The following is a 1153433-nucleotide window of genomic DNA, read 5'->3' on the forward strand; positions in this document are numbered from 1 at the left end:
GTGAACTAGCAGTTGGAAGATTTCTCTATGTAACTGCCTTTCAAATAAATGATTAGCTCTTTAATAAAAAATCCCCACATTACCTGAAATTAAAATTTACATATTTATAGCATACACTTATAGCACATTTAAAATATGTTGTTGATATATACATATCATATTTGAGTAGACAGAAGAAAGAATTATCTTACTTGAAAATAAGTCAATTGATATTTAGGCTGAGGAACAGAAAGATAAAAGAAAGCAAACAAAGGAACATAACTTCAGAGACTTGTGGAACACCATCAAACACATCAACATGTACATAATGGTGGTACCAGGAGAAGAGGAAAGAGAGAAAGAGGCAAAACAAATGAAGAAATAGGGGATGGAGCTGTGGTATAGCAGGTTAAGCCACCATCTGCAGTGCCAGCATCCCATATAGGCACCAGTTTGAGTCCTGGTTGCTCCACTTGCAATCCAGCTCCCTGCTAATAGCCTGAGCAGAGGATGGCTCAGGTCCTTGTGCCGCTGAACCCACATGAGAGACCCAGAAGCAGCTTCTGGCTCCTGGCTTTGGCTTGGTCCAGTTCTGGTCATTGCACCCATTTGTGGAATAAACCAGTGGATGGAAGATATTCTCTCTCTCTCTCTCTCTCTCCCTCTCCCTCTCCCTCCCCTCTTCTTCTCTCTCTTTGTAAATCTGACTTTCAAACAAATAAATAAGTCTTCAAAAAAAAAAAAGAATGAAAAAATAATGGCAGAAAACTTCTAAAATCTGACACTAATCCCTGTATCTCAGAAGCTCAATGAACTTCAAGTAAAGTAAGCTCAAAGAGAGCTGCACCAAGACACATCACAATCAAACTGTTAAAAGACAAAAGTGTTGAAAGCAGCAAAAGAAGCAATTCATCTTATACAGGGATTCTCCATAAGATGAACAGCTACTTCTCATAAGAAATAATGAAGAACAAAAGGCAGAGGAATGATGTCTTCAAAGAGAACAACCAAGAATCCAATATCTAGCAAAAATATCCTTCAAATTTGAAGAACATGGGTCAGCATTGTGGCGAAACAGGTTAATTGCTGACTGCAATGCTGACATCCCATTTGGGTGCCAGTTTGAGTCTCAGCTGCTCCACTTCTGATTCAGTTCTCTGCTAATGCACCTGGAAAAGTGAAAGCAGTAGAAGCTGGCCCAAGTTCTTGGGCCCCTGCATCTATGTGAGAGACCTGGATGAGGCTCCTGAAGCTCCTGGCTCCTGGCCCAGCCCTGGCTGTTGTGGCCATCTGGGGAGTGAACCAGTGGATGGGGATCTCTCTCTCTCTCTCTCTCTCTCTCTCTCTCTGCCTTTCAAATAAATGAAAAAATTTGAAGAAGAAATTTAGACATTCCATGATAAAGAAATCTGAGAGAATTCTTTCCCTTCACAAACTCTTCCATAAAATAAAAGAGGAAACCCTGATTTATTTGATGATTTAGTATTACCCTGATACCTAAACCAAAGACATTACCAGAAAACTATAAGTTTAGAATAATATCTCTTGTGAATGCAACTCCCAAAGTCATTGAAAACTGCTAGCACACCTAATCTAGCCACATATAAAAGGATTATACATCCAGGACAAGTGGGATTTATCTAAAAAATGCAAGGGTTGTTCAGTATACAAAAAATTCAAATATAGCATACCATATTAATAAAGTAAAGGAAAAAAAAAACATCCGATCAGTTCAATAGATGCAGAAAAGTCATTTGACAAAATCCAGTACCCTTTCATGGTAAAAATACTCAACTATTAAGGAACTTCTTTAGGCTGCTAAATGCTATCTAAGAATAACCAATAGTGAACATTAAACTTAATAGTGAATGTCTGAAAGATTTCCCACTAAGATAAGAAATTAAACAAGAATGTCTGATCTTGCCTCTTTTATTCAACATTGTACTGGAAGTTCTAGTCTGGCTAATGAAGTAAGAAAGAAAGAAAATGCATCTGTACTGGAAAGGGAAAAGTAAAAGTGTCTCCATTTGTAGATGAATGACCTTAGATGTAGAAAGAGCTAAGGAATTCACACACACATACACACACAAAATGAAGATGTATCAGGGCTAAGAAAAGAGTTCATGAAAGATACAATATCAATATACAAAATTCAGCTGCATTTCTATATACCAGCAGTGAGAAATCTGAAAATGAAATTATGAAAACAATTTCATTTATAATGGCATTTGCATGTACCAATGCCATCTCACTAGTCCCAGTGATCGATTTCTTTTCACAATTGATCGTAATGATAGGACTAAGAACCAAAGGGATTACATAAACAAGAATAGTGTCTGCAAATACTAGCTGATAGAATAAAAAAGGGAGAGAATGATCCAACATGGGAAGTGAGATACACAGCAGACCCATAGAATGGCAGATGTCCTAAACAGCACTCTGGCCTCAGAATCAGCCCTTAAGGCATGCGGATCCACCTGAAATGCCCATGAGAGTATTTCAGGCATGGAAAGCCAAGACACTCTGGGAAAAAAGAAAAAAAAAACCTAAATGAAAGATCTCTGCGAGTGAGATCCCAGTGGAAAGAATGGGTCATCAAAGAAGGAGGTACCTTTCTCTGAAGGGAGGAGAGAACTTCCACTTTGACCATGGCCTTGTCTAAATATGATCAGAGTCGGTGAACTCAAGGGGCTTCCAAAGCCTTGGCAGCTCATGACAAGAGCCTAGGGTGCCATAAACAAGAGTGTCAATTTGTTAAGTCAACAACAGGAGTCACTGTGCACTTACTCCTCATGTAGGATCTTTGTCCTTAGTGTGCTGTACATTGAGATTTAATGCTATAACTAGTACTCAAACAGTATTTTTCACTTTATGTTTCTGTGTGGGAGCAAACTGTTGAAATCTTTACTTAATGTATGCTAAACTGATCTTCTGTATATAAAGAGAATCGAAAATGAATCATGATGTGAATGGAAGGGGAGAGGGAGTGGGAAAGGGGAGGGTTGCGGGTGGGAGGGACATTATGGGGGGAAGCCATTGTAATCCATAAGCTGTACTTTGGAAATTTATATTCATTAAATAAAAGTTTAAAAAAATCCAAAATACTTAGGAATAAAAATTCAAAACAGAAATGTAAGACTCTTAAACACTCTTGAAAGAAATGAAATATGACCCAAATAAATGGCTATACAACCTATTCATTGTGTGGAAGTCAATACTGTTGAGATGACAGTATTCCAGAATTGGTCTATTCATTTACTATTAAAATCCCAGCTTCCTTTTTTTTCAGAAATTTATTTGCTGATATTAAAATTCATATGAAAATGCAAGGGCCCCTGAACAACAAATATAGTCTTGAATAAAGTTGCAGTATTCATGCTTCCTGATTTCAAATCTTACTAAAAATCTACTGTTGTAAAAATTATGTACTAGGGCCGGCACTGTGGTGCAGCAGGTTAAAGCCCCAGCCTATAGTGCTGGCATCCCAGATGGGCTCTGGTTTGAATCCTGGCTTCTTCACATCCATTCCAGCTGCCTGTTAATGTGCCTGGAAAAGCAGTGGAGGATGGTCTATGTGCTTTGGCCCCTGCATCCATGTGGAAGATCTGGAAGGGGCTCCTGGCTTCAAATTGGCTCAGCTATGGCTGTTGTGGCCATTTGGAGAGTGAACCAGGGGTTAGAATATCTCTCTCTGTCTCTACCTTTCTCTGTAACTCTGTCTTTCAAATACATAAAATAAATCTTTAAAAAAATATGTACTACTGGAATAAGGATAAGCATGTAGATCAATGTAATATAATTGAGAATGCAAAAATAAGCCATACATCTAAGGTCAACTGATTTTCCACAAGGGTGTCGACATTGTTCAGTGGGATAGAATAGACTCTTCTACAATTGGTGCTGGGACAACTGGATATCCATTTGCAAATGAGTGAAGTTGGTCATCTTCCTCACACCATACAGAAAAATAACCAAAATGAATGAAACATCTAAATATTAGTTCTACAACTATAAAGCTCTTAGTTGAAAACATAGGTACAGTGCCTGGGGTGTGACTATCACAAGTACTATTATTTCCTCTTTTTAGGTGAAAAAAAAATGGTTAGAGACAGGAAGGTTAAAGAGGGCTGGAGTTGGATATAGCCCCTCTTCTAAAGTGGATAAATCTAAGGAAAATTTAGTCTTGCTTTGCTGGTTAGGCCTTTGTTATGGAGAATGTTCTGGCTTTTTAAAAACTGTTTTCTTTTCCCCACTCCCTGGCAAGTAAGAGAGTATTTTTGTCCTATGACTGCCATGAGAACCTAGTAAGACTCAGAGGTAAAACCTAGGAAACTGTGAAGGTATGGAAGCATCCATTAGACTGGGTACTCCACAAATTTTAGTTCTTAAGCTAGAATAGTTTCACAGCAACTCACCAAGGTTGCATTAAAAATGTTCCTATGAGGCTCCAAAGACTTCTGCTTCAAATAAGCTGGTCTGTTGTCTCTGTATTCCCTGCTTCTCCAGTTTTCAGGATGGAGGTTTGGCCTGTGATGTCAGTTCTTTACACGTGAGGGAAAGTTTTTGATTTTCAGTTCAGCTTTTTTTCCTTCTTGTGAAGGTAAGATGGCTTTCAAGTTCTTTATGTATGGAAACTGGAAGTCTGTGGGGTGTCTTCACTCTTCTGATATTTTTGAAGCACAAAAGTTTTTAGTTTTGATGAAGCCTAGTTTATTTTTTTGCTTTGGTCGCAGTAGTTTGAAGTGTGATGTTAAGAAACCATTACTAATCAAAGGCCAAGGTTTTGGCTAAGAATTAGGCCATATCTAATGCTTGCTGTGGCATTAGCTGTTGATACTTCAATATCCTCTAGTGTGCTTGATTTTGACCACCCATTTTTATAGATGGATTTCCTTAGAAACTTCTTAAACAGATTCTGTGTCTTAACACTCAATTGTAATCCACAGGAGTCCTGTTGAGCTGATGGTAAAATATTAGTATGGTATATTCTTATGATTAAATCTCAGTTTCTTTTAACTTTTATTTAATAAATATAAATTTTCAAAGTACAGCTTTTGGATTACACTGGCTTTTTCCCCCCATAACCTCCCTCCCACCTGCAACCATCCCATCTCCCGCTCCTGAGTTGCTGGGTTAAGACCTGGAGATTTGTTTCTTAGTGTTTTTACTATGTGGCAAGAAGGCTAGAGGTGGCTTAGGTCATCACATTGCCTTTCTTCTAGGTTGTCTAAGGATGCAGTTTCTCTTTAGGACAGACCTTTCTTGTAGCAAATAGAATATGAAATATGCTGTGGCCATTATTTCAGAATTATTACAGCACCCATCCACTCTCCCCACCCCTTAACTAGGGCATATTTTGAAATGGTTTTTTTTTTACCTTCTCTTTCCTCAAAAGGCTGGGGGAATTTTTTTCAGCCTTCACCATGAGAATCTGGTGGGGTCCCTAGAGGTAAAACTCATAAAAGTACGGGAGGTTCTAGAAGACTGGAGCCACTCAAGTTTTGAACTCTCAAGGTAATCCACACTCAGCCATCAGCAGTGTATCAATTACCGTTTCGGTGTTCCTGTCAATTAATGGCTCCAGTTCCTTATGCTACTGGATACACTGTGATTCTCAGTAGTTACCCATCTCTCTAGTTTTGGGGGTGGTGGTGTATCCTTCTTGATTTCTCTTCTCTGGTGACTGGAAGAGTTGTTTATATTTTGGTTTGATCATCTTTTTCTTGTTGCAAGGATTGGAAGTGATGACTCCAAGTTCTTAACATGTTGGAGTGGGGAACAGATTTATTTAACTTTTTAAGAAATTTTTTTCATTTGTTTGGAAAGAGATAAAGATAGAAATGGAGGGCCAGCACTGCGGCTCACTTGGTTAATCCTCCACCTGTGGTGCAGGCACCCTGAGTTCTAGTCCTGGTTGGGTCGCCGGATTCTGTACCAGTTGCTCCTCTTCCAGTCCAGCTCTCTGCTGTGGCCCGGGAGGGCAGTGGAAGATGGCCCAAGTGCTTGGGCTCTGCACCCACATGGGAAACCAGGAGGAAGCGCCTGGCTCCTGGCTTCATATAGGTACAGCGCGCCAGCCATAGTGGCCATTTTGGGGGTGACCCAACAGAAAAGACCTTTCTCTCTGTCTCTCTCTCTGTCTAACTCTGTCAAAAAAGAAAGAGCAATGGAGATAAAGATAGCAATATATATATGGACAGATAGATCAGTCGATCTCCCGTCCACTGGTCCCTGTCCCAAATGCCTGCAACAATCAAGGCTAAACCAGGCTGAAGCCAGGAGCTGGGAACTTAATCCAGGTCCCCCATGAAGGTGGCAGGAACCCAACTACTTGAGGTACCACCTGTTGCCTTCCAAGGTATACATTAGCAGGAAGTTGGAGTTGAAGGTGTTACCAGGATTAGAAATAGGTACTCCAAGGCATATGATCATCCAAGTGTCCTAACTGCTATGTTAAATCCTGCTTGTTATTTAACTTTTTAAAAAACAGATTTATTTATTTATTTATTTGAAGAGTTACAGAGAAGCAGAGGCAGAGGCAGAGAGACAGAGTGACAGAGAGGCCTTACATCCACTGGTTTACCACCAAATGGCCACAATGGTGGTAGCTGGGCTGATCTGAAGCCAGGAGACTGGAGCTTCTTCTGAGACTTTCACGTGGGTACAGGGGCCTAAGGATTGGGCCATCTTCTACTGCTTTCCCAGGCCATGGCAAAGAGTTGAATAGGAAGTGGAGCATCCAGGACTTGAACTGGTGACCATATGAGATGCTGCCATTGCAGGCAGTGACTTTATTCACTATGCAACAGTGCTGACCCCTTATTATTTAACTTTTTAGCCTTCACTCAGTTGTGAATGTTTATTGGTATAGCATCTGTTTAAATATTTTGTCCATTTAAAAATTGAGCTACTGGCTGGTGCCATGGCTCACTAGGCTAATCCTCCACCTGCAGCACTGGTACCCCAGGTTCTAGTCCCGGTTGGGGTGCTGGATTCTGTCCCAGTTGCTCCTCTTCCAGTCCAGCTCTCTGCTGTGGCCCGGGAATGCAGTGGAGGATGGCCCAAGTGCTTGGGTCCTGCACCCACACAGGAGACCAGGAGGAAGCACCTGGCTGCTGGCTTCGGATCAGCACAGAGCGCTGGCCATAGCAGCCATTTGGGGGTGAACCAACGGAAGACCTTTCTCTCTGTCTCTATCTCTCTCACTGTCTAGCTCTTGCCAGCATTTGTTGTTTGTTGATTTCTGTATGAAAACCATTCTAACTGGGGTGAGGTGAAACTTTACTGTGGTTTAGATTTGCATTTCCCTGATGGCTAGTGATCCTGAGCATTTTTTCATGTGTCTGTTGGCCATTTGGAATTCCTTTATTGAAAAATGCCCCTTCAAGTGCTTTGCCCTTTTATTAACTGGGTTGTTTCTTTTTGTGGAGTTTCTAGAGCTCTTTATAGATTCTGGATATTAATCCCTTATCAGTTGAATAGTTTGCAAATAATTTCTCCCATTCTGTTGGTTGCTTCACTTCGCTGAGTGTTTCTTTTGTAGTGCAAAAGTTTCTCAATTTGATGTAATCCATTTGTCAATATTGGCATTGATTGCCTGTGCTTCTGGGGTCTTTTCCAAGAAGTCTTTGCCTATGCCAATATCTTTCAGGGTTTCCCCAATAATTTGATGGTATAGAGTTGTAGATTTAGGACTTTCATCCATTTTGAGTGGATTTTTGTGTAAGGTGTGAGGTAGGTTTGGTTTGTTATGTTCTTTCTAGATCTGTGGGATGCACTGACAGCTCATTTATTTGGTGACTTTCCAATTTCTTGATGTAGGCATTAATTGTTATAAATTTCCCTCCTAACACTGCTCTTGCTGTATCCCACAAGTTTTGATATGAGGTATTGTTATCTTCATTCATTTCCAGAAATTTTTAAATTTCTCTCTTTTTTTTATATTTTAAAGTAAATAAAGACTTTATTTATGCAGAATGTATCTGAATATTAAATAATCTGTTACTAGTGAAATACTAATATAGTAACAGTGCAGATACAGTATGGTTTCTTTTGTGATTTTCTACTTTAAACAGTTTTATTTCTTAAGGTGTTTATAGAATATTTTTGTATCTATTAATCAAATGAAATTATAACAAGTTATAATTGAATCAAAATAATAGCCTCATTCCCCATTTGGGGATTAAGGTGTAAGTTAAAACATTACATTTCTTCCTTACTTGTATCCTTTACAACATTTAAAATGTTTTTATTATAAATAATTATATGATTTATTCAAATGATTTTGAAAAAAATTCTATCAGTAATAAGTACTAATAAAAATACTGAGCCATTATGGTTTGCCATCACCCTGAAGTATTCAGGAAAAATGCTGTACACATAGTTAAATATAATTCATAATATGCTAAGATAGACAGCATTAAAATGCAGATAAAACCTTTGTTTTTAATAAAAAATGATATAACAAAAGTAAAAGGTTAATTGAAAAGCAAAATAAACTACCAAGTTTAGTAAGGCACATTACCTAGATTAACAGAAATCAATGAAATCATTAAAACAATTAATAACTTAGAGCTCCATTCAGACTAAGATAAACTCTGTGGCTATTAGAATGAGGATACAAGACTACAGAGACATATCTATTCTGACTGGGTAATTTCCTCTCCTCTGTAACAGTTCAGTAATATATGCAACTGGCATTATACAGCCACCCATTTCTTCCTGTGAGCAAAGTGATCTTCCATGCTTTTTGCTCTCTTTGCTAAGTGAATCATAAGAACCAGTCTTTACAGAAGAGAACATATTTTCCCCAGTGTTCAGGATATAAAATGGGCCATTAAAGCATTAGTAGTATTAATCAAAGTCTTGTAATTGTTCAGCCTATTCCCTGGGTGACTAATGTCCAGAGTTAGACCCATCCTCCACTCATATGCAAGGACACATGTACAGCAACAGTAGGCGCTGGGATATTCTAAATGTCGATGAGTGTACCCTTAAACACACAATTACCTATTTGAAGATGATATTCTGAGAAAAGTTTTCATACGTTACATGAAAGTAATGACATTTATTATTATAGATGCTTTCTTTTTGCCTGAAAGAAATAAAATAAAGTGGCTCTTGAAATAGTACAGAAACATAATGTAATATTATAAAACAGAAAAAGATGCTTGGCTTTTAACCTCATTCCAAAAGTTTAGACAACTCCAGCTTCCTGTAAATGCAGATCATGGGAGATAGTGGTAATATCAGAGGTAGTTGGGTCTCTGCTGCCTACATGGGAGACTTGGATTGAATTTCTGCCTCCTGATTTTGAACTGGCCTACCCCAGGCATGGCAGGCTTTTTAGGAGCCAACCAGTGATTGCAAACTCTCTTTCTCTGCCTCTCAAATTAGAAAAAAAAGAACTTGTCTTTTTTAGTTTGTTAATATTTTATAAATTGTTCATGTGGGTTTTTAGATATCTATATAAATCATTCGTTATAGTATCATTCATTAGAATTCCTTTTGAAGACTTAAGATTTCAGTTTTTGGTAGCTTGCATTATATGTCTTACACACTTAATAACAACTTGCATTTCTTTAGAGATTGAAATAATGACTGAAATTTTCTTCTCTTCAATGAAACCAATTTTTTCTCTATTTGATACAAAAAATTGATTCAAAGTAGCAAATTCTTCTAAGGTTGCTATTAGGGAATAACCATGTATTTTTGGTTTTAGTTTAAATGACAAAAGACAAAAAAATAATACCTGATCATTGAGGCCTGGCATTTGAGGGTGGTGGCAATAAAGTCTTGGAATAGGTTGAAATGTCATCTGTGTTCTCTTGTTTAGTGGGACTAAATTTCTCTTTTGATTTCTTTATAATCCACTGTTCATTTAGGAGCATATTGTTTAGTTTCCATTTGTTTGCATATGTTCTTGAGATTCTTGAGTTGTTGGTTTTGAGCTTCATATCATTGTAATTGTATGTGTTTAATTTTTTTGAATTTACTGAGACTTGCTTTATGGCCTAGTATATGGTCTATCCTGGAGCAAGTTCTGTGCACTGCTAAGAAGAAGGTGTATTCTGCAATTGTGGGGTGAAAAGTTGTGTACTTCTTAGTTAGGTCATATCAGTTGTGTAGTTATCATTTTGTTCCATAGTGTTGAATAGCTCTGCTGTTTCTTTGTTGATTTTCTGTCTTGTTGATCTATCCATTGATGAAAGCAAAGTGTTGAAGTTCCCTGTTACTATTTTGTCTGATATTAAGAGGGCTACACCTGACCTTTTTTTCCCATTAGGATGGAATATCTTTTTCCATCCTTTCACTTTCAGTCTGCATGTATCTTTGTTGGTGAGGTGTATTTTTTATAAGCAGTACATAGATGGGTCTTATTTGTTAATCCATTCCATCAGTTTGTATCTTTTAACTGAAGTTTTGAGGCCATTTATATTCAAGGTAACTACTTGGTCCTGGCATTTTTCCATGAATATTCCTATTGTTTACTTTGGGTTTCTTTTGTCCTTCTACTGGGAGATTTTCTTTATTTCTTTTTTTTTTCTGAATCTATTTATTTGAAAGAGTTACACACAGAGAGAAGGAGAAGCAGAGAGAGAGAGAAAGGTCTTCCATCCACTGGTTCACTCCTCAATTGGCTGTGACAGCTGGAGCTGTGCCGATACAAAGCAAAGAACCAGGAGCTTCCACATGGGTGCGGGGGCCCAAGGACTTGGGCTATCTTCCACTGCTTTCCCAGGCAATAACAGAGAGCTGGATCAGAAGTGGAGCAGCTGGGGCTCTAACCAGCACCCATGTGGGATGGGCTCAAATGACAAACCAGAGGAAGAAATTAGAAAACTTAAAAACAGCATTGGAGATCTATGGGATGCCATCAAGTGACCCAACATACGGGTCTTAGGGATGTTGAAGGAGTGGAAACAGAAAAAGGAATAGAAGGTCTATTTAGTGAAATGATTACAGAAAACTTCCGTAATGGATTCAATGCCAGTGGGGTACATGGGTTTTTCTCTCTGCTAAGATCTCTGGGTCACAGGTGTGCATGATACCCATCAGCCACAGCCCTGCTCACTTCCTGGTTGTGCTGGGTGCTTAGGAGAGTCTTGCAGGCCATGGTACTCTTCTGTATGAATGGCTCCCCCTCCCCTCTCATTGCCCAGTGGGTGCAGCTGGTGTGCTGGAGACCACCTCCATTGGTTGTTCCTGCACTGCTGTATGTGCCCCCACCATCTGGGAAGACGGCAACCCCAAGAATTGATGGGTGCATACATACAATGTGGGGTGGCCTCTGTGTGCCTAAGTCCAAAAAAGGCAACAGCCCTCACAACATTGGCTGCAGGCCACTGTTGCAGGAGGGAGAAGGGGGGGCATTCTGCCTTTTCTCCTTTCTTCCTCTGCTCTGGGTGAGTGTTTGCCCTGCTGTTCTGAGAGATCCCAGCTGAACTCTAAAAGGCACAGTTCATCAAGCTTTCCCTCTTGCTGTCTCAACAGTGGTGTGGGCCCTGCAGTCTGATCTCATGTGGTTTTCCAGGGTGGGTGGGCAGGTGCCCCCCTTCCTGGATCCAAGCTGCTGGATCTTCCATCATTGTGTGCCACCCAGCTGTGAGTCTGCAGCTTCTGCACAGATTTGGCCCCTTTTTACTGCTTTCCCTGGATGTCCCACTGCAGTTTCCCCTGCAGCTTTACTCTGAGAGTGTACTTTCTCCACTTTTTTTAATATTAATTTTGCCCATATAAATCAGACCACCTTGTTGCTATTCTGCCACCTTGGCACCTCTTGATATTTTAAAAATAAAAGAAATATATGTAAGAGGCAGAGAAAGCGATAACAGGTAGTCTAGTGCTACCTTTATTCTACCCAAAGTACATGTGAGGAATTGTTGCTGGCTTCTATTGAGAAAGGCAGTGAGTGTTCCCAGCCAACTCAGGAGAAGAGCCAAAACAGAACTGGAGTGCATTCCTCTGACTTACTCCTTACTGCCCCTTCCAGCCCTTCTCTTCAGTGTTCCTTGGTATTAAAGGACAGTTTTCACTGCTCTGGTTTCTCCAAATCTTCTTTAAGGGTGTTATTTATTTATCTGAGAGGTAGAGTTACAGATTGTGAGAGGGAGAGACAGAGAGAAAGGTCTTCCATCCACTCTCCAAATGGCCACAATGGCCAGAGCTGTGCTGATCCAAAGCCAGGAGCCAGGAGCTTCCTCTGGGTCTCCCATGTGGGTGCAGGGGCCCAAGGACTTGGGCCATCCTTCATTGCCTTCCCAGGCCATAGCAGAGAGCTGGATGGAAGAGCAGCAGCCAGGACTAGAACCAGCACCCATATAGGATGCCAGTGCTGCAGGCAGAGGATTAACCTACTGTGCCACAGTGCCAGCCCCCGAAGTCTTCTTCTTATTGGAATCCATACATCCACATCCCTTCTTAGTTTTGGGAGGATGATACAGCATACTGCACTGTTTGTCATCTTGATAGGGATCCATGATTTCCCAGGGCATCATGGAAATGGAGCATATTACTTTGATGAAGATATTTGTGTATTTAAAAATGAAAACATATATCCATTTATATCATTGTCATCTATTGCTTTTTACTGTATAATATTTGGTGAAGTGGGAAGATTGTCTAAAAGCAAGATTTGGGAACTTATGCATATTCAAGATGATTTTATGAAGTTGACAAATGCAAAGTGTGTTTTACTAAATGATGAGGAAATTAAGTTGTAGAGAGATTAAATCACCCTGACCAGTGACTTGGATGGTGAGAAGGCTTGATTTTCATTAATATATCAAAATGCTGCTACACAGTGAACTCAGAGAAGTATAAAATGTTATCTATTACTATAATTTAATTAATAGTCACTTTAAATATGAATGATCAATTAAAGGACACCAATTAAAGGACTGGGTCAGACAGAATTGGTAAGAAAACAATGTCCAACCAATTACTGTCTACAAGAAACCTACTTTAAGTAAAAATACATGAGTGGAATAAAAATAAATGAATGGAGGAAGATATTTCATGTTACACTAACTTTGAAAAAGCAAGAATGGCAGTATTAATTTCAGAAAATGTAGAGTTCGAAGGAATTAAATTGTCAATTTTAACAGGGCCATTAAGTAATGATTAAAGGAATGATTTTTTTGCAAGAGGAAGTGGGAGGAAAGAATGGACAGGGAGTAGACAAATCTTCATCAGAAAGGGGAGGAGTTAATGGAGCCTGGATGTGTCCCTCATCCTCTCCCACCTGGTAAGGCTGGTACTCCAAAGCTAAAAATAACATGATAGTGGCAGGAACCCTGACACAGGCCTCCAACTACTAGACTAGATGCTCTCTGAAGGGAAGCAGAATCACCCTGATGATAATGAGGAAATTAAGTTGTAGAGAGATTAAATCACCCTGGCCAGTGACTTAGGAAGCAGGGCTTTAGGTGAAATAAGTGTACTAAAGTTGAATTTCAAATAAATTCCATCACAAAGATTTTTACACATTGCTTCAGGTTCAGTAGTAAGAAATTATACTTAGGGGTTGGCACTGTGGTGCAGTGGTTTAATGCCCTGGCATGAAGTGCTGGCATCCCATATGGGCACTGGTTTGAGACCCAGCTGCTCCAATTCCAATCCAGCTCTCTGCTATGGCCTGAGAAAGCAATAGAAAATGGCCCAAGTCCTTCGGCCCCTGCACCTGCGTGGGAGACCAGAAGTTCCTGGTTCCTGTCTTCAGATTGGCACAGCTCTGGCTGTTGCAGCCAACTGGGGAGTGAATCAGAAGATGGAAGACCTCTCTCTGTGTAACTCTTTCAAATAAACAAATAAATCTTTTAAAAAAAGAAATTATACTTAAATACTGAACCATTATATTTTTGACAGGACTAAAGTTTACTACAATGATATAAAACATCATTTTTAAGGACTATGGCATATTCTGTACCAAATAACTGATTTACATAAGAATTTTTAAATGGTCAACCAGTGTATAAATTGAGTAATTGTAACCATTTTGAAATAAAATAGCAAATTTAGCAAGTCACATGGCATCTTACTATGTACCTTTTTAATCCTCTAGTACTGTCCAGTCTACCACCAATACAAGGTAATAAGATACAAATGAATTTGTGTGTGTGTGTGTGTGTGTGTGTGTGGCAGGGGGGTAATACAGAGAGAAAGAGAGACTGAGATTTTGGATGTTCACTGTCAAGAGCATCTATGGGAATACAGAATTTCTACCACGCCATTTGTAATGTTCCTTTCATGGGAAGCTTCGGTATGTAATATTCTTTGTCCTTTGAATCATCATAGAAAGAAGAAGAATAGTTTGAAAATGGAGTTGTCTTACTCCTACTCCTTGCACTTCTCTTGTTACTCCTTACTTCACCCTTAGTTTGTAGCAGCTAAAACCTTTAGGAAAGTATCAGAATGTCTGTATGACACTCTACTAGAGTAGGCCAAAGCTGCAGAGAAAGCCATCGGGATGGAATAGTGGCAGTGACAGTAGCTGAGGTGCCCTCCACATAAAAGCATAAAGCCAGTGTATCCTGGATGTACCCTTTACTCTCCAGAGCTGTGCCACCATGTGAGGCTGGTGCCAACCACAAACATATCATCACGTTAAAGGAGTTGCTACCTCTGGTCTGTTTGACCTTACCTGAGGGGCTGTAGAGACATTATGATTCATGAAGACTGACATGGTGAATATTCTTGAGAATCATGAAATTGGATGGGGCAAGAGAATAGGTATCTGCAAACTCAGGGCGAATTCTGAAATAAATACTGTTACTCATTGTGGTTAGGTTCAGTAGTAAAGAACTAAAATCTGGAGTTGTTAACTTGTTAACCTGTCTCAATTTTAACTTTTTCAAAAGTTTTTTTAAAGGTCGATCGGTTTTTAAGTTAAAGAACATTTGTAACTAATTTGAACTAAAATAAAATCTAGAAAATTATGTTGTATCTTATTGTATAATTTATTAATCCTCCAGCATCTCTTTAAGTGACTTAACAATAACTAGTGATGAAGGCACTGATGAAAGGTGAGCTCTATATAAATATATTTGTATATGTAAACAGATATATATGTAAATGGACACAGACACACAATCACATATATACACAGAGAGATGGAGATTTGAGATGTTCTACTGGAACCTGGATGTGTGTCTCACCCTCCAAGCTCTGCCACCATGTGAGGGTGGTGCCCCAAACATAAAATCATTTGAGGGAAAGCTGCAGCAGCTCTACCATATCCCATGGGCAGAAAAAGACAGTGATAGGTAAAAGCAGCGAGAAGAGGGAGCATTTGAAACCCAGGAATTTAAGTGGAGTGAGAGTGATGTATGCCTGTAAACTAAGGTAGAATTTTAAAATAAATTTTAAGTAAAATCTGTCACTAAAAAAAAGTCACTCACTGGGACTAAGGTAATAATAGTTTTACATAATTCTGGAAGTAGATTTTCTCAGGATGAAGATATTCATTATTGGTGTAGAAGGCCTCATTTCAGTAGCACATCACAAACAGTGATATACCAAGAACTTCCAAAGATTTGAGGAAAATGGTATTTAAATATTTGAAATTCATACATAAAAGAGGTCTTCAAAAGTTAGATAGCAATTGCAATTAAGGAAATTTATGGATTTCAAAATTATTCTGCACTAGTAAAATATCTTTCCATTTCATTTCCACAAACTATTTGAAGGACCCTCAAACATATGAATAAAGATCTGTTTGTATCTAGAATAACAGTGATTTGATGCAAAAAACTTGTTAAAATCATGCATCCTTCCTGTCTGTGTACTTTTATTTTATAATCTCTTAGCCATACCAAGGTGAATTGGAGTCATTAACGATTTGGACAACTTCAATGAAAGGTGAATTCAAATAAATTTTAAAAGATATACATATACACAAGTATATATATGTATTTATATGTATCTGTCATATATATAACATTATATATAACATATATATATATATATATATAAAATCACAGATAAATATTTCTGTCAACATCTGCCAAAATAATGCAATGAAAGAAGGAAAGAGGTTGGGATTAGTAAAATTCACCTTTGGGAGTATCCTTAGAAACACAGGGTGTCTTGATACTTTCTAAGTCTTCTTACTGTAGGATCTGTGGAGAGCTTTCTGTTTTCCTGAGATCAAATTATGCATGAGGTACACTGGTTGTGAAAGGCACATCTGTTCCAGTCAGTAGACTTGTCACTCTTAGTAGCAGACAATTCCTTAGGAAATTGTCAGCTGTCTCATTCGTTAGTATCCACTAGAATAGCCCATTGAGGAAGCGAATCCTATTTGGAGCAAAGTTTGATGAGCTAGTAGACAGGAAACAGTGGGTTCATCCCAGAAATGATAAGATCTACTGGAACCTTGATGTGTGCCTCAGCTTCTAATTTCTGACACCATGTGAGGGCAGTGCCCCAAAACCCAACATCATTTTGGAGGAAGCCCCTGCTCAGGCCCACAGCTGTTCTACCATATCTCATGGACAGAAAAGGCAATGATGAATGAAAGTAGTGAGTAAATGGAGGGACATGAGAATCAGGAATTTATGTGGAATGAGAGTGACATGCACCTATTAACTAAAGTTGAATTTGAAAATAAATTCTTCCAGGACTATCAGTGTGCTCCCTTCAGAGACAGTTTAATAAAAGTGGAGATACTGCAGGTTCAAGGAAGAGTAGGGGAAGAAACAGCAGAGGAAACCCTTCTGGAACTAGTGATTCACAGTGGACCTGCGTGGAGAGCGTGGGAGTCCACAGTTTGGGACACCAGCAGCAGAATCAACGCACAAGCACTGGAATGTGAGGTGAGCTGAACCTCAATAGCCCGAGACACCGGTGGGCAAGCAGAAAGAGGAGACTAGAGGGAATGACCCCATGGGGAAAAGTTCACCAGGTTATCTAGTAGAGAGAGGGAAAAAAAAAGTGACTGATACGGACACGAGTTTCTCTCTCTCTGCTCACCTCTCAAAGGTGAGCAAAACAAAGAGCAGGTGCCATCTTGGACATACGTCATAAGAGGGGTGACCTCAGGTCTGCACCCACCCTCAGCCAAGCAGAAAAACCTGACTCTGGGGGCGGTGAAATAGCAGGAGATTAGGACCTAGTGAATGTGTGGTGCTACTGAACTGAGACTGTGAAAAAAGAGATGGTGGGGGAGAGAACTCACGGAATTCACATGAGTACTCTCCAGAGATGCTACAATTTGGTAACCTTGGCAACCCAGTGGGAGACTGCAGGAGAATTTGAGCCCACACTGAGGGCAGTACAGATTCCCTGTGTGGTCCTTGGGAAAGAGCTTCCAATCTCTGGCTCCTGTGGGTATATCATTTGCCTGCCAACTACCTCTAGTTCTGCTCAGCTGTGTGGAATTACTTCCCTTTTGAATCAAAAAAAGAAAGAGAGATTTATCATACCTAACCTGTGAGTGTCACCTTTGGCACACCCTTAACCCTGAGGAACCAAACAGAACTCTCAGGCCACACCCATCTCAAGCCTCTAAGGCTCCATTAAAAGCAGACAGTCCACTTAATACAGTCATAGTTTAACAAGAAAAAACACCACAGCGAGGGAAGAAGAATCCAAAGAATATCTCCACAATGCCAAGCAACAAATGCAAAAACTGAGGAAACAAGAACAAGGAAGACATTATGACACCGCCAAATGAACAAGACACCCCAGGCCAAGATTATGAAGATGATGAGAGGGATACAGATTTCAAAAAATTTATGATAAGAACAATTAGAAGTTTTCAAAAACAAATGCTTGAGCTATGGAATTCCTTACTGGACAGGATAGAAAATCTCCTTTGAGAAAATGAAATCTTAAGGAGGAATCAAAATGAAACGCAGAAACTAGTAGAACAGGAAAGTGTGATAGTGAAGAGAAATCAAAATGAAATGAAGAAGTCAATAGATCAAATGACAAACACATTAGAGAGCCTTAAAAACAGAGTCAGTGAAACAGAAGAGAGAATATTGGACTTAGAAGACAGAGCACAGGAAAGTTTACAGTCAAACCAAAGAAAAGAAGAGGAAATTATAAATCTAAAAAAATATTGTTGGGAATCTACAGGATACTATTAAAAAAACCAACATTCGGGTTCTAGGAGTTCTTGAAGGCATGGAGAGAGAGAAAGGATTAGAAGGCCTTTTTAGTGAGATGCTTGCAGAGAACTTCCAGGGTTTGGAGAAGGACAGAGACATCCTAGTACAGGAAGCTCATAGAACCCCTAGTAAACATGACCAAAAGAGATCCTCACCACGACATGTTGTAATCATTTCTAGTAATAAATAACACATCACATTCAAGCAGTGATATACCAAAGAACTTTCAAAAGTTATGGACATGTATTTAAAGTTATTAAAATCCATGTATAAAAGGCATCTTCAAAGTTTAAGGTAAATGCTTGAAGAAAATTATGATGCATTGATTTAAAAATTATTTTGCACTAAAAAACTTACCTTTGCATTTCACTTCTATAAATTTTCTAAAGGACTCTCATACACACAGATAAACACCAAATAGTTTTTATCTGGAGCAACTGTAGCTATTTGATAGAAAAAAGTTAAAATTATACCTTTCTGACTATGTACTTTTATATCTGAGCCCACACCCAAATAAATTGGAGTCAGTTATGTATGGTCAAGGTGTTACCAAGTATGAGCACAAATAACTTGAGAAGATAAGTATGTGACCATGTAAATGTATATTTATATATATACTTATACATGCACCTAGATATTTCTGTCAACACCCACCAACACATCACAGAATGAAAGCTGTTGACATTTGTAAAATTTGTTCTTGGCAATATCCTTGCAATGCAATATGCCTTTGCCACTTTCTAAATATTCTGATGGTGTGGTCTGTAGCAAACTTTCTTTTTTCTGGGTTCAAGTTGTACATAAGAGAGACTGGTCATGGAAGGCATGCCTCTTCCAGTCAGTTCGCTTATTCCCCTTTGTTGCAGTCAATCCCTTAGAAAATTGTCAGGTGTCCCATATACTAGTCTCCACTTGACTCCTCTAGTAAAGAAAAGATTTTTATTTGTAGCCAAGAACAGGAAGTAGTATAAAGGGAGCAGCAGAGCCCTCCCAGAAATGATAAGATCAACTGGAACCTGGATGTGTGCCTCTCCTTCCAAGCTCTGCCACCATATGAGGCTGGTGCCACAGACCCAATATTATTTTGGCAGATGCCTCTGCACAGGCCTGCAGCTGTTCTACCCTATCTCATAGACAGAAAAGACAGTGATGGGTGAAATAAGTCCCTGGGCTCCTGCACCCACATGGGAGACCCGGAGGAGGCTCTGGACTCCTGACTTTGGATCAGCTCTGGCTGTTGCAGCCATTTGGGGAGTGAACCAGCAGGTGGAAGACCTGTTTCTCTGTCTCTACTTCTCTCTCTGAAACTCTTTCAAATAAGTAAAATTATATTTTAAAAAAGATATATGGATGAATACACTTTGTCAGATAGATATAGATATATATGCTAATTACATGTACACATACAAATGTGAATACTCACACAAATATACACAGAAAATCATGATGATTGAGATTTGGCAAAATTCCTGAGAGGAGCATGGCAGAAGGGAGTGTTGGAGACTCTTTTCATATATTTTCACAGAAGCATATGTAGGTCATTTTCCTGTTTTTGCATGAATTTGGGTAAAAGAAGAACATGTCATAAGAGGAATACTTCTTCCTCCTGCTAGTATTCAAATCTAGTAACCCCTAGAAAAGCTCTAAGGAAATTTTCAGAATGCCTGTGTGTTAGACTTTACTGTACTGATGGATGAAAGGAAAGAGCCTTATTGGAAGCCAGGAGGTGCCAGTGGATAGGAAGAAGTGGAGCCTGCAGCAGAGAATGGAGCTAATGGAACCAGGGTGTGTTCCTCATCCTTCAGGTCTCTGCCAGCATATGAGCTTTATCCCTGACACCAAACTCTCCAACACACAAGATGGAGCCACTCACACATAAATTTACTTGAATGTTTCTGAGGGGCAGGAAAAACAGTCATTTGGAATGAAAGTAAGGAGGTGATAGGTGTACCTAAGAAGTAATGGCATTTGATTTAGTAAGAGCAATGTGTAATCAGAAAGTGAAGTTGAATTTGAAATAAATTCTACCACAAAAGCCTTTCACATATCGGTGTTAAGATGATAACAACATAAAACTGGACATAGTACTATTTTCACCAGCCTAAGGTAATCATTACCACCATATAAACTCATTCCTAATTTTAAAACACCAGACTCAAAGTAGTAACATGCAGATGCATATTAAAACATCAAGTTTAGGCCAGCGCCACAGCTCACTAGGCTAATCCTCCTCCTGCGGCACCGGCACCCCAGGTTCTAGTCCCGGTTGGGGCGCCGGATTCTGTCCCAGTTGCCCCTCTTCCAGTCCAGCTCTCTGCTGTGGCCCGGGAGTGCAGTGGAGGATGGCCCAGGCCCTTGGGCCCTGCACCCGCATGGGAGACCAGGAGGAGGCACCTGGCTCCTGGCTTCAGATCGGTGCAGCATGCTGGCCATAGCGGCCATTTGGGGGGGAGGTGAACCAAGGGAAAAGGAAGACCTTTCTCTCTGTTTCTCTCTCTCACTGTCTAATTCTGCCTGTAAAAAGAAAAAATCAAGCTTTAGGATACATGTGATCACTTGACTGAAAAAGTAAGTCATATTCACATATGATTTATGCCTATGTACTATTCTTTAATCCTTTTGATCTTACTTGACTGAATTGACATCAGGAATCTATGAAGACCCATCAGTGAAATGTAAGGTCCAAATCAATGAATAAAGACATTTCAAAAAGTTTGAGGAAGGGAACCAGTGTTGTGGAGCAGAGGTTTACTTGCCACTTGTAATGTCATCCTGTCTCAGAGTGACCATTCAATTCCCTGATGCTGTGCTTCCAATCCAGCTCAGTATTAAAGCTAGCAGTGGGAAGATGTCTCAAGGACTTGGGCCCCTCCCACCCATGTGGGAGACCAGAATGGACTTCCTGGCTCCTAGTTTCGGCCTGTACTCACCCTGGCTATCGTGTCCATTTGAGGAATAAACCAGCATCTTCTGCCACTTTCAGCAAGCAAGTCAATGTCAGAAATTCAATAATTTCATGTATTTCCATCATGATAGTTATCTTTCTTTGGTTCTATTTATAGGACTTCTTTAAGCATTGTTTATAAAGCTGATCTGATAGAGGCAAATTTCTTCAATTTTTGTGTGTCTTAGAATTATATTTCTCTTCACTTATGAAATATAGCTAAGCTGGTTAAAGCATTCTGCTAGACTTTTTGTTTCCAGAACTTGGAATATATCATTCTATTCTCTCCTGGCTTGTATTGTTTCTGTTGAAAAATCTGTTACAATTCTAATAGGATTGCTCTTAAAGTTAACTTGATACTTTTCTCTTGCAGTTTTTAATATTCTTTGTTTTGTAATTTTGAGAGCTTAAAGTATAAAATAATAAGATAAAATCTTGTGTGATTTCTGACTATATATCTTTATATTCCCTTAGCTCACACCCAAATGAATCAACATCATTAGTTATATGGAATCCAGCAATGATAAATGAATGAAAAACAAATGCAATATGTGTATATGTATACATGAACCCCCTGAAAGACACAGGTAACTATATACAATCCTTAAAATTAAGCTACTACTTGTGAACTGATTGATATATAAATACACGTGTGCATATCATTAATTTGAATGTGGTAGGTATTTTTAAAAATTTAAAAATGATGCTCCATGTGACAATAATGACTATCTCAGGACTCTTAAAACAGAAGTATATCCAGAGTGAACGAATACTTTAATCCCTAGTCTTTTAGGGTTGCATTTTTGTCAGATTACATATATTTATTTGTGTGTGTTTATGTGTTATGTGTGCATATGTATGGGTGTGTGCATGAATAATCATCAAAAAGCACATGGAATATCATTTTCCCTCCTTTCACTTTCAGTCTGTGTGCCTCTTTGACAGTGTAGGCAGCAAATAGATGAGTTTTCTTTTTTAATCCATTGATGGGTTCTCTTTTTTAATCCATTGAGTCTGTCTCTGTCTTTTAACTCATCCCAGCTAAAAGAGTTCTGGATGCTCCCCTTCCAATCCAACTTCATGTTAATACATCTATGAAGGACACGGCTGATGGCCCAAAGTTGAGCCTGGTCACTCACATGCAAAAATGAGATGGAGTTTCTGTCTCCTGACATTGGCCTGATCCAGCCCTAGTCTTTGAGGCCATTTAGGTGTCGCTCCCCCTCTTCGTGGAGGAGCAACACAGGACCCTGCGCTGTTCTTTCATCTGCTCGGCCCTCCCCGGGTTTGCTGCTGGTTCTTCCCGGGTTGGCTACTATCCCTTCCACCTCCGTGGAAGGGCAGTTCCCCCTGGCCGCATTCCCCACTTCCGCAGGGGAGCGGCACACCGCCGGCCGGCTTTCTCGGGGGGCTGCACAGGTGTTCCTTCAGCTAGATGTTCCCCTTAGATGTTCCCTGTGCATGCCGTCTCTCTCCTCCTTTATAGTCCTCTTCCACCAATCCCAACTCTGCTACCCACACACCGAGTATGCTGCTCTCCTCCAATCAGGAGCAGGTCCCACAGTTTATTGGTTGAACTGGAGGCAGCTGTGTAGAAGCTGTTTCCCTTCTCAGCGCCATATTGTGGGAAAGCAGATGCATAGAATAAGTCTTAATTCCAGTAACTTAGTCTAGTCCGAGTTGCTCCCAGTTGCTCCCCACATTTAGGGAGTGACCCAGTAAAGGGTAGCTATCTCTTTCTCTCATTCTCATTCTCACTCACTCTCTTCCACGCTCTGTCACTCTACCTTCCAATTAAATCTTTTTTAAAAGGAAGAGTGAATGGAAATATGAGTTATGTATGCCGGTATTTCAGAATGTTTGCATCAATATAAACTTATTGTTCAAATCCATTTTCATGAACCTTTTTAATTGCTCTCATACACACCTAGATATTTCTATCAACACCACACACGCAGAAACATAATACAATGAAAGAAAACAGTTGATTTTTGTGAAATTTACTGTCCTTGAGAACACTATAGTATCTGTCGAGAACTTTTTGTCTTTCTTAGGTTAAATTGGGTAACAGAAGCAGAAGTCATGAAAGGCATGGCTCTTCCAGTAAGTATTTTTGTCATTTTTAGTTGGGGGCAAACAATCCCTTAGGAAACTCAGGTTTCCCATTTGTGGGTCTCTGCTAGAGTGGGCTGAAGAAGGAGAGATTTCCATTTGAAGAAAGAGGAGTAGGAAAAGACCCGTATGTTGGGTCCTTTGAGTATCCCATGAATCTTCAACATTGTTTTTAAGTTTTCTAATTTCTTTATTTTTGATCTGACTGTAAAATTTCCAGAGACTTATCTTCTAACTCAGATATTCTTTCTTCTGCCTCACTGAGTCTGTTGTTAAAGCTTCCTACCCCATTTTTTATTTGATCTATTGAATTCTTCATTTGTAATTTGTAATATTTTATTTTGATTTCTCTTTAATATTTCAATTTCATGGGAAACATTTTAATTCATGTCACATATAGATTGCTTGAATTCATGAATTTGCCCCTCATTACTTCTAAATAATCCTACAATCAGTTTTATGAAACTGGTTACTGGCATTTCATCAGACTTTCCATCTTCACATTCTAGTATTGAAGTATTGTGTTCCTTTGGGGGTGTCATGTAGTCTTCCCTATTTGATTCTAGATTTTCTTTGTTTATTTTAAGCATTTGTGGAGATATTTGTTGCTGGTGCTTGTTTCTCTTGGTGGCTTTTATCTTTGGACTATGCCTCTGTGGCACAGTGTAGTGTCTGCTCTTTCAGAGGTCTGTGCTGGGTGTTGCCAGAAAGCTCCATTCAGTGCTCCAGAGTGAGGGGAATGTCCAGAGTGACACCCAAGATGAATGTGGCAAATGTCAATCTTTTTTTTTTATTAGTGTTGAGAGTTTGATGAGCTCTGTTGGCATAGTTTCATGCTCACCTCCTCTCCTCCAAGGTAAAAATGCAGGTGCTATCCCCAATGGGTGCAATATTCATCCATGCTGCCACATGAAACAGAAAAAGGATCCATGCAGTCTTTAATGTAAGCACAGATCCCTCAGTAATGGCCTTCCCAAAGCAATCAATGAGCCTGGAGTGTGTGGACCTGCCCACTGCAACTCCCCAGAGACCCAGCCACACCCTGCACCCTCCCACACTGACACAGTTTTTTTCACAGTCCTTGCACACAAGGCTCCCACAGTCATGGGTGTCCAGTCACCTGTCAATTCTCCCAGCTAGACACAGGCATCTCCTCTTGGGTGGTTGCTGGGTGTACAGACACAAGCTGATGCAGCTGTTACCTATGATCAAATGACACCCACCCTCTCAGCTAATTACAGGACACCATGGTTTGGTGGTCAGGAGGAGAGAGAAACAGCCTCCTTTGTTTTCCTTTAAGTTGGCAGGTACACTGTCCCCCACAGGGCTCCAAGCCAGACTCATGTCTACACACAGCTTTATGGCTGGTGGCTTAGGCTGCCGTAGTTTATTCTCACCTCATTCCCCTCCAAAGGTGTTGCTGAGGCTCTTGGCTGCTGGGGGCCTGTGTTGTGTCTGTGTTCATGCTGCATGTCCACACCCTCCACTTAGATCTACAGTGTCCTTCTAACTCCTGTGGAGTTTCCACTGCAGTTTTCTTCCTAACTGCTCCCTGAGATTGCACTCTCTCCATGTTTTTTAACTGTCTTCCCTTTGACTATAGCAGTTATCTTTCCATTCTGCCACCTTGGTATCTCTTGGATGTCTCTTTAAAATATATGCTTTGGAATGATTTTCTCCCAGACTGTGTAATCCCTTCTCATTCTCTTAACTGTCTTTTGGAGAGAAGTTTTAAATTTTGATGAAGACCAATTGGTCAGTTTTTATTTTGTGGATCATGTTTTTGGTGTTGTATCTAGAAAACTTTAATACAGGACATAGAGTATTCTCCTGAAATTTTATTGATTTTGAGTTTTGCATTTATTTCTCTGGTTTTTGATATGATGAGACTTACATACTGAGGTTAATTTTTCAATCAATCAACCACCATTTTTTGAAAATACTATCCTGCGTGGCTGATTTCCCTTTCTATCTTTGTTGTCTATTTGTGTGGGTATATACTTTGATTCTTGATTCTTTGTTATTCTTTTGATTGTTTTATTGATTTATTTTTACTTATGTCTGTCCTAAAAAGTCTTGACATCAACTCATGTTTGCCCTTCAACTTTGTTCTTGTATCAAAGTTGTTTGGATTTTGGAATTCCTTTATATTTCCACATGAATTTTAGAAACAACTCCCAATTTCTACCAAAATTTTCTTAAAGCTGACTGAAATTTTTGGTTGAGATTGCATTGAATTTGTACTCCATTTTGTCGGAGAACTGACATCCTAACAGTATTGAGTCTTCCAACCCACAAAGAAAATAAAGCTAGTTTTTGAAATATCTGTGTGTGTAAGAAGCCCCTCCATTATACACAAAAGAAAAAATAACAGATAAAACAATCTCTGCTTTGAGATTATTCTTCTGGAGTATTTGATGTTGGTGTACTCTGTCACCCATCTTTCAAACAAACAGCATGTGTCTTTAAAAAAAATCTTTGCAGTCTGGGACCAAATTCATTCCATTCTTTCCTCACAATGATCTCAAGACCACCAGAATCTGTGGTTGCCATGGACATGGAACTCTTATTCTTTCATTGGCATGTTCGCAGCCAAAGGCGTAGGACATGGTGGTAAGGGTCTCAGAGCAAGGTCCCCCTATCCTATCCCCTGCCCTCTCATTCTCATGAAAAGAATGGAGGTGTATAGCTGGAGAAAAAGGAGGGAAGGGAGTGGGGATGGGCTGAGAGTCTTTAGGGCTCATAGATGGGAAGATAGCCTTGAGCCCAATGGTGAGAAGAGCACTGATAAACATTCCTCTCCCCTCTGGGGGACCTCCCAAATCTCCCTTACCCTCTGGGACCAGTGAACAACTAAGTCAATATTGGTTAAGTAGCAGTGACCTTGTTGCTGGCAAGGAATTGAGTGAAGATTTGACTTAACAAATTCTGATTTGGGGCAATTAAAAATAAGAAAAGGAATATATATATATATGTATATATGTATAAATGCACACACACACACACACACAAGAAACTATGAAAAAAGGGAAAACCATTATTCTGAAGGATAGTAGGAGAGGAAACTTGAATCAAGATCTTAAAAAAGTTACCTCCCTTTTAGAGAAAACTACAGGAGTGCACAATACTGAGAGCTACTGTATCCTGTTGTTTCTAGCCTCTTCTGAGGAATAGTAAGAGAAAAAATATTCCTAGAAATCCCACTTTGCCTTGGGTCACCCTGGTTCACATCTAAAGATGTGCCTCTAGCACATCTCTGGAGCACTAGATGGTAGACTGGGAGCTTGGGAATTTCTACCCCTTCTGCCAATGAGTTGGTATCCTTTCAAATGTATGAAATTTACAGATGGCTGTGGCATGGGTCCAAAACTCAAAATCAACATTTATGCCCAAAATTGGACGATTGATTTTTAAAAATAATTATTTTTATATTAAATTATTTTTCTCTCTTTGCCAAGAGTTTAGGGACTTATGGTACAGTTCTGACTGCCTAAATGTAGTCATCATGTTGTTTTTCCCTGGCAATGTGATTGGCAATGTCTTATTTTCCTGTGACTTCCAATTTTCTTACATGACACAAAGCTACTGGGTGTAATGTTGAGGGACACATCTCTTTTTCTCACGTTTCTTTGATTTATTCTACAGAATGTTTCAGGATGGAAATATCATAAGTCACTATGATGATACAGCTATTGAGTTGAAACAGATTCTGTTTCATTTTCTGGTTCTGGGTAGCAATTGGATGATCTTAAATGTCTATTCTGGGGCCAGTGCTGTGGTGTAGTGGGTAAGGCTGCTGCTCTGGCATAGTAGGTAAAGCTAATGCCTGCAGTGCCAACATCCCATTTGGGTGCAGTTCGAGTCCCAGCTGCTCCACTTCCAATCCAGCTCCCCTAATGGCTCAACAAAGCTGCCAAGGATGGCCCAAGTGCTTGGGCTCCTGAATCCATGTGGGTTATCCAGAAGACGTTCTTGGCTCCTGGCTTCAGATTAGCAGAGCTCCAGCCATTGTGGACATTTGGGGAGTGAAGCATCAGATAGATGATTTTGCTCTCTCTCACTCTGTATCTCTGTCTCTATAATTCTGTAATCCAAATAATAAATAATATTTTAACAGCAAAGAAGCTTTTAAAAAATGTACTGCAGGTAAATGTAAATATCGTTGAATCTTCAAAAAATGTTTTCTTCTACTTTTGGAATGTTTTCTTCTACTTTTTACCAAGGGCAAATAAAGAATGTATGTTCCACATAAGTTATCAAATTACATGATACTGTAGATTTCCTTCATTTACAGATTCAGGACCTTAGAAATGCTGATCCATACCTAATAAGTTCTATGTGAGTCTTTGTCTTTCTCCTTTGAAGGATATGATAGGTGTCTAAACACATGGAATATAAAATTCACAAGTGCTTTTACTTTTCTTAGATTATGGATCGAATTTAACCGCATGGCGATATGAAGAGATTCAAAAAGAATCGTCAGTATCACTGGTTCTCTAAAAAGAAAAATACTGATATGTAAGTGATATTATTCTAATGTACTGAATTTTAAACATAACTTTCAACTTTAGTTAATCTGATAGGCAATCTGTGCATTCATTCTGGCTAAATATAAACTGTATAGAGATGAAATTTGTCAAGCTCACAGAATAAAGATCTTGTTAATCTATGCCTGAAATGTCCTTAAAAACACTAGTTTGGATGGTGTGATAATATGCATGTGCCCATCACTTTATGCTTTTCCTATGGGAAATCTGGTTGCCCTACCAGAGGATGATGTGTTCTGGAATGATAAGCTAGGTCCAACTCAGGAAACCATTCCACATAGAGGCCACCACAAGGGCTTCAGTTGTTTTGTCTTGATAAACACCTGAATTGTTGTTAATTACCAAAATAAAGGCTACAAATGTGTTTTTATTAGTGACACTGGGGCTTACAACTTAGCATGAAAATGCTAAAACTGTATGAAAATTAAAATCTGTGAATCAGATGAATGATTATACAGATAGTTCCCCCTTGGATAAGCACAATTTAAGAATCTGAATGATATCTGTAAGTGTATACCAGAGACTTGTCCGCTAGGTGGTCCTATCTGCAGCCATTGGTTTAAGAGTTTTTGCCTCCTGAATATTGGAACTATATCCCATTTATTGTATGGATGTCTCATTCCCAGATAGATTGGTGCCCCAAGAAATATGATTAGCTGTCCTAGTCTGTCAGCTGGATCTGAGGAGTAATTTGAATATTGACCAGCTCTCTTCCTCAGTAGAACCCATCAGGAAAACCTGATAATCATTCAATGAGGCTACCTGCATCAAAAAACTCATATTCCCCCTTTTGGCAGTCTGAACATTTTCCCTTAAGGTGATTTATTGCTATATCCCCAACACATTCCTGTTGATCTTCCTGTTGAGAGATAGCAGATACCTATCAGATATGCTTCAAGGATATCAGAAGACCAGCATAATACTTGAACGACTACATTCAAGGACCCTCAGCCCAGGCAAAAATTATTGGAACATCTAGACTATAGTCTTCTTTCTAAATATTTGAGGAATAATATAATAATTATATCTGTCTGTTCTTAGAGTTTTGATCTATTGCTGAGTACAAAATTGGTTTGCTAAAGGGACAATTAAATAGCATTTAACATACTCTTTCTGTAATGTGTTTCTTATACTTTTGGCAGTATGAGGTTTGTGTTCAAATAAGTCAGGAACTGCAGCATATTCTGGTCAGCTTTTAGAGATCCATGGTATTTATAAAAGAAATATGCTGGGGTGGCGCTGCTGCACAGTGGTGTAAGCCCACCAACTGCAGCACTAGCATTCCATATGGGATGTCCCAGCTGCCCCTCTTCTGATCCAACATTTTTGCTAATGTGCCTGGAAAAGGAGCAGAAGATGGTCCAAGTACTTGGGCCCAGGAATGAAGCTCCTGACTCCTGGCTTCAGCCTGGCCCAAGTCTGGCTGTTGGAGCCATTTGAGGAGTGAACCAGCACAGGTAAGATTTTCTCTCTCTCTCTCTCTTTCTCTCTCTGCCTCTCTCTCCATAACTCTGCCTTTGAAATAAATAAATCCTTAAAAACAAGCAAAATGTGTGCAATCAATTTCCCAAACTTGAATAAACATTTGAAAAGTCAGGTAAGTATTAAGGATAAGAGACTTTCAATCTCATGTCTGCTACTTTCTACTTGGTGATACTAGGCAAGTTAGTCACCCTCTCTGAGGCTAATTGCTTTCATCTATCAAATTGGGATAATCCTGTAAACTTCATAAGATTATTATGAGAATTAAGGAATTATTATATGTAAAGTATTTCAATAGCACCTGAAATATAAGTGCTTTTATTTTGTATTAATAATTTCAGACTACTGTTCCATTAGAAACCTTTCAGAGATGCTGGCTTAATCAAACTGAATATGTCTGAAGGATAATCAGAAGAGTAGATGCTGATGTGTTCATTTGAGACAGGTTTTGCCAAAGGAATTTCTTGTGAAATTTTTTTTTCTTGTGAAATTTAAGAACCATTAATTTCATTTTTGAAATTTGTGAGGCACATGTGATGTCTGAAAGTTAATCTGAAGAAAAATTTTCTTTTTTTATTTCTTTTTTTATTATTTAGTAAATATAAATTTCCAAAGTACAGTTTATGGATTACAATGGCTTCCCCCCCCATAATTTCCCTCCCACTCACACCCCTCCCATCTCCTGCTCCCTCTCCCATTCCATTCACATCAAGATTCATTTTAAATTATCACTATATACAGAAGATCGATTTAGTATATATTAAGTAAAGATTTCATCAGTTTGCACCCACACAGAAACATAAAGTGTAAAATACTGTGTCAGTACTAGTTATAGCATTACTTCACATTGGACAACACACTAAGGACAGATCCCACATGAGAAGTAAATACTCAGTGACTCCTGTTGTTGACACTCGTTTATGGCATCAATAATCTCCCTAGGCTCTAGTCATGAGTTGCCAAGGCTATGGAAGCCTTTTGAGTTTGCTGACTTTGATCTTATTCCCACAGGGTCATAGTCAAAGTGGAAGTTCTCTCCTCCCTTCAGAGAAAGGCACCTCCTTCTTTGATGGCCCTGTTCTTTCCACTGGCATCTCACTAGCAGAGATCTTTCATTTAGCTCTTCTTTTTTCTTTTTGTTGAGAGTGTCTTGGCTTTCCATGCCTAATATAATCTCATGGGCTCTTCAGCCATATCTGCATACCCTAAATTTTCAATGCAGAAAAGGGTGAAAACCCAGAAATATGAAAATGATGCTAATATGGATCTCCAAACAATTACATTATCACCAGGCAGACCAAAAACTATATCTAAAGTCTATTTATAGATACCTTTGAAGTGTCAGATAATTGAATTAATACAAATTAAGTTATGGTATTAAAATGCTCACTCGAGAAGTATTATTTTCTCAATTATTGTCATGATTTCATAATGCTCAAAAAACAAAAGAGAATATTATAAAGTATTACAAAATCTGTATTTGCTTTAAAGATTTCTTTATTTTTTGACAGGCAGAGTTAGACAGAGAGACAGAGACAGAGAGAGAGAGGCCTTGCAAATGCTGGTCCACTTCCCAAATGGCTGCAATGGCTGGAACTGGGCCAGTATGAACTAAAGAGCCAGGAGCTCCCTCTAGGTTTCCCATGTGGGTGCAGGAGTCCTCTGCTGCCCTCTTAGGTGCACCAGCAGAAAGCTGGATCAGAAGTGCAGCAGCTAAGCCACGACCAGCACCCATGTGAGAGGCCTGGCACTGCAGACTGGGGTTTACCCGCTACACCACAGCGATGTCCCCCAAAGTTCCTGGTCTCCCATGTGGGTGCAGGGCCCAAGGACTTGGGCCATCCTACACTGCCTTCCTGAGAGCTGGACTGGAAGAGGAGCAAACGGTACAGAACCGGCATGCCAACCGGGACTAGAACCTGGGTGCCGGCGCCACAGGCGGAGGATTAGCCTAGTGAGCCACGGTGCCGGCTGATTTCTTTGTTTATTTTACAGAGAAGAGAAATAGAGAGTGCTTCCATCCCCTGGCCATCTCCCCAAATGGGCCCAAGGACCAGGGTTGGGCAAGGCTGAAGCTAGGAGCCAGGAGCTTCTTCTAGGTCTCCCATGTGGGTAAAGGGGTTAAAGGACTTTTATACAGTGAACTCAGAGAAGTATGAAAAAGTCACCGATTAATATCACTGTATTAAAGTCACTTTAAATGTAACTAACCTAATACAACATTACTAAAGGATAGGGTCAGATAGAAACGATCACAAATAATATCCAACCAAATAGTGTTTGCAAGAAACCTACTTTACGTATAAAGACACAAGTGGAATAAAAATGAGAGAATAGAGGAAGCCATTTCGTGCTAACACTAATTTTGAAAAAGCAAGAATGGCTGTATTAATTTCAGAAAAGGCAGAGTTCAAAGTAAGGAAATTGTCATTTGTAACAAGGGCCATTAAGTAATGATAAAGGAATGATTTTTGCAGGAAAGCATAACAATCCTTTGACCAGACACCTCACCCTGAAGATATACAGACAGTCCTTAAGCATATCAAAACATGCTCACAGTCATACAGTGGTAGAGAATTGCAAATTAACACGATAAGATACTAAAAAAATGTCTATTAGAAGGGCTAAAATCCCTGAAATATGCCAAAATACTGAAATATACCAATATACTGAAAATACCAAATACTGGCAAGGATGTGGAGCAGTGGGAACCCTCATTCATTGCTGGTGGGAATGCAAGAATATGCAGCCACCTTCCAAAACAGTTTGACAGTTTCTTGCAAAGCCAAACATAGTCTCACTATACAACCCAGAAAATGCACCCTTAAGTATTTACTCAATTGGCTTGAAAGTTATGTCCACATGGAAACTGACATACAGATATTTCTAGCAGCTTTATTCATAATTATTAAGAATTGGAAGCAACCAACATATCCTTCGATAGAGGAGTGTATAAACAAACCAGCATGTACATAAAATGGCATATTTGTCAGCACTAAAAATATTTGAACCATGTAGCCATGACAAAGCTTGCTGAAACCTTGAATGCATATGGTTAAGTTAAAGAAGCCAATATGACAAGGCTACTTACTATATGATTCTAGCTATATGACATTCTAGAAAGGTATAGAGACAGGAAAAATGAGCAGTAGTTGTCAGGCACTGGTGGATGAGTAGAGGAATGAATAGGTAGGAGACAGGGAAGTTTTAGGGCAGGGAAATTTATGCTGTAATGATGGACCATGACACCATGCATTTAGCAAAACACATAGAACTGTGCAATACAATGAATGGACCTCAACTATGGGTTTTATTTGGTATATTAGCAAGTGTACCACAAGAATATAAGGTGTTAGGAATAGAAGAAACTGTCTGAGACAGAATGAGTATAATCAGTATATGGAAACTTTCAGTACTTTAATTTTTCCACAAATAAATTTTCTCTAAAAAATAAGGTATACTAGAAACAAAGTACAAAGAAAAATAATCATTCTGATCTCATGCTCTCTCTTCAGTTTATACAATCTTATAGTTTAGGTAGATGCTGACCTACATTACTGGCTTCAGGCTAACCAAATGGCCACCAGGGACTAATTTTTGCCATTCAACTGTCATTGTTCCAGCATTTTCCCCACCCCTTTATTTGTAACCTTACGTCCACTTTTATCCAGATGGATTTCCCCATCCCTACACTGTCATTTCCCTCTCACTTCCCAAAGTTCTCTGACATTGACCAGAACGAGACAGAGAACAGAATGTGGGGAAGGAATCTTAACCATCACATTGGTGCTTCCCCTTGCTTCCTTCTATTTCTAGTAAATAATTACATTCACAAGGACACACGCCCCCTCACATACACACACAAGCGTATTTTGAGGCAGGCTTACAGGTCTCGCTGCCATGATCCTAAACTGTGGCTTTAGTTCCCATCATGTGTCTCTAGGCTTTCGCATGTATGACTTATTCTTTGTTCCCTGAAACTCCTGTCTGGAAAGAGCATCATTTCATCCAAATTGTCTGATGGTTTTTTTTTTTTTTCCGTTTGTTTTCACAGGGATGATAATCCGTTGACAGACATTTTGGTTGTCCCTAACCAGAATGTCAATAATAGGTGAGTTTGTTTTCTGTTATCTGCATGGGAAACCATTTTGGAGTCGTTATGACAACACACAGTTAATTTACAGCCTGTCAGTGTCTGCGTGTAACCTGTTTGTGTTTTCTACCTAGATGTAAAAAAGTGAGCCAGGTCAGAAAATATGTACTCATGATATGTTTGTGTACCTCAGAAACCAGAAACCTGAGCCTATCACAATTCAGAACCCAGGCAACTATCAGAATACCTGTGTGTGAGATGCACAGTGACACAAGGGAGAAGAGAACCCATTTTGGAAGCAAGCACTTGGTAGATGTAGGCAGGGAGCACAGGAGGCCTCAGTGCAAAGAAAGGAGCTAATCTTCCCAGGATTAATCCCTCATGCTCCAGGGCACTGCCACCACGTGAGGCTAATCCACTCAGCCCAAACCCACCATCACACTGGGTGGAACTCTTGCTTCTAGCCTGCAGTGAGTCAACCCTATCTATGGAGCAGGAAAGGCAACCATGATGGGTTTAATCAAGGAGATGGTGAGAGGGAGGCTGTTAAAGCAGGAAATCAGATGGGACAAGAGGTATAGGTACTTAGAACTTGAAGAGGTCTAGGAGGTAGTTACAGAGAGTGGCTGCACAATGGGTATCGAAAGAAAGTTAGAAGGAGAAAGTCCTAGAGTTCCACAGCACAGTGGGGTGACGATAGCCTATTACATAGTTCACAAAGAACTGGAAGAGAGAACCTCAGCATCTCCAAACATAATGAAAGAATAATGAGATGAAAATGCTAATTACCCTGATTTGGTCAGTGTATGCTGTGTACATGTGTTTTAATATCATTAAACCCATAGATAATGAAATTGTTACAGTTAATAAAATTTTCAAAAAGTCTTGAGGCATGAATATTTACTTTATAGGCCTAAGAACTTAATTTCCACCATATAAAACTTTTTTACTTTGGACAAAAAGGAGTGAGCCTATTAGCACATCAGCTCACATTGTGAGTTACCAGGCTAAGGATAGAAACAATCAAATTCGGGGGACAATATTCATTCTATAACAAAAAGGAATTGAGGAGGAATCCTGTTTGCACTAAGGAGAAGGTAAAATTGAGCACAGAGAAGAGGAGCTCTAAGCACAGAAAAATAAAACTAACAGACCCTAGGAATGTCCCAAAGCCTCAAGATACCCATAATCCATGCCAGACACACTTCCACAAACTTTTGGATGGACCCTCAAACATACGAGTAAAAATCCATTTGTATCTAGAATAACTGTACTGATTTCATCTGAAATTTTTGAATAACTGCGACTTTTTAGTTTAACCAATTTAAAATTGTAGATCAATTACAGCTAATTTGAATAAAAAGTGAAGTTCATGGATTCACGTGGTGTTTGATTATGTACAATTTAATCCTCAGCCCTGCTCTAAATGAAGCAGTATCCACTCATGGCGGAGTCGAAAATGAAAGGTCAGATACCTACTTGTATACAGATATATACACATATGTCTAAATACATATTAAATGTAGATTTCCTTCAAAACTGTTTCTAAAGTATTGGCAGTGCCAGCTTTTGTTTGTAACTTTTTTTCCTTTTTTGCATCCAGTTCTATAAAAGAGGAACAGGTCAGAAGAAACAGACTTCTTCCCATCTTGATAACTAGTTCCAAAATTCTTGGAAAACTATCAGATCATTTGTGCATGCAACTGTAGTAGAGTGGGCAGTGTTCATTTGCTAGAGCTAATGTAACAACACATGACAAGCTGAGTGTCTTAAACAAGTTTATTATATAACAGACCTAGGGGTTAGAACTGGAAAATGAACTACTGCACATAGGCTTTTTGGAGGTCAGTAACAACGTATCTGTTCTATGCCTCTCTCCTAGCTATTGCCAATTGCTGTCCATCTATGGTATTCCTTGGCACTTAGATTCCTTACCCAGGTCTCTGCTCACATATGCACATGGCATGCTTTCTGTTTGTGCCTGCGTTCACATTTTTCTTTTTATAAGGGCACCAGTCATATTGGATCAGGAGCTCACTCTATGCCAATAGAACCTCGTCTTAACTGCTTAGTTTCCAGTGAGCCTATTAGCACATCAGCTCACATTGTGAGTTACCAGGCTAAGGATAGAAACAATCAAATTCGGGGGACAATATTCATTCTATAACAAAAAGGAATTGAGGAGGAATCCTGTTTGCACTAAGGAGAAGGTAAAATTGAGCACAGAGAAGAGGAGCCCTAAGCACAGAAAAATAAAACTAACAGACCCTAGAAATGTCCCAAAGCCTCAAGACACCCATAACCCATGCCAGACACACTATTGGATGAATGAACCCTGACTCAGGTCTGCAGCTACCTGACCATATCTCATGGACAAGAACCACAAACATGGGTGAAAGTAAGGAGGTGAAGGTGAGACTTGAGAATCAAGAATTTAGGTGAGGTGAGAGTGATGTGTCCCTACAAATTGAAGTTGAGTTGAAGGAAGTGACACCACAAAGGGCTATCTCTCTCTGGGACTAAGTTAATAATAGTTTTAATTATATCTAGAGCATTACTAAGTTCATATCACTAAGAAGTTTATACCTGAAATATGAAGTCGTGTTCCTAATAACATCAACACTGGGTTTAAGTAGTGACTAAAGACCACCTAGTTTATGAGTACCTATAGCTCTCGGATCCAACAAAGTAAGTTTATAATAGGTCACACATGGATGAATCAACATCATTAATAAATAAAAATAAAATTATTTTGCACTAAAGTACTTACGTTCTTATTTAATTTCCACAAACTTTTGGAAGGACCCCCAAACATATGAGTAAAAATCCATTTGTATCTAGAATAACTGTACTGATTTCATCTGAAAAACTTAGCTTAAAATCAGCATCCTTTCTGATTGTGTACTTTTGCTTTATAATCTCTTAGCCCAAACCAGGGTAAACTGAACTCTGTCACTATGGAAGACCCTAATGAATGGTGAGTTCAAACAAATTCTTTAAAAGAATTATTTTTATTCATGTGAAAGTGTTAGAGAGGTAGGTAGGTAGAGAGAGACAGAGACAGAGACAGAGACAGAGATAGAGACAGAGAGAGAGAGGCCTTGCAAATGCTGGTCCACTTCCCAAATGGCTGCAATGGCTGGAACTGGGCCAGTATGAACTAAAGAGCCAGGAGCTCCCTCTAGGTTTCCCATGTGGGTGCAGGAGTCCTCTGCTGCCCTCTTAGGTGCACCAGCAGAAAGCTGGATCAGAAGTGCAGCAGCTAAGCCACGACCAGCACCCATGTGAGAGGCCTGGCACTGCAGACTGGGGTTTACCCGCTACACCACAGCGATGTCCCCCAAAGTTCCTGGTCTCCCATGTGGGTGCAGGGCCCAAGGACTTGGGCCATCCTACACTGCCTTCCTGGGCCACAGCAGAGAGCTGGACTGGAAGAGGAGCAACCGGGACAGAACCGGCATGCCAACCGGGACTAGAACCTGGGTGCCGGCGCCACAGGCGGAGGATTAGCCTAGTGAGCCACGGTGCCGGCTGATTTCTTTGTTTATTTTACAGAGAAGAGAAATAGAGAGTGCTTCCATCCCCTGGCCATCTCCCCAAATGGGCCCAAGGACCAGGGTTGGGCAAGGCTGAAGCTAGGAGCCAGGAGCTTCTTCTAGGTCTCCCATGTGGGTAAAGGGGTTAAAGGACTTTTATACAGTGAACTCAGAGAAGTATGAAAAAGTCACCGATTAATATCACTGTATTAAAGTCACTTTAAATGTAACTAACCTAATACAACATTACTAAAGGATAGGGTCAGATAGAAACGATCACAAATAATATCCAACCAAATAGTGTTTGCAAGAAACCTACTTTACGTATAAAGACACAAGTGGAATAAAAATGAGAGAATAGAGGAAGCCATTTCGTGCTAACACTAATTTTGAAAAAGCAAGAATGGCTGTATTAATTTCAGAAAAGGCAGAGTTCAAAGTAAGGAAATTGTCATTTGTAACAAGGGCCATTAAGTAATGATAAAGGAATGATTTATTTAACAATTACCAAAACATTTTTATTGTAGAGTTTGTTTCTGACTTTAACTCTATAATTAATCTAAACTCTCCATTGTTAAGTACAAATCCACAGCATGTTGTCACATATTTCTCTTTCAGTTTGGAATTCTTGATATCCAAGTCCTTTTTCTTTTTTTTTTTTTAACTTTTATTTAATGAATATAAATTTCCAAAGTACGGCTTATGGATTACAATGGCTTCCCCCCCATAACATCTCTCCCACCCGCATCCCTCCCCTTTCCCACTCCCTCTCCCCTTCCATTCACATGAGGATTCATTTTTGATTCTCTTTATATACAGAAGATCAGTTTAGTGTACATTAAGTAAAGATTTCAACAGTTAGCTCCCACACAAACATAAAGTGAAAACTAATAGATGATTTTTTAAATGATGATGAAATCAGATCAGACCTATTGTCATGTTTAATCCCAGCGAGAGTCAAGTTGGGAATTAATAATTTCTTCTTCTTCTTTTTTTTTTTTTTACAGAAGATAAGTTTAGTGTACATTAAGTAAAGATTTCAACAGTTTGCACCCCCATAGAAACACAAAGCGAAATATACTGTTTGAGTACTCATTATAGCATTAAGTCTCAATGTACAGCACATTAAGGACAGAGATCCTACATGAGGAGTAAGTGCACAGTGACTCCTGTTGTTGACTTTACAAATTGACACTCCTGTTTATGGCATCAGTAATCTCCCTATGCAACAGTCATGAGTTTCCAAGGCTATGGAAGCCTTTTGAGTTCACCGACTCTTATCTTGTTTAGACAAGGTCATATTCAAAGTGGAGGTTCTCTCCTCCCTTCAGAGAAAGGTACCTCCTTCTTTGAAGACCTGTTCTTAAGGAATGATTTTTGTGGGAAAACATAACAATCCTTTGACCAGACACCTCACCCTGAAGATATACAGACAGTCCTTAAGCATATCAAAACATGCTCACAGTCATACAGTGGTAGAGAATTGCAAATTAACACGATAAGATACTAAAAAAATGTCTATTAGAAGGGCTAAAATCCCTGAAATATGCCAAAATACTGAAATATACCAATATACTGAAAATACCAAATACTGGCAAGGATGTGGAGCAGTGGGAACCCTCATTCATTGCTGGTGGGAATGCAAGAATATGCAGCCACCTTCCAAAACAGTTTGACAGTTTCTTGCAAAGCCAAACATAGTCTCACTATACAACCCAGAAAATGCACCCTTAAGTATTTACTCAATTGGCTTGAAAGTTATGTCCACATGGAAACTGACATACAGATATTTCTAGCAGCTTTATTCATAATTATTAAGAATTGGAAGCAACCAACATATCCTTCGATAGAGGAGTGTATAAACAAACCAGCATGTACATAAAATGGCATATTTGTCAGCACTAAAAATATTTGAACCATGTAGCCATGACAAAGCTTGCTGAAACCTTGAATGCATATGGTTAAGTTAAAGAAGCCAATATGACAAGGCTACTTACTATATGATTCTAGCTATATGACATTCTAGAAAGGTATAGAGACAGGAAAAATGAGCAGTAGTTGTCAGGCACTGGTGGATGAGTAGAGGAATGAATAGGTAGGAGACAGGGAAGTTTTAGGGCAGGGAAATTTATGCTGTAATGATGGACCATGACACCATGCATTTAGCAAAACACATAGAACTGTGCAATACAATGAATGGACCTCAACTATGGGTTTTATTTGGTATATTAGCAAGTGTACCACAAGAATATAAGGTGTTAGGAATAGAAGAAACTGTCTGAGACAGAATGAGTATAATCAGTATATGGAAACTTTCAGTACTTTAATTTTTCCACAAATAAATTTTCTCTAAAAAATAAGGTATACTAGAAACAAAGTACAAAGAAAAATAATCATTCTGATCTCATGCTCTCTCTTCAGTTTATACAATCTTATAGTTTAGGTAGATGCTGACCTACATTACTGGCTTCAGGCTAACCAAATGGCCACCAGGGACTAATTTTTGCCATTCAACTGTCATTGTTCCAGCATTTTCCCCACCCCTTTATTTGTAACCTTACGTCCACTTTTATCCAGATGGATTTCCCCATCCCTACACTGTCATTTCCCTCTCACTTCCCAAAGTTCTCTGACATTGACCAGAACGAGACAGAGAACAGAATGTGGGGAAGGAATCTTAACCATCACATTGGTGCTTCCCCTTGCTTCCTTCTATTTCTAGTAAATAATTACATTCACAAGGACACACGCCCCCTCACATACACACACAAGCGTATTTTGAGGCAGGCTTACAGGTCTCGCTGCCATGATCCTAAACTGTGGCTTTAGTTCCCATCATGTGTCTCTAGGCTTTCGCATGTATGACTTATTCTTTGTTCCCTGAAACTCCTGTCTGGAAAGAGCATCATTTCATCCAAATTGTCTGATGGTTTTTTTTTTTTTTCCGTTTGTTTTCACAGGGATGATAATCCGTTGACAGACATTTTGGTTGTCCCTAACCAGAATGTCAATAATAGGTGAGTTTGTTTTCTGTTATCTGCATGGGAAACCATTTTGGAGTCGTTATGACAACACACAGTTAATTTACAGCCTGTCAGTGTCTGCGTGTAACCTGTTTGTGTTTTCTACCTAGATGTAAAAAAGTGAGCCAGGTCAGAAAATATGTACTCATGATATGTTTGTGTACCTCAGAAACCAGAAACCTGAGCCTATCACAATTCAGAACCCAGGCAACTATCAGAATACCTGTGTGTGAGATGCACAGTGACACAAGGGAGAAGAGAACCCATTTTGGAAGCAAGCACTTGGTAGATGTAGGCAGGGAGCACAGGAGGCCTCAGTGCAAAGAAAGGAGCTAATCTTCCCAGGATTAATCCCTCATGCTCCAGGGCACTGCCACCACGTGAGGCTAATCCACTCAGCCCAAACCCACCATCACACTGGGTGGAACTCTTGCTTCTAGCCTGCAGTGAGTCAACCCTATCTATGGAGCAGGAAAGGCAACCATGATGGGTTTAATCAAGGAGATGGTGAGAGGGAGGCTGTTAAAGCAGGAAATCAGATGGGACAAGAGGTATAGGTACTTAGAACTTGAAGAGGTCTAGGAGGTAGTTACAGAGAGTGGCTGCACAATGGGTATCGAAAGAAAGTTAGAAGGAGAAAGTCCTAGAGTTCCACAGCACAGTGGGGTGACGATAGCCTATTACATAGTTCACAAAGAACTGGAAGAGAGAACCTCAGCATCTCCAAACATAATGAAAGAATAATGAGATGAAAATGCTAATTACCCTGATTTGGTCAGTGTATGCTGTGTACATGTGTTTTAATATCATTAAACCCATAGATAATGAAATTGTTACAGTTAATAAAATTTTCAAAAAGTCTTGAGGCATGAATATTTACTTTATAGGCCTAAGAACTTAATTTCCACCATATAAAACTTTTTTACTTTGGACAAAAAGGAGTGAGCCTATTAGCACATCAGCTCACATTGTGAGTTACCAGGCTAAGGATAGAAACAATCAAATTCGGGGGACAATATTCATTCTATAACAAAAAGGAATTGAGGAGGAATCCTGTTTGCACTAAGGAGAAGGTAAAATTGAGCACAGAGAAGAGGAGCCCTAAGCACAGAAAAATAAAACTAACAGACCCTAGGAATGTCCCAAAGCCTCAAGATACCCATAATCCATGCCAGACACACTTCCACAAACTTTTGGATGGACCCTCAAACATACGAGTAAAAATCCATTTGTATCTAGAATAACTGTACTGATTTCATCTGAAATTTTTGAATAACTGCGACTTTTTAGTTTAACCAATTTAAAATTGTAGATCAATTACAGCTAATTTGAATAAAAAGTGAAGTTCATGGATTCACGTGGTGTTTGATTATGTACAATTTAATCCTCAGCCCTGCTCTAAATGAAGCAGTATCCACTCATGGCGGAGTCGAAAATGAAAGGTCAGATACCTACTTGTATACAGATATATACACATATGTCTAAATACATATTAAATGTAGATTTCCTTCAAAACTGTTTCTAAAGTATTGGCAGTGCCAGCTTTTGTTTGTAACTTTTTTTCCTTTTTTGCATCCAGTTCTATAAAAGAGGAACAGGTCAGAAGAAACAGACTTCTTCCCATCTTGATAACTAGTTCCAAAATTCTTGGAAAACTATCAGATCATTTGTGCATGCAACTGTAGTAGAGTGGGCAGTGTTCATTTGCTAGAGCTAATGTAACAACACATGACAAGCTGAGTGTCTTAAACAAGTTTATTATATAACAGACCTAGGGGTTAGAACTGGAAAATGAACTACTGCACATAGGCTTTTTGGAGGTCAGTAACAACGTATCTGTTCTATGCCTCTCTCCTAGCTATTGCCAATTGCTGTCCATCTATGGTATTCCTTGGCACTTAGATTCCTTACCCAGGTCTCTGCTCACATATGCACATGGCATGCTTTCTGTTTGTGCCTGCGTTCACATTTTTCTTTTTATAAGGGCACCAGTCATATTGGATCAGGAGCTCACTCTATGCCAATAGAACCTCGTCTTAACTGCTTAGTTTCCAGTGAGCCTATTAGCACATCAGCTCACATTGTGAGTTACAAGGCTAAGGATAGAAACAATCAAATTCGGGGGACAATATTCATTCTATAACAAAAAGGAATTGAGGAGGAATCCTGTTTGCACTAAGGAGAAGGTAAAATTGAGCACAGAGAAGAGGAGCCCTAAGCACAGAAAAATAAAACTAACAGACCCTAGAAATGTCCCAAAGCCTCAAGACACCCATAACCCATGCCAGACACACTATTGGATGAATGAACCCTGACTCAGGTCTGCAGCTACCTGACCATATCTCATGGACAAGAACCACAAACATGGGTGAAAGTAAGGAGGTGAAGGTGAGACTTGAGAATCAAGAATTTAGGTGAGGTGAGAGTGATGTGTCCCTACAAATTGAAGTTGAGTTGAAGGAAGTGACACCACAAAGGGCTATCTCTCTCTGGGACTAAGTTAATAATAGTTTTAATTATATCTAGAGCATTACTAAGTTCATATCACTAAGAAGTTTATACCTGAAATATGAAGTCGTGTTCCTAATAACATCAACACTGGGTTTAAGTAGTGACTAAAGACCACCTAGTTTATGAGTACCTATAGCTCTCGGATCCAACAAAGTAAGTTTATAATAGGTCACACATGGATGAATCAACATCATTAATAAATAAAAATAAAATTATTTTGCACTAAAGTACTTACGTTCTTATTTAATTTCCACAAACTTTTGGAAGGACCCCCAAACATATGAGTAAAAATCCATTTGTATCTAGAATAACTGTACTGATTTCATCTGAAAAACTTAGCTTAAAATCAGCATCCTTTCTGATTGTGTACTTTTGCTTTATAATCTCTTAGCCCAAACCAGGGTAAACTGAACTCTGTCACTATGGAAGACCCTAATGAATGGTGAGTTCAAACAAATTCTTTAAAAGAATTATTTTTATTCATGTGAAAGTGTTAGAGAGGTAGGTAGGTAGAGAGAGACAGAGACAGAGACAGAGACAGAGATAGAGACAGAGAGAGAGAGGCCTTGCAAATGCTGGTCCACTTCCCAAATGGCTGCAATGGCTGGAACTGGGCCAGTATGAACTAAAGAGCCAGGAGCTCCCTCTAGGTTTCCCATGTGGGTGCAGGAGTCCTCTGCTGCCCTCTTAGGTGCACCAGCAGAAAGCTGGATCAGAAGTGCAGCAGCTAAGCCACGACCAGCACCCATGTGAGAGGCCTGGCACTGCAGACTGGGGTTTACCCGCTACACCACAGCGATGTCCCCCAAAGTTCCTGGTCTCCCATGTGGGTGCAGGGCCCAAGGACTTGGGCCATCCTACACTGCCTTCCTGGGCCACAGCAGAGAGCTGGACTGGAAGAGGAGCAACCGGGACAGAACCGGCATGCCAACCGGGACTAGAACCTGGGTGCCGGCGCCACAGGCGGAGGATTAGCCTAGTGAGCCACGGTGCCGGCTGATTTCTTTGTTTATTTTACAGAGAAGAGAAATAGAGAGTGCTTCCATCCCCTGGCCATCTCCCCAAATGGGCCCAAGGACCAGGGTTGGGCAAGGCTGAAGCTAGGAGCCAGGAGCTTCTTCTAGGTCTCCCATGTGGGTAAAGGGGTTAAAGGACTTTTATACAGTGAACTCAGAGAAGTATGAAAAAGTCACCGATTAATATCACTGTATTAAAGTCACTTTAAATGTAACTAACCTAATACAACATTACTAAAGGATAGGGTCAGATAGAAACGATCACAAATAATATCCAACCAAATAGTGTTTGCAAGAAACCTACTTTACGTATAAAGACACAAGTGGAATAAAAATGAGAGAATAGAGGAAGCCATTTCGTGCTAACACTAATTTTGAAAAAGCAAGAATGGCTGTATTAATTTCAGAAAAGGCAGAGTTCAAAGTAAGGAAATTGTCATTTGTAACAAGGGCCATTAAGTAATGATAAAGGAATGATTTATTTAACAATTACCAAAACATTTTTATTGTAGAGTTTGTTTCTGACTTTAACTCTATAATTAATCTAAACTCTCCATTGTTAAGTACAAATCCACAGCATGTTGTCACATATTTCTCTTTCAGTTTGGAATTCTTGATATCCAAGTCCTTTTTCTTTTTTTTTTTTTAACTTTTATTTAATGAATATAAATTTCCAAAGTACGGCTTATGGATTACAATGGCTTCCCCCCCATAACATCTCTCCCACCCGCATCCCTCCCCTTTCCCACTCCCTCTCCCCTTCCATTCACATGAGGATTCATTTTCGATTCTCTTTATATACAGAAGATCAGTTTAGTGTACATTAAGTAAAGATTTCAACAGTTAGCTCCCACACAAACATAAAGTGAAAACTAATAGATGATTTTTTAAATGATGATGAAATCAGATCAGACCTATTGTCATGTTTAATCCCATCGAGAGTCAAGTTGGGAATTAATAATTTCTTCTTCTTCTTCTTTTTTTTTTTTTTTACAGAAGATAAGTTTAGTATACATTAAGTAAAGATTTCAACAGTTTGCACCCCCATAGAAACACAAAGCGAAATATACTGTTTGAGTACTCATTATAGCATTAAGTCTCAATGTACAGCACATTAAGGACAGAGATCCTACATGAGGAGTAAGTGCACAGTGACTCCTGTTGTTGACTTTACAAATTGACACTCCTGTTTATGGCATCAGTAATCTCCCTATGCAACAGTCATGAGTTTCCAAGGCTATGGAAGCCTTTTGAGTTCACCGACTCTTATCTTGTTTAGACAAGGTCATATTCAAAGTGGAAGTTCTCTCCTCCCTTCAGAGAAAGGTACCTCCTTCTTTGAAGACCTGTTCTTAAGGAATGATTTTTGTGGGAAAACATAACAATCCTTTGACCAGACACCTCACCCTGAAGATATACAGACAGTCCTTAAGCATATCAAAACATGCTCACAGTCATACAGTGGTAGAGAATTGCAAATTAACACGATAAGATACTAAAAAAATGTCTATTAGAAGGGCTAAAATCCCTGAAATATGCCAAAATACTGAAATATACCAATATACTGAAAATACCAAATACTGGCAAGGATGTGGAACAGTGGGAACCCTCATTCATTGCTGGTGGGAATGCAAGAATATGCAGCCACCTTCCAAAACAGTTTGACAGTTTCTTGCAAAGCCAAACATAGTCTCACTATACAACCCAGAAAATGCACCCTTAAGTATTTACTCAATTGGCTTGAAAGTTATGTCCACATGGAAACTGACATACAGATATTTCTAGCAGCTTTATTCATAATTATTAAGAATTGGAAGCAACCAACATATCCTTCGATAGAGGAGTGTATAAACAAACCAGCATGTACATAAAATGGCATATTTGTCAGCACTAAAAATATTTGAACCATGTAGCCATGACAAAGCTTGCTGAAACCTTGAATGCATATGGTTAAGTTAAAGAAGCCAATATGACAAGGCTACTTACTATATGATTCTAGCTATATGACATTCTAGAAAGGTATAGAGACAGGAAAAATGAGCAGTAGTTGTCAGGCACTGGTGGATGAGTAGAGGAATGAATAGGTAGGAGACAGGGAAGTTTTAGGGCAGGGAAATTTATGCTGTAATGATGGACCATGACACCATGCATTTAGCAAAACACATAGAACTGTGCAATACAATGAATGGACCTCAACTATGGGTTTTATTTGGTATATTAGCAAGTGTACCACAAGAATATAAGGTGTTAGGAATAGAAGAAACTGTCTGAGACAGAATGAGTATAATCAGTATATGGAAACTTTCAGTACTTTAATTTTTCCACAAATAAATTTTCTCTAAAAAATAAGGTATACTAGAAACAAAGTACAAAGAAAAATAATCATTCTGATCTCATGCTCTCTCTTCAGTTTATACAATCTTATAGTTTAGGTAGATGCTGACCTACATTACTGGCTTCAGGCTAACCAAATGGCCACCAGGGACTAATTTTTGCCATTCAACTGTCATTGTTCCAGCATTTTCCCCACCCCTTTATTTGTAACCTTACGTCCACTTTTATCCAGATGGATTTCCCCATCCCTACACTGTCATTTCCCTCTCACTTCCCAAAGTTCTCTGACATTGACCAGAACGAGACAGAGAACAGAATGTGGGGAAGGAATCTTAACCATCACATTGGTGCTTCCCCTTGCTTCCTTCTATTTCTAGTAAATAATTACATTCACAAGGACACACGCCCCCTCACATACACACACAAGCGTATTTTGAGGCAGGCTTACAGGTCTCGCTGCCATGATCCTAAACTGTGGCTTTAGTTCCCATCATGTGTCTCTAGGCTTTCGCATGTATGACTTATTCTTTGTTCCCTGAAACTCCTGTCTGGAAAGAGCATCATTTCATCCAAATTGTCTGATGGTTTTTTTTTTTTTTCCGTTTGTTTTCACAGGGATGATAATCCGTTGACAGACATTTTGGTTGTCCCTAACCAGAATGTCAATAATAGGTGAGTTTGTTTTCTGTTATCTGCATGGGAAACCATTTTGGAGTCGTTATGACAACACACAGTTAATTTACAGCCTGTCAGTGTCTGCGTGTAACCTGTTTGTGTTTTCTACCTAGATGTAAAAAAGTGAGCCAGGTCAGAAAATATGTACTCATGATATGTTTGTGTACCTCAGAAACCAGAAACCTGAGCCTATCACAATTCAGAACCCAGGCAACTATCAGAATACCTGTGTGTGAGATGCACAGTGACACAAGGGAGAAGAGAACCCATTTTGGAAGCAAGCACTTGGTAGATGTAGGCAGGGAGCACAGGAGGCCTCAGTGCAAAGAAAGGAGCTAATCTTCCCAGGATTAATCCCTCATGCTCCAGGGCACTGCCACCACGTGAGGCTAATCCACTCAGCCCAAACCCACCATCACACTGGGTGGAACTCTTGCTTCTAGCCTGCAGTGAGTCAACCCTATCTATGGAGCAGGAAAGGCAACCATGATGGGTTTAATCAAGGAGATGGTGAGAGGGAGGCTGTTAAAGCAGGAAATCAGATGGGACAAGAGGTATAGGTACTTAGAACTTGAAGAGGTCTAGGAGGTAGTTACAGAGAGTGGCTGCACAATGGGTATCGAAAGAAAGTTAGAAGGAGAAAGTCCTAGAGTTCCACAGCACAGTGGGGTGACGATAGCCTATTACATAGTTCACAAAGAACTGGAAGAGAGAACCTCAGCATCTCCAAACATAATGAAAGAATAATGAGATGAAAATGCTAATTACCCTGATTTGGTCAGTGTATGCTGTGTACATGTGTTTTAATATCATTAAACCCATAGATAATGAAATTGTTACAGTTAATAAAATTTTCAAAAAGTCTTGAGGCATGAATATTTACTTTATAGGCCTAAGAACTTAATTTCCACCATATAAAACTTTTTTACTTTGGACAAAAAGGAGTGAGCCTATTAGCACATCAGCTCACATTGTGAGTTACCAGGCTAAGGATAGAAACAATCAAATTCGGGGGACAATATTCATTCTATAACAAAAAGGAATTGAGGAGGAATCCTGTTTGCACTAAGGAGAAGGTAAAATTGAGCACAGAGAAGAGGAGCCCTAAGCACAGAAAAATAAAACTAACAGACCCTAGGAATGTCCCAAAGCCTCAAGATACCCATAATCCATGCCAGACACACTTCCACAAACTTTTGGATGGACCCTCAAACATACGAGTAAAAATCCATTTGTATCTAGAATAACTGTACTGATTTCATCTGAAATTTTTGAATAACTGCGACTTTTTAGTTTAACCAATTTAAAATTGTAGATCAATTACAGCTAATTTGAATAAAAAGTGAAGTTCATGGATTCACGTGGTGTTTGATTATGTACAATTTAATCCTCAGCCCTGCTCTAAATGAAGCAGTATCCACTCATGGCGGAGTCGAAAATGAAAGGTCAGATACCTACTTGTATACAGATATATACACATATGTCTAAATACATATTAAATGTAGATTTCCTTCAAAACTGTTTCTAAAGTATTGGCAGTGCCAGCTTTTGTTTGTAACTTTTTTTCCTTTTTTGCATCCAGTTCTATAAAAGAGGAACAGGTCAGAAGAAACAGACTTCTTCCCATCTTGATAACTAGTTCCAAAATTCTTGGAAAACTATCAGATCATTTGTGCATGCAACTGTAGTAGAGTGGGCAGTGTTCATTTGCTAGAGCTAATGTAACAACACATGACAAGCTGAGTGTCTTAAACAAGTTTATTATATAACAGACCTAGGGGTTAGAACTGGAAAATGAACTACTGCACATAGGCTTTTTGGAGGTCAGTAACAACGTATCTGTTCTATGCCTCTCTCCTAGCTATTGCCAATTGCTGTCCATCTATGGTATTCCTTGGCACTTAGATTCCTTACCCAGGTCTCTGCTCACATATGCACATGGCATGCTTTCTGTTTGTGCCTGCGTTCACATTTTTCTTTTTATAAGGGCACCAGTCATATTGGATCAGGAGCTCACTCTATGCCAATAGAACCTCATCTTAACTGCTTAGTTTCCAGTGAGCCTATTAGCACATCAGCTCACATTGTGAGTTACAAGGCTAAGGATAGAAACAATCAAATTCGGGGGACAATATTCATTCTATAACAAAAAGGAATTGAGGAGGAATCCTGTTTGCACTAAGGAGAAGGTAAAATTGAGCACAGAGAAGAGGAGCCCTAAGCACAGAAAAATAAAACTAACAGACCCTAGAAATGTCCCAAAGCCTCAAGACACCCATAACCCATGCCAGACACACTATTGGATGAATGAACCCTGACTCAGGTCTGCAGCTACCTGACCATATCTCATGGACAAGAACCACAAACATGGGTGAAAGTAAGGAGGTGAAGGTGAGACTTGAGAATCAAGAATTTAGGTGAGGTGAGAGTGATGTGTCCCTACAAATTGAAGTTGAGTTGAAGGAAGTGACACCACAAAGGGCTATCTCTCTCTGGGACTAAGTTAATAATAGTTTTAATTATATCTAGAGCATTACTAAGTTCATATCACTAAGAAGTTTATACCTGAAATATGAAGTCGTGTTCCTAATAACATCAACACTGGGTTTAAGTAGTGACTAAAGACCACCTAGTTTATGAGTACCTATAGCTCTCGGATCCAACAAAGTAAGTTTATAATAGGTCACACATGGATGAATCAACATCATTAATAAATAAAAATAAAATTATTTTGCACTAAAGTACTTACGTTCTTATTTAATTTCCACAAACTTTTGGAAGGACCCCCAAACATATGAGTAAAAATCCATTTGTATCTAGAATAACTGTACTGATTTCATCTGAAAAACTTAGCTTAAAATCAGCATCCTTTCTGATTGTGTACTTTTGCTTTATAATCTCTTAGCCCAAACCAGGGTAAACTGAACTCTGTCACTATGGAAGACCCTAATGAATGGTGAGTTCAAACAAATTCTTTAAAAGAATTATTTTTATTCATGTGAAAGTGTTAGAGAGGTAGGTAGGTAGAGAGAGACAGAGACAGAGACAGAGACAGAGATAGAGACAGAGAGAGAGAGGCCTTGCAAATGCTGGTCCACTTCCCAAATGGCTGCAATGGCTGGAACTGGGCCAGTATGAACTAAAGAGCCAGGAGCTCCCTCTAGGTTTCCCATGTGGGTGCAGGAGTCCTCTGCTGCCCTCTTAGGTGCACCAGCAGAAAGCTGGATCAGAAGTGCAGCAGCTAAGCCACGACCAGCACCCATGTGAGAGGCCTGGCACTGCAGACTGGGGTTTACCCGCTACACCACAGCGATGTCCCCCAAAGTTCCTGGTCTCCCATGTGGGTGCAGGGCCCAAGGACTTGGGCCATCCTACACTGCCTTCCTGGGCCACAGCAGAGAGCTGGACTGGAAGAGGAGCAACCGGGACAGAACCGGCATGCCAACCGGGACTAGAACCTGGGTGCCGGCGCCACAGGCGGAGGATTAGCCTAGTGAGCCACGGTGCCGGCTGATTTCTTTGTTTATTTTACAGAGAAGAGAAATAGAGAGTGCTTCCATCCCCTGGCCATCTCCCCAAATGGGCCCAAGGACCAGGGTTGGGCAAGGCTGAAGCTAGGAGCCAGGAGCTTCTTCTAGGTCTCCCATGTGGGTAAAGGGGTTAAAGGACTTTTATACAGTGAACTCAGAGAAGTATGAAAAAGTCACCGATTAATATCACTGTATTAAAGTCACTTTAAATGTAACTAACCTAATACAACATTACTAAAGGATAGGGTCAGATAGAAACGATCACAAATAATATCCAACCAAATAGTGTTTGCAAGAAACCTACTTTACGTATAAAGACACAAGTGGAATAAAAATGAGAGAATAGAGGAAGCCATTTCGTGCTAACACTAATTTTGAAAAAGCAAGAATGGCTGTATTAATTTCAGAAAAGGCAGAGTTCAAAGTAAGGAAATTGTCATTTGTAACAAGGGCCATTAAGTAATGATAAAGGAATGATTTATTTAACAATTACCAAAACATTTTTATTGTAGAGTTTGTTTCTGACTTTAACTCTATAATTAATCTAAACTCTCCATTGTTAAGTACAAATCCACAGCATGTTGTCACATATTTCTCTTTCAGTTTGGAATTCTTGATATCCAAGTCCTTTTTCTTTTTTTTTTTTAACTTTTATTTAATGAATATAAATTTCCAAAGTACGGCTTATGGATTACAATGGCTTCCCCCCCATAACATCTCTCCCACCCGCATCCCTCCCCTTTCCCACTCCCTCTCCCCTTCCATTCACATGAGGATTCATTTTTGATTCTCTTTATATACAGAAGATCAGTTTAGTGTACATTAAGTAAAGATTTCAACAGTTAGCTCCCACACAAACATAAAGTGAAAACTAATAGATGATTTTTTAAATGATGATGAAATCAGATCAGACCTATTGTCATGTTTAATCCCATCGAGAGTCAAGTTGGGAATTAATAATTTCTTCTTCTTCTTCTTTTTTTTTTTTACAGAAGATAAGTTTAGTATACATTAAGTAAAGATTTCAACAGTTTGCACCCCCATAGAAACACAAAGCGAAATATACTGTTTGAGTACTCATTATAGCATTAAGTCTCAATGTACAGCACATTAAGGACAGAGATCCTACATGAGGAGTAAGTGCACAGTGACTCCTGTTGTTGACTTTACAAATTGACACTCCTGTTTATGGCATCAGTAATCTCCCTATGCAACAGTCATGAGTTTCCAAGGCTATGGAAGCCTTTTGAGTTCACCGACTCTTATCTTGTTTAGACAAGGTCATATTCAAAGTGGAGGTTCTCTCCTCCCTTCAGAGAAAGGTACCTCCTTCTTTGAAGACCTGTTCTTAAGGAATGATTTTTGTGGGAAAACATAACAATCCTTTGACCAGACACCTCACCCTGAAGATATACAGACAGTCCTTAAGCATATCAAAACATGCTCACAGTCATACAGTGGTAGAGAATTGCAAATTAACACGATAAGATACTAAAAAAATGTCTATTAGAAGGGCTAAAATCCCTGAAATATGCCAAAATACTGAAATATACCAATATACTGAAAATACCAAATACTGGCAAGGATGTGGAGCAGTGGGAACCCTCATTCATTGCTGGTGGGAATGCAAGAATATGCAGCCACCTTCCAAAACAGTTTGACAGTTTCTTGCAAAGCCAAACATAGTCTCACTATACAACCCAGAAAATGCACCCTTAAGTATTTACTCAATTGGCTTGAAAGTTATGTCCACATGGAAACTGACATACAGATATTTCTAGCAGCTTTATTCATAATTATTAAGAATTGGAAGCAACCAACATATCCTTCGATAGAGGAGTGTATAAACAAACCAGCATGTACATAAAATGGCATATTTGTCAGCACTAAAAATATTTGAACCATGTAGCCATGACAAAGCTTGCTGAAACCTTGAATGCATATGGTTAAGTTAAAGAAGCCAATATGACAAGGCTACTTACTATATGATTCTAGCTATATGACATTCTAGAAAGGTATAGAGACAGGAAAAATGAGCAGTAGTTGTCAGGCACTGGTGGATGAGTAGAGGAATGAATAGGTAGGAGACAGGGAAGTTTTAGGGCAGGGAAATTTATGCTGTAATGATGGACCATGACACCATGCATTTAGCAAAACACATAGAACTGTGCAATACAATGAATGGACCTCAACTATGGGTTTTATTTGGTATATTAGCAAGTGTACCACAAGAATATAAGGTGTTAGGAATAGAAGAAACTGTCTGAGACAGAATGAGTATAATCAGTATATGGAAACTTTCAGTACTTTAATTTTTCCACAAATAAATTTTCTCTAAAAAATAAGGTATACTAGAAACAAAGTACAAAGAAAAATAATCATTCTGATCTCATGCTCTCTCTTCAGTTTATACAATCTTATAGTTTAGGTAGATGCTGACCTACATTACTGGCTTCAGGCTAACCAAATGGCCACCAGGGACTAATTTTTGCCATTCAACTGTCATTGTTCCAGCATTTTCCCCACCCCTTTATTTGTAACCTTACGTCCACTTTTATCCAGATGGATTTCCCCATCCCTACACTGTCATTTCCCTCTCACTTCCCAAAGTTCTCTGACATTGACCAGAACGAGACAGAGAACAGAATGTGGGGAAGGAATCTTAACCATCACATTGGTGCTTCCCCTTGCTTCCTTCTATTTCTAGTAAATAATTACATTCACAAGGACACACGCCCCCTCACATACACACACAAGCGTATTTTGAGGCAGGCTTACAGGTCTCGCTGCCATGATCCTAAACTGTGGCTTTAGTTCCCATCATGTGTCTCTAGGCTTTCGCATGTATGACTTATTCTTTGTTCCCTGAAACTCCTGTCTGGAAAGAGCATCATTTCATCCAAATTGTCTGATGGTTTTTTTTTTTTTCCGTTTGTTTTCACAGGGATGATAACCCGTTGACAGACATTTTGGTTGTCCCTAACCAGAATGTCAATAATAGGTGAGTTTGTTTTCTGTTATCTGCATGGGAAACCATTTTGGAGTCGTTATGACAACACACAGTTAATTTACAGCCTGTCAGTGTCTGCGTGTAACCTGTTTGTGTTTTCTACCTAGATGTAAAAAAGTGAGCCAGGTCAGAAAATATGTACTCATGATATGTTTGTGTACCTCAGAAACCAGAAACCTGAGCCTATCACAATTCAGAACCCAGGCAACTATCAGAATACCTGTGTGTGAGATGCACAGTGACACAAGGGAGAAGAGAACCCATTTTGGAAGCAAGCACTTGGTAGATGTAGGCAGGGAGCACAGGAGGCCTCAGTGCAAAGAAAGGAGCTAATCTTCCCAGGATTAATCCCTCATGCTCCAGGGCACTGCCACCACGTGAGGCTAATCCACTCAGCCCAAACCCACCATCACACTGGGTGGAACTCTTGCTTCTAGCCTGCAGTGAGTCAACCCTATCTATGGAGCAGGAAAGGCAACCATGATGGGTTTAATCAAGGAGATGGTGAGAGGGAGGCTGTTAAAGCAGGAAATCAGATGGGACAAGAGGTATAGGTACTTAGAACTTGAAGAGGTCTAGGAGGTAGTTACAGAGAGTGGCTGCACAATGGGTATCGAAAGAAAGTTAGAAGGAGAAAGTCCTAGAGTTCCACAGCACAGTGGGGTGACGATAGCCTATTACATAGTTCACAAAGAACTGGAAGAGAGAACCTCAGCATCTCCAAACATAATGAAAGAATAATGAGATGAAAATGCTAATTACCCTGATTTGGTCAGTGTATGCTGTGTACATGTGTTTTAATATCATTAAACCCATAGATAATGAAATTGTTACAGTTAATAAAATTTTCAAAAAGTCTTGAGGCATGAATATTTACTTTATAGGCCTAAGAACTTAATTTCCACCATATAAAACTTTTTTACTTTGGACAAAAAGGAGTGAGCCTATTAGCACATCAGCTCACATTGTGAGTTACCAGGCTAAGGATAGAAACAATCAAATTCGGGGGACAATATTCATTCTATAACAAAAAGGAATTGAGGAGGAATCCTGTTTGCACTAAGGAGAAGGTAAAATTGAGCACAGAGAAGAGGAGCCCTAAGCACAGAAAAATAAAACTAACAGACCCTAGGAATGTCCCAAAGCCTCAAGATACCCATAATCCATGCCAGACACACTTCCACAAACTTTTGGATGGACCCTCAAACATACGAGTAAAAATCCATTTGTATCTAGAATAACTGTACTGATTTCATCTGAAATTTTTAAATAACTGCGACTTTTTAGTTTAACCAATTTAAAATTGTAGATCAATTACAACTAATTTGAATAAAAAGTGAAGTTCATGGATTCACGTGGTGTTTGATTATGTACAATTTAATCCTCAGCCCTGCTCTAAATGAAGCAGTATCCACTCATGGCGGAGTCGAAAATGAAAGGTCAGATACCTACTTGTATACAGATATATACACATATGTCTAAATACATATTAAATGTAGATTTCCTTCAAAACTGTTTCTAAAGTATTGGCAGTGCCAGCTTTTGTTTGTAACTTTTTTTCCTTTTTTGCATCCAGTTCTATAAAAGAGGAACAGGTCAGAAGAAACAGACTTCTTCCCATCTTGATAACTAGTTCCAAAATTCTTGGAAAACTATCAGATCATTTGTGCATGCAACTGTAGTAGAGTGGGCAGTGTTCATTTGCTAGAGCTAATGTAACAACACATGACAAGCTGAGTGTCTTAAACAAGTTTATTATATAACAGACCTAGGGGTTAGAACTGGAAAATGAACTACTGCACATAGGCTTTTTGGAGGTCAGTAACAACGTATCTGTTCTATGCCTCTCTCCTAGCTATTGCCAATTGCTGTCCATCTATGGTATTCCTTGGCACTTAGATTCCTTACCCAGGTCTCTGCTCACATATGCACATGGCATGCTTTCTGTTTGTGCCTGCGTTCACATTTTTCTTTTTATAAGGGCACCAGTCATATTGGATCAGGAGCTCACTCTATGCCAATAGAACCTCGTCTTAACTGCTTAGTTTCCAGTGAGCCTATTAGCACATCAGCTCACATTGTGAGTTACCAGGCTAAGGATAGAAACAATCAAATTCGGGGGACAATATTCATTCTATAACAAAAAGGAATTGAGGAGGAATCCTGTTTGCACTAAGGAGAAGGTAAAATTGAGCACAGAGAAGAGGAGCCCTAAGCACAGAAAAATAAAACTAACAGACCCTAGAAATGTCCCAAAGCCTCAAGACACCCATAACCCATGCCAGACACACTATTGGATGAATGAACCCTGACTCAGGTCTGCAGCTACCTGACCATATCTCATGGACAAGAACCACAAACATGGGTGAAAGTAAGGAGGTGAAGGTGAGACTTGAGAATCAAGAATTTAGGTGAGGTGAGAGTGATGTGTCCCTACAAATTGAAGTTGAGTTGAAGGAAGTGACACCACAAAGGGCTATCTCTCTCTGGGACTAAGTTAATAATAGTTTTAATTATATCTAGAGCATTACTAAGTTCATATCACTAAGAAGTTTATACCTGAAATATGAAGTCGTGTTCCTAATAACATCAACACTGGGTTTAAGTAGTGACTAAAGACCACCTAGTTTATGAGTACCTATAGCTCTCGGATCCAACAAAGTAAGTTTATAATAGGTCACACATGGATGAATCAACATCATTAATAAATAAAAATAAAATTATTTTGCACTAAAGTACTTACGTTCTTATTTAATTTCCACAAACTTTTGGAAGGACCCCCAAACATATGAGTAAAAATCCATTTGTATCTAGAATAACTGTACTGATTTCATCTGAAAAACTTAGCTTAAAATCAGCATCCTTTCTGATTGTGTACTTTTGCTTTATAATCTCTTAGCCCAAACCAGGGTAAACTGAACTCTGTCACTATGGAAGACCCTAATGAATGGTGAGTTCAAACAAATTCTTTAAAAGAATTATTTTTATTCATGTGAAAGTGTTAGAGAGGTAGGTAGGTAGGTAGAGAGAGACAGAGACAGAGACAGAGACAGAGATAGAGACAGAGAGAGAGAGGCCTTGCAAATGCTGGTCCACTTCCCAAATGGCTGCAATGGCTGGAACTGGGCCAGTATGAACTAAAGAGCCAGGAGCTCCCTCTAGGTTTCCCATGTGGGTGCAGGAGTCCTCTGCTGCCCTCTTAGGTGCACCAGCAGAAAGCTGGATCAGAAGTGCAGCAGCTAAGCCACGACCAGCACCCATGTGAGAGGCCTGGCACTGCAGACTGGGGTTTACCCGCTACACCACAGCGATGTCCCCCAAAGTTCCTGGTCTCCCATGTGGGTGCAGGGCCCAAGGACTTGGGCCATCCTACACTGCCTTCCTGGGCCACAGCAGAGAGCTGGACTGGAAGAGGAGCAACCGGGACAGAACCGGCATGCCAACCGGGACTAGAACCTGGGTGCCGGCGCCACAGGCGGAGGATTAGCCTAGTGAGCCACGGTGCCGGCTGATTTCTTTGTTTATTTTACAGAGAAGAGAAATAGAGAGTGCTTCCATCCCCTGGCCATCTCCCCAAATGGGCCCAAGGACCAGGGTTGGGCAAGGCTGAAGCTAGGAGCCAGGAGCTTCTTCTAGGTCTCCCATGTGGGTAAAGGGGTTAAAGGACTTTTATACAGTGAACTCAGAGAAGTATGAAAAAGTCACCGATTAATATCACTGTATTAAAGTCACTTTAAATGTAACTAACCTAATACAACATTACTAAAGGATAGGGTCAGATAGAAACGAGTAAAAATCCATTTGTATCTAGAATAACTGTACTGATTTCATCTGAAATTTTTAAATAATAAATATTTTAATTAATATTTAATTTAATATTTTAAATAATAAATAATTTTTAAATATACTTTTGCAATTTCCATGCAAAAGTATATTTCTCTTCTTTGTTTCTATCTATAGGACTCCTTTAAGCATTGTTTATAAAGCTGTTCAGATATAGACAGCTTTCTTCAATGTTTGTTTGTCTCAGAATATATCTCTTCATTCATGAAATATAGCTAAGCTGGTCAAAGTATTCTGATAGACTTTTTTTTTCAGAACTTGACTATATCTTTCTGTTTTCTCCTGGCCTGTATTGTTTCTGTTGAAACCACGGTTACTCTTCTAATGATGTTTCTAGTGAAGGTCACTTGATAATTTTCTCTGGCAGATTTTAATATTCTTTGTGTTGTACTTTAGAGAGTTTGACAGAATATGTCATGGTGAAGTTCTTTTCTAGTCATGTCTATTTGAGGTTCTGTGGGCCTTCTATCCTAGCATGTCCATATCTTTCTCTAGGTATGGAAGGAACCTGGGATGTTTTCAGCCATTATTTCAATGAGTCGGTTTTCTAGTCCATTAATCCTCTGTTCTCTCTCAGGGATTCCCATAACTTGGATATTTATTTGTTTGGTAGTTTCCCAACAGTCTCATAGACTGTCTTCATTCTGTCTTTTTACTTTTTTGTTTGTTTTGTTTGATGACTGAGATGATATTCCAAATGATCTGTATTCAAATTCAGATATTCTTTTTTCTGTTTGATCAAGTCTGTTGTTGAGGCTTTCAACTGTATTTTTCAATTTTTATTAGATAAATATAAATTTCCAAAGTACAACTTTTGGATTATAGTGGTTTTTCCCCCCCGTAATCACCCTCCTACCCACAATCATCCCATATCCCACTCCCTCTCCCATCCCATTCTTCGTCAAGATTCATTTTCAATTATCTTTATATACAGAAGATCAATTTAGTATGTACTAAGTAAAGATTTCAACATCAACTGTATTTTTTATTTGATCTGGTGAGTTCATCCCCAAGATTTGTTTGGTTCTTCTTTAGGATGTCTATCTCCTTCCTGAATATCTCATTGATTTTGTGCATTGTTTTCTGATTTTGTTTAGCTATTTATCTGTGTTCAGTTGTATCTCTTTGACCACCATATAATCATTCTTTTGAATACTTTTCCAGGAATTTCATCAATCTCTCTTCTTTGGAACCTAATACAAGAATGGTATTTTGTTCCAGACATACATGTGCACACAGACATAAATGTGTCTTTGAGCATTTCAAATAATTAATGTGAAAATATAATTAAAATGTAATGTACACTTTATATGAAATTTTTGAAATAAATTTGTGTACATAGCTATATTTATACACATGTTAATATATATACATGTTGATATTCAAACATCTGTCCAAAGCATACATGTACACACACAGACACAATATACACAGAAGCCATGAAAAGAAATAGAGGTCAAGATATATAATATTTACTGGGAGAAGTATCCTTAGCAACTTAGACTCTATTAGACATAATCTAAATCTTCTCACAATAAGATCTGTAAATAACTTACAGATCTGTAAATATATATATATATATATATATATATATATATAAAACTAAAGCTTTCCATTTATTGTCTCTACTGCATTGAGCCACAGAATGAAAGAAATCTATGGGAAGCAAAAAAGAAAATAATGGACAGGAAACAGTGACTTCCTTAGCAGAAATGATCAGAACTAATGGAACCTGGATGTGTCTCTCATACTCCAGTGCTCCGTCACTATATGAGTTTGGTGGCCCCAACCCAGTGTTATTTTGGAGAGTGCTGCAGGCTCAGGCCTGCAGTTACTTGGCTGTATGTTCAGAGAAGGAAAGTGAAATCTGTATGAAAGTAGGAAGGCGATTGAGAGACTTGAGAATTGTTATATAGGTGGTTTGGAGTGATGTGTACCTAACGTAAATTGAATTCAAAGGAAATGCTGAGGAAACAAAATGCTGTTGGGGGTGATGTTTTTGTGCAGTGGGTTAAGCCACCACTTGACTCTGGCATCCTATATTAGACTTACAGTTTGAGTACTGGCTGCACCGCTAATGATCCTGCTCCCTCCCAGTGCTTCCAAGAAGCAAGCAGAAGATGGCCCAAGAAATTGAGTCCCTGACACCTACATGGGAGACCCAGATGAAGTAGCTGGCTTCTGGCTTTGGCTTAGTCTAGGCCCAGTCATTGCAGGCATTTGAGGAGTAAACTAGTAGATGGAAGATCTCTCTATGTCTCCCTCTCTAGGATTCTGTCTTTCAAATGAACAAACTAATCTTTAAGAAAAGTTTTAAGACTACAGTCACTCCTAGGAATTTAGAAGCCTTGCTATTTTCACAGGACATAGCTATCCCTTAGTGGGATGTAATGTTTCATTTCTGATTTTTAAAAAAATTTTATTTATTTGAAAGGTAGAAGTACTGATGAAGGGGACAAGACAGAGATATCTGTCATCTGCAGATTCATTCCCTAGATGGTCCCTAAAGCCAGGAAGCCAGAACCTCCTTTCAGGTCTCTCATGTGGGTACATGGACCCAAGACTTAGACCAACTTCCTCTGATATCCCAGGCACATTGTGCAAGGAGCTTGATTGGAAGTGGACCAGCCAAGGAGAGATTGAGTGCCCAGATCTGATGCCAGGATCCTAGATGGCAGCTTAATCAATGCCACTGCATTGGCCCTCATAAAGCTTCATTTCTAATAAAAATACAAACCATGTGCAGTGATATAATATGGCCATCTGGAGATCGACCAGTTCATGTCCATAATAAATGTAGTCATGTGAGCAAAAATAATAACATAAAATATTGTGTGATTTCTGACTTTGTATCTTTATATTCCCTTAGCTCACAGCCAAAAGAATCGACATCCATTACTTATGTGGAATCCATCAATGACAAGTGAGTGAAAAACAAATTCAATATGTGTATATGTATACATGAATCCCCCAAAAGACACAGGTAATAATACACAATACTTAAAATTAAGGTACTACCTGTGAACTGATTGATATAAAAATACACATGTGAATATCATTAATTTGGACATGGTAGATATTTTTGAAAACTAAAAATGAGGCCTCATGTGACAATGACTGTCTCAGAACTCTTAAATAAGTATATAATTGTTATTAAGGAAATAACTATTTCCCCTTGTCTTTCAGGTTTGCATTTATGTCAGATTATATACATTTATCTGTGTGTGTATATGTGGTGTGTTTGCATATGTATGGGTGTCTACATGAATAATCATCAAAAAGCACATGGAATATCTTTTCCCTCCTTTCATTTTCAGCCTGCGTGTATCTTGTTGGTGAGATGTGTTTCTTGTAGGCAGCAAATAGATGGGTTTTCTTTTTTTTTTATTTGACAGGTAGAGTTATAGACAGTGAGAGAGAGAGAGAGAGAGAGAGAGAGAGAGAGAGAGAGAGATGTCTTCCTTCCATTGGTTCACTCCACAAATGGCCGCTATGACACTGTGCCAATCTGAAGCCAGGAGCCAGGGGCTTCTTCCCAGTCTCCCATGTGGGTGCAGGGGCCTAAACACTTGGGCCATCCTCCAATGCCCTCCCAGGCCATAGCAGAGAGCTGGACTGGAAGAGCAGCAACCAGGACTAGAACTGGCACCCAAATGGGATGCCAGCACCACAGGTGGAGGATTAACCAAGTGAGCCATGGCACTGGCCCCAGATGGGTTTTCTTTTTTAATCCATTGAACCAGTCTCTGTCATTTACCTGGATAGATAGGCCATTTATATTCAAGGAGACTACTGATAAATAACAACTTTGCCCTACCATCTTTCCATAAACATTCCTATTTTTTATTTTGTATTTCCTTTGTACTTTTACTGAGAGGTTTTCTGCCTTTACCTTCTTTCATAGTGATAACTATGTTTCTGTGTTTCTGTGTGCAGCACATCCTTAAGCATCTCTTGTAAGGCTGGGTTGGTGGTGACAAATTCTTTCAATTTGTTTTTTATGGAAGGTCTTTATTACACCTTCATTCATAAATGAGAGCTTTGCAGGGTTCACTATTCTGAAGACAATTTTTTCTTTTATTCTTGGACTATATCTCACTATTCTCTCTTAGCTTTTAGGGTCTCTGATGAGAAATCTGTTGGTTGTAGATCTTTGGATTGTTTCTGGTGTTTCTAATTGTTCCATTGGTCTATCCATCTGTTTCTGTACCGGTGCCAGGCTGTTTTGATTATAACTGCCCTGTATTATGTCTTAAAACCAGATATTGTGATGCCTCCAGCTCTGTTTTTGTTGTATAAGATTGCTTTAGCTATTTAGATGTCCTGTGCCTCCATATGAATTTCAGATTCATTTTTTTTTCTGCATCTGGGAAGAATGTCTGTGGTATTTTGATTAGTATTGCATTGAATCAGTAAATTGCTTTTGGAAGAATGGACATTTTGATGACATTAATTCTACCAATCTATGAACATGGAAGATTTTTCCATTTTTTGTACCTTTTTCTATTTCTTTAAAGTTTTGTAATTCTAATTATAGATACCTCGGACATCCTTGGTTAAGTTTATTCCAAGGTATTTGATTTTGTAGCTGTGGTGATGTGATTGATCTTAGAAGTTCTTTCTCAGCTGTGGCATTGCCTGTGTGTACAAAGGCTCCTGATTTTTGTGTACTGATTTTATATCCTGGTGCTTTACCAAACTCTTCAGTGAGTTCCAATAGTCTCTTGGTGGAGTTCTTTGGATCCCTTAAATAAAGAATCATATCATCTGCAAAGAGGGATAGTTTGACTTCTTCCTTCCCAATTTATACCCCTTTGATTTTTTTTCTTGCCTAATGGCTCTGGCTAAAACTTCCAGTACTATATCAAATAGCAATGCTGAGAGTGGGCATCCCCATCTGGTACCAGATCTCAGTGGGAATGCTTCCAACATTTCCGCATTCAGTATGATGCTGGCTGTGGGTTTGTCATAAATTGCCATGATTTTGTTGAGGAATGTTCCTTCTATGTCCAGTTTGCTGAGGGTTTTAACTATCAAAGACTTGTATTTTATCAAATGCTTTCTCTGCATCTATTGAGATAACCATATGGTTTTTCTTCAGCAGTTTGTTAATGTAGTGCATCACATATAGATTTGCAAATGTTGAACCATCCCTGCATACCAGGGAAAAATCCCACTTGGTCTGGGTGGGTGATCTTTCTGGTGTGTTGTTGGATTCTATTGGCTAGAATTTTGTTGAGGCTTTTTGCGACTATGATCATCAGGAAAATTGGTCTGTATTCTCTTTCTCTATTAATCTTTTTCAGGTTTAGAAATTAAGGTGATGCTGGCTTCATAGAATTTGGGAGGATTCCCTCTCTTTCAATTGTTTTGAATAACTTGAGAAGAGTTTTAGTTAGTTCTTCTTTAAATGACTGGTAGAATTCAGCAGTGAATCCATCTAGTCCTGGGCTTTTCTTTGTTGGGAGGGCATTTATTACTGATTCAATTTCTGTCTTGGTTATGGGTCTGTTTAGGTTTTCTGTGTCTTCATGGCTCAATTTAGGGAGGTTGTATGTGTCCAGGAATCAATCCATTTCTGATAGATTTCCCTGTTTGCTGGTATACAACTCTTTGTGGTAATGTCTGATGATGTTTCAATTCTGTTTGTTTTTTCAAAAAACCAGTCTTCATTTTGCTGATCTTTTGTATTGTTTTTTGAATTCAATTTTGTTGATTTCTCTCTAATTTGAATTATTTCTTTTCTCCTACTAGCTTTGGGTTTGCTTTGCTGTCATTTTTCTAGATCCTTGAGTTGCAATGATAGGTCATTTATTTGGTGCCTTTCCAATTCCTTGATGTAGGCACCTATTGCTATAAACTTTGCTCTTAACACTGCTTTTGCTGTATCCCATAAGTTTTGCTAAGTGTTGTCATCTTCATTTCCAGAATAGTTTTGATTTCTCTTTTGATTTCTTCTATGAACCACTGTTCATTCAGGAACGTGTTATTCAAACTCCATGTGTTTGCATATGCTCTAGAGATTCTCAAGTTGCTGATTTCCAGCTTCATTCCATTGTGGTCTTAGAAGATGCATGGTATGATTTTGATTTTTTTTTAATTTGCTGAGAGTTGCTTTATGGCCTTGTATGTAGTTAATCCTGGAGAAAGTTCCATGCGCTGCTGAGAAGAATGTGTATTCTGCTACTTTAGGATGAAAACTTCTGTAGATATTGTTAGGTCCCATTTGGTCTATTGTGTTCACGTCAAGAGTAACTGTAGTCATTTGAGCTAAAATAATAAGATAAAATCTCGTGTGACTTCTGATTATATACCGTTATATTCCCTTAGGTCACACTCAGGAGAATCAACATCTAGTATATATGTGGAATCCATCAGTGACAAGTGAGTGAAATACAAACTCAGTGTGTATTTGTATACATGAATCCCCCAAAAGACACAGGTATGTTACTACCTGTCAACTGAATAATATTTAAATACATGTGTGCACATCATGGTAGGTATATTTGATTTAAAATGAGGATTAATGTTACAATAATAATTAGCTCAGGACTCTTAAAACAGCAGTATATCCAGAGTGAAATAACTATTACTTTAAACACTAGTCTTTTAGGGTTGCATTTATGTCAGATTACATATATTTATTTGTGTGTGTATATGTGGTGTGTGTGTATATGAATGGGTGTGTGCATGAATCATCAAAAATTGCATGGAATATCTTTTTCTCTCCTTTCACTTTCAGTCTGCGTGCATCTTAGTTGGTGAGATATGTTTATGATAGGCAGCAAATAGATGGGTTTTGATTTTAATCCATTCAGCTAGTCTGTCTTTTAACAGGAGAGTTGAAGCCATTTACATTCAAGGGGACTATTGATAAGTAATGAAAATATGTACTCATGGTATGTTTGTGAACTTTAGAGACTAGAAACCAGAGCCTATCACCATTTAGAACCTAGGCAAATATCAAAATACCTGTGAGTGTGATGCACAGTGATCCTAGGGAGAAGAGAACCCATTTTGCAAGCAAAGACTTGGTAGTTGTAGGCAGGAAGCATGGCAAGAGACAGTCTTTTACACTCCTTTAATGTGTTCTCACAGTAGCATATGTAGCTACTTTTTCTAGGTTTTTGTATATATTTGGATTAAAGAGGAGTATGTCATAAGAGGAATATTTCTTCCTTCTGGTATTCACATTGAGTAACCCCTAGACAAAGCTCAAAGGAAATGTTCAGTATGCTAATGGATAGGAGTCTGTCTCTTTGTAGAAAAACTGAACATGAATTTTGAGTCATTTTTCCCATAGGCCAAAGATATTCATTACAAATACACAAAGTGCAATTTCCATGCAAAAGTATATTTCTCTTCTTTGTTTCTATCTATAGAACTCCTTTAAGCATTGTTTATAAAGCTGTTCAGATATAGACAGCTTTCTTCAATGTTTGTTTGTCTCAGAATATCTATCTCTTCATTCATGAAATATAGCTAAGCTGGTCAAAGTATTCTGATAGACTTTTTTTTTCAGAACTTGACTATATCTTTCTGTTTTCTCCTGGCCTGTATTGTTTCTGTTGAAACCACGGTTACTCTTCTAATGATGTTTCTAGTGAAGGTCACTTGATAATTTTCTCTGGCAGATTTTAATATTCTTTGTGTTGTACTTTAGAGAGTTTGACAGAATATGTCATGGTGAAGTTCTTTTCTAGTCATGTCTATTTGAGGTTCTGTGGGCCTTCTATCCTAGCATGTCCATATCTTTCTCTAGGTATGGAAGGAACCTGGGATGTTTTCAGCCATTATTTCAATGAGTAGGTTTTCTAGTCCATTAATCCTCTGTTCTCTCTCAGGGATTCCCATAACTTGGATATTTATTTGTTTGGTAGTTTCCCAACGGTCTCATAGACTGTCTTCATTCTGTCTTTTTACTTTTTTGTTTGTTTTGTTTGATGACTGAGATGATATTCCAAATGATCTGTATTCAAATTCAGATATTCTTTTTTCTGTTTGATCAAGTCTGTTGTTGAGGCTTTCAACTGTATTTTTTATTTGATCTGGTGAGTTCATCCCCAAGATTTGTTTGGTTCTTCTTCAGGATGTCTACGTCCTTCCTGACTATCTCATTGATTTTGTGCATTGTTTTCTAATTTTTTTTTAACTATTTGTCTGTGTTCAGTTGTATCTCTTTGACCATCCGTAATTCTTTTGAATTCTTTCTCAGGCACTTCAACAATCTCTTTTCTTTGGGATCTGATACAAGAATGGTATTTTGTTCCAGATATACATGTGTACACAGATATACATGTGTATACTAAAACTATGTTCAGAACATGGAAGCACACACACACAAACACACACACACACATTATATACACAGAAGCCGTGAAAAGAAACAAAAGTCAAGATATATAATACTTACCATGAGGAGTATCCTTAGCAACATAGACTATATTTGACATAATTTAAATCATTTCAGTATAGGATCTGTAAATAACTGAATTTATATATATATATAACTTATATATAAAAATATAATTATGTTATTATATAATATAATTATATTATTATATATAATATATAATCTATTTTAATATATAAATATATATATTGGAGGGTGCCACAGGCTTAGGCCTGCATTACTTGACTGTATGTTTGGAGAAGAAAAGTGAATCCTGTATGAAAGTAGGAAGGCGATGGAGAGACTTGAGAATTGGGAACATAGGTGGTATGGAATGATGTATACCAAAAGTAAATTGAATTCAAAGTAAATGCTGAGAAACAAAAAGCTGTTGGGGCTGGTGCTGTGATGTATTGGGTCAAGTCACCAGTTGCGACACTGGCATCCCATATCAGACTTATGGTTTGAGTCCTGGCTGTACCAGTTCTGATCCTGCTCCCTCTCAATGCTTCTGGCAAGTAATTCAGTCCCTGCCACCCACATAGGAGACCCAGATGAAGTTCCTGGCTTCAGGCTTTGTTCTAGCCTAAGGCCTGCCATTGCAAGCATCTGGTGAGTAACCGAGTAGCTGGAAGATGTCTCAATGTCTCCATCTCTGGGATTCTGTCTTTCAAATAAAAAACTAATGCATAAGAAAAGTTTTAAGTTGGAGTCATTCCTTGGAATTTAGGTAATAATCAAGAGCTTCACATAATCCAGAAGCCTTGCGATTTTCACAGCATGTAGCTACCTCTTAGTGGAATTGATGTTTTATTTCTGTTTTTTTTATTATCTTATTTCTATATTTGAGGCCAAATATAGAGATCTGTCTATATATATATATATATAGAGGGGGCCAAAACAGAGATCTGTCCTCTGCAGGTTCCCTCACTAGATGGCCCCAATAGCTGGTGTGAGACTGGGCAAAAACCAGGAAGCCAGAGACTCCTTCCAGGTCTCCGATGTGGGTGAATGGCTGCAAGAACTTGTGCCATCTTCTGCTGATTTCCCAGGCACATTGGCAGGGGGCTTGATCAGAAGTGTAGCAGCTAGGTGGAGATCAAGTGCTCAGATTGGATGGCAGCATCCTAGGTGGCAGTTTAACCTATAGCTCTACACTGACGCCCATAATTTTTCATTTCTAATAAAAATACACACCAAGTTCAAACAGTGATACAACATGACCATCTGGAGATCAACCAGTTCATGTCCAGAATAACTGTAGTTATTTGAGCAAAAATGTTAAGATAAAATCTTGTGTGATTTCTGACTTTGTATCTTTATATTCCCTTAGCTCACAGCCAAAGGAATCAACATCCATTACTTTTGTGGAATCCATCAATGACAAGTGAGTGAAAAACAAATTCAATATGTGTATATGCATACATGTGATGTTTCATTTGTGTTTTCTTTTTTAAGTTTTATTTCTTACTTGAAAGATGGAAATACAAGGAGGGATGGGGCAGAGAGATCTATCCTCTGCAGGTTCCCTCGCTAGATGGCCCCATTAGCTGGGATGAGACTGGGCAAAAGCTAGGAAGCCTAACCTCCTTTCAGGTCACCTATGTGAGTGCAATGGCCCAAGCATTTAGACTTTCTTCTGCTGCTTTCCAGGGACATTTGGCAAGGAGCTTGGTTGGAATTGGAGCAGCCAAGTAGTGATCAAGCACCAACTGAGATGCCAGTGTCCTAGGTGGCAGCTTCACCTATGCTACTACACTGGCCCCCATAAAGTTTCATTTCTAATAGAAATACACACCAGTGTAACATGACCATCTGGAGATCAACCAGTTCATGTCCAGAATAACTGTAGTTATTTGAGCAAAAATGTTAAGATAAAATCTTGTGTGATTTCTGACTTTGTATCTTTATATTCCCTTAGCTCACAGCCAAAGGAATCAACATCCATTACTTTTGTGGAATCCATCAATGACAAGTGAGTGAAAAACAAATTCAATATGTGTATATGTATACATGAATCCCCCAAAATACACAGGTAAGTGTACACTATCCTTAAAATTAAGGTACTACCTGTGAACTGATTGATATACAAATACACATGTGCATATCACTGATTTGAATGTGGTAGGTACTATTGAAAATTAAAAATGAGGCTTCATGTGACAATAATGACTATATCAGGACTATTAAAAGAGTAGTATATCCAGAGAGAACTAAATATTACTTTAATCCTTTGTCTTTTAGGGTTGCATTTATATCAGATTACATACATCTGTGTGTATATATGTTGTGTGTGTATGTGTACAGGTTTATCCATGAGTAATCATCAAAAGGTGTATAGAGTGGCACACATGGAAGGTTGATACTACTTGCAGCTGTGGCATCACAGATTGCAGTGCTGGTCCCAGTCTTGGTTGTTGCCTGTCCAATCTAACTTCCTGTTAATGCATCTTGAAAGGATGTGGATGATGACTCAACATTAGACCCTGTCACCCACATGGGGAATTGAGATGGAGTTTCTGCCTCCTGACATTGCCCTGGTGCAGCCCTTGTTGAAGCCAGTAAAGGATAGCTATATTTCTCTCTGTCCTTCTCTTGCTCTTGCTCTTGCTCTCTCTCTCCCACTCTTTGTCCCTCTGTTTTTCAAGTAAATCTTTTCTTTTCAGTTTCATTAAATGAATTTATTTATTAAAATAGTTTAACTCCAAATACAACTGTTGAATTTGTATTGAGTTATAACTACAATTCATGTTTCAATTGAAATGTCAAGATTTAACAGCTGACACTGTTTAAAAAAATAAGCCATTGTTAAATTTTAAATGGTCAGTTGTATTAGAGTTCAACAATTAACTGTGAACTATATCTCTGGGAAACCCCAAATCAATAATGTTAAGTTTGTTTCCAAAACCCACTGCAGTCATTCTTGAAACCCTGATCAAGATTTAACAGATGCACAATGACATGTTAAAAAAAAAAAGACTCCCCCCATAGTCTTTAACATTTCATTGGCTATGGAGACAATTAAGCTTAATCAGTGCTAACACAAAACTACTGAGAAAAAAAAAAAAACACTGGAAAAAAAAGACAAACAAAAACTCAACATCAGCACACAAAACAATTATCTTCATAGGAACACTGAGAACACTCAAACTGGAAAACCCTGAAAGAAAATGCCAGACATCCTTAGGTAACATTTCCTCATATAGTAAAGCAAATATCAGTAGTTTTAAATACAGAAAAGTGATGGCAACTATAGTGATCAGAGGTGAAACTTCAGTCCTAACTCTACAAACCAAAGGAGAAAAATGATCGAAGCACCCTCTGATAGTTTAAGAAAAGATTTTACATAATACTTTCGATCAGATGCCAGCTGGTTTTCTTGTAAGTTCAACAAAATGAAAGGCAGAGTTACCATTGGCATCACAGCTGAAAAAAACAAAAGTTGTAATATTAAAATAAAACAACTTAAAATAAATGCTGCTCTTGTATAAAAATAAAAACCAAAACAAAACCTTATCACGATAGTTAAAGAAAAAGAGGGTCTTTGGATCAAACCATAATATTTTTAGGCATGTTAGAAATTCAGGCCGGCGCTGCGACTCACTAGGCTAATCCTCTGCCTGCAGCGCCGGTACCCCGGGTTCTCGTCCCGGTTGGGGTGCCGGATTCTGTCCCGGTTGCTCCTCTTCCAGTCCAGCTTTCTGCTGTGACCCGGGAAGGCAGTGGAGGATGGCCCAAGTGCTTGGGCCCTGCACTCTCATGGGAGACCAGGAGGAAGCACCCAGCTCCTGCTTCAGATTGGTGCAGCACGCCTGCCGTAGTGGCCATTTGGGGGGTGAACCAATGGAAGGAAGACCTTTATCTCTCACTAACTCTGCCTGTCAAAAAAAAAAAAAAAAAAGAAAGAAAGAAAGAAAAAAGAAAAGAAAAAGAAAGAAATTCAAACTCACCTATCTAGCTGCTAGTCTGATCAGGGCATAGAATAATGACCCAAGGTCACCAATTTTCCTCTGTTGACACCAGTATTTCTTATGCCAACAAATACAGTCTTCCCATTGTTAAGCTTTGTATTAACATCTCAACAGACAAATTCTCTCAAACTGAGTTTTGTTCATACCAAATGAATACCAATAATAAGAGCACAGGTGGACCCATCTCCAGGTTTTGGAAATTTTGTTATCTTGTCACAAAATGTGTAGGGCTATATGGGAACATTGATCAGGTAGCCAAATCAGTTATTATTAACATCTGTCCAGTAAAAGCCCACCTTAGTGTCTGATAGAAACATTTTTAACTAAAACCATAAATGTAAGATAATCTTTTCCAGCTTACATTTTGCCAAGTCTTTCACATTTTTAACCTATTTATAACATCTGCATAGCAATCCAAAATTAAAACTGCAAAATTTTCATAGTTGCTTCCAAAATGCAATCTTAGTTGTCATAAATTTCTATTAATTATAGAATTCTCAGAAACCAGAACATTCTGGGAAGTTAGAAGCTTCAAAACCCCACCAATTCACTAATGAATGTTTCCTATTTCCGTAAACTATACTTCTTGAATCTGATTTCCCTGCATTTGAGTCAAATCAATTTTTATATAGTCAAATATATTTTCAATAAAGTTGGTCAAAACTTTCTGTCTTTTACACAAGGAGCTTCATAAATGAGGATTATAAAAATTATACCAAAGCTTGGAAATATTCACAATGGAAACATTCTTGATAGCCATGGCCTGGCTTTAATTTCTTCAGTTTCCTTATCTATGAAAATCCTACCCAGCTTTTTTCCCATCCTATAACCTTAATGCCAGTTATTAAGCACTTCAGGGGGTGGGCTACCAATAATTTCAATAATGTATAAAAGACACTCAACTAATTTAAAAGAAAAAGTCTTTGATACAGCATATTCTGCAGTATAGATTCTCAGTGTAGGCAATTATTTCCAACTTGTGCCAAATTCTTAGGAACCATAAATACATGGACACACAGCATACACTCTTCTCTCAGCTACACACATAAGACAAAAGGTTACTTGCACAAGACTGTGAAACTAAGCAAATTTGGGGTGGTACATAGATCTCAGGATCAGTGATATAGCAGTTCTGAAGGCTAAATTTATCTCCAGCGGCCCAGCTCAAGATAATCTTTTGTCAGCTTTAAAAACTCCAGTAAGGGCCAGTGCCATGGCTCAATAGGCTAATCCTCCACCTGCAGCACCAGCACACCGGGTTCTAGTCCCGGTTGGGGTGCTGGATTCTGTCCTGGTTGCCCCTCTTCCAGGCCAGCCCTCTGCTATGGCCTGGGAGGGCAGTGGAGGATGGCCCAAGTACTTGGGCTCTGCACCCACATGGGAGACCAGGAGAAGCACCTGCCTCCTGTGCCATTGAAGAGTAAACCAACGGCAAAAAAAGGAAGACCTTTCTCTCTGTCTCTCTCTCTCTCACTATCCACTCTGCCTGTTTAAAAAAAAAAAAACACTCCAGTTAGTTGAAAGCTCTTCTACACTTGATTGTAAAGCTTATGAATAGGTTTTTCCTGTGCTATTAGTCATGCAAATGATAAATACTTCACAGCTATGAAAACCAAAAATATCAGAGCTTGAGCACCTTTTCAAAACAAAATATTCATTCTAGTTTTACGTGCCACTTCAGTAATCAGGGCAAAACTATTATACAAAAATCTTTATGCAATTCTCCAGGAAAATTAAAGGTAAAAGGCTTTTTTGTCCTTCACCTTCCACTCTGTAATTTATGTTCTATTTTTAAGCCAGAATTATTTCACATGGTTATTCGATTTTTTTAAAATGTCTGTTAGAAAGCTCTGCTACAGCAAACTGGATTTTCACAGCCTGTTAGCCAAGGTTCATGCCACAACCATAGCCCTTAAAGGCAAGGAGGAATTTGCTGCTTCAATGAGTGTAAAAGTGCCAGGAATTTGTACTGTCCTGTGAGGTTTCTGCAGATGGAAACACATGGATGCAACATGGCTTCATTTTCCTTAGATGATGGTACTAGCTAATTGTTAGTAAGGCGAGGCAATCTCTCCTCATTACAGTTGCTTCCTTCTTGTTGAGTAAAGTAATGCAGACCATCCCTGCTTGGTTAACAGAGGGTGGGTTTGGGGTTTTAATTCTGATCCAACCCTTGTAAGAGCCTCCATTTCCTGTGGCAAAGCACGTGATTTAACAAATTCAAAAGCCAGATTGTGTTTTTATAGAATCTGTACTTTTGTTTGATCAAAGACTGATGTGTGAGTTAGTTCCATGTCACAAATTAGGATAACATCTACAATTAAGCATCAGTTTTGGAAAACACAACCTTGTCAGCTGAGCAGACTCCCTCTCTGCAATGCTGCTGACAGGTCAGCTGTTGCTATCTTCCTTGATGGAATACATTGGTTGGAAGCTCTATACCAAGTACTAAAACTCAGTACTCTCTTAGCAAAATATTCCCCTTTACTTAACTTTTTTTTGACAGGCAGAGTTAGACAGTGAGAGAGTGAGAGAGAGAGAGAGACAGAGAGACAGAGAAAGGTCTTCCTTCCATTGGTTCACCCCACAAATGGCTGTTATGGCCAGCACGCTGCACCGATCCGAATCCAGGAGCCAGGTGCTTCCTCCAAATATTTTAATTATAAGCGGTCATGGGAATTCTTCTGGTTTCTCCTTCATGGTTATTTTTTTAAGTTATGTATTTGCTGCTTCTGTCAACTCAGCAACAATGTCATCATTGCTTTCAAGTGAAGTGTTTCATAGGCAAGGAAGACGACCATGAGAGGTGAAAATAAAGAGGGACATAAGAATGAGGACTCTGGACATAGTAAATGGTATGTGGATCTATAAAATGTAGTTTGAGTTTGTAATAAATGTCCTTTCCAAAGACTCTTACAAGCTGGTGTTAAGATAATAGGTACTTAAATCTGCATATATTACAACTTTCACAAGCCTAATATATTCATTTCCACCACAAAGAGCTTCATTTCTAATTTTTTAAAAAGCCAGATTGAAAAATAGTGATATCTATATCTATATATCACATCAGTTTTTAGAATGAATGTAATTAGTTGACACAAAAAGGTAAGATATCTTACCCCATGGTATCTCACTATTTACTTTTTAATTCTTTAGACCAAATACAGAAGAATTGACATATGAAAATTATGAGGAAGCACCCAGTACCATGTGAGTTATAAATTTTAAAAGTTATAGATGTATTTGTGTGTATACATATACACCAAACCCATATATATGCATAACTAAATATAGGGCAGAACTTCTAAGAACTCATGAAAATGGAATTCAAATAAAAGCTTATGTTGAAATTCATGCACAGAGATATCTTTAAAAAGTTTTTGGAATATGAATATTATTAACAAACTGTGAATGCATTCCCAAAATTTGCAGCTAATTTTAATTCCATTTTCTCAAAAACTATCACGAGTACCCTATGTATGTTCATACACAAAGGTATTTCTTTTAATACACACACACACACACACACACACACAAGTAAGACTATGAAAAAGAAAACAAGGTTGAAATTTATAAGTCTACTCTTGGGAGTATCCTTGACAACTGATGAAACCTTTTGTATCATTTAAATGTTCTCATTTTCAAAAATGTAGTGAATTTTCTGTTTTCTTTTTAGTTTAAACTGGATGAGAGGAGAGTTGTGAGTGGGATGATTCTTCCAGTCTGTATATTTGTCATTCTTAGTAACAGCCAATCCTGTAGGAAAGTCTGCCACCATATGGGACTGATGCTCCAAACCCATTCTGAAACTCATTATGATTTTGACTCAGGCCCACAGCATGGATTCATGGAGTACAATGTGATATTGCAATACATGTATTCCATATAATGAGCACATCAGAGTAAATAACATTCATTACCATAAGCGTTATTTCTTTGTGTTGAAACATTTAAAGTTCTCTCTTCTAACTATCTTGAAATATATGGTATATTACCAATAACAGTAATAACCCTACTTGCAATAGAATATTAAAACTTATTCTTGATAATTGTAACTTTAAAAATGATTTATTCATTTTAAAGAGCTTGAGAGAGAAAGAAAATCTTCCATCCATGTTCACTCCCCAAATGTCCACAAAAGCCTGGTCTGGGCTAGGTTGAAGTGAAAAACCAGGAAACCCTTCTCTCCTACATAGGTGGCAGGAGCCCAAAAATTTTGGCCATCTTCCATTGCTTTCCTAGGCATATTAGCAGGAAGCTGGATTAGAAGTCAAGCAGCTTGGACTCAACCGTGCTCCAATATGGCATGTGGGTGTCACAAGCAGCAGCTTAACTTCACTGTGCCATAATACCACACCCTCTGATTTTAACTTTATTTTTTAACTTTTATTTAATGAATATAAATTTCCAAAGTACAGCTTATGGATAACAATGGCTTCCCCCACATAACATCCCTCCCACCCACAACCCTCCCCTCTCCCACTCCCTCTCCCATTCCATTCACATCAAGATTCATTTTCGATTCTCTTTATCTACAGAAGATCAGTTTAGCATACATTAAGTAAAGATTTCAACAGTTTGCTCCCACACAGAAACATAAAGTGAAAAATAATAGATGATTTTTTAAATGATGATGAAATCAGATCAGACCTATTGTCATGTTTAATCCCAGTGAGAGTCAAGTTGGGAATTGATAATTTCTTCTTCTTCTTCTTCTTCTTCTTCTTCTTCTTCTTCTTCTTCTTCTTCTTCTTTTTTTTTACAGAAGATCAGTTTAGCATACATTAAGTAAAGCTTTCAACAGTTTGCACCCCCATAGAAACACAAAGTGAAATATACTGTTTGAGTACTAGTTATAGCATTAAGTCTCAATGTACAGCACGCTAAGGACAGAGATCCTACATGAGGAGCGAGTGCACAGTGACTCCTGTTGTTGACTTTACAAATTGACACTCTTGTTTATGGCCTCAGTAATCTCCCCATGCTCCAGTCATGAGTTTCCAAGGCTATGGAAGCCCCTTGAGTTCTCCGACTCTTATCTTGTTTAGACAAGGTCATAGTCAAAGTAGAGGTTCTCTCCTCCCTTCAGAGAAAGATACCTCCTTCTTTGAAGACCTGTTCTTTCCACTGGGATCTCACTCACAGAGATCTTTTGTTTAGTATTTTTTTTTTTTTTGCCAGAGTGTCTTGGCTTTCCATGCCTGAAATACTCTCATGGGCTTTTCAGCCAGATCCGAATGCCTTTAGGGCTGATTCTGAGGCCAGAGTGCTGTTTAGGACATCTGCCATTCTATGAGTCTGCTGAGTATCTCACTTCCCACGTTGGATCACTCTCCCCTTTATTTATTCTATCGGTTAGTATTAGCAGGTACTAGACTTGTTTATGTGCTCCTTTTGACTCTTAGTCCTTTCATTATGATCAATTGTGAACTGAAAATTGATCACTTGGACTAGTGAGATGGCATTGGCACATGCCACCTTGATGGGATTGAATTGGAATCCCCTGGTATGCTTCTAACTCTACCATTTGGGGCAAGTCAGCCTGAGCATGTCTCAAATTGTACATCTCTTCCCTCTCTTATCCCCACTCTTATGTTTAACAGGGATCACATTTCAGTTAAATTTCAACACTTAAGAATAACTGTGTATTAATTACAGAATTAAACCAGTCATATTAAGTAGAGTAGACAAAAAAACTACTAAGAGGGATAATGTATTAAGTTGTTCATTAACAGTCAGGGCTATGCTGATCAAGTCACCGTTTCTCATAGTGTCCATTTCACTTCAACAGGTTTCCTTTTTGGTGTCCAGTAAGTTGTCACCGATCAGGGAGAACATATGGTATTTGTCCCTTTGGGACTGGCTTATTTCACTCAGCATGATGTGTTCTAGATTCCTCCATTTTGTTGCAAATGACTGGATTTCGTTGTTTCTTACTGCGGTATAGTATTCTAAAGAGTACATATCCCATAATTTCTTTATCCAGTCTACCTTTGATGGGCATTTAGGTTGGTTCCAGGTCTTGGCTATTGTGAATTGTGCTGCTATAAACATTAGGGTGCAGACCGTTTTTTGTTTGCAAATTTAAATTGCTTTGGGTAAATTCCAAGGAGTGGGATGGCTGGGTCGAACGGTAGGGTTATCTTCAGGTTTCTGAGGAATCTCCAGACTGACTTCCATAGTGGCTTGACCAGTTTGCATTCCCACCAACAGTGGGTTAGTGTCCCTTTTTCCCCACATCCTCGCCAGCATCTGTTGTTGGTAGATTTCTATATGTGAGTCATTCTAACCGGGGTGAGATGGAATCTCATTGTGGTTTTGATTTGCATTTCCCTGATTGCTAGTGACCTTGAACATTTTTTCATGTGCCTGTTGGCCATTTGGATTTCCTCTTTTGAAAAATGTCTATTGAGGTCTTTGGCCCATTTCTTAATTGGGTTGTTGGTTTTGTTTTTGTGGAGTTTCTTGATGTCTTTGTAGATTCTGGTTATTAACCCTTTATCTGTTGCATAGTTTGCAAATATTTTTTCCCATTCTGTCGGTTGTCTCTTCACTCTCCTGACTGTTTCTTTTGCAGTACAGAAACTTCTCAATTTGATGCAATCCCAATAGTTGATTTTGGCTTTGCCTGTGCCTCCCGGGTCTTTTCCAGAAATTCTTTGCCTGTGCCAATATCTTGAAGAGTTTCTCCAATGTTCTCTAATAACTTGATGGTGTCAGGTCGTAGATTTAGGTCTTTAATCCACATTGAGTGGATTTTTGTGTAAGGTGTAAGGTAGGGTTCTTGCTTCATGATTCTGCACGTGGAAATCCAGTTTTCCCAGCACCATTTATTGAATAGACTGTCCTTGCTCCAGGAATTGGTTTTAGGTCCTTGATTAAATATAAATTGGCTGTAGATGTTTGGGTTGATTTCTGGTGTTTCAATTCTGTTCCATTGGTCTATCCATCTGTTTCTGTACCAGTACCATGCTGTTTTGATTACAACTGCCCTGTAGTATGTCCTGAAATCTGGTATTGTGATGCCTCCAGCTTTGTTTTTGTTGTACAAGATTGCTTTAGCTATTCGAGGTCTATTGTGCCTCCATATGAATTTCAGCATCATTTTTTCTAGATCTGAGAAGAATGTCTTTGGTATCTTGATTGGGATTGCATTGAATCTATAAATTGCTTTTGGGAGAATGGACATTTTGATGATGTTGATTCTTCCAATCCATGAGCATGGAAGATTTTTCCATTTTTTGGTATCCTCTTCTATTTCTTTCTTTAAGATTTTGTAATTTTCATCGTAGAGATCTTTAACATCCTTGGTTAAGTTTATTCCAAGGTATTTGATTGTTTTTGTAGCTATTGTGAATGGGATTGATCTTAGCAGTTCTTTCTCAGCCATGGCATTGCTTGTGTATACAAAGGCTGTTGATTTTTGTGCATTGATTTTATATCCTGTCACTTTGCCAAACTCCTCTATGAGTTCCAATAGTCTCTTAGTAGAGTTCTTTGGATCCCCTAAGTAAAGAATCATATCGTCTGTAAAGAGGGATAGTTTGACTTCTTCCTTCTCAATTTGTATTCCTTTAATTTCTTTTTCTTGTCTGATGGCTCTGGCTAAAACTTCCAGAACTATGTTAAATAGAAGTGGTGAGAGTGGGCATCCCTGTCTGGTGCCAGATCTCAGTGGAAATGCTTCCAACTTTTCCCCATTCAATAGGATGCTGGCTGTGGGCTTTTCATAAATTGCTTTGATTATAGTGAGGAATGTGCCTTCTATACCCAATTTGCTTAGAGTTTTCATCATGAAAGGGTGTTGAATTTTATTGAATGCTTTCTCTGCATCTATTGAGATAATCATATGGTTTTTCTTCTGCAGTCTGTTAATGTGGTGAATCACATTGATTGATTTGCGAATGTTGAACCATCCCTGCATACCAGGAATAAATTCCACTTGGTCTGGGTGGATGAATTTCCTGATGTGTTGTTGTATTCTATTGGCGAGAATTTTATTGAGGATTTTTGCGTCTATGTTCATCAGGGATATTGGTCTATAATTTTCTTTCAGTGCTGCATCTTTCTCTGGCTTAGGGATTAAGGTGATGCTGGCTTCATAGAAAGAATTTGGGAGGATTCCCTCTTTTTCGATTGTTCTGAATAGTTTGAGAAGAAATGGAATCAGTTCTTCTTTAAATGTCTGGTAGAATTCCGCAGTGAATCCATCTGGTCCTGGGCTTTTCTTTGTTGGGAGGGCCTTTATTACTGTTTCAATTTCTGTTTCAGTTATGGGTCTATTTAGGTTTTCTATGTCTTTCTGGTTCAATTTAGGTAGATTGCATGTGTCCAGGAATCTATCCATTTCTGATAGATTTTCTTGCTTGCTGGCATACAAGTCCTTGTAGTAATTTCTGATGATTCTTTTTATTTCTGTGGTGTCTGTTGTCATGTTTCCTTTTTCATCTCTGATTTTATTGATTTGAGTCTTTTCTCTTCTTTTTTTTTAGTAAGTTGGGCCAATGGGGTGTCAATTTTGTTTATTTTTTCAAAAAACCAGCTGTTCGCTTGGCTGATTTTTTGTAATGTTTTTTTTTTTTTTTTGGATTCAATCCTGTTAATTTCTTCTCTGATTTTAATTATTTCTCTTCTACTACTAGATTTGGGTCTGGTTTGCTGAAGTTTTTCTAGATCTTGAGATGCACTGAAAGCTCATTTATTTGGTGCCTTTCCAATTTCTTGATATAGGCCCCTATTACTATAAACTTGCCTCTCAATACTGCTTTTGCCGTATCCCATAAGTTTTGATATGTTGTGTTGTTATCCATTTACTTCCGGAAAATTTCTGACTTCTCTTTTGATTTCTTGAATGATCCAGTGTTCATTCAGGAGCATGTTGTTCAGTCTCCATGTGTTTGCATACTTTCTGAGGTTTCCTGAGTTGCTAATTTCCAGCTTCATTCCACTGTGGTCTGAGAAGCTGCATGGTATGATTCTAATTCTTTTGAATTTGCTGAGACTTGCTTTATGGCCTAGTATGTGATCAATCCTAGAGAAGGTTCCATGCACTGCTGAGAAGAATGTAAAGCCTTTAGATGTAGGATTGAAAGTTCTGTTGATATCTGTTAGATTCATTTGGGCAATAGTGTTGATTAAATCTGCTGTTTCCTTGTTGATCTTCTGTCCAGATGATCTATCTATTTCTGAGAGTGGAGTATTGAAGTACCCCAGTACTATTGTATTGGAATCTAAGTCTCCCTTTAAGTCCCTTAACATATCTTTTAAATAGACTGGTGCCCTGTAATTAGGTGCATATACATTTATAATAGTTACATCTTCCTGTTGAATTGAACCCTTAATCATTATATAGTGCCCCTCTTTGTCTCTCTTAACAGTTTTTGTATTAAAGTTTATTTTGTCTGATATTAATATGGCTACACCTGCTTCTTTTTGGTTTTTGTTGGCATGGCATATCTTTTTCCAACCTTTCACTTTCAGTCTGCATGCATCTTTGTTAGAGAGATGTGTTTCTTGTAGGCAACAGATAGTTGGGTGTTGTTCCTTAAGCCAGTCAGCCAGTCTGTGTCTTTTAACTGGACAGTTCAGGCCATTCACGTTTAATGTGACTATTGATACACAGTGACTTTGCCCTGCCATTTTCCCAGAGATATTTTCTAGTGTATGCTTTGAGCTTCCCATGCTCTTTTACTGGTGGTTTTTCTTCCTTTCCCTTCTTTCATATTGATGGCCGTGTTTCTGTGTTTCTGAGTGTAGCACATCTTTAAGTATCTTTTGCAGGGCCAGACAAGTGGCCTCAAAGTCTTTCAATTTCTGTTTGCTATCACCTTCATCCACAAATGAGAGATTAGCAGGATATAATATTCTGGGCTGGCAATTTTTCTCTCTTAGTACCTGGGCTATGTCTCGCCATTCCCTCCTAGCCTGTAGTGTTTCTGATGAGAAGTCTGCTGTGAGTCTGATTGGAGATCCTCTGAGAGTAATCTGACGTTTCTCTCTTGCACATTTTAGGATCTTTTCTTTATGTTTCACTGTGGTGAGTTTAATTACAACGTGTCATGGTGAGGATCTCTTTTGGTCATGTTTACTGGGGGTTCTATGAGCTTCCTGTATTAGGATGTCTCTGTCCTTCTCCAGACCCGGAAAGTTCTCTGCTAGTATCTCACTAAAAAGGCCTTCTAATCCTTTCTCTCTCTCCATGCCTTCAGGAACTCCTAGGACCCGAATGTTGTTTTTTTTTAATAGTATCCTGTAGATTCCCAACAATATTTTTTAGATTTCTAATTTCCTCTTCTTTTCTTTGGTTTGACTGTATCCTTTTCTGTTCTCTGTCTTCTAAGTCCGATATTCTCTCTTCTGCTTCACCCATTCTGTTTGTAAGGCTCTCTAATGTGTTTGTCATTTGATCTATTGAGCTCTTCATTTCATTTTGGTTTCTCTTCACTATCACACTTTCCTGCTCTACTAGTTTCTGCATTTCACTTTGATTCTTCCTTAAAATTTCATTTTCACGAGAGAGATTTTCAATCCTGTCCAATAAGGATTTCTGTAGTTCAAGGATTTGCTTTTGAAAACTTCTAAATGTTCTTATCAAAAATTTTTTTGAAATCTGTATCTTGCATTTCTTCTATCTCATCATCTTCATAATCTTGGCTTGGGGTGTTTTGTTTATTTGGAGGCATCATAATGTCATCGTTGATCTTGTTCCCTCGATTTCTATGTTTATTGCTTGGCATGGTTAATTCTGTTTCCCTTAAGAACAGGTCTTCAAAGAGGGAGGTGCCTTTCTCTGAAGGGAGGAGAGAACCTCCACTTTGACTATGACCTTGTCTAAACAAGATAAGAGTCGGAGAACTCAAGGGGCTTCCATAGCCTTGGAAACTCATGACTGGTGCATAGGGAGATTACTGATGCCATAGACAGGAGTGTCAATTTGTAAAGTCAACAACAGGAGTCACTGTGCACTTACTCCTCATGTAGGATCTCTGTCCTTAATGTGCTGTACACTGAGGCTTAATGCTATAACGAGTACTCAAACAGTATATTTCACTTTGTGTTTCTATGGGGGTGCAAACGATTGAAATCTTTACTTAATGTACACTAAACTGATCTTCTGTTAAAAAAAAAAAAAAAGAAACTATCAATTCCCAACTTGACTCTCACTGGGATTAAACATGACAATAGGTCTGATCTGATTTCATCATCATTTAAAAAAAAATCATCTATTATTTTTCACTTTATGTTTCTGTGTGGGAACAAACTGTTGAAATCCTTACTTAAGGTATACTAAGCTGATCTTCTGTATACTAAGATAATCGAAAATGAATCATGGCCGGCGCCGCGGCTCAATAGGCTAATCCTCCGCCTAGCGGCGCCGGCACACCGGGTTCTAGTCCCGGTCGGGGCGCCGGATTCTGTCCCGGTTGCCCCTCTTCCAGGCCAGCTCTCTGCTGTGGCCAGGGAGTGCAGTGGAGGATGGCCCAGGTGCTTGGGCCCTGCACCCCATGGGAGACCAGGAAAAGCACCTGGCTCCTGGCTCCTGCCATCGGATCAGCGCGGTGCGCCGGCCGCAGCGCGCCGGCCGCGGCGGCCATTGGAGGGTGAACCAACGGCAAAAGGAAGACCTTTCTCTCTGTCTCTCTCTCTCACTGTCCACTCTGCCTGTCAAAAAAAAAAAAAAAAAAAAAAAAAAAAAAAAAAAAAAGAAAATGAATCTTGATGTGAATGGAAGGGGAGAGGGAGTGGGAAAGGGGAGGGTGGTGGGTGGGAGGGACGGTATGGGGGGGAAAGCCATTGTAACCCATGAGACGTACTTTGGAAATTTATATTCATTAAATAAAAGATAAAAAAAAATTCTGTTTCCCTTACTGTGAGGTTTTTTTTTTTTTTATACTATGTCCGTGTTAAGTGGACTGCCTGCTGTTGGAGGAGCCTTGGAGGCTTGAGATGGGTGTGGCCTGAGAGCTCTGCTTGGTCATTCAGGGTTACAGGTGTGCAAAGGTGACACCCTCAGGTTATGCGTGGTAAATCTCTCTTTATTTATTCATTTATTTTATTTTATTTTATTTTATTTTATTTTTTGTTCAGGAGGTAAGTAATACTGCAAGGCTGAGTAGAATGGATGGTATTTAGGTTCCACTGGCTTCTACCCAAAGAGTCTGTGCAGGCTCCGTTTCTACTGCAGACTCCCACTGGGTTGCCTAGGCTACTGAATTGTAGGCTTAACTCTCCCCTTTTATTATGTATATCCCAGCTCTTTGTCTCTTGCTCACCTTTGCAAGGTTGGCGGAGAGTGGAACTTGTCTGTACCAGTATGCCCCCACCTATTTATTTATTTATTTATTTATTTTTCCTTCTCTCCTGTAGTCTGTTGGACTTTCCCGCTTCAAAACCCGCGTCCCTCTAAAATTCTGTCTGCCGTTTCCCCGCCAATGTCTCCGGTTACTGAGCTCACCTCTGCTTCCAGTGCCGATGTGTGGACTCGGAGCCCTTAGCGTCACTCCTCTCCCCGCTGGTGTCTTTGTCACATAGACTCCCCTTCCCACACTGGTGCTCAGACTCTGGGGCTCCTGTGGTTCGGCTTCCGCGTGGTGGGTGACCCTGCTCTCCCAGTAGGTCCTTTGGGTCACAGCGAATAGCTCCGGAAGAGTTTCCTCTGCAATTTTTTCCTGATCCTTTTTCTGAGGCTACCGTAACTCTGCTTTTATTAAACTAAATTTTCCCGGACTACCGGTGCGTGCCCTCACTATTCTGCCATCTTGGCTCCGCCCCCCATGATTTTAACTTTTAACTTGCTGAAATCCTCTTCCCCATTCCCAACTGCTAGCCATTACTCTATACTTTACCTCTATGAACTAGGCTTCTTTAGGTTCTATGTATTAATGAGGTTATTCTGTATTTGTCTTTCTGGCCTGGCTTTTTCATTTAATATATTTTCCAGTTCCATGAATGTTGTCACAATGACAAGATTTATCTTTTTAATTGTTGAATAGCAGCCCTTTGTGTACATATACACCAAATTTCCTTTATTCACTATTGATAGATATTTAGTTTGATTCTGTATCTTGGCTCTTGTCTTACAATAAACATAAGAATGTGAAAACCTCAACATAATGATTTCAATTTCCTTCAGTATAAAAGTAGTCATGGGATTGCTGATCCTATGGTAGTTCTATTTTTAATGTTTTCAGAAACCTACAAAATGCTTTTCATAATGGCTATATTGATTTACATTCCCACATAGAGTGTTTATGGGATCACTTTTCTCCACATCCTTGCCAGCACCTGTTAACTTTCGCCTTTTGAATAATAAACATTCCAGCCAGGGTGATATGGTATCTCAATGTTTTCTTGATTTGAATTTCCCCAATGATTAGTAATGCTGAATGCTTTTCAAAATACCAGTTTGTCATTCATGTCATGTTTTGTGAAATGTTCATTCAGGTCTTCTGTATATTTTTAAATGAGATTATTTGCTTTATTTTTTTTTTAAAGGAAAGTCAGGCAGTGAAACACAACCAGTCAGAGAGAACCTGCATTTGCTGATCTACTCCCCAAATGCCTGTTATGACCATGGTTGAGCCAGCATGAAGCTGGGAGCCAGGAACTTCATCTGGTCTTCCCACATGAGCACCAGGGACTCAATTACTTAAGCCATCACCTTCTGCCTCCTAGGGTATGCATCAGCAAGCTGGATTTAGAACAGAGCTGTAACTTGAAATCAGGCATTGTGATATGGCATGACAGTATCCTAACCAGTGGCTTAAATGCTAGGTATTTTTGCTCTTGAGGTGTTTGAGTTCTTATATACTCTGGACATTATTAACATTATCAGATGTAGAGTTTGTAAATATTTCCACCATTCTGTAGATTATCTGTTCACTCTGTTAATTGTTTTCTTTGCTATGCAGAAACTTTTTAAGTTCAACATAATCCCATTTGTCTATTTTTGCTTTCCTTGCTTGTGCTTTCCATCATGTCCAAAATATCAAGAAAGGTTTCTCCTGTTTTCTTTTGATAGTTTCATAGTTTTAGGTCTTACACTTAAATTTTCAATCAATTTTGAATTAATTTTTGTAAATTGAGAAAGATTGAGTCTTCTGCATGTGCATATTCAGTTTTCTCAGCATCATCTTTTGAGAGACTGTCCTTTCATTAATGTCTGGTCTGCTCATGTTGTCAAAAATCTTCTGGCTGTAGATGTATGGCCTTATTTCTAGACCTTAAAACACAGTACCTCACTATAGCATCTGTAGGTATATTACCATGTTTTTGAGATTATTTTTGATAAAAGGAAATAGCACATAGGATGCTTCTTTCTCTTGGTGTTTGCCATCCTTAATTAGGAGACAGCAAGTGCTTTGACAACTTAGGTTTCCTGTGCATGAGACTCTATTAGAGTCTCTACCGGGCCATGGGAGGAAAGAATCCCACTGAAGCAAGGAGGAGATAGCAAAAGGCAGAGATAATGGGAGCACTCAACACAGAAGAATGGAGCTAAGAGACCCAGTCTGTGTTCCTCACCCTCGGGAATTCTGCCATTATGTGAAGCTGTTGCCTCAAACCCAAACCTTCCATCACATTGGATACAGCCTCTGCCTCAGGCCTACAGTTCCTGAAATAGGAATAGAGAAGATACAAAAAAGGGTGGACAGAGATGGGTGAAAATAGAGAGTTGATGGAGAGACATGAGAATAAGAAAATTAGATGGGGTAAAAGGTATTTGTACCTAGAAACTGCAATTTAGTTAGCAATAAATTAAACCAGAAAGTGCTTTCACATTGTGTGTAGGTTCAACAGTAAATGACTAAGTTTAAATCTTTTTTTTTTCAGATTTTTCATATATTTGAAAGGCAGTGTTACAGAGAGAGCACGAGGGACAGAGGGAGGGAAAGATCTTCCATCTGCTAGTTCACTCCTCAAATGGCTAGAAAGCCAGAGCTGCACCAGGCTGAAGCTAGGGGCCTGGATCTTCTCTCAGGTCTCCCTTGTGGAGGCAGTGCCCAAGTACTTGGGCCATCGCCACTGCTTTCCTAGGTACATTATCAGGAAGCTGGATCAAAAGTGGAGCAGCAGGGTCTTGAACCAATACCCATTTGGAATACTGATGTCAGAGGTGGAGATTTAACCAGCAATGCCACAACACCAATCCTTTAGCTTAGATCCTGAGTCATTAAAGTTTTTCACAGAAGGAACATATTCATTAAAACATAGAAAGCTTGATTTGTATGAATAACAGATAACAACCTTTCAAGTAAGTTATTTAGATGTGAACTAAATGTCAATCAGTCATGTATTTTTAAATTCTATAGCTCTCCTTCACATGCAGCAGCATCCTTTGGTGGAGTTATCAATGAAATGTGAGAAATAAATGAATACATAGTTATATTAATAGATAATTACATGAGGAACAGTTTTTTCAACTATTTGTTGTACTCTTTACTTAATAGTTAATCATATGTGTATAAAGTTAATTGAAAATAGATCTTAGTAAAAAATAAGAGTTGAATAAGAGAGAGAGGAGGAAGAGCAGTGGAAGAGTAGGTGTGCAGGTGGATACAGTGGGAAGAATTGTGATGTTCAAGCCAGCATTGTGGCTCAATAGGCTAATCCTCCACCTAGTGGCGCTGGCATACCGGGTTCTAGTCCTGGTCGGGGCGCCGAATTCTGTCCTGGTTGCCCCTCTTCCAGGCCAGCTCCCTGCTGTGGCCCAGGAGTGCAGTGGAGGATGGCCCAAGTGCTTGGGCCCTGCACCCCATGGAAGACCAGGATAAGCACCTGGCTCCTGCCTTCGGATCAGCGTGGTGCACTGACTGCAGCGCACCAGCCGCAGCAGCCATTGGAGGGTGAACCAATGGCAAAGGAAGACCTTTCTCTCTGTCTCTCTCACTGTCCACTCTGCCTGTTAAAAAAAAAAGAATTACGATGTTCATGAAGGTTTCATTATGATATGTATGAAGCTTGTATTCCTTAAATAAAAGGATGGATAAGATATATAACTTATACATATATACATACACACATCCATTGATTGTGGACTCACACACATACACAGAAAGGTGGAGACTGATATTCATGAAATTCACAGTCAGGAGAAACCATGGCAATAGAGAGTAAGACCTTCACACTGGAACATCTGTAGGTAAATTTCTCTTTCAAATATTGTACTGGATAAAAGAAAAATAGATTATGGAGGGTTGCTTCTTCCTGTTGGTGTATTATCACCATTAGTAACAGGAAAACACTTAGGAAACTCAATGTTTTGTGTATCAGATTTTAATAAAGTGAGCCAAGCGTAGGGTGTCTACCTTCTCATTGTCTGGCACCACTGCTTAAGTGCTTACATTACAAAAGACAGATATCAAATAAATAATCTAATGATGAATCTTAAGCACTTAAGAATAAACAAAATCTCAAATAAAAAAGGTGAGAAATATTAAGATTCAGAGCAGAAATAAACAAAGTGGAAAAAAAGAAATCAATGATATGGAAACTAAAAAAAATACAAAAGATCAACAAAAATAAAAGCTGGTGTTTTGAAAAGATAAACAAGATATATAAACTTTTAAGACCAAAATTTAAACCTAGAAAGTTATAAGGTATCTGACTAATGTGTTTTTAAATCCAACAGGACTTCAATATATGAATATGGATCACTACATGTTGATGGAGCTACAAGTGAAGTGTGAGATATATATATTTATATATATATAAATAAAAATATATCAAGATATATACATAAAATATATACATTTATACATATATTCAAGCATTCATATATACATATTAAACAGAGAGATGAAGATTTGGGAAGTTCGTAGTCAGAAACATACATGGCATACAGCATCTTTGACACTGTTTCTAACTAGTCTCTCTGTAGCCTATGTAGGTACCTTTCTTTTGGTTTGTATTGGATAAGAGAGAAAAATGTTACAAGATCAATGTTTCCTCTTCCTTGTGTTATTTATACCCTGGGCAATCACTAGCCAAACTCTCAGAATATCTTCAGAATCCTCTGTATGAGACCTTATTGGATTGGGTGGAAAGAGGAGAGACATATTTAGAGCAAGAGGGAGGAAGCAGTGGACAAGGAACAGATAAATCAGATAAATTCAGCAGAAAGGGGAGGAGGTAATGGAACCTGGATGTTTCCTGTATCCTCCAGTTCTCTGCTACCTAGTAAGGCAGGTACCCTGAAGCTAAAAATAACAGCATATTGGAGGGAACCCTGACTCATGCTACCAGCTATTAGACCCTGTCTAAAGGGAAGCAAGATCACCTTGATGAATTAAAGGAGTGAAGGAGGGTCTTAGGAAGCAGGGCTTTAGGTGCAATAAGCATCCTAGAGTTGAATTTCAAATAAATCCCATCAGAAAAGGTTTTTACACATCGCGTCACATTCAGTGATAAGAAACTGCACTTTAATACTGAACCATTACATTTTTTGACAGGACTAAAGTACTTACCACAATGATAGAAATAATCATTTTTAAGGAACATGGCATATTCTATTCAAAACAACTGATTTGTATATGAAGTATTTAAGGGTCAACCAGTTTGTAAGCTGAAGAGTTATTGAAACCGTTTTGAAGTAAAGCAGCAAGTTTAGCAAGTTGCATGGGGTCTTACTATGTACCTTTTTAATCCTCTAGTACTGCCCAGTCAGACTTGAAAACATCCCCAAGTGAACGCATCAGTGTAAGGTAATAAGACATAAATGATTTGTGGTGTGTGGGGTGGGGGGTGGAATTTGGGATAGTCACTGTCAGGAGCGCACCCATGAGAATACTTAGTTCCTTCCATGCCATTCCTAATGGTCCTTTCATGGGAAGCTTCGGTATGTAATACTCTTTGTTTTGAATCATCATAGAAAGAAGAAGCATAGTTTGAAAAAGGATTCTTCTTACTCTTACTGTTTACTTCACTTACTTCTCTTGTTACTTACTGCTTACTTCACCCTGAGTTTGTAGCAGCCAAACCTTTAGGAAAGTATCAGAATGTCTGTATGACACTATTAGAGCAGGCCAACGCTGCAGAGAAAGCCATCGGGATGGACCAAGGAAGTGGCAATGACAGCAGCTGAGGTGCCCTCAGCAGAAAAGAATAAAGCTAATGCATCCTGGATGTATCCTTCACTCTCCAGAGCTGTGCCACCATGTGAGGCTGGTGCCTACCCACAAAAAATGGAGCTGCCACCTCAGGTCTGCTTGACCTTACCTGAGAGGCTATAGAGACAATGTGATTCATGGAGATTGAGATGGTGAATGTACTTGAGAGTCATGAAATTGGATGGGGCAAGAGAAATAGGTATCTGCAAACTCAGGGTGAATTTTACTTTTTGACATATCTATGGTTTACTTTTTAAATTGATTTTTTTAAAAGTCAACCAGTTTCTAAGTTAATGAGTAATTGTAACTAATTGAACCAAGATAAAATCTAGGAAATTATGTTGTATCTGATATACATATTTTTAATCCTTCAGCACTCCATTAAGTCAGTCAACAGTAATATCTGTTGATGAAGACGTCGATGAAACGTGAGCTCTATATAAACAAATATATATTTGATTATGTAAACCAATACACATATAAATAGACACACACTCATACACATGTATACCCAGAGAGATGGAGATTTGATAATTTCATTGTCAGCAGCATCAGTGACAATACAGCATGTCTTTGACATATTTTTCTAAAGTCTCCTTTTATCTGTAGGTAGCTTTTATGTTTATTATTTTTCAGCTTGAAAATTTAATAATTTTTAGTATTTTGCCACATTTACTTCATATGTGGAGATTATATACATATATATTATTTGTTCTTCTAAATTGTTTTATTTAAAGAGTTACAGAGAGAGAGAGAGAGAGAGAGAGAGAGAGAGAGAGACACAGAGAGAGAAGACTTCCATTCACTGGTTTACTCCCCAAATGGTCACATCTGCCAGTGCCGAGCTGATCTTAAGCTAGGAGCCTGGAGCACAAGTACTTGGGCCATATTCAGATGCTTTCCCAGGCACATTGGCAGTGAACTTGATTGGAAGTCAAGTAGCCAGGACTTGAACTGGTCCCCATATGGGATGCTGGAGCTGCAGGCCGGGGCTTTAACCTGCTGTGCCACAGCCCAGCCTCTACTATTTTTTCTTGAAAACAGATTAATATGAGAAAGTGAGGACTCATGATCATAATCATAATGTGAAAAAAGGACATATTGTCATGTATATGGTATGAATCAGTGAAACAATTATTTATAATTGTAATTGTAATGTAATTGTAATTGTAATGGCCAAATGATATGCCAGCCATGCAATTTTTATACTCTCCCATAATATTAACTTCTGCAAGTAAAACATGTGATATTTGTTTTTCATTGTCTGCTTTACTTTTTTTTAAAGATTCATTTTATTTATTTGAAAGACAGAGTTACAGAGAGAGGTAGAGACAGAGAGGTTGGTCTTCCATCCACTGGTTCACTCCCCAGATGGCCACAAAGGCCAGAGCTGTGCTGATCTGAAGCCAGAAGCCAGGAGCTTCTTCCGGGTCTCCCACATAGGTGCATGGGCCCAAGGTCTTGGGCCATCTTGTACTGCTTTCCCAGGCCATAACAGAGCTGGATTGGAAGAGGAGCAGCCGGGACTAGAACCAGCGCCCACATGGGATGCCACAGCTTCAGGCTAGGGCTTTAACCCTCTGTGCCACAATGCCGGCCCCATGGTCTGCTTTATTTTACATAGTCTAATGATCTCCAGTTCGATGCATTTTGTTGAAAAGGTCAGGATAGCATTCTTTGTTGTGGCTGTGAAATATTCCATTGGGCGTACATGCCACATTTTGTTTTTCTAAACATTTTATTAAAATAGTTATACCACATTTTCACTACCTGTCACCATTTGATGGTCATCTAGGTTGCTTCCATGTTTTTATTATTGTCAATTATTGAGCCGCTATATATATGATGTGCAGCTACATCTTTCATATACTGATTTAATTTGCCTTGCATATATTCCCAGGAGTGTGATGTCAGGATCACATAGATCTATTTTTAGTTTCCTGAGGAATATTCTTCATGTTTTCCATATGATTGATCCAATTTGCATTGCCTCCAACACTGTTTGAAGCTGCATTTAAATTTTGATAAGAACAAAATAGTCTTAATTGTATATTTACTCTGGATAGTTTTGAAAAGATGCAGAAAAAGAATAGAGAGGCTAGTGTCATTCCTAGCTACTCCTTTGTGCCTCCATGTTTCTGTCAAGCATGGTTCTCTATGGCCCCACTCTTAAGCAATTTCAGGGTTGTAACAATTCTTTGCTTCCTGGAGATCCAGTGTACTGCAGGAGTCAGAAAGGGCTTGTAGTAAGAGGATGCCTACCTCAAGGTAAATTTTACTTTTTTAATCAATCAGTTGCCCATCTACCTAAGTCTTAGCTCCTTAGTCTGGGTGGAAAGTGGGTGGGTGCAGGTGGATGAGGGAGATAATAAAAGTATTGAAGATTTCTTATATCTCAGGTTAACCTAACAACATTCATCTGTGTCCCAAGTTCTCTGCTCAGTATCTGTTCTCTCCATTCTCCAGTTTTGGGCATAGGCTATCAGAGCTGTGTTGGGATTCATTCCACGTGGGATGGAATTTGGGTCTTGCATTGGAGGTTTCAGCAGGGTAGGAAATTGGTCCCCATTAGTTACCTTGTCTGCAGCCATCTGGTAAAATGGAGCATCACTGGAGCCTACAGAAACCAGGTTTTCCCTCCTGTGATGAATGGAAGGCACTCAGTCTTTAGGATGTTTTTTCCTTGGAAATATGTGCCTAACTTCCTTACCTCCAAAGTACATTTGCAACACCAACTGTAGCTCTCATTAATAATTTTTTGTTCATGGGAATCTAGATGCAACAAATGAACATTATAGGATAAGAATACCATTTATTCCTGTTGCCCAACCCTGAAATCTCTTACTACTGTGGAACCTGAGGCTTAGTGCAAATCTGGTGACCTGCCCACAACACCCTAGCTCATTAATGGAAGAGTTGGTGTGAGAATACAGTTCTACCTTACCACTCTCTTGTCCATACCATGTGCATTAGTTTATGTCCTTAAGTTCAATATTACCATTTAGAGTCATGGCTTTACACCTAAGGGAAATGTTACTAAATATCCAAAGCTTAGTGTTTTATTCACACACGAAACCTCATGTTGCAGAAAGCTAAACAAATTTCATTTATTAGCCAAAAAAGCACTTTGTTTCACAACTTCTGAAATTTTTTCTTGTAAAATTATGATTTAAGGGCCATTCTGAATTAAAACCTTAATGTATTTTAAAGGAAACCTGTGATTGATTGTATATTTCCTCCTTTTTGCAGCAGCAAGATGAAGAACACTACTCGTTTAATTGTATCAGCCTTTGCATTCAGGTGATACTTTTAAAAAGAATGTATTTAAATATGATTATTTAATATCATTATTAAAATGGGAAATTATATGAAAACAAAATAGAAATATTTCAAACATACACACACACATATATATATGTGTGTATATACATATATACATACATATATATATATATATACACACATAGTATATATATATACTCTGTGCTTCCCTTTCATGTAATCTCATTTGTTTTGGAATTCTGGCTTAAGCTGGACATCAGGACTTGCAAAGAAATAGCATCTGCTAAGTCTAACAGTAATATATTAATGTTTTTTCTACCTGTATAAGTGAAAATAACGAAGCACACATTATAAATATTGTAAGGCATTTTAGTAAATACAATACAGAATGAGAATTAATTCTTAATTTTGGAAACATTTTACTTAGTTTCTTTTCTGTACATAAGAGGAACTTAGTACATATACTTAGTTCCTCTAATATACAAAAATGTACATAAACTCTGAACAAAAAGTATATAAAAGAAGATTTCATATAAATTTATGGAATATAAATAATTCTTTCCTTTTAAATTAATATTTTCATTTGAGTTGGAATTATTAAGTACTCTGATGATTAGTTAATCTTCACAGGCTATATAATATAATCAGTTTATAGGGAATGTGTTTAGAAGTTTAAGAGAAAGGTTTAGGAGGCACTTTAGAGTACAGCATTCAAAATACTGATAGAATTGAATTCTGTCTTATGTGAGAATTACTGGGCCAGAAGCACCCATGAATTTGTAATCATGTACTTGTTGAAAAACTCACTGATAAAAAAAATCTTACTAGTCAAAGTGGTCTTTTAAGGCCTTGATGTTGAGTATGCCCTCACTTGGTTTTTATTAAGTATTCTTCAGATTAATGAGGTTTCAACTTTATGAGAAATTTATAGAAATTCCTTAGAAATTCTTAAATTAGAAGAATAATTTACTAAAAGAGACATGCAATTCTAATTTTGTTTTCCTGCTGTGTCTTGAGGAGTCAGTATGATATGCATACTATAAGAAGACAAGATAACATGCTGTAAAATGGGCTGCTGAGAATTTTATTCACCAGCTAATGCTTTGATTGTGTGAAAACTGAGTAATTTTTTGAGATTCTGAGGCCACATAGTTCTTCCCTTTACTTGATGGTTTAAGCCTAAATACTCACATACTGATATCTGATTATTGAACTAAACATAGCCCAACTATAGGACAAAAATCTCTTTATCTGTATTATCATTATTTACATTTTGTTCTTTATAGAGTATTTGGAATCCTGCTCATCTTTGTGGACATATTTCTCATCATGTCAGATGTAATTTTCAATGATAACAAAATAGTTTTCGAATGCCATTCAATTTCTTTGGCTATTGCATTATTTTTTTTCTTTGATGTTCTACTCAGAGTGTATGTTGAGGGGTAAGTTTGATTCCTTTTTTTCTTAGCACACAAAGTAATTTTTTTACACATGATCTTAGCCAAAACTGCCTAGAAACAACAACAAAGTAAATTTTAAAAAGTATTTTTATTTATTTATTTGGAAGTCAGAGTTACACAGAGAGAGAAGATGCAGAGTGGGGGGGTCTTCCATCCAATGTTTAACTCCCCAGTTGGCCACAATGGCCGGAGATGTGCTGATCCAAACCCAGGTGCTGGGACCTTCCTCCAGGTCTCCCATGCAGATGCAGGGGCCCAAGGACTTGGGCCATCTTCTACTGCTTTCCTAGGCCATAGCCGAGAGCTGGATAGGAAGTGGAGCATCTGGGTCTCGAACCAATGCCCATATGGGTTGCCAGTGCTTCAGGCCAGGGCATTAACCCACTGCGCCACAGTGCCAGCCCCAACACATAAAGTAATTTATGTTATCATGAAACATATCCCAAAATAATTGGTTGGTCAGTCCAACCAAATGTGTACCTCTTTATCAAAATCTTTCTTCTGACACGCAAAGTCCATAGAGAAACAGCAATTCAAATCCCAGTTTTTCACCAATTGGATGTTAATAGTATATAGTCTCCAACGGAATATTGTAGAAGCTTCTTTGAATAGATAAAGAGGATGCAAAATAGAACCAGCAGCTGATGTGTCCACATGCACATTAACAAGGAGAACATGTGTTGAATATAGATAACAAAAATTCTCAACAAAATATGAACAAGTTGATTTCAGCAGCACATCAAAAGGATCATTCACCATGATCAAGTAGGATTTATCCCAGGGATGCAAGGATGATGGCAGCAACGTCAATCAATTAACATGATATACCACATCAAGGTAATGGATAAAATCCTGATCATCTTGATAGATACAGAAAGAGCATTCAGTAAAATTCAACATCAGTTCATAATAAAAACTCTGAACAAATGAGGTATATGAGGAATGTACCTCAATAATAAAGGCTATAGGTGAAAAACTGATAGCCAACATTGCACCGATTGGAGAAAAGCTGAAAGCAGTTCTTCTAAGATCTGGAATTACACAAGGCTGTCCTCTCTCAGTACTTTTATTCAGAACAATACTGAAAGTTTTGGCAAGATTCATTAGGCAAGAGAAAAAACTAAAAGGCATATAGGAAGGGGAAGTCAAATTATACATATTGGTAGATGATATAATTCATCTAAAGACCCCACCAAAAGAATGTCAAAAATAATAAACAAATTCAGTAAAGTTGGAGGACACTAAATCAACCTGGAAAAATCGGTAACATTTAAAAGGATTTCTTTATTTAAAAAGCATACTACCAGAAAGAGAGCAAAAGGCAGAGACAGAGAAAGATCTTCTACCTGCTGGTTCACTCCCCCAATGGCCATGTCTAGGCCAGGACTAGGCCAGGCTGAAGACAGAATCCAGGAACTTCATCTTTGTCTTCCACATGGGTGATAGGGGCCTAAGTATTTGAGCTATCATCTGCTGCCTTCCCAGGCACATTAGGAAGCTGCAACAGAAGCAGACTAGCTGGGATTCAAACCAGGCAGTCCAATATGGGATGTGGGTGTCCCAAGCGGTTCCTTAACTGCTGCACCACAATGCCTGATCCACTGGCAGTCTTGTTATATACCAATAATGAACTTGCTGAGAAGGAAATCATAAAAACAATCATGCATGATATCAATTTTTTAAAGAAAGCATCATGGAGTAAAATTAACCAAGGATGAGAAACACCTCTACAATGACAATTATAAAACACTGATAAAAGAAATTGAAGCACACACACACGTACAAAGAATGAGGTCCCATATTTGTGGGTTGCAAGAGTTAAGATCGTATAAGATGGTATAATCGCCATCAAAATACCCAATGCCATTGTTTACATAACTAGAAAAAATCCTAAAATTCACATAAAAGCACAAAAGACTCCAAATAACCAAAGTAATCTTGAACAAAAAGAACAAAACTTAAAGCATCACAAGCATAATATTAAATGATAGTAACCAAAATATCATGGTATTGGCATAAGGATACATAGAGCAATGAAACAGAACAGGGATCCCAAAATTAAATCCACACATCTATAACCAACTGATTCTCAACTAAGTCACCAAAAATATACCATGGAAAAATGACAATCTCCTCTATACATGATGCTGGGAAAGCTGAATATCCATAGACAAAAGATTAAAGTATCACCCTTCCCTACTTCTCACCCTATACAAATATCAACTCAATACAGATCAATCTAAATATAAGGCCAGATACTGTGAAACACCTAGAAGAAATCATAGGAAAAACACTTGAAGGCATCAATATAGGCAATGGGTTTTTGGATAAGACCACAAAAGTACAATCAACAAAAGCAAAAATAAATAAATGGAATTTTATTAATCAAAAAAGCTTCTGCATGGTCAAAGAAACAATCATCATAGTGAAGAGATGGGAGAAAGATTTGTAAACTATATATCTGACAGAGAATTAATATCTAGAATATGTAAGGAAGTAAATGAAGTCCACAGAAAAATTCAGATTCCCAAAAAAGATTTATTTGAAAGGCAAAGTTACACAGAAATAAGAACATGTATATGAAGTACAAATATTGGTACCTTTATTAAGAGTTGACTCATGGTGCTGGCACTGACTCAGTGAGCTAGGCTGCCACTTTGCAATGCCAGCCTCCCATGTCAGAGAAACAGTTTGAGTCCCAGCTGTTCCACTTCTGATCCAGCTCTCTGATAATACTTCTCTGAAAGCAGTGGAAGATGGCCCAAGTATTTGGTCCTGCCACCACATGAAAGACTTAGATGGAGTTCTCGGCTACTGCCTTTGGCCTGGCCCACTCTTAGCCATTGCTATCACTTGGGGAGTGAACCAGAAGATGAAACATTCTGTCTCTCTCTTTCTGTCTCTGTCTCTTTCTATGTGTCTTTGTCACTCTGCCATTCGAAAAAATATTTAAAAAATAACTGAATCATAAATGACATTTAACAGTATACTAAGTACTAGACAATAAATCATAAATCACCCTGTGTCTTATCTCAGGATGAAAATTTTGGAGCTGGCACTGTGGTACAGTGGGTTTAGCTGCCACCTGCAGTGCCGACATCCCATATGGCAACTGGTTAGAATCCTGGCTGCTCTACTTCCAGTCCAGTCCTCTGCTAATGCACCTGGGACAGCAGTGGAAGATGACCCAAGTCCCTAGGCCACTGCACCCATGTGGGAGACCTGGAGGAAGCTCCTGGCTCTGGCCTGGCAGAGCCCTAGCTGTTTGGGCAATTTAGGAGAGTGAATCAGCAGACAGGAGATCTCTCTCACTCGCTCTTTCCCCTTCTCTTTCTCTCTGTAACTCTCTGCCCTTCAAATAAATAATCTATAAAAAAAAAAGAATGCAAATTTTAGTGAGGTGAAGAGGAGACATGAAGCATGCTCATCCCATTAGAGGGCCTTGGTAGTGAAGCAGTGGTCACTTTTTCTCTGCCAGCTTTCTGAGAAGGTGTGTGGTATGAGCCAAGCCTTGGACATGACCAATAGGGGAGTCAAGAACTAAGTTCTCCAGCCTCCTTTCATCTAGAGGTCTCAGAAGGCAGTTTGTCTCCTCTGTTGACTCCCCATCCTCATGGCATTGAACTAAGCAGAGTTGCCCAAAATCAGGTTTCTCAGACCCTGAAAGGGGCCTCCTTGACTCAGAAAGAGCATTTCCTGGAGAACAAATGCCCATGTCTGAAGGAGCCACTTTGAGGAGGAAGCTGTGGTGAATGGAGTTCATCTTTGCCTAAAGGAGGCTACAGAAGCCTGCTGGTATTCCAGTGTGGGTTCAGAGCCAGAATGTGAGTTTGCAGGTCTAAATAGTGGATGCTTCTTCATCTCATAAGCTTCTCTGTTATAACTCCTCACGGCTCCAGGTGCTCTAATAGTGTGACATATTCAACTTCCATTTCCCAATAGTACTGCCCAATATCCCACATTTCTTCTGTCACCCACATGAAATCAATGCTTACCTCTTATTCTGTGGTTCTCCTCTATCTCTTACTACACTGAAACTGCCATAGTAAAGCTTTAGTTATACATATGAATCTATTAATGAATATAAATTTCCTATATGTAAAATTTCCATTCACATTTCATTTTTATCAAAGTTGAATCTAGAAATTTCATCTTAAATAATTATTGAAAGGAGAATGTTTAATGGCAATGAGTCAAATAATATGTACTTTTAAAATATTCCTATCTTGTGAGGGACAAACTTTTTTTATATTGCAGGAGGAAGACATATTTTACTGATCTATTTAACATCTTAGATGCTGTCATTATTGCAATAACTCTCTTGATCGATACCATTTACTTCTTTTTTGACCTAAGATTTCTGAAAGACGTACCAAGGTATGAAACATATGATATATCTCTCAGTTTTTTCTTTTCCTTTTTCTATTTTCTGTGGTAATTATTCCACATAGTCTTTTCAACTTGGAATATTCTGATTCTGTACCAAATAAGCTACTTAAAAAAGAAATCTTAGATAAATTTCCATGCACTTCAACCTTTCATTTTAGCATAGGCAAAATTCAAATAACTTTAATCATGAGTCTCAAAGAACAGCAAACAAAACAGAAAAATAGTAAGTGTTGTGGATAGCAATGCAGAGGTAGTTTTGCAGTATAGTTATTGTAGAAATTAGGAAAGCTGAGGCAAAGTTAAAACTGTTCAGGATTAGGCAATTAATTTTTTCTACTGGAGCAATGAGGAACAGAAGCAAATATGATTTGGGATGTACATATAGTGGGTGGGAGCTCACCAGGCTTATCCATTAGTCAAATAGCTGACTTTCTTCTGTATTCCAGCTTCCCTTGGCTTCAATTCAGACCCAATTAACTGTGTTATGTGTTAGGCTTTGGAGTTGTTTGAAAATAACATGAGCCACAGGTGGGGGTGGGCAGGACCACTATGTTCTTAAATCTGTATATATGAAATACATGAAAATTGTACAGCTCAAATAAAATTTAAAAAAAAGAAAATAGCATAAGCCAATGTGGTCTTCAATAAGAAACCTGAGCAGCTAGGAGAAAAATACCTTGGTCCCAATTCCATACCTACTAAATCTGTATCTCTGGGACCCAAACAAGCTATCTTTAAACAAGCTCTTTCAGGTGATGCATTTATGTGTGCCCAAGTTAGAAAAGTATTAGTCCGGAATATTAGTTCCCGGATAGCCCACTTGGGAAGGGTGTCAATTTGTTGTATGTTTGATGTTCATTCGCAGTGGTAGTGAACCTATGTTACTGATGGGAATAACTGTTGAATAATAAGCTTGTTTTGCTGGGGAAAACTTGAAAATTTCTTCAACTGTAAATGTTGAATAAACAAATTCTAAGAACTTATTATCACTTTTCTAGGATGAATTTCTCAACTTTATTATTATGGGCAGTTTAAGTTGGATAATTCTTTGTTAGGGGGAAGGGGGAAATTTTATTTATTGTATGGTATTTGGCAGCAATCTTGGCATTTATCTACTAGATGTGAGTAGCACCCCATACCAGCAGCTGTGACAATCCCAAATGTCTCCAGATCATGCCAGGATGGCCAGGGGCAGGTGGCATAAGTGCCCCTGGTTAAGAACCACTGCTCCAAACTTTGTCTATCCGGATAAAATCTTGTTTCTAAAACAAAAAATGTATCTTTTAAATGTTTGTTAGGGTGGCCGTTCTGCTTCGACCTCTACGCCTTATAATTTTGGTAAGAGTTTTCCATCTGGCTTACCAAAACAGACAACTCCAAAAGCTGACCAGAAGACTGGTGAGTGGGCAAAACTTGTGTTTTGGGACATAATGGCAAGGGATGTAGATACCTATATAATGTTCTTCACTTCTAAGTTGATTTGTGTTTGACAAGTTAATTATTGTTTTGAACTCTCAGGTTTCAGAAAACAAAAGGCGATACAGGAGAGATGGATTTGACCTAGATCTCACTTACATAACTGGTTTGTTAAGCTTAGCTATTGATTTACTTACATTGTCCTACTTTTCTTGTGTGCAAATTTTTATTTTGCTTTTGCTTTTTCTAAGCCATATTCTTCCATTTTTCCCCCCACAAAGACATATGCCAGTGAGATGGTATGACATATCTGTAGTTTAACTCTCACAATGGAAGCTCTCCACATCATACCAAATCAGGGATACTTGACTGCTCTAGAGAAAGTTGAATGATTTTCAGTTTCTTGAGAATTTATTGAGTTCGGATAGTTCTCTTGGGTCTTACAGATCCAGAGAGTCCTCTTCTCTTCTTAGAATACCAGAGATGGAGGCCACTGCATTGCAGGTCTTAAAAGTCTTCTGAGTCAGGAGTGTTGAAACCCTGGAAGTTCCCACAATCACCAGAACCCAGACCTCTCAGTTTTCCTTTGGTGCTTAACGAGGTGCTCCAGAATGAGCTCAACACAACTCTGGCATATTACTAGAATCAACTGAGTCTTAGGACACCATGACATTTAACTGGTCATTACACTGGGTAATTTAGTATATTCTCTTGGTTATCCTGTGTCTGGGATAGCTTTTTTCTGTCAACCTCAACCTTTAAAGTTTTTTTCAAAGTTTCCTTTATTGTATTTGAAAGGCAGAGTTACAGTGACAGGGAGAGGGGAACAGAGAGAAAGAAAAAAAGAGAGAGAGAGAAAGAGACAGAGAAATATTTGCCATTCACTGGTTCACTCCCCAAATGGCTGTACTGGTGAGGGCTGAGCCAGGCCCAAGACAGGAGCCAGGAGCCAGGAGCCAGGAGCTTCATCTGGGTCTCCCACATAGGTGGCAAAAACTCAAGTACTTGAGCTATCTTCTGCTGCTTTCCCAGGCATGTTAGTAGGGAGCTGGATGAACAGTTGGGATTCAAACTGACACCCATCTGGGATGTCTGCCTCACAGGAAGCGGCTTAACCCAATATACCACTATGCCAACCCCTTGAAAGTTCTTTTCTGTAACAAAAGTCTAAACATACTTAAATTATTTTCACATATTGTTCCACATCTATAATCACATTCATAATAGTGATTATCGTGATTTTTTAGATCGCATTATCGCCATGTCATTTCCATCTTCTGGAAAGCAGTCTTTCTACAGGAATCCAATTAAGGTAAGAGTTTTTATCTAATAAATACTCAATTTTCAGTGAACACAGATGTGGAGTCATAGTTTACTGTTGACCCAGGTTTGTCAGTCTTCCTCTGAAATCTTACTCTCTAACGTAAAACATCATAATGGATTATATCAGATAGTTTTTGCTGTATTTTAAGTAATAGCCAGTATTTTTAAAATTATATATACACACAGACCTATATTAGTTTTTAAAAGAAATGAACCAAAATGTCTTCATATAGCTATGACTTTTCTAAAATTTGATAAAATCTATCATTTTATGCATATACAGAGTAATACTATATACTTTGCCTTTTATTTATTTATATAATGCTTAGACCATAATAATCAGTTCATTATCGAAATGATATCTATTCAGAATTAATTTAAATAAGAACTATATGTTAACTGGGAATTAAGAATTTGGACAATAAATAAAATAAAGCTAGCTAACCAGCCAGTTTCCTCCTCTAGTGGCAGTAAACAATGCTTACTTGGAGTAGAGAATAATTTGAGTAGCCAAGCACACTGGTTAACTGTATGAAAGCCATCCATGGGTTAGACATGACTTGGACTACATGTACCTTCATATTCTATGAATCTCTTCTAGAAGCATGAGTGAGAGCCAAAAAGTAACAGCCATCATGTTTATATAACTAACTCCTGGGTCATTCCTAGGTTATGCTGGATAGTAAGATATGTGTCTGTCTCTTTTAGGAAGTTGTGAGGTTCCTGGATACCAAACATCGAAACCATTACCGAGTCTACAATCTATGCAGTATGTACATGACTTGATATTTTGCTACTATAGATAGAAAACAATTATGAATGTAAGAAGACAATTTCATTTCTACTTGTCATTTAATCATAAGCATTTGGTGGCAGTGAGGAGAGTGAGTTCAAAAATACTGATCTTGCTCAGGTACATTTAATAGGAAGATTGAGCTCAGTGGGTGCCCTTCAACAGAGACAAGCCTGTTAGAACCCAAGAGGCAGAAGTGGAGGTTTGGTCTACTCCAGTGGTTTTAGGGTTAAGAAAACTTTCTATTTTCCCTGGAACACTGCATTGAGGACACAGACCAAAAAAAGGAATTCTCTATCCACTAGGAGTGAGTTGTGATGACAGCAGTGTACTAAGTGGGAGTGGGGAGGATTGTCATTTTTAGTCCTTGTTTATACTCCTGTGGAACTGTTGTCTTCTTTTTACTTGTTGCATACTATGGTTAGTGGTGAATTACCCCTGTGATTACAGAGTAGACTAAAATTTTAAAAAAAGAAACTAAACCTTTAAAGAATATTAACAAATGATATCCTTAAGTTACCACTCTTGTCTCTCCTGAGTTTTTCCTCTATTTGTTTATTAAATGGACATTTTGCAAGGGAAAGAATTTTGGCCAGTTACACTGCCTTTGCCCCATTGTTTTCAACTATCTTACAATAGTATAATGAATTATCTGCTAAAAAGTTAAAGTAAAGGCTATTCAAAAGTCAGTTGGATCAGTAACTTATCCATAGAATAAGTCACTAATTTTTTTATGTTTTTGAGGCCCTCAAGTTTTTTTAGAGCAGCTAGAGCCACTCAGAAAACTCCTTTTGTTTTTTTTTGTTTGTTTGTTTGTTTTATTTTTTTTTATTTTTTTGACAGGCAGAGTGGACAGTGAGAGAGAGAGACAGAGAGAAAGGTCTTCCTTTGCCGTTGGTTCACCCTCCAATGGCCACCGCGGCCGGCGCGCTGCGGCCGGCGCACCGCGCTGATCCGATGGCAGGAGCCAGGAGCCAGGTGCTTTTCCTGGTCTCCCATGGGGTGCAGGGCCCAAGCACCTGGGCCATCCTCCACTGCACTCCCTGACCACAGCAGAGAGCTGGCCTGGAAGAGGGGCAACCGGGACAGAATCCGGCGCCCCAACCGGGACTAGAACCCGGTGTGCCGGCGCCGCTAGGCGGAGGATTAGCCTAGTGAGCCGCGGCGCCGGCCAGAAAACTCCTTTTGATAAGGAATTTCAATAGAAAACTTTAACATGTTCATAACTCATCATTTATTATGTTATTAGTTATGAAAATATGACATCTGTATGATTTATTTTAGGTGAAAGAGCTTATAATCCTGAACATTTTCATAACAGAGTCCAAAGAATCATGATTGATGATCATAATGTCCCTACTCTCAGGTAACTTTTATGCAACACTGGCTATGAGAAGAGGGCCAGATACACTGGGCTTTATTGTTTTGGAAATATTTTAATTCAACTAAAAGTCTAACTTTTAAAATCAGCGAGATGGTGGTATTCTCCAAAGAAGTAAATATGTGGCTGGCTCAAGACAAGAAGAACGTAGTAGTGATTCACTGCAAAGGCGGCAAAGGTAATAGCATTTTTTCTTTTTTTCTAAAGAAATTCAAAATGTATATTAAAGTATAAAACAGATTCATCTTACTATCAAACAATATGAGTAAGGTTTAAAATTTAGAATTTTTTTAAAGATTTATTTATTTGAGAGGCAGAGTTACAGACAGGAGAGATGGGGAGGGCCTTCTACCCATTGGTTTACTCCCCATTTAGCTGCAATGGCCATAGCTGGGCAGATCCAAAGGCAGGAGGCAGGGCTGCTTCTGGGTTTCCCACATGGATGCAGGGGCCCAGGCTCATTAGTAGGGAGTTGGATTAAAGTACAGTAGCTGGGACTCTAACCCGTATGGTATGCCAACAGCAGCAGGCAGTGACTTTACCTGCTGTACCACAGCACCAGCCCCTTAATATTGGAATTTTAAAAATTGAAATGGATGTATTTCTTTTTCTATACATATAGTCCATTGTTCTAACACCATCTACTGCATGTTATTTTATTCTCTATTAATTTCTAATCCCTCTCAGCCTTATCTCACCTTTCAGGAACTGACATATCCTCACTCACTTCATCTGCAGCTTCTATTAGTGAAGAGTTGTAATGTTCCTTTGGGGGACTCATATTGTCTTCCTTATTCTTATTTCAGGTTTTAGCTTTGTTTTCAGCATATGTGTGTATAAATATATATTACACACAAATATTTATAAACTTACAGAATTTCTCTTGTGAGATTTCTGTTATGTGCTGCTCTGTGTGCGTTTCAAGTGGAAGCACAGAGCACTATCTACTGGAGCCCTGTTCACCTGTAAATCATGGTGGAGTTGGGTGTGAGCTGTGGTGCACTTAGCCCCACCTTCTGAGACCCAGATGAGTTCTCAATGATGGATTTCATGGGCTCGAGTTTCCTTGTTGCCTGACTTGCATGGTGGGGAAGAGTCTCCTCTGAGATAGTGTGGACATCGCTCCTGTGTGGGAGGTGTCGTGGGATGGCTCCCACAGTTGATGTTTGTGTGTCTGGTAGGCCAAGGTCTATGTTCGAGAATGTAAACATTAAAGATGGCTTCTGTGGGCCAGCTGCAGGTCTGGATGGGCAGGGGGAAAAGGGGTCGGACAGCATAGTACCAATCTGTTTGCTTTTTTTATACCTTCTCTTTTTTTCCCCTCTTGGAACTTCAAAAGCAGTTCACCTATCTCCTCCTCCTGCTGCTACTCCCAGCTCCAAGGACACCTAATTCCACCTAACCTGATCCACTGGGGACTGGCACCCTCCACCCCGACAACCTGTGCATGCTGCGTCTCCTCTGTTTCTCCTTCTTATTTTCCCTTTCAGCATGTACCTGCCCAGTCTGTGTTGGCCAACTGGGTTTCCCGGTGTAAATTTCCCGCAGTTCTATCTCCTGCATGTAACCTCTCTCCCTTTTAACTACCTATTTTGCCCCCATGTGACTTGGATATTCCTGTTTATTTTTTTTTTCTTTTTTTTGACAGGCAGAGTGGACAATGAGAGAGAGAGACAGAGAGAAAGGTCATCCTTTTGCCATTGGTTCACCCTCCAATGGCCGCCGCGGCCAGCGCACCATGCTGATCCAAAGGCAGGAGCCAGGTGCTTTTCCTGGTCTCCCATGGGGTGCAGGACACAAGCACTTGGGCCATCCTCCACTGCACTCCCAGTCCACAGCAGAGAGCTGGCCTGGAGGAGGGGCAACCGGAACAGAATCCGGCGCCCCGACTGGGACTAGAACCCAGTGTGCCGGCGCTGCTAGGTGGAGGATTAGCCTGTTGAGCCACGGTGCCGGCCCAGATTTTCCTGTTTCTAAGCTGCCATCTTTTCCCTGACCCTTTGGTTCTTCTTACAACTTGATTCTTACATTCAATTTTAGAATAATTTTGTCCGTTTTCACAATATGTTTAGGATTTTCATTGGAAAGGAACTGAATTTATTAATTTGGGAGAACTGACAACTAGGTTATCTATTTATTTGAATCATTTGGCCCTTCAATAATATTTTATACTTTATATTCACAGTGGTTTTTGTAGTCCATTTTCTGTTGTGGTAGCAAAAATACCGAAGGCTGGGTACTTTATAATAAAAGTGGTTTATTTAGACCACAAATTTGAAGGCTGAAAGTCCAGGATCAGGCAACTCCATGTGTTTGGGCCCTGGTAAAGCTGCTTGGTTGCATCACAGCATGTTAGATGGCATCATGGTGGGAGTGATGCATTCGGTTAGCACGTGGTACTTATATTACCTTCTTAATAGAAAGCTGCTAGATTCTGTTGATAGTTTGGTTTACAGTTCTTGTATCCGGGCCATGGGTATGATTGGATATTCTTTTTTTAGTTTCCCTCATAATGTTAATTTCAACTGTTGGCTTCACAAAATGAGCTAGGCTGCATTTCCTTTCTTTTTTATTCTCCAAGTCTGTTTAACTTGGTTATTATTTTTTTTTCTTTACCTTAAATGTAAGCTAGGACTCCCTAGTGAACCCACATCAACCTACAGTTTTCTCTGTGGATGTTTTCAAGTTGTAAATCAGATTTTGTTAGATATAGGATTGTTTAAAACTATTTCTTGTATCTATTTTAGTTAGTTGTATATTCCCAAGCATTTGTCCATTTTATATACAATTTCAAATGTCTTGGCATCAAATTGTTCAACATATAATCTTACTATTCTAATATCTAGAGTGTGCTCCCCTTTTTATTCCCTATGTAGCTTTCTTGATGCCTTGTCTCTATTTTCTTTGATTAGTTTCACCAGGGATTTTTTCAATTTTATCAATCTTTTCAAAGTACCAAATTATTAGATTATTGTTGGTAGCTCTTTTTTTAGTATTATTATATTAGAGGGGAGAGACAAAGAGAGCACTGGCACTCCCATCTGCTGGTTCATTCCCCAAATACTCAGAACATCAGCCCCAGTAGTAGCCAGGAGCCAGGAGCCAGGAGCCAGGAATACAGTGCTGGTCTCTCAATGTGGATGGCAGGAAATCAAATTACTTGAGCCATCACCACTGCCTCCAAAAGTCTGTATTAGGAGGAAGCTGGAGTCAGGAGCCAACCAAGCTGTTGATCAGTAGCCTCCTTTTCAGGAAACTTCATGCAAAAGGTGGAAAAACTCCTCTTTGGAAGTACCTGGCTTAGAATAGTGTTTGCAATGACAGACTGAGAAAGCAATTTAGCGGTTCATTAAACATTTTTAAAATGATAGAAAATTCTGTGCATCTCAGGTAAAAATAAGTTTGGAATTACATTAAGTAATTAGGTTCAGTGTGTACTAAGTAAAAAGCTACAGTAATTAAGCAAACATTTTTATTTTTTTTTTTGAGACACAGGATGGTACTCACGTTTTATTGTAAAATAAGAAACCGATATAAAAAGGGGATATAAAAAGGGAAGAGGACTGGCGGTGACAAATGCAGATGTGCCTTGCAAGGTGCAAAAGAAATTGACCCTGAGCATTGTGGGGAAAGTGAAAAAGGTCTTAGTAGATGCAGATGGTACATGAGATGGAATCCTCCAGGCGTAGGTTAGGGCAGGACTTCTTTCAGGTGCCATTGTCACTAAGAGGCTGGGCAGGATTTGGCTGCACCAGCGTAGACCAGGTGCCCAACCAGTGAAGCTGTCAACCCAGCCAGCAGGAGGGCAGGGAACCAGCTCCCATGAGGGTGCCACATCCCAGCCACCCTATAATAAAGGGTGCTTTCCAGGACAGCCACACAGCATTTCATTAATCCTCACAGTAGACCCTGTGAGGTAGGCATGATCAGCATTTCATGAAGTTGTGGCCACATCCCTGCTCAGCACAGCAGGAGGGCTGGGCTTCCCACCCAGCCTAGGGCTGCTTCTCAGAGCATTTTTCCCCCCAAACATTCCTCACAGTCAAAATTCTAAAAGCTAAGGCTGGCCCATCCTAGCTCCCACTACCCCTCCCTTCCTCCCCCCAATACCACCAGTGCAGGCCAAGGCAAGTGGAAGAATTCCTGGGAGTTCTGAGGCATACCTCTACCAAGTAGGGTTCAAGCACCTGAGTCCCAAAATGTCAAGGTAGGAGGGCATGGGGGTCGTCAACGTGGTCAGAAGGTGAGACCTCAGTCTGAGTTGGGCCCCTCTCTCTTGAACATTAGTTTTTTACTGCAGGAGGTAGACCGCCCCTTCTTGGCCTTTGGGCAGCTGGAGTGAGCCCTGCTCCCCCAGGGCTCCTTCTTGGCCTTGGCATCCTTGAGCTCCAGGACCTCATTCAGCTCTTGGAACACCTTGAAGCATTCACGCCCACGGATCTTAATGATGCAATATTCTCTATCAAGTGGCTTCTTTTTCTTGGGAGAGGAGTCGGTGGTGGTGGTTGGCAGTGCTTGCTTAGAGCTCCCGGGGGGCAGCTCAGGGCAGGACTCCCCTTTCTTGAGGAAATTTTCTTCCTCTGTGCCGTGGTCCCTCCCAGGACAGGCACACACTCGCACCTCAAAGCTGTTCCATCCTAGCAGGTTCCCCCTGGAATCTTCCAGTGTGATGAGGGTGAGGATGGGCCACCGGTTCATGCCCCCCATGCAGGAGCTGTTACACATGTAATTATAGTGGATGGTGGTACAGTCAGGGCCAACGTCGGGTGGCTCATAGGGCACCACCACACTGTGTCGGAAGGTGTTTCTGTCATCCAAATACTCAGCACACAGATTTCCCTCCACCCGGATGAGATGCTGAGAGAGGGGCCAGATCATCACTATCGGAACAGCACTCGTGGTGGGGGCAGTGTCTGACAACTTCCTTCATGTGTTGAGACTTCTTGAAGATGGCCATGGCCCGCACACGGGTGCCAGGCAGGGGTGTTGAGTCGACCCACAGCTGCACAGGGCAGGTGTTTGCTAGCTGCTAGAAGAGCTTGTTGAGGCAGGGGGAGTACATGCAGGTGACAGACTTGGCCGTCCCAGAGTGCAGGAAGCCCAGCCGGAAACTGGAGTTGCCGTGGTAGGTCTTTTGGGAAGGGACAGAGGATGACAGGGGCCAGCAGGTGGCTGGTGCAGGGGTCGCCAGCCCAGGGGCAGCTGGGGTGGGGGCCTCTGGTGCAGGAGCTGCTGGTACTCAGAGCCCTTCATCTGGGTCTTCGTTGAGCCAGTTGGCAACATCTTTAGTGGACAGCAGATCATCCAAGGGAGGGTTCAGCAAGGTGGTCAGCAGGTTGTACTCAGAAAGCAGTTTCCATAGGTCTGAAAGTGTCTCCTGACTCAGGGGAGGCTCCAGGCTGAGAACTGACTACAACTCCTCCATGGCAGCACCCAGGAAGCTGGCCCGGTCGCCAGTCCTCAGGAGAGCGCATCACAGCCCCAGACGCCAGGTGCCCCCGCAGCGCAGTGGCTACCTGCGCCCTGGACGGTGGCCCCCAGGAAACAACATCTTTTTAAAGTTAAATTTTGTATGGCAGATGAAAAATAGAAATTCAAATAAAACTCGAGAAATTTTGAGGATAAATGACATGAAGCATAAGGTCAAGGATTTGCTTTAAAATGTAACAGTGGAAAAGAAAGGAGATGGCACAGAAGAAGAAAGGATAGAGGATAGAGGAGAGGGGAGGGGTAGGAGAGAAGCGAGGAAAGAGGAGAGGGAAAGTAACCAAGTTCAGCAAATATCAGTAACTACAAAATCAGGAAAAGTACACGAGGGTTCACTATCCTGTTCTGTATGCTTTCATATGTTTAAAAACTTTTGTACTACAATTAAATACTCTATGGAAGAAACAATGAGTATTGCAAATGCTAAAAGCCATTTTGAGTTGTGATCCTGGTTTTATTCTTTTTCTAAAAGAATGTTTAATTTATTTGAAAGGCAGTGGCACAGAAATAGAGAGGGAGAGGCAGAGAGATCTTCTATCAAGTGGTTCACTCTCCAAATGGCCACAATGACCAGGACTGGGGATGGCTGAAACTGGGAGCCTGGAACCCTTTCTGGGTCTCCCCCATGGGTAGCAGGGGCCCAAGTACTTTGGTCATCTGCTAAATCCCCAGACTCATTAGCAAGGAGCTGGATCTGAAATGGACTAGCTTAACCTGCTGTGCCACAACTCTGACCGCTATTTTTAACTTTTATAGATACTTTTATTTATGTTATATGGATCATAGAGTGTAGAATTAGTTCCTAATTAGCAAGTGAGGCTTTAGGCTTGGAGTCCTAGGCAGAACTGACTGCCTCCAGTGTGTTTCCCAGCATCTGTGATTCAAGACAAGTACACATGTGCACAAGTGTATCATGTCCATTTACAGAACCAAATTCCAGATACAACCATAAAACAGCGAAATATCTTGGCTATTACTAAACTATTTGTGACAAGCACATTCAGGGTGTAAAAAAGTCAATCAAAAACACACTCTGGATACTTCTGAGTGTATTTTCATACTAAGTTCTACCATGAACTAGCTTCTTAAACTAACTTTTCTTTTCTAGGAAGAACTGGGACAATGGTCTGTGCTTGCCTCATTGGTAATCAGATCTTTGGTACTGCAAAGGTATGAAACATGTTACTACAATCTGTCTTGTGCTTACTGAAATCGCCAATTCTGAACTATCACTGCTAGGATGTTATGGTGACTCTCTGAGTCCCAATGGTTAAGTGAAACTGTAACTGGAGAGTGGGTCATTAAAAAGTATTGGTTGGCTCCTCCTTTGTTTCATATCCACTATGAAATTAGTAAATGACTACTTCTTACCCTGGACAAGGACTAGGGTAAAATGTGTGAGGCATAAAATTTAAGGGAATATAAAAAATCTCAGTAGTTAGCATAAATAATGTTAAATCAATATTTTAAAAATAAAAACGAATGCAAAAAAATCATGATGTATACACTATTAATCTTTTAAATACAAGTGGGACCCAATAGGAGCAGGATTAAGTGAGGTCAGTAAAGCCAAGTTATACAAATGCAAAGCGTTGCAGGACTTCCTCATGAGAATAATATTCAGATTAATTAGATGCATTTTGCAGAGGACCTTGGCTATCCTTAAAATTGCTGTATATACATAAAAGGCCTTGCTTTCCCACTCAGAGTCTCTCATGGTTAATTACTATTTTTGCAAAGTCAATATACATAATAACTGTAATCTGGAAATTGCTGAGAAGAGAAGGTGAGTTGTTCCCATGTCTTAAAGCAGGGTTCATTTTGCTGCCATATTTTTGGGAAGCTGCCACTTAAGTCCCTACTTCCAGCAGCTCTGGTCTGCTGGCCTGCAGTAGAGAGAAGAGGAGCTGAGGGTTATGCACAACAGTCAGCTCTCCAGGAGATGGGAGGAGTGCGAGTGGGAGGGAAATTATGGGGGAGAAAGCCAATGTAATCCATAAACCGTACTTTGGAAATTTATATTTACTAAATTTAAAAAAAAGGAAAAAAAAACAGCTCTCTAGCCACTTCTGTCTTATAATCTAAGATACACAAGTTTGGAAAATAGGTGTTTCTTTAAGTCATACATCATTATGTTTCAGTGAGTTGTAAAAGCAACTTACTGAGTAGTGTTTCACTTCTAAAATGGAGATTAGAAAATATCAATGTTTGATGGGTGTGTGTGTATGCCCAAGTCTGTGTGTATATCATGGGTTTATTAATGTGGGTTACAATTTCATTTTCTTTTCATCTCAGTCTTCTCATTTGTATATTGGAAGGTAGAAAGAAGAGTTGGACCAAATAGTTTCTAAGGGCATTCTAGTTCTGAAAGTCCATGTATGCAGGAATCTTTGAATGAGACATATCTTTGATGTAGCCTTTTTAATACTGTTATTTTGAGTAGCCTCTCTTCACAGAATGCTCCCCCTTAAGGAAATAATGTGTCCTTAGAAACTTAAAACACATCTACTATGGGAAAGGGAAGATTGCAGATGAACCATTGTTGTGTTGCTCCTTTTCTATAGGAAAGTCTTGCTTATTTTGCAAGTCGACGTACTGATCACACCATCAGTAGTAAATTCCAAGGAATTGAAACTCCCTCCCAAGTAAGTTTTCTTTTTAAAGGGGCACTTCTTTGGGGGGAGTGGGTTAAGATTAGCCCGACACATGGTTTCACTTTAGACTCTTCTCTGTTGGATATCAGGCAGTGGCCCTTGGGTGCCCTGCAGCAGGCTTTAACTCCTCCTCAGGACCAAAACCTATACCTCAGTCGCTGCCCATGCTTGAGGAGCAGTGGGTCCTCCCTAGAGCATTTGATATTTGTTGTTGTGTACAGAGTTCAGCAGTTGATTACTTTCCTGTAATAGGCAAGTCTAATACCTAAGATTCCAGGCCCCTAATGCTTATCAGTTGCCTTTGATTTCCCCATAGAAGAGGAACTGAGTCTTTCACAAACCCCTCCTGCAGCAATGTTGCCCTCTCAGAGAATCATGAGAACTATTTCTAGATGATTTCCTTGTGAGAGTGGTTGGGGAGGGAGAAGGAATGTCTATATTTTGATGGTTAAAGAAAAAAGAAAATAGAGGCCGGCACCATGGCTCGCTTGGTTAATCCTCCGCCTATAGTGCCGGCATCCCATATGGGCACTGGGTTCTAGTCCCAGTTGCTCCTCTTCCAATCCAGCTCTCTGCTATGGCCAAGGAGGGCAGTGGAGGATGGGCCAAGTGTTTGGGCTCCTGCACACCCATGGGAAACCAGGAAGAAGCACCTGGCTCCTGGCTTCAGATCAGCGCAGCGTCGGCCATAGCAGCCATTTGGGGAGTGAACCAATGGAAGGAAGACCTTTTTCTCTCACACTGTCTGTAACTCTGTCAATTTAAAAAAAAAAAAGAAAAAGGAAAATAAACACTTTTCAAAACCTCTAATATACCCCAAATGCTTCTAAACTTAAAACTATTTCATTTAGGATTTATAATATTTATGTGGAGATTGCTGAATTTTTTCCTTTTAAAAAGATTATGGAAATTTTCAAACATATGCAAAAAAGACAATTATACAACAAATCCATTTTTACTCAACATGCCACTTTATCTCATAACTAACCAATCATGGTTTATTCATTCTCTCCCCTCTCTATCCAAATTCCTCAACCCTATTCCACTCTGTTTTACCAAACCTGGGTTATTCTGAAGGAAATTACACCCATGAGATCATTTTATCCCACAAGTATTTTGGTATGACATCTAACATAAGGTCTCAAGAGAACCCAAAAATCTTAATACCATTTATCACATCAAATGCTGTATGCCTTATAAAATCTTAATAATTTCAAATTTTGAGTTTATTTTTAAATTTTCATAATTGTCTAAGATACTTAGAAAACTTTGTTTCAGTTACAATACAAACAAGGCCCATACATATCATTTGGATGCTACCTCTCTTAGGTCTCTTTCTGTTTCTGTTTCCCATCTCATTTTTATTCCTTGTGATTTGTTTATTGCAGAAATCAAAACATTTATCTGATAGAGTTTACAACAGTCTAGACTTTATTGATACATGCTAAGGGTTTTATATTCATTACCTAATTCAATAGGCACTGTTATGAATCCCATTTTACAGATTATGAAATTGAAGTTCAGAGAAATTAACCACTAGAACCAAGAACTCAAATCTAGATCTGTCAAATCTGAAGCCCAGTATAGTCCATGCTGTGAACAGCTTCTATTTATTGTCCCCCTAAAACCAAAGTGAGAGCTGATTGAGACTCTTAGGGAGATGTGAATGTAGCTATAAATGAGAGACTTTCTTTGAGTGAAGTGATGGCAACTGAATAACTACACTGGGCTTTGAAAGCAGCACACAGTAACTTCTCACCCTAGATCTTTGGTTAGGACAAAAGAATTCAGCCTTTACTCACCAATACTTTTCTCCCATACCTAAGCCAAAGAAAACAAAAAACAAGATATACATACACCCTTGGATAAAAGTAATACATCAACCTACTGAAGTCCATCTTTTATCACGCCATTTCCATGCTCAAAATCCATGATGGCTCCCTGCTGCCAATGGCAACTATATGTTCTAACCTAGCTCTCAAGATCTTCTGCGGCCGGTGCTGCGGCTCACTAGGCTAATCCTCTGCCTTGCGGCGCCGGCACATCGGGTTCTAGTCCCAGTCAGGGTGCCGGATTCTGTCCCGGTTGCCCCTCTTCCAAGCCAGCCCTCTGCTATGGCCTGGGAGTGCAGTGGAGGATGGCCCAAGTCCTTGGGCCCTGCACCCCATGGGAGACCAGGAGAAGCACCTGGCTCCTGCCATTGGATCAGCGTGGTGTGCCGGCCGCAGCGCACCAGCCGCGGCGGCCATTGGAGGGTGAACCAACGGCAAAAGGAAGACCTTTCTCTCTGTCTCTCTCTCTCACTGTCCACTCTGCCTGTTAAAAAAAATCCTCTTCAATTTGATTTTTCAAATTTTTTCTTCATTAAGTGCTGTCACATATCCTGTGCTCTAAGACAATAAGACCCTTTGCTATTTCCCAGCTTGTCAGCACTGTGTATCTTCATGCTATGAATCTGGTGGCAGGAGCCAAGGGTATGTGAAATGCAGCTCCTTCACTGACTCTCCCCATACATCTCCCTTTCTCCATTTCTCCTTTAGTCCTGCACAGTTATCCTGACTTTAGTCCAGAACTAGCACACCATATGCTACACCTGAATGTCTTCTGATTCACTGGGATAGCAATAGAAGAACTCAGCTGCAGACTTCAGATTTGGCAAGGCCCTGGGGCAGAGGTTCCTTTATGTCAAGTGATGATTCTCCAGACACCATCACATTCTGACCCTCCCAGTGAGCCAGTCTCCTGGTCACATTACATCTATCCCTGAGTTAAGAACTTGCATGAGACTATCTCATGGCTGCCCTTTCTCATAGAAAGTACAACACTTAATTTTATTAAACTTCCCAATGGGGAAAGAAGAATCTGTGAACTTCTGAGTCCTGTTGGTTCAGTGCCAGAACTGTTCAACTTCCTTAAGAAAGACTCAAGGACAGACCTTGTGAATAAGTTTATCACAGAAAGAATGAAACCAAGAAAATTCCAGAACTTCTTTGCAACAACAGAACTGAGAAAATGATAATTAAAGAAACTCTAGCTGGCAGAGGCAAGGTAAAAATGACCAAGAATCTACCTGAGAGATGTTGGTCTCCTCCTGAGTTTGCAAATACCATTCTTCCATTATCATAGGCTATTCTTCACCCAATCACAAAGCTTCCCGTAACTCAGTCACATCCTTGCTTCTATCCACACATGGATAATGGTGTAGTCTAAAACACAATCATAATTATAAGCACCCTATAAGCCAGACCTGATTCCTTTCTGGTTTCCTCCCAAAGCACTTAGTTCAGTATTGTTTCCTAAGGTAGTTTTGAGGCCACATACATAAAAACACTCTGTCTTATAACAAAATCCAGCAAGTGATTTCTTAATTTCTTACTGCCCTTACCAAGCTCTATGCCCTGCCCTCACAATAGGAATTTCTGATTTTCAGCTTTTCTTCCTCATGTAACCTGAAGCTTTTGTTTCTTTGCAGAGTAGATATGTTGGATATTTTGAGAATGTGAAAAATCTCTGCAACTGGACTCTCCCGCCAAAAAAAATCCTCACGCCATACAAAATTATCATTTATTCAATTCATAGTAAGTGTTTTTGTATAACTGAAAAACTGGGCAGAAGCAACAATGTTCCCATTCTTTGGGAAGATTTGCTTGTGGATATATACAGATGAGCTTTACTAGTACTAGGGCATCTAAAGAAATCTTTGTGAGTTTTAAACCATTTCAGGGAAGTCACGGGCATTTCAGCCTAATGAAGTTTTAACACCTTTCTCTCATAGGAACAATGAGAATAAAATAGTTTCTCAAAATTCAAAGCCTAAAAATCATTTAAAAATTTGGGAATTTTTGTGTCAGTCGGATATTATATCCTAAGATTATGTCTTCTTTCTTAATATCACTTTGGGTTTTATTTAAACCTTGTAGAAGGGGCCAGTGCTACGACACAGTGGGTTAAAAGCCCTGGCCTGAAGTGCCAGCATCCCATATGGACACTGTTTCTAGTCCTAGATGCTCCTCCTGATCCAGCTTTCTGCTATGGCCTAGGAAAGCAGTAGAAGATGGCCCAAGTTCTTGGACCCTTGCACCCACGTGAGAGACCTGCAAGAAGCTCCTGGCTTCCTATTGGCACAGCTCTGGCCGTTGCGGCCATCCTGGGAGTGAACCAGCGGGTGTCTCTCTGTCTCTACCTCTCTAACTGTCTTTCAAATAAATAAAATAAATCTTAAAAAAAAAAAAAAAACACCCTGTAGAGACAATGCTTACAACTGTAAGGTGCAGATCTGGAAAAAATAGGGAGTTGCTCAAATTCACAACTTCAAGTTATTGTAGGTGAAGTTGTGTGGAATTTTATGGCATGATTTGCTTATCTCAGACTAACATGAAATAGAGGATTGGAAAACCTCAATCTCAGGGGCCAGCATTGCGGCATAGAAGGCTAAACCACTGCCTACAGTTTTATCATTCCACTTAAGTGCTGTTCCAAATCCAGATCCCTGTGGGTGCACCTGAGAGCAGCAGAGGATGGCCTGACTGCTTGGGCCCCTGGTACCTACAAGGGAGACTCAGATGGAGTTCCAGGCTCCTGGCTTCAGTGTGGCCCACCCATGGATGTTGTGACCATTTGTGGGAGTGAAGCAGTAGATGGAAGATCTTTGTCTCTCTCTAACTCTGCCTTTCAAACAAACAAATAAAAGACAATCTGAGATCCAAGATCCTGGGTGTTCAGCTTTCCACATGTCTTAGCTTGTAAACCAACTCAGGAAGGACTGTTGGACAAGTTAAAATTCGTCCTGCACCCGTGTAAATAAGCGGGCCAAACTTACTGGGATCAGTATGATTTTTGAATAAAAATAATCTTTCAAATGGTTGTGACAACAAGAGAAAGGAGCTAGGGAGACTGAGAAGAAAAAGTGTGAGAGGCTCTTAGATGGGTAATGTCTGTGACTGCACACTTTCCAGCTTTCATTGTCTTTGAGCTCTTTACTCTGCAAGTTGTAGAAAAGTGATAATGCAAACAACTTTTCTACATAGAAATGCAAACTGGATATGTTCAGTGGAATGCAATTGGCTACTAGCCCATTTGCATCTAGTCGTAGGTTCATTGCATCATTTACTATATGCTTGTGTGTGGTACTTTGAACCAGCTAGAATATTTTATTGTTTCCTCATTAGTGTGCCTATCTTTTTAATTTTATACAGATGTTGGAAAAGGCGATGGAAGTGACCTAAAAATTCAAATAACTACAAAACAACAGACAGTCTTTTCATGTTCATCTTCTAAAAACTGCAAGGTAAGAGAAAGCATATGAATTGAAAATTCTGAAGTTTTTTTAAAGCTCAAAGTTATATCAGCATGTTGGCCTCCTGAACCATCACTCACCACAAAGAAGATGTTATGTTGCTTTGTAGTTACCATCCAACATGGAAACCGTAAGTATGGATGCAAACCAGAGCTAACTTAACCAAATTGTTTGAAAAAAAAAAAGGGGGGAGGGTTTCCCAGGGTATTTTCTAAAATATATATCATTGTAAATTGTGGCTTTGCCTTTTAGGTTCCCACAAATGCTGAGCATGTTACCAGGAATCTATCAAGATTTTAATTTCAGATTGTAGTTATTTTTAGCCATATTTTTTTCCTCTTGGTCATTTTACCTTTTACTGTCCAACACTAAAATTTCAAATTGTAGCATACAAGAAAATCTCCTAGGGGCATGTAAAGATGCAAATTCATTATCTGTGCCTCCAAGGTATGATTCAGGAAATCTGGAATGGGTCTCAGCTATCTGTAGATATAGCAATGCTCCAGATGACTGTAACCAACAGTCCTGTGAGTTAGCGTTATGAGAAACTATGTAAGCATATGGATGAAAGAGGAGTCTCTTTACCCAAAGCAATGGGACCCTAGTAGACAATGATCTGCTAAAATGTTGAAGTGATGCCTAACTATATAAAGACTTTTGTGGAACAATAATAAAGCTTCTTTCATGAGTCTAGGAACTGTAAACATTCAGAAGACCCTCCCATGCTTCTATTCCTGACACTAATCCTCCTTGTCCTGTCCCCCTGTGTTGGTTTTGTTTTGTTTTGTTTTGTTTTGTTTTGTTTTGTTTTGTTTTGCCTCTCCTAGCTGAGGGCATTCACCTGGGCCTGATCCTTGACATTTGTGTTTTCATTTCTGTAACTACCCCATTCTTGGTTACTCTCAGCCATTCCCCTTCTTTACATTATTATTTGTTCTTTAAGCCGTGGAACATATATTAATGAGCACTCACTGTTGCTACATGTAGAAATTACAATATGGACAGTCTTTACCCCAACAATCCAAAGTTAGTCAAATCCAAACTTGCCAAATGGAGCTTTTCCTCTGCTACTGCAGATGGCACCATCATTCTTTCACTCAGGTCTTCACACGTGGTATTATCTTTGATTCTCACTTTGCCTTCTCCACATAAATCCAATGAGTCACCAATTCCTCTGATTATTCCTTTGAAATTTTTCTTCATTCTCCTTTCCTTTATGTTTCCACTGCCACTGTTTAGTCCATTTGCTCGTTGCTCTGACAAAGTTTCTAAACAATGGTCTCCTTACCTTGTCTTTCTTCTTACACATTGTAGTGGGTAGAATCCTACAACATGCATCTTGAAGTATTGCTCTCATTGTGAAGAGCTGTATGTACGTCAGAAGACACACAGTTTATGCACAGTTAAAGCCAGTTAGCATCTTTGGGTCAGCATTCTTATCTGAAAAATAAAGATGACATCTCAAGTGTTGTGAGAATTAAGTTAGGTAATAAAATAAAAATTTGTCAACTATAAATTACCAAGTAGATGTTAATTCATGACAGTAGTCAGGATACTTTGACACATAAAATACCCCTCTCCCCAATACTCTCTAGCAACTTCACTCTTATTTCCATGGATCTTGAACTCTCAAGATACAATAACCATATCCAACCTGAGCTTATTTCCATCAGCAACTTAAGCTGCAGAGATTTTTCCTTGTAAACCGGGTCATCCTCGCAGGTTCTTGGAATATAATTCTAATTTCTACTTCATGTTTCTGCTTGTCTTTTCCCTCTCCTCTGTCCCAATGTATGCACTAGATTCTATTTTCAGTGCTCTCTTTTATTTATTCAAACCCTTCCATACTCAACTCAGTAGCTATCTCCTTGAAGAGTCTCTACTCTATGTTGCCTAATAATACCACCCCCTGCAGTTCATAACAGCACACTCAGTCTTCACCATGTAGCCTGACATTAGTTATACTATTATTCTTTACATGCCCAGCTCCCTGAAGGGACCGACTGAGTCTATATCTTATTATGCTTTTCACAGGGCCCAGCGTAAGTCTTTCTCATTTTCTATACCATTATTGTATAAAAATAAATCTGTAACAAAGAAATATTTAGTATAATTCCAAATCTGTTCCTCCTGGAAAGTTTATCGTTAATCACTTCATTTAAAGGCCTGCAATGGAGCTTACCAATGATCCCATCAAAAACACATGATTTTGGATTAAGCATTCTGTATTGCTTCTTGAATGGCAGTGTCAACTTTAAAACTAAAGATTTGAGTGTATTATCAAAAGTGGTCCAACTTATGAAAACCATAACACATTAAACAGTAATGTTTACGTGACTAAACTTAATTGAAAATAAATCAAAGACTTTGCTTTTCAAATGTGTCCCAATATCATGCTCAATCGGACTTGCCCCAAATGGTGGAGTTAGAACTGTGCCAGGGGATCCCAATACAATCCCATCAAGGTGGCATGTACCAATGCCATCTCACTAGTCCAGGTGATCAATTTCAGTTCACAATTGATCACACTGATAGGTCTAAGAGTCAAAGGGATCACATAAACAAGACTAGCGTCTGCTAATACTAACTGATAGAATCAAAAAGGGAGAGAACAATCCATCATGGGAAGCGGGATACACAGCAGACTCATAGAATGGCAGATGTCCTAAATAGCACTCTGGCCTCAGAATCAGCCCTTAAGGCGTTCGGATATGGCTGAAGAGCCCATGAGAGTATTTTAGGCATGGAAAGCCAAGACACCCTGGGGAAAAAAAAAAAAAGAAGAAGACTTAAATGACAGATCTCTGCAAGTGAGATCCCAGTAGAAAGAACTGGGCTCCATCAAAGAAGGAGGTACCTTTCTCTGAAGGGAGGAGAGAACTTCCACTTTGACTATGACCCTGTGGGAATAAGATCGAAGTCAGCGAACTCAAAAGGCTTCCATAGCCTAGGCAACTCATGACAAGAGCCTAGGGAGATTACTGACACCATAAACAAGAGTGTCAAATTGTTAAGTCAACAACAGGAGTCACTGTGTACTTACTTCTCATGTGGGATCTGTCCTTAGTGTGTTGTCCAATGTGAAGTAATGCTATAACTAGTACTCAAACAGTATTTTGCACTTTGTGTTTCTGTGTGGGTGCAAACTGATGAAATCTTTTTAATATATACTAAATTGATCTTCTGTATATAAAGATAATTGAAAATGAATCTTGATGTGAATGGAATGGGAGAGGGAGTGGGAGATGGGAGGGGTGTGAGTGGGAGGGAAATTATGGGGAGGGGAAGCCATTGTAATCCATTAACTGTACTTTGGAAATTTTATATTTACTAAATAAAAAATAAATAAATAAATAAATAAATAAATAAGTGTCCCAATATAATTTTGAAACAATGTTACAGAAATTTATAGACTCGCAACTTTACAGAAAAGAGAGTTTATATTTACTTTTTTTAAAGATTTATTTATTTATTTGAAAGTCAGAGTTACACACAGAGAGGAGAGGCAGGGAGAGAAAGAGTCTTCCATCCGCTGATTCACTCTCCAGATGGCTGCAACAGCCAGAGCTGCGCCAATCTGAAGCCAGGAGCCAAGAGCTTCCTCTGGGTCTCCTACGAAGGTGCAGGAGTCCAAGAACTGGGCCCATCCTCCACTGCTTTCCCAGGCCTTCACAGAGAATTGGGTCAGAAGTGGAAAACCGGGACTCAAACCAGCATCCATACGGGATGCCGGCACTGTGGCCTGCAGCTTTACCCACTACACCACAGCGCCAGCCCTGACAGGTTCTATTTATTAATATATATAGTGAGTTTGCTATGAGGCTAAGAGTACTTGATAAATACAGAAAGGCTGAATGAGTGAAAACCACTTCAGTTTTACAGATCCCATCAGCAGCTAGATTTTTAGCTCTGAATTTCATGTGTTCATTCACAGATATTTCACGATGTCGAAACTGACAAAGTCATTATTGAATTGTTGAACTGTCCAATCCTATATGACGACGTTAAAGTCAGATTTCTCTCTCGGGTAAGTAATCAAGAAATTACTTCTGCTGTTGTACTTGTTTGCTCTTTTGATTGATTTTGATTTAGGACTTCTATTGCTACAAATCCCAAGAGCAGAGATGAGAGACTTCAATCCGTAACCAGGAATAAGAAAGCATCATATCACTAACATATTTTCAAAAAAGAAAAACACATGTAATCTAAGATATTTTGCTCTTTTTTAAAAAAAGTTCTATATAATTCACATGTATGAAGCTCCTTTGTGTTTTTCTAAATTCTACTTGATATATATATATATAAAACTAATCAAAAAACTCACAAAAACCAAGGAGCTAAAAAAACGTGTTTTTACTACATAGCAGTGACAACTTCTTTGTTTTATACCTTTAAAATACATTGCTATAAACTGAATGGGACTTTGCTTTTCTCGAAGTTGATGCTTATTACAAATAGTATTCATTAACCCTATATTTAACTTAAAATTAACCTTATTTTAACACTATATTTAACCCTATATTTAACTTCAAATAAATAAGAATGCCTTTCATTTTCTTTACTTGAACATATCTGCATAACTTCTACTGACCAGCCATAAATTGTTGTGTTTGCATATTATTCTGCATATAACAAATTTATAATCCTCAATAGTTTCTTTTTTATGTTTTTAAAAAACTTCTATTTAATAAATATAAATTTCCAAAGTACAGCTTTTGGATTACAGTGGCTTTTCCCCCTATAACCTCCCTCCACCCACAACCATCCCATCTCCCACTCCCTCTCCCATCCCATTCACGCAAGATTCATTTTCAATTATCTTTATAGACAGAAGATCAATTTAGTATATATTAAGTAAAGATTTCAACAGTTTGCACCCACACAGAAACACAAAGTGTAAAATACTGTTTGAGTACTAGTTATAGCATTCACATTGAACAACACATTAAGAACAGAGATCCTACATGGGGAGGTAAGTGCACAGTGATTTCTGTTGTTGATTTAACAACTGACATTCTTGTTTATGGCGTCAGTAATCACCCGAGTCTCTTGTCATGAGCTGCCAAGGCTATGGAAGCCTCTTGAGTTCGTCGACTCCAATCTTATTTAGACAAGGTCATAGTCAAACTAGAAGTTTTCTCCTCCCTTCAGAGATATAGGTACCTCCTTCTCTGATGGCCTGTTCTTTCCGCTGGGATCTCACTCACAGAGATCTTTCATTTAGGTTGGTTTGTTTGTTTCTTTTTGCCACAGTGTCTTGGCTTTCCATGCCTGAAATACTCTCATGGGCTTTTTTAGCCAGATGCAAATGTCTTCAGGGCTGATTCTGAGGCCAAAGTGCTGTTTAGGACGTCTGCCATTCTGTGAATCTGCTGTGTATCCTGCTTCCCATGTTGGATCATTCTCTCCTTTTTAATTCTATCAGTTAGTATTTGCAGACACTAGTCTTGTTTATGTGATCCCTTTGACTCTTAATCCTATCATTATGATCAATTATGAACTGAAATTGATCATTTGACTAGTGAGATGACATTGGTACATGCCACCTTGATGGGACTGAATTGGAATCCCAACATGTTTCTAACTCTACCATTTGGAGCAAGTCCGATTGAGCATGTGCCAAACTGTACATCTCCTCCCTCTATTATTCCCACTCTTATATTTAACAGGGATCACTTTTCAGTTACATTTAAACACCTAAGAATAATTGAGTGTTAATTACAGAGTTCAACCAAAGGTATTAAGTAGAAGAAAAAAATAGTAAAAGGGATAAAGTATTAAGTTGTTCATAACAGTCAGGTCAAGGGCTGATCAAGTCATTGTTTCTCATAGTGTCCATTTCACTTCAACGGGTTTCCTTTTTGGTGCTCAGTTAGTTGTCACCGATCAGGGAGAACAGATGATATTTGTCCCTTTGGGACGGGCTGATTTCACTCAGCATGATGTTTTCAGGATTCCTCCATTTTGTTGCAAATGACCGGATTTCTTTCTTTTTTTTTTTTACTGCTGTATAGGATTCCATAGAGTACATATCCCATAATTTCTTTATCCAGTCTACTGTTGATGGGCATTTAGGTTGATTCCAAGTCTTAGCTATTGTGAATTGAGCTGCAATAAACATTAAGGTGCAGACAGCTCTTTTAATTGCCAATTTAACTTCCTTGGGGTAAATTCCAAGGAGTAATCCTCAATAATTTCAATTCATATTCCTATGAAGTCATCAACCAGAACTGCCAACAAGTATGCTGGGCAACTTAAAAGTTATTTCTTGTACCTTCCTTCTTCCCCTGCTTGCTGCCTGTTGGAAAAGAATCTTGTAAGTATTCAGATGGTCACTGAGTTGAAACAAGTCTGGGTAGTTACCACACTGGCTGGTGGCCTCCTACCTAATGGAGCTGCTCTAAATTCTCAAACAGTGGTTTCTAAGTAGAAGCAATGGTGTAAAGGTCATTGGCCTAGGGTACTTGGGTAACATCCAGCCTCTGATTATGAAAGCACTCAAAATGTCAGATATTTCTATCATCATCAACACTGTATCATCTTCAATAAGTAGGGCTAACTATTCAGTGCAGCTGTTCCTTATAGAAATGGTTGATATTTGTTGAATATGCCAGTAGTTTGGTCTTGAGGGCTCTCTGGAGGGTGGCTGTAAACTGTAGCCTGCCCTGACAGGACTGCAGGTGAGGTGGTCATGGAGGTTTACACTGTGCTTTTCACAGGATGCTTCATTATCCTGGCAGATGCCTGATGCCTAAGTGCCTGACTGTGAGCAGCAGCTGTGGCTCTCCCAGGAAACCTGTTTTCTTCCCAGAATCTTTTATTTAAAGGATACAAACTTCATGCATTTCATAAATCCAACTTCAGGAACACAGTGATTTATGCCACCATACCCGCTCTGCCACCCACACTCCTACCACTCTTCCTCCTCCCTCTCAGTCCCATTCCTAATTTTTTACTAAGATCTATTTTCAATTAACTTTATACCTATCTGATTAACTTTATACTAGGTAAAACATTCAACAAATAGTATGGAAAATAAAAGTGTTCCTCAACAGTCAAGACAAAGGCTGTTCAAAGTCACTGCATCTCAAAGTGTCAATTTCACTATAATAGATCACCTTTTAGGTGCTCTGTTAGTTATCACAGATGAGAGAGAACATAAGGCATTTGTATTTTGGGGACTGGCTTATTTCATTAAGTATAATGTTGTCCAGTTTCATCCATTTTTTTTTTTTGCAAATAACAGGAATTCATTTTTTATTCACTTTATTTTTTTGACAGGCAGAGTTAGAGAGAGAGAGAGACAGAGAGAAAGGTCTTCCTTTTCCCTTGGTTCACCCTCCAAGTGGCTGCTACGGCAGGTGCATTGCGACCAGAGCACTGCACCAATCCAAAGTCAGGAGCCAGGTGCCTCCTCCTGGTCTCCCATGCAGGTGCAGGCCCAAGGACCTGGGCCATCCCCCACTGCACTCCTGGGCCACAGCAGAGAGCTGAACTGGAAGAGGAGCAACCGGGACAGAATCCGGTGCCCCAACCAGGACTAGAGCCAGGATGCTGGGGATGAACCAACAGTAAACCAAACCCTAAACTAGTAGAAAAAAAGAAAAAACTAAAATTAGAGAAAAAAAAATTCAACAAAATTGAATTCAAAAAACAATACAAAATATCAGCAAACTGAAGAGCTATTTTTGAAAAAATAAACAAACTATTGGCCCAGCTAACCAAAAAAAAAGACAGAGTAGACCCAAATCAACAAAATTAGAGATGAAAAAGGAAATGTAACAAAAGAAACCAAGAAATAAAAAGAATCGTCATAAGATACCCTAATCCCATGTTGGTGGGAATGTAAACTGGTAAAGCTGCTCTGGAAGACAGTTTGGAGATACCTCAAAAATCTGAATATAGACCCACCATTTGACCCAGTCATCCCACTCCCAGGAATTTACCCAAGGGAAATGAAATCAGTAAACAAAAGAGTTATCTGTACCTCCATGTTTATTGCAGCTTGATTCACAATGCTAAGGCATGCAATCAAAATAAATACCCATCAACCAAAGACTGGATAAAGAAATCATAGGATACATACACTATGGAATACTACACAGCAGTAAAGAAAAAATGAAATTAGTTCATTTGCAACTAAATGGATGAATCTTGAAAACATCATACTTAGTGAAATAAGCCAGTCCCCAAAGGACAAATACCATATGTTCTCTCTCAACTGTGAGAATTAATAGAGCACCTAAAACAAAATCTGTAGAAGTTAAATCAACATTCACTTCAAGAAGGGATGACTTGAGCTCCCCTTATCTTGACTGTCGAAGAACAGTTTTTGTTATTTTTCCTTCATACTATTTTTTGAATTTTTTACTTAACAGTTAACCATATATATGTATATGTATATATATGTATATAAAGTCAATTGAAAATAGATCTCAGTAAAAAATAAGAGTGGGAATAAGAGAGGGAAGAGGAAGTTTGCAACTGTAAAGCTCTATAATTCTGCATATATTCCTGTGGACTTAATTCTAAGGGTACAGTTTAAAAACTTGTCATGGGACTCCAAATCCCATTAAGCCTGATGGTAAAAATCCCATCTTGGTTGTTAAAGTGGTCATATTAAGTGTTAAAGTGATCATATATATATATATATATATATATATATGATCAAGTGCCTGGTAATAATAATAGAATTAAAAAAGAGAATGTTCCAACATGGGAAGTAGTTCACACAGCAGACTAACAGAATGACCATCACTTCAATAATACTCTGACATCAGATTCAGCTCTTCAGTCTTCCTGGTCTGGCTGAAAAGCACATGAGAGCATTTCAGGCAATGAAAGTCAAGACACTGGCAAAAAATGTGCTACGTGAAGGAACTCTGTAGTGAGACCCCAGCAGAAAGAATTGGCCATCAAAGAAGGATGTACTTTTCTCTAAAGGAAGGAGAAAGCTTCCACTTTGCTTATGCCCTTGTCCAAATACTGACAGTTAGTGGACTTCCAAGGTTTCCATAGCCTAGGCAGATCATGTCAAGAGCTTCAGGTGGTCACTGATAATCATACATAAGATAAATTGTTAGTTAAATTAGTTGTTAAATTAACAAAAGGAGTCACTGTGCACTAACACCCCATGTAGGACCTCTGCCCTCAATGAGTTTCATTATGAGTTAACTATAATACTACTCCTCAGTTTGTGTATGTGTGCAAACTGTTGGAATATTTACTAAGTATAGGTCATATGGTAGGTCTGTGTACAAAGTTAAGTGAAAATGAATCTTAATGGAGAATGAGACTGGCAAAGGGAGAGGGAGGAGGTGGTGGGGTGGGAGTATGGGTGGAAGGGTGGGTATGGTGTGAAGAATAACTATATTTCTAACACTGTACTTAGGAAATTTGTATTCCTTAAAAAATAAATTAAAAACAAAAAAGGCAGAGAGAAGAGACTGCCCATCGGCTAGTTTATGCCTCAACTCCCCACAAGAGCCATGGCTGGGGAAAGCTGAGGCTGGGAGCCAGGAATTCAAATCTGGTCTCCCATGTGGGTTGCAGGGACCCATCACCTGTTGCCTCCAGGGTGTGCACTAACAGGAGGCTGGAATCAGGAGCTGAGCTGGGACTTGAATCCAGGAACTCTTATATAGGATGTGGGTGTCCCAAGTGGCATCTTAACTGCTATGCCCAAAGCCCAGGCTATCCTTGAAATTCCTGATAGAAACAAAAGGACAAAGCAACAGCATTCTATTAGTCTCCTCCTTGTCTCTAGGTGTATTATCAAGGAGTGCTGCCTATTTAATGGGTACAGTTGTTAGAGCAGTATATAGAGGCATAAATGAAGGGAAGACGCCAAAGAGATTATTCTGTGGAACTAGTTCTTGGTATCAATTTTACTATGAAAATAACCATTTTTTCTTTAACCATGTCTTTTTAGAATCTCCCCAAATACTACGACAACTGTGCATTCTTCTTTTGGTTCAATACAGCTTTCATACAAAATAACAGGTATGGATATAGTATAAATCCAATAGAAACAGCCTAATCTTCAATGCCTGTGTGTAAGATATAATGGCCATTCTTTTGCCAATTGTTATAATCTCTTCATTACACTTATTCAATGTGATTATTTAAAACCTAGATGAGACTCAACTGTTGCATGATCCTCATGGGCCATGCCAGAGAACTGTGTTCTAAGTTACAAAGGATTAAAATCAGATCCTGAGTATGGTGATAACGTACTCCCAGTAAATTCAATATGATTATGCACAGTACCTTGAATTCAAAATATAGCAGGTCCCCAGTAAGTGCTGATCCACTTAGAAGCAATCATCAACCTATGCTAATCTAAAGCACAATTTCTGGAGGCTCTCCCAAAGGGAGAGCAAGTTCAATGGGGGAGCCTGGATCCAAGTCATGGTACTGATGTAAGGCTGCCACAAAACACACCAGACACCAGAGTTAGAGGAAAGGTTTATCATTGGGTGGGGGGAGCCAGATGGGCTGGGGAAAGAGGGCAAGAGGGTAAGAGAGCAGGAGAGCATAACAGAAAGAGGGATCAAGAGAGAAAAGAAATAATTTATTAGTCTCCCAATTGCACATTTTTCTAACAACTCAATCAGGAAACTTTTTATTAAAAAGCATTTATTAAGTGGATTTCAAGGTTATCATTCCAAAGACCTTTTTACCCATACCTGGAACTCATTCCTGAATCTAGAAATGCTCTACTTTGGGGTTATGTTCTGTGGGGGTGAAAAGATGGTATCAACATACCCTACAACCCAAAGGAAAAGATACTTTGAAAATTATTCAAGTTAGAGTGAAGTTGGTTGCAATTGCATGTGGCTCTATTTGATATTCATCACATCCAACCCTACTCTGCTGCAAATCTGAACTGGCTCGAGTGCCATCCCAAGTCCTATAAGACAGCAGAGGGAACATCTCACACACACTCCTGTGATACACGCACATTTAATAGATTTTGAAGGCGAATGCTGCATTTCATGGAAAATTTTTATGCATTTATATCTGGAAGTAAACAAACAATAAACTTTGATTCATTACATGGGCAAAGTCCCTCAAATAGAGAAACCTGGTGCTACTCCTGAAAAATGGCTGTTACTACAGTGTACAGTTTTGTCCTTTGAAACAATGTGTTCATACTGGAGAAGCAATATTAGATCATTTTTATGTAAGTTTCTAAAGATTTCTGTAAGCTTTACATGTACACACTACTTGGCAAAGCAGATTTTATAGCTATCAGGATGTTGTTTGGCAAAAAACACCAATGTCATTCTTAAAAAAAAAAAAACAGTATTATTGGGTTTTATTATTCTTTAAAGATTCATTTATTTGAAAGTTGAGAGTGTTGTGGCACACTGGGTTAAAGCCTCTGCCAGGGAGAGGGAGAGGGAGGGGGAGAGGATGAAGAGGAGGAAAAGGGAGAGGGAGAGAAGGAGAGGAGGCAGAGGGAGAGAGGGGAGAGGGGCAGAGGGAGAGGGAAGAGGGAGAGGAGGGGAGATGGAGGCAGAGGAGGGAGAGAGGGGAGAGGGGAGTGGGAGAGGGGAGATGGAGAGGGAGATGGAGACATAGAGGGAGAGGGAGAGCATGAAGAAGGGAGAGAAGGGGGATAGAGGGAGAGGGAAGTGGGGGGAAGAGGGAGGAGAGGGAGAGAAGGAGAGAGAGAGGGAAAGGGAGAGGCATGATGTAGGCAACAAATGTCCAAGCCATTGGGCCATCTTCTGCTGCCTTCCCAGGCCATCAGCAGGGAGTTGGAGCAAAAGTGGAGCAACTGGAACTCAAACAAGCACTCCAATATGGGACGCCAGCATTGCAAGTGGCAACTTAACCCACTATACCACAATGGTGGCACTGTTATTGGGTCTTATTACACATCAAGCCTCTGGTGGCATTGTCATCTATGCAAACATGCTTTATCAATCTTGGATGTCATTAATTCTATAACAGGAGATGCTAAAAGATTTGGTAGTATGTTGTCACTGAGGTACTTGTTAGCGAAGATGAAGGTATTCTGTGAGGGATGTGGAGGAAGCCAAGTAAGACACAAAAAAAGGCTGAGGTTCTAAATGTGGTGAGCAAGGCTTTTCACGAAGGCCAAGGGGGCCTACTGCAGGGCTTGACTGTTAGTCCTAAAATAAAATGTAATGTGTGCTTGCTTTTCCTCCTTAGGCTGTATTTAAGACGAAATGAATTGGACAACCCACACAAACGAAAAGCCTGGAAAATTTACAGTTCATGTTTCTCAGTTGAGATGTACTTCAATCAGACCTAAGGTAATTATCCTGTACCTGGTACTCTTTTTAGTGTAGCTCCTCTTATAACACACATCATATGCTTCCCAATCGGTACCACACATGTTTTCCAAAGCTATCTATTTGTAGGCACATATACTGACTTTTGTGCATGTATATAATTGTATATAGTTGAGAAATTAAACATTAAAGTGTCAATGGTGATTTTTTAAAAAATGTATTTATTTGAAATGCAGAGCAACCGAGAAAGAGTGAGTATGTAAAAGAGAAAAAGAGAGAGAGCATATCTTCCATCCACTGGTTCACTGCTCAAATGGCCACAGGACCAAGGCCAGGAGCCCAGTACTCTTTCCAGATCTCCTACATGGATGGCAGGGGTCCAGGCACTTCAGCCATCTTCACTCCCTTCTCAGGCACATTAAGAGGAAGGTGGATCAGAAGCGGAGCAGCTGGGAGCTAATCTGCACTCCAACAGGGGACACCAGTTACAAGCAATGGCTTAACCGGCCACACCACAATGCTGACCTATATTTCTTTCCTTTTTAAGTAATATACTTCATGGGAAGTTTCCATCTTATGATGAGATAAATGAGAACAAAGGGCAAAGGAACATTAGGTTATAATTCTGGATAACTGTGATACCAAACTCTTATATCAAATGATTGATTTTATTGTCTCATCAATATGTATTTACTTACACATTTTTGGGAAAGTATTTAACACTGCTTTGTTTCACATTTGTAACTTCAGATTTTCAAAAAGCTAATTTCTATTTTCTTCCTCTACTTGATTTGCAAACTCTCTGTTACCAAACATCAACGCAGCAGCAAAGACTAAAATTTAAACCCAGGAAAGAAAAATGTTTCACACACCAGTCCCCAGCACTGACACACTGTTCTCTTGTTCCAAGTACTATACAGGTAGCTTATGTGACAAACTTCAGTTACACACACACATAGCAGGAGGGTAATGCAATCTTGGTAAACACAGAAAATAAAGAATTATCAGTAACTTCTTTTTGTGTGCAAAAGACAAAAGAAATAGTAAATAATTGGAATTATTTTAAAATCCATCAGTCCTGCTCAAACCAGCTTCATCCATGCCTGGGGAACTCTGAGGAAGACAGCCCTGTGGCCACAGGGAATCACTTTTTCTTGACTACTGTTGCTTTAAGTACTTTTATTAAAATTCATTTTTATTAAAAGTTTTTGTGAGGCCAGTGCTGTGGCTCACTAGGCTAATCCTCCGCCTACGGCGCCGGTACCCCGGGTTCTAGTCCTGGTCAGGGTGCCGGATTCTGTCCCGGTTGCTCCTCTTCCAGTCCAGCTCTCTGCTGTGGCCCGGGAGTGCAGCGGAGGATGGCGCAAGTGCTTGGGCCCTGCACCCCCATGGGAGACCAGGAGGAAGCACCTGGCTCCTGGCTTCAGATCGGCGCAACGCACCGGCCATAGGGCCACCTGGGGGGGTGAACCAACTGAAAAAGGAAGACCTTCCTCTCTGTCTCTCTCTCTTTCATTGTCTAACTCTGCCTGTCAAAAAAAGTTTGAGATGACATTTTAAATTTATATTACAGTCAAAGGTTTAATGTTCTACTGAATAAAAAGTTCAAAAAATAAAAAAAAATAGAAAGACCATAGTCCAGCAGAAAAATAGGTGAGGACTATAATCAATAACCAAGTGAAAAGATGTCCAACTTCACTCATATAAAGCAAATTTTAAAAGTCACAGAAGCATTCTTACCATTGGAGCATATAATTCTTATCAATCTGTTGGTCAATCATTTAATACAAACTTTAACCCTTTCCATTTCCCTTTCCTTTCCTTCCTCCTCTATCATTTTCTTTTAACTTTAGCTCCCATGCATAAGGGCAAACATGTAGTATTTACCTTTCTTCTATGGCCAGCTGATTTTGATCAACATGATGTCTTTCAGTTCAAACCATTTTGCTGCAAATGATAGGATTTCATTCTTTTTTTATAGCTGAAGAGTATTCCATTGTGGTATATGCATGTATGTGTATGTATCACATTTCCTATATCCAGTCACCTAATAATGGACACCTTGGTTGACTGCATTTTGGCTACTGTGAACAGGGCTGCCATAAGTATGGTGGAACATGTATCTCTGATAAAATGATTTATCCAGGAATGGGACTGCTGGTTCCTAGGGCAAATCTATTTCTAGTTTCTAAGGAAATTTCCATACATTTTCCACAGTGGCTGCACTAATCACATTCTCACCAACAGCATAAAATAGTTCCCCTCTGTCAACATCACCAACATTGTTGTTTTCTTTCTTTTGGATAACAGCCATTATGAAAGAGGTGAGGTGATGTCTCATTGTGGTGCGGATTTGCATTTCTCTAATGGCTAGTAATGCTGAGCACTTTTTCATTTATTTTTTGGCCATTTGTACTTTTTTGAAAACTGTTTATTCAAATCCTCTGCCCATTTCTTCAATGAATTGGTTGTTTGCTTATTGTTCAGTTTTTAGAGTTGCTGATCTATTTTAGATACTAGCCCTTGCTGGATAAGCAGCTTGGAATATTCCCTCCCAGTCTGTTGGATGTCTCTTCACTCTGTTGTTTCCTTTGCTGGGCAAAAGCTTCTGAGATTCATATAAGGCCATTTTGTTTACTTTTACTTTTGTTGCCTGCATTTTAGGTCTTAAGAAGTCATCTACTCCATTGCCTTGAAGTGTTTTCCTTGTTTTCTTGTAACTATTTCATAGTCTCAGGTCTTAAATTTAGGTCTTCAATCCAAGTGAGTTTTGTATCTGGCAACAGACAGGAACCTAACTTCATTCTATATCCAATTTTGCCATTACCATTTATTGAAAAGACTATCCTTCCTTTAATGTTGTGTTCCGTCTGGGCACTTTTGTCAAAAATCAGCTGTCTGTATTCATGGGGATTAAATTCTGGTCTCTCTACTATGTTTCAGTGGTCTATGTGCCTGTTTTTATGCCAGTAGCATGCTGCTTTTATTACTATAGCTTTGTAGTATGCTTTGAAGTCAGACACTGTGATGCCTGCAACTTAAATTTTTTTCCCACGATTGCTTTGTCTATTCTGGGACTTTTGTAAAATTCCAAGTGAATTTTTAAGATTTTTTTCTTTAAAGAGTTTCATTGGTATTTTGATAGGAATTGCGTTGAATCTGTAGATTGCTTTGAGTAGTACAGATATCTTAATATTCTTTCTATCCACGAGCAAGGAACTTGTCTGTGTGTGTGCGTGTGTGTGTGTTCATGATTTCTTACATTTTATAGTGTTCATGGTAGAGATTTTTCACTTCTTTGGTAAATTTATGCCTAAATATTCGATTTTTTGATGGCTATTGTGAATGGGACTTTTTTCTTGATTTCTCTTGCCCAGTTCATTACTGATGTACAAAAAGTTACTTTTTTTGTATGTTGGCTTTCTAACCTTAGACTGTATTCATTTATCAATTCAAATGCTTTTTGCTAGAGTGTTTAGGCTTTTCCATGTACACTATGTCATACATGTCAACAGGGATGTTTTGACTTCCTCCTTTGCAATTTCAAAGTTCAATTTCTCTTCCCAAATTGTGCCTCAAACTTCCAATACTACATTAAATAAGAGTGATGAAAGTGGGCATCAAAGCAACTTAAGTCTGTCACACTAGCTTTCTTGGTGGAAATACACTACTACTTTCAGGAAGGGACACGGGTGCTGAAATTGCACCAATGTTAAGAACTTAAAAAAAAAAAGAGGGAAGGAAACTCCAACTTTTAAGAATTTTTTTAAAGACTTATTTATTTAAGAGGCAGTTACAGAGGGAGAGACAGAGAGAGAGAGAGAGCTCCAATCCTCTGGTTCACTCCCCAAATGGCCACAATGGCTATAGCTGAACGGATCTAAAGCCAAGAGGCAGGAGTTTCTTCTGGACCTCCCATGTGGCTGCAGGGGTCCAAGCACTTGGGCCATCTTCCACTGGTTTCCCAGGCCATAAACAGGGAGCTGGATTGAAAGTGGGGCAGCCAGGAATTGAACTGGCACCCATTTGGGATACCAGCACTGTAGGCTGAGGCTTAACCTTCTACACCACAGTCCCAGGCCAAAGATTTATGATTTTGAAATAGATTACTGCTGAGGTTTCTCTTCCCCAACCCTCTGAGATTCATCAAAATTCTGGCAGTCATGTGTCGCCACACTAGTCTGGGTTTGCTCATGTAGAGCACACTTGTTGAGATCTCTCGGGATACTGTGCTCACATGGCCCAAAGTGAACAATTCTTTGAGCAACATGAAAAACTTCTGTGATACTAGTTTTCTTAAACAGTATCTACTAACTTAGAATAGGATTATCCAAAAGTTAATAGCAAGCAATTTAACCACTTTAGAAACACGGAGAGAGATGTGGAGAGTAATCCTACTAGGGCAAGATTCTTAACTGCAGTGTACACACACATACACTTTTGTCACCTATGGTGAGATTACTTTACATGAGGAATTCTTGCAGTAAGTGAAATGCTTCTTGCAATAAAACTACCACCTGAAAACATTACTGTACATCACTCTTGACTATTCCTGACTGTTGGTTCTCAGTATAGATACAAAGCACATAAACAAATATCGTGGTGCCAAGTGGCTGAACAGAAGCTAAAAAAGAACCATGCAGTTCAGTACTCGGCAACACAACCAAGATGTATGACCCAGTATTTGAAGCTTATTACAAGATTACTTTTAGGGGATCTCCCCACGGGGAAAGGAACCTTTACTATTTCTTCTCCCCCTAAAATGGATCCAGAGCAATTAACCAATGTTACCGCAGTGAAGAAGTTTGGACCCTGCTGTCTCAGCCGTGTCCTGAGGAGGGTGCTAGTGAGCACCTGCCACAGGGCTGCTTTCCACCATCGAGAAACTTCCCAGGGCCGCATGGACCCCCCTCATGAGAGGGCACAGAGAGCAGAGACTCTACCAAAAGTAGACACCAACCTATCCCACTGCTGTTGATGTGATCGCATTTATCTAGCTTATCCTTTGACCTCCCTGATACAAAGAATGATCGGCTCAGTTCACAACCAACAAAGAAGAGATAGCCTGGCACTTCTCGAAGTAAAGTGCTTGAGAGTCCGTGGAATACTTGAAGATATACCTTCAAGTTAAGGCTCTTCAGAATAAGGGTATCAGCTTTATACATACATAACTCACTCTGTCTTCCTGGAAATTTAAAACTGGGAAGGAGGAAGGGTGTTCTTTTCCTGGGTGACTCACAGGCAGTACTCAATGTTGAGGTAAGAGAACGCCCTTCTGGGCCCAGCACTGTGGCTTTGCTGGTAAAGCCACTGCCTGCAGTGCTGGCATCCTAATAGACATCAGTTCCAGTCCCAGCCGCTCCACTTCTGCTCCGGCTCTTTGCTATGGCCTGGGAAAGCAAAAGAGGATGGGCCAGGTCCTTGGGTGACTGCACCTGCATGGGAGGCCGGTAAGAGGCTCCTGGCTTCAGAGCTCTTGGCCCAGCTCAGGCCATTGCAGCCATTGGGGAATGGGCCTGAGGATAGAGAACCTCTCTCTCTCTCTCTGTGTGTGTGTGTGTGTGTGTCTGCCTGCCTCTGCCTATCAAATAAATAAACTTAACAACAACAAAAAAAAGAGTATGCCCTAAATCCTGCATCTTAACAACTGGAAGAGCAGGTTGTTTTGGGGGATGCTTCAGTGTTCTCCCTTACCACTGATGGGAAAATAACTCTCCTGCTAGAAGCAGAATGCTCAGGCATAAAGTAATATTTGATTGGTGTCTTAAAGAATAGGAGACACCACGATTCTCCAACCAGTAACTACACAGAGACTTTTCTGGAACTGAATGAGGGACAACACCCTCATTCCATTTTGTACTCCACTCAGAGCCTACATTCTTTTGAAATTCTTTTATTAATTTAATTTTATTTAGGAGACAGAGAGAATAGGACAAAGCTCTCATAAACTGATTCACTCCCCACATGTCCACAATGATCAGAGTGGAAGCTGGGCACCAGGAACTCAATCCAGGGCTCCCACATGGGTGGCGGGAACTCATTACTTGAGCCATCATCTGCTGTCTCCCAGAGTGCCCATTAGCAAGAACCTGGAATCAGGAGCCAGAGCAGGGAACTGAACCCAGGCACATTGGTGTGGAATGCAAGCACCCTAACCCATGGCTTAATGGTTGGACCAAATACCTGCCCCCTTCGGATATTTTGAACAGAAAAATGTATTGCATCTATTGATAGCTTTGCCAAAAGGGGGGAACTAAAAGAAAAAGGAAATAAAAACTTCAGTGATTTAAAACCTAGAACAGATGACGAAAACCGTATCGTACATGATTTTTCTGATCTCTCCAAATCAGTTGGTGTGTACTAAGAAGGAGGGTCCCAGCATCAAACTTTAACTAAATAAGATCATAACAAAATATTAATAATATATCATCTCTAGATTTACCTTCCCACAAATCACACAATACTAAATCATATAAACATTTTATAAGTAGGTTTATTACAAAAAGCCACAGTACACACATCATTAATGTAAGTTAAACATGCTACTGTAATTGGTTTGGAGAAAATCAGAAACAACCCTGAAGTGTAACAGCCAGGTAGTTAAATACAATGAGATCCAGGAAGAGGTTAAAAGAATGAGATGAGCAGAGCCAGAAGCTTCCACCACCACTGTCGGCGTCAAGAGTTGTGCCTGTAATGATGAGCTCCAGCTCCTGGAAACCATCAGTAAAAACTGCTAGAGGATCAAGAAGGGCTTTGTGCGCAACACGCAAGCTGACGGAATTTTCTATGGGAATTTTCCGATGCTTTGGAGAAGTTGTCACTCAGGGTGCTGGTGGCAGCTTTCTGCCAGCTATAAAACAGAATGGCAGTGTGGCAACCCTGCCTGGGATTGTTCATCCATCTGCTGCGTGTCCTGATGTCTATTCAGGCTATGGGTTTGCTGCTGGGAATATTGCAGTCTTTGAGACAAGTGACCCTGAAGCAATGGTATCCCTGGTGGTGTTAGATTTGACTTTAGCTGTAGTGTCTGCTGATTTAAATGAAAAAGATGGCCAGCCTGTGAAGGAGCAACTTGCCCAAGCTGCATTTGACCACATCCCTGTTGGCATGGCATCAAAAGCTGTCATTCCAGTGACTGCCAAAGACATGGAGAAGGCCTTGGAGATATGTATGGACTGGTCCCTACAAGAACACTATGGTTGAAGATGAGATTTTCAGTGAGCATGCTGCTAAGAAAATGAGCTTCAACCATAAGGGACAAGTGTGCATGATGACCCACAGTGGCCACACAGGCATAGGCCACCAAGTAGCCTCAAATGCACTGGCAGTTGTGCAAAAGGCCAGAAAGACAGACAAGATTACAGTAAATGACCATCAGCTGGCTAGTGCTCAAATCACTTCTGCAGGTCAGGCCTGCCTAAAGGGAATGGTAGTGGCTGGGAACCACACCTGCTCCACTGCTCTTCCATGACTTTCTCAACTCACTGGGTATTGCTGTGGATTCGTTCTGAGAGGAAGAGTCATCACACAGACACCAGGAGTCAGGTGATAACGGGCCAGAGGTCAGCAGCCTGTAAACTCATTAATTTCAGCTGGTACAGCAGCTTATATAACAGGCAGCCAATCCAGTCAAGGGGCAGTTTATGCCCTAACCAATCACAGCCTGTTGCCAGGCAGGCTCCATTGCCAGGAGGGTTCCAAAGCCATTCCTGAGTAACTGACGCTCACTTGCCAGCGGCCACCTTGGCATGGCCTTCTCATTCCACCACATTTCCCCCTTTTCATTTATTTTTGAGCAACGGGAGGCATGATTCTTGGCCATACCATTGTTGACCCCATTTCCTTATGGTCTCCGTACGTGGCTGTGCCTGTCTTAGGTTGTCCCTCAGGGGATCTCACCCATCATTGACTAACCAGCCCTCAAAACAGGAGACTACAGGAGTGCTTGCTCAGAGGGGGGTAGGAATGAGGAACAATGGAAATCAGGAATGGTGTGACCGCACACAGGCTGTGAGCCATTTGAGTGGCTGACCAGAGCTAGTGGAGTATAAAGCAGTAGCGGATGTGGCTATGGGCAGTTCCTCAGGAAAGGATGATAGGGCAAGGGCTTGACACTCAGTAGCAGGTGCATCCGCTAACAAGGCGGACTCTCAGTCTTGTTCAGCTGGTTCTGGTTGACTGTCAGTTGCAGGCTTGATGTTTCTGGCTGGTACCCAAATGGGCTGCCCCGCATTCTCTGGAAAGACACAAGCATATCTTCGGCCCTTGTAGCAGAAGCCTTTCTATGGGTGTTGGTATCCAGGGCCTGAATTCTGCGTCTGCTCAGACATTAACGGCAAACATGTGGGTGGGATGGGGTCTAGCAGCTGCCCTTAGAGCCTGGGGTGCCCAGGGATGGCCACAAACATGGGGATCCTTATTGGGTGCGGGTGGGATGACCTCGCATGGGTTATCACCTCGAGGTCGTCTGAGTTCATCCCACATCTATTTGGGGGGTGGCTGACTAGGCACTGCTGCCTTCTCTGCTGTCCTGTCATTTTCACTGTCGGAGCTCTCTCCCCCTAAGTCATCAACTGTAGCCTGTGAGGCAGCGGCCTGGAGTGATAGGCTCTTATCACTCACAGATTCATTATGTTTGGTAATCTGGGTGAGCTTCTGAGAGGGGGGTATCTTTCCCATGTTTGAACACTTAAGAATGGCACACCACAACTCTAGCCAAAGGAAAGACACACACAGCACTGCTGCCATAACAAAACCAATTCCTAGCAACTCAGTGGCTGATGGCATTATGCAGGGGGTTCACTACGTTAGATGAACAGACAGTGGTGTATCAGATCCTAAGTAGGTCCTGTGCTTAGTGGGAGACTTCCTTATTTGTTAGGTCAAGGCTGTATGCACACACGTGTCTCTGGAGCATCACCTCAATACAGTGAAGGAAGATGACTTGGTTCTGAATTCTGGGATGATCAGTCCCTTATGTGAATTCACCTGGCGAACCAAAAGTAAAAGGAGGAGCCAAGAAGCGGCATTACGCTTCTGGGCGGTGTGTGCCTAACCTGGGATCACTTCAACCACGGACAAGGACAAGGAAAGGGATGTAGGAGGGGGTTCTGTGCTCACCCTCACTGAACTGAAGAGCACACAAAACAATGAGGGGCCTACTTGCTGATATCAAGGGGAGGGGACCTCGCCGAGTCTGACACGCTGTCTCTCAGTCACATTGGGCGCTAGAAGTTGCTGTGGATTTGTTCTGAGAGGAGGAGCGTGGTGGGGACAAGAGATGCGGAGTCACCACACAGACTCTGGGAGTCGGGAGAAAGTAGGCCAGATGTGGGGAACAACTGCCAGCAGGCTGGAAACAGCAAGCAGGCCATCACACTTGGGTTGATTGCCGTTATCAAAGTGTGGGACCTTGACCAAGGGCACCACTGGACACCACCAATGCTCACAGAGGAGAACTGGACTGAAAGGCGCTTCAGACACCAGATGCAAGACCCAGCAGGTTACAAAGTGTGCAGCTCTAACTGCTTCAGGAGCCAGTGCTGTAAAATAATCTTCCACAAGAATCCACGCTGCCCCCATTTAGGAAGGGAAGAATATGTTCCATTGTGCCACAGATTAGTAATAAAATCTATTAGAGGACTGGTGAAAGGAGTCAAGAAATGGCCTTGCTCTATCATATGATCTTTTTAAATATTTACTTTACTTATTTGAGAGACAGAGTTAGAGAGAGAGGGAGAGGGGCAGAGATGGACGGAGGGAGGGAGGGAGGGAGGGAGGGAGGGAGGGAAGGAGGGAGAGAGTATCTTCCAACCACTGGTTCACTCCCCAAATGGCTGCAACGGCTGGGGCTAGGCCAGGCCCAAGCCAGGAGTTTTATCCGGGTCTCCCACATGCATTCCAGGGCCCAAGCACTTGGGCAGTCTTTTGCTGCTTTCCCAGGTGCATTAGCAGGCAGCTGGATAGGAAGTGGAACAGCTGAGATTTGAGGGGCATCCCTAAGGACTAATGTCCTTACTATATGGAGCACTCGTACAAATCAATGAGAAAACAGCCTGTAATGCACTAGAGAACTATACAAAGACTATTAATAGAAATTTCCCAGAAAAGGAACACAAAAACTCTTATAAACACATTAATAGATGCCCAAGCTTCACTGACAATAAGATAAAAAGAACATCAAAATACCCCTCTTTTTAAAAATTATTTATTTTATTTGAGAGGCAGAGAGACAAGGAGAGACAGCAATCAATCTCCTGTGTGTGTATAATACTTTAAAAAGAAAACTCATGAACACACACAAATACACACAAGAACAGTTATGGATGGAGATTCAATCAATGACACTGAGACAACAGTGTTGCCACGTGGGGGGGGGTTCAACTTATACCTAAACATACTGCAGCAAAGTAAACTCTGGATGGATCAAATATTAGGGCCAAAAACAGAAAGAAAATTATAAAAACAATAGAAATGTCTGCAATGACTGGGCTGGGCCAGGCCAAAGCAGGGAGAATTTGACTGGTCTCACGTGTGGGTGGCAGAGACCCAACCACTTGAGTCATTACATGCTCCTGCCCAGAGTGTGCATTAGCAGGAAGCTGGAACTGGGAGCAGAGACAGGTCTCAAACCTAGGCACTCCAAAGTGGGATGTAGGCTTATTCAGCTGCGCCTTATCTACCAGGCCAAGCAACCACCCTGGTACCCCTTTCACCCCTAAGACTGGCAAAGATCCAAAAGTTTCATAGCACTGGCTGGTGACTAAAGGAAAACCTCAGTGGAGAAAAAAGTACTAATATCTATAAAAATTACAAATACACACATCGTTTGACCCAAGGATACTTGGAACTTGCTACACATGAATTCATACTTGGGCAAGATGATATAATATCAGGCTATCCATTGCTGTTTCTAAGAGCAAAGACTGAAAATAATTCAAATGGCATTCATTTGATTTATAAGCATTCATTAAAAAGAATTCATAGGCATTCATTAAAAAGAATATGGAGAATTTTTATGTACTTACAGTAGTCAATAAAACCTAAAATGCTACCGATTGTAACATGCATCTTGCTTTCATAATTGTTAAAATGTGAAAAAGTGTGCTTAGAAACAATGACATACAGTATATTCTCCAGATAATCAACTGAAAAAAGCAGCTTCAAAAGAGCAAGCACAGGATGCTACACATTCATATTTTAAAAAGTAAAAAACATTATGTTTCACACAAATACATGTGTGTGACACATATGCACAGCTCTGTAGAATGAGACACGTGGGGAGAACAAGGTGACCAAAAGACAGGGTGGGAAGGCGACTTCTAACTCTCTGGACTGAATCTAAATGTCCACTTCAGATCCCAATGTTGATGCCCTAAGGCCACTGTGATGGTATTTGGAGATGGAAGATGGTGTCTGTGTAAGGTCACCAGTGGGGTCCATAACAGCACTGCCTCCTGGATTAGTGCCCTTCCAAGCAGAGGAAGAGACATGAGAGCTCTCTCTACATGCATGAATGTAGGAAAGGCCTAGTGAACACACAGTGAACCAGTGGTTGTCCACAAGCGCCAGGAACAGGACCACACAGAAACACAGAAATACAGCCATCAATACCAAAGAAGTTAAAGGAAGAAAAACTCCCAGTAAAAGCTCTCAGGAAGTTCAAAGCATATATTAGAAATATCTTTGGGAAAATGGCAGGGCAAAGTTACTACTTATCAATAGTCACATTGAACATTAATGGCCTCAACTCTCCAGGCAAAAGACACAGATTGGCTAAATGGATTAAGGAACAAAACCCATCTATTTGCTGCTTACAAGAAACACATCTTACCAACAAAGATGCATGCAGACTGAAAGTGAAAGGTTGGAAAAAGATATTCCTTGCCAACAGAAACCAAATAAAAGCTGGCACAGCTATATTAATATCAGACAAAATAAACTTTAACACAAAAACTGTTAAGAGAGACAAAGAGGGGCACTATATAATGATCAAGGGTTCAATTCAACAGGAAGATGTAACTATTATAAATGTGTATGCACCTAATTACAGGGCACCAGTCTATTTAAAAGATATGTTAAGGGACTTAAAGGGAGACTTAGATTCCAATACAATACTACTGGGGGACTTCAATACTCCACTCTCGGAAATAGATCATCCGGACAGAAGATCAACAAGGAAACAGCAGATTTAATCGACACTATTGCCCAAATGGATCTAACAGGCATCTACGGAACTTTCAATCAGACATTTAAAGAATTTACATTTTTCTCAGCAGTGCATGGATCCTTCTCTAGGATTGATCACATACTAGGCCATAAAGCAAGTCTCAGCAATTTCAAAAGAATTAGAATCATACCATGCAGCTTCTCAGACCACAGTGGAATGAAGCTGCAAATTAGCAACTCAGGAATCCCTAGAGCATATGCAAACACAGGCATATGCTGAACAACATGCTCCTGAATGGACACTGGGTCACAGAAGAAATCAAAAGAGAAATCAAAAACTTTCTGGAAGTAAATGAGGATAACAACACAACACATCAAAACTTATAGGATACAGCAAAAGCAGTGTTAAGAGGAAAGTTTATAGCAACAGAGGCCTACATCAAGAAATTGGAAAGGCACCAAATAAATGAGCTTTCAATGCAGCTCAAGAATCTAGAAAAACTGCAGCAAACCAAACCAGACACAAATCTAGTAGAAGAGACATAATTAAAATCAGAGAAGAAATCAACAGATTTGAATCCTGAAAAAATTATAAAAAATCAGCCAAGCGAAGAGCTGGTGTTTTGAAAAAATTAACAAAATTGACACCCCATTGGCCCAACTAACTAAAAAAAGAAAAGACTCAAATCAATAAAATCAGAGATGAAAAAGGAAATGTAACAACAGACACCACAGAAATAAAAAGAATCATCAGAAATTACTACAAGGACCTGTATGCCAGCAAACAGGGAAATCTATCAGAAACGGGTAGATTCCTGGACACATGCAATCTACCTAAATTGAACCATGAAGACACAGAAAACCTAAATAGACCCATAACTGAAACAGAAATTGAAACAGTAAAGACCTTCCCCACCAAAAAAAGCCCAGGACCAGATGGATTCAGTGCGGAACTCTACCAGGCATTTAAAGAAGAACTAACTCCAATTCTTCTCAAACTATTCAGAACAATCAAAAGAGAGGGAATCCTCCCAAATTCTTTCTATGAAGCCAGCTTCACCTTAATCCCTAAGCTGGAAAAAGATGCAGCATTGAAAGAAAATTACAGACCAATATCCCTGATGAACATAGACACAAAAATCTTCAAAATTCTGGCCAGTAGAATGCAACAACACACCAGAAAGATCATCCACCCAGACCAAGTGGGATTTATCCCTGATATGCAGGGATGGTTCAATGTTCGCAAATCAATCAATGTGATACACCACATTAAAAAACTACAGAAGAAAAACCATATGATTACCTTAACAGATGCATTGAAAGCATTTTATAAAATACAACACCCTTTCATGATGAAAACTCTAAGCAAACTGGGTATGGAAGGAACATTTGTCAATACAATCAAAGCAATTTATGAAAAACCCACGGCCAGTATCCTATTGAATGGGGAAAAGTTGGAAGCATTTCCACTGAGATCTGGTACCAGACAGGGATGCCCACTCTCACCACTGCTATTCAATATAGTTCTGGAAGTTTTAGCCAGAGCTATTAGGCAAGAAAAAGAAATTAAAGGGATACAAAATGGGAAGGGAGAACTCAAACTATCCCTCTTTACAGATGATATGCTTCTTTATTTAGGGGATACAAAGACCTCTACTAAGAGACTATTAGAAGAGTTTGGCAAAGTAGCAGGATATAAAATCAATGCACAAAAATCAACAGCCTTTGTATATACAGGCAATGCCACGGCTGACAGAGAACTTCTAAGATCAATTCCATTCACAATAGCCACAAAAACAATCAAATACCTTGGAATAAACTTAGCCAAGGACATTAAAGGATTCTATAATGAGAATTACAAAATCTTAAAGAAACAGAAGAGGATATCAAAAAATGGAAAAATCTTCCATGCTCACATGTATTGGAAGAATCAATATCATCAAAATGTCCATTCTCCCAAAAGCAATTTAAAGATTCAATGCGATATGAATCAAAATACCAAAGACATTCTTCTCAGATCTGGAAAAAATGATACTGAAATTCATATGGAGACACAGGAGACCTCGAATAGCTAAAGCAATCTTGTACAACAAAAACAAAGCCGGAGCATCACAATACCAGGTTTCAGGACATACTACAGGGCAGTTGTAATCAAAACAGCATGGTACTGGTACAGAAACAGATGGATAGACCAATGGAACAGAACAGAAACACCAGAAATCAATCCAAACTTCTACAGCCAACTTATATTTGATCAAGGATCTAAAACCAATTCCTGGAGCAAGGACAGTCTATTCAATAAATGGTGCTGGAAAAACTGGATTTCCACATGCAGAATCATGAAGCAAGACCCCTACCTTTCACCTTACACAAAAATTCACTCAACATGGATTAAAGATCTAAATCTATGACCCAACACCATCAAATTATTAGAGAACATTGGAGGGCTGGCGCTGTGGCTCAATAGGCTAATCCTCCACCTGCAGTGCCGGCACCCGGGTTCTAGTCCCAGCAGGGGCACCAGTTTCTGTCCCGGTTGCCCCTCTTCCAGGCCAGCTCTCTGCTGTGGCCCAGGAGTACAGTGGAGGATGGCCCAAATGCTTGGGCCCTGCACCTGCATGGGAGACCAGAAGAAGCACCTGGCTCCTGCCTTCGGATCAGCGTGGTGCGCTGGCCGCAGCGGCCATTGGAGGGTGAACCAACAGAAAAGGAAGACCTTTCTCTCTGTCTCTATCTCTCTCTCACTGTCCACTCTGCCTGTCAAAAAAATAATAATAAATAAAAAAAATTTAAAAATAGAGAACATTGGAAAAACCCTGCAAGATTTAGGTACCGGCAAAGACTTCTTGGAAAAGACCCTGGAGGCACAGGCAGTCAAAGCCAAAATTAACATTTGGGATTGCATCAAATTGAGAAGTTTCTGTACTGCAAAAGAAACAGGAAAGTGAAGAGGCAACCGACAGAATGGGAAAAAATATTTGCAAACTATGCAACAGATAAAGGATTAATAACCAGAATCTACAAAGAGATCAAGAAACTCCACAACAACAAAACAACCCACTTAAGAGACGGGCCAAAGACCTCAATAGACATTTTTCAAAAGAAGAAATCCAAATGGCCAACAGGCACATGGATCACTAGCAATCAGGGAAATGCAAATCAAAACCACAAAGAGGTTTCACCTCACCCCAGTTAGAATGGCTCACATTCAGAAATCTACCAACAACAGATGCTGGAGAGGATGTGGGGAAAAAGGGACACTAACCCACTGTTGGCTGGAATGCAAACTGGTTAAGCCACTATGGAAGTCAGTTTGGAGATTCCTAAGAAACCCGAATATAACCCTACCGTACAACCCAGCCATCCCACTCCCTGGAATTTACCCAAAGGAAATTAAATTGGCAAACAAAAAAGTGGTCTGCACCTTAATGTTTAGTGCAGCTCAATTCACAGTAGCTAAGACCTGGAATCAACCTAAATGCCCATCAACAGCAGACTGGATAAAGAAATTATGGGATATGTACTCTTTAGAATACTATACAGCAGTAAAAAAAAAATCCAGTCATCTGCAACAAAATGGAGGAATCCTGAAAACATCATGCTGAGTGAAATCAGCCAGTCCCAAAGGGACAAATATCATCTGTTCTCCCTGATCGGTGACAATTAACCGAGCACCAAAAAGGAAACCTGTTGAAGTGAAATGGACACTATGAGAAACAATGACTTGATCAGCCTTTGACCTGATTGTCGATGAACAACTTAATATTTTATGACTTTTACTATTTTTTTCTTCTACTTAATACTATTGGTTGAACTCTAATTAACACTCAATTATTCTTAGGTGTTTAAATTTAACTGAAAAGTGATCTCTGTTAAATATAAAAATGGGAATAAGAGAGGGAGGAAAGGCACAATTTGGGACATTAATGGTAGAGTTAGAAACGTGCCAGAGGATTCCAATTCAATCCCTTCTTGGTGGCATATACCAAAGCCATCTCACTAGTCCAAGTGATCAATTTTAGTTCATAATTGATCATAATGATAGGTCTAACAGTCAAAGAGATCACATAAACAAGACTAGTGTCTGCTAATACTAACTGATAGAATAAGGAGAGAACAATGCAACATGGGAAGCTGGATACACAGCAGACTCATAGAATAACAGATGTCCTAAACAGCACTCTGGATCAGAATTAGCCCTTACAGCATTCGTATCTGGATGAGGAGATCAAAACACTCAGGAAAAAAAAATGACCTAAATAAAAGATCTCTGCGAGTGAGATCCCAGTAGAAAGAACTGGGCTCCATCAAAGAAGGAGGTACCTTTCTCTGAAGGGAGGAGAGAACTTCTAGTTTGACTATGATCTTGTCTAAATAAGATAGGAGTCGGTGAACTCAAAAGGCTTCCATAGCCTTGACAACTCATGACAAGAGCCTAGGGAGATTACTGACGCCATAAACAAGAGTGTTAATTTGTTAAGTCAACAACAGGAGTCACTGTGCACTTACTCCCCATGTAGGATCTCTGCTCTTAATGTGTTGTACAATGTGAATTAATGCTATAACTAGTACTCAAACAGTATTTTACACTTTGTGTTTCGGTGTGGGTGCAAACTGTTGAAATCTTTACTTAATATATACTTTAGTATATATTTGATCTTCTGTATATAAAGAGAATTGAAAATCAATCTTGATGCGAACTGAATGGGAGAGGGAGCAAGAGATGGGAGGGTTGCGGGTGGAGGGAAGTTATAGGGGGAAAAGCCATTGTACTCCATACACTGTACTTTGGAAATTCATATTTATTAAATAAAAGTTAAAAAACGTTTTTAGGATCAAACTTTTAACTCTCATAATTTGTCACTATCTTTGAAAATTATATAAGTAATAAAGTTTTTAAGTTGGAACCCAAGAGAATAAATCAAACTCCTTAATTTCTGTGAAAAGCAAGAGTGCATTGCTATCTTCTATGAATTCTAATGATCAGAAATTAGCATTTGCCATAAGAAGATGTGCTTGTATACTTTCTAGGGGTATTTAGTTATGTCAAAAATTGTAAGGCTGGTCCCATTTACAAGACTACCTTATGACAAACTCTAAGCAAAGTATTTTAGTGAGTGTCCAATTCTTACAAGTAATAACAGGATTCCACTGTGTTTAAAATCATATAGAGCAGGCATTTGGTCTAGCAGTTAGGCTACCAGTTAAGATGCTCACTTCCCACATCAGACTGTTTGAGTCTGATGCCCAGCTCCAGCTCCTGACTCCAGCTTCCTGCTAACAGAGTCCCTGGGAGCCAGTGGTGATGGCTCAAGTAACTGGGTTCCCACCACCCACACAAGTTGAGACACCAGCTTCTTTCTTCAGTTCCCACGCTGGCCCAGCCATTGCTAGACACTGGGAAGTGAACCAGCAGTTGGGAGCTTGCTGATTCACTCTGCCTCTCAAATAAATAAATACGTAATTTTTTTTAATTCCCCTTTCCAAAAGCAAGTATTTTATTAATTTGAGAGTACATGATGTTGCATTAGAACATGAGTTCTGATTAAGAAGTGCTGTGTTTTATCTTACTGAAATCCAAGCAGAAGGATGTAAATTTCAAGCTCAAACCAGAGTCTGTTCCATTGCTATGTCAATTAACAATATGCAGACATAAAATCTTGCTGCTATAAGTGAAGAGATTGTGCAATAGTTCCCTTCAGGGTTCCAGGGGATTCTGATCTAAGCCTGACAGACAAGTTACTGCTGGTTTGCTTTACCACTCAGAGTTAGAATAATTTCAACTACTTAGAAGTTCATCAAACTTGGGAACTCACTGAATAACTTACCTTATTTTTCATGTTATTTCTTATGACATTAATACATACTCATTACTGACAAATCTGGAAAACATTTAAAGGAAAGCCTAAAATAGAAAATGAAATCATTCCTATCCATAGAAGCCAGAGTTTATATATATATATATATATATATACACACACACACACACACACACACAGAGTGTATATTTATATGCATGTACACTCTAGAAATGAGACCAGGATATTTATAGTTTTATAGCTTTTTTTTTCATTACTTAGAAACCTATACTAGCAATCCCTATGCTAACTAGGGCATGCTGTAATATAATAAACCAATCTCTGCAGTAGGCATTCAGATTGCCTTTGGTTTTCCCATCTATGTGACTGTAACAATCATGCACTATAGCCAATGCTGAGATGAGTATCTTCAAATGTAGTTTTCTTATGCATCCCTGACTCTCTCCCAAGGGTAAATTCCTAAAAGTGAAATAGTCAGCTGAAAGAGAACATTTGGTAAATCTGGTATAAGCTGCCAACTTGCCACATTATGCATTACTAATCTTCTTCACATTGTTTTCTAATTAGCTGAGGCCACAGAAGCATCTGTGAATGAAACAAATGACCTGTCTATACTGCTTAAGGAAACTACACATTACCCAGGCATAATGGGCCCACAAAAGCTGTGCCTGTACAGACAAGTGCACACACACTGATTCGCCAGGGGCACCGGGGTGTGGACAGAGCACAGGCCACTGGATCTGGCTTGGAACTGCAGCTCCACCAATGACTGCTTGTGTGGCCCTGGACGGCTTGCAGTTTTCTCAGCTATCCACCGCAGGTCTCTGTGTCCACATCTTTCGGCAGATTCGCCACATAAAGGCATCTGGCACTGCAGACTGCTCTCGCTGAAGTGCCGTGGCCCAGTGAACAACACAGCTTTAAGTCCCACCCCGCCTGCTACTCTGTGGATCCTAGGAAAGTCCCTTGGATCTCTCAGAGATATTTTCTTAATGAAATGCTCAGCTCGTACACCTGTAGTGAGGAATAAATGAGGTCATAAATATAAAGCTCCAAGCACATGCGAGGCACTTTAGTCATTCTGGTTTTTTTTAAGTGGGTTTCACACCCACAATGAGCCAGAAGGCACAGGATGACCAGTCTGTCCAGGGAGCGTGTTGGGACGCAAAGCCCTGAAGGCTGAGCATTCTCCACGGCAGTACCTAAGCCTTCTCCTTCCAGACGGGAGGCTGACTTGACCAGATCTGCACACCAATGTGCACACTGCTATGTCTTCGGTACCACGTGAGGTACCGACATGTGAGCACACTGACAACGTTCCCGAACCAGACGGCCAGGAAGGAGAAGTGGCAGCTCAACACTTCCGGAAACTACCAGTGTTCGTGGGTAAATGGGTTTAAGAAAAAAACTTCCTTTTCCCCCTTCATCCTAGTTTACACATTCCACCCAAGCCAGGATGTCGTGTGGTTTCACCGAAATCGTTCCGTAACACTTTCTATTTCTTTTTGCAAAGGCAGCTCTGGAGACGCCTGGGGGCACCACCTGGCTACGTCACCACCCAACACACTGGCTCCCAACTCCGTCCACCCTACAGGACTCACACATCAGAACCAGCAAACAAGAACCCGAGCCGCGGGCCCTGCGGCCTCTTCCGGAATCCCGTCCCAGGCCACCCGCCGCTCTGCGGGGACAGATGCGGGAGTCGGCGTGCCCGCACCCACCGTCAGCACCGGCGGCACGGGGCCGACCCGAGAGCGCGGCCCCGGGAACCGCTCCGCAGGCGGGCACCGCGCGGTCGGCTCGGCCCGGCCCGGCCCAGCAGAGGCAGGCAGAGGCAGGCGCCGAGCGCCCCAGGCCGCCGGCGGAGAGACCGACCCGAGCGCCGCGCCCCGCACGCGCAGGCCCGCCCCGGCCTCGCCAACGACCCAGAGCCAGGCCGACCCGCTCACGCCGGGCCCGCCGCCGCCGCCGCCGCCGCCGCCATACCTTCTCCTCGCCATCGTAGATGCGCACCCCGCGCTGCTGGATCACCAGGGTCTCATTAAGCTCCAGGAGGCCGCTGGTCCACACGAAGCGGTCCATGGCCGACGCTAAGCCGGCCGCCGCCACTCGCCAGCCCGCCCGCCTACGCCGGCGCCGGCGCTCCCGGCCCGCGAGTCCTGCGCCAGGCGGACGGCGGCGCCCCCTGGCGGCGAGCGTGGCGGAGGTCGCCTTCCAGGGAGGGTGGGCACGGGAAGGGGGGGCGTGTGCGGCGCTCGAGGGCGTGGAGGCGTGCGTGTCGCGCCCCCTGGCGGTCAGTCCGCCAATGGCCTTTTAGACCCTTGCTGGGCAGCGCGGTCCACCCCATCCTAAGCCCTCAGCGTAGAGGGAGCCCACACTGTAGCTTGGACTTCTTATTGTCCTTTACGCCTGCGTATCCGTAGCAGTTTTCTTGTCGGTGCCTGTCATTTCATTAAAGGCTATAATTTTTTCTTCAAATGAGAATTGATGGCACGATTTTTTTTTTATACAGCTGCGTTAAGTCCTTGTGCTCCTTTTCCTTTTCCCTCCTAAGATCGCTTTCATTTAAACATTTCCAGTATTAATACAGACATCCTGAATTTACTCTAGGCTGTATTTCAACATAGAGCTCCCATAATGTATCTGTTGATTGCTGCACACAAAACCCATCCGTGGCTTGCACCTCCCCCACCTCAGGCTTTCGACCCTGCTTATGTATTTTACAATCGTAAATGAGCTACGAATATTTGACTGTCTGCAAGTACCATCTGTTTTCCTCCTTAGGATTCTATTCTTAGAGCCGATTATGTATTGGAGACATATTTAGCCAGAGTGAAGTGTCACCAGCAAACTGGTCTTTTGCAGGCCAGGTAGCCCCAGCTATGTTACACATTATCATTTCTGTTCATTTCTGCTACTTGACCGTTATTTTTTAGTTTTTCATTTGCTGGTGAGGCTATTTCTTTTTTGGAGATTTATTTATTTATTTGAAAGGCAGAATGACACACAGAGAGAAGGAGAGGCAGAGAGAGAGAGGTCTTCCATCAGTTGTTTCACTCCCCAAACGGCCCCTTTTGGGGCTGGAATTGGGCCAATCCAAAGCCAGGAGCCAGGAGCTTCTTCAGGGTCTCCCACATGGGTCCAAGAGCCCAAGGACTTGGGCCATCTTCCACTGCTTTCCCGGGCAATAACAGAGAGCTGGATCGGAAATGGAGCAGCCAGGACTCAAAACTGGCACCCATATGGGATGCCAGCATGCAGGCAGTGGCTTTACCCACTAAGCCACAGCTGGTGCTTATAGCCCCAAGGCTATTTCTTACTTTAAAATTTCTTTGTTTATTTGACAGGCAGACACACACACGGAGAAAAGAGAAATGGACAGAAATACAGGGAGAGCTCCCAAGAGACCAGCACCGGGCACAGCATGTGAAACCACCACCTACGGGGCCAGCGCTGTGGTGCAGTGGGTTAAAGCCCTGGCCTGAAGCGCCGGCATCCCATATGGGAGCTGGTTCACGTCTCGGCTGCTCCACTTCCTATCCAGCTCTCTGCTGTATCCTGAGATAGCAGTGGAAGACGGCCCAAGTCCTTGGGCCCCTGCACCCGCGCGGGAGACCCAGAAGAAGCTCCTGGGCTCCTGGCTTCCAATCGGCACAGCTCTGGCCGTTGCAACCATTTGGGGAGTGAACCATCAGATGGAAGCCTCTCTCTCTCTCTCTCTCTCTCTCTCTCTGTCTCTACCTCTCTGTAACTCTTTCTGTCTTTCAAGTAAACAAAAATTAAATCCTTTAAAAAAAAAAAAAAAAAAAACCTACAGCACAGGATGAGCACGTGTTGGAGTCCCAGCTGCTGGGCCTCCAATCCAGCTCCCTGCTGGTGTGCCTGAAAAGGCAGCAGAGGATGGTCCAAGCTTTGGCCTGGCACCAGCCTTGCCATTGAGGCCATTTGGGGAGTGAATCGGTGGATGGAAAATCTCTTTCTCTCTGTCTTAAAAATAAATCTTTAAACACACACACACACACACCCTCACACCCTGTGGTGGGCTCAAAAGAGGAAGAGGACAGGGCTGGGCATTGTGGCATTACCAGTTAAGCCACTGCCTGCACAAATTCAAGTCCTGGCTGTTCCACTTCAGATCGAGCTCCCTACTAATGCGCCTGAGAAAGCAGCAAAGATGGTCCAAGTCCTTGGGCCCCTGCACCTGTGTGGGAGACCCAGAAGAGGGTCCTGGCTCCTGGTTTCGGCCTGGCCCAGCCCTAGTTGTTACGGACATTTGCGGAGTAAACCAGAGTAGAAGACATTCATTCACTCATTCTTTCTCTCTCTCTCTGTCTCTCTCACCCGAGCCGCGGGCCCTGCGGCCTCTTCCGGAATCCCGTCCCAGGCCACCCGCCGCTCTGCGGGGACAGATGCGGGAGTCGGCGTGCCCGCACCCACCGTCAGCACCGGCGGCACGGGGCCGACCCGAGAGCGCGGCCCCGGGAACCGCTCCGCAGGCGGGCACCGCGCGGTCGGCTCGGCCCGGCCCGGCCCAGCAGAGGCAGGCAGAGGCAGGCGCCGAGCGCCCCAGGCCGCCGGCGGAGAGACCGACCCGAGCGCCGCGCCCCGCACGCGCAGGCCCGCCCCGGCCTCGCCAACGACCCAGAGCCAGGCCGACCCGCTCACGCCGGGCCCGCCGCCGCCGCCGCCGCCGCCGCCATACCTTCTCCTCGCCATCGTAGATGCGCACCCCGCGCTGCTGGATCACCAGGGTCTCATTAAGCTCCAGGAGGCCGCTGGTCCACACGAAGCGGTCCATGGCCGACGCTAAGCCGGCCGCCGCCACTCGCCAGCCCGCCCGCCTACGCCGGCGCCGGCGCTCCCGGCCCGCGAGTCCTGCGCCAGGCGGACGGCGGCGCCCCCTGGCGGCGAGCGTGGCGGAGGTCGCCTTCCAGGGAGGGTGGGCACGGGAAGGGGGGGCGTGTGCGGCGCTCGAGGGCGTGGAGGCGTGCGTGTCGCGCCCCCTGGCGGTCAGTCCGCCAATGGCCTTTTAGACCCTTGCTGGGCAGCGCGGTCCACCCCATCCTAAGCCCTCAGCGTAGAGGGAGCCCACACTGTAGCTTGGACTTCTTATTGTCCTTTACGCCTGCGTATCCGTAGCAGTTTTCTTGTCGGTGCCTGTCATTTCATTAAAGGCTATAATTTTTTCTTCAAATGAGAATTGATGGCACGATTTTTTTTTTATACAGCTGCGTTAAGTCCTTGTGCTCCTTTTCCTTTTCCCTCCTAAGATCGCTTTCATTTAAACATTTCCAGTATTAATACAGACATCCTGAATTTACTCTAGGCTGTATTTCAACATAGAGCTCCCATAATGTATCTGTTGATTGCTGCACACAAAACCCATCCGTGGCTTGCACCTCCCCCACCTCAGGCTTTCGACCCTGCTTATGTATTTTACAATCGTAAATGAGCTACGAATATTTGACTGTCTGCAAGTACCATCTGTTTTCCTCCTTAGGATTCTATTCTTAGAGCCGATTATGTATTGGAGACATATTTAGCCAGAGTGAAGTGTCACCAGCAAACTGGTCTTTTGCAGGCCAGGTAGCCCCAGCTATGTTACACATTATCATTTCTGTTCATTTCTGCTACTTGACCGTTATTTTTTAGTTTTTCATTTGCTGGTGAGGCTATTTCTTTTTTGGAGATTTATTTATTTATTTGAAAGGCAGAATGACACACAGAGAGAAGGAGAGGCAGAGAGAGAGAGGTCTTCCATCAGTTGTTTCACTCCCCAAACGGCCCCTTTTGGGGCTGGAATTGGGCCAATCCAAAGCCAGGAGCCAGGAGCTTCTTCAGGGTCTCCCACATGGGTCCAAGAGCCCAAGGACTTGGGCCATCTTCCACTGCTTTCCCGGGCAATAACAGAGAGCTGGATCGGAAATGGAGCAGCCAGGACTCAAAACTGGCACCCATATGGGATGCCAGCATGCAGGCAGTGGCTTTACCCACTAAGCCACAGCTGGTGCTTATAGCCCCAAGGCTATTTCTTACTTTAAAATTTCTTTGTTTATTTGACAGGCAGACACACACACGGAGAAAAGAGAAATGGACAGAAATACAGGGAGAGCTCCCAAGAGACCAGCACCGGGCACAGCATGTGAAACCACCACCTACGGGGCCAGCGCTGTGGTGCAGTGGGTTAAAGCCCTGGCCTGAAGCGCCGGCATCCCATATGGGAGCTGGTTCACGTCTCGGCTGCTCCACTTCCTATCCAGCTCTCTGCTGTATCCTGAGATAGCAGTGGAAGACGGCCCAAGTCCTTGGGCCCCTGCACCCGCGCGGGAGACCCAGAAGAAGCTCCTGGGCTCCTGGCTTCCAATCGGCACAGCTCTGGCCGTTGCAACCATTTGGGGAGTGAACCATCAGATGGAAGCCTCTCTCTCTCTCTCTCTCTCTCTCTGTCTCTACCTCTCTGTAACTCTTTCTGTCTTTCAAGTAAACAAAAATTAAATCCTTTAAAAAAAAAAAAAAAAAAAACCTACAGCACAGGATGAGCACGTGTTGGAGTCCCAGCTGCTGGGCCTCCAATCCAGCTCCCTGCTGGTGTGCCTGAAAAGGCAGCAGAGGATGGTCCAAGCTTTGGCCTGGCACCAGCCTTGCCATTGAGGCCATTTGGGGAGTGAATCGGTGGATGGAAAATCTCTTTCTCTCTGTCTTAAAAATAAATCTTTAAACACACACACACACACACCCTCACACCCTGTGGTGGGCTCAAAAGAGGAAGAGGACAGGGCTGGGCATTGTGGCATTACCAGTTAAGCCACTGCCTGCACAAATTCAAGTCCTGGCTGTTCCACTTCAGATCGAGCTCCCTACTAATGCGCCTGAGAAAGCAGCAAAGATGGTCCAAGTCCTTGGGCCCCTGCACCTGTGTGGGAGACCCAGAAGAGGGTCCTGGCTCCTGGTTTCGGCCTGGCCCAGCCCTAGTTGTTACGGACATTTGCGGAGTAAACCAGAGTAGAAGACATTCATTCACTCATTCTTTCTCTCTCTCTCTGTCTCTCTCACCCGAGCCGCGGGCCCTGCGGCCTCTTCCGGAATCCCGTCCCAGGCCACCCGCCGCTCTGCGGGGACAGATGCGGGAGTCGGCGTGCCCGCACCCACCGTCAGCACCGGCGGCACGGGGCCGACCCGAGAGCGCGGCCCCGGGAACCGCTCCGCAGGCGGGCACCGCGCGGTCGGCTCGGCCCGGCCCGGCCCAGCAGAGGCAGGCAGAGGCAGGCGCCGAGCGCCCCAGGCCGCCGGCGGAGAGACCGACCCGAGCGCCGCGCCCCGCACGCGCAGGCCCGCCCCGGCCTCGCCAACGACCCAGAGCCAGGCCGACCCGCTCACGCCGGGCCCGCCGCCGCCGCCGCCATACCTTCTCCTCGCCATCGTAGATGCGCACCCCGCGCTGCTGGATCACCAGGGTCTCATTAAGCTCCAGGAGGCCGCTGGTCCACACGAAGCGGTCCATGGCCGACGCTAAGCCGGCCGCCGCCACTCGCCAGCCCGCCCGCCTACGCCGGCGCCGGCGCTCCCGGCCCGCGAGTCCTGCGCCAGGCGGACGGCGGCGCCCCCTGGCGGCGAGCGTGGCGGAGGTCGCCTTCCAGGGAGGGTGGGCACGGGAGGGGGGGCGTGTGCGGCGCTCGAGGGCGTGGAGGCGTGCGTGTCGCGCCCCCTGGCGGTCAGTCCGCCAATGGCCTTTTAGACCCTTGCTGGGCAGCGCGGTCCACCCCATCCTAAGCCCTCAGCGTAGAGGGAGCCCACACTGTAGCTTGGACTTCTTATTGTCCTTTACGCCTGCGTATCCGTAGCAGTTTTCTTGTCGGTGCCTGTCATTTCATTAAAGGCTATAATTTTTTCTTCAAATGAGAATTGATGGCACGATTTTTTTTTTTATACAGCTGCGTTAAGTCCTTGTGCTCCTTTTCCTTTTCCCTCCTAAGATCGCTTTCATTTAAACATTTCCAGTATTAATACAGACATCCTGAATTTACTCTAGGCTGTATTTCAACATAGAGCTCCCATAATGTATCTGTTGATTGCTGCACACAAAACCCATCCGTGGCTTGCACCTCCCCCACCTCAGGCTTTCGACCCTGCTTATGTATTTTACAATCGTAAATGAGCTACGAATATTTGACTGTCTGCAAGTACCATCTGTTTTCCTCCTTAGGATTCTATTCTTAGAGCCGATTATGTATTGGAGACATATTTAGCCAGAGTGAAGTGTCACCAGCAAACTGGTCTTTTGCAGGCCAGGTAGCCCCAGCTATGTTACACATTATCATTTCTGTTCATTTCTGCTACTTGACCGTTATTTTTTAGTTTTTCATTTGCTGGTGAGGCTATTTCTTTTTTGGAGATTTATTTATTTATTTGAAAGGCAGAATGACACACAGAGAGAAGGAGAGGCAGAGAGAGAGAGGTCTTCCATCAGTTGTTTCACTCCCCAAACGGCCCCTTTTGGGGCTGGAATTGGGCCAATCCAAAGCCAGGAGCCAGGAGCTTCTTCAGGGTCTCCCACATGGGTCCAAGAGCCCAAGGACTTGGGCCATCTTCCACTGCTTTCCCGGGCAATAACAGAGAGCTGGATCGGAAATGGAGCAGCCAGGACTCAAAACTGGCACCCATATGGGATGCCAGCATGCAGGCAGTGGCTTTACCCACTAAGCCACAGCTGGTGCTTATAGCCCCAAGGCTATTTCTTACTTTAAAATTTCTTTGTTTATTTGACAGGCAGACACACACACGGAGAAAAGAGAAATGGACAGAAATACAGGGAGAGCTCCCAAGAGACCAGCACCGGGCACAGCATGTGAAACCACCACCTACGGGGCCAGCGCTGTGGTGCAGTGGGTTAAAGCCCTGGCCTGAAGCGCCGGCATCCCATATGGGAGCTGGTTCACGTCTCGGCTGCTCCACTTCCTATCCAGCTCTCTGCTGTATCCTGAGATAGCAGTGGAAGACGGCCCAAGTCCTTGGGCCCCTGCACCCGCGCGGGAGACCCAGAAGAAGCTCCTGGGCTCCTGGCTTCCAATCGGCACAGCTCTGGCCGTTGCAACCATTTGGGGAGTGAACCATCAGATGGAAGCCTCTCTCTCTCTCTCTCTCTCTCTCTCTCTGTCTCTACCTCTCTGTAACTCTTTCTGTCTTTCAAGTAAACAAAAATTAAATCCTTTAAAAAAAAAAAAAAAAAACCTACAGCACAGGATGAGCACGTGTTGGAGTCCCAGCTGCTGGGCCTCCAATCCAGCTCCCTGCTGGTGTGCCTGAAAAGGCAGCAGAGGATGGTCCAAGCTTTGGCCTGGCACCAGCCTTGCCATTGAGGCCATTTGGGGAGTGAATCGGTGGATGGAAAATCTCTTTCTCTCTGTCTTAAAAATAAATCTTTAAACACACACACACACACACCCTCACACCCTGTGGTGGGCTCAAAAGAGGAAGAGGACAGGGCTGGGCATTGTGGCATTACCAGTTAAGCCACTGCCTGCACAAATTCAAGTCCTGGCTGTTCCACTTCAGATCGAGCTCCCTACTAATGCGCCTGAGAAAGCAGCAAAGATGGTCCAAGTCCTTGGGCCCCTGCACCTGTGTGGGAGACCCAGAAGAGGGTCCTGGCTCCTGGTTTCGGCCTGGCCCAGCCCTAGTTGTTACGGACATTTGCGGAGTAAACCAGAGTAGAAGACATTCATTCACTCATTCTTTCTCTCTCTCTCTGTCTCTCTCACCCGAGCCGCGGGCCCTGCGGCCTCTTCCGGAATCCCGTCCCAGGCCACCCGCCGCTCTGCGGGGACAGATGCGGGAGTCGGCGTGCCCGCACCCACCGTCAGCACCGGCGGCACGGGGCCGACCCGAGAGCGCGGCCCCGGGAACCGCTCCGCAGGCGGGCACCGCGCGGTCGGCTCGGCCCGGCCCGGCCCAGCAGAGGCAGGCAGAGGCAGGCGCCGAGCGCCCCAGGCCGCCGGCGGAGAGACCGACCCGAGCGCCGCGCCCCGCACGCGCAGGCCCGCCCCGGCCTCGCCAACGACCCAGAGCCAGGCCGACCCGCTCACGCCGGGCCCGCCGCCGCCGCCGCCATACCTTCTCCTCGCCATCGTAGATGCGCACCCCGCGCTGCTGGATCACCAGGGTCTCCTTGAGCTCCAGGAGGCCGCTGGTCCACACGAAGCGGTCCATGGCCGACGGCCTGTAGTTTCATGGTCAGCTGTGTTGGTGGAGACATTTCCGAGAAGGAATTCTTCTCTTTGGATCTTTTCGTAAAGGGTCTACCTTCTCTGACAATTCTGGGATAATGATATAAAAAAGAGTTTAAAAATATATCATTCTTGGAGAGGATAAGTCTGGATATTAGGAGAAAATTGCCGTGCTGGAAAACCTATCTGTTTTTCAAATTTTCCTGCTCACTCTCAGCCAATTGAGACCTCCACTGCTTTCTCTGAATCACTTCCTTTTAATATGCCCACTGAAAATCCCTGGGGGGAAATTCACATGATATCAAGTTAACGTTTAGAGTGAACCACACATCTATCTAGTTCCAAAGCATTCCCATCACTCCGAAGGAAAATCCCTTACCCATTAAGCAAGCAGCCTCTCCCCAACCCCATCATCCACCAATCCATGGACTTCTGCGGATTTATCTATGCTGGGTATGTCATACAAATTGAATGACATCACACACAACCTTCTGTGTCTGGCTTCTTTCACTTAGCAAGCTTTAGAGGTTCTTGAGTTTTTGTTAGCTGTCCTAATTGTTAAACTGGTCTCTGTCACTTAATGGGAACCCATGTTTACTCAAGCTGTCTGATGAAACTTTAGTATAGAACAACAACATTGACAGCAGTACATAAAGAGCAGTGATGTCTTAAGAATGGTGAGAGTACGACTTGACTGTTGTTTCTGCCAGAGTTGACCTTAAATGTAAGCAGCCGTACTGAAAATGGGACATTAAGAAAAAAAAAAAACCTACAGAAAATCCCACACCCGTTTTGCTACTAGCTGCCATAAGAGGTCTGAAGAAAAGAGTGGACAACAGTGGGGAAAACTTACCTTAGTGGAGGGCCGGCTTTGGAGGTTCTCACAGCTGGGCAGGGGCGCTGTGGGGAAGTCACACCCTCGCACCCCTGATCCCACGCTGAGACCCGGCTGAAACAGAACACAGCCCCAGTCCAGTCTTAGTGCAGAGACCAGGCAAGAGGAAGCAAAGTCGTGAACTCAGAGCGTAGAACCGGAAAGGCAGTCTGGACTCTCCCTAACTCTCCCACACTAAAACCTTCCGGCTGGGAATCGTTACGTTTTCTCTGGTGGAGAGGTGTTTGGGTGGCTTTTGTGAAGGTGCTATTTCTAGGTGAGGACTGAGCGTTATGGCAGCACACTTCAACACCAAGTGTCTACAGTAAATGCTTTTAATCTTCACAGGCGGAGTATACACAACCTGCAGAAGGGAGCGCCTCTTTCCTCGTTCTCTCTCTCTCTCTCGCAGCTGATAATTGTGTAGTATGCAGGCATAGAAAACAGACTCCAGTTCCCGTCTGCGAGCTCAGCAAACGTGGAAACATAATTTCCGAGCTTGTCATCTGCGAAGCAGAGATGAGGCTCGAAATGGGGTCACGTTGGCGAGAGGGAAATACTCGTGCTCTCGGTACGTAGCCTGCTGGTTCCGTTGTCCTACAACAGGCGCAGCCAGAGCACACTTTTTTGTCTCGTCTGCCTTCCTCAAAGGACCGTGACCGTCCGGGGACTCGTCCTATCTGCAACCTCGAGGCGCTGCTAGGTGAGGATTCAGCGGACCGACTCCTCCTACGCTGCACAGTCGGGACGAAGAGCGTTGTTTGACTTTGAAACGCACAGGCTCAGCGGGCACGGACCCGGGTGGACGCCCGGGCACGCTCCCGGCACCCGCAGCGCAGGCCCCGCCTCTCTGCGCCTATTGGCCCATTCAATTCACGCCGGCACCAATGGGCGGAGGCGGCGCCCGCGCTGTCAAAGGCTAGCGCAGGGGCCGCGGCGCGCAGTGTCCGGCGGCCGCGGCCTGAGGGAGTCTGAGCCGCTCCGAGCAGACGCGCATCCTCCGAGCACGGGCTGCTATGAGCACGCCGGCAGTTCCCCGGGACCTGCAGCTGCCCCCGAGTCAGAGGGCCCAGTCCGCGTTCAGAGGTGAGGCTGGCCGAGATGGCGGGAGCGGCGCCAGCCGGCCGGAGGGGCGCGGGCGGGCGTGGGGGCCGGCGGTCAGGGCCACCGGGCCTCCCGCCGACGGTGTGAGCACTCGAACCGGTGGCTGTTGGCTCTGTGGCGATAGTGTGCGGGTTGAGAGCCTTTTGTGCGGTGGCTGCCGGCTGCGGACCGGTAGACACGAGGAATCCGTTTAGTGACGGAGCGAGTGCGCATGCGTGGGTGGCGTTGGGGGTCCCGGGCCGCGGGTGGTGGGGCCGCTGCCGGAGCGGGGCGGGGCAGGGCAGCGCGGGTGCACAGTCCGCCTGCGCCTGCGCCTGCGCCTGCGCCGAGCCCTCCCCGAGCCCTCCCCGAGCCCTCCCCGAGCCGGGTCGTGAGTGCCTCTGGCGTGGTGGGCTTGCCTGCTCTGATGTTTGGATTCACTTCCTCGCTTCCTTATTCTGGGAACCCTGGGGTTAAGTGGGTCTCAACAAATACGACTACTGTTATTTCTTTGTTCTACAGATGAGGAAACAGTAATTCTCAGCTGAACCAGTTCTGGCGAGTTAGAACTTGGGAGTCCAGTGTCTCGCCTAGTCTACCACTCGGTTCCCTGAGGCATGGCTTTCAGCAGCGTAGACAGTGGAGAACATGATTCTCCTGCACAGTGCTTGTGGGGCCTTTCATGATCACATTCGCTTATTAATGGAATTATTTCCCAAAGGCAGTGCTGAATTGGGCGCTTTTCTGGAAATGGAAAATGTGATCTCAAGTACAGCAGTTTTCGAAATAAAATCTCCACTTAGCAATATTTGCTGTTTTAATTAATGTTGACTTATAGATCCTATATTTTATTATTTAGAACAAAGAAGACAGAAATTCAAGGAACATCTGTTAAGAAGAAAAACATTTTTTCATACAAACAGGAAAATCAGACATTATCCAGGTGAGGTCAAATTTATTCCAATTTATTTTTACATTCTTTTTTTGGTACAAAGTTTTCAAATCTGGTGCTATTTTGCACTTTCAGCACATCTCAGTGTAGACTAGCCACATTTCAAGTACCTCAGGACCTACATGTGGCTCGTGGTACATTATTGGATGGTGTACCATTAGATTGTTGAGTTATTCTATCTAAATTGATTCACATTCTTAAGCAGAAACAAAGGTGTGTGTAGGTGGCGGGGCAGGGGTTTCCAAAATGCAGAGATTTGAAGATTGTTTTAATCTCAATTCAACTAGAAAACTCCTGATATTATCTTATTTACATTTTTAGAATTTTACATGGTTACAGCAAAAACAAAGCTTATGAAAGTATATGGAAGTAGAAAGACAAAAGGTTCCCTCATTTTCTACAGTTAGCTCATAATAGCATCATTCCAGGTTTTTTGCCTGATAAGAAGCTGGGCTGTAATCTATTATTACTAAATAATAATTTAGTAATATTATTACTAAAGCCATTATTACCAAAGCCACCATTCAAAATGTGTGCTCCTGGCTTTGTCAATGCTTTGCCACTTCTCTAAGCCGATTGAACAAAGATGTGAAAGGTGGCATAACCATAGTTATTAATTATTGCAGATATCAAATCGTGTGGATTCTAAATGTACAATTTTTTCATGTTTTAACGTAATCTGTAGACTTTAGATCTGTTTTAGAGTCAATTACAGGTCTGATGTTTTTCTCCTCTTGTTTCATGTTGGATAAAATCATTAGAATCACCTAAAAGATTGTCACAGCCTGTGCTGGTCAGTCTATAATTGTAAAAGGCAGATTAGGTTAGTTAGAGAAAACATTGCTTTGGATAAATGGCCTAAACACAATGCCAACTAAAAACTACAATTTTTAATGTATCCTGGTTTGTGTGTGGTAAATTCTGGATTTCCTTTGGGAAGAATATTTAAAAAAAGATTTTCCTCAATTTAATAAATCTGTTAGTAAGTGCTAAAACTAACCTAAGGAGGTGTTGCTTGATAAAGGTTTTTTTTCTGAAGACTTGTTTGGACACTAGATAAAAATGATTTGGAATAAGATTGTTATGTGTTTACATACTCTATGGTAGGGAAGATGTTAAGACTTTTAGGAAAATTCCTCAATTGTCTTGTTTGCTACTGCACTGTAATAAAACTTTTTCTTAGGAGAAATAAATCTCATCTCAGTTCTTGCCTCAACTTAAAATATAAAATTGTAAAATTGGTTAATTACTAATATCCCCCCAATCCTTCTTCCCAAAAGGAAACCTCCCTGATACAGAACTGATTTCTCTCTTTTTTTTTTTAAGTTGTGGAGACAAGACAGTGATGATGTATGAGGACCAGGTCCAAAAAGGAACAAAAGCTCTGAATCTTAAAACAAAAATGGTAAGAGATGAACATAGAACTCATAAATATCTTTGTTTTTTCCCCTTCAGAAACTCTTTCTGAAAGAAATGAGTCCTAAACTACCGTTTTGTCTTAAATAACTCTTTTAGGCTGATAAAGAAAATCTCAATAGACCTACAGGGGACAAAAATACAATGGTGGACAAAAATTGTGTTCCTTTAAAACTGTCTAATGAATTAAACAACTCAACCACAGCAATTGATGCAAAGAATTTTGGTGATGATAATCAAGCTATGCAGTTGTTATCAATTAAAGATGATCCCCAAAGTCAACATATGACATTAAGCCAAGCATTTCACCTTAAAAACAACAATAAAAAGAAACCAGTGACTGCAGAAAAGCCAAAGCAAGATGCTAACATGCCCAAAAAACCTGTGCTTGGAGCTTACCGTGGTCAAATTGTACAATCTAAGATTAATTCTTTCAGAAAACCTCTACAAGTCAAAGATGCAAGTTTGACAACAACAACAACAACAACTTGCAACTACTGTCTCTAAAGCCACAAAGCCTCAGCCTATAAACACTAGCAGTGAAACAGTGAAAAGTGAGCAATCCTCAAATATGACAGCTGCCACTAAATCTGTGAGCGCTACATCTCAGAATACACAACTTGTGAGACCTCCTATTAGAAGTCACCATGATAATACCCAAAACACGGGGAAGCAAAGCATCAGTAGAACCTTGGCCAACGTTACCATCCGGAAAGGGCCTCGGGAAAAGAGTTATTACAATCAAAACCAGCTTTATCTAGTGTCAAAACTGCTTCTTCTCAGGACATAAAAAGAAACAAGGCACTGTCCAGAGGCATAGCATCTGAAATGGTAGCCAAGCCTACTTCATTTCTAATGCCAAATTGGTAGAAAAGTCAAAACCCGTTGACCAGCAAAGACCTACTATAGCAACGGCAGCTGTTAGTAGTCGGTCAGGTCAACCCAAAGAAACTGCAGAACAGAAAGTAAGTAGTTGTAATTTTCTTTATTTTATTACTTTAATTTTCAGTAGTATATCACTTTTGGATTTGGCTTATAATTTCATTGACTATACCAGAATTTTTCATGTGTCCTGTCATGTGCATGATGTCATATGTCATGGGACAATATGATCCGATAGAGATTGTGTTTAAGTATGTTTTATTAGTTTGCATTCTGTAACCTAAGTGCAAAATAATTGGGAACCACTTTATAACCTCTCCATTTAAAAATGAACTTGGGATCTTTGAGCATACACTTGATCTTGATGTGTTCAGTTTTTTGTTTTTTTGTTTTTTGGTTTTTTGGCAGGCAGAGTTAGACAGTGAGAGAGAGACAGAGAGAAAGGTCTTCCAATGGTTCACCCCCTAAATGGTCGCTATGGCTGGCGCGCTGCACTGATCCGAAGCCAGGAGCCAGGTGCTTCCTCCTGGTCTCCCATGGGGTGCAGGGCCCAAGCACCTGGGCCATCCTCCACTGCCTTCCCAGGCCACAGCAGAGAGCTGGACTGGAAGAGGAGCAACTGGGACAAAATCCGGCGCCCCAACTGGGACTAGAACTGGGGGTGCCAGCCCCGCAGGCGGAAGATTATCCTAGTGAGCCACGAAGGCGGCCAATGTGTTCGATATTTTTAAACTGTGAACTAGGTGTGTGTCACTAGTGTAGAACCACTTAAAGACCTGAAATACTTTGAAACTTGCTCCATTTGGCAGAATTCTATCATAAATATCAAAGTAATACTTACCTGCTGCTTCTAACTGTAGAGCTCGTCTGAGTGAGTGGAAAGCTGGCAAAGGAAGAGTATTGAAAAGACCTTCTAACCCAGTAGTTCAACAACCTGAGCCTGAGGGACAAGCTGGAAAACCGGTTGGGTCCTTCTGGACTACCATGGCAGAAGAAGATGAGCAAAGACTATTTACTGAAAAAGTAAACAAGGCAATTTCTGAATGCCTGAACCTGATTACTGAGGTAATGTTTATTTTATACAACATTTGTAAAGCATTTTAAAGTTTGAAGATTACTTATTAATTAGATTGTCAGTCTTTTTAACCAAGTAATGTCAGTGAGTTGCTGTTGATTTAATGTCAGATTGTTTGCACAGTTAATTAACTAATTGTAAGATATACTGCCTTGTTCATTAATTGTGAGATTGTTAGTCTTTCATTGACTGAGTTTTCCACTGAGTTTACATAAATAGGACAAAGGGATAATTGGGTTTTTATTTGAGTTCCAGTTTTGTAAGATGTTAGTATCCAGTGGACGGGGTAGATATTTACTTTCACTTCTGATATTTCTGTTTCTTATCTTTATTCAACATACTTAAAATTTTTTTACACTCATAATGTATTTTACCGAAAGCTAGCAACACGAGTACTATTAACAGTAATCATTGGGGCCTGCGCTGTGGCATAGTGGGTAAAGCCGCCGCTTGCAGTGCCGGCATCCCATATGGGTGCTGGTTCTAATCCCGGCTGCCCTACTTGCAATCCAGCTCTCTACTATGGCCTGGGGAAGCAGTACAAAATGGCCCAAGTCCTTGGGCCCCTGTACTCGCATGGGAGACCTGGAGGAGGCTCCTGGCTCCTGACTTCGGATCGGTGCAGCTCCGGCCTTTGCTGCCATCTGGAACCAGTGGATGAAATACCTCTCTCTCTGCCTCTGCTTCTCTGTAACTCTGACTTTCAAGTAAAGAAATAAAATCTTTAAAAATAATGATAATAATAATTATGTGAACCATTATCACAGATTAAATTCAGATAATGAAAATAATTCTCTAACAAAATCCCATTCATCTCTAAACCAATATCATCCTGGTCTTGAATTTATTGTAAAAATTTACTATTTGAACCAAAATCTTCTGGAGTGATAATAATCAGCCCCAGAATATTTTCTTTATTTATTGGCTACTGTTTAATCTTGTTTTTGTGAACCGTTAGTGTCTAAGATCTGAAACAAGACTGAATGTAGGGTATGATTTTAAAACTTACTCTAGATGAACTTTTTTTTTTTTCAAAGATTTATTTATTTGAAAGTTGTATTTACACAGAGGAGGAGAGACAGAGAGAGAGAAAGGTCTTCTGTCCGCTTGGTTCACTCCCCAGATGGCCACAACACTCAGAGCTACACTGATTTTGAAGCCAAGAGCCAGGAGCTTCTTCTAGGTCTCCCACATGGTTGCAGGGCCCAGGGACTCGGGCCATCTTCTGCTGCTTTCCCAGACCATAGCAGAGAGCTGGATCGGAAGTGGAGCAGCCGGGACTCAAACTGGTGCTCCATATGGGATGCCGGCACTACAGGCAGCGGCTTTACTCACTACGCCACAGCGCTGGCCCCATAGATGGACATCTTTAAACCTTTTGAGGACCCATGAAAATTATATTCAGAAAAACGCTGGTCCTATTATTACTTTGCTGCAGTAAGGTTTTTTGTTTTGATACTATGGAATTTTTCTGCCCTGCTGTTTAACTAAATATAACTCTTACATAAACCACTACAAATTCATTTTGGCCATAATATCAAAACCCAACAAAGACAAATATGGAGGGACCAGTGCTGTGGCATGTCAGGTAAACCTGCCGCCTATAGCACCAGCATCCCATGTGGGTGCTGGTTCGAGTCCCGGCTGCTTTACTTCTGTTCCAGCTCCTTTCTAATGCACGTGGGAGAGCAGTGAAGGATGGCCCAAGTGTTTGGGCCCCTGCACCCATGTGGGAGACCTGGATGAAGTTCCTGGCTCCTGGCTTCAGCCTGGCCCAACCCCAGCTATTGTGGCCTTTTGGAAAGTGAACCAATGGATGGAAGATCTCTTTTCTCTGCCTCTGCCTCTCCTTCTTTGTAACTCTGCCTTTCAAATAAATAAATAAATCTTAAAAAAAAAAAAAAAAAAAAGACAACAAATATGGAAAAAAATCCTCAGGCTGTTCTCAAACATTTGATAGATGCAAAAATTCTAAGTAAGGGGGCTAGCATTGTGGCACAGCAGGTTAAGCTGCCACCTGTGACACTGGTGTTAACCCTGATGGAACTATAGGCTCCTGGCTTCAGCCTGGTCCAACCGCAGTGCTTGCATCCAAGTGGGGAGTGAACCAGCAGATGGAAGGTCTCTTGCTGTCTCTTCTTCTCTCTCTATTACTCTACCTTTTAAATAAATAAAATCTTTCAAAAGAAAATTCTAAGTAAGGTATTAACATGGAACCACACTATAGACAAGAGGATAAACATCAAGACCAAAATTCATACATAACTTTTTCATAATATGCATTTTATTTTTTTTAATATTTATTTATTTATTTGAAAGTCAGAGTTACACAGAGATAGAGGAGAGGCAGAGAGAAAGAGAGAGAGAGAGAGAGAGAGAGAGAGAGAGAGAGAGAGAGGTCTTCCATCCAATGATTCACTCCCCAATTGGCCGCAATGACTGGAACTACGCCAAGCCGAAGCCAGAAGCCAGGAGCTTCTTCATGGTTTCCAAGGTGGGTACAGGAGCCCAAGGACTTGGGCTATCTTCTACTCCTTTCCCAGACCATAGCAGAGAGCTGGATCGGAAGTGGAGCAGCCGGCACTTGAACTGGCGCCCATATGGGATGCCGGCGCTTCAGGCCAGGGTGTTAACGCACTGTACCACAGCGCCAGCCCCACATAATATATATTTTCTATTAACGTTTTGAAGACTGCTTATTTATGTCTCAACTAATATTTCATTTCTTTTGCCTTATACTCATTGCTGATGCTATGCTTCTTGAAGTTAGGATGATTTTTATTTTAATAAGCTGAATTATTATTTATTCATAGTTTGTAGGGTAAAAAAAAATCACACATGTTATTTCTTGCTGTTTTAGGGATGCCCAAAAGAAGAAATACTAATCACACTAAATGACCTGATTAAAAATATTCCAGATGCCACAAAACTTGTTAAATATTGGATTTGCCTTGCATGTATTGAACCAATCACAAGTCCTATTGAAAATATTATTGCAATCTATGAGAAGGCCATTCTGGCAGGGGCTCAGGTGAGTTAAAATTTATTTATATATATTATTACAGTGAAAAAGATACAGAATTATTTTGGGGACACAAGATAATGTAACTTAATAAAACTGGTTTATGTATAAATAGTATAATAGTAAAGAATGTTCAGACACTAAAGGATTGCATTATAGAAGCTATTTCGAGCCGGCGCCGTGGTTCACTAGGGTAATCCTCCGCCTTGCGCCGCCGGCACACCGGGTTCTAGTCCCGGTCGGGGCGCCGGATTCTGTCCCGGTTGCCCCTCTTCCAGGCCAGCTCTCTGCTGTGGCCAGGGAGTGCAGTAGAGGATGGCCCAAGTCCTTGGGCCCTGCACCCCATGGGAGACCAGGATAAGTACCTGGCTCCTGCCATCGGATCAGCGTGGTGCGCCGGCCACGGCGGCCATTGGAGGGTGAACCAACGGCAAAAGGAAGACCTTTCTCTCTGTCTCTCCCTCTCACTGTTCACTCTGCTTGTCAAAAAAAAAAAAAGAAAAGAAAAGAAGAAGCTATTTCGAAGCCTTCTAAAATTTTTTGTCATGTACTAGGGATAATCAGACCTTAGTTCAAGGGTGGGGAATTTTTTTTTTCCTGTGAGCAGCCGTTTGAATAATTAAAACATCATTCACAGGCCATACAAAATTATGATTAGCATGCTATAGATGTATTGAATTTCAAGTCCTGCCTGTGTTTGCCTTGGCAGGACCAGGCCAAATGACTGCACGATAGGCATTCCCCACCGCTGCCTTAGTGTATGCATACTTTCAGACAGGCTCAAATGTGAATTTAATGAAACTTTTTGTGAGAAATGTTTTAGCATAACATGTCATTGTGTACATTTGCTATTTGGGATATTTACTGTGAAACTGATTTTTAACATTAAAATTTTCTTAATTAAATATAAAGCAAATATAACTAAATCAACTTTTAAAATATAATCAAGCTCGGCCGGCGCCATGGCTCAACAGGCTAATCCTCAGCCTTGTGGCGCCGGCACACCGGGTTCTACTCCCGGTCGAGGTGCCAGATTCTGTCCCGGTTGCCCCTCTTCCAGGCCAGCTCTCTGCTGTGGCCCGGGAGTGCAGTGGAGGATGGCCCAGGTGCTTGGGCCCTGCACCCCATGGGAGACCAGGAGAAGCACCTGGCTCCTGCCTTCGGATCAGCGTGGTGCACCGGCCGCAGTGAGCCGGCTGTGGCGGCCATTGGAGGGTGAACCAACGGCAAAGGAAGGCCTTTCTCTCTGTCTCTCTCTCACTGTCCACTCTGCCTGTCAAAAAAAAAAAATATATATATATATATATATATAAAATCAAGCTCTGATGGCTTTGTGAAAGAACTCTGCCTCTAGGAGTATATCTGAATGTACTTATGTTTATGCTCCACATGAAATCGTCCTGCTCACGTATAGAAAATGACCAACTAGTTTCTCTAACAGTATTACCACCATATTTCTCACCTTTTCTAAACTATTGATACAAGAAACCCTGTGTAAAGAGTGAATCATTTCTCAAGAGTTTTTCTTTGGTTGAAGATTTTTTGTTTTTATAGCTGAATGTACAGACATAATTGCTTTTCACCAAGTTTCTAAAAATATATTTTTGAGACTGTTTACATAACTAATTTTAAAAAATTCATCTTTTTGGCCTTTCTTTAAGAAAGGTTGATTCTCAGCAAAATATAAAAATAGCAACAAACCCCAAATTAGACTGTAGGATATGTATTAATAAATAGTTATGGACACTCCTGTATATAAAAAGGCCAGTACACATAGAAAATTTTGGCTTAGATTATGCATTTTTCATCTAGGGCATAATGATGTTTTTGAATGTAAAAATGCTAGGCAATATGAAGAGATAAAATGGCCTGAATACTTCTTTTGGTCACTAAAATGTAAAGCAGTATATGAATGTCTGTGAAAGCCCATATTAGAGAGTAAGAATGTGAAAGAATACATAAAATGTAATAGAATTTTTCCTTAATTAGATAATTGTTTCACAGATATTTTGTGGTATAAAAAATAAAATATATATATATATGAATTGAATATCATGATGTCAATGATGTGATATTGATGTTTGATTATTGATTGTTGATTACTAATTATGGATTGTTAGTTATTGCTATTAGTATGATTATGATTGTGTGTTAAGCTTGTGTTGTCATAGTAGGTATAGTGGTCAAATTAGAACGTAGATCATTAAGCTATAGACTGCTAAGTATAAAGTTATAGACTGTCATGACTAACAGAATTCTGCAATCCAAAAAAAAAGAAGTTTGGACCTTTTACAATATATCAGCAATGGGCAGTGAGGGCATAATAAAAAAAAAAAAAGATGAACTCATGGAGATGTCTAAAGAATAGAAGATAGGTTTATCTTCCATTTTGCTGAAATTGTGGAAACGTGGTATAGATTCCCAACAAAGGAATCACTATAACTCAAGAACTGTCCTTCCTAGTAAATAAAGGTGCAGCGGCGTGGACCTTAGAGGCCACTGGAATGACTCAGGATTGCTCCCTCTTGAGCCTCACAATGCCTCTCACTCAGGAGAGACATCGAGAGCCAAGGGGGTGGACTGTGGAGAATCCCACAGGAGTCTCAAAAAGAGTCACGGATCACCGCTTACCTGGAAAGGAGATGAACTGTGGAAACTCCACAGTAAAACATTGAGTTAAAAAGTTACCACTAGCCACAAAATAAAAGTAAAGTGGAGTTATAAGTCATAAGCTGAGGCAATACCTAACGGCTGTTAGGGAGACACTCCCAATCATACCAAGCAGATGTCTCTGGTCAGTTAGATAACAGTGCACAATCAGTTCCAACATAAGTAAGGCGGGGACAGAATTGACTGGACTGTTCAACTGTAAGCAAGGAGGAAACAGCATTGCGCTACAGACAATAACTAACAATCCATAATCAGTTCCAACATAAGTAAGGCGGGGACAGTATTGACTGGACTGTTCAACTGTAAGCAAGGAGGAAACAGCATTGATTGGACAACAAGTCAGAGGATGGCAAGCTGGAGGACTGCCAGAAAATGAGGATAAAAAGGGGAGCCCTTGCACTTCTCTCCATCCTCTTGGGGATCATGGCCCAATGTGTGTGAACCTCTGGATCTCCACACATCTGGAGCTGAAGAGGCAGCCCACTACTCTGCACGGAGCAGGTAGTGGCGCAAGCCGACCTGCGACCTGCAGAGCTGTCCCTGAGCTATAACCCCACTGTCTCTGTGTTAGTGTGTGTGTGTGCGCATGCGCACGCACGTGGCCCCAGTGCATGTGAACCTCTGGATCTCCTTGCACTTGGAGCTGAAGAGCCAGCTCGCTAACCCCCTTCCTAAGCGACACAAGGTGACTAGGAGATCAAAACTCCAGCTGAGATGCCGCCTCACCGCCTTGCTGGATTCCTTATCAGCCTGATGCCGGAGTTGACCACAGAGCCAGACCAGGCCTCTCAACAGGGGACCTCTCCAACTTCTCGCCTGGTCATCCGCCTGGGAACTTTGAGCCTACTGCCCAGAGTGACAGTCTTCCCACGACTTCCTGCCTGTAAGTGATTGATCCGAGATCCGTCTCTGCCGAGACATGGAGCTCTGGACCTTGAACACTGACACTCTTCTTCGTGACAGTGATATAAGCCTTGAAAACACAGCTTTTACAAATAATGTTAGTCATGTGTAATATAATATAACTATGCTTTGACCCTATGTTTTGACCCCATGCAAGGTATCTGCAAATAATGCTGGAGACCTTGATGTACATATACTATTATAATTGGATAGCCCTCAAAATTACTTTAACACTGTATACTGTATCTGTGTATACTGTGATCTGTGGATTAATGAATAAGTTCAAGTAGTATTATTGATATTAATGGTATAGATTCCAGTAGACCTCTAGTCATTAAGGAAATAGTGTTACCCTGATAGTTAAGTATTATAGTAAGTAAGTTAAGTAGAAGATAAGTAGTTATGTTAAGCTAAGTAGTTAAGCTAAGTAGTTACGTTAAGCTAAGTAGCTGAGTTAAGTAGTTAAGTCATGATTAAGTAGTGGTGTTAAGTTTATTGATAAGTGTATTAAATAGTATAGATTGATAAGTATATTGATACTGATAAGTGTATTGACTTCACTGAGCATGCTGATGAGCAGTGTGATAAAAAACCCCTGGTGTGTAAGCAATAAAATCTCATTGGAAAGACAGTCTTGTGTCCTGGTGTTCCTTTCTTCCCCATGACTGACAAGTCGTATGTCGCACTTGCTACTGTCAAGCTGCATGACAGCAGGCGCTTGCAACACACCGGAATCAAAAATCAAATATTGGATAGATATTCTCTTATTGATTATTACATTATTGAAGGATAATTGTATTTGACAGAATCCTAATTGAAAGGGAGTATTAGATCCCTGCCACAGTAAACCAGGATGGAAGTTTCTTTTAAGGCCGCTTAAAGCAGTGTAGTTAGGGTGTAAAACTAGAGCCACTGCTGTGTGTACAATGCAGTAATGTAAACAGAAAGATGTGATACCAGAGCAGAGTTGGAAAACAGGAATTAGAATTGGTCAAAAATTTGAAAGCAGATGGGAATTCAGGAGCACTTGGTAATCCAGGACTGCTCACTTATCTTGAATGTATTATGTTAGCAGGCATGATATCTCAAAGGAACATGGTAAGTACTATGATACATGCAAATAGTGCACATTTAATAAAGTTTTGAATAAATGAAATATATTGGGCTGATCAACCTTAAGCTATTCAGAGATGCATTTAATAACATGTGAAGCAAAATATAATACTGAACTTAAATATAGGAGAAAAGGAGCTATTAAATTTAATTCTCAGCCCTTTCATATATACTGATACTGTTAATTTACCATCTTCATTAATTTTGTTTATATCAGGAAAACAGCAATAGTTATCAAAGGCTTCAGAAAAATAGGGAAAATTTTAAATTGATGAAATTCTATCCTCTAAGTTCATTGTTACCTATAATTTGGAAAAAATGGTCATTTTTAAATCTTAGTAACTACTAAGTGTTTTGAGAAGCTTGACTAAAGAACCATTATCTCGGGGCTGGCATTGTTGCACAGCAGGTTAAACTGCCCTCTGCAATGCTGCCATCCCATTCAGAGTGCTGGTTCAGTCCTGGCTGCCCTGCTTCCAATCCAGCTCTCTGCTGATGTGTCTGGAAAGGTAGGATGGTCTGAGTACTTGGGCTCCTGCCATCCATGTGGGAGATCTGAAGGGAGTTCTGGGCTCCTGGCTTTGACCATTGTGGCCATTTAGGGAGTGAAACGGCAGATGGAAGCTCTCTTCATCTCTCACTCTGCCTTTGAAATAAAGAAATAAATCTTATAAATAAACTAATCTTATAAATAAAGCAAATACTGTCATATTTTAAAAGTGAAATTTTGATCACTGGCCTTACCATTTTCAACTTGAATCATCTAGTTAATGTCTGAGAATATAAAACTAATATGGATTTCCTTTCTTTATTTAAAAAAATTAAGCCTATTGAAGAGATGTGACATACAATTGTAGAATAAAAGATATTCTAACAATGAAGAGTCTAGAAAAGGTTATTTTTGGTAAGTTTTGTTTCATTTCCTTCAAGCAAATTGTGATTTTGTTAAATTTCTTTGCAGAATTCATTTTTCCTTTTATCTTTTAACTTTTTAAAATATGTAAGCTGTTTCTGTTGACCTACCTCTCAGATAAAGTGGATTTAAGTATTGTAAGGAATTTTTAATTAGGAGTTCTGGTTCAAAATCCAAATTGTCATTGATTATCTATGGAAGTTACTTTACCTCTTTAGGCCTTAATTTTCTACAAATACCAGATAGTTTGAGGTAGGCATTTGGAGCCACAGTTAAGATGCCACTTGGGATGTGTATATCCCACATCAGAGTGTTGTGATTTGAGTCACAGCCCCTCTTCTGATTCCAACTTCCTGTAATGCAGCACCCTAGGAGGCAGCAGGTGGTGGCCCAAGTACTTAAGTCCCTGACACCCACATGGGAGGCCTGGATTGGGTTCCAGGCTCCTGGCTTTGGACTGACCCAGCCTAGGCTGTTGTGGGCATTTGGAAAGTGAACTGGCAAATGGAAAATATCTCTCTGTCTCAGCCTTTCAAATAAAAATTTCAAAAATATTTTTTAAATGAGGCATTTTAATTGGGTGATCTCTAAAGACTTCACCTATTAAATTCTGTCATCTATTTTGTGCTCTAGAAAACCTCATTCAAGAATTCCTTGTTTGGATATAATAGGTAGAGGTATGAAAGAGATTCATTAGCTGTCAGACATAGAATATAAACATTTTTTAGATTCAAGTATAGGTTTTGCCAACCTTAGGCACTATAAGATGGTGATTGTTGAGGATACTGAATGAAATAATGTATATAAAGCAAGTATCATAGTGTATGACAAATAGTAAGTTTACTAAACTTCAGCCATTAACATTCATTAACTTAAATGTAAGCTAATTTGTTTTCTTGTTTAGAAACATTGTTTCCAGTTTTATTTTTGGTTTTCGGGTTTTATTTTTGCTATATGTCACCTAATCAGCAAATATTTCAGTTCATACTATTTATTGCCTCCCTGTCTCTGTTTGTTTTCTTTTGATTTATGTTAAAATTGTTTAAACCTTTTTTTTAAAGATTGACTTCTTTATTTGAAAGGCAGAGTTACAGAGAGGCAAAGTCAGAGCAAGATAGGCCTTCCATCTGCTGGTCCCCTCCCCAGATGGCTAGAGCTGGGCTGATCAGAAGCCAGGAGCCTGAGGCTTTCTCCAGGTCTCCCACATGGGTGCAGGGACCCAAGGACCCAGGCCATCCTCTGCTGCTTTCCCAGGCACATTAGCCGGGAGCTGAATCGAAAGTGGAACAGCCAAGCCTTGAACTGGCACTCATATGGGATGCCAGCACTGCAGGCGGCAGCTTTACCACAGTGCTGGCCCTGATTTTAAACTTTTTAAGGTTTCTGATGTATGCTGCCAGATTGCTTTCCAGAGCAGATACAGTACCATTATTTTTAGTACACAAAATGAATTTAAAATGTAGAACTCTAGATTCAGGATTAAAATTTAAATAATAACAAAGGTCATGCTTAATTAGAAATTGTAAGTATTTGGTTATGTGAAATACCAAAAAAAAAAAAAAAAACCCACAACTGCTTGGTGGAGTTAATATGTTAATGCCATATAAACCTAATAATATGTTCTAGGAGACCATTCTGTTGGCAGTATGCTTAATTCAGTGGGGAATATTACATATTAAGGCAACTGTTAATAGACCCCATAGGATGTATGACCTGATCTTACTAGGAATATTTAATAGCTTAAGAAGAATAGGAAAAGAGGAAACTCTGGAAAGACTAATTAGTATATACAAAAGGAAGAGAAAGATTTAACCCAATTGTGTCTTACTTGCTAAAACAGCAAAGTGGAAGTAAAAGCCGTATAAAGAGTTTTCCTCATAGTTCTCACTAGCTCCAAAGGTAATGTGAAAAGCTAAAACCAGTACTTAAATCTGATTCAGTTACTCTTATTTTTCCTTAATAGAATAAAACTGGTGTTCTCTAGCAGGAGAATGTTTGTCTTTGGATGGGAAAAAAAGAGCTATCTATAAACTCTTGGCTTTCTGAAATATATCACTGTAAGATCTGAATATAAGATCCATTTTGCAAATAAAAATTATTTATAAACAGCAGAGAACATAAGTGGGGGATATAAAACAAGTAATAATTGAGACAAAGGTTGGGCATTTGGCACAGTGTAAATTAAAAAAAATAAAATGACAGACCAGCGTTACCACTTGGGGATGTCTGCTCACATTGCTCAAACTCTCAAATCCAAACTTTGAACACAATACTTTTTTAAACTTTTAAAAATAAGTATGTATATTTATTTATTTATTTATTTGAAAGAGCAATTAGAGGGCTAAGAGTGCCAGAGAGAGATCTTCCATCTGCTGTTTCATTCCTCAAATGGCCACAGTGGCGGGCATTGATCCACACTGAAACCAGGAGCCTGGAACACCATCCTAATCTAGATTGCAGGATCCTAAACACTGGAGCAGTCTTCCACTACTTTCCCAGAAACACTAGCAGGAATCTGGATCTGCGGCAGAGCAGCCTGGACTTGACCCAGAGGTCCAATACAGGATGCCAACATCACAGGTGGTGGCTTAACCCAGCAATGCCACTATGTGGCTGCCCCAACACATAATTTTCCCTAAATCTGAACCTTCTTTTGGTTCCTGATCTAAATGAATGGTGCTATCCAGCTGTCCAAAGCAGAATCTTGGGGTGCTTGTGACTCCCTTACCCTTCCTATCTCCCTACTCCTGCTTCCCAAGCACAGGGATTAAATATCTTTTTAAAACCCATCTACTTCTCTCCATGCTTCCTCTCATTAGTGTGGTAAGATCTCCTGTAGCTCAGCTGGGCCACAATAGCTGTCTCCTTTGTTTCCTCTCTCTACTCTTGCTCCATCCTAAGCCATTCCCAACGCTGCCAAAGTCCTGTCCTGTCACTCAGTTGCTCGAATTTCTGACTCCAGCATCTTCTCTTGTCACTCTTCCTCTGCCCCAAACCTTCTGTTTCCTTCTTGTGTCTTTTATTGTCTTCATTTCCCAGGAGGGATCATACTATCTTTGCTTCCTGGTCTTTTCATGCAAATCTTCCTTGGGGCCAGCACTGTCGCATCATAGGTTAAGCCACCACTTGCTGCGCTGGCATCCCATATGGGCTCTGGTTTGAGTTCTGACTGCTCCACTTCCAATCCAGCTCCCTGCTAATGGCTTGGAAAAGCAGTGGAACTGCTTGGATCCCTGCACCCATGTGGGAGATCAAGAAGAAGCTCCTGGCTCCTGGCTTCTGATCAGCTCAGCTCTGGCTGTTACAGCCATTTGGAGAGTGAACCAGTGTATGGAGGCCTTTGTCCCTCCCTCTTTGTCTCTAGCTTTTCTTCTCAAATAAATCATAAAAAGAACTTGGGGCATAACAGGTAAAGCCTCTGCCTGCAGTGCTGGCATCGCATATGGGTGCCAGTTCAAGTCTCAGCCACTCCATTTCCCACCTGGGCTCTCTGCTGCGGCCTGGGAAAGCAGTGGAAGATGGCTCAAGTCCTTGAGCCCCTGCACCCAAGTGGAAGACCCAAGAAGCTCCTGGCTCCTGTCTTTGGATGGACCCAGCTCTGGCTGTTGTGGCCATTTGGGGAGCGAACGATGGGAGACCTCTCTCTCTGCCTCTGCCTCTGCCTCTCTATAACTCTGCCTTTCAAATAAATAAATAAATAAATCTATTTTAAAAATCTGCTTTTTCTTTACCTAATTCTCACTTACCCTTTAGACCTTAACTAAACATCACTTTCATGATTAACCTACATTAATACACCTTTTCTTCCTCCTACAATCTAGGTTAAATATACCTGCTTTGTACTCCCTTTTTTTCCCCTATGCAATATTTAGTGTACTTGGTTACTTATTTGTTTGTCTCATATTTTAAACAGTAAGCTTGATGGACAAGAACGGTATAGAATCTTCCTGACCACTGTATCCCTAATACTAATGCAATGCCTGACAAATATTAGATGCTTAAATTATTTGTTGAATTACTGATTCCATGTTCCCTTTTTCTCACCTTGGTCTTTCACTCACTAAAAAAAGTCATAGTCACTTATCAAGAAACATCTCTTAGTAAAACTCTCTAATAATTTTCCTTAAAAAGAAATGCAGAGACCTTTTTAGCTTAATGGATTTATCAGGATGTCTCAAAAGTATTTAAATCTAATGTGTTTTATTTTGAACTCTTTATCTTCTCATACTGCTTCCTTTCTCCAGAAGGGGAAAAAAAAAATCTCTTCTGGCATCAGTGACTCCTAAGAAATTTTTGAAGGAACATGCACACTCATCTATACATAGACATCATTTTATTTGTTCATGAAATCCTGACTCAAAAATATTTCTCAAATGGACCCTTCCTTCCTTTCCTGACCTTTCTATTTACAACAGCTTTGCCTTCTTACCATTATAGATCATTCCTTTTCATTCCATGCCTTTATAGACAATCCTTCACATCAACCAAATATATCTTTCTCTCCAATGAAATTGTTATCAAATTTCTTGCATATAAATTCATTACAGTTGTGCGCCTGCCTACTTGTCAGCTCCTCACCTCCTCCCACACTGCCACTTTTCTCATTACCTTCTAAACACATTAGCTCTTTAATGTTTTTATTTATTTATTTTAAAGATTAATTTTATTTATTTGAAAGGCAGAATTACAGAGAGGCAGAGAGAGAGAGAGAGAGAGAGAGGTCTTCCATCTGCTGGTTCACTCCCCAGGTGGCTGCAACAGCCAAAGCTGTGCTGATCAGAAGCCAGGAGCTTCGTCCAGGTCTCCCTTGAGGGTGCAGGGGCCCAAGGACTTGGGCCACCCTCCACTCTTTTACCAGGCTGGATTGGAAGTGGAGCAGCTGGGACCTGAACCGGTGCTCATATGGGATGCTACCACTGCAGGTGGCAGCTTTGCCTGCTATACCACAGCGCCAGCCCCTAATGTTATATTAATAGGTGATTTCATTTTATGTGTCATACTAAGATTTCTTTCTTGGTCTTGTCCAGTACTCATTTTTCAAGACTCGGGATAAATGCTATTTGTGAAGCTTACGCTTGCCATCTCTGTGTACCACAAGCAAAATGAGTTGTTCCTTTTTGCAGGTTATAACAATCCTTGGTTCTTTTTTCATTTATAGTGCTTATCTCATTTTACAATTATTTTCATTTTTCAAATGTTTATTTCATTTTACTTACTTGAAAGGTAGAGGCACAGCTGGAATCAGGGGCACAGCCAGGACTCGAACCCAGGCACTCCAGTATGAGATGTGGACATCTTAGCTGCTCGGCTAAATGCTCATTCTGATGACAGTGTTTACTTAGGAGAATTGATGGTTAAGAAATGGCAGTTTGGTTTCATTCTTTTATTTTGAAAATAAGGGCCAACTAAGAATAACTTTAATGTCTTCTGATTTTGTTCCTAAAATTTGGCCAAAAACTTACACTAAAAAGTAAATGTACCAAGGAACAAATCCAAGAAGGCAACACTGAAGATAAAGATCTTAATCTAGAACCAGTAAAACAGGAAATAGAAAATAAACATCATAGAAATGTGGTGTTTCAAGATTGGGAAAGAACAAGATGATAAAAGATTCAACCAATGATGTTAAAATCCCCAATACTGAAACCAGAGCAAGTTGCATAATTAAATATAATGTATCCACTATGGCATACTTGCAAAGGTAAACTTTTAAAATATAATGGCTGAGATTTCTTTTCATGCTTAGGGATAATAAACATGGTATTTCTAAGGTAGCTCCAGATTGGAACTATCATTTATTAATATTGAAAACTTTTGATCAAATTAAATGTAATTGGACCATTTCACCTTTTAAATGTTCTCTTTGCTTTGCTTTTTTCTAAATATTGCCATTTTGGAAAAGAAAACTTCTATGTCATTTTATGGAATCTCTGTATATTGCTAATAATAGTAGGTGTTACATTTTAGGAATTAACCAGTCAAGTATCTACTGTATACAAGTTCTAACAAATGATGGAAGGAGTAAGTTCCTCTCTTCAAGGTTTACAGTATCTGTACCTTTCTACAAGATAAGCAATCACAGGGCTGTAACATATAAGTTATAGAATGATAAATAGCATAGACGTACAAAATAAAAATGTTAACTTTGGGGCCCAGCATAGTGGTATGATGGTTAAAGCTGCTGCCTGTGATGCTGGCATCCCACATGAGTGCCAGTTCATGTTCCTCCTGCTCCACTTCTGATCCTGCCCCCTGCTAATGGCCTGGGAAAAGCAGCAGAAGATGGCCCAAGTGCTTAGATCCCAGGGAGACCCAGAGGAAGCTCCTGGCTGCTGGCTTTGGACTGGTCCAGCCCTGGCTGTTATAGCCAAATGGGGAGTGAACCAGTAGATGGAAGATCTCTTTCCCTCTCTGTCTCTCAATAACTCTGCCTTTCAAATGAATAAATAAATCTCAAAAAATAGTTTTTATAACTCTGGGAATAATTTTGTGTTTTATCAGTGTAAAAAAGAAGATGCAATTTGATGAAACAAATTCTACATATAAAGAGCTGAAGTTTTTTACACCAGTGAGACGTTCCAAATTGCCAATCTGTTCAGTTGCTTACTATTCAGCCTAGAGTCATCTTCAAGGGTCTCTATCACAAATCTTCTGATCATTTCTATCCAACTGGAAGGTTTCTGCATAGTTGAGGCATTTGCCAAGGAGACCATGATATCAGACAGTGTTAATCCAAATTGCCAGATATGTTAAAAGACCATTATCCTTGTGTGTCTTCACTGGAGCAGTTAACAGAGCTGGGAAGTGAAGCTGACGCTTTTGTCTGCCGTCCTAATGTAGCACTCTGCACGATGTTCTCCGAGACCAACACAACAGAAGAGGAATAAAGCTCTGAAGAAGAATGGGGTTTTATTATTCCTGAGTGTTGTGTTTTGTGTGGCTTTGTGTTTCCTTTTGGTCTGGATATGGCTAAGTCCCTAAGTATTCTAAGTATTCCTGACAGTGATCTCCTTTACTAACATTTATCTTGTAACAGGCATTGCCTTTCTATGCAATGAAAACATAATCCTGCCTTGTCAATCTCAACACTTTTCTTTAAAATAAATAGTTTAAAACAGCTAGTTTACTGTGTTCCTTGACTATATACAGGTTTGGTCATGTTAGCTTCTTTACTAAATCTAAGTACAGTAAGATGTATCATCAGAAAATAAAATGTTCTTGATAGAGTTTCTAGTTTTGCATTTTAAAAAGTTGTGATAATTTTCTTTGATGACTGAGTAGAACCAACTCCCTTCAAGTATAAAACGAGGTTTGGCTTGCTTTTCCACCAGATTCCTGTTACCCACACTGTTGTGCCCTGCTGTGTCTCTTGGACAGCTTGTGGTTCTTCACTGTCACTTCATCAGTGATAGCCTGTGTCTCTGGTCTCTTGGCCTCTTTCTTTAAATTATAACTGAGGTCACCAAAAAGGATAAATAGCCTAATCCTAAAAGAGGGTTCCTTGTGTAAGAAAGAAAAGAAGCCACATTTTGTAGATATTTGAAACTTTAAAATGAGTTCTTTTTATAACTTGACTACCTAAAACATTAACTTCCATAGCTTCATTTGATAGTTTATGAACTATTAGAATTGAATTAGGAAAAGGAATATATAATATTTAATAAATGTCAATCTTGTTGAGGTATCACTTCTAAAATAGTTAATATTTATACTTGCTTTCTCCTCTATAACAACTTTACTTTTCAGTCATGACTGCAGCAAAATAAAATTTACATACAGTAAAGCATTTTCTCCCCATATATAAATCCACCAATAAAGCTGTTTTGTAAGTCCCAGAACTAATATTTTCATTTCATACATGGTTTTGTAACTCTAAAGTTTCAGATAAGTGAATCGTAAAAGATTAGTTTAAAAACTATGTATGTAATATGAGTGTGGTAAAAATCATATACTTATGTATATTCATTACATTTGTATAATATCTCTGTTCTATTGTGTTCTTATGTTCTAGAGAGTAGGATTTTTATTATTTTTAAATGCATAGCTGATATGTATACAATAAAAATATCTGTATAGTGGTGTTTCAATGACATTTATTTTAACCAATATTTTATGAGATGCATAAATGAATCTGCATTAAATGAACTACAGTAAATGACTTTAATTTATCTTTTTGGGGCCAGTGCTGTGGCATAGTAGCTAAAGCCACTGTCTAATGCTAGGATCCCATATGGGTGCCGGTTCAAGACCAGGCTGCTCCACTTCCAGTCCAGCTCTCTGCTATGGCCTTGGAAAGCAGTGGAAGATGGCCCAAATCCTTGGTCCCCTGCACCCACTTGGGAAACCCAGAAGAAGCTCTTGGCTCCTGGTTTTGGATTGGCCCAGCTCTGGCTATTGCAGCCATTTGGGGAGTGAACCAGCAGATGGAAGACCTCTCTCTCTCCCTCTCTCGCTCTACCTCTCTTTGTCTTTCAAATAAATAAATCTTAAAAAGATCTTTAGGCAAGATGGCGGAATAGTGAGGGCGGGCACCGATAGTCCAGGAAAATTTAGTTTAATAAAAGTGGAGTTACAGTAGCTTCAGAAAAAGGATCAGGAAAAAATTGCAGAGGAAACTCTTCTGGATCTAGTGGCTGTGACTCGGAGGACCTACTGGGAGAACCAGGTTGCCCACTGCGCAGAAGCCGAGCTGCGGGAGCTGCAGGGGCTGCGCGCCAGTGCAGGAAGGGGAGTAGATGTCACACAGACACCAGCGGAGAGAGTTGGGATGCCCAGGGCTCTGAGTCCACACAAAGGTGTGGGAAGGGGAGGTGAGCTCAGTAACCCAAGACACTGGCAGGGAAACGGTGGTCAGAATCTAGAGGGGAGCGGGAAAGTTCACCAGACTGACTACAGGAGAGAAGGAAAAAAGGTGGGGGGTTTCTCTCTCCACCAACCTTGCAAAGGTTGCAAGGTTTGCAAGAGTTTGCAAGGTTTGTAAGACACAAAGAGCAGGCCCCCACTCTGGATTTACATAACAACAGGGGAGAGCTAAGGCACTGAATCACTACAATTCAGTAGCCTAGGCAACCCAGTGGGAGTCCAGAGGAGAAACAGAGCCTGCACAGACTCTTTGGGTAGAAGCCAGAGATTGGAAACTAAATACCATCAATTCTGCACAGCTGTGTGGTGCGGTATTACTTACCTCCTGAATGAATTAAATAAATAAATAAATAAATAAATAAATAAATAAATAAAAGAGATTTACCACACATAACCTAAGGGTGTCACCTTTGCACACACGTAACCCAGAGGAACCAAGCAGAACTCTCAGGCCACACCCATCTCAAGCCTCCAAGGCTCCTCCAACAGCAAGCAGTCCACTTAACACAGCCATAGTATAAAATAAAAAAAAAAAATAAACAAATGCACAGTGATGAAAGAAGAAGTAACTATGCCAAGCAAGAAACACAGAAATCGAGGGAACAAGATCAATGATGATACTATGATGCCTCCAAATAAACAAAACACCCCAAGCCAAGATTATGAAGATGATGAGATAGAAGAAATGCAAGATACGGATTTCAAAAAATTTATGATAAGAACATTTAGAAGTTTTCAAAAGCAAATCCTTGAACTACAGAAATCCTTATTGGACAGGATTGAAAATCTCTCTCGTGAAAATGAAATTTTAAGGAAGAATCAAAATGAAACGCAGAAACTAGTAGAACAGGAAAGTGTGATAGTGAAGAGAAATCAAAATGAAATGAAGAGCTCAATAGATCAAATGACAAACACATTAGAGAGCCTTACAAACAGAATGGGTGAAGCAGAAGAGAGAATATCGGACTTAGAAGTCAGAACACAGGAAAACATACAGTCAAACCAAAGAAAAGAGGAAATTAGAAACCTAAAAAATATTGTTGGAAATCTACAAGATACTATTAAAAAATCCAACATTTGAGTTCTAGGAGTTCCTGAAGGTATGGAGAGAGAGAAAGGATTAGAAGGCCTCTTTAGTGAGATACTAGCAGAGAACATTCCAGGTTTGGAGAAGGACAGAGACATCCTAGTACAGGAAGCTCATAGAACCCCCAATAAACATGACCAAAAGAGATCCTCACCATGACACATTGTAATTAAACTTACCACAGTGAAACATAAAGAAAAGATCCTAAAATGTGCAAGAGAGAAACGTCAGATTACTCTCAGAGGATCTCCAATTAGACTCACAGCAGACTTCTCATCAGAAACACTACAGGCTAGGAGGGAATGGCGAGACATAGCCCAGGTGCTAAGAGAGAAAAATTGCCAGCCCAGAATATTATATCCTGCTAAGCTGTCATTTGTGAATGAAGGTGAAATAAAGACCTTTCATAGCAAACAGAAATTGAAAGACTTTGTGGCCACTCGTCCGGCCCTGCAAAAGATACTTAAAGATGTGCTACACTCAGAAACACAGAAACACGGCCATCAATATGAAAGAAGGTAAAGGAAGAAAAACCCCCAGTAAAAGAGCATGGGAAGGCCGGCGCCGCGGCTCACTAGGCTAATCCTCCGCCTAGCGGCACCGGCACACCGGGTTCTAGTCCCGGTTGGGGCGCCGGATTCTGTCCTGGTTGCCCCTTTTCCAGGCCAGCTCTCTGCTGTGGCCAGGGAGTGCAGTGGAGGATGGCCCAGGTGCTTGGGCCCTGCACCCCATGGGAGACCAGGAAAAGCACCTGGCTACTGGCTCCTGCCATCAGATCAGCGCGGTGTGCCGGCCGCTGCACGCCAACCGCGGCAGCCATTGGAGGGTGAACCAACGGCAAAGGAAGACCTTTCTCTTTGTCTCTCTCTCTCACTGTCCACTCTGCCTGTCAAAAAAATAAAAAAAAAGAGCATGGGAAGCTCAAAGCATATACTAGAAAATATCTCCAGGAAAATGGCAGGGCAAAGTCACTATGTATCAATAGTCACATTAAACATTAATGGTCTTAACTCTTCAGTTGAAAGACACTGATTGGCTGATTGGCTCAAGGAACAAAACCCAACTATTTGTTGCCTACAAGAAACACATCTCTCTAACAAAGATGCAAGCAGACTGAAAGTGAAAGGTTGGAAAAAGATATTCCATGCCAACAAAAACCAAAAAAAAGCAGGTGTAGCCATATTAATATCAGACAAAATAAACTTTAATACAAAAACTGTTAAGAGAGACAAAGAGGGACACTATATAATGATTAAGGGTTCAATTCAACAGGAAGATGTAACTATTATAAATGTATATGCACCTAATTACAGGGCACTGGTCTATTTAAAAGATATGTTAAGGGACTTAAAGGGAGACTTAGATTCCAATACAATAGTACTGGGGGACTTCAATACTCCACTCTCAGAAATAGACAGATCATCCAGACAGAAGATCAACAAGGAAACAGCAGATTTAATCGACACTATTGCCCAAATGGATCTAACAGATATCTACATAACTTTCAATCCTACATCTAAAGACTTCACATTCTTCTCAGCAGTGCATGGAACCTTCTCTAGGATTGATCACATACTAGGCCATAAAGCAAGTCTCAGCAAATTTAAAAGAATTAGAATCATACCATGCAGCTTCTCAGACCATAAAGGAATGAAGCTGGAAATTAGCAACTCAGGAAACCCTAGAAAGTATGCAAACACATGGAGACTGAACAACATGCTCCTGAATGAACACTGGGTCATTCAAGAAATCAAAAGAGAAATCAAAAACTTGCTGGAAGTAAGTGAGGATAACAACACAACATATCAAAACTTACGCGATACAGCAAAAGCAGTACTGAGAGGCAAGTTTATAGCAATAGGTGCCTATATCAAGAAATTGGAAAGGTACCAAATAAATGAGCTTTAAATGCAGCTCAAGGACCTAGAAAAACTGCAGCAAACCAAACCCAAATCTAGTAGGAGAAGAGAAATAATTAAAACCAGAGAAGAAATCAACAGGATTGAATCCAAAAAAACATTACAAAAAATCAGCCACGAGAGAAGCTGGTGTTTTGAAAAAATAAACAAAATTGACACCCCATTGGCCCAACTAACTAAAACAAGAAAAGACCCAAATCAATAAAATCAGAGTTGAAAAAGGAAATGTAACAACAGACACCACAGAAATAAAAAGGATCATCAGAAATTACTACAAGGACTTGTATGCCAGCAAACAGGAAAATCTATCAGAAATGGATAGATTCCTGGACACATGCAATCTACCAAAATTGAACCAGGAAGACATAGAAAACCTAAATAGACCCATAACTGAAACAGAAATTGAAACGGTAATAAAGGCCCTCCCAACAAAGAAAAGCCCAGGACCAGATGGATTCACTGCGGAATTCTACCAGACATTTAAAGAAGAACTAATCCCATTTCTTTTCAAACTATTCAGAACAATCGAAAAAGAGGGAATCCTCCCAAATTCTTTCTATGAAGCCAGCATCACCTTAATCCCTAAGCCAGAGAAAGATGCAGCACTGAAAGAAAATTATAGACCAATATCCCTGGTGAACATAGACGCAAAAATCCTCAATAAAATTCTCGCCAATAGAATACAACAACACATCAGAAAAATCATCCACCCAGACCAAGTGGGATTTATCCCTGGTATGCAGGGATGGTTCAACATTCGCAAATCAATCAATGTGATTCACCACATTAACAGACTGCAGAAGAAAACCATATGATTATCTCAATTGATGCAGAGAAAGCATTCGATAAGATTCAACACCCTTTCATGATGAAAACTCTAAGCAAATTGGGTATAGAAGGCACATTCCTCACTATAATCAAAGCAATTTATGAAAAGCCCACAGCCAGCATCCTATTGAATGGGGAAAAGTTGGAAGCATTTCCACTGAGATCTGGCACCAGACAGGGATGCCCACTCTCACCACTGCTATTTAACATAGTTCTGGAAGTTTTAGCCAGAGCCATCAGACAAGAAAAAGAAATTAAAGGAATACAAATTGAGAAGGAAGAAGTCAAACTATCCCTCTTTGCAGACGATATGATTATTTACTTAGAGGATCCAAAGAACTCTACTAAGAGACTATTGGAACTCATAGAGGAGTTTGGCAAAGTGACAGGATATAAAATCAATGCACAAAAATCAACAGCCTTTGTATACACAAGCAATGCCATGGCTGAGAAAGAACTGCTAAGATCAATCCCATTCACAATAGCTACAAAAACAATCAAATACCTTGGAATAAACTTAACCAAGGACGTTAAAGATCTCTACGATGAAAATTACAAAACCTTAAAGAAAGAAATAGAAGAGGATACTAAAAAATGGAAAAATCTCCCATGCTCATGGATTGGAAGAATCAACATCATCAAAATGTCCATTCTCCCAAAAGCAATTTATAGATTCAATGCAATTCCAATCAGGATACCAAAGACATTCTTCTCAGATCTAGAAAAAATGATGCTGAAATTCATATGGAGGCAAAAGAGACCTCGAATAGCTAAAGCAATCTTCTACAACAAAAACAATGCTGGAGGCATCACAATACCAGATTTCAGGACATACTACAGGGCAGTTGTAATCAAAACAGCATGGTACTGGTACAGAAACAGATGGATAGACCAATGGAACAGAATTGAAACACCAGAAATCAACCTAAACCTCTACAGCCAACTTATATTTGATCAAGGATCTAAAACCAATTCCTGGAGCAAGGACAGTCTATTCAATAAATGGTGCTGGGAAAACTGGATTTCCATGTGCAGAAGCATGAAGCAAGACCCCTACCTTACACCTTACACAAAAATCCACTCAACATGGATTAAAGACCTAAATCTATGACCTGACACCATCAAGTTATTAGAGAACATTAGAGAAACCCTTCAAGATATTGGCATAGGCAAAGAGTTTCTGGAAAAGACCCGGGAGGCACAGGCAGTCAAAGCCAAAATCAACTATTTGGATTGCATCAAATTGAGAAGTTTCTGTACTGCAAAAGAAACAGGAGAGTGAAGAGACAACCGACAGAATGGGAAAAAATATTTGCAAACTATGCAACAGATAAAGGGTTAATAACCAGAATCTACAAAGAGATCAAGAAACTCCACAAACACAAAACCAACAACCCACTTAAGAGATGGGCCAAGGACCTCAATAGACATTTTTCAAAAGAGGAAATCCAAATGGCCAACAGGCACATGAAAAAATGTTCAAGATCATTAGCAATCAGGGAAATGCAAATCAAAACCACAATGAGGTTTCACCTCACCCTGGTTAGAATGGCTCACATTCAGAAATCTACCAACAACAGATGCTGGAGAGGATGTGGGGAAAAAGGGACACTAACCCACTGTTGGTGGGAATGCAAACTGGTCAAGCCACTATGGAAGTCAGTCTGGAGATTCCTCAGAAACCTGAAGATAACCCTACCGTTCGACCCAGCCATCCCACTCCTTGGAATTTACCCAAAGCAATTTAAATTTGCAAACAAAAAGCGGTCTGCACCCTAATGTTTATAGCAGCACAATTCACAATAGCCAAGACCTGGAACCAACCTAAATGCCCATCAAAGGTAGACTGGATAAAGAAATTATGGGATATGTACTCTTTAGAATACTATACCGCAGTAAGAAACAACGAAATCCAGTCATTTGCAATAAAATGGAGGAATCTAGAACACATCATGCTGAGTGAAATAAGCCAGTCCCAAAGGGACAAATACCATATGTTCTCCCTGATCGGTGACAACTTACTGGACACCAAAAAGGAAACCTGTTGAAGTGAAATGGACACTATGAGAAACGGTGACTTGATCAGCATAGCCCTGACTGTTAATGAACAACTTAATACATTATCCCTCTTAGTAGTTTTTTTGTCTACTCTACTTAATATGACTGGTTTAATTCTGTAATTAATACACAGTTATTCTTAAGTGTTGAAATTTAACTGAAATGTGATCCCTGTTAAACATAAGAGTGGGAATAAGAGAGGGAAGAGATGTACAATTTGGGACATGCTCAGGCTGACTTGCCCCAAATGGTAGAGTTAGAAGCATACCAGGGGACTCCAATTCAATCCCATCAAGGTGGCATGTACCAATGCCATCTCACTAGTCCAAGTGATCAATTTCAGTTCACAATTGATCATAATGAAAGGACTAAGAGTCAAAGGGATCATATAAACAAGTGTAGTACCTGCTAATACTAACCAATAGAATAAATAAAGGGGAGAGTGATCCAACATGGAAAGCGAGATACTCAGCAGACTCATAGAATCGCAGATGTCCTAAACAGCACTCTGGCCTCAGAATCAGCCCTAAAGGCATTCGGATCTGGCTGAAAAGCCCATGAGAGTATTTCAGGCATGGAAAGCCAAGACACTCTGGCAAAAAAAAAAAAAGACCTAAATGAAAGATCTCTGTGAGGAGATCCCAGTGGAAAGAACAGGTCTTCAAAGAAGGAAGTACCTTTCTCTGAAGGGAGGAGAGAACCTCCACTTTGACTATGACCTTGTCTAAACAAGATAAGAGTCGGTGAACTCAAAAGGCTGCCATAGCCTTGGAAACTCATGACTGGAGCATAGGGAGATTACTGAGGCCATAAACAGGAGTGTCAATTTGTAAAGTCAACAACAGGAGTCACTGTGCACTTACTCCTCATGTAGGATCTCTGTCCTTAATGTGCTGTACATTGAGATTTAATGCTATAACGAGTACTCAAACAGTATATTTCACTTTGTGTTTCTATGGGGGTGCAAACTGTTGAAATCTTTACTTAATGTATACTAAACTGATCTTCTGTAAAAAAAAAAGAAATTATCAATTCCCAACTTGACTCTAGGTCTGATCTGATTTCATCATCATTTAAAAAATCATCTATTATTTTTCACTTTATGCTTCTGTGTGGGAGCAAACTGTTGAAATCTTTACTTAATGTATGCTAAACTGATCTTCTGTATATAAAGAGCATCAAAAATGAATCGATGTGAATGGAAGGGGAGAGGGAGTGGGAAAGGGGAGGATTGCGGGTGGGAGGGACATTATGGGGGGGAAGCCATTGTAATCCATAAGCTGTACTTTGGAAATTTATATTCATTAAATAAAAGTTAAAAAAGATATTTAGGGTTGTTTTGAGGATTAAATGAGTTAATATGTATCTAGCCCTATGCTAAACATTTTGCATACATTAACTCACTTAAAAATAATACAGCAGCAATTCAACTTCAATCCCTGTCCCCTAAAATAGGAGCTGAACAAATTTCTTCATTTTTTCCTTTCACCTTGGCAGATGGATCCAGGAGGTTGAAAGAAAATGAAGGACTTCAGGAACAAAAAGAAAATCCCTATGCCACTAGAAACCCCATTTTTATCAATTGGAAGGAACACGCCAATGACCAGTAACACATCCAGGTTTATGAAAACAGGGGTTCACAGCCAAATGTCAGTTCACAGTTCAGGCTATTGTATCCTGTTTGAGGATTAGGTGTTATGGATGAAGGCCTATCATCTACTGAAGATGACTAATTGAATGCTGGGTTGAAGCTGTGCCTCTACAGCCAGATGCTTCTGTTTGAAATGGTATAGAATGAGTGTCTCTACAAGTTATGCAGCAAGTCCTTAATATTATTTCCCTTTTGTGGAAACTGTCTAAAGAAAATGATGAAATCCATAAATTGGAATCATGGATTTAAAGAATTGCCTTATTTATTTCAAACACCATTTTATGAGTCATTTTCTGTATGCATTAAAATAACCAAGAACAGAAGGAAAGAAAAACATCAAGCATTGCATAATTTTCTCCAATAACATAGATCAACTCTTACTGAATTTTTTTGTTTTTTGACAGAGTTAGACAGTGAGAGAGAGAGAGAGAGAGAGAGAGAGAGAGAGAGAGAAAGGTCTTCCATTGGTTCAACGCCCAAATGGCTGCTACGGCCTGCATGCTGCGCCAATCCGAAGCCAGGAGCCAGGTGCTTCCTCCTGGTCTCCCATGTGGGTGCAGGGCTCAAGCACCTGGGCCATCCTACAATGCCTTCCCAGGCCACAGCAGAGTTGGACTGGAAGAGGAGCAACCAGGACAGAATCCGGCACCCTGACCAGGACTAGAACCCAGGGTGCTGGCACTGCAGGCAGAGGATTAGCCTAGTGAGCCACAGCACCGGCCTCTCTTACTGAATTTAGCACTGTCTGATATCATGGTCTCCTTGGCAAATGCCTCAACTTTGCAGAAAGCTTCCAGTTGGATAGAAATGATCAGAAGATTTGTGACAGACCCTTGAAGATGACTCTAGGCAGAATAGTAAGCAACTGAACAGATTGCTTGGAGTGTCATGGAGGTTAGTGTAGATACAACACAGCAGAGAGGCTACTGAGACTCTGATTAAGGCAGTGTATACCTTTTATCAGCAGAGGGGCCTTATCCTTCCAGTTCAAACTTCATTGCTGAAGTTTTTCAGTAAAATCTATCAAAAGGAAGAGATACGGTCTTACAAGATTCAGATACCGTAGTAAAGTGTTTTCATGTTGGCTGGCTGGTTTACCATTGCAGCTTGCTCATCTTGGCTCCTGAAACCCTGAGCTTTCTGCATAGCTTAGAGATATCATTCATACTACTGCAGCAGGAGCAAATAAAGAATTACTAAAAAGTTTACAAGCTACTGCTCTCCGAATCTATGATCCACAGGAAGGCACTGTGGTGGTTCTCCCTGCAGAGCCTCAGCAACATTTGGTTCAGCTTGTACATTTTCCACCCAGTCTGCCTGCTGATCTGCTTTCTCAGTTAAGTCGTTGCTGTATTATGGGAAGACTCAGTTCAAGCTTGGTTGCTATGCTTATCGGGATACTGCACATGAGATCATCATTTTCTGGATGGAAGTTAATGACTGGTTGATCAATGGTGTGAACAATGTCAGCTTCTTCTTTTCCACACTTGCAGGATTTTTGAAAGAGGAGTTGAGTTGGCTTCAGGGCCTGGAGGAGTTCCTCATGTCACCCAGACCCAGCTTTCCCCTGTGCTGCTCTACCTTATGGATTTGGGTCAACTTTTATACCACTGGCATGTGACAGAGGCAGTTTGTCACAGCTTATTGGTTATCCCTGTCCCAGGTCAGAGCTTTGACATCCTGCAAAGTGCCAGTAAGCTAGGCACTAGGTTGGTTTGACTGTAATTCCTGACAGCGTGGCCGACTGTGTTTCTGGTGTTATCTGTAGGCTCCTGGAGCATACTTGTGTAGTTGGTGAGACTCTACTGCCATTTCTGGCTTCTTGTTGCTACAGTCTTCTCTAGAGAAAGGGGAAGCAGAGCATCTAAGGAAGAGGGACAAGCTCTGGGGGCCCGCGTCTCTGCCTTGGCTCTTCTCCTCGAGTCCACAGGTTGATGCAGAGCCTGTGGGTGAACAGGGTTGGGCCTGAGGAGCTGCCTGTGGTGGGCCAGCTGCTTCGCCTGCCGCTTCAGCATGCTCCCCTCAGACCCACGTGTTGACCAATGCTATCTTGGTGCAGCAGATCATCAAGAATATCCCAGCCTTGAAGAGTAGCAGTGTGCAGGAGCCATGTACGTCAGCGACTTACGTTATTGCTTCCATGTGTACATCACAGGGCAATACCCACAGGCCCAGCGCCTTGAGTGCAGGGTATTGAAGAGGAGCTGTGGTACCTCCTGTGGGAAATTGGGTACTCACATCTAACTTATTTTGTGGAGAGGCTGATGTAATAGATGTTTGTCATTAAAGCTGAACTTTTAAAGAAAAAAAAATAAAAAAGAGGAATTTAGACCCAGAGAGGGCACCCACAGAAGGAAGATGTGAAGAGACCCAGTGAGAAGACAGCCATCTAAAGGGAAGCAGAGAGGCCTGGAAGAGACCTTTCCTTCCAAGTCCTTAGAGGGATCCAAGACTACCAACACCTTGATCCTGAACTTCAAGCCTCTGGACCCACCACACAATGCATTTCTGTTCCTCCCACCCAGTCTGTGGGAAGCTGCTTCAGCAGCTGGAGCAGACTAGTACACAGTGGAACAAGGGAAGGAGTCTCTCTCGTGACCATCAGCACTAAGTGGGAAAGAGAACAGTCAGGCCCTCTTATCACCTTCTCCGCTGATGCTGTCACTAATAGAGAATGGCTAGGTCTGTGCAGGCAGCTCACTCCTGAGGAGCGTTAGTCCATAGCAGTGTCCGCTGTAGCAGTGTTCTGCATACAGGCAAGTGCAGTACTTTTTGCTGTTTGTTTTGCATTGAAAACAGTCTCAAAGTTGAATACAAAGAGCACTCTGCAGGTGTTGCAAATGTTAGCCATTTGCAACAGTATACTCCAGGGTCCTTAGGGCTATCACTCAACTACAGAGTAATTGATATATCAGAGTATACCAGACAGGTTCTGGATCAGCCTTTGAAGTAAATACTACATTTTCACACAGCTTGGTTACTTGCTGTGCCAGCTTCCTATAGCAGCTGTAATACCTTATCACAAGTCAAGTGCTTACAGTTGTGGAGGGCGAATCTGTAAGAGCTCTCATGGGGTTAAAATGACAGCATCAAAAGAGCTACTTTCTCCTGGGAGCTCTAGGGGGCAATGTGGGTCCCTTTTCCAGCTTCTTGAGGCCACCTGCATTCCCTGGTTCCTGGCCCCTTCCTCCATCTTCAAATCCCTCTGTGACTCTGGCCTCCTCTCTTGCCTCCCTCTTCCACTTGAAAGGACACTCGGGATTACATTGGGCCCTCTTGGCTCTTGGCTAACCCAAGATCAACCCCCTATGTTTTTTTTATTTTATTTACTTATAGGAGGTAGGTCTTGCATCTGCTGGTTCTCTCCTCAAATGCCCAGAACTGTTGGAATCCAGGTTTCCCATGGTGGCAAAGACCCAAGTACTTGGGCCATCATCTGCTGCCTCCCGGCGTCTACACTAGCAGTGAGCTGGAATTGGAAATGTGGGAGGCAGGAGTCCTACATGGCCACTTAGCAGATGCACAAAGTGCTGGCCCCAGCTCCCTATTTAAAAGTCAGACAATTACCAACCTTACTTCCATCTGCAATCTAATTCCCTTTTGCCATACAGAAGAACCAATGCACAGGTTGCAGGCAGTTGAAGGGAGAAGTTTGGGAAGGTGGTGGGATAGAGGGGAGAGTATTATTTGGCTTTCCACACTTGCCCAGGGTCACAGAACTGGTTAAGTGCTAGCACTGAGTACTGTATCCATTAAACTTAGCTATATGGGCTGCTCACTCGAACTCGATACAGGGTGCATTGTACAGGTAGACGTTTTCCTTCGATATGATTAGCATTGTTTCAGAGCAATGACAATGCATCTGATTCGATGTAGAAATGATTTCTAGATTTTCCTGATAATGTTGTGACTTAACAAATATAAACTTGAAGTTTTATACCTCACAATATTGTAGGTTTTGGGTTGTGATTTTTGCTTTATTGGTCATTCTCTTTATGAGATTAAAAAAAAAACCAGCATGAGCTTTTGGAAAAATAAAGCGTGTTTTTTTTTAAATAATAAAAAAAATGCATGCTCTTTCTAAGGTCTTAATAATGAACATAGCTGCCATTTATTAAAGACCTGTGTACCAGGCAAGGCTCTGGGAATCTTACATCTCATTTTACATTTTGCACACACTCTCATATGTATTGGGCAGTCTGAAGTCAGTGTGTTTCACAACTCATTCCAGTTGCAGGCTCCTCTAGCTCAGCCTGTCGAAAATGGAATGGATTTTTCCTTTCTCCCATATTCTGCCCCACCTCTGCCATGCTCCTACCACCAGAAAAATCAAAGAAAAAGCTAGACACACCACCATTGATTATGCTTTTTTCTCTCTAGGAATATCATCACCATTCATCCAGTTTATGCCAGAAATCTGGGAGTCCATGGTGCCTCCTCCTCCCTTCCTGTCCTCCAGAAATCTGTAGCAAAAATGTGTCAATTGTTGCCACTTCTTCCTTCCCAGTTTCTTCTTCCCCACTGGCACCACCTACTTCATTGCACCATCATTTTCCTGCTTTGTCTACTCATGGAGCCTCTGATCTGGCCCCTCCGTGCCTCCACCCTCTGCTCTGCTCACTCTGCCGTCTGTGTGGGTGATTTTTCTAATACATTTGTGTGAGGACTGTATTGCCCTCCTGGTTAAAACCCTGCAGGGCCGGCGCCGCAACTCACGAGGCTAATCCTCAGCATGGCGGTGCTGGCACACAGGGTTCTAGTCCCGGTTGGGGTGCCGGATTCTGTCCCAGTTGCCCCTCTTCCAGGCCAGCTCTCTGCCGTGGCCAGGGAGTGCAGTGGAGGATGGTCGCGGCGGCCATTGGAGGGTGAACCAACGGCAAAGGAAGACCTTTCTCTCTGTCTCTCTCTCTCTCACTGTCCACTCTGCCTGTAAAAAAAAAAAAAAAAAACACTGCAGGGACAGCCTATTAATTACCCTGAGGACAAAATCCAGCCATCTAACTGTGCCTTGTAATGGACTTCAGATAAGGCCCTGTCACTGTAGCCCCTTACAGTCTTCTTGAATTCTTTGAACGTAATCCCTTTTGCTCTGCAATGTGCCATTCCCTCCGCCTTGATCGCGCTTTCCCTCCTCTTTGGCCAACTTCCACTTATCCTTCAGGCTCTAGTTTAAGTATACGTTTGCCCACTGCTTTGGATATTTCTGCTATAAACCGGCATGCTCTTCTTGGAAGACTTGCCCTCCACATTTGTTGAGGTTTATGGCCACCTCTGCATGGGACATCCCTGATGCCAGAGACCAAGAGAGATTTGTTCAGGATTCCAACTTCTGACTCAGAGTTGGGGCTCGGTGTCTGCCTGTTGAGTGAATAATGTAGGGAGGGAAACTTTTTTCTGTGTCTTCTTAGATTCAGTGCTTGAGGCCCTGAAAATTAAACTGACAAAAAGAGATAGATGGGAGAAAAAGTCTACTACATCTCCAAATTGTGAAATGTTAAACCAAGATACTTACATTTTAACTAACTCTGTGATAAATTAGGGAACAGTAGCTAGATCAAGGACAGAGGCTTCTAAAGTGAAGAGCAAGAGGGTAAATATGTGGAAGAAACAACAGAGGATAAAGAAACAACAGAGGATAAAGATTATTTAGATAACAGAAGATAAAGGTTTATAATGTAAACTTAAATTGATGCCTTCCCTGTTGGTAACAAATGTATTCCTGGTACTGGAGGGAAAAACACATTTACAAAGGTTATTGCCATTACCTAGGGGGATGTTTGTATTTAAATGAAAGTGAAAAGGATAAAGAACAAATTGCTTTCAGCTCCAAGCAATTCTTGTGCCAAAGTGGAATGCTTGTGGCAAACTGATCCCTTTCAAAGGAATAAGCTGTGCCATATTGTGATGATTAGAGCTACTTTAGCTTGTAGGGGTGAAGAGAAATTTCCCCTGTCTTCTAGAGCTTTGCCCAAATGAAGTGACAATAGATTAAAGAGGAAAGAAGTTATACACATTTATTAATGTGCCTGGGGCAGGGTTGGGATCACAGGTGTGTGATTACCCACAAACCCAACATGGTCCTGACACATCTTTACCCCTTTTTCTGTAGGTGAGGGAGAAAAGGGGAGTATAAGGGAAATTGTGAATGATTTTTAGAGGAACTCTGTGGGCTTGGAGGGCATAATTAGCATGGGACAAAATCTGTTTTGCCTGCAGCAGAGACAATGCGTTAGCGATGCATCTGGGACTGAAACACAGACAATGGCTTGCCAAAAAAAAAAAATTATCCAGGTGTATTGGCAGAATTCAGTCTTTTCTTGGGATGTGAGCCTACTTAAGGGAAGTATAGGGGAAGAGACAGAGGTCATTTGTATATTCTTTAGCTTGTCCAAACTTTAGGCAGATAAAGGCACTTTGCAGGTGGCATCTCCTTGCTCTTGAAGGGGGAAGACAAGGTTAGAGGGACATTGACTCTGAGCCTGCTTTTAAGACTTTTTAATTTTCTTTTGATCAAACTTCTCAGCATGCCAAAAAACACCACATTTGGGGGATATCATTTTTAGCCTCAACAGGATGAATTATGCCTTTTGAAAGTGAATGTACTTCTCAGATGTTTCTGTTTTTGAAGGTAGATTTGAAGAGCCCTTGGGGACTGCATGGGTGGAGCCCAGCTGTGCAGGAACCCAGCATGGGTGACTACACAGTCCAGAGGGTGATTGGTGAGGGCTCCTTTGGCTCGTGCAGCAGGAAAGCAGTAATCAGCTGTTTGCAATGAAGGAAATAAGGCTCCCCAAGGTCACTGCTAAAGAAAATAAGTCATAGTGAGCATGCACTTGCAGTCTGTATAAGACAATAAGTTCTTGATGCTTAATGAGGAATTTCTCCTCCATGCAAACGATGTAATCTGTTTATTCATTGGCTTTATAAGAGCTTGATATAGTTTATGTGGCTCTTAGGACACTGCAATTAGGAAAGGGAAAAAAATTAGCCCATGTTCAGATAGTGATTATTGTTTATTTTATCCCAGTGTGTAATCAGCAGTTAATTTCCAATCGTGTATACCTAACAGTGTAGCAGATCTTTGCCAAATGCAGTTCAGGTGCAGTATTAATGAGAACGGGACATAAAAATATGAAGAGCAAAGATGTAGGCTACTCACTCTTAGAATCAGGGAACTGACCATCTCGATCCAGATCCATGTACAGGTTTCATTTCCCTCTAGACTTCATTACCATGTACTATACAATACATGCTATGGAGCCTGTTTAACAATATTTTGGTTTTTTGAAGGATTTCTTTATTTGTCGAAAAGGCAGACTAACAGAGAGAAAGAGAGAAGCAGACATAATGAGAGATCTTCCATTTGCTGGTTCATTCCCCAAATGCTTGCAACAGCCAGAGTTGAGCTAAGCCGAAGCCAGGAGCCAGTAACACCATCTGGGTCTACAGCATGGGTGGGAAGGACCTAAGCACTTGGGCCATCTTCCACTGGCTTCCCAGGTGCATTAGAAGGAAGCTAGATCAGAAATAGAGCAGGAACTTGAACCCAGGCACTTTGATATGGGATGCAGGCATCCCAGATGGCATCTTAACTGGTGTGCCAAATGCCCACCCCGCACCACTGAATTCTTGACTGTGTTCAGTGACACTTAATCGTCTGGAGGACTTGTTAAAATACAGATTGCTGTGCCTCCCCGTGAAGTTCTGATTGAGTAGGTCTGGGGGCGCCTATGAACCTGCATTTTTGACAAGTCCCCAGTTGATGCTGTTGCTGCTGCTGCAGGAACCCTGTGCTAGTACATAATCAGTGGCAATTTCTGGATTGGAAGGCCATGTATTCTAGATTTAATCCTCAGTAAGTTATAGACAAACGGCTTTGGATACTTATTTTGCGTATCATCTTTGTCCATCTTTGATGCAGTAATGTATTATTACTTTTTTTATCTTGGCCACGGACCAGTAAAATGTTACAAGTGGTCAAAACATGAAATCATTGATTTCTCTTTTAGGATGCCCTGTTCTTGATGGAATACTGGCCCTCCAAGTCGGTGACACTTAGGTGGATATTAAAACTAGTTTACAGGAGAAGAAAAAACTATTTCCACTCTGTACATGTAAGAAAAGGAAAAAGAACATAATAGTATAATAAAATGGTCAGCTCCAGTATGCAAAATATAGCCATAGTTGTTTTTTGAGCAAGTTTGAAAAACTTAAATTGGGTTTGAGTGCAATGTTACAGTACTGCATCTAACATTGAAATATATTCAACCTATATAAATATTATTATAATGCTTTCTAAAATATAAGATTAAAACACTAATATTCATATGATTACATATTAGTATACTTAAACTAATGTTAAATAATATAATTAAATGTTTTAAATTATTGTGCTTTTAAAGATTTATTGTTTTATTTATTTGAAAGATAGAGAAGAGAGAGAGAGAGAGAGAGAGAGAAGAATCTTCCATCTGCTGGTTCACTCCACAAATGGCTGCAACAGCTGGGACTGGGCTAGAGCCAGGCCAAAGCCAGGAGCCCAGAGCTTCTTCCAAGTCTCCTGCATGGGTGCAGGGGCCCAAATACTCGGGCCATCTTCTGATGCTTTCCCAGGTGCATTATCTGGGAGCTGGATGTGATGCTATTTTAAGTACAGTATTAGGGGTGGGTATTATGGCACAGCAGGTTAAGCTGCCACTTGGGATGCTGACATCCCATAACGGATTGCCAGATCAAGTCCCAGCTGCTCTGCTTTCAGTCCAGCTCTCTACTAGTGTGCCTGAGAAGCTGTGGATGAAGGCTCAAGTAGTTGAGTTCCTACTGCCCATGGCTTCAGCCTAGCCCAGCCAGAGTTGTGTCCATTCTGGAAGTGAACCAATGGATGGAAGATACTTCTCTGCTATGCCACTTTTCAATAAATAAGTCTTTAAAAATAAAATGCAATATAAATTTATGGTTTAAAATCTTTTTCTAGTCTTTCTGAAACACAGAAGTTTAGGAAGGAGGCTGTTCTGTTAGCCAAAATGAAACACCCCAATATTGTTGCCTTCAAAGAATCATTTGAAGGTGAGTATGAACTCCCATACATCTGTGCATTTCTGAATTTCTTTATGGCACTGCAACTTTCCTAAAGACACTTATATCTATTTTAGCTGGAGGACATCTATATATTGTGATGGAATATTGTGATGGAGGGTATCTAATGCAAAAGATTAAACAGCAAAAGGGAAAGTTATTTCCTGAAGATACGGTAAGAGACTGACTTACTGATTTTTCTAAGAGCTATTTATTTGAAAGGCAGAGTTACAGAGAGAATCTTTCATCTGCTGGTTCACATCCCAGATGGCTGCAAAATCCAGGGCTGACCCAGGCTGCAGCCAGGACCCAGGGCCCAGGACCCAGGAGTCAGGAGCATCACCCCAGTCTCCCACATGGGTGCAGAGGCCCCAGCATATAGTCCATCTTCCATTGCTTTCCCAGGAGCATTAACAGGGAACTGAATCAGAAGTGGAGCAGCTGGGATTTGAACAGGTATGCATTTGGGATGCTGGAACTGCAGGCAGTGGCTCAACCATCTTTCCTAGAGACACCCCAACAACTGATTTCTATGCTAATGTTACTGAATGGTATCCTAAGGATGCGGCTGCCCAAAATATTTTAGAAAGTAAAATCAATATGATGGTTATAAAATATAAAAGAATAAAATTTTCAAGTTTACAAGATTTTGAAAATTGTGTTACTCATTGTACTTTATTGTAGATATTTCAGTCTTAATTTTATTGTACTGAAATTTTAATTTTCATTTATTATTTGAGAGGCAGAGAAATTTTTATTATTTCAGAGGCAGAGACTGACACAACGTTTCATCTTCTGGTTCACATCTCAAATGCTCACAATGGCCAGGACTGAGCTGGACCAAAACTGGGGGCCAGGTGCACAGTCCAGGTCTTCCACATGGGTAGCAGAAACCCAATTACTTGAGCCATCACCACGATCTCCCAAGGTGTGCATTGACAGGAAGCTCCAGTCAGCAGCTGATGGCTCAAGTACTTGGGTCTCTGCTTCACACATGGGAGACCTGGATGAAGTTCCAGGCTCCTCGCTTCAGCCTGGCTCAGCCCCAGTTGCGGGTATTTGGGAGTGAACCAGGAGATGAAAGATCTCTCTCCTCTTTCCGACTATCTCTATCTCTCTGCCTTTCAAATGAAAGTAAATCAGTGAATAATACAACCACTAATGCTTTAAAAAAATAAACCAAATTGCCATTTGAATCATACATGAAATAGGCATGGGGATCACAGCTTTTCTGAATTTCTTCAGACAACACTGAATTTTAATTGAACTAAGATGAGTGCAGGAGTTTTGTGCTCACGTTGTGTAAAACCCTGGGCAGCTGCATCCTAGAAATGGTTCTTTGGAATTTGGGGTTAGCGTTTACCCGTTACTACGTGTTTGTGGATTTTGCATCTTTTTCCTTACAGATACCTAATTCGTTCACACAAATGGGCTTTGGAGTAAATCCATTCACAAGAAACGGGTGCTACACAGAGATATCAAATCCAAGGTGAGTGGACTATATTTTTGGAGCTTAAAGAAAACCCAAAGCTGTATCATTCAGTCTTTTGTTTTCTGTTACCTTATTTCCTTTTGGGACATTTCTGTTTAGTTGAAAAATATTTTTCAGCCTAATATTTATTTATTTACTTTTATTTAGTTAAAAAAATCTTCCCAGCTTTATTAAGATAAAAATGTATAAAGATACCATGCATTAAGATATAAAATTGTATATAGTTATGAGGTATTTCTTTTTTTAATGTATGTATACCTTGTGAAATGATGAAATCAAACTAATTAACATACCCATCACCTTGCATACTTATCCTTTTTTGTGGTGAGAACCTTTTGGATGTATTCGCTTAGCAGTGTTCAAGCATATTGTATGTTATTATGAACTGTCATTAGCAAGCCATACACCTGATCTGAACTATTCGTTCCTTCAAACTGAAGCTTTGTACCCTTTGACTTAATATTAACCAAATTAGTGAAATGAGAAGAAGCCACTAGAGTCACTTTGGAAGTGTATGCTAATATGTTCTCAGCCTTTTCGGGCCCCATTCCTAGAACATATGTTCTCAGATGGAAAGTAGTTGAGGGGCCAGCACTGTGGCATAGTGGGTAAAGCTGCCTCCTGCAGTACCAGCATCCCATATGGGCGCCAGTTCAAGTCTTGGCTGCTCCACTTCCAATCCAGCTCTCTGCTATGGCCTGGGAAAGCAGTATTAGATGGCTGAAGTTGTTGGGCCCCTGTTCCCACGTGAGAAACCTGGAAGAAGCTCCTGGCTCCTGGCTCCTGGCTTCAGATCAGCGCAGCTCCAGCCATTGTGGCCAATTGGGGGGTGAACCAGCAGATGGAAGACCTTTCTCTCTCTTTCTCTCTCTCTCTCTGTCTCTCTCTCTCAGTCTACCTCTCTGTGTAATTCTGACTTTCAAATAAATGAATAAATCTTTTAGAAAAGAAAAGGAAGTAGCTGACACCCAGTCCTGCCATGTGGGGTCACCCTGACACAGGTTCCTGTTCAGTCAGGTCTGCTGACTCACCCAAAGCTTGTTCAGTTTCAAAGCCGTCACCTGGAGCTCCCAGGTAGGGGGCTGTGTAGCTGGCAGGAGGGCATATTGCATTCCACGCCAGCGTTTCTACCCTTGGTCTCTGATGTCAGCCTCTGGAGACCTTGGCCTTGTGTCTGCATGAAGGAAGATGTAACCTGAGTTCTTCTTGTTTCATACAGAATGTCTTTCTCACCCAAAATGGAAAAGTAAAATTGGGAGATTTTGGATCTGCCCATCTTCTCTCTGAGTACGTACTGCTGTTGTCATGCTGTGACAGTAATCAAAACATGCTGCATTTTCAGGAATTCTCTGTGGTCACTCTTTGCCGTTTTTGGTTTTAGTCCCATGGCGTTTGCTTGTACATATGTGGGAACAAGTTATTACGTGCCTCCAGAAATTTGGGAGAACTTGCCTTACAACAATAAAAGGTAAGCAGTGGACTTATTTTGTGCAAGGGTGACCATTTGGTGACCTGTGCAGGACACTAGAGTTAGCGCCACTGTAAAGCAGATACACAGAGCATCTTGGTTTTTAAAAGATGTGTCTGAAAGCACTGTGGAATCCATATTCTCTGGCTTCTAGACGAATGTTATAGTTTTCTGTTTTAATCAGAGCTGAGAAGAGCTCATTATAAATGCCAGAAGAAAGGTTAGTTATTTCTAAAAATAGTATGAATTATATTACTGGTTCCCATACTTTGCTTCTCCAACTTTATTTATTTATTATTCTTTTAAAAAGATTTATTTATTAATTTGAAAGGCAGAGTCAGAGAGAGAGAGATCTTCTATCTACTGGTTCACTCCCCAAGTGTCTACAATGGCTAGGGCTGGGCCAGGCTGAAGCCAGGAGCCTGGAGCTTCTGAGTCTTCCATGTGGGTGCAGGGCTCCATGTGCCTAGGCCATCTTCCACTGCTTTCCCAGATGCACTCCCAGAAAGCTGGATTGGAAGTGGAGCAGCCAGGACTCAGACTGGTGACCATATGGGATGCTGGCACCGCAGGCAGAGGCTTAACTTTCTATGCCATAGTGCCAGTCTGCTGCCCCCACTTTAAAAATTTTTTTAATGTATTTATTTTTATTGTTTGAGAGGCAGAGAGATAGTGAAATATAGATCTTCCCTCTGCTGGTTCACTCTCTGAATGGCTGAAACAGCCTGGTCTGAGCCAGGCTAAAATCAGGAGCCAGGGGACCGGAACATTGGTGTAGCCGGTAAAAGCCACTGCCTGCTGTGCCAGAATCCCATATGGGGCTGCTCCTCTTCCGATCCAGCTCTCTGCTATGATCTAGGAAAGCTGTAGAAGATGGCCCAGGTCCTTGGCCCCTGCACCCAGGTGAGAGACCCAGAGGAAGCTCCCGGCTCCTGGCTTCAGACTGGCCCAGCTCTGGCTGTTGTGGCTGTTGGGGGAGTGAACCAGTGATGAAAGCCCTCTCTCTCTCTGCCTCTGCCTCTCTGTAACTCAGCCTTTCAAATAAATAAGTAAATAAATCTTAAAACCAACCAACCAACCAACCAGACACAAAAACAGGAGCCAGGAGCTCCATCCTGGTCTCTCATATGTATGGCAGGGGTGCAAATACTGGGGCTGTGTACCTGCATCATCTGGAAGTGGGATCAGATGTGGAACAACCAGTACTCAAACTGGCCCTCCAGTGTGGGATGCTGGTTTTGCAAGCAGCAGCTTAACGCTGCACCACAATGCCAGTCCTACTCCCACTTTAAAAAATCCCAAAGTCCTGGTTGCATCCATGTCAATTAAATTAGAATATCAGAGGATGGAAATCAAGCATCAGCAATTTTTCAAGATGACCAATTTGTCAAGAGATTCCAATATGCAGCAACATTTGGGGACCCCTACATCATGTCATTGAGTTAACATTTACAGGACTAGGTAATAATCACCTGGTTGGTAAGTTAGTTGATTGCTGAAAGTTCATCTGAGGGCCTTATGATTTAAGACTGTGGTGGGTGTTGTGGCACAGTGGGTGAGGCTACTGCTTGCATACAATATCAGAGTGCCTGGTTCAAGTCTTGGCTACTCTGCTTCCAATTCAGCTAATGCAATGTGGGAAAGCAGTAGATGATGGCCCCAGTACTTGAGTCCCTGCTGCCCATCTGTGAGACCCATGTGGAGTTCCTGGCTCCAGGCTCCGAGCTTCAGCCTAGCCCACAGTTGTGGGCATTTGGGGCGTGAACCAGTGCATGGAAGATCTCTCTCTCTCTCTCTTATTCTGCCTTTCAAATAAATAAATATTTAAAAAGTAGAACCGTATTTTTTCTGATTACAAGTTCTATGTGCCTGTTGTGGGTATGAGTAGGCAGAAAGGATTGGACATAGAAGGAAATGGAAACCACCCGCTTTCCACAACTACTACTAAGAATCTTTTGGTGGGGTTTTCCCCTTTCTCTCCATAGTACTAATTGGTATATTCTCTACACAACTTGATATCCTGATTTTTTTTCACTTTACCTTACATTAATTTCCCCACACATTCAAAATTCCTAAATATTTATCAAGGCTTCAAATATTTTACTTTATGGCTCTTCCTAAAGTTGACTTAACTTCTCCTCTGTCCTTGCGCTTGTGTTTCCAGTTTTTTGAATTGTAAACATGCTGCGATTAACTTATTGTTTGTGCATAAAAATGTCATTGTCTTATATTGTATTTTTGGCATGGACTCCTAGAGACAGAAGCACCTGAAAGCTCTTATTACTTTCTAACAAGTGGCTTTCTGAAAAGGGTACACAATCTATACTAAATAGGTTCGTTTCAAAGTAGAATTGACTACTTTGGGAGCAAAACACCCCTCAAGGGATTTATTGGGAGACTGGAGTTTGGACTAAATACTAGACTATATAATTGAGTTCTCTGCTTGCGGGTGATAATGGTGCTGTGTTTATGAGGGAGAGTGTGTCCTTGCTCTTGGGAGGTACATGCTGGAGTGTTTGGGGTGAGTGTTTGATATCTGCAGCCTTTTCTCCAGGGGTTCAGAGATACATAGAGGGAGATAGCATGCAAGTGTGGCAGATGTTAACCATTGGGGAGCCTGACTGAGAGCATGTGGGCATTTGTAACTCCTGTAGGCTTGAAATTTTAAAAAAGTAAAATCGAGGGAAACAATTAGTTAAAATAAAACATAAAATAAAAGGAATGTCCCAGTGGCGTTGTGGTGCAGTAGGTTGAGCTGCAGCTGATGACGTCAGCATCCCATTTCTGAATCCTGAGTGCTTTACTTCCGATCCAGCTTCCTGTGCTGGGGAAGACAGCTGCTGACAGCCTAATTTCTTGAGCCCCTGCTATCCACATGGGAAACCAGGAGGAAGTTCCTGGCTCCTGGCTTCAGCCTGTCCCAGCCCTGGCTGCTACAGGCATTTGGGGAGTGAACCAGCGGGTGGAAGATCTCTGTCTGTCTCTGTCTCTCTCTCTCTCTCTCTGTAACTCTGCCTTTCAAATGAATAAATACATCTTAAAAATAATAATAACAAGAGTGTCATTGAGAAAAAGCCTGGAGGATGACAACTGGGCAGTGAGGCTGCTGGAGGAGAACTGAGATGCTTGGCATGAGGCAGTCGGGCACAGGACCACCCATAGGACTCTGGTGAGTTTGAAGAGCTGTTTTGTGGAAGAACGAGTGGTCTTGTTCTCCTTCTCTTGGAGCATGAGCTGACTCTAGGCCTGGAGAATGTTGCCAGAGGACACATTTGGCTGCTGTGAGGCAGGAGGTGCTACCTTAGGCCCTCCAGCAGGGCAACGGACTATGCCGTGTATGGCAGAGAGCCGTCTACCAGGAGCTGCCCTCTTAGGCCGGCTGCCATGCACGTGGCGGTCTGGTGGAAGCTGTACTGGACATCCTCTAAGTCCTTCCTCCAGCTCTGACAGTCTCAGTTCACAGATACTCCTTCCTTTTGCCGCTGAATTCCCTAAGGCTGTTGAAATGGTATCTGAACCACCCTGATTGGGAGTGGTGCAAGTTGGGGAGCAAAGAGTTTTATTGTGACCATTATTCTTAGTACCTAAGTATTAAACCAAAATTACTATGTGTCTTCTTTAAATACCTAGGAATTACTTATGCCTATTCTTACTAAAAGTAGGATAATTTTTCATTTTTTAATTCAAAAATGCATCTGTTTTTGTGTAATAACTCATAACCTACTTACTGATATGTTGCTTCCTCTACGTTTCCAGTGACATCTGGTCCTTAGGATGCATTCTGTATGAACTCTGTACCCTTAAGCATCCAGTAAGTATGGTGCACAAAACATAACTGGAAGGTTGTGGTTATCTCTGGTGAGGTCCTAAGCAATGTAGAAAATTCCAGCTGGCAGTTCACTTACTTAGGATGAATTCATTATGAAAAAGTTTTCCTATGTTGTCATTATTGTTGTCTTTGCCTAGAGCCACTTTTGTGATGTATACCAGTAGGAAATGTCTGTTGTTTCATTTCTGTTGTTCTTTTTTTTAACTTTTATTAATGAATATAAATTTCCAAAGTACAGCTTATGGATTACAATGGCTTCCCCCCCATAACGTCCCTCCCACCCACAATCCCCCCCCTTTCCCACTCCCTCTCCCCTTCCATTCACATAAAGATTCATTTTTGATTCTCTTTATCTACAGAAGATCAGTTTAGCATACATTAAGTAAAGATTTCAACAGTTTGCTCCCACACAGAAACATAAAGTGAAAAATAATAGATGATTTTTTAAATGATGATGAAATCAGATCAGACCTATTGTCATGTTTAATCCCAGTGAGAGTCAAGTTGGGAATTGATAATTTCTTTTTTTTATAGAAGATCAGTTTAGTATGCATTAAGTAAAGATTTCAACAGTTTCCACCCCCATAGAAACACAAAGGGAAATATACTGTTTGAGTACTCGTTATAGCATTAAATCTCAATGTACAGCACACTAAGGACAGAGATCCTACATGAGGAGTAAGTGCACAGTGACTCCTGTTGTTGACTTTACAAATTGACACTCCTGTTTATGGCATCAGTAATCTCCCCATGCTCCAGTCATGAGTTTCCAAGGCTATGGAAGTCTTTTGAGTTCTCCAACTCTTATCTTGTTTAGACAAGGTCATAGTCAAAGTGGAGGTTCTCTCCTCCCTTCAGAGAAAGGTACCTCCTTCTTTGAAGACATGTTCTTTCCACTGGGATCTCACAGAGATCTTTATTCAGGTGTTTGGGTTTTTTTTTTTTCCAGAGTGTCTTGGCTTTCCATGCCTGAAATACTCTCATGGGCTTTTCAGCCAGATCCGAATGCCTTTAGGGCTGATTCTGAGGCCAGAGTGAGTGCTGTTTAGGACATCTGCCATTCTATGAGTCTGCTGTGTATCTCACTTCCCATGTTGGATCACTCTCCCCTTTATTTATTCTATCGGTTAGTATTAGCAGGTACTAGACTTGTTTATGTGCTCCTTTTGACTCTTAGTCCTTTCATTATGATCAATTGTGAACTGAAATTGATCACTTGGACTAGTGAGATGGCATTGGTACATGCCACCTTGATGGGATTGAATTGGAATCCCCAGGTATGTTTCTAAGTCTACCATTTGAGGCAAGTCAGCTTGAGCATGCCCCAAATTGTACATCTCTTCCCTCTCTTATTCCCACTCTGATGTTTAACAGGGATCACGTTTCAGTTAAATTTCAACACTTAAGAATAACTGTGTATTAATTACAGAGTTAAACCAGTCATATTAAGAAGAACAAAAAAACTACTAAGAGGGATAATGTATTAAGTTGTTCATTAACATTCAGGGCTATGCTGATCAAGTCACCGTTTCTCATAGTGTCCATTTCACTTCGACAGGTTTCCTTTTTGGTGTTCAGTCATTTGTCACCAATCAGGGAGAACATATGAAATCTGTCCCTTTGGGACTGGCTTATTTCACTCAGCATGATGTGTTCCAGATTCTTCCATTTTGTTGCAAATGACTGGATTTTGTTGTTTCTAACTGCAGTATAGTATTCTAAAGAGTACATATCCCATTATTTCTTTATCCAGTCTACCGTTGATGGGCATTTAGGTTGGTTCCAGGTCTTGGCTATTGTGAATTGTGCTGCTATAAACATTAGGGTGCAGACCGCTTTTTGTTTGCAAATTTAAATTCCTTTGGGTATATTCCAAGGAGTGGGATGGCTGGGTCGAACAGTAGGGTTATCTTCAGGTTTCTGAGGAATCTCCAGACTGACTTCCATAGTGGCTTGACCAGTTTGCATTCCCACCAACAGTGGGTTAGTGTCCCTTTTTCCCCACATCCTCGCCAGCATCTGTTGTTGGTAGATTTCTGTATGTGAGCCATTCTAACCGGGGTGAGGTGAAACCTCATTGTGGTTTTGATTTGCATTTCCCTGATTGCTAGTGATCTTGAACATTTTTTTCATGTGCCTGTTGGCCATTTGGATTTCCTCTTTTGAAAAATGTCTATTGAGGTCTTTGGCCCATCTCTTAATTGGGTTGTTGGTTTTGTTTTTGTGGAGTTTCTTGATCTCTTTGTAGATTCTGGTTATTAACCCTTTATCTGTTGCATAGTTTGCAAATATTTTTTCCCATTCTGTCGGTTGTCTCTTCACTCTCCTGACTGTTTCTTTTGCAGTACAGAAACTTCTCAATTTGATGCAATCCCAATAGTTGATTTTGGCTTTGACTGTCTGTGCCTCCCAGGTCTTTTCCAGAAACTCTTTGCCTGTGCCAATATCTTGAAGGGTTTCTCCAATGTTCTCTAATAACTTGATGGTGTCAGGTCATAGATTTAGGTCTTTAATCCATGTTGAGTGGATTTTTGTGTAAGGTGTAAGGTAGGGGTCTTGCTTCGTGCTTCTGCACGTGGAAATCCAGTTTTCCCAGCACCATTTATTGAATAGACTGTCCTTGCTCCAGGAATTGGTTTTAGATCTTTGATCAAATATAAGTTGGCTGTAGATGTTTGGGTTGATTTCTGGTGTTTCTATTCTGTTCCATTGGTCTATCCATCTGTTTCTGTACCAGTAATATGCTGTTGTGATTACAACTGCCCTGTAGTATGTCCTGAAATCTGGTATTGTGATGCCTCCGGTTTTGTTTTTGTTGTACAAGATTGCTTTAGCTATTTGAGGTCTCTTTTGCCTCCATATGAATTTCAGCATCATTTTTTCTAGATCTGAGAAGAATGTCTTTGGTATCCTGATTGGAATTGCATTGAATTTATAAATTGCTTTTGGGAGAATGGACATTTTGATGATGTTGATTCTTCCAATCCATGAGCATGGAAGATTTTTCTATTTTTTGGTATCCTCTTCTATTTCTTTCTTTAAGATTTTGTAATTCTCATCGTAGAGATCTTTAACGTCCTTGGTTAAGTTTATTCCAAGGTATTTGATTGTTTTTGTAGCTATTGTGAATAGGATTGATCTTAGCAGTTCTTTCTCAGCCATGGCATTGCTTGTGTATACAAAGGCTGTTGATTTTTGTGCATTGATTTTATATCCTGCCACTTTGCCAAACTCCTCTATGAGTTGCAATAGTCTCTTAGTAGAGTTCTTTGGATCCTCTAAGTAAAGAATCATATCATCTGCAAAGAGGGATAGTTTGACTTCTTCCTTCTCAATTTGTATTCCTTTAATTTCTTTTTCTTGTCTGATGGCTCTGGCTAAAACTTCCAGAACTATGTTAAATAGCAGTGGTGAGAGTGGGCATCCCTGTCTGGTACCAGATCTCAGTGGAAATGCTTCCAACTTTTCCCCATTCAATAGGATGCTGGCCGTGGGTTTTTCATAAATTGCTTTGATTATAGTGAGGAATGTTCCTTCTATACCCAATTTGCTTAGAGTTTTCATCATGAAAGGGTGTTGAATTTTATCAAATGCTTTCTCTGCATCAATTGAGATAATCATATGGTTTTCTTCTGCAGTCTGTTAATGTGGTGAATCACATTGATTGATTTGCGAATGTTGAACCATCCCTGCATACCAGGGATAAATTCCACTTGGTCTGGGTGGATGATTTTTCTGATGTGTTGTTGTATTCTATTGGCGAGAATTTTATTGAGGATTTTTGCGTCTATGTTCACCAGGGATATTGGTCTATAATTTTCTTTCAGTGCTGCATCTTTCTCTGGCTTAGGGATTAAGATGATGCTGGCTTCATAGAAAGAATTTGGGAGGATTCCCTCTTTTTCGATTGTTCTGAATAGTTTGAGAAGAAATGGGATTAGTTCTTCTTTAAATGTCTGGTAGAATTCCGCAGTGAATCCATCTGGTCCTGGGCTTTTCTTTGTTGGGAGGGCCTTTATTACTGTTTCAATTTCAATTTCTGTTTCAGTTATGGGTCTATTTAGGTTTTCTATGTCTTCCTGGTTCAATTTAGGTAGATTGCATGTGTCCAGGAATCTATCCATTTCTGATAGATTTTCTTGCTTGCTGGCATACAAGTCCTTGTAGTAATTTCTGATGATTCTTTTTATTTCTGTGGTGTCTGTTGTTATGTTTCCTATTTCATCTCTGATTTTATTGATTTGGGTCTTTTCTTGTTTTAGTTAGTTGGGCCAATGGGGTGTCAATTTTGTTTATTTTTTCAAAACACCAGCTCCTTGCTTGGCTGATTTTTTGTAATTTTTTTTGGATTCAATCCTGTTGATTTCTTCTCTGATTTTAATTATTTCTCTTCTACTAGATTTGGGTTTGGTTTGCTGCAGTTTTTCTAGGTCCTTGAGCTGCATTTAAAGCTCATTTATTTGGTACCTTTCCAATTTCTTGATATAGGCCCCTATTGCTATAAACTTGCCTCTCAGTACTGCTTTTGCTGTATCGCGTAAGTTTTGATATGTTGTGTTGTTATCCTCACTTACTTCCAGCAAGTTTTTGATTTCTCTTTTGATTTCTTGAATGACCCAGTGTTCATTCAGGAGCATGTTGTTCAGTCTGCATGTGTTTGCATACTTTCTAGGGTTTCCTGAGTTGCTAATTTCCAGCTTCATTCTGCTGTGGTCTGAGAAGCTGCATGGTATGATTCTAATTCTTTTAAATTTGCTGAGACTTGCTTTATGGCCTAGTATGTGATCAATCCTAGAGAAGGTTCCATGCACTGCTGAGAAGAATGTGAAGTCTTTAGATGTAGGATTGAAAGTTCTGTAGATATCTGTTAGATCCATTTGGGCAATAGTGTCGATTAAATCTGCTGTTTCCTTGTTGATCTTCTGTCTGGATGATCTGTCTATTTCTGAGAGTGGAGTATTGAAGTCCCCCAGTACTATTGTATTGGAATCTAAATCTCCCTTTAAGTCCCTTAACATATCTTTTAAATAGACCAGTGCCCTGTAATTAGGTGCATATACATTTATAATAGTTATATCTTCCTATTGAATTGAACCCTTAATCAGTATATAGTGCCCCTCTTTGTCTCTCTTAACAGTTTTTGTATTAAAGTTTATTTTGTCTATATTAATATGGCTACACCTGCCTTTTTTTTGGTTTCTGTTGGCATGGAATATCTTTCTCCAACCTTTCACTTTCAGTCTGCATGCATCTTTCTTGGAGAGATGTGTTTCTTGTAGGCAACAAATAGTTGGGTTTTGTTCCTTGAGCCAATCAGCCAATCGGTGTCTTTTAACTGAAGGGTTAATTCCATTAATGTTTAATGTGACTATTGATATGTAGTGACTTTGCCCTGCCATTTTCCTGGAGATATTTTCTAGTATATGCTTTGAGCTTTCCATGCTCTTTTACTGGTGGTTTTTCTTCCTTTACCTTCTTTCATATTGATGGGTGTGTTTCTGTGTTTCTGAGTGTAGCACATCTTTAAGTATCTGTGTTTCTGATGAGAAGTCTGCTGTGAGTCTGATTGGAGATCCTCTGAGAGTAATCTGACGTTTCTCTCTTGCACATTTTAGGATCTTTTCTTTATGTTTCACTGTGGTGAGTTTAATTACAACGTATCGTGGTGAGGATCTCTTTTGGTCATGTTTACTGGGGGTTCTATGAGCTTCCTGTACTAGGATGTCTCTGTCCTTCTCCAAACTGGAAAGTTCTCTGCTAGTATCTCACTAAAAAGGCCTTCTAATCCTTTCTCTCTCTCCATGCCTTCAGGAACTCCTAGAACTCGAATGTTGGTTTTTTTAATAGTATCCTGTAGATTCCCAACAATATTTTTTAGATTTCTAATTTCCTCTTCTTTTCTTTGGTTTGACTGTATGTTTTCCTGTGTTCTGACTTCTAAGTCCGATATTCTCTCTTCTGCTTCACCCATTCTGTTTGTAAGGCTCTCTAATGTGTTTGTCATTTGATCTATTGAGCTCTTCATTTCATTTTGATTTCTCTTCACTATCACACTTTCCTGTTCTACTAGTTTCTGCGTTTCATTTTGATTCTTCCTTAAAATTTCATTTTCACAAGAGAGATTTTCAATCCTGTCCAATAAGGATTTCTGTAGTTCAAGGATTTGCTTTTGAAAACTTCTAATTGTTCTTATCATAAATTTTTTGAAATCCGTATCTTGCATTTCTTCTATCTCATCATCTTCATAATCTTGGCTTGGGGAGTTTTGTTTATTTGGAAGCATCATAGTGTCATCGTTGATCTTGTTCCCTCAACTTTTGTGTTTGTTGCTTGGCATAGTTAATTCTTCTTTCGTCACTGTGCATTTGTTTATTTATTTATTTTTTTATTTTATACTATGTCTGTGTTAAGTGGACTGCCTGCTGTTGGAGGAGCCTTGGAGGCTTGAGATGGGTTTGGCCTGAGAGCTCTGCTTGGTTCTTCCGGGTTATGGGTGTGCAAAGGTGACACCCTCAGGTTATGCATGGTAAATCTCTATTTATTTATTTATTTATTTATTTATTTATTTTATTTATTCAGGAGGTAAGTAATACCGCATGGCATGGCTGTGCAGGATTGATGGTATTTAGCTTCCAATCTCTGGCTTCTACCCAAAGAGTCTGTGCAGGCTCCGTTTCACCTCTGGACTCCCACTGGGTTGCCTAGGCTACTGAATTGTAGCGACTCAGTTCCTTAGCTCTCCCCTGTTGTTATGTAAATCCAGAGTGGGGCCTGCTCTTTGTCTCTTGCTTGCCTTTGCAAGGTTGGTGGAGAGAGAAACTAGAGAGAAACTCATCTGTACCAGTACCCCCCCTACCTTTTTTCCTTCTCTCCTGTAGTCAGTCTGGTGAACTTTCCCACTCCCCTCCAGATTCTGACCACCGTTTCCCCACCAATGTCTCGGGTTACTGAGCTCACCTTCCCTTCCAGCACTGATGTGTGGACTCGGAGCCCTGGGTGTCCCTGCTCTCCCCGCTGGTGTCTGTGTGACATCCACTCCCCTTCCTGCACTGGTGTGCAGACCCTGCAGCTCCCATGGCTCCCATTTCTGTTGTTCTATATGTAGCTTTTCTTTCCTTCTTTTTGCCATAGTGTTCTTAAATTTTTTTTTTGGAATTTCTTTTTTTTTAACTTTTATTTAATGAATATAAATTTCTAAAGTACGACTTATGGATTACAATGGCTTCCCCCCATACCGTCCCTCCCACCCACAACCCTCTCCTTTCCCACTCCCTCTCCCCTTCCATTCACATCAAGATTCATTTTCGATTATCTTAATATACAGAAGATCAGCTTAGTATACATTAAGTAAGGATTTCAACAGTTTGCTCCCACACAGAAACATAAAGTGAAAAATAATAGATGATTTTTTTAAATGATGATGAAATCAGATCAGACCTATTGTCATGTTTAATCCCAGTGAGAGTCAAGTTGGGAATTGATAATTTCTTTTTTTTTTTTTTGTACAGAAGATCAGTTTAGTATGCATTAAGTAAAGATTTCAACAGTAGTCCCAGCTACTCAGGAGGCTGAGGCCGGAGGATCGCTTGAGTCCAGGAGTTCTGGGCTGTCATGCGCTATGCCAATCGGGTGTCCACACTAAGTTTGACATCAATATGGTGACCTCCCGGGAGCGGGGGACCACCAGGTTGCCTAAGGAGGGGTGAACCACCAGCCCAGGTCGGAAACGGAGCAGGTCAAAACTCCCGTGCTGATCAGTGTTCTTAAATTTTTAAGATTTTTGGTAAATATATATATATATATAATACACAATTTGCCATTTTAACCATTTTTATGTGTATAATTCAGTGGCATTAACTATATTGTCAGTATTGCACAATCATCAATAATACTTCCCTGTTAAACTTCTTCACCATCCCAAACAGAAACTTTACACCCATTAAATAATTACTCCTTGTTCCTCTCCCCCAGCTCCTGGTCTCTAGTCTACTCTCTGTCTCTATGAATCACATATTCTAGATATTTCATGTAAGTGAGGTAATAAAATATTTGTCTTTTGCCGGTGCCATGGCTCAATAGGCTAATCCTCCACCTGTGGCGCCGGCACACCGGGTTCTAGTCCTGGTCGGGGTGCCGGATTCTGTCCCAGTTGCCCCTCTTCCAGGCCAGCTCTCTGCTATGGCCCAGGAGTGCAGTGGAGGATGGCCCAAGTGCTTGGGCCCTGCACCCGCATGGGAGACCAGAAGAAGCACCTGGCTCCTGGCTTCGGATCAGCATAATGCGCCGGCTGCAGCGCACAGGCCGTGGGGGCCATTGGAGGGTGAACCAACGGCAGAAAGGAAGACCTTTCTCTCTGTCTCTCTCTCTCACTGTCCACCCTGCCTGTCAAAAAATATATTTGTCTTTTATGTCTTGTTTATTCCACTTAGCATAGTGTTTTCAAAGCTCATCATCCTTGTTGAACATGTATCACAATTCCATTCCATTTTGTGGCTGAATAATATTCCATTGTGTGTATACAGTATACAGTGTCTGTGGACACTGGAGTTGGGGTGTTTCTACTTTTTGACTCTTGAGGATAATGCTGCTATGAACATGAGAGCAAATGTCTGTCAGACTCTCTGATTCCAGTTTTTGAGGTGTATATCCAAGAGTGGAATTGATGTATAATACAATAATTATATGTTTAGCTTTCTGAGGAATAGCCAAACATTTCCAGAATGGCTGTACCATTTTTATACCAATCTTTTTGAAATTAGATTTTACTTATCATGTGTGTTTCCTCTGTAACTGAAATATGAGAAAATAGACTCTGCCACATTGTGTTGTGTTTTTCTAAATATTTTAAAAAATAATTCAACAAAATAGATGGTAAATACTTTGTCCTTTCTGTTTAGCAGTAGTTTATTGCAAAGAACAGCAATTGTAGAATGGATTTCCATTAAGTCTTTGCTTTGCATGGAAATAAATTCTGTTCTTTGGGAATGAATTGAAAATAAGCTCTACCAAGCTCTTATACAGAGGTGCTTGACTGCACACAGAGCTCAGGAGAGGGAATGGCTGAGAAAAATCCCTCAGCACCACCAGAGGAAGGTAACGCAAACTGAAGGTGTGTGCTGTTCAGGAGAGGGCGTCTATTTGAACAAGCGGCTTGTCATGCTGCCCGTCCAGTTAGAACGCGGTGGGGAACCTGTGAGAATGCTGCTGCCTGGGCCCATGCTAACTCTGAAGGTGTCCTGGGCATTAGTATTTTTAAGAAGTTATTCTGGGTCTGGTGCTGAGGTGTAGTGAGTAAAACCGCAGCCTATGATGCCAGCCAGCAGCACACGTGGGCACCTCTTTGAGTCTCAGCGGCTCCAATTCCAATCCAGCTCCCTGCTAATATGCCTGGGAAAGCCTGGAAGTTGGCCCAAGTCCTTGGACCCCTGCACCCACATGGGAGACCCAGATAAAGCTCTTGTCTCCTGTTTTCAGCCTGGTCCTGCCCTGGCTGTTGTGCCATTTGGGGAGTGAACAAACAAATGAAAGATCAGTCATCTCTCTCTGTCCCTCTCTCTCTCTCTCTCTGTGTGTCTCCCTCCCTTTCTCTCTCTGTCTCTCTTGCCCCCCTTTCTCACTCTGTAACTCTGCCTTTCAAATTAAAGAAATCATAAAAAAACCCACAGGTGATTCTGATGTATAGCTTACGTTGAGAAACACTGTTATATACAAATAAAATTATTTAATTTTAACATCATGAATATTTTAGAAATGTTTTTCATAAGCATAAATATACTTGTTCTTCTTCTTCCTAGCAAGAATACACAGGGAGGACTATAGTGCCCAGATTCTTTGGCACACAGTATTTCATCTCTTCTCTGCTTTAAGACACAGTTTTTGTATTTTTGGGGTTAGACACTGTTGCAGTGGCTAAGATGCTGCTTGAGATACCCACATCCATACTGGAATGCCTGGGTTTGTGTCCCAGTTCCACTTCCACTTCCAGCTCCCTGCTAATGCCCACCCTGGGAGGCAGTGGGTGATAACTCAAGTGGTTAGGGCCCTACCACCCATGTGGGAGACTCAGATTTGAGTTCCAGGCTGCTAGATTCAGCCTGACCCAGCCCCAGCTTTTATGGGCATTTGGGGAATGAACCAGCAATGGAAGATCTCTATCTCTGCCTTTCAGATAAATAAAAATAATAAATAAATATATACCTTTTTTGACAGGTAGAGCTAGACAATGAGAGAGAGAGAGAAAGGTCTTCCTTCTGTTGGTTCACCTCCCAAATTGCTGCTACGGCCAGTGCTGTGCTGATCCGAAGCCAGGATCCAGGTGCATCTCCTGGTCTCCCATGCAGTTGCAGGGCCCAAGCACTTGGGACATCCTCCACTGCCATCCTGGGCCACAGCAGAGAGCTGCACTGGAAGAGGAGCAACCAGGACCACAAACTGGCACTCATACGGGATGCTGGTGGTGCAGGCGGAGGATTAACCAAGTGAGCCATGGCGCTGGCCCATAAATATATACTTTTAAGAGATATATTTATTTATTTGAGGCAGAGTTATGTACAGACACAGAGAGGGAGAGACAGAGGTCTTCCCTCTGCTGGTTCACTCTTCTTCCCGGCTTCCCATGTGGTGCAGGGGCCCAAGGACCTGGGCCCTCCTCTACCACTCTCCCAGACCATAATTAGGGAGCTGGATTGGAAGCAGAACAGCTGGGACTCCAATTAGTGCCCATATGGGATTGCAGCACCGCAGGCAGAGGCTTAACCTACTAAGCCACAGCACTAGCCCCCATAAATAAATATATTTTTAAAAACAGTTGTTCCCAAACCTTTAGGAAATGTAGAAATGCAGTATAATTGTTTAAAAGCCTGAGGCCAAGCACATTCAATTTTATTTTTCATTATCTGAAGTTTCCTTTGTTATAGGTTGGGTTTTTTTCATGTCTTCACTTTTTTTTATTAATAGGGCAATACACTTTCAAGATAGAGTGCCAACATGTTCTTATATGAGCATTAGCAAGGCTGACGGCTAATGTTGGTTCCAGTAAATATATTACACATGGAAAACTTTTAGGATGCTATTCCACTGTGTCGTTTTATGTCTCCACTCTTTTACTTGTCAAACTTCAATAGCTTCTTTAATGGCATGAATGTTAAGAAGGATTTTACAGTAGTAGTTTAAATCTGGAAAAGCCAAAAGTACATGTTGTTACAGTATAAGTCTTGGGGTTTCTGGGGAGGAATAATGGATCAAAAGAATATTATGCATATTGTGAGTCTTCTATATCATTTTTTTAAAAAAGTCATATGTATTATTGTGAGTTTATGTTAAAAATGTATATCTGTAACAACATTGATGTTGACTTTAAAAGTATGCAAGGCAGGCAAGTTTCTTATTGTTCATGCTGACCTTTCTCCTGAACCACCATATTATCTTTTAAGTTTTATGTATTTATATGAGAGATATACTTTCTATCTCTTTATATGAGAGATAGAAGTTTTATGTATTTATATGAGAGAACTTGCATCCACTGGCTCACTCCCCAAATGCCTGCAGTGGCCAGGACTGGGAACTGGGAACTCAATCCAGGTCTCCCAAGTGGGTGGCAGGAGCCCGATTTCTTGAGCCATCACCTCTGACTCCCAGGGTCTGCTTTAGCAGGAAACTGGAGTCAGGAACCAGAGTAGGTGTCCAGCTGAGGCACTCTGGTTTGGGATGCAGGTGCCTTAACCACTAGGCTAAACAGCTGCTCCCTATAGAATAGTACCTTTATTTTAAGAAAATATTTATTTTATTTATTTAAAATAAGAGTTAAAGAGAGAGAGGTAGAGACAGAGAGAGAGAGAGGTGTTCTATCCACTGGTTCACTCCCGAAATGGCTGCAATTGTCTGGGCTGGGCCAGGCCAAAGCCAGGAGCCAGGAGCTTCTTCTGGGTCTCCCACATGGGTGCAGGGACACAAGCACTTGGGCCATCTTCCACTCCTCTCTCAGGCCATAAGCAGAGAGCTGGATTGGAAGTGGAGCAGCTGAGACTTGAACCAGTGCTCATAACATCGCAGGCAGCAGCTTGACATGTTTTGCCACAACAAATATCTTAAGGAAACTTCTGGAAAGAAAAATGACCTACCCTCACGTATATTTATAAAATTAAAATAGTTTATATGAATTCAATTCAGTTGGTATTTTCTAATTTCCTTTTTCTTTCTCTGTTTCTGCTTTTCAAGTTCTGTTTTTACTTTCCAGTTTCAGGCCAATAGTTGGAAAAGTCTCATCCTCAAAATATGTGGAGGGTCCATCAGGCCACTGCCTTCCCATTACTCCTAAGAGCTGCAGTTTCTAATCAAGCAGATGTTTAAGAAGAATCCCCTGCACTGCCCTTCAGCCTCGGCGCTCCTGTGCAGAGGCAGCCTAGCTCCGCTCCTGGGGAAGTGCTTCCCCCCTGAGGTAGGACGCCTGTTGGATCAGCTGTGAACAGGTTTCCAGGGCTTGTTATCTTGTCAACACACTTGCAAGAGTACTTTTAAACTTTTAACCTACAGTGCGACCCTGGCACACTGGGTTTGAGTCCTGGTTGGGGTACCAGATCCTGTTCCGGTTGTTCCTCTTGCAGTCCAGCTCTCTGCTATGGCCTGGGAGGGCAGTGGAGGATGGCTCAGGTCCTTGGGCCCTGCACCCCATGGGAGACCAGGAGAAGCACCTGGCTCCTGGTTTTGGATAGGTACAGTGCGCCAGCCATAGTGGCCATTTCGGGGGGGTGACCCAACAGAAAAGGAAGACCTTTCTCTCTGTCTCTCTCTCTGTCTAACTCTGTCTATCAAAAAAAAAAAGTTTTGGAAATGGAATTAAAAGTTTCATATATTCATATAAAAATACCAGAAAGGTACATAGAAATTGTGAAATCCATGTATATGAGGGTCTTCAAAAAACTAAAAAAAATATGCATGCCATGAAAAAGCTGTGCATGAAACTCAAAAGTGTCTTCTATTAAATTAATTATAACTCCATTTTTCATGAACTTTTAAAAAAGATTTATCTATTTGAAAGGCAGAGTTGGCCGGTGCCACGGCTCACTAGGCTAATCCTCCACCTTGCGGCACCGGCACACCGGGTTCTAGTCCCAGTTGGGGTGCCGGTTCTGTCCTGGTGCCCCTCTTCCAGGCCAACTCTCTGCTGTGGCTAGGGAGTGCAGTGGAGGATGGCCCAAGTGCTTGGGCCCTGCACCCCATGGGAGACCAGGGTAAGTACCTGGCTCCTGCCATCGGATCAGCGCGGTACGCCGGCCGCAGTGCACTGGCCGCGGCGGCCATTGGAGGGTGAACCAATGGCAAAGGAAGACCTTTCTCTCTGTCTCTCTCTCTCACTGTCCACTCTGCTTGTCAAAAAATAAAAAATAAAAAAAAAATAAATGAAAGGCAGAGTTATAGAGAGGGAGAGAGAGAAAGAGATCTTCCATGCACTGGTTCACTTCCCAAATGACACACAGGGCTGAACAAGACCTAATCCAGGAGCCAGGAGTTTCTCTCACATGGGTGCTGGGTCCAAGCATTTGGGCCATCTTCTGCTGCTTTCCCAGGCTATTAGCAGGGAATTGGATCAGAAGTTGAGCAGCCAGGACTTGAACTGGTGCTCACATGGGATGCTAGCACTGCAGGCAATTGCTCAACCACTACACCACAATGCTGCCCCTTCCATAAACCTTCTGTGGTGCCGTTTTGGCTTGGTGCTGTGGTGTTGCAGGTTAAGCCTCCACCTACAATGCTGGCATTCCATATGGGCACTGGTTTGTGTCCCAGATGCTCCACTTGCAATCCAGCTCCTTGCTAATGCACCTGGAAAAGCAGTGGAAGATAGCCCAGGTGCTTGGGCCCCTGCACCCCCATGGGAGACCAGGAGGAAGCACCTGGCTCCTGGCTTCAGATTGGTGCAGTGCGCTGGCCATGGCGGCCATTTGCGGGGTGAAGCAACAGAAGGAAGACCTTTCTCTCTGTCTCTCTCTCTCACTGTCTAACTCTGCTTGTCAATAAAGTAAAGTAAAGAAAAAGTAAAGAAAAGGTAAAGAAAAAGTAAAGTAAAGTAAAGTAGAGTAAAATAAAGAATGTTAATGCTTCCTTCCCTTTTCTTCTTCATCCCACAATACTGTTTCCAAGTGTAAGCTCAGCTGTGGCTTGTGTAATCATACAGATCTTTATTTATATGTATAAATTTACATATTTTATATATAAATAATATACAAATGTCTATATTTATCTCTGCCTAACTACATGTATTTTCAAATGTCATTTTTTATTTTTCAACTTAAATATTATTGTGCTGAAGATTGTTGATAATTAAATAACATTACGGCAGTGTCTAAAGAGATGTATATAAATTCCCAACTTTAATTTTCAGATCATCTCAGAATATGGTGAACAGATACTAGAAGAAACCAAAAAGTCTAAGCATAATGCACCAAGAAAAAAGGGTAACAATTCTGAAAATGTTTTTTCAATTTAGTTTCATTTATTTGAAAGGCAGAAAGAGAGGTAGAGACCGACAGATCTTTCATCCGCTGGTTCACTCCCCAAATGCCCACAAGAGCCAGGTCTGGGCCAGGCCACAGCTGGGAGCCAGGAACACAGTCCAGGTGTCCTGCTTAGGTGGCAGGAACCCAGGTGCACCTTCACAGGAAGTGGAATCAGGAGCCCAAGACAGGAATTGAACTCAAGCATTCTGATGCGGGATGCAGGCATCCTAGCTGATGTCCTAACTGCTGGGCCAAATGCCTGCCGCACAATAGCAATTTTGAATTTTTATGTTTTTTTTTTTAAAGATATGTTTATTTGAAAGGCAAGGTGACAGAGAGAGGGAGAGGGGGAGGAAGAGAGAGACAGAGACCTAAGTGAATGGAGATGTCTCTAAACTTTCAGAGTTTAACATCAGGACTTAACAACAGAAATAGCTTCTTTGAACACGTGGAGTGTGTTATTGTGTGATTAAAGCCTGGAATCGCTCTTCAGGTTTTTTTTTTAAAGAATTATTTTATTTATTTGAAAGAGTTACACAGAGAAGGAGAGGCAGAGAGAGAGAGAGAGAGAGATCTTCCGTTCCATTGGTTCATTCCCCCAAATGACTGCAACAGCCAGAGCTGAGCTGAAGCCAGGAGCTTCTTCCAGGTCTCCCATGTGGGTGCAGGAGCCCAAGGACTTGGGTCATCTTCTACTGTTTTTCCAGGCCATAGCAGAGAGCTGGATCAGAAGTGGAGCAGCTGGGACTCGAACCAGTGCCCATATGGGATGCTGGTGCTATATGTTAGGGCTTTAACCTGCTACACCACAGCGTCGGCCCCAGGTTCTTTGCCTTGAAGACCCTCACTTGTCTCTTAAGCTTTGTGCTGATCCCATTAGGGAATTCATCAGGTGATTCTTCCTGTGTTTCTCTGCCCACCTTTTTCTTTTTAAGCAGACACCAGCAGAATCAGGATTGCCTTGGGAAATGAAGCAAGCTCGACGGTAAGTGCTTTAAAATGACATTTTTGAGACATCCATCTACGGGGCACTGGCTGCCCTTGGGTGCTCTGAGATATTGAAAGGCTGTGGGGCCCCAGCGGGGAAGCAGTTCTGCATCTTTGATGTGTGACGACATCATCAGTCTTGGAGCCCTGCACTGCTGGATGAGCTTCTGTAAGTCACCAGTTATTTGATCTGTTTCTTCATTTTTCTTTTAAAATATATTTTTTATTGTTAAAAAAGAACAGATTTCATGTATTTCAAAGATACAATCCGAGAACTTAAGGAAACCTCCCTCCATCCTTCTTTTCTTTTAATTTTTGCCATAGCATACTTTTGATTTACTTTATAATCACAGGCTTAATACTCCACTGAATATAGTGTTCAGCAGTAAAAAGTAGAAAGACCACTGTTCCACAGGAATATAGACAAGGGTTGTAAATGATCATCAGATGATAAGATGTCAATTTTATTCTTATACATTTAGGGTGTTTTTTTTTTGTACTCTATATATAAGCTACCATACATCAGAGAAAACATATGATGTTTGTGAGTTTGGCTCATCTCACTAAGCATAATGATCTCCAGTTGCATTCATTTTTTATTTGCAAAAGACAGGATTTCTTGATCAGTGACAATGGCCTCAAAGCACATGTAAGAGAATTATTCATATTTTCAATCATGGCTTTTTGTTTTTTATTGCAATAAAATATATATAGCCAAAAATTACCATTTTAGGCAATTTTAAGTGAACAATTCAACACCATTAATTTTACTTATAATATTGTGCAGCCATCACCACTGTTCCAAAACTTCATTGCTACCTGTGGGTGCCAGTTCGAGTCCCAGCTGCTGCACTTCCTATCCAGCTCCCTGCTAATGGTATGGGGAAGCAGTGGAAGACAGCCCAAGTCCTTGGGCCCCTGCAGCCACATGGAAAAGCCAGAAGAAGCTCCTAGCTTCAGATTACTCAGCTCCAACCTTTACAGCCATTTGGGGAGTGAAACAGTGGATGGGAAACCTTTCTCTCCTTCTCTCCCTCTGTCTGTAACCCTACCACTCAAATAAATAAAATAAAAACTTAAAAAAGCCAACTTTTCATTGCCCTAGATGGAAACTCTGAACCTATTAAACAGCCAGTCCCAGAGGGACAAATATCATATGTTCTCCCTGATCGGTGACAACTAACCAAGCACCAAAAAGGGAACCTGTTGAAGTGAAAAGGACACTATGAGAAACTGACTTGATCAACCCTTGTCCTGACTGTTGATGTACAACTTAATACTTTATCCCTTTTAGTATTTTTTTTTTGTTCTACTTAATACCATAATACCATTGGTTGAACTCTGTAATTAACACACAATTATTCTTAGGTGTTTAAATTAAACTGAAAAGTGATCTTTGTTAAACATAAGAGTGGGAATAAGAGAGGGAAGAGATATACAATTTGGGACATGCTCAAGCTGACTTGCCTCAAATGGTAGAGTTAGAAATGTGCCTGGGGATTCCAATTCAGTCCCATCAAGGTGGCATATACCAATGCCATCTCACTAGTCAAAGTGATCAATTTCAGTTCACAGTTGATCATACTGATAGGTCTAAGAGTCAAAGGGATCACATAAACAAGACTAGTGTCTGAAAATACTAACCGATAGAATAAAAAAGGGAGAGAACGATCCAACATGGGAAGTGGGATACACAGCAGACTCATAGAATGGCAGATGTCATAAACAGCACTCTGGCCTCAGAATCAGCCCTTAAGGCATTCAGATCTGGCTGAAGAGCCCATAAGAGTATTTTAGGCATTAGGCATGGAAAGCCAAGGCAGTCTGGAAAAAAAAAACACCTAAATGACAGATCTCTGCAAGTGAGATCCCAGTAGAAAGAACAGGCCATCAAAGTTGGAGATACCTTTCTCTGAAGGGAGGAGAGAACTAGAACTTCCAGTTTGACTATGACCTAAATCAGATCAATGTCCTCAAACTCAAAAGGCTTCCATAGCCTTGGCAACTCATGACAAGAGCCTAGGGAGATTACTGATGCCATAAACAAGAGTGTCAATTTGTTAAGTCAACAACAGGAGTCACTGTGCACTTACTCCTCATGTAGGATCTCTGTCCTTAATGTGTTGCTCAATGTGAATTAATGCTAGAATTAGTACTCAAACAGTATTTTACACTTTATGTTCTGTGTGGGTGCAAACTGTTGAAATCTTTACTTAATATATACTAAATTGATCTTCTGTATATAAAGAGAATTAAAAATGAATCTTGAAGTGAATGAAATGGGAGAGGGAGCGGGAATTGGGAGGTTTGCGGGTGGGAGGGAAGTTATGGAGAGGAAAAAGCCATTGTAATCCATAAGCTGTACTTTGGACATTTATATTTACTAAATAAAAGTTAAAAAAAAAAACAATAAACCTGCATTTACCTGCCCCCAGCCCCAACCCAATCCTTGGTGACCTCAGGTTTGTTTTGGTCTCTATGAGTTTGCTTGTCTTTATATTTCCTAATCAGAATGTCACAAGATTTGTCCTACTGGGTCTGGCTTCTTTAACTTATGTAATGTTTTCAGGTTTCATCTGTGTAAATTCATTCCTTTTCACTGATAAGTGATTTTAGATCACTATTTTTAAAAAAGATTTTATTTATTTGAGAGAGTTACAGAGAGGAAGAGACAGAGAGAGAGATCTTCCATCTGCTGGTTCACTTCCCAGGTGGCCGCAATGGCTGGAGCTGACCCAATCCTAAGCCAGGAGCCAGGAGCATCTTCCATGTCTCTCACATGGGTGCAGGGGCCTAAGCACTTGGGCTATCTTCCATTGCTTTCCCAGGCCATCAGCAGAGAGCTAGATCAGAAAAGGAGCAGCCAGGATATGTACTGGCACCCATATGGGATTCCAGTGCCAGAGGCAGAGGCTTAGCCTATTACACCAGAGCACTGGCCCCGATCACTAATTTTTTTTTTAATTTAAGTATTCTTTATTCAAAGGTGAAAAATGTACTTTTCTGCATTATTGCAAAAAAAAAAAATTCACTGGCACAAAACACTTTTGCAGCGAGTGAGAAAGCAATAAAATGTTGACTTTAATGGCCAGCGCCTTGGCTCACTAGGCTAATCCTCCGCCTACTGCACTGGTACTCCAGATGCTAGTCCTGGTCAGGGCGCCGGATTCTGTCCTGGTTGCTCCTCTTCCAGTCCAGCTCTCTGTTGTGGCCCAGGAGTGCAGTGGAGGATGGCCCAAGGGCTTGGGCCCTGCAACCACATGGGAGACCAGGAGAAGCACCTGGCTCCTGGCTTCGGATCAGCGCGGTGCGCCAGGCCGCAGCAGCCATTGGAGGGCGAACCAATGGAAAAGGAAGACCTTTCTCTCTCTCTCTCTCTCTCTCTCTCACTGCCCACTCTGCCTGTCCAAAAAAAAAAAAGTTGACTTTAAAACTCAGTACTGTAAGTCATTCTGACAGTACTTTGCAAACTCAAAATTTCAAACTGCATTTTCTTTTTCTAAATTGCCCGTGGTACCTGAGGTTCCGGAAGCTCGGGCAGCTATTTCAGACAGGAAGGGGAGGAAGGAACTAGCAGAGGTCAAGGGATTTCCATTTCTTTTTCAGTCCCCACAGACTTCAGATTACAGATACTGGTTGCATCTGTTGAGATTCCTTGAATGATTTGCAAAATGAATTTTGTTACCCTTGCTGGTTGCATCCACTACAGAATCATTGTTCAAGTTGAACAAAAAGCTGCACATGTTATTTATCTTCTACTTTCCCTCTCCAGTCTACTTCATCTTGAGAAATTCCCCCTCCACGGTATTCAGAGATGAATTCATTTTCTGTACAGAGTCTTTGCTAAAACTCCCTCGGCCCGCCATCTGCGATGGTGCCAGCAGGAAATGCCCTTTGCAGTTGTACCTTTGTGCAGTGTGCTGCCCACAAGCGGGTTTCCTTTTCTTCTTAATTGGAGGATGTCCACATCCTCAGCAGGAGCTGGGCTATCACACTAGACTGACTCTAAATTCATATGCCTGTCTACATGTCTTGACCCCAGCTAACCCAGCAATGGCACAGAAGTGATCCTAGTAAGTGCCGGTGAGGACTCTCGTCTAGTGTAGGGACAGAAAGGAATGATACCTTTCTGCACTCATCAAAAAGGACATGGTCAATACCCTATAACAAAGACAGGTTAACAGGAGAGGGGCCGGCATTGTGGCAGAATGGGTTAAGCTGCCACCTGCAATACCAGCATCCCTATGGGTGCCAGTTTGAGTCCTGGCTGCTTCACTTCTGATCCAGCTCCCTGTTAATGTGCCTGGGAAAGCCACAGGTGAAGGCCCAAGTGCTTGGGCCCCTGCACCTATGTGGGAGAGCTGGAAGAAGCTCCTGGCTCCTGCTTTCTGTGTGGCCCAGCTCCAGCCATTGTGGCCATTTGGGGAGTGAACCAGTGGATGGAAGGTCTCTTTCTCTCTGTCTCTCCCTCTCTGTAACTCTGCCTTTCAAATAAATAAAATCAATCTTTAAAAAGAGAGAGAAAAAAGATTTAATCAACATATTACATGTCACAGAAGCCTTCATAAGGAAGACACAAAGACCCAGAAAAAGTGTCATTCTTATGCTTAGGTATGATAATACGTGGATGGGTGTGCAGACATGTGATTAGACAAAGGATATGGCTTAGTGGTAATAGACTGAGAGGGGAAATCCAGCAAGCCCTGCCTGTTCAGCTTTCTTCTCCGGCTCTCAGTACAGCACTTCTTCCTCCCAGGTATGGGACAGGACTTCTTCCCTGGAATGATGGCCTGATGACAAGGGTGTATCAGAGAATTTCTTGATGGCCAGTCTGAGGCACAAAGGTGGGAGAGGGCTAGTGTGATAGGTTTAGGATTACAGCTTACATTAGAAAGAGGGTTCTAGTTTCTTTTCTTTTTTTAAAGATCTATTTATTTATTTATTTATTTGAAAGAGTCACACACACAGAGAAGGAGAGGCAGGGAGAGAGGTCTTCCATCTGCTGGTTTACTCTCCAGTTGGCTGCAAGGGTGGGAGCTGTGCTGATCTGAAGCCGGGAGCTTCCTCCACATCTTCCCACATGGGTGCAGGGCCCCAAGGACTTGGGCCATCTTCTACTGCTTTTTCAGGCCATAGCAGAGAGCTGGATCAGAAGTGGAGCAGCCAAGATTCGAACCAGCTTCCACATGGGATGTCGGCACTGCAGGCAGCGGCTATACCTGCTATGCCACAGCACCGGCCCCAGGTTCTAGTTTCTATAGTCCACATTGGGGAAGAGGAATTCTGGTTTCTGTGACTCACTTTGGGGGAGAATGAGAGTTGGGGACAGGAGGGCAGGAGAAGGTCCCAGAGATCTTGATTCTGAGGCTGCTTCTGAGGGCTTGTAATGTCCTTTAGTTCAAAGCACTCAGCATATCAAAGTGCCATACTTGGGAGTACCGTGTTATGAGCCACAATAATAGCAGCCTTATAAAATGTCTTGATTTGAGATTACAGCATGGGGACCTGCATTGTACAGCAGGTTAAGCTGCCACCTGCAGTGCTGGCATCCCAAATGAGTCCCTGCTGCTTCACCTTTGACCCAGCTCCCTGCTAATGCACCTGGGAAAGCAGCAGAAGTGCTTAGGCTCCTGTACCCTTATGGGAAACCAGGATGGAGCTGCAGGCTTCTGGCTTCTGCCTGGCCCAGCCCTGGGTGTTGTGGCCGTTTAGGGAATGGCTGGATAGAACAGCTCCCTCCTTGATTCTGTCTCTCCTTCTCTCTGTCTGATGCTTTTCAAATAAATTTTTAAATCTTTTTTTTTTTTGACAAAGATATAAAATAGTTTTATTTTATTTTATTTTTTTAACTTTTATTTAATGAATATAAATTTCCAAAGTACGATTTATGGATTACAATGGCTTCCCCCCCATACTGTCCCTCCCACCCACAACCCTCCCCTTTCCCACTCCCTCTCCCCTTCCATTCACATCAAGATTCATTCTCAATTATCTTAATATACAGAAGATCAGCTTAGTATACATTAAGTAAGGATTTCAACAGTTTGCTCCCACACAGAAACATAAAGTGAAAAATAATAGATGATTTTTTTTAAATGATGATGAAATCAGATCAGACCTATTGTCATGTTTAATCCCAGTGAGAGTCAAGTTGGGAGTTGATAATTTCTTTCTTTTCTTTTTTTTTTTTTTTTACAGAGGATCAGTTTAGTATACATTAAGTAAAGATTTCAACAGTTTGCACCCCCATAGAAACACAAAGTGAAATATATTGTTTGAGTACTCGTTATAGCATTAAATCTCAATACACAGCACATTAAGGACAGAGATCCTACATGAGGAGTAAGTGCACAGTGACTCCTGTTGTTGACTTTACCAATTGACACTCCTGTCTATGGCATCAGTAATCTCCCTATGCTCCAGTCATGAGTTTCCAAGGCTATGGCAGCCTTTTGAGTTCACCGACTCTTATCTTGTTTAGACAAGGTCATAGTCAAAGTGGAGGTTCTCTCCTCCCTTCAGAGAAGGGTACCTCCTTCTTTGAAGACCGGTTCTTTCCACTGGGATCTCACTCACAGAGATCTTTTGCCAGAGTGTCTTGGCTTTCCATGCCTGAAATACTCTCATGGGCTTTTCAGCCAGATCCGAATGCCTTTAAGGCTGATTCTGAGGCCAGAGTGCTATTTAGGACATCTGCCATTCTATGAGTCTGCTGAGTATCTCACTTCCCATGTTGGATCACTCTCCCCTTTATTTATTCTATCGGTTAGTGTTAGCAGGTACTAGACTTGTTTATGTGCTCCCTTTGACTCTTAGTCCTTTCATTATGATCGGTTGTGAACTGAAATTGATATCTTGGAATAGTGAGATGGCATTGGTACATGCCACCTTGATGGGATTGAATTGGAATCCCCTGGTATGCTTCTAACTCTACCATTTGGGGCAAGTCAGCTTGAGCATGTCCCAAATTATACATCTCTTCCCTCTCTTATTCCCACTCTGATGTTTAACAGGGATCACGTTTCAGTTAAATTTCAACACTTAAGAATAACTGTGTATTAATTACAGAGTTAAACCAGTCATATTAAGTAGAACAGACAAAAAAACTACTAAGAGGGATAATGTATTAAGTTGTTCATTAACAGTCAGGGCTATGCTGATCAAGTCACCGTTTCCCATAGTGTCCATTTCACTTCAACAGGTTTCCTTTTTGGTGTTCAGTCAGTTGTCACCGATCAGGGAGAACATATGGTATTTGTCCCTTTGGGACTGGCTTATTTCACTCAGCATGATGTGTTCCAGATTCCTCCATTTTGTTGCAAATGACTGGATTTCGTTGTTTCTTACTGCGGTATAGTATTCTAAAGAGTACATATCCCATTATTTCTTTATCCAGTCTACCGTTGATGGGCATTTAGGTTGGTTCCAGGTCTTAGCTATTGTGAATTGAGCTGCAATAAACATTAGGGTGCAGACCGCTTTTTTGTTTGCCAATTTAAATTCCTTTGGGTAAATTCCAAGGAGTGGGATGGCTGGGTCGAACGGTAGGGTTATCTTCAGGTTTCTGAGGAATCTCCAGACTGACTTCCATAGTGGCTTGACCAGTTTGCATTCCCACCAACAGTGGGTTAGTGTCCCTTTTTCCCCACATCCTCGCCAGCATCTTTTGTTGGTAGATTTCTATATGTGAGCCATTCTAACTGGGGTGAGGTGAAACCTCATTGTGGTTTTGATTTGCATTTCCCTGATTGCTAATGATCTTGAACATTTTTTCATGTGCCTGTTGGCCATTTGGATTTCCTCTTTTGAAAAATGTCTATTGAGGTCCTTGGCCCATCTCTTAATTGGGTTGTTGGTTTTGTGTTTGTGGAGTTTCTTGATGTCTTTGTAGATTCTGGTTATTAACCCTTTATCTGTTGCATAGTTTGCAAATATTTTTTCCCATTCTGTCGGTTGTCTCTTCACTCTCCTGACTGTTTCTTTTGCAGTACAGAAACTTCTCAATTTGATGCAATCCCAATAGTTGATTTTGGCTTTGACTGTCTGTGCCTCCCAGGTCTTTTCCAGAAACTCTTTGCCTGTGCCAATATCTTGAAGGGTTTCTCCAATGTTCTCTAGTAACTTGATGGTGTCAGGTCGTAGATTTAGGTCTTTAATCCATGTTGAGTGGATTTTTGTGTAAGGTGTAAGGTAGGGGTCTTGCTTCGTGCTTCTGCACGTGGAAATCCAGTTTTCCCAGCACCATTTATTGAATAGACTGTCCTTGCTCCAGGAATTGGTTTTAGATCCTTGATCAAAAATAAGTTGGCTGTAGATGTTTGGGTTGATTTCTGGTGTTTCAATTCTGTTCCATTGGTCTATCCATCTGTTTCTGTACCAGTACCATGCTGTTTTGATTACAACTGCCCTGTAGTATGTCCTGAAATCTGGTATTGTGATGCCTCCAGCTTTGTTTTTGTTGTACAAGATTGCTTTAGCTATTCGAGGTCTCTTGTGAAATTTTTAAATCTTAAAAAAGAAAAAAGATCATAGCATGAAAAGCCCATTACAACAAACCTCATTGAAAATTCTTATTACTGGGGCCAGCACTGTGGCATAGCAGGGAAAACTGCCGCCTGTAGTGCTGGCATCCCATATGGGTACCAGTCCAAGTTCTAACTACTCTACTTTTGATCCCGTTCTCTGCTATGACCTGAGAAAGCAGTAGAATATGGCCCAAATGCTTGGGCCCCTGCATCCATGTTGGAGACCCAGAAGAAGCTCCTGGCTACTGGCTTCAGATTGGCCCAGCTCAGCCATTGTGGCCATTTGGGGAGTGAAGCAGCGGATGGAAGACCCTTCTCTCTGTCTCCCTCACTGTCTGTAGCTCTACCTGTCAAATAAATTAAAAAAAAAAGACACTTGGGATGCCTGCATCCCATGTTGAGTGCTTGGTTTGAGTCCTCCCTCCTTCACTTCCAGGACAGCTTCCTGCTAATGCACACCATGGGAGGCAGCAGACATGGCTCAAGTCCGTGAGTCCCTGCCACCCATGTGGGAGACCCAGATGGAGTTCACTGGCTCCTAGCTTTGGCTTGGCTCAACCCAGCTGCTGTGGGCATTTGGAGAGTGAACCAGCAATTGGGAGATAGCTCTTCCCCTCTTCCCCCAACCCTGTTTGCTCGCACACTCTGTCTGTCATTCTGCCTTTCAAACAAATCAGTCAACAAAAACTTTTTAAAGAGGTATATACACATTAAAAAAAGAGAATATGATTTCTTGTTAAGAGCCATTAAGAAATGTAGCATTTGTTATCTACCATAGAAAGCATAGGCTACTGTGGATATGAAAATCCTCCTGGAGCTTCTTCCTTGTACATCATATACTTTATAACTACATATATACTATTTCTTAAAAATTCAGTTGCTTTTATTTTTTTAAAGGTTTATTTATTTAGGATGGGCATTGTGGCATAGCTTTTAAAATGAACACCTGTGGAGCTAGCATCCCATATGGGCACTGGTTTGAGCCCTGGCTGCTCCACTTCCCATCCAGTTCCCTGCTAATGTGCCTGGGAAAGCAGCAGAAGATGGCTCAAGTACCTGGGCTCCTGCACCCATGTTGGAGGTCCAGGAGAAGCTCCTGGTTCCTGGCTTCAGCCTGGCCCAGCCCTGGCCTTTAAGGCCATTTGGGTAGTGAACCAGTGGATGGAAGATCTCTTTCTTCCTCTCTGGCTTGGTCCTGCAAAGCCACACCATCGGGGAAGAGCAGGGCAGAGGTGTCCTTTCCCATAAAGAAACACTGGGGACAGGCTTCCATGAACATGTCCCTTTATTAACAGCCACGTAGGCTTTTTAAAGAGCAGGGAGAAGGGGCGTAACTAACTCAAGGGAACACTGACTACAGGACAGAACCGATACGGATGCCAATATGCCTCTCCAATCAGCTGGAAGGTCAAGTAGCTTTCCAGGTGGGCCTAATGGGCCTTGGCCACACCTGGGAGCAGTTCACCTGATTGGCAGAAGGTGGGAGTGGGGAAAAATGTGCTTTGGCTCAGGCTAACTGCTGGGATTGCCCACATCCCTCTCTGTCTCTTATTCTCTCTGTATAACTCTGACTTTCAAATAAATATATATATATATATTTAATTAATTTATTTATTTAGAAAGAGTTACAGATAAAGAGAGGGAGAGGAGGAGAGAGAGACTGAGAGATCAAGATCTTCCATTTGCTGGTTCACTCCCCAAATGGCTGTAACAGCCAGGACTGGGCCAGGCTGAAGCCAAGAGCCAGGAGTTTCATCCAGATCTCCCACATGGGTGCAGAGGCCCAGGTACTTGGGCCATCCTCCAGTACTTCCCCAGGCACATTTTGAGGGAGGTGAACAGAAAGTAGAGTAGCCAGGACTCAAACCTGTGCCCATATAGGATGCTGGCATGGTAGGCAGTGGCTTTATCTGCTATACCACAACACCAGCCCTCCAAATTCAGTCACTTTAATGATTTATTTTACCTTTTTTGTTTGTTTGTTTCCTTTGCTACTTAGATTTGAAAGAACACTGTTGCTAAATCTGAGTTTGAAAGAGAAAATAAATACTTCTGAATCCTTAGGGTACTTTTGTAGCTATAGAGGAATAAATAAAATGACATGCTTGGCATTCCTCTTTACATTTCAGAACCAGGCAGTAAGTCAGTGCATCTGAGGCAAGCCGGCTCACCAGGCCCTCATAGGCGGCAGTGGGAGAAAAATGTACCTGGTACAGCTTTGACAGCTTTGGAAAACGCGTCCATCCTCACTTCCAGTGTAACAGCAGAGGATGACAAAGGTGAGTACAGTCGGCCCATAGCATCCCTGGGGGGTTGGTTCCCGGACCCTCTGAAGATAACAAAATCTGAAGATGGCTCAAGTCCCTTATATCAAATTTAAAGTATCCTCCTATGTACTTTAAAAAAAATCCCTAGATTACTTAGTAATACAGTGCAAGTGACATAAATAGTTGTTATACTGGGTTATTTAGGGAATAATGACAAGGGGAAAAGTGTAATCATTCAGTACAGACACAGTTTTTTAAAAACAGTGTTTCTGATACACAGGTGGTGGAGCACACGGTGCGGAGGGCTGACTGTGTCAGATCAAATGCAGTTATTTTATTATAGGACATTTGCTCATGGTTATGATGTGCTGGGATTTCTTTCTCTCTTTAATGTCACTCTGTGCAAGATACCAGGTGTCACACATCAGAGCACTACTCATACAAAAAGTGAAAAACATTGTAGTTGAGAATCAAATATAACTAACTTTGCCTGTGTGGGGAGCAACTGGGAGCAACTCGGACTAGACTAAGTTACTGGAATTAAGACTTATTCTATACATCTGCTCTCCCACAATATGGCGCTGGGAGAGGAGAAAACAGCTTCTTCCCAGCTGCCTCTCACCAACTTGACAAGCTGCAGGAGCTGCTCCTGATTGGAGGAGAGCAGCGTACTCGGCGTGTGGGTAGCAGAGTTGGGATTGGCGGAAGAGGACTATAAAGGAGGAGAGAGACAACATGCACCAGGAACATCTAAGGGGAACATCTATCTGAAGGAACACCTGTGCAGCCCCCGAGAGAGCCGGCCGGTGGTGTGCCGCTCCCCCGCAGAAGTGGGGAATGTGGCAGGGGGAACCGCCCTTCCACGGAGGTGGAAGGGATGGTAGCCAACCCGGGAAGAACCAGCAGCAAACCTGGGGAGGGCCGAGCAGACAAAAGAACAGCACAGGGTCCTGTGTCGTTCCTCCACGAAGAGGGGGAGCAACAGCCTGAAATGTGATCTGGGAGACAGATGCCGAACATCTTTTTTTTATTTGGTGCTAATTTTTATCTTTTCCCTCTAGGTGGTTCTGTAATCAAATACAGTGAAAATAACGCCTGCAAGCAGTGGCTCAAAGAGACCCCTGACACCTTGTTGAACATCCTTCAGAATGCTGATCTCAGCCTGGCGTTTCAGACCTACACACTTTATAGAATGGTAATTGGTGCCTGTAATTGTGGAAACTCTTCAATTTTTAAAAAAGTATGAGATATATATATAACATAGAATACACCACCTTGACCATTTTAATGCCATTCAGCCAGGTACAGAGTGTTCCCTTTGTACTGACATCGCCACTATCCCACCACCAAGTTTTTCTCACCTTCCAACACTGAGACTCTAGACCCATTTAATAGTAATTCCCCATTCTCCCTTCCTAGAAACCCTGCAGCTGTAAAATTGTGAAGTACGTCTTAGCATTGTATTTTTAGAGGTCCCTGAAATCTGTTCTAGCCTGTCTTAAGCTGCAATTAAAATTTTCCATGTGGCTACTTTACTCACATTGTTTAAAAAAGATTGACTTATTTATTTGAAAGGCAGTGAGGGAGAGAGAGATCGATCTCCCACCACTGGATCACTCCCCAGATGGCTACAACAGACTGGGCTGAGCCAGGCCAAAGCTGGGAGCTAAGAACTCTGTCCTGCTCTCTGACATGGGTGGCAGTGGGCCAAGCACTTGGGCCATCATCCACTGCTTTCCCAAGTTTGTTAACGGGAGCTAGATTGGAAGCTGAGCAGCCCGTTCTTGAGCCAGCACTTCAATATGGGATGCTGGCATCTCAAGTAGTAGCTTAACCAACCCACTGTGCCACAGTGCATTCCCTAGAGCTTCATTGAGCTATTTGCCCATTTGTTTGCTTATTTTAATAATCATGCTACTACTTTTTTTTAAGAGTAGCCCATTTTTACCATGCAAGTGTTGGACATTACTTTTGTGACAGCCCCAAGATTTCTTTTGCTGTGTCCTTGAATTCAGTTATATTGAATAGAACTTAAAAGGGATGATCAAGCAGGATTTGATTTTTAAAGTTTTTCTATAGACATTTTTAGTAAACTTGTACAAAATAACCTTTTATACTTCTAACCCTAGGGATCCAGGCCAAAGGCCTGCATGAAGGGTGTGTGCATGTGTATAATTTTGATAATTCAATTCCTGAGCCACCTTCCTAGGTTAAAATTGGAGACAAGTTATACCAAGAGCCTATAGTGGTATATAGTAAGTCTGAACTTTATTTATTGTAGCAGATTGAGGTCTGTTTTGGCAATATTTATTGATTTACTAACAGATTAAGATTTAAAATAAACCAGTAAAACACTGTTTCTGCTTTGAAGACTGAAGGCATTTATTGCCAGGGAAACCAGCGCTGTACCGTGTGCACATTCCAATAGGGCTAAACATGGAATGTGGGAGCCTGAGGAGGGCCAATACCTGGGAGAAAGGTCTCAGGAAGATTAATGGCTGCAATTTTGATTTAGAAATTATAGTCCTGGATTTTGTATCTGCTCAAATGATGAAGTCCTTGTCATTATAAGAAAGTCATAATTTAAAAAATCTGTCCTAGCTCTATCTTGAAATGGTTTTTATTAAGATTTAATTCACATTTTTACATTAGAGTTTTTTTGTTTAAGTGAAAACTCAAAAGTAATCACTATCTGGAAAATTTTTTTTATAAAATTATGTATTTTTGTTTGATTTGAAAAAGAGAGAGACAGATTAACAGGAAAGATCTTCCATCTATGGGTTCACTCTTCAAATGCCCACCATAGTTGGAGCAAGGCCAGTCTGAAGCCCGGAACCAAGAACTCAGTCTGGGTCTCCCGCATGGGAGGCAGGGACCCTCAGACTTGGGTCATCACCTTCTGTCTCCCAGGGTGTACACTAGCAGAAGGCTGAATCAGAAGCAGAGGAGCCAAGACTCAGACCAGCACTCTGATATGGAATGTGGGCATCCCAAGCAGGATCTTAACCACTGCACCAAACACCCACCCCCTAGAAACTTAAAAATATGTGTGGGACAAGCATTGTGGCACAGCAGGTGAAGCAACTGCCTACAATGCCAGCGTCTCATATGAGCACAGGTTTGAGTCCCAGCTGCTCCACTTCTGATCTGGCTCCCTGCCTGGCAAAGCAACAGCAAGTGGCTCAAGTACTTGGCCCCCTGCCAGCCACATGGGAGACAAGTATGGAGTTCCTGGTTCCTGGCTTTGGTCTGGCACAGCCCCTACCATTGAGGCCATTTGTGGAGTAAAACAGTGGATGGAAGATCTCTTTCCTCTGTCTTTCTCTTTCAGTAATTCTGCCTTTCCAATAAATAAATAAATCTTACAAAACAAACAAGCATGCGCGTAGGACCGAGTGTGTGGTGTGGTGGTTGTGATGCTGTCATCCCATATCAGAGTACTGGTTTGAGTCCTGTCTCCTCTGCTTCCAGTCCAGCTTCCTGCTGATGCACCTGGGAAGGCAGCAGAGGATGACTCAAATAGCTGGGCCCCTGTCACCCACATGGGAGACCCAGATGGAGTTTCAGACTCCTGGCTTTGGCCTGACCCTGCCTCCCTGTTGTGGCCATTTAGGGAGCATACCAGCAGATGAAAAATCTTTCTCTTTCCTTCTCCCTCTTTCCCTTTCTCTATCTTGCTCTGCTTTTCAAATAAACAATAAATAAGCTTTTTTTTTAAAGCATGGGAGTGCCCTTCAGCTCACTACATTTTCCCCTGTTCAATGAGAAGACTTAGGGAGAAAAGGCTCAAAGGAAAAAGAACTCACTGTTATCCAACTTCCAATGAAAGTTTAATGCTTTAATATAGATTAATTTTAATGATTTAATATAGATTATTATATTTCAAAGTTTTTTATTGTGAGTTATTTTCCTGTTAAAGAACTGGTCTTTAAAAATATTTCTTTTTAATTTTTTTAAAAAATTTTATTTAAGGAATACAAACTTCATGTATTAAATATATACAAATTTGGGAACATGATGATTCTTCTCCCCTACCTCCCTCCTGCCCATACTCCCCTCCTTCTTCCTCCTCACTCTCCCTTTCCCATTATTTTCTTTTTTTTTTTACAAAGGTCAGTTTTCAGTTACTTTTTTATTCGTAAAATTAACCCTACATTAAGTAGAGAATTCCCTCAATAGTATGAACAAAAAAGAACAGAAACAAACAAACAAGAATAACATTGTTCCTTGACAGTCAAGAGCTGTTAAAAATCATCGCATCTCAAGGTGTCAGTTTCACTCCTATAGATTACCTTTTGAGTACTCCATTAGTTACCACAGATCAGAGAGACCATATGGTATTTGTCTTTTTGTGACTGGCTTATTTCACTATGTGTAATGGTTTCCAGTTGTATTCATTTTGTTGCAAATGTCTTTTTAAAAAATATTTTTTTATTTATTTGAGAGGTAGAGTTATAGACAAAGAGAGGGAAAGACAGGGAAAGATCTTCCATCCTCTGGTTCACTCCCCAAATGGTTACAATGGACAGAACCAGGCTGATCCGAACCAGGAACCAGGATCTTCTTCCAGGTTTCCCACACAGGTGCAGGGGCCCAAGCACTCAGGCCATCCTCCACTGCATTCCCAGGCCACAGCAGAGAGCTGGATAATAAGCAGAGCAGCCAAGACTTGAACTGGTGCCCATATGGGATGCCAGTAATGCAGGCGGAGGATTAACCTACTGAGACACAGCGCCGGCCCCCCAAATATTCATTTTCAATTAACTTTATACAGAGAAGGCCAACTCTATACTAAGTAAAGATTTCAACAATTTGCACACACACGCACACACACACACACACACAAACTGTTTGAGAACAGGTTTTACAGTTAATTCTCATAATACAACTCATTGAGGACAGAAGTCCTGCATGGGGAATTAGTGCATAGTGACTCCTGTTGTTGATTTAACAATTAACACTCTTATGTATGACATCAGTGATCACCCAAGGGTCTTGACATGAGATACCAAAGGTATGGAAGCCTTTTGTGAATACAAACTCTGTCAATGTTTAGATAAGGCCATAAGCAAAGTGGAGGTTCTCTCCTCCCTTCAGAAAAAGTACATCCTTCTTTGATGGACACTTCTTTCCTCTTGGGTCTCTTTCACAGAGATCCTTCTTGTAGGACATTTTTTTTGCCATAGTGTCTTGGATTTCCATGCCTGAAATGCTATCATGGGCTTTTCAGCCAGACCAGAAAGCCATAAGAGCTGAATCTGAGGTCACAGTGCTATTTAAAGTGATTATCAGTCTATGAGTTTACTGTGTTACAGCTGTTCTTTAACTGAGAATTTAAAAGAGCTCTTGGGACCCTTGGGATGTGTTCTTGGGAATAGAGCAATGCACATGGCCAGCTGATGGAACTGTATTGAACAACTTCCAAGGGGAGCCCCTAAATGAAGTGACCTCATTCCTGTCTATTGATATCCAGCTATGCCATAAATGAGTGTGAGTGGGAGAGCAGATAGGGTGGGAAGAATCACTATGTTCCTAAATTTGTATTTATGAAATGCATGAAGTGTATATACTTTAAATCAAAGGTTTCTGGGGCAAAAAATGCTACCACCTCACTTGCTGGGATGCTGTTGTGACTGTGTATGGCTAACTCCTACTCCTGCTCCCCCTCAGTCTAACCTCTTTACTGATCTCTGCAATTTTTGTATTTGGGTCTATATATCCTGTGTGTCTACAAGTATGCCTATGTTTCAGGAAAAACCCTGTGTATGAGAACCAGCTGCCACAGGGAAAAGGGGCTGAGAGACCAAAGAAGAAAAATCCAAGATTAGATAGAAAGTGATTTATTGAGAGCACAGAAGTGTAGGCTGTGGTGGTGTACATGACACAATGGATCCACACAACCTCAGTCAATGGGAAGGGGGTCCCCAGCTAACCTAACAGCACCTGGACCATCTCAAGCAACAGTACTGTTCCAAGGATTAGACAGGGGACATTCCACCTGCAGGTCTGGCAGATCTTAATGACTTCCTTTATCTCACAAGGTTTGGAATGACCCTCAGGGCTACCACAGGAGGAAGAGGACAGATGTGTCCAAAATGGCTTTGGTCACATCATACTGAATCCCTACATCATAATTATGAATTTGTACATTTTATATTCATCTTCAGGAGTCACTGGGTCTGGCCCTGCCATGGCAGCCACAGATGGGACTCCATAATTCAATAACTCCTTAGCAGGCTAATTTTAACTTGGTAATTTGTATGGCCCACGCATGATGTTATAAATATCCAAATGACCTTTGGTGAAAGGAATCTCCCTTTTGCTCAGTTCTTTTTTTTTTTTTAAAGATTTTATTTATCTATTTGAGAGAGAGAGTTACAGACAGTGAGAGGCAGAGACAGAAAGGTCTTCCCTCCGTTGGCTCACTCCCCACATGGCTGTAACAACCGGAGCTGCACCAGGAGCTAAGTGCTTCTTCCAGATCTCCCACACAGGTGTAGGGGCTCAAGCACCTGGACCATCCTCTACTGCTTTCCCAGGCCATAGCAGAGAGCCTGATGGGAAGAGGAGCAGTCGGGACTAGAACCAGCACCCATATGGGATGCCGGCACCACAGGTGGAGGGTTAACCTAGTTAGCCACAGCACAGGCCCCTGTTCAGTTCTTGATCCTTAGCATCTAGCACATAGGAGCTGCTTAATGTATGTTTGCTGAATGAATGAATGGAATGGAGTGGCTTAACAGAGTGTAGTATGTCTTTATATCATGCAAGATCAGCTTTAAAGGACAGTTTATACTGGATACTGTTACAAAACTCAGGTCACTTCTAAGTATGAAAACCTGTGCTTTGTTTGTTTATATTGTAAGTTTACATTTTCTGATGACTGCTTTTATTTTTCTAAGTAAATCACCCTGTGTTTACAAACACTGGAGATGCTGTGATGCATTTGCCTTTGCTTGGTAGCTTGTTGGTACCTGAAACCCCAAGCTTATCTGGAAAGGTCTTTGTAGCACCTGATAAAGGCTTTGTTTGCCCTCCAACAGCTCATCCCTGAACACACCAGGCTCCACTGTTTGTCTATGGAAATTGTGAAGTTTTCCCAGTTTGAAGCAGCATAAGAAAAATAAGGAGGATGTCTTGATATTTTCCTAAGGCTAAATTAATACCACATAAGTTCTATCAATAAATACTGTCTGTCATGTGCTAGGTATGTTCTAGGACTCCAAGATACACCAGTGATCAAAAGAGGCAAAAATCTCTGCACTGCTGCATTTGGTTTCTATTGCTGCCTAGCAAATGACCACAATCTAGTTGGTTAAAACAGCTACCATTTATGAGCTCTTAAATCCTGCAGCTCAGAAGGTGGGGCTTGGCTTAGCTGGAGAGTCTGCTCAGGGTCTCATGCAGTTGAAATGAGGGTGTCAGCTGGGATTGCAGCTCATGGTCCTTTTCTGAGCCTACTCAGGTTGCTGTTTGGCCTGTTCATGTTCATTTCCCTGCAATTTTAAGACATAAGCCCCTACTTTCTTGCTGGCTGTTCAGCAGCTGGCAGCTAACCTGTTAACGGGGCCTCTGCTGTCGGCTTCAAGAAGTGGGCCTCTGTACCTTGCCATTTGGCCTCCTTAACAGAGTGTGGAGATCCTTCTCTTCCTTTGTTTCTGACCTCTAGATACAGATTAAAATGGATCATGTAGTTAGGTCACTTCCACCTGGGTAATCTGCCTTTCCATTGACCCTGAGTCAGCTGATCAGTGCCTTTACATCAGCAAAGTCCCCTTGTAATGTGACATAACAGTCCCGGGAAGAGTGGTTCCACCCTCACTCAGGGGTTAGAGTCATCTGTGGTTTGTTCACCAGGGCCATCATACATCCTAATGCAACTATAGGACTTAACCTTCTTGGAGCTAGGGAGTAGGGAGAGGCAGAGGACAAATGTAAATGTAATTCATGAGCTTACTTTATATAGCAAGGTGACAAGTGCTGTCAGAAAATAGAATGGAATGAGATGGGGGGTGGGAGGGTGCAGTTTTAAATAGAGTGGTCTGGAAGGACTTATGAAGGTGACATTGGAGCAAAGATTTGGAGGAGGTAAGGAAAGAGTCCTGCTGATGTCTCAGGAAGAACCTTCTAGGCTAAGGGAATGAACACTGCAAAGGCATGAGGCAAGAGCAGGCCTGATGTGCTAAAGGACCAGCCAGAGCTGTTGGGAGAACAGCTCACCGGGGGCCTTCAGCATCCACTGCTGGGTATCCCAAGAATGCAAGGTCCTGTCCACTGTCTACCTGGGCTGTTTCTCAGGACTGTGTTTGCTGAGAGCAACTTTTAAAGATGAGGTGACATCTCCCTGAAGACAGCAGCCTTGCTTCCTTCTCGCTGTGAAAGCAGTAGCTTCCCTGCCCTCAGTGTGATGAAGCCCACCCCCATGTACCAGTGTCCATCCAGACCCACCTGTGTTGGTTCTGTGGGATTTCAGTGACATAGAGAACCAGTGTTAATATGAAGCTCTGGCTACTGCTTTTGCCAGACACAATAACATCCTTTGTTTCTTACCTGGGAGTCTCATGACTTCTGCCAGCATTTGTGAAGTAGAAAGCAGCCAGTTAGTAGGGTAGAATCTCAGATTCTTCATAGAACCTTCCCTGATGTCATTGTGAGTAGAGCATAATGATCAAGAAGAAAATAGGAGATTTGTTTTTTATTCTTTATTCTGATAGTATGTACTTCCCAGATTTTTGGTATTAAAATGCCTTTATTTTGTGGAATGATAGTGATAGTAGATGATATTTCATCAAACGATTGAAATAGGCATCATTGCATGCTAATGCAAAAGAAAAAATTCTTACAGATGCTGACACAGTGCTTTCTCCTCATTTATGATTTTTATATGCATAGACAGACCTCTTTTTAGATTTACTTAAACATAGTTTCATATTACTATTGTGCATATAGAAACAAGAAAATGTAAGTGAATAAAATTGGCTAATGTATTTTTTAATGTATTCTAAAAATTATGCAGGAGCAAGCATTTGGCCTAGCAGTTAACATGTTGGCTCAGGCACCCACAGCAGATATCAGAGCGCCTGGATTCAATACCCACCTCCAGTTCCCTACTCCAACTTCTTGCCAGTGCCTGTCCTGGAGAGCAGAAGGCTATGCAGGAGATCTGGACTGAGTGTCCAGCTCCTGACTTCTGTGGGTATTTAAGGAGTGAACCAAGGGATGGAATCTTTCTTCCTTTGTCTGTCTTTGTCTCTCAAATATTTTTTTAAAATTTTTAGGAAGTTTTTAAAAATTATGCACACAGTGAAAACATTAAGACTGCTGGCCCTACAGCAATTGATAAGAAGATTCTAACGTCTGTAAGACACAAACTTGATTTTTCAAGAGTGTGTTTTAGAGTTGATAATTATAGCAACAGTTAAGGTATGTTGGGACTTGGCTAATAAAGATTGCAGCCCTAATATATTTTTTAAAGATTTATTTGAAAGGCAGAGTTACAGAGAGGCAGAGGCAGAAAGGGAGAGAAGTCTTCTATTTGCTAGTTCACTGCCCAAATGGCTGCTGTTGCTGTGCTGATCTGAAGCCAGGAGCCAGGAGATTCTTCTGGGTCTCCCACACAGGTGCAGGGACCCAAGGACTTGGGCCATCTTCTACTGCTTTCCCAGGCCACAGCAGAGAGCTGGATTGGAAATGGACTTGAACTGGCACCCATATAGGATGGCAGCACTGCAGGCAGCCGCTTTACCTGCTATGCCACAGCCCCAACCCCACAACCCTAATATTATTGCCCCTTAATTGTTTTTGCAAGGTCTATGATCCATGAGCTTTATAAGTCTAGAAACTCTTTATTTCCCTGTCACTCTTTCAAATAAATATTAAACAACAAAAAAGGCAATTAACACTGATAACACTGATTAATGGGGAAAAAGGATATGCTTATATTAGAGCCAATTAATGCTCATTTGCCTGAATAGTCTGAGATGGTTCAACCATGATAATCCTGAACCTGTCCGTTTCTTTCACCAAAAGCCAGTGTAGTGTAAGGCTGAGTCCAATGGAGGTTAGTGGAAAGGAAATGAAGTGGACCCCTCAGTTTCCTTATTCTGATTCCCCTCTCATTTTGAAGTTGCCATCCCTTCCTTGCCTTCGTAGTTCTTTCAATGACTGAGTTACAACAAAAATCAAGTAGTATGGTGCTGAGGATAACTGATCTCCAGATGTGAGGGTATATATTGGGGAGCATCTTCTTAGGAGCCTTCTTAGATCTCCAGTCAGACTTATCACTCACCCTTCCTTCCTTCCTTCCTTCCTTCCTTCCTTCCTTCCTTCCTTCCTTCCTTCCTTCTTTCCTCCTTCCCTCCCTCCCTCCCTCTCTCTCTCTCTCCCCCTCTCTCTCTTTCTTTCACCTATTTATTTGAAAGGCAGAGTTACAGAGAGAGGGGGAGACAGAGAGTGATCTTCCATCTGCTGTTTTGTTACCCAAATTGCCACAATGGTCAGGGTTGGGCCAGGCCCAAACCAGGAGCATCTTCTGGGTCTCCCATGTGGGTAGCAGGTACCCAAGCACTTGGGCCATCTTCCATTGCTTTCCCAGGCACATTAATGTGGAGCAAAGGTTGGAAATGGAGCAGCCAGAACAAACCAGCACCCATATGAGTGCATGCATCACTGGCAGCAGCTTAACCCACTGAACCACAACACCGGCCCCCTGTCACTTTCTGCTCTCTACACCCTCAAGCCCACAGACATCCAATCCAGCACTGGTCACACAATGTGGAATGACTCCCCAACTAGACAGAGCAGGAGGACAGCTTATTTGCTCCATATCCCTAACAGCATTTCTTACTGATCACATGTCCTTGATAAAAGTGTGTTGTTGAATAAATGGATTACTCCTTAAGAAGGGAGATGAGGGGGGCAGGCATTTGGCACAGCAATTAAGCAGCTGCCTGGGACACCCATAGGAATAATATGAGTGTTTAAATTTTTAAAAATTTTTTTACATATTTGAAAGAGTGACACAAAGAGAGATGCACAGAGACAGACACAGAGAGATCTTTTATCCACTGGTTCATTCCCCAAATGCCCATAACACACAGAGCTGCCCCTGGTTGAAGCCAAGAGCCAGGACCACATCTGAATCTCCCTGGTCTCCCCGGTGGATGGCAGAGATCTCAAGTACATGTGCCACTATCTGCTGCATCCCTGGTGTATTACAGGAAGCTGTTTGGAAGCAGAATAGTCAGGATGTAACGGGGCACCCCAATGAGATGCTCATGTCACAAGCAATGACTTAATCTGCTATGCCAGAACTCCTGTCCCCATACATGCAAACAAATTTAACAGATAAAAACACAACATATTATCAAACTTTTGATGCAGGACCAAGGCATTGAGTTCATGGACTAGAGTTCTGAATATTCTTTCTTATGTAAGCTCTGCCTCTTATTTTTTTTGTATTTTATTTTATTTTATTTATTTATTTTTAAACTTTTATTTAATGAATATAAATTTCCAAAGTACAGCTTATGGATTACAATGGCTTCCCCCCCACAAACGTCCCTCCCACCCGCAAGCTCTGCCTCTTATTTAGAATTTTGTTTCCTTTCTTTAGTGTAGAATAAGAATTTCTGAATAATCTGTATTCACAATCCTCTTAGAGCTTTTCTAACTATATTTTACTTGTCTCATCCAACATTTAGGTAAATGAAATTTTTTTCTTTAGTCAATTTTTCTGAGTCCTCCAAAACATTCAATGTGGTCTTCTACAGATATAATCCTCTTTCTTTTTCTATTCCTACTATATCAGTCTATATAATAGTTACAATGACAAACATAAGTGGCATAAGAAGATTTGGGGAAAACACAAGGGTCTCGGTAAGCATCAGTGTGATTGGTGGGAACAGAAATGTGTAGAAAAATGGAGAGCCCAGAAGCCACTAGTGATGACCTTGAGCGGGCAACACTATAGGAGAGCGTCCAGGAATCTACTGAGTAGGTTAGGAGAAGTCCACCAGAAAGAACAGTTGCTATTGTACTCAACAACATGTTTGAATAAATACACATGTTCATACCCCAACATAAGAAGGGGCTCTTAATCTTGGGGTACTGGGAGAGATTCACAGCTGCTACTTTTCCAGCAGATTTCTAATCCTTATAGTAATGTATTAATCATAATAGCTCTCACCACATTCTCATGTGTAGGCAATATTCTATGCATCTGACATGGAAGAACTCATTTGATCTTTCCAGCCATCCTAGTAGGATGTTTCTGAATTATTTGCATTTTACAGATGAGGTACTGAGACACAAAGAAAGTGACTTGCCCAGAGTTACAGAGCTAAGAAACATTCGGTGGTTAAGTGGGCGTAGAACCCAGTCTGTTTTGACTCCACAGCCAGAGTTGTGATCTATTGTATACAGTATTATTTTCTGTTACATTCTCCACCTTTTGGAACTTTTTGGAACTTGGGAAGCAAATGGTTGTTAAATATCTGAACCCCTCCAGCGCCAAATGATGCCTTTTCTTACAGAAAAATGTCGGCTGTTTATTGTCATGGAATATTGTGATGGAGGGGATCTCATGAGAAGGATCAGCAGACAGTGGGGAGTGTTACTTAGTGAAGATCAGGTAAAATCGTTTCTAATTTGCCGTTTAATCTATATGTGGAGAGGAAGGATTACATTTAAAATGTCATAAGTTTGTATGAAACATGAACGAGTGGATCAATATTCTTGGTAAATTCAGGAGCTTGGCAGCCGCGGCGTCTGACCCGAGTCCTCGGCGCGGAGCGAGTGGCGGCGGCGTGGGCCTGGCGCCCAGCAGCAGGCGGACAGGTAGGTGGTGGCTGCCGGGCCCCATAGGGCCTGGTGCCGGGGAAGGGGGCCATGGGCCCTCCCGGGGACTTCATCTGGGCCCTGCGCGGGTGGGCGGGCGGGGCGCGGGCTCCCACAGCCTGGCTCCTCTGGCTGTGACCTGCGCCTCCGCCTCCGAGACACTTCCAGACCCCTGTCGCTTCCCTCGGGCCCCTGTCCTGGGCTCTGTGCCCGTGCTGGGGCGACCCGCCTGGTGCCCCGGGTGTCTCGGGCTGGGTTAGAGACAGGGCCCCCGACAGCTGGGGCGCCCCCCGACGGCCAGAGCAGCCCGGCGGGTGCTGGGGGCTGTGCCCTGGTCTCCCCCCAGGGGGCTGTGCTCTGACTCCAAGGTGGCTGCGTGGCGGTCGCATGGGCGGGAGGGCAGCTGAGTAAAGCGGAGCCCCCAGCCACGGCCAGGCCCCCGGGCGGGATGTCACCCCTAGCCCTGCCCCGCCCGTGCCCGGCCTGCCTGCCGCGGAGAATTGTGGAAACACCGTCCCAGCAGCTGGTCAGCATGCAGGCCCCACATCTCAGCTCCTTGCTAAAGCGCCTCAGTGCTCGGGCCCCGCCCCCCTGTGGGAGACCAGGCTGGAGCTTCTGGCCTTGCCCTGTGCCTGCCAGGCCACTGCGGGCACCTGGGGTGAGCCAGCAGGTGATCTGGGCAGAGAAAGAGAGAGGTCGTCTGCACGCGGCTTCACTCCCCAGGGGACTGTAACCCCCAGGGCTGGGCTGCGCTGAAGCCAGGAACTCCATGGGGGCTCCCAGGTGGGCGCGGGCCCTGGCACTTGGGCGGTCTTCCACTGCATTCCAGGCCATCATTCGGGACTCCATGTGGGCTGTGGCTTAAGCCTGTCCCCAAGTAAATCTTCCTTTTAAAAATGCAGTGCCCTCCCACGGTCCCCCCACAGAGGCTGGGCTCCCTGCACCTTGCCCACCCCCTGCCCCCAGCTGCTCTGTGCCTACCTGAGCCCGCTGGCCAGCCTAGGTCCAGCAGCCCCGGCCGTCCACTCAGCACCACCGTGAGCTCCTGCTGCTGGCCCCACCCCTACCCTGTCCCAGGTGTCCGGGCCTGCGGGCCGGTGATGCCCTGGTCTCTGGCAGCCTTGCTACACGCCAGCAACCCTCATGGCAACCAGTTCAGGTCCCCGCTGCTCCACTTCCGATCCAGCTCCCTGCTGGTGGGCCTGGGAAGGTGGTGGCAGATGGCCCAACCATGTGGCCCTGCCATCCATGGGGGAGACCCGGATCGAGTTCCAGGCTCCTGGTGTCAGCCTCTGGGGAGTGAACAGCGTTTAGAAGATCTTTCTCTGTCACCCGTCATCCTCTCCTTGTAGCTCTGCCTTTAAGGAAATAAAAATTAGAGTTCAGGAATGCTTTAGATGGAAAGGGACGGGTGCTGTGGCACAGCGGGTAAAGCCCCTGCCTGCAGTGCCCGCAGCCCATGTGGGCGCCGGTTCCAGTCCTGGCTGCTCCACTTCCGATCCAGCTTTCTGCTATGGTCTGGAAAGGCTGTGGAAGATGGCCCAAGTCCTTGGACCCCTGGACCCACGTGGGAGACCCGGAGGAAGCTCCTGGGTCTTGGCTTCAGATTGGCCCAGCTCTGCAAACCAGCAGATGGAAGACCTCTCTCTCCCTCTCCCTTTCCCTCCCCGCCCTCTGCCTCTCCTTTCTCTGTGTAACTCTTTCAAACAAATAAATCTATAGAAAAAAAAAGTAAAAAAAAAAAATTCTTGGTAAATTCAGACCAAAACATGTTTGCAATTGAACTTGAACTCTACCTTTTCTGAGCAATGAGATCTTGAGAAAAGATAGTCTCTGGCCGGCGCTGCGGCTCAATAGGCTAATCCTCTGCCTTGCGGCACTGGCACACCGGGTTCTAGTCCTGGTCGGGGCGCCAGATTCTGTCCCTGTTGCCCCTCTTCCAGGCCAGCTCTCTGCTGTGGCCAGGGAGTGCAATGGAGGATGGCCCAAGTGCTTGGGCCCTGCACCCCATGGGAGACCAGGAGAAGCACCTGGCTCCTGCCTTCGGATCAGCGCGGTGCACCGGCCGCAGCGCGCCGGCCGCGGCAGCCATTTGAGGGTGAACCAATGGCAAAGGAAGACCTTTCTCTTTGTCTCTCTCTCTCACTGTCCACTCTGCCTGTCCAAAAAAAAAAAAAAAAAAAAAGAGAGAGAGAGAGAGAGAAAAGATGGTCTTTTTGGACAGTCTTACTTAGGATGCCTCTGAGATAAATCTTCCCGGCTTAAAAAGCATCTGACTGTGGATGCTCCTTAGCTATTTGAAATGTGACATATTTATAGCTTCACTCTTTCCTTTTATCATTTGGCATTCTGTTTTAAAATAGCTATCCTGCTCTGCTAGGGAAGACGGAAGATCTTAGCAATGTCTATTTAGTATATCTTGATAAAGACAGAATTTTCTTGGTTTTTTTAAAATTTTTTTAAAATATACAAATTTCATGTATTTCATATATATAGATTCAGGAATATAGTGCTACTTCCCACTCTACCCTCCCTCCCACCCATGCTCCCACACTGCTTTCTCCACCCTCTCCTATTCCCACTCTTGATTTTTACGAAGATGTATTTTCAGCTTAATTTATACTCACAAGATTAACTCTCCACTAAGTAAGGAATTCAACAAGTAGTATGAAGAAAAAACTGAAGAAAAAATTAAATGGGGTGGTGCATACCATGTTTTGGAAATGATCACTATAAAAGACAATTGGAATATTGAATGAGTACAAGGATTCTTCACTAAATATAGTAATTCAAATTTGAAACATATTTGAACCAGTAATTCAAATTACATAATTCCTTTTTTCAATAATTAAGGAATATATCTTTTTCTTTTGTCTGTGTTTTTCAAATTCTCAAATGGGTATGTGTATTTTATAACTCAAGTGTGTTTTCTTCATTTATAATCAAATGAATTATCAATATATTTTTGGTGAATTTATCTGATCATCCATTATTAGTAAAACTTGCCTTTTTTTATGACAGGCAGAGTGGACAGTGAGAGAGAGACAGAGAGAAAGGTCTTCCTTTGCCGTTGGTTCACCCTCCAATGGCTGCCATGGCTGGCGCACCACGCTGATCCGAAGGCAGGAGCCAGGAGCTTCTCCTGGTCTCCCATGGAGTGCAGGGCCCAAGCACTTGGGCCATCCTCCACTGCACTCCCTGGCCACAGCAGAGAGCTGGCCTGGAAGAGGGGCAACTGGGACAGAATCCGGCGCCCCAACCAGGACTAGAACCCGGTGTGCCGGTGCCGCAAGGCGGAGGATTAGCCTAGTGAGCCGCAGCGCCAGCCAAAAAAGAAGGCAACAGAGATACATTTCCAGAAGTGAGAGTGAAGGCTGCATGTCAAAATAAAAACAAAGCAGACATCTACTACATCCTTTGCTTACTGCCTTTCACCTGTCTTCTGTCCCAGAGCCATTATATTGCTCCTTCCAGCTCTCAAGTTTAGATAGAAATGTGAATGTATATTCTGTGGAGGTCCTGGGAGGGGGAAAGGGGCAGAATGCATGCCAGGACAGAGATCTTGAACAGAATGAAAAATTCTCAGATATCCCAACACCCAATAACCTACACTAGTACTTAATAGACCTTCACATCTCAGAGTCCTTTATCTCAATTCCCACTCAGCTGTGAATACACCTAGACCCTACTGCATGAAACAGCTGTCTTTTGAAATAGTAGGTGGAGTTACAGTGAGAGAGAGAGAGAGAGAGAGAGATGAAGAGAAGGGTCCTCCTTCCCAATGTTTTTTTAAAATATTTTATTTATTTATATATTTATTTGAAAGGCAGAGTTACAGAGAGAGAGGGAGAGATAGAGAAATCTTTCATCTGTTGGTTCACTCCCCATATGGCCATAGCAGCTGGGACTGGGCCAGGCTGACGCCAGGAGCCATGAGCTTCATCCAGGTCTCCCATGTGTGTGCAGTGGCCCAAGGACTTGGCCATCCTCTGCTGCATTCTCTGGTACATTATCAGGAGCTGGATCAGAAATGGAATAGCCGTGACTTGAGTCAGTGCTTATATGGGATGACAGCATTGCAGATGGAGGCTTAGCCTTCTCTGCCACCATGCTGGCCCCAGTTTAACCTTCTTTGCCACAGTGCCAGCCCCAGTCATAATCTTATAAACTATCACAGTAGGAAAGTTTCAAAAGCAATTTTTAAAATGGACATAAAATTTTGGTCTCACAGAATGAGAAACAGTACACAATTACATGTTTACATGTGTATATAGTTACTGCCCAGTACATCTTAGCCAATGAATTGTCTCTCACAATTAAAAAGTTAAACTATAAAAATATATAACTATCCAAACTAGGATTACCTTCAAGCAAACATGTTGTTGCCAAGTCACATAGTTCCATGTGAAAACAGAAGATTGATTAGAAAGATAAAACATTCTCCAATGTGTTGCATGGCTAACTTCAGATATACTCTGATGGCTCTGGAGACGACATCTCTAGGAAGAGTCTGCCTTCACAGATCTGATATACTGCAGATGGAAACTTGTCAGCTGGTTCTTTCTGTTTGAGGATGTGATACACTTCAGAAGTCTGAGGTCCTTGAGACTTCTACCCATTCAGCATCTCCTCCAATTCTTCAGTGGTCTTCCTAGTTCTGGCAAATGCCTTGGTCACCTGTGGTTCCACCCTGTGTAGCAGGTGACAATCAGGTTAGCCACCTGGCAGCTCTCTAGGACAGTGACTGTGGACTCCTGACCCTAGCAGAGATCCTGGAAAAAGCAAATATTTCCATGAGGCACATGTGGATGATGGCAGCTTTAATGTTGTCACCACAGCAGAGGTAGTCACAGAACCCAGTTCCTAAGGCCATGATGTTTTTAAGAGTACCACAAAGTCCAACAGTGTTTGCATCAGCAACCACAGTCATTAAAGAATTGGAGTCTGCAAAAGTTCTTTGAAAAAAAGGCCATTCTCTGTCACTTAGCTGCTGATAGTGGTTTCACAGAACTCTGTAGCCACTTTGCTGGCAGTGTTGGCACTCATCAACATACTAATGTCAATGTCCTTTTGTGTTTTAAAAAGATTTATTTATTTGTTTTGAAAGTCAGAGTTACTGTGGAGAGGGAGAGACAGAGAGATTGAGAGATTCCATCATCTGGTTCACTCCCTAGATGACAACAATAGCAAGCGCTGGGCCAGACTGAAGCCTGAAGCCAGGAGCCAAGAGCTTCATCTGAGTCTCCCATATAGGTGGCAGGGGCCCAAACACTTGGGTCATCTGCTGCTTTTCCTGGGCCATTAGCAGGGAGCTGAAAAAGAAGTGGAGCAGTCGGAACATGAACCAGTACCCATATGCCCTTCTTCTTGAGTATGATGCTGGAAGTGAGTTACACTTGCTTAAAACCTTAGACTATGCCCTTGATGATGGTGACAGAATATTTTGTTGTTGATCTCATTGCAGGTTCTGTGAATGAACTGGGGGAATGACAAACACCAGCAGATTTGTACCCTGCATGCGCTTGATGAGATTTGAGATGACAACCTGCAACTGCCAAGGCAAGGACTTTTAAAATTTGTTTTAACTTTTAAAAAAGTTTCAAAAAAGATTTATTTATTTGAAAGGCAGTGTTATAGAGAGAGGAACACACACACACACACACACACACACACACACTTACTATTTTCCATTTGCTGGTTCACTCTCCGAATAGCCACAATGGCCAGGGCTGTTTCAGGTTGAAACCAGGAGCTTTATCCCAGCCTCCCACATAGATGGCAGGGACTCAGGCACCTGGGCCATCATCTTCTGCTTTCCAAGACACATTAGCAGGGAACTGGATAAGAAATAGAGTGGCAGGGAGTTGAACTGGCATCCATATAGGATGCTGGTGTTTCAGGCAGTAGCTTAACCCACTATGCCATAATGCTGGCCCTTAGACAGACTTTAATCAGTTATTTTAAATGAGTGCAAAGAACAAAAAGAAAGGATATCTAAAGTGTTAAGGAATAGTGTGAGTGTGGGAGACCTAGAAGAAGCTCTTGGCTCCTGGCTTTTGGATCAGTCCAGTTCCATTCGTTGCGGCCATTTAGGGAGTGAACCAATGGATGGAAGACCTCTCTCTATATATCACTGCCTCTCCCTCTTTTTGTCTGTAACTCTGCCTCTCAAATAAATAAATAAGTCTTTTTAAAAAAAAGAATAGTGTGAGAACAATGTCTCTTCATATAGTGAGTGTTTTTTTTAAAAGATTTATTTATTTGAAAGGCAGAGTTACAGAGATGCAGAGGCAGGTTCACATTTTAAATATAAGTATATGGGACATTTTGAATGACTGTTTAAGTTATAAGGTGTGTGTCAAGTTTCAAGGTTTTCTAAATACATATATTTTTAAAAATATTTATTTGAAAGTCAGAGTTACAGAGAAGGAGAGGCAGAGAGAGAGAGGTCTTCCATCTGCTGATTCACTCCCCAATTGGCTGTGCCAATCCGAAGCCAGGGGCCAGGAGCTTCTTCCAGGTCTTCCACATGAGTGCAGGGGCCCAAGGACTTGAGCCAACTTCTTTTTTTAAAAGATTTATTTTATTTATTTGAAAGACAGAGTTACAGAGAGAGGTAGAGACACAGAGAGAGGTCTTCCATCCACTGGTTCCCTCCCCAAATGGCTGCAACGGCCAGAGCTGCGCCAATCCAAAGCCAGGAGCCAGGAGCTTCTTCCAGGTCTCCCATGTGGATGCAGGGGCCCAAAGACTTGGGCCATCTTCCACTGCTATCCCAGGCCATAGCAGAGAGCTGGATCAGAAGAGGAGCAGCCAGCACTTCAGGCCAGGGCTTTAACCTGTTTCACCATAGCACTGGCCCCTATACATTGAGTATTAAGAAAGAGATTGTGGGGAGCAACTGGGAGCAACTTGGACTAGACTAAGTTACTGGAATTAAGACTTATTCTATGCATCTGCTCTCCCACAATATGGCGCTGGGAGAGGAGGAAACAGCTTCTACCCAGCTGCCTCTCACCAACTTGACAAGCTGCAGGAGCTGCTCCTGATTGGAGGAGAGCAGCGTACTCGGCGTGTGGGTAGCAGAGTTGGGATTGGTGAAGAGGACTATAAAGGAGGAGAGAGACAACATGCACCAGGAACATCTAAGAGGAACACCTGTGCAGCCCCCGAGAGAGCCGGCCGGCGGTGTGCCGCTCCCCCGCGGAAGTGGGGGAAGTGGCTAGGGGGAACCGCCCTTCCACGGAGGTGGAAGGGATGGTAGCCAACCCGGGAAGAACCAGCAGCAAACCCGGGGAGGGCTGAGCAGACAAAAGAACAGCGCAGGGTCCTGTGTTGTTCCTCCACGAAGAGGGAGAGCGACAGAGATAGAGGGTAGAAATTATTAAAAAAAAAAAAAAAGAACAAGATAAAACAAGTACAGTTCAAAAATGTAGTCAGTGTTGTTGTATACCATTTAAGGCACTACCTGTAAGGTTGGCATCCCATATGAATATTTGTTGAGTCCCAGCTGCTCCATTTCTGATCCAGCTTCCCTAATGGAGGTCTTGGGAAAGTAATAGAAGATGGTGCAAGTATTTGTGACCCTACCACTCAGGCGGGGGACTCACATGGATTTCCAGGCTCCTGGCTTTGGCCTGGCCCAGCCCTGACTATTGTGCCCATTAGGGGAGTGAACTAGCAGTTGGAAGATTTCTCTATGTAACTGCCTTTCAAATAAATGATTAGCTCTTTAATAAAAAATCCCCACATTACCTGAAATTAAAATTTACATATTTATAGCATACACTTATAGCACATTTAAAATATGTTGTTGATATATACATATCATATTTGAGTAGACAGAAGAAAGAATTATCTTACTTGAAAATAAGTCAATTGATATTTAGGCTGAGGAACAGAAAGATAAAAGAAAGCAAACAAAGGAACATAACTTCAGAGACTTGTGGAACACCATCAAACACATCAACATGTACATAATGGTGGTACCAGGAGAAGAGGAAAGAGAGAAAGAGGCAAAACAAATGAAGAAATAGGGGATGGAGCTGTGGTATAGCAGGTTAAGCCACCATCTGCAGTGCCAGCATCCCATATAGGCACCAGTTTGAGTCCTGGTTGCTCCACTTGCAATCCAGCTCCCTGCTAATAGCCTGAGCAGAGGATGGCTCAGGTCCTTGTGCCGCTGAACCCACATGAGAGACCCAGAAGCAGCTTCTGGCTCCTGGCTTTGGCTTGGTCCAGTTCTGGTCATTGCACCCATTTGTGGAATAAACCAGTGGATGGAAGATATTCTCTCTCTCTCTCTCTCTCCCTCTCCCTCTCCCTCCCCTCTTCTTCTCTCTCTTTGTAAATCTGACTTTCAAACAAATAAATAAGTCTTCAAAAAAAAAAAAGAATGAAAAAATAATGGCAGAAAACTTCTAAAATCTGACACTAATCCCTGTATCTCAGAAGCTCAATGAACTTCAAGTAAAGTAAGCTCAAAGAGAGCTGCACCAAGACACATCACAATCAAACTGTTAAAAGACAAAAGTGTTGAAAGCAGCAAAAGAAGCAATTCATCTTATACAGGGATTCTCCATAAGATGAACAGCTACTTCTCATAAGAAATAATGAAGAACAAAAGGCAGAGGAATGATGTCTTCAAAGAGAACAACCAAGAATCCAATATCTAGCAAAAATATCCTTCAAATTTGAAGAACATGGGTCAGCATTGTGGCGAAACAGGTTAATTGCTGACTGCAATGCTGACATCCCATTTGGGTGCCAGTTTGAGTCCCAGCTGCTCCACTTCTGATTCAGTTCTCTGCTAATGCACCTGGAAAAGTGAAAGCAGTAGAAGCTGGCCCAAGTTCTTGGGCCCCTGCATCTATGTGAGAGACCTGGATGAGGCTCCTGAAGCTCCTGGCTCCTGGCCCAGCCCTGGCTGTTGTGGCCATCTGGGGAGTGAACCAGTGGATGGGGATCTCTCTCTCTCTCTCTCTCTCTCTCTCTCTCTCTGCCTTTCAAATAAATGAAAAAATTTGAAGAAGAAATTTAGACATTCCATGATAAAGAAATCTGAGAGAATTCTTTCCCTTCACAAACTCTTCCATAAAATAAAAGAGGAAACCCTGATTTATTTGATGATTTAGTATTACCCTGATACCTAAACCAAAGACATTACCAGAAAACTATAAGTTTAGAATAATATCTCTTGTGAATGCAGCTCCCAAAGTCATTGAAAACCGCTAGCACACCTAATCTAGCCACATATAAAAGGATTATACATCCAGGACAAGTGGGATTTATCTAAAAAATGCAAGGGTTGTTCAGTATACAAAAAATTCAAATATAGCATACCATATTAATAAAGTAAAGGAGAAAAAAAACATCCGATCAGTTCAATAGATGCAGAAAAGTCATTTGACAAAATCCAGTACCCTTTCATGGTAAAAATACTCAACTATTAAGGAACTTCTTTAGGCTGCTAAATGCTATCTAAGAATAACCAATAGTGAACATTAAACTTAATAGTGAATGTCTGAAAGATTTCCCACTAAGATAAGAAATTAAACAAGAATGTCTGATCTTGCCTCTTTTATTCAACATTGTACTGGAAGTTCTAGTCTGGCTAATGAAGTAAGAAAGAAAGAAAATGCATCTGTACTGGAAAGGGAAAAGTAAAAGTGTCTCCATTTGTAGATGAATGACCTTAGATGTAGAAAGAGCTAAGGAATTCACACACACATACACACACAAAATGAAGATGTATCAGGGCTAAGAAAAGAGTTCATGAAAGATACAATATCAATATACAAAATTCAGCTGCATTTCTATATACCAGCAGTGAGAAATCTGAAAATGAAATTATGAAAACAATTTCATTTATAATGGCATTTGCATGTACCAATGCCATCTCACTAGTCCCAGTGATCGATTTCTTTTCACAATTGATCGTAATGATAGGACTAAGAACCAAAGGGATTACATAAACAAGAATAGTGTCTGCAAATACTAGCTGATAGAATAAAAAAGGGAGAGAATGATCCAACATGGGAAGTGAGATACACAGCAGACCCATAGAATGGCAGATGTCCTAAACAGCACTCTGGCCTCAGAATCAGCCCTTAAGGCATGCGGATCCACCTGAAATGCCCATGAGAGTATTTCAGGCATGGAAAGCCAAGACACTCTGGGAAAAAAGAAAAAAAAAACCTAAATGAAAGATCTCTGCGAGTGAGATCCCAGTGGAAAGAATGGGTCATCAAAGAAGGAGGTACCTTTCTCTGAAGGGAGGAGAGAACTTCCACTTTGACCATGGCCTTGTCTAAATATGATCAGAGTCGGTGAACTCAAGGGGCTTCCAAAGCCTTGGCAGCTCATGACAAGAGCCTAGGGTGCCATAAACAAGAGTGTCAATTTGTTAAGTCAACAACAGGAGTCACTGTGCACTTACTCCTCATGTAGGATCTTTGTCCTTAGTGTGCTGTACATTGAGATTTAATGCTATAACTAGTACTCAAACAGTATTTTTCACTTTATGTTTCTGTGTGGGAGCAAACTGTTGAAATCTTTACTTAATGTATGCTAAACTGATCTTCTGTATATAAAGAGAATCGAAAATGAATCATGATGTGAATGGAAGGGGAGAGGGAGTGGGAAAGGGGAGGGTTGCAGGTGGGAGGGACATTATGGGGGGAAGCCATTGTAATCCATAAGCTGTACTTTGGAAATTTATATTCATTAAATAAAAGTTTAAAAAAATCCAAAATACTTAGGAATAAAAATTCAAAACAGAAATGTAAGACTCTTAAACACTCTTGAAAGAAATGAAATATGACCCAAATAAATGGCTATACAACCTATTCATTGTGTGGAAGTCAATACTGTTGAGATGACAGTATTCCAGAATTGGTCTATTCATTTACTATTAAAATCCCAGCTTCCTTTTTTTTCAGAAATTTATTTGCTGATATTAAAATTCATATGAAAATGCAAGGGCCCCTGAACAACAAATATAGTCTTGAATAAAGTTGCAGTATTCATGCTTCCTGATTTCAAATCTTACTAAAAATCTACTGTTGTAAAAATTATGTACTAGGGCCGGCACTGTGGTGCAGCAGGTTAAAGCCCCAGCCTATAGTGCTGGCATCCCAGATGGGCTCTGGTTTGAATCGTGGCTTCTTCACATCCATTCCAGCTGCCTGTTAATGTGCCTGGAAAAGCAGTGGAGGATGGTCTATGTGCTTTGGCCCCTGCATCCATGTGGAAGATCTGGAAGGGGCTCCTGGCTTCAAATTGGCTCAGCTATGGCTGTTGTGGCCATTTGGAGAGTGAACCAGGGGTTAGAATATCTCTCTCTGTCTCTACCTTTCTCTGTAACTCTGTCTTTCAAATACATAAAATAAATCTTTAAAAAAATATGTACTACTGGAATAAGGATAAGCATGTAGATCAATGTAATATAATTGAGAATGCAAAAATAAGCCATACATCTAAGGTCAACTGATTTTCCACAAGGGTGTCAACATTGTTCAGTGGGATAGAATAGACTCTTCTACAATTGGTGCTGGGACAACTGGATATCCATTTGCAAATGAGTGAAGTTGGTCATCTTCCTCACACCATACAGAAAAATAACCAAAATGAATGAAACATCTAAATATTAGTTCTACAACTATAAAGCTCTTAGTTGAAAACATAGGTACAGTGCCTGGGGTGTGACTATCACAAGTACTATTATTTCCTCTTTTTAGGTGAAAAAAAAAATGGTTAGAGACAGGAAGGTTAAAGAGGGCTGGAGTTGGATATAGCCCCTCTTCTAAAGTGGATAAATCTAAGGAAAATTTAGTCTTGCTTTGCTGGTTAGGCCTTTGTTATGGAGAATGTTCTGGCTTTTTAAAAACTGTTTTCTTTTCCCCACTCCCTGGCAAGTAAGAGAGTATTTTTGTCCTATGACTGCCATGAGAACCTAGTAAGACTCAGAGGTAAAACCTAGGAAACTGTGAAGGTATGGAAGCATCCATTAGACTGGGTACTCCACAAATTTTAGTTCTTAAGCTAGAATAGTTTCACAGCAACTCACCAAGGTTGCATTAAAAATGTTCCTATGAGGCTCCAAAGACTTCTGCTTCAAATAAGCTGGTCTGTTGTCTCTGTATTCCCTGCTTCTCCAGTTTTCAGGATGGAGGTTTGGCCTGTGATGTCAGTTCTTTACACGTGAGGGAAAGTTTTTGATTTTCAGTTCAGCTTTTTTTCCTTCTTGTGAAGGTAAGATGGCTTTCAAGTTCTTTATGTATGGAAACTGGAAGTCTGTGGGGTGTCTTCACTCTTTTGATATTTTTGAAGCACAAAAGTTTTTAGTTTTGATGAAGCCTAGTTTATTTTTTTGCTTTGGTCGCAGTAGTTTGAAGTGTGATGTTAAGAAACCATTACTAATCAAAGGCCAAGGTTTTGGCTAAGAATTAGGCCATATCTAATGCTTGCTGTGGCATTAGCTGTTGATACTTCAATATCCTCTAGTGTGCTTGATTTTGACCACCCATTTTTATAGATGGATTTCCTTAGAAACTTCTTAAACAGATTCTGTGTCTTAACACTCAATTGTAATCCACAGGAGTCCTGTTGAGCTGATGGTAAAATATTAGTATGGTATATTCTTATGATTAAATCTCAGTTTCTTTTAACTTTTATTTAATAAATATAAATTTTCAAAGTACAGCTTTTGGATTACACTGGCTTTTTCCCCCCATAACCTCCCTCCCACCTGCAACCATCCCATCTCCCACTCCTGAGTTGCTGGGTTAAGACCTGGAGATTTGTTTCTTAGTGTTTTTACTATGTGGCAAGAAGGCTAGAGGTGGCTTAGGTCATCACATTGCCTTTCTTCTAGGTTGTCTAAGGATGCAGTTTCTCTTTAGGACAGACCTTTCTTGTAGCAAATAGAATATGAAATATGCTGTGGCCATTATTTCAGAATTATTACAGCACCCATCCACTCTCCCCACCCCTTAACTAGGGCATATTTTGAAATGTTTTTTTTTTTACCTTCTCTTTCCTCAAAAGGCTGGGGGAATTTTTTTCAGCCTTCACCATGAGAATCTGGTGGGGTCCCTAGAGGTAAAACTCATAAAAGTACGGGAGGTTCTAGAAGACTGGAGCCACTCAAGTTTTGAACTCTCAAGGTAATCCACACTCAGCCATCAGCAGTGTATCAATTACCGTTTCGGTGTTCCTGTCAATTAATGGCTCCAGTTCCTTATGCTACTGGATACACTGTGATTCTCAGTAGTTACCCATCTCTCTAGTTTTGGGGGTGGTGGTGTATCCTTCTTGATTTCTCTTCTCTGGTGACTGGAAGAGTTGTTTATATTTTGGTTTGATCATCTTTTTCTTGTTGCAAGGATTGGAAGTGATGACTCCAAGTTCTTAACATGTTGGAGTGGGGAACAGATTTATTTAACTTTTTAAGAAATTTTTTTCATTTGTTTGGAAAGAGATAAAGATAGAAATGGAGGGCCAGCACTGCGGCTCACTTGGTTAATCCTCCACCTGTGGTGCAGGCACCCTGAGTTCTAGTCCTGGTTGGGTCGCCGGATTCTGTACCAGTTGCTCCTCTTCCAGTCCAGCTCTCTGCTGTGGCCCGGGAGGGCAGTGGAAGATGGCCCAAGTGCTTGGGCTCTGCACCCACATGGGAAACCAGGAGGAAGCGCCTGGCTCCTGGCTTCATATAGGTACAGCGCACCAGCCATAGTGGCCATTTTGGGGGTGACCCAACAGAAAAGACCTTTCTCTCTGTCTCTCTCTCTGTCTAACTCTGTCAAAAAAGAAAGAGCAATGGAGATAAAGATAGCAATATATATATGGACAGATAGATCAGTCGATCTCCCGTCCACTGGTCCCTGTCCCAAATGCCTGCAACAATCAAGGCTAAACCAGGCTGAAGCCAGGAGCTGGGAACTTAATCCAGGTCCCCCATGAAGGTGGCAGGAACCCAACTACTTGAGGTACCACCTGTTGCCTTCCAAGGTATACATTAGCAGGAAGTTGGAGTTGAAGGTGTTACCAGGATTAGAAATAGGTACTCCAAGGCATATGATCATCCAAGTGTCCTAACTGCTATGTTAAATCCTGCTTGTTATTTAACTTTTTAAAAAACAGATTTATTTATTTATTTATTTGAAGAGTTACAGAGAAGCAGAGGCAGAGGCAGAGAGACAGAGTGACAGAGAGGCCTTACATCCACTGGTTTACCACCAAATGGCCACAATGGCGGTAGCTGGGCTGATCTGAAGCCAGGAGACTGGAGCTTCTTCTGAGACTTTCACGTGGGTACAGGGGCCTAAGGATTGGGCCATCTTCTACTGCTTTCCCAGGCCATGGCAAAGAGTTGAATAGGAAGTGGAGCATCCAGGACTTGAACTGGTGACCATATGAGATGCTGCCATTGCAGGCAGTGACTTTATTCACTATGCAACAGTGCTGACCCCTTATTATTTAACTTTTTAGCCTTCACTCAGTTGTGAATGTTTATTGGTATAGCATCTGTTTAAATATTTTGTCCATTTAAAAATTGAGCTACTGGCTGGTGCCATGGCTCACTAGGCTAATCCTCCACCTGCAGCACTGGTACCCCAGGTTCTAGTCCCAGTTGGGGTGCTGGATTCTGTCCCAGTTGCTCCTCTTCCAGTCCAGCTCTCTGCTGTGGTCCGGGAATGCAGTGGAGGATGGCCCAAGTGCTTGGGTCCTGCACCCACACAGGAGACCAGGAGGAAGCACCTGGCTGCTGGCTTCGGATCAGCACAGAGCGCTGGCCATAGCAGCCATTTGGGGGTGAACCAACGGAAGGAAGACCTTTCTCTCTGTCTCTATCTCTCTCACTGTCTAGCTCTTGCCAGCATTTGTTGTTTGTTGATTTCTGTATGAAAACCATTCTAACTGGGGTGAGGTGAAACTTTACTGTGGTTTAGATTTGCATTTCCCTGATGGCTAGTGATCCTGAGCATTTTTTCATGTGTCTGTTGGCCATTTGGAATTCCTTTATTGAAAAATGCCCCTTCAAGTGCTTTGCCCTTTTATTAACTGGGTTGTTTCTTTTTGTGGAGTTTCTAGAGCTCTTTATAGATTCTGGATATTAATCCCTTATCAGTTGAATAGTTTGCAAATAATTTCTCCCATTCTGTTGGTTGCTTCACTTCGCTGAGTGTTTCTTTTGTAGTGCAAAAGTTTCTCAATTTGATGTAATCCATTTGTCAATATTGGCATTGATTGCCTGTGCTTCTGGGGTCTTTTCCAAGAAGTCTTTGCCTATGCCAATATCTTTCAGGGTTTCCCCAATAATTTGATGGTATAGAGTTGTAGATTTAGGACTTTCATCCATTTTGAGTGGATTTTTGTGTAAGGTGTGAGGTAGGTTTGGTTTGTTATGTTCTTTCTAGATCTGTGGGATGCACTGACAGCTCATTTATTTGGTGACTTTCCAATTTCTTGATGTAGGCATTAATTGTTATAAATTTCCCTCCTAACACTGCTCTTGCTGTATCCCACAAGTTTTGATATGAGGTATTGTTATCTTCATTCATTTCCAGAAATTTTTAAATTTCTCTCTTTTTTTTATATTTTAAAGTAAATAAAGACTTTATTTATGCAGAATGTATCTGAATATTAAATAATCTGTTACTAGTGAAATACTAATATAGTAACAGTGCAGATACAGTATGGTTTCTTTTGTGATTTTCTACTTTAAACAGTTTTATTTCTTAAGGTGTTTATAGAATATTTTTGTATCTATTAATCAAATGAAATTATAACAAGTTATAATTGAATCAAAATAATAGCCTCATTCCCCATTTGGGGATTAAGGTGTAAGTTAAAACATTACATTTCTTCCTTACTTGTATCCTTTACAACATTTAAAATGTTTTTATTATAAATAATTATATGATTTATTCAAATGATTTTGAAAAAAATTCTATCAGTAATAAGTACTAATAAAAATACTGAGCCATTATGGTTTGCCATCACCCTGAAGTATTCAGGAAAAATGCTGTACACATAGTTAAATATAATTCATAATATGCTAAGATAGACAGCATTAAAATGCAGATAAAACCTTTGTTTTTAATAAAAAATGATATAACAAAAGTAAAAGGTTAATTGAAAAGCAAAATAAACTACCGAGTTTAGTAAGGCACATTACCTAGATTAACAGAAATCAATGAAATCATTAAAACAATTAATAACTTAGAGCTCCATTCAGACTAAGATAAACTCTGTGGCTATTAGAATGAGGATACAAGACTACAGAGACATATCTATTCTGACTGGGTAATTTCCTCTCCTCTGTAACAGTTCAGTAATATATGCAACTGGCATTATACAGCCACCCATTTCTTCCTGTGAGCAAAGTGATCTTCCATGCTTTTTGCTCTCTTTGCTAAGTGAATCATAAGAACCAGTCTTTACAGAAGAGAACATATTTTCCCCAGTGTTCAGGATATAAAATGGGCCATTAAAGCATTAGTAGTATTAATCAAAGTCTTGTAATTGTTCAGCCTATTCCCTGGGTGACTAATGTCCAGAGTTAGACCCATCCTCCACTCATATGCAAGGACACATGTACAGCAACAGTAGGCGCTGGGATATTCTAAATGTCGATGAGTGTACCCTTAAACACACAATTACCTATTTGAAGATGATATTCTGAGAAAAGTTTTCATACGTTACATGAAAGTAATGACATTTATTATTATAGATGCTTTCTTTTTGCCTGAAAGAAATAAAATAAAGTGGCTCTTGAAATAGTACAGAAACATAATGTAATATTATAAAACAGAAAAAGATGCTTGGCTTTTAACCTCATTCCAAAAGTTTAGACAACTCCAGCTTCCTGTAAATGCAGATCATGGGAGATAGTGGTAATATCAGAGGTAGTTGGGTCTCTGCTGCCTACATGGGAGACTTGGATTGAATTTCTGCCTCCTGATTTTGAACTGGCCTACCCCAGGCATGGCAGGCTTTTTAGGAGCCAACCAGTGATTGCAAACTCTCTTTCTCTGCCTCTCAAATTAGAAAAAAAAGAACTTGTCTTTTTTAGTTTGTTAATATTTTATAAATTGTTCATGTGGGTTTTTAGATATCTATATAAATCATTCGTTATAGTATCATTCATTAGAATTCCTTTTGAAGACTTAAGATTTCAGTTTTTGGTAGCTTGCATTATATGTCTTACACACTTAATAACAACTTGCATTTCTTTAGAGATTGAAATAATGACTGAAATTTTCTTCTCTTCAATGAAACCAATTTTTTCTCTATTTGATACAAAAAATTGATTCAAAGTAGCAAATTCTTCTAAGGTTGCTATTAGGGAATAACCATGTATTTTTGGTTTTAGTTTAAATGACAAAAGACAAAAAAATAATACCTGATCATTGAGGCCTGGCATTTGAGGGTGGTGGCATAAAGTCTTGGAATAGGTTGAAATGTCATCTGTGTTCTCTTGTTTAGTGGGACTAAATTTCTCTTTTGATTTCTTTATAATCCACTGTTCATTTAGGAGCATATTGTTTAGTTTCCATTTGTTTGCATATGTTCTTGAGATTCTTGAGTTGTTGGTTTTGAGCTTCATATCATTGTAATTGTATGTGTTTAATTTTTTTGAATTTACTGAGACTTGCTTTATGGCCTAGTATATGGTCTATCCTGGAGCAAGTTCTGTGCACTGCTAAGAAGAAGGTGTATTCTGCAATTGTGGGGTGAAAAGTTGTGTACTTCTTAGTTAGGTCATATCAGTTGTGTAGTTATCATTTTGTTCCATAGTGTTGAATAGCTCTGCTGTTTCTTTGTTGATTTTCTGTCTTGTTGATCTATCCATTGATGAAAGCAAAGTGTTGAAGTTCCCTGTTACTATTTTGTCTGATATTAAGAGGGCTACACCTGACCTTTTTTTCCCATTAGGATGGAATATCTTTTTCCATCCTTTCACTTTCAGTCTGCATGTATCTTTGTTGGTGAGGTGTATTTTTTATAAGCAGTACATAGATGGGTCTTATTTGTTAATCCATTCCATCAGTTTGTATCTTTTAACTGAAGTTTTGAGGCCATTTATATTCAAGGTAACTACTTGGTCCTGGCATTTTTCCATGAATATTCCTATTGTTTACTTTGGGTTTCTTTTGTCCTTCTACTGGGAGATTTTCTTTATTTCTTTTTTTTTTTCTGAATCTATTTATTTGAAAGAGTTACACACAGAGAGAAGGAGAAGCAGAGAGAGAGAGAAAGGTCTTCCATCCACTGGTTCACTCCTCAATTGGCTGTGACAGCTGGAGCTGTGCCGATACAAAGCAAAGAACCAGGAGCTTCCACATGGGTGCGGGGGCCCAAGGACTTGGGCTATCTTCCACTGCTTTCCCAGGCAATAACAGAGAGCTGGATCAGAAGTGGAGCAGCTGGGGCTCTAACCAGCACCCATGTGGGATGGGCTCAAATGACAAACCAGAGGAAGAAATTAGAAAACTTAAAAACAGCATTGGAGATCTATGGGATGCCATCAAGTGACCCAACATACGGGTCTTAGGGATGTTGAAGGAGTGGAAACAGAAAAAGGAATAGAAGGTCTATTTAGTGAAATGATTACAGAAAACTTCCGTAATGGATTCAATGCCAGTGGGGTACATGGGTTTTTCTCTCTGCTAAGATCTCTGGGTCACAGGTGTGCATGATACCCATCAGCCACAGCCCTGCTCACTTCCTGGTTGTGCTGGGTGCTTAGGAGAGTCTTGCAGGCCATGGTACTCTTCTGTATGAATGGCTCCCCCTCCCCTCTCATTGCCCAGTGGGTGCAGCTGGTGTGCTGGAGACCACCTCCATTGGTTGTTCCTGCACTGCTGTATGTGCCCCCACCATCTGGGAAGACGGCAACCCCAAGAATTGATGGGTGCATACATACAATGTGGGGTGGCCTCTGTGTGCCTAAGTCCAAAAAAGGCAACAGCCCTCACAACATTGGCTGCAGGCCACTGTTGCAGGAGGGAGAAGGGGGGGCATTCTGCCTTTTCTCCTTTCTTCCTCTGCTCTGGGTGAGTGTTTGCCCTGCTGTTCTGAGAGATCCCAGCTGAACTCTAAAAGGCACAGTTCATCAAGCTTTCCCTCTTGCTGTCTCAACAGTGGTGTGGGCCCTGCAGTCTGATCTCATGTGGTTTTCCAGGGTGGGTGGGCAGGTGCCCCCCTTCCTGGATCCAAGCTGCTGGATCTTCCATCATTGTGTGCCACCCAGCTGTGAGTCTGCAGCTTCTGCACAGATTTGGCCCCTTTTTACTGCTTTCCCTGGATGTCCCACTGCAGTTTCCCCTGCAGCTTTACTCTGAGAGTGTACTTTCTCCACTTTTTTTAATATTAATTTTGCCCATATAAATCAGACCACCTTGTTGCTATTCTGCCACCTTGGCACCTCTTGATATTTTAAAAATAAAAGAAATATATGTAAGAGGCAGAGAAAGCGATAACAGGTAGTCTAGTGCTACCTTTATTCTACCCAAAGTACATGTGAGGAATTGTTGCTGGCTTCTATTGAGAAAGGCAGTGAGTGTTCCCAGCCAACTCAGGAGAAGAGCCAAAACAGAACTGGAGTGCATTCCTCTGACTTACTCCTTACTGCCCCTTCCAGCCCTTCTCTTCAGTGTTCCTTGGTATTAAAGGACAGTTTTCACTGCTCTGGTTTCTCCAAATCTTCTTTAAGGGTGTTATTTATTTATCTGAGAGGTAGAGTTACAGATTGTGAGAGGGAGAGACAGAGAGAAAGGTCTTCCATCCACTCTCCAAATGGCCACAATGGCCAGAGCTGTGCTGATCCAAAGCCAGGAGCCAGGAGCTTCCTCTGGGTCTCCCATGTGGGTGCAGGGGCCCAAGGACTTGGGCCATCCTTCATTGCCTTCCCAGGCCATAGCAGAGAGCTGGATGGAAGAGCAGCAGCCAGGACTAGAACCAGCACCCATATAGGATGCCAGTGCTGCAGGCAGAGGATTAACCTACTGTGCCACAGTGCCAGCCCCCGAAGTCTTCTTCTTATTGGAATCCATACATCCACATCCCTTCTTAGTTTTGGGAGGATGATACAGCATACTGCACTGTTTGTCATCTTGATAGGGATCCATGATTTCCCAGGGCATCATGGAAATGGAGCATATTACTTTGATGAAGATATTTGTGTATTTAAAAATGAAAACATATATCCATTTATATCATTGTCATCTATTGCTTTTTACTGTATAATATTTGGTGAAGTGGGAAGATTGTCTAAAAGCAAGATTTGGGAACTTATGCATATTCAAGATGATTTTATGAAGTTGACAAATGCAAAGTGTGTTTTACTAAATGATGAGGAAATTAAGTTGTAGAGAGATTAAATCACCCTGACCAGTGACTTGGATGGTGAGAAGGCTTGATTTTCATTAATATATCAAAATGCTGCTACACAGTGAACTCAGAGAAGTATAAAATGTTATCTATTACTATAATTTAATTAATAGTCACTTTAAATATGAATGATCAATTAAAGGACACCAATTAAAGGACTGGGTCAGACAGAATTGGTAAGAAAACAATGTCCAACCAATTACTGTCTACAAGAAACCTACTTTAAGTAAAAATACATGAGTGGAATAAAAATAAATGAATGGAGGAAGATATTTCATGTTACACTAACTTTGAAAAAGCAAGAATGGCAGTATTAATTTCAGAAAATGTAGAGTTCGAAGGAATTAAATTGTCAATTTTAACAGGGCCATTAAGTAATGATTAAAGGAATGATTTTTTTGCAAGAGGAAGTGGGAGGAAAGAATGGACAGGGAGTAGACAAATCTTCATCAGAAAGGGGAGGAGTTAATGGAGCCTGGATGTGTCCCTCATCCTCTCCCACCTGGTAAGGCTGGTACTCCAAAGCTAAAAATAACATGATAGTGGCAGGAACCCTGACACAGGCCTCCAACTACTAGACTAGATGCTCTCTGAAGGGAAGCAGAATCACCCTGATGATAATGAGGAAATTAAGTTGTAGAGAGATTAAATCACCCTGGCCAGTGACTTAGGAAGCAGGGCTTTAGGTGAAATAAGTGTACTAAAGTTGAATTTCAAATAAATTCCATCACAAAGATTTTTACACATTGCTTCAGGTTCAGTAGTAAGAAATTATACTTAGGGGTTGGCACTGTGGTGCAGTGGTTTAATGCCCTGGCATGAAGTGCTGGCATCCCATATGGGCACTGGTTTGAGACCCAGCTGCTCCAATTCCAATCCAGCTCTCTGCTATGGCCTGAGAAAGCAATAGAAAATGGCCCAAGTCCTTCGGCCCCTGCACCTGCGTGGGAGACCAGAAGTTCCTGGTTCCTGTCTTCAGATTGGCACAGCTCTGGCTGTTGCAGCCAACTGGGGAGTGAATCAGAAGATGGAAGACCTCTCTCTGTGTAACTCTTTCAAATAAACAAATAAATCTTTTAAAAAAAGAAATTATACTTAAATACTGAACCATTATATTTTTGACAGGACTAAAGTTTACTACAATGATATAAAACATCATTTTTAAGGACTATGGCATATTCTGTACCAAATAACTGATTTACATAAGAATTTTTAAATGGTCAACCAGTGTATAAATTGAGTAATTGTAACCATTTTGAAATAAAATAGCAAATTTAGCAAGTCACATGGCATCTTACTATGTACCTTTTTAATCCTCTAGTACTGTCCAGTCTACCACCAATACAAGGTAATAAGATACAAATGAATTTGTGTGTGTGTGTGTGTGTGTGTGTGTGGCAGGGGGGTAATACAGAGAGAAAGAGAGACTGAGATTTTGGATGTTCACTGTCAAGAGCATCTATGGGAATACAGAATTTCTACCACGCCATTTGTAATGTTCCTTTCATGGGAAGCTTCGGTATGTAATATTCTTTGTCCTTTGAATCATCATAGAAAGAAGAAGAATAGTTTGAAAATGGAGTTGTCTTACTCCTACTCCTTGCACTTCTCTTGTTACTCCTTACTTCACCCTTAGTTTGTAGCAGCTAAAACCTTTAGGAAAGTATCAGAATGTCTGTATGACACTCTACTAGAGTAGGCCAAAGCTGCAGAGAAAGCCATCGGGATGGAATAGTGGCAGTGACAGTAGCTGAGGTGCCCTCCACATAAAAGCATAAAGCCAGTGTATCCTGGATGTACCCTTTACTCTCCAGAGCTGTGCCACCATGTGAGGCTGGTGCCAACCACAAACATATCATCACGTTAAAGGAGTTGCTACCTCTGGTCTGTTTGACCTTACCTGAGGGGCTGTAGAGACATTATGATTCATGAAGACTGACATGGTGAATATTCTTGAGAATCATGAAATTGGATGGGGCAAGAGAATAGGTATCTGCAAACTCAGGGCGAATTCTGAAATAAATACTGTTACTCATTGTGGTTAGGTTCAGTAGTAAAGAACTAAAATCTGGAGTTGTTAACTTGTTAACATGTCTCAATTTTAACTTTTTCAAAAGTTTTTTTAAAGGTCGATCGGTTTTTAAGTTAAAGAACATTTGTAACTAATTTGAACTAAAATAAAATCTAGAAAATTATGTTGTATCTTATTGTATAATTTATTAATCCTCCAGCATCTCTTTAAGTGACTTAACAATAACTAGTGATGAAGGCACTGATGAAAGGTGAGCTCTATATAAATATATTTGTATATGTAAACAGATATATATGTAAATGGACACAGACACACAATCACATATATACACAGAGAGATGGAGATTTGAGATGTTCTACTGGAACCTGGATGTGTGTCTCACCCTCCAAGCTCTGCCACCATGTGAGGGTGGTGCCCCAAACATAAAATCATTTGAGGGAAAGCTGCAGCAGCTCTACCATATCCCATGGGCAGAAAAAGACAGTGATAGGTAAAAGCAGCGAGAAGAGGGAGCATTTGAAACCCAGGAATTTAAGTGGAGTGAGAGTGATGTATGCCTGTAAACTAAGGTAGAATTTTAAAATAAATTTTAAGTAAAATCTGTCACTAAAAAAAAGTCACTCACTGGGACTAAGGTAATAATAGTTTTACATAATTCTGGAAGTAGATTTTCTCAGGATGAAGATATTCATTATTGGTGTAGAAGGCCTCATTTCAGTAGCACATCACAAACAGTGATATACCAAGAACTTCCAAAGATTTGAGGAAAATGGTATTTAAATATTTGAAATTCATACATAAAAGAGGTCTTCAAAAGTTAGATAGCAATTGCAATTAAGGAAATTTATGGATTTCAAAATTATTCTGCACTAGTAAAATATCTTTCCATTTCATTTCCACAAACTATTTGAAGGACCCTCAAACATATGAATAAAGATCTGTTTGTATCTAGAATAACAGTGATTTGATGCAAAAAACTTGTTAAAATCATGCATCCTTCCTGTCTGTGTACTTTTATTTTATAATCTCTTAGCCATACCAAGGTGAATTGGAGTCATTAACGATTTGGACAACTTCAATGAAAGGTGAATTCAAATAAATTTTAAAAGATATACATATACACAAGTATATATATGTATTTATATGTATCTGTCATATATATAACATTATATATAACATATATATATATATATAAAATCACAGATAAATATTTCTGTCAACATCTGCCAAAATAATGCAATGAAAGAAGGAAAGAGGTTGGGATTAGTAAAATTCACCTTTGGGAGTATCCTTAGAAACACAGGGTGTCTTGATACTTTCTAAGTCTTCTTACTGTAGGATCTGTGGAGAGCTTTCTGTTTTCCTGAGATCAAATTATGCATGAGGTACACTGGTTGTGAAAGGCACATCTGTTCCAGTCAGTAGACTTGTCACTCTTAGTAGCAGACAATTCCTTAGGAAATTGTCAGCTGTCTCATTCGTTAGTATCCACTAGAATAGCCCATTGAGGAAGCGAATCCTATTTGGAGCAAAGTTTGATGAGCTAGTAGACAGGAAACAGTGGGTTCATCCCAGAAATGATAAGATCTACTGGAACCTTGATGTGTGCCTCAGCTTCTAATTTCTGACACCATGTGAGGGCAGTGCCCCAAAACCCAACATCATTTTGGAGGAAGCCCCTGCTCAGGCCCACAGCTGTTCTACCATATCTCATGGACAGAAAAGGCAATGATGAATGAAAGTAGTGAGTAAATGGAGGGACATGAGAATCAGGAATTTATGTGGAATGAGAGTGACATGCACCTATTAACTAAAGTTGAATTTGAAAATAAATTCTTCCAGGACTATCAGTGTGCTCCCTTCAGAGACAGTTTAATAAAAGTGGAGATACTGCAGGTTCAAGGAAGAGTAGGGGAAGAAACAGCAGAGGAAACCCTTCTGGAACTAGTGATTCACAGTGGACCTGCGTGGAGAGCGTGGGAGTCCACAGTTTGGGACACCAGCAGCAGAATCAACGCACAAGCACTGGAATGTGAGGTGAGCTGAACCTCAATAGCCCGAGACACCGGTGGGCAAGCAGAAAGAGGAGACTAGAGGGAATGACCCCATGGGGAAAAGTTCACCAGGTTATCTAGTAGAGAGAGGGAAAAAAAAAGTGACTGATACGGACACGAGTTTCTCTCTCTCTGCTCACCTCTCAAAGGTGAGCAAAACAAAGAGCAGGTGCCATCTTGGACATACGTCATAAGAGGGGTGACCTCAGGTCTGCACCCACCCTCAGCCAAGCAGAAAAACCTGACTCTGGGGGCGGTGAAATAGCAGGAGATTAGGACCTAGTGAATGTGTGGTGCTACTGAACTGAGACTGTGAAAAAAGAGATGGTGGGGGAGAGAACTCACGGAATTCACATGAGTACTCTCCAGAGATGCTACAATTTGGTAACCTTGGCAACCCAGTGGGAGACTGCAGGAGAATTTGAGCCCACACTGAGGGCAGTACAGATTCCCTGTGTGGTCCTTGGGAAAGAGCTTCCAATCTCTGGCTCCTGTGGGTATATCATTTGCCTGCTAACTACCTCTAGTTCTGCTCAGCTGTGTGGAATTACTTCCCTTTTGAATCAAAAAAAGAAAGAGAGATTTATCATACCTAACCTGTGAGTGTCACCTTTGGCACACCCTTAACCCTGAGGAACCAAACAGAACTCTCAGGCCACACCCATCTCAAGCCTCTAAGGCTCCATTAAAAGCAGACAGTCCACTTAATACAGTCATAGTTTAACAAGAAAAAACACCACAGCGAGGGAAGAAGAATCCAAAGAATATCTCCACAATGCCAAGCAACAAATGCAAAAACTGAGGAAACAAGAACAAGGAAGACATTATGACACCGCCAAATGAACAAGACACCCCAGGCCAAGATTATGAAGATGATGAGAGGGATACAGATTTCAAAAAATTTATGATAAGAACAATTAGAAGTTTTCAAAAACAAATGCTTGAGCTATGGAATTCCTTACTGGACAGGATAGAAAATCTCCTTTGAGAAAATGAAATCTTAAGGAGGAATCAAAATGAAACGCAGAAACTAGTAGAACAGGAAAGTGTGATAGTGAAGAGAAATCAAAATGAAATGAAGAAGTCAATAGATCAAATGACAAACACATTAGAGAGCCTTAAAAACAGAGTCAGTGAAACAGAAGAGAGAATATTGGACTTAGAAGACAGAGCACAGGAAAGTTTACAGTCAAACCAAAGAAAAGAAGAGGAAATTATAAATCTAAAAAAATATTGTTGGGAATCTACAGGATACTATTAAAAAAACCAACATTCGGGTTCTAGGAGTTCTTGAAGGCATGGAGAGAGAGAAAGGATTAGAAGGCCTTTTTAGTGAGATGCTTGCAGAGAACTTCCAGGGTTTGGAGAAGGACAGAGACATCCTAGTACAGGAAGCTCATAGAACCCCTAGTAAACATGACCAAAAGAGATCCTCACCACGACATGTTGTAATCATTTCTAGTAATAAATAACACATCACATTCAAGCAGTGATATACCAAAGAACTTTCAAAAGTTATGGACATGTATTTAAAGTTATTAAAATCCATGTATAAAAGGCATCTTCAAAGTTTAAGGTAAATGCTTGAAGAAAATTATGATGCATTGATTTAAAAATTATTTTGCACTAAAAAACTTACCTTTGCATTTCACTTCTATAAATTTTCTAAAGGACTCTCATACACACAGATAAACACCAAATAGTTTTTATCTGGAGCAACTGTAGCTATTTGATAGAAAAAAGTTAAAATTATACCTTTCTGACTATGTACTTTTATATCTGAGCCCACACCCAAATAAATTGGAGTCAGTTATGTATGGTCAAGGTGTTACCAAGTATGAGCACAAATAACTTGAGAAGATAAGTATGTGACCATGTAAATGTATATTTATATATATACTTATACATGCACCTAGATATTTCTGTCAACACCCACCAACACATCACAGAATGAAAGCTGTTGACATTTGTAAAATTTGTTCTTGGCAATATCCTTGCAATGCAATATGCCTTTGCCACTTTCTAAATATTCTGATGGTGTGGTCTGTAGCAAACTTTCTTTTTTCTGGGTTCAAGTTGTACATAAGAGAGACTGGTCATGGAAGGCATGCCTCTTCCAGTCAGTTCGCTTATTCCCCTTTGTTGCAGTCAATCCCTTAGAAAATTGTCAGGTGTCCCATATACTAGTCTCCACTTGACTCCTCTAGTAAAGAAAAGATTTTTATTTGTAGCCAAGAACAGGAAGTAGTATAAAGGGAGCAGCAGAGCCCTCCCAGAAATGATAAGATCAACTGGAACCTGGATGTGTGCCTCTCCTTCCAAGCTCTGCCACCATATGAGGCTGGTGCCACAGACCCAATATTATTTTGGCAGATGCCTCTGCACAGGCCTGCAGCTGTTCTACCCTATCTCATAGACAGAAAAGACAGTGATGGGTGAAATAAGTCCCTGGGCTCCTGCACCCACATGGGAGACCCGGAGGAGGCTCTGGACTCCTGACTTTGGATCAGCTCTGGCTGTTGCAGCCATTTGGGGAGTGAACCAGCAGGTGGAAGACCTCTTTCTCTGTCTCTACCTCTCTCTCTGAAACTCTTTCAAATAAGTAAAATTATATTTTAAAAAAGATATATGGATGAATACACTTTGTCAGATAGATATAGATATATATGCTAATTACATGTACACATACAAATGTGAATACTCACACAAATATACACAGAAAATCATGATGATTGAGATTTGGCAAAATTCCTGAGAGGAGCATGGCAGAAGGGAGTGTTGGAGACTCTTTTCATATATTTTCACAGAAGCATATGTAGGTCATTTTCCTGTTTTTGCATGAATTTGGGTAAAAGAAGAACATGTCATAAGAGGAATACTTCTTCCTCCTGCTAGTATTCAAATCTAATAACCCCTAGAAAAGCTCTAAGGAAATTTTCAGAATGCCTGTGTGTTAGACTTTACTGTACTGATGGATGAAAGGAAAGAGCCTTATTGGAAGCCAGGAGGTGCCAGTGGATAGGAAGAAGTGGAGCCTGCAGCAGAGAATGGAGCTAATGGAACCAGGGTGTGTTCCTCATCCTTCAGGTCTCTGCCAGCATATGAGCTTTATCCCTGACACCAAACTCTCCAACACACAAGATGGAGCCACTCACACATAAATTTACTTGAATGTTTCTGAGGGGCAGGAAAAACAGTCATTTGGAATGAAAGTAAGGAGGTGATAGGTGTACCTAAGAAGTAATGGCATTTGATTTAGTAAGAGCAATGTGTAATCAGAAAGTGAAGTTGAATTTGAAATAAATTCTACCACAAAAGCCTTTCACATATCGGTGTTAAGATGATAACAACATAAAACTGGACATAGTACTATTTTTACCAGCCTAAGGTAATCATTACCACCATATAAACTCATTCCTAATTTTAAAACACCAGACTCAAAGTAGTAACATGCAGATGCATATTAAAACATCAAGTTTAGGCCAGCGCCACAGCTCACTAGGCTAATCCTCCTCCTGCGGCACCGGCACCCCAGGTTCTAGTCCCGGTTGGGGCGCCGGATTCTGTCCCAGTTGCCCCTCTTCCAGTCCAGCTCTCTGCTGTGGCCCGGGAGTGCAGTGGAGGATGGCCCAGGCCCTTGGGCCCTGCACCCGCATGGGAGACCAGGAGGAGGCACCTGGCTCCTGGCTTCAGATCGGTGCAGCATGCTGGCCATAGCGGCCATTTGGGGGGGAGGTGAACCAAGGGAAAAGGAAGACCTTTCTCTCTGTTTCTCTCTCTCACTGTCTAATTCTGCCTGTAAAAAGAAAAAATCAAGCTTTAGGATACATGTGATCACTTGACTGAAAAAGTAAGTCATATTCACATATGATTTATGCCTATGTACTATTCTTTAATCCTTTTGATCTTACTTGACTGAATTGACATCAGGAATCTATGAAGACCCATCAGTGAAATGTAAGGTCCAAATCAATGAATAAAGACATTTCAAAAAGTTTGAGGAAGGGAACCAGTGTTGTGGAGCAGAGGTTTACTTGCCACTTGTAATGTCATCCTGTCTCAGAGTGACCATTCAATTCCCTGATGCTGTGCTTCCAATCCAGCTCAGTATTAAAGCTAGCAGTGGGAAGATGTCTCAAGGACTTGGGCCCCTCCCACCCATGTGGGAGACCAGAATGGACTTCCTGGCTCCTAGTTTCGGCCTGTACTCACCCTGGCTATCGTGTCCATTTGAGGAATAAACCAGCATCTTCTGCCACTTTCAGCAAGCAAGTCAATGTCAGAAATTCAATAATTTCATGTATTTCCATCATGATAGTTATCTTTCTTTGGTTCTATTTATAGGACTTCTTTAAGCATTGTTTATAAAGCTGATCTGATAGAGGCAAATTTCTTCAATTTTTGTGTGTCTTAGAATTATATTTCTCTTCACTTATGAAATATAGCTAAGCTGGTTAAAGCATTCTGCTAGACTTTTTGTTTCCAGAACTTGGAATATATCATTCTATTCTCTCCTGGCTTGTATTGTTTCTGTTGAAAAATCTGTTACAATTCTAATAGGATTGCTCTTAAAGTTAACTTGATACTTTTCTCTTGCAGTTTTTAATATTCTTTGTTTTGTAATTTTGAGAGCTTAAAGTATAAAATAATAAGATAAAATCTTGTGTGATTTCTGACTATATATCTTTATATTCCCTTAGCTCACACCCAAATGAATCAACATCATTAGTTATATGGAATCCAGCAATGATAAATGAATGAAAAACAAATGCAATATGTGTATATGTATACATGAACCCCCTGAAAGACACAGGTAACTATATACAATCCTTAAAATTAAGCTACTACTTGTGAACTGATTGATATATAAATACACGTGTGCATATCATTAATTTGAATGTGGTAGGTATTTTTAAAAATTTAAAAATGATGCTCCATGTGACAATAATGACTATCTCAGGACTCTTAAAACAGAAGTATATCCAGAGTGAACGAATACTTTAATCCCTAGTCTTTTAGGGTTGCATTTTTGTCAGATTACATATATTTATTTGTGTGTGTTTATGTGTTATGTGTGCATATGTATGGGTGTGTGCATGAATAATCATCAAAAAGCACATGGAATATCATTTTCCCTCCTTTCACTTTCAGTCTGTGTGCCTCTTTGACAGTGTAGGCAGCAAATAGATGAGTTTTCTTTTTTAATCCATTGATGGGTTCTCTTTTTTAATCCATTGAGTCTGTCTCTGTCTTTTAACTCATCCCAGCTAAAAGAGTTCTGGATGCTCCCCTTCCAATCCAACTTCATGTTAATACATCTATGAAGGACACGGCTGATGGCCCAAAGTTGAGCCTGGTCACTCACATGCAAAAATGAGATGGAGTTTCTGTCTCCTGACATTGGCCTGATCCAGCCCTAGTCTTTGAGGCCATTTAGGTGTCGCTCCCCCTGTTCGTGGAGGAGTAACACAGGACCCTGCGCTGTTCTTTCGTCTGCTCGGCCCTCCCCGGGTTTGCTGCTGGTTCTTCCCGGGTTGGCTACTATCCCTTCCACCTCCGTGGAAGGGCAGTTCCCCCTGGCCGCATTCCCCACTTCCGCAGGGGAGCGGCACACCGCCGGCCGGCTTTCTCGGGGGGCTGCACAGGTGTTCCTTCAGCTAGATGTTCCCCTTAGATGTTCCCTGTGCATGCCGTCTCTCTCCTCCTTTATAGTCCTCTTCCACCAATCCCAACTCTGCTACCCACACACCGAGTACGCTGCTCTCCTCCAATCAGGAGCAGGTCCCACAGTTTATTGGTTGAACTGGAGGCAGCTGTGTAGAAGCTGTTTCCCTTCTCAGCGCCATATTGTGGGAAAGCAGATGCATAGAATAAGTCTTAATTCCAGTAACTTAGTCTAGTCCGAGTTGCTCCCAGTTGCTCCCCACATTTAGGGAGTGACCCAGTAAAGGGTAGCTATCTCTTTCTCTCATTCTCATTCTCACTCACTCTCTTCCACGCTCTGTCACTCCACCTTCCAATTAAATCTTTTTTAAAAGGAAGAGTGAATGGAAATATGAGTTATGTATGCTGGTATTTCAGAATGTTTGCATCAATATAAACTTATTGTTCAAATCCATTTTCATGAACCTTTTTAATTGCTCTCATACACACCTAGATATTTCTATCAACACCACACACGCAGAAACATAATACAATGAAAGAAAACAGTTGATTTTTGTGAAATTTACTGTCCTTGAGAACACTATAGTATCTGTCGAGAACTTTTTGTCTTTCTTAGGTTAAATTGGGTAACAGAAGCAGAAGTCATGAAAGGCATGGCTCTTCCAGTAAGTATTTTTGTCATTTTTAGTTGGGGGCAAACAATCCCTTAGGAAACTCAGGTTTCCCATTTGTGGGTCTCTGCTAGAGTGGGCTGAAGAAGGAGAGATTTCCATTTGAAGAAAGAGGAGTAGGAAAAGACCCGTATGTTGGGTCCTTTGAGTATCCCATGAATCTTCAACATTGTTTTTAAGTTTTCTAATTTCTTTATTTTTGATCTGACTGTAAAATTTCCAGAGACTTATCTTCTAACTCAGATATTCTTTCTTCTGCCTCACTGAGTCTGTTGTTAAAGCTTCCTACCCCATTTTTTATTTGATCTATTGAATTCTTCATTTGTAATTTGTAATATTTTATTTTGATTTCTCTTTAATATTTCAATTTCATGAGAAACATTTTAATTCATGTCACATATAGATTGCTTGAATTCATGAATTTGCCCCTCATTACTTCTAAATAATCCTACAATCAGTTTTATGAAACTGGTTACTGGCATTTCATCAGACTTTCCATCTTCACATTCTAGTATTGAAGTATTGTGTTCCTTTGGGGGTGTCATGTAGTCTTCCCTATTTGATTCTAGATTTTCTTTGTTTATTTTAAGCATTTGTGGAGATATTTGTTGCTGGTGCTTGTTTCTCTTGGTGGCTTTTATCTTTGGACTATGCCTCTGTGGCACAGTGTAGTGTCTGCTCTTTCAGAGGTCTGTGCTGGGTGTTGCCAGAAAGCTCCATTCAGTGCTCCAGAGTGAGGGGAATGTCCAGAGTGACACCCAAGATGAATGTGGCAAATGTCAATCTTTTTTTTTTATTAGTGTTGAGAGTTTGATGAGCTCTGTTGGCATAGTTTCATGCTCACCTCCTCTCCTCCAAGGTAAAAATGCAGGTGCTATCCCCAATGGGTGCAATATTCATCCATGCTGCCACATGAAACAGAAAAAGGATCCATGCAGTCTTTAATGTAAGCACAGATCCCTCAGTAATGGCCTTCCCAAAGCAATCAATGAGCCTGGAGTGTGTGGACCTGCCCACTGCAACTCCCCAGAGACCCAGCCACACCCTGCACCCTCCCACACTGACACAGTTTTTTTCACAGTCCTTGCACACAAGGCTCCCACAGTCATGGGTGTCCAGTCACCTGTCAATTCTCCCAGCTAGACACAGGCATCTCCTCTTGGGTGGTTGCTGGGTGTACAGACACAAGCTGATGCAGCTGTTACCTATGATCAAATGACACCCACCCTCTCAGCTAATTACAGGACACCATGGTTTGGTGGTCAGGAGGAGAGAGAAACAGCCTCCTTTGTTTTCCTTTAAGTTGGCAGGTACACTGTCCCCCACAGGGCTCCAAGCCAGACTCATGTCTACACACAGCTTTATGGCTGGTGGCTTAGGCTGCCGTAGTTTATTCTCACCTCATTCCCCTCCAAAGGTGTTGCTGAGGCTCTTGGCTGCTGGGGGCCTGTGTTGTGTCTGTGTTCATGCTGCATGTCCACACCCTCCACTTAGATCTACAGTGTCCTTCTAACTCCTGTGGAGTTTCCACTGCAGTTTTCTTCCTAACTGCTCCCTGAGATTGCACTCTCTCCATGTTTTTTAACTGTCTTCCCTTTGACTATAGCAGTTATCTTTCCATTCTGCCACCTTGGTATCTCTTGGATGTCTCTTTAAAATATATGCTTTGGAATGATTTTCTCCCAGACTGTGTAATCCCTTCTCATTCTCTTAACTGTCTTTTGGAGAGAAGTTTTAAATTTTGATGAAGACCAATTGGTCAGTTTTTATTTTGTGGATCATGTTTTTGGTGTTGTATCTAGAAAACTTTAATACAGGCCATAGAGTATTCTCCTGAAATTTTATTGATTTTGAGTTTTGCATTTATTTCTCTGGTTTTTGATATGATGAGACTTACATACTGAGGTTAATTTTTCAATCAATCAACCACCATTTTTTGAAAATACTATCCTGCGTGGCTGATTTCCCTTTCTATCTTTGTTGTCTATTTGTGTGGGTATATACTTTGATTCTTGATTCTTTGTTATTCTTTTGATTGTTTTATTGATTTATTTTTACTTATGTCTGTCCTAAAAAGTCTTGACATCAACTCATGTTTGCCCTTCAACTTTGTTCTTGTATCAAAGTTGTTTGGATTTTGGAATTCCTTTATATTTCCACATGAATTTTAGAAACAACTCCCAATTTCTACCAAAATTTTCTTAAAGCTGACTGAAATTTTTGGTTGAGATTGCATTGAATTTGTACTCCATTTTGTCGGAGAACTGACATCCTAACAGTATTGAGTCTTCCAACCCACAAAGAAAATAAAGCTAGTTTTTGAAATATCTGTGTGTGTAAGAAGCCCCTCCATTATACACAAAAGAAAAAATAACAGATAAAACAATCTCTGCTTTGAGATTATTCTTCTGGAGTATTTGATGTTGGTGTACTCTGTCACCCATCTTTCAAACAAACAGCATGTGTCTTTAAAAAAAATCTTTGCAGTCTGGGACCAAATTCATTCCATTCTTTCCTCACAATGATCTCAAGACCACCAGAATCTGTGGTTGCCATGGACATGGAACTCTTATTCTTTCATTGGCATGTTCGCAGCCAAAGGCATAGGACATGGTGGTAAGGGTCTCAGAGCAAGGTCCCCCTATCCTATCCCCTGCCCTCTCATTCTCATGAAAAGAATGGAGGTGTATAGCTGGAGAAAAAGGAGGGAAGGGAGTGGGGATGGGCTGAGAGTCTTTAGGGCTCATAGATGGGAAGATAGCCTTGAGCCCAATGGTGAGAAGAGCACTGATAAACATTCCTCTCCCCTCTGGGGGACCTCCCAAATCTCCCTTACCCTCTGGGACCAGTGAACAACTAAGTCAATATTGGTTAAGTAGCAGTGACCTTGTTGCTGGCAAGGAATTGAGTGAAGATTTGACTTAACAAATTCTGATTTGGGGCAATTAAAAATAAGAAAAGGAATATATATATATATATATGTATATATGTATAAATGCACACACACACACACACACAAGAAACTATGAAAAAAGGGAAAACCATTATTCTGAAGGATAGTAGGAGAGGAAACTTGAATCAAGATCTTAAAAAAGTTACCTCCCTTTTAGAGAAAACTACAGGAGTGCACAATACTGAGAGCTACTGTATCCTGTTGTTTCTAGCCTCTTCTGAGGAATAGTAAGAGAAAAAATATTCCTAGAAATCCCACTTTGCCTTGGGTCACCCTGGTTCACATCTAAAGATGTGCCTCTAGCACATCTCTGGAGCACTAGATGGTAGACTGGGAGCTTGGGAATTTCTACCCCTTCTGCCAATGAGTTGGTATCCTTTCAAATGTATGAAATTTACAGATGGCTGTGGCATGGGTCCAAAACTCAAAATCAACATTTATGCCCAAAATTGGACGATTTATTTTTAAAAATAATTATTTTTATATTAAATTATTTTTCTCTCTTTGCCAAGAGTTTAGGGACTTATGGTACAGTTCTGACTGCCTAAATGTAGTCATCATGTTGTTTTTCCCTGGCAATGTGATTGGCAATGTCTTATTTTCCTGTGACTTCCAATTTTCTTACATGACACAAAGCTACTGGGTGTAATGTTGAGGGACACATCTCTTTTTCTCACGTTTCTTTGATTTATTCTACAGAATGTTTCAGGATGGAAATATCATAAGTCACTATGATGATACAGCTATTGAGTTGAAACAGATTCTGTTTCATTTTCTGGTTCTGGGTAGCAATTGGATGATCTTAAATGTCTATTCTGGGGCCAGTGCTGTGGTGTAGTGGGTAAGGCTGCTGCTCTGGCATAGTAGGTAAAGCTAATGCCTGCAGTGCCAACATCCCATTTGGGTGCAGTTCGAGTCCCAGCTGCTCCACTTCCAATCCAGCTCCCCTAATGGCTCAACAAAGCTGCCAAGGATGGCCCAAGTGCTTGGGCTCCTGAATCCATGTGGGTGATCCAGAAGACGTTCTTGGCTCCTGGCTTCAGATTAGCAGAGCTCCAGCCATTGTGGACATTTGGGGAGTGAAGCATCAGATAGATGATTTTGCTCTCTCTCACTCTGTATCTCTGTCTCTATAATTCTGTAATCCAAATAATAAATAATATTTTAACAGCAAAGAAGCTTTTAAAAAATGTACTGCAGGTAAATGTAAATATCGTTGAATCTTCAAAAAATGTTTTCTTCTACTTTTGGAATGTTTTCTTCTACTTTTTACCAAGGGCAAATAAAGAATGTATGTTCCACATAAGTTATCAAATTACATGATACTGTAGATTTCCTTCATTTACAGATTCAGGACCTTAGAAATGCTGATCCATACCTAATAAGTTCTATGTGAGTCTTTGTCTTTCTCCTTTGAAGGATATGATAGGTGTCTAAACACATGGAATATAAAATTCACAAGTGCTTTTACTTTTCTTAGATTATGGATCGAATTTAACCGCATGGCGATATGAAGAGATTCAAAAAGAATCGTCAGTATCGCTGGTTCTCTAAAAAGAAAAATACTGATATGTAAGTGATATTATTCTAATGTACTGAATTTTAAACATAACTTTCAACTTTAGTTAATCTGATAGGCAATCTGTGCATTCATTCTGGCTAAATATAAACTGTATAGAGATGAAATTTGTCAAGCTCACAGAATAAAGATCTTGTTAATCTATGCCTGAAATGTCCTTAAAAACACTAGTTTGGATGGTGTGATAATATGCATGTGCCCATCACTTTATGCTTTTCCTATGGGAAATCTGGTTGCCCTACCAGAGGATGATGTGTTCTGGAATGATAAGCTAGGTCCAACTCAGGAAACCATTCCACATAGAGGCCACCACAAGGGCTTCAGTTGTTTTGTCTTGATAAACACCTGAATTGTTGTTAATTACCAAAATAAAGGCTACAAATGTGTTTTTATTAGTGACACTGGGGCTTACAACTTAGCATGAAAATGCTAAAACTGTATGAAAATTAAAATCTGTGAATCAGATGAATGATTATACAGATAGTTCCCCCTTGGATAAGCACAATTTAAGAATCTGAATGATATCTGTAAGTGTATACCAGAGACTTGTCCGCTAGGTGGTCCTATCTGCAGCCATTGGTTTAAGAGTTTTTGCCTCCTGAATATTGGAACTATATCCCATTTATTGTATGGATGTCTCATTCCCAGATAGATTGGTGCCCCAAGAAATATGATTAGCTGTCCTAGTCTGTCAGCTGGATCTGAGGAGTAATTTGAATATTGACCAGCTCTCTTCCTCAGTAGAACCCATCAGGAAAACCTGATAATCATTCAATGAGGCTACCTGCATCAAAAAACTCATATTCCCCCTTTTGGCAGTCTGAACATTTTCCCTTAAGGTGATTTATTGCTATATCCCCAACACATTCCTGTTGATCTTCCTGTTGAGAGATAGCAGATACCTATCAGATATGCTTCAAGGATATCAGAAGACCAGCATAATACTTGAACGACTACATTCAAGGACCCTCAGCCCAGGCAAAAATTATTGGAACATCTAGACTATAGTCTTCTTTCTAAATATTTGAGGAATAATATAATAATTATATCTGTCTGTTCTTAGAGTTTTGATCTATTGCTGAGTACAAAATTGGTTTGCTAAAGGGACAATTAAATAGCATTTAACATACTCTTTCTGTAATGTGTTTCTTATACTTTTGGCAGTATGAGGTTTGTGTTCAAATAAGTCAGGAACTGCAGCATATTCTGGTCAGCTTTTAGAGATCCATGGTATTTATAAAAGAAATATGCTGGGGTGGCGCTGCTGCACAGTGGTGTAAGCCCACCAACTGCAGCACTAGCATTCCATATGGGATGTCCCAGCTGCCCCTCTTCTGATCCAACATTTTTGCTAATGTGCCTGGAAAAGGAGCAGAAGATGGTCCAAGTACTTGGGCCCAGGAATGAAGCTCCTGACTCCTGGCTTCAGCCTGGCCCAAGTCTGGCTGTTGGAGCCATTTGAGGAGTGAACCAGCACAGGTAAGATTTTCTCTCTCTCTCTCTCTTTCTCTCTCTGCCTCTCTCTCCATAACTCTGCCTTTGAAATAAATAAATCCTTAAAAACAAGCAAAATGTGTGCAATCAATTTCCCAAACTTGAATAAACATTTGAAAAGTCAGGTAAGTATTAAGGATAAGAGACTTTCAATCTCATGTCTGCTACTTTCTACTTGGTGATACTAGGCAAGTTAGTCACCCTCTCTGAGGCTAATTGCTTTCATCTATCAAATTGGGATAATCCTGTAAACTTCATAAGATTATTATGAGAATTAAGGAATTATTATATGTAAAGTATTTCAATAGCACCTGAAATATAAGTGCTTTTATTTTGTATTAATAATTTCAGACTACTGTTCCATTAGAAACCTTTCAGAGATGCTGGCTTAATCAAACTGAATATGTCTGAAGGATAATCAGAAGAGTAGATGCTGATGTGTTCATTTGAGACAGGTTTTGCCAAAGGAATTTCTTGTGAAATTTTTTTTTCTTGTGAAATTTAAGAACCATTAATTTCATTTTTGAAATTTGTGAGGCACATGTGATGTCTGAAAGTTAATCTGAAGAAAAATTTTCTTTTTTTATTTCTTTTTTTATTATTTAGTAAATATAAATTTCCAAAGTACAGTTTATGGATTACAATGGCTTCCCCCCCCATAATTTCCCTCCCACTCACACCCCTCCCATCTCCTGCTCCCTCTCCCATTCCATTCACATCAAGATTCATTTTAAATTATCACTATATACAGAAGATCGATTTAGTATATATTAAGTAAAGATTTCATCAGTTTGCACCCACACAGAAACATAAAGTGTAAAATACTGTGTCAGTACTAGTTATAGCATTACTTCACATTGGACAACACACTAAGGACAGATCCCACATGAGAAGTAAATACTCAGTGACTCCTGTTGTTGACACTCGTTTATGGCATCAATAATCTCCCTAGGCTCTAGTCATGAGTTGCCAAGGCTATGGAAGCCTTTTGAGTTTGCTGACTTTGATCTTATTCCCACAGGGTCATAGTCAAAGTGGAAGTTCTCTCCTCCCTTCAGAGAAAGGCACCTCCTTCTTTGATGGCCCTGTTCTTTCCACTGGCATCTCACTAGCAGAGATCTTTCATTTAGCTCTTCTTTTTTCTTTTTGTTGAGAGTGTCTTGGCTTTCCATGCCTAATATAATCTCATGGGCTCTTCAGCCATATCTGCATACCCTAAATTTTCAATGCAGAAAAGGGTGAAAACCCAGAAATATGAAAATGATGCTAATATGGATCTCCAAACAATTACATTATCACCAGGCAGACCAAAAACTATATCTAAAGTCTATTTATAGATACCTTTGAAGTGTCAGATAATTGAATTAATACAAATTAAGTTATGGTATTAAAATGCTCACTCGAGAAGTATTATTTTCTCAATTATTGTCATGATTTCATAATGCTCAAAAACCAAAAGAGAATATTATAAAGTATTACAAAATCTGTATTTGCTTTAAAGATTTCTTTATTTTTTGACAGGCAGAGTTAGAGAGACAGAGACAGAGAAAGAGAGGCCTTGCAAATGCTGGTCCACTTCCCAAATGGCTGCAATGGCTGGAACTGGGCCAGTATGAACTAAAGAGCCAGGAGCTCCCTCTAGGTTTCCCATGTGGGTGCAGGAGTCCTCTGCTGCCCTCTTAGGTGCACCAGCAGAAAGCTGGATCAGAAGTGCAGCAGCTAAGCCACGACCAGCACCCATGTGAGAGGCCTGGCACTGCAGACTGGGGTTTACCCGCTACACCACAGCGATGTCCCCCAAAGTTCCTGGTCTCCCATGTGGGTGCAGGGCCCAAGGACTTGGGCCATCCTACACTGCCTTCCTGAGAGCTGGACTGGAAGAGGAGCAAACGGTACAGAACCGGCATGCCAACCGGGACTAGAACCTGGGTGCCGGCGCCACAGGCGGAGGATTAGCCTAGTGAGCCACGGTGCCAGCTGATTTCTTTGTTTATTTTACAGAGAAGAGAAATAGAGAGTGCTTCCATCCCCTGGCCATCTCCCCAAATGGGCCCAAGGACCAGGGTTGGGCAAGGCTGAAGCTAGGAGCCAGGAGCTTCTTCTAGGTCTCCCATGTGGGTAAAGGGGTTAAAGGACTTTTATACAGTGAACTCAGAGAAGTATGAAAAAGTCACCGATTAATATCACTGTATTAAAGTCACTTTAAATGTAACTAACCTAATACAACATTACTAAAGGATAGGGTCAGATAGAAACGATCACAAATAATATCCAACCAAATAGTGTTTGCAAGAAACCTACTTTACATATAAAGACACAAGTGGAATAAAAATGAGAGAATAGAGGAAGCCATTTCGTGCTAACACTAATTTTGAAAAAGCAAGAATGGCTGTATTAATTTCAGAAAAGGCAGAGTTCAAAGTAAGGAAATTGTCATTTGTAACAAGGGCCATTAAGTAATGATAAAGGAATGATTTTTGCAGGAAAACATAACAATCCTTTGACCAGACACCTCACCCTGAAGATATACAGACAGTCCTTAAGCATATCAAAACATGCTCACAGTCATACAGTGGTAGAGAATTGCAAATTAACACGATAAGATACTAAAAAAATGTCTATTAGAAGGGCTAAAATCCCTGAAATATGCCAAAATACTGAAATATACCAATATACTGAAAATACCAAATACTGGCAAGGATGTGGAGCAGTGGGAACCCTCATTCATTGCTGGTGGGAATGCAAGATAATGCAGCCACCTTCCAAAACAGTTTGACAGTTTCTTGCAAAGCCAAACATAGTCTCACTATACAACCCAGAAAATGCACCCTTAAGTATTTACTCAATTGGCTTGAAAGTTATGTCCACATGGAAACTGACATACAGATATTTCTAGCAGCTTTATTCATAATTATTAAGAATTGGAAGCAACCAACATATCCTTCGATAGAGGAGTGTATAAACAAACCAGCATGTACATAAAATGGCATATTTGTCAGCACTAAAAATATTTGAACCATGTAGCCATGACAAAGCTTGCTGAAACCTTGAATGCATATGGTTAAGTTAAAGAAGCCAATATGACAAGGCTACTTACTATATGATTCTAGCTATATGACATTCTAGAAAGGTATAGAGACAGGAAAAATGAGCAGTAGTTGTCAGGCACTGGTGGATGAGTAGAGGAATGAATAGGTAGGAGACAGGGAAGTTTTAGGGCAGGGAAATTTATGCTGTAATGATGGACCATGACACCATGCATTTAGCAAAACACATAGAACTGTGCAATACAATGAATGGACCTCAACTATGGGTTTTATTTGGTATATTAGCAAGTGTACCACAAGAATATAAGGTGTTAGGAATAGAAGAAACTGTCTGAGACAGAATGAGTATAATCAGTATATGGAAACTTTCAGTACTTTAATTTTTCCACAAATAAATTTTCTCTAAAAAATAAGGTATACTAGAAACAAAGTACAAAGAAAAATAATCATTCTGATCTCATGCTCTCTCTTCAGTTTATACAATCTTATAGTTTAGGTAGATGCTGACCTACATTACTGGCTTCAGGCTAACCAAATGGCCACCAGGGACTAATTTTTGCCATTCAACTGTCATTGTTCCAGCATTTTCCCCACCCCTTTATTTGTAACCTTACGTCCACTTTTATCCAGATGGATTTCCCCATCCCTACACTGTCATTTCCCTCTCACTTCCCAAAGTTCTCTGACATTGACCAGAACGAGACAGAGAACAGAATGTGGGGAAGGAATCTTAACCATCACATTGGTGCTTCCCCTTGCTTCCTTCTATTTCTAGTAAATAATTACATTCACAAGGACACACGCCCCCTCACATACACACACAAGCGTATTTTGAGGCAGGCTTACAGGTCTCGCTGCCATGATCCTAAACTGTGGCTTTAGTTCCCATCATGTGTCTCTAGGCTTTCGCATGTATGACTTATTCTTTGTTCCCTGAAACTCCTGTCTGGAAAGAGCATCATTTCATCCAAATTGTCTGATGGTTTTTTTTTTTTTTTCCGTTTGTTTTCACAGGGATGATAATCCGTTGACAGACATTTTGGTTGTCCCTAACCAGAATGTCAATAATAGGTGAGTTTGTTTTCTGTTATCTGCATGGGAAACCATTTTGGAGTCGTTATGACAACACACAGTTAATTTACAGCCTGTCAGTGTCTGCGTGTAACCTGTTTGTGTTTTCTACCTAGATGTAAAAAAGTGAGCCAGGTCAGAAAATATGTACTCATGATATGTTTGTGTACCTCAGAAACCAGAAACCTGAGCCTATCACAATTCAGAACCCAGGCAACTATCAGAATACCTGTGTGTGAGATGCACAGTGACACAAGGGAGAAGAGAACCCATTTTGGAAGCAAGCACTTGGTAGATGTAGGCAGGGAGCACAGGAGGCCTCAGTGCAAAGAAAGGAGCTAATCTTCCCAGGATTAATCCCTCATGCTCCAGGGCACTGCCACCACGTGAGGCTAATCCACTCAGCCCAAACCCACCATCACACTGGGTGGAACTCTTGCTTCTAGCCTGCAGTGAGTCAACCCTATCTATGGAGCAGGAAAGGCAACCATGATGGGTTTAATCAAGGAGATGGTGAGAGGGAGGCTGTTAAAGCAGGAAATCAGATGGGACAAGAGGTATAGGTACTTAGAACTTGAAGAGGTCTAGGAGGTAGTTACAGAGAGTGGCTGCACAATGGGTATCGAAAGAAAGTTAGAAGGAGAAAGTCCTAGAGTTCCACAGCACAGTGGGGTGACGATAGCCTATTACATAGTTCACAAAGAACTGGAAGAGAGAACCTCAGCATCTCCAAACATAATGAAAGAATAATGAGATGAAAATGCTAATTACCCTGATTTGGTCAGTGTATGCTGTGTACATGTGTTTTAATATCATTAAACCCATAGATAATGAAATTGTTACAGTTAATAAAATTTTCAAAAAGTCTTGAGGCATGAATATTTACTTTATAGGCCTAAGAACTTAATTTCCACCATATAAAACTTTTTTACTTTGGACAAAAAGGAGTGAGCCTATTAGCACATCAGCTCACATTGTGAGTTACCAGGCTAAGGATAGAAACAATCAAATTCGGGGGACAATATTCATTCTATAACAAAAAGGAATTGAGGAGGAATCCTGTTTGCACTAAGGAGAAGGTAAAATTGAGCACAGAGAAGAGGAGCCCTAAGCACAGAAAAATAAAACTAACAGACCCTAGGAATGTCCCAAAGCCTCAAGATACCCATAATCCATGCCAGACACACTTCCACAAACTTTTGGATGGACCCTCAAACATACGAGTAAAAATCCATTTGTATCTAGAATAACTGTACTGATTTCATCTGAAATTTTTAAATAACTGCGACTTTTTAGTTTAACCAATTTAAAATTGTAGATCAATTACAACTAATTTGAATAAAAAGTGAAGTTCATGGATTCACGTGGTGTTTGATTATGTACAATTTAATCCTCAGCCCTGCTCTAAATGAAGCAGTATCCACTCATGGCGGAGTCGAAAATGAAAGGTCAGATACCTACTTGTATACAGATATATACACATATGTCTAAATACATATTAAATGTAGATTTCCTTCAAAACTGTTTCTAAAGTATTGGCAGTGCCAGCTTTTGTTTGTAACTTTTTTTCCTTTTTTGCATCCAGTTCTATAAAAGAGGAACAGGTCAGAAGAAACAGACTTCTTCCCATCTTGATAACTAGTTCCAAAATTCTTGGAAAACTATCAGATCATTTGTGCATGCAACTGTAGTAGAGTGGGCAGTGTTCATTTGCTAGAGCTAATGTAACAACACATGACAAGCTGAGTGTCTTAAACAAGTTTATTATATAACAGACCTAGGGGTTAGAACTGGAAAATGAACTACTGCACATAGGCTTTTTGGAGGTCAGTAACAACGTATCTGTTCTATGCCTCTCTCCTAGCTATTGCCAATTGCTGTCCATCTATGGTATTCCTTGGCACTTAGATTCCTTACCCAGGTCTCTGCTCACATATGCACATGGCATGCTTTCTGTTTGTGCCTGCGTTCACATTTTTCTTTTTATAAGGGCACCAGTCATATTGGATCAGGAGCTCACTCTATGCCAATAGAACCTCGTCTTAACTGCTTAGTTTCCAGTGAGCCTATTAGCACATCAGCTCACATTGTGAGTTACAAGGCTAAGGATAGAAACAATCAAATTCGGGGGACAATATTCATTCTATAACAAAAAGGAATTGAGGAGGAATCCTGTTTGCACTAAGGAGAAGGTAAAATTGAGCACAGAGAAGAGGAGCCCTAAGCACAGAAAAATAAAACTAACAGACCCTAGAAATGTCCCAAAGCCTCAAGACACCCATAACCCATGCCAGACACACTATTGGATGAATGAACCCTGACTCAGGTCTGCAGCTACCTGACCATATCTCATGGACAAGAACCACAAACATGGGTGAAAGTAAGGAGGTGAAGGTGAGACTTGAGAATCAAGAATTTAGGTGAGGTGAGAGTGATGTGTCCCTACAAATTGAAGTTGAGTTGAAGGAAGTGACACCACAAAGGGCTATCTCTCTCTGGGACTAAGTTAATAATAGTTTTAATTATATCTAGAGCATTACTAAGTTCATATCACTAAGAAGTTTATACCTGAAATATGAAGTCGTGTTCCTAATAACATCAACACTGGGTTTAAGTAGTGACTAAAGACCACCTAGTTTATGAGTACCTATAGCTCTCGGATCCAACAAAGTAAGTTTATAATAGGTCACACATGGATGAATCAACATCATTAATAAATAAAAATAAAATTATTTTGCACTAAAGTACTTACGTTCTTATTTAATTTCCACAAACTTTTGGAAGGACCCCCAAACATATGAGTAAAAATCCATTTGTATCTAGAATAACTGTACTGATTTCATCTGAAAAACTTAGCTTAAAATCAGCATCCTTTCTGATTGTGTACTTTTGCTTTATAATCTCTTAGCCCAAACCAGGGTAAACTGAACTCTGTCACTATGGAAGACCCTAATGAATGGTGAGTTCAAACAAATTCTTTAAAAGAATTATTTTTATTCATGTGAAAGTGTTAGAGAGGTAGGTAGGTAGAGAGAGAGAGAGACAGAGACAGAGACAGAGACAGAGATAGAGACAGAGAGAGAGAGGCCTTGCAAATGCTGGTCCACTTCCCAAATGGCTGCAATGGCTGGAACTGGGCCAGTATGAACTAAAGAGCCAGGAGCTCCCTCTAGGTTTCCCATGTGGGTGCAGGAGTCCTCTGCTGCCCTCTTAGGTGCACCAGCAGAAAGCTGGATCAGAAGTGCAGCAGCTAAGCCACGACCAGCACCCATGTGAGAGGCCTGGCACTGCAGACTGGGGTTTACCCGCTACACCACAGCGATGTCCCCCAAAGTTCCTGGTCTCCCATGTGGGTGCAGGGCCCAAGGACTTGGGCCATCCTACACTGCCTTCCTGGGCCACAGCAGAGAGCTGGACTGGAAGAGGAGCAACCGGGACAGAACCGGCATGCCAACCGGGACTAGAACCTGGGTGCCGGCGCCACAGGCGGAGGATTAGCCTAGTGAGCCACGGTGCCGGCTGATTTCTTTGTTTATTTTACAGAGAAGAGAAATAGAGAGTGCTTCCATCCCCTGGCCATCTCCCCAAATGGGCCCAAGGACCAGGGTTGGGCAAGGCTGAAGCTAGGAACCAGGAGCTTCTTCTAGGTCTCCCATGTGGGTAAAGGGGTTAAAGGACTTTTATACAGTGAACTCAGAGAAGTATGAAAAAGTCACCGATTAATATCACTGTATTAAAGTCACTTTAAATGTAACTAACCTAATACAACATTACTAAAGGATAGGGTCAGATAGAAACGATCACAAATAATATCCAACCAAATAGTGTTTGCAAGAAACCTACTTTACGTATAAAGACACAAGTGGAATAAAAATGAGAGAATAGAGGAAGCCATTTCGTGCTAACACTAATTTTGAAAAAGCAAGAATGGCTGTATTAATTTCAGAAAAGGCAGAGTTCAAAGTAAGGAAATTGTCATTTGTAACAAGGGCCATTAAGTAATGATAAAGGAATGATTTATTTAACAATTACCAAAACATTTTTATTGTAGAGTTTGTTTCTGACTTTAACTCTATAATTAATCTAAACTCTCCATTGTTAAGTACAAATCCACAGCATGTTGTCACATATTTCTCTTTCAGTTTGGAATTCTTGATATCCAAGTCCTTTTTCTTTTTTTTTTTTAACTTTTATTTAATGAATATAAATTTCCAAAGTACGGCTTATGGATTACAATGGCTTCCCCCCCATAACATCTCTCCCACCCGCATCCCTCCCCTTTCCCACTCCCTCTCCCCTTCCATTCACATGAGGATTCATTTTTGATTCTCTTTATATACAGAAGATCAGTTTAGTGTACATTAAGTAAAGATTTCAACAGTTAGCTCCCACACAAACATAAAGTGAAAACTAATAGATGATTTTTTAAATGATGATGAAATCAGCTCAGACCTATTGTCATGTTTAATCCCAGCGAGAGTCAAGTTGGGAATTAATAATTTCTTCTTCTTCTTTTTTTTTTTTTTTACAGAAGATAAGTTTAGTATACATTAAGTAAAGATTTCAACAGTTTGCACCCCCATAGAAACACAAAGCGAAATATACTGTTTGAGTACTCATTATAGCATTAAGTCTCAATGTACAGCACATTAAGGACAGAGATCCTACATGAGGAGTAAGTGCACAGTGACTCCTGTTGTTGACTTTACAAATTGACACTCCTGTTTATGGCATCAGTAATCTCCCTATGCAACAGTCATGAGTTTCCAAGGCTATGGAAGCCTTTTGAGTTCACCGACTCTTATCTTGTTTAGACAAGGTCATATTCAAAGTGGAGGTTCTCTCCTCCCTTCAGAGAAAGGTACCTCCTTCTTTGAAGACCTGTTCTTAAGGAATGATTTTTGTGGGAAAACATAACAATCCTTTGACCAGACACCTCACCCTGAAGATATACAGACAGTCCTTAAGCATATCAAAACATGCTCACAGTCATACAGTGGTAGAGAATTGCAAATTAACACGATAAGATACTAAAAAAATGTCTATTAGAAGGGCTAAAATCCCTGAAATATGCCAAAATACTGAAATATACCAATATACTGAAAATACCAAATACTGGCAAGGATGTGGAGCAGTGGGAACCCTCATTCATTGCTGGTGGGAATGCAAGAATATGCAGCCACCTTCCAAAACAGTTTGACAGTTTCTTGCAAAGCCAAACATAGTCTCACTATACAACCCAGAAAATGCACCCTTAAGTATTTACTCAATTGGCTTGAAAGTTATGTCCACATGGAAACTGACATACAGATATTTCTAGCAGCTTTATTCATAATTATTAAGAATTGGAAGCAACCAACATATCCTTCGATAGAGGAGTGTATAAACAAACCAGCATGTACATAAAATGGCATATTTGTCAGCACTAAAAATATTTGAACCATGTAGCCATGACAAAGCTTGCTGAAACCTTGAATGCATATGGTTAAGTTAAAGAAGCCAATATGACAAGGCTACTTACTATATGATTCTAGCTATATGACATTCTAGAAAGGTATAGAGACAGGAAAAATGAGCAGTAGTTGTCAGGCACTGGTGGATGAGTAGAGGAATGAATAGGTAGGAGACAGGGAAGTTTTAGGGCAGGGAAATTTATGCTGTAATGATGGACCATGACACCATGCATTTAGCAAAACACATAGAACTGTGCAATACAATGAATGGACCTCAACTATGGGTTTTATTTGGTATATTAGCAAGTGTACCACAAGAATATAAGGTGTTAGGAATAGAAGAAACTGTCTGAGACAGAATGAGTATAATCAGTATATGGAAACTTTCAGTACTTTAATTTTTCCACAAATAAATTTTCTCTAAAAAATAAGGTATACTAGAAACAAAGTACAAAGAAAAATAATCATTCTGATCTCATGCTCTCTCTTCAGTTTATACAATCTTATAGTTTAGGTAGATGCTGACCTACATTACTGGCTTCAGGCTAACCAAATGGCTACCAGGGACTAATTTTTGCCATTCAACTGTCATTGTTCCAGCATTTTCCCCACCCCTTTATTTGTAACCTTACGTCCACTTTTATCCAGATGGATTTCCCCATCCCTACACTGTCATTTCCCTCTCACTTCCCAAAGTTCTCTGACATTGACCAGAACGAGACAGAGAACAGAATGTGGGGAAGGAATCTTAACCATCACATTGGTGCTTCCCCTTGCTTCCTTCTATTTCTAGTAAATAATTACATTCACAAGGACACACGCCCCCTCACATACACACACAAGCGTATTTTGAGGCAGGCTTACAGGTCTCGCTGCCATGATCCTAAACTGTGGCTTTAGTTCCCATCATGTGTCTCTAGGCTTTCGCATGTATGACTTATTCTTTGTTCCCTGAAACTCCTGTCTGGAAAGAGCATCATTTCATCCAAATTGTCTGATGGTTTTTTTTTTTTTCCGTTTGTTTTCACAGGGATGATAATCCGTTGACAGACATTTTGGTTGTCCCTAACCAGAATGTCAATAATAGGTGAGCTTGTTTTCTGTTATCTGCATGGGAAACCATTTTGGAGTCGTTATGACAACACACAGTTAATTTACAGCCTGTCAGTGTCTGCGTGTAACCTGTTTGTGTTTTCTACCTAGATGTAAAAAAGTGAGCCAGGTCAGAAAATATGTACTCATGATATGTTTGTGTACCTCAGAAACCAGAAACCTGAGCCTATCACAATTCAGAACCCAGGCAACTATCAGAATACCTGTGTGTGAGATGCACAGTGACACAAGGGAGAAGAGAACCCATTTTGGAAGCAAGCACTTGGTAGATGTAGGCAGGGAGCACAGGAGGCCTCAGTGCAAAGAAAGGAGCTAATCTTCCCAGGATTAATCCCTCATGCTCCAGGGCACTGCCACCACGTGAGGCTAATCCACTCAGCCCAAACCCACCATCACACTGGGTGGAACTCTTGCTTCTAGCCTGCAGTGAGTCAACCCTATCTATGGAGCAGGAAAGGCAACCATGATGGGTTTAATCAAGGAGATGGTGAGAGGGAGGCTGTTAAAGCAGGAAATCAGATGGGACAAGAGGTATAGGTACTTAGAACTTGAAGAGGTCTAGGAGGTAGTTACAGAGAGTGGCTGCACAATGGGTATCGAAAGAAAGTTAGAAGGAGAAAGTCCTAGAGTTCCACAGCACAGTGGGGTGACGATAGCCTATTACATAGTTCACAAAGAACTGGAAGAGAGAACCTCAGCATCTCCAAACATAATGAAAGAATAATGAGATGAAAATGCTAATTACCCTGATTTGGTCAGTGTATGCTGTGTACATGTGTTTTAATATCATTAAACCCATAGATAATGAAATTGTTACAGTTAATAAAATTTTCAAAAAGTCTTGGGGCATGAATATTTACTTTATAGGCCTAAGAACTTAATTTCCACCATATAAAACTTTTTTACTTTGGACAAAAAGGAGTGAGCCTATTAGCACATCAGCTCACATTGTGAGTTACCAGGCTAAGGATAGAAACAATCAAATTCGGGGGACAATATTCATTCTATAACAAAAAGGAATTGAGGAGGAATCCTGTTTGCACTAAGGAGAAGGTAAAATTGAGCACAGAGAAGAGGAGCCCTAAGCACAGAAAAATAAAACTAACAGACCCTAGGAATGTCCCAAAGCCTCAAGATACCCATAATCCATGCCAGACACACTTCCACAAACTTTTGGATGGACCCTCAAACATACGAGTAAAAATCCATTTGTATCTAGAATAACTGTACTGATTTCATCTGAAATTTTTAAATAACTGCGACTTTTTAGTTTAACCAATTTAAAATTGTAGATCAATTACAACTAATTTGAATAAAAAGTGAAGTTCATGGATTCACGTGGTGTTTGATTATGTACAATTTAATCCTCAGCCCTGCTCTAAATGAAGCAGTATCCACTCATGGCGGAGTCGAAAATGAAAGGTCAGATACCTACTTGTATACAGATATATACACATATGTCTAAATACATATTAAATGTAGATTTCCTTCAAAACTGTTTCTAAAGTATTGGCAGTGCCAGCTTTTGTTTGTAACTTTTTTTCCTTTTTTGCATCCAGTTCTATAAAAGAGGAACAGGTCAGAAGAAACAGACTTCTTCCCATCTTGATAACTAGTTCCAAAATTCTTGGAAAACTATCAGATCATTTGTGCATGCAACTGTAGTAGAGTGGGCAGTGTTCATTTGCTAGAGCTAATGTAACAACACATGACAAGCTGAGTGTCTTAAACAAGTTTATTATATAACAGACCTAGGGGTTAGAACTGGAAAATGAACTACTGCACATAGGCTTTTTGGAGGTCAGTAACAACGTATCTGTTCTATGCCTCTCTCCTAGCTATTGCCAATTGCTGTCCATCTATGGTATTCCTTGGCACTTAGATTCCTTACCCAGGTCTCTGCTCACATATGCACATGGCATGCTTTCTGTTTGTGCCTGCGTTCACATTTTTCTTTTTATAAGGGCACCAGTCATATTGGATCAGGAGCTCACTCTATGCCAATAGAACCTCGTCTTAACTGCTTAGTTTCCAGTGAGCCTATTAGCACATCAGCTCACATTGTGAGTTACAAGGCTAAGGATAGAAACAATCAAATTCGGGGGACAATATTCATTCTATAACAAAAAGGAATTGAGGAGGAATCCTGTTTGCACTAAGGAGAAGGTAAAATTGAGCACAGAGAAGAGGAGCCCTAAGCACAGAAAAATAAAACTAACAGACCCTAGAAATGTCCCAAAGCCTCAAGACACCCATAACCCATGCCAGACACACTATTGGATGAATGAACCCTGACTCAGGTCTGCAGCTACCTGACCATATCTCATGGACAAGAACCACAAACATGGGTGAAAGTAAGGAGGTGAAGGTGAGACTTGAGAATCAAGAATTTAGGTGAGGTGAGAGTGATGTGTCCCTACAAATTGAAGTTGAGTTGAAGGAAGTGACACCACAAAGGGCTATCTCTCTCTGGGACTAAGTTAATAATAGTTTTAATTATATCTAGAGCATTACTAAGTTCATATCACTAAGAAGTTTATACCTGAAATATGAAGTCGTGTTCCTAATAACATCAACACTGGGTTTAAGTAGTGACTAAAGACCACCTAGTTTATGAGTACCTATAGCTCTCGGATCCAACAAAGTAAGTTTATAATAGGTCACACATGGATGAATCAACATCATTAATAAATAAAAATAAAATTATTTTGCACTAAAGTACTTACGTTCTTATTTAATTTCCACAAACTTTTGGAAGGACCCCCAAACATATGAGTAAAAATCCATTTGTATCTAGAATAACTGTACTGATTTCATCTGAAAAACTTAGCTTAAAATCAGCATCCTTTCTGATTGTGTACTTTTGCTTTATAATCTCTTAGCCCAAACCAGGGTAAACTGAACTCTGTCACTATGGAAGACCCTAATGAATGGTGAGTTCAAACAAATTCTTTAAAAGAATTATTTTTATTCATGTGAAAGTGTTAGAGAGGTAGGTAGGTAGGTAGAGAGAGAGACAGAGACAGAGACAGAGATAGAGACAGAGAGAGAGAGGCCTTGCAAATGCTGGTCCACTTCCCAAATGGCTGCAATGGCTGGAACTGGGCCAGTATGAACTAAAGAGCCAGGAGCTCCCTCTAGGTTTCCCATGTGGGTGCAGGAGTCCTCTGCTGCCCTCTTAGGTGCACCAGCAGAAAGCTGGATCAGAAGTGCAGCAGCTAAGCCACGACCAGCACCCATGTGAGAGGCCTGGCACTGCAGACTGGGGTTTACCCGCTACACCACAGCGATGTCCCCCAAAGTTCCTGGTCTCCCATGTGGGTGCAGGGCCCAAGGACTTGGGCCATCCTACACTGCCTTCCTGGGCCACAGCAGAGAGCTGGACTGGAAGAGGAGCAACCGGGACAGAACCGGCATGCCAACCGGGACTAGAACCTGGGTGCCGGCGCCACAGGCGGAGGATTAGCCTAGTGAGCCACGGTGCCGGCTGATTTCTTTGTTTATTTTACAGAGAAGAGAAATAGAGAGTGCTTCCATCCCCTGGCCATCTCCCCAAATGGGCCCAAGGACCAGGGTTGGGCAAGGCTGAAGCTAGGAGCCAGGAGCTTCTTCTAGGTCTCCCATGTGGGTAAAGGGGTTAAAGGACTTTTATACAGTGAACTCAGAGAAGTATGAAAAAGTCACCGATTAATATCACTGTATTAAAGTCACTTTAAATGTAACTAACCTAATACAACATTACTAAAGGATAGGGTCAGATAGAAACGATCACAAATAATATCCAACCAAATAGTGTTTGCAAGAAACCTACTTTACGTATAAAGACACAAGTGGAATAAAAATGAGAGAATAGAGGAAGCCATTTCGTGCTAACACTAATTTTGAAAAAGCAAGAATGGCTGTATTAATTTCAGAAAAGGCAGAGTTCAAAGTAAGGAAATTGTCATTTGTAACAAGGGCCATTAAATAATGATAAAGGAATGATTTATTTAACAATTACCAAAACATTTTTATTGTAGAGTTTGTTTCTGACTTTAACTCTATAATTAATCTAAACTCTCCATTGTTAAGTACAAATCCACAGCATGTTGTCACATATTTCTCTTTCAGTTTGGAATTCTTGATATCCAAGTCCTTTTTCTTTTTTTTTTTTTAACTTTTATTTAATGAATATAAATTTCCAAAGTACGGCTTATGGATTACAATGGCTTCCCCCCCATAACATCTCTCCCACCCGCATCCCTCCCCTTTCCCACTCCCTCTCCCCTTCCATTCACATGAGGATTCATTTTCGATTCTCTTTATATACAGAAGATCAGTTTAGTGTACATTAAGTAAAGATTTCAACAGTTAGCTCCCACACAAACATAAAGTGAAAACTAATAGATGATTTTTTAAATGATGATGAAATCAGATCAGACCTATTGTCATGTTTAATCCCATCGAGAGTCAAGTTGGGAATTAATAATTTCTTCTTCTTCTTCTTTTTTTTTTTTTTACAGAAGATAAGTTTAGTATACATTAAGTAAAGATTTCAACAGTTTGCACCCCCATAGAAACACAAAGCGAAATATACTGTTTGAGTACTCATTATAGCATTAAGTCTCAATGTACAGCACATTAAGGACAGAGATCCTACATGAGGAGTAAGTGCACAGTGACTCCTGTTGTTGACTTTACAAATTGACACTCCTGTTTATGGCATCAGTAATCTCCCTATGCAACAGTCATGAGTTTCCAAGGCTATGGAAGCCTTTTGAGTTCACCGACTCTTATCTTGTTTAGACAAGGTCATATTCAAAGTGGAGGTTCTCTCCTCCCTTCAGAGAAAGGTACCTCCTTCTTTGAAGACCTGTTCTTAAGGAATGATTTTTGTGGGAAAACATAACAATCCTTTGACCAGACACCTCACCCTGAAGATATACAGACAGTCCTTAAGCATATCAAAACATGCTCACAGTCATACAGTGGTAGAGAATTGCAAATTAACACGATAAGATACTAAAAAAATGTCTATTAGAAGGGCTAAAATCCCTGAAATATGCCAAAATACTGAAATATACCAATATACTGAAAATACCAAATACTGGCAAGGATGTGGAGCAGTGGGAACCCTCATTCATTGCTGGTGGGAATGCAAGAATATGCAGCCACCTTCCAAAACAGTTTGACAGTTTCTTGCAAAGCCAAACATAGTCTCACTATACAACCCAGAAAATGCACCCTTAAGTATTTACTCAATTGGCTTGAAAGTTATGTCCACATGGAAACTGACATACAGATATTTCTAGCAGCTTTATTCATAATTATTAAGAATTGGAAGCAACCAACATATCCTTCGATAGAGGAGTGTATAAACAAACCAGCATGTACATAAAATGGCATATTTGTCAGCACTAAAAATATTTGAACCATGTAGCCATGACAAAGCTTGCTGAAACCTTGAATGCATATGGTTAAGTTAAAGAAGCCAATATGACAAGGCTACTTACTATATGATTCTAGCTATATGACATTCTAGAAAGGTATAGAGACAGGAAAAATGAGCAGTAGTTGTCAGGCACTGGTGGATGAGTAGAGGAATGAATAGGTAGGAGACAGGGAAGTTTTAGGGCAGGGAAATTTATGCTGTAATGATGGACCATGACACCATGCATTTAGCAAAACACATAGAACTGTGCAATACAATGAATGGACCTCAACTATGGGTTTTATTTGGTATATTAGCAAGTGTACCACAAGAATATAAGGTGTTAGGAATAGAAGAAACTGTCTGAGACAGAATGAGTATAATCAGTATATGGAAACTTTCAGTACTTTAATTTTTCCACAAATAAATTTTCTCTAAAAAATAAGGTATACTAGAAACAAAGTACAAAGAAAAATAATCATTCTGATCTCATGCTCTCTCTTCAGTTTATACAATCTTATAGTTTAGGTAGATGCTGACCTACATTACTGGCTTCAGGCTAACCAAATGGCTACCAGGGACTAATTTTTGCCATTCAACTGTCATTGTTCCAGCATTTTCCCCACCCCTTTATTTGTAACCTTACGTCCACTTTTATCCAGATGGATTTCCCCATCCCTACACTGTCATTTCCCTCTCACTTCCCAAAGTTCTCTGACATTGACCAGAACGAGACAGAGAACAGAATGTGGGGAAGGAATCTTAACCATCACATTGGTGCTTCCCCTTGCTTCCTTCTATTTCTAGTAAATAATTACATTCACAAGGACACACGCCCCCTCACATACACACACAAGCGTATTTTGAGGCAGGCTTACAGGTCTCGCTGCCATGATCCTAAACTGTGGCTTTAGTTCCCATCATGTGTCTCTAGGCTTTCGCATGTATGACTTATTCTTTGTTCCCTGAAACTCCTGTCTGGAAAGAGCATCATTTCATCCAAATTGTCTGATGGTTTTTTTTTTTTTCCGTTTGTTTTCACAGGGATGATAATCCGTTGACAGACATTTTGGTTGTCCCTAACCAGAATGTCAATAATAGGTGAGCTTGTTTTCTGTTATCTGCATGGGAAACCATTTTGGAGTCGTTATGACAACACACAGTTAATTTACAGCCTGTCAGTGTCTGCGTGTAACCTGTTTGTGTTTTCTACCTAGATGTAAAAAAGTGAGCCAGGTCAGAAAATATGTACTCATGATATGTTTGTGTACCTCAGAAACCAGAAACCTGAGCCTATCACAATTCAGAACCCAGGCAACTATCAGAATACCTGTGTGTGAGATGCACAGTGACACAAGGGAGAAGAGAACCCATTTTGGAAGCAAGCACTTGGTAGATGTAGGCAGGGAGCACAGGAGGCCTCAGTGCAAAGAAAGGAGCTAATCTTCCCAGGATTAATCCCTCATGCTCCAGGGCACTGCCACCACGTGAGGCTAATCCACTCAGCCCAAACCCACCATCACACTGGGTGGAACTCTTGCTTCTAGCCTGCAGTGAGTCAACCCTATCTATGGAGCAGGAAAGGCAACCATGATGGGTTTAATCAAGGAGATGGTGAGAGGGAGGCTGTTAAAGCAGGAAATCAGATGGGACAAGAGGTATAGGTACTTAGAACTTGAAGAGGTCTAGGAGGTAGTTACAGAGAGTGGCTGCACAATGGGTATCGAAAGAAAGTTAGAAGGAGAAAGTCCTAGAGTTCCACAGCACAGTGGGGTGACGATAGCCTATTACATAGTTCACAAAGAACTGGAAGAGAGAACCTCAGCATCTCCAAACATAATGAAAGAATAATGAGATGAAAATGCTAATTACCCTGATTTGGTCAGTGTATGCTGTGTACATGTGTTTTAATATCATTAAACCCATAGATAATGAAATTGTTACAGTTAATAAAATTTTCAAAAAGTCTTGAGGCATGAATATTTACTTTATAAGCCTAAGAACTTAATTTCCACCATATAAAACTTTTTTACTTTGGACAAAAAGGAGTGAGCCTATTAGCACATCAGCTCACATTGTGAGTTACCAGGCTAAGGATAGAAACAATCAAATTCGGGGGACAATATTCATTCTATAACAAAAAGGAATTGAGGAGGAATCCTGTTTGCACTAAGGAGAAGGTAAAATTGAGCACAGAGAAGAGGAGCCCTAAGCACAGAAAAATAAAACTAACAGACCCTAGGAATGTCCCAAAGCCTCAAGATACCCATAATCCATGCCAGACACACTTCCACAAACTTTTGGATGGACCCTCAAACATACGAGTAAAAATCCATTTGTATCTAGAATAACTGTACTGATTTCATCTGAAATTTTTAAATAACTGCGACTTTTTAGTTTAACCAATTTAAAATTGTAGATCAATTACAACTAATTTGAATAAAAAGTGAAGTTCATGGATTCACGTGGTGTTTGATTATGTACAATTTAATCCTCAGCCCTGCTCTAAATGAAGCAGTATCCACTCATGGCGGAGTCGAAAATGAAAGGTCAGATACCTACTTGTATACAGATATATACACATATGTCTAAATACATATTAAATGTAGATTTCCTTCAAAACTGTTTCTAAAGTATTGGCAGTGCCAGCTTTTGTTTGTAACTTTTTTTCCTTTTTTGCATCCAGTTCTATAAAAGAGGAACAGGTCAGAAGAAACAGACTTCTTCCCATCTTGATAACTAGTTCCAAAATTCTTGGAAAACTATCAGATCATTTGTGCATGCAACTGTAGTAGAGTGGGCAGTGTTCATTTGCTAGAGCTAATGTAACAACACATGACAAGCTGAGTGTCTTAAACAAGTTTATTATATAACAGACCTAGGGGTTAGAACTGGAAAATGAACTACTGCACATAGGCTTTTTGGAGGTCAGTAACAACGTATCTGTTCTATGCCTCTCTCCTAGCTATTGCCAATTGCTGTCCATCTATGGTATTCCTTGGCACTTAGATTCCTTACCCAGGTCTCTGCTCACATATGCACATGGCATGCTTTCTGTTTGTGCCTGCGTTCACATTTTTCTTTTTATAAGGGCACCAGTCATATTGGATCAGGAGCTCACTCTATGCCAATAGAACCTCGTCTTAACTGCTTAGTTTCCAGTGAGCCTATTAGCACATCAGCTCACATTGTGAGTTACAAGGCTAAGGATAGAAACAATCAAATTCGGGGGACAATATTCATTCTATAACAAAAAGGAATTGAGGAGGAATCCTGTTTGCACTAAGGAGAAGGTAAAATTGAGCACAGAGAAGAGGAGCCCTAAGCACAGAAAAATAAAACTAACAGACCCTAGAAATGTCCCAAAGCCTCAAGACACCCATAACCCATGCCAGACACACTATTGGATGAATGAACCCTGACTCAGGTCTGCAGCTACCTGACCATATCTCATGGACAAGAACCACAAACATGGGTGAAAGTAAGGAGGTGAAGGTGAGACTTGAGAATCAAGAATTTAGGTGAGGTGAGAGTGATGTGTCCCTACAAATTGAAGTTGAGTTGAAGGAAGTGACACCACAAAGGGCTATCTCTCTCTGGGACTAAGTTAATAATAGTTTTAATTATATCTAGAGCATTACTAAGTTCATATCACTAAGAAGTTTATACCTGAAATATGAAGTCGTGTTCCTAATAACATCAACACTGGGTTTAAGTAGTGACTAAAGACCACCTAGTTTATGAGTACCTATAGCTCTCGGATCCAACAAAGTAAGTTTATAATAGGTCACACATGGATGAATCAACATCATTAATAAATAAAAATAAAATTATTTTGCACTAAAGTACTTACGTTCTTATTTAATTTCCACAAACTTTTGGAAGGACCCCCAAACATATGAGTAAAAATCCATTTGTATCTAGAATAACTGTACTGATTTCATCTGAAAAACTTAGCTTAAAATCAGCATCCTTTCTGATTGTGTACTTTTGCTTTATAATCTCTTAGCCCAAACCAGGGTAAACTGAACTCTGTCACTATGGAAGACCCTAATGAATGGTGAGTTCAAACAAATTCTTTAAAAGAATTATTTTTATTCATGTGAAAGTGTTAGAGAGGTAGGTAGGTAGGTAGAGAGAGAGACAGAGACAGAGACAGAGATAGAGACAGAGAGAGAGAGGCCTTGCAAATGCTGGTCCACTTCCCAAATGGCTGCAATGGCTGGAACTGGGCCAGTATGAACTAAAGAGCCAGGAGCTCCCTCTAGGTTTCCCATGTGGGTGCAGGAGTCCTCTGCTGCCCTCTTAGGTGCACCAGCAGAAAGCTGGATCAGAAGTGCAGCAGCTAAGCCACGACCAGCACCCATGTGAGAGGCCTGGCACTGCAGACTGGGGTTTACCCGCTACACCACAGCGATGTCCCCCAAAGTTCCTGGTCTCCCATGTGGGTGCAGGGCCCAAGGACTTGGGCCATCCTACACTGCCTTCCTGGGCCACAGCAGAGAGCTGGACTGGAAGAGGAGCAACCGGGACAGAACCGGCATGCCAACCGGGACTAGAACCTGGGTGCCGGCGCCACAGGCGGAGGATTAGCCTAGTGAGCCACGGTGCCGGCTGATTTCTTTGTTTATTTTACAGAGAAGAGAAATAGAGAGTGCTTCCATCCCCTGGCCATCTCCCCAAATGGGCCCAAGGACCAGGGTTGGGCAAGGCTGAAGCTAGGAGCCAGGAGCTTCTTCTAGGTCTCCCATGTGGGTAAAGGGGTTAAAGGACTTTTATACAGTGAACTCAGAGAAGTATGAAAAAGTCACCGATTAATATCACTGTATTAAAGTCACTTTAAATGTAACTAACCTAATACAACATTACTAAAGGATAGGGTCAGATAGAAACGAGTAAAAATCCATTTGTATCTAGAATAACTGTACTGATTTCATCTGAAATTTTTAAATAATAAATATTTTAATTAATATTTAATTTAATATTTTAAATAATAAATAATTTTTAAATATACTTTTGCAATTTCCATGCAAAAGTATATTTCTCTTCTTTGTTTCTATCTATAGAACTCCTTTAAGCATTGTTTATAAAGCTGTTCAGATATAGACAGCTTTCTTCAATGTTTGTTTGTCTCAGAATATCTATCTCTTCATTCATGAAATATAGCTAAGCTGGTCAAAGTATTCTGATAGACTTTTTTTTTCAGAACTTGACTATATCTTTCTGTTTTCTCCTGGCCTGTATTGTTTCTGTTGAAACCACGGTTACTCTTCTAATGATGTTTCTAGTGAAGGTCACTTGATAATTTTCTCTGGCAGATTTTAATATTCTTTGTGTTGTACTTTAGAGAGTTTGACAGAATATGTCATGGTGAAGTTCTTTTCTAGTCATGTCTATTTGAGGTTCTGTGGGCCTTCTATCCTAGCATGTCCATATCTTTCTCTAGGTATGGAAGGAACCTGGGATGTTTTCAGCCATTATTTCAATGAGTCGGTTTTCTAGTCCATTAATCCTCTGTTCTCTCTCAGGGATTCCCATAACTTGGATATTTATTTGTTTGGTAGTTTCCCAACAGTCTCATAGACTGTCTTCATTCTGTCTTTTTACTTTTTTGTTTGTTTTGTTTGATGACTGAGATGATATTCCAAATGATCTGTATTCAAATTCAGATATTCTTTTTTCTGTTTGATCAAGTCTGTTGTTGAGGCTTTCAACTGTATTTTTCAATTTTTATTAGATAAATATAAATTTCCAAAGTACAACTTTTGGATTATAGTGGTTTTTCCCCCCCGTAATCACCCTCCTACCCACAATCATCCCATATCCCACTCCCTCTCCCATCCCATTCTTCATCAAGATTCATTTTCAATTATCTTTATATACAGAAGATCAATTTAGTATGTACTAAGTAAAGATTTCAACATCAACTGTATTTTTTATTTGATCTGGTGAGTTCATCCCCAAGATTTGTTTGGTTCTTCTTTAGGATGTCTATCTCCTTCCTGAATATCTCATTGATTTTGTGCATTGTTTTCTGATTTTGTTTAGCTATTTATCTGTGTTCAGTTGTATCTCTTTGACCACCATATAATCATTCTTTTGAATACTTTTCCAGGAATTTCATCAATCTCTCTTCTTTGGAACCTAATACAAGAATGGTATTTTGTTCCAGACATACATGTGCACACAGACATAAATGTGTCTTTGAGCATTTCAAATAATTAATGTGAAAATATAATTAAAATGTAATGTACACTTTATATGAAATTTTTGAAATAAATTTGTGTACATAGCTATATTTATACACATGTTAATATATATACATGTTGATATTCAAACATCTGTCCAAAGCATACATGTACACACACAGACACAATATACACAGAAGCCATGAAAAGAAATAGAGGTCAAGATATATAATATTTACTGGGAGAAGTATCCTTAGCAACTTAGACTCTATTAGACATAATCTAAATCTTCTCACAATAAGATCTGTAAATAACTTACAGATCTGTAAATATATATATATATATATATATATATATAAAACTAAAGCTTTCCATTTATTGTCTCTACTGCATTGAGCCACAGAATGAAAGAAATCTATGGGAAGCAAAAAAGAAAATAATGGACAGGAAACAGTGACTTCCTTAGCAGAAATGATCAGAACTAATGGAACCTGGATGTGTCTCTCATACTCCAGTGCTCCGTCACTATATGAGTTTGGTGGCCCCAACCCAGTGTTATTTTGGAGAGTGCTGCAGGCTCAGGCCTGCAGTTACTTGGCTGTATGTTCAGAGAAGGAAAGTGAAATCTGTATGAAAGTAGGAAGGCGATTGAGAGACTTGAGAATTGTTATATAGGTGGTTTGGAGTGATGTGTACCTAACGTAAATTGAATTCAAAGGAAATGCTGAGGAAACAAAATGCTGTTGGGGGTGATGTTTTTGTGCAGTGGGTTAAGCCACCACTTGACTCTGGCATCCTATATTAGACTTACAGTTTGAGTACTGGCTGCACCGCTAATGATCCTGCTCCCTCCCAGTGCTTCCAAGAAGCAAGCAGAAGATGGCCCAAGAAATTGAGTCCCTGACACCTACATGGGAGACCCAGATGAAGTAGCTGGCTTCTGGCTTTGGCTTAGTCTAGGCCCAGTCATTGCAGGCATTTGAGGAGTAAACTAGTAGATGGAAGATCTCTCTATGTCTCCCTCTCTAGGATTCTGTCTTTCAAATGAACAAACTAATCTTTAAGAAAAGTTTTAAGACTACAGTCACTCCTAGGAATTTAGAAGCCTTGCTATTTTCACAGGACATAGCTATCCCTTAGTGGGATGTAATGTTTCATTTCTGATTTTTAAAAAAATTTTATTTATTTGAAAGGTAGAAGTACTGATGAAGGGGACAAGACAGAGATATCTGTCATCTGCAGATTCATTCCCTAGATGGTCCCTAAAGCCAGGAAGCCAGAACCTCCTTTCAGGTCTCTCATGTGGGTACATGGACCCAAGACTTAGACCAACTTCCTCTGATATCCCAGGCACATTGTGCAAGGAGCTTGATTGGAAGTGGACCAGCCAAGGAGAGATTGAGTGCCCAGATCTGATGCCAGGATCCTAGATGGCAGCTTAATCAATGCCACTGCATTGGCCCTCATAAAGCTTCATTTCTAATAAAAATACAAACCATGTGCAGTGATATAATATGGCCATCTGGAGATCGACCAGTTCATGTCCATAATAAATGTAGTCATGTGAGCAAAAATAATAACATAAAACATTGTGTGATTTCTGACTTTGTATCTTTATATTCCCTTAGCTCACAGCCAAAAGAATCGACATCCATTACTTATGTGGAATCCATCAATGACAAGTGAGTGAAAAACAAATTCAATATGTGTATATGTATACATGAATCCCCCCAAAGACACAGGTAATAATACACAATACTTAAAATTAAGGTACTACCTGTGAACTGATTGATATAAAAATACACATGTGAATATCATTAATTTGGACATGGTAGATATTTTTGAAAACTAAAAATGAGGCCTCATGTGACAATGACTGTCTCAGAACTCTTAAATAAGTATATAATTGTTATTAAGGAAATAACTATTTCCCCTTGTCTTTCAGGTTTGCATTTATGTCAGATTATATACATTTATCTGTGTGTGTATATGTGGTGTGTTTGCATATGTATGGGTGTCTACATGAATAATCATCAAAAAGCACATGGAATATCTTTTCCCTCCTTTCATTTTCAGCCTGCGTGTATCTTGTTGGTGAGATGTGTTTCTTGTAGGCAGCAAATAGATGGGTTTTCTTTTTTTTTTTATTTGACAGGTAGAGTTATAGACAGTGAGAGAGAGAGAGAGAGAGAGAGAGAGAGAGAGATGTCTTCCTTCCATTGGTTCACTCCACAAATGGCCGCTATGACACTGTGCCAATCTGAAGCCAGGAGCCAGGGGCTTCTTCCCAGTCTCCCATGTGGGTGCAGGGGCCTAAACACTTGGGCCATCCTCCAATGCCCTCCCAGGCCATAGCAGAGAGCTGGACTGGAAGAGCAGCAACCAGGACTAGAACTGGCACCCAAATGGGATGCCAGCACCACAGGTGGAGGATTAACCAAGTGAGCCATGGCACTGGCCCCAGATGGGTTTTCTTTTTTAATCCATTGAACCAGTCTCTGTCATTTACCTGGATAGATAGGCCATTTATATTCAAGGAGACTACTGATAAATAACAACTTTGCCCTACCATCTTTCCATAAACATTCCTATTTTTTATTTTGTATTTCCTTTGTACTTTTACTGAGAGGTTTTCTGCCTTTACCTTCTTTCATAGTGATAACTATGTTTCTGTGTTTCTGTGTGCAGCACATCCTTAAGCATCTCTTGTAAGGCTGGGTTGGTGGTGACAAATTCTTTCAATTTGTTTTTTATGGAAGGTCTTTATTACACCTTCATTCATAAATGAGAGCTTTGCAGGGTTCACTATTCTGAAGACAATTTTTTCTTTTATTCTTGGACTATATCTCACTATTCTCTCTTAGCTTTTAGGGTCTCTGATGAGAAATCTGTTGGTTGTAGATCTTTGGATTGTTTCTGGTGTTTCTAATTGTTCCATTGGTCTATCCATCTGTTTCTGTACCGGTGCCAGGCTGTTTTGATTATAACTGCCCTGTATTATGTCTTAAAACCAGATATTGTGATGCCTCCAGCTCTGTTTTTGTTGTATAAGATTGCTTTAGCTATTTAGATGTCCTGTGCCTCCATATGAATTTCAGATTCATTTTTTTTTCTGCATCTGGGAAGAATGTCTGTGGTATTTTGATTAGTATTGCATTGAATCAGTAAATTGCTTTTGGAAGAATGGACATTTTGATGACATTAATTCTACCAATCTATGAACATGGAAGATTTTTCCATTTTTTGTACCTTTTTCTATTTCTTTAAAGTTTTGTAATTCTAATTATAGATACCTCGGACATCCTTGGTTAAGTTTATTCCAAGGTATTTGATTTTGTAGCTGTGGTGATGTGATTGATCTTAGAAGTTCTTTCTCAGCTGTGGCATTGCCTGTGTGTACAAAGGCTCCTGATTTTTGTGTACTGATTTTATATCCTGGTGCTTTACCAAACTCTTCAGTGAGTTCCAATAGTCTCTTGGTGGAGTTCTTTGGATCCCTTAAATAAAGAATCATATCATCTGCAAAGAGGGATAGTTTGACTTCTTCCTTCCCAATTTATACCCCTTTGATTTTTTTTCTTGCCTAATGGCTCTGGCTAAAACTTCCAGTACTATATCAAATAGCAATGCTGAGAGTGGGCATCCCCATCTGGTACCAGATCTCAGTGGGAATGCTTCCAACATTTCCGCATTCAGTATGATGCTGGCTGTGGGTTTGTCATAAATTGCCATGATTTTGTTGAGGAATGTTCCTTCTATGTCCAGTTTGCTGAGGGTTTTAACTATCAAAGACTTGTATTTTATCAAATGCTTTCTCTGCATCTATTGAGATAACCATATGGTTTTTCTTCAGCAGTTTGTTAATGTAGTGCATCACATATAGATTTGCAAATGTTGAACCATCCCTGCATACCAGGGAAAAATCCCACTTGGTCTGGGTGGGTGATCTTTCTGGTGTGTTGTTGGATTCTATTGGCTAGAATTTTGTTGAGGCTTTTTGCGACTATGATCATCAGGAAAATTGGTCTGTATTCTCTTTCTCTATTAATCTTTTTCAGGTTTAGAAATTAAGGTGATGCTGGCTTCATAGAATTTGGGAGGATTCCCTCTCTTTCAATTGTTTTGAATAACTTGAGAAGAGTTTTAGTTAGTTCTTCTTTAAATGACTGGTAGAATTCAGCAGTGAATCCATCTAGTCCTGGGCTTTTCTTTGTTGGGAGGGCATTTATTACTGATTCAATTTCTGTCTTGGTTATGGGTCTGTTTAGGTTTTCTGTGTCTTCATGGCTCAATTTAGGGAGGTTGTATGTGTCCAGGAATCAATCCATTTCTGATAGATTTCCCTGTTTGCTGGTATACAACTCTCTGTGGTAATGTCTGATGATGTTTCAATTCTGTTTGTTTTTTCAAAAAACCAGTCTTCATTTTGCTGATCTTTTGTATTGTTTTTTGAATTCAATTTTGTTGATTTCTCTCTAATTTGAATTATTTCTTTTCTCCTACTAGCTTTGGGTTTGCTTTGCTGTCATTTTTCTAGATCCTTGAGTTGCAATGATAGGTCATTTATTTGGTGCCTTTCCAATTCCTTGATGTAGGCACCTATTGCTATAAACTTTGCTCTTAACACTGCTTTTGCTGTATCCCATAAGTTTTGCTAAGTGTTGTCATCTTCATTTCCAGAATAGTTTTGATTTCTCTTTTGATTTCTTCTATGAACCACTGTTCATTCAGGAACGTGTTATTCAAACTCCATGTGTTTGCATATGCTCTAGAGATTCTCAAGTTGCTGATTTCCAGCTTCATTCCATTGTGGTCTTAGAAGATGCATGGTATGATTTTGATTTTTTTTTAATTTGCTGAGAGTTGCTTTATGGCCTAGTATGTAGTTAATCCTGGAGAAAGTTCCATGCGCTGCTGAGAAGAATGTGTATTCTGCTACTTTAGGATGAAAACTTCTGTAGATATTGTTAGGTCCCATTTGGTCTATTGTGTTCACGTCAAGAGTAACTGTAGTCATTTGAGCTAAAATAATAAGATAAAACCTCGTGTGACTTCTGATTATATACCGTTATATTCCCTTAGGTCACACTCAGGAGAATCAACATCTAGTATATATGTGGAATCCATCAGTGACAAGTGAGTGAAATACAAACTCAGTGTGTATTTGTATACATGAATCCCCCAAAAGACACAGGTATGTTACTACCTGTCAACTGAATAATATTTAAATACATGTGTGCACATCATGGTAGGTATATTTGATTTAAAATGAGGATTAATGTTACAATAATAATTAGCTCAGGACTCTTAAAACAGCAGTATATCCAGAGTGAAATAACTATTACTTTAAACACTAGTCTTTTAGGGTTGCATTTATGTCAGATTACATATATTTATTTGTGTGTGTATATGTGGTGTGTGTGTATATGAATGGGTGTGTGCATGAATCATCAAAAATTGCATGGAATATCTTTTTCTCTCCTTTCACTTTCAGTCTGCGTGCATCTTAGTTGGTGAGATATGTTTATGATAGGCAGCAAATAGATGGGTTTTGATTTTAATCCATTCAGCTAGTCTGTCTTTTAACAGGAGAGTTGAAGCCATTTACATTCAAGGGGACTATTGATAAGTAATGAAAATATGTACTCATGGTATGTTTGTGAACTTTAGAGACTAGAAACCAGAGCCTATCACCATTTAGAACCTAGGCAAATATCAAAATACCTGTGAGTGTGATGCACAGTGATCCTAGGGAGAAGAGAACCCATTTTGCAAGCAAAGACTTGGTAGTTGTAGGCAGGAAGCATGGCAAGAGACAGTCTTTTACACTCCTTTAATGTGTTCTCACAGTAGCATATGTAGCTACTTTTTCTAGGTTTTTGTATATATTTGGATTAAAGAGGAGTATGTCATAAGAGGAATATTTCTTCCTTCTGGTATTCACATTGAGTAACCCCTAGACAAAGCTCAAAGGAAATGTTCAGTATGCTAATGGATAGGAGTCTGTCTCTTTGTAGAAAAACTGAACATGAATTTTGAGTCATTTTTCCCATAGGCCAAAGATATTCATTACAAATACACAAAGTGCAATTTCCATGCAAAAGTATATTTCTCTTCTTTGTTTCTATCTATAGAACTCCTTTAAGCATTGTTTATAAAGCTGTTCAGATATAGACAGCTTTCTTCAATGTTTGTTTGTCTCAGAATATCTATCTCTTCATTCATGAAATATAGCTAAGCTGGTCAAAGTATTCTGATAGACTTTTTTTTTCAGAACTTGACTATATCTTTCTGTTTTCTCCTGGCCTGTATTGTTTCTGTTGAAACCACGGTTACTCTTCTAATGATGTTTCGAGTGAAGGTCACTTGATAATTTTCTCTGGCAGATTTTAATATTCTTTGTGTTGTACTTTAGAGAGTTTGACAGAATATGTCATGGTGAAGTTCTTTTCTAGTCATGTCTATTTGAGGTTCTGTGGGCCTTCTATCCTAGCATGTCCATATCTTTCTCTAGGTATGGAAGGAACCTGGGATGTTTTCAGCCATTATTTCAATGAGTAGGTTTTCTAGTCCATTAATCCTCTGTTCTCTCTCAGGGATTCCCATAACTTGGATATTTATTTGTTTGGTAGTTTCCCAACGGTCTCATAGACTGTCTTCATTCTGTCTTTTTACTTTTTTGTTTGTTTTGTTTGATGACTGAGATGATATTCCAAATGATCTGTATTCAAATTCAGATATTCTTTTTTCTGTTTGATCAAGTCTGTTGTTGAGGCTTTCAACTGTATTTTTTATTTGATCTGGTGAGTTCATCCCCAAGATTTGTTTGGTTCTTCTTCAGGATGTCTACGTCCTTCCTGACTATCTCATTGATTTTGTGCATTGTTTTCTAATTTTTTTTTAACTATTTGTCTGTGTTCAGTTGTATCTCTTTGACCATCCGTAATTCTTTTGAATTCTTTCTCAGGCACTTCAACAATCTCTTTTCTTTGGGATCTGATACAAGAATGGTATTTTGTTCCAGATATACATGTGTACACAGATATACATGTGTATACTAAAACTATGTTCAGAACATGGAAGCACACACACACAAACACACACACACACATTATATACACAGAAGCCGTGAAAAGAAACAAAAGTCAAGATATATAATACTTACCATGAGGAGTATCCTTAGCAACATAGACTATATTTGACATAATTTAAATCATTTCAGTATAGGATCTGTAAATAACTGAATTTATATATATATAACTTATATATAAAAATATAATTATGTTATTATATAATATAATTATATTATTATATATAATATATAATCTATTTTAATATATAAATATATATATTGGAGGGTGCCACAGGCTTAGGCCTGCATTACTTGACTGTATGTTTGGAGAAGAAAAGTGAATCCTGTATGAAAGTAGGAAGGCGATGGAGAGACTTGAGAATTGGGAACATAGGTGGTATGGAATGATGTATACCAAAAGTAAATTGAATTCAAAGTAAATGCTGAGAAACAAAAAGCTGTTGGGGCTGGTGCTGTGATGTATTGGGTCAAGTCACCAGTTGCGACACTGGCATCCCATATCAGACTTATGGTTTGAGTCCTGGCTGTACCAGTTCTGATCCTGCTCCCTCTCAATGCTTCTGGCAAGTAATTCAGTCCCTGCCACCCACATAGGAGACCCAGATGAAGTTCCTGGCTTCAGGCTTTGTTCTAGCCTAAGGCCTGCCATTGCAAGCATCTGGTGAGTAACCGAGTAGCTGGAAGATGTCTCAATGTCTCCATCTCTGGGATTCTGTCTTTCAAATAAAAAACTAATGCATAAGAAAAGTTTTAAGTTGGAGTCATTCCTTGGAATTTAGGTAATAATCAAGAGCTTCACATAATCCAGAAGCCTTGCGATTTTCACAGCATGTAGCTACCTCTTAGTGGAATTGATGTTTTATTTCTGTTTTTTTTATTATCTTATTTCTATATTTGAGGCCAAATATAGAGATCTGTCTATATATATATATATATATAGAGGGGGCCAAAACAGAGATCTGTCCTCTGCAGGTTCCCTCACTAGATGGCCCCAATAGCTGGTGTGAGACTGGGCAAAAACCAGGAAGCCAGAGACTCCTTCCAGGTCTCCGATGTGGGTGAATGGCTGCAAGAACTTGTGCCATCTTCTGCTGATTTCCCAGGCACATTGGCAGGGGGCTTGATCAGAAGTGTAGCAGCTAGGTGGAGATCAAGTGCTCAGATCGGATGGCAGCATCCTAGGTGGCAGTTTAACCTATAGCTCTACACTGACGCCCATAATTTTTCATTTCTAATAAAAATACACACCAAGTTCAAACAGTGATACAACATGACCATCTGGAGATCAACCAGTTCATGTCCAGAATAACTGTAGTTATTTGAGCAAAAATGTTAAGATAAAATCTTGTGTGATTTCTGACTTTGTATCTTTATATTCCCTTAGCTCACAGCCAAAGGAATCAACATCCATTACTTTTGTGGAATCCATCAATGACAAGTGAGTGAAAAACAAATTCAATATGTGTATATGCATACATGTGATGTTTCATTTGTGTTTTCTTTTTTAAGTTTTATTTCTTACTTGAAAGATGGAAATACAAGGAGGGATGGGGCAGAGAGATCTATCCTCTGCAGGTTCCCTCGCTAGATGGCCCCATTAGCTGGGATGAGACTGGGCAAAAGCTAGGAAGCCTAACCTCCTTTCAGGTCACCTATGTGAGTGCAATGGCCCAAGCATTTAGACTTTCTTCTGCTGCTTTCCAGGGACATTTGGCAAGGAGCTTGGTTGGAATTGGAGCAGCCAAGTAGTGATCAAGCACCAACTGAGATGCCAGTGTCCTAGGTGGCAGCTTCACCTATGCTACTACACTGGCCCCCATAAAGTTTCATTTCTAATAGAAATACACACCAGTGTAACATGACCATCTGGAGATCAACCAGTTCATGTCCAGAATAACTGTAGTTATTTGAGCAAAAATGTTAAGATAAAATCTTGTGTGATTTCTGACTTTGTATCTTTATATTCCCTTAGCTCACAGCCAAAGGAATCAACATCCATTACTTTTGTGGAATCCATCAATGACAAGTGAGTGAAAAACAAATTCAATATGTGTATATGTATACATGAATCCCCCAAAATACACAGGTAAGTGTACACTATCCTTAAAATTAAGGTACTACCTGTGAACTGATTGATATACAAATACACATGTGCATATCACTGATTTGAATGTGGTAGGTACTATTGAAAATTAAAAATGAGGCTTCATGTGACAATAATGACTATATCAGGACTATTAAAAGAGTAGTATATCCAGAGAGAACTAAATATTACTTTAATCCTTTGTCTTTTAGGGTTGCATTTATATCAGATTACATACATCTGTGTGTATATATGTTGTGTGTGTATGTGTACAGGTTTATCCATGAGTAATCATCAAAAGGTGTATAGAGTGGCACACATGGAAGGTTGATACTACTTGCAGCTGTGGCATCACAGATTGCAGTGCTGGTCCCAGTCTTGGTTGTTGCCTGTCCAATCTAACTTCCTGTTAATGCATCTTGAAAGGATGTGGATGATGACTCAACATTAGACCCTGTCACCCACATGGGGAATTGAGATGGAGTTTCTGCCTCCTGACATTGCCCTGGTGCAGCCCTTGTTGAAGCCAGTAAAGGATAGCTATATTTCTCTCTGTCCTTCTCTTGCTCTTGCTCTTGCTCTCTCTCTCCCACTCTTTGTCCCTCTGTTTTTCAAGTAAATCTTTTCTTTTCAGTTTCATTAAATGAATTTATTTATTAAAATAGTTTAACTCCAAATACAACTGTTGAATTTGTATTGAGTTATAACTACAATTCATGTTTCAATTGAAATGTCAAGATTTAACAGCTGACACTGTTTAAAAAAATAAGCCATTGTTAAATTTTAAATGGTCAGTTGTATTAGAGTTCAACAATTAACTGTGAACTATATCTCTGGGAAACCCCAAATCAATAATGTTAAGTTTGTTTCCAAAACCCACTGCAGTCATTCTTGAAACCCTGATCAAGATTTAACAGATGCACAATGACATGTTAAAAAAAAAAAAAGACTCCCCCCATAGTCTTTAACATTTCATTGGCTATGGAGACAATTAAGCTTAATCAGTGCTAACACAAAACTACTGAGAAAAAAAAAAAAACACTGGAAAAAAAAGACAAACAAAAACTCAACATCAGCACACAAAACAATTATCTTCATAGGAACACTGAGAACACTCAAACTGGAAAACCCTGAAAGAAAATGCCAGACATCCTTAGGTAACATTTCCTCATATAGGAAAGCAAATATCAGTAGTTTTAAATACAGAAAAGTGATGGCAACTATAGTGATCAGAGGTGAAACTTCAGTCCTAACTCTACAAACCAAAGGAGAAAAATGATCGAAGCACCCTCTGATAGTTTAAGAAAAGATTTTACATAATACTTTCGATCAGATGCCAGCTGGTTTTCTTGTAAGTTCAACAAAATGAAAGGCAGAGTTACCATTGGCATCACAGCTGAAAAAAACAAAAGTTGTAATATTAAAATAAAACAACTTAAAATAAATGCTGCTCTTGTATAAAAATAAAAACCAAAACAAAACCTTATCACGATAGTTAAAGAAAAAGAGGGTCTTTGGATCAAACCATAATATTTTTAGGCATGTTAGAAATTCAGGCCGGCGCTGCGACTCACTAGGCTAATCCTCTGCCTGCAGCGCCGGTACCCCGGGTTCTCGTCCCGGTTGGGGTGCCGGATTCTGTCCCGGTTGCTCCTCTTCCAGTCCAGCTTTCTGCTGTGACCCGGGAAGGCAGTGGAGGATGGCCCAAGTGCTTGGGCCCTGCACTCTCATGGGAGACCAGGAGGAAGCACCCAGCTCCTGCTTCAGATTGGTGCAGCACGCCTGCCGTAGTGGCCATTTGGGGGGTGAACCAATGGAAGGAAGACCTTTATCTCTCACTAACTCTGCCTGTCAAAAAAAAAAAAAAAAAAAGAAAGAAAGAAAGAAAAAAGAAAAGAAAAAGAAAGAAATTCAAACTCACCTATCTAGCTGCTAGTCTGATCAGGGCATAGAATAATGACCCAAGGTCACCAATTTTCCTCTGTTGACACCAGTATTTCTTATGCCAACAAATACAGTCTTCCCATTGTTAAGCTTTGTATTAACATCTCAACAGACAAATTCTCTCAAACTGAGTTTTGTTCATACCAAATGAATACCAATAATAAGAGCACAGGTGGACCCATCTCCAGGTTTTGGAAATTTTGTTATCTTGTCACAAAATGTGTAGGGCTATATGGGAACATTGATCAGGTAGCCAAATCAGTTATTATTAACATCTGTCCAGTAAAAGCCCACCTTAGTATCTGATAGAAACATTTTTAACTAAAACCATAAATGTAAGATAATCTTTTCCAGCTTACATTTTGCCAAGTCTTTCACATTTTTAACCTATTTATAACATCTGCATAGCAATCCAAAATTAAAACTGCAAAATTTTCATAGTTGCTTCCAAAATGCAATCTTAGTTGTCATAAATTTCTATTAATTATAGAATTCTCAGAAACCAGAACATTCTGGGAAGTTAGAAGCTTCAAAACCCCACCAATTCACTAATGAATGTTTCCTATTTCCGTAAACTATACTTCTTGAATCTGATTTCCCTGCATTTGAGTCAAATCAATTTTTATATAGTCAAATATATTTTCAATAAAGTTGGTCAAAACTTTCTGTCTTTTACACAAGGAGCTTCATAAATGAGGATTATAAAAATTATACCAAAGCTTGGAAATATTCACAATGGAAACATTCTTGATAGCCATGGCCTGGCTTTAATTTCTTCAGTTTCCTTATCTATGAAAATCCTACCCAGCTTTTTTCCCATCCTATAACCTTAATGCCAGTTATTAAGCACTTCAGGGGGTGGGCTACCAATAATTTCAATAATGTATAAAAGACACTCAACTAATTTAAAAGAAAAAGTCTTTGATACAGCATATTCTGCAGTATAGATTCTCAGTGTAGGCAATTATTTCCAACTTGTGCCAAATTCTTAGGAACCATAAATACATGGACACACAGCATACACTCTTCTCTCAGCTACACACATAAGACAAAAGGTTACTTGCACAAGACTGTGAAACTAAGCAAATTTGGGGTGGTACATAGATCTCAGGATCAGTGATATAGCAGTTCTGAAGGCTAAATTTATCTCCAGCGGCCCAGCTCAAGATAATCTTTTGTCAGCTTTAAAAACTCCAGTAAGGGCCAGTGCCATGGCTCAATAGGCTAATCCTCCACCTGCAGCACCAGCACACCGGGTTCTAGTCCCGGTTGGGGTGCTGGATTCTGTCCTGGTTGCCCCTCTTCCAGGCCAGCCCTCTGCTATGGCCTGGGAGGGCAGTGGAGGATGGCCCAAGTACTTGGGCTCTGCACCCACATGGGAGACCAGGAGAAGCACCTGCCTCCTGTGCCATTGAAGAGTAAACCAACGGCAAAAAAAGGAAGACCTTTCTCTCTGTCTCTCTCTCTCTCACTATCCACTCTGCCTGTTTAAAAAAAAAAAAACACTCCAGTTAGTTGAAAGCTCTTCTACACTTGATTGTAAAGCTTATGAATAGGTTTTTCCTGTGCTATTAGTCATGCAAATGATAAATACTTCACAGCTATGAAAACCAAAAATATCAGAGCTTGAGCACCTTTTCAAAACAAAATATTCATTCTAGTTTTACGTGCCACTTCAGTAATCAGGGCAAAACTATTATACAAAAATCTTTATGCAATTCTCCAGGAAAATTAAAGGTAAAAGGCTTTTTTGTCCTTCACCTTCCACTCTGTAATTTATGTTCTATTTTTAAGCCAGAATTATTTCACATGGTTATTCGATTTTTTTAAAATGTCTGTTAGAAAGCTCTGCTACAGCAAACTGGATTTTCACAGCCTGTTAGCCAAGGTTCATGCCACAACCATAGCCCTTAAAGGCAAGGAGGAATTTGCTGCTTCAATGAGTGTAAAAGTGCCAGGAATTTGTACTGTCCTGTGAGGTTTCTGCAGATGGAAACACATGGATGCAACATGGCTTCATTTTCCTTAGATGATGGTACTAGCTAATTGTTAGTAAGGCGAGGCAATCTCTCCTCATTACAGTTGCTTCCTTCTTGTTGAGTAAAGTAATGCAGACCATCCCTGCTTGGTTAACAGAGGGTGGGTTTGGGGTTTTAATTCTGATCCAACCCTTGTAAGAGCCTCCATTTCCTGTGGCAAAGCACGTGATTTAACAAATTCAAAAGCCAGATTGTGTTTTTATAGAATCTGTACTTTTGTTTGATCAAAGACTGATGTGTGAGTTAGTTCCATGTCACAAATTAGGATAACATCTACAATTAAGCATCAGTTTTGGAAAACACAACCTTGTCAGCTGAGCAGACTCCCTCTCTGCAATGCTGCTGACAGGTCAGCTGTTGCTATCTTCCTTGATGGAATACATTGGTTGGAAGCTCTATACCAAGTACTAAAACTCAGTACTCTCTTAGCAAAATATTCCCCTTTACTTAACTTTTTTTTGACAGGCAGAGTTAGACAGTGAGAGAGTGAGAGAGAGAGAGAGACAGAGAGACAGAGAAAGGTCTTCCTTCCATTGGTTCACCCCACAAATGGCTGTTATGGCCAGCACGCTGCACCGATCCGAATCCAGGAGCCAGGTGCTTCCTCCAAATATTTTAATTATAAGCGGTCATGGGAATTCTTCTGGTTTCTCCTTCATGGTTATTTTTTTAAGTTATGTATTTGCTGCTTCTGTCAACTCAGCAACAATGTCATCATTGCTTTCAAGTGAAGTGTTTCATAGGCAAGGAAGACGACCATGAGAGGTGAAAATAAAGAGGGACATAAGAATGAGGACTCTGGACATAGTAAATGGTATGTGGATCTATAAAATGTAGTTTGAGTTTGTAATAAATGTCCTTTCCAAAGACTCTTACAAGCTGGTGTTAAGATAATAGGTACTTAAATCTGCATATATTACAACTTTCACAAGCCTAATATATTCATTTCCACCACAAAGAGCTTCATTTCTAATTTTTTAAAAAGCCAGATTGAAAAATAGTGATATCTATATCTATATATCACATCAGTTTTTAGAATGAATGTAATTAGTTGACACAAAAAGGTAAGATATCTTACCCCATGGTATCTCACTATTTACTTTTTAATTCTTTAGACCAAATACAGAAGAATTGACATATGAAAATTATGAGGAAGCACCCAGTACCATGTGAGTTATAAATTTTAAAAGTTATAGATGTATTTGTGTGTATACATATACACCAAACCCATATATATGCATAACTAAATATAGGGCAGAACTTCTAAGAACTCATGAAAATGGAATTCAAATAAAAGCTTATGTTGAAATTCATGCACAGAGATATCTTTAAAAAGTTTTTGGAATATGAATATTATTAACAAACTGTGAATGCATTCCCAAAATTTGCAGCTAATTTTAATTCCATTTTCTCAAAAACTATCACGAGTACCCTATGTATGTTCATACACAAAGGTATTTCTTTTAATACACACACACACACACACACACACACAAGTAAGACTATGAAAAAGAAAACAAGGTTGAAATTTATAAGTCTACTCTTGGGAGTATCCTTGACAACTGATGAAACCTTTTGTATCATTTAAATGTTCTCATTTTCAAAAATGTAGTGAATTTTCTGTTTTCTTTTTAGTTTAAACTGGATGAGAGGAGAGTTGTGAGTGGGATGATTCTTCCAGTCTGTATATTTGTCATTCTTAGTAACAGCCAATCCTGTAGGAAAGTCTGCCACCATATGGGACTGATGCTCCAAACCCATTCTGAAACTCATTATGATTTTGACTCAGGCCCACAGCATGGATTCATGGAGTACAATGTGATATTGCAATACATGTATTCCATATAATGAGCACATCAGAGTAAATAACATTCATTACCATAAGCGTTATTTCTTTGTGTTGAAACATTTAAAGTTCTCTCTTCTAACTATCTTGAAATATATGGTATATTACCAATAACAGTAATAACCCTACTTGCAATAGAATATTAAAACTTATTCTTGATAATTGTAACTTTAAAAATGATTTATTCATTTTAAAGAGCTTGAGAGAGAAAGAAAATCTTCCATCCATGTTCACTCCCCAAATGTCCACAAAAGCCTGGTCTGGGCTAGGTTGAAGTGAAAAACCAGGAAACCCTTCTCTCCTACATAGGTGGCAGGAGCCCAAAAATTTTGGCCATCTTCCATTGCTTTCCTAGGCATATTAGCAGGAAGCTGGATTAGAAGTCAAGCAGCTTGGACTCAACTGTGCTCCAATATGGCATGTGGGTGTCACAAGCAGCAGCTTAACTTCACTGTGCCATAATACCACACCCTCTGATTTTAACTTTATTTTTTAACTTTTATTTAATGAATATAAATTTCCAAAGTACAGCTTATGGATAACAATGGCTTCCCCCACATAACATCCCTCCCACCCACAACCCTCCCCTCTCCCACTCCCTCTCCCATTCCATTCACATCAAGATTCATTTTCGATTCTCTTTATCTACAGAAGATCAGTTTAGCATACATTAAGTAAAGATTTCAACAGTTTGCTCCCACACAGAAACATAAAGTGAAAAATAATAGATGATTTTTTAAATGATGATGAAATCAGATCAGACCTATTGTCATGTTTAATCCCAGTGAGAGTCAAGTTGGGAATTGATAATTTCTTCTTCTTCTTCTTCTTCTTCTTCTTCTTCTTCTTCTTCTTTTTTTTTTTTACAGAAGATCAGTTTAGCATACATTAAGTAAAGCTTTCAACAGTTTGCACCCCCATAGAAACACAAAGTGAAATATACTGTTTGAGTACTAGTTATAGCATTAAGTCTCAATGTACAGCACGCTAAGGACAGAGATCCTACATGAGGAGTAAGTGCACAGTGACTCCTGTTGTTGACTTTACAAATTGACACTCTTGTTTATGGCCTCAGTAATCTCCCCATGCTCCAGTCATGAGTTTCCAAGGCTATGGAAGCCCCTTGAGTTCTCCGACTCTTATCTTGTTTAGACAAGGTCATAGTCAAAGTAGAGGTTCTCCCCTCCCTTCAGAGAAAGATACCTCCTTCTTTGAAGACCTGTTCTTTCCACTGGGATCTCACTCACAGAGATCTTTTGTTTAGTATTTTTTTTTTTTTGCCAGAGTGTCTTGGCTTTCCATGCCTGAAATACTCTCATGGGCTTTTCAGCCAGATCCGAATGCCTTTAGGGCTGATTCTGAGGCCAGAGTGCTGTTTAGGACATCTGCCATTCTATGAGTCTGCTGAGTATCTCACTTCCCACGTTGGATCACTCTCCCCTTTATTTATTCTATCGGTTAGTATTAGCAGGTACTAGACTTGTTTATGTGCTCCTTTTGACTCTTAGTCCTTTCATTATGATCAATTGTGAACTGAAAATTGATCACTTGGACTAGTGAGATGGCATTGGCACATGCCACCTTGATGGGATTGAATTGGAATCCCCTGGTATGCTTCTAACTCTACCATTTGGGGCAAGTCAGCCTGAGCATGTCTCAAATTGTACATCTCTTCCCTCTCTTATCCCCACTCTTATGTTTAACAGGGATCACATTTCAGTTAAATTTCAACACTTAAGAATAACTGTGTATTAATTACAGAATTAAACCAGTCATATTAAGTAGAGTAGACAAAAAAACTACTAAGAGGGATAATGTATTAAGTTGTTCATTAACAGTCAGGGCTATGCTGATCAAGTCACCGTTTCTCATAGTGTCCATTTCACTTCAACAGGTTTCCTTTTTGGTGTCCAGTAAGTTGTCACCGATCAGGGAGAACATATGGTATTTGTCCCTTTGGGACTGGCTTATTTCACTCAGCATGATGTGTTCTAGATTCCTCCATTTTGTTGCAAATGACTGGATTTCGTTGTTTCTTACTGCGGTATAGTATTCTAAAGAGTACATATCCCATAATTTCTTTATCCAGTCTACCTTTGATGGGCATTTAGGTTGGTTCCAGGTCTTGGCTATTGTGAATTGTGCTGCTATAAACATTAGGGTGCAGACCGCTTTTTGTTTGCAAATTTAAATTGCTTTGGGTAAATTCCAAGGAGTGGGATGGCTGGGTCGAACGGTAGGGTTATCTTCAGGTTTCTGAGGAATCTCCAGACTGACTTCCATAGTGGCTTGACCAGTTTGCATTCCCACCAACAGTGGGTTAGTGTCCCTTTTTCCCCACATCCTCGCCAGCATCTGTTGTTGGTAGATTTCTATATGTGAGTCATTCTAACCGGGGTGAGGTGGAATCTCATTGTGGTTTTGATTTGCATTTCCCTGATTGCTAGTGACCTTGAACATTTTTTCATGTGCCTGTTGGCCATTTGGATTTCCTCTTTTGAAAAATGTCTATTGAGGTCTTTGGCCCATTTCTTAATTGGGTTGTTGGTTTTGTTTTTGTGGAGTTTCTTGATGTCTTTGTAGATTCTGGTTATTAACCCTTTATCTGTTGCATAGTTTGCAAATATTTTTTCCCATTCTGTCGGTTGTCTCTTCACTCTCCTGACTGTTTCTTTTGCAGTACAGAAACTTCTCAATTTGATGCAATCCCAATAGTTGATTTTGGCTTTGCCTGTGCCTCCCGGGTCTTTTCCAGAAATTCTTTGCCTGTGCCAATATCTTGAAGAGTTTCTCCAATGTTCTCTAATAACTTGATGGTGTCAGGTCGTAGATTTAGGTCTTTAATCCACATTGAGTGGATTTTTGTGTAAGGTGTAAGGTAGGGTTCTTGCTTCATGATTCTGCACGTGGAAATCCAGTTTTCCCAGCACCATTTATTGAATAGACTGTCCTTGCTCCAGGAATTGGTTTTAGGTCCTTGATTAAATATAAATTGGCTGTAGATGTTTGGGTTGATTTCTAGTGTTTCAATTCTGTTCCATTGGTCTATCCATCTGTTTCTGTACCAGTACCATGCTGTTTTGATTACAACTGCCCTGTAGTATGTCCTGAAATCTGGTATTGTGATGCCTCCAGCTTTGTTTTTGTTGTACAAGATTGCTTTAGCTATTCGAGGTCTATTGTGCCTCCATATGAATTTCAGCATCATTTTTTCTAGATCTGAGAAGAATGTCTTTGGTATCTTGATTGGGATTGCATTGAATCTATAAATTGCTTTTGGGAGAATGGACATTTTGATGATGTTGATTCTTCCAATCCATGAGCATGGAAGATTTTTCCATTTTTTGGTATCCTCTTCTATTTCTTTCTTTAAGATTTTGTAATTTTCATCGTAGAGATCTTTAACATCCTTGGTTAAGTTTATTCCAAGGTATTTGATTGTTTTTGTAGCTATTGTGAATGGGATTGATCTTAGCAGTTCTTTCTCAGCCATGGCATTGCTTGTGTATACAAAGGCTGTTGATTTTTGTGCATTGATTTTATATCCTGTCACTTTGCCAAACTCCTCTATGAGTTCCAATAGTCTCTTAGTAGAGTTCTTTGGATCCCCTAAGTAAAGAATCATATCGTCTGTAAAGAGGGATAGTTTGACTTCTTCCTTCTCAATTTGTATTCCTTTAATTTCTTTTTCTTGTCTGATGGCTCTGGCTAAAACTTCCAGAACTATGTTAAATAGAAGTGGTGAGAGTGGGCATCCCTGTCTGGTGCCAGATCTCAGTGGAAATGCTTCCAACTTTTCCCCATTCAATAGGATGCTGGCTGTGGGCTTTTCATAAATTGCTTTGATTATAGTGAGGAATGTGCCTTCTATACCCAATTTGCTTAGAGTTTTCATCATGAAAGGGTGTTGAATTTTATTGAATGCTTTCTCTGCATCTATTGAGATAATCATATGGTTTTTCTTCTGCAGTCTGTTAATGTGGTGAATCACATTGATTGATTTGCGAATGTTGAACCATCCCTGCATACCAGGAATAAATTCCACTTGGTCTGGGTGGATGAATTTCCTGATGTGTTGTTGTATTCTATTGGCGAGAATTTTATTGAGGATTTTTGCGTCTATGTTCATCAGGGATATTGGTCTATAATTTTCTTTCAGTGCTGCATCTTTCTCTGGCTTAGGGATTAAGGTGATGCTGGCTTCATAGAAAGAATTTGGGAGGATTCCCTCTTTTTCGATTGTTCTGAATAGTTTGAGAAGAAATGGAATCAGTTCTTCTTTAAATGTCTGGTAGAATTCCGCAGTGAATCCATCTGGTCCTGGGCTTTTCTTTGTTGGGAGGGCCTTTATTACTGTTTCAATTTCTGTTTCAGTTATGGGTCTATTTAGGTTTTCTATGTCTTCCTGGTTCAATTTAGGTAGATTGCATGTGTCCAGGAATCTATCCATTTCTGATAGATTTTCTTGCTTGCTGGCATACAAGTCCTTGTAGTAATTTCTGATGATTCTTTTTATTTCTGTGGTGTCTGTTGTCATGTTTCCTTTTTCATCTCTGATTTTATTGATTTGAGTCTTTTCTCTTCTTTTTTTTTAGTAAGTTGGGCCAATGGGGTGTCAATTTTGTTTATTTTTTCAAAAAACCAGCTGTTCGCTTGGCTGATTTTTTGTAATTTTTTTTTTTTTTTGGATTCAATCCTGTTAATTTCTTCTCTGATTTTAATTATTTCTCTTCTACTACTAGATTTGGGTCTGGTTTGCTGAAGTTTTTCTAGATCTTGAGATGCACTGAAAGCTCATTTATTTGGTGCCTTTCCAATTTCTTGATATAGGCCCCTATTACTATAAACTTGCCTCTCAATACTGCTTTTGCCGTATCCCATAAGTTTTGATATGTTGTGTTGTTATCCATTTACTTCCGGAAAATTTCTGACTTCTCTTTTGATTTCTTGAATGATCCAGTGTTCATTCAGGAGCATGTTGTTCAGTCTCCATGTGTTTGCATACTTTCTGAGGTTTCCTGAGTTGCTAATTTCCAGCTTCATTCCACTGTGGTCTGAGAAACTGCATGGTATGATTCTAATTCTTTTGAATTTGCTGAGACTTGCTTTATGGCCTAGTATGTGATCAATCCTAGAGAAGGTTCCATGCACTGCTGAGAAGAATGTAAAGCCTTTAGATGTAGGATTGAAAGTTCTGTTGATATCTGTTAGATTCATTTGGGCAATAGTGTTGATTAAATCTGCTGTTTCCTTGTTGATCTTCTGTCCAGATGATCTATCTATTTCTGAGAGTGGAGTATTGAAGTACCCCAGTACTATTGTATTGGAATCTAAGTCTCCCTTTAAGTCCCTTAACATATCTTTTAAATAGACTGGTGCCCTGTAATTAGGTGCATATACATTTATAATAGTTACATCTTCCTGTTGAATTGAACCCTTAATCATTATATAGTGCCCCTCTTTGTCTCTCTTAACAGTTTTTGTATTAAAGTTTATTTTGTCTGATATTAATATGGCTACACCTGCTTCTTTTTGGTTTTTGTTGGCATGGCATATCTTTTTCCAACCTTTCACTTTCAGTCTGCATGCATCTTTGTTAGAGAGATGTGTTTCTTGTAGGCAACAGATAGTTGGGTGTTGTTCCTTAAGCCAGTCAGCCAGTCTGTGTCTTTTAACTGGACAGTTCAGGCCATTCACGTTTAATGTGACTATTGATACACAGTGACTTTGCCCTGCCATTTTCCCAGAGATATTTTCTAGTGTATGCTTTGAGCTTCCCATGCTCTTTTACTGGTGGTTTTTCTTCCTTTCCCTTCTTTCATATTGATGGCCGTGTTTCTGTGTTTCTGAGTGTAGCACATCTTTAAGTATCTTTTGCAGGGCCAGACAAGTGGCCTCAAAGTCTTTCAATTTCTGTTTGCTATCACCTTCATCCACAAATGAGAGCTTAGCAGGATATAATATTCTGGGCTGGCAATTTTTCTCTCTTAGTACCTGGGCTATGTCTCGCCATTCCCTCCTAGCCTGTAGTGTTTCTGATGAGAAGTCTGCTGTGAGTCTGATTGGAGATCCTCTGAGAGTAATCTGACGTTTCTCTCTTGCACATTTTAGGATCTTTTCTTTATGTTTCACTGTGGTGAGTTTAATTACAACGTGTCATGGTGAGGATCTCTTTTGGTCATGTTTACTGGGGGTTCTATGAGCTTCCTGTATTAGGATGTCTCTGTCCTTCTCCAGACCCGGAAAGTTCTCTGCTAGTATCTCACTAAAAAGGCCTTCTAATCCTTTCTCTCTCTCCATGCCTTCAGGAACTCCTAGGACCCGAATGTTGTTTTTTTTTAATAGTATCCTGTAGATTCCCAACAATATTTTTTAGATTTCTAATTTCCTCTTCTTTTCTTTGGTTTGACTGTATCCTTTTCTGTTCTCTGTCTTCTAAGTCCGATATTCTCTCTTCTGCTTCACCCATTCTGTTTGTAAGGCTCTCTAATGTGTTTGTCATTTGATCTATTGAGCTCTTCATTTCATTTTGGTTTCTCTTCACTATCACACTTTCCTGCTCTACTAGTTTCTGCATTTCACTTTGATTCTTCCTTAAAATTTCATTTTCACGAGAGAGATTTTCAATCCTGTCCAATAAGGATTTCTGTAGTTCAAGGATTTGCTTTTGAAAACTTCTAAATGTTCTTATCAAAAATTTTTTTGAAATCTGTATCTTGCATTTCTTCTATCTCATCATCTTCATAATCTTGGCTTGGGGTGTTTTGTTTATTTGGAGGCATCATAATGTCATCGTTGATCTTGTTCCCTCGATTTCTATGTTTATTGCTTGGCATGGTTAATTCTGTTTCCCTTAAGAACAGGTCTTCAAAGAGGGAGGTGCCTTTCTCTGAAGGGAGGAGAGAACCTCCACTTTGACTATGACCTTGTCTAAACAAGATAAGAGTCGGAGAACTCAAGGGGCTTCCATAGCCTTGGAAACTCATGACTGGTGCATAGGGAGATTACTGATGCCATAGACAGGAGTGTCAATTTGTAAAGTCAACAACAGGAGTCACTGTGCACTTACTCCTCATGTAGGATCTCTGTCCTTAATGTGCTGTACACTGAGGCTTAATGCTATAACGAGTACTCAAACAGTATATTTCACTTTGTGTTTCTATGGGGGTGCAAACGATTGAAATCTTTACTTAATGTACACTAAACTGATCTTCTGTTAAAAAAAAAAAAAAGAAACTATCAATTCCCAACTTGACTCTCACTGGGATTAAACATGACAATAGGTCTGATCTGATTTCATCATCATTTAAAAAAAAATCATCTATTATTTTTCACTTTATGTTTCTGTGTGGGAACAAACTGTTGAAATCCTTACTTAAGGTATACTAAGCTGATCTTCTGTATACTAAGATAATCGAAAATGAATCATGGCCGGCGCCGCGGCTCAATAGGCTAATCCTCCGCCTAGCGGCGCCGGCACACCGGGTTCTAGTCCCGGTCGGGGCGCCGGATTCTGTCCCGGTTGCCCCTCTTCCAGGCCAGCTCTCTGCTGTGGCCAGGGAGTGCAGTGGAGGATGGCCCAGGTGCTTGGGCCCTGCACCCCATGGGAGACCAGGAAAAGCACCTGGCTCCTGGCTCCTGCCATCGGATCAGCGCGGTGCGCCGGCCGCAGCGCGCCGGCCGCGGCGGCCATTGGAGGGTGAACCAACGGCAAAAGGAAGACCTTTCTCTCTGTCTCTCTCTCTCACTGTCCACTCTGCCTGTCAAAAAAAAAAAAAAAAAAAAGAAAATGAATCTTGATGTGAATGGAAGGGGAGAGGGAGTGGGAAAGGGGAGGGTGGTGGGTGGGAGGGACGGTATGGGGGGGAAAGCCATTGTAACCCATGAGACGTACTTTGTAAATTTATATTCATTAAATAAAAGATAAAAAAAAAATTCTGTTTCCCTTACTGTGAGGTTTTTTTTTTTTTTTATACTATGTCCGTGTTAAGTGGACTGCCTGCTGTTGGAGGAGCCTTGGAGGCTTGAGATGGGTGTGGCCTGAGAGCTCTGCTTGGTCATTCAGGGTTACAGGTGTGCAAAGGTGACACCCTCAGGTTATGCGTGGTAAATCTCTCTTTATTTATTCATTTATTTTATTTTATTTTATTTTATTTTATTTTTTGTTCAGGAGGTAAGTAATACTGCAAGGCTGAGTAGAATGGATGGTATTTAGGTTCCACTGGCTTCTACCCAAAGAGTCTGTGCAGGCTCCGTTTCTACTGCAGACTCCCACTGGGTTGCCTAGGCTACTGAATTGTAGGCTTAACTCTCCCCTTTTATTATGTATATCCCAGCTCTTTGTCTCTTGCTCACCTTTGCAAGGTTGGCGGAGAGTGGAACTTGTCTGTACCAGTATGCCCCCACCTATTTATTTATTTATTTATTTATTTTTCCTTCTCTCCTGTAGTCTGTTGGACTTTCCCGCTTCAAAACCCGCGTCCCTCTAAAATTCTGTCTGCCGTTTCCCCGCCAATGTCTCCGGTTACTGAGCTCACCTCTGCTTCCAGTGCCGATGTGTGGACTCGGAGCCCTTAGCGTCACTCCTCTCCCCGCTGGTGTCTTTGTCACATAGACTCCCCTTCCCACACTGGTGCTCAGACTCTGGGGCTCCTGTGGTTCGGCTTCCGCGTGGTGGGTGACCCTGCTCTCCCAGTAGGTCCTTTGGGTCACAGCGAATAGCTCCGGAAGAGTTTCCTCTGCAATTTTTTCCTGATCCTTTTTCTGAGGCTACCGTAACTCTGCTTTTATTAAACTAAATTTTCCCGGACTACCGGTGCGTGCCCTCACTATTCTGCCATCTTGGCTCCGCCCCCCATGATTTTAACTTTTAACTTGCTGAAATCCTCTTCCCCATTCCCAACTGCTAGCCATTACTCTATACTTTACCTCTATGAACTAGGCTTCTTTAGGTTCTATGTATTAATGAGGTTATTCTGTATTTGTCTTTCTGGCCTGGCTTTTTCATTTAATATATTTTCCAGTTCCATGAATGTTGTCACAATGACAAGATTTATCTTTTTAATTGTTGAATAGCAGCCCTTTGTGTACATATACACCAAATTTCCTTTATTCACTATTGATAGATATTTAGTTTGATTCTGTATCTTGGCTCTTGTCTTACAATAAACATAAGAATGTGAAAACCTCAACATAATGATTTCAATTTCCTTCAGTATAAAAGTAGTCATGGGATTGCTGATCCTATGGTAGTTCTATTTTTAATGTTTTCAGAAACCTACAAAATGCTTTTCATAATGGCTATATTGATTTACATTCCCACATAGAGTGTTTATGGGATCACTTTTCTCCACATCCTTGCCAGCACCTGTTAACTTTCGCCTTTTGAATAATAAACATTCCAGCCAGGGTGATATGGTATCTCAATGTTTTCTTGATTTGAATTTCCCCAATGATTAGTAATGCTGAATGCTTTTCAAAATACCAGTTTGTCATTCATGTCATGTTTTGTGAAATGTTCATTCAGGTCTTCTGTATATTTTTAAATGAGATTATTTGCTTTATTTTTTTTTAAAGGAAAGTCAGGCAGTGAAACACAACCAGTCAGAGAGAACCTGCATTTGCTGATCTACTCCCCAAATGCCTGTTATGACCATGGTTGAGCCAGCATGAAGCTGGGAGCCAGGAACTTCATCTGGTCTTCCCACATGAGCACCAGGGACTCAATTACTTAAGCCATCACCTTCTGCCTCCTAGGGTATGCATCAGCAAGCTGGATTTAGAACAGAGCTGTAACTTGAAATCAGGCATTGTGATATGGCATGACAGTATCCTAACCAGTGGCTTAAATGCTAGGTATTTTTGCTCTTGAGGTGTTTGAGTTCTTATATACTCTGGACATTATTAACATTATCAGATGTAGAGTTTGTAAATATTTCCACCATTCTGTAGATTATCTGTTCACTCTGTTAATTGTTTTCTTTGCTATGCAGAAACTTTTTAAGTTCAACATAATCCCATTTGTCTATTTTTGCTTTCCTTGCTTGTGCTTTCCATCATGTCCAAAATATCAAGAAAGGTTTCTCCTGTTTTCTTTTGATAGTTTCATAGTTTTAGGTCTTACACTTAAATTTTCAATCAATTTTGAATTAATTTTTGTAAATTGAGAAAGATTGAGTCTTCTGCATGTGCATATTCAGTTTTCTCAGCATCATCTTTTGAGAGACTGTCCTTTCATTAATGTCTGGTCTGCTCATGTTGTCAAAAATCTTCTGGCTGTAGATGTATGGCCTTATTTCTAGACCTTAAAACACAGTACCTCACTATAGCATCTGTAGGTATATTACCATGTTTTTGAGATTATTTTTGATAAAAGGAAATAGCACATAGGATGCTTCTTTCTCTTGGTGTTTGCCATCCTTAATTAGGAGACAGCAAGTGCTTTGACAACTTAGGTTTCCTGTGCATGAGACTCTATTAGAGTCTCTACCGGGCCATGGGAGGAAAGAATCCCACTGAAGCAAGGAGGAGATAGCAAAAGGCAGAGATAATGGGAGCACTCAACACAGAAGAATGGAGCTAAGAGACCCAGTCTGTGTTCCTCACCCTCGGGAATTCTGCCATTATGTGAAGCTGTTGCCTCAAACCCAAACCTTCCATCACATTGGATACAGCCTCTGCCTCAGGCCTACAGTTCCTGAAATAGGAATAGAGAAGATACAAAAGGGTGGACAGAGATGGGTGAAAATAGAGAGTTGATGGAGAGACATGAGAATAAGAAAATTAGATGGGGTAAAAGGTATTTGTACCTAGAAACTGCAATTTAGTTAGCAATAAATTAAACCAGAAAGTGCTTTCACATTGTGTGTAGGTTCAACAGTAAATGACTAAGTTTAAATCTTTTTTTTTTTCAGATTTTTCATATATTTGAAAGGCAGTGTTACAGAGAGAGCACGAGGGACAGAGGGAGGGAAAGATCTTCCATCTGCTAGTTCACTCCTCAAATGGCTAGAAAGCCAGAGCTGCACCAGGCTGAAGCTAGGGGCCTGGATCTTCTCTCAGGTCTCCCTTGTGGAGGCAGTGCCCAAGTACTTGGGCCATCGCCACTGCTTTCCTAGGTACATTATCAGGAAGCTGGATCAAAAGTGGAGCAGCAGGGTCTTGAACCAATACCCATTTGGAATACTGATGTCAGAGGTGGAGATTTAACCAGCAATGCCACAACACCAATCCTTTAGCTTAGATCCTGAGTCATTAAAGTTTTTCACAGAAGGAACATATTCATTAAAACATAGAAAGCTTGATTTGTATGAATAACAGATAACAACCTTTCAAGTAAGTTATTTAGATGTGAACTAAATGTCAATCAGTCATGTATTTTTAAATTCTATAGCTCTCCTTCACATGCAGCAGCATCCTTTGGTGGAGTTATCAATGAAATGTGAGAAATAAATGAATACATAGTTATATTAATAGATAATTACATGAGGAACAGTTTTTTCAACTATTTGTTGTACTCTTTACTTAATAGTTAATCATATGTGTATAAAGTTAATTGAAAATAGATCTTAGTAAAAAATAAGAGTTGAATAAGAGAGAGAGGAGGAAGAGCAGTGGAAGAGTAGGTGTGCAGGTGGATACAGTGGGAAGAATTGTGATGTTCAAGCCAGCATTGTGGCTCAATAGGCTAATCCTCCACCTAGTGGCGCTGGCATACCGGGTTCTAGTCCTGGTCGGGGCGCCGAATTCTGTCCTGGTTGCCCCTCTTCCAGGCCAGCTCCCTGCTGTGGCCCAGGAGTGCAGTGGAGGATGGCCCAAGTGCTTGGGCCCTGCACCCCATGGAAGACCAGGATAAGCACCTGGCTCCTGCCTTCGGATCAGCGTGGTGCACTGACTGCAGCGCACCAGCCGCAGCAGCCATTGGAGGGTGAACCAATGGCAAAGGAAGACCTTTCTCTCTGTCTCTCTCACTGTCCACTCTGCCTGTTAAAAAAAAAAGAATTACGATGTTCATGAAGGTTTCATTATGATATGTATGAAGCTTGTATTCCTTAAATAAAAGGATGGATAAGATATATAACTTATACATATATACATACACACATCCATTGATTGTGGACTCACACACATACACAGAAAGGTGGAGACTGATATTCATGAAATTCACAGTCAGGAGAAACCATGGCAATAGAGAGTAAGACCTTCACACTGGAACATCTGTAGGTAAATTTCTCTTTCAAATATTGTACTGGATAAAAGAAAAATAGATTATGGAGGGTTGCTTCTTCCTGTTGGTGTATTATCACCATTAGTAACAGGAAAACACTTAGGAAACTCAATGTTTTGTGTATCAGATTTTAATAAAGTGAGCCAAGCGTAGGGTGTCTACCTTCTCATTGTCTGGCACCACTGCTTAAGTGCTTACATTACAAAAGACAGATATCAAATAAATAATCTAATGATGAATCTTAAGCACTTAAGAATAAACAAAATCTCAAATAAAAAAGGTGAGAAATATTAAGATTCAGAGCAGAAATAAACAAAGTGGAAAAAAAGAAATCAATGATATGGAAACTAAAGAAAATACAAAAGATCAACAAAAATAAAAGCTGGTGTTTTGAAAAGATAAACAAGATATATAAACTTTTAAGACCAAAATTTAAACCTAGAAAGTTATAAGGTATCTGACTAATGTGTTTTTAAATCCAACAGGACTTCAATATATGAATATGGATCACTACATGTTGATGGAGCTACAAGTGAAGTGTGAGATATATATATTTATATATATATAAATAAAAATATATCAAGATATATACATAAAATATATACATTTATACATATATTCAAGCATTCATATATACATATTAAACAGAGAGATGAAGATTTGGGAAGTTCGTAGTCAGAAACATACATGGCATACAGCATCTTTGACACTGTTTCTAACTAGTCTCTCTGTAGCCTATGTAGGTACCTTTCTTTTGGTTTGTATTGGATAAGAGAGAAAAATGTTACAAGATCAATGTTTCCTCTTCCTTGTGTTATTTATACCCTGGGCAATCACTAGCCAAACTCTCAGAATATCTTCAGAATCCTCTGTATGAGACCTTATTGGATTGGGTGGAAAGAGGAGAGACATATTTAGAGCAAGAGGGAGGAAGCAGTGGACAAGGAACAGATAAATCAGATAAATTCAGCAGAAAGGGGAGGAGGTAATGGAACCTGGATGTTTCCTGTATCCTCCAGTTCTCTGCTACCTAGTAAGGCAGGTACCCTGAAGCTAAAAATAACAGCATATTGGAGGGAACCCTGACTCATGCTACCAGCTATTAGACCCTGTCTAAAGGGAAGCAAGATCACCTTGATGAATTAAAGGAGTGAAGGAGGGTCTTAGGAAGCAGGGCTTTAGGTGCAATAAGCATCCTAGAGTTGAATTTCAAATAAATCCCATCAGAAAAGGTTTTTACACATCGCGTCACATTCAGTGATAAGAAACTGCACTTTAATACTGAACCATTACATTTTTTGACAGGACTAAAGTACTTACCACAATGATAGAAATAATCATTTTTAAGGAACATGGCATATTCTATTCAAAACAACTGATTTGTATATGAAGTATTTAAGGGTCAACCAGTTTGTAAGCTGAAGAGTTATTGAAACCGTTTTGAAGTAAAGCAGCAAGTTTAGCAAGTTGCATGGGGTCTTACTATGTACCTTTTTAATCCTCTAGTACTGCCCAGTCAGACTTGAAAACATCCCCAAGTGAACGCATCAGTGTAAGGTAATAAGACATAAATGATTTGTGGTGTGTGGGGTGGGGGGTGGAATTTGGGATAGTCACTGTCAGGAGCGCACCCATGAGAATACTTAGTTCCTTCCATGCCATTCCTAATGGTCCTTTCATGGGAAGCTTCGGTATGTAATACTCTTTGTTTTGAATCATCATAGAAAGAAGAAGCATAGTTTGAAAAAGGATTCTTCTTACTCTTACTGTTTACTTCACTTACTTCTCTTGTTACTTACTGCTTACTTCACCCTGAGTTTGTAGCAGCCAAACCTTTAGGAAAGTATCAGAATGTCTGTATGACACTATTAGAGCAGGCCAACGCTGCAGAGAAAGCCATCGGGATGGACCAAGGAAGTGGCAATGACAGCAGCTGAGGTGCCCTCAGCAGAAAAGAATAAAGCTAATGCATCCTGGATGTATCCTTCACTCTCCAGAGCTGTGCCACCATGTGAGGCTGGTGCCTACCCACAAAAAATGGAGCTGCCACCTCAGGTCTGCTTGACCTTACCTGAGAGGCTATAGAGACAATGTGATTCATGGAGATTGAGATGGTGAATGTACTTGAGAGTCATGAAATTGGATGGGGCAAGAGAAATAGGTATCTGCAAACTCAGGGTGAATTTTACTTTTTGACATATCTATGGTTTACTTTTTAAATTGATTTTTTTAAAAGTCAACCAGTTTCTAAGTTAATGAGTAATTGTAACTAATTGAACCAAGATAAAATCTAGGAAATTATGTTGTATCTGATATACATATTTTTAATCCTTCAGCACTCCATTAAGTCAGTCAACAGTAATATCTGTTGATGAAGACGTCGATGAAACGTGAGCTCTATATAAACAAATATATATTTGATTATGTAAACCAATACACATATAAATAGACACACACTCATACACATGTATACCCAGAGAGATGGAGATTTGATAATTTCATTGTCAGCAGCATCAGTGACAATACAGCATGTCTTTGACATATTTTTCTAAAGTCTCCTTTTATCTGTAGGTAGCTTTTATGTTTATTATTTTTCAGCTTGAAAATTTAATAATTTTTAGTATTTTGCCACATTTACTTCATATGTGGAGATTATATACATATATATTATTTGTTCTTCTAAATTGTTTTATTTAAAGAGTTACAGAGAGAGAGAGAGAGAGAGAGAGAGAGAGAGAGACAGAGAGAGAAGACTTCCATTCACTGGTTTACTCCCCAAATGGTCACATCTGCCAGTGCCGAGCTGATCTTAAGCTAGGAGCCTGGAGCACAAGTACTTGGGCCATATTCAGATGCTTTCCCAGGCACATTGGCAGTGAACTTGATTGGAAGTCAAGTAGCCAGGACTTGAACTGGTCCCCATATGGGATGCTGGAGCTGCAGGCCGGGGCTTTAACCTGCTGTGCCACAGCCCAGCCTCTACTATTTTTTCTTGAAAACAGATTAATATGAGAAAGTGAGGACTCATGATCATAATCATAATGTGAAAAAAGGACATATTGTCATGTATATGGTATGAATCAGTGAAACAATTATTTATAATTGTAATTGTAATGTAATTGTAATTGTAATGGCCAAATGATATGCCAGCCATGCAATTTTTATACTCTCCCATAATATTAACTTCTGCAAGTAAAACATGTGATATTTGTTTTTCATTGTCTGCTTTACTTTTTTTTAAAGATTCATTTTATTTATTTGAAAGACAGAGTTACAGAGAGAGGTAGAGACAGAGAGGTTGGTCTTCCATCCACTGGTTCACTCCCCAGATGGCCACAAAGGCCAGAGCTGTGCTGATCTGAAGCCAGAAGCCAGGAGCTTCTTCCGGGTCTCCCACATAGGTGCATGGGCCCAAGGTCTTGGGCCATCTTGTACTGCTTTCCCAGGCCATAACAGAGCTGGATTGGAAGAGGAGCAGCCGGGACTAGAACCAGCGCCCACATGGGATGCCACAGCTTCAGGCTAGGGCTTTAACCCTCTGCGCCACAATGCCGGCCCCATGGTCTGCTTTATTTTACATAGTCTAATGATCTCCAGTTCGATGCATTTTGTTGAAAAGGTCAGGATAGCATTCTTTGTTGTGGCTGTGAAATATTCCATTGGGCGTACATGCCACATTTTGTTTTTCTAAACATTTTATTAAAATAGTTATACCACATTTTCACTACCTGTCACCATTTGATGGTCATCTAGGTTGCTTCCATGTTTTTATTATTGTCAATTATTGAGCCGCTATATATATGATGTGCAGCTACATCTTTCATATACTGATTTAATTTGCCTTGCATATATTCCCAGGAGTGTGATGTCAGGATCACATAGATCTATTTTTAGTTTCCTGAGGAATATTCTTCATGTTTTCCATATGATTGATCCAATTTGCATTGCCTCCAACACTGTTTGAAGCTGCATTTAAATTTTGATAAGAACAAAATAGTCTTAATTGTATATTTACTCTGGATAGTTTTGAAAAGATGCAGAAAAAGAATAGAGAGGCTAGTGTCATTCCTAGCTACTCCTTTGTGCCTCCATGTTTCTGTCAAGCATGGTTCTCTATGGCCCCACTCTTAAGCAATTTCAGGGTTGTAACAATTCTTTGCTTCCTGGAGATCCAGTGTACTGCAGGAGTCAGAAAGGGCTTGTAGTAAGAGGATGCCTACCTCAAGGTAAATTTTACTTTTTTAATCAATCAGTTGCCCATCTACCTAAGTCTTAGCTCCTTAGTCTGGGTGGAAAGTGGGTGGGTGCAGGTGGATGAGGGAGATAATAAAAGTATTGAAGATTTCTTATATCTCAGGTTAACCTAACAACATTCATCTGTGTCCCAAGTTCTCTGCTCAGTATCTGTTCTCTCCATTCTCCAGTTTTGGGCATAGGCTATCAGAGCTGTGTTGGGATTCATTCCACGTGGGATGGAATTTGGGTCTTGCATTGGAGGTTTCAGCAGGGTAGGAAATTGGTCCCCATTAGTTACCTTGTCTGCAGCCATCTGGTAAAATGGAGCATCACTGGAGCCTACAGAAACCAGGTTTTCCCTCCTGTGATGAATGGAAGGCACTCAGTCTTTAGGATGTTTTTTCCTTGGAAATATGTGCCTAACTTCCTTACCTCCAAAGTACATTTGCAACACCAACTGTAGCTCTCATTAATGATTTTTTGTTCATGGGAATCTAGATGCAACAAATGAACATTATAGGATAAGAATACCATTTATTCCTGTTGCCCAACCCTGAAATCTCTTACTACTGTGGAACCTGAGGCTTAGTGCAAATCTGGTGACCTGCCCACAACACCCTAGCTCATTAATGGAAGAGTTGGTGTGAGAATACAGTTCTACCTTACCACTCTCTTGTCCATACCATGTGCATTAGTTTATGTCCTTAAGTTCAATATTACCATTTAGAGTCATGGCTTTACACCTAAGGGAAATGTTACTAAATATCCAAAGCTTAGTGTTTTATTCACACACGAAACCTCATGTTGCAGAAAGCTAAACAAATTTCATTTATTAGCCAAAAAAGCACTTTGTTTCACAACTTCTGAAATTTTTTCTTGTAAAATTATGATTTAAGGGCCATTCTGAATTAAAACCTTAATGTATTTTAAAGGAAACCTGTGATTGATTGTATATTTCCTCCTTTTTGCAGCAGCAAGATGAAGAACACTACTCGTTTAATTGTATCAGCCTTTGCATTCAGGTGATACTTTTAAAAAGAATGTATTTAAATATGATTATTTAATATCATTATTAAAATGGGAAATTATATGAAAACAAAATAGAAATATTTCAAACATACACACACACATATATATATGTGTGTATATACATATATACATACATATATATATATATATATATATACACACATAGTATATATATATACTCTGTGCTTCCCTTTCATGTAATCTCATTTGTTTTGGAATTCTGGCTTAAGCTGGACATCAGGACTTGCAAAGAAATAGCATCTGCTAAGTCTAACAGTAATATATTAATGTTTTTTCTACCTGTATAAGTGAAAATAACGAAGCACACATTATAAATATTGTAAGGCATTTTAGTAAATACAATACAGAATGAGAATTAATTCTTAATTTTGGAAACATTTTACTTAGTTTCTTTTCTGTACATAAGAGGAACTTAGTACATATACTTAGTTCCTCTAATATACAAAAATGTACATAAACTCTGAACAAAAAGTATATAAAAGAAGATTTCATATAAATTTATGGAATATAAATAATTCTTTCCTTTTAAATTAATATTTTCATTTGAGTTGGAATTATTAAGTACTCTGATGATTAGTTAATCTTCACAGGCTATATAATATAATCAGTTTATAGGGAATGTGTTTAGAAGTTTAAGAGAAAGGTTTAGGAGGCACTTTAGAGTACAGCATTCAAAATACTGATAGAATTGAATTCTGTCTTATGTGAGAATTACTGGGCCAGAAGCACCCATGAATTTGTAATCATGTACTTGTTGAAAAACTCACTGATAAAAAAAATCTTACTAGTCAAAGTGGTCTTTTAAGGCCTTGATGTTGAGTATGCCCTCACTTGGTTTTTATTAAGTATTCTTCAGATTAATGAGGTTTCAACTTTATGAGAAATTTATAGAAATTCCTTAGAAATTCTTAAATTAGAAGAATAATTTACTAAAAGAGACATACAATTCTAATTTTGTTTTCCTGCTGTGTCTTGAGGAGTCAGTATGATATGCATACTATAAGAAGACAAGATAACATGCTGTAAAATGGGCTGCTGAGAATTTTATTCACCAGCTAATGCTTTGATTGTGTGAAAACTGAGTAATTTTTTGAGATTCTGAGGCCACATAGTTCTTCCCTTTACTTGATGGTTTAAGCCTAAATACTCACATACTGATATCTGATTATTGAACTAAACATAGCCCAACTATAGGACAAAAATCTCTTTATCTGTATTATCATTATTTACATTTTGTTCTTTATAGAGTATTTGGAATCCTGCTCATCTTTGTGGACATATTTCTCATCATGTCAGATGTAATTTTCAATGATAACAAAATAGTTTTCGAATGCCATTCAATTTCTTTGGCTATTGCATTATTTTTTTTCTTTGATGTTCTACTCAGAGTGTATGTTGAGGGGTAAGTTTGATTCCTTTTTTTCTTAGCACACAAAGTAATTTTTTTACACATGATCTTAGCCAAAACTGCCTAGAAACAACAACAAAGTAAATTTTAAAAAGTATTTTTATTTATTTATTTGGAAGTCAGAGTTACACAGAGAGAGAAGATGCAGAGTGGGGGGGTCTTCCATCCAATGTTTAACTCCCCAGTTGGCCACAATGGCCGGAGATGTGCTGATCCAAACCCAGGTGCTGGGACCTTCCTCCAGGTCTCCCATGCAGATGCAGGGGCCCAAGGACTTGGGCCATCTTCTACTGCTTTCCTAGGCCATAGCCGAGAGCTGGATAGGAAGTGGAGCATCTGGGTCTCGAACCAATGCCCATATGGGTTGCCAGTGCTTCAGGCCAGGGCATTAACCCACTGCGCCACAGTGCCAGCCCCAACACATAAAGTAATTTATGTTATCATGAAACATATCCCAAAATAATTGGTTGGTCAGTCCAACCAAATGTGTACCTCTTTATCAAAATCTTTCTTCTGACACGCAAAGTCCATAGAGAAACAGCAATTCAAATCCCAGTTTTTCACCAATTGGATGTTAATAGTATATAGTCTCCAACGGAATATTGTAGAAGCTTCTTTGAATAGATAAAGAGGATGCAAAATAGAACCAGCAGCTGATGTGTCCACATGCACATTAACAAGGAGAACATGTGTTGAATATAGATAACAAAAATTCTCAACAAAATATGAACAAGTTGATTTCAGCAGCACATCAAAAGGATCATTCACCATGATCAAGTAGGATTTATCCCAGGGATGCAAGGATGATGGCAGCAACGTCAATCAATTAACATGATATACCACATCAAGGTAATGGATAAAATCCTGATCATCTTGATAGATACAGAAAGAGCATTCAGTAAAATTCAACATCAGTTCATAATAAAAACTCTGAACAAATGAGGTATATGAGGAATGTACCTCAATAATAAAGGCTATAGGTGAAAAACTGATAGCCAACATTGCACCGATTGGAGAAAAGCTGAAAGCAGTTCTTCTAAGATCTGGAATTACACAAGGCTGTCCTCTCTCAGTACTTTTATTCAGAACAATACTGAAAGTTTTGGCAAGATTCATTAGGCAAGAGAAAAAACTAAAAGGCATATAGGAAGGGGAAGTCAAATTATACATATTGGTAGATGATATAATTCATCTAAAGACCCCACCAAAAGAATGTCAAAAATAATAAACAAATTCAGTAAAGTTGGAGGACACTAAATCAACCTGGAAAAATCGGTAACATTTAAAAGGATTTCTTTATTTAAAAAGCATACTACCAGAAAGAGAGCAAAAGGCAGAGACAGAGAAAGATCTTCTACCTGCTGGTTCACTCCCCCAATGGCCATGTCTAGGCCAGGACTAGGCCAGGCTGAAGACAGAATCCAGGAACTTCATCTTTGTCTTCCACATGGGTGATAGGGGCCTAAGTATTTGAGCTATCATCTGCTGCCTTCCCAGGCACATTAGGAAGCTGCAACAGAAGCAGACTAGCTGGGATTCAAACCAGGCAGTCCAATATGGGATGTGGGTGTCCCAAGCGGTTCCTTAACTGCTGCACCACAATGCCTGATCCACTGGCAGTCTTGTTATATACCAATAATGAACTTGCTGAGAAGGAAATCATAAAAACAATCATGCATGATATCAATTTTTTAAAGAAAGCATCATGGAGTAAAATTAACCAAGGATGAGAAACACCTCTACAATGACAATTATAAAACACTGATAAAAGAAATTGAAGCACACACACACGTACAAAGAATGAGGTCCCATATTTGTGGGTTGCAAGAGTTAAGATCGTATAAGATGGTATAATCGCCATCAAAATACCCAATGCCATTGTTTACATAACTAGAAAAAATCCTAAAATTCACATAAAAGCACAAAAGACTCCAAATAACCAAAGTAATCTTGAACAAAAAGAACAAAACTTAAAGCATCACAAGCATAATATTAAATGATAGTAACCAAAATATCATGGTATTGGCATAAGGATACATAGAGCAATGAAACAGAACAGGGATCCCAAAATTAAATCCACACATCTATAACCAACTGATTCTCAACTAAGTCACCAAAAATATACCATGGAAAAATGACAATCTCCTCTATACATGATGCTGGGAAAGCTGAATATCCATAGACAAAAGATTAAAGTATCACCCTTCCCTACTTCTCACCCTATACAAATATCAACTCAATACAGATCAATCTAAATATAAGGCCAGATACTGTGAAACACCTAGAAGAAATCATAGGAAAAGCACTTGAAGGCATCAATATAGGCAATGGGTTTTTGGATAAGACCACAAAAGTACAATCAACAAAAGCAAAAATAAATAAATGGAATTTTATTAATCAAAAAAGCTTCTGCATGGTCAAAGAAACAATCATCATAGTGAAGAGATGGGAGAAAGATTTGTAAACTATATATCTGACAGAGAATTAATATCTAGAATATGTAAGGAAGTAAATGAAGTCCACAGAAAAATTCAGATTCCCAAAAAAGATTTATTTGAAAGGCAAAGTTACACAGAAATAAGAACATGTATATGAAGTACAAATATTGGTACCTTTATTAAGAGTTGACTCATGGTGCTGGCACTGACTCAGTGAGCTAGGCTGCCACTTTGCAATGCCAGCCTCCCATGTCAGAGAAACAGTTTGAGTCCCAGCTGTTCCACTTCTGATCCAGCTCTCTGATAATACTTCTCTGAAAGCAGTGGAAGATGGCCCAAGTATTTGGTCCTGCCACCACATGAAAGACTTAGATGGAGTTCTCGGCTACTGCCTTTGGCCTGGCCCACTCTTAGCCATTACTATCACTTGGGGAGTGAACCAGAAGATGAAACATTCTGTCTCTCTCTTTCTGTCTCTGTCTCTTTCTATGTGTCTTTGTCACTCTGCCATTCGAAAAAATATTTAAAAAATAACTGAATCATAAATGACATTTAACAGTATACTAAGTACTAGACAATAAATCATAAATCACCCTGTGTCTTATCTCAGGATGAAAATTTTGGAGCTGGCACTGTGGTACAGTGGGTTTAGCTGCCACCTGCAGTGCCGACATCCCATATGGCAACTGGTTAGAATCCTGGCTGCTCTACTTCCAGTCCAGTCCTCTGCTAATGCACCTGGGACAGCAGTGGAAGATGACCCAAGTCCCTAGGCCACTGCACCCATGTGGGAGACCTGGAGGAAGCTCCTGGCTCTGGCCTGGCAGAGCCCTAGCTGTTTGGGCAATTTAGGAGAGTGAATCAGCAGACAGGAGATCTCTCTCACTCGCTCTTTCCCCTTCTCTTTCTCTCTGTAACTCTCTGCCCTTCAAATAAATAATCTATAAAAAAAAAAAAGAATGCAAATTTTAGTGAGGTGAAGAGGAGACATGAAGCATGCTCATCCCATTAGAGGGCCTTGGTAGTGAAGCAGTGGTCACTTTTTCTCTGCCAGCTTTCTGAGAAGGTGTGTGGTATGAGCCAAGCCTTGGACATGACCAATAGGGGAGTCAAGAACTAAGTTCTCCAGCCTCCTTTCATCTAGAGGTCTCAGAAGGCAGTTTGTCTCCTCTGTTGACTCCCCATCCTCATGCCATTGAACTAAGCAGAGTTGCCCAAAATCAGGTTTCTCAGACCCTGAAAGGGGCCTCCTTGACTCAGAAAGAGCATTTCCTGGAGAACAAATGCCCATGTCTGAAGGAGCCACTTTGAGGAGGAAGCTGTGGTGAATGGAGTTCATCTTTGCCTAAAGGAGGCTACAGAAGCCTGCTGGTATTCCAGTGTGGGTTCAGAGCCAGAATGTGAGTTTGCAGGTCTAAATAGTGGATGCTTCTTCATCTCATAAGCTTCTCTGTTATAACTCCTCACGGCTCCAGGTGCTCTAATAGTGTGACATATTCAACTTCCATTTCCCAATAGTACTGCCCAATATCCCACATTTCTTCTGTCACCCACATGAAATCAATGCTTACCTCTTATTCTGTGGTTCTCCTCTATCTCTTACTACACTGAAACTGCCATAGTAAAGCTTTAGTTATACATATGAATCTATTAATGAATATAAATTTCCTATATGTAAAATTTCCATTCACATTTCATTTTTATCAAAGTTGAATCTAGAAATTTCATCTTAAATAATTATTGAAAGGAGAATGTTTAATGGCAATGAGTCAAATAATATGTACTTTTAAAATATTCCTATCTTGTGAGGGACAAACTTTTTTTATATTGCAGGAGGAAGACATATTTTACTGATCTATTTAACATCTTAGATGCTGTCATTATTGCAATAACTCTCTTGATCGATACCATTTACTTCTTTTTTGACCTAAGATTTCTGAAAGACGTACCAAGGTATGAAACATATGATATATCTCTCAGTTTTTTCTTTTCCTTTTTCTATTTTCTGTGGTAATTATTCCACATAGTCTTTTCAACTTGGAATATTCTGATTCTGTACCAAATAAGCTACTTAAAAAAGAAATCTTAGATAAATTTCCATGCACTTCAACCTTTCATTTTAGCATAGGCAAAATTCAAATAACTTTAATCATGAGTCTCAAAGAACAGCAAACAAAACAGAAAAATAGTAAGTGTTGTGGATAGCAATGCAGAGGTAGTTTTGCAGTATAGTTATTGTAGAAATTAGGAAAGCTGAGGCAAAGTTAAAACTGTTCAGGATTAGGCAATTAATTTTTTCTACTGGAGCAATGAGGAACAGAAGCAAATATGATTTGGGATGTACATATAGTGGGTGGGAGCTCACCAGGCTTATCCATTAGTCAAATAGCTGACTTTCTTCTGTATTCCAGCTTCCCTTGGCTTCAATTCAGACCCAATTAACTGTGTTATGTGTTAGGCTTTGGAGTTGTTTGAAAATAACATGAGCCACAGGTGGGGGTGGGCAGGACCACTATGTTCTTAAATCTGTATATATGAAATACATGAAAATTGTACAGCTCAAATAAAATTTAAAAAAAAGAAAATAGCATAAGCCAATGTGGTCTTCAATAAGAAACCTGAGCAGCTAGGAGAAAAATACCTTGGTCCCAATTCCATACCTACTAAATCTGTATCTCTGGGACCCAAACAAGCTATCTTTAAACAAGCTCTTTCAGGTGATGCATTTATGTGTGCCCAAGTTAGAAAAGTATTAGTCCGGAATATTAGTTCCCGGATAGCCCACTTGGGAAGGGTGTCAATTTGTTGTATGTTTGATGTTCATTCGCAGTGGTAGTGAACCTATGTTACTGATGGGAATAACTGTTGAATAATAAGCTTGTTTTGCTGGGGAAAACTTGAAAATTTCTTCAACTGTAAATGTTGAATAAACAAATTCTAAGAACTTATTATCACTTTTCTAGGATGAATTTCTCAACTTTATTATTATGGGCAGTTTAAGTTGGATAATTCTTTGTTAGGGGGAAGGGGGAAATTTTATTTATTGTATGGTATTTGGCAGCAATCTTGGCATTTATCTACTAGATGTGAGTAGCACCCCATACCAGCAGCTGTGACAATCCCAAATGTCTCCAGATCATGCCAGGATGGCCAGGGGCAGGTGGCATAAGTGCCCCTGGTTAAGAACCACTGCTCCAAACTTTGTCTATCCGGATAAAATCTTGTTTCTAAAACAAAAAATGTATCTTTTAAATGTTTGTTAGGGTGGCCGTTCTGCTTCGACCTCTACGCCTTATAATTTTGGTAAGAGTTTTCCATCTGGCTTACCAAAACAGACAACTCCAAAAGCTGACCAGAAGACTGGTGAGTGGGCAAAACTTGTGTTTTGGGACATAATGGCAAGGGATGTAGATACCTATATAATGTTCTTCACTTCTAAGTTGATTTGTGTTTGACAAGTTAATTATTGTTTTGAACTCTCAGGTTTCAGAAAACAAAAGGCGATACAGGAGAGATGGATTTGACCTAGATCTCACTTACATAACTGGTTTGTTAAGCTTAGCTATTGATTTACTTACATTGTCCTACTTTTCTTGTGTGCAAATTTTTATTTTGCTTTTGCTTTTTCTAAGCCATATTCTTCCATTTTTCCCCCCACAAAGACATATGCCAGTGAGATGGTATGACATATCTGTAGTTTAACTCTCACAATGGAAGCTCTCCACATCATACCAAATCAGGGATACTTGACTGCTCTAGAGAAAGTTGAATGATTTTCAGTTTCTTGAGAATTTATTGAGTTCGGATAGTTCTCTTGGGTCTTACAGATCCAGAGAGTCCTCTTCTCTTCTTAGAATACCAGAGATGGAGGCCACTGCATTGCAGGTCTTAAAAGTCTTCTGAGTCAGGAGTGTTGAAACCCTGGAAGTTCCCACAATCACCAGAACCCAGACCTCTCAGTTTTCCTTTGGTGCTTAACGAGGTGCTCCAGAATGAGCTCAACACAACTCTGGCATATTACTAGAATCAACTGAGTCTTAGGACACCATGACATTTAACTGGTCATTACACTGGGTAATTTAGTATATTCTCTTGGTTATCCTGTGTCTGGGATAGCTTTTTTCTGTCAACCTCAACCTTTAAAGTTTTTTTCAAAGTTTCCTTTATTGTATTTGAAAGGCAGAGTTACAGTGACAGGGAGAGGGGAACAGAGAGAAAGAAAAAAAGAGAGAGAGAGAAAGAGACAGAGAAATATTTGCCATTCACTGGTTCACTCCCCAAATGGCTGTACTGGTGAGGGCTGAGCCAGGCCCAAGACAGGAGCCAGGAGCCAGGAGCCAGGAGCTTCATCTGGGTCTCCCACATAGGTGGCAAAAACTCAAGTACTTGAGCTATCTTCTGCTGCTTTCCCAGGCATGTTAGTAGGGAGCTGGATGAACAGTTGGGATTCAAACTGACACCCATCTGGGATGTCTGCCTCACAGGAAGCGGCTTAACCCAATATACCACTATGCCAACCCCTTGAAAGTTCTTTTCTGTAACAAAAGTCTAAACATACTTAAATTATTTTCACATATTGTTCCACATCTATAATCACATTCATAATAGTGATTATCGTGATTTTTTAGATCGCATTATCGCCATGTCATTTCCATCTTCTGGAAAGCAGTCTTTCTACAGGAATCCAATTAAGGTAAGAGTTTTTATCTAATAAATACTCAATTTTCAGTGAACACAGATGTGGAGTCATAGTTTACTGTTGACCCAGGTTTGTCAGTCTTCCTCTGAAATCTTACTCTCTAACGTAAAACATCATAATGGATTATATCAGATAGTTTTTGCTGTATTTTAAGTAATAGCCAGTATTTTTAAAATTATATATACACACAGACCTATATTAGTTTTTAAAAGAAATGAACCAAAATGTCTTCATATAGCTATGACTTTTCTAAAATTTGATAAAATCTATCATTTTATGCATATACAGAGTAATACTATATACTTTGCCTTTTATTTATTTATATAATGCTTAGACCATAATAATCAGTTCATTATCGAAATGATATCTATTCAGAATTAATTTAAATAAGAACTATATGTTAACTGGGAATTAAGAATTTGGACAATAAATAAAATAAAGCTAGCTAACCAGCCAGTTTCCTCCTCTAGTGGCAGTAAACAATGCTTACTTGGAGTAGAGAATAATTTGAGTAGCCAAGCACACTGGTTAACTGTATGAAAGCCATCCATGGGTTAGACATGACTTGGACTACATGTACCTTCATATTCTATGAATCTCTTCTAGAAGCATGAGTGAGAGCCAAAAAGTAACAGCCATCATGTTTATATAACTAACTCCTGGGTCATTCCTAGGTTATGCTGGATAGTAAGATATGTGTCTGTCTCTTTTAGGAAGTTGTGAGGTTCCTGGATACCAAACATCGAAACCATTACCGAGTCTACAATCTATGCAGTATGTACATGACTTGATATTTTGCTACTATAGATAGAAAACAATTATGAATGTAAGAAGACAATTTCATTTCTACTTGTCATTTAATCATAAGCATTTGGTGGCAGTGAGGAGAGTGAGTTCAAAAATACTGATCTTGCTCAGGTACATTTAATAGGAAGATTGAGCTCAGTGGGTGCCCTTCAACAGAGACAAGCCTGTTAGAACCCAAGAGGCAGAAGTGGAGGTTTGGTCTACTCCAGTGGTTTTAGGGTTAAGAAAACTTTCTATTTTCCCTGGAACACTGCATTGAGGACACAGACCAAAAAAAGGAATTCTCTATCCACTAGGAGTGAGTTGTGATGACAGCAGTGTACTAAGTGGGAGTGGGGAGGATTGTCATTTTTAGTCCTTGTTTATACTCCTGTGGAACTGTTGTCTTCTTTTTACTTGTTGCATACTATGGTTAGTGGTGAATTACCCCTGTGATTACAGAGTAGACTAAAATTTTAAAAAAAGAAACTAAACCTTTAAAGAATATTAACAAATGATATCCTTAAGTTACCACTCTTGTCTCTCCTGAGTTTTTCCTCTATTTGTTTATTAAATGGACATTTTGCAAGGGAAAGAATTTTGGCCAGTTACACTGCCTTTGCCCCATTGTTTTCAACTATCTTACAATAGTATAATGAATTATCTGCTAAAAAGTTAAAGTAAAGGCTATTCAAAAGTCAGTTGGATCAGTAACTTATCCATAGAATAAGTCACTAATTTTTTTATGTTTTTGAGGCCCTCAAGTTTTTTTAGAGCAGCTAGAGCCACTCAGAAAACTCCTTTTGTTTTTTTTTGTTTGTTTGTTTGTTTTATTTTTTTTTATTTTTTTGACAGGCAGAGTGGACAGTGAGAGAGAGAGACAGAGAGAAAGGTCTTCCTTTGCCGTTGGTTCACCCTCCAATGGCCACCGCGGCCGGCGCGCTGCGGCCGGCGCACCGCGCTGATCCGATGGCAGGAGCCAGGAGCCAGGTGCTTTTCCTGGTCTCCCATGGGGTGCAGGGCCCAAGCACCTGGGCCATCCTCCACTGCACTCCCTGACCACAGCAGAGAGCTGGCCTGGAAGAGGGGCAACCGGGACAGAATCCGGCGCCCCAACCGGGACTAGAACCCGGTGTGCCGGCGCCGCTAGGCGGAGGATTAGCCTAGTGAGCCGCGGCGCCGGCCAGAAAACTCCTTTTGATAAGGAATTTCAATAGAAAACTTTAACATGTTCATAACTCATCATTTATTATGTTATTAGTTATGAAAATATGACATCTGTATGATTTATTTTAGGTGAAAGAGCTTATAATCCTGAACATTTTCATAACAGAGTCCAAAGAATCATGATTGATGATCATAATGTCCCTACTCTCAGGTAACTTTTATGCAACACTGGCTATGAGAAGAGGGCCAGATACACTGGGCTTTATTGTTTTGGAAATATTTTAATTCAACTAAAAGTCTAACTTTTAAAATCAGCGAGATGGTGGTATTCTCCAAAGAAGTAAATATGTGGCTGGCTCAAGACAAGAAGAACGTAGTAGTGATTCACTGCAAAGGCGGCAAAGGTAATAGCATTTTTTCTTTTTTTCTAAAGAAATTCAAAATGTATATTAAAGTATAAAACAGATTCATCTTACTATCAAACAATATGAGTAAGGTTTAAAATTTAGAATTTTTTTAAAGATTTATTTATTTGAGAGGCAGAGTTACAGACAGGAGAGATGGGGAGGGCCTTCTACCCATTGGTTTACTCCCCATTTAGCTGCAATGGCCATAGCTGGGCAGATCCAAAGGCAGGAGGCAGGGCTGCTTCTGGGTTTCCCACATGGATGCAGGGGCCCAGGCTCATTAGTAGGGAGTTGGATTAAAGTACAGTAGCTGGGACTCTAACCCGTATGGTATGCCAACAGCAGCAGGCAGTGACTTTACCTGCTGTACCACAGCACCAGCCCCTTAATATTGGAATTTTAAAAATTGAAATGGATGTATTTCTTTTTCTATACATATAGTCCATTGTTCTAACACCATCTACTGCATGTTATTTTATTCTCTATTAATTTCTAATCCCTCTCAGCCTTATCTCACCTTTCAGGAACTGACATATCCTCACTCACTTCATCTGCAGCTTCTATTAGTGAAGAGTTGTAATGTTCCTTTGGGGGACTCATATTGTCTTCCTTATTCTTATTTCAGGTTTTAGCTTTGTTTTCAGCATATGTGTGTATAAATATATATTACACACAAATATTTATAAACTTACAGAATTTCTCTTGTGAGATTTCTGTTATGTGCTGCTCTGTGTGCGTTTCAAGTGGAAGCACAGAGCACTATCTACTGGAGCCCTGTTCACCTGTAAATCATGGTGGAGTTGGGTGTGAGCTGTGGTGCACTTAGCCCCACCTTCTGAGACCCAGATGAGTTCTCAATGATGGATTTCATGGGCTCGAGTTTCCTTGTTGCCTGACTTGCATGGTGGGGAAGAGTCTCCTCTGAGATAGTGTGGACATCGCTCCTGTGTGGGAGGTGTCGTGGGATGGCTCCCACAGTTGATGTTTGTGTGTCTGGTAGGCCAAGGTCTATGTTCGAGAATGTAAACATTAAAGATGGCTTCTGTGGGCCAGCTGCAGGTCTGGATGGGCAGGGGGAAAAGGGGTCGGACAGCATAGTACCAATCTGTTTGCTTTTTTTATACCTTCTCTTTTTTTCCCCTCTTGGAACTTCAAAAGCAGTTCACCTATCTCCTCCTCCTGCTGCTACTCCCAGCTCCAAGGACACCTAATTCCACCTAACCTGATCCACTGGGGACTGGCACCCTCCACCCCGACAACCTGTGCATGCTGCGTCTCCTCTGTTTCTCCTTCTTATTTTCCCTTTCAGCATGTACCTGCCCAGTCTGTGTTGGCCAACTGGGTTTCCCGGTGTAAATTTCCCGCAGTTCTATCTCCTGCATGTAACCTCTCTCCCTTTTAACTACCTATTTTGCCCCCATGTGACTTGGATATTCCTGTTTATTTTTTTTTTCTTTTTTTTGACAGGCAGAGTGGACAATGAGAGAGAGAGACAGAGAGAAAGGTCATCCTTTTGCCATTGGTTCACCCTCCAATGGCCGCCGCGGCCAGCGCACCATGCTGATCCAAAGGCAGGAGCCAGGTGCTTTTCCTGGTCTCCCATGGGGTGCAGGACACAAGCACTTGGGCCATCCTCCACTGCACTCCCAGTCCACAGCAGAGAGCTGGCCTGGAGGAGGGGCAACCGGAACAGAATCCGGCGCCCCGACTGGGACTAGAACCCAGTGTGCCGGCGCTGCTAGGTGGAGGATTAGCCTGTTGAGCCACGGTGCCGGCCCAGATTTTCCTGTTTCTAAGCTGCCATCTTTTCCCTGACCCTTTGGTTCTTCTTACAACTTGATTCTTACATTCAATTTTAGAATAATTTTGTCCGTTTTCACAATATGTTTAGGATTTTCATTGGAAAGGAACTGAATTTATTAATTTGGGAGAACTGACAACTAGGTTATCTATTTATTTGAATCATTTGGCCCTTCAATAATATTTTATACTTTATATTCACAGTGGTTTTTGTAGTCCATTTTCTGTTGTGGTAGCAAAAATACCGAAGGCTGGGTACTTTATAATAAAAGTGGTTTATTTAGACCACAAATTTGAAGGCTGAAAGTCCAGGATCAGGCAACTCCATGTGTTTGGGCCCTGGTAAAGCTGCTTGGTTGCATCACAGCATGTTAGATGGCATCATGGTGGGAGTGATGCATTCGGTTAGCACGTGGTACTTATATTACCTTCTTAATAGAAAGCTGCTAGATTCTGTTGATAGTTTGGTTTACAGTTCTTGTATCCGGGCCATGGGTATGATTGGATATTCTTTTTTTAGTTTCCCTCATAATGTTAATTTCAACTGTTGGCTTCACAAAATGAGCTAGGCTGCATTTCCTTTCTTTTTTATTCTCCAAGTCTGTTTAACTTGGTTATTATTTTTTTTTCTTTACCTTAAATGTAAGCTAGGACTCCCTAGTGAACCCACATCAACCTACAGTTTTCTCTGTGGATGTTTTCAAGTTGTAAATCAGATTTTGTTAGATATAGGATTGTTTAAAACTATTTCTTGTATCTATTTTAGTTAGTTGTATATTCCCAAGCATTTGTCCATTTTATATACAATTTCAAATGTCTTGGCATCAAATTGTTCAACATATAATCTTACTATTCTAATATCTAGAGTGTGCTCCCCTTTTTATTCCCTATGTAGCTTTCTTGATGCCTTGTCTCTATTTTCTTTGATTAGTTTCACCAGGGATTTTTTCAATTTTATCAATCTTTTCAAAGTACCAAATTATTAGATTATTGTTGGTAGCTCTTTTTTTAGTATTATTATATTAGAGGGGAGAGACAAAGAGAGCACTGGCACTCCCATCTGCTGGTTCATTCCCCAAATACTCAGAACATCAGCCCCAGTAGTAGCCAGGAGCCAGGAGCCAGGAGCCAGGAATACAGTGCTGGTCTCTCAATGTGGATGGCAGGAAATCAAATTACTTGAGCCATCACCACTGCCTCCAAAAGTCTGTATTAGGAGGAAGCTGGAGTCAGGAGCCAACCAAGCTGTTGATCAGTAGCCTCCTTTTCAGGAAACTTCATGCAAAAGGTGGAAAAACTCCTCTTTGGAAGTACCTGGCTTAGAATAGTGTTTGCAATGACAGACTGAGAAAGCAATTTAGCGGTTCATTAAACATTTTTAAAATGATAGAAAATTCTGTGCATCTCAGGTAAAAATAAGTTTGGAATTACATTAAGTAATTAGGTTCAGTGTGTACTAAGTAAAAAGCTACAGTAATTAAGCAAACATTTTTATTTTTTTTTTTGAGACACAGGATGGTACTCACGTTTTATTGTAAAATAAGAAACCGATATAAAAAGGGGATATAAAAAGGGAAGAGGACTGGCGGTGACAAATGCAGATGTGCCTTGCAAGGTGCAAAAGAAATTGACCCTGAGCATTGTGGGGAAAGTGAAAAAGGTCTTAGTAGATGCAGATGGTACATGAGATGGAATCCTCCAGGCGTAGGTTAGGGCAGGACTTCTTTCAGGTGCCATTGTCACTAAGAGGCTGGGCAGGATTTGGCTGCACCAGCGTAGACCAGGTGCCCAACCAGTGAAGCTGTCAACCCAGCCAGCAGGAGGGCAGGGAACCAGCTCCCATGAGGGTGCCACATCCCAGCCACCCTATAATAAAGGGTGCTTTCCAGGACAGCCACACAGCATTTCATTAATCCTCACAGTAGACCCTGTGAGGTAGGCATGATCAGCATTTCATGAAGTTGTGGCCACATCCCTGCTCAGCACAGCAGGAGGGCTGGGCTTCCCACCCAGCCTAGGGCTGCTTCTCAGAGCATTTTTCCCCCCAAACATTCCTCACAGTCAAAATTCTAAAAGCTAAGGCTGGCCCATCCTAGCTCCCACTACCCCTCCCTTCCTCCCCCCAATACCACCAGTGCAGGCCAAGGCAAGTGGAAGAATTCCTGGGAGTTCTGAGGCATACCTCTACCAAGTAGGGTTCAAGCACCTGAGTCCCAAAATGTCAAGGTAGGAGGGCATGGGGGTCGTCAACGTGGTCAGAAGGTGAGACCTCAGTCTGAGTTGGGCCCCTCTCTCTTGAACATTAGTTTTTTACTGCAGGAGGTAGACCGCCCCTTCTTGGCCTTTGGGCAGCTGGAGTGAGCCCTGCTCCCCCAGGGCTCCTTCTTGGCCTTGGCATCCTTGAGCTCCAGGACCTCATTCAGCTCTTGGAACACCTTGAAGCATTCACGCCCACGGATCTTAATGATGCAATATTCTCTATCAAGTGGCTTCTTTTTCTTGGGAGAGGAGTCGGTGGTGGTGGTTGGCAGTGCTTGCTTAGAGCTCCCGGGGGGCAGCTCAGGGCAGGACTCCCCTTTCTTGAGGAAATTTTCTTCCTCTGTGCCGTGGTCCCTCCCAGGACAGGCACACACTCGCACCTCAAAGCTGTTCCATCCTAGCAGGTTCCCCCTGGAATCTTCCAGTGTGATGAGGGTGAGGATGGGCCACCGGTTCATGCCCCCCATGCAGGAGCTGTTACACATGTAATTATAGTGGATGGTGGTACAGTCAGGGCCAACGTCGGGTGGCTCATAGGGCACCACCACACTGTGTCGGAAGGTGTTTCTGTCATCCAAATACTCAGCACACAGATTTCCCTCCACCCGGATGAGATGCTGAGAGAGGGGCCAGATCATCACTATCGGAACAGCACTCGTGGTGGGGGCAGTGTCTGACAACTTCCTTCATGTGTTGAGACTTCTTGAAGATGGCCATGGCCCGCACACGGGTGCCAGGCAGGGGTGTTGAGTCGACCCACAGCTGCACAGGGCAGGTGTTTGCTAGCTGCTAGAAGAGCTTGTTGAGGCAGGGGGAGTACATGCAGGTGACAGACTTGGCCGTCCCAGAGTGCAGGAAGCCCAGCCGGAAACTGGAGTTGCCGTGGTAGGTCTTTTGGGAAGGGACAGAGGATGACAGGGGCCAGCAGGTGGCTGGTGCAGGGGTCGCCAGCCCAGGGGCAGCTGGGGTGGGGGCCTCTGGTGCAGGAGCTGCTGGTACTCAGAGCCCTTCATCTGGGTCTTCGTTGAGCCAGTTGGCAACATCTTTAGTGGACAGCAGATCATCCAAGGGAGGGTTCAGCAAGGTGGTCAGCAGGTTGTACTCAGAAAGCAGTTTCCATAGGTCTGAAAGTGTCTCCTGACTCAGGGGAGGCTCCAGGCTGAGAACTGACTACAACTCCTCCATGGCAGCACCCAGGAAGCTGGCCCGGTCGCCAGTCCTCAGGAGAGCGCATCACAGCCCCAGACGCCAGGTGCCCCCGCAGCGCAGTGGCTACCTGCGCCCTGGACGGTGGCCCCCAGGAAACAACATCTTTTTAAAGTTAAATTTTGTATGGCAGATGAAAAATAGAAATTCAAATAAAACTCGAGAAATTTTGAGGATAAATGACATGAAGCATAAGGTCAAGGATTTGCTTTAAAATGTAACAGTGGAAAAGAAAGGAGATGGCACAGAAGAAGAAAGGATAGAGGATAGAGGAGAGGGGAGGGGTAGGAGAGAAGCGAGGAAAGAGGAGAGGGAAAGTAACCAAGTTCAGCAAATATCAGTAACTACAAAATCAGGAAAAGTACACGAGGGTTCACTATCCTGTTCTGTATGCTTTCATATGTTTAAAAACTTTTGTACTACAATTAAATACTCTATGGAAGAAACAATGAGTATTGCAAATGCTAAAAGCCATTTTGAGTTGTGATCCTGGTTTTATTCTTTTTCTAAAAGAATGTTTAATTTATTTGAAAGGCAGTGGCACAGAAATAGAGAGGGAGAGGCAGAGAGATCTTCTATCAAGTGGTTCACTCTCCAAATGGCCACAATGACCAGGACTGGGGATGGCTGAAACTGGGAGCCTGGAACCCTTTCTGGGTCTCCCCCATGGGTAGCAGGGGCCCAAGTACTTTGGTCATCTGCTAAATCCCCAGACTCATTAGCAAGGAGCTGGATCTGAAATGGACTAGCTTAACCTGCTGTGCCACAACTCTGACCGCTATTTTTAACTTTTATAGATACTTTTATTTATGTTATATGGATCATAGAGTGTAGAATTAGTTCCTAATTAGCAAGTGAGGCTTTAGGCTTGGAGTCCTAGGCAGAACTGACTGCCTCCAGTGTGTTTCCCAGCATCTGTGATTCAAGACAAGTACACATGTGCACAAGTGTATCATGTCCATTTACAGAACCAAATTCCAGATACAACCATAAAACAGCGAAATATCTTGGCTATTACTAAACTATTTGTGACAAGCACATTCAGGGTGTAAAAAAGTCAATCAAAAACACACTCTGGATACTTCTGAGTGTATTTTCATACTAAGTTCTACCATGAACTAGCTTCTTAAACTAACTTTTCTTTTCTAGGAAGAACTGGGACAATGGTCTGTGCTTGCCTCATTGGTAATCAGATCTTTGGTACTGCAAAGGTATGAAACATGTTACTACAATCTGTCTTGTGCTTACTGAAATCGCCAATTCTGAACTATCACTGCTAGGATGTTATGGTGACTCTCTGAGTCCCAATGGTTAAGTGAAACTGTAACTGGAGAGTGGGTCATTAAAAAGTATTGGTTGGCTCCTCCTTTGTTTCATATCCACTATGAAATTAGTAAATGACTACTTCTTACCCTGGACAAGGACTAGGGTAAAATGTGTGAGGCATAAAATTTAAGGGAATATAAAAAATCTCAGTAGTTAGCATAAATAATGTTAAATCAATATTTTAAAAATAAAAACGAATGCAAAAAAATCATGATGTATACACTATTAATCTTTTAAATACAAGTGGGACCCAATAGGAGCAGGATTAAGTGAGGTCAGTAAAGCCAAGTTATACAAATGCAAAGCGTTGCAGGACTTCCTCATGAGAATAATATTCAGATTAATTAGATGCATTTTGCAGAGGACCTTGGCTATCCTTAAAATTGCTGTATATACATAAAAGGCCTTGCTTTCCCACTCAGAGTCTCTCATGGTTAATTACTATTTTTGCAAAGTCAATATACATAATAACTGTAATCTGGAAATTGCTGAGAAGAGAAGGTGAGTTGTTCCCATGTCTTAAAGCAGGGTTCATTTTGCTGCCATATTTTTGGGAAGCTGCCACTTAAGTCCCTACTTCCAGCAGCTCTGGTCTGCTGGCCTGCAGTAGAGAGAAGAGGAGCTGAGGGTTATGCACAACAGTCAGCTCTCCAGGAGATGGGAGGAGTGCGAGTGGGAGGGAAATTATGGGGGAGAAAGCCAATGTAATCCATAAACCGTACTTTGGAAATTTATATTTACTAAATTTAAAAAAAAGGAAAAAAAAACAGCTCTCTAGCCACTTCTGTCTTATAATCTAAGATACACAAGTTTGGAAAATAGGTGTTTCTTTAAGTCATACATCATTATGTTTCAGTGAGTTGTAAAAGCAACTTACTGAGTAGTGTTTCACTTCTAAAATGGAGATTAGAAAATATCAATGTTTGATGGGTGTGTGTGTATGCCCAAGTCTGTGTGTATATCATGGGTTTATTAATGTGGGTTACAATTTCATTTTCTTTTCATCTCAGTCTTCTCATTTGTATATTGGAAGGTAGAAAGAAGAGTTGGACCAAATAGTTTCTAAGGGCATTCTAGTTCTGAAAGTCCATGTATGCAGGAATCTTTGAATGAGACATATCTTTGATGTAGCCTTTTTAATACTGTTATTTTGAGTAGCCTCTCTTCACAGAATGCTCCCCCTTAAGGAAATAATGTGTCCTTAGAAACTTAAAACACATCTACTATGGGAAAGGGAAGATTGCAGATGAACCATTGTTGTGTTGCTCCTTTTCTATAGGAAAGTCTTGCTTATTTTGCAAGTCGACGTACTGATCACACCATCAGTAGTAAATTCCAAGGAATTGAAACTCCCTCCCAAGTAAGTTTTCTTTTTAAAGGGGCACTTCTTTGGGGGGAGTGGGTTAAGATTAGCCCGACACATGGTTTCACTTTAGACTCTTCTCTGTTGGATATCAGGCAGTGGCCCTTGGGTGCCCTGCAGCAGGCTTTAACTCCTCCTCAGGACCAAAACCTATACCTCAGTCGCTGCCCATGCTTGAGGAGCAGTGGGTCCTCCCTAGAGCATTTGATATTTGTTGTTGTGTACAGAGTTCAGCAGTTGATTACTTTCCTGTAATAGGCAAGTCTAATACCTAAGATTCCAGGCCCCTAATGCTTATCAGTTGCCTTTGATTTCCCCATAGAAGAGGAACTGAGTCTTTCACAAACCCCTCCTGCAGCAATGTTGCCCTCTCAGAGAATCATGAGAACTATTTCTAGATGATTTCCTTGTGAGAGTGGTTGGGGAGGGAGAAGGAATGTCTATATTTTGATGGTTAAAGAAAAAAGAAAATAGAGGCCGGCACCATGGCTCGCTTGGTTAATCCTCCGCCTATAGTGCCGGCATCCCATATGGGCACTGGGTTCTAGTCCCAGTTGCTCCTCTTCCAATCCAGCTCTCTGCTATGGCCAAGGAGGGCAGTGGAGGATGGGCCAAGTGTTTGGGCTCCTGCACACCCATGGGAAACCAGGAAGAAGCACCTGGCTCCTGGCTTCAGATCAGCGCAGCGTCGGCCATAGCAGCCATTTGGGGAGTGAACCAATGGAAGGAAGACCTTTTTCTCTCACACTGTCTGTAACTCTGTCAATTTAAAAAAAAAAAAGAAAAAGGAAAATAAACACTTTTCAAAACCTCTAATATACCCCAAATGCTTCTAAACTTAAAACTATTTCATTTAGGATTTATAATATTTATGTGGAGATTGCTGAATTTTTTCCTTTTAAAAAGATTATGGAAATTTTCAAACATATGCAAAAAAGACAATTATACAACAAATCCATTTTTACTCAACATGCCACTTTATCTCATAACTAACCAATCATGGTTTATTCATTCTCTCCCCTCTCTATCCAAATTCCTCAACCCTATTCCACTCTGTTTTACCAAACCTGGGTTATTCTGAAGGAAATTACACCCATGAGATCATTTTATCCCACAAGTATTTTGGTATGACATCTAACATAAGGTCTCAAGAGAACCCAAAAATCTTAATACCATTTATCACATCAAATGCTGTATGCCTTATAAAATCTTAATAATTTCAAATTTTGAGTTTATTTTTAAATTTTCATAATTGTCTAAGATACTTAGAAAACTTTGTTTCAGTTACAATACAAACAAGGCCCATACATATCATTTGGATGCTACCTCTCTTAGGTCTCTTTCTGTTTCTGTTTCCCATCTCATTTTTATTCCTTGTGATTTGTTTATTGCAGAAATCAAAACATTTATCTGATAGAGTTTACAACAGTCTAGACTTTATTGATACATGCTAAGGGTTTTATATTCATTACCTAATTCAATAGGCACTGTTATGAATCCCATTTTACAGATTATGAAATTGAAGTTCAGAGAAATTAACCACTAGAACCAAGAACTCAAATCTAGATCTGTCAAATCTGAAGCCCAGTATAGTCCATGCTGTGAACAGCTTCTATTTATTGTCCCCCTAAAACCAAAGTGAGAGCTGATTGAGACTCTTAGGGAGATGTGAATGTAGCTATAAATGAGAGACTTTCTTTGAGTGAAGTGATGGCAACTGAATAACTACACTGGGCTTTGAAAGCAGCACACAGTAACTTCTCACCCTAGATCTTTGGTTAGGACAAAAGAATTCAGCCTTTACTCACCAATACTTTTCTCCCATACCTAAGCCAAAGAAAACAAAAAACAAGATATACATACACCCTTGGATAAAAGTAATACATCAACCTACTGAAGTCCATCTTTTATCACGCCATTTCCATGCTCAAAATCCATGATGGCTCCCTGCTGCCAATGGCAACTATATGTTCTAACCTAGCTCTCAAGATCTTCTGCGGCCGGTGCTGCGGCTCACTAGGCTAATCCTCTGCCTTGCGGCGCCGGCACATCGGGTTCTAGTCCCAGTCAGGGTGCCGGATTCTGTCCCGGTTGCCCCTCTTCCAAGCCAGCCCTCTGCTATGGCCTGGGAGTGCAGTGGAGGATGGCCCAAGTCCTTGGGCCCTGCACCCCATGGGAGACCAGGAGAAGCACCTGGCTCCTGCCATTGGATCAGCGTGGTGTGCCGGCCGCAGCGCACCAGCCGCGGCGGCCATTGGAGGGTGAACCAACGGCAAAAGGAAGACCTTTCTCTCTGTCTCTCTCTCTCACTGTCCACTCTGCCTGTTAAAAAAAATCCTCTTCAATTTGATTTTTCAAATTTTTTCTTCATTAAGTGCTGTCACATATCCTGTGCTCTAAGACAATAAGACCCTTTGCTATTTCCCAGCTTGTCAGCACTGTGTATCTTCATGCTATGAATCTGGTGGCAGGAGCCAAGGGTATGTGAAATGCAGCTCCTTCACTGACTCTCCCCATACATCTCCCTTTCTCCATTTCTCCTTTAGTCCTGCACAGTTATCCTGACTTTAGTCCAGAACTAGCACACCATATGCTACACCTGAATGTCTTCTGATTCACTGGGATAGCAATAGAAGAACTCAGCTGCAGACTTCAGATTTGGCAAGGCCCTGGGGCAGAGGTTCCTTTATGTCAAGTGATGATTCTCCAGACACCATCACATTCTGACCCTCCCAGTGAGCCAGTCTCCTGGTCACATTACATCTATCCCTGAGTTAAGAACTTGCATGAGACTATCTCATGGCTGCCCTTTCTCATAGAAAGTACAACACTTAATTTTATTAAACTTCCCAATGGGGAAAGAAGAATCTGTGAACTTCTGAGTCCTGTTGGTTCAGTGCCAGAACTGTTCAACTTCCTTAAGAAAGACTCAAGGACAGACCTTGTGAATAAGTTTATCACAGAAAGAATGAAACCAAGAAAATTCCAGAACTTCTTTGCAACAACAGAACTGAGAAAATGATAATTAAAGAAACTCTAGCTGGCAGAGGCAAGGTAAAAATGACCAAGAATCTACCTGAGAGATGTTGGTCTCCTCCTGAGTTTGCAAATACCATTCTTCCATTATCATAGGCTATTCTTCACCCAATCACAAAGCTTCCCGTAACTCAGTCACATCCTTGCTTCTATCCACACATGGATAATGGTGTAGTCTAAAACACAATCATAATTATAAGCACCCTATAAGCCAGACCTGATTCCTTTCTGGTTTCCTCCCAAAGCACTTAGTTCAGTATTGTTTCCTAAGGTAGTTTTGAGGCCACATACATAAAAACACTCTGTCTTATAACAAAATCCAGCAAGTGATTTCTTAATTTCTTACTGCCCTTACCAAGCTCTATGCCCTGCCCTCACAATAGGAATTTCTGATTTTCAGCTTTTCTTCCTCATGTAACCTGAAGCTTTTGTTTCTTTGCAGAGTAGATATGTTGGATATTTTGAGAATGTGAAAAATCTCTGCAACTGGACTCTCCCGCCAAAAAAAATCCTCACGCCATACAAAATTATCATTTATTCAATTCATAGTAAGTGTTTTTGTATAACTGAAAAACTGGGCAGAAGCAACAATGTTCCCATTCTTTGGGAAGATTTGCTTGTGGATATATACAGATGAGCTTTACTAGTACTAGGGCATCTAAAGAAATCTTTGTGAGTTTTAAACCATTTCAGGGAAGTCACGGGCATTTCAGCCTAATGAAGTTTTAACACCTTTCTCTCATAGGAACAATGAGAATAAAATAGTTTCTCAAAATTCAAAGCCTAAAAATCATTTAAAAATTTGGGAATTTTTGTGTCAGTCGGATATTATATCCTAAGATTATGTCTTCTTTCTTAATATCACTTTGGGTTTTATTTAAACCTTGTAGAAGGGGCCAGTGCTACGACACAGTGGGTTAAAAGCCCTGGCCTGAAGTGCCAGCATCCCATATGGACACTGTTTCTAGTCCTAGATGCTCCTCCTGATCCAGCTTTCTGCTATGGCCTAGGAAAGCAGTAGAAGATGGCCCAAGTTCTTGGACCCTTGCACCCACGTGAGAGACCTGCAAGAAGCTCCTGGCTTCCTATTGGCACAGCTCTGGCCGTTGCGGCCATCCTGGGAGTGAACCAGCGGGTGTCTCTCTGTCTCTACCTCTCTAACTGTCTTTCAAATAAATAAAATAAATCTTAAAAAAAAAAAAAAAACACCCTGTAGAGACAATGCTTACAACTGTAAGGTGCAGATCTGGAAAAAATAGGGAGTTGCTCAAATTCACAACTTCAAGTTATTGTAGGTGAAGTTGTGTGGAATTTTATGGCATGATTTGCTTATCTCAGACTAACATGAAATAGAGGATTGGAAAACCTCAATCTCAGGGGCCAGCATTGCGGCATAGAAGGCTAAACCACTGCCTACAGTTTTATCATTCCACTTAAGTGCTGTTCCAAATCCAGATCCCTGTGGGTGCACCTGAGAGCAGCAGAGGATGGCCTGACTGCTTGGGCCCCTGGTACCTACAAGGGAGACTCAGATGGAGTTCCAGGCTCCTGGCTTCAGTGTGGCCCACCCATGGATGTTGTGACCATTTGTGGGAGTGAAGCAGTAGATGGAAGATCTTTGTCTCTCTCTAACTCTGCCTTTCAAACAAACAAATAAAAGACAATCTGAGATCCAAGATCCTGGGTGTTCAGCTTTCCACATGTCTTAGCTTGTAAACCAACTCAGGAAGGACTGTTGGACAAGTTAAAATTCGTCCTGCACCCGTGTAAATAAGCGGGCCAAACTTACTGGGATCAGTATGATTTTTGAATAAAAATAATCTTTCAAATGGTTGTGACAACAAGAGAAAGGAGCTAGGGAGACTGAGAAGAAAAAGTGTGAGAGGCTCTTAGATGGGTAATGTCTGTGACTGCACACTTTCCAGCTTTCATTGTCTTTGAGCTCTTTACTCTGCAAGTTGTAGAAAAGTGATAATGCAAACAACTTTTCTACATAGAAATGCAAACTGGATATGTTCAGTGGAATGCAATTGGCTACTAGCCCATTTGCATCTAGTCGTAGGTTCATTGCATCATTTACTATATGCTTGTGTGTGGTACTTTGAACCAGCTAGAATATTTTATTGTTTCCTCATTAGTGTGCCTATCTTTTTAATTTTATACAGATGTTGGAAAAGGCGATGGAAGTGACCTAAAAATTCAAATAACTACAAAACAACAGACAGTCTTTTCATGTTCATCTTCTAAAAACTGCAAGGTAAGAGAAAGCATATGAATTGAAAATTCTGAAGTTTTTTTAAAGCTCAAAGTTATATCAGCATGTTGGCCTCCTGAACCATCACTCACCACAAAGAAGATGTTATGTTGCTTTGTAGTTACCATCCAACATGGAAACCGTAAGTATGGATGCAAACCAGAGCTAACTTAACCAAATTGTTTGAAAAAAAAAAAGGGGGGAGGGTTTCCCAGGGTATTTTCTAAAATATATATCATTGTAAATTGTGGCTTTGCCTTTTAGGTTCCCACAAATGCTGAGCATGTTACCAGGAATCTATCAAGATTTTAATTTCAGATTGTAGTTATTTTTAGCCATATTTTTTTCCTCTTGGTCATTTTACCTTTTACTGTCCAACACTAAAATTTCAAATTGTAGCATACAAGAAAATCTCCTAGGGGCATGTAAAGATGCAAATTCATTATCTGTGCCTCCAAGGTATGATTCAGGAAATCTGGAATGGGTCTCAGCTATCTGTAGATATAGCAATGCTCCAGATGACTGTAACCAACAGTCCTGTGAGTTAGCGTTATGAGAAACTATGTAAGCATATGGATGAAAGAGGAGTCTCTTTACCCAAAGCAATGGGACCCTAGTAGACAATGATCTGCTAAAATGTTGAAGTGATGCCTAACTATATAAAGACTTTTGTGGAACAATAATAAAGCTTCTTTCATGAGTCTAGGAACTGTAAACATTCAGAAGACCCTCCCATGCTTCTATTCCTGACACTAATCCTCCTTGTCCTGTCCCCCTGTGTTGGTTTTGTTTTGTTTTGTTTTGTTTTGTTTTGTTTTGCCTCTCCTAGCTGAGGGCATTCACCTGGGCCTGATCCTTGACATTTGTGTTTTCATTTCTGTAACTACCCCATTCTTGGTTACTCTCAGCCATTCCCCTTCTTTACATTATTATTTGTTCTTTAAGCCGTGGAACATATATTAATGAGCACTCACTGTTGCTACATGTAGAAATTACAATATGGACAGTCTTTACCCCAACAATCCAAAGTTAGTCAAATCCAAACTTGCCAAATGGAGCTTTTCCTCTGCTACTGCAGATGGCACCATCATTCTTTCACTCAGGTCTTCACACGTGGTATTATCTTTGATTCTCACTTTGCCTTCTCCACATAAATCCAATGAGTCACCAATTCCTCTGATTATTCCTTTGAAATTTTTCTTCATTCTCCTTTCCTTTATGTTTCCACTGCCACTGTTTAGTCCATTTGCTCGTTGCTCTGACAAAGTTTCTAAACAATGGTCTCCTTACCTTGTCTTTCTTCTTACACATTGTAGTGGGTAGAATCCTACAACATGCATCTTGAAGTATTGCTCTCATTGTGAAGAGCTGTATGTACGTCAGAAGACACACAGTTTATGCACAGTTAAAGCCAGTTAGCATCTTTGGGTCAGCATTCTTATCTGAAAAATAAAGATGACATCTCAAGTGTTGTGAGAATTAAGTTAGGTAATAAAATAAAAATTTGTCAACTATAAATTACCAAGTAGATGTTAATTCATGACAGTAGTCAGGATACTTTGACACATAAAATACCCCTCTCCCCAATACTCTCTAGCAACTTCACTCTTATTTCCATGGATCTTGAACTCTCAAGATACAATAACCATATCCAACCTGAGCTTATTTCCATCAGCAACTTAAGCTGCAGAGATTTTTCCTTGTAAACCGGGTCATCCTCGCAGGTTCTTGGAATATAATTCTAATTTCTACTTCATGTTTCTGCTTGTCTTTTCCCTCTCCTCTGTCCCAATGTATGCACTAGATTCTATTTTCAGTGCTCTCTTTTATTTATTCAAACCCTTCCATACTCAACTCAGTAGCTATCTCCTTGAAGAGTCTCTACTCTATGTTGCCTAATAATACCACCCCCTGCAGTTCATAACAGCACACTCAGTCTTCACCATGTAGCCTGACATTAGTTATACTATTATTCTTTACATGCCCAGCTCCCTGAAGGGACCGACTGAGTCTATATCTTATTATGCTTTTCACAGGGCCCAGCGTAAGTCTTTCTCATTTTCTATACCATTATTGTATAAAAATAAATCTGTAACAAAGAAATATTTAGTATAATTCCAAATCTGTTCCTCCTGGAAAGTTTATCGTTAATCACTTCATTTAAAGGCCTGCAATGGAGCTTACCAATGATCCCATCAAAAACACATGATTTTGGATTAAGCATTCTGTATTGCTTCTTGAATGGCAGTGTCAACTTTAAAACTAAAGATTTGAGTGTATTATCAAAAGTGGTCCAACTTATGAAAACCATAACACATTAAACAGTAATGTTTACGTGACTAAACTTAATTGAAAATAAATCAAAGACTTTGCTTTTCAAATGTGTCCCAATATCATGCTCAATCGGACTTGCCCCAAATGGTGGAGTTAGAACTGTGCCAGGGGATCCCAATACAATCCCATCAAGGTGGCATGTACCAATGCCATCTCACTAGTCCAGGTGATCAATTTCAGTTCACAATTGATCACACTGATAGGTCTAAGAGTCAAAGGGATCACATAAACAAGACTAGCGTCTGCTAATACTAACTGATAGAATCAAAAAGGGAGAGAACAATCCATCATGGGAAGCGGGATACACAGCAGACTCATAGAATGGCAGATGTCCTAAATAGCACTCTGGCCTCAGAATCAGCCCTTAAGGCGTTCGGATATGGCTGAAGAGCCCATGAGAGTATTTTAGGCATGGAAAGCCAAGACACCCTGGGGAAAAAAAAAAAAGAAGACTTAAATGACAGATCTCTGCAAGTGAGATCCCAGTAGAAAGAACTGGGCTCCATCAAAGAAGGAGGTACCTTTCTCTGAAGGGAGGAGAGAACTTCCACTTTGACTATGACCCTGTGGGAATAAGATCGAAGTCAGCGAACTCAAAAGGCTTCCATAGCCTAGGCAACTCATGACAAGAGCCTAGGGAGATTACTGACACCATAAACAAGAGTGTCAAATTGTTAAGTCAACAACAGGAGTCACTGTGTACTTACTTCTCATGTGGGATCTGTCCTTAGTGTGTTGTCCAATGTGAAGTAATGCTATAACTAGTACTCAAACAGTATTTTGCACTTTGTGTTTCTGTGTGGGTGCAAACTGATGAAATCTTTTTAATATATACTAAATTGATCTTCTGTATATAAAGATAATTGAAAATGAATCTTGATGTGAATGGAATGGGAGAGGGAGTGGGAGATGGGAGGGGTGTGAGTGGGAGGGAAATTATGGGGAGGGGAAGCCATTGTAATCCATTAACTGTACTTTGGAAATTTTATATTTACTAAATAAAAAATAAATAAATAAATAAATAAGTGTCCCAATATAATTTTGAAACAATGTTACAGAAATTTATAGACTCGCAACTTTACAGAAAAGAGAGTTTATATTTACTTTTTTTAAAGATTTATTTATTTATTTGAAAGTCAGAGTTACACACAGAGAGGAGAGGCAGGGAGAGAAAGAGTCTTCCATCCGCTGATTCACTCTCCAGATGGCTGCAACAGCCAGAGCTGCGCCAATCTGAAGCCAGGAGCCAAGAGCTTCCTCTGGGTCTCCTACGAAGGTGCAGGAGTCCAAGAACTGGGCCCATCCTCCACTGCTTTCCCAGGCCTTCACAGAGAATTGGGTCAGAAGTGGAAAACCGGGACTCAAACCAGCATCCATACGGGATGCCGGCACTGTGGCCTGCAGCTTTACCCACTACACCACAGCGCCAGCCCCGACAGGTTCTATTTATTAATATATATAGTGAGTTTGCTATGAGGCTAAGAGTACTTGATAAATACAGAAAGGCTGAATGAGTGAAAACCACTTCAGTTTTACAGATCCCATCAGCAGCTAGATTTTTAGCTCTGAATTTCATGTGTTCATTCACAGATATTTCACGATGTCGAAACTGACAAAGTCATTATTGAATTGTTGAACTGTCCAATCCTATATGACGACGTTAAAGTCAGATTTCTCTCTCGGGTAAGTAATCAAGAAATTACTTCTGCTGTTGTACTTGTTTGCTCTTTTGATTGATTTTGATTTAGGACTTCTATTGCTACAAATCCCAAGAGCAGAGATGAGAGACTTCAATCCGTAACCAGGAATAAGAAAGCATCATATCACTAACATATTTTCAAAAAAGAAAAACACATGTAATCTAAGATATTTTGCTCTTTTTTAAAAAAAGTTCTATATAATTCACATGTATGAAGCTCCTTTGTGTTTTTCTAAATTCTACTTGATATATATATATATAAAACTAATCAAAAAACTCACAAAAACCAAGGAGCTAAAAAAACGTGTTTTTACTACATAGCAGTGACAACTTCTTTGTTTTATACCTTTAAAATACATTGCTATAAACTGAATGGGACTTTGCTTTTCTCGAAGTTGATGCTTATTACAAATAGTATTCATTAACCCTATATTTAACTTAAAATTAACCTTATTTTAACACTATATTTAACCCTATATTTAACTTCAAATAAATAAGAATGCCTTTCATTTTCTTTACTTGAACATATCTGCATAACTTCTACTGACCAGCCATAAATTGTTGTGTTTGCATATTATTCTGCATATAACAAATTTATAATCCTCAATAGTTTCTTTTTTATGTTTTTAAAAAACTTCTATTTAATAAATATAAATTTCCAAAGTACAGCTTTTGGATTACAGTGGCTTTTCCCCCTATAACCTCCCTCCACCCACAACCATCCCATCTCCCACTCCCTCTCCCATCCCATTCACGCAAGATTCATTTTCAATTATCTTTATAGACAGAAGATCAATTTAGTATATATTAAGTAAAGATTTCAACAGTTTGCACCCACACAGAAACACAAAGTGTAAAATACTGTTTGAGTACTAGTTATAGCATTCACATTGAACAACACATTAAGAACAGAGATCCTACATGGGGAGGTAAGTGCACAGTGATTTCTGTTGTTGATTTAACAACTGACATTCTTGTTTATGGCGTCAGTAATCACCCGAGTCTCTTGTCATGAGCTGCCAAGGCTATGGAAGCCTCTTGAGTTCGTCGACTCCAATCTTATTTAGACAAGGTCATAGTCAAACTAGAAGTTTTCTCCTCCCTTCAGAGATATAGGTACCTCCTTCTCTGATGGCCTGTTCTTTCCGCTGGGATCTCACTCACAGAGATCTTTCATTTAGGTTGGTTTGTTTGTTTCTTTTTGCCACAGTGTCTTGGCTTTCCATGCCTGAAATACTCTCATGGGCTTTTTTAGCCAGATGCAAATGTCTTCAGGGCTGATTCTGAGGCCAAAGTGCTGTTTAGGACGTCTGCCATTCTGTGAATCTGCTGTGTATCCTGCTTCCCATGTTGGATCATTCTCTCCTTTTTAATTCTATCAGTTAGTATTTGCAGACACTAGTCTTGTTTATGTGATCCCTTTGACTCTTAATCCTATCATTATGATCAATTATGAACTGAAATTGATCATTTGACTAGTGAGATGACATTGGTACATGCCACCTTGATGGGACTGAATTGGAATCCCAACATGTTTCTAACTCTACCATTTGGAGCAAGTCCGATTGAGCATGTGCCAAACTGTACATCTCCTCCCTCTATTATTCCCACTCTTATATTTAACAGGGATCACTTTTCAGTTACATTTAAACACCTAAGAATAATTGAGTGTTAATTACAGAGTTCAACCAAAGGTATTAAGTAGAAGAAAAAAATAGTAAAAGGGATAAAGTATTAAGTTGTTCATAACAGTCAGGTCAAGGGCTGATCAAGTCATTGTTTCTCATAGTGTCCATTTCACTTCAACGGGTTTCCTTTTTGGTGCTCAGTTAGTTGTCACCGATCAGGGAGAACAGATGATATTTGTCCCTTTGGGACGGGCTGATTTCACTCAGCATGATGTTTTCAGGATTCCTCCATTTTGTTGCAAATGACCGGATTTCTTTCTTTTTTTTTTTTACTGCTGTATAGGATTCCATAGAGTACATATCCCATAATTTCTTTATCCAGTCTACTGTTGATGGGCATTTAGGTTGATTCCAAGTCTTAGCTATTGTGAATTGAGCTGCAATAAACATTAAGGTGCAGACAGCTCTTTTAATTGCCAATTTAACTTCCTTGGGGTAAATTCCAAGGAGTAATCCTCAATAATTTCAATTCATATTCCTATGAAGTCATCAACCAGAACTGCCAACAAGTATGCTGGGCAACTTAAAAGTTATTTCTTGTACCTTCCTTCATCCCCTGCTTGCTGCCTGTTGGAAAAGAATCTTGTAAGTATTCAGATGGTCACTGAGTTGAAACAAGTCTGGGTAGTTACCACACTGGCTGGTGGCCTCCTACCTAATGGAGCTGCTCTAAATTCTCAAACAGTGGTTTCTAAGTAGAAGCAATGGTGTAAAGGTCATTGGCCTAGGGTACTTGGGTAACATCCAGCCTCTGATTATGAAAGCACTCAAAATGTCAGATATTTCTATCATCATCAACACTGTATCATCTTCAATAAGTAGGGCTAACTATTCAGTGCAGCTGTTCCTTATAGAAATGGTTGATATTTGTTGAATATGCCAGTAGTTTGGTCTTGAGGGCTCTCTGGAGGGTGGCTGTAAACTGTAGCCTGCCCTGACAGGACTGCAGGTGAGGTGGTCATGGAGGTTTACACTGTGCTTTTCACAGGATGCTTCATTATCCTGGCAGATGCCTGATGCCTAAGTGCCTGACTGTGAGCAGCAGCTGTGGCTCTCCCAGGAAACCTGTTTTCTTCCCAGAATCTTTTATTTAAAGGATACAAACTTCATGCATTTCATAAATCCAACTTCAGGAACACAGTGATTTATGCCACCATACCCGCTCTGCCACCCACACTCCTACCACTCTTCCTCCTCCCTCTCAGTCCCATTCCTAATTTTTTACTAAGATCTATTTTCAATTAACTTTATACCTATCTGATTAACTTTATACTAGGTAAAACATTCAACAAATAGTATGGAAAATAAAAGTGTTCCTCAACAGTCAAGACAAAGGCTGTTCAAAGTCACTGCATCTCAAAGTGTCAATTTCACTATAATAGATCACCTTTTAGGTGCTCTGTTAGTTATCACAGATGAGAGAGAACATAAGGCATTTGTATTTTGGGGACTGGCTTATTTCATTAAGTATAATGTTGTCCAGTTTCATCCATTTTTTTTTTTTTGCAAATAACAGGAATTCATTTTTTATTCACTTTATTTTTTTGACAGGCAGAGTTAGAGAGAGAGAGAGACAGAGAGAAAGGTCTTCCTTTTCCCTTGGTTCACCCTCCAAGTGGCTGCTACGGCAGGTGCATTGCGACCAGAGCACTGCACCAATCCAAAGTCAGGAGCCAGGTGCCTCCTCCTGGTCTCCCATGCAGGTGCAGGCCCAAGGACCTGGGCCATCCCCCACTGCACTCCTGGGCCACAGCAGAGAGCTGAACTGGAAGAGGAGCAACCGGGACAGAATCCGGTGCCCCAACCAGGACTAGAGCCAGGATGCTGGGGATGAACCAACAGTAAACCAAACCCTAAACTAGTAGAAAAAAAGAAAAAACTAAAATTAGAGAAAAAAAAATTCAACAAAATTGAATTCAAAAAACAATACAAAATATCAGCAAACTGAAGAGCTATTTTTGAAAAAATAAACAAACTATTGGCCCAGCTAACCAAAAAAAAAGACAGAGTAGACCCAAATCAACAAAATTAGAGATGAAAAAGGAAATGTAACAAAAGAAACCAAGAAATAAAAAGAATCGTCATAAGATACCCTAATCCCATGTTGGTGGGAATGTAAACTGGTAAAGCTGCTCTGGAAGACAGTTTGGAGATACCTCAAAAATCTGAATATAGACCCACCATTTGACCCAGTCATCCCACTCCCAGGAATTTACCCAAGGGAAATGAAATCAGTAAACAAAAGAGTTATCTGTACCTCCATGTTTATTGCAGCTTGATTCACAATGCTAAGGCATGCAATCAAAATAAATACCCATCAACCAAAGACTGGATAAAGAAATCATAGGATACATACACTATGGAATACTACACAGCAGTAAAGAAAAAATGAAATTAGTTCATTTGCAACTAAATGGATGAATCTTGAAAACATCATACTTAGTGAAATAAGCCAGTCCCCAAAGGACAAATACCATATGTTCTCTCTCAACTGTGAGAATTAATAGAGCACCTAAAACAAAATCTGTAGAAGTTAAATCAACATTCACTTCAAGAAGGGATGACTTGAGCTCCCCTTATCTTGACTGTCGAAGAACAGTTTTTGTTATTTTTCCTTCATACTATTTTTTGAATTTTTTACTTAACAGTTAACCATATATATGTATATGTATATATATGTATATAAAGTCAATTGAAAATAGATCTCAGTAAAAAATAAGAGTGGGAATAAGAGAGGGAAGAGGAAGTTTGCAACTGTAAAGCTCTATAATTCTGCATATATTCCTGTGGACTTAATTCTAAGGGTACAGTTTAAAAACTTGTCATGGGACTCCAAATCCCATTAAGCCTGATGGTAAAAATCCCATCTTGGTTGTTAAAGTGGTCATATTAAGTGTTAAAGTGATCATATATATATATATATATATATGATCAAGTGCCTGGTAATAATAATAGAATTAAAAAAGAGAATGTTCCAACATGGGAAGTAGTTCACACAGCAGACTAACAGAATGACCATCACTTCAATAATACTCTGACATCAGATTCAGCTCTTCAGTCTTCCTGGTCTGGCTGAAAAGCACATGAGAGCATTTCAGGCAATGAAAGTCAAGACACTGGCAAAAAATGTGCTACGTGAAGGAACTCTGTAGTGAGACCCCAGCAGAAAGAATTGGCCATCAAAGAAGGATGTACTTTTCTCTAAAGGAAGGAGAAAGCTTCCACTTTGCTTATGCCCTTGTCCAAATACTGACAGTTAGTGGACTTCCAAGGTTTCCATAGCCTAGGCAGATCATGTCAAGAGCTTCAGGTGGTCACTGATAATCATACATAAGATAAATTGTTAGTTAAATTAGTTGTTAAATTAACAAAAGGAGTCACTGTGCACTAACACCCCATGTAGGACCTCTGCCCTCAATGAGTTTCATTATGAGTTAACTATAATACTACTCCTCAGTTTGTGTATGTGTGCAAACTGTTGGAATATTTACTAAGTATAGGTCATATGGTAGGTCTGTGTACAAAGTTAAGTGAAAATGAATCTTAATGGAGAATGAGACTGGCAAAGGGAGAGGGAGGAGGTGGTGGGGTGGGAGTATGGGTGGAAGGGTGGGTATGGTGTGAAGAATAACTATATTTCTAACACTGTACTTAGGAAATTTGTATTCCTTAAAAAATAAATTAAAAACAAAAAAGGCAGAGAGAAGAGACTGCCCATCGGCTAGTTTATGCCTCAACTCCCCACAAGAGCCATGGCTGGGGAAAGCTGAGGCTGGGAGCCAGGAATTCAAATCTGGTCTCCCATGTGGGTTGCAGGGACCCATCACCTGTTGCCTCCAGGGTGTGCACTAACAGGAGGCTGGAATCAGGAGCTGAGCTGGGACTTGAATCCAGGAACTCTTATATAGGATGTGGGTGTCCCAAGTGGCATCTTAACTGCTATGCCCAAAGCCCAGGCTATCCTTGAAATTCCTGATAGAAACAAAAGGACAAAGCAACAGCATTCTATTAGTCTCCTCCTTGTCTCTAGGTGTATTATCAAGGAGTGCTGCCTATTTAATGGGTACAGTTGTTAGAGCAGTATATAGAGGCATAAATGAAGGGAAGACGCCAAAGAGATTATTCTGTGGAACTAGTTCTTGGTATCAATTTTACTATGAAAATAACCATTTTTTCTTTAACCATGTCTTTTTAGAATCTCCCCAAATACTACGACAACTGTGCATTCTTCTTTTGGTTCAATACAGCTTTCATACAAAATAACAGGTATGGATATAGTATAAATCCAATAGAAACAGCCTAATCTTCAATGCCTGTGTGTAAGATATAATGGCCATTCTTTTGCCAATTGTTATAATCTCTTCATTACACTTATTCAATGTGATTATTTAAAACCTAGATGAGACTCAACTGTTGCATGATCCTCATGGGCCATGCCAGAGAACTGTGTTCTAAGTTACAAAGGATTAAAATCAGATCCTGAGTATGGTGATAACGTACTCCCAGTAAATTCAATATGATTATGCACAGTACCTTGAATTCAAAATATAGCAGGTCCCCAGTAAGTGCTGATCCACTTAGAAGCAATCATCAACCTATGCTAATCTAAAGCACAATTTCTGGAGGCTCTCCCAAAGGGAGAGCAAGTTCAATGGGGGAGCCTGGATCCAAGTCATGGTACTGATGTAAGGCTGCCACAAAACACACCAGACACCAGAGTTAGAGGAAAGGTTTATCATTGGGTGGGGGGAGCCAGATGGGCTGGGGAAAGAGGGCAAGAGGGTAAGAGAGCAGGAGAGCATAACAGAAAGAGGGATCAAGAGAGAAAAGAAATAATTTATTAGTCTCCCAATTGCACATTTTTCTAACAACTCAATCAGGAAACTTTTTATTAAAAAGCATTTATTAAGTGGATTTCAAGGTTATCATTCCAAAGACCTTTTTACCCATACCTGGAACTCATTCCTGAATCTAGAAATGCTCTACTTTGGGGTTATGTTCTGTGGGGGTGAAAAGATGGTATCAACATACCCTACAACCCAAAGGAAAAGATACTTTGAAAATTATTCAAGTTAGAGTGAAGTTGGTTGCAATTGCATGTGGCTCTATTTGATATTCATCACATCCAACCCTACTCTGCTGCAAATCTGAACTGGCTCGAGTGCCATCCCAAGTCCTATAAGACAGCAGAGGGAACATCTCACACACACTCCTGTGATACACGCACATTTAATAGATTTTGAAGGCGAATGCTGCATTTCATGGAAAATTTTTATGCATTTATATCTGGAAGTAAACAAACAATAAACTTTGATTCATTACATGGGCAAAGTCCCTCAAATAGAGAAACCTGGTGCTACTCCTGAAAAATGGCTGTTACTACAGTGTACAGTTTTGTCCTTTGAAACAATGTGTTCATACTGGAGAAGCAATATTAGATCATTTTTATGTAAGTTTCTAAAGATTTCTGTAAGCTTTACATGTACACACTACTTGGCAAAGCAGATTTTATAGCTATCAGGATGTTGTTTGGCAAAAAACACCAATGTCATTCTTAAAAAAAAAAAACAGTATTATTGGGTTTTATTATTCTTTAAAGATTCATTTATTTGAAAGTTGAGAGTGTTGTGGCACACTGGGTTAAAGCCTCTGCCAGGGAGAGGGAGAGGGAGGGGGAGAGGATGAAGAGGAGGAAAAGGGAGAGGGAGAGAAGGAGAGGAGGCAGAGGGAGAGAGGGGAGAGGGGCAGAGGGAGAGGGAAGAGGGAGAGGAGGGGAGATGGAGGCAGAGGAGGGAGAGAGGGGAGAGGGGAGTGGGAGAGGGGAGATGGAGAGGGAGATGGAGACATAGAGGGAGAGGGAGAGCATGAAGAAGGGAGAGAAGGGGGATAGAGGGAGAGGGAAGTGGGGGGAAGAGGGAGGAGAGGGAGAGAAGGAGAGAGAGAGGGAAAGGGAGAGGCATGATGTAGGCAACAAATGTCCAAGCCATTGGGCCATCTTCTGCTGCCTTCCCAGGCCATCAGCAGGGAGTTGGAGCAAAAGTGGAGCAACTGGAACTCAAACAAGCACTCCAATATGGGACGCCAGCATTGCAAGTGGCAACTTAACCCACTATACCACAATGGTGGCACTGTTATTGGGTCTTATTACACATCAAGCCTCTGGTGGCATTGTCATCTATGCAAACATGCTTTATCAATCTTGGATGTCATTAATTCTATAACAGGAGATGCTAAAAGATTTGGTAGTATGTTGTCACTGAGGTACTTGTTAGCGAAGATGAAGGTATTCTGTGAGGGATGTGGAGGAAGCCAAGTAAGACACAAAAAAAGGCTGAGGTTCTAAATGTGGTGAGCAAGGCTTTTCACGAAGGCCAAGGGGGCCTACTGCAGGGCTTGACTGTTAGTCCTAAAATAAAATGTAATGTGTGCTTGCTTTTCCTCCTTAGGCTGTATTTAAGACGAAATGAATTGGACAACCCACACAAACGAAAAGCCTGGAAAATTTACAGTTCATGTTTCTCAGTTGAGATGTACTTCAATCAGACCTAAGGTAATTATCCTGTACCTGGTACTCTTTTTAGTGTAGCTCCTCTTATAACACACATCATATGCTTCCCAATCGGTACCACACATGTTTTCCAAAGCTATCTATTTGTAGGCACATATACTGACTTTTGTGCATGTATATAATTGTATATAGTTGAGAAATTAAACATTAAAGTGTCAATGGTGATTTTTTAAAAAATGTATTTATTTGAAATGCAGAGCAACCGAGAAAGAGTGAGTATGTAAAAGAGAAAAAGAGAGAGAGCATATCTTCCATCCACTGGTTCACTGCTCAAATGGCCACAGGACCAAGGCCAGGAGCCCAGTACTCTTTCCAGATCTCCTACATGGATGGCAGGGGTCCAGGCACTTCAGCCATCTTCACTCCCTTCTCAGGCACATTAAGAGGAAGGTGGATCAGAAGCGGAGCAGCTGGGAGCTAATCTGCACTCCAACAGGGGACACCAGTTACAAGCAATGGCTTAACCGGCCACACCACAATGCTGACCTATATTTCTTTCCTTTTTAAGTAATATACTTCATGGGAAGTTTCCATCTTATGATGAGATAAATGAGAACAAAGGGCAAAGGAACATTAGGTTATAATTCTGGATAACTGTGATACCAAACTCTTATATCAAATGATTGATTTTATTGTCTCATCAATATGTATTTACTTACACATTTTTGGGAAAGTATTTAACACTGCTTTGTTTCACATTTGTAACTTCAGATTTTCAAAAAGCTAATTTCTATTTTCTTCCTCTACTTGATTTGCAAACTCTCTGTTACCAAACATCAACGCAGCAGCAAAGACTAAAATTTAAACCCAGGAAAGAAAAATGTTTCACACACCAGTCCCCAGCACTGACACACTGTTCTCTTGTTCCAAGTACTATACAGGTAGCTTATGTGACAAACTTCAGTTACACACACACATAGCAGGAGGGTAATGCAATCTTGGTAAACACAGAAAATAAAGAATTATCAGTAACTTCTTTTTGTGTGCAAAAGACAAAAGAAATAGTAAATAATTGGAATTATTTTAAAATCCATCAGTCCTGCTCAAACCAGCTTCATCCATGCCTGGGGAACTCTGAGGAAGACAGCCCTGTGGCCACAGGGAATCACTTTTTCTTGACTACTGTTGCTTTAAGTACTTTTATTAAAATTCATTTTTATTAAAAGTTTTTGTGAGGCCAGTGCTGTGGCTCACTAGGCTAATCCTCCGCCTACGGCGCCGGTACCCCGGGTTCTAGTCCTGGTCAGGGTGCCGGATTCTGTCCCGGTTGCTCCTCTTCCAGTCCAGCTCTCTGCTGTGGCCCGGGAGTGCAGCGGAGGATGGCGCAAGTGCTTGGGCCCTGCACCCCCATGGGAGACCAGGAGGAAGCACCTGGCTCCTGGCTTCAGATCGGCGCAACGCACCGGCCATAGGGCCACCTGGGGGGGTGAACCAACTGAAAAAGGAAGACCTTCCTCTCTGTCTCTCTCTCTTTCATTGTCTAACTCTGCCTGTCAAAAAAAGTTTGAGATGACATTTTAAATTTATATTACAGTCAAAGGTTTAATGTTCTACTGAATAAAAAGTTCAAAAAATAAAAAAAAATAGAAAGACCATAGTCCAGCAGAAAAATAGGTGAGGACTATAATCAATAACCAAGTGAAAAGATGTCCAACTTCACTCATATAAAGCAAATTTTAAAAGTCACAGAAGCATTCTTACCATTGGAGCATATAATTCTTATCAATCTGTTGGTCAATCATTTAATACAAACTTTAACCCTTTCCATTTCCCTTTCCTTTCCTTCCTCCTCTATCATTTTCTTTTAACTTTAGCTCCCATGCATAAGGGCAAACATGTAGTATTTACCTTTCTTCTATGGCCAGCTGATTTTGATCAACATGATGTCTTTCAGTTCAAACCATTTTGCTGCAAATGATAGGATTTCATTCTTTTTTTATAGCTGAAGAGTATTCCATTGTGGTATATGCATGTATGTGTATGTATCACATTTCCTATATCCAGTCACCTAATAATGGACACCTTGGTTGACTGCATTTTGGCTACTGTGAACAGGGCTGCCATAAGTATGGTGGAACATGTATCTCTGATAAAATGATTTATCCAGGAATGGGACTGCTGGTTCCTAGGGCAAATCTATTTCTAGTTTCTAAGGAAATTTCCATACATTTTCCACAGTGGCTGCACTAATCACATTCTCACCAACAGCATAAAATAGTTCCCCTCTGTCAACATCACCAACATTGTTGTTTTCTTTTGGATAACAGCCATTATGAAAGAGGTGAGGTGATGTCTCATTGTGGTGCGGATTTGCATTTCTCTAATGGCTAGTAATGCTGAGCACTTTTTCATTTATTTTTTGGCCATTTGTACTTTTTTGAAAACTGTTTATTCAAATCCTCTGCCCATTTCTTCAATTAATTGGTTGTTTTCTTATTGTTCAGTTTTTAGAGTTGCTGATCTATTTTAGATACTAGCCCTTGCTGGATAAGCAGCTTGGAATATTCCCTCCCAGTCTGTTGGATGTCTCTTCACTCTGTTGTTTCCTTTGCTGGGCAAAAGCTTCTGAGATTCATATAAGGCCATTTTGTTTACTTTTACTTTTGTTGCCTGCATTTTAGGTCTTAAGAAGTCATCTACTCCATTGCCTTGAAGTGTTTTCCTTGTTTTCTTGTAACTATTTCATAGTCTCAGGTCTTAAATTTAGGTCTTCAATCCAAGTGAGTTTTGTATCTGGCAACAGACAGGAACCTAACTTCATTCTATATCCAATTTTGCCATTACCATTTATTGAAAAGACTATCCTTCCTTTAATGTTGTGTTCCGTCTGGGCACTTTTGTCAAAAATCAGCTGTCTGTATTCATGGGGATTAAATTCTGGTCTCTCTACTATGTTTCAGTGGTCTATGTGCCTGTTTTTTTTTTTTTTTTTTTTTTTTTTTGGACAGGCAGAGTGGACAGTGAGAGAGAGAGACAGAGAGAAAGGTCTTCCTTTGCCGTTGGTTCACCCTCCAATGGCCGCCGCGGCCGGCGCGCTGCGGCCGGCGCACCGCGCTGATCCGATGGCAGGAGCCAGGAGCCAGGTGCTTTTCCTGGTCTCCCATGGGGTGCAGGGCCCAAGCACCTGGGCCATCCTCCACTGCACTCCCTGGCCACAGCAGAGGGCTGGCCTGGAAGAGGGGCAACCGGGACAGAATCCGGCGCCCCGACCGGGACTAGAACCCGGTGTGCCGGCGCCGCTAGGCGGAGGATTAGCCTAGTGAGCCGCGGCGCCGGCCTGTGCCTGTTTTTATGCCAGTAGCATGCTGCTTTTATTACTATAGCTTTGTAGTATGCTTTGAAGTCAGACACTGTGATGCCTGCAACTTAAATTTTTTTCCCACGATTGCTTTGTCTATTCTGGGACTTTTGTAAAATTCCAAGTGAATTTTTAAGATTTTTTTCTTTAAAGAGTTTCATTGGTATTTTGATAGGAATTGCGTTGAATCTGTAGATTGCTTTGAGTAGTACAGATATCTTAATATTCTTTCTATCCACGAGCAAGGAACTTGTCTGTGTGTGTGCGTGTGTGTGTGTTCATGATTTCTTACATTTTATAGTGTTCATGGTAGAGATTTTTCACTTCTTTGGTAAATTTATGCCTAAATATTCGATTTTTTGATGGCTATTGTGAATGGGACTTTTTTCTTGATTTCTCTTGCCCAGTTCATTACTGATGTACAAAAAGTTACTTTTTTTGTATGTTGGCTTTCTAACCTTAGACTGTATTCATTTATCAATTCAAATGCTTTTTGCTAGAGTGTTTAGGCTTTTCCATGTACACTATGTCATACATGTCAACAGGGATGTTTTGACTTCCTCCTTTGCAATTTCAAAGTTCAATTTCTCTTCCCAAATTGTGCCTCAAACTTCCAATACTACATTAAATAAGAGTGATGAAAGTGGGCATCAAAGCAACTTAAGTCTGTCACACTAGCTTTCTTGGTGGAAATACACTACTACTTTCAGGAAGGGACACGGGTGCTGAAATTGCACCAATGTTAAGAACTTAAAAAAAAAAAGAGGGAAGGAAACTCCAACTTTTAAGAATTTTTTTAAAGACTTATTTATTTAAGAGGCAGTTACAGAGGGAGAGACAGAGAGAGAGAGAGAGCTCCAATCCTCTGGTTCACTCCCCAAATGGCCACAATGGCTATAGCTGAACGGATCTAAAGCCAAGAGGCAGGAGTTTCTTCTGGACCTCCCATGTGGCTGCAGGGGTCCAAGCACTTGGGCCATCTTCCACTGGTTTCCCAGGCCATAAACAGGGAGCTGGATTGAAAGTGGGGCAGCCAGGAATTGAACTGGCACCCATTTGGGATACCAGCACTGTAGGCTGAGGCTTAACCTTCTACACCACAGTCCCAGGCCAAAGATTTATGATTTTGAAATAGATTACTGCTGAGGTTTCTCTTCCCCAACCCTCTGAGATTCATCAAAATTCTGGCAGTCATGTGTCGCCACACTAGTCTGGGTTTGCTCATGTAGAGCACACTTGTTGAGATCTCTCGGGATACTGTGCTCACATGGCCCAAAGTGAACAATTCTTTGAGCAACATGAAAAACTTCTGTGATACTAGTTTTCTTAAACAGTATCTACTAACTTAGAATAGGATTATCCAAAAGTTAATAGCAAGCAATTTAACCACTTTAGAAACACGGAGAGAGATGTGGAGAGTAATCCTACTAGGGCAAGATTCTTAACTGCAGTGTACACACACATACACTTTTGTCACCTATGGTGAGATTACTTTACATGAGGAATTCTTGCAGTAAGTGAAATGCTTCTTGCAATAAAACTACCACCTGAAAACATTACTGTACATCACTCTTGACTATTCCTGACTGTTGGTTCTCAGTATAGATACAAAGCACATAAACAAATATCGTGGTGCCAAGTGGCTGAACAGAAGCTAAAAAAGAACCATGCAGTTCAGTACTCGGCAACACAACCAAGATGTATGACCCAGTATTTGAAGCTTATTACAAGATTACTTTTAGGGGATCTCCCCACGGGGAAAGGAACCTTTACTATTTCTTCTCCCCCTAAAATGGATCCAGAGCAATTAACCAATGTTACCGCAGTGAAGAAGTTTGGACCCTGCTGTCTCAGCCGTGTCCTGAGGAGGGTGCTAGTGAGCACCTGCCACAGGGCTGCTTTCCACCATCGAGAAACTTCCCAGGGCCGCATGGACCCCCCTCATGAGAGGGCACAGAGAGCAGAGACTCTACCAAAAGTAGACACCAACCTATCCCACTGCTGTTGATGTGATCGCATTTATCTAGCTTATCCTTTGACCTCCCTGATACAAAGAATGATCGGCTCAGTTCACAACCAACAAAGAAGAGATAGCCTGGCACTTCTCGAAGTAAAGTGCTTGAGAGTCCGTGGAATACTTGAAGATATACCTTCAAGTTAAGGCTCTTCAGAATAAGGGTATCAGCTTTATACATACATAACTCACTCTGTCTTCCTGGAAATTTAAAACTGGGAAGGAGGAAGGGTGTTCTTTTCCTGGGTGACTCACAGGCAGTACTCAATGTTGAGGTAAGAGAACGCCCTTCTGGGCCCAGCACTGTGGCTTTGCTGGTAAAGCCACTGCCTGCAGTGCTGGCATCCTAATAGACATCAGTTCCAGTCCCAGCCGCTCCACTTCTGCTCCGGCTCTTTGCTATGGCCTGGGAAAGCAAAAGAGGATGGGCCAGGTCCTTGGGTGACTGCACCTGCATGGGAGGCCGGTAAGAGGCTCCTGGCTTCAGAGCTCTTGGCCCAGCTCAGGCCATTGCAGCCATTGGGGAATGGGCCTGAGGATAGAGAACCTCTCTCTCTCTCTGTGTGTGTGTGTGTGTGTGTGTCTGCCTGCCTCTGCCTATCAAATAAATAAACTTAACAACAACAAAAAAAAGAGTATGCCCTAAATCCTGCATCTTAACAACTGGAAGAGCAGGTTGTTTTGGGGGATGCTTCAGTGTTCTCCCTTACCACTGATGGGAAAATAACTCTCCTGCTAGAAGCAGAATGCTCAGGCATAAAGTAATATTTGATTGGTGTCTTAAAGAATAGGAGACACCACGATTCTCCAACCAGTAACTACACAGAGACTTTTCTGGAACTGAATGAGGGACAACACCCTCATTCCATTTTGTACTCCACTCAGAGCCTACATTCTTTTGAAATTCTTTTTTTAATTTAATTTTATTTAGGAGACAGAGAGAATAGGACAAAGCTCTCATAAACTGATTCACTCCCCACATGTCCACAATGATCAGAGTGGAAGCTGGGCACCAGGAACTCAATCCAGGGCTCCCACATGGGTGGCGGGAACTCATTACTTGAGCCATCATCTGCTGTCTCCCAGAGTGCCCATTAGCAAGAACCTGGAATCAGGAGCCAGAGCAGGGAACTGAACCCAGGCACATTGGTGTGGAATGCAAGCACCCTAACCCATGGCTTAATGGTTGGACCAAATACCTGCCCCCTTCGGATATTTTGAACAGAAAAATGTATTGCATCTATTGATAGCTTTGCCAAAAGGGGGGAACTAAAAGAAAAAGGAAATAAAAACTTCAGTGATTTAAAACCTAGAACAGATGACGAAAACCGTATCGTACATGATTTTTCTGATCTCTCCAAATCAGTTGGTGTGTACTAAGAAGGAGGGTCCCAGCATCAAACTTTAACTAAATAAGATCATAACAAAATATTAATAATATATCATCTCTAGATTTACCTTCCCACAAATCACACAATACTAAATCATATAAACATTTTATAAGTAGGTTTATTACAAAAAGCCACAGTACACACATCATTAATGTAAGTTAAACATGCTACTGTAATTGGTTTGGAGAAAATCAGAAACAACCCTGAAGTGTAACAGCCAGGTAGTTAAATACAATGAGATCCAGGAAGAGGTTAAAAGAATGAGATGAGCAGAGCCAGAAGCTTCCACCACCACTGTCGGCGTCAAGAGTTGTGCCTGTAATGATGAGCTCCAGCTCCTGGAAACCATCAGTAAAAACTGCTAGAGGATCAAGAAGGGCTTTGTGCGCAACACGCAAGCTGACGGAATTTTCTATGGGAATTTTCCGATGCTTTGGAGAAGTTGTCACTCAGGGTGCTGGTGGCAGCTTTCTGCCAGCTATAAAACAGAATGGCAGTGTGGCAACCCTGCCTGGGATTGTTCATCCATCTGCTGCGTGTCCTGATGTCTATTCAGGCTATGGGTTTGCTGCTGGGAATATTGCAGTCTTTGAGACAAGTGACCCTGAAGCAATGGTATCCCTGGTGGTGTTAGATTTGACTTTAGCTGTAGTGTCTGCTGATTTAAATGAAAAAGATGGCCAGCCTGTGAAGGAGCAACTTGCCCAAGCTGCATTTGACCACATCCCTGTTGGCATGGCATCAAAAGCTGTCATTCCAGTGACTGCCAAAGACATGGAGAAGGCCTTGGAGATATGTATGGACTGGTCCCTACAAGAACACTATGGTTGAAGATGAGATTTTCAGTGAGCATGCTGCTAAGAAAATGAGCTTCAACCATAAGGGACAAGTGTGCATGATGACCCACAGTGGCCACACAGGCATAGGCCACCAAGTAGCCTCAAATGCACTGGCAGTTGTGCAAAAGGCCAGAAAGACAGACAAGATTACAGTAAATGACCATCAGCTGGCTAGTGCTCAAATCACTTCTGCAGGTCAGGCCTGCCTAAAGGGAATGGTAGTGGCTGGGAACCACACCTGCTCCACTGCTCTTCCATGACTTTCTCAACTCACTGGGTATTGCTGTGGATTCGTTCTGAGAGGAAGAGTCATCACACAGACACCAGGAGTCAGGTGATAACGGGCCAGAGGTCAGCAGCCTGTAAACTCATTAATTTCAGCTGGTACAGCAGCTTATATAACAGGCAGCCAATCCAGTCAAGGGGCAGTTTATGCCCTAACCAATCACAGCCTGTTGCCAGGCAGGCTCCATTGCCAGGAGGGTTCCAAAGCCATTCCTGAGTAACTGACGCTCACTTGCCAGCGGCCACCTTGGCATGGCCTTCTCATTCCACCACATTTCCCCCTTTTCATTTATTTTTGAGCAACGGGAGGCATGATTCTTGGCCATACCATTGTTGACCCCATTTCCTTATGGTCTCCGTACGTGGCTGTGCCTGTCTTAGGTTGTCCCTCAGGGGATCTCACCCATCATTGACTAACCAGCCCTCAAAACAGGAGACTACAGGAGTGCTTGCTCAGAGGGGGGTAGGAATGAGGAACAATGGAAATCAGGAATGGTGTGACCGCACACAGGCTGTGAGCCATTTGAGTGGCTGACCAGAGCTAGTGGAGTATAAAGCAGTAGCGGATGTGGCTATGGGCAGTTCCTCAGGAAAGGATGATAGGGCAAGGGCTTGACACTCAGTAGCAGGTGCATCCGCTAACAAGGCGGACTCTCAGTCTTGTTCAGCTGGTTCTGGTTGACTGTCAGTTGCAGGCTTGATGTTTCTGGCTGGTACCCAAATGGGCTGCCCCGCATTCTCTGGAAAGACACAAGCATATCTTCGGCCCTTGTAGCAGAAGCCTTTCTATGGGTGTTGGTATCCAGGGCCTGAATTCTGCGTCTGCTCAGACATTAACGGCAAACATGTGGGTGGGATGGGGTCTAGCAGCTGCCCTTAGAGCCTGGGGTGCCCAGGGATGGCCACAAACATGGGGATCCTTATTGGGTGCGGGTGGGATGACCTCGCATGGGTTATCACCTCGAGGTCGTCTGAGTTCATCCCACATCTATTTAGGGGGTGGCTGACTAGGCACTGCTGCCTTCTCTGCTGTCCTGTCATTTTCACTGTCGGAGCTCTCTCCCCCTAAGTCATCAACTGTAGCCTGTGAGGCAGCGGCCTGGAGTGATAGGCTCTTATCACTCACAGATTCATTATGTTTGGTAATCTGGGTGAGCTTCTGAGAGGGGGGTATCTTTCCCATGTTTGAACACTTAAGAATGGCACACCACAACTCTAGCCAAAGGAAAGACACACACAGCACTGCTGCCATAACAAAACCAATTCCTAGCAACTCAGTGGCTGATGGCATTATGCAGGGGGTTCACTACGTTAGATGAACAGACAGTGGTGTATCAGATCCTAAGTAGGTCCTGTGCTTAGTGGGAGACTTCCTTATTTGTTAGGTCAAGGCTGTATGCACACACGTGTCTCTGGAGCATCACCTCAATACAGTGAAGGAAGATGACTTGGTTCTGAATTCTGGGATGATCAGTCCCTTATGTGAATTCACCTGGCGAACCAAAAGTAAAAGGAGGAGCCAAGAAGCGGCATTACGCTTCTGGGCGGTGTGTGCCTAACCTGGGATCACTTCAACCACGGACAAGGACAAGGAAAGGGATGTAGGAGGGGGTTCTGTGCTCACCCTCACTGAACTGAAGAGCACACAAAACAATGAGGGGCCTACTTGCTGATATCAAGGGGAGGGGACCTCGCCGAGTCTGACACGCTGTCTCTCAGTCACATTGGGCGCTAGAAGTTGCTGTGGATTTGTTCTGAGAGGAGGAGCGTGGTGGGGAGAAGAGATGCAGAGTCACCACACAGACTCTGGGAGTCGGGAGAAAGTAGGCCAGATGTGGGGAACAACTGCCAGCAGGCTGGAAACAGCAAGCAGGCCATCACACTTGGGTTGATTGCCGTTATCAAAGTGTGGGACCTTGACCAAGGGCACCACTGGACACCACCAATGCTCACAGAGGAGAACTGGACTGAAAGGCGCTTCAGACACCAGATGCAAGACCCAGCAGGTTACAAAGTGTGCAGCTCTAACTGCTTCAGGAGCCAGTGCTGTAAAATAATCTTCCACAAGAATCCACGCTGCCCCCATTTAGGAAGGGAAGAATATGTTCCACTGTGCCACAGATTAGTAATAAAATCTATTAGAGGACTGGTGAAAGGAGTCAAGAAATGGCCTTGCTCTATCATATGATCTTTTTAAATATTTACTTTACTTATTTGAGAGACAGAGTTAGAGAGAGAGGGAGAGGGGCAGAGATGGACGGAGGGAGGGAGGGAGGGAGGGAGGGAGGGAGGGAGGGAGGGAGAGAGTATCTTCCAACCACTGGTTCACTCCCCAAATGGCTGCAACGGCTGGGGCTAGGCCAGGCCCAAGCCAGGAGTTTTATCCGGGTCTCCCACATGCATTCCAGGGCCCAAGCACTTGGGCAGTCTTTTGCTGCTTTCCCAGGTGCATTAGCAGGGAGCTGGATAGGAAGTGGAACAGCTGAGATTTGAGGGGCATCCCTAAGGACTAATGTCCTTACTATATGGAGCACTCGTACAAATCAATGAGAAAACAGCCTGTAATGCACTAGAGAACTATACAAAGACTATTAATAGAAATTTCCCAGAAAAGGAACACAAAAACTCTTATAAACACATTAATAGATTCCCAAGCTTCACTGACAATAAGATAAAAAGAACATCAAAATACCCCTCTTCTTTTTAAAAATTATTTATTTTATTTGAGAGGCAGAGAGACAAGGAGAGACAGCAATCAATCTCCTGTGTGTGTATAATACTTTAAAAAGAAAACTCATGAACACACACAAATACACACAAGAACAGTTATGGATGGAGATTCAATCAATGACACTGAGACAACAGTGTTGCCACGTCGGGGGGGGGGGGTTCAACTTATACCTAAACATACTGCAGCAAAGTAAACTCTGGATGGATCAAATATTAGGGCCAAAAACAGAAAGAAAATTATAAAAACAATAGAAATGTCTGCAATGACTGGGCTGGGCCAGGCCAAAGCAGGGAGAATTTGACTGGTCTCCCGTGTGGGTGGCAGAGACCCAACCACTTGAGTCATTACATGCTCCTGCCCAGAGTGTGCATTAGCAGGAAGCTGGAACTGGGAGCAGAGACAGGTCTCAAACCTAGGCACTCCAAAGTGGGATGTAGGCTTATTCAGCTGCGCCTTATCTACCAGGCCAAGCAACCACCCTGGTACCCCTTTCACCCCTAAGACTGGCAAAGATCCAAAAGTTTCATAGCACTGGCTGGTGACTAAAGGAAAACCTCAGTGGAGAAAAAAAGTACTAATATCTATAAAAATTACAAATACACACATCGTTTGACCCAAGGATACTTGGAACTTGCTACACATGAATTCATACTTGGGCAAGATGATATAATATCAGGCTATCCATTGCTGTTTCTAAGAGCAAAGAATGAAAATAATTCAAATGGCATTCATTTGATTTATAGGCATTCATTAAAAAGAATTCATAGGCATTCATTAAAAAGAATATGGAGAATTTTTATGTACTTACAGTAGTCAATAAAACCTAAAATGCTACCGATTGTAACATGCATCTTGCTTTCATAATTGTTAAAATGTGAAAAAGTGTGCTTAGAAACAATGACATACAGTATATTCTCCAGATAATCAACTGAAAAAAGCAGCTTCAAAAGAGCAAGCACAGGATGCTACACATTCATATTTTAAAAAGTAAAAAACATTATGTTTCACACAAATACATGTGTGTGACACATATGCACAGCTCTGTAGAATGAGACACGTGGGGAGAACAAGGTGACCAAAAGACAGGGTGGGAAGGCGACTTCTAACTCTCTGGACTGAATCTAAATGTCCACTTCAGATCCCAATGTTGATGCCCTAAGGCCACTGTGATGGTATTTGGAGATGGAAGATGGTGTCTGTGTAAGGTCACCAGTGGGGTCCATAACAGCACTGCCTCCTGGATTAGTGCCCTTCCAAGCAGAGGAAGAGACATGAGAGCTCTCTCTACATGCATGAATGTAGGAAAGGCCTAGTGAACACACAGTGAACCAGTGGTTGTCCACAAGCGCCAGGAACAGGACCACACAGAAACACAGAAATACAGCCATCAATACCAAAGAAGTTAAAGGAAGAAAAACTCCCAGTAAAAGCTCTCAGGAAGTTCAAAGCATATATTAGAAATATCTTTGGGAAAATGGCAGGGCAAAGTTACTACTTATCAATAGTCACATTGAACATTAATGGCCTCAACTCTCCAGGCAAAAGACACAGATTGGCTAAATGGATTAAGGAACAAAACCCATCTATTTGCTGCTTACAAGAAACACATCTTACCAACAAAGATGCATGCAGACTGAAAGTGAAAGGTTGGAAAAAGATATTCCTTGCCAACAGAAACCAAATAAAAGCTGGCACAGCTATATTAATATCAGACAAAATAAACTTTAACACAAAAACTGTTAAGAGAGACAAAGAGGGGCACTATATAATGATCAAGGGTTCAATTCAACAGGAAGATGTAACTATTATAAATGTGTATGCACCTAATTACAGGGCACCAGTCTATTTAAAAGATATGTTAAGGGACTTAAAGGGAGACTTAGATTCCAATACAATACTACTGGGGGACTTCAATACTCCACTCTCGGAAATAGATCATCCGGACAGAAGATCAACAAGGAAACAGCAGATTTAATCGACACTATTGCCCAAATGGATCTAACAGGCATCTACGGAACTTTCAATCAGACATTTAAAGAATTTACATTTTTCTCAGCAGTGCATGGATCCTTCTCTAGGATTGATCACATACTAGGCCATAAAGCAAGTCTCAGCAATTTCAAAAGAATTAGAATCATACCATGCAGCTTCTCAGACCACAGTGGAATGAAGCTGCAAATTAGCAACTCAGGAATCCCTAGAGCATATGCAAACACAGGCATATGCTGAACAACATGCTCCTGAATGGACACTGGGTCACAGAAGAAATCAAAAGAGAAATCAAAAACTTTCTGGAAGTAAATGAGGATAACAACACAACACATCAAAACTTATAGGATACAGCAAAAGCAGTGTTAAGAGGAAAGTTTATAGCAACAGAAGCCTACATCAAGAAATTGGAAAGGCACCAAATAAATGAGCTTTCAATGCAGCTCAAGAATCTAGAAAAACTGCAGCAAACCAAACCAGACACAAATCTAGTAGAAGAGACATAATTAAAATCAGAGAAGAAATCAACAGATTTGAATCCTGAAAAAATTATAAAAAATCAGCCAAGCGAAGAGCTGGTGTTTTGAAAAAATTAACAAAATTGACACCCCATTGGCCCAACTAACTAAAAAAAGAAAAGACTCAAATCAATAAAATCAGAGATGAAAAAGGAAATTAACAACAGACACCACAGAAATAAAAAGAATCATCAGAAATTACTACAAGGACCTGTATGCCAGCAAACAGGGAAATCTATCAGAAACGGGTAGATTCCTGGACACATGCAATCTACCTAAATTGAACCATGAAGACACAGAAAACCTAAATAGACCCATAACTGAAACAGAAATTGAAACAGTAAAGACCTTCCCCACCAAAAAAAGCCCAGGACCAGATGGATTCAGTGCGGAACTCTACCAGGCATTTAAAGAAGAACTAACTCCAATTCTTCTCAAACTATTCAGAACAATCAAAAGAGAGGGAATCCTCCCAAATTCTTTCTATGAAGCCAGCTTCACCTTAATCCCTAAGCTGGAAAAAGATGCAGCATTGAAAGAAAATTACAGACCAATATCCCTGATGAACATAGACACAAAAATCTTCAAAATTCTGGCCAGTAGAATGCAACAACACACCAGAAAGATCATCCACCCAGACCAAGTGGGATTTATCCCTGATATGCAGGGATGGTTCAATGTTCGCAAATCAATCAATGTGATACACCACATTAAAAAACTACAGAAGAAAAACCATATGATTACCTTAACAGATGCATTGAAAGCATTTTATAAAATACAACACCCTTTCATGATGAAAACTCTAAGCAAACTGGGTATGGAAGGAACATTTGTCAATACAATCAAAGCAATTTATGAAAAACCCACGGCCAGTATCCTATTGAATGGGGAAAAGTTGGAAGCATTTCCACTGAGATCTGGTACCAGACAGGGATGCCCACTCTCACCACTGCTATTCAATATAGTTCTGGAAGTTTTAGCCAGAGCTATTAGGCAAGAAAAAGAAATTAAAGGGATACAAAATGGGAAGGGAGAACTCAAACTATCCCTCTTTACAGATGATATGCTTCTTTATTTAGGGGATACAAAGACCTCTACTAAGAGACTATTAGAAGAGTTTGGCAAAGTAGCAGGATATAAAATCAATGCACAAAAATCAACAGCCTTTGTATATACAGGCAATGCCACGGCTGACAGAGAACTTCTAAGATCAATTCCATTCACAATAGCCACAAAAACAATCAAATACCTTGGAATAAACTTAGCCAAGGACATTAAAGGATTCTATAATGAGAATTACAAAATCTTAAAGAAACAGAAGAGGATATCAAAAAATGGAAAAATCTTCCATGCTCACATGTATTGGAAGAATCAATATCATCAAAATGTCCATTCTCCCAAAAGCAATTTAAAGATTCAATGCGATATGAATCAAAATACCAAAGACATTCTTCTCAGATCTGGAAAAAATGATACTGAAATTCATATGGAGACACAGGAGACCTCGAATAGCTAAAGCAATCTTGTACAACAAAAACAAAGCCGGAGCATCACAATACCAGGTTTCAGGACATACTACAGGGCAGTTGTAATCAAAACAGCATGGTACTGGTACAGAAACAGATGGATAGACCAATGGAACAGAACAGAAACACCAGAAATCAATCCAAACTTCTACAGCCAACTTATATTTGATCAAGGATCTAAAACCAATTCCTGGAGCAAGGACAGTCTATTCAATAAATGGTGCTGGAAAAACTGGATTTCCACATGCAGAATCATGAAGCAAGACCCCTACCTTTCACCTTACACAAAAATTCACTCAACATGGATTAAAGATCTAAATCTATGACCCAACACCATCAAATTATTAGAGAACATTGGAGGGCTGGCGCTGTGGCTCAATAGGCTAATCCTCCACCTGCAGTGCCGGCACCCGGGTTCTAGTCCCAGCAGGGGCACCAGTTTCTGTCCCGGTTGCCCCTCTTCCAGGCCAGCTCTCTGCTGTGGCCCAGGAGTACAGTGGAGGATGGCCCAAATGCTTGGGCCCTGCACCTGCATGGGAGACCAGAAGAAGCACCTGGCTCCTGCCTTCGGATCAGCGTGGTGCGCTGGCCGCAGCGGCCATTGGAGGGTGAACCAACAGAAAAGGAAGACCTTTCTCTCTGTCTCTATCTCTCTCTCACTGTCCACTCTGCCTGTCAAAAAAATAATAATAAATAAAAAAAATTTAAAAATAGAGAACATTGGAAAAACCCTGCAAGATTTAGGTACCGGAAAAGACTTCTTGGAAAAGACCCTGGAGGCACAGGCAGTCAAAGCCAAAATTAACATTTGGGATTGCATCAAATTGAGAAGTTTCTGTACTGCAAAAGAAACAGGAAAGTGAAGAGGCAACCGACAGAATGGGAAAAAATATTTGCAAACTATGCAACAGATAAAGGATTAATAACCAGAATCTACAAAGAGATCAAGAAACTCCACAACAACAAAACAACCCACTTAAGAGACGGGCCAAAGACCTCAATAGACATTTTTCAAAAGAAGAAATCCAAATGGCCAACAGGCACATGGATCACTAGCAATCAGGGAAATGCAAATCAAAACCACAAAGAGGTTTCACCTCACCCCAGTTAGAATGGCTCACATTCAGAAATCTACCAACAACAGATGCTGGAGAGGATGTGGGGAAAAAGGGACACTAACCCACTGTTGGCTGGAATGCAAACTGGTTAAGCCACTATGGAAGTCAGTTTGGAGATTCCTAAGAAACCCGAATATAACCCTACCGTACAACCCAGCCATCCCACTCCCTGGAATTTACCCAAAGGAAATTAAATTGGCAAACAAAAAAGTGGTCTGCACCTTAATGTTTAGTGCAGCTCAATTCACAGTAGCTAAGACCTGGAATCAACCTAAATGCCCATCAACAGCAGACTGGATAAAGAAATTATGGGATATGTACTCTTTAGAATACTATACAGCAGTAAAAAAAAAATCCAGTCATCTGCAACAAAATGGAGGAATCCTGAAAACATCATGCTGAGTGAAATCAGCCAGTCCCAAAGGGACAAATATCATCTGTTCTCCCTGATCGGTGACAATTAACCGAGCACCAAAAAGGAAACCTGTTGAAGTGAAATGGACACTATGAGAAACAATGACTTGATCAGCCTTTGACCTGATTGTCGATGAACAACTTAATATTTTATGACTTTTACTATTTTTTTCTTCTACTTAATACTATTGGTTGAACTCTAATTAACACTCAATTATTCTTAGGTGTTTAAATTTAACTGAAAAGTGATCTCTGTTAAATATAAAAATGGGAATAAGAGAGGGAGGAAAGGCACAATTTGGGACATTAATGGTAGAGTTAGAAACGTGCCAGAGGATTCCAATTCAATCCCTTCTTGGTGGCATATACCAAAGCCATCTCACTAGTCCAAGTGATCAATTTTAGTTCATAATTGATCATAATGATAGGTCTAACAGTCAAAGAGATCACATAAACAAGACTAGTGTCTGCTAATACTAACTGATAGAATAAGGAGAGAACAATGCAACATGGGAAGCTGGATACACAGCAGACTCATAGAATAACAGATGTCCTAAACAGCACTCTGGATCAGAATTAGCCCTTACAGCATTCGTATCTGGATGAGGAGATCAAAACACTCAGGAAAAAAAAATGACCTAAATAAAAGATCTCTGCGAGTGAGATCCCAGTAGAAAGAACTGGGCTCCATCAAAGAAGGAGGTACCTTTCTCTGAAGGGAGGAGAGAACTTCTAGTTTGACTATGATCTTGTCTAAATAAGATAGGAGTCGGTGAACTCAAAAGGCTTCCATAGCCTTGACAACTCATGACAAGAGCCTAGGGAGATTACTGACGCCATAAACAAGAGTGTTAATTTGTTAAGTCAACAACAGGAGTCACTGTGCACTTACTCCCCATGTAGGATCTCTGCTCTTAATGTGTTGTACAATGTGAATTAATGCTATAACTAGTACTCAAACAGTATTTTACACTTTGTGTTTCGGTGTGGGTGCAAACTGTTGAAATCTTTACTTAATATATACTTTAGTATATATTTGATCTTCTGTATATAAAGAGAATTGAAAATCAATCTTGATGCGAACTGAATGGGAGAGGGAGCAAGAGATGGGAGGGTTGCGGGTGGAGGGAAGTTATAGGGGGAAAAGCCATTGTACTCCATACACTGTACTTTGGAAATTCATATTTATTAAATAAAAGTTAAAAAACGTTTTTAGGATCAAACTTTTAACTCTCATAATTTGTCACTATCTTTGAAAATTATATAAGTAATAAAGTTTTTAAGTTGGAACCCAAGAGAATAAATCAAACTCCTTAATTTCTGTGAAAAGCAAGAGTGCATTGCTATCTTCTATGAATTCTAATGATCAGAAATTAGCATTTGCCATAAGAAGATGTGCTTGTATACTTTCTAGGGGTATTTAGTTATGTCAAAAATTGTAAGGCTGGTCCCATTTACAAGACTACCTTATGACAAACTCTAAGCAAAGTATTTTAGTGAGTGTCCAATTCTTACAAGTAGTAACAGGATTCCACTGTGTTTAAAATCATATAGAGCAGGCATTTGGTCTAGCAGTTAGGCTACCAGTTAAGATGCTCACTTCCCACATCAGACTGTTTGAGTCTGATGCCCAGCTCCAGCTCCTGACTCCAGCTTCCTGCTAACAGAGTCCCTGGGAGCCAGTGGTGATGGCTCAAGTAACTGGGTTCCCACCACCCACACAAGTTGAGACACCAGCTTCTTTCTTCAGTTCCCACGCTGGCCCAGCCATTGCTAGACACTGGGAAGTGAACCAGCAGTTGGGAGCTTGCTGATTCACTCTGCCTCTCAAATAAATAAATACGTAATTTTTTTGAATTCCCCTTTCCAAAAGCAAGTATTTTATTAATTTGAGAGTACATGATGTTGCATTAGAACATGAGTTCTGATTAAGAAGTGCTGTGTTTTATCTTACTGAAATCCAAGCAGAAGGATGTAAATTTCAAGCTCAAACCAGAGTCTGTTCCATTGCTATGTCAATTAACAATATGCAGACATAAAATCTTGCTGCTATAAGTGAAGAGATTGTGCAATAGTTCCCTTCAGGGTTCCAGGGGATTCTGATCTAAGCCTGACAGACAAGTTACTGCTGGTTTGCTTTACCACTCAGAGTTAGAATAATTTCAACTACTTAGAAGTTCATCAAACTTGGGAACTCACTGAATAACTTACCTTATTTTTCATGTTATTTCTTATGACATTAATACATACTCATTACTGACAAATCTGGAAAACATTTAAAGGAAAGCCTAAAATAGAAAATGAAATCATTCCTATCCATAGAAGCCAGAGTTTATATATATATATATATATATATATATATACACACACACACACACACACACACAGAGTGTATATTTATATGCATGTACACTCTAGAAATGAGACCAGGATATTTATAGTTTTATAGCTTTTTTTTTCATTACTTAGAAACCTATACTAGCAATCCCTATGCTAACTAGGGCATGCTGTAATATAATAAACCAATCTCTGCAGTAGGCATTCAGATTGCCTTTGGTTTTCCCATCTATGTGACTGTAACAATCATGCACTATAGCCAATGCTGAGATGAGTATCTTCAAATGTAGTTTTCTTATGCATCCCTGACTCTCTCCCAAGGGTAAATTCCTAAAAGTGAAATAGTCAGCTGAAAGAGAACATTTGGTAAATCTGGTATAAGCTGCCAACTTGCCACATTATGCATTACTAATCTTCTTCACATTGTTTTCTAATTAGCTGAGGCCACAGAAGCATCTGTGAATGAAACAAATGACCTGTCTATACTGCTTAAGGAAACTACACATTACCCAGGCATAATGGGCCCACAAAAGCTGTGCCTGTACAGACAAGTGCACACACACTGATTCGCCAGGGGCACCGGGGTGTGGACAGAGCACAGGCCACTGGATCTGGCTTGGAACTGCAGCTCCACCAATGACTGCTTGTGTGGCCCTGGACGGCTTGCAGTTTTCTCAGCTATCCACCGCAGGTCTCTGTGTCCACATCTTTCGGCAGATTCGCCACATAAAGGCATCTGGCACTGCAGACTGCTCTCGCTGAAGTGCCGTGGCCCAGTGAACAACACAGCTTTAAGTCCCACCCCGCCTGCTACTCTGTGGATCCTAGGAAAGTCCCTTGGATCTCTCAGAGATATTTTCTTAATGAAATGCTCAGCTCGTACACCTGTTGTGAGGAATAAATGAGGTCATAAATATAAAGCTCCAAGCACATGCGAGGCACTTTAGTCATTCTGGTTTTTTTTAAGTGGGTTTCACACCCACAATGAGCCAGAAGGCACAGGATGACCAGTCTGTCCAGGGAGCGTGTTGGGACGCAAAGCCCTGAAGGCTGAGCATTCTCCACGGCAGTACCTAAGCCTTCTCCTTCCAGACGGGAGGCTGACTTGACCAGATCTGCACACCAATGTGCACACTGCTATGTCTTCGGTACCACGTGAGGTACCGACATGTGAGCACACTGACAACGTTCCCGAACCAGACGGCCAGGAAGGAGAAGTGGCAGCTCAACACTTCCGGAAACTACCAGTGTTCGTGGGTAAATGGGTTTAAGAAAAAAACTTCCTTTTCCCCCTTCATCCTAGTTTACACATTCCACCCAAGCCAGGATGTCGTGTGGTTTCACCGAAATCGTTCCGTAACACTTTCTATTTCTTTTTGCAAAGGCAGCTCCGGAGACGCCTGGGGGCACCACCTGGCTACGTCACCACCCAACACACTGGCTCCCAACTCCGTCCACCCTACAGGACTCACACATCAGAACCAGCAAACAAGAACCCGAGCCGCGGGCCCTGCGGCCTCTTCCGGAATCCCGTCCCAGGCCACCCGCCGCTCTGCGGGGACAGATGCGGGAGTCGGCGTGCCCGCACCCACCGTCAGCACCGGCGGCACGGGGCCGACCCGAGAGCGCGGCCCCGGGAACCGCTCCGCAGGCGGGCACCGCGCGGTCGGCTCGGCCCGGCCCAGCAGAGGCAGGCAGAGGCAGGCGCCGAGCGCCCCAGGCCGCCGGCGGAGAGACCGACCCGAGCGCCGCGCCCCGCACGCGCAGGCCCGCCCCGGCCTCGCCAACGACCCAGAGCCAGGCCGACCCGCTCACGCCGGGCCCGCCGCCGCCGCCGCCGCCGCCGCCGCCATACCTTCTCCTCGCCATCGTAGATGCGCACCCCGCGCTGCTGGATCACCAGGGTCTCATTAAGCTCCAGGAGGCCGCTGGTCCACACGAAGCGGTCCATGGCCGACGCTAAGCCGGCCGCCGCCACTCGCCAGCCCGCCCGCCTACGCCGGCGCCAGCGCTCCCGGCCCGCGAGTCCTGCGCCAGGCGGACGGCGGCGCCCCCTGGCGGCGAGCGTGGCGGAGGTCGCCTTCCAGGGAGGGTGGGCACGGGAAGGGGGGGCGTGTGCGGCGCTCGAGGGCGTGGAGGCGTGCGTGTCGCGCCCCCTGGCGGTCAGTCCGCCAATGGCCTTTTAGACCCTTGCTGGGCAGCGCGGTCCACCCCATCCTAAGCCCTCAGCGTAGAGGGAGCCCACACTGTAGCTTGGACTTCTTATTGTCCTTTACGCCTGCGTATCCGTAGCAGTTTTCTTGTCGGTGCCTGTCATTTCATTAAAGGCTATAATTTTTTCTTCAAATGAGAATTGATGGCACGATTTTTTTTTTATACAGCTGCGTTAAGTCCTTGTGCTCCTTTTCCTTTTCCCTCCTAAGATCGCTTTCATTTAAACATTTCCAGTATTAATACAGACATCCTGAATTTACTCTAGGCTGTATTTCAACATAGAGCTCCCATAATGTATCTGTTGATTGCTGCACACAAAACCCATCCGTGGCTTGCACCTCCCCCACCTCAGGCTTTCGACCCTGCTTATGTATTTTACAATCGTAAATGAGCTACGAATATTTGACTGTCTGCAAGTACCATCTGTTTTCCTCCTTAGGATTCTATTCTTAGAGCCGATTATGTATTGGAGACATATTTAGCCAGAGTGAAGTGTCACCAGCAAACTGGTCTTTTGCAGGCCAGGTAGCCCCAGCTATGTTACACATTATCATTTCTGTTCATTTCTGCTACTTGACCGTTATTTTTTAGTTTTTCATTTGCTGGTGAGGCTATTTCTTTTTTGGAGATTTATTTATTTATTTGAAAGGCAGAATGACACACAGAGAGAAGGAGAGGCAGAGAGAGAGAGGTCTTCCATCAGTTGTTTCACTCCCCAAACGGCCCCTTTTGGGGCTGGAATTGGGCCAATCCAAAGCCAGGAGCCAGGAGCTTCTTCAGGGTCTCCCACATGGGTCCAAGAGCCCAAGGACTTGGGCCATCTTCCACTGCTTTCCCGGGCAATAACAGAGAGCTGGATCGGAAATGGAGCAGCCAGGACTCAAAACTGGCACCCATATGGGATGCCAGCATGCAGGCAGTGGCTTTACCCACTAAGCCACAGCTGGTGCTTATAGCCCCAAGGCTATTTCTTACTTTAAAATTTCTTTGTTTATTTGACAGGCAGACACACGGAGAAAAGAGAAATGGACAGAAATACAGGGAGAGCTCCCAAGAGACCAGCACCGGGCACAGCATGTGAAACCACCACCTACGGGGCCAGCGCTGTGGTGCAGTGGGTTAAAGCCCTGGCCTGAAGCGCCGGCATCCCATATGGGAGCTGGTTCACGTCTCGGCTGCTCCACTTCCTATCCAGCTCTCTGCTGTATCCTGAGATAGCAGTGGAAGACGGCCCAAGTCCTTGGGCCCCTGCACCCGCGCGGGAGACCCAGAAGAAGCTCCTGGGCTCCTGGCTTCCAATCGGCACAGCTCTGGCCGTTGCAACCATTTGGGGAGTGAACCATCAGATGGAAGCCTCTCTCTCTCTCTCTCTCTCTCTCTCTCTCTGTCTCTACCTCTCTGTAACTCTTTCTGTCTTTCAAGTAAACAAAAATTAAATCCTTTAAAAAAAAAAAAAAAACCTACAGCACAGGATGAGCACGTGTTGGAGTCCCAGCTGCTGGGCCTCCAATCCAGCTCCCTGCTGGTGTGCCTGAAAAGGCAGCAGAGGATGGTCCAAGCTTTGGCCTGGCACCAGCCTTGCCATTGAGGCCATTTGGGGAGTGAATCGGTGGATGGAAAATCTCTTTCTCTCTGTCTTAAAAATAAATCTTTAAACACACACACACACACCCTCACACCCTGTGGTGGGCTCAAAAGAGGAAGAGGACAGGGCTGGGCATTGTGGCATTACCAGTTAAGCCACTGCCTGCACAAATTCAAGTCCTGGCTGTTCCACTTCAGATCGAGCTCCCTACTAATGCGCCTGAGAAAGCAGCAAAGATGGTCCAAGTCCTTGGGCCCCTGCACCTGTGTGGGAGACCCAGAAGAGGGTCCTGGCTCCTGGTTTCGGCCTGGCCCAGCCCTAGTTGTTACGGACATTTGCGGAGTAAACCAGAGTAGAAGACATTCATTCACTCATTCTTTCTCTCTCTCTCTGTCTCTCTCACCCGAGCCGCGGGCCCTGCGGCCTCTTCCGGAATCCCGTCCCAGGCCACCCGCCGCTCTGCGGGGACAGATGCGGGAGTCGGCATGCCCGCACCCACCGTCAGCACCGGCGGCACGGGGCCGACCCGAGAGCGCGGCCCCGGGAACCGCTCCGCAGGCGGGCACCGCGCGGTCGGCTCGGCCCGGCCCAGCAGAGGCAGGCAGAGGCAGGCGCCGAGCGCCCCAGGCCGCCGGCGGAGAGACCGACCCGAGCGCCGCGCCCCGCACGCGCAGGCCCGCCCCGGCCTCGCCAACGACCCAGAGCCAGGCCGACCCGCTCACGCCGGGCCCGCCGCCGCCGCCGCCGCCGCCGCCATACCTTCTCCTCGCCATCGTAGATGCGCACCCCGCGCTGCTGGATCACCAGGGTCTCATTAAGCTCCAGGAGGCCGCTGGTCCACACGAAGCGGTCCATGGCCGACGCTAAGCCGGCCGCCGCCACTCGCCAGCCCGCCCGCCTACGCCGGCGCCGGCGCTCCCGGCCCGCGAGTCCTGCGCCAGGCGGACGGCGGCGCCCCCTGGCGGCGAGCGTGGCGGAGGTCGCCTTCCAGGGAGGGTGGGCACGGGAAGGGGGGGCGTGTGCGGCGCTCGAGGGCGTGGAGGCGTGCGTGTCGCGCCCCCTGGCGGTCAGTCCGCCAATGGCCTTTTAGACCCTTGCTGGGCAGCGCGGTCCACCCCATCCTAAGCCCTCAGCGTAGAGGGAGCCCACACTGTAGCTTGGACTTCTTATTGTCCTTTACGCCTGCGTATCCGTAGCAGTTTTCTTGTCGGTGCCTGTCATTTCATTAAAGGCTATAATTTTTTCTTCAAATGAGAATTGATGGCACGATTTTTTTTTTATACAGCTGCGTTAAGTCCTTGTGCTCCTTTTCCTTTTCCCTCCTAAGATCGCTTTCATTTAAACATTTCCAGTATTAATACAGACATCCTGAATTTACTCTAGGCTGTATTTCAACATAGAGCTCCCATAATGTATCTGTTGATTGCTGCACACAAAACCCATCCGTGGCTTGCACCTCCCCCACCTCAGGCTTTCGACCCTGCTTATGTATTTTACAATCGTAAATGAGCTACGAATATTTGACTGTCTGCAAGTACCATCTGTTTTCCTCCTTAGGATTCTATTCTTAGAGCCGATTATGTATTGGAGACATATTTAGCCAGAGTGAAGTGTCACCAGCAAACTGGTCTTTTGCAGGCCAGGTAGCCCCAGCTATGTTACACATTATCATTTCTGTTCATTTCTGCTACTTGACCGTTATTTTTTAGTTTTTCATTTGCTGGTGAGGCTATTTCTTTTTTGGAGATTTATTTATTTATTTGAAAGGCAGAATGACACACAGAGAGAAGGAGAGGCAGAGAGAGAGAGGTCTTCCATCAGTTGTTTCACTCCCCAAACGGCCCCTTTTGGGGCTGGAATTGGGCCAATCCAAAGCCAGGAGCCAGGAGCTTCTTCAGGGTCTCCCACATGGGTCCAAGAGCCCAAGGACTTGGGCCATCTTCCACTGCTTTCCCGGGCAATAACAGAGAGCTGGATCGGAAATGGAGCAGCCAGGACTCAAAACTGGCACCCATATGGGATGCCAGCATGCAGGCAGTGGCTTTACCCACTAAGCCACAGCTGGTGCTTATAGCCCCAAGGCTATTTCTTACTTTAAAATTTCTTTGTTTATTTGACAGGCAGACACACACACGGAGAAAAGAGAAATGGACAGAAATACAGGGAGAGCTCCCAAGAGACCAGCACCGGGCACAGCATGTGAAACCACCACCTACGGGGCCAGCGCTGTGGTGCAGTGGGTTAAAGCCCTGGCCTGAAGCGCCGGCATCCCATATGGGAGCTGGTTCACGTCTCGGCTGCTCCACTTCCTATCCAGCTCTCTGCTGTATCCTGAGATAGCAGTGGAAGACGGCCCAAGTCCTTGGGCCCCTGCACCCGCGCGGGAGACCCAGAAGAAGCTCCTGGGCTCCTGGCTTCCAATCGGCACAGCTCTGGCCGTTGCAACCATTTGGGGAGTGAACCATCAGATGGAAGCCTCTCTCTCTCTCTCTCTCTCTCTCTCTCTGTCTCTACCTCTCTGTAACTCTTTCTGTCTTTCAAGTAAACAAAAATTAAATCCTTTAAAAAAAAAAAAAAAACCTACAGCACAGGATGAGCACGTGTTGGAGTCCCAGCTGCTGGGCCTCCAATCCAGCTCCCTGCTGGTGTGCCTGAAAAGGCAGCAGAGGATGGTCCAAGCTTTGGCCTGGCACCAGCCTTGCCATTGAGGCCATTTGGGGAGTGAATCGGTGGATGGAAAATCTCTTTCTCTCTGTCTTAAAAATAAATCTTTAAACACACACACACACACCCTCACACCCTGTGGTGGGCTCAAAAGAGGAAGAGGACAGGGCTGGGCATTGTGGCATTACCAGTTAAGCCACTGCCTGCACAAATTCAAGTCCTGGCTGTTCCACTTCAGATCGAGCTCCCTACTAATGCGCCTGAGAAAGCAGCAAAGATGGTCCAAGTCCTTGGGCCCCTGCACCTGTGTGGGAGACCCAGAAGAGGGTCCTGGCTCCTGGTTTCGGCCTGGCCCAGCCCTAGTTGTTACGGACATTTGCGGAGTAAACCAGAGTAGAAGACATTCATTCACTCATTCTTTCTCTCTCTCTCTGTCTCTCTCACCCGAGCCGCGGGCCCTGCGGCCTCTTCCGGAATCCCGTCCCAGGCCACCCGCCGCTCTGCGGGGACAGATGCGGGAGTCGGCGTGCCCGCACCCACCGTCAGCACCGGCGGCACGGGGCCGACCCGAGAGCGCGGCCCCGGGAACCGCTCCGCAGGCGGGCACCGCGCGGTCGGCTCGGCCCGGCCCGGCCCAGCAGAGGCAGGCAGAGGCAGGCGCCGAGCGCCCCAGGCCGCCGGCGGAGAGACCGACCCGAGCGCCGCGCCCCGCACGCGCAGGCCCGCCCCGGCCTCGCCAACGACCCAGAGCCAGGCCGACCCGCTCACGCCGGGCCCGCCGCCGCCGCCGCCGCCGCCGCCATACCTTCTCCTCGCCATCGTAGATGCGCACCCCGCGCTGCTGGATCACCAGGGTCTCATTAAGCTCCAGGAGGCCGCTGGTCCACACGAAGCGGTCCATGGCCGACGCTAAGCCGGCCGCCGCCACTCGCCAGCCCGCCCGCCTACGCCGGCGCCGGCGCTCCCGGCCCGCGAGTCCTGCGCCAGGCGGACGGCGGCGCCCCCTGGCGGCGAGCGTGGCAGGGGTCGCCTTCCAGGGAGGGTGGGCACGGGAAGGGGGGGCGTGTGCGGCGCTCGAGGGCGTGGAGGCGTGCGTGTCGCGCCCCCTGGCGGTCAGTCCGCCAATGGCCTTTTAGACCCTTGCTGGGCAGCGCGGTCCACCCCATCCTAAGCCCTCAGCGTAGAGGGAGCCCACACTGTAGCTTGGACTTCTTATTGTCCTTTACGCCTGCGTATCCGTAGCAGTTTTCTTGTCGGTGCCTGTCATTTCATTAAAGGCTATAATTTTTTCTTCAAATGAGAATTGATGGCACGATTTTTTTTTTATACAGCTGCGTTAAGTCCTTGTGCTCCTTTTCCTTTTCCCTCCTAAGATCGCTTTCATTTAAACATTTCCAGTATTAATACAGACATCCTGAATTTACTCTAGGCTGTATTTCAACATAGAGCTCCCATAATGTATCTGTTGATTGCTGCACACAAAACCCATCCGTGGCTTGCACCTCCCCCACCTCAGGCTTTCGACCCTGCTTATGTATTTTACAATCGTAAATGAGCTACGAATATTTGACTGTCTGCAAGTACCATCTGTTTTCCTCCTTAGGATTCTATTCTTAGAGCCGATTATGTATTGGAGACATATTTAGCCAGAGTGAAGTGTCACCAGCAAACTGGTCTTTTGCAGGCCAGGTAGCCCCAGCTATGTTACACATTATCATTTCTGTTCATTTCTGCTACTTGACCGTTATTTTTTAGTTTTTCATTTGCTGGTGAGGCTATTTCTTTTTTGGAGATTTATTTATTTATTTGAAAGGCAGAATGACACACAGAGAGAAGGAGAGGCAGAGAGAGAGAGGTCTTCCATCAGTTGTTTCACTCCCCAAACGGCCCCTTTTGGGGCTGGAATTGGGCCAATCCAAAGCCAGGAGCCAGGAGCTTCTTCAGGGTCTCCCACATGGGTCCAAGAGCCCAAGGACTTGGGCCATCTTCCACTGCTTTCCCGGGCAATAACAGAGAGCTGGATCGGAAATGGAGCAGCCAGGACTCAAAACTGGCACCCATATGGGATGCCAGCATGCAGGCAGTGGCTTTACCCACTAAGCCACAGCTGGTGCTTATAGCCCCAAGGCTATTTCTTACTTTAAAATTTCTTTGTTTATTTGACAGGCAGACACACACACGGAGAAAAGAGAAATGGACAGAAATACAGGGAGAGCTCCCAAGAGACCAGCACCGGGCACAGCATGTGAAACCACCACCTACGGGGCCAGCGCTGTGGTGCAGTGGGTTAAAGCCCTGGCCTGAAGCGCCGGCATCCCATATGGGAGCTGGTTCACGTCTCGGCTGCTCCACTTCCTATCCAGCTCTCTGCTGTATCCTGAGATAGCAGTGGAAGACGGCCCAAGTCCTTGGGCCCCTGCACCCGCGCGGGAGACCCAGAAGAAGCTCCTGGGCTCCTGGCTTCCAATCGGCACAGCTCTGGCCGTTGCAACCATTTGGGGAGTGAACCATCAGATGGAAGCCTCTCTCTCTCTCTCTCTCTCTGTCTCTACCTCTCTGTAACTCTTTCTGTCTTTCAAGTAAACAAAAATTAAATCCTTTAAAAAAAAAAAAAAAAAAAACCTACAGCACAGGATGAGCACGTGTTGGAGTCCCAGCTGCTGGGCCTCCAATCCAGCTCCCTGCTGGTGTGCCTGAAAAGGCAGCAGAGGATGGTCCAAGCTTTGGCCTGGCACCAGCCTTGCCATTGAGGCCATTTGGGGAGTGAATCGGTGGATGGAAAATCTCTTTCTCTCTGTCTTAAAAATAAATCTTTAAACACACACACACACACACCCTCACACCCTGTGGTGGGCTCAAAAGAGGAAGAGGACAGGGCTGGGCATTGTGGCATTACCAGTTAAGCCACTGCCTGCACAAATTCAAGTCCTGGCTGTTCCACTTCAGATCGAGCTCCCTACTAATGCGCCTGAGAAAGCAGCAAAGATGGTCCAAGTCCTTGGGCCCCTGCACCTGTGTGGGAGACCCAGAAGAGGGTCCTGGCTCCTGGTTTCGGCCTGGCCCAGCCCTAGTTGTTACGGACATTTGCGGAGTAAACCAGAGTAGAAGACATTCATTCACTCATTCTTTCTCTCTCTCTCTGTCTCTCTCACCCGAGCCGCGGGCCCTGCGGCCTCTTCCGGAATCCCGTCCCAGGCCACCCGCCGCTCTGCGGGGACAGATGCGGGAGTCGGCGTGCCCGCACCCACCGTCAGCACCGGCGGCACGGGGCCGACCCGAGAGCGCGGCCCCGGGAACCGCTCCGCAGGCGGGCACCGCGCGGTCGGCTCGGCCCGGCCCGGCCCAGCAGAGGCAGGCAGAGGCAGGCGCCGAGCGCCCCAGGCCGCCGGCGGAGAGACCGACCCGAGCGCCGCGCCCCGCACGCGCAGGCCCGCCCCGGCCTCGCCAACGACCCAGAGCCAGGCCGACCCGCTCACGCCGGGCCCGCCGCCGCCGCCGCCGCCGCCGCCATACCTTCTCCTCGCCATCGTAGATGCGCACCCCGCGCTGCTGGATCACCAGGGTCTCATTAAGCTCCAGGAGGCCGCTGGTCCACACGAAGCGGTCCATGGCCGACGCTAAGCCGGCCGCCGCCACTCGCCAGCCCGCCCGCCTACGCCGGCGCCGGCGCTCCCGGCCCGCGAGTCCTGCGCCAGGCGGACGGCGGCGCCCCCTGGCGGCGAGCGTGGCGGAGGTCGCCTTCCAGGGAGGGTGGGCACGGGAAGGGGGGGCGTGTGCGGCGCTCGAGGGCGTGGAGGCGTGCGTGTCGCGCCCCCTGGCGGTCAGTCCGCCAATGGCCTTTTAGACCCTTGCTGGGCAGCGCGGTCCACCCCATCCTAAGCCCTCAGCGTAGAGGGAGCCCACACTGTAGCTTGGACTTCTTATTGTCCTTTACGCCTGCGTATCCGTAGCAGTTTTCTTGTCGGTGCCTGTCATTTCATTAAAGGCTATAATTTTTTCTTCAAATGAGAATTGATGGCACGATTTTTTTTTTATACAGCTGCGTTAAGTCCTTGTGCTCCTTTTCCTTTTCCCTCCTAAGATCGCTTTCATTTAAACATTTCCAGTATTAATACAGACATCCTGAATTTACTCTAGGCTGTATTTCAACATAGAGCTCCCATAATGTATCTGTTGATTGCTGCACACAAAACCCATCCGTGGCTTGCACCTCCCCCACCTCAGGCTTTCGACCCTGCTTATGTATTTTACAATCGTAAATGAGCTACGAATATTTGACTGTCTGCAAGTACCATCTGTTTTCCTCCTTAGGATTCTATTCTTAGAGCCGATTATGTATTGGAGACATATTTAGCCAGAGTGAAGTGTCAACAGCAAACTGGTCTTTTGCAGGCCAGGTAGCCCCAGCTATGTTACACATTATCATTTCTGTTCATTTCTGCTACTTGACCGTTATTTTTTAGTTTTTCATTTGCTGGTGAGGCTATTTCTTTTTTGGAGATTTATTTATTTATTTGAAAGGCAGAATGACACACAGAGAGAAGGAGAGGCAGAGAGAGAGAGGTCTTCCATCAGTTGTTTCACTCCCCAAACGGCCCCTTTTGGGGCTGGAATTGGGCCAATCCAAAGCCAGGAGCCAGGAGCTTCTTCAGGGTCTCCCACATGGGTCCAAGAGCCCAAGGACTTGGGCCATCTTCCACTGCTTTCCCGGGCAATAACAGAGAGCTGGATCGGAAATGGAGCAGCCAGGACTCAAAACTGGCACCCATATGGGATGCCAGCATGCAGGCAGTGGCTTTACCCACTAAGCCACAGCTGGTGCTTATAGCCCCAAGGCTATTTCTTACTTTAAAATTTCTTTGTTTATTTGACAGGCAGACACACACACGGAGAAAAGAGAAATGGACAGAAATACAGGGAGAGCTCCCAAGAGACCAGCACCGGGCACAGCATGTGAAACCACCACCTACGGGGCCAGCGCTGTGGTGCAGTGGGTTAAAGCCCTGGCCTGAAGCGCCGGCATCCCATATGGGAGCTGGTTCACGTCTCGGCTGCTCCACTTCCTATCCAGCTCTCTGCTGTATCCTGAGATAGCAGTGGAAGACGGCCCAAGTCCTTGGGCCCCTGCACCCGCGCGGGAGACCCAGAAGAAGCTCCTGGGCTCCTGGCTTCCAATCGGCACAGCTCTGGCCGTTGCAACCATTTGGGGAGTGAACCATCAGATGGAAGCCTCTCTCTCGCTCTCTCTCTCTCTCTCTCTGTCTCTACCTCTCTGTAACTCTTTCTGTCTTTCAAGTAAACAAAAATTAAATCCTTTAAAAAAAAAAAAAAAAAAACCTACAGCACAGGATGAGCACGTGTTGGAGTCCCAGCTGCTGGGCCTCCAATCCAGCTCCCTGCTGGTGTGCCTGAAAAGGCAGCAGAGGATGGTCCAAGCTTTGGCCTGGCACCAGCCTTGCCATTGAGGCCATTTGGGGAGTGAATCGGTGGATGGAAAATCTCTTTCTCTCTGTCTTAAAAATAAATCTTTAAACACACACACACACACACCCTCACACCCTGTGGTGGGCTCAAAAGAGGAAGAGGACAGGGCTGGGCATTGTGGCATTACCAGTTAAGCCACTGCCTGCACAAATTCAAGTCCTGGCTGTTCCACTTCAGATCGAGCTCCCTACTAATGCGCCTGAGAAAGCAGCAAAGATGGTCCAAGTCCTTGGGCCCCTGCACCTGTGTGGGAGACCCAGAAGAGGGTCCTGGCTCCTGGTTTCGGCCTGGCCCAGCCCTAGTTGTTACGGACATTTGCGGAGTAAACCAGAGTAGAAGACATTCATTCACTCATTCTTTCTCTCTCTCTCTGTCTCTCTCACCCGAGCCGCGGGCCCTGCGGCCTCTTCCGGAATCCCGTCCCAGGCCACCCGCCGCTCTGCGGGGACAGATGCGGGAGTCGGCGTGCCCGCACCCACCGTCAGCACCGGCGGCACGGGGCCGACCCGAGAGCGCGGCCCCGGGAACCGCTCCGCAGGCGGGCACCGCGCGGTCGGCTCGGCCCGGCCCGGCCCGGCCCAGCAGAGGCAGGCAGAGGCAGGCGCCGAGCGCCCCAGGCCGCCGGCGGAGAGACCGACCCGAGCGCCGCGCCCCGCACGCGCAGGCCCGCCCCGGCCTCGCCAACGACCCAGAGCCAGGCCGACCCGCTCACGCCGGGCCCGCCGCCGCCGCCGCCATACCTTCTCCTCGCCGTCGTAGATGCGCACCCCGCGCTGCTGGATCACCAGGGTCTCATTAAGCTCCAGGAGGCCGCTGGTCCACACGAAGCGGTCCATGGCCGACGCTAAGCCGGCCGCCGCCACTCGCCAGCCCGCCCGCCTACGCCGGCGCCGGCGCTCCCGGCCCGCGAGTCCTGCGCCAGGCGGACGGCGGCGCCCCCTGGCGGCGAGCGTGGCGGAGGTCGCCTTCCAGGGAGGGTGGGCACGGGAGGGGGGGCGTGTGCGGCGCTCGAGGGCGTGGAGGCGTGCGTGTCGCGCCCCCTGGCGGTCAGTCCGCCAATGGCCTTTTAGACCCTTGCTGGGCAGCGCGGTCCACCCCATCCTAAGCCCTCAGCGTAGAGGGAGCCCACACTGTAGCTTGGACTTCTTATTGTCCTTTACGCCTGCGTATCCGTAGCAGTTTTCTTGTCGGTGCCTGTCATTTCATTAAAGGCTATAATTTTTTCTTCAAATGAGAATTGATGGCACGATTTTTTTTTTATACAGCTGCGTTAAGTCCTTGTGCTCCTTTTCCTTTTCCCTCCTAAGATCGCTTTCATTTAAACATTTCCAGTATTAATACAGACATCCTGAATTTACTCTAGGCTGTATTTCAACATAGAGCTCCCATAATGTATCTGTTGATTGCTGCACACAAAACCCATCCGTGGCTTGCACCTCCCCCACCTCAGGCTTTCGACCCTGCTTATGTATTTTACAATCGTAAATGAGCTACGAATATTTGACTGTCTGCAAGTACCATCTGTTTTCCTCCTTAGGATTCTATTCTTAGAGCCGATTATGTATTGGAGACATATTTAGCCAGAGTGAAGTGTCACCAGCAAACTGGTCTTTTGCAGGCCAGGTAGCCCCAGCTATGTTACACATTATCATTTCTGTTCATTTCTGCTACTTGACCGTTATTTTTTAGTTTTTCATTTGCTGGTGAGGCTATTTCTTTTTTGGAGATTTATTTATTTATTTGAAAGGCAGAATGACACACAGAGAGAAGGAGAGGCAGAGAGAGAGAGGTCTTCCATCAGTTGTTTCACTCCCCAAACGGCCCCTTTTGGGGCTGGAATTGGGCCAATCCAAAGCCAGGAGCCAGGAGCTTCTTCAGGGTCTCCCACATGGGTCCAAGAGCCCAAGGACTTGGGCCATCTTCCACTGCTTTCCCGGGCAATAACAGAGAGCTGGATCGGAAATGGAGCAGCCAGGACTCAAAACTGGCACCCATATGGGATGCCAGCATGCAGGCAGTGGCTTTACCCACTAAGCCACAGCTGGTGCTTATAGCCCCAAGGCTATTTCTTACTTTAAAATTTCTTTGTTTATTTGACAGGCAGACACACACACGGAGAAAAGAGAAATGGACAGAAATACAGGGAGAGCTCCCAAGAGACCAGCACCGGGCACAGCATGTGAAACCACCACCTACGGGGCCAGCGCTGTGGTGCAGTGGGTTAAAGCCCTGGCCTGAAGCGCCGGCATCCCATATGGGAGCTGGTTCACGTCTCGGCTGCTCCACTTCCTATCCAGCTCTCTGCTGTATCCTGAGATAGCAGTGGAAGACGGCCCAAGTCCTTGGGCCCCTGCACCCGCGCGGGAGACCCAGAAGAAGCTCCTGGGCTCCTGGCTTCCAATCGGCACAGCTCTGGCCGTTGCAACCATTTGGGGAGTGAACCATCAGATGGAAGCCTCTCTCTCTCTCTCTCTCTCTCTGTCTCTACCTCTCTGTAACTCTTTCTGTCTTTCAAGTAAACAAAAATTAAATCCTTTAAAAAAAAAAAAAAAAACCTACAGCACAGGATGAGCACGTGTTGGAGTCCCAGCTGCTGGGCCTCCAATCCAGCTCCCTGCTGGTGTGCCTGAAAAGGCAGCAGAGGATGGTCCAAGCTTTGGCCTGGCACCAGCCTTGCCATTGAGGCCATTTGGGGAGTGAATCGGTGGATGGAAAATCTCTTTCTCTCTGTCTTAAAAATAAATCTTTAAACACACACACACACACACCCTCACACCCTGTGGTGGGCTCAAAAGAGGAAGAGGACAGGGCTGGGCATTGTGGCATTACCAGTTAAGCCACTGCCTGCACAAATTCAAGTCCTGGCTGTTCCACTTCAGATCGAGCTCCCTACTAATGCGCCTGAGAAAGCAGCAAAGATGGTCCAAGTCCTTGGGCCCCTGCACCTGTGTGGGAGACCCAGAAGAGGGTCCTGGCTCCTGGTTTCGGCCTGGCCCAGCCCTAGTTGTTACGGACATTTGCGGAGTAAACCAGAGTAGAAGACATTCATTCACTCATTCTTTCTCTCTCTCTCTGTCTCTCTCACCCGAGCCGCGGGCCCTGCGGCCTCTTCCGGAATCCCGTCCCAGGCCACCCGCCGCTCTGCGGGGACAGATGCGGGAGTCGGCGTGCCCGCACCCACCGTCAGCACCGGCGGCACGGGGCCGACCCGAGAGCGCGGCCCCGGGAACCGCTCCGCAGGCGGGCACCGCGCGGTCGGCTCGGCCCGGCCCGGCCCAGCAGAGGCAGGCAGAGGCAGGCGCCGAGCGCCCCAGGCCGCCGGCGGAGAGACCGACCCGAGCGCCGCGCCCCGCACGCGCAGGCCCGCCCCGGCCTCGCCAACGACCCAGAGCCAGGCCGACCCGCTCACGCCGGGCCCGCCGCCGCCGCCGCCATACCTTCTCGCCGTCGTAGATGCGCACCCCGCGCTGCTGGATCACCAGGGTCTCATTAAGCTCCAGGAGGCCGCTGGTCCACACGAAGCGGTCCATGGCCGACGCTAAGCCGGCCGCCGCCACTCGCCAGCCCGCCCGCCTACGCCGGCGCCGGCGCTCCCGGCCCGCGAGTCCTGCGCCAGGCGGACGGCGGCGCCCCCTGGCGGCGAGCGTGGCGGAGGTCGCCTTCCAGGGAGGGTGGGCACGGGAAGGGGGGGCGTGTGCGGCGCTCGAGGGCGTGGAGGCGTGCGTGTCGCGCCCCCTGGCGGTCAGTCCGCCAATGGCCTTTTAGACCCTTGCTGGGCAGCGCGGTCCACCCCATCCTAAGCCCTCAGCGTAGAGGGAGCCCACACTGTAGCTTGGACTTCTTATTGTCCTTTACGCCTGCGTATCCGTAGCAGTTTTCTTGTCGGTGCCTGTCATTTCATTAAAGGCTATAATTTTTTCTTCAAATGAGAATTGATGGCACGATTTTTTTTTTATACAGCTGCGTTAAGTCCTTGTGCTCCTTTTCCTTTTCCCTCCTAAGATCGCTTTCATTTAAACATTTCCAGTATTAATACAGACATCCTGAATTTACTCTAGGCTGTATTTCAACATAGAGCTCCCATAATGTATCTGTTGATTGCTGCACACAAAACCCATCCGTGGCTTGCACCTCCCCCACCTCAGGCTTTCGACCCTGCTTATGTATTTTACAATCGTAAATGAGCTACGAATATTTGACTGTCTGCAAGTACCATCTGTTTTCCTCCTTAGGATTCTATTCTTAGAGCCGATTATGTATTGGAGACATATTTAGCCAGAGTGAAGTGTCACCAGCAAACTGGTCTTTTGCAGGCCAGGTAGCCCCAGCTATGTTACACATTATCATTTCTGTTCATTTCTGCTACTTGACCGTTATTTTTTAGTTTTTCATTTGCTGGTGAGGCTATTTCTTTTTTGGAGATTTATTTATTTATTTGAAAGGCAGAATGACACACAGAGAGAAGGAGAGGCAGAGAGAGAGAGGTCTTCCATCAGTTGTTTCACTCCCCAAACGGCCCCTTTTGGGGCTGGAATTGGGCCAATCCAAAGCCAGGAGCCAGGAGCTTCTTCAGGGTCTCCCACATGGGTCCAAGAGCCCAAGGACTTGGGCCATCTTCCACTGCTTTCCCGGGCAATAACAGAGAGCTGGATCGGAAATGGAGCAGCCAGGACTCAAAACTGGCACCCATATGGGATGCCAGCATGCAGGCAGTGGCTTTACCCACTAAGCCACAGCTGGTGCTTATAGCCCCAAGGCTATTTCTTACTTTAAAATTTCTTTGTTTATTTGACAGGCAGACACACACACGGAGAAAAGAGAAATGGACAGAAATACAGGGAGAGCTCCCAAGAGACCAGCACCGGGCACAGCATGTGAAACCACCACCTACGGGGCCAGCGCTGTGGTGCAGTGGGTTAAAGCCCTGGCCTGAAGCGCCGGCATCCCATATGGGAGCTGGTTCACGTCTCGGCTGCTCCACTTCCTATCCAGCTCTCTGCTGTATCCTGAGATAGCAGTGGAAGACGGCCCAAGTCCTTGGGCCCCTGCACCCGCGCGGGAGACCCAGAAGAAGCTCCTGGGCTCCTGGCTTCCAATCGGCACAGCTCTGGCCGTTGCAACCATTTGGGGAGTGAACCATCAGATGGAAGCCTCTCTCTCTCTCTCTCTCTCTGTCTCTACCTCTCTGTAACTCTTTCTGTCTTTCAAGTAAACAAAAATTAAATCCTTTAAAAAAAAAAAAAAAACCTACAGCACAGGATGAGCACGTGTTGGAGTCCCAGCTGCTGGGCCTCCAATCCAGCTCCCTGCTGGTGTGCCTGAAAAGGCAGCAGAGGATGGTCCAAGCTTTGGCCTGGCACCAGCCTTGCCATTGAGGCCATTTGGGGAGTGAATCGGTGGATGGAAAATCTCTTTCTCTCTGTCTTAAAAATAAATCTTTAAACACACACACACACACACCCTCACACCCTGTGGTGGGCTCAAAAGAGGAAGAGGACAGGGCTGGGCATTGTGGCATTACCAGTTAAGCCACTGCCTGCACAAATTCAAGTCCTGGCTGTTCCACTTCAGATCGAGCTCCCTACTAATGCGCCTGAGAAAGCAGCAAAGATGGTCCAAGTCCTTGGGCCCCTGCACCTGTGTGGGAGACCCAGAAGAGGGTCCTGGCTCCTGGTTTCGGCCTGGCCCAGCCCTAGTTGTTACGGACATTTGCGGAGTAAACCAGAGTAGAAGACATTCATTCACTCATTCTTTCTCTCTCTCTCTGTCTCTCTCACCCGAGCCGCGGGCCCTGCGGCCTCTTCCGGAATCCCGTCCCAGGCCACCCGCCGCTCTGCGGGGACAGATGCGGGAGTCGGCGTGCCCGCACCCACCGTCAGCACCGGCGGCACGGGGCCGACCCGAGAGCGCGGCCCCGGGAACCGCTCCGCAGGCGGGCACCGCGCGGTCGGCTCGGCCCGGCCCGGCCCAGCAGAGGCAGGCAGAGGCAGGCGCCGAGCGCCCCAGGCCGCCGGCGGAGAGACCGACCCGAGCGCCGCGCCCCGCACGCGCAGGCCCGCCCCGGCCTCGCCAACGACCCAGAGCCAGGCCGACCCGCTCACGCCGGGCCCGCCGCCGCCGCCGCCATACCTTCTCCTCGCCATCGTAGATGCGCACCCCGCGCTGCTGGATCACCAGGGTCTCCTTGAGCTCCAGGAGGCCGCTGGTCCACACGAAGCGGTCCATGGCCGACGGCCTGTAGTTTCATGGTCAGCTGTGTTGGTGGAGACATTTCCGAGAAGGAATTCTTCTCTTTGGATCTTTTCGTAAAGGGTCTACCTTCTCTGACAATTCTGGGATAATGATATAAAAAAGAGTTTAAAAATATATCATTCTTGGAGAGGATAAATCTGGATATTAGGAGAAAATTGCCGTGCTGGAAAACCTATCTGTTTTTCAAATTTTCCTGCTCACTCTCAGCCAATTGAGACCTCCACTGCTTTCTCTGAATCATTTCCTTTTAATATGCCCACTGAAAATCCCTGGGGGGAAATTCACATGATATCAAGTTAACGTTTAGAGTGAACCACACATCTATCTAGTTCCAAAGCATTCCCATCACTCCGAAGGAAAATCCCTTACCCATTAAGCAAGCAGCCTCTCCCCAACCCCATCATCCACCAATCCATGGACTTCTGCGGATTTATCTATGCTGGGTATGTCATACAAATTGAATGACATCACACACAACCTTCTGTGTCTGGCTTCTTTCACTTAGCAAGCTTTAGAGGTTCTTGAGTTTTTGTTAGCTGTCCTAATTGTTAAACTGGTCTCTGTCACTTAATGGGAACCCATGTTTACTCAAGCTGTCTGATGAAACTTTAGTATAGAACAACAACATTGACAGCAGTACATAAAGAGCAGTGATGTCTTAAGAATGGTGAGAGTACGACTTGACTGTTGTTTCTGCCAGAGTTGACCTTAAATGTAAGCAGCCGTACTGAAAATGGGACATTAAGAAAAAAAAAAAACCTACAGAAAATCCCACACCCGTTTTGCTACTAGCTGCCATAAGAGGTCTGAAGAAAAGAGTGGACAACAGTGGGGAAAACTTACCTTAGTGGAGGGCCGGCTTTGGAGGTTCTCACAGCTGGGCAGGGGCGCTGTGGGGAAGTCACACCCTCGCACCCCTGATCCCACGCTGAGACCCGGCTGAAACAGAACACAGCCCCAGTCCAGTCTTAGTGCAGAGACCAGGCAAGAGGAAGCAAAGTCGTGAACTCAGAGCGTAGAACCGGAAAGGCAGTCTGGACTCTCCCTAACTCTCCCACACTAAAACCTTCCGGCTGGGAATCGTTACGTTTTCTCTGGTGGAGAGGTGTTTGGGTGGCTTTTGTGAAGGTGCTATTTCTAGGTGAGGACTGAGCGTTATGGCAGCACACTTCAACACCAAGTGTCTACAGTAAATGCTTTTAATCTTCACAGGCGGAGTATACACAACCTGCAGAAGGGAGCGCCTCTTTCCTCGTTCTCTCTCTCTCTCTCGCAGCTGATAATTGTGTAGTATGCAGGCATAGAAAGCAGACTCCAGTTCCCGTCTGCGAGCTCAGCAAACGTGGAAACATAATTTCCGAGCTTGTCATCTGCGAAGCAGAGATGAGGCTCGAAATGGGGTCACGTTGGCGAGAGGGAAATACTCGTGCTCTCGGTACGTAGCCTGCTGGTTCCGTTGTCCTACAACAGGCGCAGCCAGAGCACACTTTTTTGTCTCGTCTGCCTTCCTCAAAGGACCGTGACCATCCGGGGACTCGTCCTATCTGCAACCTCAAGGCGCTGCTAGGTGAGGATTCAGCGGACCGACTCCTCCTACGCTGCACAGTCGGGACGAAGAGCGTTGTTTGACTTTGAAACGCACAGGCTCAGCGGGCACGGACCCGGGTGGACGCCCGGGCACGCTCCCGGCACCCGCAGCGCAGGCCCCGCCTCTCTGCGCCTATTGGCCCATTCAATTCACGCCGGCACCAATGGGCGGAGGCGGCGCCCGCGCTGTCAAAGGCTAGCGCAGGGGCCGCGGCGCGCAGTGTCCGGCGGCCGCGGCCTGAGGGAGTCTGAGCCGCTCCGAGCAGACGCGCATCCTCCGAGCACGGGCTGCTATGAGCACGCCGGCAGTTCCCCGGGACCTGCAGCTGCCCCCGAGTCAGAGGGCCCAGTCCGCGTTCAGAGGTGAGGCTGGCCGAGATGGCGGGAGCGGCGCCAGCCGGCCGGAGGGGCGCGGGCGGGCGTGGGGGCCGGCGGTCAGGGCCACCGGGCCTCCCGCCGACGGTGTGAGCACTCGAACCGGTGGCTGTTGGCTCTGTGGCGATAGTGTGCGGGTTGAGAGCCTTTTGTGCGGTGGCTGCCGGCTGCGGACCGGTAGACACGAGGAATCCGTTTAGTGACGGAGCGAGTGCGCATGCGTGGGTGGCGTTGGGGGTCCCGGGCCGCGGGTGGTGGGGCCGCTGCCGGAGCGGGGCGGGGCAGGGCAGCGCGGGTGCACAGTCCGCCTGCGCCTGCGCCTGCGCCTGCGCCGAGCCCTCCCCGAGCCCTCCCCGAGCCCTCCCCGAGCCGGGTCGTGAGTGCCTCTGGCGTGGTGGGCTTGCCTGCTCTGATGTTTGGATTCACTTCCTCGCTTCCTTATTCTGGGAACCCTGGGGTTAAGTGGGTCTCAACAAATACGACTACTGTTATTTCTTTGTTCTACAGATGAGGAAACAGTAATTCTCAGCTGAACCAGTTCTGGCGAGTTAGAACTTGGGAGTCCAGTGTCTCGCCTAGTCTACCACTCGGTTCCCTGAGGCATGGCTTTCAGCAGCGTAGACAGTGGAGAACATGATTCTCCTGCACAGTGCTTGTGGGGCCTTTCATGATCACATTCGCTTATTAATGGAATTATTTCCCAAAGGCAGTGCTGAATTGGGCGCTTTTCTGGAAATGGAAAATGTGATCTCAAGTACAGCAGTTTTCGAAATAAAATCTCCACTTAGCAATATTTGCTGTTTTAATTAATGTTGACTTATAGATCCTATATTTTATTATTTAGAACAAAGAAGACAGAAATTCAAGGAACATCTGTTAAGAAGAAAAACATTTTTTCATACAAACAGGAAAATCAGACATTATCCAGGTGAGGTCAAATTTATTCCAATTTATTTTTACATTCTTTTTTTGGTACAAAGTTTTCAAATCTGGTGCTATTTTGCACTTTCAGCACATCTCAGTGTAGACTAGCCACATTTCAAGTACCTCAGGACCTACATGTGGCTCGTGGTACATTATTGGATGGTGTACCATTAGATTGTTGAGTTATTCTATCTAAATTGATTCACATTCTTAAGCAGAAACAAAGGTGTGTGTAGGTGGCGGGGCAGGGGTTTCCAAAATGCAGAGATTTGAAGATTGTTTTAATCTCAATTCAACTAGAAAACTCCTGATATTATCTTATTTACATTTTTAGAATTTTACATGGTTACAGCAAAAACAAAGCTTATGAAAGTATATGGAAGTAGAAAGACAAAAGGTTCCCTCATTTTCTACAGTTAGCTCATAATAGCATCATTCCAGGTTTTTTGCCTGATAAGAAGCTGGGCTGTAATCTATTATTACTAAATAATAATTTAGTAATATTATTACTAAAGCCATTATTACCAAAGCCACCATTCAAAATGTGTGCTCCTGGCTTTGTCAATGCTTTGCCACTTCTCTAAGCCGATTGAACAAAGATGTGAAAGGTGGCATAACCATAGTTATTAATTATTGCAGATATCAAATCGTGTGGATTCTAAATGTACAATTTTTTCATGTTTTAACGTAATCTGTAGACTTTAGATCTGTTTTAGAGTCAATTACAGGTCTGATGTTTTTCTCCTCTTGTTTCATGTTGGATAAAATCATTAGAATCACCTAAAAGATTGTCACAGCCTGTGCTGGTCAGTCTATAATTGTAAAAGGCAGATTAGGTTAGTTAGAGAAAACATTGCTTTGGATAAATGGCCTAAACACAATGCCAACTAAAAACTACAATTTTTAATGTATCCTGGTTTGTGTGTGGTAAATTCTGGATTTCCTTTGGGAAGAATATTTAAAAAAAGATTTTCCTCAATTTAATAAATCTGTTAGTAAGTGCTAAAACTAACCTAAGGAGGTGTTGCTTGATAAAGGTTTTTTTTCTGAAGACTTGTTTGGACACTAGATAAAAATGATTTGGAATAAGATTGTTATGTGTTTACATACTCTATGGTAGGGAAGATGTTAAGACTTTTAGGAAAATTCCTCAATTGTCTTGTTTGCTACTGCACTGTAATAAAACTTTTTCTTAGGAGAAATAAATCTCATCTCAGTTCTTGCCTCAACTTAAAATATAAAATTGTAAAATTGGTTAATTACTAATATCCCCCCAATCCTTCTTCCCAAAAGGAAACCTCCCTGATACAGAACTGATTTCTCTCTTTTTTTTTTTAAGTTGTGGAGACAAGACAGTGATGATGTATGAGGACCAGGTCCAAAAAGGAACAAAAGCTCTGAATCTTAAAACAAAAATGGTAAGAGATGAACATAGAACTCATAAATATCTTTGTTTTTTTCCCCTTCAGAAACTCTTTCTGAAAGAAATGAGTCCTAAACTACCGTTTTGTCTTAAATAACTCTTTTAGGCTGATAAAGAAAATCTCAATAGACCTACAGGGGACAAAAATACAATGGTGGACAAAAATTGTGTTCCTTTAAAACTGTCTAATGAATTAAACAACTCAACCACAGCAATTGATGCAAAGAATTTTGGTGATGATAATCAAGCTATGCAGTTGTTATCAATTAAAGATGATCCCCAAAGTCAACATATGACATTAAGCCAAGCATTTCACCTTAAAAACAACAATAAAAAGAAACCAGTGACTGCAGAAAAGCCAAAGCAAGATGCTAACATGCCCAAAAAACCTGTGCTTGGAGCTTACCGTGGTCAAATTGTACAATCTAAGATTAATTCTTTCAGAAAACCTCTACAAGTCAAAGATGCAAGTTTGACAACAACAACAACAACAACTTGCAACTACTGTCTCTAAAGCCACAAAGCCTCAGCCTATAAACACTAGCAGTGAAACAGTGAAAAGTGAGCAACCCTCAAATATGACAGCTGCCACTAAATCTGTGAGCGCTACATCTCAGAATACACAACTTGTGAGACCTCCTATTAGAAGTCACCATGATAATACCCAAAACACGGGGAAGCAAAGCATCAGTAGAACCTTGGCCAACGTTACCATCCGGAAAGGGCCTCGGGAAAAGAGTTATTACAATCAAAACCAGCTTTATCTAGTGTCAAAACTGCTTCTTCTCAGGACATAAAAAGAAACAAGGCACTGTCCAGAGGCATAGCATCTGAAATGGTAGCCAAGCCTACTTCATTTCTAATGCCAAATTGGTAGAAAAGTCAAAACCCGTTGACCAGCAAAGACCTACTATAGCAACGGCAACTGTTAGTAGTCGGTCAGGTCAACCCAAAGAAACTGCAGAACAGAAAGTAAGTAGTTGTAATTTTCTTTATTTTATTACTTTAATTTTCAGTAGTATATCACTTTTGGATTTGGCTTATAATTTCATTGACTATACCAGAATTTTTCATGTGTCCTGTCATGTGCATGATGTCATATGTCATGGGACAATATGATCCGATAGAGATTGTGTTTAAGTATGTTTTATTAGTTTGCATTCTGTAACCTAAGTGCAAAATAATTGGGAACCACTTTATAACCTCTCCATTTAAAAATGAACTTGGGATCTTTGAGCATACACTTGATCTTGATGTGTTCAGTTTTTTGTTTTTTTTGTTTTTTGGTTTTTTGGCAGGCAGAGTTAGACAGTGAGAGAGAGACAGAGAGAAAGGTCTTCCAATGGTTCACCCCCTAAATGGTCGCTATGGCTGGCGCGCTGCACTGATCCGAAGCCAGGAGCCAGGTGCTTCCTCCTGGTCTCCCATGGGGTGCAGGGCCCAAGCACCTGGGCCATCCTCCACTGCCTTCCCAGGCCACAGCAGAGAGCTGGACTGGAAGAGGAGCAACTGGGACAAAATCCAGCGCCCCAACTGGGACTAGAACTGGGGGTGCCAGCCCCGCAGGCGGAAGATTATCCTAGTGAGCCACGAAGGCGGCCAATGTGTTCGATATTTTTAAACTGTGAACTAGGTGTGTGTCACTAGTGTAGAACCACTTAAAGACCTGAAATACTTTGAAACTTGCTCCATTTGGCAGAATTCTATCATAAATATCAAAGTAATACTTACCTGCTGCTTCTAACTGTAGAGCTCGTCTGAGTGAGTGGAAAGCTGGCAAAGGAAGAGTATTGAAAAGACCTTCTAACCCAGTAGTTCAACAACCTGAGCCTGAGGGACAAGCTGGAAAACCATGGCAGAAGAAGATGAGCAAAGACTATTTACTGAAAAAGTAAACAAGGCAATTTCTGAATGCCTGAACCTGATTACTGAGGTAATGTTTATTTTATACAACATTTGTAAAGCATTTTAAAGTTTGAAGATTACTTATTAATTAGATTGTCAGTCTTTTTAACCAAGTAATGTCAGTGAGTTGCTGTTGATTTAATGTCAGATTGTTTGCACAGTTAATTAACTAATTGTAAGATATACTGCCTTGTTCATTAATTGTGAGATTGTTAGTCTTTCATTGAGTTTTCCACTGAGTTTACATAAATAGGACAAAGGGATAATTGGGTTTTTATTTGAGTTCCAGTTTTGTAAGATGTTAGTATCCAGTGGACGGGGTAGATATTTACTTTCACTTCTGATATTTCTGTTTCTTATCTTTATTCAACATACTTAAAATTTTTTTACACTCATAATGTATTTTACCGAAAGCTAGCAACACGAGTACTATTAACAGTAATCATTGGGGCCTGCGCTGTGGCATAGTGGGTAAAGCCGCCGCTTGCAGTGCCGGCATCCCATATGGGTGCTGGTTCTAATCCCGGCTGCCCTACTTGCAATCCAGCTCTCTACTATGGCCTGGGGAAGCAATACAAAATGGCCCAAGTCCTTGGGCCCCTGTACTCGCATGGGAGACCTGGAGGAGGCTCCTGGCTCCTGACTTCGGATCGGTGCAGCTCCGGCCTTTGCTGCCATCTGGAACCAGTGGATGAAATACCTCTCTCTCTGCCTCTGCTTCTCTGTAACTCTGACTTTCAAGTAAAGAAATAAAATCTTTAAAAATAATGATAATAATAATTATGTGAACCATTATCACAGATTAAATTCAGATAATGAAAATAATTCTCTAACAAAATCCCATTCATCTCTAAACCAATATCATCCTGGTCTTGAATTTATTGTAAAAATTTACTATTTGAACCAAAATCTTCTGGAGTGATAATAATCAGCCCCAGAATATTTTCTTTATTTATTGGCTACTGTTTAATCTTGTTTTTGTGAACCGTTAGTGTCTAAGATCTGAAACAAGACTGAATGTAGGGTATGATTTTAAAACTTACTCTAGATGAACTTTTTTTTTTTTCAAAGATTTATTTATTTGAAAGTTGTATTTACACAGAGGAGGAGAGACAGAGAGAGAGAAAGGTCTTCTGTCCGCTTGGTTCACTCCCCAGATGGCCACAACACTCAGAGCTACACTGATTTTGAAGCCAAGAGCCAGGAGCTTCTTCTAGGTCTCCCACATGGTTGCAGGGCCCAGGGACTCGGGCCATCTTCTGCTGCTTTCCCAGACCATAGCAGAGAGCTGGATCGGAAGTGGAGCAGCCGGGACTCAAACTGGTGCTCCATATGGGATGCCGGCACTACAGGCAGCGGCTTTACTCACTACGCCACAGCGCTGGCCCCATAGATGGACATCTTTAAACCTTTTGAGGACCCATGAAAATTATATTCAGAAAAACGCTGGTCCTATTATTACTTTGCTGCAGTAAGGTTTTTTGTTTTGATACTATGGAATTTTTCTGCCCTGCTGTTTAACTAAATATAACTCTTACATAAACCACTACAAATTCATTTTGGCCATAATATCAAAACCCAACAAAGACAAATATGGAGGGACCAGTGCTGTGGCATGTCAGGTAAACCTGCCGCCTATAGCACCAGCATCCCATGTGGGTGCTGGTTCGAGTCCCGGCTGCTTTACTTCTGTTCCAGCTCCTTTCTAATGCACGTGGGAGAGCAGTGAAGGATGGCCCAAGTGTTTGGGCCCCTGCACCCATGTGGGAGACCTGGATGAAGTTCCTGGCTCCTGGCTTCAGCCTGGCCCAACCCCAGCTATTGTGGCCTTTTGGAAAGTGAACCAATGGATGGAAGATCTCTTTTCTCTGCCTCTGCCTCTCCTTCTTTGTAACTCTGCCTTTCAAATAAATAAATAAATCTTAAAAAAAAAAAAAAAAAAAGACAACAAATATGGAAAAAAATCCTCAGGCTGTTCTCAAACATTTGATAGATGCAAAAATTCTAAGTAAGGGGGCTAGCATTGTGGCACAGCAGGTTAAGCTGCCACCTGTGACACTGGTGTTAACCCTGATGGAACTATAGGCTCCTGGCTTCAGCCTGGTCCAACCGCAGTGCTTGCATCCAAGTGGGGAGTGAACCAGCAGATGGAAGGTCTCTTGCTGTCTCTTCTTCTCTCTCTATTACTCTACCTTTTAAATAAATAAAATCTTTCAAAAGAAAATTCTAAGTAAGGTATTAACATGGAACCACACTATAGACAAGAGGATAAACATCAAGACCAAAATTCATACATAACTTTTTCATAATATGCATTTTATTTTTTTTAATATTTATTTATTTATTTGAAAGTCAGAGTTACACAGAGATAGAGGAGAGGCAGAGAGAAAGAGAGAGAGAGAGAGAGAGAGAGAGAGAGAGAGAGAGAGAGAGAGAGAGGTCTTCCATCCAATGGTTCACTCCCCAATTGGCCGCAATGACTGGAACTACGCCAAGCCGAAGCCAGAAGCCAGGAGCTTCTTCATGGTTTCCAAGGTGGGTACAGGAGCCCAAGGACTTGGGCTATCTTCTACTCCTTTCCCAGACCATAGCAGAGAGCTGGATCGGAAGTGGAGCAGCCGGCACTTGAACTGGCGCCCATATGGGATGCCGGCGCTTCAGGCCAGGGTGTTAACGCACTGTACCACAGCGCCAGCCCCACATAATATATATTTTCTATTAACGTTTTGAAGACTGCTTATTTATGTCTCAACTAATATTTCATTTCTTTTGCCTTATACTCATTGCTGATGCTATGCTTCTTGAAGTTAGGATGATTTTTATTTTAATAAGCTGAATTATTATTTATTCATAGTTTGTAGGGTAAAAAAAAATCACACATGTTATTTCTTGCTGTTTTAGGGATGCCCAAAAGAAGAAATACTAATCACACTAAATGACCTGATTAAAAATATTCCAGATGCCACAAAACTTGTTAAATATTGGATTTGCCTTGCATGTATTGAACCAATCACAAGTCCTATTGAAAATATTATTGCAATCTATGAGAAGGCCATTCTGGCAGGGGCTCAGGTGAGTTAAAATTTATTTATATATATTATTACAGTGAAAAAGATACAGAATTATTTTGGGGACACAAGATAATGTAACTTAATAAAACTGGTTTATGTATAAATAGTATAATAGTAAAGAATGTTCAGACACTAAAGGATTGCATTATAGAAGCTATTTCGAGCCGGCGCCGTGGTTCACTAGGGTAATCCTCCGCCTTGCGCCGCCGGCACACCGGGTTCTAGTCCCGGTCGGGGCGCCGGATTCTGTCCCGGTTGCCCCTCTTCCAGGCCAGCTCTCTGCTGTGGCCAGGGAGTGCAGTAGAGGATGGCCCAAGTCCTTGGGCCCTGCACCCCATGGGAGACCAGGATAAGTACCTGGCTCCTGCCATCGGATCAGCGTGGTGCGCCGGCCACGGCGGCCATTGGAGGGTGAACCAACGGCAAAAGGAAGACCTTTCTCTCTGTCTCTCCCTCTCACTGTCCACTCTGCTTGTCAAAAAAAAAAAAAGAAAAGAAAAGAAGAAGCTATTTCGAAGCCTTCTAAAATTTTTTGTCATGTACTAGGGATAATCAGACCTTAGTTCAAGGGTGGGGAATTTTTTTTTTCCTGTGAGCAGCCGTTTGAATAATTAAAACATCATTCACAGGCCATACAAAATTATGATTAGCATGCTATAGATGTATTGAATTTCAAGTCCTGCCTGTGTTTGCCTTGGCAGGACCAGGCCAAATGACTGCACGATAGGCATTCCCCACCGCTGCCTTAGTGTATGCATACTTTCAGACAGGCTCAAATGTGAATTTAATGAAACTTTTTGTGAGAAATGTTTTAGCATAACATGTCATTGTGTACATTTGCTATTTGGGATATTTACTGTGAAACTGATTTTTAACATTAAAATTTTCTTAATTAAATATAAAGCAAATATAACTAAATCAACTTTTAAAATATAATCAAGCTCGGCCGGCGCCATGGCTCAACAGGCTAATCCTCAGCCTTGTGGCGCCGGCACACCGGGTTCTACTCCCGGTCGAGGTGCCAGATTCTGTCCCGGTTGCCCCTCTTCCAGGCCAGCTCTCTGCTGTGGCCCGGGAGTGCAGTGGAGGATGGCCCAGGTGCTTGGGCCCTGCACCCCATGGGAGACCAGGAGAAGCACCTGGCTCCTGCCTTCGGATCAGCGTGGTGCACCGGCCGCAGTGAGCCGGCTGTGGCGGCCATTGGAGGGTGAACCAACGGCAAAGGAAGGCCTTTCTCTCTGTCTCTCTCTCACTGTCCACTCTGCCTGTCAAAAAAAAAAAAAATATATATATATATATATAAAATCAAGCTCTGATGGCTTTGTGAAAGAACTCTGCCTCTAGGAGTATATCTGAATGTACTTATGTTTATGCTCCACATGAAATCGTCCTGCTCACGTATAGAAAATGACCAACTAGTTTCTCTAACAGTATTACCACCATATTTCTCACCTTTTCTAAACTATTGATACAAGAAACCCTGTGTAAAGAGTGAATCATTTCTCAAGAGTTTTTCTTTGGTTGAAGATTTTTTGTTTTTATAGCTGAATGTACAGACATAATTGCTTTTCACCAAGTTTCTAAAAATATATTTTTGAGACTGTTTACATAACTAATTTTAAAAAATTCATCTTTTTGGCCTTTCTTTAAGAAAGGTTGATTCTCAGCAAAATATAAAAATAGCAACAAACCCCAAATTAGACTGTAGGATATGTATTAATAAATAGTTATGGACACTCCTGTATATAAAAAGGCCAGTACACATAGAAAATTTTGGCTTAGATTATGCATTTTTCATCTAGGGCATAATGATGTTTTTGAATGTAAAAATGCTAGGCAATATGAAGAGATAAAATGGCCTGAATACTTCTTTTGGTCACTAAAATGTAAAGCAGTATATGAATGTCTGTGAAAGCCCATATTAGAGAGTAAGAATGTGAAAGAATACATAAAATGTAATAGAATTTTTCCTTAATTAGATAATTGTTTCACAGATATTTTGTGGTATAAAAAATAAAATATATATATATATGAATTGAATATCATGATGTCAATGATGTGATATTGATGTTTGATTATTGATTGTTGATTACTAATTATGGATTGTTAGTTATTGCTATTAGTATGATTATGATTGTGTGTTAAGCTTGTGTTGTCATAGTAGGTATAGTGGTCAAATTAGAACGTAGATCATTAAGCTATAGACTGCTAAGTATAAAGTTATAGACTGTCATGACTAACAGAATTCTGCAATCCAAAAAAAAAGAAGTTTGGACCTTTTACAATATATCAGCAATGGGCAGTGAGGGCATAATAAAAAAAAAAAAAGATGAACTCATGGAGATGTCTAAAGAATAGAAGATAGGTTTATCTTCCATTTTGCTGAAATTGTGGAAACGTGGTATAGATTCCCAACAAAGGAATCACTATAACTCAAGAACTGTCCTTCCTAGTAAATAAAGGTGCAGCGGCGTGGACCTTAGAGGCCACTGGAATGACTCAGGATTGCTCCCTCTTGAGCCTCACAATGCCTCTCACTCAGGAGAGACATCGAGAGCCAAGGGGGTGGACTGTGGAGAATCCCACAGGAGTCTCAAAAAGAGTCACGGATCACCGCTTACCTGGAAAGGAGATGAACTGTGGAAACTCCACAGTAAAACATTGAGTTAAAAAGTTACCACTAGCCACAAAATAAAAGTAAAGTGGAGTTATAAGTCATAAGCTGAGGCAATATCTAACGGCTGTTAGGGAGACACTCCCAATCATACCAAGCAGATGTCTCTGGTCAGTTAGATAACAGTGCACAATCAGTTCCAACATAAGTAAGGCGGGGACAGAATTGACTGGACTGTTCAACTGTAAGCAAGGAGGAAACAGCATTGCGCTACAGACAATAACTAACAATCCATAATCAGTTCCAACATAAGTAAGGCGGGGACAGTATTGACTGGACTGTTCAACTGTAAGCAAGGAGGAAACAGCATTGATTGGACAACAAGTCAGAGGATGGCAAGCTGGAGGACTGCCAGAAAATGAGGATAAAAAGGGGAGCCCTTGCACTTCTCTCCATCCTCTTGGGGATCATGGCCCAATGTGTGTGAACCTCTGGATCTCCACACATCTGGAGCTGAAGAGGCAGCCCACTACTCTGCACGGAGCAGGTAGTGGCGCAAGCCGACCTGCGACCTGCAGAGCTGTCCCTGAGCTATAACCCCACTGTCTCTGTGTTAGTGTGTGTGTGTGTGCGCGTGCGCACGCACGTGGCCCCAGTGCATGTGAACCTCTGGATCTCCTTGCACTTGGAGCTGAAGAGCCAGCTCGCTAACCCCCTTCCTAAGCGACACAAGGTGACTAGGAGATCAAAACTCCAGCTGAGATGCCGCCTCACCGCCTTGCTGGATTCCTTATCAGCCTGATGCCGGAGTTGACCACAGAGCCAGACCAGGCCTCTCAACAGGGGACCTCTCCAACTTCTCGCCTGGTCATCCGCCTGGGAACTTTGAGCCTACTGCCCAGAGTGACAGTCTTCCCACGACTTCCTGCCTGTAAGTGATTGATCCGAGATCCGTCTCTGCCGAGACATGGAGCTCTGGACCTTGAACACTGACACTCTTCTTCGTGACAGTGATATAAGCCTTGAAAACACAGCTTTTACAAATAATGTTAGTCATGTGTAATATAATATAACTATGCTTTGACCCTATGTTTTGACCCCATGCAAGGTATCTGCAAATAATGCTGGAGACCTTGATGTACATATACTATTATAATTGGATAGCCCTCAAAATTACTTTAACACTGTATACTGTATCTGTGTATACTGTGATCTGTGGATTAATGAATAAGTTCAAGTAGTATTATTGATATTAATGGTATAGATTCCAGTAGACCTCTAGTCATTAAGGAAATAGTGTTACCCTGATAGTTAAGTATTATAGTAAGTAAGTTAAGTAGAAGATAAGTAGTTATGTTAAGCTAAGTAGTTAAGCTAAGTAGTTACGTTAAGCTAAGTAGCTGAGTTAAGTAGTTAAGTCATGATTAAGTAGTGGTGTTAAGTTTATTGATAAGTGTATTAAATAGTATAGATTGATAAGTATATTGATACTGATAAGTGTATTGACTTCACTGAGCATGCTGATGAGCAGTGTGATAAAAAACCCCTGGTGTGTAAGCAATAAAATCTCATTGGAAAGACAGTCTTGTGTCCTGGTGTTCCTTTCTTCCCCATGACTGACAAGTCGTATGTCGCACTTGCTACTGTCAAGCTGCATGACAGCAGGCGCTTGCAACACACCGGAATCAAAAATCAAATATTGGATAGATATTCTCTTACTGATTATTACATTATTGAAGGATAATTGTATTTGACAGAATCCTAATTGAAAGGGAGTATTAGATCCCTGCCACAGTAAACCAGGATGGAAGTTTCTTTTAAGGCCGCTTAAAGCAGTGTAGTTAGGGTGTAAAACTAGAGCCACTGCTGTGTGTACAATGCAGTAATGTAAACAGAAAGATGTGATACCAGAGCAGAGTTGGAAAACAGGAATTAGAATTGGTCAAAAATTTGAAAGCAGATGGGAATTCAGGAGCACTTGGTAATCCAGGACTGCTCACTTATCTTGAATGTATTATGTTAGCAGGCATGATATCTCAAAGGAACATGGTAAGTACTATGATACATGCAAATAGTGCACATTTAATAAAGTTTTGAATAAATGAAATATATTGGGCTGATCAACCTTAAGCTATTCAGAGATGCATTTAATAACATGTGAAGCAAAATATAATACTGAACTTAAATATAGGAGAAAAGGAGCTATTAAATTTAATTCTCAGCCCTTTCATATATACTGATACTGTTAATTTACCATCTTCATTAATTTTGTTTATATCAGGAAAACAGCAATAGTTATCAAAGGCTTCAGAAAAATAGGGAAAATTTTAAATTGATGAAATTCTATCCTCTAAGTTCATTGTTACCTATAATTTGGAAAAAATGGTCATTTTTAAATCTTAGTAACTACTAAGTGTTTTGAGAAGCTTGACTAAAGAACCATTATCTCGGGGCTGGCATTGTTGCACAGCAGGTTAAACTGCCCTCTGCAATGCTGCCATCCCATTCAGAGTGCTGGTTCAGTCCTGGCTGCCCTGCTTCCAATCCAGCTCTCTGCTGATGTGTCTGGAAAGGTAGGATGGTCTGAGTACTTGGGCTCCTGCCATCCATGTGGGAGATCTGAAGGGAGTTCTGGGCTCCTGGCTTTGACCATTGTGGCCATTTAGGGAGTGAAACGGCAGATGGAAGCTCTCTTCATCTCTCACTCTGCCTTTGAAATAAAGAAATAAATCTTATAAATAAACTAATCTTATAAATAAAGCAAATACTGTCATATTTTAAAAGTGAAATTTTGATCACTGGCCTTACCATTTTCAACTTGAATCATCTAGTTAATGTCTGAGAATATAAAACTAATATGGATTTCCTTTCTTTATTTAAAAAAATTAAGCCTATTGAAGAGATGTGACATACAATTGTAGAATAAAAGATATTCTAACAATGAAGAGTCTAGAAAAGGTTATTTTTGGTAAGTTTTGTTTCATTTCCTTCAAGCAAATTGTGATTTTGTTAAATTTCTTTGCAGAATTCATTTTTCCTTTTATCTTTTAACTTTTTAAAATATGTAAGCTGTTTCTGTTGACCTACCTCTCAGATAAAGTGGATTTAAGTATTGTAAGGAATTTTTAATTAGGAGTTCTGGTTCAAAATCCAAATTGTCATTGATTATCTATGGAAGTTACTTTACCTCTTTAGGCCTTAATTTTCTACAAATACCAGATAGTTTGAGGTAGGCATTTGGAGCCACAGTTAAGATGCCACTTGGGATGTGTATATCCCACATCAGAGTGTTGTGATTTGAGTCACAGCCCCTCTTCTGATTCCAACTTCCTGTAATGCAGCACCCTAGGAGGCAGCAGGTGGTGGCCCAAGTACTTAAGTCCCTGACACCCACATGGGAGGCCTGGATTGGGTTCCAGGCTCCTGGCTTTGGACTGACCCAGCCTAGGCTGTTGTGGGCATTTGGAAAGTGAACTGGCAAATGGAAAATATCTCTCTGTCTCAGCCTTTCAAATAAAAATTTCAAAAATATTTTTTAAATGAGGCATTTTAATTGGGTGATCTCTAAAGACTTCACCTATTAAATTCTGTCATCTATTTTGTGCTCTAGAAAACCTCATTCAAGAATTCCTTGTTTGGATATAATAGGTAGAGGTATGAAAGAGATTCATTAGCTGTCAGACATAGAATATAAACATTTTTTAGATTCAAGTATAGGTTTTGCCAACCTTAGGCACTATAAGATGGTGATTGTTGAGGATACTGAATGAAATAATGTATATAAAGCAAGTATCATAGTGTATGACAAATAGTAAGTTTACTAAACTTCAGCCATTAACATTCATTAACTTAAATGTAAGCTAATTTGTTTTCTTGTTTAGAAACATTGTTTCCAGTTTTATTTTTGGTTTTCGGGTTTTATTTTTGCTATATGTCACCTAATCAGCAAATATTTCAGTTCATACTATTTATTGCCTCCCTGTCTCTGTTTGTTTTCTTTTGATTTATGTTAAAATTGTTTAAACCTTTTTTTTAAAGATTGACTTCTTTATTTGAAAGGCAGAGTTACAGAGAGGCAAAGTCAGAGCAAGATAGGCCTTCCATCTGCTGGTCCCCTCCCCAGATGGCTAGAGCTGGGCTGATCAGAAGCCAGGAGCCTGAGGCTTTCTCCAGGTCTCCCACATGGGTGCAGGGACCCAAGGACCCAGGCCATCCTCTGCTGCTTTCCCAGGCACATTAGCCGGGAGCTGAATCGAAAGTGGAACAGCCAAGCCTTGAACTGGCACTCATATGGGATGCCAGCACTGCAGGCGGCAGCTTTACCACAGTGCTGGCCCTGATTTTAAACTTTTTAAGGTTTCTGATGTATGCTGCCAGATTGCTTTCCAGAGCAGATACAGTACCATTATTTTTAGTACACAAAATGAATTTAAAATGTAGAACTCTAGATTCAGGATTAAAATTTAAATAATAACAAAGGTCATGCTTAATTAGAAATTGTAAGTATTTGGTTATGTGAAATACCAAAAAAAAAAAAAAAAACCCACAACTGCTTGGTGGAGTTAATATGTTAATGCCATATAAACCTAATAATATGTTCTAGGAGACCATTCTGTTGGCAGTATGCTTAATTCAGTGGGGAATATTACATATTAAGGCAACTGTTAATAGACCCCATAGGATGTATGACCTGATCTTACTAGGAATATTTAATAGCTTAAGAAGAATAGGAAAAGAGGAAACTCTGGAAAGACTAATTAGTATATACAAAAGGAAGAGAAAGATTTAACCCAATTGTGTCTTACTTGCTAAAACAGCAAAGTGGAAGTAAAAGCCGTATAAAGAGTTTTCCTCATAGTTCTCACTAGCTCCAAAGGTAATGTGAAAAGCTAAAACCAGTACTTAAATCTGATTCAGTTACTCTTATTTTTCCTTAATAGAATAAAACTGGTGTTCTCTAGCAGGAGAATGTTTGTCTTTGGATGGGAAAAAAAGAGCTATCTATAAACTCTTGGCTTTCTGAAATATATCACTGTAAGATCTGAATATAAGATCCATTTTGCAAATAAAAATTATTTATAAACAGCAGAGAACATAAGTGGGGGATATAAAACAAGTAATAATTGAGACAAAGGTTGGGCATTTGGCACAGTGTAAATTAAAAAAAATAAAATGACAGACCAGCGTTACCACTTGGGGATGTCTGCTCACATTGCTCAAACTCTCAAATCCAAACTTTGAACACAATACTTTTTTAAACTTTTAAAAATAAGTATGTATATTTATTTATTTATTTATTTGAAAGAGCAATTAGAGGGCTAAGAGTGCCAGAGAGAGATCTTCCATCTGCTGTTTCATTCCTCAAATGGCCACAGTGGCGGGCATTGATCCACACTGAAACCAGGAGCCTGGAACACCATCCTAATCTAGATTGCAGGATCCTAAACACTGGAGCAGTCTTCCACTACTTTCCCAGAAACACTAGCAGGAATCTGGATCTGCGGCAGAGCAGCCTGGACTTGACCCAGAGGTCCAATACAGGATGCCAACATCACAGGTGGTGGCTTAACCCAGCAATGCCACTATGTGGCTGCCCCAACACATAATTTTCCCTAAATCTGAACCTTCTTTTGGTTCCTGATCTAAATGAATGGTGCTATCCAGCTGTCCAAAGCAGAATCTTGGGGTGCTTGTGACTCCCTTACCCTTCCTATCTCCCTACTCCTGCTTCCCAAGCACAGGGATTAAATATCTTTTTAAAACCCATCTACTTCTCTCCATGCTTCCTCTCATTAGTGTGGTAAGATCTCCTGTAGCTCAGCTGGGCCACAATAGCTGTCTCCTTTGTTTCCTCTCTCTACTCTTGCTCCATCCTAAGCCATTCCCAACGCTGCCAAAGTCCTGTCCTGTCACTCAGTTGCTCGAATTTCTGACTCCAGCATCTTCTCTTGTCACTCTTCCTCTGCCCCAAACCTTCTGTTTCCTTCTTGTGTCTTTTATTGTCTTCATTTCCCAGGAGGGATCATACTATCTTTGCTTCCTGGTCTTTTCATGCAAATCTTCCTTGGGGCCAGCACTGTCGCATCATAGGTTAAGCCACCACTTGCTGCGCTGGCATCCCATATGGGCTCTGGTTTGAGTTCTGACTGCTCCACTTCCAATCCAGCTCCCTGCTAATGGCTTGGAAAAGCAGTGGAACTGCTTGGATCCCTGCACCCATGTGGGAGATCAAGAAGAAGCTCCTGGCTCCTGGCTTCTGATCAGCTCAGCTCTGGCTGTTACAGCCATTTGGAGAGTGAACCAGTGTATGGAGGCCTTTGTCCCTCCCTCTTTGTCTCTAGCTTTTCTTCTCAAATAAATCATAAAAAGAACTTGGGGCATAACAGGTAAAGCCTCTGCCTGCAGTGCTGGCATCGCATATGGGTGCCAGTTCAAGTCTCAGCCACTCCATTTCCCACCTGGGCTCTCTGCTGCGGCCTGGGAAAGCAGTGGAAGATGGCTCAAGTCCTTGAGCCCCTGCACCCAAGTGGAAGACCCAAGAAGCTCCTGGCTCCTGTCTTTGGATGGACCCAGCTCTGGCTGTTGTGGCCATTTGGGGAGCGAACGATGGGAGACCTCTCTCTCTGCCTCTGCCTCTGCCTCTCTATAACTCTGCCTTTCAAATAAATAAATAAATAAATCTATTTTAAAAATCTGCTTTTTCTTTACCTAATTCTCACTTACCCTTTAGACCTTAACTAAACATCACTTTCATGATTAACCTACATTAATACACCTTTTCTTCCTCCTACAATCTAGGTTAAATATACCTGCTTTGTACTCCCTTTTTTTCCCCTATGCAATATTTAGTGTACTTGGTTACTTATTTGTTTGTCTCATATTTTAAACAGTAAGCTTGATGGACAAGAACGGTATAGAATCTTCCTGACCACTGTATCCCTAATACTAATGCAATGCCTGACAAATATTAGATGCTTAAATTATTTGTTGAATTACTGATTCCATGTTCCCTTTTTCTCACCTTGGTCTTTCACTCACTAAAAAAAGTCATAGTCACTTATCAAGAAACATCTCTTAGTAAAACTCTCTAATAATTTTCCTTAAAAAGAAATGCAGAGACCTTTTTAGCTTAATGGATTTATCAGGATGTCTCAAAAGTATTTAAATCTAATGTGTTTTATTTTGAACTCTTTATCTTCTCATACTGCTTCCTTTCTCCAGAAGGGGAAAAAAAAAATCTCTTCTGGCATCAGTGACTCCTAAGAAATTTTTGAAGGAACATGCACACTCATCTATACATAGACATCATTTTATTTGTTCATGAAATCCTGACTCAAAAATATTTCTCAAATGGACCCTTCCTTCCTTTCCTGACCTTTCTATTTACAACAGCTTTGCCTTCTTACCATTATAGATCATTCCTTTTCATTCCATGCCTTTATAGACAATCCTTCACATCAACCAAATATATCTTTCTCTCCAATGAAATTGTTATCAAATTTCTTGCATATAAATTCATTACAGTTGTGCGCCTGCCTACTTGTCAGCTCCTCACCTCCTCCCACACTGCCACTTTTCTCATTACCTTCTAAACACATTAGCTCTTTAATGTTTTTATTTATTTATTTTAAAGATTAATTTTATTTATTTGAAAGGCAGAATTACAGAGAGGCAGAGAGAGAGAGAGAGAGAGAGAGGTCTTCCATCTGCTGGTTCACTCCCCAGGTGGCTGCAACAGCCAAAGCTGTGCTGATCAGAAGCCAGGAGCTTCGTCCAGGTCTCCCTTGAGGGTGCAGGGGCCCAAGGACTTGGGCCACCCTCCACTCTTTTACCAGGCTGGATTGGAAGTGGAGCAGCTGGGACCTGAACCGGTGCTCATATGGGATGCTACCACTGCAGGTGGCAGCTTTGCCTGCTATACCACAGCGCCAGCCCCTAATGTTATATTAATAGGTGATTTCATTTTATGTGTCATACTAAGATTTCTTTCTTGGTCTTGTCCAGTACTCATTTTTCAAGACTCGGGATAAATGCTATTTGTGAAGCTTACGCTTGCCATCTCTGTGTACCACAAGCAAAATGAGTTGTTCCTTTTTGCAGGTTATAACAATCCTTGGTTCTTTTTTCATTTATAGTGCTTATCTCATTTTACAATTATTTTCATTTTTCAAATGTTTATTTCATTTTACTTACTTGAAAGGTAGAGGCACAGCTGGAATCAGGGGCACAGCCAGGACTCGAACCCAGGCACTCCAGTATGAGATGTGGACATCTTAGCTGCTCGGCTAAATGCTCATTCTGATGACAGTGTTTACTTAGGAGAATTGATGGTTAAGAAATGGCAGTTTGGTTTCATTCTTTTATTTTGAAAATAAGGGCCAACTAAGAATAACTTTAATGTCTTCTGATTTTGTTCCTAAAATTTGGCCAAAAACTTACACTAAAAAGTAAATGTACCAAGGAACAAATCCAAGAAGGCAACACTGAAGATAAAGATCTTAATCTAGAACCAGTAAAACAGGAAATAGAAAATAAACATCATAGAAATGTGGTGTTTCAAGATTGGGAAAGAACAAGATGATAAAAGATTCAACCAATGATGTTAAAATCCCCAATACTGAAACCAGAGCAAGTTGCATAATTAAATATAATGTATCCACTATGGCATACTTGCAAAGGTAAACTTTTAAAATATAATGGCTGAGATTTCTTTTCATGCTTAGGGATAATAAACATGGTATTTCTAAGGTAGCTCCAGATTGGAACTATCATTTATTAATATTGAAAACTTTTGATCAAATTAAATGTAATTGGACCATTTCACCTTTTAAATGTTCTCTTTGCTTTGCTTTTTTCTAAATATTGCCATTTTGGAAAAGAAAACTTCTATGTCATTTTATGGAATCTCTGTATATTGCTAATAATAGTAGGTGTTACATTTTAGGAATTAACCAGTCAAGTATCTACTGTATACAAGTTCTAACAAATGATGGAAGGAGTAAGTTCCTCTCTTCAAGGTTTACAGTATCTGTACCTTTCTACAAGATAAGCAATCACAGGGCTGTAACATATAAGTTATAGAATGATAAATAGCATAGACGTACAAAATAAAAATGTTAACTTTGGGGCCCAGCATAGTGGTATGATGGTTAAAGCTGCTGCCTGTGATGCTGGCATCCCACATGAGTGCCAGTTCATGTTCCTCCTGCTCCACTTCTGATCCTGCCCCCTGCTAATGGCCTGGGAAAAGCAGCAGAAGATGGCCCAAGTGCTTAGATCCCAGGGAGACCCAGAGGAAGCTCCTGGCTGCTGGCTTTGGACTGGTCCAGCCCTGGCTGTTATAGCCAAATGGGGAGTGAACCAGTAGATGGAAGATCTCTTTCCCTCTCTGTCTCTCAATAACTCTGCCTTTCAAATGAATAAATAAATCTCAAAAAATAGTTTTTATAACTCTGGGAATAATTTTGTGTTTTATCAGTGTAAAAAAGAAGATGCAATTTGATGAAACAAATTCTACATATAAAGAGCTGAAGTTTTTTACACCAGTGAGACGTTCCAAATTGCCAATCTGTTCAGTTGCTTACTATTCAGCCTAGAGTCATCTTCAAGGGTCTCTATCACAAATCTTCTGATCATTTCTATCCAACTGGAAGGTTTCTGCATAGTTGAGGCATTTGCCAAGGAGACCATGATATCAGACAGTGTTAATCCAAATTGCCAGATATGTTAAAAGACCATTATCCTTGTGTGTCTTCACTGGAGCAGTTAACAGAGCTGGGAAGTGAAGCTGACGCTTTTGTCTGCCGTCCTAATGTAGCACTCTGCACGATGTTCTCCGAGACCAACACAACAGAAGAGGAATAAAGCTCTGAAGAAGAATGGGGTTTTATTATTCCTGAGTGTTGTGTTTTGTGTGGCTTTGTGTTTCCTTTTGGTCTGGATATGGCTAAGTCCCTAAGTATTCTAAGTATTCCTGACAGTGATCTCCTTTACTAACATTTATCTTGTAACAGGCATTGCCTTTCTATGCAATGAAAACATAATCCTGCCTTGTCAATCTCAACACTTTTCTTTAAAATAAATAGTTTAAAACAGCTAGTTTACTGTGTTCCTTGACTATATACAGGTTTGGTCATGTTAGCTTCTTTACTAAATCTAAGTACAGTAAGATGTATCATCAGAAAATAAAATGTTCTTGATAGAGTTTCTAGTTTTGCATTTTAAAAAGTTGTGATAATTTTCTTTGATGACTGAGTAGAACCAACTCCCTTCAAGTATAAAACGAGGTTTGGCTTGCTTTTCCACCAGATTCCTGTTACCCACACTGTTGTGCCCTGCTGTGTCTCTTGGACAGCTTGTGGTTCTTCACTGTCACTTCATCAGTGATAGCCTGTGTCTCTGGTCTCTTGGCCTCTTTCTTTAAATTATAACTGAGGTCACCAAAAAGGATAAATAGCCTAATCCTAAAAGAGGGTTCCTTGTGTAAGAAAGAAAAGAAGCCACATTTTGTAGATATTTGAAACTTTAAAATGAGTTCTTTTTATAACTTGACTACCTAAAACATTAACTTCCATAGCTTCATTTGATAGTTTATGAACTATTAGAATTGAATTAGGAAAAGGAATATATAATATTTAATAAATGTCAATCTTGTTGAGGTATCACTTCTAAAATAGTTAATATTTATACTTGCTTTCTCCTCTATAACAACTTTACTTTTCAGTCATGACTGCAGCAAAATAAAATTTACATACAGTAAAGCATTTTCTCCCCATATATAAATCCACCAATAAAGCTGTTTTGTAAGTCCCAGAACTAATATTTTCATTTCATACATGGTTTTGTAACTCTAAAGTTTCAGATAAGTGAATCGTAAAAGATTAGTTTAAAAACTATGTATGTAATATGAGTGTGGTAAAAATCATATACTTATGTATATTCATTACATTTGTATAATATCTCTGTTCTATTGTGTTCTTATGTTCTAGAGAGTAGGATTTTTATTATTTTTAAATGCATAGCTGATATGTATACAATAAAAATATCTGTATAGTGGTGTTTCAATGACATTTATTTTAACCAATATTTTATGAGATGCATAAATGAATCTGCATTAAATGAACTACAGTAAATGACTTTAATTTATCTTTTTGGGGCCAGTGCTGTGGCATAGTAGCTAAAGCCACTGTCTAATGCTAGGATCCCATATGGGTGCCGGTTCAAGACCAGGCTGCTCCACTTCCAGTCCAGCTCTCTGCTATGGCCTTGGAAAGCAGTGGAAGATGGCCCAAATCCTTGGTCCCCTGCACCCACTTGGGAAACCCAGAAGAAGCTCTTGGCTCCTGGTTTTGGATTGGCCCAGCTCTGGCTATTGCAGCCATTTGGGGAGTGAACCAGCAGATGGAAGACCTCTCTCTCTCCCTCTCTCGCTCTACCTCTCTTTGTCTTTCAAATAAATAAATCTTAAAAAGATCTTTAGGCAAGATGGCGGAATAGTGAGGGCGGGCACCGATAGTCCAGGAAAATTTAGTTTAATAAAAGTGGAGTTACAGTAGCTTCAGAAAAAGGATCAGGAAAAAATTGCAGAGGAAACTCTTCTGGATCTAGTGGCTGTGACTCGGAGGACCTACTGGGAGAACCAGGTTGCCCACCGCGCAGAAGCCGAGCTGCGGGAGCTGCAGGGGCTGCGCGCCAGTGCAGGAAGGGGAGTAGATGTCACACAGACACCAGCGGAGAGAGTTGGGATGCCCAGGGCTCTGAGTCCACACAAAGGTGTGGGAAGGGGAGGTGAGCTCAGTAACCCAAGACACTGGCAGGGAAACGGTGGTCAGAATCTAGAGGGGAGCGGGAAAGTTCACCAGACTGACTACAGGAGAGAAGGAAAAAAGGTGGGGGGTTTCTCTCTCCACCAACCTTGCAAAGGTTGCAAGGTTTGCAAGAGTTTGCAAGGTTTGTAAGACACAAAGAGCAGGCCCCCACTCTGGATTTACATAACAACAGGGGAGAGCTAAGGCACTGAATCACTACAATTCAGTAGCCTAGGCAACCCAGTGGGAGTCCAGAGGAGAAACAGAGCCTGCACAGACTCTTTGGGTAGAAGCCAGAGATTGGAAACTAAATACCATCAATTCTGCACAGCCGTGTGGTGCGGTATTACTTACCTCCTGAATGAATTAAATAAATAAATAAATAAATAAATAAATAAATAAAAGAGATTTACCACACATAACCTAAGGGTGTCACCTTTGCACACACGTAACCCAGAGGAACCAAGCAGAACTCTCAGGCCACACCCATCTCAAGCCTCCAAGGCTCCTCCAACAGCAAGCAGTCCACTTAACACAGCCATAGTATAAAATAAAAAAAAAAAATAAACAAATGCACAGTGATGAAAGAAGAAGTAACTATGCCAAGCAAGAAACACAGAAATCGAGGGAACAAGATCAATGATGATACTATGATGCCTCCAAATAAACAAAACACCCCAAGCCAAGATTATGAAGATGATGAGATAGAAGAAATGCAAGATACGGATTTCAAAAAATTTATGATAAGAACATTTAGAAGTTTTCAAAAGCAAATCCTTGAACTACAGAAATCCTTATTGGACAGGATTGAAAATCTCTCTCGTGAAAATGAAATTTTAAGGAAGAATCAAAATGAAACGCAGAAACTAGTAGAACAGGAAAGTGTGATAGTGAAGAGAAATCAAAATGAAATGAAGAGCTCAATAGATCAAATGACAAACACATTAGAGAGCCTTACAAACAGAATGGGTGAAGCAGAAGAGAGAATATCGGACTTAGAAGTCAGAACACAGGAAAACATACAGTCAAACCAAAGAAAAGAGGAAATTAGAAACCTAAAAAATATTGTTGGAAATCTACAAGATACTATTAAAAAATCCAACATTTGAGTTCTAGGAGTTCCTGAAGGTATGGAGAGAGAGAAAGGATTAGAAGGCCTCTTTAGTGAGATACTAGCAGAGAACATTCCAGGTTTGGAGAAGGACAGAGACATCCTAGTACAGGAAGCTCATAGAACCCCCAATAAACATGACCAAAAGAGATCCTCACCATGACACATTGTAATTAAACTTACCACAGTGAAACATAAAGAAAAGATCCTAAAATGTGCAAGAGAGAAACGTCAGATTACTCTCAGAGGATCTCCAATTAGACTCACAGCAGACTTCTCATCAGAAACACTACAGGCTAGGAGGGAATGGCGAGACATAGCCCAGGTGCTAAGAGAGAAAAATTGCCAGCCCAGAATATTATATCCTGCTAAGCTGTCATTTGTGAATGAAGGTGAAATAAAGACCTTTCATAGCAAACAGAAATTGAAAGACTTTGTGGCCACTCGTCCGGCCCTGCAAAAGATACTTAAAGATGTGCTACACTCAGAAACACAGAAACACGGCCATCAATATGAAAGAAGGTAAAGGAAGAAAAACCCCCAGTAAAAGAGCATGGGAAGGCCGGCGCCGCGGCTCACTAGGCTAATCCTCCGCCTAGCGGCACCGGCACACCGGGTTCTAGTCCCGGTTGGGGCGCCGGATTCTGTCCTGGTTGCCCCTTTTCCAGGCCAGCTCTCTGCTGTGGCCAGGGAGTGCAGTGGAGGATGGCCCAGGTGCTTGGGCCCTGCACCCCATGGGAGACCAGGAAAAGCACCTGGCTACTGGCTCCTGCCATCAGATCAGCGCGGTGTGCCGGCCGCTGCACGCCAACCGCGGCAGCCATTGGAGGGTGAACCAACGGCAAAGGAAGACCTTTCTCTTTGTCTCTCTCTCTCACTGTCCACTCTGCCTGTCAAAAAAATAAAAAAAAGAGCATGGGAAGCTCAAAGCATATACTAGAAAATATCTCCAGGAAAATGGCAGGGCAAAGTCACTATGTATCAATAGTCACATTAAACATTAATGGTCTTAACTCTTCAGTTGAAAGACACTGATTGGCTGATTGGCTCAAGGAACAAAACCCAACTATTTGTTGCCTACAAGAAACACATCTCTCTAACAAAGATGCAAGCAGACTGAAAGTGAAAGGTTGGAAAAAGATATTCCATGCCAACAAAAACCAAAAAAAAGCAGGTGTAGCCATATTAATATCAGACAAAATAAACTTTAATACAAAAACTGTTAAGAGAGACAAAGAGGGACACTATATAATGATTAAGGGTTCAATTCAACAGGAAGATGTAACTATTATAAATGTATATGCACCTAATTACAGGGCACTGGTCTATTTAAAAGATATGTTAAGGGACTTAAAGGGAGACTTAGATTCCAATACAATAGTACTGGGGGACTTCAATACTCCACTCTCAGAAATAGACAGATCATCCAGACAGAAGATCAACAAGGAAACAGCAGATTTAATCGACACTATTGCCCAAATGGATCTAACAGATATCTACATAACTTTCAATCCTACATCTAAAGACTTCACATTCTTCTCAGCAGTGCATGGAACCTTCTCTAGGATTGATCACATACTAGGCCATAAAGCAAGTCTCAGCAAATTTAAAAGAATTAGAATCATACCATGCAGCTTCTCAGACCACAGCAGAATGAAGCTGGAAATTAGCAACTCAGGAAACCCTAGAAAGTATGCAAACACATGCAGACTGAACAACATGCTCCTGAATGAACACTGGGTCATTCAAGAAATCAAAAGAGAAATCAAAAACTTGCTGGAAGTAAGTGAGGATAACAACACAACATATCAAAACTTACGCAATACAGCAAAAGCAGTACTGAGAGGCAAGTTTATAGCAATAGGTGCCTATATCAAGAAATTGGAAAGGTACCAAATAAATGAGCTTTAAATGCAGCTCAAGGACCTAGAAAAACTGCAGCAAACCAAACCCAAATCTAGTAGGAGAAGAGAAATAATTAAAACCAGAGAAGAAATCAACAGGATTGAATCCAAAAAAACATTACAAAAAATCAGCCAAGCAAGGAGCTGGTGTTTTGAAAAAATAAACAAAATTGACACCCCATTGGCCCAACTAACTAAAACAAGAAAAGACCCAAATCAATAAAATCAGAGTTGAAAAAGGAAATGTAACAACAGACACCACAGAAATAAAAAGGATCATCAGAAATTACTACAAGGACTTGTATGCCAGCAAACAGGAAAATCTATCAGAAATGGATAGATTCCTGGACACATGCAATCTACCAAAATTGAACCAGGAAGACATAGAAAACCTAAATAGACCCATAACTGAAACAGAAATTGAAACGGTAATAAAGGCCCTCCCAACAAAGAAAAGCCCAGGACCAGATGGATTCACTGCGGAATTCTACCAGACATTTAAAGAAGAACTAATCCCATTTCTTTTCAAACTATTCAGAACAATCGAAAAAGAGGGAATCCTCCCAAATTCTTTCTATGAAGCCAGCATCACCTTAATCCCTAAGCCAGAGAAAGATGCAGCACTGAAAGAAAATTATAGACCAATATCCCTGGTGAACATAGACGCAAAAATCCTCAATAAAATTCTCGCCAATAGAATACAACAACACATCAGAAAAATCATCCACCCAGACCAAGTGGGATTTATCCCTGGTATGCAGGGATGGTTCAACATTCGCAAATCAATCAATGTGATTCACCACATTAACAGACTGCAGAAGAAAACCATATGATTATCTCAATTGATGCAGAGAAAGCATTCGATAAGATTCAACACCCTTTCATGATGAAAACTCTAAGCAAATTGGGTATAGAAGGCACATTCCTCACTATAATCAAAGCAATTTATGAAAAGCCCACAGCCAGCATCCTATTGAATGGGGAAAAGTTGGAAGCATTTCCACTGAGATCTGGCACCAGACAGGGATGCCCACTCTCACCACTGCTATTTAACATAGTTCTGGAAGTTTTAGCCAGAGCCATCAGACAAGAAAAAGAAATTAAAGGAATACAAATTGAGAAGGAAGAAGTCAAACTATCCCTCTTTGCAGACGATATGATTATTTACTTAGAGGATCCAAAGAACTCTACTAAGAGACTATTGGAACTCATAGAGGAGTTTGGCAAAGTGGCAGGATATAAAATCAATGCACAAAAATCAACAGCCTTTGTATACACAAGCAATGCCATGGCTGAGAAAGAACTGCTAAGATCAATCCCATTCACAATAGCTACAAAAACAATCAAATACCTTGGAATAAACTTAACCAAGGACGTTAAAGATCTCTACGATGAAAATTACAAAACCTTAAAGAAAGAAATAGAAGAGGATACTAAAAAATGGAAAAATCTTCCATGCTCATGGATTGGAAGAATCAACATCATCAAAATGTCCATTCTCCCAAAAGCAATTTATAGATTCAATGCAATTCCAATCAGGATACCAAAGACATTCTTCTCAGATCTAGAAAAAATGATGCTGAAATTCATATGGAGGCAAAAGAGACCTCGAATAGCTAAAGCAATCTTCTACAACAAAAACAATGCTGGAGGCATCACAATACCAGATTTCAGGACATACTACAGGGCAGTTGTAATCAAAACAGCATGGTACTGGTACAGAAACAGATGGATAGACCAATGGAACAGAATTGAAACACCAGAAATCAACCTAAACCTCTACAGCCAACTTATATTTGATCAAGGATCTAAAACCAATTCCTGGAGCAAGGACAGTCTATTCAATAAATGGTGCTGGGAAAACTGGATTTCCATGTGCAGAAGCATGAAGCAAGACCCCTACCTTACACCTTACACAAAAATCCACTCAACATGGATTAAAGACCTAAATCTATGACCTGACACCATCAAGTTATTAGAGAACATTAGAGAAACCCTTCAAGATATTGGCATAGGCAAAGAGTTTCTGGAAAAGACCCGGGAGGCACAGGCAGTCAAAGCCAAAATCAACTATTTGGATTGCATCAAATTGAGAAGTTTCTGTACTGCAAAAGAAACAGTCAGGAGAGTGAAGAGACAACCGACAGAATGGGAAAAAATATTTGCAAACTATGCAACAGATAAAGGGTTAATAACCAGAATCTACAAAGAGATCAAGAAACTCCACAAACACAAAACCAACAACCCACTTAAGAGATGGGCCAAGGACCTCAATAGACATTTTTCAAAAGAGGAAATCCAAATGGCCAACAGGCACATGAAAAAATGTTCAAGATCATTAGCAATCAGGGAAATGCAAATCAAAACCACAATGAGGTTTCACCTCACCCTGGTTAGAATGGCTCACATTCAGAAATCTACCAACAACAGATGCTGGAGAGGATGTGGGGAAAAAGGGACACTAACCCACTGTTGGTGGGAATGCAAACTGGTCAAGCCACTATGGAAGTCAGTCTGGAGATTCCTCAGAAACCTGAAGATAACCCTACCGTTCGACCCAGCCATCCCACTCCTTGGAATTTACCCAAAGCAATTTAAATTTGCAAACAAAAAGCGGTCTGCACCCTAATGTTTATAGCAGCACAATTCACAATAGCCAAGACCTGGAACCAACCTAAATGCCCATCAAAGGTAGACTGGATAAAGAAATTATGGGATATGTACTCTTTAGAATACTATACCGCAGTAAGAAACAACGAAATCCAGTCATTTGCAATAAAATGGAGGAATCTAGAACACATCATGCTGAGTGAAATAAGCCAGTCCCAAAGGGACAAATACCATATGTTCTCCCTGATCGGTGACAACTTACTGGACACCAAAAAGGAAACCTGTTGAAGTGAAATGGACACTATGAGAAACGGTGACTTGATCAGCATAGCCCTGACTGTTAATGAACAACTTAATACATTATCCCTCTTAGTAGTTTTTTTGTCTACTCTACTTAATATGACTGGTTTAATTCTGTAATTATCACACAGTTATTCTTAAGTGTTGAAATTTAACTGAAATGTGATCCCTGTTAAACATAAGAGTGGGAATAAGAGAGGGAAGAGATGTACAATTTGGGACATGCTCAGGCTGACTTGCCCCAAATGGTAGAGTTAGAAGCATACCAGGGGACTCCAATTCAATCCCATCAAGGTGGCATGTACCAATGCCATCTCACTAGTCCAAGTGATCAATTTCAGTTCACAATTGATCATAATGAAAGGACTAAGAGTCAAAGGGATCATATAAACAAGTGTAGTACCTGCTAATACTAACCAATAGAATAAATAAAGGGGAGAGTGATCCAACATGGAAAGCGAGATACTCAGCAGACTCATAGAATCGCAGATGTCCTAAACAGCACTCTGGCCTCAGAATCAGCCCTAAAGGCATTCGGATCTGGCTGAAAAGCCCATGAGAGTATTTCAGGCATGGAAAGCCAAGACACTCTGGCAAAAAAAAAAAAGACCTAAATGAAAGATCTCTGTGAGGAGATCCCAGTGGAAAGAACAGGTCTTCAAAGAAGGAAGTACCTTTCTCTGAAGGGAGGAGAGAACCTCCACTTTGACTATGACCTTGTCTAAACAAGATAAGAGTCGGTGAACTCAAAAGGCTGCCATAGCCTTGGAAACTCATGACTGGAGCATAGGGAGATTACTGAGGCCATAAACAGGAGTGTCAATTTGTAAAGTCAACAACAGGAGTCACTGTGCACTTACTCCTCATGTAGGATCTCTGTCCTTAATGTGCTGTACATTGAGATTTAATGCTATAACGAGTACTCAAACAGTATATTTCACTTTGTGTTTCTATGGGGGTGCAAACTGTTGAAATCTTTACTTAATGTATACTAAACTGATCTTCTGTAAAAAAAAAAGAAATTATCAATTCCCAACTTGACTCTAGGTCTGATCTGATTTCATCATCATTTAAAAAATCATCTATTATTTTTCACTTTATGCTTCTGTGTGGGAGCAAACTGTTGAAATCTTTACTTAATGTATGCTAAACTGATCTTCTGTATATAAAGAGCATCAAAAATGAATCGATGTGAATGGAAGGGGAGAGGGAGTGGGAAAGGGGAGGATTGCGGGTGGGAGGGACATTATGGGGGGGAAGCCATTGTAATCCATAAGCTGTACTTTGGAAATTTATATTCATTAAATAAAAGTTAAAAAAGATATTTAGGGTTGTTTTGAGGATTAAATGAGTTAATATGTATCTAGCCCTATGCTAAACATTTTGCATACATTAACTCACTTAAAAATAATACAGCAGCAATTCAACTTCAATCCCTGTCCCCTAAAATAGGAGCTGAACAAATTTCTTCATTTTTTCCTTTCACCTTGGCAGATGGATCCAGGAGGTTGAAAGAAAATGAAGGACTTCAGGAACAAAAAGAAAATCCCTATGCCACTAGAAACCCCATTTTTATCAATTGGAAGGAACACGCCAATGACCAGTAACACATCCAGGTTTATGAAAACAGGGGTTCACAGCCAAATGTCAGTTCACAGTTCAGGCTATTGTATCCTGTTTGAGGATTAGGTGTTATGGATGAAGGCCTATCATCTACTGAAGATGACTAATTGAATGCTGGGTTGAAGCTGTGCCTCTACAGCCAGATGCTTCTGTTTGAAATGGTATAGAATGAGTGTCTCTACAAGTTATGCAGCAAGTCCTTAATATTATTTCCCTTTTGTGGAAACTGTCTAAAGAAAATGATGAAATCCATAAATTGGAATCATGGATTTAAAGAATTGCCTTATTTATTTCAAACACCATTTTATGAGTCATTTTCTGTATGCATTAAAATAACCAAGAACAGAAGGAAAGAAAAACATCAAGCATTGCATAATTTTCTCCAATAACATAGATCAACTCTTACTGAATTTTTTTGTTTTTTGACAGAGTTAGACAGTGAGAGAGAGAGAGAGAGAGAGAGAGAGAGAGAGAGAGAAAGGTCTTCCATTGGTTCAACGCCCAAATGGCTGCTACGGCCTGCATGCTGCGCCAATCCGAAGCCAGGAGCCAGGTGCTTCCTCCTGGTCTCCCATGTGGGTGCAGGGCTCAAGCACCTGGGCCATCCTACAATGCCTTCCCAGGCCACAGCAGAGTTGGACTGGAAGAGGAGCAACCAGGACAGAATCCGGCACCCTGACCAGGACTAGAACCCAGGGTGCTGGCACTGCAGGCAGAGGATTAGCCTAGTGAGCCACAGCACCGGCCTCTCTTACTGAATTTAGCACTGTCTGATATCATGGTCTCCTTGGCAAATGCCTCAACTTTGCAGAAAGCTTCCAGTTGGATAGAAATGATCAGAAGATTTGTGACAGACCCTTGAAGATGACTCTAGGCAGAATAGTAAGCAACTGAACAGATTGCTTGGAGTGTCATGGAGGTTAGTGTAGATACAACACAGCAGAGAGGCTACTGAGACTCTGATTAAGGCAGTGTATACCTTTTATCAGCAGAGGGGCCTTATCCTTCCAGTTCAAACTTCATTGCTGAAGTTTTTCAGTAAAATCTATCAAAAGGAAGAGATACGGTCTTACAAGATTCAGATACCGTAGTAAAGTGTTTTCATGTTGGCTGGCTGGTTTACCATTGCAGCTTGCTCATCTTGGCTCCTGAAACCCTGAGCTTTCTGCATAGCTTAGAGATATCATTCATACTACTGCAGCAGGAGCAAATAAAGAATTACTAAAAAGTTTACAAGCTACTGCTCTCCGAATCTATGATCCACAGGAAGGCACTGTGGTGGTTCTCCCTGCAGAGCCTCAGCAACATTTGGTTCAGCTTGTACATTTTCCACCCAGTCTGCCTGCTGATCTGCTTTCTCAGTTAAGTCGTTGCTGTATTATGGGAAGACTCAGTTCAAGCTTGGTTGCTATGCTTATCGGGATACTGCACATGAGATCATCATTTTCTGGATGGAAGTTAATGACTGGTTGATCAATGGTGTGAACAATGTCAGCTTCTTCTTTTCCACACTTGCAGGATTTTTGAAAGAGGAGTTGAGTTGGCTTCAGGGCCTGGAGGAGTTCCTCATGTCACCCAGACCCAGCTTTCCCCTGTGCTGCTCTACCTTATGGATTTGGGTCAACTTTTATACCACTGGCATGTGACAGAGGCAGTTTGTCACAGCTTATTGGTTATCCCTGTCCCAGGTCAGAGCTTTGACATCCTGCAAAGTGCCAGTAAGCTAGGCACTAGGTTGGTTTGACTGTAATTCCTGACAGCGTGGCCGACTGTGTTTCTGGTGTTATCTGTAGGCTCCTGGAGCATACTTGTGTAGTTGGTGAGACTCTACTGCCATTTCTGGCTTCTTGTTGCTACAGTCTTCTCTAGAGAAAGGGGAAGCAGAGCATCTAAGGAAGAGGGACAAGCTCTGGGGGCCCGCGTCTCTGCCTTGGCTCTTCTCCTCGAGTCCACAGGTTGATGCAGAGCCTGTGGGTGAACAGGGTTGGGCCTGAGGAGCTGCCTGTGGTGGGCCAGCTGCTTCGCCTGCCGCTTCAGCATGCTCCCCTCAGACCCACGTGTTGACCAATGCTATCTTGGTGCAGCAGATCATCAAGAATATCCCAGCCTTGAAGAGTAGCAGTGTGCAGGAGCCATGTACGTCAGCGACTTACGTTATTGCTTCCATGTGTACATCACAGGGCAATACCCACAGGCCCAGCGCCTTGAGTGCAGGGTATTGAAGAGGAGCTGTGGTACCTCCTGTGGGAAATTGGGTACTCACATCTAACTTATTTTGTGGAGAGGCTGATGTAATAGATGTTTGTCATTAAAGCTGAACTTTTAAAGAAAAAAAAATAAAAAAGAGGAATTTAGACCCAGAGAGGGCACCCACAGAAGGAAGATGTGAAGAGACCCAGTGAGAAGACAGCCATCTAAAGGGAAGCAGAGAGGCCTGGAAGAGACCTTTCCTTCCAAGTCCTTAGAGGGATCCAAGACTACCAACACCTTGATCCTGAACTTCAAGCCTCTGGACCCACCACACAATGCATTTCTGTTCCTCCCACCCAGTCTGTGGGAAGCTGCTTCAGCAGCTGGAGCAGACTAGTACACAGTGGAACAAGGGAAGGAGTCTCTCTCGTGACCATCAGCACTAAGTGGGAAAGAGAACAGTCAGGCCCTCTTATCACCTTCTCCGCTGATGCTGTCACTAATAGAGAATGGCTAGGTCTGTGCAGGCAGCTCACTCCTGAGGAGCGTTAGTCCATAGCAGTGTCCGCTGTAGCAGTGTTCTGCATACAGGCAAGTGCAGTACTTTTTGCTGTTTGTTTTGCATTGAAAACAGTCTCAAAGTTGAATACAAAGAGCACTCTGCAGGTGTTGCAAATGTTAGCCATTTGCAACAGTATACTCCAGGGTCCTTAGGGCTATCACTCAACTACAGAGTAATTGATATATCAGAGTATACCAGACAGGTTCTGGATCAGCCTTTGAAGTAAATACTACATTTTCACACAGCTTGGTTACTTGCTGTGCCAGCTTCCTATAGCAGCTGTAATACCTTATCACAAGTCAAGTGCTTACAGTTGTGGAGGGCGAATCTGTAAGAGCTCTCATGGGGTTAAAATGACAGCATCAAAAGAGCTACTTTCTCCTGGGAGCTCTAGGGGGCAATGTGGGTCCCTTTTCCAGCTTCTTGAGGCCACCTGCATTCCCTGGTTCCTGGCCCCTTCCTCCATCTTCAAATCCCTCTGTGACTCTGGCCTCCTCTCTTGCCTCCCTCTTCCACTTGAAAGGACACTCGGGATTACATTGGGCCCTCTTGGCTCTTGGCTAACCCAAGATCAACCCCCTATGTTTTTTTTATTTTATTTACTTATAGGAGGTAGGTCTTGCATCTGCTGGTTCTCTCCTCAAATGCCCAGAACTGTTGGAATCCAGGTTTCCCATGGTGGCAAAGACCCAAGTACTTGGGCCATCATCTGCTGCCTCCCGGCGTCTACACTAGCAGTGAGCTGGAATTGGAAATGTGGGAGGCAGGAGTCCTACATGGCCACTTAGCAGATGCACAAAGTGCTGGCCCCAGCTCCCTATTTAAAAGTCAGACAATTACCAACCTTACTTCCATCTGCAATCTAATTCCCTTTTGCCATACAGAAGAACCAATGCACAGGTTGCAGGCAGTTGAAGGGAGAAGTTTGGGAAGGTGGTGGGATAGAGGGGAGAGTATTATTTGGCTTTCCACACTTGCCCAGGGTCACAGAACTGGTTAAGTGCTAGCACTGAGTACTGTATCCATTAAACTTAGCTATATGGGCTGCTCACTCGAACTCGATACAGGGTGCATTGTACAGGTAGACGTTTTCCTTCGATATGATTAGCATTGTTTCAGAGCAATGACAATGCATCTGATTCGATGTAGAAATGATTTCTAGATTTTCCTGATAATGTTGTGACTTAACAAATATAAACTTGAAGTTTTATACCTCACAATATTGTAGGTTTTGGGTTGTGATTTTTGCTTTATTGGTCATTCTCTTTATGAGATTAAAAAAAAAACCAGCATGAGCTTTTGGAAAAATAAAGCGTGTTTTTTTTTAAATAATAAAAAAAATGCATGCTCTTTCTAAGGTCTTAATAATGAACATAGCTGCCATTTATTAAAGACCTGTGTACCAGGCAAGGCTCTGGGAATCTTACATCTCATTTTACATTTTGCACACACTCTCATATGTATTGGGCAGTCTGAAGTCAGTGTGTTTCACAACTCATTCCAGTTGCAGGCTCCTCTAGCTCAGCCTGTCGAAAATGGAATGGATTTTTCCTTTCTCCCATATTCTGCCCCACCTCTGCCATGCTCCTACCACCAGAAAAATCAAAGAAAAAGCTAGACACACCACCATTGATTATGCTTTTTTCTCTCTAGGAATATCATCACCATTCATCCAGTTTATGCCAGAAATCTGGGAGTCCATGGTGCCTCCTCCTCCCTTCCTGTCCTCCAGAAATCTGTAGCAAAAATGTGTCAATTGTTGCCACTTCTTCCTTCCCAGTTTCTTCTTCCCCACTGGCACCACCTACTTCATTGCACCATCATTTTCCTGCTTTGTCTACTCATGGAGCCTCTGATCTGGCCCCTCCGTGCCTCCACCCTCTGCTCTGCTCACTCTGCCGTCTGTGTGGGTGATTTTTCTAATACATTTGTGTGAGGACTGTATTGCCCTCCTGGTTAAAACCCTGCAGGGCCGGCGCCGCAACTCACGAGGCTAATCCTCAGCATGGCGGTGCTGGCACACAGGGTTCTAGTCCCGGTTGGGGTGCCGGATTCTGTCCCAGTTGCCCCTCTTCCAGGCCAGCTCTCTGCCGTGGCCAGGGAGTGCAGTGGAGGATGGTCGCGGCGGCCATTGGAGGGTGAACCAACGGCAAAGGAAGACCTTTCTCTCTGTCTCTCTCTCTCTCACTGTCCACTCTGCCTGTAAAAAAAAAAAAAAAAAACACTGCAGGGACAGCCTATTAATTACCCTGAGGACAAAATCCAGCCATCTAACTGTGCCTTGTAATGGACTTCAGATAAGGCCCTGTCACTGTAGCCCCTTACAGTCTTCTTGAATTCTTTGAACGTAATCCCTTTTGCTCTGCAATGTGCCATTCCCTCCGCCTTGATCGCGCTTTCCCTCCTCTTTGGCCAACTTCCACTTATCCTTCAGGCTCTAGTTTAAGTATACGTTTGCCCACTGCTTTGGATATTTCTGCTATAAACCGGCATGCTCTTCTTGGAAGACTTGCCCTCCACATTTGTTGAGGTTTATGGCCACCTCTGCATGGGACATCCCTGATGCCAGAGACCAAGAGAGATTTGTTCAGGATTCCAACTTCTGACTCAGAGTTGGGGCTCGGTGTCTGCCTGTTGAGTGAATAATGTAGGGAGGGAAACTTTTTTCTGTGTCTTCTTAGATTCAGTGCTTGAGGCCCTGAAAATTAAACTGACAAAAAGAGATAGATGGGAGAAAAAGTCTACTACATCTCCAAATTGTGAAATGTTAAACCAAGATACTTACATTTTAACTAACTCTGTGATAAATTAGGGAACAGTAGCTAGATCAAGGACAGAGGCTTCTAAAGTGAAGAGCAAGAGGGTAAATATGTGGAAGAAACAACAGAGGATAAAGAAACAACAGAGGATAAAGATTATTTAGATAACAGAAGATAAAGGTTTATAATGTAAACTTAAATTGATGCCTTCCCTGTTGGTAACAAATGTATTCCTGGTACTGGAGGGAAAAACACATTTACAAAGGTTATTGCCATTACCTAGGGGGATGTTTGTATTTAAATGAAAGTGAAAAGGATAAAGAACAAATTGCTTTCAGCTCCAAGCAATTCTTGTGCCAAAGTGGAATGCTTGTGGCAAACTGATCCCTTTCAAAGGAATAAGCTGTGCCATATTGTGATGATTAGAGCTACTTTAGCTTGTAGGGGTGAAGAGAAATTTCCCCTGTCTTCTAGAGCTTTGCCCAAATGAAGTGACAATAGATTAAAGAGGAAAGAAGTTATACACATTTATTAATGTGCCTGGGGCAGGGTTGGGATCACAGGTGTGTGATTACCCACAAACCCAACATGGTCCTGACACATCTTTACCCCTTTTTCTGTAGGTGAGGGAGAAAAGGGGAGTATAAGGGAAATTGTGAATGATTTTTAGAGGAACTCTGTGGGCTTGGAGGGCATAATTAGCATGGGACAAAATCTGTTTTGCCTGCAGCAGAGACAATGCGTTAGCGATGCATCTGGGACTGAAACACAGACAATGGCTTGCCAAAAAAAAAAAATTATCCAGGTGTATTGGCAGAATTCAGTCTTTTCTTGGGATGTGAGCCTACTTAAGGGAAGTATAGGGGAAGAGACAGAGGTCATTTGTATATTCTTTAGCTTGTCCAAACTTTAGGCAGATAAAGGCACTTTGCAGGTGGCATCTCCTTGCTCTTGAAGGGGGAAGACAAGGTTAGAGGGACATTGACTCTGAGCCTGCTTTTAAGACTTTTTAATTTTCTTTTGATCAAACTTCTCAGCATGCCAAAAAACACCACATTTGGGGGATATCATTTTTAGCCTCAACAGGATGAATTATGCCTTTTGAAAGTGAATGTACTTCTCAGATGTTTCTGTTTTTGAAGGTAGATTTGAAGAGCCCTTGGGGACTGCATGGGTGGAGCCCAGCTGTGCAGGAACCCAGCATGGGTGACTACACAGTCCAGAGGGTGATTGGTGAGGGCTCCTTTGGCTCGTGCAGCAGGAAAGCAGTAATCAGCTGTTTGCAATGAAGGAAATAAGGCTCCCCAAGGTCACTGCTAAAGAAAATAAGTCATAGTGAGCATGCACTTGCAGTCTGTATAAGACAATAAGTTCTTGATGCTTAATGAGGAATTTCTCCTCCATGCAAACGATGTAATCTGTTTATTCATTGGCTTTATAAGAGCTTGATATAGTTTATGTGGCTCTTAGGACACTGCAATTAGGAAAGGGAAAAAAATTAGCCCATGTTCAGATAGTGATTATTGTTTATTTTATCCCAGTGTGTAATCAGCAGTTAATTTCCAATCGTGTATACCTAACAGTGTAGCAGATCTTTGCCAAATGCAGTTCAGGTGCAGTATTAATGAGAACGGGACATAAAAATATGAAGAGCAAAGATGTAGGCTACTCACTCTTAGAATCAGGGAACTGACCATCTCGATCCAGATCCATGTACAGGTTTCATTTCCCTCTAGACTTCATTACCATGTACTATACAATACATGCTATGGAGCCTGTTTAACAATATTTTGGTTTTTTGAAGGATTTCTTTATTTGTCGAAAAGGCAGACTAACAGAGAGAAAGAGAGAAGCAGACATAATGAGAGATCTTCCATTTGCTGGTTCATTCCCCAAATGCTTGCAACAGCCAGAGTTGAGCTAAGCCGAAGCCAGGAGCCAGTAACACCATCTGGGTCTACAGCATGGGTGGGAAGGACCTAAGCACTTGGGCCATCTTCCACTGGCTTCCCAGGTGCATTAGAAGGAAGCTAGATCAGAAATAGAGCAGGAACTTGAACCCAGGCACTTTGATATGGGATGCAGGCATCCCAGATGGCATCTTAACTGGTGTGCCAAATGCCCACCCCGCACCACTGAATTCTTGACTGTGTTCAGTGACACTTAATCGTCTGGAGGACTTGTTAAAATACAGATTGCTGTGCCTCCCCGTGAAGTTCTGATTGAGTAGGTCTGGGGGCGCCTATGAACCTGCATTTTTGACAAGTCCCCAGTTGATGCTGTTGCTGCTGCTGCAGGAACCCTGTGCTAGTACATAATCAGTGGCAATTTCTGGATTGGAAGGCCATGTATTCTAGATTTAATCCTCAGTAAGTTATAGACAAACGGCTTTGGATACTTATTTTGCGTATCATCTTTGTCCATCTTTGATGCAGTAATGTATTATTACTTTTTTTATCTTGGCCACGGACCAGTAAAATGTTACAAGTGGTCAAAACATGAAATCATTGATTTCTCTTTTAGGATGCCCTGTTCTTGATGGAATACTGGCCCTCCAAGTCGGTGACACTTAGGTGGATATTAAAACTAGTTTACAGGAGAAGAAAAAACTATTTCCACTCTGTACATGTAAGAAAAGGAAAAAGAACATAATAGTATAATAAAATGGTCAGCTCCAGTATGCAAAATATAGCCATAGTTGTTTTTTGAGCAAGTTTGAAAAACTTAAATTGGGTTTGAGTGCAATGTTACAGTACTGCATCTAACATTGAAATATATTCAACCTATATAAATATTATTATAATGCTTTCTAAAATATAAGATTAAAACACTAATATTCATATGATTACATATTAGTATACTTAAACTAATGTTAAATAATATAATTAAATGTTTTAAATTATTGTGCTTTTAAAGATTTATTGTTTTATTTATTTGAAAGATAGAGAAGAGAGAGAGAGAGAGAGAGAGAGAAGAATCTTCCATCTGCTGGTTCACTCCACAAATGGCTGCAACAGCTGGGACTGGGCTAGAGCCAGGCCAAAGCCAGGAGCCCAGAGCTTCTTCCAAGTCTCCTGCATGGGTGCAGGGGCCCAAATACTCGGGCCATCTTCTGATGCTTTCCCAGGTGCATTATCTGGGAGCTGGATGTGATGCTATTTTAAGTACAGTATTAGGGGTGGGTATTATGGCACAGCAGGTTAAGCTGCCACTTGGGATGCTGACATCCCATAACGGATTGCCAGATCAAGTCCCAGCTGCTCTGCTTTCAGTCCAGCTCTCTACTAGTGTGCCTGAGAAGCTGTGGATGAAGGCTCAAGTAGTTGAGTTCCTACTGCCCATGGCTTCAGCCTAGCCCAGCCAGAGTTGTGTCCATTCTGGAAGTGAACCAATGGATGGAAGATACTTCTCTGCTATGCCACTTTTCAATAAATAAGTCTTTAAAAATAAAATGCAATATAAATTTATGGTTTAAAATCTTTTTCTAGTCTTTCTGAAACACAGAAGTTTAGGAAGGAGGCTGTTCTGTTAGCCAAAATGAAACACCCCAATATTGTTGCCTTCAAAGAATCATTTGAAGGTGAGTATGAACTCCCATACATCTGTGCATTTCTGAATTTCTTTATGGCACTGCAACTTTCCTAAAGACACTTATATCTATTTTAGCTGGAGGACATCTATATATTGTGATGGAATATTGTGATGGAGGGTATCTAATGCAAAAGATTAAACAGCAAAAGGGAAAGTTATTTCCTGAAGATACGGTAAGAGACTGACTTACTGATTTTTCTAAGAGCTATTTATTTGAAAGGCAGAGTTACAGAGAGAATCTTTCATCTGCTGGTTCACATCCCAGATGGCTGCAAAATCCAGGGCTGACCCAGGCTGCAGCCAGGACCCAGGGCCCAGGACCCAGGAGTCAGGAGCATCACCCCAGTCTCCCACATGGGTGCAGAGGCCCCAGCATATAGTCCATCTTCCATTGCTTTCCCAGGAGCATTAACAGGGAACTGAATCAGAAGTGGAGCAGCTGGGATTTGAACAGGTATGCATTTGGGATGCTGGAACTGCAGGCAGTGGCTCAACCATCTTTCCTAGAGACACCCCAACAACTGATTTCTATGCTAATGTTACTGAATGGTATCCTAAGGATGCGGCTGCCCAAAATATTTTAGAAAGTAAAATCAATATGATGGTTATAAAATATAAAAGAATAAAATTTTCAAGTTTACAAGATTTTGAAAATTGTGTTACTCATTGTACTTTATTGTAGATATTTCAGTCTTAATTTTATTGTACTGAAATTTTAATTTTCATTTATTATTTGAGAGGCAGAGAAATTTTTATTATTTCAGAGGCAGAGACTGACACAACGTTTCATCTTCTGGTTCACATCTCAAATGCTCACAATGGCCAGGACTGAGCTGGACCAAAACTGGGGGCCAGGTGCACAGTCCAGGTCTTCCACATGGGTAGCAGAAACCCAATTACTTGAGCCATCACCACGATCTCCCAAGGTGTGCATTGACAGGAAGCTCCAGTCAGCAGCTGATGGCTCAAGTACTTGGGTCTCTGCTTCACACATGGGAGACCTGGATGAAGTTCCAGGCTCCTCGCTTCAGCCTGGCTCAGCCCCAGTTGCGGGTATTTGGGAGTGAACCAGGAGATGAAAGATCTCTCTCCTCTTTCCGACTATCTCTATCTCTCTGCCTTTCAAATGAAAGTAAATCAGTGAATAATACAACCACTAATGCTTTAAAAAAATAAACCAAATTGCCATTTGAATCATACATGAAATAGGCATGGGGATCACAGCTTTTCTGAATTTCTTCAGACAACACTGAATTTTAATTGAACTAAGATGAGTGCAGGAGTTTTGTGCTCACGTTGTGTAAAACCCTGGGCAGCTGCATCCTAGAAATGGTTCTTTGGAATTTGGGGTTAGCGTTTACCCGTTACTACGTGTTTGTGGATTTTGCATCTTTTTCCTTACAGATACCTAATTCGTTCACACAAATGGGCTTTGGAGTAAATCCATTCACAAGAAACGGGTGCTACACAGAGATATCAAATCCAAGGTGAGTGGACTATATTTTTGGAGCTTAAAGAAAACCCAAAGCTGTATCATTCAGTCTTTTGTTTTCTGTTACCTTATTTCCTTTTGGGACATTTCTGTTTAGTTGAAAAATATTTTTCAGCCTAATATTTATTTATTTACTTTTATTTAGTTAAAAAAATCTTCCCAGCTTTATTAAGATAAAAATGTATAAAGATACCATGCATTAAGATATAAAATTGTATATAGTTATGAGGTATTTCTTTTTTTAATGTATGTATACCTTGTGAAATGATGAAATCAAACTAATTAACATACCCATCACCTTGCATACTTATCCTTTTTTGTGGTGAGAACCTTTTGGATGTATTCGCTTAGCAGTGTTCAAGCATATTGTATGTTATTATGAACTGTCATTAGCAAGCCATACACCTGATCTGAACTATTCGTTCCTTCAAACTGAAGCTTTGTACCCTTTGACTTAATATTAACCAAATTAGTGAAATGAGAAGAAGCCACTAGAGTCACTTTGGAAGTGTATGCTAATATGTTCTCAGCCTTTTCGGGCCCCATTCCTAGAACATATGTTCTCAGATGGAAAGTAGTTGAGGGGCCAGCACTGTGGCATAGTGGGTAAAGCTGCCTCCTGCAGTACCAGCATCCCATATGGGCGCCAGTTCAAGTCTTGGCTGCTCCACTTCCAATCCAGCTCTCTGCTATGGCCTGGGAAAGCAGTATTAGATGGCTGAAGTTGTTGGGCCCCTGTTCCCACGTGAGAAACCTGGAAGAAGCTCCTGGCTCCTGGCTCCTGGCTTCAGATCAGCGCAGCTCCAGCCATTGTGGCCAATTGGGGGGTGAACCAGCAGATGGAAGACCTTTCTCTCTCTTTCTCTCTCTCTCTCTGTCTCTCTCTCTCAGTCTACCTCTCTGTGTAATTCTGACTTTCAAATAAATGAATAAATCTTTTAGAAAAGAAAAGGAAGTAGCTGACACCCAGTCCTGCCATGTGGGGTCACCCTGACACAGGTTCCTGTTCAGTCAGGTCTGCTGACTCACCCAAAGCTTGTTCAGTTTCAAAGCCGTCACCTGGAGCTCCCAGGTAGGGGGCTGTGTAGCTGGCAGGAGGGCATATTGCATTCCACGCCAGCGTTTCTACCCTTGGTCTCTGATGTCAGCCTCTGGAGACCTTGGCCTTGTGTCTGCATGAAGGAAGATGTAACCTGAGTTCTTCTTGTTTCATACAGAATGTCTTTCTCACCCAAAATGGAAAAGTAAAATTGGGAGATTTTGGATCTGCCCATCTTCTCTCTGAGTACGTACTGCTGTTGTCATGCTGTGACAGTAATCAAAACATGCTGCATTTTCAGGAATTCTCTGTGGTCACTCTTTGCCGTTTTTGGTTTTAGTCCCATGGCGTTTGCTTGTACATATGTGGGAACAAGTTATTACGTGCCTCCAGAAATTTGGGAGAACTTGCCTTACAACAATAAAAGGTAAGCAGTGGACTTATTTTGTGCAAGGGTGACCATTTGGTGACCTGTGCAGGACACTAGAGTTAGCGCCACTGTAAAGCAGATACACAGAGCATCTTGGTTTTTAAAAGATGTGTCTGAAAGCACTGTGGAATCCATATTCTCTGGCTTCTAGACGAATGTTATAGTTTTCTGTTTTAATCAGAGCTGAGAAGAGCTCATTATAAATGCCAGAAGAAAGGTTAGTTATTTCTAAAAATAGTATGAATTATATTACTGGTTCCCATACTTTGCTTCTCCAACTTTATTTATTTATTATTCTTTTAAAAAGATTTATTTATTAATTTGAAAGGCAGAGTCAGAGAGAGAGAGATCTTCTATCTACTGGTTCACTCCCCAAGTGTCTACAATGGCTAGGGCTGGGCCAGGCTGAAGCCAGGAGCCTGGAGCTTCTGAGTCTTCCATGTGGGTGCAGGGCTCCATGTGCCTAGGCCATCTTCCACTGCTTTCCCAGATGCACTCCCAGAAAGCTGGATTGGAAGTGGAGCAGCCAGGACTCAGACTGGTGACCATATGGGATGCTGGCACCGCAGGCAGAGGCTTAACTTTCTATGCCATAGTGCCAGTCTGCTGCCCCCACTTTAAAAATTTTTTTAATGTATTTATTTTTATTGTTTGAGAGGCAGAGAGATAGTGAAATATAGATCTTCCCTCTGCTGGTTCACTCTCTGAATGGCTGAAACAGCCTGGTCTGAGCCAGGCTAAAATCAGGAGCCAGGGGACCGGAACATTGGTGTAGCCGGTAAAAGCCACTGCCTGCTGTGCCAGAATCCCATATGGGGCTGCTCCTCTTCCGATCCAGCTCTCTGCTATGATCTAGGAAAGCTGTAGAAGATGGCCCAGGTCCTTGGCCCCTGCACCCAGGTGAGAGACCCAGAGGAAGCTCCTGGCTCCTGGCTTCAGACTGGCCCAGCTCTGGCTGTTGTGGCTGTTGGGGGAGTGAACCAGTGATGAAAGCCCTCTCTCTCTCTGCCTCTGCCTCTCTGTAACTCAGCCTTTCAAATAAATAAGTAAATAAATCTTAAAACCAACCAACCAACCAACCAGACACAAAAACAGGAGCCAGGAGCTCCATCCTGGTCTCTCATATGTATGGCAGGGGTGCAAATACTGGGGCTGTGTACCTGCATCATCTGGAAGTGGGATCAGATGTGGAACAACCAGTACTCAAACTGGCCCTCCAGTGTGGGATGCTGGTTTTGCAAGCAGCAGCTTAACGCTGCACCACAATGCCAGTCCTACTCCCACTTTAAAAAATCCCAAAGTCCTGGTTGCATCCATGTCAATTAAATTAGAATATCAGAGGATGGAAATCAAGCATCAGCAATTTTTCAAGATGACCAATTTGTCAAGAGATTCCAATATGCAGCAACATTTGGGGACCCCTACATCATGTCATTGAGTTAACATTTACAGGACTAGGTAATAATCACCTGGTTGGTAAGTTAGTTGATTGCTGAAAGTTCATCTGAGGGCCTTATGATTTAAGACTGTGGTGGGTGTTGTGGCACAGTGGGTGAGGCTACTGCTTGCATACAATATCAGAGTGCCTGGTTCAAGTCTTGGCTACTCTGCTTCCAATTCAGCTAATGCAATGTGGGAAAGCAGTAGATGATGGCCCCAGTACTTGAGTCCCTGCTGCCCATCTGTGAGACCCATGTGGAGTTCCTGGCTCCAGGCTCCGAGCTTCAGCCTAGCCCACAGTTGTGGGCATTTGGGGCGTGAACCAGTGCATGGAAGATCTCTCTCTCTCTCTCTTATTCTGCCTTTCAAATAAATAAATATTTAAAAAGTAGAACCGTATTTTTTCTGATTACAAGTTCTATGTGCCTGTTGTGGGTATGAGTAGGCAGAAAGGATTGGACATAGAAGGAAATGGAAACCACCCGCTTTCCACAACTACTACTAAGAATCTTTTGGTGGGGTTTTCCCCTTTCTCTCCATAGTACTAATTGGTATATTCTCTACACAACTTGATATCCTGATTTTTTTTCACTTTACCTTACATTAATTTCCCCACACATTCAAAATTCCTAAATATTTATCAAGGCTTCAAATATTTTACTTTATGGCTCTTCCTAAAGTTGACTTAACTTCTCCTCTGTCCTTGCGCTTGTGTTTCCAGTTTTTTGAATTGTAAACATGCTGCGATTAACTTATTGTTTGTGCATAAAAATGTCATTGTCTTATATTGTATTTTTGGCATGGACTCCTAGAGACAGAAGCACCTGAAAGCTCTTATTACTTTCTAACAAGTGGCTTTCTGAAAAGGGTACACAATCTATACTAAATAGGTTCGTTTCAAAGTAGAATTGACTACTTTGGGAGCAAAACACCCCTCAAGGGATTTATTGGGAGACTGGAGTTTGGACTAAATACTAGACTATATAATTGAGTTCTCTGCTTGCGGGTGATAATGGTGCTGTGTTTATGAGGGAGAGTGTGTCCTTGCTCTTGGGAGGTACATGCTGGAGTGTTTGGGGTGAGTGTTTGATATCTGCAGCCTTTTCTCCAGGGGTTCAGAGATACATAGAGGGAGATAGCATGCAAGTGTGGCAGATGTTAACCATTGGGGAGCCTGACTGAGAGCATGTGGGCATTTGTAACTCCTGTAGGCTTGAAATTTTAAAAAAGTAAAATCGAGGGAAACAATTAGTTAAAATAAAACATAAAATAAAAGGAATGTCCCAGTGGCGTTGTGGTGCAGTAGGTTGAGCTGCAGCTGATGACGTCAGCATCCCATTTCTGAATCCTGAGTGCTTTACTTCCGATCCAGCTTCCTGTGCTGGGGAAGACAGCTGCTGACAGCCTAATTTCTTGAGCCCCTGCTATCCACATGGGAAACCAGGAGGAATTTCCTGGCTCCTGGCTTCAGCCTGTCCCAGCCCTGGCTGCTACAGGCATTTGGGGAGTGAACCAGCGGGTGGAAGATCTCTGTCTGTCTCTGTCTCTCTCTCTCTCTCTCTGTAACTCTGCCTTTCAAATGAATAAATACATCTTAAAAATAATAATAACAAGAGTGTCATTGAGAAAAAGCCTGGAGGATGACAACTGGGCAGTGAGGCTGCTGGAGGAGAACTGAGATGCTTGGCATGAGGCAGTCGGGCACAGGACCACCCATAGGACTCTGGTGAGTTTGAAGAGCTGTTTTGTGGAAGAACGAGTGGTCTTGTTCTCCTTCTCTTGGAGCATGAGCTGACTCTAGGCCTGGAGAATGTTGCCAGAGGACACATTTGGCTGCTGTGAGGCAGGAGGTGCTACCTTAGGCCCTCCAGCAGGGCAACGGACTATGCCGTGTATGGCAGAGAGCCGTCTACCAGGAGCTGCCCTCTTAGGCCGGCTGCCATGCACGTGGCGGTCTGGTGGAAGCTGTACTGGACATCCTCTAAGTCCTTCCTCCAGCTCTGACAGTCTCAGTTCACAGATACTCCTTCCTTTTGCCGCTGAATTCCCTAAGGCTGTTGAAATGGTATCTGAACCACCCTGATTGGGAGTGGTGCAAGTTGGGGAGCAAAGAGTTTTATTGTGACCATTATTCTTAGTACCTAAGTATTAAACCAAAATTACTATGTGTCTTCTTTAAATACCTAGGAATTACTTATGCCTATTCTTACTAAAAGTAGGATAATTTTTCATTTTTTAATTCAAAAATGCATCTGTTTTTGTGTAATAACTCATAACCTACTTACTGATATGTTGCTTCCTCTACGTTTCCAGTGACATCTGGTCCTTAGGATGCATTCTGTATGAACTCTGTACCCTTAAGCATCCAGTAAGTATGGTGCACAAAACATAACTGGAAGGTTGTGGTTATCTCTGGTGAGGTCCTAAGCAATGTAGAAAATTCCAGCTGGCAGTTCACTTACTTAGGATGAATTCATTATGAAAAAGTTTTCCTATGTTGTCATTATTGTTGTCTTTGCCTAGAGCCACTTTTGTGATGTATACCAGTAGGAAATGTCTGTTGTTTCATTTCTGTTGTTCTTTTTTTTAACTTTTATTAATGAATATAAATTTCCAAAGTACAGCTTATGGATTACAATGGCTTCCCCCCCATAACGTCCCTCCCACCCACAATCCCCCCCCTTTCCCACTCCCTCTCCCCTTCCATTCACATAAAGATTCATTTTTGATTCTCTTTATCTACAGAAGATCAGTTTAGCATACATTAAGTAAAGATTTCAACAGTTTGCTCCCACACAGAAACATAAAGTGAAAAATAATAGATGATTTTTTAAATGATGATGAAATCAGATCAGACCTATTGTCATGTTTAATCCCAGTGAGAGTCAAGTTGGGAATTGATAATTTCTTTTTTTTATAGAAGATCAGTTTAGTATGCATTAAGTAAAGATTTCAACAGTTTCCACCCCCATAGAAACACAAAGGGAAATATACTGTTTGAGTACTCGTTATAGCATTAAATCTCAATGTACAGCACACTAAGGACAGAGATCCTACATGAGGAGTAAGTGCACAGTGACTCCTGTTGTTGACTTTACAAATTGACACTCCTGTTTATGGCATCAGTAATCTCCCCATGCTCCAGTCATGAGTTTCCAAGGCTATGGAAGCCTTTTGAGTTCTCCAACTCTTATCTTGTTTAGACAAGGTCATAGTCAAAGTGGAGGTTCTCTCCTCCCTTCAGAGAAAGGTACCTCCTTCTTTGAAGACATGTTCTTTCCACTGGGATCTCACAGAGATCTTTATTCAGGTGTTTGGGTTTTTTTTTTTTTCCAGAGTGTCTTGGCTTTCCATGCCTGAAATACTCTCATGGGCTTTTCAGCCAGATCCGAATGCCTTTAGGGCTGATTCTGAGGCCAGAGTGAGTGCTGTTTAGGACATCTGCCATTCTATGAGTCTGCTGTGTATCTCACTTCCCATGTTGGATCACTCTCCCCTTTATTTATTCTATCGGTTAGTATTAGCAGGTACTAGACTTGTTTATGTGCTCCTTTTGACTCTTAGTCCTTTCATTATGATCAATTGTGAACTGAAATTGATCACTTGGACTAGTGAGATGGCATTGGTACATGCCACCTTGATGGGATTGAATTGGAATCCCCAGGTATGTTTCTAAGTCTACCATTTGAGGCAAGTCAGCTTGAGCATGCCCCAAATTGTACATCTCTTCCCTCTCTTATTCCCACTCTGATGTTTAACAGGGATCACGTTTCAGTTAAATTTCAACACTTAAGAATAACTGTGTATTAATTACAGAGTTAAACCAGTCATATTAAGAAGAACAAAAAAACTACTAAGAAGGATAATGTATTAAGTTGTTCATTAACATTCAGGGCTATGCTGATCAAGTCACCGTTTCTCATAGTGTCCATTTCACTTCGACAGGTTTCCTTTTTGGTGTTCAGTCATTTGTCACCAATCAGGGAGAACATATGAAATCTGTCCCTTTGGGACTGGCTTATTTCACTCAGCATGATGTGTTCCAGATTCTTCCATTTTGTTGCAAATGACTGGATTTTGTTGTTTCTAACTGCAGTATAGTATTCTAAAGAGTACATATCCCATTATTTCTTTATCCAGTCTACCGTTGATGGGCATTTAGGTTGGTTCCAGGTCTTGGCTATTGTGAATTGTGCTGCTATAAACATTAGGGTGCAGACCGCTTTTTGTTTGCAAATTTAAATTCCTTTGGGTATATTCCAAGGAGTGGGATGGCTGGGTCGAACAGTAGGGTTATCTTCAGGTTTCTGAGGAATCTCCAGACTGACTTCCATAGTGGCTTGACCAGTTTGCATTCCCACCAACAGTGGGTTAGTGTCCCTTTTTCCCCACATCCTCGCCAGCATCTGTTGTTGGTAGATTTCTGTATGTGAGCCATTCTAACCGGGGTGAGGTGAAACCTCATTGTGGTTTTGATTTGCATTTCCCTGATTGCTAGTGATCTTGAACATTTTTTTCATGTGCCTGTTGGCCATTTGGATTTCCTCTTTTGAAAAATGTCTATTGAGGTCTTTGGCCCATCTCTTAATTGGGTTGTTGGTTTTGTTTTTGTGGAGTTTCTTGATCTCTTTGTAGATTCTGGTTATTAACCCTTTATCTGTTGCATAGTTTGCAAATATTTTTTCCCATTCTGTCGGTTGTCTCTTCACTCTCCTGACTGTTTCTTTTGCAGTACAGAAACTTCTCAATTTGATGCAATCCCAATAGTTGATTTTGGCTTTGACTGTCTGTGCCTCCCAGGTCTTTTCCAGAAACTCTTTGCCTGTGCCAATATCTTGAAGGGTTTCTCCAATGTTCTCTAATAACTTGATGGTGTCAGGTCATAGATTTAGGTCTTTAATCCATGTTGAGTGGATTTTTGTGTAAGGTGTAAGGTAGGGGTCTGGCTTCGTGCTTCTGCACGTGGAAATCCAGTTTTCCCAGCACCATTTATTGAATAGACTGTCCTTGCTCCAGGAATTGGTTTTAGATCTTTGATCAAATATAAGTTGGCTGTAGATGTTTGGGTTGATTTCTGGTGTTTCTATTCTGTTCCATTGGTCTATCCATCTGTTTCTGTACCAGTAATATGCTGTTGTGATTACAACTGCCCTGTAGTATGTCCTGAAATCTGGTATTGTGATGCCTCCGGTTTTGTTTTTGTTGTACAAGATTGCTTTAGCTATTCGAGGTCTCTTTTGCCTCCATATGAATTTCAGGATCGTTTTTTCTAGATCTGAGAAGAATGTCTTTGGTATCCTGATTGGAATTGCATTGAATTTATAAATTGCTTTTGGGAGAATGGACATTTTGATGATGTTGATTCTTCCAATCCATGAGCATGGAAGATTTTTCTATTTTTTGGTATCCTCTTCTATTTCTTTCTTTAAGATTTTGTAATTCTCATCGTAGAGATCTTTAACGTCCTTGGTTAAGTTTATTCCAAGGTATTTGATTGTTTTTGTAGCTATTGTGAATAGGATTGATCTTAGCAGTTCTTTCTCAGCCATGGCATTGCTTGTGTATACAAAGGCTGTTGATTTTTGTGCATTGATTTTATATCCTGCCACTTTGCCAAACTCCTCTATGAGTTGCAATAGTCTCTTAGTAGAGTTCTTTGGATCCTCTAAGTAAAGAATCATATCATCTGCAAAGAGGGATAGTTTGACTTCTTCCTTCTCAATTTGTATTCCTTTAATTTCTTTTTCTTGTCTGATGGCTCTGGCTAAAACTTCCAGAACTATGTTAAATAGCAGTGGTGAGAGTGGGCATCCCTGTCTGGTACCAGATCTCAGTGGAAATGCTTCCAACTTTTCCCCATTCAATAGGATGCTGGCCGTGGGTTTTTCATAAATTGCTTTGATTATAGTGAGGAATGTTCCTTCTATACCCAATTTGCTTAGAGTTTTCATCATGAAAGGGTGTTGAATTTTATCAAATGCTTTCTCTGCATCTATTGAGATAATCATATGGTTTTCTTCTGCAGTCTGTTAATGTGGTGAATCACATTGATTGATTTGCGAATGTTGAACCATCCCTGCATACCAGGGATAAATTCCACTTGGTCTGGGTGGATGATTTTTCTGATGTGTTGTTGTATTCTATTGGCGAGAATTTTATTGAGGATTTTTGCGTCTATGTTCACCAGGGATATTGGTCTATAATTTTCTTTCAGTGCTGCATCTTTCTCTGGCTTAGGGATTAAGATGATGCTGGCTTCATAGAAAGAATTTGGGAGGATTCCCTCTTTTTCGATTGTTCTGAATAGTTTGAGAAGAAATGGGATTAGTTCTTCTTTAAATGTCTGGTAGAATTCCGCAGTGAATCCATCTGGTCCTGGGCTTTTCTTTGTTGGGAGGGCCTTTATTACTGTTTCAATTTCAATTTCTGTTTCAGTTATGGGTCTATTTAGGTTTTCTATGTCTTCCTGGTTCAATTTAGGTAGATTGCATGTGTCCAGGAATCTATCCATTTCTGATAGATTTTCTTGCTTGCTGGCATACAAGTCCTTGTAGTAATTTCTGATGATTCTTTTTATTTCTGTGGTGTCTGTTGTTATGTTTCCTATTTCATCTCTGATTTTATTGATTTGGGTCTTTTCTTGTTTTAGTTAGTTGGGCCAATGGGGTGTCAATTTTGTTTATTTTTTCAAAACACCAGCTCCTTGCTTGGCTGATTTTTTGTAATTTTTTTTGGATTCAATCCTGTTGATTTCTTCTCTGATTTTAATTATTTCTCTTCTACTAGATTTGGGTTTGGTTTGCTGCAGTTTTTCTAGGTCCTTGAGCTGCATTTAAAGCTCATTTATTTGGTACCTTTCCAATTTCTTGATATAGGCCTCTATTGCTATAAACTTGCCTCTCAGTACTGCTTTTGCTGTATCCCGTAAGTTTTGATATGTTGTGTTGTTATCCTCACTTACTTCCAGCAAGTTTTTGATTTCTCTTTTGATTTCTTGAATGACCCAGTGTTCATTCAGGAGCATGTTGTTCAGTCTCCATGTGTTTGCATACTTTCTAGGGTTTCCTGAGTTGCTAATTTCCAGCTTCATTCTGCTGTGGTCTGAGAAGCTGCATGGTATGATTCTAATTCTTTTAAATTTGCTGAGACTTGCTTTATGGCCTAGTATGTGATCAATCCTAGAGAAGGTTCCATGCACTGCTGAGAAGAATGTGAAGTCTTTAGATGTAGGATTGAAAGTTATGTAGATATCTGTTAGATCCATTTGGGCAATAGTGTCGATTAAATCTGCTGTTTCCTTGTTGATCTTCTGTCTGGATGATCTGTCTATTTCTGAGAGTGGAGTATTGAAGTCCCCCAGTACTATTGTATTGGAATCTAAATCTCCCTTTAAGTCCCTTAACATATCTTTTAAATAGACCAGTGCCCTGTAATTAGGTGCATATACATTTATAATAGTTATATCTTCCTATTGAATTGAACCCTTAATCAGTATATAGTGCCCCTCTTTGTCTCTCTTAACAGTTTTTGTATTAAAGTTTATTTTGTCTATATTAATATGGCTACACCTGCCTTTTTTTTGGTTTCTGTTGGCATGGAATATCTTTCTCCAACCTTTCACTTTCAGTCTGCATGCATCTTTCTTGGAGAGATGTGTTTCTTGTAGGCAACAAATAGTTGGGTTTTGTTCCTTGAGCCAATCAGCCAATCGGTGTCTTTTAACTGAAGGGTTAAGTCCATTAATGTTTAATGGGACTATTGATATGTAGTGACTTTGCCCTGCCATTTTCCTGGAGATATTTTCTAGTATATGCTTTGAGCTTTCCATGCTCTTTTACTGGTGGTTTTTCTTCCTTTACCTTCTTTCATATTGATGGGTGTGTTTCTGTGTTTCTGAGTGTAGCACATCTTTAAGTATCTGTGTTTCTGATGAGAAGTCTGCTGTGAGTCTGATTGGAGATCCTCTGAGAGTAATCTGACGTTTCTCTCTTGCACATTTTAGGATCTTTTCTTTATGTTTCACTGTGGTGAGTTTAATTACAACGTATCGTGGTGAGGATCTCTTTTGGTCATGTTTACTGGGGGTTCTATGAGCTTCCTGTACTAGGATGTCTCTGTCCTTCTCCAAACTGGAAAGTTCTCTGCTAGTATCTCACTAAAAAGGCCTTTTAATCCTTTCTCTCTCTCCATGCCTTCAGGAACTCCTAGAACTCGAATGTTGGTTTTTTTAATAGTATCCTGTAGATTCCCAACAATATTTTTTAGATTTCTAATTTCCTCTTCTTTTCTTTGGTTTGACTGTATGTTTTCCTGTGTTCTGACTTCTAAGTCCGATATTCTCTCTTCTGCTTCACCCATTCTGTTTGTAAGGCTCTCTAATGTGTTTGTCATTTGATCTATTGAGCTCTTCATTTCATTTTGATTTCTCTTCACTATCACACTTTCCTGTTCTACTAGTTTCTGCGTTTCATTTTGATTCTTCCTTAAAATTTCATTTTCACAAGAGAGATTTTCAATCCTGTCCAATAAGGATTTCTGTAGTTCAAGGATTTGCTTTTGAAAACTTCTAATTGTTCTTATCATAAATTTTTTGAAATCCGTATCTTGCATTTCTTCTATCTCATCATCTTCATAATCTTGGCTTGGGGAGTTTTGTTTATTTGGAAGCATCATAGTGTCATCGTTGATCTTGTTCCCTCAACTTTTGTGTTTGTTGCTTGGCATAGTTAATTCTTCTTTCGTCACTGTGCATTTGTTTATTTATTTATTTTTTTATTTTATACTATGTCTGTGTTAAGTGGACTGCCTGCTGTTGGAGGAGCCTTGGAGGCTTGAGATGGGTTTGGCCTGAGAGCTCTGCTTGGTTCTTCCGGGTTATGGGTGTGCAAAGGTGACACCCTCAGGTTATGCATGGTAAATCTCTATTTATTTATTTATTTATTTATTTATTTTATTTATTCAGGAGGTAAGTAATACCGCATGGCATGGCTGTGCAGGATTGATGGTATTTAGCTTCCAATCTCTGGCTTCTACCCAAAGAGTCTGTGCAGGCTCCGTTTCACCTCTGGACTCCCACTGGGTTGCCTAGGCTACTGAATTGTAGCGACTCAGTTCCTTAGCTCTCCCCTGTTGTTATGTAAATCCAGAGTGGGGCCTGCTCTTTGTCTCTTGCTTGCCTTTGCAAGGTTGGTGGAGAGAGAAACTAGAGAGAAACTCATCTGTACCAGTACCCCCCCTACCTTTTTTCCTTCTCTCCTGTAGTCAGTCTGGTGAACTTTCCCACTCCCCTCCAGATTCTGACCACCGTTTCCCCACCAATGTCTCGGGTTACTGAGCTCACCTTCCCTTCCAGCACTGATGTGTGGACTCGGAGCCCTGGGTGTCCCTGCTCTCCCCGCTGGTGTCTGTGTGACATCCACTCCCCTTCCTGCACTGGCGTGCAGACCCTGCAGCTCCCATGGCTCCCATTTCTGTTGTTCTATATGTAGCTTTTCTTTCCTTCTTTTTGCCATAGTGTTCTTAAATTTTTTTTTGGAATTTCTTTTTTTTTAACTTTTATTTAATGAATATAAATTTCTAAAGTACGACTTATGGATTACAATGGCTTCCCCCCATACCGTCCCTCCCACCCACAACCCTCTCCTTTCCCACTCCCTCTCCCCTTCCATTCACATCAAGATTCATTTTCGATTATCTTAATATACAGAAGATCAGCTTAGTATACATTAAGTAAGGATTTCAACAGTTTGCTCCCACACAGAAACATAAAGTGAAAAATAATAGATGATTTTTTTAAATGATGATGAAATCAGATCAGACCTATTGTCATGTTTAATCCCAGTGAGAGTCAAGTTGGGAATTGATAATTTCTTTTTTTTTTTTTGTACAGAAGATCAGTTTAGTATGCATTAAGTAAAGATTTCAACAGTAGTCCCAGCTACTCAGGAGGCTGAGGCCGGAGGATCGCTTGAGTCCAGGAGTTCTGGGCTGTCATGCGCTATGCCAATCGGGTGTCCACACTAAGTTTGACATCAATATGGTGACCTCCCGGGAGCGGGGGACCACCAGGTTGCCTAAGGAGGGGTGAACCACCAGCCCAGGTCGGAAACGGAGCAGGTCAAAACTCCCGTGCTGATCAGTGTTCTTAAATTTTTAAGATTTTTGGTAAATATATATATATATAATACACAATTTGCCATTTTAACCATTTTTATGTGTATAATTCAGTGGCATTAACTATATTGTCAGTATTGCACAATCATCAATAATACTTCCCTGTTAAACTTCTTCACCATCCCAAACAGAAACTTTACACCCATTAAATAATTACTCCTTGTTCCTCTCCCCCAGCTCCTGGTCTCTAGTCTACTCTCTGTCTCTATGAATCACATATTCTAGATATTTCATGTAAGTGAGGTAATAAAATATTTGTCTTTTGCCGGTGCCATGGCTCAATAGGCTAATCCTCCACCTGTGGCGCCGGCACACCGGGTTCTAGTCCTGGTCGGGGTGCCGGATTCTGTCCCAGTTGCCCCTCTTCCAGGCCAGCTCTCTGCTATGGCCCAGGAGTGCAGTGGAGGATGGCCCAAGTGCTTGGGCCCTGCACCCGCATGGGAGACCAGAAGAAGCACCTGGCTCCTGGCTTCGGATCAGCATAATGCGCCGGCTGCAGCGCACAGGCCGTGGGGGCCATTGGAGGGTGAACCAACGGCAGAAAGGAAGACCTTTCTCTCTGTCTCTCTCTCTCACTGTCCACCCTGCCTGTCAAAAAATATATTTGTCTTTTATGTCTTGTTTATTCCACTTAGCATAGTGTTTTCAAAGCTCATCATCCTTGTTGAACATGTATCACAATTCCATTCCATTTTGTGGCTGAATAATATTCCATTGTGTGTATACAGTATACAGTGTCTGTGGACACTGGAGTTGGGGTGTTTCTACTTTTTGACTCTTGAGGATAATGCTGCTATGAACATGAGAGCAAATGTCTGTCAGACTCTCTGATTCCAGTTTTTGAGGTGTATATCCAAGAGTGGAATTGATGTATAATACAATAATTATATGTTTAGCTTTCTGAGGAATAGCCAAACATTTCCAGAATGGCTGTACCATTTTTATACCAATCTTTTTGAAATTAGATTTTACTTATCATGTGTGTTTCCTCTGTAACTGAAATATGAGAAAATAGACTCTGCCACATTGTGTTGTGTTTTTCTAAATATTTTAAAAAATAATTCAACAAAATAGATGGTAAATACTTTGTCCTTTCTGTTTAGCAGTAGTTTATTGCAAAGAACAGCAATTGTAGAATGGATTTCCATTAAGTCTTTGCTTTGCATGGAAATAAATTCTGTTCTTTGGGAATGAATTGAAAATAAGCTCTACCAAGCTCTTATACAGAGGTGCTTGACTGCACACAGAGCTCAGGAGAGGGAATGGCTGAGAAAAATCCCTCAGCACCACCAGAGGAAGGTAACGCAAACTGAAGGTGTGTGCTGTTCAGGAGAGGGCGTCTATTTGAACAAGCGGCTTGTCATGCTGCCCGTCCAGTTAGAACGCGGTGGGGAACCTGTGAGAATGCTGCTGCCTGGGCCCATGCTAACTCTGAAGGTGTCCTGGGCATTAGTATTTTTAAGAAGTTATTCTGGGTCTGGTGCTGAGGTGTAGTGAGTAAAACCGCAGCCTATGATGCCAGCCAGCAGCACACGTGGGCACCTCTTTGAGTCTCAGCGGCTCCAATTCCAATCCAGCTCCCTGCTAATATGCCTGGGAAAGCCTGGAAGTTGGCCCAAGTCCTTGGACCCCTGCACCCACATGGGAGACCCAGATAAAGCTCTTGTCTCCTGTTTTCAGCCTGGTCCTGCCCTGGCTGTTGTGCCATTTGGGGAGTGAACAAACAAATGAAAGATCAGTCATCTCTCTCTGTCCCTCTCTCTCTCTCTCTCTCTGTGTCTCCCTCCCTTTCTCTCTCTGTCTCTCTTGCCCCCCTTTCTCACTCTGTAACTCTGCCTTTCAAATTAAAGAAATCATAAAAAAACCCACAGGTGATTCTGATGTATAGCTTACGTTGAGAAACACTGTTATATACAAATAAAATTATTTAATTTTAACATCATGAATATTTTAGAAATGTTTTTCATAAGCATAAATATACTTGTTCTTCTTCTTCCTAGCAAGAATACACAGGGAGGACTATAGTGCCCAGATTCTTTGGCACACAGTATTTCATCTCTTCTCTGCTTTAAGACACAGTTTTTGTATTTTTGGGGTTAGACACTGTTGCAGTGGCTAAGATGCTGCTTGAGATACCCACATCCATACTGGAATGCCTGGGTTTGTGTCCCAGTTCCACTTCCACTTCCAGCTCCCTGCTAATGCCCACCCTGGGAGGCAGTGGGTGATAACTCAAGTGGTTAGGGCCCTACCACCCATGTGGGAGACTCAGATTTGAGTTCCAGGCTGCTAGATTCAGCCTGACCCAGCCCCAGCTTTTATGGGCATTTGGGGAATGAACCAGCAATGGAAGATCTCTATCTCTGCCTTTCAGATAAATAAAAATAATAAATAAATATATACCTTTTTTGACAGGTAGAGCTAGACAATGAGAGAGAGAGAGAAAGGTCTTCCTTCTGTTGGTTCACCTCCCAAATTGCTGCTACGGCCAGTGCTGTGCTGATCCGAAGCCAGGATCCAGGTGCATCTCCTGGTCTCCCATGCAGTTGCAGGGCCCAAGCACTTGGGACATCCTCCACTGCCATCCTGGGCCACAGCAGAGAGCTGCACTGGAAGAGGAGCAACCAGGACCACAAACTGGCACTCATACGGGATGCTGGTGGTGCAGGCGGAGGATTAACCAAGTGAGCCATGGCGCTGGCCCATAAATATATACTTTTAAGAGATATATTTATTTATTTGAGGCAGAGTTATGTACAGACACAGAGAGGGAGAGACAGAGGTCTTCCCTCTGCTGGTTCACTCTTCTTCCCGGCTTCCCATGTGGTGCAGGGGCCCAAGGACCTGGGCCCTCCTCTACCACTCTCCCAGACCATAATTAGGGAGCTGGATTGGAAGCAGAACAGCTGGGACTCCAATTAGTGCCCATATGGGATTGCAGCACCGCAGGCAGAGGCTTAACCTACTAAGCCACAGCACTAGCCCCCATAAATAAATATATTTTTAAAAACAGTTGTTCCCAAACCTTTAGGAAATGTAGAAATGCAGTATAATTGTTTAAAAGCCTGAGGCCAAGCACATTCAATTTTATTTTTCATTATCTGAAGTTTCCTTTGTTATAGGTTGGGTTTTTTTCATGTCTTCACTTTTTTTTATTAATAGGGCAATACACTTTCAAGATAGAGTGCCAACATGTTCTTATATGAGCATTAGCAAGGCTGACGGCTAATGTTGGTTCCAGTAAATATATTACACATGGAAAACTTTTAGGATGCTATTCCACTGTGTCGTTTTATGTCTCCACTCTTTTACTTGTCAAACTTCAATAGCTTCTTTAATGGCATGAATGTTAAGAAGGATTTTACAGTAGTAGTTTAAATCTGGAAAAGCCAAAAGTACATGTTGTTACAGTATAAGTCTTGGGGTTTCTGGGGAGGAATAATGGATCAAAAGAATATTATGCATATTGTGAGTCTTCTATATCATTTTTTTAAAAAAGTCATATGTATTATTGTGAGTTTATGTTAAAAATGTATATCTGTAACAACATTGATGTTGACTTTAAAAGTATGCAAGGCAGGCAAGTTTCTTATTGTTCATGCTGACCTTTCTCCTGAACCACCATATTATCTTTTAAGTTTTATGTATTTATATGAGAGATATACTTTCTATCTCTTTATATGAGAGATAGAAGTTTTATGTATTTATATGAGAGAACTTGCATCCACTGGCTCACTCCCCAAATGCCTGCAGTGGCCAGGACTGGGAACTGGGAACTCAATCCAGGTCTCCCAAGTGGGTGGCAGGAGCCCGATTTCTTGAGCCATCACCTCTGACTCCCAGGGTCTGCTTTAGCAGGAAACTGGAGTCAGGAACCAGAGTAGGTGTCCAGCTGAGGCACTCTGGTTTGGGATGCAGGTGCCTTAACCACTAGGCTAAACAGCTGCTCCCTATAGAATAGTACCTTTATTTTAAGGAAATATTTATTTTATTTATTTAAAATAAGAGTTAAAGAGAGAGAGGTAGAGACAGAGAGAGAGAGAGGTGTTCTATCCACTGGTTCACTCCCGAAATGGCTGCAATTGTCTGGGCTGGGCCAGGCCAAAGCCAGGAGCCAGGAGCTTCTTCTGGGTCTCCCACATGGGTGCAGGGACACAAGCACTTGGGCCATCTTCCACTCCTCTCTCAGGCCATAAGCAGAGAGCTGGATTGGAAGTGGAGCAGCTGAGACTTGAACCAGTGCTCATAACATCGCAGGCAGCAGCTTGACATGTTTTGCCACAACAAATATCTTAAGGAAACTTCTGGAAAGAAAAATGACCTACCCTCACGTATATTTATAAAATTAAAATAGTTTATATGAATTCAATTCAGTTGGTATTTTCTAATTTCCTTTTTCTTTCTCTGTTTCTGCTTTTCAAGTTCTGTTTTTACTTTCCAGTTTCAGGCCAATAGTTGGAAAAGTCTCATCCTCAAAATATGTGGAGGGTCCATCAGGCCACTGCCTTCCCATTACTCCTAAGAGCTGCAGTTTCTAATCAAGCAGATGTTTAAGAAGAATCCCCTGCACTGCCCTTCAGCCTCGGCGCTCCTGTGCAGAGGCAGCCTAGCTCCGCTCCTGGGGAAGTGCTTCCCCCCTGAGGTAGGACGCCTGTTGGATCAGCTGTGAACAGGTTTCCAGGGCTTGTTATCTTGTCAACACACTTGCAAGAGTACTTTTAAACTTTTAACCTACAGTGCGACCCTGGCACACTGGGTTTGAGTCCTGGTTGGGGTACCAGATCCTGTTCCGGTTGTTCCTCTTGCAGTCCAGCTCTCTGCTATGGCCTGGGAGGGCAGTGGAGGATGGCTCAGGTCCTTGGGCCCTGCACCCCATGGGAGACCAGGAGAAGCACCTGGCTCCTGGTTTTGGATAGGTACAGTGCGCCAGCCATAGTGGCCATTTCGGGGGGGTGACCCAACAGAAAAGGAAGACCTTTCTCTCTGTCTCTCTCTCTGTCTAACTCTGTCTATCAAAAAAAAAAAGTTTTGGAAATGGAATTAAAAGTTTCATATATTCATATAAAAATACCAGAAAGGTACATAGAAATTGTGAAATCCATGTATATGAGGGTCTTCAAAAAACTAAAAAAAATATGCATGCCATGAAAAAGCTGTGCATGAAACTCAAAAGTGTCTTCTATTAAATTAATTATAACTCCATTTTTCATGAACTTTTAAAAAAGATTTATCTATTTGAAAGGCAGAGTTGGCCGGTGCCACGGCTCACTAGGCTAATCCTCCACCTTGCGGCACCGGCACACCGGGTTCTAGTCCCAGTTGGGGTGCCGGTTCTGTCCTGGTGCCCCTCTTCCAGGCCAACTCTCTGCTGTGGCTAGGGAGTGCAGTGGAGGATGGCCCAAGTGCTTGGGCCCTGCACCCCATGGGAGACCAGGGTAAGTACCTGGCTCCTGCCATCGGATCAGCGCGGTACGCCGGCCGCAGTGCACTGGCCGCGGCGGCCATTGGAGGGTGAACCAATGGCAAAGGAAGACCTTTCTCTCTGTCTCTCTCTCTCACTGTCCACTCTGCTTGTCAAAAAATAAAAAATAAAAAAAAAATAAATGAAAGGCAGAGTTATAGAGAGGGAGAGAGAGAAAGAGATCTTCCATGCACTGGTTCACTTCCCAAATGACACACAGGGCTGAACAAGACCTAATCCAGGAGCCAGGAGTTTCTCTCACATGGGTGCTGGGTCCAAGCATTTGGGCCATCTTCTGCTGCTTTCCCAGGCTATTAGCAGGGAATTGGATCAGAAGTTGAGCAGCCAGGACTTGAACTGGTGCTCACATGGGATGCTAGCACTGCAGGCAATTGCTCAACCACTACACCACAATGCTGCCCCTTCCATAAACCTTCTGTGGTGCCGTTTTGGCTTGGTGCTGTGGTGTTGCAGGTTAAGCCTCCACCTACAATGCTGGCATTCCATATGGGCACTGGTTTGTGTCCCAGATGCTCCACTTGCAATCCAGCTCCTTGCTAATGCACCTGGAAAAGCAGTGGAAGATAGCCCAGGTGCTTGGGCCCCTGCACCCCCATGGGAGACCAGGAGGAAGCACCTGGCTCCTGGCTTCAGATTGGTGCAGTGCGCTGGCCATGGCGGCCATTTGCGGGGTGAAGCAACAGAAGGAAGACCTTTCTCTCTGTCTCTCTCTCTCACTGTCTAACTCTGCTTGTCAATAAAGTAAAGTAAAGAAAAAGTAAAGAAAAGGTAAAGAAAAAGTAAAGTAAAGTAAAAGTAGAGTAAAATAAAGAATGTTAATGCTTCCTTCCCTTTTCTTCTTCATCCCACAATACTGTTTCCAAGTGTAAGCTCAGCTGTGGCTTGTGTAATCATACAGATCTTTATTTATATGTATAAATTTACATATTTTATATATAAATAATATACAAATGTCTATATTTATCTCTGCCTAACTACATGTATTTTCAAATGTCATTTTTTATTTTTCAACTTAAATATTATTGTGCTGAAGATTGTTGATAATTAAATAACATTACGGCAGTGTCTAAAGAGATGTATATAAATTCCCAACTTTAATTTTCAGATCATCTCAGAATATGGTGAACAGATACTAGAAGAAACCAAAAAGTCTAAGCATAATGCACCAAGAAAAAAGGGTAACAATTCTGAAAATGTTTTTTCAATTTAGTTTCATTTATTTGAAAGGCAGAAAGAGAGGTAGAGACCGACAGATCTTTCATCCGCTGGTTCACTCCCCAAATGCCCACAAGAGCCAGGTCTGGGCCAGGCCACAGCTGGGAGCCAGGAACACAGTCCAGGTGTCCTGCTTAGGTGGCAGGAACCCAGGTGCACCTTCACAGGAAGTGGAATCAGGAGCCCAAGACAGGAATTGAACTCAAGCATTCTGATGCGGGATGCAGGCATCCTAGCTGATGTCCTAACTGCTGGGCCAAATGCCTGCCGCACAATAGCAATTTTGAATTTTTATGTTTTTTTTTTTAAAGATATGTTTATTTGAAAGGCAAGGTGACAGAGAGAGGGAGAGGGGGAGGAAGAGAGAGACAGAGACCTAAGTGAATGGAGATGTCTCTAAACTTTCAGAGTTTAACATCAGGACTTAACAACAGAAATAGCTTCTTTGAACACGTGGAGTGTGTTATTGTGTGATTAAAGCCTGGAATCGCTCTTCAGGTTTTTTTTTTTTAAAGAATTATTTTATTTATTTGAAAGAGTTACACAGAGAAGGAGAGGCAGAGAGAGAGAGAGAGAGAGAGATCTTCCGTTCCATTGGTTCATTCCCCCAAATGACTGCAACAGCCAGAGCTGAGCTGAAGCCAGGAGCTTCTTCCAGGTCTCCCATGTGGGTGCAGGAGCCCAAGGACTTGGGTCATCTTCTACTGTTTTTCCAGGCCATAGCAGAGAGCTGGATCAGAAGTGGAGCAGCTGGGACTCGAACCAGTGCCCATATGGGATGCTGGTGCTATATGTTAGGGCTTTAACCTGCTACACCACAGCGTCGGCCCCAGGTTCTTTGCCTTGAAGACCCTCACTTGTCTCTTAAGCTTTGTGCTGATCCCATTAGGGAATTCATCAGGTGATTCTTCCTGTGTTTCTCTGCCCACCTTTTTCTTTTTAAGCAGACACCAGCAGAATCAGGATTGCCTTGGGAAATGAAGCAAGCTCGACGGTAAGTGCTTTAAAATGACATTTTTGAGACATCCATCTATGGGGCACTGGCTGCCCTTGGGTGCTCTGAGATATTGAAAGGCTGTGGGGCCCCAGCGGGGAAGCAGTTCTGCATCTTTGATGTGTGACGACATCATCAGTCTTGGAGCCCTGCACTGCTGGATGAGCTTCTGTAAGTCACCAGTTATTTGATCTGTTTCTTCATTTTTCTTTTAAAATATATTTTTTATTGTTAAAAAAGAACAGATTTCATGTATTTCAAAGATACAATCCGAGAACTTAAGGAAACCTCCCTCCATCCTTCTTTTCTTTTAATTTTTGCCATAGCATACTTTTGATTTACTTTATAATCACAGGCTTAATACTCCACTGAATATAGTGTTCAGCAGTAAAAAGTAGAAAGACCACTGTTCCACAGGAATATAGACAAGGGTTGTAAATGATCATCAGATGATAAGATGTCAATTTTATTCTTATACATTTAGGGTGTTTTTTTTTTGTACTCTATATATAAGCTACCATACATCAGAGAAAACATATGATGTTTGTGAGTTTGGCTCATCTCACTAAGCATAATGATCTCCAGTTGCATTCATTTTTTATTTGCAAAAGACAGGATTTCTTGATCAGTGACAATGGCCTCAAAGCACATGTAAGAGAATTATTCATATTTTCAATCATGGCTTTTTGTTTTTTATTGCAATAAAATATATATAGCCAAAAATTACCATTTTAGGCAATTTTAAGTGAACAATTCAACACCATTAATTTTACTTATAATATTGTGCAGCCATCACCACTGTTCCAAAACTTCATTGCTACCTGTGGGTGCCAGTTCGAGTCCCAGCTGCTGCACTTCCTATCCAGCTCCCTGCTAATGGTATGGGGAAGCAGTGGAAGACAGCCCAAGTCCTTGGGCCCCTGCAGCCACATGGAAAAGCCAGAAGAAGCTCCTAGCTTCAGATTACTCAGCTCCAACCTTTACAGCCATTTGGGGAGTGAAACAGTGGATGGGAAACCTTTCTCTCCTTCTCTCCCTCTGTCTGTAACCCTACCACTCAAATAAATAAAATAAAAACTTAAAAAAGCCAACTTTTCATTGCCCTAGATGGAAACTCTGAACCTATTAAACAGCCAGTCCCAGAGGGACAAATATCATATGTTCTCCCTGATCGGTGACAACTAACCAAGCACCAAAAAGGGAACCTGTTGAAGTGAAAAGGACACTATGAGAAACTGACTTGATCAACCCTTGTCCTGACTGTTGATGTACAACTTAATACTTTATCCCTTTTAGTATTTTTTTTTTGTTCTACTTAATACCATAATACCATTGGTTGAACTCTGTAATTAACACACAATTATTCTTAGGTGTTTAAATTAAACTGAAAAGTGATCTTTGTTAAACATAAGAGTGGGAATAAGAGAGGGAAGAGATATACAATTTGGGACATGCTCAAGCTGACTTGCCTCAAATGGTAGAGTTAGAAATGTGCCTGGGGATTCCAATTCAGTCCCATCAAGGTGGCATATACCAATGCCATCTCACTAGTCAAAGTGATCAATTTCAGTTCACAGTTGATCATACTGATAGGTCTAAGAGTCAAAGGGATCACATAAACAAGACTAGTGTCTGAAAATACTAACCGATAGAATAAAAAAGGGAGAGAACGATCCAACATGGGAAGTGGGATACACAGCAGACTCATAGAATGGCAGATGTCATAAACAGCACTCTGGCCTCAGAATCAGCCCTTAAGGCATTCAGATCTGGCTGAAGAGCCCATAAGAGTATTTTAGGCATTAGGCATGGAAAGCCAAGGCAGTCTGGAAAAAAAAAAAACACCTAAATGACAGATCTCTGCAAGTGAGATCCCAGTAGAAAGAACAGGCCATCAAAGTTGGAGATACCTTTCTCTGAAGGGAGGAGAGAACTAGAACTTCCAGTTTGACTATGACCTAAATCAGATCAATGTCCTCAAACTCAAAAGGCTTCCATAGCCTTGGCAACTCATGACAAGAGCCTAGGGAGATTACTGATGCCATAAACAAGAGTGTCAATTTGTTAAGTCAACAACAGGAGTCACTGTGCACTTACTCCTCATGTAGGATCTCTGTCCTTAATGTGTTGCTCAATGTGAATTAATGCTAGAATTAGTACTCAAACAGTATTTTACACTTTATGTTCTGTGTGGGTGCAAACTGTTGAAATCTTTACTTAATATATACTAAATTGATCTTCTGTATATAAAGAGAATTAAAAATGAATCTTGAAGTGAATGAAATGGGAGAGGGAGTGGGAATTGGGAGGTTTGCGGGTGGGAGGGAAGTTATGGAGAGGAAAAAGCCATTGTAATCCATAAGCTGTACTTTGGACATTTATATTTACTAAATAAAAGTTAAAAAAAAAACAATAAACCTGCATTTACCTGCCCCCAGCCCCAACCCAATCCTTGGTGACCTCAGGTTTGTTTTGGTCTCTATGAGTTTGCTTGTCTTTATATTTCCTAATCAGAATGTCACAAGATTTGTCCTACTGGGTCTGGCTTCTTTAACTTATGTAATGTTTTCAGGTTTCATCTGTGTAAATTCATTCCTTTTCACTGATAAGTGATTTTAGATCACTATTTTTAAAAAAGATTTTATTTATTTGAGAGAGTTACAGAGAGGAAGAGACAGAGAGAGAGATCTTCCATCTGCTGGTTCACTTCCCAGGTGGCCGCAATGGCTGGAGCTGACCCAATCCTAAGCCAGGAGCCAGGAGCATCTTCCATGTCTCTCACATGGGTGCAGGGGCCTAAGCACTTGGGCTATCTTCCATTGCTTTCCCAGGCCATCAGCAGAGAGCTAGATCAGAAAAGGAGCAGCCAGGATATGTACTGGCACCCATATGGGATTCCAGTGCCAGAGGCAGAGGCTTAGCCTATTACACCAGAGCACTGGCCCCGATCACTAATTTTTTTTTAATTTAAGTATTCTTTATTCAAAGGTGAAAAATGTACTTTTCTGCATTATTGCAAAAAAAAAATTCACTGGCACAAAACACTTTTGCAGCGAGTGAGAAAGCAATAAAATGTTGACTTTAATGGCCAGCGCCTTGGCTCACTAGGCTAATCCTCCGCCTACTGCACTGGTACTCCAGATGCTAGTCCTGGTCAGGGCGCCGGATTCTGTCCTGGTTGCTCCTCTTCCAGTCCAGCTCTCTGTTGTGGCCCAGGAGTGCAGTGGAGGATGGCCCAAGGGCTTGGGCCCTGCAACCACATGGGAGACCAGGAGAAGCACCTGGCTCCTGGCTTCGGATCAGCGCGGTGCGCCAGGCCGCAGCAGCCATTGGAGGGCGAACCAATGGAAAAGGAAGACCTTTCTCTCTCTCTCTCTCTCTCTCTCTCTCACTGCCCACTCTGCCTGTCCAAAAAAAAAAAAAGTTGACTTTAAAACTCAGTACTGTAAGTCATTCTGACAGTACTTTGCAAACTCAAAATTTCAAACTGCATTTTCGTTTTCTAAATTGCCCGTGGTACCTGAGGTTCCGGAAGCTCGGGCAGCTATTTCAGACAGGAAGGGGAGGAAGGAACTAGCAGAGGTCAAGGGATTTCCATTTCTTTTTCAGTCCCCACAGACTTCAGATTACAGATACTGGTTGCATCTGTTGAGATTCCTTGAATGATTTGCAAAATGAATTTTGTTACCCTTGCTGGTTGCATCCACTACAGAATCATTGTTCAAGTTGAACAAAAAGCTGCACATGTTATTTATCTTCTACTTTCCCTCTCCAGTCTACTTCATCTTGAGAAATTCCCCCTCCACGGTATTCAGAGATGAATTCATTTTCTGTACAGAGTCTTTGCTAAAACTCCCTCGGCCCGCCATCTGCGATGGTGCCAGCAGGAAATGCCCTTTGCAGTTGTACCTTTGTGCAGTGTGCTGCCCACAAGCGGGTTTCCTTTTCTTCTTAATTGGAGGATGTCCACATCCTCAGCAGGAGCTGGGCTATCACACTAGACTGACTCTAAATTCATATGCCTGTCTACATGTCTTGACCCCAGCTAACCCAGCAATGGCACAGAAGTGATCCTAGTAAGTGCCGGTGAGGACTCTCGTCTAGTGTAGGGACAGAAAGGAATGATACCTTTCTGCACTCATCAAAAAGGACATGGTCAATACCCTATAACAAAGACAGGTTAACAGGAGAGGGGCCGGCATTGTGGCAGAATGGGTTAAGCTGCCACCTGCAATACCAGCATCCCTATGGGTGCCAGTTTGAGTCCTGGCTGCTTCACTTCTGATCCAGCTCCCTGTTAATGTGCCTGGGAAAGCCACAGGTGAAGGCCCAAGTGCTTGGGCCCCTGCACCTATGTGGGAGAGCTGGAAGAAGCTCCTGGCTCCTGCTTTCTGTGTGGCCCAGCTCCAGCCATTGTGGCCATTTGGGGAGTGAACCAGTGGATGGAAGGTCTCTTTCTCTCTGTCTCTCCCTCTCTGTAACTCTGCCTTTCAAATAAATAAAATCAATCTTTAAAAAGAGAGAGAAAAAAGATTTAATCAACATATTACATGTCACAGAAGCCTTCATAAGGAAGACACAAAGACCCAGAAAAAGTGTCATTCTTATGCTTAGGTATGATAATACGTGGATGGGTGTGCAGACATGTGATTAGACAAAGGATATGGCTTAGTGGTAATAGACTGAGAGGGGAAATCCAGCAAGCCCTGCCTGTTCAGCTTTCTTCTCCGGCTCTCAGTACAGCACTTCTTCCTCCCAGGTATGGGACAGGACTTCTTCCCTGGAATGATGGCCTGATGACAAGGGTGTATCAGAGAATTTCTTGATGGCCAGTCTGAGGCACAAAGGTGGGAGAGGGCTAGTGTGATAGGTTTAGGATTACAGCTTACATTAGAAAGAGGGTTCTAGTTTCTTTTCTTTTTTTAAAGATCTATTTATTTATTTATTTATTTGAAAGAGTCACACACACAGAGAAGGAGAGGCAGGGAGAGAGGTCTTCCATCTGCTGGTTTACTCTCCAGTTGGCTGCAAGGGTGGGAGCTGTGCTGATCTGAAGCCGGGAGCTTCCTCCACATCTTCCCACATGGGTGCAGGGCCCCAAGGACTTGGGCCATCTTCTACTGCTTTTTCAGGCCATAGCAGAGAGCTGGATCAGAAGTGGAGCAGCCAAGATTCGAACCAGCTTCCACATGGGATGTCGGCACTGCAGGCAGCGGCTATACCTGCTATGCCACAGCACCGGCCCCAGGTTCTAGTTTCTATAGTCCACATTGGGGAAGAGGAATTCTGGTTTCTGTGACTCACTTTGGGGGAGAATGAGAGTTGGGGACAGGAGGGCAGGAGAAGGTCCCAGAGATCTTGATTCTGAGGCTGCTTCTGAGGGCTTGTAATGTCCTTTAGTTCAAAGCACTCAGCATATCAAAGTGCCATACTTGGGAGTACCGTGTTATGAGCCACAATAATAGCAGCCTTATAAAATGTCTTGATTTGAGATTACAGCATGGGGACCTGCATTGTACAGCAGGTTAAGCTGCCACCTGCAGTGCTGGCATCCCAAATGAGTCCCTGCTGCTTCACCTTTGACCCAGCTCCCTGCTAATGCACCTGGGAAAGCAGCAGAAGTGCTTAGGCTCCTGTACCCTTATGGGAAACCAGGATGGAGCTGCAGGCTTCTGGCTTCTGCCTGGCCCAGCCCTGGGTGTTGTGGCCGTTTAGGGAATGGCTGGATAGAACAGCTCCCTCCTTGATTCTGTCTCTCCTTCTCTCTGTCTGATGCTTTTCAAATAAATTTTTAAATCTTTTTTTTTTTTGACAAAGATATAAAATAGTTTTATTTTATTTTATTTTTTTAACTTTTATTTAATGAATATAAATTTCCAAAGTACGATTTATGGATTACAATGGCTTCCCCCCCATACTGTCCCTCCCACCCACAACCCTCCCCTTTCCCACTCCCTCTCCCCTTCCATTCACATCAAGATTCATTCTCAATTATCTTAATATACAGAAGATCAGCTTAGTATACATTAAGTAAGGATTTCAACAGTTTGCTCCCACACAGAAACATAAAGTGAAAAATAATAGATGATTTTTTTTAAATGATGATGAAATCAGATCAGACCTATTGTCATGTTTAATCCCAGTGAGAGTCAAGTTGGGAGTTGATAATTTCTTTCTTTTCTTTTTTTTTTTTTTTACAGAGGATCAGTTTAGTATACATTAAGTAAAGATTTCAACAGTTTGCACCCCCATAGAAACACAAAGTGAAATATATTGTTTGAGTACTCGTTATAGCATTAAATCTCAATACACAGCACATTAAGGACAGAGATCCTACATGAGGAGTAAGTGCACAGTGACTCCTGTTGTTGACTTTACCAATTGACACTCCTGTCTATGGCATCAGTAATCTCCCTATGCTCCAGTCATGAGTTTCCAAGGCTATGGCAGCCTTTTGAGTTCACCGACTCTTATCTTGTTTAGACAAGGTCATAGTCAAAGTGGAGGTTCTCTCCTCCCTTCAGAGAAGGGTACCTCCTTCTTTGAAGACCGGTTCTTTCCACTGGGATCTCACTCACAGAGATCTTTTGCCAGAGTGTCTTGGCTTTCCATGCCTGAAATACTCTCATGGGCTTTTCAGCCAGATCCGAATGCCTTTAAGGCTGATTCTGAGGCCAGAGTGCTATTTAGGACATCTGCCATTCTATGAGTCTGCTGAGTATCTCACTTCCCATGTTGGATCACTCTCCCCTTTATTTATTCTATCGGTTAGTGTTAGCAGGTACTAGACTTGTTTATGTGCTCCCTTTGACTCTTAGTCCTTTCATTATGATCGGTTGTGAACTGAAATTGATATCTTGGAATAGTGAGATGGCATTGGTACATGCCACCTTGATGGGATTGAATTGGAATCCCCTGGTATGTTTCTAACTCTACCATTTGGGGCAAGTCAGCTTGAGCATGTCCCAAATTATACATCTCTTCCCTCTCTTATTCCCACTCTGATGTTTAACAGGGATCACGTTTCAGTTAAATTTCAACACTTAAGAATAACTGTGTATTAATTACAGAGTTAAACCAGTCATATTAAGTAGAACAGACAAAAAAAATACTAAGAGGGATAATGTATTAAGTTGTTCATTAACAGTCAGGGCTATGCTGATCAAGTCACCGTTTCCCATAGTGTCCATTTCACTTCAACAGGTTTCCTTTTTGGTGTTCAGTCAGTTGTCACCGATCAGGGAGAACATATGGTATTTGTCCCTTTGGGACTGGCTTATTTCACTCAGCATGATGTGTTCCAGATTCCTCCATTTTGTTGCAAATGACTGGATTTCGTTGTTTCTTACTGCGGTATAGTATTCTAAAGAGTACATATCCCATTATTTCTTTATCCAGTCTACCGTTGATGGGCATTTAGGTTGGTTCCAGGTCTTAGCTATTGTGAATTGAGCTGCAATAAACATTAGGGTGCAGACCGCTTTTTTGTTTGCCAATTTAAATTCCTTTGGGTAAATTCCAAGGAGTGGGATGGCTGGGTCGAACGGTAGGGTTATCTTCAGGTTTCTGAGGAATCTCCAGACTGACTTCCATAGTGGCTTGACCAGTTTGCATTCCCACCAACAGTGGGTTAGTGTCCCTTTTTCCCCACATCCTCGCCAGCATCTTTTGTTGGTAGATTTCTATATGTGAGCCATTCTAACCGGGGTGAGGTGAAACCTCATTGTGGTTTTGATTTGCATTTCCCTGATTGCTAATGATCTTGAACATTTTTTCATGTGCCTGTTGGCCATTTGGATTTCCTCTTTTGAAAAATGTCTATTGAGGTTCTTGGCCCATCTCTTAATTGGGTTGTTGGTTTTGTGTTTGTGGAGTTTCTTGATCTCTTTGTAGATTCTGGTTATTAACCCTTTATCTGTTGCATAGTTTGCAAATATTTTTTCCCATTCTGTCGGTTGTCTCTTCACTCTCCTGACTGTTTCTTTTGCAGTACAGAAACTTCTCAATTTGATGCAATCCCAATAGTTGATTTTGGCTTTGACTATCTGTGCCTCCCAGGTCTTTTCCAGAAACTCTTTGCCTGTGCCAATATCTTGAAGGGTTTCTCCAATGTTCTCTAGTAACTTGATGGTGTCAGGTCGTAGATTTAGGTCTTTAATCCATGTTGAGTGGATTTTTGTGTAAGGTGTAAGGTAGGGGTCTTGCTTCGTGCTTCTGCACGTGGAAATCCAGTTTTCCCAGCACCATTTATTGAATAGACTGTCCTTGCTCCAGGAATTGGTTTTAGATCCTTGATCAAAAATAAGTTGGCTGTAGATGTTTGGGTTGATTTCTGGTGTTTCAATTCTGTTCCATTGGTCTATCCATCTGTTTCTGTACCAGTACCATGCTGTTTTGATTACAACTGCCCTGTAGTATGTCCTGAAATCTGGTATTGTGATGCCTCCAGCTTTGTTTTTGTTGTACAAGATTGCTTTAGCTATTCGAGGTCTCTTGTGAAATTTTTAAATCTTAAAAAAGAAAAAAGATCATAGCATGAAAAGCCCATTACAACAAACCTCATTGAAAATTCTTATTACTGGGGCCAGCACTGTGGCATAGCAGGGAAAGCTGCCGCCTGTAGTGCTGGCATCCCATATGGGTACCAGTCCAAGTTCTAACTACTCTACTTTTGATCCCGTTCTCTGCTATGACCTGAGAAAGCAGTAGAATATGGCCCAAATGCTTGGGCCCCTGCATCCATGTTGGAGACCCAGAAGAAGCTCCTGGCTACTGGCTTCAGATTGGCCCAGCTCAGCCATTGTGGCCATTTGGGGAGTGAAGCAGCGGATGGAAGACCCTTCTCTCTGTCTCCCTCACTGTCTGTAGCTCTACCTGCCAAATAAATTAAAAAAAAAAAAGACACTTGGGATGCCTGCATCCCATGTTGAGTGCTTGGTTTGAGTCCTCCCTCCTTCACTTCCAGGACAGCTTCCTGCTAATGCACACCATGGGAGGCAGCAGACATGGCTCAAGTCCATGAGTCCCTGCCACCCATGTGGGAGACCCAGATGGAGTTCACTGGCTCCTAGCTTTGGCTTGGCTCAACCCAGCTGCTGTGGGCATTTGGAGAGTGAACCAGCAATTGGGAGATAGCTCTTCCCCTCTTCCCCCAACCCTGTTTGCTCGCACACTCTGTCTCTCATTCTGCCTTTCAAACAAATCAGTCAACAAAAACTTTTTAAAGAGGTATATACACATTAAAAAAAGAGAATATGATTTCTTGTTAAGAGCCATTAAGAAATGTAGCATTTGTTATCTACCATAGAAAGCATAGGCTACTGTGGATATGAAAATCCTCCTGGAGCTTCTTCCTTGTACATCATATACTTTATAACTACATATATACTATTTCTTAAAAATTCAGTTGCTTTTATTTTTTTAAAGGTTTATTTATTTAGGATGGGCATTGTGGCATAGCTTTTAAAATGAACACCTGTGGAGCTAGCATCCCATATGGGCACTGGTTTGAGCCCTGGCTGCTCCACTTCCCATCCAGTTCCCTGCTAATGTGCCTGGGAAAGCAGCAGAAGATGGCTCAAGTACCTGGGCTCCTGCACCCATGTTGGAGGTCCAGGAGAAGCTCCTGGTTCCTGGCTTCAGCCTGGCCCAGCCCTGGCCTTTAAGGCCATTTGGGTAGTGAACCAGTGGATGGAAGATCTCTTTCTTCCTCTCTGGCTTGGTCCTGCAAAGCCACACCATCGGGGAAGAGCAGGGCAGAGGTGTCCTTTCCCATAAAGAAACACTGGGGACAGGCTTCCATGAACATGTCCCTTTATTAACAGCCACGTAGGCTTTTTAAAGAGCAGGGAGAAGGGGCGTAACTAACTCAAGGGAACACTGACTACAGGACAGAACCGATACGGATGCCAATATGCCTCTCCAATCAGCTGGAAGGTCAAGTAGCTTTCCAGGTGGGCCTAATGGGCCTTGGCCACACCTGGGAGCAGTTCACCTGATTGGCAGAAGGTGGGAGTGGGGAGAAATGTGCTTGGGCTCAGGCTAACTGCTGGGATTGCCCACATCCCTCTCTGTCTCTTATTCTCTCTGTATAACTCTGACTTTCAAATAAATAAATATATATATATATATATTTAATTAATTTATTTATTTAGAAAGAGTTACAGATAAAGAGAGGGAGAGGAGGAGAGAGAGACTGAGAGATCAAGATCTTCCATTTGCTGGTTCACTCCCCAAATGGCTGTAACAGCCAGGACTGGGCCAGGCTGAAGCCAAGAGCCAGGAGTTTCATCCAGATCTCCCACATGGGTGCAGAGGCCCAGGTACTTGGGCCATCCTCCAGTACTTCCCCAGGCACATTTTGAGGGAGGTGAACAGAAAGTAGAGTAGCCAGGACTCAAACCTGTGCCCATATAGGATGCTGGCATGGTAGGCAGTGGCTCTATCTGCTATACCACAACACCAGCCCTCCAAACTCAGTCACTTTAATGATTTATTTTACCTTTTTTGTTTGTTTGTTTCCTTTGCTACTTAGATTTGAAAGAACACTGTTGCTAAATCTGAGTTTGAAAGAGAAAATAAATACTTCTGAATCCTTAGGGTACTTTTGTAGCTATAGAGGAATAAATAAAATGACATGCTTGGCATTCCTCTTTACATTTCAGAACCAGGCAGTAAGTCAGTGCATCTGAGGCAAGCCGGCTCACCAGGCCCTCATAGGCGGCAGTGGGAGAAAAATGTACCTGGTACAGCTTTGACAGCTTTGGAAAACGCGTCCATCCTCACTTCCAGTGTAACAGCAGAGGATGACAAAGGTGAGTACAGTCGGCCCATAGCATCCCTGGGGGGTTGGTTCCCGGACCCTCTGAAGATAACAAAATCTGAAGATGGCTCAAGTCCCTTATATCAAATTTAAAGTATCCTCCTATGTACTTTAAAAAAAATCCCTAGATTACTTAGTAAGACAGTGCAAGTGACATAAATAGTTGTTATACTGGGTTATTTAGGGAATAATGACAAGGGGAAAAGTGTAATCATTCAGTACAGACACAGTTTTTTAAAAACAGTGTTTCTGATACACAGGTGGTGGAGCACACGGTGCGGAGGGCTGACTGTGTCAGATCAAATGCAGTTATTTTATTATAGGACATTTGCTCATGGTTATGATGTGCTGGGATTTCTTTCTCTCTTTAATGTCACTCTGTGCAAGATACCAGGTGTCACACATCAGAGCACTACTCATACAAAAAGTGAAAAACATTGTAGTTGAGAATCAAATATAACTAACTTTGCCTGTGTGGGGAGCAACTGGGAGCAACTCGGACTAGACTAAGTTACTGGAATTAAGACTTATTCTATACATCTGCTCTCCCACAATATGGCGCTGGGAGAGGAGAAAACAGCTTCTTCCCAGCTGCCTCTCACAAACTTGACAAGCTGCAGGAGCTGCTCCTGATTGGAGGAGAGCAGCGTACTCGGCGTGTGGGTAGCAGAGTTGGGATTGGCGGAAGAGGACTATAAAGGAGGAGAGAGACAACATGCACCAGGAACATCTAAGGGGAACATCTATCTGAAGGAACACCTGTGCAGCCCCCGAGAGAGCCGGCCGGTGGTGTGCCGCTCCCCCGCAGAAGTGGGGAATGTGGCAGGGGGAACCGCCCTTCCACGGAGGTGGAAGGGATGGTAGCCAACCCGGGAAGAACCAGCAGCAAACCCGGGGAGGGCCGAGCAGACAAAAGAACAGCACAGGGTCCTGTGTCGTTCCTCCACGAAGAGGGGGAGCGACAGCCTGAAATGTGATCTGGGAGACAGATGCCGAACATCTTTTTTTTATTTGGTGCTAATTTTTATCTTTTCCCTCTAGGTGGTTCTGTAATCAAATACAGTGAAAATAACGCCTGCAAGCAGTGGCTCAAAGAGACCCCTGACACCTTGTTGAACATCCTTCAGAATGCTGATCTCAGCCTGGCGTTTCAGACCTACACACTTTATAGAATGGTAATTGGTGCCTGTAATTGTGGAAACTCTTCAATTTTTAAAAAAGTATGAGATATATATATAACATAGAATACACCACCTTGACCATTTTAATGCCATTCAGCCAGGTACAGAGTGTTCCCTTTGTACTGACATCGCCACTATCCCACCACCAAGTTTTTCTCACCTTCCAACACTGAGACTCTAGACCCATTTAATAGTAATTCCCCATTCTCCCTTCCTAGAAACCCTGCAGCTGTAAAATTGTGAAGTACGTCTTAGCATTGTATTTTTAGAGGTCCCTGAAATCTGTTCTAGCCTGTCTTAAGCTGCAATTAAAATTTTCCATGTGGCTACTTTACTCACATTGTTTAAAAAAAAGATTGACTTATTTATTTGAAAGGCAGTGAGGGAGAGAGAGATCGATCTCCCACCACTGGATCACTCCCCAGATGGCTACAACAGACTGGGCTGAGCCAGGCCAAAGCTGGGAGCTAAGAACTCTGTCCTGCTCTCTGACATGGGTGGCAGTGGGCCAAGCACTTGGGCCATCATCCACTGCTTTCCCAAGTTTGTTAACGGGAGCTAGATTGGAAGCTGAGCAGCCCGTTCTTGAGCCAGCACTTCAATATGGGATGCTGGCATCTCAAGTAGTAGCTTAACCAACCCACTGTGCCACAGTGCATTCCCTAGAGCTTCATTGAGCTATTTGCCCATTTGTTTGCTTATTTTAATAATCATGCTACTACTTTTTTTTAAGAGTAGCCCATTTTTACCATGCAAGTGTTGGACATTACTTTTGTGACAGCCCCAAGATTTCTTTTGCTGTGTCCTTGAATTCAGTTATATTGAATAGAACTTAAAAGGGATGATCAAGCAGGATTTGATTTTTAAAGTTTTTCTATAGACATTTTTAGTAAACTTGTACAAAATAACCTTTTATACTTCTAACCCTAGGGATCCAGGCCAAAGGCCTGCATGAAGGGTGCGTGCATGTGTATAATTTTGATAATTCAATTCCTGAGCCACCTTCCTAGGTTAAAATTGGAGACAAGTTATACCAAGAGCCTATAGTGGTATATAGTAAGTCTGAACTTTATTTATTGTAGCAGATTGAGGTCTGTTTTGGCAATATTTATTGATTTACTAACAGATTAAGATTTAAAATAAACCAGTAAAACACTGTTTCTGCTTTGAAGACTGAAGGCATTTATTGCCAGGGAAACCAGCGCTGTACCGTGTGCACATTCCAATAGGGCTAAACATGGAATGTGGGAGCCTGAGGAGGGCCAATACCTGGGAGAAAGGTCTCAGGAAGATTAATGGCTGCAATTTTGATTTAGAAATTATAGTCCTGGATTTTGTATCTGCTCAAATGATGAAGTCCTTGTCATTATAAGAAAATCATAATTTAAAAAATCTGTCCTAGCTCTATCTTGAAATGGTTTTTATTAAGATTTAATTCACATTTTTACATTAGAGTTTTTTTGTTTAAGTGAAAACTCAAAAGTAATCACTATCTGGAAAATTTTTTTTATAAAATTATGTATTTTTGTTTGATTTGAAAAAGAGAGAGACAGATAAACAGGAAAGATCTTCCATCTATGGGTTCACTCTTCAAATGCCCACCATAGTTGGAGCAAGGCCAGTCTGAAGCCCGGAACCAAGAACTCAGTCTGGGTCTCCCGCATGGGAGGCAGGGACCCTCATATTTGGGTCATCACCTTCTGTCTCCCAGGGTGTACACTAGCAGAAGGCTGAATCAGAAGCAGAGGAGCCAAGACTCAGACCAGCACTCTGATATGGAATGTGGGCATCCCAAGCAGGATCTTAACCACTGCACCAAACACCCACCCCCTAGAAACTTAAAAATATGTGTGGGACAAGCATTGTGGCACAGCAGGTGAAGCAACTGCCTACAATGCCAGCGTCTCATATGAGCACAGGTTTGAGTCCCAGCTGCTCCACTTCTGATCTGGCTCCCTGCCTGGCAAAGCAACAGCAAGTGGCTCAAGTACTTGGCCCCCTGCCAGCCACATGGGAGACAAGTATGGAGTTCCTGGTTCCTGGCTTTGGTCTGGCACAGCCCCTACCATTGAGGCCATTTGTGGAGTAAAACAGTGGATGGAAGATCTCTTTCCTCTGTCTTTCTCTTTCAGTAATTCTGCCTTTCCAATAAATAAATAAATCTTACAAAACAAACAAGCATGCGCGTAGGACCGAGTGTGTGGTGTGGTGGTTGTGATGCTGTCATCCCATATCAGAGTACTGGTTTGAGTCCTGTCTCCTCTGCTTCCAGTCCAGCTTCCTGCTGATGCACCTGGGAAGGCAGCAGAGGATGACTCAAATAGCTGGGCCCCTGTCACCCACATGGGAGACCCAGATGGAGTTTCAGACTCCTGGCTTTGGCCTGACCCTGCCTCCCTGTTGTGGCCATTTAGGGAGCATACCAGCAGATGAAAAATCTTTCTCTTTCCTTCTCCCTCTTTCCCTTTCTCTATCTTGCTCTGCTTTTCAAATAAACAATAAATAAGCTTTTTTTTTAAAGCATGGGAGTGCCCTTCAGCTCACTACATTTTCCCCTGTTCAATGAGAAGACTTAGGGAGAAAAGGCTCAAAGGAAAAAGAATTCACTGTTATCCAACTTCCAATGAAAGTTTAATGCTTTAATATAGATTAATTTTAATGATTTAATATAGATTATTATATTTCAAAGTTTTTTATTGTGAGTTATTTTCCTGTTAAAGAACTGGTCTTTAAAAATATTTCTTTTTAATTTTTTTTAAAAATTTTATTTAAGGAATACAAACTTCATGTATTAAATATATACAAATTTGGGAACATGATGATTCTTCTCCCCTACCTCCCTCCTGCCCATACTCCCCTCCTTCTTCCTCCTCACTCTCCCTTTCCCATTATTTTCTTTTTTTTTTACAAAGGTCAGTTTTCAGTTACTTTTTTATTCGTAAAATTAACCCTACATTAAGTAGAGAATTCCCTCAATAGTATGAACAAAAAAGAACAGAAACAAACAAACAAGAATAACATTGTTCCTTGACAGTCAAGAGCTGTTAAAAATCATCGCATCTCAAGGTGTCAGTTTCACTCCTATAGATTACCTTTTGAGTACTCCATTAGTTACCACAGATCAGAGAGACAATATGGTATTTGTCTTTTTGTGACTGGCTTATTTCACTATGTGTAATGGTTTCCAGTTGTATTCATTTTGTTGCAAATGTCTTTTTAAAAAATATTTTTTTATTTATTTGAGAGGTAGAGTTATAGACAAAGAGAGGGAAAGACAGGGAAAGATCTTCCATCCTCTGGTTCACTCCCCAAATGGTTACAATGGACAGAACCAGGCTGATCCGAACCAGGAACCAGGATCTTCTTCCAGGTTTCCCACACAGGTGCAGGGGCCCAAGCACTCAGGCCATCCTCCACTGCATTCCCAGGCCACAGCAGAGAGCTGGATAATAAGCAGAGCAGCCAAGACTTGAACTGGTGCCCATATGGGATGCCAGTAATGCAGGCGGAGGATTAACCTACTGAGACACAGCGCCGGTCCCCCAAATATTCATTTTCAATTAACTTTATACAGAGAAGGCCAACTCTATACTAAGTAAAGATTTCAACAATTTGCACACACACGCACACACACACACACACACACACACAAACTGTTTGAGAACAGGTTTTACAGTTAATTCTCATAATACAACTCATTGAGGACAGAAGTCCTGCATGGGGAATTAGTGCATAGTGACTCCTGTTGTTGATTTAACAATTAACACTCTTATGTATGACATCAGTGATCACCCAAGGGTCTTGACATGAGATACCAAAGGTATGGAAGCCTTTTGTGAATACAAACTCTGTCAGTGTTTAGATAAGGCCATAAGCAAAGTGGAGGTTCTCTCCTCCCTTCAGAAAAAGTACATCCTTCTTTGATGGACACTTCTTTCCTCTTGGGTCTCTTTCACAGAGATCCTTCTTGTAGGACATTTTTTTTGCCATAGTGTCTTGGATTTCCATGCCTGAAATGCTATCATGGGCTTTTCAGCCAGACCAGAAAGCCATAAGAGCTGAATCTGAGGTCACAGTGCTATTTAAAGTGATTATCAGTCTATGAGTTTACTGTGTTACAGCTGTTCTTTAACTGAGAATTTAAAAGAGCTCTTGGGACCCTTGGGATGTGTTCTTGGGAATAGAGCAATGCACATGGCCAGCTGATGGAACTGTATTGAACAACTTCCAAGGGGAGCCCCTAAATGAAGTGACCTCATTCCTGTCTATTGATATCCAGCTATGCCATAAATGAGTGTGAGTGGGAGAGCAGATAGGGTGGGAAGAATCACTATGTTCCTAAATTTGTATTTATGAAATGCATGAAGTGTATATACTTTAAATCAAAGGTTTCTGGGGCAAAAAATGCTACCACCTCACTTGCTGGGATGCTGTTGTGACTGTGTATGGCTAACTCCTACTCCTGCTCCCCCTCAGTCTAACCTCTTTACTGATCTCTGCAATTTTTGTATTTGGGTCTATATATCCTGTGTGTCTACAAGTATGCCTATGTTTCAGGAAAAACCCTGTGTATGAGAACCAGCTGCCACAGGGAAAAGGGGCTGAGAGACCAAAGAAGAAAAATCCAAGATTAGATAGAAAGTGATTTATTGAGAGCACAGAAGTGTAGGCTGTGGTGGTGTACATGACACAATGGATCCACACAACCTCAGTCAATGGGAAGGGGGTCCCCAGCTAACCTAACAGCACCTGGACCATCTCAAGCAACAGTACTGTTCCAAGGATTAGACAGGGGACATTCCACCTGCAGGTCTGGCAGATCTTAATGACTTCCTTTATCTCACAAGGTTTGGAATGACCCTCGGGGCTACCGCAAGGGGAAGAGGACAGATGTGTCCAAAATGGCTTTGGTCACATCATACTGAATCCCTACATCATAATTATGAATTTGTACATTTTATATTCATCTTCAGGAGTCACTGGGTCTGGCCCTGCCATGGCAGCCACAGATGGGACTCCATAATTCAATAACTCCTTAGCAGGCTAATTTTAACTTGGTAATTTGTATGGCCCACGCATGATGTTATAAATATCCAAATGACCTTTGGTGAAAGGAATCTCCCTTTTGCTCAGTTCTTTTTTTTTTTTTTTAAAGATTTTATTTATCTATTTGAGAGAGAGAGTTACAGACAGTGAGAGGCAGAGACAGAAAGGTCTTCCCTCCGTTGGCTCACTCCCCACATGGCTGTAACAACCGGAGCTGCACCAGGAGCTAAGTGCTTCTTCCAGATCTCCCACACAGGTGTAGGGGCTCAAGCACCTGGACCATCCTCTACTGCTTTCCCAGGCCATAGCAGAGAGCCTGATGGGAAGAGGAGCAGTCGGGACTAGAACCAGCACCCATATGGGATGCCGGCACCACAGGTGGAGGGTTAACCTAGTTAGCCACAGCACAGGCCCCTGCTCAGTTCTTGATCCTTAGCATCTAGCACATAGGAGCTGCTTAATGTATGTTTGCTGAATGAATGAATGGAATGGAGTGGCTTAACAGAGTGTAGTATGTCTTTATATCATGCAAGATCAGCTTTAAAGGACAGTTTATACTGGATACTGTTACAAAACTCAGGTCACTTCTAAGTATGAAAACCTGTGCTTTGTTTGTTTATATTGTAAGTTTACATTTTCTGATGACTGCTTTTATTTTTCTAAGTAAATCACCCTGTGTTTACAAACACTGGAGATGCTGTGATGCATTTGCCTTTGCTTGGTAGCTTGTTGGTACCTGAAACCCCAAGCTTATCTGGAAAGGTCTTTGTAGCACCTGATAAAGGCTTTGTTTGCCCTCCAACAGCTCATCCCTGAACACACCAGGCTCCACTGTTTGTCTATGGAAATTGTGAAGTTTTCCCAGTTTGAAGCAGCATAAGAAAAATAAGGAGGATGTCTTGATATTTTCCTAAGGCTAAATTAATACCACATAAGTTCTATCAATAAATACTGTCTGTCATGTGCTAGGTATGTTCTAGGACTCCAAGATACACCAGTGATCAAAAGAGGCAAAAATCTCTGCACTGCTGCATTTGGTTTCTATTGCTGCCTAGCAAATGACCACAATCTAGTTGGTTAAAACAGCTACCATTTATGAGCTCTTAAATCCTGCAGCTCAGAAGGTGGGGCTTGGCTTAGCTGGAGAGTCTGCTCAGGGTCTCATGCAGTTGAAATGAGGGTGTCAGCTGGGATTGCAGCTCATGGTCCTTTTCTGAGCCTACTCAGGTTGCTGTTTGGCCTGTTCATGTTCATTTCCCTGCAATTTTAAGACATAAGCCCCTACTTTCTTGCTGGCTGTTCAGCAGCTGGCAACTAACCTGTTAACGGGGCCTCTGCTGTCGGCTTCAAGAAGTGGGCCTCTGTACCTTGCCATTTGGCCTCCTTAACAGAGTGTGGAGATCCTTCTCTTCCTTTGTTTCTGACCTCTAGATACAGATTAAAATGGATCATGTAGTTAGGTCACTTCCACCTGGGTAATCTGCCTTTCCATTGACCCTGAGTCAGCTGATCAGTGCCTTTACATCAGCAAAGTCCCCTTGTAATGTGACATAACAGTCCCGGGAAGAGTGGTTCCACCCTCACTCAGGGGTTAGAGTCATCTGTGGTTTGTTCACCAGGGCCATCATACATCCTAATGCAACTATAGGACTTAACCTTCTTGGAGCTAGGGAGTAGGGAGAGGCAGAGGACAAATGTAAATGTAATTCATGAGCTTACTTTATATAGCAAGGTGACAAGTGCTGTCAGAAAATAGAATGGAATGAGATGGGGGGTGGGAGGGTGCAGTTTTAAATAGAGTGGTCTGGAAGGACTTATGAAGGTGACATTGGAGCAAAGATTTGGAGGAGGTAAGGAAAGAGTCCTGCTGATGTCTCAGGAAGAACCTTCTAGGCTAAGGGAATGAACACTGCAAAGGCATGAGGCAAGAGCAGGCCTGATGTGCTAAAGGACCAGCCAGAGCTGTTGGGAGAACAGCTCACCGGGGGCCTTCAGCATCCACTGCTGGGTATCCCAAGAATGCAAGGTCCTGTCCACTGTCTACCTGGGCTGTTTCTCAGGACTGTGTTTGCTGAGAGCAACTTTTAAAGATGAGGTGACATCTCCCTGAAGACAGCAGCCTTGCTTCCTTCTCGCTGTGAAAGCAGTAGCTTCCCTGCCCTCAGTGTGATGAAGCCCACCCCCATGTACCAGTGTCCATCCAGACCCACCTGTGTTGGTTCTGTGGGATTTCAGTGACATAGAGAACCAGTGTTAATATGAAGCTCTGGCTACTGCTTTTGCCAGACACAATAACATCCTTTGTTTCTTACCTGGGAGTCTCATGACTTCTGCCAGCATTTGTGAAGTAGAAAGCAGCCAGTTAGTAGGGTAGAATCTCAGATTCTTCATAGAACCTTCCCTGATGTCATTGTGAGTAGAGCATAATGATCAAGAAGAAAATAGGAGATTTGTTTTTTATTCTTTATTCTGATAGTATGTACTTCCCAGATTTTTGGTATTAAAATGCCTTTATTTTGTGGAATGATAGTGATAGTAGATGATATTTCATCAAACGATTGAAATAGGCATCATTGCATGCTAATGCAAAAGAAAAAATTCTTACAGATGCTGACACAGTGCTTTCTCCTCATTTATGATTTTTATATGCATAGACAGACCTCTTTTTAGATTTACTTAAACATAGTTTCATATTACTATTGTGCATATAGAAACAAGAAAATGTAAGTGAATAAAATTGGCTAATGTATTTTTTAATGTATTCTAAAAATTATGCAGGAGCAAGCATTTGGCCTAGCAGTTAACATGTTGGCTCAGGCACCCACAGCAGATATCAGAGCGCCTAGATTCAATACCCACCTCCAGTTCCCTACTCCAACTTCTTGCCAGTGCCTGTCCTGGAGAGCAGAAGGCTATGCAGGAGATCTGGACTGAGTGTCCAGCTCCTGACTTCTGTGGGTATTTAAGGAGTGAACCAAGGGATGGAATCTTTCTTCCTTTGTCTGTCTTTGTCTCTCAAATATTTTTTTAAAATTTTTAGGAAGTTTTTAAAAATTATGCACACAGTGAAAACATTAAGACTGCTGGCCCTACAGCAATTGATAAGAAGATTCTAACGTCTGTAAGACACAAACTTGATTTTTCAAGAGTGTGTTTTAGAGTTGATAATTATAGCAACAGTTAAGGTATGTTGGGACTTGGCTAATAAAGATTGCAGCCCTAATATATTTTTTAAAGATTTATTTGAAAGGCAGAGTTACAGAGAGGCAGAGGCAGAAAGGGAGAGAAGTCTTCTATTTGCTAGTTCACTGCCCAAATGGCTGCTGTTGCTGTGCTGATCTGAAGCCAGGAGCCAGGAGATTCTTCTGGGTCTCCCACACAGGTGCAGGGACCCAAGGACTTGGGCCATCTTCTACTGCTTTCCCAGGCCACAGCAGAGAGCTGGATTGGAAATGGACTTGAACTGGCACCCATATAGGATGGCAGCACTGCAGGCAGCCGCTTTACCTGCTATGCCACAGCCCCAACCCCACAACCCTAATATTATTGCCCCTTAATTGTTTTTGCAAGGTCTATGATCCATGAGCTTTATAAGTCTAGAAACTCTTTATTTCCCTGTCACTCTTTCAAATAAATATTAAACAACAAAAAAGGCAATTAACACTGATAACACTGATTAATGGGGAAAAAGGATATGCTTATATTAGAGCCAATTAATGCTCATTTGCCTGAATAGTCTGAGATGGTTCAACCATGATAATCCTGAACCTGTCCGTTTCTTTCACCAAAAGCCAGTGTAGTGTAAGGCTGAGTCCAATGGAGGTTAGTGGAAAGGAAATGAAGTGGACCCCTCAGTTTCCTTATTCTGATTCCCCTCTCATTTTGAAGTTGCCATCCCTTCCTTGCCTTCGTAGTTCTTTCAATGACTGAGTTACAACAAAAATCAAGTAGTATGGTGCTGAGGATAACTGATCTCCAGATGTGAGGGTATATATTGGGGAGCATCTTCTTAGGAGCCTTCTTAGATCTCCAGTCAGACTTATCACTCACCCTTCCTTCCTTCCTTCCTTCCTTCCTTCCTTCCTTCCTTCCTTCTTTCCTCCTTCCCTCCCTCCCTCCCTCTCTCTCTCTCTCCCCCTCTCTCTCTTTCTTTCACCTATTTATTTGAAAGGCAGAGTTACAGAGAGAGGGGGAGACAGAGAGTGATCTTCCATCTGCTGTTTTGTTACCCAAATTGCCACAATGGTCAGGGTTGGGCCAGGCCCAAACCAGGAGCATCTTCTGGGTCTCCCATGTGGGTAGCAGGTACCCAAGCACTTGGGCCATCTTCCATTGCTTTCCCAGGCACATTAATGTGGAGCAAAGGTTGGAAATGGAGCAGCCAGAACAAACCAGCACCCATATGAGTGCATGCATCACTGGCAGCAGCTTAACCCACTGAACCACAACACCAGCCCCCTGTCACTTTCTGCTCTCTACACCCTGAAGCCCACAGACATCCAATCCAGCACTGGTCACACAATGTGGAATGACTCCCCAACTAGACAGAGCAGGAGGACAGCTTATTTGCTGCATATCCCTAACAGCATTTCTTACTGATCACATGTCCTTGATAAAAGTGTGTTGTTGAATAAATGGATTACTCCTTAAGAAGGGAGATGAGGGGGGCAGGCATTTGGCACAGCAATTAAGCAGCTGCCTGGGACACCCATAGGAATAATATGAGTGTTTAAATTTTTAAAAATTTTTTTACATATTTGAAAGAGTGACACAAAGAGAGATGCACAGAGACAGACACAGAGAGATCTTTTATCCACTGGTTCATTCCCCAAATGCCCATAACACACAGAGCTGCCCCTGGTTGAAGCCAAGAGCCAGGACCACATCTGAATCTCCCTGGTCTCCCCGGTGGATGGCAGAGATCTCAAGTACATGTGCCACTATCTGCTGCATCCCTGGTGTATTACAGGAAGCTGTTTGGAAGCAGAATAGTCAGGATGTAACGGGGCACCCCAATGAGATGCTCATGTCACAAGCAATGACTTAATCTGCTATGCCAGAACTCCTGTCCCCATACATGCAAACAAATTTAACAGATAAAAACACAACATATTATCAAACTTTTGATGCAGGACCAAGGCATTGAGTTCATGGACTAGAGTTCTGAATATTCTTTCTTATGTAAGCTCTGCCTCTTATTTTTTTTTGTATTTTATTTTATTTTATTTATTTATTTTTAAACTTTTATTTAATGAATATAAATTTCCAAAGTACAGCTTATGGATTACAATGGCTTCCCCCCCACAAACGTCCCTCCCACCCACAAGCTCTGCCTCTTATTTAGAATTTTGTTTCCTTTCTTTAGTGTAGAATAAGAATTTCTGAATAATCTGTATTCACAATCCTCTTAGAGCTTTTCTAACTATATTTTACTTGTCTCATCCAACATTTAGGTAAATGAAATTTTTTTCTTTAGTCAATTTTTCTGAGTCCTCCAAAACATTCAATGTGGTCTTCTACAGATATAATCCTCTTTCTTTTTCTATTCCTACTATATCAGTCTATATAATAGTTACAATGACAAACATAAGTGGCATAAGAAGATTTGGGGAAAACACAAGGGTCTCGGTAAGCATCAGTGTGATTGGTGGGAACAGAAATGTGTAGAAAAATGGAGAGCCCAGAAGCCACTAGTGATGACCTTGAGCGGGCAACACTATAGGAGAGCGTCCAGGAATCTACTGAGTAGGTTAGGAGAAGTCCACCAGAAAGAACAGTTGCTATTGTACTCAACAACATGTTTGAATAAATACACATGTTCATACCCCAACATAAGAAGGGGCTCTTAATCTTGGGGTACTGGGAGAGATTCACAGCTGCTACTTTTCCAGCAGATTTCTAATCCTTATAGTAATGTATTAATCATAATAGCTCTCACCACATTCTCATGTGTAGGCAATATTCTATGCATCTGACATGGATGAACTCATTTGATCTTTCCAGCCATCCTAGTAGGATGTTTCTGAATTATTTGCATTTTACAGATGAGGTACTGAGACACAAAGAAAGTGACTTGCCCAGAGTTACAGAGCTAAGAAACATTCGGTGGTTAAGTGGGCGTAGAACCCAGTCTGTTTTGACTCCACAGCCAGAGTTGTGATCTATTGTATACAGTATTATTTTCTGTTACATTCTCCACCTTTTGGAACTTTTTGGAACTTGGGAAGCAAATGGTTGTTAAATATCTGAACCCCTCCAGCGCCAAATGATGCCTTTTCTTACAGAAAAATGTCGGCTGTTTATTGTCATGGAATATTGTGATGGAGGGGATCTCATGAGAAGGATCAGCAGACAGTGGGGAGTGTTACTTAGTGAAGATCAGGTAAAATCGTTTCTAATTTGCCGTTTAATCTATATGTGGAGAGGAAGGATTACATTTAAAATGTCATAAGTTTGTATGAAACATGAACGAGTGGATCAATATTCTTGGTAAATTCAGGAGCTTGGCAGCCGCGGCGTCTGACCCGAGTCCTCGGCGCGGAGCGAGTGGCGGCGGCGTGGGCCTGGCGCCCAGCAGCTGGCGGACAGGTAGGTGGTGGCTGCCGGGCCCCATAGGGCCTGGTGCCGGGGAAGGGGGCCATGGGCCCTCCCGGGGACTTCATCTGGGCCCTGCGCGGGTGGGCGGGCGGGGCGCGGGCTCCCACAGCCTGGCTCCTCTGGCTGTGACCTGCGCCTCCGCCTCCGAGACACTTCCAGACCCCTGTCGCTTCCCTCGGGCCCCTGTCCTGGGCTCTGTGCCCGTGCTGGGCGACCCGCCTGGTGCCCCGGGTGTCTCGGGCTGGGTTAGAGACAGGGCCCCCGACAGCTGGGGCGCCCCCCGACGGCCAGAGCAGCCCGGCGGGTGCTGGGGGCTGTGCCCTGGTCTCCCCCCAGGGGGCTGTGCTCTGACTCCAAGGTGGCTGCGTGGCGGTCGCATGGGCGGGAGGGCAGCTGAGTAAAGCGGAGCCCCCAGCCACGGCCAGGCCCCCGGGCGGGATGTCACCCCTAGCCCTGCCCCGCCCGTGCCCGGCCTGCCTGCCGCGGAGAATTGTGGAAACACCGTCCCAGCAGCTGGTCAGCATGCAGGCCCCACATCTCAGCTCCTTGCTAAAGCGCCTCAGTGCTCGGGCCCCGCCCCCCTGTGGGAGACCAGGCTGGAGCTTCTGGCCTTGCCCTGTGCCTGCCAGGCCACTGCGGGCACCTGGGGTGAGCCAGCAGGTGATCTGGGCAGAGAAAGAGAGAGGTCGTCTGCACGCGGCTTCACTCCCCAGGGGACTGTAACCCCCAGGGCTGGGCTGCGCTGAAGCCAGGAACTCCATGGGGGCTCCCAGGTGGGCGCGGGCCCTGGCACTTGGGCGGTCTTCCACTGCGTTCCAGGCCATCATTCGGGACTCCATGTGGGCTGTGGCTTAAGCCTGTCCCCAAGTAAATCTTCCTTTTAAAAATGCAGTGCCCTCCCACGGTCCCCCCACAGAGGCTGGGCTCCCTGCACCTTGCCCACCCCCTGCCCCCAGCTGCTCTGTGCCTACCTGAGCCCGCTGGCCAGCCTAGGTCCAGCAGCCCCGGCCGTCCACTCAGCACCACCGTGAGCTCCTGCTGCTGGCCCCACCCCTACCCTGTCCCAGGTGTCCGGGCCTGCGGGCCGGTGATGCCCTGGTCTCTGGCAGCCTTGCTACACGCCAGCAACCCTCATGGCAACCAGTTCAGGTCCCCGCTGCTCCACTTCCGATCCAGCTCCCTGCTGGTGGGCCTGGGAAGGTGGTGGCAGACGGCCCAACCATGTGGCCCTGCCATCCATGGGGGAGACCCGGATCGAGTTCCAGGCTCCTGGTGTCAGCCTCTGGGGAGTGAACAGCGTTTAGAAGATCTTTCTCTGTCACCCGTCATCCTCTCCTTGTAGCTCTGCCTTTAAGGAAATAAAAATTAGAGTTCAGGAATGCTTTAGATGGAAAGGGACGGGTGCTGTGGCACAGCGGGTAAAGCCCCTGCCTGCAGTGCCCGCAGCCCATGTGGGCGCCGGTTCCAGTCCTGGCTGCTCCACTTCCGATCCAGGTTTCTGCTATGGTCTGGAAAGGCTGTGGAAGATGGCCCAAGTCCTTGGACCCCTGGACCCACGTGGGAGACCTGGAGGAAGCTCCTGGGTCTTGGCTTCAGATTGGCCCAGCTCTGCAAACCAGCAGATGGAAGACCTCTCTCTCCCTCTCCCTTTCCCTCCCCGCCCTCTGCCTCTCCTTTCTCTGTGTAACTCTTTCAAACAAATAAATCTATAGAAAAAAAAAGTAAAAAAAAAAATTCTTGGTAAATTCAGACCAAAACATGTTTGCAATTGAACTTGAACTCTACCTTTTCTGAGCAATGAGATCTTGAGAAAAGATAGTCTCTGGCCGGCGCTGCGGCTCAATAGGCTAATCCTCTGCCTTGCGGCACTGGCACACCGGGTTCTAGTCCTGGTCGGGGCGCCAGATTCTGTCCCTGTTGCCCCTCTTCCAGGCCAGCTCTCTGCTGTGGCCAGGGAGTGCAATGGAGGATGGCCCAAGTGCTTGGGCCCTGCACCCCATGGGAGACCAGGAGAAGCACCTGGCTCCTGCCTTCGGATCAGCGCGGTGCACCGGCCGCAGCGCGCCGGCCGCGGTGCGCCGGCCGCGGCAGCCATTTGAGGGTGAACCAATGGCAAAGGAAGACCTTTCTCTTTGTCTCTCTCTCTCACTGTCCACTCTGCCTGTCCAAAAAAAAAAAAAAAAGAGAGAGAGAGAAAAGATGGTCTTTTTGGACAGTCTTACTTAGGATGCCTCTGAGATAAATCTTCCCGGCTTAAAAAGCATCTGACTGTGGATGCTCCTTAGCTATTTGAAATGTGACATATTTATAGCTTCACTCTTTCCTTTTATCATTTGGCATTCTGTTTTAAAATAGCTATCCTGCTCTGCTAGGGAAGACGGAAGATCTTAGCAATGTCTATTTAGTATATCTTGATAAAGACAGAATTTTCTTGGTTTTTTTAAAATTTTTTTAAAATATACAAATTTCATGTATTTCATATATATAGATTCAGGAATATAGTGCTACTTCCCACTCTACCCTCCCTCCCACCCATGCTCCCACACTGCTTTCTCCACCCTCTCCTATTCCCACTCTTGATTTTTACGAAGATGTATTTTCAGCTTAATTTATACTCACAAGATTAACTCTCCACTAAGTAAGGAATTCAACAAGTAGTATGAAGAAAAAACTGAAGAAAAAATTAAATGGGGTGGTGCATACCATGTTTTGGAAATGATCACTATAAAAGACAATTGGAATATTGAATGAGTACAAGGATTCTTCACTAAATATAGTAATTCAAATTTGAAACATATTTGAACCAGTAATTCAAATTACATAATTCCTTTTTTCAATAATTAAGGAATATATCTTTTTCTTTTGTCTGTGTTTTTCAAATTCTCAAATGGGTATGTGTATTTTATAACTCAAGTGTGTTTTCTTCATTTATAATCAAATGAATTATCAATATATTTTTGGTGAATTTATCTGATCATCCATTATTAGTAAAACTTGCCTTTTTTTATGACAGGCAGAGTGGACAGTGAGAGAGAGACAGAGAGAAAGGTCTTCCTTTGCCGTTGGTTCACCCTCCAATGGCTGCCATGGCTGGCGCACCACGCTGATCCGAAGGCAGGAGCCAGGAGCTTCTCCTGGTCTCCCATGGAGTGCAGGGCCCAAGCACTTGGGCCATCCTCCACTGCACTCCCTGGCCACAGCAGAGAGCTGGCCTGGAAGAGGGGCAACTGGGACAGAATCCGGCGCCCCAACCAGGACTAGAACCCGGTGTGCCGGTGCCGCAAGGCGGAGGATTAGCCTAGTGAGCCGCAGCGCCAGCCAAAAAAGAAGGCAACAGAGATACATTTCCAGAAGTGAGAGTGAAGGCTGCATGTCAAAATAAAAACAAAGCAGACATCTACTACATCCTTTGCTTACTGCCTTTCACCTGTCTTCTGTCCCAGAGCCATTATATTGCTCCTTCCAGCTCTCAAGTTTAGATAGAAATGTGAATGTATATTCTGTGGAGGTCCTGGGAGGGGGAAAGGGGCAGAATGCATGCCAGGACAGAGATCTTGAACAGAATGAAAAATTCTCAGATATCCCAACACCCAATAACCTACACTAGTACTTAATAGACCTTCACATCTCAGAGTCCTTTATCTCAATTCCCACTCAGCTGTGAATACACCTAGACCCTACTGCATGAAACAGCTGTCTTTTGAAATAGTAGGTGGAGTTACAGTGAGAGAGAGAGAGAGAGAGAGATGAAGAGAAGGGTCCTCCTTCCCAATGTTTTTTTAAAATATTTTATTTATTTATATATTTATTTGAAAGGCAGAGTTACAGAGAGAGAGGGAGAGATAGAGAAATCTTTCATCTGTTGGTTCACTCCCCATATGGCCATAGCAGCTGGGACTGGGCCAGGCTGACGCCAGGAGCCATGAGCTTCATCCAGGTCTCCCATGTGTGTGCAGTGGCCCAAGGACTTGGCCATCCTCTGCTGCATTCTCTGGTACATTATCAGGAGCTGGATCAGAAATGGAATAGCCGTGACTTGAGTCAGTGCTTATATGGGATGACAGCATTGCAGATGGAGGCTTAGCCTTCTCTGCCACCATGCTGGCCCCAGTTTAACCTTCTTTGCCACAGTGCCAGCCCCAGTCATAATCTTATAAACTATCACAGTAGGAAAGTTTCAAAAGCAATTTTTAAAATGGACATAAAATTTTGGTCTCACAGAATGAGAAACAGTACACAATTACATGTTTACATGTGTATATAGTTACTGCCCAGTACATCTTAGCCAATGAATTGTCTCTCACAATTAAAAAGTTAAACTATAAAAATATATAACTATCCAAACTAGGATTACCTTCAAGCAAACATGTTGTTGCCAAGTCACATAGTTCCATGTGAAAACAGAAGATTGATTAGAAAGATAAAACATTCTCCAATGTGTTGCATGGCTAACTTCAGATATACTCTGATGGCTCTGGAGACGACATCTCTAGGAAGAGTCTGCCTTCACAGATCTGATATACTGCAGATGGAAACTTGTCAGCTGGTTCTTTCTGTTTGAGGATGTGATACACTTCAGAAGTCTGAGGTCCTTGAGACTTCTACCCATTCAGCATCTCCTCCAATTCTTCAGTGGTCTTCCTAGTTCTGGCAAATGCCTTGGTCACCTGTGGTTCCACCCTGTGTAGCAGGTGACAATCAGGTTAGCCACCTGGCAGCTCTCTAGGACAGTGACTGTGGACTCCTGACCCTAGCAGAGATCCTGGAAAAAGCAAATATTTCCATGAGGCACATGTGGATGATGGCAGCTTTAATGTTGTCACCACAGCAGAGGTAGTCACAGAACCCAGTTCCTAAGGCCATGATGTTTTTAAGAGTACCACAAAGTCCAACAGTGTTTGCATCAGCAACCACAGTCATTAAAGAATTGGAGTCTGCAAAAGTTCTTTGAAAAAAAGGCCATTCTCTGTCACTTAGCTGCTGATAGTGGTTTCACAGAACTCTGTAGCCACTTTGCTGGCAGTGTTGGCACTCATCAACATACTAATGTCAATGTCCTTTTGTGTTTTAAAAAGATTTATTTATTTGTTTTGAAAGTCAGAGTTACTGTGGAGAGGGAGAGACAGAGAGATTGAGAGATTCCATCATCTGGTTCACTCCCTAGATGACAACAATAGCAAGCGCTGGGCCAGACTGAAGCCTGAAGCCAGGAGCCAAGAGCTTCATCTGAGTCTCCCATATAGGTGGCAGGGGCCCAAACACTTGGGTCATCTGCTGCTTTTCCTGGGCCATTAGCAGGGAGCTGAAAAAGAAGTGGAGCAGTCGGAACATGAACCAGTACCCATATGCCCTTCTTCTTGAGTATGATGCTGGAAGTGAGTTACACTTGCTTAAAACCTTAGACTATGCCCTTGATGATGGTGACAGAATATTTTGTTGTTGATCTCATTGCAGGTTCTGTGAATGAACTGGGGGAATGACAAACACCAGCAGATTTGTACCCTGCATGCGCTTGATGAGATTTGAGATGACAACCTGCAACTGCCAAGGCAAGGACTTTTAAAATTTGTTTTAACTTTTAAAAAAGTTTCAAAAAAGATTTATTTATTTGAAAGGCAGTGTTATAGAGAGAGGGACACACACACACACACACACACACACACACTTACTATTTTCCATTTGCTGGTTCACTCTCCGAATAGCCACAATGGCCAGGGCTGTTTCAGGTTGAAACCAGGAGCTTTATCCCAGCCTCCCACATAGATGGCAGGGACTCAGGCACCTGGGCCATCATCTTCTGCTTTCCAAGACACATTAGCAGGGAACTGGATAAGAAATAGAGTGGCAGGGAGTTGAACTGGCATCCATATAGGATGCTGGTGTTTCAGGCAGTAGCTTAACCCACTATGCCATAATGCTGGCCCTTAGACAGACTTTAATCAGTTATTTTAAATGAGTGCAAAGAACAAAAAGAAAGGATATCTAAAGTGTTAAGGAATAGTGTGAGTGTGGGAGACCTAGAAGAAGCTCTTGGCTCCTGGCTTTTGGATCAGTCCAGTTCCATTCGTTGCGGCCATTTAGGGAGTGAACGAATGGATGGAAGACCTCTCTTTATATATCACTGCCTCTCCCTCTTTTTGTCTGTAACTCTGCCTCTCAAATAAATAAATAAGTCTTTTTAAAAAAAAGAATAGTGTGAGAACAATGTCTCTTCATATAGTGAGTGTTTTTTTTAAAAGATTTATTTATTTGAAAGGCAGAGTTACAGAGATGCAGAGGCAGGTTCACATTTTAAATATAAGTATATGGGACATTTTGAATGACTGTTTAAGTTATAAGGTGTGTGTCAAGTTTCAAGGTTTTCTAAATACATATATTTTTAAAAATATTTATTTATTTGAAAGTCAGAGTTACAGAGAAGGAGAGGCAGAGAGAGAGAGGTCTTCCATCTGCTGATTCACTCCCCAATTGGCTGTGCCAATCCGAAGCCAGGGGCCAGGAGCTTCTTCCAGGTCTTCCACATGAGTGCAGGGGCCCAAGGACTTGAGCCAACTTCTTTTTTTAAAAGATTTATTTTATTTATTTGAAAGACAGAGTTACAGAGAGAGGTAGAGACACAGAGAGAGGTCTTCCATCCACTGGTTCCCTCCCCAAATGGCTGCAACGGCCAGAGCTGCGCCAATCCAAAGCCAGGAGCCAGGAGCTTCTTCCAGGTCTCCCATGTGGATGCAGGGGCCCAAAGACTTGGGCCATCTTCCACTGCTATCCCAGGCCATAGCAGAGAGCTGGATTAGAAGAGGAGCAGCCAGCACTTCAGGCCAGGGCTTTAACCTGTTTCACCATAGCACTGGCCCCTATACATTGAGTATTAAGAAAGAGATTGTGGGGAGCAACTGGGAGCAACTTGGACTAGACTAAGTTACTGGAATTAAGACTTATTCTATGCATCTGCTCTCCCACAATATGGTGCTGGGAGAGGAGGAAACAGCTTCTACCCAGCTGCCTCTCACCAACTTGACAAGCTGCAGGACCTGCTCCTGATTGGAGGAGAGCAGCGTACTCGGCGTGTGGGTAGCAGAGTTGGGATTGGTGAAGAGGACTATAAAGGAGGAGAGAGACAACATGCACCAGGAACATCTAAGAGGAACACCTGTGCAGCCCCCGAGAGAGCCGGCCGGCGGTGTGCCGCTCCCCCGCGGAAGTGGGGGAAGTGGCTAGGGGGAACCGCCCTTCCACGGAGGTGGAAGGGACGGTAGCCAACCCGGGAAGAACCAGCAGCAAACCCGGGGAGGGCTGAGCAGACAAAAGAACAGCGCAGGGTCCTGTGTTGTTCCTCCATGAAGAGGGAGAGCGACAGAGATAGAGGGTAGAAATTATTAAAAAAAAAAAAAAGAACAAGATAAAACAAGTACAGTTCAAAAATGTAGTCAGTGTTGTTGTATACCATTTAAGGCACTACCTGTAAGGTTGGCATCCCATATGAATATTTGTTGAGTCCCAGCTGCTCCATTTCTGATCCAGCTTCCCTAATGGAGGTCTTGGGAAAGTAATAGAAGATGGTGCAAGTATTTGTGACCCTACCACTCAGGCGGGGGACTCACATGGATTTCCAGGCTCCTGGCTTTGGCCTGGCCCAGCCCTGACTATTGTGCCCATTAGGGGAGTGAACTAGCAGTTGGAAGATTTCTCTATGTAACTGCCTTTCAAATAAATGATTAGCTCTTTAGTAAAAAATCCCCACATTACCTGAAATTAAAATTTACATATTTATAGCATACACTTATAGCACATTTAAAATATGTTGTTGATATATACATATCATATTTGAGTAGACAGAAGAAAGAATTATCTTACTTGAAAATAAGTCAATTGATATTTAGGCTGAGGAACAGAAAGATAAAAGAAAGCAAACAAAGGAACATAACTTCAGAGACTTGTGGAACACCATCAAACACATCAACATGTACATAATGGTGGTACCAGGAGAAGAGGAAAGAGAGAAAGAGGCAAAACAAATGAAGAAATAGGGGATGGAGCTGTGGTATAGCAGGTTAAGCCACCATCTGCAGTGCCAGCATCCCATATAGGCACCAGTTTGAGTCCTGGTTGCTCCACTTGCAATCCAGCTCCCTGCTAATAGCCTGAGCAGAGGATGGCTCAGGTCCTTGTGCCGCTGAACCCACATGAGAGACCCAGAAGCAGCTTCTGGCTCCTGGCTTTGGCTTGGTCCAGTTCTGGTCATTGCACCCATTTGTGGAATAAACCAGTGGATGGAAGATATTCTCTCTCTCTCTCTCTCTCTCCCTCTCCCTCTCCCTCCCCTCTTCTTCTCTCTCTTTGTAAATCTGACTTTCAAACAAATAAATAAGTCTTCAAAAAAAAAAAAGAATGAAAAAATAATGGCAGAAAACTTCTAAAATCTGACACTAATCCCTGTATCTCAGAAGCTCAATGAACTTCAAGTAAAGTAAGCTCAAAGAGAGCTGCACCAAGACACATCACAATCAAACTGTTAAAAGACAAAAGTGTTGAAAGCAGCAAAAGAAGCAATTCATCTTATACAGGGATTCTCCATAAGATGAACAGCTACTTCTCATAAGAAATAATGAAGAACAAAAGGCAGAGGAATGATGTCTTCAAAGAGAACAACCAAGAATCCAATATCTAGCAAAAATATCCTTCAAATTTGAAGAACATGGGTCAGCATTGTGGCGAAACAGGTTAATTGCTGACTGCAATGCTGACATCCCATTTGGGTGCCAGTTTGAGTCCCAGCTGCTCCACTTCTGATTCAGTTCTCTGCTAATGCACCTGGAAAAGTGAAAGCAGTAGAAGCTGGCCCAAGTTCTTGGGCCCCTGCATCTATGTGAGAGACCTGGATGAGGCTCCTGAAGCTCCTGGCTCCTGGCCCAGCCCTGGCTGTTGTGGCCATCTGGGGAGTGAACCAGTGGATGGGGATCTCTCTCTCTCTCTCTCTCTCTCTCTGCCTTTCAAATAAATGAAAAAATTTGAAGAAGAAATTTAGACATTCCATGATAAAGAAATCTGAGAGAATTCTTTCCCTTCACAAACTCTTCCATAAAATAAAAGAGGAAACCCTGATTTATTTGATGATTTAGTATTACCCTGATACCTAAACCAAAGACATTACCAGAAAACTATAAGTTTAGAATAATATCTCTTGTGAATGCAACTCCCAAAGTCATTGAAAACTGCTAGCACACCTAATCTAGCCACATATAAAAGGATTATACATCCAGGACAAGTGGGATTTATCTAAAAAATGCAAGGGTTGTTCAGTATACAAAAAATTCAAATATAGCATACCATATTAATAAAGTAAAGGAGAAAAAAAACATCCGATCAGTTCAATAGATGCAGAAAAGTCATTTGACAAAATCCAGTACCCTTTCATGGTAAAAATACTCAACTATTAAGGAACTTCTTTAGGCTGCTAAATGCTATCTAAGAATAACCAATAGTGAACATTAAACTTAATAGTGAATGTCTGAAAGATTTCCCACTAAGATAAGAAATTAAACAAGAATGTCTGATCTTGCCTCTTTTATTCAACATTGTACTGGAAGTTCTAGTCTGGCTAATGAAGTAAGAAAGAAAGAAAATGCATCTGTACTGGAAAGGGAAAAGTAAAAGTGTCTCCATTTGTAGATGAATGACCTTAGATGTAGAAAGAGCTAAGGAATTCACACACACATACACACACAAAATGAAGATGTATCAGGGCTAAGAAAAGAGTTCATGAAAGATACAATATCAATATACAAAATTCAGCTGCATTTCTATATACCAGCAGTGAGAAATCTGAAAATGAAATTATGAAAACAATTTCATTTATAATGGCATTTGCATGTACCAATGCCATCTCACTAGTCCCAGTGATCGATTTCTTTTCACAATTGATCGTAATGATAGGACTAAGAACCAAAGGGATTACATAAACAAGAATAGTGTCTGCAAATACTAGCTGATAGAATAAAAAAGGGAGAGAATGATCCAACATGGGAAGTGAGATACACAGCAGACCCATAGAATGGCAGATGTCCTAAACAGCACTCTGGCCTCAGAATCAGCCCTTAAGGCATGCGGATCCACCTGAAATGCCCATGAGAGTATTTCAGGCATGGAAAGCCAAGACACTCTGGGAAAAAAGAAAAAAAAAAACCTAAATGAAAGATCTCTGCGAGTGAGATCCCAGTGGAAAGAATGGGTCATCAAAGAAGGAGGTACCTTTCTCTGAAGGGAGGAGAGAACTTCCACTTTGACCATGGCCTTGTCTAAATATGATCAGAGTCGGTGAACTCAAGGGGCTTCCAAAGCCTTGGCAGCTCATGACAAGAGCCTAGGGTGCCATAAACAAGAGTGTCAATTTGTTAAGTCAACAACAGGAGTCACTGTGCACTTACTCCTCATGTAGGATCTTTGTCCTTAGTGTGCTGTACATTGAGATTTAATGCTATAACTAGTACTCAAACAGTATTTTTCACTTTATGTTTCTGTGTGGGAGCAAACTGTTGAAATCTTTACTTAATGTATGCTAAACTGATCTTCTGTATATAAAGAGAATCGAAAATGAATCATGATGTGAATGGAAGGGGAGAGGGAGTGGGAAAGGGGAGGGTTGCGGGTGGGAGGGACATTATGGGGGGAAGCCATTGTAATCCATAAGCTGTACTTTGGAAATTTATATTCATTAAATAAAAGTTTAAAAAAATCCAAAATACTTAGGAATAAAAATTCAAAACAGAAATGTAAGACTCTTAAACACTCTTGAAAGAAATGAAATATGACCCAAATAAATGGCTATACAACCTATTCATTGTGTGGAAGTCAATACTGTTGAGATGACAGTATTCCAGAATTGGTCTATTCATTTACTATTAAAATCCCAGCTTCCTTTTTTTTCAGAAATTTATTTGCTGATATTAAAATTCATATGAAAATGCAAGGGCCCCTGAACAACAAATATAGTCTTGAATAAAGTTGCAGTATTCATGCTTCCTGATTTCAAATCTTACTAAAAATCTACTGTTGTAAAAATTATGTACTAGGGCCGGCACTGTGGTGCAGCAGGTTAAAGCCCCAGCCTATAGTGCTGGCATCCCAGATGGGCTCTGGTTTGAATCCTGGCTTCTTCACATCCATTCCAGCTGCCTGTTAATGTGCCTGGAAAAGCAGTGGAGGATGGTCTATGTGCTTTGGCCCCTGCATCCATGTGGAAGATCTGGAAGGGGCTCCTGGCTTCAAATTGGCTCAGCTATGGCTGTTGTGGCCATTTGGAGAGTGAACCAGGGGTTAGAATATCTCTCTCTGTCTCTACCTTTCTCTGTAACTCTGTCTTTCAAATACATAAAATAAATCTTTAAAAAAATATGTACTACTGGAATAAGGATAAGCATGTAGATCAATGTAATATAATTGAGAATGCAAAAATAAGCCATACATCTAAGGTCAACTGATTTTCCACAAGGGTGTCAACATTGTTCAGTGGGATAGAATAGACTCTTCTACAATTGGTGCTGGGACAACTGGATATCCATTTGCAAATGAGTGAAGTTGGCCATCTTCCTCACACCATACAGAAAAATAACCAAAATGAATGAAACATCTAAATATTAGTTCTACAACTATAAAGCTCTTAGTTGAAAACATAGGTACAGTGCCTGGGGTGTGACTATCACAAGTACTATTATTTCCTCTTTTTAGGTGAAAAAAAAATGGTTAGAGACAGGAAGGTTAAAGAGGGCTGGAGTTGGATATAGCCCCTCTTCTAAAGTGGATAAATCTAAGGAAAATTTAGTCTTGCTTTGCTGGTTAGGCCTTTGTTATGGAGAATGTTCTGGCTTTTTAAAAACTGTTTTCTTTTCCCCACTCCCTGGCAAGTAAGAGAGTATTTTTGTCCTATGACTGCCATGAGAACCTAGTAAGACTCAGAGGTAAAACCTAGGAAACTGTGAAGGTATGGAAGCATCCATTAGACTGGGTACTCCACAAATTTTAGTTCTTAAGCTAGAATAGTTTCACAGCAACTCACCAAGGTTGCATTAAAAATGTTCCTATGAGGCTCCAAAGACTTCTGCTTCAAATAAGCTGGTCTGTTGTCTCTGTATTCCCTGCTTCTCCAGTTTTCAGGATGGAGGTTTGGCCTGTGATGTCAGTTCTTTACACGTGAGGGAAAGTTTTTGATTTTCAGTTCAGCTTTTTTTCCTTCTTGTGAAGGTAAGATGGCTTTCAAGTTCTTTATGTATGGAAACTGGAAGTCTGTGGGGTGTCTTCACTCTTTTGATATTTTTGAAGCACAAAAGTTTTTAGTTTTGATGAAGCCTAGTTTATTTTTTTGCTTTGGTCGCAGTAGTTTGAAGTGTGATGTTAAGAAACCATTACTAATCAAAGGCCAAGGTTTTGGCTAAGAATTAGGCCATATCTAATGCTTGCTGTGGCATTAGCTGTTGATACTTCAATATCCTCTAGTGTGCTTGATTTTGACCACCCATTTTTATAGATGGATTTCCTTAGAAACTTCTTAAACAGATTCTGTGTCTTAACACTCAATTGTAATCCACAGGAGTCCTGTTGAGCTGATGGTAAAATATTAGTATGGTATATTCTTATGATTAAATCTCAGTTTCTTTTAACTTTTATTTAATAAATATAAATTTTCAAAGTACAGCTTTTGGATTACACTGGCTTTTTCCCCCCATAACCTCCCTCCCACCTGCAACCATCCCATCTCCCGCTCCTGAGTTGCTGGGTTAAGACCTGGAGATTTGTTTCTTAGTGTTTTTACTATGTGGCAAGAAGGCTAGAGGTGGCTTAGGTCATCACATTGCCTTTCTTCTAGGTTGTCTAAGGATGCAGTTTCTCTTTAGGACAGACCTTTCTTGTAGCAAATAGAATATGAAATATGCTGTGGCCATTATTTCAGAATTATTACAGCACCCATCCACTCTCCCCACCCCTTAACTAGGGCATATTTTGAAATGGTTTTTTTTTTACCTTCTCTTTCCTCAAAAGGCTGGGGGAATTTTTTTCAGCCTTCACCATGAGAATCTGGTGGGGTCCCTAGAGGTAAAACTCATAAAAGTACGGGAGGTTCTAGAAGACTGGAGCCACTCAAGTTTTGAACTCTCAAGGTAATCCACACTCAGCCATCAGCAGTGTATCAATTACCGTTTCGGTGTTCCTGTCAATTAATGGCTCCAGTTCCTTATGCTACTGGATACACTGTGATTCTCAGTAGTTACCCATCTCTCTAGTTTTGGGGGTGGTGGTGTATCCTTCTTGATTTCTCTTCTCTGGTGACTGGAAGAGTTGTTTATATTTTGGTTTGATCATCTTTTTCTTGTTGCAAGGATTGGAAGTGATGACTCCAAGTTCTTAACATGTTGGAGTGGGGAACAGATTTATTTAACTTTTTAAGAAATTTTTTTCATTTGTTTGGAAAGAGATAAAGATAGAAATGGAGGGCCAGCACTGCGGCTCACTTGGTTAATCCTCCACCTGTGGTGCAGGCACCCTGAGTTCTAGTCCTGGTTGGGTCGCCGGATTCTGTACCAGTTGCTCCTCTTCCAGTCCAGCTCTCTGCTGTGGCCCGGGAGGGCAGTGGAAGATGGCCCAAGTGCTTGGGCTCTGCACCCACATGGGAAACCAGGAGGAAGCGCCTGGCTCCTGGCTTCATATAGGTACAGCGCGCCAGCCATAGTGGCCATTTTGGGGGTAACCCAACAGAAAAGACCTTTCTCTCTGTCTCTCTCTCTGTCTAACTCTGTCAAAAAAGAAAGAGCAATGGAGATAAAGATAGCAATATATATATGGACAGATAGATCAGTCGATCTCCCGTCCACTGGTCCCTGTCCCAAATGCCTGCAACAATCAAGGCTAAACCAGGCTGAAGCCAGGAGCTGGGAACTTAATCCAGGTCCCCCATGAAGGTGGCAGGAACCCAACTACTTGAGGTACCACCTGTTGCCTTCCAAGGTATACATTAGCAGGAAGTTGGAGTTGAAGGTGTTACCAGGATTAGAAATAGGTACTCCAAGGCATATGATCATCCAAGTGTCCTAACTGCTATGTTAAATCCTGCTTGTTATTTAACTTTTTAAAAAACAGATTTATTTATTTATTTATTTGAAGAGTTACAGAGAAGCAGAGGCAGAGGCAGAGAGACAGAGTGACAGAGAGGCCTTACATCCACTGGTTTACCACCAAATGGCCACAATGGCGGTAGCTGGGCTGATCTGAAGCCAGGAGACTGGAGCTTCTTCTGAGACTTTCACGTGGGTACAGGGGCCTAAGGATTGGGCCATCTTCTACTGCTTTCCCAGGCCATGGCAAAGAGTTGAATAGGAAGTGGAGCATCCAGGACTTGAACTGGTGACCATATGAGATGCTGCCATTGCAGGCAGTGACTTTATTCACTATGCAACAGTGCTGACCCCTTATTATTTAACTTTTTAGCCTTCACTCAGTTGTGAATGTTTATTGGTATAGCATCTGTTTAAATATTTTGTCCATTTAAAAATTGAGCTACTGGCTGGTGCCATGGCTCACTAGGCTAATCCTCCACCTGCAGCACTGGTACCCCAGGTTCTAGTCCCGGTTGGGGTGCTGGATTCTGTCCCAGTTGCTCCTCTTCCAGTCCAGCTCTCTGCTGTGGCCCGGGAATGCAGTGGAGGATGGCCCAAGTGCTTGGGTCCTGCACCCACACAGGAGACCAGGAGGAAGCACCTGGCTGCTGGCTTCGGATCAGCACAGAGCGCTGGCCATAGCAGCCATTTGGGGGTGAACCAACGGAAGACCTTTCTCTCTGTCTCTATCTCTCTCACTGTCTAGCTCTTGCCAGCATTTGTTGTTTGTTGATTTCTGTATGAAAACCATTCTAACTGGGGTGAGGTGAAACTTTACTGTGGTTTAGATTTGCATTTCCCTGATGGCTAGTGATCCTGAGCATTTTTTCATGTGTCTGTTGGCCATTTGGAATTCCTTTATTGAAAAATGCCCCTTCAAGTGCTTTGCCCTTTTATTAACTGGGTTGTTTCTTTTTGTGGAGTTTCTAGAGCTCTTTATAGATTCTGGATATTAATCCCTTATCAGTTGAATAGTTTGCAAATAATTTCTCCCATTCTGTTGGTTGCTTCACTTCGCTGAGTGTTTCTTTTGTAGTGCAAAAGTTTCTCAATTTGATGTAATCTATTTGTCAATATTGGCATTGATTGCCTGTGCTTCTGGGGTCTTTTCCAAGAAGTCTTTGCCTATGCCAATATCTTTCAGGGTTTCCCCAATAATTTGATGGTATAGAGTTGTAGATTTAGGACTTTCATCCATTTTGAGTGGATTTTTGTGTAAGGTGTGAGGTAGGTTTGGTTTGTTATGTTCTTTCTAGATCTGTGGGATGCACTGACAGCTCATTTATTTGGTGACTTTCCAATTTCTTGATGTAGGCATTAATTGTTATAAATTTCCCTCCTAACACTGCTCTTGCTGTATCCCACAAGTTTTGATATGAGGTATTGTTATCTTCATTCATTTCCAGAAATTTTTAAATTTCTCTTTTTTTTTATATTTTAAAGTAAATAAAGACTTTATTTATGCAGAAAGTATCTGAATATTAAATAATCTGTTACTAGTGAAATACTAATATAGTAACAGTGCAGATACAGTATGGTTTCTTTTGTGATTTTCTACTTTAAACAGTTTTATTTCTTAAGGTGTTTATAGAATATTTTTGTATCTATTAATCAAATGAAATTATAACAAGTTATAATTGAATCAAAATAATAGCCTCATTCCCCATTTGGGGATTAAGGTGTAAGTTAAAACATTACATTTCTTCCTTACTTGTATCCTTTACAACATTTAAAATGTTTTTATTATAAATAATTATATGATTTATTCAAATGATTTTGAAAAAAATTCTATCAGTAATAAGTACTAATAAAAATACTGAGCCATTATGGTTTGCCATCACCCTGAAGTATTCAGGAAAAATGCTGTACACATAGTTAAATATAATTCATAATATGCTAAGATAGACAGCATTAAAATGCAGATAAAACCTTTGTTTTTAATAAAAAATGATATAACAAAAGTAAAAGGTTAATTGAAAAGCAAAATAAACTACCGAGTTTAGTAAGGCACATTACCTAGATTAACAGAAATCAATGAAATCATTAAAACAATTAATAACTTAGAGCTCCATTCAGACTAAGATAAACTCTGTGGCTATTAGAATGAGGATACAAGACTACAGAGACATATCTATTCTGACTGGGTAATTTCCTCTCCTCTGTAACAGTTCAGTAATATATGCAACTGGCATTATACAGCCACCCATTTCTTCCTGTGAGCAAAGTGATCTTCCATGCTTTTTGCTCTCTTTGCTAAGTGAATCATAAGAACCAGTCTTTACAGAAGAGAACATATTTTCCCCAGTGTTCAGGATATAAAATGGGCCATTAAAGCATTAGTAGTATTAATCAAAGTCTTGTAATTGTTCAGCCTATTCCCTGGGTGACTAATGTCCAGAGTTAGACCCATCCTCCACTCATATGCAAGGACACATGTACAGCAACAGTAGGCGCTGGGATATTCTAAATGTCGATGAGTGTACCCTTAAACACACAATTACCTATTTGAAGATGATATTCTGAGAAAAGTTTTCATACGTTACATGAAAGTAATGACATTTATTATTATAGATGCTTTCTTTTTGCCTGAAAGAAATAAAATAAAGTGGCTCTTGAAATAGTACAGAAACATAATGTAATATTATAAAACAGAAAAAGATGCTTGGCTTTTAACCTCATTCCAAAAGTTTAGACAACTCCAGCTTCCTGTAAATGCAGATCATGGGAGATAGTGGTAATATCAGAGGTAGTTGGGTCTCTGCTGCCTACATGGGAGACTTGGATTGAATTTCTGCCTCCTGATTTTGAACTGGCCTACCCCAGGCATGGCAGGCTTTTTAGGAGCCAACCAGTGATTGCAAACTCTCTTTCTCTGCCTCTCAAATTAGAAAAAAAAGAACTTGTCTTTTTTAGTTTGTTAATATTTTATAAATTGTTCATGTGGGTTTTTAGATATCTATATAAATCATTCGTTATAGTATCATTCATTAGAATTCCTTTTGAAGACTTAAGATTTCAGTTTTTGGTAGCTTGCATTATATGTCTTACACACTTAATAACAACTTGCATTTCTTTAGAGATTGAAATAATGACTGAAATTTTCTTCTCTTCAATGAAACCAATTTTTTCTCTATTTGATACAAAAAATTGATTCAAAGTAGCAAATTCTTCTAAGGTTGCTATTAGGGAATAACCATGTATTTTTGGTTTTAGTTTAAATGACAAAAGACAAAAAAATAATACCTGATCATTGAGGCCTGGCATTTGAGGGTGGTGGCATAAAGTCTTGGAATAGGTTGAAATGTCATCTGTGTTCTCTTGTTTAGTGGGACTAAATTTCTCTTTTGATTTCTTTATAATCCACTGTTCATTTAGGAGCATATTGTTTAGTTTCCATTTGTTTGCATATGTTCTTGAGATTCTTGAGTTGTTGGTTTTGAGCTTCATATCATTGTAATTGTATGTGTTTAATTTTTTTGAATTTACTGAGACTTGCTTTATGGCCTAGTATATGGTCTATCCTGGAGCAAGTTCTGTGCACTGCTAAGAAGAAGGTGTATTCTGCAATTGTGGGGTGAAAAGTTGTGTACTTCTTAGTTAGGTCATATCAGTTGTGTAGTTATCATTTTGTTCCATAGTGTTGAATAGCTCTGCTGTTTCTTTGTTGATTTTCTGTCTTGTTGATCTATCCATTGATGAAAGCAAAGTGTTGAAGTTCCCTGTTACTATTTTGTCTGATATTAAGAGGGCTACACCTGACCTTTTTTTCCCATTAGGATGGAATATCTTTTTCCATCCTTTCACTTTCAGTCTGCATGTATCTTTGTTGGTGAGGTGTATTTTTTATAAGCAGTACATAGATGGGTCTTATTTGTTAATCCATTCCATCAGTTTGTATCTTTTAACTGAAGTTTTGAGGCCATTTATATTCAAGGTAACTACTTGGTCCTGGCATTTTTCCATGAATATTCCTATTGTTTACTTTGGGTTTCTTTTGTCCTTCTACTGGGAGATTTTCTTTATTTCTTTTTTTTTTTCTGAATCTATTTATTTGAAAGAGTTACACACAGAGAGAAGGAGAAGCAGAGAGAGAGAGAAAGGTCTTCCATCCACTGGTTCACTCCTCAATTGGCTGTGACAGCTGGAGCTGTGCCGATACAAAGCAAAGAACCAGGAGCTTCCACATGGGTGCGGGGGCCCAAGGACTTGGGCTATCTTCCACTGCTTTCCCAGGCAATAACAGAGAGCTGGATCAGAAGTGGAGCAGCTGGGGCTCTAACCAGCACCCATGTGGGATGGGCTCAAATGACAAACCAGAGGAAGAAATTAGAAAACTTAAAAACAGCATTGGAGATCTATGGGATGCCATCAAGTGACCCAACATACGGGTCTTAGGGATGTTGAAGGAGTGGAAACAGAAAAAGGAATAGAAGGTCTATTTAGTGAAATGATTACAGAAAACTTCCGTAATGGATTCAATGCCAGTGGGGTACATGGGTTTTTCTCTCTGCTAAGATCTCTGGGTCACAGGTGTGCATGATACCCATCAGCCACAGCCCTGCTCACTTCCTGGTTGTGCTGGGTGCTTAGGAGAGTCTTGCAGGCCATGGTACTCTTCTGTATGAATGGCTCCCCCTCCCCTCTCATTGCCCAGTGGGTGCAGCTGGTGTGCTGGAGACCACCTCCATTGGTTGTTCCTGCACTGCTGTATGTGCCCCCACCATCTGGGAAGACGGCAACCCCAAGAATTGATGGGTGCATACATACAATGTGGGGTGGCCTCTGTGTGCCTAAGTCCAAAAAAGGCAACAGCCCTCACAACATTGGCTGCAGGCCACTGTTGCAGGAGGGAGAAGGGGGGGCATTCTGCCTTTTCTCCTTTCTTCCTCTGCTCTGGGTGAGTGTTTGCCCTGCTGTTCTGAGAGATCCCAGCTGAACTCTAAAAGGCACAGTTCATCAAGCTTTCCCTCTTGCTGTCTCAACAGTGGTGTGGGCCCTGCAGTCTGATCTCATGTGGTTTTCCAGGGTGGGTGGGCAGGTGCCCCCCTTCCTGGATCCAAGCTGCTGGATCTTCCATCATTGTGTGCCACCCAGCTGTGAGTCTGCAGCTTCTGCACAGATTTGGCCCCTTTTTACTGCTTTCCCTGGATGTCCCACTGCAGTTTCCCCTGCAGCTTTACTCTGAGAGTGTACTTTCTCCACTTTTTTTAATATTAATTTTGCCCATATAAATCAGACCACCTTGTTGCTATTCTGCCACCTTGGCACCTCTTGATATTTTAAAAATAAAAGAAATATATGTAAGAGGCAGAGAAAGCGATAACAGGTAGTCTAGTGCTACCTTTATTCTACCCAAAGTACATGTGAGGAATTGTTGCTGGCTTCTATTGAGAAAGTCAGTGAGTGTTCCCAGCCAACTCAGGAGAAGAGCCAAAACAGAACTGGAGTGCATTCCTCTGACTTACTCCTTACTGCCCCTTCCAGCCCTTCTCTTCAGTGTTCCTTGGTATTAAAGGACAGTTTTCACTGCTCTGGTTTCTCCAAATCTTCTTTAAGGGTGTTATTTATTTATCTGAGAGGTAGAGTTACAGATTGTGAGAGGGAGAGACAGAGAGAAAGGTCTTCCATCCACTCTCCAAATGGCCACAATGGCCAGAGCTGTGCTGATCCAAAGCCAGGAGCCAGGAGCTTCCTCTGGGTCTCCCATGTGGGTGCAGGGGCCCAAGGACTTGGGCCATCCTTCATTGCCTTCCCAGGCCATAGCAGAGAGCTGGATGGAAGAGCAGCAGCCAGGACTAGAACCAGCACCCATATAGGATGCCAGTGCTGCAGGCAGAGGATTAACCTACTGTGCCACAGTGCCAGCCCCCGAAGTCTTCTTCTTATTGGAATCCATACATCCACATCCCTTCTTAGTTTTGGGAGGATGATACAGCATACTGCACTGTTTGTCATCTTGATAGGGATCCATGATTTCCCAGGGCATCATGGAAATGGAGCATATTACTTTGATGAAGATATTTGTGTATTTAAAAATGAAAACATATATCCATTTATATCATTGTCATCTATTGCTTTTTACTGTATAATATTTGGTGAAGTGGGAAGATTGTCTAAAAGCAAGATTTGGGAACTTATGCATATTCAAGATGATTTTATGAAGTTGACAAATGCAAAGTGTGTTTTACTAAATGATGAGGAAATTAAGTTGTAGAGAGATTAAATCACCCTGACCAGTGACTTGGATGGTGAGAAGGCTTGATTTTCATTAATATATCAAAATGCTGCTACACAGTGAACTCAGAGAAGTATAAAATGTTATCTATTACTATAATTTAATTAATAGTCACTTTAAATATGAATGATCAATTAAAGGACACCAATTAAAGGACTGGGTCAGACAGAATTGGTAAGAAAACAATGTCCAACCAATTACTGTCTACAAGAAACCTACTTTAAGTAAAAATACATGAGTGGAATAAAAATAAATGAATGGAGGAAGATATTTCATGTTACACTAACTTTGAAAAAGCAAGAATGGCAGTATTAATTTCAGAAAATGTAGAGTTCGAAGGAATTAAATTGTCAATTTTAACAGGGCCATTAAGTAATGATTAAAGGAATGATTTTTTTGCAAGAGGAAGTGGGAGGAAAGAATGGACAGGGAGTAGACAAATCTTCATCAGAAAGGGGAGGAGTTAATGGAGCCTGGATGTGTCCCTCATCCTCTCCCACCTGGTAAGGCTGGTACTCCAAAGCTAAAAATAACATGATAGTGGCAGGAACCCTGACACAGGCCTCCAACTACTAGACTAGATGCTCTCTGAAGGGAAGCAGAATCACCCTGATGATAATGAGGAAATTAAGTTGTAGAGAGATTAAATCACCCTGGCCAGTGACTTAGGAAGCAGGGCTTTAGGTGAAATAAGTGTACTAAAGTTGAATTTCAAATAAATTCCATCACAAAGATTTTTACACATTGCTTCAGGTTCAGTAGTAAGAAATTATACTTAGGGGTTGGCACTGTGGTGCAGTGGTTTAATGCCCTGGCATGAAGTGCTGGCATCCCATATGGGCACTGGTTTGAGACCCAGCTGCTCCAATTCCAATCCAGCTCTCTGCTATGGCCTGAGAAAGCAATAGAAAATGGCCCAAGTCCTTCGGCCCCTGCACCTGCGTGGGAGACCAGAAGTTCCTGGTTCCTGTCTTCAGATTGGCACAGCTCTGGCTGTTGCAGCCAACTGGGGAGTGAATCAGAAGATGGAAGACCTCTCTCTGTGTAACTCTTTCAAATAAACAAATAAATCTTTTAAAAAAAGAAATTATACTTAAATACTGAACCATTATATTTTTGACAGGACTAAAGTTTACTACAATGATATAAAACATCATTTTTAAGGACTATGGCATATTCTGTACCAAATAACTGATTTACATAAGAATTTTTAAATGGTCAACCAGTGTATAAATTGAGTAATTGTAACCATTTTGAAATAAAATAGCAAATTTAGCAAGTCACATGGCATCTTACTATGTACCTTTTTAATCCTCTAGTACTGTCCAGTCTACCACCAATACAAGGTAATAAGATACAAATGAATTTGTGTGTGTGTGTGTGTGTGTGTGTGTGTGTGGCAGGGGGGTAATACAGAGAGAAAGAGAGACTGAGATTTTGGATGTTCACTGTCAAGAGCATCTATGGGAATACAGAATTTCTACCACGCCATTTGTAATGTTCCTTTCATGGGAAGCTTCGGTATGTAATATTCTTTGTCCTTTGAATCATCATAGAAAGAAGAAGAATAGTTTGAAAATGGAGTTGTCTTACTCCTACTCCTTGCACTTCTCTTGTTACTCCTTACTTCACCCTTAGTTTGTAGCAGCTAAAACCTTTAGGAAAGTATCAGAATGTCTGTATGACACTCTACTAGAGTAGGCCAAAGCTGCAGAGAAAGCCATCAGGATGGAATAGTGGCAGTGACAGTAGCTGAGGTGCCCTCCACATAAAAGCATAAAGCCAGTGTATCCTGGATGTACCCTTTACTCTCCAGAGCTGTGCCACCATGTGAGGCTGGTGCCAACCACAAACATATCATCACGTTAAAGGAGTTGCTACCTCTGGTCTGTTTGACCTTACCTGAGGGGCTGTAGAGACATTATGATTCATGAAGACTGACATGGTGAATATTCTTGAGAATCATGAAATTGGATGGGGCAAGAGAATAGGTATCTGCAAACTCAGGGCGAATTCTGAAATAAATACTGTTACTCATTGTGGTTAGGTTCAGTAGTAAAGAACTAAAATCTGGAGTTGTTAACTTGTTAACATGTCTCAATTTTAACTTTTTCAAAAGTTTTTTTAAAGGTCGATCGGTTTTTAAGTTAAAGAACATTTGTAACTAATTTGAACTAAAATAAAATCTAGAAAATTATGTTGTATCTTATTGTATAATTTATTAATCCTCCAGCATCTCTTTAAGTGACTTAACAATAACTAGTGATGAAGGCACTGATGAAAGGTGAGCTCTATATAAATATATTTGTATATGTAAACAGATATATATGTAAATGGACACAGACACACAATCACATATATACACAGAGAGATGGAGATTTGAGATGTTCTACTGGAACCTGGATGTGTGTCTCACCCTCCAAGCTCTGCCACCATGTGAGGGTGGTGCCCCAAACATAAAATCATTTGAGGGAAAGCTGCAGCAGCTCTACCATATCCCATGGGCAGAAAAAGACAGTGATAGGTAAAAGCAGCGAGAAGAGGGAGCATTTGAAACCCAGGAATTTAAGTGGAGTGAGAGTGATGTATGCCTGTAAACTAAGGTAGAATTTTAAAATAAATTTTAAGTAAAATCTGTCACTAAAAAAAAGTCACTCACTGGGACTAAGGTAATAATAGTTTTACATAATTCTGGAAGTAGATTTTCTCAGGATGAAGATATTCATTATTGGTGTAGAAGGCCTCATTTCAGTAGCACATCACAAACAGTGATATACCAAGAACTTCCAAAGATTTGAGGAAAATGGTATTTAAATATTTGAAATTCATACATAAAAGAGGTCTTCAAAAGTTAGATAGCAATTGCAATTAAGGAAATTTATGGATTTCAAAATTATTCTGCACTAGTAAAATATCTTTCCATTTCATTTCCACAAACTATTTGAAGGACCCTCAAACATATGAATAAAGATCTGTTTGTATCTAGAATAACAGTGATTTGATGCAAAAAACTTGTTAAAATCATGCATCCTTCCTGTCTGTGTACTTTTATTTTATAATCTCTTAGCCATACCAAGGTGAATTGGAGTCATTAACGATTTGGACAACTTCAATGAAAGGTGAATTCAAATAAATTTTAAAAGATATACATATACACAAGTATATATATGTATTTATATGTATCTGTCATATATATAACATTATATATAACATATATATATATATATAAAATCACAGATAAATATTTCTGTCAACATCTGCCAAAATAATGCAATGAAAGAAGGAAAGAGGTTGGGATTAGTAAAATTCACCTTTGGGAGTATCCTTAGAAACACAGGGTGTCTTGATACTTTCTAAGTCTTCTTACTGTAGGATCTGTGGAGAGCTTTCTGTTTTCCTGAGATCAAATTATGCATGAGGTACACTGGTTGTGAAAGGCACATCTGTTCCAGTCAGTAGACTTGTCACTCTTAGTAGCAGACAATTCCTTAGGAAATTGTCAGCTGTCTCATTCGTTAGTATCCACTAGAATAGCCCATTGAGGAAGCGAATCCTATTTGGAGCAAAGTTTGATGAGCTAGTAGACAGGAAACAGTGGGTTCATCCCAGAAATGATAAGATCTACTGGAACCTTGATGTGTGCCTCAGCTTCTAATTTCTGACACCATGTGAGGGCAGTGCCCCAAAACCCAACATCATTTTGGAGGAAGCCCCTGCTCAGGCCCACAGCTGTTCTACCATATCTCATGGACAGAAAAGGCAATGATGAATGAAAGTAGTGAGTAAATGGAGGGACATGAGAATCAGGAATTTATGTGGAATGAGAGTGACATGCACCTATTAACTAAAGTTGAATTTGAAAATAAATTCTTCCAGGACTATCAGTGTGCTCCCTTCAGAGACAGTTTAATAAAAGTGGAGATACTGCAGGTTCAAGGAAGAGTAGGGGAAGAAACAGCAGAGGAAACCCTTCTGGAACTAGTGATTCACAGTGGACCTGCGTGGAGAGCGTGGGAGTCCACAGTTTGGGACACCAGCAGCAGAATCAACGCACAAGCACTGGAATGTGAGGTGAGCTGAACCTCAATAGCCCGAGACACTGGTGGGCAAGCAGAAAGAGGAGACTAGAGGGAATGACCCCATGGGGAAAAGTTCACCAGGTTATCTAGTAGAGAGAGGGAAAAAAAAAGTGACTGATACGGACACGAGTTTCTCTCTCTCTGCTCACCTCTCAAAGGTGAGCAAAACAAAGAGCAGGTGCCATCTTGGACATACGTCATAAGAGGGGTGACCTCAGGTCTGCACCCACCCTCAGCCAAGCAGAAAAACCTGACTCTGGGGGCGGTGAAATAGCAGGAGATTAGGACCTAGTGAATGTGTGGTGCTACTGAACTGAGACTGTGAAAAAAGAGATGGTGGGGGAGAGAACTCACGGAATTCACATGAGTACTCTCCAGAGATGCTACAATTTGGTAACCTTGGCAACCCAGTGGGAGACTGCAGGAGAATTTGAGCCCACACTGAGGGCAGTACAGATTCCCTGTGTGGTCCTTGGGAAAGAGCTTCCAATCTCTGGCTCCTGTGGGTATATCATTTGCCTGCTAACTACCTCTAGTTCTGCTCAGCTGTGTGGAATTACTTCCCTTTTGAATCAAAAAAAGAAAGAGAGATTTATCATACCTAACCTGTGAGTGTCACCTTTGGCACACCCTTAACCCTGAGGAACCAAACAGAACTCTCAGGCCACACCCATCTCAAGCCTCTAAGGCTCCATTAAAAGCAGACAGTCCACTTAATACAGTCATAGTTTAACAAGAAAAAACACCACAGCGAGGGAAGAAGAATCCAAAGAATATCTCCACAATGCCAAGCAACAAATGCAAAAACTGAGGAAACAAGAACAAGGAAGACATTATGACACCGCCAAATGAACAAGACACCCCAGGCCAAGATTATGAAGATGATGAGAGGGATACAGATTTCAAAAAATTTATGATAAGAACAATTAGAAGTTTTCAAAAACAAATGCTTGAGCTATGGAATTCCTTACTGGACAGGATAGAAAATCTCCTTTGAGAAAATGAAATCTTAAGGAGGAATCAAAATGAAACGCAGAAACTAGTAGAACAGGAAAGTGTGATAGTGAAGAGAAATCAAAATGAAATGAAGAAGTCAATAGATCAAATGACAAACACATTAGAGAGCCTTAAAAACAGAGTCAGTGAAACAGAAGAGAGAATATTGGACTTAGAAGACAGAGCACAGGAAAGTTTACAGTCAAACCAAAGAAAAGAAGAGGAAATTATAAATCTAAAAAAATATTGTTGGGAATCTACAGGATACTATTAAAAAAACCAACATTCGGGTTCTAGGAGTTCTTGAAGGCATGGAGAGAGAGAAAGGATTAGAAGGCCTTTTTAGTGAGATGCTTGCAGAGAACTTCCAGGGTTTGGAGAAGGACAGAGACATCCTAGTACAGGAAGCTCATAGAACCCCTAGTAAACATGACCAAAAGAGATCCTCACCACGACATGTTGTAATCATTTCTAGTAATAAATAACACATCACATTCAAGCAGTGATATACCAAAGAACTTTCAAAAGTTATGGACATGTATTTAAAGTTATTAAAATCCATGTATAAAAGGCATCTTCAAAGTTTAAGGTAAATGCTTGAAGAAAATTATGATGCATTGATTTAAAAATTATTTTGCACTAAAAAACTTACCTTTGCATTTCACTTCTATAAATTTTCTAAAGGACTCTCATACACACAGATAAACACCAAATAGTTTTTATCTGGAGCAACTGTAGCTATTTGATAGAAAAAAGTTAAAATTATACCTTTCTGACTATGTACTTTTATATCTGAGCCCACACCCAAATAAATTGGAGTCAGTTATGTATGGTCAAGGTGTTACCAAGTATGAGCACAAATAACTTGAGAAGATAAGTATGTGACCATGTAAATGTATATTTATATATATACTTATACATGCACCTAGATATTTCTGTCAACACCCACCAACACATCACAGAATGAAAGCTGTTGACATTTGTAAAATTTGTTCTTGGCAATATCCTTGCAATGCAATATGCCTTTGCCACTTTCTAAATATTCTGATGGTGTGGTCTGTAGCAAACTTTCTTTTTTCTGGGTTCAAGTTGTACATAAGAGAGACTGGTCATGGAAGGCATGCCTCTTCCAGTCAGTTCGCTTATTCCCCTTTGTTGCAGTCAATCCCTTAGAAAATTGTCAGGTGTCCCATATACTAGTCTCCACTTGACTCCTCTAGTAAAGAAAAGATTTTTATTTGTAGCCAAGAACAGGAAGTAGTATAAAGGGAGCAGCAGAGCCCTCCCAGAAATGATAAGATCAACTGGAACCTGGATGTGTGCCTCTCCTTCCAAGCTCTGCCACCATATGAGGCTGGTGCCACAGACCCAATATTATTTTGGCAGATGCCTCTGCACAGGCCTGCAGCTGTTCTACCCTATCTCATAGACAGAAAAGACAGTGATGGGTGAAATAAGTCCCTGGGCTCCTGCACCCACATGGGAGACCCGGAGGAGGCTCTGGACTCCTGACTTTGGATCAGCTCTGGCTGTTGCAGCCATTTGGGGAGTGAACCAGCAGGTGGAAGACCTCTTTCTCTGTCTCTACCTCTCTCTCTGAAACTCTTTCAAATAAGTAAAATTATATTTTAAAAAAGATATATGGATGAATACACTTTGTCAGATAGATATAGATATATATGCTAATTACATGTACACATACAAATGTGAATACTCACACAAATATACACAGAAAATCATGATGATTGAGATTTGGCAAAATTCCTGAGAGGAGCATGGCAGAAGGGAGTGTTGGAGACTCTTTTCATATATTTTCACAGAAGCATATGTAGGTCATTTTCCTGTTTTTGCATGAATTTGGGTAAAAGAAGAACATGTCATAAGAGGAATACTTCTTCCTCCTGCTAGTATTCAAATCTAGTAACCCCTAGAAAAGCTCTAAGGAAATTTTCAGAATGCCTGTGTGTTAGACTTTACTGTACTGATGGATGAAAGGAAAGAGCCTTATTGGAAGCCAGGAGGTGCCAGTGGATAGGAAGAAGTGGAGCCTGCAGCAGAGAATGGAGCTAATGGAACCAGGGTGTGTTCCTCATCCTTCAGGTCTCTGCCAGCATATGAGCTTTATCCCTGACACCAAACTCTCCAACACACAAGATGGAGCCACTCACACATAAATTTACTTGAATGTTTCTGAGGGGCAGGAAAAACAGTCATTTGGAATGAAAGTAAGGAGGTGATAGGTGTACCTAAGAAGTAATGGCATTTGATTTAGTAAGAGCAATGTGTAATCAGAAAGTGAAGTTGAATTTGAAATAAATTCTACCACAAAAGCCTTTCACATATCGGTGTTAAGATGATAACAACATAAAACTGGACATAGTACTATTTTTACCAGCCTAAGGTAATCATTACCACCATATAAACTCATTCCTAATTTTAAAACACCAGACTCAAAGTAGTAACATGCAGATGCATATTAAAACATCAAGTTTAGGCCAGCGCCACAGCTCACTAGGCTAATCCTCCTCCTGCGGCACCGGCACCCCAGGTTCTAGTCCCGGTTGGGGCGCCGGATTCTGTCCCAGTTGCCCCTCTTCCAGTCCAGCTCTCTGCTGTGGCCCGGGAGTGCAGTGGAGGATGGCCCAGGCCCTTGGGCCCTGCACCCGCATGGGAGACCAGGAGGAGGCACCTGGCTCCTGGCTTCAGATCGGTGCAGCATGCTGGCCATAGCGGCCATTTGGGGGGGAGGTGAACCAAGGGAAAAGGAAGACCTTTCTCTCTGTTTCTCTCTCTCACTGTCTAATTCTGCCTGTAAAAAGAAAAAATCAAGCTTTAGGATACATGTGATCACTTGACTGAAAAAGTAAGTCATATTCACATATGATTTATGCCTATGTACTATTCTTTAATCCTTTTGATCTTACTTGACTGAATTGACATCAGGAATCTATGAAGACCCATCAGTGAAATGTAAGGTCCAAATCAATGAATAAAGACATTTCAAAAAGTTTGAGGAAGGGAACCAGTGTTGTGGAGCAGAGGTTTACTTGCCACTTGTAATGTCATCCTGTCTCAGAGTGACCATTCAATTCCCTGATGCTGTGCTTCCAATCCAGCTCAGTATTAAAGCTAGCAGTGGGAAGATGTCTCAAGGACTTGGGCCCCTCCCACCCATGTGGGAGACCAGAATGGACTTCCTGGCTCCTAGTTTCGGCCTGTACTCACCCTGGCTATCGTGTCCATTTGAGGAATAAACCAGCATCTTCTGCCACTTTCAGCAAGCAAGTCAATGTCAGAAATTCAATAATTTCATGTATTTCCATCATGATAGTTATCTTTCTTTGGTTCTATTTATAGGACTTCTTTAAGCATTGTTTATAAAGCTGATCTGATAGAGGCAAATTTCTTCAATTTTTGTGTGTCTTAGAATTATATTTCTCTTCACTTATGAAATATAGCTAAGCTGGTTAAAGCATTCTGCTAGACTTTTTGTTTCCAGAACTTGGAATATATCATTCTATTCTCTCCTGGCTTGTATTGTTTCTGTTGAAAAATCTGTTACAATTCTAATAGGATTGCTCTTAAAGTTAACTTGATACTTTTCTCTTGCAGTTTTTAATATTCTTTGTTTTGTAATTTTGAGAGCTTAAAGTATAAAATAATAAGATAAAATCTTGTGTGATTTCTGACTATATATCTTTATATTCCCTTAGCTCACACCCAAATGAATCAACATCATTAGTTATATGGAATCCAGCAATGATAAATGAATGAAAAACAAATGCAATATGTGTATATGTATACATGAACCCCCTGAAAGACACAGGTAACTATATACAATCCTTAAAATTAAACTACTACTTGTGAACTGATTGATATATAAATACACGTGTGCATATCATTAATTTGAATGTGGTAGGTATTTTTAAAAATTTAAAAATGATGCTCCATGTGACAATAATGACTATCTCAGGACTCTTAAAACAGAAGTATATCCAGAGTGAACGAATACTTTAATCCCTAGTCTTTTAGGGTTGCATTTTTGTCAGATTACATATATTTATTTGTGTGTGTTTATGTGTTATGTGTGCATATGTATGGGTGTGTGCATGAATAATCATCAAAAAGCACATGGAATATCATTTTCCCTCCTTTCACTTTCAGTCTGTGTGCCTCTTTGACAGTGTAGGCAGCAAATAGATGAGTTTTCTTTTTTAATCCATTGATGGGTTCTCTTTTTTAATCCATTGAGTCTGTCTCTGTCTTTTAACTCATCCCAGCTAAAAGAGTTCTGGATGCTCCCCTTCCAATCCAACTTCATGTTAATACATCTATGAAGGACACGGCTGATGGCCCAAAGTTGAGCCTGGTCACTCACATGCAAAAATGAGATGGAGTTTCTGTCTCCTGACATTGGCCTGATCCAGCCCTAGTCTTTGAGGCCATTTAGGTGTCGCTCCCCCTGTTCGTGGAGGAGTAACACAGGACCCTGCGCTGTTCTTTCGTCTGCTCGGCCCTCCCCGGGTTTGCTGCTGGTTCTTCCCGGGTTGGCTACTATCCCTTCCACCTCCGTGGAAGGGCAGTTCCCCCTGGCCGCATTCCCCACTTCCGCAGGGGAGCGGCACACCGCCGGCCGGCTTTCTCGGGGGGCTGCACAGGTGTTCCTTCAGCTAGATGTTCCCCTTAGATGTTCCCTGTGCATGCCGTCTCTCTCCTCCTTTATAGTCCTCTTCCACCAATCCCAACTCTGCTACCCACACACCGAGTACGCTGCTCTCCTCCAATCAGGAGCAGGTCCCACAGTTTATTGGTTGAACTGGAGGCAGCTGTGTAGAAGCTGTTTCCCTTCTCAGCGCCATATTGTGGGAAAGCAGATGCATAGAATAAGTCTTAATTCCAGTAACTTAGTCTAGTCCGAGTTGCTCCCAGTTGCTCCCCACATTTAGGGAGTGACCCAGTAAAGGGTAGCTATCTCTTTCTCTCATTCTCATTCTCACTCACTCTCTTCCACGCTCTGTCACTCCACCTTCCAATTAAATCTTTTTTAAAAGGAAGAGTGAATGGAAATATGAGTTATGTATGCCGGTATTTCAGAATGTTTGCATCAATATAAACTTATTGTTCAAATCCATTTTCATGAACCTTTTTAATTGCTCTCATACACACCTAGATATTTCTATCAACACCACACACGCAGAAACATAATACAATGAAAGAAAACAGTTGATTTTTGTGAAATTTACTGTCCTTGAGAACACTATAGTATCTGTCGAGAACTTTTTGTCTTTCTTAGGTTAAATTGGGTAACAGAAGCAGAAGTCATGAAAGGCATGGCTCTTCCAGTAAGTATTTTTGTCATTTTTAGTTGGGGGCAAACAATCCCTTAGGAAACTCAGGTTTCCCATTTGTGGGTCTCTGCTAGAGTGGGCTGAAGAAGGAGAGATTTCCATTTGAAGAAAGAGGAGTAGGAAAAGACCCGTATGTTGGGTCCTTTGAGTATCCCATGAATCTTCAACATTGTTTTTAAGTTTTCTAATTTCTTTATTTTTGATCTGACTGTAAAATTTCCAGAGACTTATCTTCTAACTCAGATATTCTTTCTTCTGCCTCACTGAGTCTGTTGTTAAAGCTTCCTACCCCATTTTTTATTTGATCTATTGAATTCTTCATTTGTAATTTGTAATATTTTATTTTGATTTCTCTTTAATATTTCAATTTCATGGGAAACATTTTAATTCATGTCACATATAGATTGCTTGAATTCATGAATTTGCCCCTCATTACTTCTAAATAATCCTACAATCAGTTTTATGAAACTGGTTACTGGCATTTCATCAGACTTTCCATCTTCACATTCTAGTATTGAAGTATTGTGTTCCTTTGGGGGTGTCATGTAGTCTTCCCTATTTGATTCTAGATTTTCTTTGTTTATTTTAAGCATTTGTGGAGATATTTGTTGCTGGTGCTTGTTTCTCTTGGTGGCTTTTATCTTTGGACTATGCCTCTGTGGCACAGTGTAGTGTCTGCTCTTTCAGAGGTCTGTGCTGGGTGTTGCCAGAAAGCTCCATTCAGTGCTCCAGAGTGAGGGGAATGTCCAGAGTGACACCCAAGATGAATGTGGCAAATGTCAATCTTTTTTTTTTATTAGTGTTGAGAGTTTGATGAGCTCTGTTGGCATAGTTTCATGCTCACCTCCTCTCCTCCAAGGTAAAAATGCAGGTGCTATCCCCAATGGGTGCAATATTCATCCATGCTGCCACATGAAACAGAAAAAGGATCCATGCAGTCTTTAATGTAAGCACAGATCCCTCAGTAATGGCCTTCCCAAAGCAATCAATGAGCCTGGAGTGTGTGGACCTGCCCACTGCAACTCCCCAGAGACCCAGCCACACCCTGCACCCTCCCACACTGACACAGTTTTTTTCACAGTCCTTGCACACAAGGCTCCCACAGTCATGGGTGTCCAGTCACCTGTCAATTCTCCCAGCTAGACACAGGCATCTCCTCTTGGGTGGTTGCTGGGTGTACAGACACAAGCTGATGCAGCTGTTACCTATGATCAAATGACACCCACCCTCTCAGCTAATTACAGGACACCATGGTTTGGTGGTCAGGAGGAGAGAGAAACAGCCTCCTTTGTTTTCCTTTAAGTTGGCAGGTACACTGTCCCCCACAGGGCTCCAAGCCAGACTCATGTCTACACACAGCTTTATGGCTGGTGGCTTAGGCTGCCGTAGTTTATTCTCACCTCATTCCCCTCCAAAGGTGTTGCTGAGGCTCTTGGCTGCTGGGGGCCTGTGTTGTGTCTGTGTTCATGCTGCATGTCCACACCCTCCACTTAGATCTACAGTGTCCTTCTAACTCCTGTGGAGTTTCCACTGCAGTTTTCTTCCTAACTGCTCCCTGAGATTGCACTCTCTCCATGTTTTTTAACTGTCTTCCCTTTGACTATAGCAGTTATCTTTCCATTCTGCCACCTTGGTATCTCTTGGATGTCTCTTTAAAATATATGCTTTGGAATGATTTTCTCCCAGACTGTGTAATCCCTTCTCATTCTCTTAACTGTCTTTTGGAGAGAAGTTTTAAATTTTGATGAAGACCAATTGGTCAGTTTTTATTTTGTGGATCATGTTTTTGGTGTTGTATCTAGAAAACTTTAATACAGGACATAGAGTATTCTCCTGAAATTTTATTGATTTTGAGTTTTGCATTTATTTCTCTGGTTTTTGATATGATGAGACTTACATACTGAGGTTAATTTTTCAATCAATCAACCACCATTTTTTGAAAATACTATCCTGCGTGGCTGATTTCCCTTTCTATCTTTGTTGTCTATTTGTGTGGGTATATACTTTGATTCTTGATTCTTTGTTATTCTTTTGATTGTTTTATTGATTTATTTTTACTTATGTCTGTCCTAAAAAGTCTTGACATCAACTCATGTTTGCCCTTCAACTTTGTTCTTGTATCAAAGTTGTTTGGATTTTGGAATTCCTTTATATTTCCACATGAATTTTAGAAACAACTCCCAATTTCTACCAAAATTTTCTTAAAGCTGACTGAAATTTTTGGTTGAGATTGCATTGAATTTGTACTCCATTTTGTCGGAGAACTGACATCCTAACAGTATTGAGTCTTCCAACCCACAAAGAAAATAAAGCTAGTTTTTGAAATATCTGTGTGTGTAAGAAGCCCCTCCATTATACACAAAAGAAAAAATAACAGATAAAACAATCTCTGCTTTGAGATTATTCTTCTGGAGTATTTGATGTTGGTGTACTCTGTCACCCATCTTTCAAACAAACAGCATGTGTCTTTAAAAAAAATCTTTGCAGTCTGGGACCAAATTCATTCCATTCTTTCCTCACAATGATCTCAAGACCACCAGAATCTGTGGTTGCCATGGACATGGAACTCTTATTCTTTCATTGGCATGTTCGCAGCCAAAGGCGTAGGACATGGTGGTAAGGGTCTCAGAGCAAGGTCCCCCTATCCTATCCCCTGCCCTCTCATTCTCATGAAAAGAATGGAGGTGTATAGCTGGAGAAAAAGGAGGGAAGGGAGTGGGGATGGGCTGAGAGTCTTTAGGGCTCATAGATGGGAAGATAGCCTTGAGCCCAATGGTGAGAAGAGCACTGATAAACATTCCTCTCCCCTCTGGGGGACCTCCCAAATCTCCCTTACCCTCTGGGACCAGTGAACAACTAAGTCAATATTGGTTAAGTAGCAGTGACCTTGTTGCTGGCAAGGAATTGAGTGAAGATTTGACTTAACAAATTCTGATTTGGGGCAATTAAAAATAAGAAAAGGAATATATATATATATATATGTATATATGTATAAATGCACACACACACACACACACAAGAAACTATGAAAAAAGGGAAAACCATTATTCTGAAGGATAGTAGGAGAGGAAACTTGAATCAAGATCTTAAAAAAGTTACCTCCCTTTTAGAGAAAACTACAGGAGTGCACAATACTGAGAGCTACTGTATCCTGTTGTTTCTAGCCTCTTCTGAGGAATAGTAAGAGAAAAAATATTCCTAGAAATCCCACTTTGCCTTGGGTCACCCTGGTTCACATCTAAAGATGTGCCTCTAGCACATCTCTGGAGCACTAGATGGTAGACTGGGAGCTTGGGAATTTCTACCCCTTCTGCCAATGAGTTGGTATCCTTTCAAATGTATGAAATTTACAGATGGCTGTGGCATGGGTCCAAAACTCAAAATCAACATTTATGCCCAAAATTGGACGATTTATTTTTAAAAATAATTATTTTTATATTAAATTATTTTTCTCTCTTTGCCAAGAGTTTAGGGACTTATGGTACAGTTCTGACTGCCTAAATGTAGTCATCATGTTGTTTTTCCCTGGCAATGTGATTGGCAATGTCTTATTTTCCTGTGACTTCCAATTTTCTTACATGACACAAAGCTACTGGGTGTAATGTTGAGGGACACATCTCTTTTTCTCACGTTTCTTTGATTTATTCTACAGAATGTTTCAGGATGGAAATATCATAAGTCACTATGATGATACAGCTATTGAGTTGAAACAGATTCTGTTTCATTTTCTGGTTCTGGGTAGCAATTGGATGATCTTAAATGTCTATTCTGGGGCCAGTGCTGTGGTGTAGTGGGTAAGGCTGCTGCTCTGGCATAGTAGGTAAAGCTAATGCCTGCAGTGCCAACATCCCATTTGGGTGCAGTTCGAGTCCCAGCTGCTCCACTTCCAATCCAGCTCCCCTAATGGCTCAACAAAGCTGCCAAGGATGGCCCAAGTGCTTGGGCTCCTGAATCCATGTGGGTGATCCAGAAGACGTTCTTGGCTCCTGGCTTCAGATTAGCAGAGCTCCAGCCATTGTGGACATTTGGGGAGTGAAGCATCAGATAGATGATTTTGCTCTCTCTCACTCTGTATCTCTGTCTCTATAATTCTGTAATCCAAATAATAAATAATATTTTAACAGCAAAGAAGCTTTTAAAAAATGTACTGCAGGTAAATGTAAATATCGTTGAATCTTCAAAAAATGTTTTCTTCTACTTTTGGAATGTTTTCTTCTACTTTTTACCAAGGGCAAATAAAGAATGTATGTTCCACATAAGTTATCAAATTACATGATACTGTAGATTTCCTTCATTTACAGATTCAGGACCTTAGAAATGCTGATCCATACCTAATAAGTTCTATGTGAGTCTTTGTCTTTCTCCTTTGAAGGATATGATAGGTGTCTAAACACATGGAATATAAAATTCACAAGTGCTTTTACTTTTCTTAGATTATGGATCGAATTTAACCGCATGGCGATATGAAGAGATTCAAAAAGAATCGTCAGTATCGCTGGTTCTCTAAAAAGAAAAATACTGATATGTAAGTGATATTATTCTAATGTACTGAATTTTAAACATAACTTTCAACTTTAGTTAATCTGATAGGCAATCTGTGCATTCATTCTGGCTAAATATAAACTGTATAGAGATGAAATTTGTCAAGCTCACAGAATAAAGATCTTGTTAATCTATGCCTGAAATGTCCTTAAAAACACTAGTTTGGATGGTGTGATAATATGCATGTGCCCATCACTTTATGCTTTTCCTATGGGAAATCTGGTTGCCCTACCAGAGGATGATGTGTTCTGGAATGATAAGCTAGGTCCAACTCAGGAAACCATTCCACATAGAGGCCACCACAAGGGCTTCAGTTGTTTTGTCTTGATAAACACCTGAATTGTTGTTAATTACCAAAATAAAGGCTACAAATGTGTTTTTATTAGTGACACTGGGGCTTACAACTTAGCATGAAAATGCTAAAACTGTATGAAAATTAAAATCTGTGAATCAGATAAATGATTATACAGATAGTTCCCCCTTGGATAAGCACAATTTAAGAATCTGAATGATATCTGTAAGTGTATACCAGAGACTTGTCCGCTAGGTGGTCCTATCTGCAGCCATTGGTTTAAGAGTTTTTGCCTCCTGAATATTGGAACTATATCCCATTTATTGTATGGATGTCTCATTCCCAGATAGATTGGTGCCCCAAGAAATATGATTAGCTGTCCTAGTCTGTCAGCTGGATCTGAGGAGTAATTTGAATATTGACCAGCTCTCTTCCTCAGTAGAACCCATCAGGAAAACCTGATAATCATTCAATGAGGCTACCTGCATCAAAAAACTCATATTCCCCCTTTTGGCAGTCTGAACATTTTCCCTTAAGGTGATTTATTGCTATATCCCCAACACATTCCTGTTGATCTTCCTGTTGAGAGATAGCAGATACCTATCAGATATGCTTCAAGGATATCAGAAGACCAGCATAATACTTGAACGACTACATTCAAGGACCCTCAGCCCAGGCAAAAATTATTGGAACATCTAGACTATAGTCTTCTTTCTAAATATTTGAGGAATAATATAATAATTATATCTGTCTGTTCTTAGAGTTTTGATCTATTGCTGAGTACAAAATTGGTTTGCTAAAGGGACAATTAAATAGCATTTAACATACTCTTTCTGTAATGTGTTTCTTATACTTTTGGCAGTATGAGGTTTGTGTTCAAATAAGTCAGGAACTGCAGCATATTCTGGTCAGCTTTTAGAGATCCATGGTATTTATAAAAGAAATATGCTGGGGTGGCGCTGCTGCACAGTGGTGTAAGCCCACCAACTGCAGCACTAGCATTCCATATGGGATGTCCCAGCTGCCCCTCTTCTGATCCAACATTTTTGCTAATGTGCCTGGAAAAGGAGCAGAAGATGGTCCAAGTACTTGGGCCCAGGAATGAAGCTCCTGACTCCTGGCTTCAGCCTGGCCCAAGTCTGGCTGTTGGAGCCATTTGAGGAGTGAACCAGCACAGGTAAGATTTTCTCTCTCTCTCTCTCTTTCTCTCTCTGCCTCTCTCTCCATAACTCTGCCTTTGAAATAAATAAATCCTTAAAAACAAGCAAAATGTGTGCAATCAATTTCCCAAACTTGAATAAACATTTGAAAAGTCAGGTAAGTATTAAGGATAAGAGACTTTCAATCTCATGTCTGCTACTTTCTACTTGGTGATACTAGGCAAGTTAGTCACCCTCTCTGAGGCTAATTGCTTTCATCTATCAAATTGGGATAATCCTGTAAACTTCATAAGATTATTATGAGAATTAAGGAATTATTATATGTAAAGTATTTCAATAGCACCTGAAATATAAGTGCTTTTATTTTGTATTAATAATTTCAGACTACTGTTCCATTAGAAACCTTTCAGAGATGCTGGCTTAATCAAACTGAATATGTCTGAAGGATAATCAGAAGAGTAGATGCTGATGTGTTCATTTGAGACAGGTTTTGCCAAAGGAATTTCTTGTGAAATTTTTTTTTCTTGTGAAATTTAAGAACCATTAATTTCATTTTTGAAATTTGTGAGGCACATGTGATGTCTGAAAGTTAATCTGAAGAAAAATTTTCTTTTTTTATTTCTTTTTTTATTATTTAGTAAATATAAATTTCCAAAGTACAGTTTATGGATTACAATGGCTTCCCCCCCCATAATTTCCCTCCCACTCACACCCCTCCCATCTCCTGCTCCCTCTCCCATTCCATTCACATCAAGATTCATTTTAAATTATCACTATATACAGAAGATCGATTTAGTATATATTAAGTAAAGATTTCATCAGTTTGCACCCACACAGAAACATAAAGTGTAAAATACTGTGTCAGTACTAGTTATAGCATTACTTCACATTGGACAACACACTAAGGACAGATCCCACATGAGAAGTAAATACTCAGTGACTCCTGTTGTTGACACTCGTTTATGGCATCAATAATCTCCCTAGGCTCTAGTCATGAGTTGCCAAGGCTATGGAAGCCTTTTGAGTTTGCTGACTTTGATCTTATTCCCACAGGGTCATAGTCAAAGTGGAAGTTCTCTCCTCCCTTCAGAGAAAGGCACCTCCTTCTTTGATGGCCCTGTTCTTTCCACTGGCATCTCACTAGCAGAGATCTTTCATTTAGCTCTTCTTTTTTCTTTTTGTTGAGAGTGTCTTGGCTTTCCATGCCTAATATAATCTCATGGGCTCTTCAGCCATATCTGCATACCCTAAATTTTCAATGCAGAAAAGGGTGAAAACCCAGAAATATGAAAATGATGCTAATATGGATCTCCAAACAATTACATTATCACCAGGCAGACCAAAAACTATATCTAAAGTCTATTTATAGATACCTTTGAAGTGTCAGATAATTGAATTAATACAAATTAAGTTATGGTATTAAAATGCTCACTCGAGAAGTATTATTTTCTCAATTATTGTCATGATTTCATAATGCTCAAAAACCAAAAGAGAATATTATAAAGTATTACAAAATCTGTATTTGCTTTAAAGATTTCTTTATTTTTTGACAGGCAGAGTTAGAGAGACAGAGACAGAGAAAGAGAGGCCTTGCAAATGCTGGTCCACTTCCCAAATGGCTGCAATGGCTGGAACTGGGCCAGTATGAACTAAAGAGCCAGGAGCTCCCTCTAGGTTTCCCATGTGGGTGCAGGAGTCCTCTGCTGCCCTCTTAGGTGCACCAGCAGAAAGCTGGATCAGAAGTGCAGCAGCTAAGCCACGACCAGCACCCATGTGAGAGGCCTGGCACTGCAGACTGGGGTTTACCCGCTACACCACAGCGATGTCCCCCAAAGTTCCTGGTCTCCCATGTGGGTGCAGGGCCCAAGGACTTGGGCCATCCTACACTGCCTTCCTGAGAGCTGGACTGGAAGAGGAGCAACCGGTACAGAACCGGCATGCCAACCGGGACTAGAACCTGGGTGCCGGCGCCACAGGCGGAGGATTAGCCTAGTGAGCCACGGTGCCGGCTGATTTCTTTGTTTATTTTACAGAGAAGAGAAATAGAGAGTGCTTCCATCCCCTGGCCATCTCCCCAAATGGGCCCAAGGACCAGGGTTGGGCAAGGCTGAAGCTAGGAGCCAGGAGCTTCTTCTAGGTCTCCCATGTGGGTAAAGGGGTTAAAGGACTTTTATACAGTGAACTCAGAGAAGTATGAAAAAGTCACCGATTAATATCACTGTATTAAAGTCACTTTAAATGTAACTAACCTAATACAACATTACTAAAGGATAGGGTCAGATAGAAACGATCACAAATAATATCCAACCAAATAGTGTTTGCAAGAAACCTACTTTACATATAAAGACACAAGTGGAATAAAAATGAGAGAATAGAGGAAGCCATTTCGTGCTAACACTAATTTTGAAAAAGCAAGAATGGCTGTATTAATTTCAGAAAAGGCAGAGTTCAAAGTAAGGAAATTGTCATTTGTAACAAGGGCCATTAAGTAATGATAAAGGAATGATTTTTGTGGGAAAACATAACAATCCTTTGACCAGACACCTCACCCTGAAGATATACAGACAGTCCTTAAGCATATCAAAACATGCTCACAGTCATACAGTGGTAGAGAATTGCATATTAACACGATAAGATACTAAAAAAATGTCTATTAGAAGGGCTAAAATCCCTGAAATATGCCAAAATACTGAAATATACCAATATACTGAAAATACCAAATACTGGCAAGGATGTGGAGCAGTGGGAACCCTCATTCATTGCTGGTGGGAATGCAAGATAATGCAGCCACCTTCCAAAACAGTTTGACAGTTTCTTGCAAAGCCAAACATAGTCTCACTATACAACCCAGAAAATGCACCCTTAAGTATTTACTCAATTGGCTTGAAAGTTATGTCCACATGGAAACTGACATACAGATATTTCTAGCAGCTTTATTCATAATTATTAAGAATTGGAAGCAACCAACATATCCTTCGATAGAGGAGTGTATAAACAAACCAGCATGTACATAAAATGGCATATTTGTCAGCACTAAAAATATTTGAACCATGTAGCCATGACAAAGCTTGCTGAAACCTTGAATGCATATGGTTAAGTTAAAGAAGCCAATATGACAAGGCTACTTACTATATGATTCTAGCTATATGACATTCTAGAAAGGTATAGAGACAGGAAAAATGAGCAGTAGTTGTCAGGCACTGGTGGATGAGTAGAGGAATGAATAGGTAGGAGACAGGGAAGTTTTAGGGCAGGGAAATTTATGCTGTAATGATGGACCATGACACCATGCATTTAGCAAAACACATAGAACTGTGCAATACAATGAATGGACCTCAACTATGGGTTTTATTTGGTATATTAGCAAGTGTACCACAAGAATATAAGGTGTTAGGAATAGAAGAAACTGTCTGAGACAGAATGAGTATAATCAGTATATGGAAACTTTCAGTACTTTAATTTTTCCACAAATAAATTTTCTCTAAAAAATAAGGTATACTAGAAACAAAGTACAAAGAAAAATAATCATTCTGATCTCATGCTCTCTCTTCAGTTTATACAATCTTATAGTTTAGGTAGATGCTGACCTACATTACTGGCTTCAGGCTAACCAAATGGCCACCAGGGACTAATTTTTGCCATTCAACTGTCATTGTTCCAGCATTTTCCCCACCCCTTTATTTGTAACCTTACGTCCACTTTTATCCAGATGGATTTCCCCATCCCTACACTGTCATTTCCCTCTCACTTCCCAAAGTTCTCTGACATTGACCAGAACGAGACAGAGAACAGAATGTGGGGAAGGAATCTTAACCATCACATTGGTGCTTCCCCTTGCTTCCTTCTATTTCTAGTAAATAATTACATTCACAAGGACACACGCCCCCTCACATACACACACAAGCGTATTTTGAGGCAGGCTTACAGGTCTCGCTGCCATGATCCTAAACTGTGGCTTTAGTTCCCATCATGTGTCTCTAGGCTTTCGCATGTATGACTTATTCTTTGTTCCCTGAAACTCCTGTCTGGAAAGAGCATCATTTCATCCAAATTGTCTGATGGTTTTTTTTTTTTTTCCGTTTGTTTTCACAGGGATGATAATCCGTTGACAGACATTTTGGTTGTCCCTAACCAGAATGTCAATAATAGGTGAGTTTGTTTTCTGTTATCTGCATGGGAAACCATTTTGGAGTCGTTATGACAACACACAGTTAATTTACAGCCTGTCAGTGTCTGCGTGTAACCTGTTTGTGTTTTCTACCTAGATGTAAAAAAGTGAGCCAGGTCAGAAAATATGTACTCATGATATGTTTGTGTACCTCAGAAACCAGAAACCTGAGCCTATCACAATTCAGAACCCAGGCAACTATCAGAATACCTGTGTGTGAGATGCACAGTGACACAAGGGAGAAGAGAACCCATTTTGGAAGCAAGCACTTGGTAGATGTAGGCAGGGAGCACAGGAGGCCTCAGTGCAAAGAAAGGAGCTAATCTTCCCAGGATTAATCCCTCATGCTCCAGGGCACTGCCACCACGTGAGGCTAATCCACTCAGCCCAAACCCACCATCACACTGGGTGGAACTCTTGCTTCTAGCCTGCAGTGAGTCAACCCTATCTATGGAGCAGGAAAGGCAACCATGATGGGTTTAATCAAGGAGATGGTGAGAGGGAGGCTGTTAAAGCAGGAAATCAGATGGGACAAGAGGTATAGGTACTTAGAACTTGAAGAGGTCTAGGAGGTAGTTACAGAGAGTGGCTGCACAATGGGTATCGAAAGAAAGTTAGAAGGAGAAAGTCCTAGAGTTCCACAGCACAGTGGGGTGACGATAGCCTATTACATAGTTCACAAAGAACTGGAAGAGAGAACCTCAGCATCTCCAAACATAATGAAAGAATAATGAGATGAAAATGCTAATTACCCTGATTTGGTCAGTGTATGCTGTGTACATGTGTTTTAATATCATTAAACCCATAGATAATGAAATTGTTACAGTTAATAAAATTTTCAAAAAGTCTTGAGGCATGAATATTTACTTTATAGGCCTAAGAACTTAATTTCCACCATATAAAACTTTTTTACTTTGGACAAAAAGGAGTGAGCCTATTAGCACATCAGCTCACATTGTGAGTTACCAGGCTAAGGATAGAAACAATCAAATTCGGGGGACAATATTCATTCTATAACAAAAAGGAATTGAGGAGGAATCCTGTTTGCACTAAGGAGAAGGTAAAATTGAGCACAGAGAAGAGGAGCCCTAAGCACAGAAAAATAAAACTAACAGACCCTAGGAATGTCCCAAAGCCTCAAGATACCCATAATCCATGCCAGACACACTTCCACAAACTTTTGGATGGACCCTCAAACATACGAGTAAAAATCCATTTGTATCTAGAATAACTGTACTGATTTCATCTGAAATTTTTGAATAACTGCGACTTTTTAGGTTTAACCAATTTAAAATTGTAGATCAATTACAACTAATTTGAATAAAAAGTGAAGTTCATGGATTCACGTGGTGTTTGATTATGTACAATTTAATCCTCAGCCCTGCTCTAAATGAAGCAGTATCCACTCATGGCGGAGTCGAAAATGAAAGGTCAGATACCTACTTGTATACAGATATATACACATATGTCTAAATACATATTAAATGTAGATTTCCTTCAAAACTGTTTCTAAAGTATTGGCAGTGCCAGCTTTTGTTTGTAACTTTTTTTCCTTTTTTGCATCCAGTTCTATAAAAGAGGAACAGGTCAGAAGAAACAGACTTCTTCCCATCTTGATAACTAGTTCCAAAATTCTTGGAAAACTATCAGATCATTTGTGCATGCAACTGTAGTAGAGTGGGCAGTGTTCATTTGCTAGAGCTAATGTAACAACACATGACAAGCTGAGTGTCTTAAACAAGTTTATTATATAACAGACCTAGGGGTTAGAACTGGAAAATGAACTACTGCACATAGGCTTTTTGGAGGTCAGTAACAACGTATCTGTTCTATGCCTCTCTCCTAGCTATTGCCAATTGCTGTCCATCTATGGTATTCCTTGGCACTTAGATTCCTTACCCAGGTCTCTGCTCACATATGCACATGGCATGCTTTCTGTTTGTGCCTGCGTTCACATTTTTCTTTTTATAAGGGCACCAGTCATATTGGATCAGGAGCTCACTCTATGCCAATAGAACCTCGTCTTAACTGCTTAGTTTCCAGTGAGCCTATTAGCACATCAGCTCACATTGTGAGTTACAAGGCTAAGGATAGAAACAATCAAATTCGGGGGACAATATTCATTCTATAACAAAAAGGAATTGAGGAGGAATCCTGTTTGCACTAAGGAGAAGGTAAAATTGAGCACAGAGAAGAGGAGCCCTAAGCACAGAAAAATAAAACTAACAGACCCTAGGAATGTCCCAAAGCCTCAAGACACCCATAACCCATGCCAGACACACTATTGGATGAATGAACCCTGACTCAGGTCTGCAGCTACCTGACCATATCTCATGGACAAGAACCACAAACATGGGTGAAAGTAAGGAGGTGAAGGTGAGACTTGAGAATCAAGAATTTAGGTGAGGTGAGAGTGATGTGTCCCTACAAATTGAAGTTGAGTTGAAGGAAGTGACACCACAAAGGGCTATCTCTCTCTGGGACTAAGTTAATAATAGTTTTAATTATATCTAGAGCATTACTAAGTTCATATCACTAAGAAGTTTATACCTGAAATATGAAGTCGTGTTCCTAATAACATCAACACTGGGTTTAAGTAGTGACTAAAGACCACCTAGTTTATGAGTACCTATAGCTCTCGGATCCAACAAAGTAAGTTTATAATAGGTCACACATGGATGAATCAACATCATTAATAAATAAAAATAAAATTATTTTGCACTAAAGTACTTACGTTCTTATTTAATTTCCACAAACTTTTGGAAGGACCCCCAAACATATGAGTAAAAATCCATTTGTATCTAGAATAACTGTACTGATTTCATCTGAAAAACTTAGCTTAAAATCAGCATCCTTTCTGATTGTGTACTTTTGCTTTATAATCTCTTAGCCCAAACCAGGGTAAACTGAACTCTGTCACTATGGAAGACCCTAATGAATGGTGAGTTCAAACAAATTCTTTAAAAGAATTATTTTTATTCATGTGAAAGTGTTAGAGAGGTAGGTAGGTAGGTAGAGAGAGAGACAGAGACAGAGACAGAGACAGAGATAGAGACAGAGAGAGAGAGGCCTTGCAAATGCTGGTCCACTTCCCAAATGGCTGCAATGGCTGGAACTGGGCCAATATGAACTAAAGAGCCAGGAGCTCCCTCTAGGTTTCCCATGTGGGTGCAGGAGTCCTCTGCTGCCCTCTTAGGTGCACCAGCAGAAAGCTGGATCAGAAGTGCAGCAGCTAAGCCACGACCAGCACCCATGTGAGAGGCCTGGCACTGCAGACTGGGGTTTACCCACTACACCACAGCGATGTCCCCCAAAGTTCCTGGTCTCCCATGTGGGTGCAGGGCCCAAGGACTTGGGCCATCCTACACTGCCTTCCTGAGAGCTGGACTGGAAGAGGAGCAACCGGGACAGAACCGGCATGCCAACCGGGACTAGAACCTGGGTGCCGGCGCCACAGGCGGAGGATTAGCCTAGTGAGCCACGGTGCCGGCTGATTTCTTTGTTTATTTTACAGAGAAGAGAAATAGAGAGTGCTTCCATCCCCTGGCCATCTCCCCAAATGGGCCCAAGGACCAGGGTTGGGCAAGGCTGAAGCTAGGAGCCAGGAGCTTCTTCTAGGTCTCCCATGTGGGTAAAGGGGTTAAAGGACTTTTATACAGTGAACTCAGAGAAGTATGAAAAAGTCACCGATTAATATCACTGTATTAAAGTCACTTTAAATGTAACTAACCTAATACAACATTACTAAAGGATAGGGTCAGATAGAAACGATCACAAATAATATCCAACCAAATAGTGTTTGCAAGAAACCTACTTTACGTATAAAGACACAAGTGGAATAAAAATGAGAGAATAGAGGAAGCCATTTCGTGCTAACACTAATTTTGAAAAAGCAAGAATGGCTGTATTAATTTCAGAAAAGGCAGAGTTCAAAGTAAGGAAATTGTCATTTGTAACAAGGGCCATTAAGTAATGATAAAGGAATGATTTATTTAACAATTACCAAAACATTTTTATTGTAGAGTTTGTTTCTGACTTTAACTCTATAATTAATCTAAACTCTCCATTGTTAAGTACAAATCCACAGCATGTTGTCACATATTTCTCTTTCAGTTTGGAATTCTTGATATCCAAGTCCTTTTTCTTTTTTTTTTTTAACTTTTATTTAATGAATATAAATTTCCAAAGTACGGCTTATGGATTACAATGGCTTCCCCCCCATAACATCTCTCCCACCCGCATCCCTCCCCTTTCCCACTCCCTCTCCCCTTCCATTCACATGAGGATTCATTTTTGATTCTCTTTATATACAGAAGATCAGTTTAGTGTACATTAAGTAAAGATTTCAACAGTTAGCTCCCACACAAACATAAAGTGAAAACTAATAGATGATTTTTTAAATGATGATGAAATCAGATCAGACCTATTGTCATGTTTAATCCCAGCGAGAGTCAAGTTGGGAATTAATAATTTCTTCTTCTTCTTTTTTTTTTTTTTACAGAAGATAAGTTTAGTATACATTAAGTAAAGATTTCAACAGTTTGCACCCCCATAGAAACACAAAGCGAAATATACTGTTTGAGTACTCATTATAGCATTAAGTCTCAATGTACAGCACATTAAGGACAGAGATCCTACATGAGGAGTAAGTGCACAGTGACTCCTGTTGTTGACTTTACAAATTGACACTCCTGTTTATGGCATCAGTAATCTCCCTATGCAACAGTCATGAGTTTCCAAGGCTATGGAAGCCTTTTGAGTTCACCGACTCTTATCTTGTTTAGACAAGGTCATATTCAAAGTGGAGGTTCTCTCCTCCCTTCAGAGAAAGGTACCTCCTTCTTTGAAGACCTGTTCTTAAGGAATGATTTTTGTGGGAAAACATAACAATCCTTTGACCAGACACCTCTCCCTGAAGATATACAGACAGTCCTTAAGCATATCAAAACATGCTCACAGTCATACAGTGGTAGAGAATTGCAAATTAACACGATAAGATACTAAAAAAATGTCTATTAGAAGGGCTAAAATCCCTGAAATATGCCAAAATACTGAAATATACCAATATACTGAAAATACCAAATACTGGCAAGGATGTGGAGCAGTGGGAACCCTCATTCATTGCTGGTGGGAATGCAAGAATATGCAGCCACCTTCCAAAACAGTTTGACAGTTTCTTGCAAAGCCAAACATAGTCTCACTATACAACCCAGAAAATGCACCCTTAAGTATTTACTCAATTGGCTTGAAAGTTATGTCCACATGGAAACTGACATACAGATATTTCTAGCAGCTTTATTCATAATTATTAAGAATTGGAAGCAACCAACATATCCTTCGATAGAGGAGTGTATAAACAAACCAGCATGTACATAAAATGGCATATTTGTCAGCACTAAAAATATTTGAACCATGTAGCCATGACAAAGCTTGCTGAAACCTTGAATGCATATGGTTAAGTTAAAGAAGCCAATATGACAAGGCTACTTACTATATGATTCTAGCTATATGACATTCTAGAAAGGTATAGAGACAGGAAAAATGAGCAGTAGTTGTCAGGCACTGGTGGATGAGTAGAGGAATGAATAGGTAGGAGACAGGGAAGTTTTAGGGCAGGGAAATTTATGCTGTAATGATGGACCATGACACCATGCATTTAGCAAAACACATAGAACTGTGCAATACAATGAATGGACCTCAACTATGGGTTTTATTTGGTATATTAGCAAGTGTACCACAAGAATATAAGGTGTTAGGAATAGAAGAAACTGTCTGAGACAGAATGAGTATAATCAGTATATGGAAACTTTCAGTACTTTAATTTTTCCACAAATAAATTTTCTCTAAAAAATAAGGTATACTAGAAACAAAGTACAAAGAAAAATAATCATTCTGATCTCATGCTCTCTCTTCAGTTTATACAATCTTATAGTTTAGGTAGATGCTGACCTACATTACTGGCTTCAGGCTAACCAAATGGCCACCAGGGACTAATTTTTGCCATTCAACTGTCATTGTTCCAGCATTTTCCCCACCCCTTTATTTGTAACCTCACGTCCACTTTTATCCAGATGGATTTCCCCATCCCTACACTGTCATTTCCCTCTCACTTCCCAAAGTTCTCTGACATTGACCAGAACGAGACAGAGAACAGAATGTGGGGAAGGAATCTTAACCATCACATTGGTGCTTCCCCTTGCTTCCTTCTATTTCTAGTAAATAATTACATTCACAAGGACACACGCCCCCTCACATACACACACAAGCGTATTTTGAGGCAGGCTTACAGGTCTCGCTGCCATGATCCTAAACTGTGGCTTTAGTTCCCATCATGTGTCTCTAGGCTTTCGCATGTATGACTTATTCTTTGTTCCCTGAAACTCCTGTCTGGAAAGAGCATCATTTCATCCAAATTGTCTGATGGTTTTTTTTTTTTTTCCGTTTGTTTTCACAGGGATGGTAATCCGTTGACAGACATTTTGGTTGTCCCTAACCAGAATGTCAATAATAGGTGAGTTTGTTTTCTGTTATCTGCATGGGAAACCATTTTGGAGTCGTTATGACAACACACAGTTAATTTACAGCCTGTCAGTGTCTGCGTGTAACCTGTTTGTGTTTTCTACCTAGATGTAAAAAAGTGAGCCAGGTCAGAAAATATGTACTCATGATATGTTTGTGTACCTCAGAAACCAGAAACCTGAGCCTATCACAATTCAGAACCCAGGCAACTATCAGAATACCTGTGTGTGAGATGCACAGTGACACAAGGGAGAAGAGAACCCATTTTGGAAGCAAGCACTTGGTAGATGTAGGCAGGGAGCACAGGAGGCCTCAGTGCAAAGAAAGGAGCTAATCTTCCCAGGATTAATCCCTCATGCTCCAGGGCACTGCCACCACGTGAGGCTAATCCACTCAGCCCAAACCCACCATCACACTGGGTGGAACTCTTGCTTCTAGCCTGCAGTGAGTCAACCCTATCTATGGAGCAGGAAAGGCAACCATGATGGGTTTAATCAAGGAGATGGTGAGAGGGAGGCTGTTAAAGCAGGAAATCAGATGGGACAAGAGGTATAGGTACTTAGAACTTGAAGAGGTCTAGGAGGTAGTTACAGAGAGTGGCTGCACAATGGGTATCGAAAGAAAGTTAGAAGGAGAAAGTCCTAGAGTTCCACAGCACAGTGGGGTGACGATAGCCTATTACATAGTTCACAAAGAACTGGAAGAGAGAACCTCAGCATCTCCAAACATAATGAAAGAATAATGAGATGAAAATGCTAATTACCCTGATTTGGTCAGTGTATGCTGTGTACATGTGTTTTAATATCATTAAACCCATAGATAATGAAATTGTTACAGTTAATAAAATTTTCAAAAAGTCTTGAGGCATGAATATTTACTTTATAGGCCTAAGAACTTAATTTCCACCATATAAAACTTTTTTACTTTGGACAAAAAGGAGTGAGCCTATTAGCACATCAGCTCACATTGTGAGTTACCAGGCTAAGGATAGAAACAATCAAATTCGGGGGACAATATTCATTCTATAACAAAAAGGAATTGAGGAGGAATCCTGTTTGCACTAAGGAGAAGGTAAAATTGAGCACAGAGAAGAGGAGCCCTAAGCACAGAAAAATAAAACTAACAGACCCTAGGAATGTCCCAAAGCCTCAAGATACCCATAATCCATGCCAGACACACTTCCACAAACTTTTGGATGGACCCTCAAACATACGAGTAAAAATCCATTTGTATCTAGAATAACTGTACTGATTTCATCTGAAATTTTTGAATAACTGCGACTTTTTAGGTTTAACCAATTTAAAATTGTAGATCAATTACAACTAATTTGAATAAAAAGTGAAGTTCATGGATTCACGTGGTGTTTGATTATGTACAATTTAATCCTCAGCCCTGCTCTAAATGAAGCAGTATCCACTCATGGCGGAGTCGAAAATGAAAGGTCAGATACCTACTTGTATACAGATATATACACATATGTCTAAATACATATTAAATGTAGATTTCCTTCAAAACTGTTTCTAAAGTATTGGCAGTGCCAGCTTTTGTTTGTAACTTTTTTTCCTTTTTTGCATCCAGTTCTATAAAAGAGGAACAGGTCAGAAGAAACAGACTTCTTCCCATCTTGATAACTAGTTCCAAAATTCTTGGAAAACTATCAGATCATTTGTGCATGCAACTGTAGTAGAGTGGGCAGTGTTCATTTGCTAGAGCTAATGTAACAACACATGACAAGCTGAGTGTCTTAAACAAGTTTATTATATAACAGACCTAGGGGTTAGAACTGGAAAATGAACTACTGCACATAGGCTTTTTGGAGGTCAGTAACAACGTATCTGTTCTATGCCTCTCTCCTAGCTATTGCCAATTGCTGTCCATCTATGGTATTCCTTGGCACTTAGATTCCTTACCCAGGTCTCTGCTCACATATGCACATGGCATGCTTTCTGTTTGTGCCTGCGTTCACATTTTTCTTTTTATAAGGGCACCAGTCATATTGGATCAGGAGCTCACTCTATGCCAATAGAACCTCGTCTTAACTGCTTAGTTTCCAGTGAGCCTATTAGCACATCAGCTCACATTGTGAGTTACAAGGCTAAGGATAGAAACAATCAAATTCGGGGGACAATATTCATTCTATAACAAAAAGGAATTGAGGAGGAATCCTGTTTGCACTAAGGAGAAGGTAAAATTGAGCACAGAGAAGAGGAGCCCTAAGCACAGAAAAATAAAACTAACAGACCCTAGGAATGTCCCAAAGCCTCAAGACACCCATAACCCATGCCAGACACACTATTGGATGAATGAACCCTGACTCAGGTCTGCAGCTACCTGACCATATCTCATGGACAAGAACCACAAACATGGGTGAAAGTAAGGAGGTGAAGGTGAGACTTGAGAATCAAGAATTTAGGTGAGGTGAGAGTGATGTGTCCCTACAAATTGAAGTTGAGTTGAAGGAAGTGACACCACAAAGGGCTATCTCTCTCTGGGACTAAGTTAATAATAGTTTTAATTATATCTAGAGCATTACTAAGTTCATATCACTAAGAAGTTTATACCTGAAATATGAAGTCGTGTTCCTAATAACATCAACACTGGGTTTAAGTAGTGACTAAAGACCACCTAGTTTATGAGTACCTATAGCTCTCGGATCCAACAAAGTAAGTTTATAATAGGTCACACATGGATGAATCAACATCATTAATAAATAAAAATAAAATTATTTTGCACTAAAGTACTTACGTTCTTATTTAATTTCCACAAACTTTTGGAAGGACCCCCAAACATATGAGTAAAAATCCATTTGTATCTAGAATAACTGTACTGATTTCATCTGAAAAACTTAGCTTAAAATCAGCATCCTTTCTGATTGTGTACTTTTGCTTTATAATCTCTTAGCCCAAACCAGGGTAAACTGAACTCTGTCACTATGGAAGACCCTAATGAATGGTGAGTTCAAACAAATTCTTTAAAAGAATTATTTTTATTCATGTGAAAGTGTTAGAGAGGTAGGTAGGTAGGTAGAGAGAGAGACAGAGACAGAGACAGAGACAGAGATAGAGACAGAGAGAGAGAGGCCTTGCAAATGCTGGTCCACTTCCCAAATGGCTGCAATGGCTGGAACTGGGCCAATATGAACTAAAGAGCCAGGAGCTCCCTCTAGGTTTCCCATGTGGGTGCAGGAGTCCTCTGCTGCCCTCTTAGGTGCACCAGCAGAAAGCTGGATCAGAAGTGCAGCAGCTAAGCCACGACCAGCACCCATGTGAGAGGCCTGGCACTGCAGACTGGGGTTTACCCACTACACCACAGCGATGTCCCCCAAAGTTCCTGGTCTCCCATGTGGGTGCAGGGCCCAAGGACTTGGGCCATCCTACACTGCCTTCCTGAGAGCTGGACTGGAAGAGGAGCAACCGGGACAGAACCGGCATGCCAACCGGGACTAGAACCTGGGTGCCGGCGCCACAGGCGGAGGATTAGCCTAGTGAGCCACGGTGCCGGCTGATTTCTTTGTTTATTTTACAGAGAAGAGAAATAGAGAGTGCTTCCATCCCCTGGCCATCTCCCCAAATGGGCCCAAGGACCAGGGTTGGGCAAGGCTGAAGCTAGGAGCCAGGAGCTTCTTCTAGGTCTCCCATGTGGGTAAAGGGGTTAAAGGACTTTTATACAGTGAACTCAGAGAAGTATGAAAAAGTCACCGATTAATATCACTGTATTAAAGTCACTTTAAATGTAACTAACCTAATACAACATTACTAAAGGATAGGGTCAGATAGAAACGATCACAAATAATATCCAACCAAATAGTGTTTGCAAGAAACCTACTTTACGTATAAAGACACAAGTGGAATAAAAATGAGAGAATAGAGGAAGCCATTTCGTGCTAACACTAATTTTGAAAAAGCAAGAATGGCTGTATTAATTTCAGAAAAGGCAGAGTTCAAAGTAAGGAAATTGTCATTTGTAACAAGGGCCATTAAGTAATGATAAAGGAATGATTTATTTAACAATTACCAAAACATTTTTATTGTAGAGTTTGTTTCTGACTTTAACTCTATAATTAATCTAAACTCTCCATTGTTAAGTACAAATCCACAGCATGTTGTCACATATTTCTCTTTCAGTTTGGAATTCTTGATATCCAAGTCCTTTTTCTTTTTTTTTTTTAACTTTTATTTAATGAATATAAATTTCCAAAGTACGGCTTATGGATTACAATGGCTTCCCCCCCATAACATCTCTCCCACCCGCATCCCTCCCCTTTCCCACTCCCTCTCCCCTTCCATTCACATGAGGATTCATTTTTGATTCTCTTTATATACAGAAGATCAGTTTAGTGTACATTAAGTAAAGATTTCAACAGTTAGCTCCCACACAAACATAAAGTGAAAACTAATAGATGATTTTTTAAATGATGATGAAATCAGATCAGACCTATTGTCATGTTTAATCCCAGCGAGAGTCAAGTTGGGAATTAATAATTTCTTCTTCTTCTTTTTTTTTTTTTTACAGAAGATAAGTTTAGTATACATTAAGTAAAGATTTCAACAGTTTGCACCCCCATAGAAACACAAAGCGAAATATACTGTTTGAGTACTCATTATAGCATTAAGTCTCAATGTACAGCACATTAAGGACAGAGATCCTACATGAGGAGTAAGTGCACAGTGACTCCTGTTGTTGACTTTACAAATTGACACTCCTGTTTATGGCATCAGTAATCTCCCTATGCAACAGTCATGAGTTTCCAAGGCTATGGAAGCCTTTTGAGTTCACCGACTCTTATCTTGTTTAGACAAGGTCATATTCAAAGTGGAGGTTCTCTCCTCCCTTCAGAGAAAGGTACCTCCTTCTTTGAAGACCTGTTCTTAAGGAATGATTTTTGTGGGAAAACATAACAATCCTTTGACCAGACACCTCTCCCTGAAGATATACAGACAGTCCTTAAGCATATCAAAACATGCTCACAGTCATACAGTGGTAGAGAATTGCAAATTAACACGATAAGATACTAAAAAAATGTCTATTAGAAGGGCTAAAATCCCTGAAATATGCCAAAATACTGAAATATACCAATATACTGAAAATACCAAATACTGGCAAGGATGTGGAGCAGTGGGAACCCTCATTCATTGCTGGTGGGAATGCAAGAATATGCAGCCACCTTCCAAAACAGTTTGACAGTTTCTTGCAAAGCCAAACATAGTCTCACTATACAACCCAGAAAATGCACCCTTAAGTATTTACTCAATTGGCTTGAAAGTTATGTCCACATGGAAACTGACATACAGATATTTCTAGCAGCTTTATTCATAATTATTAAGAATTGGAAGCAACCAACATATCCTTCGATAGAGGAGTGTATAAACAAACCAGCATGTACATAAAATGGCATATTTGTCAGCACTAAAAATATTTGAACCATGTAGCCATGACAAAGCTTGCTGAAACCTTGAATGCATATGGTTAAGTTAAAGAAGCCAATATGACAAGGCTACTTACTATATGATTCTAGCTATATGACATTCTAGAAAGGTATAGAGACAGGAAAAATGAGCAGTAGTTGTCAGGCACTGGTGGATGAGTAGAGGAATGAATAGGTAGGAGACAGGGAAGTTTTAGGGCAGGGAAATTTATGCTGTAATGATGGACCATGACACCATGCATTTAGCAAAACACATAGAACTGTGCAATACAATGAATGGACCTCAACTATGGGTTTTATTTGGTATATTAGCAAGTGTACCACAAGAATATAAGGTGTTAGGAATAGAAGAAACTGTCTGAGACAGAATGAGTATAATCAGTATATGGAAACTTTCAGTACTTTAATTTTTCCACAAATAAATTTTCTCTAAAAAATAAGGTATACTAGAAACAAAGTACAAAGAAAAATAATCATTCTGATCTCATGCTCTCTCTTCAGTTTATACAATCTTATAGTTTAGGTAGATGCTGACCTACATTACTGGCTTCAGGCTAACCAAATGGCCACCAGGGACTAATTTTTGCCATTCAACTGTCATTGTTCCAGCATTTTCCCCACCCCTTTATTTGTAACCTCACGTCCACTTTTATCCAGATGGATTTCCCCATCCCTACACTGTCATTTCCCTCTCACTTCCCAAAGTTCTCTGACATTGACCAGAACGAGACAGAGAACAGAATGTGGGGAAGGAATCTTAACCATCACATTGGTGCTTCCCCTTGCTTCCTTCTATTTCTAGTAAATAATTACATTCACAAGGACACACGCCCCCTCACATACACACACAAGCGTATTTTGAGGCAGGCTTACAGGTCTCGCTGCCATGATCCTAAACTGTGGCTTTAGTTCCCATCATGTGTCTCTAGGCTTTCGCATGTATGACTTATTCTTTGTTCCCTGAAACTCCTGTCTGGAAAGAGCATCATTTCATCCAAATTGTCTGATGGTTTTTTTTTTTTTTCCGTTTGTTTTCACAGGGATGGTAATCCGTTGACAGACATTTTGGTTGTCCCTAACCAGAATGTCAATAATAGGTGAGTTTGTTTTCTGTTATCTGCATGGGAAACCATTTTGGAGTCGTTATGACAACACACAGTTAATTTACAGCCTGTCAGTGTCTGCGTGTAACCTGTTTGTGTTTTCTACCTAGATGTAAAAAAGTGAGCCAGGTCAGAAAATATGTACTCATGATATGTTTGTGTACCTCAGAAACCAGAAACCTGAGCCTATCACAATTCAGAACCCAGGCAACTATCAGAATACCTGTGTGTGAGATGCACAGTGACACAAGGGAGAAGAGAACCCATTTTGGAAGCAAGCACTTGGTAGATGTAGGCAGGGAGCACAGGAGGCCTCAGTGCAAAGAAAGGAGCTAATCTTCCCAGGATTAATCCCTCATGCTCCAGGGCACTGCCACCACGTGAGGCTAATCCACTCAGCCCAAACCCACCATCACACTGGGTGGAACTCTTGCTTCTAGCCTGCAGTGAGTCAACCCTATCTATGGAGCAGGAAAGGCAACCATGATGGGTTTAATCAAGGAGATGGTGAGAGGGAGGCTGTTAAAGCAGGAAATCAGATGGGACAAGAGGTATAGGTACTTAGAACTTGAAGAGGTCTAGGAGGTAGTTACAGAGAGTGGCTGCACAATGGGTATCGAAAGAAAGTTAGAAGGAGAAAGTCCTAGAGTTCCACAGCACAGTGGGGTGACGATAGCCTATTACATAGTTCACAAAGAACTGGAAGAGAGAACCTCAGCATCTCCAAACATAATGAAAGAATAATGAGATGAAAATGCTAATTACCCTGATTTGGTCAGTGTATGCTGTGTACATGTGTTTTAATATCATTAAACCCATAGATAATGAAATTGTTACAGTTAATAAAATTTTCAAAAAGTCTTGAGGCATGAATATTTACTTTATAGGCCTAAGAACTTAATTTCCACCATATAAAACTTTTTTACTTTGGACAAAAAGGAGTGAGCCTATTAGCACATCAGCTCACATTGTGAGTTACCAGGCTAAGGATAGAAACAATCAAATTCGGGGGACAATATTCATTCTATAACAAAAAGGAATTGAGGAGGAATCCTGTTTGCACTAAGGAGAAGGTAAAATTGAGCACAGAGAAGAGGAGCCCTAAGCACAGAAAAATAAAACTAACAGACCCTAGGAATGTCCCAAAGCCTCAAGATACCCATAATCCATGCCAGACACACTTCCACAAACTTTTGGATGGACCCTCAAACATACGAGTAAAAATCCATTTGTATCTAGAATAACTGTACTGATTTCATCTGAAATTTTTAAATAATAAATATTTTAATTAATATTTAATTTAATATTTTAAATAATAAATAATTTTTAAATATACTTTTGCAATTTCCATGCAAAAGTATATTTCTCTTCTTTGTTTCTATCTATAGAACTCCTTTAAGCATTGTTTATAAAGCTGTTCAGATATAGACAGCTTTCTTCAATGTTTGTTTGTCTCAGAATATATCTCTTCATTCATGAAATATAGCTAAGCTGGTCAAAGTATTCTGATAGACTTTTTTTTTTTCAGAACTTGACTATATCTTTCTGTTTTCTCCTGGCCTGTATTGTTTCTGTTGAAACCACGGTTACTCTTCTAATGATGTTTCTAGTGAAGGTCACTTGATAATTTTCTCTGGCAGATTTTAATATTCTTTGTGTTGTACTTTAGAGAGTTTGACAGAATATGTCATGGTGAAGTTCTTTTCTAGTCATGTCTATTTGAGGTTCTGTGGGCCTTCTATCCTAGCATGTCCATATCTTTCTCTAGGTATGGAAGGAACCTGGGATGTTTTCAGCCATTATTTCAATGAGTCGGTTTTCTAGTCCATTAATCCTCTGTTCTCTCTCAGGGATTCCCATAACTTGGATATTTATTTGTTTGGTAGTTTCCCAACAGTCTCATAGACTGTCTTCATTCTGTCTTTTTACTTTTTTGTTTGTTTTGTTTGATGACTGAGATGATATTCCAAATGATCTGTATTCAAATTCAGATATTCTTTTTTCTGTTTGATCAAGTCTGTTGTTGAGGCTTTCAACTGTATTTTTCAATTTTTATTAGATAAATATAAATTTCCAAAGTACAACTTTTGGATTATAGTGGTTTTCCCCCCCGTAATCACCCTCCTACCCACAATCATCCCATATCCCACTTCCTCTCCCATCCCATTCTTCATCAAGATTCATTTTCAATTATCTTTATATACAGAAGATCAATTTAGTATGTACTAAGTAAAGATTTCAACATCAACTGTATTTTTTATTTGATCTGGTGAGTTCATCCCCAAGATTTGTTTGGTTCTTCTTTAGGATGTCTATCTCCTTCCTGAATATCTCATTGATTTTGTGCATTGTTTTCTGATTTTGTTTAGCTATTTATCTGTGTTCAGTTGTATCTCTTTGACCACCATATAATCATTCTTTTGAATACTTTTCCAGGAATTTCATCAATCTCTCTTCTTTGGAACCTAATACAAGAATGGTATTTTGTTCCAGACATACATGTGCACACAGACATAAATGTGTCTTTGAGCATTTCAAATAATTAATGTGAAAATATAATTAAAATGTAATGTACACTTTATATGAAATTTTTGAAATAAATTTGTGTACATAGCTATATTTATACACATGTTAATATATATACATGTTGATATTCAAACATCTGTCCAAAGCATACATGTACACACACAGACACAATATACACAGAAGCCATGAAAAGAAATAGAGGTCAAGATATATAATATTTACTGGGAGAAGTATCCTTAGCAACTTAGACTCTATTAGACATAATCTAAATCTTCTCACAATAAGATCTGTAAATAACTTACAGATCTGTAAATATATATATATATATATATATATATAAAAAACTAAAGCTTTCCATTTATTGTCTCTACTGCATTGAGCCACAGAATGAAAGAAATCTATGGGAAGCAAAAAAGAAAATAATGGACAGGAAACAGTGACTTCCTTAGCAGAAATGATCAGAACTAATGGAACCTGGATGTGTCTCTCATACTCCAGTGCTCCGTCACTATATGAGTTTGGTGGCCCCAACCCAGTGTTATTTTGGAGAGTGCTGCAGGCTCAGGCCTGCAGTTACTTGGCTGTATGTTCAGAGAAGGAAAGTGAAATCTGTATGAAAGTAGGAAGGCGATTGAGAGACTTGAGAATTGTTATATAGGTGGTTTGGAGTGATGTGTACCTAACGTAAATTGAATTCAAAGGAAATGCTGAGGAAACAAAATGCTGTTGGGGGTGATGTTTTTGTGCAGTGGGTTAAGCCACCACTTGACTCTGGCATCCTATATTAGACTTACAGTTTGAGTACTGGCTGCACCGCTAATGATCCTGCTCCCTCCCAGTGCTTCCAAGAAGCAAGCAGAAGATGGCCCAAGAAATTGAGTCCCTGACACCTACATGGGAGACCCAGATGAAGTAGCTGGCTTCTGGCTTTGGCTTAGTCTAGGCCCAGTCATTGCAGGCATTTGAGGAGTAAACTAGTAGATGGAAGATCTCTCTATGTCTCCCTCTCTAGGATTCTGTCTTTCAAATGAACAAACTAATCTTTAAGAAAAGTTTTAAGACTACAGTCACTCCTAGGAATTTAGAAGCCTTGCTATTTTCACAGGACATAGCTATCCCTTAGTGGGATGTAATGTTTCATTTCTGATTTTTAAAAAAATTTTATTTATTTGAAAGGTAGAAGTACTGATGAAGGGGACAAGACAGAGATATCTGTCATCTGCAGATTCATTCCCTAGATGGTCCCTAAAGCCAGGAAGCCAGAACCTCCTTTCAGGTCTCTCATGTGGGTACATGGACCCAAGACTTAGACCAACTTCCTCTGATATCCCAGGCACATTGTGCAAGGAGCTTGATTGGAAGTGGACCAGCCAAGGAGAGATTGAGTGCCCAGATCTGATGCCAGGATCCTAGATGGCAGCTTAATCAATGCCACTGCATTGGCCCTCATAAAGCTTCATTTCTAATAAAAATACAAACCATGTGCAGTGATATAATATGGCCATCTGGAGATCGACCAGTTCATGTCCATAATAAATGTAGTCATGTGAGCAAAAATAATAACATAAAATATTGTGTGATTTCTGACTTTGTATCTTTATATTCCCTTAGCTCACAGCCAAAAGAATCGACATCCATTACTTATGTGGAATCCATCAATGACAAGTGAGTGAAAAACAAATTCAATATGTGTATATGTATACATGAATCCCCCAAAAGACACAGGTAATAATACACAATACTTAAAATTAAGGTACTACCTGTGAACTGATTGATATAAAAATACACATGTGAATATCATTAATTTGGACATGGTAGATATTTTTGAAAACTAAAAATGAGGCCTCATGTGACAATGACTGTCTCAGAACTCTTAAATAAGTATATAATTGTTATTAAGGAAATAACTATTTCCCCTTGTCTTTCAGGTTTGCATTTATGTCAGATTATATACATTTATCTGTGTGTGTATATGTGGTGTGTTTGCATATGTATGGGTGTCTACATGAATAATCATCAAAAAGCACATGGAATATCTTTTCCCTCCTTTCATTTTCAGCCTGCGTGTATCTTGTTGGTGAGATGTGTTTCTTGTAGGCAGCAAATAGATGGGTTTTCTTTTTTTTTTATTTGACAGGTAGAGTTATAGACAGTGAGAGAGAGAGAGAGAGAGAGAGAGAGAGAGAGAGATGTCTTCCTTCCATTGGTTCACTCCACAAATGGCCGCTATGACACTGTGCCAATCTGAAGCCAGGAGCCAGGGGCTTCTTCCCAGTCTCCCATGTGGGTGCAGGGGCCTAAACACTTGGGCCATCCTCCAATGCCCTCCCAGGCGATAGCAGAGAGCTGGACTGGAAGAGCAGCAACCAGGACTAGAACTGGCACCCAAATGGGATGCCAGCACCACAGGTGGAGGATTAACCAAGTGAGCCATGGCACTGGCCCCAGATGGGTTTTCTTTTTTAATCCATTGAACCAGTCTCTGTCATTTACCTGGATAGATAGGCCATTTATATTCAAGGAGACTACTGATAAATAACAACTTTGCCCTACCATCTTTCCATAAACATTCCTATTTTTTATTTTGTATTTCCTTTGTACTTTTACTGAGAGGTTTTCTGCCTTTACCTTCTTTCATAGTGATAACTATGTTTCTGTGTTTCTGTGTGCAGCACATCCTTAAGCATCTCTTGTAAGGCTGGGTTGGTGGTGACAAATTCTTTCAATTTGTTTTTTATGGAAGGTCTTTATTACACCTTCATTCATAAATGAGAGCTTTGCAGGGTTCACTATTCTGAAGACAATTTTTTCTTTTATTCTTGGACTATATCTCACTATTCTCTCTTAGCTTTTAGGGTCTCTGATGAGAAATCTGTTGGTTGTAGATCTTTGGATTGTTTCTGGTGTTTCTAATTGTTCCATTGGTCTATCCATCTGTTTCTGTACCGGTGCCAGGCTGTTTTGATTATAACTGCCCTGTATTATGTCTTAAAACCAGATATTGTGATGCCTCCAGCTCTGTTTTTGTTGTATAAGATTGCTTTAGCTATTTAGATGTCCTGTGCCTCCATATGAATTTCAGATTCATTTTTTTTTCTGCATCTGGGAAGAATGTCTGTGGTATTTTGATTAGTATTGCATTGAATCAGTAAATTGCTTTTGGAAGAATGGACATTTTGATGACATTAATTCTACCAATCTATGAACATGGAAGATTTTTCCATTTTTTGTACCTTTTTCTATTTCTTTAAAGTTTTGTAATTCTAATTATAGATACCTCGGACATCCTTGGTTAAGTTTATTCCAAGGTATTTGATTTTGTAGCTGTGGTGATGTGATTGATCTTAGAAGTTCTTTCTCAGCTGTGGCATTGCCTGTGTGTACAAAGGCTCCTGATTTTTGTGTACTGATTTTATATCCTGGTGCTTTACCAAACTCTTCAGTGAGTTCCAATAGTCTCTTGGTGGAGTTCTTTGGATCCCTTAAATAAAGAATCATATCATCTGCAAAGAGGGATAGTTTGACTTCTTCCTTCCCAATTTATACCCCTTTGATTTTTTTTCTTGCCTAATGGCTCTGGCTAAAACTTCCAGTACTATATCAAATAGCAATGCTGAGAGTGGGCATCCCCATCTGGTACCAGATCTCAGTGGGAATGCTTCCAACATTTCCGCATTCAGTATGATGCTGGCTGTGGGTTTGTCATAAATTGCCATGATTTTGTTGAGGAATGTTCCTTCTATGTCCAGTTTGCTGAGGGTTTTAACTATCAAAGACTTGTATTTTATCAAATGCTTTCTCTGCATCTATTGAGATAACCATATGGTTTTTCTTCAGCAGTTTGTTAATGTAGTGCATCACATATAGATTTGCAAATGTTGAACCATCCCTGCATACCAGGGAAAAATCCCACTTGGTCTGGGTGGGTGATCTTTCTGGTGTGTTGTTGGATTCTATTGGCTAGAATTTTGTTGAGGCTTTTTGCGACTATGATCATCAGGAAAATTGGTCTGTATTCTCTTTCTCTATTAATCTTTTTCAGGTTTAGAAATTAAGGTGATGCTGGCTTCATAGAATTTGGGAGGATTCCCTCTCTTTCAATTGTTTTGAATAACTTGAGAAGAGTTTTAGTTAGTTCTTCTTTAAATGACTGGTAGAATTCAGCAGTGAATCCATCTAGTCCTGGGCTTTTCTTTGTTGGGAGGGCATTTATTACTGATTCAATTTCTGTCTTGGTTATGGGTCTGTTTAGGTTTTCTGTGTCTTCATGGCTCAATTTAGGGAGGTTGTATGTGTCCAGGAATCAATCCATTTCTGATAGATTTCCCTGTTTGCTGGTATACAACTCTTTGTGGTAATGTCTGATGATGTTTCAATTCTGTTTGTTTTTTCAAAAAACCAGTCTTCATTTTGCTGATCTTTTGTATTGTTTTTTGAATTCAATTTTGTTGATTTCTCTCTAATTTGAATTATTTCTTTTCTCCTACTAGCTTTGGGTTTGCTTTGCTGTCATTTTTCTAGATCCTTGAGTTGCAATGATAGGTCATTTATTTGGTGCCTTTCCAATTCCTTGATGTAGGCACCTATTGCTATAAACTTTGCTCTTAACACTGCTTTTGCTGTATCCCATAAGTTTTGCTAAGTGTTGTCATCTTCATTTCCAGAATAGTTTTGATTTCTCTTTTGATTTCTTCTATGAACCACTGTTCATTCAGGAACGTGTTATTCAAACTCCATGTGTTTGCATATGCTCTAGAGATTCTCAAGTTGCTGATTTCCAGCTTCATTCCATTGTGGTCTTAGAAGATGCATGGTATGATTTTGATTTTTTTTTAATTTGCTGAGAGTTGCTTTATGGCCTAGTATGTAGTTAATCCTGGAGAAAGTTCCATGCGCTGCTGAGAAGAATGTGTATTCTGCTACTTTAGGATGAAAACTTCTGTAGATATTGTTAGGTCCCATTTGGTCTATTGTGTTCACGTCAAGAGTAACTGTAGTCATTTGAGCTAAAATAATAAGATAAAACCTCGTGTGACTTCTGATTATATACCGTTATATTCCCTTAGGTCACACTCAGGAGAATCAACATCTAGTATATATGTGGAATCCATCAGTGACAAGTGAGTGAAATACAAACTCAGTGTGTATTTGTATACATGAATCCCCCAAAAGACACAGGTATGTTACTACCTGTCAACTGAATAATATTTAAATACATGTGTGCACATCATGGTAGGTATATTTGATTTAAAATGAGGATTAATGTTACAATAATAATTAGCTCAGGACTCTTAAAACAGCAGTATATCCAGAGTGAAATAACTATTACTTTAAACACTAGTCTTTTAGGGTTGCATTTATGTCAGATTACATATATTTATTTGTGTGTGTATATGTGGTGTGTGTGTATATGAATGGGTGTGTGCATGAATCATCAAAAATTGCATGGAATATCTTTTTCTCTCCTTTCACTTTCAGTCTGCGTGCATCTTAGTTGGTGAGATATGTTTATGATAGGCAGCAAATAGATGGGTTTTGATTTTAATCCATTCAGCTAGTCTGTCTTTTAACAGGAGAGTTGAAGCCATTTACATTCAAGGGGACTATTGATAAGTAATGAAAATATGTACTCATGGTATGTTTGTGAACTTTAGAGACTAGAAACCAGAGCCTATCACCATTTAGAACCTAGGCAAATATCAAAATACCTGTGAGTGTGATGCACAGTGATCCTAGGGAGAAGAGAACCCATTTTGCAAGCAAAGACTTGGTAGTTGTAGGCAGGAAGCATGGCAAGAGACAGTCTTTTACACTCCTTTAATGTGTTCTCACAGTAGCATATGTAGCTACTTTTTCTAGGTTTTTGTATATATTTGGATTAAAGAGGAGTATGTCATAAGAGGAATATTTCTTCCTTCTGGTATTCACATTGAGTAACCCCTAGACAAAGCTCAAAGGAAATGTTCAGTATGCTAATGGATAGGAGTCTGTCTCTTTGTAGAAAAACTGAACATGAATTTTGAGTCATTTTTCCCATAGGCCAAAGATATTCATTACAAATACACAAAGTGCAATTTCCATGCAAAAGTATATTTCTCTTCTTTGTTTCTATCTATAGAACTCCTTTAAGCATTGTTTATAAAGCTGTTCAGATATAGACAGCTTTCTTCAATGTTTGTTTGTCTCAGAATATCTATCTCTTCATTCATGAAATATAGCTAAGCTGGTCAAAGTATTCTGATAGACTTTTTTTTTCAGAACTTGACTATATCTTTCTGTTTTCTCCTGGCCTGTATTGTTTCTGTTGAAACCACGGTTACTCTTCTAATGATGTTTCGAGTGAAGGTCACTTGATAATTTTCTCTGGCAGATTTTAATATTCTTTGTGTTGTACTTTAGAGAGTTTGACAGAATATGTCATGGTGAAGTTCTTTTCTAGTCATGTCTATTTGAGGTTCTGTGGGCCTTCTATCCTAGCATGTCCATATCTTTCTCTAGGTATGGAAGGAACCTGGGATGTTTTCAGCCATTATTTCAATGAGTAGGTTTTCTAGTCCATTAATCCTCTGTTCTCTCTCAGGGATTCCCATAACTTGGATATTTATTTGTTTGGTAGTTTCCCAACGGTCTCATAGACTGTCTTCATTCTGTCTTTTTACTTTTTTGTTTGTTTTGTTTGATGACTGAGATGATATTCCAAATGATCTGTATTCAAATTCAGATATTCTTTTTTCTGTTTGATCAAGTCTGTTGTTGAGGCTTTCAACTGTATTTTTTATTTGATCTGGTGAGTTCATCCCCAAGATTTGTTTGGTTCTTCTTCAGGATGTCTACGTCCTTCCTGACTATCTCATTGATTTTGTGCATTGTTTTCTAATTTTTTTTTAACTATTTGTCTGTGTTCAGTTGTATCTCTTTGACCATCCGTAATTCTTTTGAATTCTTTCTCAGGCACTTCAACAATCTCTTTTCTTTGGGATCTGATACAAGAATGGTATTTTGTTCCAGATATACATGTGTACACAGATATACATGTGTATACTAAAACTATGTTCAGAACATGGAAGCACACACACACAAACACACACACACACATTATATACACAGAAGCCGTGAAAAGAAACAAAAGTCAAGATATATAATACTTACCATGAGGAGTATCCTTAGCAACATAGACTATATTTGACATAATTTAAATCATTTCAGTATAGGATCTGTAAATAACTGAATTTATATATATATATAACTTATATATAAAAATATAATTATGTTATTATATAATATAATTATATTATTATATATAATATATAATCTATTTTAATATATAAATATATATATTGGAGGGTGCCACAGGCTTAGGCCTGCATTACTTGACTGTATGTTTGGAGAAGAAAAGTGAATCCTGTATGAAAGTAGGAAGGCGATGGAGAGACTTGAGAATTGGGAACATAGGTGGTATGGAATGATGTATACCAAAAGTAAATTGAATTCAAAGTAAATGCTGAGAAACAAAAAGCTGTTGGGGCTGGTGCTGTGATGTATTGGGTCAAGTCACCAGTTGCGACACTGGCATCCCATATCAGACTTATGGTTTGAGTCCTGGCTGTACCAGTTCTGATCCTGCTCCCTCTCAATGCTTCTGGCAAGTAATTCAGTCCCTGCCACCCACATAGGAGACCCAGATGAAGTTCCTGGCTTCAGGCTTTGTTCTAGCCTAAGGCCTGCCATTGCAAGCATCTGGTGAGTAACCGAGTAGCTGGAAGATGTCTCAATGTCTCCATCTCTGGGATTCTGTCTTTCAAATAAAAAACTAATGCATAAGAAAAGTTTTAAGTTGGAGTCATTCCTTGGAATTTAGGTAATAATCAAGAGCTTCACATAATCCAGAAGCCTTGCGATTTTCACAGCATGTAGCTACCTCTTAGTGGAATTGATGTTTTATTTCTGTTTTTTTTATTATCTTATTTCTATATTTGAGGCCAAATATAGAGATCTGTCTATATATATATATATATATAGAGGGGGCCAAAACAGAGATCTGTCCTCTGCAGGTTCCCTCACTAGATGGCCCCAATAGCTGGTGTGAGACTGGGCAAAAACCAGGAAGCCAGAGACTCCTTCCAGGTCTCCGATGTGGGTGAATGGCTGCAAGAACTTGTGCCATCTTCTGCTGATTTCCCAGGCACATTGGCAGGGGGCTTGATCAGAAGTGTAGCAGCTAGGTGGAGATCAAGTGCTCAGATCGGATGGCAGCATCCTAGGTGGCAGTTTAACCTATAGCTCTACACTGACGCCCATAATTTTTCATTTCTAATAAAAATACACACCAAGTTCAAACAGTGATACAACATGACCATCTGGAGATCAACCAGTTCATGTCCAGAATAACTGTAGTTATTTGAGCAAAAATGTTAAGATAAAATCTTGTGTGATTTCTGACTTTGTATCTTTATATTCCCTTAGCTCACAGCCAAAGGAATCAACATCCATTACTTTTGTGGAATCCATCAATGACAAGTGAGTGAAAAACAAATTCAATATGTGTATATGCATACATGTGATGTTTCATTTGTGTTTTCTTTTTTAAGTTTTATTTCTTACTTGAAAGATGGAAATACAAGGAGGGATGGGGCAGAGAGATCTATCCTCTGCAGGTTCCCTCGCTAGATGGCCCCATTAGCTGGGATGAGACTGGGCAAAAGCTAGGAAGCCTAACCTCCTTTCAGGTCACCTATGTGAGTGCAATGGCCCAAGCATTTAGACTTTCTTCTGCTGCTTTCCAGGGACATTTGGCAAGGAGCTTGGTTGGAATTGGAGCAGCCAAGTAGTGATCAAGCACCAACTGAGATGCCAGTGTCCTAGGTGGCAGCTTCACCTATGCTACTACACTGGCCCCCATAAAGTTTCATTTCTAATAGAAATACACACCAGTGTAACATGACCATCTGGAGATCAACCAGTTCATGTCCAGAATAACTGTAGTTATTTGAGCAAAAATGTTAAGATAAAATCTTGTGTGATTTCTGACTTTGTATCTTTATATTCCCTTAGCTCACAGCCAAAGGAATCAACATCCATTACTTTTGTGGAATCCATCAATGACAAGTGAGTGAAAAACAAATTCAATATGTGTATATGTATACATGAATCCCCCAAAATACACAGGTAAGTGTACACTATCCTTAAAATTAAGGTACTACCTGTGAACTGATTGATATACAAATACACATGTGCATATCACTGATTTGAATGTGGTAGGTACTATTGAAAATTAAAAATGAGGCTTCATGTGACAATAATGACTATATCAGGACTATTAAAAGAGTAGTATATCCAGAGAGAACTAAATATTACTTTAATCCTTTGTCTTTTAGGGTTGCATTTATATCAGATTACATACATCTGTGTGTATATATGTTGTGTGTGTATGTGTACAGGTTTATCCATGAGTAATCATCAAAAGGTGTATAGAGTGGCACACATGGAAGGTTGATACTACTTGCAGCTGTGGCATCACAGATTGCAGTGCTGGTCCCAGTCTTGGTTGTTGCCTGTCCAATCTAACTTCCTGTTAATGCATCTTGAAAGGATGTGGATGATGACTCAACATTAGACCCTGTCACCCACATGGGGAATTGAGATGGAGTTTCTGCCTCCTGACATTGCCCTGGTGCAGCCCTTGTTGAAGCCAGTAAAGGATAGCTATATTTCTCTCTGTCCTTCTCTTGCTCTTGCTCTTGCTCTCTCTCTCCCACTCTTTGTCCCTCTGTTTTTCAAGTAAATCTTTTCTTTTCAGTTTCATTAAATGAATTTATTTATTAAAATAGTTTAACTCCAAATACAACTGTTGAATTTGTATTGAGTTATAACTACAATTCATGTTTCAATTGAAATGTCAAGATTTAACAGCTGACACTGTTTAAAAAAATAAGCCATTGTTAAATTTTAAATGGTCAGTTGTATTAGAGTTCAACAATTAACTGTGAACTATATCTCTGGGAAACCCCAAATCAATAATGTTAAGTTTGTTTCCAAAACCCACTGCAGTCATTCTTGAAACCCTGATCAAGATTTAACAGATGCACAATGACATGTTAAAAAAAAAAAAAGACTCCCCCCATAGTCTTTAACATTTCATTGGCTATGGAGACAATTAAGCTTAATCAGTGCTAACACAAAACTACTGAGAAAAAAAAAAAAAACACTGGAAAAAAAAGACAAACAAAAACTCAACATCAGCACACAAAACAATTATCTTCATAGGAACACTGAGAACACTCAAACTGGAAAACCCTGAAAGAAAATGCCAGACATCCTTAGGTAACATTTCCTCATATAGGAAAGCAAATATCAGTAGTTTTAAATACAGAAAAGTGATGGCAACTATAGTGATCAGAGGTGAAACTTCAGTCCTAACTCTACAAACCAAAGGAGAAAAATGATCGAAGCACCCTCTGATAGTTTAAGAAAAGATTTTACATAATACTTTCGATCAGATGCCAGCTGGTTTTCTTGTAAGTTCAACAAAATGAAAGGCAGAGTTACCATTGGCATCACAGCTGAAAAAAACAAAAGTTGTAATATTAAAATAAAACAACTTAAAATAAATGCTGCTCTTGTATAAAAATAAAAACCAAAACAAAACCTTATCACGATAGTTAAAGAAAAAGAGGGTCTTTGGATCAAACCATAATATTTTTAGGCATGTTAGAAATTCAGGCCGGCGCTGCGACTCACTAGGCTAATCCTCTGCCTGCAGCGCCGGTACCCCGGGTTCTCGTCCCGGTTGGGGTGCCGGATTCTGTCCCGGTTGCTCCTCTTCCAGTCCAGCTTTCTGCTGTGACCCGGGAAGGCAGTGGAGGATGGCCCAAGTGCTTGGGCCCTGCACTCTCATGGGAGACCAGGAGGAAGCACCCAGCTCCTGCTTCAGATTGGTGCAGCACGCCTGCCGTAGTGGCCATTTGGGGGGTGAACCAATGGAAGGAAGACCTTTATCTCTCACTAACTCTGCCTGTCAAAAAAAAAAAAAAAAAAAAAAAAAAAAAAAAAAAAAAAGAAAGAAAGAAAAAAGAAAAGAAAAAGAAAGAAATTCAAACTCACCTATCTAGCTGCTAGTCTGATCAGGGCATAGAATAATGACCCAAGGTCACCAATTTTCCTCTGTTGACACCAGTATTTCTTATGCCAACAAATACAGTCTTCCCATTGTTAAGCTTTGTATTAACATCTCAACAGACAAATTCTCTCAAACTGAGTTTTGTTCATACCAAATGAATACCAATAATAAGAGCACAGGTGGACCCATCTCCAGGTTTTGGAAATTTTGTTATCTTGTCACAAAATGTGTAGGGCTATATGGGAACATTGATCAGGTAGCCAAATCAGTTATTATTAACATCTGTCCAGTAAAAGCCCACCTTAGTATCTGATAGAAACATTTTTAACTAAAACCATAAATGTAAGATAATCTTTTCCAGCTTACATTTTGCCAAGTCTTTCACATTTTTAACCTATTTATAACATCTGCATAGCAATCCAAAATTAAAACTGCAAAATTTTCATAGTTGCTTCCAAAATGCAATCTTAGTTGTCATAAATTTCTATTAATTATAGAATTCTCAGAAACCAGAACATTCTGGGAAGTTAGAAGCTTCAAAACCCCACCAATTCACTAATGAATGTTTCCTATTTCCGTAAACTATACTTCTTGAATCTGATTTCCCTGCATTTGAGTCAAATCAATTTTTATATAGTCAAATATATTTTCAATAAAGTTGGTCAAAACTTTCTGTCTTTTACACAAGGAGCTTCATAAATGAGGATTATAAAAATTATACCAAAGCTTGGAAATATTCACAATGGAAACATTCTTGATAGCCATGGCCTGGCTTTAATTTCTTCAGTTTCCTTATCTATGAAAATCCTACCCAGCTTTTTTCCCATCCTATAACCTTAATGCCAGTTATTAAGCACTTCAGGGGGTGGGCTACCAATAATTTCAATAATGTATAAAAGACACTCAACTAATTTAAAAGAAAAAGTCTTTGATACAGCATATTCTGCAGTATAGATTCTCAGTGTAGGCAATTATTTCCAACTTGTGCCAAATTCTTAGGAACCATAAATACATGGACACACAGCATACACTCTTCTCTCAGCTACACACATAAGACAAAAGGTTACTTGCACAAGACTGTGAAACTAAGCAAATTTGGGGTGGTACATAGATCTCAGGATCAGTGATATAGCAGTTCTGAAGGCTAAATTTATCTCCAGCGGCCCAGCTCAAGATAATCTTTTGTCAGCTTTAAAAACTCCAGTAAGGGCCAGTGCCATGGCTCAATAGGCTAATCCTCCACCTGCAGCACCAGCACACCGGGTTCTAGTCCCGGTTGGGGTGCTGGATTCTGTCCTGGTTGCCCCTCTTCCAGGCCAGCCCTCTGCTATGGCCTGGGAGGGCAGTGGAGGATGGCCCAAGTACTTGGGCTCTGCACCCACATGGGAGACCAGGAGAAGCACCTGCCTCCTGTGCCATTGAAGAGTAAACCAACGGCAAAAAAAGGAAGACCTTTCTCTCTGTCTCTCTCTCTCTCACTATCCACTCTGCCTGTTTAAAAAAAAAAAACACTCCAGTTAGTTGAAAGCTCTTCTACACTTGATTGTAAAGCTTATGAATAGGTTTTTCCTGTGCTATTAGTCATGCAAATGATAAATACTTCACAGCTATGAAAACCAAAAATATCAGAGCTTGAGCACCTTTTCAAAACAAAATATTCATTCTAGTTTTACGTGCCACTTCAGTAATCAGGGCAAAACTATTATACAAAAATCTTTATGCAATTCTCCAGGAAAATTAAAGGTAAAAGGCTTTTTTGTCCTTCACCTTCCACTCTGTAATTTATGTTCTATTTTTAAGCCAGAATTATTTCACATGGTTATTCGATTTTTTTAAAATGTCTGTTAGAAAGCTCTGCTACAGCAAACTGGATTTTCACAGCCTGTTAGCCAAGGGTCATGCCACAACCATAGCCCTTAAAGGCAAGGAGGAATTTGCTGCTTCAATGAGTGTAAAAGTGCCAGGAATTTGTACTGTCCTGTGAGGTTTCTGCAGATGGAAACACATGGATGCAACATGGCTTCATTTTCCTTAGATGATGGTACTAGCTAATTGTTAGTAAGGCGAGGCAATCTCTCCTCATTACAGTTGCTTCCTTCTTGTTGAGTAAAGTAATGCAGACCATCCCTGCTTGGTTAACAGAGGGTGGGTTTGGGGTTTTAATTCTGATCCAACCCTTGTAAGAGCCTCCATTTCCTGTGGCAAAGCACGTGATTTAACAAATTCAAAAGCCAGATTGTGTTTTTATAGAATCTGTACTTTTGTTTGATCAAAGACTGATGTGTGAGTTAGTTCCATGTCACAAATTAGGATAACATCTACAATTAAGCATCAGTTTTGGAAAACACAACCTTGTCAGCTGAGCAGACTCCCTCTCTGCAATGCTGCTGACAGGTCAGCTGTTGCTATCTTCCTTGATGGAATACATTGGTTGGAAGCTCTATACCAAGTACTAAAACTCAGTACTCTCTTAGCAAAATATTCCCCTTTACTTAACTTTTTTTTGACAGGCAGAGTTAGACAGTGAGAGAGTGAGAGAGAGAGAGAGACAGAGAGACAGAGAAAGGTCTTCCTTCCATTGGTTCACCCCACAAATGGCTGTTATGGCCAGCACGCTGCACCGATCCGAATCCAGGAGCCAGGTGCTTCCTCCAAATATTTTAATTATAAGCGGTCATGGGAATTCTTCTGGTTTCTCCTTCATGGTTATTTTTTTAAGTTATGTATTTGCTGCTTCTGTCAACTCAGCAACAATGTCATCATTGCTTTCAAGTGAAGTGTTTCATAGGCAAGGAAGACGACCATGAGAGGTGAAAATAAAGAGGGACATAAGAATGAGGACTCTGGACATAGTAAATGGTATGTGGATCTATAAAATGTAGTTTGAGTTTGTAATAAATGTCCTTTCCAAAGACTCTTACAAGCTGGTGTTAAGATAATAGGTACTTAAATCTGCATATATTACAACTTTCACAAGCCTAATATATTCATTTCCACCACAAAGAGCTTCATTTCTAATTTTTTAAAAAGCCAGATTGAAAAATAGTGATATCTATATCTATATATCACATCAGTTTTTAGAATGAATGTAATTAGTTGACACAAAAAGGTAAGATATCTTACCCCATGGTATCTCACTATTTACTTTTTAATTCTTTAGACCAAATACAGAAGAATTGACATATGAAAATTATGAGGAAGCACCCAGTACCATGTGAGTTATAAATTTTAAAAGTTATAGATGTATTTGTGTGTATACATATACACCAAACCCATATATATGCATAACTAAATATAGGGCAGAACTTCCAAGAACTCATGAAAATGGAATTCAAATAAAAGCTTATGTTGAAATTCATGCACAGAGATATCTTTAAAAAGTTTTTGGAATATGAATATTATTAACAAACTGTGAATGCATTCCCAAAATTTGCAGCTAATTTTAATTCCATTTTCTCAAAAACTATCACGAGTACCCTATGTATGTTCATACACAAAGGTATTTCTTTTAATACACACACACACACACACACACAAGTAAGACTATGAAAAAGAAAACAAGGTTGAAATTTATAAGTCTACTCTTGGGAGTATCCTTGACAACTGATGAAACCTTTTGTATCATTTAAATGTTCTCATTTTCAAAAATGTAGTGAATTTTCTGTTTTCTTTTTAGTTTAAACTGGATGAGAGGAGAGTTGTGAGTGGGATGATTCTTCCAGTCTGTATATTTGTCATTCTTAGTAACAGCCAATCCTGTAGGAAAGTCTGCCACCATATGGGACTGATGCTCCAAACCCATTCTGAAACTCATTATGATTTTGACTCAGGCCCACAGCATGGATTCGTGGAGTACAATGTGATATTGCAATACATGTATTCCATATAATGAGCACATCAGAGTAAATAACATTCATTACCATAAGCGTTATTTCTTTGTGTTGAAACATTTAAAGTTCTCTCTTCTAACTATCTTGAAATATATGGTATATTACCAATAACAGTAATAACCCTACTTGCAATAGAATATTAAAACTTATTCTTGATAATTGTAACTTTAAAAATGATTTATTCATTTTAAAGAGCTTGAGAGAGAAAGAAAATCTTCCATCCATGTTCACTCCCCAAATGTCCACAAAAGCCTGGTCTGGGCTAGGTTGAAGTGAAAAACCAGGAAACCCTTCTCTCCTACATAGGTGGCAGGAGCCCAAAAATTTTGGCCATCTTCCATTGCTTTCCTAGGCATATTAGCAGGAAGCTGGATTAGAAGTCAAGCAGCTTGGACTCAACCGTGCTCCAATATGGCATGTGGGTGTCACAAGCAGCAGCTTAACTTCACTGTGCCATAATACCACACCCTCTGATTTTAACTTTATTTTTTAACTTTTATTTAATGAATATAAATTTCCAAAGTACAGCTTATGGATAACAATGGCTTCCCCCACATAACATCCCTCCCACCCACAACCCTCCCCTCTCCCACTCCCTCTCCCATTCCATTCACATCAAGATTCATTTTCGATTCTCTTTATCTACAGAAGATCAGTTTAGCATACATTAAGTAAAGATTTCAACAGTTTGCTCCCACACAGAAACATAAAGTGAAAAATAATAGATGATTTTTTAAATGATGATGAAATCAGATCAGACCTATTGTCATGTTTAATCCCAGTGAGAGTCAAGTTGGGAATTGATAATTTCTTCTTCTTCTTCTTCTTCTTTTTTTTTTTTTTTTACAGAAGATCAGTTTAGCATACATTAAGTAAAGCTTTCAACAGTTTGCACCCCCATAGAAACACAAAGTGAAATATACTGTTTGAGTACTAGTTATAGCATTAAGTCTCAATGTACAGCACGCTAAGGACAGAGATCCTACATGAGGAGCGAGTGCACAGTGACTCCTGTTGTTGACTTTACAAATTGACACTCTTGTTTATGGCCTCAGTAATCTCCCCATGCTCCAGTCATGAGTTTCCAAGGCTATGGAAGCCCCTTGAGTTCTCCGACTCTTATCTTGTTTAGACAAGGTCATAGTCAAAGTAGAGGTTCTCTCCTCCCTTCAGAGAAAGATACCTCCTTCTTTGAAGACCTGTTCTTTCCACTGGGATCTCACTCACAGAGATCTTTTGTTTAGTATTTTTTTTTTTTGCCAGAGTGTCTTGGCTTTCCATGCCTGAAATACTCTCATGGGCTTTTCAGCCAGATCCGAATGCCTTTAGGGCTGATTCTGAGGCCAGAGTGCTGTTTAGGACATCTGCCATTCTATGAGTCTGCTGAGTATCTCACTTCCCACGTTGGATCACTCTCCCCTTTATTTATTCTATCGGTTAGTATTAGCAGGTACTAGACTTGTTTATGTGCTCCTTTTGACTCTTAGTCCTTTCATTATGATCAATTGTGAACTGAAAATTGATCACTTGGACTAGTGAGATGGCATTGGCACATGCCACCTTGATGGGATTGAATTGGAATCCCCTGGTATGCTTCTAACTCTACCATTTGGGGCAAGTCAGCCTGAGCATGTCCCAAATTGTACATCTCTTCCCTCTCTTATCCCCACTCTTATGTTTAACAGGGATCACATTTCAGTTAAATTTCAACACTTAAGAATAACTGTGTATTAATTACAGAATTAAACCAGTCATATTAAGTAGAGTAGACAAAAAAACTACTAAGAGGGATAATGTATTAAGTTGTTCATTAACAGTCAGGGCTATGCTGATCAAGTCACCATTTCTCATAGTGTCCATTTCACTTCAACAGGTTTCCTTTTTGGTGTCCAGTAAGTTGTCACCGATCAGGGAGAACATATGGTATTTGTCCCTTTGGGACTGGCTTATTTCACTCAGCATGATGTGTTCCAGATTCCTCCATTTTGTTGCAAATGACTGGATTTCGTTGTTTCTTACTGCGGTATAGTATTCTAAAGAGTACATATCCCATAATTTCTTTATCCAGTCTACCTTTGATGGGCATTTAGGTTGGTTCCAGGTCTTGGCTATTGTGAATTGTGCTGCTATAAACATTAGGGTGCAGACCGCTTTTTGTTTGCAAATTTAAATTGCTTTGGGTAAATTCCAAGGAGTGGGATGGCTGGGTCGAACGGTAGGGTTCTATTCAGGTTTCTGAGGAATCTCCAGACTGACTTCCATAGTGGCTTGACCAGTTTGCATTCCCACCAACAGTGGGTTAGTGTCCCTTTTTCCCCACATCCTCGCCAGCATCTGTTGTTGGTAGATTTCTATATGTGAGTCATTCTAACCGGGGTGAGGTGGAATCTCATTGTGGTTTTGATTTGCATTTCCCTGATTGCTAGTGACCTTGAACATTTTTTCATGTGCCTGTTGGCCATTTGGATTTCCTCTTTTGAAAAATGTCTATTGAGGTCTTTGGCCCATCTCTTAATTGGGTTGTTGGTTTTGTTTTTGTGGAGTTTCTTGATCTCTTTGTAGATTCTGGTTATTAACCCTTTATCTGTTGCATAGTTTGCAAATATTTTTTCCCATTCTGTCGGTTGTCTCTTCACTCTCCTGACTGTTTCTTTTGCAGTACAGAAACTTCTCAATTTGATGCAATCCCAATAGTTGATTTTGGCTTTGCCTGTGCCTCCCGGGTCTTTTCCAGAAATTCTTTGCCTGTGCCAATATCTTGAAGAGTTTCTCCAATGTTCTCTAATAACTTGATGGTGTCAGGTCGTAGATTTAGGTCTTTAATCCACATTGAGTGGATTTTTGTGTAAGGTGTAAGGTAGGGTTCTTGCTTCATGATTCTGCACGTGGAAATCCAGTTTTCCCAGCACCATTTATTGAATAGACTGTCCTTGCTCCAGGAATTAGTTTTAGGTCCTTGATTAAATATAAATTGGCTGTAGATGTTTGGGTTGATTTCTGGTGTTTCAATTCTGTTCCATTGGTCTATCCATCTGTTTCTGTACCAGTACCATGCTGTTTTGATTACAACTGCCCTGTAGTATGTCCTGAAATCTGGTATTGTGATGCCTCCAGCTTTGTTTTTGTTGTACAAGATTGCTTTAGCTATTCGAGGTCTATTGTGCCTCCATATGAATTTCAGCATCATTTTTTCTAGATCTGAGAAGAATGTCTTTGGTATCTTGATTGGGATTGCATTGAATCTATAAATTGCTTTTGGGAGAATGGACATTTTGATGATGTTGATTCTTCCAATCCATGAGCATGGAAGATTTTTCCATTTTTTGGTATCCTCTTCTATTTCTTTCTTTAAGATTTTGTAATTTTCATCGTAGAGATCTTTAACATCCTTGGTTAAGTTTATTCCAAGGTATTTGATTGTTTTTGTAGCTATTGTGAATGGGATTGATCTTAGCAGTTCTTTCTCAGCCATGGCATTGCTTGTGTATACAAAGGCTGTTGATTTTTGTGCATTGATTTTATATCCTGTCACTTTGCCAAACTCCTCTATGAGTTCCAATAGTCTCTTAGTAGAGTTCTTTGGATCCCCTAAGTAAAGAATCATATCGTCTGTAAAGAGGGATAGTTTGACTTCTTCCTTCTCAATTTGTATTCCTTTAATTTCTTTTTCTTGTCTGATGGCTCTGGCTAAAACTTCCAGAACTATGTTAAATAGAAGTGGTGAGAGTGGGCATCCCTGTCTGGTGCCAGATCTCAGTGGAAATGCTTCCAACTTTTCCCCATTCAATAGGATGCTGGCTGTGGGCTTTTCATAAATTGCTTTGATTATAGTGAGGAATGTGCCTTCTATACCCAATTTGCTTAGAGTTTTCATCATGAAAGGGTGTTGAATTTTATTGAATGCTTTCTCTGCATCTATTGAGATAATCATATGGTTTTTCTTCTGCAGTCTGTTAATGTGGTGAATCACATTGATTGATTTGCGAATGTTGAACCATCCCTGCATACCAGGAATAAATTCCACTTGGTCTGGGTGGATGAATTTCCTGATGTGTTGTTGTATTCTATTGGCGAGAATTTTATTGAGGATTTTTGCGTCTATGTTCATCAGGGATATTGGTCTATAATTTTCTTTCAGTGCTGCATCTTTCTCTGGCTTAGGGATTAAGGTGATGCTGGCTTCATAGAAAGAATTTGGGAGGATTCCCTCTTTTTCGATTGTTCTGAATAGTTTGAGAAGAAATGGAATCAGTTCTTCTTTAAATGTCTGGTAGAATTCCGCAGTGAATCCATCTGGTCCTGGGCTTTTCTTTGTTGGGAGGGCCTTTATTACTGTTTCAATTTCTGTTTCAGTTATGGGTCTATTTAGGTTTTCTATGTCTTCCTGGTTCAATTTAGGTAGATTGCATGTGTCCAGGAATCTATCCATTTCTGATAGATTTTCTTACTTGCTGGCATACAAGTCCTTGTAGTAATTTCTGATGATTCTTTTTATTTCTGTGGTGTCTGTTGTCATGTTTCCTTTTTCATCTCTGATTTTATTGATTTGAGTCTTTTCTCTTCTTTTTTTTTAGTAAGTTGGGCCAATGGGGTGTCAATTTTGTTTATTTTTTCAAAAAACCAGCTGTTCGCTTGGCTGATTTTTTGTAATGTTTTTTTTTTTTTTTTGGATTCAATCCTGTTAATTTCTTCTCTGATTTTAATTATTTCTCTTCTACTACTAGATTTGGGTCTGGTTTGCTGAAGTTTTTCTAGATCTTGAGATGCACTGAAAGCTCATTTATTTGGTGCCTTTCCAATTTCTTGATATAGGCCCCTATTACTATAAACTTGCCTCTCAATACTGCTTTTGCCGTATCCCATAAGTTTTGATATGTTGTGTTGTTATCCATTTACTTCCGGAAAATTTCTGACTTCTCTTTTGATTTCTTGAATGATCCAGTGTTCATTCAGGAGCATGTTGTTCAGTCTCCATGTGTTTGCATACTTTCTGAGGTTTCTGAGTTGCTAATTTCCAGCTTCATTCCACTGTGGTCTGAGAAGCTGCATGGTATGATTCTAATTCTTTTGAATTTGCTGAGACTTGCTTTATGGCCTAGTATGTGATCAATCCTAGAGAAGGTTCCATGCACTGCTGAGAAGAATGTAAAGCCTTTAGATGTAGGATTGAAAGTTCTGTTGATATCTGTTAGATCCATTTGGGCAATAGTGTTGATTAAATCTGCTGTTTCCTTGTTGATCTTCTGTCCAGATGATCTATCTATTTCTGAGAGTGGAGTATTGAAGTACCCCAGTACTATTGTATTGGAATCTAAGTCTCCCTTTAAGTCCCTTAACATATCTTTTAAATAGACTGGTGCCCTGTAATTAGGTGCATATACATTTATAATAGTTACATCTTCCTGTTGAATTGAACCCTTAATCATTATATAGTGCCCCTCTTTGTCTCTCTTAACAGGCTACACCTGCTTCTTTTTGGTTTTTGTTGGCATGGCATATCTTTTTCCAACCTTTCACTTTCAGTCTGCATGCATCTTTGTTAGAGAGATGTGTTTCTTGTAGGCAACAGATAGTTGGGTGTTGTTCCTTAAGCCAGTCAGCCAGTCTGTGTCTTTTAACTGGACAGTTCAGGCCATTCACGTTTAATGTGACTATTGATACACAGTGACTTTGCCCTGCCATTTTCCCAGAGATATTTTCTAGTATATGCTTTGAGCTTCCCATGCTCTTTTACTGGTGGTTTTTCTTCCTTTCCCTTCTTTCATATTGATGGCCGTGTTTCTGTGTTTCTGAGTGTAGCACATCTTTAAGTATCTTTTGCAGGGCCAGACAAGTGGCCTCAAAGTCTTTCAATTTCTGTTTGCTATCACCTTCATCCACAAATGAGAGCTTAGCAGGATATAATATTCTGGGCTGGCAATTTTTCTCTCTTAGTACCTGGGCTATGTCTCGCCATTCCCTCCTAGCCTGTAGTGTTTCTGATGAGAAGTCTGCTGTGAGTCTGATTGGAGATCCTCTGAGAGTAATCTGACGTTTCTCTCTTGCACATTTTAGGATCTTTTCTTTATGTTTCACTGTGGTGAGTTTAATTACAACGTGTCATGGTGAGGATCTCTTTTGGTCATGTTTACTGGGGGTTCTATGAGCTTCCTGTATTAGGATGTCTCTGTCCTTCTCCAGACCCGGAAAGTTCTCTGCTAGTATCTCACTAAAAAGGCCTTCTAATCCTTTCTCTCTCTCCATGCCTTCAGGAACTCCTAGGACCCGAATGTTGTTTTTTTTTTAATAGTATCCTGTAGATTCCCAACAATATTTTTTAGATTTCTAATTTCCTCTTCTTTTCTTTGGTTTGACTGTATCCTTTTCTGTTCTCTGTCTTCTAAGTCCGATATTCTCTCTTCTGCTTCACCCATTCTGTTTGTAAGGCTCTCTAATGTGTTTGTCATTTGATCTATTGAGCTCGTCATTTCATTTTGGTTTCTCTTCACTATCACACTTTCCTGCTCTACTAGTTTCTGCATTTCACTTTGATTCTTCCTTAAAATTTCATTTTCACGAGAGAGATTTTCAATCCTGTCCAATAAGGATTTCTGTAGTTCAAGGATTTGCTTTTGAAAACTTCTAAATGTTCTTATCAAAAATTTTTTTGAAATCTGTATCTTGCATTTCTTCTATCTCATCATCTTCATAATCTTGGCTTGGGGTGTTTTGTTTATTTGGAGGCATCATAATGTCATCGTTGATCTTGTTCCCTCGATTTCTATGTTTATTGCTTGGCATGGTTAATTCTGTTTCCCTTAAGAACAGGTCTTCAAAGAGGGAGGTGCCTTTCTCTGAAGGGAGGAGAGAACCTCCACTTTGACTATGACCTTGTCTAAACAAGATAAAAGTCGGAGAACTCAAGGGGCTTCCATAGCCTTGGAAACTCATGACTGGTGCATAGGGAGATTACTGATGCCATAGACAGGAGTGTCAATTTGTAAAGTCAACAACAGGAGTCACTGTGCACTTACTCCTCATGTAGGATCTCTGTCCTTAATGTGCTGTACACTGAGGCTTAATGCTATAACGAGTACTCAAACAGTATATTTCACTTTGTGTTTCTATGGGGGTGCAAACGATTGAAATCTTTACTTAATGTACACTAAACTGATCTTCTGTTAAAAAAAAAAAAAAAGAAACTATCAATTCCCAACTTGACTCTCACTGGGATTAAACATGACAATAGGTCTGATCTGATTTCATCATCATTTAAAAAAAAATCATCTATTATTTTTCACTTTATGTTTCTGTGTGGGAACAAACTGTTGAAATCCTTACTTAAGGTATACTAAGCTGATCTTCTGTATACTAAGATAATCGAAAATGAATCTTGATGTGAATGGAAGGGGAGAGGGAGTGGGAAAGGGGAGGGTGGTGGGTGGGAGGGACGGTATGGGGGGGAAAGCCATTGTAACCCATGAGACGTACTTTGTAAATTTATATTCATTAAATAAAAGATAAAAAAAAAATTCTGTTTCCCTTACTGTGAGGTTTTTTTTTTTTTTATACTATGTCCGTGTTAAGTGGACTGCCTGCTGTTGGAGGAGCCTTGGAGGCTTGAGATGGGTGTGGCCTGAGAGCTCTGCTTGGTCATTCAGGGTTACAGGTGTGCAAAGGTGACACCCTCAGGTTATGCGTGGTAAATCTCTCTTTATTTATTCATTTATTTTATTTTATTTTATTTTATTTTATTTTATTTTATTTTTTGTTCAGGAGGTAAGTAATACTGCAAGGCTGAGTAGAATGGATGGTATTTAGGTTCCACTGGCTTCTACCCAAAGAGTCTGTGCAGGCTCCGTTTCTACTGCAGACTCCCACTGGGTTGCCTAGGCTACTGAATTGTAGGCTTAACTCTCCCCTTTTATTATGTATATCCCAGCTCTTTGTCTCTTGCTCACCTTTGCAAGGTTGGCGGAGAGTGGAACTTGTCTGTACCAGTATGCCCCCACCTATTTATTTATTTATTTATTTATTTATTTATTTATTTATTTATTTTTTCCTTCTCTCCTGTAGTCTGTTGGACTTTCCCGCTTCAAAACCCGCGTCCCTCTAAAATTCTGTCTGCCGTTTCCCCGCCAATGTCTCTGGTTACTGAGCTCACCTCTGCTTCCAGTGCCGATGTGTGGACTCGGAGCCCTTAGCGTCACTCCTCTCCCCGCTGGTGTCTTTGTCACATAGACTCCCCTTCCCACACTGGTGCTCAGACTCTGGGGCTCCTGTGGTTCGGCTTCCGCGTGGTGGGTGACCCTGCTCTCCCAGTAGGTCCTTTGGGTCACAGCGAATAGCTCCGGAAGAGTTTCCTCTGCAATTTTTTCCTGATCCTTTTTCTGAGGCTACCGTAACTCTGCTTTTATTAAACTAAATTTTCCCGGACTACCGGTGCGTGCCCTCACTATTCTGCCATCTTGGCTCCGCCCCCCATGATTTTAACTTTTAACTTGCTGAAATCCTCTTCCCCATTCCCAACTGCTAGCCATTACTCTATACTTTACCTCTATGAACTAGGCTTCTTTAGGTTCTATGTATTAATGAGGTTATTCTGTATTTGTCTTTCTGGCCTGGCTTTTTCATTTAATATATTTTCCAGTTCCATGAATGTTGTCACAATGACAAGATTTATCTTTTTAATTGTTGAATAGCAGCCCTTTGTGTACATATACACCAAATTTCCTTTATTCACTATTGATAGATATTTAGTTTGATTCTGTATCTTGGCTCTTGTCTTACAATAAACATAAGAATGTGAAAACCTCAACATAATGATTTCAATTTCCTTCAGTATAAAAGTAGTCATGGGATTGCTGATCCTATGGTAGTTCTATTTTTAATGTTTTCAGAAACCTACAAAATGCTTTTCATAATGGCTATATTGATTTACATTCCCACATAGAGTGTTTATGGGATCACTTTTCTCCACATCCTTGCCAGCACCTGTTAACTTTCGCCTTTTGAATAATAAACATTCCAGCCAGGGTGATATGGTATCTCAATGTTTTCTTGATTTGAATTTCCCCAATGATTAGTAATGCTGAATGCTTTTCAAAATACCAGTTTGTCATTCATGTCATGTTTTGTGAAATGTTCATTCAGGTCTTCTGTATATTTTTAAATGAGATTATTTGCTTTATTTTTTTTTTAAAGGAAAGTCAGGCAGTGAAACACAACCAGTCAGAGAGAACCTGCATTTGCTGATCTACTCCCCAAATGCCTGTTATGACCATGGTTGAGCCAGCATGAAGCTGGGAGCCAGGAACTTCATCTGGTCTTCCCACATGAGCACCAGGGACTCAATTACTTAAGCCATCACCTTCTGCCTCCTAGGGTATGCATCAGCAAGCTGGATTTAGAACAGAGCTGTAACTTGAAATCAGGCATTGTGATATGGCATGACAGTATCCTAACCAGTGGCTTAAATGCTAGGTATTTTTGCTCTTGAGGTGTTTGAGTTCTTATATACTCTGGACATTATTAACATTATCAGATGTAGAGTTTGTAAATATTTCCACCATTCTGTAGATTATCTGTTCACTCTGTTAATTGTTTTCTTTGCTATGCAGAAACTTTTTAAGTTCAACATAATCCCATTTGTCTATTTTTGCTTTCCTTGCTTGTGCTTTCCATCATGTCCAAAATATCAAGAAAGGTTTCTCCTGTTTTCTTTTGATAGTTTCATAGTTTTAGGTCTTACACTTAAATTTTCAATCAATTTTGAATTAATTTTTGTAAATTGAGAAAGATTGAGTCTTCTGCATGTGCATATTCAGTTTTCTCAGCATCATCTTTTGAGAGACTGTCCTTTCATTAATGTCTGGTCTGCTCATGTTGTCAAAAATCTTCTGGCTGTAGATGTATGGCCTTATTTCTAGACCTTAAAACACAGTACCTCACTATAGCATCTGTAGGTATATTACCATGTTTTTGAGATTATTTTTGATAAAAGGAAATAGCACATAGGATGCTTCTTTCTCTTGGTGTTTGCCATCCTTAATTAGGAGACAGCAAGTGCTTTGACAACTTAGGTTTCCTGTGCATGAGACTCTATTAGAGTCTCTACCGGGCCATGGGAGGAAAGAATCCCACTGAAGCAAGGAGGAGATAGCAAAAGGCAGAGATAATGGGAGCACTCAACACAGAAGAATGGAGCTAAGAGACCCAGTCTGTGTTCCTCACCCTCGGGAATTCTGCCATTATGTGAAGCTGTTGCCTCAAACCCAAACCTTCCATCACATTGGATACAGCCTCTGCCTCAGGCCTACAGTTCCTGAAATAGGAATAGAGAAGATACAAAAGGGTGGACAGAGATGGGTGAAAATAGAGAGTTGATGGAGAGACATGAGAATAAGAAAATTAGATGGGGTAAAAGGTATTTGTACCTAGAAACTGCAATTTAGTTAGCAATAAATTAAACCAGAAAGTGCTTTCACATTGTGTGTAGGTTCAACAGTAAATGACTAAGTTTAAATCTTTTTTTTTTTTCAGATTTTTCATATATTTGAAAGGCAGTGTTACAGAGAGAGCACGAGGGACAGAGGGAGGGAAAGATCTTCCATCTGCTAGTTCACTCCTCAAATGGCTAGAAAGCCAGAGCTGCACCAGGCTGAAGCTAGGGGCCTGGATCTTCTCTCAGGTCTCCCTTGTGGAGGCAGTGCCCAAGTACTTGGGCCATCGCCACTGCTTTCCTAGGTACATTATCAGGAAGCTGGATCAAAAGTGGAGCAGCAGGGTCTTGAACCAATACCCATTTGGAATACTGATGTCAGAGGTGGAGATTTAACCAGCAATGCCACAACACCAATCCTTTAGCTTAGATCCTGAGTCATTAAAGTTTTTCACAGAAGGAACATATTCATTAAAACATAGAAAGCTTGATTTGTATGAATAACAGATAACAACCTTTCAAGTAAGTTATTTAGATGTGAACTAAATGTCAATCAGTCATGTATTTTTAAATTCTATAGCTCTCCTTCACATGCAGCAGCATCCTTTGGTGGAGTTATCAATGAAATGTGAGAAATAAATGAATACATAGTTATATTAATAGATAATTACATGAGGAACAGTTTTTTCAACTATTTGTTGTACTCTTTACTTAATAGTTAATCATATGTGTATAAAGTTAATTGAAAATAGATCTTAGTAAAAAATAAGAGTTGAATAAGAGAGAGAGGAGGAAGAGCAGTGGAAGAGTAGGTGTGCAGGTGGATACAGTGGGAAGAATTGTGATGTTCAAGCCAGCATTGTGGCTCAAAAGGCTAATCCTCCACCTAGTGGCGCTGGCATACCGGGTTCTAGTCCTGGTCGGGGCGCCGGATTCTGTCCTGGTTGCCCCTCTTCCAGGCCAGCTCCCTGCTGTGGCCAGGGAGTGCAGTGGAGGATGGCCCAGGTGCTTGGGCCCTGCACCCCATGGGAGACCAGGAAAAGCACCTGGCTCCTGGCTCCTGCCAGGATCAGCGCGGTGCGCCGGCTGCAGCGGCGGCCATTGGAGGGTGAACCAACGGCAAAGGAAGACCTTTCTCTCTCTGTCTCTCTCTCACTGTCCACTCTGCCTGTCAAAAAAAAAAAAAAAAAAAAAAAAAAAAAAAAAAAAGAAATAAACAAAGTGGAAAAAAAGAAATCAATGATATGGAAACTAAAGAAAATACAAAAGATCAACAAAAATAAAAGCTGGTGTTTTGAAAAGATAAACAAGATATATAAACTTTTAAGACCAAAATTTAAACCTAGAAAGTTATAAGGTATCTGACTAATGTGTTTTTAAATCCAACAGGACTTCAATATATGAATATGGATCACTACATGTTGATGGAGCTACAAGTGAAGTGTGAGATATATATATTTATATATATATAAATAAAAATATATCAAGATATATACATAAAATATATACATTTATACATATATTCAAGCATTCATATATACATATTAAACAGAGAGATGAAGATTTGGGAAGTTCGTAGTCAGAAACATACATGGCATACAGCATCTTTGACACTGTTTCTAACTAGTCTCTCTGTAGCCTATGTAGGTACCTTTCTTTTGGTTTGTATTGGATAAGAGAGAAAAATGTTACAAGATCAATGTTTCCTCTTCCTTGTGTTATTTATACCCTGGGCAATCACTAGCCAAACTCTCAGAATATCTTCAGAATCCTCTGTATGAGACCTTATTGGATTGGGTGGAAAGAGGAGAGACATATTTAGAGCAAGAGGGAGGAAGCAGTGGACAAGGAACAGATAAATCAGATAAATTCAGCAGAAAGGGGAGGAGGTAATGGAACCTGGATGTTTCCTGTATCCTCCAGTTCTCTGCTACCTAGTAAGGCAGGTACCCTGAAGCTAAAAATAACAGCATATTGGAGGGAACCCTGACTCATGCTACCAGCTATTAGACCCTGTCTAAAGGGAAGCAAGATCACCTTGATGAATTAAAGGAGTGAAGGAGGGTCTTAGGAAGCAGGGCTTTAGGTGCAATAAGCATCCTAGAGTTGAATTTCAAATAAATCCCATCAGAAAAGGTTTTTACACATCGCGTCACATTCAGTGATAAGAAACTGCACTTTAATACTGAACCATTACATTTTTTGACAGGACTAAAGTACTTACCACAATGATAGAAATAATCATTTTTAAGGAACATGGCATATTCTATTCAAAACAACTGATTTGTATATGAAGTATTTAAGGGTCAACCAGTTTGTAAGCTGAAGAGTTATTGAAACCGTTTTGAAGTAAAGCAGCAAGTTTAGCAAGTTGCATGGGGTCTTACTATGTACCTTTTTAATCCTCTAGTACTGCCCAGTCAGACTTGAAAACATCCCCAAGTGAACGCATCAGTGTAAGGTAATAAGACATAAATGATTTGTGGTGTGTGGGGTGGGGGGTGGAATTTGGGATAGTCACTGTCAGGAGCGCACCCATGAGAATACTTAGTTCCTTCCATGCCATTCCTAATGGTCCTTTCATGGGAAGCTTCGGTATGTAATACTCTTTGTTTTGAATCATCATAGAAAGAAGAAGCATAGTTTGAAAAAGGATTCTTCTTACTCTTACTGTTTACTTCACTTACTTCTCTTGTTACTTACTGCTTACTTCACCCTGAGTTTGTAGCAGCCAAACCTTTAGGAAAGTATCAGAATGTCTGTATGACACTATTAGAGCAGGCCAACGCTGCAGAGAAAGCCATCGGGATGGACCAAGGAAGTGGCAATGACAGCAGCTGAGGTGCCCTCAGCAGAAAAGAATAAAGCTAATGCATCCTGGATGTATCCTTCACTCTCCAGAGCTGTGCCACCATGTGAGGCTGGTGCCTACCCACAAAAAATGGAGCTGCCACCTCAGGTCTGCTTGACCTTACCTGAGAGGCTATAGAGACAATGTGATTCATGGAGATTGAGATGGTGAATGTACTTGAGAGTCATGAAATTGGATGGGGCAAGAGAAATAGGTATCTGCAAACTCAGGGTGAATTTTACTTTTTGACATATCTATGGTTTACTTTTTAAATTGATTTTTTTAAAAGTCAACCAGTTTCTAAGTTAATGAGTAATTGTAACTAATTGAACCAAGATAAAATCTAGGAAATTATGTTGTATCTGATATACATATTTTTAATCCTTCAGCACTCCATTAAGTCAGTCAACAGTAATATCTGTTGATGAAGACGTCGATGAAACGTGAGCTCTATATAAACAAATATATATTTGATTATGTAAACCAATACACATATAAATAGACACACACTCATACACATGTATACCCAGAGAGATGGAGATTTGATAATTTCATTGTCAGCAGCATCAGTGACAATACAGCATGTCTTTGACATATTTTTCTAAAGTCTCCTTTTATCTGTAGGTAGCTTTTATGTTTATTATTTTTCAGCTTGAAAATTTAATAATTTTTAGTATTTTGCCACATTTACTTCATATGTGGAGATTATATACATATATATTATTTGTTCTTCTAAATTGTTTTATTTAAAGAGTTACAGAGAGAGAGAGAGAGAGAGAGAGAGAGAGAGACAGAGAGAGAAGACTTCCATTCACTGGTTTACTCCCCAAATGGTCACATCTGCCAGTGCCGAGCTGATCTTAAGCTAGGAGCCTGGAGCACAAGTACTTGGGCCATATTCAGATGCTTTCCCAGGCACATTGGCAGTGAACTTGATTGGAAGTCAAGTAGCCAGGACTTGAACTGGTCCCCATATGGGATGCTGGAGCTGCAGGCCGGGGCTTTAACCTGCTGTGCCACAGCCCAGCCTCTACTATTTTTTCTTGAAAACAGATTAATATGAGAAAGTGAGGACTCATGATCATAATCATAATGTGAAAAAAGGACATATTGTCATGTATATGGTATGAATCAGTGAAACAATTATTTATAATTGTAATTGTAATGTAATTGTAATTGTAATGGCCAAATGATATGCCAGCCATGCAATTTTTATACTCTCCCATAATATTAACTTCTGCAAGTAAAACATGTGATATTTGTTTTTCATTGTCTGCTTTACTTTTTTTTAAAGATTCATTTTATTTATTTGAAAGACAGAGTTACAGAGAGAGGTAGAGACAGAGAGGTTGGTCTTCCATCCACTGGTTCACTCCCCAGATGGCCACAAAGGCCAGAGCTGTGCTGATCTGAAGCCAGAAGCCAGGAGCTTCTTCCGGGTCTCCCACATAGGTGCATGGGCCCAAGGTCTTGGGCCATCTTGTACTGCTTTCCCAGGCCATAACAGAGCTGGATTGGAAGAGGAGCAGCCGGGACTAGAACCAGCGCCCACATGGGATGCCACAGCTTCAGGCTAGGGCTTTAACCCTCTGCGCCACAATGCCGGCCCCATGGTCTGCTTTATTTTACATAGTCTAATGATCTCCAGTTCGATGCATTTTGTTGAAAAGGTCAGGATAGCATTCTTTGTTGTGGCTGTGAAATATTCCATTGGGCGTACATGCCACATTTTGTTTTTCTAAACATTTTATTAAAATAGTTATACCACATTTTCACTACCTGTCACCATTTGATGGTCATCTAGGTTGCTTCCATGTTTTTATTATTGTCAATTATTGAGCCGCTATATATATGATGTGCAGCTACATCTTTCATATACTGATTTAATTTGCCTTGCATATATTCCCAGGAGTGTGATGTCAGGATCACATAGATCTATTTTTAGTTTCCTGAGGAATATTCTTCATGTTTTCCATATGATTGATCCAATTTGCATTGCCTCCAACACTGTTTGAAGCTGCATTTAAATTTTGATAAGAACAAAATAGTCTTAATTGTATATTTACTCTGGATAGTTTTGAAAAGATGCAGAAAAAGAATAGAGAGGCTAGTGTCATTCCTAGCTACTCCTTTGTGCCTCCATGTTTCTGTCAAGCATGGTTCTCTATGGCCCCACTCTTAAGCAATTTCAGGGTTGTAACAATTCTTTGCTTCCTGGAGATCCAGTGTACTGCAGGAGTCAGAAAGGGCTTGTAGTAAGAGGATGCCTACCTCAAGGTAAATTTTACTTTTTTAATCAATCAGTTGCCCATCTACCTAAGTCTTAGCTCCTTAGTCTGGGTGGAAAGTGGGTGGGTGCAGGTGGATGAGGGAGATAATAAAAGTATTGAAGATTTCTTATATCTCAGGTTAACCTAACAACATTCATCTGTGTCCCAAGTTCTCTGCTCAGTATCTGTTCTCTCCATTCTCCAGTTTTGGGCATAGGCTATCAGAGCTGTGTTGGGATTCATTCCACGTGGGATGGAATTTGGGTCTTGCATTGGAGGTTTCAGCAGGGTAGGAAATTGGTCCCCATTAGTTACCTTGTCTGCAGCCATCTGGTAAAATGGAGCATCACTGGAGCCTACAGAAACCAGGTTTTCCCTCCTGTGATGAATGGAAGGCACTCAGTCTTTAGGATGTTTTTTCCTTGGAAATATGTGCCTAACTTCCTTACCTCCAAAGTACATTTGCAACACCAACTGTAGCTCTCATTAATGATTTTTTGTTCATGGGAATCTAGATGCAACAAATGAACATTATAGGATAAGAATACCATTTATTCCTGTTGCCCAACCCTGAAATCTCTTACTACTGTGGAACCTGAGGCTTAGTGCAAATCTGGTGACCTGCCCACAACACCCTAGCTCATTAATGGAAGAGTTGGTGTGAGAATACAGTTCTACCTTACCACTCTCTTGTCCATACCATGTGCATTAGTTTATGTCCTTAAGTTCAATATTACCATTTAGAGTCATGGCTTTACACCTAAGGGAAATGTTACTAAATATCCAAAGCTTAGTGTTTTATTCACACACGAAACCTCATGTTGCAGAAAGCTAAACAAATTTCATTTATTAGCCAAAAAAGCACTTTGTTTCACAACTTCTGAAATTTTTTCTTGTAAAATTATGATTTAAGGGCCATTCTGAATTAAAACCTTAATGTATTTTAAAGGAAACCTGTGATTGATTGTATATTTCCTCCTTTTTGCAGCAGCAAGATGAAGAACACTACTCGTTTAATTGTATCAGCCTTTGCATTCAGGTGATACTTTTAAAAAGAATGTATTTAAATATGATTATTTAATATCATTATTAAAATGGGAAATTATATGAAAACAAAATAGAAATATTTCAAACATACACACACACATATATATATGTGTGTATATACATATATACATACATATATATATATATATACACATAGTATATATATATACTCTGTGCTTCCCTTTCATGTAATCTCATTTGTTTTGGAATTCTGGCTTAAGCTGGACATCAGGACTTGCAAAGAAATAGCATCTGCTAAGTCTAACAGTAATATATTAATGTTTTTTCTACCTGTATAAGTGAAAATAACGAAGCACACATTATAAATATTGTAAGGCATTTTAGTAAATACAATACAGAATGAGAATTAATTCTTAATTTTGGAAACATTTTACTTAGTTTCTTTTCTGTACATAAGAGGAACTTAGTACATATACTTAGTTCCTCTAATATACAAAAATGTACATAAACTCTGAACAAAAAGTATATAAAAGAAGATTTCATATAAATTTATGGAATATAAATAATTCTTTCCTTTTAAATTAATATTTTCATTTGAGTTGGAATTATTAAGTACTCTGATGATTAGTTAATCTTCACAGGCTATATAATATAATCAGTTTATAGGGAATGTGTTTAGAAGTTTAAGAGAAAGGTTTAGGAGGCACTTTAGAGTACAGCATTCAAAATACTGATAGAATTGAATTCTGTCTTATGTGAGAATTACTGGGCCAGAAGCACCCATGAATTTGTAATCATGTACTTGTTGAAAAACTCACTGATAAAAAAAATCTTACTAGTCAAAGTGGTCTTTTAAGGCCTTGATGTTGAGTATGCCCTCACTTGGTTTTTATTAAGTATTCTTCAGATTAATGAGGTTTCAACTTTATGAGAAATTTATAGAAATTCCTTAGAAATTCTTAAATTAGAAGAATAATTTACTAAAAGAGACATACAATTCTAATTTTGTTTTCCTGCTGTGTCTTGAGGAGTCAGTATGATATGCATACTATAAGAAGACAAGATAACATGCTGTAAAATGGGCTGCTGAGAATTTTATTCACCAGCTAATGCTTTGATTGTGTGAAAACTGAGTAATTTTTTGAGATTCTGAGGCCACATAGTTCTTCCCTTTACTTGATGGTTTAAGCCTAAATACTCACATACTGATATCTGATTATTGAACTAAACATAGCCCAACTATAGGACAAAAATCTCTTTATCTGTATTATCATTATTTACATTTTGTTCTTTATAGAGTATTTGGAATCCTGCTCATCTTTGTGGACATATTTCTCATCATGTCAGATGTAATTTTCAATGATAACAAAATAGTTTTCGAATGCCATTCAATTTCTTTGGCTATTGCATTATTTTTTTTCTTTGATGTTCTACTCAGAGTGTATGTTGAGGGGTAAGTTTGATTCCTTTTTTTCTTAGCACACAAAGTAATTTTTTTACACATGATCTTAGCCAAAACTGCCTAGAAACAACAACAAAGTAAATTTTAAAAAGTATTTTTATTTATTTATTTGGAAGTCAGAGTTACACAGAGAGAGAAGATGCAGAGTGGGGGGGTCTTCCATCCAATGTTTAACTCCCCAGTTGGCCACAATGGCCGGAGATGTGCTGATCCAAACCCAGGTGCTGGGACCTTCCTCCAGGTCTCCCATGCAGATGCAGGGGCCCAAGGACTTGGGCCATCTTCTACTGCTTTCCTAGGCCATAGCCGAGAGCTGGATAGGAAGTGGAGCATCTGGGTCTCGAACCAATGCCCATATGGGTTGCCAGTGCTTCAGGCCAGGGCATTAACCCACTGCGCCACAGTGCCAGCCCCAACACATAAAGTAATTTATGTTATCATGAAACATATCCCAAAATAATTGGTTGGTCAGTCCAACCAAATGTGTACCTCTTTATCAAAATCTTTCTTCTGACACGCAAAGTCCATAGAGAAACAGCAATTCAAATCCCAGTTTTTCACCAATTGGATGTTAATAGTATATAGTCTCCAACGGAATATTGTAGAAGCTTCTTTGAATAGATAAAGAGGATGCAAAATAGAACCAGCAGCTGATGTGTCCACATGCACATTAACAAGGAGAACATGTGTTGAATATAGATAACAAAAATTCTCAACAAAATATGAACAAGTTGATTTCAGCAGCACATCAAAAGGATCATTCACCATGATCAAGTAGGATTTATCCCAGGGATGCAAGGATGATGGCAGCAACGTCAATCAATTAACATGATATACCACATCAAGGTAATGGATAAAATCCTGATCATCTTGATAGATACAGAAAGAGCATTCAGTAAAATTCAACATCAGTTCATAATAAAAACTCTGAACAAATGAGGTATATGAGGAATGTACCTCAATAATAAAGGCTATAGGTGAAAAACTGATAGCCAACATTGCACCGATTGGAGAAAAGCTGAAAGCAGTTCTTCTAAGATCTGGAATTACACAAGGCTGTCCTCTCTCAGTACTTTTATTCAGAACAATACTGAAAGTTTTGGCAAGATTCATTAGGCAAGAGAAAAAACTAAAAGGCATATAGGAAGGGGAAGTCAAATTATACATATTGGTAGATGATATAATTCATCTAAAGACCCCACCAAAAGAATGTCAAAAATAATAAACAAATTCAGTAAAGTTGGAGGACACTAAATCAACCTGGAAAAATCGGTAACATTTAAAAGGATTTCTTTATTTAAAAAGCATACTACCAGAAAGAGAGCAAAAGGCAGAGACAGAGAAAGATCTTCTACCTGCTGGTTCACTCCCCCAATGGCCATGTCTAGGCCAGGACTAGGCCAGGCTGAAGACAGAATCCAGGAACTTCATCTTTGTCTTCCACATGGGTGATAGGGGCCTAAGTATTTGAGCTATCATCTGCTGCCTTCCCAGGCACATTAGGAAGCTGCAACAGAAGCAGACTAGCTGGGATTCAAACCAGGCAGTCCAATATGGGATGTGGGTGTCCCAAGCGGTTCCTTAACTGCTGCACCACAATGCCTGATCCACTGGCAGTCTTGTTATATACCAATAATGAACTTGCTGAGAAGGAAATCATAAAAACAATCATGCATGATATCAATTTTTTAAAGAAAGCATCATGGAGTAAAATTAACCAAGGATGAGAAACACCTCTACAATGACAATTATAAAACACTGATAAAAGAAATTGAAGCACACACACACGTACAAAGAATGAGGTCCCATATTTGTGGGTTGCAAGAGTTAAGATCGTATAAGATGGTATAATCGCCATCAAAATACCCAATGCCATTGTTTACATAACTAGAAAAAATCCTAAAATTCACATAAAAGCACAAAAGACTCCAAATAACCAAAGTAATCTTGAACAAAAAGAACAAAACTTAAAGCATCACAAGCATAATATTAAATGATAGTAACCAAAATATCATGGTATTGGCATAAGGATACATAGAGCAATGAAACAGAACAGGGATCCCAAAATTAAATCCACACATCTATAACCAACTGATTCTCAACTAAGTCACCAAAAATATACCATGGAAAAATGACAATCTCCTCTATACATGATGCTGGGAAAGCTGAATATCCATAGACAAAAGATTAAAGTATCACCCTTCCCTACTTCTCACCCTATACAAATATCAACTCAATACAGATCAATCTAAATATAAGGCCAGATACTGTGAAACACCTAGAAGAAATCATAGGAAAAACACTTGAAGGCATCAATATAGGCAATGGGTTTTTGGATAAGACCACAAAAGTACAATCAACAAAAGCAAAAATAAATAAATGGAATTTTATTAATCAAAAAAGCTTCTGCATGGTCAAAGAAACAATCATCATAGTGAAGAGATGGGAGAAAGATTTGTAAACTATATATCTGACAGAGAATTAATATCTAGAATATGTAAGGAAGTAAATGAAGTCCACAGAAAAATTCAGATTCCCAAAAAAGATTTATTTGAAAGGCAAAGTTACACAGAAATAAGAACATGTATATGAAGTACAAATATTGGTACCTTTATTAAGAGTTGACTCATGGTGCTGGCACTGACTCAGTGAGCTAGGCTGCCACTTTGCAATGCCAGCCTCCCATGTCAGAGAAACAGTTTGAGTCCCAGCTGTTCCACTTCTGATCCAGCTCTCTGATAATACTTCTCTGAAAGCAGTGGAAGATGGCCCAAGTATTTGGTCCTGCCACCACATGAAAGACTTAGATGGAGTTCTCGGCTACTGCCTTTGGCCTGGCCCACTCTTAGCCATTGCTATCACTTGGGGAGTGAACCAGAAGATGAAACATTCTGTCTCTCTCTTTCTGTCTCTGTCTCTTTCTATGTGTCTTTGTCACTCTGCCATTCGAAAAAATATTTAAAAAATAACTGAATCATAAATGACATTTAACAGTATACTAAGTACTAGACAATAAATCATAAATCACCCTGTGTCTTATCTCAGGATGAAAATTTTGGAGCTGGCACTGTGGTACAGTGGGTTTAGCTGCCACCTGCAGTGCCGACATCCCATATGGCAACTGGTTAGAATCCTGGCTGCTCTACTTCCAGTCCAGTCCTCTGCTAATGCACCTGGGACAGCAGTGGAAGATGACCCAAGTCCCTAGGCCACTGCACCCATGTGGGAGACCTGGAGGAAGCTCCTGGCTCTGGCCTGGCAGAGCCCTAGCTGTTTGGGCAATTTAGGAGAGTGAATCAGCAGACAGGAGATCTCTCTCACTCGCTCTTTCCCCTTCTCTTTCTCTCTGTAACTCTCTGCCCTTCAAATAAATAATCTATAAAAAAAAAAAAGAATGCAAATTTTAGTGAGGTGAAGAGGAGACATGAAGCATGCTCATCCCATTAGAGGGCCTTGGTAGTGAAGCAGTGGTCACTTTTTCTCTGCCAGCTTTCTGAGAAGGTGTGTGGTATGAGCCAAGCCTTGGACATGACCAATAGGGGAGTCAAGAACTAAGTTCTCCAGCCTCCTTTCATCTAGAGGTCTCAGAAGGCAGTTTGTCTCCTCTGTTGACTCCCCATCCTCATGGCATTGAACTAAGCAGAGTTGCCCAAAATCAGGTTTCTCAGACCCTGAAAGGGGCCTCCTTGACTCAGAAAGAGCATTTCCTGGAGAACAAATGCCCATGTCTGAAGGAGCCACTTTGAGGAGGAAGCTGTGGTGAATGGAGTTCATCTTTGCCTAAAGGAGGCTACAGAAGCCTGCTGGTATTCCAGTGTGGGTTCAGAGCCAGAATGTGAGTTTGCAGGTCTAAATAGTGGATGCTTCTTCATCTCATAAGCTTCTCTGTTATAACTCCTCACGGCTCCAGGTGCTCTAATAGTGTGACATATTCAACTTCCATTTCCCAATAGTACTGCCCAATATCCCACATTTCTTCTGTCACCCACATGAAATCAATGCTTACCTCTTATTCTGTGGTTCTCCTCTATCTCTTACTACACTGAAACTGCCATAGTAAAGCTTTAGTTATACATATGAATCTATTAATGAATATAAATTTCCTATATGTAAAATTTCCATTCACATTTCATTTTTATCAAAGTTGAATCTAGAAATTTCATCTTAAATAATTATTGAAAGGAGAATGTTTAATGGCAATGAGTCAAATAATATGTACTTTTAAAATATTCCTATCTTGTGAGGGACAAACTTTTTTTATATTGCAGGAGGAAGACATATTTTACTGATCTATTTAACATCTTAGATGCTGTCATTATTGCAATAACTCTCTTGATCGATACCATTTACTTCTTTTTTGACCTAAGATTTCTGAAAGACGTACCAAGGTATGAAACATATGATATATCTCTCAGTTTTTTCTTTTCCTTTTTCTATTTTCTGTGGTAATTATTCCACATAGTCTTTTCAACTTGGAATATTCTGATTCTGTACCAAATAAGCTACTTAAAAAAGAAATCTTAGATAAATTTCCATGCACTTCAACCTTTCATTTTAGCATAGGCAAAATTCAAATAACTTTAATCATGAGTCTCAAAGAACAGCAAACAAAACAGAAAAATAGTAAGTGTTGTGGATAGCAATGCAGAGGTAGTTTTGCAGTATAGTTATTGTAGAAATTAGGAAAGCTGAGGCAAAGTTAAAACTGTTCAGGATTAGGCAATTAATTTTTTCTACTGGAGCAATGAGGAACAGAAGCAAATATGATTTGGGATGTACATATAGTGGGTGGGAGCTCACCAGGCTTATCCATTAGTCAAATAGCTGACTTTCTTCTGTATTCCAGCTTCCCTTGGCTTCAATTCAGACCCAATTAACTGTGTTATGTGTTAGGCTTTGGAGTTGTTTGAAAATAACATGAGCCACAGGTGGGGGTGGGCAGGACCACTATGTTCTTAAATCTGTATATATGAAATACATGAAAATTGTACAGCTCAAATAAAATTTAAAAAAAAGAAAATAGCATAAGCCAATGTGGTCTTCAATAAGAAACCTGAGCAGCTAGGAGAAAAATACCTTGGTCCCAATTCCATACCTACTAAATCTGTATCTCTGGGACCCAAACAAGCTATCTTTAAACAAGCTCTTTCAGGTGATGCATTTATGTGTGCCCAAGTTAGAAAAGTATTAGTCCGGAATATTAGTTCCCGGATAGCCCACTTGGGAAGGGTGTCAATTTGTTGTATGTTTGATGTTCATTCGCAGTGGTAGTGAACCTATGTTACTGATGGGAATAACTGTTGAATAATAAGCTTGTTTTGCTGGGGAAAACTTGAAAATTTCTTCAACTGTAAATGTTGAATAAACAAATTCTAAGAACTTATTATCACTTTTCTAGGATGAATTTCTCAACTTTATTATTATGGGCAGTTTAAGTTGGATAATTCTTTGTTAGGGGGAAGGGGGAAATTTTATTTATTGTATGGTATTTGGCAGCAATCTTGGCATTTATCTACTAGATGTGAGTAGCACCCCATACCAGCAGCTGTGACAATCCCAAATGTCTCCAGATCATGCCAGGATGGCCAGGGGCAGGTGGCATAAGTGCCCCTGGTTAAGAACCACTGCTTCAAACTTTGTCTATCCGGATAAAATCTTGTTTCTAAAACAAAAAATGTATCTTTTAAATGTTTGTTAGGGTGGCCGTTCTGCTTCGACCTCTACGCCTTATAATTTTGGTAAGAGTTTTCCATCTGGCTTACCAAAACAGACAACTCCAAAAGCTGACCAGAAGACTGGTGAGTGGGCAAAACTTGTGTTTTGGGACATAATGGCAAGGGATGTAGATACCTATATAATGTTCTTCACTTCTAAGTTGATTTGTGTTTGACAAGTTAATTATTGTTTTGAACTCTCAGGTTTCAGAAAACAAAAGGCGATACAGGAGAGATGGATTTGACCTAGATCTCACTTACATAACTGGTTTGTTAAGCTTAGCTATTGATTTACTTACATTGTCCTACTTTTCTTGTGTGCAAATTTTTATTTTGCTTTTGCTTTTTCTAAGCCATATTCTTCCATTTTTCCCCCCACAAAGACATATGCCAGTGAGATGGTATGACATATCTGTAGTTTAACTCTCACAATGGAAGCTCTCCACATCATACCAAATCAGGGATACTTGACTGCTCTAGAGAAAGTTGAATGATTTTCAGTTTCTTGAGAATTTATTGAGTTCGGATAGTTCTCTTGGGTCTTACAGATCCAGAGAGTCCTCTTCTCTTCTTAGAATACCAGAGATGGAGGCCACTGCATTGCAGGTCTTAAAAGTCTTCTGAGTCAGGAGTGTTGAAACCCTGGAAGTTCCCACAATCACCAGAACCCAGACCTCTCAGTTTTCCTTTGGTGCTTAACGAGGTGCTCCAGAATGAGCTCAACACAACTCTGGCATATTACTAGAATCAACTGAGTCTTAGGACACCATGACATTTAACTGGTCATTACACTGGGTAATTTAGTATATTCTCTTGGTTATCCTGTGTCTGGGATAGCTTTTTTCTGTCAACCTCAACCTTTAAAGTTTTTTTCAAAGTTTCCTTTATTGTATTTGAAAGGCAGAGTTACAGTGACAGGGAGAGGGGAACAGAGAGAAAGAAAAAGAGAGAGAGAAAGAGACAGAGAAATATTTGCCATTCACTGGTTCACTCCCCAAATGGCTGTACTGGTGAGGGCTGAGCCAGGCCCAAGACAGGAGCCAGGAGCCAGGAGCCAGGAGCTTCATCTGGGTCTCCCACATAGGTGGCAAAAACTCAAGTGCTTGAGCTATCTTCTGCTGCTTTCCCAGGCATGTTAGTAGGGAGCTGGATGAACAGTTGGGATTCAAACTGACACCCATCTGGGATGTCTGCCTCACAGGAAGCGGCTTAACCCAATATACCACTATGCCAACCCCTTGAAAGTTCTTTTCTGTAACAAAAGTCTAAACATACTTAAATTATTTTCACATATTGTTCCACATCTATAATCACATTCATAATAGTGATTATCGTGATTTTTTAGATCGCATTATCGCCATGTCATTTCCATCTTCTGGAAAGCAGTCTTTCTACAGGAATCCAATTAAGGTAAGAGTTTTTATCTAATAAATACTCAATTTTCAGTGAACACAGATGTGGAGTCATAGTTTACTGTTGACCCAGGTTTGTCAGTCTTCCTCTGAAATCTTACTCTCTAACGTAAAACATCATAATGGATTATATCAGATAGTTTTTGCTGTATTTTAAGTAATAGCCAGTATTTTTAAAATTATATATACACACAGACCTATATTAGTTTTTAAAAGAAATGAACCAAAATGTCTTCATATAGCTATGACTTTTCTAAAATTTGATAAAATCTATCATTTTATGCATATACAGAGTAATACTATATACTTTGCCTTTTATTTATTTATATAATGCTTAGACCATAATAATCAGTTCATTATCGAAATGATATCTATTCAGAATTAATTTAAATAAGAACTATATGTTAACTGGGAATTAAGAATTTGGACAATAAATAAAATAAAGCTAGCTAACCAGCCAGTTTCCTCCTCTAGTGGCAGTAAACAATGCTTACTTGGAGTAGAGAATAATTTGAGTAGCCAAGCACACTGGTTAACTGTATGAAAGCCATCCATGGGTTAGACATGACTTGGACTACATGTACCTTCATATTCTATGAATCTCTTCTAGAAGCATGAGTGAGAGCCAAAAAGTAACAGCCATCATGTTTATATAACTAACTCCTGGGTCATTCCTAGGTTATGCTGGATAGTAAGATATGTGTCTGTCTCTTTTAGGAAGTTGTGAGGTTCCTGGATACCAAACATCGAAACCATTACCGAGTCTACAATCTATGCAGTATGTACATGACTTGATATTTTGCTACTATAGATAGAAAACAATTATGAATGTAAGAAGACAATTTCATTTCTACTTGTCATTTAATCATAAGCATTTGGTGGCAGTGAGGAGAGTGAGTTCAAAAATACTGATCTTGCTCAGGTACATTTAATAGGAAGATTGAGCTCAGTGGGTGCCCTTCAACAGAGACAAGCCTGTTAGAACCCAAGAGGCAGAAGTGGAGGTTTGGTCTACTCCAGTGGTTTTAGGGTTAAGAAAACTTTCTATTTTCCCTGGAACACTGCATTGAGGACACAGACCAAAAAAAGGAATTCTCTATCCACTAGGAGTGAGTTGTGATGACAGCAGTGTACTAAGTGGGAGTGGGGAGGATTGTCATTTTTAGTCCTTGTTTATACTCCTGTGGAACTGTTGTCTTCTTTTTACTTGTTGCATACTATGGTTAGTGGTGAATTACCCCTGTGATTACAGAGTAGACTAAAATTTTAAAAAAAGAAACTAAACCTTTAAAGAATATTAACAAATGATATCCTTAAGTTACCACTCTTGTCTCTCCTGAGTTTTTCCTCTATTTGTTTATTAAATGGACATTTTGCAAGGGAAAGAATTTTGGCCAGTTACACTGCCTTTGCCCCATTGTTTTCAACTATCTTACAATAGTATAATGAATTATCTGCTAAAAAGTTAAAGTAAAGGCTATTCAAAAGTCAGTTGGATCAGTAACTTATCCATAGAATAAGTCACTAATTTTTTTATGTTTTTGAGGCCCTCAAGTTTTTTTAGAGCAGCTAGAGCCACTCAGAAAACTCCTTTTGTTTTTTTTTGTTTGTTTGTTTGTTTTATTTTTTTTTATTTTTTTGACAGGCAGAGTGGACAGTGAGAGAGAGAGACAGAGAGAAAGGTCTTCCTTTGCCGTTGGTTCACCCTCCAATGGCCACCGCGGCCGGCGCGCTGCGGCCGGCGCACCGCGCTGATCCGATGGCAGGAGCCAGGAGCCAGGTGCTTTTCCTGGTCTCCCATGGGGTGCAGGGCCCAAGCACCTGGGCCATCCTCCACTGCACTCCCTGACCACAGCAGAGAGCTGGCCTGGAAGAGGGGCAACCGGGACAGAATCCGGCGCCCCAACCGGGACTAGAACCCGGTGTGCCGGCGCCGCTAGGCGGAGGATTAGCCTAGTGAGCCGCGGCGCCGGCCAGAGAACTCCTTTTGATAAGGAATTTCAATAGAAAACTTTAACATGTTCATAACTCATCATTTATTATGTTATTAGTTATGAAAATATGACATCTGTATGATTTATTTTAGGTGAAAGAGCTTATAATCCTGAACATTTTCATAACAGAGTCCAAAGAATCATGATTGATGATCATAATGTCCCTACTCTCAGGTAACTTTTATGCAACACTGGCTATGAGAAGAGGGCCAGATACACTGGGCTTTATTGTTTTGGAAATATTTTAATTCAACTAAAAGTCTAACTTTTAAAATCAGCGAGATGGTGGTATTCTCCAAAGAAGTAAATATGTGGCTGGCTCAAGACAAGAAGAACGTAGTAGTGATTCACTGCAAAGGTGGCAAAGGTAATAGCATTTTTTCTTTTTTTCTAAAGAAATTCAAAATGTATATTAAAGTATAAAACAGATTCATCTTACTATCAAACAATATGAGTAAGGTTTAAAATTTAGAATTTTTTTAAAGATTTATTTATTTGAGAGGCAGAGTTACAGACAGGAGAGATGGGGAGGGCCTTCTACCCATTGGTTTACTCCCCATTTAGCTGCAATGGCCATAGCTGGGCAGATCCAAAGTCAGGAGGCAGGGCTGCTTCTGGGTTTCCCACATGGATGCAGGGGCCCAGGCTCATTAGTAGGGAGTTGGATTAAAGTACAGTAGCTGGGACTCTAACCCGTATGGTATGCCAACAGCAGCAGGCAGTGACTTTACCTGCTGTACCACAGCACCAGCCCCTTAATATTGGAATTTTAAAAATTGAAATGGATGTATTTCTTTTTCTATACATATAGTCCATTGTTCTAACACCATCTACTGCATGTTATTTTATTCTCTATTAATTTCTAATCCCTCTCAGCCTTATCTCACCTTTCAGGAACTGACATATCCTCACTCACTTCATCTGCAGCTTCTATTAGTGAAGAGTTGTAATGTTCCTTTGGGGGACTCATATTGTCTTCCTTATTCTTATTTCAGGTTTTAGCTTTGTTTTCAGCATATGTGTGTATAAATATATATTACACACAAATATTTATAAACTTACAGAATTTCTCTTGTGAGATTTCTGTTATGTGCTGCTCTGTGTGCGTTTCAAGTGGAAGCACAGAGCACTATCTACTGGAGCCCTGTTCACCTGTAAATCATGGTGGAGTTGGGTGTGAGCTGTGGTGCACTTAGCCCCACCTTCTGAGACCCAGATGAGTTCTCAATGATGGATTTCATGGGCTCGAGTTTCCTTGTTGCCTGACTTGCATGGTGGGGAAGAGTCTCCTCTGAGATAGTGTGGACATCGCTCCTGTGTGGGAGGTGTCGTGGGATGGCTCCCACAGTTGATGTTTGTGTGTCTGGTAGGCCAAGGTCTATGTTCGAGAATGTAAACATTAAAGATGGCTTCTGTGGGCCAGCTGCAGGTCTGGATGGGCAGGGGGAAAAGGGGTCGGACAGCATAGTTCCAATCTGTTTGCTTTTTTTATACCTTCTCTTTTTTTCCCCTCTTGGAACTTCAAAAGCAGTTCACCTATCTCCTCCTCCTGCTGCTACTCCCAGCTCCATGGACACCTAATTCCACCTAACCTGATCCACTGGGGACTGGCACCCTCCACCCCGACAACCTGTGCATGCTGCGTCTCCTCTGTTTCTCCTTCCTATTTTCCCTTTCAGCATGTACCTGCCCAGTCTGTGTTGGCCAACTGGGTTTCCCGGTGTAAATTTCCCGCAGTTCTATCTCCTGCATGTAACCTCTCTCCCTTTTAACTACCTATTTTGCCCCCATGTGACTTGGATATTCCTGTTTATTTTTTTTTTCTTTTTTTTGACAGGCAGAGTGGACAATGAGAGAGAGAGACAGAGAGAAAGGTCATCCTTTTGCCATTGGTTCACCCTCCAATGGCCGCCGCGGCCAGCGCACCATGCTGATCCAAAGGCAGGAGCCAGGTGCTTTTCCTGGTCTCCCATGGGGTGCAGGACACAAGCACTTGGGCCATCCTCCACTGCACTCCCAGTCCACAGCAGAGAGCTGGCCTGGAGGAGGGGCAACCGGAACAGAATCCGGCGCCCCGACTGGGACTAGAACCCAGTGTGCCGGTGCTGCTAGGTGGAGGATTAGCCTGTTGAGCCACGGTGCCGGCCCAGATTTTCCTGTTTCTAAGCTGCCATCTTTTCCCTGACCCTTTGGTTCTTCTTACAACTTGATTCTTACATTCAATTTTAGAATAATTTTGTCCGTTTTCACAATATGTTTAGGATTTTCATTGGAAAGGAACTGAATTTATTAATTTGGGAGAACTGACAACTAGGTTATCTATTTATTTGAATCATTTGGCCCTTCAATAATATTTTATACTTTATATTCACAGTGGTTTTTGTAGTCCATTTTCTGTTGTGGTAGCAAAAATACCGAAGGCTGGGTACTTTATAATAAAAGTGGTTTATTTAGACCACAAATTTGAAGGCTGAAAGTCCAGGATCAGGCAACCCCATGTGTTTGGGCCCTGGTAAAGCTGCTTGGTTGCATCACAGCATGTTAGATGGCATCATGGTGGGAGTGATGCATTCGGTTAGCACGTGGTACTTATATTACCTTCTTAATAGAAAGCTGCTAGATTCTGTTGATAGTTTGGTTTACAGTTCTTGTATCCGGGCCATGGGTATGATTGGATATTCTTTTTTTAGTTTCCCTCATAATGTTAATTTCAACTGTTGGCTTCACAAAATGAGCTAGGCTGCATTTCCTTTCTTTTTTATTCTCCAAGTCTGTTTAACTTGGTTATTATTTTTTTTTCTTTACCTTAAATGTAAGCTAGGACTCCCTAGTGAACCCACATCAACCTACAGTTTTCTCTGTGGATGTTTTCAAGTTGTAAATCAGATTTTGTTAGATATAGGATTGTTTAAAACTATTTCTTGTATCTATTTTAGTTAGTTGTATATTCCCAAGCATTTGTCCATTTTATATACAATTTCAAATGTCTTGGCATCAAATTGTTCAACATATAATCTTACTATTCTAATATCTAGAGTGTGCTCCCCTTTTTATTCCCTATGTAGCTTTCTTGATGCCTTGTCTCTATTTTCTTTGATTAGTTTCACCAGGGATTTTTCAATTTTATCAATCTTTTCAAAGTACCAAATTATTAGATTATTGTTGGTAGCTCTTTTTTTAGTATTATTATATTAGAGGGGAGAGACAAAGAGAGCACTGGCACTCCCATCTGCTGGTTCATTCCCCAAATACTCAGAACATCAGCCCCAGTAGTAGCCAGGAGCCAGGAGCCAGGAGCCAGGAATACAGTGCTGGTCTCTCAATGTGGATGGCAGGAAATCAAATTACTTGAGCCATCACCACTGCCTCCAAAAGTCTGTATTAGGAGGAAGCTGGAGTCAGGAGCCAACCAAGCTGTTGATCAGTAGCCTCCTTTTCAGGAAACTTCATGCAAAAGGTGGAAAAACTCCTCTTTGGAAGTACCTGGCTTAGAATAGTGTTTGCAATGACAGACTGAGAAAGCAATTTAGCGGTTCATTAAACATTTTTAAAATGATAGAAAATTCTGTGCATCTCAGGTAAAAATAAGTTTGGAATTACATTAAGTAATTAGGTTCAGTGTGTACTAAGTAAAAAGCTACAGTAATTAAGCAAACATTTTTATTTTTTTTTTGAGACACAGGATGGTACTCACGTTTTATTGTAAAATAAGAAACCGATATAAAAAGGGGATATAAAAAGGGAAGAGGACTGGCGGTGACAAATGCAGATGTGCCTTGCAAGGTGCAAAAGAAATTGACCCTGAGCATTGTGGGGAAAGTGAAAAAGGTCTTAGTAGATGCAGATGGTACATGAGATGGAATCCTCCAGGCGTAGGTTAGGGCAGGACTTCTTTCAGGTGCCATCGTCACTAAGAGGCTGGGCAGGATTTGGCTGCACCAGCGTAGACCAGGTGCCCAACCAGTGAAGCTGTCAACCCAGCCAGCAGGAGGGCAGGGAACCAGCTCCCATGAGGGTGCCACATCCCAGCCACCCTATAATAAAGGGTGCTTTCCAGGACAGCCACACAGCATTTCATTAATCCTCACAGTAGACCCTGTGAGGTAGGCATGATCAGCATTTCATGAAGTTGTGGCCACATCCCTGCTCAGCACAGCAGGAGGGCTGGGCTTCCCACCCAGCCTAGGGCTGCTTCTCAGAGCATTTTTCCCCCCAAACATTCCTCACAGTCAAAATTCTAAAAGCTAAGGCTGGCCCATCCTAGCTCCCACTGCCCCTCCCTCCCTCCCCCCAATACCACCAGTGCAGGCCAAGGCAAGTGGAAGAATTCCTGGGAGTTCTGAGGCATACCTCTACCAAGTAGGGTTCAAGCACCTGAGTCCCAAAATGTCAAGGTAGGAGGGCATGGGGGTCGTCAACGTGGTCAGAAGGTGAGACCTCAGTCTGAGTTGGGCCCCTCTCTCTTGAACATTAGTTTTTTACTGCAGGAGGTAGACTGCCCCTTCTTGGCCTTTGGGCAGCTGGAGTGAGCCCTGCTCCCCCAGGGCTCCTTCTTGGCCTTGGCATCCTTGAGCTCCAGGACCTCATTCAGCTCTTGGAACACCTTGAAGCATTCACGCCCACGGATCTTAATGATGCAATATTCTCTATCAAGTGGCTTCTTTTTCTTGGGAGAGGAGTCGGTGGTGGTGGTTGGCAGTGCTTGCTTAGAGCTCCCGGGGGGCAGCTCAGGGCAGGACTCCCCTTTCTTGAGGAAATTTTCTTCCTCTGTGCCGTGGTCCCTCCCAGGACAGGCACACACTCGCACCTCAAAGCTGTTCCATCCTAGCAGGTTCCCCCTGGAATCTTCCAGTGTGATGAGGGTGAGGATGGGCCACCGGTTCATGCCCCCCATGCAGGAGCTGTTACACATGTAATTATAGTGGATGGTGGTACAGTCAGGGCCAACGTCGGGTGGCTCATAGGGCACCACCACACTGTGTCGGAAGGTGTTTCTGTCATCCAAATACTCAGCACACAGATTTCCCTCCACCCGGATGAGATGCTGAGAGAGGGGCCAGATCATCACTATCGGAACAGCACTCGTGGTGGGGGCAGTGTCTGACAACTTCCTTCATGTGTTGAGACTTCTTGAAGATGGCCATGGCCCGCACACGGGTGCCAGGCAGGGGTGTTGAGTCGACCCACAGCTGCACAGGGCAGGTGTTTGCTAGCTGCTAGAAGAGCTTGTTGAGGCAGGGGGAGTACGTGCAGGTGACAGACTTGGCCGTCCCAGAGTGCAGGAAGCCCAGCCGGAAACTGGAGTTGCCGTGGTAGGTCTTTTGGGAAGGGACAGAGGATGACAGGGGCCAGCAGGTGGCTGGTGCAGGGGTCGCCAGCCCAGGGGCAGCTGGGGTGGGGGCCTCTGGTGCAGGAGCTGCTGGTACTCAGAGCCCTTCATCTGGGTCTTCGTTGAGCCAGTTGGCAACATCTTTAGTGGACAGCAGATCATCCAAGGGAGGGTTCAGCAAGGTGGTCAGCAGGTTGTACTCAGAAAGCAGTTTCCATAGGTCTGAAAGTGTCTCCTGACTCAGGGGAGGCTCCAGGCTGAGAACTGACTACAACTCCTCCATGGCAGCACCCAGGAAGCTGGCCCGGTCGCCAGTCCTCAGGAGAGCGCATCACAGCCCCAGACGCCAGGTGCCCCCGCAGCGCAGTGGCTACCTGCACCCTGGACGGTGGCCCCCAGGAAACAACATCTTTTTAAAGTTAAATTTTGTATGGCAGATGAAAAATAGAAATTCAAATAAAACTCGAGAAATTTTGAGGATAAATGACATGAAGCATAAGGTCAAGGATTTGCTTTAAAATGTAACAGTGGAAAAGAAAGGAGATGGCACAGAAGAAGAAAGGATAGAGGATAGAGGAGAGGGGAGGGGTAGGAGAGAAGCGAGGAAAGAGGAGAGGGAAAGTAACCAAGTTCAGCAAATATCAGTAATTACAAAATCAGGAAAAGTACACGAGGGTTCACTATCCTGTTCTGTATGCTTTCATATGTTTAAAAACTTTTGTACTACAATTAAATACTCTATGGAAGAAACAATGAGTATTGCAAATGCTAAAAGCCATTTTGAGTTGTGATCCTGGTTTTATTCTTTTTCTAAAAGAATGTTTAATTTATTTGAAAGGCAGTGGCACAGAAAGAGAGAGGGAGAGGCAGAGAGATCTTCTATCAAGTGGTTCACTCTCCAAATGGCCACAATGACCAGGACTGGGGATGGCTGAAACTGGGAGCCTGGAACCCTTTCTGGGTCTCCCCCATGGGTGGCAGGGGCCCAAGTACTTTGGTCATCTGCTAAATCCCCAGACTCATTAGCAAGGAGCTGGATCTGAAATGGACTAGCTTAACCTGCTGTGCCACAACTCTGACCGCTATTTTTAACGTTTATAGATACTTTTATTTATGTTATATGGATCATAGAGTGTAGAATTAGTTCCTAATTAGCAAGTGAGGCTTTAGGCTTGGAGTCCTAGGCAGAACTGACTGCCTCCAGTGTGTTTCCCAGCATCTGTGATTCAAGACAAGTACACATGTGCACAAGTGTATCATGTCCATTTACAGAACCAAATTCCAGATACAACCATAAAACAGCGAAATATCTTGGCTATTACTAAACTATTTGTGACAAGCACATTCAGGGTGTAAAAAAGTCAATCAAAAACACACTCTGGATACTTCTGAGTGTATTTTCATACTAAGTTCTACCATGAACTAGCTTCTTAAACTAACTTTTCTTTTCTAGGAAGAACTGGGACAATGGTCTGTGCTTGCCTCATTGGTAATCAGATCTTTGGTACTGCAAAGGTATGAAACATGTTACTACAATCTGTCTTGTGCTTACTGAAATCGCCAGTTCTGAACTATCACTGCTAGGATGTTATGGTGACTCTCTGAGTCCCAATGGTTAAGTGAAACTGTAACTGGAGAGTGGGTCATTAAAAAGTATTGGTTGGCTCCTCCTTTGTTTCATATCCACTATGAAATTAGTAAATGACTACTTCTTACCCTGGACAAGGACTAGGGTAAAATGTGTGAGGCATAAAATTTAAGGGAATATAAAAAATCTCAGTAGTTAGCATAAATAATGTTAAATCAATATTTTAAAAATAAAAACGAATGCAAAAAAATCATGATGTATACACTATTAATCTTTTAAATACAAGTGGGACCCAATAGGAGCAGGATTAAGTGAGGTCAGTAAAGCCAAGTTATACAAATGCAAAGCGTTGCAGGACTTCCTCATGAGAATAATATTCAGATTAATTAGATGCATTTTGCAGAGGACCTTGGCTATCCTTAAAATTGCTGTATATACATAAAAGGCCTTGCTTTCCCACTCAGAGTCTCTCATGGTTAATTACTATTTTTGCAAAGTCAATATACATAATAACTGTAATCTGGAAATTGCTGAGAAGAGAAGGTGAGTTGTTCCCATGTCTTAAAGCAGGGTTCATTTTGCTGCCATATTTTTGGGAAGCTGCCACTTAAGTCCCTACTTCCAGCAGCTCTGGTCTGCTGGCCTGCAGTAGAGAGAAGAGGAGCTGAGGGTTATGCACAACAGTCAGCTCTCCAGGAGATGGGAGGAGTGCGAGTGGGAGGGAAATTATGGGGGAGAAAGCCAATGTAATCCATAAACCGTACTTTGGAAATTTATATTTACTAAATTTAAAAAAAAGGAAAAAAAAAAAACAGCTCTCTAGCCACTTCTGTCTTATAATCTAAGATACACAAGTTTGGAAAATAGGTGTTTCTTTAAGTCATACATCATTATGTTTCAGTGAGTTGTAAAAGCAACTTACTGAGTAGTGTTTCACTTCTAAAATGTAGATTAGAAAATATCAATGTTTGATGGGTGTGTGTGTATGCCCAAGTCTGTGTGTATATCATGGGTTTATTAATGTGGGTTACAATTTCATTTTCTTTTCATCTCAGTCTTCTCATTTGTATATTGGAAGGTAGAAAGAAGAGTTGGACCAAATAGTTTCTAAGGGCATTCTAGTTCTGAAAGTCCATGTATGCAGGAATCTTTGAATGAGACATATCTTTGATGTAGCCTTTTTAATACTGTTATTTTGAGTAGCCTCTCTTCACAGAATGCTCCCCCTTAAGGAAATAATGTGTCCTTAGAAACTTAAAACACATCTACTATGGGAAAGGGAAGATTGCAGATGAACCATTGTTATGTTGCTCCTTTTCTATAGGAAAGTCTTGCTTATTTTGCAAGTCGACGTACTGATCACACCATCAGTAGTAAATTCCAAGGAATTGAAACTCCCTCCCAAGTAAGTTTTCTTTTTAAAGGGGCACTTCTTTGGGGGGAGTGGGTTAAGATTAGCCCGACACATGGTTTCACTTTAGACTCTTCTCTGTTGGATATCAGGCAGTGGCCCTTGGGTGCCCTGCAGCAGGCTTTAACTCCTCCTCAGGACCAAAACCTATACCTCAGTCGCTGCCCATGCTTGAGGAGCAGTGGGTCCTCCCTAGAGCATTTGATATTTGTTGTTGTGTACAGAGTTCAGCAGTTGATTACTTTCCTGTAATAGGCAAGTCTAATACCTAAGATTCCAGGCCCCTAATGCTTATCAGTTGCCTTTGATTTCCCCATAGAAGAGGAACTGAGTCTTTCACAAACCCCTCCTGCGGCAATGTTGCCCTCTCAGAGAATCATGAGAACTATTTCTAGATGATTTCCTTGTGAGAGTGGTTGGGGAGGGAGAAGGAATGTCTATATTTTGATGGTTAAAGAAAAAAGAAAATAGAGGCCGGCACCATGGCTCGCTTGGTTAATCCTCCGCCTATAGTGCCGGCATCCCATATGGGCACTGGGTTCTAGTCCCAGTTGCTCCTCTTCCAATCCAGCTCTCTGCTATGGCCAAGGAGGGCAGTGGAGGATGGGCCAAGTGTTTGGGCTCCTGCACACCCATGGGAAACCAGGAAGAAGCACCTGGCTCCTGGCTTCAGATCAGCGCAGCGTCGGCCATAGCAGCCATTTGGGGAGTGAACCAATGGAAGGAAGACCTTTTTCTCTCACACTGTCTGTAACTCTGTCAATTTAAAAAAAAAAAGAAAAAGGAAAATAAACACTTTTCAAAACCTCTAATATACCCCAAATGCTTCTAAACTTAAAACTATTTCATTTAGGATTTATAATATTTATGTGGAGATTGCTGAATTTTTTCCTTTTAAAAAGATTATGGAAATTTTCAAACATATGCAAAAAAGACAATTATACAACAAATCCATTTTTACTCAACATGCCACTTTATCTCATAACTAACCAATCATGGTTTATTCATTCTCTCCCCTCTCTATCCAAATTCCTCAACCCTATTCCACTCTGTTTCACCAAACCTGGGTTATTCTGAAGGAAATTACACCCATGAGATCATTTTATCCCACAAGTATTTTGGTATGACATCTAACATAAGGTCTCAAGAGAACCCAAAAATCTTAATACCATTTATCACATCAAATGCTGTATGCCTTATAAAATCTTAATAATTTCAAATTTTGAGTTTATTTTTAAATTTTCATAATTGTCTAAGATACTTAGAAAACTTTGTTTCAGTTACAATACAAACAAGGCCCATACATATCATTTGGATGCTACCTCTCTTAGGTCTCTTTCTGTTTCTGTTTCCCATCTCATTTTTATTCCTTGTGATTTGTTTATTGCAGAAATCAAAACATTTATCTGATAGAGTTTACAACAGTCTAGACTTTATTGATACATGCTAAGGGTTTTATATTCATTACCTAATTCAATAGGCACTGTTATGAATCCCATTTTACAGATTATGAAATTGAAGTTCAGAGAAATTAACCACTAGAACCAAGAACTCAAATCTAGATCTGTCAAATCTGAAGCCCAGTATAGTCCATGCTGTGAACAGCTTCTATTTATTGTCCCCCTAAAACCAAAGTGAGAGCTGATTGAGACTCTTAGGGAGATGTGAATGTAGCTATAAATGAGAGACTTTCTTTGAGTGAAGTGATGGCAACTGAATAACTACACTGGGCTTTGAAAGCAGCACACAGTAACTTCTCACCCTAGATCTTTGGTTAGGACAAAAGAATTCAGCCTTTACTCACCAATACTTTTCTCCCATACCTAAGCCAAAGAAAACAAAAAACAAGATATACATACACCCTTGGATAAAAGTAATACATCAACCTACTGAAGTCCATCTTTTATCACGCCATTTCCATGCTCAAAATCCATGATGGCTCCCTGCTGCCAATGGCAACTATATGTTCTAACCTAGCTCTCAAGATCTTCTGCGGCCGGTGCTGCGGCTCACTAGGCTAATCCTCTGCCTTGCGGCGCCGGCACATCGGGTTCTAGTCCCAGTCAGGGTGCCGGATTCTGTCCCGGTTGCCCCTCTTCCAAGCCAGCCCTCTGCTATGGCCTGGGAGTGCAGTGGAGGATGGCCCAAGTCCTTGGGCCCTGCACCCCATGGGAGACCAGGAGAAGCACCTGGCTCCTGCCATTGGATCAGCGTGGTGTGCCGGCCGCAGCGCACCAGCCGCGGCGGCCATTGGAGGGTGAACCAACGGCAAAAGGAAGACCTTTCTCTCTGTCTCTCTCTCTCACTGTCCACTCTGCCTGTTAAAAAAAATCCTCTTCAATTTGATTTTTCAAATTTTTTCTTCATTAAGTGCTGTCACATATCCTGTGCTCTAAGACAATAAGACCCTTTGCTATTTCCCAGCTTGTCAGCACTGTGTATCTTCATGCTATGAATCTGGTGGCAGGAGCCAAGGGTATGTGAAATGCAGCTCCTTCACTGACTCTCCCCATACATCTCCCTTTCTCCATTTCTCCTTTAGTCCTGCACAGTTATCCTGACTTTAGTCCAGAACTAGCACACCATATGCTACACCTGAATGTCTTCTGATTCACTGGGATAGCAATAGAAGAACTCAGCTGCAGACTTCAGATTTGGCAAGGCCCTGGGGCAGAGGTTCCTTTATGTCAAGTGATGATTCTCCAGACACCATCACATTCTGACCCTCCCAGTGAGCCAGTCTCCTGGTCACATTACATCTATCCCTGAGTTAAGAACTTGCATGAGACTATCTCATGGCTGCCCTTTCTCATAGAAAGTACAACACTTAATTTTATTAAACTTCCCAATGGGGAAAGAAGAATCTGTGAACTTCTGAGTCCTGTTGGTTCAGTGCCAGAACTGTTCAACTTCCTTAAGAAAGACTCAAGGACAGACCTTGTGAATAAGTTTATCACAGAAAGAATGAAACCAAGAAAATTCCAGAACTTCTTTGCAACAACAGAACTGAGAAAATGATAATTAAAGAAACTCTAGCTGGCAGAGGCAAGGTAAAAATGACCAAGAATCTACCTGAGAGATGTTGGTCTCCTCCTGAGTTTGCAAATACCATTCTTCCATTATCATAGGCTATTCTTCACCCAATCACAAAGCTTCCCGTAACTCAGTCACATCCTTGCTTCTATCCACACATGGATAATGTTGTAGTCTAAAACACAATCATAATTATAAGCACCCTATAAGCCAGACCTGATTCCTTTCTGGTTTCCTCCCAAAGCACTTAGTTCAGTATTGTTTCCTAAGGTAGTTTTGAGGCCACATACATAAAAACACTCTGTCTTATAACAAAATCCAGCAAGTGATTTCTTAATTTCTTACTGCCCTTACCAAGCTCTATGCCCTGCCCTCACAATAGGAATTTCTGATTTTCAGCTTTTCTTCCTCATGTAACCTGAAGCTTTTGTTTCTTTGCAGAGTAGATATGTTGGATATTTTGAGAATGTGAAAAATCTCTGCAACTGGACTCTCCCGCCAAAAAAAATCCTCACGCCATACAAAATTATCATTTATTCAATTCATAGTAAGTGTTTTTGTATAACTGAAAAACTGGGCAGAAGCAACAATGTTCCCATTCTTTGGGAAGATTTGCTTGTGGATATATACAGATGAGCTTTACTAGTACTAGGGCATCTAAAGAAATCTTTGTGAGTTTTAAACCATTTCAGGGAAGTCACGGGCATTTCAGCCTAATGAAGTTTTAACACCTTTCTCTCATAGGAACAATGAGAATAAAATAGTTTCTCAAAATTCAAAGCCTAAAAATCATTTAAAAATTTGGGAATTTTTGTGTCAGTCGGATATTATATCCTAAGATTATGTCTTCTTTCTTAATATCACTTTGGGTTTTATTTAAACCTTGTAGAAGGGGCCAGTGCTACGACACAGTGGGTTAAAAGCCCTGGCCTGAAGTGCCAGCATCCCATATGGACACTGTTTCTAGTCCTAGATGCTCCTCCTGATCCAGCTTTCTGCTATGGCCTAGGAAAGCAGTAGAAGATGGCCCAAGTTCTTGGACCCTTGCACCCACGTGAGAGACCTGCAAGAAGCTCCTGGCTTCCTATTGGCACAGCTCTGGCCGTTGCGGCCATCCTGGGAGTGAACCAGCGGGTGTCTCTCTGTCTCTACCTCTCTAACTGTCTTTCAAATAAATAAAATAAATCTTAAAAAAAAAAAAAAAACACCCTGTAGAGACAATGCTTACAACTGTAAGGTGCAGATCTGGAAAAAATAGGGAGTTGCTCAAATTCACAACTTCAAGTTATTGTAGGTGAAGTTGTGTGGAATTTTATGGCATGATTTGCTTATCTCAGACTAACATGAAATAGAGGATTGGAAAACCTCAATCTCAGGGGCCAGCATTGCGGCATAGAAGGCTAAACCACTGCCTACAGTTTTATCATTCCACTTAAGTGCTGTTCCAAATCCAGATCCCTGTGGGTGCACCTGAGAGCAGCAGAGGATGGCCTGACTGCTTGGGCCCCTGGTACCTACAAGGGAGACTCAGATGGAGTTCCAGGCTCCTGGCTTCAGTGTGGCCCACCCATGGATGTTGTGACCATTTGTGGGAGTGAAGCAGTAGATGGAAGATCTTTGTCTCTCTCTAACTCTGCCTTTCAAACAAACAAATAAAAGACAATCTGAGATCCAAGATCCTGGGTGTTCAGCTTTCCACATGTCTTAGCTTGTAAACCAACTCAGGAAGGACTGTTGGACAAGTTAAAATTCGTCCTGCACCCGTGTAAATAAGCGGGCCAAACTTACTGGGATCAGTATGATTTTTGAATAAAAATAATCTTTCAAATGGTTGTGACAACAAGAGAAAGGAGCTAGGGAGACTGAGAAGAAAAAGTGTGAGAGGCTCTTAGATGGGTAATGTCTGTGACTGCACACTTTCCAGCTTTCATTGTCTTTGAGCTCTTTACTCTGCAAGTTGTAGAAAAGTGATAATGCAAACAACTTTTCTACATAGAAATGCAAACTGGATATGTTCAGTGGAATGCAATTGGCTACTAGCCCATTTGCATCTAGTCGTAGGTTCATTGCATCATTTACTATATGCTTGTGTGTGGTACTTTGAACCAGCTAGAATATTTTATTGTTTCCTCATTAGTGTGCCTATCTTTTTAATTTTATACAGATGTTGGAAAAGGCGATGGAAGTGACCTAAAAATTCAAATAACTACAAAACAACAGACAGTCTTTTCATGTTCATCTTCTAAAAACTGCAAGGTAAGAGAAAGCATATGAATTGAAAATTCTGAAGTTTTTTTAAAGCTCAAAGTTATATCAGCATGTTGGCCTCCTGAACCATCACTCACCACAAAGAAGATGTTATGTTGCTTTGTAGTTACCATCCAACATGGAAACCGTAAGTATGGATGCAAACCAGAGCTAACTTAACCAAATTGTTTGAAAAAAAAAAAGGGGGGAGGGTTTCCCAGGGTATTTTCTAAAATATATATCATTGTAAATTGTGGCTTTGCCTTTTAGGTTCCCACAAATGCTGAGCATGTTACCAGGAATCTATCAAGATTTTAATTTCAGATTGTAGTTATTTTTAGCCATATTTTTTTCCTCTTGGTCATTTTACCTTTTACTGTCCAACACTAAAATTTCAAATTGTAGCATACAAGAAAATCTCCTAGGGGCATGTAAAGATGCAAATTCATTATCTGTGCCTCCAAGGTATGATTCAGGAAATCTGGAATGGGTCTCAGCTATCTGTAGATATAGCAATGCTCCAGATGACTGTAACCAACAGTCCTGTGAGTTAGCGTTATGAGAAACTATGTAAGCATATGGATGAAAGAGGAGTCTCTTTACCCAAAGCAATGGGACCCTAGTAGACAATGATCTGCTAAAATGTTGAAGTGATGCCTAACTATATAAAGACTTTTGTGGAACAATAATAAAGCTTCTTTCATGAGTCTAGGAACTGTAAACATTCAGAAGACCCTCCCATGCTTCTATTCCTGACACTAATCCTCCTTGTCCTGTCCCCCTGTGTTGGTTTTGTTTTGTTTTGTTTTGTTTTGTTTTGTTTTGCCTCTCCTAGCTGAGGGCATTCACCTGGGCCTGATCCTTGACATTTGTGTTTTCATTTCTGTAACTACCCCATTCTTGGTTACTCTCAGCCATTCCCCTTCTTTACATTATTATTTGTTCTTTAAGCCGTGGAACATATATTAATGAGCACTCACTGTTGCTACATGTAGAAATTACAATATGGACAGTCTTTACCCCAACAATCCAAAGTTAGTCAAATCCAAACTTGCCAAATGGAGCTTTTCCTCTGCTACTGCAGATGGCACCATCATTCTTTCACTCAGGTCTTCACACGTGGTATTATCTTTGATTCTCACTTTGCCTTCTCCACATAAATCCAATGAGTCACCAATTCCTCTGATTATTCCTTTGAAATTTTTCTTCATTCTCCTTTCCTTTATGTTTCCACTGCCACTGTTTAGTCCATTTGCTCGTTGCTCTGACAAAGTTTCTAAACAATGGTCTCCTTACCTTGTCTTTCTTCTTACACATTGTAGTGGGTAGAATCCTACAACATGCATCTTGAAGTATTGCTCTCATTGTGAAGAGCTGTATGTACGTCAGAAGACACACAGTTTATGCACAGTTAAAGCCAGTTAGCATCTTTGGGTCAGCATTCTTATCTGAAAAATAAAGATGACATCTCAAGTGTTGTGAGAATTAAGTTAGGTAATAAAATAAAAATTTGTCAACTATAAATTACCAAGTAGATGTTAATTCATGACAGTAGTCAGGATACTTTGACACATAAAATACCCCTCTCCCCAATACTCTCTAGCAACTTCACTCTTATTTCCATGGATCTTGAACTCTCAAGATACAATAACCATATCCAACCTGAGCTTATTTCCATCAGCAACTTAAGCTGCAGAGATTTTTCCTTGTAAACCGGGTCATCCTCGCAGGTTCTTGGAATATAATTCTAATTTCTACTTCATGTTTCTGCTTGTCTTTTCCCTCTCCTCTGTCCCAATGTATGCACTAGATTCTATTTTCAGTGCTCTCTTTTATTTATTCAAACCCTTCCATACTCAACTCAGTAGCTATCTCCTTGAAGAGTCTCTACTCTATGTTGCCTAATAATACCACCCCCTGCAGTTCATAACAGCACACTCAGTCTTCACCATGTAGCCTGACATTAGTTATACTATTATTCTTTACATGCCCAGCTCCCTGAAGGGACCGACTGAGTCTATATCTTATTATGCTTTTCACAGGGCCCAGCGTAAGTCTTTCTCATTTTCTATACCATTATTGTATAAAAATAAATCTGTAACAAAGAAATATTTAGTATAATTCCAAATCTGTTCCTCCTGGAAAGTTTATCGTTAATCACTTCATTTAAAGGCCTGCAATGGAGCTTACCAATGATCCCATCAAAAACACATGATTTTGGATTAAGCATTCTGTATTGCTTCTTGAATGGCAGTGTCAACTTTAAAACTAAAGATTTGAGTGTATTATCAAAAGTGGTCCAACTTATGAAAACCATAACACATTAAACAGTAATGTTTACGTGACTAAACTTAATTGAAAATAAATCAAACACTTTGCTTTTCAAATGTGTCCCAATATCATGCTCAATCGGACTTGCCCCAAATGGTGGAGTTAGAACTGTGCCAGGGGATCCCAATACAATCCCATCAAGGTGGCATGTACCAATGCCATCTCACTAGTCCAGGTGATCAATTTCAGTTCACAATTGATCACACTGATAGGTCTAAGAGTCAAAGGGATCACATAAACAAGACTAGCGTCTGCTAATACTAACTGATAGAATCAAAAAGGGAGAGAACAATCCATCATGGGAAGCGGGATACACAGCAGACTCATAGAATGGCAGATGTCCTAAATAGCACTCTGGCCTCAGAATCAGCCCTTAAGGCGTTCGGATATGGCTGAAGAGCCCATGAGAGTATTTTAGGCATGGAAAGCCAAGACACCCTGGGGAAAAAAAAAAAAAAGAAGACGACTTAAATGACAGATCTCTGCAAGTGAGATCCCAGTAGAAAGAACTGGGCTCCATCAAAGAAGGAGGTACCTTTCTCTGAAGGGAGGAGAGAACTTCCACTTTGACTATGACCCTGTGGGAATAAGATCGAAGTCAGCGAACTCAAAAGGCTTCCATAGCCTAGGCAACTCATGACAAGAGCCTAGGGAGATTACTGACACCATAAACAAGAGTGTCAAATTGTTAAGTCAACAACAGGAGTCACTGTGTACTTACTTCTCATGTGGGATCTGTCCTTAGTGTGTTGTCCAATGTGAAGTAATGCTATAACTAGTACTCAAACAGTATTTTGCACTTTGTGTTTCTGTGTGGGTGCAAACTGATGAAATCTTTTTAATATATACTAAATTGATCTTCTGTATATAAAGATAATTGAAAATGAATCTTGATGTGAATGGAATGGGAGAGGGAGTGGGAGATGGGAGGGGTGTGAGTGGGAGGGAAATTATGGGGAGGGGAAGCCATTGTAATCCATTAACTGTACTTTGGAAATTTTATATTTACTAAATAAAAAATAAATAAATAAATAAATAAATAAGTGTCCCAATATAATTTTGAAACAATGTTACAGAAATTTATAGACTCGCAACTTTACAGAAAAGAGAGTTTATATTTACTTTTTTTAAAGATTTATTTATTTATTTGAAAGTCAGAGTTACACACAGAGAGGAGAGGCAGGGAGAGAAAGAGTCTTCCATCCGCTGATTCACTCTCCAGATGGCTGCAACAGCCAGAGCTGCGCCAATCTGAAGCCAGGAGCCAAGAGCTTCCTCTGGGTCTCCTACGAAGGTGCAGGAGTCCAAGAACTGGGCCCATCCTCCACTGCTTTCCCAGGCCTTCACAGAGAATTGGGTCAGAAGTGGAAAACCGGGACTCAAACCAGCATCCATACGGGATGCCGGCACTGTGGCCTGCAGCTTTACCCACTACACCACAGCGCCAGCCCCGACAGGTTCTATTTATTAATATATATAGTGAGTTTGCTATGAGGCTAAGAGTACTTGATAAATACAGAAAGGCTGAATGAGTGAAAACCACTTCAGTTTTACAGATCCCATCAGCAGCTAGATTTTTAGCTCTGAATTTCATGTGTTCATTCACAGATATTTCACGATGTCGAAACTGACAAAGTCATTATTGAATTGTTGAACTGTCCAATCCTATATGACGACGTTAAAGTCAGATTTCTCTCTCGGGTAAGTAATCAAGAAATTACTTCTGCTGTTGTACTTGTTTGCTCTTTTGATTGATTTTGATTTAGGACTTCTATTGCTACAAATCCCAAGAGCAGAGATGAGAGACTTCAATCCGTAACCAGGAATAAGAAAGCATCATATCACTAACATATTTTCAAAAAAGAAAAACACATGTAATCTAAGATATTTTGCTCTTTTTTAAAAAAAGTTCTATATAATTCACATGTATGAAGCTCCTTTGTGTTTTTCTAAATTCTACTTGATATATATATATATATAAAACTAATCAAAAAACTCACAAAAACCAAGGAGCTAAAAAAACGTGTTTTTACTACATAGCAGTGACAACTTCTTTGTTTTATACCTTTAAAATACATTGCTATAAACTGAATGGGACTTTGCTTTTCTCGAAGTTGATGCTTATTACAAATAGTATTCATTAACCCTATATTTAACTTAAAATTAACCTTATTTTAACACTATATTTAACCCTATATTTAACTTCAAATAAATAAGAATGCCTTTCATTTTCTTTACTTGAACATATCTGCATAACTTCTACTGACCAGCCATAAATTGTTGTGTTTGCATATTATTCTGCATATAACAAATTTATAATCCTCAATAGTTTCTTTTTTATGTTTTTAAAAAACTTCTATTTAATAAATATAAATTTCCAAAGTACAGCTTTTGGATTACAGTGGCTTTTCCCCCTATAACCTCCCTCCACCCACAACCATCCCATCTCCCACTCCCTCTCCCATCCCATTCACGCAAGATTCATTTTCAATTATCTTTATAGACAGAAGATCAATTTAGTATATATTAAGTAAAGATTTCAACAGTTTGCACCCACACAGAAACACAAAGTGTAAAATACTGTTTGAGTACTAGTTATAGCATTCACATTGAACAACACATTAAGAACAGAGATCCTACATGGGGAGGTAAGTGCACAGTGATTTCTGTTGTTGATTTAACAACTGACATTCTTGTTTATGGCGTCAGTAATCACCCGAGTCTCTTGTCATGAGCTGCCAAGGCTATGGAAGCCTCTTGAGTTCGTCGACTCCAATCTTATTTAGACAAGGTCATAGTCAAACTAGAAGTTTTCTCCTCCCTTCAGAGATATAGGTACCTCCTTCTCTGATGGCCTGTTCTTTCCGCTGGGATCTCACTCACAGAGATCTTTCATTTAGGTTGGTTTGTTTGTTTCTTTTTGCCACAGTGTCTTGGCTTTCCATGCCTGAAATACTCTCATGGGCTTTTTTAGCCAGATGCAAATGTCTTCAGGGCTGATTCTGAGGCCAAAGTGCTGTTTAGGACGTCTGCCATTCTGTGAATCTGCTGTGTATCCTGCTTCCCATGTTGGATCATTCTCTCCTTTTTAATTCTATCAGTTAGTATTTGCAGACACTAGTCTTGTTTATGTGATCCCTTTGACTCTTAATCCTATCATTATGATCAATTATGAACTGAAATTGATCATTTGACTAGTGAGATGACATTGGTACATGCCACCTTGATGGGACTGAATTGGAATCCCAACATGTTTCTAACTCTACCATTTGGAGCAAGTCCGATTGAGCATGTGCCAAACTGTACATCTCCTCCCTCTATTATTCCCACTCTTATATTTAACAGGGATCACTTTTCAGTTACATTTAAACACCTAAGAATAATTGAGTGTTAATTACAGAGTTCAACCAAAGGTATTAAGTAGAAGAAAAAAATAGTAAAAGGGATAAAGTATTAAGTTGTTCATAACAGTCAGGTCAAGGGCTGATCAAGTCATTGTTTCTCATAGTGTCCATTTCACTTCAACGGGTTTCCTTTTTGGTGCTCAGTTAGTTGTCACCGATCAGGGAGAACAGATGATATTTGTCCCTTTGGGACGGGCTGATTTCACTCAGCATGATGTTTTCAGGATTCCTCCATTTTGTTGCAAATGACCGGATTTCTTTCTTTTTTTTTTTTACTGCTGTATAGGATTCCATAGAGTACATATCCCATAATTTCTTTATCCAGTCTACTGTTGATGGGCATTTAGGTTGATTCCAAGTCTTAGCTATTGTGAATTGAGCTGCAATAAACATTAAGGTGCAGACAGCTCTTTTAATTGCCAATTTAACTTCCTTGGGGTAAATTCCAAGGAGTAATCCTCAATAATTTCAATTCATATTCCTATGAAGTCATCAACCAGAACTGCCAACAAGTATGCTGGGCAACTTAAAAGTTATTTCTTGTACCTTCCTTCATCCCCTGCTTGCTGCCTGTTGGAAAAGAATCTTGTAAGTATTCAGATGGTCACTGAGTTGAAACAAGTCTGGGTAGTTACCACACTGGCTGGTGGCCTCCTACCTAATGGAGCTGCTCTAAATTCTCAAACAGTGGTTTCTAAGTAGAAGCAATGGTGTAAAGGTCATTGGCCTAGGGTACTTGGGTAACATCCAGCCTCTGATTATGAAAGCACTCAAAATGTCAGATATTTCTATCATCATCAACACTGTATCATCTTCAATAAGTAGGGCTAACTATTCAGTGCAGCTGTTCCTTATAGAAATGGTTGATATTTGTTGAATATGCCAGTAGTTTGGTCTTGAGGGCTCTCTGGAGGGTGGCTGTAAACTGTAGCCTGCCCTGACAGGACTGCAGGTGAGGTGGTCATGGAGGTTTACACTGTGCTTTTCACAGGATGCTTCATTATCCTGGCAGATGCCTGATGCCTAAGTGCCTGACTGTGAGCAGCAGCTGTGGCTCTCCCAGGAAACCTGTTTTCTTCCCAGAATCTTTTATTTAAAGGATACAAACTTCATGCATTTCATAAATCCAACTTCAGGAACACAGTGATTTATGCCACCATACCCGCTCTGCCACCCACACTCCTACCACTCTTCCTCCTCCCTCTCAGTCCCATTCCTAATTTTTTACTAAGATCTATTTTCAATTAACTTTATACCTATCTGATTAACTTTATACTAGGTAAAACATTCAACAAATAGTATGGAAAATAAAAGTGTTCCTCAACAGTCAAGACAAAGGCTGTTCAAAGTCACTGCATCTCAAAGTGTCAATTTCACTATAATAGATCACCTTTTAGGTGCTCTGTTAGTTATCACAGATGAGAGAGAACATAAGGCATTTGTATTTTGGGGACTGGCTTATTTCATTAAGTATAATGTTGTCCAGTTTCATCCATTTTTTTTTTTTTGCAAATAACAGGAATTCATTTTTTATTCACTTTATTTTTTTGACAGGCAGAGTTAGAGAGAGAGAGAGACAGAGAGAAAGGTCTTCCTTTTCCCTTGGTTCACCCTCCAAGTGGCTGCTACGGCAGGTGCATTGCGACCAGAGCACTGCACCAATCCAAAGTCAGGAGCCAGGTGCCTCCTCCTGGTCTCCCATGCAGGTGCAGGCCCAAGGACCTGGGCCATCCCCCACTGCACTCCTGGGCCACAGCAGAGAGCTGAACTGGAAGAGGAGCAACCGGGACAGAATCCGGTGCCCCAACCAGGACTAGAGCCAGGATGCTGGGGATGAACCAACAGTAAACCAAACCCTAAACTAGTAGAAAAAAAGAAAAAACTAAAATTAGAGAAAAAAAAATTCAACAAAATTGAATTCAAAAAACAATACAAAATATCAGCAAACTGAAGAGCTATTTTTGAAAAAATAAACAAACTATTGGCCCAGCTAACCAAAAAAAAAGACAGAGTAGACCCAAATCAACAAAATTAGAGATGAAAAAGGAAATGTAACAAAAGAAACCAAGAAATAAAAAGAATCGTCATAAGATACCCTAATCCCATGTTGGTGGGAATGTAAACTGGTAAAGCTGCTCTGGAAGACAGTTTGGAGATACCTCAAAAATCTGAATATAGACCCACCATTTGACCCAGTCATCCCACTCCCAGGAATTTACCCAAGGGAAATGAAATCAGTAAACAAAAGAGTTATCTGTACCTCCATGTTTATTGCAGCTTGATTCACAATGCTAAGGCATGCAATCAAAATAAATACCCATCAACCAAAGACTGGATAAAGAAATCATAGGATACATACACTATGGAATACTACACAGCAGTAAAGAAAAAATGAAATTAGTTCATTTGCAACTAAATGGATGAATCTTGAAAACATCATACTTAGTGAAATAAGCCAGTCCCCAAAGGACAAATACCATATGTTCTCTCTCAACTGTGAGAATTAATAGAGCACCTAAAACAAAATCTGTAGAAGTTAAATCAACATTCACTTCAAGAAGGGATGACTTGAGCTCCCCTTATCTTGACTGTCGAAGAACAGTTTTTGTTATTTTTCCTTCATACTATTTTTTGAATTTTTTACTTAACAGTTAACCATATATATGTATATGTATATATATGTATATAAAGTCAATTGAAAATAGATCTCAGTAAAAAATAAGAGTGGGAATAAGAGAGGGAAGAGGAAGTTTGTAACTGTAAAGCTCTATAATTCTGCATATATTCCTGTGGACTTAATTCTAAGGGTACAGTTTAAAAACTTGTCATGGGACTCCAAATCCCATTAAGCCTGATGGTAAAAATCCCATCTTGGTTGTTAAAGTGGTCATATTAAGTGTTAAAGTGATCATATATATATATATATGATCAAGTGCCTGGTAATAATAATAGAATTAAAAAAGAGAATGTTCCAACATGGGAAGTAGTTCACACAGCAGACTAACAGAATGACCATCACTTCAATAATACTCTGACATCAGATTCAGCTCTTCAGTCTTCCTGGTCTGGCTGAAAAGCACATGAGAGCATTTCAGGCAATGAAAGTCAAGACACTGGCAAAAAATGTGCTACGTGAAGGAACTCTGTAGTGAGACCCCAGCAGAAAGAATTGGCCATCAAAGAAGGATGTACTTTTCTCTAAAGGAAGGAGAAAGCTTCCACTTTGCTTATGCCCTTGTCCAAATACTGACAGTTAGTGGACTTCCAAGGTTTCCATAGCCTAGGCAGATCATGTCAAGAGCTTCAGGTGGTCACTGATAATCATACATAAGATAAATTGTTAGTTAAATTAGTTGTTAAATTAACAAAAGGAGTCACTGTGCACTAACACCCCATGTAGGACCTCTGCCCTCAATGAGTTTCATTATGAGTTAACTATAATACTACTCCTCAGTTTGTGTATGTGTGCAAACTGTTGAAATATTTACTAAGTATAGGTCATATGGTAGGTCTGTGTACAAAGTTAAGTGAAAATGAATCTTAATGGAGAATGAGACTGGCAAAGGGAGAGGGAGGAGGTGGTGGGGTGGGAGTATGGGTGGAAGGGTGGGTATGGTGTGAAGAATAACTATATTTCTAACACTGTACTTAGGAAATTTGTATTCCTTAAAAAATAAATTAAAAACAAAAAAGGCAGAGAGAAGAGACTGCCCATCGGCTAGTTTATGCCTCAACTCCCCACAAGAGCCATGGCTGGGGAAAGCTGAGGCTGGGAGCCAGGAATTCAAATCTGGTCTCCCATGTGGGTTGCAGGGACCCATCACCTGTTGCCTCCAGGGTGTGCACTAACAGGAGGCTGGAATCAGGAGCTGAGCTGGGACTTGAATCCAGGAACTCTTATATAGGATGTGGGTGTCCCAAGTGGCATCTTAACTGCTATGCCCAAAGCCCAGGCTATCCTTGAAATTCCTGATAGAAACAAAAGGACAAAGCAACAGCATTCTATTAGTCTCCTCCTTGTCTCTAGGTGTATTATCAAGGAGTGCTGCCTATTTAATGGGTACAGTTGTTAGAGCAGTATATAGAGGCATAAATGAAGGGAAGACGCCAAAGAGATTATTCTGTGGAACTAGTTCTTGGTATCAATTTTACTATGAAAATAACCATTTTTTCTTTAACCATGTCTTTTTAGAATCTCCCCAAATACTACGACAACTGTGCATTCTTCTTTTGGTTCAATACAGCTTTCATACAAAATAACAGGTATGGATATAGTATAAATCCAATAGAAACAGCCTAATCTTCAATGCCTGTGTGTAAGATATAATGGCCATTCTTTTGCCAATTGTTATAATCTCTTCATTACACTTATTCAATGTGATTATTTAAAACCTAGATGAGACTCAACTGTTGCATGATCCTCATGGGCCATGCCAGAGAACTGTGTTCTAAGTTACAAAGGATTAAAATCAGATCCTGAGTATGGTGATAACGTACTCCCAGTAAATTCAATATGATTATGCACAGTACCTTGAATTCAAAATATAGCAGGTCCCCAGTAAGTGCTGATCCACTTAGAAGCAATCATCAACCTATGCTAATCTAAAGCACAATTTCTGGAGGCTCTCCCAAAGGGAGAGCAAGTTCAATGGGGGAGCCTGGATCCAAGTCATGGTACTGATGTAAGGCTGCCACAAAACACACCAGACACCAGAGTTAGAGGAAAGGTTTATCATTGGGTGGGGGGAGCCAGATGGGCTGGGGAAAGAGGGCAAGAGGGTAAGAGAGCAGGAGAGCATAACAGAAAGAGGGATCAAGAGAGAAAAGAAATAATTTATTAGTCTCCCAATTGCACATTTTTCTAACAACTCAATCAGGAAACTTTTTATTAAAAAGCATTTATTAAGTGGATTTCAAGGTTATCATTCCAAAGACCTTTTTACCCATACCTGGAACTCATTCCTGAATCTAGAAATGCTCTACTTTGGGGTTATGTTCTGTGGGGGTGAAAAGATGGTATCAACATACCCTACAACCCAAAGGAAAAGATACTTTGAAAATTATTCAAGTTAGAGTGAAGTTGGTTGCAATTGCATGTGGCTCTATTTGATATTCATCACATCCAACCCTACTCTGCTGCAAATCTGAACTGGCTCGAGTGCCATCCCAAGTCCTATAAGACAGCAGAGGGAACATCTCACACACACTCCTGTGATACACGCACATTTAATAGATTTTGAAGGCGAATGCTGCATTTCATGGAAAATTTTTATGCATTTATATCTGGAAGTAAACAAACAATAAACTTTGATTCATTACATGGGCAAAGTCCCTCAAATAGAGAAACCTGGTGCTACTCCTGAAAAATGGCTGTTACTACAGTGTACAGTTTTGTCCTTTGAAACAATGTGTTCATACTGGAGAAGCAATATTAGATCATTTTTATGTAAGTTTCTAAAGATTTCTGTAAGCTTTACATGTACACACTACTTGGCAAAGCAGATTTTATAGCTATCAGGATGTTGTTTGGCAAAAAACACCAATGTCATTCTTAAAAAAAAAAAAACAGTATTATTGGGTTTTATTATTCTTTAAAGATTCATTTATTTGAAAGTTGAGAGTGTTGTGGCACACTGGGTTAAAGCCTCTGCCAGGGAGAGGGAGAGGGAGGGGGAGAGGATGAAGAGGAGGAAAAGGGAGAGGGAGAGAAGGAGAGGAGGCAGAGAGAGGGGAGAGGGGCAGAGGGAGAGGGAAGAGGGAGAGGAGGGGAGATGGAGGCAGAGGAGGGAGAGAGGGGAGAGGGGAGTGGGAGAGGGGAGATGGAGAGGGAGATGGAGACATAGAGGGAGAGGGAGAGCATGAAGAAGGGAGAGAAGGGGGATAGAGGGAGAGGGAAGTGGGGGGAAGAGGGAGGAGAGGGAGAGAAGGAGAGAGAGAGGGAAAGGGAGAGGCATGATGTAGGCAACAAATGTCCAAGCCATTGGGCCATCTTCTGCTGCCTTCCCAGGCCATCAGCAGGGAGTTGGAGCAAAAGTGGAGCAACTGGAACTCAAACAAGCACTCCAATATGGGACGCCAGCATTGCAAGTGGCAACTTAACCCACTATACCACAATGGTGGCACTGTTATTGGGTCTTATTACACATCAAGCCTCTGGTGGCATTGTCATCTATGCAAACATGCTTTATCAATCTTGGATGTCATTAATTCTATAACAGGAGATGCTAAAAGATTTGGTAGTATGTTGTCACTGAGGTACTTGTTAGCGAAGATGAAGGTATTCTGTGAGGGATGTGGAGGAAGCCAAGTAAGACACAAAAAAAGGCTGAGGTTCTAAATGTGGTGAGCAAGGCTTTTCACGAAGGCCAAGGGGGCCTACTGCAGGGCTTGACTGTTAGTCCTAAAATAAAATGTAATGTGTGCTTGCTTTTCCTCCTTAGGCTGTATTTAAGACGAAATGAATTGGACAACCCACACAAACGAAAAGCCTGGAAAATTTACAGTTCATGTTTCTCAGTTGAGATGTACTTCAATCAGACCTAAGGTAATTATCCTGTACCTGGTACTCTTTTTAGTGTAGCTCCTCTTATAACACACATCATATGCTTCCCAATCGGTACCACACATGTTTTCCAAAGCTATCTATTTGTAGGCACATATACTGACTTTTGTGCATGTATATAATTGTATATAGTTGAGAAATTAAACATTAAAGTGTCAATGGTGATTTTTTAAAAAATGTATTTATTTGAAATGCAGAGCAACCGAGAAAGAGTGAGTATGTAAAAGAGAAAAAGAGAGAGAGCATATCTTCCATCCACTGGTTCACTGCTCAAATGGCCACAGGACCAAGGCCAGGAGCCCAGTACTCTTTCCAGATCTCCTACATGGATGGCAGGGGTCCAGGCACTTCAGCCATCTTCACTCCCTTCTCAGGCACATTAAGAGGAAGGTGGATCAGAAGCGGAGCAGCTGGGAGCTAATCTGCACTCCAACAGGGGACACCAGTTACAAGCAATGGCTTAACCGGCCACACCACAATGCTGACCTATATTTCTTTCCTTTTTAAGTAATATACTTCATGGGAAGTTTCCATCTTATGATGAGATAAATGAGAACAAAGGGCAAAGGAACATTAGGTTATAATTCTGGATAACTGTGATACCAAACTCTTATATCAAATGATTGATTTTATTGTCTCATCAATATGTATTTACTTACACATTTTTGGGAAAGTATTTAACACTGCTTTGTTTCACATTTGTAACTTCAGATTTTCAAAAAGCTAATTTCTATTTTCTTCCTCTACTTGATTTGCAAACTCTCTGTTACCAAACATCAACGCAGCAGCAAAGACTAAAATTTAAACCCAGGAAAGAAAAATGTTTCACACACCAGTCCCCAGCACTGACACACTGTTCTCTTGTTCCAAGTACTATACAGGTAGCTTATGTGACAAACTTCAGTTACACACACACATAGCAGGAGGGTAATGCAATCTTGGTAAACACAGAAAATAAAGAATTATCAGTAACTTCTTTTTGTGTGCAAAAGACAAAAGAAATAGTAAATAATTGGAATTATTTTAAAATCCATCAGTCCTGCTCAAACCAGCTTCATCCATGCCTGGGGAACTCTGAGGAAGACAGCCCTGTGGCCACAGGGAATCACTTTTTCTTGACTACTGTTGCTTTAAGTACTTTTATTAAAATTCATTTTTATTAAAAGTTTTTGTGAGGCCAGTGCTGTGGCTCACTAGGCTAATCCTCCGCCTACGGCGCCGGTACCCCGGGTTCTAGTCCTGGTCAGGGTGCCGGATTCTGTCCCGGTTGCTCCTCTTCCAGTCCAGCTCTCTGCTGTGGCCCGGGAGTGCAGCGGAGGATGGCGCAAGTGCTTGGGCCCTGCACCCCCATGGGAGACCAGGAGGAAGCACCTGGCTCCTGGCTTCAGATCGGCGCAACGCACCGGCCATAGGGCCACCTGGGGGGGTGAACCAACTGAAAAAGGAAGACCTTCCTCTCTGTCTCTCTCTCTTTCATTGTCTAACTCTGCCTGTCAAAAAAAGTTTGAGATGACATTTTAAATTTATATTACAGTCAAAGGTTTAATGTTCTACTGAATAAAAAGTTCAAAAAATAAAAAAAAAATAGAAAGACCATAGTCCAGCAGAAAAATAGGTGAGGACTATAATCAATAACCAAGTGAAAAGATGTCCAACTTCACTCATATAAAGCAAATTTTAAAAGTCACAGAAGCATTCTTACCATTGGAGCATATAATTCTTATCAATCTGTTGGTCAATCATTTAATACAAACTTTAACCCTTTCCATTTCCCTTTCCTTTCCTTCCTCCTCTATCATTTTCTTTTAACTTTAGCTCCCATGCATAAGGGCAAACATGTAGTATTTACCTTTCTTCTATGGCCAGCTGATTTTGATCAACATGATGTCTTTCAGTTCAAACCATTTTGCTGCAAATGATAGGATTTCATTCTTTTTTTATAGCTGAAGAGTATTCCATTGTGGTATATGCATGTATGTGTATGTATCACATTTCCTATATCCAGTCACCTAATAATGGACACCTTGGTTGACTGCATTTTGGCTACTGTGAACAGGGCTGCCATAAGTATGGTGGAACATGTATCTCTGATAAAATGATTTATCCAGGAATGGGACTGCTGGTTCCTAGGGCAAATCTATTTCTAGTTTCTAAGGAAATTTCCATACATTTTCCACAGTGGCTGCACTAATCACATTCTCACCAACAGCATAAAATAGTTCCCCTCTGTCAACATCACCAACATTGTTGTTTTCTTTTGGATAACAGCCATTATGAAAGAGGTGAGGTGATGTCTCATTGTGGTGCGGATTTGCATTTCTCTAATGGCTAGTAATGCTGAGCACTTTTTCATTTATTTTTTGGCCATTTGTACTTTTTTGAAAACTGTTTATTCAAATCCTCTGCCCATTTCTTCAATTAATTGGTTGTTTTCTTATTGTTCAGTTTTTAGAGTTGCTGATCTATTTTAGATACTAGCCCTTGCTGGATAAGCAGCTTGGAATATTCCCTCCCAGTCTGTTGGATGTCTCTTCACTCTGTTGTTTCCTTTGCTGGGCAAAAGCTTCTGAGATTCATATAAGGCCATTTTGTTTACTTTTACTTTTGTTGCCTGCATTTTAGGTCTTAAGAAGTCATCTACTCCATTGCCTTGAAGTGTTTTCCTTGTTTTCTTGTAACTATTTCATAGTCTCAGGTCTTAAATTTAGGTCTTCAATCCAAGTGAGTTTTGTATCTGGCAACAGACAGGAACCTAACTTCATTCTATATCCAATTTTGCCATTACCATTTATTGAAAAGACTATCCTTCCTTTAATGTTGTGTTCCGTCTGGGCACTTTTGTCAAAAATCAGCTGTCTGTATTCATGGGGATTAAATTCTGGTCTCTCTACTATGTTTCAGTGGTCTATGTGCCTGTTTTTATGCCAGTAGCATGCTGCTTTTATTACTATAGCTTTGTAGTATGCTTTGAAGTCAGACACTGTGATGCCTGCAACTTAAATTTTTTTCCCACGATTGCTTTGTCTATTCTGGGACTTTTGTAAAATTCCAAGTGAATTTTTAAGATTTTTTTCTTTAAAGAGTTTCATTGGTATTTTGATAGGAATTGCGTTGAATCTGTAGATTGCTTTGAGTAGTACAGATATCTTAATATTCTTTCTATCCACGAGCAAGGAACTTGTCTGTGTGTGTGCGTGTGTGTGTGTTCATGATTTCTTACATTTTATAGTGTTCATGGTAGAGATTTTTCACTTCTTTGGTAAATTTATGCCTAAATATTCGATTTTTTGATGGCTATTGTGAATGGGACTTTTTTCTTGATTTCTCTTGCCCAGTTCATTACTGATGTACAAAAAGTTACTTTTTTTGTATGTTGGCTTTCTAACCTTAGACTGTATTCATTTATCAATTCAAATGCTTTTTGCTAGAGTGTTTAGGCTTTTCCATGTACACTATGTCATACATGTCAACAGGGATGTTTTGACTTCCTCCTTTGCAATTTCAAAGTTCAATTTCTCTTCCCAAATTGTGCCTCAAACTTCCAATACTACATTAAATAAGAGTGATGAAAGTGGGCATCAAAGCAACTTAAGTCTGTCACACTAGCTTTCTTGGTGGAAATACACTACTACTTTCAGGAAGGGACACGGGTGCTGAAATTGCACCAATGTTAAGAACTTAAAAAAAAAAAAAGAGGGAAGGAAACTCCAACTTTTAAGAATTTTTTTAAAGACTTATTTATTTAAGAGGCAGTTACAGAGGGAGAGACAGAGAGAGAGAGAGAGCTCCAATCCTCTGGTTCACTCCCCAAATGGCCACAATGGCTATAGCTGAACGGATCTAAAGCCAAGAGGCAGGAGCTTCTTCTGGACCTCCCATGTGGCTGCAGGGGTCCAAGCACTTGGGCCATCTTCCACTGGTTTCCCAGGCCATAAACAGGGAGCTGGATTGAAAGTGGGGCAGCCAGGAATTGAACTGGCACCCATTTGGGATACCAGCACTGTAGGCTGAGGCTTAACCTTCTACACCACAGTCCCAGGCCAAAGATTTATGATTTTGAAATAGATTACTGCTGAGGTTTCTCTTCCCCAACCCTCTGAGATTCATCAAAATTCTGGCAGTCATGTGTCGCCACACTAGTCTGGGTTTGCTCATGTAGAGCACACTTGTTGAGATCTCTCGGGATACTGTGCTCACATGGCCCAAAGTGAACAATTCTTTGAGCAACATGAAAAACTTCTGTGATACTAGTTTTCTTAAACAGTATCTACTAACTTAGAATAGGATTATCCAAAAGTTAATAGCAAGCAATTTAACCACTTTAGAAACACGGAGAGAGATGTGGAGAGTAATCCTACTAGGGCAAGATTCTTAACTGCAGTGTACACACACATACACTTTTGTCACCTATGGTGAGATTACTTTACATGAGGAATTCTTGCAGTAAGTGAAATGCTTCTTGCAATAAAACTACCACCTGAAAACATTACTGTACATCACTCTTGACTATTCCTGACTGTTGGTTCTCAGTATAGATACAAAGCACATAAACAAATATCGTGGTGCCAAGTGGCTGAACAGAAACTAAAAAAGAACCATGCAGTTCAGTACTCGGCAACACAACCAAGATGTATGACCCAGTATTTGAAGCTTATTACAAGATTACTTTTAGGGGATCTCCCCACGGGGAAAGGAACCTTTACTATTTCTTCTCCCCCTAAAATGGATCCAGAGCAATTAACCAATGTTACCGCAGTGAAGAAGTTTGGACCCTGCTGTCTCAGCCGTGTCCTGAGGAGGGTGCTAGTGAGCACCTGCCACAGGGCTGCTTTCCACCATCGAGAAACTTCCCAGGGCCGCATGGACCCCCCTCATGAGAGGGCACAGAGAGCAGAGACTCTACCAAAAGTAGACACCAACCTATCCCACTGCTGTTGATGTGATCGCATTTATCTAGCTTATCCTTTGACCTCCCTGATACAAAGAATGATCGGCTCAGTTCATAACCAACAAAGAAGAGATAGCCTGGCACTTCTCGAAGTAAAGTGCTTGAGAGTCCGTGGAATACTTGAAGATATACCTTCAAGTTAAGGCTCTTCAGAATAAGGGTATCAGCTTTATACATACATAACTCACTCTGTCTTCCTGGAAATTTAAAACTGGGAAGGAGGAAGGGTGTTCTTTTCCTGGGTGACTCACAGGCAGTACTCAATGTTGAGGTAAGAGAACGCCCTTCTGGGCCCAGCACTGTGGCTTTGCTGGTAAAGCCACTGCCTGCAGTGCTGGCATCCTAATAGACATCAGTTCCAGTCCCAGCCGCTCCACTTCTGCTCCGGCTCTTTGCTATGGCCTGGGAAAGCAAAAGAGGATGGGCCAGGTCCTTGGGTGACTGCACCTGCATGGGAGGCCGGTAAGAGGCTCCTGGCTTCAGAGCTCTTGGCCCAGCTCAGGCCATTGCAGCCATTGGGGAATGGGCCTGAGGATAGAGAACCTCTCTCTCTCTGTGTGTGTGTGTGTGTGTGTGTCTGCCTGCCTCTGCCTATCAAATAAATAAACTTAACAACAACAAAAAAAAGAGTATGCCCTAAATCCTGCATCTTAACAACTGGAAGAGCAGGTTGTTTTGGGGGATGCTTCAGTGTTCTCCCTTACCACTGATGGGAAAATAACTCTCCTGCTAGAAGCAGAATGCTCAGGCATAAAGTAATATTTGATTGGTGTCTTAAAGAATAGGAGACACCACGATTCTCCAACCAGTAACTACACAGAGACTTTTCTGGAACTGAATGAGGGACAACACCCTCATTCCATTTTGTACTCCACTCAGAGCCTACATTCTTTTGAAATTCTTTTTTTAATTTAATTTTATTTAGGAGACAGAGAGAATAGGACAAAGCTCTCATAAACTGATTCACTCCCCACATGTCCACAATGATCAGAGTGGAAGCTGGGCACCAGGAACTCAATCCAGGGCTCCCACATGGGTGGCGGGAACTCATTACTTGAGCCATCATCTGCTGTCTCCCAGAGTGCCCATTAGCAAGAACCTGGAATCAGGAGCCAGAGCAGGGAACTGAACCCAGGCCCATTGGTGTGGAATGCAAGCACCCTAACCCATGGCTTAATGGTTGGACCAAATACCTGCCCCCTTCGGATATTTTGAACAGAAAAATGTATTGCATCTATTGATAGCTTTGCCAAAAGGGGGGAACTAAAAGAAAAAGGAAATAAAAACTTCAGTGATTTAAAACCTAGAACAGATGACGAAAACCGTATCGTACATGATTTTTCTGATCTCTCCAAATCAGTTGGTGTGTACTAAGAAGGAAGGTCCCAGCATCAAACTTTAACTAAATAAGATCATAACAAAATATTAATAATATATCATCTCTAGATTTACCTTCCCACAAATCACACAATACTAAATCATATAAACATTTTATAAGTAGGTTTATTACAAAAAGCCACAGTACACACATCATTAATGTAAGTTAAACATGCTACTGTAATTGGTTTGGAGAAAATCAGAAACAACCCTGAAGTGTAACAGCCAGGTAGTTAAATACAATGAGATCCAGGAAGAGGTTAAAAGAATGAGATGAGCAGAGCCAGAAGCTTCCACCACCACTGTCGGCGTCAAGAGTTGTGCCTGTAATGATGAGCTCCAGCTCCTGGAAACCATCAGTAAAAACTGCTAGAGGATCAAGAAGGGCTTTGTGCGCAACACGCAAGCTGACGGAATTTTCTATGGGAATTTTCCGATGCTTTGGAGAAGTTGTCACTCAGGGTGCTGGTGGCAGCTTTCTGCCAGCTATAAAACAGAATGGCAGTGTGGCAACCCTGCCTGGGATTGTTCATCCATCTGCTGCGTGTCCTGATGTCTATTCAGGCTATGGGTTTGCTGCTGGGAATATTGCAGTCTTTGAGACAAGTGACCCTGAAGCAATGGTATCCCTGGTGGTGTTAGATTTGACTTTAGCTGTAGTGTCTGCTGATTTAAATGAAAAAGATGGCCAGCCTGTGAAGGAGCAACTTGCCCAAGCTGCATTTGACCACATCCCTGTTGGCATGGCATCAAAAGCTGTCATTCCAGTGACTGCCAAAGACGTGGAGAAGGCCTTGGAGATATGTATGGACTGGTCCCTACAAGAACACTATGGTTGAAGATGAGATTTTCAGTGAGTATGCTGCTAAGAAAATGAGCTTCAACCATAAGGGACAAGTGTGCATGATGACCCACAGTGGCCACACAGGCATAGGCCACCAAGTAGCCTCAAATGCACTGGCAGTTGTGCAAAAGGCCAGAAAGACAGACAAGATTACAGTAAATGACCATCAGCTGGCTAGTGCTCAAATCACTTCTGCAGGTCAGGCCTGCCTAAAGGGAATGGTAGTGGCTGGGAACCACACCTGCTCCACTGCTCTTCCATGACTTTCTCAACTCACTGGGTATTGCTGTGGATTCGTTCTGAGAGGAAGAGTCATCACACAGACACCAGGAGTCAGGTGATAACGGGCCAGAGGTCAGCAGCCTGTAAACTCATTAATTTCAGCTGGTACAGCAGCTTATATAACAGGCAGCCAATCCAGTCAAGGGGCAGTTTATGCCCTAACCAATCACAGCCTGTTGCCAGGCAGGCTCCATTGCCAGGAGGGTTCCAAAGCCATTCCTGAGTAACTGACGCTCACTTGCCAGCGGCCACCTTGGCATGGCCTTCTCATTCCACCACATTTCCCCCTTTTCATTTATTTTTGAGCAACGGGAGGCATGATTCTTGGCCATACCATTGTTGACCCCATTTCCTTATGGTCTCCATACGTGGCTGTGCCTGTCTTAGGTTGTCCCTCAGGGGATCTCACCCGTCATTGACTAACCAGCCCTCAAAACAGGAGACTACAGGAGTGCTTGCTCAGAGGGGGGTAGGAATGAGGAACAATGGAAATCAGGAATGGTGTGACCGCACACAGGCTGTGAGCCATTTGAGTGGCTGACCAGAGCTAGTGGAGTATAAAGCAGTAGCGGATGTGGCTATGGGCAGTTCCTCAGGAAAGGATGATAGGGCAAGGGCTTGACACTCAGTAGCAGGTGCATCCGCTAACAAGGCGGACTCTCAGTCTTGTTCAGCTGGTTCTGGTTGACTGTCAGTTGCAGGCTTGATGTTTCTGGCTGGTACCCAAATGGGCTGCCCCGCATTCTCTGGAAAGACACAAGCATATCTTCGGCCCTTGTAGCAGAAGCCTTTCTATGGGTGTTGGTATCCAGGGCCTGAATTCTGCGTCTGCTCAGACATTAACGGCAAACATGTGGGTGGGATGGGGTCTAGCAGCTGCCCTTAGAGCCTGGGGTGCCCAGGGATGGCCACAAACATGGGGATCCTTATTGGGTGCGGGTGGGATGACCTCGCATGGGTTATCACCTCGAGGTCGTCTGAGTTCATCCCACATCTATTTAGGGGGTGGCTGACTAGGCACTGCTGCCTTCTCTGCTGTCCTGTCATTTTCACTGTCGGAGCTCTCTCCCCCTAAGTCATCAACTGTAGCCTGTGAGGCAGCGGCCTGGAGTGATAGGCTCTTATCACTCACAGATTCATTATGTTTGGTAATCTGGGTGAGCTTCTGAGAGGGGGGTATCTTTCCCATGTTTGAACACTTAAGAATGGCACACCACAACTCTAGCCAAAGGAAAGACACACACAGCACTGCTGCCATAACAAAACCAATTCCTAGCAACTCAGTGGCTGATGGCATTATGCAGGGGGTTCACTACGTTAGATGAACAGACAGTGGTGTATCAGATCCTAAGTAGGTCCTGTGCTTAGTGGGAGACTTCCTTATTTGTTAGGTCAAGGCTGTATGCACACACGTGTCTCTGGAGCATCACCTCAATACAGTGAAGGAAGATGACTTGGTTCTGAATTCTGGGATGATCAGTCCCTTATGTGAATTCACCTGGCGAACCAAAAGTAAAAGGAGGAGCCAAGAAGCGGCATTACGCTTCTGGGCGGTGTGTGCCTAACCTGGGATCACTTCAACCACGGACAAGGACAAGGAAAGGGATGTAGGAGGGGGTTCTGTGCTCACCCTCACTGAACTGAAGAGCACACAAAACAATGAGGGGCCTACTTGCTGATATCAAGGGGAGGGGACCTCGCCGAGTCTGACACGCTGTCTCTCAGTCACATTGGGCGCTAGAAGTTGCTGTGGATTTGTTCTGAGAGGAGGAGCGTGGTGGGGAGAAGAGATGCAGAGTCACCACACAGACTCTGGGAGTCGGGAGAAAGTAGGCCAGATGTGGGGAACAACTGCCAGCAGGCTGGAAACAGCAAGCAGGCCATCACACTTGGGTTGATTGCCGTTATCAAAGTGTGGGACCTTGACCAAGGGCACCACTGGACACCACCAATGCTCACAGAGGAGAACTGGACTGAAAGGCGCTTCAGACACCAGATGCAAGACCCAGCAGGTTACAAAGTGTGCAGCTCTAACTGCTTCAGGAGCCAGTGCTGTAAAATAATCTTCCACAAGAATCCACGCTGCCCCCATTTAGGAAGGGAAGAATATGTTCCACTGTGCCACAGATTAGTAATAAAATCTATTAGAGGACTGGTGAAAGGAGTCAAGAAATGGCCTTGCTCTATCATATGATCTTTTTAAATATTTACTTTACTTATTTGAGAGACAGAGTTAGAGAGAGAGGGAGAGGGGCAGAGATGGACGGAGGGAGGGAGGGAGGGAGGGAGGGAGGGAGGGAGGGAGGGAGAGAGTATCTTCCAACCACTGGTTCACTCCCCAAATGGCTGCAACGGCTGGGGCTAGGCCAGGCCCAAGCCAGGAGTTTTATCCGGGTCTCCCACATGCATTCCAGGGCCCAAGCACTTGGGCAGTCTTTTGCTGCTTTCCCAGGTGCATTAGCAGGGAGCTGGATAGGAAGTGGAACAGCTGAGATTTGAGGGGCATCCCTAAGGACTAATGTCCTTACTATATGGAGCACTCGTACAAATCAATGAGAAAACAGCCTGTAATGCACTAGAGAACTATACAAAGACTATTAATAGAAATTTCCCAGAAAAGGAACACAAAAACTCTTATAAACACATTAATAGATTCCCAAGCTTCACTGACAATAAGATAAAAAGAACATCAAAATACCCCTCTTCTTTTTAAAAATTATTTATTTTATTTGAGAGGCAGAGAGACAAGGAGAGACAGCAATCAATCTCCTGTGTGTGTATAATACTTTAAAAAGAAAACTCATGAACACACACAAATACACACAAGAACAGTTATGGATGGAGATTCAATCAATGACACTGAGACAACAGTGTTGCCACGTCGGGGGGGGGGGGTTCAACTTATACCTAAACATACTGCAGCAAAGTAAACTCTGGATGGATCAAATATTAGGGCCAAAAACAGAAAGAAAATTATAAAAACAATAGAAATGTCTGCAATGACTGGGCTGGGCCAGGCCAAAGCAGGGAGAATTTGACTGGTCTCCCGTGTGGGTGGCAGAGACCCAACCACTTGAGTCATTACATGCTCCTGCCCAGAGTGTGCATTAGCAGGAAGCTGGAACTGGGAGCAGAGACAGGTCTCAAACCTAGGCACTCCAAAGTGGGATGTAGGCTTATTCAGCTGCGCCTTATCTACCAGGCCAAGCAACCACCCTGGTACCCCTTTCACCCCTAAGACTGGCAAAGATCCAAAAGTTTCATAGCACTGGCTGGTGACTAAAGGAAAACCTCAGTGGAGAAAAAAAGTACTAATATCTATAAAAATTACAAATACACACATCGTTTGACCCAAGGATACTTGGAACTTGCTACACATGAATTCATACTTGGGCAAGATGATATAATATCAGGCTATCCATTGCTGTTTCTAAGAGCAAAGAATGAAAATAATTCAAATGGCATTCATTTGATTTATAGGCATTCATTAAAAAGAATTCATAGGCATTCATTAAAAAGAATATGGAGAATTTTTATGTACTTACAGTAGTCAATAAAACCTAAAATGCTACCGATTGTAACATGCATCTTGCTTTCATAATTGTTAAAATGTGAAAAAGTGTGCTTAGAAACAATGACATACAGTATATTCTCCAGATAATCAACTGAAAAAAGCAGCTTCAAAAGAGCAAGCACAGGATGCTACACATTCATATTTTAAAAAGTAAAAAACATTATGTTTCACACAAATACATGTGTGTGACACATATGCACAGCTCTGTAGAATGAGACACGTGGGGAGAACAAGGTGACCAAAAGACAGGGTGGGAAGGCGACTTCTAACTCTCTGGACTGAATCTAAATGTCCACTTCAGATCCCAATGTTGATGCCCTAAGGCCACTGTGATGGTATTTGGAGATGGAAGATGGTGTCTGTGTAAGGTCACCAGTGGGGTCCATAACAGCACTGCCTCCTGGATTAGTGCCCTTCCAAGCAGAGGAAGAGACATGAGAGCTCTCTCTACATGCATGAATGTAGGAAAGGCCTAGTGAACACACAGTGAACCAGTGGTTGTCCACAAGCGCCAGGAACAGGACCACACAGAAACACAGAAATACAGCCATCAATACCAAAGAAGTTAAAGGAAGAAAAACTCCCAGTAAAAGCTCTCAGGAAGTTCAAAGCATATATTAGAAATATCTTTGGGAAAATGGCAGGGCAAAGTTACTACTTATCAATAGTCACATTGAACATTAATGGCCTCAACTCTCCAGGCAAAAGACACAGATTGGCTAAATGGATTAAGGAACAAAACCCATCTATTTGTTGCCTACAAGAAACACATCTTACCAACAAAGATGCATGCAGACTGAAAGTGAAAGGTTGGAAAAAGATATTCCTTGCCAACAGAAACCAAATAAAAGCTGGCACAGCTATATTAATATCAGACAAAATAAACTTTAACACAAAAACTGTTAAGAGAGACAAAGAGGGGCACTATATAATGATCAAGGGTTCAATTCAACAGGAAGATGTAACTATTATAAATGCGTATGCACCTAATTACAGGGCACCAGTCTATTTAAAAGATATGTTAAGGGACTTAAAGGGAGACTTAGATTCCAATACAATACTACTGGGGGACTTCAATACTCCACTCTCGGAAATAGATCATCCGGACAGAAGATCAACAAGGAAACAGCAGATTTAATCGACACTATTGCCCAAATGGATCTAACAGGCATCTACGGAACTTTCAATCAGACATTTAAAGAATTTACATTTTTCTCAGCAGTGCATGGATCCTTCTCTAGGATTGATCACATACTAGGCCATAAAGCAAGTCTCAGCAATTTCAAAAGAATTAGAATCATACCATGCAGCTTCTCAGACCACAGTGGAATGAAGCTGCAAATTAGCAACTCAGGAATCCCTAGAGCATATGCAAACACAGGCATATGCTGAACAACATGCTCCTGAATGGACACTGGGTCACAGAAGAAATCAAAAGAGAAATCAAAAACTTTCTGGAAGTAAATGAGGATAACAACACAACACATCAAAACTTATAGGATACAGCAAAAGCAGTGTTAAGAGGAAAGTTTATAGCAACAGAGGCCTACATCAAGAAATTGGAAAGGCACCAAATAAATGAGCTTTCAATGCAGCTCAAGAATCTAGAAAAACTGCAGCAAACCAAACCAGACACAAATCTAGTAGAAGAGACATAATTAAAATCAGAGAAGAAATCAACAGATTTGAATCCTGAAAAAATTATAAAAAATCAGCCAAGCGAAGAGCTGGTGTTTTGAAAAAATTAACAAAATTGACACCCCATTGGCCCAACTAACTAAAAAAAGAAAAGACTCAAATCAATAAAATCAGAGATGAAAAAGGAAATGTAACAACAGACACCACAGAAATAAAAAGAATCATCAGAAATTATTACAAGGACCTGTATGCCAGCAAACAGGGAAATCTATCAGAAACGGGTAGATAGATTCCTGGACACATGCAATCTACCTAAATTGAACCATGAAGACACAGAAAACCTAAATAGACCCATAACTGAAACAGAAATTGAAACAGTAAAGACCTTCCCCACCAAAAAAAGCCCAGGACCAGATGGATTCAGTGCGGAACTCTACCAGACATTTAAAGAAGAACTAACTCCAATTCTTCTCAAACTATTCAGAACAATCAAAAGAGAGGGAATCCTCCCAAATTCTTTCTATGAAGCCAGCTTCACCTTAATCCCTAAGCTGGAAAAAGATGCAGCATTGAAAGAAAATTACAGACCAATATCCCTGATGAACATAGACACAAAAATCTTCAAAATTCTGGCCAGTAGAATGCAACAACACACCAGAAAGATCATCCACCCAGACCAAGTGGGATTTATCCCTGGTATGCAGGGATGGTTCAATGTTCGCAAATCAATCAATGTGATACACCACATTAAAAAACTACAGAAGAAAAACCATATGATTACCTTAACAGATGCATTGAAAGCATTTTATAAAATACAACACCCTTTCATGATGAAAACTCTAAGCAAACTGGGTATGGAAGGAACATTTGTCAATACAATCAAAGCAATTTATGAAAAACCCACGGCCAGTATCCTATTGAATGGGGAAAAGTTGGAAGCATTTCCACTGAGATCTGGTACCAGACAGGGATGCCCACTCTCACCACTGCTATTCAATATAGTTCTGGAAGTTTTAGCCAGAGCTATTAGGCAAGAAAAAGAAATTAAAGGGATACAAAATGGGAAGGGAGAACTCAAACTATCCCTCTTTACAGATGATATGCTTCTTTATTTAGGGGATACAAAGACCTCTACTAAGAGACTATTAGAAGAGTTTGGCAAAGTAGCAGGATATAAAATCAATGCACAAAAATCAACAGCCTTTGTATATACAGGCAATGCCACGGCTGACAGAGAACTTCTAAGATCAATTCCATTCACAATAGCCACAAAAACAATCAAATACCTTGGAATAAACTTAGCCAAGGACATTAAAGGATTCTATAATGAGAATTACAAAATCTTAAAGAAACAGAAGAGGATATCAAAAAATGGAAAAATCTTCCATGCTCACATGTATTGGAAGAATCAATATCATCAAAATGTCCATTCTCCCAAAAGCAATTTAAAGATTCAATGCGATATGAATCAAAATACCAAAGACATTCTTCTCAGATCTGGAAAAAATGATACTGAAATTCATATGGAGACACAGGAGACCTCGAATAGCTAAAGCAATCTTGTACAACAAAAACAAAGCCGGAGCATCACAATACCAGATTTCAGGACATACTACAGGGCAGTTGTAATCAAAACAGCATGGTACTGGTACAGAAACAGATGGATAGACCAATGGAACAGAACAGAAACACCAGAAATCAATCCAAACTTCTACAGCCAACTTATATTTGATCAAGGATCTAAAACCAATTCCTGGAGCAAGGACAGTCTATTCAATAAATGGTGCTGGAAAAACTGGATTTCCACATGCAGAATCATGAAGCAAGACCCCTACCTTTCACCTTACACAAAAATTCACTCAACATGGATTAAAGATCTAAATCTATGACCCAACACCATCAAATTATTAGAGAACATTGGAGGGCTGGCGCTGTGGCTCAATAGGCTAATCCTCCACCTGCAGTGCCGGCACCCGGGTTCTAGTCCCAGCAGGGGCACCAGTTTCTGTCCCGGTTGCCCCTCTTCCAGGCCAGCTCTCTGCTGTGGCCCAGGAGTACAGTGGAGGATGGCCCAAATGCTTGGGCCCTGCACCTGCATGGGAGACCAGAAGAAGCACCTGGCTCCTGCCTTCGGATCAGCGTGGTGCGCTGGCCGCAGCGGCCATTGGAGGGTGAACCAACAGAAAAGGAAGACCTTTCTCTCTGTCTCTATCTCTCTCTCACTGTCCACTCTGCCTGTCAAAAAAATAATAATAAATAAAAAAAATTTAAAAATAGAGAACATTGGAAAAACCCTGCAAGATTTAGGTACCGGCAAAGACTTCTTGGAAAAGACCCTGGAGGCACAGGCAGTCAAAGCCAAAATTAACATTTGGGATTGCATCAAATTGAGAAGTTTCTGTACTGCAAAAGAAACAGGAAAGTGAAGAGGCAACCGACAGAATGGGAAAAAATATTTGCAAACTATGCAACAGATAAAGGATTAATAACCAGAATCTACAAAGAGATCAAGAAACTCCACAACAACAAAACAACCCACTTAAGAGACGGGCCAAAGACCTCAATAGACATTTTTCAAAAGAAGAAATCCAAATGGCCAACAGGCACATGGATCACTAGCAATCAGGGAAATGCAAATCAAAACCACAAAGAGGTTTCACCTCACCCCAGTTAGAATGGCTCACATTCAGAAATCTACCAACAACAGATGCTGGAGAGGATGTGGGGAAAAAGGGACACTAACCCACTGTTGGCTGGAATGCAAACTGGTTAAGCCACTATGGAAGTCAGTTTGGAGATTCCTAAGAAACCCGAATATAACCCTACCGTACAACCCAGCCATCCCACTCCCTGGAATTTACCCAAAGGAAATTAAATTGGCAAACAAAAAAGTGGTCTGCACCTTAATGTTTAGTGCAGCTCAATTCACAGTAGCTAAGACCTGGAATCAACCTAAATGCCCATCAACAGCAGACTGGATAAAGAAATTATGGGATATGTACTCTATGGAATCCTATACAGCAGTAAAAAAAAAAAAATCCAGTCATCTGCAACAAAATGGAGGAATCCTGAAAACATCATGCTGAGTGAAATCAGCCAGTCCCAAAGGGACAAATATCATCTGTTCTCCCTGATCGGTGACAATTAACCGAGCACCAAAAAGGAAACCTGTTGAAGTGAAATGGACACTATGAGAAACAATGACTTGATCAGCCTTTGACCTGATTGTCGATGAACAACTTAATATTTTATGACTTTTACTATTTTTTTCTTCTACTTAATACTATTGGTTGAACTCTAATTAACACTCAATTATTCTTAGGTGTTTAAATTTAACTGAAAAGTGATCTCTGTTAAATATAAAAATGGGAATAAGAGAGGGAGGAAAGGCACAATTTGGGACATTAATGGTAGAGTTAGAAACGTGCCAGAGGATTCCAATTCAATCCCTTCTAGGTGGCATATACCAAAGCCATCTCACTAGTCCAAGTGATCAATTTTAGTTCATAATTGATCATAATGATAGGTCTAACAGTCAAAGAGATCACATAAACAAGACTAGTGTCTGCTAATACTAACTGATAGAATAAGGAGAGAACAATGCAACATGGGAAGCTGGATACACAGCAGACTCATAGAATAACAGATGTCCTAAACAGCACTCTGGATCAGAATTAGCCCTTACAGCATTCGTATCTGGATGAGGAGATCAAAACACTCAGGAAAAAAAAATGACCTAAATAAAAGATCTCTGCGAGTGAGATCCCAATAGAAAGAACTGGGCTCCATCAAAGAAGGAGGTACCTTTCTCTGAAGGGAGGAGAGAACTTCTAGTTTGACTATGATCTTGTCTAAATAAGATAGGAGTCGGTGAACTCAAAAGGCTTCCATAGCCTTGACAACTCATGACAAGAGCCTAGGGAGATTACTGACGCCATAAACAAGAGTGTTAATTTGTTAAGTCAACAACAGGAGTCACTGTGCACTTACTCCCCATGTAGGATCTCTGCTCTTAATGTGTTGTACAATGTGAATTAATGCTATAACTAGTACTCAAACAGTATTTTACACTTTGTGTTTCGGTGTGGGTGCAAACTGTTGAAATCTTTACTTAATATATACTTTAGTATATATTTGATCTTCTGTATATAAAGAGAATTGAAAATCAATCTTGATGCGAACTGAATGGGAGAGGGAGCAAGAGATGGGAGGGTTGCAGGTGGAGGGAAGTTATAGGGGGAAAAGCCATTGTACTCCATACACTGTACTTTGGAAATTCATATTTATTAAATAAAAGTTAAAAAACGTTTTTAGGATCAAACTTTTAACTCTCATAATTTGTCACTATCTTTGAAAATTATATAAGTAATAAAGTTTTTAAGTTGGAACCCAAGAGAATAAATCAAACTCCTTAATTTCTGTGAAAAGCAAGAGTGCATTGCTATCTTCTATGAATTCTAATGATCAGAAATTAGCATTTGCCATAAGAAGATGTGCTTGTATACTTTCTAGGGGTATTTAGTTATGTCAAAAATTGTAAGGCTGGTCCCATTTACAAGACTACCTTATGACAAACTCTAAGCAAAGTATTTTAGTGAGTGTCCAATTCTTACAAGTAATAACAGGATTCCACTGTGTTTAAAATCATATAGAGCAGGCATTTGGTCTAGCAGTTAGGCTACCAGTTAAGATGCTCACTTCCCACATCAGACTGTTTGAGTCTGATGCCCAGCTCCAGCTCCTGACTCCAGCTTCCTGCTAACAGAGTCCCTGGGAGCCAGTGGTGATGGCTCAAGTAACTGGGTACCCACCACCCACACAAGTTGAGACACCAGCTTCTTTCTTCAGTTCCCACGCTGGCCCAGCCATTGCTAGACACTGGGAAGTGAACCAGCAGTTGGGAGCTTGCTGATTCACTCTGCCTCTCAAATAAATAAATACGTAATTTTTTTTAATTCCCCTTTCCAAAAGCAAGTATTTTATTAATTTGAGAGTACATGATGTTGCATTAGAACATGAGTTCTGATTAAGAAGTGCTGTGTTTTATCTTACTGAAATCCAAGCAGAAGGATGTAAATTTCAAGCTCAAACCAGAGTCTGTTCCATTGCTATGTCAATTAACAATATGCAGACATAAAATCTTGCTGCTATAAGTGAAGAGATTGTGCAATAGTTCCCTTCAGGGTTCCAGGGGATTCTGATCTAAGCCTGACAGACAAGTTACTGCTGGTTTGCTTTACCACTCAGAGTTAGAATAATTTCAACTACTTAGAAGTTCATCAAACTTGGGAACTCACTGAATAACTTACCTTATTTTTCATGTTATTTCTTATGACATTAATACATACTCATTACTGACAAATCTGGAAAACATTTAAAGGAAAGCCTAAAATAGAAAATGAAATCATTCCTATCCATAGAAGCCAGAGTTTATATATATATATATATATATATACACACACACACACACACACACACACAGAGTGTATATTTATATGCATGTACACTCTAGAAATGAGACCAGGATATTTATAGTTTTATAGCTTTTTTTTTCATTACTTAGAAACCTATACTAGCAATCCCTATGCTAACTAGGGCATGCTGTAATATAATAAACCAATCTCTGCAGTAGGCATTCAGATTGCCTTTGGTTTTCCCATCTATGTGACTGTAACAATCATGCACTATAGCCAATGCTGAGATGAGTATCTTCAAATGTAGTTTTCTTATGCATCCCTGACTCTCTCCCAAGGGTAAATTCCTAAAAGTGAAATAGTCAGCTGAAAGAGAACATTTGGTAAATCTGGTATAAGCTGCCAACTTGCCACATTATGCATTACTAATCTTCTTCACATTGTTTTCTAATTAGCTGAGGCCACAGAAGCATCTGTGAATGAAACAAATGACCTGTCTATACTGCTTAAGGAAACTACACATTACCCAGGCATAATGGGCCCACAAAAGCTGTGCCTGTACAGACAAGTGCACACACACTGATTCGCCAGGGGCACCGGGGTGTGGACAGAGCACAGGCCACTGGATCTGGCTTGGAACTGCAGCTCCACCAATGACTGCTTGTGTGGCCCTGGACGGCTTGCAGTTTTCTCAGCTATCCACCGCAGGTCTCTGTGTCCACATCTTTCGGCAGATTCGCCACATAAAGGCATCTGGCACTGCAGACTGCTCTCGCTGAAGTGCCGTGGCCCAGTGAACAACACAGCTTTAAGTCCCACCCCGCCTGCTACTCTGTGGATCCTAGGAAAGTCCCTTGGATCTCTCAGAGATATTTTCTTAATGAAATGCTCAGCTCGTACACCTGTTGTGAGGAATAAATGAGGTCATAAATATAAAGCTCCAAGCACATGCGAGGCACTTTAGTCATTCTGGTTTTTTTTAAGTGGGTTTCACACCCACAATGAGCCAGAAGGCACAGGATGACCAGTCTGTCCAGGGAGCGTGTTGGGACGCAAAGCCCTGAAGGCTGAGCATTCTCCACGGCAGTACCTAAGCCTTCTCCTTCCAGACGGGAGGCTGACTTGACCAGATCTGCACACCAATGTGCACACTGCTATGTCTTCGGTACCACGTGAGGTACCGACATGTGAGCACACTGACAACGTTCCCGAACCAGACGGCCAGGAAGGAGAAGTGGCAGCTCAACACTTCCGGAAACTACCAGTGTTCGTGGGTAAATGGGTTTAAGAAAAAAACTTCCTTTTCCCCCTTCATCCTAGTTTACACATTCCACCCAAGCCAGGATGTCGTGTGGTTTCACCGAAATCGTTCCGTAACACTTTCTATTTCTTTTTGCAAAGGCAGCTCCGGAGACGCCTGGGGGCACCACCTGGCTACGTCACCACCCAACACACTGGCTCCCAACTCCGTCCACCCTACAGGACTCACACATCAGAACCAGCAAACAAGAACCCGAGCCGCGGGCCCTGCGGCCTCTTCCGGAATCCCGTCCCAGGCCACCCGCCGCTCTGCGGGGACAGATGCGGGAGTCGGCGTGCCCGCACCCACCGTCAGCACCGGCGGCACGGGGCCGACCCGAGAGCGCGGCCCCGGGAACCGCTCCGCAGGCGGGCACCGCGCGGTCGGCTCGGCCCGGCCCGGCCCAGCAGAGGCAGGCAGAGGCAGGCGCCGAGCGCCCCAGGCCGCCGGCGGAGAGACCGACCCGAGCGCCGCGCCCCGCACGCGCAGGCCCGCCCCGGCCTCGCCAACGACCCAGAGCCAGGCCGACCCGCTCACGCCGGGCCCGCCGCCGCCGCCGCCGCCGCCGCCGCCATACCTTCTCCTCGCCATCGTAGATGCGCACCCCGCGCTGCTGGATCACCAGGGTCTCATTAAGCTCCAGGAGGCCGCTGGTCCACACGAAGCGGTCCATGGCCGACGCTAAGCCGGCCGCCGCCACTCGCCAGCCCGCCCGCCTACGCCGGCGCCGGCGCTCCCGGCCCGCGAGTCCTGCGCCAGGCGGACGGCGGCGCCCCCTGGCGGCGAGCGTGGCGGAGGTCGCCTTCCAGGGAGGGTGGGCACGGGAGGGGGGGCGTGTGCGGCGCTCGAGGGCGTGGAGGCGTGCGTGTCGCGCCCCCTGGCGGTCAGTCCGCCAATGGCCTTTTAGACCCTTGCTGGGCAGCGCGGTCCACCCCATCCTAAGCCCTCAGCGTAGAGGGAGCCCACACTGTAGCTTGGACTTCTTATTGTCCTTTACGCCTGCGTATCCGTAGCAGTTTTCTTGTCGGTGCCTGTCATTTCATTAAAGGCTATAATTTTTTCTTCAAATGAGAATTGATGGCACGATTTTTTTTTATACAGCTGCGTTAAGTCCTTGTGCTCCTTTTCCTTTTCCCTCCTAAGATCGCTTTCATTTAAACATTTCCAGTATTAATACAGACATCCTGAATTTACTCTAGGCTGTATTTCAACATAGAGCTCCCATAATGTATCTGTTGATTGCTGCACACAAAACCCATCCGTGGCTTGCACCTCCCCCACCTCAGGCTTTCGACCCTGCTTATGTATTTTACAATCGTAAATGAGCTACGAATATTTGACTGTCTGCAAGTACCATCTGTTTTCCTCCTTAGGATTCTATTCTTAGAGCCGATTATGTATTGGAGACATATTTAGCCAGAGTGAAGTGTCACCAGCAAACTGGTCTTTTGCAGGCCAGGTAGCCCCAGCTATGTTACACATTATCATTTCTGTTCATTTCTGCTACTTGACCGTTATTTTTTAGTTTTTCATTTGCTGGTGAGGCTATTTCTTTTTTGGAGATTTATTTATTTATTTGAAAGGCAGAATGACACACAGAGAGAAGGAGAGGCAGAGAGAGAGAGGTCTTCCATCAGTTGTTTCACTCCCCAAACGGCCCCTTTTGGGGCTGGAATTGGGCCAATCCAAAGCCAGGAGCCAGGAGCTTCTTCAGGGTCTCCCACATGGGTCCAAGAGCCCAAGGACTTGGGCCATCTTCCACTGCTTTCCCGGGCAATAACAGAGAGCTGGATCGGAAATGGAGCAGCCAGGACTCAAAACTGGCACCCATATGGGATGCCAGCATGCAGGCAGTGGCTTTACCCACTAAGCCACAGCTGGTGCTTATAGCCCCAAGGCTATTTCTTACTTTAAAATTTCTTTGTTTATTTGACAGGCAGACACACACACGGAGAAAAGAGAAATGGACAGAAATACAGGGAGAGCTCCCAAGAGACCAGCACCGGGCACAGCATGTGAAACCACCACCTACGGGGCCAGCGCTGTGGTGCAGTGGGTTAAAGCCCTGGCCTGAAGCGCCGGCATCCCATATGGGAGCTGGTTCACGTCTCGGCTGCTCCACTTCCTATCCAGCTCTCTGCTGTATCCTGAGATAGCAGTGGAAGACGGCCCAAGTCCTTGGGCCCCTGCACCCGCGCGGGAGACCCAGAAGAAGCTCCTGGGCTCCTGGCTTCCAATCGGCACAGCTCTGGCCGTTGCAACCATTTGGGGAGTGAACCATCAGATGGAAGCCTCTCTCTCTCTCTCTCTCTCTCTCTGTCTCTACCTCTCTGTAACTCTTTCTGTCTTTCAAGTAAACAAAAATTAAATCCTTTAAAAAAAAAAAAAAAAAAAAACCTACAGCACAGGATGAGCACGTGTTGGAGTCCCAGCTGCTGGGCCTCCAATCCAGCTCCCTGCTGGTGTGCCTGAAAAGGCAGCAGAGGATGGTCCAAGCTTTGGCCTGGCACCAGCCTTGCCATTGAGGCCATTTGGGGAGTGAATCGGTGGATGGAAAATCTCTTTCTCTCTGTCTTAAAAATAAATCTTTAAACACACACACACACACACACCCTCACACCCTGTGGTGGGCTCAAAAGAGGAAGAGGACAGGGCTGGGCATTGTGGCATTACCAGTTAAGCCACTGCCTGCACAAATTCAAGTCCTGGCTGTTCCACTTCAGATCGAGCTCCCTACTAATGCGCCTGAGAAAGCAGCAAAGATGGTCCAAGTCCTTGGGCCCCTGCACCTGTGTGGGAGACCCAGAAGAGGGTCCTGGCTCCTGGTTTCGGCCTGGCCCAGCCCTAGTTGTTACGGACATTTGCGGAGTAAACCAGAGTAGAAGACATTCATTCACTCATTCTTTCTCTCTCTCTCTGTCTCTCTCACCCGAGCCGCGGGCCCTGCGGCCTCTTCCGGAATCCCGTCCCAGGCCACCCGCCGCTCTGCGGGGACAGATGCGGGAGTCGGCGTGCCCGCACCCACCGTCAGCACCGGCGGCACGGGGCCGACCCGAGAGCGCGGCCCCGGGAACCGCTCCGCAGGCGGGCACCGCGCGGTCGGCTCGGCCCGGCCCGGCCCAGCAGAGGCAGGCAGAGGCAGGCGCCGAGCGCCCCAGGCCGCCGGCGGAGAGACCGACCCGAGCGCCGCGCCCCGCACGCGCAGGCCCGCCCCGGCCTCGCCAACGACCCAGAGCCAGGCCGACCCGCTCACGCCGGGCCCGCCGCCGCCGCCGCCATACCTTCTCCTCGCCATCGTAGATGCGCACCCCGCGCTGCTGGATCACCAGGGTCTCATTAAGCTCCAGGAGGCCGCTGGTCCACACGAAGCGGTCCATGGCCGACGGCCTGTAGTTTCATGGTCAGCTCTGTTGGTGGAGACATTTCCGAGAAGGAATTCTTCTCTTTGGATCTTTTCGAAAAGGGTCTACCTTCTCTGACAATTCTGGGATAATGATATAAAAAAGAGTTTAAAAATATATCATTCTTGGAGAGGATAAGTCTGGATATTAGGAGAAAATTGCCGTGCTGGAAAACCTATCTGTTTTTCAAATTTTCCTGCTCACTCTCAGCCAATTGAGACCTCCACTGCTTTCTCTGAATCACTTCCTTTTAATATGCCCACTGAAAATCCCTGGGGGGAAATTCACACGATATCAAGTTAACGTTTAGAGTGAACCACACATCTATCTAGTTCCAAAGCATTCCCATCACTCCGAAGGAAAATCCCTTACCCATTAAGCAAGCAGCCTCTCCCCAACCCCATCATCCACCAATCCATGGACTTCTGCGGATTTATCTATGCTGGGTATGTCATACAAATTGAATGACATCACACACAACCTTCTGTGTCTGGCTTCTTTCACTTAGCAAGCTTTAGAGGTTCTTGAGTTTTTGTTAGCTGTCCTAATTGTTAAACTGGTCTCTGTCACTTAATGGGAACCCATGTTTACTCAAGCTGTCTGATGAAACTTTAGTATAGAACAACAACATTGACAGCAGTACATAAAGAGCAGTGATGTCTTAAGAATGGTGAGAGTACGACTTGACTGTTGTTTCTGCCAGAGTTGACCTTAAATGTAAGCAGCCGTACTGAAAATGGGACATTAAGAAAAAAAAAAAACCTACAGAAAATCCCACACCCGTTTTGCTACTAGCTGCCATAAGAGGTCTGAAGAAAAGAGTGGACAACAGTGGGGAAAACTTACCTTAGTGGAGGGCCGGCTTTGGAGGTTCTCACAGCTGGGCAGGGGCGCTGTGGGGAAGTCACACCCTCGCACCCCTGATCCCACGCTGAGACCCGGCTGAAACAGAACACAGCCCCAGTCCAGTCTTAGTGCAGAGACCAGGCAAGAGGAAGCAAAGTCGTGAACTCAGAGCGTAGAACCGGAAAGGCAGTCTGGACTCTCCCTAATTCTCCCACACTAAAACCTTCCGGCTGGGAATCGTTACGTTTTCTCTGGTGGAGAGGTGTTTGGGTGGCCTTTGTGAAGGTGCTATTTCTAGGTGAGGACTGAGCGTTATGGCAGCACACTTCAACACCAAGTGTCTACAGTAAATGCTTTTAATCTTCACAGGCGGATTATACACAACCTGCAGAAGGGAGCGCATCTTTCCTAGTTCTCTCTCTCTCTCTCGCAGCTGATAATTGTGTAGTATGCAGGCATAGAAAGCAGACTCCAGTTCCCGTCTGCGAGCTCAGCAAACGTGGAAACATAATTTCCGAGCTTGTCATCTGCGAAGCAGAGATGAGGCTCGAAATGGGGTCACGTTGGCGAGAGGAAAATACTCGTGCTCTCGGTACGTAGCCTGCTGGTTCCGTTGTCCTACAACAGGCGCAGCCAGAGCACACTTTTTTGTCTCCTCTGCCTTCCTCAAAGGACCGTGACCATCCGGGGACTCGTCCTATCTGCAACCTCGAGGCGCTGCTAGGTGAGGATTCAGCGGACCGACTCCTCCTACGCTGCACAGTCGGGACGAAGAGCGTTGTTTGACTTTGAAACGCACAGGCTCAGCGGGCACGGACCCGGGTGGACGCCCGGGCACGCTCCCGGCACCCGCAGCGCAGGCCCCGCCTCTCTGCGCCTATTGGCCCATTCAATTCACGCCGGCACCAATGGGCGGAGGCGGCGCCCGCGCTGTCAAAGGCTAGCGCAGGGGCCGCGGCCTGAGGGAGTCTGAGCCGCTCCGAGCAGACGCGCATCCTCCGAGCACGGGCTGCTATGAGCACGCCGGCAGTTCCCCGGGACCTGCAGCTGCCCCCGAGTCAGAGGGCCCAGTCCGCGTTCAGAGGTGAGGCTGGCCGAGATGGCGGGAGCGGCGCCAGCCGGCCGGAGGGGCGCGGGCGGGCGTGGGGGCCGGCGGTCAGGGCCACCGGGCCTCCCGCCGACGGTGTGAGCACTCGAACCGGTGGCTGTTGGCTCTGTGGCGATAGTGTGCGGGTTGAGAGCCTTTTGTGCGGTGGCTGCCGGCTGCGGACCGGTAGACACGAGGAATCCGTTTAGTGACGGAGCGAGTGCGCATGCGTGGGTGGCGTTGGGGGTCCCGGGCCGCGGGTGGTGGGGCCGCTGCCGGAGCGGGGCGGGGCAGGGCAGCGCGGGTGCACAGTCCGCCTGCGCCTGCGCCTGCGCCTGCGCCTGCGCCTGCGCCTGCGCCTGCGCCTGCGCCTGCGCCTGCGCCTGCGCCTGCGCCGAGCCCTCCCCGAGCCCTCCCCGAGCCGGGTCGTGAGTGCCTCTGGCGTGGTGGGCTTGCCTGCTCTGATGTTTGGATTCACTTCCTCGCTTCCTTATTCTGGGAACCCTGGGGTTAAGTGGGTCTCAACAAATACGACTACTGTTATTTCTTTGTTCTACAGATGAGGAAACAGTAATTCTCAGCTGAACCAGTTCTGGCGAGTTAGAACTTGGGAGTCCAGTGTCTCGCCTAGTCTACCGCTCGGTTCCCTGAGGCATGGCTTTCAGCAGCGTAGACAGTGGAGAACATGATTCTCCTGCACAGTGCTTGTGGGGCCTTTCATGATCACATTCGCTTATTAATGGAATTATTTCCCAAAGGCAGTGCTGAATTGGGCGCTTTTCTGGAAATGGAAAATGTGATCTCAAGTACAGCAGTTTTCGAAATAAAATCTCCACTTAGCAATATTTGCTGTTTTAATTAATGTTGACTTATAGATCCTATATTTTATTATTTAGAACAAAGAAGACAGAAATTCAAGGAACATCTGTTAAGAAGAAAAACATTTTTTCATACAAACAGGAAAATCAGACATTATCCAGGTGAGGTCAAATTTATTCCAATTTATTTTTACATTCTTTTTTTGGTACAAAGTTTTCAAATCTGGTGCTATTTTGCACTTTCAGCACATCTCAGTGTAGACTAGCCACATTTCAAGTACCTCAGGACCTACATGTGGCTCGTGGTACATTATTGGATGGTGTACCATTAGATTGTTGAGTTATTCTATCTAAATTGATTCACATTCTTAAGCAGAAACAAAGGTGTGTGTAGGTGGCGGGGCAGGGGTTTCCAAAATGCAGAGATTTGAAGATTGTTTTAATCTCAATTCAACTAGAAAACTCCTGATATTATCTTATTTACATTTTTAGAATTTTACATGGTTACAGCAAAAACAAAGCTTATGAAAGTATATGGAAGTAGAAAGACAAAAGGTTCCCTCATTTTCTACAGTTAGCTCATAATAGCATCATTCCAGGTTTTTTGCCTGATAAGAAGCTGGGCTGTAATCTATTATTACTAAATAATAATTTAGTAATATTATTACTAAAGCCATTATTACCAAAGCCACCATTCAAAATGTGTGCTCCTGGCTTTGTCAATGCTTTGCCACTTCTCTAAGCCGATTGAACAAAGATGTGAAAGGTGGCATAACCATAGTTATTAATTATTGCAGATATCAAATCGTGTGGATTCTAAATGTACAATTTTTTCATGTTTTAACGTAATCTGTAGACTTTAGATCTGTTTTAGAGTCAATTACAGGTCTGATGTTTTTCTCCTCTTGTTTCATGTTGGATAAAATCATTAGAATCACCTAAAAGATTGTCACAGCCTGTGCTGGTCAGTCTATAATTGTAAAAGGCAGATTAGGTTAGTTAGAGAAAACATTGCTTTGGATAAATGGCCTAAACACAATGCCAACTAAAAACTACAATTTTTAATGTATCCTGGTTTGTGTGTGGTAAATTCTGGATTTCCTTTGGGAAGAATATTTAAAAAAAGATTTTCCTCAATTTAATAAATCTGTTAGTAAGTGCTAAAACTAACCTAAGGAGGTGTTGCTTGATAAAGGTTTTTTTTCTGAAGACTTGTTTGGACACTAGATAAAAATGATTTGGAATAAGATTGTTATGTGTTTACATACTCTATGGTAGGGAAGATGTTAAGACTTTTAGGAAAATTCCTCAATTGTCTTGTTTGCTACTGCACTGTAATAAAACTTTTTCTTAGGAGAAATAAATCTCATCTCAGTTCTTGCCTCAACTTAAAATATAAAATTGTAAAATTGGTTAATTACTAATATCCCCCCAATCCTTCTTCCCAAAAGGAAACCTCCCTGATACAGAACTGATTTCTCTCTTTTTTTTTTTAAGTTGTGGAGACAAGACAGTGATGATGTATGAGGACCAGGTCCAAAAAGGAACAAAAGCTCTGAATCTTAAAACAAAAATGGTAAGAGATGAACATAGAACTCATAAATATCTTTGTTTTTTCCCCTTCAGAAACTCTTTCTGAAAGAAATGAGTCCTAAACTACCGTTTTGTCTTAAATAACTCTTTTAGGCTGATAAAGAAAATCTCAATAGACCTACAGGGGACAAAAATACAATGGTGGACAAAAATTGTGTTCCTTTAAAACTGTCTAATGAATTAAACAACTCAACCACAGCAATTGATGCAAAGAATTTTGGTGATGATAATCAAGCTATGCAGTTGTTATCAATTAAAGATGATCCCCAAAGTCAACATATGACATTAAGCCAAGCATTTCACCTTAAAAACAACAATAAAAAGAAACCAGTGACTGCAGAAAAGCCAAAGCAAGATGCTAACATGCCCAAAAAACCTGTGCTTGGAGCTTACCGTGGTCAAATTGTACAATCTAAGATTAATTCTTTCAGAAAACCTCTACAAGTCAAAGATGCAAGTTTGACAACAACAACAACAACAACTTGCAACTACTGTCTCTAAAGCCACAAAGCCTCAGCCTATAAACACTAGCAGTGAAACAGTGAAAAGTGAGCAACCCTCAAATATGACAGCTGCCACTAAATCTGTGAGCGCTACATCTCAGAATACACAACTTGTGAGACCTCCTATTAGAAGTCACCATGATAATACCCAAAACACGGGGAAGCAAAGCATCAGTAGAACCTTGGCCAACGTTACCATCCGGAAAGGGCCTCGGGAAAAGAGTTATTACAATCAAAACCAGCTTTATCTAGTGTCAAAACTGCTTCTTCTCAGGACATAAAAAGAAACAAGGCACTGTCCAGAGGCATAGCATCTGAAATGGTAGCCAAGCCTACTTCATTTCTAATGCCAAATTGGTAGAAAAGTCAAAACCCGTTGACCAGCAAAGACCTACTATAGCAACGGCAACTGTTAGTAGTCGGTCAGGTCAACCCAAAGAAACTGCAGAACAGAAAGTAAGTAGTTGTAATTTTCTTTATTTTATTACTTTAATTTTCAGTAGTATATCACTTTTGGATTTGCCTTATAATTTCATTGACTATACCAGAATTTTTCATGTGTCCTGTCATGTGCATGATGTCATATGTCATGGGACAATATGATCCGATAGAGATTGTGTTTAAGTATGTTTTATTAGTTTGCATTCTGTAACCTAAGTGCAAAATAATTGGGAACCACTTTATAACCTCTCCATTTAAAAATGAACTTGGGATCTTTGAGCATACACTTGATCTTGATGTGTTCAGTTTTTTGTTTTTTGGTTTTTTGGCAGGCAGAGTTAGACAGTGAGAGAGAGACAGAGAGAAAGGTCTTCCAATGGTTCACCCCCTAAATGGTCGCTATGGCTGGCGCGCTGCACTGATCCGAAGCCAGGAGCCAGGTGCTTCCTCCTGGTCTCCCATGGGGTGCAGGGCCCAAGCACCTGGGCCATCCTCCACTGCCTTCCCAGGCCACAGCAGAGAGCTAGACTGGAAGAGGAGCAACTGGGACAAAATCCGGCGCCCCAACTGGGACTAGAACTGGGGGTGCCAGCCCCGCAGGCGGAAGATTATCCTAGTGAGCCACGAAGGCGGCCAATGTGTTCGATATTTTTAAACTGTGAACTAGGTGTGTGTCACTAGTGTAGAACCACTTAAAGACCTGAAATACTTTGAAACTTGCTCCATTTGGCAGAATTCTATCATAAATATCAAAGTAATACTTACCTGCTGCTTCTAACTGTAGAGCTCGTCTGAGTGAGTGGAAAGCTGGCAAAGGAAGAGTATTGAAAAGACCTTCTAACCCAGTAGTTCAACAACCTGAGCCTGAGGGACAAGCTGGAAAACCGGTTGGGTCCTTCTGGACTACCATGGCAGAAGAAGATGAGCAAAGACTATTTACTGAAAAAGTAAACAAGGCAATTTCTGAATGCCTGAACCTGATTACTGAGGTAATGTTTATTTTATACAACATTTGTAAAGCATTTTAAAGTTTGAAGATTACTTATTAATTAGATTGTCAGTCTTTTTAACCAAGTAATGTCAGTGAGTTGCTGTTGATTTAATGTCAGATTGTTTGCACAGTTAATTAACTAATTGTAAGATATACTGCCTTGTTCATTGTGAGATTGTTAGTCTTTCATTGACTGAGTTTTCCACTGAGTTTACATAAATAGGACAAAGGGATAATTGGGTTTTTATTTGAGTTCCAGTTTTGTAAGATGTTAGTATCCAGTGGACGGGGTAGATATTTACTTTCACTTCTGATATTTCTGTTTCTTATCTTTATTCAACATACTTAAAATTTTTTTACACTCATAATGTATTTTACCGAAAGCTAGCAACACGAGTACTATTAACAGTAATCATTGGGGCCTGCGCTGTGGCATAGTGGGTAAAGCCGCCGCTTGCAGTGCCGGCATCCCATATGGGTGCTGGTTCTAATCCCGGCTGCCCTACTTGCAATCCAGCTCTCTACTATGGCCTGGGGAAGCAGTACAAAATGGCCCAAGTCCTTGGGCCCCTGTACTCGCATGGGAGACCTGGAGGAGGCTCCTGGCTCCTGACTTCGGATCGGTGCAGCTCCGGCCTTTGCTGCCATCTGGAACCAGTGGATGAAATACCTCTCTCTCTGCCTCTGCTTCTCTGTAACTCTGACTTTCAAGTAAAGAAATAAAATCTTTAAAAATAATGATAATAATAATTATGTGAACCATTATCACAGATTAAATTCAGATAATGAAAATAATTCTCTAACAAAATCCCATTCATCTCTAAACCAATATCATCCTGGTCTTGAATTTATTGTAAAAATTTACTATTTGAACCAAAATCTTCTGGAGTGATAATAATCAGCCCCAGAATATTTTCTTTATTTATTGGCTACTGTTTAATCTTGTTTTTGTGAACCGTTAGTGTCTAAGATCTGAAACAAGACTGAATGTAGGGTATGATTTTAAAACTTACTCTAGATGAACTTTTTTTTTTTTCAAAGATTTATTTATTTGAAAGTTGTATTTACACAGAGGAGGAGAGACAGAGAGAGAGAAAGGTCTTCTGTCCGCTTGGTTCACTCCCCAGATGGCCACAACACTCAGAGCTACACTGATTTTGAAGCCAAGAGCCAGGAGCTTCTTCTAGGTCTCCCACATGGTTGCAGGGCCCAGGGACTCGGGCCATCTTCTGCTGCTTTCCCAGACCATAGCAGAGAGCTGGATCGGAAGTGGAGCAGCCGGGACTCAAACTGGTGCTCCATATGGGATGCCGGCACTACAGGCAGCGGCTTTACTCACTACGCCACAGCGCTGGCCCCATAGATGGACATCTTTAAACCTTTTGAGGACCCATGAAAATTATATTCAGAAAAACGCTGGTCCTATTATTACTTTGCTGCAGTAAGGTTTTTTGTTTTGATACTATGGAATTTTTCTGCCCTGCTGTTTAACTAAATATAACTCTTACATAAACCACTACAAATTCATTTTGGCCATAATATCAAAACCCAACAAAGACAAATATGGAGGGACCAGTGCTGTGGCATATCAGGTAAACCTGCCGCCTATAGCACCAGCATCCCATGTGGGTGCTGGTTCGAGTCCCGGCTGCTTTACTTCTGTTCCAGCTCCTTTCTAATGCACGTGGGAGAGCAGTGAAGGATGGCCCAAGTGTTTGGGCCCCTGCACCCACGTGGGAGACCTGGATGAAGTTCCTGGCTCCTGGCTTCAGCCTGGCCCAACCCCAGCTATTGTGGCCTTTTGGAAAGTGAACCAATGGATGGAAGATCTCTTTTCTCTGCCTCTGCCTCTCCTTCTTTGTAACTCTGCCTTTCAAATAAATAAATAAATCTTAAAAAAAAAAAAAAAAAAAAAAAACAAGACAACAAATATGGAAAAAAATCCTCAGGCTGTTCTCAAACATTTGATAGATGCAAAAATTCTAAGTAAGGGGGCTAGCATTGTGGCACAGCAGGTTAAGCTGCCACCTGTGACACTGGTGTTAACCCTGATGGAACTATAGGCTCCTGGCTTCAGCCTGGTCCAACCGCAGTGCTTGCATCCAAGTGGGGAGTGAACCAGCAGATGGAAGGTCTCTTGCTGTCTCTTCTTCTCTCTCTATTACTCTACCTTTTAAATAAATAAAATCTTTCAAAAGAAAATTCTAAGTAAGGTATTAACATGGAACCACACTATAGACAAGAGGATAAACATCAAGACCAAAATTCATACATAACTTTTTCATAATATGCATTTTATTTTTTTTAATATTTATTTATTTATTTGAAAGTCAGAGTTACACAGAGATAGAGGAGAGGCAGAGAGAAAGAGAGAGAGAGAGAGAGAGGTCTTCCATCCAATGGTTCACTCCCCAATTGGCCGCAACGACTGGAACTACGCCAAGCCGAAGCCAGAAGCCAGGAGCTTCTTCATGGTTTCCAAGGTGGGTACAGGAGCCCAAGGACTTGGGCTATCTTCTACTCCTTTCCCAGACCATAGCAGAGAGCTGGATCGGAAGTGGAGCAGCCGGCACTTGAACTGGCGCCCATATGGGATGCCGCCGCTTCAGGCCAGGGTGTTAACGCACTGTACCACAGCGCCAGCCCCACATAATATATATTTTCTATTAACGTTTTGAAGACTGCTTATTTATGTCTCAACTAATATTTCATTTCTTTTGCCTTATACTCATTGCTGATGCTATGCTTCTTGAAGTTAGGATGATTTTTATTTTAATAAGCTGAATTATTATTTATTCATAGTTTGTAGGGTAAAAAAAAATCACACATGTTATTTCTTGCTGTTTTAGGGATGCCCAAAAGAAGAAATACTAATCACACTAAATGACCTGATTAAAAATATTCCAGATGCCACAAAACTTGTTAAATATTGGATTTGCCTTGCATGTATTGAACCAATCACAAGTCCTATTGAAAATATTATTGCAATCTATGAGAAGGCCATTCTGGCAGGGGCTCAGGTGAGTTAAAATTTATTTATATATATTATTACAGTGAAAAAGATACAGAATTATTTTGGGGACACAAGATAATGTAACTTAATAAAACTGGTTTATGTATAAATAGTATAATAGTAAAGAATGTTCAGACACTAAAGGATTGCATTATAGAAGCTATTTCGAGCCGGCGCCGTGGTTCACTAGGGTAATCCTCCGCCTTGCGCCGCTGGCACACCGGGTTCTAGTCCCGGTCGGGGCGCCGGATTCTGTCCCGGTTGCCCCTCTTCCAGGCCAGCTCTCTGCTGTGGCCAGGGAGTGCAGTAGAGGATGGCCCAAGTCCTTGGGCCCTGCACCCCATGGGAGACCAGGATAAGTACCTGGCTCCTGCCATCGGATCAGCGTGGTGCGCCGGCCACGGCGGCCATTGGAGGGTGAACCAACGGCAAAAGGAAGACCTTTCTCTCTGTCTCTCCCTCTCGCTGTCCACTCTGCTTGTCAAAAAAAAAAAAAAAGAAAAGAAAAGAAGAAGCTATTTCGAAGCCTTCTAAAATTTTTTGTCATGTACTAGGGATAATCAGACCTTAGTTCAAGGGTGGGGAATTTTTTTTTTCCTGTGAGCAGCCGTTTGAATAATTAAAACATCATTCACAGGCCATACAAAATTATGATTAGCATGCTATAGATGTATTGAATTTCAAGTCCTGCCTGTGTTTGCCTTGGCAGGACCAGGCCAAATGACTGCACGATAGGCATTCCCCACCGCTGCCTTAGTGTATGCATACTTTCAGACAGGCTCAAATGTGAATTTAATGAAACTTTTTGTGAGAAATGTTTTAGCATAACATGTCATTGTGTACATTTGCTATTTGGGATATTTACTGTGAAACTGATTTTTAACATTAAAATTTTCTTAATTAAATATAAAGCAAATATAACTAAATCAACTTTTAAAATATAATCAAGCTCGGCCGGCGCCATGGCTCAACAGGCTAATCCTCAGCCTTGTGGCGCCGGCACACCGGGTTCTACTCCCGGTCGAGGTGCCAGATTCTGTCCCGGTTGCCCCTCTTCCAGGCCAGCTCTCTGCTGTGGCCCGGGAGTGCAGTGGAGGATGGCCCAGGTGCTTGGGCCCTGCACCCCATGGGAGACCAGGAGAAGCACCTGGCTCCTGCCTTCGGATCAGCGTGGTGCACCGGCCGCAGTGAGCCGGCTGTGGCGGCCATTGGAGGGTGAACCAACGGCAAAGGAAGGCCTTTCTCTCTGTCTCTCTCTCACTGTCCACTCTGCCTGTCAAAAAAAAAAAAAATATATATATATATATATATAAAATCAAGCTCTGATGGCTTTGTGAAAGAACTCTGCCTCTAGGAGTATATCTGAATGTACTTATGTTTATGCTCCACATGAAATCGTCCTGCTCACGTATAGAAAATGACCAACTAGTTTCTCTAACAGTATTACCACCATATTTCTCACCTTTTCTAAACTATTGATACAAGAAACCCTGTGTAAAGAGTGAATCATTTCTCAAGAGTTTTTCTTTGGTTGAAGATTTTTTGTTTTTATAGCTGAATGTACAGACATAATTGCTTTTCACCAAGTTTCTAAAAATATATTTTTGAGACTGTTTACATAACTAATTTTAAAAAATTCATCTTTTTGGCCTTTCTTTAAGAAAGGTTGATTCTCAGCAAAATATAAAAATAGCAACAAACCCCAAATTAGACTGTAGGATATGTATTAATAAATAGTTATGGACACTCCTGTATATAAAAAGGCCAGTACACATAGAAAATTTTGGCTTAGATTATGCATTTTTCATCTAGGGCATAATGATGTTTTTGAATGTAAAAATGCTAGGCAATATGAAGAGATAAAATGGCCTGAATACTTCTTTTGGTCACTAAAATGTAAAGCAGTATATGAATGTCTGTGAAAGCCCATATTAGAGAGTAAGAATGTGAAAGAATACATAAAATGTAATAGAATTTTTCCTTAATTAGATAATTGTTTCACAGATATTTTGTGGTATAAAAAATAAAATATATATATATATGAATTGAATATCATGATGTCAATGATGTGATATTGATGTTTGATTATTGATTGTTGATTACTAATTATGGATTGTTAGTTATTGCTATTAGTATGATTGTGTGTTAAGCTTGTGTTGTCATAGTAGGTATAGTGGTCAAATTAGAACATAGATCATTAAGCTATAGACTGCTAAGTATAAAGTTATAGACTGTCATGACTAACAGAATTCTGCAATCCAAAAAAAAAGAAGTTTGGACCTTTTACAATATATCAGCAATGGGCAGTGAGGGCATAATAAAAAAAAAAAAAAGATGAACTCATGGAGATGTCTAAAGAATAGAAGATAGGTTTATCTTCCATTTTGCTGAAATTGTGGAAACGTGGTATAGATTCCCAACAAAGGAATCACTATAACTCAAGAACTGTCCTTCCTAGTAAATAAAGGTGCAGCGACGTGGACCTTAGAGGCCACTGGAATGACTCAGGATTGCTCCCTCTTGAGCCTCACAATGCCTCTCACTCAGGAGAGACATCGAGAGCCAAGGGGGTGGACTGTGGAGAATCCCACAGGAGTCTCAAAAAGAGTCACGGATCACCGCTTACCTGGAAAGGAGATGAACTGTGGAAACTCCACAGTAAAACATTGAGTTAAAAAGTTACCACTAGCCACAAAATAAAAGTAAAGTGGAGTTATAAGTCATAAGCTGAGGCAATACCTAACGGCTGTTAGGGAGACACTCCCAATCATACCAAGCAGATGTCTCTGGTCAGTTAGATAACAGTGCACAATCAGTTCCAACATAAGTAAGGCGGGGACAGAATTGACTGGACTGTTCAACTGTAAGCAAGGAGGAAACAGCATTGCGCTACAGACAATAACTAACAATCCATAATCAGTTCCAACATAAGTAAGGCGGGGACAGTATTGACTGGACTGTTCAACTGTAAGCAAGGAGGAAACAGCATTGATTGGACAACAAGTCAGAGGATGGCAAGCTGGAGGACTGCCAGAAAATGAGGATAAAAAGGGGAGCCCTTGCACTTCTCTCCATCCTCTTGGGGATCATGGCCCAATGTGTGTGAACCTCTGGATCTCCACACATCTGGAGCTGAAGAGGCAGCCCACTACTCTGCACGGAGCAGGTAGTGGCGCAAGCCGACCTGCGACCTGCAGAGCTGTCCCTGAGCTATAACCCCACTGTCTCTGTGTTAGTGTGTGTGTGTGCGCGTGCGCACGCACGTGGCCCCAGTGCATGTGAACCTCTGGATCTCCTTGCACTTGGAGCTGAAGAGCCAGCTCGCTAACCCCCTTCCTAAGCGACACAAGGTGACTAGGAGATCAAAACTCCAGCTGAGATGCCGCCTCACCGCCTTGCTGGATTCCTTATCAGCCTGATGCCGGAGTTGACCACAGAGCCAGACCAGGCCTCTCAACAGGGGACCTCTCCAACTTCTCGCCTGGTCATCCGCCTGGGAACTTTGAGCCTACTGCCCAGAGTGACAGTCTTCCCACGACTTCCTGCCTGTAAGTGATTGATCCGAGATCCGTCTCTGCCGAGACATGGAGCTCTGGACCTTGAACACTGACACTCTTCTTCGTGACAGTGATACAAGCCTTGAAAACACAGCTTTTACAAATAATGTTAGTCATGTGTAATATAATATAACTATGCTTTGACCCTATGTTTTGACCCCATGCAAGGTATCTGCAAATAATGCTGGAGACCTTGATGTACATATACTATTATAATTGGATAGCCCTCAAAATTACTTTAACACTGTATACTGTATCTGTGTATACTGTGATCTGTGGATTAATGAATAAGTTCAAGTAGTATTATTGATATTAATGGTATAGATTCCAGTAGACCTCTAGTCATTAAGGAAATAGTGTTACCCTGATAGTTAAGTATTATAGTAAGTAAGTTAAGTAGAAGATAAGTAGTTATGTTAAGCTAAGTAGTTAAGCTAAGTAGTTACGTTAAGCTAAGTAGCTGAGTTAAGTAGTTAAGTCATGATTAAGTAGTGGTGTTAAGTTTATTGATAAGTGTATTAAATAGTATAGATTGATAAGTATATTGATACTGATAAGTGTATTGACTTCACTGAGCATGCTGATGAGTAGTGTGATAAAAAACCCCTGGTGTGTAAGCAATAAAATCTCATTGGAAAGACAGTCTTGTGTCCTGGTGTTCCTTTCTTCCCCATGACTGACAAGTCGTATGTCGCACTTGCTACTGTCAAGCTGCATGACAGCAGGCGCTTGCAACACACCGGAATCAAAAATCAAATATTGGATAGATATTCTCTTATTGATTATTACATTATTGAAGGATAATTGTATTTGACAGAATCCTAATTGAAAGGGAGTATTAGATCCCTGCCACAGTAAACCAGGATGGAAGTTTCTTTTAAGGCCGCTTAAAGCAGTGTAGTTAGGGTGTAAAACTAGAGCCACTGCTGTGTGTACAATGCAGTAATGTAAACAGAAAGATGTGATACCAGAGCAGAGTTGGAAAACAGGAATTAGAATTGGTCAAAAATTTGAAAGCAGATGGGAATTCAGGAGCACTTGGTAATCCAGGACTGCTCACTTATCTTGAATGTATTATGTTAGCAGGCATGATATCTCAAAGGAACATGGTAAGTACTATGATACATGCAAATAGTGCACATTTAATAAAGTTTTGAATAAATGAAATATATTGGGCTGATCAACCTTAAGCTATTCAGAGATGCATTTAATAACATGTGAAGCAAAATATAATACTGAACTTAAATATAGGAGAAAAGGAGCTATTAAATTTAATTCTCAGCCCTTTCATATATACTGATACTGTTAATTTACCATCTTCATTAATTTTGTTTATATCAGGAAAACAGCAATAGTTATCAAAGGCTTCAGAAAAATAGGGAAAATTTTAAATTGATGAAATTCTATCCTCTAAGTTCATTGTTACCTATAATTTGGAAAAAATGGTCATTTTTAAATCTTAGTAACTACTAAGTGTTTTGAGAAGCTTGACTAAAGAACCATTATCTCGGGGCTGGCATTGTTGCACAGCAGGTTAAACTGCCCTCTGCAATGCTGCCATCCCATTCAGAGTGCTGGTTCAGTCCTGGCTGCCCTGCTTCCAATCCAGCTCTCTGCTGATGTGTCTGGAAAGGTAGGATGGTCTGAGTACTTGGGCTCCTGCCATCCATGTGGGAGATCTGAAGGGAGTTCTGGGCTCCTGGCTTTGACCATTGTGGCCATTTAGGGAGTGAAACGGCAGATGGAAGCTCTCTTCATCTCTCACTCTGCCTTTGAAATAAAGAAATAAATCTTATAAATAAACAAATCTTATAAATAAAGCAAATACTGTCATATTTTAAAAGTGAAATTTTGATCACTGGCCTTACCATTTTCAACTTGAATCATCTAGTTAATGTCTGAGAATATAAAACTAATATGGATTTCCTTTCTTTATTTAAAAAAATTAAGCCTATTGAAGAGATGTGACATACAATTGTAGAATAAAAGATATTCTAACAATGAAGAGTCTAGAAAAGGTTATTTTTGGTAAGTTTTGTTTCATTTCCTTCAAGCAAATTGTGATTTTGTTAAATTTCTTTGCAGAATTCATTTTTCCTTTTATCTTTTAACTTTTTAAAATATGTAAGCTGTTTCTGTTGACCTACCTCTCAGATAAAGTGGATTTAAGTATTGTAAGGAATTTTTAATTAGGAGTTCTGGTTCAAAATCCAAATTGTCATTGATTATCTATGGAAGTTACTTTACCTCTTTAGGCCTTAATTTTCTACAAATACCAGATAGTTTGAGGTAGGCATTTGGAGCCACAGTTAAGATGCCACTTGGGATGTGTATATCCCACATCAGAGTGTTGTGATTTGAGTCACAGCCCCTCTTCTGATTCCAACTTCCTGTAATGCAGCACCCTAGGAGGCAGCAGGTGGTGGCCCAAGTACTTAAGTCCCTGACACCCACATGGGAGGCCTGGATTGGGTTCCAGGCTCCTGGCTTTGGACTGACCCAGCCTAGGCTGTTGTGGGCATTTGGAAAGTGAACTGGCAAATGGAAAATATCTCTCTGTCTCAGCCTTTCAAATAAAAATTTCAAAAATATTTTTTAAATGAGGCATTTTAATTGGGTGATCTCTAAAGACTTCACCTATTAAATTCTGTCATCTATTTTGTGCTCTAGAAAACCTCATTCAAGAATTCCTTGTTTGGATATAATAGGTAGAGGTATGAAAGAGATTCATTAGCTGTCAGACATAGAATATAAACATTTTTTAGATTCAAGTATAGGTTTTGCCAACCTTAGGCACTATAAGATGGTGATTGTTGAGGATACTGAATGAAATAATGTATATAAAGCAAGTATCATAGTGTATGACAAATAGTAAGTTTACTAAACTTCAGCCATTAACATTCATTAACTTAAATGTAAGCTAATTTGTTTTCTTGTTTAGAAACATTGTTTCCAGTTTTATTTTTGGTTTTCGGGTTTTATTTTTGCTATATGTCACCTAATCAGCAAATATTTCAGTTCATACTATTTATTGCCTCCCTGTCTCTGTTTGTTTTCTTTTGATTTATGTTAAAATTGTTTAAACCTTTTTTTTAAAGATTGACTTCTTTATTTGAAAGGCAGAGTTACAGAGAGGCAAAGTCAGAGCAAGATAGGCCTTCCATCTGCTGGTCCCCTCCCCAAATGGCTAGAGCTGGGCTGATCAGAAGCCAGGAGCCTGAGGCTTTCTCCAGGTCTCCCACATGGGTGCAGGGACCCAAGGACCCAGGCCATCCTCTGCTGCTTTCCCAGGCACATTAGCCGGGAGCTGAATCGAAAGTGGAACAGCCAAGCCTTGAACTGGCACTCATATGGGATGCCAGCACTGCAGGCGGCAGCTTTACCACAGTGCTGGCCCTGATTTTAAACTTTTTAAGGTTTCTGATGTATGCTGCCAGATTGCTTTCCAGAGCAGATACAGTACCATTATTTTTAGTACACAAAATGAATTTAAAATGTAGAACTCTAGATTCAGGATTAAAATTTAAATAATAACAAAGGTCATGCTTAATTAGAAATTGTAAGTATTTGGTTATGTGAAATACCAAAAAAAAAAAAAAAACCCACAACTGCTTGGTGGAGTTAATATGTTAATGCCATATAAACCTAATAATATGTTCTAGGAGACCATTCTGTTGGCAGTATGCTTAATTCAGTGGGGAATATTACATATTAAGGCAACTGTTAATAGACCCCATAGGATGTATGACCTGATCTTACTAGGAATATTTAATAGCTTAAGAAGAATAGGAAAAGAGGAAACTCTGGAAAGACTAATTAGTATATACAAAAGGAAGAGAAAGATTTAACCCAATTGTGTCTTACTTGCTAAAACAGCAAAGTGGAAGTAAAAGCCGTATAAAGAGTTTTCCTCATAGTTCTCACTAGCTCCAAAGGTAATGTGAAAAGCAAAAACCAGTACTTAAATCTGATTCAGTTACTCTTATTTTTCCTTAATAGAATAAAACTGGTGTTCTCTAGCAGGAGAATGTTTGTCTTTGGATGGGAAAAAAAGAGCTATCTATAAACTCTTGGCTTTCTGAAATATATCACTATAAGATCTGAATATAAGATCCATTTTGCAAATCAAAATTATTTATAAACAGCAGAGAACATAAGTGGGGGATATAAAACAAGTAATAATTGAGGGCCGGCGCCGTGGCTCAATAGGCTAATCCTCCACCTTGCGGCGCCGGCACACCGGGTTCTAGTCCCGGTCGGGGCGCCGGATTCTGTCCCGGTTGCCCCTCTTCCAGGCCAGCTCTCTGCTATGGCCAGGGCGTGCAGTGGAGGATGGCCCAGGTGCTTGGGCCCTGCACCCCATGGGAGACCAGGAAAAGCACCTGGCTCCTGGCTCCTGCCATCGGATCAGCGCGGTGCGCCAGCTGCAGCGGCGGCCATTGGAGGGTGAACCAACGGCAAGGGAAGACCTTTCTCTCTCTGTCTCTCTCTCTCACTGTCCACTCTGCCTGTCAAAAATAAAAATAAAAAAAAATAAAAAAAAATAAAAAAAAAAATAAAAAAAAAAGTAATAATTGAGACAAAGGTTGGGCATTTGGCACAGTGTAAATTAAAAAAAATAAAATGACAGACCAGCGTTACCACTTGGGGATGTCTGCTCACATTGCTCAAACTCTCAAATCCAAACTTTGAACACAATACTTTTTTAAACTTTTAAAAATAAGTATGTATATCTATTTATTTATTTATTTGAAAGAGCAATTAGAGGGCTAAGAGTGCCAGAGAGAGATCTTCCATCTGCTGTTTCATTCCTCAAATGGCCACAGTGGCGGGCATTGATCCACACTGAAACCAGGAGCCTGGAACACCATCCTAATCTAGATTGCAGGATCCTAAACACTGGAGCAGTCTTCCACTACTTTCCCAGAAACACTAGCAGGAATCTGGATCTGCGGCAGAGCAGCCTGGACTTGACCCAGAGGTCCAATACAGGATGCCAACATCACAGGTGGTGGCTTAACCCAGCAATGCCACTATGTGGCTGCCCCAACACATAATTTTCCCTAAATCTGAACCTTCTTTTGGTTCCTGATCTAAATGAATGGTGCTATCCAGCTGTCCAAAGCAGAATCTTGGGATGCTTGTGACTCCCTTACCCTTCCTATCTCCCTACTCCTGCTTCCCAAGCACAGGGATTAAATATCTTTTTAAAACCCATCTACTTCTCTCCATGCTTCCTCTCATTAGTGTGGTAAGATCTCCTGTAGCTCAGCTGGGCCACAATAGCTGTCTCCTTTGTTTCCTCTCTCTACTCTTGCTCCATCCTAAGCCATTCCCAACGCTGCCAAAGTCCTGTCCTGTCACTCAGTTGCTCGAATTTCTGACTCCAGCATCTTCTCTTGTCACTCTTCCTCTGCCCCAAACCTTCTGTTTCCTTCTTGTGTCTTTTATTGTCTTCATTTCCCAGGAGGGATCATACTATCTTTGCTTCCTGGTCTTTTCATGCAAATCTTCCTTGGGGCCAGCACTGTCACATCATAGGTTAAGCCACCACTTGCTGCGCTGGCATCCCATATGGGCTCTGGTTTGAGTTCTGACTGCTCCACTTCCAATCCAGCTCCCTGCTAATGGCTTGGAAAAGCAGTGGAACTGCTTGGATCCCTGCACCCATGTGGGAGATCAAGAAGAAGCTCCTGGCTCCTGGCTTCTGATCAGCTCAGCTCTGGCTGTTACAGCCATTTGGAGAGTGAACCAGTGTATGGAGGCCTTTGTCCCTCCCTCTTTGTCTCTAGCTTTTCTTCTCAAATAAATCATAAAAAGAACTTGGGGCATTACAGGTAAAGCCTCTGCCTGCAGTGCTGGCATCGCATATGGGTGCCAGTTCAAGTCTCAGCCACTCCATTTCCCACCTGGGCTCTCTGCTGCGGCCTGGGAAAGCAGTGGAAGATGGCTCAAGTCCTTGAGCCCCTGCACCCAAGTGGAAGACCCAAGAAGCTCCTGGCTCCTGTCTTTGGATGGACCCAGCTCTGGCTGTTGTGGCCATTTGGGGAGCGAACGATGGGAGACCTCTCTCTCTGCCTCTGCCTCTGCCTCTCTATAACTCTGCCTTTCAAATAAATAAATAAATAAATCTATTTTAAAAATCTGCTTTTTCTTTACCTAATTCTCACTTACCCTTTAGACCTTAACTAAACATCACTTTCATGATTAACCTACATTAATACACCTTTTCTTCCTCCTACAATCTAGGTTAAATATACCTGCTTTGTACTCCCTTTTTTTCCCCTATGCAATATTTAGTGTACTTGGTTACTTATTTGTTTGTCTCATATTTTAAACAGTAAGCTTGATGGACAAGAACGGTATAGAATCTTCCTGACCACTGTATCCCTAATACTAATGCAATGCCTGACAAATATTAGATGCTTAAATTATTTGTTGAATTACTGATTCCATGTTCCCTTTTTCTCACCTTGGTCTTTCACTCACTAAAAAAAGTCATAGTCACTTATCAAGAAACATCTCTTAGTAAAACTCTCTAATAATTTTCCTTAAAAAGAAATGCAGAGACCTTTTTAGCTTAATGGATTTATCAGGATGTCTCAAAAGTATTTAAATCTAATGTGTTTTATTTTGAACTCTTTATCTTCTCATACTGCTTCCTTTCTCCAGAAGGGGAAAAAAAAAATCTCTTCTGGCATCAGTGACTCCTAAGAAATTTTTGAAGGAACATGCACACTCATCTATACATAGACATCATTTTATTTGTTCATGAAATCCTGACTCAAAAATATTTCTCAAATGGACCCTTCCTTCCTTTCCTGACCTTTCTATTTACAACAGCTTTGCCTTCTTACCATTATAGATCATTCCTTTTCATTCCATGCCTTTATAGACAATCCTTCACATCAACCAAATATATCTTTCTCTCCAATGAAATTGTTATCAAATTTCTTGCATATAAATTCATTACAGTTGTGCGCCTGCCTACTTGTCAGCTCCTCACCTCCTCCCACACTGCCACTTTTCTCATTACCTTCTAAACACATTAGCTCTTTAATGTTTTTATTTATTTATTTTAAAGATTAATTTTATTTATTTGAAAGGCAGAATTACAGAGAGGCAGAGAGAGAGAGAGAGAGAGAGGTCTTCCATCTGCTGGTTCACTCCCCAGGTGGCTGCAACAGCCAAAGCTGTGCTGATCAGAAGCCAGGAACCAGAAGCCAGGAGCTTCTCCCTTGAGGGTGCAGGGGCCCAAGGACTTGGGCCACCCTCCACTCTTTTACCAGGCTGGATTGGAAGTGGAGCAGCTGGGACCTGAACCGGTGCTCATATGGGATGCTACCACTGCAGGTGGCAGCTTTGCCTGCTATACCACAGCGCCAGCCCCTAATGTTATATTAATAGGTGATTTCATTTTATGTGTCATACTAAGAGTTCTTTCTTGGTCTTGTCCAGTACTCATTTTTCAAGACTCGGGATAAATGCTATTTGTGAAGCTTACGCTTGCCATCTCTGTGTACCACAAGCAAAATGAGTTGTTCCTTTTTGCAGGTTATAACAATCCTTGGTTCTTTTTTCATTTATAGTGCTTATCTCATTTTACAATTATTTTCATTTTTCAAATGTTTATTTCATTTTACTTACTTGAAAGGTAGAGGCACAGCTGGAATCAGGGGCACAGCCAGGACTCGAACCCAGGCACTCCAGTATGAGATGTGGACATCTTAGCTGCTCGGCTAAATGCTCATTCTGATGGCAGTGTTTACTTAGGAGAATTGATGGTTAAGAAATGGCAGTTTGGTTTCATTCTTTTATTTTGAAAATAAGGGCCAACTAAGAATAACTTTAATGTCTTCTGATTTTGTTCCTAAAATTTGGCCAAAAACTTACACTAAAAAGTAAATGTACCAAGGAACAAATTCAAGAAGGCAACACTGAAGATAAAGATCTTAATCTAGAACCAGTAAAACAGGAAATAGAAAATAAACATCATAGAAATGTGGTGTTTCAAGATTGGGAAAGAACAAGATGATAAAAGCTTCAACCAATGATGTTAAAATCCCCAATACTGAAACCAGAGCAAGTTGCATAATTAAATATAATGTATCCACTATGGCATACTTGCAAAGGTAAACTTTTAAAATATAACGGCTGAGATTTCTTTTCATGCTTAGGGATAATAAACATGGTATTTCTAAGGTAGCTCCAGATTGGAACTATCATTTATTAATATTGAAAACTTTTGATCAAATTAAATGTAATTGGACCATTTCACCTTTTAAATGTTCTCTTTGCTTTGCTTTTTTCTAAATATTGCCATTTTGGAAAAGAAAACTTCTATGTCATTTTATGGAATCTCTGTATATTGCTAATAATAGTAGGTGTTACATTTTAGGAATTAACCAGTCAAGTATCTACTGTATACAAGTTCTAACAAATGATGGAAGGAGTAAGTTCCTCTCTTCAAGGTTTACAGTATCTGTACCTTTCTACAAGATAAGCAATCACAGGGCTGTAACATATAAGTTATAGAATGATAAATAGCATAGACGTACAAAATAAAAATGTTAACTTTGGGGCCCAGCATAGTGGTATGATGGTTAAAGCTGCTGCCTGTGATGCTGGCATCCCACATGAGTGCCAGTTCATGTTCCTCCTGCTCCACTTCTGATCCTGCCCCCTGCTAATGGCCTGGGAAAAGCAGCAGAAGATGGCCCAAGTGCTTAGATCCCAGGGAGACCCAGAGGAAGCTCCTGGCTGCTGGCTTTGGACTGGTCCAGCACTGGCTGTTATAGCCAAATGGGGAGTGAACCAGTAGATGGAAGATCTCTTTCCCTCTCTGTCTCTCAATAACTCTGCCTTTCAAATGAATAAATAAATCTCAAAAAATAGTTTTTATAACTCGGAATAATTTTGTGTTTTATCAGTGTAAAAAAGAAGATGCAATTTGATGAAACAAATTCTACATATAAAGAGCTGAAGTTTTTTACACCAGTGAGACGTTCCAAATTGCCAATCTGTTCAGTTGCTTACTATTCAGCCTAGAGTCATCTTCAAGGGTCTCTATCACAAATCTTCTGATCATTTCTATCCAACTGGAAGGTTTCTGCATAGTTGAGGCGTTTGCCAAGGAGACCATGATATCAGACAGTGTTAATCCAAATTGCCAGATATGTTAAAAGACCATTATCCTTGTGTGTCTTCACTGGAGCAGTTAACAGAGCTGGGAAGTGAAGCTGACGCTTTTGTCTGCCATCCTAATGTAGCACTCTGCACGATGTTCTCCGAGACCAACACAACAGAAGAGGAATAAAGCTCTGAAGAAGAATGGGGTTTTATTATTCCTGAGTGTTGTGTTTTGTGTGGCTTTGTGTTTCCTTTTGGTCTGGATATGGCTAAGTCCCTAAGTATTCTAAGTATTCCTGACAGTGATCTCCTTTACTAACATTTATCTTGTAACAGGCATTGCCTTTCTATGCAATGAAAACATAATCCTGCCTTGTCAATCTCAACACTTTTCTTTAAAATAAATAGTTTAAAACAGCTAGTTTACTGTGTTCCTTGACTATATACAGGTTTGGTCATGTTAGCTTCTTTACTAAATCTAAGTACAGTAAGATGTATCATCAGAAAATTAAATGTTCTTGATAGAGTTTCTAGTTTTGCATTTTAAAAAGTTGTGATAATTTTCTTTGATGACTGAATAGAACCAACTCCCTTCAAGTATAAAACGAGGTTTGGCTTGCTTTTCCACCAGATTCCTGTTACCCACACTGTTGTGCCCTGCTGTGTCTCTTGGACAGCTTGTGGTTCTTCACTGTCACTTCATCAGTGATAGCCTGTGTCTCTGGTCTCTTGGCCTCTTTCTTTAAATTATAACTGAGGTCATCAAAAAGGATAAATAGCCTAATCCTAAAAGAGGGTTCCTTGTGTAAGAAAGAAAAGAAGCCACATTTTGTAGATATTTGAAACTTTAAAATGAGTTCCTTTTACAACTTGACTACCTAAAACATTAACTTCCATAGCTTCATTTGATAGTTTATGAACTATTAGAATTGAATTAGGAAAAGGAATATATAATATTTAATAAATGTCAATCTTGTTGAGGTATCACTTCTAAAATAGTTAATATTTATACTTGCTTTCTCCTCTATAACAACTTTACTTTTCAGTCATGACTGCAGCAAAATAAAATTTACATACAGTAAAGCATTTTCTCCCCATATATAAATCCACCAATAAAGCTGTTTTGTAAGTCCCAGAACTAATATTTTCATTTCATACATGGTTTTGTAACTCTAAAGTTTCAGATAAGTGAATCGTAAAAGATTAGTTTAAAAACTATGTATGTAATATGAGTGTGGTAAAAATCATATACTTAATCTTATGTATATTCATTACATTTTGTATAATATCTCTGTTCTATTGTGTTCTTATGTTCTAGAGAGTAGGATTTTTATTCTTTTTTAACTGCATACCTGATATGTATACAATAAAAATATCTGTATAGTGGTGTTTCAATGACATTTATTTTAACCAATATTTTATGAGATGCATAAATGAATCTGCATTAAATGAACTACAGTAAATGAATTTAATTTATCTTTTTGGGGCCAGTGCTGTGGCATAGTAGCTAAAGCCACTGTCTAATGCTAGGATCCCATATGGGTGCCGGTTCAAGACCAGGCTGCTCCACTTCCAGTCCAGCTCTCTGCTATGGCCTTGGAAAGCAGTGGAAGATGGCCCAAATCCTTGGTCCCCTGCACCCACTTGGGAAACCCAGAAGAAGCTCTTGGCTCCTGGTTTTGGATTGGCCCAGCTCTGGCTGTTGCAGCCATTTGGGGAGTGAACCAGCAGATGGAAGACCTCTCGCTCTACCTCTCTTTGTCTTTCAAATAAATAAATCTTAAAAAAGATCTTTAGGCAAGATGGCAGAATAGTGAGGGTGGGCACCGATAGTCCAGGAAAATTTAGTTTAATTAAAGTGGAGTTACAGTAGCTTCAGAAAAAGGATCAGGAAAAAATTGCAGAGGAAACTCTTCTGGATCTAGTGGCTGTGACTCAGAGGACCTACTGGGAGGACAAGGTTGCCCACCGCATGGAAGCCGAGCCGCGGGAGCTGCAGGGGCTGCGCGCCAGTGCAGGAAGGGGAGTGGATGTCACACAGACACCAGCGGGGAGAGTTGGGATGCCCAGGGCTCCGAGTCCACACAAAGGCGCGGGAAGGGGAGGTGAGCTCAGTAACCCAAGACACTGGCGGGGAAACGGTGGTCAGAATCTAGAGGGGAGTGGGAAAGTTCACCAGACTGACTACAGGAGAGAAGGAAAAAAGGTGGGGGGTTTCTCTCTCCACCAACTTTGCAAAGGTTGCAAGGTTTGCAAGACACAAATAGCAGGCCCCCACTCTGGATTTACATAACAACAGGGGAGAGCTAAGGAACTGAATCACTACAATTCAGTAGCCTAGGCAACCCAGAAGAACCAAGCAGAACTCTCAGGCCACACCCATCTCAAGCCTCCAAGGCTCCTCCAACAGCAAGCAGTCCACTTAACACAGACATAGTATAAAATAAAAATAAATAAACAAATGCACAGTGACGAAAGAAGAAGTAACTATGCCAAGCAAGAAACACAGAAATCGAGGGAACAAGATCAATGATGATACTATGATGCCTCCAAATAAACAAAACACCCCAATCCAAGATTATGAAGATGATGAGATAGACGAAATGCAAGATACGGATTTCAAAAAATTTATGATAAGAACATTTAGAAGTTTTCAAAAGCAAATCCTTGAACTACAGAAATCCTTATTGGACAGGATTGAAAATGTCTCTCGTGAAAATGAAATTTTAAGGAAGAATCAAAATGAAACGCAGAAACTAGTAGAACAGGAAAGTGTGATAGTGAAGAGAAATCAAAATGAAATGAAGAGCTCAATAGATAAAATGACAAACACATTAGAGAGCCTTACAAACAGAATGGGTGAAGCAGAAGAGAGAATATCGGACGTAGAAGATAGAGCACAGGAAAACATACAGTCAAACCAAAGAAAAGAGGAAATTAGAAACCTAAAAAATATTGTTGGAAATCTACAGGATACTATTTAAAAATCCAACATTTGAGTTCTAGGAGTTCCTGAAGGTATGGAGAGAGAGAAAGGATTAGAAGGCCTCTTTAGTGAGATACTAGCAGAGAACATTCCAGGTTTGGAGAAGGACAGAGACATCCTAGTACAGGAAGCTCATAGAACCCCCAATAAACATGACCAAAAGAGATCCTCACCATGACACGTTGTAATTAAACTTACCACAGTGAAACATAAAGAAAAGATACTAAAATGTGCAAGAGAGAAACGTCAGGTTACTCTCAGAGGATCTCCAATTAGACTCACAGCAGACTTCTCATCAGAAACACTACAGGCTAGGAGGGAATGGCGAGACATAGCCCAGGTGCTAAGAGAGAAAAATTGCCAGCCCAGAATATTATATCCTGCTAAGCTGTCATTTGTGAATGAAGGTGAAATAAAGACCTTTCATAGCAAACAGAAATTGAAATACTTTGTGGCCACTCGTCCGGCCCTGCAAAAGATACTTAAAGATGTGCTACACTCAGAAACACAGAAACATGGCCATCAATATGAAAGAAGGTAAAGGAAGAAAAACCCCCAGTAAAAGAGCATGGGAAGGCCGGCGCCGCGGCTCACTAGGCTAATCCTCTGCCTAGCAGCGCCGGCACACTGAGTTCTAGTCCCGGTTGGGGCGCCGGATTCTGTCCTGGTTGCCCCTTTTCCAGGCCAGCTCTCTGCTGTGGCCTGGGAGTGCAGTGGAGGATGGCCCAGGTGCTTGGGCCCTGCACCCCATGGGAGACCAGGAAAAGCACCTGGCTACTGGCTCCTGCCATCGAATCAGCGTGGTGCGCCGGCCGGGCGCGCCGACCGTGGTGGCCATTGGAGGGTGAACCAACGGCAAAGGAAGACCTTTCTCTCTGTCTCTCTCTCTCACTGTCCACTCTGCCTGTCAAAAAAAATAAATAAATAAAAAAGAGCATGGGAAGCTCAAAGCATATACTAGAAAATATCTCCAGGAAAATGGCAGGGCAAAGTCACTATGTATCAATAGTCACATTAAATATTAATGGTCTTAACTCTTCAATTAAAAGACACTGATTGGCTGATTGGCTCAAGGAACACAACCCAACTATTTGTTGCCTACAAGAAACACATCTCTCTAACAAAGATGCAAGCAGACTGAAAGTGAAAGGTTGGAAAAAGATATTCCATGCCAGCAAAAACCAAAAAAAAAGCAGGTGTAGCCATATTAATATCAGACAAAATAAACTTTAATACAAAAACTGTTAAGAGAGACAAAGAGGGACACTATATAATGATTAAGGGTTCAATTCAACAGGAAGATGTAACTATTATAAATGTATATGCACCTAATTACAGGGCACCGGTCTATTTAAAAGATATGTTAAGGGACTTAAAGGTAGATTTAGATTCCAATACAATAGTACTGGGGGACTTCAATACTCCACTCTCAGAAATAGATAGATCATCCGGACAGAAGATCAACAAGGAAACAGCAGATTTAATCGACACTATTGCCCAAATGGATCTAACAGATATCTACAGAACTTTCAATCCTACATCTAAAGACTTCACATTCTTCTCAGCAGTGCATGGAACCTTCTCGAGGATTGATCACATACTAGGCCATAAAGCAAGTCTCAGCAAATTTAAAAGAATTAGAATCATACCATGCAGCTTCTCAGACCACAGTGGAATGAAGCTGGAAATTAGCAACTCAGGAAACCCTAGAAAGTATGCAAACACATGGAGACTGAACAACATGCTCCTGAATGAACACTGGGTCACTCAAGAAATCAAAAGAGAAATCAAAAACTTTCTGGAAGTAAATGAAGATAACAACACAACATATCAAAACTTATGGGATACAGCAAAAGCAGTACTGAGAGGCAAGTTTATAGCAATAGGTGCCTATATCAAGAAATTGGAAAGGTACCAAATAAATGAGCTTTAAATGCAGCTCAAGGACCTAGAAAAACTGCAGCAAACCAAACCCAAATCTAGTAGGAGAAGAGAAATAATTAAAACCAGAGAAGAAATCAACAGGATTGAATCAAAAAAAACATTACAAAAAATCAGCCACGCGAGAAGCTGGTTTTTTGAAAAAATAAACAAAATTGACACCCCATTGGCCCAACTAACTAAAAAAAGAAAAGACCCAAATCAATAAAATCAGAGATGAAAAAGGAAATGTAACAACAGACACCACAGAAATAAAAAGAATCATCAGAAATTACTACAAGGACTTGTATGCCAGCAAACAGGAAAATCTATCAGAAATGGATAGATTCCTGGACACATGCAATCTACCTAAATTGAACCAGGAAGACATCGAAAACCTAAATAGACCCATAACTGAGACAGAAATTGAAACAGTAATAAAGGCCCTCCCAACAAAGAAAAGCCCAGGACCAGATGGATTCACTGCGGAATTCTACCAGACATTTAAAGAAGAACTAATCCCATTTCTTCTCAAACTATTCAGAACAATCGAAAAAGAGGGAATCCTCCCAAATTCTTTCTATGAAGCCAGCATCACCTTAATCCCTAAGCCAGAGAAAGATGCAGCACTGAAAGAAAATTATAGACCAATATCCCTAATGAACATAGACGCAAAAATCCTCAATAAAATTCTCGCCAATAGAATACAACAACACATCAGAAAGATCATCCACCCAGACCAAGTGGAATTTATCCCTGGTATGCAGGGATGGTTCAACATTCGCAAATCAATCAATGTGATTCACCACATTAACAGACTGCAGAAGAAAACCATATGATTATCTCAATAGATGCAGAGAAAGCATTTGATAAGATTCAACACCCTTTCATGATGAAAACTCTAAGCAAATTGGGTATAGAAGGCACATTCCTCACTATAATCAAAGCAATTTATGAAAAACCCACGGCCAGCATCCTATTGAATGGGGAAAAGTTGGAAGCATTTCCACTGAGATCTGGCACCAGACAGGGATGCCCACTCTCACCACTGCTATTCAATATAGTTCTGGAGGTTCTAGCCAGAGCTATTAGGCAAGAAAAAGAAATTAAAGGGATACAAATTGGGAAGGAAGAACTCAAACTATCCCTCTTTGCAGATGACATGATTCTTTATTTAGGGGACCCAAAGAACTCTACTAAGAGACTATTGGAACTCATAGAAGAGTTTGGCAAAGTAGCAGGGTATAAAATCAATGCACAAAAATCAACAGCCTTTGGATACACAGGCAATGCCATGGCTGAGGAAGAACTTCTAAGATCAATCCCATTCACAATAGCTACAAAAACAACCAAATACCTTGGAATAAACTTAACCAAGGACGTTAAAGATCTCTATGATGAGAATTACAAAATCTTAAAGAAAGAAATAGAAGAGGATACCAAAAAATGGAAAAATCTTCCATGCTCATGGATTGGAAGAATCAGCATCATCAAAATGTCCATTCTCCCAAAAGCAATTTATAGATTCAATGCAATTCCAATCAGGATACCAAAGACATTCTTCTCAGATCTAGAAAAAATGATGCTGAAATTCATATGGAGGCAAAAGAGACCTCGAATAGCTAAAGCAATCTTGTACAACAAAAACAAAGCCGGAGGCATCACAATACCAGATTTCAGGACATACTACAGGGCAGTTGTAATCAAAACAGCATGGTACTGGTACAGAAACAGATGGATAGACCAATGGAACAGAATTGAAACACCAGAAATCAACCTAAACATCTACAGCCAACTTATATTTGATCAAGGATCTAAAACCAATTCCTGGAGCAAGGACAGTCTATTCAATAAATAAATGGTGCTGGGAAAACTGGATTTCCATGTGCAGAAGCATGAAGCAAGATCCCTACCTTACACCTTACACAAAAATCCACTCAACATGGATTAAAGACTTAAATCTACGACCTGACACCATCAAGTTATTAGAGAACATTAGAGAAACCCTTCAAGATATTGGCATAGGCAAAGAGTTTCTGGAAAAGACCCGGGAGGCACAGGCAGTCAAAGCCAAAATCAACTATTTGGATTGCATCAAATTGAGAAGTTTCTGTACTGCAAAAGAAACAGTCAGGAGAGTGAAGAGATAACCGACAGAATGGGAAAAAATATTTGCAAACTATGCAACAGATAAAGGGTTAATAACCAGAATCTACAAAGAGATCAAGAAACTCCACAAAAACAAAACCAACAACCCACTTAAGAGATGGGCCAAGGACCTCAATAGACATTTTTCAAAAGAGGAAATCCAAATGGCCAACAGGCACATGAAAAAATGTTCAAAGTCACAAGCAATCAGGGAAATGCAAATCAAAACCACAATGAGATTCCACCTCACCACGGTTAGAATGGCTCACATACAGAAATCTACCAACAACAGATGCTGGCGAGGATGTGGGGAAAAAGGGACACTAACCCACTGTTGGTGGGAATGCAAACTGGTCAAGCCACTATGGAAGTCAGTCTGGAGATTCCTCAGAAACCTGAATAGAACCCTACCGTTCGACCCAGCCATCCCACTCCTTGGAATTTACCCAAAGGAATTTAAATTGGCAAACAAAAAGCGGTCTGCACCCTAATGTTTATAGCAGCACAATTCACAATAGCCAAGACCTGGAACCAACCTAAATGCCCATCAAAGGTAGACTGGATAAAGAAATTATGGGATATGTACTCTTTAGAATACTATACCGCAGTAAGAAACAACGAAATCCAGTCATTTGCAACAAAATGGAGGAATCTAGAACACATCATGCTGAGTGAAATAAGCCAGTCCCCAAGGGACAAATACCATATGTTCTCCCTGATCGGTGACAACTTACTGGACACCAAAAAGGAAACCTGTTGAAGTGAAATGGACACTATGGGAAACGGTGACTTGATCAGCATAGCCCTGACTGTTAATGAACAACTTAATACATTATCCCTCTTAGTATTTTTTTTGTCTGTTCTACTTAATATGACTGGTTTAATTCTGTAATTAATACACAGTTTTTCTTAAGTGTTGAAATTTAACTGAAATGTGATCCCTGTTAAACATAAGAGTGTGAATAAGAGAGGGAAGAGATGTACAATTTGGAACATGCTCAGGCTGACTTGCCCCAAATGGTAGAGTTAGAAGCATACCAGGGGACTCCAATTCAATCCCATCAAGGTGGCATGTACCAATGCCATCTCACTAGTCCAAGTGATCAATTTCAGTTCACAATTGATCATAATGAAAGGACTAAGAGTCAAAGGGATCACATAAACAAGTCTAGTACCTGCTAATACTAACCAATAGAATAAATAAAGGGGAGAGTGATCCAACGTGGGAAGCGAGATACTCAGCAGACTCATAGAATCGCAGATGTCCTAAACAGCACTCTGGCCTCAGAATCAGCCCTAAAGGCATTCGGATCTGGCTGAAAAGCCCATGAGAGTATTTCAGGCATGGAAAGCCAAGACACTCTGGCAAAAAAAAAAAAGACCTAAATGAAAGATCTCTGTGAGTGAGATCCCAGTATAAAGAACAGGTCTTCAAAGAAGGAAGTACCTTTCTCTGAAGGGAGGAGAGAACTTCCACTTTGACTATGACCTTGTCTAAACAAGATAAGAGTCGGAGAACTCAAAAGGCTTCTATAGCCTTGGAAACTCATGACTGGAGCATAGGGAGATTACTGATGCCATAAACAGGAGTGTCAATTTGTAAAGTCAACAACAGGAGTCACTGTGCACTTACTCCTCATGTAGGATCTCTGTCCTTAATGTGCTGTACATTGAGATTTAATGCTATAATGAGTACTCAAACAGTATATTTCACTTTGTGTTTCTATGGGGTGCAAACTGTTGAAATCTTTACTTAATGTATACTAAACTGATCTTCTGTAAAAAAAAAAAAAAAAAGAAATTATCGATTCCCAACTTGACTCTAGGTCTGATCTGATTTCATCATCGTTTAAAAAATCATCTATTATTTTTCACTTTATGCTTCTGTGTGGGAGCAAACTGTTGAAATCTTTACTTAATGTATGCTAAACTGATCTTCTGTAGATAAAGAGAATCAAAAATGAATCTTGATGTGAATGGAAGGGGAGAGGGAGTGGGAAAGGGGAGGATTGCGGGTGGGAGGGACATTATGGGGGGGAAGCCATTGTAATCCATAAGCTTTACTTTGGAAATTTATATTCATTAAATAAAAGTTAAAAAAAGATATTTAGGGTTGTTTTGAGGATTAAATGAGTTAATATGTATCTAGCCCTATGCTAAATATTTTGCATACATTAACTCACTTAAAAATAATACAGCAGCAATTCAACTTCAATCCCTGTCCCCTAAAATAGGAGCTGAACAAATTTCTTCATTTTTTCCTTTCGCCTTGGCAGATGGATCCAGGAGGTTGAGAGAAAGTGAAGGACTTCAGGAACAAAAAGAAAATCCCTATGTCACTAGAAACCCCATTTTTATCAATTGGAAGGAACACGCCAATGACCAGTAACACATCCAGGTTTATGAAAACAGGGGTTCACAGCCAAATGTCAGTTCACAGTTCAGGCTATTGTATCCTGTTTGAGGATTAGGTGGTATGGATGAAGGCCTATCATCTACTGAAGACCTGGAAGGATTTATTGAGATAATAATTCCATGACTAATTGAATGCTGGGTTGAAGCTGTGCCTCTACAGCCAGCTTCTTCTGTTTGAAATGGTATAGAATGAGTGCCTCTACAAGTTATGCAGCAAGTCCTTAATATTATTTCCCTTTTGTGGAAACTGTCTAAAGAAAATGATGAAATCCATAAATTGGAATCATGGATTTAAAGAATTGCCTTATTTATTTCAAACACCATTTTATGAGTCATTTTCTGTATGCATTAAAATAAATAACCAAGAACAGAAGGAAAGAAAAACATCAAGCATTGCACGATTTTCTCCAATAACATAGATCAACTCTTACTGAATTTTTTTGTTTTTGACAGAGTTAGACAGTGAGAGAGAGAGAGAGAGAGAGAGAGAGAGAGAGAGAGAAAGGTCTTCCATTGGTTCAACGCCCAAATGGCTGCTACGGCCTGCATGCTGCGCCAATCCGAAGCCAGGAGCCAGGTGCTTCCTCCTGGTCTCCCATGTGGGTGCAGGGCTCAAGCACCTGGGCCATCCTACAATGCCTTCCCAGGCCACAGCAGAGTTGGACTGGAAGAGGAGCAACCAGGACAGAATCCGGCACCCTGACCAGGACTAGAACCCAGGGTGCTGGCACTGCAGGCAGAGGATTAGCCTAGTGAGCCACAGCACCGGCCTCTCTTACTGAATTTAGCACTGTCTGATATCATGGTCTCCTTGGCAAATGCCTCAACTTTGCAGAAAGCTTCCAGTTGGATAGAAATGATCAGAAGATTTGTGACAGACCCTTGAAGATGACTCTAGGCAGAATAGTAAGCAACTGAACAGATTGCTTGGAGTGTCATGGAGGTTAGTGTAGATACAACACAGCAGAGAGGCTACTGAGACTCTGATTAAGGCAGTGTATACCTTTTATCAGCAGAGGGGCCTTATCCTTCCAGTTCAAACTTCATTGCTGAAGTTTTTCAGTAAAATCTATCAAAAGGAAGAGATACGGTCTTACAAGATTCAGATACCGTAGTAAAGTGTTTTCATGTTGGCTGGCTGGTTTACCATTGCAGCTTGCTCATCTTGGCTCCTGAAACCCTGAGCTTTCTGCATAGCTTAGAGATATCATTCATACTACTGCAGCAGGAGCAAATAAAGAATTACTAAAAAGTTTACAAGCTACTGCTCTCCGAATCTATGATCCACAGGAAGGCACTGTGGTGGTTCTCCCTGCAGAGCCTCAGCAACATTTGGTTCAGCTTGTACATTTTCCACCCAGTCTGCCTGCTGATCTGCTTTCTCAGTTAAGTCGTTGCTGTATTATGGGAAGACTCAGTTCAAGCTTGGTTGCTATGCTTATCGGGATACTGCACATGAGATCATCATTTTCTGGATGGAAGTTAATGACTGGTTGATCAGTGATGTGGATACGTCAGCTTTTTCTTTTCCACACTTGCAGGATTTTTGAAAGAGGAGTTGTTGGCTTCAGGGCCTGGAGGAGTTCCTCATGTCACCCAGACGCAGCTTTCCCCTGTGCTGCTCTACCTTATGGATTTGGGTCAACTTTTATACCACTGGCATGTGACAGAGGCAGTTTGTCACAGCTTATTGGTTATCCCTGTCCCAAGTCAGAGCTTTGACATCCTGCAAAGTGCCAGTAAGCTAGGCACTAGGTTGGGTTGACTGTAATTCCTGACAGCATGGCCGACTGTTTCTGGTGTTATCTATAGGCTCCTGGAGCATACTTGTGTAGTTGGTGAGACTCTACTGCCATTTCTGGCTTCTTGTTGCTACAGTCTTCTCTAGAGAAAGGGGAAGCAGAGCATCTAAAGAAGAGGGACAAGCTCTGGGGGGCCTGCGTCTCTACCTTGGCTCTTCTCCTCGAGTCCTCAGGTTGATGCAGAGCCTGTGGGTGAACAGGGTTGGGGCTGAGGAGCTGCCTGTGGTGGGCCAGCTGCTCCACCTGCCGCTTCAGCACGCTCCCCTCAGACCCACGTGTTGACCAATGCTATCTTGGTGCAGCAGATCATCAAGAATATCCCAGCCTTGAAGAGTAGCAGTGTGCAGGAGCCATGTACGTCAGCAACTTACGTTATTGCTTCCATGTGTACATCACAGGGCAATACCCACGGGCCCAGCGCCTGGAGTGCAGGGTATTGAAGAGGAGCTGTGGTACCTCCTGTGGGAAATTGGGTACTCACATCTAACTTATTTTGAGGAGAGGCTGATGTAATAGATGTTTGTCATTAAAGCTGAACTTTTCAAGAACAAAAAATAAAAAAGAGGAATTTAGACCCAGAGAGGGCACCCACAGAAGGAAGATGTGAAGAGACCCAGTGAGAAGACAGCCATCTAAAGGGAAGCAGAGAGGCCTGGAAGAGACCTTTCCTTCCAAGTGCTTAGAGGGATCCAAGACTGCCAACACCTTGATCCTGAACTTCAAGCCTCTGGACCCACCACACAATGCATTTCTGTTCCTCCCACCCAGTCTGTGGGAAGCTGCTTCAGCAGCTGGAGCAGACTAGTACACAGTGGAACAAGGGAAGGAGTCTCTCTCGTGACCGTCAGCACTAAGTGGGAAAGAGAACAATCAGGCCCTCTTATCACCTTCTCCGCTGATGCTGTCACTAATAGAGAATGGCTAGGTCTGTGCAGGCAGCTCACTCCTGAGGAGCGTTAGTCCATAGCAGTGTCCGCTGTAGCAGTGTTCTGCATACAGGCAAGTGCAGTACTTTTTGCTGTTTGTTTTGCATTGAAAACAGTCTCAAAGTTGAATACAAAGAGCACTCTGCAGGTGTTGCAAATGTTAGCCATTTGCAACAGTATACTCCAGGGTCCTTAGGGCTATCACTCAACTGCAGAGTAATTGATATATCAGAGTATACCAGACAGGTTCTGGATCAGCCTTTGAAGTAAATACTACATTTTCACACAGCTTGGTTACTTGCTGTGCCAGCTTCCTATAGCAGCTGTAATACCTTATCACAAGTCAAGTGCTTACAGTTGTGGAGGGCGAATCTGTAAGAGCTCTCATGGGGTTAAAATGACAGCATCAACAGAGCTACTTTCTCCTGGGAGCTCTAGGGGGCAATGTGGGTCCCTTTTCCAGCTTCTTGAGGCCACCTGCATTCCCTGGTTCCTGGCCCCTTCCTCCATCTTCAAATCCCTCTGTGACTCTGGCCTCCTCTCTTGCCTCCCTCTTCCACTTGAAAGGACACTCGGGATTACATTGGGCCCTCTTGGCTCTTGGCTAACCCAAGATCAACCCCCTATGTTTTTTTAATTTTATTTACTTATAGGAGGTAGGTCTTGCATCTGCTGGTTCTCTCCTCAAATGCCCAGAACTGTTGGAATCCAGGTTTCCCATGGTGGCAAAGACCCAAGTACTTGGGCCATCATCTGCTGCCTCCCAGCGTCTACACTAGCAGTGAGCTGGAATTGGAAATGTGGGAGGCAGGAGTCCTACATGGCCACTTAGCAGATGCACAAAGTGCTGGCCCCAGCTCCCTATTTAAAAGTCAGACAATTACCAACCTTACTTCCATCTGCAATCTAATTCCCTTTTGCCATACAGAAGAACCAATGCACAGGTTGCAGGCAGTTGAAGGGAGAAGTTTGGGAAGGTGGTGGGATAGAGGGGAGAGTATTATTTGGCTTTCCACACTTGCCCAATGTCACAGAACTGGTTAAGTGCTAGCACTGAGTACTGTATCCATTAAACTTAGCTATATGGGCTGCTCACTCGAACTCGATACAGGGTGTATTGTACAGGTAGACGTTTTCCTTCGATATGATTAGCATTGTTTCAGAGCAATGACAATGCATCTGATTCGATGTAGAAATGATTTCTAGATTTTCCTGATAATGTTGTGACTTAACAAATATAAACTTGAAGTTTTATACCTCACAATATTGTAGGTTTTGGGTTGTGATTTTTGCTTTATTGGTCATTCTCTTTATGAGATTAAAAAAAAAACAGCATGAGCTTTTGGAAAAATAAAGCATGGTTTTTTTTAAATAATAAAAAAAATGCATGCTCTTTCTAAGGTCTTAATAATGAACATAGCTGCCATTTATTAAAGACCTGTGTACCAGGCAAGGCTCTGGGAATCTTACATCTCATTTTACATTTTGCACACACTCTCATATGTATTGGGCAGTCTGAAGTCAGTGTGTTTCACAACTCATTCCAGTTGCAGGCTCCTCTAGCTCAGCCTGTCGAAAATGGAATGGATTTTTCCTTTCTCCCATATTCTGCCCCACCTCTGCCATGCTCCTACCACCAGAAAAATCAAAGAAAAAGCTAGACACACCACCATTGATTATGCTTTTTTTCTCTCTAGGAATATCATCACCATTCATCCAGTTTATGCCAGAAATCTGGGAGTCCATGGTGCCTCCTCCTCCCTTCCTGTCCTTTAACTAATGTTAAATAATATAATTAAATGTTTTCAATTATTGTGCTTTTAAAGGTTTATTGTTTTATTTATTTGAAAGACAGAGAGAGAAGAGAGAGAGAGAGAGAAAGAGAGAGAGAGAAGAATCTTCCATCTGCTGGTTCACTCCACAAATGGCTGCAACAGCTGGGACTGGGCTAGAGCCAGGCCAAAGTCAGGAGCCCAGAGCTTCTTCCAAGTCTCCTGCATGGGTGCAAGGGCCCAAATACTTGGGCCATCTTCTGATGCTTTCCCAGGTGCATTATCAGGGAGCTGGATGTGATGCTATTTTAAGTACAATATTAGGGGTGGGTATTATGGCACAACAGGTTAAGCTGCCACTTGGGACGCTAACATCCCATAACGGATTGCCAGAGTACTTGGGCCCTGCACCCCATGGGAGACCAGGATAAGTACCTGGCTCCTGCCAGCGGATCAGCGCGGTGCGCCAGCCACAGCGTGCAAGCCGCGGCAGCCATTGGAGGGTGAACCAATGGCAAAGGAAGACCTTTCTCACTGTCTCTCCCTCTCACTGTCCACTCTGCCTGTCTATATATATATATATATATATATATATATCTGAAAGCACTGTGGAATCCATATTCTCTGGCTTCTAGATATGTTATAGTTTTCTGTTTTAATCAGAGCTCATTATAAATGCCAGAAGAAAGGTTAGTTTTTTCTAAAAACAATATGAATTATATTACTGGTTCCCATACTTTGCTTCTCCAACTTTATTTATTTATTATTCTTTTAAAAGATTTATTTATTAATTTGAAAGGCAGAGTCAGAGAGAGAGAGAGATCTTCTATCTACTGGTTCACTCCCCAAATGTCTGCAATGGCTAGGGCTGGGCCAGGCTGAAGCCAGGAGCCTGGAGCTTCTGAGTCTTCCATGTGGGTGCAGGGCTCCAGGTGCCTAGGCCATCTTCCACTGCTTTCCCAGATGCACTCCCAGAAAGTTGGATTGGAAGTGGAGCAGCCAGGACTCAGACTGGTGACCATATGGGATGCTGGCACCACAGGCAGAGGCTTAACTTTCTATGACATAGTGCCAGTCTGCTGCCCCCACTTTAAAATGTTTTTTTAATGTATTTATTTTTATTGAGAGGCAGAGAGATAGTGAGATACAGATCTTCCCTCTGCTGGTTCACTCTCCAAATGGCTGAAACAGCCTGGTCTGAGCCAAGCTAAAATCAGGAGCCAGGGGACTGGAACATTGGTGTAGCCAGTAAAAGCCACTGCCTGCTGTGCCAGAATCCCATATGGGGCTGCTCCTCTTCTGATCCAGCTCTCTGCTATGATCTAGGAAAGCTGTAGAAGACGGCCCAGGTCCTTGGGCCCCTGCACCCAGGTGGGAGACCCAGAGGAAGCTCCTGGCTCCTGGCTTCGGATTGGCCCAGCTCTGGCCATTGTGGCCTTTTGGGGAGTGAACCAGTGGATGGAAGACCTCTCTCTCTCTCTCTGCCTCTGCCTCTCTGTAACTCAGCCTTTCAAATAAATAAATGAATGTTAAAACAAACTAAACAATCAAACAAACACAAAAACAGGAGCCAGGAGCTCCGTCCTGGTCTCTCATATGTATGGCAGGGGTGCAAATACTGGGGCTGTGTACCTGCATCATCTGGAAGTGGGATCAGATGTGGAACAACCAGTACTCAAACTGGCCCTCCAGTGTGGGATGCTGGTTTTGCAAGCAGCAGCTTAACGCTGCACCACAATGCCAGTCCTACTCCCACTTTAAAAAATCCCAAAGCCCTGGTTGCATCCATGCCAATTAAATCAGAATATCAGAGGATGGAAATCAAGCATCAGCAATTTTTCAAGATGACCAATTTGTCAAGAGATTCCAATATGCAGCAACATTTGGGAACCCCTAGATCATGTCATTGAGTTAACATTTACAGGACTAGGTAATAATCACCTGGTTGGTAAGTTAGTTGATTGCTGAAAGTTCATCTGAGGGCCTTATGATTTAAGACTGTGGTGGGTATTGTGGCACAGTGGGTGAGGCCACTGCTTGCATACAATATCAGAGTGCCTGGTTCAAGTCTTGGCTACTCTGCGTCCAATTCAGCTAATGCAACGTGGGAAAGCAGTAGATGATGGCCCCAGTACTTGAGTCCCTGCTGCCCATCTATGAGACCCATGTGGAGTTCCTGGCTCCAGGCTCCGAGCTTCAGCCTAGCCCACAGTTGTGGGCATTTGGGGCGTGAACCAGTGCATGGAAGATTCTCTCTCTCTCTCTCTCTCTCTCTCTCTCTCTCCCTCTCTCTCTCTTATTCTGCCTTTCAAATAAATAAATATTTAAAAAGTAGAACCGTATTTTTTCTGATTACAAGTTCTATGTGCCTGTTGTGGGTATGAGTAGGCAGAAAGGATTGGACATAGAAGGAAATGGAAACCACCCGCTTTCCACAACTACTACTAAGAATCTTTTGGTGGGGTTTTCCCCTTTCTCCCCATAGCACTAATCAATATATTCTCTACACAATTTGATATCCTGATTTTTTTTCACTTTACCTTACATTAATTTCCCCACACATTCAAAATTCCTATATATTTATCAAGGCTTCATATATTTTACTTTATGGCTTTTCCTAAAGTTGACTTAACTTTTCCTCTGTCCTTGCCCTTATGTTTCCAGTTTTTGGAATTGTAAACATGCTGCAATTAACTTATTGTTTGTGCATAAAAATGTCATTGTCTTATATTGTATTTTTGGCATGGACTCCTAGAGACAGAAGCACCTGCAAGCTCTTATTACTTTCTACCAAGTGGCTTTCTGAAAAGGGTACACAATCTATACTAAATAGGTTCATTTCAAAGTAGAATTGACTATATTGGGAGCAAAACACCCCTCAAGGGATTTATTGGGAGACTGGAGTTTGGACTAAATACTAGACTATATAATTGAGTTCTCTGCTTGCGGGTGATAATGGTGCATGTTTATGAGGGAGAGTGTGTCCTTGCTCTTGGGAGGTACACACTGGAGTGTTTGGGGTGAGTGTTTGATACCTGCAGCCTTTTCTCCAGGGGTTCAGAGATACATAGAGGGAGATAGCATGCAAGTGTGGCAGATGTTAACTGTCGCTCCCCCTCTTCGTGGAGGAACGACACAGGACCCTGCGCTGTTCTTTCGTCTGCTCGGCCCTCCCCGGGTTTGCTGCTGGTTCTTCCCGGGTTGGCTACTATCCCTTCCACCTCCGTGGAAGGGCAGTTCCCCCTGGCCACATTCCCCACTTCCGCAGGGGAGCGGCACACCGCCGGCCGGCTCTTCTCGGGGGTTGCACGGGTGTTCCTTCAGCTAGATGTTCCTGGTGCATGTTGTCTCTCTCCTCCTTTATAGTCCTCTTCCGCCAATCCCAACTCAGCTGCCCACACGCCGAGTACGCTGCTCTCCTCCAATCAGGAGCAGGTCCTGCTGTTTATTGGTTGAACTGGAGGCAGCTGTGTAGAAGCTGTTTCCTCCTCTCCCAGCGCCATATTGTGGGAGAGCAGATGCATAGAATAAGTCTTAATTCCAGTAACTTAGTCTAGTCCGAGTTGCTCCCAGTTGCTCCCCACAGATCCCCCTTTCTTTTTATTTTTGGCATTGATACGCGCCTGTCTTTGGTGCCCTGCAGCACACACTCTGCTCTGCTTGCTAGAGTTGCCCACAGGTGCTTACACGCCCTACCAATCAGGCAAACCAAATCCGGGTCCTCTCTTCGCCATGTTGTGAGGTTTTTAGGCACTGATGTGTGCCTGTGTTCGGTGCCCTGCAGCACATGCTCTGCTCTGCTAGAACTGCCTGCAGGTGCTTACAAGCCCTACCAATCAGGCAAACCGAATCCAAGCCTTCTCATTGCCATATTGTGGGGAGGCTTATTGGTGTTGATTCGTGCCTATCTTCGGTGACCTGCAGCTCATACTCTGGTCGAGCTGCCTGCTGGTGCTTATCGCCTAATCAGGCAAACCGAATCCAAGCCTTCTAATTGCGGTATTGTGGGGAAGCCTTACTGATGTTAATTCGTGCCTGTCTTCGGTGACCTGCGGCGCATAAGCTGCTAGCCGCCCAGGTGCTCATCGCCTCACTTAATCAGGCAGACCGAATCCAAGCTCTCACATTGCAGTGTTGTAGGGAGGCCTTTCTATTTCTCTATTTCTCTATTTCTCTATCTCCGGGCATTCCTATTTCTCCCATTTTACTTCTATCTTCCAGCATTCCTATTTTTCTCATCTTACTTCTAAACTTCTGTTTCTCTTATCCCCGCAGCTTCCCGGCGCCTCGCCCTGCCAGCAGCTTCAGGGCTCCGCGCGGCTTCCCGGCGCCTCGCCCCGCCCCGAGGCTGCTTCTCGGCGCCTCGCCGGCTCTGAGCCGCTTCAGCCTCTCTCATCTGCGCGGCTCCGCTTTGCGCGGCTTGGCTTCGCGCGCCCCGCGGTCTCCACGCCCTTCGCGTCTGCACCACGGCCTCGCGCCAGCCCCGTTCCCTATCTATTCACGCCCTGTGCTCTCTCTGCACGCGGCGGCTTCCGCGAATGTTTCCGCCACCACCGGCATTCAGTCCAAGTTCCCCGGACTAACCTGGCGAATTCCAACCTGGCGGCCCACGTCTCTGGTTCCAGATCTTCGCCTCTTGCTCCCCGGGGTGACTTGAAGAACTCCAAGGTGGCTTATATCTCCGCCTCGGCCTGCACTCGCGGCTTCATCCTCCCTAACACTCATTTCTCCTGGCTTCTCCCCACAGTCCGTATCCAAGTCTAAGTTTCTTATAGGTTTCACTTTCACTTTCAACCTGCAGTCCGTATCTAAGTTTCTTCTTGCTTTCACTTTAAATCCTAACTTCTTTCCCACAGTCCATATCCGAGTCCAAGCCTCCTCCAGGTTTCACTTTCGCTTTCAATCTCCTAGCTTCCCCGCCATAGTCCGCATCCGAGTCTATGAAAGCTTTCACTTTCGCTTTCAATCCTAACTTCTTTCCCACAGTCCATATCCAAGTCTATGCCTAGGCTTTCAATAGCTTCTTCCGGCACCTTTCTCGTCCGGCTTTCCCCTAGGCTCTTCGCTAGTCTCTCTCTCCGGTATTTTCCTGCTTCTTCCCGTTTCTTCCCTCCTAAGTTTCCTATCCGTCCTAGGTTTCCTATCCGAGTCATTTCTTCCAAGTTTCATATCCGTCCTAGGTTTCCTATCCGAGTCACGGCACCATTATGTCGCTCCCCCTCTTCGTGGAGGAACGACACAGGACCCTGCGCTGTTCTTTCGTCTGCTCGGCCCTCCCCGGGTTTGCTGCTGGTTCTTCCCGGGTTGGCTACTATCCCTTCCACCTCCGTGGAAGGGCAGTTCCCCCTGGCCACATTCCCCACTTCCGCAGGGGAGCGGCACACCGCCGGCCGGCTCTTCTCGGGGGTTGCACGGGTGTTCCTTCAGCTAGATGTTCCCCATAGATGTTCCTGGTGCATGTTGTCTCTCTCCTCCTTTATAGTCCTCTTCCGCCAATCCCAACTCAGCTGCCCACACGCCGAGTACGCTGCTCTCCTCCAATCAGGAGCAGGTCCTGCTGTTTATTGGTTGAACTGGAGGCAGCTGTGTAGAAGCTGTTTCCTCCTCTCCCAGCGCCATATTGTGGGAGAGCAGATGCATAGAATAAGTCTTAATTCCAGTAACTTAGTCTAGTCTGAGTTGCTCCCAGTTGCTCCCCACATTAACCATTGGGGAACCTGACTGAGAGCATGTGGGCATTTGTAACTCCTGTAGGCTTGAAATTTTAAAAAAGTAAAATCGAGGGAAACAATTAGTTAAAATAAAACATAAAATAAAAGGAATGTCCCAGTGGAATTGTGGTGCAGCAGGTTAAGCTGCAGCTGATGACGTCAGCATCCCATTTCTGAATCCTGAGTGCTTTACTTCCGATCCAGCTTCCTGTGCTGGGGAAGACAGCTGCTGACAGCCTAATTTCTTGAGCCCCTGCTATCCACATGGGAAACCAGGAGGAAGTTCCTGGCTCCTGGCTTCAGCCTGTCCCAGCCCTGGCTGCTACAGGCATTTGGGGAGTGAACCAGCAGGTGGAAGATCTCTGTCTGTCTCTCTCTCTCTCTCTCTCTCTGTAACTCTGCCTTTCAAATGAATAAATACATCTTAAAAATAATAATAACAAGAGTGTCATTGAGAAAAAGCCTGGAGGATGACAACTGGGCAGTGAGGCTGCTGGAGGAGAACTGAGATGCTTGGCATGAGGCAGTCGGGCACAGGACCACCCATAGGCCTCTGGTGAGTTTGAAGAGCTGTTTTGTGGAAGAACGAGTGGTCTTGTTCTCTTTCTCTTGGAGCATGAGCTGACTCTAGGCCTGGAGAATGTTGCCAGAGGACACATTTGGCTTCTGTGAGGCAGGAGGTGCTACCTTAGGCCCGCCAGCAGGGCAACAGACTATGCTGCGTATGGCAGAGAGCTGTCCACAAGGAGCTGCCCTCTTAGGCCGGCTGCCATGCACGTGGCGGTCTGGTGGAACCTCTAAAGGCCCTCCTCCAGCTCTGACAGTCTCAGTTCACAGATACTCCTTCCTTTTGCCCCTGAATTCCCTAATGCTGTTGAAATGGTATCTGAGCCAGCGCCGGGGCTCACTAGGCTAATCCTCTGCCTTGCAGCGCCGGTACACCGGGTTCTAGTCCCGGTCGGGGCGCCAGATTCTATCCCAGTTGCACCTCTTCCAGGCCAGCTCACTGCGGTGGCCAGGGAGTGCAGTGGAGGATGGCCCAAGTACTTGGGCCCTGCACCCCATGGGAAACCAGGATAAGCACCTGGCTCCTGGCTTCGGATCAGCGCGGTGTGCCGGCGGGCTGTGGCCCGCGGCAGCCATTGGAGGGTGAACCAAAGGCAAAGGAAGACCTTTCTCTCTGTCTCTCTCTCTCTCACTGTCCACTCTGCTTGTCAAAGTAAAAAAAAGAAAAAGAAATGGTATCTGAACCACCCTGATTGGGAGTGGTACAAGTTGGGGAGCAGAGAATTTTATTGTGATCATTATTCTTAGTATCTAAGTATTAAACCAAAATTACTATATGTCTTCTTTAAATACCTAGGAATTGCTTATAATATGCCTATTCTTACTAAAAGTAGGATAATTTTTCATTTTTTAATTTAAAAATGCATCTGCATCTGTTTTCGTGTAATAACTCATAACCTACTTACTGATATGTTGCTTCCTCTACGTTTCCAGTGACATCTGGTCCTTAGGATGCATTCTGTATGAACTCTGTACCCTTAAGCATCCGGTAAGTATGGTGTACAAAACATAACTGGAAGCTTGTGGTTATCTCTGGCTAGGTCCTAAGCAATGTAGAAAATTCCAGCTGGCAGTTCACTTACCTAGGATGAATTCATTATGAAAAAGTTTTCCTATGTTGTCATTATTGTCTTCTTTGCCTAGAGCCACTTTTGTGATGTATACCAATAGGAAATGTCTGTTATTTCATTTCTGTTGTTCTATATGTAGTTTGTCTTTCCTTCTTCTTTCCATAGTGTTCTTAAATTTTTAAGATTTTTGGTAAAAAATATATATATATATATATAATATACAATTTGCAATTTTAACCATTTTTATGTGTATAATTCAGTGGCATTAACTATATTGTAAATATTGCACAATCATCAATAATACTTCACTGTTAAACTTCTTCACCATCCCAAACAGAAACTTTACACCCATTAAATAATTACTCCTTGTTCCTCTCTCCCCCAGCTCCTGGTCTCTAGTCTACTCTCTGTCTCTATGAATCGCATATTCTAGATATTTCATGTAAGTGAGGTGATAAAATAGTTGTCTTTTATGTCTTGTTTATTCCACTTAGCATAATGTTTTCAAAGCTCATCATCCTTGTTGAACATGTATCAGAATTCCATTCCGTTTTGTGGCTGAATAATATTCCATTGTGTGTATACAGTATACAGTGTCTGTGGACACTGGAGTTGGGGTGTTTCTACTTTTTGACTCTTGAGGATAATGCTGCTATGAACACGAGAGCAAGTGTCTGTCAAACTCTCTGATTGCAGTTTTTGAGGTGTATATCCAAGAGTGGAATCACTGTATAATACGATAATTATATGTTTAGCTTTCGGAAGAATGGCCAAACGTTTCCAGAATGGCTGTACCATTTTTATACCAATCTTTTTGAAATTAGATTTTACTTATCATGTGTGTTTCCTCTGTAACTGAAATACGAGAAAATAGACTTTGCAACATTGTGTTGTGTTTTTCTAAATATTTTAAAAAATAATTCAACAAAATAGATGGTAAATACTTTGTCCTTTCTGTTTAGCAGTAGTTTATTGCAAAGAACAGCAATTGTAGAATGGATTTCCATTAAGTCGTTGCTTTGCATGAAAATAAATTCTGTTCTTTGGGCATGAATTGAAAATGAGCTCTACCAAGCTTTTACACAGATGTGCTTGACTGCACACAGAGCTCAGTAGAGGGAATGGCTGAGAAAAATCCCTCAGCACCACCAGAGGAAGGTAATGCAAAGTGAAGGTCTGTGCTGTTCAGGAGAGGGCATCTGTTTGAACAAGCGGCTTGTCATGCTGCCCGTCCAGTTAGAACGCGGTGGGGAACCTGTGAGAATGCTGCTGCCTGGGCCCACACTAACTCTGAAGGTGTCCTGGACATTAATATTTTTAAGAGGTTATTCTGGGTCTGGTGCTGAGGTGTAGTGAGTAAAACCGCAGCCTATGATGCCAGCCAGCAGCACACGTGGGCACCTCTTTGAGTCTCAGTGGCTCCAATTCCAATCCAGCTCCCTGCTAATATGCCTGGGAAAGCCTGGAAGTTGGCCCAAGTCCTTGGGGCCCTGCACCCACATGGGAGACCCAGATAAAGCTCTTGTCTCCTGTTTTCAGCCTGGTCCTGCCCTGGCTGTTGCGCCATTTGGGGAGTGAACAAACAAATGGAAGATCAGTCATCTCTCGCTCTCTCTCTCTATCTCTATCTCTCTCTCCCCCCTCTCTCCCTCCCTCCCTCCCTCTTTCTTTCTCTCTTCCCCCCCTTTCTCGCTTTGTAAGTCTGCCTTTCAAATAAAATAAAGAAATCATAAAAAAAAACCCACAGGTGATTCTGATGTACAGCTTATGTTGAGAAACACTGTTATATACAAATAAAATTATTTAATTTTAACATCATGAATATTTTAGAAATGTTTTTCATAAGCTTAAATATACTTGTTCTTCTTCCTAGCAAGAATACACAGGGAGGACTACAGTGCCCAGATTCTTTGGCACACAGTCTTTCATCTCTTCTCTGCTTTATGCCAAAGTTTTTGTATTTTTAGGGTCAGATGCTGTTGCAGTGGCTAAGATGCTGCTTGAGATACCCACATCCCATACTGGAATGCCTGGGTTTGTGGCTAATGCCCACCCTGGAAGGCAGTGGGTGATAACTCAAGTAGTTGGGGCCCTACCACCCATGTGGGAGACTCAGATTAGAGTTCCAGGCTGCTAGATTCAGCCTGGCCCAGCCCTAGCTTTTATGGGCATTTGGGGAATGAACCAGCAATGGACGATCTCTCTCTATCTCTGCCTTTCAAATAAAAATAATAAATAAATATATACATTTTTTTGACAGGTAGAGCTAGACAATGAGAAAGAGAGAAAGAGAGAAAGGTCTTCCTTCTGTTGGTTCACCCCCCAAACGGCTGCTATGGCTGGTGCTGCACTGATCCGAAGTCAGGAGCCAGGTGCTTCTCCTGGTCTCCATGCGGTTGCAGGGGCCCAAGCACTTGGACCATCCTCCACTGCTGTCCTGGGCCACAGCAGAGAGCTGGACTGGAAGAGGAGCAATTAGGACCACAACCCGGCACCCATATGGGATGCTGGTGCTGCAGGCGGAGGATTAACCAAGTGAGCCATGGCACTGGCCCATAAATATATACTTTTAAGTGCAGGGGCCCAAGGACCTGGGCCCTCCTCCAACACTCTCCTAGGCCATAATTAGGGAGCTGGATTGGAAGCAGAACAGCTGGGACCCCAGTTAGTGCCCATATGGGATGGCAGCACCGCGGGCAGAGGCTTAACCTACTAAGCCACAGCACCAGCCCCCATAAATAAATATATTTTTAAAAACAGTTGTTCCCAAACCTTTAGGAAATGTAGAAATGCAGTATTATTGTTTAAAAGCCTGAGGCCAAGCAGATTCAATTTTATTTTTCATTATCTGAAGTTTCCTTTGTTATAGGTTGGGTTTTTTTCATGTCTTCACTTTTTTTAATTAATAAGGCAATACACTTTCAAGATAGAGTACCAACATGTTCTTATATGAGCATTAGCAAGGCTGACGGATAATGTTGGTTCCAATAAATATATTACACATGGAAAACTTTTAGCATGTTATTCCACTGTGTTATTTTATATCCCCACTCTTTTACTTGTCAAACTTCAATAACTTCTTTAATGGCATGAATGTTAAGAAGGATTTTACAGTAGTAGTTTAAATCTGGAAAAGCCTAAAGTACATGTTGTTATAGTATAAGTCTTGGGGTTTCTGGGGAAGAATGGAGCAAAAGAATATTATGCATATTGTGAGTCTTCTGTATCATTTGATTTTTTAAAAAAGTCATATGTATTATTGTGATTTTATGTTAAAATGTTTATTTGTAACAACATTGATGTTGACTTTAAAAGTATGCAAGGCAGGCAAGTTTCTTATTGTTCATGCTGACTTTCTGCTGAACCACCATAAGGTTATAGAATATTATCTTTTTAAATTTTATGTATTTATATGAGAGATAGAAAGAGCTTGCATCCACTGGCTCACTCCCCAAATGCCTGCAGTAGCCAGGACTGGTAACTGGGAACTCAATCCAGGTCTCCCAAGTGGGTGGCAGGAGCCCGATTTCTTGAGCCATCACCTCTGACTCCCAGGGTCTGCTTTAGCAGGAAATTGGAGTCAGGAACCAGAGTAGGTGTCCAGCTGAGGCACTCTGGTTTGGGATGCAGGTGCCTTAACCACTAGGCTAAACAGCTGCTCCCTATAGAATAGTACCTTTATTTTAAGGAAATATTTATTTTATTTATTTAAAATAAGAGTTAGAGAGAGGTAGAGACAGAGAGAGAGAGAGGTGTTCTATCCACTGGTTCACTCCGAAATGGCTGCAATTGTCTGGGCTGGGGCAGGCTGAATTCTGGAGCCAGGAGCTTCTTCTGGGTCTCCCACATGGGTGCAGGGACCCAAGCACTTGGGCCATCTTCCACTGCTCTCTCAGGCCATAAGCAGAGAGCTGGATTGGAAGTGGAGCAGCTGAGACTTGAACCGGCACTCATATGGGATGCCAACATCACAAGCAGTAGCTTGACATGTTTTGCCACAACAAATATCTTAAGGAAACTTCTGGAAAGAAAAATGACCCAGCCTGAGGTACATTTATAAAATTAAAATAGTTTATATGAATTCAATTCAGTTGGTATTTTCTAATTTCCTTTTTCTTTCCCTGTTTCTGCTTTTCAAGTTCCATTTTTACTTTCTAGTTTCAGGCAAATAGTTGGAAAAGTCTCATCCTCAAAATATGTGGAGGTTCCATCAGGCCACTGCCTTCCCATTACTCCTACGAGCTGCAGTTTCTAATCAAGCAGATGTTTAAGAGGAATCCCCTGCACTGCCCTTCAGCCTCGGCGCTCCTGTGCAGAGGCAGCCTAGCTCCGCTCCTGGGGAAGTGCTTCCCCCCTGAGGTAGGACGCCTGTTGGATCAGCTGTGAACAGGTTTCCAGGGCTTGTTATCTTGTCAACACACTTGCAAGAGTACTTTTAAACTTTTAACCTACAGTGCGGCCCTGGCACACCGGGTTTGAGTCCTGGTTGGGGTGCCAGATCCTGTTCCAGTTGCTCCTCTTCCAGTCCAGCTCTCTGCTATGGCCCGGGAGTGCAGTGGAGGATGGCCCAGGTCCTTGGGCCCTGCATCCCATGGGAGACCAGGAGAAGCACCTGGCTCCTGGCTTCGGAAAGGTACAGTGCGCCAGCGTAGTGGCCATTTCGGGGGGGGTGACCCAACAGAAAAGGAAGACCTTTCTCTCTGTCTCTCTCTCTGTCTAACTCTGTCTATCAAAAAAAAAGTTTGGGAGAATGGAATTAAAAGTTTCATATATTCATATAAAAAATACCATAAAGGTACATATAAATTGTGAAATCCACATATATGAGGGTCTTCAAAAAACTAAAAAAAAAAAATAAATGCTATGAAAAAGCTGTGCATGAAACTCAAAATTGTCTTCTATTAAATTAATTATAACTCCATTTTTCATGAACTTTTAAAAAAGATTTATCTATTTGAAAGGCAGAGTTATAGAGAGGGAGAGAGAGAAAGAGATCTTCCATGCACTGGTTCACTTCCCAAATGACACACAGGGCTAAACAAGACCGAAGCCAGGAGCCAGGAGTTTCTCTCACATGGGTGCTGGGTCCAAGCATTTGGGCCATCTTCTGCTGTTTTCCCAGGCTATTAGCAGGGAAATGGATTGGAAGTTGAGCAGCCAGGACTTGAACTGGTGCTCACATGGGATGCTGGCACTGCAGGCAATTGCTCAACCCACTACACCACAATGCTGCCCCTTCCATAAACCTTCTGTGGTGCCATTTTGGGGCTGGTGTTGTGGTGTTGCAGGTAAAGCCTCCATCTACAATGCTGGCATTCCATATGGGCACTGGTTTGTGTCCCAGATGCTCCACTTGCAATCCAGCTCCTTGCTAATGCACCTGGGAAAGCAGTGGAAGATAGCCCAGGTGCTTGGGCCCCTGCACCCCCATGGGAGACCAGGAGGAAGCACCTGGCTCCTGGCTTCAGATTGGTGCAGTGTGCTGGCTGTGGCGGCCATTTTGGGGGTGAACCAACAGAAGGAAGACCTTTCTCTCTGTCTCTCTCTCACTGTCTAACTCTGCTTGTCAAATAAAATAAAATAAAATAAAAAATGTTAATGCTTCCTTCCCTTTTCTTCTTCATCCCACAATACTGTTTCCAAGTGTAAGCTCAGCTGTGGCTTGTGTAATCGTACAGGTCTTTATTTATATGTATAAATTTACTTATTTTATATATAAATAATATACAAATGTCTATATTTATCTCTCTGCCTAACTACATGTATTCTTAAATGTTATTTTTTATTTTTCAACTTAAGTATTATTGTGCTGAAGATTGTTGATAATTAAATAACATTACAGCAGTGTCTAAAGAGATGTATATAAATTCCCAACTTTAATTTTCAGATCATCTCAGAATATGGTGAACAGATACTAGAAGAAACCAAAAAGTCTAAGCATAATGCACAAAGAAAAAAGGGTAAGAATTCTGGAAATGTTTTTTCAATTTAGTTTCATTTATTTCAAAGGCAGAAAGAGAGGTAGAGACCGACAGATCTTTCATCTGCTGGTTCACTCCCCAAATGCCCGCAAGAGCCAGGTCTGGGCCAGGCCACAGCTGGGAGCCAGGAACACAGTCCAGGTGTCCTGCTTAGGTGTCAGGAACCCAGGTGCACCTTCACAGGAAGTGGAATCAGGCGCCCAAGATGGGAATTGAACTCAAGCATTCTGATGCGGGATGCAGGCATCCTAGCTGATGTCCTAACTGCTAGGCCAAATGCCTGCCGCACAATAGCAATTTTTTATTTTTATGTTTTTTTTAAAGATTTGTTTATTTGAAAGGCAAGGTGACAGAGAGAGGGAGAGGGAGAGAGAGACAGAGACCTAAGTGAATGGAGATGTCTCTAAACTTTCAGAGTTTAACATCAGGAATTAACAACAGAAATAGCTTCTTTGAACACGTGGAGTGTGTTATTGTGTGATTAAAGCCTGGAATCCCTCTTCAAGTTTTTTTTTAATAATTATTTTATTTATTTGAAAGAGTTACACAGAGAAGGAGAGGCAGAAGAGAGAGTGAGAGAGAGATCTTCCATTTCACTGGTTCATTCCCTAAATGACTGCAACAGCCAGAGCTGAGCTGAAGCCAGGAGATTCTTCCAGGTCTCCCACGTGGGTGCAGGAGCCCAAGGACTTGGGCCATCCTCCACTGCTATCCCAGGCCATAGCAGAGAGCGGGATCAGAAGTGGAGCAGCCGGAACTTGAACCAGCACCCATATGGGATGCCGGCGCTGCATGTTAGGGCTTTAACCCACTACACCACAGCACCGGCCCCAGGTTCCTTGCCTTGAAGAACCTCACTTGTCTCTCAAGCTTTGTGCTGATCCCATTAGGGAACTCATCAGGTGATTCTTCCTGTGTTTCTCTGCCCACCTTTTTCTTTTTAAGCAGACACCAGCAGAATCAGGATTACCTTGGGAAATGAAGCAAACTCGACGGTAAGTGCTTTAAAATGACATTTTTGAGACATCCATCTATGGGGCACTGGCTGCCCTTGGGTGCTCTGAGATATTGAAAGGCTGTGGGGCCCCAGCGGGGAAGCAGTTCTGCATCTTTGACATGTGACGACATCATCAGTCTTGGAGTCCTGCACTGCTGGGTGAGCCTCTGTAAGTCACCAGTTATTTGATCTGTTTCTTCATTTTTCTTTTAAAATATATTTTTTATTGTTAAAAAAGAACATATTTCATGTATTTTTTTATGACATGCAGAGTCGACAGTGAGAGAGAGAGATAGAGAGAAAGGTCTTCCTTTGCCTTTGGTTCACCCTCCAATGGCCGTCGTGGCCGGCGCACCGCGCTGATCCGATGGCAGGAGCCAGGTACTTCTCCTGGTCTCCCATGGGGTGCAGGGCCCAAGCACTTGGGCCATCCTCCACTGCACTCCCTGGCCACAGCAGAGAGCTGGCATGGAAGAGGGGCAACCGGGACAGAACTGGCGCCCTGACCGGGACTAGAACCTGGTGTGCCAGCACCGCAAGGCAGAGGATTAGCCTAGTGAGCCGCAGCGCCAGCCAATTTCATTTATTTCAAAGATACAATCTGAGAACTTAAGGAAACCTCCCTCCCTCCTCCTTTTTTTTCTTTTAATTTTTGCCATAGCATACTTCTAATTTACTTTATAATCACAGGCTTAATACTCCACTGAATATAGTGTTCAGCAGTAAAATGTAGAAAGACCACTGTTCCACAGGAATATAGACAAGGGTTGTAAATGACCATCAGATGATAAACTGTCAATTTTATCCTTATACATTTAGGGTTTTTTTTTTGTATTCTATATATAAGCTACCATACATCAGAGAAAACATATGATGTTTGTGAGTCTGGCTCATCTCACTAAGCATAATGATCTCCAGTTGCATTCATTTTTTATTTGCAAAAGACAGGATTTCATTATCGATGACAATGGCCTCAAAATACACGTAAGAGAATTATTCGTGTTTTCAGTCATGAAAATGTTATTTAAGGCTGACTTTTTGTTTTTTATTGCAATAAAATATATGTAGCCAAAATTACCATTTTAGGAAATTTTAAGCAAACAATTCAACACCATTAATTTTACTTATAATATTGTGCAGCCATCACCACGTTTCCAAAACTTCATTGCTTGGGGTTGGTGCTGTGGCATAAAAGGCTCAGCCTCCACCTGTGGGTGCCAGTTCGAGTCCCAGCTGCTGCACTTCCTATCCAGCTCCCTGCTAATGGTATGGGGAAGCAGTGGAAGATGGCCCAAGTCCTTGAGCCCCTGCACCCACATGGAAAAGCCAAAAGAAGCTCCTAGCTTCAGATTACTCAGCTGCAGCATTTACAGCCATCTGGGGAGTGAAACAGTGGATGGGAAACCTTTCTCTCCTTCTCTCCCTCTGTCTGTAACTCTACCACTCAAATAAATAAAATAAAAACTTAAAAAAGCCAACTTTTCATTGCCCTAGATGGAAACTCTGAACCTATTAAACAGCCAGTCCCAGAGGGACAAAAATAGTATGTTCTCCCTGATCGGTGACAACTAACCAAGCACCAAAAAGGGAACCTGTTGAAGTGAAATGGACACTATGAGAAACAGTGACTTGATGAATCCTTGTCCTGACTGTTGATGTACAACTTAATACTTTATCCCTTTTAGTATTTTTTTTTGTTCTACTTAATACCATTGGTTGAACTCTGTAATTAACACACAATTATTCTTAGGTGTTTAAAATTAACTGAAAAGTGATCTCTGTTAAATATAAGAGTGGGAATAAGAGAGGGAGGAGATGTACAATTTTGGACATGCTCAAGCTGACTTGCCCCAAATGGTAGAGTTAGAAATGTGCCAGGGGATTCCAATTCAGTCCCAACAAGGTGGCATATACCAATGCCATCTCACTAGTCAAAGTGATCAATTTCAGTTCACAGTTGATCATACTGATAGGTCTAAGAGTCAAAGGGATCACATAAACAAGACTAGTGTCTGAAAATACTAACCAATAGAGTAAAAAAGGGAGAGAATGATCCAACATGGGAAGCGGGATACATAGCAGACTCGTAGAATGGCAGATGTCCTAAACAGCACTCTGGCCTCAGAATCAGCCCTTAAGGCATTCGAATCTGGCTGAAGAGCCCATGAGAGTATTTTAGACATTAGGCATGGAAAGCCAAGACACTCTGGCAAAAAAAAAAAAAAAAAAAAAAAAAAAAAAAAAAAAAAAAACAAACAAACAAAAAAAACACCTAAATGACAGATCTCTGCAAGTGAGATCCCAGTAGAAAGAACAGGCCATCGATACCTTTCTCTGAAGGGAGGAGAGAACTTCCACTTTGACTATGACCTAAATAAGATCGATGTCCTCGAACTCAAAAGGCTTCCATAGCCTTGGCAACTCATGACAAGAGCCTAGGGAGATTACTGACACCATAAACAAGAGTGTCAATTTGTTAAGTCAACAACAGGAGTCACTGTGCAATTACTCCCCATGTAGGAGCTCTGTCCTTAATGTGTTGTTCAATGTGAATTAATGCTAGAATTAGTACTCAAACAATATTTTACACTTTATGTTCTGTGTGGGTGCAAACTGTTGAAATCTTTACTTAATATATACTAAATTGATCTTCTGTATATAAAGAGAATTAAAAATGAATCTTGAAGTGAATGAAATGGGAGAGGGAGCGGGAGTTGGGAGGGTTGCGGGTGGGAGGGAAGGTATGGAGGGGAAAAAACCATTGTAATCCGTAAGATGTACTTTGGAAATTTATATTTACTAAATAAAAGTTAAAAAAAAATAAACCTGCATTTACCTGCCCCCAGCCCCAACCCAATCCCTGGTGACCTCAGGTTTGTTTTGGTCTCTGTGGGGAGCAACTGGGAGCAACTCGGACTAGACTAAGTTACCGGAATTAAGACTTATTCTATGCATCTGCTCTCCCACAATATGGCGCTGAGAAGGGAGAAACAGCTTCTACACAGCTGCCTCCAGTTCAACCAATAAACTGTAGGACCTGCTCCTGATTGGAGGAGAGCAGCGTACTCGGCGTGTGGGTAGCAGAGTTGGGATTGGTGGAAGAGGACTATAAAGGAGGAGAGAGACAACATGCACCAGGAACATCTATCTGAAGGAACACCTGTGCAGCCCCCGAGAGAGCCAGCCAGTGGTGTGCCGCTCCCCCGCGGAAGTGGGGAAAGTGGCTGGGGGCCCGCCCCTCCACGGAGGTGGAAGGGATGGTAGCCAACACGGGAAGAACCAGCAGCAAACCCGGGAAGGGCTGAGCAGACAAAAGAACAGTGCAGGGTCCTGTGTCGTTCCTCCACGAAGACGGGGAGCAACATAATGGTGCTGTGACTCGGATATGAAGCCTAGGCAGGGTTTAGTGTCGTTCCTCCACAAAGACGGGGAGCGACATAATGGTGCCGTGACTCGGATAGGAAACTTAGGAGGGAAGAAACGGGAAGAAGTGGGAAAATACCGGAGAGACTAGCAAAGAGCCTAGGGGAAAGCCGGACGGAAAAGGTGCCGGAAGAAGCTATCGAAAGCGTAGGCATAGACTCAGATATGGACTGTGGGAAAGAAGTTAGGATTGAAAGCGAAAGTGAAAGCTTTCATAGACTCGGATGCGGACTATGGCGGGGAAGCTAGGAGATTGAAAGCGAAAGTGAAACCTGGAGGAGGCTTGGACTCGGATGCGGACTGTGGGGAGAAGCCGGGAGAAATGAGAGGGTAATATTGTTGTTGGAAGAAAAGTTAGGGAAACATACCGGGTAGAGAAAAATGTTAGGGAAATTGAAGCCATGGGGGCAGGCCGAGGCGGAGACGTAAGCTATCTTGGAATTCTTCAAGTCAGCCCGGGGAGCAAAAGATGAAAATCTGGAACCAGAGGCAGAGACATGGGCCGCCAGGTTGGAATTCGCCAGGTTAGCCCGGGGAACTTGGACTGAATGCCGGTGGCGGAAACGTGAGCTGGGCTGTGTGACTCGCGGAAGCCGCTGCGCACAGAGAGAGCGCACGGGGCAAAAGTGGGGAGAGCGCACGGGGCACGGATAGATAGGGAATGTGGGGCTAGCGCGAAGGCCGTGATGCGGGCGCGAAGGCCGTGGAGACTGCGGAGCGCGCGAAGCCGAGCCGCGCAGAGCCGGGAACCCGATGCAGGGCGGGCGCCGGGAAGCCGCGCAGATGAGAGAAGCGCGGGCTGAAGCCACGCAGAGCCGGGAACCCGCTGCGGGGCGAGGCGCCGAGAAGCAGTCTCGGGGTGGGCGCCAGGATGCCGCAGGGATAAGAGAAACAGAAGTTTAGAAGTAAAATGAGAGAAATAGGAATACTGGCAGATAGAAGTAAAATAGGAGAAATAGGAATGCCCGGAGGTAGAGAAATAGAGAAAAATAAGGCCTCCCCACAACACGGCAATGAGAGAGCTTGGATTCGGTCTGCCTGATTAGTAAGACAATAAGCACCTGTGGGTGGCTGCAGGTCACCAAAGACAGGCACGTTATCAACACCAATAAGTCTCCCCACAATACGGCAATGAGAAGGCTTGGATTCGGTTTGCCTGATTGATAGGGCTTGTAAGCACCTGCAGGCAGTTCTAGCAGAGCAGAGCATGCGCTGCAGGGCACCAAACACAGGCACACATCAGCGCCTAAAAACCTCCTCACAACATGGCGAAGAGAGGACCCGGATTCGGTTTGCCTGATTGATAGGGCTTGTAAGCACCTGTGGGCAACTCTAGCAAGCAGAGCAGAGTGTGTGCCGCAGGGCACCAAAGACAGGCGCGTATCAATGCCAAAAAATAAAAAGAAAGGGGGATCTGTGGGGAGCAACTCAGACTAGACTAAGTTACTGGAATTAGGACTTATTCTATGCATCTGCTCTCCCACAATATGGCGCTGGGAGAGAAGAAAACAGCTTCTACACAGCTGCCTCCAGTTCAACCAATAAACAGCAGGACCTGCTCCTGATTGGAGGAGAGCAGCGTACTCGGCGTGTGGGTAGCAGAGTTGGGATTGGTGGAAGAGGACTATAAAGGAGGAGAGAGACAACATGCACCAGGAACATCTATCTGAAGGAACACCTGTGCAGCCCCCGAGAGAGCCAGCTGGCGGTGTGCCGCTCCCCCGCGGAAGTGGGGAAAGTGGCTGGGGGCCCGCCCCTCCACGGAGGTGGAAGGGACGGTAGCCAACCCGGGAAGAACCAGCAGCAAACCCGGGAAGGGCTGAGCAGACAAAAGAACAGCGCAGGGTCCTGTGTCGTTCCTCCACGAAGACGGGGAGCGACAGGTCTCTATGAATTTGCTTGTCTTTATATTTCCTAATCAGAATGTCACAAGATTTGTCCTACTGGGTCTGGCTTCTTTAACTTATGTAATGTTTTCAGGTTTTATCTGTGTAAATTATTCCTTTTCGCTGATAGTGATTTTAGATCACTATTTTTAAAAAAGATTTTATTTATTTGAGAGAGTTACAGACAGAGAGGAAGAGACAGAGAGAGATCTTCCATCTGCTGGTTCACTTCCAAGGTGGCCGTAATGGCTGGAACTGAGCCAATCCTAAGCCAGGAGCCAGGAGCATCTTCCATGTCTCTCACATGGGTGCAGAGGCCTAAGCACTTGGGCCATCTTCCATTGCTTTCCCAGGCCATCAGTAGAGAGCTGGATCAGAAGAGGAGCAGCCGGGACATGAACTGGCACCCATATGGGATTCCAGTGCCACAGGCAGAGGCTTAGCCCATTACACCAGAGCACTGGCCCTGATCACTATTTTTTTTTTTAATTTAAGTATTCTTTATTCAAAGGTGAAAAATGTACTTTTCTGCATTAATGCAAAAAAAATTCACTGGCACAAAACACTTTTGCAGCAAGTGAGAAAGCAATAAAATGTTGACTTTAATGGCCAGAGATTTGGCTCACTAGGCTAATCCTCCGCCTGCTGCACTGGCACCCCAGATTCTAGTCCCAGTCGGGGTGCCGGATTCTGTCCCAGCTGCCCCTCTTCCAGTACAGCTCTCTGCTGTGGCCCGGGAAGGCAGTGGAGGATGGCTCAAGGGCTTGGGCCCTGCACCGGCATGGGAGACCAGGAGAAGCACCTGGCTCCTGGCTTTGGATCAGCACGGTGTGCCAGGCTGCAGCGGCCATTGGAGAGTGAACCAATGGAAAACGAAGACCTTTCTCTCTCTCTCTCTCTCTCTCTCACTGTCCACTCTGCCTGTCAAAAAAAAATGTTAACTTTAAAACTCAGTACTGTAAGTCATTCTGACAGTACTTTGCAAACTCAGAATTTCAAACTGCATTTTCTTTTTCTAAATTGCCCGTGGTACCCGAGGTTCCTGAAGCTCAGGTAGCTGTTTCAGAGAGGAAGGGGAGGAAGGAACTAGCAGATGTCAAGGGATTTCCATTTCTCTTTTAGTCCCCACAGACTTCAGATTACAGATACTGGTTGCATCTGTTGAGATTCCTTGAATGATTTGCAAAATGAATTTTGTTACCTTTGCTGGTTGCATCCACTACAGAATCATTGTTCAAGTTGAGCAAAAAGCTGCACATGTTATTTATCTTCTACTTTCCCTCTCCAGTCTACTTCACCTTGAGAAATTCCCTCTCCACGGTATTCAGAGATGAATTCATTTTCTGTACAGAGTCTTTGCTAAAACTCCCTCGGCCCGCCATCTGTGATGGTGCCAGCAGGAAATGCCCTTTGCAGTTGTACCTTTGTGCAGTGTGCTGCCCAAAAGCGGGTTTCCTTTTCTTCTTAATTGGAGGATGTCCACATCCTCAGCAGGAGCTGGGCTATCACACTAGACTGACTCTAAATTCATATGCCTGTCTACATGTCTTGACCCCAGCTAACCCAGCAATGGCACAGAAGTGATCCTAGTAAGTGCCGGTGAGGACTCTCGTCTAGTGTAGGGGCAGAAAGGAATGATACCTTTCCGTACCCATCAAAAAGGACATGGTCAATACCCTATAACAAAAGACAGGTTAACAGGAGAGGGGCCGGCATTGTGGCAGAATGGGTTAAGCTGCCACCTGCAATGCCAGCATCCCATATGGGTCCCAGTTTGAGTCCTGGCTGCTTCACTTCTGATCCAGCTCCCTGTTAATGTGCCTGGGAAAGCCACAGGTGAAGGTCCAAGTGCTTGGGCCCCTGCACCTGTGTGGGAGAGCTGGAAGAAGCTCCTGGCTCCTGCTTTCTGTGTGGCCCAGCTCCAGCCATTGTGGCCATTTGGGGAGTGAACCAGCGGATGGAAGGTCTCTTTCTCCCTGTCTCTCCCTCTCTGTAACTCTGCCTTTCAAATAAATAAAATCTATCTTTAAAAAGAAAGAGAGAGAAAAATTTAATCAACATATTACATGTCACAGAAGCCTTCATAATGAAGACACAAAGACCCAGAAAAAGTGTCATTCTTATGCTTAGGTATGATAATACGTGGATGGGTGTGCAGACATGTGATTAGACAAAGGGTATGGCTTAATGGTAATAGAATGAGAAGGGAAATCCAGCAAGGCCTGCCTGTTCAGCTTTCTTCTCGGCCTCTCAGTACAGCACTTCTTCCTCCCAGGTATGGGACAGGACTCCTTCCCTGGAATGATGGTCTGATGACAAGGGTGTATCAGAGAATTTCTTGATGGCCAGTCTGAGGCACAAAGGTGGGAGAGGGCTAGTGTGATAGGTTTAGGATTACAGCTTACTTTAGGAAGAGGGTTCTAGTTTCTTTTCTTTTTTTAAAGATCTAGTTATTTATTTGAAAGAGTCACACACAGAGAAGGAGAGGCAGAGAGAGAGAGAGGTCTTCCATCTGCTGGTTTACTCTCCAGTTGGCTGCAAGGGTGGGAGCTGTGCTGATCTGAAGCCAGGAACCAGGAGCTTCCTCCACATCTTCCCACACGGGTGCAGGGCCCCAAGGACTTGGGCCATCTTCTACTGCTTTTTCAGGCCATAGCAGAGAGCTGGATCAGAAGTGGAGCAGCCAAGACTCGGACCAGCTTCCACATGGGATGTCGGCACTGCAGGCAGCGGCTATACCTGCTATGCCACAGCACCGGCCCCAGGGTTCTAGTTTCTATAGTCCACATTGGGGAAGAAGAATTCTGGTTTCTGTGACTCACTTTGGGGGAGAATGAGAGTTGGGAACAGGAGGGCAGGAGAAGGTCCTAGAGATCTTGATTCCGAGGCTGCTTCTGAGGGCTTGTAATGTCCCTTAGTTCAAAGCACTCAGCATATCAAAGTGCCATACTTGGGAGTACCGTGTTATGAGCCACAATAATAGCAGCCTTATAAAATGTCTTGGTTTGAGATTACAGCATGGGGGCCTGCATTGTACAGCAGGTTAAGCTGCCACCTGCAGTGCTGGCATCCCAAATGAGTCCCTGCTGCTTCACCTTTGACCCAGCTCCCTGCTAATGCACCTGGGAAAGCAGCAGAAGTGCTTGGGCTCCTGTACCCTCATGGGAAACCTGGATGGAGATGCAGGCTTCTGGCTTCTGCCTGGCCCAGCCCTGGGTGTTGTGGCCGTTTAGGGAATGGCTGGATAGAACAGCTCCCTTCTTGATTCTGTCTCTCCTTCTCTCTATCTCTATGCTTTTCAAATAAATTTTTAAATCTTAAAAAAGAAAAAGATTATAGCATGAAAAGCCCATTACAACAAACCACATTGAAAATTCTTATTACTGGGGCCAGTGCTGTGGCATAGCAGGTAAAGTTGCCGCCTGTAGTGCTGGCATCCCATATGAGTACCAGTCCAAGTTCTAGCTGCTCTACTTTTGATCCCGTTCTCTGCTATGACCTGAGAAAGCTGTAGAATATGGCCCAAATGCTTGGGCCCCTGCGTCCATGTTGGAGACCCAGAAGAAGCTCCTGGCTACTGGCTTCAGATCGGCCCAGCTCAGCCATTGTGGCCATTTGGGGAGTGAAGCAGTGGATGGAAGACCTTTCTCTCTGTCTCCCTCACTGTCTGTAGCTCTACCTGCCAAATAAATTAAAAATAAAAAGACACTTGGGATGCCTGCATCCCATGTTGAGTGCTTGGTTTGAGTCCTCCCTCCTCCACTTCCAGGGCAGCTTCCTGCTAATGCACACCATGGGAGGCAGCAGACATGGCTCAAGTCCGTGAGTCCCTGCTACCCATGTGGGAGACCCAGATGGAGTTCACTGGCTCCTAGCTTTGGCTTGGCTCAACCCAGCTGCTGTGGGCATTTGGAGGGTGAACCGGCAGATGGGAGATAGCTCTTCCCCCCTTCCCCCAACCCTGTTCACTCGCACACTCTGTCTCTCATTCTGCCTTTCAAACAAATCAGTCAACAAAAACTTTTTAAAGAGGTATATACACATTAAAAAAGAGAATATGATTTCTTGTTAAGAGCCATTAGGAAATGTAGCATTTGTTATCTACCATAGAAAGCATAGGCTACTGTGGATATGGAAGTCCTCCTGGAGCTTCTTCCTTGTACATCGTATACTTTATAACTACATATATACTATTTCTTAAAAATTCAGTTGCTTTTATTTTTTTAAAGGTTTATTTATTTAGGATGGGCATTGTGGAATAGCTTTTAAAACGAACACCTGTGGAGCTAGCATCCCATACGGGCACTGGTTTGAGCCCTGGCTGCTCCACTTCCCATCCAGTTCCCTGCTAATGTGCCTGGGAAAGCAGCGGAAGATGGCTCAAGTACCTGGGCTCCTGCACCCATGTTGGAGGTCCAGAAGAAGCTCCTGGTTCCTGGCTTCGGCCTGGCCCAGCCCTGGCCATTAAGGCCATTTGGGTAGTGAACCAGTGGATGGAAGATCTCTTTCTTCCTCTCTGGCTTGGTCCTGCAAAGCCACACCATCGGGGAAGAGCAGGGCAGAGGTGTCCTTTCCCATAAAGAAACACTGGGGACAGGCTTCCATGAACATGTCCCTTTATTAACAGCCACGTAGGCTTTTTAAAGAGCAGGGAGAAGGGGTGTAACTAACTCAGGGAAACACTGACTATAGGACAGAACTGATCTGGTGTGAATATGCCTCTCCAGTCAGCTTGAAGGTCACGTAGCTTTCCAGGTGGGCCTAATGGGCCTTGGCCACACCTGGGAGCAGTTCACCTGATTGGCAGAAGGTGGGAGTGGGGAGAAATGTGCTTGGGCTCAGGCTAACTGCTGGGATTGCCCACATCCCTCTCTGTCTCTTATTCTCTCTGTATAACTCTGACTTTCAAATAAATAAATATATATTTTTTAATTAATTTATTTATTTAGAAAGAGTTACAGATAAAGAGAGGGAGAGGAGGAGAGAGAGACTGAGAGATTGAGATCTTCCATTTGCTGATTCACTCCCCAAATGGCTGTAACAGCCAGGACTGGGCCAGGCTGAAGCCAAGAGCCAGGAGTTTCATCCAGATCTCCCACATGGGTGCAGAGGCCCAGGTACTTGGGCCTCCTCCAATACTTCCCCAGGCACATTTTGAGGGAGGTGAACAGAAAGTAGAGTAGCCAGGACTCAAACCTGTGCCCATATAGGATGCTGGCATGGCAGGCAGTGGCTTTATCTGCTATACCACAACACCAGCCCTCCAAATTCAGTCACTTTAATGATTTATTTTACCTTTTTTGTTTGTTTGTTTCCTTTGCTACTTAGATTTGAAGGAACATTGTTGCTAAATCTGAGTTTGAAAGAGAAAATAAATACTTCTGAATCCTTAGGGTACTTTTGTAGCTATAGAGGAATAAATAAAATGACATGCTTGGCATTCCTCTTTACATTTCAGAACCAGGCAGTAAGTCAGTGCATCTGAGGCAAGCCGGCTCACCAGGCCCTCACAGGTGGCAGTGGGAGAAAAATGTACCTGGTACAGCTTTGACAGCTTTGGAAAACGCGTCCATCCTCACTTCCAGTGTAACAGCAGAGGATGACAAAGGTGAGTACAGTCGGCCCATAGCATCCCTGGGGGGTTGGTTCCAGGACCCTCTGAAGATACCTCCGAAGATGGCTCAAGTCCCCTATATCAAATTTAAAGTATCCTCCTAGGTACTTTAAAAAATCCCTAGATTACTTAGTAATACAGTGCAAGTGACATAAATAGTTGTTATACTGGGTTATTTAGGGAATAATGACAAGGGGAAAAGTGTGTACATTCAGTACAGACACAGTTTTTTAAAAACAGTATTTCTGATACACAGGTGGTAGAACACATGTGCGGAGGGCTGACTGTGTCAGATCAAATGCAGTTATTATAGGACATTTGCTCATGGTTATGATGTGCTGGGATTTCTTTCTCTCTTTAATGTCACTCTGTGCAAGATACCAGGTGTCACACATCAGAGCACTACTCATACAAAAAGTGAAAAACATTGTAGTTGAGAATCAAATATAACTAACTTTGCCTGAAATGTGATCTGGAAGACAGATGCTGAACATCTTTTTTTTATTTGGTGCTAATTTTTATCTTTCACTCTAGGTGGTTCTGTAATCAAATACAGTGAAAATAACACCCACAAGCAGTGGCTCAAAGAGACCCCTGACACCTTGTTGAACATCCTTCAGAATGCTGATCTCAGCCTGGCGTTTCAGACCTACACACTTTATAGACCAGGTAATTTATGCCTGTAACTGTGGAAACTCTTCAATTTTTAAAAAAGTATGAGATATATGTATAACATAGAATACACCACCTTGACCATTTTAATGCCATTCAGCCAGGTACAGAGTGTTCCCTTTTTTTTTTTTTTTTTTTTTTTTTTTTTTTTTTGACAGGCAGAGTGGACAGTGAGAGAGAGAGACAGAGAGAAAGGTCTTCCTTTGCCGTTGGTTCACCCTCCAATGGCCGCCGCGGCTGGCGCACCGCGCTGATCCGATGGCAGGAGCCAGGAGCCAGGTGCTTTTCCTGATCTCCCATGGGGTGCAGGGCCCAAGCACCTGGGCCATCCTCCACTGCACTCCCTGGCCACAGCAGAGGGCTGGCCTGGAAGAGGGGCAACCGGGACAGAATCTGGCGCCCCGACCGGGACTAGAACCCGGTGTGCCGGCGCCGCTAGGCGGAGGATTAGCCTATTGAGCCGCGGCGCCGGCCGGAGTGTTCCCTTTGTACTGGCATTGCCACTATCCCACCACCGAGCTTTTCTCACCTTCCAACACTGAGACTCTAGACCCATTGGATAGTAATTCCCCATTCTCCCTTCCTAGAAACCCTGCAGCTATAAAATTGTGAAGTACGTCTTAGCATTGTATTTTTAGAGGTCCCTGAAATCTGTTCTAGCCCATCTTAAGCTGCAATTAAAATTTTCCATGTGGCTACTTTACTCACATTGTTTAAAAAAAGATTGACTTATTTATTTGAAAGTCAGTGAGAGAGAGAGAGAGATCGATCTTCCACCGCTGGATCACTCCCCAGATGGCTACAACAGACTGGGCTAAGCCAGGCCAAAGCTGGGAGCTAAGAACTCTGTCCTGCTCTCTGACATGGGTGGCAGTGGGCCAAGCACTTGGGCCATCATCCACTGCTTTCCCAAGCTTGTTGACGGGAGCTAGATTGGAAACTGAGCAGACCATTCTTGAGCCAGCACTTCAATATGGGATGTTGGCATCTCACGTAGTAGCTTAACTGTGGGGAGCAACTCGGACTAGACTGTTACTGGAATTAAGACTTATTCCATGCATCTGCTCTCCCACAATATGGCGCTGGGAGAGGAGGAACCAGCTTCTACACAGCTGCCTCCAGTTCAACCAATAAACAGCAGGACCTGCTCCTGATTGGAGGAGAGCAACGTACTCGGCGTGTGGGTAGCAGAGTTGCGATTGGTGGAAGAGGACTATAATGGAGGAGAGAGACAACATGCACGAGGAACATCTATCTGAAGGAACACCTGAGCAGCCCCCGAGAGAGCCTGCCGGCGGTGTGCCGCTCCCCCGCGGAAGTGGGGAAAGTGGCAGGGGGAACCGCTCTTCCACGGAGGTGGAAGGGACAGTAGCCAACCCGGGAAGAACCAGCAGCAAACCCGGGAAGGGCTGAGCAGACAAAAGAACAGCGCAGGGTCCTGTGTCGTTCCTCCACGAAGATGGGGAGCAACACTTAACCAACCCACTGTGCCACAGGGCTGTACCTAGAGCTTCATTGAGCTATTTGCTCATTTGTTTGCTTATTTTAATAATCATGCTACTACTTTTTTTAAGAGTAGCCCATTTTTACCATGCAAGTATTAGACATTACTTTTGTGACAGCCCCAAGATTTCTTTTGCTGTGTCCTTGAATTCAGTTATATTGAATAGAACGTAAAAGGGATGATCAAGCAGGATTTGATTTTTAAAGTTTTTCTACAGACATTTTGAGTAATTGTGTACAAAATAATATTTTATACTTCTAACCCTAGGGATCCAGGCCAAAGGCCTCCATGAAGGGTGTGCACATGTGTATAATTTTGATAATTCAGTTCCTGAGCCACCTTCCTAGATTAAAATTGCAGACAAGTTATACCAAGAGCCTATAGTGGTATATAGTAAGTCTGAACTTTATTTATTGTAGCAGATTGAGGTCTGATTTGGCAATATTTATTGATTTACTGACAGGTTAATGTTTAAAATAAACCAGTAAAACACTGTTTCTGCTTTGAAGACTGAAGGCATTTATTGCCTGGGAAACCGGCACTGTACCGTGTGCACATTCCAATAGGGCTAAACATGGAATATGGGAGCCTGAGGAGGGCTAATACCTGGGAGAAAGGTCTCAGGAAGATTAATGGCTGCAATTTTGATTTAGAAATTATAGTCCTGGATTTTGTATCTGCTCAAATGATGAAGTCTTTGTCATTTTAAGAAAGTCATCATTTAGAAAATCTGTCCTAGCTCTATCTTGAAATGGTTTTTATTAAGATTTAATTCACATTTTTACATTAGAGTTTTTTGTTTAAGTGAAAACTCAAAAGTAATCACTATCTGGAAATTTTTTTTTTAAAAAATGTATTTTTGTTTGATTTGAAAAAGAGAGACAGATAAACAGGAAAGATCTTCCATCTACAGGTTCACTCTTCAAATGCCCACCATAGTTGGAGCAAGGCCAGTCTGAAGCCAGGAACCAAGAACTCAGTCTGGGTCTCCCACATGGGAGGCAGGGACCTTCATATTTGGGTCATCACCTTCTGTCTCCCAGGGTGTACACTAGCAGAAGGCTGAATCAGAAGCAGAGGAGCCAAGACTCAAACCAGCACTCTGATATGGAATGTGGGCATCCCAAGCAGGATCTTAACCACTGCACCAAACACCCACCCCCTAGAAACTTTTAAAAAGTATGTGTGGGACCAGCATTGTGGCACAGCAGGTGAAGCAACTGCCTACAATGCCAGCATCTCATATGAGCACAGGTTTGAGTCCCAGCTGCTCCACTTCTGATCCGGCTCCCTGCCTGGAAAAGCAACAGCAAGTGGCTCAAGTACTTGGCCCCCTGCCAGCCACAAGGGAGACATGTATGGAGTTCCTGGTTCCTGGCTTTGGTCTGGCACAGCCCCTACCGTTGAGGCCATTTGTGGAGTAAAACAGTGGATGGAAGATCTCTTTCTCTGTCTTTCTCTTTCAGTAATTCTGCCTTTCCAATAAATAAATTAATCTCACAAAACAAACAAGCATGCGTGTAGGACCGAGTGTGTGGTGTGGTGGTTGTGATGCTGTCATCCCATATCAGAGTACTGGTTTGAGTCCTGGCTCCTTGCTTCCAGTCCAGCTTCCTGCTAATGCACCTGGGAAGGCAGCAGAGGATGACTCAAGTACCTGGGCCCCTGTCACCCACATGGGAGACCCAAATGGAGTTTCAGACTCCTGGCTTTGGTCAGCAGATGAAAAATCTTTCTCTTTCCTTCTCCCTCTCTCCCTTTCTCTATCTTGCTCTGCTTTTCAGATAAACAAATAAATAAGCTTTTTTTTAAAAAAAGCATGGGAGTGCTCTTCAGTTCACTACATTTTCCCCTGTTCAATGAGAAGACTTAGGAAGAAAAGGCTCAAAGGAAAAAGAATTCACCGTTATCCAACTTCCAAATAAAGTTTAATGCTTTAATATAGATTAATTTTAATGATTTAATATAGATTATTATATTTCAAAGTTTTTTATTGTGAGTTATTTTCCTGTTAAAGAACTGGTCTTTAGGGACTCCAATTTAATCCCATCAAGGTGGCATGTACCAATGCCATCTCACTATTCCAAGTGATCAATTTCAGTTCACAATTGATCATAATGAAAGGACTAAGAGTCAAAGGGAGCACATAAACAAGTCTAGTACCTGCTAACACTAACCAATAGAATAAATAAAGGGGAGAGTGATCCAACATGGGAAGTGAGATACTCAGCAGACTCATAGAATGGCAGATGTCCTAAATAGCACTCTGGCCTCAGAATCAGCCCTAAAGGCATTCGGATCTGGCTGAAAAGCCCATGAGAGTATTTCAGGCATGGAAAGCCAAGACACTCTGGCAAAAGATCTCTGTGAGTGAGATCTCAGTGGAAAGAACAGGTCTTCAAAGAAGGAAGTACCTTTCTCTGAAGGGAGGAGAGAACCTCCACTTTGACTATGACCTTGTCTAAACAAGATAAGAATCGGAGAACTCAGAGGGCTTCCATAGCCTTGGAAACTCATGACTGGAGCATAGGGAGATTACTGATGCCATAGACAGGAGTGTCAATTGGTAAAGTCAACAACAGGAGTCACTGTGCACTTACTCCTCATGTAGGATCTCTGTCCTTAATGTGCTGTGCATTGAGATTTAATGCTATAACGAGTACTCAAACAATATATTTCACTTTGTGTTTCTATGGGGGTGCAAACTGTTGAAATCTTTACTTAATGCATACTAAACTGATCTTCTGTAAAAAAAAAAAAAGAAAGAAACTATCAACTCCCAACTTTACTCTCACTGGGATTAAACATGACAATAGGTCTGATCTGATTTCATCATCATTTAAAAAAAATCATCTATTATTTTTCACTTTATGTTTCTGTGTGGGAGCAAACTGTTGAAATCCTTACTTAATGTATACTAAGCTGATCTTCTGTATATTAAGATAATCGAAAATGAATCTTGATGTGAATGGAAGGGGAGAGGGAGTGGGAAAGGGGAGGGTTGTGGGTGGGAGGGACGGTATGGGGGGGAAGCCATTGTAATCCATAAATCGTACTTTGGAAATTTATATTCATTAAATAAAAGTTAAAAAAAAAAGAGAAAAAAACAAAAACAAACAAACAAAAAAAACACATCCTTAGTGATCGTGACCTACAACGATAATGATGAAGATGATTCCTAGGGGGAAATTAAATAAATAGGAGTCATCAAAGACTTCATCAAAATGCATGTTATGAAAAAACCTGCATTATTTTCCAAAAAATTTTATATCACAATAAATGAAACTTTCAATTTTCTACAAAAAAAAAAAAAGAACTGGTCTTTAAAAATATTTCTTTTTAATTTTTTTAAAAATTTTATTTAAGGAATACAAACTTCATGTATTAAATATATACAAATTTGGGAACATGATGATTCTTCTCCCCTACCTCCCTCCTGCCCATACTCCCCCCCCCTTCTTCCTCCTTACTCTCCCTTTCCCATTCTTTTCTTTCTTTTTTTTTTTTTTACAAAAGTCAGTTTTCAGTTACTTTTTTATTCGTAAGATTAACCCTACATTAAGTAGAGAATTCCCTCAATAGTATGAACAAAAAAGAACAGAAACAAACAAACAAGAATAACATTGTTCCTTGACAGTCAAGAGCTGTTAAAAATCATCGCATCTCAAGGTGTCAGTTTCACTCCTATAGATTACCTTTAAGTACTCCATTAGTTACCACAGATCAGAGAGACCATATGGTATTTGTCTTTTTGTGACTGGCTTATTTCACTATGTATAATGGTTTCCAGTTGTATTCATTTTGTTGCAAATGTCTTTTTTAAAAATATTTTTTTATTTATTTGAGAGGTAGAGTTATAGACAAAGAGAGGGAAAGACAGGGAAAGATCTTCCATCCTCTGGTTCACTCCCCAAACGGTTACAATGGACAAAACCAGGATCTTCTTCCAGGTTTCCCACACAGGTGCAGGGGCCCAAGCACTCGGGCCATCTTCCACTGCCTTCCCAGGCCATCAGCAGAGTGCTGAATCAGAAGAGGAGCAGCCAGGATGTGAAGCCGTACCCATATAGGATGCCAGTGCAGAAGGTGGAGGCTTAACCTACTACATCACAACACCAGAAATATTTATTTTGATCTGCTTGAAAAGCAGAAAGAGAGCAAGAGTGAGATTCATCCTCCATCTGCTTGTTCATCCCCCAAATGCTCACAACAGCCAAATCTGGCCCAGGCTAAAACCAAGAGCCTGGAGTTTCATTCAGGTCTCCCATGTGGGGGACAAGGTGCCAGTACAGAACCATCATCTCTTGCCTCTCAGGTTGTGTATTAGTAGGAGGATGGATCAGAAATGGAGCCACTGAGAATTGAACAGGCCCTCCAGTGTGGGGTAAGGGGGTCCCAAGTGGCGATTTAACCTGCTGCACCACAATGCTTGCCACAATAATTCTTTTATTTAATCCATGCACTGATGCTTTGAACCTATTATATGCCAAAAAGCATGCTGGGTAAATGCTACTTGAATTGGTTTTTTTTTTTAAGTTTATTTTTTTTTATTTATTTTTATTTTTGACAGGCAGAGTGGACAGTGAGAAAGAGAGACAGAAAGGTCTTCCTTTGCCGTTGGTTCACCCTCCAATGGCCAGCGCGGCCGGCGCGCTGCAGCCGGCGCACCACGCTGATCCGATGGCAGGTGCCAGGTACTTATCCTGGTCTCCCATGGAGTGCAGGGCCCAAGTACTTGGGCCGTCCTCCACTGCACTCCCTGACCACAGCAGAGAGCTGGCCTGGAAGAGGGGCAACCGGGACAGAATCCAGCGCCCCGACCGGGACTAGAACCCGGTGTGCTGGCGCTGCAAGGCGGAGGATTAGCCTAGTGAGCCACGGCGCCAGCCCTAAATTGTTTAAATTGGAATTTTTTCCTATGATTTCCCTGAAGATTCAGAAGGGTTCTTGAAAGGCCCCCTGTCTAAAGAAACAGAAGCAGCAGACAGTGTGGACGGAGGTCATGATTGTGTCATTTTCAATCCTGAGAGACTGGAACCTGGGCTGGACGAGGAGGACATGCACGTTGTGATATTCCTAGAAAGCTTTAGAAGGGTGTGGGTGTGCAACTTAATGAGACCTTAATTTCAGGCTTCGTGGGGCCTGTTATTTTACTGTTCTTCATGAGTGAATATTTCTATCTTGCCTTTTGTCTGGGAAGGGTAGTGAATTTCGATATAATTGTAGAAATCCTGGCTGAACCTTTCCCATATATTATTTCAGCTCGGACTTACTATTTTTAAATATGCTATAAAAAATGTCCTTTAGGAAGGACGGGTTTTCTCTGTGTTCAGTTGTCTTATGGAACCAATTTTTCAAACACGTAAATATTGTCATGGCAGCATTCTGCTTGAACTCCATCCACAAATGGGCTTATCATACAAACTGTTTTCCTGCAGGGACTTTGAGGAAGATGGTGACAATGCCGACTGGGTGTCAGAACTGAAGAAGTGGCTGGATGGCCGGGAGTGTCTGATGGACCAGGCCGGAGGGGATGCTCCCAAGTCACACGGAGGAGACGCTGCAAATGAGGAATTCTTACTAGAGTAATAATTAGTTTGTAGGATGTAATAATAATTGGTACTTAGGACATATATTTGAAGGCAGAATGAAGGGAGAAACTGTTAATATTTAAAATAATTCCTAATATCACAGAATTAAAAATAATCTAGAACTTCTATTAATCTTTGAACTCGGAGGAGAAGGTACAGCAGAATGGGTAGGAGCCTGGTGCTTTGATGTCTAGTAGAACAGAAATCAGATGCCAGCTGCACCATTCACTAGTTGTGCGATTTGGGAAATTACTAAACCTCTTTGTACCCTGATTTCATCAACTATAAAATGAGCATAATAAGGCCTACCTCCTAGGGGTGCCGACCTGTAGATCATACAGCAGCATTTGTATTATTATTCATGGTGTTATGGTCTGTGTTGTTGACTATGTAACTCTTCCTGTATTTCCTAAAGGTTTGAGGATCTAAATATATTTAATTATAATAATGTGTGCATTTAATTAAAAATGTATTTATTTGAAAGGCAGAGATGCAGAGAGAGGGATATGTCGACAGTGAGCTCTTCCATCTGGTGGTTCACTCCCCAGGGCTGGGCCAGGCCAAAGCCAGGAGCCCCAAGCTTCTTCCAGGTCTCCTATGTGGGAACAGGGGCCAAGCACTTGGGCCAAATTCTACTGCTTTCCCAGGCACATTAGCAGGGAGCTGGAGCAGAAGTGGAGCAGCCAGGACTCAAATCAGCACCCCTATGCAATGCTGGCATCACAGGCAGCGTCTTAACCCACTAGGCCACAATGCTGCACCCCCCCCGTCCCCATTTTTTCATTAGGAGCAGGTTTTGGGTCGGTTGAAGTTCATTTTTAATCATTTTCAGCAACTACTGGCCGTCCTTAAATACAGTCCTTCATAGGAAGCAGTGCAGAGCCCAAGTCAGAGTGTTGGCTATGGGAAGAGTGAAGTGAGCCCCAGATCTTTCAGAAGAGAGCATGGGAATAAGGTCAAAGGCGATGGGTGGAGATGGCAAGTACTGGAAGCTAGAGAGTGTGGGGGCTCAAATGGTGGGAGAGGAGTGTCCCAACATGGGTATGTCCCCAAGACACACCTGTGCTAGGTCCTGTCATGTGTTACCTCATCTCATACTCGTACTGAGGGAATATTTTACGAGAGAAGAAACAGGCCTCTCCCGTCACAGGGCAATGGTGGGATTGGCATCAGCCTGTGCCAATACGGGGAGCAATGTTGAAGGGAAGATTGAGGGAAAACACAGTGGGATCATTAACAAGGATCTGCTGACACCGGATATAGACACATCTTGTAAAGAGTAGCACTTTTAAAAATTAATTTATTTTATTTTGTTTGACAGATAGAGAAAGGTCTTCCTTTTGTTGGTTCACCCCCCAAATTGCCGCTAGGGCCGGCACTGTGCTGATCCGAAGCCAAGGGCCGGGTGCTTCCTCCTGGTCTCCCATGCAGGTGCAGGGGCCCAAGCACTTGGGCCATCCTCCACTGCCCTCCCGGGCCACAGCAGAGAGCTGGACTGGAAGAGGAGCAACCGGGAATAGAACCCGGCGACTATATGGGATGCCCACACCGCAGGCGGAGGATTTACCAGGTGAGCCACGGCGCCGGCCGCTAAAAATCTTAACATAGAAGGCCAGCGCCGCGGCTCAACAGGCTAATCCTCCGCCTGCAGCGCCGGCACAACGGGTTCTAGTCCCGGTCGGGGCGCCGGATTCTGTCCCAGTTGCCCCTCTTCCAGGCCAGCTCTCTGCTGTGGCCAGGGAGTGCAGTGGAGGATGGCCCAAGTGCTTGGGTCCTGCACCCCATGGGAGACCAGGAGAAGCACCTGGCTCCTGGCTTCGAATCAGCGCGGTACGCCGGCCGCGGCGGCCATTGGAGGGTGAACCAACGGCAAAGGAAAACCTTTCTCTCTGTCTCTCTCTCTCTCACTGTCCACTCTGCTTGTCAAAAAAAAAAAAAAAATCTTAACATAGAAAATAAGTATTTCTACTTTGAAAAGTGTATACAAATAATTTAATCATTCAACCCAGGAAAAAGAAATTATTCTGCCATGACCAAGACTTATGTTAATTTCCACTTATATTCTTTCAGAGTAGTGTGATAGGACAAATAATAAGACTTAAAGCGTAAAGATTATTTTGAGATAAAGTTTTAGGAAAGTGGTATAGAGCTTTGATTTTTAAGGAGAAAAAGTGAGAATGTCAACTTTTTGATTCTTGGGGTTTTTGGTGGTGGATGGTGGGATCGAGTAGCCTGGGTATTGGAGTCTACTGGATATGCTTTCGTTTTGTCAATAGTTACAATTGCTGAAAATCACATGCTCCCAGCTGAAACACACAACAAAACTTGATACGCAAATAGGGGATGCGTTTGCGGAGGCCCCTGTTGGAGGCGCCTGGCCGCAGGGTCCGAGGCCTTGGCTCCCTGTGGCTGGTTTCCCAACGAGCGCCCTCTGCCTTGCAGGGGTGCAGCACAGCTAACGCTTGCCAAGTCCGCTGCGCCCTGAAGGGGAGCTGGGGCGCGTTCTCGCAGACTGCTCTGCGGAGAGGTCCCGACCGAAGGCCACGCGAGTCGGGGGATTCGGTCGGAGGTCCAAGTTTGCTGGCCTCTGACCCGTTTTCAGGGCGGGGCGTGGACCGGTCCTCACCGCCCACACCCGCGGCCCGCCCGTTCCTCCTGCGGCTCCACCCCGGCACGCAGGGAGGCGCGGCAGCCGGGGATCCCGGATCCTCCCGGAGGTCTCGCTGGCCCCACGAAGCCGGCGAAGCAGGTATGCTGCGGGCGGGCGGCCCTTAGTTCTTACCCGGAACTGACCCGGGTTCTGAGGAAAGAAACAGAGTCTCGGGAGGAAAGACTGGGAGCGCGGAGGAGCAGCCGGCGTCCCGGGCTGCCTCGGTCTCCATGGCAACGCGCGGCGCGCTGGGCTCCGGGGCCAGTGCACGAGCTGGGCCGCGCACCCCGGGACGACTCCGGGCCGGCCCTAAAAGAAAGGATTTTCCTTAAGTCCGGGCGTTTGAATCACGGGCGGTCAGCCCCCAGCTGGTCACCGAGAGGCCCGATGCCGCCCTCGGAACCAGGCCCTGAGGTGGTCACAGCCTCCCCAGGCCACCCAGTCGTCCCTCCTTCCTGTGCAGTCATGAAGTTATTGGGAAACAACCTGCCGGCTCACCAGTTTTTTAAAAACCTGCACGCTGCACTCGCAGTACGTAGCCTACAGGGATATAGAAGGAAAGCAACTGGTTACGAAAAAGCGTTTCAGTCAGTAAATGCTTAGCCCCGCCACCGTGGAGGAAGCGCGAAGCAGCTCGGTGGCCGCGCCTGGGCAGCCACCCATCGTGACAGAAAACCCCAAGTGCGGTCAAGCCTTGATTTACGTGCAGTTGCATTCCTAGAAAAATCCAGTGTTAGAATCCTGGGAAAAGTGCTTTGGGTTCGTTTGGTGCTGTAGTTCGATTCCAGCCGCAGGTCATTGTAAGCGGGTTTCCCCACGCACGTGAGTGTAGGGCTGCGGGATAACCCTTTATTGTGCGGGCCTGTCCTTTGCCTGGCAGAATTTTAGCATCCGCGGCCCTAACCTCTTCTAAATATGTCTGAGTCTGTGAGAACAGAGCCCCTATAAATATCCCAAATGCCCCCTAGGGGGCAGTACGTCCCCACTGAGAAAGACTGGGCCCTAAACCTACAGGAGCGTGATGTTCTAGCTTTCTGGAGGTGCCATGCACTGGCGTGTTGTGTCTCTCATTTGGAGAACGAACACGCTCACGGGTCCTGCTATTTCCGTCTTTGAAATCGGGAGAGTGAGGCTTTGCGAGGTTAAGAGGCTCGCCCCAGATCGCAGCGCCGAAGTGTCTGAGCTGAACCACAGCGCCTGAGCCTGCCCTTAGAGCCCGCCGGCCGAGCGTTCGCTCACTTTGATGGCTGACCCGCGGCTCTGTCCTGGCGGGGGTGGCAGGAAACTTTCAGCACAGGGAGTGCTTTTTGCATGTTGGTCGTCAGTTTTCTGACTTTGTCAGCCATTAGGAGAAGCCTGCGATGAAATTCCATTGCTCTGATGGCAGGAACCTCCGTGCACGGGCCACCATGGACAAATACGATGTGATTAAGGCCATCGGGGAAGGTGCCTTTGGGAAAGCATACTTGGCTAAAGGGAAATCAGACAGCAAACCATGTGTCATAAAGGAGATCTATTTTGGAAAGGTAAAGAAGTGCAAATGCCTATGACTTTTCAGCAGGCTTTTAATTCAATATGAAAAGGAAACTTTGTTTTACAATTATAAATCTTGACATTATATTAAATTATGAATCTTGAATTTAAATTAAATTATGAATTTTAACCTCAGTTGATTTGCATGCACTCACCTCACAAGTCTGATGTCTATGCAGAGACCAAGGATCTTATTTTAAAAAGAAAAAAAAGAGGTGGGTGTTTGGTGGAGCAGTTAAGTGGTCACTTGGGGCGCCCCACATCCCATATTGGAGGGCCTGGGTTTAAGTCCTGGCTCTGCTCCCTATTTCAGCTTCCTGCTAATGAGCATTCTGGATGGCTCAAGTACTTGGGGTCCCTGCCACCTAATGGGGGTCCCTGATAGGATTCCTAGCTCCTGGCTTCAGCCTGTGTAGCTCTGGATGCTGAGGGCATTTGGGGGGTGAACCAGTGACTAGACAGTCCCTCTGTCTCTGCCTTTCAAATAAACAAATAAGTAAATCTTCTAACAAACAAAGCAAACATGTTCTTGAAAGTAAGTTCTTTACAGGACTTTTCTGTGTTGGAATGTCATTTAGATGCCCATCCAAGAAAAGGAAGCTTCCAAGAAAGAAGTCATTCTTCTGGCCAAGATGAAGCATCCCAGCATCGTAACCTTCTTCGATTCATTTCAAGGTTTGATTTTCCGATATTCTTCAAGTACTCTAACAAAGTGTAGACATGTTGACTTACGTCAAAGGTAGGTTCCTGAGCATTTGATGCAAATGAACTTTTATAAATGAATCGCTTTCCCATTTACTGAAATTGTAATTTGAGGCATCATGTCTATTTCCTCTCTAATGAGTTTTCATACCTTGCTGGTGTTTTAAGTTTTTCCACCTCCCCTGAATTCTTATTCCTATAAATATTTAGTGATTGATGTTTAGTTTTGCTATGGCAACAACCTTTGCATCTCAGTGGACTATAATGCATCTACAGGAAAACTTCGAAAAGCTCATAGAAAAATTTAATTAAAAAGAAGTTTATCTTGGTGCAAAAAGTCTTTGAAAGTTTTATTATAATACACATTTACATGGACTTTTTGAAGACTTCATATTTTTCACATCACATATTGGCTCTGGGTGGGCTGGGGGTCTTAAGTCTGAAGGAGCCTCCCAGGCAGGGTTTTCGTGAGCAAGAGAAAAGAAGGGGACATGGATCACCACACCAGCCCTCTCAGAGTACTGCTGAGGCATGTGTGAATGCACGCATTCATGTGTGTGTGAGGGGGTGTGTGTGAGGGGTGTAGGCATGTGTGTGTGTGAAGGTTCTGTGTGGGGTGTGTGTATGTGTGTGTGTGTCACAGTATATGAATGTTTGAGGGGGTAAGTTGTGTGGGGGTGTATGAATGTGTCTGGGGGATAATGTGTGTGTATGTGTGTGTGAGTGGGATACATGGGTATGTGAGGGGGGTAATATGCTCCCCCCCCACACACACATATGGATGTGTGTGTGAAGGTTGTGTGGGGGGTGTATTGTGTGGGTGGTGTATGGATGTTTGCGGATAATTTGTGTGGGAGGGCATATGGATGTGTGTGGGGTAATGTGTGTGTGTGTGTGTGTGTGTGAGTGGGATATATGGGTATGTGGGGGGTAATATGTGTGTGTGAGGGAGGAGCTTATGGATGTGTGTGTGAAGGTTGTTTGTGGGGTATATGTGTGTGGGAGGGCATATGGATGTGTGTGGGGTAATGTGTGTGTGTGAGAGTGGGATATATGGGTATTTGGGGGGGTAATATGTGTGTGATGGGCGTATGGATATATATGGGGGTAATATGTGTGTGTGGGTGTGTGTGTGTGAGGGGGGATATGGGTATGTGAGGAGGGGTAATATGTGTGTGTGTGAGGGGAGTATATGGATGAGTGTATGGGGTAATGTGTGTGTGTATGTGTGAGGGGGTGTATGGGTATGTGAGGTATACTCTGCCTACATGAGGACCTGTATGTCCCATGGCAACAGCTAGGACTGTCATGCTCTTACAGAGAGCCTGCAAGTAGCCACTCATCACCAAGCAAACTGCAAAACTATAGTGGGAGAACCTTTGGGAAGGAAGTCCCTTTGTCTGCACCCTTGAATACAACTCTTCTGCCTCCATCCATCACTCTATTCCAAAGATTTAGAAAAAGAGTGTTTGGCACAGCAGTTAGGTCACCACTTGGAATTCCCATAATCCATATTGGAGTGCTCCTTTTCTCATCCAGCTCCCTGCTAATGTTCCTGGAAAAGCAGCAGAGGATAGCCCAAGCCGTTGCAAGGGCAATCTGTGTGGGAGACCAAGATGGAGTTCTGGGCTCCTGGCTTCAGCCTGATCCAACCCTTATACTATTGTACACATTTGGGGATTAAACCAGGGAATAGATGATCTCTTTCTTTCTCCCTTTCAAAGAAAAATAAATAAATTTTTAAAATGATTTTAAAAAATGAAAGAGCATTGGTGAGAGGCCATTCATTCACTCAGCAGGTGTTTATTGAGTGCTCACTGTGTGCTAGGCATTGTTCCAGCTTCCAAGAATATAGCAGTGAACAAAACCGACAAATATCCCTTTTTTCATGAAGATTACATTTTAGAGGGAAGAGACAGACAATAAACATAGAGTAGGTCAGGTGTTTATAAGACTGTGACAGGGCCTTATTTGCCACCAGTACATGGGACATCCCCCATCCCTCACCTTAATGGAGCAGGAGTGTTAACCTAGGTATTTCAAGCATCATCAGGTGAGTACAATCAGTAAATAAACAAACACAGAGGCTGTTTCTTGGACCCTTTGTGCTCTGCTGGGCATTTTCTTTCTTTCTTTCTTTCTTTCTTTCTTTCTTTCTTTCTTTCTTTCTTTCTCTCTTTCTTTCCTTCCTTCCTTCCTTCCTTCCTTCCTTCCTTTCTTAAGATGTATTTTAATTTATATGAAAGGCAGAGTTACAGAGAGAGAAAGGGAGAGCCAGAAGGAGGGTCTTCCATCTCCTAGTTCACTCCCCAAATGGCCACAATGGCCAGGGTTAGCTAAGCCAGGGGCTTCTTCAGGGTTTCCCATGAGGGTGCAGGGGCCTAAGCACTTTGGCCATCCTATGCTGCTTTCCCAGGCACATTAACAGGGAGCTGCATCAGAAGCAGTTGGGACATGAATCCTCATCCATATGGGAGGCCAGCACTGCAGGTGGCAGCTTAATCTTCTATGCTATAGTGCCCCAACATTGCATTTCTTACTGATTAAAACCATTCCATTCAAAGTAGTTCCACGTATACAGCCACTCCTTTTTTTAAGTTTTCTTTCCCCAAAAATATTTTATTTAATGAGTACAAATTTTGAAAGTACAACTTAGGAGGAATGTAGTGATTCTTCCCACCATAGCTGCCCTCCCTCCCACATTCCTCTTCCTTCTCCCATTCCCAGTCCCATCCTCCATTAAGATTCATTTTCTTCTTTTTTAAAGATTTTATTTGTTTATTTGAGAGGTAAAGTTACAAACAATGAGAGGGAGAGACACAGAGAAAGGTCTTCTATCCACTGGCTCACTCCCCAAATGGCCGCAATGGCCAAAGCTGTGCGAATCTCAAGCCAGGAGCCAGGAGCCAGGAGCCAGGAGCTTCTTCCCTGTCTCCCACATGGGTTCAGGGGCCCAAGCGCTCAGGCCGTCCTCCACTGCTTTCCCAGGCCACAGCAGAGAGCTGGATAATAAGCAGAGCAGCCAAGACTTGAACTGGTGCCCATATGGGATGCCAGTAATGCAGGCTGAGGATTAACCTACTGAGCCACAGCGCCGGCCCCCCAAATATTCATTTTCAATTAACTTTATACACATAATACCAACTCTATACTAAGTAAAGATTTCAACAATTTGCACACACACGCGCACACACACACACAAACTGTTTGAGAACAGGTTTTACAGTTAATTCTCATAATACAACTCATTGAGGACAGAAGTCCTGCATGGGGAGTTAGTGCATAGTGACTCCTGTTGTTGATTTAACAATTAACACTCTTATGTATGACATCAGTGATAACCCGAGGGTCTTGACATGAGATACCAAAGCTATGGAAGACTTTTGTGAATACAAACTCTGTTAGTGTTTAGATAAGGCCATAAGCAAAGTGGAGGTTCTCTCCTCTCTTCAGAAAAAGTACATCCTTCTTTGATGGACACTTCTTTCCACTTGGGTCTCTCTCACAGAGATCCTTCTTGTAGGACATTTTTTTTGCCATAGTGTCTTGGCTTTCCATGCCCGAAATGCTATCATGGGCTTTTCAGCCAGACCAGAAAGCCATAAGAGCTGAATCTGAGGTCACAGTGCTATTTAAAGTGATTATCAGTCTATGAGTTTACTGTGTTGCAGCTATTCTTTAACTGAGAATTTAAAAGAGCTCTTGGGACCCTTGGGATGTCTTCTTGGGAATAGAGCAATGCACGTGGCCAGCTAATGGAACTGTATTGAACAACTTCTAAGGGGAGCCCCTAAATGAAGTGACCTCATTCCTGTCTATTGATATCCAGCTATGCCATAAATGAGTGTGAGTGGGAGAGCAGATAGGGTGGGAAGAATCACTATGTTCCTAAATTTGTATTTATGAAATGCATGAAGTGTATATACCTTAAATCAAAGGTTTCTGGGGCAAAAAATGCTACCACCTCACTTGCTGGGATGCTGTTGTGACTGTGTGTGGCTAACTCCTACTCCTGCTCCCCCTCAGTCTAACCTCTTTACTGATCTCTGCAATTTTTGTATTTGGGTCTATATATCCTGTGTGTCTACAAGTATGCCTATGTTTCAGGAAAAACCCTGTGTATGAGAACCAGCAGCCACAGGGAAAAGGGGCTGAGAGACCAAAGAAGAAAAATCCAAGATTAGATAGAAAGTGATTTATTGAGAGCACAGAAGTGTAGGCTGTGGTGGTGTCCATGACACAATGGACCCACACAACCTCAGTCAATGGGAAGGGGGTCCCCAGCTAACCTAACAGCACCTGGACCATCTCAAGCAACAGTACTGTTCCAAGGATTAGACAGGGGACATTCCACCTGCAGGTCTGGCAGATCTTAATGACTTCCTTTATCTCACAAGGTTTGGAATGACCCTCGGGGCTACCGCAAGGGGAAGAGGACAGATGTGTCCAAAATGGCTTTGGTCACATCATACTGAATCCCTACATCATAATTATGAATTTGTACATTTTATATTCATCTTCAGGAGTCACTGGGTCTGGCCCTGCCATGGCAGCCACAGATGGGACTCCATAATTCAATAACGCCTTAGCAGGCTAATTTTAACTTGGTAATTTGTATGGCCCACGCATGATGTTATAAATATCCAAATGACCTTTGGTGAAAGGAATCTCACTTTTGCTCAGTTCTTTTTTTTTTAAAGATTTTATTTATCTATTTGAGAGAGAGAGTTACAGACAGTGAGAGGCAGACACAGAAAGGTCTTCCCTCCGTTGGCTCACTCCCCAGATGGCTGCAACAACTGGAGCTGCACCAGGAGCCAAGTGCTTCTTCCAGATCTCCCACACAGGTGCAGGGGCTCAAGCACCTGGACCATCCTCTACTGCTTTCCCAGGCCATAGCAGAGAGCCTGATGGGAAGAGGAGCAGCCAGGACTAGAACCAGCACCCATATGGGATGCTGGCACCGCAGGTGGAGGATTAACTTAGCCACAGCACAGGCCCCTGCTCAGTTCTTGATCCTTAGCATCTAGCACATAGGAGCTGCTTAATGTATGTTTGCTGAATGAATGAATGGAATGGAGTGGCTTAACAGTGTTTTAAGTCTTTATATCATGCAAGATCAGCTTTAAAGGACAGTTTATACTGGATACTGTTACAAAACTCAGGTCACTTCTACAGGATGAAAGCCTGTGCTTTGTTTGTTTATATTGTAAGTTTACATTTTCTGATGACTGCTTTTATTTTTCGAAGTAAAGTACCCTGTGTTTACGAACACTGGAGATGCTGTGATGCATTTGCCTTTGCTTGGTAGCTTGTTGGTACCTGAAACCCCAAGCTTATCTGGAAAGGTCTTTGTAGCACCTGATAAAGGCTTTGTTTGCCCTCCAACAGCTCATCCCTGAACACAACCAGGCTCCACTGTTTGTCTATGAAAATTTTCCCAGTTTGAAGCAACATAAGAAAAATAAGGAGGATGTCTTGATATTTTCCTAAGGCTAAATTAATACCACATAAGTTCTATCAATAAATACTGTCTTGTCGTGTGCTAGGTATGTTCTAGGACTCCGAGATACACCAGTGATCAAAAGAGGCAAAAATCTCTGCACTGCTGCATTTGGTTTCTATTGCTGCCTAGCAAATGACCACAATCTAGTTGGTTAAAACAACTACCATTTATGAGCTCTTAAATCCTGCAGCTCAGAAGGTGGGGCTTGGCTTAGGTGGAGAGTCTGCTCAGGGTCTCATGCAGTTAAAATGGGGGTGTCAGCTGGGATTGCAGCTCATGGTCCTTTTCTGAGCCTACTCAGGTTGCTGTTTGGCCTGTTCATTTCCCTGCAATTTTAAGACATAAGCCCCTACTTTCTTGCTAGCTGTTCAGCAGCTGGCAGCTAACCTGTTAACGGGGCCTCTGCTGTCGGCTTCAAGAAGTGGGCCTCTGTGCCTTGCCATTTGGCCTCCTTAACAGAGTGTGCAGATCCTTCTCTTCCTTTGTTTCTGACCTCTAGGCACAGATTAAAATGGATCATGTAGTTAGGTCACTTCCACCTGGGTAATCTGCCTTTCCATTGACCATGAGTCAGCTGATCAGTGCCTTTACATCAGCAAAGTCCCCTTGTAATGTGACATAACAGTCCCGGGAAGAGTGGTTCCACCCTCACTCAGGGGTGAGAGTTATCTGTGGTTTGTTCACCAGGGCCATCATACATCCTAATGCAACTATAGGATTTAACCTTCTTGGAGCTAGGGAGTAGGGAGAGACAGAGGACAAATGTAAATAGTTCATGAGCTTACTTTATATAGCAAGGTGACAAGTGCTGTCAGAAAATAGAATGGAATGAGATGGGGGGTGGGAGGGTGCAGTTTTAAATAGAGTGGTCTGGAAGGACTAATGGAGGTGACATTGGAGCAAAGATTTGGAGGAGGTAAGAAAAGAGTCCTGCTGATGTCTCAGGAAGAACCTTCTAGGCTAAGGGAATGAACACTGCAAAGGCATGAGGCAAGAGCAGGCCTGATGTGTTAAAGGACCATCCAGAAGCTGTTGGGAGAACAGCTCACTGCAGGCCTTCAGCATCCACTGCTGAAGAATGCAAGGTCCTGTCCACTGTCTACCTGGGCTGTTTCTCAGGACTGTGTTTGCTGAGAGCAACTTTCAAAGATGAGGTGACATCTCCCTGAAGACAGCAGCCTTGCTTCCTTCTCACTGTGAAAGCAGTAGCTTCCCTGCCCTCGGTGTGATGAAGTCCACCCCATGTACCGGTGTCCATCTAGACCCACCTGTGTTGGTTCTGTGGGATTTCAGTGACATAGAGAACCAGTGTTAATATGAAGCTCTGGCTACTGCTTTTGCCAGACATAATAACGTCCTTTGTTTCTTACCTGGGAGTCTCATGACTTCTGCCAGCATTTGTGAAGTAGAAAGCAGCCAGTTAGTAGGGTAGAATCTCAGATTCTTCATAGAACCCTCCCTGATGTCATTGTGAGTAGAGCATAATGATCAAGAAGAAAATAGGAGATTTGTTTTTTATTCTTTATTCTGATAGTGTGTACTCCCCAGATTTTTGGTATTAAAATGCCTTTATTTTGCGGAATGATAGTGATAGTAGATGATATTTCATCAAATGATTGAAATAGGCATCATTGCATGCTAATGCAAAAGAAAAAATTCTTACAGATGCTGACACAGTGCTTTCTCCTCATTTATGATTTTTATATGTATAGACAGACCTCTTTTTAGATTTACTTAAACATAGTTTTATATTACTATTGTGCATATAGAAACAAGAAAATGTAAGTGAATAAAATTGGCTAATGTATTTTTTAATGTATTCTAAAAATTATGCAGGAGCAAGCATTTGGCCTAGCAGTTAAGATGTTGGCTCAGGCACCCACAGCAGATATCAGAGTGCCTGGATTCAATACCCACCTCCAGTTCCCGACTCCAACTTCTTGCCAGTGCCTGCCCTGGAGAGCAGAAGACTATGTAGGAGATCTGGACTGAGTGTCCAGCTCCTGACTTCTGTGGGTATTTAAGGAGTGAACCAAGGGATGGAATCTTTCTTCCTTTGTCTGTCTTTGTCTCTCAAATTTTTTTTAATTTTTAAGAAGTTTTTAAAAATTATGCACACAGTGAAAACATTAAGACTGCTGGCCCTACAGCAATTGATAAGAAGATTCTAACGTCTGTAAGACACAAACTTGATTTTTCAAGAGTGTGTTTTAGAGTTGATAATTATAGCAACAGTTAATGTATGTTGGGACTTGGCTAATAAAGATTGCAGCCCTAATATATTTTTTAAAGATTTATTTGAAAGGCAGAGTTACAGAGAGGCAGAGGCAGAAAGGGAGAGAAGTCTTCTATTTGCTAGTTCACTGCCCAAATGGCTGCTGTTGCTGTGCTGATCTGAAGCCAGGAGCCAGGAGATTCTTCTGGCCACAGACCCAACCCCACAACCCTAATATTATTGCCCCTTAATTGTTTTTGCAAGGTCTATGATCCATGAGCTTTATAAGTCTAGAAACTCTTTATTTCCCTGTCACTCTTTCAAATAAATATTAAACAACAAAAAAAGGCAATTTTAACACTGATAACACTGATTAATGGGGAAAAAGGATATGCTTATATTAGAGCCAATTAATGCTCATTTGCCTGAATAGTCTGAGATGGTTCAACCATGATAATCCTGAACCTGTACGTTTCTTTCACCAAAAGCCAGTGTAGTGTAAGGCTGAGTCCAATGGAGGTTAGTGGAAAGGAAATGAAGTGGACCCCTCAGTTTCCTTATTCTGATTCCCCCCTGGTTTTGAAGTTGCCATCCCTTCCTTGCCTTCGTAGTTCTTTCAATGACTGAGTTACAACAAAAGTCAATTCTTAAAGTAGTATGGTGCTGAGGATAACTGATCTCCAGATGTGAGGGTATATTGGGGAGCATCTTCTTAGGAGCCTTCTTAGATCTCCAGTCAGACTTATCACTCACCCTTCCTTCCTTCCTTCTTTCCTTCCTTCCTTCCTTCTTCCTTCCTTCCCTCCCTCCCTCTCTCTCTCTCTCTCCCTCTCTCTCTCTCTCTCTTTCTTTCTTTCACCTATTTATTTATTTGAAAGGCAGAGTTACAGAGAGAGGGAGAGACAGAGAGTGATCTTCCATCTGCTGTTTCATTACCCAAATTGCCACAATGGCCAGGGTTGGGTCAGGCCCAAACCAGGAGCATCTTCTGGGTCTCCCATGTGTGTAGCAGGGACCCAAGCACTTGGGCCATCTTCCACTGCTTTCCCAGGCACATTAACGTGGAGCAAAGGTTGGAAATGGAGCAGCCAGAACAAACCAGCACCCATATGAGTGCATGCATCACTGGCAGCATCTTAACCCACTGAACCACAACACCTGCCCCCTGTCACTTTCTATATGCTCTCTACACCCTGAAGCCCACAGACGTCCAATCCAGCACTGGTCACACAATGTGGAATGCCTCCCCAACTAGACAGAGCAGGAGGACAGCTTATTTGCTCTGTATCCCTAACAGCATTTCTTACTGATCACATGTCCTTGATAAAAGTGTGTTGTTGAATAAATGGATTACTCCTTAAGAAGGGAGATGAGGGCCGGCGCCGCGGCTCACTAGGCTAATCCTCCGCCTAGCGGCGCCGGCACACCGGGTTCTAGTCCCGGTTGGGGCACCGGATTCTGTCCCGGTTGCCCCTCTTCCAGGCCAGCTCTCTGCTGTGGCCAGGGAGTGCAGTGGAGGATGGCCCAGGTGCTTGGGCCCTGCACCCCATGGGAGACCAGGAAAAGCACCTGGCTCCTGGCTCCTGCCACCGGATAAGCGCGGTGCACCGGCCGCAGCGCGCCGGCCGCGGCGGCCATTGGAGGGTGAACCAACGGCAAAGGAAGACCTTTCTCTCTGTCTCTCTCTCTCACTGTCCACTCTGCCTGTCAAAAAAAAAAAAAAAAAAGAAGGGAGATGAGGGGGGCAGGCATTTGGCACAGCAGTTAAGCAGCTGCCTGGGACACCTGTAGGAATAATATGAGTGTTTAAATTTTTAAAAAATTTTTACATATTTGAAAGAGTGACACAAAGAGAGACGCAGAGAGATCTTTTATCCACTGGTTCATTCCCCAAATGCCCATAACACACAGAGCTGCCCCTGGCTGAAGCCAAGAGCCAGGAAAACATCTGAATCTTCCTGGTCTCCCCGGTGGATGGCAGAGATCTCAAGTACATGAGCCACTATCTGCTGCATCCCAGGAGTATTACAGGAAGCTGGATTGGAAGCAGAATAGTCAGGATGTAACGGGGCACCCAATGAGATGCTCATGTCCCGAGCAATGACTTCATCTGCTATGCCAGAACTCCCGTCCCCATACATACAAACAAATTTAACAGATAAAAACACAATAAGTTTGTCAAACTTTTGATGCAAGACCAAAGCCTTGAGTTCATGGACTAGAGTTCTGAATATTCTTTCTTATGTAAGCTCTGCCTCTTATTTAGAATTTTGTTTCCTTTCTTTAGTGTAGAATAAGAGTTTCTGAATAATCTGTATTCACAATCCTCTTAGAGCTTTTCTAACTATATTTTACTTGTCTCATCCAACATTTAGGTAAATGAAATTTTTTTCTTTAGTCAATTTTTCTGAGTCCTCCAAAACATTCAATGTGGTCTTCTACAGATATAATCCTCTTTCTTTTTCTATTCCTACTATATCAGTCTATAAAATAGTTACAATGACAAACATAAATGGCATAAGAAGATTTGGGGAAAACACAAGGGTCTCGGTAAGCATCAGTGTGATTGGTGGGAACAGAAATGTGTAGAAAAATGGAGAGCCCAGAAGCCACTAGTGATGACCTTGAGCGGGCAACACTACAGGAGAGCATCCAGGAATCTACTGAGTAGGTTAGGAGAAGTACACCAGAAAGAACAGTTGTACTCAACAACATGTTTGAATAAATGCACATGTTCATACCCCAACATAAGAAGGGGCTCTTAATCTTGGGGTACTGGGAGAGATTCACAGCTGCTATTTTTCCAGCAGATTTCTAATCCTTATAGTAATGTATTAATCATAATAGCTCTCACCACACTCTCATGTGTAGGCAATATTCTATGGATCTGACATGGATGAACTCATTTGATCTTTCCAGCCATCCTAGTAGGATGTTTCTGAATTATTTGCATTTTACAGATGAGGTACTGAGACACAAAGAAAGTGACTTGCCCAGAGTTACAGAGCTAAGAAATGTTCACTGGTCAAGTGGGCGTAGAACCCAGTCTGTTTTGACTCCACAGCCAGAGTTGTGATCTATTGTATACAGTATTATTTTCTGTTACATTCTCCACCTTTTGGAACTTGGCAAGCAAATGATTGTTAAATATCTGAACCCCTCCAGCACCAAATGATGCCTTTTCTTACAGAAAAAGGTCGGCTGTTTATTGTCATGCAATACTGTGATGGAGGGGATATCATGAGAAGGATCAGCAGACAGCGGGGAGTGTTACTTAGTGAAGATCAGGTAAAATCGTTTCTAATTTGCCGTTTAATCTATATGTGGAGAGGAAGGATTACATTTAAAATGTCATAAGTTTGTATGAAACATGAACGAGTGGATCAATATTCTTGGTAAATTCAGGAGCGTGGCAGCCGCGGCGTCTGACCTGAGTCCTCTGCGCGGAGCAAGTGGCGGCGGCGCGGGCCTGGCGCCCGGCAGCGGGCGGACAGGTAGGTGGCGGCTGCCGGGCCCCATACGGCCTGGGGCTGGGGAAGGGGGCCATGAGCCCTCCCGGGAACTTCACCTGGGTCCTGCGCGGGCGGGTGGGGCGCGGGCTCCCCGCTCCGCCTCCGAGACACTTCCTGACCCCTGTGGCTTCCCGCGGGCCCCTGTCCTCGGCTCTGCGCCCATGCTGGGCGACCCGCCTGGTGCCCCGGGTGTCTCGGGCTGGGTTAGAGACAGGGCCCCCGACAGCTGGGGCACCCCCCCAGAGCAGCCCGTCGGGTGCTGGGGGCTGTGCCCTGGTCTCCCCCGGGGGCTGCGCCCTGACTGCAAGGTGGCTGCACGGCGGCCGCTTGGGCGGGAGGGCGGCTGGGTAAAGCGGAGCCCCCAGCGATGGCCAGGCCCCCGGACGAGATGTCACCCCTAGCCCTGCCCCGCCCATGCCTGGCCTGCCTGCCACGGCGAAGCGTGGAAACACCGTCGCAGAAGCTGGTCAGCATGCAGGCCCCACATCTCAGCTCCTTGCTAACGCGCCTCAGTGCTCGGGCCCCGCCCTACTGTGGGAGACCAGGCTGGAGCTTCTGGAGTTGCCCTGTGCCTGCCAGGCCACTGCAGGTACCTGGGGTGAGCCAGCAGGTGATCTGGGCAGAGAAAGAGAGAGGTCGTCTGCACGCGGCTTCACTCCCCAGGGGACTGTAACCCCCAGGGCTGGGCTGCGCTGAAGCCAGGAACTCCATGGGGGCTCCCAGGTGGGCGCGGGCCCTGGCACTTGGGCGGTCTTCCACTGCGTTCCAGGCCATCAGCCGGGACTCCATGTGGGCTGTGGCTTAACCCTGTCCCCAAGTAAATCTTCCTTTTAAAAATGCAGTGCCCTCCCACGCCCCCCCCCCAGAGGCTGGGCTCCCTGCACCTTGCCCACCCCCTGTCCCCAGCTGCTCTGTGCCTACCTGAGCCCGCTGGCCAGGCTAGGTCCAGCGGCCCCGGCCGTCCACTCAGCACCACCGTGAGCTCCTGCTGCTGGCCCCGTCCCTACCCCGTCCCAGGTGTCCAGGCCGGTGATGCCCTGGTCTCTGGCAGCCTTGCTACAACGCCAGCAACCCTCATGGCAACCAGTTCAGGTCCCCGCTGCTCTACTTCCAATCCTGCTCCCTGCTGGTGGGCTTGGGAAGGTGGTGGCGGACGGCCCAAGCATGTGGCCCTGCCATCCATGGGGGAGACCCGGATCGAGTTGTCCAGGCTCCTGGTGTCAGCTGCTGGGGAGTGAACAGCGTTTAGAAGATCTTTCTCTGTCACCCCTCATCCTCTCCTTGTAGCTCTGCCTTTAAGGAAATAAAAATTAGAGTTCAGTAATGCTGTGGCACAGCGGGTAAAGCCCTGCCTGCAGTGCCGGCAGCCCATGTGGGCGCCAGTTCCAGTCCTGGCTGCTCCACTTCTGATCCAGCTCTCTGCTATGGCCTGGGAAGGCTGTGGAAGATGGCCCAAGTCCTTGGACCCCTGGACCCATGTGGGAGACCCGGAGGAAGCTCCTGGGTCTTGGCTTCAGATTGGCCCAGCTCTGGCCGTTGCAGTCAATTGAGGAGCAAACCAGCAAATGGAAGACCTCTTTCTCCCTCTCCCTTTCCCTTTCCCTGCTCCCCCGCCCCTGCCTCTCCTTTCTCTGTGTAACTCTGACTTTCAAACAAATAAATCTTAAAAAAAAAATTCTTGGTAAATTCAGACCAAAACATGTTTGCAATTGAACTTGAACTCTACCTTTTCTGAGCAATGAGATCTTCTTGAGAAAAGATAGTCTTTTTGGACAGTCTTACTTAGGATGCCGCTGAGATAAATCTTCCTGGCTTAAAAAGCATCTGACTGTGGATGCTCCTTAGCTATTTGAAATGTGACATATTTATAGCTTCACTCTTTCCTTTTATCATTTGGCATTCTGTTTTAAAATAGCTATCCTACTCTGCTAGGGAAGACGGAAGATCTTAGCAATGTCTATTTAGTATATCTTGATAAAGACAGAATTTTCTTGGTTTTTTTTTAGTTTTTAAATTTTTTAAAATATACAAATTTCATGTATTTCATATATATAGATTCAGGAATAGAGTGCTACTTCCCACCCTACGCTCCCTCCCACCCATGCTCCCATACTGCTTTCTCCACCCTCTCCTATTCCCACTCTTGATTTTTACGAAGATCTATTTTCAGCTTAATTTATACTCACAAGATTAACTCTCCACTAAGTAAAGAATTCAACAAGTAGTATGAAGAAAAAAACTGAAGAAAAAATTAAATGGGGTGGTGTGGGGAGCAACTCGGACTAGACTAAGTTACTGCCATTAAGACTTATTCTATGCATCTGCTCTCCCACAATATGGCGCTGGGAGAGGAGTAAACAACTTCTACACAGCTGCCTCTCGCCTATTTGACTGAGCTGCAGGAGCTGATCTTGCTCCTGATTGGAGGAGAGCAGCGTACTCGGCGTGTGGGTAGCAGAGTTGGGATTGGTGGAAGAGGACTATAAAGGAGGAGAGAGACAACATGCACCAGGAACATCTAAAAGGAACATCCGGATAACATCTGAGCAGCCCCCGAGAGAGCCGGCCGGCAGTGTGCCGCTCCCCCGCGGAAGTGGGGAAAGTGGCAGGGGGAACCGCCCCTCCACAGAGGTGGAGGGGTTGCCAGCCAACCCAGGAAGGGCCAAGCAGCAGAAAGAACAGCGCAGGGTCCTGTGTCGTTCCTCTGTGAATGGGGGAGCGACAGGGTGGTGCATACCATGTTTTGGAAATGATCACTATAAAAGACAATTGGAATATTGAATGAGTACAAGGATTCTTCACTAAATATAGTAATTCAAATTTGAAACATATTTGAACCAGTAATTCAAATTACATGATTCCTTTTTTCAATAATTAAGGAATATATCTTTTTCTTTTGTCTGTGTTTTTCAAATTCTCAAATGGGTATGTGTATTTTATAACTCAAGTGTGTTTTCTTCACTTATAATCAAATGAATTATCAATATATTTTTGGTGAATTTATCTGATCATCCATTATTAATAAAACTTGCTTTTGTTATTTGACTAGATGATATCATTTAAAGTCTGATATGATTTTGATATGCTTTATCCCCATCAAGACTCATGCAGAAATTCGATTCCCAATGTAGTGGCAATGGGAAGTGGGGACCTTGAATTTTGACTAGGTTGTTAAGGCTGAACCACCAAGAATGGATTGATAGAGTCATTAGATTTCTCACTCTTAACAGAACTAAATTAGTTACTGCACTGCAAATTGCTATGAAGGAAGCCTGGTGCCTTCCCTCACTCTCTTGAATATTTGCTCCTCCTGCACACATCTATTTGTTCTTCTAATTTCTACCAGGATTTAAAGCAGCATTTGACCCTCACCAGATGTGGCTGCCTAATTTTAGATTTTCATATCTTCAGTACCCTAAACCAAAATAAAAATCTTCTCTTTATAAATTACCCAGTCTCATACATTCTATTGCAACATCATAAAATGGATTAAGATGCTCTTACACAGATGTATGCCCATTACTTATCAAAAATTAATACAATATCTTTACCTTTCAGTTCTCTTTGGTTTTCATAAAATTAACTCTTACCAGTCAAATGCATATCTGTGTTAGAAATATGGAGCTAATTAAAATTATAGAGACAATGAAATGCCAAGCTGACCCTGTCATTATTATTTGTCATACCAGAAACAAAATGAATAGAATGATTTATAATATGTGATTTGATAAACCATACATGCTTGCATATATAAATATCTCTTATGAAAATATATGAAATATGATTTGAGTTGTAGAATCATTAAAGCTAAAGACAGATACAAACACCATTGCATTTTCTATATTGCCCTATTTTCTAATAAATTGAAAATGTTTTCTTTTTAAAAACCACAATTAACCATGTGCCTTTTTTTCCCAAGATAATGCAGAAAACCTGTATTGTGTTTATCATTGCCAATTTCTCTAATAAATTTGAAACCAGTAAATGTGAATTTAAGTGATAATAAATAAAACTTGTGTTTTAACTATGCTAGAATGCAAAAATAGGTATAAAGCAATGGTTTCGATATTGCTATTGTATCTGCTATCTACAAAAATAACATATTGCTAAGTTAGACTTTCATGGAAGCTGTGGATACTGATCTGCTAGTTTTTTCTTTTTTTAACTTTTATTTAATGAATATAAATTTCCGAAGTACAGCTAATGGATTACAATGGCTTCCCCCCCCATAATTTCCCTCCCACCCGCGACCCTCCCCTCTCCCCTTCCATTCACATCAAGATTCATTTTCAATTATCTTTATATATAGAAGATCAGTTTAGTATATATTAAGTAAAGATTTCAACAGTTTGCACCCACACAGAAACACAAAGTGTAAAATACTGTTTCAGTACTAGTTATAGGATTAAATCACAATGTACAGCACATTTAGGACAGAGATCCTACATGAGGAGTAAGTGCACAGTGACTCCTGTTATTGACTTAACAAATTGACACTCTTGTTTATGGCGTCAGTAATCACCCTAGGCTCTGTCATGAGTTGCCAAGGCTATGGAGGCCTTTTGAGTTCACCAACTCTGATCTTATTTAGACAAGGTCATAGTCAAAGTGGAAGTTCTCTCTTCCCTTCAGAGAAAGGTACCTCCTTCTTTGATGGCCCGTTCTTTCCACTGGGATCTCACTCACAGAGATCTTTCATATAGGGTTGTTTTTTTTTCCAGAGTGTCTTGGCTTTCCATGCCTAAAATACTCTCATGGGCTCTTCAGCCAGATCTGAAGATCTGCTAGTTTTTTCAACACAGAACTGACAACAAGCCTATCCCATAGAATGATAAAAGCCTAATGCAATTAGAATATCTAATCTCCTCAGGCCAGCTCTCTGCTGTGGCCCGGGAGTGCAGTGGAGGATGGCCCAAGTGCTTGGGCCCTGCACCCCATGGGAGACCAGGATAAGTACCTGGCTCCTGGCTTCGGATCAGTGTGGTGCGCTGGCCGCAGCACGCTGGCCGCGGTGGCCATTGGAGGGTGAACCAATGACAAAGGAAGACCTTTCTCTCTGTCTCTCTCTCTCACTGTCCACTCTGCCTGTCAAAAAAAATTAAAAAATTAAAAAAAATTAAAGAATATCTAATCTCCTAGTAATCACATATTCTTTCCTTGAAGCTTTGCCAGTGTTTCCTCTGAGAACAATGTTCAAACTTGTCATCACACAACTCAAACCGGCTTACATTCACAGAACTTTAGACACCCACTTTTGCATTAAACAAAAAAAAAATTGTGCTTTAACTCATATGTGTGGGGAGTAATCTGGGTCTCAGGAAGAAATGTGAATCCCTGTGATTTCATTTTCTTGTTTAATGGCTTTGGCTAAAACTTCCAGGACTATATTGAATAGCAGTGGTGAGAGTGGACATCCTTGTCTATTTCTGGATCTCAGTGGGAATGCTTCTAAAGTTCCCCATTCAATAGGATGGTGGCCATAGGTTTTTCATTAATTGCCTTGATTCTGTTGAGGAATATTCCTTCTAAACACAATTTGTTTAGAGTTTTCATCATGAAAGCAAGTTGTATTTTATCAAATGATTTCTCTGCATCCATTGAAATAATAATATGCTCTTCAGTTTGTTGATGTGATGTATTGTCGTTCCTCCACGAAGAGGGGGAGCGACATAATGGTGCCGTGACTCGATAGGAAGCCTAGGAGGGAAGAAGTGGGAAAATACCAGAGAGAGAGAGACTAGCAAAGAGCCTAGGGAAAAGCCGGATGGAAAAGGTGCCAGAAGAAGCTATCAAAAGCCTAGGCATAGACTCTGATATGGACTGTGGGAAAGAAGTTAGGATTGAAAGCTAAAGTGAAAGCTGGAGGAAACATAGACTCGGATGCGGACTATGGCAGGGAAGCTAGGAGATTAAAAGCGAAAGTGAAACCTAGAAGAAACTTAGACTCGGATACAGACTGTGGGGAGAAGCCAGGAGAAATGAGAGGGGAATGTTGTTGGAAGAAAAGTTAGGGAAACATACCGGGTAGAGAAAAATGTTAGGAGGATGAGGCTGTGAGGGCAGGCTGAGGCAGAGATGTAAGCTATGTTGGGATTCGTCAAGTCAGCCTGGGGAGCAAAAGGCAAAAAGCTAGACGCGTAAGCTAGGTTGGAATCCGTCAGATTAGCCCGGGGAGCAAAAGATGGGAAGCCAAACCAAAAGGCACAGACGTAAGCTAGGTTGAATTTGCCAGGTTAGCCCGGGGAACTTAGACTGAATACCGGTGGTAGAAACGTGAGCTAGGCTGTGTGACTCGCGGAAGCCGCTGCGCACAGAGAGAGCGCGTGGGGCACAAACAGGGAGAGCGCATGGGGCGCGAATAGATAGGGAATGTGGGGCTAGCACAAAGGCTGTGGTGCGGGCGCAAAGGGCGCGGAGACCACGGAGCGCACAGAGCCGGGAAGCCGCCGCGGGGCGAGGCGTCGAGAAGCAGCCTCGGGGCAGGCGCCGGGAAGCTGCGGGGATAAGAGAAATAGAAATTTAGAAGTAAAATGAGAGAAATAGGAATAATGGCAGATAGAAGCAAAATAGGAGAGATAGGAATGCCAGGAGAGAGAGAAATAGAGAAAAATAAGGCCTTCCCACAACATGGCAATGAGAGGGCTTGGATTCGGTCTGCCTGATTAGTAAGATGATAAACACCTGTGGGCAGCTGCAGGTCACCAAAGACAGGCACGTTATCAACACCAATAAGTCTCCCCACAAGACGGCAATGAGAAGGCTTGGATTCGGTTTGCCTGATTGGTAGGGCTTGTAAGCACCTGCAGGCAGTTCTAGCAGAGCAGAGCATGCACTGCAGGGCACCGAACACAGGCACGCATCAGCGCCTAAAAACCTCCTCACAACATGGCGAAGAGAGGACCCGGACTCGGTTTGCCTGATTGGTAGGGCTTGTAAGCACCTGTGGGCAACTCTAGCAAGCAGAGCAGAGTGTGTGCCGTGGGGCACCGAAGACAGGCGCGTATCAACGCCAAAAAATAAAAAGAAAGGGGGATCTGTGGGGAGCAACTTGGACTAGACTGTTGCTGGAATTAAGACTTATTCTATGCATCTGCTCTCCCACAATATGGCTCTGGGAGAGGAGGAAACTGCTTCTACACAGCTGCCTCCAGTTCAACCAATAAACAGCAGGACCTGCTCCTGATTGGAGGAGAGCAGCATACTCGGCGTGTGGGTAGCAGAGTTGGGATTGGTGGAAGAGGACTATAAAGGAGGAGAGAGACAACATGCACCAGGAACATCTAAGAGGAACACCTGTGCAGCCCCCGAGAGAGCCGGCCAGCCGGCGGTGTGCTGCTCCCCTGCGGAAGTGGGGAAAGTGGCAGGGGGAACCGCCCTTCCACGGAGGTGGAAGGGTCAGTAGCCAACCCGGGAAGAACCAGCAGCAAACTCGGGGAGGGCCGAGCAGACAAAAGAACAGCGCAGGGTCCTGTGTCGTTCCTCCATGAAGAAGGGGAGCAACAATGTATCACTTTTATTTGCAAATGTTGAACCATCCCTGCATACCAGAGATAAATCCCATTTGGCCTGGGTGCATACTCGTTCTGAATTGTTGGATTGTTGTTGGATTCTATTTGGCCAGAATTTTGTTGAGGATTTTTGCATCTATGTTCATCAGGGAAATTGGTCTGTAGTTCTCCTTCTCTGTTGTATCTTTTCCTGGTTTAAAAATTAAGGTGATGATGGCTTCATAGAAAGAACTTGGGAGATTCCCTATCTTATAATTGAGAAGAAGAGGAGTTAGTTCTTCTTTAAATGTATGGTAGAATTCAGCAGTGAAGCCATATGTCCTGGGCTTTTCTTTGTTGGGAGGGTCTTTATTACTGACTCGATTTCTGTCTTGACAATGAGTCTGTTTAGGTTTGCTATGTATACATGGCTCAGTTTAGGTAGGCTGTATGTGTCCAGGAATCTATCCATTTCTTCCAGGAATACCAATTTGTTGGCATACAGCTCTTTGTAATAATTTCAGATGATTCTTTTTATTTCTATGGTATTGTTATATTTCCTTTTTCATCTTTTATTTTATTAGTTTTGGCCTTCTCTCTCCTTTTTTTGCTTAGTTGGGCCAATGATGTGTCAATTTTGTTTGTTTCAAAAAACCAACTCTTTATTTTGCTGATCTTTTGTATTTTTTGTTTTATTTGGTTGGTCTCCTCTCTAATGTTAATTATTTTTTTCTCTTGTTAGTTTTGAGTTTGGTTTGTTGTTGTCTAGATCCTTCAGGTACATTGATAGCTCATTTATTTTGTGCCTTTCCAATTTCTTGATTAGGCCCCAACTGCTATCAACTTTTCTCTTAACACTGCTTTGGCTGTATCCCATAAGTTTTGATGTGTTATGTTGTCAGTTTCATTTCTTTCCAGAAATTTTTTGAATTCTTTTTTGTTTCCTTCTGTGACCCACCGTGCATTCAGGAGCATGTTGTCAGTCTCCATGTGTTTGCATATGTTCTAAAGGTTCCTGAGTTCCTCATTCCCAGTGCCATTGCATTGTGGTCCATGAAGATGCATGGTACATTTTTAATTTTTTTTTTTTTGGATTTTCTGAGACTTGCTTTATGATCTAGGCATGTGGTCTATCCTAAAGAAAATTCCATGTACTGGGGATAAAAATGTGTATTTTGTGTTTGTTGGGTGGAAGGCTGTGTAGATCTCTGCTATGTCTATTTGATCTGTATTGTTGATTAACTCTTTGGTTGCCTTGTTGATTTTCTGTTGGTTTATCTGTCTATGGCTGACAGTGGCATATTGATATCCTCCATTACTACTGTATTTGAGTCTATCTCTGCATTTAAATCCATTAGCATTTCTTTTAGATAGGCAGGTGTCCTATAATTGGGTGCATATGCATTTATAATAGTCACATCTTCCTGTTGAGAATTGGTCCCTTAATCATTATTTAGCATCCTTCTTTGTCTCTTTTGTTTTTTGTGTTAAAGTCTATTTTTTTATATTAGCATGGCTACATTAGCTCTTTTTTGGTTTCTTTTGACATGGATTATCATTTACCATTCTTTCACTTTCAGTCTGCATGCATCTTTGTGGGTAAGATTTGTTTCTTGAAGGCAGCAGATAGATGGGTTTTCTTTTTTAACCCATTCATCCAGTCTGTGTCTTTTAACTGGGGAGTTGATGCAATTTACATTCAGGGTGACTGTTGTTCAGTACCTGCTTAGTGCTGCCATGTTCTCATCAATAGTCATAATTCCAGTTTTTTGGCTTACTTTGTGATTTTACTGGGTCATTTTCTGCATTCATCTTCTTTCATAGAGTTGTTCTTGCCTCTGTGTTAATGTGTGTGTGTAGCACATCCTCAGGTATCTTTTGTTGGGATGGGCGAGTAGTTATGAATTCTTTCAGTTCAGTTTGTTGTGAAACTTCTTTATTTCTCCTTCATTCATAAATGATAACTTTGCAAGTTACTGTATTCTGGGTTGACAGTTTTTCTCTTAAGACTTTGAATATATTCTCTGCTTGCCTGTAGGGTTACTGATTAGAAGTCTGGAGTGAGTCTAATTGGATTTCCCTTAAATGTAGTTTGGTGTTTCTCTCATGCACATTTTAAGATCTTCTCTTTATGTTTTATTGTGGAGAGTTTTACCACAATGTGTCATGGTGAAGACTTTTCTGGTCATGTCTATTGAGAGTTCTGTGTATCTCCTGCACTTGGATGTCTCTCTCTTTCTCCAGATTGGGGAAGTTTTCTGTTATTATTTCATTAGGAAGGCCTTCTAATCCTTTCTTTGATTTCATGCATTCTGGAACTCCTAGGATCTGTATGTTGGGTCACTTGGTAGTATCTTGTAAATCTCTAACTGTTTTTAAGTTTCCTGATTTCTTCTTTGTTTTTATGATCTGACTGTAATATTTCAAGAGATTGGTCTTCTAGTTCTGATATCCTTTCTTCTGTCTTACTTATTCTGTTAAGGCTTTCCACTTCATTTTTTATTCTATCTATTGAATTCCTCATTTCTAGTATTTCATTCTCACTTCTCTTTAACATCTCAATTTCTTGGGAGCACTTTTTATTTAAATCATGAATTTGCTTCTGATTGCTTTAAAGTAATCTGATTAATTTTCTGAATTCTCTTTCTGACATATCCTCACTTGCTTCATCTGCAGCTTCTATTATTGAAGAGTTGTAGTGTTCCTTTGGAGGTCTCATATTGTCTTCCTTATTTGTATTTCAGGTTTTTGCTTTGTTTCTAGCATATGTGTGTATAAATATATATTACACATAAATATTTATAAATTTGGAGAATTTCTCTTGTGAGATTTCTCTGTTATATGCTGCTCTGTGTGCATTTCAAGTTGAAGCACAGAGCAGTATCTACTGAAGCCCTGTTCACCTGTCAATCGTGGTGGAGGTGGGTGTGAGCTTTGGTGCACTTAGCCCCACCTACCAAGACCCAGCTAGCTTCTCAATGATAGATTTAATGGGCTTGCGTTTCCTTGTTGCCTGACTTGCATGGTGGGGAAGAGGCTCCTCTGAGATAGTGTGGACATCACTCCTGGGTGGGAGGTGTGGTGGGATGGCTCCTACAGTTGATGCTTATGTGTTTGGTAGGCCAAGGTTTATGTTTGAGAATGTAAACATTCAAGATGGCTTCTGAGGGCCAGCTGCATGTCTGGATGGGCTGGGGGGGGAAGGAGATGGACAGCTTAGTACCCTATTTTAATGTTTGCTTTTTTATACCTTCTCTTTTTTTCCCCCTCTTGGAACTTCAAAAGCAGTTCACCTATCTCCTCCTCTTGCTGCTACTCCCAGCTCCATGGATGTCGCTCCCCCTCTTCATGGAGGAATGACACCAAACCCTGCCTAGGCTTCATATCCGAGTCACGGCACCATTATGTTGCTCCCCGTCTTCGTGGAGGAATGACACAGGACCCTGCGCTGTTCTTTCGTCTGCTCGGCCCTCCCCGGGTTTGCTGCTGGTTCTTCCCAGGTTGGCTACTGACCCTTCCACCTCCGTGGAAGGACGGTTCCCCCTGCCACATTCCCCACTTCCGTGGGGGAGCGGCACACCGCCGGCCGGCTCTCTCGGGGGCTGCTCAGGTGTTCCTTCAGATAGATGTTCCCTTAGATGTTCCTGGTGCATGTTATCTCTCTCCTCCTTTATAGTCCTCTTCCACCAATCCCAACTCTGCTACCCACATGCCGAGTACACTGCTCTCCTCCAATCAGGAGCAGGTCCTACAGTTTATTGGTTGAACTGGAGGCAGCTGTGTAGAAGCTGTTTTCTCCTCTCCCAGAGCCATATTGTGGGAGAGCAGATGCATAGAATAAGTCTTAATTCCAGTAACTCAGTCCAGTCTGGGTTGCTCCCCACACATGGACACCCAATTCTCCATCTGACCTGATCCACTGGGGGCTGTCACCCTTTGCCCCAACACCTGCACCTGCTACATCTCTGTTCCTCCTCCTTATTTTCCCTTTCAGCGTGGACCTTCCCAGTCTGTGTTGACCTCCTGGGTTTCCTGTTGTAAATTTCCCGCAGTTCTATCTCCTGCATATAACCTCTCTCCCTTTTTGTTTTTATCTTTTATTTAATGAATATAAATTTCCAAAGTACGACTCATGGGTTACAATGGCTTTCCTCCCCATACCGTCCCTCCCACCCACCACCCTCCCCTTTCCCACTCCCTCTCCCCTTCCATTCACATCAAGATTCATTTTCGATTATCTTAATATACAGAAGATCAGCTTAGTATACCTTAAGTAAGGATTTCAACAGTTTGTTCCCACACAGAAACATAAAGTGAAAAATAATAGATGATTTTTTTTAAATGATGATGAAATCAGATCAGACCTATTGTCATGTTTAATCCCAGTGAGAGTCAAGTTGGGAATTGATAATTTCTTTTTTTTTTTTTTTTACAGAAGATCAGTTTAGTGTACATTAAGTAAAGATTTCAATCGTTTGCACCCCCATAGAAACACAAAGTGAAATATACTGTTTGAGTACTCGTTATAGCATTAAGCCTCAGTGTACAGCACATTAAGGACAGAGATCCTACATGAGGAGTAAGTGCACAGTGACTCCTGTTGTTGACTTTACAAATTGACACTCCTGTTTATGGCATCAGTAATCTCCCTATGCACCAGTCATGAGTTTCCAAGGCTATATAACCTCTCTCCCTTTTAACTACCTATTTTGCCCCACATGACTTGGATTTTCCTATTTCTAAGCTGCCATCTTTTCCCTGATCCCTTGGTTCTTCTTACAACTTGATTCTTACATTCAATTTTAGAATAATTTTGTCAATTTTCACAATATGTTTAGGATTTTCATTGGAAAGGCACTGAATTATTGATTAATTTGAGAGAACTGACAACTAGGTTATATTTATTTGAATCATTTTGTCTGTCCTTCAATAATCTTTTATACTTTATCTTCTCATTAGTTTTGTAGTCCATTTTCTGTTGTGGTAGCAAAAATACCAAAGACTAGAAACTGTATAATAAAAGTGGTTTATTTAGATCACAAATTTGAAGGCTGAAAGTCCAGGATCAGGCAACCCCATGTGTTTGGGCCCTGGTAAAGCTCCTTGGTTGCATCACAGCATGGGAGATGGCATCATGGGGGGAGTGACACAGTCGGTTAGCACATGGTACTTATATTACCTTCTTAATAGAAAGCTGCTGGATTCTGTTGATAGTTTGGTTTATGGTTCTTGTATCCAGGCCATGAGTGTGATTGGCTATGCTTTTTTTTTCTCATAATATTAATTTCAACTGTTGGCTTCACAAAATGAGCTAGGTTGTATTACCTTTCTTTTTGTATTCTCTGAGTCTGTTTAATTTGGTTATTATTTTTTCCCCTTAAATGTAAGCTAGAACTCCCTAGTGAAGCCACATTGACTGACAGTTTTCTCTGTGGATGTTTTCAAGTTGTAAATCAGATTGTTAGATATAGGATTGTTTAAAACTATTTCTTGTATCTATTTTAGTGAGTTGTATTTTCCCAAGTATTTGTCCATTTTATCTACAATTTCAAATGTCTTGGCATCAAACTGCTCCAAGTATAATCTTACTATTCTAATATCTACAGTGTGCTCCCCTTTTTATTCCCTATGTAGCTTTCTTGATGCCTTGTCTCTATTTTCTTTGATTAGTTTCACCAGAGATTTTTCAATTTTATCAAACTTTTCAAATTTTTATTTCATTAAGTGCTGTCACATATCCTGTACTCTAACACAGTTAGACTCTTTGATATTTCCCAGGTTGTCAGCACTGTATATCCTCATGCCATGAATCTGGTGTCAGGAGCCACGGGTATGTGAAATGTAGCTCCTTCAATGACTCTCCCCTACATCTCCCTTTTTCCATTTCTCCTGTAGTCTTGCACAGTTATCCTGACTTTAGTTCAAAACTAGCTCACCATATGCTGCACTGGGATAGCAATAGAACTGAGCTACAGATTTCAGATTTGAGAGCTCTCTTGGCAAGGCCTCAGGGAAGAGGTTCCTTTATGTCAAATGATAATTCTCCAGACACCATCACATTCTGACCCTCCCAGTGGGCCAGTCTCCTGATCACATTACATCTATCCCTGAGTTAAGAACTTGCATGAGACTGTGTCACGGCTGCCCTTTCTCCTGGCTTCAGATTGGCACAGCACCAGCCATAGCGGCCATTAGGGAAGTGAACCAATGGAAGGAAGACCTTTCTCTCTGTCTCTCTCTCACTGTCTATAACTCTCTCTCTCTCTCTCTCTCTCTCACTGTCTAACTCTGCCTGTCAAAAAATAAAATAGAAACAAGAATAAGGAAGACAACACAATACCCCTAAAAGAACAAAACACTTCAGTACTATATTGTGAAGATAATGAGATGAAAAAATGCAAAAAATGGAATTCAAAAAATTATCATAAGATTAGATAGAAGTAATCAGAAGTAAATGCATGAACTATTGAGATCTGTACTATACTATATTGTGTACAATAAATAAATTTGTACAATAAATGAATAAATCTGTACAATAAATAAATCTATACAATACTATATTGTGAAAATAATGAGATGGGGGAACAGTGCTGTGGTGCAGCAGGTTTACATCGTGGCCCGAAGCACCAGCATCCCATATGGGCAGCAGTTTGAGTCCCAGCTGCTCCACTTCTGATCCAGCTCTCTGCTATGGCCTGAGAAAGCAGTAGAAGATGGCCCAAGTCCTTGGGCCCCTGCACCCATGTGGGAGTCCTAGAAAAAGCTCCTGGCTCCTGATCTTGGCTCCTGGCTTCAGATTGGTATAGCTCTGGCCATTGCATCCAACTGGGGAGTGAACCATCGGAAGGAAGACTTCTCTCTCCCTCTATCTGCCTACCCTGTCTCTGTGTAACTCTGACTTTCAAATAAATAAATAAATTTAAAAAACAAGAAACTAATTAGATGGAAGAAATGCAAGAAATGAAATTTTTAAAATGATGATAAAATTACATAGAAGTAATAAGAAGCAAATGCATGAACTACTGAAATCCATACAGGACATAAAAAGAAAATTTATTCCATGAAATTGAGATCTTAAAGAAAAGTCAAATGAAATGAAGAATTCAATACAACAGATAAAAATGCAGTGGAAAGCCTTAACAGAATTGGTCAAGCAGAAGAAAGAATATCGATGTAGAAGACAAATAACAAGATATTATACAGTCAAACCAAAAACAAGAGGAGGAAATAAACTAAAAAAAAAAAACATTGTTGAGAATCTATAAGATACATTCAAATGACTGAACATATGGATTCTAAGAGTTCATGAAGGTGTGGAAATAGAGAAAGGATTAGTAAAATAATAACGGAAGACTTCCCTAATTTAGAGGAAAAAAAAAGGACATCCAAGTACAGCAAGTACATGGAACACCTAATAGAATGATCAGAAAAGATCTTCACCACAACATATTGTAAATCAAACTCACCACAGTAAAACATAAAGAAAAGATTCTAAAATGTGCACAGAGAAAACCAGATTACTTTCAGAGTATCTCCAATTAGACTCACAGCAGACTTCTCATCAGAAACTCTACAGGCTGGGAAAGATTGGCGAGATATATTCCAAGTCTTAGCAGAAAACTACTGACAACCCAGAAGACTATACCCTCCAAAGCTCTCATTTTTGAATGAAGGTGAAATAAAGACTTTTCATAACAATCAGAAATTGAAAGAATTTGACACCACCCGTCCAGCCCTACAAAAGATGCTTAAGGATGTGTTGCACACAGAAACACAGAAACACTCTCATCACTATGAAAGAAGGTGAAGAAAGAAAATCAGTAAAAGTTCATGGGAAATTAAAAGGAAAAAATAGGAATATTTTTGGGAAAATGGCAGGACAAAGTTGTTACTTATCAATAGACACCTTGAATGTAAATGGCCTCAACTATCCAGATGGGAAACACAGACTGGCTGAACCATTGAAAAACAAAACCTATCTATTTACTGCATATAAGAAACACATCTCACCAAACAAGATGCACACAGACTGAAATTGAAAGGATGGAAAAAGATATTCCATGCCAAAAGAAACCAAAAAACAGATGGTGTAAGCCATCCTAATATCAGCCAAATAGACTTTAACACAAAAACTTTTAAAAGAGACAAAGAAGGTCACTATGTAATGATTAAGGGATCAATTTAACAGGAAGCTGTGATTATTATAAATGTATATGCACCTAATTACAGGGCACCTGGCTATGGAAAAGAAATGTTATGAGATTTAAAGAGAGACTTAGATTCCAATACAGTAGTATTTGGGGACTTCAATACTTTACTTTCAGCATTGGGCAGATCAACCAGACACAAACTCAGCAAGGAAACAGCAGATTTATTGGACACTGTAGACCAACTGGACCTAACAGATATCAACAGACTTTTTCATCCTATACTTGCGGAATAATATGCATTCTTCTCAGCAATGCATGGAACTTTCTCTAGGATTCACCATATACAACTATAAATCAAGTCTCAGTAAATTCAAAAAATATAAATCATAGCATGCATCTTCTCAGAAAACAATGCAATGAAACTGGAAGTCAGCAACCCAGGAACCTCTAGAACATATGCAAACTCTTAGAGACTGAACATGCTCCTGAATGAATAATGGGTCATAGAATAATCAACAGAGATATAAAAAAATTTCTGGAAACAAATGAAGATGACAACATATCAAAACCTATGGGATGCAGCAAAAGCAGTGTTGAGAGGAAAGTTCATAACAATAGGTGCCTACATCAAAAATTGGAAAGGCACCAAATAAATGAGCTATTAACGCATCTCAGGGATCTAGAAAAACTACAGCAAACCAAAGCCAAAACTAGTAGGAAAAAATAATTAAAATTAGAGAAGAAATCAACAAAATTGAATTCAAGAAACAATACAAAGCATCAGCAAACTAAAGAGCTATTTTTGAAAAAATAAACAAAATTGACCTACTATTGGCCCAGCTAACCAAAAAAAAAAAAAAAAAAAGACCCAAATCAACTAAACTAGATATGAAAAAGAAAATGTAACAAAAGACAGCACAGAAATAAAAAATCATCAGAAATTACTACAAAGAGCTATATGCCAACAACTGGGAAACCTAGAAGAAATGGATAGATTCCTGGACACATACAAGCTAAATGAAGCCATAAAAATATAGAAAACCAACAGACCCATAACCAAGATGGAAATTGAATCAGTAATAAAGGCCCTCTCAATAGAGAAAAGCCCAGAACCTCATGGCTTCACTACCAAATTCTACCAGACATTTAAAGAAGAACTAACTCCAATTCTTCTCAAGTTATTCGAAACAATTGAAAGGTTGGGAATCCTTCCAAATTCTTTCTATGAAGCCAGCACCACCTTAATTTCTAAACCTGAAAAAGATGCAACAGAAAATTACAGATCAATTTCACTAATGAACATAGATGCAAAAATCCTCAACAAAATTCTAGCCAATAGAATCTAACAGCATATTAGAAAGATCATCCACCCAGACCAGGTGAGATGGATGGTTCAACTTTCACAAATCAATTAATTTGACACATAACATCAACAAAAGGATGAACAGAAACCATATATTATCTCAATAGATGCAGAGAAAGCATAATATCCTTTCATGGTGAAAACTCTAAGTAAATTGGTTTAGAGGTAACATTCCTCAACACAATCAAGGCAATTTATGACAACAACACTTAAGAAACTAGGAGCAGAAGAAACATTTCTCAACACAAATGAGTTAATTTATTAATAAACCACGACCAGTGTCCTACTGAATGGGGAAAAGTTGGAAGCATTCCTACTGAGATCAGGTACCCGACAAGGATGCCCACTGTCACCATTGCTATTCAATACAGTCCTAGAAGGTTAAGCCAGAACATTTAGGCAAGAAAAAGAAATCAAAGGGATACAAATTGGGAAGGAGGAAGTTAAAAAATCCCTATTTTCAGGTGACATGATTCTACATCTAGGGGATCCAAAAGACTACACTTAGAGACTATTAAAACTTATATAAAGTAGCAGGATATAAAGTCAATGCAAAAAAATCAACAGATTTTGTAGACACAGAAAGTGCCACAGCTGATATTCAACTTCTAAGATCAAACCCATTCACAATAGCATAGGAAAAGACTTCTTGGAAAAGACCTCAGAGGCACAGGCAGTCAAAGTCAAAATTTACAAATGGATTACACCAAATTGAAGTTTCTGTAAGGCAAAAGAATCACTCAGCAAAGTGAAGAGGCAACTGACAGAATGGGAGAAATAATTTGCAGACTATGCAACTGATAGAGGAGTAATAACCAGAATCTACAAAGTGATCAAGAAACTCCACAACAACAAAACAGACAACCCACTTAAGAGACAGGAAAAGGACTTAAACAGTCACTTTGCAAAACAGGAAATCCAAAGGGCCAACAGACACATGAAAATTGTTAAGGATCAGGCTGTCAGGGAAATACAAATCAAATCCACAATGAGGTTTCACCTCAGCCCCATTAGAATGGCTTTCATACAGAAATCAACAAGCTACAAATGATGTCAAGGATGTTTGGGGAATGGTACCCTAATCCCCTCTTGGTGGGAATGTAAACTGGTAAAGCTTCTCTGGAAGACAGTTTGGAGATACCTCAAAAATCTGAATATAGACCTGCCATTTGACCCAGCCATCCCACTCCTGGGAATTTACCCAAGGGAAATGAAATCAGTAAACAAAAGAGTTATCTGCACCTCTATTTTTATTGCAGCTCAATTCACAATAGCTAAGGCATGGAATCAACATAAATGCTCATCAACCAAAAACTGGATAAAGAAATAATGGGATTCACACATTATGGAATACTACACAGCAGTAAAGAAAAAATGAAATCAAGTCATTTGAAACAATATGGATGAATCTGGAAAACATCATACTTAGTGAAAAAGCCAATCTCAAAGGGACAAATACCATATGTTCTCTCTGATCTGTGCAAATAGAGCACCTAAAACAAAATTTGTTTAAGTGAAATTGACACTTCTACAAGGGATGACTTGAGCTGCCCTTATTTTGACTGTTGAGGAACAGTTTTTTTTGTTATATTTTATTGTCATACACTTTTTTTACCTCTTTACTTACAGTTAACTATATATGTATATATATATATATATATAGTCAATTAAAAATATATCTCGGTAGAAATAAGAATGGGAATAAAAGAGGGAGGAGGAAGTTTACAACTGTAAAGATCTATAATTCTTCATACATTCCTGTGGACTTAATTCTAAGGGTACAGTTTAAAAACTTGTCATGGGACTCCAAATCCCATTAAGCTTGATGGTGAAAATGCCATCTTAGTTGTTAATGTCATCATGTTAAGTGTTAAAGTGATCAAATATATAGGATCTAGTGGCTGGTAATAATAATAGAATTTAAAATAGAGAATGTTCCAACATGGGAAGCAGTCCAGACAGCTGACTAACAGAATGACAATCACTTTAATAACACTCTGACCTCAGATTCATCCCTTAAGGCTTCCTGGTCTGGCTGAAAAGCACATGAGAGCATTTCAGGCGTGGAAAGCCAAGACACTGCAGCAAAAAATGTTCTACATGAAGGATCTCTGTAAGTGAGACTCCAGCAGAATGAAGTGGATATCAAAGAAGGATATACTTTTCTCTAAAGGGAGGAAAGAGCTTTCACTGTGCTTATGACCTTGTTCAAATACTAACAGAGTTAGTGGACTTAAAATTCTTCCATAGCCTAGGTAGCTCATGTCAAGAGATTTAGGTGGTCACTGATGTCACACATAAGACTATTAATTGTTAAATTAACAACAGGAGTAACTGTACACTAACACCACATGTAGGACCTCTCCCTTCAATGAGTTTTATTAGGAGAATTAACTGTAAAACTAGTTCTCAAAAAGTTTCTGTGTGTGTGTGTGTGTGTGTGTGTGTGCAAGCTGTGAAATCTTTACTTAGTATAGAGTTGCTCTTAGGTGTACAAAGTTAATTGAAAATGAATCTTAATGGAGACTGGCAAGGGGAGAGAGAGAAGGAGGTAGGGGTGGGAGGGTGGGTATGGTGGAAAGAATATATTTCTAACATTGTCCTTATGAAATTTGTATTCCTTAAATTAACAACAAAAAATGGCAGTTCATTATTGATATACAAAAAAATTACTCTTTTTGTATGTTGGCCTTCTAATATATCAGTTCAAATGCTTTTTGCTAGCATGTTTAGTCTTTTCCATGTACATCCTGTCATGCATATCAACATAGATATTTTAACTTCTTCCATAGCAATTTCAAATTTCAATTTCTCTTCCCGAATTTTGCCTCAAACTTCCAATAGTATATTAAATGAGAGTGATGAAAGTGGACATCAGAACAAGTGGAGAATGCCACACTAGCTTTCTTGGTGGAAATACACTACTACTTTCAGGAAGGGCCATGGGTGCTGAAATTGCACCAATGCAAATACTTAAAAAGAAAAAAAGAGGGAAGGAAACTCCAACTTTTAGGGATTTTTTTAAGCACTTATTTATTTGAAATGCAGTTACAGACAGAGGGAGAGACAGAGAGCTCCAAACCTCTGGTTCACTCCCCAAAAGTCTGCAATGGCTAGAGCTGTTTCAATTGGAGCCAGGAGCCACGAGCTTCTTCTGGGTCTCCCATGTGGGTGCAGGGGTCCAAGCACTTGGGCAATCTTCCACTGATTTCCAAGGCCTTAAAAGGGAGCTGGATTGAAACCGAGGCAGCCAGGAATCAAACTGGCACCCATATGGGATACCAGCACTGCAGGCTGAGGATGAACCTTTTATGCCACAATGCCAGCCCCAAGAATTATGATTTTAAAATAGATTACAGCAGAGGTTTCTCTTCCCCAACCCTCTGAGATTCATCAAAGTGTCTGGCAGTTGTGAGTCACCACACTAGTCTGGGTTTGCTTGTGTAGAGCACACTTGTTTAGATCTCTCGGGATACTGTGTTCACATGGTCCAAAGTGAACAATTCTTTGAGCAACATGAGAAACTTCGGTGATACTAGTTTTCTTAAACAGAATCTACTAACTTGGAATAGGATTATCCAAATGTTAATAGCAAGCATGTTGACCATTTCAGAAACATGGAGAGAGATGTGGAGAGTAATTCTACTGGGGCAAGATTCTTAACTGCAGTGTACACACACACACACTTTTGTCACCTATGGTGAGATTATTTACATGAGGAATTCTTGCAGTAAGTGAAATGCTTCTTGCAATAAAACTACCACCTGGAAACATTACTGTATATCACTCTTGACTATTCCTGACTGTTGGTTCTCAGTATGGATACAAAGCACATAAACAAACATAATCTTTGACTCAAGTAGTAGGTAAATAATTTAAGGATAGAACACTCAAATTTTTAAAAACACATTTCTTTAAACAATATTTTTCTTTGGACTACAGATCTAAAATGGTATAAATTGAAACATGAATTCAAAAATAGAATGAGAAAAATTTTCCTGACTGAGATCTCCAGGCCTTCCTCCCACTGCCTCAGACTGTTTCTGTTGAGGATATTTAGGTAAGCCTAGAATGGACAATTTGCAAAAATTCCATTCTTGGTTACCCTCAGCCATTCCCCTTCTTTACACTATCATTTGTCTTGTGTCTTGAAACAGATATTTATGAGTACTTACAGTTGCTGCATTCAAGAGCTAGAGTATATTGGCCGGCGCCATGGCTCAGTAGGCTAATCTTCCGCCTTGTGGCGCCGGCACAGCGGGTTCTAGTCCCAGTTGGGGTGCCGGATTCTGTCCCGGTTGCCCCTCTTCCAGGCCAGCTCTCTGCTGTGGCCCGGGAGTGCAGTGGAGGATGGCCCAAGTACTTGGGCCCTGCACCCCATGAGAGACCAGGAAAAGCACCTGGCTCCTGCTGTCGGATAGGCGCGGTGCGCCGTCTGCAGTGCGCTGGCCGCGGCGGCCATTGGAGGGTGAACCAACGGCAAAGGAAGACCTTTCTCTCTGTCTCTCTCTCTCACTGTCCACTCTGCCTGTCAAAAAAAAAAAAAAGCTGCAGTATGGACGGTATTTTCCCCAACAATCAAAACACATTAGTCAAATCCAAGTTTGTCAAATGGAGCTTTTCCTCTTTTCCTCTGCTTCTACAGATGGCACCATCATTCTTCCATTCAATACTCAAATATGGTATTATCTTTAATCCTCCCTTTGCCTTGTCCCCATAAATCCAGTGAGTCACCCATTCCTGCTGATTATCCCTTTGAAATTGTTCTTTACTATCCTTTCCTTTATGTTTCCTCTGCCACTATTTAGTCCATTTGCTCATTTGCTCATGCCTAGGTTGCTGCACAGTAGTCTCCTTACCTTGTCTTTCTTCTTATACATTGCAGCGTGTAGAGTCCTACAATATGCATCCTGAATTACTGCTCTCAATGTGAAGAACTGTACATAGGGCAGAAGACACATGCTGTGTCCATAGTCAAAACCAGTTAACATCTTTGCTTCAGCATTCTTCTCTGTAACATCCCCAGTGTTGTCGAGCATTAAGTTCAGTAATAAATATGAAATTACTTTGTCAACAGTGAATTACTAAGTAGATATTAATTCATGACAGCAGTTAGGACACTTTGACACATAAAATACCCCTCTACCCCATGTCCTTCAGCAACTTCACTCTTATTTCCATAGATCTTGAACTGTCAAGATACAATAACCGTATCCAACCTGAGCTCAGGAACTTAAGCTGCAGACACCATTACCTGTACACCGGGTCATCCCTCCTGGCTCTTGGAATAGAATTCTAATGTCTACTTCATGTTTTTGCTTGTCTTCTCCCTCTCCTTTACCAGCCACTGGTCCCCATTTTTGCACTAAATTATATTTTCAGTGCTCTCTTATTTATCCATACCCTTCCATGCTCAACTCAGTAGCTATCTCCTGGAAGAGTCTCTGTATCTCCTAATAATACCACCCCCAGTGCATTTCATCACAACAGCACACTCAGTCTTCACCATGTAGCCTGACACTAATTATACTATTATTCCTTATATGCACAGATCCCTAAAGGGATTGACTGGGTCTATACCTTATTCTCTTTTTCACAGATCCCAGCATAAGTCTTTCTCATTTTGGGTACCATTATTATATAAAGTTAAATCAGTAACAAAGAAATATTTAGTATAATTTTAAATTTGTTCATCCTAGAAAATTTATCTTTAATCACTTCACTTAACAGCCTGCAATGGAGCTTGCCAATGATCCCATCAACAACACACAATTTTGAATAAAGCATTCTATATTGCTTCTTGAATGGCAGTGTCAACTTTAAAGTTCTTACTGCATTATCAAAATAGGTCCAACTTATGAAAACCAGATGACACACATTAAACAGTAATTTTATGTAACTAAATTTAAAAATAAATCAAACACTTTGCTTTTCAAAAGTGTCCCACTATAATTTTGAAAAAATGTTATAGAAATTTATAGACTTGCAACTTTACAGAAAAGACAGTTTATATTTATTAATACATGTAGTGAATAGGCTATGAGGCTAACAGTACTTGATAAATATAGAAAGGCTGGATAAGTAAAAATCAAATTCAGTTTTACAGATCCCATCAGCAGCTAGATTTTTAGCTCTGAATTTCATGGGTTCACAGATATTTCATGACATTGAGACAGAGTTATTGATTTGCTCAACTGTCCCATTGTATATGATGATGTGAAAGTGAGATTTCTCTTGGGTGAATAATCAAGAATTTACTTCTGCTGTTGCACTTATTTGCTGTTTTGATTAATTTTGGTTTAGGATGTCTGTTGCTACAATTCCCAAGAGCAGAGATGCAAGAAGTCAGTCCTTAACCTGGAATGGGCAGAAACATCATATCATTAACACACTTTCTAAAAAGAAAAACATATTTAATCTCAGATTTTTTGCTCTTTTTAAAAAAGTTCTATGTAATGCACATGTATTAAGCTCATTTGTGTTTTTGTAAATTCTAAATGATATATATATTATTACTATTAAAAAACTCATAAAAACCAAAGTGATAAAAAAGAGTGTTTTATTACATAGCAGTGGTAACATTTTTGTTTTATATATTTGAAATACATTGCTATAAAGTGAATAGACTATTGCTTTCCTCTAAATCGGTACTTATTATAAATGCTATTCATTAAGTCTATATTTACCATATGAGAAATCAGAATGCCTTCAATTTCCATTACTTTGACACATGTGCATAATTTCTTTTGACCAGCCATAAAATGATATCTGCATATTATTCTATATATTATAATCCTCAATAGTTTCAATTTATATTCCTATGAAATCATCATTCAAAACTGCCAATGAATAAGTATGTTGGGCAACTTAAAATTTGTTTCTTCTACCCAATTGCTGCCTGTTGGAAAAGAATCTCTTAAGTATTAAGATGGTCACTGTGTTGAAACAAGTCACCTGGGTAGTTACCACACTGGCTGGCAGCCTCCTACCTAATGGAGCTGCTCTAAATTTTTGCTGAAACAGTGGTTTCTAAGTAGAAGTAATGCTATAAAGGTCTTTGGCCCATGGGATTTGGGTAACATCCAGCCTAAGATTATGAAAGCACTCAAAATGTCAGATATTTATATCATCCCCAATAAGTATGGCTAAGTATTCAATGTAGCTGTTCCTTATCAACTTGGGTGATATGTGTTATACATGCCAGTAATTTGGTCTTGAGGGCTCTCTGGAGGGTGGCTGTAAACTGTAGCCCGCCCTGACAAGACTGCAGGTAAGGTGGTCATGGAGGTTTACACTGTGCTTTTCACAGGATGCTTTATTATCCTGGCAGATGGCCTGATGCCCAAGTGCCTAACTGTAAGCAGCAGCTGTCATTCTTCCAGGAAACCTGTTTTTCTTCCAAGAATCTTTTAATTAAGGAATAGAAACTTCATGCATTTCTTTTGCCTTTTTAAGATTTTTTTTGAAAGAGTTAGAAAAGGAGAGGGAAAGGGAGAGGGAGAGGGAGAGGGAGAGGGAGAGGGAGAGAGAGAGAGAGGTCTTCCATCCACTGGTTCACTTCCCAATTGGCCACACTGGCCATATCTTGGTGATCTGATGCCAGGAGCTTCTTCCAGGTTTCCCACGTGGGTGCAGAGGCCCAAGGACTTGGGACATCTTTTACTGCTTTCCCAGGCCAGAGCAGAGAGCTGGTTAGAAGTGGAGCAGCTGGGACTTGACCTGGTGCCCATATGGGATGCTGGTACTGCAGGCAGCAGCTTTACCTGCTAAGCCACAACACCAGCCCCCATGCATTTCATAAGTGAAACTTCATGAACACAGTGATTCTTGCCACCATACCTGCCCGGCCACCCACATTCCGACCACTCTTCCTCCTCCCTCTCCTATTCCAATTCTAATTTTTTACTAAGATTTATTTTGAATTCACTTTATACACATATGGTTAACTCTATACAATGTAAAGAGTTAACAGAGGCTGGCGCCATGGCTCAATAGGCTAATCCTCTGCCTGCAGCACTGGCACCCCAGGTTCTAGTCCCAGTTGGGGCGCCGGATTCTGTCCCGGTTGCTCCTCTTCCAGTCCAGCTCTCTGCTGTGGCCCGGGAGTGCAGTGGAGGATGGCCCAAGTCCTTGGGTCCTACACCCACATGGGAGACCAGGAGAAGCACCTGGCTCCTGGCCTCGGATCAGCGCGGTGTGCTGGCTGCAGCATACCAGCCGTAGCGGCCATTGGAGGGTGAACCAACGGCAAAGGAAGACCTTTCTCTCTGTTTCTTTCTCTCACTGTCCACTCTGCCTGTCAAAAATAAAATAAAATAAAAAGAGTTAACAAAGTATGAAAAAAAAGTGTTCCTCAACAGTCAAGTCAAGGGCTGTTCAAAGTTGTTGCATCGCAAAGTGTCAATTTCACTATTACAGATTTATTTTTAGGTGCTGTGTTAGTTATCACAGGTCAGGGAGAACATAAGGCATTTGTATATTGGGGACTGGCTTATTTACATTAAGTATGATGTTTTCCAGTTTCATCCTTTTTTTTTTTTTTTTTTTTTTTTTTTGCAAACAAGAGAAATTCACAAGTGCCCTTGTGGCTATTGTTGAACTTTGTCTAATTTATCCTACCAAGATGGCAAAGAGAACACTAACTAAAGAGAACACTAAAGTAAGGTCCAGGGCTATTGATCAGGTGTAGAACAGAGGAGGGGCATGCACACACACACACATACACATAACACACATATACAAAACTGGATTCTAAAAAAACTATTTGAGAAGCAGAGACACATGAAAGAGAAACAGCTCCCATTTGCTGGTTCACTCTCCCAGTGCTCACAGTGGCTATGATGAAGCTGAGTGGAAGCCTGGAACCAGGAAGTCAGTCCAGGTCTCCTATTGTATGACAGGAACAGAATCACTTGAGCCTCCCAGGGTCTTTACTAGCCGTAGTCAGGAGCTGGAGATGGGTATCAAACCCAGGTAATACAATATGGGATGAAGCCATCTTCACCACTAAGCTAAATGCTCACCCCAAAAGTTGTTTTGATTATTTACAGATCCATTGAGATGAGGGCATTACACCTTGCAGGGTCGACAGGAAAGGGGTCAGGCATCCAGGAGATGTGCAGTCAACCAGCTGGTGGCAGAGCATCAGAGAGAAAGGCAGAAGTGGCTCTAACAGCCAGGGCTGGGCAGGTCTAAAAATAAGAGCCAGGAATTCCCTCTGGGTCAACAACATGGGTGGCAGGGCCCCAGATCTTTGGACCATCTTCTGCTGCCTTCCCAGGCACATTAGTAGGAAGCTGGATAGGAAAAGGTATAGCAAGAACTTGAACCAGCACTCCAATATGAGATGGTGGCACTTCAAGTTGTGGCTTAATGTGCTGCACCACAACAGCATGCCCTAAAATTTTAAAGTTGTTTATTTAAAAGCATAGATACAAGAGATTGCCCATCTGCTAGTTCATGCCTCTACTTCTCAGAACAGACATGGCTGGGGAAAGCTGAAGCTGGGAGCCAGAAATTCAAATCTGGTTTCCCAAGTGGGTTGCAGGGACCCATCACCTGCTGCCTCCCTGGTGTGCACTAGCAGGAATCTGGATCAGAAGCTGAGCTAGGACTCGAATCCAGGCACTCTTATAGGATGTGGGTGTCCCAAGTGGCATTATTCCCAAAGCCCATGCCATCCTTGTAATTTCTGAGAGAGAAAAAAAAAGACAAAAAACAACATTCTATTAAAGTCTCCTCCTTGTATCTCTAAGTGTATTATCAGGAGAAGAGTGCTGCCTATTTAATGGGTACAGTTGTTAGAACAACATATTGAGGAATAAAGGGAGGAATCCACAGGGATTATCCTCTGTAATGTGTAATGGCAATTCTTTTGCCAACTCTTATTAGCTCACTTTATAATAAACCGGATAATCCTAAGTCACCATTCTTAATTGCCCTTACTCAATGTGCTTATTTTAAAACTGCGTGAGACTCAACTGCTGCATGATGCTCAAGGTCCATGCCAGAGGACTGTGTTCTAAGTTATAAAGAATTAAAAATAGATCCGGAGTGTGATGATAATGTACTCCCTGTGGTGTTTAATATGAGTATGATCAGTACCTTGAATCAAGATATGGCAGGTTTTTCATAAGTTGTGATCTACTTAGGAATAATCATCAACCTGTGTGAATATAAGACACAATTTCTGAAGGCTCAGCTACTTTAAAGTTGATTGACACAGTTATATGTAAGACAGAAGTTATAAGATTCAGTAAGTGTTAATGCACTTGATCTTAGCCAAAAGGCCGAGAAGAAATTAGATTCAGTAAGTGTTAATGAAGACAGCTAAGAAATAACTTGTCTCCCATCTACATGTCTCTAACTCAATCAGGAAATCTTTTATAAAAAAGGCATTTATTACTTCTATTTGAAGGTTATTATTTCAAAGGATCTTTTACCCATATATGGAAACTCATTCTGAATCTAGAACTGTTCTACTTTGGAGTTTTGTTCTGTGGGGGTGAAAAAATGTTATCAACATACTTTACAACCCAAAAGGAGAATATATTTTGAAAATTATTCAGGTTAGAATTAAGGTGGTTACAACTGCATGTGGCATGAGTTGATATTCATCACATCCAACCCTACTCTGCTGCAAATCTGTACTGGCTCGAGTGGCATCCCAAGTCCTATAAGAAGACAGCAGAGGAAACATCTGACATAGACTCCTGTGATGCACGCACATTTAATGGATTTTGAGGGCAAATGTTGGATTTCATGCAGAATGTTTATACATTTGTGTCTCGATGTAAACAAACAATAATCTTTGATTCATTACATAAGCAAAGTCCCTCAAATATAGAGACGTTAGTGATCCTGAAAAGTGGCTCTTACTAAAATGTACAGCTTTGTCCTTTGAAACACTGTATTCGTACTGGAGAAGAAATGTTAGATCATTTTTGTGTAAGTTTCTCAACATTTCTGTAACCTTTACATTTACATACTACTTGGCAAAGCAGTTTTTACAGTTATCAGGATGTTTAGCCAAAAACATCAACTGCATCCTTAAAAACACAGTATCTTATTATTAGGTTTTATTAAAGATTTCATTTATTTGAAAGTTGAGAGACAGCACTATGGTGCAGTGAGTTAAAGCCCCTGCCAGAGGAGAGGGAGGGGAGATAGAAGAGAGAGGTGCATCTTTCATCCCTAGTTCACTTCTCAAATGGCTGCAATGGCCAGGGCTGGTCCAGGCTGAAGGCAGGAATCAGGAACTCCATCCAGGTCATGTAGGCAACAGATGCCCAAGCCACTGGGCCACTTTCTGCTGCCTTCCCAGGCCATCAGCAGGGAGTTGGAGCAAAAGTGGAGCAGCCAGGACTCAAACCAGCACTCCAGTATAGGATGCCAGCATTGCAAGTGGCGACTTTTCTGCTGCACCACAATGCCTGTGCCATTATTGGATCTTATTACACATCTAGCATCTGGTGGAATTGTCATCTATGCAAACAGATGCTTTATCAATCTTGGATATCATTAATTCCATAAAAGGAGATGCTAAAAAAGTCAGTATGGGCTGTGGCATAATGGTTAAAGCTGCTGCCTGCAGTGCCAGAATCCTATATGGGCGCCGGTTCGAGTCCCGGGTACTCCGCTTCCAATTGAACTCTCTGCTATGGCCTGGGAAAGCAGAGGAAGATGGCTTAAGTCCTTGGGCCCCTGAATCCATGTGGGAGACCCAGAAGAAGCTCCTGTCTCCTGCCTTTGGACTGGCGTAGCTCCAGCCATTATGGCCATCTGGGGATTGAACAAGGGTTGGAAGACTCTCTGCCTCTCCTTCTCTATGTAACTCTGACTTTCAAATAAATAAATAAAATATTTAAAAAAAAAAAAGAGTCGGTAGCATGTTGTCCCTGAGGTACTTGTTAGTGAATATGAAAGTATTCTGCCTTGGGGGCCGGCAATGTGGTGCTCCTCTTCCAATCCAGCTCTCTGCTATGGCCTGGGGAAAAGAGTAGAAGATGGCCCAAGTCCTTGGGCCCCTGCACCCATGTGGGAGACCCAGAAGAAGCTCCTGGCTCCTTGCTTCAGATCAGTGCAGCTCCAGCTGTTGCAGCCATCTGGGGAGTGAATCAGCGGATGGAAGACCTCTCTCTCTCTCTGTATCTATCTCTCTCTGTAACTCTATCTTTCAAATAAATAAAAATAAATCTTAAAAAAAAGTATTCTGCCAGAGTTGTGGAGGAAGCCAACTGAAACACAAAAAAGGCTGAGGTTCTAAATGTGGTGAGCAAGGCTTTTCATGAAGGCCAAGGGGGCCTACTGCAGGGCTTGTCTATTGGCCCTAAAATAAAATGTAATGTGTGCATGCTTTTCCCCCTTAGGCTTTACCTATGAAGAAATTAACTGGACAATCCTCATAAACAAAGAACATGGAGAATCTACGGCCCACAGTTTGCAGTTGAGATTTATATAAATAAGACATGAGTTATGTTGTAGCTGGTACCCATTTAAGTGTACCTTCTCTTGTAGCATACAATCATATTCTTCCTAATCTGAGCCACACATTTATATTTTCCTAAGCCATGTCTTTGTAGGTACACGTAAGCCAACTTATGTCTATGTATATAGTTGTACATAGTTCTTTGTCAATGGTGATTTCTTTCCCTTTTTAACCTCATTTATTTGAAATGCAGAGCAACACAGAAAGAAATGAGGGAAAGAGAAAGAGAGGGAGGGAATATCTTCCATCCACTAGTTCACTGCTCAAATGGCCAGAGAGCCAAGGCCAGGAGCTCAGTACTCCATCCAGATTCCTACGTGGATGGCAGGGGTCCGGGCACTTGGGTCATCTTCACTCTCTTCCTAGGCACATTAGGAGGACGGTGGATCAGAAGTGGAGTATTCGGGACTTAATCAACGCTCCAACATGGGATGCCAGTGTTGCAAGCACCCACTGCACCACAATGCAGAGCTCAGTTTCCTTCTTTTTTGAAGGAATATACTTCATGCTGTTTCCACCCTGTATTGAGATAAATGTGGAACAGGGGGTAAAGGAGCATTGGTGTTTCATTTTGAATAACTTGAGATAAGGAAACGTTCCTATCAAATGACTGATTTTAAAACTTTTCTCCACACGCCCAGCGCGTCTGCGGGCTCCACCAGCTTTCCAGGCGCGACCTTAAACGGGCGGTGAGACATTAACCAGTGCAGCTACCCCATGCCCAGAAACCACTCCCACTCACCTTGAGGTGACCGCTGTCCAGGGTGCTTTCTATCACCTCCTCACCTCCGGAGGCGGCCGCAGCCAAGACAGAGGGCGGCGGCGAGCCCTGGCCCCGCAGCCCTGGGGGAAGGCGGCAGCAGGCAGGTGTCTGAGGGGCGCCGCCCGCGGGCTGGGGCTGAACGTTGCTTTGTGCGCATTCTCGCCTCAGCGCCACGGGTGCACCCTGAAGTCGCTGATGTCGGGGCTGGTGGGGACGCGGAGCGGCGGCCGCGGCAGCTCCCCTGAGCCGCCGCACGATGGCTTGATGGGGGGCCGTCCTGACTACGGAAACCAGCAACCGCTGCGGGGAGTCCTGGAAGATGATGACAGGTGGTGGCTGGGGCGGTTGTTTGGCATCAACGCCTCCAGGCCCCGGATCACCGCCCGAACGCGATCCGCAGCTCCAGCGGCCCCAGGCTGCCCTACGGGAGCCTGGGTCTGGGCCTTCGCCACCCGACCGCGCCGCTCCGAGTCGCCGGCTCCGGGCCCGCGGAGGTTTCCCCGAATCCTTCGCGGCTACCTCCAGAGGAGTTGAGCGACCGGGCGCGGGTCGGGAGCGGGAGGGCCGGGCCCCAGGTCAAGCCTGCCCTTAGCTCTTTGGACAGCCCCAGCGCAGTCTGCAGAAGCAGGAGCAGCCCAGGGCCTGGCCTTTGAGTCTCACAAAACAGCACACGGGGCGCTCAGCCCCCCAAATCTCAACCTGTAGCCGCAATCCTCGCTATTACCTCCCAGGTTACAATTCGCGCCTGGGCGGAACAATCAATGCGAGGTCCTCGTCGGATGGCCACAGCGGCCAGGGACATCTCCACAGCCAATGGCCGGGCTTGTCTCTAGGCGAACGGGGCGGGGCCGGGCCCTGAGCGCGAGTCCTTTCTGCCACGCCATTGGCCGCCGCTCTTAGTTTTTTTTTTTTCTCCATCTGGAGGACCAAACACGTTGGAAACTTCAGTGGAGCGGGCCGCGTCCGCTTGCGCCCTGACACCCCATCGGGGCCCCCGCCCATTTCAGCACCCTCGCAGGCTGCCGGGGTGCGCTCTGGAAGGAAGGTGAGCGAGGGGGTGATTGGAAAAGCGTCCGAGCGGGCGGGCCTGGGCCGTCGTTGGCCGGCGGCTCGCGCTCCGCTCGGCTCCGCCCCACCGGCCGCGGCCTCCTGAGGCGGTTGGGCTGCGGTTCCCGCGCGCCCAGTGTTTAAAGGGCCGGGGCCTGGACGTCTCCGGCCCTCGCCGCCCGCCGCGCCCCCTGCGGGCCAGTGCAGGAAGCGCTCTCCAGGGCCCGGCGCTGCGCACAGCGCCCCGCACCGCCTCGCCGGTTCCCTGAGCGTCTCCTCAGCGGGCCTTGCCCTCTGGTCAGCCCCAGCCTGCCCACGCCTGAGGACACCGCGCGAGGCACCGGCGTCGGTGCGGCGAGGGGGGCGGGGGGGGGGTGTGCAAACGGCCAAACACCAGCCCGACGCAGCGCGCCGGGTAAAGGAATCCTAGAGGGAGGGAAGAGCTGACGGTTAGAGCGAATGTAGGGAGCCAGGCTTCCATCTGCTTCAGAGGAAACAAACGGAAACCTCCTAGGAGCACTTTACAAGATGTTTGTAAGGGGGCCGGCGCTGTGGCGGAGCTGGTTACAGTCTCCGCCAGCAGTGCGGGCATTCCACATGGGCAGCGGTTCGAGTCCTGGCTGCTCTACTTCCGATCCAGCTCTCTCCTTATGCCTGGAAAGCAGTAGAAGATGGGCCAAGTCTTGGGCCCTGCACGTTTATTTCTTCAAAAAGGAAAGAAACGGAGGTCAGCATTGTGGTGCAGTGAGTGCTTGCAACAACACTGGCTTCCCTTGTTGGAGCACCGATGAAGTCCCTGCTGCTCCACTTCTGATCCACCGTCCTCCTAATGTGCCTGGGAAGGGAGTGACGGTGACCCAAGTACCTGGATTCCTGCCATCCACGTAGGAGACCGGGATGGAGTACTGGGCTCCTGGCCTTGACTCTGTGGCCATTTCAGCAGTTAATCAGCAGATAGAAGCGCTCTCTTCTCTTTCTCTCTCTCTCTCTCCCTTCCTCTCTGTAACTGCCTTTCAAATAAACAAATATTTTTAAAAAATTGTAAGTTAAAAATGGCAAAAGAGGCAATAAATGAGTCTGTTCGTGCAAAGTTTTAAAAGTGGAGAAATAATAAATATGCATCCTTGCTGTTTGATATACAAAGTACTAACAAGAGACAGGAAAGTGGCCGGCGCCGCGGCTCAATAGGCTAATTCTCCGCCTGCGGCGCAGGCACACCGGGTTCTAGTCCCGGTCGGGGCGCCGGATTCTGTCCCGGTTGCCCTCTTCCAGGCCAGCTTGCTGCTGTGGCCAGGGAGTGCTGTGGAGAATGGCCCAAGTCCTTGGGCCCTGCACCCCATGGGAGACCAGGAGAAGCTCCTGCCTTCGGATTAGCGCGGTGTGCCGGCTGCCTCGGCCATTGGAGGGTGAACCAACCGCAAAAGGAAGACCTTTCTCTCCCCCCACCCCTCACTGTCCACTCTGCCTGTCAAAAAAAAAAAAAAAGTATACACTACCTCAGGTGACTTCAAGGGAGAAGTGGCCGGGGAGTGGAAATGAAAAGATTTCACAAGACACAATATGTAATTACACCCTGTGATCTGGGAACCAAATAAAGCACCATTTCAAGAAATAAGACCATAAGACCATGTGTGGCCTCCACAGGCCTATTGTAATGTGTGTGCAAATGCTCACAGTCTACCCGCGGAACTTTGCTAAGTAGTAATTCTCAGAAAACTGCCTTCAAACAGCCTGCTAAAGAAAATGAGGGAAAGCCTGAAAAATCCCCCTCCCTCTAGATTTTGGAGTCCTATTTCTTATAGGTCTCCACAATAAATAGTAACCTGGAAACCTTTTTAAAAAAGAACTTGTCTCATTGCATATTTTGGATATTTAACCCTGCTTTGTTTCACATTTGTGAGTTCAGATTTTCAGAAAGCTAATTTCTATTTTCTTCCTCTATTGATTTGCAAACTCTCTGTTACCAAACATCAGCTCAGCAGCAAAGTCTAAAATTTAAACGCAGGGGAGAGAAATGTTTCACACACCAGTCCCCAGCACTGACACACTGTTCTCTTGTTCCAAGCACTGCACAGGTAGCTTATGTGGCAAACTTCAGTTACACACACACACAGCAGGAGGGTAAGAGAATCCTGGTAAACACAGACAATAAAGAATTTTCAGTAACTGTTTTTTGTGTACAAAAGACTAAAGAAATACTGAATAATCTGAATTGTTTTAAAATCCATCGGCCCTGTTCATACCAGCTTCATCCAGGCTTGGGGAACTCTGGAAGGAGGACAGCCCAGTGACCACAGGGAATCATGTTTTCTTGACTATTGTTAAATACTTTCATTAATATTATTGTATTTTTATTACATTTTTAGGATGAGTTTTTTTTACAATACAAGCAAAGGCTTAGTGCATTTTTACCTCAACCCAAAGTTGCCATTCTTGTCTTCCTTTGGAAATCATTAAAAGATAACAATCATTATAATCACTCCTATTTCTAGCTGGGCTTTGACTCAGCTATACAGGGAACTTGTTTTAGGAGATACATATGTATCTATACAGACATGGACAGGCACACGTTAATATATTTTAGGATACCTCAAAAATTTTATGAATAATTAAAACGTTTATTTTGGTATTAAATTTTAAATAATTTCATCATTTATGGTAATCTGCATTTTATTTTTCCCCTCTTAGGAATTTTTTAAAATTAATTAATTAATTAATTCACATGTATCTTATGTTTACAAAGAACAAATTAATTCTTCCCACCATACTCACCTCTTACCCACTCTCGCACTCCTCTTCCTTTTCCCTCTTCTGTTCCCTGTCCTGTTTTTCACTGAGATCTATTTTTATTTAACTTTATATATAGATGGTTAACTCTATGCTAAGTAAAGACTTCAATGCTTAGTATGATAAAGAAAAAGAAAAAAAAAAAGAAAAACTCTGTTCCTTTACAGTCCAGACAAGTGTTGTTCAAAGTTATTGCATCTCCAAGATGTTTTTGCTTTTTTTTCTTCCTTTTTTCTTTTTTTTTTTTTTTTTTTTTTTTTTTTTTTTTTTTTTTTTACAGGCAGAGTGGACAGTGAGAGAGAGAGACAGAGAGAGAAAGGTCTTCCTTTGCCGTTGGTTCACCCTCCAATGGCCGCCGCTGCAGCCGGCGCACCGCGCTGATCCGATGGCAGGAGCCAGGATCCAGGTGCTTTTCCTGGTCTCCCATGGGGTGCAGGGCCCAAGCACCTGGGCCATCCTCCACTGCACTCCCTGGCCATAGCAGAGAGCTGGCCTGGAAGAGGGGCAACCGGGACAGAATCCGGCGCCCCAACCGGGACTAGAACCCGGTGTGCCGGCGCCGCTAGGTGGAGGATTAGCCTATTGAGCCACGGCGCCGGCTTCTTCCTTTTTTCTCCTCCTTCCTTCCCATCAGTGATCACCTGAGTCTCTTGAGATGATCTGCCTAGGCTATGGAAGACTTTTAGATCACTAACTTGACAAGGCCATAAGCAATGTGGAAGTCCTCTCCTCTGTTCAGAGAAAAGTACATCCTTCTTTTATGGCTGCTTCTTTCCACTGGGGTCTCACCCACAGAGGCCTTTTATGTAGAACATTTTTTGTCACAGTGTCTTGACTTTCCATGCCTGAAATGCTCCCCTGGGCTTTTCATCCCAGTCAGATTGCCTTAAGGGCTGATTCTGAGGTCGGAGTGCTACTTAAAGTGATAGTCATTCTATTAGTCTACTACATGGACTGCTTCCCATGTTGGGGCCTTCAATCCTTTTTAAATCTATTATTTCCTGACACTTAGTCCTATTTATATGATCACTTCAATGCTTTTTCCTATCTATATGGTCACTTTGCCACTTAAACTTATCCATTTGATCTCTGTCACACTTAAGCTGCTCTTTTTACCAGTGAGCTTAAGGGAATTTGGGGTTCTATGGCAAGTTTTTAAACTTCACCCTTTGAAGTAAATCCATAGGAATGTATGGAGAACTATACTCTTGCAGTTACAAACTTCATACATTTCACATTTACAACTTCAGTATCTTGGTAATTCTTCCCATTGTGCCTGCCCTCCCACCCTTTCTTCCTCTTCTCTTTCTTAGTCTCACTCTCATTTTTACTAAGATCTATTTTCAATTGACTTTATACACATATGATTAATTCTATGTTAAATAAAGTGTTCAATGATTAGTATGAAGTAAGAAATGGTAAGGACAATAGGATAAAAGAAAAGAAAAACAAAAACAAAAATTAAAAGAGAAAGGCTGTTCAACGTCATTGCTTTCAAAGTGTCAATTTCATTTCTACAGGTTGCATTTTATGTTCTCTATTAGTTATTGCAGTTCAGGGTGAACATAAAAATTTTGTTCCCATGAGACTGGCTTATTTCTATAAGTATGATATTTTCAAATTCATTCATTTTGTTTCAAATGACAGGATTTATGCTTTTTATTCCTGTGTAGTATTCCATGGTGTACGTATCCCATAATTTCTTTATTGAGTCTTCAGTTGACAGGCATTTGGGTTGATTCCATGTCTTTTCTATTGTGAATTGAGTTGTGATAAACACGGAGGTACAGATTTCACTTTCATATGCTGTTTTCATCTCCCTTGGGTAGATTCCCAGGAGTGGAATGACTGAGTCATATAGTAGGTCTATATTCAGATTTCTGAGGTGTCTCCATACTGATTTCCTAGTGGCTTTACCAATTTACATTCCCACCAACAGTGAATTAGGATACCCTTTCTTCCACATCCTCACCAGTATTTGTTGGTTGTTGAATTCTGTATGAAAGCAATTCTAACTGGGGTGAGGTGAAACTTAATTGTGGTTTTGATTTTCATTTCTTTGATGGTTTGCAATCCTGAGCATATTTTCATGTGTCTTGGTCATTTGAATGTCCTTTCATGAAAAATGTCTAAGTCCATTGCCCATTTCTTCACTGGCTTGTTTCCTTGGTGTTGATCTCTTTGTATATTCTGGTTATTAATTCTTTATCTGTTGTATAGTTTGCAAATATTTTTTCACATTCTGTCAGTTGCCTCTTCACTTTGCTGATTGTTTCTTGTGCAGTATAGAAGCTTTTCTATTGTTTAAAATATTTATTTTTTTGTTTAAAAGAGTTATAGAGAGATGGAAGAGACAAAGAGAGGGGTCTTCCATCTGCTGGCTCAGTCCCCAGATGACCACAACGGCTGGAAATCCACCAATCCGAAGCCAGGAGCCAGGAGCTTCTTTCGGGTCTCCCACTGGGGTACAGGGGCCCAAAGACTTGGGGCATCCTCCACTGCTATCCCAGGACATAACAGAGACCTGTATCAGAAGAGGAGCGGCCAAGACTAGAACCAGCGCCCATATGAGATGCTGGCGCTTCAGGCCAGGGCTTTAACCCACTGCACCACAGCACTGGCCCAGAGCTTTTCAATTTGATTAATCCCATTTGGCAATTTTGACTTTGATTGCCTGTGCCTCTGGGGTCTTTTCCAAGAACTCTTTGCCTATGCTGATTTCTGGTAAGGTTTCTCCATGTATCGAATAATTTAATGGTGTCCAGTCATGGATTTAGGTCTTTAATCCATGTTGAGTGGATTTTTGTTTACGGTGTAATGTAGATGTCTCTCATCATGCTTTTGCATGTGGCAATCCAGTTTTCCCAGCACCATTTTTTAAAGAGACTGTCCTTGCTCCAGGATTGATTTTAGATACTTTGTCAAAGATAAGTTGGTTATAGATGCTTAGATTGATTTCTGGAGTTTCTATTCTATTCCACTGTTCTATCTGTTTTTGTACTAGTACCAGACCGTTATGATTATAACTGCCCAGTAGTATGTCTTGTATCAGGAAGCCTCCGGCAATGCTTTTGATATATATGATTGCTTTAGCTCTTCGGGATCTCCTGTGTTTTCATATGAATTTCAACATCATTTTTTCCAGATCTGAGAAGAATGTCTGCTATTTTGATGGTATCACATGGAATCTGTGAATTACTTTCAGTATGATGAACATTTTGATGATATTGATTCTTCCAATCCATGAACATGTATGAGTTTTCCATTTTTTTTGTTTCTTCTTCTATTTTTTCTTTAATGTTTTGAAATTCTCATAGTATAGTTGTTTGACATTGATAGTTAAGTTTATTCCAAGGTGTTTGAATTTTTTGGTAGCTATTGTGAATGGGATTGATCCTAGAAGTTCTTTCTCATCTATTGCAAAAGGCTGTGTGTACAAAGGCTGTTGATTTTTGTGTGTTGATTTTATACCTTGCTACATTAACAAACCATTCTATCAGTTCTAATAGTCTCTTAGTGGAGTCTTTGGATTCCTTAGATATAGGGTCATGACATCTGCAAATAGGGATAGTTTGACTTACTCCTTCCTGATTTGTATCCCTTTGATTTCTTTTTCTTTTCTAATAGCTCTAAATCTTCCAAAACTATATTGAAAAGCAAAGGTGTGCGTGGGCATCCTTGTTTGTTTCCAAATTCCAGCTGGAATGCTTCCAACATTTTCTTTCTCAATAGCACATTGGCCATGGGTTTGTCATAAATTTCTTTGTGTTGAGAAATGTTCCTTCTATACCCAATTTGCTTAAAGTTTTCATCATGAAAGGATGTTATATTTTGTTAAATGCGTTTCCTGCAACTATTGAGATAAGCATATATTTATACTTCTATTTGTTGTTGTGATGCATCACATTGATTGATTTGTGAATGTTGAGTCATCCTTGCATAGCAGGGATAAATCCGACTTGGTCCAGGTGAATGATCTTTCTGATGTGTTGTTGAATTTGATTGGCTAGAATTTTGTTGAGATTTTTACAGCTATGTTCATCAGGGAGGTTTATCTGTAGTCCTCTCTATCTGTTGTGTCTTTTTCAGGTTTGGAATTAAGGTGATGAAGGTTTCATAGAAGCAATTTGGGAGTATTCCCTCTCTTTTGATTGTTTCGAATATCTTGAGCAGAATTGGAGTTAGTTCTTTAAATGTCTGGTAGAATTCAGCAGTGGAGCCGTGTTGTCCTGGGCTTTTCTTTGTTGGGAAGATCTTTATTACTGACTCAATTTCTGTCTTGGCAATGATTCTCTTTAGGTTTTCTATGTTCATGGCTCAATTTAGGGAGGTTCTGTGTGTCCAGGAATCTATCCATTTCTTCTAATATTCTCAGTTTGTTGGCATACAGCTCTTTATCATTTTTACTCCCATGGTGTCTACTGTTACATTTCCTTTTTCATCTTTTATTTTATTAATTTGGGTCTTCTCTATCCTTTTTTTTTTTTTTTTGATTAGTTGGGCCAATGGTGTGTCAATTTTGTTTATTTTTTCAAAAACCCAGCTCTGCATTTTGCTGATCTTTTGTATTTTTCATTTCATTTTGTTGATTTCTTCTCTAATTTTAATTATTTCTTTCCTCCTGTTAGTTTTGGGTTTGGTTTGTTGTTGTTTTTCTAGATCCTTGATGTGCATTGATAGCTCATTTATTTGGTGCCTCTCCAATTTCTTGATGTAAGCCCCAATTGCTATCAACGTTTCTCTTAACACTGCTTTGGCTGTATCCCATAAGTTTTGATATGTTGTTTTGTCATCTTCATTTCTTTCCAGAAATTTTTTGAATTCTCTTTTGATTCCTTCTATGACCCACTGTGCATTCAGGAGCATGTTGTTCAGTCTCCATGTGTTTGTGTATGTTCTACAGGTTCCTGAGTTCCTGATTTCCACTGCCATTGCATTGTGACTCTCCCTTTAAATCCACTAACATTTATTTTAGATAGCCAGGTGTCCTGTAATTAGGTGTATATACCTTTATAATAGTCACATCTTCCTGTTGAATTGATTCTTTAATCATTATTTAGTGCCCTTCTTTGTCTCTCTTAATAGTTTTGGTGTTAAAGTCTGTCTTTTTCTGACATTAGCATGGCTACAGCAGCTCTTTTTTTGCTTTCTGTTGGCATGGATTATCTTTTTCCATCCTTTCACTTTCAGTCTGCATATATCATTGTGGGTAAGATGTGTTTCTTGAAGGCAGCAGATAGATGGGTTTTCTTTTTTAATCCATTCAGCCCATCTGTCTTTTAACTAGAGAATTCAGACCATTTACAGTCATGGTGACTATTGTTCAATACCTACTTAATGTTGCCATGTTTCCATGGATAGTCATAATTTCATTTTTTCTGTTTACTTTGTGATTTTACTGGGTCATTTTCTGCATTCATCTTCTTTTGTAGTGTTTTTCCTGCCCCTGTGTTCCTGTGTGTAACACATCCTTGGGCATCTTTTGTAAGGCCAGGCAAGTCGTTATAAATTATTTCAGTTTCTGTTTGTTGTGAAACATCTTTATTTCTCCTTCATTCATAAATGATAACTTTGCAAGTTACTGTATTCTGGGTTGACAGTTTTTCTCTTAAGACTTTGAATATATTCTCTGCTTGCCTGTAGGGTTTCTGATTAGAAGTCTGGAGTGAGTCTAATTGGATGTCCCATAAATGAATGTAGTTTTGCATTTCTCTCATGCACATTAAGATCTCTTTATGTTTTACTGTGGAGAGTTTTACTACAATGTGTCATGGTGAAGACTTTTCTGGTTGTGTTTGTTGGGAGTTCCGTGTACCTCCTGCACTTGGATATCTCTCTCTTTCTCCAGACTGGGGAAGTTTTCTGTTATTATTTCATTAAAAAGGCCTTCCAATCCTGTGGGGAGCAACTCGGACTAGACTAAGTTACTGGAATTAGGACTTATTCTATGCATCTGCTCTCCCACAATATGGCGCTGAGAAGGGAGAAACAGCTTCTACGCAGCTGCCTCCAGTTCAACCAATAAACTGTAGGACCTGCTCCTGATTGGAGGAGAGCAGCGTACTCGGCGTGTGGGCAGCCGCGTTGGGATTGGCGGAAGAGGACTATAAAGGAGGAGAGAGACAACATGCACCAGGAACATCTAAGGGGAACATCTATCTGAAGGAACACCTGTGCAGCCCCCGAGAGAGCCGGCCGGCGGTGTGCCACTCCCCCGCGGAAGTGGGGAATGTGGCAGGGGGAACCGCCCTTCCACGGAGGTGGAAGGGTCGGTAGCCAACCCGGGAAGAACCAGCAGCAAACCCAGGGAGGGCCAAGCAGACAAAAGAACAGCGCAGGGTCCTGTGTCGTTCCTCCATGAAGAGGGGGAGCGACATAATGGTGCCGTGACTTGGATAGGAAGCCTAGGCAGGGTTTAGTGTCGTTCCTCCATGAAGAGGGGGAGCGACACAATCCTTTCTCTTTTTTCATGGATTCTAGAACTCCTAGGATCTGTATGTTGGGTTGCTTGATAGCATGTGGTAAATCTCCAACCATTTTTTTTATTTTCCTGACTTCTTCATTTTTATGATCTGACTGTAATATTTCAAGAGATTGGTCTTCTAGTTCTGATATCCTTTCTTCTGTCTCACTTATTCTGTTAAGGCTTTCCAATGCAATTTTATTTCATCTATTGAATTCTTCATTTCTAGTATTTCATTCTGATTTCACTTTAACATCTCAGTGTCTTGGGAGCACTTTTCTTTTAGACCATGAATTTGCTTCTGAAAACTTTTTATTAATCTGATGATTATTTTTCTGAATTCCCTACCTGGCATATCCTCAATCTTTTCATCTGCAGCTTCTATTATTGAAGAGTTGTAGTGTTCCTTTGGGGGCTTCATATTGTCTTCCTTATTCTTATTTCATGTTTTTGCTTTGTTTTCAGCATGTGTGTATGTAAATATACATTATATATATTTAAAAATTTGGAGAATTTCTCTTGTGAGATTTCTCTGTTATGTGCAAGTATATGTGTGTTTCAAGTTGAAGCACAGAGCGACAGGTACTGGAGCCCTGTTCACTTGTCAATCATGGTGGAGGTGCATGTGAGTTTGGTTCATGGTTCTTGTATCCATGCCATGAGTGTGATTGGCTATGCTTTTTTTTCTCTTAATGTTAATTTTAACTGTTTTCATCACAAAATGAGTTAGGCTGTGTTTCCTTGCTGTTTTTATTTCTTAGTCTGTGTAACTTGGTTATTATTATTTTTTTTCTTAAATGTAAGATCGAATTCCCCAGTAAAGCCACATTGGCCTACAGTTTTCTCTGTGGATGTTTTCAAGTTCTAAATCAGATTTTCTTAGATATAGGATTGTTTAAAACTATTTTTATATCTATTTTAGTGAGTTGTATTTTACCAAGCATTTGTCCATTTTATCTACAATTTGAAATGTCTTGTCATCAAATTGTTCAAATTATAATCTTACAATTCTAACATCTACAGTGTTCTCCCTTTCTTATTCCCTATGTTGCTTTCTTGATGCCTTGTACACAGCTGTACACAGCTTCTCTTCTGTAGTGTTCCTCTAAAACCAAAGTGAGAACTGGTTGAGAATTCTTAGGGACATATGAATGTATCTGTGAATGAGAGATTTTCTTTGAGTGAAGTGATGGCAGCTGAATAGATACCCTGTGCTTTGAAAGCAGGACACAGTAACTGTTCACCCTAGACCTTTGGCAAGGGAAAAATAATTCAGCATTACTCACTAATACTTTTCTCCCATACCCAAGCCAAACAAACAAAAAGCAAAAGATATACATACACCCTAGGATAAAAGTAATACACCAATTTACTGAAGTCCATCTTTAATCATGTCATTTCCATGATCAAAATCCATGATAGCTCCATGTTGCCAATGACAACTATATCTTCTAACCTGGCTCTCAATATGTTCTGCAATTTTATTTTTCAAATGTTTTCTTCATTAAGTGCTGTCACATATTCTGTACTCTAACATAGTTAGACCCTTTGCTGCTTCCCAACTTGTCAACACTGTTTGTCCTCATGCTATGAATCTGGTGGCAAGAGACAAGGGTATGTGAAATGTAGCTCCATCAATGACTCTCCCCATACATCTCTCTTTAACCATTTCTCCTGTAGTCATGCACAGTTTCCCTGACTTTACTCCAGAACTAGCATACCATATGCTACATCTGAATGTCTTCTAATTCACTAGGATAGCAATAGAAGAACTCAACTGCAGATTTCATATTTGAGAGCTCTGTTGGCAAGACCCCAGGACAGAGGTTCCTTTATGTCAAGTGATAATTCTCCAGATACCATCACATTCTGACCCTCCCAGTGGGTCAGTCTCCGGATCACATTACCTCTATCCCTGAAAACTTGCATTGTCGCTCCCCCTCTTCATGGAGGAACGACACAGGACCCTGCGTTGTTCTTTTGTCTGCTCGGCCCTCCCCGGGTTTGCTGCTGGTTCTTCCCGGGTTGGCTACCGACCCTTCCACCTCCGTGGAAGGGCGGTTCCCCCTGCCACTTTCCCCACTTCCGCGGGGGAGCGGCACACCGCCGGCCGGCCGGCTCTCTCGGGGGCTGCACAGGTGTTCCTTCAGATAGATGTTCCTGGTACATGTTGTCTCTCTCCTCCTTTATGGTCCTCTTCCACCAATCCCAACTCTGCTACCCACACGCCGAGTACACTGCTCTCCTCCAATCAGAAGCAGGTCCTACAGTTTATTGGTTGAACTGGAGGCAGCTGTGTAGAAGCTGTTTACTCCTCTCCCAGCGCCATATTGTGGGAGAGCAGATGCATAGAATAAGTCTTAATTCGAGTAACAGTCTAGTCCGAGTTGCTCCCCACATTGCATGGGACTGTCTCACAGATGACCCAGTAGATGGAAGATCTTTCTTTGTCTCCTCTGTAACTCTGCCTTTAAAAACAAATATATAAATTTTTTAAAAGGCAATCTGAGATTTCATGACCCTGTGTGTTCAGCTTTCCACATGTCTTAGCTTGTAGACCAACTCAGGAAAGACTGTTGGGCAAGTTACAGTTCATCTCGCCCCCATGTAAAGAATCAGGCCTACCTACTGGAATTGGTCTTATTTTTGAATAAAAATAATCTTTCAAAAGTTTGTAACAACAAGAGATAGAAGCTGGCGAGATTGGGAGGCAAAAATGTGAGAGGCTTTGAATTGGGTAAGGTTTTGTCTGTTACCGCACACTCTCTACCTTTCATTATCTTTGAGCACTTCAACTACTCTGCAAGTTGTAGAAAAGTGATAATCCAAATAACTTTTCTACACAGAAATACAACCTGGATATGTTAAGTGGAATGCAATTGGTTACTGACCCATTTACATCTAGCTGTAGGTTCACTGCATCATTTACTATCTGCCTGTAAGTGTTTGGTATTTTGAACCTGCTAGAATAATTTACTGTTTTCTTATTAGTGAACCTATCTTTTTAATTTCATATAGGTGTTGGAAAAGGCAATTGAAGTGACCTAAAAATTCAAATAGTAACAAAGCAAAAGACAATCTTTTAGTGTTCTTCTTCTAAAGACTGCAAGGTAAAAAAGCACATGAGCTGAAAACTTTGAAGATTGTTTTAAAGCTCCAGGTCAAAATGCATGTTAGCCTCCCTGAATCATCACTAACCACAAAAGACATGTTATGTTGCTTTGTAGTTACAATCTGACATGGAAACCTTGAGTTTGGATGCAAACCAGATCCAAGCTAAACAAATTGTTTAAAAGAAAATAACTTTTTTAAGGGTATTTTCTAAAATATATTTCACTTCAAACTATAGCTTTAGGTTCCCACAAAGGCTGAGCATGCTACCATAAATCTATCAAGATTTTAATATCAGATTGTAGTCAGGTTTAGCCATATTTTTTCCTCTTATCATTTTATCTTTTAGTGTACAGTGCTGAAATTTCAAATTGTAGTGTACAAGAAAATCTCGCAGGGGCTTTTAAAGATGCAAATTCATCAGCTGTGCCACCAAAGTAGGATTCAGGAAATTGAGAATGGGGCCCCGTTTTCTGTAGATTTAGCGATGCTTTCAACTCAACTGATTCTAACAAATAATTCTAACTCAGCTGTTCTGTGGATTAGCACTATGAGAAACTATGTGAAACAAGAAGAAGCTTCTTTCGTGAATCTAGGAACTGTAAACTTTCAGAAGACCTTCCCATGCTTTTGTCTCAAATTCTTTGATTCCTGAAACTAATTCTCCCTGCCCTCTCCCCTTCCATTTTTTTCTTTGCTTCTCCTAGATGAGGGCTTTCACCTGAGGCTGATCCTTGACATTCTGTTTTCATTTCTGCAAGTATCCCATTCTTGGTTACTCCCAGCCATTCTTCTTTACACTATCATTTGTTCTTTAAGTCATGGAATAGATATGAATGAGCACTCACTGTTGCTGTACACAGGAGCTACTGTATGGACAGGCTTTACCCCCAAAATCCAAACTCATTATTCAAATCCAAATTTGTCAAATGGAGCTTTTTCTCATTTCTTCTGCTTCTGCAGATGGCACCATCATTCTTCCACTAAGGTCTTCAAATATGGTATTATCTTTGATTCTCCCTTTGCCTTGTCTCCATAAATCCAGTGAGTCACCCATTCCTGCTGATTGTCCTTTTCAAACTGTTCTTTACTCTCCTTTCCTTTATTTTTCATTGCCACTATATGGTCGATTTGCTCACTTGTTCATGCCTACAAATATAAATGAAGCTAAAGACACATGCTGTGTCCATAGTCCAAACCAGTTAATATCTTTGTTTCAGCATTCTTATCTGTAAAATAAAGATCACATCCTAAGTGTTATGAGCATTAAGTTTGGTAATAAATATGAAATTACGTTGTCAGCAATAAATTACTAAGTAGATGTTAATTCATATAGCAGTTAGGACACTTTGACACATAAAATACCCACCCCTCCCATTTTCTTCAGCAATTTCATTCTCAATTCCATGGCTCTTGAACTCTCAAGATATAACAGTATCCAACTTGAGCTTATTTCCATCAGTAACTTAAGCTGCAGATGCCATTCCCTGTACACTGTGTCATCCCCTTAGGTTCTTGGAATACAATTCCAATTTCTATTTCATGTTTTTACTTTATAAAGATAAATCAGTAACAAAGAAATATCTAGTATAATTTCAAAATTCTTCATTCTAGAAAGTTTATCTTTGGTTACTTCACTCAACAGCCTGCAATGGAGCTTGCCAATGATCCCATCAACAAGACATAATTTTGGTAAAGCATTCTATATGGCTTCTTGAATGGCAGTATCAGCTTTAAAACTTAAGTTCTTACTGTATTATCAAAAGAGGTCCAACTTATGAAACCAGATAACACACATTAAACAGTAATTTTATGTGATGAAACTTAATTAAAATAAAGCAAACACTTGGCCTTTCAATAGTGTCCCACTATAATTTGGAAACAATGTTACAGTAATTAATAGAATTGCAACTTTACAGAAAAGACAGTTTTTATTCTTCTTTTTTTTTTTTTTTTTTTTTTTGACAGGCAGAGTGGACAGTGAGAGAGAGAGACAGAGAGAAAGGTCTTCCTTTGCCGTTGGTTCACCCTCCAATGGCCGCCGTGGCCGGTGCACCATGCTGATCCAATGGCAGGAGCCAGGTGCTTCTCCTGGTCTCCCATGGGGTGCAGGGCCCAAGCACTTGGGCCATCCTCCACTGCACTCCCGGGCCACAGCAGAGAGCTGGCCTGGAAGAGGGCAACCGGGAAAGAATCTGGCGCCCCGACCGGGACTAGAACCCGGTGTGCCGGCGCCGCAAGGCGGGGGATTAGCCTAGTGAGCCACGGCGCCGGCCTATTCATTTATTTTTAAAAATATTTTATTTATTTGAGAGGTAGAGTTACAGTGAGAGAGAAAGACAGAGAGAAATGTCTTCTGTCTTCTGGTTCACTCCCCAGATGGCTGCAAAGGCCGAAGCTGAGTTCATAGGAAGCCAGGAGCCAGGCTTATTCTGGGTCTCTTACATGGGTGCTGGGGCCAAAGGACTTGGGCCATCTTCCACTGCTTTCCCAGGCCATAGCAGAGAGCTAGATCAGAAGAGGAGCAGCTGGGACTAGAACCAGCATAGAGGATAGGGTGCTGCAGACGGAGGCTTAGACCAATACACATGGCAGCGCCCCCGGTTTATATTTATTAATACATATAGTTAGTGGGTTATGAGACTAAGAGTACTTGATAAATATAGAAAGGCTGGATAAGTGAAAATCAGCTTCAGTTTTATAAATCCCATAAGCAGCTAGATTTTCAGCTCTGAATTTCATGTGTTCATTCACAGATATTTCATGATGTTGAGACAGACAGAGTTATTATTGATTTTCTCAACTGTCCAATTGTATATGATGATGTGAAAGTGAGATTTCTCTCTCAGGTGAGTAATCAGAAATTACTTCTGCTGTTGTACTTGTTTGCTCTTTTGAATGGTTTGGGTTTAGGATGGCTGTTGCTACAGTTCCCAAGAGGGGAGATGAGCGATGTCAATTCTTAACTAAGGATGGTAAGTAAGTATCACATCCCTAACACATTTCTGAAAAAGATCAACATATGTGATCTCAGTGTTCAGCTCTTTTTAAAAAAAAAAGTTCTATGTAATTCACATGCTCTAAGCTCAGTTATGTTTTTCTAAATTCTCCATGATTTATAGATAAATAAATCTTCAAAAAACTCACAAAAAACAATTTTGTTATATATCTTTTTTTTTTTTTTGACAGGAAGAGTAGATAGTGAGAGAGAGAGAGAGAGAGAGAGAGAGACAGAGAGAAATGGCCGCTATGGCCGGCACACTGCGCTGATCCAAAGCCAGGAGCCAGGTGCTTCTCCTGGTCTCCCATGCAGGTGTAGAACCCAAGGACTTGGGCCATCCTCCACTGCACTCCCGGGCCACAGCAGAGAGCTGGACTGGAAGAGGAGCAACCGGGACAGAATCCGGCGCCCTGACTGGGACTAGAACCTGGTGTGCCGGCGCCATAGGTGGAGGATTAGCCTATTGAACCACGGCGCCGGCCTTGTTTTTATATCTTTAAAATACATTGCTATTAAGTGAATAGCATTTTGCTTTGCTCTGAATTGATACTTATAAATAGTATTCATTAAGCCTATATTTCCCTTATTAGAAATGAGAATGCCTTCAGTTTTCCTTACTTTGAAAATATGTGATGGGTTCTATTGACAAGCCGTAAAATGTGATGTCTGCATATTTTTCTGTATATCAAATTTATAATCCTCAATAGTTTCAATTCATACTCCTATGAACAGCCAATAAGAAAGTATGTTGGGCTCTTAAAATTTATTTCTTGTACTTTCTTTCATCACCTGCTTTCTCTCAGTTGGAAAAATAATATCTTAAAGTATTCAAATGATCACTGTGTTGAAATAAGTAACCTGTTTCTACTCTAGTATCAACAAATGGTATGGAAAAAAAATGTTCCTCAACAGTCAAGGGCAGTTCAAAGTTATTGCATTTCAGAATGTCATTTTCACTGTATAGATTAACTTTTAGGTGCTCTGTTAGTTATCACAGATCAGGGAGAACATTTGGCATTTGTATAGTTTGGGACTGACTTATTTCACGAAGTATGATGTTTTCCAGTTTCATGCATCTTGTTACCAATGACAAGATTTCACTTTTTTTCCTCCTGTGTAGTATTCCATGGGGTACACTGACAAGTGCTCTTGTGGCTCTTGTCAGATTTGTCCAATTTGTCCTACCAAGATTACAACCCCCTAGGAAAACACTAACTGTAAGTAAGGTCAAAGGCTGTTGGTCAGGAGAGAACATAGGAGGAACACACACACACACACACACACACACACAACAGAAGCAGGTTTAAAAAAAAAACTCTTTGAGAAGCAGACACATGAAAGACAGACAGCTCCCAATTGCTGGTTCATTCTCCCAATGCCCACAATCGCTATTAATAGGCTGCGTGGAAGCCTGAAACCAGGAATTCAGTCCAGGTTTCCTATTGTATGACAGGAATGCAATAACTTGAGTCTGCCAAGGTCTGTACTAGCTGGAGTCAGGAGCTGGAGATGGATATCAAATTCCTATATGGGATGAAGCCATCTTAACCACTAAGCTAAATGGCCACCCTAATAGTTTTTACATATCTACAGAGAAGAGAGCAGAACACCTTGCAGAGTCAACAAGAAAGGGGTCAGGTATCCAGGAGATATGCAGTAAACCAACAGGTGGCAGGACATCAGAGAGAAAGGCAGAAATGGCTTTAACAGCCAGGGCTGATCAGACTAAAAATAAGAGCCAGGAATTCCCTCTGGGTCAACCACATGGATGGCAGGGCCCCAGATCCTTAAACCATCTTCTGCTGCCTTCCCAGGCATTTGCCTTCACCCAATTTACATTTAGCAGTTACCCCTGAATGACTTAAGATGCTGACATTATATGATACCTCTATCTGAATTAAGGCCAACAATGCATTCATATGGAATTCTACTCCTTTTATAAAACTTTACCTATAAATCAATGACATTAAACTAGAGATTGCAAAATCTAACTTAGGCGCTATACTATAAGGAGTACTGATTACCCATTGCTATATCATCGGAAACCTGTTAAAACAAATTGAAAAATAAGTTTGGCAAGTTACAAAGCAATATTTTTTTAAACAATCAACTTTATTATTGGGTGGGGCAAGCCCCATGGGCTGGGGGGAGAGGGCGAGAGGGTAGAAGAAAGCAGGAGAGCATAAAAGAGAGATCAAGAGAGACAAGAAATAACTTAATAATCTCCCATTTACATATTTCACAAAATCTAATCAGGAAACTTTTTATTAAAAAACATATATTAATTGGATTTGAAGGTTATTATTCCTAAGAACCTTTTACCCATATATGGAAACTCATTCTGAATCTAGAAGTGCTCTACTTTTGGGTTTTGTTCTGTGGGGATGCCAGCATTGCAAGTGGCGACTTAATCTGCTGCACCACAATGCCTGTGCCATTATTGGGTCTTATTACATATCTAGCCTCTGGTGGAATTGTCATCTATGCAAACAGATGTTTTATCAATCCTAGATGTCATTATTCCATAACAGCAGCTGTTAAAAAACTCGGTAGCATGTTGTCACTGAGGTACTTGCTAGCAAAGACAAAGGTATTCTGTGAGAGATGTGGAGGAAGCCAACTAAGGCACGAAAAAGGGCTGAGGTTCTAAATGTGGTGAGCAAGGCTTTTCATGAAGCCCAAGGGAGTCTGCTGTAGGACTTGTCTGTTAGCCCTAAAATAAAATGTAATATTTGCTTGCTTTTCCCCCTTAGGCTTTTCTTATACAGAAATGAACTGGACAATCCTCATAAAGAAAGAACATGGAAAAATCTACGGCCCACAGTTTGCAGTCGAGATTTATTTCAATAAGACATGAGCTAATTATCCTGCAGCTGGTACCCATTTAAGTGTACCTCCTCTTGCAGCATACAATCATATTCCTATTCTGTGCCACACATTTATATTTTCTGAAGCCATGTCTTTGGAGGTACATGTATACCAATTAATGTCTATGAATAGTTCTTGAGACATTAATAAAATGTCAATGGTGATTTCTTTCCTTTTTAAACCTCATTTATTTGAAATGAGAGCAACACACAAGAATGAGTGAGTGAGAAACAGAGGGAGGGAATATCTTGCATCCACTGGTTCACTGCTCACATGGCCACAGAGCCAAGGCCAGGAGCCCAGTACTCCATCCAGGTCTCCTATGTGGATGGCAGGGGTCCAGGCACTTGGGCCATCCTCGCTCCCTTCCCAGGCACATTAGGAACACGGTGGATCAGGAGCAGATCAGGCAGGACTTAATCAGTGCTCCAATATGGGATGCCAGTGTTGCAAGCACTCACTGCACCACAATGCTGTCCTCCATTTGTTTCCTTCCTGAAAGAATATACTTCATGCAAAGTTTCCACCTTGTATTGAGATAAATGTGGACCAGAGGGCCAAGGAACATTAGCGTATCATTTTGAATAACTTTAAGATAACATATCAAACGACTGGTTTTAAAACTCGTCTCGCCCCTGTGCGTCAGCGGGCTCCACTGGCCGTCCTGGCGAGACCTTAAAGTGCATAGCTGCTGCGAGCCCCCCAACCACTCCCGCTCACTTTGAGGTGGCCACTGTCCAGGGTGCTCTCTTCCACCTCCTCTTCACCTCCGGAGGCGGCTGCAGCCAAGGCAGAGGGCGGCGGCGAGCCCTGGCCCCGCAGCCCTGGGGGAAGGCGCCAGCAGGCAGGTGTCTGAGGGGCGCCGCCCGCGGGCTGGGGCTGAACGTTGCTTTGTGCGCATTCTCGCCTCAGCGCCACGGGTGCACTCTGAAGTCGCTGGTGTTGGGGCTGGTGGGGACGCGGGGCGGCGGCCGCGGCAGCTCCCCTGAGCCGCCGCACGATGGCTTGATGGGGGGCCGTCCTGACTACGGAAACCAGCAACCGCTGCGGGGAGTCCTGGAAGATGATGACAGGTGGTGGCTGGGGCGGTTGTTTGGCATCAACGCCTCCAGGCCCCGGATCACCGCCCGAACGCGATCCGCAGCTCCAGCGGCCCAGGCTGCCCTATGGGAACCAGGGTCTGGGCCCTCGCCACCCGACCGCGCCGCTCCGAGTCGCCGGCTCCGGGCCCGCGGAGGTTTCCCCGAATCCTTCGCGGCTACCTCCAGAGGAGTTGAGCGACCGGGCGCGGGTCGGGAGCGGGAGGGCCGGGCCCCAGGTCAAGCCTGCCCTTAGCTCTTTGGACAGCCCCAGCGCAGTCTGCAGAAGCAGGAGCAGCCCAGGGCCTGGCCTTTGAGTCTCACAAAACAGCACACGGGGCGCTCAGCCCCCCAAATCTCAACCTGTAGCCGCAATCCCCGCTGTTATTTTCCAGGGTTACGATTTGCGTCTGAGCGGAACAATCAATGCGAGGTCCTTGTCGGATGGCCACAGCGGCCAGGGACATCTCCACAGCCAATGGCCGGGCTTGTCTCTAGGCGAACGGGGCGGGGCCGGGCCCTGAGCGCGAGTCCTTTCTGCCACGCCATTGGCCGCCGCTCTTAGTTTTTTTTTTTCTCCATCTGGAGGACCAAACACGTTGGAAACTTCAGTGGAGCGGGCCGCGTCCGCTTGCGCCCTGACACCCCATCGGGGCCCCCGCCCATTTCAGCACCCTCGCAGGCTGCCGGGGTGCGCTCTGGAAGGAAGGTGAGCGAGGGGGTGATTGGAAAAGCGTCCGAGCGGGCGGGCCTGGGCCGTCGTTGGCCGGCGGCTCGCGCTCCGCTCGGCTCCGCCCCACCGGCCGCGGCCTCCTGAGGCGGTTGGGCTGCGGTTCCCGCGCGCCCAGTGTTTAAAGGGCCGGGGCCTGGACGTCTCCGGCCCTCGCCGCCCGCCGCGCCCCCTGCGGGCCAGTGCAGGAAGCGCTCTCCAGGGCCCGGCGCTGCGCACAGCGCCCCGCACCGCCTCGCCGGTTCCCTGAGCGTCTCCTCAGCGGGCCTTGCCCTCTGGTCAGCCCCAGCCTGCCCACGCCTGAGGACACCGCGCGAGGCACCGGCGTCGGTGCGGCGAGGGGGGCGGGGGGGGGGTGTGCAAACGGCCAAACACCAGCCCGACGCAGCGCGCCGGGTAAAGGAATCCTAGAGGGAGGGAAGAGCTGACGGTTAGAGCGAATGTAGGGAGCCAGGCTTCCATCTGCTTCAGAGGAAACAAACGGAAACCTCCTAGGAGCACTTTACAAGATGTTTGTAAGGGGGCCGGCGCTGTGGCGGAGCTGGTTACAGTCTCCGCCAGCAGTGCGGGCATTCCACATGGGCAGCGGTTCGAGTCCTGGCTGCTCTACTTCCGATCCAGCTCTCTCCTTATGCCTGGAAAGCAGTAGAAGATGGGCCAAGTCTTGGGCCCTGCACGTTTATTTCTTCAAAAAGGAAAGAAACGGAGGTCAGCATTGTGGTGCAGTGAGTGCTTGCAACAACACTGGCTTCCCTTGTTGGAGCACCGATGAAGTCCCTGCTGCTCCACTTCTGATCCACCGTCCTCCTAATGTGCCTGGGAAGGGAGTGACGGTGACCCAAGTACCTGGATTCCTGCCATCCACGTAGGAGACCGGGATGGAGTACTGGGCTCCTGGCCTTGACTCTGTGGCCATTTCAGCAGTTAACCAGCAGATAGAAGCCACCACCACCCCCCGCCTCTCTGTAACTCTGCCTTTCAAATAAATATTTTAAAAAATTGTAAGTTAAAAATGGCAAAAGAGGCAATAAATGAGTCTGTTCGTGCAAAGTTTTAAAAGTGGAGAAATAATAAATATGCATCCTTGCTGTTTGGTATACAAAGCACCTGACAACATAGAGGAAACTGATATACACTACATCAGGTGGCTTCAAGGAGGGAAATAGTGGTCGGGGAGTGGAAATGAAAAGATTTCACAAGACACAATATGTAATTGCACCTTGTGAGCCTGAAACCAAATGAAAGCACCATTTCAAGAAATAAGACCATGTGTGTCCTCCGCAGGCCTACTGTAATAGTAACAGCTGGCTGCTGATACATAGATGGACAGTGTGTGCGAATGCTCACAGTCTACTCTAGGAACTTTGCTAAGTAGTAATTCCAGTTTCCATAAAATCACATAACTCACAAGAAATCCTTGGAAGGAAAGGCTGGCTTAGAAAACAGTCTTCAAATTGTAGTTTACAGCCTGCTGGAGAAAATGAGGGAAAGCCTGAAAAATCCCCCTCCCTCTAGATTTTGGAGTCCTGTTTCTCATAGGCCTCCAATATTTATGGGAAAATCCATTTTGTAATTCAATAAATAGTAACCTGGAAACTTTAAAAAAAAAACTTGTCTCATCAATACCCATTTATTTGTATATTTTGGATATTTAACCCTGCTTTGTTTCACATTTGTGAGTTCAGATTTTCAGAAAGCTAATTTCTATTTTCTTCCTCTATTGATTTGCAAATCTCTGTTACCAAACATCAGCTCAGCAGCAAAGTCTAAAATTTAAACGCAGGGGAGAGAAATGTTTCACACACACTAGTCCCCAGCACTGACACACTGTTCTCTTGTTCCAAGCACTGCACAGGTAGCTTATGTGGCAAACTTCAGTTACACACACACACGTAAACACACACACACACACACACAGCAGGAGGGTAAGAGAATCCTGGTAAACACAGACAAAGAATTTTCAGTAACTGTGTTTTTTGTGTGCAAAAGACTAAAGAAATACTGAATAATCTGAATTGTTTTAAAATCCATCGGCCCTGATCATACCAGCTTCATCCAGGCTTGGGGAACTCTGGAAGGAGGACAGCCCTGTGACCACAGGGAATCATGTTTTCTTGACTATTGTTACTTTAAATACTTTCATTAATATTTATTGCATTTTCATAGGCAAGATCTCTAAACAATAACCAAGTGAAAAGATGTCCAAATTCACTCATAGCAAATTTTAAACATCACAAAAACAATACTATTAGAGCATATAATTCTTATCAATCTGTTGGTCAAATGTTTAAAGCAAAGTTTGACAAAACACTGTATATGCAGCAGAACTGATTCACACAGGTATATTTTCTTTAATACTTTCCATTTCTCTTCCTTTCCCTTCCTCTTCCTTCCTTTTTTTTTTTTTGAATTTAAGCTCCCACATAAGAAGGAGGACATGTGTATTTATCTTTCTATGTCTAGCATATTTGAATTTACATGATGTTTTCAGTTCAAACCATTTTGTTGCAAATGATAGAATTTCATTCTTTTTTTAATAGCTGAATAATATTCCAGTGTGGGTATGTGTGTGTATATCACTTTTTTTCCAGTCATCTGCTAATGAACACCTTGGTTCATTGCATAATTTGGCTATTGTGAACAATTCTGCCATAAACATGATGGAACATGTATCTAATGTCTTTGAGGTATATATCCAGGAGTGTGATTGCTTGGTCTTAGGGCAACTGTATTTCTAGTTGCTAAGAAAATTTCCATACATTTTCCACAGTGGCTGCACTAAATACATTCCCTCAGACAGCATAAAAGAGTTCCTCTTTCTCATAATCACCACTAACGTTATTGTTCTTTTTTGTAACAGCCATTCTGAGAGGGGTGAGTTGATGTCTTATTGTGATGTTGATTTGCATTTCCCTAATGTCTAATGATGTTGAGCATTTTTTCATGTATTTCTTGACAATTTATGTTTCTTCTTTTGAAAACTCTCTATTCAGATCCTCTCCCATTTCTTCACTGGATTGGTTGTTATTGTTGTTTTTTTGTGTCTCTTTGCCTTCTAAATAAATAAGTACATATTTTTGAAAAGATTTTGAATAAATAGGTGTGTGAGCATGCACTTGGCATGTGTGTGTATTTCAGAAAGGTTGTGTATAAATGAAATTAAAATATAAGTATTTTATTGGAAACATTTTGGAACTTACACAGACCAACAAACATATATATGTGTGTGTATATATATACATACATACATATTTCATCAAGAAGTACACAATCCTCTTCAAACACAAATAAACACAAAATAATGATAGAAAGAGTAGGATTGAGATTTGTAAAATTTACTCTCCCTGGAAAGCTAGTTTTTTAGACACTCTTTAAATCTTTTTACTGTAGGATCTGTGGAGTACTTTCTGTTTCCCTAAGATGCAATTCTACATAAGACACACTGTTTGTATCTAGAATAACTGTAACGATTAGATGAAAAAAACTTGTTAAAATCATGCATCCTGGGGCCAGTGCTCTGGTACAGTGCATTAAAGCCCTGGCTTGCAGGGCAGGCATCCCATATGGGCAACAAATTGAGTCCTGTCGTTTGCACTTCTGATGCAGCTCCATGCTATTGTGCGTGGTAAAGCAGTGGAGGATGGCACAAGGACATGGGCCCCTACACACACTTGGGAGGCCCAGAAGAACCTCCTGGCTCCTGGCTTCAGATCAGCTTAGCTCTAGCCATTGCAGCCATTTGGAAGGTGACCAGTGGATAAAAAATTCAGCCTTACCCACTAATGCTTTTCTCCCATACCTAAGCCAAAAAAACCAAGATACACACACACCATAGGCTGAAAGTAATATACCAACTTACTGAAGTCCATCTTTAATCACACCATTTCCATGCCCAAAATCCATGGTGGCTCTCTGCTGCCAATGGCAACTATATGTCCTCAGCTGGCTCTCAAGATCTTCTACAATTGGATTTTTCAAATGTTCTCCTCCACTAAGTGCTGTCACATATCCCATACTCTAACACAGTTAGACCCTTTGCTATTTCTCAGCTTTTTAATACTGTGTTCTCATGCCATGAATCTGGTGGCAGGAGCCAAGGGAAATGTAGCTCCTTCACTGACTCTCTCCATACATCTTTTCTCCATTTCTCCTGTAGTCATGCACAGTTTCCCAGACTTTAGTCCAGAACTAGCACACCATATGCCACACCTGAATATCTTCTGATTCACTGGGGTAGCAATAGAAGGACTCAGTTGCAGATTTCAGGTCTGAGAGCTCTGTTGGCAAGGCCCCATGGCAGAGGTTCCTTTATGTCAAGTGATAATTCCTCACCCAAATCCAAAGCTTTCTGTAACTCAGTCACAACCTTGCTTCTATCCACACATGGATAATGTTGTAGTCTAAAACACAATCATAATTATAATCAACCTATAAGCCAGACCTGACTCCTTTCTGGTTTCCTCCCATAGCACTTAGTTCAATATTGTTTCCTAAGGCAGTTATAATGCCACAAACATAAAAATACTCTGTTTTATAACAGAATCCAGCAAGTGTTTCCTTAATATCTTGCTGCCCTTACAAAGCTCTATGCCCTGCCCTCACAATAGGAATTTCTGACTTTCAGCTTTTCATCTCCATCTAACTTGAAGCTTCTGTTGCTTTGCAGCATAGATATGTAGGCTACTTTGAAAAGGTGAAGCGTCTCCACCACTGGACTCTCCCACCAAGAAAGATCCTCTGGCCAAAAGAAATTATCATTCATTCAATTCATAGTAAGTGTCTTACGTATAATTGAAAAACTGGGCAGAAGTGACAGTGTTCCCATTCTTTGGGAAGATTTGCTTGTGGCTATATACAGATGAGCTTTACTCTAGGGTATCTAAAGAAATCCTGGTGAGTATTAAACCATTTCAGGGAAGTCAATTGGCATTTTATTTTAGTCTAATGAAGTTTAACACCTTTCTTTCATAGGAACAATGAGAATAAAATAGTTTCTCAAAACTCGAATTCTAAACAGCACTCTGGCCTCAGAATCAGCCCTTAAGGCATTTGGATCTGGCTAAAATGCCCATGACAGCATTTCAGGCTGTGGCAAAAAATGGCCCACATGAAAGATCTCTGTGATAGATCCCAGTGGAAAGAAGGAGTTACCTTTCTCTGAAGGGAGGAGAGAACTTCCACTTTGATTATGGCCTTGTCTAAATAATGTCAGAATTTGTGCACTCAAAAGGCTTCCATAGCCTTGGCAGCTCATGACAAGAGCCTTGGGTGATCACTGACATCATAAATAAGAGTGTCAATTGTTAAATCAACCACAGGAGTCACTGTGCATTTGCTCCCCATGTAGGACCTCAGCAGTTAATGAGTTGTACTGTGAGATTTAACGATAAAACTGGTCTTCAAACAGTATTTTATACCTTGTGTGTCTGTGTGGGTGCAAACTGTTGAAATCTTTACTTAGTATAGAGTTGATCTTCTGTATATAAAGATAGTTAAAATGAATCTTAATGAAGAATGAGATGGGAGAGGGAGTAGGAGCTGGGATGGGAGTGAGGGTAGGAGGGCAGGTATGCGGGGAAGAACCACTATATAAAAAAGTTGTACCTATGAAATTTATATTTATTAAATAAATATATTTTATTTATTAAATAAAAGCTTTCAAAAATACTATTTTGGATTTTATTTAAATCCTGTAGAGACATTGCTTACAACTGTAAGGTGGATATCTGGAAAACAGAAGAACTAGCCCAGATTTATAATAGTAGTTAATGGATGTGAAGTCATGTGCAATTTTATGGGCATGATTTCATTCTTTCAGACTAACATAAAATAGAGGATTTAAAAACATCAATCTCAGGGGCCAGCATTGTGTCACAGAAGGTTAAGCTATTGCCGACAATGTCAGCAATCCATGTAAGTGCTTGTCCAAATCCAGCTCCCTGTGGGAGCACCTGGGAGGACAGCAGAGGTTGGCCTGAGTGTTTGGGTCCCTGACAGCTAAGTGGGAGACTCAGATGGAGATCTGGGTGCAGCCTTAGCATGGCCCACCCATGAGTATTGCAGCCATTTTGAAGAAGTGAACCAGTAGATGGAAGATCTTTCTCTGTCTCTCGCTATCTCTCTATAACTCTGCCTTTGCAGTAAATAAACAGATAATTTAAAAAAAAAAAAAAAAGGAATCTGAGGTTTCATGACCCTAGGTTTCAGCTTTCCATGAGTCTTAGCTTATAGACCGAATCAGGGAGGCCAGTTGGGCAAGTTAAAATTGTCCTGCACCCATGTAGATAATCAGGCCAGACCCACTGGGATCAGTGTGATTTGGGAATAAAAATAATCTTCCAAATGGTTGTGACAACAAGAGAGAGGAGCTGGGGAGAGTGAGAGGAGAAAGAATGAGAGGCTTTGAAATGGGTGATGTCTTATCTGTTACTACATGCTTTCTAGGATTATCTTCATCTTTCATTGTCTTTGAGCTCTTCAACTACCTTGCAAGTTGTAGAAAAGTGATCATGCAAACAACTTTTGTACAAAGAAATGAAACCTGGATATGCTCAGTGGATTGCAATTGGTTACTGACCCATTTACATCTAGCTGTAGGTTCACTGCATCATTTACTATCTGCCTGTCAATGTGTGGTACTTTGAACCAGCTAGAATATTTTACTGTTTCCTCATTAGTGTGCCTATCTTTTCAATTTTATAAAGGTGTTGGGAAAGGCGATGGAAGTGACATAAAAATTCAAATCGCTACAAAGCAACAGACAGTCTTTTCATGTTCATCTTCTAAAAACTGCAAGGTAAGAGAAAGCATATGAGGCCGGCGCCGTGGCTCACTAAGCTAATCCTCCACCTTGCGGCGCCGGCACTCCGGGTTCTAGTCCCGGTCGGGGCACCGGATTCTGTCCCGGTTGCCCCTCTTCCAGGCCAGCTCTCTGCTGTGGCCCGGGAGTGCAGTGGAGGATTACCCAAGTGCCTGGGCCCTGCACCCCATGGGAGACCAGGAGAAGTACCTGGCTCCTGCCATTGGATCAGCGCGGTGCGCCAGCCGCAGCGCGCCGGCCTCGGCGGCCATTGGAGGGTGAACCAACGGCAAAGGAAGACCTTTCTCTCTGTCTCTCTCTCTCACTGTCCACTCTGCCTGTCAAAAAAAAAAAAAGAGAGAGAGAGAGAGAGAGAGAGAGAGAGAAAGCACACGAATTGAAAATTCTGAAGGTTATTTTAAAGCTGAAGTTTAAAACAGCATGTTGGCCTCCCCAAACCATCACTCACCACAAAGGAGATTTTATGTTGCTTTATAGTTACTACCCAACATGGAAACCAAGAGTTTGGATGTAAACCAGAGCTAAATTAACCAAATTGCTTTAAAAAAAGTTTTTTTCAGGGTATTTTCTAAAATATATATATATATATCATTCTAAATTGTGGCTTTGCCATTTATGTTCAAATGTTTCAAATGTTGAGCATATAACCAGCAATCTATCAAGATTTTAATTTCAGATTGTAGTTATTTTTAGTCATATTTTTTTCCTCTTGGTCATTTTACCTTTTACTGTCCAGCACTGAAATTTCAAATTGTAGTGTACAAGCAAATCTCCCAGGGGCTTGTAAAGGTGTAAATTCATTATCTGTACCTCCAAGGTATGATTCGGGAAATCTGGAATAGGGCTCAGCTATCTGTAGATGTGGCAATGCTCTAGATGATTCTAACTCAATGGTTCTGTGGATTAGCACTATGAGAAACTATGGAAGCATATGGATGAAAGAAGAGTCTCTTTACCCAAAGCAATGGGACCCTAGTAGTCAATGGTTTGTAAAATATTTAAGTGATGTCTAAGACTATATAAGGACTTTTGTGGAACAATAAGAAGCTTCTTTCATGAGCCTAGGAACAGTAAATGCCAATCTGCACCAATCCAAAGCCAGGAGCCAAGAGCTTCCTCTGGGTCTCCCATGAAGTGCAGGGACCCAAAGACTTGAGCCATCCTCCACTGCTTTCCCAGGGCATCGCAAAGTGCTGGATCGGAAGTAGAGAACCAGGACTCAAACCGGCACCCATATGGGATGTCAGTACCACAGGTGGTGGCGCCAGATTCTGTCCTGGTTGCCCCTCTTCCAGGCCAGCTCTCTGCTGTGGCCAGGGAGTGCAGTGGAGGATGGCCCAAGTACTTGGGCCCTGCACCCCACGGGAGACCAGGAGAAGAATCTGGCTCCTGCCATCGGATCAGCGCGGTGCGCAGGCCGCAGCGCGCTGGCTGTGGCAGCCATTGGAGGGTGAACCAGACCACAGCAACCCAATCCACTGGTGATAAAGTTGCAGGAAGAGCCTAGAAGGAACCTGGCTTGGAGCCCCATGGGTGATAGTGTACCTGCCAAACTAGAGGAGAAAAAAAAAAAAAGAAGGGCACATTTTCCGCCAATCACTTTACAATGGCATCCCGTAACAAGCAGATAGAGTGGGCACCAATTTGGACATACATGCAGATGCACCAGTTTGTGTCCACTCCCAGCAACCAGCCAAGTAGAGACTCCTGATTCTGGTGGGGAGAACTAACAGGGGGTTAGGAGCTTGTGACTGTGGGAAGCCTCTGTGCAAAGACTATGTAAAAAAAACTAAGGCTTTGCAGGAGGAATTACAGTGTGGCTAGGACTTGGGCAATCACTATAGGAGACTCCACAAGCTCAGGGCTCCCTGGTTACTTGGTGAACACTGCAGGGGTATCTGAAATTACACTGAGGACTGCACAGATCCTTTGTGTGGTCTTAGGGGCAGAGCAGATGAATATTATACCCACTGGGGCTAGAATTCAGGCAATGGTCTCCTTTCAGGAGAGGATCTCAGCTGAGAAGAATAAACCTCCCTTATTAAAAAAAATGGGAGAGATTTACCAGGCAAAACCTGGGTATGTACCTTAGGTGTGCCCTTTGATCTGGAGAACTTAAAAGAGCTCTCTGACCACACCCACTACAAGCCTCCAGATATTCACTGAAAGCAGACACTCCACTTACCTAAAGAGTCATAGTACAAAGATAAAAGCCACCACAGGAAAAAAAAAAAAAAAAAAAAGAAGAAGAAACCAACGACTATCTCCACAAATGCCGAAGAAAGAATATCAACTTACAAGACAAAGCAGAGGAAATTATACAGTCAAACAAAAACAAAAGAAATCAAAAAACTTAAAAAAAAAAAAAACATTGTAAATCTACAGTATACTATCAAATGGCTGAACATGGGTTCTAGGAGTTCATGAAGGTTTGAAAATAGAGAAAATATTAGTAAAATAATAACAGAAGACTTCCCTAATTTGGAGAAAAAAAAGGACATCCAAGTACAGGAAGTACCTGAAGCACCTAATAGAATGATCAGAAAAGATCTTCACCACAACATATTGTAAATCAAACTCACCACAGTAAAACATAAAGAAAAGATTCTAAAATGTGCACAGAGAAAACCAGATTACTTTCAGAGTATCTCCAATTAGACTCACAGCAGACTTCTCATCAGAAACCCTACAGGCTAGGAAAGATGGCGAGATATATTCCAAGTCTTAGGAGAAAACTACTGACAACATAGAAGACTATACCCTCCAAAGCTCTCATTTATGAATGAAGGTGAAATAAAGACTTTTCATAACAATCAGAAATTGAAAGAATTTGACACCACCCGTCCAGCCCTACAAAAGATGCTTAAGGATTGCACACAGAAACACGCTCATCACTACGAAAGAAGGTGAAGAAAGAAAATCAGTAAAAGTTCATGGGAAATTAAAAGGAAAAAATAGGAATATTTTTGGAAAAATGGCAGAGCAAAGTTGTTACTTATAAATAGACCCCTTGAATGTAAATGGCCTTAACTATCCAGATAGGAAACACAGACTGGCTGAACCATTGAAAAACAAAACCTATCTATTTACTGCATATAAGAAACACATCTCACCAAACAAGATGCACACAGACTGAAATTGAAAGGATGGAAAAAGATATTCCATGCCAAAAGAAACCAAAAAACAGATGGTGTAAGCCATCCTAATATCAGCCAAATAGACTTTAACACAAAAACTTTTAAAAGAGACAAAGAAGGTCACTATGTAATGATTAAGGGATCAATTTAACAGGAAGCTGTGATTATTATAAATGTATATGCACCTAATTACAGGGCATCTGGCTATGGAAAAGAAATGTTATGAGATTTAAAGAGAGACTTAGATTCCAATACAGTAGTATTTGGGGACTTCAATACTTTACTTTCAGCATTGGGCAGATCAACCAGACACAAACTCAGCAAGGAAACAGCAGATTTATTGGACACTGTAGACCAACTAGACCTAACAGATATCAACAGACTTTTTCATCCTACATTTGGAGAATACACATTCTTCTCAGCAGTGCATGGAACTTTCTCTAGGATTCACCATATACAACTATAAATCAAGTCTCAGTAAATTCAAAAAATATAAATCATAGCATGCATCTTCTCAGAAAACAATGCAATGAAACTGGAAGTCAGCAACCCAGGAACCTCTAGAACATATGCAAACTCTTAGAGACTGAACAACATGCTCCTGAACGAATAATGGCTCATGGAATAATCAACTGAGATAGAAAAAATTTCTGGAAACAAATGAAGATGACAAAACAACATATCGAAACCTATGGGATGCAGCAAAAGCAGTGTTGAGAGGAAAGTTCATAACAATAGGTGCCTACATCAAAAATTGGAAAGGCACCAAATAAATGAGCTATTAATGCATCTCAAGGATCTAAAAAAACTACAGTAAACCAAACCCAAAACTAGTAGGGAAAAATAATTAAAATTAGAGAAGAAATCAACAAAATTGAATTCAAGAAACAATACAAAGCATCAGCAAACTAAAGAGCTATTTTTGAAAAAATAAACAAAATTGACCTACTATTGGCCCAGCTAACAAAAAAAAAAAAAAAAAAAAAGGATAGGTAGAGCAAGATCAACAAAATTAGAGATGAAAAAGGAAATGTAACAAAAGACAGCACAGAAATAAAAAGAATCATCAGAAATTACTACAAAGAGCTATATGCCAACAAACTGGGAAACTAGAAGGATAGATTCCTGGACACATACAAGAAACCTAAATAAAGCCATGAAAACAGAAAACCAACAGACCCATAACCAAGATGGAAATGGCATCAGTAATAAAGGCCCTCTCAATAGAGAAAAGCCCAGAACCTCATGGCTTCACTACCAAATTCTACCAGACATTTAAAGAAGAACTAACTCCAATTCTTCTCAAGTTATTCGAAACAATTGAAAGGTTGGGAATCCTTCCAAATTTTTTCTATGAAGCCAGCACCATCTTAATTTCTAAACCTGAAAAAGATGCAACAGAAAATTACAGATCAATTTCACTAATGAACATAGATGCAAAAATCCTCAACAAAATTCTAGCCAATAGAATCCAACAGCACATTAGAAAGATCATCCACCCAGACCTGGTGGGATTCACCCCTGCTATGCAGGGATGGTTCAACATTCACAAATCAATTAATCACATTAATAAAAAGATGAACAGAAACCATATATTATCTCAATAGATGCATAGAAAGCATTTGATGATATATAATATCCTTTCATGGTAAAAACTCTAAGTAAATTGGTTTAGAGGTAACATTCCTCAACACAATCAAGGCAATTTATGACAACAACATTTAAGAAACTGGGAACAGAAGAAACATTTCTCAACACAAATGAGTTGATTTATGAATAAACCACGACCAGTGTCCTACTGAATGGGGAAAAGTTGGAAGCATTCCTACTGAGATCAGGTACCCGACAAGGATGCCCACTGTCACCATTGCTATTCAATATAGTTCTAGAAGGTTAAGCCAGAACAATTAGGCAAGAAAAAGAAATCAAAGGGATACAAATTGGGAAGGAGGTAGACAAACAAAGGATCCAAAAGACTCCACTAAGAGACTATTAAAACTTATATAAAGTAGCAGGATATAAAGTCAATGCAAAAAAATCAACAGATTTTGTAGACACAGAAAGTGCCACAGCTGATATTCAACGTCTAAGATCAAACCCATTCACAATAGCCCAGGCAAAGACTTTTGGAAAAGACCCCAGAGGCACAGGCAGTCAAAGTCAAAATTTACAAATGGATTACACCAAATTTAAAGGTTTCTGTCTGGCAAAAGAATCAGTCAGCAAAGTGAAGGGGCAACTGACAGAATGGGAGAAATTATTTGCAGACTATGCAACTGATAAAGGAGTAATAACCAGAATCTACAAAGTGATCAAGAAACTCCACAACAACAAAACAGACAACCCACTTAAGAGATAGGAAAGGACTTAAACAGTCACTTTGCAAAACAAGAAATCCAAAGGGCCAACAGACACATGAAAATTGTTAAGGGTCAGGCTGTCAGGGAAATACAAATCAAATCCACAATGAGGTTTCACCTCAGCCCCATTAGAATGGCTTTCATACACATTACAAACTACAAATGCTGTCAAGGATGTGGGGGGAATGGTACCCTAATCCCCTGTTGGTGGGAATGTAAACTGGTAAAGCCGCTCTGGAAGACAGTTTGGAGATACCTCAAAAATCTGAATATAGACCTACCATTTGACCCAGCCATTCCACTCCTGGGAATTTACCCAAGGGAAATGAAATCAGTAAACAAAAGAGTTATCTGCACCTTCATGTTCATTGCAGCTTGATTCACAATGCTAAGGCATACAATCAAAATAAATACCCATCAACCAAAGACTGGATAGAGAAATATTGGGATACATACACTATGGAATACTACACAGCAGTAAAGAAAAAATGAAATCAGTTCATTTGCAACTAAAGGGATGAATCTTGAAAACATACTTAGTGAAATAAGCTAGTCCCAAAAGGAAAAATACCATGTGTTCTCTCTCATCTGTGAGAACTGATAGAGCACCTAAAACAAAATCTGTAGAACTGAAATCAACATTCACTTCAAGAAGGGATGTCTTGAGCTCCCCTTATCTTGAATGTCGAGGAACAGGTTTTTTTGTTGTTATTTTTTCTTCATACTACTTTTTGAACTCTTTCCTTAACAGTTAACCATATATATATGTGTGTGTGTGTGTGTGTATGTATATATATATATACACATATGTACATATATATGTGTGTATATATATATATAAAGTCATTTGAAAATAGATCTCAGTAAAAAATAAGATTGGGAATAACAGAGGGAGGAGGAAGTTTGTAACTGTAAAGCTCTATAATTCTGCATATATTCCTGTGGACTTAATTCTAAGGGTACAGTTTAAAAACTTGTCATGGGACTCTAAATCCCATTAAGCTTGATGGAAAAAATGCCATCTTAGTTGTTAAAGTAATCATATTAAGTGTTAAAGTGATTATATATATATAATCAAGTGCCTAGTAATAATAATAGATAGAATTAAAAAAGAGAGAATATGGCCAGCACCGCAGCTCAATAGGTTAATCCTCCGCCTGTGGCGCCGGCACACTGGATTCTAGTCCCGGTCGGGGCACCGGATTCTGTCCCAGTTGCCCCTCTTCTAGGCCAGCTCTCTGCTGTGGCCCGGGAGTGCAGTGGAGGATGGCCCAAGTCCTTGGGTCCTGCACCCGCATGAGAGACCAGGAGGAAGCACCTGGCTCCTGACTGTCAAAAAAAGAGAGAGAGAGAATGTTCCAACATGAGATGCAGCCCACACAGTAGACTAACAGAATGACAATCACTTGAATAACACTCTGACATCAGATTAAGCCCTTAAGGTTCCTGTCTGGCTGAAAAGCACATGAGAGCATTTCAGGCATGGAAAGCTAATACACTTTGGCAAAAAATGTTCTACATTAAGGAACTCAGTGAGTGAGACCCCAGAAGAAAGAATTGACCATCATAAAAGGATGTACTTTTCTCTAACAGAAGGAGAAAACTTCCACTTTGCTTATGCCCTTGTCCAAATACTGACAGTTAGTGGACTTAAAAGGTTTCCATAGCCTAGGCAGATCATGTCAAGAGCTTCAGGTGGGCCAGCGCCACAGCTCAATAGGCTAATCCTCCACCTTGCGGCGCTGGCACACCAGGTTCTAGTCCCAGTAGGGGTGCCAGATTCTGTCCCAGTTGCCCCTCTTCCAAGCCAGCTCTCTGCTATGGCCTGGGAGTGCAGTGGAGGATGGCCCAAGTGCCACCCCATGGGATACCAGGATAAGTACCTGGCTCCTGGCTTCGGATCAGCGTGGTGCGCCGGCTGCAGTGCACCAGCCACGGTGGCCATTGGAGGGTGAACCAAAGGCAAAGGAAGACCTTTCTCTCTGTCTCTCTCTCTCACTGTCCACTCTGTCTGTAAAAAAATAAAAATAAAATAAAATAAAAAATAGTTTAAAAAAAAAGAGCTTCAGGTGGTCATTGATATCATACATATGCATGTTAGTTGTTAAATTAACAATAGGAGTCACTGTGCACTAACACCCCATGTAGGACCTCTGCCCTCAATGAGTTTCATTATGAGTTAACTATAATACTAGTTCTCAGTTTGTGTGTGTGTGCAAACTGTTGAAATATTTACTAAGTATAGGTCATATGGTAGGTCTACGTACAAAGTTAAGTGAAAATGAATCTTAATGGAGAATGAGACTGACAAGGGGAGCGGGAGATGGGTGGGAGTATGGGTGGAAGGGTGGGTATGGTGGGAAGAATAACTATTTCTAACATTGTACTTATGAAATTTGTATTCCTAAAAAATAAATTAAAAACAAAAAAGGCAGAGAGAAGAGACAGCCCATCAGCTAGTTTATGCCTCAATTCCCCACAAGAGCCATGGCTGGGGAGAACTGAAGCTGGGAGCCAGGAATTCAAATCTGGTCTCCCATGTGGGTTGCAGGGACCCATCACCTGCTGCCTCCAGGGAGTGCACTAACAGGAGGGTGGAGTCAGGAGCTGAGCTGGACTTGAATCCAGGCACTCTTATGTAGGATGTGGGTGTCCCAAGCGGCATCTTCACTGCTATGCCCAAAGCCCATGCCATCCTTGAAATTCCTGATAGAAACAAAAAGACAAAGCAAGAACATTCTATTAGTCTCCTCCTTGTGTCTCTAGGTGTATTATCAGGGGTAGAGTGCTGCCTACTTAATGGATACAGTTGTTAGAGCATCATATAGAAGAATAAAGGAAAGAATCCAAAGGGAATATCCTCTGGAACTAGTTCTTGGTATCAATTTTACTATGAAAATAACCATTTTTTCTTTAAACATGTCTTTTTAGAATCTCCCCAAATACTACAACAAATGTGCATTCTTCTTTTGGTTCAATACATCTTTCATACAAAATAACAGTCATGGATATAATATAAATCCAATAGAAACAGCTTAATCTTCAATGCATGTGTGAAAGGTATAATGGCAATTCTTTTGCCAATTGTTATAATCTCTTCATTGCACTTACTCAATGGGATTATTTAAAAACTATGTGAGATTCAACTGTTGCATAATCCTCCTGGGCCATGCCAGAGGACTGTGTTTTAAGTTACAAAGGATTAATATCAGATCCTGAGTGTGGTGATAATGTACTCCCAGTGAAATTCAATATGATTATGCACAGTACCTTGAATTCAAAATATGGCAGGTCCCCAATAAGTGCTGGTCCACTTAGGAGCAATCATCAACCTGTGCTAATCTAAGGCACAATTTCTGGAGGCTCTCCCAAAGGGAGAGCAAGTTCAATGGGGGAGGCTAGATCCGAGTCATGGTACTGATGTAAGGCTGCCACAAAACACACCAGACACCAGAGTTAGAGGAAAGGTTTATTATTGGGTGGGGGGGATCCAGATGGGCTGGGGAGAGAGGGAAAGAGGGTAAGAGAGGAGGAGAGCATAAGAGAGACAAGAAATAATTTAATAGTCTCCCAATTACACATTTCTCTAACAACTCAATCAGGAAACTTTTTATTAAAAAGCATTTATTAAATGGATTTGAAGGTTATTATGCCAAAGAACTTTTTACCCATATCTGGAAACTCATTCCTGAATCTATAAGTGCTCTATTTGGGGGTTTTGTTCTGTGGGGGTGAAAAGATGATATCAACATACCCTACAACACAAAGGAAAAGATATTTTGAAAATTATTCAGGTTAGAGTTAAGGTGGTTGCAATTGCATGTGGCTCAATTTGATATTCATCACATCCAACCCTACTCTGCTGCAAATCTGAACTGGCTCTAGTGGCATCCCAAGTCCTATAAGAAGACAGCAGAGGGAACATCTCACACACACTCCTGTGATGAACACACAATTATTGGATTTTGAGAGTGAATGTTGGATTACATGGATAATTTTTATCCATATATATCTGGATGTAAACAAACAATAAACTTTGATTCATTACATGAGCAAAGTCCCTCAAATAGAGAAACCTGGTGCTACTCCTGAAAAACGGCTGTTACTACAGTGTACAGTTTTGTCCTTTGAAACAATGTGTTCATATTGGAGAAGCAACATTAGATCATTTTTATGTAAGTTTCTAAAGATTTCTGTAAGCTTTACATGTACACATTACTTGGCAAAGCAGATTTTATAACTATCATGATGTTGTTTAGCCAAAAACACCAATGTTATTCTTAAAAAAAAAAACACAGCATTATTGGATTTTATTATTGTTTAAAGATTCATTTATTTGAAAGTTGAGAGCACAGTGGCACAGTGGGTTAAAGCCTCTGCCAGGGAGAGGGAGAGGAGGGAGAGGGAGAGGAGCCGGAGGGAGAGGGAGAGATGGAAAGGAGGGAGAGGGAGAGATGGAAAGGAGGGAGAGGGAGAGAGGAGTAAGGGAGAGAGAGGGGGGATTGAGAGGGAGAGGAGAGAGAGGATGGAGAGGGAGATGGAGACATAGAGGGAGAGCAAGAGGGAGAGGGAGACAGAGAGGGAGAGGGAGAGGCATGGTGTAGGCAACAAATGTCCAAGCCATTGGGCCATCTTCTGCTGCCTTCCCAGGTCATCAGCAGGGAGTTGGATCAAAAGTGGAGCAGCCAGAACTCAAACCAGCACTCCAATATGGGATGCCAGCATTGCAAGTGGCAACTTAATCCACTACACCACAATGCTGGCACTCTTATTGGATCTTATTACACATCAAGCCTCTGGTGGACTTGTCATCTATGCAAACAGATGCTTTATCAATCTTGGATGTCATTAATTCCATAAAAAGAGATACTACAAGATTTGGTAGTATGTTGTCACTGAGGTACTTGTTAGTGAAGATGAAGGTATTCTGTGAGAGATGTGGAGGAAGCCAAGGAAGACACAAAAAAAGGCTGAGGTTCTAAATGTGGTGAGCAAGGCTTTTCATGAAGGCCAAGGGAGGCCTACTGCAGGGCTTGACTATTAGCCCTAAAATAAAATGTAATGTGTGCTTGCTTTTCCCCCCACTAGGCTGTATCTAAGACAAAACGAATTGGACAACCCACACAAACGAAAAGCCTGGAAAATCTACGGCCCACGTTTTGCAGTCGAGATGTATTGCAATAAGACATGAGCTAATCATCCTGTACCTGGTACTCTTTTTAGTGTACCTCCTCTTATAACACACATCATATGCTTCCTAATTGGTACCACACATGTTTTCTGAAGTTATCTATTTGTAGGCACATATACCAATGTAAGTGTATGTGTATAATTGTATACAGTTGAGAAATTAAACATTAAAGTGTCAATGGTGATTTTTTTTTAATTTATTTATTTGAAATACAGAGCAACTGAGAGTGAGTGAGTATGCAAAAGAAAAAAGGAGAGAGAGCATATCTTCCATCCACTGGTTCACTGCTCAAATGGCCACAGGACCAAGGCCAGGAGCCCAGTACTCCTTCCAGATCTCCTACATGGATGGCAGGGGTCCAGGCACTTCAGCCATCTTCATTCCCTTCTCAGGCACATTAAGAGGAAGGTGGATCAGAAGCGGAGCAGCTGGGACTTAATCTGCACTCCAACAGGGGACACCAGTTACAAGCAATGGCTTCACCGGCCTCACCACAATGCTGACTATTTCTTTCCTTTTTAAGTAATATACTTCATGAGAAGTTTCCACCTTATGATGAGATAAATGTTGGACAGAGGGCAAAGGAACATTAGGTTATAATTCTGGATAACTTTGAGATACCAAATTCTTATATCAAATGATTGATTTTATTGTCTCATCAATATGTATTTACTTACATGTTTTTGGGAAAGTATTTAACACTGCTTTGTTTCACATTTGTAACTTCAGATTTTCAAAAAGCTAATTTCTATTTTCTTCCTCTACTTGATCTGCAAACTCTCTGTTACCAAACATCAGCTCAGCAGCAAAGACTAAAATTTAAACCCAGGGGAGAGAAATGTTTCACACACCAGTCCCCAGCACTGACACACTGTTCTCCTGTTCCAAGCACTGCACAGGTAGCTTATGTGACAAACTTCAGTTACACACACACACACACACACACACACACACACACAGCAGGAGAGTAATAGAATCTTGGTAAACACAGAGAATAAAGAATTATCAGTAACTTCTTTTTGCACACAAAAGACAAAAGAAATACTGAATAATCGGAATTGTTTTAAAATCCATCAGCCCTGCGCAGACCAGCTTCATCCATGCCTGGGGAACTCCATAAAGAAGACAGCCCTGTGGCCACAGGGAATCACATTTTCTTCACTGCTGTTACTTAAAGTACTTTTATTAAAATTCATTTTTATTAAAAGTTTTTGAGATGACATTTTAAATTTATATTACAAAGGTTTAATGTTCTACTGAATAAAAAGTTCAAAAAATAAAAAAATAGACAGACCATAGTCCAGCAGAAAAATAGGCGAGATCTATAATCAATAACCAAGTGAAAAGATGTCCAACTTCACTCATATAAAGCAAATTTTAAAAGTCACAGAAGCATTCATACTATCGGAGCATTTAATTCTTATCGATCTGTTTAATACAAACTTTGACAAAACACTGTATTTGCAACTGGACTAATACACACAGGTATATTTTTCTTTTAATCCTTTCCATTTCCCTTTACTTTCCTTCCTCCTCCATCCTTTTTTTTTTTTTTTTTAACTTTAGCTCCCACGTATAAGGGCAAACATGTGGTATTTATCTTTCTATGTCCAGCTGATTTTGATCAACATGTCTTTCAGTTCAAACCATTTTGCTGCAAATGATAGAATTTCATTCTTTTTTTAATAGGGGAATAGTATTCCATTGTGGGTATATGCATGTGTGTTTATCACATTTTCTATATCCAGTCACCTAATAATGGACACCCTGGTTGACTGCATATTTTGGCTACTGTGAACAGGGCTGCCATAAATATGGTGGAACATGTATCTCTGATAAAATGATTTAATGTTTTTGAGGTATATATCCAGGAGTTGGGATTGCTGGTTCCTACGGCAAGTCTATTTCTAGTTTCTATGGAAATTTCCATACATTTTTCACGGTGGCTGCACTAATCACATTCTCACCAACAGCATAAAATAGTTCCCTTCTGTCAACATCACCAACATTGTTGTTTTCTTTCTTTTGGATAACAGCCATTATGAAAGAGGTGAGGTGATGTCTCATTGTGGTGCTGATTTGCATTTCCCTAATGGCTAGTAATGTTGAGCATTTTTTCACTTATTTGTTGGCCATTTGTACTTTTTTGAAAACTGTTTATTCAAATCCTCTGCCCATTTCTTCAATGAATTGGTTGTTTTCTTATTGTTGAGTTTTTAGAGTTGCTGGTCTATTTTAGATACTAGCCCTTGCTGGATAAGTAGCTTAGAAATATTTTCTCCCAGTCTTTTGGATGTCTCTTCACTCTGTTGTTTCCTTTGAGGACAGAAGCTTCTGAGTTTGATACAAGCCCATTTTGTTTACTTTTGCTTTTGTTGCCTGCATTTTAGGTCTTACTCAAGGAGTTGTCACCTACTCCATTGCCTCAAAGTGTTTTCCTTGTTTTCTTGTAACAATTTCATAGTCTTAGGTCTTAAATTTAGCTTTTCAATCCAATTGAGTTTTGTATCTGGCAACAGACAGGAACCTAACTTCATTCTATATCCAATTTTGCCATTGCCATTTATTGAAAAGACTATCCTTTCTCTAATGTTATTTTCTGGTCTGGGCACTTTTGTCAAAAATCAGCTGACTGTATTCATGGGGATTAAATTCTGGTCTCTCTATTATGTTTCAGTGATCTATGTGCCTGTTTTTATGCCAGTAGCATGCTGCTTTTATTACTATAGCTTTGTAGTATGCTTTGAAGTCAGACACTGTGATGTCTGCAACTTAATTTTTTCCCCACAATTTCTTTGTCTATTTTGGGACTTTTGTAAAATTCCAAGTGAATTTTTAAGATTTTTTCTTTAAAGAATGTCATTGGTATTTTGATAGGAATTGTGTTCAATCTGTAGATTGCTTTGAGTAGTAAAGATACCTTAATAATATTCTTTCTATCCATGAGCAAGGAACTTGTGTGTCTGTGTATGTGTATTTGTCTGTGTGTGTGTGTATTCATGATTTCTTTTATTTTATAATGTTCATGGTAGAGATTTTTCACTTAATTGTAAAATTATACCTAAATATTTGATTTTTTGATGGCTATTGTGAATGGGACCTTTTTCTTGATTCCTCTTGCCCAGTTCATTACTGATGTGCAAAAATTTACTTTTTTGTGTATTGGCTTTCTAACCTTAGACTGTATTCATTTATCAGGTCAAATGCTTTTTGCTAGAGTGTTTAAGCTTTTCCATGTACAACAACATGTCATCCACGTCAACAGGGATGTTTTGACTTCCTCCTTTGCAATTTCAAAGTTCAATTTCTCTTCCCAAATTGTGTCTCAAACTTCCATTAACAATAAATAAGAGTGATGAAAGTGGGCATCAGAGCAACTGAAGTCTGCCACACTAGCTTTCTTGGTGGAAATACACTACTACTTTCAGGAAGGGCCATGGGTGCTGAAATTGCACTACTATAAGAACTTTTAAAAGGGGGCGGGGGGGACTCCAACTTTTAGGAATTTTTAAAAGACTTATTTATTTGAGAGGCAGTTACAGACACAGGGAAAGGGAGAGAGCGAGCGAGCAAGCACTCCAATCCTCTGGTTCACTCCCCAAATGGCCGCAATGGCCAGAGCTGAACAGATCTAAAGCCAGGAGTCAGGAGCTTCTTCCAGTTCTCCCATGTGGGTGCAGGGGTCCGAGCACTTGGGCAATCTTCCACTGATTTCCAAGGCCTTAAAAGGGGAGCTGGATTGAAACCGAGGCAGCCAGGAATCAAACTGGCACCCATATGGGATACCAGCACTGCAGGCTGAGGCTTAACCTTCTACGCCACAGTCCCAGCCCCAAGATTTATGATTTTGAAATAGATTACAGCAGAGGTTTCTCTTCCCCAACCCTCTGAGATTCATCAAAATTCTGGCAGTTGTGAGTCGCCACACTAGTCTGGGTTTGCTTATATAGAGCACACTTGTTTAGATCTCTCAGGATACTGCGTTCACATGGCCCAAAGTGAACAATTCTTTGAGCAACATGAGAAACTTCAGTGATACTAGTTTTCTTTAACAGAATCTACTAACTTAGAATAGGATTATCCAAAAGTTAATAGCAAGCAATTTAACCACTTTAGAAACACGGAGAGAGATTAGGAGAGTAATCCTACTAGGGCAAGATTCTTAACTGCAGTGTACACACACATACACTTTTGTCACCTATGGTGAGATTACTTTACATGAGGAATTCTTGCAGTAAGTGAAATGCTTCTTGCAATAAAACTACCACCTGGAAACATTACTATACATCACTCTTGACTATTCCTGACTGTTGGTTCTCAGTATGGATACAAAGCACATAAACAAACATCGCCTTAGACTCAAGTAGTAGGTAAATAATTTAATGATAGAACACTCAAATTCTTCAAAACACATTTCTTTAAACACAATATTTTCTTTGGAGTACAGATCTAAAATGGTATAATTGAACCATGAATTTAAAAATAGAATGAAAAAAATCCTCCTGACTGAGATCTCCCGGCCTTACTCCCACTGCCTCAGACTGTTTCTGCTGAGCATGTTTAGGTAAGCCTAGAATAGACAATTTGCAAAGACCCCAAACCAAAAGGGCTGCTCTGCTGAGCTCCTGGGATGGAAGACGCTACAACAATTCACTTCCTGCAGGAAAGCAGCCCCTTCTGCTGTTTTGTTTCCATCCAGGCCCATTCATGGGAAGCACCACTAAGTAGCTACTGATCAGTAAAGTATGGAGAGAAAAGTCAAGTCAAAAATTGGTTTTCTCTTAAAAAGCAAACAGAAAGCAACTTCCAGGCCCACCCCTGGCCCATGTGCCGGCCCCTTCTTGCTTCTAGCACCATGGCTAAGAGCTGCCACTGAGGCCTCAGGGAGAGCAAAAAGCTTAAGGAAACCAGAGGTTTCACATAATGTTTCCATTCTGCCAGGATGGAGGAGATACAGGCAAGGACTGTTTCTGCTGTGTTGGCCTCTGGCTCTCAGCCTCCCAGGCTGCCTAACAACACTTTTTATTGAGAGAGCCTGCTGGTCTTGGAGCAGCAGAGGATGCTGAAGCACACTCCAGTGGTGACGAGAATGACCCTCCTACTCCACATGGCCAAAGAGCAGCTGCCCATCAGCAAGCCTGCGGGGATCAGACTAACAGGCTTGAGTGGTGGTTTTGGTTGATATAACCATACATTTGGCAGGTTTAATAAGGTGCTTCTATGTTCTATTGCTTTATAAAGTCACACCCCACATACAGTCATCATTATAACTTACTGAGAACACTTACCAAATGTAGGCAGCTCTTCACTGGGGACATATGCTGGGGAGTTTCGGACCCAGAGCTAAGCTGCAGGTGGGTCTGCCTATGGGGCAGAAGCCTGTGGTTCTTTCTAGATGACAGGGGAGGAGATCATCCTCCAGTTCTGCCCCTCAGTCACCAGCCAGTAAACAAAGACTTCTCTTGATTTTGGCATTCTTTTCCCTGGAAGGGTTTCCCATCAGTAGAGACAGAGAGGACAGTGGGTGTTTCAGAGTGGATCAACCATCCCAGACAGGCCAACAGGACAGCATGGACCCTACCCAAGCCAGAGGCGGTAGCTAATACCTATGCCAGCCACATGGGTCTTCACCAAAGCACAGCAGCTCACTCCTACCCCAGCGCACTACCACTCCAACCTCCAGCTGGGGGAAGTTCTTTGGGAGAAGGGAATTTGGTGAAGGCCACACTGCTTCCCAAAGGCCCTATCTTCCAGGCCACCTGCTGCAATACAGTTGGAGTATGGGCTGTGGTCCCATCTAGAAAATACATGGCACTAAGGTAGAAGGAGAGCATCTTGGAAAATCCAGGATGACTACTCAGAAATAGCAAGAATGTGGAAACCACACCAGGATGCAGGTTATGCCCTTAGTAATCTACATGGATGTTTTAGTTTTTAACATACCATATGAAAACTTTTGAATAACTTTAACCACTTAGCATAGTATGCAGGTAAAGCAGACTTTAAAAGAGACCCTGTATCTAGAATAGGTTAAGCAATTATTTATAATCATGTTCATGAAAAATAGTCACTTCTGGGTTTTTCTGTTGATAATTGAGATTTAACATTAAACCACACTGTTTCCATTCACTCAATCCCACCCAAACTGCATGTAATGCATCCAGGCTGATGCAAGTGCCCTGACAGAACCACATTCACCTTCGAGGTTGGGAGCAAAGAGCCACCTGTACTCGTACATTCTACCAAGGGCAAGAGCACCAGCTTTTCAATTTCAATACAAATTTTAGATAGAAATTATAGGATGTAAAAATCGAGGTCCTTCCATAAAGTTTAAGACTTAGGGCAGAAGAAAGGAAGACAAAAACAGATTTCCCAAGAAATCAGACTCATTCCACACAGTCTCATCCTCCGCGAAACCCTGAGATGAACTGCAGTCCTCATTCCCTGTGTTTGGATCCAGGCCCACCAAGACACTTCAGTATGCTTCGAACTGGCTCATCATCAACTTCCTGCTGTACTCGTAGGCCAAAAATAGTGCCCCATTGGCAGGAAATGCTCGAATCATAGTAGGTTTCAGTCCAGAATATAAGGCTGCTATTCCTAGAAAACAAAATGGCAGTCAAAGACCATGACAATCCCCTCTGTGGGGATACCCCACACAGTTCAACAACAGGGATCTTTACACTTACGAATACAGAAAACAGCACTGAAAACCAACACGTGATGGAAGGTTTTCCTAAACAAACTGACAGAAATAAGCAAGTATCAGGTCTCCTGGCACAGCGGAGTGATAACGTCTGTGTTACATCAGCTAGGAGGTGTTGACTTCAAAGCATCATCCCCTTTGACAAAATCCACACCTTAAAAACTCTATCCAGGTTACTTAGGCCAAAGAATTGTGCCAGGTCCCTGACCCAGGCACATTATTCTCAAGAATAATGAAAATAAGCTAAAAAATATGGGGAGGGGCGGTTTGGAAACAAAGACATAAACGTGGAGCCACACCCGGCCAGAGAGGGGACGAAGCATAGAGAAAAGAACGCATGTGAGCCAACCTCAGCAGGACTAGCAGAGGTGTGGGTGTCACCCTAGACACTGCTCTATTTCTGCCATTAGCAGACCCACCTTCATTCCTCACAACACTTAGCAAAGTCCCGGTAAATCCCGCTTGTTTGCCAGACATGGACATAACTTGAATTCTGGATTTAATGCAGTCCACTGGGTATACAGCAAGCCAGAGGCAAATCCCACCAACTCCACCACTTAACATCAAAGGCACAGGACCTAGAGAAGAAACACAGCAAATGGTATTTTGTCTTAAGAACAGACATTTCCAGAGGTCAATGGCATAGTGGCTACAGACAGGTGAAGCTAAAATTCCTACCACTGCAAGCACAATATGAGGGCACTGTGGAAGCTGGGTAGTAGGATTTACACAGGGGCTGCCTGGTCGGGAAGCCCTCGTGAGGGTTGTATTTCAGGTGCTCACCTAAGTGCTGGGGCCCCTGCAGCATCCCTGGGGCCCGGGCTAGAAAAACCACAAGCCCCAGCAGCATGGCAGTGCCTTCTCATGGTAGGTGAGAACTGAGGTCACCAAAACACAAAATTTTCTCAACCTGAAGGGTTTTAGTAGTTCAACACCCAAGAGCCCTGATTCTTCCTTTGCAGAAGAACCAAAACAACCAAGTCTGGATGCTCACCTAACCCCAGACAGACCCAACACACTGAAGGGAGACACTGAAGACAAACCCACTCACATGCCTCACACAGTGGTGCCAAGTGGCGGAACAGAAGTTAAAAAAGGACCACACAGCTCAATATTCGGCAACACAAGATGTACAACCCAGTCTTTTTTTTTTTTTTTTTTTTTACAGGCAGAGTGGACAGTGAGAGAGAGAGAGAGAGAGATAAAGGTCTTCCTTTGCCGTTGGTTCACCCTGCAATGGCTGCTGCGGCCAGCGCACCGCGCTGATCCGAAGCCGGGAGCCAGGTGCTTCTCCTGGTCTCCCATGGGGTGCAGGGCCCAAGCACTTGGGCCATCCTCCACTGCACACCCGGGCCACAGCAGAGAGCTGGACTGGAAGAGGGGCAACCGGGACAGAATCCGGCGCCCCGACTGGGACTAGAACCCGGTGTGCCGGCGCCACAAGGTGGAGGATTAGCCTATTGAGCTGTGGCACTGGCACGACCCAATCTTTTAAGCTTATTACAAGAGTCCTTCTAGGGGATCTCCCCACGGAGAGAGGAATCGCTGCTATTTCTTCTCCCCCTAAAATGGATCCAGAGCAATTAACCAATGTTACCGCAGTGAAGAAGTTTGGACCCTGCTGCCTCAGCCATGTCCTGAGGAGGGTGCTAGTGAGCACCTGCCACAGGGCTGCCTTTCACCATCCAGAAACTTCCCAGGGCCACATGGACTTGCCCTCACCAGAGGGCACAGGGAGCAGAGACTCCACCAGGAAGTAGACACCATCCTATCCCACTGCTGTTGATATGAAAGCATTTACCTAGTTCATCCTTTGATCTCCCTGATGCAAAGAATGATCGGCTCAGTTCATAGCCACCAAAGAAGAAGAAATAGCCTGGTACTTCTCGAAGTAAAGTGCTTGAGAGTCCGTGGTAGAAGCCCAAGGGACCATCCTTCCTAAGGATGCTCTTCACGACAGACCAAACCGTGCTAGGAGGAGACACAGAGCAAGAGACACAGTTACAGGGGGTGGGGAAGCCAGCAATCCACCCAAATCCAACCAGCAGCCCCGAGTACGCACTGGAAGGAAGTAGCTGATTTTGCAAAGGGCAGACCAGGAATTCTGAGAACAAAGGCATCCACCTCGGAAGGAGCTCTCTTGGAGAGGCACAGATAGTTATTATACAATGAGTTCTATCACCTAAACTGTTCTTGGTAAAGAACTTTCATGAAAATGGATGCAGACATTTCTAGAAGTCACATCACCAAGCTGTCAATGAGCTGACAGCCATGTCTTCAACAGTGAGTCAGTGAAAACTAACTACAATAAGGAGTTGTCTAAACTCAGCAAGAATAAAACAGAGCAGTATCTGCCCAGTCCTTTATCTTTCTCGGTTCCTAGTAACCTCAACCCTACTGGTGTGTTTTAGGGCCTATGTGTAGGTGTGGAGGGTTTGTTTTCCTTTTAGTGCAGAGAAATGAGCAGAAGAGGAAATGTTAGCTGAGGGCAAAGACAAAAGAAACACTTAGAACTGAACTACAGCTCCTGGGATGCAAAAACACCAAGACAAGGTAGCACCAAGAACGTGGTTCTTGGAGGAAGTGGACAGTGCCCTGTGACCAGGGCAGATCAGAGGCCTGCCTGTACTACAGCCAGAACACAGGACACCTCGTGCTCTCACTCTGCCCCCTCCTGCAGCAGGCACTGCGGCAGGTTTCATCCTGACTAGGAACAAGGCGAGGAATGCACATTCCAGGTGACTCTGTTCTCAGCAGGGCCTCTGCTTGGGGACACACAGAACCAAGCAGCACAAGCGTTTTAAGATCTTCCTCCTTCTGAGCGCTCCAGAGGACCCCATCAGGCCTCCCCCACTGGTCGGGCCTTTCCTGCGCCTCTCCCCCCACCAAACCCAAACGTGACCGAGTCACCCAGTGCAACACAGGGAACTGGCCTTCCCATCCGAGTCGTAACCTGAGCCACAAGTGCTCTTCGGGGTCACTACTGTGCCAGCCAGTGCTCTCTTTTCCTTGCAGGGTGCCTGTGTCCTTCTGGTACACCTCTCAGTCAGCTCCCATACCTGTGTGTGTTCAACCAGTAAGGACAGAAAATACTCTGAAAAAGCATTCTCTGTCCTGAACACATACAGACTCTTGGTCTCATCATTCCTCCCTAAACAAGATCGTGAAATGGCAAGGTATGGAGCATTGCCATAGCGTTAGGTATTGTGCCACCCAGAGGTGATTTAGAGCAACTGAGAGGGTACGTGTAGGCACTATGCAAACACTCTGCCATGTATGTAAGAGCTCAGGAGCACCCCATGACGGGGTCCTGGAACCACTTCCCCACAGATACCTAGGGCTGACTGCACCATCTGCAAATCACTGCCATGGAACCTGAGAGCAGGACCCGCGTGCTGTTAATGTGCTCTCTCTTATTCTGGGCACCAGTTACAAAGTCACATTGCTAGTACTGCACCCTGCGACGGCTGTCTGTGACACTGCGCGCATTCTGTATTGCACTGTTTAAAAGATTTCCACTCTTGGGCTTCCAGGCAATGACAGACAGATTCAAACAGGATGTAATGAATGTCAAGGGTGCAGAAAACAAGGCACCGTGACAAATCCCATTCTTGCTGGGCGAAGACAGACAGCTGTCATTCTGTCTTTTTTTTTCCCAGCAGGCTTCGAGTTAGCCATAGCAATGTCCTCGACCAGAACTTTGGCCAGCCGGATGTCAAGATTATGATTAGGAATGAAATAACAACTTTCTAATTCAGATGTCCTGCTGTGTCTGGCGTGTGCACCCTCGCAAGTGATGAGGGCCCACTCTCAATACTTGAGTTGGGCAGCAACCTGAACACCGGTGAGCTGCTAGACTTTCAAGGTTTTGCTGACTGTGTTCAGAGCTCGGACCCTTTGCAGGTAGGCTGGAAGGCTTGGGGAGGGAGATAAAGCTATGGGATCTGGGGTGCTCAGGCTGAACCCCTCTGTGAAACTTGGGAAAGGGCATGGAATATCCAGCTCAGATTCTAAACTGGCACTTGGGAAGGCTCAGCTCCTCTCTGGTTCAGGATGGTGCCTTAGGCACCGCAGGGGCCGAAAGGGAAACTGAGCTCGTGAATCCCCACTGCCGGGGTGTTAAACATGGGCCTCAGACATTCTAGGGGCTGGGACGGCCCTGAGACAAGCTCTCAGAAAACCATCAACTGGGACTGGGGCGGCAGCATCTAGAGTCAGAGCAGATCAATCTGCTTCCGCATGTGTGATTTCATTTTAGCACAATACAGTGAAAACCACACTGGCTACCCCAAGCAACAGAGCCGGAGTTGGTTCTGGGGGCGGCACTTACTTCTGGCTGTTGACAATCTTCCCTGAAGTCTCCATCTCGTGCATGGCCTGGAGGCGGCACTTCACCAGCTCCGTAGGGCAAAGCACCAGCGCGGCAAAGGCAGAGGCAAAAGACCCAGCGGCCGCGTTCTGCAGGTCGCTGCAAGCCGAAGCACAGGAGGCCTGTTACTCGTTACCCACCCCTCAAGCTCAGATGCACGTCCGGGACCACGGCGTGTGCTGTGGCTCTGATCCCCACCTGGGGACTTGGTGGATGATAGGTGCAGCATTTAAAGTCTCACAGCTACCACGAGGTGGCGCTTGAATCCCAACAGGAGTCCGCCCAATCACCACATCCAGACTCGGAGTTCAACACAGTATAATGGATCTTATGTCCTCGTCCCCCAGCACACTCCCGTGATGAAGCCAACCCCACAGCATGATGGCATTGGGAGATGGCTTTAGGGCAGGCATCAGGTGCAGTGGCCCCTGCATCTGAGGCCCCTCATCCACGATTCAGCCAACCACACACAGAAAATATCCGGGGGTGGGGGGGACTTCATGGCTACTGAGTATGTTGACATTTTTTCTTGTCATCACTCCCTAAGAGTGTTAACAACTATTCACATAATATTTATAGTGTATTAGTTTATTATAAGTAATCTGGAGCTCACTCAAGAGTCCACGGGAGGCTATGTGTGGGTGCTAACCACTTTCTACAAGGGACATGGGCATCCATGGAGTTTGGTATCTACAGGGGTTCTGGAACCAGTCTCCAAGTAACAGCAAGGGAAGGCTGCCTAGCTGAGGTTGTGAAGGTTTGGTGTTTGTTTGTTTGTTTGTTTGTTTTTGCCACAGTGTCTTGGCTTTCCAAGCCTGAAATACTCTCATGGGCTTTTTAGCCAGATCCAAATGCCTTAAGGGCTGATTCTGAGGCCAGAGTGGTTTAGGACATCTGCCATTCTATGAGTCTGCTGTGTATCCTGCTTCCCATGTTGGATTGTTCACTCCTTTTTAATTCTATCAGTTAGTATTAGCAGACACTAGTCTTGTTTATGTGATCCCTTTGACTCTTAGACCTATCAGTGTGATCAATTGTGAACTAAAATTGATCACTTGGACTAGTGAGATGGCATTGGTACATGCCTCCTTAATGGGATTGAATTGGAATCCCCTGGCACATTTCTAACTCTACCATTTGGGGCAAGTCCGATTGAGCATGTCCCATATTGTACCTCTCATCCCTCTCTTATTCCCACTCTTATATTTAACAGAGATCACTTTTCAGTTAAACACCTAAGAATAATTGTGTGTTAATTACAGAGTTCAACCAATAGTATTAAGTAGGACAAAAAAAATACTAAAAAGGATAAAGTATTTTTTTTTTTTTTTGACAGGCAGAGTGGACAGTGAGAGAGAGAGACACAGAGAGAAAGGTCTTCCTTTGCCGTTGGTTCACCCTCCAATGGCCGCCGCGGCTGGCGCGCTGCGGCCGGCGCACCGCGCTGATCCGATGGCAGGAGCCAGGAGCCAGGTGCTTTTCCTGGTCTCCCATGGGGTGCAGGGCCCAAGCACCTGGGCCATCCTCCACTGCACTCCCTGGCCACAGCAGAGGGCTGGCCTGGAAGAGGGGCAACCGGGACAGAATCCGGCGCCCCGACCGGGACTAGAACCCGGTGTGCCGGCGCCGCTAGGCGGAGGATTAGCCTAGTGAGCCGCGGCGCCGGCTTAAAAAGGATAAAGTATTAAGTTGTTCATCAACAGTCTGTCCGTTTCACTTCTACAGGTTTCCTTTTTGGTGCTCAGTCAGTTGTCACCGATCAGGGAGAACATATGATATTTGTCCCTTTGGGACTGTGCTTCCTTGATCTTAACATTTCTTAGCTTCCTGAGCTCTAAGAGATGCTTGTTGTTTAGGCCACCAGTCTACAGTGTTTTGTTACAGCAGCCCAGGATAAGATACACACAATGGCAAACAAAATAAAGCCAAAAAAACTGACATATTTTCCCATAGTCCCACCAACACTGCCCCAAAATACACACTGTTCATACTACTGTGTAGTGGCCAGGTAAGATTTAAGTAAAACCAGGTTCTGGAGCAGGCATCGTGGCACAGAGGCTCAAACAACAACTTGGGACCTCCACATTCCATACTGAGGTGTCTGGGATTGAGTCTCACCTCTGCTTCCCATCCAGCTTCCTGCTCATGGCACCCTGGGAGGCAGCAGGTGAGAGCCTAAGTGCTCGAGTCTCTGTCACCCACCTGGGAGACCCAGCACCAGCTCCTGGTTTTGGCCTGGCCCAGCCCTGCTTGTTGCAGATTTGGGAGAGTGAACTAACAAATAGAAGACCTCTCTCTCTCTCTCTCTCTCTCTCTCTCTCTCTCGTGCTCTCATCTCTCTCTTCCCCTGCCACTCTTTCAAATAAGTAAAAAAAAATATGCTTTCAAAAAATAAATAAAATAAGTTCCAAAGCCATTCCTCCATGCCCTAAACCCAACCTGGAGCAACCAGACACATCACAGAACTTCCAGGGTAAATTTTTAACCAGAAAGTCATGGCATTGCAAAGATTCGCTAGTTCAGCCAATGACCTCCTTGACCTCAGCAACACAGAGAAGAAGAGGGTGCAAGGGCCCCAGGGGCAGGTGAAGCAGTGCAAATGTGCACACTCAGTGTTTTGGGTGGAATGGCTAAGCTGCAATCCCAGACTGGACCACAGGGGGGATGCACACACATCCAAGAAGTAGTCATCCTACTCATGTGGGTCACTGCAGACTCTGAACCTGCAGCCCGATGAAGGCTCAAGAGTAAGGAAAAGCCAGGAAGACTTGTCTGAGAGTTCAGGACACTCAGAAGACACACCCCCCACCCCCACCCCAGCCCTGACAGTGTTTCCTCTTCACAGAGCAGTGTCTGCACTTCAGGTGGCCGATCCTTCCCCAAGCAGGAAGACCGGAGCTGGTTCCCTGACCCTTTAAATGCCAGCTTCCTGCTGTTCCTCCTGGACCACCCTTCCAGATTTCCAAAAGCCCCCTGTCTGCCCTATGCAGAGGCCCCCTACCACCTTTCTCCAAACTACGAGCAAAACCACAAAGGGACCTCCCACATTCCAGGGTCCTAAAGGTTCACCAGTGTTGAGTATCAGCAGGAAATCAGGGTGGCCTCCACTCTTGGCCCTGGTTTCCTACTCCCTGGTGGTCTAGGCTCTGTGCCATGGAAGGATGTGAGGGGGGCTGTCCAGGGGCTGAGGCAGACTCTCACACACATGGGTTTCTTAGAAGAGTTGGCTTGTGGGGGAGCTTTCCTGCAGGAGAAAGACACTGTTTGTAACACAGACTTCCTTTTCACTTTAGAGAATCAAACCTAAGACCAGGAAGAGGCAGGAGCCAGCCAGGCACACAGGCGCACCTGCACACAGCTTCCCAGTACACGGACAGCGACCCATGGTTGTCAGTCTACTCCCTGCTCCTCGCTTCACTACTTCTCTTGTTCAAATTGAAGCTTCACGTCCTTTGTGCTGTCTTGCAGTCAGCCTGCTGACAGGCCACAGTCAAGGATGGTCAGGACCCAGATCCTGCAGAGTCTGCCAGAGCAAAGGTGCACCCAGGAAACCACGACAGCTCCTCAACCTAAGACGCAGAAAGTGCTCAGACACCTGACGGAGCACTGGCCTGTTACAGCACAAGGCCAAGGCCAGATCAGGTTGGCAGTGGACTTTGGCTTTCTAATAAATGCTTTCTTCTACCAGGCATACGGTGCACATGCACCTGGTTCTACATGGGGTGTAAATGTATAGAAGTGAAATTTAAATGGCAACAGATGCAGCAGGGGATGTTGGAAGCAGCAACTCTGTGTGTCACCTACTCCACAAACATGACCTGAACGCTCCCACTGTGTGAGACCCCGTCGGGTCAAAGGTCATGGCAGAACACCACGAGGAGCCATGTCAACACCAGGAAGAGACAAATATTTACAGAGTGATTGCAAAAATTCACAAAAGGCCCTCAGCAGCACGGCTCTCTCTTCACCCTCTTCATCACCCTCCTCTCTAGATCGGACCCCTACAAAATCAGCCGGAGCCCTGAGTGTGGGCTGATGGAAAGACCAGGCAGGGGCTCAGGGTGCAAGTTCTTCCACTCAGTTTCCTCATCTGTAGGAGATGGAGATGCCTGCTTTCCTGCCCTCATGGGGTCACAGTGAGGGGTGTGAGACACGACACACGTGCGATGCACACGTCAGAGTGTTGGCAACACAGGGGTGGCAATTCCTCAGCAGGGAACAAGCACACACTGTTCTCCAGGGTAGATGAAAAGTCTTCAGGCTCCAAACAGATCAGCGTGCTGGCTGCGCAACACTCAGCACAACAGCTTCTTCACCGCACAACTCATGGGGGTCTTGGCCGACTGAGTGACACCTACACGATGGGAACTCAATGTGCCAGTGTGATTCCTACAAGGTACCCTAGGTAGTATTCCCCAGCCCGTACTTGGAGACAGCAATTGGGTGTCCTCTGTCCTCTGGCCAGGGGGCTGGCCAGCTCAGAGGGGCAGGCTCGGTCCTTCTCCCAGAACTCAGCGCCACTTACTGTCTCCCTGTCTTCTCTCGCCTTTCTGTCTTTGCTAAGGATGCTAAAGAATTCAACCCCAGGTCTCAAAGACAAGGTCCCTCCCTCTGGTGAGGAAAAAGCTGCAGCCACCTATCATTTTGCCCGTTTGTTGTGGCACACCACCCTCCGTGTCTGGCTCATTTACTCCTTCCCTCCTCCCTGCCAGCACTGTGCTGGACACACAGCACCAGGGCACAGCCCGCCTCGCCTGCTCCACTGTCTCCTTGGGTGACCTTCATCAGTTCCAAGCCATTAAAAAACAAGTTTCAGAGTGCTCTGGGGATGCTTGTGTCCCATACCAGAAAGCCTGGGTCCAAGTCTCGGCTCTGTTCCTGATGCTAGCTTCCTGCTAACAAACACCCTGGGAGACAGCAGGTGATCACTTTGGTCCCTGCCACCCACTGGGGAGAACAAGATTGAGTGGCTGGCTCCTGGTTTCAGCCTGGCCCAACTCCAGATGTTATAGGCATTTGGAGAGTAAAACAGGGGGTGACAGATCTCTGTCTCCCATAAAGAATAAAATAAAAAAAGAAATTCTAAAGGCAATATATGGAGGCCAGCACTATGGCACAGTAGGCCAAGCATCCACCTGCAGTGCCGGCATCCCCTATGGGCAGCAGTTCAAGTCCCAGCTACTCCACTTCTGATCCAGCTCTCTGCTTATGGCCCAGGAAAGCAGCAGAAGAGGCCCAAGTCCTTGCGCCCCTACACCCACGTGGAAGACCCAGAAGAAGCTCCTGGCTCCTGGCTTCAGATCAGCTCAGCTCTGGCCAATGCAGTCATTTGGGGAGTAGACCAGCGGATGGAAGATCTCTCTGTCCCGCATTCTCTGTCTGCAACTCCATCTTTCAAATAAAAATAAATAAATCTTTAAAAAAAGAAAAGGCAACATAAGTTCCACCCATCACATTAGACTCCCTGCACACAAAAGGGCTCATCTTGCCACTCTGGGCTTCTCCTGCTGTGTACAAGGAATCTATTTAGAAGTGTGAGGCCTGCAGGTGCAACAGGGTTTCAAACTCCTACAAGGACCACCCATGAGATTGCCCCCCAGCAACCAGGAAGCTAATATAATAATTTTAAATGATATTGAGTACACCAATCTTCAAAGGAGGAATGGCTAAACATCCCAGTGGTTTCTGAATTCTTCTTAGTCTGCAGGATAAAGACCCAGTGGAAGACCACGCACACGCCCAAGGTTGATGCTTGGGAAGCTCAGCCGAAGAAAGATAGAGTCCCCTGCATCCTCTCAGATGCTTCTACCTTTCCTAGAATTCCAAGTTTCTCCTCAAACCCATGTAGCTCAGGCAACCTCTTCCAATACTGTTTTGCTGATGAAGTGGAAACCAAAACCTGAGTCCTGAGTTGCGCATCTGGTTTAGCCCTGCACTTCTGCCACAAGACCAGCAGCACTGTTACCGGCATTTGAGAAGCCTTCTCCAGAGGGACTGAAGTTAGGGGTGGGGCCCCTTCAGTGGCAGAGTCCCAGAGAGTCTGTTTAATGTGACACATAACACACTTTCCTAGTTTTATACCACCACAATGTATGGCTTTGTAATCAAAAGGCAGCTTATGAAAGAAACATTCTTCTCCTCAAGATATCACTAAAATCATGACCGTAGAGAGGCAGGCATTTGGCACAGTGAGTAAGCTGCCACAGTGCCTGGGTTCAAGTCCCAGCTCCACTGCCAATTCCCCCTTCCTGCTAATGTGCAGCCCAGGAGGCAGCAGGTTGGGTCCCTCAAGGAGCTGGGTCCCTGCCACCCACAAGGAAGACCTGGATTGAGTTCTTGGCTCCCGGGTTTGGCCCAGCCCCACTCTGGCTAGTGAGAGTACTTGGGGGGTGAACCAGCAGATGAGAGCTCTCTCTCTGTACCTTTCAAGTAAGTATTTTTTAAAAATCATGACCATTTAATGGTGTTTCAAATAACCAAAAAAGACAGAGTGAGCGTCCTGACTCACCTGAGCTTTGCCTGCTTGTCCAGTCCCCCCACTTTCCGTACCACCTGCTGGCAGAAGCCGTAGCACATAAAGAGCACCGAGTTCTCTGCGATGTTGGCGATTAGTGCTGGGCTGGTCCCCTTGTAGAAGCCGCGGACGCCCACCTGGGCGTAGGTCTTGAGGCAGCAGTCACTGAGGCCCCGGTACAGGTCAGGGAACGTCTGCATCTTCACCTTCATCGTGTCAAAAGGCTGCCCGGTCAGCACGCAGGCTGTGCCCCCTGGAACCAGGACACGGGACTTGTCGAGCTCCTGTTTTGCTGTGGACACGTGGCCACACCAGAGCTTGCCTCCACTTCCCCCTTAACCTTCCTTCCGGTCCAGTGAACAACTGAAAGCGAGCTCCCACTGTGTCCCGCACCCAAGTCCCGCCCTGGGGGAGCTCCAGCCATGTGCTCAGCTGCCCCAGGCTCAGTGTGTGGCATGTTTGGGGGCCTTGGCAACAGGGTCAGGGGCCCAGGGCTGGAGCCTGGCTTTGCTGTGAGATCCTGAGCTAGCAACGGAACCTAGGAGCCTCAGTTCCTCCCCTGTGCCCACCTCACGAGATGAGGGGAGGACCAAACAGAGATGGAGGAGTCAGGCTCAGCGCAGCACCTGCTACATGAGCGGTTAACAAACAGCAGTTACCGTGCTGGGAGGGAAGTGGAAGGGGAAAGCTGTGGAGAGCACAATGCCCAGTGGTGTCCATGGCTATCAGAAAAATAACAGAGGCCCTGGTGGTAAACATGAGCCTAATTAATCCCTGAAGACCCCAGGGCAAGGCTCCTCAGTTTCTGAGCTCTACCAGTGAATGCTTCATCTGTACACAGAGAAGGCACGTGCTGTCTCTTCATAAACCATCTGCCTACGTCCCCTCCAAGACTCTGCTGGAATCCGAGTGCCACTGAGGTGGTACTGGGAGGTAACTGAGCCCTGAGAGAATCCATGAGGCTCTCTGGGTGTGAGTTCTCACTCGTGCAGGAAGCTGACTGAGACAGCAGGTGCTCTCACCATAAGGCTGCCCCTCACAGTCTGTCACCTTGTGTGCACCTGCCAGCCCTCCTGCTTGCCACCACCCGCTGACGCAGCACAAGGCCCTCACCTGGTCCCCTCGGTCCACCTCAGCAGAGGTGAGAACCTCCAAGCCCTCTGGAGGAATCAACATGGGTTCAGGTGAACAGGGTGGGGAAATGTGTTTCAAAGACAGTCCCATCATAAAGACTTTATGGTGGTGGTGGTGGTGGTGGTGGTGGTGGGGTTGTTTGTTTCTAAGATATATTAGAAAGCAGAGTGATAGAAAGAGGTGAGATGAGGAAACAGAGAGAGAGAGGCAGAGACAGAGAGAGGTATCTTCTATCACTGGTTCACTCTCCAAATGGCCACAACAGCCAGGCTGAAGCCAGAAGCCAAGAACTCCACCCAGATCTTCGACTGGGACCCAGGCAACTGGGCTACCATTCTTTGTCTCCCAGGGACATTAGGAAGTGCTGGGACACGGGCTTCCCAAGCAGCAGCCTATCCTACTGCGCCACAAGGCCTGCCCCCGAGTGGTTTCTGATTGAGAAGAAACTTCACTGATCTACACTACCATATTCCAGCTGCGAAGGCACACTCAGCACAACAAAGTGGTGACTTCCTAACTCCTGCATCACTACCCAGGCTTCTCTGTAAGGCTTTGTAACTTCGCAGATCAGTGCTGCTCTGTTTCAATAATTAGCCAGTCGCCTTAACCACCTTCCGGCCAGACGCCGCACCCAAGCCGGCGAGGGCAAGAGGCCCCTTGCTGGGGCCTTTCCTCAGCAAACACAGATAGGGACAGTGACAACTCCCCGGCCCTTCGGAGCACAGGAACTGCACGAAAAACCTGCCTGCTGGGGGAAGATTTGTTTGAAAGGAAAAGGAGAGACACAAAGAACGCCACGCTTACATTGCACCCAGGTCACCTCAGGCCACAGCCGGCTCTGCCTTACAGACTAATCACTTCCACAGTCGGCTGTGGCCAGAAACCACCTGGGCGCCTCTGCTCCTGGCCACCGCCCACCAAAAGTCCCAACGCCCAGCAGTTTTGCATCAAGGAGTCAGGTCAGAGAGGCGTCAACCTGACCTTCACCTCCAGGGATGCAGAACTAAACCAAAAACAGCAGCAGAACCAGATCCTGGCCCTGTCTAGACACTAGCTTGCTGTGTAACCTACCCTAGAATAAGTCCACAGTCCCTCTCTGGGTCAGTGCGCACCAGAGCAGCAATCTCTAAAGGGTCTTCTACCTCAGATGGCTGGGGCCGGTGCTGAGGCACAGCAGGTGGAGCTGCTGCTGGTTCGAGAGCCAGCTGCTGCACTTCCTATCTAGCTCCTTGCTAATGGCCTGGGAAAAGCAGCACAAGACAGCCCAAGTACTTGGGCTCCTGCCACCCACAGGGAAGACCAGGAAGAAGCTCCTGGCAATGGCCTGGCTCAGCCCTGGCCACTGTGGCCACTTGCAGAGTGAACCAGCAGATGGAAGGTGTCTCTCCCTGTTGCTCTATAATTCTTTCAAAATAAATACATCTAAAAACTAAAACAAATAAAGACTCGGGCCCTCCAAAGTGGGACTACTACTCCTCATTTATGTTTCCACATGCCTTGATGCAGGTGAAGCTGCTAATGGACATCCCTGCCCAGCCCCCGACCACCACACACCTGCACAGAAGCTGGCTGTCAGGGATGTCAGCCCACCCACAGCAGCTGTGCATCAGCGAGGACACCAACCACGCTTACCAGGACAGTGCCAGTACATGCAAGGGCCCTTCAAGTTCACGGAAAATGGAACTGGAAGTGTATTTTGGTGCAAAAAAGTTTTCAAGTTCACACATACTTATAATTTATTCAAAATATGCATGTTCCACAAACTTGGTGAAGCACCCTCTAAAGACCTGATCCATGTTTATAACTGCCAGAGATAAAGAGAGAGAGAGAGAAAGGAAGAAAGGAAACCACCAGCAAATTTCTACCACACCAGGATCCCAACACCACCAGTCAGGTACATTTTAAAACTGACTGTAAATTATGTGTCCAGGGGTGCCCACATGCCCCCAGGCACATCAGCAGGAGAGGGGAAGCCTTTTCACTGTCACTACGGACCCCAGATCTTCCACCGGCTGCCAGGAAGACATTAAATACCAGGAGCTGAGCCCCTCTCGCCTGGTTAAACCCCCTCCTGCTGCAGGATGGAAAGAGGCACCCAGGGGCCAGCAGATGGTGTCGCCATCTGCACATTGGGCATCCCTTGCAGTGTGGCACGTGGTGGGGGGCACAGTGCTCAGGGCTTGGGGCTGCTGCTCTCCCCATGGCCACATAAGGGACTAACCCAAATGCACGCAGTGAGCAAGAGACCAGGTAGGGGCAGGGGCCAGGGTGGGACAGATACTAGGTGGAAGGCAGCCTAGTTCCCTGCTCGTGTGGCTGGGACACTCCTGTGGTCTCTCACCCTGGAGAGGCGCCCTAGCCAGGGCCCCTTATCAGAGTGTAATATGCTCTCTCCAGTCTTCCTCATTAGCCGACCTTTGATTCATGGAAAAATACTTTGTTCGGCTCTGAATGCTTTCTTCTTCGCAACTGGGTGGATGACAGGATGAGGGCAGTGTGGCCCCCAGTCACACTTGATCTGTGGCCCTGGGATAAGAAAGCAGTGGGCGGCAGGCTCTCTGCCACATGGGAGGCCAGGGTAGGGCAGGGTTTCCGTGTGGGAACCCCGAACAAGCCAGCATCCCTGTGACCCTGCAATGACACAGGTCCCTGGAGAACCAGGTTAGCAGCACGCGTGCCCAACTGTGTCACTAGCATCAGGCTGAGCTGCTTGCACTGTGCTGTAACCTCGGTCTCCCCTTGGGCTCAGGCCGCCAGGCTCAGCCTTCACAGAGTGCTCATTCCCTGCAAATCCATGCCCTCTCCCTTCCTGGCTTTATGACACAGTCAAGTATCGGTCTCATTTCTAAAGGCTGTCCTCCTCTCCTTCTCTGTGCTGGTAAGAACTCTAACTGGGGTCTCCCCGGGAAGACAGCAGGGTGTGACTGCTGCACCATGAAGGCCCTGACCATGGTCAGCTTTGGCGTCACCTCCACAACCCAGCCATGTGGACAAGGGACCTTATCTCTCAGCTGAGATGTTTTTTAATACAATAAATACTCTGCCTTCTGCTTTGCTCTCAGCAATATCACACCCCTGTTAAATGGATTCCCTCTGTGAAAGCACACTGCCTCTGGGGTGATGATGGTCAGATTTTCACACCACATCCACTCGATCTTGCGTAAAAGGTAGTGGAGGCACACTGAGAACTGGGGTTTCTCTAGGATTACCTGCAGCCCCGGCTGTGAGGTCAATGGCAGCTTGGATGGCGGGATTGGACTTCATGCTGCTGGTCTCGGTGAAGGGCAACTCCCTGGAGCTTATGACAAGCACCGCATAACCCTGGGAGGAGGCAAGAGCTCACCGTTAGCACAGCCCCCACAGCTCTCGTGCTTGACACCTGTGCGCCCCTCGTGAGGGCTGGGAAACACACCCCCCACTGCCCTAAAGGAAGGGGGCCCAAGGTGTCAGTGTAGCTCAATGATCAACTGCCCCCCCCCAAAAAAAATGACAGATCCAAATTCCTCTGAGCATCAAAGTTCCAGCCCCCAGCAGAACTTCAGTCACTTTCCAAGAACCTTAAAGCTGAGCATCGAATTAGTAACAGCCACACATATCCCAGACCGCAGCAGAAGAGTTTTTCAGGGGCCTACATTGAACTCTGTGTCCACTAGGTTCAGTTCTAAATTCAGACACAGCCCAGGCCAAGTGCCTGAGAAGAGGTCGAGACAGGTGGTCTAGAAAGGAGCACCCAGGCAGCCAGGGCTAGGGGACATGTGCCAGCCAGGTGGCCCCTCAACTGCACTAGGTGAATAATAAAAACATCAGGAGACAAAGGCAATTAGGAACAGCCACTTGTGCCACTGTCACTGTAAACTGCAGGGACGTCCTCTCAACAAAGCAGGAATGGTGCTCTTATCAGCACAGAGCACTCCAGCATCACCTGAGAGTCAGCAGGCTTCAGGGGGCCCCAGAGAAGCCAGGAAGACCTGGCCACAGAGCCACTCTAGAGTGCTACACCTGGGCCTTTACAGCCAAATCTGATAAAAACCACTGAGGGCACTTGTTAAATATGCAAACTGCCAGCATCTCTCCAGAAACTCTTGATTTGGTGGGACTGGGTTGTAACCTAGGAGTCTGAGAAAACTAAAGTCTATTCTCTATCTTTAAAGAAAAATCAACTGTTGTCAAGGAACAGACTTAATATATTTTGACTGGAAAACAAAGGAGGGGGCACAGCAGGCTAAGCTGCCACCTTGAGATGCAGGCATCCCACCTATGTACCAGTTCCAGTCCTGGCTGCCTCACTTCCCATGCAGCTCCCTGCTAATGGCCTGGGAAACACCAGAAAGCGGCCCAGGTACTTGGGCCCCTGCTACCCACACAGGAGATCAGGATGGGGTTCCGGGTGCTCTGGCTGCAGCCTGGCCCAGCCCTGGCTGTGGCAGCCATTTTGGGAGTGAACCAGTGGATAGAAGATCTGACTCTCCCCCTCTCTCTCTGTAACTCCGCCTTCCTAATAAATAAAATTAATTCTGAAAACCAAAAAAGGACAGCTCATTAACAAACATTAAACAACCAATTCTGTTACATGGTTTTCAAATTCTGATATGTATGCCGGCACTGCGGCTCAATAGGCTAATCCTATAGTCCCATTCGGGGCGCCGGATTCTGTCCCGGTTGCTCCTCTTCCAGTCCAGCTCTCTGCTGTGGCCCGGGAATGCAGTGGAGGATGGCCCAAGTCCTTGGGCCCTACACCAGCATGGGAGACCAGGAGAAGCACCTGGCTCCTGTCTTTGGATCAGCGTGGTGCGCCGGCCGGCGCAGCGGCCGTTGGGGGGTGAACCAACGGAAAAGGAAGACCTTTCTCTGTCTCTCTCTCACTGTCCACTCTGCCTGTCAAAAATAAATAAATAAATAAATAAATAAAAAATAAATTCTGATATGTAAGTGACTAACTCATGAACCCAAGGAACAATTTTCATTCCTCGTGACAGGAAGCAGGGGAGTAACCCCAGTGAGGCCACTCAGAGGAGGGGGCTGAGGAGCTTGGTGCTGATCTGACATAAATACCAACGTCCTTCTGAACACTGACGTCATCCTAAACGTCAGCAGAAATTTACAGTGGTCAAGAAGTGTTTCAACCACTAGATACGTTTTGCCAATGACTCAACTCCAAGCCACCAGCAACAAAAGCACAGTACTTCATAAACCAACTAAGAACAATTTACTGTACAAGTCACTGATCTTCTGGTATGGGGAAGCCTAGACACAGAGTATAGTTCACTACTTCGAGTAACCTCGAAGGAGCAACCTCGAGGAGATGGCAGACAGCAGGTATCTTCTTAGAAAAGAATTTCAGGGTCCCGATCCAATCTCCTCTTTCTCCAGAGAAAACTGAGACCAAAGGAAGACAAAGTCTTTTCCAAGGTCAAAAAGAAATGATTCAGCTCAAAAAGTCTCATCTTTCAAAGTCTATGCCTACAAACCAATACTGAATTCCAGAATACGCCAGGATGGAAACAACTGGGTAGCCAGGGGCACGCACAGAAGGTCCCTGGGCCTTCGGATGAATCTCAATGTGCTCATCTCATGAGGGTTGGACGCTTCTTAATTTGGAAGGAAAGGCACATCAGACCCACCCACACGTTCCATTTGACTCCAACCCCCTTCCTTAAGCCACAGGTAAATACAATAAACCCTTCAAATAATTTATCACCGGGTGCTAACTAACCCAGAGGAGGAGTGCAAAACCTCAGATTCTGCGAAGCTAGGGCTTGGACAAGTCAGGGCTTGGCGGCAGCAAGATTGAGCAGCATGCATTACAACTGCTGGTGAGTTGGCTCTACCCCTTGATAGAAAAACAACCCTTTCAACGTCCTTTGCCCCGCTTGCAAACTTCTCCATTGCCCGACTTCTGGAGAGACAGGGGCGCTGGCGACCACGCATGTCTCTGGTCCCTGGGGAAATGAACTGATCAGATGGGAGAACCCGATGAAGCCGTAGTTTCCCACCACGGGGCACGAAGCGCTGCGAGAAGATTCCAGCTTCAGGCCAAAGCTGGGCGCCCCAAGCCCGGCGCTGGGATGCAAACCAATTTGGCCGCTACGGAGCCCAGCGAGGCGCGCGTCCTACGGGGACTGGCGAGGAATAGGTCCAGGAGGCGGCTTCCAGGTCGTACTGCCCGGCAGCCCACTCCGCAGGCGAGAATCTCCATTCAGAAGCGCCGCGGGGCACCCCAGCTGCACCTCCTGGGGGCAGAGGAGGACGACGCTCCCCAGCCAGTTGGCCGCTGAGGGAAGAGCGCCAGGAGCCCAGCGCCTCCGCCGAGTCCGACCGGCCACGCCGGCGCCAGCGCACGGGTCCCGCGGCACGTGTGCAGAGGACTGGCCGCCTCCCCGCCGCCCGGGAAGGTCACGTCGCCGGGAGCCCCGGCCAGCCTAGCGCCCCGCACCCTCCTCACAGCGGACTCCCTGAAGCCGATCGTGCTCACCGCCGCGCCGTCGTGGCCGCGTCCTGCTCGGGCTCCACCGCCAGTGCTAGGCTTCCCCTCCGCGGTCGGGGCGGCCGCTTACACTCGCGATCTTCGCGGCCGGCCCTCCGCCACGCCCTCCCGCACAGTCAAGCCCAGGGAGCGCCCCCGCGGCCGGGGCGGGGCGGGGGGGGCCGCGCCCGGGCCAGGGCCCCTGCAGCCGCCGCCGCCGCCGCCTGGGCCGCCAGCCCGCGCGCGCCCCGCCATGCCCGCGCGCGCCAGGAAAGCGGAAGTCGGCGCGGGGCCACTGCGCGTTCTACGCGACTCTGGGCTCCGCTCCCTGGGAGCAGGACAGTTAGAAGGCCTGGCAGTGGCCTGGGACTGGTTGCCCTTCCTCTGGGTTCCCTGAGGGCCCCTCTGAGGGCAGGCTTTGGGTAACCTCCAGGGCTTGTGGCAGGGCTGGAGGTGTCACTCGAGACTGATCTGGTTATTCTTGCTTGTCCGCTAAGACTTTAATTTTAAATTATGGGTATAATTGAATATCAAAGCGCTGCAGTGATAGTGATTGACAAAGAAATCCAAGGAGCCACCGCTGTAGCATAGAGGGTAAAGCCGCTTCCTGCAGTGCAGGCATCCCATATGGACGCCAGTTCGAGTCCCAGCTGCTCCACTTCCAATCTAGCTCTCTGCTATGGCCTGGGAAAGCAGTAGAAGATGGCCCAAGTCCTTGGGCCCCTGTACCTGCTTGGGAGACCCAGATGAAGCTCCTGGCTCCTGGCTTCGGATTGGCGCCATCTCCAGCCATTGAAGCTATCTGGGGAGTGAACCAACAGGTGGAAGGCCATCTCTCTGCTTCTGCCTCTGTAATTCTGCCTTTCAAATGAATAAATAAATCTTTTTTAAAAAAAAGTCCACTTACTGCAGCAAATAATAGTAACTCCCAATTCCCCTCCCCAGAGGAAATCTTGACACACCAGTGCCATTCCAGAAAGTAGTCTGTTGAAAACTTTAAAGCAAGTTGGCTTTAGTTTCTGTTTTTTTTTTTTTTAAGATTGATTTATTTATTTAAAAGGCAGCGGGAAAGAGAGATATTCCATCTACTAGTTCACTCCCCGAATGGCTAGAAAGCCAGGAGCCTCTTTAGTGGGTCTCTCACATGGGTACAGGGACCCAAGCACTTGGGCCATTCTCCACGGCTTTCCCAGGCACATTAGCAGGGTTCTGGATCAGAATTGGAGCATCTGGGACTCGAACCAGTGTCACAGGCAGGGCTTAACTCACTGCCATAACGCTGGCCCCTCATCATGAATTCTATAGGTGGTAACTACAATTCTTTGGTATTTTATTAAATAACTGAAAATATTTAAGTACACTATTATACACCTGGAATAAACTAATTTATTTCAGTGACCTAGTCCAAAGTGATGCTATGAAGGTGCCATGACCTGATAATGAGGCCCTTATCAGAACCAGTGCTTCAGAATGCAAGCTTCTAGACAGTGGTTGAATTACAGAAATAAGCCAGGGATTTTAGATGCCTTGCCCAGAGTGACATGTGACAAGCTTAAGAGGCAGGGAAGAGGTCTTGCAGCAGAACCTGCATTAATAGCAGCCTGGGGGGCTGAGGGCCTGGCTCTGTGCCCTGGGGCTGTGGCTTTAGCAGGCTAGGAAAAATGAGACTCAAGGAAAATATAACTGAGGATGGCCTCAGTTCTCCTAATATAGGTTAGAACACAAGCCCAGATACTTGTGTAAAAGTCCCTGTGACCTTTAGTGAATCCCTTAACCTTTTGTACATCCCCATCATAGAATAACAACATCAGGGACCCCTCTGAATGACTTTGCTCCGCAAGGCTGCTGTGGCAGCATCTGCAACACCAGCATAGTGGAGCCCCAGTTTGAGGGTTGGCTGCTCTGCTTACGAGCCAGCTCCTTGCTAATGCACCTAGGAAGGCAGCTGGAGATGGTCCAAGTACTTGACCCCCCTGTCTCCTACGTGAGAGACTCAGATGGAGTTCTGAGCTCCTGGCTTCAGCCTGTGCTAGCTCTGGCCTTTGAGGCCTTTTAGGGGCTGAATCAGCAGATGAAAGATCTCTTTTTTTATGTCTCTTAGTTTCTGTCTGTGAAATAAATAAAATAAACATTTAAAAAATAAAAAAAAAAGTGTTGAGGCTGACACTGTGGTATAGTAGGTAAAGTCTACAGCAATAGCATCCCATGTGGGTGCCAGTTCGAGTCCTGGCTGCTCCACTTCTGATCAGCTCCCTGCTAACTGCTAACGTGCCTCGGAAATCAGCAGAGAATAGCCCAGGTAATTGGATCCCTGAACCAAATGGGGGATCTGGAGGAATCTCCTGGTTCCTGGCTTTAGCTTGGCCTACCCCAGCCAGTGTGGCCATTTGGGGAGTGAACCAGTGGATGGAAGATCTCTCTCTGTGTCTCTCCATCTATGTCTTTCTCTCTCTCTCTCTCTCTGTAACTTTAAAATAAATAAATAAATCTTTAAAAAATAAAAAAGAGAGGCCAGCTCTGTGGCGTAGCCAGCAAAGCCACCACCTACAGTGCCAGAATCTCATATGGGCACCAACTCTAGTCCAGGCTGCTCCACTTCCAATCCAGCTCCCTGATAATGTGCCTGGTAAAGCAGAGGAAGACAGACCAGCTCCTTGGGCCCCTGCACCCACATGAGAGACCTGGAAGAAGCTCCAGGCACCTGGCTTTGGATCAGCCCTGCTGTGGTCATTGTGGCCATTTAAGGCATAAACCAGCAGATAGAAGACCTCTCTGTGCCTCTGCCTCTCTGTATCTCTGCCTTTCAAATAAATCTTTAAAAACAATAAAGATAAAGAAGAAAGAAAGAAAGTGTCCACACAACTCTTGTCCTGGGGAAATTATCTAGGAATCTTTGGCCTCTTGAGAACAGCATTTTAGAGACAAATCACTGCTGTTTGTAGAGGTAGGTCAGAGCAATAGTATTCCAGTCTTGGGTTGAAAGCAGCAAACAAGGCAAGACACTGGCATCCCTTCTCCAGGTAGCTGCTTGCTGCACTTGGACTGCACAAGCTAGGGACATCTATGCCACTGGCTCTGTAGTGAGTGGTGACAGAGGTCAGAGGTGAGGGAACAGACAGATTGGGTACGTGGAAAAGTGAGGCTTTGTTATTGCATCAGAATTTCACAATGCTGGTTAATGACATTGAAAAGAGAAATAATTTCACAAAACCATTCCCTGATTCTAATATCATGCAGGTATGCTTCAACAAAGCATATTTCTTGGAGTTGAAATTAAGTCAAAACCATAGAACATCTCTGATTCAAATGTACTTTTAGTTAAAGAAAAAGAAGTGAAAATGGCTACTGGCTAAAAACTTTGACTCCCATTAGTGATCTTGGCTGCTAACATAAGTTTTGTTGAAAACTTGCTCAAATCCTTTTCGGAATCAGGTAGAAATTGTATTTGAAATAAATATAGGTTCTGATTTCTATCTATGTAGCATAAAAGGGGTGATATACAACTAATGAAAGAGTGGCTCAAATGACATTTTAAATAGGGATAACTTTCCTTGGTAGCTTTCAAACATTATGAAGAGAGAAAGAGAAAACGCTTGCTGTGGGGATCGAGAGCCCTTGCTGCCCTTGCAGAAATCCCCAGCAAGGCTTAGTTCAAGTTCTTGTTTTCCTGAATATAGGAATACAACCAGGAGATGTAGGTAGAGCTAGGCAGAAAAGCAGGATTTATTGAAAGCAAAGGGATAGTACACACTCAGACAGGAGTGCAGGGAACTGCAAGAGAGAGAATTTCCCCAAATATAAATATAGTCCAAAATATAAATCCCAAAGGAAGGCCCCAGGGGTTGAAGTTGACATAACGTCTCCCTAAGGGGGTGGGAAGTGGAGGCTGCAGGCAGCTTTAGAGGGGTAGTAAATGATTTTTAGAGAAACAAATGAGCCAGGAGAACACACATGACCTGGAACAAAGTTCACCCGAGCGCTGGGTGTGGTGTTTGCTGTTTGGTGTCTTCTCGGTGATATGTGCTTCATCGTGCTTGGTTAAGGACATCTGCATAGGAAGATTGGCAGGTGATTGCCCTCCTGTTCAGCAGAACTGGTCTTTAGAAACCTGTCCAGCACTTGTTGCTCCCTGGGTGCTCTTGGTGTGAAGTCTAGATGTATTATTTTCTTCTTCTTTTTAATTAGAAGGCAAGTGAGTGTACTTGCAAAATTTTTTAAAATCTTTTAAATTGTGGATTAACCTGTAATACTTGCACATTTTTAAGAGTATGATGAAACATTTCAACACCTATACACAGCTTAACCCAGCTACACCAGGCAAACAATCTTTGCATCTCTGTATCTTTTCTTTGTGTTTGGAGCCTGAAGTATCATTTTATGAGCCCAATATCGTATTGGGCAGGATGATCACCATCATTTCTGCCTGATAAAATCCCTGCCATCCACCAAGACATAGCCACCTCATAACAGCCTTTCCCATCCCCACTCCTCCCTACAAGTCATTATTCTATAATAACAAACTTTCCTTTAGCACCTACCATGTGGGAGACACTGTGTCAACCTAAACTAAGTCCTTGACATTTAGAAGTGAGAGAAACCACCACCAACCCCAGGGAAATCTCAGTCCAAGCAGAGGAGGAAGAAACCTTTTCTCTTGTTCCTTGATGTCTGTGGGAGTTTGGCTCCAAAACCCACTCCTGGCAGATGCTCCAATCCCTTGTACATAATGCCGTTATTACTTGCACATCCTCCTGTATGATTTAACTCATCTCTAGATGATTTATGGTACCTAATACAATACAAATGCTAAGTTCACAGCTGAGGAACCTGCTGAAATGGCGGGCCAACTGTGATGATAATTCAGGGAATGCCGCATGGAACAAGAAGGGTGTGGGAAGGGCAGCCATCTAGAAGGATACGAAAGATGGTTTCAGAGGAGGCCCGCTGAGGACATCTCTCAATCAGGTGTCAAACACTATTGCCTTCATAGCCCCCACCCCCAGGGCCACCTGAAAGACCAGTTCCAGGAATTCACCTCCCCCTGCTGCCCCCTACCCCCACCTCATCCCAAGCCCTCCTAAAATCTAAAAAGGCCCAGCCCCTGGGAGTCAGAACCTTCTGACATGTGTCCCATCAATGTGCACACAGGCAGTTGGTCACCCACCTCTGCAAATTTGTTTATTTATTAAAGGTATATTTACTTATTTGGAAGTCAGAGTTACACAGAGAGAGGAGAGACAGAGAGAGAAAGGTCTTCCATTCACTGGTTCACTCCCAAATTGGTTGCAATGGCCAGAGCTGCACCGATCTGAAGCCAGGAGCCAGGAGCCAGGAGCTTCTTCTGGGTCTCCTACGTGGATGCAGGGGCCCAAGGACTTGGGCCAACTTCTACTGCTTTCCCAGGCCATAACAGAGAGCTGGATTGGAAGTGAAGCAGCTGGGACTTGAACTGGTACCCATATGGGATGCTGGCACCGCAGGTAGCAGCTTTACCCACTGCGCCACTGCACTGGCCCCTGTGAATTTATTTTCTCTGAATAAATTTGGTCTGGCTGTAAATTCGTACACTGCCTCTGCTCTATTCTACATCTCTTTTCCTAACAATGTCCTTATCACGGAAGGTTTTGCAAGGCACATGGTCCCTTGTTTGGAGCATGATCATCCGCAGGTGCATCACTCAGGATACCTTAGCTGTGATCAGCAGCAGCTAACTCTGCCCACTGACGCAGAAAAAGGGCTGCCTAAAAGAATACTGAGTCACTCTTATCTATGGTCACTGAATGGGGACCTGGGTAGTGTCCTGAAAACAAAGCCCTCCCCAGCCACAGAACTGACTGCTGTGAAAACCACTCCTGCTCCAGCCTCGACAGCTATGCGTTGTACAGGGGGAGCTGCTGCCCCTTGTGTGCAGGGGCCCTGGCCTTGTCACTGGTGTTTTTCCAGAGCAGGAACCTTCATTAGCAGCTTTAGCTGATGGCTGCCTTCCACGTCATAGCCACTGCTGGCTCATGTGGATGTCAGCTGACAGCTGGAGCTTGGACGCCTCCGTGGAGATGTCTGGCTTCCATCTTGGACAGGCACAACTTACTCCTGTAGCAGGAAATTTGCTGAATGTGAACGGAGTTTTGAAACAATGCCCTCAGCCTATATAAAGCATGCCACAGGCCCTCCCCAGACAGAGTGAGTGTTCCAGTCACAGGAAACAGCACGTGTGGGGAACTATAAGTAGTCTGGTGTATTACCGGTCATCGGGGTGTTGCCGGAGTGAGTCCCGTGGGTTCTTTTCCTCAGTTTGGTATAGTAATAAAAAGCCGGAAAACAATTTGCAAAGAGGCAGAAACTTTTATTAGACAGAAAAGAAACTTTTATTTGATTGGCAAGTGACAGAGAAAGCGTCTGGTCATAGAGGAGACCAGGCAGAATGCCCAAGTGGGACACTGGCTTTGAAGAAGTGTCCTGGGTTTTTTTTAAGGTGTTACTATCTGTTCATTGGGTCATCCTATTGTGGGTGCACACGGGACAGGGAGTTTCATATATGTATGTTGACTGGCTTGGGGCTCATGGAGATAGTGAGGGTCTCCTGGAGACTGTCTTTCTCCTTAGGGGCTCAGCCCCCTCCTCTGCTAGCTCTGGGTGGAACATTGCTTGAAGGCATGGTTTAAAACCGCAAGGTCACCCAAGATAACCAGAGCCTCCTGGAGCTGGTCCAGCTCTCCCCAGGTGCTCAGCCCCTTCCCCTGCCAACTGTGGGTGAAAGATTGCACCCACCCTGAAGGTGTGATTTAAAGCTGCAAGGTCACACATGCAATACAAGAAGCTGTTAGTGGGGGAGATGCCAGTTGGTCTAGAGACAGGCTTTCCAGCCACAGCTGACAGCCTGCTTGTGAAGGACATTCTACCTATGTTGTAGTCAGGCATACAGGATAAAATTGAACAGGTTTGTGAGCTGGAAGACCACACTTTCATCACGCCCCTGTGTGACCTCATGCCCCTGTCTGGCCACACCTCTGTGCCCACCTGCCAATCAGGTTAATTAACCACCCCCCTTTGGAAATGGATAAAAGGCCTGGAACACAGTGGGCCCAGCCCTTCTTTTTGGCCTTTTGCCATTTCAGCCCTTGCTGTCCTGTGCCTCCAGGGTGCGTGGCCTTCGGGCTACCCGCCCCTTGCTTTATGGCCTGCATGCTCCTCCACGTGGCTGGCTCCTGGTAGTCGGTATGAATCCAGATTTTCTTCTCTCTTTTAGATAGAGCTCTCACTCTCCTATGTGTTTCTCTCACTAAATAAAAAGCTTAAAATTTATTTTTCAACCTTGTTCATTTATGCCAGTATTTAGAATTCTCTGAATATTAGGCAAGAACCTACACAGGCTTATTAATATTGGGAATTTATTAATAAGCACATGGTGATATCATGGCATCCCATATTCTGATATCACTTTTGTCTGAAGGGCCCGCAGACTCCCAGCTCTACTGGCTGGCCTCCTGGTGTACACAGCAGGTGACTGGGCTGGAGCAGTGGGCAGGCACCACCTGCAGAACTCTCACGGCCCGGTGGTTCCTAACGGCAAGTACTGACTTGTATTTTATTTACCGTCCCCGTGAGGTGCCAGAGCTGTGAATTACTCCTTGCTCTTGCTAGGGCCCTGCCCCTGGTGGGTTTTGTAATAAATCTACTAGATTGTGCTATTGTTGAATTTACTTGTATGAAAGTTGCAAGTGGAGCCTGCGCCCTCTCCCGCCCGCCCGCCCTCCACCGCCCTCCACCGGCCCGGGGTCTCTTTCCCCCTTCCTCCTCCGCCCGCCCGCGGGGCCCCCCTCGCTTTCCCGCCCGCCCCTATTGTTCCACCCCCCCCCCCCGGCCTCCCGCCCTTCCCCTTCCCGCCCGCTTCCCCTTTCCCCCTCAGTCGCCTCGCGCCTGCAGTTTTGGCTTCACCCCCACCAGTGACCAAAGACTTGACCACTCAGAGTCCAGCTCCCAAGAACACCGCTCGAAATGGACACCGGTGTGATTGACGGTGGATTAAATGTCACTCTCACCATCCGGCTACTTATGCATGGCAAGGAAGTTGGTAGTATCATCGGAAAGAAAGGAGAATCTGTTAAGAAGATGCGCGAGGAGAGTGGTGCACGTATCAACATCTCAGAAGGGAATTGTCCTGAGAGAATTATCACTTTGGCTGGACCCACTAATGCCATTTTCAAAGCATTTGCTATGATCATTGACAAACTGGAAGAGGACATCAGCAGCTCTATGACCAATAGCACAGCTGCCAGTAGACCTCTGGTTACCTTGAGGCTGGTGGTTCCTGCTAGTCAGTGTGGCTCTCTCATTGGAAAAGGTGGTTGCAAGATCAAGGAAATAAGAGAGAGTACAGGGGCTCAGGTGCAGGTGGCAGGGGATATGCTCCCCAACTCAACTGAGCGGGCCATCACTATTGCTGGCATCCCGCAATCCATCATTGAGTGTGTCAAACACATCTGCGTGGTCATGTTGGAGTCCCCTCCGAAGGGCGTGACCATCCCGTACCGGCCCAAGCCGTCCAGTTCTCCGGTCATCTTTGCAGGTGGTCAGGACAGGTACAGCACAGGCAGCGACAGTGCGAGCTTTCCCCACACCACCCCGTCCATGTGCCTCAACCCTGACCTGGAGGGACCACCTCTAGAGGCCTATACCATTCAAGGACAGTATGCCATTCCACAGCCAGATTTGACCAAGCTGCACCAGTTGGCAGTGCAACAGTCTCATTTTCCCATGACCCATGGCAACACCGGATTCAGTGGCATTGAATCCAGCTCTCCAGAGGTGAAAGGCTATTGGGCAGGTCTGGATGCATCTGCTCAGACTACTTCTCATGAACTTACCATTCCAAATGATTTGATTGGCTGCATAATTGGGTGTCAAGGCGCCAAAATCAATGAGATCTGTCAGATGTCTGGGGCGCTGATCAAAATTGCGAACACAGTAGAAGGATCTACTGATAGGCAGGTTACCATCACCGGATCTGCTGCCAGCATCAGCCTGGCTCAATACCTAATCAATGTCAGGCTTTCCTCGGAGACGGGTGGCATGGGGAGCAGCTAGAACAATGCAGATTCACCCATAATCCCTTTCTGCTGTTCACCACCACCCATGATCCATCTGTGTAGTTTCTGAACAGTCAGCGATTCCAGGTTTTAAATAGTTTGTAAATTTTCAGTTTCTACACACTTTATCATCCACTCGTGATTTTTTAATTAAAAGTGTTTTAATTCCTTTCTCTGTTCAGCTGTTAATGCTGAGATCCATATTTAGTTTTATAAGCTTCTCCCCGTGGTTTTTTTTTTCTTTTTTTTTTTTTTTGGCTCATGAATTTTTCTGTTTGTCATGGAAATGTAAGAGTGGAATATTAATACATTTCAGTTTAGTTCTGTAATGTCAGGAATTTTTCAAAAAAATTAAAAGATGGACTGGAGCTTTTTCTTTGTGAATAGAAAAAAAAAAAAAAGAAAGTTGCAAGTGTACATGACTGAGCTCCCACCATCACCAGCCAACAGTAGGAGAGGAATTTAGAGGGGTGGAAGATGGTTTGTCATTAGTCATAGACAAGCTGTGGGGAGCTGCATCAAGAGGCCTATTCCAGTGGAAGCTGGGGTGTATTTCCTTAGGAATTTCCAATTTTACCATGAGAATAGCAAGGGAGTGGTGATTTCTCCCAAGCTATAGTTTATTGTGAAAATAAGTCATCCCTTCTGGATGACTGTTGTTTTATCTAGAGCAAGCCAGACTGGACAAAGGATTGCAAATCAGGTCTTTAGAAGGGTTCTGTCCGCATCTAGTGACTGATTGTCAAGGTTTTTTTTTTTTCCAAAATTGTTTAAAAACCCCAGTACCTTCAGCTTCTTCGGGTTTTGCCTTTCTTGGAGCCCCCTCTATGCCACTCTGGCCAAAGGTCTCTGACTCTAATAAATCGTGCTTTTAAACCTTTAAAAAAATAAAGAGGCCTATTCCTTCCCCTTCACAAGATCAAGTTGGGGGGTAGTCACCAAAATCTGGAGGGACATACAGTTGAGCTGTCTCTCAAGATGGACACTTGTGGAGCTATCGCTTGAGCTGCCAGCCCTACAGCCCTCTGGGATGCAGTTACTGCCCCATCAGAGTGGAGCACAACAAGCAGGTGTAGGGAGAATGTGGTGGGGGTCATGGACCAGCCGGAGTACACAGGTCTAGTGTCTGAGGGTGGGCAGGTGCAGGCTGCAGGTGGGAAGGTGTCCTGATGAGGGAGCAGAGTTCTCTGTGGTCTCCAAGCCTGCACGTGAAGGACAATGCTAGCTGCAGGAAGAGAAGGAGTTCCTGGGCTGCCTGAGGAGATGCAGGCGGTGCTCCCCCGCAAAGAGGGGGTTGGGGAAGGCTAATGACTGACAGCCTCGGAGGGCATGCTCAGCCATAGAAGGCACCAGGGTGGTCCTGTACACTAACTCTCCCCTACAAAACTCCAAACCGCCACATCTAAGGGGCTCTCACAGGGTCCAGGACTCCCAGCAACAGGTGGAACCAGAGCCAAGGCCCCCTGTAGTGCCAGGGGCCAGTAGCTGGTGCACTGGGTTAAGCCACCACCTGCAACACCTGCACACCACTTGGAGTCTACCTCCCATCCAACTCCCTGTTAAATGTGCCTGGGAAAGCAGCAGAAGATGGCCCAGCTACTTGGTCCCCTGTCGTCCTGTGGGAGACATGCAGTTCAGGGCTCCTGCCTTCAGCCTAGAATAGCCCCTGCTATTGTGCTCATTTGGGGAGTGAATCAGTGTATATAATAAAGGATCAGAAAACTAAGCATGCTCTGACTACTCTGTTTCAAAATGCAGCCCAGCTAGCCGGCCGCGGCGGCCATTGGAGGGTGAACCAACGGCAAAGGAAGACCTTTCTCTCTGTCTCTCTCTCTCACTCACTGTCCACTCTGCCTGTCAAAAAAAAAAAAAAAAGAGAGAGAGAGAGAGAGAGAACAGGGTCTAGAACCAAGTTGCTCTACCATTAGAAGTTGTGTAGCCTTAGGTAAATTATTTTTCTGGGCCTTGGTTTCTTTATAGATTGGGAATAAGAGTAGTGTGTATCTCTTACAGTCTTATGAAGATCCATGAGTTGACGAAGTTAGGAACATACAGTGGTGCATGGCCAAAGTTCAACATGGCTGAAAGCAACAAGGGACAGGGTGCACTTAATGCTTTCCACTGAGCAGAAATTTGTCAGTCAGTCCATTATAAAAGGGAGGTATAGGAATACGTTTAGATGTTAAGAGTCTTGGAAGTAGCATCTGTTTCTTTATGCCATTCCAGTACAATATGCCTGTGAACCTAAATCCCTACTAAAATAATGCTGATCTATTTTTATTTAAATCGGTTTTTAGAACTCTATAACTTCAAATGTCAAATTCATGAATCAGCTATACTGATTCCACCAACCAGTTTCAGAATTTTGTTCATTGCATGCCCACTCCATGGAAATTGCTGTACCTGGCAATACATTCTTACATTTTGCTGAGGGGGTGAAATGTCCACCTGCAACAATTTGACAAATTCCATGGAACAGGACCTCAGCTTAACCTAGAATATACAAACCAATATTTTTTAAAAAAATTTTTATTTACGTATTTGAAAGGCAGAGTTACAGACAGAGAAGAGAGACAGAGAAAGAGATCTTCCCTCCGCCGGTTCACTCCCTAAATAACTACGATGGCTGGAGCTGGGCCAGTTCGAAGCCAGGAGCCAGGAGCCAGGAGCTTCTTCCAGGTCTCCCACATGGGTGCAAGGACCAAAGCATTTGGGCCATCTTCCATTGCTTTCCTAGGCCATCATCAGGGAGTTGGATGCAGCCGAGACTTGAACTGGTGCCCATATGGGATGCCAGCATTGCAGGCGTAGGCTTAACCTACTACACCACAGCACCAGCCCGTATACAAATCATTATAATGTCATGTCAGCTTCCATGGTTATTTCCTACATCCAAAATATGTTATCATATCATTATGTTACAAGCATTTTTCTCCAGTAAAAAAAAATCTGAATTTAGACACACTGCATTTAAATATTTATATGGCACTCATCACTAGATATTTAACCACTTATAAAATTTTTAAAGGCTTATTTATTTATTTGAAATGCAGAGTTACACAGAGGCAGAGGCAGAGACTGAGAGAGAGAAAGAGAAGTCTTCCATCCACTGGTTCATTCCCCAAATGGCTCCAAAAGCCGGAGCTGGACCACTCCGAAGCCAGGAGGCAGGAGCTTCCTCCAGGTCTCCCACGTGGGTGCAGGGGCTCAAGGATTTGGGCCATCTTCTAATGTTTTCCCAGGCCAGAGCAGAGAGCTGGATAGGAAGTGGAGCAGCTGAATCTCCAACCAGCGCCCATATGGGATGCTGGCACTACAGGCGGCGGCTTTACGTGCTACACCACAGCGCCGACATCCCCAGTTATAAACTTTTAAAAAGTGCTTTCATGGTGGTTAAGGTGCTGCCTGGGATGCTCACATCCCATGTCATAGCACCTGGCACGAGTCCCAGCTCCTTCACTTCTCATCCAGCTTCCCGCTGGTGCACATCCTGGTAGAAAGCACATGATGGCTCAAATACTTGGGTCCCTGCCACCCATGTAGGGGGCCTGGATTAAGTTCTGGGCTCCTGGATTCAGCCTGGCCCAGCCCTGGCTATTGTGAGCATTTGGGGAGTAAACCAGCAGATGGAGGATCTCCCTTTGCCTGTCTGTCTCTTTGTCTCTGTGTCTCTCTGCCTTTCAAATTAAGTGAAAATAAATGATTTTTAAAAATTGATTTCATTAAGTTAATTATTCTGGGAAATCACAGACAGACACAACCACCAAAAGGTCACACAAATAAAAGGCTATGTGTGTTCTTTCAAAGGCCCAGGACACCATAGCCCAGCGATTAGCATACAGGCTCTGGAGTCAGACACCTGCAAGGAAAATCAGCCTCATTGCTGCTCCCAGCTGCATGGAGTAGAAAAGATCCTTTAGGGGAAGGATGAGGAGGGGAGATGGTTCTACCAGCTGATGCTCAGATTGCCATTTTTATGCTCCATATATTTGCACCAATGTGGGCCACATTCTAAAGCTCTTCTCTGCAGTAGGATTCTTTCCCACTTTGCCTAAAGTGGTAAAACATGGCTAATCTTCATGTGAAGAGACATTATTCAAAGTATTTCGTCAACATCTCTGTTCCAAGCTAAGCCCTGGAAATTTGGAGATGGAAAGCAAACTGTCATCTCCCAAGTACCTTATAATGCAGTGAGGGAAGATGGTTTCATTGAGAATCCCAGCGCCACCTTCAGGGTGCCGGGAGTAACAGGAGAGGTCACCCAACCCAGCCTGGAGACCAGAAAAGACTTCTGCAGGGGGTGACGCTGAGCCTTGTGGTAGGAGTAGGAGGTAGGCAGGACAGACAGAGGGAACAAACTGTACAATTGTTAGGAGGGTAAAGAAGGCCTGGCTAAGTCTGGGGGCTGTGTTGGCTCAGTGCAAGCCAGAAGGAGAGGTGTCAGGAGAAGGGTTTGCAAGCAGACAGGGCTGATTTTGAAGGGAGTGTAGTTTATTCAAAGGGCAGTAGGGGAAGCTGTTGAGTCGCATAGACATTCTTTGCGATGTGAACAAGCCTAATGGGAGGTGGCTCAGAGAGGGGTTGAGATTCTGGAGTTGGATCACCCAGCCCCTGAAGCCTGACTCTCCTACTTTTCAGCTTGGTGAAGGTTGAAGCTCCAGTAAGCGTCAAATTCCACAGCTTAAAATGAGAATTTTATGCCGATAACACAGATAAGTACAGATTACAATGTCTAGGCTAGGAAGTAACAAATAAATGCTAGCTACTGTTATTATTGATTATTTGAATAACGGTTTCCTTATTTGTCTCTTTTTAAATAATTGAGCAACGACTAAATGCAATAATTTCATAACCACATAAAGAATTTAAAAAGTTATGCCCTCTGGGGCCGGCGCAGTGTAATAACAGGTTAAGCCACTGCCTGCAGCACCGACATCCCATATGGACACCAGTTTGAGTCACAGCTGCTCCACTTCCGATCCAGCTCCCTGCTAATGGCCTGGGAAAGCAGAAGAAGATGGCTCAAGTGCGTGGGCCCCTGCACCCATGTGGGAGACTTGGAAGAAGTTCCTGGCTCCTGGCTTCAGCCTGGCCCAGTCCTGGCCATTGCATCTATTTGGAGATTAAACCAGTAGATGGAAGATCTTTTTCTCTTTCTCTTCCTCTGTGGTGTGTGTGTGTGTGTGTGTGTGTGTGATCCTCTATATTTAACTCTGCTTTTCAAATAAATTTTATCTTTAAAACAACAAAAAATAAAGTTGTGTCCTCTAATAAAAATATGAGCATTCATTCATTCATTCATTCAGTAAATACTGATTGTGAATGAGGTACCAGGAACTTTTCTAGACTCTAGGAACAAAGAAGTGGACAAGGCTGACCAGCACCTCTTTCCTCAGATAGCTTATATTCTAGGGGAAAGCCGACAGTTAATAAATAAACAAAATGAGTAACAACTGGGCCAGCGCTGGGGTGTAGTGTGTAAAGCAGCTGCCTGTGGCATCAGCATTCCCTATGGGTGCCAATTAGAATCCTGGCTGTTCCACTTCCAATCCAGCTCCCTGCTAATACACCTTGGAAAGCAGTGGAAGCTAGCCCAAGTACTTGGACCCCTACACCCATGTAGGAGACATGGAAGAAGCTCTTGGCTCCTGACTTTGGTTTGGTCCATCTGCAACCTTTGCAACCATTTGGGGAGTGAACCAGTGGATGGAAGACCCTCTCTTTCTTTCTTTTTTTTTTTAAGATTTATTTATTTATTTGAAAGTCAGAGTTACACAGAGAGAGGAGAGGCAGTAAGCTGCTGCCTTACTCCCCCATTGGCTGCAACGACCACAGCTGCGTCGATCCGAAGCCAGGAGGCAGGAGCTTCTTCCTGGTCTCCCACGTGGGTGCAGGGGCCCAAGGATTTGAGCCGTCTTCTATTGCTTTCCCAGGCAGGGAGCTGGATTAGAAGTGGAGCAGCCGGGTCTCGAACTGGCGCCCATATGGGATACTGGCACTTCAGGCCAGAGTTAACCCTCTGTGACACAGCACCAGTCCCAAGACCTCTCTTTCTGTCTCTTCCCCCACTCCACTGTAACTCTGCCTTTCAAATAAATAAATAAATCTTTAACAAAATGAGTAACAAGATCTAGACATTTCATGAGGGCAGGGAATGCATTTGGTCTGTACACTGAAATGCCAAAGTGCATAAAGCAGAGCCTACTATCATGCACTCAGTGAATGAGCTAAGTGGATGGAAAGAGATTATTTCAGACAGTGCTGAATGCCAGGAACAAGGAAACAGGGCAACATGGCAGCATGAAAAGGTTGGCTCCATCAGATATGGGGCACTGCTGAGAAAGTGACTGCAGGGCTAAACTAGAATGACATACATGTGCCAATCATGGGGCAGTCTTTGGGAAGAATATTCCAGGGAAAAGAATATCCCATACTGAAGCTAACAGGCCTAAGGCAGGGCTGTGTGGTGCCTGTACCAAGAACAGAGAGAAGGCCCCAGCTGCTGGAACTTAGTCAGCAAGGGGAGGGGAAAGATAGGACAAGAGGTCAGAGAAATAGCATTGTCACAAAAGGCTGACTGAGTTAATGCGGAATTCCATGAGACATCTAGGTCAAAGTCATGCGTCTGCACCAGGACCAATTTCAGTTCCTTTGCAGCCTTGTCCCAAAAGGTGCTTTGTTTCTAGAAAATGCATGTCAAGGTGGGCACTGGGAGAAAATGACTGGAGAAAGAAAAGCATTTTCCATTTTTAGGCATCATTTTTGTCATTCATAAAGATTGCTCTGGGTAACCCCACAGGTTATGGTTTTACATTTTTTAAAAAAACTATTTATTTATTTGAAAGTCGGAGTTGAGAGGTAGGGAGCTCTTCCATGAGCTGGTTCACTTCCCAGATGGCCACAAAGGCCAGGACTGGACCAGGCTGAAGCCAGGAGCCAGGAGCTTCTGGGTTTTCCATGTGGATGCAGGGACCCAAGCACTCGGGCCGTCTTTTGCTGCTTTCCCAGGCACATTAGCAGGGAGCTGGATCAGAAGTGGAGCAGCTGGGTTGTGGCAGGTGGCTTTCTGATTAGCCCAAGATCAGAGGTTAGCTTTAATTAAAATATGAAACAGAAAGGAGGATGTATTTTCTTTACAGTTGCAGATTAAGGCTAGTTACAAAGTTAGAATGTCAAAAAGGGAAAATTTGTGTTCATTACGGTCACCTTGTCATAACGTATTTTTAAAAAAAACCTCCTTGATGGTCACCAAGCCTTTTGAGAACATAGTGAACTCTGCGGGTCTTTTTCTCCCAAAGCAATGCAAAATAGGGTTAGCTCAGCAGTTTTTGCGCAAGTGATTACTCCCTCAGCTTGCTCACCAGTCCCGCCCAGCTCAGCTCACCCTGCCTGACCTCAGACACCGGCTCCACCTCTGGGACTAAAATAGCCTATAGGGTGGAGTCCTCTGAAAGCTCCGGATGAGGCCGGAACACAGTTACTGGACTCTGTTGCCCTCCGGAGTACGAAAGACGAGGGCTGGGGAACGGAAGGTAGGACGGGGGAAGTGTTTGGCGACGGACGCACTATTCCGGGTGCTCTCTGCTCAATTTCTCTGTCGGCTATGTTCCCTAGGGTCTCGACGTTCCTGCCTCTTCGCCCCCTCACCCGCCTCCCTTTGTCCTGTGGAAGCCCGGAGGCATCTGCGATTGCGGTCGTGCTGCTCGCTGCTCCGCCCGGAACAGTTAGGTACAGTATTTCAGCGCTGTTGGCCACGCGAGTCTTAAGGCAACCCCATCCTCGCCCTCATACCTTCTCCGGCTTCCTGGGGTCCTTGTTGGAACCTGCAGGATCTTAGAAGCCGTTGCGTTAAATCCTATCAAACAGAAATCCCAGAAAGATAAGATGACTTATCCAAGGTCGCGGCGCGTGGGGAACATCTGCTGTCAGGTGCTTTTTTTTTTTTCCCTCCACGCCGTGCTTCAGTCCTCCATTCCTTTCTCAGCCTATTAAATGGATCCCAGAAACGAAGCTGTTTCATTTTCGCCTCCTAAGGCTCCTTTCATGGACTCAGTCCTGCCGCCTTCATTTATATTTTGGTTCATGATTGACAGTGCTTATGGTGTGTCAGTAGGATGTTAACACCCTAATAAGAACCCCCTGGGCCATATAGTTCCACCGAGTAGGTAATTCAAGAAAAATGAACAGCTCAAGTCGTGAGGCGGGCACAGAGTGCTCCATTTATATAACAAGTACTTGCTGGGGAAGCAAATGGGGATTCCTAACCATTGTAGGAGAGATTCTGTAACCTTTGTGCTTGCAGCTGATGGAGACCACTGGTTGGAGTTAGCCAGGACAAAAAGGAGTTGTGGGTAGCATACTTCTTTTGTTGTTTATCCTCTAAGAGCCTCATGACTATGAAAACCCAGTCACTCTGCATATATTCCATGCGAGGCTGTTTGGGGCCCATTTGTGTACATACAGCGCTGAAGCAGGTTGGTAGCAACAGGACTGCAATTATCAGCTGCAGGCAGGAAGAACATTGCACGGGTAGAGTTAGTAAGATGTGACATGATGAGGTGCTGGTGGCGTGGTGGAGAGCGTGTTGGCGTGGTTGGCGATCGTGGAGGAATAGATTTGAGAAAGGTTTTTAAATGTGTCATAGTTTTTAGAGTACAAAACTATCAATTTGTGGTAGAAGGTCCATTCCATACAGATGGTGGAAAATGGCAAATCATTGTGAGAGGAGCTCTTGAATTGGTTTTGCACTTGACAAGCACTTCATGAAAGTGGGGACCATGACATTCTTATTTACCAGTGTACCATCAGTGCCTCGAGGGCCCGGCACAGAGCAAAGTATTCACTATATTTAATGAATGACCTTATAGATTATATCACATTTGTTAGTTTTAAATGTTTTTTAATATGATACCAAAAAAGGGCTTTAATCTCACAGAATAAAATTAGATACTTGGACTGCTTACACAGTCTTTTACATGGTTCAGAAATAGCTGCCATCGTTCATGTTCTTTTTCATAAATGTATTTTACAAAGAGCAGAATGGCAGCCCTGGCCACTGAGTATTCTCTTTTCTGTTCCATTTTAGCTTAGCTTACTGTTGAATAAACTTTTCAGTAGGCCCTGAATTTGGACTGGACACCTACCCCAGGCCCAGCACACCAAACCAATGTCGAGTTTGATCACAGCAATTGAGTGTTTTTTCTTTAAAGACTTAATTATTTATTTATTTGAAAGGCAGAGAGAGAGAGGTCTTCCATCTGTTGGTTCACTCCCTAAATGTCTGCAATGGCCAGAGCTGAGCCTATCGGAAGCCAGAAACCAGGAGCTTCTTCCAGGTCTCCCAAGCAGGTACAGGTGCCCAAGGACCTGGGCCATCCTCCACTGCTTTCCCAGGCCACAGCAGAGAGCTGGGTCAGAAGTGGAACGGCTGGGTCTCAAACTGGTGCCCATATCTAGCTGCAGAAGGAATTATTTTCAGGGTATTTCTTCTTATTTCTTCTTATTGATTGAAAAAAAAAATTTTTTTTTGACAGGCAGAGTGGACAGAGAGAGAGAGACAGAGAGAAAGGTCTTCCCTTTGCCGTTGGTTCACCCTCCAATGGCCGCCACGGCCGGCGCGCTGCAGCCGGCGCACCGCGCTGATCCGATGGCAGGAGCCAGGTGCTTATCCTGGTCTCCCATGGGGTGCAGGGCCCAAGCACTTGGGCCATCCTCCACTGCACTCCCTGGCCGCAGCAGAGAGCTGGCCTGGAAGAGGGGCAACCGGGACAGAATCCGGCACCCCGACCGGGACTAGAACCTGGTGTGCCAGTGCCACAAGGCAGAGGATTAGCCTAGTGAGCTGTGGCACCGGCCTTGAAATTTCTTTATTTCCATATTGTTTCATTATGACCTTTTTGAAGAGGTATTATTGTATCATGTTAAGAACGAGGACTTGGCAGTCAGATTTGGATTCGAGAATAATAAATTATCATTTATTAACCACGGCAAGTGTTTTCCAACCTTTTTGTGTCAGGGAACACGTGGAAAATGGTAGTTGTACTGAATTCTGGCATAAATAGAGAGAGGCAACAGACTTGGGAGCACCAGCAGCCCCTGGTTTCTCCTGGCCATCCAAAGACCAGGTGATCAGTGTCAGCACACCCATCTGCATTTGTGGCACACTGGTGGGGCTTATGTCTCAGTGAGCTCTGCACCACATGACTATGGGCAAGTTACTCCTCTGGTTTTCAGTTTGCTTACAGCAAAATGGGCATAATACCTGTCTGATGTGGGTATGAGAGTGTGTTCAGAAAATATGTAGCACAAGGTTAGTCCCTTAAAGATATGCTAATGGTAAATTGCCAGTGTTATGTCCATTAATAATAATTACAAAAGCAAATAGAAAGGGCTTGAATTAAAAACAGTTTGAAAATGCATAGAAGCATTTTTATGATTTATTGCTTTATTATTTTGTACTATATTTTTCATTTTTTTCTTTAATACATCTTCTAGGGCAAAAACTCATATCCAAAGATATTTCAGCACGAATAATGTAGCCAACAGCAAAAAAGATGAAAAGTCTGTTTCCAGCGACGAGATTTCCAAGACGAATTCAGAGAGCTCTGACAGAACAAAGGAGAACACGAAAAAAGACTTGTTGGATATTATTAAGGATATGAAAGTTGAATTAAGCACAGTGAACGTACAGACAACAAAACCACCCAACCGAAGGTTTCTGGAAGGTGAGGAGGCTGTAATTGGCAAGCTTCAAAGAGCTAAAAAGGATGGCCCAAAGAAGAGGTAAAGTGAATTGCAATTTGAATGTTATTCTTTGGAACCTCAGCTTTTTCTGTTAGTTAAAACTATTTTTTTAAAGATTTATTAATTTATTTGAAAGGCAGGGTTACAGAGAGGCAGAAAGAGAAGTTTTCCATCTGCTCATTTACTCTCCAAATGGCCACAATGGCCAGAACTGGGCCATTCTGAAACCCGGAGCCAGGAGCTTTTTCCAGGTCTCCCATGTGGGTGCAGGGGCCCAGGGACTTGGGCTATCTTCCACTGCTTTCCCAGGCCATAGCAGAGAGCTGAATCAGAAGTGGAGCAGCTGGGACTCATACTGTCGTCCATATGGGATGCTGGCACTGCAGGGGTAGCTTTACCTGCTATGCCACAGCGCTGGCCCCAAAACTATTTTTAATTAGAGTACTTAGGAAGATCTGAATTAATGAAGAAAAGCTATCAACTTGTAAACACAGGGACTCTAATAATCGAGGAGAGGAAGAGTAGTGATCTAATTGAGAGTTCCACGTGTTCCCTTACATATTCATTGATGTTGTTAACTGCCATTTAGTTGCCTCTTGGAACTTTAGTTAATGATATTCTTACATCTTGATTTTAAGGTAGCTTCATGTTTGTCAGGGACTTGCTAAATTTGACATTTTTCATTTTAGGAATTCTTTCTGGGATAGAGTTGTGGCATGTGGATTATAACTTGCAGATGTGTTCCCTTGGCCAGTAATTTTCTGCTTCTTATGCGCTTCCTTAATGGGTACCTTTCTGAGGGTACCTTAGAAAGTTCATGGAAAAATGGAATTAAGATAAGTTTATTTTGGTGCCAGAACCTTGTAACCCAGGCATAGTTTTTTCTTAGTACACATTTTCCATGAACTTTAAAAGATCCCATGTAATTTCTTGTGTTTGTTGAGTATTGGTTCATTCATTCTAAAAGGCAATCAGTGATATCTTAGCTTCATGTTACAGTTTAAATGGCAATGTTTTGATTTAGTGATATATAAAAAGATGTATTTTGATTTGATGACATAATCAATTCAAAAAATAAGGTATGTAGATTTAGGAAACCCTCACTGACTTATCAGAACAAATAGATAATATCAATTCTGGTTTTCAAGAATGATTTAATATTTTTATGGAACTTCATAGTTTCTAACCTATATTAAAAAGTACCTGGGGAAAGTATAATTTGGTGATAGACAGTAAGCTAATTCAGATAGTGAGGACCTGTAATAGATACCTATTCTTCTGTTTAGCAAGAAAACAATTATATATATATATAGGTTTATAGAAATAAATAGGGGGCCGATGCTGTGGCGCAGCGGGTTAAAGCCCTGGCCTGAAGCGCCGGCCTAGGCACTACTTTTAAGAGAGCAAAGACCTAAGATAAAATTAGGGAGAAGAGCATGCACATATCTGAGAGATGATTTCTATTTCAGAAATAAGGGCTAGAACTGCATAGGCTTTGAGTCTGTAGTGTACAGTATCCCTCAAACTTCACATATGTGTTTATTTCATCAGATATTTCTAGAAACAGAATTGCTAGGTCAAAATATTTGCATAGAGTGTGGTTATGTCACCATATTATCTGCCAAAAAGTTGTGCTAATTTAGGTGTCCACTCACTACATGTGCCATTGTCATAAGTGGTGGCTTAACCTGCTGGACCACAATGCTGACCGGCAGTTATATTTTTATTTTTTAAAAAGATTTATTTATTTATTTATTTGAAAGTCAGAGTTATACAGAAAGAGAAGGAGAGGCAGAGAAAGAGAGATCTTCCATTGGCCGGTTCATTCCCCAATTTGCCGCAGTGGCTGGAGCTGCACTGATCTGAAGCCAGGAGCTAGGAGCTTCTTCCAGGTCTCTCACGCGGGCACAGTGGCCCAAGGACTTGGGCCATTCTCTACTGCTTTCCCAAGACATAGCAGAGAGCTGGATCAGAAGTGGAGCAGCCGGGATACGAACTGACACCCATATGGGACGCCAGCCCTGCAGGCGACAGCTTTACCTGCTACACCACAGCACTGGCCCCAGCAGTTACCTTATTTTTATGGCAGAGGCTTAACCACAATTTTTATTAGTTAAAACATTTCCAATTATGAAACCATTTTATTGAATGCATGGTTCTGTAAAATGCTCATCTATAATGGTCTTTGCATATTCTGATCAAATACATGTATTAAAATTTGAAAGTGAACTTCACTAGTAGTTTTTGAAAGAAGTACAGTAGCTTAGAACAGGTTTAAGCTTTATTCACAGATAATAGTTTTGAAAGTAGAGCATTTCTTTTTAATTGCTGTATTTCCCTTTTCTATTTTTCTTTTATTTCTATCAGAATTTGGATCTTCCATATCTTGGCAAAATCCTTGCAGTCTTTATCCAACAACTTCAGGTGTTTGGGAACTTTAATTTACGTGTTAGATAATAATAATAATAATAATAGACCATGACAGAGAAAGACAGGTATAATAATATACAATTTGAATCCCACTGAAGGTGGCATTTCTAAAAAAGGAAGGGAGGCTGGGACTGAGGGAGGGTAAGGTGGGAAGTATTCTGTTCTTAACACTGTACATGTGAAATACATGAAATTCATCCCCCTTATATGAAAAGTTATGAATATTTAAAAAGATGGCAATTCAAAGAGGGTTGAAAAGTTATAAATCTTTTTTTTATTTCTGGATTATTTTCTATTAACTTACTCCAATTTACTTGGGAGTAGTTTTTTAAAAGCTTTTTCTTATGGAAAATTTAAAACATGCGAAGTAAACAAAATCATGCAATCAACCCTTTTTCATCTGTGGCAATGGTACAACACAGTAATAAGCCTTTGCTAATTATCTCTTTCAGAGATAAGCCTCTGAGTCCTGAGTTGGTGGCAGCTGCGACTGCTGTGGCAGATTCTCTCCCTTTTGACAAGCAGAAGACCAAGTCAGACCTGCTCAGGCAGCTCCAGCAGCATGAGGAAGCCTCGTGGGCACAGAAGGACCGACAGAGGCCTAAAATTAGGTCAGTGAATCACAGAGTGTTGTCTGTAAGATTTACATCTCAAGATAGGTGATTTCTTGTCAGTGGTATACATAATATGTACATTTATATATAATGTACTTCATAAATGGAATTTTAGCCATTTGATTTTTAAAAAAACTTGTATCTTAAGTAAGATTATAGCTTTTTTTTTTTTTAGGATTTTATGTATTGATGTGAAAGGCAGAGTTACAGAGAAGCAGAGGCAGAGAGAGAGAGAGCGGGAGGGAGGGAGGGGGTCTTTCATCAGAGAGAGAGAGGGATAGGGAGGGGTATTCCATCCTCTGGCTCACTCCCCAGGTGGCTGCGATGGCCAGAGCTGCACCGGTTCGGAGGCAAGAGCTTCTTCCAGGTCTCCCACGTGGGGACAGGGGCCCAAGGACTTGGGCCATCTTCTACTGCTTTCCCAGGCATTAACAGAGGGCTAGATAGGAAGTGGAGCAACTGGGACTCAAACCCGTGCCTATATGGGATGCTGGCACCGCAGACAGCGGCTCTACCTGCTACACCACAGCGCCGGCCCCAAGATAATAGCTTTAAAAAGATCAATCAAATGGTTAAACTTGTTTTAGGAAGTGTTACAACTTCTTGTCCTCAAAAAAGAAATGTTAGATTAAGTAATTATTATTAAAAATAAGTAAGAAACAACATGATAGCCATTTTGAGAAGATTAATTTTTTTGGTTAGATAAAATCCTGCTTGTATTTTTTATTTATTTATTTATTTATTTTTGTTAAGATTTATTTATTTATTTAAAAGGCAGAGTTACAGAGAGGCAGAGGCAGAGAGAAAAAGAAAGTCTTCTATCCGGTCATTCATTCCCCCAAATGGCCACAATGGCCAGAGCTGGGCTGATCCAAAGCCTGGAGCCAGGAGCTCCTTCTGAGTCTCCCACGTGGGTGCAGGGACCCAAAGACTTGGGCCATCTTCTACTGCTTTCCAAGGCCATAGCAGAGAGCTGGATCAGAAGTGGAGTAGCCGGGACTTGAACTTGTGCCCATATGGAATGCTGCCACTGCAGGCGGTGGCTTTACCTGCTATGCCACATCACTTGCCCCTAAAATCCTGGTTTTATACACACTATGGTAATCTCTAAGCCCGTTTACTTCTCTTTTTCCTTTTGTTCCTGTGTGTGAGCTAACATTTTTCCAGATGCACTGTTTACCACTCAATTCTACCAGGTTATATTAAGTTACATTGTGCTATACATTTGCTGCCCAAATGTAAAAAATGGTGGCACTACTTTGGAGAGTAATCCAGATCAGTCCTTCCCAATGAGTGTTTGTGCTAGATTTACCTCAGGAAGCTAAAAGAAAACATAGAGGGGCCAGCATTGTGGTGTAGCAGGTTAAGCTGCTGCCTGCAATGCCAGTGTCCCATGTGGGCACCTGTTCAAGTCTACTGCTCCATTCCAATCCAGCTACCTGCTAATGGCCTAACAAAAGCAGTGGGAGATGGCCCGAGTACTTCAACCCTTGCCACCCATGTAGGAGAACAGAATGGATTTCCAGGCTCCTGGCTTTGGCCTGGCCCAGCTCTGACTGATGCCACTATTTGGGGAGTGAACCAACAAATAGAATCTCTCTCCCTCTCTTTCTCTCTCTGTAACTCTGCATTTTAAACAAAAATAAGTAAATCTTTAAAGGAAAACATATAGGTAGCTGAAGCGTCAGTTCAGTGACTCATTTTGTTTGTGTTGAACAAATGTAAGGCAACAGGTAAGTGTGGCTAGATTTTATTTTAGTTTAGTGAGGAATCTAGGTGATACACAGATAATGATTGGCTTTCCTATCAGCTTCTCTGGTTGTTTGATAATTTTTCTTTTTCTTTTTTTTTTTTTTTTGACAGGCAGAGTGGATAGTGAGAGAGAGAGACAGAGAGAAAGGTCTTCCTTTTGCCGTTGGTTCACCCTCCAGTGGCCGCCACGGCCGGCGCACTGCGGCTGGCGCACCGCACTGATCCGAAGGCAGGAGCCAGGTGCTTCTCCTGGTCTCCCATGGGGTGCAGGGCCCAAGCACTTGGGCCATCCTCCACTGCACTCCCGGGCCACAGCAGAGAGCTGGCCTGGAAGAGGGGCAACCGGGACAGAACCAGGTGTCCCAGCGCCACTAGGTAGAGGATTAGCCTATTGAGCCGCGGCACTGGCAAATAATTTTTCATAATGACAACTTAGGTTTTGTTTTTTTAATAAGCTCCATCCAGGCCGGCACCGTGGCTCACTAGGCTAATCCTCTGCCTTGCGGCGCCGGCACACCGGGTTCTAGTCCTGGTCGGGGTGCCGGATTCTGTCCCGGTTGCCCCTCTTCCAGGCCAGCTCTCTGCTGTGGCCAGGGAGTGCAGTGGAGGATGGCCCAGGTCCTTGGGCCCTGCACCCCATGGGAGACCAGGATAAGTACCTGACTCCTGCCATCGGATCAGCGCGTGAGCCGGCCGCAGCGGCCATTGGAGGGTGAACCAACGGCAAAGGAAGACCTTTCTCTCTGTCTCTCTCTCTCACTGTCCACTCTGCCTGTCAAAAAAAAAAAAAAAAAAAAAAAAATAAGCTCCATCCAGTTCAAGACATTTTTTTTCCCCAAAGGCAGAGTGACAGAAAGGAAGAGAGAGAACCATCTGCTGGTTCACTCTCCAAAGGGCCATAATAGCAAAGGCTGGGCCAGACTGAAACCAGGAGCCAGGAAGTCCATCTCAGTCTCCCATGCGGGTGGCAGAGTCCCATATACTTGGAACATTTTCTTCTATCTTCCCAGGCACATTAGCAGGAAGCTAGGTTAGAAGTGGAGCTACTGGCACTCGAATCAGCATCGGAATAGGATGCTAGCATTGCACACTACAGCTTAACTCACTACTACACAACTCTGGCCCTCAATTTATGTTTTAAATTAAGACCTGAAGAACATAAATTCTAATGGTCAGGGCCGGCACTGTGGCACAGCAGGTTAATGCCCTGACCTGAGGCTCCAGCATCCTATATGGGTGCTTCTTTGAGACCTGGATGCTCCACTTCTGATCCAGCTCTCTGCTATGGCCTGGGAAAGCAATGGAAGATGGCCAAGTGCTTGGGCCCCTGCACCCATGGGGGAGACCTAGAGAAAGCTGCTGGTTCCTGGCTTCAGGTCAGCAGAGCTCTGGCCACTGCGGCCAACTGGGGAGTGGACCATTGGATGGAAGACTTCTCTCTCTCTGCCTCTCCTCTCTGTGTAACTCTGACTTTCAAACAAATAAATCTTTTTAAAAAAAATCCTAATGATCTCTGGTATGTGAATGTTAATAAGTCATTTTTTAAAAAATTTAAACCTGTTCTGTTTGAGCACATAAAAGTACAATAAGAATTAAGTAATATGAGTCTGCAATTTAAGAAAGTTTATTACTGTCCTTAGCTAACATTTTTAATGCACTTGACCTTTTTATTATTTCAGTTTCAGGAACATAATTTCAGATATGAAAGTTGCCAGACCTGCTACAGCTAGAGTTCATATAAGACCAGAGCATCAGATTCAGTTTGACGAAGGATCTGACAGTTCCCTTGACCAGAAGACTACTGATCTTAGAAAAAGGTACTCAGGCTTTGCAGTGTGTTGTTTTGTTTGTGTACTTCGTTTGAATGTTACCTGTAGATCAACTTACTGTGTGTACATATCATTGCTGATAGGTACCTGAGCATTGACATCTGTCTCCATACTCTCCATGGACTATTTCCTGGAGCAGGAAAGTGTTCTGAATTTAACAGTTCTGCATTTTTTTTATATGGGCCCTGCCTCACATCTGTGCCTGCTAAATAGTGGTACGCTGATTTAGAATAAATAAAACTGACTGAATTCTGAACAATTGAACATTTTTATAAGAAGCATTATTTTTCATTCTGAATATGTTTGTAACACTGAATATTTATTTACCCTTTATATCACTATAAATGATCATCTTTCCTCATACCTTAAAAATGCTAAACCATGCCTTACATAGTTACTTTATAATTAGAAGTTGTTCTGTATTTATGTGAAGTTTCTGTTCTTTTTTTACTGTAAGCCCAAAAAATGTGATTGGGGTGGAGGAACCAGATCTTGTCATTAGGAAGAGGATATGCTTATAATCGGAGTATTTTCAGTGCATTGTGGTTTTTTTTTTTTTTTTAAGCATCATCTCAGGAGCATGACTTCGCTCTTTCTGGGTGTTAAATTACAGATTTGTACAGGATGATTGGAAAAGGTTGACAACAATCGACACAGGACATTCAGGAGGTTATAATGACTTTAGATTATTATTTGAATAACTAAGTTAAAATGACTTATTACCTATGATGTATTATCAAATAAAATAGAAAATGTACTTAGGGTTTTACTTAAGACCATTTAATTGAATCAGTTAATCCTCAAGCATATTTAGCTGATTCTGTCTTCTTACCATAATTGCATGTGACTTCTTGAAAATGCCATGTTGTAACCTGGCTTCTGATGCTATTAGCTGCCATTAAAAATTAGGAAGCAGCAAGGGAGAAGCTAAAGAGAGGTTTCTGTGCTTATGATCACAGTTTAAAACCACAGGGAGGCCGGCGCCGTGGCTCACTAGGCTAATCCTCCGCCTAGCGGCGCCGGCACACCGGATTCTAGTCCCGGTTGGGGAGCCGGATTCTGTCCCGGTTGCCCCTCTTCCAGGCCAGCTCTCTGCTGTGGCCAGGGAGTGCAGTGGAGGATGGCCCAGGTGCTTGGGCCCTGCACCCCATGGGAGACCAGGAAAAGCACCTGGCTCCTGGCTCCTGCCATCGGATCAGCGCGGTGCGCCGGCCGCAGCGCGCCGGCCGCGGCAGCCATTGGAGGGTGAACCAATGGCAAAGGAAGACCTTTCTCTCTGTCTTTCTCTCTCACTGTCCACTCTGCCTGTCAAAAAAATAAATAAATAAATAAATAAAAAATAAAAAATAAAAAAAAAAAAAAAAAAAAAAACAGGGAGCCAGTACTGTGGCTCAGCATGCTAATGCTGTAGCCTGCACACACTGGTCCATGTGGGGACCGGTGTGTGTCCCGGCTGCTCCTCTTCCAATCCAGCTCTCTGCTATGGCCTGGGAATGTAGTGGAGGATGCCCCAAGTGCTTGGACACCAGCACCTGTGTGGGAGACCCGGAAGAAGTTCCTGGCTCCTGGCTCAGATTAGCCCAGCTCCTGGCTCAGATTAGCCCAGCTCTGGTCATTGCGACCATCTGGGGAGTGAGCTGGTGGATTGAGGGCCTTTCTCTCTGTCCCTCTCTCTGTCAGTGGCCCTACCTCTCAAATAAATAAATAAAATATTAAAAAAAAAATCTAACCACAGGGGACTAAGGGGGAAGCAATGAAGAAATAACAAGTTGTTCATCTTATGACTTAGGTAGGATTGGGGACAGCCCGAGAAAATCCAGACCTAAACTGACACCTTCTATTAGAAGCTGAGGGGCCTGAGTCACAGACTGCTAGCTTAGGAGTCACGCTGGCCTCCCCCAGAGTCTTGGCACTGCCATTAACTAATTCTGTGACTGGGACACAGGAGCTTCCATCAGTCTGTTTCCCAAATATCCATCAAATACTGAAGAGAGAAAAGGATGCAAAGCACTGAGGATGGTTCTGGAGCACAAAGGCCTTTGTTAACAAATACTTGGAGACCTGCTGAAGAAGAACTTACGTGACTTGAGATTACTTTCCCTGAATTTTCACTTTTTCTAGTTTCCTTTAGCAGAAAAAATTTTGATCCATGGAAGAATCTACAGTTTATAGATTGGGTTTTAACCTGTGATTATACTCATATGCATGGATTTCAAAATTTTTTTCCAACAAAATAAACTCATCTTTTAATTCCATTACCATGAACTCTTTTTTTTGCATTTTTTAAAAATTTTGTTTAAAGAATACAACTTTATGTATTTAATACATGCAAATTTGAGAACACAGTGATTCTTTTCCTTTCCCTCCCTTCCTCCCTCCCACCCATATTCCCTCCTTTCTTCCTCCTTCCTCTTCCTTTACCGTTCTTTTTTTTTTTAACTTTTATTTAATAAATATAAATTTCCAAAGTACAACTTTTGGATTATAGCAGCTTTTTCCACCATTCTTATTTTTTTAAAAAGATTTATTTATTTATTTGAAAGTCAGAGTTACACAGAGAGAGAGAGAGAGAGAGAGGTCCTCTATCCACTGGTTCACTCCCCGATTGACCACAAAGGCCAGAGCTGCACCAATCTGAAGCCAGGAGCCAGGAGCTTCTTCTGGGTCTCCCACATGGATGCAGGGGCCCAAGGACTTGAGCCATCTTCTACTACTTTCCCAGGCCATAGCAGAGAGCTGGATCAAAAGTGGAGCAGCCGGGATGCAAATTGGCGCCCATATGGGATGCCGGTGCTTCAGGCCAGGGTGATAATCTGCTGCACCACAGTGACAGCCCCATTCATTCAATTTTTTTTTTTTTTTACAGAGATCAATTTTCAGTTAATTTTTTTTTAATTTTTTATTTGAGAGAGTTACAGACAGTGAGAGGGAGAGACAGAGAGAAAGGTCTTCCTTCCATTGGTTCACTCCCCAAATTTTATACTCATAAGATTAACCCTATACTATATAGAGAGTTCACCGAATAGCATGAACAAAAAAGAAAAGGAACAAAAACAAACAAGAAAAACATTGTTGCTCTACAGTCAAGGCAAGGGCTGTTCAAAATCATTGTATCTCAAGGTATTAGTTTCGCTCCTATAGATTACCTTTTAAGTCTGGCATTAGTTACCACAGATCAGAGTGACCATATGGTATTTGTCTTTTTGTGACTGGCTTATTTCACTAAGTATAATGGTTTCTAGATGCTTCCATTTTGTTTCAAGTGATAGGATTTCATTTTTTTCTGCTGTGTAGTAATCCATAGTGTATATATACCATAATTTTTTTTTTAATCCAGTCTTCAGCTGATGGACATCTGGTTTGATTCCATATCTTAACTGTTGTAAATTCAGCCGAAATGAACATGGGGGTATAGATTGCTCTTTCATATGCTGATTTCATTTCCTTTGGATAAATTCCCAGGAGTGGGATGGCTGGGTCATATGGTAGGTCTATATTTCAGCTTTCTGTTTTTTTTTTTTTTTTTTTAATATTTATTTATTTTATTTGAAAGAGTTACACAGAGAGAAGGAGAGGCAGAGAGAGAGAGGGCCTCCATCCGCTGGTTCACTCCCTAATTGGCCGCAACGGCTAGAGCTGGGCCATTCAGAAGCCAAGAGCTGCTTCCAGGTCTCCCACCCAAGTGCAGGGGCCCAAGGACTTGGGCCATCTTCCACTGCTTTCCCAGGCCATAGCACAGAGCTGGATTGGAAGTGGAGCAGCTGGGACTTGAACCAGCACCCATATGGGATGCTGGCACTGCAGGCAGCAGCTTTACCCACTACACCACAGTGCTGGCCCCTATATTCAGCTTTCTGAGGTATCTCCATACTATCTTCCATAGTGGCTGTACCAGTTTATATTCCCACCAACATTGAATTAGGGTACCCTTCTCCTCACATCCTTGCCAGCATTTGTCATTTGTTGATTTCTGTACGTGAGCCATTCTAAGGGAGATGAGGTGAAACATTGTGATTTTGATTTGCATTTCCCTGATGGCTAATGATCCTGAGCATTTTCTCATGTGTCTATTGGCCATTTAGATTTCCTCTCTTGAAAAATGTCTGTTCAGGTCCTTTGCCCATTTCTTGACTAGATTGTTTGTTTTGTAGTTGTTGACTTGCTTGAGGTCTTTATAGATACTAGAGATCAGTCTTTTATCAGTTGCATAGTTTTTAAATATTTTCTCCCATTCTGTCAGTTGCCTCTTCATTTTGCTGAGTGTTTCTTTTGCAATGCAGAAGCTTCTCAGTTTGGTGTAATTCCACTTGTTAATTTGATTGCCTGTGCTACTGAGGTCTTTTCCAAGAAGTCTTTCCCTATGTCAGTGTCTTATAGGGTTTCCCCAGAGTTCTCTAGCAATTTGATAGTATCACATCGTAAATTTAGGTTTCTGTAAGGTGTAAAGAAGGGATCTTGTTTCATACTTCTGCCTGCAGAAATCCAATTTTCCCAGCACCATTTGTTGAGGAGACTGTGTTGGCTCCAGAGGTTGATTTTTTGCTCCTTTGTCAAAGATAAGTTGATTATATGTGGATTAATTTCTGTAATTTCTATTCCGCTCCATTGGTCTATACGTCTGTTTTTGTGCCAGTACCAGGCTGTTTTGATTATAACTGCCCTGTAGTATGTCTTGAGGTCTGATATTTTGATGCTTCCAGCTTTGTTTTTATTTTTTAAGATGCTTTAGCTATTTGGGGTCTCTGGTTTTCCATATGAATCTTCGCATCATTTATCCTAGATCTGAGAAGAATGTTGTTGATATTTTTATTGGGATTGCATTGAATCTATAAATTGCTTTTGGTAGTATGGACATTTTGATGATGTTGATTCTTCCAGTCCACAAACATGGAACATTTTTCCACTTTTTTATATCTTCTGTTTCTTTAATTTTTTATTATTATTTATTTATTTGACAGGTAGAGTTACAGGCAGTGAGAGAGAGACAGAGAGAAAGGTCTTCCTTCTGTTGGTTCACTCCCCAAATGGCCGCCACAGCCGCCGCTGCGCCTATCCGAAGCCAGAAGCCAGGTGCTTCTTCTGGTCTCCCATGTGGTGCAGGGGCCCAAGCACATGGGCCATCCTCCACTGCCCTCCCAAGCCACAGCAGAGAGCTGGACTGGAAGAGGAACAACCGGGACTAGAACCCGGCGCCCATATGGGACGCTGGTGCTGCAGGCAGAGGATTAACCGAGTGATCCACGGCGCTGGCCCCTATTTCTTTAATGTTTTATAATTTTCATCATAGAGATATTTGACATCCTTTGGTTAAATTTATTGCAAGGTATTTAAATTTTTTTGTAGATATTATGAATGAGATTGATCTTAGAAGTTCTTTCTCAGCTATGGTATTTTCTGTATATACAACGGCTATTGATTTTTGTATATTGATTTTATATGCTGCTACTTTTATGAGTTCCAAACTCTTTATGAGTTCCAGTTTTCTCTTTGTGGAGTCTTTGGGATTCCCTATATATAGAGTCATGTACATCATCAGCAAATAGGGATAGTTTGACTTCTTCCTTCCCTATTTATATCTTTGATTTCTTTTTCTTGCCTGGTGGCTCTGACTAAAATTTTCAAGGCTATGTTAAACAGCAATGGTGAGAGTGGACATCCTTGTCTGGTTCCCGGTCTTACTGGGAATGCCTCCAATCTTTCCCCATTCAGTAGGATGCTGGCTGTGGGTTTGTTAAAAATTGCTTTGATTGTGTTGAGGAATGTTCCTTCTATACCCAATTTGCTTAAAATTTTCATCATAAATGGTTTCAGCGCCAGCCTCAGCGCAGCTCGCTTCACAATTATGCTGGGTGCATAGGAGGGTCCCACAGATGACCATCCCTGTCGGCTGCTTTTGAACTGCCGTGGTTGCCCCAGCTGACTGGGGGGAGGGTGACCTCAGTAGTTGCTGGATGCATGCTCAAAAGCTGGAGCAGCTGCTACTTGGTTATATCCAAAAATGCTACCAACCTTCCACAGCTGGCTGCAGGTCACTGTTGCAGGGGGGAGAAAGGGAGAGAGAGAAAGACACCGCATCTCCCACCCCGCCCCCCTCCCCCGAAGTAGTGAGCAGTCACCCGGTTGCCTTGGGCAGGACTCAAAAACAGTGTAGTTCACTAAGCTCTCCTGCCAGCTGTATCAACAGCAGTGCAGGCCCATCCTATCTCACCTGTTTTGCCAGGGCTGGCACTTTTTACCCCAGATCCAAGCTGCTGTGTTTTTTGTTTTATTGCTCCTTGCTCCTTATCTGCAGCTTCCACACAGGTCCAGGCTGTTTCTAGTGCTTTTGCAGGACCTCCCACTGCAGCTTCCCCTGCGGCTTTACCCTGAGAGTACGCTTTCTCCACTTCTTTTATATTAATTTTGCTTAGCCTAAATCAGACCACCCTGTCGCTATTCTGCCATCTTGGAACCCCTCACAAACTTTTGTAGTACCCTTGTATTTGTTCAAATAAATAAGCGAATTGATGTATAAAGCAGTTGATTGAATTATATCCAAGAAAAGTTATCTATTAACTCTCTGACATTAATTTGAGTAATTAAAAATACAGTACTTTATCTATCAATTTTTATTACTTTTTATAATTTGTAATTAATCATTACAGTGTTTTTAGATTTTAAAGACAAATGTTAAGTTTCAATGGCTTCTACTTTAGCATATTTTACAGCTTTCCAGATTGAGCTTTCTAAAACCTGAATATGAAAGAGATAAAAAAATTAGGGCAATTTAAATTAATCTTTTCCTTTAGGTGTTTAGAAAAGTAAAGTGCTTTAACTGGTTTGTGGTATTGTGAAGCAGAAATTCAAGTGCACTGTTTCCTGTTTTACTTATGAGTCTTCTAACCATGTGGCAGTTTAGCTAAAATGTCTAGTGTGTCAATGGAATTGTTTTAAATTTCTACATAGAATATTTCATGTAAAATTTTTTCTTATAAACATTTTTGTTGATATTTTATAAATATTCCACTAAGATATGTTTTTTCTCTTTTTAGTATTAGAAAAAATTTATTCAAGGGGAAGAGGCTTAATATTTTTGACTCTAAGACACTTACTGAAGAAGCACCTGAAGCAGGTTTGTTAAGAAAAGAATAACACTATTTCTCGTTTGTAGAAACATACAAAGAATGTTCTATGAAATCTTTAACATTTTGGTTGCATCAGAGTTGAGTATTTTAATATTCTGTCTTGCTGTGGCCTGGATTCTGCTTATGAATGTAGTTGTTGACATTGCTAGTCCTGGCCAGCTTTCCCCTTTGAAATGTTGCATTCTCTGAGACAGTGGGAGGCAAGCACCATCAGCCTCATGAGTGAGAGGTAGAGAGTGACTACTCTTTTTTGGATTAGAACTTGAATAAATACCTAGCATTTGCAGTGCAACTCTGTGCTGTTACATGAAGACAAGGAAGCTGGGGTTCCTGCTTTTAGTCAGCTTATGACCTAGAAAAGGGGGCAGCATTCACAGAGCTAGCTTATTGCAGTGATTTAGTGATTGTTCAGGAGATGGGAAGAACAACTGGGGAAATGTATTTAGTAGACTTTTAGTGTGTTTTTCTGAACACTTGGTTAGTCTTTGTCACCTTTTCTTGTTTGGGTAGGAAGTCAAATCCTTCACATTTGCCATTTCAAGTCTAAAAGAGAAAGAGTGCCCTCTTGATTAACATTAAATTTGGCTTATGAATAAGGTAAATGAAGGTCTCCAGCTTATAAGCAATAGGTATTCCTGAAGACTAGAAGTAGGACTGGCATTGCAGCATGGCAGGTTAAGCATGCCGTGCCAGCATCCCATATTGGAGCACTGGTTCAAGTCCTGCTGGCTCCACTCCACATCCAGCTTCCTGCTAATGTGCCTGGGGAAGCAGCAGAAAATGACCCAAGTACTTGGGCCCCTGCATCCCATGTGGGAGACCAGGATGGAGTTCTTGGTTCCTGGCTTAGGTCTGATCTGGACCTGACCCTTGTGGTCATTTGGGAAGTGAACCAGTAGATTGAAGATCTTTCTGTGTCTCCTTCTCTCTCTGTCATTCTGCCTTTCAAATAAATAAATCTCTCTTAAAAAAAGAATGAAAGTTAGCTTTATGGATCTTGGTAGAAATAATATATGTTATTAGGTTCCTAGCCAGCCTCCAATGGCTCATTTAATCTTTTTTTTTTAAATATTTATTTATTTGGAAGGCAGAGCCACAGAGTGGCAGAGGTAGAGAGGAAGAGAGAGAGACAGACAGACAGGCAGACTTCCATTTCCTGGTTTACTCCCCAGATGGCTGCAATGACTGGAGCTGTGCTGATCCGAACCCAGAAGCCAGGAGCTTCCTCCAGGTCTCCATGTGGGTGCAGGGGCCCAAGAACTTGGGACATCCTCCAGTGCTTTCCTAGGCCATGACAGAGAGCTGGATCAGAAGTAGAGCAGCCAGGACTCGAACTGACACCCATGTGGGATGCTGGCACTGCAGACGGCGGCTTTACCCGCTATGCCACGGCACCGGCCCCTCATTTAATCTTATTACCAGCTTCTTACATAAACATCAAAGTCAGACTCCTTGATATTAGGGGCTAGATCTTATTCATATTTGTATATCCTGAAGCACCTAGCCAAATACTTTTAAATAATAAGAATTAGTTATCTTTTTTTATTATTGTTACTTACTTGAAAGAGTTACAGAGAGTAGGAGAGGCAGAGAGAGAAAGAGAAATCTTCCATCCACTGGTTTACTCCCCAGTTGGCCCTAATAGCCGGAGCTGTGCCTATCTAAAGCCAGGAGACAGGAGCCTCCTCCAGGTCTCCAATGCAAGTGCAGGGGTCCAAGGACTTGGGCCATCTTCTACTGCTTTCCCAGGCCATAGCAGAGAGCTAGATTGGAAGTGGAGCAGCCGGGATTCGTACTGGCACCCATATGGGATGCTGGCATCACAGGCAGCAGCTTTACCTGCTATGCCACTGTGCCGGCCCCCAGGAATTAGTTATCTTAAATCCATTTTTTGGGAACAAACTGAGCTGTAAAATATGTATTCCTAGATTAAATTAGCTAATGTTTGTTTGAACTGAAGGTAAAGGAACACCCCTTTCTTGTGTTGTGAAACCTGCACTGTGCTGCGTGTGATTAGAAGGAAATACACATTGCACAGGCATACAGAATGAATCGCCTCCACCCTATTCAAGTGACATCTGTTCTAGTTGCCCTAAAAAGGAATTTGTGGTCAGGGTATCTGCTATGTCCACTGAATGATCAGCCTTGAGTTCCTCAAGGAGCCAGATAACTTTTTATTAAAACTGAAATTAGGGGCCGGTGTTGTGGTGCAGTGAGTCAAGCTGCTGCTTGCAATGCCGACATCCCATATGGGCACTGGGTGGAGTCCTGTCTGCTCCGCTTCTCTGCTAATGTGCCTGGGAAGGCACCAGAAGATAGCCCAAGTGCTTAAGCCCCTGCCACCCACTTGGGAGACCAGATGGAGTTCAGGCTGCCAACTTCAGCTTGGCCTAGCCCTGGCCATTTCGGCCATCTGAGGAGTGAACCATTGGATGGAATTTCTCTGTCTCTGTCTCTGTCTCTGTCTGTCTTGCTCTCTATGTAACTCTGCCTTTTGAATAAATAACCCTTAAAAACAAAACAAAATAAAAAACTAAAATTAGCTGGCAAAAAGCACTAAAGATTTATGTATTTTATAGAGTATCATCAAATGCTTATACTCTGAGGAAAATAATCCAAATTTATGATAATTTAATGAAGGTACTATTTTAATAAGCTGTACTTCAATAAATCTAAAGAATTGTCTTTTGTTCCCAATTAAATATGATAGTAACAGTATTGAAACGTAAATCTAGCAGTTGTGCGCTACTATTTCCCTACAACCTAAGATAACTCTCAAAATATAGTTGGTATTCAATAATCCTTTGTTGATTACCTGAATAAATGAGTTTTTCCATCCTTGAATTCCGGATCTTATCCCTCACTAAATTCCTACTACCGCCACAAAGGATGTAGTCACAAGCCTCACTGATCTTGTAGAGTCCTCTACAAATGATAAGCAGTATAGCTTATTGGGAAAAGATTTGACATGGGCAGATCTGATTTCAGACTCAAATCCTGCCATTCTTAGCTCTGAATATCCCTGTCTCCACCTATGGAAGGGTGGCTACTATGTACATTTTAGGATTAAATGAGATAATATAAGTGTCAGGGTCAGTTCCGACACTACATTAGACATTTTGTAAATGATTACATCTATTACTAAATACAATAATGATAATAATGTGATGGTGATAGAGACATAGGTTGGTCTGTGTCTACCAAGCCCCCCCTCAAAAATCAATCAAGATAATTAAATTAGCTTGATGATTGTGTTTGTTCTGTAAATCCAGTTAACCCTAACTGGGTGATCTTTTCTCTACATCAGGCCAACACACTTAATGTCCATAGGTTGATGTGGCTACATAAAGGCTCAAAGAAAGTTTCAGAAGAAGCAAAATAAGACTTACCTAGATAGAAGAATAAATGAGCTATTTGTTTGGCTGTTTTAGGAGACTTGGCAAAAGTGGATAAAGAGGTAGTCAGAATAAATCATACCTGATCTATGCTTTCAACCCAGAAATTTTGTATGAATATACATGAAAGTGTAACTTCAAGGTTATTCATCATTACAGTGCCAGTCTCCAGGCAACCAACCATTGATCTACTTTGTTTCTAAAGATGGTTTGCATCTCGGGATTTTATATAAATAAAATCATACAGTATGCACATTTTTGCACCTTCTTGCACTCAGTGATTTGAGACTCAAGTTCTTGCATGTAGCAATAATTCATTTTTATTTAAGAGGAGCATATATTGTATAAATATATAACATTTTCTGTCTGCTTACCTGTTTTTTTTTTTAATTTTTTTTTTAATTTTTTTTTTGACAGGCAGAGTGGACAGTGAGAGAGAGAGAAACAGAGAGAAAGGTCTTCCTTTGCCGTTGGTTAACCCTCCAATGGCCGCTGCGGCCGGCTCACGCGCTGATCCGATGGCAGGAGCCAGGTGCTTCTCCTGGTCTCCCATGGGGTGCAGGGCCCAAGCACTTGGGCCATCCTCCACTGCACTCCCGGGCCACAGCAGAGAGCTGGCCTGGAAGAGGGGCAACCGGGACAGAATCCGGCGCCCCGACTGGGACTAGAACCCCGTGTGCTGGCGCCACTAGGCAGAGGATTAGCCTACTGAGCCGCGGCGCCGGCCTTGTCTGCTTACCTGTTAATGGACATTTGAGTTGTTTGCAAATTAGAACCCATGGGGCCGTCACTGTGGTGCAGTGGGTTAAAGCTGTGGCCTGCAGTGCCAGCATCCCATATGGGTGCCAGTTTGTGTCCCAGCTGCTCCACTTCCTTTTTTTTTTTTTTTTTTTTTTTTGACAGGCACAGTGGACAATGAGAGAGAAAGAGACAGAGAGAAAGGTATTCCTTTTGCCGTTGGTTCACCCTCCAATGGTCATTGCGGCTGGCGCACCGCGCTGATCCAAAGCCAGGAGCCAGGTGCTTCTCCTGGTCTCCCATGCGGTTGCAGGGCCCAAGGACTTGGGCCATCCTACACTGCCCTCCTGGGCTACAGCTGAGAGCTGGACTGGAAGAGGGGCAACCGGGACAGAATCCAGCGCCCTTACCGGGACTAGAACCCGGTGTGCTGGTGCCACAAGGCGGAGGATTAGCCTATTGAGCCGCGGCGCCGGCCTAAGCTGCTCCACTTCCAATCCATCTCCCTGCTGATGCACCTAGGAAAGCAGTGGAAGATGGCCTAGCTCTTTGAGCCCCTGCACCGGTGTGGGAGACCCGGAAGAAGCTCCTGGCTCCTGGCTTCAGATCAGCTCAGCTCTGGCCGTTGCAGTCATTTGGGGGAGTGAACCAGCTCATGGAAGACCTCTCTCTCTCTCTCTCTCTCTCTCTCTCTCTCTCTCTCTGCCTCTGACTCTCTGTAACTCTGTCTTTCAAATAAATAAAATAAAATAAAATAAAATAAAATATTTTTTTAAAAAAAACAAAAAACAACTTAGAATCCGTGTTTGGCTGTTAGAAGTAAAGCATCTAGGAACTTTCATGTGGACATTTGTTATATTTTCTCTTGGTTAAACATCAAGAGAAAATGACTATGTTGAATGATAGGTGTCTTCCTTATTTTTTAAGAAACAGAGAGAGAAGGCTCTCATTCATTGGCTTACCCCCTAAATGCCTGTAATAGCCAAAGCCAGGAGCCAGGAACTCAATCCATGTCTCCCACTTGGATAAGAGGAACCCAAGTATTTGAGTCGTCATCTGATGCCTCCTAGGGTGTATATTAGCAAGAAGCTGTAATAGGAACAAAGCCAGAACTTGAACCTAAGAACCTCAATTTGAAATGGAGCAGTCTTAACCAGTGTGTCAAATGCCTGCCCTAGATAGGTGTATTTTAAAAAAAAAAATTTATTGGGGTCGGTGCTATGGCGTAGTGGGTGAAGCCATCACCTGCAGTGCCGGCATCCCAAATGAGCACCGGTTTGAGATGCAGCTGCTCCACTTCCAGTCCAGCTCTCTGCTGTGGCCTGGGAAAGCAGTAGAGGATGGCCCAAGTCCATGGGCTCCTGTACCCACGTGGGAGACCCGGAAGAGGCTCCTGGCTCCAGATCAGCGCAGCTCTGGTCATTGCAACCATCTGGGGAGTGAACCAGCGGATGGAAGACCTCTCTCTCTCTTTCTCTCTCTCTCTATTTCTCTCCCTCTCTCCCTCTCCCACCCTACCTCTGCCTCTGCCTCTCCTCTCTCTGTGTAACTGTGACTTTCAAGTAAAATAAATCTTTAAAAAAATTATTAATTGATTTTTAAAGATTTATTTATTTGAACAGCAGAGTTAGTAAGAGAGAGAGAGAGGGTGGTGGGGGAGACAGAGAGTGAGCTCTTCCATCTGCTGGTTCACTTCCCAAATGGCTGCAATGGACAAAGCTGAACCAGTCAAAAGCCAGGAGCCAGGAGCTTCTTCTGGATCTCCTACATGGGTGTAGGGGCCCAAGCACTTGGGCCATCTTCCACTGCTTTCCTAGGTGCATCAGCAGGGAGATGGATTGGAAGTGGAGCAGCTGAGACTGGATCCCATGCCCATATGTGATGCTGGCACCACAGGCTGCAGCTTTACCTGCTATGCCATAGTGCCGTTCCCAGGTGTATTCTTTTTAAGAAACTGTCAGACTGTTTTATTCTTTTTTAAAAAACTTTTATTTAATAAATATAAATTTCGAAAGTACAGCTTTTGGATTACAGCGACTCTTCCCCCATAACCTCCCTCCCACCTGCAACCATCCCATCTCCCACTCCCTCCCCCTTCCCATTCTTCATCAAGATTCATTTTCAATTATCTTTATATACAGAAGATCAACTTAGTATATACTAAGGAAAGATTTCAACAGTTTGCAACCATACAGATACACAAAGTATAAAGTACTGTTTGAATACTAGTTTTACCGTTAATTTGCATAGTACAACACATTAAGGACAGAGATGCTACATGGGGAGTAAGTGCACAGTGACTCCTGTTGTTGATTTAACAATTGACACTCTTATTTATAACATCAGTAATCACCCAAGGCTCTTGGCATGATCTGCCAAGGCTATGGAAGCCTTTTGAGTTCACAGACTCTGACCTTATTTAGACAAGGTCATAGTCAAAGTGGAAGTTCTCTCCTCCCTTCAGAGAAAGATACCTCCTTCTTTGATGGCCTGTTCTTTCTGCTGAGATCTCACTCACAGAGATCTTTCATTTAGGTCATTTTTTTTGCCATGGTGTCTTGGCTTTCCATGCCTGAGAAACTCTCATGGGCTTTTAGGTAGATCTGAATGCCTTGAGGGCTGATTCTGAGGCCAGAGTGCTATTTAGGCTATCTGCCATTTTATCTTTTTTTTTTTTTTTTTTTTTTTTTTGACAGGGAGAGTGGACAGTGAGAGAGAGAGACAGAGAGAGAAAGGTCTTCCTTTGCCGCTGGTTCACCCTCCAATGGCCGCCGCTGCAGCCGGCGCACCGCGCTGATCCTGGCAGGAGCCAGGAGCCAGGTGCTTTTTTCCTGGTCTCCCATGGGGTGCAGGGCCCAAGCACCTGGGCCATCCTCCACTGCACTCCCTGGCCATAGCAGAGAGCTGGCCTGGAAGAGGGGCAACCGGGACAGAATCCGGCGCCCCAACCGGGACTAGAACCCGGTGTGCCAGCGCCGCTAGGCGGAGGATTAGCCTATTGAGCCACGGCGCCGGCTCTATCTGCCATTTTATGACAGACTGTTTTCTAAGGAGGTTGAAAGAGCTCTTAAATTTAAAAAACAAAATGGTTGAAAAATGTCATATGATGATGGTAATAATCCACCGTGATATTAGCTTATTCATGAGATTCATTATCAGGATTAAATGAGCTAATGCCCAGAAGTCATTTAGCACATTATTATCATTGCTGTTTAACTGCTTTCATCTTTTTTAACTATTTATTTGAAAGGCAGAGCGGTAGAGAAGGAGGGAGGGAGGAAGAGAGACAGAGACACAGATCTTTTTTTTAAACATTGATTATATTTACTTGAAAGAGTTGCAGAGAGGGAGAGACATGGCCTTTGTCAACTGCTTTCCTAAGCACAATAGCAGGGAGCCAGATCAGAAGTGGAGTAGCTGAGGCTTGAACTGGCACCCATATGGGATGCCATTGCTGTAGACAATGCCTTAACCCGATATGCTACAATGCTGGCCCTTAGGCAGAGATCTTCTGTCTGCTGATTCACTTCCTAAACAGCCACAACAGCCAGGTCTGGGCCAGACCAAAGACAGGAACCAGAAGCTCCATCCTGGTCTCCTACATGGCTGGCAGAAGCCCAAGAACTTGAGCCATCTTTCACAGCCTTCCCAGGCACATTAGCAGGGAGCTAGATTAGAAGCGAAGTAGCCAGGACTATTGTCTTTTATCTCAGTGAGCTTTCATTATACAAACATCCTTCAAAATATTAAAGGGGAAAGGGAATTAAAAGATATATTTGGCCAGCGCCACGGCTCACTAGGCTAATCCTCCGCCTGTGGCGCCGGCACTAAAGGTTCTAATCCCAGTTGGGGCGCCAGTCCTGTCCCAGTTGCTCCTCTTCCAGTCCAGCTCTCTGCTGTGGCCCGGGAGTGCAGTGGAGGGTGGCCCAAGTGCTTGGGCCTTGCACCTGTGTGGGAGACCAGGAGGAGGCACCTGGCTCCTGGCTTCAGGTTGGCACAGCGCACTGCCCGTAGCGGCCATTTGGGGGGTAAACCAATGGAGGGAAGACCTTTCTCTCTGTCTCTCTCTCTGTCTAACACTGTCTGTCAAAAAAAAAAAAAAAAAAAGATACATTTATTGGGGCCAGAACTGTGGTGTAGCAGGTAAAACCGCTGCCTCTGGCACTGACATCCCATATGGGTGCCAGTTCGAGTCCTGTTTCTCCACTTCCGATCCAGCTCCCTGCTAATGCTCCTGGGAAAGCAGTGGAAGATGGCCCGAGTCCTTGGGCCCCTGCACCCACCTGGGAGACCCAGAAGAAGTTCCTGGCTCCTGGCTTCCGATTGGCCCAGCTTTAGCTATTGTGGCCATTTTGGAGTGAGCCAGCAGATAGAAGTGCTCGCTCTCTTGCTCTCTCTCTCTGTCTTTCTTTCTGTATCTTTGCCTTTAAAATAAATAAATTTTTAAAAAATATACATTTGCTATAAAATTTTGAAATCCATGCATAACTTTCATAATTATGTTTTCCATGAACTTTTTGAAGATCATTCATATGCATGCATTTCAAAATTTTTCTGTACCAAAATAAACTTATCTTTTACTTCCCATTTTCCATGAACATTTTGAGGTATGCTTGTATACTTCTTTTTTTTTTGATAGGTAGAGTTATAGACAGTAAGAGAGAGAGACAGAGAGAAAGGGAGGTATGCTTGTATACTTTTTAAGAGTATCAAGATCTACAACATTGGTCTAATTCCAGAGTTATTATAATGTAATAAGAAAAAAGATATTTTGGCTTGTGCTTATTTAAAATGTTTTTGTTACACAGAAACACCACCTTCGCTTTGGGATATTGAATTTGCTAAGCAGTTGGCTGCAGTAAATGAACAGCCCTTTCAGAATGCGTTTGAAGAGATGATCCAGTGGACCAAAGAGGGGAAACTGTGGGAGTTCCCAATTAACAATGAAGCAGGTAAGCATTAGTTTCAGAGGTTTATGAAATTCAGCAGTTGGGATTATCCCTGCCAGATGTTCAGTTTTATAGTCTAGATGTTTACATGAATTTCAGAACATTGTATGAACATCCTCATGGTGTCCTAAAAGAAATTGGACAGTTGTTGAAAAAAAAGAATGTGAGAATTTCACTTAATTCTAGATACTTGATAAGGAAAATGAAGAAGCAAAGTTGTGTGGCAAAAAATGCATCATGGAGGCCAGCGCTGTGGCATAGTGGATAAAGCCGCTGCCTGCAGTGCTGGCATCCCATATGGGCACTGATTCCAGTCCCAACTGCTCCACTTTTTATCCAGCTCTCTGCTATGGCCTGGGAAAGCAGTAGAAGATAGCTGAAGTGCTTGGGCAACTGCACCTGTGTGGGAGACCCAGAGGAAACTCCTGGCTCTTGGCTTCGGATCAGCACAGCTCCAGCCATTGAGGCTATATGGGGAATGACCCAGTGGATGGAAGACCACTCTTTCTCTCTGCCTCTGCCTCTCTGGAACTCTCTGCCTTTCAAATTAAAAAAAAAAAAAAAAAAAAATGCATCATGAGTTAAGATATAAAAGGGCTGGGAACTACAGGTGAAGACAGTTTTCCAGCTGCTGGGCAGGATATTAGTCAATGTGAGCTTATGGTTCATTTTTGGAAACTATTACAACGCTTAAAGTCTTACGTTAGTGTCTTTTTAGTCATAAAACTATTGCATTAATGAGATGAGATGCAAGATACTTGCATATATGTAAGATATTTGAATATGCCACTGGAAGCAAAAATGTTAAGAGGCTTTGGAAGTCTTTGTGGAATGTAGATGCTCTGAACTAACAATGTAATATTATGTAGTTTCTTGGGTATTTTCTGGAGAGGTACCTTTTCCTCAATCAAAAGGAAAACAGTATTACCGTGCTATTTTTTTTTATTATTATTACATCCATGTTGTCATCAAACATGCTAATTGAATTTTACAAATGCATTATTACTTAAAAGAAATGTGTTTCCTTTTTTTAAAAGATTTATTTATTTGAAAGAGTTACAGATATCTTTTTTTTTAAAGAGTTATTTATTTATTTGAAAGGCAGAGTTACACAGAGCGACAAGGAGAGGCAGAGAGAGAGGTCTTCCATCTGCTGGTTCATTCCCCAATTGGTTACAACAGTTGGAGCTGTGCCGATCCAAACCCAGGAGCCAGGAGCTCCTTCCAGGTCTCCCACACGGGTGCATGGTCCCAAGCACTTGCGCCATCTTCTGCTGCTTTCCCAGGCCATAGCAGAGAGCTGGATCAGAAGTGGAGCAGCTGGGATTTGAACCAGCGCCCATATGGTATGCTGGCACTGCAGGCAGCAGCTTTAGCTGCTATGCCAGAGCGCCAGCCCCCAGAGAACTCTTCTGTCCACTAGTTCACTCCCCAAGTAGCCACAAAGGCCGGGGTGGGGCCAGGCTGAAGTCGGGAGCCAGTTGCTTTTTCCAAGTCTTCAACTTGGATGGCAGGGGCCAAGGCACTTGGGCTGTCTTCGGCTGCTTTTCCCAAGCCATTAGCAGGGAGCTGGACATGAGCTATCTCCTATATGGGATGCCAGCATAGCAGATGGTAGTTTTATCTGCTGTGCTGCAATGGTAGATTAGCTAGTTGTCGCAAACATCTAAATAAGTCTTAAGAAAATATAGTTCATGGTTTAAACATCACAGTATTATGGTTTCATAATATCTTCATAAAGTATATTCATAATATGTCTTCATAAAGTACAGTTTTCTATAGGAAAATTTTAGAAACTTACAAATTCTGTAGTATAGTCTCAGTATTTTGTATACAAAATACATTATAGGCTATAACATCATACAGTATAGGCTATAACAAGGTATGCTTTCTTCCATCTATTACTTTAAAGAATACATTTGTGTGGCCAGAGCCCTGGCGCAGTAGGTTGATCCTCTGCCTGTGGTGCCGGCATCCCATATCGGAGCCAGTTCTAGTCCTAGCTGCTTCTCTTCCAATCCAGCTCTCTGCTGTGGCCTGGGAAAGCAGTAGAAGATGGCCCAAGTGCTTGGGCCCCTGCACCCGCGTGGGAGACCAGGAAGAAGCTCCTGGCTCCTAGCTTCAGATCAATGCAGATCCGGCCATTGCGGCCATTTGGGGAGTGAACCAACAGAAGGAAGACCTTTCTCTCTCTGTCACTGTCTGTAACTCTACCTCTCAAATAAATAAAAATCTTTAAAAAAAAAAAAAAAAGAATACTTTTGTTGGAGCCAACGTTTGATGCAGAGGTTAAGGTGCATCCCACATGAAAGTGCCTGGGTTCAAGTCTTGCCTCTGCCACCATTAGCTTCCTGCTAATGTGAATCCTGGGAGGCAGCAGGTGATGGCTTAAGTACTTGAGTCCCTGCCACCCATGTGGGAGACCCAGATTAAGTTCCAGGCTCTTGGCTTCACTTGTCACACCCTGACTGTTGCAGGCATTTGGGAAGTGAACCAACAGATGGAAGATCACTCTCTGTCTCTATCTCTGTCTTTCTGTCTCTCTGCATTTCAAATAAATAAAAATTATTTTAAAAAGAAATATACTTGTCATATATTATGGTTTCTGTATTCTTGAAGGTGTCAGGGTGAGGTAAGAAACAAAGACTTCGTAGTTGTACAAACCTGAGTTCAGGTCACAGCTCTGTCAGTTATTAGCCACTCTTGTTTAGTGCACACATAAGTAGGATCACTGTCTTCCTGGTAGAGCAATCCTTTGTGTCATGTTCCTCTTTCTCCCTAGTAATTTTCTTTTCTCTGAATTCTACTCTGATACTCATTTCTCTACCTTTTTTTTTTAATTTGAAAATCAGAGAGAGAATGAGCTCCCATTCACTGGTCCACTCTCCAAATATCTGCAGTATCTGAGACTGGGGACCAGGCAAAGCGAGTAACCAGGAACTAAATCTGGTCCCTTAACTGAGTGGCAGGGACCTAAGTACTTGAGATATCACCTGCTGCCTCCCAAGGTACACATTAGCAGGAAGCTGGAATCAGGAGCCAACTCAGGCACTCAGATATGAGATGCAGATGCCTCAAGTGATTTTTTAACTACTATATCAAATGTCTGCCTCCATTCATACTTTTTATTTTTTTTTAAAGATTTATTTATTTATTTGAAAGTCAGAGTTACACAGAGAGAGAAAGAGAGGTAGAGAGAGAGAGGTCTTCCATCCACTGGTTAACTTCCCGGATGGCCGCAATGGCCAGAGCTGCACCTATCCAAAGCCAGGAGCCAGGAGATACTTCTGGGTCTCCCATGCAGGTGTAGGGGCCCAAGGACTTGAACCATCTTCTACTGCTTTCCTAGGCCATAGCAGAGAGCTGGATCGGAAGAGGAGCAGCCAGATCTAGAACCAGCACCCATATGGGATGCCGGCACTTCAGGCCAGGACTTTAACTCACTGCGCTACAGCACCGGCCCCCATTCATACTTTTTAAAAAACTAATCTTACCAATTTAAACCTTTTTTTCATCCTGTTTACTTTCAATCTACCTTGTGTTTGAATTGAGTTTGTTGCAGACGGCAAATAATTGGGTCATATTGTAATATTCATTGTATCAAACTTTTGTGTATTTAGACCTTTACATTTCAATTGTTGATTTGTCAGTATTTAAGTCACCCATTTTATTTTTGTTTCTGTTCACTTTCTCTATTTCTCATTTCTCATTCCTCTATTGGTCTTTTCTTGGCTGCCTGTGGGCTACAATTCCATGTTTCACTTAGTTGTTTTAAAATAACAGTTTGTATAGTTTTTAATAGTTTTTAGATATGAAATATTCATTAATAATAATTATATCTACATTTTGAATATTTACAGTATGCAAAGCATTATAAAAGAGCTTTAAATGCTTTGTGTCTATATAATCTTTACTAAAGCTTCTGGAAGATGCTGTTTTATCTTTATTAAGCCTGAGGAGCTAATTAATTTGCCCACAGTCACAATTGATAAATTGATGAGCATACCTAGGACTCCAGAGTTCATGGCTGTAGCCGTAATATTAAATTACATCATTAGTATTAATTTTATGATACAAGCTTTACATTAAAAATTATATTTTTTGTCTCATCCCCTAGGTTTTGATGATGATGGTTCAGAATTTCATGAACATATTTTCTTGGATAAACACCTGGAGGGTTTTCCAAAACAAGGACCAATTCGCCACTTCATGGAGCTGGTGACTTGTGGCCTTTCCAAAAACCCATATCTGAGTGTTAAACAGAAGGTTGAGCATATAGAATGGTTTAGAAATTATTTTAATGAAAAAAGTGACATTCTAAAAGAAAATAACATACAGTTCAATTAAGATGTTGGAAATTTCTCATTGGATACTATAAATAAAATAATTTTACTAGAAATTTTCCTATATCATTGCATCTGATTTGATTGATATGTTTTTTAATATAATGGTACTTGAAAAATATTCTTGCATGAATAAAAATCATCAGCATTTATAGATTCAAAAGAACATCAGAGAACTAATGTTTTAGACAAGTCAGTCCCCTAACCTATTTGTTTCATTCAGGAATCATGCTTCTTTGAAATACAGTAGTTATTAGCCATTTATCTTATGACATCAAAGAGTGCTGTTATAACAATTGAGATGATTTAGTGATAGACTTACATGCATGGAATATGTATGTTTATATATACATGTATTTATATTACCTATTTCTATTTTTTTTTGTATATTTCACACTAAATTAACTTCTCAGTGAGGCAAGTACAAAAATGTTGAGAGAAGTACAATTCAGGGAAGAAAGTGCCTGTGACTTGGAGAACTGAGAAAAGTGGTTTGTTCATGTGATAGGACACTATGGAAGTGAAAATGATGGAAGCAGAGCTGAACACACGAATGTAGATGAATTTCAGAAGCAATGCTGAGTGAAAAAGTTGTCATAGGATGCATACAATATAATACCAGCTTATAGAGTTCAAAAAACAAATTTTAAATATAACTCCTGAGACCTATAAATGTGATCAAGTTCTAAAGGAAAGCATGGGAATGATAAGCACAGCATAGTATTTCAGGAAGATTGGGGGTAGATTTTGTGAACAAGGAGGGACACCTAGGAGCTTCAACAGTAATCTTTCTCATCGTGGCTGATAGGCTCACTGGGGTCAGCTTGCTTGTTTGCTTACTTGCTTGCTTTCTTTCTTTTAAAAAAAAGATTTATTTATTTGGAAGGCAGAAAAAGAAAGAGGGAGGGAGAGACTGATGTAGAAAGATCTTCCATCCACTATTTTACTGCCTAAATGGTCTCAACGTCCAGAACTGGTTCAGACTGAAGCCAGAAGCCTGGAACTCCATCCAGGTCTCTTACATGGGTAGCCCCAGTACTTGGATCATCTTCTGCTGCCTTTCCAGTTATCATTAGGAAGCTGGCTCAGAAGCAAAATAGCCAGGACTGGAACTGGTGCTCCAGTATGAGATGCTGGCATCACTGTAGGAGGTGGTTTATCTGGGTGAGCCATAATGCTGGCTCCTATCCTGCTTTCTAAATCACAGATATTATTTTGTATGTAACATTTCATAATATTTTAAGGAATTAATTGAAATAGGTGCATCATGGGAATATATGCAGAGCTTAGCCAAAAAAAGAATCACCGAATTACTTGATTCCAGGATACTTCCTATACAAAAACAAGCTAACATTCATAGAATGTTATCTAGAATGAAAAGGCCATCTGTATTCTTTTTTTTTTTTAAAGATTTTTATTTATTTATTTGAGAGGTAGAATTACAGACAGTGAGAGGGAGAGAGAGAGAGAGAAAGGTCTTCCCTCCATTGGTTCACCCCCCAAATGGCCACTACGGCTGGAGTTACGTCAATCCAAAGCCAGGAGCCAGGTGCTTCTTTCTGTTCTCCCATGCGGGTGCAGGGGCCCAAACACTTGGGCCATCCTCCACTGCCTTCCTGGGCCACAGCAAAGAGCTGGACTGGAAGAGGAACAACCGCAGCCATATGGGACTCCGGCGCCACAGGCAGAGGATTAGCCAAGTGAGCCACTACACCAGCCCAGGCCATCTGTATTCTAATAAACTGAGATAATCAAATAGGAAATTCCACTTTTAAGGATGGTGTTTGTTATATACTTGGAAGTGGTTTGAAGCGTTAGTTTTTTTTTTCCCAAAGAAATCTTTTATTTAATGAATTCAAATTTCGTAGGTACAACTTTAGGAATATAGTTATTCTTTCCACCGTACTCATCCTCCCACCCATACTCCCACCTCTCCTCCTCCTCCCTCTCCAATTCCCAATCCCATTCTCCATTAAGATTCATTTTCGCCGGCGCCGCGGCTCACTAGGCTAATCCTCCGCCTTGTGGCGCCGGCACACCAGGTTCTAGTCCCGGTCGGGGCGCCGGATTCTGTCCCGGTTGCCCCTCTTCCAGGCCAGCTCTTTGCTGTGGCCAGGGAGTGCAGTGGAGGATGGCCCAGGTGCTTGGGCCCTGCACCCCATGGGAGACCAGGAAAAGCACCTGGCTCCTGCCATCGGATCAGCGCGGTGCGCCAGCAGCGGCCATTGGAGGGTGAACCAACGGCAAAGGAAGACCTTTCTCTCTGTCTCTCTCTCTCACTGTCCACTCTGCCTGTCAAAAAAAAAAAAAAAAAAAAAAGATTCATTTTCAATTAACTTTGTACACAGAAGACCAATTTTATACTAAGTAAAGATTTCAATAATTTGTACACACACACACACGTGCACACACACACAGTGACACCAGTCTGCAACAGCCCAAGCCACAGGCAAAAAAGCTGCAGAAAGAACCTAGAGGTAATCCAGCTTGGAGTCCTGTGGGGGATAGTGTTACTGCCAAAGCTAGAGGAGGAAAAACAAAGTGAGGAGGTGCACATTTTCTCTCTCCCCGATCACCCTGCAACTGTGTCCTGTAATAAGCCGATAGTGAGTGAGCGCCATTTCAAACATATGTAACAGCTGCGTCAACTCAAGTCTGTGCCCAACAACCAGCCAAGTGGAAACTCCTAAGATGTGGGGAGAACAGACAGGGTGCTGGATGCTTATGACTATGGGAGGCTTGTGTGCCAGGACTGTGAAAACACTGAGGCTGCATGGGAGGACTCAGCTGTGACTGGGACTTTGGGCAGTCACTGTGGGAGGCTCCACACAAGCAGGGCTCCCTGGTTATCTGGTGTGAGACACTTCTGGGGAATCTGAGCTTACCCTGAGGACTGCTCAGATCCTTTGTGTGGTCCTTTTGGCATAGCAGACAAATAATATACCCACTGGGGCTAGCACCCAGGCATTGATCCCCTTTGAGGGTGTGTCTAAGGTGACAACACCCTTCACCCTGGAGCACTGAACAGAGCTCCTTGGCCACATCCATCACATGCCTCTAGGTATTCCCCGAAAGCTGACATTCCACTAATCTCTACAGACATAGTCCAAAGATAAAAGCCGCAACAGCAAAAAAACAAGAAACCAATGATCATCTCCACAAATGCCAAATAACCACTGTACCGATTCAAGAAATTCGAGAAATAAGAATCAGAAAGATAACATGATGCCCCAAAAAGAACACAACACTTTAATACTAGATTGTGAAGATGATGAGATGCAAGAAATGGAATTCAAAAAATTGATCATAGGATTACTTAGAAGTAATCAGAAGCATGAACTAATGAAATCCATACATGACATGAAAGAAGAATTCATGAAATTGAGATTTTTTTTTTTGACAGGTAGTTATAGACAGTGAAAGAGACAGAGAGAAAGGTCTTCCTTCCATTGATTCACTCCCCAAATGGCCACCATGGCCAGCGCTGTTCCAGTCCGAAGCCAAGAGCCAGGTGCTTCTTCCTGGTCTCCCATATGGGTGCAGGGGCCCAAGCACTAGGGCCATGCTCCACTGCCTTCCCAGGACACAGCAGAGAGCTGGACTGGAAAAGGAGCGACCAGGACTACTACCCGGCGCCCATATGGGATGCCAGCGCTGCAGCGGAGGATTAACCACATGAGCCATGGCACAAGCCCCTGAAATTGAGATCTTACAGAGAAATTAAAATGAAATTTTGGAAATGAACAATTCAATAGAAAAAAATTTAAAAATGCAGTGGAAAGCTTTTTTTTAATTTTTTTTATTTTTTTATTTTTTTGACAGAGTGGACAGTGAGAGAGAGACAGAGAGAAAGGTCTTCCTTTGCCGTTGGTTCAGTGGAAAGCTTTAACAACAGAATCAGTGAGGCAGAAGAAAGGATATCCAACTTAGAAGACAAAACACAGGAAATTATACAGTTAGACCAAACACAAGAAGAGGAAATCAGAAAACTAAAAAAAAACACTGTTGGGAATCTACAGGATACTATCAAACAACTGAACATATAGGTTCTAGGAGTTCCTAAAGGCATGGAAGAGAGAAAGGATTAGTGAAATAATAACAGAAAACTTCCCTAATTTGGAAAAAAGGGACATCCAAGTACAGGAAGAACATTAGAACTCCTAAGAGACTACTGGGGCTGGCGCCGCAGCTCAATAGGCTAATCCTCCGCCTGTGGCGCGGCATACCAGGTTCATTTTTTTTTTTTGACAGGCAGGCCAGCGCTGTCTGTGAATGGCTGGGAAGATCTAATTCTAGGGTACAATATTAAGAGCGCCATCTGTGTGCTACTAGTGATAGGCTGCACCCTCCAAAACTGGCTTTATTCAAAATAAAAGTGATATCTTGGTCTCCACGGGCAAGGCTCTGTTGTCTGTCATGTAGTCCAGAATGTGCGTAGGAAGAGGCACGTTTTCTACTGCCTCCTATACTTTTTTCTTTTTTTTTAAACTAAATACCTAATTCTTACATTACCCTTTGTCTTCTTTCTTTATTTCTATAAAAACAGAGAAAGAGAATATGATAATATTTTTTAACTTTTATTTAATAAATATAAATTTCCAAAGTACAGCTTTTGGATTACAGTGACTCCCCCCACCCCATAACTTCCCTCCCACCCACAACCTTCCCATCTCCCGCTCCCTCTCCCATTCCGTTCACATCAAGATTCATTTTCAATTATCTTTATATACAGTAGGTCAATTTAGTATAAATTAAGTAAAGATTTCAACAGTTTGCACCCACACAGAAACACAAAGTGTAAAAGTACTGTTTGAATACTAGTTATAGCATTAATTTACATTGTACAACACATTAAGGACTGAGATCCTACATAGGGAGTAAGTGCACAGTGACTCCTGTTGTTGACTTAACAATTGACACTCTTATTTATGGCATCAGTAATCACTATGATAATTTTTTTTCTAAAAATTTTTTTAGTGTTTTTCCTAAAATTTTGTCTTTTGAAAAAGAAAACAGAAACAGGAATGGCTTGAGTTTTCTATCATGCATAGAATTAGAAGTCCCTGGGGCCACTGTTAAGGCACAGGGGGTTAAGCTGCTGCCCATGATGCTGGAATCCCATATGGGTACCAGTTCAACTCCCAGCTGCTTCACTTCCCATCTAGCTTCCTGCTAATGTTCCTGAGAAAGCAACAGCATATGGCCCAAGTTCTTGATCCTGTGCACTCACATGGAAGATCCAGATGGATTTCAGGCTCCTGGCTTTGGCTTGGCCCAGACTTGGCCATCTGGTGAACAAACCAACAGATAGAAAATCTCTCTCTCCCTCTCTCCTTCTCTACCTCTCTCCCTTCCCCCCCTCTCTCTATCCATCTCTCCACCCCCGTGTGTGTGTGTGTGTGTGTGTGTGTAACTCTGCCTTTCAAATAAATAAATACAATCTTCAAAAGAAAAAAAATCCTTCTCTTTTTGGCTGCCAAAAACATGAGTCAACAGCCAAAAAAATAACATGATTTCATGACTCTTCCTGAGATTCAGTAAAAGGAAACTTAATAGGTTTCAAAATAAAGATCTACATTACTACCAAAAGTAAAAAATGGATAAGATCCTAACAGCCAAAATGTGACAGCAAACCAATGTCCATCAGTAGATGAATAAACAAAACGTGGTACACACCACATACAATGGCTCATTCAGCCTTAAAAAGAAATAAAATGCTGCTGTTTGCTGCATGGATGGACTTTGAGGATGTTATGCTAGGTGAAATCAACCTGTCATGGAAGGACAAATATTGTGAAGTCACTTAAATAAGGTACAAATTCATGGAGACAAAAAGAATGGTTGGTTGCCAGGCCCTGGGGCGCAGAGAGGGAAGGATGGGGAGGAGTGTTTAATGGGTGTAGAGTTTCTGTTTGGAAAGATGAGTTCTGGGAGTGGATGGTGGTGATGGTTGTATAACACTGTGAATATACTTAGCACTACTGAACTGCACACTCAGTAGTTGGGATGGTAAGTTTTATATTATATTAATATGATAAGGTATAGACCCTGTGTATAATGAAGACATTCCAACCATTTGAAGGAGAAATGCTCTATTCTCAAGCTCAACAGAAGATCACACATCATCCCAGGAAAGAGCACAAGGCAGCAAAGGGATCAGAAAGCTGGAGGGACTCGTGTTGGGTGATTTACACAAAAGGTGCAAAGACTGGTACAGGATTCACAAATGCTGTCCGCCCAGGTTCCACTAACGTTAACAACTTACATAACTGTAGTTCAGTGATCAAAATCCAGAAATGAACTTGCATACTATGCTGTTAAAGCACACCATGCCTTCCCCCATGTCCTTTGTGTGTTCTGGGATGTGATCCAAGATCCCATGCTGCCTTTAGCTTGCTTGCTTTTAAAGATTTTATATATTTGAAAGACAGAGTCGCAGAGAGAGAGAAGCGGGGGGGTGAGATTGATCTGCCAGCCACTGGTTCACTCCCCCAAATGGCTGCAATGGCCAGGGCTGTGCAGAGGTGAAGCCAGGAGCTAGGAGCTGAGGCCAATAGAGGTGACTGCTCCGTAGGTGTAATCTATGGGTACTCGTCATCCTTGTTCACCATCATCATCATCACAGCCACCACTGGCCAGAGGTACTTTACATACATTATGTCACTGAATTTTTGCAACACCTTGTGAAGTAGGTGTTCTTCCTGCTCACAGAGATTTAATAATTTTCCCACGGTTGCTAGGTAAGTAAGTGGTGCAGCCAAGACTTAACTCCCAGATCAGCAGAATCCAAAAAGCAAGTACTTTTTCTCTTTCTCCTCAAGAATAATATTAGGGAAAGCTTTGTGGCACAGTGGATGAGCTGCTGCTTAGGATGTCCATATCCTGTATTAGAGTACCTGGGATAGAGTTCTGCCTCTGCTTCCGATTCAGCTTCCTTCTGATGCACCTGAGAGGCAGCAGAAGATGGCCCAAGTACTTGGATTCCTTCTGCCCACATGGGAGACCCAGGTGGAGTTCCTGGCTCCTGGCTTTGGCCTGACTGAGCCCTGGCTGTTGCAGGTCTTTGGGGAGGGGGTGTTGGTCAACCAGCAGATGGAAGCGTGCACTCTCGTGCTCATTCTCTCTTTCTCTCCTTCTATCACATTGCAATATCCAAATAAATAAGTGAATAAACCTTTAAAGAATGGCTTTTAGGAACAATTATGTGGATAATCTGGGAATTTCTTTTAGACCCTGTGAGATGCACTGAACCCATGCATAGGAACCTTTCAGTGGATTAGGGTTAAGTAGGGAATTAACAAGGCAATCAGAGTTTCTAGAGACTAATTCAGCAAGGTTATTTGGGACTGAGAGGGAAAATTAAAGCAAAAAATAGGTGCCAGTGCTATGGTACTGCGGGTTAACACCCTGGCCTGAAGCGCCAGCATCCCATACGGGCACTAGTTCTAGTCCCGGTTGCTCCAGCTCTCTGCTATGGCCTGGGATAGCAGTGGAAGATGACCCAAGTCCTTGGGCCCCTGCACCCACGTGGGAGACCCAGAAGAATCTCCTGGCTTCAGATCAGCACAGCTCTGGCTGTTGTGGCCATCTGGGGAGTGAACCAGTGGATGGAAAACCTCTCTGTGTCTCTACCTCTCTCTGTAACTCTGTTTTTCAGATAAATAGAATAAATATTTAAAAAAAGCAAAAAATATAAGTGGAAAAAATGTCACAGTGACCATAGTGAACAAAAATGTTTTTAATGAAATACTAAACTAAAAAGAGCAACTAGGAAGAGAAATAATTTTTCCGGCATCATTGTGGGCATCTAGAAAATTGCTCTTTCAGATTGCAGCTCAGCTACTTGTAGACCTGGGATGGTGATTTAGGATGCTGATTTCTGACTTTAGGATTCTGATTTCTGACTTTGAGTATACATGTTTATCTAACTCCTATACCTTCACCAAGAGGGATCTGGAAAAGAAAGGGGAGGAAGGAAGTGAGGTGTGCTATATGGGTGGCTGCTAGAAATCTTAGGTTGGAAATATTGTCCTAAGTGAAGTTTATGAATTAAATAGATTGAAATTCCCCATGTGCTCACTGCTCCTCATTACTGTGTAAAATCTAAATTTCCTTAACAGCTTACAATTGAATTTATTTGAGAGAGAGAGAGAGCACTCCCATTCACTGGTTCACCCCCCAATAGCCCACAACAGCTGGGACTGAGGCAGGTTGAAGCCAAGAACCAGAACTCAGTCTGGGTTTCCTATGTGGGTGGCAAGACACAAGCACTGGAGCCATTACCTGCTGCTTCCTACAGTGCACAGCAGCAGAAAGCTCTAAGCAGGAGTGCAGCTGGGACTTGAACCCAGGCACACTGATAGGGGATGTGGCCATCCCAAGCATTTTCCAGCTGCTAAGCCAGATGCCTGCCCAAATCAAAAGATTTAAATGCTATGAAGATCTTTATTAAACTTTCAGAGATACTATAAATTAGGAATTCAATGACCTATGCCACCTGAATTTACTCTGGCTAGTGTGCACCGAAGCCACAAAGCTGTGTACGCAGGCTGTGGCCACTTGTGTACTGAAGCTTGCCTTGAGGGTGCAGGCCAAGCTAAGAGGAGGCAGGAAGCATAGCATTTCAAAACTGAAGCATTTCAAATGCCTGTCTGTGACGCCCTCATTTACCAGTGAGGAAACTCAAGGTCCAAGGAGTGCCAACAACTTTGTTGCTAGTTGATGGCCCTGGCTGAGCTGAGTCTCCAGATGTCAGACAGGGGCCCAGCCGTTTGATCCTGTTTCTCTGCACCTAAACCACTGGCTTGAGCAGGTGAGGGTTATTTTCTGAATGAACAACAGTGAGTTCAATAAGCTCATGAGAGAAGTAGTATGCAAATCATTTTTAAAATGTCTTAAAAGTTTGTAAAGCACATGGTCTTAGACACAAGTGGAGCAGTAGGAGGGGGAATTCTGCATCATCTCGGCGCAGACAGCGGCAGCAGGATGTGGTTTCTAATGTGCACTAGAATAATAGCTCTTCAGTTGAAGCTTATGCTTATTTTGTTTTTATTTGTCTCATTCATTTTTATGTATTTTAACAGTTTATTGTCATTGACATATAAAAATCATGTATACAACATGTTAGGTGTACAACCTGATATTTTGCTGTACAGATATGTTATGAAATGATTACCATAATCAAGCTAATTGCCATACCTAGCCCTCCTACATAGTTAGCCTTTCATGGGTGTGTGTATTTATTTTGTTCTTGAAATATTTTTAGATTTATAGAAAGGTGCAAAGAATAGTACAGGATTCACAAATGCTGTCCACCCAGGTTCCACTAACGTTAACAACTTACATAACTGTAGTTCAGTGATCAAAATCCAGAAATGAACTTGCATACTATGCTGTTAAAGCACACCATGCCTTCCCCCATGTGCTTTGTATGTTCTAGGATGTGATCCAAGATCCCATGCTGCCTTTAGCTTCCTTATTTTTAAAGATTTTATTTATTTATTTGAAAGACAGAGTCACAGAGAGAGAGAGAGAGAGAGAGAGAGAGAGAGAGAGAAGGAGACAGAGGGAGAGAGAGAGGGAGATGGAGAGAGAGAGAGAGAGATTGAGAGATCTACCATCCACTGGTTCACGCTCCAAATGGCTGCTATGGCCAAGGCTAGGCAAGGCCGAAGTCAGGAGCCAGGAGCTTCATCTGGTCTCCTACATGGGTGCAAGGGCCTAAAGTCTTGGGCCATCCTCTGCTGCTTTCCCAGGTGCATTAGCAAGGAGCTGGATTGGAAGTTGAGCAGCTGGGGATTGAACCAGTGTCCATATGAGAAGCCAGTGCTATAGGCAGCAGCTTAACCCACTGCACCACAATACCGGCCCCTCTATCTTCCTTAAAAATGTATTTATTTTTTAATTTATCTTTTTGTATACTATTTTGTTTAATTTTTAAATAAACACTGAAGAAGCCATTAAGCTTTTGTTGGGGCACAGTTAGTAACAGAGAGCTCACTTTTTTTTTTTTTTTAAGATTTATTTGTTTATTTGAAAGGCAGAGTTACAAGAGGCAGAGACAGAGATCTTCCATCTGCTGGTTCACTCCCCAAATAGCCGCCATGGCCAGAGCTGAGCCGATTCAAAGCCAGGAGCTTCTTCTGGGTCTCCCATGTGGGTGCAGGGGCCCAAGGACTTTGGATCATCTTCTGCTGCTTTCACAGAAGCATTAACAGGGAGCTAGATAGGAAGTGAAGCAACCGGAGTCCATATGGATGCCAGCACTGCAGGTGGCGGCTTTACTTGCTATGCCACAGCACTGGCCCCAAAATTTATTTATTTATTTGAAAAACAGAGTTACAGAGAGAGAGGGAGGAGACAGAAAGAGAGAGATATTCCATCTCTGGTTCATTCACTCCCCAGATGGCTGCAATGGCCAGGGCTGGGCAGCAGGGGCACAAGTATTTGGACCATCTTCCACTGCTTTTCCAGGTGCTTTAGCAGGGAGCTGGGTCAGAAGTGGAGCAGCTGGGACTGGAACTCGTGCTCCTGTAACACGCCAGCGTCACAGGTGGCAGTTTCACCTGTTGTGCCGCACTCCAGCCCCTGCATTTAGTTTCTATGTCTCCTTAGTTTCCTCCAATCTGTGACACAGTCTCTCCTTGTCTTTCATGGGCCCTCCATGAGCACGGGTCAGCCAATTTGTAGAAAATTCTGCAATTTGGGTTTGTGCAACATTTGTCTCGTGATTGGACTGGGGTTGTGGGATTGGGGGAGGGAGACCATCAGGTGAAATGCTCTTTTCATTATTTCCTATCAGGGGCACATGATGGCTGCCTGACTTTTTAGTTATGCCTACCTTGGTCATGTGGTTATGGTGGTAGCTGATGGGTTTCTCCACTTCCAAGTTACTAGTACCCTCCTCCCTTAAAAAAATATTTCATTACCTATTTGAAATGCAGAGCAACAGAGAGAGAGAGAGAGGGAGAGACAGGGAGAGATATCTTAAATCCGCTGGTTCACTCTGCAAATCTCTGCAACAGCCAGATCTGGGCCAGGCCAAAGCCAGGAGCCAAGAACTTCATCCTGATCTCCCATGTGGGTGATCAAGACCCAAGTGCTTGGGCCATCCGTAGCTACCTTCCCAGGTGCATTAGCAGGGAGCTAGATTGGAAGAGAAGCAGACAGGACCCCAAGAGACATTCCAATATGGGATGCCAATTTTGTAAGCTGCTGTGCCAAAACCCAGGCCCCTCTTTTGCCCTTTGAAATTGATAAATATCTCACCTACTGATTCAGTCCGCAAGAGCCTGCAATAGCTGCGGCTAGGCCAAGGCCAAAGCTGGAAGCAGGAACTCAGTCCAGGTATGCCATGTGGGTGTCAAGAACCCAACTCCTTGAGCCATCACTGCTGCATCTAGGGTGCACAGTAGCAGGAAGCTGGAGTCAAGAGCTGGAACTGGGAATGTAGCCAGGCATCGTGATGTGGGAGGTTGGCGTCTTACCCAGTAGACTGAACACCTGCCTCTACACTTGCCTTTTAATTCCATTTTTCATGAATTTTGTGATGTCCCCTGCGATGTATGTTGGGGGTCAACAGGACGTCCCAGCCATGCTGTAATACTGAAGCCGGCCCTGGGGCAGGGAAGAAGAAAAGTTTGAGACACGCAGATGAGGAGACGGCAATAGTGAGAGTAGTTTAAGAAGGAGCTGGACAAGGTGGTGGGAGCAATGGTGCAGAGTCTCGAAAGCTGTGTTGGGTTTTGTGTGGAGGACATGAATAGCACGAGGGTCTTCACAGCCCACAGAGCCTCTGCTGAGACCCCAGACTCACTGGTTCATGCATAACTGCTTTCAGAGGCCTCTGCCTCTCCTCGTATTCCTGGCTGTTCTGAGCTGTACCCGCCACACTGACCTGCCATCACCTGCTTCTGTGCCCATCTCCCAGCTCACTGTGAGCCCCTTGTAAGCTGACTTATTCTCCTATCTCCAGGGCTAGCACAGACCAATGTCTGATAAATAGAATAGAGATGAATGAAGTAATTCAACTGCCTACTCCTGGAACACAGTTTTCAACATGAGGTACAGGGACCCACAGTGGTGATGGTGGTAGAGAGTCTGTTGCTGGAACTTGAATGGGAGATGCCTGTGAACTTGGATAGGAAAAAAACTGCCTCCTTATTTCCACTCTGCTGTAGCTGAAAATGAGCATTTCTTTCAATTGCAAATGTGGTCAACAAAGCACAATAGGATTATTAGCAGTAGCCAGGATGGTCACCACCAGAAGTCATGGCTATTTTCATATCACATCAGAGTCATTGCAGATACATGAAGCTATAATTTATATTCATGACTACTTCAAAATTATAGTAATTATTATACCTGACACTAGATCTTGTTATTTATGTGCCAATAAAAGAATAATTTTTATTATTGTGTCACAGGTTAAAAATATTTTGATAACTATGTTTCAACATAATTTGCTTTTTTGTAATTCTTTTTGTTCTATTTTGTGCTTTTTAAAAAAAGATTTATGTATTTATTTTGAAAGAGTCACAAAGAGAGAGGGGGAGAGACACAGAGATCTTCCATCTGCTGGGTCATCCCCAGATGGCTACAATGGCCAGGGCTGGGCCAGGCTGAAGTGAGGATCCAGGAGCCTCATCTGGATCTCCCAAATGGGTGCAGGAGCCCAAGCACTTGGGCCATCCTCTGCTGCTTTCCCAGGCTCATTAGCAGAGGGCTGGATCAGAAGTAGAGCAGCTGGGACTCAAACTGGTGCCCATATGGGATGCCAGCATTGCAGGTGGTGGCTTTACCTGCTGCACCACAATATTGGCCCCTATTGTGTGCTCTTATGAACATTATTCTGAGGATCCCCATGGATTTCTCCAGAAAAACCAAAGAGGTCCTTGTTACAAAGAAGCACCCTTGGGTAGATGCTGTGGTTTGCATATTTGTTCCCCTGAACTCTGGAATTTAGTCCCCAAACTCACATGTGAATGACACTAAGAGGACAAAAAGTTAATCCAATTAGGGTGTTTAGAGCTAGGGACTTTGGGGAGTGATTGGGATATAGATTAGGTCAGGAGGGTGCAGCTCCCATGACCGAATCCCAGCAGATTTATAAGGAGAGGGAGACTATGTCTATATGGACACTCATGCTCCCTGTCTCTTGCTGGGTGATGCCCTGCACTGCCTCAGGACTCTGCCAACAAGAAGGACATTGCAGAGGTTGAACCAATGGGCCCTGCCCAATCTTGGACTGTGAACTTCCAGAGCTATAAGCTAAGGAAACCTCATTATAAAAATTTATTTTCATGGGACTGGCACTGTGGTGCAGCGGGTTAACGCCCTGGCCTGAAGCGCCAGCATCCCATATGGGCGCCGGTTCAAGACCCAGCTGCTCCACTTCTGATCCAGCTCTCTGCTATGGCCTGGGAAAACAGTAGAAGATGCCCAAGTCTTTGGGCCCCTGCACCCGTGTGGGAGACCTGAAAGAAGCTCCTGGCTCCTGGCTTCGGAGCAGCACAGCTCTGGCCGTTGCGGCCATCTGGGGAGTGAACCAATGGAATGGAAGACCTCTCTCTCTCTCTCTCTCTCTCCTCTCTCTCTGTGTGTAACTCTGGCTTGCAAATAAATAAATACATTTTTAAAAAATGTATTTTCTGCCGGCACCATGGCTCAATAGGCTAATCCTCCGCCTAGCGGCACCGGCACACCGGGTTCTAGTCCCAGTTGCCCCTCTTCCAGGCCAGCTCTCTGCTGTGGCCAGGGAGTGCAGTGGAGGATGGCCCAAGTGCTTGGGCCCTGCACCCCACGGGAGACCAGGAGAAGCACCTGGCTCCTGGCTTCGGATCAGCGCGGTGTGCTGGCAGCAGCACGCCGGCAGCAGCGGCCATTGGAGGGTGAACCAATGGCAAAGGAAGACCTTTCTCTCTCACACTATCCACTCTGCCTGTCAAAAAAAAATTTTTTTTTCATGTTCTTTGAAGGAAAAGAGAGACAGAAAAAGATCTTATATGCACTGGTTCACTTCTCAAATACCTGCAAGAGTCAGGGCTGGGAAAGGTTGAAGCCAGGAGCCCAGAGTTCCATCTTGGTCTCCCACATGGGTGGCAGGGACCCAAGCCTTCACTTGCTGCCTCTTAGGATTCACTTTAGTGGAAAACTGGTTTGGAAGCAGAGGAACTGGGATCAGACCCAGGCTCTTGGATATGGGATGTTGGGCATCCTAACCAGCATCTTAACCACTGTGCCAAATGCCCACCCATAAACCTCTTTTCTTTAAAAAGTTAACCTGCATGGAGCATTTCACTACAGTAATGAAAAGCAGACTAATACGGCGGAGTTCTAGGAACCCTGCCCGAGAGCATGGCATATACAACCTTTTGGGCCACACTTTTGTAGTGGTGTACTGCAGTGTACATCCAGGTGTCATGGCCTAGCTGCCCTGCTTTCTGACACAGGCACCTTCTTCTTTCCCCACCCCACCCCATTCTTTCCATTCTCTGTTGGAGAACCCACTTGTGCTCATAATTTCCATCCTTATTTCCATAAGAACAATTAACCTGAATACCCAGCCAGTCCTTTCTCTGAGTCCCGGTCAATCATTAACAGCCATCTGTATATCTGGTTGAGTGGCCAGCATTATCTAGAGCCCTCCATCTTTCTCCACACATTACCTCTTTTCCACAATGACTCCCTTCTCCTATTGTCTCAAGAGCAAAACACAGCTATGACTCAGTGCTCTGTCTCCTAAGCTTCTGCTATTCAGAAAACAAAACTCCGCCAATGTCCGGGTATGAGATTGTTTGTGTGGTTTTCACTTTAAACCATTTTAGATGTGTGGGTATATGTGTGTAGATTAACATTAACCTGCCCCCTGGCTGATTGCATGTGAAGTTTCCTAATTAGAAGCCCATACTCCTGGGGGAATGAGTTAGCATTTGAAGGACCCCAGTCCGAAATGCAAAATGTGTTCTCTACAGGCCCTTAAAATGAAATGATAGGCTGTCTGGGCCTTGCTTCCAGGATAGGGGTGCAAAAAAGTGATGACGCCTGTGAAGGAAGACTCGCCTTGAGTTGGTAATCATAAAATCATTTACAATTCAGCTTTGCAGGGTCATTTAAAAAGAGGAAGAGGGGGAATGTTAGCTCTATAACTTCCAAGGACCGGGTTTGAAAATGTATTTGTACCCAACACAAATTGGGAAGACCTCCAGGGTCCTAAAGGTCCTGCCAGGTAAGGGACGCACTTTCCTTCAGTGCAGTGCAATGTTGTCAGCAGAGGTGTCCAAAGAGCAGTGTTTCTGATTTGTTCCCCTCCCTTCTCACATTCGCTCATTATATCATCCATCCATCCCCACTAGATGAATAAAGGATAGTGAGAGTAATGTGTGTGTGTATGTGTGTGTGTGTGTGTTTATTTGTGTGTGTAACAACTTTCTATCTTCTGGACTCCCAGAGCCAGGAAGTTAAGTCCACCTTGGCTCAAAGGGACCCAACTGGGGGAAAGTCTATTGATTCTCCTTGCCTGCCTTGCCATAACTGTGGCTTTTCCATTCTGCATCACAACCTTTTAGCTCAAATGCCCACCATCAGCTCCTTATGTCATTATGTTCTAACTTAATGAGACAGGATCTCTGTTGGCCATCTTGTCTCTATTTGGGTAGAACCTCTACCTGGAAGCACACCACAGTGTGGGGTTAACCTGTGGCTAAGTCTCCTCGGTTTGAGTGCCCTCTCTCCATTTCTATAGCTACCTCCATTTCAATAGCTATTGTAGAGTGAGTAGGTGGAGGAAAGGTGCCCCTTTGAAACCTGTGAATGGGAACATTTTGTAATTGAGTGTAACAGAGGCACAGCAGGAAAAGCTGCCACCTGCAGTGCAAGTCTCCACTTCTGATCCAGTTCTCTGCTGTGGCCTGGGAAAGCAGTGGAAGATGACTTGTCCTTGGGCCCCTGCACCCACATGGGAGACCTGGAAAAAGCTCCTGGCTCCTAGCTTCAGACTGGCTCAGCTCCAGCCATTGCAGCTATTTGGGGAGTGAACCAGCTGATGGGAGACCTCTCTCTCTCTCTCTCTCTCTGCCTCTCTTTAACTCTTTCAAATAAAAAAAATCTTTTAAAAAAAGTTGGGTGTGACAGAAAAATTACTGGACGTATTCAAATCACAGCCTTAACTTTCACAATCCTGCCTGAGAGAATGGGCATCACTCAACATCCTTGAACTTCAGATCCCTTATCTGTAAAATGGGTATGATAATCCTTGCACATATTTGCTGTAAGAAATAAGGCAGATAAAAGGAGTAGAACATTGAGCCTGATATATTGCAGGTGCTCAATAATGAACAACAGGAGTGAGTATTTTGGCCTAGCAATTAAGATATAGGTTGGGATGCCCATGTCCCATATGGGAATGTCCAAGTTCAATGCCTAACTCTGCTTCTGAATCATTTCCTGTTTATGGTGACTCTGGGAGACACCAGCAGTCGCACAGGTAATTGGGTTCCTGCCACTACTGCGGGAGAGCTGGATTGAGTTCTTGTCTCCCAGCTTCAGACTGGCCCAGCCCCAGACAATTGCAGGCATTTGAGGGAATGAACCTGTGGATGAGAGTTTCTCTCTCTCTCTCTCTCTCTCTCTCTCTCTCTCTCCTCTCTGCTTCTCAAATAAAAATTAAAAAATTTAAATAAAATCAGGTGCCCTCCAAGGGGAAAACACAGCCTTTGATAACCCTGCATTGTTGAAATGGCAAACTTCTGGGAACATAAACTGGTATAGCCACGGTGGAATACAGCATGGTGATACCTCAGAAATCTGAATATAGACTTACCATATGACCCAGCCATCCAGCTCCTGGCAATTTACCCAAGGGAAATGAAAACAGCATATGAAAGAATAATCTGTACACCCATGTTTATTGCAGCTCAATTCACAATAGCTAAGATACAGAATCTACCCAAATGTCCATCAACTGAAGACTAGATAAAGAAATGATGGGATGTATATACTATGAAATACTACACAATGGTAAAAAAAGAAAGAATCCTGTCATTTGCAACAAAATGCATGAAACTGGAAAATATCACACTTAGTGAAATAAGCCAGTCCCAAAAGGACAAATACTGTATGTTCTCCCTGATCTGTGATAACTAATAGAGCACCTAAAAGATAATCTATAGCAGTGAAATTGACACTTTGAGCTGCAATGACTTTGAACAGCCTGGTCTCAACTGTTGAGGAACAGTTTTGTTTTGTTTTTCATACTACTTGTTGAACTCCTTAGTATAGAGTTAACCCTATGTGTATAGTTAACTGAAAATAGATTTTAGTAAAAAATAAGATTGGGAGGCCAGCACTGTGGCACAGTGGGTTAACACCCTGGCCTGAAGCACCGGCATCCCATATGGGTGCCAGTTCGAGACCCAGCTGCTCCACTTCCAATCTAGCTCTGCTGTGGCCTGGGAAAGCAGTAGAAGATGGCCCAGGTCCTTGTGAAACTGGAAAAGACCCCCTAAAATTTACACTGAAATGTGGCCCCTTAAAGTTCCCTAGAAATGCCATCTGGGGTGTCACATGTGCTACCGGAATTTGGGGTGCCTTACGATTTCATCACGGGCTTATTACTAAATCCCTGATATTAATAAGCGCAAGAGGGTTCTTGCCTAATATTTAGAGAAGAATTCTAAATACCGGCACAGATAAATGAGGCAGCATGGTACATTTTAAGCTTTTATTTAGTGAGAAAGATGCATAGGAGAGTGAGAGCTTTATTTAAAAGAGAGAGGTGAATGGGGGTTCATACCGAACACCAGGAACCAGCCACGTGGAAGAGCATCTAGGCCTGTATCTGGGCCAGGAAGCCTAGAGTCCATGGCCCGAAGGCCATGCGCCCTGGAGGCGGGGCTACAGCAAGCCCCCTCCTGGCAAGAGGCCACACTTTTAACCAGCTTTTAACCCACTTCCAAAGGGGAGTGGTTAATTAACCTGATTGGCTGGTGGGCACCCAGGTGTGACCAGTTAGGGGAATGAGGCCACTCAGGGGCGTGGCAAAGGCATCAGGTAGGGGCATGAGGTCACACAGGGGCGTGGCAAAGGCGTGGTCTTCCAGTTCACAAATCTAACAATTTTAACCTGTATGCCTGCCTACTTCATTTGGGCTCCTGCACCCTCGTGGGAGACCTGGTAGAAGCTCCTGGCTTTGGATCAGCGCAGCTCTGGCCTTTGCGGTCAATTGGGGAGTGAACCAGCAGATGGAAGACCTCTGTCTCTCTCTCTCTCTCTCTCTCTCTCTCTCTCTCTGCCTCTCCTCTCTCTGTGTAACTCTTTCAAATAAATAAATAAATCTTAAAAAAAAAAAATAAGATTGTGAACAGCAGAGGGAGGAGGAAGAAGAGCGGGAGTGTGGGTGGAAAGAATCACTATGTTCCTAAAGTTGTACTTATGAAATACATGAAGTTGTATTCCTTAAATAAAAGGTTTCTGGGGAAAAAGAAAAATGGTGAACTTCACACGTTTATACCTTCTCACATGCTGTTTCCTCTGATTGGAGTCCCAAACGGCCTCTCTAATGGGAAGGCTCCTTACCATCCTGAAGAACACAGCCTAGGGGCATCACTTCCAGGCTTTCTAAGGGGAAGCAGGCCTGATCTTCCCTCTTGCCCTCAGGCAAGTGTGGGCCTCAGCCACAGGTTCTCAAGTGAGGTCACCAAGGTGGCAAGCCAGGTTCCACAGCGTCCAGCTGTTGTCACCCTATATAAAATATCTAGTGCCTCAGGGCAGGTATTGGGCACAGCAGTTAAGATGCTGCCTGGAATGCTGGCATCCCATATCAGAGCGCCTGGTTCAAGTCCTGGCTTTGCTTCTGGTTCTGACTTCCTAGTGATGCACACCCCGAGAGGCAGCAGGTGATGGCTCAAATACTTAGGTCCCTGCCGCCCGTGCTGGAGACCCAGGTGGAGTTCTGGGTTCCTGACTTCAGCCTGGTCCAACCTGGGCGGTTGTAAGCATTTGGGGAATGAGCCAGTGGATGGGAGACTCTCTCTCTCTCTCTCAATAAAATGAAAAAAAAAAAAAAAAAATCGGTGTGTGTGTAGCACAGTGATTACATCACCAGTTGACACACTTGCTTCCCATAATGGAGTGTGTGATTCAAGTCCTGTCTCCTGTGCTTCCAGTCCCGCTTCCCGCAGCAGATGACGATTCAAATACTGGAGTCCCCGACATCCATGTGGGAGATCTCGATTGAGATCAGGCATGGTTATAAAATATTCGCTCCCTGTGCCTTCCCTTCCCCTGGAAGCTGTGCTGATACTTACAGTCGAGTCAAATTGATAAAGTGCCTCTGACCTTCAGCTGAGAGATGAATGCTGGTTTCCAAATTCTCCACTGCCTGTGAAATTCTAATGGCTGCATTTGGCTTAGGAGAGCTGTCAGCTGAGGCAGCTTCCCCCTAGAGGATGACTAATAATGGCACTTATTAAGATTGAAGTTAAAGTGCCTAGAATTCAAATTTGGGCAGGACATCTTAAGATAAGCCATGGTTTGGGACATTTTAAGTATATGCCTTGACTAACTCTTCACTTCTCACTTCACGATTTGAAAAACAAGAGGTGGAAATAAATGACAGAAGTAGACGTTATATGACACATTGCTTCATAGGTGTCTCTTCAATGGATCTTAAAAGTAGGAGAAAAGAAGGCAGGGTGAGCAAAGCTCCAGTATAAAAGATTGCAAACAGCTCAGAAAAACCTGGAGGAGCAGAGAAGTATTTTTGGTCTATTTAAATTTCCTGAGGTGATTGGCTGGTTTGCAGGGTATAAAACTGTGAGAATTAACTCTCACTGTCAAACCTGGCACAAGGTTGCAGGTAAAATGATCTCACGTGGCACAGTTTTGTCATTCGTCTGCATCTCTAGTTTCCCTCTGGCTTTGCACAACCAGGCACACCCCTCACTGACAGAATTGGAACCCACTGAGGCCCCTCCCTGTGCTCCCTAAAACCTCCTCCTGAAGTTGGGCCTGGTGGGCTGTGGAGGATTTGCATTTTCTCCTCTTGTCCTGGATAAGAGCAGACAGAGAGCTCTAAGCCACCCCAGGGACCCCTTTTGCCCCAGCTGGCTGCTGGTTCTCCCCAAATACAACAAAAATTGCTTCTATGTGAAAGTTGCTGTTGCAAAATTTGTCTTATTCGCTGAAGCAGGGCTGCTTTATTAGGGAGAACATCTTTCTCCACATTTAATTTGTAATTGCTCTAGCTTCGCTGCTTCTAGCCCCCACCCCCTAGGGGCCAGCTGTGCCTGGTGACTATTGCACCCTCTGACCTATGTGGCATAATGATTCTCCATCAGCCCCGTAGGCACTGTGGGCTTTGTGATCATGGCTGTTCATCAGTCCACTTCCACAATTACTGTCACTGCTCAAAAACCCACTTCTGCAGATTCCAGCTTCCTGCTAATGTGCACCCCGGATGACAGCAAATGCTTGCGTTCTTGCCACCCGCATGGGAGACCTGGGCTGAGTTCTGCACTTAAAGACTTTGATGTTTCATTCCTGGCTGTTGGAGGCATTTGGAGAGTGAACTAGCAAATTGGAGCTCTTTCTCTGTCTCTCTGCCTTTCAAATAAATTTTAAAAATTTGAAAATTTTAATAAAAAGAGTTTCCCCAATTGAAACCAATGTAAGTTTTACCCAGCTAAGCTAAATATTAGAATAAAAGGCATAGACAAATTAGACATTTAATGTTAAAATACAATTTTATAATGAACAATTATGAAAATGGTAAAGACTTCATGTTACTTTTCTGTTTTTTCTTTTTCTTTTTTTTACTATGTTACTGTTAAGACTTTATTAAAGTGAATTTTCAAAGGAAAAAATTTAAGGGCAGCTAAAAGATTCGACTTCTCTGAGTTTACTTTTTCTCTACAACTTGCTAGCCCCTTTTGCAAATTGTTACTAAGGCTATAAACCACTTGGGGGCGCCAAAACACTAGTTTAAGGATTATTTTAACACCTTATTAAAGAGCGTAAAGATGTTTGGGCAGATTTTTTGCCTCTTTGAAGAAGAAAATGATCATGGATGCTGGCAAAGAAAAGAAATGGTTCAATTAGAAGATCAAAACTAACTGACAAGTTACCATGAACAAAAGCTATGTTTCCTGTTGCTGAATGGCAACACAAAAACTTCATGCTTGCTTCCTGGCACCTCATAACTTTTGTGGGCAATTGAGTAGAGCCAAACAAATGGCAAACGCAGTTGCACATGGCCTGCTATCCATTTTGATGGTTTAGAAGACGTGACTCTAGAAATCTACTTTGTATTGGCCGGCATTACAGCACAGTGGGTTAAGCTGCTGCTTGCCGCACTGGCATTCCATATCTGAGGGCTGGTTCAGGTCCTAGCTGCTGCACTTCTGATCCAGTTCCCTGATAATGTGCTTAGGAAAGCAGAAGATGGCCCAAATGCTTGCGCCCCTGCACCAACGTGGGAGACCTGGAAGAAGCTCCTAGCTCCTGGTTTCAGCCAGCCCTAGTCCCAGCTGTTGCAGTCATTTGGGGGAGTGAACCAGTGGATGAAAGATCTCTCTGTGTCTCTCCCTCTCTCTAACTCTGCCTTTCAAATAAACAAATGAACGTTCAAGAAAAAAGAAATATAGATTGGAATGGCTTCCAGAGAGATCGTTATTTGAGCAGGAACAGTTTTAGCCACACATTTGTGGAGTGGCGAGAGTATATGATAAGGAGTGGCCAGATGACATTCTTGGGTGTTGGGTGGCATATTTTTCTGGATACAATAAATAACAAAGGCTCTGCTCATTAATTGGAAGCCAAGACCAACACTGTGAGAAAATGAGCATACTGTTCTAAGAAAGGGAAGGCTTTAAAAATTATATTTACTTTATTCAAAAGAGTTACAGAGAGAGGCAGACACACACACACACACACACACACACACAGAGCTGATGTGAAACACAGGGCCCAGCCTGGCAGGTCCGTCCTGGGGTAGGCTCTGCCCTCTGTCCCTACAAGGGGACAGCCCTGGACTGCAGGCGAGCAGCGGTAACGTGAGCAGAAAGGAAGGCAATGGAACCCAGGTAGTACCAGCTTCAAATGCAGGCCTTTGAGAGCATGTTGGAGCGAGACCTGGGAGGTTATCAAGCCTAGGAAGGGAACTCATTGAATGTCCTCAACCCAAGCAGGCAGATGGCAAACCCTGAGAGGAAGGGCTAGCTCACATTAGCCATTGTGATTCCAAGAGGCCCCATCTGAGGGCAGCCTGGAGGAAGCCAGTGGGCCATAGTCTGGATGGACGGATGCAGCCGCCCCCAGGGAGAACTAGTCTGGCACAGGGACGCCTCTGAGAGCACCAAAGTGGGGCTGGGAGCCGGGATTGCGCTGGAGTTTCTGGAGATGGAAAGGAGGGTCTTGTGGTTCTGCAGGCCCTGTGGAGGATGCCTGAGGATGCCTGCCTTGCCCTCCACTGGCTGGTCTCCTCCTTCCTGTGTGTAGCAGGGGCCAGAGGGAAGGAGTGCTCGGATGGGTGCGGTTGAGCTGCTCTGCGCGACCAACTGGAAGGTGCTATAAACTCCAGAGGGAAGCAGGGTCACGCTGGATTCTTGCTCGGGAGAGAGTTCTCTGGAGCACCAGCAAGAGGATCTGCAGATAAAGAAGCCCTGTAAACAGGCCTGCACTGCCTGTGGCTAATCCCACCACCCGCACCTTTCTCTCATTATCTCAGTGGGCGCCCACAGCAGGAGAGCACTGTTATGCCAATAATGCACTGACAGAGACTTCCCGACTTCCCGAAGGAAGAGCTGGAATTTGAATATCATCTACTGCAATTCTGATTACTTGCATTGAAGAGTGTTTGGTTGGTGACAGAGGGGTCATAAGTATTAGATCTATTAATTACAGAAACACTATGAATTACTACTGGTTAAAAGCAAAGACTGCCTGGGTTTGTATCCAAGCCCCCAGACTTGCTAGCTCCGTGACTTTGTGCAAGTAGCTTAACCAACCTCTCTCTTTAACCAGCCTCAGTTTCCCCATCTGTAAAATAGTATCAGCTCCATAGGGTTTAGTGAAGATTAAACTCCTGGCATTTGCTAAGTGCAAGTTACATGCATTCCTTTGTTCATAAACCATGCATCAGTGCAGTGGGTTTGTTTTGACTTTGGCTCTTAAATTGCACTTTCTTTATTTAACCATCCTTTGAGATTCAGGTCTTTTCCTTTCTCAACTGAATGTTCAAAACCCAAGCTAACTTTCAGAACTACATAATCCATCATTTAGCCAGTGCATGGGTTAGCTCGGGCTGCCATGACAGAACACCACAGATAGGGCAGCTCGAGCCACAGACATGAGCTTTCTCAAAGTTCTGGAGGCTGGAAGAGCAAGATCAAGATGTGACTGCTGGAGCAGCGCTGTGGTGTAATGGGTTTAAGCTACCATCTGCAGTGCCTGCATCCCATATGGGTTGGACTCCCAGTTGCAGCCCCAGCTCTTCCATTTCCAATCCAGCTTCCTGCTAACACGCCTGGGAAAGCGGCTGAAGATGACCCAAGTCCTTGGACCCCTGCATACATGTGGGAGACCCAGAGGAGGCTCCTGGCTCCTGGCTTTGGATCAGCCCAGTTCCAGCTGTTGTGGCCTTTTGGGAAATGAAGCAGCAGATGGAAGATAATTCTCTCTCTCTCTCTCTCTCTCTCTCTCTCTCTCTCCTGTAACTCCAGCTTTCAAATAAATAAGTAAATCTTTAAAAAAATCCAAAAAACAAAAATGACCAACGCTGTCATTTGTGACAATACAGATGGAACTGGAGGCCATTAGGTTAAATTAAAAAAAAAAAAAGCTAGGTACAGAAATACAAGTAACATTTAAGCTCGTTCATATGTGAACTCTAAAAAAGTCGATCTCATAGCAGTTGATGGTAAAATAGTGGTTCCTGGAGGCTGGAGAGAGTAGAGGGGAAGGCAGGGTAGGACAGACTGGTTCGTGGGCCCTGAGTTAGACAGGAGGCTGAGGTTCTGTTGTTTCACTGCACAGTAGGGACAATGATAACAATAGCTTACTGCAGTCTTTTTTTTAAGCTAGGAGAGAGAATTTTGAGTATGTACACAATAAATGACAAATGTTTGATTAGAAAGATAATTTACCTTGATTTGAACATTACATGATATATGTATGTATCAAGACATCACACAGTACCCCAGAAATACGTGTAACTCTTATGTGTGCATTAAAATTTTTAAAAAGATTTTATCAGCAAAGGTAGCTAAAAGGGTCCTTGCTAAGAAAAAAAATCTTTCACATTTTAAAAATTTTTGGTAGCAGTTATAATATAAATTGCCTGTATAATTTTAGCAACTTTTAAAATTTACTAATTCCAGCTCCTCCTGGTTTCTAATTTAAGATGTTTCCATGGTTATCAATTTGTTTATTAGTGACTAAATTTTTTGTGTATTTTAATTGGGCTGTGAAAATAGGGTGGCATTTATGATACCTTTTAATAGAACCCTGGTGTGCAAACACACACACACACACACACACTGACACATAGTTTTATGGTACATCTGCCAAGAATACCTAATCTAGAAATAACTGCAGAATCTGATAGGATAGGTGGTGTGCCTTGTCAGAAATACTTTGTTTATATGAAGAGATAGGAATCCCTTTTAATTGTGAAACTGAACATTAAAGTTAAGTCATTGCCTTATTCCTAAATATGTATTTAACTAGAGGCAGAGAAATAATAAATTCAGGGGAAGGAAAGCTTCTGGACTCAGGAGTTGTCATATTGTAATCCCCTCTGAGTGGAACACTTGTCTGTTTTTGAGAGAATTTATTTTGGAAGACTCTTCGGTCTTCTCTTCTTGAGAAAGACACTTGTCTCCCTTTTTTTATATTTTTTAGAGCAACATCTAACACAAAATACACTGGGGATACTGAATGAGATTAGTTTTTTAGAATTTTACCCAAAAATGCAGTGGGTGTTCGGTCTAGCTATTAGGCCACCATTTGGGACACCTGCATCTCATATCAGAGCAGCTGAGTTCAAGTTCGGGCTCCACTTCCGATTCCAACTTTTTGTTAATGCTCACCCTGGGAGGCAGCCAGTGATGGCTCAAGTAGTTGAATCCCTGCCAATCACGTGGGAGACCTGGACTGAGTTCTCAGCTACTGGCTTCAGCCTGGCCCAGCCTCTCCCCTTGCGGGCATTTGGGGAGTGAACCAGCAAATGGAAGTCTTTCTCTTTGTGGCTCTCTATCTGCCTTCTACATAAATAAATAAATAAAAATAGTTTTTAAAAAGAATTCTATCCAAAAGAAGAAACACAGAAAACCAAAGAATGCATGGTATTGATTCTCTGTTTCAATTATTTTAGAGAAATTTGCTCTATTGTTAAAGTTGTTGTATTGCTTTCTATACTGACATTAGCTGCTAAGTTGAACCTGCCAGTCTCCTCATCAACTAAGCCCCCGAAATGAGTCAGATAACCTTATTTTTAACTGCTTTTTAATTGCCTGCTGAGACTGTCAAGAATAATGTAACAGGATTTTCAAAGCTTTTATAGGAAAGTGTTGGTGTATCAGATCAAATGAAAAGATGGGTCAAACATTCAGAATTCTCAACTTCTTTCTGTGTACTTTTGTTTTTCTTTTGAAGTTCATGGTTGCAGGCCATGGGTAAGTGGTAAAAATCCCTGCGGTTAGAGACCTTCCCTCAACTCTTGCTTTGATATCCCCTGGACAGGACACACATGGCTCCTGAATTCACAAAGGGCTGGGGAGATTTTGGCAACCAGCGTGCACAACATGTGAGCGTGAAGGAGCTAGAGTATGACTTGGAACAAACAGCAATGATTCAGAAATCACGGATTTACTTAAGTTGAAGTAATTTGTATAGTAACAAAAACCGGCCCACGAGGTTGTACCGATGTCAAAGAACAAACATTTTATCCCTGTTTCAAAGCACTTTAAGACATGATTTCAATCCTTACAATACCTTTTTGAGGTATGTAGGTGGCAAGTCATAAGATAAAAACTCAAAATGCAGAGTAAATGGAACACTACTTAGGGAATAAAAGAGCTTCTGGTCGTGCTCTGTTGGTTTTCTGCTTTTCTTGAGAGATCCATTTGTGATTTTGCTTGATTATATTTTCCCTATAGGACAGCTACGCTGGCATATTGACAAAGGGCTACGTGAGTTGTAGCCAGCTGCCCCGTATCCTCAGCTCTCTGCTTACACCAGCCCTGGCTGGAGGCGGCCGAGGGACGCAGCTTCATCACTTCCAGAGGCCCTGCAGTTGGGTGGAGCCATCTGTTCTTCCCCACCCTCTTTCCCAGGTCTCTGTGGGGCTTCCAGGATGGCTGCGTTTACAGTGAAAAGTGAAAAACCGAGTCGCGTTTCAAATGTATAGATACCAAAGAGGAGAGACAAGACAGGTGAACGTGGGATGATTGACTGGTTTTGTTTCCCTTGGTTACCGTGTATGAGTGAGCATCCATGTTTCACCTCTGCGGATGTCTGCCCTCAGTGGGACGCCCAGAGCAGTGCTCACCGGTCCTTACACCTAGAACTCCTCCTGGTTTCCCCTTTGTGATTGGTTGGTAATTTAAAGTGCTCTGGGTGGAGGGGAATGCAGCTCAGGTGAGCTCTGCCTAGCCCTGGCTGGCTGTGGTCCCGAGCCACTGCCCAGTCCCGTCTACCATGTGAGGCTGCAGAAAAGAGGCTGGAGAAAAGCTTAGCTAAAGGCTGTTCCATTTTTTCTTTTTTTTAATGAAAACTTGGGACATTGACATCCGATCCCATCCCATTCCTGCAGTCCATTTTTCTAACAGTGCTTTAAAAACAGTTCCAATATTTTGTGTTCACTTGGCCGTAGAAGGGGAGATTCCAATTCACAGTGAGACTATCTTCCATATAGAGAGGTTGCTGTTAGTTTTGTTTACTGCCTCATGAAAGCAAACTTAACGGCTTTGAACAATCCCCACGTCGGTACAGTGGTGGAACCAAGTTAAATACTACTGCACCATTGATGCTGTAAAATAGATGTTCATTTTCTCTAACTCCAAGCTTCTGAAACTCAGCTGAGGGAAGAAAGACTTTGAGAAAAAAAAAAAAAATCCAGTGCTGATCACATTCTTTGGTGGAGATAGAGCTGAGTGTGTCTGTTGAACTCGGTTTCCTGTGCCTTGATTCAGGATAAGGAGAGCACTGGAAAGAGTCCAAGATAAACCCACCCTCTGGAAGGGCTGCTGGCTCTCGTTTTATATAGTCTGAGGCTGTCTGTTGAAAGAAGCTAGTGCTAATGGCTTGAAGTTCCCTATATCACTCCTGTTACACAAATGCAAACATCAGCATCATGGAGGTTTATGCTGTGTCCAGGCTTCCCTCATGAACATAAACTGGGGTCAGACAGAACTGATTGCTGACCATGACACACACACACACACACACACACACACACACGTTCAAATGTCAGTTTGCTGGGGGAAAGGTTGAAAGATCACACTGGAGGCAGAAAAGCTGTATTAAATAGGAGATGAGCTGTGGGTTTGGCTCATGTTAGGTTCAAGTCTGATCTATAATTAGATAAGCTTCCAAGATAGACTCTTATGTAAATTTCTTAGCTCTTTTTGTACCTCAGTTTCAATTTCTTTAAAATGTAAATGAAAATGATCCTTACATTATTGGTTTGTTTGTACGATTGATTCAGATAACAGCTGTAACATGCTTGATCCATAGTTATTGGTGAAAAAAGTAGAGTTTCTATTAACATTGGCACATAAAGAAAATAATCTCTATGTGTATATTCTGGCTCTTGGCAAAAAAATGGTCTATAGATTAGAACTGAAAGCATTTTGAAACAAGATATAGGTATCAACTTATGCATCATCTTGTTTCAGATGCAAAAATCTGAAAAACAAGAGGAAGAGAGTTCAAGAGGCCTGGTCTTGGGCTGAGGGATGATTTTTCCAGGTTGGAATCTTCCAGAATTCAGGCAGGCAACACAACTGTCAAACATTCTGTTTTCAATTTGTTGTCGAAAACACAGAATTATTTAAAGTACATATGGTGTCACATGCGGAGACAAATCCATTCTTCCTCCAGCACCGAATCAGCAGTCAGCTAACTAGAAATTCAATTTTTAAACATTAAACTTTAGAATATAGAATATGTCTTAGGTTTTAAAGGCTGTATTTGCTGCACAATAGACACCTGATATCCTGGAGAAATACTCTATTCTTCTGTGGCACGGCAGACTGTGTATGGGTGGGCCCCGTGAGTCAGCCAAATGTGAAATTTGATAAACTCTCACCTCTTGCTTTTACACCCTAACTGACACAGTGATGACCTATCATATCAAAATACACGGACTCCAGCCACACAGCCATGACTTCCCGTGACCGATGTTATCGACAAATGACAAGCAACATGGTGAGTTGCTGTGGAAGGCTATTTCTTCTTCCTACCTTCTTCATCACCGGCCTCGACTCTCTTCCACGGTAGTTTGTTTCCAGTCACATTGGACTCCCTTTCCCTGCTATAATGTTTTGAAAATAGAGTGATTAAATTTTTTTTGGAAAAAAAAAAAACTGGATTCTTATAAAACAGCAATTAATTTTTTACTGCTTAACTTGAACATTCATGCACACTAGTTTTCCAAGTAAATAAGTAAAATGCCTTGTTCAACTTCTTTTCTGCCAAAAACCTACTGCCATCTGTGTTCTCCATGGTAGCATTTTCCTAGTTAATACATATGTCCCCCTCTTCTTTGGGAGCATGTGAGGAGCTTTAATATGACAAGAAACAGAAATAAAAGAGTGAAAACACATTGTGTTTCAAACATGAATTCAAGCTTCAGATTTGTGACATTCGGAGAACTTGAAATTTCATGTGCCATCAATTAATTTTACAGCAAATGCATGAGTCCTTGATGTTAGAAAAAATTCTAATTCTAATGTGGATGCAGTTTGAAACTTGGGAGATATACTGTGTTATCTCAGAGATGCTTAAGGACCTAGAGTCTAATGTAGGCTGAATTTCATGCAATAATCTGAAAATGTCTAGTTAGAAAAGGCCATGTTGGCTGGCGCCGCGGCTCACTAGGCTAATCCTCCACCTAGCGGCGCCGGCACACCGGGTTCTAGTCCCAGTCGGGGCGCCAGATTCTGTCCCGGTTGCCCCTCTTCCAGGCCAGCTCTCTGCTGTGGCCAGGGAGTGAAGGATGGCCCAGGTGCTTGGGCCCTGCACCCCATGGGAGACCAGGAAAAGCACCTGGCTCCTGGCTCCTGCCATCAGATCATCGCAGCGCGCCGGCCGCGGCGGCCATTGGAGGGTGAACCAACGGCAAAAGGAAGACCTTTCTCTCTGTCTCTCTCTCTCACTGTCCACTCTGCCTGTCAAAAAAAAAAAAAAAAAAAAAAGGCCATGTTGTGAAAGGCGACACAATAGAAGTCAGAGGTTTGGTCTGAACACTGGCAGATCTGAATTCTGGTCCCAGCACTTCACCAAATCTATAACCCTGGACAAAGCCCTTAATATCTCAAAATTCTCAATACTGAGATATTCTCGATACCCTGTTTTTTTGACCCGTAAAGTGAGGGGATTTACCAATAACAATCACCCACAAATCCATCATCCAGACACAGCCACAGGTAACATTTGAGCTGACAGCAGTTCCTCTGGACCATTTAAATATAGTGTCACCAGGGGTCAGCATTGTGGTACAGAGGGGCTAAGCCACCTGCCGAGATGCCAGCATTCCATATCAGAGTGCTGGACTGCAGGTTTGAGTCCCAGCTACTCTGCTTTGGATCCAGCTCCCTGATAAGAAACCTGGGAAAGCAGTGGAGGGCGACCCAAGTACTTGAGCCCCTGCTATCAATGTGGGAGACCCAGATGGAGCTCCTGGCTCCTGGTGTTGGCCTGATCCAGCACTGGTGGTTGAGGCCATTTGGGGAGTGAACCATTGAACAGAAAATCTTTCTTTCTCTGTCATTGTGCTTTTCAAAGAAATAAATCTTTAAAAAACAAAACAAACAAACATAACAACAACAACAACAAAATGGGCCCATGCTGTGGCACAGTAGGTTAATCCTTTGCCTGTGGCTCCGGCATCCCATATGGGCGCCAGTTCAAGTCCCGGCCGCTCCTCTTTCAATCCAGCTCTCTGCTATGGCCTGGGAAAGCAATAGAAGATGGCCCAAGTCCTTGGGTCCCTGCACCCATGTGGGAGACCAGGAAGAAGCTCCTGGTTCCTGGCTTTGGATTGGTGCAGCTCTGGCAATTGTGGCCATTTGAGGAGTGAACCAATGGAAGGAAGACCTTTCTCTCTGCCTCTCCCTCTCTGTCTGTAACTCTACCTCTCAAATAAAGAAATTAAAAAAAAAAAAAACTTAAAAAAAAAAACTGTGTCACCATAATTGTTAAAATGGCATTTCAAAATCTTTGTCAACACTTTCATTTTAAACGATTGTGCAAAACTGTAGGTTACAGATGTTGTACCATTTTCTATTGGTGGTTATTTATGTTATATACTATTTATTTCAGTATTCTTGCAGAGAGTCACAAGAAGTGACCCACTAACACCTAAAGTGAAGGAATTGAGTTTATTGAATCTGACAAACATTGACTCTTCACAACAGAATTGAAAACGAATCTCTGGGGGTTGGTGCTGTGGCGCAGCGCCACCTGCAGTGCTGGCATCCTGTATGCACGCCGGTTTGAGACCGGGCCGCTCCACTTCCAATCCAGCTCTCTTTCCTGGGAAAGCTGTGGAGGAAGGCCAAAGTGCTTGGGCCCCTGTGCCCACGTGGAAGACCCAGAAGAAGCTCCTGGCTCCCAGTTTCAGATAGGCCCAGCTCTGGCCATTGCAGCCCTTTGGGAAATGAACCAGCAGATGGAAGATCTATCTCTCTTTCAAATAAATAAATGTATATAAAAAAAAAACTAGGAAAATCAATTTCGGGTTCATGCTTCTCTTCTGTTACAAGTTAGAAGGCATCAGTCATTCTTACCTGGGATAGATAATCAGTTGTAGCCTCCATCCTTTGCCTACGTAGAGTAAGATCATCAAACCCCAAGGTCTAGTGACCAGAGCTCATGTTCCCATGCCTGTTGATGGCTCATTTATTTAGTTTTTCGACATCCAGATTTTATTCAAAATGACTATGATATTTGTATTTTTCCTGCCTTAGCATTTCTTACATTTCTCACACAATCTTTTTGTATAATTTCTCCAAGTAAATACTGTCAATACCCATTGCTGATTATAGAAAAACTTAATCTTAACTTTGATATCAAATATCATGTCAAGGAAAATATGCAGTTTTTAAAAAAGATGTATTTATTTATTTGAAAGGCAGAATTACAGAGAGGGAGAAGGAGACACATAGAGAGAGCGAGATCTTCCATTTGTTTGCTCACTCCCCAAATGGTTACAACGAGTGGAGCTGGGCCAGGGTGAATCCAGGAGCCAGGAGTTTCCCCCTGGTGTCCCACATGGGTGTGGGGGCCCAAGGACCTGGGCCATCCTCTGTTGCTTTCCCACTCGCATTAGCAGGGAGCTGAGTTAGAAGTGAAGCAGCTGGGACTCAAGCCAGTGCCCACATGGGATATTAGCACTGTAGGCTGTGGCTGTAACCCGCTCTGCCACAGTGCTGGCCCCAGTACGTGGTTTTTGATCTCAAGAAATTTACCATCAAAACAATGGACTCCAGGGACTGACAATGTCGCACACTGGGTTAAGCCACCACTAGTAATGCTGGCATCCCATATCAGAGTGCTTATTCAAGTCCTGACTGCTCTGCTTTGGATCCAGCTTCCTGTTAATATGCCTGGAAAGGTAGCAAATGATGATCCAAGTGCTTAGGCCCCTGACACTCACATGGAGACCAGATGGAGTTCATGGCTCCTGGATTTGGCCTGGCTCAGCCCTAGCTGTTGCGGCCATTCGGGAATTGAACCAGAAGGTGAAAGATCTTTTTGTCTATGTCTTTCTGCCTTTAAAAGAAATAAATAAAATTTAAAAATTCTTTTACTTAATACCATGGACTCCAAAAATGCCATCCCATATGTATGTAATAAATGATAACATTTAAAGAAAATCATTCCTTGAGAAAAGTGAATGATTACTTCTGATATTATTACCATTCAATAGGTTAGCTTTTGGAACACTTAAGGTTTTGTTTTTGTTTTGTTTTTTAAGATTTATTTGAAAGGCAGAGTGACATAGAGAGGAGAGACAGAGAAAACAAGACTCTTCCATCTACTGGTTCACTCCTCAAATACCTGAAACAGCCAGGGCTGGGCCAGGCTGAGGTAGGGGCCAGGAACTCCACCTGGATCACCCATGAGTGGCAGGGGCCCAAGTACTTGGGCCATCACCTGCTGCCTCCTAGGCACATTAACAGAAAGCCAGACTGGAAGCACGCTGCAGCTGGAACTCAAACAAGACACTCTTATATGGGAGGTGGGTGTCCCATGGTCACCCATGGTGCCACAACATCCAGGCAGACACTCAGGTTTAAAGACCCGAGGCTCTGTGTGTGTGTGTTTCCAGATCATTATTTTCTCTGGGCAAATGGGAGAAAGGCTATTTCAGAGTCGTAACAATATCTCACAATAATTCAGACAAAATATTGGAAATGAACAGTTGTTGAAGGGAACATGAAGTACGGAGGGACGGGCCGTGACTAAAACCTAAGCATGCAAAATTTTTCACTTATTTTCCTGGACTGAAATGACCTACTCTGAGGATTAACACCCTGGAGCTCTGTGTTGGTGAGAGGTCTATGCAGAAGTCTCTGCCTGGGAGTTGATCAAAGGCAACCATCTCTCATCTTCCTGTTATGGACAAGGCAGCAGGTACCCTGAAAATCCAGCATAGGAAAGAGCATCCCATTGGTTGGTGAGATGGTCTTTGTGAGGATAAATTTCCCTTTTCATTTTAATTGTCCTTACCTGACATGAAACATTTTTCCTTCCCTATTTTCCTCCCAGTTGGCCACATTCAGCAACTAATAAGTGATAATCATTAGAAAGAACCTTCAAAGCAAACCGCAACCACAGAAAATACCGCAGGAGCAAAGAAATGAATTTTTCCTCTTTAAGCAGAACCAGTGCTGACCTAAATACTTTGACATCCTCCTGAGAGGGAAAACATTAATTTTTTCTTTCCTTTTTTCTAAAATGTATATTCATTTTTATGTAGTTGAAAGGCAGGCAATGGAGAGAGAAAAACACAGAGAGAGCGTGTCTTCCAGCCACTGTGTCATTGCTCAAAAGTCCACAATGGCTAGGGCTGAGCTAAACCAATGCCAGAAACTCAATCTGGGTCTCCAGTATTGAGTACTCTGAAGTACTCTGAAGTACTCTGAAGTATTGAGTCATCAGTGTTGCCTCCTAGGACAGGTATTAAGAGGAAGCTGACTGGAAGTGGAGGTGAGACTCCATCCTAGGCACTCTTGGGTGGGATGTGGGCATCCCAAGAAGTGACTTAATGCTGAACCACCACCATGTGGCCCCAACACTTACATTTTTGAGTAAAAAAAAAAAAACTACTTATTTTATATTCTTTTTTCTTTATCATATTCTTGTCATTTTGTGGGTGTGTCTGCTTTCTTAATCTTTTAAATCAAACTTTCATTCAACTCAGTGGAGTTCATAAAACTGAAATTACTAAGATCTGTGGGTTGACTGGAAGGAAATACATCACAGAATTACAGCAACTTTAGTCATATTGGGCTAACAAGATACTTACCATTTTCTATGTATTGACAAGGTTACTGATGGAAAAGCAAGAAATTGGGAGTGCTGGCCTTGACACCACCCACCACTGTATGTGTAACCTTCGGTAAATCATGTTCTATCCCTGCCTCTTGTTTTTTTAACATTTAAGTCAAAAAGGTTCAGAGATGATCTCCAAGTTCACTTTCAACGGTTATTTAAGTAAATATTTATTTATTTATTTGAAAGACAAAGCAATAGAGCAACGGAGACACACAAAGATCTTCTATCCACTGGTTCATTCCCAAATGGTTGCAACAATGGCCAGGGCTGGGCCAGGCCAAAGCCAGAAGCCAGGAACTTCACCCAGGTCTCTCAGGTGGGTGGCAGGGACCCAAACACTTGGGCCATCTTCTGCTGCCTTTCCAAGTTCAGTAGCAGGGAGCTGGATACCAAGTGGAACAGCTGGGACTCAAATCCATGCTGCCAGACAGGATGCCCAGATTGCAGGCAGTGGCTTAACCCACTGTGCAACAACATTGACCCTACTTTCAACACTTAGGTTTTGTGGGTCTCCCCGAAAAGGTTGGTTTGGTACAGCACTTATGGAGGGCAATGTGGTAGCATCTTTTATAAGAACAAATGCATATACGTGCTGACCTGGTGGTTCCCATTTCTGGAAATTCTTCCTACATACTTGTATGCATGAAAAAATGATAGTTATTCAACAATTCCTCACAGAGTAGTTTGCTGAAGATAGGGAAAAATCAAATGTTTAGCAACACCCTATGGTGTTGCTAAATGAATTCATATTTATTTATTTTAAAGATTTATTTTATTTACTTGAAAGGCAGAGTTTTTTTTTTTTTACAGAGAGAGAGATCAATCTTTTGTCTGCTGGTTCACTCCCCAAATGGCCATATTGGCTGTATTTGGGTTAAAGCCAGGAGCCAGAAGCTTCTTCTGGGTCTCCCACATGGGTGCAGGGGCCCAAGGACTTGGGCCATCTTCCACTGCTTTCTCAGGTGCCATAGCAGGGAGCTGAATCGGAAATGGAGCAGCCAGGACCCAAACCAGTGTCCATATAGGATGCCAGCATTGCAGGTAGTGGCTTTACCCACTATGCCATAGCCCCAGCCCTTAAATTGATACAGAAATACAACAGTATAGTAGGCAGTTATGGAGACTTTTTCCTACCTGCTTAAAAATATTTATTTATTAATATGAAAGGCAGAGACAGAGAGCCATCTTCAATGTGCTGGTTCACTCCCCAGGCAGAGTGGGAGCTGGGAAGTCAAACCAGGTCTTCCACTTGGGTGACAGGGATCTAACTACTTAAGCCATCACATGCTGCCTCCCAGGCTACATAGCAAGCTGCACTCCGAAGCCAACTCTGGACTTACAAGTGCAGGCACACATAATAGATATGCCAATGCCTGGTCCCAAGTCAAATAAAAAAAAAAAAAAAGCTAACTGTGACATTTAAAAAAACAACTGGGCAGGATACCCTCAAAGATCAAGGATTTCGGGAAATTGTGTAGGGAAAACCCCTGAACGAAATATTCTCCTCTCATCCAGGCCCTGACAAATAAGATTGGAAATGAAGGCCCAAACTGCAGTTGGCTTTCTTCGACGAGAACGACCCACTGGGGGCACTTTGGTGGGGTGTGACTATCCGAACCCCGGTGGCTCCTGCACAGCGAAACTGGAAAGGCTGGGGTTACAACAGTAGTACAGGGCCACCTGCCTTCGAGCTCATCATCTGGGTTACTGAGGTCCCCTAGCGGCTGGCAGAGGAGGGCCGTTCACATTTCCGTGAATGTCAGACACCACTACAAGAGCTTGGGAAGCAATCCTTAACCGCAGTCCATCTGGCTCACCATTCCCACCCTACCGGCCCCCAGTATCAGTACGGAGTTGCTGGACAAATGGATTACGAAGACACAGGGGCCCGGACCAAGAAAAATGATAGTGAGACTACAAAGGAAGAAATAAATCTTTCTTCTAAATCGTTTCTAAGAAGCCTACTTTTCTTTTGATCCTTTTTTTTTTTTAAATTGAGGAACTACTTAGGGATTTTTTTTTTTAAAGACTTGGGAGCAGTCTTGTGGACAAGGTATTTAAAACCCTAATGTCCATCTTCCATCCTGAAGTGTTCCCATCCCTCTGAAAGGAAATGCCTTCTGTATCCTTCCAATAAATAAATAAATAAATAAATAAATAAATAAAACAAAATAGAACTTGAAAACTGTCTAATGCTCCCTGAAGACACAAGGGTAATTGTGTTTCCACCTTTGGCCCCACTGCTCCCGGACAGGACGTCCCGGACCTGGAGCCCAGATGGAGCAAGGTGGGGAGGTGGGGTGGGAGTGACTGATGGACGCAGCGGGCAGCCCCACAACCTGGGGGTGGGGCAGCGCTGTGGTCAAGGCTTCGGTCTCAGCCCCTCTCGCGTTTTTACTCAACACTTCATCACTTCTAAATAAAAAAGGAAGTAAGCCAACTGTTACACTTAATTACGGGCAAGGAATAAATGGACAAAGTGCTCGCGAACTTGCTCTGCCGACCCTTCGCCGCGGCCACCGCTGGCCCGGTGGACAGTGCAAGGCTGGCGCGCTAGGGCAGAGTGTCCCAGAGGATAGGAGACCCAGGGACCCTGTGCTTGCCCAGCCCTTTCCCTCATTTCTGCCCTTTTAGGTCAACAATGGCAGAATTCGGGCCGGACGACCAGCCCCGGGGGCGGCGCGCGCAGGTGGGTTCCGGCGCGGGGGCGGCGCGGCTGGCGTCCCGTGCCGGCAGGGACCCGACCACAAGGCCCACGGTCTCCCGGGGTGGGGACGGGGAGGCGTGTGCGGCCCGAGCGGGGGCAGGAGGACTTGACCGAGCGCAGCGAAAGAAAACGCTGCACGAAAACAAACCCTGCCGACTTCCCCGCACCGCGCCGCGCGGACCGCGTGGGTGGAGCGGAGAGGGGGCGACCGAGTGGAATTCCGCGCGGCCGCCTCCACCCCGCCCCGCCCCGCGCCCTGCCCTGCCCTGCCCTGGTCTGGGCGCCGAGCGGAGGTCGGGGCCACGGCAGCCGCTCGTTCCGCTCGGGCTTCGCCAGTCCACGGCTCGGCTCCCCCGTAGTAAACAAAGTGTCGCCGCCGCCTCCACGTTGGTTTGCCTCTCAGCAGTCAAAACAGTAAGAGGGCGAGAGACTCGCAGAAATACTCGAGAATTACCAGAAAATAATCACAAAAAGAGAGAGAACGTGCGTGTGCGCCAACGAGAAAAACACCCCACTACCCCCCTACCAACCCACAGCCGCCTCCTCGTGGAAAACCGGGCCCCTCCCCAGCCCTCTCCCACTGGCTGCTTGGGCGGCGGTGCCGCGCGCCCATTGGCTGCGCGGGCTGTCAATCGGGGGCGGGCCGGCGCGCGCGCCGCCGCGGGCGGGGGGCGGTGGCAGATCCCGTAAGTCGGGCAGCCGCGTAGTTGCTGCTGCCGCCGCCGCCGCCGCCGCCGCCTCCAGCGCATTCAACAGGCAGCTGCGCCGCGCTCGCGCCGCCGGCGAGAGCGAGCGGCCCGCGGTGTCCGTCCGTCCGTCCGTCCGTCCGTGGCCCTGTCAGCAGGAGCGCGGCCCTGGAGCTGCCCGGCTCTGGCCAGCCGTCCTGGTGGTGCAGCGAACCCGGAGCAGCCTTGGATGTTGATGGACCCACGAAGTTAAGTTCTGGGCTCGCGCGGCTACTCCGCTGCTCCTTCCTCCCGGTTTCCGTCAGCTCGCGGCACTGACTTCGTCCTCCCCCCATCCCCCCAGGATCTCGGGCCAGCCTTTGCGCCCCCTCCGCTCCGCGCTGCGCTCCCCCCCTTCTCGGCTCTCCGGCGGCTGGGGGAGGGGCGGGGGTCACCATGGCCGAAGCGCCTCAGGTGGTGGAGATCGACCCGGACTTCGAGCCGCTGCCCCGGCCGCGCTCGTGCACCTGGCCGCTGCCCAGGCCGGAGTTTAGCCAGTCCAACTCGGCCACCTCCAGCCCGGCGCCGTCGGGCGGCGCGGCCGCCAACCCCGACGCCGCGGCGGGCCTGCCCCCAGCCTCGGCGGCCGCTGTCAACGCCGACTTCATGAGCAACCTGAGCCTGCTGGAGGAGAGCGAGGACTTCCCGCAGGCGCCCGGCTCCGTGGCGGCGGCCGCAGCGGCGGCGGCGGCGGTGGCGGCGGCCGCGGCGGCTGCCACCGGGGGACTGTGCGGGGACTTCCAGGGCGCAGAGGCGGCGGGCTGCCTGCACCCGGCGCCGCCGCAGCCCCCGGCGCCCGGGCCACTGTCACAGCACCCGCCTGTACCCCCCGCGGCTGCTGGGCCGCTCGCTGGGCAGCCGCGCAAGAGCAGCTCGTCCCGCCGCAACGCGTGGGGCAACCTGTCCTACGCCGACCTCATCACCAAGGCCATCGAGAGCTCGGCCGAGAAGCGGCTCACGCTGTCTCAGATCTACGAGTGGATGGTCAAGAGCGTGCCCTACTTCAAGGATAAGGGCGATAGCAACAGCTCGGCGGGCTGGAAGGTGAGCGGCCGGACCGGGGCGCGGTGGGGCAGGTGCGGGGGTGGCTGGGCGGGTCGCGCGGGCGGCCGAGGGCGGGTGGGAAGTGGCAGGTGCGGGGGCTTGCCCGGGCGGAGGGGAGGCGCGCGCGCGCCGCAGAGTTGCGGTGGGACAGGCACAGGGGCGTGTTGGGGGGGAACTGAGGCGTGAAGAAAGTGCGTCAGGAACTGGGCGTCAGAGCGGGCAGGAAAGTTTGCCAGTCAGAGAGAGAAGGTTTCACGCGGAGCGGCTGCCCCTTTTGCCTCCCGGACCTCCGGCGGGGAGGGCGGCTCCTCTCCGCCCTCGCAGCGCGGGGCCGTTTCCGCCGCGCCGAGCGGTGGAGGGGGCGGCGAGGGGGGCACCCAAACCCGGGGGGCACGGCTGCAGGTGGAGGGGACAGCCTTGGGACGGTGCGGGGTCGGCCGCGCCACTTCTGGAGGCCGATGCGCTTTTGGCTTTGTTTTGGTTTTATCCCGGGTGGCCTCGGGTGCTGGGGTCCAGGCGCGCCGAGCCCGAGGGAGCGCCTCCGACACGTGCGAAGGGGCGGCCACCGCCTGCGGAGCGCCGGCGCCCGGCCGCGCGGGGCGAGCTAAGTTCAAGTGTGACCCTCGGCGGGGGCGGGCGCCGGCGGCGGCTGGGGAGGGGCCGCGGGCGCAGGAAGCGAGCGCCTTTAAAGGGCCAGCGCGGCGGGCCGGCCCCGGTCCACGCAGGGAAGCGCCCCAAACATGGGCTTGGCCACGGTGTGAGGCTAATAATTAGAAACACGGAGGCAGGCCAGGGTGGGTGTGTGTGTGCGCGCCCGCGCGCCTTTTCTTGGCCTCGCCACCTCAGTGTTATGAAGCGCTGGTGCGCCGGTGAGGGCCGACGCAGGGGGTTTTGTGACCCTTGCGGCCGGGGAAGTCGCAGAGGAGGTGCGCGTCCGGGCCACGGCAGGACATCCTGAGCGAGGCTGGCAAAGACTCGGGTGGGGGGTGGCTGGCGCATCCCTTCCCCGCCTTGAAGGCCGCGGGAGGACGCGCTCGGCGCGGGCCCCCGAAAGCCGACAGTTTCTCACGGTTTTGGATGTGAAAAGACTCGCTGCTTGAATCAGACCCCTTTCTCGCCTCGCCTGGCCCCTTAGCGTGACTGTACGGCGTAACACGGAGTGGTCTTCCCCGCGCGAGCGTTACAGCGACTGGCTCACATACCCTGTCGGTTCTGTGGTTAATGTGTCAGAAAGGTCAGCTTCCTCACATCTTATTGAGGTTCCTTGGAGAAGGAGTCAGGACTTTATTTTTCCTAACAGTGTTTAAGAGTAAAAGTATCACTTATAACCTCATTAGTAGGCATTACGTGCAGTTTTGCCAAGTGGTTCGTAAAAGTAAAGTGCCTTCTTGCTGTAGGCTCCTTGTATCTTGTGTTCTCAGTCACAAAATGAAGATTGTCAAATCCAATTTCACTTAGTATTGGAATTTAAGTACTTGACTGATTTGCTCATCTATCAATTCTATTTAAGCTATTAAAAAGCATTTGCAATTAAATTTTTTTTTTGACATTCAGAGTACTGTGTGTACTTAGCCATTCTTTCACGTCCTTGGAAATGGATACAACTTACTTCAACTTGCTGGAGTAGCTTTCTTTAAAGATAAGGGCAGTGTTTCAGGATATTTTTAGTTTGCCTCTCAAGGCATTGTCAAGGTATTCTGACACTAGGAATATAACTTAGAACTTTTTAAGGCTTAGACTTTATATGTATGTAAACTCTAAGGTCATATCACCCCCTTAACCATTTTCTTAAGTTCTTGTTTTAACATTTTTTTTTTAAAGATGCAGGTATAATTTTGTATTTTAAAATTGTCTTTAGGAGAGCTATTAAGTGCTGAGTAGGGACCATGTGCTGAGTGGCAGCTCCCAGAGGGAACTCCGAGCCTGGCCTTGGGAGGGAGTAGTCTGTGTTTGTCAGATGAGTAGATGTTTCAGGAGTAATGAAGAATCAGTTGGTGCAAGTCAGATTCCAGCAAGTGTATTTTCAGTTTGAGTAAAAGGGTATTTTAAGGAAAAAAAAAAAAAAAACCTGAACTGTTCTAACTCATAACTAGTCTTCTGGTTAGACATTTCATAAAAATGAGTTACTTGTTAAAACCGAGTTTCACTCTCAGATCTGAAAGACTCTCTTGCTCTGAAGATTTATAAAAAGGACAAATTGTACTATGTGACTTTTAAAAAAAAATCCTGTTCTAAAATGCAGATTAGCCAAAACTTAACTGTTTTAGGAGAGGCTGTTTTGGAACAAAATATTTCCTGTGATTTACTACTGGGAATTAAAGCGAATCTTTAATTAAATATAGTTTCTTGTGCTTGACTTCCTGGGGCCTGCCTGAGAATTTGAAAGTCATTTGCATAGGACCGAAGAGTTGCAAAGCTGTTAGAGTTCAAAACCTTCTTGAATAGTTGCCAGCTGGCTATATTTGCGGGATATACATGTAGTGTGTGCGGATGATATGTTAAATCTCATACACTTGTTTTAATATTGGCTAGAACTGTCATGAGGTCACACACAAAGTAGAACTAAAGACTGGAAAATCTGGGATCTTTTAAGGCTGGTGCGGTATTTATAAATAGTGAAACTCAATTTCCATGACTTGTTTTCTCATATAGAAAGTTTTCTAAAGCTTGGGAAGTAGTATTGTGAACTCTTTTTTTTTTTTAATGGCGGTTTTGAGTTGACTTTTTTGGTTTTGATACTATTTGATGGAACATATAATTTAGATTAAAAATGCTTTGACTATAACCGTTATTAATGGTACTTTTAGACTGTTTTTATTGTGAATTAGCTCAGATATTCTTTAATTGAGAATGAAATTTATTTTGGTCTGGTTTGTGAACTGACAGTATATTTTTAGATTCACATCTATTCTGTGATTGGGGTTTTTTACTCCACAGATGTGTAATTTAGCCACTGAGATCCCATTAGGAAGCTGGCTGTCTTCTGACTGCATAGCCACATTTAAGTTAATCCTGGTGAGAATGATTAGAGGGCCTGAGAAATCTTCTAGTTTGTCAGTGAAGTTACCTTAAAGGAAACCATTTTTTGGTAGTCTGGCGGAAATTTGAATATCTGTATTTTTAGAGGCCAAAAGTTAGCCTGAATCTGCAGTGAATGTCTTAACGACTAAATCAGTTTATGTTAAAAAGTTCCAAAATACATGCTAAATTTGAATGCCTTACGTGACATTCAGAAGAACCTTCTTTTTGCCTTTTACATACGGTTACATACGGTTTTGTGTCAGTTGTTTGGGAGGATGGAAGGGAGAGTAGCTCCTGTTTTTGAGTAATAATCAGCTTTTTTTTTTTTTTAAAGTGGCAAACATTTGAGCACTGAAGAGAAGACATTTTAATTTTTATGTAAACTTTAAAAAAGTTGAAGTTCTTTGAGACCCCCCCAAATTGTCAAAAGGTTGTCATGTTGGCAGTAGACAGACATGTCCTGGATTCCATGCTGTGCACAGGGAATGTTCTCAATGTCTGGCTGAAGTCCGGCTAGGCCCAGGGCAGGAATACTCAAAGGTTAACTTAGAATCCCTGGTAGACTGCAGGTGTTTTACCTGTCTTCATCCAAGCTCCCAAACTGCAGTTTGTGGTAGGCTTGGGAGCTGCTGTCTGTATTTACCGGGAGCTCGAGCTATTTGCATTTTTCTGGCCCACTCTGCCCTTGGAAACTACCCAGTACCCTGGCATAATGGGAATTTACCTGGTATGCTTTTGTTTTTGAGGGAGGGGGTTGTTTCTGTGTGTGCTGTAGCTTTGGAGCTCCCTGGAATCCTCTTGGAAAGACAGTGCGAAATTCATAATGATTGGAGAGAGCAGAGTTTCCATTGTGCGGAAGGCAGCGTAGATTTGTCCCTGCTTCCCCAGAGTTCCACAATTTACATTGACCTTCATAGCAACAATTTGTAGAGAGCTGTCCAGACTCAACAGGATCTCCCTTGGTTCAGGTAACATTTTCCTTGGTGCACACAAGATTTTGAAGTTGTGTTGTGAAACAGAGAGGACCAGATGAACTTGAAAAATGTTTATTTTGATGTTGAGTTGAGGAAGGCTTGTATCCCAATGGATGTGCTGTATACAAAGAGATGTGTAAGAACTCTTCTTTTAGCTAATTGCTAGCTAACAAGTCAGTCAGTGGCACAAGCATTCTGTGTTACTTGTTGTCTTCTAAGGAACATAGGAAACTGAACTTACATTTTTGTACATTGATAATCTTACACAGTTCAGCCTTTAAAAGACAACACTTTTTCCCGCTGGTATTCTAGTTTACTCAACTCAGTCTGCTTACAGTTTCAAACTTGTGAGATAAGCATCACAATGTTGAATATTGGGTGAATTATGCTTGCTGCTTGGAAGGCATTTGGCCACCTTCTGTTTTTCTTTATCCATCTTCAAGAGATAAAGGCTTAGAAAAAGCAAAAGAGTAAAGCAAACTGGATTTGCTATTAAGCCTAATAACAATTGGGAAGCTACATCTGTGGCTTTTTTTCAGCATGTCAATTTTTACTTTACCTAAATAAGGGCGTAAATTCAACGTGAGTCCTTTATTTCAAGTGAGAGCTGTGAGTGTTTAGCCTTTGTAACCCTGATTCTGGTTTTTGTTCTGTTGATTACTGAAACTGTACTCTTGATGGTCGGGAATCCCTGAAGGCTGGGACAGTGAAGGATGTCTGAAGTGTTCCCTTTTCTCGACTTTGCTTTGAGCAACTGTTTCTAGTTGGGCTCTGTTGCATTGCTTTGTCTTATCTCCCCAACCCCCATTTTTTCTGGCTTCTCAACTGACTCCCCGTTTTTCCTCCTCTTACCTTGCTCCCTTGTTGTGGACTTTCCCTAGGTAACTTCCACCTCTATTGCCTATGTCCCAGTTACCCAAGAGCCCTAAATATCCCACTTTCACCTCAAATTAAACATGTTTGAAACCAAACAATGTATTTCCCCTTAATTCAGGATGTGATTCCCATCTTGAGGTCCCCATTAGGTTCCTGGTCTAGTTAGCCTTTTCCCTAGTTTTCAGACCTACATGTTCACTCTCTTCTCTGTTTAGTGTCCCCAGGGGTCTCTTAAGCTTTTCTTTTCCCAGCCACTGACCATTCCCCTAGGCTAGCTCTTATTTCAGGCTTGGCCATCTCATCCCTGGAACTTGGATATTTTCGCGTCCTTCTGGAAATTCTGCAGATCTTGCTTAGTCTGCAAGGATCAAGTCAGTTCACCAACTTCCAGTCTTGGCTCCTGCCCAGAGGAATTTTTGCCTTCTCTGAGTGAATGCTTGGTAATCTCTTAATTCACACAATTTAACTTGAATGTCTGCATGCTTTTGTTTCTCCGTTATATGGGTAGGGAGAAAAATACTTCCTTGGAACATGCATCTTTTATATTTCAGCTTTTGTTGTGTAATGGTTATCATAAAATGCATCATGCAGAATAATTTAAGTGGTATAAGTAAAAAACTGATTATTTCTGATAGATGTTCAACGTGTCCTCCACCAATTTGTTGAGAAATGTTACTGTGTATAAGATGTAGTGCTAGGTGTTTTTGAATGACATATGACTCAAAAGATCCAGTAGGGAGACTAGAAGTGACATGTAAATAATATGGTACCAGGTAGGAAGTGCCTTGAAGAATGAAGATGTGTAATGACACACTGAACTGGGCCTTGAAGATGGGAGTATTCCCCCAAGATTTCACTGTGCAGGAAGGTTGAAAGAATTATACATCGGACATCCATATATTTACCACCTAGTTTCTACTACTGCCAGTTATACTTGTTTTATCATAAGTTTTCCTTAATTAAATGGACACCCATCTTCCTATACATCAACTTATCCTTTTTTTTTATTATTTTTTATTTTTTTTAATTTTTTTTTTTTGACAGGCAGAGTGGACAGTGAGAGAGAGAGACAGAGAGAAAGGTCTTCCTTTGCCGTTGGTTCACCCTCAAATGGCCGCCACGGCCGGTGCGATGCGGCCGGCGCACCGCGCTGATCCGATGGCAGGAGCCAGGTGCTTCTCCTGATCTCCCATGGGGTGCAGGGCCCAAGCACTTGGGCCATCCTCCACTGCACTCCCTGGCCACAGCAGAGAGCTGGCCTGGAAGAGGGGCAACTGGGACAGAATCCGGCGCCCCGACCGGGACTAGAACCCGGTGTGCCTGCACCGCAAGGCGGAGGATTAGCCTAGTGAGCCGCGGCGCAACTTATCCTATTTTTAAAACTTAATTTTGAGATGATATTCTGGCATTCATAAACTCCTGAAAATAGGGGAAGCATTAGTTTCTCTTAGTGATAGAAATGCATAGGCTGAAAAGTAACTCCTGATAAAGGAGTGTCTTATCAAGTATAAACTTGGATTTTACGTATGTTAGAAAAGTAATACTGTGTTACAGGCTGAAATCATTTTAGGAATACATTTGTATACAAATAAAGAGATCCATGGAATGCAACTTAAATCTAGTATACAGCATTTGATTTCAAAACTGACATACAGAATTTCATAACACATAAAGGTGATTATGTAATTGACTTATGTTAATGGTTGGTGTTTATGAAATATTTAACTCTTTGCTTGTTGTGTTCTTTTTTCTAAATTAAAAAAAAATTATTTGAAAGGCAGAGGACCATGGTGGCGGTGAGGGAGGTGGCGATGGGATTTATTTCTTCTGCTGATTCACTCCCCAGATGCCCCCAGTAGCTGGGTCAGGCCAAGACCAGGAGCTAGGAACTCCTGGGTCTCCCATGTGAGAGGCAGGGTCTTAAGTACTTGAGCCCAATACCTGCTGCCTCCCAGGGTGTGTGCAGTTCAGGAAGCTAGATTGAAAGTGAATCCTTGGCTGGCGCCAAGGTGGAGGATGGCCCAAGTACTTGGGTCCCTGCACCCACATGGGAGACCAGGAGAAAGTACCCAGCTCCTGGCTTTGGAATGGCGCAGCACCGGCCGTGGCAGCTATTTGGGGAGTGAACCTACAGAAGGAAGACCTTTTCTCTGTCTCTCACTAACTCTGCCTGGCAAAAAAAAAAAAAAGAAAGAAAGAAAAAGTGAATCCTGGACACAAACCAGCCACTCTGTCATAGGATGCAGGTGTCCCAAGGGGCCACTTATCTGTGCCACAACATTTACTTCAGCTAGATTTGTTCTTCAAAATTAACTTTCGTGGCCAGGGTCCAGGAGGCAGAGTGATTCAAAGAAAGGAAGATTATTATATGAGAAATTCTGAATTGAAGTTAGTAACCTTAAAATGTACTTAAAGCAATTACAAGGTAAAGTTATGTTGGCTTACAAAGAAGCTTCAAAACTTAAATGTCAGTTATAATACTGCCTTGACTAATATTAGATATGCTTGACAGCTTTCTCATAATTTATTAGTATCCAGTAACCCAAGTGCAGGAATGAAGATTAAAAAGAGATGTTTTAGTGAATCCAAAGGAGGTTAAATTTGGAAGGGTATAAGTGAAATAACTGGATATTCAGAATACTTGGAATAAGTTAGACTAGCTTGTGAAGAGCTACAAGACAAAGGTTTATGCAGTACAAATTTGTATTATGGTATAGGAGAAGGACAAATGCAGATTTTAAAAATGATGAAGCATTTTAGAAATGAGTGTTGAAGTACAGAAAGCTGTTTTACTACTGTGTTGATATGTATAGTAGCAGACATTATTTTTTGAAAGATCCCCTTGCTGGAGGGTGGGAGATAGACTAACAAAAATAGATTGAGAAGCCCACTATCATACGGTGGGGTTTTAACATGCACATTACCTCCCACATGGAGAAAATAGCTTTTAGTGTGAACCAGGACATCACACTTGTGTGATTGTTAAACTAGTCAAAAATAAAAATCAACTAGGAAACAATATGGCTTTGCCCACTCTGAGTTTTTTTATTATTTATTTATTTATTGACAGGCAGAGTTAGGCAGTGAGAGAGAGAGGTCTTCCTTCCGTTGGTTCCCCCCCCAAATGGCCACTATGGCTGGCACGCTGCGCTGATCCAAAGCCAGGAGCCAGGTGCTTCCTCCTGGTCTCCCATGCTGGTGCAGGGCCCAAGCACTTGGGCCATCCTCCACTGCACTCCCGGGCCACAGCAGAGAGCTGGACTGGAAGAGGAGCAACCGGAACAGAACCGGCGCCCCAACCGGGACTAGAACCCGGTGTGCCGGCGCCGCAGGCCGAGGATTAGCCTAGTGAGCCGCGGCGCTGGCCTCCCACTCTGAGTTTTTACTGCTACTGATTTTGTAGGTCTAGTGAAGTTCAAAGTTACAGTTTGTCTTTGGTCTTTTTGATCTGTGAGTGGGGAGGTGGGTAGAACATCTTCAACCCTCAGCTCCTCATCTTGGTTCTCATTTTGAAGGGAAGGTGTAGGGTCTGAGCTCCCTGAAGGAGGAGAGGTAGATTTTGCTTTATAGCTCTCTTGGGAGGCAGACCATTTCTGTTAAGGTAGCATGTTTCTGCAGAATCTTTCTGGTGACTTAATTCTTAGGGCCAGCAAAAAGTGTTTCTGCCTTCTCAAAGAGTGGCACCTCTGAAGTGTTGTGGCTCATTTGTCAACAGAACTCCCATCTGGGAAGTGCTGTTGTCTCTAACAAACCTTACTTCCCTTACACATCCCTTGGCCAGCCACACTAAGAAATCTCGAGACTGCCACCTTTCAGTGTGACTTGGTTCCAACCTCTTTATATAGATCTTTGAGATCTCTCCAAAAAGGAGAATCTTTTTCTGCCATGAGATATTTTTCCTGATATTTGTCTTAATTACAGTTTTGTTCATTTGTGTGGCTTAAGTTACAGAACCGGTCCTGATAATATATAATATAAAATGACCTTAACAGCTGTAGAGATGCTACCCAGCTTCATCTGATTAAAGCTGTGCCAGGATGAGAAAGAGGGTAGGAAAAGAGGGGTGGCCTGTTTTCCAGTTGTTTTCTCTTGTCTGATTAAAGACATTTCTTGGCCAAGCAGATTTTTCTTAATTGCTCTTCACAAATCTGGAAAATGGGTCATGGTTTTATATGTATCTTTACTTTTATTATGTCAGAGTCCATAAGCATCTGAGTTGAGAACAAATGTTTTCTGTTTACAGCCATGGTTCCCCCACTTTTTAAAAAAAGATTTATTTACTTGAAAGGCAGAGTTACAGTGAAGCAGAGAGAGAGAGAGATTGATCGATCGATCAATCTTCCATTTGCTGGTTCACTCCCCAAATGGCTGCATCAGCTGAGGCTGGGCCAGGTCCAAGCCAGAGCCTGGAACTCCATCTGGCTATCTCTTGTGGGTGGCAGGAGCCCAAGAATTTGGTCTACCTTCCGTTGCTTTCCCAGGTGCATTAGCAGGAGCTGGGTCAGAAGTGGAGTAGCCTGGACTTGAACCAGCACCCGTATGAGATGCCAGCATTGCAGGCAGTGGCTTAACCTACTGTGCCATGAAGTAGGCCCCTTGGTCCCCCCTCCCCGCCCCCCCCCCCTTTTTTTTTTTAAGATTTTATTTACTTATTGAGATGTAGAGTTAACAGGCAGAGAGAGGGAGAGATAGAAAGAAAGGTCTTTCATCTCCTGGTTCACTCCCCAAATGGCCCAAATGGCCCAAGCTGGGTGGATCCAAAGCCAGGAGCCAAGAGCTTCTTCCAGGTCTCCCTTGTGGGTGCAGGGGCCCAAGCACTTGGCCCATCTTCTACTGCTTTCCCAAGCTATAGCGGAGAACTGGATTGGAAGAGGAACAGCCAGCACACAAACTGATGCCCATATGGGATGCTAGTGCTGCAGGTGGAGACTTAGCCCACTACATCACAGTGCTGGCCCCAGAGTCCCCTTACTTGAAGTTAACACTACTATCCTGTTCCTAGAGGGGCCTCCATTCTGGGTTTGCTTGGTTATCAGTTTGAAAGCAGTTCAATGAACCTGGCATCGGAAAGGGAGGAGGTATGTGGTTGCATTTTGTAACTGCTAAGAAAGCCAGACGGTGATTAGACCTCCAAGTCTTACTTAGATCCTAGGCAAGAGAGGAGTCTGAGGAAGGAAGGAGGTGAGGGGAAGCTGTTTTGGATGATGTAGGATAATACAGCAGATCTCTTAAGTTGTTTCTGAAGTCTTAGCTGGGGCATGGAGACACTGAGCCCTGCTTCTTCTATGTTTTCCTCCTCCCCTTTCATATCAGTTTTCCTTTTTTTTTTTTTTCTTAATTGGGTTTATTTTGTTATTTGAAAGAGTTACAGGGAGAAGTAGAGACACAGAGAGAGGTCTTCCATTCGCTGGTTCATTACCCAAATGGCCTCAGTGGCCGGAGCTGAGCTGATCTGATCTGAAGTCAGGAGACAGGAGTGTCTTCTGGGTCTCCCACATGGTTGCAGAGGCCCAAGGACTTGGGCCATCTTCTGCTTTCCCAGGCCATAGCAGAGAGCTGGATCAGAAGTGGAGCAGCCAGGCCCATATGGGAGGCTGGCACTGCAGGTTGGGGCCGTAACCCACTGTGCCACCCCCTTTTTTAATCATCAAAATGAGTGTTTTTCCTCCACTAGGCCCCAGAAAAACCTGCAGTGCAGATGTCTGAGAGAAACCTATAGGTTTGAGTACGGAATCCCCATGCAAGGAAGGATCTGGCCTTTATGATTGCATAGTTGACAAGGGTAAGAGTGAAAAAAGAAATGCATTTAGACTTCAAATCCACTTTGGAGAGAGAAATTATAATGGGACCATCTAATTCTCAGGCTTATAAATACTGTGTGTCCTTCAAAGCTTGAAAACCAAATAACCACATAAATATTTGGGAATAGTCTATACAAGTAAATGTCAAATGCTTCAGATAGTTTGGTTGCTTGGAAGCAAGGTCAAAGGAAATGGTTTGCATATGGTTTAGCTAGAGATCTTTATTTTGGCAGAGCCTTGGGTAGTGACAGTCACAATGTGGATTTTATTGTTCTACTGAAAGTTTTTTCTCGGTTACTCTCACACAACCTTAAGTGTAGGATTGTATAAATAACATCAAGATAGGTGCTTTCAGTCACCAGTTTTTGCATCAGAGGTGATGCAGCTTCTTAACTCTTGCAGTGAGGGTTAATTTGCAGAATCATCAATTTGTCACACTAGTGTGGGTTCAGTGTCAGGTTTCAGCCCTCCCCACTGCAATTTGGGTACTGAAGAAACCCAGTTACCTTAAGCCAAGAGTTACAGTTACTTCATCTGTGGACATCAGGAAGCTCCCTCTCTACAGAGCCAGCTCCCAGGGGGTGAGGGGGGCTGGGGAACTGGGAGAACTTGTAAGTATCAACTGAGGTTGTTTGTGTACTCAGTACCAAGCTGGCTGCATCTCTCTAAACTTCAAAATAAGATTTTTTTCTCCAGATGGGTAGGTATTCAGGTTATTAAGAAATTCACATGCAATGAAGGTGAAAACTGTCTGTGGATCATCCTAGGAGAGTTTTCTGTAATCTGTGTGATTGGTCTCTCCAATCTTTTAGGATATAATTTTCAGTGGCTCATTGTGACATTAGCACACCTGTTTTTTTAATTTCTTTTCAGTGAATGACATAAATATATAGATTTATTTATTTGAAAGGCAGAGTTAGAGAAAAGGAGAGACAGAGATCTTTGATTTGCTGGTTTACTCCACAAATGGCTGAAACGACCTGGACTGGGCCAGGCCGAAGCCAGGAGCTTCTTCTGGGTCTCCCACGAAAGTGCAGGGGCCCAAGGACTAACGCCATCCTCCTCTGCTCCACTGCTTTCCAGGCTCCTTAGCAGGGAGTTGGATTGGAAGTGGAACAGCTGGAACAAAAGGGGATTCAGGTGCTGCAGGCACCCTCTGCGCCCTTAGTGCACCTTGAACATGAAATTCCTTTGTTCCCATTCTCTTGTGTTACCTGTGTGCCGGAAGTGATTTCTTGAATTTGTGAAATTTTTGAAATAAAATGATGATGTAGGCCTGGACTGATTTTTATTATATGCATTTGTATTAAGGCTTTCATATTATGATAGAACACTAATTTTAAACACTTAGCATTTGATAGCTTTATGTTTTACAGGAGGTCATCAAAATGGTTTTCATTGCTTTTTTTTCTCTCCTATGGTATTTGGTGTAATTAAAAATTAATGCCAAGGAAATTTATCAGGATTAGAAATTCCTATAATTAGGCATGTTTGATGTGATTCACATCCTCTCTTTGGGTCTATGATTGGTACTTCCCCAACTGTGACCACACTGCTCTGTGGTAGCCTTCCTGTAGGATTAGATCCCAGTAATCCTGGGATGTTCCCTTCAGGTGCTTTTTATATTTCTTAAATTGCCACTTTTAACGTGCTTCATTGTCTGAGTTTGGTGTAGTATTTGATATGCTGAAAACATAACCCTAAAAAATAGAAAGCAGATTATTAAAGTAAAAATCTGCAAGTATAGTTGTCATAGACTTTAAGAATTCTGCTGCCTGCCGCTGGATGTATGGGTTGGCCCTGACTCTGTTACTGAGTAGTCCTGGCACTCTATTGCCACCCTCTCAGAGACTCTGCTACTTTCTGATCCTTTTAGCCTGAAATGTCCTCTGTAGTGCCTAACTCAGAAGTTAACATTCTCAATCTGTCCAGGCTAGTTGAATTTCAAACTATTTAGTATATAGTTTGAATATTAAAGCTGTGCCATTGCCATTGTTATTGTGATGCTTTATTTTGAGCTAAAGGCAGAAGGTGTGGGAGCTAAAATGAGAGAATATTATATTGATAAAGGTGTAGTCCATATTTATGCTGAATATTTTTCTCCCACAACTATTGGAGGGTGTATATTTGAAGTCAGTTTTTTAATTAATTACCATTTCATTATATGCCTTTAAATTATATTTCTAAGAAGAAAAATCTAAAAATAATAATTATTGTGCTATGTGATACCATTTAACAATGCAGATGGCCTTGGGTTATGTCAGATGCTGAACATATTAAAAAAGGGTCCTACTTTCTTAATAAAGAGACATTTTAATTTAAAACAAACCGGTCGTAGTTACAGTTCTTAGATTAGCCATGAATTCTGCCTGTATTTATATAAAAGAGGCAAGAAAGGAAAAAGGAAATCACTTTGAACTGCGGAAGTCCGCAGCTGAGATCCATTCTATACTGATTGACAACTTAGGGCTTCCAATTAATCCTCATTTACACTCCCCACCCACATTTGTGTTTCAAATAACTCACTTTATTAATTTGAATTTTTCCCCCAAATAACTCGTTTTAGAAAGTATTGGGGAAAGAAGTAAAGTAAGGAAGTCAGGGGGATGAAATGAAAACTTAAAAATTTGATTCTAAGGTAACGCATCAGAAGGCTTCTTTGCATGACTCAGTTCTTCTTGATCCTTAACCGAATACACCCATGGGATTTGGAGTGGTGACACCTCCCCCCGGTCATGTGCCCTCTCAATGTCTCTTTGTGGGCTTGCTGAGACTATTTCAGAGATTCTCTTAAAAAAAAAAAAAATGACATTGACTTTTATTAAACCAGCTCCCAAGCATGTGATGTGCCTTTTGCTCAAAACCTGGCTCCTGGAGAGGTGTCCTGTGGGTTTGATAGCTATCTTGTTACTCTGGCCTGAAACTAGTGAGCAGCGGCCTTCTTGCAGACTTAGGCAGGCACATCACTTCCAGGGCCTGCTAAAACAGAGCCTCGTGACTTGTTAGACCTCATTTATTGTGCAAATGAACTTGAATATTCCCAGAACAGCTTACTCTAAGCTTATAGGCTTAGAAAATTTAAAACCTCTTCCATCTTTCATCAGAATAAAGCTTTTGGATTCATAGTTTACTCGTTCTGGCTATAAATATAGTGATAGTATTTCAGTTTGGCCAAATATGGGGCATGACCTTTGACATCTGCTTGGCTATGCCTGGGAATGTAACATCCTTCAGTTTAGATGGAATTCCCTTGTTTTGTTTCCTGTGATAGTGAGGGGAAATACAATTTTTGGCTCTTTCAACCAGAGGTGGAGGAAGACAGGAAGAAAGTAAAATTGGAATGCATAATGGGGTATTAATGGCTATTTTTGCTGGGTGTGGCTGAATTGGTGTACTTTTATGGAAGTCAGACTGCGAGTAATTAATGAAAAATAATTTAAAAATGCTATAATCGTATTTAGTTGTTTTTTTTTTTTTTACTAACTTGACGTTTTAAGGTCTTTTAACTGTTTTACATTTAAGTACACATGGTAGAAAGAACTACAATCACTATTATGTCTTTTTGTTATGCCTTTGCTAGTCCTCAGTGTACCATACCAGCTGAGAAGAGCTTTAAAAGGGAACTTGATTGTATTTCTCCCTCAGGAGGGAAATATTTTGCTACTCCCAAGGAAAACTTTATGTCTGTGTTTCTGTTTCCTGAATGTAATCAGAACCACCGGCAATAATTACTCACTTTGAATTATCATGGAATTCAAATATCCAAATTTGATTCAATGGAGAGAGATGTTGAAATCGGAGTTTCACAGTAATTTCCATTTATTTATTTATTTATTTATTTATTTATTTATTTTTGACAGGCAGAATTAGAGAGAGACAGAGAGAGGGCGCTGTGCCGATCCGAAGCCAGGAGCCAGGTGCTTCCTCCTGGTCTCCCATGCTGGTGCAGGGCCCAAGCACCTGGGCCATCCTCCACTGCACTCCTGGGCCACAGCAGAGAGCTGTACTGGAAGAGGAGCAACCAGGACAGAACCGGCGCCCCAACCGGGACTAGAACCCATAGTACCGGTGCCGCAGGTGGAGGATTAGCCAATTGAGCCGTGGCACCAGCCACAGTAATTTCCTTTTAAAAGTCGTAAGAATCAGATTTTGCTTTAGATACTTTAAACACAAAGCATGACATCCCCCCCCCCCCCCCAGAACCTTGTGCTTAGTCTGTTAGCTTTTTCATGTCCCATCTAAGGCTGATATCCAGCGCAGACAAGTTGAAGCTCTAGGTTGCAGGGAGTCATCTGCGTTGTTCTCAGATATCCACTAAATGAAGAATGCCACGTGTAGCTTTCTGGGCCTCTGAAGGTAAAAGTCTGAATGGCTTATATTAAGAGGGTACTACCTCTTTTGGCTTACCTCTTCCTCTGCCTCCCTACTTTTTCCGCTTTTGCTTTTCTTCTTATTTTCAGCCCCTAATTTAAAATACTTGATTTGAATTAACTTCTCTAACCTGTTAATGTAAGCTAGGTGAAAATTTTCTCTAAAGATCATCTGCTGTTGCTGGTGTGAGTTTTATATTCACTATAGTCACTTCATTGTATTAACACTACCTTTGGAGATGGTCATTAAATTATGAATGGAACTGATCCCATGTGGAAGTGTTTTGCAGGTAGATTTACTGTCTGACAAATTGTCTCTGTAGGAGTTCTCTTGAGATGTTGGCATTCCCGTTTGTTTCACAGTTCTTGGATTTTGGCTCAGGGGCTTTCACATGTGGTGAACTGTATAATGGAAGGTAGAAAGAGTCAGACTTAGGTTTGAACAGATTTTAAAGCATCACCTGAGGCAGGATGCCCTTGTTTGGTCATTCGGAGATTTTGAGAATTCACTGTCTGCTACAATGCTGAAAGTTTGATTTCTGTATTGAGCCTGTGATTTCTCTTAAAATTCCCCCTTCTCCCATCTCTGGCTTGCTTTTAATTCTGGATTTGGTAGCTACACTGAATTAGCTTAATTTATTTCAGTTTTATGAATAGGGAGGAAACTAGTGTCAAAATGCAGGATCCCAAACTGAGCCTTCTGTTCTGGATGGGGAGTAACCAGTGTGAGAAGCACACGGTAGGGGGTTGACAGTGTCCTTTTCAGGGACACTGTGTGGTAGGGTGACGAGAAAGCTTGCACTGGCTTTTAGTTTTACTTAAAAGATGGGTAAACAAGATAATAGAGGCCTGTACATGCTTTTCTTTAAAAAGAAAAAAATAGGAGCCTGCAACAGTGGCATCAATTTGTGTCTCTGTGGCTCCACTTCTGATCCAGCTCCTTGCTAATGGCTCCTGCCACCCTTATGGCAGAAGAAGGTCCTGGCTTCAGTCTGACTCAGCCCTGGCCATTGTGGCCATCTGGGGAGTGAACCAGCAGATGGAAAATCTGTTTCTCCCTGTCTCTGTAGCTGTCAAATAAATAAATAAAATCCCTTTAAAAAATTAAATTATTTTAAAGGCAGGGTGCTGTGGGTAGGGGCAGATATAGACAGTGGCTGGGCTGGGCCAACAAGACTATGAGCTGGAAACTTGTACCAGCTCTCCCATGTAGGTGGTGGGGCCCCAACTATGTATTGCTTCCCAGGGTGCATATTAGCAGGAAGCTATAATTGGGAGTGGAGCCAGAAGTCGAACCCAGGCGCTCTCTTGCAGGATGAAGGCATCCCTTGTATTGTCTTAACCACTATTGAAACACCCGCCCCAAGGCCTGAATGCCCTAACCAGTGTTTGGAGAATGGTGGTAATGTGCATCACACTGGGCATTAATAAGCTACAAGCCACGTTAAGCAAGGTTCATAAAGAGGACATCCACAAGGAGAATTACTTAGGAGAGCGAGCTAAGTGGAAACTATGCTGTATATTTTAGCCTTTAAGCTAGAAATCTGTACGTGTTTGTTTTACACTATTTTTACTAACTTCAGTGCGTTCTGGTAAATAGGAGTCATGAAATGGTCAGGGGATGAGAGGGAAACCACTTTTCTGGTATCTGTTCGTCTGGATGTGAGAATTAAAGTTCCACTGAATCGATATCTACCCAGTCCATCCTGTTCTTTAACTTTTGGTAAGAGGGAGTACCTGCATGCAGGATACTGATCATGGTGTGGGTGTTGGGCAAGTGGGTTAGCCTGCTGCTTGGGACGCCTGCATCCCAGTGAGAGTCCTAGCTCCTCCACTCCTGATCCTTTGTCCTGCTAGGCAGCAGATGATGGCTCAAGTACTTGGGTTCCTGCCACCCACATGGGAGAACTGGATGGAGTTTCAGGCTCCTGGCTTCAGCTTGGCCCAATCCTGGCTGTTACATGCATTTGGGGGAATGAACCAAGCAGTGGGCAATCTGTTTCTCTGTCTCTGTCTCTCTCTCTCTCTGTCTCTCTTCTCTCTCTCTCTCTCTCTCTCTCTGCATTTCAAATAACTAAATCTTTAAAAAACCAAAACTATTCATGGGCATTTCAACATTCCAGGCAGACATTGTCATCAGCTGTTCTTGTTGAACTAAAAGTGCATTTGTGCTCTTCAGTGGTAAATCTTGAACTGTTTTAACAGGTAAACTGGTTTAACAGATTCTGCCACCTTCCCACACATCTGTGTTGAGTGCTAAAGTTACTAACTTTGGGTAGGATGGGATCGGCTGCTTTCATTCTCTGAAGTTCTGGTCTAAAACTTAAGAGATCTGGGCTGAAGTCCCTTAGATTAGTAAAAGGAGCTAAAATTCTCTAGGTGGGTTGTTTTTTTAAACTGAGTGGGGATAAGAGAGAATACTGCCCCTGTATGTGTTTGGTGAGTAATTCTGCCTATTGACATTTTATATGTTGGCCCAGTCAAACCAGGGTCTATGGAATTGGGATCCCCCATACTGAGGACTCTCAGCTCCTGTAAACCACCCTGGAGGTTTTTTTCTACCTCCTGTTGGATTTGGTCTGGCTCTCTCTGGCTTCTAATCAGTCCTCCTTTCATTCTTTCACTTCCTCTTCCCCTCACTCCCAGTAACTTTTTTCATTTCTATTTGAAGCAGCAAAGTCCCCACTCTCCTCATTAGGCCACACAGAAGCTTTGCCTACTTGGCTCCCTGTGTGGTGGGATGAGGTGTGAGAGGAAAGCTTGATGCTGTCGTAGTCACAGGTTGTTGGGGATGTTTCATTTTTGTCCTGTGTCAGTTTTGGCACCTGTAATTTTAGGTGGTGCCAGTGTGTCTACGAAGCAAGCTTTGAGATCCTTGTCCATAAAGGCACCAGTTAGATGTGTCTTCCAGCACATCCTGAGAGACTGTCTGTATGTCACCAGGGTGTTCCAGAACTGATGTTAGAGTCACTTCAGAACTGTCAGAATTCCCTCTACCATTTGCTTCTTACAGTGCCCTGATGGGCTCAGCCCAGATCTGTAAATTTGCGGCAGGTATTAGAGGAGCCTTAGATTCTAGTTCTAGATTGCTAACCAGATAGTTCATATTTAGACAAGACACATCACTGTACCAGCCTCTTCATCCGTGAAATGGGGTTAATGATGCTTCTGGGGAGTATTTGAGGTGCTCCGAGCAAGGAGCTGGGTAGTGCTGTCGCATCGCACAGTTCAGCATTAGCCAAAATACTGGAGCATAAAGGTCGAGGACCTGGGAGTCTGGGGCTTTCATTTTTTATTTATGAGTTTCATGACTATATGGAGTATTTTAAGAGGAGATCAGAACCAAAGAAAAAATCAAAACACTTAACTAGACCTGTCTTTCCTAACTTTCCTAGTTAATTCTATAGCAAGTTTGATAAAGGCATAATGGGAATATTGCATAATTTTCATGTTTTGGAAGAACTTCTGATGGGATGAAAGAAATACATAGCAGCGTGAAAAAGCAAAATATAAAATTGTGTCTAAATGGCTTCTAATCTTATGAAGTATCTCTGGCTCTGAATAACTACATCTAGGAAGAAATACACCAAATGTTTGAGTGGGTTGTACTAAGTATGGGAAATTACTTTTTCTTTATATTTTTCCTTTTCATCAACACACATTTAGTGGAAGCATTAAGGTTTTTGAAGTGTAAATGCAGTTTGTGATTTTTCAGTCTCCTCCTTGAGAGAATGTTGGAGCCAAGCAAGTGCTGAACTTTGAGAGGGCAATGTGGGCAAGTAGACTTGAGAGTTCTTTATGTGCTACGGAGCAAGACAGGACTGAGCCGATGTTGGATTCCCAAGGGATAAGATATCCAGGTTCTGTGTGGCGACAGCCGCAAGAGATGCCTTTGCAATGATGAGGCAGACTGGGGTACACTGTAGCTTCATTTCATTTTGACGGTGGTAATGTGCTATGTTTAGAATGGGTTTGGGTGCGCTTGTTACACATCCCAGAAATTCTTAGGTGTATGCAAAAAAAAAAAATCTTTAGGATTTTGCTTGTTTTACAAAACAGTGATGTTTTGTGTGGCTGGCACCGTGGCTCCTTGGTTAATCCTCTGCCTGCTGTGCTGGCATCCCTTATGGCATCCTATATGGGTGCCAGTTCAAGTCCTGGCTGCTCCACTTCCCATCCAGCTCTCTGCTATGACCTTCCCAGGCAGTAGAGGATGACCCAAGTGCTTGGGCCTCTGCACCTGCATAGGAGACCTGGAAGAAGCTCCTGGCTCTGAATTGGTGCAGCGCCAGCCGTTGCGGCCATTTTGGGGGTGAACCAATGGATGGAAGACCTTTCTCTCTATCTCTCTCTACTGTCTGAAACGCTATCGCTCAAATAAATAAAATCTTAAAAAAAAGAAAAAAATGTTATGTTTTAGTAGCTATAAAGAAATAGCTAATATTTATTGTGTGCTTACCATGCCCTATACTTCTGTCAGTGCTTTTTATGTATCACTTAATCTCATATGACATATAAGGTACATTTTTATTACTTTCCTCACTTGTAGATGTGGAATCTGAGACAGTAAAGCTAAGTTGTTTGTCCAATTTCAAGCAGTAAGTGCTGTCGGGGATTTTAATCTAGATCTCTGGCTTAACCACTTCACTGTGCTTCATCAAAGATGGTGATTATCTTTAGAATCTTGGAGGAAAACTAAATTGGATATACTAAGGTAAAATAAAATCAATGTATAATCAGTTAATTCACAGAATCTAAAAAGTCAATGTATATGCTGACAGTTTGAAGATAGGGATCTTAACTAGTTTGGCTAGCTAGCAAACTAGACTCTTCAATGGATGGAAAAATACTTTCATATAGTGAGTCTTTGGATTAGTGGATTTTCTTGTCCTCCAAGGAGAAAACGTTGGGTCCATTTGTGGTGATGATTAATGTGTGGTTAGGGGGAATTGACCAAGTGACCCAGTCATAGCTCATGGTGGCAAACAGAAGTCACCTCATGGTTTCCTCTCCAGATTGGGGAGGGTGTGGGATCTAGTGGGCCCCACCGTTGGTTGTTACTCCTTTCACATACTGCTTGGAAGACAGAGGAAAAGTACTTCTTTTTACAGGGCATGGACTTGTCCTTGTTGATGCTGTAGGATAGAAATAGAAGTGACAAACATTGCCCCATTTGGACAGAAAAGAGAATTCTTGGGGTTAGCTTAAGTTTCAGGAAGGCTGTAAGCCATGTAAGGGAGAAGGACAGTATGAAATTTTTTCCACATCTAGCATTTTTCTGTTCAGTCCTATTTAGTTTGTGGTACCAGCTCCATTGCCCAGGTAGAAAACAGACCACAGGAGGCTAAGTGACCTTCCTGGTCCACCCTCCTACAGTTTGGAGAACCTGAGACTTAGGCATGTGGGATGCCACAGCTGTCCTTTTCCCCTTCTCATCATCCCATGACCTGTTTCTGGGGAATCCCCTTCTTGAGAAAGTCTTCAGGTTTTACTTTGGAAAATGGATAGAGTGGTGTGGTTCAGAGTCAGAGTTTGCTTGGCTTGGTCCTCATCTCCAAACAGCGGTCATCCTCCCTTTCGATTCTTTGAACTCCTCTTACCTGTGTTGTTTGTAAGAAGTGGTAGCACATTCATTTTTTCTTGGGCAAATGGTTCCTAATGGATAAGATCTGTGTCATTTAATAAGGATTATGTAGAGGGTTATTAATACTTGCTTTATTAAAAATAGTGAATTTATGTTCAATTAAGTAAAAGGGCTCCTCAGGCCAGAAATCCTATAGTGTTTAGAACTTGGAATGTGGTCGCCAAATCTGTGCAAGGCTGTTAAGCTAATGCTTGGGCAAATTAACATCTTTGTATGGGTTTCCTTATCTGAAAAAATGAGAATAGTGCTATCTGGGACTATTGTGGGTGTTAAGAGATTGTGGTTGCCACATAGATAAAACTTATTGTCCACCCCCCTACCTCCTCTGTCATTTTACTTTAAAAAATTATTTTTCTGAGAAATAGAGAAAAGACAGAGTGATCTTCCACTCTCTGGTTCACACCTAAAATGCCTACAATAGTGAGGGCTAGGCCAGGCCCAAGCCAGGATCCTGAAATTCAGTGTTGCCTCCCAAGGTGCACATAGTTAGGAAGCCGAAATTTCAAGTGGAGCTGGGGCGTGAACTCAAGCAGTCCGATAAAGGGTGAGTGTCTCAAGCAGCATCTTAACTGCTGTACCATGTGCTGCCCAACCTGATTCCCGCCCCAGCAGGCATTTTGTTTGCAGAGGTTTTCTGGATAAAAGGGAAAAGAGAAACAATTCTAAGTATTTCTGCATTGATCCTTACAAAAGACAGGGCCATTGATCCTTAACTACCCCTCACATCCCTCTAGGGGATGTTTGGCAATTCAGGAAACATTCTTGGTTGTCATAACTTTGGGGAGGGTTTGCTACTGGCATCTGATTAGATCAAGGATGCTGCTGAACCTCCTCAATGCACAGGACTTGCTCCCGCAGCAAAGAAATACCCTGCTCCGAATGGTAAGGGTGTTGAGCTTGGGAAATGCTGCTCCGGGGAAATTTTATTTTTTTGTACACTAAAATCTTCTTTGTTATTTACTCAGTAACTTCAAACAGTTGAAACAAGCAAGTGAGGGAATTCTACACTTAGTTCCTATCTTTATTTACTGTACCTTAAACTAGAAGAATGATGTGGGGCCCTGCTGCGTGGGAGATGGAAGCAGGGTTAGTATGTCAGAGGGTGAGGCCTCCTCTTCTGTCAGCCTGGAGGCTTGTGACCTTGCTGTAGAGATGGCAGAGCTGTCGTTCTGGCTTCGTTGGACCTTCTTACCTGTCTCTCTTGTCCCTTTTTGTTGTCCCAGCTACTGCTCTGGGGTTATTGAAGTCAGTGAGCTGTCTCCTTCCTCTCCTAGCTTCCACGCCCCTGCAGAGAGAAAGCAAAAAAGTCTGCTTTCGAAAATGGGTTTAAACAATTCTTTCAGTGTTTGAACTTTTGTTGATTCCTAGAAATTCCTAGTGAGTCTTTGACTATGCAGCAGTAGAAAGTATTTTTCCCTTCTTGTTATTTACCCCATCCCACCTTTTACAGCCTCCTCTCTTTAAGTCAGGAAAACAGGAGGCCCTGAGTGCTCACCAAGGACAAGGAGTGTGTGCGGCTGGGGGTCAGTGTGTGCTGTGACAGAGGTGGACAGACCTGCAGTCCTCACTTGCATTTGCTGAGGCAGCCACAGATGGTGTCTTGCATTGGCAGCGGTTCCTTTTGAATCAGGAGTGAACCTTCTGATAGGAGATTTCTTACACATTAGAACTTTAAAAAGAGCAGCTGCCCATGGTCTTTGGCTGCTTTCTCTCAGGTCCTCCCTTCCCTTCCATTTCCATCATCTTAGCTGAGCATCTTCCACCTCATCAACTGGGTGGAGCTCTCTCTAAACCTCCTGCCTACAGTCTCAGCGCATCACCACTTATCTTATTTCCATTTCAAAATTTCCCTGGAATTTTTGTTTTAAAAATTTTATTTATTTTAGAGATAGGTAGATAGACCATCTTCTTGGTTCACTCCCCAAATATCCAGGAGCAGGGAACCCAATCCAGGTCTCCTTTGTGGGTAGCAGGGACCCAGCTACCTGAGCCATCACCTGCTGCCTGCTAGGGTGTGCACTGGGTAGCAGGAATCTCGAATGGAGCTGTCATTGAACCCAGGCACTCCAGTGTAGGATGAAGGTGCCTTTAACTGGCAGCTGAACTGCTACATCAAATGCCTGCCCCCTCTGCTGGAAGTTTCTTATGCACCCCATGTCCTAGGGTGAACATATTTTGTCTCTTCTTCTCACTATGGTAAAGAGTGCATGTGTTTCTTAATGTGGGTGGCTGCCTTCTCATATCCTCAAATCCTTGATCCTTGGGGTGTATGTAGCTGGGCCTAACACTCTGTTTTCCTGGCTGTTTTATTTCCTCACACCTATACCAATCAGCTGCTTCTGCTTTTCCTCCTTGGATCCTTCCTCTATCCTCCTAGACTGTCTCTTTTGCCACCTCCTCCACCAATTTCGTCTTGAGTTCCTCTGCAGTTGTTCAGACTCTCTTCCATTGCTTCCCTGTAACAGGGTGTATTCTCCAGTGGACGGTCTCACAAATTAGCCTCTCGCTTCTGCCCTGTCTCCCCTCAGACTGCAGGCTCTTCCACGTGGAATTCTGTTCACTTCTCTGTCCTGGAAGCCCCAGAGTATAGTTACAGGCATGAGACAGACATTAAAAAAAAAAAAAAAGAAAGAAAGAAAGAAATGACATGACAGTTTTTTGATGGAGAAGTAAAAAATTTTATTTTTTCATATTATATCATTTTTAAAAGATTTATTTATTTGAAAGGCGGAGTTTCAGAGATGGAGAGGCAAAGGCAGAGAGGAGTTTTTTGTTTTTTTTTTTTTTTAAGATTTTATTTATTTATTTGAGAGGTAGAGTTACAGACAGTGAGAGGGAGAAACAGAGAAAGGTCTTCCGTCTGTTGGTTCACTCCTCAAATGGCCGAAGCTGATCTGATCTGAAGCCAGGAGCCAGGTGCTTCTTCCCAGTCTCCCATATGGGTACAGGGGCCCAAGGATTTGGGCCATCTTCCGCTGCTTTCCCAGGCCATAGCAAAGAGCTGGATTGGAAGAGGAGCAGCTGGGACTAGAACTGGCACCCATATGGGATGCCAGCGCTGCAGGCAGAGGATTAATCTGCGCCACGGCACTGGCCCCCAGAGAGAAGTCTTGTACTACTGATTCACTCCCCAAATGGCCACAGTGGTCAAGGCTGGGCTAGACTGAAGCCAGGAGCCAGGAGCTTCATCTGGGTCTCCCAGGTGAGTGTGGTGGCCCAAGCACTTGGGCCATCTTCTGCAGCTTTCTAAGGTGTGCTAGTAGGGAGCTGGATTGGAAGTGGAGCAGCTGGGACTCAAACCCAGTGCCCCTATGACATGCCGGCGCTGTAGGCATCAGCTTAACCTGCTATGCTACAGTGCCTGCCCCTTATCACCTTATTTTTAACATTCCTCTGTTAACTCTTCATAATGGTGATGATGCTAGACGTTCTCAACCGGCTTGACATGTTTTTCTGGTACAACTTTTAAATTAGTAGGTCCTTAAATTATCTGATTCACTGTTGTCATTGTACTAAATTAACCTTACTATACCAATCCTTGACATTATAGAATCCAGAAAAAGAAAGAACATTTCACAGTATTCCTGTTATCTACCATTGAACTATGCCAACAGAAAACTAAATTTTAAGAATTCTTTTAAAATATGAAAAATAGAAAGTGGCCAGGCGTGTCATTGTTAGCCAAATAGTGGTCTGTTGGTGGTAAAAATGTGTACTGTAGCTTAGAAAGGAAATGACCTAAGTATGGTACATCCGAACTTTCAATCTCATCTGAAGTTATTCCATAATTTACAGATAAGCATAAAGCTTTTCGAAATTCTAGAGTCTAGGTTATCTGCACCATGCATTTGGCTGTTCTTCCCATAAAGTTAGCAGTTGTTCTGGAAATCAGCATATAGGAGTGGTTAAGAGCTTAGGTCTTGCTAGTCACGTTGCCTGGGTGAGGCCCTACCTTCAGAACTTAGCAGCTTAGACACTTGGGCAACTGGCATCACTGTGCTGTACTTTTCTCATATGAAAATGTATAGTAGCTCATAGATCATTGTGAGAACTGAATAAACTATGAAATGTGTGCCAGAGTAGTGTTTAGCATGTAGGAAGTGTTTCATAAATGGTAGTTGTTGTCATTAGCATAGAACAGAGTATATGCAGAAGGCAGAAAATAAGAGGCTGACATTTTTTTGAATTGGTTAAAATATGATGGATAGGAGGACTAAGGCCAAGGGTGAGATCTCATTGGGGACCTGTTGTAGGTAATGGGGACCAGGATCAATAGCTGCTGCTCACCCTGCCTGTATTGAGTGGGAATCAGTCGTATTTTGACTCCAGACTTGCTGCACTTATGAGTGAAGTTCTTAATCTTTATTGCTCACTTACAGATTGGGGTAAAATGATGGGAGGTTGTTGTAAGGACTGTGTGAGTTAACATGAGTGTAAAGATGCTTAAAGAATAATGTCTGGCATGTAGTCAGTGTTTAAGAAATATTGTTCATAATTACTGTCATGCATTCAGCATGTACACTGGGCCAGGTACTGTTGAGGCTTGCTGTACATATTATTTCATTCTCATAGCAACCTTTGTCCTTTTTTCTTTTTTTTTTTTTTTTAACAATTATTTTATTTATTTGAAAGAGTTACAGAGAAAGGTAGAGCCAAAGAGAAAGAGGTCTTCCATTCTGCTGGCTCACTCCCCAAATGACCGCAATGGCCAGAGCTGAGTTGATCCAAAGCCAGGAGCCAGGATCTTCTTCTGGGTCTCCCATGCAAGTGTAGGGGCCCAAAGACTTGGGCCATCTTCCACTGCTTTCCCAGGCCATAGCAGAGAGCTGGATTGGAGGAGGAGCAGCTGGGTCTCCAACCGCAGCCCATAAGGGATGCTGGTGCTTCAGGCCAGGGCGTTAACCCACTGCACCCCAGCACCGGTCCCCCCCTTAAAGCAACCTTTGAAAGTAAGCATTATCATCACCAATTTACAGTCTAGGAAATGGAGATCAGGAGAGGTAGAGGACCTTGTCCAAGGTTGTGTAGCCTGTTGTGGCAGAGGAGGAACTGGTCTGCTTCTTCTGCAAACATGTTCTTCTATGGGTCTGTGACATGCATGAGGTCGGTCCCCAGGGAGGGACAGCAGTTACACAAGTGCAGTTCATCCTGATGGTCAGGACCATAGTCAAGCTCCCGAGAGTGGGCAGGGTAAGCCTTTGAGCAGAGGGCAAAGGATGGGTGAAGCCATCGCCCTTACCAAGAGGGTGTGCCTGATTGACAGAAGCTCTTCCTGCAGAAGGGACCAGCCTGCTCAGTTGTAGAGGTCAATGATTAGAACTGATGAATTTTAGTTTAGGGGATTGCCGAGATGTGGTATCTTTGAAATTTTTGTGTGTAAAAATACTTTGCTATAATTGTGAAAATGTTTTGATTATAGTCTTAGCAGGATAGTTGCTCAAGGATTATAAACCTGACTGCAAAAATTTCAAGAATGTGTGACAAGCAGATTATTGAAGTTGAGTAAAAACACAACTGACCAGGATTTTTTTCTTTGTTTAAAAAGATTTATTTATTTGAAAGACAGAATTACAGAGAGGCAGGGGCAGACAGGGAGAGAGGGAGGTCTTCATTCACTGGTGCACTCCCGAGATGGCTGCAACGGCTGGAGCTGTGCCGATCCGAAGCCAGGAGCCAGGAGCTTCATCTGGGTCTCCCATGTAGGTGCAGGGGCCCAAGGACTTGGACCATCTTCTGCTTTCCCAGGTGATAGCAGAGAGCTGGATTGGAAGTGGAGCAGTCGGGATTTGAACCGGTGCCCATATCGGTTGCTGGCACTGCAGGTGGCGGCTTTACCTGCTATGCCATAGTGCCAGCCCCGGATTTTTTTTCTTTTAGAACTGCCTCAGCAAGGTATGTCTCCTTTTCATCCCAAGGATTTTAGTACTAAACTATAAATATTTAAGACTTGGCCTCTGTGTTAACACACTTTTATTAGAAACATTTAAGTTCCTCCTAAAGTTTATAATATAATGGTTCTGTAAAGCAGCAGATTGATATTAAGCAATTTACAGAAAAATTTTATCATCTTGAATTCACTCCTTTTTTCCTACTTGAAACTAAAGAATCAGAATGAATGGGAACCAGCATTTTTCTCTTTTTATTTGTTATTTTTTAATTTTTTAAGATTTTTAAATTTATTTATTTGAGAGGTAGAGTTACAGACAATGAGAGGGAGAGACAGAGAGAGTGGTCTTCCATCCACTGGTTCACTCCTCAAATGGCCACAACGGCCAGAGCTGTGCTGATCTGAAGCCAAGAGCCAGGAGCTTCTTCCAGGTCTCCCACGAGGGTGTAGGGGCCCAGGGACTTAGGCCGTCTTCTACTGCTTTCCCAGGCCATCGCAGAGAGCTGGATTGGAAGAGGAGCAGCCGGGACTAGAACCATCCATATGGGATGCCGGCGCCCTAGGTGGAGGATTAACCTGCTCCACATTGCTGGCCCTTTAATTTATTTTTATTTGAAAGACAGAAAGGGAAAGAGAGTCACAAACTGAGATCCATCTTCTATCCATTGTTTACTGCTGTAATGCTGATAAAATTCAGGGCTGGGCTATCCTGAAGCCAGGAAAATCCAGCTCTCTTACGTGGAAGGCAGGAATTCAACTACTGGAGCAATCACTTGCTGCTTCCTGGGGGTGTGCACTAGCCGGGAGCTGGAATTGAAAGTAGAGGGGGAATGTGAACTCAGGCACTTTGATGTGGGTATCCCAAGTGGTGTTTTAACTGCTGTGTCAGATGCTTGCCCTGGAACCAGTGTGTGTGTATTTTTGTTTGTTAATGTGGAATTAGGCCTTAAGGATTGATTGAAAGCCTGTTCTGGAAGCATTTCTGATGTCTGATACTCATCTAAGGCAGATAGAATAATTCCAGATGCTCCACAAGTTGGATGTTTGATTAAAAATAATAAATGATATGTGTTTAGAGATTCAGATTTTAATGAGTGATGCTAGATTGACATCAAGTTTCTAGAATATTTTTTATTGAGAAGTTGGTACCAAAGGTGCTTTTGTTAATACACTTAGAGTGACTTACAATTTTTTTTTCCTGCAGCTTCTTAGGTTTGTATTCATTGTATTGAATGCAGGACTATTCATTTGTCAATGTCTAAGTGAGATTTTGTTATTATCTATATAGCAAGACAATTATATATGCTTGTGTATAGCCTTGTAGACAGGAGCCAGTTAAATGCCAAGTCCTGTTGCAGATCACTCCAGGACAAAGCAGAGCTCTATGCTGATTGGGAAAACTCCAAAAGGACTTCATTATGGATGGTTTATTGGAAAAGGAAAACTTTCTTAAATTCTTCTGTAAAATCACACAACTGTGGAATGTGGAGTATCCTTCATTTCCTGTCACATACCTGTAATGTGGGCTAACAGTTTGATGTTCATGAGCTATTGTCAAGACTTCAATTGTAAAATAGCTAATTAAGGGAGTAGGCGTGAAATTTCTCATAATTAAGTTTCCAGCTTTGATAATGAGTGCCTTATTTGGTACAGTGCTGTGTAACTTTTTTTTTTATGACTCTAGATGCTTGACAAAATATGTATAGGATTCGTTTCTCTTCTCTTGCCAGGTACCTGTCTTGAGGAAAGTAGAATTCCTATAATATATCATAAGAAGCCTTGTAAATACTTTCCTTTGCCATTCAGAAAGTTACTGTGACTAAGTGTGTTTAGATATGGAATAGACAAGGCCGGCGCTGTGGCTCACTAGGCTAATCCTCTGCCTTGCGGCGCCGGCACACCGGGTTCTAGTCCTGGTCAGGGCGCCGGATTCTGTCCCGGTTGCCCCTCTTCCAGGCCAGCCCTCTGCTGTGGCCAGGGAGTGCAGTGGAGGATGGCCCAAGTGCTTGGGCCCTGCACCCCATGGGAGACCAGGATAAGCACCTGGCTCCTGCCATCAGATCAGCGCGGTGCGCCGGCCGCAGCGTGCCAGCCGTGGCGGCCATTGAGGGGGGAACCAACGGCAAAGGAAGACCTTTCTCTCTCTCTCTCTCACTGTCCACTCTGCCTGTTTAAAAAAAAAAAAAAAAGATATGGAATAGACAGACATCCACATTCATATTTTCAAAGCTACTGAGATAGTCACATACCATATAATTCACCCATTTATAGAGTAAAATTCAGTGGTTTTAGTATTCACAGTTTTGCAGTCATCACCACAATCAATTTTTGAATGTTTTTGTCACCCCTAAAGAAACCCATACCCATTGCCCACCACTTCTCATTACCCTTTATGCTCCAGCTCTGAGCAGCTACTCACCTGCTTTCTATGTTTGCGAATTTGCCTATTCTGAACATTTCCTATAAATGATGTGAACACTTGTTATTTTTTCTGTAACACTTGTTATTTTCTGTCTTTTGTTTTAGGCATCCTAGAGGCTGTGAAGGGGTATCTGATTATGGTTTTATTTCTCTTTTTTCTGATAACTAATTATACTGAGCTTATTCCTATTTGTAGATCTTCTTTGGGGGGGAAATACTCAGATCTTTGACCTCGTTTTAGATTGTATGGTTTGTCTTATTATTATTAAGTTTTAGTAGTTCTTTATATATTTTAAGTGTAAGTCTTCCTTATACATGTGATTTGCGAATAGTTCCTCCCATTCTGTGGGTTGTCTTTTTAGTCTTTTTCTACGTTAACTATTTGTAAGTGTATGGATCAGGGACAGTAGTATATTTACATTATTGTGCAGCCATGGCCACCATCTATCTCCAGGGCTCTTTTCATCTTGCAAATCTGAAACTATTCCCGTTAAACAATGACTGACTCCCTACTCTCTGTCCCTCCTGCACTTGGGCTACCCTCTTTTATTCTCCGTGCCTGTGAAATTGACTACTCTAGATACTTTCTATGAACTGAGTCAAATACAGTGTTGGTCCTTTTCTTACTGGCTTATTTGCCTGGGCATCATCATCTCAAGGTTTATCCATGTTGTGGCGTGTGACATTCCTTTGTATGTGTATAACCACATTTTATTCATTCAGCTATAGGTGGACCCTTGCGTGGCTTCCTCTTTTGGATATAGTGAGCAATGCTGCTTCAAACATGGGTGGTTGGCGTCCTTTGAAGCACAAAGTTTTTAATTTTGCTGAAGTCCATTTATCTTCCTTTATTTTCCCTTCTGTTGCCTGTGCCAGTTTTCTTCTAAGATTTTAATGTTAGCTCTTAGCAGGTTTTTGATCCTTTTGAGTTAATTTTGGTATATGCGGGGAAGTTCCATTCACATTTAAAGAACATTTCAGTTCTTAGGCCTGCTTTGGTTACGCTGGAAAATGGGAGAACACAACTTCCAGCAGGGACCCCTTTTCCTTCATGGCACTGCTGTTCCACCATCTGCTTGGCCTCTCTTGGCCCTCATGAATGAGAACTCTAGGGCAAAGATTTTGGCAATAATTATTTTGTATCTGTTCCATTTTTTTTTATTCACCATAGTGGCTTCATTCTACTTATTTATTATTATTATTAATTTAGTCAAAATTCTCCCACACTTAAGTAAGCCTCACTGGGGGGCATTACCCCTTGGCTCTCCTTCCCAACCACATTGCATTGAAGAGATCCAGAGGGAATCTTGGTGTTGTACCTCAAGCAGCTTCCCTCCCACTGGAGAAATGAAAAGAGTTAAACAAAGCAAATAACAGAGTGGTGCTGCTGAAGTATGTAGTCTTCACAGTACTTAAAGGGGAAAATAGAGAGTTTTGGGCTCTTTTCTTGAGTGCCAGACCAGTCCATTAAAGGACAAGCCTTTCCTGGTTTTTCCAATGTTGACAGTTTTTGCCCTGCAGTAGGAATAAATTGGAAAACAAACAGCTTCAGATTGTTTTTAAAAGGTTCCCCATGATACAGAGAAGATTAGCATGGCTACTGTGCAAGGATGACATGCAAATTCGTGAACCATTCCATATATTTTTTAAAAAAGTAAAAAATAAATAAAAGATTTCCCCTGGCTTACATGTGTATAGACTGTACCTGGGTGTTTGGTATAATCAGAGATTCTCAGGGTTTCAGGTCCCCTTGTTTAAATTAATAGTACTTGAAGTCCTAAAGCAAGATGCTTAGCATTGTGGGAAGACTAGAGTTCCTGGTATAGCTATTTACAATTCAGACCGCTTTTCCTTACTTTTTTTGAGATAGAAAGATAGAAGGTATTATTGAATATTTTTAGGTGGTAGGTGTTATTTCATAACTTAACACTAAATGATGTGTTCAAATGTTCTCACCATGTCGTGTGTTGATGGGCTTGAGGGCTGAGCAAAGACAAAGCATAAACTCAGCTGTGTGGTGTGCTGGAGCCTGCCTGACCTCCAGTTCCCATCTGCATTGCAGGCCTCACAGTTTCAGAGTGATTTATACTCTCTCCAGTAACACATTATCCCCCTCCCCCCCGATTTATTTATTTGAAAGGTAGAGATTCACTCCCCAAATGGCCACAGCAGTTAGGTCTGGACCAGGCAGAATCCAGAAACTAGGAACTCCATTCTGGTATCCCATGTGAGTGGCAAGAGCCCAAGCACTTGGGCCATCCTCTGTTGCCTTCCCAGGCACGTTAGCAGATAGCTGGATCTTAAGAGGAACAGCTTGAGACTCCGATATGGGATGGCCGCATTGCTGGTGTTCCCTTAACCTGCTGCACCACAGCACCAACCTCCACCAACGTATTTAATCACTCTGAAACTTCTCATTTGTACTTCTTGTTACAGAACCCAGTGTCTCACAGGGAAACCTTGAATGTGTGGTCTCTTCCCAGGTTTTAGCCTAGGCCCGCAATCAGCTGTGCAAAGGAATGGCCACTGGTGGGTGGGCCCCATGTCTATACACTTCTAGCTAGGCAGGTTGTGATATCTTAGGCAGTTCAAAATTCGTTGTCATGTCATGACTATTATTTTTTTTTTAAAGGTTTATTTATTTATTTGAAAGAGTTACACAGAGAAAGAAGGAGAGAAGGAGAGGCAGAGAGAGAGAGAGAGAGAGAGAGGTCTTCCATCTGCTGGTTTACTCCCCATTTGGCTGCAACGGCCAGAGCTGTGCCAATCCGAAGCCAGGAGCCAGAGGCCTCCTCCAGGTTTCCCATGTGGGTGCAGGGGTCCAAGGACTTGGGCCATCTTCTACTGTTCTCCCAGGCCATAGCAGAGAGCTGGATCAGAAGGGGACCAGCCAGGACTCGAACTGGCGCCCATATGGGATGCCAGCACTACAGGTGGCAGTCTTATCTGCTACACCACAGTGCCGGTCCTGACCATCTGACTATTATGTTTCATAACCATTGTGGTCTAATCATTGTATTCTATTGATTAATACTGAATTCAGGTATTGATCTTAAGAGCAAGGCTTTGGGCTGGCTCATAAATATTAGACATACACAGGTTGTGTTCTTTGCATTAAGTGTGTCCTGTTCACAGGCTGCCCTTGTGAATAAGCTTCTAGACCACTGGTGGCCTCAATCTCTAGTTGTCCTATGTGAGTTCCTTCAAGTGGGAGGTGAGTCTTATTTTCAGAGAAGGCGCCTGGGGGACAACTTGGGAGAAGGTTGAGCCTACAAGGCATTAGGTATGTGGAGGTAATGACATGTAACAGCATTTTGTGTTAATTCAGTTTACAAAATACCCCCATATGTAATTCCTCCATTAACTTGATCTTAACAACCACCCTGCCAGTGTGCACCCACATCTTGTGAGTAGGTGGCCATATCCCCATTCCACAGGTTAGGACACTTGGCTTCTCTCTGAGCATGTGAGTTGGCATAACCAAGATTTGAGTCTAGATTGTTTGAGTATAAGTTCCACACATCCCTTTTCCAGGAAGTCACATACAGCAGAAGACAAATAGAGATAGCATAGTAAGCTCTTCAGGATTACAAGAGGCAAGTGGGAAGGGTTCAGCAAAGAGATGAGAGGACTACATGGTGACGTTTGTTGAGATTTCCTGTGACTGCCCAGAAATATTGAAATCTTTCAGAATATTCATGTGACGAAAAAGCTTTATTAAGTAATCACTACCAAGTATATCTGTACTTTATGGTGTTCAGTTCGATAAGTTTCGACACATGTGGTATACCTAAACTGGTGAAACATTACCGTATTCAAGAGAATGAAATGGCCGTCACTCTGAAGTTTCCTTTGTACCTCCTTGATGGACTTTTAAAAACAAACTTATTTTGAAATCTTTCCAAAAGGTAAGTTCAAAAAGCAATTTAAAAAACTTGCTTTATATTTCTTACCCAGATTTGCCAGTTTTTAATATTTTGCCACATTTGATTGAATTTTGTGTGTGTGTGTATATATATATATGAGCATTTATACACATACACATATTTTCCAAACCCATTCAAGATAGTTCCTATAAGTGGTGGTGCTGTATTCCCTAATGATTCAGTGTTTATTTCTAAAGAACAGGAGTATTCTCTTGGATTCATAGTACAGCTGTCACATTCAGGAAACTTGCTAATAAAATATTTGGAAAAAATTTCATCTGAAAGGCACAATGACAGAGAAAGAGATGGGAGAGGGGAGAGATCTGCATTTGCTAATTCACTCCACAATGTCCTCAGCTGCTGGGGCTGTGCCACAACTAAGCCAGAAGTCAGGAATACTTGGGTTATCACTTGCTACCTCTCGGGTGCATTAGCAGGGAGCTGGATCAGAAGTGCAGAGTAGCTAGGTTTTAAACCAGGCACTCTGGTGTGGGTTGTGTGTGTCCCAGGCAGTGGCTTAAATTGCTGTGCCGCAATGCCTGCCCCTATAGTATGCTTTAATTCTACTTTTATTCCATGTTCTAGTGTCCATAATAATGACTTCATCGTGATACAGGATCCAGTCTGGGGTCACACAATTTATTTGTTTAAAGATTATTTATTTATTTATTTGAAAGTTAGAGTTATACAGAGATAGGAAGAGACAGGGAAGGAGGGTGGGGGAGAGAGAGAGAAATAAAGGGTAGGAGAATTGGGAGTGATTTCTGGAGGCCTGTATGGGTGGAAGCTGTATGGGAGGGGAGTACTGGTAAAATTGTTTGGATACAAATGAGCCGCAGAAGCAGCCGAGGTGATTGCCTGGTTCTATTGCTCATGATCTGGAAGATTAAAGAAATAGAGAGGAAGGAGGTGTAAAGATAAAACTGGGAAAGGGGTGTTTTGTGCCTGAGAGTTGTGTGCGAGCATGCCTTCCTGTGGGACAATATAACTCCCCTGATGGTTACTCTGCATAGAAAAGAGGTTGTGAGATTTTAGGCATTTTGGCCAGATTGAACTTTATTGCATGAGATGCCAGTTAAGTCATCCTTGGGCACATGTTGATTGTTTAGGAATTGAGGCTGATGTCATGGTCGGGGCAGAGGCTGGTGGTAGTTCAGGGAAGTTCATGGGTTGGAGCGTATGAGAGTGCATCTAGGCATCTTTCCTCAACTAAGAGTCAGTAAGGACCTTCCCCTCAAGGGAGGTTTTTCAAGGGGAGGTGTTGGTGGGGGTTTATCACTTTGTTACATAATATAGTTAGCATTGATGCAGAGGTTTAACAGTTCACCAAGTGGAAGGAGTTCCTGAGGCGGGCGGCGGGGATCCTTTGTATGGTACTGTGTAGACAAATAGGCGTCTTTAGAGACATGGAATTCCGTTCATAACTGGTGTGATGCAAAAATGCATTTACTATTTATTCTCTAAAAGTGAACAGAGAACTTTTCAGGGTGTGAGGCAGAAGCTGTCACTGATAGGAGGCTTTAGAAGGTGGTGGGTTTTCAGTTTTATATGCTGTTTACTGCTTTGTTAAAACCATTTTAACTGCTTGAGAGTCCAAGCTGTTTACTATTGCCTTTGTGAGCAGCCTTTGTGAGCAGACCTGGGAATATTGCAGCCTTCCTAGTGTTTAAAACAATGGTTTGAGAAGTGGGGTTAGTTAAGAATACATTCTGTTACCAGAATGTCTGGCTAGAATTTGTTTTTCTATTACTTTATTTCATAGACTGTGTCATGTAGCAGGCATTTTCTAAATACAAAGCAGTAAGAATGAAAAAGGCTTTTCTTTCTTCCCTGGTCTCTAGGTACATCATATGAACTCTCAGTGCAGTTTCAGCATCTGTAAAATAGGGCCAATGATCTGTACCATCCTGGATTGTGGTTTTTTATTTGTTAAAGATTTATTTATTTACTTGAAAGAGTTACACAAAGAAGGAGAGGCAGAGAGAGAAGAGAGGTCTTTCATCCGCTGGTTCACTCCCCAGTTGGCTTCAACAGCTGGAGCTGTGTCCATTGAAGCCAGGAGCTTCTTTCCGATCTCCCACGTGGGTGCGGGGGCCCAAGGACTTGGGCCATCTTCTGCTGCTTTCTCAGGCCATAGCAGAGAGCTGGATTGGAAGTGGAGCAGCCGGGATTTGAACCATTGCCCATATGGGATGCTGGCACTGTAGGCGGTGGCTTTACCTGCTATGCCACAGCTCCTGCCCCCCTAGATTGTGTTTTGCAGTGTGCCTGCTAAGGTATGTCTTCCAACAGTAATAAGAAGGTTAGTACCTATATAAGGGTTCTGTCACATGCCACATTTTCCTTTAATTTATGCCTAAAATATTTGAAAGTGGAGGTTATCTTTTTTTTTTTTTTTAAGCTTTTTCCCCCCAATGAAACCTTTCATGCATTTCGTAAGTACACTTAGGGAATATGCTGATTCTTCCCACCGTACTCACACTCCCACCCCTCTTCTGCCTCCCTCTCCATTCCCAGTCCTGTTCTCTATTTTTTTTTTTTTTTTTTTTTTGACAGGCAGAGTGGACAGTGAGAGAGAGAGACAGAGAGAAAGGTCTTCCTTTGCCGTTGGTTCACCCTCCAATGGCCGCCGCGGCCAGCGCGCTGCGGCCGGCGCACCGCGCTGATCCGATGGCAGGAGCCAGGAGCCAGGTGCTTTTCCTGGTCTCCCATGGGGTGCAGGGCCCAAGCACCTGGGCCATCCTCCACTGCACTCCCTGGCCACAGCAGAGGGCTGGCCTGGAAGAGGGGCAACCGGGACAGAATCCGGCGCCCCGACCGGGACTAGAACCCTGTGTGCCGGCGCCGCTAGGCGGAGGATTAGCCTAGTGAGCCGCGGCGCCGGCCTCCATTCTCTATTAAGATCCATTTTCAATTAACTTTATACACAGAACACTAACTCTATACTAAATAAAGAGTTCAACAATTTGCACACACAAAACTGTTTGGAGGTTGTCTTATATAAAATGGTCTCAAGATCGCATAACCACTTTCCCTTTGTGGTAATTGAGTTTAAGATAAAGGAAATGTTAAGATTGTAAGAAGCTCTGTTTTATATAGAATTTTCTGCTGAGCCATATATTAATTTTCTGCTATTGCCATCGTGAGTGTTAACAGTGGGAAATTGTGGACATTTTCTGAGCGATACTTAGAATTTGTTGGATGTACTAGAAAAGCAATCCAGTAACATTGGAAACTACAAGCAGTATACATCGTCAATACCGTATTTATTTTCTTTTGGTGGAGAGAGTTCTCTTGAGAATTTTTGGGTGACAGATTATTATTTGTCAGATTATCAAAAGTTTTTGGATGGCATCAATGTGTTTATCAAGTTAGTTCTTGGTCATAATAAACTTATTATCAATCACGCCACATTTGTATAGTCATGGTAATGATTTTGTTTTCATTTTTCCCCTGCTATAAGTCCAGATCAATGTAATATATTAATTTATGATTATCTCAGTTCAGTGTGGTAATACCATTGCATTAAAACTGTAAGCAATTTTGCCTTTACTAATCATCCACTTAATAATCTATTACAGAGACAAGTGCTTCATAATTTCTATTAGTTTAAGATTATCCAGTCAGAACTTTATATGGTGCTCAAACTTTTTGTTACTTTCAAATAGCATTTTAAACCATGTTTTATGATTGTCAAAGAACCTTGAATTCAAAATCTTAATGAAGTTGATGTAAATTTTCTTCCTAGTGCATTGCCAGCAATGTTGTCATATATATTCCATTGCATGCATATCAAAAAGATATTAAGTCAAGGCAATAGGTGTTCCATACGCTTTAAAAATTTCCAAAAAATTATTTGAATGGAACTGATAAACTTTAAAAAGCTGTTAAATGAAATTGCCTGGCCAACCACCATTTGCTTTGTGATGAGAAGTGTACTTGAGTGCTAGAATTCTCTTCCGTCCAAAAGGGTACTTGAGTGCTAGAATTCTCTTCTGTCCTCTTTAGTCAGAGTGTCATTCTCATGATATGAAGCAGAAGTAGAAATGATACAGGTAACAGATTAGGGCAGGAAATACCTGATAAGTGTTAGGTATTTGAGTATTTCTCTTTGGTACGAGTTTTAGGTGTTGTAAAGCAAGGCGTTGCCAGGTCTGGTAACCTCTTATGAAGCTCCTGTAATACAGCATCTTATATACTCTTAGGAACTTCCTGGGTGATGCATTTTTGCAGCAATATTAGTTATCAACAGTTTTGATCGCTGCAAGCCTGGTTTCTGTTGATGATCAGGCTACAATGTGGTGACAGTTCCCAGGTGCATGAGATCTTAGAGTTGAGACCAGATCACACATTCCCTTTCAGCTTCTGCAGAGGGTAACCTGGTCTGTTTATCTTCAGGGCTAGGGAGCTACTTTAACCGTAACTTCTTGAGCAGGACCATGTTTCAGTGTCCTTTTCTTAGAGGTGCCAATAGAGAGCTCAGCCCCTCTAGATACAGTGTGATCAGTTCACAGTGCAGGGGACTTTCATTTTCTCTGATCATGACATGTACTTTGGTTAATGCAGCCTAAGACGACAATGCCTTTTTCAGTATTTCTATCAACCCTAGTGGTTCATACAAAGCTTTACAGTCAAAAGAAACAGTTCTTTGCCTGCCTCCAAATGCATTCCTTTAGTTTCTCACTTTTTATTTTTTTCTTAAACTCTGTTGAACTTCCAGTTTTATGTTTATTTTAAATCCAGCATTTTAACTTGTCAGTGTAATTTAATTCTGTTGTTGACTTTATTGCTTATCTCATTTTATTTCTTGTTATTGGCAAGTTTGTGGGTCTGTATTCTGGGTTATCATGTGATATACAGAGGAAAAAGTTTATTTTCAAAACAGTCAGCTACAGTAATAACTAATGTCCACATGATCTCCAGCTTTTGTTCATAGAGTGGCTTACAATGGGTAAATGTTTAAATGGTCATAGTCGGAGAACTGCATCTTAATATAATGGTTGTTATTTTTCAGAAGCCAGCTTTTCTGTTTTCATTGTTGCTCTTCGCTCTTAACGGTATTGTGTCATTTTCCATTGGAGGACTTGGAGGAAAAATGAATACGTGCAAATTAGGTGGTTTTTGTTTGGATTTAGTTACCACCTTTAGTAAAAGGTTTTCTTTCACCTGAGATTTTGTCTATATGAATGGGGTACCACAGCAGACATAAAGTCATAAAATGATTAGTGTGGCCTTTAGTCTTTGAATGACACCCGATAAGATTCTTGGGAATTCTGTTGTCTGAAGAAGTTATTTCTTAATGAGTAGAGCAATTCCTTCTTCATGCTTACTTACAGCTCTAGTAATTCTGGAGGGTGTGGGCAAGATACGAATACACTAGACAATAATTTCCAAAGAGTAGAAATTTATCAGTAATTTTAAAGATGAATTTTCAAAAATCAAAGAGTTGTATACACATGATGGGTATTACCTCTGTTAATCATCACAGTGATCCATTAACCCTGTTTTAGAGTTGATGAAATGGGCTCAGGCAGTAGTGAGATCTTGTGGAGCTGGCAGGAACCTTGGCGACTTTGTTTGGAGATCTTTGACTTGGGAAAGATAGATTTGCCTCCTGCATAGATGAGACTGCTTGAGTGGCTACTTTGAAAGTTGATGCTGATGTCTCAGAATGTCTTGCTGGTGTTCAACCAGTTCACTTGAAGATAGTGGTGCCTAAATAAACACTCCTTCCACAAGTCTAGCTCTTTGCCATTTGTGAAATTTGAGATTTTCATTTTAGGATGAAGGGTAAGTTTTTAATGGGATATAGGCTGATAGTACATAAGAGGTAATGTGAAGCTCATTTCTTTAGGAGAAATTATACAGATGTTATGTAATGCTGTATACAAATGTTATGCAACTCTGAGGAATGAAGTTAATACTTCAGATATCTTTTGAGTAGACCCTAACATAACAGACAGTAGTCTCACAACATACTGTAGGGCTTTCTGCCATGGAAATAAAGATTGAGGTTAATCTGTCAGCAGGTTAATGGGATAGCTACTTTTGTTGAGTAGTTATTTTGTGCCATATGTTCAGAGCATCTTGAATGTGAATTCTTACTCTCCATATAAGGTAGACAGTTTCCTTCAAAGAAACCAAGGCTTAGCTATTTTATTTAGATCACATAGTTAATAAAAGTTGTAACCTGAAATCAATTCCACATTTGCCTACCTCCAAGGCTGTTGTTAGGAGTACTTTTAAATATTGCACCATTCTAGGTTTCATAATTCTGCCATTCAGTAAAGTGAAAATTACGTCCTTTCTTCCTTTATGATTCAACCAAATTGCCTGCCATAACACTGTCCTAAAAAAATGGAGCACAGCTCTTAGGAGCTTAGAAGAAAAAAGTAGACATTTTAGTATGTATTGTTATTCTGCATATATGTGTGTGTGTGTGTACACACACATACAGTTTTAAAGATTTATTTACTTTACTTGAAAGTACAGTTACAAAGAGAGAAAGAGAGGCAGAGAGAGAGAGGGGTCTTCCATCCGCTGGTTCTCTCCCCAGTTGGCTGCAACGGCCAGAGCTACGCCGATCCAGAGCCAGGAGCTTCTTCTGGGTCTCCCATGTGGGTGCTGGAGCCCAAAGACTTGGGCCATCTTCTACTGCTTTCCCAGGCCATAGCGGAGAGCTGGATTGGAAGTGGAGCAGCCAGGATTTGAATCAGTGCCCATATGGAATGCGTGACTGCAGGCGGTGACTTTACCCACTATGCCACACTGCCAGCCCCTGTTCTACATATATTTAATGTTCCTAAGTCTTGAACTGTCTGGAGGCAGTGTGTGAACAGTAGATGTAGTTGTGGTGGGTATATGACATGTTGATTTCTATTTCGCTGATGAAAGAATGAGACCTAAAGTGTGTGTGAGATCCAGACCTCTCCATTTCATGGTCCTCATAAATTTTAGGTGAAATCTGTAGACAGGTTTCTGAGATAGCCACCTTTCATTGAGTCCTTATTTTGTTGCAGATGGGAAGAGCGTCTCTAATTTGAATTCTTTCCCTTCTCTCCAGAGAATTTCACATGTAAAACATCTCATTTGTTGTGCCCATGGATGGTACAGAAAAGCATTTTGGTTGCAGAGGAAACCCTGAAATTAAGAATGGGACGCCAGGGGGTGAGCATTGTGACACAGTGGGTTAAGCCTCTGCTGGGAACTCCTGCATCTCATTTCACAGAGCTCATTTGAGTCCAGGCTACTCTGCTTCAGATCCAGCTTCCTACTGATGTGCCTGGGAAGGCAGTGGATGATGACTCACAAAGTACACCCACGTAGGGACCTGGATGAATTCCTGGCTCCAACCCTTGGTTTCGTCCAAATCTAGCTGTTGGCAAGCATTTGAGGAGTGAACTAGTCAATCTGTCTCCCTGTCACTCTGCCTTTCAAATAAGAGAATAAAATACCATATTTGTTTTTGCTTCCTTCTCAGTCATTGTTATTTGAATCCTTTCCCCCCTTTTCAGATCATGATTTTTTTTAACCCCAAGTGGCATCTTAGATGTTACTTCTTTCTGTACTGTCGTTCCTTCACTCACACACACGTTAGGAGTGCTGGCCTATTGAAGGTTGTGTACTGTGTCTCCATGTGTCTCTTGGGTGGGACTGAATTTCCTCTCTTGCCATTGGATGCTGGGGACATAACCTATTACTACTTTTTGGGGGAGGTGTGTCACAAGAATCTGAGATCTGATGTGATTTCTTTCCCCTTTCTCTTTTCAGTGATCAGCATTGGCCTTTGCCTTCTTACTCATAAGGGATAGATTGCTCCCTGAATTGCCATTTCTCTTCCTGTCATCCCATTTGAAACTTGTACAGAGAAGCATACTTTTGTATAACATTTAAAAGTGTTGAGTTATTTATGTTTAAAGTGACTTGGCTCCAGCAGGGAGGGGTGTGGGATTTCAGGACAAGGGAACTCTAAGAAGTTCATGGAAAAATGGAATTAAGAGGTGATGTGGATTTTCCATGAACTGTTAGAAACTCCTTTGTTATGTGTTTACAAGTTTGGGTAAGGAGAAGGGATTTAGTTGAAGAAAGGACACCTGGGATGCTTTCGCTGTGTCAGGTGTTTCCTGTGAGAATCCACCCTACTGGTGCATTATGTTGGCCCTGGAGGTTGGTGGTAGGAGATACAGATGTTACCTGCTTCTTTGTTTCTGTCTCCATCTATTCCTTTCCCTGTCTGAGGCTCCCAGTCTAGACCACCTCGTAGTACCAGTTTATTCTTTTCATCCCTTTTCTCTGTGTGTGTTTGTTTTTTAGATGTTTTCATTTGTTGGAAAGGCAGAGTTACAGAGAGATGGAGACATGCGCACACACAGAAAGAGCATGTGCTTCTATCCAGTGGAATGGCCACAGTCCCCAAAATGGCTGCAATGGCCAGGGCTGGGTCAGTCTGAAGCCAGGAGCCAGGAGCTTTTCTGGTTTTCCCAAGTGGTTGCAGGGGCCCAAGCACTTGGGCTGTATGCCTGTGCTTTCCCAAGTGCATTGGCAGGAAACTGGATCAGAAGTGGAGCAGCTGGGACTCTACCCAGCACCCAGACGTGAGGCCAGTGTGGCAGGTGGTAGTTAAACCTGCTGCGCCACAGTGCTGGCCCCACAAAAAACACTTTTGGTCCAGGAAGAGACTTTTTCCTTTCCCTCCTCACTTCACATCCAATTTATTAGCTAATTCTGTCATCCTTACCTTCAAAATACATAGGCACCTTAAGAGATCATAGAAAAATGGGATGGAAAAGTAAGTTCATTTTAGTGCAAAAATGTTTGAAATCCATGTGTAGATGATTCATAATACACATTTTACATAAACTTTTTGAAGACTCCTTATATAAACAATTTCAAAGCTTTTTTTTTCTCCTGCCTTGAAATATGCTTACTTTTAATTTCACTTTCCATGAACCTTTTGAAGCACCATCCTCGTATATCTAAGTGCCTTCCACTTCTTGCCTATTCTATCCTGCACCCTGGTCCAGGACACTATAGTTTCTCACCTTATTGGTTACTGGCCTGCCAACTTCTGCCCTTGCTTCCCTGTCTTCAGTAGAGCCAAAGTGATCTTCTGCTTTCTGCTGTGCCTGCCTGGCTCATTGAGCAAAACAGCTGAGGCTCCCTCTAATGGCCTATGAGGCTCTCTGTGGCCCAGTCCCCCAGTCATTTCTCTGCCTCATTTCCTTCTCCTGTGTGTCCTGGTCAGACTGGCCTCCTTTCAGGTCAAGCATGTTCCCCGCTCAGGGCTTTGGTATCACCCTTTGCCTGTGGTTGGAACACTCTTCTTCCCAAGTTGTCTGCCAGTGACTTCTGTCAACATCACTTCCCTCACTCAGGTGATCCCTTCTCAGTGCCATCTTCCCTGATGACTCCTGATCATCATTGGCATCGCTTCGCCAGTGTGTGCCGTCTACCCTTCTCTTTGCTTTGTATTTCATAGCGTTTGTTGGCATCTATCTCTGTATGCGTTCTCCTTGTCTCTCTCCCTACTTACAGAGGATGAGTCTGTAGGGGCACACAGATTTTGTCTGTTATGTTCATTCCTTTGAACTCAGCAATTGCTTGTTTGCATGAATGTACTTCTCTGCTCTGGGTTCACTTTACCTTTCTGTGTTACTGGGGTGACTGGAGGTGGTCATTGGGAGCATGAGACACCATAATGTCTTCTGGAGCTTTGGAAGTGCTTCCTCACACAGTGCCTTGCTTGGCCTTCTTGCTACTTGATCATGGTTTTTTGAGCTAGGAAGGGGTGAGCTTCCCAGGAGAAAGCTGTGTAATGAGATGTTAAATAATGGGCCTTATTTTATACACAGTTGGAATCCAGGAGGTTCTGGATGAGGGGCTGAGGGGGTATCCATGCTCCTCTTGTGGTTCTCTCAGTCCTGTGCAGATAAGAGGGAGTATTACTATGATTAACATGCTCAAGCTTTCTTCTCTTCAGGGCCCAGAGTAGGGTTTCCACTGCCTGTGCAGCGCCCAGAACTTCTGACATTCTCGGGGACAAAACTTTGTATGTGATTTGTCTCCCTCTGTTCCTTACTTTTTCCTGCTTACTAAATGGCATGGGTACTGACTACATTTTCAGACCTTTTACAACTCCAAGGACCTTGAGTTGTGTAGGCTGTTCGCTCTGGGTAGCATTTGTGGATAAATCAAATGTGACACCATCACATTACAGAATTGTGATTTGAAAAGGGGGTGGGAGGATCCTGTTCACCTTGGTGCACTTGCGTTTCCAAGTGAACTAATAAGCACATAACCTGGTGGTTAAATGTGGTCTAGCTGTAAAATTTCCAGTCACTGGAAGAAACTGGGGCATTGGGGACCAAGTGTTCTGCAAAAAATTCACCTTTTAGAAGCATCCTGGCATGGCTGGGTGGACTTATACAGAACCGCTAGTGCCAAGTTAGTTCCTTGGGACTTTTACAACATTTGTTTCTGTATTGATTTTTGTACTTATTCCTGAAACAGAGTGGCCACTGAAATCAGGAACTAGAACTACTGGAAAATACCTTTGAAAACCGCTGTTTCATGGTACAGAAGAGCTAGTGGTTCAAATGCTGGTGATTGGGTGCTGTCTCTCTTTCCCTCCCCATTGTTTATCTTTAAAGAGGGTCCTCATTTACTTTCTCTTCTCTGTGTTAAAGTTCTTTACAGGCCATTGGAAAAACTAGCCATATAGTGGAGGCAGCCTTGAGGGCCCAACTTTAAATTGTGTGAAATATATCCTGGCAGGCCTGGTCACAGGGTCCTAGTAGGAGACTGTACATCTGAAAAGGCACAGCTGCCAGATGCCCTGGTGTGACCCATGTTCATTTCTGCTCAAGTGACTTCAGTGTGCTTTCTCTTTGGGGACCTGTTTTAAATGCAGATGCTGACACCCCACATCATCTGCTAAACTCTACCAAGTGAGAGGAAATTCAAATTCATAGTATCAGTGACTTGGCCACACCGACCCAATGCTCAATAGGCTCTTAAATTGGAGAGGCAACCATATACAGTAACGCTGTAGTTGTAGATAGGAGCACAGTTGCTGCTGCTGTGGGAACTGCAACCTCGAAGTTGCAGACTTTGATGTAATTCAAGGCTCAGACTTAGTCTCTGTGTGTGTGGTAACTTTTTTTTTTTTTTTAAAGTAAACTGAGGAGAAAAATTGATTTAGATTGGTGATGGGTTGGAGAAGCAGACCATAAAATGAGGAGGCCTCTTGCAAACCACATGTAGCTGTGTCACATCCGTGTTTGCCTAAGAACAGGCCAGAGACTTGTTCATGCTCTTTCTGCTTCTAGCTGCTTCTCAGGTAGACCCTGCCCTCTGATATACATACAACTCCAAGAAAATGGATACCTTCACTTGTGAGTGTTTCAGTGACCTAGTGATGATCCTCCTGTAGAAACAGGGTTTTCATGTGTCTGGTATACTTTCTGTATGCAGATCCCAAGGCTCCAGTTCTTAGAACCACTCATCATCTCACAGCTTTCTTACAACTGTGACTGATAAAAGTTCACTACTTTGCCTCTGGCTGCTGAAAAGAATATGTGAACAGGGAAAGCAGAGTTTGTGGGTCATTTCCTCATTTACAAAGTTGCTGTGGGTCCACTGTGACACAGTGTGTTGGGCTGCCACCTGTGACACTGGCATCCTGTGTGGGCACCAGCTTGAGTCCTGGCTGTTCTGCTTCCCACTGAGCTCCCTGCTGATGCACCCGGGAGGGCAGCAGAGGATGACTCAAGTGCTTGGGTCCCTGACATCCATGTGGGAGGCTGGGATGGAGTTCTGGCTCCTGTCTTTGGCCCGGCTCATCCCTTGTCATTGGTGGCCATTTGGATGCCACTGGGGGCCAGCGGTTGGAAGATCTTTTTCTCCTTTCCCCCTCTCTGTAACTCTGCCTTTTAAACAAATAAATCTTTAAAAACAAAACAAAACAAAAGTTGCCATGAAAATTGTAGATCAACAGATATACCAATAATGGAATTGTCTTCCAAAAAACAAGAAATGTGCCTTAGATGGTAAAATTTCTTGTCCACAGAAGTGGTAGGGCCATCTTTCTTCATGAAAGAAATCTCCTTGGGCACTTTGGCATGTATATGTATGTGTGTATATTTGTAATACATACACATGTCAAGAGTCTCTTCTGTTTTCTATCTTAAGCTTGAAAACCTGTCGTATCATTCTGATAATTTAATGGCATTCCTAGGACATCCACCCCCTACCCAATAAGTGATACCATTTATGCCCAAGGGGCCAGTATGTGTGCCTGCCATGCTCTGTCCCACTTGATCTTTATAGATGCTTGTGGGAGAGGTTGAGAAGCCCAGGGTTCTCAGGGAAATAAAAGGTCTCCCTGGTGTGACAGCTGATAAATGGAGGATGGATAACTGGAACCCTCAGGTCTGTCAGTGCCTTTTCTGCTAAGAGCCTTCCCACCCTGTCCTTGATATGGCCTGCAAACAAAGGCAGGGCAAAACATAGCCCCCTAGTTCTTAGAGTGCTTTTAATTATTCACTGTTGATATGAACTCTAGTAGCTGTGATGGGAGGAGGGTGATAATAAGGCTCATCAGATGGTGCAGAGTTTCTGCCTTTTAAAACTCATTTGTGCTTGAGAAGAGTACTACTCCCTACTTCTTACAGTCGCCCTTATGTGTGTTCTTTCCTGCTGTACCATTCCTGTTTTAGGGGCATAAGAAGGGTTCCATGGGGAGCAAGTGGACAGCTCAGAGTGTGGGCTGTCTTCAAGCAGGGTTTGCTTTCTTCAGCAGTATTTCAGGGAGACTGATGGGAATCATGGGCTCACTCCCTCAATGTCATAAATCAGCAGAAACTGTGATTTTTTTGTTATTTTCACACGTATTTCACGCTGAGAATCTTATATATGATTCTAAATTTATTGGTCATATCTTAAGATACACAGTGTACCTAATATTGGCTATGGTGGTATCTTAAAATCTTCTCCTTTAGTAATGTACTGAAGTCTCTGTAGTAGACTTGTAGTACAATTTTAGGTACAATGACATCCTAAAGTGGTATTCTAAATGATCTCCAGATCCAGTGAGGTCGTAAAGAATATGTTTAAATAACAGGACAGAAAGAATGACACTCACTGTTCTGAAACTGTATTGCTCATTCATTTTAGTTATATTGTCCCCAGGCATGATGGCTTTATAGTGTATTTACAATCTAAATACCGCTGTTTTAAGCATTTACTTTTTTTTTTGAAAAAAAAAAAAAAAGATTTATTTATTTGAAAGAGTTACACAGAGAGAGAAGGAGAGGCAGAGAGAGAGAGAGGTCTTCCATCCACTGGTTCACTCCCCAGCTGGCCACAATGCCCCGAGCTGCGCTAATCCGAAGCCAGGAGACAGGAGTGTTTTCCGGGTCTCCCATTTGGGTGCAGGGGCCCAAGGACTTGGGCCATCTTCTACAGCTTTCCCAGGCCATAGCAGAGAGCTGGATGAGAAGTGGAGCAGCCGGGATTTGAACCATTGCCCATATGGGATGCCAGCACTGCAGGCAGCAGCTTTACTTGCTGTGCCACAGCGCCAGCCCCCAGCATTTACTTTTGATAAAGATGTGACTTTTCTTTTAAGACTTTGGGTTCTGGTATTGTGTATAAATGCATGTAGTTTTATAAAATCTGAAAACTTTAATGGATGGCGATAAAAGGTTTTGGCTGTCTTTTAACAGCTTTACCATGGGGTTGGCCATTTAAATAAGCAGCATTTTATCTTGATGAAGTGAATGCATTTAATTGGTTATCTTGGCAAGCCAGAATGTTTGTTAGTCACAAACTTAATTTTCTGAGTGTTTATATTATTTTTACTTCTAGTTGTTTGTGAACTGTTATTTTTATAGACTATATTGAAAACATGCCTTTTAAAAGTGGTTTGTAATATAGAGCTTTCCTAATAAGAAAATTAAAATAAAAATGGTAAAGCGGAATGACTTAGTTATTTTTACATTTTCCTGTAAAAACAGCCTCAGTTAAGTGAGCCACAATGAGCCATGATGTATTTCCTCTGTCAGGATGGAAAATAAGCCATTTATTATTTCAGGTCTGACTCACAGTGAACCTGCTGACACTGGGATGTTTTAAAATCATGATCATAAGGAACAGGTTAGGGCAGAAACGTGGACGCTGGGCCTGGGATTACCTGCTTATTACAATGTTTTACAACTTGGCTACTTTAGGTTTTCTGGCATGGTGTCTTAAACCTCACACACTAAACACCCCCTTGTTGTACAATTATTGCTTGCCTGTTTTAGATGGTGCCAAATAGACAGATGCCTCATCATAATTACCATTTTTTAATTTCACTGTTATAGACCTACGTATAGATAGATATATATAAATACATGTATATAAATAGGTTGTTATCTGCTCTCCCTCCCCCACCCCCCAGAAAAGCATTCCAGATGTCCTTAGTAAGGATGGGCAGCTGAAGAGTGAGGGATGTGCTAGGTAGCTACAGCATGTCCTCACTGCCCTAAAATGCATGCTGTAAGATAGGCGGCACTGCAGAGAAAACCAGTTATATCGAAGGCAGTCATCAAAATTGTCAAATTGTCATATGGTAATAGATGTGCTTTATCAGTACATTAAATGACAAGATTTAGTGGCAGGTCACAGTAATTTTGAGTAGTGAATAAACAGTAGCTTGAATTTCTGACAACTATAGTGTAAAGATACCAGCTCCCTGTTGATGTCCAAGTCACAGACACTGCCAGTATGTAAAACAGTGGTTCCTGAAAGTGAACATGTGGTTTTTCCTGTCCAAGATCCAATCCAATCTCCTGAGTTTTAGCCATGGTTAAAAACCTTTGGCCTTAAGGGATTTTTCTTCCCCCTGAAAACTGTCTTCAGATGTCAGTTTGAATATGTGCAAATGCAGCCTTCCTTGAAGACAGTGCCATTATACTATCTTGGTCTGAAAACAGGGAGGGACGTTTAATGCAGTTCTCCTGGCCACATTCTAATTACGAGTAGTCAAAAACGGGAAAGGGAGCCTTCCATTTCCCAAGAAAATCACCCACTCTTTTGACATCAAAAGATGGATGCCCTCAGACCTGTGTTTTCTGTGGTGTTATATAAATGGATTTGTAAGTAATCATGTGTCATTGTATACACACTCCAGGCAACTAGTACTGGCACATGTAATTTTATTTCAAGACTACTGAGCTTCAAAAAGTTTGAATTTTTAAAAGTCCATACTTTTTTTTTTTTTTTTTGACAGGCAGAGTGGACAGTGAGAGAGAGACAGAGAGAAAGGTCTTCCTTTTGCCGTTGGTTCACCCTCCAATGGCCACCACGGCCGGTGCGCTGCGGCCGGCGCATCGCGCTGATCCGAAGCCAGGAGCCAGGTGCTTCTCCTGGTCTGCCATGCAGGTGCAGGGCCCAAGGACTTGGGCCATCCTCCACTGCACTCCCTGGCCATAGCAGAGAGCTGGCCTGGAAGAGGGGCAACTGGGACAGAATCCGGTGCCCCGACCGGGACTAGAACCCAGTGTGCCGGCGGATTAGCCTGTTGAGCCACGGCACCTGCCATAAAAGTCCATACTTTTTTCAAAGCACACATGAAACTTTTTGAAGATGCCTTATGTGTGTGTGTGTGTGTGTGTGAGAGAGAGAGAGAGAGAGAGAGAGAGAGAGAGTGTATATAAGGTGGAATACTAGCATTCTTTCCAATGAATTTTTCTAAGAAAAATAAAGGAAAGAAATTAACCTTGTCAGTACAAGCAAAAGGAAAACTAAAAAGTAGGTTCCCAGTTTGGTACTTTTTTTTTTTCCTCAAGATTTGTTTTTGTTTGAAATGTAGAGTGAATAAAGAGATAGATCATCTTCCATCTGCTGGTTCATTCCCTAAATGGCCACAGTGGCCAGGGCTCCTCTGCCAGGCTGAAGCCTGGAGCCCAGAACTCTGAGTCTCCCCTGTAGGAAATAGGGGCCCAAGCACTTGGGCCATCTTCTGCAGTTTTTCCAGATAGGTGCATTAGCAGGGAGCTAGGTTGGAAGTGGAGCAGCCCCGACTTGATCCAGTGTTCTGCAACAAGATGTTGGCGTTGCGAGCAGCTGCACCACAGTTCTGACCCCTCTAGTTTGGTATTCTACCCTGCAGATGACTTTATTGCATGATGTGTTTTTCTATCCCAATATAATTTTATTTCAGATCTATTGTTCTTCAAAAATTGCAAATGATAGCAATAACTAATTAAATTAAATAGTTTTTTTTAACAACATTGAGTTGTATACTGAACAAAGAAAATGGCAGAATTAAAAGCCATTTACTTTGAGTGTCATCATTTAATGTTATGTTGATTTTGATAGAGGCTCTTAAATACCAAAAAGAAGTGTATTTCAACATTTATTCCAGCTGAATATTTTAAAACAGCTTTTAAAAAAATTTTAGTACCTGCATTGAAAGATACATGTACTCTCTTCCCACCTATCTGTTAAGAACCATTATATGAGCTGAAAATCATTTTTTAAAATAAATTTACTGTGTTTGTGACAAATCTTACTGTTTTGAAGGGAGAAGGGAGATATTTAGTGAAGTGGTGCTGAAGGAATGACTTTCTTTCACCCTCTTTATAATTCCTACCTTAAGAATCAGTAAAACACTTGGAGGTGACACTTTAATTTGGGGAGATGTTCTTTGAATAAAAGATGGCCTAGAGAAATTAGTTAAGATGGAAATAAAAAAGAGTAGAGTGATTGCTACTTTTAACAATGAGCTGCTGTTCTTCAGTGCAGAGACATGTGTTTTTGTACTTGAAGCATACGACCGTGTATTAGTCAGCTTTTGCTGCACACCAACTACCCACAAAATCTCAATGGCATACAGCTATTTCTTTTTTGCTCACATGTGTGTGGTTGGTTGCATGAGGCAGCCCGCTTGAGGACCTGACTGTGTAAGGTAAGTTACTATCTAGGGTGGGTTCTCATGGTGGTGTCAGATGTGCAGAAGGACAAGCCTTGCTGCACAAGTACAGGGGTACATCAGATGTGGAATAATCAAAATTATGAGTTTATTTCGCTGCAGAAAGTTTTTTTAAAATATATGGAAATTTGTATTATGAAAGAATTATCTATACATAGATTTAAACTTTGTTTTAAGATTTTATTTGAGAGGTAGAGTTAGACAGAGGGAAAGACAGAAAGGTCTTCCATCTGCTGGTTCACTCCCCAAATGGGAGTTAAAGAGAGGCAGAGGCAGAGAGAGAGAGGTCTTCCATCCGCTGGTTCACTCCTCAGATGCCGCAACAGCTGGAGCTGGGCTGATCGGGAACCAAGAGCCAGGAGCTTCTTCCAGGTCTCCCACACGAGTGCGGAAGCCCAAGCACTTGGGCCATCTTCTACTGCTTTTGCAGGCCCTAAGCAGAGAACAGGATCAGAAGAGGAGCAGCTGGGAAACAAACTGGCACCCATATGGGATATAGGCATCCCAGGAGGAAGCTTAGCCTAGTACACCACAGCCCCAGTCCCCCCAAATAGTTTTTGTATCAAAATAAACTCCCAGTCACATCTGTCCCTGAAGTTTTTGGAGTGCTCTTGTATGTTTCATGCCTCTGCTAGCATCAAATTGGATACCATCTTGCTGGCCAAAGTAACCCTGAAATCATAAGGCAGGGAAATACACTTTACCTACCAAAAGGCCATGGGAAATACAGCTACCAGAGAGTGAAGAATTGGGACCAATACTTTGATCACAAATGCCAAAAATGTTGAGGGGAGTGTTTGGTTTTGAGATTATATGGTGCTACCTTATTGTTTTTGGCTTGGGTCATTTTCTCTGGCCTAACACTAATTCAGTTTTTCAAGTGGATGTGGGCTGAAGTTAATACATGGTGGGAGACATGTTACTATTAATCAGGGAAGGAACACAAGAAAGGGGAAGAGATGAGCTGAAATTTAGAGATTTGGGTTCTAAATCTGGCTCCACTCCACAGGGACCGGCTGGTGCCCCAGGCAATTCGTGTAGTCTTTCTGACTTATACTTCTGCTGTGAAGTAAAATACCCTGCTAATCCGTCTCCTCTGCTCTTCCTACCACGAGAATAGAGATTTGATTTCCTTCTATAAATGCAGTTTTCATGATTAGTACCTCCAGTTTCACCTGTTAGCCTGTGTTGGAAGAGTACAAAGCTTGTAGAAGACCCAAATTCAACAAAACTGACTTGAGTAGCCAACTAGGGTTAAATATTAGACAAGATTAAAAAACACAGAGCGTACAGAGACTTGGTATGTGACATGATATGTGCTGTGCTAAATGATATGGGTATTGACTGTTGAATGCTGTATTTGGGGTTGTAGAATCCTCTGCTAGACTCTAAGCTCTCTGTGGGCTTTACTTCTTCCTTTATTCATAGTGCCTGGTGAAGTGTTTGACTTGTAGTAGAGCACACTTGGAACAAATGAAGAAAGAAGCCCCAAATATGAAATGTAGGTGGGAATAAGAAAAATATTGTTTCTGTGGTGTTCATAGTTGGTGACTAGGATGGATAGCCCTGCTTCCGAGGACTTGGAATGGTAGGTGATCAAAGGATGGCAACGTTGGTGGACTCATTTGACCTCCTGCTAACCTCAGATGTTGTTAGGCTCTTAGGGTGCAGCAGAAGGATGAGTGTTTTCAGCCTTCTAGTTTTCTTTGGAGAACAGATGTATAAACAGTGGCAGCAACATGTGTTTCAGGCATGTATACAAGGCATAGGAGAGCTGGGTTGGAGGCATTGGGAGACTTCATTTGGAAGAAATTTGGGTCCTGTCTCAATTGAAGTGTAGGGAGAAGTTGGCCAGATGTAGGAGTTTATTGAGAGCCACCTGGGAAGTGTGGAGTGGCACAACATATTTTGCGGGCTCAAATACCAAGTCTGAAGGAGACACAAGGCTGCTGAGGTGGGCCAGATCTGAGAGCCTTGCAAGAGCTTGATTTTTTACCTGGTGGAAAAAGAAGTCACTGAGCGGTTTTAAGCAGGGCCAGGGTTGTGTGATCAGTTTTTCTGTTTTAGGAAAGAGGAATAGGAATGACAGTGAGTTGGCCAGGGAGGAATGAGGGACCCTCAGGCTGCAGTATGACTTGGAGAGGATGTGCTGGGCTGACAGCGGCAGGTAAGCTATCTTGTGGTCGTCTACTCCCACAGCCTTCATTCATCTCCTTTGTTACCCTGTCTTCACCATCCTCCCACCCGCACCCTCTGTGACAGAGAACATGATGAGGTGTCACTTAAAAACCTCTTTTCCTAAGCTGACAGAAGTTGGTGTACTAGTTCTGAAATGTTGCTAGTCCTTGAAGTAGTCTATTTTTGGCCGAGAGTTCCAGGTGACAGGATAGGTGTGAAATGATAGAATCTGTTAGGAATATTGTCAAGTTGATATGTCTGAAATCACCTTGTTCACTGAAGTAATGGATGTCATTTTGAATTTCAGTTTTTACATTGGCTTTATTTTGCATGTGAAAAATAGTTTTTATAGTATTTTGGTTAAGTAGAACGTGATTTTCAGTAAATTACTAAGCATTAATACATCAGAGTATCTTTTCTGTTGTCCTAGATTTGTTGATGTTTTTGTTACTGCTTGGTCTATTTACACCACTAGCTTTAAACACCTGTGAGCTGATATTAAGAAGTACAGGGGGTTTTGAAATTATTTTGCACCAATGTAAGCTTCTAATTCCATTTTCCATGAACTTTTTGAAGTGCCCTTTTAGTTAGTGTCAGTGGCATTATTGGTACCATTTGCGGCATCCCTTACTGGTTGGTTGAGCGCAGCCCTGCATCTCCATTGATCACCAGTGATGTTCCTTTCGTGCAGTCTGTGATGACACGGCCTCTGCCTTAAGGGGCTAACTGGTCAGAGCTTACATAGCTGCTGTACATTGCATTGTCATAAAGTGAAGGGGGGAAGTCCAGCTCTCTGCTGTGACCCGTGAAGGCAGTGGAGATGGTCTAAGTGCTTGGGCCCCTGCACCCACATGGGAGACCAGGAGGAAGCACCTGGCTCCTGGTTTCGGATCGGCGCAGTGCACCGGTTGTAGCGGCCATTTGGGGAGTGAACCAATGGAAGGAAGACTTTCTCTCTGTCTAACTCTGCCAGTCCAAAAAAAAAAAAAAGAAGGGGGGAGTACTCTGGGGACTTGGTGACCAGAAATGTCACTTTGGAGGACACACCAGAAAAAAATAAGGTCCATGCTTAAGATGGGTACCAAAGCTTGGGTAGAGTTTCAACAGACTGAGGCTGTATTTGGGCCGGACTGCAAGGAGATTCAAGGTGGTAAAGGCAGCCTGAACAAGGGGATGGTGTTGAAGGTCAGTGTGGTTGGAGTTAGGTTATTGACCATAAGACTGGAAAAGAGACAGTTGTGTGTCATCATAGAGTAGGGAGCTGTGAAACAGGGAATTTTCATGTCTGTATTGCTGATGGTAACACTGTTAAAGTAGCAACTATGAAGCCTTGAGCCACGTAGAATAATAGAGCACCTGCAAACAGATGGAATTATCCTCAAAATATCCTGGAAACATTCACTTGTTCCTCAATCAGTGAATAAAATGATATCGTAAGGCAGTGAATTTTGAGTTGTACTTGTCTGTTTAGTTATTTAATACCATAAACATGTAGCAGTAACTGTATTCTAGTGTTACCTTTAAAAAAATTATTTATTTGAAAGGCATAGTTATGAAGAGAGAGGGAGAGACAGAGAATGAGAGATCTATCTGCTGATTCACTCCCTAAGTGGCCACAACAGCTAGGGCTGGGCTGGGCCGGGCCGGGCCGAAGCCAGGAGCCAGGAGACTCCTCTGGATCTCCCACATGGGTGCAGGGTCCAAGCACTTGGGCCACCCTCTGTTGTCTTCCCAGCCCCACCAGCAGAGAGCTGGATGGGCAGTGGAGTAGCCTGGTCTCTAACCAGTGTCCATATGGGATGCTGGTGCTGTAGGCAGTGACTTAATCCGCTGAGCCACAGTGCTGGTCCCAGTGTTGATGTTTCTCTAGAATGTGTGGTTTTGCTGACTAGACCAAATGAATGACAGTGGATTAAATATCAGTAGTCATTTGGAATATTTGAATTACCAGTTTTGTCTACCTGAAACAATTTTAACATAAGTAAGCATAACTTCATGAGAATGTCTATTTCTTTATTATAAATTCAGAGCATAAATTTAAACTTTTAAAAATATTAAGTTTTTTTTGAGTAAATGATGAATAACATCACTATCTGCTTTTACTTGTTTTATTTCTAGTAAGTCAAGAAATACTGAGGTGAGCATTTGGTCACATTCCATATCAAAGTACCTTTGTTTTAAGACCTAGATCAGCATTTGATTCCAGTTTTCTGCTAATGCAAACTCTGGGGGGCATTTCACTGGGCAACTGGGATTGAGTTTCCTGGCTCCTGGCTTTGGTGTGGCCCAGCCTTCCCTATTGTGGGCTTTTGGAAAGTGAGTCAGTGGATGGGAGATCTGTCTGTCTCTGTCTGTCTGTCTCTCTGTCTCTGTCTCTGTCTCTGTCTGTCTCTCTGCCTTTGAAATCATACATACATACATACATATGTACTTTTAAAAGGAATATTTATTGGTTTTTAAATCATGAGGGAAAAAAGACTTACTTAACAGTGTGATTATTCATAACAAAATCTGCATTCTTGAGGCAGTTTAAGGCCCAAAGGAAAGTTTGGGCGATACATGAACCCATTGGATTGTTAGTAAGAAAAAATTAGTATTCAGCTTGTTTTGTTCTCTATAGTGTTAAATAAATACACATTTGATTTCTGTCTGGGGAAAAAAGTAACATCATAGCCTAGAGGTATATATATAGAGGTCTTATACTTAAGACTTTAGGGATGATGGTAATATTTACAGATATGTGAGCAAATGCAGAGCTGTCTGGTGTAAAGTCATACTACCTTTATGGCATTTTCAAAAAAGAAAGGTTCCAAAGAGAAAGGCTCATGGTGGTTAAGTGGCATCACCTTTCAGTTATCTGAAGAATGGGTGATGTGGGCCTACCTGCCTTCCCATCAGTGCTGGCAGCTTGCTGTCCTTGCCTGATGCCAGAGTGACACTGGGCTGACAGCAGCTAAATCAATTCTGAGTGTAAATAACACGTGGTAAGATAAACATGCTATGTATTTCAAAGACAAGAAAAATTTTTAAAAATCTGGCATCAAGGTAATTATGAGATAATTTGAAGTTACACATGATCACATTAATTAACATGAACACACATGTACATGCATACATCAGATTTTCTGAAAGATGGACTTGTAGGAACAGGAAATATTAACTGGTGTACATTTTTTTTTTTTTTAAATTTTTTTGACAGGCAGAGTTAGACAGAGACAGAGAGAAAGGTCTTCCTTCCGTTGGTTCACCCCGCAAATGGCTGCTGCAGCCGGCGTGCTGTGCTGATCCGAAGCCAGGAGCCAGGTGCTTCCTCCTGGTCTCCCATGCGGGTGCAGGGCCCAAGCACTTGGGCCATCCTCCACTGCCTTCCAGGGCCACAGCAGAGAGCTGGACTGGAAGAGGAGCAACCGGGACAGAATCCGGCGCCCTGACCAGGACTAGAACCGGGGGTGCTGGTGCCGCAGGCAGAGGATTAGCCTAGTGAGCTGCGGCGCTGGCCAACTGGTGTACATTTATAAAGTGCTAATATCAGTGCCTCTTTGGTGACAAGTCTTGTTGGTTTACTTAATTTTAGTGGGATTGGAACAGTTCAAGCAGGCAAATTCTGTCACTTTCAACATAAGTCACACATTTAAAAAGTCATCCTTTAGTATTCCCTGTCTTTGTCCCTATTTGGCACCTGTCTGAGGGCAATTTTCTGTGGTGGCATCAGCACCTACTGTGGCAACTCTCACCTGCCCTTGACTTTCCCAGTGTGCATCGCATTAACCTCTGCTCATGATTCCTCCTTAAAACACCCCTCCTGGTTGTCACTGTATTTGAGCTACCCCTCCAGTGTTATAGTGGTGTTCTGGTTTTCATGGAACTCAGTTGTACTGTTTCCAATATCTCTGTTTAATGACACTTATTTCCCAAATTAATAAAAATAAATATTAACCAATTAGATATGCTTTGAACTTTTTTTCCTTTCCTCAAAAGTGGGAGGATGGAGAGAAACAGAAGGGAGGCTTCCCAAATTTCCTTTGAAAGCTTTTGTCTCATGTACCTTTTCTCTCTGTATACTGGGCTTAGTTTATTGCAGATGCCTTGTTTAAATTCCAGACACTATATTGTGGTTCACTGTCCCAGCCCCTGTGCTCACATTCACTCAGAAGATGAGGAGAGAAAGTGTGACAGTACCAACAGTCAGGGTGCAGGTTCATTAATTTGTAATTAGTAAGAAAAAAAAGTTTTGAAATTTTAATTAGTTTCTACCATGTTGGAACTAAACGTAACTTAAAAGCAGAATGCTTTTCGTTTTGCTTTAGTGATGGAACTGTTGTTTACATGAATTTTGCTCTGTGTGATTTCACTTGATACCTCTTAGGTGTGAAAGGTTATTTGTGTATAATTTCATTATTACCTATAACATAGATATCTCTCAAGATTCAGTTTTCCCTTATTTTTAAATTTCTATCATTTGAAGATTTTTTAAAAAAGATTTATTTATTTGAAAGGCAGAGTTACAGAGAAGCAGAGGCAGAGAGAAGTCTTCCATCCTCTGGTTTACTCCCCAGCTGGCCACAACAGCAGGAGCTGCGCCGATCTGAAGCCAGGAGCCAGGAGCCAGGAGCTTCCTCAGGGTCTCCCACGTGGGTATAGGGGCCCAAGGACTTGGGCTATCTTCTACTGCTTTCCCAGGCCACAGCAGAGAGCTGGGTCAGAAGAGGAGCAGCTGAGATTAGAACCGGTGCCCATATTGGATGCCGGCACTGCAGGCAGCGGCTTTACCTTCTAGGCCACAATGACAGCCCCTCTGTTGGTTTTTAAAAACAAAAAGTCTGAACTGAGGTTCTTGCAAATCAGTATGTTAATGATGAAACTTACTAGTGCAAAGGTTCTTAGTTATTGCTCTGCATTTTATTTATTTATTTTTTAAAGAGTATTTTTTTTTAATTTAACAGATAGAGTTAGACAGTGAGAGAGACAGAGAGAAAGGTCTTCCTTCTGTTGGTTCACCCGCCTAATGGCCGCTACAGCCAGAGCTACGCTGATTGGAAGCCAGGAGCCAGGTGCTTCCTCCTGGTCTCCCATGCGGGTGCAGGATCCCAAGCACCTGGGCCATCCTCCACTGCTCTCCACAGTAGAGGGCTGGACTGGAAGAAGAGCAACCTAGACCAGAACCTGGCACCCATATGGGATGCCAGTGCCGCAGGCAGAGGATTAACCAAGTGAGCCACGGCGCTGGCCCCGCTCTGCATAGCAAAACAAGAAAACATCTTCTGTAAATATGTGCCCCCCAGAATGCCAATTTGACAGAGAATCCATTGAACCACTGGAGATTTTAATAGGAATTTCAAACATTTGTTATATTAAAGCTTTATTGAGCGGTTCAAAATGTTGATTTGTACAGATATGGGGGACTTGAGAATGATTTTGACTAAACTTGTATGTATTATTTAAAAATTAGCATTAGAGAAAATTTGAGAAATAGGGAAAACCAATCATATTTGTAAATGAGAATATTCTCTATATTCTCTGTCTCTTTCTCTAAAGGTGTATTTGAGAGTCTAGCATTGTGGCATAGTGGGTGTAAAGCCATTGTCATCCTATATGGGTGCCAGTTCATGTCCAGGCTATTCCATTTCTGATCCAGCTCCCTGCTAATGGCATGGGAAAAGCAACAGAAGATGGCTCAAGTGCTCGGGCCCCTGCCACACACATAGGAGACCTGGATGAAACTCTTGGTTTTGGTCTGGCCTGTTGGCCATCTGGGGGAGTGAATCAGATGAAAGATCTCTGTCAATCTCTCTGCAACTTTGACTTTCAAATAAATAAATACATCCTGATTAAAAAATGTTTTTGATAGAGTAATGAGAGAAAGAAAGAGATCTTCCATCTGCTATTTCACTCTCCAAGTAGCTGCAATGACTGCGGCAGGACCAGAAGCAGGCTGAATCTAGGAGGTAGGAACTGCATGTGAATCTTTCATGTGGGTAGCAGAAGCCTAGATACCTGGGCCACCTTCTGCTTTCCCCAGGGCCTTAGCAGGAAGCTGGATCAGGATAGGAGCAGCCTGAGCTCCAGTTCTATCATGTGATGCTGGTGTCAAAACTGGTAGCATGGCCGGCGCTGTGGTTCAGTAGGCTAATCCTCCGCCTCACAGCGCCGGCACACTGGGTTCTAGTCCCGGTCGGGGCACCGGATTCTGTCCCAGTTGCCCCTCTTCCAGGCCAGCTCTCTGCTATGGCCTGGGAGTGCAGTGGAGGATGGCCCAAGTGCTTGGGCTCTGCACCCGCATGAGAGACCAGGAGAAGCACCTGGCTCCTGGCTTCGGATCAACGTGGTGCGCCGGCCGCGGTGGCCATTGGAGGGTGAACCAACGGCAAAGGAAGACCTTTCTCTCTGTCTCTCTCACTGTCCACTCTGCCTGTCCAAAAAAAAAAGAAGGTAGCATAACTCCCTGCTGGCCTAGCCCATCAGTCATATGTTCAAAAATTAGAACTTCTGTTAATGTTTTAAGCAGTGCTTCTGGTTTCTTTTCTCTGTATTGTTTTTTTAAAAAACATTATTTAATGCCACACATAAAACACGCCAACTTTTAATTGATAGTAAATCCAATTAGCAGATAACATAAAATACAATTATTGGCAGCATGATTGGGAGTGGCTTTCCCTTTTGTGTTATCTCTTGTCATCATTTAGAGAAAAGAAACAAGCCTCTCTTAGGGATTCCCATTTACTGTCCTCCAAAGACTGGCCTTTAATGAGCAGATTAATTATTTGTAATCTTGTCAAGGTTACTGAGCTGGCACAAGGGGAAGATGAATGCCAGGAAGGGAAATCAGAGGTGCCGAGTTAAAACCTGTAGCCATGGGATAACTGGGTCTGCACGTGCTGGATGCACTACAGAATCCTACTTCCAAACATTGTGGTAACATTAATCTCAGATTTCCTGTCTCTTTTGAGGAAGGATTGATTTTAGATCATGTGGAAATTTCTGATGATTAGGAAGACTAAATAAAACTCTGTTAGATTCAATTTGGGAAGAAATGTGTATGCCCAATTTCTCATGGATTGTCGCTAAATTCTTCTGTGACATGCAAATTGAGTTAGAAGTTCTGAGCATCAAAAGCCTGTTAGGAGTAAATTAGACAGTTTGGAAGCTCCATTAACTCTTTCAGTGTACTAGGCTACTATTTAGTCTACCCAAACAATAATTTACTAAGTTTAGTATACCTAGACAGTAATTTACAAAATAATACCTTGAAGATTTTGAAAAGAGTTAATGAAGTTCCTCCTTTGTATTTTCTGGGAGAATCCAACTCAACATTTGTAACAGCTAGACTTGAAGAAGAGCATCTTTAAGTTGAATGCCTACAAGACAGGAATTGTTAGCTAAATTTATGCTATGATCTTTTGATTTTGCTTTGTGAGTGTTGTGGAGATTGAGTTGTCTTTGCCTTTTGTTGGTACCCCCTTCTCTCTCTCTCTCTCTCTTTTTTTTTTTTTTTTAATATATTTTTGATTGAAAAGCAGAGTTACATAGAGGCAGAGAGAGAGAGTGTCTTCCATCCTCTCCATTACTCCCCAGATGGCCGCAACAGCCGGAACTGCTCCAATCCAAAGCCAGGAACAACTTCTGGGTCTCCCATGCGGGTGAAGGGGCCCAAGGACTTGTGCCATCTTTCACTGCCTTCCCAGGCCATAGCAAAGAGCTGGATTGGAAATGGAGCATCCAGGATTTGAACCAGTGCCCATATGGGATGCCGGCACTGCAGGCGGTGGCTTTACCCCTTCTCTTTTCGTTGGCTTCAGTCTGGGCTTGACACAGACAAGTGGCTTCTGGAGGCTCATGTACTTTTTTCTTGTTCTTCACCCTGTACACATTTCTACATCTATCATTTTGATCAGTGAGGACCAAATGGCTGCTTACTAGTTACTTAAATTTATCTTCCTCTGTGAAACTGTTCTCTTCTGGTTTCGTACCATAATTACTGCCATTACTGGCTTTCAGTGCAGGAACCTTAGGAAAAACTCCCTTCTGTCTGCATCAAGATGAGGCTTCATGGAGTCCCTGCCCCCACATTGGCCTTCACTGTGTCATCGTTTCTTATCGGATCACTGCACTGATCCTTTCGTTGCCTCAGTGCCTCCAATTTCCGTCTTCACTCTGAGCAAGTTGCCGCATCATGTTCTTTGATTATATCATCTGTTGCTTTGAACATCTTCACACACTGCCTTGAGAATAAAATCTAAATCCTTTTTTATGGCATTCAAAGCTAGGCCCATTTTTCCAGCTTCCTTTCCTGCAGATTTCCCTACCAGCCCAGCCCATGTCCTGGGGCACTTCTCTCCCTCCTGCTTATTTTACTTATTCTGTTCTCCCAGCCAGGCATTTCCTTTTCCCTGTCCACATTGATCTTTCTAGAGCTACTTAGTGAAAGAAGCTAGGCTTAAAAAGGTACAATGTGCATAATTCCACTTGTGTGGCTTTCAGTAAAGTAGCAAAACTAATGTATGTACCTGTGGGGAAGGGACTTGTGACTAGGTGGGTTCTGAGAACCTCCTGCTGGGTACTGGTGATTATATGGGACATATAAATGTAAAAAGGCACACAGATGTAAAAGCTTTTCCACCTGTAGACAACATGTAGGAAAAGTCCCCCCCCTCCCCCCAATCTTCTGGCTACCAGGGATACATCCATTGAGTGAAACCTACAGGATAGTGCTAGTCAGTGTAAGGAAGACTTTCTTAGCAGAGCTGTTAAAATGGGTATAAATGATTTTTCTAACTTCTTTTAAAGCCTACAGCACCTGGTCTTTCTTGGTGGTCTCTCATCCAAGTACTAACCAGGCCTGATCCTGCTTAGCTTCCAAGATTAGATGAAATTAGGCATGTTCAGGGTGTTGTGGATATAGACTTAAAAATGGTTTTAAATAATAAAACATCTGGTTATGATGATGCTTAGCAAACTTTAACTTATGTGTATGTATGAATCACTTGGAAATCTTGAGACCTGAAGTTCTGCATTTTGTTTTTGAAAGGAAGAGATCTATTCACTGGTACACGCCTCCAGTTCCCGCAACAGCCAGGGCTGTGGTAGGCAGAAGCCAGGAACCCAAGCAATTGAGCCATCCTCTGCTGCCTCCCAGCTTTGGAGCATCAGCAGGAGGCCTGTTCAGAAGCAGGAGAGGCATTCCAATATGGGATGCTGGAGTCCCAAGCCGTGGTTTAACCTGCTGTGCCACAGTGCCCGCCCCAGAGGTTCTGCCTGTGTAACCAGTTCCATTCCCAGGTAGTAGCAGTCTTGTCCTGGAACCACACTTGGAGTAGCACAGAGTTAGGGGTATACTCAGGTTTAGAGATGTGGCATTATGAAGGGCAAAACAAGAACTTAGCTCATAAAAACACCCCACAAATTTGGATGGGTAGTGACCTTGTGAACCACACTTATGTAAATATTCCTGAAGGAATCCATTCAAGAAAGTATTAACCCTTAAAAGCTTTGGTGTGGTGTTCTGGATTTTTTTTTTTTTTTCATGGTAATGGAACAAGATTGGTTGATGTGTGGTTGGATTGTTTTGTTTTTGTTCCCGATCATAGCAAGTGATGTATCAGTAGAAATGGTCATGAATTTGGTCAGAATTTTTAGAGAAATTTAGAAATAATTCTGAATCCATTGTGTTAGTGCCCCTACTGAAAACAACAACAAACTAAACTGAAAACACCGCTGGTGATATGCAGCCCTTGCCCGTTCGCCATGTACACTACTTGACAAACATCACTGCTGCTGTGCCATGCACCATTTCAAGAGCGAGCTGCACGTCCTCACCCACTGCAGGTAGATTTCCATTCCCCTCTGAACTGGGGCTCTTACGCTTTTGTTCCCTTTGCCTGTCATAGCTTTGACTGGGTTGAGAAAGATTTTGTGGCTTGTCAGTCTTTAATTGACTGTCCGTGACTTGAAACTGCAAAAAGTCCATGTTACAAATTGAAAATGAGATCCCAGCCCTTTGAAGTTGGGCCAGCAGTGTACACAGAGGACTTGGCCCTTGCTCTGCCCACCAGCCACTGTAGCAGGTTAACAGGAAGACTGTGGTCCTGCCTGAAGGCTCCTGGGCACATTCCTTTCTGTTTGGGGACTGAAGCACCGGACACACACATTATTAAATTACTTAATGAAGAATTTGTAGCACACCTCTGATCCCTTTGAAAAGGCCCTTTCAGCTGGAGAAGGGCGTGTGGGCAGTGTGGGAGAGGAGCTTTCACACTGGTGTATGGGGCCCCTCAGATGCCCCAGGGCTGGCTGCTCCTTTCTGGTCTGAACTGGCAGAAGAGACTCATGTAGGCTCAAGGGAAGGTTGTTCCTAAGGCAGGGTCCTTTACCAGTGGAAAACAGTGTTTCAGCCCCGTCTTTGACTAAGCATTGCCATCCACATTGCGATACAAGAGACCTTACATAAACTACAATTGGAGCCTCCCGTGGTGGGCTGTCATTTATAGGTCGTGCTCACTTATCGCAGTGCAGCTCAGGCTGATCCAGGACCTGCCTCTCAGAAATGCATGTGTAATTGAATTACATAGATGGTTCTAATGACAAAGGTGATTCAAGTCCCCACCACACTGTTAACTGGGGAGATCTCTGAGAGAATAAACTCGAAGGCAGGGAGACAAGGGCTCACTCCTGTCTCACATCAAACTCTTTGAGCCTTTTTCTCTATCTGTGGTTATAACAACAACCACAGTGTTGAATATAGCACAGGGTTATTGTAGAGATTGAGATTTTATACACACACACATATGTATGTGTGTGTAGTATGTGTGTGTGTGTATATGTGTGTGTGTGTGTGTGTGTGTAGATATATATATATTTGAAAGGCAGGGCGACAGAGAGAGATGGATGGAGAGAGGGGGAGGGGGAAGATATTGATCTTCCATCCTCCCGTTCACTCCCTAAATGGCCAGGGCCTGACCAACCTAAAGCAAGGAGCCTGGAACTCTATCCAGTACACCCACTTGGGTGGCAGGAGGGCCATCTTCTGTTGCTTTCCCAGGCACATTAGTAGAGAGTTGGATTGGAAGTGCAGGAGCTGGGACTTGAACAATGCTCATATAGGATGCCTGTCTTGCAGGTGGCCCCTGAGTGAGATAATATATAGGAAAAACTGTGAATATTAAGGTACTAGTTGCATGCAGCTGTGTGTATACGGTGGCCTTCTGGGTTTTTGCTTTCAGTGAAAATGTGATCACTGCCAAACTGGTGGCAGAAAGGCAGTCCATTTCTTCCCGCATCATGTTGGGCAGACACTGGCTCAAGAAGGACACATCTCCTTGATGTGGGGAGAAGGCAGCTTTCTCTTTGGGTTACTGTGCTGTCTTTTGACAGAATGAGGATAATAGGAGTCAGAAAAGGAGGGAAGAATTAATGTTGAGATGGCATTGTGGACAGAGGAGATAATGGTTGTGCATATGATTTCACTGGTCTTTCCTGAATTCCTCAGTGATGTTTAAAAAATGTGACTGGCTTGGCAGTTAAGCTTAGTGCCCTCAGTGTATATAGTGTATATTTAGTACAGTGTGAATTGGGACTGGTCACCTCAGTTGGAGAAGGGTGGCCTGATGGTGACAATGTCAGTGTCACCATTGAAGGCTTGCTGGGCAAGGCGCTGAGCTGCTGGGCACACCAAGCACATAATCCCACTGGAACCTCAGTAGGTGGCTATTGTCCTCATTTTATGTTGAGGAAACAGGCTTAGAGAGCTTAAGTAATTTGCCCAGGGTCATAAAACTAGTAACTGGCAAGGATTTCTGCCAAGATCTTAGACTCCCAGAACCATACCTCTTCCTGAAGCTCATTTTTAAAGTTTTCTTCTTTAGAGATGGAGCAGCCCACAAAGGTGATGAGAGTCTTCAGAAAGCCTGTGTTTTCACCAGGGTATGTGGCAGTGCAGAAAGTAATGTCAGGTAGTACTGATAATAATTAACGTGCCTGGATGAGAGCAACCATGTTCTATGGTCATGGGTCCCAGATTCCCTGTGGGCTTAAAGAAAAAGGTTCTAGACTCCTGAAAAACTACAGAACTCATTGGGTTTAATTTCCTTTTCATATAAGGAAAGATTAGCGTCCGTGCAAGTGAAGCTCTTGGTCTGTTTGGCCCACTCAAAAAGACTTAAATTCATGATCCCCAACTCTGTCAGCCCTTACTGCCCCCTTATCCTTTTATAAATACTTGGGCTGAATTCTCTCTGACCCCAAGCAAATTTTGTTGCATTACATAATCATGATGCTATGGACTGAATGCTTTTATTTATTTTTTTTTTTTTTAATTTTTGACAGGCAGAGTGGACAGTGAGAGAGAGAGACAGAGAGAGAAAGGTCTTCCTTTGCCGTTGGTTCACCCTCCAATGGCCGCCGCTGCAGCCGGCGCACCGTGCTGATCCGAAGGCAGGAGCCAGGATCCAGGTGCTTTTCCTGGTCTCCCATGGGGTGCAGGGCCCAAGCACCTGGGCCATCCTCCACTGCACTCCCTGGCCATAGCAGAGAGCTGGCCTGGAAGAGGGGCAACCGGGACAGAATCCGGCGCCCCAACCGGGACTAGAACCCGGTGTGCCGGCGCCGCAAGGTGGAGGATTAGCCTATTGAGCCACGGCGCCGGCCCTGCTTTTATTTTTATTTACTGGACTTAACACTACCCACTTTCCCCAAAAAGACATTACAAATTGGCACTTTCATAGAGCCTACCACTAACCAGAAAGAAGATTCGTTATGTCAGTTTGTAGCCAGCAATTGGAATTGTGAAATAAACATACCCTGAAATGTGCCTTTCATACCTTCTGCGTTTTATGACCTTGCTACGTAAAGCATAACATCTTCAGGGAGCTTTTTAGAATCTCAGGGCTGGGAGTGGGTGTGTGGCCGTTAAGATGCCTGTGTTCTGTACTGGAGTGTCTGGGTTCCATTCTTAGCTGTGTGCATACCCTGGCAAGTGGTGGTGATGGCTCAAGTAACTGGGTTCCTGTCATGCACATGGGAGACCTGGGGTCAGTTCCTGGCTCCAGTCTTGGTCCAACTCTGGCCACTATGGGCATTTGAGGAGTGAACCTCTTGATGGGAGTGCTGTCTCTCACGTGTATTTATTTATTTTCTCTTTCTCTCTCTGCCCCTCAAAGGAAAGAAAGCAAAGAAAAATTCAGGTCTGTCCCCACACATAGCAGACCAGAATCTGTATTGTGACAAGTTTCCTGGTGATTCCTGTGCGTGTTTGAGGATGAGAAGCACTACTTTTTATTGTACCAACCCCCCTCCAAGTTACCAGTTAATCGTATTGAACGGGGCTTTTTTCCTTCTCTGCAAAGTCAATTTTGAGGATGAAATCCTGTGTTTTTAGGGTAGGCTGTGAAGTACTGAAGTCTTAAATATAGCTGTTCAGCATCAAGGGGTCTTTTGCCATTTTTGACAGAGTCTAACCAATTTATTAAACCTCCTAGTCACTTCATAGCATTTTTTTCTTCATAGTGTGTTTATACTCCATCTGTTAAATAAAGCTGCTAGGGTGTTCCTCCTCTTGAGAGGAGGGAGGTTTCATCTTGGGCTCATAAAAGTTTAAACCAACAAACACATATAATATCTTCTGTAGATACCATCCAAGATAGAATCCAGTTTGTGTTACCCAGGCAGCCCTTCCTCCTCCTTCACTTTGTGTTTTTTCTTCGAGAGGAGTATGAGGTGAGCACCTAGAAAGGTACTGCCCACCAAGGCAGGTCAAACTTCTCCACTTACTGTCCACACATCTTGCTTTGTCAGCAATCCAATTTGGGCAACCGAGGCCCGATTTTCATCACTTCCCAGTCTTGTGACCATGGGCAAATAATTTTTGTCTTTATGGGCTTCCTTCACCTCCAAAATGAATGAGTTGAATTCCAGACCACCCCTCCAGCCAGCTCTTCCGGAACCTCTGCACAGACTTGGCGACACATCCTGGTACTGGTCTGTTTTCTGCTGCTAGTAATACAATAACATGGACACAGTAGTTAGAAAGAAAAGGGGTTTATTTTGCTTACTGTTCTGGTCCCTCTTAGAAAGTCACCAGGATTCAGTCGACTCAAAGCGGTGCCTTTATGGGATGCCAGCATAGCAGGCATGCACTTAACCGGCTGTGCCACAACGCGAGCCCTGAACTTGAAATATTTCTAAAGCCCACTACATAATGGTAATAACTTATTTGCTCCAGTTTTACCTTAACTATGTAGGAAATACTACTATCCTGGAGTGATTATAAACTGGTTCGTGAGACCCTTGGGGTGAAGTGTTTTCTAATTGCTGGATTACAATGGGTTGAGTTTAAATAATCTCATTCAGAATGTCTCCATCTGTTTTGGAGGCATCGTTGGTGTTTTAGTTATCTTAAGCTCTATAATCATAATCTTATGGAGATTCTGACATGATTGTTTACTATATTGGTAACACTATAAACCTTGTATCTTGTTTTTTAGCTTGTTTAATAATGTGGGGCCCAGAATTGCTCCCTGCCTCCACACATTCCTTTGTTATTTCACAGCAGGATAGTAGTGGCCTGCTATCGTTGAGAAGCAGTGAAATTACTTAAGGAATTGGGAAACAGGACTGGGGATTATTGGAATTGGGAGAAAAGAATTCTTTTTCAGTGTTGAGTTCTTGCAAAGAACGGTCTGTGGCCAAGGGTTACTCCTTCAGGAGCTTACATTCAAGGCAGGGGTCACCTGACACAAAAGTTCTGGTTGTGTTCCTCTAAGAGGCAGAAGAAGAGTATGGGAGATATTCAGAGAATGTTCTGGAGGAATGTAACAGTCAGGGCCCCCTTCTGGTTTGGTCTTTGTTCTTGCTTTCATAAGTCTTCAAAAAGAGAAAGCTGTTTGTCCTTATCCTAGGAATACAAATCTGTTAAATTTTTTAAGATTTTATGGTAATGCCCTCAAAGATGTGGCAAGCCTAGTTCACCAAAAAAAAAAAAAAAAAAAAGGCACTGCAGCCAGGAAGCAACTTACTCTGGATCCGAGGTTTTGAAAAGGGCTTACTAGTTTATTTAGATGGAGGATAAGGACACAGGTCCTCACATTGTTTGTAGTAATCTCCCGGATGAGGAGGTGAGGAAAGCATTGAAGATTCAGTAAGATAGGATTGTTGTACCCAGATTGCAGGAGTAATGTGTGAGTAGTGTTGAAGGGTGAGGACACCAGTGTCACACTCTCTGAGAATTCAGCCAGCCCAGTGGCTTCATTCAATCTTGTGACTTAAAAAAGGATCTTACCCACTTACTGAGCTATGGTAACCAATAATTTCTAATAGTTTTTGGCATAGTTTTAAGTTACATACTATACCTGGGAAAAATATACAACTAGCAGCTCATAGCAAATGTATGAGGATTAAGAGATTAGACATAGAATAGCACCAACTCTTTTAGTTCAAGCCTCCTCTTAATTGAACATTTAGTTTCTTCAACAGAAACTCGATAAACAAAAAGTGATTGGGAATATGTTGCAGCCATACCTGGAAATACTGGTAATGATTTTGACTTAGAGGTTCCAGTGCCTATTCTATCAAAAGCAGAATTTCATAAAAGTCACTAAATGAAAAGGCCATCAGGATTAGCCATTTTCATTCTGAGATGCACCTGAGGCAAGGCTGAGTGTTCTGTAGAAAAGTAATGTTTATTTTGGAGTTCCTGAATAGATCAAAAGTTGGCAAATGTAGTGTTTTACGTAGAATCATGTATGGATTCCTTCAATTAGCAGTCTTGTAAAGAATATTCATGTATTCATCCAGTCATCGTGGATTAAATATCTAACCTGTACCAGGCACAGTCCTGGGTGCTGGAGACCCACCCTCATGTGGAGTTTACAGTTCCAGCAGCAGTGGAGACAGATAATAATTGGGTAAGTATAATCTATAAAGCACATCTTGGTGATACATACTTTGGAAAAAAGGAAGGATCCTTAGGTCTGGGCGGCTTCATTGAAGTAAATGTAAGAAACACCTGCAAAGGTGAGGTCATTGGAATATTTTCATGCACCTGTATCATCAAAAATAAACATTTAGGAAAAGACTATATGGTGTATACACGGTGCCATTTTGACAGGGGGTGGGGCCCAAAGGCAGGGAAAATGGCTGAATACTGAATTGGGAGACATTTTATATGGAAAGAAATGCTAACTTCAGGTGCGTGAATTTTGTGTTGAAGGTTTGATGAGATTAGGTACCTTCTATCGCTAGAACTTCTTGCTCGAAACATTTCCCAATTTCTGTGGGCCAGGGATCCTGGGGCCAACTTGGCCTGGTGTCTGGAAGGGAGGAGATGACCTCGGGACTGAATGTCAGGGGGCGGAGATCAGGGGGCATTTTAGAAGTCATTTGCCACGTGAGGTCTCTCAGGAACTCTGTGTCCCTTCTAAAACATGAGCATTTAGAGTGGCCTTGAGGCTGGAGTCGGTCAAAGAGTCACATTTCTTCTTGCCGCCGAGGAAAGGAGAGAAACTGATTTCTTGACTTTTCCATCAGCTACTCAATTAAATATAACATCTATTGCAGGGAAACAGGCCTTAATCAAAAAACAGAAACAGCAGTAAGATCACAAAGAGGCTGGTCCTATGGTCTTAAGTGTTCTCAGTTGTAGCCTCGGCAGAGTGCACTCTACCGTCCGTCCTTCCCAGCCCTTCTGTGTGCTCTCTCTGCCTGACCAGCCAGGTGAGGACAGCACCAGGATTCTTGTTCTGGGCCTCTGACAGCCTTGCACTATAACCTCTTGTCATCCTCTCCACTGCTGGAGATCTCTGTGCCTTAAGTTGCTCCACATTCTAGTGTCCCTCTATTTGGTTTGCAGTGTTACCCACATCGGCTGAAGCTGCTTGCTGAGGATTGTATCTTTGAATGGGGCTTGCTTCCTCTCATTCTCTCTCCTGGACCTAGTCCTGGTGCTCTGTGTTTGGAGAGTGGGGCCTAGCTAACAGGAAGCAGCATCACTGTCCTCCACCAGCAACAAGCTCCCACCCTGCCCTCTTCCAGAATGTCCCCTCTCGGTACTCCCCAAACAGGACTCCCCCTCCCACGTGGTACTTTTTTTGGGGGGGGGGGGGCAGGAAGGCCTATTTCCTTCTCTGTTGTTTTCTAGAACAGAAATGAGGGACCTCTGAAGTGACTGTCCTGCACGGGACATTGCCAACCCTCTTGCCCCACCCACTGTGTCCTCCACTCCCAGAACTCCCTCCAGAACCTGAGTAATGTGTTCTCTTCAGTACCTAGTACTTTAAAAACCAGAAGGGATTAAAAGGAAGAGGGGAGTAGACATTAAGTAGAAGAGGATTTTTTGGCAGCCAGCTTAGAAAGTAGAACGATAAGTGAAAAATTGTGATCTGAGCAATTCAGTATTTTTGAAAGTTTCAATACTGCTATGTGAGTGAGATGTTTACTTAATCAATGCAGGGCCCACCCTCCCCGATTTTGCTTTCACAGAGAATAAAAGCTGCACAGAAGGCGTCAGTCTAGAGTGGCATGTCATTTACACTGCATTTGTGTATGTCTCCGCCTTCACATCAGGCTTCCACAGACCGGCTATCTGAGCCAACAGGGCAGGCTGGCAACTCAGACTAATGGGAAAACATGTACTGTGGAGATAGAAGACTGAACTTGACCTGTTGAGGGTTCTGGTTTTGTGCTGTGTGGGGTTCATCTTCAGTATTTCAGTAGTTCTGGTTCTGTTATCACACTTTATAGAAAAGATTCTATCTCATGGAGTATTCTAAGATTTGGGTGCATTTCTAAGAAGCACTCCTAGTTTTTTAGACTTGAAACCTCAGGTCGCCAGGCTGATTAGTGACACCAGGTGGAAATGAAAAGATACATTTATTTTGGTGCAAACATTTTTTTGAGATCCATGCTTAATTATCTCATTCACATATCCTTTGAATTGGGAGGGGTTGGGCAGTGCCACACCAGTAGCCCCTGTGTGGTGAGAGGAGAGAGGTTGTCACAATACATATTTACTGTCTTTTGTCAAATCTTATTTCTTGGTTGAAAATCATGCAGAAGAATAAAGCCTTGAAAACTCTGGAAGTTATTAGTATTTCCAAGCACCTCCTACACATTTGCTTTTTCTGGTCTTGTGCAGTCAAGCTCCATGACCAGCCCCAGAAAGCTGATGGCTATGGCTCTTCCTGCCCTCACTCATGTCAGCCCAGAACAGCTGAGCATCCCCTCCCCCTCCCCATCCCCAACAATGGGACTCCTCAAAACTGTTCCTGTGTTGGCATGCAAAAGCACATTTCCTCTTTCTTAACTTCCAGAAGGAGTTAACTATGGTGCCTTTGAAACTTGTTCTGAAACAGAAGAAAATCAGAGGATTTTGTTAATCTATTCTGATTTATTTAGAAGGCATCAGCATTCATTATTTGACTTAAGCTAGTGGTTAATTAACCAAACTAGAACATGTTTCCTTTTTACAAATTCAATACTGAGAGAGTAACAAAGAGCAAATATTTTACAACACTGATCCTTGAATTTTACTCTGAAATATTTTATTTTGCAGGAAGTTCTGATTTTAGTGACACTTAATAGTCTTTACTATTAGCAAGTTTTAATTTTAAATAAAGTGGCCTGGAAGTGAAAGTTGTTTCTAAAAATAGTATAAACTACTTACATAAGTTTTTTTTTTTTTTTTTTAAGATTTCTTTTATTTATTTAAAAGAGTTACTCCCCTCTTCCAGGCCAGCTCTCTGCTGTGGCCAGGGAGTACAGTGGAGGTGGCCCAAGTGCTTGGGCCCTGCACCCCATGGGAGACCAGGATAAGTACCTGGCTCCTGCCATCGGATCAGCGCAGTGCGCCGGCCATTGGAGGGTGAACCAACGGCAAAGGAAGACCTTTCTCTCTGTCTCTCTCTCTCACTGTCCACTCTGCCTGTCAAAAAAAAAAAAAAAAAAAAAGTTATGGAAAGGCGGAGGCAGAGAGAGAGAGAGGTCTTCCATCTGCTGGTTCACTCTCCAGATGGCCGCAACGGCTGGAGCTGCGCCGATCGGAAGTCAGGAGCCAGGAGCTTCTTCCGGGTCTCCTACGTGGGTGCAGGGGCCCAAGGACTTGGGCCATCTTCTACTGCTTTCCCAAGCCACAGAACTGGCGCCCATATGGGATGCCAGCACTGCAGGCCAGGGCTTTAACCTGCTGTGCCACAGTGCAGGCCCCCATATAGTTGTTGGTGAGGATGGCCTTGACTGGGGAGAAATTATAGGTTTCTTGCCAGTCTCTTCTTGTTTTAAGTTGGTGAGAATTGTATTGAGTTGGATTAAAATTCTTATGAGCACAGATAGAATCTTCTTTCTTGCAGTCATTTCTCCATGATTGCCTTGACTGCCCTTATGGGCAGTTGGCCTCAGGGACACTTTTAAATCACCTCTGTTGAGGTTGACTTTGTGAGGGGCTTTCTCTTTGTTTTACTAAGGAAGACTCGGTATTTGCTTGTTCTGATTCTTAGGAGAAGATCTGGTTGTGGATGGCTGTCATTAGGCTGGGGCCTTCCATCAGTGTGAATTGAGGAAATTGAGTAAATAGGAAATCATCGTACTTTTTCCCAGTCCCTTTAAGTGCAGTCTTCTAGGGTGTCTCTGGCTTGAAGTTAAGTCCATTCCTTAAGAAATCTTCTACTTTCAGTACAAGGAAGAAGGACAAAGATGCATTTTCCAGGACTTCCTGTTAGCTGTGATTATGGAGGGTTTAATTCTCTCCTGCACACCAGGTATGAAGCTCTTCAGTGGAAAAGGAACAGGTAGGCAGGAAATTTTATGACATCGTTTGGCTTATTCAGAACCAGGTGAGTCAAGGTTTGGCAGCAAGAGAGAGAGGCCTGCCCGTTCTGTAGATGTCTGACTTTACTGATCATTTTGAGAGGAAAGCTGGGAGAGGAGCATTCCCTTAATCCTTCACTACTCAGTTTCTTTAGAGCTAAATGGACATTTATTTACACATAGGATTCAGTTTGCCTGAACCGCTAACCCTTTGTTAATTGAATTTCTTCCTTGATGTCCTGGACTGCCTCCTGCATCATAGGCGATTCGGGGATATATGGAGCATAATACAATACTCTGGGTTATGTAATTTGAATATGATTTGAAAAGCACCCTCCTTTTTATCCTACAAAAGTTAGTGCATTGGTTCCTTTCACATGGAAGACCCCTCAGTTTACCTGCGGGGGAGTCAACCTGGGATAGCACAGAGGCTGAGACCCATTTCCACTACCAGCCCACCCCAGCCAGCTGCACAAGGTGAAGAAAGGATGCTGTGCATGCCAGACAACACTGTGGTTGGATGGGTTTCCTAATTAATGTTTCCTTAAGTGAAGACTTCTGTTTTATTTGCATTGCCAGGCTATTTGGTAGAAACTGCAAAGGAATGAAGAAGGAGCAGTGCATCTAAGTTGGCAGGCAGAAAGAGTAGGGGAAGTATTCCTTGGTTGGAAGGTGGATATTTCCTCCAGGCCCTGGAAGGAGGTTGGGTTCTTTCTAGTGAGCCATGCTCCAAATACAAAGGACCACTTGTGGACCATCCTAGTAATTATAATACTAGCTTTTCTCTCCATTCTTGAATCTTTTAGGAAAAATTACTTTTTATTTGATTCCTCAACCAACAGTACCCAGCTTTGGAGAAGGAATGAAATGTGGATAGTTATATTTTTCAAAATTTACATTTGAAGAAGATTAAATACTGTTTGGCTCATCTGTACTTCATTTCATTTTTATGTTCCTTCCTCTGGATAGCTGATCTCTCACTACCTGCCCCATGCCGCCTTCTCCCCATGGTCTCCTCTGCTCCCTTTTTCTAATGTACTCTAAGTCCTTCTCAGGCAGAGTAGGTCAGGCAGGTACACGTGTCTTTAGGGAAGGTGGGGGTGGGGGAATGGAATAATGAGTCCTTCTTACTTTGGATTCAGCAGTTTAGCTCTGGTGCAGTAGGTGGAGTTATTCTTGGAGCCCCAGTTTGAAGATTGCTGTGCAGAAACCCATCTGTGCCACTGGTTGCCAACATTTCTGGTACAAATATTGTCATTTGCTCTTGAGGCAATCTGCTATTTCAGTCCTAGATGCAGTTTTGTAATATGCTGGGCAAAATAGCAGAGAAAAAATATCTTAAGTGGTGGTATAATCTTCAGTTTAAAAACACTTTAGAAATGTTTCCAGTAGAGGATTGTTCAACGTGTCTCCTTTCTTCGGCTGTAAACACAATCTAAATTCATTTTTCCTCACTTGCGTGAGCCATAATTCCCCTTGTGCCGATTCTGCATGTCAATAACTTGCATCCCCTGAAAGGAAAGATGGAAGAATAGCGTAGTCCAGATAAAAGGCTTATGTAATCATGTTTCTTTCAGATTGTACTATGTAGAGATTTAGCATATATCATGTTTGTTGTGTTGATTAGAAATTGATTAACTTACTTAAGAGTCACTTGGTTGAAATAATTTCAGACATGATACTGGACAACTATTTTCTGTCCAGTAATCTTTGTTTTTTAGGCTACAAGATTTACGTCTGCCACACAGGCTGCTTAACATCTCTGTATGCTGTGTTGCCTGTGCAGAGTGGGTGCTCCCTGAAAGTATAAGGAGCTCTCCAGAAACTGAGGACAGGGATGTGCTACTGTTTCATTGGGCTTTTGCCCTTAAGCCTTTCTTAGAGAAAGCCCATCCTGTGGGAAATAGTACATTTCCTTCTGTTTCTGTGGCTTTCTCGTTTTCTTCCCAGCCTGATACATAGTGAGAAATCTGTTTTACAGTCTGACTCATTGCACACACATGATACAAGAGTTCTACAAAATAGTATTGTGCTTTCCCGTTTATGTGAAGCATGCTGGCTCTGTTTTACTAATTAAAAATAAATGCTGTCCTCAGTCCTCTAAATTGATTTCACTATTTTATGGGTTGTGGTCCAGAGTTTTAGCTTCAGGGTATTCCCATGTTCCTTGTAGACGTTCATGTCACAGCAGCAGTCTTAAAGTTGAGAGGTAGAAGCATCCATATAGGGAAGATTGGCTCACAGAGCAGCAGGGAGGAGGGAGCTCACAGTTCGTGACCACACTCTGAAGGGTTTGGTAGGTAGTGAAGTGAGCCCTCTCAGGATAGGTCTCAAACATGGAACTAGTTGAAATCATATACCAATTTAAAAGATCCTAAAAGACACAGCTTGTCTCTTAAATCCTGATGTGACAGACTAGCCAGGATGGTGTTTTGCCCTCCTCTGGACACCTTGTTACGTAGATTTTGCATTCAACCCTTGAAAGCTTGCAGCTGGCTGGGTTTACTTTCCTTAATGAGGTTTCATGCTCCTTCTAGATTAACCTGAGTCAGGCTCACCTGACCTCTGCCCAGCTGTCTGCAGAAGCTTTGATCCCTTTGAGAGTATATTCCCTTTTGGTTTCCTCAAAGAAAACACAAATTCCACTTGTATCCTGGAGTCATCAGATGGGTTGTCAGAAATGTAAAGGAATTTCAGGTGATGCCAGAGTTTGATAAGAAAGCAGTGGGCTTTCCCTGAAAGGCCAGAGCAGTTGCAATGAGTGTGATCTGGCTGGGATAAGGCTGTACTCTGTATCAGTGTCTCCCACTGGGGCCATGACTTGCAGTCATTTTTTCAAAATTCCATTGTGAAGTTGGCTGTGTGTGTGAGTTCAAAGGAAATACTATATATTAAAGGGGAAAGTGGGGGAGGAAAATTCCAGGAAATTGAAAGGTGAGGTTGACGTTCCTCATTTGCTAACACACTGCTTCTGTTTTTCTTTCTGAAAAACAATGATGACTTAGAAATTGATTCCAGAACGAACTTTTATCCATAATCTCATAATTATTTTTAATTTTTTAAAAAGATTTATTTATTCGAAAGAGTTACAGAGAGAGCTAGAGATAGGTAGAGAGAGAAAGGTCTTCCATCCATTGGTTCACTCCTTAAATGGCTGCAATGGCTGGAGCTAATACAGTTCAAAGCCAGGAGTCAGGAGCTTCTGGGTCCCACGGACCAGGGCCATCCTCCACTGCTTTCCAAAGCACATTAGCAGGGAGCTGGATCAGAAGTGGAGCAGCTTTTTCGAATTAGCGCCCATATGGGATGCCAGCACTGCGGGCCAGGGACTTAACCCACTGTACCACAATGCTGGCCCCTATAATTAATTTTTAGACATCTTTTCTTAAACATATAATGAATTGCCTCTTACTGTTTGGTGTTAGTGACTACAGACATAGTGTTTTTCAAGCTTGTCCTTTTTCTCAATTTTAGCTTTTTTAGTTTTAATCAGTTCAGTACAGTTGTAAGAATATTAACAGTATTCCCGTTCTCATACCTTCCCCCTTTTTGCCTCCTGTCCTTCACTTCTGAGATAACATTTCTAATTTACATTATAGTCAAGGGATTAATGCTCCACTAAAAGAGTTTAACAAGTAAAAAGCAAAAAGACCTAGTTTTTTTGAAATATAGGTAAAGGTTGTAAACAATAATCAGATGGAAAAAATGACCATTTTACTCACAATTAGTTTGACAAAGGTATAAAACAGACTTACCTGTGACTGAGGTACTTGTTAAACAACATCCTGAGACACCCCCTCCCCAAATAAGAGTGACACAGTTGACTTTTTTTTTCTTAAGATGTTAGAACTGAAAAGAGACTTGGATATGAAGCCAGTCCCAGTGTTCCTAGACCTGGTGGCCATCAGCAGCATGATTGTGTTGATACACATTCCTGGGCCTTACTCCGTCCCTATCAAATCCTAATTGTCTGAAGCTTCCAACCATTGTTCTGAGTGGCAACCACTCATCTACTCAGCATCCCTTTGGAAAGGGTAATTGACTTGATGTGCCTCATTAGGGGGAGGCTGGTTAATAGCAGAAGAAGTCCTCTTCTGATTGCTGCTAATAGTTTACATTTGGGGTACTGCCTAGGTGAGTGGGGAATAGTTTTGAGATGGGTAAGCAGGGTCCCAGTCCTGGAGGTGCTTTTCTCACAGGATGAGTTTGAGGGTGGCAAGAACCATTTGGGAAACTTTTCAAGCCACATACAGTGCTAATCCAGCTGTCAGATAGGCACACATGTTGGCAAAGGGATATGGAGCCAGCTTACATTGTTCCCTTCTTGGCCATTTGGCCTTGTTTTACATGAGTACTTCAAAAAGTTATGGGAAAATAGAATTAAAAGGCAAATTTAGAAGTGGGTGTTTGGCACAGTGGTTAACATGCAGCCCCCTTGGCACCAGTAATGTGCCAAGGATAGAGTTGCTGCCTGCAGTGCTGGCATCCCATATGGGTGCCGGTTGGAGTCTCAGCTGCTCCACTTCTGTTCCAGCTCTCTGCTATGGCCTGGGAAAGCTGTAGAAGATGGCCTGGGTTCTTGGGCCCCTGCTCCTGGCTCCTGGCCCAGCTCTGGCCATTGTGGCCATTTTGGGGAGTGAACCAGCAGATGGAAGACCTTTCTCTCTCTCTGTCTCTGCCTCTCTGCCTTTCAAACAAATAAATCTTTAAAAAAAAATGCAGCATCCCATATTGAAGTGTCTGCCTCCAAGTCCAAGCTCTCCTTCCAATTCCAGCTTCCTGTTAATATATCCACTGGGAGGCAGCACGTGATGGCTCAAGTAATTGGATTCCTGCCACTCATGTTGGAAACCCAGACTGAGTTCTGATCTCTTGGCTTTGGCCTGGGCCAGCCCTAGCTGCTGTTGCGTGAGTTTGGAACCAGCAGATAGAAGATCTCTGTATCTTTGTCTTTGAAATTAAAAACAAAGCAATAAATTTTAAAATTAGATAAGTTTATTTTAGAACAGAAAATTTTGAGGTCCAGGCATATGTGGAGTCTTCTAAGAGTTCAATGAAAAATGTGTATTATGAAAAAACCGCGGGGCTGGCGCTGTGGCCTAGCGGGTAAAGCCGCTGCCTGCAGTGCTGGCATCCCATATGGGCACGAGTTAGAGACCTGGCTGCTCCACTTCCGATCCAGCTCTCTGCTATGGCCTGGGAAAGCAATAGAACATGGCCCAAGTCCTTGGACCCCTGCACCCACATGAGAGACCCAGAAGAAACTCTTGGCTTTGGATTGGTGCAGCTCTGGCTATTGCAGCCAACTTGGGAGTGAACCAGCAGATGGAAGATCAATCTTTCTCCCACCGCCCCCCTTTTTCTTTTTCTCTCTGCCTCTCCTTCTCTCTCTATAACTCTTTCAAATAAATAAATCTTAAAAAAAAAAAAAAAACCACAGTTCTCAAAAGTTTTGTCACTAAAACTTTTAACTCCATTTTACATGATCTTTTTGAAGTACTTTTGTAGAATTTTATAAAATATTTCAAACATCCAGAAAGGCTTAGAGGCTAATGTAATTAGTACCCAGATTCCACTTCCCAGTTTTAACAAATACCACCCATCTTGCTATTAATAACCTTCCTGCTTCCCCGGAGACAGCCACTAATTCCATAGTTGCTTTTCTGAGAGCACCTTTCCTGCCAGAAGCTTGCTTCTTGGCTAGGAGGACATGTATGGGCCAATAAAGTCTATGTAGGATTGCCTTTAAAAAAAAAAAAACAAACACTTTACATAAATGTTACCTCTTAACATAAATATCAGAACTTGATTTTCTTTTAAAAATCAGCACTATGTTTTTGAGATTTATCTGTGGTTGTTAGATGACCTGACATGGCCTCATATTTAAGAATAAATTCAGGAAATTGAAGCCAGACAGCTTGAAAACCTTAATGGAAAAAATGCAAGAAGAAGTGGGTGGAAGAGAGTTTCTGTTGAATTTTTAGTAAAGAGCATTGTCATTTATGGGAAAATAGTTGATTTGTGCATTAATTTGAATAGCATGCTATCAGCCAAATGAGAATTAACCGCATCTTGTATGAAACGCTAATTGTTTTTATTTACTATGGATGTAGTTACTGCAGTTTGGTCCAGACAGGTGAAAGTTAAGATTTGTGGCATAAAACAGGAAGCAGATGGGGGCTAATTAAAGTTCTGTTGATGATAAAAGGGTGACTGATCAGGGAGCAGCTGGTTTCCCAATTTAAACACAATTTGTACTGCTCTATGTGGACATCCCCCTGCAAGTTCTCATGATCATCTTTCAGAGGTGAAGGCATGTGTTTCAACAACAAGTGTGAAGGCCATTGTGGCTCTATTTGTGCTCACTTTTTTTCCCCCTCCCTAAGTGCCTTTAGGCAGGGTCTCTACAGAGTTTATCCAGGAAGAGAAGGGATCCCAAAACCTGGACAGGATTTTCAATGATGTGCTATCCACTCTGGACACCTGTTGTGCCTAGAAAAGCCTGAAATCCTTTCTGTATTCTCCAAGAAAGTGCTCATGCGTTTGCTTTTATTTGAGGTTCATTTTTATTCCATTTTTTATTTATCCCATCCTCCTTTCCTGGTGGATTTTAAAATATTGACAGCCTGGCTATAACACAGGATGGCCCAGGTCCCTCTAAACCAAGGGCTGGATTTCTCCATGCAAAGGTGACTGCTAAGAGGTGCTGTGGAAACCTCCTTGGGCTTCACCTGCTTCTGAAATGTCTTTGAGCTTCTGGCCCTGAGAAGCTAGGGAATTCTGAACTTAATGTACCCTGCATGCCTTTCACCTTCAAGTGAAAGCCTCTTGTTGCTACTGCTAATAATAGTTGCATAAAAACATGAAGATCCAGAGCCTTGTATATGTTTTGCCTAAAGAATTCACCAACACTACTTTATTATTATTACTATGTCCAAGGTTATGTGAGGTTTAACTGGCCTAGATTCATGGGTTAGGCATTGCTTGAAATTTTGTATCAGTAATACCTAATAAGTGCTTTCCAGGCTTATTTTAATCCTTACAAAAATCTGTTGAGAGCTACTATTACCCATTTTATAGTTGAGTAGATTGACTTCTGGAAAAGTGGCTCAGCCAAGGTCATACATTTGCCAAGTGCCATGCCTGGGTCCAGGATCCAGGTTTGTCTGACAGTAAGCCCAAGCTCCTCAAGAAGCACTATGTTGGTTTTGTGTAAAACTAGTATTCTCCTCCGGCTTAAGGAAACATGTCTGCTGGAAAAACAAAAATCTTAGGACATACATTGCAAATGACACTTATTTGGTTACACAAATACAGACATACATCAGCTTGTGCATGCACATCTATGTATAAGTGTATCTAGATTTCACTTGAATATATTCCATTATTTTTGGTTGTACACATAAGAGAAAAACATGCAATTTTTGCTTGTTGCAGCAGTGCAGCTTTATTATGATTATAAAAGGTAATACATGGTTTTTCTCTAACAGTAGCAAAAAGACGACCTACTAAGATACACTAAGAAGTGAAAATCCGTATCACATCCACCACCCAGAGGCAGTATCATTATACTCATCAGGATTGCCTTGTAAAAGAAATAGTGGGCTTTATGGAGTCATATAACTGGTTATTAAGAGTACTGTTTATTTTACTACAAACAGTGGCAGTGGAGGTTTCAGGGATGTCATGATTGCTGTTTGTTCCTAAATTTTGTATAGAAACTCCCTAATCTAGATGCTAGTTTTGTATAGTAGCTAGTTCTAGTGTAGTACATTGATTAGTTCTATTTACTAGACTAATGGGGAAAGCTGTGTGTGGGTAGATTCATTTCCATGACCCTAATTGCCTCTCTGCTGATGTCTCTGTAGTTACCATGTGAGGAGCGGTGTCACAGCCAGAGCTAGCGTGTTTTGCTGCTTAGGAGAGGTCTGAGGATTTTTCTCATTCTGCTCCCTTCTTAGCAGATCGACCTCAAACGCTCTCCTGCCTTCTTTTCCCTTCCTCCTCCGTCCTGTATCTTATTTCCCTTCTCTCCCTAGAAGCATTTATGGAGGTAGAAGAGAAATTTGTTCAATTTTTTTGCCCTCATAACTCTGCAGTATGCAATTTTAAATGATTTTTAAAAACATTTGTTTCTTTGAAGGGCACAGTGAAAGAGAGCATTCACTGCTTCACTCCCAATAGGAGAGCCTTGCGCATCTTTTGAAGGTACCCATGTTGACTATTACTGTACGATGTTTGGCAGACAGAAGTCAGTCGTGGGTCTTGCTTGTGTGAGTAATCAGACCTGACTTGCATAGTCTACATCTGCTCGTCTTTTTTTTTTTTTTTTTTTTTTTTTTTTTTAAGATTTTATTTATTGATTTGAGAGGTAGAGTTACAGTGAGAGGAAGAGACAGAGAGAGGTCTTCCATCGTTGGTTCACTCCTCAAATGGCCGCAACGACCGGAGCTGCGCCGATCCAAACCCAGGAGCCAGGTGCTTCCTCCTGGTCTCCCATGCAGGTGCAGGGTTCTAAGCACTTGGGCCGTCCTCCACTGCCTTCCTGGGCCACAGCAGAGAGCTGGACTGGAAGAGGAGCAGCTGGGACTAGAACCGGCGCCCATATGGGATGCCAGTGCCACAGGCGGAGGATCAACCTACTGCGCCATGGCGCCAGCCCCTGCTTTGTTTTTCAAAGAATAAGAGGCACAGGTCTATCAAGTCCTATAGAACACCTGTAGGGCTACACGGACTGGTGTGTTCTTTGACAGGAAGGTTAGGCAGCTCTGGGGCTTTCAGTCATAGCTCCCCACCTTCTGCGCTGGGCCCAATTCTAACATTTCAGAAATGTATACCACTTTACACTTTTTGAAATTATGTCCAGTACAGCTGTTCTGTAAGTTGGTTAAGGCAGGCATTGCTTTTCCATTTTACAGACAAGGAAGCTGAGCCATTTGGGTTATAAAATTTGTTCAGTTAGGCATATAGTGATACAGCCAGATTTAGGTCTTCTTCCTCTTGACCACCATCTTACCATTTTCCACAGTTGGCGCCCCTAAACACTGGTTTCCTAGTGCAGTCTGTCACGAAGCTGGTCAGAAGAATGTGATGTAGCGTGAGTGGGTGGATGTTTGTGCATGCACATTATTCTGTCCCAAAGTACAAGTTAATGGGGGATTTTGCTGTGAGGTTTTTGTTTTTGCTTTGCTTTGTGTAATAACATAAAATTAGTGCGTTGAAGGCCCTAAAGCCCTGCAGTTAGGAATCCTGTTTAAGTCTGAGGGACCAGAGTTTCACAAATGTATTTCTTCAGTGAATTATTTTTACTCTTAAAGGAACCTTTACTTTGTGGAACACCTGTTGAGTACTTTACTCGGCTGTCCTGTGCTGCTTGTCTTGATGTTATCATTGGAGTTGCTATGGGAGATGCCAGTGGTTAGAGGGAACTCTTCTTTGGGGACCCTGCAGTGGAGAATCCAGGAGCTACCACTCCATGAGCAGTGGTTGGAGATGCTTTAGGAGTAATGATGAGCCTGGAGGTGGGGTGGGGATAGAAGGCTGGCTGCAGGGAATCCTAGTCATTGTGTCACCAACAGCACCAGGCCTCTGGTATTTATATTAAGGGGGATTTTAATAAGAAAATACAGTCTGTCTGCAAGATCAGCTGTGTTAGGGAAAGATCATGAACTGTAGCCTGAGTGACAGCCACAATGTTTGGAAGCCTAAGGATGGAGTTGAGAAATTTGGAGCCAGCTCAGCACACTGCTGCATCTATGCATAGCATTTGACAAGGCACATTCCTGAGTGAGGCTATATGCATCAACACCCTCCCCACCCCCACCTTTTCTTTACTATTTAATCTTCAACTAGGCCTACAGTTGTTGCTCTTGTTAGATTGGTGACTGCTGGGGCATGGGGGACAGATGGTGGTAAAGGTGCCAGTGGCAGTCTGCATTTATCTCATGAATCAGGTCTACTTCCTTTCAGCAGAAGTAGAACTCCTTGGTAAAACTCTTGAGCTGAAATCTCAAACTGAGGCAGTGAATCAGTCTCTTAAAACTGAACCATGGATGTTACACTGGATATTTTCTTCTTCCTTTTTGTCTGTGTGTCCTCCTTGCCTTCCTCCCACCAAGGACCTACCTGCTTTTCATCCAAGCAAAGCAGTTCCAGGCATTGAATGTTGATCAAAAGTTCACACACAATAATTTAAAACCCAGAATATAGAAACTCTAAAAGAGTTTCTTTGTTTGCTTTGTGTGGTTGGGTAGGGAAAATAAAATTATCCCAGTAGGAAGAATGGCTGTAAAACATACTATGGAATAGACAGGAAAAATTAATAACTTAAATGTGATATTTTTCTCAGTCCATGTTCCTTAACTGCTCCCATAAAATGTTTGGACAAAGCACAAAGCATAGACTCTGTGACCTATGTTTTACAAAATATTTGAACTATGCTGATGTTTCTTTGTTCCCTAGTAATTTTGTGACTTTTAGACCTGATTGCAAGTTGTGTGGCACTAACCTATTTTGCAACAGGAAGGGAGGAGAAAGCAGTTAGAGGCTGGAGGCAGAGCAAGGTGAGTGGGATCTGCTGAGATACATGCCACAGTCACATGCTTTTTTTTTTTTTTTTTTTTTTGACAGGCAGAGTGGACAGTGAGAGAGAGAGACAGAGAGAAAGGTCTTCCTTTGCCGTTGGTTCACCCTCCAATGGCCGCCGCGGCCGGCGCGCTGCGGCCGGCGCACCGCGCTGATCTGATGGCAGGAGCCAGGAGCCAGGTGCTTTTCCTGGTCTCCCATGGGGTGCAGGGCCCAAGCACCTGGGCCATCCTCCACTGCACTCCCTGGCCACAGCAGAGAGCTGGCCTGGAAGAGGGGCAACCGGGACAGAATCCGGCGCCCCAACCGGGACTAGAACCCGGTGTGCCGGCGCCGCTAGGCGGAGGATTAGCCTAGTGAGCCGCGGCACCGGCCCACAGTCACATGCTTTTACGATGTAATTCTGATGAGGGGTAGGGGGATCAACTCTTTAACAATGAAGCTTCCAGGATGTTGACTTTGGCTTCTAGTATATGGGTGTGTGGTGCCTTTCATGATGATGGGGTGCGATGGGGGACTGTGGGGAGCCTGCACTATCTCATTGTGTCCTCATACCCATGCAGTCTAGCTTTGGGTTAGTGTTGGTCCTGGATCTCTTTACATACCCAGTACAGGGTGTTGATTAAGTTGTGAGTAATTTGTTGTCACTTTACCCATGTTTATGTTGAATAATCCATGGTTACATTGTAGGGCATTATTTCCTTTAATTTCCTTTTAGCTGTTCAAAACAAGCTGAAAGATGTTATGGTCGAGCCTAGACAATGACCTCAAGAAACAAAAATAAACCTTCAAAATGTAAGAACCGGATTTGTATGCCAAACGTGAATGATGGATAAGATGTGTGAAAACATGGTAGGCTTCATAAAGAGACTTAAATTTGTTTTCAAAACAAATGGTCCCTGCTCCTGGGTCCTGCCCTCTGGCTCTGAAAAAAGTCGAGAGATTATGCCATGAATTTCAAAACAACCAAAAATCATATAAGTCATGAGACAGAAAGCAAATAGCTGTAGCGGAACGGATAAAGCCGCCGCCTGCTGTGCTGGCATCCCATATTGGTGCCGGTTCGAGTCCTGGCTGGTCCACTTCTGGTCCAGCTCTCTGCTGTGGCCTGGGAAAGCAGTAGAAGATGGCCCAAGTCCTTGGGCCCCGGTACCCTCCTGGAGACCTGGAGGAAGCTCCTGGCTCCTGGCTTTGGATTGGCACAGCTCCGGCCATTGCGGCCGACTGGGGAGTGAACCAGTGGATGGAAGACCTCCCTCCCCCTCCCTCTCTCCTCCCCCTCCTCTCCCCCACCTCCTCCCCCTCTCTCCCTCCCTCCCTCTCTTCTCCTCTCCCCCCCTTCCTTCCCCTTTCCCCCTCTTCCCCCTTCCTTTCCCTTTCCCTCCTCCCCCTCTTCCTTCTCCTTTCCCCCTCTCCTCCTCTCCCCCTCTACTTCTCTCCCTCTCTCCCTCTCCCTCTCTCTGTGTGTAGCTCTTTCAAATAAATAAATAAATCTTAAAAAAAAAAAAAAAAAAGGCAAATAGCTGCTTGAATGTAAAACCCCATCATTTTCAGAGAGAGAGAGCAAGGAAGTCCTGAAGATGCCACTTAAGTCTAGAGCGTTCCTCCTCTCCACATCAGCCACTCAGACAGACTGCAGGGTCCAGGGAACAGAACCAAGTCCACTTTTAGGGTGGAGAAGAACTCTGAGATGCCGTCGTAATCTGTTTTGTGTTACTGTAACAAAAATAACCAAGGCTGGGGAAGATAAAAAGAAAAGAGGCTTATTTGGATCATGGTTCTGGTGGCTAGAAATTCTAAACAGCATGCACTGCCTTTGGAGGGCCCCCTGCCTGTGATATAACATAGCAGATGGAATCGCATGGATAGAGTGAGGTCACATTGGCAAGAGCAGCAGCAAGTACACAGGGAGAGACAAGTCTCTCTCTCTTCACCTCATACGAGATGAACATAGTATTTCATTTTCATGGAGATCATGAGGCTGCGCCTCTGAAAGATGCCACTGCTTTTCATACTGCTGCATTGGGACCAGGCTACCAGCACATGACGCTTTGGAGGACAAGCTGTATCCACACCCCAGCAGATGCTTTTACTTAATCAAGAGAAATTTATATGCACATAAAAATATAGACACCCACACATATTTAAATTTTTGGGTAATCAAAATATCTTTCTGCTTTCCAAGCAGAGCCCTGACTCTTCTTCCACCGTCTGGATAGGAGACATGTTTGGTGTTTTTCCCCTAGGTTCTGTTTGTAACTTGGGTCTCTTGTCTTCTGAACTTTGATTTGCTGTCCTGTGTATTGCATGGAGGATAAAACACATGTACTTAACTTGTTTTTTTTTTTTTTTTTAAGATTTATTTATTTATTTGATAGAGTTACACAGAGAGAGAAGGAGAGGCAGAGAGAGAAAGAGGTCTTCCATCTGCTGGTTCACCCCCCTAATTAGCCTCAACGGCCAGAGCTGCGCTTAACCAAAGCCAGGAGCCAGGAGCTTCTTCCGGGTCCCCATGTGGGTACAGGGGCCCAAGGACTTGGGCCATCTTCTGCTTTCCCAGGCCATAGCAGAGAGCTGGATTGGAAGTGCAGCAGCCAGGACTCACACCGGCACCCATATGGGATGCTGGCACTGCAGGTGGCGGCCCTACCTGCTACACCACAGCTCCGGCCCCCTAACTTCTGTTTTAAGGTGTCCCTCTCCCGAGCTCCCACTGTATTGCTCTCTCTTCTTCCATATCTAAATTCAAATACAGATATACAGACCTTTTTTCTCTCTTCCCTAGACATGCCTTCCCTCACAAATACTAGTGACTAATAATTGGGTACTTTGTACACACTGAACTTTTAGTACTCCAAAATAGGGTAAGTACTGTTAATATTCCCCCTCTTAGAAACGAGAGAACCAAGGCCCAAAGATAGCAAGTCACTTATCTGAGACCACTCAGGGATGAGCACATATTGGTGACCCGATTGGATTCAGGGTCTGGCTGGGTCTAGATCACCACATTTCTAGTGTGCTTAACCAGTTTTGATCCATGTCTTTCATCATATCAACAATCCCTTTTCCGTTTTATCCAGCAATCCAAATTCTGCCTTTTCTTCATGCCCCAATTCCAGTTTAAGGTCTTGCCATTCTTGTTTTGAGCATATTCATTCCATCTCACACTTTTGTGTGGTCAACCATCTATACGAGCATTATCTTCTTTGTTGTTTCCAAAGTACCTAGTGTACAATAGGGGCTTTATTGAGTGGGAAATGTTTGTTGAGTGGAAAATGCATTGATCAGTATGAATTTGGCCGAGTAAAAAGTTCCTAACTTATGTTATTTAAATATACATGGAAATAAGTTAATTTTTGAAATCACAGTGGGTTGAAATAGTTCATGTTAGATACACTTAAACTAGGCTTTGTTCGGGGTATTCGCTAAGTTTGGATGGATTTCTCAGTGATAAAAATTGAGGTAAAGGGCAACCAGCATTGTGGCACAGTGGGTTAAGCTTCCAGCTGCGACATTTAACACCTTGTATTGGAGTGCTGGTTTGAGTACCAGCTGCTCTGCTTCTGGCCCAGTAATGTACCTGGGAAAGCAGTGGAAGATGGCCCAGGAGCTTGAGCTCCTGCCACCCATGTGGAGTTCTAGGCTCCTGGCTTTGGCCTGTTCCAGCCCTGGCTATGGCCATTATGGAGTAACTCAGTGGATGGATGATCTGCTTTCCACCCCGTGACAATGCCTTTCAAATACATAAGATAAAATAATGGAGTTTAAGGGTTGGTATAGCAGTGAAGACTCTGTTTGAGACACCTGCATCTCATATCTATGTACCTGGGTTCAAGTCCTGGCTCTTGCTTTCAGCCTAGCTTTCTGCTAATGTGAACCCTGGAAGCCAGAGTATGAAGACTGAGGTATTTGGGTCTGTCCCCCATGTGGGAGATCTAGAGTTCTGTTTGGCCTGATCCAGCCTGAGGTTTCGCAAGCATTTGGGGGAGTAATCCAGCAGTTGGAATTAATCAATCTTTCTCTCTCTTCCCCTCTCCTTCTCTCCCACTTCTCCCCCCAATTCTAACAAATTAGTTTTTAAATGAACGTAAGAGGTAAAAGCTCATTTTTGTTTTGTTTTCTTAATAGAAATGACTGACTCAGAGTCCTGAAGGTCCTTCTGCCTTGGTGCAGGCCTCCATTCCCTGTCTGCCACAAGCTTGGGCGAGACTGACTGGATTTGTTTTGTTGCAACCATAATTCTGGACATGGACCTTGTAGAACAGATATATATCTTAAGCAACTACATAATCCAACCTAGATAAACAACTAAATAACCTAACCTAGAACAAAATTTTAAAGGAAATAGTTTGCCCCCTCCCCAAATTTCTGTTCTCCCAGCTGAATTTACAGCTCCTTTGAGGACTAAAATGGTTATCTGATATGCTGACTGGTATCCCTCTTTATGATTTATTTGATAAAAATGCATGATAGACTTCAAAAATGACTAAAATAAAAGACTAGTTTTTTGGAGTGTGGATAGGGTCCCACTGAGAATGATTGTTTTAAACTTTGGTTAATGCTAATAATGCTGAACCATCTGTTATAATCTTAAGTAGTCAGAATTTGACTAAGTTACTTTTCTCAGTATTAAAAATTATGAGTAAGAAAAACTAATACCAAAAGAGACATGTTGTGTTATAGAAAAGTAGTTTTTGAGAGGAGGTGAAATGCTGAAGTATTAGACTAATCTGTTTAAGCATTTGTGACAGTAGAGCCAATAATTTCTTCTAGAAAACCTTGTAGGTTGTTCTAGAATAGGTGTGGAGAACTTGGTTCTACCAAGGGCCATTTGGATATTTATAACATTCATAGGCTGTTGCAAAGTTACCAACTTAAGAAAAATAGCCTGCTATATAGATTTATAGAATTTGAAGTCCTGCCTGCAATTTCATGGGCCTTATATGGTGGGGCCAGATATTCCCCACCTCTGTTGTAGAACATCATGACTTTCTAGAACAATTTTCTTTCTTTTATTTTTTAAAGATTATTTATTTATTTATTTATTTGAAAGAGTTACAGAGAAAGGTAGAGACAGAGAGAGAGGTCTTCCATCCACTGGTTCACTCCCCAGATGGCTGCAACGGCCAGAGTTGTGCCGATCCGAAGCCAGGAGCCAGGAGCTTCTTCTGGGTCTCCCATGCGGGTGCAGGGGCCCAAGGACCTGGGCCAGCTCCCACTGCTATCCCAGGCCATAGCAGAGAGCTGGATTGGAAGAGGAGCAGCCAGGGCTTAAACTGGTGCCCATGTGGAATGCTGGTGCTTCAGGCCAGGGCTTCAACCCTGCGCCACAGTGCTGGCCCTAGAAGAATTTTCTAATATGCTTGAAATTGTTAACAATTACAATGATGCTTTGTGTTTTCCAAGCATGTTTTCACTTGATCTTCACTCTGCACCTTTAAGAAAAGATTTATTTAGTTAAATGGCAGAGTGAGAGGGAGAGACATCTTTTTTTTGTTTGTTTTTATTTGAAAGTCGGAGTTACACAAAGAGAAAAGGAGAGGCAGAGAGAGAGAGAGAGAGAGGTCTTCCATCTGCTGGTTCACTCCCCAATTGGCTGCAACAGCCAGAGCTGTGCCGATCCGAAAGCCGTAGCCAGGAGCTTCTTCTGGGTCTCCCATGTGGGTGCAGGGGCCCAAGTGCTTGGACCATCTTCTGCTTTCCCAGGCCATAACAGAGAGCTGGATTGGAAGTGGAGCAGCCAGAACTCGAACCGGTGCCCATATGGGATGCCAGCACTGCAGGCAGCGGCTTTACCTGCTACGCCACAGTGTTGGCCCCGAGAGACATCTTCCACCCACCAGTTTGCTCCCTGAAATGGTTGTAATAGCTGGAGCTGGGCCAGCCCAAAGCCAGGAGCCAGAAACTCCATCCTGGTCTCCCACATGGGTAGTAGGGTCCCAAGCATTTGGGCTTTCATCCACTACCTTTTCGAGCTGCATTAGCGGGCAGGCAGATGAGAAGTGAAGTAGCTGGGACTAATTCACACTCCAGGATGGGATGCCATCATCACAAGCAGCTAGTTAATCCGCTGTGCCACAATGCGGGGCCCTTCACAGTGCACATTTGGGTTACGTAGTACTGAGGCATCAGGGTACCATACAGCCCAGGTTCACATCCTACATCTCAGGATCACATTATACAGATCATACTCATGTGTGGAGCTAATGGCCTGACTGGTACACAGACAGAGAAGCCTTGACTTTGGGGTCTTTTCTACTGAACCATACTGGCAGATTCATAATTTTAAAACAACATGGAGAAAACACACCTTTGTGCATCCTCAAATGTGCTAATGCACATATTGTGGAAGAAAACTATAGCCACAGTTCATTGTATCCTTGAATGTAGTAACAGCTTGGGGGAGAGGAAGACATTTGTACCACAGTAGTAGCTAATCAGTTCTTTTATAGAGGAAATTCAAAGTGGTAACACTAAAAACAATGAGGACTAAAACTCCCAAGAGGAACTTAAGGTGTACCGTTACTAATCATCCACTCAAGAGCATCCCCAATTTTTCATTGGTTTGAATCATTCTAAGCAATGTTTGCTTTAGTCAGTCAGTCATGCTGTGTTTGCTGGATTCCCTGTGTTTAAGATAGAGCTAAGTGTACAAAATTCTCTTTTTTCATCCCCAAATAGCAAATGTGTATTACATGTAGCCAGCACATTTTAAAAGATCAACACCTTCCTAAAAAGCATATTCATAACTTCTAAAGGCAGCTGTGAGGTTTTTGTCTTTGCAGATTTAGAAAGGCGATCTTGTATGTTTGATTCATGATTGCAGTGTTGTTCATGTTAGCAAAAAGGACTTGGGTTCGAACTGCAGCATTAGAGTAAAAAGGTTAATACAAGAAAGACTCAGAGTGGTGAGAGTCGTTAGTCCCTTAAGCAATGTCCCTTGGGTGGTTAAGGGATCCTTTTTGTCCTACCTGACATTTCTCCTGGGAACCCAAAGAATTTGCAGTTCTCCAGGTCTTCTAAACCCGAGTCTAGGGCCATCTCTATTCAGGGCCTTCCAGAGTCCCCTTCAGCCAGGCATGATCCTGCCTCTCTTGACCATGTTTTTGTTAGTGATGCTCACACGGATTTGCAGCTTAAGCACAAAGTTTAAATCCAAGTTCTTGTGGGCATCACTGCCACAAATATGCTTCTGGTGGGTGCCAGTAGTCACTGATACTATAAAGGGGTCACTGCTTGCCTTGCAGGATCCTTTTTTGTTCAGTTGCATTTTCAAACAGAGGAGTGCCAGCTTTGGGGTAGAAACTTAGCCTTAGGATTAAGAAAAGTATAGGTTGTATGTTAGGTCTGTGCTGATGGTTTAGGATGGACACAGTGTGGATGACCTTGAAGCATCATGGGATTTGTAGGCCTTTAGGTAACTTTAATGAAGGCAGATTTACTGAAATATCTGTTTGGGGTTCTTTCAGACTTCTGGAATAGGTCTGGGCTTTGATAGTGCTGAGGGAGCAGCAGTCTGTTTACGAGGTCCTCTTGTCTTAATGCTTATAAAGAAGGTGTGGAGAGTGGGGCTGTCACCTAGATGACCTACTGTGTCTTAGAGTCATGGCCAGCTTGCTCATATGGATCCCTGATGTCTGTGGGAAGCCTGGGAGCCCTAGCTTGGACTCAGGCTCTCACAGTGGGAGAATTTTACTTTAGCATAATCCTGGGCCCAAGTAATTCTGCTAGAATTGGGTCAGCGGATAAATTTTGGATTTTTTTTTTTTTTTGGATAATTGTTTCATAACTCCCAAACAATGTAACTTAGCTGTCATGAGTTGTCACTGCATTAGGCTTCCTAGTCAGAGTGATAGGCAAGCTGTTTTCAAGATTCTGTATAAACCCTCCAGGGAAACCCTACATTGCAAGTAATATATAATTCAGAGTATTATACTTTATTGCAGTTTGCTGCTCTTATTTTGTAATCTGGATTATCATATCTTGGTACCAAAATAGAAAAACCTTGTGAACTTAGACTTTGTGCTTTAATTCTATTTGCTAAGAGCAGGTCTTAGTGAGTAAACCATGTAGCCAGTGGATTGATTATTGTCTAAATTTCCCAAGCAATAAACAAGTCCAGGATAAAAAGCAATGCTGATTGTACATCCTATGGGTGAGATGTTGTCCTGGAGATTTACATGCATCACAAGTTTGTGTTTTTGACTCTAAATTTATTTTTATTTTTTTTCTTTTTTTTTATTTAGTAAATATAAATTTCCAAAGTACAGTTTATGGATTACATTAGCTTCCCCCCCATAATTTCCCTCCCACCCGCACCCCTCCCATCTCCCGCTCCCTCTCCCATTCCATTCACATCAAGATTCATTTTCAGTTATCTTTACATACAGAAGATCGATTCAGTATATATTAAGTAAAGATTTCATCAGTTTGCACCCACACAGAAACACAAAGTGTAAAAATACTGTTTCAGTACTAGTTATAGCATTACTTCCCATTGGACAACACATGAGGAGTAAGTACACAGTGACTCCTGTTGCTGACTTAACAATTTGACACTCTTGTTTATGATGTCAGTAATCTCCCTAGGCTCTAGTCATGTGTTGCCAAGGCTATGGAAGCCTTTTGAGTTCACCGACTTCGATCTTATTCCGACAGGGTCATAGTCAAAGTGGAAGTTCTCTCCTCCCTTCAGAGAAAGGTACCTCCTTCTTTGATGGCCCAGTTCTTTCCACTGGGATCTCACTCGCAGAGATCTTTCATTTAGGTCTTTTTTTTTCCCCCCAGAGTGTCTTGGCTTTCCGTGCCTAAAATACTCTCATGGGCTCTTAAGCCATATCCGAATGCCTTAAGGGCTGATTCTGAGGCCAGAGTGCTATTTAGGATATCTGCCATTCTATGAGTCTGCTATGTATCCCGCTTCCCATGTTGGATCATTCTCTCCCTTTTTGATTCTGTCAGTTAGTATTAGCAGACACTAGTCTTGTTTGTGTGATCCCTTTGACTCTTAGACCTATCAGTGTGATCAATTGTGAACTGAAGTTGATCACTTGGACTAGTGAGATGGCATTGGTACATGCCACCTTGATGGGATTATATTGGAATCCCCTGGCACGTTTCTAACTCCACCATTTGGGGCAAGTCCAATTGAGCAGCTGACTCTAAATTTATATCCATAAAGTTTTCCATTGACTTTTGTAAACCATTTGGTCTCATACCTTGGATATAGTTTAATAAGAGCAAGATTCATGGGCTCACCCCTGTAACTCTGGCAAAAAATACTTTAAAGTCATGTTAGTCCTTTAAAGCTTTACAAAACTTTAAAAGTATTGATATTTGTTTTATGCCCAATTTACGTTTTTCATCAGAAGAGAATAGATTCTAATGTGTTCTTTGTTTTTGGTTTTTATTTTGCCTTATTCTGGTAGCCAAATAGATAAGGTAGTTAATTGCATTGCAATGTTGTGTGTTTATAGAACCATTGCAGATTAGAAAAATGGGGATGGCCTATAAAATAGACGAAGATTTTCATTAGGAAGCTGCAGAATCACTTTAGCACAAATGAGTTTCTTGTTAATATTCTCCTATGGTGGGGCCCTATGTGTCTGAAACAGCCATTAGGCATGAGTGGCAAAAAAGAGTTTGTATTCTGGGCAGTTAATTAAATCAAAGTTTCAGAAAGGATAGGCCCCTCTAGGTTCCCAGATGGGCAAGGTGGGGGAGTTGTGGCTGTCTTTGTGGACTTTGGCAATTGTGGACTTTGACAATACCTCTTCTCTATGTCTCCCTGAGGAGAAGGCTCTGAATGGGTTAAAGGGTCACCAGGGATGCTGGCACACTGCACTGAAACTAAATTAATCTCAAGAGAAACAAGCTCTACTTTGAAATCCTTGGTAGCCTGCAGATCCCTTTAAAAAAAAAGAACCAAGATATTTAAAAAAATTTTAGCTAAATGAAATTTGGTCCCTGGATATCCTCCACTGGGATCTTATTAGCTAGGGTTGATGATACTCATTTGAGAGTTGGCCTTGCTGGTTTGGATGTCCGTGTTAGGCTCAAGCATATTAAGTATGAGTAATTTGTTTCTTTAGGTAGATCCACATTGCCAACTTAACACTGAGGTTACAGAAAGTGGGTAAGATAAATGGCTCATGATCTGGATGGAAGGCAAGTTGCTTATATCTAAGAGGACTCAGATCCAATCTCAACTTGCGTTGTTTTGGGGTTTGTCTTGTATGTAGAGCACGTGACACTGATTAATAGGAGCCTTCTGTTTTCATATTCTAAAAATAAAGGGTTTTGCCCTTCCTTTCACAAAACTAGCTTAGATGAAATGTTTTCCTATGGGACGTACTTAAATTTTATGGTAATGGGGAAGCACTGCTTTTAATTACTGCCTCTGAGAAACAAAAAGCTTGGTATAGTTTAATATCATCAAGGACATTTTCTGTTCTATTTCTGAATTTTTTTTTTTTTTTTAAATCTTGAGTGTGAGAAGTTATGGCTTAAATTTTGCTGAGATGTATTTAGGCTTTTGGCTAAGCAGTATCAGGTAAACTGTGAGTGTCCTTCGTTTTTTCAGTTGCAGAACTTCCCCCTCCCAGTCTTCTGGGTAGTGGTGCCTCTGCCTTCCTTCTGTGTCTCTTAACACCTTAGTCACCTGTTATCTCTTTACCAAACTTCTCGTTCCATAGCATTGCCCCCCCCCCCCCGAACATGTTTGAGAAGAGATGAGAAAGTGCATCATTCCAATAATTGACATTGTGGGTACAATCTCATAGCAGTTACCTGGAAAATCTCCTCCTCCTTGAACAGCCTCAGGAACACATGTGTGTTCTGACAAAGGTCCCCAAAAACAGAAGACAGACTATGGTAAACACTCAATTTTTAAAATTTAAAATGAGATCTTTCAGTTGAAGGATTGCAGCTCAATTGTGAGGATGTGGGAACAAGCTTGAGGAAGGCTCTCTCTTAAACAGGAAGTTTGTGATGAATGACTTTTAATCACCTAGTAGCCATTCGTGATCGCTTAAAAATTCCTGTTTATATATTCCTTTCTTTCCTAGAGCAAAATGGTCCATGTTCATTCTTTAGATTTGTTCGAGGTATTGCACAGAGTACTTCCATGCATACTGCCATGTAGCCCCTCACAGTCCTATAGAAGCAGGCTTGGTGAGACTGGAGTGACATAGTGGCCCAGCAGCTAGTCCTACTCTAGATCTGGCCAAACACACAAAACTTCTCATGACATCTTTGGGTTCTCATGTTTGTTTGTCTTTTTGATGTTGTTTTACATGAGACCACAATCTCCCACATTCTTTTTTTCAGTGGAGGCTGCCTTAATTTAGTCATATATTCCTTCCTTTGGGATGATTTGAGTCAGATAAACTGGAGCTAAATATGTGTCAGTAGTGGCTTGAGAATCTATAGCTCAGGATTGGATTGGCTGGCAAGAGTGACCTTGCAAGTTCTAGTCTTTGTTTTGTATTTCTTCTAGGACTGAAGCCCCATGTGGTTCCACTTTTTGTAAATGAATACTCATAAGCTTTCCATCTGCATTTTAATGTCTCTGAACTCTGTTTTCCCTAACATAAAACAAGGGTGTTAGACCGCATGACCTTGGCAGTACCTTCCGGTTTTCTGAAGCTGCAAGTTTCTATCCATAGCCCTAGGTCACTGGAGAAGCTCAGAGACCTCTGTTCAAACAGGGGAAGGGTGGAGATGTTCTTTGAGGCATTCAGGCGAGAAGGAAAGGGCTCTGGGGAATGCTTGTGGCTTGCTGGGAGGGTAGGGCCACATGTCTAGATGAGCAGATCACAGCAGATCTTCTGTTACAGCACCTTTTAACCTTACTTATGTACTATCACTTGTTAAAAGAACCATTGGCTAGAGGTCATGTGTTTTACTTCTGTTCACAAGCAAAATGGTTAAAATTGTTGTTTCACTAGTAGCTATGGTGGGAACTCAGTTTTGTTTTTTTTTTTTTTTTGTTTTTTTTTTTTGTTTGTTTGTTTTTTTTTAATATTATTTGGAAGTTAGAGTTACACAGAGAGAAGGAGAGGCAGAGAGAGAGAGAGGTCTTCTGGTTCACTCCCCAGTTGGCCGTAATGGCCAGAGCTTTGCCAATCTGAAGCCAGGAGCTTCTTTTGGGTCTCCCACATGGGTGCAGGGGCCCAAGGACGTGGGCCATCTTCTGCTTTCCCAGGCCATAGCAGAGAGCTGGATCAGAAGTGGAGCAGCCAGGACACGAACCAGTGCCCATATGGGATGCTGGCACTGCAGGCGGCGGCTTTACCTGCTATGCCACAGTGCTGGCCCCAGGGGAACTCAGTTTTGAATAGAGATTTTCCTACTTTCTCTTTAGTCTGTTTTCACTTGTGGAAGTGCAGGAAGAGATGGTATGAAAGACAGGAAGCAGGAGGAGGGAATAAAAACTATGCAGGAGGCTATATAACAATCACAAGCATTGAGAAAGTTCACAGAAATTAGATAAAATGCTTTGGAAAAAAAATCTAGTTTGTCTAGCATTTTGAAAGAATTTCTAGAATTTCCAGAATAACAAGTTCATTTAGTCATATGTTCCAGTCTCTTAATGTGAGGTTCTTTTTATTGGATCTGGTGTCCGTTGACCACACCCTCAGACAGGCAGCTGGGGGAGTCCCTGGAGACCTTCTGTGTTCCTTGCGAGTCCTCACAGCCTCTTTACACACGCTTTCCCTGGACGATGTTCACATCTGAAATTCACACTTCAGCGGCTGTGGTTTCCTGCCACAAAGAGGAACCCACTGGAATACAAGCAAGTCATAGTGTGTACATTTATCACCTGTTGAGGCAGAAAAATGAGTTTTGTAAACTATTAAACAGAACTAACTCTGCCCCTCAAGGTGCACGCTTGTAACCTCAATCTTGAATATGTTCCTTTGATTCTTAACAATGATGAAGCCAAGGAGATGGTTTTTCATCCAGCAACAGTGTTGTAGGCATAGTCACCAAAACCTTGCTTTGAGCTCTAACTGGACAAATAAATTTCAGGTCCTCAGTTTCTGCAGAAATGGGACCAATAATACCTGCCTCATTTGTCTGTTCCAAGAACAAAGTTGATTGTGTTGACAGCAGTGAACTATGAAAGATGTATGAAAGGCCACGGTTTCCTGAGCTGGGTGCATTCAGTTTAAGTTGCTGGTATTATTTTATTGCGGTGAAACATAAAGACCAGTGTGATATTAGAAATGCCAAGCAGGAAGACAAGTGGAATGTAGCAGCAGTGGGAAGACCCCTGGCTGAAAGGTGGTGCTCTCCTCACTGGCTGAGGGACGGGCTGGGTGCAAATGAGAAGGCAGCACAGGTCTGAAAGCAGGACTGGGGAGGGGGAATGAGGGTCTAGAGAAGCTCAGAGTGGAGAGACCATGACCTGGAAGAGGGCCAAGCTTCTCTGACACTGTTAAGGGGAGAGACTGCAGGCAGAGGGCAGGACCAGGCCATTTTTTCAACCTGGGCTCATGGTGATGGTGGAAGTACCACAGAGCGTTGTCTACAGTCTATTCAGGCCTAATTCTGTATTTCCTCCATCTTTGGTGGGACCTTCAGGCTCCTAGATGTCTACTGGAATAGCCTATTTGTCTTTTTTTTTTTTTAAAACCAGTATCCATTTTGATATAAGTTTACTCATTTATAATTTAAATTTAAGTATGGACAGCATATTTGTGAACATGAGTTTTAAAAGAATGAGACAAAAAAATTTATAGTAAATGGAATTGTAAAGATATCCTTGATTTCAGTCCTGTATTTCAGCAGCGGTTTGATAATTGCTTTAGACGGTGAGGCTAGGAGCCTGTGGGGAGGGGCTTTGGGAGGTGGGGTGGTTTCTGGGGACTGGTCTTAGCACATAACTTCTCCCATCCACATAGGCAGTTGAAAAGGGGAGCTCTGGAGAACCACTCCCACAGAGCTCTCTTCTGGGACCTGTGGCTGCCTCCCTGCATACACTGGCCGTGTCCAGCACCCTGAGAACCCCTGGCCTGTGTGTGTTATACGGACCACAAGGCTCAGCAGCAGCACCTCCAGAAGGCTTACGGAGTGCAGTGACACTGGCTGGCAAAGTACATAGAAAAACCTACTTTTGTGTTGGAGTTTAGTTCTGAGGTAGTAAGTAGTATTTGAGAAATTGTATACCCACCCACCGCCCCCTGCACCAACCAGTTTTGCCCATAGCTAGCATGTATAAGCCTCATGTCATTAAGAGACTATAAAGGTGTGATAATAAGGAAATGAGATGAATGTTTATTATATAAGTAAGCCTATTATCCTAGCAGTGATAACAGTGACATCAGCTAATACAGATTGAGGTAGGAATTTCACATGTATTATGTCCATTAATCTTTGCAACAGCCCTGCAAAGGTAAGAACTCTGAATCCATTCAGCAGACACTAGAGTGCCTACTTGGCAATTGTGCCGTGAGTAGCAGCAGACAGGCTCCCTGTGCTCACTGTGAATAGGATCATCAAAAAATGCTCTGGGGAATGGAGGGACAGTTAGGCTGAGGTGGAAGCTGAGGGAGGGTATGTGTGTGTGTGTGTGTGTGTGTGTGTGTGTGTGTACATCATTTCTGGAGGCCAGGCTCTGTTTGTAATTGCTGCTTCTTTCTTTCTTTCTTTTTAAAGATTTATTTATTTGAAAGGCAGTTGGAGAGTGATATTCAGTCTGCTAATTCACACCCCAATTGGCTGCAGTGGCTAGGACTGGGACTAGCTGAAGCCAGGCATGCCTTCTGGGTCTCCCACATGGAAGGCAGAATTTTGACCATGTTCTGCTGCTTTTCCAGGCCCATTATTAGGGAGTTAGATTGGAAGCAGAGCAGTTGGGACTCGAACTGGTGCTCTGATACAGGATGATGGTATCGTAGAGATGGCAACTTAATCCACCAGCCCCTCTAATTGCTTCTTATGTCCTTCACTGCGCTTGGTGCAGAATAGGTTCTAACAATGTTAGTTGGCATGAATTGGTACGTAAATTGATGGGGAAAAAAGGAATATCTTTTGTAGGACATCATTACATCTTCCCTGTAATAATTTTTGGATGTCAGTCAGTAAACACCCATTGAATATATCTTGTATGCAGAGCATGGTAGGGGTTATTAGGTTAGAAATTAAAAACAGATTTAGTCCTTGCCCTTTAAGGAGCTCAGAATCTGGACTGTAGAGTGTGTAGAATAGAACACCCAAGAATTACAAACAGCCAGCAAAACAGGTTGAGTAAGCTAGTACACCTTGTCCAGGTCGCCTTTCCAGCTCCAGCCTCCACAATCTGCAGAGCTCAGTGTTGTACCTGTGGGGTGGCTGGGCATGCGAGTGGTGGGGGTGGGGGAGTGTGTGCAGAGAAGTACAGTTGGTGAAGAGGAGATGGGCTGACTTGGCTTCTTCATGCAGCATTTGGGTAAGGGATTGACAAGTGCACCAGCCTGTGTCCCCATGCCCTCCGGCTCTTCAGGTTCAAGAGCAGAGTGCCTCAGAGCCACACAGCTGGGTGGACTGCTGTTCCACTCAGCCCCAGCTGTGCCTGGCAGAGAAGTGCAGACACAACATCATTAATAGCAGCACATATTTTTACAAGATTTACCTCTTCAAACCCCGCCCCTTAAAAATCATAGCTTCTTCAATGTCCTGCTGGCTGTGTGAAAAACAGGAATTTATGTAATGAACCTTGCACAGTGGACCTTTTCCTGTTCGGAAAAAAAATTTTTTTAATTGTTGGCATAGTTAGGAGACAGCTCTGTTACTCAAAGAGCGACCTGAAATGTCCTCTTAGAAAAATACGTAGTATGATGTTTTGATAAGTAAGGCATTGCTGTGGCTGTTTCATAAAGTCTGCATAGTGAATTAGTGTGTGTCCCACTTGAGTTAGTTGACACGTCTTGGACTTTTTAATGATTTCATTATTATGTCTTCTGCAGTCTTACTAAAAATGCCACCCCCTCCTCACACTTGCAGTGATCTCATGGGGTCATCTTGCAAGTTTCAGAACTACACCCCCTGTACCCCATGTCATTGCAGGCAACCAGGAAACTACTATCTGGGATGATCTGTCTTCCCCTTTATCATTAACTAAATGTGACAGGGAAAGGAGTCAAGCTTCCTCTCCTGGAGATTTCATGGGCGCTTATCTGTGTGTCTATTGTGTTCCAAGAACAAAACTGTCATGATGGAATATTGTGCAAATGCACAAACCTCCAGACTCTAGAAGTTGTTTCAGGGGACAGGGTTGGAGTATTTGGCCACATTCCAGTACTACACCGGGGACAGGCCCACTTCTTTTAAGGAGGAACTGAGAACTCAGGTTGCTGGTACTGATGGGCATAGCTGATAAGGCTGTGGCTCTGTGAGCATGCATGCGTATGTGTGTAATGGATTTTCTCATAGGATTTTGGGAATCTTATAGGAATGGAATAGGGTATGACAGAAATACAGTCATTGACCTCTGGGGGATTCTTGTATGGTGTTGATGCCCCTAAATTCTAGTTGGCTGTAGATAAGAGGTGGGACAGGAGGTGGATGGATCTTAGACACTGTCGCTGCCATGTGCTCACACACCTGCTCAGCATCCAGCTGGGAAGTGGCTGCTCATTTGCTGCGCTCTGTGTGCTTGGCAGGAGGGCTTGTCATATAGCTGCTGTGCGTAATCCTTGAGCAGAATTACTAGAGGGGGTCAGGGGCATTCTGAACTGGAGGCCTCTCAGCTCCAGCTTTCGGGCCTCATTCTGACTTTGTATCTCCTTTCATAAAGTAAGATCTCTCACTCTCCCTTTCTGTTTTTTCTCTCCTTTTAATGAGCAATGGCTTGACCTCATAGTTGGAGTTGGAGCAAGGCCCCATCCTGCTGTGCAGAGATTCTGCTGTGGTGAAGTGGTTGGCACTCAGGCGCTTGTGTCCCATGTACATGGCATGAGGATGTGGGCACTGTGGCTGTGTCCCTGGCTGACCACAGATCCATCCAGAGCCTTTTTGTGGTCGAGGAGGGGAGGAGCTGCAGAGACACTTGGTACTTGGTCAGCTAAGCCTGGCACCCAATTGACAGAGGAGGCCAAGGACACCCTGAAGCTATGTGTACAGTCCTGCCCCCAGGGGTCTGAGGTACCCAGAATCTTCCTCCTGAACTTGAATCAGCCCCTGAAGAATGAGACTGCGACATGAAGGGATCGTGACTGTGCCCTTAACTGTGCTGGGGCAAAAAGTTGTTAAGACCAAGGGTCCTTCTTGTTAGACGCTGAGTGTTTAACAGGCTCTTTCAAATGCCAGAAGCCTTGCTGTATACCTGTGGAGTAGGTGAATCGTGTTGGGCCTTCCTGGTCTGTATCTGACCCACAGTGAAAGGTTTTTTGTTTGTTTGTTTTATTTTTGTTTTTTAAGATTTATTTATTTATTTGAAAGAGTCACACAGAGAGGAGAGGCAGAGAGAGAGAAAGTGGTCTTCATCTGCTGGTTCACTCCCCAGTTGGCTGCAATGGCCAGAGCTGCACCAATCCAGAGCCAGGAGCCAGGAGCTTCCTCTGGGTCTTCCCACATGGGTGCAGGGGCCCAAGGACTTGGGCCATCTTCTTCTGCTTTCCTAGGCCATAGCAGAAAGCTGGATTGGAAGTGGAGCAGCCAGGACTCGAACTGGCGCCCATATGGGATGCCGGCACTGTAGGCGGCAGCTTTACCTGCTGTGCCACATTGCTGGCCCCTGAAAGTTTATACTGAAGCTCTGGTCCCATTTGCCATATATTTGCAAGTTGTTTCAGAAAGTTTGTTAAAATTGGAATTAAAATTTATTTTGCTAAAAGATATTGAAATGCTTGCATGTGAAGGCTCTTCAGAAGGTTCATGGAAAATGCATATTATAGAAGCATTATATATAGCATTCAAAAATTTATTGCCAAATTAATTTTTATGTGCCTAATGGACTTTGAAGATGTGAATGAATCAAGGCCTTACAACTTTGCAGGCTTTCATTTACCAGCTAGGAGTACATCTTGCTTCATCTATTACTTTTTCATAATTAGCCCAATAATATAAACTTTCTCACTTCATCTAAATGACATTTTCAATCTGAGGAGAATTGACAGTAGTTTGAGGGTAGAATGGAAGGGCTATTGATAGCACTTTGATGCAGAGTACTACATATTTGCATTGTAGCTAAGCAAAATATTAGTGGTTTTGAAACCACTTCCTGTAATTTCCTTGTAAAATATAGCTACATAAAAAAGCCACTTATAATCAAGCCTATTTTGTCCCCACATTAAGATATGGATATTATTTTCAAGATAACAGGCTATTCTTCCTCTGTTGGTTTAAGAGCTTTGGTAGTGGATTCAGAACTGTTAGGGCTGTTGAGATTGAAATTCATACTGTAAACTCTTAAAACTATACCTGTCTTTCATGAAATTTTTTAAAATATTTATTTGAAAGGCAGAGTTAGGGAGTGGCAGAGGCAGAGAGAAGGGAAGTCTTCAGTCTGCTGGGTCACTTCCCAAATGGCTGCAATGGCTAGGGCTGGGCCAAACTGAAGCCAGGATCCAGGAGCTTCTTTGAGGTCTTCCACATGGATTCAGGGACCCAAGCACTTGGGCCATCATCTGCTGCTTTGCCAGGTGCTAGCATTAACAGAAAGCTGGATTGGAAGTGGAGCAACTGGGACTCAAACCCACGCCCATATTGGATGCTGGCCTTGCAGGCGGTGGCTTAACCTGCTGTGCTACAGCGCAAACCTCCAGAAACATGTTTTTAATATAAGTTTTCCCAGTGTAGGAGTTTTGTAATTCTAATATCATGTTTTGTTTTACAGAATTCAATTCGCCACAATCTGTCCCTACACAGTAAGTTCATTCGTGTACAGAATGAAGGAACTGGAAAAAGTTCTTGGTGGATGCTCAATCCAGAGGGAGGCAAGAGTGGAAAATCTCCCAGGAGAAGAGCTGCCTCCATGGACAACAACAGTAAATTTGCTAAGAGCCGAGGCCGAGCTGCCAAGAAAAAAGCATCTCTCCAATCTGGCCAGGAGGGTGCTGGGGATAGTCCTGGATCTCAGTTCTCCAAATGGCCAGCAAGCCCTGGCTCTCACAGCAATGATGACTTTGATAACTGGAGTACATTTCGCCCTCGGACTAGCTCAAATGCTAGTACTATTAGTGGGAGACTTTCTCCCATTATGACCGAACAGGATGATCTTGGAGATGGGGATGTGCATTCTATGGTGTACCCACCGTCGGCTGCCAAGATGGCTTCTACTCTGCCCAGTCTGTCTGAGATAAGCAATCCTGAAAACATGGAAAACCTTTTGGATAATCTCAATCTTCTCTCATCACCAACATCATTAACTGTTTCCACCCAGTCTTCACCTGGCAGCATGATGCAGCAGACACCATGCTACTCGTTTGCACCGCCAAACACCAGTCTGAATTCACCCAGCCCAAACTACCAAAAATACACTTATGGGCAATCCAACATGAGCCCGTTGCCCCAGATGCCTATGCAAACACTTCAGGACAACAAATCAAGTTATGGAGGCTTGAATCAGTACAACTGTGCACCGGGACTCTTGAAGGAGTTACTTACCTCTGATTCTCCTCCCCATAATGACATTATGTCACCAGTTGATCCTGGGGTGGCCCAACCCAGCAGCCGGGTCCTGGGCCAGAATGTGATGATGGGCCCTAATTCGGTCATGCCAGCCTATGGCAACCAGGCATCTCATAACAAAATGATGAATCCCAGCTCCCATCCTCACCCTGGACACACTCAGCAAACGTCTGCAGTAAACGGGCGTGCCCTGCCACACTCGGTGAACACCATGCCTCACACCTCGGGTCTGAACCGCATGACCCCAGTGAAGACATCTGTACAAGTGCCTCTGCCCCACCCCATGCAGATGAATGCCCTGGGCAGCTACGCCTCAGTGAGCAGCTGCAATGGCTATGGCAGGATGGGTGTTCTCCACCAGGAGAAGCTCCCCAGTGACTTGGACGGCATGTTTATTGAGCGCTTGGACTGTGACATGGAGTCTATCATTCGGAATGACCTCATGGATGGAGATACGTTGGATTTTAACTTTGACAATGTGTTGCCCAACCAAAGCTTCCCACATAGCGTCAAGACGACGACACACAGCTGGGTGTCAGGCTAAGAGTTAGTGAGAAGGTAAGTCTACCCCATTCTCAAAAGGCCTTTTGAAAAACAGAACTTAGAGGAACTTACCAAGCGTCTTCCATGGTTAGTTCCTGTTTGATGTCAACTGACTGCCCCTTGCAGAGAGGTATCTTTTGTTGTTCATTCTCAGCCTCTTTTGCAGCTCATCAATTTTCCTTTTGAGTTTAAACATAAGGAAGCTTCCTGAAACCCCTTTAAAGATTTTCTTTTGACAGTTAGATGGCTGCATCTTTTCAGTAGCTCTTCAATAAATTGAATACATTTGATAGAAATCAAATGCTGGGGGATTTTAAAGTGAAATTCCATTGAATGATTTCAGAGCTGTTTGAGAAAGCTCACAGTTTATTCCCCCCTTCTAAGTACATCTGTCACTCTAATATATTAAATTGAATTGATTTTAATTTGGCTATATTTTCATTGTGTGTGTGTGTTTTTTTCCTCTAGGCTACACTTAAAAGTACTTCGAATTATCTGACAACAGGAACTGAGAGAAGCAGTCCAAAGAAGTCTTTCACCCTTCCTTTTAGTTTTCTTGATTAAAAAAGAGAGGAGAGGGGGAACCCTTCCCTTTTTTTTTTTTTTTTTTTTTTTTCCTTTCGTCAGACTTGGCAGCGAAGACACTTTTCCTGTACAGGATGTTTGCCCGATGTTTGCAGGTTATGTGCTGCTGTAGATAAGGACTGTGCCATTGGAAATTTCATTACAATGAAGTGCCAAACTCACTACACCATATAATTGCAGAAAAGACTTTCAGATCCCGGTGTGCTTTCAAGTTTTGTATATAAGCAGTAGATACAGAATTGTATTTGTGTGTGTGTGTGTGTGTGTGTTTTGTTTTTTTTTTTTTAATATCCTTTTGGTCCAAGGAAAGTTTATACTTTTTGTAATACTGTGATGGTCTCATGTCTTGAGAAGTTAAACTTTTGTTTGTACTACCTGTGTTCTGCTGAACTGACGAATCACAAAGAACCAAGATCTTCTCTGCACCTCTGCTGAGCAGCTTTGGACCTGTTCGTGATGCCACAGGATTCACATGAGAACCAAGTAGCCTGTTTTCAATCTGCTGAATAATGGACTTGTCAGACTTTTGGGGGGAGAATAGATTAAATGCCAGCCTTGTACAGGTCTTTTCTATTTTGTTCATTTATTTTGTTATTTGCAAATTTGTACAAACATTTAAATGGTTCTAATTTCCGGAAAAATGATTTTTGATGTTATTGTTGGGACTTGAGATCATTTTTGGAATAGATATTGAACTGTAATGTTTTCTTAAAACTAGAGTCTACTTTGTTACATTGTCTGCTTGTAAATTTGTGGAATCACAGGTATTTGGGGGTAACATTCATAATTTTCATTTTGTATTTCTAACTGGATTAGTACTAATTTTATACGTGCTTTAACTGGTTTGTACACTTTGGGATGCTATTTGGTGATGTTTCTGACTGATCTTAAATCATTGTAATTAGAACTTGCATATTCAACGTTTCTCGCCCTGTTTGGGCAAGAAAGTGATGTACAGTTTAAGGACACTTGGCGTTTCATATATATGAGAACTTAATATGTTTTTATGTATGTATTTTAAAGAAATTTCACCTGCTTCTATTATTATTCTGTGAACCATGTGCACTGCCTAGTGTTGAGTCTTTGGATAGAGGCCTGTGTGTTGCATTGTTACGTCGTTCCTGGGAAGCCTTGTAATGTTTATAGATCAGAGAGGGAGACCTAAAGCAACACTTCTTTGTCAGATTAGAGATTGTGATAAGCTTAACCTTTTTGAGTTAAGCTGCAGCACAGATTCTGCCTCATAATTCTTTGCTCTTTTTTTTTGAGCAGCTGGAGGTTGATTTTTTTTTTTTTTCTAAGCCCTGTCTTGAGGAATCATGTCCACACCACGCTCACTCTCCATCCTGCTCTCCCTTTTGTCCAGCAGAGGACTTAGCACACTGTGGAAATTTAAGATGAAGGGGGAAACCATAAATAGAACTTCATTGATTTTGTAGAATGCTTTGGTATACCTAAGTACAGATGGCTACAAAGTGGAATACAACTTGTTTAAACATTGAGACAATTAATTTAAAAACCAACAAGCCATCTGTAAGTTTGTGCATTTGAATTTATTTTAAAAGCATTAGCTTCAGTTAAGAATTGGAGAATTTCTTCAGACTTCAGCAACGTAAATGATAATTCCTATCATTATGTTTCAATAATTTCCAGTTAACTGACCAAGTTAATTGGCTTTGCATCCCATTCAGTCCATCAGTAGTTTCAAGTCATGGGGAATGCCCAACGTGGTCACAATAAAAGAAACAGGTGCACAGTAGTGCTTCTCCTGCCTTCTTGTGAAGCCTCTGATTTTTGGGTACACAGCCCAAACCATACACTCTGGCTTGGTTTTTCCTATGTGTCTAACAAGAAAACAAGTGGTCCTGATAGATTCCCAGTAGCAGGTCAGCTCTCTTGTAAACTTCCCTCCATGGCTCTTACTAGTTTGAAAACTGGCTAAACAGCCACCGCTCCGAAATGACTAGTGTTAGGAAACCTTAGTTCCTTTAAGTAGTGCCTGGTGTGTCTGTAGTAGAACTTGTTGGTGCCCAAGTACTGGTGTTCTCATCTTGTTTCATCACTGTTCCACAAGCAGCCTCCTAGCTGTGTTTGCTCATTAAAGAGGCAACAGCTAAAGTAACTGTAAAAATCAGACTGTTTCCTAGAGGGACTTTTTAGAAAGATGTTTCTTCCTCCTCATACCAGCCTCCCCTCCTCAAATTTTTCTTTGTGTTGAAATCCTAACAGGAATCCTGATAGCTCCCTGGGGTACAGCAAAGGCCAGGGAAAGGCATCTTGTCTGTTTTGAAAGCAAACATTTTGCGGTCTCTGGTAGCTCTTTTCTCTGTAAGAATACTGACTTTCCAGAGTAACCAGTATATTAGGTATTGTACATGATTGCTTTGTGAAATGTGCAAATGGTATCACCTATGCAGCCTTGTTTGATTTATTTTCTCTGGTTTGTACTGTTATTAAACGCATATTGTATTATAGAGCTATTCAGATATTTTAAATATAAAGATGTATCGTTTCCTTAATATAGATGTATGGAATATATTTAGGTATTAGATGCATTACTTGGAAAGTTCTGCTTTGACAAACTGACAAAGTCTAAATTAATTAGCAAGCTTATCCCAGTGAGCAGTAAATCAATGGAACATCCCAAGAAGAGGTTAAGGACACTTAAATTGGCAACAGTTCTCCAAAGGTATGCAGTTTGAACTGGATATACGTTACCAATACTCTCCCCTCCCTTCAACGCCTAACATGCTTGAAATTCAGCTCTTAAAAGTTCTTAATTTATAACTGATTTTTAAGTGAGAAGTTCTTCTTGTGGTTTTAATTTGTGAATAGTCATTCAGTGGTTCATGCAGAGTTGGCAGCCCAGCCTGACAGATGGCACCTCCTATAGGCAGGGCCCTGCATGGCCACGTAAGTCCCGTGAGGATACAGTCACGCCCTCCCTCATTTCACTACCTGAGTTCAGTAGCAGTGCAGAGTCCATGTTCCTGTTCTGATCCTCTGAGAAGTGCCTGATGATGCTGATGTACTTACAGACACAAGAACAATCTTTGCTATAATTGTATAAAGCCATAAATGTACATAAATTATGTTTCAGTGGTTTGGTGTCTTTCTTTTCTAATTGCACAGAATAAGCTCTTTGTTATGGTTTGTTGTTGTTGTTGAGTCAAGTACTTGACTTGAAACCTTATTAGCCACAGGGTCATGGTTTTTCAGGTCTGATACTTCCTTTGGTGGAGAAGGGGAACAGCCCCGGTGGGACCAAACCATAGCTACCCCTGAAATGAAGAACAAGTACACTGGCAACAGGCAGTCCTGGGGTAATTCATCTTTGGAATGTCTGAAACTACATCCAGCTAGTTATTACTAGGCTTATTAAATCTCATGTCAGAACAGACTGTGCTAAAGGTAAAAACGCCTTGAGGGCAAGGTAGCAGTGTCCTGGTGAGGGGGTCCCAGAGCAGGGCACCATGGATGATGTGGAGGCGTCAGTGGCTTTCCCAGGCCACTGGGGCTGCAGTCACTGTGGTACACCTTGCTGAAGCAGGAAGATCAGCCCTGTAGGTGGGTGCAGATCGGAGGTTTACATTTGTACCTTAGGGAAATGCCTATGAGCTAGCATTAGATTAACACAGCTAAAACACAGTTTTAAAATTGGCTTAAACCCAGATTCTTAACTCTCTGACTCTGCCTGGTAGGTAAGTGAGTTAGAGAAGCAAGGAATAAAATTATTCTAATGTTCCCTTTAATTGGATACCAGAAAGCCAGTCCAATTAACAGGATTCTTCTCCCCCCACCACACCCCCTTTTCCCACAGTGGGACCATTTCATTAAAGGACACACTAGTTAGAAATCTGGTTTGTAGAACAGATAAAAGCATCCACTCCTGTACCTTGAAAGCCTGTGCACAGATCTGTTTGAAAACTGCTGACCTAATCCAAATGCTGAAAAGCACCTTGATCATTCTGCCTGGACTCAAACTGGCTGTCCTTCCTCCCAGCCCCTTTAATTTATATTTATTTATTTTCTTTTTATTTGAAAGGCAGAGGCAGTTAGAGTTTTCTGTCTGTTGGTTCATTCCTCAAATGCCCATGACAGCCAAGGCTGGGCCAGGCTGAAGCTAGAAGCCCATAGCTCAATTTAGGTTTCTCATGTGAGCAACAGGGACCCAAGTACTAGAGTCATCTGCTGCCTCCTAGGGTGAACATTAGCAGGAAGCTCAAATCAGAAGTTAAGGTGGGATCTTCACACAGCCACTCTGGAATGGGATGCACATGTCCCAAGCAGTGATTTAACTCACTACACCACACCCCACCCCTGGCAGGCTCCTTTCATAACCCTTTCCTTTCATAAGTGCACAAAGCACTTAACACAAAACCATGTCCGTAATGCCATCATTTCTTGAAATCACTTCCAAGTTCTGTATTATTCTGTAAGAGGAAGCAACACAGCAGGGGGGTTTCCCTGATCTCAAGGTGCTTGGGACTCAGTTCCTTAGGGGGAAAGACTGCCTTCCTTGGACAGTTTGTAGGCCCCTGCTGTGACCAGAGGTGATGGTGGCATCAGGCTTTGTACCTAGGACTGATTTCTCCAACTGTGAGCCATCTACACCAAAGGACTTTGCCTTGGCTATTGTTTCTCCATGTTTGAGATGACCTATAGCAATGGTAGTGTTAGTTAAACTTAGAGTGGTTACTTTGGTTAGCCAGGGTAAGTGGAAGGCAGCCCCAAGTGATGGACTTACCAGGCATCTGTGAAGTAGATGTCACATAGGTGCCAAACCTGGTATCTTTTGATCAAGCTTGTTGTGGGCCTGTGAGCCTGCAGATTGTGGCCTCTAAAATATGAATGTGCTCATAGTAGATTTCCTTACTTTACTGTTTGATTACTTTGGTGTAAAAATTGCTCTAGTGATAAACAGATGGATTCAAATGTTTTCAAGGTTAAGTAGCTGTAAAGTTTCTGGTGGGATAAGAAGGGAGAGCATCCTGGGTGGTAGTAAATAGGATAAATCAAAAACTTCATCAAGAGAGTTTTGGTGCAAAAAAGTTTTGGAATAAAGTCATAGCTTTTTCATAATACCTGTTTTCTATGAACTTTTTGGAGCTGCCTTGTATGCAATTTCAAGGCTTTTGCATCAAAATAAACTTTGAATTTTTTTCTATGAACTTTTTGAAGTACCCCTCCTTGTATCAGGAAACCGGATGTGAGAAGGAGCTGAGGTGAGCCCTGAAGGCCTTGGGATCCTTTGAATAAAGGAAGCTACAGAGTCCTGGGTTATTGAGAAGTTAAAAGAGAACTTTGGGTTTTTGAAGCCAGTCAGGAGAGGAGGCCAGCCCTGGGCAGTTGAGCTGTGGGAAGTTGAAGCTCCACATAGAGAAGGTGTTCCCCTGTTACCAGAAGAAAGGCAGAAAGGAGATGGGAGCCAACCTTGCATTAAAGCCAGCTTCCCTCTGCTTGACCTGTGGCAGGACACTGACATCCCTGCCCCACCCCCTCTGTATTCCCCATGGACTCAAAGGCTGAAGGAAATTCATTGTCATGAGTACTTAGCGTATTCACAGCTCCCAAAAGGAAAAGTCTTTGAACCAGAAGCCACTACACAGCTACATTCTTAGAAAGAGGGTGCCTTTGTGATGGCTGGTTCTTAATTCCTTGCATTTTACCTTATGAGCTCCAGTGGCCAGAAAGCAGCTTGAGAATTCCTGCAAAACATGAGTTGTAGACAGTGGCATAGGGATACCTTGGGTTCCTGTAGTTGGCTAGCGTATCCCCACACAATTTTGGAATTGTAACATTACTCGAATTGCTGCCCAAGTGAGATAACCTTGGATAAGACAGTTACTTAAAATAGGGCTTGCAGTGGGTTCCTTTTTTTAATTTTATGTTTGTTTATTGAAAGGCAGGGATAAAGAGAAATTCATGTGCTGATTCACCATTAACAGTTGGAGCTGGACTAGGCCAAAATCAGACTGGGTCTCCCACATTGGTGTCAGGGACCCAGCTACTTGAGTCATTACCTATGTCTTTACCTCAAGGGGGCACATGAACAGGAAACAAATCAGAAGTGGAACCCGGGCTTCCCAATATGGGGAAGACCCAAGTAGTTTCTTAACCACTGCACTGCATGGCACACCTCTGCAGTGGGCCACTTTAAGCCAGGTTTTTCTCCCTGGTGAATTGGGATAGAAGGGAGATCCATTTGCACTTTTGGGCTTGGTGCCAGAAGAAGGCAGAGAGACTCAGTTCTGGGTCTGTGCTGGTGTTGAGGACACTGGGCTGGGAGTTGTTTGCAGAGCACTAAGCTGTGATGCTTGGGCAGCGATTTCCCCACAGATAGGTAAGTCGAGGATACCTTCTGCTTGCCTTAGGGGAGTTGATGTGAGGATTAAGGGTGAGGTAATGTCTGTGAATGGCTTCCTGTGTCAGGGAGAAAGACTCAGGATGAGCAGGTGTCAGCTTGGGTAGGAGTGGTTCTTGGAGTATTTGTTTTCTTCAGTGGGGTTTGTGGACAGTCAGCGTCTCCCTGCAGGGTAAGAGGGAGAGCTGTTTGATTCATTTCCAGTTCCTCTGTTTTCCTTCCATCTCTTCTATTTTTTTTTTCTTTTAAAGATTTGTTTACGTGAGAGGCAGAATTACAGACACAGAGGTCTTCCATCTGTTGGTTCACTTCTCAAATGCTGCAATAGCCGGGAGCTGGGCCGATCCAAAGTCAGGAACCAGGAGTTTCTTGTGGGTTTCCCACGTGGGTGCGAGGGCCCAAGGACTTGGGCCATATCTGTTTTCTTTCCGAGGCCACTAGCAGGGAGCTGGATCAGAAGTGGAGCAGCCAAGACTTGAACCAGTGCCCACATGGGATGCTGACATCATAGGCAGCCGCTTTACTCCCTACGCCACAATACTGGCTCCTGTTCTCCATCTCTTAAGCAAGGGAGTACGTGTAGACAGTTCGCCAGATCCAGGATCGAGAGAGTCAGGAAGCTGCTTTTCTTTTAGTAACTCTAGAAATACTGCTAGTAGTTCATTGTGAACCTGTGCCTAATACAAATCAATGGTGGTATCGGTTTCCCAAAAAGTTGCCCACAGGGACCTATGTGTACTAAGGTTATTTAGAGACATTTTCGCTTACTTGATCTCATGCTAGGCTCAAGGTGTCCTTCCTTGTTGGTCCATTTGTAAGGCAAGGAGAGGAGAGAAAAAGACACATCAAGGGGATATCATGGTGTGTTGGCAATCACCCAGTTCCCAAGCATGGATGGTTAAACTTGCAGGAATTTTGTGAGCTGATTTGAAATACCTCCATTATTAACAATTTAACGAGATGAACTTAACTGCTGAATCTGTTATATTTAAGAGCAGAGTAAATACTCAAAACTCCCAGCACTTCCTGATTGCCATGCTACATTGGCTTGTCGTTTGCTTGTCTGCTGTTGAGGTTACCCAGGTCTGTTCTCTCAGTGTGGTGGGGACACTATATATGGTGTGCCACTGCTGTGCCCAACCTGCAAGAGTTTCAGCTTCAGATGTCTGAACAAAGGTGAGAGAAGTGGTTTAATGTAAGTGAAACAGTATTTGTTGAATTATAAGTCTGTTGAGAAAATAGTGGATTGAGAAGCAAGCCCACCTATCAGCTCCTGGCTGAATTGCCAGCCTGCATTGGTGACAGCTGAGAGTGGCAAACAGCAACAACAGCATTCTACAATCGGCTGACCCTGAATTAGCGGTGTAGAGTACTGTGTGTTTACTTGTGAATTGGGTATATTACACATCCTTTATACCAGTGAAGTTGTAATAAAAATTATACGGGCGAGGGGGCATGCAGGATTTCCACACAGAGCATGTTGATAAGCTTTTTCCAGAACACCACTTACTGGGTGTGTAACGTATGAAGACCTGAAAGGGCTGGAGAGTGATTTGGGTGGTGGATAAAAGTGTATGGGAGGGGAATAAGGGGAAAGGAGAATAGGTTGAGGGAAGGTGCAATAGGTACTCAAGCTGTGGTGAGATGTAGGGCCCTCCCTAGAGTGGGACGGGCCAGGGAGATGAGCTCTCAAGATTGGGTGCCAAATGCAAATTAGATGAGAGCCAGCCCAAGGGACTGCAGGCCTCCAGTCTCTGGTGCTGCAGACTTTAATGTGGGTGAGAATCCAGGAGGCTGTGGCTGGTAGATGGCAAAAGTTAGGAAAAGGTGCCCTCAGACTAACTGGATTCTGTAAGCATGAGCACACAGGCTTTGCACATGAGGGTGGAAAAGAGGAAGATTCTGGAGTTGGAAAAGGAATGCAAAAGATGATAGTTCTGCTTTTGAGGCTCATTGTCAAGAGGGAATAATTACGCCAGCTGACTGGAGTTTGTGGGAATGAAATGAACCAAGTTAACCCCTGTCACAGTGCCTGGCACACAGAAAAGGCTCAAAAAAAAAAAAAATACAGATGACCAAATATTGTGGTTTGCTCAAGACAGGCGGTCGATTGTCCCAGCGTAATTATTAAAAGTTCCTCTTGTCAATCCCAGTGTTGAGATTTGGAGGGTTAATCCACCTTTACACTATCAACAAGCGGCTGCTAATTCTGAGATTGTTGCATTAGGAGCCTCTGGGGGTGAGACAGCTGGTGGGATACAAGGGTAGGTCTGGAAGAAGCTGTCATGAACTAGAAGAGGGTTGTTATGAAGGAGTGTTGGTCTGGTGTGCAAGTAGCTTAAAGTATGATATATGCCATATGCTATGATCTGAATGTTCGTGTTCCCCCTACACGCACACCCAAAAATTCAGATGTGGAAATCATAACTCCGATGGTGATGGTATTTGGAGGCAAGGCCTTGGGAGTGGGGTGGTGATTGGGGCATGAGAGTGTAGCTGTCACAAATGGGATGAGTGTCCATAGACAGAGCCCAGGAAGAGCTAGCCTGCCCCTGCAGCCATGTACAGGCACAGTTAGAAGGCGCCATCTATGAACTAGGAAGTTAGCCTACACCAGACACCAGTCTGCCTGCACCTTCACCTTGGACTTGCCAGTCTCCAGAAGTGGAAGAAATACATTTATGTTCTTCATAAATAACCCGCCTGTGTGGTGCTCCCCAGCCTGCCTTTGCATTTTTATCTCCTCCGCACCTAATACACCAGTCACACTCAGCCATTCTTTTTCACGCTTCCAGCCATTGCATGGCTGCAAGTTCTGTTTATCTGGAGTGCTGCACAGCTCTCTTTGTCAGTCAAGGTCCACCCTTCTACCCTTCAAAGCCAACCGACTGCTACAGCAGAGTTAACACAGGTGAACTATATGAGTGCAGGACGCCTTTTCCAAATACACACATGTGGCTGTTGTTGAGCTCTGGCTAGATAATAATGATTCTTAATAATTCAAGATGACCCTGCAGGCATCTAATGAGATCAGAGCCAGGTCTGACTGCCTTTGGGTCCTTACCAGGCTCCCGGTGAGCCTAAAGCAACTGGCCAGTGCATTTGGCTACCGGACACGGCCAAAGGCATTCCTCTTTGGCAAACCCGTCTATATCTGCCAACATTCCAGTGAATTAAAGGCAGACCAAGAAGCCCAAAGTATTTTGACAAGTCTGGAGCTGCTATTCACCGTCTTCAACCAGGGAAAGTACAAAGGCAGGAGAGGAGTGAATGACCCGTGATGGAATGTCTGACGGGGCTCATTGGACAGAGGTGACTGGCAGCAAGGCCCTTTTCTGTGCTACTTTCTTGTGGGTCTGGGATGGAGCCAGCTTTTGGCTTAGCCCCCACCTCCAAAATTGCCGTCAGCAGGACCGGCATGCTGGAGGAGGGTTGCAGGTCATAGGAATGGCTGGGTTGTGTTAATCCTGGAACTGTTAAATGCTCTGCGTTTAAAATAAAAGCATCTGGCCACCTTCAATTAAATGGTTTGTCTTTACACCTCCTCACCTGAGAAGGACAGAAGCACTGCCCCTTGGAGTTTTTGTTTTAGTACTGTTTGTTGGGGGATGTCCCCACTTCTCCCCAACAAAAGGGGGTTGGATAAAATAGGGGCTTTCACATTCTGATTTTTAAAAAAATATTTCAGGGGGCCATCGCTGTGGTGTAGCAGATAAAGCCACTGCCTATGGTGCCAGCATCCCATGTGGACGCTGGTTCGATTCCCGGCTATTCCACTTCAGATCCAGCTCCCTGCTAGTGTGCCTGGAAAAGCAACAGAAGACCACGCAAATGCTTGGGACCCCTGCACCCACATGGGAGATCCGAAAGAAGCTCCTGGCTTCGGATTGGCTCAGCTCCAGCCATTACGGCCATTCTGGGAGTGAACCAGTAGATGAAAGACTGCTCTGATTCTTTGTCTCTGTCTCTATTTCTCTTTGCCTCTGCCTTTCAAGTAAACAAATCAATATTTTTTTTAAAATTTCAAAACATTTAAAATAATCAACTTTTGGAATATTTTGAAAGAAAGTGTCCTTCAGAAGACAGAAGTTTTTTCTATCTCATTCACCACACCTTCCCAAACACCTGCGAAACAGTTTATAAAAAAGAAAAAGGAGATACTTCTGAAGTCAGGCAATGTAGTTTTGAAGTAATTGTGAAGTTGTGATAAAACATATACCTGAACAGGAAAATTTCACTTATTCTTTAAAAAGAAGAAACATTTATTGGAAAGACAGACATGAGAGACTGTTCACCTGCTTGGTTCACTTCCCACATACCAGCAACAGACAGGGCTGGTCCATGGCAAAGCTAGGAGCCTGGAACTCAACCTGAGTCTCACGTGGGTGGCAGGGACCCAAGTACATGAGCCTGCCTCACAAGGTGTGCATTAGCAAGATGCTGGAATTGGAAGTGGAATTGTGACTTGGATCCAGGCACTCTGATGTGGGATCCAGCCTCCCAGGCATCGTTTTAACTGTTGTGCCAAATGCCTGCCCCTCATTTATCCTTTTGAACACACTGCCTGAGACCTCAGAAGTTCTTAGGGCCCTATTTGTATTGTAAATCAACATTTAAGCTTCCATTTTCCTTCGTGATTCCTTCTTCTGTGTCTCAAATAATTGATATTCCATTAAAAGCATGGATATAATTTTCAAAACCTTGGACTGGGCAGGCTGGAAGCATTTAACAGCTGTATGGAGTCTCATGTAACCATCATGTGCCTTTTTTTGGAAACAACAATCTGAGCAATTGTCCTTGTCTTTTGTAAGAAAATCACATGATTAAAAAATAGATGACTAGCAATAACTGTTGTCACTTGGTTACTGGCAGGAGTAAGGAGAGGGAGGAAGACATAAGACAAATGCTTTCTTGGACTCCTCAGCTGCACCAATCTGCAAACCTTCCTGGAGTCAATAATTTCCTTTGTCATTTCTGGGTAACTATAAAAAGGCTTCGGAATGTTTCCAGGCCTGGGTATTCTGTTGTGTAAGACTTTTGGAGTCTGTTACCTTCTTCACTCAAAGGGTTGGCTCAAAACCCAGCCATTTGCTCCATGCTAGATCTGACTCTTGGGGAAACTGATAGGAAGCAAATGAATGAAAATTTAGCATCTGTTTTGGACAATAACGTCCCCTCTGGGATTAGAATCTCTTAATGTATTCGACAGCAAAAAAAGTCTGAGTCAGCTTTGGCTCCCAAAGGTGCTGTTTTGACCATCATTGGTGAAGTGTTGTAATGAACAATCTGCCTCCAATGTCCAGTCCGGGGAGGGGCTGCCCGTGTGCCCCTGGAGCGAGAACTGCTCATGTGGGCAGTAGGGAGGCTCCTGTCACCTGGTAGACTCCAGAGGATGAGGGCCCCAGTGCACAATGTTTGGAAGAGCGAAACCGGGCACTAGTCAGCACAGAGAAGGTGCTGGAATTGGGAGTTTCTCTGCTCGAGGAGCTGATACTGTCTTCTAGGGCAGTTCTTTTTTTTTTTTTTTTTTTTTTTTTTTTTTTTTTTTTTTTTTTGACAGGCAGAGTGGACAGTGAGAGAGAGACAGAGAGAAAGGTCTTCCTTTTGCCGTTGGTTCACCCTCCAATGGCCGCCGCGGCCGGTGTGCTGCGGCCAGCGCATTGCGCTGATCCGAAGCCAGGAGCCAGGTGCTTTTCCTGGTCTCCCATGCGGGTGCAGGGCCCAAGGACTTGGCCCATCCTCCACTGCACTCCCGGGCCACAGCAGAGAGCTGGCCAGGGCAGTTCTAAAGCCTTGGTAAAGCAATAACTGTAATTACGAAAAGTGGATGGCTTATTCGGAAGGGCCTTGATTCAAAAGGTTTTATGATTTTAATAGCATTCTGCATTTGTAATACCTTCAGTCAAAGGATAGCAGACACTTGTGCCAGGGCTAAGTCCTCAGCCTCCTTCTGAATTACAGAGTAGAGCAAACCCAGGCATTCTGGCCTGCAGACCAGTAGAATCCATGCTCTTTGGAGGGGCATGGAATTCCTGGGGACTCTGGAGGGGCCTGTGGCTATGAGCGGGCTTCAGGAGTGACATAGGGCATTTCCCCAGGTGTGAGCTGCTAGCTGTGGACCTCGGAATGACACTACTTAGGAAGAATTGAAAAATGCAAATTCCAAGGTCCCCTTCCCCAGACCTGGGAATCAGAATCTTAGATTGCAGGGGATGGGAGCAGGGTGTGGAGAGACGTATATTTTAAATATTGCAAATGATTTTTATAAACACCAAGGTTTGAGAACATCCTCTAGTCTACCAGAATGCCTCAACATTTGCTGCTGTTCATTCCCCACAGTTAAGTGGATCCACCAAGCACCTGCAGCGTAGTGGACCCTTAGCAGGTGCTAGGGACACTCCGAGGCATGAACAGGACAAACATGTGGCCTTCCTCTTCAGGCTTGTTCTCTCCTGCTTTTCCTTAGACCTGTAGTGAGGTAAAGCATTGTATTTTAAAAAAAATATTAATTTACTTAAAAGGCAGAGTGACAGAGGAAGAGAGGGAGGGGAAGAAGAAGAAGGAGAAGAAGAAGAAGAAGGAGAAGGAGAAGGAGAAGAAGAAGAAGAAAGAGAGAGAGAATGAGAATCTTCCATCTGCTGGTTCACTCCCCAAAAACCCATAACAGCCAGATTGAAGGCAGGAGTCAGGAACTCCATCCAGGATTCCAGGGACTCAAGTACTTGGGCCATCATGTGCTGCTTCCCAGGGGAGATTAATTGACAGTAGAGCAGTGAGGACTCCAATCAGCACTCCGATATGAGATGCAGATGTCCCAAGAGGCAGCTTAGCCAGCTACCCCACAGTGTCCACCCCACAGTGAGGTTTACCCGAAAAGATGTGATGATGTATTCTTTTAAAAATAGGATACTTAGGCCGGTGCCGTGGCTCACTAGGCTAATCCTCCACCTGCGGCGCCGGCACCCCGGGTTATATTCCCGGTTGGGGCGCCAGATTCTGTCCTGGTTGCCCCTCTTCCAGTCCAGCTCTCTGCTGTGGCCCGGGAAGGCAGTGGAGGATGGCCCAAGTGCATGGGCCCTGCACCCGCATGGGAGACCAAGAGGAAGCACCTGGCTCCTGGCTTCGGATTGGCACAGCGCACCGGCCATAGCAGCCATTTGGGGGGTGAACCAATGGAAGGAAGACCTTTCTCTCTGTCTAACTCTGCCTGTCAAAAAAAAAAAAAAAAGAGAGAGAGAGAGAGAGAGAGAGAGAGAGAAAGAAAGAAAGAAAGAAAGAAAGAAAGAAAGAAAGAAAGAAAGAAAGAAAGAAAGAAAGATAAATGTTGGGTGACACCTGGCCCTGCAACTCCAAATTTGTAGCGTTCCTCAAAGGCTTTTTCCTGCCTCACCTGCTGTGGGTAGACAGTATGTCTGCCTGTTCTCTATGTGCTCACAAACCAGACCTCATGGGCCTCTCATCTGGTTTGGAGTCTGCCTGGCGCAAGGATCAATCCCTGAACAACACTGTGATATGGCATTAAAGGAATTTGAGCTAAAGGACAGACCTGGAAACCCAGCAAAACACAGCCTATTTGATCTAGGGTGGCCACACAGCTGAGCCCAGGTGTTCAGGTCCCAGGCAAAGAGCAATGCCTTCACCCCTTTCCTCTCTTTTTTAATAGCTGCAGGACAGGAGAAGCAGTTCTTCCTGCAAGATGGTTCAGGGACAGTAGTTGGGCCCAATTGTTGGCCACACGATGGACATCCCATATGGAATGAGCTGTGCTGTGGTTCTGGCTCCTGGGCCAGACGTTACCTCCCATGTAGAGGCCTGTCTCAATTCAGGAGAGGAAAGAGCAGTGGCCACCAAGGTTGGAGCTATGTCAGGCAAGGCCGGATACCTGCTGAAGGAAACACATAGGGACTTCACCTGGGTGGTGTCCTCAGAGTTCTGCTCCATCCTAGGAAATGTTCCAGTTCACTTGACATTGCTACCCTGTGGCTGCCTGGCGTTTTTCTATGTTGTTTGTAAAATGTCCCTGAAAGTAGGCTGTAAATCAATCTCTAGCAAAGAGAACCATATCCAGCACAACCTGACCTTGTCCAGTGACTCAGGGTCACCATTAGAAACCTGTGATTGGGCAGAGCTGGTGACCACAGATGCCCTCAAGGCTGTTGAGGTGGGACCACGGTGAGACTCCGTCCTTCCTTTCTGTTTCCTTCTCTCTTCTCCTTCCCTCCCCCCCTCCCTCCCCATTCTTTAACTGGGAACATTTCAAATACAAACAGAAGTGAGGATAATGAAGAGGATAATGAGCCTCCTTGAGCACTCATCACTAAGGTTAAGTCATTATCGACTCAAGACTCAACTTGCTTCATGTATACTCACTCTCAACCCTGGATGATTTTGAAGGAAATCCACGTATCATAGAATTTCACCTGTAAATAAAGTAATAGATACTTTAGTATAGTATAATATTACAATATAGAGAGGTATAATAGATAAGAATTCTTTCTAATTTCAAAATATTCTTATTGACATATAAATTACATACAGCCAGATCCTCAGAATGCAGGCTCTAAGTATAACATTAAATATAACATTTGAGTCAGTTTGACAACTTCATATCAAGTTACAAATATTTTTGTCATCTCCCTCCTTTGTGTTTCTTCTCTGTAGCAACCACCGACCTGAATTCTATTCATACTGCTTGTTATCCTGAAATAGACTACAAGTGGGATCATATACTGTACTATGTACTTTAGGCTCCTGACTTCTTTCACTCAGGGCATTGTTTTTGAAATTCATCCTTGTTGTTGCTTGGATCAGCCCTTTGGTCCTTTATTAATTTTTTAAGAAAGATTTATTTATTTATTTGAAAGGCAGAATGACAGAGAGGGGAGACGGGGAAAGAGCGAGGAGAGAGAGAGAGAGACAGAATAAGGTATCCATTAGAGAGAGAGAGACAGACAGACAGAATATGGTATCCATTGGTTCACTTTCCAAATGGTTAAGCCAGGCTGAAGCCAGAAGCCAGGAGATCCATACTGGTCTCTTGCATATATGGCAAGGACCCAAGTACTTGGACCATCTTCTGCTGCCTTCCCAGGCACATTAGCTGGAAGCCAGGTCAGAAGCAGAAGAACCAGGACTCGAACCTGCACTCTGGGATGCTGGCATTGCAAGTGGTGGCCTAACTCACTGCACCACACCATCAGTCTATTTTATTTTATTTTATTTTATTTTATTTTATTTTTTTGACAGGCAGAGTTAGACAGTGAGAGAGAAAGAGAGACAGAGAGAAAGGTTTTCCTTTTTCCGTTGGTTCACCTCCCAAATGGCCACTATGGTCAGCGTGCTGCAGCTGGCACAATGCACCGATCCGAAGCCAGGAGAAGCCAGGAGCCAGGTGCTTCCTCCTGGTCTCCCACGCGGGTGCAGGGCCCAAGGACTTGGGCCATCCTCCACTGCCCTCCCGGGCCACAGCAGAGAGCTGGACTGGAAGAGGAGCAACCGGGACTAGAACCCGGGTGCTATTTTGTTGTTCAGTTTATCCATTCCATTGATGGTCGTTAGACTGTTTCCAGTGTTTACATTTTGAATGAAGCTGCTATGAACATTCTTGTGCAAGGAATTTTTGTGGAGATTTGTTTTCTTTTCTCTTGAGAAAATACTTAGGAGTGGGATTGCAGATCAAATGTCTATTTTTAAAAAAGATTTATTTGAGAGGTAGAGTTACTGACAGAGAGAGGGAGAGACAGAAAGTCCTCCATCTGCTGGTTCCCTCCCCAAATGGCTGCAACAGCTGGAGCTGTGCCGATCCAAAGCCAATAGCCGAGAGCTGGATTGGAAGAGGAGCAACCGGTGCCTCAGGCAGAGGCTTAGCCCACTATGCCACAGCACAGGGCCTGATCATAGGTCTATTTTAAGAAAATGCCAAATAGTTTTCCAAACTGGTGGTACCAAATATTCTCCTCTCTCACCAACAATGTATGCAGCAAGTCCAGGTTGTTTGGATCCTCTCCAAAAGTTAATGTTCATCTTTTTTACCTTCAGCTGTTTAATGTGTGTACTGAGCCTCATTATGATTTTAATTTGCATTTCCCTGATGATTAATGATGGTGAGTGTTTTCTTCATGTGCTTTTTGGCCATTTGTATGTCTTCTTTTATGCCATGTCTATTCAAGTATGTTGGCCATTTTAAAAAATGGGTTTATCTTTTTAGTACTTTGACTTATTTGTTGTCTTTTTTTCTTAAAAAAAAAAAGATTTATTGATTGGAAAGGTAGAGGGAAAGAGAGAGAGAGAGAGAGTCTCTTACTTGGCCATTCGCTTATGCTTTCCCAGGCATAGTAGCCAGGAACTGGATCAGAATCAAAGCAGCTGGTCTCAAACTGGCACTCTGATATGGAATGCTGGTGTTGCATGTGGCAGCTTAACCTGCTGCACCACAATGCTGGCCCCTCTTTGTTGTCTTTTTATTCAGTTGTAGGAAGTCTTTATATATTCTGGACTCAAATATAGGTGTTATGTATATTTGTAGATGTGTATAGTATCAACATATTAAGACAGATACATAGGAGGTCTCAAAATCTCCATGGAAAATGTGTATGATGAAAAAACTATTCATGGATTACAAATTTTTTTAATAAAAATAAACATCTTTTAATTTCATTTTCCATGAACTTTTTCAAGTCCCCTTAGATATATGAGTATTAAGATAATGTATTGAAAGATATAAATAGAATCTATATTTTTGTGTGTAGCGTATATTCAGATATAGGTTTGTACATATTTCCTCATAATGTACCACCTATTTTCTTGAGAGAGTCTTTGATGGATATTAATTTAAAATTTTTATGAAGCCCAATTTACTATATTGCTCTTTCTGTGTCTTTTACTCCTGTATTCTGTTGTTTCCTTCTAATTATATTTTTGTTTACATATGAGATCAAAGACTTAAAAAGGCAAAACAACAACAATAACTTCGGTATTGTTATCACAGTTAAAGAATAAAAAAAGAGGTTATCAAACATCCAATAAGCACAAAGTTGAATTTTCTCCATTAATTTCTAAATTTTCCTTACATTTTTTATCAAAGTTGAATTCAAATACTATCTGTGTGTTGTAATTGTATTGCTATTGTGATCTGTCTTCCAAGAGTTTCTTAATCAGTGGGTTCCCTCCTTCCCTTTTTTGCACTTTGTTAAAGAGACTGAATCATTCATCCGTAAAGCATCCTACAGTTTGGATTTTCCTGGTTGCATCTTCTTGGTACCATTAAGTATATTTCTCTGTCCCCACATACGCTGAAAACTAGTAGGCAGATCTAGGGGCTTGGTTGTATTCAAGGTCAGTTTGTCTGTAGAATTCTTGAAAGTATTCTGTAGATAGACAGAGTGGGGAATAGGTGATGTCGTTGTCTGTCTTCTGTTTGCTGTTAGAAGCCATTAGTGATCACTGTTAACATCATTATTTCTTTAGGGTTAAAACCAACGATATTCTAAATCTATCATTTCTTCTACATTCATTAGCTGAAAGCTTCAAGGAAGAGAATTCCCTGAAATAGCTACCTAGATACCCTGTAGACTATCTTAAAGAGCTGTAGGAATGCAGTGGCAAAGAGTTATGAATCTGCCTTACAACCATTCACTCAAGCCGCAGTGGTTGCTGAGGGATGTTTACGGCAATTGTGGTCATCCCTGTGTGCTGAGCACTTTGGGGCAGATTCTAACCTAAACACTCAACATTCTGCACTCCTCAGGGCCTCCAAGGTGGGGATTTTTATTCATAGGTCCTTCTGGTCTTTGCTATAAGATACTATATTAAAAAAAAGATTGATTTTATTTATTTGAAAGGCAGAGTTATGGAGGGAGAGAGAGTAAGAGACAGAGAGAGCAAGCTTCCATCTGCTGGTTTACTCCCCAGAAGGCTGCAATGGCCCGGGCTGGGCCAGTGTGAAGCCAGGAGCCTAGAACTGCATCAAGGACTTCCACGTGGGTGTGAGGGGCCCAAGCACTTGGGCTGCTTTCCGCTGTTTTCCCAGGCTATCAGCAGGGAGCTGGATGAGAACTGGAGCAGTTGGGACACAGACTGGTACTTATGAGCTGCCAGGTATTGTAGGCAGTAGCTTAACCGGCTGGGCCACAGCACCAGCCCAAGATTATAGATTTATCTGATGATCTCTGGTCTCCTGGAAGCATATCTGCCAGGCCACTGTCTCCCATGCTCATATGTGGAACATTTCCCTCATCCTTTAAATTTTTAGGTTTGAAAAGATTTCTACTGTTAAATGCCTTTGTCTGTGTGAACTAATATGAACCCAGGACAAACATTCATGTAATAGGATGCTGACTATTCCCATTAAGGTTGAAAGAGAAGGGCATAGCTACAGTGTGAGTAATCCTAACTCTGGCTGCTTACCGAGTCAGTCCAGAAGTTTAAACAGAGTAGTTACTCCTCACAAAGGCTCCATTTCCTCCTTGGTAGAATGGGAAAAAAATAATAACACTGGGTCAGGACTTTGTGCCAAAGAGGTATTTCCTACTATAGAGCCGTGGAGACAGCTTGGGCAGATGGTGGGGTCTGTATCAGCTTCTGTATAATAAATACGGGGTGCTTCAAAAACTTCATGGAAAACTGCAGTTAAAAGATTTTTTTTTGAACCTCATGCCTCCGAAGTGTCTCCAAGAAGGTTATGAAAGTGTATATTATAGAAAAGCTATACATGGATCTCAGATTTTTTTGCACCAAAATAAATATACCTTTTAACTGCAGTTTTCCACAAACTTCCTGAAGCCCTCCATAGAAGAGAGCAACATCCCAGAGACCACACGCTTTCCCGGGAGAGCCCTCGTTATAGCTCCTTCAAGACTTAGTATCTTTCTAAGCAGAAATGATCTGAGTGACTTGATTTTTGAAGGGAATTATTAGAATATTTAAAGTTAACTTTGACCTGAGAAAACAAAGTGTTAGGAATTGAAAAGCCACTAAGTTCATTCGGCGTAGAAGCCCCCTTTGCAGGGATGAGCGCCATTCAGTTGGTTCGTGGGTGTGCATTCTTGCTTGCACAAGAGAGATTGTTTCTTGTGCCACCTTCTGCTTCCTGGCCTGATTCCCTGCCACAAAAATGTCTTCCACATGCCCAGTAGTTTCCACCCCTTTGCACATTTAATTCATCCATAAAGCACTCTATTTTCCCTCAAACCCTCACTGAGGATTGCTGTTGGCTTTATTGAAGATACAGATTTTTTGGTTAAAGAATTATCTTATTTATTTGAAAGGCAGTGTTACAGAGGGGTGGGGGGAGTGTGCACTTCCAGTTGCTGGCTTACTCCCCAAGTGGCCACAACAGCCAGAGCTGGGCCAGTCCAAAGCCAGGAGCCAGGAGCTTCTTCTGGGTCTTCCATGCGGGTGCAAGGGCCCAAACACTTGGACCATCTTCTGCTGCTTTCCCTGGCACAATAACAGGGAGCTGGATCAGAAGTGGAACAGCCAGGAATCAAACCGGTACCCATCTTGGGTGCTGGCATCACAGGTGGCAGCTTAACAGACTATGCCACAGTGCTGGCCCCCTATGCATCCCAGATTTGCCTGCATGGCCCCACTGTGTGCTTGTTGACAGCGCACTCTTTCCCTTTCCCGAGTGTCCTGGTTGAGTGATCCGTACTTGGGGACCCTGCCTATAGGCAGATCCCATTCCTTTTCTTCAGGCCCCAGGCATGAGAAGGGTGGACATGAGCTCCAGGGAAGAAAGAGCATTACAGTGAGCAGACTGAGAAAAATGCAGCTCTCTCTGGCTGGACAGATCATGGTGTCTCATGGCTGTCCCTGTCTGACATGGTCAATGACATTGGGAATACCACCCTGTTCTCTTTTTAAAAAAGATTAAATATTTATTCCAAAGATGGAGCAACAAAGAGGGACAGAGATCTTTTATTCACTGGTTCACTACCCAAATGGCTGCAACAGCCTGTGCTCATTCAGGCAGAAGTCAGGAGACAGGAACTCCATCAGGGTCCCCTACATGAGTGGCAGAGGCTCAAATACTTGTGCCACCTTCCACTGCCCCACCAGGCACTTTAGCAGGGAGCTGGATCAGAAGTAGAGCAGTTGAGACTTGAGTCAATGCTCCCAGACTGGATGCTGGCCTAATTCACTGCACCACAGTGCCAGAGCCTGGGCTTGTTACTTTTAATAACCAGGAAACATCACTTCCCTTTCAAAGCCACTACAAGTCAACCATGATGCAGCCCATGTCAAGCCATTTGAGCCAGAATGTAGCAGCCGCCAACATGTCCCACCTCAGCCTATCCAGCTGGACCTGAGTTACTGTTCTGCAGAAGGAGGCCAGATGCTCCAAGGTATGCATTAATGCTCCAGCACCTTTTGTCTAAGCTATTATGAGTCTGTGATGGCCATGGATCTGCTTACTCCAGACAGGTGTCTCAGTACTGTGCCTGTGTACAATAGTAAACCAGCGTAGTCCAGTTAGTGGGGCAGGAGGGGAAATTCAGCTTGATTTGGCAAACAAAAACTACCTAAGATCTTCTGATAAATGTCCTAAACAGGATTAGCCTGGGTTAGAGGGGTGATGAGACACAGTTGAAATAACTGAGTGTCTTGCCCAATAGTAATTCTACTCAAATAAGGAAAGACAGGTAGTTGAGGTCTTAAGCGTGTTCAACCTGGGTACCTCTATAGGTTATCTGTAAGTACTGTTCATGAATTACTCTGGCTGTTATTCATTCATACATTCTGACAACGTAAGGATTGGGGCCAGCATTGTGGCCCAGCTGCTTAAGCTACCTCCCGCACTATCAGCATTTCATGTAGGGAATGGTTCAAATCCCGGCTGCTTCACTTCTGATCCAGCTCTGGGAAAGCAGTAGAAGATGGCCCAAGTCTTTGAGCCCCTGCACCCACATGGGAGGCTCAGTTGCAGCCATCTGGGGAGTGTACCAGTGGATGGAGGATCTCTCTGTTTCTCCCTCTCTCTCTAACTCTACCTTTCAAATAAATGAATAATTTTTTAAAAAAAGTGTGAGAATCAAGATAATCAATCTGATAACATCTTAAAAGGTATATAAATATTAACTATCATTGAGCACGAACTATATTTGTGACATTGTATTATGAGCTATGGAAATCAAAGAGCAATAAGACATATCTTAAAAATGCTTCTACTGTGGTAAAGAAAAATCACAGTAACACAACGAGATACCAATGGTCAATGCTAGAATGACTTGAGCAACAAAATAAATAGTAGTAGTATTTATATTTGTCATTTAAATATAGCCCATTATACAAATCTATAACTAACACAATTTAATATAATGATGCATGCTGTTATATATGTATATGTTACATTTAATATTAACTGTTATATAAAATAAATACAAATATCCTTGAGTTCAAACTGATAAGCCACCAAAATGAGTAAAGGGGAGGAGGGAAAACATTTCCTTACATGAAAATTCTTTGAATGAGTGTGTTTGTACAGAGAATGAGCAAAATATAAGACCAGCCTTGAATATTACAGTAATAATTGCTGTAAGAAAATGTATCGATGGAGTCGGCCTTGTGACACAGCAGCTTATGCTGCTCCCTGTAGCTCTGGCATCCATATGGATGCCGGTTTGAGAACCAACTGCTCCACTTCTGATCCAGCTGCCTGCTAATACACCTAGTCCTCGGGCTCCTGCATCCACATGGGAGACCTGGAAGAAGCTCTTGGCTCCTTGCTTGGCCCAGCCTTGGCCATTGTGGCCATTTGGGGAATGAACCAGTGGAAGAAAGAGCTTTCTCTCTGTCTCTCTATCCCTCCCTCCTCTCCTCCTCCCTCTCTGTAACTTTGCCTTTCAAATAAATAAATCTTAAAAAGAAAGAAAGAAAACAAAATGTATGGGCAAGTGGTAAGTTAGAGTGCAAATATTTAAGGAGAAATAGGATATTTTCATAGTCTCAAAGTATCTCCTGCCAAATAATTGTTAATTTTCAAGGGGGAAAGTTAGTGAGGTTACAGTGGAGAGTCCTGGCAGATTCTGCCTTGGCCAAGCGATCAAGGCAAACCTCAGCAGCAGTCTCCTGATGGACGCAATGAGAAGGGCACTTCCCCTCTGTAGGATTCTGGCTGGCAAAGTGAAACCTAAGCTTGTGATGAGAAAATGTCACTCCAACCCAAGACAGGGAAGCCTACAAAATCCTGGACCAGTAGCCTTCCAAAGGGTCAACACCCTGAAAGACAGGGTACGCAGGAATGGTCCCAGGTTGGAGGAGACTAAGGGAACGTGAGGATTAACTGCAAGCAGAGATCTTGGATTGCATCTGGAAACAGAGAAAAAGGACATCAGTGGAAAATCTGGTGAAATCCGAATAAAGACAGTAATTTTGGTAATAGTATCATACGTAAATTTCCCTGTTTTGATTATGCAAGTTGTTAACGCTGGGGGAAGCTGGAAGAACGGTCCACAGAAACTCTCTTTACTACATTGACAACTCTTCTATACATCTAAAATTATCTCAAAAGGTTAGAAAAGAAAGAATAAAAAGAATGGACAGTCATCCATGGGAGACTGGTTCTAGGATGTGCCCCCCACACTAAAATCTGCAGATGCTCAAGCCCCGTATGGTTTTGTATTTGCATATAACCTACACAATTCTCGGTATATTTTACATCAGTCTTAGATTCTTATAATGCCTAATGTGCATCCTATGTGTATAGTTGTTACGCTGCATTGTTTAGGGACTAATGCAAGAAAAAAACTGCACCTGTACTGAACAGGTACAGACTTTTTTTTTTTTTCCTGAATATGTTTGATCTGTAGCTGGTAAAATCCATGAATGTAGAAGCCAGGGATACCCTTCACCCTACTTCCCCCGATGTTTAGAGGTTGCGTCAGTAGGGGAAGGACCAGGAGACCTGTGTGTACTCACAGGCGGGTGAAGATCCCCTGCCAGAGGAGGATTTATTTTGTGTGCCCTGAGGTGACCCGGGCAGCAGGTCTGGCTTTGTTTCTTTGTCTGGACTTGGCTACTGTCTGCTCCATGGCTCTCTTGAGGTCTCCTGTTTAGACAAGTTCATTTGGGAACCAAAAATTTTGAAAACTATGCATAGTTGTTTCCTAACAGTCACTCTCCTTCAACTTAGTGAAGATTCCTTGTATGTATGCACGTGTGCAAACACATACCTCTTTAGTGGGCAAATAATCGCCTTGTCAGATTTTTCACTTTCTGGGAACCAGTTTGTTGGCCCTGTAGAGTCCTTGGGGCCTGAACTGGTCAAGGAAGTTTCTGTGGGGACATTCAACGTCTGGGGCACCCATCCCTTCCTGTCGCTCCCAGGAGCCCTGCTGTCTCTGGAGCCACCCCCAGTGTTTGGAAAGCAGGCTGGGATGTGGGGATGACTGCTTCTCTGCAGGAATGTGCTGGATTCTTATGTCATGGCTAGACAGCCCCCACGGGGCCTGTTTTCTGTCCCTGTGTCCGGTGATAGGGGGAATTTCTGACTCATCTTAGCAAGTGACTGTGCAAAAAGTGCCAAGGAAAGAGGCAAGGTGCGGGCAGTCACATGGCCCACAGGGTGTGATGAAAGCTGTCCACGTGGTTCTTGGCTGGTGCTCGCCGGGAGGATGCTTGGCTCTGTCTGTGTTTGAACAGCGACAACAGCTGGGAAGCTTAGCAACTGCGAGGTCTCTCAAGTATCCGAAGGCTTCTGGACTTGGGTTGGCCCTGCGTTGTTGAGACTTGGACTTCAGCTGTGAGGACGTTAAGGATAGAGACAGCACTTAGCAAAGGAAACTCCAGCTCTCTGCCTCTTCAGCTCTGGAGACTCGCCAGCAGCAGCCCCGTCTTTCATGAATTTTCTGAAGAAATGGACTCTAGATGTGTTGTTATATATTCAAACTCCCAAGGTTTCAAATAAATATCTGCTTGGTTTTCTGGGACCCTAAAGTTTGCCTTGGTCCCCTTGCATACAGTAGATAAGTCCTTCGTGGAAAGTTAGTGGCCAAACAGGGTGGCGCCTCGCCCAGGTTCAAGCCACCCCTTCCTCTTGGTAACTGAATGGGGATTAATGAAATCACAGGGATTGGTAGAAGCCTGAGGAGTTGTGTCCTCGCCTATGGGTGGTCCCCAGGCTTTCTGTGTCCCAGGTGGGCAGCAGGGTGCAGGCAGTAAAAAAGAGAGGCTACGAGGGCTGGAATCTACAGTCAGTGTGAGAGCTTGGCCTGGCCACTTATCAGTTATGTAATCTTGAGCAACCGCCTTTGTGGAGCAAAACCTTTCTGTTCTCATTGACAAAATGGGGCAGAACACCTTGTTTTCCTGGCTTGTTGTGAGGACAAACAGCCCTGTGCCTAAGCTCCTAGCACCGAGCCGGGCTCCATGTCCTTGTCAGTTAACTGCAGCTTCTGCCACTCCTGCTTCCACTTTCACCTTCCCCATGCAACAGCTCTGATCATCTTCACGTTCAAGAGAGGAGACGGAGGGGAAGCAGCTCAGCCCAGGATGTGGATGGTGAGAGGTGGCACCACCGCAGAGGTGAGGTCTGCCTGGCTGCCCCTCCATGCCCCACCTGCATCGCCAGCCCTGCTCCAAGGTCAGCAGCACCAGCTTGCACTGTGGGCTCCCAGAGGCTGCAGCCCTCTTTGAAGTTCTTCTAACCTCTTCACCAGAGCAGAATCGTCACTGGAAAATTCTTGTTGTCAGACATGCACCCTGCCAGGTCACCCAGCAGCCCAAGTGCTTTATTTGTAAACGTTTCCTGCCAGTGAAAGTGACTGCAAGGCCTGTATCCAGTTTAGTCTCTCTCAAGTGCTGGTGTTAGGAACAATCACAATGACAGGGCTTGGTTTGGAAATCTCAGGTGCCAGGTATGATGGTAAAAGTCTTATAACCAGGGGCTGGCGCCGTGGCACTTTAGGTTAATCCTCCGCGTGCGGTGCCTGCATCCCATGTGGGCATCGGGTTCTACTCCTGGTTGCTCCTCTTCCAGTCCAGCTCTCTGCTGTGGCCCGGGAAGGCAGTGGAGGATGGCCCAAGTGCTTGGGCCCTGCACCTGCATGGGAGACCAGAAGGAGGCACCTGGCTCCTGGCTTCGGATTGGCATAGCTCTGGCCGTTGCGGCCATTTGAGGGGTGAACCATTGGATGGAGGACCTCTCTCTCTCTCTCTGTCTATAACTCTACCTGTCAAAAAATAAATAAAAAATCTTTAAAAAAAAGTCTTATAACCTGCGTTCTGTCATTGCAATCCTGCATCTATCCTGCCGGAAAGGTGGTTTTCTATTTCTGGGATCAGAAGAGTAAGAATGGGGGCCGGCATTGTGGCTTGGTGGGTGAAGCTTCAGCTTGTGACACTGGCATTCCATATGGGTGCCGGTTCAATTCCCAGCTGCTCCACTTCTGATCCAGCTCCTTGCTAATGTGCCTGAGAAAGCAGTAGAAAATGGCCCAGGTTCTTAAGCCCCTGTACCCATGTGGGAGACCCAGAAGAAGTTCCTGGCTCCCGCTTCAGCCCTACCAAGTCCTGACTGTTGCAGCCATTTTGGGAGTGAACCAGCTGATGGAAGATTTCTCTCTCTCTCTCTCTCTCTCTCTGTCTCTCCCTCTCTGTAACTTGCCTTTCAAATAAAATAAATAAATCTTTAAAGAAAAAAAAAAGGGCAAGAATGAACTCCAGCTTGCTGAGCAGGGCATGCTCTGTGGCTTTACTTAGATGCTTCCACAGAAAATTCTGGGCTTTTTCTTTAGCTCTGTGTCCAGGTCAAGTGAGCTGCTCAGCTATGGAAAAACATGGCATTCACCAGACAGGTATCACCCAACACAGCCCAAGCCTTATGCAGCTCTTGGGAGGTGCACATTATTGAGCACAGTAATACTGTGGATTGATTGGCATTTTCCAAGCTCTTTTCTGGAACTGAAGATTCTGGAACAAATAATCCAGGATTCAAGAAGGAAAGAGGGATTGGAATGAAATAAACTGTACTCACCAATAAGCAACTGGTGAGAGCTTTAAGACTTGGCAGGGCTATTCTAGCACATTTTGCAGCGGGAGCTCGTTTCTACTCAGAATGCTCTAGTGTTAGTCTTGAGTGTGCTCCACTCTGATATTCATACAACAGTTTAAAAAGAAGTCACTGAGAGGGTTTGGGGATCTCACTTCACCAACTTGCCTATGGTACACGGTCTGATGTTGAGAATGCAACTCTAGACCTGCAGAAGCCGTGACTGAGACTTGTCCAGGTAATTGCTCAGCAGTTCGGGTTCTGTATGCGGGGCCAGGTCCATGAACTGGTGGTTGGTTTCCATTCTCTTTGTAACATCCCAGGGAGGGGAGGCAGCAGCTGCATGCATTCTATTGCTTTGAAGATGGGCCTGGAGTTACCAGGTTGTCATTTCTTTCTTTCTTTCTTTTTTTTTTTTTTAAGATTTTTTTTTTTAATTTGAAAGGCAGAATTACAGAGAAGCAGAGGCAGAGAGAGAGAGAGGGGTCTTTCATCCACTGGTTCACTCCCCAAATGGCTGCAATGGCCAGAGCTGTGCCCTTCTGAAGCCAGGAGCCAGGAGCTTTCTCCGGGTCTCCCACACAGGTGCAGGGGCCCGAGGATTTGGGCCATCTCAGGACACAACTGAGAGCCAGATCAGAAGTAGTGCAGCCAGTATTCAAAACAGCTTCCATATGGGATGCCCACACCACAGGTGGTGGCTTCACTCACTATGCCACAGTGCCAGTCCCTGTGTTATCATTTCTGTGCCATCTATTCCCATCAATCATTGGCACTAATCTCAAAGGTAAAAAGATAGTAACTGAAAAAGTAAGGGAAAGTGAAATGATTCATTGAAAGACTTTCTCTTCCTTTTTTTTCCTTTCTCTTTTAAATCATTTTATGCCTCATTATTTTTATAATAGAGAGTTTCTGATATGCACACATGTAGAATAGCAAAAAGACCCTGTACGCTCATCACCCATCCTTGACCCCTGGAGCCCCCATTCACCCCATACCAGAGAATTTTGAAGCAAATGCTTTGAATTATCTGGATTTGTAAATACCTCAATGTTTATCTTTTTTTTTTTTTAAGATTTATTTTATTTATTTGAAAGAGTTACAGAGAGAAGTAGAGACAGAGATAGAGAGAGGTCTTCCATCTGCTGGTTCACTCCCCAGATGGCCGCAATGGCCAGAGCTGCGCTGATCCAAAGCCAGGAGCCAGGATCTTCTTCTGGGTCTCCCATGCAGATGCAGGGTCCCAAAGACTTGGGCCATCTTCTACTGCTTTCCCAGGCCATAGCAGAGAGCTGGATCGGAAGAGGAGCAACTGGGATAAGAACCGGCATCCATATGGGATGCCGGCACTTCAGGCCAGGGCTTTAACCCACTGTGCCACAGCGCTGGCCCCTCAATGTTTATCTTAAAAGATAAAGACTACTTTTTAAAAAACAACCACAATATGATAATCCTGCCTTAAAACAGCAGTAATTCCTTATTATCCATTAGTATTCACAGTTCTCTGACAGTCTAACACTTTTTTTTCAGTTTTATGGAGGTATAATTTACAAACTGTAAACTTCACCTATTGTAAACATACAGTTTCATTTTTAGTAAATTTATAGGGCTGTGCAAACATCACCAACGTCCAGTTTTAGAATATTTATATGTGCTTAACAGTTTGTTTGCATTGGGATTTTATGGGGGCCAATATGCTGTGATTAGTTGTTTAAATCTCTTTTAATCAATAGTTTGCTTTTCTTTTTTTTTTTTTTCCTAGCAAAGAAATAGATCTTCACCTTTAGAATTTCCCAAAGTCTAGATTTTATCAACTGCATCATTGTGGTGTCATTTAACACTTCTCTTGTCCTTTCTATTTCTTATAAATTAGAATTAGAGACTTGATCAGGTGCAGGTATTTTTTTTTCCTATTGTGTTTACATTGTAGAAGGTAAATGAGTTTACTTTCCATAGGATGCCATGGTGTGTAATTATTTTTCTCTTTGTGGTGATGCCATGATTATTGCCTCAATCCAGTCTCTCAGTAGGATTGCAAGCCAGTGATTTTTCTAATTTCATCTTTCCTTTTTTCTTTATTACCTAGAATATTTCTCTAAACTTCCCTTAGACCATTTGGTTATCCTAAAGTTTAATTTTCAATATGCACAGCAAGATAAGTGCTTAAATTTTTGCTTTTATTTACCATTTTTCAAAATAATAAGTTGATTTTGCAGCATTCTTCAAAGGCAACTAGTGAGTTTTATTTTGTTTTTAGTGTCGTTGAAAAGTCAGAGATTTGAATATAATGGTAATGTCTCAATTCATCATGGGCTTACTCTCTTTGATAGCCAATTGTACCATCTTGGGCCAGCAGAAGTGTAATCAAGTTAGCAACTCGGTTCTTTTGGATGTGAGTCCAGTAGTACGAGATAGCTTTTCCTTACGATTTGACAGAATTTCCAGGCTTGTCTGGGATGTGTTGTGCCCGAGATTCTGAAACCAGTCACCTCTTCCAGGAGCACTGGTCCCTTTCAATGAAAATTGTGTCTAGATAGCACAGTCCAGGGGCCAGGGGGTTCACTGGTACAAGATGGGTCATTTTTTCATTAGCGTTTTTAATGGGCAAAGCTGAAAAATCTCTAAGAAAAAATTCTCTCATTACCTCATACTGTCACTTTCAATTCAGATTCAGGCCCATTAGTTTTGTTTAGTTTAGTTCATCTTACATTTCTCTTGCTCCTCTACTCTGAACATTCTTGTTTTCAATGATACCACTATGGTGATACATCAAAAAGTTCATGGAAAATGAAATTAAAAGAAATGTTCACTTTGGTGCAAAAAGTATTAAAATCCATGTATAGAGTGATCTTCAAATATTTCTTAGAAAATGCATGTTATGGAAAACTGCAGGAATTTCAAAAATTGTTGCTACAAGATAAACTTATTTTTAAATCCATTTCCTTTTTTTGTTGTTGTTGTTGTTGTTGTTGACAGGCAGAGTGGACAGTGAGAGAGAGAGAGAGACAGAGAGAAAGGTCTTCCTTTTCCATTGGTTCACCCCCCAAATGGCTGCTACGGCCGGCGCACCATGCCTATCCGAAGCCAGGAGCCAAGTGCTTCCTCCTGGTCTCCCATGTGGGTGCAGGGCCCAAGGACTTGGGCCATTCTCCACTGCCTTCCCGGGCCACAGCAGAGAGCTGGACTGGAAGAGGAGCAACCAGGACAGAATCCGGCGCCCCAACCAGGACTAGAACCTGGGGTGCCGGCGCTGTAGGCAGAGGATTAGCCTAGTGAGCCGCGGCGCCGTCCCTTTCCATTTACTTTTAAAAAGTACCTTTGAGTAATCACTTCTCTGCTTTATTAGTATAGACAGTAGTCTTAGAGTAACTATATCAACATTGCTACAAATATTATGCTTACTGAAGAGTTTGAGCTTTATTTTTTCTTTTTAATTTATTTTCATTTTATTTGGAAAGGAAGGGGAAGAGAGAGAAAGAAGAGCAGACAAAGATGAGAGAGAGAGAGAGAGAGAGAGAGAGAGGTCTACTTGCTGGTTCACTCCCCAAATTCCTATAATAGCCATAGCTGGGCCAATTCAAGGCCAAGAGCCTGGAATTCAATCCAGGTCTCCCATATGAGTATCAAGGACCCAAGTATTTAATCCATCATTTGCCATCTCCTAGTATAAAAATATCAGGAAGCTGGATTGGAAGTAGAGGCAGGACTCAAACCCGGTTACACCAATATGGATGCAGGTATCCCAAGTGGTGTTTTTTTTTTTTTTTCCTGTTAAGAAATATATAATATTGTTGAGTTTGAAATCACTTGGAAATAACTGTGTTGATGCTATTAAAGGGTACAAATTTAGGCTTGTTTGCTTTATTTCATTTTCAATTTTTAGTAAGTGCTTATTTTAACAGTTTCACTGAGGTTTAATTTACATATCAAAAATTTATGCAGTTTAATTTACAGATAAATTTTAGTAAATATACAGAATATATAGCCATCACTGAAATCCAGTTTTGAACAAAGAGCACCTAGCACCATTTGTGGAAAAGACTGTCTTTTCCTCCATGGCATTGTCTTGAATGACCCTTGAAAATCAGTTGTCCATTAACATAAGGATCTCTTGACTCTCAAATCCCCTTCCTTCATCTTGTTACGAGCGCCACTTGCCACGCAGCTCAGCAAGGCTAATGCAATGTGTCGGAGCACGAGGAAGAATCACACAGAATCGTGATAGTCTTTTCAATATAGTTTATTGTTCAATACCACTCAACATATATATTCAACGCACACATCTAAAGGTCAATACCACTCAATATGTTATTAGTCCACAGGATACAACATATATCTAGGAGTAAGGCAACTTCTAAAAATATCCAGCAATAGTAATAATTATAACATGTACAAAGCATAAAAGCATAATCAATCTAAACACTCATGGCTAAGGGTGAATATGAATGCTGCATTCTCAAAGTTTGTATCACGGTCACGAAAGTCAAAGTCCGAAGTCCAGAGTCCAGAGTCTCTGTTATCACTTGGAGAGGCAGATCTCAGAACAGTCACTTACAGGCAGGAGTCGTGGGAAGACTGGCACTCTGGGCAGTAGGTTTGAAGTTCTAAGACGGCCAGTGAGGTGAAGGGTTGGAGAGGTCACCGGTGAGAAGTCTGGTCTGGCTCCGATGTCAGCTCCGGCAGTGGCTGGGACTTCCAGGAAAGGTTGGATCCGGCAGAGTGCCGAGCAGAGTCTCGGGCAGTCAGCAAAGATTTGGGCAGAATTTCACTTGCACTGAGCCATGGTCCCCGAGGGGATGAAGAGCGGTTGTGAGGCTTACCTTTTTATCCCCTCTCTTTGGTGGGTGGATGGTGAGTGTGTTATAGGGTATCACCAATCGCAGACTCATCTTTTTGGGTATCACCAACCAGATGTTGGTGCTTGGGTGTGACCAATGATGTGTTAGGGGTCTTCTGGGTGTGGCCAGTAATGGTGCAGTAGTGTGGGTGAAGTAATATAGTAGCCAGCTGGTTGGTTTCTTCTTATGATGTAATGTACCCCAGTCCTTTTCCGTCCTTACCACCTGTGTCTGTTCTGACACATGGTCTGGGCAGTTCCTGGTGCTTAGTGGCCTTAGCTTAAGTAACTCCATTTTGGTTTTACTTTGTCTCTTTCTTTTTGGGTTAGCGGTGCTCTGTAACTCTTTTGGGACTCCTTTGGGATTCCCCACCAATCTGTGTGCCTATCCCTGCACAGGAACTACACTGCCTTGTTTACTATAGGTTTAGAGTAAGTTTTGGAAACAGGAGATTTAAGACTTCATTTTTTTTTTTTTCAAAATTGCTTTGGTTAGTTAAGGTCTTTTGAATGTCCATGGAACTTTAGAATCAGCTTGGTCATTTCTACAAAAATGTTGGTTGGGATTTATTTTAATATTTGTATTGGAGCTAAGATAAATTGAGTAGCATTGACATCTTAGCAATATTGAGCCATGAGCCTGTGATGTCTCTCCTTTGATTTAGATTTTCCTTTATTACTCTTAACAATATCTCACAGGTTTTGTGTACAAGTCTTAAATTTTTTTTGCTAACTTTGTCACTATTTTGTTGGCTTTCATGCTATTGTGAATGGGCCAATTTTATTTTCATGTTGTTCCTTGCTAGTATGTTGAAATAAAATATATTTTTGTATATTGATCTTTTATCCTGTGACCTTGGTGAGCTTGTTTATTAGATCTAGTAGGGTTATAATTGTATGTTTGTTGTGTTCCTTCAGATTTGCTACATTCAGAGCTGTGCTGCCTGTGGGTAAAAGGACAAGTTTTCCTTTCAATCTGTAAGCATTTACTTTTTTCTTTTTCTCCCTTTCCCACTCTTCTTCTCATCTCTTCCTTCTTCCTCTTTTTGCCTTAGTGTACTGTGTAATCTGTACTACAAGAGCCATCCATTAAGTTAATTGTTCAATTCAGCTATCCATGAAGAGCAGTAGCAGCATTGTTAGTTTGTACTCTTCTAGGAAATAACTTTATCAACTAGACTACAGTGCTTCTGTGCAGTTTCTTTGCTTTTATTCTTAAAGGTTTCACTAAATTCCATTGCTAAATTACTCAGGTCAAGAACTTCTTCCCATACCCCACTTAATGTGGTCATTTCACACTTTTTTTTTTAAAGATTTATTTGGAAGTCAGAGTTACAGGGTGGGTGGCGGGGGTGGGGTGCATAGACAGGGATCTTCCATCTACTGGTTCACTTCTCAAATTGCTGCAACAGCCAAGGGTGGGCCAGGCTGAAGCCAGGAGCCAGGAGCTTCTCGCAGGTGTCCCACATGGATGCAGGGATTTGGGTGTCCCAAGTGGTAACTTTAATTTTTGTGTCAAATGCTCACCTTTTCCTTTTCTTTTGAGCTTGTATGTTCATCTCACACCTCCCCCAGAATTATCTTAATATAACTTAACTTTATGCTTAACAAACTGAACACTGTCTTATAAAGAGCAAAATTTTTATTAGAAAAGCATTTTGTTATGAAATAGATGAAGTCTCATTTGAAAATCACAATTTGTTCAAAAACCATGCCTGAATATGACTTATTGCTTGAATGATGCAGAGTTCAGCATCAATTCTGTTAGTAATTTGATTTCCATAGATGTAAGTGCTAAGAAAGCTTATCTACATGCCTAAGTAGATAGGAGTGGAAAGATTCTGGTAGAGCAATGCCACTCAATTCTATGAATTCCTTGTGAGTTAAATGCCAGAAATTACTTGATAATCTTTCATCAAAAATTATTTTTAGATGTCTGTAGTGAATAGCTCTATTAGAGACTCCTTCCATTTTGTTAAAAGCAATGAAATGGGAACTACTTGAAATCCAAGAAGATATTTTATTAGTCATTAAAGTCATTGCACTCTCTCAAAAGCAACCTCAACATTTCAAATAAACCTTTGCTTGTCACCCTGGAAGTTTCCCATGGACAGTGCGTCCTTATAGGATTTGAGATTTGCTTTTTTTTGGTAGAGTGGGAAAAGGACAACTATAAGGGGACTTGAGAAGTGGGAATTTATAAGATACCTGACCCTTGTGAATTAAGTACACTGTTTTCGAAGATCCTTCTGTGGCCGTCTTGTAAGATGACATTTGATTTGAGACCTGAAGGAAGTGAAGGGGGAATGGTGTAGCTGTCTGGGAGAACACTCCAGACAGAAGGAGCCTTGAGGGCAATAGTCCTCAGGCAAGAGTGGGTCTGGAGTATTCTGGAAACAGCAAGAAGGCCAGTATTAGTTGTAGCAGAATCAATAAGGGAGAGGGTAGCAGAATTTAAGGTTGGAGAGGCAGTCAGCAACGTGCTAGGTCTTGGAATTCAAGGTAGGTATTTGAGATTGTGTTGTGAGTGATATGAGAATAATGACTTTCCATTGGAGGTTTTTGAGCTTGTGGTGACATAATCTGACTTTTCTTTTAAGAGCCCCGTTCTGGCTGCTATGTCAATTATTCTATGGAGATATTTTTTCTTTATCTTATCTAGGTAGCTTTGCTAATACTGTCTCTGGGTTCACAACTCTAGATGGCAGTTTAGTGGTGCAGAATTATGAAGCTTATCTGACTCTTCGGGCTGCCTGTTTGACCTGGGTGTGGATGCCTCAGCTTTATAGGCCTTGGAACTCTTGTATTAGAAAGGAAGCTGCCTCCTTTCTGGCTGCCAGCCCATTGCACTTGGGCTATAAATGTTGGGGCTTGGGAGTCAGGTATGTATAGAACGCCCCAGCTGGTGTCCTGCAGACACAGATCCTGGAATCATAGGAGCTCCTGCAGGTGAGCTCCCACAAATAGATTCTGAAACTCAGATTTGTGTGCAGGAAGTTTACTGGGCAGCATTGCCTGTGATTGTAAGGGAAGCAGGACTGGGCAGAAGGGGACGCTGGGCTCAGGTACAGTTGCAGCGGAGCCCTTGACCATCCTAAAGGCAGATGGTCCCTTGGAATTTTTTTAATTGAGGCTGAAGACCTGGGCCTTAATTCCTTCTGTATCAATTAGTTGATGGTTTCAGAGGTCCCTGGAAAAGGGATGTGAGCTTGGACCAAGGGTCATCATGGTGGGGGAAGACTTAGTTTGAGCCATTAGCTGCCAATACTCCAGGCAACCTAGGAACTGGGTGTGTGAGTCTTGAAGAGGGTGTCTGGGTGGCAGACTGCAGGATCCGCTGCAGATGATGAGCTGAAAGAGCCCTTCAAGGTCTTCGGCCGCTCCTCAACTCCAGACACTGCCATTTTGAAGCTCAAGAAACTGAGGCCCAGAGAGAGTACAAATATTGAGTTCCTGTTACTCATCTTCTCACATGTTAATTAAAACACATGAAAATTCTTTCAACACTGCGCCATATTTTCTAAATTAGAACAAATATAAAATTTATTCTTGGGGCTGGCGCCGTGGCACACTATCCTCCGCCTGCAGCGCCAGCATCCCATATGGGCGCCGGTTCTAGTCCAGATGCTCCTCTTCCAGTCCAGCTCTCTGCTGTGGCCTGGGAGTGCAGTGGAGGATGGCCCAAGTGCTTGGGCTCCTGCACCCATGTGCGAGACCAGGAGGAGGCTCCTGGCTTCAGATCAGCACAGCTCCGGCCGTTGTAGCCATTTGCGGAGTAAAACAAAGGAAGGAAGACCTTTGTCTTTCTCTCTCTCTCTCTCTCTCTCTCTGTCTGTCTGTAACTTTACCTGTCAAATAAATAAATAAATAATCTTTAAAAAAACTTATTCTTAATTTTTAAAAGTGTTTACTTCAGTGGCCAGTGTTGTGGCATAGTGGTTTAAGCAGCCGCCTGTGGTGCCAGCATCCCGTCTTGCTCCCCTTCCGATCCAGCTCCCTGCTAATGCACCTGGGAGGGCAGCAGAGGATGGCCCAAGCGGTTGGGCCCCTATGTCCTCTTGAGGGACCTTGGGGAGGCTCCTGGTTCCTGGCTTCTGCCTGGCCCAGTCTTGGCTATTGTGGCCATTTGGGGAGTGAACCAGAGGATGGAAGACCTCTCTCTCTCTATACCTCTGACTTTCAAATAAATAAAAATAAAGCTTTAAAAAAGTCTTTACTTCAGTTGATAATTTGCCATTATTATTTGTGCTGTAAATGTATTTTAGTTTTTAGAAACTATTTTTTTGCATCAGAACAACAGCATGGACTATTAAGGCAGTCACCAAGCTTAGTTCTCACCCATTCCAATCACCTTCTGTTTCCCTTATTGTCCAAATGTTGTTCACTACAATGAAAATCTACTCTGTGCCTATAGCACATAATACTGAAATATTTTCTTTTTTTAAAAATATGTTTATTTATTGAAAGGCAAAATTATGTATTTATTTGAGAGAGAAGTGAGGGGGTAGGGAGAGAGTGAGTCCATTTGCTGGTTCACTCCCCAAATGGCTGCAATAGCCAGGATTGGACCAGGCTGAAGCAGGAGCCAAAAGCTCCATCAGGGTCTCCCACGTGAGTGGCAGGGGCATAATAATAGTGAAATAATTTCAATCAACATGAATATACCACTCAGATGATTAAGTTTGCTTTGCTTGGATGGTTCTGTCTTCCTGAGATCATTGTGAAATAAATTATCTCTGACCACCCAGCAACAATATTCCCTGATTTAAAGGTTTTTTTATTCCAGCAGAAAAGAAATTGCTCAAGATTGAAACAACCAGATTTTGTGATATTGAATAAGGTTCACACCAATTATAAGAAGACATTTTTGAGACACTTGGGGATAACCAAAGATATTAAGAAATAATATTAAAGAATTATTAATTTGTTTAGGAATGATAAAGGATTTGTGATCATGTTAAATTTGAATCTTCAGCCGGCGCCGTGGCTCAATAGGCTAATCCTCCACCTTGCGGCGCCGGCACACCGGGTTCTAGTCCCGGTCAGGGCGCCGGATTCTGTCCCGGTTGCCCCTCTTCCAGGCCAGCTCTCTGCTGTGGCCAGGGAGTGCAGTGGAGGATGGCCCAGGTGCTTGGGCCCTGCACCCCATGGGAGACCAGGAAAAGCACCTGGATCCTGGCTCCTGCCATCGGATCAGCGCGGTGCGCCGGCTGCAGCGGCGGCCATTGGAGGGTGAACCAACGGCAAAGGAAGACCTTTCTCTCTCTGTCTCTCTCTCTCACTGTCCACTCTGCCTGTCAAAAAAAAAAAAAAAAATTTTGAATCTTCAAGCCGGCGCCGCGGCTCAGTAGGCTAATCCTCCGCCTTGCGGCGCCGGCACACCGGGTTCTAGTCCCGGTTGGGGCGCCGGATTCTGTCCCGGTTGCCCCTCTTCCAGGCCAGCTCTCTGCTGTGGCCCGGGAGTGCAGTGGAGGATGGCCCAAGTGCTTGGGCCCTGCACCCCATGGGAGACCAGGAGAAGTACCTGGCTCCTGCCATCAGATCAGCGCGGTGTGCTGGCCACAGTGCGCCAGCCGCGGCGGCCATTGGAGGGTGAACCAACGGCAAAGGAAGACCTTTCTCTCTGTCTCTCTCTCTCAATGTCCACTCTGCCTGTCAAAAAAATAAATAAATAAATAAATAAAAATAAATTTGAATCTTCATATATTACAACCAATGTAGAAGTATTACAGATGAAATTATATAAGGTCTGGGATTACATAAATTACTTCAGAAACTAGAGGAAATAAATGAAACAAGAATGGCCAAAAGGATGGGCCTTATGGAGCAATGGGCTAAGCCACTGTTTGGGACACCTGTATCCCTTATTAGAGTGCCTGGGATGGAGTTGTGCCTCTGCCTCTGCTTCTGATCTAGCTTCTTGCTTATGCACCTGGAAACAGCAGATGATGGCTGAAGTACTTAGGTTTTTGCCACCCATGTGGGAGACCCATGTGGAGTTCTTGGCTCCTGTCTTTGACCTGGCCCGACCCTGGCTGTTCCAAGTGTTTGGGAAGTGAATCAATGGCTCTCTCTCTCTCTCTGCCCCTCACTTTGTCTCTACCTCTCTCTCTGTCACTCCTCTGCCTTCTAAATAAATAAATATACAAATAAGTAAGTAAGCCTTTTTTAAAAATAAAGAATGGCAAAATGTTAATATTAATGGAACCTGGGTCATGGTTACAGGGGAGTTTTTACTACATTCTTTTTTTTTTTTAAGATTTATTTTATTTATTTGAAAGGCAGAGTTACAGAGAGAGGTAGAAACAGGGAGAGGGGTCTTCCATCCACTGGTTCACTCCCCAGATGGCTGCAACGACTGGAGCTGCACTGATCCAAAGCCAGGAGCCAGAATCTTCCTCCAGGTCTCCCACGTGGGTGCAGGGGCCCAAGGACGTGGGCCATCTTCCACTGCTTTCCCAGGCCATAGAAGAGAGCTGGATCAGTAGAGGAGCAGCCAGGACTCGAACTGGTGCCCATGTGGGATGCCAGCACTTCAGGCCAGGGCTTTAACCCACTGCATCACAGCGCCAGCCCCACTACATTCTTGACTTTGGTATGTCTTCGAAAATATCCATAATGAAACTTTTCAAAAAACTACTTTTTTCCATGTCTGGCTTTAAAATTTTCTTTTACTGAATAAAAGCTGAAGAATGGGTTGTCCAACTGCTTATTGGACTTCTCCTGGCTGACTCGTGTTCCATTGTAAAGAAGAGACGACACCCGCCTGCAAACATGCCCATCTGGATTGTGTGTGTCATACTCATCCTCCAGGGTGGGCAGTACCACCACTTTGGGTCTCGCTGTGAACATCAGCAGGCATGGCTGAGGGAAGCTGGGAACCTGACAGAACCAATAGGCCTAGGTTCAAACCCTGGCCTCATCTTTCCGTAGCCTTTGTGATCATAAAAGGGGTGCAGGTGCCCCAAGCAGTGGCTTAACCCAGTGCTCCGTGAGGTCCATCCCTTTTGCCATTCTTGTTTCATTTATTTCCTCTATCTCTGATCAATCAAGCTCTCTCAATCTCCTTTTTACACTGATACTTGTGTGAGGGTTAGAACAATGCATAGAAAGCACCTACTGCATAATTAATGTCCAGCACGAGGGTCATCATTATTGCTTCAAAGCCATTCTTTTCCCTGTCCGGGGAAATAGTTCTGCCTCTTCTCCTTGTTGAGGGAGAAGCTTTCTCTGGGAATTTGTCTTGGTCTGAGAGGCATGAGTCTTTATCTGCAGAATTCTCTCATGGAGTCTCACATCACCCTGAACTTCTACCCTTTAATCCTTTGATGCAAGTTTATTTACCAGTCTGTCTTTGGGGCTTGGGTTAAAAATTTGAAATAGACGTTTATTTAACATGAGGATTTGGGAGGAAGCTTAGAAAGTTTTAAGAAATCATTTTATTGTTGGGCTCTGGTATTTTTTGCTACTTTGGGATTTGTTTCCTTGAGGCCACATGGCTAATGGGAATCACCCAGGACTCCTGATTTCTTGTCCAGGGCTCCATCCCTTAAAATGGGGAATCTGCTCTTTGATGCAAAGCAAAGGCAAATAATAATAATAATAAAAAGGCATGAATAATATTTTCAGGTGTATTTTATTAGATATTTTTGCTTTTTTTTAATTTATGTTTTTTGACAGGCAGAGTTAGAGAGAGAGAGAGAGAGAGAAAGGTCTTCCTTTTACGTTGGTTCACTCCCCAATGGCCGCTGCAGCTGGCACATTGCGCTGATCCAAAGCCAGGAGCCAGGTGCTTCTCCTGGTCTCCCATGCGGGTGCAGGGCCCAAGGACTTGGGCAATCCTCCATTGCACTCCCGGGCCACAGCAGAGAGCTGGACTGGAAGAGGAGCAACTGGGACAGAATCTGGTGCCCCAACCAGGACTAGAACCTGGCGTGCGGGCGCCACAGGCGGAGGATTAGCCTATTGAGCCACAGTGCCGGCCTTCCACTCACTTTTTTATATAATATTTCATTAGTCTACATTATAAGTACATTTCAGTTTTAAAATTTAAACATATGTTTATTTTTTCATTCAATTTCTTCTAGCAACATTCCTGTGAGCTAGAGGAGGAAAAGAACTTTGGAGACACAGAAAGCCAAGGTGAAGGACTTCATTCCAAACACAGGATCTCACTTCCACCCAGGGTTCTAGCCATTAATTAACCCAGTCTTTTCCGTGGGCAGATTATAATCTACCCATTGATCTTGAAGTCACGCCTGGTTAATTTCTCAGCTGACAACTGCCACCTGCTCCCCTCCCCATGGGAATTTCCCAAGGGGAACCTGGCCAGCACTGACTCAGCCAGCCCACACCCCGCCCAGCCTTCCTGCAGCCACTGCTTCACCCACCTTGACTGGACTTGAAGGAAATCAAAAGTAACACCCTCTTGGGAAGGGCTAGGGCCTCTCGCTGCTGCAGAGGCTGCTGCCTCCCACTCGGCAGCTTCTGTCTTGTTCATTCAGACTCATAGATTAGGTGGAGTTTCAAGAGCTGCTGTGTGAACAAAGAGCGAGAGAGAACCTGGGGGAAGAAGCTCATTTCCTGGGTACCTGTGGGTGTGACAGACTTTAAGTTTCTCAATCCTTTCCTCCCTTGCTGCAGAGATAGCAACAGAGAACAATGTTCTTCCATTGGAGTACACTTGTTTTTCTCAAGAGAGTCCTGAGGTCAAAGGTTTCAGCAGATAGCATTTTGCTGACTTTAAAAAATTGTATTTAAGGGGTGGGGAGACAGATAGATGGATGGATGGAAACAGCTCCCACCTGTTGGTTCACTGCCCAAATGCCCACAAGGGTTGGAGTTAGGCCAGGCTGAAGCTAGGAGAGGGCAACTCAATCCAGGTCTCTCATGTGGGCAACAGGAACCCAGTGACTTGAGCCATCACCATGGCCTCCCAGGGTGCACATTAGCTGGAAGCTGGAATCATGAGCAGAGCTGCAACTTGTACCCCGGCACTCTGATGCAGAATGCAGGTATCCCACCTGACAGTTTATTTATTTTTTTAAGATTTACTTATTTTATTTGAAAAGGAGAGTTACAGAGAGGCTGAGGCAGAGAGAGGTCTTCCATCCACTGGTTCACTCGCCAGATGGCTGCAACAGCCAGGAGTCAGGAGCTTGGGTGCAGGGGCCCAAGGACTTGGGCCATCTTCCACTGTTTTCCCAGGTTATAGCAGAGAGCTGTATGATAAGTGGAGCAGCTGGGACTTGAACTGGCACCCATATGGGATGCCAGCACTGCAGGCGGCGGCCTTATCCACTATGCCACAGCACTGGTCCCCCAACTGATGGTATAACTGCCAGGCCAAACACCCCCCTGCTGACTAATCTTTGCTGGTATGAACTGGATATTAACAAGAGCTGCTGTTTATTGATCACATACCAATTTTACAGAGCATGCTGGGCAAAATAGTCAGTCTGTGTACAATTACAGAGCTCCTGGGAAGACCATTGTGAATAAAGCTCTCCTAAAGCTCATAATCCTATGGGGTAACAGCAGCTGAACAACCACTGTCGACTGAGTGATTCCAAGCAGGTAAAGCACCATGAGGGGGAAGCCTACGGCTCTTAGGGCATCTGTAACTGACATTACTTCTCTTAATCTTCGCAGCCCTGGGAAGGAGGTACTGTTGTCCTGCAGTTTTCAGATGAAGCAACTGGGGCTGCAAGAGTCTAAGGAGTTTTCGGGAGTGCCAGGCTTTGACTCAAGGTCCGCCTGTTGCTCAGGACCTGGTGTGCTCCTTCTCTGTACTTAATACTCAAACACAGCAGCAAAACCATGAGCCACTCTGGAAGTGCACATCTGCTGCAAGTTTAGATTTAGATCATCATTTTGCTGGAAGATCAATGGAACTTCTGAAATTGTATGCAATTTCAGTTGGTATGTGCGTGTATCTGGGGGAGAAAGTCCCTAGATCATACCATGTTCTCAAAGGGATTGACACCAAAAGGTTAACTGCTGCATTCATAGTCCTGCACTTGATTTTATTATCAGCCAACCCCATAGACTATTGCACAAGCCCAGTACAAAAGAAGTGGGCATTTGTTGGTCATTACATTTTCACAAGATGTCATGGTGATGGTCAAGGGTCCATCTATGCCTCAATCTTTGCTCTTATCTGCCAAACTCTGCAGTTGGAATAAGTCGGACAAATGAGATGCAGGTCTCTTCCAGGCGGGCACCCAGGGCCTTCTCATGATATACCCATGCCACAGGGTCAGTGGTACCTAATAATCCAGGATTTCAGGTATTAGATTGGCTTTCTGGGCCACTGTTGCAAAGCACCACAAAGCAGGTGGCTTAAAACAACAACAGTGTATTCTCCCATAGTTCTGGAGGCCAGATGTCTGAAACCAAGGTGTCTCAAGGCTCTAGGGGAAACCTTCTTCCCTGTCTCTTCTTAGCTTCCGGTGGCTGATGGAAATCCTTAGTATTCCTTAGCTGTGTTTGGGTCCCCAAACCCAGTATAACCTCATCTTAATTATATTTGCAAAGGTCCTATTTTCATATAAGGTCACATTCTGAGGTTCTGGGGGATGGGCAGTTTTGGGGGGATGCTATCCAACCTGGTACAGATATTTTTTGATCATGTCTCCTGCTACCAAAGTTAAGTACTTCTTAGTAAGAGACCATGTCTCCTGCTACTTCTTCATAAGAGAGTACTTCTTCCTAAGAGAGTACTTCTTCGTAAGAGAGCAGTAATGTCAGAAGCTGTTTATCTGGTGGTATGAATGAATTTCTCAGGTCTTTCTTTATCCAAAAGCAGATTCTGTTTGGACAAGTAGGTATGGAGTTCCTGTGTAGCTGGGTGGGTCCATACACTAGGAGGGCAACTGGCTAGATAGACTGAAGGCACCAAAGACAAATTTTCTTCCCTTATTCAGGATACATCTTCACATGGAATTCATTTAGAGGACATTCTTTCATTCTAAAAATAATGAATGTTGAATATCTGTAAGGAGAGTCCGCTATGGCCTCTGCCTTAAGGAAATTTGTGGATTTACAGGGGAACAACACACCTGTAGCTCATGGCAGAAAGTACCGAATGCCCCACTCCATAATACCTAGAGTGTCTCCCGGCACAGAGACATGGGAAAGCTGTGTTTCTGCCTATCCTTGGGGTAGATCAGGGAAGGCCTCATGGGGCTGGGCTTTCACAGATGGATATGATGGCAGTGTGGGAAGAGGTGGGACGCAGGAACAAGGCAAGGGAGAACTTCAGGACTGACACAAGGTGGGCAATCATGAGGCATGAATGGAAAGTGGTGTGTTTGGCTGGAGCATACTGGGAATTATGCGTCTGGATTGTGAGAGCTTGAATGCCAAGCTAAGAAAGTCACACTCTAGGTTCTTTATTTAAAGATTTGTTTATTTCTTTGAAAGGCAGTTACAGAGAGAGAGGGAGACACAGAGATCTTCCCTCTGCTGGCTCACTCCCCCAGTGGCCTGAATGGCCTGGGCTGGGCCAGGCCAAAGCCAGGAGCTAGGAACTTCTTCCAGTCCTCTCACATGGGTGCAGGGGCCCAAAGACTTGGGCCCTCTTCTACTGATTTTTCAGGTGCATTAGCAGGGAGCTGGATTGGAAGTGGAGCAGCTGGCACTTGAACTGGCACCATGGGATGTGGGCGTTGCAGGCAGCGGCTTAACCCACTGCACCCCAATGCCAGCTCAGAAGATTCTAGATTTTGATACTAGAACCATGTGAAGGTATTGGGCTGTGAAAGACAGGGTTGGAGTGTTCTTTCAGAAAGCTAATTGGACAGCAGAGAGTATGCTGGGTGGGAAAAATGTACAGGAAACCTGTTAGGAGATCACACAGCACAGGTGCTAAGGAGAAGGGCCAGGACTGGGAACTGGACAGAAACCATTCCTCTGTTACTTGGTTTTGAGCTTTGTGTAATGATATCATAGACTATTTGTGTGTCTCTCTCTGCCCCCCCTCATCTGTGACTCTCTACAAAGATATATATTTAATTCAACACCATGTTTCTAAAATTTAGTCATAGTGGATGGTTTTGACTTTCAAAGAGCTGAGAAGGATGAGGAGTGCCATCCTGGATCTTTCTGGTTCTGGAAGGCCCCTGTGGCTGAAGGTAAGTAGGGAAGGAGGTGTTTAGCTCCATGATGGCCTCTGAAAGACGTTTCAGAGGAGCTAGCCTAGTATTCTGTCTCTGTCCTAGCTCCTCCCCAGGGAGCAGCTCAGCCTTGGGAACAAGTTTGGTGCCAGGAAGTTCCATCAACAGCGTGGCAGCTTATGGTTTAGAGACTTGCTAGGGGTGATGGGGAAGAAGCTGGAGGTATATACTTGGGAGAACAGCTCACCTTCTCCTGGTCATGGGGTGTAGACACCCTTCTAATCACAGGAGCACAGCTGTGTCGTAGTCACCCCCAAAGTTGGAGGCTCAAAAAATAACACGTTAATTTGCTCATAAATCTTCAGAGTCTGGGCAAGCATGGTTTACTTCTGTTGCACCAGGGTTGAGTGGGGTGGCTTGAAGGAGGAGGTGGGCTTGTCTGAAGGCTCACTCATCATGTGATGGTGCCTGGGTGTGGGGAGCAACTGGGAGCAACTCGGACTAGACTGTTACTGGAATTAAGACTTATTCTATGCATCTGCTCTCCCACAATATGGCGCTGGGAGAGGAGGAAACAGCTTCTACACAGCTGCCTCCAGTTCAACCAATAAACAGCAGGACCTGATCCTGATTGGAGGAGAGCAGCGTACTTGGCGTGTGGGTAGCAGAGTTGGGATTGGTGGAAGAGGACTATAAAGGAGGAGAGAGACAACATGCACCAGGAACATCTGAGGAACACCTGAGCAGCCCCCGAGAGAGCCAGCCGGCGGTGTGCCGCTCCCCCGCGGAAGTGGGGAAGGTGGCAGGGGGAACCGCCCTTCCACGGAGGTGGAAGGGTCGGTAGCCAACCTGGGAAGAACCAGCAGCAAACCCGGGAAGGGCCGAGCAGACAAAAGAACAACGCAGGGTCCTGTGTCGTTCCTCCACGAAGAGGGGGAGCGACATAATGGTGCCGTGACTCGGATAGGAAGCCTAGGCAGGGTTTAGTGTCGTTCCTCCATGAAGAGGGGGAGCGACACCTGGGCCTGTGGGGGACACACTCAGTAGGGGATAGTATGGCTGCTCTCTCTATACTGTCTCACCACCATTGCAGCTTTGAGGGCCACTTTCTTACATGGTGGCTCATGGATGCCAAGGCATATGCCCAAGGAGCAGAGAGCCAGGTGGAAGTGGTGTTGCCTTCTGTGTCCTAACCTCAGAGGCCACAATGCCATACTTTATTGTTGGGAAGGTTACAAAGTCCCACTCAGGTTGAAGGGGAGAACACAGAGACATCATCTCTGCATGGGTAAGTGTCAACATCATATTGTAAGGATGGAATGTATATTGGTGTGTCTGTCTCTGGAAAATCCAGTCTGTTGCAGACTCTAACCTAGAAGAAATTACTTGATGTGTTTTCACAGGAGACCCTGAGAAGGAGAAGGGGCATGCATATAAGGAAGGAATAGGCTAGGGAGTTGACATTGTGGGTTAAGTTATCACTTGTGAGGCAGGCATCTCATATCAGAGTGCTGGGTTGAGTCCTGGATGCTCCAGTCCAGCTCCCTGCTAAAGTGCTGGGGAAGGCAATGGGTGATGGCCCAAGTGCTTGGGCCCCTATCCCTCATGTGTGAGACCCTGATGGAGTTCCTGGCTCTTGGCTTCAGGCTGGCCCAGTCCCAGCTGTATTTGGGGAGTGAACCAGCAGATAGAAGACATTTTTTTTTCTCTGTTCCTCTGCCTTTCAAATAAAAATAAATAAATGTTTTATTTAAAAAAAAAAAGCTTAGAAAATAATTGGTCAGACCATAGGGTCATTGGTTTAGGGTCTAAGAGCTATTCCTCAGGGGACTGCTGCTTCATAAACCGAGGGAATGACACCAACCCACAGAAGGTGGGCTCATCTTGTGTGACTCGCAGGCATGAGCAGTAGCCCTGGCATCGACGGAAAAGCACCTAATTTAATTATGTCGGGCTCCTGTTTTGTGTGAGGTGCCGGCGTATAGACAGCAGGATGAGCATGCCCGAGACACTCACAAGCTGCTTCCTGGAGAAACCTGTGAGAGACAAGAGTGAGGAAGGTGCTAGAGGGAGGAGAAGGGAGAGGCCGGGGAAGACGGAGGACCAAAGACTGAAGAGAGGGAGAAAGGGAAAAGGAAAGCTCTGAGAAAGCTTTCCTCCTCAGTCGGAATCTCTCGATTTTGCTTTGATGTAGTTTTGAGCTCTCTCCTCACAATGCCACACACTCCCAATTGCAAACAGTAGGTTCTTAGGAGGGCTTTGCAGTGTACTGTGTATAGACGGTGGTTTTCAAGCTAAAGCCTTGAAGCCTTCAGGACCACACCAGGGACCTCCTGGATGGCACTCTGTTGGCACACGGCTCCAACTCTGGTTCCAACAGGATCAGCTCCTGGGTTCACCGCCTCTGAGATGTGGGCTCCTCCTGGCACTTCCCCTGCAGGTTCTTACAGGTAGCAGGGACTCCTGCGGTGGAGCCTGAGCGAGGGCGGTGTGCTCCTCCTCCTTGCAGTAGGGGCCAGGTCTGCTCTGTAGGCTGGAGGAGGGCTGCCTGGCTGGTGGTCTATATCTGCACAGCACCTTCCAGCTGTGAAACTAAAGACGGGAAGGGGCGCAGGACACTTCCGTGGTCAGTGATTGGTTCGGAGCCTCTTTGAGGTTCTGCTTGGCTACACACTGTGGCTTTTGCTGGAAGATGAGACTGGTGGCCATTTGAAGGTGTGCAGGACAGGTCGTCCAAGCTGAGGAAACTTCTGGTGCTAGCACTGAAAATATTAAGTGCTTTATCGGGGTTGGTATTGTGGTGCAGTGGGTTAAGCTGTCACTTGTAACACTGGCGATACATATCAGAGCACCAGTTCCAGTCCTGGCTGCTCTACTTCCAATCTAGCTCCCTGCCAATGCACCTGGGAACATGGTGGAAGATGGCCCAAGTACCTGTGAAGACCCAGATGGAGTTCTGAGTTCCTGGCTTCATTTTGGCCCAGCCTGTTATGGCTATTTGGAGAGTGAACCAGTGGATTGACGATCTCTCTCTGTCTCTGTCTCTTTCTTTCTCTCTGTCTCTGCCTCTCTCTGTTATTCTGCCCTTCAAATAAATAAGTAAACTTTAAAAAAAACTGCTTTATTGAGATTCCTGTAGAAGTCATGTAGCACACAATTCACTCATTTAAAATATACAATTCCGTGGTTCTGACTATCTGCATATTTGTGCAGCCTTTGCCATGGTCACTTTTAGAACATTTCCACCCAAAAGGAAGCCCTATGCTCATCAGCAGTCACTCCCCATTTCTCCTTAAATAGTCAGTCCACACTCCTGCATCTAGGGAACCACTGGTCTACTATCTATCATTAATGAATTTTCCCACCCAGGCCTTTTCATAAATATGGAATTATGCAAACCATATGCATTTGTGTGTATGTGTGTGTGTGTGTGTGAAAGAGAGAGAGAGAGAGACTGGCTTCTTGAAAGGTTTTTGAGTTTCATCTATGCTGTAATATTTGTTCCTCATTGCTTTTTACTATTAAGTACTATTTCATTTTGTGCTATAATATATTTATCAGTTCATCACTTGATGGACATTTTTGTTAATTCTATTATTTTGTTACTATAAAGAATTTTGCCGTGAGCTTTTATGCACAAGTTTTTGTATGGTGATGCTTTTGTTTCTCTTGGGCATATACCCAGGAGTTGAATGGCAGGATCATAGGGTAACTCTGTTTAACCTTTTTGGATAGACTATTTTCCAAACAAATGGCTACACTGTTTTACATTCTCAGTGGCAGTGTAGAGGAGGGTTCCACCATTTCCACATCCGTTCTCACACTTGTTCTTTCTGTCTTTTTTCTTATGTCCATCTTAGAATGAAGTGTTTTGGATTCTTCTTTCCTTGATGGCCAGTGATGGAATCTTTTGTGCACATACTGACAATCTGTCCACCTTCTATGGAGAAATGTCTATTCAGAGTCTTGGCTTGGCCACTACTTGAGCAATTTGACTTTTTACTACGGAGTTAGGAATGTCCTTTATGTACTGTGGTTACAAGTCCACTATTAGATTATATGATTTGCATGTATTTTCTCTCATTCTGTAGGTTCCTTTACATTTTCTTCATGGTATACTCTGAACTGCAAGAGTTGTTAATTTTGACTGTGGCCACTTTATCTATTTTTTGTGGTTGTTTTTTGTGCTTTTGTATCATAGCTAAGCAATCAATACTTAATCCAAGGCCACAAATACTTATGCCTGTGTTTTTTTCTAGGACTTTAATAATGCTTAGAGGTCTTTGACTCATTTTGAGGTAATTTCTGTTCTTTTGTGTGTAGATATCTAGTTTTCCCAGGACCATTTGTGGAAAAGACTACTTTTTTTCCCCCAGGAGCATAGAAAATTGTCTATATAGCATGGGCAAGTGAGATTATTCCAGGAATGCAAGGTTGGTTTAATATACAAAAATCCATCAATGTTATACAACATGCCCATAAAGGACAAAACTACATGACAACCTTAATAGATACAGAAGAAGCATTTGACAAAGTCCAATACCCTTTTTTGATAAAGACACTCAACAAACTAGGAACAGATAGGAATTTCCTCAACTTGAAGCATCTATGAGAAACCCACATCTAACATCATACTTAATGGTAAAAAACTGAATGCTTCCCCCTACAATCAGGAACAAGTAAAAGACAGCTGCTCTTGCCACTTCTATTCAATATTGTACTGGAGATGCTAGCCGGGTCACTTGGGAAAGAAAATAAAATTAGAACAATCCAGATTGGAAAGAAAGAAGTACTTCTATTCATAGATCATGATCTTGTATATAGAAAATCCTAAGCAATTTTTAAAAAAAGTATTGGAATAAATGACTTTAGAAAAGTTAAAGTATGTAAGATCAATATAAAAAAACCTTTGTATATCTAGACATTAGCAATCAATAATTCAAAAGTGAGAATTAAGAAACAATTGTTTGTAATAGCATTAAAAAGCATAAAAATAATTAGGAAAAAAAAATTAACCAAAGAGGTTAAGATTTGTACACTGAAGTCTATAGAACATCACTGAAGGAAACTAAAGACCAAAACAGTGGAAAGACATCCCATTTTGCATGGACTGAAAAACTTAATACTGTTAAAATAACAACATTCCTCTAATTGGCATATAGATTCAAAACAATCACTATAAAAATTCCAGGTGCCTGTTTTACAGAAATTGACAAGCTGATCCTAAAATTCATATGGAATGCAAAGGACCTAAAACAGACAAAATTATTTCGAAAAATAACAAAGTTGGAGGACTCACACATTAAATCCCATTAAAAGCTACAATAATCAAGACAATCCAGTACTGGAATAAGATACACATATAGAACAATGGAATAAAATTGAGAGTTCAAAAATAAAATTTTATGTATTTACAGTCAATTTTTGTCATGGATGCCAAGGACCATTCATGGGGGAAATGGGAAAAGACTACTCTTTCATCATTAAGGTGTCTTGGTGTCAATGTTAACTTTCCCCCCATTTTTATTGTTATAAAATACATGTAATTTACTGCCGTAATCATTTATTATTTCTTTCTTTTTTTAAAGATTTGTTTATTTATTTGAAAGTCAGAGTTACACAGAGAGAAAAGGAGAGGCAGAGAGAGAAAGAGGTCTTCCATCCACTGGTTCCCTCCTCATGTGACTGCAATGGCCAGAGCTGCGCTGATCTGAAGCCAGGAGCCAGGAGCTTCTTCCGGGTCTCCCACACAAGCGCAGGAGCCCAAGGACTTGGGCCATCTTCTACTGCTTTCTCAGGCCACAGCAGAGAGCTGGATTGGAAGTGGAGCAGCTGGGACTTGAACTGGCGCTCATATGGGATGCTAGCACTGCAGGCGGCAGTTTTACCTGCTACACCACAGCACCAGATTCCTATTATTTCTTTTTAAAAAATATTTATTTATTTACTTGAAAGTCAGAGTTACACAGAGAGAGGAGAGGCAGAGAGAGAGAGAGAGAGAGAGAGGTCTTCCATCCGTTGGTTTACTCCCAGGATGGCCACTATGGCCGGAGCTATGCTGATCTGAAGCCAGGAACCAGAAGATTTTTCCGAGTTTCCCTCATGGGCATAGGGGCCCAAGGACTTGGGCCATCTTCTACTGCTTTCCCAGGCCATAGCAGGGAGCTGGATTGGAAGCAGAGCAGCCAGGACTGGAAATGCACCCATATGGGATGCTGGCACTGCAGACAGCGGCTTTACCCGCTATGCCACAGCGCCGCCCTCCCCCCCCCCCAATTATTTTTTGTAACCAAAAAAATTACAATGATAAGCTGAAGACATGGCAGAAAAATTTCTTGATGAATACTGGACAGTAATGCTTCCTGATACCTACCTTGTGCTGTGTGTGTCATGGCATTATCTCACTTAATTGTCACAAAAGCAGTATGAAGTAGGTTAAAATTATTACCATTTTATTTAATGTTTTTAAAGGTTTATTTATTTGAAAGGCAGCATTACAGGGAGAGACAGAGAGAAAAAGAAATCTTCCATTGCTGGTTCACTCCCCAAATGGCGGCAACAGCCAGGACTGAGCCAGGCCGAACCCAGAAGACAGGAACTTCTTCTGAATCTCTCACGTGGGTGCAGGGGCCCAACCACCTGGGCCATCTTTTGCTGCTTTCCTAAATGCATTAGCAGGGACCTGGATTGGAAGTGGAGCAGCTGACACTCCAACTGGTGCCCATATGGGATGCTGGTGCTACAGGTCAGGACTTTAACCCACTGAACCATTTTATGAAGGAAGAAACTGAGACTTCCAGAGGTTAAAAAGATGGCCCAAAAGCCAACTACTAATAACTAGTGGTGCTGGGCTGTCACTCCAAGCTCATGTAACTTCAGCTCTCCATTGGCAATGATTGACTTATTCTAGATAGAACAGTGGTGGCTGCCGACATGTCAGCCACTATTCAAAGCACATTACTCACTTATTTTACTACTATAATAACCATATGGGGTGTGTGTTTCACTCTTATACCTACATATGGATGGATAAACTGAGATGCAGAGAGTTTAAATAATAGCCCATACTAGTCAGAGTCAGGATTTAAACCCAGGGGCTTTGATTTCTAACTGCCACACTGTTCACTTCAAAGATTTGTTACTGCCATTTCAACTGTGGCTTCTGTTTTTGGATATTCTTATAGTCTATCCATTTGTGGTTTTACAAACAAGTTGCTTTAATTTTTTTCAAGGATCCTTGATTCAGGGATTGCTCACTATGATAGACTTGAGGAAATTTCTAGGAGGTGTTTTTCTTAATGAGATGGGCATCTTTCATAACACTGAGCTGTTGTTTTTCTAACTTAGGGGAGTTACTTGTAATAACAGGCAATCAATAGCCTGTAGGAACCCCACCAACCCTGCTGTGGATGTCGTTTAAGGCACGATGGATGGCTTTCACCCTGTAGGTTTCTGCATCATTGCTCAGGGCCTGCATGAGAATAATAAATGCTGCAGTTAAAAAAGATGACTAGTCTCATGGTCCCAGTTTTTACTGTTTCTTTTGAATCATGAATGTCAGAGCTCATTAATTCCACTTGTTCTTTTTGCAGATGAAAAAGCCAAGTGCCCCAAAGGTTATGAGACTTGCCCAGGACTTCTGATCTCGGTCCAGGGCCTTTCCTGGTACCCAGGCTTCCTCTTGGTGATGTCAGAGTGTTTGGTTTTGTTTTTGTGGATGTGAACTATCCCAAGGTGTCTGCTGCTCCTGTCTTAATAGTAGAATGTAAGACAATATAATGCTTTCCAGCCATTTCAGTGTGAAGTTACTCCAGATAGTTTTTGTATAATCACAACAGTATTTCCTAGGTTGCCAGGCAACAGAGTGATGAAGTTTTAGGCTTTATTGCCAGTCAATGAAATAGAAAGGGCTCTAGCTTTAACTTCCAAAGTGAATTTCTCTTTCCCTCTCTCTCTCTCTTTCTCTCTCTCTCTCTCAAATCGTGTTCACTTTGTATTGAGGTCAAATAGGCATAGAGAAAAAGGTGGGAAAAGGTAATTTAAGAAGACAGGTGCATCCTTCTTTCTGGTTTTTCTCCCTGAATAAATGGATGTTGTGGACATTCAGTCTGAGTGTGACACTATGTTGAGTGAGAAAATTGACAACTTGGAGAGTTACATTGAAACTCAACATAAACCTGGCTAATTGGGGGAAGCAAATTCATTTAATTAAGACAAAATAAAAAGGTTAGCAGTACAGAGTGATTCACTTACATAGAATTGGCATCTCTCTAAGGAAGGGCTATTGTGAACTTGGGAGTGGGAGGGCGGGAAAAGATGCGGTGGAAACTCACTGCAGGGTGTAGCATGAGCAGTTGCCCATCCTCTTCTCTTGCTGCTCTCCAGCATGGGTCTAGCCTGCTCAGAGCTTTGTTTAGGAATCCTCAGAGGAAGTAGGAGGGCGGCGATCCTGGAGGTCACTGAAGAAAATTAATGAATGAGCCGGCGCCGTGGCTCAATAGGCTAATCCTCCACCTTGCGGCGCCGGCACACCGGGTTCTAGTCCCGGTTGGGGCGCCGGATTCTGTCCCGGTTGCCCCTCTTCCAGGCCAGCTCTCTGCTATGGCCAGGGAGTGCAGTGGAGGATGGCCCAGGTGCTTGGGCCCTGCACCCCATGGGAGACCAGGAAAAGCACCTGGATCCTGGCTCCTGCCAGGATCAGCGCGGTGAGCCGGCTGCAGCGGCGGCCATTGGAGGGTGAACCAACGGCAAAGGAAGACCTTTCTCTCTCTGTCTCTCTCTCTCACTGTCCACTCTGCCTGTCAAAAAAAAAAAAAAAAAAAAAAAAAACGAAAATTAATGAATGACTTGTGACGAGAGCAAAGACTAAAAGAATCTGTGCTGAGACAGAATGCGTCTTGTCACCCTCATCACCAAACGGTTATGCCTGGCTCCCGACCCAATCTGAGGGTGGGAAATGCTTCTCAGGACTCTCCAGCACTTGGTTGTTCAGTCATCGATTTAGCTTCCTTTGCTTGATCTGCATGTGTTGCCTTTAAATTCACACCATTCTTAAACCCTCTTTAGAGATAGGTTTGTATTGTGATCCTCTCTCTACTATTAATATGACACATATTTTTTCATTGCCTCTATGTGCACATCAAGGCTGCAATAACAAAAGAGAAAGATATTGAGAAAATAGCCAACCAAAATGTAGAGAAGGTGAGAACAAACTGTTTAACAAAAGAAAGGGAGAACAAAACAATTTGTAACAAGTTAGAGTGAGAATTAGGTCTTCACGGGCATTTATCACCTACAGATGTTTATTAATCAAGTTAGCAGTCAACAGTAAGGGATGGATACTGGGTAGCTGGGACATGAACTAGCACTCTGATATGGAATTTTGGTGTTCTAAGGGGCGGCTTAGCCCGCTGCATTACAACACCCACTTCAACTCTGCACTTCTGAACCAGCTTCCTGCTAATGCACCTGGGAGGCAGCAGATGATGGACCAAGTACTTGAGTTCCTGCCACCTGTGTGAAAGACCTAGATGGAGTTCTCGCTCCTGGCTTCAGTCTTGCCTAGCCCTGGTTTTTGCAGTCATTTGGGGAGTGAACCAGTAGATAGAACATCTCTCTCTTTCTCTTGCTGTTACTCTGGCTTTCCAATAAATACATATTTTAAAAAAGAAAGGAATGGAAGTAGCCAGAAGCTATCTTTCCATGATCAGATATGTAAAATTTTAAGCAGAGAATGCAGTTCTCATCAATCCCTTGTCAAAATAGAAATTCTCTTGTGTTCAGTATATACTTGATAAATGTACCATATAAAGAAAGCTTTTTCATGCATTTCCATAGGAAGACCACAGAAAAATTCAGATGTTAACAACTGAATTTACCAAAAAATTTCAAGTCATAACAAAACAGTAAATAGATAAAGAAGATAATTTTTAAAGATTTATTTTATTTATTTAATTTATTTGAAAGACAGGGTTACAGAGAGAGGTAGAGCCAGAGAGAGAAAGAGAGGACTTCCATTCTGCTGGTTCACTCCCCAAATGACCACAATGGCCAGAGCTGAGCTAATCTGAAGCCAGGAGTCAGTAACTTCCTCTGGGTCTCCCACACGGGAGTTGGCCCAAGGAGTTGGGCCATCTTCTGCTGCTTTCCCAGGCCACAGCAGAGAGCTGCATCGGAAGAGGAACAGTTAGGACTCAAACTGGTGCCCATATGGGATGCGGGTGCTGCAGGCTGGGGCTTTAACCCATCGTGCCACAGCATCAGCCCCAAGAAGATAAAATTTTTTTAGAAAAAAAGTAATGGATAAGCTCTTGAGTACTTGACATTGTAATTAATGAAGGGGTACAAATCTAGTGTCCTCCCTAGACCTCAGCTACATGGGCCCTGGCTCTAGTGGGCCAGATGATAGCTCTTCCCTTCACCCCACTTCAAGGGGGAGGAGTCCATCAGGAGCAGGAGACAACTGCTTTTCAGTAGTGTTAACCCTTGCCTCCCTTTAGATGAGAAATCTACACCTGCTGCTCCACACTTTAGACAGGTATCTGGAAAACACATTCAAGACAGAAATCCTTGATTCATCCTGGAGGGACAGAGTGGCAAACCAGGTCATAGAGCTGGTAGATTAGAGACAGGAGAAAATGAAGTGCAATCTTGTGACATGTAGTAAATAACCACCCACTTAGCACACGCCACAGGAACAAGGAAGAGCCAAGTACCTCAGAATAATAGGGTTAAGAGGAAATTGGCTGGTGCTCCAGGCCTTTGGAGAGATGAATGTCGTTGTGATGGGTGGCTGTTGGCTGGCAAGACCTGCCAATGGGAAGCCTGGGCTCTGCCTCCCAGAGCCAGCAGGAATGTGTGATGACCTTGTATCCTGCCTGGCTGACAGACTGAGGCTGCAGCCAGACTAGGAACTGAAATGAAAATATCCTTCTAAGGGTATTTCAGGTTCAAAATCCAGTTGGCTTGGGGGAAGGAAAGGATATTACCCGATGATAGATAGCGGCAGCCAGGTCTGACTGTTACTCACAGAATCAACATAGCTGGGAATTCCAGGGAGGCGCCTTCCAGAAAACTTGACTTCTGCTTTAGGGAAACAATGGGATGCCAAGGAGGGGAGGGTGTGTGTGTGTGTTTGTGGGGCTGAACATTCATCTCTAGTCATGGTGTGACTGGAGCAGTAAAGGTGCCTCCAGCATTCCTCAAAAGCTTGGGGAAGTCCTCAGGAAGCTAAGCCTGGATTATAAGGGTTGCCTTCATGCTACTCACTTCACAAGTATCCGTAGCAGGCTTGCCCTCTGCCAGCCATTTGTGCTAAAATCTGGCCTGTAAAGACACCAAAGGCAGGATCCCTCCTGCTAGGGTCTGACGAGTTGAATAGAGGACTTACAAAGTCATGTCATGAGAATAAACGACTGAACAGGAACTGGCCGCTGCTCGTTAAATCTCTGAAAGTTGGCACTGACTGCCCCGTGTTGCAGGAATTTTGTGCTGAGAGTAAAGATGGATGTTCGGAGTAAGTTCATTTTGGGCTTCAAGTCCTTCTGTCTCCTAACAAATCCACTTCCATTTCCTCTGCTTTTCAGCACATCGAGGTCACCGCCTCACTGTCTCATGGGTCCCTGGATGGGAGGAGTGCTGAGAGCGTTCAAGAAAGGTCATGCTTCTCTGTTGCTGATCTCGTTACTATTGACTGAGCACAAAGCCTCCAGTGGCTCCTTGCACATTGGCCCTTTGCTGTGTGGATGGTGAGGGTGCTGATACAGGGCGCTTCATCTGGGGCCCAGCGCCCCAGCTGTTGGGAGCTTTGCCAAAGCCAGAGTGCACTCGGGTTAACCCTCAGTGTGAACACAGTGGTTCTGCTAGAAAAGCAGATGCTGCTCCCTCAAGGAAGCCAGCTGGGCCAAAACAGTGGAATGCTTGCAGGGATGTAATGTGAGTTGAAAACCAGTGGCAATGAAGTCAGTGCTTCATCTTCTTCCAAAGCTGGAAACGTGAGCGCTATTCTGTGCTTTAAAGTTTAATGGCTTGTAGAACAATGCAGAACATTCTTAGGTTATGAGGGATGGACTGGTCCATATGGTGGCCAGCAAGAAGAGCTGCCGTGACTCCGTGTTTGGGGAAAAAGGGAGAATGGCCAAGAACAAAGGACCAAAGAAGTGGATAAAGGTTTCACTGAAAGTTATCCTTGGTGGTGACAAGGACTACCATTTAGCTATGATGTTGCCCCTTTGGACTTTGAAATTAAAGCAGCAGAAGTAAGACTACTATGGTTCTAAACCAGCTCTTAAGAAGCAACCAACGGGAGTGGGCATTTGGATTAGCAGTTAAAATGCCCGTGTCACTCACATCCCACATCAGAATGCCTGGGGTTGAATCTGGCTCTGGCTCCTGATTCCAGTTGCCTACTAATGCAGACCCTGGGAGGCAGCAGTAATGGCTCAAGTCATTGGGTTTCTGTCACCCACATAGGATATCTAGATTGAGTTCCTGGCTCCTGACATTAGCCTGACCTAGCCCTGGCCAATGTGGGCATATGGAATGAACCAGCAAGACGGAAGCTATTTATTTCTCTTTCTCACATCAACAAATAAATAAATAAAATTTTAAAAAGAGGCAATTAACTTGCTGTCTAGAGTAACCAGCTGACCAATATCCAGTGAAAAAGATGCTTCTTTGTTCTCACCTGCCTTTGAAACTAGTGCATTTGAATGACTTGTATGGTCAAAATTTAATGTTTTTTGTGGCACCATTTGCTTTCTAGTTGAGAATTATGAGTGTTGCTTTGTGATTATGGTGTTTTAAAAAAGCTCATGGAAAATGTGCGTCGTGAAAATTCTGTTCATGGATTTCAAAATATTTTGCATCAGAATAAGCTTACCATAGGGCTGCCATTGTGGCATAATGGATAAAGCCACTACTGCCTGAGACACTGGCATTCCATAAGGGTGCTGTATGAGTTCTGGCTGCTTCATTTCTGATCCAGCTCCCTGATAATGGCCTAGGAAAAGTAGCAGACGGTGGCCCAAGTGCTTGGGCCCCTGTCATCCACATGGGAGACCTGGATGAAGCTCATGGCTCCTGGCTTCGGCCTGGCCCAGCCCAGCCCTGGCCATTGAGGCCATCTGGGGGGTAAACAAATGGATGGTTGATCTCTTTAAAAAATAAAAATTGTAAAGAAAATAAGTCACCAGATTATGCAACGAAATCCTTCTATGAATTTTTTTAGATGTTTCTCCTTACAAAGTGAATATGAAAGGGGCAAAGGAAAACATATATATTGTTCAGGGAAGCAGATACTGTTTGTTTCAGGGGTTGCTTCCTGCTGATGGGCATGGCCCATGAGTGTGAAAGCCCAGCACTGTGCTGGGGGTTGATTTCTGAGGGGGAGGTTGGCAAAAGGCAGAAGTGCCTGGGAATGGAGTTAGCCTGATGAGGACAGAGAAGCTGTTGAGAGGAGTCCCTAGGGGAGGAGAGGAGCCCTCACAGGGATGGTGGCACTCAGGAGGAGTGAGGCAGTGACTGAAGGGGCGGGAAGGCCACTGCTGGAATTGCATTGCTAATCAGAGCCCTGTATGGAGTAGAACTGTTGACAGACTTTCCCACCACTCACTCTCTTAGTGACTTAGTCCTTTACTTTGTGAGTAAGTGTATGTGTGTTGTCTTATTCTTCCTGCTGGAAACCTATGAGATCAGTGGTGCAAAGATGATCTCACTTCACAGTCACAGCAATGGAGGGTCTGAGAGCTCAATTACTGTAAGAAAAAAGTCATAAAGCAAGGGGCCTGTGTCGTGGCATAGCGTGTATATCCACCGCTTGTGATGTTGGCATTCCATATCAGAATGCTGGTTTGAATCCTGGCTGCTCTGCTTCCAATCCAGCTCCCTACTAATGCTCCTGGGAAGGCAGCAGATGATGACCTAAGTGCTTAGGCCTCTACCACCCACGTGGGAGACCCAGATGGAGTTCCTGACTTGGCCCAGCCCTGGCCAGGGCAGCCACTTGGGGCGTGAACCAGCCCCTGGAAGACCTTTCTCTATGTCTCCCTCACTCTTTCTGGTGTTCTGCCTTTCAGACAAACAAATAAATAAATATATCTTTGGGGAAAAAGGAACAGTGGAGACTGTGGTGGACTAGAGAATACTTTAAAGGGAAACTAAAGTTTTAAAAATGCTAAGACAAATTGGAGAGCCAAAATATTAAGTACTTCTTCCCAAATGAGCCAGTCAACAAGGAAGTAAGAATTCCTGATCCTGAGCTCCCCACTTAAGCTCTTAGACTTTGGAAGGTTGTCACCATTTTAGATACAAATCTTTTTTATAAACATATTTATTTATTTATTTGAAAGGCTGAGTTACAGAGAGAAAAGAGAGAGAGAGAGAGAGAGAGAGAGAGAGATCTTTTATCCTCTGGTTCATTCTCCAAATGGCCACAATGGCCAGGGCTGGGCCAGGGAGAAAGCACTTGAGCCATCTGCTGCTTTCCCAGGTGCATTAGCAGGCATCTGGATAGGAATCACAGTCGGTGGTGGTGCTACCTGCTACAACACAACTCCAGCACCTAGATGCAAATCTTGTAATAAAAATGCAGTATATAGTCTTCTGCTTTCTTTAACACGCTATACTGAATATACCAAAGTACTCTCACTGGCTCCATGAATCAGGATGCTTTCATTTGCAGATCGTAGATGACATCACCGGAAGTGGCTTCACCTTTGAGGAAAGTGTGTTTGTGTCATACGATGTTGGAAACAGGATCAAAGTATTTAAGGCTGTTCTAATGTTATTACTCAAGGAGTGGGCATTTAGCCTAGAGGTTAAGACACCCATGTCCTGTATCAGAGTGCCTGAGTTTGAGTCTTCCAGTCTTCTGATTCCAGCTTCTTGCTAATGTAAACCCTAGGAGGCAGCAGTGTTATCTCAAGTATTTAGGTTGATGCCACCCATGTGGGAGACCTAGATTGAGTTCCTAGCTCTGCCCTGGCTGAGACTTCGCCCAGTGTGAGGTGGTTGCAGGCATTTGAGGAGTGGACAGAAGATGAGAGTTCTCTCCTTCTCTCCTTCTCTAGTTAATTAATTTGAAAAAAAAAAAAAAAAAGTAACAGAATATCTGGGTCCGTGCCACCCACATGGGAGGTCTGGACTGAGTACCAAGTTCTGGATTCAACCTTGGCCGTTGTGGGCATCTGGGGAGTGAACCAGTGGATGGGTGCTCTCTTGTCTGCCTTTCTGTCCCACAAAAAAAATCACTGTTACCTAAAGCTGTGGTGCCATACTTTGTAAGTTTTACAGTTGCTTTAGGGTTTTTCTGCCTCTTTTTCATTGGCAGGCTCGTAGTAACATTTTCTTTTCTTTTTTTTTCTTTCTTTCTTTCTTTCTTTCTTTCTTTCTTTCTTTCTTTCTTTCTTTTTTTTTTTTTTGACAGGCAGAGTGGACAGTGAGAGAGAGACAGAGAGAAAGGTCTTCCTTTTGCCGTTTGTTCACCCTCCAATGGCCGCCGCGGCCGGTGCGCTGCGGCCGGTGCACCGCAGTGATCCGAAGGCAGGAGCCAGGTGCTTCTCCTGGTCTCCCATGGGGTGCAGGGCCCAAGCACTTGGGCCATCCTCCACTGCACTCCCTGGCCACAGCAGAGAGCTGGCCTGGAAGAGGGGCAACCGGGACAGAATGCGGTGCCCCGACCGGGACTAGAACCGGGTGTGCCGGCGCCGCAAGGCAGAGGATTAGCCTAGTGAGCCATGGCGCCGGCCAGTAACGTTTTCTTGATATCAGCCTGCTTGCAGTAGACTATCAATTCCTTCTCACTTACTGTGTGCTTGGAAACTGGATGACAGAACTTATCAGGACTTAATACAAGCGTGTGTATGGGACAAGTGAGACAGTAGATACACATTGAATGGGAACCTGAGGGACTGGGTGCTCATGCTTCTGCCTGGTCTTCATAACTTCCATTTTCACTGTTCAAACGACATTTTGATTCCAAAGTCAAGACTTCTGAGAAAACTGCATTTTCAGAAGATAAAATAAAACTTAGAAATGGCCTGTTGCTTATTTCAGACTGGCCAGAATAATACTTCTGAAAGGCAGCTTGTAGGAGGGATAAGAACTTTGTGAAGATTGTGTGAGCTCAAAGCCTGGCTCTGTCACGTGGTGGCTGTGTGACTTCAGTAAAGCATCATAACCCCTCTGTGCTCCAGTTTCTTGCCTGGAAACTGTGGTGATGATAACACCTATAACATAGGGTTGTTAGGAGAATTAAATGAACTGATATCTGTACTCTTAGAAGAGCATTTGGCATATAGTAAGTGCTGCTCTGTTTATGTATACTCACAGTAAAGCATGAATAAGAAATCTTGCCAGTTGCCAGCACTGCTCACATGTCCTCATATAGCTCCCACAACCAGCAGGTCAAGCTGGTCTTCAACGGTAAGGGGAGGTCACATAAGGAAGCTTCCTCTAAGATTTCTGGGTTACTGTCAGCTGGCCATGTCATAAACCCCAGCCCTTCCTTCTACGCTGCATCTGTCTGGAAGCCACAAATCTGGGGTGTGGGGAGAGAGCGTGGGAGGTGCAGATGGCTAAATATGATCTTCCCTTGACTGAATCTGCCATCCTGTGTTCTAGCGGCTGATCTGCTGCTCCTTTTGGCTCCCATCAGTTATTGTCTGTTAGGAGAGATTCCAGACTCCTGGGGAAGAGCTTTGGACAGCCCAGCCTCGCCCAGCCTGGGCATCCACTCCCAGTTCCAGGGTTGCCTCAAGTGGAATTGGCAGGCTGAGGGGCTCACCAAGGAAGGTGCGGGGCAGTGACGGAGGCATGGCCCGGAGCTGGGTGCACTCTCAGAAACATGCACACAGCCCTGATGGATCAGGCCGGATTCTGGCTTGGGACGGGGGAGCCCTGGGGCTGGAGTCAGCTGCTGACTAGCAGGGTGGCCCTAGGGAAGCCACGTAACCTGCTCAAGCCCCGTCCTCCCATCTGCGAGGGGGACATTGCGCTGCCTGTGCTTCCTCCTTTCCCAGACCAGGACCAGCTACGTGGCCTGTAGGCTCCAGTACAAGATAAAAACACGGGACTGTTTGTTCCAAAATGGTGAAGAATATCAAGACAGTGACAGCAGAGCATGAAGACAGGGTTGGATCCTGTTGAGCATGAGGCCCTGTGTGGCTGCACAGGTCAGAGGTGCAGGAAGCCTGTCCCATCCAAGAGAGAGGCCATGAGTTAACACAAAGGCATAAAAAAAGGCATCATATGGCCTTCCCTTGCACATTGTGTTCTGTAAGCTTATAGCATTCTTTAAAAATAAAGAAAACTTGATTGACATGGCTGTGGGGAGGTGATCCTCAACCAACCTGTTGCCTGTAGCTGCATCCACTGGGTTAGCCCTCCCTGGGCCCCTGAGATTACGAGTGGTTCCCGCACCAGCCCTGCACGTGGGTCATTGGTGAGAGGACAGGTGTTCCTGCTCCCTCTTCCTCTGGACTTCCAGAGGCTCCAGAAGGGCTCCTGCAGGGAGCTCCAGGATGTGGTTGGGGCCCTCCCTGACTGCTGCTTCCTGCACAGTACACTGCCTGGGGCCCTTCCTGCAGCCCAGCGCCCTGGCTGTACGACTTGGCTCCCAGCGCAAGAGTTCATTCTCCCCTGAGGGAGGGAGGGGGGCTTTTTCATGTTTCATGAAGCAAGTCATTTATACTCTGTATTTCCTTCTCACCAGAGCCTGTCCAAACTCTCTGGCAAGCAATCTTCTTGTCCTCGTGGTCCTCTTATTGGTCCTTTGCATAGTCTCCCGCCTCTTCCACAGTCTGGCTCCCCAGGGACTGCTTTACCCATTTCCTAATCCCAAGGGGCCTTAGAAATCTCTGCACTTCTGGATCCTGTCCCTCTCTTTGCATTTCTTTCTTATTCTTCTGATTTTGAGGACTTATCCCAGGTAGCCTGAATCCTGGTCTTGCTTCCTTTCTTTCCTGCCTCCCTGGATCCATACTGTGCTCAAGGTGGAAAAAATCATTCAGGACCCGGAGCCAGTCACCCAGCCCCATCCCACTCTTCCTTTCCACTGAAGGTTATCCCTGATTTCCTTCTGCGAAGTCCGCGTTAACCACCCTGGTTGGTTTATCAGCTAATAAAATGGCCTGGAGGAAGGAAAAGAGGAAGAAGGAGGAGAAGGAGGAAAGGAACAGCATGTCTCCCAAGGAAAGTCTAGATAATCACATTCCTCGCCTCTGAAATAACGGAGGAAGAGCCTGTGTCTAGAATCTCAGGGCAGTTTCCTTTGGATGACTGGCTCAAATGCCAGATCCTAAGGCAGCCACTGGGAAATCTGAACTCACTTTCTTAAGAAGCACAATGATGCCTGGTGGCTCTGAGCCCAGCCCACACAGGCCCTTTCACCACAGGCATCTGAAGGGTTACATGAATCAACCAGGTCAACACCCCCGCCCCCATCTGTAACAGGGCTTCTGTGACAGAATGATGACATCCAGGTCACATTTTGGGGTGCTGGTGACTGTGGGCAGAATCCAGGGCCTAGCAGTTTGCTTCATTAAATGGCTTCTACCTTCTGGAAACCCCCTACCCCCCAGGTGTGAAGAGGGCACCTCTTGAGGTGGGACATTGTGGCACAGTGGGTTTAGTTACCACTTGGGACCCCCCACATTCTAAGCCAGCACCGGTTCTAGTCTCGGCTCTTCTGCTTCCAATCCAGCTTCCTGCTTATGAGCCTGGGAAGGCAGCCAAAGATAAACCAAGTACTTTTTGGTTCCTGCCACCCACGTGGGAGATCTGAATGGAGTTCCTAGCTCCTGGCTTTGGCCTGGCCCAGCCATGGCTGTTGTGAGCGTTTGGGAGTGAACCAGCAGATGGAAATCTCTCTCTCCTCCCTACCCCCTTCCTGCTTGTCTCTCTGTCACTCTGCCTTTCAAATAAATAAACTTTTTTTTAAAAGAATTTGCCTCTTTGAGGGGAAAGCACATCCTAATTGGCAAAATCTGCCCCAAGCAGGTGAAGGTCAGACCCAAACCCAGAAGCCCCTGTGCCCACTGCTCACAAAGAACAGTTTTAGAATATTATTATACATAGTTTTTTTTTCCCGTTTTATTTGGAAAGCCCATTTTGTATGCATTCACTGCAGCTGCAGACCTCAAGAACTTGACTGTTTTTATAATGATGATGAATAGAAGCAAAGTCTTTGAAGAAAAAAGTTCATTTTGATTTTTCAAGACAAGTCAGCGGCAGCCCCCGAGACGCTGCAATCCTGTTTGCCCTGTGCTCTCTGCTTGGAGCTTCACATTCATGCGTTGTTTGCTGGAAGTGAAAAATGCCTGGGTCTCTAGAAAGCTAAGTGGATGCAAATGGATTTGGAATTGTCAGCTTGGAAGAGTCTCCAGCGGCCGGGACGACTTTGATGGCCCTGACAGAGCTGCCCTTGTACCTTCTTGGGAAAGGCGGCTGCCTGGCTTGCTTCTTGCCGTCGCAGCTATCTGGGACCTAGCTTTCTATTTATGAGGCTGCGAGAGATGAAAGCAGGAACCACGTTAATTATTGCAAAGTGCTTTTTACTTTCCAAAGTGCTGCACCAGCGTTAATTAGTCAGTCCTCCTTACAGCACTCTGGCGGGGGTAGGTCAGAGTTATTACCCCTTTCCTACCTTGGAGGAAATGAAGACACAGAAATTTAATGACTCCCCGGGGGACCTGGGGGAAGGTCTACGAGAAGACAGTCAGGTTTTCAACCTGGCGTGGCTGGCTTCCTTCCGGGGTCCATGCCTGTCGCCATCCTTGAGGCCACAACCAGTATCCTCAGAAGTGCGCAGGCAGGGACAGCTCCTGTCCACCACTAACGGAGGTATGGGCCTCTGGTGGCTGGAAAGGTCGTTGTTCCTTTCATGGTCACATCCAGGCCAGGAAGCCTCTCTTCTCTGGGTCACTTATGCCCTGTGGGGGTGTTGGGGAAGGGGAGGGAGAGAAGGCAGGAGGCCGAGGCCGGCTCGGAAGTGCTCTTGTCCCCGCCACATACTTTCTAGTATTTCCCCTCTGCAGAGGTGGCTTTGCGGCTGCCTCCCATTCACGGGCAGTGAGAGACTGAATGCTAGCAGGACCCCTGTTCTACAGCTGGGCGGCTGGGAAGGGAGTTGCAGACTTTGGAATCAGATGGCTCCTGGCTCACGGTCTGGCAGTTCTGCCCTTGGTCCCTGCCCCTTGTCTGTGGAGTGGAGGTGGGTCGAGTTGAGGTGCCTGGCACCTACTCTGTAGTGCTGGTCACCGAATCACTGTTTCCTCTTTTTTGATTCCTTCTTCATGTCCAGGCTGAGTTGGAACTTGGTCTTTTCGCTTCTGAACCCTCCCTGCTTCCCAGCTGAACTCCTCCCTAGATTTGAGCAGATCTACCTGTCACCCGCCAACTTTTCAGAGAACCTTGGGTCCCAGACTTCCTTGAGACACTCTGTGGCCGTGGCCTCCGTATTTGAGCACAGAATTTTAGACCCGCTGGGCAGGCGTGGCGCAAGTGCAATTAACACCTTAAGGAAGAAGAGTCCTGGGGCTAAGAGCGGAGGGTGGAGGAGGAACACTCGGTTTCTTGGGGAAAGTTGGAAGCAGCTTTTGAAACAGCTCAACCTGCCCACTGCCAGCACTGGTCCCTGGAGGGGCCCCAAACTGCCTCTCTGAGGTCCAGGGAGGTGGGGTGGGAGAAGGCTATTCTGTGAGGGGCTCACCTTCTCTCACCTCCATGCCTTTGGCTCCCTAGGGCTGTTGCCTTTTCTAGACTTCTGTGCCCCCCCTCCCCCGAGGGGGATGGCGGACGATGCCCAGTTCCATAGGAGCCAGACCGTCCTCCATGGAGACAGGAGAATGGAGACAGATAAACCGCAGGTGTTTTGTGCCTACCAGGTGCAGGAAGAGGCGCCATTCCTCTGATGCATCCTGTCCCCAAGAGCCTTGACAGGGAACCTGACTTCCTCTTGGGACAAACCCAGCCACTTGGCTGCTGGGACCTGTGTTAGGAGAGAAATCCCCAGTCCTTTTCCAGGACGGGCTCTCTGTTCTGCAACCTAAGGGGTGATCTTGCGTAAGTTCTTTCGTGCCTCAGTGTCTTCTCTCTTTACCCAGAAAATGGAAGAACAATAATATCTACCTTGTTATAAGAACCAAATGAGTTAAGACAGTGAAAGCACTGCAGCAGGGATAAATTAGCTCTCATTGGTGTTATTATAAACTACAGTGTGTGGACTGGGTTACAAAGCTTGGAGCAATTCGATTCATTACCCTTGATGTAGGAGAGCCAGGAGTAGTGAGCACACTTTCACTCCAGGCACCCTCCTTCCTGGAAAATGTTTTGCACATCAATGGACAGGAAATAGATAATTCTTTTTTAAAGAAATTTCCATTTATTTATATAATTTACTTGAAAGACAGAGACAGACAAACATCTATGATCTGTTGGTTTACTCCCCTGAAAACAGATATAAATAAGTAAAACAAACAAAAAAATTTAAAAGTATAGGTTTATTTTAGTGCAAGTATTTTGAATTTGAAATGTATGCATTTTTTTCATAATATGCATTTCTACCTATTATCGAATTTTTTTTTCTCTCACCAAAAAGATTTTTTTGCACCCATATACAATTACGCTTTTAATTCCATTTCTCTGTGAACTTTGTGAAGTTCCTTCATATGTGCCTCCAGGGAAGGATGCACCTGCTGAGGCTTATTCTCCTGGCTCCTATCCACATTGAACATTCATGCTTTCATGTCTTGTCTGTATTATGTGCTCCTCACTTCTCTTAACAAGCCCTGTGTCCTGTATCACCTCTGCTGTAATGCCTCCCCTCTTTCACCTTTGGATTAAAACTCCATTCTCTGCAGTATGTGATTCACCCCACTGTCAAGTACAGGGTGTGCGCACGTGCGTGCACACCCACACCTTTGGATTAATCTTTGCCCTTGTCTTAGCTCCTCCCAAGCCATCTTCTAAACAGTCTGAGAATAATAACTCAGTGCACAAATGGAAGCCTCACCTTTCTGTTTTAACCAGCTGCTATAATTGAATGCCGGGCACTTGACATTTATTATTTTACACAACCCTCCCAGCCCATGAGGTGGGTATCGTTATGTCGATTTTACAGATGAGAGAATGGAAGCTGAGATTTAGTGTCCCTCCCAAAATGGCACCATTAGTGCAGCAGGGATTCACCGTGAGGTCTGTACTCGTGATCCTTAGGTGACATAGTCTATCTTGTGCTACACTGATTGAAAACCTAAAATGAGAGCCAGCCATACTTGTCAGCAGATATTGAAGCTGCAGGCCTGGCTTCAGCACTGCCACAGGTGCATGCACTGTGGGTCCGGCCTGGCCATCAGGTGGTCTTGCCCACCACGTCCGACCCTCTGAGCTTGAGCCCTGATGTCTCTTGCTACCTCTGCCTGGAATGCCCACCTGCCCAGCTGCTCCTAAACAGGGGGGAATCAGCTCATGTGATCGCTCCTCCTCCGGGAAGCCTGCCCTCCCTTGCCCTTTCTAATCACTTGGGCATAAGCAGAGACTCCCTTCCTGTATCCCCTCAGCCTATCCAGCGCTGGCTGTGGGCCTCTGTGGGTTCCACCCGCTGGCCAATCTGTCCCCAGAGGCTGTGGGCTTTGTTGTATTCATATTTGCCTTGCTTTGCACCTGCCCAGGAGCGTAAGCATGAATGCTGCAGAAGAAATAAGTAGCTGGAGACTGGATGAGTGCTTTTCTGCTTTGTGGGCTGCACATCCTACCTTTCATGGCCCAGGTCTGGCAAATTCCTACTGTGCTAGGCACTGGGATGGGCTTTGAGGAAACCAGCCTAATGTTCTTCCTAACGCTAGGAAAAGTGTGTGGTGTCGCAGCAGGTCAGCCTGCGGGCAGTTCACATCTGTCCTTAAGCACCCTAGAATTGGATGCTGGGCTGACCCTGAGTGTCATTTTGCCCCATGCTATCATTCTGCCCATCTGGGGAGCACAGAGGTTAAAGCGACTTGCTCAAGGACCAACGTAAGGTGGAGTTTGGGACAGGAAACAGAGACCTGTGGTTTCTGGTCAGGAGACCGTTCCTCTGCCCTTGGGGCGCTCACTGTGGGTGCAGTAGGGTTTCGGCCAGGTTTGAAATCCTTAGGACCATCTGGGGACGTGGAGAGCTGAGCAGCAGCAGGCTTGGGCCGCTTGGGGCACCTGAGCTGTGCTGAGACAGGAAGTAATACTTTCAGAGCTTTAGCCCCAAAACCTCAGAAGCTTTTTGATGATGCATTAAATGTCAAATCTATTGTTGAGAGGAGAAAAAAAACCACCCCAGGTATCAGCCTTTGTTACTGAGATGACAGGAGATACTCAGTGATGTTACAGGAAGTCACGCTGTCAAAATAATAGAGGGTAGTGTCTAGCTAGGGGACCACACCTTATAATAACCATACTCAGTACAGAAGAGCTTTCGCATGCACCTTCCTGTCTGTGCACTGGGGTGGAGTCCCAGGAGGAGGGGAGAAGCTGGAGGGGCTGCTCTGTGGGTCTCTGCTGTGAGGGGCAAACCCAGGGTTGGACTGGAAGACCACTTTGTCCCAGGAGGGACTTCCCAGGCTTCAGGCCATTAGCATGAACATTTAGGTGGTGGAAAAAAAGGTAATTGAAGCAGGAGGATTTTTGAATTTGTTTTTTTTGCTCAGATGTCTTACCTACCAGAATGATAATTTCCAGGTATATGCAGCATTTTGGAACTAGAAGGGACATGCAAGGGCCTGAGGACCTGACAGCCGGAGGATGGACCAGGCCCAGGTCCCCAGCCAGGTAGTGGCCCCACCAGCCTGGCAGCCAGTCCCCACGCCTGCCACTTCCTGTGACCACACCCTGTCCATCCTGCTATGTCCTTTGCAAATGTACTGGCTGTCCCAGGGCAAGCCTGTGCTCTACAGGGCACCTGGCGCCAAGTAAGTCCTGGACACAGGTTTGCTGAGTGAGTAAGTGAAAGTCAGCCAGGAGCTCAGCCAGGTTGTTCCAGGGGCTGTCTGTGGGGCCTGGAAGGCTGGTTTACAGTCAGGCTGGGTGGGTTTGGGAGCCAGGCCTGTTCTTTTGCTGCAACAGGGAGCGTCTCACCCCACTCTCGACAGGAGGGCTTCTCTCCCTTCTTCTTATCTCTAGCCCTGACTGTCCTCTGGGCCTACCTCTCTGACCGCCTACTTGACACCTCCCCTGCATTCAGCATATCTCAAGCTGGACAAGGCCAAATCAGGCCTCCAGCCTTTTCGTCATCACAGCACCTCTGTTGGCCCCAAATCCAAGGAGCTGCCCTTGGTTCTTCTTCCCACTCCTCCAACCCCTCAGATGTCTTGCTGGCATCACAGTAAAGAACACATCCCACATTGGACCCCCGTCAGCACTCTGCCTCTGCTACCCTCATCTGAGCTGCCACAGCTCTCCCTGCATTGTGGGCCAGCCTGCCCGTCCTGCTGTCCTGTGGCTAACCCAGGCTCACTGCAGCTTTGGCCCCTGCACTCCCTATGCCCTCTTTCCCAAAGACTTCTCCCAGCACCATGGCATGGCTGACTCCCTGCCATTGGCCCCGTCTCAGCTCAGATGCTTCCCCTGCAAAGCCCCTCTGTCACCCCTAACTGAGACCCGCCCACGCCCCTCACTCATCCCACTGCCCTGATGGGGTTTGTTCTGTTTGGAGGACCCTGCTCACCAACTCAGCCCCTCCTGCTGGTTTGTTTGCTGGGTTGTTGGCCACCTCTCCACACTGAACTGGGACCTCCAGGGCTGTGGGACTTGTGTCTGCCACGTCCTAGGAGCTCAGGTGACAGTCGCATTCCCGTCCAGGCCACTCTCTGTCCTTCCCTCCTCTCTGTCATTTGCCTGAAAACGCCAGACAGCCACTGAAAAAGCCAGCAGAGGAGTCAAGGACACTTGCAAAATCTTTGAAAAGAAAAGTGTTTTTATTTCTTCTCTTTTCCATCACAGCCGTGCCGGGGGCAGCGTTTTCTGCTTTGAGCTGCTCAGTAGAGACTTGCACTGCGGTCCTCACCGTGCTAATGAGAAGGCTGGGCGCTCAGCAAGGCCCCGAAGGCCGGGGGTGTGGGAAAGATTTCGTGCTGTGGCGCTGTGCGTGCTGCGGTCCCCTGAGGAGGGGAATTCATTATCACAGAGCACAGAGAAAGAGAACCGCTGGCAGCTTGGTTTGTACCCTACCTCCCATTTAGATGCTCAGCATGGAGCGACAGGGCCTTTGGGGCCTGGGGTTGTGGCTTTCCACTGGTGCCTGCCTTGAGGCCCTCCAGGGTCTGCAGAGAACAAACCCCGCCCCTGCCTGTGTGCGGGGAGGGGGGGTGGTGGTGGTGAGAGGGGGTGGGGCTGCAGGTGCATGTGACAGGAAGGGCCCTTGCACATTTGCAACAGGAAGCTGTCCACATCTCTGCCTCCCTCACCTGGGGGTGCAAACCTGCCAGGGCTGGGCTGGCCTGGGCTGCAGATAAATGTTTTCCATCTCTCGTGGATGGAGAGAGAGCTTGCTGTGGGTCCTGGACTGCGTGCTTTGCTTTTTTCACAGTCTAAGCCTTGCAGCAAGCCTCCGCAGCAGGCCTTGGGAGCCTCATTTGCAGAGTGAGGGAGCAGAATGAAGCACAGACGTGTTTGGTGGCCACATCAACCAAGTGGCAGCCCAGGAGACTCAGAACTGGGAGGGGTCTGTCTCTCCTAAACTGTATTTTCATCGCTCAAAAGACCTGCATCCACAATGATCAACCACTCTGAGCTGCCAAGGGGTTTCCGAGTATATGGGATCTTAGAGGTCTGGTTTGGTTACCTTACCTAGGAAGGCAGGGATAACCAAGCCAGCCCAGGTTTTTAAAGGAAAAGATAAATCTCAATTTCTCTCTCTCTCTCTCTGGCCCTTTGTAGGTCAGATTTTAAAGTGCACATGTTCTTCTTTTGTCACTGGTCCTAGATGGTTCTTTCTGTTAAATGCAAATATTTGGGCACCGGCATTGTGTCTCAGCAGGTTAAGCCACTGCCTGTGACACTGGCATCCCATAATTGAAGCACCAGTTTGAGTGAGTCCTGGACACTCTGCTTCCACTCCAGCTTCCTACTAATGCATCTGGGAAGACACTGGAAGATTGTCCAAGTGCTTGGGCTCCTGCCACCCGTGTGGGAGACCTGGATGGAGGCCCTGGCTCCTGGTTTTGGCCTGGTTGTTGCAGGCATTTAGAGAGTGAGCCAGTGGACGGAAGATCTCTCTCTGTCTCTGTTTCTTCCTCCCTCTCTGTTGCTCTGCCTTTCAAATCAATCAATGAATCTTTTTAAAAAATGCCAATCTTTGCCGTTTTGCAGGTGCTGACTGGTTTGGGTTAGGATTCCACTTTTTGATGACGTGGGATTTTCAGGTTCATTTTATATTTGTTCGCTTTCATTCTGCAATCACGCCCTTGTGGTCCTTCCTGTGATCGGTTAGTAAACCGGTCAACTTTGAAAGGATTCTAGTTAGGTTGTGGGGTCAAAGGTTGACAACCGGAAGCCTGGGAAGGAACAGGGAGCTCTCCAAGGCAAATACACCCCACTGGGCCTTATCTGAGAGTGGACCTGCTGGGGTCGGCAGGAGGCTCCTCGTGGTGTCCTCCTTTCCTGAGGAGAAAGGACAGAGTCGATGGCTCCCTGATGTCCACTGTGGCCCCTTAATGCCTTTCCAGTGGCCACACAGGTCAGCTCAGCATTTGCCAGCTATGCTGGGACTGGCCGCTCCTCTGAGTCACTCCCTCCTTCTCTCTCCTGGCTCTTTGCTGTCTGTCTGTCTCGCCTCCTGCAAAGTAACCTTGGCCATGTCAGCTTCTCCTGAGGCTGACTTCCCTGACCTCTCTGCTGCCCAGTGGGAATTAACTTCAGTTAATCAGTTAAAGAGATGATTTAGCTAAAAGGTAAACTGGGGAAGGCATTTCTAGTTAATTAATAAGAAAGAAGGTAGAAATTTAAAGGAATCTCCTTGACTTTAAATTTTTTTGGTAACTGGGTCACTGGAATTGGTGCTGCTTCTGGGGTCTGCTGGCACCAACTCCCTGGGGATGAGACAAAGGCCTCTGCATGGTTAACATGCCCCCCCCCCCCCCGCAAGGTGATTCTGCTGCAGTAAGTGTGAGAGCTGTTGCCTTGCCCTAAATACTACCACAGCGACTGCTCAAGGCAAGGCCTTTATGTGTGGGGAATTCATAAAAATTGTGGAAAATGGAATTAAAAGATGAGTTTATTTTGATGCTCAAACATTGACTGTGAAATCCATGCCTCATTTTTCTCATGAACTTTTTGAAGATCCCTCATATGCATGGGTTTCACAATGTTTTGGCACGGAAATAAATTTTAATTCCATTACCCATGTACTTTTTAAAGCGCCTGAAAATGCTTGCAGTGTCTTTCCCTTCAATTTTAAAAACTCGTTAGTGGCTAGTTAATTGCTTGATGTTGCCATAGGGCTGAGTTGGTAACAGCGCAGATTTTGCTCAGTTTCTCTGAACCCAAATCCAACATCATCCTTGCAAACCTGCTTGCTTACTCTTTCAGTGTGGGACCTCACAATGCAGCCCCCTGAGGCCCGGAAACCTGAGTCACTTTCTCCTTGTCCCCGCCTCTAGTGGTTAGGCCACCAAGTCCCCATATCTCCCCTGGGTCATTCGAGTCTTCTGGATGATTCCAATAAATTTAGTCTCTGAAACTGGGCCTCCAGCCCGTCAGCCACGTCCTGACCTCCTGTTGCTCTCCAGGCCTTCTGAGATGGCCCAGCTGTCCTTCCAGCCTCCCCATTGCTTCCATTCTGTGCTCTGGCTATGGCACAGCCGCTCCTGGCTCCATAGCTTCGCTTGTGCTGTCCCTCACCCTGGCATGGAAATCCTACGGGTCTCTGAGAGCAACCTCAGCATCACCTCCGCTGTGAATTCTCCTTTGGTTCTCCTGAGTTACCTGCCCTGTGCTCTGTGTTCCTCAGTACTTTCTTTGCACGGCAGGAGTTCATTCTGCTGCTCATTCCTGGGGGCCTTGCCCCCACGCTTCCAAAGAGCCAGGACTGGGACTGAGCCCCACCTGCTGTCTGTGTGTTGACTGCAGACTCACCACGCGTGGTAATGGCTGTTGGCCGGAGGGACAAATGGTTTCAGCAGCTTCCCTGCCACATGGAAGTCCCTGATCTCCGCCCTTAAAGGATATTGGGGGTTTCCCTAGAAAGTGTCAAAGCCCTGCAGAAAAAACACTGGAGCCAAATTAGGTAACATTGTTTATTCCTTCAAAGTCCTGTTGATGTTCCTTCCTGCACCTGCAAGGAGCCTCCCACCTCCTCAGTTCCTCCTCACACAAGGAACACAGCAGTCCAAGGCATTGGAGAGGGGCAGGGATGGCAGCTGACCTCCAGGTCGCACCCCCATTCTGGGAGAAAGCGGAGGTGGGGGGGACTCCCGTATTACTTTCCTTACTGCCTGCTCAGAGAGAGTTTATAGATCTCAGGGCTTGATTTGTCACTCTGCCTTCTAGAAGGGACGAGGCTTTCCTTTTGCTCCTAAAATCTCAGCCAGGGGGTGCCCTGGGCTGCCCTCCCCTGTGGGAGTCCTGCCCTTAACCTTGTCCCTCCCTGGGCGGGACTTTGCGTTTCCACAATGACCCTTTATAGCAAGTAGGTCCTTCCTGGCCTCCTTCAAATGACCTTGAATAACACTGTCCTCTGCACTCTTTCTGGCTGCCACAGGAAGAGACATTCCTGCTGTGAGTCTGGGGCCTTGGGGCCATCTGAGACCAAGACTGGAAAAATAAACAGATGGGCGAGGTGGCCGCCTGTGAATTCTGCCTCTCATTCCCCCACTTGCTGGCGGTCAGCTGATGAAGCATTTAGGGCTCCGGTTTGCGGTTTGTGCACTGATGAAACAACAGCGTTTTACCCAGCAGCTCCCCAGCCTCCTGTCTCTTAGGCCTATTTCACAGAGGGAGAAACCGAGGGCAAAGAAATTCACGCCCTCAGCCTAGGCCCAGACAACACCGGGGCTGCCACGGGCGGGGGTAGGAGGCCGGTAGGGGATGTTTTGTTTGAATCATGGCGCTGGCTCATTGCCACCCAGAGCCGAGGAGCACCGTCTCCTGGGATCATGCGTTTTCCGGGCTCCCTTTCCACCCTTCCCTGATCTCAGTGCGAACCCGGCCCCTCCCGCGTGTCCAGCTTGACCTTCACACACTGAACAGCGCTGTCCTTTCTCAGCCGGGATTCAGCAGTCGGCAAGCGTGTGTGGCACGTATGGGCTGCAGCCCTGCCAGCTCCCTGCCGGCGTCCCATGGGACCTGCTGCAAGGGGCCCGGGTGCCCGCTGCCGCCGCCGCCGCCGCCGCTGGGGAGGCCGGGCCAGGGGCTTTCTTCCCCGCGGCGCTGTTCCCTGAGCTTGCCAAGTCCGCATTTTCAAAGCGAGGCCTTCGCCCTGCTTGGCAGGCTCCTCAAAGCCCGCCTCGCTCTCGCTGTGCCTGGGCGAGCCTGCAAAAGGCCGCTTTTGTTCGCGCTCCTCAATGGGGACCTCCTCGGGAGGCAGGCGCTTGGGAGGCTCAGGCTTGGGTGCTGGAGGACACTTGAGGCAGGGCCACTTGGGTGGGCAACGGGATGGAGCCGGGCCCGGGGCCCGGCGGGAGAGGCGCTGGGGGCGCGGGTGTGCAAGGGAGGCCAAGGATCCGAGGAGAGTCAGACCCGGAAGCGGCCCGCGAGAAGCCGGAGGCACAGAGGGCTTAACCTTTTTCTCATTTTTCAGTATGTTAGTTGCACTTCTGTGTGTGGGTCTGGGGTGGTGGAGTCTTCAAGCAGGAGACAGAAGTGGCCTCGGGATGCAGTGACTTCAAGGCAGAGAGTTCTTTAGAAATTCATTTGAGGGTCTTTCACAGAAAGGGGGTGTCCTCAGCCCTGACACAAAGGCCACCGGCAGCTGTGTGAGCCAGGGACAAGCAGGAGAGGCACGAGTGCCGGCCCCCAAATGTTGCCCACCATAAACGCCATCTCTGCTTGTAGAAGCATGGGTGGCAGTGCCATAGGCCGGACACCACCCCTCCCACAGCCCCTCACTCCTCCCACCCCCACCCCCCACCCCGGTCAACCATTGAAACAAATGTTTTGACTCTTTTTTATTTATTTGAGGAGGAGAGAGTCACCAATGCAGGTGAGCCTGCACAGACAGACGCACACACACGCTCAGAGAGACAGAGACATTTCCCATCTCGTGGTTCACTCCTCCAGAGTCTGTAACAGCCAGGACATCGTCTTGATGGAACTGGGAGCCAGAAACTCAATCCAGGTTTCCCAGGTAGGTGCCTGGGACCCAGCGTCTTGAGGCATGCCTGCTGCCTCCCAGGGTGTGCATTTGCAGGAAGCTGGAATTGGGAGTAGAGTCAGGTACGGCTGATTAAAGGCATGCTGGCTGTTAGGCCCTGCCCCCAAACATTTTACATTGAAATCTTGAAATAGTCATCGTGAGAGCACTCTAATTCAGTTGCATTCATCTCTTAAGATGCCTTGACTTAGCCTGCTCATTAGTAAAAGTTGATCATAAAATAACACTGGACTGATGCGCCTTCTATAAAGTAGAATTTATATAAAGTAGAATTCTATAAAAGATGAATTTGACATTGATCTGGTGAAAGGTGAATTAATAAACTTTTCCTTAAGTCAGGCAAGAATGTGGAAGGAAAACAGATGGATGGCTTTTCTCTTCAACTAGTCAAAAACAAAAATCAAAACAACAACAAACCCAACTAAACCAAACAGCAACAGAAGGCCTCGCTGGTGCTGTGTTTACGCCAGTTTGTGCTGGTTTTATGACCTAACTTTTCTTCCTGCTGTTTGAATGGATTTGGACATTGTCTTTCCAACATGCCATTTCCAAGGAAGGTGGGATTGGTTTGCTTTTGCAGTGCATGTACAAAGCGGGCTATCGAATTGGTTCACAGCGAAAGAGGCCCTGGAAAGACAATATCCCTTCCTTCCTGAGGCAGATATTTCAGGATTGGGGAAGCAGGGTTTCCTGTGTTCTCACAAGGGGTTGAGATAAAGAACCCAGGGCAGTCGCAGAAAGCATTCAGCCTGGAAGGAGCAGGAGGCCATTGTTTTCATGTGCAAACCCCATTCCACAATGCAAAGCCCGCCCAGCCAGAGGCTGCGTGCGCAGGATGTGACGTGGCCTGCCTTTGTAGCGGGACAGTTTCCTCAAAGTCTGATGTCAAGGAGCAAGGTTTGCAGGAGGGCTCCCTGGACGGTGTGGGCTGCTGCTTCTGCTGCCTCCTCCTGCGCCAGCCCCCTGCCGTGACAACCTTTGATGATGCGTCCAGTTGTGTCTTCCCTCTGTCCTCTCCTATTCAGAAAGAACATCAGCAATCTTGGTGTCCCGGGAGTGTTTGTTTAGTTTACATTATGTTTCCCTTGTCTCTATATTCAGGAAAAGACAAAAGAGAGAAGTAGGTATGATGGCCTTTGGTGTATCCCCAGCCTTCATTCAGTTTCCCTTTTTGTGTTTTCCCTGCCCCCTTCCTCTCCTGTCCTTCAGCCTAGGGCCTACTCCTGCTTTGGAGAGAAGTAATTCGAAGATTTAATTCATGCAGAGATCCTGGTGTCTGAGAAAGGTGGCCGTATTGCATTTAAAAGAAGTACATGAAAGTAAAAAAAAAAACTTACTGAATGTAAATATAATGTAATATAATATAATATTAGTATAATAACAATATAGGAATAATATAACAATATAGGAATAATATGATAACAATATAGGAAGAAAAATTTCCAGTAACATAACAAAAAGTGTATGCTGATAAGGAAGGCAAGAATGGGGAATAGGAATTAGGAATCGTTAATTTTCTCATCTTTCTTAGCTGGGAGATGATAGATACTATTTGAGTTCTGAAGTTTTTGAGAAATTTCAATGTGAACATCTTATTTAAAATTGAGGCCGGCGCCATGGTTCACTTGACTAATCCTCTGCCTGCTGCGCCGGCACCCCGGGTTCTAGTCCCAGTTGGGGCGCCTGATTCTGTCCCGGTTGCTCCTCTTCCAGTCCAGCTCTCTGCTGTGGCCTGGGAAGGCAGTGGAGGATGGCCCAAGTGCTTGCGCCCTGCACTCTCATGGGAGACCAGGAGGAAGCACCTGGCTCCTGGCTTCGGATCGGCGCAGTGTGCTGGCCGCAGCAGGACAGCCGTAGTGGCCATTTGGGGGCTGAACCAATGGATAGGAAGACCTGTCTCTCTGTCTCTTTCTCTTTCTCACTGTCTAAATCTTCCTGTCAAAAAAAAAAAAAGAAAAAAAGAAAATTGAAAATGTCATCATGCTTAGAATTAAATTTCAGATTACGTAGTAAAAGAAAGAAAACATAAATAAGCACACAAAATGAGAAAAATATTCAAGATGATTGAATTGTACAAATAAACATATTATAATAATAAATGTAAATGAGATCAATTCATTTATTAAAAGAAATAAACTCATAGAATGGGTTAAAAAAGCGAAATACAACTATGCGCTGTCTTTAAAAAAATACCTAAGACAAAGTGACTCAGAATCGCAGATAGTGCTTAACTCCCAGAAATATCTCTCTAATGGTGGAATTCCAGGCGCTGTGGCATTTGGGCGTGGTAGATATTTTTGGAGTAAGCTTTCCCAGCCTCTAAAATCAGCCCATGTGGTTGCCAGCTCATAGGCCCAGCCCTGTGTGCCTCAGTGTTTGTTCTAGATTGCTGAGCTTCCAAAGGGCAGGGGCTGTTCTGCTCGCTTAATTCCAGGCATTTCAGAGAAGTACCATATGAGGACACACGTTTTGATGTTGAAGGGACAGAGGAGTGGGAGGTGGGAACACTTGCTCTTGCTAGTCCGTTAGGGAGAGCGTCTGTGGTGGAGAAACCTCTCAGGAAGTGATAGCAACTGTTTTGGGCCTTGAGTGTGCTGCTTGCAGTCTCCATGCATTTGACAGCTGAGAGCTTGACTTAACCAAGGTTTCCCTATGTGTCGTGATTCCTTTTTCTTTTTTTTTTTTTTTTTTTGAAGTTTTATTTATCTATTTATTTGAAAGAAAGAGAGAGAGAGAGAGAGAGAGAGATCTTCCATCTACTGATTCACTCCCCAAATGGCCACAGTAGCTAGGGCTAGGCGAGGCAGAAACTAAGATCCAGGAACTCCACCAGTGAATCCAGGTATTCAAGCTGTCATCTGCTGCCTCCCAGGTGCATTGGCAGGTAGTTGGATTGGAAGCAGAGGCAGGACTCGCACTCCCTGGCACGCCAGTAGGAGATGCAGGTATCCCAAGTGACAGTTTAACCTGCTGTCCCACAATGCCCATCCCTGTGTCATGATTTCTGAAAGGCAAAGTCAGATCTGAGTCTGAATAGCAGTTCTTCTACTGATCAGCTGTGTGACCTGGGGAAAATCACACCTGAACTCTCTGAGCCTTGGTTACCTCTTCTGTGCAGTATGTTCATGCATACCCCTTGTTGAATTCAGTTACTTGCTGGAAGCTGATTATATGGCAGTCTCCATTCTAGATGCTAAGGATACAAAAATTCTGCTTTCAAGTAGGTTATGTTCTGAGGGACTAAGAAAATAAAAGAATAACAATCAACAAATAAATTCACAGTGTGGAGTGAGAAGGTGTGGGTTGATGGACTGGAAAGTTATGGTAGCGGGTCCAGTGCCCTGGCTGCTATTTAAAATTTTTTTTAACTTTTCTTTTCATTTTTGAAATTTGAAAGTCAGAGAGAGGCAGTGGGAGAGAGACACAGAGAGAAAATGATCTTTTATTCACTGGTTCACTTCCCAAATACCTGCAACAGCAGTACAGGGCCAGGCTGAAGCCAGGAGCTACGAATTCCATCTGGTTTTCCACATGGGTAGCAGAACCCAAGTTCTGGAGCCGTCACCTGCCTCCTCCCAGGTGGGCATTAGCAGGAAGCTGGATCAAAAGAGGAGCTGGGACTTAAACCAGGCACTCTGATATGGGGTGCAGGTATCCTAATCAGTGAATTATCTGCCGTGTTAAATGCTGCCCGTTAGAGAGGTTAAGGAAGGCCTGCCTGCATGAACCAAGTGAGCTGTGTGGAGTCCTGGAGGAAGACTCTTCCCTGAGGAGGGGGCAGGTGTAGAAGCTGTAGCAGCATAAAGGAGGCTGGAGTGTGAGGAGAGAACAGTGGGATTTGAGGACAGAGAGCTGTGGGGGAGCCGCACAGAATATTCTAGACCATGGAGAGGACTTTGGAGTCCATGTGGAGTGAGCTCAGAAAACATTAGCAGGCTTTGACCAGAGGAGTGATACCAGCTCCCTTGTATTTGAAAAGGGTTAGTCTGGCTTCTGACCTGAGAACAGGCTGAATCTGCAGAAATGCCGGCAGGCAGATTAGGAGAGATGAGGGGGTCTTGAGCCAGACAGCAAGTAGAGATGACAGGAAGTGGTTGGCTCCAGATCTATTTTGAAACAAAGTTGACCAGATTTCTGACAGGCTGAATGTGGGGAAGGCGAGGGGAAGTCAAGGATTACAGCAAGTTTTATGGTCTAAGAAATGCGAGAATGGAGCTGCCATATACTGAGAAGCAGGTGGAGGAGCCAGCAGTTCTGTTGTGGTCATAGAATGCCGGTGAGGTGAGACAGGTGGAGGTGTTAGTGGGAAATTGGGAATGAAAGATTGGGATCTGGGAAGTGAAGTCAGGCAGGCGATGAAATTTTGAGCATAGTAATGAAAATGCTGGGTCTGACTACATGATGCTGCATAGTGGGTGACAGTACATACACAAGAGTAGAGACCGGGGCCTGGATCAGGAGAGGAGGGGGAGCTAGCCTAGCAGCAGCCATTGATTGAGAAAGAAAACCAAGATAATGTGATGGGGGGAAGCCAAGTGAAGACGGAGTTTAAAAGGATGAAGTCTTGCCAAGGGTGGCTGGTAGTCCAATGAAGTAAGGACCCTGAAGTCTTGGGTGATAAATAAAAATTACATTTGCAAAGCACTTAGCCTACAAAGCCAAAGCCCAGCAAATGGAAACTCCCAGAAAGGTTGACCAGTACCTCAAGTTTCATTGTTAGAGATGGGGAACTTGGCAGAGTGTGTGGGAGGGGGTTCTTGCCGTGATTCAGGGCCAGAGGATGAATGTATAGGACCTGGGTAGTGACAAAGGTTCTCTGTTAGCCAAACTTTAGTCATGCTGTGACCCTTCTCTGAGGCCCGCCTGAGTACTTCCTTGTAAATGTGGTTTTAGCAAAGAGCCCTGCTAAGTGAGTTTAGCCAGAGCCCCTTGCCCTCAATCCCTGATCACCCTTGTGTCTGATCAGGTTCGTTATCCTTAGCCACCCCTCAGGTGATGTCTGATCACCCAGGCCTGTCTTCTGCAAGAATCTTGTTAGGTCTGTGCAGCCAGAATCTCCTGGCCCCATTCTCTCTCAGTCGTTTTCCATCCACTGGCTCCACTTGCTTCTTGGTTATAAAGTTCCACTGTCCATGTGGTATTCAGAGGTGAGCACATCTCTGCCCCACTGCAGCGGTCCGGGTGCCTGTTGTGATGATCCTGAGTAGTCTGCCTTACCATGCTTTAGTAAGTGCCATTGAACATTGAACTGCCAACTTTTTAAAATTTATTTTTGTTTGAAAGGCAGAGTGAGAGTGGGAAAGAGTGAGAGAGTGAGAGTGAGAGAGAGCGAGAGCAAGAGAGAGAGAGAGAGAGAGAGAGATCTCCCATGTACTGGTTCACTCCCCAAATGCCTGCAACAGCTGGTGCTAGGCCAGGCTGAAGCTGGAATCTAAAGCAGAGCCAGGTCTTGGACCCAGGCACCACCATATGAGATGTGGGTATCCCAAGTGGCGTCTTAACCACTGCAACAAATTACCTGTCCCGATGTTTCCCTTCAGGAGTAGTAGGAGAGACTGCTACAGGAGGGAGAGGGGGCACAATAGGGTGGGGAAGTTTCCTGAAGATAAGTTATTGTGTTGCAGGTTCCTGAGACTTGCACTGAGGAATCAAAGTGCACACAAAGCTGTTTGCTCCTCTGGGTCTGTTTCTGGAAAGTTCTGAGCCTATTGAAATTAGGCAGAGCCTTTGAGCTTCCTGGGTTTGCACAGTGAGCATCCCACCCAATGGGTTTATCTCGGGGTCTGGTTGTGGCATCATCACAAGCTTCCTTCCTTCCTTCCTTCCTTCCTTCCTTCCTTCCTTCCTTCCTTCCCTTATTCTTAAATATTTATTTATTTATTTGAAAGGCAGAATTTCAGAGAGAGAGGGAGACACACAAAGAGAGAGCTTCCATCTGCTGGTTCACTCCTCAAATGGCTGCAATGGTCAGGGCTTGGCCAGGCTGAAGCCATGAGCCAGGAGCTTCATTCAGGTCTCTCACATGGGTGCAGAGGCCCAAGCACTTGGGACATCTTCCATTGCTTTCCCAGGCACATTAGCTGGGAGCCGGATTGGAAGTAGAGCTGCCAGGACTCAAAATAGGTGCCCATATGGGATGCCAGCGCTGCAGGCAGCTTAACCTGCTGTGCCATTGGGCCAGCCCCAGTCAGAGATTTCTTTTCTGAGTCAGGACAGACTCTGATTCCTCAGCACACAGGTCATCAGGAAGCCCCTGACAAGGGTTGGCAGTGGTGAGCAGGACACAGTTGGGTAGAGCGTTATGAGCGTCATCAGACAGCTGGGCTTAGATCCCTGCTCCTTGTCTCCTACCCAAGTGGCCTTGGCTGAGTCACTTAACCTTTGTGTGTCTCAGTTTCCTCTTTTAAAAGCAGGGTTGATAATAGAACTTGCCACTCAGCCTTGTTGTTGTAAAGCACATGAAGTGCTCAGAATGGTGCTGATTGCCTGACAAGGGCTCAATTACTCAACAGTTGCTATTGTTTGTTTCCAGTGTGAGGTCTCCGGTCAAATACTGTACCTCCCTCATAGTGTAACTGGGAAATTGTGAAGGCAAAGACCCCCCATTCGTTTCAGCCGTCATGTATTTATTTTCTACTGAGAAAGGGGAGTAGGGGAGGTGAGTTACAGTGGGAGAGTTAAGAGTCTTGGAGCCACTCACTTAATTAGTCTCCATGGCCTCCATTCTCCTCCTTTTCTCCCTCTTGGCTTCTTTAGTCACTGACCGAACTGTTTCTTTGATTTTTCAGTCTTTAAACCTGGAGCCTTAGGCTAGAAATGGCCTCTGGGATATGTGGGTTCAATAATTTCACCTACAAATGTCCCAGGGGCTGGGGGCCACTTGGTTTGTGAGAAACACCTGCCTTTCTACCAACTGTGCCCTGAGTAAGGGTGGATTTGGCCATCAAGCTGCCGTGGTGTCTACTAGACTGAAACTTAAGGACTTAGACTCATGCTGTTGATTTGAGGGCACTGCGTGATGTCCCTGGGTTGGCTGAGCCGTGTGCACCCAGAAGACCCGAATTAAAAGTCAACCCATCGCTCTCTTGTCTTGTTAGACACATTTTATGATATTCCTTGGAGACTTCAAATGGGAGACAGGATCTGTGACAAACAACATTAGCCTTGCTGAGTGATCAGAGTTAGAAGAGTGATGCTTGTGTGGCATGCAGCCCTGTGCCTGGCGCAGGGCAGATGTTCATGCCCATTCATCCGTTGGTGCAGGGACTGATGGAGTGGGTGCTGCGTGTCTTCCTTGGCTCCCACCTCCTTTTAGTTTCAGGCTCTTCTGCACCTCCTCTTCCCTACCCCATTTGGGCAGAGGCAAGACATTTGTTCCTTCAGTACTGAAAACAGTCACCTGGAAATCTTGTTGAACATGCAGGTTCTTGGGCCCCAAGCCCCACAATTCTGATGGAGCCTAGGGTAGGGTCCAGGAATCCGCTCTGTGAGTAGAGCATTCCCTGTGATTCTGTCCGGCAGTCTGAGGGTCCTCTCTGAGGAGTTGCTGGTGAGAATGTAAGACACCTTCTTACCTGGCTCTTTGAGTGGGGACTGCCAAAAAACAAACAAAAAAACCCAAGCTCAATCAGACTAGCCATTCAGTCCTACTCAGACTTAAAACTGAGTTCCATAAAAGTCCCCTTTTGATCTATCCCAGTCTGCAGGAAATCTGGCTGTTCTCTGCTGTCTAGTCTTCCCTCTGCAGCCTCGCTCTGTCCTGCTGGCCTCACCCTCTTCTCGCCTTCTTCTTTGTATGGAGCGCTTTTTGGTCTCGCTGCACCTAAGTCCCACCTCCCCCGTGCCCCCTGGCTCCAGACCTGGTTACTGATCCCTCCACGAGGTGGGATCACGGGCTGGGGGAGGTCAGGCATCTCAGGCTTCGTAGATGACTCCAGACTCTGACCTGGTCCTCTGTTTCCCCTCTTCAGGCAGTGGCATTGCTTTGGCCCAATTGCTTGGGTCCCAGTCCCCAGTGTTTCTTTTCCCCTATCATTTAGCAAGTCTCATGGCCTCTACTAAACCGGGCCAGTGGACACCACTCCCACTGGAGCTACCCCAACCCATGTCATCTTCGCCTCCTGCCTGGTTTATTTTGTAGCCTCTTACCTGGTCACTCTGCTTGCACCCTTATCCTCAGAGTGAGTTTTAGTTCTTGTTTTAAAAATGTATTTATCTACTTAATTATTTTCATTATGTTTGAAAGGCAGAAGCACACACAGGCACACATGTACACTCCTCATCTGGAGCCTCAAAGCCCCTCCCCTGTCTGCTCCAGCCCTCTGGTCATAGGGTTCCTGACCACCCAATGGGCTTTCCTGATCCAGGGGCCTGGCCCTCTGACCTCCCTCATCTGGAAGGGTTTGCCTCCTGATCTGGACACAATGGCTTCTTCTGGCTTTTCATCAGAGGGAAAGAAGAATGCAGTAGGGACCGCATTGACCTCCATGAGCCTGGGGCAGTGGGGTGTCAGACACTCTGCCTTTCCTCTCTTCCCCTTCTCCGGTCACTGAGACCCAGAGGGAATGGCCACACATGTTCACTCACTCCTTAACCCTCAGTTTCTTTTACCTCCCAGTTCTCAGACATGTCAGTGCTATCATCTGTTTCAGAATGGACTCCTCTGCTTCCCTGAGTTTCAGGAAGAAGGGACACAGCTCTTGAATGCTGGAAGAGACCCCTGCCAATTCTAGCCTAGCGCTCAGTTTCTTTTGTAAGTAGAGAGAAAAATGCAGCTTTTAACTTCACGGAGGAGAGACGCAGCCACACGGACTGACCTGTCCAAGGCCACGGAGTTGATCAGCACTCTGCTGGGGTCTCCCAGGCCCTGCCCTTCGCACCCTGGCTCTTGGTTGGTCTGCTTGGCACTGGCTTCACCATCACCAGATTTCCCTGGGCTTCCATCAAGTAGCAAGTTCACCCACTGTCAGAACTCAGCTGTTCTGAAGGTCCAGGGCCCAACCTAGCAGCTCCAGGGTAGGGAGGCTGGAGGCAGGCATAGAGTAGGAGGAAGAAAATGGAGGGGTGGGAGGGGAGATGCTAGAGGGAAGAGCTGTGGAGGATAGAGATTGGGGAATGTGGATTTAAAATTGGAAGGCACAATCTGCCTTTGAATGGCAAACATTTTGGCAGGAGCCTGGCTGCTGAAGATCTAAGATAGTAACTGCCTGCCTCTTAGCATTTTAGACTAACTTCCTCCACTCTCTTATCTTCTTAATTTCACAGCAAACAATGGGCTATTGACTAAGCTTTCTGAGCTGTGGGTGTTCTCACAGGGAGGCCCGGCCAGAACACCAGCAGCTCCAACTCCATCTATCAGAAATATGAAACCCTGGAGTCTTGCTCTTCCTCACTTCTTTTCCTTAAGGACCAGGCAGCTAGGGAGAAGGATCTTTGGCCCATGGAGTGTGTGTGTGCACCCATGTATGTTTGCATGTATACATATGTTTACATGAGTGTGTGCACGCACGCGAGTGTGCAAATTAGTGTGTGCATGCATGAGTGTATGTATGTATTGTGTGTATAAGTGTATGCATGCATTAGTGTGTATGTATGTATTGGTGCCTGTGTGTATATGTGTATACATGTGTGAATATGTGTGCAGGTATGTGTGAGCATATGTGTGTGTGTGTGTGTGTGCTGGCAGTGGGGCTGCGGTAAGGAGGACAAAGTGTAAAGGCACCTGACCAGTGATGTCAGCCCTTCGTATGTGCTCACTTTCCTTAGGGAGGGGCTGCATGGAGGTGTGCAGTCCCGGGATATGAGAAGCCTGCTCATGTTCTTTGCTCGGAGAGGCAAGTAAAAGCTCCTGGGTCCTTTTCTTCTCATGTGATCCGTGAGCCAAGAAACTACCCCCAAAGCTCTCCTGCCGTGCAGACTCTTCAGAGACCCTGACTTTAGCACTCTCAGAGTGCGTGTGAGCTAATATTGTGCTCCCAAATACCAGGTTGATAACAGCCTCCTGAGGCATGGTGTCCTGGACCACTTCCTGGAGGGACTCAGCCTTGGAGAACTCAGCATTTTGCTACAAATGGATAAAATCTCAACTTTTTTTAACTTTTGTTTTGGGAGACAATTGTTGAGTGGATAATGAAGATGGGGAGCTCCTGCCAAGTTCCCTTAGTGGAAGTCCTCAACACCATGTGCAGGTAACCAAGTTGGGGAGTGGAAAAAAGTATTTTGACTGCTCTTTTATTTTTTTAAATTGCATCCTTTTCCAATGTCTAGTATGTATTTTATTACATTTATATTTTGTAACATATTAGCAAATGCATATAGAATCTAGAAACAATTAGGTATCTCATATATATATCTTTCTATATTTTATGAAAAATTTATGAGGGTGAGTATATGCACATCTTTTAGCTGTTGTAGAATGAAGAGCTGGAGAACTGTGTTCTCTCATCGAGTCAGAGCAGCTGCCTGGGTGTCCTGAGGCAGGTATAGAGCTGTATTGGGTTCTTCAGAGACACAGAACCAATAGGATGCTGTCTATACTGATTATTATATCTTTCCCCCTATATAAACATGATATATAGGGGTCATAATTTGAATTACTGGTTAAGGCAATGGTTAAGATGCATGTGTTGTTCCATATTGGAGTTCTTGGGTGCAGTTCTCAGTTCCAGCTCCTTGCACCAGCTCTAGACTCTAGCTTTCTATGAGTGCAGACCTTGGGAGGCAATGGTGATGGCTCAAGTGACGGGGTTCCTGCCTCTTAAGTGGGAGACCTGGATTAAGTTCCTGGCTCCTCCTTGTTGTCTGCTGTACAAAGATCGCTGTGCTCACACCATTGCCCTGGACTCCAGCGAAGATGCAAAGGGAAGGATAGGAGAGGTCATGATCCTCACCATGATCTCCCTGAACCAATGGGCATGCAAGTTCTCAACTGGCTGCACAGATGCTGTGGAGAGTAAGTGAAGCTGTGGTCTAGGGACCCATCCCTTTATCCTGCAGAATTGTTTTAAGTGCTCTTAGAAGATTGAAACATTAAATTAATCTATGTTGCCCTAATGGTAATGACATTTATTGAAAATATACTTAGCGTTTGAACAGACACAGTGCCCTTCAATCCTTCCAATAATATTGTGCTGCAGTTTTGTTTTACGCATGAGAAAACAGAAACAGGGAGTGGTTAAATCACTTGCCCAGAGCTACAGGGCTAATACAGAACTGGATTCCAATCTAGTTCTGTTTGCCTCCAAAGGAGCAACCCACTGGTTGTGGGCGCTGTGGAGAGGGTCCTTGTACAGAAGCTGATTCAGAAGGCCAAATGTGAACAAGGAGACGTACTCAGTGGAAAATGAGCAGACTTAGCCTGGGCATCTTTGGAAAGTACATCTAGAACAGGGAGTTAGTTCTATAGAGGTCATCGAGATGCAGGACTTTCTAACCATTGGGTGGCCTCACGGTGGATGAACCTAATCAATATGAACTGTTTCATTGTAGTCTATATTATTGAGTTCAGGGCTCAGCGGCCTACTCCTAAGCCCATCTCTGGAATGCACCTGCTGCCTGCTTTCTATGATAGTCCTCTGCCTGGAACATGGAAGAGGCTTCATACATGTTTGTTGAAGGAGTGAATGATAACTCAAGAAGCCAGGTCCCATCTGCAACTTGAGCCATGTACTCAGTGGGGAAATGGCCCTTGTGGCAGAGCTTGCCTCTTTGGGAAGCCCAAAGGAGCTTGGCTCCCAGAATTCCATGAGCTCTCTGGCTCATGTTCACCTCCAGCTCCTTGGAAAGGAATGAGGTCCCTGACTGAGAAGGTAAGCGTCACGGGAGGTGAGAAGGTGGGTTTGGAGGTGTATTTTCAGTCCTCAGCTCCATTTTGCTGTGGGGCATCCCCTTCAAAGGGCAGCAGCGAGCTCGGAGTTACCTCTCTCCTCAGCCCCAGTTCCCACCCTAGAGGAGCCCCTCTCCAAGGAGATAAGGCTGGTGGCAATAATATCGAATTGTGGTAGAAATAGTTGTGCTGTTCCCAATGATCAAGTGGTTTCATGATCAGAGCTTCCTCACTGCATTCCCTGGCATCTCTATTCTGAGGTGGAGGATCTGAGAGTCCACCGACGGCTTTTATTTCTGCATGTTTATGGATAATAGAGATGTTTGTGTCCCTGGTTGGAAGAGAAAAAGGCAACTAAATCACTGCACTTACGCCCAGATCCTGGATGCTACTTGGGAGTTTGGTGGGGCATTGTGTGCTTATTACCTGTCCCATCCAGGTCAAAAAGCAGAGTCTGTTTCCATGATTTCCTTCTGAAATCATGGATTTCCATGGGGAGTACCACAAGAGGATATAGGAAGAGACTTCCGAAAGTTCCTGGAGGAGCAGGCATTTGGCCTGGCAGTTAAGGCGTCCGTGTGTCACATTGGAGAGTCTGAGTTCAATTCCAGGCTCCAGCTCCGGACTCTAGCTTCCTGCTAGTGCAGACCCTGGGAGGCAGTAATGATGGCTCAAGAAATTGGGTTCTTGGCACCCATGATGGGGACCTGGATTGAGTTCCTGGTTCCCGGCTTTGGCTTGGCTCAGCCCTGGTTGATGTGGGCACTGGGGGATGAACCAGTGATGAACAATGGGTAAAAACTCTCCCTGTAATTTTCTTTCTGTCTCTCTGCTTCTCAAAAAAAAAAAAAAAAAAAAAGCTAGTTCATGGGAGAATGTAATTACAGATGTTTATATTTTGGTGCAAAAACATTGAAATGCAGTCATGGTTTATTTAGTTCCACACACTTTTTGAAGATCCCTCCTAGCTGCACCACCAGCATGTGAAGGAACACACACAAGGCTGGGCAAAGAACCATGTGAAAATATTTGTGGGAATAATGCCTGTTTCCACATGCCAGATAGGAACATCATACTAAACAGGGCTCTTGCCTTGACTGTCATTCAAATGAACAGCTTCTCATTGAATGCCACTGTTCAGAGAATGCAAAGATAGGCCACAGACTGAGAGAAAATACAAAGCATAAATGTAAAAAATAACTTGGTCCAGAATATATAAAGAGCTCTCAAACTCAATAGGAACCACCTTATGAAGAAACAGAAGATGTTGATAGACACAGCAGTAGTGGAGATGCTGAGCATCATTAGCCATGCAAGGAATGCAAATCAAACCTCAACAAGCTGTCACGGCAGTTCTGTTAGAACGGATAAAATGATAAAGGCTGATCACACCAGGTGTGGGCAAGCATGCGGACACACTGGGACTCTCATGTGCTGCTGGTGGGGTTGTGGAATGGCACCGCCACTTTGGAAGATAGTCTGGTAATTTCTTACACAATTAAGCATACATTTACCATATGATCCAGTAAATGAAAGTACATGCCCATCTGTGTTAGTTTCCTGTGGCTGCTGTAACCAAGCACCACCAACGCTTACAATAGAAACTTACTTTCTCCCAGTTTTGGAGGGTGGAAGGCTGAGGTGGAAGGATTGGCAGAGCCATGCTCCCTCCAAAACCCTCAGGGGAATCCTTCCTTGCCTCTTCCAGCTTCTGGTGGTTCAGTAGCAGCCTTAGTGCTCCTTGGCGTTGTTCGTGTCCCCGTCTTCACGTGGCTGTCTTCTATCAGGACAGCAGTCCTTTGCATTAGGAGCCCAACTAATAACATTGGCCTTGATCCTTCCAGATAGGGTCACATTCTTGAGGTTCCAGGGATTATTAATTCCTTTGCTGGGAATGCAATTCAGCCTATAACACCAGCCAATGACCTGACCATGAATATTTGTAGCAGCTTCAGTTATGACAGCCCAAAGATGAAATCACACAAATGGCCATCAGTAGGTAAATATATATATGAAACAGAACACTGGCCGGCGCCGCGGCTCAATAGGCTAATCCTCCGCCTAGCGGCGCCGGCACACCGGGTTCTAGTCCCAGTCGGGGCGCCGGATTCTGTCCCGGTTGCCCTTCTTCCAGGCCAGCCCTCTGCTGTGGCCAGGGAGTGCAGTGGAGGATGGCCCAGGTGCTTGGGCCCTGCACCCCATGGGAGACCAGGAAAAGCACCTGGCTCCTGGCTCCTGCCATCGGATCAGCGCGGTGCGCCGGCCGCAGCGCGCCGGCCGCGGCGGCCATTGGAGGGTGAACCAACGGCAAAAGGAAGACCTTTCTCTCTGTCTCTCTCTCTCACTGTCCACTCTGCCTGTCAAAAAAAAAAAAAAAAAAAAAAAAAAAGAGAAACAGAACATGGATCTGTATCTATATATAGCTATACATCTATATTATCATTTATATCTATATCTCTTTATCTATATTAGATCTATATCTATATTTATCTCACATATCTCACAATGTGGATGGAACAACATAATTATGCCTAGTGAGAGAAATCAATAAAAGCAGAGTGCATACTATGTGATTCCATTTACAGTATATAAAACTGTATAAAATGCAAGCCCATGTATAGTGACTCTTAGTCACTGTGGTGGTTACCTGGGAGCCGTGGGCAAGGGTGGGAAGGGGTTCATTGCCTAGATTGTGTTGATGGTTCATGGATGTGTATTGTACTAGTTTCCTATGGTTGCTGTCACAAATCACCAAATGCCTTATTATTGGATTTATACAATATCCACTCATTCTTTTACATTTCTGCAGATCAGAAGTACACAATGAACCTACTGGAATAAAATCAGGGTATCAGCAGGGCTGCTTCTTTTTTTTTTAATAATTTTTTTTTTATTTGACAGGTAGAGTTACAGACAGTGAGAGAGAGACAGAGAGAAAAGTCTTCCTTCCGTTGGTTCACCCCCAAATGGCCGCTAGGGCCGGCACTGTGCCGATCTGAAGCCAGGAGCCAAGTGCTTCCTCCTGGTTTCCCATGCGGGTGCAGGTGCCCAAGCACTTGGGCCATCCTCCACTGCCTTCCTGGGCCACAGCAGAGAGCTGGACTGGAAGAGGAACAACCGGGACTAGAACCCGGCGCCCATATGGGATGCTGGCACAGCAAAGCGGAGGATTAACCAAGTGAGCCACGGTGCCGGCCCCGAGGACTGCTTCTTAATGGAGGCTCTGGAAGAGAATCTCTTTTCTTGTCTCTTCCAGTTCTGCCAGGCTGCCTTCGCTCTGTGGCTCATGTCTACGTCATGTCAGTCTCTGCTCCTGTGGTCACCTCACCTTCTCCTCACTCTCACCCTCCTGCCTCCCTCCATTCCAGGACCCTTCTCTTAGCCTCATCTGCAAAGCCCCTTTCACCATGCAAGGTCACATTCACGGGTTCCAGGGGCTAGGGTGGGGATCTCTTTGATGGGGCCATGATTCACACGTGGATGTGTCAGAACTTTCTGATCTTACACTTTAATATGTGTGGTTTATTGTATGTCATTTACACATCAGTGAATCTGTTAAAAATAATACCTGGGCCTAACAAATTATTTGACTAAGGAAATAAATGCAGCAGGCTCTGTCTGCCTCCTTTATTCAGCTTGCCTTGGGTCCTTGGGACCCCCCACCCCCACCCCATCATTGCTGAGGTGAATTGAGAGTATTCCAGATGCCTGGGAACTATGCCTTTCCTTTCTGGTGAGTGACTTTTCAAGCCTGGCTTAGTTGGTGTCATGAAGGGCACCCTGGAGAGTACAGACGTGGGACAGGCTCTGCAGTGTGGTTGTCTGAGGACCGTGTGCCTCCTGTATCTTTACTCAGATGAGTCAACAAGGAACAGTGAACTTCACACCTACTTGAATGGTATAACTGTCACAGAAGGGTAGCTGGCATGTTCTGTGCCTGGCAAACTGGTCCATGAAGATTTTGCTCCAATTTGCTTTTTGAATTTTTTAATTGATTAATTCATTTTATTTATAAAGATTTATCTATTCATTTGAAAGGTGGAGCATCAGAGAAAGAGGGGAGAGAGAGATAGAAAGAGGGGAGAGAGGGAAAGGGAGAGGGAGAGAGAGAGGAGAGAGAGAGAGGAGAGAGAGAGAGAGAGAGTGAGAGGGAGAGAGAGAGATTTTCCATCCACTGGTGTCGCTCCCCATCTTCGTGGAGGAACGACACAGGACCCTGCGCTGTTCTTTCTGTCTGCTCGGCCCTCCCCGGGTTTGCTGCTGGTTCTTCCCGGGTTGGCTACTATCCCTTCCACCTCCGTGGAAGGGCAGTTCCCCCTGGCCGCATTCCCCACTTCCGCAGGGGAGCGGCACACCGCCGGCCGGCTTTCTCGGGGGCTGCACGGGTTCCCTTAGATGTTCCCCATAGATGTTCCTGGTGCATGCCGTCTCTCTCCTCCTTTATAGTCCTCCTCCGCCAATCCTAACTCGGCTGCCCACACGCCGAGTACGCTGCTCTCCTCCAATCAATAGCAAGTCCTACAGTTTATTAGTTGAACTGGAGGCAGCTGTGCGGAAGCTGTTTACTTCTCTCCCAGCGCCATATTGTGGGAGAGCAGATGCATAGAATAAGTCTTAATTCCAGTAACTCAGTCTAGTCCGGTTGCTCCCCACACACTGGTTCACTCCCCAAATGGCTGCAACTGCCAGGGCTGGGCCAGGGTGAAGCCAAGAGCCAGAAATTCCATCTGGTCTTCCACATGAAGGATAGGGGTCCATCATCTACTGCTTTCTTAGGCACATTAGCAGGAAGCTGGATTGAAAGTGGAGTATCCAGGACTTGAACTGACATTCTGTTATAGGATGCTGGCATTACAATTTGTGGCTTAACCTGTTGTACCTCAACACTATTTATATCTTTTTCTCTTTTAGTTAGAACACTTAACATGACATCTATCCTGTTAAAAATTTTTATTTATTTATTTATTTGAAAGGTAGAAAGACAGAGAGAAGTCTTCCACATGCTGGTTCACTCCTGTAATGCCCACAACAGCTTGGGTAGGGCAAGTTCGTTCTTTCTTTCTTTCTTTCTTTCTTTCTAGATTTATTTGTTTATTTATTTGAAAGTCAGAGTTACATAGAGAGAGGATAGGCAGAGAGAGAGAGAGGTCTTCTGTCTGATGGTTCCGATTGCAACGTCTGGAGCTGCACCAATCCAAAGCCAGGAGTCAGGAGCTCCTTCTGGGTCTCCCACGTGGGCACAGGGGCCTAGGATCTGGACCATCTTCTACCTTTCCCAGGCCATACCAGAGAGCTGGATAGGAAGTAGAACAGCCAGGAATCTAACCGGTGCCCATAAGGGATGCCAGGGCATTAACCCACTGCACTACCGCGCCAACCCCATGGTTAGAGCAAGTTCTAAGCCAGGAACCCAGAACTCAGTCCCAATCTCCCACAGTATTGAGCCATCACCTGCTGCCTCTCTGGGTGCACGTTAGCAGGAAACTGGAATCAGAAGCAGAACTTAGACTTGAATACAGACACTCAGATATGGAATGTGGGTGCTCCAAGCTGCGTCTTAACTACTGCACCAAGTGCCTACCTTGCCCCTTAACAAATGCTTAAGTGTATGGTGCAATACAATGTTATTGGTTGCAGGTACAGTGTTGTACAACAGATCCCTAGCCCTTATTACCCTGTTAACACATTTCTAAAGTGTAAAATATAGTGTGTTTAGACTATTGCACAGTGCAGTACAATGAGTTTCTAGAACTTCTTTTTCATTCTGGAAAGAGGTTGCCCATTGATTAACAGGTATTCATTCTCAGTTTACTTTTCCAGTCTTTTTTTTTTTTTTTTAAAGATTGATTTATTTATTTGAAAGGCAGAGAGAAGTCTTCCATCTGCTTATTCACTCCCCATGTGGCCGCAACGGCTGAAGCCAGGAGCCAAGAGCTTCTTCCGGTCTCCCACATGGGTGCAGAGGCCCAAGGACCTGGGCCATCTTCTACTGCATTCCCAGGTCATGGCAGAGCTGGATTGGAAGTGGACCAGCCAGGACTTGAGCCGGCGCTCATATGGGATGCTGGCACTGCAGATGGAGGCTTTACCCACTACGCCACAGTGCTAACCCTAAAAACAGTATTTTTAAAAATTGGCTAAGATAGCTTTTCTAAAGGAAATGGCCGAATTGGTCAGCTGAACCCCCAGAAGAAAATATAGAAGACAGGGTGAAAGAAATCCACGTTCAAACGTAGGCAAATGTGGAGCATTTGAGAATTCGTGTGTGCGCACTGTGTTGTCAGAGGAAATGTCAATTGAACTGATCTCTGGCAAGTGTCGGGCCTCAGCCCACAACTGGGGCACGGCAACAGAGGGGGTTGGCAGCAGGAAACCCAGCAGCGGTGTGGTGGGGAATCAGCCGAAAGCCAGGGAACCTGCCCCTCGGAGCCTCTTCTTCAGCTGATTGGTGCACAGGAGCTGAACCACTTTGTGACATGCCATAGGTCCTGAGGGGGTACGAAAAGAAAAAAATCTGCAATGTCCTTCCCCTGCGCAACTCAATCACAGACAGAGTAGGAAGAAAGTTCATTTCAAAACATTTGCTATGCATTCTGAGAATCTTTGTTGAGCATGCTACAGTTCCAGGCACCAAAGAGGAGACTTGAATTCAAGTACCTAGAATTAAAGGCAGCATGAAGCAATGCCCTGTGGCTGATACAGCGTGATGGGGAGTGTGGGGTTTGGAGTGATAAATTCCATAGCATTGTCTGGAAGGGGGTAGGGAAGGGTTGGGGATACTCTTCTCACGAAACAAGCGCAGGTGTTTCAGTGGAGTGTTGAACTAGGCAGAACATTCAGAGGGGTGGCAGGGGAGTGGTGGAATTCTGTCTCAGCCTGATGCCTAAGGTCACAGAAATGTTGGAAGGAGCCCTCACACAACGGAGTCCACGTGCAACCTCTTTCCACCTCCTGCCTCTTCCCCTGATCCTCAGGGGCTGGTGGGAGGAAGAGTGTGGTCTTGCTGATGTGCCACAGGTGCACAGCCATGGGCGCTTGTGGGGAAAGCCCCCTCCCTGGACTGAGAACTCTGCTGTCTCAATCTCTTGGCACCCACTTAGTTGTGCATATGGTGCAATGGCAAAGCTGGAGCTGGGCCGTGTATTTGTTCTGGCGCTTGTCAGCCTATGATTGTCACATTGTCCTACGACTGTGCTTGGGGCAAGTAGGAGCCAGTCCCTCCAGCCCTCCTCCCTCCTCCTTTGATGGCATAGGTGTCGCCATCACAGTGGCCATTTACTCAAACTTGAGAAGCAAGACTCACAGGCGTCACATGGCAGGTATCTCTCTCAGGTCTTTGTTAACTGCTTCCTGTGGCTCTGGGCTCTTTTCTCCCTGCTATTTGCAGCATCTACAAAGAGGCTGCTCCCTGGGAGCCTCAGTGTGCCACTCTTGGTAGCACTCGATTGGCTTTCCAATGGGGACTCCTGTAGTTGGGCTGTCATGTTGCAGACCAGCTGGAGATGACCTGCTCAGGGCAGTTTCTGCTCCCATTCTTTCTGCCACTGAGCCTCAGCTGTTCTCATCACAGGCGGCACACCTGAGCACCTGCCAGTGCCCCCTGATGCTGATCAGGTGCTCCAGAGTGCTCCCAGAATTCACTTTGCCGGGGTCTGTGATAACTACTTGTTTAAACGTGGGAGCGCAGGACACGTTGCCTGATGTGGCTGAAGTTCTGGGCATTTACCTGAGTGGCTCACAGCGGACTCTCTTACTTGGCGTCGTAAGTTCTCCAAAGCAGTTCTTTGGATCTCTTTGGGAAGAATTCATATCCTTTTAACATTTAAAGCTTATTTGTTTCCTCTCTTTTAAAGACAGATTTATTTATTTATTTGAATGGCAAAGTGATGGGGGAAGGAGGAGGGGAAAGAGAGCGAGTGAGAGAGAGGAATCTTTTACGCTCTGGTTTACTACCCACAATAGCTGGGGCTGCACCGAAAGCCAGGATGTCTGTCCAGAGTGTCAGGGCTCAGGCACTCAGGCTGTCTCCTGATGCATCCCAGGAGGCCTTAGCAGGAAGCTGGATCAGAGGGTGGTAGCTTGGCCAGCGCTGTGGCTCAATAGGCTAATCCTCTGCCTGTGGCACCTGCACCCAGGGTTCTAGTCCCAGTCGGGGCGCCAGATTCTGTCCCGGTTGCTCCCTTTCCAGTCCAGCTCTCTGCTGTGGCCCGGGAGTGCAGTGGAGGATGGTCCAAGTGCTTGGGCCCTGCACCCCATGGGAGACCAGGAGAAGCACCTGGCTCCTGGCTTCGGATCAGCGCGGTGCGCCTGCCGCAGCGCACCGGCCGCGGCGGCCATTGGAGGGTGAACCAACGGCAAAAGGAAGACCTTTCTCTCTGTCTCTCTCTCTCACTGTCCACTCTGCCTGTCAAAAAAAAAAAAAAAAAAAAAAAAAAAGTGTGGTGGTTAAGGCTCAAACTGGCACTCTGATGTGGGATACCAACATCCCAAGCAGTGGCTGAACCCACTGCACCACAACACTTGCCCTTATTGATTTTCTTTACATGTCCCTCTGTAAAGTATTATATTTTCCCTACATGTACCATGTAGTTCTCTTTAAGATTATATGTAGGAATTTTGTGTATTTTTGTTTCAAATTAGATAATTTGTTTCATTGTATTTTCCTCCTGTGTGGATATGTATGTATAATAATCATATTCAAAAATATAAAAGCTTTTTCATTAATTTTGAGTTTCTGTTCATGTATATACATGCCTATTTTGGGAAGAAAATTTACCTCTATTTTCTCACTTATATGCATCTATTTTGTTTGATTTTTAAAAATATTTATTTATTTATTTATTTGAAAGTCAGAGTTACACAGAGAGAGAAGGAGAGGCAGAGAGAGAGAGAGAGAGAGAGAGAGAGAGAGAGAGAGAGAGAGAGAGGTCTTCCATCTGCTGGTTCACTCCCCTGATGGCCACAATGGCCAGAGCTGTGCCGATCTGAAGCCAGGAGCCAGGAGCTTTTTTTGGGTCTTCCAGGTGGGTACAGGGACCCAGGGACTTGAGTCATCTTCTACTACATTCCTAGGCCATAGCAGAGAGCTGGATTGGAAGTGGAGCAGCTGGGACACGAACTGGCACCCATATGGGATGCCGGCACTGCAGCTGGGACATGAACTGGCACCCATATGGGATACTGCTATGCCACAGTGCTGGCCCTATTTTGTTTGACATTGCATTGGCTAGAATATATATTCTATATATACACACATGACACATATGTAAATACAAATAATATGAATAGGAATTATGATGGTGAGAACTAGCGTCTTCACTTCTTTTATTTTTTGGTTGGTATTTATAGGAGCATCTGTAATATTTCACTGTTAATTAAGATTCACTGTGGAGCTAAGAAATATTTGGAATTTTCAGTTAGTATTCTATTACTGGTTTGCTAAATACATGTGTATTTTTAAATCTAGGAATGGTTGTTAAATGTTTGATATTTATTGCAATAGTTATTTTCTTTCCTATGTCCTTGAGCTAATGTGTTATATAAGTTGATTTACTTTAAAACATATTTATTTATTTATTTAAAATGGAGAGAGAGAGAGAGAGAAAGAGAGAGAGAGAGAGAGAAAAGATCTTCCATCTGCTGGCTCCTTTCTCATATGCCTGTAACATTCAGGACTGGGCCAGGTTGAAGTCAGGAGCCAGGAACTCAATCTGGGTTTCCCATTGGATGGCAAGGACCCAACAACTTAAGCCATCACCTATTGTCTCCTGGGCATGCATTAGCAGAAAGCCGGGTCAGAATCAAAGCTGGGACTTGAACCCAGGCATTCTGATATGGGAAACAGGTGTCCCACGCAGTGTCTTACTTGCTGTACCAAATGTCCATCCCTCGTGTCTTTTAAAGCTGAACATCCTTGTTAAGCAAGTCTGGTGTTTCTGACAAAACGGGTCTTTATATCCTTTGAAAGATTAAGTTATCTCAAGTCACCGAGTTTTCAACCATACCACCTGTTCCTTAATGAAAACCATAAAACCACTGGCAAGTCTAAGGGAAAAACTGACCTTCTGTTTGCCTTTTTCTCATAGGAGAAAAGGAGGGAGTCAAACACTGTCAGTGTTAACACTGTTCCACCTTCCGTTTTCCTTAGCCGCATGGTGTTCTATAATGTTATCCAGGGAAAATGGAACCCAGCAGAGCTGCATGCTTTATTGGGCTGCTTGCAGGTAACTGAAGGGTAAAGAATATGTCTTGCTCTGCCAGAATGAAGTGTTTAAAACATCTCCTAGGGCGTTTTCTGCTCTGTTATATTTGCTTGGTTAAGATGTTTGCTCCAAGAGAAACAAATTTTTGAAGAAGATCTATGGAGTGAAATCCTATCCCATGTTTCTTTTCCTACTTCAACAGAAAAAGGACAGCTTTTGCTTAATGAGAAAAATTATTCTTCCTTTAGATAATACACAATGATTTCATGTGTATATTTACTTGCATTTACCCACCATGGTGAAGCGAGATCTCTCTTTCAAGCCAGAGTTCTCAAATTTAAACATGCAGCTGAATGAATGGAAGCCTTGGTAATACACAAACTGCTGAGTCCTACCCTCTGAGTTTTGAATTTAGTACGTCTGACGGATGAGAATTTGTACTTTCAACAAGTTCCTGGTTGCTGCTAAGGCCCCTGGGCCAGGGGATCATATTTTGAGAATCTCTGCTCTAAGCAATTTTTTGAGTTCAATGAAAATGCTCCTAAAATCCTTAAATATCTAAGTTTCCTTGAAACATAGCTTCTCTGGTAAGTGAGAATTGGATCTGAGCATATGGTTGGAGGAGAAAGCCCAGAATAACACAGGCTGATGGAGCAATCACAAGGAAGTTCCAAGCTAAACAGGATGATCAACTTCACAGAATACACATCTGAGGCACCCCAGCTGGGAGGTAGGCTGTGTCACAAATGAGACCCAGGGTGACACAGTGGCGAGCCTGGCTTTGGGACACTTCTGGGAGAGCACAGTGTCTTGCCCCTGGCGATTTATGCAGGGGGAACGTCACTGCTTTGGAGCATGGCTGGCAAGGACTTGGATGGTGTTTCTCATGCAATCAAATCACAGAAACACACGTGCTTTCAAGGTGTCCCTTTTGCTGGAGTCGCTTCCCCTTGCCACTTCCTGTGGGGCTGGAGGAAGCAGCTTTGCCTCCACTACTCAGGGTCATTGTAGAGAGACACTTTTTTTTTTTTTTTTTTTTTTTTTTACTGGGGCTAAGTTTAGCTGATGAGGTGAAGGTCATTCTCCCCAACTTGGTCACCCGGAAGACCTGTCAGCCTGTGCTACGCAAGATGGAAATGAAGCGGATTCATTAAGAACTCAAGGCAGGGCCCAGATTTCTGTGGGTCAGATCATAGGGAACAACATTCAACTTCCTCTTCAAATTGTATCCTGAACCCCGGGGCCTTCATGCCTCAGGATCTCCATGGGGAGGAAATGAAAACTTTGGTTGCCTGATTCCTCCTGGGGCTGGGAAACACAGAGAGATCAGTCCCCTGTGACTGTCCCCTGGGATCACTCAGTGAGCTGCTGGACTGCCATGTGCTGCTGGCTTGTCGTCTGACTCCTGGAACTAAAGTCCAGGTGTCTCGGCATTCATAAAATATATGCAGACTGCTGTCTCCCAGTGGGAGATGTGATTTCAGATGTCGGTGGACCTACGGTGCAGACTGCTTGCTGACAATGCACTGTTGTGTATTTGGAAAGTGATTCCTCAAATGTTTATTCATAAGTGATTCCAGTTTTCTGTGTGTGAAGCTCAGGCTAATATATGTAAAGTTGTCAAATGAGGACAAGACCAACCAGGTCTTTCTCCTGGAAGATAAGGAAATAAGAATTTAGGACTAAAAAAATGCAAGCATTTGAGATAATAGGAGCTGGTGCCGCGGCTCACTAGGCTAATCCTCCGCCTTGCGGCGCCGGCACACAGGGTTCTAGTCCTGGTCAGGGCGCCGGATTCTGTCCTGGTTGCCCCTCTTCCAGGCCAGCTCTCTGCTGTGGCCAGGGAGTGCAGTGGAGGAGGATGGCCCAAGTGCTTGGGCCCTGCACCCCATGGGAGACCAGGAGAAGCACCTGGCTCCTGGCTTCGGATCAGCGCGGTGCGCCGGCAGCAGCGTGCCGGCCATGGCGGCCATTGGAGGGTGAATCAACGGCAAAGGAAGACCTTTCTTTCTGTCTCTCTCTCTCACTGTCCACTCTGCCTGTCAAAAAAAAAAAAAAAAAAAAAAAATAGGGTCACCATTGTAAGATTTAAAATTTATTAAATATTTTTTTTGGGAATAAAGGGAGACAAAATGAAGAGAAATTCGGAATTTATGGACACATCTACTCATAACCTACCTTCCTTGAACATCAATTTTATATAGAAGGTTAAAGTTAGGAGTTTCAGAATTGAATTATCTTTCTTAGCACTCTGAGCAAGAGTGTCTTTAAAAATGTATAGAATAGGGGCCGGCGCTGTGGTGCAGTGGGTTAACGCCTGGCCTGAAGCGCCAGCATTCCATATGGGTGCTGGTTCTGGTTTCTGCTGCTCCTCTTCCAATCCAGCTCTCTGCTATGGCCTGGGAAAGCAGTAGAAGACGGCCCAAGTCCTTGGGCCCCTGCACCTGTGTGAGAGACCCAGAGGAAGCTCCTGGCTCCTGGTTTCAGATCGGCACAGCTCTGGCCGTTGCAGATAGTTGGGGAGTGAACCAGTGGATGGAAGACCTCTCTCTCTCTCTCTGCCTTTCCTCTCTCTATGTAACTCTGATATTCAAATAAATAAATAAATCCTAAAAAAATGTATAGAATAGGGGCTGGAGCTGTGGTGCACTAGGTTAATCCTCCACTGGCAGCACCGGCATACCATGTGGGCACTGGTTCTAGTCCTGGCTGCTCTTCTTTCAATCCAGCTCTCTGCTATGGCCTGAGAAAGCAGTGGAAGATGGCCCAAGTCTTTGGGCCCCTACACCTGCATGGGAGACCCAGAAGAAGATCCTGGCTCCTGGCTTTGGAATTGCGCAGCTTTGGCCCTTGTGGCCATTTGGGGAATGAACCAGTGGAAGAAAGACTTTTCTCTATCTTTCCCTCTCTCTCTCTGTAACTCTACCTCTCAAATAAATAAATAAAATCTTTTAAAAAAGCGTATAGAAGGGTAACAAATACAGTTGTATAGACCTACACCTTGTATTCAGTTAAAATAACTATCTTTGGCCATGGCTTTTGGTGTGGCTGTTTCTTCTTGATTTTGTTATTTAGTGATTTTCTTTTGACTTAATTGTTTTATTGTCTAAGATTTTATTTTTTAAAATTCATCTCATCCACTTAAGAAAGAATAATAAACAAATCCCAGCAATACAGATGATGTTTTCAATTATTTTGTTTACCTATAATCTGCTTTCAATGTTGATGATGTAGCTTATTCCAGCCATGTGAATATTAAGACAGATTTGTGTCCATATTCTTGCTTGTGATGCATGATACAGTGTAATTCTGGAGAGAAAATAGACCACTAAATAGAAGCCTATCAACCTGATATTTGAAGTTAACTTTCTTTTCATATTACAACGATTTTCAAAAAGCCACTGGGAAATATTTATTTTATGTAACTTATCAATCCCATGGTTATATGATGGCAATGACAATGATAGAGCACTACAGCATTTCCATTGTCTGGAGAGAATTAGGATGTCATGATCAGCCTTCCCAGTTGTTCAAGAATAGGTTTGGAAGAGATCATTACCTTATTTGCAAATGAGAAACAGGTATAGGTGTGAGTGACCTGCCCATGGCCATTCAGCAGATGAAATGTCCAATCCACCCAAAGTATCTACTTATCTAGGATAAGACCACAAGACACTAAGGGACACTTGATTGATTCCTGGATGTTCCAGTGTTGGGACCCATAGGTTATCTAAAACTGGTTGGTGAAATTGTTGATATGTGACCTGTTTGTGTGTCAATTGTTGCCAGGTGGGCAAGTTGGGCCAGAGATGTGGCAGTGATTGTGTCAGAACAGGCAATCTCTGCTTTGCAACTATGCCAATCAGACTTGAGTAGTTCATGCCACCAGCCTGCAATTGGGCTTCTCCACCCATTGATGGCTCCTTATCACTGTGACAGGTAGAGATAGCACCCCAGAGAGACAATTGTGTCATCTTCAAGGGAACTGGATTATACCCATCTCCTTTTTTCTTAGAGATTTATTTGTTTATTTGAAAGGCAGAGTTACAGAGAGAGAGGGATAGAGACAAAGAAGGAGATATCCATCCGCTGGTTCATTCCCCAAATGGCTGCAACAGCCAGGGCTGGGCAAGGCTGAAGCGTGGAGTCAGGAACTTTTTCCAGGTCTCTCAGGTGGGTATAGGGGCCCAAACATTTGGACCATTAGAAGAAAGCTGGATCAGAAGTGGAGCATCCAGGACTTGAACTGGTGCCCATATGGGATGCCAACATTGCAGACAGCAGCTTTACCTACTGTGCCACAACATTGGCCCCACACCATCTTTTTTAAAATTTTCTATAAGTACTTTATGGTTTCCTTTCCATGAATTAAAACTTTTACATCTTGGGGCCAGTGAGAACCAGATAATGGAAGACCTCTCTCTCTCTTTGCCACTACCTCTGTGTAACTCTGCCTTTCAATAAATAAATGAATCTTTCAAAAATTATATCTCAGTAGTGAGGAATGGTTTAGTTGACTGAGCTAAAAGTCAGAACTAGGGGAGGCTGTTCTCACATGGATGGTGAAAATTCTGGACTCCCAAGTAGAAACCTTTGATGTCACCCAAGGGCTTTTCTCTGGCTGTGTTCATTTTCCATTGTCAGCCAGATTCCACCTGGCAGACTACTTTATCAAGAAATTAAGTGAGTAAGGTGAGGAATTTGGGGTCAGAGATGGACTATAGATAAGAAATTTGTGAGCATGCAGGCAGAGGTCATGAACTTGTGATCCAAGGGCCACCTGGCAGAGTTTACAAAGCTAGGTCAGCAGGTGGGTAGTGCGCTTGCACACAGGGCTTCCCAATTCTAGCCTCCACTTTCTTTTGTGTTGTCTGCCTCATTCCTTTAGGCTCATGGAATCCTTGTTAGATCCCTGCCATCGGAGGTCCTACAGAATGAAAGACAGGCATGGGCAGCAGTATCTACTGCTTAGCCCACTGTAAACTGCAAGGGGCATGAACCTTTGGCTAGTATTCAGAAGTCCATGTGGATGGGGGAGCAGCATGAACCATCAATCATCACAGATGTCCATTCCCGCAGATTGGTCTGTCTCTGATAGTCTTATTCAGAGGTGGGAGAGAGCCACTGGGAGCTGCAGCTATGAGGCTTCGCTGAGGTTCCGTCAGGGGCTTCATGAGTTTGGCCGTTGGAGATGCAGGAGGAAGGAACAGCTGTGGAGTTCACCCCTTGTTGAGGTGGGACAGTGTCTAGCACATTTTGGCTCCTTTATCCTCTTCTCAAGTCTCCTGTTCCACACACAGAAAGGCAAAGGAAGGAAGAAGGTAGGAGTAAGGTGGTGATGATGCTTACGCTGGCTGCAGATGCTGTAGGATGTAACCAAATGCTCCTAATTATAGCACATTGCATGGGATGCCTTTTGAGGTTTTCTATGCATATTAATGGCTAGGATTTCAGATTTTTTTGAATTCCTCTGGAGTTTTATAAAGTTCTTGGTACTTAATATATTTTTTAAAAATTTACTTATTTATTTGAAAGTCAGAGTTACAGAGAAAAGGAGAGGCAGAGAGAGAGAATCTTCCATCTGCTGGTTCACTCCCCAGATGGTTGCAATGGTCGGAGCTATGCCAATCTGAAACCAGGAGCCAGGAGCTTCCTCCGGGTCTCTCACACAGGTGCAGGGGCCCAAGGACTTGGGCCATCTTCTACTGCTTTCCCAGGCCATAGCAGAGGGCTGGATCAGAAATGCAGCAGCCGGGACTTGAACTGGTGCCCATATGGGATGCTGGGATTGCAGGCGGCGGCTTTACCTGCTATGCCACAACGCCGTCCCCCCTCCCCCCACTCTTAGTTTCTTAATTCCTTTCACTGTGTGCTCCTGTCCAACAAATGCATATTTAGACTCTGTGAAGAACCACAGGTGTGATGAAGACAGAGAACCTTGCTGTCATGCAGCTCACATCGTAGAGGTGCAGAGAAGGATGCTAGACCTATAAGCAGCTGAGTGAGAGGCTGAGCCGTGGCACTGAGAAAACAAATCAGGGCATGGGGCAGACGGATGGAGGCAGGGAACCGTTGTTTAGCTGGGGTGGTGGTGTGTGAGCTAAGGCCAGCCATGCAGGGATTGAGAGAAAGGTTGGAAGTAAAGGCCCTAATGCGCTGTACTCTGGGGCTACCTGTGTGGCCTGGACGGACTGACATCCCCGGTAAGCACTTTGGTAGGGCTGCAGATAGAAGCACCATGAGAGAAATGCATTGCCTCATGCTTCTGGAGGTGGGAAGTCCAGGGTCAAGGTGTTGGCAAGGTCGTTTCCTTCTAAAGGCCGTAAGGGGGAACAAGTCCCATGCTGGCCCCTGGCCTCTGGGGTCTGTGGCCATCGCTGGCATTCCTTGGCTTGCAGGTCCCTGCCCCCATGTCCACATGGTATTCTGCCCATCTGCACATTTCTCCTTTTATAAGGACACCAGTCATGTTGGGTCAGGGTCCCCCCAGTGACATCACCTTTACTTGCTCACTTCACTACGATCTGACCCCCAAATAAGGTCATAGTTTGAGGCACTGGGCTAAAGAATCCAACCTGTCTGTTTTTGTGAGAGTGGGCACAATGAAGCTGTAACTTCACCACTGAAACCCCTCTGTGACATGTGCTGCAGGAAGTTTTTTTGAGATGTCTTTTCTCTTCCATTAGGCAGAGAATCCTTGAAGGCTGCAAGTTATCCTTGTTGATCTTTCCAGCTTCTCTCAGCTGATATAGAAATCTGGGAAAGGCTGCCAACAAACTGAATATTTGACCTCCCTAACCAGGAGATTGACTCTTTGCAAAGTGCTCTTCACACAAATCTCCAGTGGGTTTTAGAAAGAGATGAGTGAATTTCGAGTATTTGGAGGAGATGGGGCAAGTGGCTCTGACTTATTTTTAAAAATAAATATAGGCTTTATTTCCTCTTTGGAACACTCTGATCAAAACAAACTGATTAGGCTGCACGGTCACAATAACAGGTGGCTCAGGAGGTCCCCTGTGGCTTGTTGGCCTGCAGAGCAAGGCCTCCTTAGGGCCTCGGAGGAGAGCAGCGTGGTGAGGGGGCCCTGCCAGGAGGCCGGCTGTGCACAGGGGAGCCAGCGGAGCATGGCTGCAGCTGTTCGCGGCCAGCTCTTGACTCACGAGTGACTAACGGGGAAGTGCAGACAATGCTGAGAACAATGTCGGGGAGAGGGCTGTTGACGAAAGGAAGCGAGATTTGTCAGGACTTTCCCCCAGCTGCTCACCAGGTTGTGCTGGGTGAAGCCTGCTTTTCTCTTCTGGGTCAGAACCGAATCAATGGCAAATGCACCAGCTGAAATGAACACCTCGGGTTCAGGTCCTAGTATCACCCATGCTGCCGCTACATGACCTTGGCCAGTGGCCCCACTTCAGGAACTGCAGGTTTTCATCCTTGGAATGGTGCACAGATGGGACACAAGTGATGCACAGGGAACTTTTTTCTGCAGGGGTTATGAAATCCAGACCAAACCATGTGTGGGGACGTGATGATCCGCATGTAAGGTGATCTGCAAGCTGTCTTTTCCCAGTGTTGTTTATGCTGCTCATACTTGTTCATCCAAGGTAGCAAATACTGGATCAGGAAAGAGATGGAAGGAGGCTGAGCGAGGGAGCCGTCAAACTCGGGTGGTGGAAGTGGACTTGGAGGAGTCCTGCCTTGCTTCGTGCCGGCAGGGCCCAGGTGTGTGCGGGCACAGAAGCCGTCCTACCAGGGCAGAGGCTGCAGCATATTCCGAATGGCTGAGACACGTTCTTGAGCTAGCATCGTGTAGTCCACTCGGTGATGTGCCGCATGTTACCCATCCGCCATACAGGTGCTTCCTGGACTGGCAGTGAGGTTATGCCCCGATGACCCCACCATGAACTGAGAATATCATTGAGTTGGAAATGCATGAAATACCTACCTACCGAACAGGCTAGCTGAGCAACACAGCTTCCTGTACAGGTTCAGTGTTTTCCCCTAGGGGTCGCAGGGCTAATGGGGAGTCGAGGTCTGGGGGCTGGGGGAGGAGGGGAGAGAAACGCTAAACTGCACAGCTCTAACCCAGGAATAGAACACAGTTCAGAATTCAAGATACGGTTTCTACTGAACACATACAGGTGTTCAATACATGCCATCATAAAGGTGAGGCACTGTAAGTGGAACCATCGGAAATCAGGCATGTCTGTATACTTGACAGGCTCAGAGAGAACAGGTTGGCTTCAGGGTGGGATCCAGAGGGTCCGCTTCCTTTTCCTGTAATTCTCTGGGCTTGGTCCCCTGAGCTATAGCTGGCTTCATCCTGTATTTGAAGCAAGATGGCCAAGATAGTCCCCGGCATCTCCTCCATGGGCAGCAGCCCCGAAAGAAGACATGGATGCTCATTTCTTTCTCTTAAGGACAATGTGGCTTCTTACCCTGGGCCACCAGCAAACCTCTCCCTCTCCATCTTTCTTATTATTTCTAATTTAGTTGCCTGCATAGCCGAAGGTCAATGGGATGGAGTTACTTTTAGGAACCTAGGGACAGGGTCATGGGAACTGAATTGGCTCAACGTTCTGTGAAGTGGGAAGCACCCTGGGGTTCCGACTCTTCCAGGGGCAGAGCTGAGCTGAGGCTCGGGCTTCCCGTTCCTGTTCACACCCTGTCTTCCCTAGCAGGAGCACAGGTCAGGAAATTAAAGGAGGGGCTTTGTGATGTCTGAGCTAGAGATCTGCAGGAACTTTCTTGGAGGATGGGTTGGAGCAGCAGGATATAGTTTTAGTCTTGACAGATGGGGGTTTGCGAATGGAGGACAATATGATGGTACTTCAAAAAGTTCCTGCAAAAAAATTTTGAAATTCATGCTTAGTTTGTTCATAACATGCCTTTTCCATATACTTCTTTAAGACCCTTTCTGTGCATAGACTTTCAAAAGACTTCTTTTGCAGCAAAAGAAACTGGTCTTTAAAAAAAAAAAAGATTTATTTATTTTAGAGGCAGAGTTACAGACAGAGAGGGAGAAACAGAGGGATCTTTTGTCCTCTGGGTCACTCCCTTAAATGGCTGCAACGGCCGGAGCTGCGCCAATCCGAAGCCAGGAGCCAGGAGCTTCTTCCAGGTCTCCCATGTTGATGCAGGTGCCCAAGCACTTAGGCCATCTTCTGTTTTCCCAGGCCATAGCAAATAGCTGGATTGGAAGTGGAGCAGCCGGGACTAGAACAGGTGTCCATGTGGGATGCCTATACTGCAGGCGGAAGTGTTACCTACTACCCCACAGTGCCGGCCTCAGAAACTGACCTTTTAATTGATTTTCTGCAAACTTTTGAAGGTGTGTTTTTCATAAGGAAAACTGATGATGCCCTCACAGAAGAGAAGTTCTTCAGATTGTGCCAGGATGGAGGAGGGATCAGTGGGTGATTCCCCAGGACCCATACGAGGTGAACATCAGGGAAATCCATGAGTAGGTAGAGAGCCTCAAGCAGGACCCAGAACTCACTTTAATTCCCTGCAATTGCTGCCTTAAAATTCTTAATAACTTTGAACATTGTGCTGGACCTCATGTATTATGTTACTGGTCCTGGTCTGGGAAAGGAGGAAGCACAGGCAGCGCAATGTCCCCCTCGCAGATGGGAGGACGGGGCTTGAGCAGGTTACGTGGCTTCCCTAGGGCCACCCTGCTAGTCAGCAGCCAACTCCAGCCCCAGGGCTCCCCCGTCCCAAGCCAGAATCCGGCCTGATCCATCAGGGCTGTGTGCATGTTTCTGAGAGTGCACCCAGCTCCGGTCCATGCCTCCGTCACTGCCCCGCACCTTCCTTGGTGAGCCCCTCAGCCTGCTGATTCCACTTGAGGCTCCCCCTGGAACTGGGAGTGGAAGCCCAGGCTGGGCGAGGCTGGGGCAAGTGTGGAGCTAGGTCAGCTTCCCTGGAGGAAGTAGCACAGTGGTTACGCCTGGGACACTGGGACATCCCGCTGAGGGTGACTTCTAGCTGAATGCTCCATGCTCCAGCTTCTCCAGCTCTATGTACGTCTCCGACTAGAAGCAGGAAACAGCGGTGTTGTCGAGTTCCGTGTCCTACTTGACTGACTGGAAGGAATCGCCCTCATTTCTAACAGCAAGTACAAGTAAGAGATGCCTTTGGAAACGGCGCCTTCTCCATTCTGTTCCGTGTTCCGTACAACAGAATTGAGTCATCTAATTCCAGCATCCTCGCGGGCCCCTTCACCTTGAACAGAATCTGTGCTGATATTTTTTCAGGTCTATTTTCTGTACCGATTGAACTTTCACATGCTGGTCTTCGAGGGAGAGAGCCCCTTTTGGCAATGCAGTACTAGACAAATGACTGCATAATTGCACAAGTTCTGGGCAGCCACATTCCCTCACACGTGTGTGCCTGTTCTCATGGGGCCCAGGACAATACTTCCAATGAAACAATTCCGAGAAGTTCTCTTCAAATAACACTCTCTCCGAAGAATTTTTGTGGTGAAATGGGAGCTGGCGGATATCATTAACTTGAACACTTGATTTGGAATAAGCCACTGGGGGTTTTAGGAATTGAGGGGTTTGGGATATCAAAGGATTTAAACCCAAACAAGAAAAAGCATCAAAATAAAGGCAACATAAAAATTATTAAAATTATAGTCCAAATTTAGATATGGGTAATGAATATTCATTTTTTTGGTCTTATCTGGAGGCTGAGTAATCCCAGGCTGGGCTTTTCGCTTTAATATGAACAGAAAAGAGAAACAAGTGTCTGGGAATGAAAGGTACTTCTCACCCCTCCTGCAGGCCTCCTGCGGTGACGTTTGGGGACTTTGCAAGAGCGAGTGTACTTATGCATGTTGAAGACAGCACAAGAACGAAGCACAGAACTGTGGGGGGAAACGAGAGAAAAGAGATTGCTGTTGTTGGTCGACTCAGTCTTGTAAAAATAGCTGTGCCTTTGGAATTAACTTATCGTTGGCTCAAAAGTTAAAGTTTGTAAGCAGAAAGTATTTTTTTTTTTTTTTTTTTTTTTGTGGATGGCATCTTCATGGCATGAAACAATGTTATAAGGTATGCAGGACTGGGCCTGGGACTTTGTGAGCCCCTGTCACAGTTGCATTGTTGGAATTTTGAAATCTGTTTCTCCTACGATGGTTCCAGACTCCACGAATGAGGGATACTTTAGACTTGCTGTCTTTGAGGGTGCTGACAGCCTATCCTTCAGGGGGTCTAAAATTGTCCTAGACGTAAGCACTGTCCTGCTCCAGCCACTTGGTTTGAAGTCCCGCCTTCCCAAATAACCCCCCCTTAGCTCCTACTATGGAGTCTTGCCAAGAACACATCTGTGTGAGGATCCCAGAGCTGGAAGATCAATCCACAAGGGGCTGTGCCACCTTCCCCCAATCAGCCCTGCTCACCCCTCCCCTGCCCTGTGAAAACCTGAAGTCCCTGTGCCAGATAACCAGAGGCTCACCAAGGGACAAAACCCACCCTACCCCCCAGCATGAGGCTGCTGTCTGGGACCAACGTATGGGTCAGGAAGAGGATGGCCCCTTTTTCTGGCATGTATTTTTTATCTTTATGAAGATGGCCTTATATTATAGACCGTGCACTTTCTTGGGAAGGACTTCACGGTTCTGTCGAGTGGTAAATGCAATGGACTCGGTTCCAGTCAATGCTGCAATAGCTGCTATGAACTGACTTGTGCTCCCAGTGAGTCAGGAAAATGTCTCCTAGTTCAAGTGTCTCCTATCACCAGGATCTGTAGGGTATTCTAGGGCCTATAGCACATCCTAAGATTGTGACGCATAGGAGTCTAGAACTGTAAGAAAGGACTTGTTGACAATATATAGCTGTGCCATGGAATGGCTACTTTAAAGAGATTTTTTTGAAAGTCTGGAGGGTGGCAGGGGGTGCTGCTATCTGCTGGTCTACTCCCCACATACTCCCATGGCCACAGCTGGGCCAGAACCAAGACAGGAACCAGGAGCTCAATCCAGGTCTTTCATGCAGTGGCTGGGCCCCAACAGCTTGATTCATCACTGTTGCCTCCCAGGGTGTGCATTAGCAGGAAGCTGGAGCCAGGACTAAACCCAGGCATTCTGGGATATGGGATGTGGGCGTCCTGAGTGGTGACTTAACTACTGCACTGACTTGCTGAGAAGGGGTTTCTAATGTTCTTGTCTTATGCTGCAGGGAAAGATACCCACTGGGCTAAGATGCCATGAAGATGTTCCAATTGCTCACAAACCCTTCTCTCACTGTTGTTCCCCCCCCCTTTAAAAAAATTTATTTCTTTGAAAGTCATAGTTATACAGAGAGAGAAGGAGAAGCACAGAGAGAGAGAGAGAGAGAGAGAGAGAGAGAGAGAAAGAGGTCCTCCATCCGTTGGTTCACTCCCCAATTGGCCACAACGGCAGGAGCCGTGCCAATCTGAAGCCAGGAGCCAGGAGCTTCTTCTGGGTCTCCCACGTGGGTGCAGGGGCCCAAGGACTTTGGCCACCTTCTACTGTTTTCCCAGGCCATGTTGCTCCATTTTTTATGGTTCTTCTTTCCCCCACCCCCATGGTTAACATCTCTTAATTGCAGCTGCTGGGTTTATAAACTGCTTTTTTTTTTAAAATTTATTTTATTTATTTTTAAAGGCAGAGTTACAGGGGCCAGAGATGTGGTGTGGCAGGTAAAGCATCCCAAATGGGTGCTGGTTCAAATCCCGGCTGCTCTGCTTCCGATCCAGCTCTCTGCTATGGCCTTTGCACCCAGCTGGGAGACCCGAAGGAAGCTCCTGGCTACTGCCTTTGGGTTGACGCAGCTCTGGCCATTGTGGCCATCTGGGGAGTGAACCAGTGGATAGGAGACCTCTAATTCTCTGTGCCTGTTTGTATCTCTGCCTTTCAAATAAATAAATAAAATCTTAAAAAAAAAAAAAAGGAAGAGAGAAAGGGAGAGATGAGAGAGGCCTTCCATCTACTGATTTACTCCCCAGATGGCCACAATAGCCAGGGCTGGGGCCAGGCTGAAGCCAGGAGCTTCTGCCTGGTCTCCCATGTCGGTGCAGGGGCTCGAGCACTTGCGCTGTACTTCACTGCTACTCTGCTTTCCAGGTGCATTAGCAGGGAGCTGGATTGGAAACAGCAGCTGGGACTCGAACCAGTGCCATATGGGATACCAGCATGTAGGCCGTGGCTTTACCCACTGCGCTGCAAAGCTGTCCCCTAAACTGCCTCTTTTGCAACAAACTGCCTGTCCCCCAGCGCTTTGTTGTGTATTCCATCCTGACCACTGGTGTGGGTTACATCAAATTCCACCCCCTGGGTTGAAAAGGAGACAGGTGGAGGTGCCGCTGGAACAGCACCCAGTGCAAGCCTTAGCTCACTGGTGAGTCCTTATCAGAGTCTGTGCAGAGATGTCCTGCTGCCCACCAGCAAATCCCCAGGGCTGATCCTGTTACTGTCACGAAGTGGGCATGCTGAGTGATGAGAGTCCTGGCAGGCCAGGGTGACACGTCCTGCCCAGCCCAGGTCATTTTCTCAGCCTGACTGGTTGCTCAAGAGTGATGACAATTCAGATAAAATTCTTGTTCACAAATTCTTTAAGTCAACTAAAGTAAATTTCAGACTTTCTGCCAGAGTGTGCTTGTAGTAGAGGTCTCTGTGTGGTGAGTGATGGTCTTCCTGATGGAAACTGGTACGTCCTGAGCAGGTGGCAAGGAATCAGTAGAACACGGTTCTAGAGATGCATCTACACCCAGACTTAGCTAGATCCTCCTTTGGGATTGATTGGTGGTGTTGCTGAAATATTTATTGGCAGTGAGAGTGAGGGGAACTTTCATTTTTGCAAATACATATTAATCATCTGGGATAATTATTTTTCTTTATAGAAAGCCATCACATGAAAGCACAATTTAGCAGACCCTGTGTCCACATTTGCACATTACATAACAGGATCAAATCTGTCCAAATATCATGCTGATGTGATTTTTCCATAGCTGGCCTCTATTACCTATTATTCAATGTGCACCTGGAAATACCATATAATATTCAACTGATGGGGTAATCAGTTATTTGAATAAGCATCTGTATGTGTACAGTTAGGGGCATACCTATTCCCTAGTGTAAACCCCTTGGTAAGGAAAAGAAGCCACACAACCATGGGAAATTTGAAAAAGAAAAAAAAAAAAAACACTTGGTCTGTGTTAAAGCCATTGTCCATAAAACATGGGGGTATACGTTGAACAGCTAGGACCTGACATCGGGGAAGGACACTTGTGCAGGCCTGGGACTTGGGAAGCTCAAAGAAAGCTCCAATTCCCGTATCGAGTTGCCTGCCAACACTCTGGTGAGCCTTGGCAGGTTTCCACCTCTGTGCTGGCCCAGGCTGACCTCTGGAGCCTGTGAGTGTTGGCACTCTTAGGGGACTAGATGGGATGAATGGCCACCTGAGACTTCCGTCAATGTGGTACCAAAGGTTAATCATTTCATGTGAACCACTTAGTTTGTTTTTTGCTACAGGTGCTTTTTCTAGCAGGAGACTTCTTGCGTGACACCTTTTGGTTTATATTTTTAGGCCTCATGGACCGCTTTGAAAATTCCTGAACTCCCTTTTATGGGGGCGGGGTAGTCCCCCCAACCCTGTCTCACTTAGATCTTATCACTCCTTAGTCTTGGACAGGCAGCATTCATGGAATTTTCTGATCTAAGATATTAACATGTTGCATTTTTTTCTTGAGCATTTGGAAATACATCCATGAGAGACAGAGTGCCTTTGAGACTAACATTCCCCCTGAATGCAGAGAAATGTGATCATGATAGAATCTCACAAACAGCTCTCGGTTTTCCAAGTCCCCCAGGAGGAGGCTGCTGCAAATATTCTCAATGGAATCTGCCTTGCTCCAACCCATCCAGGATGATCAAAATGCTTATTCAGAAAAGCCAACAGTCAACTTGGGCACTTCCTCCTGACAGTAAAATAAGCACGTTTTCTTCTCTTGCTTCCTTTTTCTATCTGACAGCCTTTTCCTTCCCTCAGAGTTTGGGTCTGGCTTGTGCCTGATGCCCTTTGGGCCTAGTTGGCTCTGTTAGGAACTGATATTGTCCATGGGGAACTAAGACGGGAAATGGTAGCAGGAAAACTCAAAGAGAGCCAATTGCGTCCTTTATGTTTCTCCACAAACAACTGGAAAATTTCTATCAAAAAGGAACTATTAGAGCAAGAAAAATTTTTTTGTAAGATTTCTTTTTATTTACTTGAAAGGTAGAGTTACAGAAAAAGAGAGGGAGAGAGAGAGAAACTTCTATTTGGTGTTTCACTCCCCAAGTGGCCACCATGGCTAGGACTGGGCCAGGCTGAAGCCAGAAGCTAGGAGCTTCTTCTGGGTCTCCCACGTGGGTACAGGAGCCCAAGCACTTGAGCCCTCTCCCACTGCTTTCCCAGGCTCATTAGCAGGGAGCTGGATTGGAAGTGGAGCTTCCAGGGCTCGAACTGGTGTCCATATGGGACGTAGTGCTGCTGGCTGTACCTTTACTCACTATGCCACTACTCCGGCCCCAAGAAAAATTTTAAAAATTATGTATCCTTGAAAAAAAATTTTAACCAGTATCTAATTGTATGTATTTAAGGGGTACAGTGGGCTATTTTGATATATGTATAACAATGTGTGTTGATCAAATCAGGGTAATTATTCTATTTATCATCTCAACTATTTATCATTTGTGTGTGTGTATTGGGGGGGCATTCAAAAACTTCTTTTTTGGGGTAGGAATTTGGCCTAGTGTTAAGACCTGTGTCTCATATTGGGGTGCCTGGGTTCGAGTCCTGAATCTACTCCTGATTCCAGCTTCCTGCTGACGTGGACCCTGGGAGGCAGCTGATGATGGCTCAAGTGGTTGTGTCCCTTCCACCTACATGAGAGACCTGGACTGAGTTCCCGCTTCCTGGATTTGGCACAACCCAACTCATCTGTTACAGGTATTTTGGAAATGAATCAGCATATGGGAGTTCTGTCTGTCTCTGCCTCTCAAAATTAAACACAAAACCCATTTCTTCTAGTTATTTTGAAATGTATAATTATTTGTCAATTATAGTCATTCTACAGTGCTTATTCCTCCTGTCCAGCTGTTTTTGGGTATCTATTACTCTCTCCCTATTGTTCCTAGTTTCTGGTGACTACTATTTTACTTTCTACTTCTGTGGAATCAACTTTTTTAGATTTTACATAAAAAAATCCATGTATAGTTTATTATTATTGTATTCACGTACTTCTTGAAGACCCCTTGTAAGCATGGATTCCAAAATATTTTTGAACCAAAATAAATTTATCTTTTAATTCCATTTTCCATGAACTTTGTGAAGTACTCTCATATTTGCCTAGTTTATTAAATTTAATATGGCATCCTCCAGGCTCATCCACGTTACATAAATGACAGAATTTCATTGTTTTTATAGCTGAATAATGTCCCATTGTGTTTCTATATCACATGTTCTTTATCTATCCATTCATCTGTTGAATACCTAGGTTGATTCCGTATCTTGGCTACTATGAGTAGTGCTGCAGTAAACATGGGACGGCAGGTGTCTCAGACACACTGATTTCCTGTCCTGTACCTCTGTACCTGATAGTAGGCCTGCTGAATTAGATGGAATTTCTACTGTTATTTCTTTAGGAACTTCTGAATGGCTTTTCCTAGTGGCTTTTCCTCCCAACAATAGTGTTTGAGAGTTTTCCTGTCTCCATATCTGTGCTAGCCTTTGTTATATTTTTTGTCTTTTAGATAATATCCATTCTGACTGGGGTAAGATATCAATTTCTGCTTTTTAAAAAAGATTTATTTATTTATTTGAAAGTTAGAGTAGCAGAAAGAGAGGGAGAGACAGAAAAAAGAGAAATATTCCATCTGCTGGTTCACTCCCCAGATGGCCAGAGCAAGAAAAAATTTTTTTGTAAGATTTCTTCTTATTTACTTGAAAGATAGAGTTACAGAAAAAGAGAGGGAAAGAGAGAGAGAGAGAAACTTCCATTTGCTGGTTCACTCCCCAGATGGCCACCATGGCTAGGACTGGGCCAGGCTGAAGCCAAGATTCGGGAGCTTCTTCCAGGTCTCCCAGGTGGGTGGCAGTGGCCCAAATACTCAGGCTGTCTTCCGCTGCTTTTCCCAGGCACACGAGCAGGGAGCTGCATCAGAAGTTGAGCAGCTAGGACACGAACTGGTGTCCGTTTGGGATGCTGGTGTGGCAGGTGGCAGCTTAACCTGCTACACCACAATGCTGGCCCCTCATTCTGGTTTTGATTTTCATTTTCCTGTTTAGTGATGTTGAGCATTTACATATACTTGTTGGCCATTTGTATGTCTTCTTTTGAGAAATGTGCATTCAGATCATTTGCCCATTTTTAAATTGGATTATTTGTTATAATTACTTGAGGTTGAGTTGTTTAAGATTATTGTGTGTTTGGGATATTAACTGTGTCAATGCATAATTTGCAAATATTTTTTCCATTCTGCAGGCTCTTTGCTTTGTTGATTGTTTCCTTTGCTGTGCAGAAGCCTTTTTATTTGCTATAATCCTATTTGTCTATTTCTGCTTTTGTTGTCTCTGCTTTTGAAATCTTATCCAAAGCATCTTTGCTCACACCAGCGTCCTAAAGTGCGTCTTCCATGTTTTCTTCTAGTAGTTTCATAGTTTCATGTCCTCTGTGTCTGTCTGATCCATTGTGAGTTGATTTTTTACAACTTCTTTTATTTATTTATATTTATTTGAGAGATGCAGAAATAAAGAGATCTTTCCATCTGTTGGATCATTCTCCAAATTCCCGCAAAAGCTGGTGCACGAAAAACATGCTTAATGAGTTGATTTTTTTATATGGTGAGTGATAAGGGTCTAGTTTGAATCTTTTGTACACAAATATGCAGTTTTCTTAGCATCATTTATTGAAGAGACTTTCCTTTCCCCAGTGTGTGTTCTCACTGCCTTTGTAAAAAATCAACTGGCTGTAAGTGTTGCAAGTGCATGGACTTATTTCTGGGTTTTCTGTTATGTTCCTGTGGTCATTTGCCTGTTTTAATGTCAGTACAATGCTGTGTTGTTTTTTTTTTTTTTTTGACAGGCAGAGTGGACAGTGAGAGAGAGAGAGAGAGACAGAGAGAAAGGTCTTCCTTTTGCCGTTGGTTCACCCTCCAATGGCCACTGCAGCCGGTGCGCTGCGGCCAGTGCACCGCGCTGATCCGATAGCAGGAGCCAGGTGCTTCTCCTGGTCTCCCATGGGGTGCAGGGCCCAAGCACCTGGGCCATCCTCCACTGCACTCCCTGGCCACAGCAGAGAGCTGGCCTGGAAGAGGGGCAACCGGGACAGAATCCGGTGCCCCGACCGGGACTAGAACCCAGTATGCCGGCGCCGCAAGGTAGAGGATTAGCCTAGTGAGCTGTGGTGCCGGCACAATGCTGTTTTGGTTGCTGCAGATTTATAGGATGTTTTGAACTTGGGTATTATGGTGCCTCCAGCTTACAGCAAGTACTTTTAATCTAAAGTGTTATCCTATGTTATTGCTGTCTGTCCTGCCCTGAAGGGACCATGGAGTATAAAGTCCTTCTAGTCTGTGCTAGAAAAATGTGCACATACATCTGAGTGGGAGTTGCCGGCATGAGTCTTGGGGTCAGTGATCATGGATCTGTGCTCCACATCTACTAGGTAGCTGTCTCCCAGACCCCGTCTCTGAGCCTCTTTCAACTTCAATAATTATTGTCTTTAAAAATGTGATAGATGATTCTCTTCTCATAGGATGGTTGTGAAGATTCAATGCAGGACTTCTACATAAAGTACTTAGCATAGGGTAAACCCTAGGAAATGCTCAGTAAATGATAGGCATTAAAATGATCATAGCATTTTCCTATGATGAAATCAATAATAAAGGAAAAGGAAGAGCAAAGTACACTTGTATGCTTGTATGTGTGTTTCCTCAACAAGGATGACAGAACAAAATGCTGCCATCACACTACGAAAAGTCTCTATTTATTTATTTAAAAATATTTATTTAAAAATAAATAAATAAATAGAGACTTTTCGTAGTGTGGGCGCAAACTGTTGAAATCTTTACTTAATGTATGCTAAACTGATCTTCTGTATATAAAGAGAATCGAAAATGAATCTTGATGCGAATGGAAGGGGAGAGGGAGTGGGAAAGGGGAGGGTTGCAGGTGGGAGGGACGTTATGGGGGGGGGGAAGCCATTGTAATCCATAAGCTGTACTTTGGAAATTTATATTCATTAAATAAAAGTTAAAAAAAAAGTCTCTAAAATACCCCAATGTGTCCAATGCAGGGCCAGTTATTTGGAGGTGGATGAAATTACAAGGTTGAGTCTATACAAACAACTGGCCAGTGCTGGAAGCCACTGCCAGTTATGTTGGTTCCAATTTTGCAGTGTTGTAAGGTGCCTCATGGCCCAGTTTCAGTGCAGCTGAATTGTGGAAATGGCTGTATCTGAGGAGGTTAGCCCCCGCTAGCTGCTCTGGCCATGTCCCATCACTGACTAGCAGGTGTGTGCCCTCTTGCCTTATTCCCTGCATCTGAGGAATGGTTTGACCCTTAGCAAAGTGCCTTGGAGAGCTGGAGCGCTTGGAGAGGAAGCTCAAGGTGGAGAAAACGAGGGGTGCTGGAGGAAAATCATCGGGAAAACTTAGACCCAAAGTTGAAGCTTTTCAGGAATCCACAGAAGGCATAGGAGCAGGAGAAGACTGTAGGAAGTGGAGGTCCATAGAGAAGCACGTTAGAGCCTCAGGAAGATGCTCCAGGCCCCGCCAAGAGGCTCCTGCACTGCGGTGGGCAAGCACAGAGGCTCTGTGGTTTAAAACCCACCTTCTAGCTGAATGGTAGGCTAGGAACTGCACCTGCCTGTGCCTCTATTTCCTCCTCTGAAAGGTAAGGGTGAAAATAGTAGTTCTTTGCTCCTGGAGTCCCTGAGAGGAGCTATTCCATGTCAATGGTTTCCTACTCTGTCTCACAGGACGTGTCACTTACAACGAGAGCTGTTGACTTTTTTTTTTCTTTACAAGAATGGACCCAAGATTCCCCCTTTGTGTGTTTCTCTAATCCTGACCACAGGACCATTTCTTCTGTCAATCTCTTTCATGTGGCCCACTCTTACCTTCTGTTCAAGAATCTTCAAAATCTTTTTCAAAGGTATTTGTGAAGTTTTTAATTGCATGTGACTCCCTGCTCAATGCAGTGTAATTATCCAACTTCCCTTCTGAAAGTGAAAGTGGTTCTATGAGTGTGTTTTGGAAAATACATACCTGCTTGTCAGGCTCACTGTCCCGGAGCCAGTGGGTGCTGACCAGGAACAGGGGCTTTCTACTACTGGGTATAAAGGGTTAATCATGGGGGTTGGAGAGTTCTATGGAGAGCTTTGAGGCATAGATAATCCTAGTTCAACTCAATGCTTAGTACTTCAAAAGTTCATGGAAAATGGAATTAAAAGGTAAATTTGTTGTGATGCAAATTTTTTTCAAAATCCATGCATACTAGGAGTCTTAAAAATTTGTGAAAAGTATGTATGGTGAAAGAAGTCTGCATATATTGTAAAAGAACAATTAAAGTAGGTATTTAAGTGCCATCAAATTTTATAGATTATAACTCTGTCCCAGAATAGTCATTTCTAAACATCTGTTAAAGTTGTGCAGCTGTTGGTGCTGCACAAGGAGGATGTACAGGTAGGTCTTAGGCTGCTCACTGATAGAATTGAGAACACCTACCTGTTTCTTTTGGAAGACTGATGTTAGTACTCACAGACTGAACTGTGGTTTTCGGCACAGGAGTGTTAAGAAAATAGACTTCAATAAGTTTACATAAAGTTGAAGAAAATGTACAGAGCAGATCCTGGGAGCATAACGAGCGAGGGAGTTCTGAATATTTGGATTTTTTTTTAAAAGAGAAAAATAACATAGTTGAACACAATAAAATATTTTCTTTGGGTTCCATAAAAACTGAAAGTGCAGGAAGAAAATAAGTTCATGAAGTAAAAATATGAATTCAGCAAAAAATAGTAATAATAAAATAAAGGAAACTGGGGCAGATTTCCAAGCAGCATAGGTTGCAGTGAAAAGACTTGGGAGATTAAGGTCAAACCAGCAAAAGCCGTTCATAAGACGCTGCTTGCAGAAGGCAGAGAGGAACAAGAGAGGGCAAAACCAAATATTGCCTCTGTTCTTTATTAGGCAGGGATGAAGTGCAGAAAATAATGCCATCAAAAGAACAGAGCTAGTTAGAGGCCCCTTTAAAAATCTTCTATGCTTAAGAAAAGAACAGGAAATAGGACAGAAGACACACAGATGTGGAGGGTGGGGAACAAGACATGGTGGAGGATGTTTAAAATGGATGAAGGGTATTAAAGTCAAAAGGTCTGGTGTGTTTGTATTTCAGGGCATGAAAATGACATAGTCAAAGTCATTTCAAGAATGAATTTGTGCGATCAGGGAGGAACCCCCAAATTGTAAAGAGCTGTCACAGCCGTGTAAATCCATACACATTAATACACATATGAACACACTCAAAGAAATTAGCAATTAATCCAAATTAGTCATCAAAAAATTTGAGTAAAATACAATTCAGTAAAATCCCTCATACTGAAAATGGGCATCTCTGAATAAGATTTTTCTTGCTCTACAGAGAGACAGGCCTCAGGGTCAATGTGTCTTACTGGGTACAATACATTTAACTTGCAGGGGGGCCCTTTGGCTGCAAGAAATGATGAGCAGTAGAGGAAGGACAAGCACATTTGGGAGGTGGTTGGGTTGTGGTTCCACATGGTCTGTGAGCAGTCTGACCAGACTGGGGAGCCGGTGTCTATACTTCGTGGATTCTCCATGTTGAATTTGCCCCCAGTTTTCCCTGTTTAATTTTATAGCATAATATATTTGAGGGGAGATGGATTTCATGCATGGGACCATGATTTGGTTGTCTTATAAAAGATATTGGAATACTCGGTGAGATTTCAAATGAATTTCATTCAAGTAAGGATATTTTATTGATTCAACAGTTGTCTAAAAATCAGCTAGTGGTTTTCAGAGTCTTGAAATACAATAGAAGTTTCAAACACTTGATTTTTTTTACATGTATTTACAATTTACAAAATAGGGAAAGCTGAACATTAATGATATGTAAGTGATTTTTCCTTTTTTGGTGTTTTTGATCATCATTTTATCAAATTTTCTAATGGAGTAATTAAAAATATTGTTCTCATGCACCATTACCAGTGAAAATCTGCAAAACTTTCCTTCATGTTAAAGTAAACCCTGGAGGATATTAGGGGAGGGATGGGACAGAACTCTGGTGGTTAAAAGATTTTAGAGTTGAACAGACATAGGCTTGAATTTCCACTCTTCTAACTAGTGGGTGGTTGGGGTGGGGCTTAGGAGGGTTGCAGCACTCAAAGCTGCAGGGTCTTCAGATTTCTGTGGGCTAAGTTACAACCTGTTGGGCTGTTGTGTGGATAGGAGAATTTCTGCATAGTGCTTAGTTGCTGGCACAGAGTGGCACCTCCTGTATGTCAGTTCAGCTTCCCCACACATGAAGTCACTACAGCCAGGACAGGACTCCCAGCTCAAGGCTCCAAAATCCCCTACCCACAGCATTGCCTCATGTTCAGTCATCATGAGCTGGTTTATTTAAAATTTATTTTCATTTCCAACTGCTGTGACTTCTGTCTTGGGATTACAAAGTTTGCGAACCACATATCAATGGTGAGAGTAGGACTGGGGAACTGAGAGAGAGGAACACCCTAAAGGTCAAAATCTGGGACAGGGAGCAAATGTTTATCCAGCCTAGTGGCTCAAATGTCAGTTAAAGGTCTGGGTTTGATTCCTGGCTGACTCCGGACTTCAGCTTCCTGCCAGTGTAGATCCTGGGAAGCGGCCACGATGGCTCAGTTAGGTTCTTGTCACATACATGGGAGACCTGCATTGAGTTCTGGCTCCTGGCGTTGGCCTGGCCCAACTGTGACTACTGTGGGGTGTTTGAGGAGTGAACCAGTGGATGGGAACTCTCTGTCTGTCTGTCTCTGCCTCTCAGACACGTTTTTTGAAAAGGACCAACCTTAAAGCATTGAGCATCAGGTTTCGTCAGGTACCCTCTGGTGCTGTTTGCATGTATCCAGCAAGTTGCCCTGAAAACTTGTGTTTGGTTTCTGGCTCGTCCTACTGTCCCTCTTCACTTTTTGTAAGAGCCCTGCTGAGTCTCCCCTTATCCGCAGCCACCTCTGTGGGCACCTCTAAGCCAGAAGGACTCCAGCATCATGGGCTGAGGGGAGTTTTACCAGAGTCAGCTTTGTGCAATGTGCTTTAAAGAAGTGTTAATAAGTTGCATGTGCACAGAGGTTTTCTGTGGTTAAGTTGATTTGGGGAAAGCTGAGTTGAAGAATTGAAAGAGTTCTTTGCTGTGGCTCTTTGCAGAGATTTGAACCTGCCTATTTGCTTTGTGAAGCTCTGAGAGGGAAAGAAAATAAGCACAGTTTCCCAAACTTAGTGAGCCACTTGAATTTTCCTTACAGAACACCTTGAGATGCGTGTTCTTGGAACACTCACTGGGAAATGCTGACTTAGGAAGACATCTTGCTTATCTGGTACTCTATGCTTCCAAGTGAATTTATTGGTTTATTTATTTATTGAAAATCAAGATTAGGCTGGGTAAAAATTCAGCTCTTGGTTGTGTAAGAGAATCTAGCCATCACCCTGATGTAATCAATCTACATATCATGTTAAAAGAAACAGTCCAACAATTGTGCACAATTGATATGCTCTTGAATTTTGGAAAAGGCAGGGCACCTTTCCTTATTGAGGCTCAATCATTCATTATTTTGTGCAGCACATGGTTTCTGACTTTCTGCTGAATCCAACAGAATATGTACCTTTGTTTTATCCAAATGAGTGGGCCCTCCTTTGAGGTGGGACCGTGTTGCAGCCTCAAAACGGCTTATATTGCTGTGTACATGGCGGTGCGTAATACATACTTGTGGGGATGAAAGGAACACTTTGCATATCCCAGGCTCCATGCTATGCTCTGGCTCACTCCTGGTTTTCTGCAGAGGCCAAAAAGAAAGCTAAAACAGGGGTGGAGTGAGGAGGGGCTGCTAAAAGAGTCAAAAGAGACGTTCTCTTGAACCACATCTAACAAACCAGAAAAATAAAGTCAATGTTTTCCTGCCTCAAGCACCTCACTTTTATCTAACCAAAAGTTTATATGAGAACAGAGATGTTTAGTTAACTCTTCAGGGTGCCGAGAGCTACAGTTTCCAAATACTGCCCTCATGCTCCTAGACAATCTAAACTGAGCCGATGAACAGGCACTTAGGGCTCAGGCCTGGAGGGTATCAGCTTGCTACTCCTTGGACACTATGTGGTTCGGCTGTGGGAGGAAGGGCCTAGGACATTGCCACTGTCATCATTACACCTTCTTCCTTCTCTTGCTGCTGCTGGGGTCTGGAGAGAGAAGTCATCACTGGCCAAAAATCGTGGTCTGATGCAGGTGGAATCTCAGATATTTGTGTTCCAAGGATAGTCAGGGCTCACTAGGTCAGCTGTGTACTTTGCTTCCAGCAACCGTAAGGGATCAGAGTTTACTTGGTCCACAGGGCTTTGTGAGTTCAGAGGTCACATCTGTCTCGGTGAAACCACAGAGTCTAAGTTGGGAGGTGATTTTCAGCCCCAGCCGCAGCCCCAGCCCCAGCTGCTTATGGATGATGTGACGCTGAGAGCAGCCTGTTTCTTTCATATGATTGATGCCGTCTTTAGTTGTTGTTGGCTTTTAGAGGCTGCCTCTATTACTACTGTCAAAACACATCGACTGATGGAAAGATTGTGAATTCATTTGTATTTCCTTTGGATGATTTAAAATATGGGCATTTTTCAAAAAGTTCACGGAAAATGGAATAAAATGTACATTTATTTTGATGCAAAAAATGTGAAGTCCATGCATATGAGAGGGTCTTCAAAAAAGTTCATGAAAATGCATATTATGAAAAGACCTTGTGTGGATTTCAAAATGTTTTTGCATCAGAAGTTTACATTTAAATTCTATTTTCACAAAGTTTTTAATTTTTATTGTTTTGAATTTTAGAGGCAGAAAAGAGAGAGATTGAGAGAGGGTGAGAGTGTGCACATTCCCATTGGTGATTCATTTCCAAATGGCCACAGTTGTTGGGACTGAAGGAAGTATGGTTTAGTGCTGCCCTGGGAAAAGAAGTGAACTATAGTTTAGTAGAGAACTATAGTTTAGGAGCAGTTTGCACATGGGCGCCTCTGTTTGCAGCTGGATGGATAGCTGTGATTTGAATGTGGCTGCTATAGGCCAGGGGAAGTTAAGATGGCTACCTGCAAACACAGCCTCGCCCTCTCTGGGGAACGTCCCCTGTAGGAGCCATTTTTGGCTTCTTCCTTTACTAACACTCAAGGGTGAGTGGTACTCGCCGGGCTAACAGGTGTGAAAGACTTTCTCTTTCCAAGCTTTGGCATGTTCTTCTTTGGAGAGTTACTTGGGCTGTGATGTATCCAGAGGATTCAACTAAGTGGCCTGGCTGGGGAAGGGAGAATTGATGAGTGGGGAATCTTCTTTCTCTGAGAAGCCTTCAGCCAGCTCTGAGCACTGACAATTTCAAATTTTAGACTCTGCCTTGAGTAGATGTTGACTGACAGCTACTGGTTAAAATGCTGAATGTTATGAAAAATATTCATGGGGAGTTCATGCATTAATTTCTATTTTTGAATATTTGAATTATTACTTCTAGAACCTGTCTTGATTCTAAGCTAGACTCATAGGGAGATTCATAGCTTCATGGTCTCAGAAGTGAGTTATTCAACTATTCAAAGACTGTTTTTGCTTTGCCTGTGCAGGTACAATCAGAAGACAGAGCCTTCCTTATTGTGGTTTCCAGTTGCCTTTTACTGAAGTCAATGCATTTTGTATATTTGTATCAACTTTTAACCATGTGTAGAGAAAGATGGGAATTCCAACTCTTATTTTATTAATGTTAAAGAATGATGAATATATTCTTATTTAAAGATATCTATCTGTTAGGATAACTTGAATGTGTTTTTGTATTATCTGGTATTAGTCCTTCTGGAATTTTCCAAGAATTCAGGTTATCTAGGTCAATGGTAAAATTGCATGGCTTGGTAGAATGCTGCTGGATAAGATGCCATCGTATTCTTTTTGTATGTAAATGCATTATTTACTTGAGAAAGGGGTTATGAGCCATGGTGCTCTTCCCTGCCAGCTTTCTTGGATCCCCAGATATAAGAGGCTAAATTGGTTGTTAGCAGGTCAAGAATCTAGGACTGAGAGTTGTAGGTGATTGGGGGTTTCTGACCTGTGACATACTTTATCAGCATCCAGAAACCTAAGGAGTGTTCACTGTTGTTGCCATGGTGCACTAATGATGTTGTTTATCATAAAAAGGTGTGCACACCTGTGGTACCTGCCCAAAGCCAGCCTTAAATGAATGGGCAGAGGTGGCTAAGGATCCTCATGCTGAACTGATTTCTATCCTAGGCTTCCCTTTCTGTCCTAGGCTGTCCTTCCAAAGATCAAAAGAATACAGTGGATGTTTCCCTTACGCAGTTTCTATGTGAGTGCACGCATTCACATGTGTGCATACATGTTATGGTCAGTCACAGATGTTGGGGGAGTGGTAGGAGTGGCAAACTCAGGTTCAGTGCTTTGAGACTTGACCACTTCAGCCAGCCTTTGCTAGCATTAGTTGTGCCGATGTCCTTTCTCTCCGTCTCTGTCTCTGTCTCTGTCTCTCTCACCTGCCTACCTGGAACAGCACAGCAGCTTCCCAAAGAGGAAGTGAAGGGTTATAACCTCATGCTGCCCACTCACCTGCACCTGTCCTTGGGCGCTGACTTGTGCTCCTGAAGACAGCACGCTGTTCCCGCAGAGAGCCGCATCCCACACCTGGACCACCTGCAGTGGACCTCAAGAATTCAGCAGCTGCAGCATTTTCCTCCCGGGTGCCTGAAGGACCACCAGAGCCCTGCCCGAGCTTCCTGGGAGAGTATTCCCTGCCCGGCTCAGCCAGTCCCGGCACCTGCAGCTGTTCCCAGCTCTTGAGACTGGCCAGGAACAGGCTTCTTGACCCTTCTCTCTCCTCTCCTGTCTGCTGAGGCTGAAAATGGAGAACTGCTTGTGGCCATCTGGTTTCCCTCAGGCCGAGGGCTTATAGGCAAGGTCCTTCCCAAGCTTGTGTAACCACGCGGAAACCCTTCCGGAGCTTCGGAACTCCAGCTTCTGCCGCTCCCGCTCGGGGAAGGGGTTTGCCGTGCCACGAATTCCTCAGCCGCAGCCAACTTGACATTTTTCACAGCGTTCTGCAGCCTTGTGACACGCCTAATTTGTGTTGTGTTTTGAATATTCTTGAAAATGGCCATCTAATGAGAGGAAAACAATGTGTGTCCTGGCAGCGTCCATCTCCCTGTGCAAATCCTTCACTGGCAAAAGTCCCACGAATGGTAATGAACTCTGAATGCCTGAGCTGCCTTGCATTGCAGCAGGAGAGTCCCTGTGCTGAAAGACACTTGCCTCGGCAAGACCCCCACCATCTTTATAAACATTAGCAGTGCTAAAGAGAAGTAGGCAGGCTGCCTTCCGGCACAACCCAGAATTAATGGGGAGGGGGAGAAGAATGGTTAAGGAGGTAAAATTCAATTTGACAATGAATGAACTGCATCCTTTGTGAAACCTCATAAAAGGTATATTGTTCTTAATGAGGTATCCGGTGAGTCACTATCCTTCTGTGATTGTTAAGATAATGGGGGACCTCTGAAAGCCCAAGTTCCAGAGAGCATCTGTACTCATAGGACTTTCCAGTTGATTGTGTGTGTGTGTGCACGTGCATACACACACGTGTGTGTTCATGCTACAGTCAACAGCGTGATCAGGATTTATTCACCATGAACAGGTCTGCTATGGGAATTCATTGTTTAAAGCGTGTCGGTGAGCATTTCCTAGTTAGGTATCATGGGATCTGCCTCACCCACCTTGTGAAATATTTCCAAGGGAGCTGCAGTGAGGGAAGTGGGCCAGGCAGATGCAGCGAAACTTTCTTTCATAGCAGAGGAGACATTTTCATGCTGTGGGAAAGTCAATCAAAAGTGTGAATGATCTTTCTCCTACTGATTCCATTGCCCTTGAAAGCTTCTCTTAATTTTTGCTGCTTATCCACGCATTGGATATCTTTATGTCAAATCTCTCTAAGTGTTCTCAGGGAGCAATTGAGACACCTGTTTCTTGTCCCCAGGTAGGGAACCCTCAAGGGCAAAGTGGGAGGTGGGAGGTGGTGGGTGGGAGGATTGCCCAGTTCCTGGAGAATGGCAAGAACTGGGCCTGGGGATGATGGCTGCCAGCAAGAGTAACTCAAATGCAGGCCTCAGTTGAGGGTGAGCTGTTTATACTTGGAGGATGGGATGTTTGAGCAGCTCTCTGGGGCAGAGGAAAGGAGAGTGTTTCCAGCCATGTCTCCAGCCACACCTGTGACTCCTTCTACATGTGCTCACATCTCTTTCTCACATTAGGAAGGTCCCTGCTAGCCTCCTGGCTGTGAGGGATGGTGCAAAGCCCCCCACCTGCAGCTTGGGAGAGCCCGGTTGTGGTTCACGTGCTGACAACATAGATGCAACATCAGCGATGTGACATGGTTGACAAAACACCCAGCATGCTCTTGGGATATGTGATGAGAGGATGCCAGATAGAAGGGAGAGGAGATGGATGCACCGGGCAGCTCATGCCTGGAGAACTGAGTTCTGTCCTGGAGCCACACGTGAACACGGCATGAACAAGTTAAAACTCAGAGGATGGTGTCCAGGGCTGGGAGGGAATGTGCAGCCTCGTCACATGGGGAGCCTTGGAGGAACTGGGGGCGCTGGCATAAAGATGTGATCTGGGGGAAGGCGAGGCTGCTTGCAAGCACCATCACAAGGAAGAGGAATTAGGTTCTTTGTAGGAAGCTCTAAAGGTAAGGCCCAGGATCCTTGGCAGAAAATGTGGAGAAATGCATTTCAATGCATTTGCTAAAAGTTGCAAATGTCTTAGCCTTTCCAGATGGTTGTCCTAGGGGAGTAATCACACCACATCCTGCCATTCTGACATGGCTGTTTGGATGCTGTGGAAATTTTGGTGTAGTGGGTTGAGGAGCTCATTCTGATGCTCTGCACGATTTAACGTGTCGTCTGGGATAGACCCAGGACTTCTTGAGCCACAGCAGGACACAGGGCATGGTTTCATTTCTACTGTTAGGCATTTTCCTCTTTTTTTCCTAATTGGTAAACAGATGCTGTTGACCCATTCTCAGTCCCTTCTCTAACCTTCTTTTGCTGCCCCAGGGTCCATCTGTGGGACCCACCCACCCTTCGCTTGTCCCTTGATTAGCTTCAAGACTGGGATAGGATGGCACTGTAGACAGTGCTGGATCTTTTTTTTTTTTTTGTATTTTAGAGCAGTTGGTGTTTTCTGTTGTTACCAGAAAGCGTCAATTAGAACTTTATACTTTGCATGTCAAGATGCCCACGCGTCAGAATGGCCTCCTCAAGGTGTCATCCTTACAACTCACTGGACACACGTCCAGTCATGTATGTTACACAGGGACTCAGCCTCACAGGGATGGTTGAACGTGGTTATTTATAAGGTATTTTGTAATTCTAAAATTCTGTGCTCCAGCTTAACAGTTCCCAGTCCTTGGACTGTGCTTACCTACAAGGCAGTTTTTGCCATCTGCATTGAGAGGTAGAAAAATAAGAACAATGGATTAAGGCAGGATGTGGTCTCTAAGGCTAAATTTATTCTGTTTTAAAGCCCTTCTTAATTCTTTTTTTGTGGTTAAAATTTCTTTTTCTTGTTGTTAAACTCTTCTTTTTGAAATAATAGTGCTAGTAAGTGGTATTGAAAAAATGCTAGTAGATATAATATAAGGGTAATTCAAAAAGTTCATGGAAATACAATGAAAAGAGTCTATTTTGGTGCAAAATTTTTGAGATCCATAAATAGTTTTTTCATAATACACCTTTTCCATGAACTTTTTGAAGACCTCTTATAAGTGCCTCACTAGTATACATTTTTCTTTTTTGAATTTTATTTAAGTTATACAACTTTCATATATTTCATACATACATACTTAGGATACATATTTTTTACTGATTTATAAAATTCCAAACTCTAGAGACTGTAACCTGAGCCACCTAAACCTGGCAACCCTATTCATTTATTTGTGAGATGGGCGTAGACTCACCTGGTTTCCACAGCTTCTATCTGTGGTTGTGAGTTCCACATAGGCTAACAAAGGTCACAGTTCTTTGTACCTGAAAATGCCACATGGCCTGGACATTGCGTGGAGGGTAACATCATGATTGTTAAAAATGAGTTGTTCAGGCCAGTGCCGTGGCTCACTTGGCTAATCCTCTGCCTGCGGCGCCAGCACCCCGGGTTCTAGTCCTGGTTGGGGCGCCAGGTACTAGTCCCGGTTACTCCTCTTCCAGTCCAGCTCTCTGCTGTGGCCCAGGAGGGCAGTGGAGGATGGCCCAAGTGCTTGGGCCCTGCACCCCATGGGAGACCAGGAGGAAGCACCTGGCACCTGGCTTCGGATCGGCTCAGCGCCTGCCGTAGCGGCCATTAGGGGAGTGAAGCAGTGGAAAGAAGACCTTTCTCTCTGTCTCTCTCCCACTATAACTCTCTCTCTCTCACTGTGTAACTCTGCCTAGCAAAAAATAAAAAAAAAATAAAAAAATGAGTTGTTTAGATAGATGGAAGGATGGAGAAGCAGGAGTGACACTCTCCGTTGCCCTAGTTTTCTTGACTGACTTTTTCTTCTCAGCACCCAACCCTGATGAATGGCAGCAGGGAGCTCTTGTGTGTCCTTTCAGGGTCAGCATGCGTCCAGGGAAACCAACACAGTCTCCCTTTTTGTGGAGTGTGGTACGGGTGGAGATTGGGGAAATGTCCTAAGAAGGAAGAGGCGTGGTCTTGCCTGTCCCAACATAGGTGTGAACTCGGGGCATGCTTATCAGGGCTGCATTTTCCTGCCATGCATCTCTGGTGGTGCTCAAGCTCTGTGGGTGATTCTCTGGACAGCCCATGCTGGGAATGATGTTCTAGGTTCTGCAAGGGACACTTTGGAACCAACAACCAGGTTATGGATCATTTGTGTTGATTTGTGTAGCAAATTTCCCCCTTTGCTTTTCAAAGGATCACTCCAGCTAGCAGGGGTTTTTGGCTAGGGCTCACTCTAAGGCACCTGCCAACCTGCCTTGATATCTCAGTTAGGAAACCAATCAAATGGAGATTAAGTTTAGCTTCTGGGGAAATTCTTGCTGTGTGCCAGGCTGCCCATACATGGGTGCCCAGAGCAGCAGCGTTCCTAATGGTAGAAAGGTGGAATAACCCTGTGTCCATCAGTAAGGTCACGTGCATTGGCTGTGGTGTGGGACAGAATACCAGCCAGCAGTCCAAGCGAACAAATCCAATCTGTATCGGCATGTTCACTCAAAAAGTGTGCTGTAGGAGGAAAAGCTACAGAGCAGCACACAAGAGAATGAAACAACTTATGTGAATAGTCAAAACACACAGCATAGTCTGTGTCTCTGTTTTTTTTTTTTTTTTTTTTTTTTTTCTGGCAGAGTGGACAGTGAGAGAGAGAGAGACAGAGAGAAAGGTCCTCCTTTTGCCGTTGGTTCACCCTCCAATGGCCGCCGCTGCAGCCGGCGCACCGCGCTGATCCGATGGCAGGAGCCAGGAGCCAGGTGCTTTTCCTGGTCTCCCATGGGGTGCAGGGCCCAAGCACTTGGGCCATCCTCCACTGCACTCCCTGGCCATAGCAGAGAGCTGGCCTGGAAGAGGGGCAACCGGGACAGAATCCGGCGCCCTGACCGGGACTAGAACCCGGTGTGCCAGCGCCACAAGGTGGAGGATTAGCATATTGAGCCACGGCGCCGGCCTGTTATTTTTAAAAATTAACCAATTAATATGAGAGAGGCAGAGGTAGATGGATAGATGGATGGATAGGTGTATATATGTATGTATGTATGGATTGATAGATACATATACTCCCATTTGCTGTTTTGTTTCCCAGATGCCTGCAGTGGCTTGGACTGGGCTAGGCTGGACTGAATGTGGGAGCTGAGAATGCAATCCATTTCTCACTTGTGGGTGCCAGGAACTCAATTACTTGAGCCATCACCATTTCCTCCCAGGGTCTGCATTAGCAGGAAGCTGGAGGCAGGAACTGGATCCTGAAATAGAACCCAGACATTTCGATGTGACATGTGGGCATCTTTGCCATCTTAAGAGGCAGCCCAGGGACCAGTGCTCTGGCATAACACGTAAAGCCACCACCTGCAGTGCTGGCATCCCACATGGGTGCCAGTTCAAGACCTGGCTGCTTCACTTCTGATATAGCTCTCTGCTATGGCCTGGGAAAGCAGTAGAAGATGGCCCAAGTTCTTGGCACCCTGCACCCACGTGGGAAGAAGCTCCTAGCTCGGATCGGCGCAGCTCCAACCGTTACAGCCAAATGGGGAATGAACCAGCGGATGGAAGACATTCTCTCTCTCTTTCCCTTTCTCTCTCTGCCTCTCTGTAACTCTGCCTTTCAAATAAAATAAATAAATCTTTAAAAAAGAGGCAACCGAAATACTTGCTGCTATCTTCTCCGATCTTAATTGTGGTTTTTTCCAGCTGATGCATAAAACTGTACATATTTGTGAGGTACCATGCTATGTTTGGATACATGTATATACTGTGTAATGTCCAAATCAGGGTAGACATTTCTATTTCCCTAAGCCCTTGTCATTTCTATATGATAAAACATTTTTTTCTGGCCATGTTTAATGAGCACTATGCAGTACATTGTCATTCTCTACAACTTAGAACCTGTCAATCACTTTCCCCATCCTTTCTCCCTGCTGTGCTCTCCAGCCTTGGGAACCACTCTCAACTTCTAGCAGATTAACTTTTACAAATTGCAGTTGAAAAATGTTTTTAAATGAAAAAAATAGTTAACGACCAGAAAAACAAAAAGAAATCTTGAGTAACATCCACTTGGCCACAAGTCCTGGCTCTGCCGCTTGGCGTGTGTGTCGCTCTTAGCTATGTCACCTTTTGCAGTCTGCGTTTCCTGACATGTGAAATGAGGGCTGCACACAGCACAGGACCTGACATGTGATAAGTGCACTGGTCAGGTTAGCTGAATTTCTGAAGCCCAGGGGTTCTGGCTGATGAAACTTGGTTCTCTCGGTGCTTGGCACAGTGCCTGAGACAGAGGTCTTTTAAGGAACGGCTGAATGAATAATGAATGAAACAGGGGAGCAGGCAGAACTTCCTATCTGATTGCTGCATGGCTAAAATGAGGGGAGGCTCGAAGGGTCTTTTATGGGCGTCTTGGCTCTGCTTTGTTGTCCTGGGGGCCGTGTCCATGAGGGATCCCGACAGAGACAGGGGCGCACGTCCCCTCTTAGGGACAAAGCTGATCAAGCATTTTGTTGGAAGTATGCCAATGTGCTCCACCTAAAGCACACTGTTGACCTCGCCGACTCCTACTGACCTTTAGGTCTCCTCCAGGGTGGATTTCTTTTCTTTTTTCCTTTTCTTTATAGATTTATTATTTTATTTGAAAGACAGAGTTTCAGATACAGAGGGAGAGACTGTGAGATTTTTCCATCTGCTGGTTCCCTCCTCTAATGGCTGCCACAGCTGGGCCTGAGCTCCCATGTGGTTGGCAGGGGCCCAGACACTTGAGCCATCTCCCACTGCTGTCCTAGGCACATTAGCAGGGAGCTAGATCAGAAGTGGAGCACCTGGAACACTAACAAGTGCCCCTATGGGTTGCTGGTGCCTCAGGCAGCATCTTTACCAGCTATGTTACAGCACCAGCCCCTCAGGGAGGCTTTCTTTTTTATCTTATTTAAAAAAAAATTTATTTATTTGAGAGGTAGAGTTACAGACACACACACGAACACATACACACACACAGATAGAGAGACAGAGACAGAGAGAAAGGTCTTCCATCTGCTGGTTCACTCCCCAAATGGCTGCAATAGCTGAAGCTGCACCAATCCAAAGTCAGGAGCCAGCAGCTTCTTCCCGAGTCTCCCATGCAGGTACAGGGGCCCAAGCACTTGGGCCATCTTCCACTACTTTCCCAGGTCACAGTAGAGAGCTGGATCAGAAGTGGAGCAGCTGGAACACGAATGGGCGCCCATATGGAATGCTGGCGCCACAGGTGGAGGCATGGCCCACTGTGCCACAGAATCAGCCCCCAGGGTGGATTTCTTGATCATCACTGTGGAAGCACGCCACTGTCACACACCCTTACACTGCCCCGTGTGTCTCCTGGTCCATGTCCACACACATTTTTGGATGGCTGTTTTGCATTTCTGCTTATTGTGAGTCCACAGGGCAGGGCTGGGTCTGTTCCCATCTCTGCTGTCTCCCCAGGGCCTAGCTCAGGGCCTGGCACACTGCAGGTGCTCCATACATACTTGACAGGTGAGTGGAATACAGGAGAGGCTAAGAGTGGGAAGGAGTGGGCTATTGAAATTCCACTGCACATTTAAATTCACAGCTGCCATGGCCATTATTCCAAGGACTCAGGGCCTTTTTCCACCTGGACTTCTGCAACGTTGATCAGTGATTTTCCCAGAAGCAATGTGGATCAGTAGCAGGAGTTGATCAGATTCTCTTCTCTTGGAGTGGTTTGCAACTCACATATTGTGCACAGTTGGGATCACCTGGGTATTTAAATACAAATTCCAACCCCCGCCCCCACGCATATCTTTATGCACATTGTGCACACCTGGGTCTGAATCTCTGGGATGGGGCATAAAAGTGCAGGTGCATACTGCAGCACATACAGGGGCAAGAACCAGCGCCCAGTGCTCTCTCTTTCAGGCTGCTCCTGAACAGATTGCCATTATTTTTTAAAAAAATTATTTGAAAGGTAGAAAGGCAGACAGAGAGAGAGAGAGGGATCTCACAGCTACAGGTTCATCCTCACCTTCCCTTAATATCCTAGGCTAGGCCAGACCAAAGCCAGGAATCTGAACTCAGTCCGGCTCTCCCATGTGCATGGCAGTGACCCAACCCAAGTACTTGAGCCATCATCTGCCTGCCTCCGTAGTAAAATGCATGACATTTATCTTGTCTGTGATCCCTCACAGTGCCTGCCCAGCAATTCCTAAAGGAAGTGGTTGTGTGGCTTTTCCCATTTTGCTCTTTCTTGGCATATTCTATTCATTTTGTTTTCATTTAAAATCTAAACTTACTGCTTATTTTTTTTAATTTATTTTTTATTTGAAAGAGTTGCAGAGGGGGAGAGAGAGAGAGAAAGAGAGAGATAAAGAGAGAGATTGACTTCCATCTTTTGATTCACTTCTCCAATACCTGCAACATTCAGGGCCAGGCCAGGCCAGAGCCAGGAGCCAGAAACTCATTCCAGGTTCCTGTGTGGGTGGCTGGGACCCAAGTATGTGGGGCATCAGCTGCTACTTCCCAGGGTGTGCATTAGCAGGAAACTGGATGGGAAGTGGAGCTGGGACTCAAATCCAGAGGCACTTCAATGGGATGCACATATCTTTTTTTTTTTTTTTTTTGACAGGCAGAGTGGACAGTGAGAGAGAGAGACAGAGAGAAAGGTCTTCCTTTGCCGTTGATTCACCCTCCAATGGCCGCCGCGGCCGGCGCGCTGCAGCCGGCGCACCGCACTGATCCGGTGGCAGGAGCCAGGAGCCAGGTGCTTTTCCTGGTCTCCTATGGGGTGCAGGGCCCAAGCACTTGGGCCATCCTCCACTGCACTCCCTGGCCACAGCAGAGGGCTGGCCTGGAAGAGGGGCAACCGGGACAGAATCCGGCGCCCCGACCGGGACTAGAACCCGGTGTGCCGGCGGCGCCGCTAGGCGGAGGATTAGCCTAGTGAGCCGCGGCGCTGGCCGGGATGCAGATGTCTTAACTGCTGTACCACACACCCACCCCTACAAGAGCCTTTTGAAGCATAGTTAAAATTATGCCTTCTCTCAGTTTACATTCCAAATTCCTCATAATGGAATTATTTCTCTAATAAAACCTGATTTAGATACCATTTAATTTTTCTCTGGATTAGTCAGGTATCTTTATATATATCTCATATACTTGCATTACATTTTTGTATCTTGTGTGTTGTGTATAATCCTACTGCACTACCATATTGCTTTTGACAATGTAATGTCTCCATTCCTAGGTGAGGTGCTTCTCAGGCACAAAACTGCATCTTATTCTGCACCTGAGTCTCACCCAGACCTTTGGACCCTTCATAGTTGACTTGCATTGTACTGAGGGAGAGTTAGGAAGGGGTAAGAGAGCAGATCTGCAGCATCAAATGCTCCCCATCCCCTGCTAGCAGGGGCTGAAAGTAGGGTGTTTTTTAAACATTTGAACACAGTGTAGTTCTCTGCTTTAGGTGCAGCTCTCACTCTCCACCTAACCTGGTGGTCCAACAGATCCTCCAGCCCCTTTGCAGATGAATTAGCCACTTCCTAGCTGTATATGAGTTGGGAATCAGTTGTGTCACTTCTGGCTGAGGCTCTTAAGGGGCAGTGCTGCCTTCCATCTTTGTCCTATGCTGCTGCAGCAATCCTGTGGACGTACAGTGACGCGCCGGTCTCAGAGAGGCTGGAAACCAATCCAGACACCCTCCCCATCCCCAGAGAACAGAATCCAAGCCTGTTCTATCAGGATTTGCAAGAACATGAAATGAATTGCTAAGCCACTGTGATTTTGACTCCCTTATTGCCTCAGCATAGCGTATCCTATCCTGACTGCCATGTCTTCTTAAAGGAAAGCTAGCAAAATCCTTATCAATGGATGTGATTAGCTACCTGCAAGAGCAAAGAAAGGAAAGGGCCGTCTACAGAATTTGTGGACATCAGACACCAGACTCAAGGTGATTCAGAGAATGAGCTCATGCAGACACAAGCAAAATGTTATTGCAAACAAACAGCAGCGATAGAATTGGTTGTGATCAGTATTTCAGAGGGGAGTATAAAGAGGGAGATGAAGAGCCTGAAGTTGGTCATGTGCTTGTGATAGGGTATCCTGGCAGGATGGAAGGCAGCTTCCTAGCCTTTTGGAAGCTGTAACTGCTGTGCAGAGGGATGCATCCCACCACTCTGGTCAGATGCCATTGCACATTCAGGTTTTGTAACTTTCTGCTTTGGCTCTTACAACCTTTTGATAATATGTAACACCGTTAATTCATTCAAAAGGAGAGCAGACCTCATGTGCTATCACACCTGATGATTGATAAGTCATTCTCATTGTGTCAATCTAGCTATTTACAGCAGCCTCTGCAGCGATCAGTTCATCAGTTCAACTGTGATGGGCGGATCCACTTTCAATGTGCTGTCAAAATCAGATGTGTGAGTGTGCAACCCTGAAACAAATCCTGGAGGCCCCTAGTGGGCCACTTTGCTGGACTTTGGACAGTCAGCTGAGCAGTTACCAGATTGCAGGTCTGTCCCAGGCACAGTCTGAAAGCTACCAACAAGTCTTATTCATAAATAGTTGTTTCTCAAGAATGGCTCAAATGAAAATGTTTTGGAGATTTTTAAATTCTTTTTGTTCTTTCTAGTTCCACATTTGAACACACTGGCTTAGGTTCTTATATCCAAAACACCAAGTTCCAAATAAAAAAACAGTACAAAAGTCTTTGTTAATTTTTTTATTTGAAAATATTTATTTATTTATTTGCTTATTTGAGAGAGTGACAAAACATGAGTTCTCATCTGCTGGTTCATTCTCCAAATGCTCACAATGGCCAACGCTAGGACAGGTCAAAGATAGGAGCCAGGAACTCAACCCAGGTCCCCTTTGTGGGTGGCAGAGACCCAATTACTTGACATATCACCTGCTGTCACCAAGGGTATACATTAACAGCAAACTAGAGTCAGGAGCTACAGTCACAAATCTACTAGTAGGCTAACTGCCTGCCTCTAATTTTTTTTATTGTAAAAATATACATGTAAATAAGACTACCTAAAAATGTAGAAATATAAATAATAGAATATAGAAGCCTTCCTTGGCCGGCGCCGCGGCTCATTAGGCTAATCCTCTGCCTTGCGGCACCGGCACACCGGGTTCTAGTTCTGGTTGGGGCGCCAGATTCTGTCCCGGTTGCCCCTCTTCCAGGCCAACTCTCTGCTGTGGCCAGGGAGTGGAGTGGAGGATGGCCCAAGTGCTTGGGCCCTGCACCCCATGGGAGACCAGGAGAAGTACCTGGCTCCTGCCATCGGATCAGTGCGGTGCTCTGGCCATGACGGCCATTGGAGGGTGAACCAATGGCAAAGGAAGACCTTTCTCTCTGTCTCTGTCTCTCTCTCTCTCATTTATTGTCCACTCTGCCTGTCAAAAAAAAAACAAAAAACAAACAAAAAAAAAAACAAAAACCTTCTTGGTTCAGTTCCCCAGACGTCATCCCTGTGAATGGTTTGGTGAATACCCTTCCAGATCTTCTTTCTACACACATTCAACCATATGTTTTATCCTTTACAAAAATGGGATAATCTTATGCATAGTGTCTTGAAATTTGCATTTTTTCTCTTAGCAACATATCTTGGGCATCTTTTTCATGTCAATACACATTTGTATTTTTAGTGGCTACAGACTATTCCATTTTATGTGGAATATAAATTATTTCGCTAATTTCCATTGGTGGGTATGTGGGTTGTTCTCAGTTTTTCACTTTTATAACCAATACCAAAATGAATGTCTTTGTATGTAATTATATCCTTGAGTACTAGATGATATAACTATAGCTAAATTTGTAGATAGGAAAACTTGTGTCAACATTTTTTCTATTTTAAATTTCAATAATTTGTACCACAAGGTTTGTTCTAGTTTACATACTCACCACTGCCACGCCAGCATCTTGGCTGCATTTTCATTGTGATTGTCTTAAATAGTAGAAATCTTAGGAATAGAGGCTACCATGCAAAGTGGAAGTATCATCTGTGACTTATTAAAATATAAAATTGCCCCACAGAGCTCCATTTTGATTGTGGTTTCATAAACCCAGGATGGTAACAATGACCCATGAATAGAAGCAGAAACCCGGCCCATTCTGATATACTCAGTGGAGTTCCCACCCTTTATCTTCCCACCATTCACAATAGGAAAACTGCGAGGGACAAGGAGCTGGGTTGGACTGGCTGGAGTCGGAAGTACTTTGTGTCATGCCTGCATTTTATGGAGAGGCCCGTAGAGTTAAAATGGAAGGTCTTTAGCTTCCACACTTGCTGGACATGCACCTGCCATGTGTCACTAATTCTCTCTGGGCTGAGGAAGTGGATGTGAGTCCTTTACACAGTTTGTGCCCTGCGAGATTTGCTTCGCAGAGGCTCTAATAGTGAACAGACCTTTTTCTGGCTGCCTTTGCCAGTGAGTGTCCTGCCTCTGTGGACAACAGAGCTCTTTGTGTAAAGACTAAACTTGACCATGACAAGCTCCTCCTGTTTTCAAACTGTTTCCTAGAGAAGGATAAGTATTTAGTTGTTGGGAAATTCTATTCCTATTAACTTGTTTGCAGTATACAGGGCATTAAGTTACATCGCTGAACAGTATGTTTGCTGGCTTTTTTAGAACAACTTTCTCCTAATGTCTGAACCATATACATTTGGTTTCGCCAAAGAGCATTGTGAAATAGGGTGCACTACGTAGATATAGTTGTGTTTAATCTGCTATTGTTTTCAGAGGTGGTTCCATTGACACCAGTTCCCGGGGGTGGGGGGGGAGCAACTGGAATCAAATAGGACCAGGGTTGGAGTGTCCTCGAGTTTTCACTCTGGACACTTGTGATTGTTTCCTGGAAGAGATTCTGTCTCTGAGACTTGAGAAATCTGTCTTCTTTCTTTTGGTAGCTGCCTGGGGGTCTGGCCAGGCTCTGGTTGAGGCCTACTCCAGGCTCTCCAAGCTCCGTTGCTCACCATGAGAAAGACCTCCAAGGGTCTTGGTGGATGGAAAGGAGGCAGCTGTGAAGGGACATTGGTTCCTGATGCTCATTGTTCCCGTTAGGCTAACTCTCTGGTCTCAGATTTCCCAAAAGTCATTCCTAGAGAAATGCCTACAAGTGCTGCTTGGAGAGCTGGTAAGGAGACAAGCCTGGGACAGGAGAAAGGCTGTGCAATCTAATTCATTACACTTTGTTTTTATTTACCTCCCTCCCCAAAGGTGTTGGGGTGGTAGTTCATAGTATTCCCAGTTGTCAGTTGAGGCAATGGGGATGGAGGAGTTTAATGACTGATGACATGTGAAGAGCTTGGGCTGGAAGCACAGACTTGTGTCACCCAAGGCTCTCTTCACTGAAAGAGGGCACTGACAGGGTGAGAGCACCTGAGGAACTGTCCCTGGGCTGCAGATGCAGGAGGCTGGATGTAGCATCCATGGCCAATGTCAGGATCCAAGTGCGTGAGACTCAGGAGGACACAGATTTTTGGGAAGCTAGAGTGAAACTAGAGCAGAGGCCAGATTCAATGGAAGGAGTGATGGAAGCCAGATGGGAGGACCTCGAGGACATTCAGGTTCTCAGAGCCCAACCCAGGAACACTAGTGGCTCCATCCACCCAGCACCCACCTGAGAGAGCCCAGAGGCTGCTCACACACTTTGATTTCTCAGTGTCTATTCAGGTTACAGGCATGGCCCAGGGGGAAATGGGGCACCTAAGCTCCATACCTGAGGGGCTATGATTGGCAGATACTACATGTGGATGTCCCTCTGCCTTCCTTGCTTCCCTCTGCACTGCCTATTGAGTGCTGTGTGCAGGGCTAATGGTGGCAAACTCAGTTCCAACTGATGCAGTACTCTCCCTTCTGTTGGTCCTTGGTCAGTTCATCACTGAGCTATGTGCTGTTCAAGAGGTAGACTTCTGCTTCTGATGAAACTCTGGGCCAGAATTAAGCTGCTCCATGACTTCAGTCCCGTCAGATTTAACACCTGCTCAAAGCTCTGTTTATTTTACAAAGTCATTTGTCCATAGCACCATTTCTCCATTATATTCTGTAAGGATTCCAGATACAGATTGATGATATCAGATCAGGCTCATGATCATTGATCAGTTAATTGGGAGTCTCCTTCCACTAACCCTTTCAGCCCGATATTAGTATCTAGAAGATTCTAGAAGGCTAATAACATATCTTTGCAAACCTATTTGATTTTAGATTTATTTTGAAAGGTAGAAGGCTAATCCTCCGCCTTGCAGCGCCGGCACACCGGGTTCTAGTCCCGGTCGGGGAGCTGGATTCTGTCCCGGTTACCCTCTTCCAGGCCAGCTCTCTGCTGTGGCCAGGGAAGGCAGTGGAGGATGGCCCAAGTCCTTGGGCCCTGCACCCCATGGGAGACCAGGATAAGTACCTGGCTCCTGCCATCGGATCAGTGCGGTGCGCCGGCCGCAGTGCGCCGGCCGCGGTGGCCATTGGAGGGTGAACCAATGGCAAAGGAAGACCTTTCTCTCTGTCTCTCTCTCTCAGTGTCCACTCTGCCTGTCCAAAAAAAAAAAAAAAAAAAAAGAAAAAGAAAAGAAAAAGAAAAAGAAAGGTAGAGTGATAGAGGGAAAGACAGAGAAAAAGCTATTCCATCTGTTGTTTTACTCCCCAGATGGCCGCAATGACTAGCGTTGGTCCAGGCTGAAGCCAATAATCCAGAACTCGATCTGGGACTCCCACATGGGTGTCAGGGACCCAAGCACTTGGGCCATCTTCCATTGCCTTCCCAGGAACATTAGCAGGGAGCTGGATTGGAAGCAGAGAGGCTGGGATTCCAACAACCAGTGGCTTACTCCACTGCACCACAACACAAACTTGTTTTGTTTTTTTTAAGCTGAGTTTTGGTTAGCTAAATTTATTCTCAATTGGGGCAAAGGATAACCATAAAAGAGACAGGCCTGGCTGCTCAAATTCTTTCTCTTAAAAATGAATGTTAAATTGCTCTGAATTAGAAGACCCTGGGGGTGATGGAGTGGGAAAGGCCATGTGGGACTGGCAAGTATCCGGTTCTCATAGTGACTTAGAGCAAAGCAAAGCCAAGTGGAACATTGGAGGGTGAGAGGAATCTTCTGCTTCCGGTGCTGTGCCTTTTCAGAGTCTTGTTTATCTCCTAGTACTTGTTTTATTTCTGCAGAAATTAAAGGTAGATCATTTGTGTTGAAATATGTGGGGGTAAATATTAGGTGGGATGCTTTTAACCAGCATTTTTCTCTAGAAAATTTCTGATACTTTTGAGTAAGTAAATCAAGTATATTTCTTTCATCATGTAAAACTGGAGGGAATTACAAGCTAGAAGAGAAATTAAAGTCAATAAAACCCAGGCTTAATCAGCCTTCTAGTTCCAGTGACCAATTTTCAGGAAAACAAGAAACAGGCTCGTGCCCACTGTTGGGGGGGGGGGGGAGCGTGTGTATTTGGTGCAGCAGTTAAGCAGCCAGATTAGGACATTCGCAACCCTCATCCAAGTACCTAGGTTCAAGTCCTGGCTCTGCTTCTGATTTCAGCTTCTTGCTAATGTGCACTCTGGGAGGCAGCAGGATATGGCTGAAGTAATTGGGTCCCTACCACCCGTGTCGGAGATACAGATTGAATTTTTGGCTTCTGGCTTCAACCTGGCTCAGCCTGGTTGTTGCGGGCATTTGGAGAGTGAACCAGGGGATGGACAATTTCTGTTTCTCTTTGTGTCTCTGCTTCTCAAATAAATAAAATAAATAAAAGTTTGCAAAAAATAATATCATCTATGGAAAATAAGTTTCAGACTTTCACAAATGAATGTGATGCCTGCTAAAATCCTCCTTTCTTTTCTGTACACAATTACCAGTGCTTCCCACATTTTCTTCTCCCCCTCATGTATCATTCTCTTGGTTCGCACCCTATTTCTTCCCATTATTCCCCACTTTACCAGGTATCTGCATACAGGAAGGCACCTAGACCACAGGGAAAGGGTTGCCAGGTGCTCCACACTAAGTGCCCTTTAGGTTCAGATGAGATTGAGGAGACTTAGAACAATGCAAATCCTTCTCACCCCACATCTATTATCATAACAAACCTAAAATATAGGGATTTTTTTCCTTATTCAAGACAGACACCTGAAGGTCAGAGACATTAAATACCTTGTCCAATGTCATGGTGCCTAGGTGGCAGATCCAGAAGTGGATCCCAGTGTCATATGTCGAGTGTTTCAAAATATCCATGCGTACACAAGCATCCTAGTTTAGTTCCTTCGTCCTGTGAAGGATTGAGTGGGTGGTCAATAAGAAGCAGAATGATTTTTTATGCTGGGATAACAGCCTCTCTTCCTTTCTGTTGGTTAGTGGCAGGTGGCTGAGGAAGAGGGATGGGAAAACACCAAAAAGAGCCAGTGAACAGTAGAGACAAAGAAGAGTTGGTGGTGCTGACCTAAAGGGTAGGGGAGTTTGGTGGTGTTGGCATTTTCATGGTGCCAGGGGTAGTAGTGATGGTGGCCACCTGGGCAGTGGTAGTGGTGATAGTGTCTGTTGCTAATACTCAGAAGCAAAAGGAGCAGATTTAAAGCTGCTCAAAACAGTGTAGCATTGCTTCTCCCAAGCTGGCCCTTCCTGTGTACTGCTTTCCATTTTACACTGAAGCTCATTCCGTGGGAGAGCTGGGTGCTTCCTTCTGTCCCAGCTAACCTCAGGGGGCTCAGCCAGGCTGCAAGCCTTGGCTGCCCCGTGGATACCTGACTTTCTTCTGGGACTTTGCTCACTCTCCAGCTCCACACGCAGATCTCCTGAGTCTTGTTCTGCAACTGTGCTGATTTCAAAGGTCCAGCCAGTGATCCCGTGTGTACTGGTCCTCCTGAGTTTGAGCATAGGCCTGGGAATCAAAATACAAGGAAATCCAGTTCCACAATTTTCTGTGTGAGTTTAGCCAAGTTCCTTAACTTCTTTTGGCCTCAATGTCTCCATCATGAGGGGAAATAATCCTACTTTACATGGTTAGAATGTGAAGGCATGGTTAGGATAACTGAGTTAATTACCTAACACATGGTCTGTGCTTAATGCACAGTACCTATTGTATTAACCAAAAGCCCTCTATGGGGTCAACACTTTTCCCCTACTGGGGGAAGCTGATAAGAATACAGGTCAGTATAAAAGTATATTTTGAACCTCATGCAAAATAGCCCTATTTCTTGCAAATAAAGTGTTGTTTTTTTGAGTTGGCAAGGGCACAGTGTGCTCTCAGCTACTTACTATCTGGTGTTGAAAATACAAGACAACAAAGCAAAACACAACAGAAAAAAACAATTGATGGTGTTTGTCCCAAGTGACTCTGATCTGAGATATCTGCCCACAGCCTGATCAAGTTCTGAATGAACACTTCAAATAATCCATAGCCTCAAAGTGATTTCCTCTTAAGAGGAGCCCATCAATCTAGGGAGTTAGAGTAACCAGTTCTACATTTGCTGACTGCGAAATGCTCATAAACATTATTTTGAACAGCTCATGTACTATTACACACAGAGGTGTTACAAACATTTTATCTTGTCCTTCCCTTTTGCAGAAATCTTTGTGTTTATCTCACAATAATTAAAACAGAATTAAGAGCTCAAGTTGCATATTTTTTTAAAGATTTATTTATTTATTTGAAAGAGTTACACTGACAGAGAAGGAGAAGTGGAGGGGGGAGTCTTCCATCTGCTTGATCACTCCCCAATTGGCTGCAATGGCCAGAGCCGCGCCTATCCAAAACCAGGAGCCAGGAGCTTTTTCCAGGTCTCCCACGTGAGTGTAGAGGCCCAAGGACTTGGGCCATCTTCTACTGCTTTCCCAGGCAATAGCAGAGAGCTGGATTGGAAGTGGAGCAGCTGGGACTCGAGCCGGCGCCTATATGGGATGCTGGCACTGTAGGTGGTGGCTTTACCTGCTATGCCACAGTACTGGCCCCAAGTATATTTTTTTCAAGGGAAAAAAGGAATAATTGATCTACCAATTTTTATTTATAGGACATCTCACGAAGTGTCTAGATCTGGTGTACTACAGACTGAGAATATTCAAAATCCATGATCTCAGAAGTCAAGCTTAACATATTTAAGAAGTTTTATGTAAGGAAATTTACTCATAGTTAACAGTCAGCAAAACCAAAACTCTCCAGAACTTCCTTTCGATACTTACTGGTGTCTTAATTTGGCAATTCTAATTCTTAATATGTTCAGCAATTGTGTTTTCTTCACTTTCTGATGGATTCACACTGTTTCCTTTCTTTCAGTCCATTGGCTATTGAGATTACATCAGCTGTGGACAACCCAAACATGATATAAGCTCATGGGGGATAGGAATAATGTGACATTGGGAAGGCTGGAATAAAATGGAATGAATGTTCCTGGAACTCTGAGAGGACATGGTACCACCTTCTACCTGTTTAGAAGTCATTGTTCTTGGCCGCTGCCGTGGCCCACTAGGCTAATCCTCCACCTGTGGCGCCGGCACACCGGGTTCTAGTCCCGGTTGGGGCGCCAGATTCTGTCCCAGTTGCTCCTCTTCCAGCCCAGCTCTCTGCTGTGGCCAGGGAGTGCAGTGGAGGATGGCCCAGGTCCTTGGGCCCTGTACCTGCATGGGAGACCAGGAGAAGCACCTGGCTCCTGCCATTGGATCAGCGCTGTGTGCCGGCCACAGCAGCCATTGAGGGGTGAACCAACGGAAAAAGGAAGACCTTTCTCTCTGTCTCTCTCTCTCTCACTGTCCACTCTGCCTGTCAAAAAAAAACAAAAAAAAAAACAAAAAAAAAACAGTCATTGTTCCTATCTGCTTTCAGGTTATCACCTCTGCCTTCCTTTTGTATTAATTTAGTAATTTTTTTTTTGCCTTTTTAAAATATTTATTTGTTTGAAAGTGTTACAAAGCAAGTGGGGAAAACAGATTTTCCACATGCTGAGCATTTTTTGAAGTGTCTGTTGGCCATTTCAGTTTCCTCGCTTGAAAAATACCTGTTCAAAACCTTTACCCGTTTCTAAACTAGATTTTTTTTTGTTGTTGCTGTTGAGTTTCCTGAGCTCTTTTTAGATTCTGGATATTAAATTTAGTAATTTTAAAAATTCATTCATCCAGTTGTACATTGTAGCCAGATGACTTTATTTATCTCCATTCTCCATCTGTGATTAACATGTCCACCCTACCACTAAAGCAGAAATATTTCCATTAAAGTAGAAATATATGGGCTTATGTTAGCAAGGAATACAAGAAAGTAAAACTTAGTGCCTGTCTTTATAGAATTGACTATCTAGCTTTAGAGACCAAAGTGAAAGGAAAAAAATTGTAAAAAGGATTTTTTGTTTGTATGCTTGTTTCCTGAGAATTAGATACAGAGAAAATGCAACTGCTGCTTTCATCAACATCACTGTGTTGATGATTGATTGAGCTCCCTGAGTGGATTTGTTCCTTCCCCCTCAAAGCCCTGGTCTCCCGAAGCTGCACAGTGGATTTGTTAGGACGGTCTTTCTGCATAAAGCAAGATCATTCTTGGTATGGGTACACAGATGGCTGGTTCTCCATCAGGAATGTCAAATGAGTGCTAAAGGTCCATTAGTAGCATAATGAGAAGGGAAATGGAATCCTTCTCTGAGAGTTGAGCTTTGGATCTTAACTTGTATTTAGTGATTGATTTCCAGAAGGCTCTCTGCTCCCCACACTGAAGCATACTTTGGTCTTCTCTGTGGTCATGAGAGGGCTATAGCCCCCAATGAGGAAACTTGGCTACTGATAAAGAAGCAGCTACAGATTTTCTTCCCAGATAGTCCAGGGGGGTCAGGAAGCAGGAGTGGAGGATGCCCCTTGACCTATGAGATAAGAAAGCAAACAAACCCATCTGAAGCAGGAATGGCATTTGTTTCAATACCTTATTTTAGAAGCAGGGTGTGAGGAGATGGATGGGAGCATACAAGAGCAACCAATAAAAAATTGAGATGGAATGTTCTAGTACTCACTGAAAATGCTGGGTCACGGAACCAAAGAGCAGAGTGTCGTAAGCAGCTAATTGCTCATAGATTATAGTTCTCTACCAGAAGGTCTGAGATAGTTCTGTGAGCTAGGAAATGGAATTGGTAGGAACTGAAGGATGAAAAGTAACTTTTTCTACACTAACCATTCAGGAAGTAATGAGCAAAGGGAAGTAGAAAACCCCAGATGGATGACTCTGTACTTTGAATCTTTGCAGTGCTCTGTAATTTGGGGTCCTGAAGAGGTGTCTGAACTTTCAGAGGAGACTGGAAGACTGAAGATGATGTAGAAAAGGATGGCAGTCAGATGGCATAATTGCCCCCCCTTTCTTCCCATGCCATGGCAGACATCATCAATCAATCATGGCACTTTTTACTCCTAAGCTTTGCAATATTTCTCTTTTAAGATCTGGAAAGATCACTTTTCTGTTTGAGAGATCTCACTTTATCCTTTTAGTTGGAATAAATTAGAACTTTTGGGAAGACAGGAGACTGATGGTAATCAAAGGCTTTCATTCTGCCTTTATTTCAATGTATTGCTATGGTGATGAAACCACTGAAAGTGCAATTCATTTTGGTGACTTGATTTTATTCCAGGGACGATTCTTCTGACTTTTATTGTTTTTGCATGTTGTAGTAAGGCAGCACAGGATTGCTCATTACACTATTCAGAATGGTTCATGATTCAAAATAATTTATTTATGGAATTTGAATGTTTTTGGAATTTTCCATTTAATATTTCCAGGTCATGGTTAACTATGTTTAACTGAAACTTGGGATAAAGGTGAACTATTGTATTCCAGATTGATTGTGAAGTGTTTGAGCATTTTGACTTGAGGAAAGCCATGGTCTTAGCTCCATCTTCAATGCAATTTCTTTGGATCCTGGGTGGAAAATACGGGGCAGGGATCCAAGAGTGAAAACAAGGTGACACTAAGGTAGTCTGATACAGCTAGAAAGGAAGTCAGGATGAGAGGTGAGCATGGTTTGGACTCATGTAGTGTTGTTGGAGGTGGGGGAGTACTTCAATTCTCTTGTTATTTGAAGATAACACCTAAATGTGGTTTTGGTTAATAATACAACTTTTGTGCAGCACTGTCATGGTCATTTGTTCTCACTTCTTATTTAACAATTTTTATTTAACAATTTTGATCGTATTTGAAAAGGAGAGAGAAAGAGAGAGAGAGAGAGAGAATTTTCCATCCACTGGTTCACTTCCCAAGTGCCTGAAACTGCTGGGCCAGGACAAAGTCAGACGCCTGGAACTCCAGCAGGATCTCCCATGTAGGTGGCAGGGACTCAAGCACTTGAATTACTCCCTGCTGCCTCCCAGGGTACTCATTAGCAGGAAGCTGCATTGGAAGTAGGGTAGCTGGAAGTCAAACCAGGCATTCTAATATGGGATACAGACTCCTCAGAGGTGATTTAGCCACTGCATCAAACGCCAGCCCCAGATAGCGGTTTCTGGAAGGTGAAAGGGCTCAATCATAAATCACAGTGTTCATGGTCAGAGACCTTCAGGGATCTTGAGGGAACAGTTGGAGGAGGAGTAGGAACCCAGACTCCTGTTGGAGCCAGATCAGTTCCTGTTCTCGGCACTAGCTGACCTCATGGGAGGGGTACCTGGAGCTGGCGGTGGGTATAGATTGGTGAGATTCAGAAGCTGTGGACATGCATCCAGGCATTGCCACTTCATTGTGCACTGAGACTCTAATACCTAATTTCTCTATCAGAGAAACAGGAAGAAGAGCATAAAATTTCTGTCCAGCCTACTTACTCAGGGATATGAGGGGTCTTCAAAAGTTTGTGGAAAATACACACTATGGAAAAATTATGCATGTATTTCAGAATTTTTGTGTAAAATAAAGTTATGTTTTAATTACATTTTCTTTTGTTTAAATTTTTTTAAATTTTTAAGGTTTTTCTTTTATTTATTTATTTATTTATTTATTTATTTTTTGACAGGCAGAGTGGACAGTGAGAGAGAGAGACAGAGAGAAAGGTCTTCCTTTTGCCGTTGGTTCACCCTCCAATGGCCGCCGCGGCCGGCGCGCTGTGGCCGGCGCACTGCGCTGATCCGATGGCAGGAGCCAGGTACTTCTCCTGGTCTCCCATGGGATGCAGGGCCCAAGCACTTGGGCCATCCTCCACTGCACTCCCTGGCCACAGCAGAGAGCTGGCCTGGAAGAGGGGCAACCGGGACAGAATCCAGCGCCCCGACCGGGACTAGAACCGGTGTGCCGGCGCCGCAAGGCAGAGGATTAGCCTAGTGAGCTGCGGTGCTGGCCTAATTACATTTTCTACAAACTTTAAAAAATATTCTTGTGGTTGCTTTACAGTATTGTTTAGAGAACAATGGCAAGAAAATGAAGTTCTGTATGTGTCCAGTACAGATACAACTATTCTTCCTAATATTTCCATTCTACCTTTGGTTAAATCCACCGCTGTGAAAGGGCATCTGTATGTTCCCACTGGAATAATTCTATATAGAGATGAACCTCTCAATTTACTCTATGGAGACTTCTGGAAGAAATTAGAGTCATTTCTAAGAGGTCTGCATTAACACAGTAGGGCATTCATTTCTTTTTTTTTTATTCCCTACATATTTACAACTGGACAATTTTATCATTATGGAATTATTAAAGAGCTTGGAGAAAGGAATACTTATTTTTTTTTTTTTTTTTTGACAGGCAGAGTGGACAGTGAGAGAGAGAGACAGAGAGAGAAAGGTCTTCCTTTGCCGCTGGTTCACCCTCCAATGGCCGCCGCTGCAGCCGGTGCACCGCGCTGATCCTGGCAGGAGCCAGGATCCAGGTGCTTTTCCTGGTCTCCCATGGGGTGCAGGGCCCAAGCACCTGGGCCATCCTCCACTGCACTCCCTGGCCATAGCAGAGAGCCGGCCCGGAAGAGGGGCAACCGGAACAGAATCCGGCACCCCAACCGGGACTAGAACAGGAATACTTATTTAAAAAATTTTATAGGAGCTTTTTCTTTTGATATTTAAAAATATCACTCCTTATATAAAATAATTTTACAAATGTGTGCTTAAAACTTATTTTTGCATATGTGTATTTAAAATTTATTTTTGGGTATATGTGTTTAAAAACCTTGACGTGAGTGTGAGAGGCAGAATTTGAACTTCAGTACGGGAGAAGGAAGTGCAGAGAGGGACGGCTATGGAGGGGGAGGGCATTTGACTGTGTCCTTTCCACACCTCCTCTCGCCTCTCGACTTTTTCTGAGCCATTCATCCAACCTTACAGAGGAGGAAGAAATTCTGTAGAAGTTACTGTGGTGGTGATGACAGCCCACGCCATTCCTCTTTTGAAGTCTTGATGCTTCAGCAGCTGTGTGAGCCCCAGTCCTCCTCTCTCTCAGCTCCTGGCAAACCATGAGGAAGAGTGTGCTTTCTCTCCC

At 42.7% G+C, this 1153433-nt stretch overlaps 14 protein-coding genes, 2 long non-coding RNA genes, 1 other non-coding gene and 12 pseudogenes across 63 annotated transcripts; 23 read left to right on the plus strand and 6 right to left on the minus strand.

Annotated features, from left to right (window-relative positions):
- The first annotated feature begins 15958 nt into the window (after window positions 1-15958).
- Window positions 15959-130673, plus strand: LOC127489446 (phosphatidylinositol 3,4,5-trisphosphate 3-phosphatase TPTE2-like). Of its 8 annotated transcripts, none has more exons than XM_070048917.1 (24): window positions 15959-16793; window positions 21511-21623; window positions 27575-27666; window positions 33232-42782; window positions 46306-46362; window positions 59618-59671; window positions 63079-63132; window positions 66474-66527; window positions 67062-67115; window positions 72268-72321; window positions 85742-85795; window positions 86763-86813; window positions 87593-87646; window positions 90468-90518; window positions 91787-91942; window positions 96218-96337; window positions 97648-97747; window positions 97868-97931; window positions 99013-99077; window positions 99797-99857; window positions 101166-101247; window positions 101352-101440; window positions 107858-107919; window positions 109314-111826. In XM_070048917.1, the coding sequence occupies exons 4-24, from the start codon at window positions 42763-42765 to the stop codon at window positions 109650-109652; spliced, it is 1695 nt and encodes a 564-aa protein (XP_069905018.1). In that variant the 5' UTR covers window positions 15959-16793; window positions 21511-21623; window positions 27575-27666; window positions 33232-42762; the 3' UTR covers window positions 109653-111826. The 8 variants fall into 8 exon arrangements, with proteins under 8 accessions (XP_069905018.1, XP_069905019.1, XP_069905023.1 ...); XM_070048925.1 differs by lacking the exons at window positions 15959-16793; window positions 21511-21623; window positions 27575-27666; window positions 33232-42782; window positions 46306-46362 and adding exons at window positions 112876-112981; window positions 114599-114690; window positions 118634-118726; window positions 124631-124701; window positions 126883-130673 and having other exon boundaries at window positions 58361-59671; window positions 109314-109394; XM_070048918.1 differs by lacking the exons at window positions 15959-16793; window positions 21511-21623 and having other exon boundaries at window positions 27123-27666.
- On the minus strand, window positions 92030-155055 carry LOC138843813 (uncharacterized). Of its 4 annotated transcripts, XM_070048944.1 has the most exons (4): window positions 146942-155055; window positions 115988-116139; window positions 112474-112609; window positions 92030-106785 (listed from the first exon to the last, which is right to left on the minus strand). In XM_070048944.1, the coding sequence occupies exon 1, from the start codon at window positions 152718-152720 to the stop codon at window positions 151977-151979; it is 744 nt and encodes a 247-aa protein (XP_069905045.1). In that variant the 5' UTR covers window positions 152721-155055; the 3' UTR covers window positions 92030-106785; window positions 112474-112609; window positions 115988-116139; window positions 146942-151976. The 4 variants fall into 4 exon arrangements, with proteins under 4 accessions (XP_069905045.1, XP_069905044.1, XP_069905043.1 ...); XM_070048943.1 differs by lacking the exon at window positions 92030-106785 and having other exon boundaries at window positions 110812-112609; XM_070048942.1 differs by lacking the exons at window positions 92030-106785; window positions 112474-112609 and having other exon boundaries at window positions 115908-116139.
- Window positions 131728-134722, plus strand: LOC138843642 (RNA-splicing ligase RtcB homolog pseudogene; annotated as a pseudogene).
- A 1869-nt stretch (window positions 155056-156924) lies between the features above and the next one.
- Window positions 156925-177198, plus strand: LOC138843643 (cytoskeleton-associated protein 2-like; annotated as a pseudogene).
- Window positions 177199-187194: 9996 nt separating this feature from the next.
- On the plus strand, window positions 187195-195682 carry LOC138843644 (testis-expressed protein 10 pseudogene; annotated as a pseudogene).
- LOC138843812 (serine/threonine-protein kinase Nek3-like) lies at window positions 195467-287206 on the plus strand (annotated as a pseudogene).
- On the minus strand, window positions 237354-637167 carry LOC127487170 (uncharacterized). 14 transcript variants are annotated; one of them, XM_070048935.1, is made up of 5 exons: window positions 400690-403380; window positions 358544-358695; window positions 355040-355175; window positions 245826-246151; window positions 237354-242819 (listed from the first exon to the last, which is right to left on the minus strand). In XM_070048935.1, the coding sequence occupies exon 5, from the start codon at window positions 242308-242310 to the stop codon at window positions 241369-241371; it is 942 nt and encodes a 313-aa protein (XP_069905036.1). In that variant the 5' UTR covers window positions 242311-242819; window positions 245826-246151; window positions 355040-355175; window positions 358544-358695; window positions 400690-403380; the 3' UTR covers window positions 237354-241368. The 14 variants fall into 14 exon arrangements, 11 of the variants coding, with proteins under 11 accessions (XP_069905036.1, XP_069905035.1, XP_069905034.1 ...); XR_011378824.1 differs by lacking the exons at window positions 237354-242819; window positions 245826-246151; window positions 355040-355175; window positions 358544-358695; window positions 400690-403380 and adding exons at window positions 477318-477332; window positions 488184-488272; window positions 496823-497230; window positions 602543-606198; window positions 637002-637167; XM_070048934.1 differs by lacking the exons at window positions 355040-355175; window positions 400690-403380 and adding an exon at window positions 389858-389997 and having other exon boundaries at window positions 245826-246773.
- Window positions 289845-372456, plus strand: LOC138843191 (phosphatidylinositol 3,4,5-trisphosphate 3-phosphatase TPTE2-like). Of its 5 annotated transcripts, XM_070048930.1 has the most exons (26): window positions 289845-291922; window positions 295444-295500; window positions 302216-302269; window positions 305670-305723; window positions 309065-309118; window positions 309653-309706; window positions 314862-314915; window positions 328304-328357; window positions 329325-329375; window positions 330155-330208; window positions 333026-333076; window positions 334351-334506; window positions 338784-338903; window positions 340214-340313; window positions 340434-340497; window positions 341579-341643; window positions 342363-342423; window positions 343732-343813; window positions 343918-344006; window positions 350424-350485; window positions 351880-351960; window positions 355442-355547; window positions 357165-357256; window positions 361178-361270; window positions 367170-367240; window positions 369421-372456. In XM_070048930.1, the coding sequence occupies exons 1-26, from the start codon at window positions 291903-291905 to the stop codon at window positions 369521-369523; spliced, it is 1902 nt and encodes a 633-aa protein (XP_069905031.1). In that variant the 5' UTR covers window positions 289845-291902; the 3' UTR covers window positions 369524-372456. The 5 variants fall into 5 exon arrangements, with proteins under 5 accessions (XP_069905031.1, XP_069905028.1, XP_069905029.1 ...); XM_070048927.1 differs by lacking the exons at window positions 355442-355547; window positions 357165-357256; window positions 361178-361270; window positions 367170-367240; window positions 369421-372456 and adding an exon at window positions 296898-298459 and having other exon boundaries at window positions 289845-295500; window positions 351880-354392; XM_070048928.1 differs by lacking the exons at window positions 355442-355547; window positions 357165-357256; window positions 361178-361270; window positions 367170-367240; window positions 369421-372456 and having other exon boundaries at window positions 295444-298459; window positions 351880-354392.
- LOC127487159 (RNA-splicing ligase RtcB homolog pseudogene) lies at window positions 374633-378101 on the plus strand (annotated as a pseudogene).
- LOC138843814 (uncharacterized) lies at window positions 388122-389965 on the plus strand. The gene is made up of 2 exons (XM_070048950.1): window positions 388122-389259; window positions 389387-389965. Exons 1-2 carry the CDS (start codon window positions 389128-389130, stop codon window positions 389963-389965), a joined length of 711 nt encoding a protein of 236 aa, XP_069905051.1. The 5' UTR covers window positions 388122-389127.
- On the plus strand, window positions 407939-428194 carry LOC127487157 (cytoskeleton-associated protein 2-like; annotated as a pseudogene).
- LOC138843645 (testis-expressed protein 10 pseudogene) lies at window positions 438189-451820 on the plus strand (annotated as a pseudogene).
- On the plus strand, window positions 549361-620713 carry LOC100346342 (phosphatidylinositol 3,4,5-trisphosphate 3-phosphatase TPTE2). Its single transcript, XM_070048954.1, has 24 exons — window positions 549361-550670; window positions 554072-554125; window positions 557469-557522; window positions 558057-558110; window positions 563282-563335; window positions 575821-575874; window positions 576842-576892; window positions 577672-577725; window positions 580541-580591; window positions 581858-582013; window positions 586291-586410; window positions 587721-587820; window positions 587941-588004; window positions 589082-589146; window positions 589866-589926; window positions 591235-591316; window positions 591421-591509; window positions 597925-597986; window positions 599384-599464; window positions 602945-603050; window positions 604668-604759; window positions 608690-608782; window positions 614678-614748; window positions 616926-620713. The coding sequence occupies exons 1-24, from the start codon at window positions 550486-550488 to the stop codon at window positions 617026-617028; spliced, it is 1956 nt and encodes a 651-aa protein (XP_069905055.1). The 5' UTR covers window positions 549361-550485; the 3' UTR covers window positions 617029-620713.
- On the minus strand, window positions 582101-596852 carry LOC100346081 (cellular tumor antigen p53 pseudogene; annotated as a pseudogene).
- On the plus strand, window positions 621770-624762 carry LOC138843646 (RNA-splicing ligase RtcB homolog pseudogene; annotated as a pseudogene).
- A 4474-nt stretch (window positions 637168-641641) lies between the features above and the next one.
- On the plus strand, window positions 641642-653316 carry LOC100346597 (cytoskeleton-associated protein 2-like; annotated as a pseudogene).
- LOC138843647 (testis-expressed protein 10 pseudogene) lies at window positions 652702-675306 on the plus strand (annotated as a pseudogene).
- On the plus strand, window positions 672021-675306 carry LOC127487158 (testis-expressed protein 10 pseudogene; annotated as a pseudogene).
- A 2758-nt stretch (window positions 675307-678064) lies between these two features.
- Window positions 678065-701056, plus strand: LOC103352321 (serine/threonine-protein kinase Nek3-like). Its single transcript, XM_070048953.1, has 5 exons — window positions 678065-683038; window positions 687279-687479; window positions 689008-689080; window positions 690047-690096; window positions 700866-701056. The coding sequence occupies exons 2-5, from the start codon at window positions 687384-687386 to the stop codon at window positions 700890-700892; spliced, it is 246 nt and encodes an 81-aa protein (XP_069905054.1). The 5' UTR covers window positions 678065-683038; window positions 687279-687383; the 3' UTR covers window positions 700893-701056.
- A 29-nt stretch (window positions 701057-701085) lies between these two features.
- LOC103352316 (serine/threonine-protein kinase Nek5) lies at window positions 701086-727951 on the plus strand. Of its 9 annotated transcripts, none has more exons than XR_007913699.2 (5): window positions 701086-701690; window positions 708636-708782; window positions 713550-713646; window positions 724585-724682; window positions 724800-727951. XR_007913699.2 is itself a non-coding variant. In XM_070048952.1 (4 exons), the coding sequence occupies exons 2-4, from the start codon at window positions 712848-712850 to the stop codon at window positions 724749-724751; spliced, it is 381 nt and encodes a 126-aa protein (XP_069905053.1). In that variant the 5' UTR covers window positions 710482-711537; window positions 712826-712847; the 3' UTR covers window positions 724752-727951. The 9 variants fall into 9 exon arrangements, 3 of the variants coding, with proteins under 3 accessions (XP_069905053.1, XP_017206101.2, XP_017206102.2); XR_011378828.1 differs by lacking the exons at window positions 701086-701690; window positions 708636-708782 and adding an exon at window positions 710481-711537 and having other exon boundaries at window positions 713550-713710; window positions 724800-724888; window positions 725308-727951; XR_001795682.3 differs by lacking the exons at window positions 701086-701690; window positions 708636-708782 and adding an exon at window positions 711591-712964 and having other exon boundaries at window positions 724800-724888; window positions 725308-727951.
- Window positions 727952-747896: 19945 nt separating this feature from the next.
- Window positions 747897-755999, minus strand: LOC103352315 (zinc finger protein 367). Of its 4 annotated transcripts, XR_007913692.2 has the most exons (4): window positions 755881-755999; window positions 755136-755468; window positions 751465-751597; window positions 747897-748263 (listed from the first exon to the last, which is right to left on the minus strand). XR_007913692.2 is itself a non-coding variant. In XM_051831752.2 (3 exons), exons 1-3 carry the CDS (start codon window positions 755956-755958, stop codon window positions 748252-748254), a joined length of 423 nt encoding a protein of 140 aa, XP_051687712.1. In that variant the 5' UTR covers window positions 755959-755999; the 3' UTR covers window positions 747897-748251. The 4 variants fall into 4 exon arrangements, 2 of the variants coding, with proteins under 2 accessions (XP_051687712.1, XP_051687711.1); XR_007913694.2 differs by lacking the exon at window positions 755881-755999 and adding an exon at window positions 755676-755815 and having other exon boundaries at window positions 747897-751597; XM_051831752.2 differs by lacking the exon at window positions 751465-751597.
- A 63-nt stretch (window positions 756000-756062) lies between these two features.
- LOC127482742 (phosphatidylinositol 3,4,5-trisphosphate 3-phosphatase TPTE2) lies at window positions 756063-797124 on the plus strand. 8 transcript variants are annotated; one of them, XR_011378833.1, is made up of 7 exons: window positions 756084-756201; window positions 762136-762241; window positions 771321-771413; window positions 774319-776221; window positions 780909-781014; window positions 782947-783038; window positions 793648-793934. XR_011378833.1 is itself a non-coding variant. In XM_051831755.2 (6 exons), the coding sequence occupies exons 2-6, from the start codon at window positions 762197-762199 to the stop codon at window positions 793972-793974; spliced, it is 345 nt and encodes a 114-aa protein (XP_051687715.1). In that variant the 5' UTR covers window positions 756084-756201; window positions 762136-762196; the 3' UTR covers window positions 793975-797124. The 8 variants fall into 8 exon arrangements, 2 of the variants coding, with proteins under 2 accessions (XP_051687715.1, XP_051687714.1); XR_011378832.1 differs by lacking the exons at window positions 762136-762241; window positions 793648-793934 and adding an exon at window positions 793966-797124 and having other exon boundaries at window positions 756063-756201; XR_011378831.1 differs by lacking the exon at window positions 762136-762241 and having other exon boundaries at window positions 756063-756201.
- LOC138843817 (uncharacterized) lies at window positions 773659-775835 on the minus strand. The gene is made up of 2 exons (XR_011378835.1): window positions 775696-775835; window positions 773659-775489 (listed from the first exon to the last, which is right to left on the minus strand). It is a non-coding gene; the product is annotated as an uncharacterized lncRNA (long non-coding RNA).
- Window positions 797125-798114: 990 nt separating the features above from the next.
- SLC25A15 (solute carrier family 25 member 15) lies at window positions 798115-818966 on the minus strand. The gene is made up of 7 exons (XM_008274503.3): window positions 818946-818966; window positions 815683-815794; window positions 811334-811592; window positions 804787-804924; window positions 802258-802427; window positions 800876-801034; window positions 798115-800350 (listed from the first exon to the last, which is right to left on the minus strand). Exons 2-7 carry the CDS (start codon window positions 815735-815737, stop codon window positions 800226-800228), a joined length of 906 nt encoding a protein of 301 aa, XP_008272725.1. The 5' UTR covers window positions 815738-815794; window positions 818946-818966; the 3' UTR covers window positions 798115-800225.
- On the plus strand, window positions 802426-808513 carry LOC138843818 (uncharacterized). Its single transcript, XR_011378836.1, has 2 exons — window positions 802426-804359; window positions 808119-808513. It is a non-coding gene; the product is annotated as an uncharacterized lncRNA (long non-coding RNA).
- A 7827-nt stretch (window positions 818967-826793) lies between the features above and the next one.
- LOC100356497 (poly(rC)-binding protein 2) lies at window positions 826794-828390 on the plus strand. The gene has a single exon (XM_002721096.5). It carries the CDS (start codon window positions 826932-826934, stop codon window positions 828018-828020), a length of 1089 nt encoding a protein of 362 aa, XP_002721142.1. The 5' UTR covers window positions 826794-826931; the 3' UTR covers window positions 828021-828390.
- Window positions 828391-835533: 7143 nt separating this feature from the next.
- MRPS31 (mitochondrial ribosomal protein S31) lies at window positions 835534-894610 on the plus strand. 2 transcript variants are annotated; one of them, XM_070048957.1, is made up of 7 exons: window positions 835534-835750; window positions 838517-838804; window positions 841648-841806; window positions 845241-845378; window positions 852422-852501; window positions 861456-861599; window positions 865714-865995. In XM_070048957.1, exons 1-7 carry the CDS (start codon window positions 835626-835628, stop codon window positions 865941-865943), a joined length of 1164 nt encoding a protein of 387 aa, XP_069905058.1. In that variant the 5' UTR covers window positions 835534-835625; the 3' UTR covers window positions 865944-865995. The 2 variants fall into 2 exon arrangements, with proteins under 2 accessions (XP_069905058.1, XP_069905057.1); XM_070048956.1 differs by lacking the exon at window positions 865714-865995 and adding an exon at window positions 894275-894610 and having other exon boundaries at window positions 835559-835750.
- Window positions 894611-903411: 8801 nt separating this feature from the next.
- FOXO1 (forkhead box O1) lies at window positions 903412-1010474 on the plus strand. The gene is made up of 3 exons (XM_051831745.2): window positions 903412-904195; window positions 1005461-1006812; window positions 1007266-1010474. The coding sequence occupies exons 1-2, from the start codon at window positions 903548-903550 to the stop codon at window positions 1006796-1006798; spliced, it is 1986 nt and encodes a 661-aa protein (XP_051687705.2). The 5' UTR covers window positions 903412-903547; the 3' UTR covers window positions 1006799-1006812; window positions 1007266-1010474.
- LOC127487192 (U6 spliceosomal RNA) lies at window positions 934728-934834 on the plus strand. The gene has a single exon (XR_007913758.2). It is a non-coding gene; the product is annotated as a U6 spliceosomal RNA (small nuclear RNA).
- Window positions 1010475-1153433: the final 142959 nt, after the last annotated feature.

The sequence above is a fragment of the Oryctolagus cuniculus genome, chromosome 9 (genome assembly GCF_964237555.1).
Source record: "Oryctolagus cuniculus chromosome 9, mOryCun1.1, whole genome shotgun sequence".
Lineage (NCBI taxonomy): Eukaryota > Metazoa > Chordata > Mammalia > Lagomorpha > Leporidae > Oryctolagus > Oryctolagus cuniculus.

Bases quoted from the DNA above. Each gene is read 5' to 3' on its own strand.
- LOC127487170 (XM_070048931.1), bottom strand. From the start codon at position 493,307: ATGGAGTCCCGAATGATGGCCTGGAACGCAGTGGAAGACCGCCCAAGT.
- LOC100346342 (XM_070048954.1), top strand. From the start codon at position 550,486: ATGTGCAGTGATATAATATGGCCATCTGGAGATCGACCAGTTCATGTC. The intron at 582,014-586,290 runs GTAAGTTTGATT...TTTATATTGCAG, and splicing joins CTCAGAGTGTATGTTGAGGG to GAGGAAGACATATTTTACTG. The intron at 608,783-614,677 runs GTAAGTAATCAA...ATGTCTTTTTAG, and splicing joins AAGTCAGATTTCTCTCTCGG to AATCTCCCCAAATACTACGA.
- MRPS31 (XM_070048957.1), top strand. From the start codon at position 835,626: ATGTTCCCTAGGGTCTCGACGTTCCTGCCTCTTCGCCCCCTCACCCGC. The intron at 845,379-852,421 runs GTACTCAGGCTT...TTCTCTTTTTAG, and splicing joins ACTACTGATCTTAGAAAAAG to TATTAGAAAAAATTTATTCA. The intron at 852,502-861,455 runs GTTTGTTAAGAA...TTTGTTACACAG, and splicing joins TGAAGAAGCACCTGAAGCAG to AAACACCACCTTCGCTTTGG.
- LOC127482742 (XM_051831754.2), top strand. From the start codon at position 762,197: ATGATGAACATTTTGATGATATTGATTCTTCCAATCCATGAACAT. The intron at 762,242-771,320 runs GTATGAGTTTTC...GTTCATTCACAG, and splicing joins TTCTTCCAATCCATGAACAT to ATATTTCATGATGTTGAGAC. The intron at 781,015-782,946 runs GTAAGTGTCTTA...AATTTTATAAAG, and splicing joins TATCATTCATTCAATTCATA to GTGTTGGGAAAGGCGATGGA.
- SLC25A15 (XM_008274503.3), bottom strand. From the start codon at position 815,737: ATGAAGTCCAATCCCGCCATCCAAGCTGCCATTGACCTCACAGCCGGG. The intron at 802,428-804,786 runs GTAAGTGCCGCC...GTCTCCTCCTAG, and splicing joins AAGATTGTCAACAGCCAGAA to CACGGTTTGGTCTGTCGTGA. The intron at 800,351-800,875 runs GTGGGTCTGCTA...TTTGTTTTCTAG, and splicing joins AAGTGTTGTGAGGAATGAAG to GAATAGCAGCCTTATATTCT.
- LOC103352315 (XM_051831751.2), bottom strand. From the start codon at position 755,958: ATGTCCCTGGCCGCTGTGGCCATCCGACGAGGACCTCGCATTGATTGT. The intron at 755,469-755,880 runs GTAATAGCGAGG...ATCATCTTCCAG, and splicing joins CGCGAATTGTAACCTGGGAG to GACTCCCCGCAGCGGTTGCT. The intron at 751,598-755,135 runs GTGAGTGGGAGT...TTTCTCTCTCAG, and splicing joins TGGACAGCGGTCACCTCAAG to AAATTACAAGGATGGCATGG.
- LOC103352321 (XM_070048953.1), top strand. From the start codon at position 687,384: ATGTTTAAGAGGAATCCCCTGCACTGCCCTTCAGCCTCGGCGCTCCTG. The intron at 687,480-689,007 runs GTAGGACGCCTG...TTTAATTTTCAG, and splicing joins GGAAGTGCTTCCCCCCTGAG to ATCATCTCAGAATATGGTGA. The intron at 690,097-700,865 runs GTAAGTGCTTTA...TTTACATTTCAG, and splicing joins GAAATGAAGCAAACTCGACG to AACCAGGCAGTAAGTCAGTG.
- FOXO1 (XM_051831745.2), top strand. From the start codon at position 903,548: ATGGCCGAAGCGCCTCAGGTGGTGGAGATCGACCCGGACTTCGAGCCG. The intron at 904,196-1,005,460 runs GTGAGCGGCCGG...TTTGTTTTACAG, and splicing joins ACAGCTCGGCGGGCTGGAAG to AATTCAATTCGCCACAATCT.
- LOC138843813 (XM_070048944.1), bottom strand. From the start codon at position 152,720: ATGGGGTGGACCGCGCTGCCCAGCAAGGGTCTAAAAGGCCATTGGCGG.
- LOC138843814 (XM_070048950.1), top strand. From the start codon at position 389,128: ATGTGCACACTGCTATGTCTTCGGTACCACGTGAGGTACCGACATGTG. The intron at 389,260-389,386 runs GTAAATGGGTTT...CTTTTTGCAAAG, and splicing joins GAAACTACCAGTGTTCGTGG to GCAGCTCCGGAGACGCCTGG.
- LOC103352316 (XM_017350612.3), top strand. From the start codon at position 712,800: ATGAAATTCCATTGCTCTGATGGCAGGAACCTCCGTGCACGGGCCACC. The intron at 712,965-713,549 runs GTAAAGAAGTGC...AATGTCATTTAG, and splicing joins AGGAGATCTATTTTGGAAAG to ATGCCCATCCAAGAAAAGGA. The intron at 713,647-724,584 runs GTTTGATTTTCC...CTTTTCTTACAG, and splicing joins CTTCTTCGATTCATTTCAAG to AAAAAGGTCGGCTGTTTATT.
- LOC100356497 (XM_002721096.5), top strand. From the start codon at position 826,932: ATGGACACCGGTGTGATTGACGGTGGATTAAATGTCACTCTCACCATC.
- LOC127489446 (XM_070048925.1), top strand. From the start codon at position 59,487: ATGTGCAGTGATATAATATGGCCATCTGGAGATCGACCAGTTCATGTC. The intron at 97,932-99,012 runs GTTTGTTAAGCT...GTGATTTTTTAG, and splicing joins AGATCTCACTTACATAACTG to ATCGCATTATCGCCATGTCA. The intron at 101,441-107,857 runs GTAATAGCATTT...TTTCTTTTCTAG, and splicing joins TCACTGCAAAGGCGGCAAAG to GAAGAACTGGGACAATGGTC.
- LOC138843191 (XM_070048930.1), top strand. From the start codon at position 291,903: ATGGAAGACCCTAATGAATG. The intron at 302,270-305,669 runs GTGAGTGAAAAA...ATATTCCCTTAG, and splicing joins GTGGAATCCATCAATGACAA to GTCACACTCAGGAGAATCAA. The intron at 330,209-333,025 runs GTGAGCTCTATA...TCCTTTTTGCAG, and splicing joins GATGAAGACGTCGATGAAAC to CAGCAAGATGAAGAACACTA.